A 1,153,433-nucleotide genomic window follows, 5' to 3' on the forward strand; every position below is an offset into this window, starting at 1 on the left:
CCTGACATCGCCACCTCCGCTCCCTTCCTGCACCCAGCAGCTCTTCTTCAGTGCTGTTGTGTGCTGTGCATTGGTGTTGCATGGTTGTGGAAGGAGGCGGCCGCTGGCAGCTCTTAGGCTTCATGGGCAATAAGGCCTCAATGAGCTACATTTTCGGACAAAGAAGCTTCCTCTGAGGAAGTCTGCAGCAGTAAAATCAGAGAGCTCTTTGCACCTGGACGGAAAAGAATGCTGTGCCTGAAAAACACCCAGGGGCTTATTTACAAGGCTCTTGCACCCCTTTTGCGTCATTTTTACCATGGGAAAAGTGCCGCAAAAGTGGCGCAAGGGGCTTGTAAATCTGCCCCTCAAAGCCTAAACTTCAAGGCACGACAAAAGGAAAAGGAAGAAGAAGAATCTGGAGGCGAAGACAAGCGGAAGAGATTAAAGGGACACACTGGAGGGAGAGCTCATAGGCAAAGAGAGAAGAAATAAAGATTGGCGCACCATTGAAGACAAGGTACAAAGGAGCGTGTAAAGGGGGAGGGCCAGCATGAAAAGGAGCCGAACTGGGGAACCCACAGCAGCTCTGGCAAAAATGCTGAAACCAGCCCTGCTCCCTTCATCTCCTGGCACAATCTCTCTTTCGCTCCATCCATCCACTCTCTCTCTATATATATTTTCACCTCTCTCTCTCCTCCCTCTCTGATCGCTTTCTCTCTACCTCCGCCCCTCATTCCCTCTCTCTTGAAGCCTCCATGTGCCTGCTACAAGTAACCTTGCGTATCTGGGAAAGTGACAGAGGCAAGAATACATGTATTGGAAAGGCACGCACCGTAATTTTAATATGCCAACTTTGAAAGAGTGAAAAGTTGTTGCGTGCAAGCCAGGGCTTCGCTGTCTGAACAGTGCAGCGTTGAGATAAATACCAAGAATAGCAAGTTCCCAATGGGAATTGTCCCCCAGCGCACCGCGTTAGGTGATACCAGCAGGTATAATAAAGTTCAAGCAGACAAAAGTTTGTTTTTCAATTGTTCACTAGTTGTAATTTTCAAAAAATGCAAGGTAACTCCAGTACCATTTTGCTTTAAATGTAGAATTTCCTAAACATCAGAAAAATACATCCACATTTTTTCCATCATCAATCCCATCAGCCCCGATTTACACCATCTCCCCCGGAATTTCAAGGACCAGCGAGAGCTCACAGGACGAAAGTGTCGCGGTTCCGGCGGCGTACGGTGAGCTCTCGCTGGTCCTTGAAATTCCGGGGGAGATGGTGTAAATCGGGGCTGATGGGATTGATGATGGAAAAAATGTGGATGTATTTTTCTGATGTTTAAGAAATTCTACATTTAAAGCAAAATGGTACTGGAGTTACCTTGCATTTATTGAAAATTACAACTAGTGAACAATTGAAAAACAAACTTTTGTCTGCTTGAACTTTATTATACCTGCTGGTATCACCTAACGCGGTGCGCTGGGGGACAATTCCCATTGGGAACTTGCTATTCAAAGTGACAGAGGCCCCAGAGCAGCTCTGGGCTTTCAAACCCGGCCTCCAGCCCACCAGGGAAATGCCAGATGGATAACAAGACATGTCTGGCCCTGGATAGAAAGCCTAAAGCCATAGTAAGAGGCAGTGGGTGAGTGAGAGGCTGAGGAGAGTGCCTGGAGGAAGCGGTGTGGAAAACGTGTGCGAGATGCTGTCTCAACTGTTTCCTAGCTCCATTTGCGAGTGTCTCATCCAGTCTAGGTTTTTTCTTTGTGCTCTGGGTGTTATTGTCCAGTTGATCAAATATTAAAATCACAACCACACCTATAAGAAAGCAATGAACAACCTGCTCTTGGCAAACTACTCAGGCATGGACCTGGGACTCACGAGCTTCAGTGACTGGAATGGGGGGGAGGGGGGCGTGAAGAGGCGAGAGAGACAACCTAGCACCTAGAGTGACTTGAGGAAGAAGCTTCAGTAGAGACTGGCACATCGCACCACACAATGAAATAGACTAACAAGCATTTACAATGCAATGGTTTTGCCTTTGTTAAAGTTAGAGCTATTGGCATTGCTCTTGACATTATTTTTATTTATGTGTTTTTTTTAAAACATAAATAAATGGCATTGTCATTTACAATGCCAATAGCTTAATCGCTCGCAAATGCATGACCTCTTGCATTTTACACCCACACAGAGCCACACACGCAAAGCCACCCACACACACATAGAGTCACCCACACAATCTGCACTCTGAATCTGCACTCTGAATCTGCACTCTGCACTCTGAATCTGCACTCTGAATCTGCACTCTGCACTCTGAATCTGCACTCTGAATCTGCACTCTGCACTCTGAATCTGCACTCTGCACTCTGCATCTGCACTCTGAATCTGCACTCTGCATCTGCACTCTGCATCTGCACTCTGCATCTGCACTCTGCACTCTGCATCTGCACTCTGAATCTGCACTCTGCATTCTGCACTCTGCATCTGCACTCTGAATCTGCACTCTGAATCTGCACTCTGCACTCTGCATCTGCACTCTGAATCTGCACTCTGCACTCTGCATCTGCACTCTGAATCTGCACTCTGAATCTGCACTCTGCACTCTGCACTCTGAATCTGCACTCTGAATCTGCACTCTGAATCTGCACTCTGAATCTGCACTCTGCACTCTGAATCTGCACTCTGCACTCTGCACTCTGAATCTGCACTCTGAATCTGCACTACAGGCTTTGCCAATGCTTCTTTGGTGACACAACCCTAGTGTTGGACAGGCCACGTGAAGGGCTTGCTCCCTCCCCGCATGACAGGGCCCGAGCCCCGGCCCTCCAGGTGTTACCCCCGGAAGCGACCCGCACCCCGTCCCCTACGGGACTCCTGACCACAGCCATCTCCGTATCATGGGGCCGAGCCACCACCAGCTTCATCGCCCGGCCCGGCCGCCATCTTGGACACTGCACCACGAGGCCGCGTGGCCTCAACTCGACCCTAACCCTGGGCCTGGCCAGACCCCGCCATCCCGGCACCAACATCCACCCAGGAGGTGAACGGACCACTTGGCAGGTCAATGGGAGAAAGAAGTGTCGATGGCTCTCCCCCGCCAGGTGCCGATCGTCCCCAGCTCCCCCGGGCGCTGGCTCCACCCCCCTGCTGGGTGTCTGGACTCCCTCATCCCGGACCTCCCGACCTCCAAGTGCGAGGGTCCGGACATCAAAGGGCGCCAGACCTATAACTGGGGCAGCTTCAGAGCAGGAAGGCAGTTGTATCCTGGAGTCGAGAGACACCGTGACGAACTCATCCTTGACGGACTACTGGCGCTGCCGTAGCCCTGCCTCGTGAACTATTGTCCTACTTGCTGGCGCTGCCGCAACCTACTGCATCCTTCCTCCTCGTCGGGACCTGCTGGCGCTGCCGCGGACCGTTGTAACTACCACCTTCACCGGGACCTGCTGGCGCCGCCGTGGACCGTCGCTACCTACGATCATCTCGGGACCTGCCGGCGCTGCCGTGGCCCGTCCATCTAGAACGCCGAGCTCGAGGATTGTGAGCTATCCATCATATCATCGCATCTACCAGATTGGTAACAAGACTGTCCCGCTACCCCCTTCCCCATCCAAGAGACTAGAATCGAGGGGACCCCTGAGTCCTGACCTCCTTGTACCATCCTATCGTACCTAAAGATTGCTTATAAAGAACGTAAACCTTATCTTTGTGTGGTGTCCTTCTGTGGGGGGGAAGTTACTCGTCTGTACGATCGCTGGAGACGGCTCTCCCCGGAGACCTCTCCTCTTGTCCTCGGCCGACCCTCCCGGTCCGTCTAACACCTAGTATAATGGACTAGCTGTAACCTTCATGCCATGCTTAGTCTACCTGTTGAAGAAGGGCACGAATACTCTTAGAAACCAATAATTTCATACTTAAAAGCGACCATTTCCTCATCTGTCATATAAAATTGTTATTGCGCATGTATTTTTGTGCAGTATAAAACAGTCTGTTCATTGCCAGCGCTTGTGGATGCGTGTGAGTTCCTTGAAAGCAGACCTGGAAATAAAACTCCTCCCAATAGCCCAAGGTCTAGTAAAATGTTACCAGCGCAAGTTGAATTCTGACTGCAACCAATTATCTTCACAGGGATTGTTGCTAGTCAGTCCTCAAATCACTCCCCACCTCAGGCTCCTCATCAAGTTTATAGATGGCCTTAAAATGAACAACCCAGGGCTTGAATGAGATAGTACAGGCCTGGTTAGAGAGGTGATCATTGCTAAACAGGGGCAAATTGACGACACACCAAAAAACAGGAGTTGTCTCGCTGAAGACTAGCAGTTAATAACTTATCCCACAACTCCTATTTGTGCTGTATTTTACTGTCCTTACAGGCCGTTCTAAAAGCAGTCCTGGCCCTTTTCACCTTATCTTGGCAAGTGGCCTCTCATGCAGACGTTTCCAGAGATCCTGATGATTTTCAGAACACTGCCTATCAAACGATCTTTCTACAAACGTTACGAGAGATGGATCGATCTTACAGAGCCCGGATTTAATAAAACTGCTGATATTATGAAATGACTTCAGAATACTCTGGGGTGACTCTTCTTCAGACGAACAGGAGTGAAAATCAGCTGGACATGCAAGAATCAAATTTTGGACAAAAACTGAGGAAACAATGGAAGCTCACCTCACCCTTCGGCCCTGATTAGTCAAGGTGATGGTCTCCTTATATAAGGATACTAGTCCCAAGTTGAATGGTGATGCAGGAAGGATAGTCTGCCAAACGAAGATTTTTGGGATGTACTAGGAGCAGCCGATAGGGAGTTGGAACCATTCCTTTGAGCAGGCACTTGGGTTGGGACTGAGGTTGGCTGACCGGAAGTATCACTGGCTATACGAAAGGGAGCCGATTGAAGATGATTACAGAGGTTCGTAGGAGAGAGTAATGCGGCTCTAGATGGGACCTGAGCCTGGGCCAGAGGGGATGCTCCCGCTCCAATGTTGTCAGCAACTTCACTCTGAGGAATTCTGGGACCTGTATTCAGCATAGTTCTAAAGAAATCATTGGGCCGGCCGCAAATGCTTAAATGTAGTATGTCTACAGACCCTTCTAAAGATCCTACTATTTGCTCCAGAACAGATATCTGAGAACCAAAACCATTTAAAGCTTCAGAAAACTTGGTTTCAAGATTTTTCACAAGCGCCACAAGGGAGCCCTCTGCTGTATCCTGCCCATGGGCTGTAATTGTGTCAGATGCATATATAGCTAAAATCTTCTTAAGGCCAGGTGTGGCCATTTTAGTTGGTTTGGTAGGATGAGGCGGTCCCGTCACAGATATTTTACATAGAGCACCCGTGGATTATCGGGACATTTCAACGTAACATCACTAAGAGTAGGCTGTACTGCCTGGGTGCTGGAAGAGCTGGTCGAAGGAGCTTGGGTGGTAAAAGGAGGCGCAGGAGATGCACTAGTAGTAATATTGACAAGATCAATGCCCGCCCCATTTTGAGCATCTATATCATGCAATAAGACACGATGACTAACTGTCAACTCTATTTCGGCACTGGTAATCTCATCTGAGAGCAGCCCCGCGGCTTGATTAAAAAAAGTCAATATAGTATTGCTAGCTCTCGGTCTTTTTTCAGTCCCTTTGGAGGTTGCCGCCTTTCTCTTCCCCAGGTCAGATTACCTCAAGACTACAGGTCGGGCTGAGCTGACCGGTTACGTAGGGAAGGTCGACTCCCAGCAGACTGGAGGGCCACAAAATCAGGTAATATACAGTAAAGAAGCACCCACTTACCGTTTCCAGCTTCCAAGATCCAGAATTAAGAGGGTGGGCACAGTCCAGTCTCTTCTGGGCGATGACAGGCGCTCTTGGCCCGGTCTGCACAGAGGGAGCTAGAGCCCAATTATTAAGGAGCCTCTGGGCGCAGATAGACTGATGCAGCTGAATCTGTAGCCACAAGTGCTGCTGGGGTGAGAAGTTCAGCCCCCACTGCCACTTGATACGGGCATCCCGTGCAGCGGAAACCCAAGTTCAATTATGAAGGCGCCTCTGAGCGCAAAATGGCTGATGTGGCGCAGCATCTGTAGCCGCAAAAATCTGCTGGGGCAAGAAGTCCAGCTCCCACCACCACTCGACACGGGCGTCCCACGCTTCAGGAGCCCAAGCCCAATTATGAATGTGCCCCATGCGCAGAATGGCTGATGCAGCGGCTGAGTCTGTAGCCGCAAGTGCTGCTGGGGCGAGAAGTCCAGCCCCCACCTCCACTCGATATGGGCTTCCAGTTAACTTTGATGCCACTCATTTCAAAGGGAACTTTTGACTTGTGATCGTTAGCTTTGAACTCACTGCGTCCCAAAAACAACACCCATAAAAGAGGCGATTGAGTCCCAGGCATGAATTCCCCACCGTTAATTCACTCTGCTCCATGGACAGACAAGCCTTTGCAGCCGTCTGCATATCTCGAGCGTGGTGCAGAGTTTTAAACCGGGGGAGGGGGGCGGGAGAGGACACGGACGGCGGGAGACACCGGAGCAGGAAGGCGGGTGCCGGCAATGCCGGCTGTTCATCGAGAGGGACGGGGGGAGGGGGGCGGGAGAGGACACGGACGGCGGGAGACACCGGAGCAGGAAGGCGGGTGCCGGCAATGCCGGAACAGATTCGGGGGCGTTCCCGGCTTTTGGCTGACGTCGCGTGACGTAGCCAAAAGCCAAAAATTCTCGGGAACACCCCCAAATCTGGTCCGGCATTGACGGACAGGCCCGTCTTCCAATGGCTAGCCTCCATTTATGGAGCTAGCCAATGAAAGACGGAGGCCGTTCCTGTCTCCCGTATACAACTCAAGAGGTTTTCGCCTGCGCGAAAAAGATGCGCAGAAGCGCATCTTTTCGCCAGGCAAAACCTAAAAAGGCCACGTATTGAACCAACATGCATAACAAAATATACAGCCAAATCCTTACTCTCCAATATCTGACATGATGTCAGAAACGTTTACTTCTCCTTTGGTCTCTGGACAATGCTCTCTCTGTTTCGACCTCTAACATTTATGTTCTATTTATTGCACCCTTCTCCTCCTCCCAATCCCCAACCATGCTTGCCTTTTTGTGGGGTGCAGAACGAGATGCACTGGAAAGCGTGCACTGGAGTAATACAGGGACCTGCTACCCCAGAAGAGGTCAGTTCTGCTTAGTCTGAGGCAGGAACAGGAACCCCAAAGCTAGTAAAGCATGCATACTACAGTACAGCTGAGGTAGGGCTAGTGCAGCTTGCTGTGAGGTGTTGTCACGTGGACTGTGATCAGCTCGAAGCTCTCATGTGCCACCCCAAAGACCGTGTTTGCCCATGATGTTTGAGCTGCACATCTGAATTGTCCCTTTCTGAAGAGGGCTCTGTTCACAGAAGGTAAACAGTCTCCACCTTCTATCCGTGAGGTGGTCCCTATGGACTCTGAGCCCAGGGGTGTCCATGACAGTGCCAAGGGTAGCAAGGAAATCACAAGCTTGGCAGCTGCCATTAAAGGTGCTGAATTCGACCAGCACTTTGTGAAAACTCACAAGTTGGGAGTGCCTGGCGAGTTTCAAAAAGTGTAAAAAACGTGGGCATGTTACGTAGGGAGTTAGAGATAAGGGCACTGGAGGATAGCAACCCAGTGCAGATGGGGTGGGCCCAACTGCCCAGTGCATACAGCCAGAAACTATGCACTGGTGAGACGGGGACAGGCCCTGATGGGCCAGGCACAGGCCCTGGTGGGCCGGGCACAAGCCCTCGTGGGCTGGGCACAGGCCATAGATCAGGCTGCCCACCATGTTGTTATCCCCATGGCTTTTTATATGTCTTTGTTGTTGGCAAATTGGTGTCATAAGCAGAGCGGTCAGTGCAAGTTATGTACATTGAAAACCATAATTGGCAAATTCCAGTGGTTTTACGCGTTGGAGCCAGAAGACCATCATTTTTTGTTTAATTTGTACTTAATTTGCATCACATGCTGCACATTGCCTGTGGGCAGGTTCTGTGCCCAGCCTGTTCCTATAACACACCCCTCACAGCCTTCAGCCATACTCAATAGTAACTGTGCAGAGGGGGTTTTGAAAAGGACACGCCGCCTAACCCCAGTTACACACATCTTTCATCTAGGCACTGTGAGGGTTGGCCGCAGGGCCCTGCCGGTGGCCAGGCTGTGTGCTCAACTCACCAAAGCCAGTCAAACCCCACTCCCCAGAGCCTTCAGCCATGCGAAGGATGTGGTGTCCATTTTCATTCTTTTTGTTTCCTAACTGGAAGAACAATTTCCCAAATGTTCTTCTTACTGTGGGGAAAAAAATCCTTTTTTAAATCAGAAAACATTTTCCCCATATATTTTTATTTACATTTTTGCAGAAAATTCACAATATTCATAGAAACTGAGAGTTTTGGCAAAAAAAATCATGCCTTTTTCCTGCACCTAAAATGGCTGCCTCTGGACCACGATTCTTAAATGAATCACAATTCACAGAAATGGTGAGTCATAAGAATGTTAAAGTCCCCCCTACAATTTTGTCCCAAGGAACCTGAATCAAAGATTGACACAATTCCTCATAGGCTTTGGGACTATCTTCCACCGGTGCATAGAAACTAATAAATGTTAACGTCTATATCTTTCTTGAAATGGACATGTGACCCAGCACCAGCGCCCCTGTTGATCTTTACCAAAATTAACATAGTCAGCTTGTAGATTCTTGCTCACAAATATGGCAGTCCCTCTATGAGAGGCCGAGGACGATGGAAATCCCCTATAAGCTGCCCAAGATCTAAACATGGGAAATTCGGAAAGTTTTACTGTCTGAATATGGGTTCCTTGCAAGAGAATCACCCCCAGATTTTCAGTTTTTACCCACGTCTCAGTTGCCTGCATTTTCTTGTGATTATTCAGACTGTTAACATTAAATGAAACTACTTTCAACAATTGCTTATTAGCCATAGTTAGAGCAAAACCAAAACTTTACGCCTTCCACCATCTTACCTAGAGTCATTTTAGTCAATAGATGCATATAATCAACACAAACTTGAACAATAACAGGCTTCGTTTTTCCCCTTTTCATACTGTGACCCTTCCCCCCAAAAAGTGAACCCTCCTCTAAACCCCCGAATTGTGGCTCTTCCTTCCTCCCCCACACCAGCCACAGTTCCCTTCCACCTAACACCTTGGGTGTCCTGTTATTACACCCCTAGGACCCCTCCTCCCCCCCCGTGAATAGCGTGCAAAAAACCTTGGTATGTTGAACATCAAGTAACATCTAATAATTCATTCGAAGGATTTAGTGAATAATTCTTAGAACTTCATTAAGCTTACATCCTATAATACCTACAACTACCTTCTATCCAGAACCAAATTACAAAACCCCCCAATTACTTAGCTAACCCTTCCTATATTTGGCATCCATGGGTTCTAACTCTATTCTATATCCGTTCACCCCTTATGACCCTGTGAAATTTCCTTCAACAATTCCTGAGCTTCATCTAAATCTGACAACATATAAAATTTGCCTTTCACCAACACTTTCAATTTAGATTGTTGAGCAATAGTGGCCTGGGCACCATTGGTTTTGAATAAATGAAGAATTTTCACGAGTTCCTTCCTCCTACGCGCCCCCGCTGCTGACATATCTGAAAAAATCTGGCACTTAGTTGTTTCATTAACTACAAATTGTCTTTGCTGAATCGCTTTAAATAGTATCCTTTCCAGAGCCGGCTATAGCAGGGCCAATTATAACTGGCTTTACTTGTGCTGAAATAGTCCCAGACTGACCAGTCTCTAAATTTTCACCAACAGGCTGCAGAGCTCGAACAGGGCTCACAGGAGTTTGCACATTGATTTTTTTTAACAAACAGAGGGAATTGCTTTGGCATCTTGGCAGCATCAGCGTTTTCTTTTTTAGGGCAATTGGACCCCGTATTTCCCAACTGAGCTATTTCTGAACTAAAAATTATCCCATTCATATCATCCAGTGTCGTATCTGCTGGGAGACTGGTTTGTTTTAAGAATTTCATGTAAGGTGACTCTTGCTCATCTGAGCTCTCAAATGTGGAGTCGAGCTCGGGCGGCTTCTCAGGGGATTCCTTGCCCATCATTTTAGCTGCCTCCTTTACTTCTTTTGCCTGAAGCCGGCGAGTTCTAGCTTCAATCTGTGCATTCAACAGTATGCCAATTTTTCTCCTATGCCCCTGTACTCTGCTCAAGTTATATCCGGCATTAATAGGCCAGGAATCCTGACTTCGCTGTACAGGTGCTATCACAGGGGAACGTCCTTATAAACCTCAGCAGGGGGTGCGGTTGCAGTTGGATAGACTGTAAGTTCTTTTTCAGAGCCACCCCAGTTCAACCTCAGAATCCAGCTCAAGGCCAAACCATTCAGAAATTAAAAACACTGTCCATTCCAGAGAGGCTCCACGACTTCTAGAAACTGCCTCAGAAATGATGGCCAATTCAATAGCCGCCGGGACAAATGAGCAGTCCACAGCCTGCAGTCAAAAAAACAGCGCGTTGTACACAAGATCCCGTTTAACTAACAGGTCTCCTCATTTTCCTTGAAGCAACATACTGTACAGTACATTACATGCAGGAATTCATCGCTTCCTTTAATCCTTAAATTCACCAATTTATGGCTATAAACTGGCTATAAACTGCACAAGCTGCAGTCTTCGAACTACCTCTCCCTCCGTTCCTCTGTTCCTCCCCTCTCACCTGCCGCAGGCTCCCATCCCGCAGAGGGAGCTCAGACGGGCAGAGGTGTTGAAATCGAAAAAACGCTCGCACCTCGGAGCTTAAGAAAAACTGGCTGGGGTCGCGTAGAAGTCCGTCAGAAAAAGCTCGGGGAGTTTCAAAATCACCGATAGCCCAGCAGATATGCAAGGTCACTGCATCGCTTCAAGGCAGGTACGCAAGTAAACCTGCACGCCAACAACGATAAGCCATCACGGGGCGGGGTCTGGGGATCACAGGTGACTATGCGGAGGCGTGGTACTCCGCCTACATCCATTCTTATGAATCCTCAACTAGATTCCTCGGTGCAAGGGAAAAGACAGGCGAAACTGAATTCTTTTAAGGTTCTGCAACATTATGGTGTTATCTTAGATCTGTATGACCCCTGGCGAGCAGCGTTTCCTTTGAAAACTAAGTATACGTGTTGGTCAGGACAGTTTCATTCTTCATCTCGCATTGATATTTTGGGGGTTTCCCAGTGTTTACATTTTGTCCAACAAAAATCTTTGTATAACGGATTCTCCGATCATGCAACTATGGCATTGGAGTTAGATTTGGGGATTGGGGTTAGACCCCGAAGTGTTGGATATTAAATAAACAATATTTCAATGATGAGAATTGGGTGAAATCTATGGGGTCAAAAATCGAAGAATTTCTAGTCCAAAATAATCAGTTAGCTTCAATAAATGTAGTTTGGGACTCACTAAAGGCTTTTATCCGCGGGTTAATTATTGGAAAGGATGCAGCAATCTCAAAGACAGTTAGGGAGGATAAGAAAAATCTTGAATATATGATTCAAGTACTCCACAAGGCCTTTTTACATAATGCCTCTGTCTCTAACAAAAGCCAGCTCGATCAGGCTAAACGTGAATTAAGTCCTACCTATTATGCTCAAAGTGAAACTGTCTTTCAACAGTATCGTCAGAAGACATATGAGGAGAGCAATTTCACGGGCAGACTCCTGGCAAGGCAGGCCAGGGAGCAGGTGGCAGCAAATCAAATTAAGGCATTAACTTGCCCCTTGACTACCTTGTGTACAGAGGATCTGGTGAAAATTGGGGAAATAATGTTCAATCACTATGAGTCTATTTATGGTAAGCTTCAGAAGGTGGATGAGCTATTATTGGAAACATTTCTCTATGACAATCAACCACCGATGCTCTCAGAAATAGAGAAATTATCTATGGCTAATCCCTTCTCCATGAATGAGTTGGAGGATGTTGTTAGGAATTTACCTAATGGTCAGGCTAATGGTCCGGATGGGCTTTCATCAGAATTTTATAAAGTTTTTTTGGCTCATTTTCAGATTTTTTTCTTAAATTGGTAAATTCTATGTTAGAGGGCGGAGTAGTTACATAATCTTTTAGACAGGGGAACATAGTGAGCTTTGTGAAGAAGGGAAAGAATAGCAGGGATCCTAATTCCTATCGCCCAATAACGCTATTAAATTCTGATTATAAAATTGTCACTAAGCTTTTGTCACTTAGGTTTAATCAGCATGCGGCAAAATTGATCCATTCGGTACAAAATGGCTTTATCGCCGGCGGACAATTAGTTACGAATACTCACTTTTTGATAGAGGCCTTGGATTATTTTGATATACAGAAGATACCAGCGTTAGTATTATTGTTTGATGCCGATAAGGCTTTTGACCTCGTGGTATGGGAGACATTGTTTACAATCTTGCAGCATTTTGGTATTCCAGGGCAGATTGTATCTTTGATCCGTAATCTTTATGCAGATGCTGTAGCTAATGTAGTTATCAATACAGCTGTGGCAGGGATTCTTAAAATTAAACGAGGCACAAGGCAAGAGTGCCCTTTATCACCAGTTCTTTTTGCCTTTTTCATCGAGCCCTTGGCGATAGCAATTAGGAACTGTGCTGATATTTGTCCCCCAATTCCATCAATGCCAAAATTGAAATTATATGCGGATGACATCATGCTTATAATTAAACCAAAAATAGAGGTCCAAGCCAAAGTCTTCCAACTTTTTTAACACTTTGAGGCCTTAGGACGCTATCGCATTAATAAAAGGAAGACCAAAGTTTTGCAATGCGGGAGGGTAGCTTTAGATCTGCACCCAGATATTCTTACCTCGGTCAATACTAATCCAAAGAGATACCTTGGGGTATTCTTTACAGAGTCTGTTAGCGATTTATACCAATTGAATTTTGCTCCTCTTCTTAGGAAAGTTCAGGGATTGTTCTCTCTGTGGAGCTTGCTGCCTCTTTCTACTCTGGGGCGAGTGGCTCTAATCAAAATGTCTGTTCTTCCGTTGTTTAACTTTCGCTTTTCCACTATCCCATGCACTTTATCAGGTTGTTTTTTTACTCAGGTAGAGTCTATGTTTACAGCCTTCCTCTGGGCAAAAAAAAAACGCCTCGTATAGCACTCAGCACTTTGTATGAAGACCTGGATCAGGGGGGGTTAGCTCTCCCAAATCTTAGGGATTATTATTATGCATATTTTGTACAATATTTGTCTAGATATAAATTCTTACCGCAATCTAACATATTTTGCAATAATTTAATGAATTTAATGTGTAAAGACAGTCAAATTCATTCCCCCTTGTTGATTTTCAGATCCCCGAAACTTGTTCGGTATAAGTGCCTTCACTGGGTTTTTTTAAAACGGCAGGCTATGTTTAAAAGATACTCAATTCCTGTGATTAATTCAGCCACATTGTTAGAAGGAATCCTGCCTTTGGCTGGGGTTAGACAATCATTATATCTTGTGTCAAAATGGGCAGCGGCTGGATTTGTTAAAGTTTTGGATTTCTTGAGAAATGGGAAATGGGTGACTGTAGCTGAAATGTCACAATTGATTTTTAATGATTTTATTCTGCTAAATTCTCACAGTGTACTGTATAAATTCCTTGCAGAAATTGATGTTTCTCTTTTGGTTTAACGAAACCGGTTGGTTGATGACCTACTAGGGAGGGCGTCGGATAAAAGCCAGGTGCCTGGAAGAAATAACTAGCCTCAGTTAAGGGAGTGGATTTTGAGTCAACGGCAATTAAAAAATGGTTGGATCATGAAAATTTAGAGATGTCAGCTCATGTTTGGTCAACTATCAATAAACTCAACTTCGGCACATTAAGAGGGGCGCATTGGCAAAGGATGCTGTTTTTCAGCAAATGGCTACTGTATCGAACTCCCTGCTTGTTGTCAGAAATGTATGCCAACCAATCTTCTCAATGTTTTCGCTGAATGAATCATCCATTAGCTAATTGGTCTCATATTATGTTGAGCTGCCCCCAAAATTCATAGGTTTTGGGTAGATCTATTTAGTTATTTGGAGTATAAATGTAACATCGAATTGGCTGTGAATGATAAATTAATTCTTTTTGGATATGATCCTGATCTGTCGCTCATAGATCCAATGATAAGATTCTAATATATAGCATTGGCAGTAGCTAGGTCGCTTTTATTGCAAAAATGGCGCACAGATTTGATTCCCTCTGTTTTGGAATGGGGTCAAAAGATGAAATTAGTTAAGAAAAGTGAACGTATTTTTGCATTACGGGTGGGAGGTACTAAGAAATTCAAATAGGGTATGGGGTATTTATTTTGTCTAAGGGCTGAGAGACTGTCTTTTATATGCTTAAGTAGGTAGGGTTGTGGTTTTGGACTGTGTTATTGTATAAATGCTTTTTTAAATCCTTGTTGTGTGTATAATTAATGTATTATACATTTTTTTATTTTGCCCTAAAGGAGGTGTAATAATGGTTTAATGATGCATATATTTATGTAAAAAAAAATTCTGGCTTCAATAAAAAAATATATATATTAATTAAATGGTGAGTCATGGCCAGGGCCATTGGAATTCTGAAGCAGGGCAGGGCCAAATTGTGCAGCAAGATTGAGTAAATTATGCACCATGAAAAGGCAAATAAACTGTATAATGCATCACATTTTGTGGCATTGTTTTATCATTTTCAGACTTGTTAAAGCTGTGTGGGCCCTGATTGAACTTTATTAGTACCAGTTGCACACCCAAATGTAGCAATAAGCAACAGAAAGGGGGCCAGTCAACCTTTGCAAAGGGCCTTCCACCATGTGGCTGTGTTTTTATTAACTTTTTGAACCGTTTGAGCTAGAATTTTTTTTTTTAATCTACAGATTATGGATTATGTGGCAAATGTGTCAAATCTATTATTATGCAAAAAACGCTGCCCCCCATTCACATAATTCCAGTGGCCTAGTAATGACTCCCGTTTTAAAAACACAGAAATATAAAACAATAGTGTTAACCCTTTCAAGATTGTTTTTGAAAATATATCTCAAAAACTACTAAACGAATTCACACAAAACCAATGAAGGCATGCTTTCTAAGTAAAATTCTACTTTCATGCCAAATTGCGCAATTCAGAATATTTGGTTGTGGGCATGAGCAAAATGTCCTAAGGGAGTTATGAGGGGAAAATACTTCTTGTTTCACAGCCCTCCCTTTAAATTTTCCAACTGCACGGATCTGCATGAAATACGTATGCCAAAACTTAGCTGGCAGAAGCAGTAAACTGCCAGGTGTCATGCAAATCTGTCCACGGGGTCAAAACTCGTAGGCAAATCAACAAAAAAGCATCTTCAGAGCAGAGTGCCTGCCCTGGACCATAACTGCAAAGACAGAGAGACAGAGGGAGAGATGAATGGATGGATGGGTGGGTGGGTATGGGTAGTTGGATGTATGGATGGATGGATTGGTGGGTAGGTGGGTGGGTGGATGGATGGGTGGGTGGATGGATGGATGGATGGATGGGTGGGTGGGTGGGTGGATGGATGGATGGATGGATGGATGGATGGATGGATGGATGGATGGATGGATGGATGGATGGATGGATGGATGGATGGATGGATGGATGGATGGATGGATGGATGGATGGATGGATCAATGGATGGATGGATGGATGGGTGGGTGGGTCTGAGTGGATGAATGGATGGATGGATGGATTGATGGGTGGCTGGATGGGTGGGTGGAAGGATGGATGGATGGATGGATGGATGGGTGGATGGATGGATGGATGGATGGATGGATGGATGGATGGATGGATGGATGGATGGATGGATGGATGGATGGATGGATGGATGGATGGATGGATGGATGGATGGATACAGCTCATAGCCTGATGAGCCTGGGGAACTTGAAATCTCTTCATTTAGACCTGGCTAATATTTTAGAGGAGGGGGAATCTTGCATTCTTTACATTTTAGAAAGATCTTGGAAAGAGCCAATTAGGGAGATTCATTTGAGGCCAAGGACATCTGAGCTGCCTGACCGCTCCACTGCCCAGTGTCAGCCAGCAGCGCAGACAGGACAACCAGGCCCCGGCCAGGCGACGAGCGTTTAGGGTGCGGGAGAGACTGCACAGCGTTTACTTTAACACCTATTGAAGGTACAAAATTCCTCACACACAGACGATTTCTTGGAAAATCCGCCCCCTTCTCATTGGCAAAGTCCAGAGACGAGACTGCAAACCTACATGTGCCCCGAGGGGCTGATTTTCACTTTTCTTTCTTATTGAAAAAGGAAAAAAAAGTCCTGCCTTTTGATGACTTTCAACATCTTTTTAACTAGATTTCATATAAAAATACCAGCCGCGACAGTAAAATGCCTGGCAGGTGGCGGGCTTCACAAAAAACAATTTAAATGCTGTGGCACTAGCTCAACTTCTAACCGCACGCTCACATGATCCTCGTTACACAGCTGGGTTTCTGGGCTCACGTTTTCAATAAAGGGACCGGCCTGCAGTTCTCATCATTCCATAACAGCGGGTTTCAAAGCCTTGAGCAATTACAGTTGATTTGACGGTAGGAACAGGCTCATAAATAGTTGTGCCCAAGATCACACTGTGTGCCCGAAAAACTCACCAGAAAAAAATCTCGCAGAGGTGTTTGGAAAGTAGGTCTGAAAGGGTGGCTGGCGCACTGGTTTTGGAGCAAGGGAGCTAAATCGAAAGGGGGCATTCAAAGTCTGAAACGGAAGGAATCAGGAAGGTTTGAAAAGCTTTCCAAAATGTTGAGAGAGGCGCTGTCCTTCTCAGTTCCTCTGGGAAGGTGTTTTGAAATGAGTTAGGCTCTGTGGAGAAAGGCACAATAAGAGTGCTTGATGGATCTTTGGTGTTTTAAATAAGATATATGCACACAGTGAGTTGGAATTGTAGCTTAATTGCAGGATATCCCTAATCCCAAATAAAACCCTCTTCCTAACTGGCATCCTCGCTGCTAAAGTGACCAACAAAGCACTGCTCCTTCTATCCAGTGAAGTCTGATCATTGTTTCCTTGATTCTCTTCCCCTGTTCTGACCCACCTGTCTTCTTTCCAAGGGTACACTTGATCCCAACTCTGCTGAAAAATGGAAAATGGAAGTTGTTATACATGTAGGAGGCAGGAGCAGCAAGGATGACGGGTGAGCAAGGGTTCCAGGAGCTTCAGGGGGCCAGGGCCTGCAGGTGCCAACAAAGGTGACCAGGGGTCTAGGAGCTGCAGTGAGCACTGGTCATTGGAGTGCCAGATGTTGCAACCTTGAGTTGTGGGGCCAGTGCCTATGTCGAACAGAGGCACATATTGTGCTGTGATGTCTCCGTGACGAGAAGACTGTGGTTTGTGTGGCCTTTGCTGGCCAGTATACCAGCATTATAGTAAACAGCAAGGTGGGGCAGCAGAAGACATGAATGTGATACATACAGGTTAATCAGACTACAAGCCACACATGCCACATTTCTAGCCACACTTGAGGGGCCCCAAAATATTATAAAGCCACTAAAACACTCCTGGGTGAAAAGACCCCTGGGTGATAAGGCGCTATACAAATCCAATATACAATACAATACAATACCTCAGGTTTACTTTGAGTTTGACTAAACATGAACATGGCTTATTTGACCTTATGCTGGCTTTAGCCTTCCGACAAAGTGCACTTAATTGGAAAAACTCAGTTATTCTCCCAGTTCAGAATTGGTGGAATCATCTACGTCATTACCATGGATTGGAAACTGCTTTTGCCTCTTCATGTAAACCGTTTGTTAATTGAGACATATACTGGTTACCATTAACAACGTATCTAAATTGGATTGTAAAAGCAAAATTCTCTCGTACATATTCTGAGAATTTTAAACCTCCGTGAACTGTCAAGTTTCTCTGCTCTTTTCTTATTGAAGTTTTATCTTTGTTATTTTTCCCTCATGTGTTATTGCAATTTTCTAACTGATATATACTGTTATACAATATTACTCGAGCTCCACTTGTAAGAGTGTTCCCCCTCCCTCTCTCCCCCCTTTTTATTTTTCTGATGCTGTTTAAAATGTAAATAGCTTTCTCCTCTGTCTTTATGGCTTGCTTCCTCGTGTATTCTTTGCTTTCATATGTTGTGTTTATTGCAGACTCATTGTGACATGTATAATTACTTAATAAAGCTTATTAAACAAAATATAAAACGCTCAGGTAACCAGCCCGCAGAGAGGGTGAGTAGATGTGCCTATCAAGATATGACTGAAGCCTGGGGGATTTGAAGCTACCCAGTGGTTATCAGGTAGACCGCAGAGGAGAGACTCTGACCCTGCAAACCACGCTGGTCACACCACCCTCAGGAGCTTTCCCTTCCCCATCGCTGCGGAAGATCTGCCTGGGGACAAGACACATACTCCCTGCTTGAGGAGAGGCCAGTCGCCATTTCATGCCTGTGGCTTCTGGAAGATGCCCTGCATTGTCCTGTGGCCAGGGACTGCCTGTACCGGTGGACGCCCAGGAGGGGAGGAACCCTGCTGTGGAGTTCACCTGCTGCTGATAGGTGCCCTGCATCATGGGGGAGCCGCGCTCCTGCCAGTGGGGGACTTTCTGTCCCCATAAACAACATGGCAAAAAGGAGCCCCGCTGTGGACCTCACCTGCTGCGTGCAGAGCACTCTGGACATCACCAGCTCGGTGATCCCTCCAGGCCCAAGATCACCTGCGAGTGGAACAACACCCAGAAGGCCTGGCTGAAAGCAAGAGCCCAAACAATGGTGAGAAGATCATGCTGTGTAAATATATATTTTACATTTGTCCAACCCTAACCACTTCAACTTTCATTAAAATGTAATCTTGAGTGAATTTGCACCTTGTATATATGTAACTCTAACCATGAATATCTGTAGTGGACTTATGTATTTACTACCATTCTAATGTGAATTTAAAGTTTATCTGTTTGTATCTATACCTTGAGTAAATGTGCAACTTGTTTATATGTAACTCTAACCACTTATATGTGTAGGAGACGTTTGTACTTACTACCATTCTTATGTGGATTTACATTTAGGATGATAACAAGAACATATTTTCACTACTTTACTCTGGCTCCATATAGCGCATAGAAGCCATGCTTCGTTAAGTACAATGAAAGAAACATGCACTACTGAGAAATGAGGAAATGTCAAGAAACAAAGCCATGCATATTCAACCTTTTTCATAGCAGTTGTGTGGTGGTCCTGGTCCTCTCATGCTCGAGGACACAAACGTCATACATTTGAAAGTTTTAGTTTTGCCACTAAATGTATTTACATACCTATTGTGCTCTGCAAACCCTTTTTTCTTCGAAATCTTGAACGTAACCCTCATGGAGTAGGATCTTTTACTTGGCCTGAGAAGAGAGCCCTGTTTCACAGTTTGTGACGTCAAAGTGAGCAATCAGCAACAGATGGGCAAACCAGTGCCCTCTCAGGGCACAGGAGGCACACTCACCACAGGCTTCACCAGAAGCACCACAACAAACAGCGGAAACCACATCTCCATAAGTACAAAGAGCTATTGCAAGGTTTGAAGTAGAGACCTCCCGAAGGGAGACTGAAAGAGCGTGTGGATACTCGATTAAATAATTAAAGTTTGAGACCCTGCGCATTCACGGAGATGTGGGTGTGGCCACTTACAAGACTTTTACATAAACACGTGTGGACCGCCAAATTGCGAGGATGAGTATTATTTTAAAATAGCATTTCTTGTGCACAAAGGCTGAAAAAAATGTAGACTCTAACATTGATTTGAGACCGCACGACCCTTCACAGCAGCATCAGAAGCAGAACTCTGAACGGAACATTTAGTATGTCATAGGCCCTCCGTGTGACATCACGACACGAGACCCAGGGTACGTGAATACAAAGGGGGCTTGAACGGGGGAGGCCGCGACTGCAGCAGAGACTAAGTTAGAGGCATTAAACGGTGGCAGTTGGGTGTGGGGGGTATAATTTTACTGACACGTGACTGGATCAGTTCTAGTGACGTGATAGTTCATCGTTCCAAGAAATGGGATATTGTCCACATTCTTCAACCCTCCCTCCCCCCGTAATCCGGGAGTGCATGGACTCGCCCACCGATTAGTGATGTCATGATGACATGTTGAAAGGTCTTCGTTGTGACGCTCCTTTTCCATAAAAAGGCTCGTAACCTTGGCGCTGCGGCATTCAGCGCGAGGACACACACTAGGCAGGAAAGGATAACGGCAGTGCGCTGGGGATGATGCACCGAGAGGCCAATACCCATGGGCGGACCGGGCCGCAAAAAGGAAATGGTCAAGGGGTGGGGACAAGGGAACAAGGTGAGTGAATACATCTAATGAAAACTGACATGAAAACCAAGCTGAAGACGGACATGACACTCACTTGTAAATCCCAAACTGCTCTAACCCTTCATTTTTTGACGTAGCCTACCCGGAGGGTCCTCCCAGCTCCAAACACCCCTCCACCAAGTAATTCCTCCCGTCGCTCCCCACTTCCCCCCTATTCCCTTCCCTCCCTTTTATTCCTAACATTCTCCATTCAATTCCGTTTGGTTCCTTTCTATGCACCCTCTATTTTCTCATCTCGTCTTTCCTCTCACCTCCGCAGTCTTTCTCTGCCTTATCCATCTCTTCATTTCACTTTATATAATTTCCCTCTGGTATTGTTTCTCCCATTAACGATTGTCACCTATCTCTTTCCATGCCTGTTATCGACCCTCTGTTCCTCTAGCCTTCCCTCTACTACGCTTCCCTAAACTGCCTGCTTCCTAAAATTTCTATATCTTCTCTTCTAGCCCTCCTATAGTCTCCTTTACCTCTGAGGCATTCACCTTCCATTCCATCTGTCAACTTTTCCCAAATCTTTCCAGTGGCTATCGCTTTTGAAAGTAGTGGTAGGGGTGGGAAAGGGGGCGCTCGATTAAAAAAAAAAAAGGTCGCTTACCTGATGGGCCGCTGCCTCTCCTCCATCTGATGCAGGAAACAGGAAGCACACAGGCCCCCAGACTCCCCTAAACACACAGGCCACCCAGACTCCCCCTAGCCAATCATGACGCTACTGTCACTAGCATGAGAGCAGTGTTTTGATTGGTCTGAGTGCCATTGGACAGGGACTGGTAGCCTGTGCATGTTCTCTACCCAGGCTGTACAACACAGCCGGGTGAAGAACATGCTATGTGCGCATGACGGTTTAGCTTGCTCAAAACAGCCGGCCAAACCACCATGCACACTTCCCATTATAGCACTCCTCCTCCATCTCTCTGTGGCACAGCCTAGCCCTGCGCTGCCATAACCTGGCTTGGGCTATATAGAGACAAATACAAGGATAATAACATAACGTTATTAACTTTTTATTTTTCCTTTTACCCTCAGTGGAGTGAAGCTCGTGCGACTTAGCAGAGGAGCCGCCCGATCCTTCCACCCATACTTCTTCCCTTTTGTTCTCTTCACCCTCTTCAATGCCATCAGTTAATTTCCCCGAAATTTCCCCAACTCTTCCCCATTGCTTCCATTCCCCTTTAATATCCTTCACATCCTTCCTTTTTTGACGACCCTTTTCTCTATTCCCCCTGCTTCTAATTTTCATGAAAATGAATGGGATAGAAGAGATCCCCTTCACTTCAATATCCTTTTTTTGCCCCTTTTCGTTCATTTTCCTCATCTCTTATCTCAACAGTTTTTTTAGTGTTATCTTTCTCTATTTTACCCTTTAATCTCCCTCTATTTTCCTGCCAACCCTGTCCTTTAATTGCCATAAACGTTCTTCTGCTATGCTTCCATCTCCTCTCCTCTCCTCTCATCTCCTCTCTTTTCCTTTCATTGCCTTTCCTTTCTTTCCTTTCCTTTCACATTCTTACCCATTCAGTCCCCTTCCCTTCCGTTCTGTTCCCATCCACCATCCATTCCTTTTGCTCCCATTCCATATCTTTCATTTCCCCCAATCCTACTCTTACCCCTTTCCTATCCTTTCCCTCTCCCTCCTAAACTTCGTCTTTCCCCTTGCACTTTCCCCTTTATTTCATTTGCTTAACCTATCACCCTTCCTTCTTTTTACTGTCTTTTCTCCCATCATTCTTCCCTTTCCCCCTTCCTTCTTTTTTAATGTATTTTACTGTCATTCCTTTTACATTTTATTTTCGTTCCTTCCATCTCTTCTCCTTTCCCACTCCCCTTCCATTTCATTTCCTTTCTGTCCACTTCATTTCTCTTTCTTTCCCATTTCTTTCCATTCTTTCATTTTCTTTCTTTTCACTGCCTTTGCTTTCCATTTTCAATATCACGTCATCTTTACTTTCTAGCCATTATTTGCCTTTTGTTTGCTTTCCATTCCATCAGCCCTTCAAATCCAGTTCCATCACTTCCACTCCTTTCCTTTCCTTCCTAAATATTCCCTTCCCCCTCTTTCCCATCCTTTCTCCCGTCATCCTATGTATTCGTTCTTCTCCCTTCCCATTCCATCATCTTCCTTTCCTTTCCTCTCATTTCCTTTCCTTTCCCTTCCATATTCCTCGCTATTCATCCCCATTATTTCCCTTCCCCTCAGTCTTCCATTCCTTTTCCTCCTCTTCCACTTTTTTCTTTTCCCTTCCAATCCTACTCTTTCACCTTTCTCCTTTGGTATTTTTCTGTTCCTTTTCCTCACTGTGCTTCCCTTTCTTTCCCCTTCCTTCTTTTTAATGTATTTTCCTCTCCTTTCCTTTCCTTTCCTTTCCTTTCCTTTCCTTTCCTTTCCTTTCCTTTCCTCCTTACTATGCATTTCCTTACCCCTGCTGTACTATTTAACCCCTGGTTCCATTACATTTCCTTCCCCTTCTTATTTTTTCTTTCCTTTCATTTTCTTTCCCTTTCCCTTTTACTTTCCCCTTCCCTTTCCCATTCCCATCCCCTTCCCATTTCCCCTTCCTTTTCCCTTTCTCTTTTCCTTTCCCTTTTTCCTTTCCTTTCTCTTTACCATTGCTTTCCTTTCCCTCAACCCTTAAATTCCTGTCACTTCTCTTCCACTCCTTTCCTTTCCCTCCCAAACCTTCCCGTTCACACCTCTTTCCCTCATCATCCTATTTATCAATTCTTCTTCTTTCCCCTTTCATCATCGTCCTTTCATCTACCTTCCTTCCTCTTCCTTTCTTTGTCTTTTCCTTTTCACTTTTATTTTTCTCTTCCTTTCCTTTCAACTTCCAGTACTTTCCTTTTCTTTTCATTGTTTTTCCCCCTCCCAATCCTACTCTTTCCCTTTCCTATCCTTTCCTTTCCCCATCCTATTCTTTCACCCCTCTTCTTTCCCTTATATTCTTCACCTTACACCTTCTGTCTTTATCATGTCTTTTCTCTCTTCTTGCTTCCCTTTCCCCCTTCCTTCTTTTTACTGTACTTCCTTTTCCCTTCCCACTTCATTTCCTATCCCTACCTTACTTTTCGTTTCTTTTCCTTCCCCCCTCTGTTCCATTTCCTTTCTGTCCACTTCCTTTCTTTTTCATTTCATCTCCTTTCCCTTGTTTTATTTTCTTTCTGTTCTCTGTCTTCCCTTCCCATTTTCTATTTCCTCATACCTATCCTTTCCCTTTCCCTTTCCTTTCCCTCAACCCTTACATTCCGGTCCCTTTTTTTCCACTCCTTTCTTTTCCCTCCCATATCTTCCAATATTCCCTTTCACCTCTTTTCTATTTTGTACCTCATCATCCTATTCATCAATTCTTCTCCCTTCCCTTTTCATCATCATCTTTTCCTTTTCCTTTCCCTTCCCTCTTCTCCCTTGTCCTTTCCCATTCACTTTCCATTGTCCCTTTCTATTTCCCTTTCTCTTTCCCTTCCCTTCCCATTCCTTTTTTGCTTACTTTTCCTCTCCTTATTCTTTTTTCCTTCCAAATCGTATTCTTTACCTTTCCTATCTTTTCCCTCCCAATCCTATTCTCCCCCTTCTTCTTTCCCTTTCCCTCATCTTCTTCACCATACTCCTTCCTTCCTTCTTTTCCTGTCCTTTCCCTCATCTTGCTTCCCTTTCCTCTCCTTCGTTCTTTTTAATGTATTTCCTTTTCCCTCCCCTTCCTTTCCTTTCCTCTCCTTTCCCTGCCACACTTTTTTCCATTCCATCCTCCTCTGTTCCACTTCCTTTATGTGCACTTCTTTTATTTTTATTTTCCTCTCCTTTCCTTATCCTTCCCTTTCCTTTCACTTTCATTTGTCTGCCTATGCTTGACCTCATCATATCACCTTTCCTTTCCTTTCCTTCACTTTCCCTCCCCTCCCTGTCCTTTCCCTTCCTTGCTTTTGTTTCCCTTCAACTTCTTTCCTTTCCCTCTCATTTCTACTCTTTCAACTTCTTTTTTTTGGTGGTTTTCCTCATATACCATTGTGGGATTCTTGAAGGGAAACTAGGCAGCTCAGAATGATTGGTCAACCTTGTCCGGCCCTGATGTTAAAGACCATAATCAAAGAGGAGCAGTGCCTGATCCCTCAAGTTGCCACTGCTTTCCCAATCCACTCCTGTTCACGCCGTACCTAACACCCTGCGTTACTGGGGAGATAAAGGAACCGGCAGGGCCCAGGATAAATCATAGGAAGACCATATTACCTTTCACCAATCAATCAATCAATCAATGACATTTATAGAGCGCACTACATACCCGTAGGGTCTCAAGGCGCTGGGGGTGGGGGGGGTGCCGCTACTGCTCGAACAGCCAGGTCTTCAGCTTCTTCCTGAAGGAGAGGTGGTCTTGGGTCAGGCGCAGGTCGGTCGGTCGGGAGTTCCAGGTCTTGGCGGCCAGGTAGGAGAAGGACCTTCCTCCTGTAGTCGCTCTTCGGATGCGGGGGACGGCGGCGAGGGCGTGGTTGGCTGATCGGAGGTGGCGTTTGGGAGCGTAGAAGTTGATTCGGCTGTTGAGGTAGCTCGGGCCTTGGTCGTGTAGGGCTTTGTGTGCGCGGGTGAGGAGGCGGAAGGTGATTCTTTTGTTGACGGGGAGCCAGTGAAGGTCTCTCAGATGTCCGGAGATGTGGCTGGTTCGTGGGATGTCGAGGATGAGTCTGGCTGATGCGTTCTGGATCCGCTGGAGTCTCTTCTGGAGCTTGGCGGTGGTACCGGCGTAGAGGGCGTTGCCGTAGTCCAGTCGGCTAGTGACGAGGGCCTGGGTGACGGTCTTCCTGGTCTCGGTGGGGATCCACCAGAAGATCTTCCGTAGCATGCGTAGGATGTTGAAGCACGCCGAGGAGACGTTGTTGACTTGCCTGGTCATGGAGAGGGAGGAGTCCAGGATGAAGCCCAGGTTGCGTGCATGGTCTGTCGGTTTGGGTGCGGTGCCCAGGGCGGGAGGCCACCAGGAGTCGTCCCAGGCGGAGGGTGAAGAGCCCAGGATGAGGACCTCCGTCTTGTCCGAGTTCAGTTTCAGGCGGCTGGTCGTCATCCACTCGGCTACCTCTTTCATCCCTTCGTGCAGGTTAGCTCTGGCGGCGGCGGGGTCGTTGGTCAGGGAGAGGATCAGCTGGGTGTCGTCGGCGTAGGAGATTATGTTGAGGTTGTGTTGGCGTGCGATGGCCGCGAGGGGGCTCATGTAGACGTTGAAGAGGGTGGGGCTCAGTGAGGATCCTTGAGGGACGCCGCAGATGACTTCAGTGGCCTCTGACTTGTACGGTGGTAGGCGGACTCTCTGTGTTCTTCCGTCGAGGAAGGAGATGATCCATTCCAGCGCCTTGTCCTGGATTCCGACGTTGCTGAGGCGCTGTACTAGGGTGCGTTGGCAGACAGTGTCGAATGCCGCGGAGAGGTCTAGGAGGATGAGGGCCGCTGTTTCTCCATTGTCCATCAGGGCTCGGATGTCATCGGTGGAGTCGATGAGGGCGGTCTCGGTGCTGTGATTGGCTCGGAAGCCGGACTGTGAGGGGTCGAGGGATCCATTCGTCTCGAGGAAGGCGGCCATCTGCTTGTTGGCGGTCTTCTCGATGACTTTGGCTGGAAACGGGAGGAGCGAGATGGGGCGGTAATTCTTGAGTTCGGTAGGGTCCGCTGTGGGTTTCTTGAGTAGAGCGCTGAGTTCGGCGTGCTTCCAGCTCTCAGGGAAGGTGGCGGTGTCGAAGGATGTGTTGATGATGTCTCGCAAGTGGGGTGCGATGACAGCGTCGGCCTTGTTGAAGACGTGGTGAGGGCAGGGGTCGGTCGGTGATCCGGAGTGGATGGAGTTCATCGTGCGGATGGTGTCTTCGGTGCTGATCGGGGTCCAGGCGTGGAGGGTGGTGGTGGGGGGTGGTTGTTCGGTCTTGGTGTGCGTTGGTTGGTTGTTGAAGCTGTTGTGTATGTCCGCGATCTTGTTGTGGAAGTATGAAGCGAGGGAGTTGCAGAGGTCTTGCGATGGGGTGATGTCGTTGTTTCCTGCGCTGGGGTTGGATAGCTCTTTCACGATGTTGAAGAGTTCCTTGCAGTTGTGTGCGTTGTTGTCCAGCCGGTCCTTGAATGCAGTTTTCTTGGCGGCGCGGATCAGCTGGTGGTGCTTCCGGGTGGCCAGCTTGAAGGTGGTCCTGTTGTCCGGTGTAGGTTCCCTTCTCCAGACTTTCTTGAGGGCTCGGCAGTTCTTCTTGGAGCTCTTGAGTTCGTCGGTGAACCACAGGGTTTTCTTGCTGCCGGGTCTGCTGGGCGGGGTCCTCAGCGGGGCGAGCTCGTCCGCGCAGATGCTGATCGACTTCGTGAGGTTGTCGGCGGCCTGGCTGGGGTTTGCTGAGCTGGCAGGAGGGTGCTGGCTCAGGGAGGTGGCGAGCTGGTCTGCTGTGATCTTGTTCCAGCTTCTGCGGGCGGCCTGTTGCTGGTGGTGGTGGGTCGTTGTTCTCTTGAAGGTGAAGTGGATGCAGCTGTGGTCCGTCCATTGAAGCTCTGTGGCGTGGCTGAAGTCGATGTCTGTGCAGGAAGAGAAGACTGCGTCGAGTGTGTGTCCGGCGAGGTGGGTGGGGGTGGACACCAGCTGCTTGAGTCCAAGATTGGCGAGGTTGTCGAGCAGGGTGCTGGTGTTGCGGTCGTTGTTGTTCTCCAGGTGGAAGTTGAGGTCCCCCAGGAGGATGTAGTCAGCGGAGGGGAGGGCATGCGGGCTGACGAAGTCGGCGATGTCCTCGCTGAATTGGGTGCGTGGTCCCGGAGGTCGGTAGATCAGGGTGCCTCTGAGGGTGGTGTTCGGGTCGGTGTGGATCTGGAAATGCAGGTGTTCGGCGGTGGTCAGGGTGTTGTCGGTGCTGGTCGTGAGACGGATGGTGTTCCTGTGGATGATGGCGATGTCTCCTCCCATCTGGTTGGCGGTGCGGTCCCTCCGGACGATCTTGTAGCCCTCTGGGATAGCGATGGCGATGTCGGGAGCTGAAGAGGCGTTCATCCAGGTCTCTGTGAGGAAGGCAACGTCAGGGGCTGTGGCGTCTAGGAGGTTCCAGAGTTCGATGGCGTGTCTGTGGACGGAGCGGGTGTTGAGCAGGATGCACTTGAGGTGGGTGCTGCTGGAGTTCGACTTGGCGGGAGCTGGTGCGAGGCAGGTCCGGATGCAGGAGAATTTGCAGGCGTGGCAGCTGAAGGGACCGTGGGTGCGTCGTGGTGTGGCTTGGTGGCATCCTGGGAGTCGGCCAGTGTTGAGTGCGATGAGGGTGGCGGCGGAGTACGTCAGGCGGGTCGGTCGGGGTCTTCGTGGGCCAGGGGTCCTGGCGCTGGGCGCGATCCGGTCGCGGACGGGCGCAGACGGGCTTACCTTTGGCGCGCCTTCGGCGCACAATCGGCGCGCCCGCTGCGCGTGACCGCTGCGCGGTCGCACGGTCGCCATATAAGGCGAAGTGCGCGGGTGGGCGGAGCAGCTGGGAGGCGGGAGCGGGGAGGGTACAGAAGAGAAAAGGGGCGGGGCAAATGGCGGTGGCGGGAAGCGGGGAGGGAGAGCGGAGGGCGGCGAGGTAGGCGGGCAAACAGGAAGGAAACCGTTAACACGGCACAGAATTTACAATAAATTACAATACAACAAGCACAAATGGAGCGAAAAACAAATCGAGAAAACAGGAAGAAAAACGTTAACACGGCACAAAAATTACAAAAAAAAACAAGCACTAATGGAGGGGAAAACAAATGGAGAAAACAGATGGGGAGAAACCAAGGCGGCAGCGAGGCCGGCGGCGAGGCAGTTAGGCACGGCAATGGGGCACACGCAGCAGCTGGTGGCCGTGCGGCGCGGGGGTGTCCCACAAGTGGGTCAAACTCACCTGCGTCGCACGGTCACCATATAAGGCCAAGTGCGCGGGTGGGCGGTCCTGCCAAGCCACTAGAGGCGCCCAGATGTTATCAAAACTTGTAGGATCACATGCCATGTCGGATTTACTGGTAAAAAGAACATGTTTAAGGCAGTTCGAAAAGGTGGGGGATATTGGGTCTTTCCATGCTCTACAAACTTCGCGCCTTGCAAGAAGCATAACATTAAAAATAAGCCTTGTATGGGGATCGTTGACATTGTAGGCAGAGCCCAACCCAAAGAGAATGGTGCTGGTGGTAATTTCCAATGGTAGTTGGAGAACATCTTCGAAAAAACCCTGGCAGTATCCCAATAGTTTCTTATCTCAGGACAGGCAACGAGCATGTGTACATCATCTGCAGCCAGGTGTCTACATCTTGGGCAATGGTATTCTAAATTGCAAAATTTCATTAGTTTTTTGGGAGTTATGTATGCCCTATACATAGTGTAGAGCTGATTCCGCTTCAGTGTGGCAGGCTTTACCACAGCCTGCAAGATGGTTAAAGGAATCAGTCCACAGGCCCACAGAGATTTCGCTCTCCAAATTTAATGCGTTATCCCAGAGTTTTTTATGCTCAGGTTCTGTGATATTTTCGGCATCTAGCATGGCTGCATACCAGTTCAAAAATTGGTGTTCCCACCTGCCACTCCTAAATTTAAGGTCAAATTTAGGGTTAGGTTTATTGAGATTCCAAGGTCTAGTTAGCCACCATCTGGATAGCTGGTGATATTTCCCCCAGTCAGACTAGATAGAACCTCCCAATTTAGGAGCTGCGAGTCTTCCTGTAGGTCTCCCCAGTTTTCGATCCCCGCTATCCTAAGAGGCCTGTATAGTTGGTCTTCGAGGCAAGCCGGCGTACCGGGAGATTCCCAGATCGGGGCCTGCACTGCATAGTAAGGAATGTCAAGCCTCTGCCTAACAAACACCCAATTTCTTAGAGCTGTCCCCAGAATCTTAAGTCTTTCTTTTTTTTTTTAAACTTCGGGCCACCATATTTAAAAAGAAAGTGTGCTTGACGCTGTGGCACATCATGCAGCAGCGCTTGAAATAATAAGCCTAAAGACGATGCGTCAATTTCACCCGCCAGTAATCTGAAGTTTTTAAAGTGGAAAGCGTGGCAATAGACCAGTAGATCTGGGAAGGCCAGTCCCCCTGTTTTTAGTGTTCTCCTGAGCTTTTTCCAAGATATTCTTGGCGATTTTGAATTCCAAATAAAAGAACCAAGTTTCCCTTGCAGCTTTTTAATAGATGATGTGTGGAATGATAAAGGGATAGAATTAAATACAAATGTGAGTTTAGGGAGGATGATCATCTTGATTAAATTTACTCTCCCAAAGATGTTTAAAGGGAGAGATGACCATCTTTGCAAAAGGGCACAGACATCCTTTGAAACTCTGTCTAGATTGATTTTTGTTATATCTTCAGTTTTGTGGGCCAAAAGGACTCCCAGATATCTCATTTTGGAATTAGCTCCCACAGTCCCAGCTTCTTGGTTCCACTCCATAATTTCATTTGTATCTCTATTAATGGAGTAACCAGAGACGTCTCCAAACTCTTCAGCTAGATCTATTAATCTGGGCAGGGTGTAGTGTAGTTCCTATTTTCCCTATAGGCCCTGCGCATTGGAATAACATAAACAGCAGTGTATACGTAGGACTGCGGTCTTCTAGGTCTCTACTGACTATGTTAGACTTAATTTAGGTTTGCGCCAGCTAGCTCAGAGGTCACTGGAAACTTTCTTAACTGAATAGGAAGTGATCAGCTTCCCTGGCTCAGACAAGAAGGGATTCAGCTTCCGACAACCGCATAAACATGACAACTTTGCTCCTCAGAAATAAGAGTCAATCTCTAGAGTCGTGTGAAACAATAGACAGCTATTTCACTCAGTCAGTTGTGCAGATTTACTTTCACCAGAATGCAGAGAATGGAGAGACGGGCGTTTTCAATAAAATATATTATTTATTAAGGAGTCTTTCTTCTCATGCAAGAGAAATGAATTGCCACAATTGCAAGACTTGTTATTATAAAAAGTGCGTACAGTAAAATGAGTATTACGAAATAATACTGTAAAAGCATTGATAGGGTTTCTTAGCCATAAGATGGTTAAAATGAGTAAAATATATACATTCATATATACATTAGCTAATGACCTCAACTGGTGCTTCTAACTACGCCTACCCCAGTGTACCTGACCTAAGCCTAATACAAGAGTGGGAGTAAGTAGCAGTTTAAGTTAAGTTGGTTTTGCCAAGAGTTTGTTTCAAGAATTCTCTCTAAGGGTTTAGTCAGCACCGTACCACTGGAATAGAATGCAGGAGGTCTGGTATCTCCTCTCAGGACCCGATACCCCAGTCACCCGCAAGGGTAGGCTGGAAACACCGGAGCTGGATTTTCTCGGCAGGAGAAAAGACAGCGTCTTTCTCAGCGCGTCAAGGAGGAGGGGCAGCGTCCGTGGGCTTCTCGCATCTGCTGGGCTCTCTGCAAGGGGACAGCTGTTCTGCTCCAGTATTCACCACCACCGTGTGCTTGCTTAAGGCAACGTTGGTATATTTATACCTGAAAGGTGCAGAGTTTGACGTACGTTTTTGGACATAAGACGTCAATAAAGATGTCACTAAGAACTGGTCGTTCTTACAGTACTCGCAGGAGTTCTATTACTAATCAAAACAAAGCAAGCGGGGCTTTCCCAGGTTGCTGGGGGTTTGAGATGTCGAAAGAACTCGGTGTGCTATCTAGGAATCGAAGGAAGTGGCTTCTGCTGTGTCATGGACTGTCATGGACTGCAGAGGCGAGTTACTGAAATATGGCTCTGATTATTATGCCGTTTATAGGGATATGTATTGATTATAGCCGTATAGGGGCATGAGGTCACAATATTGATCGGGGTCGTAGATAAAACACATCACCCACTCCACAAATTTATGTCCATCAAATTACTAAAAACTAAAGCAATAAGAAGCACGTGTATTCCTACCCACCCCAAAATACATTTTGCATTTGAAATGGTGTATATGAAATACATGAAAATGAATAGGTACTGTACGTCATGAAGCATAGTAATCATTCAAAAATTTTGCATATGTAATCAGTTTAACAATTCTGCGAAGAATTACACATGAAAAGTCTCTAAATACAGAAAAGAAGGGCGAGACTATTTCATCACATAGCAAATACAAATACAATTGCTGTAAAAAATGTGCTAGAGGCTGAGGTGAAATTTTGTCTCTAGATCTACTAAAAATAGAAGCTCTCTTCTTTAGGAATAGTTCTACTTTAAGCAAAGTACGTGTGCCCGAAAAAAGGTAAATATTTTGGAAATTTTTGAAAAAATAATTTCATGGTGAGCGTGGAAAAAATAGTTCAACAACGCTTTTCAGTAGCTTTTGTTTATCAAAGCTGAAGGCCGAATTCAGAGTTCATGGGAACGCTGTGTGCCGGATTCTTTTCCAAAAGTTATTGTTTCTGTTCAGGGGAGAACATAATTTCAGACAGGCTCTCAAAGAATTGGTCTACATATTCAGGAGACAGTTCGACCAAGTTTGATAATGCTGTAACTTGGCAGTTGTAAGAATGATTGCTATCATCGATTTCAGGATCAGCAATGCTTACAGAAGGTCGTACCTGGGTGATGCTGCTTTCATTTCTTGCTTCACTGCCACCACCTAGTCGTAGCGCAGGAGTCTCAACGAATGCCGTCATCAGGATTGGTAACCGCTGGGGACAACACGATGCATGAACCGTTACTGGACTTAGCAAAGTATCGACATCCGTTGGTATTGCTGATGGTAGTGCAAGACAGGTGTCTAACACGCATTCCTCTCCGCATAGCATACATCGAAGCACAGGTAAGATGCAGGTCTGCCATATAGGATGAAAGAAACCAGGTCATATTCAGATCTCGTAGCCGGGCTATCTCAAGGACTTTAGTTATGTGGTCCCGGTAGCGTATTGCTAGGATCGTTTCTTCCATCCTTGCCGGAGTCATGTCTGCGTTTTGGTTTGCCATATCGGAGCAGGAGGGTCAAAAATAAAATACCTGCTACGAGTCCCAAAAGTAGTGGTAGGCCGCCAAAGATCGAATGGACAAAATTTGGAAAGATACCCAGGACTGCTTCAAATGGTGTTAACAGTCCCTGAAAAATTGTCTTAAATACACTCGAGATACCACTGGCATTCGACATATTTAGGATTTGGCTGAGCATTTCTGTGAAATGCACCGGGCAATTTGTTGATAAAAGTGTATGTATCTCTGCGGCCGTCCTTGCAACTTGGAGATCATACGTCTCTTTTGATGACGAGATGGGCACCGTTGTCTGCAAAAGCACAGACTTCATTCTGCTTAAAGTATCAATTTGTATAGAAGAGATATTCAAACTAGGCCAAATCGGAGCCACTGAGTCTCCAGGGCCATTCGGGTACAATGCTTGCATACAGCAAGTGACCATGTAACTCACGCTTAAGAGATATGCTTTCCCTGGCACCAAGCCACAACAGTTGTGATCCGTTATTAGAACGTAACTCCTGTTAGAAAGTTGCCTAAAGAATGGCTCTATTTGTGCTGCAGGTGTGCCGTGCTGGTGGCATTAAAGGTTATTTGAAGTACCCTCACAGGCCCCATGTAAGTTAATACCTTGGCACAAAAGTATACCGCTTAGTGAATGTTTACACTCATTACCACTAAGAAATACATTTTTGTTGTTGTCACTATAACATGTGTGTGTATAAGGTAATTTCCATGATGACTTAATGTATCCTTTACCCAACTTTTCATACTGGCCTGCCGGTATATACTCAAGGCAATTTTTAAACTGGAAAGTTGTTATCGGAATTGTGATAATCCTGTTTATTATCCATTCAATGACAGGTCTTTCAGGCCAAGACAGGTTGTTTGTTTGAATTGTGTCATTCAAGAACATTATTTGTTCTGGGATCATGCAGGCTCGAAATAATGCTTCTAGGCCTTGTACCTGCCAATCTTTTGTACCCCAGATGTTTTTTCTTTCATTGTTATTTTTCCAGAAATCAAAAACAAACGTAATCAATTTTTCATAAAATGCTTCCGAATATATCAATTTAGTATTTGTCAGCATTGTTTTTGTCCCTGTTTTATCCAACAGTTTATAATAAAATGTTTCTGCATTACTCGTGTTAAACCCTGAGAAGTATTGGAATTTCTCATAGAATGTTTTTGAACTGCTTTTAGGTGGAGTAGCACAATGTTCCCATTGGTTATATTTAAAAAACATTTCTAGGTTGAGCATATTTATGTAAATAGTGGTCTGCGTAATGTGAAAAACAGTACGTCTGTTCATAATTAGATGAACCTTGTAAATAACCATGTTCTGTAAATTTTGCTGACAACACTAAATCTGACATCATATTATTTATACTTTCAAAATCCCAATCATCAGAGAATGTACTTGGTTTTACAAAGTCACTTAATGAAACCTTAAACTGGTGAGGATATTTCAAGATCTCGACCGGTCCATATATTTCATAGTCTGTTTTGTCTCAAACTACCCCGCCGGGTATTGGAATGGCTGTGACATTCACTGAAGATAGTTCTCTTTTCTCGATGTGAGATGATTTGTGAGGCTTCAGAACTAAGTTGATGTTCTGACTTGCTGTGTCCATTGAACTGTATTTTCCCTCAATGAATTTTCCCAAACAAAGTACCATGATGAGCCAAAGCAGGAAGAAAAATACACCTAGCCCAATCCAAAATTCTAACCATGGAGAAATAAGATAGGTTTCTTTGAGTTGATGAAAGAGTTCTGTTGCGTTTTCTTTAAAAGTCTTTGTTTCTGGCGTCACTTCAGGGTCGCTTTGATCTTCAGAAAAGTTGTCGAAATTGATGAAGTAGCCAGATGCAGTTCTGTCGATTGTTGGAATTGTTTTTCCCATTTGGCTTTCATTAGCACATTATGATGCCACATCATTGTAGACTGGCGTTTCATGACAAACTGTTTCAATTTGTGGTTCAAGAGGCACAAGTTCCATGGCATTTCTGCATAGTCCTTTTTTATTCACTGCAGGTTTATCAAATGTGATTAGTCTTTCAGTTTGAACCTCTTGGATCCTAGCAAATTTGGGTATTCTGTTACTTCTTTGGAGTCCACTTGGCCTGCTATTGATTATAGGCCACATGATTGTGGTTTTACCAGGTCGATTGATACAACTCGGTTCTCCTTTTTACCAGCAAGGGGCGGTAGTACTACTGATCTTGTTCCGTTGATTGCTAAGACAGATACTGCTTTTCTGTAAGAAGGCCCAAATTCCTTCTTCACCGCTATTTTCTCTCTGACCAGATCCCCAATCTTTGGAATCCAGACAGGTCTTGCTGGGACAGGTGGTGTGTCTTCAGTGGTGGTTGGCTGTTGCTTTAACTTTATGTTGCTCAGGGCTTTTCTTGTTTCATTTAAGTTCTGTAAAACAGCCAAACGATCTTTGATGTCAAAGTCTTTATTCTTATCTTCTACCACTGAAGCAAGACTATCTAAGTCCTGAACATGCATTCTAGTTCCGAACAATAGTTTGTACGGGCTGAAACCTTTTAGAGAATTTGTTGGCAAGTTGTTAGGACTGCGTTGGACACTTATTAAATGCTTGACCCACCCATCACCCGAACCTAATACCTTTGCCGTTATAGATTGCTTTATGTCTCGGTTTTTCTTTCCACTACCCCGTTTCCCTCAGGATGGAAGGGACAAGAGAATCGCAATCCAATGCCCATGCTGGTCATGGCCTCCTTATAAGCTCGAGAGCTAAAAGCAGGACCCTGGTCAGAATGAAGCATGGCAATTGCGTATGTGCCAATAAAGACTCGCAAATCTTTTATAACAGTTCTGGCGTCAGCCGAGCGCTGGGGCCACATTTTTAAAGTGAATGTAGTTTTAAACAATTAATAGGACGCTGGATTGCATGTGTAGATAGCTCTATGCTACTTTCATAAATGACCATGGCATTACTCCGCTTGACTCGTTACTGCGGTCTCTGTCGCAGTCTGGGCAGTTCTTTACAAATTTATAATGGTGCAGGGTCATCCCCGGCCACCAGTATGCTGATTTTAATTCAGTCAGAGATTCCTTCATCTGTTTGTGCCTTGGTCCTTCACCCATGTGTGCGTCTGCTATTAATAACTTTCTCCGATTCGTGTTTGGAATTACCCTATCCCCCACTCCAGGGATTCGAGCAAAAGGAACGGAGTTTGCATCAATTACGTATGTATTATTGAGTGGATAGTTCACAGGTAATGCTGCACAGTTGCCTTTTGAAGACGTTTTTACCGCCAGCATGGTTTCCCCGTCTATATATTTTTCTGAATGCTTTTTTGTGGCTACGGAAGCCAGTTTAGCTGCTTCCGCTGTGGCTGTATTAGCCAATGAATTCCCTGCAACGTGAACATCATCACGTTGATGACTCAGAGTGTGTATCACGTGAGTGTTTTGTAGTTCTTTATGAAAAAGAACTACTTGTTTCCAAAGCATATTATGCTTGATTGTGGCACCTGTGTTGTCTTTGTAATCATTTTGAACCCAGTTCTGCAAATCATTATTGTAAGAATTGACGCAAAAATGCGAATGGCACACGATTAGTGTCGGTAATTCACGTTCGGCATTTTCAAGCGCCATCTTTAAAGATCTGATTTCAGCTCGCTGAGCCGAACATTTTCTCAGTGATTCCGTTTTTGTTATTTCGGTCTGAATTTACCACAGAGCCAGCGACCTTTAACCCCTTTGATGCTCATGACGAGCTCAGCTCGTCATGAGGCACAGTTGAGCTGTGCTTATGACGAGCTCAGCTCGTCATGAATAGAGGAATTCATAAAATGTTAGCACAGGAGGGGAAAACCATTAGCAGCCAAGGTGTTAACAATTGCGCAGGCTGCATCGTAGGATTTATCTTCTACATTGTAATGCTGTACAAATCTGTCTGTATAGATTATACAGGAGTACTGTTCTAGAGGGAGAATTTCGATTGGCAGAGGATATTCTTTTTCATATTTTAAATCATTCAGTTTTTTCATGTGCAGGGCGAAATAGTATTTCACGTCTTCTGCAGCAAGAGAGTTTTCCCACTGTATCCATTTCGGATCCAGTGATACTGTAGGCAGGTTTACTGGGCTGACTAGTGCCTCGAAGGCTGATTCTGCTGTGAGAACAGTGATTCTTTTGCCTTGTGCCAGTGCTCGTTCTTTCGCTATAGCAGTTTGCAATGCCTTTACAGTATTTTCTGAGAGACTGAATGTTTTTTCTGCTTGTGTGTGCAAATGTGATTTGTAAGCTATTGGTACCGTTTCTCCCTCATTAGAGGTCAGGTACGTGAATCCGCATCTTCCTGGGATGACCCGGATTACAAGGTTGCGTGTATTGTCACATGTTTCTAATTTTGTTTTAGCTAACATGTCTGTTTGCAGAGATCTCAAAATTTCTGTGTGTTTCTGAGTCCAATTGATTGGTTTAAAATCAGGTTTTATTAATTCGTAGAGAGGTTTAATCCTTTCTGCATAATTTAAAATGTAAGTTCTTCCGAAATTCAGGAAGCCTAGAATTGATTGTAAGTTCTTCAGCTTTTTCGGTGCTTGGAGTACAGCGCAATTCTCTAAGAAGTTGTCCGCTAGGCTTTTCCCTTCACTTGATAATTCGTATCCTAAGAATAAGACTGTCAGATGGGCAATTCTCGACTTTTTAAAGTTGAATTTGTAACCCTCTGATGCGAACCCAAGTATTATGGTGTTCACTCTTTTCAAGCGAGTATCCAAGTCGTCGTCTGTGAGATAGATGTCATCGACATAAGATAATGCCTCATCATCATATATTTGTAGTAACTCTGTTACTCTGGCTGAGAATAGTCCTGGGCTATTCTTGAATCCCTGTGGGAGCCTACAGAAATTTTTCTGTGACCCCATTGTTGAGAAAGCGGTCAAGTACCTGCTTTCTGGTGCAATATTTTGGCAAAAGAACCCATTAGATATGTCTAATGTCGTTTTGTACTTTTTGCGAACTATGTTATTCATTAGTGCAGCACTATGCGAATTTTGTACTGCAAATGTTTTGCAACATGAGTTAAGGTGTCTGTAGTCCAAGACTAGACGGTACGATTCGTCCGGTTTGGAGACAGGAAACAAAGGATTGCTCTTTTGAGAGGTGCATGTTTCAATTACCCCTTGGTATTCAAGTTGATCTAAAATCTCCCTGACTTGTTTTTTCGCTTCTTGCTTAATTGGGTACTGCCTTTGTGCAGTTGGTTGACATTCTAACTGGATTTTGTGAGGAGGAGAGTCCTCATGCCATCCTACATGATTCTTATATAATGCTGGTGCCTGGGCTACTGCCCATTTCCTTGCATATATATATTTAGTGTGAATTGGAATGTGATTTGAGAAGGCAGGCATAATCATTTCTTCGCCATGAGGGCACTCCATGACAAACTCTGGGGGCCAATCTTTCTCGGCTAACAGGATGTCATAGCCTTTTGAGAGGTTATCCCAAAATAGACCCCTTATTTTCCTAGTCTTGTCTCCCTCTATACGCAGTGTTATTTCGTATATCTTATGAGGTTCGCTAACTCTGGTGTCTGCAGTTTCTACCTGAATGTATTCATTCGTGTCCACTGTCTCCAGATGACTCATCAGGATCTTGCGAGCTATGCTGATTTCTGCTGCACTGTCTAGCATTGTCTGTGCCCAGTCTCCGTTTTTCAGCTGTGTCCTCAGTATTCTCGGCATGTTCGATTACTCTAATACTGGCTAACTTCTTCCTAGGGAATTGTAATTTTTTACTTTGAGCAGGTTCCTTGTGTTTGGACTTGGTGTGCTCTTCCCTTGGGTCTGACCGTCCTCTTCTTTCCGATTTCTGCGAAAAAGATCGAGAGGGACATGTATCAATACTTTGATATCTATCAGGCTTTTTCAAGTTATCCCTATTTCTAAGGTTATATCTTTTCTCAGAGTGCTCCCTCTGGGGAGACTGGTGTTCTCGAGTCGGAGTTCTTTCCCTCCGCCGAGGAGACCTTCCTCTGGACTGGAAAACTTTTTCTTTGGGAGTGTATTGTTTATTTCCATCCCAGCTCTTTTTAGGAGTGTTTAGATTATTTTTAATAAATAATTTTTCAGGATTTTTGAGTAGTTGGGGTTTTACTGGTTTCCCACCCAAACTATCTCTACCTAATTCTTCATAGCATTTTTCTATAATTCTGGCAAGCTCAATTGGTTGATCTGTTATATCTGTTTCCTTCAATTTCTGGCGGATCGCCACAGATGCTGCTTCTCATTTTATGTTGGCTACTAATATAGCCGAGACCTGCTTGAAGTCTTTCAGTAATTTCATACCAAGAGTTAAAGCAGGTTCTGGACCGTATTCATTCTGAATTTGTTTCAGCACATCCGGTATTACCGCCATGGACGGAACACCATGTGTTTTCGTGTAGATGGAAGCAAAGACTGTACCCCAAGTGTCACAGTCCTCCACATGTGGTGCGACCCCCATTGGAAGGCAGATAGTCAGAATTCTGTTTTTCTCAATAGGGGTAGTATTCGGAAATACTGCCCCTATTTGAGTAATTTTCTGTGCTAACCAGAAAGGAATTTGTTCCCGTTTTGCAAGAGTTTTTTCAAGACATGATTGAATGTTCTGTGGTGTAATTTTATTTGTGTTCCCCTGATGAGGGGTTAGCTGTGGAATATTAACAGCTGTTTGGACTGTTGCAGTCCGCATTACATATTGGACTAACTGTCTGTGTATTTTAATTAGGGCTCCCGGTTTTATGGTTTTTATTTTTTTGCCATTTCCGTCTGTATTTATCCATATTTATTTTTTGAGCATTTTTTCTGTATTTATCCACATTTATTTTTTTCACAAGCAAAAGAGCAATACAGCTAGTATTTTTCCACATTTATTTAAATTGACAATGCACACATGCGCTCGGTTGTTATTGGTCAATTCGCCAGGCTAGATGAAGATTTGCTTACTGTTCTGGCTGTAACTGAAGCCGTTCGCAGCGTGGGCATGGACTGTAAACTGCCTGGTTTAATATATCGCACCAGCCCTTTTTTTTTCAAAATTGCATTTATTGTTAAAAGAGCAGCAGGTTTTAACAGCAAGTCGCCCGGTCATTACAGCAGCTCGCAGCCAGTTGTGGTCCCAGTGCCGGCCCTCACCAGATGTGCAACTAGACTGCTGCAATGTTACCACTCTGAACCAAGCTGTCAGCGCTGCTCACCGCTTGGGGCTGGCTCAGCTGCGCGCTACTAGCAAACTCTGGATACATCCACCTGTAGCTTTCTAAATCACGTGCACAGGTCAGGAGAGTCAATGCAGTGATTTGCCCAATCGCTGGGCAACCGAGACTGGGTACTCAAAGGTGGGCCAGGTTGGCGGTAATACCTATGTGCCGTTGGAGATAGCCGCAACTTAGCACTGCCGCTCTAGTGCTCAAACCGTTTGTGTTGAATGTGCTGCAGTGCCAGTAAAATAAATAAGTCAATTGATTATGCCGACGCTCGAGCGAGAGTGCCTGCAGCTATACCTCTTGTGAATGCTGCATGAATTCTTATCAGAGTAACCAGATGAACTATGGCCGCCGTGGGAGCATTTGTTATGGCTCAGTTCTGGCCCGTACAGTGGTGGCGCTGGCTTTGTCAAGTAAATTAATGCGAAGGTATTTACCTTATTTGACACACTAATGATTTGAATCTCAATGTCCTGCCCGCCCGGACCCCAAAAGTCAATTGCTCCTGTGCCAAGTTAAATAATTACAGGAGGAGGCCGGTGCTCGGCCTGTCACGTCCTGACCTGACACTTGCTGCATGCCTGCTCAGCCCCTGTTGTGCGGGGTCCCCCGTGACTCTTTCAGGTCAGCGTGAGTCTTAGAGCAGGAGCTGAATGTCTTTAAAAGGCACTAGCACAGCTCCGAAGATAATGTGCCACTTTGCAGCTTATCTCACCGCTGTCACCATGTAAAATGTATCCCGATTCTCAGCAGCTGTGTGCAGCCAAGGGGCGTGACTGGACAGACTCAAAGAGACTAGGAGGAACCGTGGCCAGTAGTCTGTATATCCCCAGCTGCAGCACTGTGACTCACAGACTTGGTAAGTAAAAAAAATGAAAGCTGCTGACATAAATTATTTTCCTGCTAAGGTCCGAGTTGTAGTTTTAATCTCACGATTGAAGTTTTAATATCAGGGTTAGATATTTGTTTTACGATAGGATCAGGTTACAAGGGCACTAGGTTAGTGCCCTTTCGTTTCATGTGCGTGTGCTTTAAAGCAGTTTCAAAATGTTCTTAGAGTTTCTCGTTGTTCAAATGAGTAACATTTCTGATATATGTTTCCCTTATCTTCATTGTTTGATTTAGGGGGGCCGTAAGAAAGTGTCACTCTTAGTTTTTTAAATGCCACTCATTATTACACAAACATTTTGGAGATGTCACACGTAGCAATCTGAAACCTTGACAGCTATGTGCAAGGCAACTGCCTTACTATTTCTCCCTCGGTATAATCCTCTTTGCAAACCGGTCACTCCAATACAGAATCTGCTCAATTAAAACCCAGTCTGCGAGGAAAAGACGGGTGCTGGGAGCAATTGGCATAGTGAAGAGGCGGGGATGAGGGATGAAAGAACTACAAAAGACAATTAGCCCTGGCTGACACCTCTTAACCCTCTAAGGAGGGGGAGACACCAGATGGCTGGGGGTGTGAGATTAATGAGAAAATATACTAGTATTTTCCCGTTTTTATATCTAAATACAGATGAAAGAAAACTTGTTTTCCGTCTGTATTTATATGTAAAAATCTGTTTAAATGGAAAACCGGGAGCCCTAATTTTAATTAATAATTTTAGCTGTGCTAAAAGTTCTTCTCTTGACATTTTTTCGATGTCTGGATCTGGTGTGTAGCTGGTTAGAACCGGCCACGTTGCTCCTGGTCTACCTAGTGGACCGAGCCTGGTAATGTGATCATTATGTTTTAGGGCGCCTTTAAACCAGAGCAGGTGCTCTTGGTATTTTAATGGGATTTCAATCTCCTCGAAAGGAGCGTACTCTTCTGGTGGTTCCTCTATTTTGTAATAGTGGAACTCGTGTGTTGTAGCGTTTGCCGCTGGAAAGTTTATCCAAGAATATAATACCTCTGTCTGCCGATATTCGTGTGCCTCCATCACGAAAATGACTGTACCACCTCGCGATGTTAGTCCGTTTTCTATAAGTTTTAACGTTATAGTTTTTCTTATGTTGACCGGAATGAGGATTGCATCCCGGTCATTCTGTAGGAGACTCGTGTCGTCCTCCATTAGTTGATTTGCTAATATAGTAGCATCCCATTCTTCATCACTCATTTTACTGTCAGAAAGGTTTTTCTTGTTGCAGATCAGGTTTTCAAGGAAACAAAGATTAGGTGCACAATATTTTGGAACACTGTATCCTTCAACGTTGACTAAACCAGAAACTCTACATAGGAATCTCTTCCTACTAAGTTCCGGCGGATTTTAACCTTTCACCCACTCCAGACGTCTATTGGAGTATTTACGGGAGAAAGGGTCTGTGTGAAAAAGCACGACTGAGTTACTCTAACGTCTTGCGTTAGTTTTATCGCCTTACCAAACATTGGGCGCCATGTAGTGTAGTTCCTATTTTCCCTATAGGCCCTGCGCATTGGAATAACATAAACAGCAGTGTAGACGTAGAACTGCGGTCTTCTAGGTCTCTACTGACTATGTTAGACTTAATTTACGTTTGCGCCAGCTAGCTCAGGGGTCACTGGAAACTTTCTTGACTGAATAGGAAGTGATCAGCTTCCTTGGCTCTGTCAAGAAGGGATTCAGCTTCTGACAACCGCATAAACATGACAACTTTGCTCCTCAGAAATAAGAGTCAATCTCTAGAGTCGTGTGAAATAATAGACAGCTATTTCACTCAGTCAGTTGTGCAGATTTACTTTCACCAGAATGCAGAGAATGGAGAGACAGGCGTTTTCAATAAAAGATATTATTTATTGAGCAGTCTTTCTTCTCATGCAAGAGAAATGAATTGCCACAATTGCAAGACTTGTTATTATAAAAAGTGCGTACAGTAAAAGGAGTATTACGAAATAATACTGTAAAAGCATTGATAGGGTTTCTTAGCCATAAGATGGTTAAAATGAATAAAATATATACATTCCTATATACATTAGCTAACGACCTCAACTGGTGCTTCTAACTACCCCTACCCCAGTGTACCTGACCTAAGCCTAATACAAGGGAGGGAGTAAGTAGCAGTTTAAGTTAAGTTGGTTTTGCCAAGAGTTTGTTTCAAGAATTCTCTCTAAGGGTTTAGTCAGCACCGTACCTCTGGAATAGAATGCAGGAGGTCTCGTATCTCCTCTCAGGACCCGATATCCCAGTCACCCGCAAGGGTAGGCTGGAAACGCCGGAGCTGGATTTTCTCAGCAGGAGAAAAGACAGCGTCTTTCTCAGCGCGTAAAGGAGGAGGGGCAGCATCCGTGGGCTTCTCGCATCTGCTGGGCTCTCTGCAAGGGGACAGCTGTTCTGCTCCAGTATTCACCACCACCATGTGCTTGCTTAAGGCAACGTTGGTATATTTATACCTGAAAGGTGCAGAGTTTGACGTAAGTTTTTGGACATAAGACGTCAATAAAGATGTCACTAAGAACTGGTCGTTCTTACAGTGCTCGCAGGAGTTCTTTTACTAATCAAAACAAAGCAAGCGGGGCTTTACCAGGTTGCTGGGGGTTTGAGATGTCGAAAGAACTCGGTGTGCTATCTAGGAATCTAAGGAAGTGGCTTCTGCTGTGTCATGGACTGTCATGGACTGCAGAGGCGAGTTACTGAAATATGGCTCTGATTATTATGCAGTTTATAGGGATATGTATTGATTATAGCCGTATAGGGGCATGAGGTCACAATATTGATCGGGCCCTAGATAAAACACTTCAAGGCAAGCCGGCGTACCAGGAGATTCCCAGATCGGGGCCTGCACTGCATAGTAAGGAATGTCAAGCCTCAGCCTAAAAAACAGCCAATTTCTTAGAGCTGTCCCCAGAATCTTAAGTCTTACTTTTTTTTAAAACTTCGGGTCACCATATTTAAAAAGAAAGTGTGCTTGACCCTGTGGCACATCATGCAGCAGCGCTTGAAATAATAAGCCTAAAGACGATGCGTCAATTTCACCCGCCAGTAATCTGAAGTTTTTAAAGTGGAAAGCGTGGCAATAGACCAGTAGATCTGGGAAGGCCAGTCCCCCTGTTTTTAGTGTGCTCCTGAGCTTTTTCCAATATATTCTTGGCGATTTTGAATTCCAAATAAAAGAACCAAGTTTCCCTTGCAGCTTTTTAATAGATGATGTGTGGAATGATAAAGGGATAGAATTAAATAAAAATGTGAGTTTAGGGAGGATGATCATCTTGATTAAATTTACTCTCCCAAAGATGTTTAAAGGGAGAGATGACCATCTTTGCAAAAGGGCACAGACATCCTTTGAAACCCTGTCTAGGTTGATTTTTGTTATATCTTTAGTTTTGTGTGCCAAAAGGACTCCCAGATATCTCATTTTGGAATTAGCTCCCACAGTCCCAGCTTCTTGGTTCCACTCCATAATTTCAGTTGTATCTCTATTAATGGAGTAACCAGAGACGTCTTCAAACTCTTCAGCTAGATCTATTAATCTGGGCAGGGTGTAGTGTAGTTCCTATTTTCCCTAAAGGCCCTGCGCATTGGAATAACATAAACAGCAGTGTAGACGTAGGACTGCGGTCTTCTAGGTCTCTACTGACTTTGTTAGACTTAATTTAGGTTTGCGCCAGCTAGCTCAGAGGTCACTGGAAACTTTCTTGACTGAAGAGGAAGTGATCAGCTTCCCTGGCTCAGACAAGAAGGGATTCAGCTTCCGACAACCGCATAAACATGACAACTTTGCTCCTCAGAAATAAGAGTCAATCTCTAGAGTTGTGTGAAACAATAGACAGCTATTTCACTCAGTCAGTTGTGCAGATTTACTTTCACCAGAATGCAGAGAATGGAGAGACGGGCATTTTCAATAAAAGATATTATTTATTGAGCAGTCTTTCTTCTCATGCAAGAGAAATTAATTGCCACAATTGCAAGACTTGTTATTATAAAAAGTGCGTACATAAAAGGAGTATTATGAAATAATACTGTAAAAGCATTGATAGGGTTTCTTAGCCATAAGATGGTTAAAATACATTCATATATACATTAGCTAACGACCTCAACTGGTGTTTCAAACTACGCCTACCCCAGTGTACCTGACCTAAGCCTAATACAAGGGAGGGAGTAAGTAGCAGTTTAAGTTAAGTTGGTTTTGCCAAGAGTTTGTTTCAAGAATGCTCTCTAAGGGTTTAGTCAGCACCGTACCTCTGGAATAGAATGCAGGAGGTCTGGTATCTCCTCTCAGGACCCGATATCCCAGTCATCCGCAAGGGTAGGCTAGAAACGCCGGAGCTGGATTTTCTCGGCAGGAGAAAAGACAGCGTCTTTCTCAGCGTGTCAAGGAGGAGGGGCAGCATCCATGGGCTTCTCGCATCTGCTGGGCTCTCTGCAAGGGGACAGCTGTTCAACTCCAGTTTTCACCACCACCGTGTGCTTGCTTAAGGCAACGTTGGTATATTTATACCTGAAATGTGCCAAGTTTGACGTACGTTTTTGGACATAAGACGTCAATAAAGATGTCACTAAGAACTGGTCGTTCTTACAGTGCTCGCAGGAGTTCTATTACTAATCAAAACAAAGCAAGCAGGGCTTTCTCTGGTTGCTGGGGGTTTGAGATGTCAAAAGAACTCGGTGTGCTATCTAGGAATCTAAGGAAGTGGCTTCTGCTGTGTCATGGACTGTCATGGACTGCAGAAGTGAGTTACTGAAATATGGCTCTGATTATTATGCCGTTTATAGGGATATGTATTGATTATAGCCATATAGGGGCATGAGGTCACAATATTGATCGGCGTCCTAGATAAAACACATCACCCACTCCACAAATTTATGTCCATCAAATTACTAAAAACTAAAGCAATAAGAAGCACGGGTATTCCTACCCACCCCAAAATACATTTTGCATTTGAAATGGTGTATATTAAATACATGAAAATGAATAGGTACTGTACGTCATCAAGCATAGTAATCATTCAAAAATATTGCATATGTAATCAGTTGAACGATTCTGTGAAGAATTACACATGAAAAGTCTCTAAATACAGAAAAGAAGGGCGAGACTATTTCATCACATAGTAAATACAATTGCTGTAAAAAATGTGCTAGAGGCTGAGGTGAAATTTTGTCTCTAGATCTACTAAAAATAGAAGCTCTGTTCTTTAGGAATAGTTCTACTTTAAGCAAAGTTCGTGTGCCCGAAAAAAGGTAAATATTTTGGAAATTTTTGAAAAAATTATTTCATGGTGAGCGGGGAAAAAATAGTTTAAAAACGCTTTTCAGTAGCTTTTGTTTATCAAAGCTGAAGGCCGAATTCAGAGTTCATGGGAACGCTGTGTGCCGGATTCCTTTCCAAAAGTTATTGTTTCTGTTCAGGGGAGAACATCATTTCAGACAGGCTCTCAAAGAATTGGTCTACATATTCAGGTGACAGTTCGACCAAGTTTGATAATGCTGTAACTTGGCAGTTCTGAGAATGATTGCTATCATCGATTTCAGGATCAGCAATGCTTACAGAAGGTCGAACCTGGGTGATGCTGCTTTAATTTCTTGCTTCACTGCCACCAGAGCCTTCCATAGATACAGCCAGTCTACTTGATCGAACGCCTTGGCGGCATCGACCGCCGCCAAGGTCAGGGGGAGCTTCTTATTGACTGCAACATCTATCGATGCGATGGCTTGAATTGTCAATTCGTTGAGTTGCCTATCCGGAATGAAGCCCCGCTGATCATAATTGATAATTGTTTTAACTATTCTGGTCAATGTAGCTGCTACCACCCCAGCAAAGACCTTGTAATCTATATTCAACAAAGAAATCGGTCTATAAGATTCGATTTTGGTAGGGTCCTTATTTGGCTTCAAGATTAAAGTTACAGTGGCTTCTGCCCAGGAGTCAGGAACCCTCTCCCCCTCTTTGAAGATTTTATTAAACAGGGTTGTGAGGACTGGTAATATTTGATCCAAAACTATCCTGTAAACTTCCACAGGAAGTCTGTCGGGCCCGGCTGCCTTCCCTTTAGCCATTTTCATTAGCTTAGATCTTATCTCACCTTCTCTTATGTCTGAGGAGAGATAGATATTATCGTCTTCGGACAGACAGGGAAGCTGTATTTTACTTAGCAAGCTTTTTACCATCTGAGGGGAGTGATTTGTTTTAGCAGTGTATAACATTTGAAAAAAGGATTCAACCTCCTCTCTAATTTGCTCATCCTCATGGGAGATTGTAGCTGTATTTCGCAGGAGTAGGCTGTTAATCTGGTTTCTATTTCTATCCATCCGAGATTTCCACGCGAGGAGGCAGCTGCACTTCTCCCCATATGAGAAATTTTGGAGCTTGCTGGCATCCCATCTGCTTTTAAGAACCTTATCCAGACCTGCTTGGTAGTCTGCTTGCAGGCTGTGTAACTCTTTTTGCAACTGTGGTTTAGTGTTTGACTGGTTAACTGAGGCTGCCTGAAGCTCCTGCTCTTTTAGTTCAAGTTTAAGGAGCTCTTCCTCCTTCTTCTTTTTATTTAGTTTATTCCTTCTGATCGACCAAGTAGTTAGCAAGCCTCTCAAGAAAGCTTTAAATGTTTCCCAGATAACCTGCTGGGTAGTTGAGCTGTTATTGTTTCGAAAGAAATCCTCAGTCAAGGTTATCAATTCCAGCCTCAACCCTTCTTCTAGTAATAAGGTTCTATCTAGAGTCCACCTCCTCTGCAGTTCTTTTTGTTTGAAGCTAATTACTAACTCAACAGTCGAATGGTCTGACTGTATAGTGGGGATATAGGAAATAGTATCCACAGAGGTAAGCAACGACTGATCTAGAAGGAAGAAGTCGATTCTGGAGTGGTGTCCGTGCCTATGACTGTAAAATGAAAAGTCCCTTTTTGTGTTGTATTTGGCTCTCCAAACATCTATGAGATTATAATCTTTAATTAGGTTCTTAAGCTCCATCCGAGATCTCGGTGGGGTGTAAATTTAACTCTAGATGTGCGATCCAACTTTTCGTCGAAGATCAAGTTGAAATCGCCCCCTAGTATAACAGGCCCAGGGTGGTCCAAAAGGCTGGCCTTAAGCTTTAAAAGAGCCCCTGGCGCATCTTGATTGGGACCATAATATACAGCGCAGACAAATGGAGTGCTCTGACATTGTAGGGACGCCACCAACCACCTCCCTGAATGATCTGTTTCAAATGTATCCACCCTAATACCTGCATTGGCACTGATCAGTATTGCCACCCCTCTCGTGCTACCACTCTGGTCGGAACATAAAATATCTTGGACCCATCCTCGCTTTCCCAGCCCGGACTCACACTCCCATCTCTCTAAATGGGTCTCCTCGAGCAGACACACATGAGCTCCAGACGTGTGTAAATATTCATTAACCCTGGACAGTTTCCTCCTGTCTCTCAGGCCGTTGATATTCCAACTAATAAACGTAATTTTGTTAATCATATTAACCATATCAACTAATTCTAAGGTAAGTTGCCCAACTCCCTTCCATGACCGCTATGCTTCTTGAGTATATGAGGAATATTATTTTTTTCCTTTTTTTTCCCTACCACCCAGCTAGCTACCCCCTTCCCATGAGGAACCCCTCCCATGCCTACATTGGCGATCTTGTCGCCTATTAGGGGCTCCCCTGATCCGGTCAGGATCGCTCCCGCCGTTTAGAAAGAAGTCAGGCACCTATGTGTAAAATTAATATCAACCCTTTTTTTCCCAAAGCTATCTCCCATGTCTTGTCTCGTGATAAAGTTTTGTTTTCAATTCAGTAGGTAATGTAAGGTAATTTACTGTGTTGACTGAATAACCTGCATAAAGCTGACTATCATTGGCATCCTACCTTCTTGCCTCGCAGCCGATTGAGCGCTGCTACGGCAATTGTTTGTTTCACATCCAGCGGCCGCCATCGCAGGCGTGCTCGCTAGCCACGCCCCCTTGAGGCCACGCCCCCTGCCCTTTATAAGCGCCGCTCTGAAACACACCCACAGAAATCAGATCCCAGACCTGAGGCGGAAGCCGGGTTCTGGAGGTACGCGATATTTTAAAACTTGTGACAAATTGTTTATACTGTGTTGACTGAATAACCTGCATAAAGCTGACTATCATTGGCATCCTACCTTCTTGCCACGCAGCCGATTGAGCGCTGCTATGGCAATTGTTTGTTTCACATCCAGCGGCCGCCATCGCAGGCGTGCTCACTAGCCACACCCCCTTGAGGCCACGCCCCTTCCTTCTCCTTCAGTATGTGCCAGGGCAGGAAGCGCAGCGGACGAGCGCAGCGGGAGCGCCGTTTGCGCACCGAAGGCGCGCCTAAGGCAAGCCCGTCTGCGCCCGTCCGAGCCTGGACAGGCCCAGGGACCAGGCAGAATGATGAAATCATCAAATACTCTTCCCTAGAGTTACACTCTCTGCAAGACCCCGTTCCTCAACCACTCGACCCATCCACGCACGCTCGCCTAAAGGCAAGTAACATCCTCGCTCTCCATCACTCACAAGACCCGACTCACATTCTCCCCCTAAACTCAAAAAATTCCAATCCCCCTAAACCCAATCTCAGGACTCTTCGCTGTCTCTACCTCAACACCAGATCCCTGGTCAAACACCAACTTGACATATTCCTGCTCCTGAAAACGGATAGCCCCGACATACTCTTTGTCACTGAGACATGGCTCACCACAGACTCCTTGCCAGATATACTCTCGGCCTTGCCATCAGACTATTACATCTTGTCTGCAAATAGAAAATCAGGTAAAATTGGGGGAGGCGTGGCCACTATTATTCATAAAGACCACACTTTCTCCTCCTTACCCCCTCTAGACCTACCAGACTCGGATAACCTAGTTATCAAATCTGACACCGAGACAGGCACCATGGTGCTAGTATTGCTATACCGTCCTCCCACATCTATGCCTTCCTTCCCTGCCTCCTTGTCGGAGCAAATAGCAGGCCTAGTCGTCGACCACGACAAAGTTATGGTCATAGGAGATTTCAATTACTGGTATAATAACGCTGACGCTGGACCTCACGCCACAGAACTGTTTGAACTCCTCTCCAACTTAAACTTCCACCAACATGTTGCGGCCCCCACCCATGAAAAGGGACATACCCTAGACCATATTTGGTCTCACAACATCTCTACCTCCTGTCCCACGGCCTCACCATGCATATGGTCCGACCACCACTTACTGCAATTCTCTATTATCACTCAGGGTTATCAAAAAAACCATGCGCCCCCTGGAGGATCAGTCAGGAAATGGAGATCCTTAAACCTCCAAGATTTTCTCTCCTCTCTGTCCAACTCCATCCCCACCCAGCTACCAGATATCAATTTGGCGAACACAACGCACTCCGAGTGGCTCCTCTCCGCATGTAATGAACATGCCCCCCTGACCAAGTTCTCTCGCGCCCGCCGCATGGACGCCCACAAATGGTTCTCTGCTGAATTAAAAGAGCAGAAACTAGAACTCCGCCAACTCGAACGGAAGTGGAGACACAGCTACCTAGCCACTGACAGAGCACTGTATAAGACAGCCCGCAAAAATTACAAGGACTCAATCTTATTGGCTAAATCCACCTTCTTTTCAGACAAAATTTCTAACGCCAAAAACAAATCACGGGAAATCTTCAGAGTCGTCAACGGCCTTTGCAATGACACCAGAACTGCCCCCTCCCAACCCGCATCTCAAACGCTGTGTAACCAACTCAACAACTTCTTCAAGGAGAAGATTGACAACATAAAAAACAGCATTCAAACCAATCACCCTGCAGACGAGTCGGACATCTGCAGAAATCCCAACACCCTACAAGACTTCCCCCCCATTGACCCACCCAAACTACTGGAATTAATGAAACGAGTAAAATCGGGCTCACCCAACGATCCCTGCCCCCCGCACATTTTGAAAGAGGTCTACACCATACTCCCTCAGAGCATACTCCCCATCCTGAACACCTCCCTATCACAAGGAACAGTACCCGACTCCTTTAAAAACGCTACCCTGGTCCCTCTCATAAAAAAAACAGGCGCCGATCCCTCCAACCTCTCTAACTATCGCCCCATCTCGCTTCTCCCCTACTGCGCAAAACTACTGGAAGCCTATGTAACCAGCCACTTATCCAACTTCATCGAAACATCTGACTATTTCGAACCTAACCAAGCAGGATTCCGCCAGGCACATTCCACCGAGGCGGTGATCCTCGCCGTGCAAAACACCCTAAGGACCAATGCCGATAACGGAATCCATCAGGCCCTCGTACTACTCGACCTATCGGCCGCGTTCGACACGGTGGACCACACTATTCTATTACACCGTGTCGAACAAGCCGGCCTCAGTGGCACGGCCCTCTCTTGGGTTAAATCCTTCCTGACGGATAGATCTCAGGCGGTAAAGCTGGAGAACTTCACAGCCCCCACTCTCCCAACCACTTGCGGTGTCCCACAGGGCTCCTCACTGTCTCCCCTACTTTTTAATCTCTATCTTAAACCCCTCCTGCACTCCTTGAAAAACAGAAAAGTAATAATTTTTAACTACGCTGACGATTTGCAGCTGATATTCCCCCTCAACTCCCCGGATTCCGTCGAGGAATTCCAAAAGACCATGCTGCACATCCAGAGCTGGATGGATCGAAACCACCTTAAGCTAAACCCAGGAAAGACTGAGTTAGTACTCCCCTGTGACAGCGCACTCAGCTGGGGGCCCCACTTCTGGCCACCTTCCATGGGCACACCCCCATCCCCTTCTCAGACAGCTAAAAGCCTTGGGGTCACTCTTAGCGCCGATCTCTCTCTGAAAACCCAGGTCGGAACAGTGATCTCCTCCTGTTTCTTTCAACTAAGAAAAATAAAAAAAATCGCTCATCTGTTGTCTCACTCTGCTCTCATCCAGGCAGTACTCGCACTAGTCCTCTCGCGATTAGATTTCTCTAACTCAACCTACCTCGGCCTTCCCCTCACCATCTTGAAACGCCTGCAGATCGTGCAAAATCAAGCAGCCAGATTAATCTTCAAGAGCAATCGTAGAAAGTCAGCCAAACCTCTGTTAGCCTCCCTCCACTGGCTCCCTATCATCCATCGGATCACCTTTAAGACAGGCTGCATAATTTTCAAGGCTCTTCACGGAAAAAGCCCTAGGTTCATCAACCAACTCATTATCAAACATATCCCGCCCCGCAAGCTCCGGTCTGCCCACCTATCCCTTCTCAAGGCGCCGACTTTTAAAAAGAAACGACTCGGCGGATCCAGTTTCGCATACCTCGCCCCAAAGACCTGGAACTCTCTGCCCTTGTCCATCCGGAGCTGCTCCAAGCTGATTGAGTTCAGACGTGCACTGAAGACCTGGCTATTTAAACAAGCGTACGGCTGATCTCTACATCTTCTGACCCCGCATTTTCCATCTCTCTTCTGTTTTCTCTAGCGCCATGAAACCCCTGGGTGTCCGTGCGCTTAACAAATTCCGCATAGAAATAGAAATAGAAATAGAATGTGTGTTTTTTTTCCCACCTCCTTGGCAGTCTAAATATGCTCTCTTTAAGCCCCAGCCCTCCCTTCACCCTTTTCCTCTTTCTCTTTCTTTCAATCTGATTCAGCTGAGGAATTCTACTGAGGATTCTCTTTCATTAAAGTAATGGAGTCAACTTCATGGGGCGATAGGAAATTATGAGTCTTATTCCTCCAGACTACTTTTAGAAATGCCGGAAATTTCATTTGGACCTGAGCGCCCAAGCTTCTCAGGTCAGGCATTCTGTTCCCCAACTCCCACTGTCTTTGCGCTGTAGCCTTCCCTACATCTGACCGGATTAAATATTTAGTGGAATCTATCTGAAGTCCTATGTCCGATAGCGCTCTACCCAGAATTAGCTCCTTTACTGTGTAGGTGAGGAAGTTCACCAGGATCTTCCTGGGCGCTTTCCTCTCTTTGTGTAGCCTAAACGGATCCCTATGGGCTCTCTGGATTTCGGCCTCAAGGTCTATGTCCGGTCTGTCTTTTAGTACCCCTTCTCTAAGGAGTTTACAAATAAATGCTTTAACATCCCCATTCTCGGCTCCCTCCGGGTTCTTTAAAAATTTCAAATTGTTCCTTCTGGAATGTATTTCAAGCCTCTCAATATCCATTTGAAGGTTTTTATTTCGGGTTCTGAGAGCCTCTAGGTCCCTCTCATGAGGTAGGGAGGCCCCTGAGAGCAGGGACAGCTCTTCTTCCAGTACGGCAGTCCGCTTAGATACGTCGTCCAGTTTGGCCTCCAGATTCGCGCATTGTTCATGTATACTTTTCTGGTTTGCCTCAGATATTTCAAACTTGGATAGTAGGTCCTCCTTCATAGTATGAAGCAGGGACTCTAGTTGAGAGAGCCCAGGCCCGGAGGGGCCGTCTGCTATGGCAGGAGGGGGCACCTCCTCGGCTACTAGGGGCACCTCTTCTGTTTCCAAGTCACAATCCAGGGGGGCAGGAGTAGAGCCCTTTGATGGTATAGGGGGAGGAGGGGGAGTAGGTGGGATACCTCCCTTTGAATCCATGGCCTGCTCCAAGATTTTAAAGTAGGATTTCAGTGAAGGGGTTGTTTTACCTAGGGGGGGCAAATTCGTTTGCAGTCTTCGTTTAGGCTCCCCAATCCCAAACCTTGAATTCCTCTCCTTCTTCACCTTCCTTTGCCCCATGGGCGAAGATGCAACTATCCCGGGTTCTACTGAGGCGCTGGCTACCGAGAAACCCAACTTTTGCAGCTCCGAGTTGGACCTGAGCTGATATCTATTTCTAGTGATCCCTGCTGTAGGGGCTGTAGAGACAGGAGGGGCCAGCGCAGTTGTTACCGCCTTACTGCTTCTCACAGATAGAGGGGGGGGAGCACCTAGCACTCTGGGGTGAGCTGGAAGTAGTGAACTAGTGGATTGGAGAATGTCAGAGCTCATCACCCTCCGTAATTCCAGTTGCAAGGAGGCAGGAGCTGTCACAACATAAAGGGTCTTGTTATCGACTTCACTTACACAAAGCCCAAAGTCGACATACCCTGGAGAAATACCATTATCGAGTCTGCTACCTCCTGGGGCTTGTAGCACTACACCCCTCTCTTCCTGGACTGACCTTATCGCGTGGATTCCTGTAGGGACACGGTGGCTGACCCTGGCAAGCACCGACCTTACCCTGCGCCAGAGTTTTGCCCGGCAGTACGACCACCTCTCTCGCTCCTGCTCTTGGTCTTGATCTTGATCTTGGTCTAGGTCTTGCGCCCGGATACCGCTGGCGATACTGCTGATACTGCTGCCGCTGACGCCCTCCAACGCTCTCACGGCCGGTTCCGCGGGGCCTCTAACAGCTGCAACTATCATCGGGATTATCCTCCCCGTGGTCCTAGCGTCAGTCAGTCGATCCCAGTCTCGTTACAGCACAGGCGGGTGGCGGGGCTCACAACACGCCGCAACGGAGAAGATGGAAAACGGGAAAAAAGACAGCAAAGATAGAAAATGTTTAGAAAATAAGTCACCCACGGTGGAGGGAGATTTCATACATCTGCTCACCGTTAGGATGCCGTTAGGATGCCTCTGTTAAACGGATCGGGGCTCCAGCGGACTGCGTCAACCCTCCGCCATGTTCCTCAGCCGGCCACGCCCCACAAGTAGCTACTCTTTCAACTTCTTTATTCTTTCCACTTTCCTTTCCATTCCTATTCATTCCCCCTTCTTCTTTCTCTTTCCCTTATCGTCTTCCCCTTTCCTTCAATTTTTCCCTCATCGTGTTTCCCTTTCCTGCCCTTTCCTTATTTTGAATGTATTTCCCCCCTCCCTTTCTTCTCCCTTCCTTACTTTTGTTTCCTTTTCCTTTACCTACCCCTTCTTTCCTTTCCTTTCCTTTTCTTTTTTCCTCTGGATAACCTTTCACTATCATCTTTCTGTTTTTTCCTTTCCTTTGCTTGGATGAGGAAATCTAAGGGCGAGGGAAGGGAAGGGAAGGTGAAGGTGAGGGTGAAGGTGAGGGAAAGGAAAAGGAAAAGGCAAGGGCATGCTGGGTTAGAGGAAAGGTGAGGGAAAGGTGAGGGAGGAGTTGGGTGAAGGAAAGATGAGGAAAGGAAAGTGTAAGCTGAGGGAAGGGAACTGTGAGGGAAGGGTAGGCTGAGGCAAGGCTAAGGTGAGGGAAGGGTGAAGGAAGGATGAGGGAAGGGAATGGTCTGCTGATGGAAAATGGAAGGCAAGGGAAGAACAAGTGAAAGTTAACAGAAGGATAGAGTGAGGGATGAGAAGGGAGAGGGGATAAAATGGATGGTGAGGGAATGGAATGGAAGGGAAGGGAAGATGGTGAGGGATCAGGGAAGGGACTGGAAGGGTGGGAAGGAAAGGGTAGAGGGAAGGAAAAAGGAAGGATGAGGGAAGGGTGAGGGAAGAGAAAGGAGACGGAAGGGTAGAGTGATGGAAGGGTGAGGGAAGGGTAGGGTGAGGAAAGGGTGTGGGAAGGGAAGGGAAACAGTAAGTGAAGTGCAGGTGAGGGTAGGGTAGGGTGAGGGGATGGAATGGAAGAATGAGGGAAAGGTGAGGGAAAAGAAGAGTGAGGGAAAAAAGAAAAGGCAGGAAAGGAAAAAAAAGGAAGAAATGGGAAAGAACCGAGAAAGGCAGGGCGAGGCACTGGAAAGGAAGAGAGGTGAAGGGAAGGGAAGTAAAGGGAAATTAAATGAAGGAACAGGAAATGAAGGGTAGGGTGAAATGTAACGGAAGGGTGAGGGGTGGAAAGTGTGAGGGGTAAGACAGGTGAGGGGACAGAAGGGATGGGCATGCTGGGTTAGAGAAATGTGATGGAAGGGTGAGGGAGGAGTTGGGTGAAGGAAAGATGAGGAAAGGAAAGTGTGAGCTGATGGAAGGGAACTGTGAGGGAAGGGTAGGCTGAGGCAAGGGTAAGGTGAGGGAAGGGTGAAGGAAGGTTGAGGGAAGGGATTGGTCTGGTGATGGAAAATGGAAGGTGAGGGAAGAGTAAGTGAAGGTTAAAAGAAGGAAAGAGTGAGGGATGAGAAGGGGGAGGGAATAAAATGGATGGTGAGGGAATGGAAGGGAAGATGGTGAGGAGAGGTATATATCTGTGGGGATCAGGGAAGGGACTGGAAGGGTGGGAAGGAAAGGGTACAGGGAAGGAAAAAGGAAGGATGAGGGAAGGGTGAGGGAAGAGAAAGGCGACGGAAGGGTAGAGTGATGGAAGGGTGAGGCAAGGGTAGGGTGAGGGAAGGGTGTGGGAAGGGAAGAGAAACAGTAAGTGAACTGCAGGGTGAGGGTAGGATAGGGTGAGGGAAGGGAAGGGAATGGAAGGATGAGGGAAAGGTGAGGGAAGAGAAGAGTGAGGGGAAAAAGAAAAGGCAGGAAAGGAAAAAAAGGAAGAAATGAGAAAGAACCGAGAAAGGCAGGGTGAGGCAATGGAAAGCAAGAGTGAGAAAGAGGAAAGGAAGGGAGGTGAAGGGAAGGGAAGGGAAATGAAGGTAAGTAAAGGGAAGGATTGAAAAGGGAAATTAAATGAAGGAACAGGAAATTAAAGGTAAGGTGAAGTGTAACGGAAGGGTGAGGGGTGGAAAGGATGAGGGGTAGGACAGGCGAGGGGACAGGAGGGAAGGGATGGGAACAGAAGGAATGAAACAGAAGAGAACAGAAGGAAGGAGAACAGAGGGAAATGAAGGGTGAGGAAAATATGAGGGAAGGGAGAGAGAAGCAGGAGAGGAAGGGAAGGGAGAGATTAGGAAACATATGAAGGAAGGGAAGGAAAGGGAAAGGAAATGTCAGCGGAGAGACAAGTAAGGGATGGGAAATGTCAATAGAGTGAAGAGTGAGGGAAGGGAAGTGTAGACTGCAGGTAGGAAAGATAAGGAAATGGTAAGGGAAAGATGAGGGGAAGATAAAATAAGCTAAGGGAAGTGTGGGGATGGAAAGGGGTGAGGGAAAAGATGGGTGAGGGGACAAAGGGGAAGGGATGGGATAGGAACAGAAAGAAGGGAACAGAAGGGAAGGGACAGGAAGGAAGTGAAGAGTGAGAGAATTATGAGGGAAGGGTGAGGGAAGGGTGAGTGAAGGATAAGATTAGGAATGAATGAAGAAGTAAAGGGAAAGGAAATGTCAGTGGAGGGATAAGTGAGGGAAGGGAAGGTAAATGCGAGTGGAGTGAAGAGTGAGGGAAGGGAAGGGAAGAGTAGGCTGTGGGTTGAAAAGATAATGGAACAGTAAGGAAAAGGGAAAATAAGCTAAGGGAAGTGTGAGGGAATCGAAAGGGTGAGGGAAAGATGGGTAAGGGGACAGAAGGGAAGGGAAAGGAGGGGAAAGGAAGGGAATGGCTGGGATGGGTACAGAAGGAAGGGAAGGGGAAAAGAGGGAAGGGAGAGTGATGAAAGTATGAGGGAAGGGAAGGTGAGATTAGGAAAGAATGAAGGAAGGGAAGGAAAGGTAAGGAAAGAGAAAGGGAAAGGAAACGTCCATTGGAGGGACGAGTGAGAGAAGGGAAGGGAAATATCATTGGAGTAAAGAGTGAGGGGAAGGGACAGTGGAGGGAAGAGTGAAGGTAGGGGAAGGGAAGGGAAGAGAGAAGGAAGGGAAGGGAAGGGTGCAGGAAGCATAACTGGAAAGTAGAATGAGGGAAGGGCAGGGAAAGGAACAGTAAGGGTGAGGGAAGGGCAAGTGAAGAGAAAGATGTGGGATGGGAAGGGAAGGGAAGAGAAGGGAAGGGAAAGAAAGGGGGATTTGGGAAGGATGAGGAAATGGAAAAGATGGAAAGGAGAAGGGAAATGTAGGGTAAGTTAAAGGAGAGTGAGAGGTGAGGAAATAGTAAGGTGAGGGAGGGGCAGGTGGAGGGAATTGGTGCGGTAAGGGATGGTTAAGGTAAGGAAAGGGTGAGGGAACAATGAAGGTAAGGAAGGGTGAGGAAAGGGACAGGTGAAGAAAGAGCAAGCTGGACAGTCAGGAAGGGAAGGCAAGGGAAGAGAAAGGAATGGCAGGGGATGGCTGAGGGAAGGGAATGGAATGAATTGAAAAGGAATGGGGGATGGAAAGGAAGGGAAGGGAAAGGGGAAGGGGGTAGGGGAAGGAGGGTAGGGGAGGGTAAGGTGCGTGAAAAATAAGACAAGGCAGGAAGGGAAGAGAAAGGAAGAAATGGGAATGAACCGAGAAAGGCAGGGTGAAGAATGGAAAGAAAGAATGAGAAAATGGAAAAGGAGGAAGGTGAAGTGAAGTGAAGGGAAACAAAGGGAAGGAAAGAAATGGGATATTAAATGAATGGAAGGGAAATGAAGGGTAGGGTAGGGTGAAGGAAGGGCAGTGTAACGGAAGGGTGAGGTAAGGGTGGGCAGAGGGAAGGGTCAGGGAAGGATAGAGTGGGAGATTGAAGGGGTAGGAAATGGGAAGGGAGGGAAATGAACGGGACAGTATGGGAATGAACATAAGGGTAGGCTGCGGGAAGGGAAGGAGAACAGAGGGAAGGGAAGGGTGAGATTAAGAAATAATGACGGAAGAAAAGGGAAAGGACCCTTCAGTGGGGGATGAGTGAGGAAAGGGAAGGGAAATGTCAGTGGGGTGAAGAGTGAGGGAAGGGAAGGAAAGGGAAGGGACAGTTGAGAGAAAATCAAGGATAGGGTAGAGGAAGGGAAGGCTGCAAGAAGGGTGACTGGAGGGTAAAATTAGTTACGGGCAGGGTAGGGGAATGGAACAGTAAGGATAAGGGAAGGCTGAGCAAAGGAAAAGGTGAGGGATGGGAAGGGAAGGGAGAAGGAAGGGAGAGGGAAGGGTGTGTATAGTAAACAGATGAGGAAATGAAAAAAAAGGGTGAGGAAAGGGAAGGGTGAGGGATGGGAAGGGTGAGGTTAGAGGAAGATGAGGGAACACAAAGGATGGGTGAGGGAAGGGAAGGGAATAAAATTGGAAGAAAGGGAATGAAATGAAATTGAATGGAATCGAATGGAATAAAGGGAAGAGAAAGGAAGGGAAGGGATGTTAATGATGAGGGAAGGATGAGATTAGAGAAAGATGAGGGAACACAAGGGATAGGTGAGGGAAGAGAAGGTAGGGGAAGAGAAGGGAAGGTAGGATAAGGTGAGCAAAGGGAAGGTTGAGGGAAGGGTAGGGCGAGGGAAGGGTAAAAGAAAGGAATGTTGAATGAAGGGTGAGGGAAGAGAATGGATGGGGAAGGGAAGAAGGCAAGGGGGAGAGGGAGGGAAGGGGAAGAAAGTATGAATGGAGTAGAGAGTGGGGAAGGGTAGGATGGAAGAAGGGAAGGGTGAGATTAGATGAGATTAGAGAAAGAGAAGAGAAGGGATGGAGGGAAGGGAAAAGTAGAGAAGGGTGACTGAAGGAGAGAGTGGGGACGGGTAGGATGGGGCAGGGAAGGGTGAAAGAAGGGCGAGCTTACATGAGATTGAGAATGAGAATGAGAAGGGAAGGGGAGAAGGGACTGGAGTAGAGAGTGGGGAAGGGTAGGGTGGGATGGGATGGGGAAGGAAACTGAGGGAAGGGTAAGATTAGGTGAGCTTAGAGAATGAGAAGGGAAGGAGATAGTGGAGCAGATAGTGGGAAAGGGTAGGATGTGGAAGAGAAGGGTGAGGGATGGGAGATGTAGGGTGAAGTTAAGGTGAGGGAAAGGATACGGTAAAAAAGGGGTGAGGAAAGGATGAGACAGGTGAAAGAATGTAAGGTTGACGTAGGGGTAGAGGAGGGAAGGATGAAGGAAAGAAACTGTAAAGGAGGAGTGAGGGAAGGGAAGGAAACAAAACGAAAGGGAGGGGTAAGGGATGGGAAGGTAGACAAAAGGGTCAGATTAGAGAACAATGAGGAAAGAGAAGGGAGATGTAGGGTGAGCTATAGGTGAGCAAAGGGTGAAGAATTGGTGAAACAGGTGAGGGAAGGGGCGGTTGCAGGATGGGAAGGATGAGAGAAGGGTGAAGGAAAGGAAGTGTAAAAGAAGGGTGAAGGAAGGGAAGAGTGACGGATGGGAAGGGTGAGATTAGAGAATGAGAATGAGAAGGAAAGGAAAGGAAATGAAAGGAAAGGAAAGGAAAGGAAAGGAAAGGAAAGGAAAGGATGGGAAAGGAAAGGAAAGGAAAGGAAAGGAAAGGAAAGGAAAGGAAAGGAAAGGAAAGGAAAGGAAAGGAAAGGAAAGGAAAGGAAAGGAAAGGAAAGGAAAGGAAAGGAAGGGATATCTGGAGGAAAGAGTGGGGATGGGTAGGATGGGGAAGGGAAGGGTGTAGTAAAGGCGAGGGAAGGATAATGTGAGCAACGGTTGGAGAAAGGGTTTGACAGGTGAGGGAAGAGAAGTCTAAGAGAAGGGTAGGGTGAGGGAAGGTGAAGGTGAAGGTGAAGGAAACACGGGTAAAGGAAGGGTGAGGGATGGGAAGGGTGAGATTTGAGGAAGATGAGGGGAGGGAAGAGAAGGGAAGAATAAGGGGAATGGACGGGAGTGGAGGTGAGGTGAGTGGAGGTGAAGGGAGGGAGGGAAGGGGTAGGAAAGGATGAGGTAAGGAAAATAAAAGAAAGAGAGTGAAGAGGGAAGGGAAGGATGAAAGAACAAAAGGCCAAAGTAAGGCGAGGGAACTGAATGAAAGCCAGGAGAAAGGGTGGGGAAGGGAGGGGAAGCATGAGAGAAGGTGTAACGACCGGATTTTCAGACCAGATATCACCAGCTCACCAAGACACCACCAATCCAGCCGAAACGTAACCATCTCCCTCCCCAGAGCCTACTTACCACAGTACCTAGGTACCTTCCTGGGGATGGGGAATTAGCAATATACAAGCTCATATCATCAAAAACACCACTAAATCTATAGGATTACTAGGAATACTCACTATTTACTAAGGAATTCCATATTCCACACCACACTCATACCTTATAGTCTCGCGGCAACTCAGGCCCAGACTATGCTACCCTCCTCCTCATAGTGATCATTTACCATTACACACTGACCTCAATCAGTGCTCACGCAAGCCACAATCCGGTGGGTATACACATTGACCACAATCAATGCTCTCATTAATGCCACTCTCTCTAGCGGCAATCTCACTACACACCGTATCCTCCCGGTGCTCTCACTTCCGTCACAATCTGGTGCGGATACACACTGACCACAATCAATGCTCTCACTAATGCCACTCTCTCTAGCGGCAATCTCTCACAAGCCGCAATCCAGCGGGTATACACATTGACCACAATCAATGCTCTCACTAATGCCACTCTCTCTAGCGGCAATCTCACTACACACCGTATCCTCCCGGTGCTCTCACAAGCCACAATCATGCGGGTATACACATTGATCACAATCAATGCTCTCACTAATGCCATTCTCTCTAGCGGCAATCTCTGTCCTATGAATACCTTCAGCTCTCTCTCTCTCTCTGTTGGGAAGTTTCTCTATATATCTAATATCTACTGGGGATGTTTCATACACAATTGTTATCCCTTATGTGACGAATAGGAGATCCAATCCTCTCACACAAGAATGGCCAAATCACAACATGCAAAGGTTATTCTCTGATTTAGGCGCTCCCTGCTCCCTTGCTCAGTTACCACTTACCCGGACGGGAAACACATCCGTCCACATAACAGCATCTGACTAGAAGAAAGGTTAGTCTCATCAAGAAATAACACTTGCACAGCTGTTCACTAAGAACTGGGGTCCCTTTATTACACAATAGCAAATTATAACATCATAATAACTAGCAATCTAGACATAGCCTGAAAAGTAAAGGGAAATAGGTACATCTAAGGAATACACAGATCTGCGGGGTCCTTTATTAGAATAAAAACAAGAAAGCTTTATTACTAATACATCCACATATAGCTGAATAATGAATTATAACAGGACTGCACACCGCTGAAAGAAAAGGGATTAATCAGTGCAACAATACAGTAGGGAATATAGCCTAGGAAATAAAGGAAAGGATTAATATATATATATATATGGGCACTAATATAACAGGACAAATATCACCTGATTATTATGAAGTCTTGTTCTAGCTGTCATCTGGGTCCCTCTCTCGTCTGTGCCTTGGCTCATCTCAGATTCTCCCCTGCACTCTTGGACACACATCTGCGCCGATCACTCTGCACTGGATTCCTCTCTCCCAGGAACTGTCTTCACCTTCCAACTTCAGTCTAATGATATAGTTTCTGCCGCTCTGATAACCATCTGCTCCACTAGCTTCTTCACTCTGTCTGATTGTTCCAGCTCCAATGTCCAACTCACTCCTGCTGCTCCCACAGACTAATCCACGATATAACTTCAGTCTCTTCCAAAAGGTATCACTCCAAACTCCAGCTGTTAACTGCCTGCACCAACTGATCTCTCATGATGTAACTTCATTCTGTCTCCAAAGCATCTTACTCCAACTGCAAAGCAACTTATTCTGACTGCATCTTCTCCAGACTGCATCTCATCCTGACCAGCTCCTTCTGATCACAACTCCTTCTGACAAGTGACTGCTTCTGACTGCAACTGCTTCTAACTGCTTTCTTCAGCTCCAAAAACCATCTGAACTCTACCATTCCAAGATTCATCTGACTGCTCTGCCTCTCTGCACTTCGATAATATAGAATGCTCTCTCCTAGTGGAAAGTTCCAGTCAGCAGCCTGCCGCCCATCAGATCCCTGCACCACTCCGCGTCAAGGACACACACCAAGCCGGCCGGCCTTTTGTGGTGTCTTCGACACAAAGAAAAATACAGTCTACTGATAAGGGCCGGCCCAGGCCGGTTCTCTACAAGTGAACAACAACTCATAACTAAAACATCACACTTGACTTACAAACATCTCAGTCTGCAGAGGCAGATAGCAAAATGGAGTCTCTCGGGGTTCTGGGCCTTGTAGGCCCGAAAAGGATGAAATAGACACATAGCTCTATCAAATGCATACACAAACCCTACCAATAGGTAATATAAAGTCAGAACTACAGGATCCACCCTCTACTATAGGTCTTCAGGCCTGAAAATGATGAAAGGACACATAATTATGTCAAAGCCAATAGGCAATAGATGGATTAGAGTCAGAAATAAGGGATCTATCATCATATAAAGCGGCCATCCTCAAGTTTATGCTTCTAAGTCTGAAAAGAGGCCTGAAAAGGACCAAAACAAGCTAAGAATAGGGATCTAGGATGGTAGCAAGCTAAAGTCACCATCACTCAGAAATAGAGCCAAAAACCCGGTCAATACAGAAGGGAAGGGTGAGGTTAGGCAAGTTTGGGGTAAGGGTGAGGGAAGGGAAGTAATGGTAAGATAAGGGTTATGGAAAGTTGCAGTGAGGGAAGGATAATGGTAAAGTAAGGCAGAGGTGAGGGCAGGGAATTGAAGGGCAAGCATAGGGTTGGGTAAGTGGCAGAGTGAGGGTAGGGTGAGTGACCCCCCCTCTGTCTCTTCCCTTCTGCCAGCAATAAAAAAACACTATGATGCTGGTGTGTGCTGCTGTACAACAGGGCTAAACAAATTGATATAGCAAATACCTCTTGTAGTTGGGACCCATTGGCTTTGCCAATGCTTGTTTTTTCTTCTGCCATGCAGAGCAGTGTTTGTTCACCCTCTGAGAACCATCTTCTCGAGAGAGGAGTAAGAGGACTGCACCTTACCCACAGAAAAATACTGGGCATGTGTTCAAGTTTTAAGATTCTGCAACAGCCCGGGCGTTTCTGGGCAATGTGTAGCGTTTTTCAGGCTGGTCCTTGTTCACTAGCACAATTATTCCTTAAAAAAAACCTATGGCTATGCACTGCACAGTTGCTGGATTTCACGGCACTCTGTTTCTTCCCTTCTATCGGCAACTGTGTTGCCTTTCTAAGTGAGGTGTATGTCTCTCTGCTGTGACATATTAGTAAACAAACCTGCTCATGACAGAGCCGAGCTCATTGGCCCATCCCTTTTCCAATTCACAATATCCACGAAGCACACCCTAGGAATGAACACTCCGGGGCTATTAACTTTGTTGCTACTACTAAATGTACCTCACAAAACAGAGCTTTGCAAAAAAGTAATAACAGGCAATTTAATAACATGCCAAAAAAGGAAAATGTGTGCCGTAAATGTTCCATCGTGGTCAGGGCACAAGTCCTAAAAAAAGAAGTGGGGGTACGCTGATGTCACGACAGCAAGTGACGTCACGAAAGGTGGCTTGCACCATCAGACTCATTGCCTCCCCTTGCTCACCCCTTAGATGCGATTGCATCAGAGAAGCCAGCGCGTGAGCAGCGTTCTGAATGAGCTCCGATCTCGCCCCAGAGAGGCCAAAGAGTGAATGTGTGGCTCCATTTGCTCCAGTTATCGAGCTCCTGGTAAAATAAGTGGGGGAACGCCGTCCACCCGCATAGTACCCCGACTCGAGCCATGGATTCTTTTTGCTGCAATTTTTTTTCTGAGCTAAAATATCTTGGATGCTCTGACTGAGAGTGTGGCCACTGAATCTTTCATCCTTCTGAGGTTGAAAAAATGAGCACCCTTCGGTTACAATGCACATCTACTATCAGGGTCAGTAAACTATCTAGAGGGTGAAAGTTACAAAAGATTTTGTGTTACAATGTCTGACTACTGTGTGGATCCATTTCACTAGAAAGCCTGTTTAGGTCGAGCTGGTAAGCATCCGTAGGATGCAGTCCAGGTCGACAACTATAGTTATCGACTTCGGGGGAATGACGGACAAGAGGGTGCCACGCGCTTTTCCGCTGGATTTGACCTCGTGCACGCGCACGTCGGCTCCGTCTACATTTGCAGCAATTCAGCCGTGCATGCACACAGACACACACACATGCGCGCGCGCACACACACACACAGTCACACACACATGCGCACAGACTCCAAGACACATACACACACGCACGCACGCACACATACACAGCCCCCGCCGCCGCACGCGCGCGCACACACACATGCCCCCCGCCCTCGCAGCTCAGCAACAAGGTGAAGCCCCACTCACCGGCTTCCTTGGTGCGGCGGCTCTCCTCTCATCGGCAGCTGCAGGGCCCGGCAGCAGGAACTCTTCCTCCCTCCTTCGGCACCGGGGCGCAGGGTAGGCTCCTGCCTGCTCCGGTGCTCAAAACAGCCGCAGCTCTTCCGTTGGAGGCGGGGTAGGCTCCCGCCCTCCTACTTCCGGTTTCCGGTTGTCCCGCCCGGCCTGCCTGACTTCCTGGTCGCAGGCCGGCGGCGATGTTCGTTTTTTTAAAGATAGTTTGGGGACATCACAAACCTCCCTTGCGTTTGTTTATTTGAATCTGTCACATTTGACCGGAGCCTTCCTGCATACCCTATGCCACCTTACACTTCCTGGGCGGCCTGGCAACCACACTGGTGGCTACTGCTACATGTACATGTGCAAGGCAACGCGATCAAACCCTGTACGCTGCGCCGGTGTGAAGTAAAACGGTTCACCTCCATGTCTCCGGTCCAGAAAACACCACTAACTTATGACATTTTGTGCAAGCAGGATGCGTGTTGTCTTTTTTGTGTTTTGTGGCAGTTGTGTACTTCACGTGTTGGTTTGTTGTGTGACCGTTGAGCACAGGCTGCCTTTTATTTACCATGCCATAAATAGCGTATGCTGATTGTTACTGGGCACACAATATTAGTATCCACTTCACTGCACTTAAGCCTTTCCTTGCCGTTTTCCCCATCCATCCTGGCTGTGCCCCTCGCGCTCAAAGCACACTCATCCAGGTGAGGTGAGCCGGGAGCACCGTTATCTCTGCCTCCTGTCCTCCACGCACCCTGCCCGTGCCTCATCGTCGTCATACTCTGCATGACTCTGCGCTTCAGGTCATGTCGCCTCTTTTGCAGGTCATGTGACTGACGCGGGCCACAGCATTCACCTCAGCTGAGGGCAGCTCCTACGTCAGCTCTGAAAGTATTGCTTGTCTGGAGGGCCAGGGCCTCAAATAACCTTGTCTCCGCCTTTATGACTACTTCACCCGTCGAGATATTCAACTCTGCATGGCAGAACTTTCTCTTTCTGCAGCCCGGGGCTGTGATGACACCTTGTTGACCTTGAACTCTCTTCCTGCTCTTCTGTATTTCTGTATACTCGCTTTCTGCTTTTCTTTCTGTATGGTGCACATAGCGCCTGCCTGCGGTTGTCTGTGTTTATGCGCTATTTTATAAACTTATGGATTCATGGAAGAATTTGTTTGGGTGACATTCTCGCCCATTACACTGTTTAATTTTCGTATGCCAGTAACTTCCAATAATGCCACTATTTTGAACATGAAGTTCGTGTACTTGTTTATTTTATTTCGAGCACTGTCCGAATCCGATACGTTTATTAAGAACATACCTAAAATTGGAATGCAACATGTAAGGTGCTAGTCTGAGAGCTGAGAGCAAGTCTTTTTCACCTAGACATACACGATCTGTAATGGTGTGTAGGATTGTTTGAAAACGTTGATTTATCAATGTCATTTAAGTAGGTGCAGGATTTCGGGTTGGGGTTGTTAACATGCACGGAGGTTACATTTAATTTGAGGTCATGATCATTTTACTTGCCTCCATGCACGTGATTCACCAAAATGCTAGGGGTAGCAGAAGGGACATCATACGCCGTTTGACCTTAATAACATCACAGGTGTGACATCACATGACAGATGCCCCAGAATTTTGCAAGAAGGTCCTATCACACAACAATAAGCCTGATGACATCACAGTAAGTGAGTTCAGCTTGCTGCATTTATCAATGAAGGCTGAAACTGTACGTTGTTGGATTAATTAATTCATATATTTCGATTTAGGTTAGACCTAGTGCTTCAGATAGGATGAAAAAGGGTCTCTAAAAGGGGCATGGCAAAAGAAGTGTAACTAGCAATTTATTCAAAGAGGCATCGGCTATGTATTTGAGAGCGTGGCTTAAACATGTACACTGAAATCTTGTGCTTTACGCAGCATGCCACCTGACCGGCATTGGGTGCCTCTGTGAGTTTATTTGCAATGCAATAGGTCTCACTTTTGCGAGAGTTTAAGCTATTAGCATTGTAAATGACAATGCCTTTTATTTATGTTTTAAAAACAAAAACATAAATAAAAGGCATTGGCATTTACAATGCCAATAGCTCTAACTTTAATAATGCAAGACCTATTGCATTGCAAATGCTTGTTTGTAATTAGCCGTGTTCCGCTCTAGTCCAGTCTAACCCACTTCACTCCAATCCACCCAACTCCATCCCAAACTACCCTAGTCAAATCTACCCCATCAAATACCCCCTCCAATCTACCCCAATCTGCTCCATTACAATCTCCCCACTCAAACCCAATCTACCCCTCTCTAACTCATTCTGCCCCACTCCAATCTACCACACCATAACCCAATCTACTCCAAACTACCCTATCCAACTCCACTCCAATCTACTCCATTCCAATCGTCTCCACCCCAATCTACCCCACTCCAGTTTACCACACCATAACCCAATCTACATCAAACTGCTCTATCCATTTCCACTCCAATCTACTCCATTCCAATCTTCTCCACCCCAATCTACCCACTCCCATCTCACTCCAATGTATCCCACTCCACTTCAATCAACACCACTCCACTCCAATCTACCCCATCACAATCTAATCTACCTCAATCCACTGCACTCCAACTCTTCCCCAATCTACCTCACTCCAATCTATTCCAATATATACCACTCCACTCTACTCTGATCTACCCCACTCCAATCTACCCCACTCCAGTCTACCCCAATCCACTTCATCCCCAACTACTCCACTCCAGTCTACCGCACTCTACCCTAATTTACCCCAGTATATCCCACCCATCCCAGAAAATATGAGTGACAAACCACAAAGCCAATGGTAAGCAACGGGCGGGATGCATTCTTAGGTGTCTGAATGCCCCCAATATGTCTTTAGCCTGTCTGGTAGGTTTCGACCTAAAAAGTGCCAGATTTCTGTGTATTTGATCACACCATATTCTAAAAAATCAGGACGTATTCAAGGAGTCATTAAATACATACTTCATGGATAACATTTGTTGCAGTGTCGCATTAAAACTATGGTAGTCTTACAGAAAAGTAATAGCACTTGCCCAGCCAAGACATTCTGGTACTGTCCCACTAACAGTAGAGCAGCTATGCAACGAAAAACGTTTAGCATCCTCCTGTGAGTAAGGCATTTCTGCTGAGATGTGCTAATACTGTCCAGAAAAAAACTACAGGAGCCCTGCTCAGAGTTGCAGGGGCTGTGGATTACAAATACATCAGCCCACACTGAGCCCTGCAGAGATGTATCATTACGGCCCATTACAAGAACAGCCGCATTGTTGAGAAGTGCTTGAGTAGGTGCTACAGTTAAATCTTCCCTGCCTTAAGGCACAGCCACAGTCTGCTACAAACATAAATACCCTGCAAAACAATGTTAAGCATCCCCATTGACAGGTAATGGTTCTGTCTATTACATGTCCAACTGCCCTACAGATAACTGGTTGGGCTGTCCATTACTCTTATAGCATCTCTCCTGTAAAGTGCAGGTGCTGTCAGTTACAAACATAACATCCCTGCAAAAAAATGCTAAGGCTACTCTAAGCACAGCATCCCTATTGACAAGTAACGGTGCTGTTTATTACATGTCCAGCTGCCCTACTGAGAAGTGTTTGGACTGTCCATTACTCTTATAGCATCTCTCCTGTAAAGTGCAGGTGCTGTCTGTTACAAACATAACATCCCTGCAAAAAAATGCTAAGGCTACTGTTGAACCCGGCCCTTTGGGCAGGTTCACCCCAAGACTTTTTGCTTTTTCCTAGCCTGTTTCTTGAACCTGGTGGTGGTGATTTTAGGCCTCTGCGCACTTTTCCACTGTGGTACAGTGTAAAGTGCTTGAGCTCTCTGTGTATGTGTGGTGAGTGACCTGCCCTCCCATAGGAATGAATGGGGAATATGTATGCCCATGGTAGTTCCTGATGTGTGGGGAGTGCAGGGTCGAGTTTGGTATGAGAGAACTCGTGAGACTGAATGCTGCGAAATGATATATGCGGCATGACTGTGTCTAGTCTAGAAGTACCACTTTTGGAAGTTGGCATATTTGTGTAAGTTGTTGCTGGCGTGTGATTGGCTGGTGAGCCTGGGTCAGGAGTGCCTGGGCCTGCTTGTGGATTGACTGTCTGGTTTGAGTGTGACAGGGGCTGCAGAGCCCCCAGATGGTTGTCTGAGTCAGCCCGTGGATGAAAGGCAGCATCTGCTGCCAGGGAAGTGGGAGGAGATTAGCCCCTGATAGTGAAGGGCTGTGCCTGCCTGACTACAAAGCTGGCTCCACCTCCCGCTGGGCGACTGTCACCTCTGTCCCTGATACTGACAGGACTTCCCTATAACCAGTTCTAGCTGGTTCTCACACTGCCTACACAAAGACTTCAAAGACTTTTCTGTGTATAAGAAGGGGCTGTGTCCCCTTCCAAATTGTTCTTGTTTCTAACTTGAATCTGCCAGGGGCATGCTGCTGCTGGGGCTCAGGGGAATCCCTGGGCCCTGCCCAGCCCCTGGACGCCTGATGGACTTTTCCCTGGATGCTGGAGGATTTTCCTGCTGGGGGCTATGCTGCTCCCTCTTTTATTCCTAAAGCTTTGCCAAAACGCTGTGCAGATTGTGCTGTTTTGGACCTGGAGCGTGTGGTGCTCAACTGCAGAGCGTGGGTAGGGATCGGTGTGCTCATCGGCACATTCCCAACGAGGGTCGGAGGTCTTTGGTGCCTCCCCTCGTGTATCTTGCTCCAGAGCGCTTGTGAGGCCAAGAGGGAGGTCTTTCCATGACCTGCGCCCTCAAAAGTCATCTGCCGCATATTCACCGCCGCTCCCCGGGGCCAGGAATACCCCCAGAAGTTGCCGTTCGAAAACGGAGGCTGCCGCGGTGAAGATCGGAGCTGCTGCGCTCCCATTGGCTGGAGGAGCCCAGCCCCCTCACCAACGCTGCGACGGGATAGGCCCGTGCGGCGCAGCGTCATCGCAGTGGTCGTGCCGTGATTGGCTGGGAAGCGGAGCGTCACTGAAAGCCTGTCCCGGGAGCCGCACTGCCATTGGCTAACTCCCGGGTGTGTCAGAGGCTCGCCCCCAAACGCCGCGTCCGGATTGGTCCCTGTCCTCGGGACTGCTGGAGGGGCCGAGGACGAAGGTGGCGGCCGTTGCGGGGCTCCCATGCCCAAGAGGGAGCCCCGAGAGAAGACCGGGTGAAGCATGGCCTGTTGCTGGGGCTCCCGTGTGCTGAGGGAGCCCCGGCGAGAGAGAGAATGCCGGCGCGAGGCTCCCCGAATGAAGGGAGAGCCTCGAGTGTGGAGAGCCACCGATCGCCTGCAACCGGTGAGTCGGGCAGAAGAGAGGGAGGGGCACCGGGACACATTGTCGGTGTCCGCCCCCCCCAGTAGCGCGAGCTCGCGCTCCTTGTTCGTGGGAAGCCACGAGATCTTCAAGGGCGGCCCCAGTTGGCAGTGGGTCGCACCAACGGTGTGTCGAGCCTGAGAGGCTCCAACGGTCTGAAACCAGCAGGGCGGCCCCGGTTGGCAGTGGGTCGCCCCAACGTTGAGTAGAGCCCAGAGAGGCTCTGAAGGGGCATTTCCGAGCCCCAGAAGGCTCAAGGCGCCCTTTGTGTTGGGAGGCTCCCTGCCCACATGAGAGGCTCTTGGGGGCCATTTTAGTTAAGAGGGGGCGTCGGGGCACATTGCCGGTGCCGGCCCCCTCCTGCCTGCGAGAAGCTTATGTCAAGCCCAGCGAGGCTCGAGGTGCCACATTCATTTTAAGAGCCCAGAGAGGCTCATGGGGCATATCTGTGCAAGAGCCTGTGAGGCTCCAACGTTTGGGGACATGTGCGAAGTAGAGCATGTTTGGCGGCAGCAGTGGGCGCAGTTTGCTCCTGAGGGCTAGTGAGAGCCCTGCTGCAGTTCTGATCCCCATCTGCCCAGCAATTAGTGGGCAGCTGCACCGTTTAGGTTTTGTGATTGTCCTCAGGTGCCCAGCAAGTAGTGGGCACCTGCTACGTTTAGGCTTGTTTTTGGACTGTTACAAACATAACATCCCTGCAAAAAAATGCTAAGGCTACTCTAAGCACAGCATCCCTATTGACAAGTAACGGTGCTGTTTATTACATGTCCAGCTGCCCTACTGAGAAGTGTTTGGACTGTCCATTACTCTTATAGCTTCTTTCCTGTAAAGTGCAGGTGCTGTCTGTTACAAACATAACATCACTGCAAAAAAATGCAAAGGCTACTTTAAGCACAGCACCCCTATTTGCAAGTAACGGTACTGTCTGTTACATGTCCAGCTGCCCTACAGAGAAGTGTTTGGACTGTCCATTACTCTTATAGTATCCCTCCTGTAAAGTGCAGGTGCTGTCTGTTACAAACATAGCTACCCCGCTGAGCTCTGAAAAGAAATTCGAAAGCTACCTATAAGCATAGCTCTCCCTTTGACAGGTACTGGTGTTGTCTGTTACAAGTACATCTGCTCTACTAAGAAGTGCTTGGGCTGTCGGTTACTCCTATAGCAACCCTGCTGTAAAGTGCAGGCACTGTCTGTTACAAGTACAACTGTACTACTGTGAAATGCTGCTAGACCATTACCAATATTGCTTCTCAGCAGTATTGGTGTAAACGCTCAAGTCCAGCAGAAGGAAAACTAAGCCTCAGTGGAGAAAGGGCCACTCCACTTAAGGCAAAACTACACAGCCCCTAGGTTAAGTTATAACTAAGGGTGGGCATATCCGTGGAATCCGGTGGAGTAACATAAAAACTCAGTGCAATTTCGCAGAGCTCCGCACATGCATAGTGGTTAACCAATTTCACTTTCAGCCCAGCCAGCAGCTACTGGAATGCAGATTTTCATTCCTTTAACAAACAAGAAGGTGTCATTGCTTCAACAGGACTGCCTGAACAGCTCCAATGTAATCAATCTTTTGTAGTGGGCAGAAGATTATGCCCAAAGACAGCATCACCAAAGTAAGTAAATCAATAAACAGAAGTTTCAAAGATGTGCAAATGTGCACAGAGCCCCTGGGCCCTTACCTTGCCACTGATCATCACTGGTTTCGGTACATGGCCCGCACCAGCTCGACTGTCTCCTTGTTAGTCCTTACTCTGTCCCAAGGCACTAGCAGAGCCCGGCACCAGGCCAGCACCAGTACAAAGAGCCAACCCAAGCAGCAGTCAGAGCCCGACCCCAGGAAGAACTTGCCGGCCATGCTCTTTCCCCAGGGCACCACCAGCCTGCCTTGAGGTGCCCCGGAGCCAAAGCAACCTGATCAACCCACCCTCCTCCACTGGGAAATTCACGCCACGTCCGTTTGCCTCTGCTTCTTTCCCAGTCTTTGACATCAAGGACTGAAGAGTGAAGACACGGAGATGGTCCAATCAGGAAAGCTGGTTTGCTTCTTTCCCAGTCTTTGACATCAAGGACTGAAGAGTGAAGACACAGAGATGGTCCAATCAGGAAAGCTGGTTTGCTGACTGACAGTCAGTGAGTAGTAATACAAAGAAGTACACGCTTTGCGTGGAGCGATCTCAATGTGAGCATTGTGGAACTCAGTGTTTTGTTTTGTGTTTTTTGTGTCTATTGTCCCTAGGTAATTGTTTGCAATTTACAGTGTGGCGAGGATTGACCACTAGCCCTGAAGAAATTGCCGAAAAGCATCAAAAGGCAATGAAACATGTTGGCTTCTCTTATCAAATTGATGGAGCACGACAGTAGGTCTTGTTCTAAACGTGAGCAAACACACAGCAGTGATTAAAATTGGAAATAGTGCCAGTTACTTTTCAGCTCGTTTTTATAGTGTAGGAGCTAGAAAAATCTCTTTCTATTGCTCTTCTAGTAGGGGGTCAAGGTTGATAGGCACACAAATACATTTCTGAGTGCGTATTTTACCTTTTTTTCACACTTTCATTTCAATTTAGTTTCACATATTTTTTATGGTTTGGAGGTTGCCAATGATGATAAGCGGAACACACTGATGAGAACCTATCATTAGCTCCCTGGTTGGTGTTCCTGTGAGGTGCCTCCACACCTTTCACATATTTTTTGTTGGTGGATGTGAGAAATTGTGGGGAGTGAGAAACACACACAATTTAATTCCTGGGGAGACAGACACTTTTGAGAATTTTAAACAGGGATAGGAGCACCCAGTGTGTACAGCATTGTTGAGCTAGTACCTAAGTAGTATAAACATGAACAGGTTTGAGGTAGGCTCATGATGTTTATCCCGAGACATAAGCAGGTTTTGTTGAAGAGTTGTGAGTGGAGGGCAACCTGCGTTATTTCACTTCTTTTGTGAAAGGGGTTGCTGACTGACAGACCATGGGTGATCCTGGGAGGTTCCTTCTAACTTCTAATTAAGGAATGGGAATGAACTGGAAGCTGCATGGCCAGAAGGACAGTAGTGAAACACTGTACATTGGTGAGCCTTACAGATATAGAGTGACTGCCACAACGTATACAGATCTGAAGCCAGTAACTGACACTTCATTAATGATTAACTATGCACTGTGCAACATTTAGGGAAAGACAGTCCCGCTAAATTCGTTCCAGTGGTGGGAAGCGGGTGCAGGTAAACTCCGCTACAAGGCAGAAGACAGACTTTTGCCAAACTTCGTGTTCCAAGCGGAGTGCAAAGTAGCAAAAACTCTGTCAACTCGGCCGGCGGAGTTTACGACACAGGGTTAGTTATAACCTCAAATTAATCAATAAAGCAGAATGAGATGTTCTGCTGGTTTATCAAAAGTTGCTGTGAACTTCGGTTGTAATCATACAGATCCCGGAGATCCTCACCTCAACTTTCTAATAATGTGCCTAAACAGATTTAGAGTAGTGTCACACTTTCAGGTCGCTATCTCTCAGTTTGAAAGTCTGGGTTTTTATAAAAAACAAACTAAAACAATCTTGACTCAATTCCAGGCAATAGAATTCCTAGGGTTTTCAGTAAACTCCATTCCTGTCCTCTTAAACGTTCAGATTCAAAATTGGTTCTTATAAAAAAATAATCTCCTTTCCTAACCCTATCTCAAATTTTCCTTTGCCACTTAAGAAGGATTATAGGTCTTCTATCCTTCCCAATCCAAGCAGCAGTTTTTTCTGGGCCATCTCCATTATCATGCTCTTCAGAGATTAGAAGTTTGTCATCTCAGAAAGGAAAACTTTCAGTTGCTCAGACTTAGTCTTAGATTTGGAAAGAAGAGAAGAGGTACGTTGGTGGCTGGAATACCTCAGGGCTTGGAGCTGAAGAACTAGCTTCAATTCTGCCCTTGATCTAGTAATAAAGTAATATACCAGAATGTCTGGGAGGGGAGCTCATTGAGATTAGTCCTTGACTGGCGGCTCATGGTCTGCAAAGGAGTTTTGTCTGCATATAAACTGTTTAGAACTTTTTGCAGGTTCCTGTGCTGTACACATTATAACAAAGAGTTATGCCCACTGTTCTGTAATTCTTCGAATGGGCAATTTCACAGCAGTCAGTACATCAGACCTTTAAGGAGGTGCCACTGGATCAACTATAGTGGCTGATCATTGTGTCTTTAAATGCACAAAGAAGGATAGACAGACAAAAGTTAAGAACGAAGGCAAATGTCTAATGTTCTAGGTGTTGAGGGACAAAAAAAGACTCTAGGAAACAGGTCGGGCCCACAATGGTTAGGTGTCTTGAGTCACAGGGAAAGGAACAGAACGTATACAAGAGTTGTTGTGCAAATTTTCACCTTGATATTTGATGCTTGAGGCGAGTGCGCCAATGGGCAATTTCACAGCAGTCAGTACATCAATCCTTTAGGAGGTACTGGATTAACCGTAGTAGCTTCCGTAGCCAAACAGTTTTGAGAGATTTGTCTTTGTCATTCCATTTAAGTAAATGGGGAATACCTTCCTGGTCACTCCAATTAGATAGCTGAATGGAATTCTAACTATTTGTAAGATCACAGCAACTGAAAACTTCATACTCTTTTTTAACCATGCAATTATATAGTTGAGGCTCATTTTCAATAGATATACTAACGTCAAGGTTAAACATTGACCTTTCTCTGTTCTGCAGTTAAAGGCCGGATCCATTTGCTATTGCAACGTTTGCTTTCATATAACTGTAGGGTGTATGTCTTCCTTAAGCCTTGCCTCCATTTCTGTTACATTCCTGATCTATGATCAAGTTCAGGAGAGAATTGATCACCATTATGATAGTAACTTGCATGGGAGCGGTTTCCTTGATGCCCCGAAACCGGTCCCAGGATGCCTGCTCCTGGTCCAGAGAGGACCTGGCTTGGCAGTTCGGTCTGGACTGTTCCTATGAGGCACAGTGTCAAGACTGATTTGCATATGGCTGGGTCTAAACGGAAGTGGCATAGTGAGCAAAAGAACTACGGATTTAACCCAGATCTATTGTCTGATTTGCTCTGCATTCCGTCCATCATCTGTGTGCCTTTTAGTAACTTCTTTTAGGCCATCACAAATATGGTTCCCAGACGATTTTTAAATAGCAATGGACCTTCCCAATTTGTTACCAGATATCGACACTATCTCCTCCTAAATCACCTGGACAACCCTCACAATTTCTGGCAGGTCATCTTCAGTTAATGGCATAGAAAGTTTCAGGCATAACTGCTTCACAGAAAGCTTTTCAGAGAGTTTATTAGACACATTGTTAGACATGTTGTAAGAAAGTGGCTTATTAGCTGGGGTGGATGGTGGTCCACCACAAGTAATAATGTCTGTATTCTTGTTAGGGTCAGTAAAGGTTTCGGTAATTTAACCTTGAGCTCAAACCCAGGTAGCAATGGCATAGAGCAGACAGGCTTAATTTAAAAAAAAAATGTGTAAAGCATTTAGAAGTACCAAAAAACTTAAAAAGTGGAAAATACATAGCAATAAAAATCCCTCTCCAATTTTTAAGAATAGAGAACAACACAATGCTAAAACGACAAAAATCCAATATGGGGAACCAAAGAGATATGAATAATTCAAGTTTTAAATAAAAATAGCACAAAAAAGCATTTAAGTGCCAACTGTGGTCATCTGTTCGAGCTTGACCAGTACCTAGGCACTATTTAAGGCTGGCCACAATGGAGTGCAGGTTGGATACACAAACCAGGTTTGATTCGGTCTGAAGTTTTACCTCACAACTTAGGGCCAGATTTAGATGTTGGCTGTTGGGCCATTGTTCCACCAGGGCAATGGTGTAAATTACTCCATCGCCCTGTCAAATATCCAACCGCTAGATTTATAAATGACCACCACCTGTCGGTCAATTATGGAGCATTGGCAGAAACCTCCATCACAGCAGTTCCTGGGTATGCATTTTGCTGTTTGGAGCAGGTTTCTGTCAACTGGAGTCTTGCATCAAAGACTTTTCTTTTTTTAATTTCTCCGAAAAAAATACAGACACAGCAGTTCCTATCCATGCATTTCACTGTTTGGAGCCTTGTATCAAGCACCTTTCTTTTTTTCTTTTCCCCCAAAAAATAAAGACACAGAATTTCCCTTTTTAAAATAAAAAGATAATTCTTGGCTCTCCATTGAAGTCATCTACCATGGCAAGAGGAGCATTATTTATGTTCTACTGTCCTCACCACCAGGGTTTGCCTAGCAGTGACAAACAGTATGTGTCTGCCCATCCCAAATGGGTGGGTGGACATATTGCTAATTCTCCATCGCTCCTTTCTCTGTTGGTCTGTCTGAGAAGTTTGGCTACGGCAGTGATGGAGTAATCACCGCTGTAGCCACACTCACAGCCTGCCCACATCTAAATTGGGTGGGTGTACAATGATGTTGGGGGCGGATATCCATCGCTGTTGCAATGGAGTTCTGTTGTATAGCGTTTTAGGACCCTAGTGTAATTTTCCCGATTCATGCCCTTACATAGGTACAATTCACATTACCCTTAAATAGGCATAGAAATCATACCCATCTTTAGCCATAGCCCATGCAGTCCTAATACAGGCATGGCTACTTTCACTAGTTCCAAAAAGCCACAATGATTTCTTGGAAAACTCGGCTTCAGCAGTCAGGGACATCCCCTTTCTTGAATATTGATTTATCCTAGAAATCATGGTGTTTTCAAAGAACTACCATTCTTTGGTGACGTTATCATGTCTGACCTTACGTCAATCCAGGCACCTTCAAGGTATAAATATGCCTACACTTGCCCTAGCAAACACACAGTGGTTTGGAGCAGTTCGACTATTTACTTACTCGACGCATCTCGCTATAGCAAGTGCCGAAGAAGCCGACCCCCCAGTTGACGCACTGACAGAGAGGCTGCCTTTCTCTCACTGAGAATCCAGTTCCAGTGTTTCCAAGCTTCCCTCGTGGGGTGTTGGGAAATCGAGTCCGGAGAAAGAAATACTAGACCTCCTTCATTCTAAACCAAGGTACGGAGCTGATTAGACCCTAAGAGAAATCTTGGATAGATTCTTGGCAAAGAAACTAAACACATACTTACTTCTTCCCTCGTACTAGACTTAGGTTAGGTACATTGGGGTAGGCGTATTTAAGAAGCACCAGTTGAGTACTTTTAGTCTTTGTTATTTATGTATGTATTTTATGGCGTAGAAACCATACCATGCTTTTACAGTATTATTTCATAAAATTCTTCTTGCTGTACGCATCATACTTTACAGCCAGTATTACAATTTTAGCAGTTAATTTCTTCTGCATGAGAAAGAAGACTGTTCAATAAATACTTTTATTGAAAACGCCCGTCTCTCTATTTCTCTGCACCTCTGGTGAAACGAAGCATCCACGATTGACTGAGTGAAATATCTATCTATTGTTTCCATGACTCTGAAGATACGTTTTATCTTGGGGAAACAAAGTTGTCATGTTTATGCGGTTGCCAAAAACGAATCCCTTCTTGTTTATTCGAGAACGTTTCTAGTGACCTATCAGCTAGCTGGCACTCACAATTAAGTCTAATATATTCAATAGAGACCTAGTCGACCTAAGTCCTACGTCACATCTATAGGATATATTATTCCAATGCGCAGAGCCTATTGGGAATATAGGAACTACACTACATGGCATCCAATGTTTGGTAAGGCACTAATGTAACGCAAGATACTAGAGTAACTCAGATGTGCTTTTCACAGAGACCCCTTTTTCCCGTAAATACTCCAATAGACGTCTGGAGTGGGTAAAAGGATAAAATATCCGCCATTACTGAGTAGGACGAAAATCCTATGTATTAGTTTTTGGTTTGTGCAACGTTGAAGGATACAGTGTTCCAAAATATTGTGCACCTTATCTTTGTTTCATTGAAACTTGCTCTGCAAACTTTCAGTCAACAAAATGACTGAAAACGAGACCAGTGGAGCTGCAGCAGCCTGACCGGGTTTAGACGTTACAGGTGTCCAACCAAATGACCCGGATGCTATAATCATCCCGGAAAACTTAAGGAAAACCATCACCATAAAGCTAATAACAAATGGCCTATCGTCAAGAGGTGATAGGGTAATTTTTGTCATAGAGGCACATCAATATCGGCAGACAGAGGTATTCTATTCATGGATTGTCTTCCCAGAAGCAAATCCAGTAACACATGTGTTCCACTGCCACAAAGTAGAGGAACCTCCAATGGAATACATTCCTTTTGAGGACATTGAAATTCCACTAACTTACCAAGAGCATGCGCTCTGGTTTAAAGGCACCCTAAAACATCAAAATCTCATTACCAGGCTCGGTCCACTAGGTAGACCAGGAGCAACATGGCCAGTACTAGCCAGCTATACACCACATCCTGACATTGAAGAAATGTGAAGTGAAGAACTATTAGTTCAACTAAAACAATGAATCAAAATATTTAGGGGCAGATTTAGGTTAACTGGCGCATCCCCAGGGATGCGCCAGTTAACATGCGCCACAGTGCGCCACAGCTCCGCCAGCCATGGTGCGCCGCATTTATAATGCGGCGCACCATGGTGCAAAAATGGCACAGATGCGTGACACATCTGTGCCGGAAATGTGGCGCATTGCTGGAGTTGCGTTGCAAGCGCGACGCAGCTCCAGCAAGGCTCGGGGGTGCCCCATTTTAACAATGTTGCGTCAAGACCTACGCCTGCTTCAAGCAGGCGCAGGCTTTTGACGCAGCATTGGCTTAAAAGTGACTGAGTGAAATCTCATAGATTTCACTCAGCCACTTTTGCGAGGCGCACCTGCCCCGGAACGCCCACCCTGCGCCGGAACGCCCACAAGCGGCGCAGGGCTTTACAACGTGACGCATCTGCCTAGATGTGTCACTTTGTAAATCGTTCGTAGGGATGCGCCATGTTTACGCCGCCTTGCGTGACGCAACAGCGGCGTAAACGTGGCGCAAGGGCCTCATAAATCTGCCCCATAGACTATTGGTTCAATATGTCATGCGGACTCTAACAGTCCAACCTGCTATCAGGATTCCACAGCAAACCCCTCATCAGGGGAACACAAATAAAATAACACCACAGACCATACAATCAGTCATTGGTAAATTGCCCGCAAAACGGGAACAAATTCCATTCTGGTTAGCTCAAAAGATTACTTCAATAGAGGCAGTATTTCCAGATAGTACACCCCATGAGAATTTTAACAATATTTTTACCAATGAGGATCGCACCACATTTTGAGGACTACGACACTTGGGATACAGCTTTTGCTGCAATCTACACAAAAACTCATGGTGTTCCGTCTATGGCGGTAATACCAGACGTCCTGAAACAGATTCAAAATGAATACGGGCCAGAGCCTGCTTTGAATCTAGGTATGAAATTACCTAAAGATTTCAAACAGGTCTCGGCTATAATATTAGCTAATATTAAAGGTGAAGCAGCATCCGTGGCGATCCGCCAACAATTAAAAGAACTTGATGTAACTGAACAACCATATGAACTAGCCAGAATAATTGAAAAATCCTATGAAGAACTAGGTAGAGATAGCCCTGAGTGTCAGTTACATGATTCACTAAATGCTTGTGAAACTCTAATTTTAACTAAAGTTTTGTGGTTTTCTCTTTTAAAAAGAACCACATTTTCTCATACTTGCACACTAAAACTTTAATTCACATAGAACTTAGTTCTATATATACTTTTTTGCTGTATTTCATTTGGAATGCTCTTGTTTTAAAATCGTTTTTAAATCTGTACCTGTGGTAGTTGTTTGCCTGGCTCTGCATGATCCCATACTCTACAGTATGGCTGCCCCCTGACTTTCAGCCTCTCTAGCCACACAGAACCTCTCACTGGTAACATTTCGAACGACATTCTAGTCGCACTCAATGGTCCTTGACTCTATTTAAGTGGACATATGCAAGCACGCAGCCCCTGAGTGTCAGTTACATTTTTCACTAAATGCTTGTCAAACGCTAATTTTAACTGAAGTTTTCTGTTTTTCTCTTTTAAAAAGAACCGCATTTTCGCATACTTGCACACTTAAACTTTAATTCATATAGAACCTAGTTCTATATATACTTTTTTGTTGTATTTCATTTGGAATGCTCTTGTTTTAAAATCGTTTTAAATCTGTACCTGTGGTAGTTGTTTGCCTGGCTCTGCATGATCCCATACTCTATGGCAGTGGTCTTCAATCTGTGGGGCGCGACCCCCAAGGGGGCAGTGGAGGCATGGGAAGGGGGTCACGCTCTTCATTTTATAAAAGAAAACTTCCCAGACGGTTATTTCCAGGAATCTTCTATGCTGGGGAATCTTAGTCAGCTAAAGACACCTTTCTAATAGTGTGTTGCTGGCCTGTGAAAGAAATGCAAATGTGTGCAATGAGTTAATCTGCAAATGTAAACGATTTGCAGATTAACTTGTTGTGAACATTTGCATTTCTTTCAGGCCAGCAGCACACTGTCAGAAAGGTGTGTCCAGATGTCTGCCTGGCTTTGATTTCTCGGAGAGTGCAGTTGCATTCAACTGATGAAATCACTTCACGTTTTTGAGTTGTAGTGCAATGCGTTCAAAAGGCTGGGAGGGCTCTATGCATTGAATGTGAGAAAAGGGATTAAAAAAAAAATAGCACTTGAAATGCGATCGGAAGAAACATTAGAACGGGACAATATTGGGGTGCAGAGTGCTTAGAAGTGCTTAGACTTAAATAGAGAAGGGGTGAGCTTATTTAAGCATTGTTTCTTTAAGAGAAAAAAATAGGATTTTGTCACAACCCTGGTTTGAGTATCCTGGGGAGAGCAGCAGTGGGGCGAGGGCATCTTCGTCATATAAAATAGAAACAACTCAGACAGCATTCTTTATAAAGGGGGAAAAACGGCCCATTGCCTGCGTTAGGAACATCGTGTGCCCTCTCTACCTTTACCATTTGAAATCATTTTGGTTGGTTGGTTGATAGCTTTATTTCGATATGCAGATATATCTTAAAAGCATTACATACATGTATAAAACTGCAGATCATCAATTTAAAAATACATTCAGGGATTAAAACAGTAAAAAAATGCCATTTGATACATACAATAAATTAATTAAAAGTGAATTAAATTGAAATAGTCAGTCTTTTAGAGGGAATCAACCATGCCCATTTTAAAAATGTTGAGACAGCACAAACTATAGGGGGGGAAGTGTCAGTTAATAAGATATGTAACGCCACCATATGCTGCATTTTATGGTTTGTTGTTAAAAGGGGAAAGTAATGCAACTTGTGAGGGGCTTATCCTGTGGGGGGGGGGGGGGGGGGGGGCTTCTGAAACAATTGCATTTTTAAAATGCATCCCCCCCAACACATGCTAGCACACAAAAGAAGGGGTTTGGGGGTCAGTTTAGATAAGAAATGACGTTACTGCTATCCACTATCTCGGGGTGGATGGTATGCACCATATCAAACAAGCGCTGAACACTGCCTGAGTTAAAAAATATGTCCTTCTAGCTAGTATTCTGTGTATATCTCTGTGGGGGTTGTGGTCATAAGAACTGCGTCTAAAGTCAGAAAACTAGAGGGGCACAGGGCGGCTCTTCACCCATGTCCTCGGAAGAGCAACATTGATGGGGTGAAGTAATGAGCAAATTAACAGAAAAGAAAGAAAACACACATTGGAAAACTCTGGCATATGACCTAGCTTGGAGATCGGGATAGGAGCACCCCAGGAAGCATAACCCCTGGTTATGCTCGGAAAAGATTGTCAGTGGTTTTATGGTGGGGAGTGAGTGGGAAGAAGCACAAATGTTAATGAAAGAGTAAAATGGGGAGGGTGTCAAAACGGACTATGTAAAGCATTGCTACAAATTAAGCAAACAAGGGATGTTCTTACTTACAGCACCACGTGCCCAAAATGTGTGCATATATAGATACAAATACACACAAATGCGCCATTTAAAACTACCTATTTGATCCCGAACTGAAATGAATTGAATTGAATGTGGGTTTATAGAGCGCATAGTAACCCGGAAGCATCCCAGCGCTAAAACCAAGACAGCGATGTCAGAGGGGGTGACAGGGAGGATAGGGGGGGGTCAAGGGAAGAGGTGGGTTTTCAGGAGTTTCCGGAATCGGAGATGGCAAGGTTCGCTCCTGAGTTTGAAGGGAAGGGAGTTCCACAGTTTGGCTGTGTTAACCGAGAATCGCCGTCCTCCTGTACGTGCCTTTTATACTCTGGGCACTGTGACTAGGCGTTCATGATCTGAGCGGAGCGGTCTGTTGGCTTTGTAGGGCACGACTAGGTTTTTAAGGATGGAGGGGCCCTTGTCCTGTAGTAGTTTGTGTGCCAGACAAAGGGATTTAAACTTTATCCTTTCTCGTATAGGGAGCCAGTGCAGCAATTTCAGTGCTGGTTTGGCTGATGTTCTGGCTGGGGTGTCCGTGAGAAGCCGTGCTGTGGCGTTCTGGATTTGTTGGAGTTTGTTGAGGGTGGATTCCGGCGCTCCAAGGAAGATGGCATTGCTGTGATCCAGTCTGGACAGGATCAGTCTTTGGATGAGCAGCTTGCGAGAGGTCTGCGGGAGGAGGGGCAGGACGTTCCGAGCCGATCGGAGGAGGCCGAAGCAGGCTCCCGCTATTTTTTTGGCTTGGGTCTTAAAGGATAGGTCCTTTTCCATCCAGACCCCCAGACTTTTGATCTCCTTTTTTGGAGAAGGGGGGTCCCCCAGACAGGTGGGCCAGATGTTCGGAGGGAGGGTGGATCCTTTATGCCCTAGTAGCATGATCTCGGTCTTGGACCCGTTTAGTTTTAGGGAAGATTCACCCATCCAAGTGAATATTTTTGATAGGCAGGTGTGGAGGGTGCCCGGCCCTTGGTCAGATTGGGATAGGGAAACGACAAGTTGGGTGTCGTCGGCGTAGCTCGCGATTTTGACTCCGAAATGGGCGACCACCTCCTCCAGTGGGGACATGTACACATTGAATAATGTTGAGCTAAGGGAGGAGCCCTGTGGTACCCCGCACTGGAGGGGAATTGCCGCTGATCGGGTGTTACTCTCCCAAACCTGAAAGGTGCGATTGCTCAGAAATGACGTGAGCCAGGACTGGGCCATTCCTACCACCCCTATGTCAGTCAGTCGCTGGATGAGGACCTGGTGGTTAACAGTGTCGAAGGCCGCACTTAGGTCCAGGAGGATCACTGCCACTGATCGTCCTGAGTCCAGAATTCATCTGGCCTCCTCAACTACTGCCAGAAGGGCAGTGTCCGTACCCTGATTAGGGCGAAAGCCAGTCTGCGAGTTCCGGAGAAGGCCGTTAGATTCCAGGAAGTGGGAGAGTTTTTTATTGACTAGCCTTTCCGTGACCTTGCTAAGTCTGGGGAGTAGGGAGATTGGTCTGTAATTGGCCAAGTCCGCTGGGTCTAGGAGCGACTTTTTAAGAAGGGCTTTGACAATGGCTCTCTTCCATCCAGGAGGAACCACTCCCTGAAGCAGTGAGGAGTTAATGAGGTCAGTAACAGGTGTGGCGATGGTGGGTGCCATCATTTTAGGATACGCATGGGTACCGGGTTGCTAGGAGAGCCGCTTTTAATGATGGCCAAAGTTTTGAGTACTTCGTCCACTGACCAGGACCAAAAGTATCCAGGCGGATGGTTGGTTTGGCTGGTTGGCAGTTTGGGTCTGCTCTTTGATTGACTTGGGGCAGGGTGGTTAGAATATTTCGAATTTTTTCATCAAAATAGTTTGCCAATTTGTTACATTTGTCCTCAGAGGTGTCTTGAGCTAAAGGAGGGTCCGAGACTTTGAGCAGTTCCTTCATGATGAGGAAGGTTTCTCTAGCGGAGTTGGAGGACTGAAGGCGTGGCATCACTAATGTTTTTTTGAGGGGGTGGGGATCTATCAGGGCAATCCAGTTTGATTCTCACGAGGAGATGTGCGTTTTCCAATGAGTGTGTATTGAAGGAGGGGTGGGGGCAGCCATCCATCCACGGCCCCCACCGCCAAACACACCTTTAAGCATAACAAGGCGACGGCATAGCACTGCAGATGTGACTCAGTGCAAGGAACACAGTTCATGGGCTAAAAAGGGATATTGTACTAAAAAGCAGCAACAGGTGTTGCCGCTCTGTAGAAGGCCCTTTGTAAAACTGTACGGGTTACCTTTTTTTGTTGTTGCTTATTGCTATACTTGGGTGTTAAATTGGTACTAATGCGGTCCAACCACAGATTGACTGTTTCGCTGTAGAACATGTATAGTTGTCAATGAGAAGGAATACTAGGTTCTACAAATTTTTGTCAAGAGGGGGTCCTTATGCCTAAAATATTCTGATGGGGGGGTCCCGGCATCAAAAAGTTTGAAGACCACTGCTCTATGGTGTGGCCGCCCCCTGGCTTTCAGCCTCTCTAGCCGCACAGACACCTCTCGCTGGTATCATTTCGAGCGACACTCTAGCCGCACTCTATGGTCCTTGACTCTATTTTAGTGGACAGATGCAAGAGCGCAGCAAGCGCACTGGTGGCGCGCCGGTGGCGCGCCAGAGGCAAGCCCGTCTGCGCCCGTCCATGCCCGTCCGCGTCCGTCCGCGCCCGCCCGTGCCCATCCTCGCCCAGCGGCCAGAAATTATGGCCAAAATGCGATCACTGTAAGTAAGAGAATTATATACTCAGCTGCACAACTTCACAGACTTAGTAAATATATTTATCCTAAATGCTCTGTATGTACTCCTCCTTATCGCGGCACCATTTCCAGAACTGTCCTTCAGGTCTGTCACAGCACCCCCTCTGCCAAAATGGCATGTCGCCAGAATTTGTACTTTTTAAGCCTTAACTGTAGTTCTCTGGCCAAAAATAAGCAGCATATTTTTGACCTTCTTAGTACTGAACATCCAGATGGCACTCTTTCTGACCGAAAAATAGCTTCATGCCAGTTCAGGCCCCGATATTGCCACTGCTCTTCCTCCTGGATATGTCATCGCCTGGAAAGATCTAGACACAGGAAAAGGCGGGGGATTGCTATAATTGATAAATCTACTCATTTCTGTAAATTCTAAGCTATTTCCATCAGAGTGTGAAGCGACTTTGTTTAAACTCTCTGTATCCCCTCAGCTGACCTTGTCTGGCATTTTAATTTATCGCCCTCCGGGGAAGCCCAGTCCCTGGGTCTCCACTTTCCCTAACCTTATCGCTCCCTTTTGATTTTAAAGGCAGCAAATTTTACAATTCTAGGTGACCTGAACCTTCACCTAGAAGATAATCAGAATAACATCTGCCACACCTTTTTATCTGATTTGGAGACTCTAAGCTTACGGTTATGCAATCAGGGCCCTACTCATAAGGCGGGACACCTTCTGGATCCAATTTTGTCCAATCTTTGCTATGACTGTATTACTCCTGCGCTTCAGTTAGACTGGTCCGATCATTTTATAATTCCATTCAACCTGCAGCCTTCCACATCTATGGTAGTGGCCCTTCCTACTAGCTCACGTAGTCTCAGATCTTGGAGCAAGTTGAATATGGAGTCTTTTAATACTATTCTGTCTACTAGCTTACCTGATGTCACTTTACCTTTGCTTTCATTAAATACTGCTGTCTCAGACTGGGTAACCAATGCCATTGACATCTGTCTGCCCCTGTTTCCCAAACGCAGCTTTACTCATCATCCCCCTGCCCCATGGTTTACAAACAATCTTAAAGTTATTAAGTCTAAATGTAAAGCACTAGAAAGAAGAGGGAGGAGATCATACTGTTTAACTTGTAAATATGCTTATAAAGCTGCTCTTAAAAGTTATAATTCAGCGTGTAAAGAGGCACGCATTTTTTATGCAGCTAACACAATAACTAAGGCATCTAATTGTCCTCGGGCTCTATTTTCGGTAGTGAAGAAGTTAGCTGGCTCTGATACCATCCCTCCTCCTCCTGTCCTTGATGAAAATCAATGTAACAACATTGCTGACTTCTTTATTCAAAAGGTTGAACTTATTTACAAGTCACTCTCTGCTCCTTCCCCTTCCTTGTGTAGTATGGCTTCTGCATTTGACCCTACATATCACAGTAATTGTTACCAGATAGCCAAGATTTTTTCCTGGCACCCATTTGAAGAAGCGCCTCTCCAAAATTGTTTAAACAGTATTAAATCTGGGTCTCCTCTTGATCCTTTGCCTATTAACATCCTTTGTCAGCTCTCTGCCACATCTAAAGGTGTCCTTATCGATCTTCTTAACGCCTCTATGCGGGAGGCCTTGGTACCCCCGAGTGGAAGCGAGCCATGGTCATCCCTTTCTTGAAAAAGGCCAGAGCAGATCCTTCTGTAATATCTAACTTTAGACCTATATCTCTGCTTCCGGATTTCTCCAAATTTTGGAGAAACATATCAATACTCAACTGACTCAATACATAGATAAAGTTGGCTTTCTTCATTATTCACAATCCGGGTTCAGATCCAACTTTCAACGGAAACCGCTCTGCTTGTGGTTACTGAGAAACTGCGCCAGCATTTAGATCAAGGGGAAACTACGGCACTCATTCTATTAGATTTGAGTGCCGCATTCGACACTGTGTCACATAACATCTTGCTTAACGCCCTTAGGTCTCTTGGGCTGGACGGCACTGCCCTATCCTGGTTTGCTTCATTCCTTGATGGTCGTACTTTTCAAGTCTTTTCTGCTAAGGCATCATCTAAGATCTGCGTATCAGCACATGGAGTCCCACAGGGATCCATTTTAAGCCCCCTGCTCTTCAACATCTATGTCAGACCTCTGGCACAGATTGTGGAAGAGGCGGGTCTTTCCCTATATTCGTATGTGGATGATACGCAGATTGTCTTTTCGCTTTCCACCACTGAAGACGCTACGACATCTGCCTTTCAGTGCGGCCTACGGCAAGTGACAGAGTAGCTGCGCCTTAACTTTTTGAAGGTAAATGGGGGTAAGACTGAGGTCCTTATCCTGGGCAAGCACAAGGACCTATGGGGCCCTCACCATTGGCCTCAGGAAATGGATTCCTTTCCCCTACCTGTCACCCATGTCCGTAATCTGGGCATCATTATTGATGATATTCTCCTATGAGACAACAGGTGGCGAGTGTTGCTGCCATCTGTTTCACGATCCTGAGGTGGCTTTGTAAGATCATTTGGATGCTTCCTGCCTCAACCCAACGCACGGTAGTCCAGGCACTCATCAACTCTCGCCTCGATTACATTAAAGTGTTCTCTATCTCGGTAGCTGCCAAACGGTACTGAGAAAGCTACAGGTAGTTCAGAACTCTGCAGTACGCCTTCTTTTTCAAGCTCCTAGACAGGCTTCCATCTCGCCGTATTTACGTGACATTCACTGGCTTTGAATTGATCAAAGAATTAAATTTAAAACCCAGTGTTACATCTTTAAAATCAAACAAGGTGTGGCACCATCGTATCTGCAAGAGCTCATCCATCCTTACATTCCTTCTCGTCCCCTGTGCTCTACAGCCCACGGAGACTTTGTGATTCCCAGATTTAAACTTGCAAGAATGGGAGGCCGTTCCTTTTCTTGTATTGGCCCCAAAATCTGGAATTCTCTTCCGGTGTCCTTGAAGAATGACCCGTCCTATCTCAGTTTTCGAAGAAATCTTAAAACTTGGCTCTTTTAGTAGCAAATGGTTCTTGACTGCTCCTTTTCTAGCAATTTGTGGGCTAGGTGGAGGGAAACCCTTTTTGGATAGCTGCACGCGTTACAAAACTAATTTAATAATAATAATCGTTTGGGTGGGAAACCAGTAAAGCCCCAACTAACAGAAAATCCTGAAAAGGTTTTTATAAAAAAACACTCTCACTACTCCTAAAAACAAGTGGGAAAATACAAGACAGACACTTCCTAAAGAGAAGCATTCTCAATCCAGAGGTAGGTCTCCTCAAAAGGAGCCCTCTGAAAAGAGGTATAACCGCAGGAATAGGGATAATTTGAGAAAACCTGATAGATATCAAGATACTGATACACGTTCCTCTCGTACCTTTCAGAGTTCCTCATAGAAATCGTAAAGAAGAGGACAGTCAGAACACAAGGAAGAACGCGTGAAGTCCAAAGACAATCAACACGTTCCAAAAAATAAGAAAACCCAATTCACCAAAAATAAGGTAGCAGGTCTAAAAATCAGACATGCCAAGGATCTTGAGGCACAACTCAAGAACGGGGATAAGGTCCAGACAATGCTGGACAGCGCAGCAGAAGTTACCATCCTCATCATCATCAAAGCTTTATTTCGATATACAAAATATCATAAAAGCACATATAAGTATAAAACCACTGTTCATTGTCATTACATTTTCTTAAAAGATTGTGATAAAAACCATTCATATTTCAATAAATATTTTAAAATACATATTAAACTTTTACAAGCTTTGTGATTTTTTTTTTTTTTAAAGATACAGCTAAGACTAAGAACCGCTAATGGCCTTCAATCCAATCAGCCAAGCCCAACTAAGAAATTTGGCCACCCCACACACTAAGGTTGTACTAGTGTCGGCCATGAGTATTCTGAGTGCAGAGGAGTGGTCCCTGGTTCCGAGCAACAGACACACAGGTTTGAGCCTTTTCTGCCTAGGTTTTGCATAGGCTGGGCATACAAAAAAGAGATGAGGGATGTTTTCAGTCACACCTTCACAGATTGGGCATACGGAAGAGGTTTGGTACGGCGGCTTCCATTTGTAGGTGTAATCTCGGAGGGGGAGTGTTCCCAGCCTGAACTGAATAAAAAGAGACCTATCTCTAGGTTTCTTGATAAAGTCCAGGTATGACTCCAAGCGAGGCTTTAGTTTATGCTGTCTGAATGCCTCCGTGAGCCTATCTTGGTTTGGGTCCCTTAGTTCTTGGTCATCGACCCATGTCCAGTAGGCTCGCTTAGTTTCGGTCTTGGATAAGGAGACCCCAAGCTCCCAGTCAGTTGGCAAGCCAGATTCGCGCAAGAGCTTTTGAATATTATGAATCCAGCTAATTTTATGAGCACCATAAAGATTCATAACTTCCCTCAAACCATCTAAATACCTTGAGAGCTCCGGTGTCCGCCATAACCGAGCCCAATATAAGAGAGGGCGTAATCTGGCTAATTCCTTGATAGAGCAGCGACCCAAATCACTCAATAGTGGTTTGATGGGAGTACCCCTTGGAAGCGATACCAGCTCCCTCAAAAACGTATTCTCAGAGATAACCAGGGCATCCACATCCTCAAAACCCCACATCTCTGCACCATAGAGGACGCATCCAACAGCTTTTGCAGCATAGATATCCAATGCAGAAGTTTCCATAGCTCGCAAGATCCTCAAGGATCATCTGGAGACAGTGGACTTGCATGAGTATATTCAAGTTGAAACTGCCGATACCAGGGTTAGTGTACTCCATAAGTTATATGAAGTAACACTCTGGATGGAGGGGGATATAACTCGGAAAATAAGTGCACTCTTTTGGGAGAAGCTCTCTAAGGGTTATGACATTCTTCTAGCTGAAAAAGATTGACCACAAAAATGTGTCAGGAAGTCCCCACATGGCGAAGAGATCATTATGCCAGCCTTCTCCATTCATATTCCGATTCATAAAAAATATACTTATGCCAGAAAATGCGATGTAGCCCAGGCTCCAACATTATATAAAAATCATGTAGAATGGGATGAGGATTATCCTCACCATAAAATCCAGTTAAAAAATCAACCAACTGCTCAGAGGCAGTATCCAATTAAGCAAGAAGCTAAAAAAACAGGTCAGGGAGATCTTAGATCAACTTGAATACCAAAGGGGGATTGAAACATGCACCTAGTCCATGAACAATCCTTTGTTTCCTGTCTCCAAACCAGACAATACATATTGTCTAGTTTTGGACTACAGACATTTAAACTCTTGTTGCAAAACATTTGCAGTACAAAATGCACACAGTGCAGCACTGATGAATAACATTGTGCGCAAAAAGTATAAAAATACATTAGATATTTCTGTCAAAATATCGCACCTCAAAGCATGTACTTGACCGCTTTCTCAATTATGGGGACACAACGTTACTTCTGTCGTCTCCCCCAGGGATTCAAGAATAGTCCAGGGTTATTTTCACCAGAGTAACAGAGTTATTACAAACGTATGATGATGAGGCTTTATCTAATGTTGATGACATCTATCTTACAGACAATGACTTAGACAGGCACTTGAACAGAGTGAACACGATAATACTTGGTTTTGCATCTGAAGGGTATGAATTCAACTTTAAAAAATCAAGAATTGCCCACCTCAATGTCCTATTCTTAGGATACGAACTTTCAAGTAAAGGCAAAAGCCAGGCAGCAAACTTTTTAGAGAAATGTGCGCTGCTCCAACATCCAAATACGCTGAAAAACTTACAGTCAATTCTAGGTTTCCTGAACTTCGGAAGAACTTACATTCTAAATTACGCAGAAAGGGTTAAACCGGCCTACGAAATAATCAAACCAGATTTCAAACAACTAATTGGACTCAAAAACACACAGAAATTTTGCGTTCAGTGCAAACAGACTTGTTAGCAACAACACATTTACAGACACGCGTAAACGTACCCAACCTTGTAATCCGAATCATCCCAAGAAGATGCGGATTCACGTACTTAACCTTTAATGAAGGTGAAAAAGTACCAATTGCTTACAAATCACACTTGTACATACAAGCTGAAAAGAAATTCACTTCAACAGAAAACATTCTGACAGCGGTTCAAACTGTAGTAGCAAAAGAGAGAGTTCTCGCACAGGGTAAATGCATTAAAGCTGTTACTCCTATACAACGTTTTTGACCCCTACTTGAAAACTCAAGAATTTTTACAATATGAATAAGAATGTCCTCTACCGACTGAAATTCTCCCTCTGGAACAGAACAAATGTATAATTTATACAGACGGATCAGCACAGCCCGCAATTGGGGGTAAACAAGCTTATAGTGGCGCAATGGTAAATTCAGACCTATGGTCACAAAAACTCAATCTCTAGGAGACTGTACAGCTCAGCAAGTTGAACTACAGGCATTCAAGATGGCGCTGGAAAATACTGATCGCGAATTCCCCACACTCATAGTGTGCGATTCGTATTACTGCGTCCAATCTTACAATGAATACTTGCAGAACTGGGTTCAAAATGGTTTAAAAGATGCAAAAGGTGGCACAATCAAGCATAAGTTGCTTTGGAAACAAGTAGTTCAATTACAGAAAGAACTACAAAAGACTCACGTGATCCATACACTGAGTCATCAGCGTGATGGCGTTCACGTTGAAGGGAATTCATTGGCTGATGAAGCCGCGAAGGCAGCTGTGCAAACGGCTTCCGTAGCTGCAATCACTCATTCAAAAACATAAATAGACAGCGAAATAATGCAGGCAGCCGCCGGTTCCAGTAAGGACAGCGGTAAAACATTACCACAAGGCTTTCCACTCAAGTACTCATATATAATTGATACAAATAATGTTCCTTTTGCTCGAATCCCTGGAGTGGGGAATAGAGTAATTTCAAACATGAAACACAGATTAGGACTAATTTTAGCAGCACATGAAGGGCTTGCCTCTGCACACGCAGGTGTTTCTGCCACAGTGTCATTATAAAAGCAAAGATACTGGTGGCCGCGCATGAGGAAACAAACCAGAAACTATATTTTGGAATGTGAAATCTGCCAGAAAATGAAAGATTCAACAGTGAAACGCCCGGTGCAGATGCCCCTTCTAAATTCAGATAAACCATTAGCGTATGCTGTGTCTCTAACCCTCCCCTCCTCTTTCCCTCCTCCACACTGTCTACTTCCCCTGCTCTTACCCCCCCACTCCCCAGAATATCTCCCCTTGCCAGCTTTTTCCCCTACCTATATGTTCCTTTTTGTTTGTCTCAACCTTACTTGTAACTAAAATTGCCATGCTCTAATAACTGTGTAACCTTTGTAAAGCTGCAACCTGCAATTTATTGTCTGATACCCATGTAAAGTGCTCTGATACCTCCAGGTCTAGCAAGCGCTACATAAAAACTTTTAAAATAAAATTTAAAAACAGTGTTTACCTGGACCACTGCAGTCCCTTACAAAGGGATGGTAACTATAAATATATCATGGTCGCAGTGGTTTCGTGCTCAAGATTCATTTGGATGTGGCCTCAGTGCTGGGCTGACGCCCGAACTGTTATAAAAGATTTGTGAGTCTTTATCGGCACATACGCAATCAGCATGCTACATTCTGATCAGGGTCCTGCGTTTAGCTCTCAAGCTTACGAGGAGGCCATGGCCAGCTTGGGTGTTGCATTGCGGTCCTCAATTACATTCGATCCTGAGGGAAATTTGGTTGTGGAAAGAAAAAACCATGACATAAAGCAATCTATAACAGCTAGGGTATTAGGCTCGGGTGAGGGGTGGGCCAAACATCTAATAAGTGTCCAAAGTAGTTGTTAGACCTGTCATCCCTTTGGATGGTCCCTCCTATTATTTATTTATTTTGTTCCCTTTTTGCCTCCTAAGCTTTCATTTTTATGTCCACTGGAATTTTTGGCGTTGTCCTAGGGGCTAGGTGCCACCTTGCCCCTCTAGTGTTTTTTGAGGCCTTGTTGTCCACATAACCTGATAAACACATAGACACACACAATGTTGGCTTGTAAGTAACTGCCACCTATTTTTACCCCAGGGAGCAGGGCCATAGGGTTACACTGGGAAGGTTCTGGAACCTTCCAGCTGAGTCCGGTAGCCAGGGGTCAGCCTATAAAAGGCCAGTGTCAGGGCGGCCATTTTGTGCAGTAGATTGACCAGAGGGCGTGGGTTGGAACTGGTGAAGAGTGAGGCGACCTAGTGAGGAGGAAGACGCACTATGAGGAGCTAGATTGACATAAGGGCAGGCGGTACTCCTGTAATGACGTTACCCCTCACCTGTTTACCAAACCCTACCATTAGGAAAATACAGTTAGACCCAAGATTCCCCTCTTTATTCATTCTGCCCCTGGAGTAACGAGCTTAAGTTGCTGCGGGAGGAAACAGAGAGAAGTTAACTCAGTGGGAACCCTCATCATAGCAGAGAAACTGAAGTCTTCCCTAAACCTGTTTGTTAGGAATCCATCGGCAGTGTGGTGAGACTCATATACTGCCAGCAGTTTGGTAATTGGCAGAACTGTGGGCTTTATCTCACCGGCTTGAAACCTAGAAGGCCGGGATAGTGCTGGGGAAGAGGAGCAAAGACCTGACCAGCGAGATCCCACTCACCGCAGAGAATATCCGGTGTCAGCTGTCGCTCCCTGCGGAGACCCTCGCTGAAGAAGACGGAGCAGAGGTCGGCGGGTGCATCGTGAGGAGGGCGGAAGCCGTAGCGAAGTCCGGAGGCAGGCCCGCAGCGAAGTCAGGAGAGGCGGGGTGACGCTGAGGTAATCTGAGCAGAGGCGGAGTCCCAAGTGTGTGGAGCCAGCAGAGAAGAAAAGCGTATTCCTCCAGCTTCGCGTGAGTCAACGGGTACGGAAGCCTTCTGCTGAGGAACCAGATCGAGCGCCGATGAAACTCTAACGGACAGAGCCTCATCGAGAAAGTAAGCGGGGAAATCTAACCCAGCGGGAGTGGTGAGGGGGAAATCGCACACGGCCCTGGTTGGTGACAGGAATAAAGGCCTAGACTGTGTCTCTTTAAGTTCAGGACTCGAGCACCCAACTGACTGTGCCTCAAGCAGTGTCCCCTAAAAGCTGGACTTGGTCCTTCTAGCGACGACCTTCCTAAGACTGGTTCGTGAGGGGAGGGGAAGAGATCAAATATAAGTGCAAACATCTGATAACAAGGTTTATGTAAACGCATTGAGAGATATTACTGTAGCCGGCAGGCCAGCCTATTTAGACAACTTAAAAGCTAGATATCTGTGTGATTTGAAAAAGTAATCTTCCTGTTTTCTCTTAGATCGACAGCTGCTATACCCAGTTTTCAAATATGCTAGTAAGGGGAACTGTTGACGGAGCATCTGTAAATTTCCAGCTACTGTTGCCAATGAGATCGTCGGGGTAATGTACAAATTGGTTTCTGTATAAGGAAGTGTTAACCTGACTGATTCCTCATTCAATCTGATAGTAACGCTGAGAAGCTAGGAGGCCAATGTTCTTCTGATATACTGTCATCCTGGGGAAATGGGACAATGGAAGTAATGTAAAGCATATAAGTGGTCAGAATCAAAAGTAGAATTATAACCTGTGATAAGTTTCTGCACATCTGAAGAACCAAGAGAGATTCTTTAACACCTTGGCTGCTAATGGTTTTCCCCTCCTGTGCTGATCCTACTCGAACCCCATTGTTCATGACAAGCTCAGCTCGTCATAAGCACAGCTCCACTGTGCCTCATGACGAGCTGAGCTCGTCATGAGCATGGAAGGGGTTAAAGTGTTTTTATAAAAAGGAACGTATTTTTCTAAATTGGTGTAGCGTCATTCTTTTTGGTGGATGGGCATTGAATTACTGATGGGGGTGTGATGCAAGCATAACACAAATTGCCTTGGAGTTTAGCCTTGCCAGCTCTGTGCCATGCTATCCTCATGTGGACTGGTAACCCCAGGTATAACAGTAGTCTTAACAATCTGCCAAGAAATTCTCTTGGTGGAATCACTGCATATGAAATCCTTTTTGGTACTAGAATGATTGTCGAAGACCGTGATTGTCATACTTCAGTGGTAGAACAAGAACCCTTTGTTATCCACGTTCATTTGGCTGTTTTGCAGGACTTAACTGAAACAAGAAGAAGTCTAAGCAACATATTACAGAAGCCCACGACCACTGAAGAAAAACCACTTGTCCCAGCAAGGTCTGTCTGGATTCCAAAGATTGGGATTCTAGTCAGAGAAAAGATCGCGGATAAGAAGAAATGTGGGCCTTCATATAGAACACCAGTACCTGTGCTAGTAATCCACAGATCAAGAAGCAGTGTTACTGCCGCCCCTTGCTGGAAGACAGGAGAACCGGTTCGTACCAATTGACCTGGCAAAACCACACCATGTGGCCGATAATAAGTAGTAGGCCCAGTAGACTCCTAAGATGTAGCAGATGACCAAATCTGGCTACTATCCAAGAGGTTCAAACTGAGAGACTCATCTCCTTTTAAGAATCTGCAGTAAGAAAAGAAGGACTATGCAACAAAGCAATGGAACTTGTGCCTCTTGAAACCCAAATAACAGTTCGTCAAGATACCCCTGTCTACAATGATGTAGCATCTGAGTATACTAATATGACAAGTGACCAAGCAGCTCCAGCAATTTCAAGTAATCCGGATGCAATACCAACAATTGACAGAACTGCCTCTGGCTATTTCATCAACTTTGATACATTTTCTGTGGATCCCAGTGAGCCCGAAACAACGCCAGCAAACAATACTGTTAAAGACAAAATAACAGAACTTTTCAGCAACTAGAAAAGACTTATCTAGTTTCACCATGGCTTGAATTTTGGATTGTGTCAGGTGTACTTTTTCTCCTACTTTGGCTCATTCTTGTTTTAAGTTTGGGAAAGCTGCTAGATGGAAAATATACTAAAATGGAAACAGCAAGTAAGAATATCAACTTGCTCCGGAAACCACACAAATCATCTCATTGTGAGCAAAGATGCCTGTCATCAGTGAATATCACAGCCGTTCCTATACCAGGAGGTATAGCATGGGACAGAGCTGATTATCATATCAGAACGGGTTGCACACCTCTTTTTGTTCCATTTATTCCGCAACTTAAGCTCATTTAAACCATTGTCTTTAATGTGTAGCGTGCTCACTGGCGACGTACCAAGCCCAAACAGCATGTAAAAAACTGAACACAATCGTATTGTGGCACCATCTGCCCCAAAACCAGTGGCGACAGCTTCTCTGCGAGTTGCATCACTTGTTACAAAGTGGAGTTTCGTTTATTCTTATTTCTAATCCATTATTCGCTGTTTGATCCTCTTGTTGTTCTCTTTTTAACCGTCTGCATCCCCTTTGCAAGGAACTGCAATTTCCCAAATTTCTCATGTTCGAGTCGGCCATCCGAACCTTTCTCCCAAGAACATATACAAAGGCAGGGTTCCTCCAAAACAGTTTATTGTACCTAATGCATTTCGTACCCCATGGGTCCTTCGTCAGGAAAAAACTGTGAATAACAATGAAACATACTTTAGAAACTACAGCTTCAACAATGTAAACATCAAATTCATTTTGAAACCTCTTTACTGCACCCCTGCTGACGCCTACATGTTATCAAAGTCTCGTTCTTAAAAATGGATACGCGTCCAAGCAACACTGTACTCGCTCTTAGATGACATCCCAAAAATCTCATCTTCAAATTACTCATTACCCTCCTAACCTCACATACTTCTCCTCCCTTCGTTCCATGGGTGCATTGATAGAACTTGTACATCACGGTATGATACATTCACTTCCTTCTTACATGAATATTCTTTTCCTGTCCTTCGAAAAACTGTCTTACTACCCTGCCTCTTCCCACAGACCACATTCAAACTCCCCACAGTCTCATTCTCATAGGCCTGACTGCCTCCGCGAAACCACTTACAGTCCCCGTCCATCCATCTCCCCTTTCCCAAAAACCTCTCCTACCCTGTGGCCCTTCAAACTTTCTTGCTCCCTACTCGTACCTGCTGTAACCAGAATCCTTCTGCTCTCTCAGTAACCAAAAATTTCTCCTCTTCCGGTATACTTTTATTTAAACCCAACCTTCCGCCTACAAATCCTAATCCCTCCCCTTACTCCCTCTTCATGATTGACACCTGAGCCACTGAGTGTGGTAGAAGAACTGCGATACCCATAATGCACTTGATGGAATCCTGTGACATTATTAATTACTTCATTAAAACCAGTAACATGTTCTTTGTTAAAAAGCGTGCAATCTAATTACAAAAGCTGATAGAATTTCCAATGTCTCGAATAGTTTCAACGTAGCCTTCTGACAACCTTCAAAAATAAACATGCTGTGTGGACCGAGGTGTTCCGCATCGCTTGGAGATGATGGTGAAATTCCACAAAGATCTCTCATTAGTCTTGGTGGGTGCTAACCCTGTAGGGCAAGTAGTCAATAAACATCATATCAGAACGGGTTGCACACCTCTTTTTGTTCCATTTATTCCGCAAGTTAAGCTCATTTAAACCATTGTCTTTAATGTGTAGCATGCTCACTGGCGACGTGCCAAGCCCAAACAGCACGTAAAAAACTGAACACAATTGTATTGTGGCACCATCTGCCCCAAAACCAGTGGTGACAGCTTTTCTGCGAGTGGCATCACTTGTTACAAACTGGAGTTTCATTTATTCTTAATTCTAATCCATTTTTCGCTGTTTAATTCTCTTGTTGTTCTCTTTTTAACCGTCTGCATCCCCTTTTCAAGGAGCTGCAATTTCCCAAATTTCTCATGTTCGAGTCGGCCATCCAAACCTTTCTCCCAAGGACATATAAAAAGGCAGGGTTCATCCAAAACAGTTTATTGTACCCAATGCATTTCGGACCCCATGGGTCCTTCGTCAGGGGAAAACTGTGAATAACAAAGAAACATACTTTAGAAACTACAGCTTCAACAATGTAAACATCAAATTCATTTTGAAACGCGTAACCTCTTTATTGCACCCCTGCTGACGCCTACATGTTATCAAAGTCTCCTTCCTAAAAATGGATACGCGTTCAACCAACACTGTACTCGCTCTTAGATGACATCCCAAAAATCTCATCTTCAAATTACTCATTACCCTCCTAACCTCACATGCTTCTCCTCCCTTCGTTCCATGGGTGCATTGATAGAACTTGTACATCACGGTATGATACATTCACTTCCTTCTTACATGAATATTCTTTTCCTGTCCTTCGAAAAACTGTCTTACTACCCTGCCTCTTCCCACAGCCCACATTCAAACTCCCCACAGTCTCATTCTCATAGACCTGACTACCTCAGCGAAACCACTTACAGTCCCCGTCCATCCATAACCCCTTTCCCAAAAACCTCTCCTTCCCTGTGGCCCTTCAAACTTTCTTGCTCCCTACTCGTACCTGCTGTAACCAGAATCCTTCTGCTCTCTCAGTAACCAAAAATGTCTCCTCTTCCGGTGTACTTTTATTTAAACCCAACCTTCCGCCTACAAATCCTAATCCCTCCCCTTACTCCCTCTTCATGATTGACACCCGAGCCACCGAGTGTGGTAGAAGAACTGCGATACCCATAATGCACTTGATGGAATCCTGTGACATTATTAATTACTTCATTAAAGCCAGTAACATGTTCTTTGTTAAAAAGCGTGCAATCTAATTACAAAAGCTGATAGAATTTCCAATGTCTCGAATAGTTTCAACGTATCCTTCTGACAACCTTCAAAAATAAACATGCTGTGTGGACCGAGGTGTTCCGCCTCGCTTGGAGATGATGGTGAAATTCCACAAAGTTCTCTCATTAGTCTTGGTGGGTGCTAACCCTGTAGGGCAATACGATTGTGTACAGAACTGATTTTGACATTTATGGTCCGGCCGAGCTGCTGAAGATTCCACATGAATTCAAGGTTTCCCTGAGTGACTTTGTTTCACCCAGCACATTTTCTGATGATTGGGACTTTGAGACTGTTAATAACATAATGTCAGATTTAGAAATGTCTGCAAAATTTACAAAACATGAATACTTAGAAGGTTCATCAGATTATGCACAAATGTATTGTTATATTAATTTTAGTCATCATTACTTGCACAAATCTGCAAGCCCTAGAAATGTTTATTCTTTTAATCAATGGGAACACTGTCCATCGCCACCAAAAGGTAGCTCAAAAACATTCTATAACAAATTTCCATACTTCTCAGGTTTTAATACCACAAATCCGGAAACATTTTACTTTAAAAATGTTGGTAAAACAGGAATGAAAAGTATGCTAACCAACACAAAGCAAATTTATTCAGCAGCCTTTTATGCCCAGCTGTCCTCATTAGGATTTGACTTTTGGAGTGACAACATAGAAACAAAACCTGTCTGGGGCTCAAAAGACTGGCAGGTGCAGGGATTAGAAGATTTATTTCGAGCCTGCATCCTCCCTGAGCAGATAATGTTTTTGAATGACACTGTTCAACAAACATCCTGTCTTTGCCTAGCCAAGATAAAAGATTTTAACAAACCGTCCATACCTGTACCTACAGCTGATAGTAAAAACACTTCAGAGGGAGGGGTCGACGTAAATACAATTTTACTTAAAAACAGAACTGATCCTGAATGGAAAAATGGTTAATCTGGCCCACAGGCACAAATAACTGTCAAGATAGATTCCTGAATAAGACACAAGGGTTTACAGTAACTAGGCCAGACCCAAGATATGTCCAGAGACAACATCCAGGGATAGTAACACCATACAGTGTAGGAAAACTGTGCCTTGTGTGGCTACAAAAATCTACACTTACAGAGGTTAAACAACACTTAACTTTACTTAAAGATGGCGTTGATTTGAGAGACTTCTTACTAGGGCCTCATAAACCACGTCATAAACGTTTCATATACGCCGGTATTTATACTGCTTATACTGAAGCATGGAAAGTCATGCAAATGGAAACTGCAGAACGAATATGAGAAATTGATTGTATTAATTTAGAGAAAGCACTCTCTGTAGTTGATAATGGGTTAACAACTCTGTCATCCAGAATTTATTCTTAGGACAGCATTGTATCCTCTGCCATAGGCATAATGGAACAGGACTTACTCATGTGACAACATGGACAGTCTCAATTGCGTTCTATAATGTGCTAGGCTGGATGTTACAAAAACTTTGTTCTGGCTATGAGCCTTGGCGTCCAATCAACACCACGTCATTGTTTACTGGATTTAACCTTACAGATAAACAAATCTCTTTGGCCCAAAGGGGAGCAGACTATACGGTTCTGAGCATAGAAAAACTGGAAAGATTACCATTGACTGTTTCTGAGAAACCAGCCATTGAATGGATAATACATGGCACCATTACGTTGCCTGTGACTATTTTCCAGTTTCAGTATTGCTTGAAACACATACCAGCAGGCCTGTATGAAAGGTTGGGTAAAGAATACATTAAGTCAACCTGGGATTTACCATACACACACAAATGTTGGAGTGGGGGAAAAGAAGTATTTCTTAGTGGTACACAATGTAACAGCACACTAAGCAATACACTTTTATGTCAGGGTATTAATTTACACGGAGCCTGTGACGGTTCTTCGACCAACTTATCCTACCACCTGCAAGGTTCTCCTGCAGCAGTGATAGATCCAATTTTTAGGCAGCTTTCCAATGGGAGCTACATAATGTTGAATGATCACAGCTGCTGTGGAATGATTCCAGGAATTGCCTATCTCATAAGTGTGTCAGCCAGGGTCACTTGTTGTATGCAAGTATTGTTTCCTAAAAGCAAGACAGACGAGAGTCGCCACTATGGCCTTCACTGAACATCTCTTCTATTCGAATTGATACTTTAAGCCGAATGAAAGCCATTCTTTTACAAAAAAATGTGCCACTGACCTCGTCTAAAGAGACATATGATCTGCAAGTTGCAAAGTCCTCTGCAGAGATACATGCCTTATTATCAACAAACTGCTGCATACATTTCGCAGAAATGTTAGGTCGTATCTTAAACATGTCTGATACCAGTGGTATTGTACATGTATTTAAGACAATTTTTTCTGGACTGTGAGCACCCTTTGAAGCAATCCTGAGCATATTCCCAAACTTTGTGCACTCAGTGTTTGGTGGACTGCCTCTCGTTTTGGGACTTGGAGCAGGGATTTTATTTTTGCTACTTCTGCTCCGATATGGCAAGCCAATCCACCAACGACGCCCAGATTACCATCGAGAACACTCTCCTGGTAAGGAAGTGTCATGATCGCATAATCCAAATTTTGGGTTTGGCTCGTTTAACAGATCTGAATAACACATGGTTTCTTTCATTCAGACCAATCTGGCAAGATTGCATCTTACCTGTTCTATGATGCCTGCTATGTGGAGAAGAATGCGTGCTAGACATCTTTCTAACACTTCCATCAGCACTGCCAACGGATGTTGACGCTTTGCTTGGTTCGGTAACGGCATGCATTGTGTTGTCCCCAGCGGCTACCAATCCTGATGACGGCATTCATGGAGGTCTCACCAGCACAACAAGCTGGCGGTGAGATACGTGGAGCAACAGGCACACAGGTACCATCTACAACGAACATTGCTAATGCAACTGACGCTGACGGTGATACTTCTCATCTGTGTACAATTGATCTGCTTAAAGAGGTAGTCCAACTTTCATCTACAATAGTAGACAAATTCTTTTCAAACTTGGAAGACTTAATGTTTTCTCCTAACAGCGAGAATGACTTTTGAAGTGAGCACACAGCGTTCTAATGAACTCTGAATTCGACCTTCACTTTTCAAAACAAAACAATCTTCTAACTTTAGAACTCTATTTTTCCTCGATTTAACTTTTTCTAAATTGAACTTTTTTTTGGCACAAAGTAATCTGCTTAACGTAGAACTGTCTTAGAGAACAAGAAATCTTTGAACACTTCCAAAAAAACAATATTTGACCTCGTTCACAAACAAAACAGTTTATATATTCTGTCATGTAATGGTCTCAACTTTTTCTGTATTTAGGAGCCATTTCATGAATGTGATTTCATGATTCATTCTGATAAGCTTTTATTTCAATATCACACTACTTGCTTTGAATGAAAATAATGCTTTTTACATGCGTACAGCACAAATGCTCATTTTCGTGTACAACCACTTTGAATGCATTTTATGTATTTTGGGTGGGATTGTAAACACATGCTTTAGATATGTTTTTGCTTAGTATTTAGTAATATATTGTCAAACATAATAAAGTGGAGTGGGTGTTGTATAGGGTTTTAGGACCCTAGTGTAATTTTCCCGATTCATGCCCTCATAATAATAATATTAATAATAAAAACATTTATTAAGCGCCTGATCACAATATGGACAGTGCGTCTCCGCGCTAGGATTCATTCCAACAAGACTCCTAACAAAGAGCGGTCCATGATGAGGGGAAAGGACAAGAGAGGTAAGACGCTGACTTCATACTAATCTTCCGGGAACAGATAAGTCTTAAGTTTTTGCCGGTACCTCGTTTCCAACGGTTCCATTCGAAACTCAATAGGGAATTTGTTCCATTGTTTGCTGGCTAAAGACCTGAAGGAACGCCCACCCATCCGCGCTTTATAGATGCGGGGTACCGAAAACTGCATGCTGCTCATAGATCTCAGAAGGCGTTTAGGACGATATATGGTTAACATCCTTTGGAGGTAGGCCGGGCCCTTGCTGTGTGCAATACGATGGATGATGCACATGGCCTTAAACCGGATGCGTTCCCGCATGGGGAGCCAGTGCAAGATCTGTAACGCACTTTTCCCTGATGACTTCCTCAGCAAGTTTAAAACTAGCCTGGCCGCTGCATTTTGAACACTTTGCAGTTGGTTCAGGCCCTTTTTACTGAGGCCACAGAGCAGGGAATTCCCATAGTCAAGATGGGACGTGACCAAGTCATCTACTAATGTTTTCCTGGATGTAATAGGTAGGAGATCCAGGATTTTACGTAGGACCTTCAGTATGCCATAGCATTTCCCTGCCATCTTGCCAATGTGTTGGGAATATGAAAGATTGGTATCCAAGAGAACACCCAAGTTCTTCACCGTGTCAGAGGGGGTGGGTGTAGGGCCCAGATCAATGGGCCACCAGGCTGATGTCCAAATTGATGGAGAGGAACCAATCACAAGAAGTTCGGTCTTGTTACCGTTAAGGCGGAGACAATTGCTCTTCATCCAAGCTGCAAGTGCCACAAGACAAGCAGAAAAATTATCTGCCGTCTCAACTAGGTTGTGAGATAGAGTAACCACCAGTTGCGTATCGTCCGCATATGACACGATGTCCACCCCGTAGGATTCCACCATCCTAGCCAGGGGTTCCATATACAGATTAAACAACGTAGGGCTCAGAATGGAACCCTGTGGGACCCCTTGTTTTAAAGCTCGAGACGTGGACCTAAAGGGGGGACAGTGTATTTGAAATGTTCTATCCGCCAGAAAAGAGACCATCCATTCATAGGCTAGCCCGGCAACCCCCATCTCGCTCAAACGGGCAAGAAGTCTGGGGTGCGATACAGTATCGAACGCCGCACTCAGGTCCAGCAATATCAAAGAGGCGGTCTGTCCTTCATACACTTTCTGGCGAAGCAGTTCTGTGGAGAAGAGAAGGGCAGTTTCTGTAGAATGTTTCGCCCTAAAACCAGATTGGGAAGAGTGTAATAGATGATTATCCTCCACAAATTTAACCAACTGGTTATTAACCAATTTTTCCACCACTTTGGCACAGAAAGGTAGAAGAGAAATGGGCCGGAGGTTATCCAGTTGGGAGATACTCAGGTTTGCCTTCTTTTTAATAGGAACTACCTGTGCAAGTTTCCATTCCTCAGGCACCTGACTTTCTTGAAAGGATAGGGTAGGCAAATTGCCTATATAGTTCCACAGAAGGTGTACATGATTCCTGAGAATTTTTGGAGGAGCAACGTCCGTGGGGGATCCTGAATGGATACTTATATTTAGTTTTTATCAATTCCTCCCTCGGAGGCACCATGAACTCCTTGAGACATGCTTTCTTAGTGGGCCTTTGGCAGATGTCCCAAGCCGAGACTTCTTCGGCTGGACCCTGCTGAAAAGACACGTATATCTGCTCCACTTTGCTTACAAAATGATCGGCGATAGATTTGCATATGTCAGTGGAAGAAAGGTCTTTGGTCCCTATCCTTGTGAGTGCCGTTAGCTCCTTATAAATTAAGAAGAGCTCTTTGGAGGAATTTTCAGATGATTCAATCCTCTCTTTAAAGAATTTTCTTTTAGCCTTTTTAATCCATCCATGGCACTCCTTCAAACTGTTCCTATATGACTCTTTCCGGGCCGTGTCATAGTCTTTACGCCACAGGCGTTCCAGTCTTTTGCATCTGGCTTTAGCTGTACGCAATTCCTCATTATACCAAGGAGCAGACCTAGTCCCACGTACTGGGGCTTTTAGGGTCCATGGGGCCACCTTATCTAGAGCCTTAGATATCCATTCCTCGTAATCCTTCCGCGCTTCCTTAAAAGTTTTACTGAGCAGGGGCTTTCCCTGCAGTAACGTGGATTCGAATGCCTTCTGGTTGAATTTTTTTCCAATTCCTGCGTTTAGGTAGAATAGGTCTCTTGAGTCTTTCCTCTCTGGGCATGCCTGTGATTATAAATGGGATGAGATAATGGTCACACCACAGGATCCTAATGGGGGGGGGAACATCCTAATACTGTCCCAGTTAGAAAAAATGAGATCAAGGAGATGACCCGCCTGATGCGTTGGCATCTCGCCCGAGAGTGTAAGCATCAGGGACTTCGGAGAGACAATCATTGATTGTGCCTCTGCACAGTTAGCATCCTCAAAATGTAGGTTAAGATCACCTAGTATGAGGAATTTACTGTAGCGTAAAGCCGGTTGAGTCACTGATTCCAATAGGCTCTCAGCAAACTGTGTAGATCCTCCTGGGGGGCGATATATGAGATAGCCCATGATAGTACACTCAGGGGAGACTTTAATAGAAAAAAGGCCAGCTTCACAATTACTGATTTTTACTTGCTCAAGAGAGCACTCAAACTTAATATTATACACCATTGCAATGCCCCCCCCCTCTTTGGACGCCCCTGTCGATTCTCAGCAAACTATAGGCCGGTGGAAGGGCCTCCAGAATCTCAGGCGCCGATGCTTCATCCAACCATTTCTCCGTTAAAAACAGCAGATCCGGCTGGTGATCGGTAAGGACATCATAGACGTCAAAACTATGTTTTTAAGTGAACAGCAGTTTACTAGGAACATAGTGAGTTGGTCCCCCCTCTTCGTGTTCACCAGGGCTAGAGCAGGATTGAAATGGCATACCCTGCACACCTGCGCCATATTTTCAGGCAGCATACTATGAGTAGAGGCGGCACTAGGAGTGGGACGAAGACAAATTAATTGATCACATGTGTATCTTATGCTTCTTACCGTCTCCTTGGGGTTGGAGACAGGGGTTCTGGCCCCTGGCCGCGGTCGGTCGCGGACGGGCGCAGACGGGCTTGCCTTGTGCGTGCTTTCGGCGCGCACTCGGCGCGCCCACTGCGCTCGGTCGCTGGCTTGTCATCATTATATGGAGGTAGGCTTGGGGAAACTAGAGCGCTAACCCGAGAGCTGAGGAGGCAGGAAGTGGTGGATTCCTCACCCTCCGCGCAAACACCCACAATGGACGCGTCGGACCGGGGCGGGACCAAGAAGGAAGACACAAATTGCTAAAAAACTAATTAGCTGTAAATTACAATTTTAAAATATGTCAACAGGTTTTAGCAGCACTGTATTAAAAACATGGATTCCATTCATTCATACAGGTATAATTCACATTACCCTTATATAGGCATAGAAATCATACCCATATTTAGACATAGCCTATGCAGTCCTAATACAGGCATGGCTACTTTCACTAGTTCCAAAAAGCCACAACGATTTCTTGGAAAACTCAGCTTCAGCAGTCAGGGACATCCCCTTTCTTGAATATTGATTTATCCTAGAAATCATGGCGTTTTCAAAGAACTACCTTTCTTTGGTGGCGTTATTATGTACGACCTTACGTCAATCCAGGCACCTTCAAGGGATAAATATGCCTACACTTGCCCTAGCAAACACACATTGGTCTGGAGAAATTCAACTATCTACTTGCTCGGCGCATCTCGCTACAGCAAGTACCGAAGGAAGCTGACCCCCCAGCTGGCGCACTGACAGAGAGGCTGCCTTTCTCTCGCTGAGAATCCAGCTCCAGTGTAACCAAGCTCCCCTCGCGTGGTGTTGGGAAATCGAGTCCGGAGAAAGAGATACCAGACCTCCTTCATTCTAAACCAAGGTATGGAGCTGATTAGACCCTAAGAAAAATCTTGGATAGATTCTTGGCAAAGAAACTAAACACATTCTTACTTCTTCCCTCGTACTAGACTTAGGTTAGGTACATTGGGGTAGGCGTATTTTAGAAGCAGCAGTTGAGTACTTTTAGTCTTTGCTATTTATGTATGTATTTTATGGCTTAGAAACCATACCATGCTTTTACAGTATTATTTCATAATACTCTTCTTGCTGTACGCATTATACTTTACAGCCAGTATTACGATTGTAGCAGTTCATTTCTTCTGCATGAGAAAGATGACTGTTCAATAAATACTTTTATTGAAAACGCCTGCCTCTCTATTTCTCTGCACCTCTGGTGAAACGAAGCATACACGATTGACTGAGTGAAATATCTATCTATTGTTTCCACGACTCTGAAGATACGTTTTATCTTGGGGAAACAAAGTTGTCATGTATATGCGGTTGTCAGAAACTAATCGCTTCTTCTTTATTCAAGAAAGTTTCTAGTGACCTCTGAGCTAGCTGGCACTCACAATTAAGTCTAATATATTCGATAGAGACCTAGTCGACCTAGGTCCTACGTCACATCTATAGGATATATTGTTCCAATGCGCAGAGCGTATTGGGAATATAGGAACTTTAAAACTTCAAATTTAAAATTGCATCCGGGAAAGGTCCCTCGCCAGCAGGAAACGTTTGGCACTGTCGATCTGTGAAGATTTCTACCTTTGCACTAAGTCCCTTTTATGGAGCTCAAATTCCTTCAGTGCTGCAAGGATAAAAGCTGTAACCAAATAGGGCTCCGTGAGGCAGGATACATTCTCCACGACGTCCCACTATAACAGATTTTCTGGCACAGAAAAGCTCCATGATGGAGCAACCAGAATCCTTGGCACAGTCTAATGCACCTTCGTTAGATTGACTTCCCAGGTTTGTTCGCGTCCTTCAGAGGTCTTTGGAGCCAAAACATTTCCAAGTCCCAGGTTTTTCAAGATGTTAGGAGACGTTCACATTGAAACAGTCAAAGGGTATCAGGACCTCAGGAACAGCTCTTGGGGGTTAAGACTCAATCCAGAAGAAGCCACAAGCCGGGTCCAGTCCAGGTCCAGTTGGAACTAGTTAGCTGGGCTCATCACAAATAAGGGCTTCTTGTGGTTTTTTGTGTCTCTGTAGTTTAACTGGCCTAGGAGTCCATTTCTTGTCCTGGGTACGAGTGGAAGAAGGTCTACCCTTCAGGTCTCACCAAAGGTGCTAACAGCAGGTGATGTCCTTCTTTTGTCTTACAAAGGTCAGGTAGGGCTGTGAAGCGCATGCCCAGGGGTGCCTCATATATGTCTGGCACTAGCCTATGGGATAGGTTGACTCCTGAGCCCTTCCTAGGGAACAGCGATGGGTAAATCGCCTCAAAACCCATGTATCGGGATTGAATGATAATATTCCCTGACATCAGTTTTCTTAATCTGTTCTCAAAAAACAATGACATTTTCCCAAAAAAAGAACGTTCGTTTTTTGGGATTTTCCCAAAAAGATTATATAATATACAGATGTATAATTTCTTTTGACAAAAATTGTTCTACCATCACAGGCTCCACTGATGTCTATTTTTGCGATTCATTTGCGAGTGAATTTCGAGCAGAGCCACCATCTTGAAGTAAGCACTTTGACCTGGTAATCCCTTGTTTATTTCTACTTTCTCCACTATAAACAGGAAACTGAACTAAGGCCTCCTCTTCCAGGGGCAGAGTCAGCACAAGCAGCACATGCTTCGGAACACGCGGGTAAGAATGGCGGTTAGGACTTCCTCTATGAACCTTGTGATTTCCTAGTTATGACATTACTCTTATTGAGTCACTTTTGTTAAATACCACCTCTGCTCTCTAACCTTTGAGCAAAGACCGCGTTACTAGCGACTCTTTTGCAACCTGATGTGGAACTTTGAACCACTTACGAAGGTATGTTGTGTAAAAACCCTCACAATGTCGCCACGTTGCACACTGTATTAGACATATGGAAATCCTGTGACTTTCTTCCTTTTTGTTAATTTTAGATAATTTCATCACTGTTTACTAAATCCAACTAACCGAGACAATTGTAAATAATTCCAGTGTAGCGAACCTCCTGAACTTCCTCCCATTCAGACCCTCCTCCCCATTAGGTGCCCGTAATTAGGTGCGCTTTCATTGAAGAACTAATATTGTTCGTATCCAGCTCAAAACTTTGAGCCACCTTGCGTGCTAGGTGCCATCATCCTTTAATTAATGCTCATTAGCAATACCTTGTTTGTTTTACTATTACAGGAATCTCAAATTGAGAACTTCGTACAAACCTTTGAAAACTACACTAATAGTGTGAGTACTTTCTATGTCCTTTTTTTTGTGTTTTGTCCTGACGAAAGCTCCATAGACCTTCTGGCCCTGGGTGAGCTGAAACATGTCGACCTGTCTTTAAGAGTTATATGGTAATCCGGTAACTCAATTACTTAATATAACCATTACTTTTTTATCTAACGGTACTCACCTTCTTTGAATAAATATTATTGTTACGGGGAACTACCGTTTTTTACAATTCCTAAAACCCCCCTCTTGTTTTATTCATCACCTCCTGAGATCTGTCCCCCTATCTCTGGACACTTCTACACTAACTGGAGGTTGCCTCGGGTGAGGCAGGCTTACAGCACGTTATTTTGACAACCCAATGACTATGCCCTGACGCTTGACTAAGGGGCGGACGAAAAGATATACCGCACGTTTTCAACAACCGATTGTGTCAGCGTCTATGAGGGTTGTCAAAGAATAACCAATGGTTATTGTAGAGACTACTGTCCATTCCCACTGTTGATTAATTAATGACTTCCTAAGGGGAACTGAATGGACTACAATTCCTCTTCCCTCCCTTTTGATGAAAGCCTTTAAGCAGCGCACAGCTGCGGGAATGCAACACCCTTGCTTACGAATTTGATAGCATTGTGGTGTATCCCTTCTTTTTTACCCCTTTTTTAGTGGATTACAAGTCTTGAAAGATGGAGGATAACGTTGGTCTCAGCTTTACTGGTAGCGATATTGATGAAATTTTGGCAGCACAGTCCTTACTGCAGAATGCAGACTTTACACAAGCTATTGCTAAAACAGACGAATGGGATACCCTAACGAACAGGAAGAGAGAACAGATTAGAACTGCAATACATGGCATTATTATGACCGAGTATTTGAGAACAAAATCGGCACCAAGAGGCCTATGGATATCCAATGCACCTAGAATCTTCCTGCATGATCTGGCATTTAGAAGAGACTGGTCTTCCATATCCTGAAAGTGCACCTTGGATTTCTTAGTGCTTATAGTCAAGACCGCTAAGAGACTATCAGATGCACTACTAGCAGAAATCTTAACCTGTGAAACCCAACTAAAGAATGGTATTAACCCACAAGTATATAAAACAAGACTAGACGAGATCAATAAAGAAATGGACGAAACCCAGCAGTTTCTGATGCAAAATAAACTTCAGAAATTAGCGAAAGATCTCAAGAAATTCAGCCAAGAACGCATGCACCCCTATTCTAAGGAGGATTATATTGCCAATGAGGTCACCTCAGATACAGATTCTGCAGGGTGGTCCTCTGATGGCTCAGAAGGAAATCAGGACCCACAAACATCGAGGAGGGGACGTTACACCCCAAGGTTCAGAGGTCCACGACGTGGAAATAGAGGGAACAGATGGCATAGACCACCATTTTTTCCAGGAAACCCTATGCCTTTTTTCCAACCGTTTATGCCCCCATATGGAGGTTGGATGAACCCCTACACCCAGGGGGTGGACCAACAACAACAAATGGGAAACCAAATGATGCATAACCAGATTCCACCCCTTCAATCGACACAAGCTTTTTTAGGGAGAGGCCAAAATCTACAAAGAGGCAAAAAGAAAAACATAACATGGCAAGACCGTCCTCTGAATGTACAAACTCGCAGCATGTCTTCAGCCCAGACGGAACAGAACAAGAAGAATCACTAATAGTGAACTTAACTGATACGATCCTGTCCCAAGAACAAACTACAGTCTTGAACAAAGGCTTAGGCTTCGTCCCAACCCCCACCCTGGACTCCTTTAAACTTAAATGCGAACTGTCTGAATTTTGTAGGACATTAAAACTTAAGGCATTCTTTGATGGCTCCCCCCCAACCAACAATGAGGGAGACACCACATTAAGGAGGAAGTCTAAATTCTTACCCCCACAAACAATGTACCAATCGAAATATTAGCCTTTGAACAGGCAATCTTGAAAGGAATAGACCATCTTGAAAAAAGAAAAAACCCTTCCAAAATCTTACCAAAAAGGAAAGAATTGCCCTCAATGAGCTGAAAGACAATGAAGACATAATTATAAAACCAGCAGACAAGGGCGGAGGGGTTGTGATCCTTACAAAAGAAGGTTATGACCAACAATGTCTTGCCCTACTATCAAATGAAACCTTCTACAGGAGGTTGGACTCGGATCCAACTGCAAGACTAACGAACACCATCGCCATAATGGTTCATGAGGCAGAAGTAAACGGATGGATATCCAAAAAAGAAGCCGATTTCCTGACCCCGCGAGTTTCAAAAATACCATTTTTTTACTCGTTACCCAAAACTCATAAAACAAGTTGCCACCACCAGGCCGCCCAATTGTGTCGGGAATTGGTTCTCTTTTGGAACCTCTTTCAAAATTTGCGGACGAATATTTGAAACCGATTGTCCAGCGAACCCCGACATATCTCAAAGACACCCGCGACCTATTAATACAGATTGCGGATAAAGAATTCGACCCACTGAACATGATCTTAGTAGGATTGGATGTCGAATCATTGTACACGAGCCTACCACAAGATGATACCATGCAGATGCTCGAAGACCTACTCTTTCAGGAAGAATGGTCCCACGGACTCCTCGCCACTTTGTCCTTGAGTGCTGTAGGTTAGCCCTAAAGGAGAATTATTTTGAGTACAATGGACTCCTCTTCCTACAGTGCCATGGGACTTCCATGGGCAGTGCCTTCGCGCCGTCAGTAGCGGGATTGTACGTCAGTCAATTTGAACAGAAGTTTGTCCTTAACAACGACAACCCATTTGTTTCCAGTATTAAATACTGGAAACGCTACATTGACGATATCCTGCTAATCTGGGAAACAAAACAAGACCTAACCACATTCATTGAATGGTTGAATAGGAGAGATCGCTGGCTGAAATTCACCTTTTCAGCTAGCCAGACCAGCATTGATTTCCTCGATCTGACCATCTTCGCAGATAATGGGAAACTTGAGACAAAAACTTATACTAAACCTACGGCCAAGAATAGCCTTTTGTCTTATTATAGCTACCATCCTCGCCCACTCAGAGACAACCTTCCATATAGCCAATTCCTCCGGCATAAGCGTAATTGTAGTAAAGAACATGATTACAAAGAACAAGCTACAGTCCTGAGTAAAAAGCTACGAGCAAGAGACTACACACCCCAAGTGATTGCAAAATGTAAAAAGAGAGCAAAAAATCAACCTCGGGAATGCCTACTCCAATTGCATGAAAAGGAACCAATAAAAGACCTGGTTACATGTGTCACCACCTATTGCCCTGCCAGCTATGAAGTACAAAAGTTGATAAGAAAAAACTGGAAAATAATAACGTCAGGCGTGTATGATTGGCCAAAACCAAGATTCGCCAACAAAAGAACAAAGAATCGGAAAGATGTCTTGGTGCACACTCGACCAAAGAAGAAAAATTTCACGACACCTACCATCAGGAACATCAACTTGGCTTCAGTCACAGGGCATTTCCCCTGTGGTACCTGTGGCGTGTGCAAATTCACTAAAACCACCAAAACATTACAGTTGACAGATGACTTCATTTGGACCCAAAGATCCCACACTAATTGCAACTCCACCCATGTGGTGTATATGGACACATGCCCTTGCCATCTCAAATATATTGGCATGACCTGCAGAAAAGCTAAAATCCGCATAGGTGAACACAGAAGTAATGTGAGACTGAAGAAAAATACCACCAAACTCAGCACACACTTTTTGGAAGCTGGGCATACATGCGACGAACTGAGCTGGACAATACTCGAGATGCTCCATGATAAGAATCAAAATGCTGAACAGATCCTTTTTGAAAAGGAACAGCGATGGGTAAATCGCCTCAAAACCCATGTATCGGGATTGAATGGTAATATTCCCTGGCATCAGTTTTTTTAATCTGTTCTCAAAAAACAATGACATTTTCCCAAAAAAAGAACGTTCGTTTTTTGGGATTTTCCCAAAAAGATTATATAATATACAGATGTATAATTTCTTTTGACAAAAATTGTTCTACCATCACAGGCTCCACTGATGTCTATTTTTGCGATTCATTTGCGAGTGAATTTCGAGCAGAGCCACCATCTTGAAGTAAGCACTTTGACCTGGTAATCCCTTGTTTATTTCTACTTTCTCCACTATAAACAGGAAACTGAACTAAGGCCTCCTCTTCTAGGGGCAGAGTCAGCACAAGCAGCACATGCTTCGGAACACACGGGTAAGAATGGCGGTTAGGACTTCCTCTATGAACCTTGGGATTTCCTAGTTATGACATTACTCTTATTGAGTCACTTTTGTTAAATACCACCTCTGCTCTCTAACCTTTCAGCAAAGACCGCGTTACTAGCGACTCTTTTGCAACCTGATGTGGAACTTTGAACCACTTACGAAGGTATGTTGTGTAAAAACCCTCACAATGTCGCCACGTTGCACGCTGTATTAGACATATGGAAATCCTGTGACTTTCTTCCTTTTTGTTAATTTTAGATAATTTCATCACTGTTTACTAAATCCAACTGACCGAGACAATTGTAAATAATTCCAGTGTAGCGAACCTCCTGAACTTCCTCCCATTCAGACCCTCCTCCCCATTAGGTGCCCGTAATTAGGTGCGCTTTCATTGAAGAACTAATATTGTTCGTATCCAGCTCAAAACTTTGAGCCACGCTTGCGTGCTAGGTGCCATCATCCTTTAATTAATGCTTATTAGCAATACCTTGTTTGTTTTACTATTACAGGAATCTCAAATTGAGAACTTCGTACAAACCTTTGAAAACTACACTAATAGTGTGAGTACTTTCTATGTCCTTTTTTTGTGTTTTGTCCTGACGAAAGCTCCATAGACCTTCTGGCCCTAGGTGAGCTGAAACATGTCGACCTGTCTTTAAGAGTTATATGGTAATCTGGTAACTCAATTACTTAATATAACCATTACTTTTGTATCTAACGGTACTCACCTTCTTTGAATAAATATTATTGTTACGGGGAACTACCCTTTTTTACAATTCCTAAAACCCCCCTCTTGTTTTATTCATCACCTCCTGAGATCTGTCCCCCTATCTCTGGACACTTCTACACTAACTGGAGGTTGCCTCGGGTGAGGCAGGCATACAGCACGTTATTTTGACAACCCAATGACTATGCCCTGACGCTTGACTAAGGGGCGGACGAAAAGATATACCGCACGTTTTCAACAACCGATTGTGTCAGCGTCTATGAGGGTTGTCAAAGAATAACCAATGGTTATTGTAGAGACTAGTGTCCATTCCCACTGTTGATTAATTAATGACTTCCTAAGGGGAACTGAATGGACTACAATTCCTCTTCCCTCCCTTTTGATGAAAACCCTTCCTAACCAATAGGAAAAAAGTTCTCCAGGGTAACCCTTTACACTTTTGCAGCAATTCCTGATTGCCTTACTGCAAACAATCCCACATGTCCCTCTCTACCTAAATCCTACATGGCAGAACCTTTCTTCCCTTGTGCAGTACTCCTGTGCCCACCTCAGAGGTGTGGCCAGGGAAATGAGCAGTCCCTCTGTGGTCACTCAAAACAGGTTCTGGGGACAGGGCAGCTCCTCTCCCACTGGGATTGGTGCACGATGGTAAGGGCAGGCCCAGATGTTACCTGCTTTTGGCTGTGACGGGGTTGAAGTTAATTAAGTTCCTAAACACAGCCCAGATGGTCATCCACTCAGAGGAACAAAATACATCCCAACACTAAGGTCTTTATCTCAGCTCTAGGAGCAAGTTCACATTTCTTCAGACAGAAAATTCAGCTCCTGGTTGACATTTGGAAGTGCATGCAAATGGGCTTCAAAAGGGTTTAGGCGGGTAAAAGGTGACTTTTTAAAGGTACCTTTTGTAAAATACTCAGTACAAGTGCAACTTTAGTTGTGAATTGGGGCTGTAATAAATATTTCAAAAAGTCCAAGAATTAACTTTGTAGCTGATTACCAGGTGGATATAACATTATTCATTTTAATTTTGTATTCCAATGCTCTCCTATGGAACAGCTAATCCATCTATAGTGAAAATAACATATAGGGCGTTTTCAGTGTAATGACATGTTTAACTTTAAACTTTGTACATGCCCTATTATTTTTAAATATCATTCACTCTATCTTATGGGTATTCAAGACCTAATAAGGGATGACTTATTAATAACTGAAAAGGATTGTTTAGCCTATCAAAAAGGCTTATTTTGACAGGTCGAATTTGCAGTTTTAAAACTGCACAAACTGACTGCAGTGGTAGGCCTGTAATCATGTTTTGCACTTGTCCCTCCTTTGATGGCACAATGTGTGCTGCATCCACTAGTTATTATGTTACTGGGTTAGTCCCATGTAGCAAAGCTGCTAATTTCTTACAGTGGCCTCGTTTGCACAATAACATTTCTGCTGTGAACTTTTGCACATATTTGCGTGCACGACAATGTTGGATTTGTTTCTCTTAAACTGCTTTGTTTACACATCTAGCTTTGCAGATTATCAATATGCCTCGAACATCATGTACATGGCCTCTTTAAGCACTATGTACAAATGTTGTTCTGTCTTCATCCACATGGTGACAGAGCCATCTACATATCCATAACATTGCTAATCTACAATGTACATCACAAGGCTGCTTTCTAATATAAATAAGGAGCACCCCGCTAGATTAGTAGAGAAGACACTTCACCTGACACCGAGGGTCCCTGCATGATGGGACTTTACCAAGCAGTGGTCTGACATCTCGTGAGGGGTGTCAAGCGCTGATCTATTGTGCCTGCGAAACCATTACAGCAGCGTACTACAACTCCCAGAAGTCTTAGTAGATGGGGTGGAGCCTCATCTATATTACCCAGCAGGACGCCACAGGAAGTGCATGTAATCCTGTTTTTTCTGACATTCTGTATGTATCCTGCATTTGGGGTTCTCTTGTTTTGAGTCCTGTTCCTTGGATTGACCCTTGGATACTCTTTGTGCCTTTTGAAAACTCTGTGCTGTGAGAAGCGCTGTCAACCTGGTATCGCACTGAGGTAAGCGCGGATACCCAATCTTCTTGATTGTCCTCGTTTGTGGGAATCGCTGCTGGCAGAAGAATCGCGCTGAATGAAGCCCCGCGGTTCTCAGAAGCCGCGCTTGTGGTGAGGCAGCTCCAGAGTCCTTACCTTGCTGCTGGCATTGTGTTTCCGCTGGTTTGGGGAGAGATACGCTGGACCGGACCAGATTCCCCGGGAGTACAGCAGCGCTGAAGGAAGCGCGTTGCCGCTGGTCTCTATTTTGCCGGTCAGACTTCTGCGCTGTAGGTAAGGGCTATTAACCTCATTGGATTATAGGAGGTTGTTTCTTGACTGATTTATCTGGAACTTCTTTCCCTGTCATTTGGATTCCTGGAGAGCTCTTGTTTCTACTACGGACCTTAATTTTATTATTTTTTGTATCCTGAACGCTTATCTTCTCTGGAGCAAAAGAGTTAGGGGACTATTATCTCTGAATATTCCTGTTCATAATTCCAAGGGGAAAGAAGCACTGCTAGAATGCTGAACTGATGTAAAAGGGCTTGTGATAGTCTCATGGGTATGTATGGTGAAGTGGCATCAGCATTTACAAGAGGATAGATGTGAGAATGGCATTCTAATATGTTATGGTTTCTTGTTGTAGGTATGCCTCTTGAGGAGGAGAGAAGTATCTCTGAATTATTGGTGTACTGAAATACACGGATCTTCCCCTGAACAGTCTACAGGTATTAGTTAGTCCTAGCGTGATAATATGAGAGTAGCCTATGTGTATAATTAGTGTTAACCCTGTATTCTTTCGTTGCAGGTCTCCCGCTCCCCGCTGTTCCTTCCCTAATACCTATGTTCCCTCACCTGACTGCCTCACTACTCTGTGTTGTGTTATCCAGAGTTGGGGACGTCTGGAGGTGGACCCCTTTGTGCATCATCCGGAACCTAAGGAGTGGACGTGAAGCTGACAAAGGGTGTCTATTATGTGACCAAACAGGGTTCTTCATAAGGGGTTCGAGCATCCCTTGGGGAGATTCTTGGCTCCACATCTACATACACTTTAGGTACACTTAGAGTACGGTTTGCATAGTAGGAGTATGCCTGATTACTTTGTTGTATCCTATTCCTGCATATATACACTGTTTTAACACCATGGTAGAAATGTATCCACTATTTATACTTTTGGTGCTTGTAATCATTTTCATCTGCTTCTGTCTACTGATTATCACATCACAACTATTCTATACAAGACTAATGTTGGTTCAATAAATATATTGAAAGTGTCCCACTGTGTATTCTCTGTATATTTCTCTGAGCACAGTAAGCATGAGTGACTGGGCAAAAGGTCCTGATCTGTTTCCACGATCCCTGAGAAGTCAGGGCTGTCATTATCCTTGGTTGCCCGAAACTATTCACTCCCCGGTAAGGTTAGTGGGGTATGTGGTGCCACAGTGAGCTAGCTGGTCTCCAGGGCCAACATATCCTGCAGGGTGCCCTTAATCAGTCAAGGCACCTTGACCAACGTTTTTGTTGTCCAACAAACACACAGGTCCTATGGATTAGTGAGAACTACAAGACATGGTGCCACCAACATTGCTTGGGCTCTTATTTAACAGTCTTTCTGAGTAGTTCAGTTGTGCTTTGCTCAGAGAACACTGCTGACCTCCAAACTGGAGATGTACGTCGTGGGAAGCAAAAATCTGTCTCAGCTGGGTAGGTATACCCTATGTATTAGCTATAGGTTATACAAGCTTGTAGCATAACATTTTCTCACCTGGTGCTAACTCTATCACTATAAATTAATATTCTAAAATTCTACTCCCTTCACACAATGTCCATAAACCGAGAACCTGGTGGAGAGGATGAAGTACAACAAGTTAGATTAAATATTACAGAAAATTCAAGACATGCAGTTACTTTGAAATTATTACATTACGGTCTCCCGGCAATGAGTGGTAACGTCACCTTCATGGTTGAAGAACACAAAGTATTCAGAACAGAGGTATTCTACTCTTGGGTTAAATTCCCGCCTGCAGATGCTTGCACAAAATTGTTTCACTCATACATTGAAGATAAAACACCAGAGGAATATTTTCCATATGTGGACTTAGAAATGCCATTAACTTACTAAGAACTTTTAAATTGGTTTAAAGGTGCCCTTCCCCATATCCTAGAAAATGTAAGACTTGGTCTACTCAGTAAAGAAGAGGTGACGTGGCCGTTCTTAGCTGCTTATACACCACATCCTAATCTTGCTAATTTAGATACAGCAGAAATAACAACACTGTATGAAGAATTAGTAAAGATTTACAGAAATCTCACACAGTATATTATGCGAACACTGACAGTTAACTCTGGGCGGACGGCTCAAGATGCACAACTTCAATTGGCTGCTACAGGTATCAGCCCTCAAACACTGAATGCCATTTTTTGGAAAAGTTCCCACCAGTCAGGAGCATATTCCGTTCTGGATAGCAGACAACAAGCCAGCTGGAAGCAGTTTTTCCCCATATGGGACCGCAGGATAAACATGGAATAATAACAATTTGCTAGCCAATGGGGATGACCCCCTTGGTGGAAGATTGTGCCACTTGGGGTACAGTCTTTGCTGCAGTCTACACCAGAACACATGGCACTTCTTCAATATCAGTTACTCAAACAAGTACAGAATAAGTACGGGGCAGGACCTGCCTTTGGCTGGGGGTTGAAACTAATGGGCAATTTCGCAGCGGCATCAACCATTATGTTAAGTGACATAAAAGGGGAAGCAGCAGCATTGGCTATCCACAACCGCCTGAGGGAGTTCACTCCTAATTAACTAGATTTATCAAAGAAACCTATGCTGCGCTAGGCAGCGATAATTTTGGAGCAAGACCTGGCAAACCACAGGTTAAGAGTAATTCTGAAAAGGATAACTCTCAGCAAGCACCCCATTCTCCCAAAAAGAAATGGGACAATAAACAAAAAAAAAAAAACAAATAAAACACAATCACGGAGTGGGTCTCCTTAGCAATAATCCACTTACCAAAAATATAATTTAAGAAACTGCTATAATATTAGAAAACCTGACAAGTTTTGGGATAATGAGACACGTTCCTCTATTTCCTTTCAGGATTCATCTGATACACGTTCAGAGAGAGGCGGATGGCCAGAGAGCAGACCAGAAGAGCACGTGAAGCCATAAAGGAAAACGCATTGCACTTCAGAAAATATCCTTAAAGAAGACAAACAAAAGACGCAAAAACCTAAATTAAAAAACAGAAGATAGCAGGGATTAAAATAGGACATACTCAGGCCCCTGAGGACTCTGCTTCTGAATGGGGAGTGGGCAGTGGCGATGCTCAACAGCACAGCAGATGTCACAATAGCTCACTGGAACCTGTAGATTATCTGGTGGTAGTAGCGCTTAATGACCATATAATGGTGGAAACACCTGATACAAGGGTAAGTGTCGCACATTGTTTATATAAAATAACACTCCAGATGGAGGGGGACATACCCAGGAACATCAAGGCTCTCTTTCGGGAGAACCTAACAAATGGTTATGACATTTTTTGGCTGAAAAGGATATGCCACCTGAGTTCGTTTTGGAATGCCCGCTGGAAGAAACCGTAATTTAGCTTGCTTTCTCTGACCTTGTCCCAGAATCAGTTAAAAATGTGTACGCGTAGGAGTGAGGGTTAGCGCTAGCTCCAGCACTTTACTGCAATCATGTTGGGTGGGATAATGAGTCTCCTCATCACAAGATACCATAAAAATCAACTCCTCGACCCCAGAGACAGTACCCAATAAAACATGAAGATAAAAACAAGTTAGGGAAATCATACAACAACTTGAATACCAGGGTGTAATAGAAAATTGCCGCTCATCAATGAATAATCCCTTGTTTCCCATAATGAGTCCAGATAATTCATATTGTCTAGTTTTAGACTACAGACATTTGAACACTTCCACCGCACATTTACAGCACGAAATGCAAACAGTGCCACAATAATGAATAACATTGTACAGAAGAAATTTAAAACAACACTAGATATTTCCAAAGGATTTTTCTGCCAGAATATAGGGCCTGAAAGCAGATATTTGACAGCATTTACAGCACTAGTTTTACAGAGTTAATTTTGTCATTTACCTGAAGGGTATGAGAATATGCCTGGGCTAGTCCCAGCCAGGGTAACAGAGTTAATTTGAGATTTTGATGAGGCATTGGCCTATGTAGACAACATCTATGTGACAGACAATGAATTAATGGAACACTTGGCTAGACCACATAATCCTTTAGTTTGCTCACCAGTGTTACAAATTTGATTAAAAAAAATAAAGAATTGCCCACCTCACTGTCATGTTTCCAGGATATGAGTTGCCAAGTTAAGGCAAAAGCCTGGCAGCAATTTATTTTTAAAAATGAACCATGCTCCAACCTCTAATGACTCTGAAAAGATTACAATCCATTTCAAGGTTTTTAATTTTTGACAAAACATACATTTTGTATTACGCAGAATAAGTAAAAACGTTCTATGATTTAATTAGACCTGATTTTCAATCAATCATTGGACTCAGGAACAGACATACACTTTACGTTCATTAAAAGCTAATATGATAGCTTCCATACATTTGCACACATGTGTAAACACAACTAACTTGGTGATCCACATTATCGCTGGACCCACCGGGTACACCATATCACTTTCAATGAAGGTGATACGGTACCTATTGCATACAAATCACATTTATACACAAATGCCTAAATGCGTTTTGCACTCACTGAGAAAATTCTCATCGCAGTTCAAATTGCTGTAGTGAGAGAGAGAGCGAGAGGGAGCGCACTGGCTCAGGGTAGGCAAATAATTGTCTGTATCCTAGTACCGACCATAGAGGTCTTTACCAAAAGCATGCATTCCAAATGCCAAAGCATTACATCCATGATGGATTCAATGGGCTAACTCTCTCACTGCAACAGATATAGATTACAGATTCAATTCTACACTACAAACACAAGCATTCCTGCAGTAGGAACAAAAATATCCTCTGCAGAATGAAAAAATGCCTTTAGATTGATATGGATACATCATTTATACCGATGGATCTGCTCAGTCTGCCGTAGGAACACAACACCAATAGTCTGCAGCATGTGCAATCATAAAGGGGCACATGCATGACGGAAAGTTATGTCTTGAAAAAACACACACTTGGTCCCTAGGGGACTGTATAGTGCAGCTGGCAGAACTTAAAGCCCTGATAATGGCACTACAAAGTACGGATCCTGAATTCCTCACACTTTTAGTGTGCGAGTCATACTATGGTGTTCAGTCCTATAATGAATATCTTCACTATTGGGTCCAAAATAGATTTTGAAGGTACCAGAACTGTACTACTTCCGCTCCTTGCCCGTCGCAGAGATAAAAGGTTTGCCTCCATTGATCTTATCAGACCAAACTATGTGGCCAATTCTCAACAGTAGGCTGGGTGGGCTCCTGGATAGCCACCTCACTTTTCTGACCACCATTAAGATAGTTCAGATCGGAGCTTCAATAACTATAGAAGATTCTCCTGTGCAAAGAGAAGCTGTAAGCAGCAACAAAGAGATACTTCTTCCTGTTGAAACAGCTACAACTATACAGCCAACAAGTACAGAAATCTCAATAAAAAAATTGATGACGTCTATGTGAATATGCAACTGATTGAGTCATCTCCCAGGTCTACAAAACCTGCTGAGCTGCCAAACATAGATCAAATGGCATCTGGCTACTTTGTGAATTATGATGAGTTTGCATCGGATTCAGATTAACCTGAGCTGCCACCGCAGCCGCTACATTTCAGTCTACAAATGTATACACTCTATCTTTTGCTGAAAAAGACATATTTTGTTGTTCCATTGATACATCCCTGAATTACAATTGGATTACTATTTCTGGTCCTTTGGGTTGATTTGGTAACTCTTTTTTTCCTACTCCTGGATTGACACTATCTCTCAGGAAGCTCTGCAGTATAACTTGTGAACTTAGTTCTTAAATCACATGCCTCATCGAACCTTGAACTAAGAGACCAGTCCCTGGTGAATAGTACAACAGGTCCAGTTCCAGAAGGAATAGTATGGGATAGAGTATCGTATGATGTATATGGTCCTACTGAACTTTTACAAAATCCATATTTGTTCAAGATTTCCTTAAATGATATCATCACCTCTAGTACTTTCTCTGATGATTGGGTCATTGAAACTGTGCATAATTTGCTTTCAGATCTAGAACAATAATCTGCATTTTCAAATGATGAATTGTATGATGGTACATCTAATTTGGTGACATGTTCTGTGATCAACATTATGGTCACCATTTTTTATACTAAGAAAGTATCCCACACGCTGTTTACAATTTCACTAAATAGGAACATTGCCCAACAAGGCCAAAAGGTAGTTCAAAAACATTTGCTCAAAAGTTTGCTTATTTTTCTGATTCTGACCCATCAGACCCAGCCTCTTATTATTATAGGCTTGCACCTACACCAGCAAAGAAATATGCTAACGAACACCAAGCTGATATATACTCTGCTTCCTTTATTTCCCAACTGTCTGTACAGGGTTTCGACTTTTGGAAGGTCACACTAGACACAAAATCTGTCTTATTTAGAGCATGCCTTATACCACATCGAATGATTTTCCTGAATAAAACAGTGCAAAAAACTTCCTGTCTTGGAATAGCCATGATGAAGAATTTGAACATACCTCGCATTATCGCATTCTCATACTTTGAGACTGGCAATAATTCACACACCACAGTGAGGATACACTAGATACCATGATACTGAATGGTTTTTTTAATTCATCAAACCCCAACTGGAAGAGGTGTTTGGTTTTTCCTGTGGACACAAACATATTTCATTTTAGATTCCTGGGTAACATCAAAGGGTTTAGGATCAATAGGCCTCATCAGCGATATGTACAAACAGAACACTCTGAAGTGATGACAGCATATAGGTTTGGCAAGTTGTGTCTTGATTGGCTAAAAACCTCTCTCTCAGGTAAAGCAACACTGGCCCCTTCTTTACAATGACATTGATCTCAGAGATTTTCTATTATGTCCCCAGAACCCATGCCAAAAGCGCTTCTTGTACAGAATATACAACGACCTGTGGAAAATTTTGTAACAGGAAGCTGCTGAGAGATTGTGCAAGATTGACAGGGTTAATTTAGAAAAGGCTTGGCTGCGGTTGACAATAATAAGACCACATTATCATACAGAATATATTCACTGGACAACATAGTGTCTTCTGCAATTGACAGTATATAGCAAGACATGTCTATTTTACAGCAGGACAGTCACAACTACAGTCCATATTAATACTGAGCTGGACGTTATAAAAACTATGTTCTGGTCTCTTGCTGTTACATCAATAGTTCAAGTCTGATTTCTGCTTTCGCTGCATCAGAAAGACAGAAAGTAATAGCACGCAGAGATGCAAAGTATACCATGTTGCACATTGAAAATTTAGACCAATTACCTTTTACCGTGGCAGAGACACCAACCACAGACTAGATAATCCATGGTCATCACCCTACCGGTCACAACTTTACAATTCCAATATTGTCTCTAATACCAGCAGGTAGGAAGATATGATGTGTAAGGGGAAGGTTATATACATGAGTATTGGGAGTTACCATTCAGGTTTAGATGCAGGAATGGGGATGCAGAAGTTTTCCATAGTGGTTCCAACTGTGAAGATGTTCTCAATTGGTACCTAATTTCTCTTCATGGGGCATGCAATGCTTCAATGGTAAATTTGTCTTGTTATCTGAAGGGTTTCTCGACTGCCGTGATTCATCTGGTTTTCAAGCTGCTCTCGAATGGAGCTATTTGATGCTGAATGATCAAGGTTGCTGTGGAATGGGACCAAGCATCGCTTATCTGGTGACGGTTACTTCCATAGTCAGTTGTTGTACACAAGTATTGTTTCCACCTGCCAGCACAGTTAGGGAGGCAACACTATGTCCTTCAATAAATGTTTCCAACATACCTTTTCATTCTTTGAGCAAACAAACTGAAAGCCATGCTTTTTCAAAAGGTTGTGGCTTTAACTTCAGCCAGAGAGACTTTTGATCTTCAGGTTGCAAGGTTCTCGTTTGAGATACAGACACTACTCCACATTAACGTCCCACTACATTTTGGGGAGCTGGGCCACCATATATTTAATACGTCTGCTACAAAGGGAATAGTGCACCTTTTCACATGCATGGAATCTGGACTGGTTGGCACCTACAGACGATTTTTGGAGGTATACCATCTTTTATACATTCTGTGTGGGGAAGCGTTTTTGGAGGGTCACGCTTGTCCTGCTACTTGTGGCGAGAATCCTGATTTAGATTTTTCTATTCTGCAACGGATGTCCCAGTTCAACCCAGAATGGAGACAGCACTGCTTGTGCTATGTTGTCATGAGCGCATGGTACACTGCTTTAGCACACCTCGGCTTTGAGAACTAAATTAACACCGTTTTTTTTCCTCCAGGCCTTTTTGGCTTGACTGTGTACAACCTGTATTTCACTGCCTGCTTGCAGCTAGGATCTGGATCTATGCCTAGGATCCCATTCAGTTGTGCCACTGGACATTGAAGTACTTATGGACCCCTTAAAGGCCCATGGGTATTGTTGTCCCCAGCATATTACATTGCGATGAATAATTTTTTTTAGCCACTCAAGGATACCCTGGATCCTAATGGAATGGACTCCGGCTCAACGATACGCTTACAGGACGCAGTCCCTCCCTCAGTGGCTGCTGTGTGAACTGAATGAATTAACCTTTGCTTCATAAACCTGCATTGAGCTGCACCTCTGGGACCGTCGTCTCTATTAGTGGGCAACAGCAATGTTGCGTCTACCACTCGGAATACGTAAACAATTGGCTATTTCTGTGTGGGAACAATTTGCCCTGTTAACAAACAAATTAATCCAAACTGCCTTTTGCTTCTTCTAGGCACCATGGCTTTCTGGGTGCTTGGAATTTCAAATAGTATAATATATTTGAGGCTTTTATATGAGTATTTTAAAGGGAAGATTGCTTTTATCTGATTGTAAGACTAATATTTCATTAATACCTTTTGGCTTTTTAGATAGAGCTTAAATATCAAACCTTAGTATGAGGAGTGGGTGTTAAGCGAAGGCTTGAATAAGTGCACTCGTGGTAATATAACTTCAATAATTCAACCATAGTTCAAATGTAATTGCGTGCAGCCCGACCGTCGCCTGCCCTGGAGCCACGTGTTTGAAAACTTGAAAAGAAAAGTGAAGCGATTACGCCTAAGTATGGGCGGAAAATCCGTTACGCTCGCGGATTTTGCGGATTTTCGGTAAATTCGCAATCCGCGAGATTTGCGAATTTCCCGCAAAATCCGCAAATTCGCACGCAGTGGATTTTTTTTGCGACGCGCGGCGTTGGTGATACAATTTTTGCGGCACGCGGCGTTTATCATCGTTTGCCGAGTTGTTTTTCTCGATATTTTGCGAGTGCTGCGCCATTTTGGATCTTGCTGTGTGATCCCGCGGGAATTTGGCAAGCGCGATTACGTCATCGCGGCTTGCCAACTTGCACAGCGAGAGTTTGTCAACGCAAGTACGGCGAGATCACGTCTCACGGTACTTCGCAATTGCGAGATTTGAGATGCGGGGAGCAGCAACAATCTCGCACAAGCGAAAATATAAAATTTGCAATTCTGCACAAGAAATCCACCAGCAAGCAGCATAAACCTTCTTGAAATGATGATTTTTATCTGAATAACTCCTTAGGTTGACATTTGCCTGCACTTTTTTAGCGAGGAGTCCATTTTGGGGAGGGGGGAGGGGGGTGGGAGGAAGGAAGTGCCCCACAGTCTTCAACTTCCTGTTCCTGTCCAGCAGGCTCCTCCCAGTGCTTTGTCCAACTCCTGGTCACTTTTCATTTGGATCTGGAGCTGGAAGGATTACTTTTTGTGGATGCAGCTGGATATTTGGATTTGAGGCCTTTTTGACTTTCTTTGGATCACTGCTGGATTAAAAATTTTACAAGTAAGTTTGTTTGGAGCATTACAGTTGCTGCAACTAAAATTTTGGAATTTTCGATTTTTGGGCTGTTTTGGGGCCTTTTGCCCAGGGGTACTCAGTGGTGGGTGGACTGAGTCTTTCTGTGGGTTGTCTTGAACTTAAACATCATGGAGGACATGGATGGATTGGGATTGTGCTGATTTTTCAGTGATTTTCGTTTTTTGGGGCTGTACTTGTGGCCTTTTCACCAGGGGTATTTGAGTCTAGCATGGGCCTAGTCTTTCTATGGGGTGTCTTGAACTTAAACATCATGGAGGGCATGGATGGAATGGGATTGTGCTGATTTTTCAGTGATTTTCGTTTTTTGGGGCTGTACTTGTGGCCTTTTCACCAGGGGTATTTGAGTCTAGCATGGGCCTAGTCTTTCTGTGGGGTGTCTTGAACGTAAACATCATGGAGGGCATGGATGGAATGGGATTGTGCTGATTTTTCAGTGATTTTCGTTTTTTGGGGCTGTACTTGTGGCCTTTTTACCAGGGGTATTTGAGTCTAGCATGGGCCTAGTCTTTCTGTGGGCTGTCTTGAACTTAAACATCATGGAGGGCATGGATGGAATGGGATTGTGCTGATTTTGCAGTGTTTTTCGATTTTTGGGGGTGTTCATGGGGAGGGACAGGCCATGTGGCTGGGGGCCATTTTGAGTGCTGCTACAGGCCCTGGCCATGTGCTGGGAGGCAAGTGGCCATTTTGAATGCAGGCATTGTTGTTAGGCCTGCAACCATTTTGCCTACTTTTCAACCTGTATGCCCAGGGGTAGTGAGTCTTGCATGGGCCTAGTCTTTCTGTGGGTTGTCTTGAATTTAAACATCATGGAGGGCATGGATGGAATGGGATTGTGCTGATTTTTCAGTGAATTTCGTTTTTTGGGGCTGTACTTGTGGCCTTTTCACCAGGGGTATTTGAGTCTAGCATGGGCCTAGTCTTTCTGTGGGCTGTCTTGAACTTAAACATCATGGAGGGCATGGATGGAATGGGATTGTGCTGATCTTTCAGTGATTTTCGTTTTTTGGGGCTGTACTTGTGGCCTTTTCACCAGGGGTATTTGAGTCTAGCATGGGCCTAGTCTTTCTGTGAGCTGTCTTGAACTTAAACATCATGGAGGGCATGAATGGAATGGGATTGTGCTGATTTTTCAGTGATTTTAATTTTTTGGGGCTGTTCTTGTGGCCTTTTCACCAGGGGTATTTGAGTCTAGCATGGGCCTAGTCTTTCTGTGGGCTGTCTTGAACTTAAACATCATGGAGGGCATGGATGGAATGGGATTGTGCTGATTTTGCAGCGTTTTTCGATTTTTGGGGGTGTTCATGGGGAGGGACAGGCCATGTGGCTGGGGGCCATTTTGAGTGCTGCTACAGGCCCTGGCCATGTGCTGGGAGTCAAGTGGCCATTTTGAATGCAGGCATTGTTGTTAGGCCTGCAACCATTTTGCCTACTTTTCAACCTTCATGCCCAGGGGTAGTGAGTCTTGCATGGGCCTAGTCTTTCTGTGGGTTGTCTTGAATTTAAACATCATGGAGGGCATGGATGGAATGGGATTGTGCTGATTTTTCAGTGATTTTCGTTTTTTGGGGCTGTACTTGTGGCCTTTTCACCAGGGGTATTTGAGTCTAGCATGGGCCTAGTCTTTCTGTGGGCTGTCTTGAACTTAAACATCATGGAGGGCATGGATGGAATGGGATTGTGCTGATTTTTCAGTGATTTTCGTTTTTTGGGGCTGTACTTGTGGCCTTTTCACCAGGGGTATTTGAGTCTAGCATGGGCCTAGTCTTTCTGTGGGGTGTCTTGAACTTAAACATCATGGAGGGCATGGATGGAATGGGATTGTGCTGATTTTTCAGTGATTTTCGTTTTTTGGGGCTGTACTTGTGGCCTTTTCACCAGGGGTATTTGAGTCTAGCATGGGCCTAGTCTTTCTGTGGGGTGTCTTGAACTTAAACATCATGGAGGGCATGGATGGAATGGGATTGTGCTGATTTTGCAGTGTTTTTCGATTTTTGGGGGTGTTCATGGGGAGGGACAGGCCATGTGGCTGGGGGCCATTTTGAGTGCTGCTACAGGCCCTGGCCATGTGCTGGGAGGCAAGTGGCCATTTTGAATGCAGGCATTGTTGTTAGGCCTGCAACCATTTTGCCTACTTTTCAACCTTTATGCTCAGGGGTAGTGAGTCTTGCATGGGCCTAGTCTTTCTGTGGGTTGTCTTGAATTTAAACATCATGGAGGGCATGGATGGAATGGGATTGTGCTGATTTTTCAGTGATTTTAGTTTTTTGGGGCTGTACTTGTGGCCTTTTCACCAGGGGTATTTTAGTCTAGCATGGGCCTAGTCTTTCTGTGGGGTGTCTTGAACTTAAACATCATGGAGGGCATGGATGGAATGGGATTGTGCTGATTTTGCAGTGTTTTTTTATTTTTGGGGGTGTTCATGAGGAGGGACAGGCCATGTGGCTGGGGGCCATTTTGAGTGCTGCTACAGGCCCTGGCCATGTGCTGGGAGGCAAGTGGCCATTTTGAATGCAGGCATTGTTGTTAGGCCTGCAACCATTTTGCCTACTTTTCAACCTTTATGCCCAGGGGTAGTGAGTCTTGCATGGGCCTAGTCTTTCTGTGGGTTGTCTTGAATTTAAACATCATGGAGGGCATGGATGGAATGGGATTGTGCTGATTTTTCAGTGATTTCGTTTTTTGGGGCTGTACTTGTGGCCTTTTCACCAGGGGTATTTGAGTCTAGCATGGGCCTAGTCTTTCTGTGGGCTGTCTTGAACTTAAACATCATGGAGGGCATGGATGGAATGGGATTGTGCTGATTTTTCAGTGATTTTCGTTTTTTGGGGCTGTACTTGTGGCCTTTTCACCAGGGGTATTTGAGTCTAGCATGGGCCTAGTCTTTCTGTGAGCTGTCTTAAACTTAAACATCATGGAGGGCATGGATGGAATGGGATTGTGCTGATTTTTCAGTGATTTTCGTTTTTTGGGGCTGTACTTGTGGCCTTTTCACCAGGGGTATTTGAGTCTAGAATGGGCCTAGTCTTTCTGTGGGCTGTCTTGAACTTAAACATCATGGAGGGCATGGATGAAATGGGATTGTGCTGATTTTGCAGCGTTTTTCGATTTTTGGGGGTGTTCAAGGGGAGGGACAGGCCATGTGGCTGGGGGCCATTTTGAGTGCTGCTACAGGCCCTGGCCATGTGCTGGGAGGTAAGTGGCCATTTTGAATGCAGGCATTGTTGTTAGGCCTGCAACCATTTAGCCTACTTTTCATTTTTCATGCCCAGGGGTAGTGAGTCTTGCATGGGCCTAGTCTTTCTGTGGGTTGTCTTGAATTTAAACATCATGGAGGGCATGGATGGAATGGGATTGTGCTGATTTTTCAGTGATTTTCGTTTTTTGGGGCTGTACTTGTGGCCTTTTCACCAGGGGTATTTGAGTCTAGCATGGGCCTAGTCTTTCTGTGGGCTGTCTTGAACTTAAACATCATGGAGGGCATGGATGGAATGGGATTGTGCTGATTTTTCAGTGATTTTCGTTTTTTGGGGCTGTACTTGTGGCCTTTTCACCAGGGGTATTTGAGTCTAGCATGGGCCTAGTCTTTCTGTGGGCTGTCTTGAACTTAAACATCATGGAGGGCATGGATGGAATGGGATTGTGCTGATTTTTCTGAGGTTTTTTTCGATTTTTTTGGGGTGTATAACTGAACTGATGTTCCTCTGTCTTCCATTGTTTTTAGGTGCACAAGACTCAAGAGAACCACCAGTGCCAGGAAGAAGTCCTGCAGCGGTGTGTGTGTGCAGCATAACGTCACGCGACGTCACGTCTGGCCTCAGACAACTCTACAATTCGTGCAACTGCGGCCTGCTGTCTGACCTGCTCTGAAGAAGATGGCCCCAAAAAAAGGTGTCTGTAGCTCCTCTAGCAAGAAAGTTGCTAGTAAGGAGCAGAAGAAGCAAGTTACCAAGGAGGCTGGTGTGCCAACCGCCACGTTTTTTGGGAGCAAAAAAAAAAGTACGCCTGCAGCAGCAGGATCTGCTGGGGACCAAGCTGGGAGCAGCACCCCCGCTCCATTGGGTTCAGTGCCTCCACCACCACGCCAACTTAAGTCAAAGCCCTTGAGTGCTTCAGAGGCAGTCAGTGTACTTCTCCAATCACCATCGACCAGTGATGTTGGCTCATCGCAAGAAAGTAGCAGCAATGTCCCTGAATCAACACAGGTTGTTGTAACTCATCTGACAAGTGTTGAACAACCACAGCCGCAACAACAACATGTGCAAGTACTACAAGCCCAAGTACATGAGGAAGGAGAGGCAGCGCAAGGAGATGCGCAAGCAGAGGTGCATGGAGGGTCACAAGTGCCCACAATAGTTGTTCCTCCCGAAGTAGGGGCACATCAGGAAATTGACAATCAGACCGAGGTATCATTTGAGGAAGCCACTCCTCCTGATGATCATTCATTGTCTTCCACATCCCTAGCAAGGAAAAGATCAAGGGGGGTGTCTACATCTTCTTCAAGCTCACCTCCTACTGATGATCTGGATGACGAATGGGTACCACCACGGCAGCCTGAGAGTGAGGCACACCATGATCTGATAAAGATACCTAAGCGTAAAAGGAAGGTCGTCGAAAAACTCATACCTATGGAGTGTGATGAGGCTCAACAAGAAGTGACGCATACTGCTGCTGATGAAGCCCTTCACGACGACGATCCAGTCATCATAAATGTCACTGCAGCCCCAGCTGGCATGCAGCAAAGAGACATTTTGACCCTATCCCGAGAAGCTGCTGAGCATGATGATGATGTCGACGAGGAGGCAATGGAAATGGAAACACAACAATCATTAGATTTGGAGTTAACTAGTACACCAACACCTACCGCTTCCATATTTCTTCCTCGCAAGAAGGGACCTCCATCCACCTCGACCTCAATTCGTGGTGGTGAAAGTGCAAAACGTACTGAAGTTCGGCAATCCACATCCTCCACTTCATCTGGCATTAGCAGCAGGACCACCACCACCAGTATCGCCGCCTCCTCCGGCCCCCAAAGACATTTCAAGTCTCCAGTTTGGGACTTCTTTAGTGTTTGCCCAAGAATGGAAAACGTAGCCATTTGTAGCATTTGTAAGCTTCGAGGTAGTCGTGGTAAGTTTGGTACCAACTATGGTACCGGAGGCCAGAGAGGTCATCTTAGGAGAGCGCACCCTGTCCAATGGTTACCGCACCTAGAGGCGGTCAAGGAAGCCCGAATTGCACGTAATGAAAACGTTGATTTTTCATCTGATGATGACGAGGAGGAAGAAGACGATTAAAACACTTCACTTACACCCAGTACCCCTGTCAGCAGCACACCCCATGTGAGGCACACTAAGAGTGTGGGAGAGAGTGAGACATCAATGCGGAAAAGTTCATCAGCGAGCGTAACTGGGTCGAAGATATCATCATCATCCCGTAAATCCTTGGTCCAGGGCAACATTAAAAAGATGTTGTTTACAGAAGCGCAATATGAACGCAACCACCCACTGACGCGTCTGTATAACACTAAGCTGGCTAAAATGCTAGCTCTGGACCTTCTCCCTTTTTCTTTTGTAGAAGGGGTTGGTTTTCTAGAATTAGTGGCAGCGCTCTGCCCTAAATGGAAGGTTCCTAGCCGGTTCTATTTTGCCCGAGTTGCGGTTCCAGCACTACATGAAGATGTTCTGAAGGTGATTGGGGCAGCTTTGCAGAAGAGTGCTGTTCACACTATACATATGACAACAGACATGTGGACCAGTGGCGCAGGCGCTGTTTACATGTGCATCACTGCACACTGGGTCTCTTTTTCAGGGGCTAAAGCAAAGCTAAACACAGGTGTTGACACAGACATTGTTTTTAAAGCTGCTCGGAACATGCAACTCTAGCCATGTTTGGTTTGGAGAAACGTCACACAGCAGAAAAAATTTTGGATGTCTTTAACACAAAGGTCCTTAACTGGCTGTCCCCACTAAAACGCCAGGTTTGTTATGTTTCCACGGACAATGGCGCCAATATAGTTAAGGCCATGAGGCAGGGTAACTATTTCAGAGTGCCGTGTTTGGCGCACTGTATAAACCTGGTTGTCCAAAAATTCTTGGGTAATAAAGGCAGTGCAGCGTACAGAGTATTGGACACCTGCCGAAAAATGTGCAACCATTTCAGCCATTCTTTTAAGGCCCGGAAGCAGCTGAGGAGCCTGAGGAGAAACCAAACATGGCTAGTGTTGCATGTTTCCGAGCAGCTTTAAAAAAAATGTCTGTGTCAACACCTGTGTTTAGCTTTGCTTTAGCCCCTGAAAAAGAGACCCAATGTGCAGTGATGCACATGTAATCAGCGCCTGCGCCACTGGTCCACATGTCTGTTGTCATATGTATAGTGTGAACAGCACTCTTCTGCAAAGCTGCCCCAATCACGTAAAATGCCAGTGAAAGCACTCATCCAGGAGGTGGTAACACGTTGGAACTCAACCTTCTACATGCTTGAGCGTCTGTATGAGCAGTATACGGTACTCAATCAATATTTCTTAACAGAGGGTACAGAGGACCTGAGGATGGGTGCGGCGCAATGGAACATAGTTCAAAGCCTGACACGCATGCTTCGTCCTTTTGAGTTCTTCACGCGTGCAGTCAGCAAGGAGGACTGTAATTTGGGAAAAGCTATCCCATTGTTGTACATGCTGGAGGACCAACTGAAGGAGGTGTGTTCTGTGTTTGAAAAAGATGTAAAAAACCAAGACTCTTTTGTTCTGGCTGAGAAATTATTAGAGCTCCTACAAGGTGATGAACGTCTTAAAACGATCCACTCAGAAGAGCATTACATTTGTGCTACTATTCTGGATCCACGCTACAAAAAGGCGCTGGCAGGCCAAGCATTCTTTCCTTTTGATGATGAACATGTTCCAAAGTACAAACATTGGCTAACCTTGTCAGCCAAGAGGTTTGAAAGAGAACGGCTGAAAATTGAAGGAAATGGCAGTACATCAGCAGGCCATCCTCAGTCAAAACAATCCACTTCTGCACCTGTGGCTGTGGCACAAGTGACCTCCCAGCCGTTAAAGACACCGGCAACCGGATCATCTGCACCAGACACAACAGAAACATTGGAGGCTGAAGAGGATTGGCTAGCTCTGCGTGGGTTTGGTTCTCAAAAGGTCAGAGGCACAGCAAGAGCTAAGCAAAGTGGAGGAACCTTGGATGAGGACCTTGAGTCGATGGTGAAGGACTATCTGAATGACTCAACAGAGGTCTATGTTAATTCTGACCCATTGGCGTATTGGCATGGGAAAAAAGAATTGTGGCCACAGCTCACCAACCTGGCTTTAAACTACTTGTCTTGCCCACTCGCAAGCGAGTCTTCTGAACGTGTTTTCAGTGCTGCTGGTGGCATTGTAACTCCCAAACGGAGCCGCCTCTCGCCCAAAAATGTGGAGAGGTTAACAATGATCAAGATTAATCAGCACCTCATACCACCAGATTTCAGAGTACGAGAAAGCGCGCCGGATGAAGACGAGGTGGGCAGCAACATAGATGAGGGAATTTCTACTCTGTCAGGTGACACTGAGCTCACCGTGCCTGAATTCGCAGAGTATGATGACGAAGCGTTATTCTCATTCCTGGACCGTGATACCGAGCCCTGAAAATGAGACAACGAATCAATAACTTTCTTTTTCGTCCTTCTTCACTTTTATTCCTGTGTGTCTGTCTTTCTTTGTTGTGCACAGTTAATATATTTCAAACTTTAATCAGATAATCACAAAAACAAGCCCATCAGCAGAACTGTCTTCACTGGTTTGCTAATTGATTTGAAGTTGCCGCAGTCTGCATTCCTCAGGTTCACAAGTTCAGAAGAACATGCTCCTCTATCCTCCTCCTTCAGACTCCTATTTCCATCAAACCAGAGGGCTGGTTTACGCCCAATGAAGAAAGACTCAGCACTTGTGGGGGTGTTGTTCTACCTCTTTGCAGGTGAGTTGACGGCTCTGGGACCATTGTTGGGAAGCTCTAATACCGGATAAAAGTGGTTTGGACCAAATCCGAGGCGCAAATTTTTTAGTGTTTTTGCTGACTTGCTTGCCTTTGAGGTGCTCTTCGGGGGGGTTCCGTCTGTTTGTGGGTGAGTTTCGGGGTCTGGGAGCACTGCTGGGACACTCTAATCTTGATTGCATTTGCTTTTCAGGAAATCCGTGGTGGCAACCCCGACTTATGGCCTAGCTACGCAGCGCGTTTGGACCGAAGGCCGAGAAATATTGCAAGTATGAGATTTTGCTTTTGGCCTGTTTGGGGGTGTTATGCTTCTTGGCGGGAGGGTTGGCGGGTCTTGGGGCATTCATGGGAAGGTCTAATACGGGGTAGAAGTGGTTGGGACAAAATCCAGGCCGATTTTTCTTTTTGCTATTTCTGACATTTTGCTCAATGTAGCGTTTTCGGGGGCCTGTTTGGGGGGCTTCCTGGTGTTTGTGGGTGAGTTTCGGGGTCTGGGAGCACTGCTGGGACACTCTAATCTTGATTGCATTTGCTTTTCAGGAAATCCGTGGTGGCAACCCCGACTTATGGCCTAGCTACGCAGCGCGTTTGGACCGAAGGCCGAGAAATATTGCAAGTATGAGATTTTGCTTTTGGCCTGTTTGGGGGTGTTATGCTTCTTGGCGGGTGGGTTGACGGCTCTGGGGCCATTGCTGGGAAGCTCTAATACCGGATAAAAGTGGTTGGGACAAAATCCACGTCGATTTTTTGTTGTTGCTATTTCTGACATTTTGCTCAATGTAGCGTTTTCGGGGGCCTGTTTGTGGGGCTTCCAGGTGTTTGTGGGTGAGTTTCAGGGTCTGGGAGCACTGCTGGGACACTCTAATCTTGATTGCATTTGCTTTTCAGGAAATCTGTGGTGGCAACCCCGACTTATGGCCTAGCTACGCAGCGCGTTTGGACCGAAGGCCGAGAAATATTGCAAGTATGAGATTTTGCTTTTGGCCTGTTTGGGGGTGTTATGCTTCTTGGCGGGTGGGTTGGCGGGTCTTGGGGCCTTCCTGGGAAGGTCTAATACCGGGTAGAAGTGGTTGGGACAAAATCCAGGCCGATTTTTTTTTTGCAATTTCTGACATTTTGCTCAATGTAGCGTTTTCGGGGGCCTGTTTGGGGGGCTTCCTGGTGTTTGTGGGTGGGTTTTGGGGTCTGGGCCCACTGCTGGCTATATATACTTTACTTTGCAAGAGATTTGAAGCAAATCCATGGTGGCAGAGGGGAGTTAGGGCCTAGCTGCAGAGCGCGCGCGGAGTGATTTGGGAAATTTGGAAAAAAATGACAGTCCTCATTTTTGTACTTTTGCTCTTTGGCTGTTTGGGGGTCTTCTACTCGTTTTCTCCTGGGTTGACGGCTCTGGGGCCATTGCTGAGAAGCTCTAATACCGGATAAAAGTGGTTGGGACAAAATCCACGTCGATTTTTTTTGTTGCTATTTCTGACATTTTGCTCAATGTAGCATTTTCGGGGGCCTGTTTGTGGGGCTTCCTGGTGTTTGTGGGTGAGTTTCGGGGTCTGGGAGCACTGCTGGGACACTCTAATCTTGATTGCATTTGCTTTTCAGGAAATCCGTGGTGGCAACCCCGACTTATGGCCTAGCTACGCAGCGCGTTTGGACCGAAGGCCGAGAAATATTGCAAGTATGAGATTTTGCTTTTGGCCTGTTTGGGGGTGTTATGCTTCTTGGCGGGTCTTGGGGCATTCCTGGGAAGCTCTAATACCGGGTAGAAGTGGTTGGGACAAAATCCAGGCCGATTTTTTTTTGCTATTTCTGACATTTTGCTCAATGTAGCGTTTTCGGGGGCCTGTTTGGGGGGCTTCCTGGTGTTTGTGGGTGGGTTTCGGGGTCTGGGCCCACTGCTGGCTATATATACTTTACTTTGCAAGAGATTTGAAGCAAATCCATGGTGACAGAGGGGAGTTAGGGCCTAGCTGCAGAGCGCGCGCGGAGTGATTTGGGAAATTTGGAAAAAAATGACAGTCCCCATTTTTGTACTTTTGCTCTTTGGCTGTTTGGGGGTCTTCTACTCGTTTTCTCCTGGGTTGACGGCTCTGGGGCCATTGCTGGGAAGCTCTAATACCGGATAAAAGTGGTTGGGACAAAATCCACGTCGATTTTTTTTGTGGCTATTTCTGACATTTTGCTCAATGTAGCGTTTTCGGGGGCCTGTTTGTGGGGCTTCCTGGTGTTTGTGGGTGAGTTTCGGGGTCTGGGAGCACTGCTGGGACACTCTAATCTTGATTGCATTTGCTTTTCAGGAAATCCGGGGTGGCAACCCCGACTTATGGCCTAGCTACGCAGCGCGTTTGGACCGAAGGCCGAGAAATATTGCAAGTATGAGATTTTGCGTTTGGCCTGTTTGGGGGTGTTATGCTTCTTGGCGGGTGGGTTGGCGGGTCTTGGGGCATTCCTGGGAAGGTCTAATACCGGGTAGAAGTGGTTGGGACAAAATCCAGGCCGATTTTTTTTGTTGCTATTTCTGACATTTTGCTCAATGTAGCGTTTTCGGGGGCCTGTTTGGGGGGCTTCCTGGTGTTTGTGGGTGAGTTTCGGGGTCTAGGAGCACTGCTGGGACACTCTAATCTTGATTGCATTTGCTTTTCAGGAAATCCGTGGTGGCAACCCCGACTTATGGCCTAGCTACGCAACGCGTTTGGACCGAAGGCCGAGAAATATTGCAAGTATGAGATTTTGCTTTTTGCCTGTTTGGGGGTGTTATGCTTCTTGGCGGGTGGGTTGGCGGGTCTTGGGGCATTCCTGGGAAGGTCTAATACCGGGTAGAAGTGGTTGGGACAAAATCCTCGCGGAAAAGCCTTTTGGCACTTTTTGTAACTTAGGGTTCGTTAGGGTTAGCCCTAGCAGCAGGATTGCATGTGTTTCGGGGTGTTCTAGATTTTTGCAACTGAGTTCTGGGGTCTTAGAGCACTCGTGAGAATGTGTAATTTTGGTTGCAAGTCATTTGAAGAAAATCCATGGTGGGAAAGGGGGGATTTGGCATAGTTAAAGAAAGCCTTTGCCACTATTCTTAACTTAGGGTTCGTTAGGGTTAGCAGTATTTCTATTGCATGTGTTTGGGTGGGGGGGTTTTCGAGTCTTGGAGCGATGCTGGCTATGGATACTTTTGCTTGGTTGCTTGCAAGTGGTTTGAATGCAATCCACGGTGGGTAAGGGGGTACTTGGGCCTACTTTTACTTTCAAAGTACGTTTTGTCACCAGTTTTCTGCTAGGCCTAGTTTTTTTAGATTTGATTGGGGGTCTTCTACATTTTTGCGACTGGCTTTAGTAAGGGTCTGGGTGGGAGCACTGCTGGGAAGATCTAATTTTGTTCTAAAACACAGTTTACAGGACACCTAGCTTGAGGGGAAAGATCCGCTACATTAATTTGGCCATACTTATTTATCCTTCAAAAGGTGACTCTGACAGAGTACGCACTTTCAAAAATATTGTACTGTCTACTATGGAAAATCAAAGTGTGACTTTTTGCACTCCACAGCCTGCATACCTTATATTTATTTATCAGTGGTGTTGTAATATTATATCACTTCCTGTTTTTCGTTGAATAATTACAGGCCGGGTTTCAGTCTGTCACTGTGCAATGGGGAAAAAAGGATGGAGTCAGGCTTCACATTAGCGAGCCACAATTCAGCATCAGGCAGGCAGTGGACAGGGTGTCTTCTGGTCACCAACATCGATGGACGAAGCGTCAGCTGCAATGGAGGAGTGCCGCTAATAAGAGGATTTTTTTTCTGCAGGCAACTTACTTACCAAATTCAACAGGACAACTACAACAACATACAGATACAGTATCCTTTGTCTTTTTCTCTGACTGTGACTGCATTTCTTGGATCTCTCTCTGTTTCTAAATTGATCCCTTAACACATCACTTAGTCCACTCCACTATCACATCTGCACCACACATAGTCATTTGTAAGTGCTCCTACGTAATTCGCAAGTCGCAGCACGCCCCAGCCCGTACAGGACTGGGATGGCCCCAATGATGAAGCATGTCACCAAGGGGCAACCCTGGTGAGTGAGGGGACACCTAGAAAAAGAGCAATTTCTCCTTTTCTATCTACTATACCTTCCAGACCAACCCCATTGAGTGTTGTGAATGGATTTATAGTGACCAGCAAGGCTCTCTCAGGTATCTGGCAACAGAGACCTTATGTTGAAGATAGTTATCAATAATTCCACACACGCCCTGTACTGTCGCATTCTTTCTTCCACAGTTGTCGAAAGTACTACTTACTTTTCACTGACATGCATCCAGTAGTGCATGCACTTTCAAAGATTGATGGATAGGTTTGTACCCAAAGATTCCTTTATGTTCACAATTGTTTGTCCATGCTGTGCTATTTTTTCTTGTCTCCAAAAACCTTTCCCAAAAACCCCGTACCCATCCATTTTTCAAACCCTAACCCTCTTCCCCCGGGCTGTGTGGTTTTCATTGATGTGTGACTAAATTACAGCAATAAATCCACACACTTGCTGGGGAGGATAAGGTGATAGCAACAGGCTGGTGAAGAAATCCGAGGATATATTCTTACTCTGATTGACAAAGACCCATGGCTAATGTCAAAGAACTTCAACCAAATTAGTTATACTTTAACATTTGTTAGGCTACAATGTGGCACTGTTCTAGTGTACTTCTGTCACCTGCTATATTCTCTATTGTACCGTTGTATTGCTCAGGAGGACAAACCAGATTTCATTTTCTTTTTTTTCATAGGCATGCAACTGCCATTGTGTCACACCACTAGTACCACCGCTATGAGGAAATTTTATCCGCCCAGGATTGCCAACCTTATTCGCTGTTTCCCGTGGAGCCAGCCCTGGGCCTAGCCCTACTTGCAAACAGAAATTACAGGTAAGATAGGCGTTTGGTTGGAGGTAGTATAATAGAGTATTAGGAGAGACGAGAGATTGGATTGACGGTAGTACTACTAAAGTCCTAGGACTATTCAGGAAAACAAACTTACTGTTAAACCCCCACCCACCAGACTGAAAAGCAGTAAAAAACAGGTATGGTCAGATAAAGTTTCAAAAAGTATATTTTTATAGCCCTAACAAAAGAATCTCCCGCAAGACCCTCCCTAACCCCAACGATTGTCCTTCAAAAGTCCCCAAAAATCCCAACTCCCAATTCCCACCCCCCAAAAGTCTCTAAAAAAGGGGCAAGGGACACTATGGCAGGGTGCTGTTGGAATTAGCAGCCAGGGCATCATGCTCCTTGCGGAGGGTGGCAAGTTTGAAGCGGAGGCCCTCCACCACGTTCTTATAGTTATGGACCTCCTGCTCCAGGTAGGACAGTCTGAGGGATAAGCGGTGCCGGTGTGCCTTGCAAATCCTGTGAGGGGCAGCTGCTTTCTTTGCTGCTCGGCGGTGGCGTTTGGCTTTGGTAGCCCGGCTCCGTACCGCTGGAGCACTGCGCTGGCTGGCAGCCCGCACGGAGGAGGATGCAGCTGTCCCAGTGGACGTTGTTGTTGTACCAGACTGCGTCTCCTCCTCCTCCAGGGCCACCAGCCGCCGATATTCAGCGACCGTGGCATCCAGCCTCCGTTGCCGGGCCATTCGAGCCAGCTCCTTCCTCCTTGATGGTGTCTTGGATTTGGAAGGAGCAACTACATGAAAAAAGAAAGACATAGTCTGTAACCAATGCTCCTTAAGATTAACACAAAATGATTGAGCAGAAAGTTGTCACAGTACAAGTAGCAAATTGAAAGCACAGTACATAACTATTGAGGACAGTATCTATGTAACCTCCGACTTCTTCATCCTTGCTCTAACATTAGTGGGAGTTTCAGGAACAAATTCTACGAGCACTATGGACTTCCATTACAGTCGACTATGACAGTACACCACTCTTATTCTTATTCTTCTCTCTTGTTTAGGAAAATTGGTACGTTATCTTATGCAAGCCGGCATAATGCCAGCGCAGTGAACTTGCACCCGAGAAAAACAGACGCACACCATGGTGAGTGAGACAGACTTGTGTTACTGTACCGGTCCAGTACATGCAGGTGGTGAAGCTCTTACTTTTCTATTACGGGTGGCACTGAGAATACTCTGTTAAAAGGGCTACTGCTTAATTAATTTAGCTTTCACCCTACAGTGCAAATGAGTATTAGAAAAGGAAAATGAAGAAGCTAAATTATCTGATTATCTATCACTTCACATGGGATGTATTTGATGACATATGGGATGACTTTAGGTGCTTTGCTTATTATTGAGTGAACAGTGATACCCCCACACATGAATGACGTACTACTACTAAACTAAAGTTATTAAGAGAGGTAGGGAGTGTCCACCGTAATAACCGGATATATGCTGTGCTTGCAGTTGCAATACAAACTACTGCTACTATTCATGGTAGTATTTGGACAACGTTACAACTTCTTTTCCTTGCCTTTCCTACACTGGAACGGACGTGCGGGTGCGGTGTTACATGCTCTTCAAAGTAACACTTAGTTCATCCAGTGACCGTCTACTCTCTCTAGATACACATATGCTATCTAAGAGTCAGATAGTACCATGAATGATCCAGGCATCCATCCATTCAAAGTATATGCACACATACAGTTTCTGTCTCACCCACCCAGGCTGTTCTCCTTCCACCCATCCTTGCTTCATCATTCACCCATCCATGCACCATACCATTTTCTTACCTTCCCAGCCACCTCGGGGACCAAGCAAACACATATCATTCTTCTTTGCCAGTCATCATTACATTTCTCGTGCTTCCACACTTATTTACACCCTTCTTTCGCTTTTCGTTCATCCCATCCATCAAGTTCACCTCAGATCTGATTGGGATTCTTCTCGCCAAAAACTTCACAGCTAAGTCGAAGTACATTTAGAGGAGGCTACTACCTGCTTTTTTTTATAATACACCCGTGCAGAAAGCACACTCTGCAGTCTTCAATCTCAATGACTAAGGAATGTATAGCTTACCTCTGCCCGCCACCACCGTGTGAACCCTCACAGGCATGTCCTTGTCCGGCACTTGCACCGCCTCCTCCCCAGAGTTGTCCTCCTCGTCCAATGCCACCACCACCTCCTCGCTGGCCCCGTCTCCAGATGTTCCACCTACAAAGTGCATTTAATAATGTTAGAATACACAACTCACTACTATATAATATTTGGTCTAGGAGGAAGAAAGAAATGTGAAAAAAACAGTATACAATTTAATAATTTATGACTGTGTACTCTAGAGTAAAAATGTCCCTTTTTCCAGGGAAGGCTGCTGTCTTGCTGCACTTTTTGGCACAACTGATGAATGTTTGCTTTTTACTTTTTAACACGCACCACTTTTTCTCCTAACAGACAGAAGCTTGACTTCTAAGAACACGAGCAGGATCAAGTTCAAACCAGGTGAGAGCTCGGCTCGACCACAAGAAATGTGTCCAATTAATCATCAGCACTAAGCACTTTTCCATTTTCAGTTACACGTTCACTTTTATGACAAACTTGAATTTAATAAATGTGTTTACTTTTAATAAAGCTTTTAAACTTAAATAGACTCTGTGGTTTTTGGTCCTCCAGACTAGAGTGGATGAGCTAAAGGTTTTCGAATTTTTGCAAGCATGAGTCCGTGCCTCTGCCATCGGTGACTTTGGGAGCTAAATGACTCTGCCACACTATCTAGTCAGTAAGGAGATTGGGGGTTCAACTACAAAGTCTGTTATCACTGAGGTATGTGGAAAGTCTAACAGTTACAGCACCTATTATAATTGATAAGCTAAGAAGCGATGCATTATTTAGTGTCCATAGTTCTGTTTGTGCAGATTTGTCCCTGCAACAGTAGTAGAATGGATTGTCCTCCTATCCAAACCAAAAGTAAAGTAGTATCTTATTCTTTCTTGGTGGTCATTCACCTTTTTATTGTTGGCAATGGTCAAAGCATAAACATTTAGAATACATGAAAAGACATTATGGACAATCCCAGAGGACTGCACTCAGTGCATAGAGCTATTGCTGACTAGAATGGGAGTCCAATGGAAATGCCAAATGTGCAATCTTAGTTAGCTACACAGACAGACTAATAAGAATAATCTAGTAATACCACACGGAGTCATAGTCGAGGCAGGATAAGAATTTAGATCCTGTCTACAAGAAGATCAAAGACGATTTTGAAAAAATCGAATGAGGAACGCTAGGAAAAAGTAAGTACTCTATATTAAAATTAAAACTTACTGGGGCCAGCAAAGGAGCCCTCGCCTGCCCGGTCCTGGCCTGCATCGTCAACAGCACCCTCCTCCTCCTCCTCCTGTGTCCTCCTCTTGCCCCTGGGGGAAGCTGATGTACAACATGAAAGAAAGAAAAACAGAAAACATGGATGATATTTCTCAACCAAATCAAACATTTCAAAAGAACTAACAAAGTAACAAAATATTTTTGCGAAATAGCAAATAGGGAACGACTCCACGGGATATATTATTGACCAATCTCATGTGGTCGACTACGTCATTACTTCAGTATTGCTTGATTTGCGGACCGTCGAATTGGAAACTACCCTATGTAACTCACTAAACAAAGTACTAAAAAGGTTTGCCTAGGATTGGCAGGCAGCAGTCCGCAGCACGCAAAGTGACAGCTAAAGTCCATCGTGATTGAAGATCAGCGACAACACTAAAGTTTCCTACTACATTAACCAGTCATTAAAATACTCAAACTATTAATCCACCACCACTATTTCTTCTTATCGCCATGTGTACAAAGGAAGGACTGGACTTGAGTCTGTAGGGGCTGATTTAAAAGGCCCTTGCGGCTCTTTTGCTCCATTGTTGCGTGACTTTTGTGATGCAGCGACAGCACAAAAGAGGCGCAATGGTGCGGTGTATATTAACAACGTGACGCATATGGGAGATGCATCACGTTGTAAAGCCCTGCGCCAATAGGGGGCGGTCCGGCGCAAGGGAGGGCGTTCCTGCGCAGGAACGCATCCTAAAAGTGGCTGAGGGAAATCTACAAGATTTCAATCAGTCACTTTGAGGACAATGATGCGTGACTCAAACCCTGCGCCTGCTTGAAGCACACGTACGCTTGACGCAGCATTGGGGAGATAGGGCACCCCAGAGCATTGATGGAGCTGCACCATCATTGCGACGCAACTCCAGCAATGCGCCGCCTTTACGGCACAGATGCGTAACGCTTTGGTGACGTTTTGGGCCCATGGTGCGCCGCATTGTAAATACGGCGCACCATGGGTGATGGTGGCGTGACGCACAATTACTGGCGCATCCCTGCTACTTTGCAGGGATGCGCCGGTAATTAAAAATCTGAACCTTAGTGTGTAGCATTACGCAGTTCTTTAAACTACACTCATACATAATTTCACAGGCCAATGAAATGAACACAAAATCTAAAACAAATAAGCATAGTAGCAACACTATTGAGAAGAAGGAGAGCAGTGTACCTGAAATGCACAGAAGATTTTGAAATATAATTTACCTACAATGTAATGAGCAGCATTATTGCTCTTGGTAAAAAACAAAAATTTGCAATATAATAACACAGCAGGAGAAAACATAGTAGTAAAGACATAGCTACTACTACTCACCAAGCCCGGGGATCTCAAGGCCAAGGAGGTCGAGCAGATCTCGCTCACGGGTCAGGACATCCGTCCAGCGGTGGGTGGCCTGGTTGTAGGTGCGCCAGACCCGAGAGTGGTGGTAAATGGCCTGGCACACCTTCTCCCACCGCTTCCGGCGCTCCCGGGCCCCGTACCCGGCACTGATCTTGCCGCCTCCCATGATGGTCCTGGGGAGGCGGCGCTGAACATAAAAAATGAGTTGGCCCACCTCCTCCGGGGTAAAGATCTCCCTGGGTACGACCTCCTCCCCCCTCAAACGCCCGCACGGGAGCCGGACACGGGGTGCGGGACCCTTCCCCTTCTCGGGATGCTTCCCGGCTCCCTTCACCATGGTCTGGGCGGAAAGGAATAAAGAAAATAGAATAGGGAAGAGAAGAAAAGAAAAGAGTTTACAAAAGTAGTTTAAAATTAACCAAAAGTAGCAGTAAACACAAAAATATAGGGCTAGAAAAATAGAGGGATAGAGGGATAGATAATAAGTAAAATAGATTAAAAAAAACTTCAAACAAGCAAAGGATGGCAGAGATTGACAGAGGATACAAAGACCATGCTCAGAACCATAGCAATGAATGAGAAACAAGAAGGCCGCGCCCGTTCACGACCGCGCGGGTAAGTTCGCGCAAGATTTTCCTTGCGAACACGCGCAAAACTGTACTGGCAAGCCGCAGACTTTGCGAGATTACACTTCGCGCCCGGAAACGGAAATACGTCAGGCAAACAAGATGGCTGCGCCCTTGAACGACCACGAGGGTAACTTCGCGCCTTGCGCTACGAGCGGCTCGCAAAAACGCACAAAACCTTGCCAACTAACACGCCGCAATAAAAGCTAATTGCATATTCGCACGAATTTGCAGCTTCCGAATCCGATCTCGCGCGTGTTCGCACCCCGCGAACCCCGCGAAATTGCAGAAAAATGAGTTTTTCAAAACTGAAAGCACTCGGCAGGGGCAAGAGTTCAAACTCATCATTAGTAAAAATTCCCTGTAGTGCTTCCTGACTGGGGCCCCTCCAGAATTCAGTTGCTAGTTGCAAAAATTGTATGACCCTGCTCTGACCCTCACAGCAGGCTCATAGAATAGCTACAAGTAGGCCACAAAGGTCCTGGGGAAAAAAATGCACTGCAACAGAAAGCAAAATTACAGATAAGGAAGCAGGTGCCAGACTGGAATTTTAAAACAGTGACACATTAATAAACTAACCCCAAATTAATTCATCTCAGTTGAAACAGGGCTGGTGTGCTTGCTTTTCCCCCCCCATAATCTACAGTAATGATGAACCAGAGGGTGGCATTGATGTAACAGAGGGTTGCAGTGGTGAAACAGAGGGTGCTGGGAACCTGTGATGATGAACCAGACGTAGAAACTACATAATCGCGACCGTTGCGAGCCGAAATGTAAGTTCGCAATTGCGAACTGGTACGAAACCCTCGCGAACTGGCAGAAATCCTTGCGAACACAAAAAAAAAAAATCCGCAAATTCGCAAAAATTCGCGGATTTTGCGGATTGCGAGTTCGCAAATCCGCAAAATTCGCGAACGCGAGATTCGCAAAATTCGCCCATACTTACGCATTCCAACCTCGGATGCACTGCTGCCAACAATGTATCACAAATACACCAAGTTGCTCAAATATTTAATCCATTTATTCCAGGTACTCCAAGATATTCGTCTTGATTCGTCAAGTTACATGGTAAAAAATTGTATAATTAGCTTCTAAAGTGGCAGATGTGCCTCAGGCCTCTTTCTGTCGGATACCTTATACAATATTCATATCATTAGTGATTATTCTCCAATGCATTTAGGGCCAGATGCATCATTGTAAGGTTTTGCGATTCCTTATTTGCGAATTTTAGGGAATCGCAAATAAGGAATCGCAAAATAGGATGCATGATTAAATTCGCATAATATTTGCGATTCGGTAAAAATCGCAATTTTTACCGAATCGCAAATATTATGCGAATTCTAAATTGCGATTTCGCAATTCCCTTTGATTCCTATGGGCCAAAAGGCCCATAGGAATCAATGGGAAGGCATTGACATTTTGCGAATTTCTATTAGCGATTCGCAAAATGTTAATGCATTCCATGGGTGCAGGGGGGTCCAAATGACCCCCCCTGCACCCCTGAAATGCATTTTTAAGTGCATGTTACACACACACACATGTCCTAAGGACATGTGTGTCTGTAACATTACAGTGTTTAAAATGCAATTTTGTGCATTTTAAAACTTTTTCGCAAATTACCACGAGGTTCACCCTCATGGTAATTTGCACCCCCTAATTGCGAATTCACAATTTCAAAAGCAATCATGCATTGCTTTTAAGGAATCGCAAATTTGCGATTCCTTAAAAGCAATCGCATTTTTGGAATTCGCAAAAAATAGCGATTTTTCCAAAAATGTTTGATGCATACTAAAAAGATATTTAGGAATCGCAAACGGCCGATTTTACCGAATCGCACCGTTTGCGACTCCTAAATACCTTGATGCATGTGGCCCTCAGGGCTTAACTTATAGCCCTTTTTCAGGGATTCACTAAAAGTTTAAAAAGACATGACCATTAGATTATACTTCTCAACTGCATTACACATTTCAACAAATTACTCATTTATGTAACCCTGACTTTTTGATTGACATTTCCCAGCTATAAGTATTAACACGCTTAAACCAAGCTCCCCTCAAAGTTCCCAACCGTTGTTATACCACTTTTTCATACGAACACATTATACCACATTTAACTGACCAGTTTCCCGTTTGTTCACCCCTGTATCACAGCTTTCAAATGCTACCCAACTACCGTCCTTCCTACCTTTTGATATCTGTCATAACGGACTTTCATTTTCACAGTGCAGCGTTGTGTTTAACTTCTAACCTCCTCATATTTAAACTAAGACTCTATGCACTCCTCCCCTTCAAATAACCAATGGCGTTACCCAGCAGTTACACATCATTACTCGCCTGAACTACAACTCCCAAAATGCGAAATATGCACCAACGATCATTTCATGGGTAACCAATGTGTCAATCATTTGAAACTGATTGAGCTTTAACACGTATGCCCCCCTCCCTTTAGAGTGTACATTTTTCAAAAAGTCCAACTCTGATACGAGCAAATTGTAAATTACACAGGATGGTAACAAGACGTCTTTTGACACTACGAGTGTCAACTTTTTATCGCCATGCTTGTCAAACTGCAGTTGTAAAAGGATAAATAATGGTTCCAAATTCTTATCATGTAACGTTGTTACTTAGTTTCATATCCAGTAATTGTGGGTGCCCCTTGTGTCAGGACAGGATCAATATCATACAGCGAAGGTTTGAACAAGTGCACTCCGTGGTAATATAACTCAATAATTCAACCATAGTTCAAAGGTAATTGGGTGCAGCCCAACCGTGGCCTGCCCTGGAGCCACGTGTTTGAAAACTTGAAAAGAAAAGTGAAGCGATTACGCACTCCAACCTCAGATGTTCTGCTGAAGGTCAATAATGTATCACAAATACACCATGTTGCTCAAATATTTGATCCACTTATTCCAGGTACTCCAAGATATTAGTTTTGATTCATCAAGATACACGGTAAACAATCATATAATTAGCTTCTAAAACGGCAGATGTGCCTCAGGCCTCTTTCTGTCGCATGCCTTATGCAATATTCATATCCTTACTGATTATTCTCCAATGCATTTCAGGCTTAACTTATAGCCCTTCAGGGATTCACTAAAAGTTTAAAAAGACATGACCATTAGATTATACGTCCCAACTGTATTACACATTTCAACAAATTACTCATTGACGTAACCCCGACTTTTTGATTGACGTTTTCCCGCTACAAGTATTAACATGCTTAAACCAAGCTCCCCTCTAAGTTCCAAACCATTGTTATACCACTTTTTCATACAAACACAATATGCCACATTTTTAAATGACCAGTTTCCCATTTCTTCACCCCTGTATCACAAGCTTTCAGTGGGTGTTCAGCACATGTTTGCATGCACGACAATGTTGGATTAGTTTCTTTGAAACTGCTTTGTTTACACATCTAGCTTTGTACAACATGATCACGAGGCCTTGAACATCATGTACAAGGCCTCTTTTTGCACTATGTATAAATGACATTCTATCTTCATCCACAGGTGACAGAGCTATCTATATAGCCATAACATCGCCAATCTACAACATACATCGCAAGGCTGCTTTCTAGCATAAATAATGAGTATCCCAATAGATTAGCAACGGTGGCACTGCAGCTGACACTGAGGGTCCCTGCATGCTGCTGCTTCACCACGGAGCAGTCTGACATCTTGTGAGGGGTATGTTATGTTATGTTATGTTAGGTATATTTGTATAGCACATGGCTGCCCCAGCAACAGGGCGTCCCAGCGCTTGCAGACAAGTCAACCAGCGGGGTGCTGTGGAGTGTACAGAGGAGTGAACAAAAAAGGAAGGTTGGCCTAGGGAGGCTCATGCTAAATGGATGCAAACAGCCAGGTTTTTATTTTTTTCCGGAAGAGCCAGTGGTCTTGCGTGGCGCGTGCCTCAAGGGGGATGGTGTTCCATAGAGCAGGAGCCAGGGATTTGAAGGACCATCCACCTGCTCTGCTCTTGCGTACCTTGATGGTGCGTGTGAGGTGGAGGTCTACAGAATGAAGGGCACGTGTGGGGATGTAAAAGGAGCAGAGACCCTGTAGTATTTGGGGGGCCTGGCCATGTAGGATTTTGTGGTGTAGTGTAGTTCCTATTTTCCCAATAGGCTCTGCGCATTGGAATAACATAAACGATAGTTTGGACGTAGGACTGAAGTCGACTAGATCTCTATTGAATATGTTAGACTTAATTGTGAATGCCAGCTAGCTCAGAGGTCACTAGAAACTTTCTCGAATACACAAGAAGGGATTAGTTTCTGACAACCGTATCACATGACAACTTTGTTCCCGAAGAATAAGAAATATATCATCATAGTCGCGGATACAATAGATGTCTATTTCACTCAGTCAATCGTGCATGCTTCGTTTCAGCAGAAGTGCAGAGAAATAGAGAGACGGACGTTTTCAATAAAAAGGTTATTTATTGAGCAGTCTTCTTTCTCATGCAAGAGAAGTGAATTGCTACAATCATAATACTTGCTATGAAGTAAAGTGCATACAGTAAAAGGAGTATTATGAAATAATACTGTAAAAGCATTTATATTGTTTCTAAGCCATAAGATACATAAAATAGATAAAATACATACAATGATAAATAATTACTAAAAGTACTCAACTGGTGCATCTAAAATACGCTTACCCCGGTGTACCTAACCTAAGTCTACTACAAGGGAAGAAGTAAGTGAGGTGTAGCTTGAGTTAAATAGTTTCTGCCAAGAATCTATCCAAGAATTCTCTAAGGGTCTAATCAGCTCCATACCTCGGTTATAGAATGAAGGCGGTCTTGTATCTCTCTCTCAGGACTCGATCTCCCAGTAACCCGCAAGGCTAGCAGGGAAACACTGGAGCTGGATTTCTCAGCAGGTTAAAAGACAGAGTCTCTCTCAGTGCATCAGCGGGAGGGTAGGCTTCCTTCGGCACTCGCATACAGCAGGGCGTCGGGCAAGTAGTTAGTCGATCTGCTCCAAAACCACTGTGTGTTTGCTAGGGCAGATATGGGCATTTTTATACCTGGAAGGTGCCAAGTTTGACGTAAGGGTGGACATAATAACGTCACTAAGAACTCGAAGTTCTTTACACGCTCCAGGAGTTCTGGGACAAATCAATACTGAAGCAGGGGGAATTCCCGTACTGCTGAAGGCTGGCTGTCTCTAGGAGCTTAGTGGAAGTAGCCATGCCGTATTTGGACTGCATTGGCGGTGCCTAAATATGGTTATGATTCCTATGCCAATATAAGGATATGATAAGTTATACCTATATAAGGGCATGAATCGGGAAAATTACACTAGAGCCCTAGATACGTTACAACAACCACTCCACGTAGAATGTCCATCTTTACTAAATACTAAGCAGTTATAACATTTCTAAGCATGTGTTTACAATCCCACCCCAAAAAATACATAAGATGCATTTGAAATGGTTTGTACACGAAAAATGAGTATTGTACTGTACGTTTTCTAAGCAGTGTTATTATTCGAATAATGCTTATATTTTTACATTTGAAATGCTGGCTGAATGATTCACGAAATTACATTTATGAAATGGCTCTTAATACAGGAGAAGGTCGAGACCATTTCATCACAGATTTATATAATACTGTACATGTGCTAGAGGCTAAGTTTAAATATTGTCTCTAGGTATCAAAAAATATAAATCTTGTTCTCTAAGAATAGTTCTACATTAAGCAGATTACTCTGTGCCAAAAAAGGTAAATATTTTGGTATTTGAGAAAAAATAATTTCTTTATAGTAAAAAAGTAGTTCCAAATTTTTAAAAGTTCTGTTTATCAAAACTGAGGGCCGAAATCAAAGTTTAGGGAACGCTGTGTGCTTGTTTCTCAAGAGTTATTCTCGTTGTTAGGAGAAAAAATGAACTCAGATAGGCTGGCAAAGAATTCGTCTACCACAGTAGATGAAAGTTGGGCCATTTCCGAAAAAGTAGAAATAGTGCATATGTGAGATGCATTACCGTCAGTGTTATCTGGATCAGCAATGTTCACAGAAGGTTGTACCTGTGTGCCGCTTTAATCTCGTACCTCACCGCCACCTAGTCATAATGGTGAGGTCTCAACGAATGCCGTCATCAGAATTGGTAGCCGCTTGGGACAACACGTTGCATGAGCCGTTACCGAACCAAGCAAAGTATCGACAACCATAGAGAGGGCGCACGAGCTGAATGGCCGCACTCTAGTGTGGCTCCGCTGCCTGGCATTCTTATCCTTCCTTTTATCCTTTAAAACTGCGCCCACCTGCCCGAAAACGGTCTGGGGGATTGAGATATATCTACTGCACACTCTGTCTGAGTTTGGAGATCCTACGACCTTCGGGGACGGAGCTAGATCGAGATCAGTCTGGAGCGGGAGGGACCGAGAGCTACGACCTCGCTGTAGGCGGCGTGGTGCCGCACGCAACGCCCAGGACTGACACGTAGCGGGTAGGCCGCACTACGCCTCGCGCACCTCCGCCTAGCGGGCCTGGCCCATCAAACTAGCAGTGGGACCCTGCCTCGGCAGCTTGCTTTCTGCACCGAAGACATTCTGTTGTGCAACTGCATGGAACCGGCCTATATTGGACACTAGACGTCGGAACCGATCCACCGCCGTGGTTGCCCACGCGTGCCCTTCCTCATAGAGCGGCTTGACACAGAGGTGCGCTTGTTGCTTGCCTGGCATGGGGAAACCAGATACCCGGCAGCCCAAGCTGCAATTTGAACCAGCGACGCAAAAAAAGGGGACGAAGCAGACGGGGGACAGTGCGCCGCCGAGGAGCCCGGCGGCAGAGGTGACCCCCCTGGTCCCGGAGATAGCAACAATGCTTCAGGAGATGCGGCAAGGTTTTGCCACGGTGGTGGACAAGGTGGACCGGCTCTCCGCCCGGATGGACGGCATCGTCCAACGAATAGATGTGCACGACGAACGGCTAACGGAGGCCGAACGCCGCATATCCGAAGCGGAAGATGCCACAACATCGCAAGCCACGCGACTATCCCGCATGGACAACATTTTGCGGGTGATCGCCGCCAAGAACGAAGAATTGGAAGCGAGGGGCAGGCGGAACAATGTCCGGATTACGGGAATTCCGGAATCCACAAACACGGGACGTATGGAGTTGTATGTAGAACGTTTGCTCATGGCCACGGTGGGAGAGGAGGCTCTCTCCAAACAGTTTATAGTGGAGCGGGCCCATCGTTCCCTTGGACCTCAACCTCAACCAGGCACTCCACCGAGGCCCATCATAGCACGCCTGCTGAACTACCGTGATCGGGATGCGGCATTGAAAGCAGCGAGGGCGAATCAAAACCTAAATTATGAGGGGGTGTCCTTCTCCATTTATCCGGACTTTACTCCGCTTGTTCAGGAACAGCGAAGGAAGTTTCTAGCCGTGAAACGAAAACTGAGAGGACTGAACATTGACTATGCTTTGCTTTATCCTGCCAAGCTCCGCGTGACCCACCAGGGCACGCAACACTTTTTCTTGAACCCGCAACAGGTCGAGGAGTACATCAAGACCCTACCGAAAAGGGACAAAAGAGCTGCACAGGCGGATGGCGGACACGATTCTGGTGCGGAATGAACTGGGTTCGTCGCTTTCGTTCCTGATGACTCGTTGATATATGTTTTTTTCTTTGGATTATTGCTCCTGATGTGGCCCCCAGGAGTGTAGGGCTGGGTGGTGCTGCAGGCCCTGTAGCATGCCAGGCCCCCACCCCCCCCATGCTGACTCACTCGCCCGGACTAGGACGGTAAGAATGGCGGCAACTGCGGTGAGGAGAGGCGGGGGTGGACGACGGTGCACCTCTAGAACCCCGAATGGGTGTACCCCACTGGACTTGCTCAATGCACTTTTACTGTTGGGTTGTTGCGGGTTTGATTGGGGAGGGGGGTGGGCACAGGGTACTGGCGAGTTGGGGGCGCTTCAGTGGGTGGGGGAGGGGGGAAGTTCTTTAAGGGGTCAGTTCGTGCTGATCTGGTCCATGTTTTTCACTGTCCTCGAATTGGGCCTGTGGCCCCGAGTAATAACTCTGTGGTTGCCGGCTCCTCTCTCTATGTGTCGCTGCTCGAGAGGGGACAACTGGGATGCCTCATGGTTGGCAATGTACGGAGACCTGTTTGCTGAATGGCAACGGTTACGATTTCTAGTGTTGGATGCCTGGGTTTGCACTGGGTTTAAGTTTTCGTTTTGTAGTCGAGCGTGTGCACCTTTACCTCGTCGACCTTCCACCCGTCCTGGGGTGGGCTGGTCTACTGTCTTTGCTATGGGGGGGGTTCAGGGACTGCTATTTGTGGTGGCCGGGGTTACTGTGGGCCGCTGGTGATTCTAACTGTAAGGACTGTTGGTGCAGTTGGATTGTTCTGTTATATGAAAAGATGTTGGGATGGGGGACACTTGTTTGAATGTTCTTACTTGGAATGTGCGGGGCTTGGGGGATCATCGGAAGAGACGCCACGTTCTGGGATATTTAGACAGACATAATGTTCACATAGCGTTTCTGCAGGAGACACACTTTGCACCCCACAAGTTGCCAGCCTTTGGTAGTAGATGGGCCTCGAGTACTGTGTTCTCCTCGTATTCCTCCTATGCCCGTGGTACTGCAATCCTGGTTAAAAAGTCAACGCCCTTCCACATGGCTGGCACGAAATCAGATGTACAAGGGAGATATTGCCTGCTATGGGGCAGATTGGGCCGGGTGACGGTCACCCTTGCGTGTTGTTATGGCCCCAATGTGGACGACCCGCAGTACTTTGAAACACTCTGGGCTGCTATACTGGAGGCGGGGTCACAACACATAATATGGGGGGGGACTTCAATGTCACTGTGAACCCGACCCTGGACCGCTCACACCCGGCCCCACACCACTACACAAAAGGGCGGGAGGTGCTGCGCGCCATCTTGGAGGAGAATCACCTAGTGGATGCTTGGCGAGCACACTGCGGGCCGAGGGGGGAAGGAACGCATTTCACGGCGCAGGCTAGGTCCTGGGCCAGGCTTGATTATTTTTTTCTGACCACACACATGTATGCCACTGTCACATCTGCACGACACCTCCCTCGGACTTATTCGGACCATGCCCCGGTTCTGGTCGCCATGCGCGGAGCTGAGCTAGGCCCTCCTGTTACCGCGTGGCGCATGCAGGCCGCAATGCTGTTAGATGAGGAATTTAGGGAGACGCTGCGCGAGGAATGCTTAGATTTTTTTGCGAGAAATAAGGGGTCGGTGGATGCAGTGGAGACAGTCTGGGATGCCTCCAAAGTCACACTAAGGGGTTTCTGCATTGCGAAGGGCTCGGGGGTGCTTAAAGCTATCCTGAACCGTTTAAAGGCGCTAGAAGTGAAACTGAGCCGGGCGGAAGAGACCCTCCGAGCGCGCCCCACTAGCGACACTCTGGCAGAGATTCGAGATTTGATTACTGAATATTCCGAGGAAGCTGCACGTGAGGCGAAATTTAGACATAAATACTGGGTGGCGCGGAAATATGGAGAAGGAGATAGGCCTGGGAAGGTGTTGGCGGCTACGGTCCGGCTTGCGAGGGCGCCTACTACTATACTAGAGCTAGAAACGGCCGAGGGGCTGCTGCTCCGCGACTCCACGCAAATCCTTAACGAGTTCGTGGGCCATTACAATAAGCTGTACACCTCTAGGGGACTGGGGGGCCCACCTTTGGACGACTACATCGCGGATGTCGCGCTTGGTTGGCTGAGTGACGCTCAACGGGCGTTTTTGAGTGCCCCGTTTGAGCTGGACGAGGTGAAAGAGGCGATTATGAGTATGCAATCAGGCAAGGCCACAGGCCTAGATGGCATCCCCATTGAATTCTACAAAACATACATTGAATTCATGGCCCCGGTACTGCGGGAGGTCTATGAGGACGCTCTGGAGGTGGGGCATCTCCCCGCATCAATGAGAACTGCGCTTATCATCTCTTTACTCAAGCCCGGGAAATCTGCATCGCACTGCGACTCATATAGACCCCTCTCTTTATTGACGTGTGATGTGAAAATTCTCGCAAAGCTCATTGCCACCCGAATTAGCTTACTGCTGCCTAACCTGATCCTCCCGGATCAAGCGGGCTTTGTTCCAGGGAGGGCTACATCCCACAATCTACGCACCTTTTTTTCTGTGTACGACTCTGTGCATGAGGACCTGCCCATGGCGGCCATCTTTTTGGATGCCACCAAGGCATTTGATTCCCTGGAGTGGGATTACGTCTTTGGGGTACTAAACCGCATGGGATTCCCGGCCATCTTCGTTTCCTGGATAAAACTGCTCTACACGCGGCCCACGGCCAAAGTCCTTATTAATGGGCAGCTTTCCCCTGACTTTGAGATCTCTAGGGGTACGAGACAGGGGTGCCCCCTATCCCCCCTGCTCTTTGCAATCGCCACGGAACCCCTTGCTGCCAAACTGCGGCAACATTATAAGGATAGCGCGCTGCGTTGCTTCCAGCGACAAATACTCATATCCATGTACGCGGACGATATCACGCTGTATGTCCGGCACCCTCGGGACAACCTACACCCCATACTTAGGGAATTCATTAGATTCGGGACTCTCTCGGGAGTGCAGATAAATTGGACCAAATCGTGCATATTCCCCCTCACGGCGGCCACACAGGCCTTCCCATTGGAATATCCGCTCACTTGGACTGAAGGTGATTTTAAGTACCTTGGGGTTCATATTGAGAGGGACCGGGAAGCGCTTATGAGAGCGAACTATGGCACTGCCGTTAGTAGGATTGAAGACCAGGTCACGAGGTGGGTGTCACTTCCCCTGTCGATGGCGGGCAGGGCTTCTTTGATTAAAATGGTTGTACTTCCGCAGCTGCTTTACCTGTTTCTCAACATACCCTTCCATCCTGGTACACACTTCTTTAAGAGACTGAGGTCTGAAATGCTCAAATTGGTGTGGGGTGGAAAGCAGGCTAGGCTCCAATGGGAGATCCTGACACGGCCCTATGTGCGGGGAGGGTTCGGTGTACCTGATTTTGAGCTTTACTTCAGGGCAGCCCAGGCGCACTATGCTTACTTCTGGGTGAGACAGCCGAGATACATGCCACAACTGGCTGCGGAACACTGGCTGGCGCACCCCACGCCTATCGAGGGAGCTCTGTATGCCGTTGTTGAGGGGAGGGATAAGACCCCGAACACCTTATCTAGCACTATCACGGCCTGGTTACACATTTGTGCCTCCCTGGGGCTGCAGTTCCTCTACGCTCCATGTATGCCCCTGGCTTATCACCCACAATTGCAGCTGCTGCAGGAAACTGGCTTCCAGCGTTTACTGTCTAAAATCCATGTCCGAACGTGGGGGGATCTATATCATGATGGCGAGTTCCGCACGAGGGATCATTTGTTTGGTACCATACACCCTACCTCACTAGAGGTGTTTTACTACATGCGCCTGTGACATGGGCTGCAAGCCCTTACACCTGAATTTCTGCGCGAGCCACCGATCCTCATACCCCTGCAACACATAATGCAACTTGCGAATCCATATAAGCTTGTGTCCACGTTGTACAGATCAGTTAGAACACACACTGACTTCACCACACTTCCTGCCAAAGCGAAGTGGGATCAAGAGCTGCCTGCCCCACTCACCGATCAACAATGGGAATTTAGCTTACTACAGACAGAACGTATCTCATCCAGCAGCAGGTATAGAATTATTCACTACAAATTTGTGCACCGATTGTATTATACCCCGGCTCGATTACACAGATTTGGGCTACGAGACACTGATAATTGCGATCGGTGTGGAGCCCCTGGAGCTGACTTTCTACATCTTGCCTGGGAATGTGCCACTGTACGTCAGTATTGGGATCTAGTATTTCAAGCCCTCTCTACAATGATCAATGCTACGGTGCCGCCAACTCCTGAGATGGCACTATTGGGTTGGGTCGTACCCCTGCAGGCGGCTCACCGCAAGTATGTCGCGTTAGCCTTGTTGCTAGCCAAGCGGAGGGTGGCCTGTAGATGGGGCAGAGGCAGGGCGCCCAAATTTAAGGAATGGATACGGGACCTGGTGTATTGTCAGGAACAACTGCACACGTATGCGGAGTTGCTGCCACTCTCATCCAGGCCGACTGATATCTGGGCCCCGCTGCAATGCTACCTGATAACGGAAGCACCGAGTGACGATGAATTGTGATCTGTAACGTTGTTCTAGGTGTGATGAAGAAGGGGTGCTGAACCGCTTTGGCCATACCTGCAACTTTGTATGCCTTGTGACTGCACTATGCACTTTACCCCCCTTGCCATGTCTCTGAACTGTCCTTGTTGCTTCACTCACCTGTATGCCTTACCCACCCATGATCCACCTGGTTGCTGCGGGATGCTGTTCCCCCCCCCCCCTCCGAAATCTGCTTGTTTGTGGTGCGCACGCTTATGACGATGTTGTTTTGTTTGTTTTCATTGTTCTTTTTTTTAACCAAAAAACGACAAAAGTAAGACGCATTTATATGCTTCCTGTACCTGTGCTGTTACTGATGCCAATTTTTATGTATACAGCTCCGCAACACAATATTGACTTTTTGCTGATGCTTATTTGTGATTACTGAAATGTGCTATAGCAGCCGGCCTCCGGGTTGTGGCAGTAAGCTGTGTATACTTAACGGTACTAAATAAACGTCTTGCACCAAAAAAAAAAAAAAAAAAAAGTATCGACAACCATAGGTACTCCTGATGGAAGTGAGAGACAGATGTCTAACATGCATTCTTCTCCGCAGAGCAGGCATCGTAGAACAGGTAAGATGCAATCTTGCCAGCTTGGTCTGAATGATAGAAACCATGTGGTATTCAGATCGCTTAGACGAGCCAAGCCGAGGACCTGTTTTATCCTATTTCGGTACCGCAGTGCCTGGATCGCTTGTTCCATGGTAACCTGGGTATCGCTGGTGACTGGACTTGCCATATCGTCCCAAAATGAGAGGCAGACTGCCAAACACAGAGTGCACGAAATTCGGAAAAATGCTCAGGACTGCTTCAAAGGGTGCTAATAGTCCAGAAAAAAGTGTCTTAATTACATGTGCGATGCCACTGGTATCTGACATGTTTAAAATTTGACCCAACATTTCTACGAAATGTACGGGGCAGTTTGTTGATAATAATGTATGTATCTCCTGAGGTCCTTGCAACTTGCAGATCATACGTTTCTCTAGACAAGGTCAAATGCACAGTTTTTTGTAAAAGAATGGCTTTCATTCTGCTTACTGTATCAATTTGAATAGAAGAGATGTTCAATGAAGGCCAAACCGTTGCCTCCTTGTCTGGCTTGCTGTTTGGATACAATACCTGCATACAACAAGTGACCCTGGATGTAACACTGACAAGATAGGGCGTTCCTGGCAACATGCCACAACAGCTGTGGTCACTTAACATAACGTAGCTATCGTTGGAAAGCTGCCTGAAAACAGGTTCTATTTGTGTTGCTGGAGTGCCGTGCAAGTGGCAAGAAAGATCATTAGATGAACCCTCACATGTAAATTAATTTCTTGACGTAGAAGTGTACCACTTAGTGACTTTTCACAATTTTTTCCACTAAGAAATACCTCTTTGTTACCCCCACTCCAACATCTATGTGTATAAGGTAAATTCCAGGTCGACTTGATGTATCCTTTACCCAACCTTTCATACAGGCCCGCTGGTATATGCTGTAGGCAGTATTGAAACTGGAATCTCGTTATTGGTATTGTTATGGTACCATGTATTATCCATTCAATGACAGGTTTCTCGGAAACCGTTAATGGTAATCTTTCTAGTTTTTCAATGCTCAGCACCGTATATCTGCTCCTTTTTGTGCCAAAGAGATTTGTTTATCAGTAAAGTTAAAGATAGAAAATAATGATGTTGTGTTGATTAGATGCCAAGGCACGTAGCCCGAACGCAGATTTTGTAACGTCCAGCCTAACTGTACAATAGAACGTAATTGGGACTGGCCATGTTGTAACATTAGCAAATCCTGTTCTATTATATCAATAGCAGATGATACAATGCTGTCCAAAGAATAAATTCTGGAGGACAGAGTTGTTAACCCATTGTCCACTACAGACAGTGATTTTTCCAAATTAATACGACCAATTTCTCGTATTTTTTAAGCAGTTTTAATTTGCGTTACTTTCCAAGCTTCGTTGTAAGCAGCATAAATACGTATACTGCGTATATGAAACATTTTTTACGCTGTTTGCGAGGTCCCAATAAGAAATCCCGCAAGTCAGCCCCTTCTTTAAGTAAGGTCAAGTGTTGCTTAATTTCAGGTAGTGTGGATTTCTGTAGCCACTCGAGGCATAGTTTTCCTACACTGTATGTTGTTATTATCCCTGGATGTTGTCTCTGGGAATATCTTGGATCTGGCCTGTTCTGTTTGAACCCCTGTGTTTTGTCCAGGAATCTATCTTGACAGTTGTTTGTGTCTGTGGGCCAGATCAACCATTTTTTCCAATCAGGATTAGTTCTGTTTTGGTGTAAAATATGGGACACGTCTAACCCCTCATCTGTAGTGCTATTTCTATCAGACATAGGCTTTGGTATAGACGGGTTGTTTAATTCTTTTATCTTAGCTAGGCCAAGACAGGTTGTTTGTTGAATGGTGTCATTCAGGAACATTATTTGTTCTGGGATCATGCAGCCTCTGAATAATGATTCTAATCCCTGTACTTGCCAATCTTTTGAACCCCAGATTGTTTTTGTGTCAATGTTATCTTTCCAGAATTCAAAACGAAAAGTAGACAGTTTTTCATAAAAATTTGCAGAATATATCTGTTTTATATTGGTTAACATATTTTTATTCCTGTCTTATTTACATTTTTGAAATAAAACGTTTCTGGATCTGTGATATTAAACCCTGAGAAGTATGTAAATTTCTCATAAAATGTTTTCGACCTGCCTTTTGGCAGTATTGGACAATGTCCCCATTGATTATAATTTAATACAATTTCTAGGTTTTGCAGATTTATGCAAATAGTGCTGCCCAAAATGATTAAAGCAATACATTTCGTCATAATCAGATGAACCTTCTAAATAATCATGATTTGTAAGCTTTGCTGACATTTCTAACTCAGACATCATATTATTATTAGACTCAAAGTCCCAATCATCACAGAAACTGCTCGTTGAGACAAAGTCACTTAATGAAATCTTGAACTGATGTGGATACTTCAAAAGTTTAACCGGGCCATAAATGTCGTAATCAGTAGCGTCCCATGTTACACCACCAGGTATAGGAATGGCTGTGATGTTTACTGATGACAGGTCTCTTTTTTCAACATGAGATGACTTGTGAGGCTTTAGAACTAAGTTGATGTTCTTACTTGCTGTGTCCTTTGTACTGTATTTTCCATCAATCATTCTTCCCAAGCTTAAAACCAAAATGAGCCAGAGCAGGAGGAAAAGTGCACCTAACACAATCCACAATTCAATCCATGGTGAAATCAGATATATTTCTCCAAGTTGATGAAAGAGTTCTGTTGTTTTTTCTTTGAATGTCTTGTTTGCTGGCTTTTCTTCATGTTCACTGGGATCTTCAGAAAAGTCATTGAAATAGATGAAATAGCCAGAGGCAGTTCTGTCAATTGTTGGAATCACATCAGTATTGTTATTAATCTTTGAAGTTGCTTCTTCCTTTGTCATATTAGTATAGTGTGAGAAGTTGGCCTGATATGTAGTGTTTCCAATTCTGGAACCACTGGGTATCAGTCCAAACAAACCCCAAAGATGTCTGGTTGTAAGTCAACCTTGTTAGACAAGCTATCCTAGTGGTAGCATGGACTAAGCAGCCTTAAAGGCTTAACTTAAGAGGTCGTGTTAAGCGAGCTGTTTTACCACATACAATCCTGTAATCAAATGAAAGGACACCACACAAGTATATATTATAAAAATATATGTATTTATTTCTAAATTACTCCCCAGTACTCTTTATGAGGAAAGGGGCACAAGCGTTAAATCAAAAGCACTGTTACACATATAAAGTTGCACAATTATGGATGAGGGCGGGTGGCCACTCAGACCATATATTAAAAAAGTGGTATAAGTAACACTTATCGAACAATGGTTAGGCCTAGGGCCTAGAGATTCGCTGGGAGCAGTCAGGACTAGCAATGATGAAGTCGGGAGTAGCCCACAGGAGACGGGTGCAGCACGGAAAGTGCGGCGCGCACCAATGCACTGTCAATGGTGCGTAAAAGTCAGTTAAAGTGAATTAAAAGATACTTCCGCTGAACCTAGGAACACAAAACTTTAGACACAGACCCTAGAGGTGTGTACCAGTGTATAGACACCGGCGTTGCAATGTTACCTCACCCACAGGCCGTGGGTGCACAGGGTCGAAGTGGCGTCGGGTTCTGACACGCAGGTTCTTGGTGCTTGAAGCTGTTGCAGCTGCAGGCGATGTGAAGCAGAAGTGTCCGGTGGATCCAAGGGTGGATCTGAAGTGGTGAAGACCTGAAAGCAGAGGGGACAATGTTCAAAGTCACTGACCAGTGACCACTGTGGAACCAGATTGGAACCAGGCAAAGTCGGGTGCAAACAGGTGATCAGGGGTTGCTTCTCTCTGCAGCCACGTGGACACGAAGAGGTCAAGGACATCCAGGAGTCGATCACGAGCTGGCCCTCAAAGGTTCTAGCTGATGGCGGTGTCGGTAACTCGATTGAAGCAAACAAGCCTTGGCTAATGCAAGCCACGGGGAAAGTGAAAAAGGCTTATTACTCGGACCAGCAAGGTCAAAGCGGGTACTCTTTTCTACAGGAGCGAGGGCAGGTCTTGAGCAACCAGACCCATAGTGTAAATCGTAGGTTTCGTCGCCAAGATGGCCGCTGACTACGTGACAAGCGGACGGGATGGCGAGTCGAGTGGCACAAAACAAAAGGGCCCCACGCAGATCGTGGAGATGCTGGAGGGCTGATCTTTGGTGCAAATGCTGCTCGGTTATGGGGCTTCTCAAACCCCAAAGCACAGAGTCGAGGGTGCCTCGGGTGCTGCGCAGTCAGCGTCTCGGGGGTCTTTCAAGATGGCCGCTCCCACGTCTCTCGGTGCCTCCACGGGTCCCTTCTTTGCAGGGACTGTGGATCGGGCTGGGAGAAGTCTGGGAAGCTGGGTCTTGTCAGGCTCTGCACTCGGGCTCCGGCGGGAGGCGGCGGCAAAGCAGACGTCGAGGTGCTGGGTGATGCCTGTGTTCACAGGGTGGCCCCTCCTAGGCCACAAGGGAGATGCTCTTCAGTCTTCTGTCATCAGAATGTCGAAGTCCAGTCGTCTTCTTAGTTTAAAGTTGATTTCAGGATGATCTGAGTTGCATTGGCACCGCTCCCCCTCTTATTCCAATCTGAGGGGTGGATCTCCTGCTAGGTCCCTCCCCTATGGGTGGGACCAGGAAGGGGGGTGGTTACACCCCCTTTCCTTTGTCCAGGTCTCACTGGAGCTGGGGCTGGGCTGCCCCAGAACTGGTTTGACCGGATTATGCAAGGGGAAGCCTTGTGCTCCCCAGGCACTGTCTGGTTTCATTCAAACCTCCCTGCTACAATCCACTATCTCCTGTCTGGGGTGGTGTCACACCTCCCTGTGACAGGAAATCCTTTGTCCAGGCCTCCTCTGCTGAGTTTCGGTCAGCAGCAGGAGGTCAGACATGTGTCTGTGGCAGAAGCATCCATTTTGTGGATCTGAGGCTCTTTTAAAAATCAACCGCATTTTAGCAAAAGTAACATGTCGTCCCCTCTAGAGGGGTGGAATGCTACCCCCGTCGCCAGGACTGGCGAGGGGGTAGTATTCCAATTCGTATGACACCTTACACGACATGTTTTGATAAAGCCAAACCAAAGTTAACATATAACCGCGAGGATTATAATGCACTTAATAGTATATGGTATGGCATTATCCCGGATCAGCTTAGGGAGTTGTTCCCGACAGCTGCAGACAGGCTCAGCTCATGCCAGAGCTCCATCTCACATAAAACCACGCACTCTGCCTCCAGGATTGATGAGGCCTTCCATAGGAGTGGCTTACAGGCTATATATGTGTCCAGATATAGGTTTAGATATAGGTATACTATATCTAAGCAAGGGGTGATTACACCCACTTGCCCCAGCTGAGTGATCAGCCAGTTGTGTCAATTTAGATAGCCAGCCAGGGGTGGCAAAAGATATGCTGCAGCCCCTGGTAGGCCTTGGATGCACCTATGCCCTGGGCACCTATAGTGCTCTGTACAGGGGCTGATAAGGTGACCCAAGCCAATCTAGTTATGCACCTAGGGTACATGGAATCCATTTTACAGAGAGAGCAGATAGCCTGGGGCCCTGATTAGCAGGGAACCGGGCCAACTAAGTCGAAAACCAGCTAAACACAGGGCAAAAAAATCTGGGGTAACCATAGTCAGGTAGCCACCTTCCTACATAACCCCCCCCCAAACGAAAGGAGATAAGGCTATCCTTGGCCAGGTAAGCCTATATTGCCTGAGTGGCCATATAAGGAAGTACCTGCACTAGCATGGGTACCCCCTGTCTCATGGTCCACTAAGCAGTCCCTCACCCTAGGGGTATTAGAGGGTCTCCACCATAGGGAATCACTACCTTGGGTGTGTTTATGCAAAGTTAAAGGCTGGTTTGGATATGGAGTATTGAAGTGAGGCTCCACTATTTTTGGGCTCAACTTCCTCCAATTATCTTCCACCATGTGTGCCTTTCTTTCTTCAACTGAGTTGCACTGAGCTCTCAGGGTCAACCTCTGGCTACCTAAAGCTGGAGGCTGGGTCCCTCTGTTTGGCTTGCTGGAGGGACAGTTCAGGTTTGGGCCCTTTGGGTCCCAGGTTTGGCTGTGCCCAACAGAATCCATCTGTGGGAGGTCCCTAACTGTTTTTAAGGGGGCTCCCTCAGGAGTTTTTAAAGTTTTCACCTTACTAGGCCTACTAGTTTTGGTGCCCCTAATCTGTTGATGGGGGTGCTTTATTTGACAGGGGGCCCTCTGGGTCTCACTGTCCTTCTTGTCCTCTGCAGCCCTGGGCTGACTGAGGCAAGGTAGAGAGGGGCAGGTTACCTGCTCCAGACTGGATCCCACCTGAGAAGGGTCCACTGCCATCAGAGGCTCTGTCAGGCCAGGCCTAACAACCTCTGGGGCAGTTCCTTCATCAGGGGTAAGATCAGTTCCCTGAGGAGGCTGATCCTGTCCTACTGTCTGGTGAGGGGGAGATTTCTCTTCCTCCTCCATGCTCTCAGTTTGGGTGGAGTGATCCATCATTTCAGGCTTCACAACACACATATCTGTTTGAGTTTGGGCTGTGGCCATCACAGCCCCACCAACCTTTTCAGGAGGAGACTCAGTTTGGGTTTCTGCTGTTATCATAACAGCTTTGCTAGTCTGTCTTGGAATAGCTTCTGGTAAAGATGGGGCAGAGAGTTGCTCAGCCCTACCAACCTTTTCAGGAAGGACATCTTGAATTGGGGCTATAGCCAGTACAGCCCCACTAACCTTTCCATTGGAATTTACCATTCTAGAATGGATTTTCTGTTCAACCTCAGCCCAGGCTGAGATTTCCAAATCATTACCCAGTAGATAGTCTACAGGCAAGTTTGGTGACACTGCCACTCTCTTTGGGCCAATGACACCTCCCCAGCTGAGACTTACTACTGCCATGGGATGATTTGTTTGGATACCATCAATGTTTGTTACCTGGTATGTGGCACCTGGTAAAAGTTGCTTAGAGGGGACTATACAGTCAGCCACCATGGTGATGCTAGCCCCTGTGTCTCTAAAAGCTTCAACTTTCAAACCATTGATGATGGGTTCTTGTCTATATTTGCTCAAGGTATTTGGGCAAACAGAGAAGTTGGCAAACCCCATGCCAGTCTCATAGACAAGATCATTTGGGGATGGGGACCTGGATAGGCCAGGGTCCTCCTGGGCTCCAAACGTAAACCCACCCAGATTCCTGGGTGTGCTCCCACTTCCTGGGGTATTACTGCTGATAGTAACAGGAGGTGTTGGAGCTGGCTTTGGAGGTATGTTTTCTTTATTGCCATTCTTGGGACAACAGCTGTCTGTTTTGTAATGCCCAACCTGTTTACAGGCATGACAATAAGGCTTTTTCTCTGTGGATGAAGTGTCTTGGGACCCACCCCCATTCTTGGAGTTTTGGGGCCCTGGGGAAGTCTTTTCTTTACTTTTATCCCCACCCTTATCTTGAGGCTTGGTAGACTCCTTCTTCTGGTTATTGTCCTGATTCTTAGGCCTAATCCTGGTTCTGACCCATTTATCTGCCCTCTTTCCCAATTCTTGGGGAGAGGTCAAATCTGAGTCCACCAGGTGCTGGTGTAAGAGCTGGTTCTGACAATTACTTAGGATCTGCTCCCTCATAATCAAATTATACAATCCTGTGAAGTCATGTACTTTGCTGCCATTTAGCCAACCCTCCAGAGCCTTAGTTGCACAATCAACAAAATCAGTCCAGTCCTGAGTCTGTGCCTTCTGGGTGTCTCTGAACTTTAACCTGTACTGTTCAGTGGTTAAGCCAAACCCATCTATTAGAACACTCTTCAGGACTTTGTAATTGCTGGCATCCTCCTGTCTGACAGTGAGGAGCCTATCTCTCCCTTTCTCTGAAAAGGAGTACCATAAGATTGCTGCCCACTGTTCCTCAGGAACCTGCTGTACCATGCAGGCTCTCTCCAGAGCAGTCATCCATTTGTGGATGTCATCCCCTTCCTGGTAGGGGGGCACAATCTTTGTCAGGTTTCTACTATCATAGGACCTGTCTTTAGGAATTTTGCTGCCACCAGTGGCATCTAAGCCACACAATGTTCTTTCTCTTGCTAAAGCAAATTTAGCTTGAGCCAAGGCTACCTCTTCCCTTTCTATTTGGAGTTGGACAGCCCTCATCCTGGCCCTATGCTCTTTTCTCTGGGAGGGAGTCATCCCTCTTTGAGATTCTCTTGAGGCACTAGAAAGATGAGAGTCCCTTGATTGAGATCTCACCCTCCTGTTACCTGGGAGAATGTGGTTATGAGATCTAGAGTGGTGCTGGCCCTCTCCATTCTCATGTAGGTCCAGGTTGGCCTGGTTAAGCCTGGCAACCTGTACCTGGTTTCCCCTCTGATCCTGATCTTCAGGCTCTTCTAAATCAGAGCCTTCCTCTTCCTCTTCTTCTTCTGGAAGATTCTCATTCTCAGGGGAGTGTATCCCTTCACCTGAATCTAAGGGAGCCTGACTCACCTTATCTAAGTCATCCTTTTCTAGGATAGCTATTAGGGAAGGAATGGTAGGGCCTCTGCCCTTTTTTAGCCCCCTGGCTGTGCACAAGGCACTCAGGTCTTTGTGGCTAAGGTTGTCATATCTGGATGTTGTCCCTATAGGATCAACTATTACAGGAGCAGAGCCTGAGGCTCTACCTGTATCAGACATGACTGCTAGTGAGGTGTAAGTGATGCACTTACCTACACTAAGTGTTTTCCTACTGTACCTTGCTAGTGAGTTGTAGTCAGGGTGTGCTAATCCCTTTAATCTACAACTACTAAGTTCAGTAGAACTTAATATGCTAAGCTTTTGATTTATATGTACCTAAGGTACTTGATGTGATCTTTCAATTTGATAAAGATTGCAATGGTAAAACAAACAGCAAGCTCAAATCCGCACCGCTGCACACCAATGTGAGAAGTTGGCCTGATATGTAGTGTTTCCAATTCTGGAACCACTGGGTATCAGTCCAAACAAACCCCAAAGATGTCTGGTTGTAAGTCAACCTTGTTAGACAAGCTATCCTAGTGGTAGCATGGACTAAGCAGCCTTAAAGGCTTAACTTAAGAGGTCGTGTTAAGCGAGCTGTTTTACCACATACAATCCTGTAATCAAATGAAAGAACACCACACAAGTATATATTATAAAAATATATGTATTTATTTCTAAATTACTCCCCAGTACTCTTTATGAGGAAAGGGGCACAAGCGTTAAATCAAAAGCACTGTTACACATATAAAGTTGCACAATTATGGATGAGGGCGGGTGGCCACTCAGACCATATATTAAAAAAGTGGTATAAGTAACACTTATCGAACAATGGTTAGGCCTAGGGCCTAGATATTCGCTGGGAGCAGTCAGGACTAGCAATGATGAAGTCGGGAGTAGCCCACAGGAGACGGGTGCAGCACGGAAAGTGCGGCGCGCACCAATGCACTGTCAATGGTGCATAAAAGTCAGTTAAAGTGAATTAAAAGATACTTCCGCTGAACCTAGGAACACAAAACTTTAGACACAGACCCTAGAGGTGTGTACCAGTGTATAGACACCGGCGTTGCAATGTTACCTCACCCACAGGCCGTGGGTGCACAGGGTCGAAGTGGCGTCGGGTTCTGACACGCAGGTTCTTGGTGCTTGAAGCTGTTGCAGCTGCAGGCGATGTGAAGCAGAAGTGTCCGGTGGATCCAAGGGTGGATCTGAAGTGGTGAAGACCTGAAAGCAGAGGGGACAATGTTCAAAGTCACTGACCAGTGACCACCGTGGAACTAGATTGGAACCAGGCAAAGTCGGGTGCAAACAGGTGATCAGGGGTTGCTTCTCTCTGCAGCCACGTGGACACGAAGAGGTCAAGGACGTCCAGGAGTCGATCACGAGCTGTCCCTCGAAGGTTCTAGCTGATGGCGGTGTCGGCAACTCGATTGAAGCAAACAAGCCTTGGCTAATGCAAGCCACGGGGAAAGTGAAAAAGGCTTATTACTCGGACCAGCAAGGTCAGAGCGGGTACTCCTTTCTACAGGAGCGAGGGCAGGTCTTGAGCAACCAGACCCATAGTGTAAATCGTAGGTTTCGTCGCCAAGATGGCCGCTGACTACGTGACAAGCGGACGGGATGGCGAGTCGAGTGGCACAAAACAAAAGGGCCCCACGCAGATCGTGGAGATGCTGGAGGGCTGATCTTTGGTGCAAATGCTGCTCGGTTATGGGGCTTCTCAAACCCCAAAGCACAGAGTCGAGGGTGCCTTGGGTGCTGCGCAGTCAGCGTCTCAGGGGTCTTTCAAGATGGCCGCTCCCACGTCTCTCGGTGCCTCCACGGGTCCCTTCTTTGCAGGGACTGTGGATCGGGCTGGGAGAAGTCTGGGAAGCTGGGTCTTGTCAGGCTCTGCACTCGGGCTCCGGCGGGAGGCGGCGGCAAAGCAGACGTCGAGGTGCTGGGTGATGCCTGTGTTCACAGGGTGGCCCCTCCTAGGCCACAAGGGAGATGCTCTTCAGTCTTCTGTCATCAGAATGTCGAAGTCCAGTCGTCTTCTTAGTTTAAAGTTGATTTCAGGATGATCTGAGTTGCATTGGCACTGCTCCCCCTCTTATTCCAATCTGAGGGGTGGATCTCCTGCTAGGTCCCTCCCCTATGGGTGGGACCAGGAAGGGGGGTGGTTACACCCCCTTTCCTTTGTCCAGGTCTCACTGGAGCTGGGGCTGGGCTGCCCCAGAACTGGTTTGACCGGATTATGCAAGGGGAAGCCTTGTGCTCCCCAGGCACTGTCTGGTTTCATTCAAACCTCCCTGCTACAATCCACTATCTCCTGTCTGGGGTGGTGTCACACCTCCCTGTGACAGGAAATCCTTTGTCCAGGCCTCCTCTGCTGAGTTTCGGTCAGCAGCAGGAGGTCAGACATGTGTCTGTGGCAGAAGCATCCATTTTGTGGATCTGAGGCTCTTTTAAAAATCAACCGCATTTTAGCAAAAGTAACATGTCGTCCCCTCTAGAGGGGTGGAATGCTACCCCCGTCGCCAGGACTGGCGAGGGGGTAGTATTCCAATTCGTATGACACCTTACACGACATGTTTTGATAAAGCCAAACCAAAGTTAACATATAACCGCGAGGATTATAATGCACTTAATAGTATATGGTATGGCATTATCCCGGATCAGCTTAGGGAGTTGTTCCCGACAGCTGCAGACAGGCTCAGCTCATGCCAGAGCTCCATCTCACATAAAACCACGCACTCTGCCTCCAGGATTGATGAGGCCTTCCATAGGAGTGGCTTACAGGCTATGTGTCCAGATATAGGTTTAGATATAGGTATACTATATCTAAGCAAGGGGTGATTACACCCACTTGCCCCAGCTGAGTGATCAGCCAGTTGTGTCAATTTAGATAGCCAGCCAGGGGTGGCAAAAGATATGCTGCAGCCCCTGGTAGGCCTTGGATGCACCTATGCCCTGGGCACCTATAGTGCTCTGTACAGGGGCTGATAAGGTGACCCAAGCCAATCTAGTTATGCACCTAGGGTACATGGAATCCATTTTACAGAGAGAGCAGATAGCCTGGGGCCCTGATTAGCAGGCAACCAGGCCAACTAAGTCGAAAACCAGCTAAACACAGGGCAAAAAAATCTGGGGTAACCATAGTCAGGTAGCCACCTTCCTACATATAGTCAGACGCTACATCATTGTAGACAGGTGTTTCTTGATGAACTGTTGCAATTTGGGTTTCAAGAGGCACAAGTTCCATGGCTTTGTTGCATAGCCTTTTGTTATTCACTGCAGGTTTATCAAATGTGATTAGTCTCTCAGTTTGAACCTCTTGAATTGTAGCAAGGTTTGGTCTTCTGCCACATCTTGGGAGTCAATTGGCCACATGGTTGTGGTTTTACCAGGTCGATTGATACAACTCTGTTCTCCTTTTTACCAGCAAGGGGCGGTAGTACTACTGATCTTGTTCCGTTGATTGCTAAGACAGGTACTGCTTTTCTGTAAGAAGGCCCAAATTCCTTCTTCACCGCAATCTTTTCTCTTACCAGATCCTCGATCTTTGGAATCCAGACAGGTCTTGCTGGGACAGGTGGTTTTTCTTTAGTGGCCGTTGGCTTTAGCTTTGTGTTACTCAGACTTCTTCTTGTTTCATTTAAGTCCTGTAAAACAGCCAAACGATCTTAGATATCAAAGGTTTTTTGTTCCACCACTCAAGTTTGACTATCGAGGTCTTCGATTATCGTTCTAGTACCAAACAAAAGTCCATACGGAGTGATTCCACCCAGAGAAATTCTTGGCAGATTATTTAGACTATGTTGGACACTTATTAGATGTTTGACCCACCCATCACAGGAACCTAATACCCTCGCTGTTATAGATTGCTTTATGACATGGGTTTTTCTTTCCACTACCGCATTACCCTCAGGATGGAAGGGACTAGAGTACCGCAATGCAACGCCCAAGCTGGCCATGGCCTCCTTGTAAGCCCGAGAGCTAAACGCAGGACCCTGGTCAGAATGTAGAGTGCCGATTGCGTAGGTGCTGATAAAGACTCGCAAATCTTTTATAACAGTTCTGGCGTCAGCTGAGCGCTGGGGCCACATCCAAATGAATCTTGTGCAGGAATCCACTGCGACCATGATATATTTATAGTTACCGTCCCTTTGTAAGGGACCACAGTGGTCCAGGTAAACACACGCTAATGGTTTATCTGAGATCAGAAGGGGTGTCTGCGCAGGACGTTTCACTGTTGATACTTTCATTTTTTGGCATATTTCACAGTCTAGAACACAGTTTCTAGTCTGTTTCCTCATGCATGGCCACCAATATCTCTGTTTTAATAAAGATACTGTGGCGGAACCACCTGCATGTGCAGAAGCGAGCCCTTCGTGTGCTGCTAAGATTAGTCCTAACCTATGTTCCATGTTTGGAATTGCCCTATCCCCCACTCCAGGGATTTGAGCAAAAGGAACATTGTTTGCATCAGTTTTATATGAGTACTTTACTCGAAAGCCTTTCAGGAGTGTTTACCACTGTTTTTTACTGAAGCAGTGACAGCTTGCATTATTTCGCTGTCTATTTTAGTTTTTGAACGAGTGATTGCAGCTACGGAAGCCGTGTGGATGGCTGCCTTTGCGGCTACATCAGCAAATGAATTCCCTGCAACGTGAACGCCATCAAGTTGATGACTCAGTGTATGGATCACGTGAGTCTTTCGTAGTTCTTTCTGTAAAAGAACTACTTGTTCCCAAAGCATTTTATGCTTTATTGTGCCACCTTTCGCATCTTTGAAACCGTTTTGAACCCAGTTCTGCAAGTATTCATTGTAAGACTGGACGCAATAATACGAATCGCACACTATGAGTGTGGGGAATTTGCAATCAGTATTCTCAAGCGCCATCTTGAAAGCCTGTAGTTCAGCTCGCTGAGCTGTACAGTCTCCGAGTGATTGAGTTTTTGTGACCATAGGTCGGAATTTACCTTCGCGCCAGCGACCTTTTACAATCGCGCATGCAGCACTATAGGCTTGTTTACCCCCAATTGCGGGCTGTGCTGATCCGTCTGCATATATTATACAGACGTAATGTTCAAGAGGCAGGATTTCGGTCGGCAGAGGACATTCGTACTCGTATTGGAGAAATCCTTGTGTTTTCAAGCTAGGGTCAAACACGTATTCAACGTCTGTTGCAGCAGGAGAATTAACCCATTGAATCCATCTTGGATGTAAAGCTTTAGCATTTGGAATGCTCGCACTTGTCACTGCCTATAAGGCAGGTACAGGTGTAACGACTGATATACGTTTTCGCTGTGCGAGGGCTCTTTCTTTTACTATAGCAGTTTGAACCGCTGTCAGAATTTTCTCAGTTGAAGTGAATTTTATTTCAGTTTGTGTGTACAAGTGTGATTTGTAAGCTATTGGTACCGTTTCACCTTCGTTATAGGTCAGGTATGTGAATCCACATCTTCCTGGGATGACTCGGATTACAAGGTTGCATTTGTTTACGCATGTTTGCAGCTTTGTTTTAGCTAACATGTCTGTTTGCATTGAACGTAAAACGTCTGTGTGTGTTCTGAGTCCAATTAGTTGGTTTGAAATCAGGTTTTATTATTTCGTAGAGAGGTTTAACCCTCTCTGCGTAATTCAGAACATAAGTTCTTCCAAAATTCAGGAAACCTAGAATTGATTGTAAGTTTTTCAGCGTTTTTGGTGCTTGGAGCAGCGCACATTTCTCTAAGAAATTGGCTGCTAGGCTTTTCCCTTCACTTGATAACTCATATCCTAGAAATAGGACAGTGAGGTGGGCAATCCATGATTTTTTAAAGTTGAATTTGTATCCTTCAGATGCGAACCCAAGTATAATGGTGTTCACTCTTTTCAAGTGCATGTCCAAATCATCGTCTGTTAGATAGATGTCATCGACATAAGAAAATGCCTCATCATCATACATTTGTAGTAACTCTGTTACTCTGGCTGAAAATAATCCTGGGCTATTCTTGAATCACTGGGGGAGAAGGCAAAATTGCCTCTGGGCCCCCATACTTGCGAGAGCGGTCAAATACCTGCTTTCTGGTGCAATGTTTTGACAGAAGAAACCATTTGAAATATCTAATGTCGTTTTATATTTTTTTGCGCACAATGTTATTCATCAGTGCTGCACTGTGTGAATTTTGTACTGCAAATGTTTTGTAACAAGAGTTTAAATGTCTGTAGTCCAATACTAGAAAATATGAATTGTCTGGTTTGGAGACAGGAAACAAAAGATTGTTCATTTGTGAGGTGCATGTTTCAATCACCCCCTGGTCCTCAAGTTGATCTAAGATCTCCCTGACTTGTTTTTTAGTTTCTTGCTTAACAGGATACTGCCTTTGTGCAGTGGGTTGATTTTTTAACTGAATTTTATTGTGAGGGGATTCCTCATCCCATCCTACATGATTTTTATATAATGCAGGGGCTTGGGCCACTGCCCATTTTCTTGCATACGTGTATTTTTTTTATTAACTGGAATATGATTTGAGAAGGCAGGCATAATCATTTCTTCGCCATGTGGGCACTCCCTAACAAATTCTGGTGGCCAGTCTTTGTCAGCTAGAAGAATATCATAGCCTTTAGATAGCTTCTCCCAAAAGAGAGTTCTTATTTTCCTAGTTATGTCCCCTTCTATATGCAATGTTATTTCATATAATGTATGGGGTACACTAATTCTGGTGTCTGCAGTTTCTACCTGAATGTACTCATTCGTGTCCACTGTCTCCAGCAGATTCATCAGTATCTTGCGAGCTATGGTCACTTCTGCTGCGCTGTCTAGCATTGTTTGGGCCCACTCCCCATTATTTAGTTGTGTCCTCAGGATCCTCGGCATGCTTTATCTTTATGCTTGCTACCTTCTTTTTGTAAAATTTAGATTTTTTACTTTGATGAGCGGGTTCCTTGTCTTTGGACTTGACACGCTCTTCTTTATGTTCTGACCGTCCTCTTCTTTCCGATTTCTGTGAGGAAGTCTGAAAAGATTGAGATGGACGTGTATCAATATCTTGATATCTGTCAGGTTTTTTCAAATTATCCCTATTTCTATGGTTATATCTTTTCTCAGAGGGCACCCGTTGTGGAGACCTACCCCCCGTTCTGGAGATCTATCTCTCCGTTGGGGAGACCTTCCTCTGGACTGTAACTGTTTTTCTCTGGGAGTGGTCTGTTTATTACCCTCCCACCTCTTTTTAGGAGTAATTAAGTTAATATTTTTTTGTAAATATTTTTATTATTTTAAAACAAGAAAAGAAATAGACATATCGGGTGCCATACATTCTGGTACAATAACGAGGTGAACAGGCAGAAAACAGGATATGTACAAGCAAATTCAAAAACAGTTGAGACGCCTGCGCTTACGTGTGGGAAGCAGGATATATAATAGTACAATGTACGATCCACGTTAAGTGCCAGTCCTCGGAGCTTATCTACCCCGAACAATCAGAATAATAAGGGAAGCATGAGCACCAGATATTAGAAAACGATCAGAGTCAGGATATTCCACCAACTATACTTATAAAGAAAAGTGAAGAGAGAGTGAAGAAAAGGAAACCATAAAACTAGAACCAAAGACAAAATAATTTTTTTTAAAAAAAACATCCCCCCACCCTGGACCCCTGCATATGGCTATTGCCCAACCCCAACTAGCAGTGTGGCTGTCGCCCCAACTAACTAAGTTTTACAAGAAGAAAGAGAAAGTGGAGGAGGGCATATTCATACATGCCCCCTGTCCCCCACTCATTCCTGCCAAAACCAACAATGCCAAAACTAAGGTCAAAAAGTCTATTAAGCCACATATACGTATCGCAACAGGGGAAACTTTAAACACCGCCCAACCTCCCAAACACATCATGATAGTAAACCCCTTGTCCAGCAAGACTCGATGCCAAACCCAGCCACTCAGTCTCATCCTTGACCCTTCCGATCAGACGTGCGAGCCCCTTCTGGACAAACTGTCACCTCCGCAGGATAGTTAGAACCTGAGAAAGATGTATCAAAGTTCAAATCTGGATGTAGCAGAGAGATGAAAGCGCTGAGAACACCATCAAGTCCAGAAACTCTCCTCGCCATTATGTACTCCCAGCTTTGTTTCGTCCGCCATCTTAGTGGTGCCGATATACGGGGGAGAGACGTGGTTTCCAGCCAACAACAGTTCCCATCAAAAGACTCCGGAAAGGGAGCACCTAGCAATCCTTCCTTAAATGGCAACGATCGTAGGCCAGACAATCCATTCACAGCATCGAGCACGCTTACATCAACCAAAACATTGGTCTGAGGCTCCGACACCTCCCACTGTTCGGGGTCTGCTTCTTCCAACGACGTGGCCATCTTGGGGGTCCCGAGTGGTTTCATTGCTTGTAGTGGAGCAGGGTCCGGTCCACTCCGCCCGAATTCAGTCAAACGCTCCATAGTTTTGTGAATGCGGGCTTCAACACGATCATGAAGTGACCCAATGGCTGCCAGTACAGTTCGTAGTGACGGGTCACTCTCAGTCCGCTCCACCACTCCTCGGTCGGTCTCAGTCATGTTCACAGCCCCAGAGAGCCCAGTCTTCCCGGGGGGAACAGATAAATGTGGAACGGACAACGGCAGAGGGGGACTTTTCGATCGGTTCAATATCAATCTGGACTCAGCTACCGCATGCGGAGATCTCAACCCAGCAAGCACCGGCGGGGCCTAACCGGGCCACCGGTCCAGGGACCCCCGCCCACCGCTTCAGATGTGCATCGTCACTCCTCCTTCGATGTTACTGACTCAGCCAATCGCCGTCAACTTCGGTCCAAAAAACTTCCACTTCGGGAGACCGGACCCTGTCCCACGATCACAGCCAAAGCTGTTCAACCAAGAACCGGCTGGGCCAGTACTCGAGAACCCGGCTTCCAAGCTGTTCTAGGCCGCAAACTGCCACACGACATAACTTCGTCCACCAAACCGGTAGAAATCTCGGGATTGCACCATTAAGTTATTGTTCGGTTCATACACGAGGAGGCAGGGCTCAAAATCAGGATAAATGACAGGATCATCTGGCACGATTCAGAGGTCGGTGGAGCCGGGAGCTTACGCGGCCATCTTGTTTGCTAGCGTAGCTCCTCCCCCAATTAAATTATTTTTAATGAAAGCCTTTTCAGGATTTTCTGTTAGTTGTGGTTTTAGTGGTTTCCCACCCAAACTATCTCTACCTAATTCTTCATAGGATTTTTCAATTATTCTGGCGAATTCAAAAGGCTGGTCTGCTATTTCTGTTTCTTTTCATTTTTGGCGGATCGCCTCAGAAGCTGCTTCTCCTTTTATGTTGGCTACTAGTATAGCCAAGACTTGCTTAAAGTCTTTCAGTAATTTCATACCTAGATTTAAAGCAGGCTCTGGACCGTATTCATTTTGAATGTGTCTTAATACGTCTGGTATAACCGCCATAGACGGAACACCATGTGTTTTTGTGTAGATTGAAGCAAAGACTGTTCCCCAAGTGTCACAGTCCTCCACATGTGGTGTTATCCCCATTGGTAAACAGATGGTCAGAATTCTGTGTTTTTCATGAGGTGCACTATCAGGGAATACTTCCTCTATTTGAGTAATCTTTTGAGCCAACCAGAACGGAATTTGTTCCCGTTTTGCGGGTAATTTACCAATGACTGATTGTATAGTCTGTGGTGTAATTTTATTTGTGTTCCCCTGGTGAGGGGTGTGTTGTGGAATTTTTATAGCAGGTTGGACTGTTAAAGTCTGCATGACATATTGGACCAATTGTCTATGTATTTTAATTAATTGTTTTAATTGAACTAATAGTTCTCTGTCTGACATTTCTTCAATGTCAAGATGTGGTGTATAGCTGGCTAGAACCGGCCATGTGGCTCCTGGTCTACCTAGTGGACCGAGTCTGGTAATGTGATTTTGATGTTTTAGGGCACCATTAAACCAGAGCTGATGCTCCTGGTAAGTTAGTGGAATTTCGACGTCCTCGAAAGGAATATATTCCACTGGAGGTTCCTCTGCTTTGTAGTAGTGGAACTCGTGTGTTACAGCATTTGCTGCTGGAAAAGTTATCCATGAATAGAATACCTCTGTCTGCCGATATTCATGTGCCTCTACCACAAATATGACTGTACCACCTCTTGATGGTACACCACTATTTATTAGTCTGTAAGTTACACTTTTTCTTACATTTATTGGGATGATTATTGCATCATCTTCATTTTCATTAAACCCTGTAGCTTCTGAACCCGGTTGATTTGCAGCTCCACTGGTTGCGTTGTTGTTGCCGTTAGTTGACATTGTTTAATGAAAGTTGTTTGCAGAGCAAGTTTCAAGGAAACAAAGATTAGGTGCACAATATTTTGGAACACTGTATCCTTCGACGTTGAATAAACCAAAAACTAATACATAGGATTCTCGTCCTACTTAGTTCTGGCGGATATTAACCTTTTACCTACTCCAGACGTCTATTAGAGTTTTTACGGAAAAAGGGGTCTGTGTGAAAAGCATGACTGAGTTACTCTAGTATCTAGCGTTAAATTATCGCCTTACCAAACGTTGGGCGCCATGTAGTGTAATTCCTATATTCCCAATAGGCTCTGCGCATTGGAATAACATAAACAATAGTTTAGACGTATGACTGAAGTCGACTAGGTCTCTATGGAATATGTTAGACTTAATTGTGAATGCCAGCTAGCTCAGAGGTCACTAGAAACTTTCTCGAATACACAAGAAGGGATTAGTTTCTGACAACCATATCACATGACAACTTTGTTCCCCAAGAATAAGAAATATATCATCAGAGTCGCGGAAACAATAGATGTCTATTTCATTCAGTTAATCGTGCATGCTTCGTTTCTCCAGAAGTGCAGAGAAATAGAGAGACAGGTGTTTTCAATAAAAAGGTTATTTATTGAGCAGTCTTCTTTCTCATGCAAGAGAAGTGAATTGCTACAATCGTATAACTTGCTATTAAGTAAAGTGCGTACAGTAAAAGGAATATTATGAAATGATACTGTAAAAGCATTTATGTGATTTCTAAGCCATAAGATACATAAAATAGATAAAATACATACAATGATAAATAATGACTAAAAGTACTCAACTGGTGCATGTAAAATACGCCTACCCCGTAGGTATGGGCGGAAAATCCTTTTCGCTCGCGGATTTTGCGGATTTTCGGGAAATTCGCAATCCGCGAGATTCGCGAATCTCCCGCAAAATCCGCAAATCCGCGAGCAGCGGATTTTGCTCGCACTGCTCGCACTGTTCGCGTGAGTTCGCGGCTTCCCAGTACAACTTCGCGCCCCGCGAATAAGTGCTAAATTGCAGAAATACGATCTTAGCAAAACTGAAACTACTTGCCAGGTTCAAAAGTTCAGGCTCATCATTAGTAGCCATTTCCTGTAGTGCTTCCTGAGGGGCCCCTCCAGAGTTCAGTTGCCAGTTGCAACTATTATGTGACCCTGCTCTGAACCTTAGAATAGTTACACATATGCCACAAAGGTCCTGAATTACAGCTAAGGGAGACAAGCAGGAGCCAGGCTGGAAGTTAAAATCCATTAATCAGCCCCTAATTCATTATTGTCAGTTGGGGCAGGGCAGGTGTTGTAACTAATTTTGCAACAATGAAAGCACTTAGCAAGTGCAAAATATCACTAATCAGGGCGCACTAAGGAAGCAGGTGCCAGCTAAAAAAATATTCTGTGACACATTAATCAGCCCCAAATTAATTCAGGTCACTTGAGGCAGGGAAGGTGTGCTTTGCTTTGCCGAAAATAATGTACACTGGACAACCAGAGGGTGTGGTGATGAAACAGAGGGTGGCATGGGTGGGCCAGAGGGTGGCATGAGTAGTCAGAGAGTGGCAGTGGTGACAGAGAGTGGCAGTGATGAAGAAGAGTGTCCCAAACAGGCTGGACACGTAGAAACAACAAGTTCGCAAAACTTGCGACCCGACAGGTAAGTTCGCAAATTGCGAAATTGTAAAAACCCTCGCGAACTGGCAGAAACACGGGCGAACACAAAAAAAAAAATTCGCGGGAATTCGCGGATTTTGCGGATTGCGAGTTCGCAAATCCGCAAAATTCGCGAACGCGAGATCCGCAAAATTCGCCCATGCTTACTACCCCGTGTACCTAACCTAAGTCTAGTACAAGGGAAGAAGTAAGTGAGGTGTAGCTTGAGTTAAATAGTTTCTGCCAAGAATCTATCCAATAATTCTCTAAGGGTCTAATCAGCTCCGTACCTCGGTTATAGAATGAAGGAGGTCTTGTATCTCTCTCTCAGGACTCGATATCCCAGTAACCCGCAAGGGTAGCAGGGAAACACTAGAGCTGGATTTCTGAGCAGGAGAAAAGACAGCGTCTCTCTCAGTGCGTCAGCGGTAGGGTCGGCTTCCTTCGGCACTCGCATACAGCAGGGCGTCAGGCAAGTATTTAGTCGATCTGCTCCAAAACCACTGTGTGTTTGCTAGGGCAGATGTGGGCATATTTATACCTGGAAGGTGCCAAGTTTGACGTAAGGGTGGACATAATAACGTCACTAAGAACTCGAAGTTCTTTACACGCTCCAGGAGTTCTTGGACTAATCAATACTGAAGCAGGGGGAATTCCCGTACTGCTGAAGGCTGGCTGTCTTCAAGAACTCGTTGTACTCTAGGAGCTTAGTGGAAGTAGCCATGCCGTATTTGGACTGCATTGGCTGTGCCTAAATATGGTTATGATTCTTATGCCTATATAAGGATATGATAAGTTATACCTATATAAGGGCATGAATCTGGAAAATTACACTAGAGCCCTAGATACGTTACAACAATGGGTTAGACAGAGTGTTTTAAATTGGATCCTCTGTTTCACCGGCAGCCAGTGAAGACGGCGAAGGATGTGTGATGTGTGGCAGCATTTAGGTAGGGCAAAAACAGTACGCGCTGCTGCGTTTTGAGCCCTTTGGAGTCTATTCATGGTCATCAAGTTGGTACCAGGCAATAGGCTGTTACAATAGTCCAAGTGGGATAGGACCAAGGACTGGGCTATTACTTGTCTGGTGGGTGGCTCAAAGAAGCCCAAAATGGACTTAATGGTGCGTAGTCGTTCAAAAAAGGTGCCAGACACCTTTTTAGTATGTGACTCAAAGGGGAGAGAGTTGTCCATTAGGACTCCCAGATTCTTAACTTCCTTCTTGGGAATCGGGGGAGGGCCCATCGCCGGAGGCCACCATTGGTCGCCCCATTTCTGTGAGTCCCGACCGATCATGAGCACCTCCGTTTGTGATAAAAATGGGGTCCTTTATTCTCCCCCTCCAGGTAATGGGGTTGATCGTCCTTTGGGTAGATTCTTGGCTCTAAACCTGCATATACTCTAGGTACACTTAGGATAGGGTTTGCATAGTATGACTATGCTTGATTACTGCCTTGTATCCTATGCCTGCATATATACACTCTTTTAGCTCCATGGTAGAACTGTATCTACTATTTACACTTTTGGTGCATGTAATCTCTTTCATCTGCCTCTGTATACTGATTATTGCAGCACATGTATTCTATACAACAATAACATTGGTTCAACAAATACATTGAAAACATCCTATTGTGTATTCTCTGTATATTTCTCTGAGCACAAGTAAGCACAAGTGACTGAGTGAAAGGTCCTGATTTGTTTTCGATCCCTGAGGGGTCAGGGTTGTCCTGTTCAGTGTTTGCCAGAAACTATTCACTCCCTGGAAGGTTAGGGGGGCATGTGGTGACACTGTGAGCTAGCTGGTCTCTAGGCCAATATATTCTGCAGGGTGCATGAACTTATTCTAGGCACCTTGCCCAAAGTTTATGTTGTCCAACAAATGCACTGGTCATACGGATTAGTGGCCCTGGTATTGACATATCTCGTTTCAGGGCCCATTCATCTGGAGGAGCCACGGCCTCTAACACTTTTGCGCAGGTCCAAAATGGAAGGATATGTATTTTAAAAGTAAATCATTGGTCTTTGTTTTATACATTCAAATTATTTAATCATAAACCTTTCTTCCCTGCTTCATTTCCTGTGAATAATATGCTTTTAACTTGTATATTAGGAGTTTCTCATCTTGAGATAAAATCTGGAATTTCCAAGTGTTAATGATGGAAAGACCTATTTTTTTTAAAGACGTAGAGGTGAAAACTACGCCACCTCTACTTATTCATGTAAATATATATACCTTTACATGTTGATATAAAAGTCTGAATTGTAACCTTTGCGTATCCTATATTCCGTCCCTTCTAAATATTCCATATGCTACAGCGTTCCTTCATTCTACCTGCAATAATTTTTCCCTTAATTTTTTCAGCGTTGCAATCAACAATTCTACAATCTGGACCCTTAGTCTACTAAATCACACACATTGATAGCATTTGTTGTAATGATAGCATTATTCTTCACCTTTTCTACATCTGCTTCAACTTTAATACACTTTGTTCGCATCAAGAAAGCATAAAGACTAAAACCCATCTACCATCATATAGCTTCTGAAAGGAGCTTTGTTGAATCCTTGTGTAGTCTAGTTTCTATTTTCCTAATAGGCTCTGCGCATTGGAATACCATAAACGACAGTTTAGACGTAGGACTGAGGTCGACTAGGTCTCTGTTGAATATGTTAGACTTAATTTAGGTTTGCCAGCTAGCTCAGAGGTCACTAGAAACTTTCTCGAATGAACAGGGAGGAGTGAACTTCCCTGATTAGACAAGAAGGGATTCAGCTTCTGACAACCGCATAAACATGACAACTTTGCTCCCCCAGAATAAGGAGTATATCTCCAGAGTTGTGTGAAAACAATAGATAGCTATTTCACTCAGTCAATCGTGCATACTTAGTTTCACCAGAGTGCAGAGAAATAGAGAGACAGGCGTTTTCAATAAAAGGTGTTATTTATTGAGCAGTCTTCTTTCTCATGCAAGAGAAATGAATTGCCACAATTGCAATACTTGTTATAAAGTAAAGCGCGTACAGTAAAGGGAGTATTATGAAATAATAATGTAAAAGCATTCATATGGTTTCTGAGCCATATGATACTTAAAAGGTATAAAATATATACAGTTACATACAGTGATAAAAGTTTGACTAAACGTACTCACCTAGTGCTTCTAAATACGCCTACCCCGATGTACCTAATCTAAGCTTAGTACGTGGGAAGGAGTAAGTGAGCTGCAGTTTTAAGTTAAGTTAGTTTTTGCCAAGAATCTGACTCAAGAATTCTCTAAGGATCTAATCAGCTCCGTACCTTGGTTTTAGGATGAAGGGGGTCTTGTATCTCGCTCTCAGGACTCGATCTCCCAGTAACCCGCAAGGGTGAATGGAAACACTGGAGCTGAATTTTCTCGGCAGGAGAAAAAGACAGCGTCTTTCTCAGTGCGTCAAAATGGGAGGGACGGCTTCCTTCGGCACTCGCATCAGCTGGGCTTCGGATAAGTAGATAGCCGCTCTGCTCCACACCACCGTGTGTGCTTAAGGCAAACGCTGGTATATTTATACCTGGAAGGTGCCACTAAAAACTGACCGTTCTTTCAGTGTTCGCAGGAGTTTTAGGACAAATCAAATCAAAGGCATGGGGAATTCCCAGGTTGCTGGAGGTTTGGTTTGTTGAAAGAACTTGTTGTACTTTCTAGGAGTCTAAGGAAGTAGCCTTGCCGTATTTGGTTTGCATTGGCTATTACTAAATATGAATTTGATTCTTATGCCTTTATAAGGGTATGATTTGTTATAACCACATGAGGGCATAAATCGGGATTATTTAATTAGGGTCCTAGATATGATCACAACACTTGTGTAGTTCTTTCAATAATTAATGTTTGGAAAATTCACATTTTGTCTTAATTGTAATTATTCTGAAGTAGTTGGTCTTGTTCAATAATACATATATCAGTGTACCTAGAGGGCCAGAGCCTACCAGGTGTAAAGATGGGTGAGTTCACAATGACGGAACACTTGTGGAGCACTTGTAGAGCATAGTGAAGTGATTGCAGCTTTAGAATGTTGAGTTCACAGTTACACGCAGAAGAATAAAGACATGTTACACTAACCTCTGTGTGTGGCATAGTCATTGGCGAGTACGCAGGCTGGGGAGGACACTACAACCAACAACGAGAAAGAGGTCAAGTTTACTATTGTTATCAAAGAGGACCCAGAGGTCAGCACATCGCAGTGCCTCAGAGATGGTTTGCATAAACAAGAATACCAACTAGCGTTGGAAATATCTCTACTCTACACATCTGTACGTTCTTCAAATGCAGTGCTTCAGCCTTCTTGAAAACCCCCACCGTTATTTTCGATACCGCCTTAAAGCAGAATATTGGTGATAGATAAGCTGCATGGATAGGGACATTTGATGATTTCATTGATGCAAGAGAAGAAGCAGATTAACAAGAAGATTATCAAGTACCTTAAGAATCTTTCTGGTCAAGGTTTAACAGCGAAGTCATAAACAAAATGCTGCAAGCAGGACGAAATTACATAACTCAAATCAAAGCGAACTTGAATCTCAAATTCAATCCTATGCCAAATGCAGATTATAAAAGGTATATTTTCAGTTAAGAGAGACAGAAAGCTGGTAAGACAATAAAACACATTTTTTGAAATACTAGTTACGCTCATCAAACACTCTAAGTTCAATGAATTTAATGTTGAGGAAGCTGCACTCCTCAGAGTGATTGACGGATGCTGTTAGACTCGTTCAGGCAATGAATGCTGAGAGGAACTCTTAGTCTGGAGCAAGTTCTCATTGCTGCCAGGGTTGAAGAGCGTGGTGATTGGCAAGTTGCAGACACGGAGGCCGGAGGTACACAGAGTGGGTCAGCAAATGAATGTGTAAAGTAAGCCAAAACCCAAGGGTGAGGGGCACAGAGTTATTTCTCCACAGAAAAAGAAGTTGTGCTTCAGGTGTGGATTTTCATTTCCACACAAAAGTAAATGCCCCGCTATTGTGCACATTTGCCAATGCCACAGAAAAGAGAACTATTTTGTAATGGTTTGAAAGGCGAAGGAAAAGCCGGGGTTGTCACGGTACAAAGACAAAATAGTCATCTCAGCATTCCAGAAGCAATGTTCAATGCACACCCAATGTCATGGCTGGGCAATACTGTTCTCCAATTTACCCTTGTTCTGGTTTGAAAAGAAAGAAAATACTGAATTACTCTTGGAATTGGCTTTGCTGATTCACCCCATGGAAGACAGTTCAGAAAGATGCAGGCTCCGTTAATTTTCCCACCCAAAATGGTGGCAGCGAGTAGTTCTCCCGGTTTCAGTGCAGGGTTCTAGTGTTCCACGATAATTAGTGAGTGTACAGGTTATCGCATGTGCGCGCCCTGCGCACTGTCATTTCTGAGGAGAAGGCAGCGTATCTGTGCTGCGCATTCTCCATGGCAGAAATCTCATCAGGGGATTAGCGTTTTTTAGCCTTTCTCCGCCTGGTATTCTTCCGCTACCTTGAAGGAGTATTCCTGTGCGAGTTCCCTCGTCGGTGAGATTAATTTCTGCAGAATGGTTTATGGCTCCAGTTGGCGCTTCAGAGTTGCGCTGACTTGATGAGTTTTCAGAAGAAACTAGTAAGTTCAGCATCTCAGTACTTTACTAGTTCTCCGCGTTCAACCAGTTCCTAGCAAAGTCGCCCAGTAGCACTACTTCGTTTTTCTTTAGGCATATTAAGCGCTAGTCAGGCTTATTCAAGAAGAGTGTGAGGTTAAGAGATTTACATTTATAGACTTGATTTTGCGCATATAAGTATCAGCAACATTCAGCCATCAATAAGACTCATTTGGGACATTGACCAGCGAAATTAGAACTTTACAAGGACTCTCATCAAATCAGCATTTAGGAAGGCAACAGCAAGAACAAGGAAGCAGTGTAATAATATTCAGCGAGAACAGTCTCAGTCAGTTGCTTAAAAATGTGCCTATATTCAACTGAGTTTGTATGTAGAAATATATATATATATATTATACTTACCAACATCTCTCCAGCTGCCAGCTAAAATAAAGAAGACAAGGAAGTTAATAAATCTCAGTAACAAATCAACAAATCAAATTACCAATGTAAGCAAGAAGAGAGAGGCTAGCCACTGTAGAAATGCAGGTATGCCTAGGTATAGTGATGGGCGTGTGAAATATTAAAGTTGTTTATTTGTGTTTTCAGGTGCCAAGCAGTCCTTCGCTAGGATTCCTGTGAGGAAGAGGCACAGCAGTGGAGTCTCTCTTGTTATTCCCATTCCCCCCTCTTTACTGGAAGTGAATCTTGCATTCGTTTGCAGTGGAGTTTGGGAGTTAGTGAAAAGTTCTTCTGCTCCTGTGGAAGCCCAAGTAATTCAGGTGCCTGGTACTATCTTTCCGACACCCATAAGGCCTAGTGACCACATCAGTTGAGGAAAATTGATAACAAACAAGGTCGATCAACATCTAAATCTTCATCAAATAGTTCTTCAGTATGAATGTCAAATGAAAGTGAAGAAGATGGTTACCTCAGAGAAACGTGCGAAATGTTGGACGGGTCGCCTGTGTGGAAAAATACCCATACCAGAAAAGCTGACACAACAAAGTACCAAAGTCATTCAAACATTATCCGAAAATCATACTAAAGGTCAACATGTGTTTCATACCTTTCATTTTTGATAGTGATGAATCAATAAATATTATGCCTGAGGAGAATTATAATGTACTGTCTCCAGTGCCCCAACTTATGCCATTGAAAATTAAAGTGTATACGAGGTCTACATCGATGCCACTAAAAAGTCAAGGCTCATTTGTTGCAACTATGAAACACAAGGAGGCCACCCTGTCCCTAGTGATCACAGACGGGAGATGCCTATTCTCCAAATTGTACTATGTGAGCATGGCCATGTTGGCCCCCCAGTATGGGAAGCTTTGAAGCACTTTGGAGACCGATCTACAGCATCCACTGACTCAGACACACCTTTTCCCACCAAATCACCACCAGAAACTCATACATTATATATTTCTGCTTAGAACCTATGTTACACCTTGTACCGTGGCACAGCTGGATCCCTCAAAATCCTCTAATTGCCTCAAATGCTTTCTCACTGGGGACGACTTTGTGCACCTGTCATGGCTGTGTGGACATACTGAACCCTCTGGCACACTGTATTCTCCCTTCTGGACCAGATGATAGATATTGATCTTGCTCTTGGCCTGTTGTTAGCGTTACTGGGCCATGTGCAAGATATAGCAAAAAGTGTCTGCTGTTTTACTGCAATCACATTACTTCTAGCTAAATGCAAAATTGCCCTCCATTGGGGCAGTAGACATTCACCAAAGACCAAGGCCTGGCTGAACAGCTTAGTATACTGCGACACCACCAGTTAACTGTATGCTTCCTTACAATCCCCCCACTTCCAGGCTGAAAGGTCTTTGGCAACCACTGAAAAACTACCTGTTGACAACGGAGGGCGCATGCCTAGGCTCTTGACCTTTAGTGCTGTGTTAGCATGGTTTGTAGGCATCTTTAAACCTCTACCTACAACTGTTCTGTGATGCACTACACTTTCCGATTACCTCAGACTGCTTACCACTACTTTCATCATCAAAATGTGGCACGATTTACTGTTTCTACTGCACTGCCTATTGTTGTAATAAAAAAATTACATTACACTGCTACTTTCTACACACCGACATGCTTCCCCATATGATAGGGATAATGTCTGTCTAATTTTCTCTATCTTGTTAAAATGATAAATAAAGGTATTTTTTCAAAAAGCGCCTGTTTACCCAGCTTCAATACAGCTGCAAAATGGGAGTGATATCAGTGAACTATGACATGAATGCCCATTACGAAATAGTAAGTCAATTCCCTTTGTTGTTTCATGGGTTGGAAAAACTCAAGAATATGAAAGATCAAATACAGATTAATAAAGACGTCCGAACTATTGATAAAAATGGGGTCCTTAGGAAGCTGTTGAAAAAGAACTTGAATCCTTACTCAAACACAATATCATAGAGCATTCCACCGGTCCAACTCCCATAGTGGCCGTTCCCAAAAAAGATAGTGAAGGAGATGTATGCATCTGCACGGATATGCGTAAAGTGAACAAGGCAATTGAAAGAGAATGACATCCAGGTTCTCACATTGCCGACATGGTAGCACAATTGAATGGTGCAAAGGTATTTTCTCGCCTTGACCTGAATAAAGGGGATTGGTGACGTTACAACGCAGGCTATTACAACGCCTGCTGTTACAACGCGTTTTTTACATCGCATACCATTACAACGCATAGTGCTTTTAAGCGCTGGATAGTGAATTATTTAATTTACTATTCCAACTCCAGTCCCCATGGATAGTAGAGAAGGTGTTGGATAGTAAATTAAATATATTCCCTATCCTAGAGCGCCCCCCAGCGCAATGCGTTGTAATGGTTTGCGTTGTAATGGTTGCGTTGTAATGGTAGTGCGTTGTAATGAATGCGTTGTAAGTGATGTTTCCCGAATAAAGGATATCATCAGTTGAAGCACGAGGAGCATTGCAGGTATATTACAACCTTTTCTTTACATGTTGGTCTGTTCCGTTACAAAAAACTACGCTTTGATGTGTCATTAGCTGCAAGGCTATTTTAAGATATCATTTGATGTATCACACAAACTATCATGAATGCTATAAATAAATTATAGTAATGGCATAGTAGTTTGCGGACCTACCCAGAAGGAATACGACAAACTTTTCATGCAAGTGTGTCATTTGCTCGCTGGTGCTGGTTTAACTGTAAATGACTAGAAATGTCAATTCCATTAGACAAAGTAAATATTATTTGGCCATATCTCTTCTGATGGAGGCATCACACCCGCTCCAGATAAAGTGCTGGCAGCTGACTGTCCCCCACAAGATGTTTCCTTATTACGTTCAATCCTTGGCATGGCCAGCTATTGCTCTAGATATGTATGAAACATTGCCACTGTCAATGAATCATTGAGAAAATTGACAAAAAAAAATGTTTCTTTGGTCACGTGAATGCGAGAACAGCTTTCAGAAAATAAAATCAGCTAACGAGAATGCTATTGCAATGGCATACTTTGGTCCTAAGCTTGAAACTGAGGTTGTTGTTAATGCTAGCCCTGTCTGGTTAGGCGCTATTAAATGCTTGAAGATGTATTGTACAAAAAGAACAATTGATGGACAGAATGCAGAACAATGTCATACATTCACCCCAGTACAGAGATCTGGGCCTAAATCCATTGTTTTTTTGCTCACCGTGCCTTTCCAGTTTGAACCCAGCCATATGCAAATCAGTCTTGATGCTGCACCCAAGGGGAACAGTCCAGCCCGATCTGCCAGGCCAGGTCCTTCCTGGACTGGAACCAAGCATCCTAGGACCGGTTTCGAGTTTCACCCCTCATTAGCCAGGAAAGCTTGACTCTAGTGGCATGGAGAGCACGGGGCCCACGACTGGGCATACCCGTCCCACTCTGGGTGACAAATGCAAAAAGAACAATTGATGGACAGAATGCAGACCAATGTCATAATTTCACCCCAGTACAGAGATCTGGGCCTAAATCCATCGTTTTGTTTCTCACCATGCCATTCCAGTTTGAACCTAGCCATATGCAAATTGACCCTGTGTCCAGGATGCTTGTTTCTAGTCCAGGGGCTACCTGGCTTGGTAGTTCGGGCTGGACTGTTCCCACAAGGAATAGGGTCAAGACTGATTTGCATAGGACTGGGTCCAAACTGGGGTGGTGTGGTGAGCAAAAGAATGATGGATTTAACCCAGATCCTTGTGACTTGGGATGAATACTTGCATTGTCCAGCATTCCGTCCATCAATTGTTTCTTTAGCATATGTCACCCTAATAGGAAATGGTATGCCCAGACGGGGGTTCCGTGTCCACCACAGCACTGGATTCAAGCTAGCCTGGCTGATGAAGGGTGATGCCCTGAAACTGGTCCCAGGATGCTTGTTTCCGGTCCAGGGAGAACCTGGCTCGTCAGTTTGGGCTGGACTGTTCCCACAAGGTACAGGGTTAAGACTAATTTGCATATGGCTGTGTCCAAACTGGGGTGGTGTGATGAGCATAGAATGATGGATTTAACCAAGATCCTTGTGACTGGGGGTGAATACTTGCATTTTCCAGCACTCTGTCCATCAATTGTTTCTTTTGCATACGTAGCCCTTTGTGGGAAGGGTATGCCCAGACGTGTGTCCTATGCTCACCACACACCTGGATTCAAGCTAGCCTGGTTGATGATGCCCTGAAACTGGTCCTTAGGTGCTTTTTTCCGGTCCAGGGAGGACCTGGCTTGGCAGTTCAGGCTGGACTGCTCCCACAAGTAACAGGGTCAAGACTGATTTGCATATGGCTGGGTCCAAACTGGGGTGGTGTGGTGAGCAAAGGAATGATAGATTTAACCCAGATCCTTGTGAATGGGGGTGAATGCTTGTATTGTCCAGCATTCAGTCCATCAATTGTTTCTTTTGCATATGTCGCCCCAAGTGGGAAGGGTGTGCCCAGACGTGGATCCCGTGCTCACCACACCACTGGATTCACGCTAGCCTGGCTGATGAAGGGTGATGCCCTGAAACTGGTCCCAGGATGCTTGTTTCTGGTCCAGGGAGGACCTGGCTTGGCAGTTCGGGCTGGACTGATCCCACAAGGAACAGGGTCAAGACTGATTTGCAAATGGCTGGGTCCAAACTGGAGTGGTGAGCAAAAGAATGAAGGATTTAACCCAGATACTTGTGACTTGGCGTGAATGCTTGCATTGTCCAGCATTCCGTCCATCAATTGTTTCTTTTGCATAGGTCACCCTAAGTGCGAAGGGTATGCCCAGACATGGTTCCCGTGCTCACCACACCACTGGATTCAAGCTAGCCTGGCTGATGAAGGGTGATGCCCTGAAAGCGTTCCATGATGTTTGTTTCCGGTCCAGGGAGGACTGGCTTAGCAGTTCAGGCTGGACTGATCTCACAAGGAACAAGGTCTAGACTGATTAGCATAGGCTGGGTCCAAACTGGAGTGGTGTGGTGAGCAAAAGAATGGTGGATGGAACCCAGATCCTTGTGACTGGGGATGAATGATTGCATTGTCCAGCATTCCGTCCATCAATTGTTTCTTTTGCATATGCCGCCCTAAGTGGGAAGGGTATGCCCAGACGTGGGTCCCATGCTCACCACACTCCTGGATTCATGCTAGCCTGGCTGATGAAGGTTGATGCCCTGAAACTGGTCCCAGGATGCCTGTTTACAGTCCAGGCAGGACCTGGCTTGTCAATTCGGGCTGGACTTTTCCGGCAAGGAACAGGGTCATGACTGATTTGCACATGGCTGGGTCCAAACTGGGGTGGTGTGTTGAGCAAGAGAATGATAGGTTTATCTCAGACCTTTGTGACTGGGGATGAATGCTTGCATTGTCCAGCATTCTGACCAACAACTGTTTATTTTGCATATGAAGATGTATTGTGACATATGCCGGTTTGAGTTTGTCCCAAACTGAACGTGCTTCTTCACAACCTGAGAAAGAAGGCTTCACAGTGGTGTGGGCCTTTGAACATTTCAATGTATTGTTGAATGGGAAGCCCTTCACATGAAGAAGATGTAGCCTAAGGGCTAGGGCAGTAGACCCTAATTCTGGAGAAACAGGTTCAAGTCTCAGCAAGGACGCTCAACATCCTGTGATTCTGGGCAAATCACTTAATATCTCTGAGCCTAACATAAAAAAATAAATGTGTTCTTATGTAACACAGCTGGGGCTCATCTAAAGCGCTCTGATACCTGATACCTTCGGGTCAAGTTTGCACTTTATAATACCTCAAAAATAAAAATCAAGCATTGTTGACTATCTTTGGCCATTCAAAGGCAAAAATAACTCCTCACATTGAACATTGAAGTCTGCGATGGCAAGAATACAACTACACCATCGAGCATCATGCAGGGAAAGATCAGAACACTGCTGACTTTTTCTCACAAGTTTTTCTACAGTACCTTCGCACCCATTCTAAGATGGCTATGGCCTACGTTGTAGGTTAACTTAAAAATGAAAAAATACAGACTCCTCTTGGCAATGTCAAAACAGCTCTTTACTGTCGCAGCAGAGAGAGCGGCCTTCTTCACACAAGTAAACAGCCAATCTCAATTTGCTGCTATCAGGCAGTAACTTTTATACACACAGTTAAACAATACTAGTTACAAAAGTTCAAACAATGAATTACTAGGCAGTTACACATTGATACACATTAGTTATGGAAAAACATGAGTACACCTGTGATCCTGGACTTTAACTGAATTCTCTAAACATCCTTTATTGCCGTTCTAACAATGCTTAACTAACTAAGTATTCTTCTACTTTTGAAAGCATGTCTATTTGGGTTGAATGTGCTCCTAAGACCTCTATCAGATTTGGTGTGTTCTTGGCTAAATCAATCTCCTGCTCCCATCATCTAATCATGTTACAATCTATTGAAAATACAGAATATGAGCTTGTGTGCCTGTGTGCTAAGGCCATAAATTACTTCAAGCTTGTCAAACACAGGTTTTCCTTTAACTATGACCTTACAGGTCATGCACTCTGTTCTCATGTGAACTCTTCCCCTTTTTCATCAGCACAAGTTTTTGTCCCGCACTGCTCTTTTACCAAGTATAGCTGTGTAACTCTCTCTGCTTTTGTCTACTGTTAGACTGTTTTCATATTTTATTTCTTCTATAACACCTACATATATTTCATAGTGAAGAAGCACCCCAGCTGTCATTTCGTTGGAACAAATTGCCACTTCCATGAGGGGAAACATCCTTTACGACGCAACTTTTACAACGCAGTGCCTTTACAACGTGGTATTTACAACGACAACCATTACAACGCATTGCGCTGGGGGGCGCTCTAGGATAGGGAATAAGTTTAATTTACTATCCAACACCTTCCCTAGTGTCCACGGGGACTGGAGTTTGAATAGTAAATTAAACTATTCACTATCCAGCACCCCAAAGCACTATGCGTTGTAAAGGTTTTCGTTGTAAACACCGCGTTGTAAAGGCATGTGTGGTAAAAGTATGCGTTGTAACTTCATACATCCTTCCATGAGTCGCAATATTAACATGCTAAAACTGAAAGACATTATTACACATCAGTCTTGGTACCAGCAGTCTCAACCTCTTACCAGTGACAGTGAATACCAAAACTTTTAAAATGTCAAAGATGAACTGTTGATTACTCAGGAAGGTAATATTCTAAGAGGTTCGAGAATTGTCATTCCGGAGAGTCTGCGAAAATAGATAATTGAAGTGGCCCATGAAGGACATCGTGGAATTGTTTACACCAAACAAACTCTCTGAGTCTGAGTCTGGTTTCCAAATGTCGATGAGAGTGTTGAAAGAAAATTAAAAGCCTATCATCTATGTAGCTGCCTGTCATCAAAAACCATTCAACAAACCTTAAAAATGTCAGAGTTGGCAACACATGCATAGGAAAGAATTACCATTGCCTTCTTTGGTTCTCTTAACAACGGACATCACCTGATGTTGATCATTGATGAATACTCCCATTTTCCCTTGCGAGTAGGTCTCTCATCTGTCACTTAAGAGTCATCAAGAGATTATATGGCATCTTTGCATTATGGGGTGTTCCTATGATCTTAAAATCTGTCAACGGCCCACCTTTCAACAGTCAAGAGTTTAGAGACTTTCTCAGTCATCTCGAACGTTTCATGAGTACTCTTAAGAAAGCTGTCCAGCGTGCTGTGCTAGAAAATCTTGACATTATAACTATCTTAAATTCAACTCGTTGAGCTTACTGTTTGACCCCTCACTCAACGACAGGTTAAAGTCCTGCAACCTTGAGGTTGGAAGAGCCATGACGAACAAGTTACCTCAATGGACCAAAAGAAGATCAAATACTCAGGAAGAAGCCCACATGAAAGACTAGGATCGTAAGACGAAAATGAAGGCCTATGAAGACAAGTTTTTACATGCAAAAGATGTTACATTCACTAGAGGAGACTTAGTGCGTGTTCGTCAGCATAAAAAATGAAAGTCTGATGCTCCATTCAATGCTTAACCATTTCATGTTGTGACCAGCAAAGGACACATGGTGACTGCCCAACATCCTGGGAAGGCTATTACGCAAGATTCCTTGCATTTCAGATATGTGGCTCATTGCTTGTCAGGCACTGATGCCAATGTAGAGACTAGGTCTGAAAGAACACATGAAGGCCCCTTGACTGCTGCTGTTTCTACGTCACCAAAGCAGGTCATGGACACTTCTACTGCCTGTACGCAGTTTCTGAAGACACGGTCGGGACATGTGATCAAAGTGCCATAAAGACTCATGGAAGAGCCATGATTATATGTGTGTACCAAATTGTAATTTTTTATTTAACAGAAAGGGAGATGTGGTGTTGTGTGAGTTTGTAATGATGGAACCCTTGTGGCTCCTGATGGTCTCAGTAGAACTGTGACATAAGCGTTAGAGAGTAATGAAGTGACTGCAGATCTAGAATATTGAGTTTGCGATTACATGCAGAAGAATAAAGACGTGTTATATAATATTCTCTGTGTGTGGTATAGTAATTGGTGAGTCTCCAGGCTGGGGAGGACGCCACACCAAAGAACACAAGTTCTAGAAAGCGCCTCTCAATGAAAGAAAGCTGCACGGCCCTAGGAAAATGCCACAGTACTGGGGGGCCTGCTCACTTTTTATTACCAACATATGTAAAGTGTACTGCAGCACAGCTATTGGTGGTGCAGTCTGTCGGCCCACTCTAGAGCATTGCCCATATTATTTTGGGCCCAATCAAAGTATTTTTAGATCACTCAGTACCTGATTTGAGCCTGTTGCAAATAACTGTAAAGCCTTTTCTGTGTGTCTTGAGGTCGTAGGTGGGTACTAGACATTGCCCAACATGGATACAGTTGTTTGCCATTTGGTGTACCTGGGCATAAGATACTATTTTATAACTGCTGAATAACTTGAGTCTTCACTCGTAGCAAAAGAAATGAGCCAACACAATGCCTAATTTTAAATTTACATTGGCAAGTGTTTTATTGCATATTGTCTAGAATAATGGTGCTCTATGAACTTTTAATGAAATATTTTGCTTCTGATTTTGGTTATTCTTTGTCTAGTAAGAAGACTCATTAAGAAATTGTTAAGCACGAAATTCTATTTCACATGTATTAGGCCATGGCCTTAGTTACATAAGACATGCCTCATAGAACATAATCTTCCAAGTAATTTTAGTACCATGCATATTTATCATTTGAAAGTGAAAAGGCTTCAATTTCTCTACAGTGGAGGACAGGATGCATAATGTGCAAAACTCTATCTTTATGAGCTGGTAATAAAAAAAGCAAAAGGGCAACAAAAGTGATTGTGAATGGCAGTGATGCTGGTGCAGGAGTATTGAAACAATAAATAAAGGAATCAAGGAAGAGGAGGAAAATAAAAGAGGTGGATTTTAACTAGAAAAAAGCAAGTGCCATGTTCAAGAACCACATTGAAAAATTGATATTGGTACTGATTTGTTCAGAAATCAGAAAATCAGAAAATGTAACTCAATTAAAATGTAGTTAAATTTACCAAACGTAACTTAATGTGTATTAATACTTATTGGTTCCATGTTATTTTTTCCATATCAAAAAAAGAAAGAAACTTAACATTGCAGCTTTGAACACCTTGCCAAATAAAATGTACAGAATGCATTATTCTACGAAAAAATATAAAACCCCTGATACATTTTCAAGAAACAAAGTTACGACACATTTTTTCAGGAAAATGTAATTAAATATTAAATGCATTTATGATCAACCCTTGCTGTACTTCACTTGCAGGTCAACAGGTCTGATGTATCATTACCTACTCAAACTTGTTGTACGTAATAAGGAAACGTTCTGTGTCTAGGTTAGGGACAGCATGGCTTATTAAAAAGTCTTTAGGGAATAAGCATTTTATCAGGGATGATGTGCCAAATCCGGAGAAAAGCCCTATGGAGTGTTGAAGGCAAAGAAAAAAAGTAGCAAGAATGTAAAAAGTGGAATGATGCATGCCATCTAATCAAAAGGAAAGAAAGGAAGCTCTGCTTCATGCAAAGGACAAACACAAAAAGGAAGGGAATCCATTGAATAAGAAGCAGGCAAATTACATTGGCAAGAAAGCTAACAAATGGTAAGCAATGGGCTAACCCAAAACTCACTGTAGGTATTGGTATTGCACACAATATTTCTTTCAACCCATCAACTTGTAGGCAAGACCTAGAAAAGGCAGTATCTCATGAACTTATGTGACAGGTGTGCAAGCTAAGGTTTCAAATCTAAACTTAAGGAGCCATTTCAGGGGTCCCATTTTATTTCAGAACTATAAGTTCGTTTTAAATGCAAACATCCCATCTCTAACCACTAGTAGTTAATGTCTGCCATATAAGGAACTGAGACAGAGACTTGCATACCTGGATAATGCTCAGCAGAGATGCTGGTCTACACGGCCCACAGACCAAGTCAGGCTATGTCTGTTGGGCTGATACCACATTTGCTTGGAGATGCAGTTGCCCGAATGCATTTTTGTCCTCAATCTCCCCAAATGTATGAAGAACACCTCAAGGGATACATGAGGTGTCATTCGCTCTATTAGTATGTGTCAAGAACAGTATCTTGAAAAGGTTTCGTGAGAATATGCTCACAAGATTTTCTGGTATCCTAACATATTCATCACATATAACTAAAGACAAATACAGAATTATATCAGTATTAATAACTAATCACAACATACTTATATTGACCCTGATTCACACAGGTAACTTACACTTTTTATTAAGTTTCTACTTTCTGCTTATTTACTAAATCAGGCAGTAAGTTACTAAAAAAAAAACAATGGTGAATCCAACACCCACATGGCCAACCACTGGCACTACAACGTCCTCCCATAAAAAATAAAAGAGGCAGCGAATTAAAATAAAACGTCATATGAAAGAATGTTAAAATGAATTAAAGTATGTAAAATAGTTACAAATATAAATAATGTAATGTTAAAAAATATATAAAAATAGTCCATATTTATAATTCCATTATAAAATATCTGACTACCCTATTTTGAATCAAAAAATGAATATAAGAATAAACTTATGCAAACGTGTAATTTACTCAAAAGTGTAAGTTAACTTTCTGAATCAGGGCTGATTCAGAAAGTAACTTACATATTTTATTAATTTTCCCTTTTGAGTAAGTCTACTACTTTTTGCTTACTTACAAAATCTGAATGTAAGTTACTACTTAAAAAAAAACAGTAGTGGGTACATAGCCAACCTCTGTTACTGTAACGTCCTCTCCTAGAGCATAATGGCTAGGGAATTAAAGTAAACCCTCATCATAAATAATGCTAAATTAAATTAAATTAAATTATTTAAAATAATTAAAAATATAAATAAATATACATTCATGTTAAAACTGTATATATAAATAGTACATATTTATTATTCAATTATAAGATGTTTAAATACCTGATTTTGAATTGAGAAAACGAATATAAAAGTATTTTGGATTAATATGTAACTACATAATTTTAGTTAATTTGATGCATCACTTTTAATACTCATTCATGTATAATAATTTTCTTCTTTAAGTAGAAATTTATTTTTTAATTTAAACTTAAAAAAATAGCTTTCATTCAATTTAATATATTATGATTAATTAAAGATGTATTTAAAAATTCAATTAATAGTGTTGCAGTATTTTTTATTTTGTTCAACCTGTAAGATAAATATATTAAATGAATTTACATTAATGTGTAATATAAAAATATTTGTAATATTGTTTGAGTTAAATAATGTTTTTATTTAGATTTTCCTATACTTTACCATGCGGAGATCTCTGCCCCAACTATGAATTCTCCCTATTGCAAAGTATAGGGGATTTTTTCTTTTAAATAGATTTGCCCCTTTTCTCCTCAGATAGAAGATCCACACATTAGACCAATGGTTTTATAAACAACACAAGGTTACAAAATTGGATTTTGTTCTCCTCCAGTATAGTTTCTCCCCGTTCGATAATATTTGCTGTACTAGAAAGAATTGATTTCACATGAGGTTTAAGAGTTACTTAGCGAGGATGCAATTCAAAAGGTAAATCGCTAATCTCACGGTTTCCTCAACAATCTCTTGGCGGTCTGAAATGCAGACAAAGCAATCTCAGTATTAGATGAATTGATTATTGCTGCTTGAAAGTTTAATTGCGGTAAAAAGGTTCGCTCCAACCAAAATATATTGCATCCTACTCCAAATGAACAATATTTCTGCTGTTCAGTACACAAATAAGTTAGTGGGAGTACGATCACAAGGTTTGGCAGCTTTAGCAAAGAACTTCTGGCATTATTGCCCAGACAGAGAGATTTTACTATAAGCTGAGAATTTTCTGGGTCTGTCATACAAAGTAGCAGATTGGTTTATCCAGATTTCTCCACAACAACGGCGGCTTGGCTCTTCATCTCAAAGTGCTTCACAAAATATCCACCTATGAAATCATCTTCAAATAGATTTTTTGGCTTATGTCTCAATCTCAAACTTTTACACTTCTTCAGCTGAAGTTCTGCAACAATGGTATTCAATTCTAAAATGTGTGTTTCCCTCAGTTGCAATGATTGTCAGGACTCTGCTGCATCCCTAAATGGACTTAGCCTCATTGTTGTTGGCAACCCCCATTTGGCATTCCATGGTATGGTTCCCTCAACTTCTGGAACTCCCTCTAGACTCCCCAAGAATCCTGCCCCTTTTTTCTTGCCTTCGATAAGTTCCCATGGTCAACCCCACAATTGTGTTCTCCAGGGCCATCTTCATCTCAAGGGACTGAAGATTTCAGGTCAGCCTGGAGTGTCCTGGAACTTTGGTCCCAGGCATTGTCCCTTATCAACGATTCCAGGGTTCCTTCCATCCATTGCATTTATTCATACACCTGGGCATCCTAGGTTGGCTGGTGTGTAGCAAGAAACATTGATCCCATGTCTGCACCTGACAAGTGGTCAGTTGTCTAGTATCCATTTTTGTTTCCAGTAAAGTTTATAGGACAGTTGACTCTAATTGGTCAGCTATTCCTGTAGACCACATTCAAGTAAAAGAAGAACCGATAGGCATTCACTTATTGGGTTGCAGAGCATTGAAATCAATTGTCTTAAAATTCCACAAAGCTAAAGTATTCATCTCTCTTGGAAATTACTCTTCAATCTTTAATCATGCTTTGAAGATTGTACAAAGCTATGCGCCGTTTTATGTCTTCATTGTTATGAAGCCTAAACTGGTGCTTTTCATCCTTTTAACTTTGCAGTTATTGATTTCATAACAAAACCCTTTCAAACCAGTTTCACCATCTACTTTTGGTAGATATGTCAGGTGGATTATTGCAGAAGCTGGTATAGATGTGTCTTTGATTGGTACCCATTCTGTAAGAGGGGCTACAGCGTCAAAAGGTCATATTGCACGGGTGCGACTTCAGGTCATTCTGAAACCAGCAGACTGGTCAAGAGAATCCTTCTTAAAACTTTTCATTACAAGACAATCATGTATTTTGCAAAGCCATTGCAAAGCTTTAGACTTTTCATAATCAAGCCTAGGTCTTGTAATAGAATGGAAATCTCCCTCACTAAATTGACGGAAGGTTTGGTGGGAGGGATAGCCCTCACTTGTGTTTTTAGTAAAATACCCACCTCCTCTCACTAGTAGTGGAGAATTCCGTTATAAAAATTAACCTGCTACCAACAGAGCAGGTGGTAAGTCGCCAGTGCTGATGAGAGCGCTGCTAACTGAGATACCAACGGTTTCAAACCGCTAGTCCATCTGTTACTGCAGAGAGCCTCTGGAGCACGCTAACTAAATGCCACTTCTAAAGGGAGCTCACACCTTGTGCATCTCCCAACATATGTTTGCCAGTGCACTCATTTCTGAGAGAAGGTACAGGTACAAAGGTGTTCAATCATTAGTGTGAGGAAGCACCCCATTAAGATCAAGTGGGCACAAAAGTGTGCCCATGTGATTTGTATTGCAGAAAGAGTTGCTCTTTGAACCCTGGTGCACTTCAAAAATGTGACCTGGGTGCTCTTCTTGTGAGATTTTGAATGAGTGCAGATAGTGCTGGAAACAACAGGATCACCATCACCACACCTTCCACCGGGCCACACTTACATATACCCAGTGCTTTAAATGGTCCGGTACTGACAGGTATCCAGTACTGGCAATCAATGTTATCACTCTCTGTAGTGGCACTACTGCACTACTCTAACAGCACTACTGGTATTCATGAAAGGTAGGTGCTGGTGAGCACAAAGCTGTCAGAGTGGAACCTATCTCTGACAGCCATGTTGCTCTGTAGCCCTGAGGAGAGCCCCAGCTTAAAATATTCAGACTTGGCTCATTTGTATAATGTCCCATGTTCACAATCAATCACGCTGTTTTTGATTGAGCAAGGTCCATTCATGCATTATGCTATCAATCACATTCACTCTATGGTGTGCATTTGTGCAAACACAGGAATCCAGCCAGCCGGCTGACAGCAGCAATTAAGAAAGGATTGGGAGGTAAGGAGCTTGAAATGGCTTTAATCCCACCAGTCTTTTGTGTGAGTGTCTGATTAGGCCTGTGTTTGCCTACTTGTGTGTGTGTGTTTTCGTGAGAGAAAAGCTAGAGAAAGAGGGAGAGAATCAGGACACTCTCAGGAGGGATTTTAAAGAAAACGTGTGGAATGCTTTGTGTATGCATGTCTGCTTGTTTCTGTGTACATGCATGTAAATGTAAATTGAACTTGTATAGGCGTTTGTACAAATACCGCTGTGGAACCCATCCTGGCTTTCCCTGTGAGGTGTCCACTCCTGGGCACCCCCAAGGTGGAGGCCAGGCATCCTTAGCATTGTGGAGATTACGCAAGCTATTGCCCAGAGTTGCAGAGTGGGACTCCATGATTGGAATAGGCATCGAGGCGAGAATTATCCGATCCGTGGAATTTTGAGCCCAAGACCCGCCGAGGCAGGGAATTGAACCCTGGTCCCTGGCTAGACCTCTGCATCAGGGTCTGCCGCCCTAATCATTGAGCCACACTTCTCCACCACTTCATGAGAATATATAGTTTTGTGCCACACAACAGCGAATAACAGTATGGGATTAAAAAGCTGCAATATTACAAAACAAGGAAATGGTAACATAAAATCATGTTTGCCTTTAATTTTGTGTAACGAGTGTCATATTTCATAAATTACTCTCCTCCAGGAATAACTGATGGTTGAAGGATCAGGTTTATTCAGTACAGAGGATCTCGTCCATCACAACCTGTAGCATAATACCAACTGCCCCAAATATCACAATCCTTACACATAGAATATGACATACATGGATTCTGATGACCTACATAAGCCTGGCAGGGGAAGAGAAATGACATCACACTGCCACCTCAAAAACGCAGTGGCATGTGACAGGCAGGTGACCGGCTGTCACAGATGCATGTCACAATGAGTTAACCTGTTTTGTTTATATAAACGCATTTCTCATGTGTTTTGGTATGAATTGCAACTAGCATAGAAGCAATTAGGTATCATCATGTCTAGCCTTTAACACAGCCCCTAGCCACACCCACTCGCCACACCCGTAGCTCATTTTACTGAGTACCTGCACTTATTTTTCCCATTTAAAGCACTGCATATACCAGATTTTGGAAGCTGTTGGCATAGCCCTGCGTGCCTCAGTCTGCCCTGCGAGAGCATGACTGGGTTGCCAACGACATAACTTCCTCAATCGTAATGACGTGCCAAGAAGTCCCGAAGTAAGATTCACTCCTTCCTTGGCAAAGGTGTGAAAGGGCCAGGGGGCACGCTTATAGGTGCTAGGTAGCAAAGTGGGAGCAGGGAGATCCAGTGACCGAAGCTGAATTTTTTCAAAAGGAAAGGAGACTTTAATAAATAAATAAAGTCTAGTGTTCTGTGCTGTTTGCGCAGCTGTGGATGGGAGGACCGTTTGAGGAAGGAAAGGAAAACCTAGTGACGAGAAGGCTCCCCAAAGAGCACCGGAGAAGGCGGTACTGGGGCTAGTGTCCTGGCTCGTGGGGTTGATTCATCAGCGAAACCAGGTGTGAGGTGTTAAATGTGCCAAGCTGGAGGACTCCCACACAGTAAGTGAACATTATACGCTCTAACTTTTATGTTCATGCATTTTATTAAGCTAATACATCAACTAATTATGTGTTCGGCCTAGCACAGGGGCTCACCTGTGTTTCTCCACGTGCAGGGCCCACGTTGTGGATAGACGAGCGTGTTATTTTCCAGCAGGTGTTAGTAGAAATTGGTAGAGTTCAGAATAAACTTGCTTAAGTGTGTGTCACACTCCCACTGTGCACTTTGTAGATTAGTGCCCCTAAACCCAAGGGACAATTCGCTGAAACTGGTCCGATTATTGAGTTAATTAGCTTCCACCACAGAGGTGTGAAACAAATACCAGGAGGTGCCAGAAAGAAGAGAGTAAGAAAACGGAAAGAACAAAAACAGAAGCATGGTTATACAAATATGTATAAAACAGCCAGTAGGGTTGAATATTTGGCAATCTTTGTTTGGTTAATCAAAGGCGAAACTACATGAGACCTGCTTCAGTGATGATATTAATTGGAACGTCGTTCCTGAGTGTTCTCGAATGTTCTAACGCTTCTGGAGGGTCTGGTTTGGGCCAGTTCTGTGTCGGCGTGTGAACTCACAAATTACTTTATCATCCGATGACGTTTGCTTTTGCGGTAAGAGATGAGTTAATGCACTGACCACCACCATCTCTCACCTTGCCGCAGTCCTAAAGGAAATTACCTTTTGTTCTGCAGTCTTCAGTAGAGGTGGGCGAGCCAACAAATAAACAGGGGGAGCCGAGTCAAAGCTAAGCCAAGGGTCTGGCTGGGTTATTAGGTCCCGTGTGTAATGTTGGGGGCCCTGGGCCCTCATGCTCGCAATCACTGCCGCAGACACAGTGGGCTACATGGTGCAACTGGCCCAGAGCACGTGCGCTCGGCCACTTTTATTTAAGCTGTGTCACCTGACCAGTGACATCAGTGGTGGGTGGGTGCTTAGTGTACAGAAAACGACTAGACCGTGTCCTGCTGGATACTACATCCCTCCCAAACTTGGGGAAAAAATTAAAACAAAGGAAAGTCCAACCTGTGGGAGAAAAAGTACAGTTCGCAAACCCCACGACAAAGTTCAACCTGTGGGAAAGAAACTATACCACAATATAGCATTGGACTCGATGATTTGAAACGAGTCTCTTTGGCGGCTTGCAGGCCGCAGATAGTGTAGTTACTGCATCCAGGACCACAGTTAGTTGTGGCATGGTTCGCAGTTGTTTGGCGGGTCCTGTCTTCTGTCTACGCCGCCTGGACGTTGTTCTCGGTCTTGCCTTTGCTTGGCACCACTGGTGACAGTTGGTAGTTAGAGAGAAGGGTGAAATTATATGGATGTTATTTGTCCTCTAGGTTCTCCTCTTCAGTCCTGGTCCTTGGTGACGTCTCTGGGCAGGCTTCAAAGTGTCTCTTGGCAGGTGAAAAGAGTAGGTGCAAACATCCCTCTCACTAGACTGCCCCTCTCGCCGGTATTCCTCTCTCACAAGATGTCCGGGAGGACCTCTTTGCCAGGCTTCCACTGGACTGGTGTTGTCGGTCAAGTTGCTCCACCATAGCCTTCGGGTCGTGAGCCGGGCACTCCACGATCTTCACCATTGTGTCCTAGTTCCACCTGAAGGTTACGCTGTCGACTCTTTTCTTGCAAGCGGAGCTTACCCCTCCATGGGTCCGGCAGACGCGCCGCTGTGGATCTGTCTCTCTTGCGGGACTTGCTGCCACCAGAGTCCTTTGAGGCCTCTGCTTCCTGGGTTGCCACGGGTCGGTGTGGAGTGGTCAGTTCCTCAGCCGGATGTGTGAGCACTCTCGCCATCCAATCTTCCGCTCGACCCCAAAGGTAGATTGTTGCCAACAGTCCAACTTGCCCTCTTCTGCGTTCGCCACATGGATGGATGGCTCGTAGGTAGATATCTTTGACTTGTGCCACCGGTGTTCTTGCCAGGCCTTGTTATTCAATATACTCTGGTGTTCTAGTGCAGGTCACCATCTTCTTTTTCTGGTGTGTGTGTGTGACTGGTCACACCTCTTCTCTCCTTGTGATTTCTAGTGGCACCGTGGCACTCACTACCCTTCTTCTCCTCCATTCCTTTCATGACGTGGTCGGTCCCTTTTCTTGTCTTAACTACCCAGGCCATCTCCGTGTGGCGTGCACTCCACACGTGTCTCCCTGGTTGCGTCCTACCCTTAGGACACGCCTTCTCTTCTTCCGATGACCAAAACCAGGCATCGCACCTTTCTTCCTGTCGATCCTCCTTTACTTCGGGTCGGTGTTATCAGACCTCTTCTGGGTCCCGTCCATGGACCTCTTCTTGAACTTCATGTTGGTCTTCATGTCAGACTATTCAGTTACTTTAGCTTTGACCTTCTGGCATGTCTTTGCAATCGTGACCTTCTGGCAGATCATCTTCTCCTTTTCTTTCCGGGCGACCATCTGACTGGTCATCTTCTCCTTTTCTTTCCGGGCGACCATCTGACTGGTCATCTTCTCCTTTTCTTTCCGGGTGACCATCTGACTGGTCATCTTCTCCTTCTCCTTTTCTTTCCGGGCGACCATCTGCTGGTCATCTTCTCCTTTTCTTTCCGGGCGATTATCTGACTGGTCATCTTCTCCTTTTCTTTCCGGACAACCATCTGCCTGGTCATCTTCTTCCTTTCCTTTCGGGCGACCAACTGACTGGTCCGCGTCTTCTTTCCTTTTCGGGCGACCATCTGCCTGGTCAGCTTCTTCCTTTCTTTTCGGGCGACCATCCGACTGGTCCGCGTCTGGCGGTGACTTTCTGGCAAGTCATCTTCGCTGTGACCTACTGACAGGTCTCCGAGGACGCGATCCCCGCGTCTCTCCATCATGGTGGCGTGGAGTTCCTTCACTCCTTGCGCGGTCTTGTGCAATGCTGTGCTGTCCTGATGTGTGGAGTTCCTTCACTCCTTGCGCGTTCCTGCGCAGTGTTGTTCTGTCCTGGGGTGTGGAGTTCCTTCACTCCTTGCGCGTTCTTGCGCACTTCCTTGGGTGCAACTTCTTCGCTCCCCAGTGCTGATTTGTACGTTCGTAGAGCCTCTTCAGCGCAGTCACTCCGTGTGCTCTTTCACCTGTTTGCGGTGGCGTCAGACAGCCACAGGGCGCTAATTCAGCACCTTTGTTGGTCCGTGTCATCGGGTACTTGCTGCTTCGGATCGTTGGCCGGAGCTGTTGATGCTGCGGTGAGTGCCTGTGGCCACAAGGCGTCACTGCTCTCTCCGTCTCCGATCATGGCAGTCTTTTCCCTGGAAGTTCTTCCAGTGCTTGATTGCTGACTGAGGCACTCGTGCTTCTCCTTGCCTCACTGTCCTCCTTGCGTTGCTCTTCATTTGCACGTCGCGCTGGAAGTGGCAGCCGCAGACTCCTTGCTGTTGTGGTTGACTACTGCGCTGCTCCGCACTCACTTGCTGCGTGTGTGTGTGCCTGTGTATGGGCGCTACGCCGTCTGTTGCCCCTTGACACAATTGTGGTACTGCCCTGATATCCTTGTGGACTTTTCTCAGTCCTGCAGCTAAGTTCAATTCTGATGGCTGGTGCACTTTTCGCTTTTTACCACTAGATGCATTGTTGTGGCTTGGTTAGCAGTCCTCGTCTTTGTGTGCTTTTCTGGAGTTTTCCTCGATCTCCTCAATGGAGTTGATCTGCCGGTGCTGCAGTAGCCACTCTGGCTTCACTGGTATGCTTGGGGACAGCGGACGACCTGATGGAGGTGCAGGCTTCATGGATTCCAGGTAGGATCTTTATTTTGCAGGGGCTTTGTGAGGAAGGAGTCGGGGGGGACCTCGTTCTCTCGGTGCCCCTCGCAGCTGGCCTCAGTCTTCACGGGCTGTACAGGGGGTTTGGTGCTGCATGCCACTCTGTCTCCCCCTCATTGTTTGTTGCGCTGGGGAGTCTCTTCCACACAGCGCCGCTCTGCTCTGGGGGGACCCAGGGAGAGCCAGGCACGAGCCGGTCTCTTCCTGGGTAGGTTCGCGCGAGAATCAGGAAATCAGGTGGGACTGATTAGGGAACAGATATAAAGGGGTCAGGCTGACGGTTGAGAACTGCGTAGCGGGTGGCTATTAGGGAGGTTTGTTTTGCGACGCTCGTGGTTTCCCTTGTATCCTGGGTCATGGAGGCAGCGGCTGAGGTCCGGAGGGCGGTGCAAATCCTTTGTGAGGCAGGGCGTGAAGACCTGCTGCGGCCGGGTGTCCCGGCGGAGGCGTGGGTCGGCATGGCTCGCCCCCCTCGCAAGGCATCTGAGGGTGTATCCCGGGCGGTGGAGGCCTGTTTATCGCACGACCTGGAGGAGGAGGAAGACGGAGATGCGGCTATGCCGGCTGACGGGCCTGGGCTAGTGTTGCCCGCCGTTGATGTGGAACCCCCACCGGCTGCCTCGGGCGCCTCCCAGCAGGTATGTGCGTTACCATATTTTAGTGCTGGCACACGTGGGGCGCCCGGGGGGAGGAGGGGTCACTCGGCGGGCCGGCAGGCTCCGAGCCCCAGCGGGCTGGTACGAGGGAAGTCAGGGAAGCCTCAGGTGGGCCCCAAGCCCAAGCGTGGGCGGAGCTTGGATGTGCCTGGGCGTGTGCCTTTCCCCCCCCCCTTCGGGGGTACCCCCCGTCCCCTCCTCTGAGGTTCCCCAATTGTCGGCCGGGGCCTCGCCTTACCTGTGGCTGAACGGTCAATGTTTCCTGCTCTCCCCCGCTGTACCGGGGCCCGGTACTACTCCTCACCCCTCTTTTGGCCCCCCTCCCCAGGGTGGGGTTGATGCCCGGTTCCTGCCGGGCGAGTTGCCGGCTTGCTCCCCAATTGACGACACGCCCCCTGCTGAAGTTGTTCTTGCTGCGGGTGCTGCAGCTTTTGGGCTGCCACCCCCGGCTGCCCAGTCCATGGACTCCGGGGTGCCTGACCTGGGGCCTGCCATTTCCACTCCCTCGGCTCCGCGTGGGGGGGGTCCGTTGCCCCAGGGGGCGCACACAGGCACGGGTCCCTCCCTGTTCCCGGTCCCCAGGGGTCGGCCGGGTGCCAGTTCGGGTGGACCTGCGTATGGGTCGGTAGGTAACCATGGTTTGGCGTCGGGGGTTCGTTCCTCGGGGGAGGATGGCGTCTTCGTTTTCGGGGACCCGGTTACGGGGGCTTCTTCTTTGTCTGGCTTGAGCGGCCGCAGTTTTCATGCTGCGCCGTCGGCTGGGCGGCTGTCGGCTGTTTCTGCGGGCCCGGGAACTGTCCACACGGCTGTTTCCAGTGGTGGGCTTCACGGGGGGCTGTCTGGAGCGGATAGCTCTTCTACAGTTTTCGATGTAAACAGCTTTCAGCCTATTGATTGGCAGAATTATGACGGGGGTATTGGTGATGGGGCTATGCCCAGTGGCAGTGACCAAGTTTTATTTTCTGATCAAGCTTTCTGCGGGAATTTTCGTGTTGAGGATTTGGAGGAGGGGGAATTGAGAGAATCAAATGTTGGGCTTTTGGCAGCACGGGCCCAAGGGGGTGGGATGGGGCAACCCACTGTTTCTCGTGTTTTGCAGGAGTCTCGAGCGGACCATGCAGGTGTACGAGGGGCAGTGAGGTCTGGACCTTCGCAGAAAGATCGTGGGGCTGTCACGCTGCCGTCCGAGCAGTTGCCCAAAGGTAAGGATGGGTGGTGGTCTGTGTGGCAACCTAGGGAGAGTCTCCCTGTGAAGAGTACAAGGTCTATTGGTACGGGAGATGGGGTTGTTGAGCGAGTCGCTCTGGCACCGAGGCTTGAGCGGCCGGTATTTTCGAATGTTTCTACTGGGGATGGGGTTGTGGTTGAGCGAGTCGCTCTGGCACCGAGGCTTGAGCGGCCGGTATTTTCGAGTGTTTCTACTGGAGATGGGGTTGGGGTTGAGCGAGTCGCTCTGGCTCCAAGGCTTGAGCGGCCGGTAGTTTCAAATTTTCCTGTGGGGCAAGTTGCCAAAGAAGTTTCTACCGTGGGGACTGGGGGAATGGTTGCCACACAGGTTGCGGAGGATAGTATCCTACCGAAAAAGTTACCTTATTCTGGGGTGGGGATGCCTTTGGGGTCTCATTTGTCCGAAAAAACGAAGAATCTGATATGGTCCGGGGCTTTTGTGGATGTTTTTCGACTCCTCCATAGAGATGTTCAGGCAAAAGAGGGGTCGAAGGAGGAGGAGTTGGAACTGGCTCGGAGGCCTCGTGTTCCGAAGTCTATAGAGAATTGGACTTCAGCCTTTTTGATTTATGCCAGTGTTTATTGTCAACGTCATCCTGAAAAAGCAATTGATATGTTTAAATATGCTGATATTGTCCGCAAGGCCCACAGTTATTTTGGTGGTTTTGCCTGGTTGTCTTATGATGATGAATTCAGGGCCCGCATGAGCGCTTTCCCCGAGCGTTCATGGGGCGAGGTTGATTCTGAATTATGGTTACAGTGGATGGCATCGGCTAATCCGTCTGCTACGACCCACACGGCTAGCGGACAGCCAGTGTATTATCGGCCCTTTCCAGCTCGCCCCGCTCAGTCTGGGGCGGGGGTTTGGGGCAGAGGTCAATCAGCCACTTGCTGGCACTTTAACCGGGGTTCCTGTAACAGGCCAGCTTGTCGGTACAAGCATGAGTGTTCTCAGTGTGGAGGAAAGCACCCCCTCACCCACTGTTTTCCTGGACAACGAGTGGGCGACCAGGGACGAGGTTCAGGGGGTAGGGGCCAGCCGCAGCAGTCTGTTCACAAGGGCTCCTACTCCTATTAGACAGACGGTTCTCGATCTCTGGCTAGTGGATTATCCGGATTTTGAAGCCGCTAAGATTTTGTCTTGGGGTTTCAAAATTGGTTTTCGGATCGGGTATCAGGGGCCCAGGGTGGGTAGGTGGTCGGACAATTTGAAGTCTGTGAAGGAGAGTCCCCAGGTTGTGAGAAAAAAGCTGGATGCCGAACTTGCGGCTGGTAGAATTGCTGGTCCTTTTGTGTCTTGTCCTCTGCCTGATTTGATTGTTTCGCCCCTGGGCGTGGTGCCCAAGAAGGCAGCAGGGGAGTTTCGTCTTATCCACCATCTGTCCTGGCCAGAGGGTACCTCCATTAATGACTTCATCGATCCAGCCGACTCAACCGTTACTTATGCCTCGGTGGACGATGCCTTACGGCTCGTGCGCCTGGCAGGTGTTGGGGCGTTGCTGGCGAAGAGCGACATTCAGTCGGCTTTTCGGCTACTGCCCATCCATCCTTGGGATTTCAGTCTTTTGGGAATGCAGTTTGATGGTTGTTTCTACGTGGATCGAGTGTTGCCCATGGGCTGTTCCGTGTCCTGCTCCCTTTTTGAAGCTTTCAGTACCTTATTGCAGTGGAGAGTCACTTTTGTTACTGGCCACTCCCTGGTCTGTCATTACTTGGATGATTTTCTTTTCATTGGGGAAGGTCGCTCCGGGCAGTGTCAGTCGGCTTTGAACAGCTTTCAGGCACTGGCGGAGGAATTGGGCGTTCCTTTGGCGCCTGACAAGACTGAAGGCCCCTGTACGTCCCTGGTTTTCTTGGGGATTGAAATTGACACGCTGTCTATGATGGCGAGATTGCCTGCACCTAAAGTGAAGGAAATGTCTGATTTCATACAACTGGTCTTGGGGGAACGGAAAGTCGCTTTGAAAATTGTCCAGAAGATGTTGGGATACCTAAATTTTGCTTGTCGGGTTGTGCGGGCGGGTAGGACCTTCTGCAGGCGTCTGGGGCTGTCCATGTCCGGTGCGACCCTTCCCCATCATCGGGTACGCATTACCGCCGCTGTCCGTTCCGATCTGACAGTCTGGCTTCAGTTTCTGCAGGATTTCAATGGCGTGTCCTTGTTTTTTGCGGATGAGGACATGTTGTGGCAAGTACAGTTGTTCACTGATGCTTCCGGGGCTCACGGCTTCGGGATCTTTTGGGACGGTAGGTGGTGTGCGGCCGGATGGCCGGCGCACTGGCAGGAACAAGGCCGTAGCATTGCCTTTCTTGAGCTCTTCCCACTACTGGTTGCTTTGTATCTGTGGGGGGATGAGTTTCGGAATAGATCAGTTCTGTTTCATGTGGACAACTTGGCAGTTGTACATCTTGTCAATCACCAGAAGGCTCGTGATTTGAGGGTGTTGCGCTTACTGCGCGCATTCATGCTACGGTGTCTGCAATTGAATATTGTGTTTAAAGCACGGCATGTTCCCGGTACCTCTAACTGCATCGCTGACTCTTTGTCTCGATTTCAGTGGGCAGAGTTCCGCAAGTTAGCTCCTGGGGCGGACCTGGAACCAACAGCGATCCCACAGTACGTATGGGACCTGGGGGATTGAGGGTTCACCACTTGGTCGAACAGTCGGTGGCTGCCTCCACGAGGCGGGGGTATGTGAAGGCTTGGAGTGAATTTCTGCAGTTCGGTAAGGATTGGGTGGGACCGTCTGGGGCTGTTTGGTCTGATGAACAGGGCATCTTGCAGTTTGTGTTGGCATGCGCTGGGGCGGGCTTTTTCCCGCCTTGGCAGCTTTGGTTTCCCAGTGTTTGGGGGGCCCTCCGGATCTCCTGGTGCTACATCTGGGAGAGAATGATCTGGTTACTTTATCGGGGTTGACTTTGTTGAAACTCATGAAGCAAGACCTGGAAATTATAAGAACCACATGGGTGAACACCATGTTGATATGGACTGAATTTGTGCCTCGTCTACAATGGCGTGGAGCGAGGAACCATTCCGCTCTCGAAAAGGCCCGGAGAAAAGTGAACAGGACGATGCGACCTTTTTGTCATAATTTGGGTATATATTGTTTGAATCATTATCATTTACAGGTCTCGGAACATCATTTATTTTGTGAGGACGGAGTGCATCTCTCAGCTTTGGGTCTTTCTTTTTACCTGTTGGAGCTCAGGGATTTGATTAGTAAAGTTCTTCAAGTTCAGTTATGGTGTGCCCCTTCCTGTTCTTTTGGTGGGGCAGGAAAACACTAAAGGTTTTCCTGGGTGGCGGGGTTTTTGTAGGGGGGGTGGGCAGCCTGGAGCGGGTTGGCCATCCTGAAGGGTAGCGTGGGTAGGTTAGGGGTAGTAGGTAGGAGTTTTCGTTCTGGGTTTTGGGATTCAGTTTTTGCAAGATCATTGTACAGTTGGAATTTGTAAATAAATAAATAATGAAATGTGTTTCGTGAAATTATGATGCACCTGTCCTAAAATAAAGTGGCCTTTTTTGCTCCTAAAAGAAAGAGGTGGACAATGATTTCTTGCGCGAGGGGGGACCCAGGGAGAGCCAGGCACGAGCCGGTCTCTTCCTGGGTAGGTTCGCGCGAGAATCAGGAAATCAGGTGGGACTGATTAGGGAACAGATATAAAGGGGTCAGGCTGACGGTTGGGAACTGCGTAGCGGGTGGCTATTAGGGAGGTTTGTTTTGCCCCACCCACCCTCCCTCTTTTTCTTTTACATTTGGGTGGGGGGTGTTTTTTCTTCTTCTGCGGTACTTTAGGTGCTGCTCCTTTCCTTAGCCTGCCACAGTTAGGATGGGTGCATGTGTGCTAACTAGAGGCGGGGTTTTTGTAGGGGGGGTGGGCAGCCTGGAGCGGGTTGGCCATCCTGAAGGGTAGCGTGGGTAGGTTAGGGGTAGTAGGTAGGAGTTTTCGTTCTGGGTTTTGGGATTCAGTTTTTGCAAGATCATTGTACAGTTGGAATTTGTAAATAAATAAATAATGAAATGTGTTTCGTGAAATTATGATGCACCTGTCCTAAAATAAAGTGGCCTTTTTTGCTCCTAAAAGAAAGAGGTGGACAATGATTTCTTGCGCGATTACCGCCGCAGCTTCTTTTCACTCCGCTCCCCTCGCTCTTGTCCTGTGCTGCGCTGGGGCTAGAGAGGGTGCTGGGGAATTCTGGCTTGATGCAGGTAGTTTCACTCTGAGCCTCTGATCACGAGGCGAGCCACCTCGCTGCCTTCCCTTTTCACGGGCTGCGTGGGGGTGTAGCTGGCGCCGCCCAGGATCCACAGCCTCTCCTTCTCACCCCCACCCCTCCCTTGGCAGCCTCAGTGTTTGTTTCGCTGCGCACCTGAGGGGGGGGGGGGGGGGGGGTTAGCTGTGCTCACAGTTCTTCGCGGGTTGGCTCCGCTTTATTATTGACGGTGCCCGGCAGCTTTTCCACACGCTGCGGGCTCATTACCCCAACGCCGCGGCAGCTTCCATTACACGCTGCGCGGCGGGGGTCGCTGCAGGCAGGCCGCGGGTGGGCTCCCCGAGTCGTGCAGTATTATAGATTTACTTTCAGCCACAGCGGGTGGGCTCCGCTTTCATTGTTCTCCCGCCGCCGCAGCTTCACACTACACACGCTGCGTGGCGGAAACTGGGGACGCTCCTAGCAGGCCGCGGGTGGGCTCCGCTGGCCTTGCTTTGTCCACTGTTCATGGGGGGCCGCCATTGCGTTCGGCAAGGCACTGTGAGCATGCGGGTGGGCTCCGCTTAACTGTTCAGTCATTAGTGGGGGTCGCTTTTGCACTTCGGCTCACCTCCAGCCGGCAGGCCACTCTTGATCCGCAGGTGGGCTCCGCGAAGGCTTCAGTACAGGTGGGCACAGTCGCGGCCTTCGTGGGTGGGCTCCGGTCGGTCCGCTTATCTCCTCGGGGCACCGCCACGGCAGGGCGGCTTGCAGCAGGTCGGAGATGTGCGGGGTTGGCTCCCGGTAACCTTCTCTTGTTTCCTTAGGCCCGGGGCACGGCACACGCCCCGCCAGCCTCTCGGCGGCCGGCGCCGCTTCCCCGGAGGGGTGCCCTCCACATGGACAGTTCCCTTCTTCTTTCCGGGTTTTTTTTCCGTTTATCTGCGGCACGCGTGGCTAGCGTCTGCCCTCCTCATCGATAATGTAATGTTGGGGGCCCTGGGCACTCATGCTCGCAATCACTGACGCAGACACAGTGGGCTACATGGTGCAACTGGCCCAGAGCACGTGCCCTCGGCCACTTTTATTTAAGCTGTGTCACCTGACCAGTGACATCAGTGGTGGGTGGGTGTTTAGTGTAGGGCATACAGAAAATGACTAGACCGTGTCCTGCTGGACACTACACCGTGCACGTGCCCAGCACTGAAAATCTGTTATATATGTAAATCAGACAACTAATGCGTTAAATATTACCAATACTCTACAAAATAAAAAAAAGGGTTTTTTAACGTGTGGAAGCTTTGACATTAATACGTCACATTTTAGCACGGCATTGTGAAGTACTTCTTAAAAGGGTTGTTCAAAAGAGGAGGGCTGTGGCCAGTGAGCCAACATGGCACACGCAATCTGCTAGAGCTTCCCTGCAAATCCCTCATTTCTCCTGCTCTACATCCTGCATCCGACCCACCTGCACGAGTGAAAGGTGGGAATCTGCTGATGTTAACCCGCGGTCACTATTGGGGGCCTTCAACTGGTATGAACGAAGAGGCAGACTGCGAAATCGGCATATAATGAACTACGGCCTACCCAGCAGCGAGGCAAATGTGGGACCGCAGCCATAATCGCTGAAAGCCTGTGGAAAACGCGGTGACTCCGGGTGCTCAGGCGAAAAGCGCCTGCACCCGCCGTGGTTATCGAGATGCTGAGCCGGGACCACTGAACCGTGAGCACTGCTTCATTGTCCGGTGAGGTTGACCTGCGGAATGCCCAGATCTGTGCTTGGGCCCTCCATAGAGCTAAAGCGGAGAGCTCGAGCTGCGTAGCACTGCAGTAAAGGCCTGCAGCCTGCCCCGCCGGGCAGCGGCTGCGTGACTGAAGTGGCCGCCTGAACAAAAACCCCATGATAATTCTGAGACTGCGCACTCCTGGACCCCTGGAAGAAGGGGCGCACAACAGACACAGCCTCCATAACATCAGAAGCAACGGACTGGAGACCGTCGCGGCCTACGCTCAATTCTCGGAGGGCCTAAATATTGAGCTTGCTGGCACTTGTGCGTCGTAACCCCTGAGGTAGACGCAGTGAAACGGGGTGCCATGCCACAGGACCACTCGGTCCTGCACTAATTTGCCAGGGAGTCCCCAACAACCTTCCACCGGAGCGGGGACCATCGGAGGCTGTCCAGAACGCGCTGGTATTGCAGGAGCTGGCAGCTCCGCCTTGGGCACGTGTGTAGGTATTCTGCTTGCTGCAACCCGTGCCTGCGCTATGCAGTGGCTGTGCCCCGTGGCTCCTGCCTCACAAGCCACCACTTGTGCTAGGACATTCCACAAAGGCCTCCTTACTTTGTGGGCTGCCAGCCTTGGTACTAAGCCTGCAAACGTGTGACTGCTCAGGCAGGAGGCCAGCTGATGGCCCGCAGACACACAACACGCACTTTAATAAGCAACAGTGCACACCTGGGAACTCAAGACCGACTGTACACTGCGCCTCGCTGCCTCCCCAACTGGACTGCATAGGCAAGGAGTCTCTTGTGTGAGCCTTAATATACAGTGACACTGGAAACTCTGGGCCTTGTGGATTGAGTCCAATCGTTGCTGGAGGCCTCGGCTGAGCCAACACAGAAGATTCTCAAGCACCCCTGTTGCTGCCTGAGGAGGTGCATGCCTAGTAAATCGCCTGTAAATCATATCCTCTTTGGGTAGAGATTTCTGGATTGCATAAGCGATTCAGTGAACCCACGCTGTCAGCCCATGTGAAGGTTGCCACAGACCCCGTAAGTAAGGCCTCTGCCAGATGTGCTACTGCAGTCCTCAAACTCACGGCATCGACCACTGGGCACGAAAGTCTGCGTTCTCCAATAAACTGCAGTAGCAGCCGGTGAGTACAGTAAGGAGCAGGACCTGCATGGTCGCCTAAAGAGGGACCACTCACAGAGCATGTGATGTGTACCAGCCGGAAGCCCAGAATATAAGTGCAATCTCGTGGTGGTACTGCAGGGGACCAAGCACCGGTCTAGCAGGCGGCTGCCTGACAGACATGTAGCCCCGTCAAGGTGAAACACGCTTAACCTCAGGCGTGGCCGCTCACCACCGATTTCCCCCCAGCAAGAGCTTTGTTATGGAGTGACTGGCCACAACGCTTCATGCTGCATTGAAAGTGTCACCCATGTATCCTCTTTGGAGAGTTTGCATCACTGATACCTACTCTGGAGGCGATGAATCCTAGAAGGGGGTTCCCGCCGGCGCTGTGCACCAAGTAAGACATCATCAGGGGCACGGGGTGCCAGTGAATCTCAATGTTGACCCTACTGACACGCAAACAGACAGCAGGGATGTTTTTGAACTCATAACGAAAACGTGGAATACGTTGTTGCGTGTCCGCTTCCTATTAGGGGTCAATGCTGTCTGCCCAAAAGCTCGCCAGGGGACTTCTCCATACAAACAAGCAGCAAAATGCGGCGAGGGCCAGCATTTTGAACTCAACACATGGGAGACAATGCTAATGTAGACACTTTGAGCGCAACGCTTGCAGATGAGCTGGACTCAGCACTGGTTGCCGTAGAAAAAATCAGGACCACACTGGATCAGACAAGAACATCCCTTGAATCTCGGATCGACAAGGTCACCTTACACTTTACCCTATTACGCGCTGACCACAATAAACTGGCGAAGAAAGTCCAATCACATGATCACTCTCTGTCAGAGCTGAAACCCATCACCCAAAGCTATGCCGCTGCCTTGCAAGACATCCTAGACCGTATGCATGCACTAGAGGACAGAGTTGATGATGCTGAAGGGCGCTCTCACCGAAACAATGTCCGGGTAGTGAGCCTTCCGGAGGAGAGGAGGGCCGGACTCTGAAACCCGCCCAAGGCCATTCCTATTCAAACTCTTAAACTACAGAAACCGTGATGCAGTCTTGCGCGAAACCCGCAAGATCTTCGACCTCCAGGTCAGCGGGTATCCAGTTATGCTATTCCCGGACTATACGGCGCAGGTCCAGAGACGGAGAAGCACCTACGCGGCTGTGAAGCGCCAACTGCAAGACCTAGACCTCCCATACTCCCTGCTGTTCCCCGCTAGACTCAGGGTGGTAGCCAACGGAGTGGCCCGTTTTTTTGCCTCACCAGCAGAGGTCTGAGACTGGCTGGAGAACTCGGGCTTGTCGACAGTTGTGCGCCCCTCAGATGCGGAGACACCCAAGCTCAAAGACAGGAGGACAAGTTGTCGTGGGCAATGGAAGAAAATGGGAAGCGCGTCCACAATGACTGCGGCACCGAACCCAGAACAAAGCCGTTTGGAGCGCAGCGACGCCTCGGAAGTAGCAGCGACACTGGGGACACAGACATATCGTGAGAGCTGGAAAGTAAGCTTCTCTGGATCTGACACTGCTAGCGGCTCATCTACCCCTAGGCCTGAGGATATTGGCGGAGTGCCACTGCCGGAAGTTACATTGCAGACTGCAGATGGCATCATATGAACAAATTGCTACCGACAGGAACAGTGAAGAATGCAGTGCACACAAGTAGTGACTCTCTTATGAGATTGACTGTATTGCTGATCACTTATTACAATATAACTTCGCCGCCACTGTCTCAATCCACCACATACATGTACTCCACACTCCGGCCATGACCGCCACAGCACAAGAATAACGTATGCACACACTAGCGCACAGGTTGGGGAAGAGGGTGACAATTCCGCGTCACGGAGGAATAGGTGACACTCCTAGTAAGGCATACACTGCCCATCCCCACACCAGTCTTCACAATGGAATAGTTACTGCCACTGTTGGGCAAATAAATAGTTTTGATGACCCCCACTCTGGCGTTCACCCTAAGAGTTAACATGGTTCAAGTTCATGTTCTAAGTTCTAGTTTCTCAAGGTCAGCCCAAACCCCCCGCACACATTACCCTCCTGTAGGTACATGGCCTACCCCATTCCAATTGGATCGATATAATAATCATACATGACACAGGTTCAAGTGACCCGTGGAATATACATGGCATGCACACACCTACTCGCCGTTATTCTATATTCTTGTACTTACAGCAACATAAGGCAAGAATTGCGTTACTCCAAGAAACACACATGTCAAGAGTTGAGTAGGAGAGCTTGCATAGGAGGTGGAGAAGCCAGATAATCGGCACCACATATTCAGCACATGCGCAGGGCACACTGATATGGGTGAGAGCGGGAATCCCTTTTGTTCGCAAGGAGGACACATGTGATGCATAATAAGGCCCTAAGAGTTGGTAGGATTGGCCATCCTACCAGAATGAGTGGTGCAAAGCGAATCCCAGCACCACGTACATTTCAAAGGGCTGCTTCCAGCACACATACAAAAGAATCTGACACTAGTCTTATGTCACCCCAGACTTCTTGGAGCCATAACAGGGTAAGGGAAGAACTTCCCAGAACCAGATGTGGTGGTAGTATAGGGAATCCCACCACTTTAAAGGTTGGCACCAGGTATAAATATTGGACCTCCAAAGCCACTCTTCAGTACACTCCTGGGCTTGCAGACATTACAAGAGGAAGGGATGCCTTGTTCCTCATAACAGCCTCCCTTTCACATCTACACTGAAAAAGGCTTGAAGATGTGAATAGAAAAAGGGCAACAATATGACAGTTAAAAACACATTTTTATATTTGTATGATATTGCAAGCACTCTACATTCCTATAAAATGGCTGAACCTAGCCAATATGCTACTGGGCTGCAAAGTTGGTCGCAGGGCCCTGTTGGATTGGCCCTCTCTATGCAAGGTCACGCCCAAACGTTTAGTCTTCACCTCTCCTGTTTTTCGGAATTTGTTTTTTAATCATAAGGACTCTGTGCACTTTTACTACTGCCAACCAGGGCTAAAGTACTTGTGCTTTCTCCCTAAAACATGGTATGATTGACTCACACCTGATTGGCATATTTAATTTACTTACAAGTCCCTGGTATACGGAACTACATCTCCCCAGGGCCTGTACATTAAATGCTACTAGCGAGCCTGCAGCAATCATTGTGCAACCCACTAAAGTAGCCTTTTAAAATATGCCTCAGGCCAGCTATTGAAGCCTGTAGGTCAGCTATAAAACTGCCATTTGACCTGGCAAAACACAGTTTGACTGGGCTAAACCTGCCTTTTTTATAGATATGTCACCCCTAAGGCAGTGACGGCTTCTCCGCTAAGTTTGAGGAGTGTCGCCCCACTGTTCAGCAAACACTGCAAAGTTTTTTAAATAAAATGATAATAATTATTATTATTATTTATTTTTGTAGAGCGCGTAGTCACCCAGAGGTATCCCAGCGCTAGGAACCCTAATTCTACAGTTCAGCGGGCCAGGGGCAGAGAGAAAAGGAGGAGGGGACGGGGGGGACGAAGATTCAGAATAAAGGGAGGGCATAAAAAAAACATTAGGGGAAGAGATGAGTCTTTAACTGCTTCCTGAAGCGCAGATATTGTGATTCAAGTCGCAGGTCACGGGGGAGTGAGTTCCAGAGGCGCGCAGCTTGGACCGAGAAGCGTCTTCCTCCTGATCGGGCTTTCTTGAATCTGGGGGTGTTGAGGAAGTTTTCTGCGTCTGAACGGAGGGATCTTGTAGTTTTATAGGGGGTGATGAATTTGCTAAGGACTGGGGGGCCTTGATTATGCAGTGATTTGTGGACTAGGCATAAGGCCTTGAATTTGACTCGCTCCCTTATGGGGAGCCAATGGAGGAGTTTGAGAGCAGGTTTAGCAGAGGTTCTGGCCGGGGTATTTGTGATAATCCGGGCAGCGGTGTTCTGAATTCTCTGAAGCTTGTTGAGGGTCGCTTCAGGAGCGCCCAGATAGATCACATTGCTGTAATCCAGCCTCGATATTATAAGGCCTTGGATTAGCAATTTTTGGGAATTGGAGGGTAGGAGGGGCAGGACTTTCCTCAGAGATTTTAGGAGACCAAAGCAGGTCCCGGCTACCTTCTTTGCTTGTATAGTGAATGAGAGATCGGAGTCGATCCACACACCCAGACTTTTTACCTCTGGCCCAGACAGGCTGGCCAGATGTCCGGGGAGAGTGAGATTCCTTTTGGGCCAAGCAGAAGGACCTCGGTTTTCGTCCCATTTAGCTTTAGGGCTGATCTATTCATCCAACGGTGGACCTGCGTGAGGCAGTTGAATAGGTCAGCTGTATGTTGTCTTGGGTGGGACAAAGACACCACTAGTTGCGTGTCGTCAGCGTAGCTGACGACGCTCACTCCGAATGGGGTGATAACCTCCTCCAATGTGGACATATAGATATTAAATAATGTGGGGCTCAGGGAGGAGCCCCACAATAACAAGAGTTATTATAATTTTCTTTTTCTTTAAGGCACACCGCCGTCACAGCAGAGTCAGGAGTGGTTTACACTCCCTAAGTGCGCATGGCCAGCCCTTTTGGGCCAGACAAACCATAGTGCGTACTTAGCATGTTCTCCACCGGGCTGTGTTGCACAGTCCGGTGGAGACCTTGCCCACTAAGCTCCGCCTACAATCTAATAAGAGCAGTTTCAGAAAGGCATTGAAGATTCAGTGACTCATTCATTAGCCCAAAAACAATCGTGAGCGTCGTCGAGGCTGGACAGGTGTGCCTTCTTCCCAACTCTACCGTGGAAAATCAGCTGTGATGCTGGATAGAGGCCTTTGCATCCTTGACTTTCACGAGCACAATACCCGTGACACAAGAAGCATGTGTGAACTCGCATGGAAGCCCTGCCCGTTTGGCCCCGCCCACACACTCGCGGTTTGCACCGTCTTCCCGCCATTCACCCACTATGATGGACAGCTCACTCAAGAGACCCCTGCGCCCTTCGGGGTGATTGCATAGTAACACACACATGGTCGCTCGAACTAGTTGATGCTCAAATTCAGTGACTCATTCATTAGCCCAAAAACAATTGTGAGCGTCGTCGAGGCTGGACAGGTGTGCCTTCTTCCCAACTCTACCGTGGAAAATCAGCTGTGATGCTGGATAGAGGCCTTTGCATCCTTGACTTTCATGAGCACAATACCCGTGCTGTTCTTGTGACCAGGGGCTTCTCTCTCTTCATCTACTGAACTGATCTTTCTCAGACCTTTCAAACACACAAGAGGCATGTGCACTCGCATGAAAGCCCCGCCCCAAATCCGCGGATCCGCAAATCCGCAAAATCCGCGGATTTTGCGGAACACGACACTTGATAAAAATAGAGTTAAACGACTCTATGCAGAAATTATAAAAACATCATCACATAAATGTGTTAAAAAACATGAATGAAACATGTATATGCAAAATTACTAACCAATTGATCGAAAGAAAGACCTGCTCAAGTTATATAAAGACATATAGGACAGACATTTGGTGGGAGAGAAATTAAACAAACACAGACAGTCACAATTGGTCATTAAATTATGCACATTAAATATCCAATCTAGCTCAAACCAAAACCCGACTTCTTCTCGATGTTCTTGGGGCGAGTTTGGTAGTTTAATTGTGCACTGTTTGAATGGCCAGCCAGGGGTGGCAAAAGGTATGCTGCAGCCCCTGGTAGGCCTTGGATGCACCTATGCCCTGGGTACCTATAGTACACTGTACAGGGGCTGATAAGGTACCAAATTGGTGATGTACCTAAAGTACATGTATATGAATTTAGAGAGAGAACAGCAGGCTGTGGGTCTGATTAGCAGGCCCACAGCCACATTATGTCGAAAACCAGTGAAGCAAAAAGCAAAAATCTGGGGTGACCATAGGAAAGCAGAACCTACTCTCCTACATAACCCCGCCCCCCCCCCCAAACGCAGGGACATTAAACTTAACCTTGACCAGATAAGTCTTCATGTTCTAAGTGGAAATACCTGGAGAGACCATCTACATTGCCATGGTCAGTCCCTGATCTGTGTTCCACTGTAAAGTCCATCCCCTGTAGGGAAATGGACCACCTGAGCAGTTTGGGATTCTCACTCTTCATCTGATTTAGCCACAAGAGGGGTTTATGGTCTGTCTGAATTAGTAAGTGAGTGCCAAACAGGTATGGTCTCAACTTCTTCAGGGCCCAAACCACAGCAAAGGCCTCCCTCTCAATGGCTGACCAACGTTTCTCTCTAGGGGTCAACCTTCTGCTAATGAAAGCAATGGCCTGGTCTTGACCATCTATATTAAGTTGTGAAAGCACAGCTCCCACCCCCAACTCAGAAGCATCTGTTTGGACATTGAACTCTTTGGAGTAGTCAGGACTCTTCAGGATAAGTGCAGCGCACATGGCCTTCTTCAGGTCATCAAATGCCTTTTGACAGCTAACTGTCCACTGAACCTTTTTTGGCATCTTCTTGGATGTCAGATCATTCAATGGTGTCACAATGGACCCATAGTTCTTCACAAATTTCCTGTAATACCCAGTCAGGCCCAAGAAGGCTCTGACTTGTGTCTGGGTAGTTAGAGGAGCCCAGTCCTGTATGGTCTGGATCTTGCTCTCCAATGGTTGAACCGGACCCCCACCTACTAGGTGGCCCAGGTACACAACCTTGCTCTGCCCTATCTGGCACTTAGTAGCCTTGATAGTCAGGCCTGCCTTTTGCAGGACCTCCAGAACGTTCTTCAGGTGGATCAGGTGATCCTCACAGGTGGAGCTGAAGACAGCAATATCATCTAGATATGCTGAACAAAAGTCATCCAACCCAGCAAGGACTTGATTCACCAACCTTTGGAAAGTGGCAGGTGCATTCTTCAAACCAAAGGGCATTACCACAAATTGATAATGTCCACTGGGGGTTGAGAATGCTGTTTTGACTTTAGACTCCTCAGCTAACCTCATTTGCCAATATCCAGCTGTCAAGTCAAATGTGCTCAGAAATATGGCAGAAGCCAACTTAGCTATGAGCTCATCTGCCCTTGGAATAGGATGAGCATCTGTCCTAGTGACAGCATTGAGACCTCTATAGTCCCCACAGAACCTCATGTCTCTCTATCCATCTTTGGTATGAGGTTTTGGCACATGGACTACTGATCTGGCCCAGGGGCTCTCTGATGGCTCAATTACTCCAAGTTCAAGCATTTTCTGCACCTCAGCCTTTATACAATCGCTGACATGGTCAGGTTGCCTGTAGATTTTATTCTTCACAGGCAGACTGTCACCAGTGTCCACCTCATGGGTGCACCAGTTAGTTTGACTGGGTGTAAGAGAAAACATATGTCTATGAGCCTGCAACACCTGTCTGCAGTCCCATTGCTGTTGGTCAGTTAGGCTGCCTGCCAAGGCTACTCCATCCACTGAACCATCATCAGGGTTTTGGGATAACAGGTCTGGGAGAGGGTCACTCTCTTCCTCCTGGTCCCCATCTGTAGCCATGATTAAACCCATGTCTGCCCTGTCCACATATGGTTTCAATCTGTTTACATGGAGCACCCTGTGGGGCTTCCTAGGGGTGTCGAGGTCCACCAAGTAGGTGGCCTCTCCCTTTTTTCCAGTATGGTGTGGGGTCCAGACCATTTGTCTTGGAGAGCTGCTGGGGCCACTGGCTCCAACACCCACACCTTCTGCCCTGGCTGGTACTCAGTCAGAACAGCCTTTTGGTCATGCCAAGCTTTCTGTAATTCTTGTCTGGCCTCCAGGTTTTTGGTTACCTTCTCCATGTATTCAGCCATCCTGGAGCGGAGACCAAGTACATAGTCCACAACATCAAGTTTAGGCTTTTTGAGAGGTAACTCCCATCCTTCCTTCACAAGACACAATGGACCCCTTACAGGATGGCCAAACAAAAGTTCAAAAGGGCTGTAGCCAACCCCCTTCTGTGGGACCTCTCTGTAAGCAAAGAGCAGGCAGGGTAAAAGGATGTCCCATCTTCGCCTGAGCTTTTCAGGTAACCCTTTTATCATTCCCTTCAGGGTATGCTTGAACCTTTCAACAAGCTCATTGCACTGTGGATGGTAGGGTGTGGTAAACTTAAAGTTCACTCCACACTCTTTCCACATTACTTTCAAATATCCAGACATGAAGTTGGTACCTCTGTCTGAAAGTACCTCCTTTGGAAAGCCCACTCTGGAGAATACTCCAAGCAGGGCCCTTGCCACAACAGGTGCTGTTGTGGTCCTCAGGGGAATTGCCTCTGGGTACCTGGTGGCATGATCCACTACCACCAGGATAAACCTGTGCCCAGATGCTGTTTGGGGATCCATTGGTCCAACAATGTCTATCCCAACTCTCTCAAAGGGAACCCCCACCACAGGTAATGGTATCAGGGGGGCCTTTGTGGTGCCACCTGATTTGCCACTGGCTTGGCAGGTGTCACAGGCGCGACAAAACTCCTTGGTGTTCTCTGACATGTGAGGCCAGTGAAAGTGAGGGACAAGTCTTTCCCAAGTCTTGTTCTGGCCTAAGTGTCCTGCTAGGGGAATTTCATGGGCCAGGGTGATAAGGAAACCCCTAAATTGCAGAGGTATAACCAACCTCCTGGTAGCACCAGGCTTGGGGTCTCTAGCCTCTGAATAAAGGAGCATATAATCCCAATACACTCTATGGGTAGCTTCAGCATTCCCAGCAGCCTCAGCAGCAGCTTGCTGTCTGAGGGGTTCAAGAGAAGGGCAAGTTAACTGAGCCTGCCCTAGAGGGTCGCCCCGTCCCCAGAAACTCAACCTGATCAGGTTCAAGCTCTTCTGAGACAGTCTCCTCTTGGATCACAGCATCAGCCTCCTGTGAGGGTTGATCCTCAATCTGGGGCAATTGGGAAGGCACTGCCTTAACCCTCTTGCTATTCCTCTTGGGTTGTGGTTGGTCTATAGTTTCAAGATCCACCACAGGTTCAGGAAGGCACTTCCTGGCCTGGGACCTGGTTACAGCAAGGACATGTGTTGAAATACCTAGCATCTCTGCATGAGTCCTGTACTCCACTTCTGACCATAAAGAATTCTCTAGATCATTGCCCAAAAGACAGTCAACTGGGAGGTCTGCACTCACAACAACTTTCTTGAGGCCATTTACCCCTCCCCAGAAGAAGTTAACAAAAGCCACACTATGTGTAGTAGTGGCATTGCTAGCATTGGTCACTAGTAATTCTCACCTAGTACAATTTGTCCAGGGTCCACAAAGTTAGGTGTCACCATAGTGACACTGGCACATGTGTCCCTGTAGGCCTGAGCCAGTTTCTCATTGATCAAAGGCATCTGCCTATACTTGCCCAAAGTATTGGGACTCATAGTAGTGGTCATTGCTATGTCCATATCATAGAACAGAATTGCCTGAGTAGGGATTCTGACTAGGCCAGATGCCATCTCAGTACCCAGGGTTAACTCTACTATACCCTTTGGTTGTGTACTACCACTGCTGACTGTACTAGGAGGTGCAGGTGCCTTAGGGGCTGCAGTGGTAGGGACTGGATTTTTCTTAGTGCATTCACTACCCCAGTGTGAAAGTGATTTACAGGTATTGCACCAAGGTTTCTTTGGGCCATCATTCTTCTTCTTCTTGTTTCCATTCTGGGAACCACCCTCCTTATTAGAATTATTTTGGGGGCCTGAAGAAGACTTCTGGTCTTTTTCTTTCTTATCTCCACCCTTCTGGTCTGCCTTCTTCTGATCACCACCTTGGTTCTGGGGTTTCTGCTTAACCCTGGTTCTGACCCATTTGTCTGCCTTCTTTCCCAATTCTTGGGGAGAGGTCAGATCTGAGTCAATCAGGTGTTGATGCAACAACTAGTTCTGGCAAATATTAAGGATCTGTTCTCTCATTATATGATTGTACAATCCTGTATAGTCTGAAACTTTACTTCCCAGCAACCAACCTTCCAAAGCCTTAGTGGCACAATCAACAAAGTCAGTCCAGTCCTGAGTCTGAGCTTTCTGGGTATCTCTGAACAACAACCTGTATTGCTTAGTGGTTAGGCCAAACCCATCAATAAGAGCACTCTTCAGGACAGTGTAGTTTTTAGCACCCTCAAGTCTAACAGTGAGAAGCTTATCTCTCCCTTTCTCAGAAAATGAGAGCCATAAGATTGCAGCCCAATGGTCTTGAGGAACATGCTGGACCATGCAGGCTCTCTCAAGAGCAGTTATCCATTTGTGGATGTCACCCCCATCTCTGTAGGGGGGCACAACCTTGCTCAGGTTTCTATGATTATAGGACCTGTCTTTATCTCTAGGGATAATGTTGCTGCCACCAGTAGAATCTAATCCACTTAATTTTTGCTCCCTTGCTAAAGCAAGTTTAGCTTAGGCCAGGCCTACCTCTTCCTTCTCTATCTGGAGATGAACAGCTCTCATCCTAGCCTCATGTTCTCTTCTCTGGGGGGAAGTCATTCCCCTTTGAGATCCCCTTGAGGCATTAGAATGATTAGAGTCCCTGGAGGGAGATCTAACCCTTCTATTGCCAGGGTTAAGTCTACTATTGGGCCTGGACAGGTGGACACCTTCTCCATTCCCATGTAGGCTTAAGTTGGCCTGGTTCAATATTCTAATTTGAACCTGGTCATCCCCCCTTGGTCATCTGACTCATCTCCATCCTCGTCTACCTCTTCAGGATCAACTTCTGGTACATCAATGTTATCAGGGGGGTTTCCCTCTCCTACCTTACTTGAAGGACCTGTAGCAGATTCCTTCTCAAGATCAGCTTCCTCTAGGATTGCTATGAGGATAGGGATGGTGGGATTGCGACCCGTTTTCAGCCCCCTTGAAGTACATAGGGCACTCAAGTCCTTGTGGCTGAGTTTTTCATAACTGGATGGTGCCTTTGGAGGGTCACCCACAGGTAGAGAGCTTGATGCTTCACCTGTGCTAGGCATGACTAGTGAGGTGTAAGTGGTGCACTTACCTACACTAAATGTTTTCCTACTGAACCTTGCTAGTGAGTTGTAGTCAGGGTGTGCTATTCCCTTTAGTCTACAACTACTACGTTCAGTAAAACTTAAGTATGTTAAGCTTTTGTTTTATATGTACCTATAGTACTTAATGTGATCTTTCAAATGATATAAGATTACAAGTGGTAAAACCACAGCAAGCTCAAATCCCAACCGCTGCACACCAATGTGAGAAGTTGGCCTGATGTATGATGTCCACAGTTCTGTGGGCACCTTGTATCAGTCCAAACAATCCCTTATGGTGGTGGTTGTAAAGTCAACCTTATAGACAAGCTATCCTAGGGGTAGCATGGACTGAGCAGTCTTAGGCTTAACTCAAGAGGGCATGTGAAGCCAGCTGTTTTACCATATGCAAACTTGTAATATCAAATGAAAGGACACCACACAAGTTATATATTATAAAAATCTATGTATTTTTTACTAGAATAATCCTCTGTACTCTTTATTAGTGCAGAGGCACAAGCATTTAAACAAAAGCACAGTTAAACATTCCAAAGTTGCACAATTTTGGACAGACCCGGTGGCCACTCAAACTATATACTAAAATAGTGGTATAAGTACCACCTCTCGAATAATGGTAGGGCGTTGTGAATCGCTGGGACTAGTCGGGACTAACAGTGATGAAGTCGGGAGAGGCCCGCGGGACACGTGTGCAGTGCCTAAAGCACAAGCATACACCAATGCAAAGTCAATGGCGCGTAAAAGTTATTGAGTTACTGTTTTGGAAGTCTTCCGACTGGAATAGAATTACCCCACTTTAAACTAGGACGCTAGTGGTGTAAACCACTACAGGGGCACCGGTGTTAGGTCGTTACCTCACCCAAAGGAAGCAGGTGCATAGGTGCCAAAGTGTGTTGGGTTTCGTCGTGGAGATCTATGGAGCCTGGAGATGAAGATGCTGCAGGCGGCCAGGAGAGAAGAGTCCGGTTAGATCCAAGGGTGGATCAAAGATGTAGAGTACCTGAAAGCAGAGGGGATAGAGTCTGGGTCACTAGCCAGTGACCAGGATGGAACCAGGAAGGAACCAGGAAGGAACCAGACGATGTCGGGCGCAATCAGGTGGTTGTCATGAAGCTTGTCTCCGCTGCCACGTGGGCCCTGGGGCATCGACGATGACCAGGAGTGGAGCAGAGCTGTCCCACAAAGGCTCTCGCTGTCGGCGGTGTCGGCTTCCGGATCAAAGTTAACATTCCTTGGCAAGTGCAACCCATGCTGGATTTGAAGATTGCTTCTTACTCGGACCAGCAAGGTCAGAGCGGTGGCTCCTTTTCAGGGAAGCGAGGGCCAGTCTGGAGCAACCAGACTAGTAGTATAAATTTTAAGGTTCGTCGGTTCTGGAGCCACTAGCCAACAGGCAAGAGACCGGACCAACGCGTCAAGCAGGAAAATGTAAAAGGGCCCCACGCAGCACTCGATAAGTGTGGAGGGGAGATCTTCAGTGCACAAGCTGCTCGGGCTGGGGCTTCTGAAATTCCAATGCACAGCTTCGAGGTTGCCTCGGAGGCTGCACGGTCAGCACTTCGCAGTCTTTTCAAGATGGCCGGTTCCACGCTTCACGTCACCTCCACGGGTCTCAGATTCGCTGGGATTGTGGATCGGGCTGTTAGAAGTCAGGGAAGCTGGGTCTGGTCAATCTCTGTTGCTCGAGTTCTGGCAGGAACTGCAACAAAGCAAACCGATGGGCGCTGGATGGTGCCTGTTTGCACAGGGTGGTCACTCCTTGACCACAAGGGAGATTCTTCAGTCTTCCACGTCGAGTGGGATGTCGAAGGGTCCAGAGTTCTGTATCAAAGTTTCGTTGAGGATAATGTAATGCTCCTAGGCACAGCTCCTACCTTTATTCTAAATCAAGGGTGAACATGGATGTCCTGTCCTGAGGCGGAAGCCGGGACCTGTATGTGAGCGTGTGCTGAGCCTTCGATATTTTAATTATCACCTTACTGCACTTGCGATCGTATTAGCATTATTTTGCTGAAATTTAAAAATTGCTAACTGCGCTTCCTGCGCTGGCATTTACCCGCTCTAAATTGTACTTGGCCACCTTGTCAGCGTGCTCTTCCCCTTTGCAGGCAACTAGGTGCTGCTTGGGGTCTAACATTTCAGGCGCCATCTTGGGTGAGGTGAGGAGCAGGCGAGCTGTCTAGTGCTCGGCCCCTCCCGCCCTCTAAGGCATAAATACCCTGATAGTCACCGCGTTCTCCGATTGACAGTGTGAACGTGGATGTCCTGTCCTAAGGCGGAAGCGGGGACCTGTATGTGAGAGTGTGCTGAGCCTTCGATATTTTAATTATCACCTTACTGCACTTGCGATCGTATTAGCATTATATTGCTGAAATTTTAAAATTGCTTACTGCTCTTCCTGCGCTGGCATTTACCCGCTCTAAATTGTAATTGCCACCATGTCAGCGTGCTCTTCCCCTTTGCAGCCGATTAGGTGCTGCTTGGGGTCTAACATTTCAGGCGCCATCTTGGCTGAGGTGAGGAGCAGGCGAGCGGTCTAGTGCTCGGCCCCTCCCGCCCTCTAAGGCATAAATACCCTGATAGTCACCGCGTTCTCCGATTGACAGTGTGAACGTGGATGTCCTGTCCTGAGGCGGAAGCCGGGACCTGTATGTGAGCGTGTGCTGAGCCTTCGATATTTTAATCATCACCTTACTGCACTTGCGATCGTATTAGCATTATATTGCTGAAATTTTCAAATTGCTTACTGCGATTCCTGCGCTGGCATTTACCTGCTCTAAATTGTAATTGGCCACCTTGTCAGCGTGCTCTTCCCCTTTGCAACTAGGTGCTGCTTGGGGTCTAACATTTCAGGCGCCATCTTGGGTGAGGTGAGGAGCAGGCGAGCGGTCTAGTGCTCGGCCCCTCCCGCCCTCTAAGGCATAAAATGGTTCCCCCGTATCGGAAGCGCAGCGGGCGTGCCGGTGGCGTGCCAAAGACGAGCCCGTCTGCGCCCGTCCGAGACCAGACGGGACCCAGGGCCGGCCATGCTGCCTGTCCGATCTCATACTCCCGTAACGACCTTCTGAGTTATAACGAAGGCCATGGTCACATTTCAAGGGAGACGTGCAGCAAGGCTAGGAGACAATGGTTGAACCTGGCCTCCAACTACAAGGTGGCCCAGGTACAGAACCTGACTCTGCCCCATCTGGCACTTGGTAGCCGTGATAGTTAGGCCTGCTCTTTGCAGGGCCTCCAAAACATTTTTCAGGTGGATCAGGTCATCTTCCCAGGTGGCACTAAAGAAAGCAATATCATCAAGATAAGCTGCACAGTAGTCATCCAGGTCTGAAAGGACTTTGTTCGACAACCTTTGAAATGTGGCAGGTGCATTTTTCAGACAAAAGGGCATCACCACAAATTGATAATGCCCACTAGGGGTTTAAAATGCTGTCTTTGGCTTGAAGTCTAGCGTCACTATCCTCAAGAGTGACATCCCTTCAGTGCACACTTGGCAGACTGCACTACGCTCGGAGAAATCCCTATTCCACCATGCATTGGCCCCTATAGTCAGGTAGAGCCTGCTCCCCTCCCACATTCTTTGACCATTTTTTATTTAAACACCCTTTCCCTCGTGAAACATCAGCAGGACAATCCTGACATTCTTCTATTAACTGAGACCTGGCTTACCCCTGACTCTGCCCCTGATATATTAGCAGCACTTCCCCCGAATTATTACATTATACACGCGGACCGTGCATCAGGCAAATCTGGCGGGGGGGTTGCAGCAATTATTCATTCTTCCTTAAAAGTTACCACCCTCACTTGCCTTAACTTACCGGACACGTAAAATTTAGTATTAAAACTTGAAACCTTCCATACCACTATTTCTTGTGTACTTTTGTACAGACCCCCAAATTCCATGCCATCGTTCCCCATTACGTTAAGTGAGCAGATTGCTAATTTGGCTATGGATCATGCCAGGATTTTTCTGGTAGGTGACTTTAATTATTGATTTAATGACCCTTCGGAAGGTCCCCACTCAAGTGAGCTCACAGAGCTTCTTACGAACTTGAACTTTACACAACAAGTGCCCTCACCAACCCATTGTAAAGGACACATTTTGGATCAGATTTGTTCCAACTTCTCTTTAACCACAATTCTGGCAACTTTTCCTTGCCTTTGGTCGGACCACTTTCTTTTCAAATTTAAGCTCACTTGCTTCTCCATTAAGACAAGTGCCACACCAGCTGGTGGTAGAGCAAGGAAATGGAACATACTAGATAGATCAGAGTTCCTACATACATTAGCCAACACTGTTCCATTGCCCCATCCTGACATCAATCTATCTGAATCTAACCGTGCTGGTTGGCTTCAAGCAGCAAGCGATATTCATGCACCTTATAAGGAAATCAAGTTGGCTCGGCACGCAGACGCCCAACAATGGTCTTCGCAAGAATTAAAAGTAAAGAAACTTTCCTTACGCCAATTGGAGCGACAATGGCGTCGCAGTCACTCCCCTGATCTAAAATCCAAATTTATTACGGCCAGGAAAGACTATATGAAAGCCATCCTTTCCACAAAAGCTGCCTACTTTTCCTCCCACATCCTCAACTCGTCAGATAGACCCAAGGACATCTTTTCTATTCTGAATAAGCTGACTAACTTAGACAGCGTTCGTCCTAGTGTGACTCCAACCCAGACCTTTTGTGATGCACTTAACGTCTATTTTTTCGATAAAATTGCGGACATCAAAGATAGTACCCAAAATCCCTCACTAATACCCCCTCTGAAACCCATATCACTACCAACACCATCTCACTCAATAGCTTTCCTATTATTACCCCCAAGCTATTCCAGGAGCTGCTAGTAAGAGTTAAATCTGGTGCCCCCTCGGACAAATGCCCTCCTTACATTCTTAAAGAGTGATTTTCTGCTCTCCCGACCCCGGCCTATACTCTGCTGAATCAGTCCCTCACCTCGAGTTTAGTGCCTCTGGCATTTAAGGAAGCGACGGTCATACCGCTCCTGAAGAAACCTGGGGCCGATTCAACTTGCATGGCTAATTATCGCCCTATCTCTTTACTCCCTTTTTGAGCAAAAGTAATGGAGGCCCACGTAGCGAGATGCCTATCCAATTTTTGGGAGGCGTCAAACTACCTGGAACCCCATCAGGCAGCGTTTCGCCCTGCTCATTCAACAGAGGCAGTGACAGTCACGGTTTTAGATACTCTCCGGGACTGCGCTGATAGACGTTCCCCCCAGGCCCTGGTGCTGCTTGATTTGTCGGCCGCGTTTGACACCGTCGACCATAATATCTTGATCGACCGTGTCAACCGGGCCGGCATTGGGGGCATAGCTGCCTGCTGGCTGAAGTTCTTTTTAGAGAACCGATTCCAGGCAGTCCGTCTTGGAGACCTTACCGGAATTAAACAGACCATCACATGCGGAGTACCACAGGGCTCCTCGCTGTCACCCCACCTGTTTAATCTCTATATTCTTCCTCTAATCCAGGCCCTAAGAGATAAACAGGTGACGGTGTACAATTATGCAGATGACCTGCAATTACTCTTTACCATCCACAATTCTGAATCTTCCATTTCCCACTTTCAGTCCACTATGAAATCATTTAAATTTAAACCTTGGAAAAACTGAGCTAGTGCTCACAGGAGATAGCGCTAAACATTGGGGCCCGCATTATTGGCCATCAGACATGGGCCAAGCTCCATCTCCTTCTCCCTCAGCAAAGACACTTGGAGTCACCCTGAATGGTGATCTCTCACTAAAAGTGCAAGTTTGACAGGTGGTCTCCAAGTGCTTTTTTCAGCTCAGAAAAATCCGGAAGGTGCGACGCTTTTTCACCCCAGAGGCTATCATCCAGGTGGTGATCACCACGGTGCTCTCCCACCTGGATTATGCAAACTCTATTTATTTAGGCCTACCACTCTATTTGTTGAGGCACCTACAAATGGTGAAGAACTACGCGGCTAGATTGATTACGGCGCAACCAAGATGGCAATCAGCCACCCCATTGTTTAGGAATCTCCATTGGCTTCCTATAGCCCAACGTTGCTCCTTCGAAACTGGATGCATGATTTTTATATCCCTCCACTGCAAAAGTCCTAAATTTATTGATAAACTCTTCACGAAACACATTCCTTCCCGCAATCTGCACTCAGCCCATTTGGCTCTCCTCCAGATACCTGCTTTTAAACGCAAGCGTGCTGGGGGCTGCAGATTTGCGGGTTTTGGCACCCCGTCTGTGGAACACCTTCCCCCTTGAGATCCGGACTTGTCCGGATCTCATGTCATTTAGGAAAGCATTAAAGACCTGGCTCTTCAGACAAGCATATCAATAACCCCAGCATATTCCATGACCTCAGGCTCCGCTCTCAGTCTTTTATCAGTGCCAGGAAACCAAACGGTGGCAGTGCGCTTAATACATTATTTTTAACATAACATAAAAAAGGGGCTGGATTACCTGCTAGGTCCCTCCTATGGGTGGGAATCAGGAAGGGGGTGGTAACACCACTTTCCCTTTGTCCATTTTCGCGCCAGAGCTGGGACTGGAGTGTTCCAGCACTGGTTTGAACTGGACTATGCATGGGAAGCCTTGTGCTCCCCAGGCAATGTCTAGTTTCATTCAACCCTCCCTGCTACAATCCACTATCTCCTGTCTGGGGTGGTGTAACACCTCCCTGTGACAGGACACCATGTGTCCAGGCCTCCCCTCCCGGAGTTTTGGTCAGCAGCAGGAGGCCAGACTTGTGTCTGTGGCAGCAGCATCCATTTTGTGATGCTGAGGCTTTGGTTAGATTTAACCGCGTTTAAGCACAGTAACATGTCTTCTCCCTCTAGAAGGGTGGAATGCTACACCCGTCGCCAGGACTGGCGAGGGGGTAGTATTCCAAAGCGTATGACACCTTACACGACATGTTTTGATAAAGCCAAACCAAAGTTAACATATAACCGCGATGGATTATAATGCACTTAATAGTATATGGTATGGCATTATCCCGGAACAGCTTAGGGAGTTGTTCCCGACAGCTGCAGACAGGCTCAGCTCATGCTTGAGCTCCATCTCACGTTAAACCACGCACTCTGCCTCCAGGATTGATAAGGCCTTCCATAGGAGTGACTCACAGGTTTATATGTGTCCAGATATAGTATTAGATATAGGTATACTATATCTAAGCAAGAGGTGATTACACCAACTTGCCCCAGCTGAGTGATCAGCCAGTTGTGTCTTTTTGAATGGCCAGCCAGGGGTGGCAAAAGGTATGCTGCAGCCCCTGGTAGGCCTTGGATACACCTATGCCCTGGGTACTTATAGTACACTGTACAGGGGCTGATAAGGTACCAAATTGGTGATGTACCTAAAGTACATGTATGTGAATTTAGAGAGAGAACAGCAGGCTGTGGGTCTGATTAGCAGGCCCACAGCCACATTATGTCGAAAACCAGTGAAGCAAAAAGCAAAAATCTGGGGTGACCATAGGAAAGCAGACCCTACTCTCCTACAAGCAGCCTTACCCTCTCTTGCAGTGCCAAGACGCCACGGCATAAGTGCGCTTAATAAATACTTCAGTCAGTCAGTCAGACCATGCCCAGGCTCTCGGGCACTACCTGAGTGACCTGTTTGGCCACTCAGACCAATCACGACGCTGCTGATGCAGCGTTGTGATTGTCTGGGAGAGGCAAGGAGTCTGGGTGCTTCAAGTTCTGTGGACGGAGGATAGGCAACAGTGGCAGGTACTTTTATTTTTATTATTTTTTCATCCCTTTTCCTGCCCCACCACCCCCATTCCAATACAGATGCCTCTGCCCTAAGGTAGACCCTAAACTATACTCATGGCAGGGTTCACTTCATTTAGATAGTAGGACATGTGTTTTTAAGTTTTACATGTCTTATTAGTGAAAAGCTCCACAATTCGTATTTCACTACTGTAATCTAGCCTATTGGATAACATTGGGTTACCTTACTGTGAAAGTGCTAACTTCTGATAAGGAACAGATAGGGATGTCAGGTGTGGTCTCAAATTTCCAGCTGCACCCCACGGATGCCTAAGGTGCAAAGAAGTGGATGCAGATTTCTACCACCACATGGTGTGTCTTTGCCTGCAAATTATGAGATATTGGGCGTGAGTGGGCAAGGAGTCTGACGTAGATAGTGGGCAGGCAGATCAGAGCAGACCCTGCTCATTTTCTACTGGGGCTAACGAAGCCCACCAAAACCACAAAAAACATGCATAGATTTCTAGACCTGGCCTTGGTGCTGGAGGAGCGCTGTAAAGTGAAATCCCTGGTGCATCCTCTGCTTTCTAACTGACTAGAAGACATAAAAAGGGGTACAAGGGCTCAATTGGACTTGGCTGCACAAACCTTGGTTCCTGCTAGGCACCCTGCAACTCCGACACATTGGGAGGGGTTTCTTAGTGAGTGAGGAAGGTGGAAACTAAAACAGACGAGAGACCATCATGAACTATGATACCACCGAAAGCAACTATTACACATAGGGCTGCTTTAAGTCTCTAGATGGGCCCTCTTTCCATTCCCCTTTTCCTCACATTGGAAATACTGAAGACAAACTGCTTTAGTTACTCCTCTTTTGACAAGGGATAGGTACATTGTAATATTGGTTCCGTTTACAGTTTTTGTTTCGCACCAGTGCTCACATACAATTGAGAAACTAGATGGCAAATAACACTGTAACTTGTTGGTAATAGTCTCTCACATGCGTGCTATTTCTTTTGAAAATGCTTACAGTCCATCTGTGGTATGTTGTTGCAAAACTGATTAAAGAAATACTGCAAAAAAATTTGAACTCAAACGAATTGTAATGTAAAATCCTCTTTATTAGTAAAGTGGGATTTTAAGTCATAATTCTGAAAAATGCCACTTTTAGTAAGTTGGAATTTTCTAGTCCTAATCATTAGGTGCCTGCTGCCTGTGTCCTGCGTCACATGACAGTGAATAACTTGGCAGTTGGCCTTTGTGTATTCCATCCAGACAGTGAGACAAAAGGGGACTGTTGGCATAATTACGAGTACAGCAGTACTGGGTACACCATAGCCCTAGGTGCTGGTCCGATCGCTGCCATCGCATTGGGCCTCCAGCCCGGTTACGATGGTGGCGGTGGGACCCCCACAAGACCGCTGCCACCGCCAGTATCCAGTATCCCACAGCGGCAGTAGTGGGTACAGCAGGCTTGAATCACAGCAGTGGCGATGCCGGTACCACAGAGCAGATTCCGACGTGCCTTTCCACCAAGCATTTCATGGTGGGTACCCCGCCATGAAATGCTTGGTGTTCAAGGCATGTAAAGGGACTCCCAACAGGACTCCGGGTAAATCTGCCCATTAGGGTGCATGTGAGGGGCACATGATGAGCCCCCCCCAAAAGTGCATGGTTGTGTGTGCACTGTGTGGCATGCACAACATGGTGCACACTACACCGTGCACAGACATGCCGGAGGCGATGTCACAGCAGCGGTATGATTTTTAGTTGCTCCTAGAACGCCAAACATTCCCACTGCTGTGACACTGCTGCCGCCTCACTGCCAGCCCTGGATTCCTAGCCTACAGGAAGACTGCCAAATTGGTAATAAAACCCTATGTGTTGGCAGGATTGGTAATCCTACCAAGATGAGTGGTGCAGAGCTAATCCCAGCACCACGTGCATTACTGAATCTGAGTCTTTTGTCACTCCAGACTTATTGGAGCCATGACAGGGAAAGGGAAGAACTTTCCAGAACCAGATGTGATGGTAGTATTGGGAATCCCTCCACTTCAAAGGCTGACACCAGGTGTAAATACTGGACATCCAGAGCCACTCTTCAGTACACTCCTGGACTTACAGACATTGCAAGAGCAAGGAATGCCTTGTTCCTAGAGGATTGTCTTGTTACTTGAGGCCTGCCTTGTTCCCAAGAGGACTTCCATCTTTGAGAATGAAATCTAGACCTGCTCACTTCATCTCAGACTACCTGAGTGACTCCAAGGATCAGTTGGTTTACCTCTTGTTCTGAGATACAGGGACACACAAGCTCCAGAGGCCTCCCTCCAATTGCCCAGCTAGCCTGCTGTACTAGACCAGCCTGGACCTGCACCTGGACCTGCCTGAGCCCTGCTGCCGCCTGCTAGAGTGAGTCCCTGAACCCCAAGAGGTGCTTCTCTAGTGCCTCGACCCTGGTATGGCATCAGAATGCACTCCTCTACAAGAAAATGGTCCAACCAAGTATGGGTCCTTCCAGCTGAGACTCTGCTGCCAGTGATGACTACCAACTCGAAGCTCTGGTAATCCTGACTTTTTGCACTACAGTGTCCATGAGTGACGACCGACAACGTGAGATCTGCACTTTATGTTACAACAATGATAGTCCGCGGTGACTGCCAATACAAAGCTCCAGCAAAAACCATCTAAGATGCCAGGCTAGATTTTTGGGTTACAGCGACAACCACCTGCGATGTCAGGCCTGCTCCTCACGTAACAGCAACCACCATCCACAATGCTTTTCCTGCTCCTAGAGGTCTCCTCCACAGTGAATGAATCAGAGAATTGTTAGCGCACTACTCACTCGTGAGGGTCTCAAGGCGCTGAGGGTGGCGGTCCCCAGATCTGTTTAGCCGAAGAGCCAAGACTTGAGGGTCTTCCTGAATGTGTTCAGGGAGGGGACGCGTCTGATGTCTGCCAGTAGCTCATTCCAGGTCTTGGCTGCAATGTGAGTGAAGGATCTTGTGCCTGCTCTGGCTCTGTGGATGTGCAAGCTTTCGGCCAGTGAGAGGTTGGAAGATAGGAGGTTTCTTTTGGGTACTTGGAAGTTGATTCTGTCGTTGAGGTATTTGGGTCTGTTGTTGTGTTGGCATTTGTAGGCATGAGTGAGGATTTTGAAAGTGACTCTTTTCTCCACAGGGAGCCAGTGGAGACTTGGTAGGCGTTGACTGATGTGTTCATGTCTGGGGATGCTGAGGACAAGTCTGGCGGCGGTGTTCTGTATTGTCTGGAGTTTGCGGAGTAGGAACTTGTTGATGCTGGCGTAGAGTGCGCTTCCATAGTCCAGTCTGCTGGTGATGAGTGAGTGGGTGACTGTCTTCCTTGACTCAGGGGGCATCCACTTGAAGGCCATGCGGAGGATGCAGAGGATTTTGAAGCAGCTGGAGGTGACGGCATTGACCTGTCAGTTCATGGTGAGTGAGGGGTCGAGTACAATGCCGAGGTTCTTGACGTGGTTTGAGGGGGTAGGTGGGCTTCCGAGGGCCGTCGGCCAACAGGTGCTGTCCCATGCAGAAGGGGTGGTACCGAGGCTGAGGACTTCTGTCTTCTCGGCGTTGAGCTTCAGGCAGCTGTTGGTCATCCAGACTGCGACTTCTTACATTCCTTTCTGGAAGTTGAGTTTGGCAGTGGTGGGGTCTTTGGTGAGGGAGAGGATGAGCTGGGTGTCGTCAGCGTAGGATACGATGTTGAGGCCGTGTTGTCGGACAATGGCTGTGAGGGGGGTCATGTAGATGCTGAAGAGGGTGGGGCTCTGGGATGAACCCGGTGAGACTCCGCAGGTGATTTTCGTGGGGTCGGAGAGAAAGGGTTGGAGTCTGATCCTTTGGCTTCATCCAGTGAGGAATGTGTGGATCCAGTCAAGGGCTGTTCCTTGTATGCCTGCGTCTTGTAGTCCGGCTACTAGTGTGTGGTGGGAGACGGTGTCGAAGGCCGCTGATAGGTCAAGTAGGATGAGGGCTGTGAAGTGGCCTTGGTTCAGGCGGATGCGGATGTCGTCTGTGGAGGCAAGTAGGGCGGGGTCTGTGCTGTGGTTGCTTCGGAATCTGGATTGGGACAGGCCGAGGACGGCATTCTCTTCGATGAATCGTGTCAGTTTCCTGTTGACTCTTTTCTCTGCAACTTTGGCTGCGAAGGGGAGAAGCGAGATGGTCCGATCGTTCTTGAGGTTGGTGGGTATGACTTCTGTGCACTTCCAGTCATCTGGGAAGGTGCCTGTTTTGAAGGTGGTGTTGATGGTGGGTTGTAGATCGGGTGCGATGGTGGCCGTGGCTCTTTGGTAGATGTGAGGGGGTAGGGGTTTAGTGGGGGCCCCAAGTGGATTCTTTTCATGGTCGAGGCGGTGTCTCCGGCCCTGATCGGTGTCCAGTTGGAGATGGTGGGCTGGCTGGCATTCCTGGGGGGTGGGAAGTCACCTGTGGTGCCTGGTGGATGGTCGATGAAGTTGTCGTAGAGGTTTTTGATCTAGAGGTGGAAATAGGTTCCAAGCTTGTCGCAGAGGTCTTGGGATAGGGCGATGTCTGTGGCTTTGTTGCGTGGGTTGGTGAATTCTTGAATGACATTGAAAAAGTTCCTTGGAGTTGGTGGAGTTGGCCATGATTTTGTTGCGGATGAAGATCCTCTTGGTAGCTCTGATCTGGTTGTGGTAGTCCGTTATGGCGTCCTTGTAGGTGGTGTGGTTTTTGGTTGTCTTGGTGTTTCTCCAGTTCTTCTCCAGGTATCTGCAGGTGCGTCTGGCTTCTTTGAGAGTGGTGGTGAACAAGGCGGCTTTCCTGGGGCGTTGTCTATCGGGTTGTGCAGCGGCGCGAGCTCGTCTGCGCAGTCGGAGATCCAGGTGTGGAGTTCTCTGGCTGCGTCGTTTGCCTCGGGTGCCCAGGTGTGGCTGTCTCGGGTGAGGGTGGAGTTAAGTTGCTCATCTGTAACCTAGCTCCAGTTCCTTAGTGAGTGGCGTGGGGCTGGTTTGGGTGCCTTGGGTTTGTTGATGGCAAAGTGTACGAAGTGGTGGTCGGTCCATGGTGGCTGCGTTGTGTGGCTGAATTGGATGCTGTTTCTTGCTGCAAAGATGGGGTCGAGGGTGTGTCCTGCTCTGTGGGTCGGTGTGTTGACGAGTTGTTTAAGTCTGATGTTGGTGAGGTTGTCACAATGGATAGTGGAGTTGGGTAGCTGGGGTTGTCAAGGTGGAAGTTAAAGTTTCCAATGAGAATGTAGTTTGTTGAGGCAATGGCGTGGGGTACGATAAAGTCAGTGATGGTGGTGGTGAAGGGTGTTCGGGGGCCGGGGGGTCTGTAGATGAGGGTTTCTCGGATTGTGGCTATGGGGTTGGTCTGGATCTGGAAGTGCAGGTGTTCGGCGGAGGGGAGGGTTTCACTGGAGATGGTGAGGCGTAGAGTGCTCTTGTGGTCGATGGCGCGGCCCCCTCCTGGGTGGTTGGGGGTGGTCTTTCCTCTGGATCTTGTATCCATCTGGGATGGCGGTGCTGATGTCCAGGATGGAGGATGCGTTGGTCCACGTCTCTGTGAAGAAGGCCATGTTGGGCGAGAGAGAGTCGAGTAGGTTCCAGATTTCCATGGAGTGTTTGTGTACGGAGAGTACATTGAGGAGGATGCATTTTGGGTGTCGCCGGTTCTGGTGTCGGCGGTGTTGGAGGCCGGGTCAATGGTGAGTGTCTGGTGGAAGAGGAGGCAAGAGAACTGGACGTGGGTCGTGTTTGGCGAGGCCTGTTGGCATTCTCCAAGTTTTACAGGGATGAGTACGAGGAGGGTGGTGGTGTAGTAGCGTTCCTGGCGCTAGGCAAGCCCGCTGCGCAATGCAGCTACATGACCGTGCAGCGGGAGCCATTAAGAGGAAAGGTGGGAGGAAGGAGAGGCTGGGAGGCAGGAGCAGTGGAATTTCAGTGGGGAATTACGGAGGAGGGGTCACAGGGGCAGCAGCTGCAAAAGGCGAAAAGAACAGGCAGGCACGAGAAAATAAAAACAGTGGTGGAATTAGCGCAAGACACAGATGGGCACAATAACAGTGGCACAACAGGGAAAAATTAAGAAAAAAAAGACTGAGAAAGATTACGGTGGTTGCAGGCTGTCTGGTCCCAGTTGGAGCGGGCAGCAGGCGCAGGAGCAGGCAGCAGCCACGAACCCCCCAAGGAGGAGGTTGTGGTCTGGAGGCAAGAGACAGCACAGCAGAGCTGCAAGGAGAGAGTGCATCTAGACTGAGGGTCGGAGGTCTTACTATTTACTATATGGAACTTTTTACAATGGACTGCTAGAAGGTAGCTTTTTCAGCGAGACTAACTTGGTTCTTGTGTGTGGCCCATGCTCCATCGCAGTTGGTCTGAACTTGTGACTTTCTCCCGGTCTAGCATGACCAGATGACAGCAAGTGGCGTTTTGTGCTTTTAGGCACTAGACCTTCATAAAAACCTTACATTTAATATCTCCAGTTCTACTGATTGAATTTTTGTCATTCTTGTATAATTTTTTTATAAATGTGCTCCATTTTTCTAAATTGGCTTGGGATTTTTCTTGTGTTTTTACTTTGTTACTGTTTGTGTGCTGCATAAATACTTAACACAGTGCCTCTAAGTTAAGCCTGACTGCTTTTGCGCCAAGGAACCAGAGAGTTAAGCAGAGGCTAATTTAATGAATTTAGCACCTTGACACCATCTGGTATAAGTGCACTTTATAAATACTATCCTATCCTATCCTTGTGGTTCACCCTGACAAGGATTATGGGTGTTTTGCTGGAGTATAAACTGATTAACTGGTCCTAGCTGTTAAGAACGATGGGCCACAAAAAGCCAATATGCTTAATCAGGGCATGCAGGCACTTGGCGGCTGGATGGCTGACAATTGCCTGAAACTAAACTCTGAAAAATCAGAGGTTGTAGTTTTCGGCAATCTTTCCCCGGAGTGGTCCTCTTCATGGTGGCCTTCGTCTATGGGCCAGCCTCCAGACCCGGTTGATAAGGTCAGGAACCTGGGTGTCATGTTTGACAATCGTCTGAACTTTCTACCTCATGCTAACCAGATCTCCTCCTCCGCCTTTTACAAACTCCGGCTCATTAAGAAAATTCTGCCCTTTTTACCCGAACATCTTGCCAAAACCTTGGTGAGCGCCCTGGTTCTCTCCACCCTAGATTACTGCAACGCCTTGTTTCTAGGTGCTCAGGAGAGTGCTAGCTAAAATGCAGGTTATCCAGAATGCAGCCGCAAGGCTTCTAGGGCGCATCTCTAAATACCAACCGGTCTCCCCAACCATAAGACAACTTCATTGGCTCCCGGTGAAAAAGAGGATTAAGTTTAAGGCATTATGTCTAATATACAAGGCCCTACACAATGCCGGACCAGTGTTCTTCACTCAGAACCTAACCTACTATTGCCCGTCTAGAACACTGCGTTCCTCTAGTTCCTCTGATCTGGTGGTCCCCCGAACTAAAACTGTCAACTGGGGTGACAGACGATTCCTGGTAGCTGCACCGAAACTGTGGAACACACTCCCTCACTCAATTAAGACCAGCTCCTCCCTCTGGTCTTTCCGGAAAAGCCTTAAAACCTGGCTTTTCAATCTTTGATTTCCACCATCCTCTGTACTTCAGTGCCTCCACGGGTTAAACATTGCAGTTATCTAGCGCCGAGATGCCTTAGGGCCGTCGTTCGCGCTTTATAAATGTTGTTATAAATAAATAAATTATAAATAAATAAATAATTTCTAAAAAGCCCCCTTTAAATATTCTACATGATATAATGTATATTGCTTTATTTCTCAGAATTGCTGCACACACATCTGACAAATAAGCGTAAATATCTCCTCCTTTTGCCACTTGTGGAAATTCTCTTGTTGTAAGAGATTTCTTAGGTCTTCACATTGCAAAGTCAAAAGCGTGGCTTCCTTCACCAGGACTTCTGATTCAATTTTATAGTTGTCTTGGGTGGTCTGCAGTTTTCTTTTGGATTACCCTTTATTGTGCTGACATATCTTGATGTAGCATAACCAGGTCCTGTGTACGGTCATCCTTGATGGCAGCTCAAAGTTCTGCTTTCTTTCTTCAGTAACAACAGGCCATATCTTGCTTTGTAAGAATGGACTGGGTTATTATATCTGTAGTCATGGAGGATTGGGACAGCATAGTACAGCAAGGACTGAGAACACCTTTCTTTGTCTCTTTAATGAAGTATTTATTTGTTTCTTAAGTTGAGATATTTTGATATCTAACACAGAATAGGGTATTGGCTGCAGCTATGCTATCCACATCTACCATCACTTACAAGCATTGAGGAGAACATTAAGAGTTTGGCAGAGCACCTCTCAACCAAACCCGCAGATTATCTGCACTATTACAGTGGGAGGAAGTAAATGTTTTTCACCTGAGAGGCTTCCTTTGGTCCTGTTCATTGTGATTGTCACTTGCTTCCCCCACCTGGGCCCACCATGCTAAATATGGCAATACCAGGCAGGGAAAACATGCAATTGCCTTGATAGCAATGAGAAAACATCCTGCATGTCAGGGCTATTATTATTTTCATGAAAACAAATCAAGTTTGCTGAGAGGGTTCATTAAACAGCACTTTTTGGGGGGACGTTCAGTGCCTTCAGTGAAGATGTTGAACCTGTAGTTTCACTGAAGGCTCAGAGATCTCTAATGAAGCAGTTGGGGAGCTGAGAAGCTGAAACTATGACCTCTGCCAATCTGGTGGGCCACCTGGCGGGGTTTAGGTGACCCTGAAAATCTGTTGGATCGAGTAGGGGTGTTTGTGGACTTTACCTTAAGCCTAACTCTGTGCACTTTTCTTCATGGTAGTGAAAATGTATCTGGATTTCAAGCTATGGGCTAAGGCCAACAAAGCATGGAGCTGTTTGAAGAGACCACCAGCTTCAGGAGACTAAACCTTACCAGGACAGCAGACTGTAGGCGGCAAATAGAACCAACATTCCGAGTCTGGGAAGGCCGGAAAAGTGAAGTCTTGGATGAAAGGGAGTTATATCAAATGAGGTAATATCACATACCGGGTATTTCCAAAAGACACTTCACAAGGTAAAAGCTAGAGAAAATTCTGGAAGGAAAGCAGTTGTAAATGAATGCAGAACCTAGGTGCAATAACCAATCACACCCTACATTCCCATTAGATGAAACCTCGTAACACTGTAATATCTCTAAATCACAGAATAACTGGTACTACCATATAGGTAGCTCCAGGATCTGGAATACAGCAATGGTATTCCTGCCCGACCTACCAAGGAGTGGCCAGCCTAGGAGAGAATAGGATAACCCTCTGTATAGGTGCTCTCACACGTTTTTTCTTCTGTGGCTAACTGTGCTCCCCAGTGCTGTGGCCAAAACTCCAACTGGAGATGGACATGACACATCAGAGGTACTGGTGCAATACGTCTACCAATTTTCTTTTCTACACATGAACATAGAGGTACACTGACAAAATGTCGGCACCCAAAATATCCCCATACAAACATATTGTGACCAAAATATCAATGTAAAAAATATCTACATCTAATGCTTATAATGGTAAGTACGAAAATATTGAAAACAAATATTGATGTCATAATATAGTTGTACAAATACAGATGTATTTATAAAAATACATTAATAAATAGTAAATATAATAAAGAATCAAATTAATGAAAAAAATTAATTAGATTTAATATACATTTTAACAAAAATAACAAATAAACGAAGGGGCACATTAGGATGGCGGCCGGAAAATCACCCCGACCGCCATGGAAGCGGAAAACAGTCACCTGCCGGGAATGTGGAAGAACCGGCGGTCAAATTAGGATCAACAGCCAAAAAAAACAGACCGCGGCGGAACCGGCCCAAGAAAAAACGCCCGTCATGGGCAGTGATGTCCAGCGGAAAATCAACAACCCGCAGCAAGCATAGCGGAGACACCGCACGGGATATTAGGATATCCCCGATGGTCCAGCGGTACGATCCGCTGTTGCCAACCGCCGCGGTCGCACACTGGAATGATTGGGAGAGCCAGCGGAAGAGCTGCAGCATAGCCACCTCTGTGGACGATCCGTAGAAAGCATGGCGGACAATGCAAAAACCCCACAATAATGCCAAACATTGCACAAATCAAAGTAGCCATGCCCCCTAAGTACACAAAACACATCCCAATGAAACAAACACATGCCAAACAGAAACATACAATTCCCAGGACAACACCCACAACACACCTGACAGGAATAGCCCATTTGGACACACCCATATAACTGAGTATAAAACCAGCCCCTACCCTGACCTCAATCTTTTGCAACACTCCAGAAGGGAAGAGCATTCACCAGATCTGAGGGGAGAGTCAAAAGAACACAGCACACACACATCCCCACCACCACCCTCACACCAGCACCAACAAGCCCCCAGCTCATAACACACCTCACACACCACCACCACACCCACCACTCACACCATTGCACCCATAAACACTTTACACACCACACGCCATGTCCACACATAAAATGCCCAAATTCACAGAGAGTGAGTGGTCAGTTATGGTAAATGAGATAGTCAGAGTGGAACCACAACTGTTTGGTAGCCTGGTCCAACAGACACCATTAGTCACAATGAGTCAAATGTGGGAAAGGATAGTACAGCCCCCTTGTCCCACACCCCAGCAGGATGGAGCCCTCCCCACACTCACAAGCATGTGCAAGCATGTGCAAGCCATTACATCACCCTCATCAAACTAACAGGTAGGTAGCCATCTTTCCTGGGAAGGCTGTTTGGGAGAGGGAGGCCTGTACCACTACTCCCACCATGCCCCCTGTCCCACATCTTAGCAGGACGGAGCCCTCCCCCACCCCACCCACAAGCATGTGTCAGCCATTACATCACCCTCATCAAACTAACAGGTAGGTAGCCATCTTCCTTAGCTGGTTGTTTGGGGGTGGGAGGCCTGCACTACTACTCCTACCAGGCACCCCTTGCCCACACCCCAGCAGGATGGAGCACTCCGCCACCCACAAGCACTTGGAAGCCAGTGCAGTACACCAAACGACCTAACAGGTAGGTAGCCATCTTTCCTGGGCTAGCTGTTTGGGCGTGGGAGGCCTGCACTACTACTCCCACCAGGCACCCCTGGCCCACACCCCAGCAGGATGGAGCCCTTCCCCCACCCACAAGCACTTGGAAGCCATTGCAGTATACCAAACGACCTAACAGGTAGGTAGCCATCTTCACTAGGAGGGCTGATTGGGGGTGGAAGGCCTGCACTACTACTTCCAGCATGCCCCCTGGCCCACACCCCAGCAGGATGGAGCACTCCCCACCCACAAGCACTTGAAAGCCATCACATTACCTTCATCTAACTAACAGCTAGGTAGCCATCTTCCCTGGGCTGGTTGTTTGGGGGTGGGAGGCCTGCACTACTACTCCCACCAGGCTCCCCTGGCCCACACCTCAGCAGGAAGGGGCACTCCCCCAACCACAAGCACTTGGAAGCCATTGCAGTACACTAAACGACCTAACAGGTAGGTAACCATCTTCCTTGGGCTGGCTGTTTGGGGATGGGAGGCCTGCACTACAACTCCTACCAGGCACCCCTGCCCACCCCTGAGCAGGATGGAACACTCCCTCCCACCCAGAAACATGTGGCAGCCATTGCAATGTTCACCTTCCCCTAACAGGTATGTAGCCATTTTCACAAGGAGGGCTGTTTTGGTTTCAGAGGCCTGCACTGCAACTCTCACCCGGTAGCCCTGGCCACCCCTGAGCAGGATGGAGGACTAATTCCCACCTAGAAGCATGTGGCAGCCATTGCATTGTTCACCCCCACATAACAGGTAGGCAGCCATCTTCCCAGGGAGGGCAGCTTGTGGGTGGGAGGCCTGCAATACTAATCCCAACATGCTCCCTCATTCCCCACCTGAACTACATGGAGCACCCCCACCCACCCCGAAGCATGTGGAAGCCATTGCAATGTTCACTTTCACCTAACAGGTAGGTAGCCATTTTCACAAGAAGGGCTGTTTGAGGGTGGGAGGCCTGCAACACTACTCTCACCATGCTCCCTTGTTCCCTACCAGAGCAAGATGGAGCACTCCCCACCCACACAAAAACATGTCGCAGCCATTGCAATCTTCACCTTTACCTAGCAGGTAGGTAGCCATTTTCACAAGAAGGGCTGTTTGGGGGTGGGAGGCCTGCACTACAACACCCACCAGGCACCCATGTCCTATCTCTGAGCGGGATGGAGCATTCCCTCCCACCCAGAAGCATGTGGCAGCTATTGCATTGTTCACCTTCACCTAACAGGTAGTCATTTTCACAAGGAGGGCTGTTTTGGGTTGGAAAGCCTGCACTACAACTCCCACCATGCCCTCTGTCCCGCACCTGAGCGGGATGGAGCACTCCCCCACCCAGGAGCAGTTGAAAGCCATTATATCACCACAAACTGACTTACAGGTAGGTAGACATCTTCCCTGGGCTGGCTGTTTGGGGGGTGGGAGGCCTGCAATACTATTCCCAGCATGTACACTTGTCCCACAGTACAGCAAGATGGAGCACACCATATCACACAGATGCATGCGTCATATAATGGACCACCTCAACCAAAATTACTAGGGAGGTAGACATATTCTCCTGTCTCATGACACCACTGAACAGAATGTAATCCTCCCCCACGCACACACAGATGTGCCATGCTGCAAAGCCGAAAGTGAGGACCTTACAGGTAAGTATCCAGTACATGCACCCACACATTTGTCACTAAAGAAATGGTGCCATATGGCAACATCAGCCCTCTCATTGCACAAATATGCACATTGACCTCGCTTGCCATGCACAGTGTGCACACAGGTAAGCAAAGGGAACTGTCACAGCTACCAAAGAGTCACACACCACCAATGTACATGCACAAGGAAGACTGGGCACAATCATGCACAAGGCACACTGATGAGTGCATTGCTATGGGGCCCAACCAACAAGGACCATTTAAAAAATGAGAAAGCATGTGTGGGGTTATAAATAAGGCTCCCGGTTTTCCGTTTTTACAGATTTTCACAGATATATACAGACAGAAAACAATGTGTTTTCTGTCTGTATTTATTTTTAAAAGCAGATAAATACAGGAAATTGTGCTTCTTTTAAGTGGCTCTTCGTGCTGTCTTTTCTGAACTGTAGGCCAGCAGCTAAGCAGATGGACAGCATTAGAAATTTAAAAAAAGGATGACATTTCTTTAAATAATGGCATATGTCAACATACATTTCTGGTATTATACTAGTATTTACCATTGTATGCGATTTTGTGTAATATTTGGCAGTTTAACCCCTTAAGTGCTGCTGACGGCCAACGGTCGTCAGCAGCGCTACCTCCCCAGTGCTGCGCACGACCATTGGACGTCCATTCAGCACTGGTTCCAATGGACAGCGCAGCACTGGGGAGGGATGTTTACCTGCAGCTAAGGTGTTAAATAGCTAAAACACAACAGACAAACAATGAGTGCACGTCTATCAGTTAAATAGATATGGAAATGTACAGTTTTACAACTTCATTTCTACGCAAAACACAAAATAAATACAGATAAAATTGCCAAAAAATAAATATGGATAAATACAGACGTAAATGGCCAAAAAATAAATACCATAAAACCGGGAGCCCTAGTTATAAATCAAGATATGTACATGACAGGACAAAGGTATGCAGGACAATACAATGTCCAGTCCATGGCCAGATGTAACGTCTGCCAGGTCAGACAAATCAACAAGGATTCAACAATGAAAAAATATTGTGCTGGTCCATACATGGCAACCGGTCCCTGTGAACATGATTTCTGCACAAGTTGCATGGTATGCATTGATACCTCACACAATGTACAAGTAATGTACTTACCACTGTGTCATGTTAGGTGCACATAGAGAACAATGTGAAGATCAGTCAATTGTGTAGTGTACAGACAGTGGATGACACACAGCTAACACAATGCTTGCAGAGTGCACTACAATGACCATTTCCCATCTAATCCACAGGTGACCAAGAACTTACTGCACAGGACAACACCAACGACTTGCAGAGCCAATCTCCCCCCCCCCGGTACATGGACTCTCGGATGTAGACTCCCAGGATTTTTAGGATGATGAGCTTGAGGCCGGCCCTTCTGGTGTGCCAGGGAGCAACAGGTCCCAGGACCCCATCCTCCCCACCATCACATCTGCTGCAACACCAACTGCACAGCAGACCCCTGCTATTTTGGCCTGTGCATCCACTGCCACCACCACCACCAATGCCACCAGCAACACCCTCCCTGTCCCAGAGGATTATCACCCCACCCCAACAACCGAGGACGGCAGGGAGAGTGTGCGGGAACCCACAGTGGCGAGGCGACAGGTCCCTGGCAGCAGGTTAGGTGGGAGGGCCAGTGTTACCCCCAGACACCTGGAGTCTGGGACCCCATCCTTGGAATACATCATCAGAGTCCTTGGGGCATACGAACAGGCTCAGGGACAAAGTGGCTGGTCGGACGACCTGGTATGCGAGCTCATCCTGCTGATGAGGTTCATCGACACCTGCATTGGACAAATGGTGGACCTCATGGGCCAGCAAGTGGCAATAATGAGGGACAAGCCTGCGCCACTACCAACGCCTCCACCCCCCATCTGGTGGGCTGTAGGGTAACAGTTCACCATCCTCCCCTGCGGCCACAGAGAGGGGTAAGTCCTCAGATGCCGCTGGCACCACAACAGTGCCCACCCAGCCAAGCCACCAAGGGGCCGTCCTAAGAAGAGCCTGGGAGTCTCTGGAGGCAAAGCACCTGTCAAACGCCAGTCACAGAGCCAGCCCTGATGGCAACCCTCTTCCCCACTGCATTGACTGTTTGGACTGTCCTTCCCCACACTGCCTTGTGAATGGCATCTGTCTGTTGGACTGGGTCCCCACATCAATGTGGTATCGACTCTTTCGTCTCATTTACCATGACTGTCAACTCACTGCGCCCGGCCGCCTCAGGGCAACTGTTTGCGCTTTATAAAACTCCTTTTCATTTCATTCATTTCATTTCATTCATATGACTAGGCATACTCACCCACAATCCAACATGCTCTGGAAGCAGATTAGCCATCAGCCGGGGCACAATGCTGTTCCGCAGGATGTAGGAGTCATGGGCTGAGCCGGGGAATCTGGCACACACATGCGAAACATGCCAAGTGCCACGCCTGAGGGCGTGGCATCCAGCCAATGTGTAACAAATCAACACCACTGGCTCATACTTTTTTTTTTTTTTTTTTTAAACCTTTATTTGGAGACAAGCAAGGTCAAGGGAAGTGCATACACAATACATACAGACATTCATGGCCATTACAATGGTACGTCAAAAACCCAAAAAATTATATACAAGTCAATACAGGGCAGCAGACCAGTCAATACAAGGAGCAACATCGGAATGCACAGTGCAAATTAGAGAGCAATGATCCAGCATGTACAGGCAAGCTAATGAAGCAATACAATACGGAAACAGTCGATTAGCTCACAATAAAGAAAAGCAAAGGGAACACAGATGCAAGGGACACATATAATAAGGGTACCCGACAGGGATACGGCCTCAGTTACCATCCATACACTTGTCATAAGGGGAACTACAGCCCCCAATAGCTCGCACGGAAAGGAGACAGCGTAGCCTCTCCCCCAACACTGGAAGATCAGCAGGTGTAGTGTAAAATCCCAGCCCACCAAGATGCCATCAACCAATCCCTTCACGGTCCCCTGAGTCAGAATCAGAGTCCTGCACAGCTCTGGACAGGAGGTACACCTGGAGCGGGCTCCAAAAGTCCTTCGGTCTGCATCGGACAGGCATCAAGTCAGAATAGATGTTGTATTGATCCTGACAGTATATGAGGTCAGTCACCCAATCCTGAAAGCGCGGCACCCTGCCACGACCCCAGCAACAAGCAACCCTACGCCTAGCCAGCAACAGGGCCACGTCAACAAATCTACGGTGAGAGGCAGGCACGTCCTTAGAGTAGCCCAGCGACATCACTAAGGGGTCAAATGCTACCCCATCCTCCGCCATAATCTGCAGGGCCTCATGAACCTGAGTCCAATAGTCTAATACACCCGCACAACTCCATGCCAGGTGCAGGAAGTCAGCGGCTTCCGCACGACATCTAGCACACCTGTCATCTTCCGCTAAATGAAACCGTAGTTTCCTCGCCGGGGTATAATAGTACCGCTGAACAAACTTGTAGTGGATAATTTTAAGGCGACAACTAGAAGAGACATTGGCCGTGAGCCCACAACAGTACTTCCACTGCTCGTCGGTAATAGGAGCACCCAACTCGGCAACCCACTGCTCGCGCACCCGATTGGCCGGGACCGAACGCTGTCTGCGAATAGCCCCGTATAATTTCAACACCAGGTGTCGTCCATCTGAGACCAACAACACGTGGAGGGGGAGGGTAACCCCAGGCTCCGAAGGGAAATCTGAAAGCAGAGCACGCATGCCCTGCCGTAAGCGGATGAAATAGAACAGCTCTAGAGGGGAGCAAGCAGTCGCTCCAAAGAAATGAGCCTGCGTACGGAAGGCACCCGCATGAAACAAGTCGCCCCACGTGAGGATGCCCAGACGTTTACACATTCGCTGAAACCCCGTTTCCAACAACAGCGACAGATCAGGATGATAAGACAGAGGCAGAGCCGGCGAATAAAGAAAGGAGACGCCCAGCAATTGAGCCACCCGCTTCCAAGCATCCACCGTGCACGTCACAGTCGTGCGAGGCGTCTCCACGTCGGACACCTTGCCCAAAACCATCCCCTCCAGTGGGAGCGGGTGGGCAACCCAATGTTCAGCAGCAATCTGGGGCATGAACGGCGTGGGGCGCATCCAGTGATAAGCGTAATGCGCCTGAGCGCTGAGATAATAAAGCTCGAAGTCAGGGACATCGAATCCGCCATCAGCATAGGGCAACGTAAGGGTAGCCCACGCCACCCGCGGCTGCTTGCCCCCCCAGAACAAACGCAACAGCTCGGAACGGAGCCTGCGGAAGAAATAAGCACCCGGATGATACGGAAAGTTCTGAAAGAAAGCGGGGTAAAACTACCATCTTGATGAGGGACGCTCTACCGGCCATGGAAAGAGGCAAGGTCATCCACCTGGTGACATCATCTGCAAGCTTGGTAACAGCCACCCCATAATTAAGCCGAACCGATTCTTCTCTATCCAAGGACACGACAATGCCAAGATAACGCAACTCCGAATCACACCATTCCAGAGGGTAGTCAAGGGGAAACCTAGCTACAGCAGCAGTGAGGGGGAAGAGCTGAGACTTCCGCCAGTTAATATGGACACCGGAGACCCCCCCAAAAGCGACCAGCTCTCGTAAGAGCGAATTAAGGTTGTTCTCAGGGTCTTTGACATAGAGCGTAACGTCATCGGCGTATAAAGAAATACCGACCTGTCGCTGCAGACAATTAAAGGCGCTCTGCTGGTGAAACTGACGAATCCTACAGGCCAGTGGCTCAATGGCTATAGCAAACAAGAGGGGCGAGAGGGGGCATCCCTGTCGGGTCCCTCTCGTAAGAGGGAACGAGGGGGACAGCACCCCATTCACCACCACCTTCGCCATTGGATCAGTGTATAAGAGCTTAACCCATGAGATGAAGATCCTGGGGAAGCCCATTCGACAAAGAACATCAATAAGATAGCCCCACTCAACAGAGTCAAACGCCTTAGTGGCATCGAGAAAGATGGCGGCGACCGGGACAGTAGGATCAATGGTTGACACAAGCGAGAACAAGGTGCGCAGATTGTGGGAGGTAGCACGGCCAGGCACAAATCCCGACTGGTCAGGCAGCACAATAACGGGCATGAGTTCGGCTAGTCGTACTGCCAATACCTTCGCGAGAATTTTGACATCGCAGTTGAGCAATGAGAGGGGCCTATAAGAGCCCACATCCAACGGATCTTTGCCCGGCTTAAGCAGCGACGTAATGGCGACCTCGCGCATGGAGCCCCGCAAACGCCCCTCCTCCAGGGACTCCTCAAAAACCTCACGCAGCACAGGGGCCATGATGTCCACATAACACTTATAAAATTCAGCAGGAAGGCCATCCAGACCGGCGGCCTTCCCATTAGACAGAGACATGATGGCATTCCTGACCTCCTCCACCTCCAGGGGCCTACCTAAGAACTCCCGATGACCATCCGATAACCAACAGAGTGCCAGCTCATCAAGAAATCCGCCGTATCGAGTCTCACCTGTCTGCTGAGTCGTGTAAAGGTGCGTATAATGGTCAATAAAAGTACGTTGGATCTCCGAAGTCTCTCGGCAACGAGTGCCATCCGGCGACACCAATTCCAGCACGTCAGACCCATGCCTTGGATGTCTAGTAAGGGCAGCGAGGACCTTACCGGGCCGCTCCCCTTCACAGTATCGCCTCGCCGTCCAGTATTTCCCCCTATGCTTAGCCTCTCTAGCAGCTTCCTCCTCATAGTCGGAGAGCTTAGTACGGAACTGCACCAGAAGGTCGGGATCAGAGTCAACCTGCATCCTGCGTTCTAAGTCTCGCAAGTCAGCCTCCAAGCCACCACTGGCTCATACTTAGCTGTTATACCTATCACACCTCAATGCATCATTCAAACTTGGCACACATACATAACACAATGATCACAGTTGCCGGTGAACTGACGATTGCGTGTATGAGCAGACAGAAGAGAACATGTAAGTAACTACTTCATACAAGCATTGCCGAGGTCATCACTGCACCAAAACACATTGATATGTGTACACATTGTAGAGTCCACTACATCACTGTCCTGCCTCATCGACCAAATAATTCATTCATGACATATGAGTGACTACAGACCAATCTAAGTCACACATACACAACCATGGCATGTGTAGGCACCAGGGGAGTCAATGGAACATTGGCATTGAGTGCACAATGATGTGCCCTTCACCATGTGGCCACTGTGCACTGATGGCCATTGTAATGGTATGTCCCCCAAATCGAGTAGCTACGGCCTGGCCGCCACGGTGTGTCACCGGCACCCCCCTGACACAGGTACGGTAGTCATTGGCATGGAGACATGCCCAAATGGTGGTTGGAGTGCTCCGCCACCCAAATCGCGGTGCCTCATGTGATTGTATGCAAAAACAATTAATGGACAGTATACAGAACAATGTCATACATTCACCCCAGTACAGAGATCTGGGCATAAATCCATTGTTTTTTTGCACCCCACTAAGTATGGGTGAAATTTGCGAAATTGCGATCCGCGAATTAGTGCGAAAGCGAACTCGCAATTCGCAAAATTTGCGAATTCGTGCAATTTTGCGAATTTGCTGTTTTTGCCAGTTCACAAGGGTTTTGTACAAGTTCGGGAACGTGAACTTACTTGTGTGGTCGCAACGGTCGCGACCATGTTGTTTCTACGTATACAGCCTGTTTGCGACCCTGTGGTTCATCGTGGCCACCCTCTGGTTCATCACTGCCACCCTCTGGTTCACCAATGCCACCCTCTGGATCATCACTGTCCCCCTCTGGTTTATCACAGCACCCTCTGGTTCATCACTGCCACCCTCTGGTTGATCACTGCCATCCTCTGGTTCATCCCTGCCACCCTCTGGTTCATCACTGCCACCCTCTGGTTTGCCACAGCCACCCTCTGGATCCTCACTGCAACCCTCTGCTTCACCAGTGCCACCCTCCGGTTCATCACTGCCACCCTCTGGTTGATCACTGCCACCCTCTGGTTCAAGGCTGTGGATTGGGGCAGGGAGGGCTGAATGAAACAAGACACTGCCTGGGGCACACAAGGTGTCCCATGCAAAGTCCAGTTCAAACCGGTGCTGGGGCTCTCCAGCCCCAGCTCTGGCGTGAAACTGGACAAAGGGAAAGGGGTGTAACCACCCCCTTCCTGGGTCCCACCCATAGGAGGGACCTAGCAAGAGATCCAGCCCCTAGATTTGGAATAAAGGTGGGAGCTGTGCCAATGCACACCAGATCATCCTGACTGAAACTTTGAAATTAAACTATAGACCCTTCGACATCCCACTCGACGTGGAAGACTGAAGAATCTCCTTTGTGTCAAGGAGTGGCCACCCTGTGCAATCAGGCACCATCAGCGCATCAAGACTTTCTTTGCCGTTGCTCCCGCCACAGCTCGAACTACAGAGATCAACAAGACCCAGACTCCCAGAAATCCAACAGCCCGATCCATAGTCCTGGCAAAGCTGAGACCCGTGGAGACGACGAGAGAGGTGGGACCGGCTATCTTGAAGAGTCGACAAAGTGCTTCCTGTGCAGCTCCCGAGGCATCCTCGATGCTGTGCTTTGGGGTTTGAGAAGCCCCAGCCCCGAGTGTTCCGATGCCGACCAGCCCAACACCGCAGGAGTGAAGAACGTCCCAATCCTCTACCCTCGCCGTGACCCCCAACACCTGCGATCAAAACGGGTGGTGGAGAACACGACACCGGGAGATGGTGGGTAACAAAACAAGGGAACCCAAGGTCTTGGGGAACACAGCTCGTCTCCTCTGGCTTCTTGGCAGCTGACAACTTGACTCAGACGAGACCGCCCAGTTAACAAACGGGAGTGGCCTGATACGAAACAGGATTTCTTCCACCGCAATCGTATTGGTTGTTTCTTGCGTAACCCCAGACCAACCACGCCCCCTCGGGAAACACCGAGAATGTCAAAGGGGGTGGAATACACAATCATAAGACAAAAAGGGACAGGGGAAAAAAGGCATCAAGGGAATTCGAAAGACACCTAAAAAAAATCTGGAATCTAAAAAGAACACGAAGGTAGCACACAAAACTGCCGTTATTCCGCTCCTTTGTGAAACCACCCAACATTGAATGTTCAAGGTATGTTGGATAAGATCAAACGAGGTGCGGTCCTTTGACCACATACAACAAGATGGTTTGGATACAAAAAAAGGGGTAAATAACGGGATGCTAGAACTCATAGGAAATGCAGCTGCGAATCCCATAACGTCACCGAAGATCAAAAACAGGTCCCCAATAAGGGTTCAGTAATGCCCAATTGAATAAGAAACAGGGTAATAGGGAAAAAAGGGGATCAACACCCAGCACTTGAAAAGACCGCTGGAACAGAGCTCGAAGGAAAGGGAACTACGGTAGAACAACAGGAACAGTAAACACACGGCAAGGGACCATAGTAGAAACCAAGCACCTGTTTCCTGTTGGTCGTCCCCTTTTAAAGCGAGCCCTAGGGAGCATCCATAAATTCGCATATGCACTTGGCACTTTAAGCTAAAACCAATGAACGGGGAACTAGACAGAAGGCACCAGGCCCCCCTGAACCCCAACAGTCGCCCCCCCCGAAAGCCTTCCTACTGGCCTAGGTTTCCCAGGGTGTAGGCGATGAAACAGACTAACTAACCGGGCAGCACGCACCCTACTCACCGGAACCCAAGAACGGTCCTCTGGGGGATAACCCTTCCAATCAATAAGGTAATACAGCCGTCCCTTCATCCGCTTGGAATCCAATACAGTTTTAACCTCGTACTCCACGTTATCAATCAAAACAGGAGGAGGAGGTGGCAACTCTTGAGATGTGATGACATACGGTTTCAACAAAGAGGTATGAAAGACAGGATGAATACTATACTCAGCCGGTAAAGTCAACCTAATCGCAACTGGATTCACCACCTTCTGGACAGGAAAGGGACCCACAAACCGAGGCTGTAACTTTCTTGGACCCGGCAACTTCAGATTCTTCGTTGCTAGCCAAACCCTATCCCCAACTGCATACGGAGGAGCTGGCCGTCTATGCCTGTCTGCCTGTACCTTCATGGCCTTCTTGGACTCAATTAGTTGCTGTTGGGCTTTCTTCCAGATTTCAGTCAAACCCCTACTCAGGGAATCCACTGCTGGCACCCTCTCAGATGGCTGAATAGGAATTGTCTTGGGATGGAACCCCATCGAACAATAAAACGGTGACATGCCTAGTGCTGAGTGCATGTTGTTATTATATGCAAACTCAGCCACAAGAAGGGCTTGTACCCAACTGCCCGTCAGTGACGTTAGCAAACAGCACAAATACTGCTCCATGGTTTGATTGGTACGTTCTGTTTGCCCGTCGCTTTGTGGATGGTAAGCTGTTGACAAACATACCTCCATCATTAATGACCGACACAGGGCAGTCCAAAAATGTGAAACAAACTGTGCCCCTCTATCTGAAACGATGGCAGTAGGCACCCCATGCAATCGGATCACTTGGGCCATAAACACATCAGCCAATTCTCTGGACGTAGGTAACCCTGGCAAGGGAACGAAGTGTGCCGTTTTAGTGAATAGATCCACTACAACTAAAATGGCCGTAAACCCTGAATCGAGTGGCAAATCGGTCACAAATTCCATACTGACCGTATGCCAGGGGGAGGGAGGCACTGGCAAAAAGTGCAACAACCCAGATGAAGACATGTGCGAGGACTTACTAACAGCACACACCGGGCAAGAGGCCACAAATACCTGTACATCATGGGCCAGAGATTTCCACCAAAACCAACGCATACACAGCTCTTTGGTCTTATTGACCCCAGGATGCCCAACCAAGGACGATGAATGACAATATGTAAGAACCAGTGTACGCAACAAAGGGGGCACAAACAACTTCTTTGCCTGATACAATAACCCATCCTTTAACGTAAACCCAGGTTCCGACAGCCACTGAGCCAGATCCAACTGTTTCATTTCATCCTGCACTTTAACCATAAAGTCATCTATGGAGGCACAACCAACGATCTTATCACTGGGGAGCATAAAACGAGACTCCTCTGCCCTCTCACCCTGTGACGGATCCGCATAAATCCGAGATAATGCATCAGACTTCCCCTGTTGAGCAGCTGGACTATACGTGAGGGTAAAATTTTATCCATTAAAAAATAGCACCCATCTCATTTGTCTGGGAGTCAAAGCCCTGGCGGACCGGAAGAACTCCAAGTTCTTATGATCCGTATAGATAGTAATGGGGTGACGAGCCCCCCAAAGGAAATGGCGCCATTCCTCAAAAGACAGCTTTATGGCCAATAGCTCCCTCTCGGCTACTGTATAATGCTGCTCAGCCGGTAGTAGTTTCTTTGAAAAGAACGCAATTGGATGCATCAACCCAGATTCACTGTCACGCTGAGACAACACGCCCCCAACTGCTAACTGGGAAGCATCCGCCTCTACATAAAACGGAAGGGCAGGATCAGGATGCATCAACACAGGAGCAGATGTAAAAAGCCTGATTAAACTTTCCAAAGCCACCTGTGCTGCAGGCGTCCAATCAAACACCACTCCCTTCTTCAACAATGACATCATAGGCGAAACAATATCAGAGAAATGACTGATAAAACGCCTGTAGAAGTTGGCGAATCCAAGTAGCACCTGTATATCCTTAACACATGTGGGTGTGGGCCAGTTGACAATAGCTTCAATCTTCCGGGGATCCATCTTAATACCATCCGCAGAAATCAAGAATCACAAAAACTCAACATGTGTCGCACCAAATGTGCATTTATCCAGCTTGACAAATAAACGGTGTTCCAACAACTTAGACAAAACCTGCGAAACATGAGCATCATGTTCCTCCAAGAACTGGGAAAAAACCCAAATGTCATCAATGTAAATAATCACACTGATATCCAAAAACTCACGCAAAACCTCATTAATAAAAAACTGAAAAGCGGCAGGGGTGTTACACAATCCAAAAGGCATAACGCAATACTCAAACAAACCAAACTTGGTACGGAACGCCTTTTTCCATTTGTCGCCCTCTCGGACGCGAACGAGATGGTAAGCACCTCTTAAATCAAGCTTTGTGAACACCTTGGCATGTCGCAGCTGATCTAACAACACCGGTATGAGAGGGAATGGGTACTTGCTCTTTATTGTGACTTTATTCAACGCTCTGTAGTCCACGCAAGCGCGAAGATCACCCTCCTTCTTCGGTATAAAAAATATGGAGGATGATACAGGCGAAGAAGAAGGTCGGATAAACCCATTCTTTAACATCTCATCCAAATATTGCCGTAGATGTTTCTCCTCCGACAACGCATAAACCTTACTACAGGGCAATATGGCCCCCGGAACCAAATCAATACAGCAATCAAAAGCCCTGTGTGGTGGCAAAACACACGCCTGATCCTTATCAAACACCTCCTTGTATGCCACAAACGAAGGAGGCAAACTGTTCTGAACGCAACCACTCGCTGCACAAGACAACGGAGACACCCAATCAGTCCCCTCACAATAACAGTGAAGAAGGCAATACTCTGAATCGAGCGTGATCAACCTCCGTGCCCAATCGATTCTGGGATTATGGGCCTGTAACCAGGGCACCCTGAGTACCACCCCAAAAGCTGGTGCGGCTATCAGATCGAAACAGACTGTCTCAGAATGCCCATTATCGAATGTCATCAACAGAGGTTCGGTTTGTCGAACAATCGACCCAGAGGTTAGCTCCGTGCCGTCAATAGCCCTCACAGGTTCAGGTTGTCTTTTCATCACACACGGAACCATCAACTTCTCGGCCAACCCGATATCCATAAAGTTCCCTGTGGCCCCACAATCTAATAACACCGACAAGGAAGCTCTACCAGTAGATGAATAAGCGAAGAAAGCCGACACCGTGAAATGATGCGGGACTTTTTGAACCGCCCCTTGTACATCATATGGATTACAATATTCACTCTCAAGGACAGAAGGCCTCTCACACCCCCTTCCCACAAAAGCCAAAGCCTTATTCACCGGTATCCGGGACGGTTTCACTGGACACTCTCGAGCGAAGTGTCCACCACTCCCAAAATACAAACACAACTGCAACAACCGCCTCCGCTCCTTTTCCTCCTTGGATAAGGGACCCCGCACCCCACCCAATGGCATAGGTTCGGGATCGGTCTTCACACCCCCATTTTCAGATATTTCTCTCTTGGTTACAGTTGTCTTTGGGGGTTGAAACCTGATCTTTTCCCCTTTTCTTTCACTCATTCGATGGTTGAGTTTTACAACCAAATCGGTGAATTCAACACAATCTTCGGGGGGGGTCTACAACCTGTGAGACAATATCTTTCAAGTCCTCGCACAAGCCCTGATAAAATAAAGAGGTTCTCTTTGCCATGGGCCATTGTGTCCCTGCTACTAAGCGATTAAAGGTAGCCACATAACCCAGAAGATCCTGCTTACCCTGCCGTAGCTTTAACAATTCAACATCGCTTGCCTGCATGAAAGCATGCTTAGCAAACAGACTATGCATCTGGAGCTTGAAGGCCGGAAAACTACTTAACACAGCGTCATTGTTTTTGACCAAGGGGACCGCCCAACCAGCAGCAGTACCCGAAAGATATGAAATCATAAACGCTACCTTAGTAGTATCGTCAGGAAAAGCGGTTGGTAGACACATGAAGTGCAAATGGCACTGGTTCATAAAGATAGCAAATCTGCTACTGTCCCCGGAAAACCTCTCTGAAGCTGCTAGAGGCACCGGCACAGGAGTGTCCACTGTAACAGACAAAGGAGAAGGAGACCCACTCTGCCCCCCACTCCTCTCATATTTAAATGTGGCTGGTTGAATCAAGGGGGGCCTAGCCTTTACTGAGGGATCCCTCCCTCTTCTCTTGGCGCTTTCCTTCACCTCACTCAGTGTCACCCGTAACTCATGATTCTCCTGACGTAGGGATTGGACTTCCCCCTGCATGAGTTCTAAGGCCTGCATAAATTCCCGCATAGAGGAAGCCCCCCCGCTTCCTCCTCAACCATTCTTCACTCGGGCGGCGTATTAATTCGTGGGTTTGGTTTTCTGTTCCGATGCCGACCAGCCCAACACCACAGGAGTGAAGAACGTCCCAATCCTCTACCCTCGCCGTGACCCCCAACACCCGCGATCAAAACGGGTGGTGGAGAACACAACACCGGGAGAAGGTGGGTAACAAAACAAGGGAACCCAAGGTCTTGGGGAACACAGCTCGTCTCCTCTGGCTTCTTGGCAGCTGACAACTTGACTCAGACGAGACCGCCCAGTTATCAAACGGGAGTGGCCTGATACGAAACAGGATTTCTTCCACCGCAATCGTATTGGTTGTTTCTTGCGTAACCCCAGACCAACCACGCCCCCTCGGGAAACACCGAGAATGTCAAAGGGGGTGGAATACACAATCATAAGACAAAAAGGGACAGGGGAAAAAAGGCATCAAGGGAATTCGAAAGACACCTAAAAAAACCCTGGAATCTAAAAAGAACACAAAGGTAGTACAAAAAATGGCCGTTATTCAGCTCCTTCGTGAAACCACCCAAACAACATACAACAAGATGGTTTGGATACAAAAAAGGGGTAAATAACGGGACACTAGAACTCATAGGAAACGCAGCCGCGAATCCCAGAACGTCACCGAAGATCAAAAACAGGTCCCCAATAAGGGTTCAGTAATGCCCAATGGAATAGGAAACAGGGTAATAGGGAAAAAAGGGGATCAACACCCAGCACTTGAAAAGACCGCTGGAACAGAGCTCGAAGGAAAGGGAACAAGGTAGAACAGGAACAGGGAACACACGGCAAGGGACCATAGTTGAAACCAAGCACCTGTTTCCTGTTGGTCGCCCCCTTTTAAAGCGAGCCCTAGGGAGCATCCATAAATTTGCATATGCACTTGGCACTTTAAGCTAAAACCAATGAACGGGGAACTAGACAGAATGCACCAGGCCCCCCTGAACTCCAACACCGAGCAGCCTGTGCTCCAAAGATCACCCCTCCACACTCACAGAGTGCTGCGTGAGGCCCTTTTGTACTTTTCCTGCTTGCCGCGTTGTCCGGTCGCTTGCTCGTTGGCTAGTGGCCTCTGTGACAATGATCCATCAAAATTACACTGCTGGTCTGGTTGCTCCAGACTGGCCCTAGCTCCCCTGAAAAGGAGCCATCGATCTGACCTTCCCGGTCCGATCCAGAAGACATCTTTGAGACCTGCTTGGGTTGCATTTGCCAAGGTTTGGTGACTCCAATTCGAGAACCGACACCGCCGACAGCAAGAGCCTTTGTGGGACAACTGGTGTCCACCAGCTGGTCATCTTCGATCCTCCCTGGTCCACGTGGCAGCGGAGACAAACTACTCGACAGCACCTGATCGCAACCCAATACTTCCTGGTTCCTTCCGTCCTGGTTCCATCCTGGTCACTGGCTAGTGACCTAGACTCTGTCCCCTCTGCTTTCAGGTACTCTACATCTTCGATTCACCCTTGGATCCAACCGGACTCTTCTCTCCTGGCCGCCTGCAGCATCTTTACCTCCAGGCTCCATAGAACTCCACGAAGAAACCCAACGCACTTTGGCACCTATGCACCCGCTTCCTGTGGGTGAGGTAACGAGATTACACCGGTGCTCCTATAGTGGTTTACACCTCTAGTGTCCTACTTTTTAGTGGCTAAGTTCTAGTCCAGTCGGAAGACTCCTAAACCTATAACTTTCTGATTTTTACGCACCATTGACTTGTATGGTAAACGCGGTTGCCTATAGACACTGCACCCGCATCCTGTGGGCCTCCTATGTCCTAACCTTCAATAGTCCAGTGTAGGCCCAACGATTCCCTAGGCCCTAAGCCTGTTCATTGTTCGTGACGTGGTACTTATACCACTTTCTTAATATATGGTTTGAGTGTCCACCCGGCCTATCCATAATTGTGCATCTTATTGTATGTCAGTCAGTCAGTCAAAGCTTTCGGTTAAAAACCATAAAAAGACATATTACAAATTCATAAGTTGGTATAAAAAGTACAAGTTAAAACCATTTAAAAAAAGACTACACAATAAAAGCTGTATCACAAAATATACAAAAGGACGAGGGGGGACATAATGGAAATACACGCCCATATCGCAAAGTCAAGCATGGAAAGCGTAGATAAAGCCCCACACAGGTTTCCCAAGAGGAGAATGTCCCTACCATAATCAAGAGGAGCACCCTTAGCTAGTGGGGCATGTTCTTAAACTTCCTTTTAAGATTGCACACCTGATATTCCACATGGATAAAAGGAACCTTGATGTTGCGAACACCGCCGGAGCCGAGGTGTCCGTTCTTAAAATTCGCAGCACTTCCCTAAAATCTCTGAGACCCCTGGACCTGCAGTACTGTACTATCCACTTGGCCCTCGCCCCCTGGTATGAGGGGCAGAAGAGCAGATCGTGCTGATCTGTCTCCTCTGCCCCCCCCCGCACCCGGGGCACGTGCACCCGAGATGTGAGGTTCCAGACCACCTTTGCGTAAGGCCCCTAAGGGGCAGTATGCCACGCCTAAACTGGATGTACAGCTTTTTGGCCAAGGGCAGCTGGATGATGTCCAGGAATTTCTCAAATCTGGGGAGTGCCTTAAAATCAAGGAAATGCTCTGTCAACCTACCCATGGAAGGATTTGTAACAACACTAGCAAGACGTTGTTGATTCATAGCTAAACTCAAATATTTTTGGGAAATCTGAGGGCAGGCCACCTCCGGGGAAGACCACAAATCCCCCATTCCTAGTGTTAGAGTGAGGTGTTTTATGTGGCTCAGCCATGGTATCTTTCCCACACCACTTCTAGGCAGGAGATCGCTGCAGGTCCTCTCTATAACTCTCTAGTTCTGGAGTGGACCAGAGTTGTCTCCAATATAGGACCGGGCGATTCGAAACAATTTCCTGTATGGGGACTAAGCCAAGGTCAAACCTTAAAGTTTGATTAAGGGGGTGCTCCTAGGGAGTCGCAAAATGCGTCTAAGGAAGCTGTTCTGCATGAGGGAAAGCGAAGGGGTATTAACATGCCCCCAGAGAATTGCTCCATAGATCGCACCCCCTCGCGCCAGCACTTTGTATATTTCAACCGGCGGACCCACCAGTTTCTGTGACGTTTCATTAAAAACTTTTAGAATGCCACCCGAGGATTGAGACAATTTCAGGTTAACCCTAGCTACCTGGGAAGTCCAATCCATTTTATCATTAAGGGTAACCCCCAAATAGTCGAAAGTGGACACTCGGTCCAAAGGCAATCCATCCATTTGAGTTTGGGGACAATTTGTTTTCTTTGGATTATACACCATGTATTTCGTTTTGGAGGTATTAATCTCCAAGTCCCTCTTCTTACAGAAGCCACAGAAGGCCTCCAATGTTCGCTGGACACCCCCAAATGATTTACACAATAGGAGGGTGTCGTCAGCGAACATTAGGGCCGGTATCCTTCGCCCTGCTAGGCGGGGGGAATCCAGGTCCTTAGCCCCAGCTAGGTGTTCAATCAACCCGTTCAGGTATAAGGAGAAAAGCGTGAGGGCTAGGACACACCCCTGTCTCACACCCTTATCGTTAGGAAACGGGGCAGACAGTTACCCACCTTTTCCAAACCTGACCCTGGCATAGTTGCCCTTGTGCAAACACCTTAAAAGATCACACAGGGGGCGTGGCTAAGATGTCGGCCTGAGAGGACGCAACCGGCAAAGGCTCGTCTCAATCCCCCACGGTCATCGTAAAAACGCATTTTCTCACCCCCATTAGCGCTCCCACGACCATAAGCCGTGTGCGGCACTCCGGCTGCGACTCCGACCGTGATCGCAAGTGCCGGCGACCAGGGCGCGGCTCCGTAGTCGACGGAAACAGCCATCCCCGGCCAGAGATGTGAACAGTGAGGCCGGCCTGCGAGGTGGAGAACCATCCAGGAGCTATGCACTGAGGCCCCACCAAGCTCGGCCTGGATCTGGTGGCCAGAGCCACAGGACGGTTCGGGGGGCAACCTTCACCACAAGCCCACGCGGCCTCACCTAGGGCACAGGGCCACAGCATTGTGGGACTGCAGCAGGGCCCCCAAGTAATTGAGGTGCGCCCCCGCAGAAGTCAAAGACTGGGCGTTAGTGTGAAGGGGGCACATCAGAGGAGCGGCTCCTGAACCCTAGGCGGCCCCCGCGGAGGGAGACGGACACCCGGATACTGGGACTTACCTGCAGGCCTACAGGGAAAGACGGCTGGCCCAGGACCGCAAATTCAACATACCGCCTCCATCTACCGCTTCATTCCCGGACCCGCCACTATTCCAAAGACCCACCAGGAGACTTCGCAGACATAGGAGAAGCTACCGGACAGGAAGGAAGCCAAGCATGTCCTCCGCGAATCGTAGAGGGGGGTGCACCATCCCCGAAATGTTGGCCAAAGGAACGTCCCCAGGGGAAAAAAAGGCCAGACAAACCAGCGCCACCGAGCCAACCGAAAGACAGGGATAAGGATGAGGGAGAGGCTCCTGCGACAAAATCATTCATGGAGACCCTATTCGCATCTCTCAGGGAGGACATTCAAACCCTCAGGCAAGATATGGCGGGAGGCTACAAAGAGTTGCGACACGACATAGACGACATAGAGGAACGAGTGGCGGCAGTTGAAAACATGGAGCAGGCCCGGAGTGAGGAGGTGGAACTCCTGCAACAAGAAATCATCAGGCTCCATGAACAGCAAACGGACCTACAGGCACACGCAGAGGACCTGGAGAATCGCTCCAGACGTAACAATATACGGGTCCGCAATGTGCCATCCAAAGCGGAGGGGGGAGACATCACGGCATACCTGCAGGATCTGTTCCGTGAGGTACTAGGGGAGAGCGAGGAATTTGAGATCCGAATCAACAGGGCCCACCGGGTGGGCCTAGCACGCCGGACGCCTGCCCCCCTCCGGATATCCTGGCCTTTTTGCCTGACTATCCCCTCAAGGAGCGCATCCTGAAGGCGGCGCGCCAAAAACAACCCCTTAGCTTTCGTAATCATACACTAGAGCTATTCCAGGACTTGTCCACGATCACTCTACAGAAGAGACGGGCGTTCAAAGTGGCAACCACCTTCCTACGGGACAATGGGATCCCGTTCTCCTGGGGACACCCCTTCAGACTGATTTTCAAATAGAAAGGAGCCCTCCACCAGCTTAGATCCTTGCAAGACATGTGCATCGTACTAGGCATTCCCCAAGAAGAGAACACACCGGACGATGACTCCGGACAGCGACCTTCCCAGTCAAAGTCTCCGCAATCGACAAGAGACGGATGGCAGAAGGTGAGAAGCAGACGCTCACCCAAGAAAGGGTTCAAACCGGATCCTGATACCGTGGCGCACGAGCACGAAGCGGCAATACAGGAGGTCTCCAAGGACACAAACGCCGGATCTCGTGGGGGGGCGGGACGGGGGGCTTCGGGCCCGCCATTGACACGCTTTCCCTTCAACAGACACTATACCACAGGCCTGGACTGTCGTTGGATAGGCCTTGGACAATGTTCACCAGTTGGGGTTTCAAGGTTGGGGTTCGGGAGAGGGGGGAGGGGTGGGAGGGTGGGGGACAGGGGACTCGGTGTGTTCGGTTTTATCAGGTGGTAGGCAAGAGAACAGGAGGCGGCGCTAGGCCGATGCTTAAGCGGGCAGGGCACACACTACCTTATGGCTGACGAGCCCATCCACGTTCTCACCCTTAACGTAAAAGGGCTCAACAACCCAGTTAAGAGGAGGGCGGTCCTCTCCTTCCTGGAACATTCAGGGGCAGATATATGTCTTCTCCAAGAGACGCACTTATTAGCTAAAGACTGGCACCGCATGAAATCCAGGGCCTTCCCACATCAATTTTACTGCTCCACCACGAGAAGAAGGCAGGAGTGGCCCTTTTAGCAGCTAGACACTTCAAGGGGCGGGTGAGAGGCAAAGTGGCAGAAATCAAAGGCAGACTCCTGGCCCACACTATTTTGATTGGTAATCTGGCACTCACAGTGGGGTCGATTTATGCACCCAACACCAAACAGGAGGCCTTTCTTAAGGGGGCGCTATCAGATTTAATGGCCAATGACACAAGACACATCCTGATAGGGGGGGACATCAATCTGGTCATGGACAATGTGGTAGACACATCGGGGCGGAGTTTTGGAGACTCTGGAGCTCTATCCATGGCGGGGAAGCAATGGCTGACCGACAGGGGGCTGGTAGATGAATGGCGAGAGATACATCACATCACCCCAGGGTATACTTTCTATTCCCATGTGCACCGCACGTACGCCAGGATAGATCACTTTCTTGGTTCCACAGAACTGACCCCCATGGTACGTGATGTAGAGGTCACCCCTGCGGCATTGTCGGACCATGACGCGTGGTCCTTCAATTGATGGTCCCACGCACACAGTCACACAGGGGCAGATGGCGACTTAGAGAAAACCTACTTTCCCGCAAGGCGGTTACACAGCAATTATCCCAGAGCATTTCTGATTACTTAAGTTGAAACGACACAGGGGAGGTAGCCAAGTCGACAGTTTGTGGGGCGCTAAAGGCGGTTCTCCGAGGAGAAATAAGGGCGATAGCGCAGCGGACAACAGAGAGCGGAAGGAAAGACGCCAGGAGCTGGCGGAGCAGATGTTAGAACTGGAGAGGGTTCACTGTCGGACAGGGGCCCCTAGAATATGGCGCAAGCTGAAGGCGGCCAGGGCGCAGCTCGCGAGCCTGGATTTGGACCGGGCAGAATACGCGGCACTCCGCCTCCGCAAAACGTACTATGTAGGGGGAGACAAGACTGGCCGCCTACTGGCCAGTAAGCTCAAAGCAAAAGCTGTCCGCTCCAAGATTCCCGTCATCCGTGCAGAGGGTGGAGAAGAAGTTCGGGAGGACGACCACATCGTGGAGGCATTTAGAGCCTTTTATGCCAAGCTTTACGCGGCAGACCCAGCTTTGGATGACGAAGCAGGGACAACATACCTAGAGACCGTGAACGTCAAGGCTGTCAACGAAGCAAGCGCCCTAGCATTAGACGCCCCCATACGCCTGGAAAAGGTGATTTCGGCGATTGCCAGACTTAAACCACTAAAAGCGGGCTTCTATAAAACGTTCTGCCCCCTCCTGGCGCCTATACTAACGAAATTATTTAATTCCTTTCAAGGCCCAGGCTCGATCCCACGGGAGATGTTGGAGGCAGACGTCATCGTCCTGCCGAAGCCGGGCAAGGACCCTACTCTATGCGTGGCGTACAGGCCAATATCGCTCCTCAATCTGGACTTGAAGTTTTTTACGGGGATCCTAGCTGCGCGACTGGGCCCCTGTCTGCCTGGTATAATAGAACCTGACCAAGCGGGCTTTGTGCCCACCCAGCAGAGTGCAGACAATACTAAATGCCTGATGCACGTAATCGACAAAGCACACTTCAATGCCTCAGATGCGGCCCTGCTGTCGGTCGACACCGAAAAAGCGTTCAACAGGGTTGACTGGAAGTATCTGGATAACACCCTGGCGAGATTTGGCTTGGGGACAGGTTCCGAGCCTGGGTAGCTAGCTGCTATGCGTCACCCCAGGCGACGATCAAAGTAAATGGGATAAGCTCCAAGCCGTTCGACATTCGACGTGGCACACGGCAGGGCTGCCCGCTCTCGCCGCTGTTGTTCGCCCTCTATATAGAACCTTTCGCCCAACACGTTCACGACAACAAAGACATCACAGGCATCAAATTCGGAGGGGAAGAGCAGACCATCAGTCTATATGCGGACGACATCCTAGTCGCGGTGGACAATCCAAGAGTGTCGATACCAGCATTCCTGATGGAGATGTAAAGGTTCGGGCGGTATCCGGCTTCAAAATGAACATGGGGAAGTCCGTTATTCTTCCCCTAGGCAACAATACCCGTCAAGCCAACAGGGGAACGCTCCGCATAGGGGGGTTGAACGTTCAAACGGCACTACCATACCTGGGGATTGAACTGACGCCCATGACAGCTCAGACAGTTGAACTAAACTACACCAAACTCCTGACACGCATCCAAGGGGATATTTCAAGATGGCGACAACAACCGCTCTCGTGGTTGGCCGTGTGGCTGCTGTCAAGATGTCCCTGTTGCCGAAAGTGCTTTACCTTTTCCAGACCATCCCAGTCACCCCTCCCTTGGGCATGCTCAAGAAGATGCAGGACACCATGCTACAGTACGTCTGGGCCAATAAAAGTCCCCGGCTACGGCGCAACTTGGTCACCCGAGCGACGGCTGAGGGAGGGCTAGGGGTGCCTGACTTGCGGCGCTATTTTCAGGCAGAACAGATGTGATATCTCTTGGAATGGTCCCGGCCTCTTTCCAAAAAGCACTGGCTTTTTCAAGACAGAGCAATGGCAGGTATGCCACTCTGGAGAGTCCCCTTCCTGGCAAGATCGGACAGGCCAGCCTACCTCAGGAAGTCACCCATCACCAAGACGCTTCTCCAGGTGTGGGACGCGGTGGCGGTCCCAAGAGGTCTAACGTCCTTTCCATCACTGATGACGCCCCTACTAGATAACCCGGCGTTCCCACCTGGGGTGCCCCGGGCTCCTTTCCCCAATGGCGGCAGATCAAATGCTGCTCAGCGGGACATTTATTTGACCTGCAGGGCTTCATGACGTTAGACGCGGTAAAAGATGCATATGCGATTGACAAACCGCATCGCTTTCAGTACTTTGTAATGTAAAATGTAATGTAATGGTACTTGTATAGCGCACGAATCACCATGAGGCATCTCGGCGCTTGTACGAATACCGCTGAGGAACCCTTCCTGGCTTTTCCCTGTGAAGTGCCCACTCCTGGGCACCCCCAAGGTGAAGCCAGGCATCCTAGCGTTGTTGGGGCCGTTGTGGAGATTAAGCAAGCTATTGCCCAGAGTTGCAGAGTGGGACCCATGATTAGAATAGGCACCGAGGCGAGAATTATAAGGTCTGGGGAAATTGAGCCCAAGAGTCGCCGAGGCAGGAATTGAACCCTGGTCCCCGGCCAGATCTCTGCATCAGGGTCTGCTGCTCTAACCAATGAGCCACACTTCTCCACTTTCAGCTTAGGCACTGGCTTACACACAAAGTCGTTGCACCCCACGTCGTCCGTCCCCTCACTCCATATGAGAGATGGCTTCTCACTAAATCCAAGGACTCGCGGGCCATCACAGAATTGTACAAACTGCTGACTCCCCTCCCACCCATGACGAGATCAGCGGGTCAGAAACGATGGGAGAAGGAACTGGGACGCACGCTTTCAGACAAGGAATGGCAAGACATCTTTTATCAGGTCCCTTTAGGCACTTACCGACGACTCACTGGAACACACCGAGGGGAGGAGGGAGGGGGGAGGATAGGCATCGGGGAAGGGAAGCAGTTGGGGTTAGGGAGGGCCACAGGGGAGGTAAAAGTACAGGGGTTCTAGCTTGCAATGTCTGGTCAGGTTTCCACCTCATGAGCTTACATGGACACATGACATCCTTCCCCAATGCTCAGATATATGAGGTACATGTGGCACACAAGATTGGAAATCCTTTGCAATGTTATGTTTGTCCAAGTGCTGTTTTGTATTGCTTGGCTGAACTCAATAAAAACAAATTTAATCAAAAAAAAAATCACACAAATAAGGCGGGGCACCCAGCTCCAAGAGCAGAGCCCAAAGCTTTTCCCTGTTGACTAGGTCAAATGCGGACCGAAGGTCCACAAAGATCAAGTACAGACTACCCGCCCCTAAAGTAACAGTCCTCCAGTATACAAGCTGGAGTCTGAACAATTGATCGATCGTGGAAACCCCGCCCGAAATCCTGCCTGCAGGGAAGTTAGGATGTGGTGGTCGTCCATCCAGTTCTGCAACCTGGACAGTAGGACTCGGGCGAAGAGCTTCTGAAGTACGTCGATCAAGCTGATGGGCCGGTAGTTTGCAGGGTCAAGGGGAGAAGCCTTCTTATAGATGGGGATCATTTCCGCACCCAACCATGTCTTGGGAATATCCAGACCCTGCATGATGGCATTGAACACGACACAGATGTAGGGCGCCAAGACCCTTTGCTCCGACCGATAAAGGTCGCCGGGGATTCTATCCAGGCCTGGTGCTTTCCCTGCAGCCAGGCTTTTAAGCGCTGCATTGACTTCCAGGAGTTTGCAAGGATGATTGTCTAGGACAGTACAACACAAGGGCACGGTAGCCAATGGTCTTGGTAATTCCTGCACAGGAAATGGGTGGACTAGGAGACCAAGTGAATATAGGTCTTGGTAATTCCTGCACAGGAAATGGGTGGACTAGGAGACCAAGTGAATATAGGGGTTTAAAATGGGCAAGCCACATGTCCTCAATGAGATTAGGTAGTATGGCTGGCAACTCTGCCATCGATCCCCCCCGGACCAAGTTCCAGAAGGTCCTATAGTCCCGGACAGCGAGCGCCCTGCCCACCATGTCCCATCTGTCCGCCTCCCATTCGGACTTGGCCTCCTTGACTAGATTTTTATAAATTAGTCTTGCCTTCCTAATCCGTGTGGGTGACCCGGTTTTTACCTCTTTCACCAGTGCAGTTTTTGCTGCCCTGCAAGTTTTGTTAACCCAGTGATTATCGTTCTTCCGGGCCCCAGACCTACCAGGCTTAGTAGTGTAAAAGTAGTCTGCCAATACGGTAAAGAGCTCGTTATGAGTGTGCTGGAGGGCCAGAAGACTTGATGGATCTAAGTTAGACCCTAACAGGTCACTGGCCACTGATAGAGCCCCTGCTACATGATTGTAAATTTCCGCTAGCGTATCCGGGGCTAGTGCCACCTTCACCCAATGGATTTGTCTACCTCCCGCCGTTTGCAGGTAATTCTCATTATGTGAGGGTTCCACTGCAGTCTGGGATTCTTGCACCCCTAGGTGGGTAACCAGTTCCAGCGATAAAAGATTGTGGTCGCTCTCGACCCTAGGGATGACCTTAAACGATTTTACTTTTGCCCAGAATTCCACATTAACCAAAATGTAATCTATTGTGGTACTCCTGTCTGGTCTGTTGAAGGTGTGGGCTCCCGGTATATCTGGTAGCAGTCTGCCATTGCAAGCCCTTAGGAAATTAGATACCACCAAGTTTATAATGGCAAGAGCTAGTGGCGATAATCGCTTTGCTGGGTACATCTGACATTCGGAGATTGACCAAATCTTGTCCTCCTCGGCAGTTACCGAGGGAATCCCCCCAAGTGGCTCAAAGTGGCAGTTAAAATCTGCACCTATCACTGTGTCATAGGAAGAGGGGAAGGATGAGAGTAGAGCATCCAGGGCCTCTAGGGTTGATAATCCTAGCTTGAGTGGGATCGGGCGTAAATAGATGATAATCAAGGCCACCACTGAAGGATCCTTATGGGTGAGGAGAATACAGAGAATGTCTGGGCTGTGTGTCTCCACTACCTTAGCTGAGCACCCCAGGTGCACAATCCACCTGATGGTCTTCCCCTTGGTCCCTGTACTGCCGGTATATGTTAGGACGCGAATCCTATCCTTACTGGGGCAGACAGGAGCCACGTTTCCTGAAATAGGCAGAGGTCATAACCATCCATCAAATCTCCCCACTCCGGGGTCGACAGTTTTGCCCCCAGACCTGCAATGTTCCAGGACCCAATTAAAGAGTGACCGTGGGATCCCTGCCCAACAGGAAATTCCGAAAGTATGTCTGGGGGTGGTAAAAGACCACCCTGACAAAAGCTCGGCTCCGGTCCCCCCCCCCCCAAGACCATTCAAGGTCGGTGGTGACAATGGGGGTGAGACACCAGTTACTGTGGGGCTATGGTTTAGGTTCTCAGGCATAGTCTCGCCACTAGGGCCACCCTTGGTCGACCTCTCTGTGGGATGTCTAACCTTGAGGTCATCATTCTCATGTGGTGTTAGTCAATCAACATGGCTCAGGGCCCTATACTTATTTCTCACTGGGAGATTGTGCTCCAGATCATACCCACCAAAGGAAGGAGGAGGCTGCACCATTGTCTGTGGATAGAAATACCCCAGGTGGTGAGTGTGAATTTTGATAGTGTTTTCCAGTCCCCCATTGCCTAAAATATGTTTGACCACCTCTCGGTCCCTAAAATTGACGATCACACAGTCGCCTCCTATGTCCTTGTATCTAGTACCCAGCCAGCTGACTCTACGGGCAAATAGAATCTCCCCCTGCCCAGGTCCCACTATAGGCCTATGCCGTTTTAGCCAGAATATGACTTTGTTTTTTAACTCTGGGTAGGATTCGGAGGTGCTTGTTTCTAGGGGCAGACCTCCCGTAAGCACCACCACGTAAGGCATGGCCTCAGGTGGTAGCTGAGGTCGAGGAGCAGGTTTAGTTGTACTCTCTACTTGCCGTTTCTGGGGGGCATTGGGCATAGGTTTATTGTCAGCGCATGGCTGGTTCACGGGAGCTACCATAGGTGGGGGTGGGGCACAGGTTGGTAAGACAGTTATATTGGGTACATGTGGAAGATGAGGGGAGCCTGCAGGTTTGTTCAATACAGGAGTAGATTTTTGTACTACTACACGGGCCATAACATGCATTGGTTTGGCTACTTGTCTACAGTCATCCAAACCCTTGCCCACAGTAGCATTCAAGATGGGGACTAGGCCCTCTCCCTTATCGTGATTCACCTGTGAGCTGACTAAGTGGGGATTCCCTGAACATTTGTTAGTGATCAGGGAAAGGATTCTGTCTAATCTTGTTGAGAGGGATTTTACATGGGTACTAAGAGTTTGTTCTATATGTGCCTGCAGATCAATCATTAAATGTGTAACCCAGAGGGGTGGAGCAAAAGGGGGGTGGGAGTGTACTGGATCTGACTGCACACCGGTAGGAGGGTCTTTTTTCTTTTTCGCATATTTTCTTGTGGGTTTAAGTTTTTTCCTTTTGGGACTAGGCTTGGGGTCTCTAGTTTCAGGAGAATATGAGGCCATTGGGGAGGGTAGGGCAGAGACTATCACCTCTGGAATCATCTGGGTGCACCGTAACTCAAAGAAAGAGGGCATTTGAAATGCTGTCGATTCAAACGGATTGACAGTTACCATGGAGGCATCCCTTTCTAGCTGAGGAAGGGTTAACGCAGGGGTTGAAGATAGACGCCTTTCCGTGTCCTCAATGTCCGTAGCTACAGCTCCTATAGTTTTCTGGAGCATTAAATCAATAGCTGTGAGGGTCGGGAGTGGTTGGGACGTACAGGCCTGTTGCCTGGTCCTAGGGCGTGGAAGGGAGGGCTTGATGTTTTTCCCCATGCTGGTCATGGCCAATGGTGGGATGCCTCAATCACCCTTTCTACACAAAACCTAAAAAAGAAAAGATATTAAAATAAGCTTGACTGGTTGTAACAAAGCCCAGTTTAGACTAAACTTTAGGTTTTGAGATTAGCAGCAGTTAATTAAGAATAACAGTTAGTAGACCAGAGGTTTATAGTCTTAAGTCTTACAGTTCTGTGAAGAAGTGTCAGGGGGGTGGCCCAGCCCAGCCTCGTCCTGCCCCGGACTGCCACAGACTGTCCCGCCCTTGTCCCGGGCTTCTCCCATACGCCGAGCTCACACATCCTGCGGTGCGTGGGCCCCGCCGAAGAAGTAGGTGGCGGCTGGCGCGTTTTGCGCGTCACCCTCAGCGACCTTCCCGGGGTTTATGGGGGATGTAGTTCAAATTGCGGCCGTTCCTCTCACGGCGGGATTGAAGATTGACACTGGCCGTTCCCCTCACGGCTTGGAGACGGTAGATTGTCCCGGGTGCTCCCTCAACAGCAAGGCTCCTCACAGCAGGAGCATCCCGCGATGCGTAGGTCCCTGCCGAAGAAGTAGGTGGCGGCTGGTGCGTTTTGCACGTCACCCTAGGCGACCTTCCCGGGGTTTATGGGGGATGTAGTTCAAATTGCGGCCGTTCCTCTCACGGCGGGATTGAAGATTGACACTGGCCGTTCCCCTCACGGCTTGGAGATGGTAGAATGTCCTGGGCGCTCCCTCAACAGCAAGGCTCCTCACAGCAGGAGCGTCCCGCGGTGCGTGGGTCCCCGCCGAAGAAGTAGGTGGCGGCTGGCGCATTTTGCGCGTCACCCTCGGCGACCTTCCCGGGGCTTATGGGGAATGTAGTTTAAATTGCGGCCGTTCCCCTCATTGCGGGATTGAAGATTGACGCTGGCCGTTCCCCTCACGGCTTGGAGACGGTAGAATGTCCCGGGCGCTCCCTCAACAGCAAGGCTCCTCACAGCAGGTGCGTTCCGCGGTGCGTGGGTCCCCGCTGAAGAAGTAGGTGGCGGCTGGCGCAGGTTCATCACAGCATCCTCTGGTTCACCAGTACCACACTCTGGTTCATCACTGCCACCCTCTGGTTCACCACTGCCACCCTTTGGTTCATCACATCACCCTCTGGTTCCCCAGTGCCACCATCTTGCTCATCACTGCAACCCTCTGGTTTGCCACTACCACCCTTTGGATCATCACTGTCCCCCTCTGATTCATCACTGCCACCCTCTGTTTCATCACTGCCACCCTCTGGTTCATCACTGCCACCCTCTGGTTCATCACTGCCACCCTCTGGTTCATCACAGCACCCTCTGGTTCACCTCTGCCACCCTCAGGTTCAGCAACCACCACTGCCACCCTATGGTTCACCACTACCACCCTCTTGTTCACCACTGTAGATTATGGGGGGAAAGCACACCTGCCCAGCCTCAACTGAGATGAATTAATTTGGGGCTGGTTAATGTGTCACTGAATTTGTGCTTCAAGTCGGGCACCTGCTTCCTTAGCTGTAAGAGCTTCCTGTTGCAGTTATTTTTTTTTACAGGAGCATTGTGCCATACTTGTAACTATTCTCTGACCCTGCTTTGAGGGTCAGAGCAGGGTCAGAGAATAGTTGCAAGTAGGCAACTGAACTCTGGAGGGGCCCCTCAGGAAGCACTACAGGGAATGGTTACAAATTAGCTTGAACTTTTGCACCTGCTCAGTGCTTTCAGTTTTCCAAAAATCGTTTTTCTGTCATTTCGCGAGATTCGCGGGGCGCAAATCCGTGCGAAATCGAACTTGCAATCCGCAAATTCGTGCGATTTTGCTGATTTCTTTTTTTTACGTGTTCGCGTGTTTTTTTGCTTATTCGCAGACCGCTTGCAGCGCACCGACCCAGAGGTTGCCCACGAGGTCGTGTGTGGGCGCAGCCATTTTGTTTGCGTGACGTGTTTCCGTTTCCAGGCACTAGTTGTATGCTCGCGTCGTATGCGGCGCGCGATTACGTGTTCGTGGGCGTTTTTGCGTGCTCGCAGGGGAAATATCGCGCGAACTTACCCACGAGGTCCTCTATGGGCGCGGCCATCTTGTTTTTCATTCACTGCTATGGTTTTGGGAATGCTACCTTTTTATCCATCTTACATCTTTGTAATCCTATGTTTTTCTGAACTTTTTTTTTGTCCTTATTATCTCTCTCTTCAATTTCCTACATCTATATTTTGTGTTTTTTTAAACTTTTTGTTACTTTATTACCTACTTTATTTCTTTCGCTCTCTCTCTTATTTTTTTTTCACACCTATTCTTCTTTCCTTCTTCTTGTGCCCAGGACCATGGCTAAGGGAGGCGACAAGGGCAAGGCGAAGGGCCCAGCACCCCGTACCCGGCTCCCTTGCAGGCGTTTCAGGGGGAGGAAGTCCAGTCCAGGGAGATCTTCTCTGCGGTGGAGGTGGCCACCTTGATGGTTTTTGTACAAGTCCACCTCCCTAAGACCGTGGCAGCAGGTGGGCGGATTGCTTCCGGTTACAGCCTCCGGGAGCGTCGCCAGTTGTGGGAGAAGGTGTGCCGGTGCATGTATAAGGAGTCTGGGGTCTGGCGCACCTACCAGCAAGCGACGCACCGGTGGAGTGACATCTTGGACCGGGAGCATGATATGCTCGATCTGCTCGGTGTGGAGATCCCTGGCCTTGGTAAGTAGCTATTTAATACTACTTTTTTTCCTTCTGCTCTGTTATATTGCTAATCTATTTCTTTCCTGAAGAGTATGAATGCTGCTGATTCAATTAGATTGCAGATAAATTAATGTTTAAATAGCTTCTGTCATTGCAGGTGCTCGCCTGGTTATTGGCGTTGCTACTATGCTTACTTGTTTGCAACTTTTTAGTCATTTGAGAGCATTACTGCGTAATGCTAGAGAGAGTACACTCACGTCTAGTCCTTCTTTGTACTCCTACTGCTGCCACTTTGAAGAGATAGTGGTGGATTGATATGTTGAGTCTATTATTTATTACTTGTTATAGGACATTTGTTAGTGGTCTGCAATCATGATGACGGACTGTGTCTGTCACGTGAAGTCTCGTGCTGCTGAGTGATGGCAGTCGTAGTAGAACCTTTTTGTTGTTGATGTAGTTAGTGAATTACATAACTTTCCTATTAGACGGTCTGAGAATCCTGCAATACTGTAGTACTATCCTCCTAGTTGACCAGATCAGATACAATTGATGTTAATTTGTTTGCCCGACATAATTTTAGATTGAGTAGAAAGAAATCAAATATTTCCAAAAAAACAATCATCCATGTTGTGTTTCTTTATTTCATGATCACCAGGAGGACCTCTCAGGGGCAAGGCGCCGGCGGCGACAGAGACTCCGGTGGCAGAAGGTGGACAGGAGCAGTCCCTTGCAGGCTCTTCTGCTGGCCCCAGTAAGTTGTTCTATTGGTATATTAATACTTATACTTCCCTAACTTTTACAGCTCCAATTAATTACAAACTGGTTCCTAATAATTCTATGTTTTACAAAATAGTCTTTGATCTTCTTCTAATGTAGACTACTTTCTACATTCTTATCCTGCCTCTGCCATCACTCTCTGTGCTACTACTATTTACAATTATGAGTCCGTCTGTGTAGGTAGCTAAGTTGGCCAATTCGGCAAACGGTGTGAAACAAAACTCTGATACAGCAATAGCTCTAGGCACTGAGTGCAGTCCTCTGGGTTGCCCTTGCTGTCTATTCCAGTCTTCTTAATGTAAGTGCTTTGACAATTTCCAACAACAAAATGTCATTGTTTACACCAAGTAAAAGGTACCAGTTGCCTTTTTGATTTGAGAGGAGCACATCCCATACCGCTAGTGTTTCAGGGGAATGTCTGACATAATATCGAAATCAAAAATATCGAAATACAAAAATATCGGAACAAAAATATCGAAGTCAAAAATATAGGAATCCTATCCCTAACAAGGTAAGTACAAAAATATCGAAAATAAAATATAGAATGACAAAAATATCGTTTTTTGTAAAATATCGTTTTTTTTATATAATAAAAATGTAATATTAACAAAATAATACTTATAAATGTAATAAACATATTTAAAAAAGTACTATAATATTTAAAATTAATACATAATGTAATACAAATTAATATTAATAAATATATAATACATAATATATTTTTCATTAATAATAACTCTAAATTAATTATTGTCATAACTTAAAAACAAATAAAAATGTAATAAATTACTAATACTTTTTTTACATAAAAAATTCACATAAATAACAATTAATAACAACACAATACTAATAAAAAACCTAAATACATTTTAGATAGCTTATGAGTAAAAATTACTATTCCCACTCCAGAGAGTGCGACAGTAGGGAAAGTGTTGGATAGCGTAGGGTTAAAAATTACTATTCCAACTCCAGAGAGTGCAACAGTAGGGAAAGTTTTGGATAGCGTAGGGGTAACTATTACTATTCCTACTCCAGAGAGTGCAACAGTAGGGAAAGTTTTGGATAGCGTAGGGGTAAAAATTACTATTCCAACTCCAGAGAGTGCAACAGTAGGGAAAGTGTTGGATAGCGTAGGGTTAAAAATTACTATTCCAACTCCAGAGAGTGCAACAGTAGGGAAAGTGTTGGATAGCGTAGGGGTAACAATTACTATTCCAACTCCAGAGAGGGCAACAGTAGGGAAAGTGTTGGATAGCGTAGGGGTAAAAATACTATTTCCACTCCAGAGAGTGCAACAGTAGGGAAAGTGTTGGATAGCGTAGGGGTAACAATTACTATTCCAACTCCAGAGAGTGCAACAGTAGGGAAAGTGTTGGATAGCGTAGGATTAAAAATTACTATTCTAACTCCAGAGAGTGCAACAGTAGGGAAAGTGTTGGATAGCGTAGGGGTAACAATTACTATTCCAACTCCAGAGAGTGCAACAGTAGGGAAAGTGTTGGATAGCGTAGGGGTAACAAATACTATTCCCACTCCAGAGAGTGCAACAGTAGGGAAAGTGTTGGATAGCGTAGGGGTAACAATTACTATTCCAACTCCAGAGTGTGCAACAGTAGGGAAAGTGTTGGATAGCGTAGGGGTAAAAATTACTATTCCCACTCCAGAGAGTGCAACAGTAGGGAAAGTGTTGGATAGCGTAGGGGTAACAATTACTATTCCAACTCCAGAGAGTGCAACAGTAGGGAAAGTGTTGGATAGCGTAGGGGTTTAAATTACATACTTATAAATTACATCTATCAATTAATTAATTATTTAAAATTAATTACCAATTAATTAAATGTATTTAACAATTAATAAAAATAAATGTGTGCTTCCTACTAATTAATAATGAATTCTACATAATGGAATTACTTCCCACCCTATTCCCCTATAAGCCCATAACCCGCTACAGAACATATTTATCAATTAATTAAAAATAATTACCAAAATAATTAAATATAATTACCAATTAATTTTAATTAATGTATGATTCCTACTAATTAATAATTATTTAAACATTATCACATTACTTCCAACCCTATTCCCCTATAAACCCATAACCCGCTACAGAACATATTAATCAATTAATCAATTAATTAAAATTATTTCCAAATAATTCTCAATTAATTAATTAATAATTCCTACTAATTAATAATTAATTTAACATTATTAAATTACTTCCCACGCCATTCCCCTATAAACCCATAACCCGCTACAGAACATATTTATCAATTAATCAATTAATTATAATTAATTAAAAATTAATTCTCAATTAATTAATTAATAATTCCTACTAATTAATAATTAATTTAACATAATTAAATTACTTCCCACCCTATTCCCCTATAAACCCACAACCCGCTACAGTACTAAAGACAATATTTAATTAAATTACTTTAAAAATAAATAATAAAACATAATAAATACTATATAATATACACAAAATGTATTTAAAAATCGATATTAGTAACATTGAAATTATTTATTTCGATATTATTAACATCGATATTTAAAACTTCGATATTACTAATATCATACTCATATCGATATTAAGACTGTCGATATTACTTACCTTCTATATTATGTCCCATCGATATTTAAACTTCGATATAATTGTATATCGAAATTTAAAACTCGATATTTGGTCTGTGTACCTTTCAGGGACTATTCTGCACACAAAGAAGTATTGACAAGATGATAGGAGCAGTTCGACTTTCGACATACCTCAGTCCGAACAGAAGTTGAACCCCCAATCCTCTGACCGACTATCTAGAATGTTTGACCAATGATTTTACGACCCAGAAGAACAGAAGACGACGACCTCCGAGTCCCAGCCTATCTGAGTCACTGAAACATGACTGCCAAGTGCAGTAGTTCAAACCTTTCCGCTCACTCACTCGTAAACAAAAACCACACAGTGTTTGTTAGTTTTAAAGTCTTATTTTTAATTATTAAAGGAAAACATTATTTCTTTATTTTTAATAGCGTAGTATTCTGATGGATGAAGATGACGTTAAAGTTTAAACAACATTCCCATGAATGAAATTAGTATGACTCAAACTTAATAATAGTTAACAGACACATGAAAATATTAGAATAACTGTGCAGGAGCCCCCGCCTTCTTTAAAGTCCTTAAAGTACTGCTGTTGATGACTTAGTAGTAGTTGGTGAATCGTCTGGCAAAAGGGCAATGGAATCTTTTTTCTGTAATGAGAAAAATGGTGCACGTTAAGCAAGCATTCATCAGTTGTCATAAGAAGACTTTTTTTCAATCCCAGTAATAAAAAAATGTGTTATGTAACATTTTCTTCCATTACAAGACAAAATAGGGGGTTGTGTATGGCATCTAAAAATATGACAGGTTTTTCCTAGACGTCACAACATCTGATGCCGCACAGATGACCACCAGTGCCGGGGCCAGCAGTGCGGAGGAGTCCACTCTGGATGCAGCGGCGCCAACAGGAGGAGCTGGGGGGGGGGAAGGGGGGGGGGGAAGACTCAGCGGCGGACGGTGGTAAGTTAATATACTCCTTACTTATTGAATTTTTTTTGAGTAGGCTCGCAAAGGAGTGTATGATGTACTGTACAGTAGTACACAGTACACTAGTATAAGTACACTGCACTGTCAAGAACATTTACTAATTTAGAAATACTTTTTGGGCTATCACGGAGAAGACAGTCAACCTTGACTTTTATTAGCATTAGCGGCGGTACTTCTCTGGTAACCAATGGCCCCCTCTATTTCACTTCGACTCAGCTGGCAAATTTTTATTGTGAAGCCAAGTCATATCAGTTGTAGTTTAGGGATGTGAAGAACGAAAAGTTAAAGAAGGGTGAAACGAAGGACGAGCGAGTCTTAATATTTATGACTGTAAAGAATGGTTTTGTTGAATGCAATTCAACATAAGACGGTGGTTTCCAAAATATAATGAAAAGGGTGTTAGTTGGTTTTTGACAAAAAGAAGTTTTGGTACATTTGAGACATTAAGAAGAATCATAGACGTACTTTGGAAGCCTGGATGTTATCTTCTTTATCCTCCTTGTCGATAGCAGAGGTGTATGATGTAGTAGAGCAGACGATGAGTGGATGAAGTATGGCCAGTGGCAGTGCCACCCCTATAAAAAAGTAAGACATTCAGATCCCCACTTGCATGTACTGCTTAAAGTACTGCGAGTCTGCATCATCATGGCCTGTGTCTGTATTTCTTGGGTGAAAGCTGAGTGAGCTGCCATTATGGCGGCTACCACAAGTTCACGTACCAGTAATTTATTTTGCAACACAAGAGATAAAAAGTTTAAAAGGCCTTTTTTTAGTACTCTTTGACTATGTATGTAGTAGCGAGTCCACCCATAGTGCTGCTAGTGGAATTCCTAAAACACCCAGTAATGTCACAGGCTTACAAAGACGGCGGAAAGATACATGCCAAAATGTTATACTGTTACAACAGGTTCTCGCTGATTCGTCTCAGCCGTCCGTGTGATGGTTAATACCAAAGATGCGACACACCATACGAGTATCCGTGTGAGCGGCAGGTTAAGACGTACTGCTTTCCAGCGTCTCCGCGTGTAAATGCGGAAGTCATTTACAAGCGGGGACGCTGGAAAGCTGAGACGGCTGAGACAAATCAGCGAGAACCTCCACAGTACCCGGTAGCCGGGTCGGAATTTGAACCAGTTGAGAGCACCTAGCCATTGTGGCACTAGCTTTGGAACCGCTGCCCGCGGGAGCCCTGATGAAGTCGTGGGCTACTAGCCCTGACAAAACACGTGTCGGCTGGGCGTGGTGAATAAAATCTGAATTGAAGAAAAACTTCCATCAAGACTACTTCCACATTGTTTGTCTATTGGTTGTGTTGTTTGATTACCTACAGCATTTACTCTGTAAAAGGCGACGTGTGCACAGATACCTGTTGTATAAATTATGCTTGGATCTTGGTCCTAATTGGAGGTTTAGGTTCTTCCTCCTATCTGGGGCACCCTCAAAATAGTGGTTAGAAATTATAAATAGCGTCACACTGGAGGCGCCAGTTGTGGATCGACTATAAAAAAAAACCTGGTCCGTTATCTTCAAAATGTTATACTGTGTTTGCTACTTGCTGGTGTTACTGATGCTGGTGTTACTGAGTGTCAACTTTCTGTTGAATTAATTTGACTTTATGTTAAAGACTATTGGCTACAGTATTTTTCTTTCTTTCTTCATAGATGCTACTCCAAAAAAGCTCACCCGTAAGGAGATGGCTGTCCGGGCCAGGGCCCGTAAGCTGGAGGCTATTTGTGTAGAGTATCGCCGGTTGTGGGCTCGGGAGCATGAGGGCAGTCAGGACACTACAACAACCACCAGTACATCCTCCTCCACTGCCACCGGGTCCACCAGCCACAAGCCTCCAGCCAAACGGAGCCGTGGCCCGACAGCCTCCTGCCGCCGCCGCACAGCAGCAAAAACAACATCTGCCCCCCCAGAGCCTGGATGGCACGTGTGCTCCGCCTCTGAAAGCGAGTGGACTACCTGGAGCGTTTGTGCGAGAAACATCAGCGCCAGCTCCGGGACCTCCACAAAGAGCAGCGGGACATGCAGCAACAGCTTGCCAAACTACGCCACCGGAGGAAGTGACTGTCCCTTGCCCCTTTTTTAAAGACTGTTGGGGGGGGAATTGGGTGTTTGGGAAAGGGGACTTTTGGAATTTTTGACATTGGTTGGGTTAGGGAGGGGGTTGAGTTCGGATAATTTATTTTATTGTTGTGCTGAAAACAACACGAAGATATATTTCTTAATAATTATTTTTCTTACAAAAAACACAGTATACGCGTTCATATATTATTTTGTGTGGGGGTTGGCGATGGTTACTAGATGTTTGTTTTCTTCAAACTTACCAGCATGAATGAAACATCTAGTCCTGAAATCTACCAAAATGCAAGTAACCGAGTTAGTAAATTTAGTAGCCCTACTACTGTACTTTACTAGTAGAGCTGTCAGTCTCTGCTCTCCTCCCAACTTAGTCCTCCTAGCCCATTATTCTACTACCTCTCCAATATGCTTATCTTACCTGTGATTTGTGTTTGAGAATCGGGGTAGCCCAGGGCGGGCTGCATTTCAAATGGTGGTTAAGGTTGGTTGTTGACTTTAATACTCGACGGATGCAATATCATTGTTTGCTGGTAGCAGTAGTGGTACACACTGGCAGTATCATCACCATATGAAAAAAAGACGAAATTAAACATTGAGTGGCCTGAGCGTAGCATTAGAAACAGTACAATAGATAGTACGGTACAGAACAGTGCCCTAAACGATGGATTTAGGCCCAGATCCTTGTACTGGGGTGAATGTATGACATTGTTCTACATTCTGTCCATCAACTGTGTTTTTTGCAATTTTCACCCTGAGTGTGCTGGGTATACTCAGACGTGAGTCCCAGGCTCTCCACACCACTGGAGTCAAGCCATCCAGGCTGAAGAAGGCTGCTAGCCAGAAACCGGTCCTTGGATGCTTGATTCCGGTCTGGGAAAGACATGGCTTGGTAGTTCGGACTGGACTGTTCCAATGAGGCACAGGGTCAGAGCTGATTTGCATATAGCCAGTGTCTAACCCAGGGTGGTGTGGAGTGCAGAAAATGATGGATTTAAGCCCAGATCCTTGTACTGGGGTGAATGTATGACATTGTTCTACATTCTGTCCATCAACTGTGTTTTTTGCAATTTTCACCCTGAGTGTGCTGGGTATACTCAGACGTGAGTCCCAGGCTCTCCACACCACTGGAGTCAAGCTATCCAGGCTGAAGAAGGCTGATAGCCAGAAACCGGTCCTTGGATGCTTGATTCCGGTCTGGGAAAGACATGGCTTGGTAGTTCGGACTGGACTGTTCCCATGAGGCACAGGGTCAGAGCTGATTTGCATATAGCCAGTGTCTAACCCAGGGTGGTGTGGAGTGCAAAAAAACGATGGATTTAGGCCCAGATCCTTGTACTGGGGTGAATGTATGACATTGTTCTACATTCTGTCCATCAACTGTGTTTTTTGCTAAATTGTAGCCTAAGCAGTGCCAACGTAAGGTAAGCATTAAGCATTTCATTGTTCACGTCGTGTAGGAGGAGGATGTTCTTATCAATCCACGATGGTGCACATGAACTTCTGGTTGCTTTGACCTTATCCTCCCCAGCAAGTGTGTAGACTTTATTGTTGTTGTCAGTCACACCTCAATGAAATACCACACAGCCCGGGGAAAGAACGTTAGGGTTTGAAAATTGGATGGGAATGGGGGTTTTTGGGAAAGTTTGGTAGAGAGGAAAAAAACAAAGCATGGACAGTCAAACAACAAATGAAGGGAAACAAATCTTTGGATTAGAAGATATTGATAAATCTTTAAAGGGACATAAAGGAAGTGCACTACTGCATGCCAGAAGTTGTTTACTAAATGGATGGTTAGGTTACTGAAAAGTAGCACTACTACTTACATCAACTTACTAGTTACTACGAAGAAACAAGTTGACAGTACAGGGCTGCAGTCATTACGCAATTTCACTTGCCTCTCTGCCCTCAGAGAGGATAAACACTTAGAACATTAAATTAGTGTTAAACATAGCAAAGACGCATCAAATAGCTGGAGGGATGAATTTGAAGCAGAGATCAAACAAACGCACAGAGTCACACTAGTAGAAGTAAGTTCAAGTTCACAAGAATATCATTTCAAAGATAAGGAGAATTGTGGATACTGTTACTTTTTTTGTAGTTGTCCCGTTGAATTGGTGAAGTTGATGCATCCAGCTATTCCTCTTATTCGCGGTACTCCTTCATTCCATCGGATGCTCCGTCGATCAATCTTGGTGACCAGACACACTGTCCACTGCCTGCCTGATCCAGATTTGCGGATCGCTAATTGTAAGCCTGAGTAGTACATCGATGGCACAGGGTAAAAGCCTGCCTGTAATTGATGATGGAAAAACACAACAGTAAGTGTTAAAGACACCTCGGAGAAAAAAATATATAAGGCACGCTGTGTAGTGCAAAAATTATACTTTCACTGTCAGAGATGACAATCCCCAAAATCTAGAACACCCCACATTACCCTCCCAAAAACGTGCAGAATACTGCTGCTACCCCGCAGAGGCCTAATTTCAAATCGTGCCAAAACGCACTCAGAAAGTATGCCCAAAACCCCCTTTCCCACCATGGATTTTCTTCAAACCACTTGCAATCAAAATTAGACATTCCAACAAGTGTTCCAAGACCCCACCCAGTCGTAAAAATCTAGAACCCCCGCCCAAACACATGCAATACAATACTGCTAACCCTAACAAGCCCTAAGTTAAGAATAGTGGCAACTGCTGTCTTTAACTAGGCCAAATCCCCCCTTTCCCAACACGGATTTTCTTCAAACCCCTTGCAACCAAAATTACACATTCCCACGAGTGCTCTAAGACCCCAGAACCCAGTTGCAAAAATCTAGAACACCCCCAAACACATGCAATACTGCTGCTAACCCTAACAAGCCCTAAGTTTAAAAAAGTGCCAAAACGCTTTTCAGCATAGATTTTCTCCAAACCACTTTATCCGTTATTAGACCTTCCCAGCAATGCCCCAAGACCCGCCAACCCACCCGCAAAAAGTAGAACACCCCCAATCAGGCAAAAAGCAAAAATGGAAAATCTCATACTTAGAATATTTTCGGCCTTCTTTCAATTCTGTCCAAACGCGCTGTGCAGCTAGGTCATAACTCCACTTTTCCACCATGGATTTCCTGAAAAATAAATGCAATCAAAATTAGACTGTGCCAGCAGTGCTCCAAGACCACAAAACCCACCCCCAAACACCAGGAACCCCCCAAACAGCACCCCAAAGACAAGCAAGTGAGCAAAAACGCAAAAACTTTATCACCTCCGATTTTCTCCAAACTACTTTTATCCGGTATTAGACCTTTCCAGCAATGCCCCCAGACCCGTCAACCCAGGCAGAAACAATTTTAACACCCCCAAACAGCCAAAAAGCAAAAATACAAAAATGGGCACTTAGAATTATTTTGCCCTCATTCCAAAATCAATCCATGCGAGCTCTGCAGCTAGGCCCTAACTCCCCTTTGCCACCATGGATTTGCTTCAAACCTCTTGCAATCAAAAGTATCCATACCCAGCGTTGCTCCAAGACTCCAAAACCCACCCCCAAACACCAGGAACCCCCCCAAGCAGGCCCCCGAAAACGCTGAAAATGGAAAAACTTTTTCACCTCCGATTTGGTCCAAAACACTTGATTCCGATATTACATCTTCCGAGCTATGCCCCCAGACCCCTGCAGCCACCCGTTCAAAAGCAGGAGAACACCCCCAAACATGCAAAAAGCAAATATGGGCCAACCTTCAATTCAGTCCAAATACGCTGTGCAGCTAGGTCATAACTCCACTTTTCCACCATGGATTTCCTGAAAATCAAATGCAATCAACATTAGACTGTGCCAGCAGTGCTCCCAGACTCCAAAACCCACCCTCAGAAACCTAGAAGCCCCCCAAATAGCCCCCCAAAAACATGCAATACTGGTATATTCAAAACATGGCAAGTTGCGCTGTTTATAAAACATTGCTGTTTTCAGCACTTCCACTACTTCGATCCTCTTGAAACTCACATGAACAGTCACTTGTTCCAGCGATTCACAAGAATCTCAGCAAGGCAGAACAAAATCGAACCACTGCGCTCTTTGAAGAAGAAGAAGAAGGAAGGTCTACGACTAGTTTTCAATTACTTTTCACCCAAACATACCGGCCCGCAAAACACCCAAAAAGGCCAAAATTCTGCCAATTCTGGACCAAAGAACACCAAACCCCCCTAAAACATTGCCAACATCATTATGAACGAGACAATGTTAAAAATGGGATTCCTGGCCCGCCAGGGCTTGCGCCAAAGTCAGTCAGAGACCACCACTTCCACGTCAGGGGCAGGGCAAGGGAGTGACGTGGCAAGATAACCCCTGCTCACCCCCTTGGTAATGTAGCACGAGCAGTAAGGCTGAACTCGGAGGCAATGTGAATTAAGTGTTTGCGCATGTACCCCCAGCAACAACACCCAAGGCCCACCACAAAGGAAACTCCACACAAGGTTATGTATAAAAATAGCCTTTGTATTACACCAAAACACATTAGATAAAAACACACACTTCACAATGTGCCAACAGGCACAAGCAGAATTTACAGGGGATATGTACAAGACAGGGCCACCTGTACCACTGTCAGGAATCAGCACTTTTATAACTAGAAATACTGTTAGAATTAGCACTTAGAACATAGAGTATAAATCACTTTAGCACACAACCAGTAACTACTGGTAACCGGTAAGTACCACCTACGCAACCCTAACCATCCTTAGGAGAATATTACTCAGGGAACCAGGACCTCACAATTCGGCCCTGCATGATTAGACCCTCAGGTCCCCCCACCCTACTCCGTTATACAACAAGTGAAGCCCCACTGTGGGGCAGGTAATGCATACAGCGCAGGGGCCGAGGTCACCAGGCAAACAGTAACCAAGTGGTTTCAAAACGAGCCTGAGAGCCGCCTCGCGCACCGCCGCCATAAGGATCTAGAAGGTTCAAAATGTGTCTTTGCAGCACTGAATAGTCACCCCGGGCCGGAGCACGGGAGGCACAGCCGCCCCCATCCGCGCACTCCTCAGCAGGTATCAAAGTTTAGCCACCAGCCCCCAAGACCCGGCACATGGAGATATGTGTATCAGAACAGTCTCACCGTATGTCTGTTGTGGAGGAGCCACGTCTCGTTGGTCACTTCAGATAACTGGTCACCTGAGCCGATGCGCAGGTATGTCCCGCCCGATTATCAGGCTCAAGTACCTTTACTAAGTGGAGGGGGGGCCAAGACGACCCGCTCAGTACGCTGGTATCCTGCTTCACTCCTGTTCGTCGAATTGACTCCCGCCGACATCTGACTCCGGGCGTTTACCATTGTCTCATCGATGGTCCTTGGCCCACCCTTTCAGGGCCTGCTGTAATGCTTTTGGGTCTGTGAAAAAATGGGCGTGACCCTGTCGGTTTATCCTAAGCTTTGCAGGGTATAGCATGGCATAATCCAGTCCAAGTTCCCGGAGCTGCTTTTTATAAGGCGCAAAAAGTCTGCGCTCTTCCTGCACCCTAGCAGTGAAGTCCGGATACAGGGATATGGCGGATCTTCATATTGCAGGCTTTTCTTATCGCGGGCAAGTCTTAGGGCAGTGTCTCTATCCCCATAGTTCAAGAGCTTGGCTAATATAGGCCGCGGCGGGGCCCCCGGGCGAGGCGCGGACCCAGCGAGCGATGGGCTCTCTCAACGATGAACACCGGTGAGAAAACGTCGTCTCCCAGCAGAGTGAACAAGAGTTTCTCCACTAATTTTTCCATGTTCCCTGTCTGCGTAGTTTCCGGCAGGCCCGTGATTCGTACGTTGGATCGCCGAGAGTGGCCTCCAAGTCCTCGGACTTATCTTGGATGACTTGTAGTAACAGGTTAACGGTCTTCCGGTCTTTATCCAGCTCCGTTTGGGCCTCCTCCACCTCTGTGATTCGACGCTCAGACATGTCTCGGCGCTCCGCGTGCTTGTCCACGCGCTCCGCCATGCGGTCCATGTGGTATGTGAGGGCATCTATTTTAGTGCCAATAGCTGTTATACTTTCTTGTATGCCCTTCTCCATGGACCGCAGCATAGTTTTTATATCCGAGTAGTCTGTACCTTCAGCGCCATTCGTGGGGGAGACCCGGGCTCCTTCCTGCGGGTCGCTCATCTTTGTGCGGCGGGTCTCGAACTGGAGTTTGCTTTGGGTCTTGTCGACTTTCCCCATGGCGGCAATGCCGCTGGTGCGATACTGCACCTCAAGGCTTCCAGACCGCGTAGGCTCCAATATGGCGGGCGATGTGTCAGGAGCCCAATGTAGAGGATCGATTGTTACTCCCTTTCTGTTGTTGACCTCCAGGACCGCCACGGGTGTTGAGAGCCTCGCGATTGCTTATATCGCCACAGTCTTTCGGTCAGGAGTCCGGCTTCCGAAGCTTGACGGACCTGGGCGCTCGCTTCAGGCCGCACGACGAAGCACGCCGTGCGGCGTCTGATTCACTCGAGTCCGCTGTTTGGGGCCTGGTTGACAGTCCGGATCCTCTAGGGCGATAGCAGCACAGAGCAGCGTCCAGGAGCGCAGCCCAGCCCTCAGCGCCTCCTGGGGGACAGTCAGCACCAGCGGTATCAATAATGTTGCCGAAGACTCAGCAAAAATCAGGATAAATTACGGATTTTACTGGCGGCGGCGCGGAGCTCGGGATTTACGCATCTGCCATCATTGCCGGCAAGCTCCGCCCCCCACGACGACTTTTTATCACCCATAAAATTCATACTAAAGCGATCTGACCAGTGCAAATACATGGGCCCCTCAACAGGCAGCCCGATTATTAAAAATTAATTTGACTTGTCTTTTTTCAATGACGATCACAACAGGCCGTCCGCCAAGGAGAGCTGCTGCTCACACAACAAGAATATTCTGTGGCCTCAACTCCTGCAAACACTCCAATCAACAGTTTCAGCTTTAAACTACCATTCCGATAAATTGGATCTGCAGGTGGACCTTTTAAACACAATGGGCGTGTTCACAGATGGGATTAACAAAAAGCTAGAGGGCGTTAACAACTTGATTATAAAGGCACAATCCAGAGCTCACCTGACGCAGGCGGTATGTTGCTGTTCACCAATAATTGACAGCCTCTCCTCGTTACCTGAGTTCCTCGCATCAGTTCTAACAGAAGTCAAGAGACTCCCGCTATTATGGCAGACCTGCATTCTATCCCAGGATTTTTGTTCTCCTGCGGTTTCTGACCCAGTCATTCAGAAAACAAATAACAGCCATCAAGGACCTGATAACAATAAAACCTTATCAGAAAGTTCGAGAATTGTCAAACTAACAACCCCTGGCACTACCAACCCCACTCTTGAACTTCAACCCGCATAATCTGTCAATCCTTAAAAACTAACTCGAACTCCTTAAAATCAAATCAACCCCTTGTAAGAGCACATGCTCAATCGGCAAAATGGCTCCCGAGAGCTCCGGCTCGGGTGCCGATAAAGAAGTGATCGTGGCTCATAGCCACAAGATGAGTAAGCGAGAGAAAAAAAGATTCCGTAAAAAATGCAACAGACAAGTAATTGAAACTCGAAATACAATAAATCACTATTAAAAAAAAAAAAATTCTACCCCACCACCGGGCTCGCCTAGTACAACTATTTCCACTATCAGCCAGCCCTCGTCCCAACAATCAATTTTGTACAAAAAAACAACATTAACAAATCCACAACCTGCACTAAACACTTGATCTGACCAAATTGAAGTTTTCAACCCTACTCCCCAAACATCACCAAAAGGAGACCTTCTTCCACCCAACGAGATGCCCGAAACAGATCAGGCTAGCCTGTCTCCCACAAACGACATCCTAATGTCTACCTCCGGTGCTAGTACATCTATCCTGCCAATAGCAGGCAAGACAAGACCAGGGAAGAACCCAGAGTGTCTAGCACACGTCACAGATAATCCTGCATACGACGCAGAGGAAAGGCGTCGAAAAATTCCAACTACGACCCTTGGCCCTGCCGCCAAGTGTAAAATCACCTTTAATAAAGCAAGTCTTACATCCCTTAGTAGGAAAACCATCTTCAATAAAGTGTCCCCAAACTTCTTCAGCAAAAAGTCAGGCCCTGCAAAAATCTCTTGGAAACGATTGGGGACCGGACAACACCGCAAAATCTCCAGCTCTCACTATCGTCCCAACAGGGGGCCAAAGGTGCAAAGAAGGGAGCCAGTCCAAACTGTTGTTAGTCCCGGAGTATATTGCCCAAGGCCCGCATGATATCCTGAATCGTGGGAACATTCTCAGATTTTTTAAATCAATTCCAGAGTTAGGCAAACTGGCATCTAGCGACATAATATCTATTTGATTTACACCTAGCAACAGTAGCCGATCAATTGAAAGCACCTTGATAATTTTGGCAGCCAAAGCAATTAAGGACCTGGTACTAACACAGACAGAGCAATTCAACAGCTGGAGTATAAATCTAGTAACACCTACTGACCTTCGGTACCCCTCAATTCTGACTAGTGCCTTGGTTTCTGCAATCCAATCAGTAAACCCACCATTTTCGATATTGAGATCAGCCCGAAGCAGCTCTCTAACAGAGTCTCGTGAGTCTGTCATAGAGAGCCAACCCACTGTAAAGCCCGATTGGGACTGGCTGCCAGGGGCCCTGTTCCAAGGCCATAAAGACTGAAATATTACCGGCTCCAGCTTGTTGATATGCTCCTGGAACATTAATGGCCTTGACGCGAAACTTCAATCCTCTGACAATCTGGAATTCCTGAAAATAAATAACATCATACTTCTCCATGAAACCTGGTCTGTATCAAGATCCCCTATCGAAGGTTATCTTGAATTTAGGTTACCAGCAACAAGAGTGCACAAGCTTGGCCGGCCACGCGGCGGCCTTTCGATCTACGTTACCTGTAAATTATCTTTGAACATTAAAGCGTTGGAATACAATGAAGACTGGATTACTGGCATCAGAATCAGCAGTCCAAAAACAGGTCAGACAACTTTTTTTCTGCTTAATATTTATGTTGCACCTTATTCTAGCACGAAAAAGGCAAAATTCGACTGACTGATTGACATTTTGTCCAACCTGATAAAAGCCCATGGTGCAGTCCCTTGCTTAATTTCTGGAGATATTAATACCAATTTACACCTAACCACCCAAGATGAATATAACAAAATACTCCCTGCCGTACCATCGTACCTAGTGCCCCTTCTCAAACCATCAGGCATCAGGTCAAGCAAGTTGGGTGAATATGCTGTTTTACAACTTAATCGCCTGGGTTTCACTGTATTGAATGGGAGATTTTCTATGGATTCTCCACCAGCCTGGACTCGATCTAACAGCCTCTCCTACTCATTCCTCGATTATACGCTTGGAAACTTCAAAATACTCCCCCTAATAGAGAACTTTTATATTGCACCTCTGGGTGTCAGTGACCATCGCCCCCAAATAATTGGCTTATCCCTCAACGTTGCTCATCATTCAGCAATAGCTCACACTACAACTGGTATAAGCACACAGAACCTTAAAAGACTGAAATGGACGGATTATCTACTCCCAGCAATAATGGACAAATGTAGATCTCTTCTAGGAGAATGGAGCACAGGTGAGATTGATCCAATTAAAATATGGAAGCTCCTCGTCCAACAATTTTTGAGTCGATTTCCGCTTTCAGTACGCAAATCTCCATTCCCTGTACAATCCCCCATTACAGCAGAGACAAAAAAATTAAAGACCAAATGCAATGTTGCATTAGGTTCCGTCAGGAAATGCCCGGGCGATGTTCATGCATTCGCTGTCTACAAGCAAGCTCAGAAACGTTGAGAATATCAGTTATCAGGGACAAACACACAGCTGCCGACCAGTTCTGGTTGAAACTAGTCCACGCCAGCAAAAACTCCAATCCCAAGCCCTTTTGGACACTGGTGAATAGGAGGACACTGGTGAATAGGAGGACACTGTTCACAACCGGCCAATGCAGCTCCAGCATAAGTGAACCTGAATGGGCCCTTTTTCTAACAGAGCACTTTCAAGATCAAAATAAAGAAAGGGATCAATTGAATATCACCTCACCATGGAACACACAGTGAAATGGCACATTAATCATAAATGATATACCCAATGTCTTTACCTCACTTATTAATAAAGAGGAAAGGACGTTCCAGCAAGACCCTTTACTTTCAAACTTCTGGTTTTCTTATGAAGGCATGAGACAAAATGTTACTCGCCGTATTACCAATCCCCATTCGGTTGGGGCCCCGGGCACTAATAGGCTCCCGCAGGCGCTGTTTAAAGCTGATCCTACGCTTTGGTCTGAACATCTGGCCCCAATATTTTTGCATTGCTGACACACCTACGATAAACCAGATTCATGGTAAGGAGCAATAATTCACCCAATTTTTAAAGGAGGCAGAAGAGCCGATCCTAAAAACTACATGATGATAGCACTCCTAGACGCAGACTCCAAGTATTTTGCCAGCCTCTTGTTGGAAGATCTGTCGTCCTGGGCGCTAAAAAGTCAGCAGCTGCCATTTAATCAGACCGGCTTTGTGGCCAAATCGGGCACTACTAGCAACCTACTGGCCCTATACATACTTATGAAGAAAGCAGCATCATTAAAAATGCCATTGCACTGCTGCTTTGTTGACTTTAAAGCGGCCTTCGGCCAGGTACCTAGGAATCTTTTATGGCATAAATTACAAAAATAGGGAATCCCGAGTGTCCTGTTAAAATTAATAATCCAACTTCATTCAAACACCTGGATTCGCATCAAATTGGGCCACGGGTCACACATCTCAAGAAAAATACCGACTCTCTCTGCAGTCAAACAAGGGTGTGTGCTGGCCCCTCTTTTGTTTAATCTCTTTATCTCTGACTTATCCTATCTATTGGACAAGGCCACCTCTAATCCCCCCTCACTTGGTGGATTCCGAATTAGCAACTTGCTTTATGCAGACGATCTTGTCTTATTCAGCCACATGAGGGTCGGATTACAAAGACTTCTTGACCAGCTGCTTTCTTTTACATCAAGTAATGCTCTGGAATTAAATTTCTCAAAAACAAAAGCTATCACCTTCGGGAATCGGAAGCAGCAAACCGGTGGGTGGTTCTTTGACGGCAAAAACATTGAAACTGTGACATCATATAAATATCTGGGTATTCACATGGATTCCAAGGGCTCTTTTGTAAAACAGAAAGAAGCAGTCAAAGCAAAACCATTGTCCCTTGAAGCAGCGATGATGAAAGTTTCTGCACAGTTACTTGGCCCAAGCTTATCCCCCTCCTGACAGATATGAAGGCAAAGGTTACAAACTGTTTAACCTACGGCCAAGAAATAATGTTGGGGAGCGACTCATCAATGCTGAATAAAACAATAACCAGAATTTACAAACGAGTCTGGCACCTTCCGAAATCGGCTTCTCCGGCTCAGATCAGGCTTGAGCTCGGCCTTCTGAACTAGGAGAGCATCGGTGCGGGTGCGTTCATCAAGTTGTGCCACAGATTGCGTAATTCAAGGGAAGGAAGCCTGGAGACCAAGTTGTGGCAAGAAATATCAGCAGGTCACCCCAGTCAAAAACATCATTGTTTCCTTGACCACTCTTTGAAAGTGCTCGAAGCCAAGGATTATTGGGGAACCAATCCGCCCCAGCAGGCACTTAAATTGTCCATTAAAAGAAGTGTTCGCCTCTGGTCTTTCCATCAGGACAGGGCACAATTGTCTAAACGAAAACATGCCGGGTCGATGATCACGGCGATCAAACCCAGATAAGAGGCCCCATATCTTTCAAGCACCTATGCAGCTGTTTGGAAGAAAAGATTTATGGCCCTGAGGATGGGCGAATGGCCATTTTTAAGACACTTGCCTGCATGGTGTCGTTCAAATGAGGACACTAATTGTAGGGGCTGTGGTCATTACATGGAATCAATTGAGCATGTGGTGTGTGTTTGCCCAGCATTTCTCAAGGATAGAAGGCGGTTGTTGCGAGGTGAATGACCAAGCACGGCGTTGGAGCATGCCATTATATCAGCAATGAACCCCAACAACACAATGCTAGATGTTAAGTTCGCAAAATTTGTTTTCCAAATTGCAAAGAAACTTAACTCTGTAGGTTTGAAGGAACCATTGCCACAATCTTTAGTTTCATGACTGGTCTGGAACCCCCCGTCCCCTATTTAATTCCAAGACTCTTACTGGTGGAGCACTTGTATGTTTTACTGAAAGTCGGGGCGGGTTTTACACTCACCAATAATGTCATTACGTTTTTAAACATATTTTAGCTGCTTCCTGTGTGAAAATAATAATAACAATAATTATTAATACATACTATTGCATTTTGTTAAAAAACTTTAATTTCTTGATGCATTAAATGAAACGTATTTTTTGTTTGTTCTTAAATTGTCATGATTTTAAGTAATCGAACAATAATCACATACTTCCCCAAAAGTAGAAATAATATACATACTTTGCCTATAAAATGTAATTGAACATAAAAGTTAGTGATATTGTGTTATGTATGTGTGATTTCTATAGCACTTTCCCAATGCTTGCGAGGCCCAAAGTGCTATTACACTTGAATCAATTTGAGATGGTGTTTACATTCAATTAAAAGTAAAATGTTTATGACATTAGAAAATAAATGTTAGTGAACTGTTTTCTTAGTGCATTTGAAACTATTTCTAACAAAAAGCACCAATTAAAAAAAATCTTAAATGAAGAGTTGTATTCAGTCATGAGGTTTTATCAATGATTTTAATTAATGGCCAGCCCTCCACATTCATCCGATTGTTCTAGGTCATTGTTGCTTGTAGCACAGTTTATTGTGGGTGCAGTAGGTTTGTTTGCACAGCAAAGAGCATCTGGAATGTTTCTTCCATAGACGCTGCTTTGGGGGTAATTGAGTAATCATTTGTGCCCTTAAGCTGCTGAAATCACTATCTTTACATCCTTGAAGGGTAATACCAACTCATTCCAAACAGAGTCCACAATTAACTCACACACTTCTATCCATTAGAATCGGTCAAGAGCACCTATCTCTCACTCCTCTTTACTTCAGCTCTGGCTCAGCTTGATGTCCTCTTGGAACCTCGAGCCGGTAATGAGCCAAGCTTTAATGCGATTCCGCCTTCGTTCCCCCCTCTAGCTAGGATGTGGCGTTTCAGCCAGTGCTGCCAATTTTGGAACTGGGGAAGTAGATTCAAGTCTCGGCGTCAGCTTAAAGTCCTGTGATCTGGGCAAATCGCTTAATCTATCCATTCCTATTAGCAATGAATGTGATCAACTTGTTGTCATTTAAAGTGCTCCGATTTGTTCCATGGGTGGAGGTCAAGAAGAGGCAAAAACAAAGCCTTAACATAAGGAAAGACCAAGAGATACCCATTTCCTGGCTTATTTGTACAAAGTGAAACCAGAAAACCTGGATAAATAGCAGCTTCAATTCTTGAATTGTGTGATCTGAAGAAAATATTTTCTTTCACCAAAACACTTTCTTCTACATATCTTTTATTAAATACTTCTCAGTGCAGGACTATGATGTGATGTATTAATGTCAAAGCTTCACTTGTTAAAGAAATACACTTTTAAAACTTTTGAACAACGCTATCAAATTTTTACGTAATATTTCTTGTGTGATTTACAAAGCAAACATTTTCAGGGCTCAGCTCTTGCTCTAAGATCTGCGCCAGGCCCTTGGCTCGGCTCTCCCTGTAAATTTACTGCCATCTCTAGTGACAACAAATGCCAGGAGCACAACTGTGAACAACATGCACAATTCATACAGAACCTTTATAGGTTGCATGAAAAACATACTTCATCCATAGCACTCTCCCAGAGCAGCAAGCATCAGCGCCTCATAAGGAGTATTAAGCCTCATAGAACTACAATAAAATGCAGAGCAATATACTTGAAACCCACAGCACTACTGGACTATAAAAATAGCAACACAGACATGAACAATTCTCTGTTAACATAACATTACCTACCTACCTTCTATAACTTTACAGACTTTTAAAAAACAGCTTGAAATCAGAGCAAGAGTAATTTCCATCAAAGTGCAAATAGAAGTTTGTGCACCGCTCAGATTTTGAATTGTGTATCTATAACTATACTGCATGATTTTCCCTTAATAGATTTTGCCGCAAAAACTTCGTCAAATGTATTAGGAGAAAATACTCATTAATAAATGTAAATACTGCTTCTGTTTTGTTGGTGTTTAGCTTGAGATAGTCAACTTCATCCAGTTGGGGACTCCGGTCATACAGGCTGTGAACCTTTTTCAAGCATTTTGGGTCTGGCCCAAGAGGGAGATTTTAAGTTGCATGTCATTGGCGTAGGAGAGAATGTTGATGTTGTGGCCGTGGATGACCATGGCTAGAAGGATCATGAAAGCATTGATGAGGGTAGGGCTGAGGGACACGATTGAGGCACTCCACAGACAAGTTTGTGAGTTTCTAATGATATGGGGCCAGACTGACAGCTTATGTTCTGCCTGACAGAAAGGAGCAGATTTAGTGGAGGCCAGGTCCTTGGATGACAATCTCCTGCAGGCATCAGATAAGGGGGGGTGGTCAATTGCATCAACTGCTGCAGAGGTTAAGGAGGAAGAGGGCCTTGTGTCTCCTTTACCAGGCTCATGAGGATGTCACCTGCGGCCGAGAAGAGCGTTCTTTTTGTGCAGTGGTCCTTTGTGGTGATGCGTGGCATGCATTGGTTTTCCTTTGGTTGACGCTCTTCCTGTGCTGTGATCCTTTGTGGTGATGCGTGGTGTGCAGAGGTTTGCATTGGGTTGATGCTCTCTCTGTGCTGTGGTCCTGTGTGGTGATGCGTGTTGTGCATAGTTTTCATTGGGTTGACTCTTTCTCTGTGCTGTGGTCCTTTGTGATGATGCTTGGCGTGCTGAGATTTTCATTGGGTTGATGCTATCTCGGTGCTGTGGTCATGTGTGGTGATGTGTGACGTGGATAGGTTTTTCTAGGGTTGATGCTCTCTGTGATGTAGTCCTGTCTAGTGATGCGTGGCGTGCATAGGTTTTCATCGGGTTGACTCTCTCTCTGTGCTGTGGTCCTTTGTAGTGATGTGTGGCGTGCATTGGTTTTCATTGGGTTGAGGCTCTTTCTGTGATGTGACCCTTTGTGGTGATTCCTGGCATGTACAGGTTTTCATTGTGTTGAGGCTCTTTCTGTGCTGTGGCCCTTTGTTGTGCTTCATGGCATGCATAGGTTTTCATTGGGTGGATGCTCTTTCTGTGCTGTGGCCCTTTGTGGCGATGCATGGCATGCATAGGTTTTTATTGGGTTGGCGCTCTCTCTGTGCTGTGGTCCTGTGTGGTAATGCATGGTGTGCATAGGTTTTCATTGGGTTGACGCTCTCTCTGTGCTGTGGTCCTGTGTAGTGATGCGTGGCGTGGATAGGTTTTTCTAGGGTTGATGCTCTCTGTGATGTAGTCCTGTCTAGTGATGCGTGGCGTGCATAGGTTTTCAGTTCCGTTCAAATAACTTTATTCGACTCAAAAAGAGTCATAAAAGTATACTATTGAAAAATGTCATACATACAAATCACAAATGGTATTTCAAATTCCAAGCTTCACGGACGAAAACAGTATACAAAATATCATAGCAATATACATTGTTGGGCTGAATTATTACATAAGCAGGGGGTTGCCTCTCACACCAATCACCATGCTTAACGAGGGCAACTACAAAGTGCAGTGCATTAAGCTGAATTTCATAAATACAAATCACAAATGTTATTTCATATTCAGAAAAAGAAATCGTGGACAAATACACTATACACAATATATCATATCAAAAACATAAAATCAATAAAACATGTTCATAATTCATAGCGATTCCTAATTAAAAGAGCAGATCTAATAAAACTAAGCATAGAGCTACATATAGCAGCAGTTGATAGTGGTCTCAAGTACTCAAAACCTTCCTTATGTGTACAAGGACGAATATCCCTCAAGTGAGGTTTAATAAAGCAATCTCTTGAGGCTTTATAAAGCGAACAAAAGAGTACAAAGTGCACTGTGCATTGTTGGGTTACATTACCACATGGGCAAGGAGACAGCCTCTCACACCAGCCCCCTTGCTTGGGGAAGGCAACCAAAAAGTGCAGTGCTTTTAACCGGAATCTAGTCCAAAAAAAAAGCCATTGTATATGTGTGGTAAAAGACATGTAAAACTGTTGCTGTGATATAACCACTTGGTCAGATGTGTATTTATCTTGTCTGGACAAACCTAAAGCAGTAGAATAGGCATTCTTAATAACCATCTTCATGTCCAGATTAATAGAGTCAGGGTTTTCATAAAAGTTTTTCATGCCTATTTTATAGAAGGTTTCCTTCAAATAGCATAACCAAGGTATCATCATGGCCTTATCAAGATTCATACAATCTTTTAAAATTTCTTTTGAAAACAACAAATCCTCTGAGGTCCATATTTTCCCCCAAAGGAGCAAGGGGGACACATGAATTCTATCACTCACGAAATGTAAGCCCACCTCTGAATGACAGAAAGTATTTGGAGAACTATTAGGGATAGATAAAAGTCGTTTTAAAAATGTGTTCTCCATGATTTGTATTTGTTCACTTTTATGGTATCCCCATACCCCTGCCCCGTTAGTCGCCACTGGCAAACATTTGGATTTATACAAGGTCATAATTTCTGCTATTGGTTTTTGACCAAGTTTACTGGCGAAACGGAAAAGGGCCTCTATTGATCTACTTGTTTTTTGGAGCCGGGTTGTTATCAAATGATCCCAGTTTAATGTTTTATTAAAAAGATTCCCTAAATAGTTCAAATTTGAAACTTTCTCAATGGCCATATTGTCCACAATGTATTTACAAGTTTTAGTTCTATTTGAACCGCAGACCATTGCAAATGATTTAGTAAAATTTACCCTAAGGTCTAACCCCAACATAAACTCATTAAAAACATTCAGACATTTTCGCATACTATTTGCTGTTAACGTCATCAGCACAGTATCGTCCGCATATGACAATAAAGGTATATATTTGCCATTTATTTTGGGAAAATCTAAACCTTGTTGCAATAAAAACTTTTCTAAACCATTGGTGTATACTAAAAACAGAAAGGGGGCCAGAATACAGCCCTGGCGGACACCTTCAATTGAGGGAATTTTCCTGTTTTTTTCCCCACCTGGGCCATATCGTATAGCTACAGAAGTAGCAGCTTGCAATCTACGCAGCAGAGTGGCTCCTCGAAACCCATAGACTCCATTAGTAGCCATAGCTTTCCCCTGCATACAGTGTCAAATGCACTGTATAAGTCCATAAAGGCCAGGTGAATTGAAACACCTGTGGCCTTTATGTACTTACCCATAATCATGGCCAAGTTAAGACACTGTTCCGTGGCCCCCCTGCCTCTCCTGAAGCCATATTGGGTGTCCACAATAATGCCAGAGGCATTCGCCCATGTCTCCTAGCGTGCTAATATTACTCTCCCCATTAGTTTGCAAGAAGCATCTATTAAGGAGATTGGTCTGTAACAACAGGAATCGCTTTTTTTTCATTTTTTAAAGATGGGCACGACTACCGCCTCTTTCCAAGATGATGGAATGCGATAGGTTTTCATTGGGTTGACTCTCTCTCTGTGCTGTGGTCCTTTGTGGTGATGCGTGGCATGCATAGGTTTTTATTGGATGGACACTCTTTCTGTGTTGTGGCCCTTTGTGGTGATGAATGGCATGCATAGGTTTTCATTGGGTTGACGCTCTTTCTGTGCTGTGGCCCTGTATGGTGATGCGTGGCATGCATGGGTTTTCATTGGTTTGATGCTGTTTCTGTGCTGCGGTCCTGTGTGGTGATGCATGGTGTGCATTGGGTTGAAGCTCTTTCTGTACTGTGGCCCTGTATGGTGATGCGTGGAATGCATGGGTTTTCTTTGGTTTGATGCTGTTTCTGTGCTGCGGTCCTGTGTGGTGATGCGTGGCATGCATAGGTTTTCCTTGGGGATGATGCTCTTCCTGTGCAGTGGTTCTTTGTGGTGATGTGTGGCATGCATAGATTTTCATTATGATCAGTGGTTGCTTACATGTTATAAATGCTAGGCTGGTGGCAATGTTGGAATAAATGAAGCAGTGATAGTGGGTTGTGGTTCTTGTTTTTTGGTGAAGAAGCATTGTCTTGTGAAGGGTAGCTCATGTATTTGGAGCTGAACCTGAGAGACAGCTTGGCTATGTGAATGCTGTTTATAAAATGTATATGTAAGCTGCTGCCTAAAGCATGAGCCACTTCGATCCATTTCTTATAGTGCAAGCAGACATTGAAAATACTAGAATGATGTCTATGGAACGGCAGTACAGCGCAACATCAGCACTTCCCTTGTATAGGTTTTGCATCACCGTGCCTTTCTAACTAGTGTAGTGTAGCAGCAAAATAATTGTGAACCCTAACTCTGCTGTCAAACTAAACCAGGGCCTGGCAAATATAGCATGAATCTGTGCATAATAGATTACCAATACAGACGCATTACACAAGGAAAAGACACTTCTTTGTGCACGATAGGTTTCAATGTGTACATCACACTTTTTCCTGTATTAACCACACACCTTTAGGAAACACCTTTACAGGGCAACAAATTATGCATTTTATCAAGCACATTGCACATCCAAGATTTAACACTAATATATTTTAGTGGTTTTGACACTGTATGAGCTGTGGGTCTTAGAAAATATTTGAAATCTGGTTGTTATAATGTATGTAATTAAGATACACTATTTCTGCTTCTCTCAGACTGACGTCGCCATACGACAAAGCATCAGATTAGTAGCTTACTGCATGGGTGTAGCTCAATCATGCATTCCACATGAGAACAGCTCAATGCGGGGCACCAACAACAACTATGAAAGGTTTCAGATAATGCATATTCATGATAGGGCAAATAACATGTTAGAATATTGGCCATTGAGTGGTGTTCAGTCATTTTCATTAGGAATAAACAAAGGTTCAGTAATAAAACCTGTCACCTGCCAGTCATACATCCCAAAAAGGTGTGTTATCCCACTAAGCTCTGTTTTGAGAGAGCTGTGCATGACTAACAAGCATATTATGCAACATCCTGGTAAGCAGGCAGTAAACATACCTTTGGCCAACATTCCGACAAGAGCGCCTTTCTAGATATGAAATAATAAATACTTAATGGAGCATGTTATCCTGCCAGAAAGGAATTGTCAGAGAATTGGCGATAAGGGGCAACATTTTGAAATTACTTTACGAAAGCTTGTTTAATGTGCTTTGTACTGAAATCTGTTCAAACTGCTTGTTACTTCACTTCACTCAAGCTCCTCCTCTAAAGTTCTTTGTAAGTAGTCTATAAACATTGTCAAATCCACCAAATCATGTTTAATCTAATAGTATTTGTTTTCTCCAATCTGTTTAAAATACACAGTTTGACACTATTTTGCTGTATTGGCTCTGAGGATAAATCTGCTCTGCTTGTTTGAAGTATTAGCTCTGCCTCCATTGCTTGATTTGTCAGCCCCATTCCACAAAGTTCCAGACTAGTTGTGTCCCTGGTGGTGAGAATAGCACTATATGTATTTGAGCAGGGCCTGCTAACGGGCACATCTCGTGCCTCGGGAAACCTAAGAGAAGGCTTCCTGCTGGCATAGCGGAGTAGGGCAGCACTTTATTGGAGCTAGATCGAGGAAGAAGGTGGTGATGGTGATGCTGTAGCACAGCAGGGGTAGGGGGGTCTCGGGAATCATGGTGTAGTAATGTGGACATCAGCGAATATGCTTTTCTAAAACACATGAACTAAATACCCTATCTGCATGCACGAGTGCTTATGTGTTCCTGTGTGTGTTCTTGTATGAGGGAGTGTTGTCTGCAGTGTTCATATCTGCACACCAATTAAATCTCAATGAAATTAAACGTGTGCCTCTGGGCCGGTCCCTTAGCACTATCCGTAACCCGGCCCCCCTAGCTCCACCCCCAAAGCCCTGTTCCCCTAACCCCGCCCCCTAGCCCACATCTCAATTTGGTGGTACCTGCACTTAATTTTTCCATTTAAAGCACTGGTAGGAGCCTACTGATGATTAGCATACTGCAGGAGCCAGCTGCCACACCTGAAGATTGCGGGAACCGGCTTAGAAGACTGCGGGAGCCAACAGCTGAACCAAACGAAGAACGCCACTGAAACTCCAACTAACCAAAGGACGTCCCCAGAGACCTGGAGGAGACAGGAGCCGATCCAGAAGAGCAACTCCTCGCAAAGAGACTACACCGCCGTTGGCGAAAAAACAAAGGAGCCGACGCCCAAGCAACCGAACCGGAACAGGAAGGCACTCCAAACCCGAAGCGCTTCAGCTGAACAGTGCAAAAACAACAATTGATGTACATAATGCAGAACAATGTCACACAATCACCCCAGTACAGAGATCTAGGCCTAAATCCGAAGTTTTTTTGCTCCCCACGCCATTCTAGTTTGTACCCAGCCATATACAAATCAGTCTTGACCCTGCGCCCAATGGGAACAGTCCAGCCCAAACTGCCAGGCCAGGTCCTCCATGGACTGGAAACAAGCATCCTGGGTCCGGTTTTGGGGTTTCACTTCTCATCAGCCAGGATATATTAATTCCATTTTGACTCAATTCCTGGAGGATAACAACACACTGGGACCCTTCCCAGAATGGTTTTCGTTCAGGTCACAGCACGGAGTCCGCTCTCTTAGCGATGACTGAACATCTGAGGGGGCTCTTGATGAGGGTCGCACTTCGACACTGATCCTATTAGATCTCAGTGCTGCGTTTGACACTGGTTCCCACCAGATCCTGTTGCAGCTGTTGGAGGAGGTGGGCATTGTGGACTTTGACAGGACCCATACTACCAAGCACAGGGTGCCTCAGGGCTCAGCTCTGAGCCCAACACTTATAGGTACAAGTTACAACTGTTAACAGTGGTGGCCAAGAGCAGAGGGCTCACAGCAGTATAATATGCAATGATACACAGTTGGTTGTTGCACTCTCTGACGACTCTGCACAGAACGCTTGTAAGCTTCCGAGCGACCCAGAGGCTGTCGCTGAGCGGATGACTGACAACTGTCTCCAGCTCAATGCCAGCAAGTCTGACTGACTGACTGAATTATTTTTAAAGCGCGCTTATGCCGAGGCGTCTTGGCGTTGCAGAACGGAAAAAGTACAGATAGCGATTAGGGCAAAGAAAAGAGCCAGGTTTTTAGCGCCTTCCTGAATCTTGTTCTGTTGTTGTCTGAACGTAGCGCGATGGGGATGGTATTCTACAGTTTGGATGCCTAATAGGAAAAGGATTTTGCACCCCATCAGGCTCTTTTTATTCTTGGGAGATGGACCAGATCTTGGCTGCCAGATCTTAGTGTGCGTGAGGGCACATAGCGTGGGAAAAGATTTGTAAGATCCTCTGATCCTTTCCCATAAAGAGATTTATGGACCAAGCATAGGGCTTTAAATTGAACTCTACGCCTAACTGAGAGCCAGCGGAGTTCTTGTATGGCTTTAGATGTGGGGTGTCGTTTAGGGAGGTTCAGTAGGACTCTGGCAGCTGTGTTTTAGATTGATTGGAGCTTGGCAATCTGTTTTTCCCCTGCACCTAGGCACAGTGCGTTGCAATAGTCTAACCGTGACATTATTAGGGTCTGAGGTCTTGCTGGTAGGGAGAGATCCTGAGCTTTGGAGCAACGCTGGTGGCCCGCCACCCTGGGTTGTGCACCCACCTCTAAACAGGTGGTAAACAATCTAGGTGTCTGGGTGGACTCTGCCTTTAACTTTCAGACTCAAACTAAGAAAGTGGCAGAAACCTGTTTTTGGCATACTGCAAGAGCTTAAACCGCTGCTGGGGTTTTTCGACCCATCCGTTAGGCAGGTTATTGTTCAGGCCTCCATCTTGTCTAGATTACACTAAGTTAGTTCACTCTATTTAGGGACGAATAAGACTGAAATTCTGAGATTGCAAAGGGTCCAAAATGCTGCTGCCAGAACCCTTTTAGGTCTGCCTAGAACGTACTCTACCACGAGCGCTAACCGCCAGCTACACTGGCTGCCTATTGCCAAATGCTGCGTTGCCGCCATGGAAAGGTATGCAGTGCCTGAATGTGGGGGCCCGTTGCGGGCCCCCAGGGTGTTGGGGGGTGCACCTATGGTACCCCCCTGCATTTGAATGCAACATTGTGGCGGGCGGTGCTGTGAGCACCACCCGCCACAATGTTGTGGATGGGGTATGCCACTGCCACCCTGGCAGTGGTATCCTGATTGCCGGTGCAGGACCGCCGTACCACTGGCGGCCGGTCCTAGTACCGATAGGGTCCTAATATACCCCCCAGTCTCTTTGTATTGCTTTTAAAAATATATATTTTTCTTCGCCAGGTATTCTGGCCAACCTGCATTTGTACCAGTGACGGCTGGTGGGTTTTGGAAAATGGTTGGGCGAAAAATGTTATTCCCTAATATAACAAGTGAGCAAGCCCGAACTGCAAAAGGAAGGTGCGGGGAGGTTCTCCCCCCGGAAGAAAAGTTTGAAAAAAATGTATTCAAATGGTGGATTTTACACCACATATTTACTGGAAATTGTTGTGCTAGAGTATAGTGTGACACAAAAGGGCAGACAAACAACAAGTCCAAAGCAGTAACATAATGAGCCAAATTAAGTGGTTTCAGACAAAGAAAATCGTTTAGTACAGATCGGATGTCACAAACCTCGCAGTGTAGGAACGGTTGCTTTCATACAGGGATTTTGAAAAAATGGGGAAAGGCCACAACACATATCAACAAAACGAGCTAAGAGAAACAAACCTTTTTGGAAGGGGTTTGGCTGGCAACGCTGACATTAAAGGTATATATATATATATATATATATATATACACATACATATATATACATACATACATACATATATACATAGCCGTGTTGAGCTGCCTTTCCGGACCAGTAAATCCGATTTCCAATGTTACCATCTCAGGGAAATTAAAAAAGGTTTATAGACACATGTTTACATATTGGCTGTTCTGCTGGTTATTTCTGTCAGTCTAGATCTGTGTTTATGTACACTGCTTTCGCACTTCAGCAACACCATTGGCACTTATGGACAAGTCTGCTTTTGTGCGGATCAGCTGCTCTCCTATCCAAACACAACCTGCTAGATCACACTTATCAATCTCTCCCATAGTCCTAGGTACCTGTTCTGAATCACAAGAAGCCTGAGACAATAACATGACCCCTAAGGTTGTGCTGCACGCAACTACATACATATAAAAAACAACGCGAAAGATGACACAAGCCACAAGCCAATCTGGAGACACATTATTTGTTAAGATGGGGTGCAAATGAGCGCTTGTTTATTAACTTTATCTGAGTAACCTTTGAATGTGGTAATCAGCTACTTTTGATGACCTCAATAAAACATTCTCCAAAAACTTCATATCATTTAAATTTGATACTACCATTCCAGATAGCAATTTAACACGCGCACATCAGGTAGGAAACACCATTTGAAATAAAATATGTCAAAAATATAGGCATGTAAATTACCCTTGCCCATTTAAACTCTTTGGATTTCTCACCAGCTACCTTTCCCCTCCTTCAAAAATACAGTTCTGAAACGAGTCTTAGTATGCATGCCAAATTACAGATGCCCTTTTTAAGTTACAGAAAGATCTCTACAATTCGAGCATTGTTCACTGAGCTACTTTGGTGATTTGCCATACCAGACAAAAGCACACTAGAAGAGCTCCGCATAGTTTTTTTTCAGCATCCTCCTGCCTCATGTTTAGTTTAACAGAGTTGCACAATTCCCAAACGGATTCAAGTTATTTAGCTTAAAAATCCGAACCCATCCCCTTTATATCCTGCTCCTCCTGTTTTGTACTCCCTGAATAAATGTTTAACAAAATGACCAAAGCATGCTTTTAATCATCTTTACCCGAAGTCAGACACGCCTCAAGCACAACAGTGCCCAGTAAGATGGTCATCCTTGGCAGTGGGGCAGATACCTCTCTCTCTTGGCTCTAGTGGGGTTAAATTTGGCTTGGTTTCAGGAGTGCTTTAGAACATCAGGTTTCTGCATCTGGCCTTGATCAATGTAGTCCTTTGGCCACCAAGCGCATAGACTGGGCTGGGGTTTTTATAATCCCCACCATCACTTGGCCTTCCGCCCGCTTCCACCTCTTGCTGAATGTGCTTCCCTGCACACCACTCTCAAATTTAGGGGAAATGCCGTTACAGCTCACCCATTCCAGTTCATGAATGGGAAGGCTGCACTGCTCTGGCACTGTCAGCTCCTTTCCTCTCCTCACACACAATCACCAGATACGTTCTGGCCTCTAGCACTTTGGTTCACTCTGTGACACCAGCAGTTCCAGCGCTAAAGACTTAGCTTCACTAAAGTATGTCCTGCACGCTCTTCCTCATCCTCCTCTCTCTTTTACCCTTCCCTCTTTCTCAGTCTCTACCACATTTTTATGTCTCTTTCTTGCACCTCCCTCTTTCTTCTCCCCCCCTCAGTTACTATTTCACACTCTTCCGCTCACTATCATTTCTCTTTAAACCTCTCTCTTTTTTTCCTCTTCCTCTCTCGGTCCCTCTTGGACTTCCTCTTTATTTTCAATTTCTCTCCATTAACCCTCAATTTCTCGCTCTTTAGTCTTTATCTCTCTATTTCTCACAGACACTCTCCCTTATGCATCCCCCTTGTTCATTTCTTCCTACTCTCTTGCTCTTCCTCTTTTAATGTCCAGTTAGCAGTATTACTTGTGAAAAAATATATATAACCCAAACCCTCCCAAACATAGCTTGAAAGTCAGACCTGCGCCATTTGTCATATAAAAGCAACAGAAAAATAAAAACATCCCACCTGAAAGTTTTAATTCCATGACGGACAGGGAAGAGGAGGATTATGCTTCACTTTCTCTTCCCTTTAGTTGAACAGCCGCTCAGTACCAACTAAAGTAAACAAGCTACATTAAATATAAGCCCAAGTGCCATTACAAACGTGTGGCATGAATCCACCACCCTTGGGTGTCCTCGAATGAGGAGTGCTTGACAGGTAAGATTAGAAAAGAGGGAAGACTGAGTAATTTACCTCCATCTGGGTTCCTCATGGTTTCACTTGATATCGTTCCAGCAGACTGCCATGCCTCAGGATCGGGAAGTCTCCTTTACTGACAGAGGAATGAAACGGGGAGTGGCAGGAACACACTTCTTTTTCTGCCAGAGGTTGTGGTGCCAGGAAGACTGCTTTTTTATTTGCTCTGGAAATCAGTGTGTTGAATTTGGGATTGAACAAGAAGCAGCTCTGTTTCGTGCAGTTTTGCGATAACGCTCAGCGCACCGGAGTAATCCGGCTTGACAGCGACATGAATATGGTTGCCTTAACAGTTGGTATGAAATCCTGGTCCCATAGCGTGAAATAAAAAAGTTCACACAAGCAGCTGTGCACTATAAAGAGCATTGATATAAGATCCTTTTTTTTGCTGAAACGGCTGTGGTCGAAGTGTGAAAAGAAAGGAATGGGAACTTAATCTTCAATGCAAAGGGGGCAGTAGGGTCCGGGTCAGTGGAGGACTGAAAAGAACAAAATATCCTGCAACTTTTTGTCGGACCTTTCGTCTGCAGCTAAGGACATGCGTTTCATTTGATTCAAGTGATTTCTAACTTATGCCCCGCATCCACCACACCTGTAGTGCAGAATCCAGTATACTTTTGAAACGCATTGCCCTGTTCTCTTTTTAGACACTTTATCATGTGCATACCTGAGAAGCATTACTCTTGGGTGCCCTGAGCAGACGCCGTCGGCAAGACAGGTGGGGGGGGGGGGGATTTTCGCTGGGGGAGGGGAAGCGGGATGGTAATAAATCAAAATAAAATTTAAAACTTACCTTCCTCCCACTGCTTTCGCCTGGTCATGTGCCACCGCCTCAGCTCCTGCTGCTCCCAGCCGGCGTTTAACTTGGGCAGTCTCCCTCCTGCTCCCCGAAGCCAATCACAACGGTGCAATGGCAGCGTTGTGATTGGTGCAGCAAGGCGGACGGAGCGCAGCCTAGCGCCTGTAGGCCAGGGAGCCATTTTCTTTCATAGCGAAAAAGAGAGAGTGCGCAACTGCGCATGACTGCTTTGGTCGGGCCCTAGGGCCGAACAAACAGTCAGCATTGAAAGACAGTGGACTAGCCACTCCCCCTGCCCTCAAGCAGGAACACCTACCCCCGCCCCCAACCAAGCACTCCAGGCACTTCTGCTTTCTCACTGTGCGAGAAGCAGAAACATGAAATGGTAGTTTAACCATTTCATGTTTCTGCTTCTCGCAGGGTGAGAAAGCAGTGGGGTGACGCCCTCCACTCCCCCATGGAGGAGCCTATATTCCTGCCCTGCAACTTCTTTCGATGGTCCAGCATCTGGTGGTTGTTCCTTGGGTGAGGAGGGCTCGTGCTGGTGGGCTTTCCTTTTGCACTTTGGCAGCAAAACTTTGGAACCCGCTACCTTTTCATATTCGCAGCATCAACAACTATCTGGCATTTCGTAAGACAATCAAAACATACCTTTTCCCTCTGCTATAGGCTGGTCTTCCGATCAGTAGCCCTGCAGTTTCGGCTTCAGCACCAAGACGCCCCTTTGCTGGGGCAGTTGTGCGCTTTATAAAATGTTATAACATAACATGGACTTCATTTATGGTTACCGATTCAGAATATATCAATATATCATCAATGTAAACAATGATGAATATATCTAAACATTCTCGTAAAACATCATTTAAAAAAGCTGAAATGCAGAAAGAGCGTTGCAGGAACAAATAGGCATTACTATGTATTCAAGCAGACAATACCGTGTTTTAAAAGCGGTCCCAAGTGGTACGCTCCTTGAAGATCTAACTTGTTGTCATTTACTACTTTTTACTTGGTCCAATAACACTGGAATAAGAGTCATGGGGTACTTATTATTTTATGGTAATCTTATATAATGCCCTGTAATCTATACACATTCTTAACTCCCCATTGGCCTTTGGGATGAAAAAAAGAGGAGATGCTGCAGGAGAACGTGATGGCCGTATGAACCCATTGTCTAAATACTGATCAAGGTATTGTCGCAAATGTTGGTTTTCTGTTTCTGATAATGCATAGATCCGAAAGTTAGGGACACTTGATTTGGGTAACAGGTCTATTTGGCAATCTGTGTGGTGATAACTTTGCTGCCTTAATTTCACTAAGCAAACACAAAGAGATGATGGACGGAGCGTTGAAACCTTTCAGACACTCACCCCCAGTCACAGATCTGGGTTGGATCCATCATCGTTCTTTAGCTCAATTTGCCACCCCAGTTCAGACCCAACTATATGCAAAGCAGTCTTAAACCTGTGCCTCATGGGAACCGTCCAGCCCGAACTGCCAAGCCAGGTCTTCCCTGGACCGCTAAAAACAAAGCATCCTGGGACCAGTTTCGGGGTACACCACTCATCAGCCTGGTTAGCTTGAATCCAGTGGCTAAGTGAGCAAAGGACCCACATCTGGGCATAGCCTGCCAACTCAGGGCGAACAAAGCAAAGACAAAGAAATGATGGTGGGCGCTGAAACTTTTCAGGCATTCACCTCCAGTCACAGATCAGGGTAGAATCCATCATTGTTCTTTAGCTCACTTCGCCACCCCAGTTCAGACCCAGGTATATGCAAATCAGTCTTGAACCTGTGCCTCATAGGAACATTCCAGCCTGAACTGCCAAGCCAGGACTTCCCTGGACCGAGAGCAAGCATCTTGGGATCGGTTTTGGGGTAACACCCCTCTTCAGCCAGATTAGCTTGAATTCAGTGTAACTTCACTAAACACACCTGCGTAATCTGAGTATAGTTCTGGTAGCTTGATATCTTTTCTACACCTGTGGCAATATGTCCTTGCACATGTTTTTGATCATATGGCAAATAGTGCATCAAATAATATAGAGACTGGAATTGAAGGTTCTGGTTTTGACAATCCATTATGGGGTTTTGGAAACATAACTAGGGCATTATGTGAATAAAGAATGTAGGAAATGAATAACTGAGTGGACATGGATATACATGCAAAAAAGACCAAAATTGAAGAAAAAATTATTAGAAATATATATATTTTTTTATTATTATTTTTTGTTATAAAGATTTCAGTTATTTAGACATAAGAAAAACTAAATATAAGAATATGCAATTTATGAATCATGATATTGGAACATCTAACAGTTAATGGTTTGCCTACACATCATAACTCTGCAAGGGATTTAGGAGGCTAATCATGCATACAAGTTCATTCACACATGGCCTAGACATTTTTTTTAATTTATCTAAACATGATATTTGTTAATATAGGGCTTAAATGTGTATACCAACAGTAGAAGACCTGTAACAACAAAATAAAACATAAGATGAAGAATATAAAACAGACAAAGTCATGGCTAACAATGTTCATGTCTACCCGTGTTTCGGCCCGACGCTTTCATCAGGTAGCCATGATATTCGAAGAACAAAATCTGTAAAGGATACAAACATTAATGCTAGTCTTAGAGAAACTTAGTCCTACTTAAAACTATACACAATATTAAGAGAACTACTAATTTAAAATTCGTGTGTTACCATTAAAATTAAAATTCTCCATGGGATAGAGAAAAAGAGAGTAGAACATGAGCCCAAAAGGTGAAAAAGAAAGAATTATAAAACAGATTTGGAGACCAAATTGGAAGTGGATAGTATGGAAAAAGAGTGATAAAAAGCTCGAAACACATCTCCCAAAAACAGTGAATACGTTGTGAGATACTGTACAAGACATGAAAAGAGAGCCTGAATAGCTCAAGAACATATTCTTTAATGTAAAACCATTATAGAAGCAATAGATGGTATCCTTCTCGAGTGTGATCTATTAATTGATACCTCAATCTGTAAAAGTGGCAAGTCTCTAGGATCTATAAAGTAGAGACTTTCTGGAATGGTCCAATATTCGGTATCCTAGGCATATAAAGAAAAAGGTTGAAACAGATAATGAAAAATTAGACCAGCAGTTGTGGGCAACATGGGTATTAAAATACTGAGAAACATAACCAAGGCATCCCTAAAATAAACCCATATTGAGGGGCTTGAATAACGTCAAATTGAATTATTTCTGAATGTTTTGTTTGATTACACTCATCATATGTCATATGAAGCATTTGTTTTGTTACTGGTCCAACTGTTAAAAATTTTTCCATCCACAGCTTGTACGGTTTCTGGAACTTCTTTCTGTTTTTTTATGGGATGTTCAAATGTTGTGCTGTTGCATGATACACAAAATGACCAGTAGCACCAGAGTCTATTGATACCTGCACTGAATGTTTCACCTCATCCAAACATACGTGAACTGGTAGACGAAAATGAGCGTTGTAATGGGACACACAGGAATTGACAGAAGGGAAGGCGAGTATACCCAATAAATCTCCTTTCAAACCTCTTGGGTTCCTTAGTTTTCTGTCATTGTTTCTGAAGTTGCTGTGACCTTTTTTGGACCCCCATTCTTGACTTTAGGTTTTATGGGACACTCTTTCACAAAATGACCTTGGTAACCACAATAAAGAAATTGCCAGTTCCGTCGCCAAGTCTTCTCTTCTTTTGTCAATGGTTGTCTTAATCTCCCAATTTCCATAGGTTCTGGCAAGGCCTCAGACATTGTTGTTTGTACTCTCAAATTCTCGATGCGCCAATTTGGTTTCTCTGGTCTTTTTCTGTCCCCCTTCCTTTCTGGTAATCGGTGATCTATATGCAAGGTTAAATTAATCAATTCAGAGCAAGAACTAGGTTAGGTATCAGGCTAACACATCTTTCAGCTCATCTTTCAGCCCTTGATAAAACAACGTGGACCATTTTCCCCCTGGCCAGGCTGTTTCAGCTATGAAGCGATTAACCTGAGAGAGATAAATAATAAGGTCTTTATTTTACTGTTTCAACTCCAATAATTCTCTATCAGCCAATAGAGTAACATCCCGACGATCAAATACTTTTTCAAACTCTCCCACAAATCGTCTCCAATTATATAACAGATGCCTATCTTGACTCACTAAAGGGACAGCCCATGTCACAGCATTACCAGACAAATAATAAATTAAAAATGATATTCTGGATTATGGCTCAGGCAATGCACTAGGCCTACTATTGAATTGTAAATCGACTTGTGTGAGAAATATTTGCACCTTATTAGGATCTCCAGAGAAACACTCAGGCGGTGCTAAAGGAATTTGTGTCGGATTGTTAACAGCGATATTGGTAGGCAGGTGTGATTGAGAGTGAGGTGGGTGCGCCATGTTCTCTAGCAAAAAAAAACCACCTTGTTGCTGTAATTGTTCCACTTTACCAGACAGTGCTGTAGTCGCAATTTTAGCTTCAGCTAAATCTCTCTGCATTTGTGTGATACCTTCAGGAGATCATTTATGGTGATCATTGTAACCCTCGTGTAGACCAGAAGGAATTACATTTGTGGGCTCACTATTCTGTCAGAGTGGCCGTTCTTCCTCAGGATCTGCGCATGATGCTACAAGGACCCACCTCCAGGCACCGCCAACTCTGCATGCTATTACAGCACAGAGCTTTAGAGTGGCCAAGTGGGGGAAGGGAATGGGAAGGGAACAGCGGGAAAGGAGACCTGAAAAAGAAAATAATATAAAAAACAATACACAAAACAAAATTATACACCGGAAATCTCTGGTATGTGCAGAAGAACCAGAGGAAATATGATCAAAGGAAGCACTTAAATCAACAAGTAAAAAAAAAAAATCAAAATCCTATTTATATATCTATATGCATATCTATATTACCTACTGGCGGTCTCCAGTAGGTAGTTATAGTTAGGATTTTTTTCAATGCAAAATCTCAAAATTCTATTGTGAATAACTTTGGCGTCCGTTGACGAATCTGCCTGAAAATTTCTTCAAATTTGCCTCGCGGAGCTCCGGTCCTTCCTTGAAAGTTTGGGGGGATTCGTAAAGGGGGGGCCGAGATAAAAGGGGGGTCCTATAACGAGTTTTCTCCATGTTAATTTCCATAGGGCGGTCGAACTCACTTTTATCCCGAACGGCTGAATGGATTTCCACCAAACTTGGCAAAATTGTAGGGACTGGTAGCCCGATGTGCCTTTGCTACGTCTCAAGATATGTGCTCCAGTGGATTTTTAGTAATTTAAGTTCCAAAAAATATATATATCTATGGCCGCGCCCCGGTACGCGCACCGGGGAGCGCAGCGGGCGCGACACGCGAGGTGCGCACGGAAAGCTGATTGGCTCTCGGGTGTCTGTAAACATTCGAAACAGTCCGGACCGGCCGCCATCTTGTGTCTCGGTAGGATAGAGACACAAGAGGTGGAAAAAAAAGAGTTAAATGACCATAAGGGGGCAAGGTAGACCCCCCCCTGACCCCCTAGGTTTGATGTGGGGGCTATAAAAGGGCCCCGTGGTGCAAAATAAAAAAATGTTTTTGATTTGCGCGGGGGGAGCGCCCGGTACGCACACCGGGGAGCGGACCGGGGAGCGGCCCATGGGGAAAGAAGAATGACAGAGTTTTAAAAAAATGTAGCCTTTTTTTTTTTATAAATTGGAGGTAGTTCTAAAAAGAACTGTTTTTTTTTCTTCCTTTCTGTTGTTTTATATTTTATTAGTGTTTTTGAAACATTTTGTACTTTTTTTGGCTTTTATGAACTATTTTATATTTTTTTTGTTATTTTTATGGGGAGAAACGAAAAAACAGGAAATTGAAAATGGCTCAACTGGAGCAAAAAAAAAAATAAGAATAAATTAGGGTTTTTTGGGGCATTTGTGGTTGTCCCCAGCAAGGACGATGAGCTTTATGCTCAGTTCACCATAGGAGATGGTCTTACCACTATGAACTGATTGGTTCAAGGGAAGAGATGCACACCTGGTCATCCCAATTTCGTTTTCTCTTAGACATGTTTGTTTGTAACAGCGTGCATTAACCTGCTTTGCGCTTCGTCTCGGTGCGCTGTGTCGAATTAACTTTCACAAGGAATCCCCGTTTCCGATTCCGTCAGGTTGCACAGCCACATTTGTAAATTGAATCAAATGAATCAATGTTATGTTAGCTTCTCTCTTACTTATTAATCATTGTTTTAACTGTTTCAATTCGTTTCATCTCATTTTATAGTCAATTCATTTTACTCAATGTTTGATAGACGATAAATGTTTCAAAAAAGCTCGGGGTCCCATAAGGATTCCACATTCCATAATGTTTATTAAAATCGCCCAATGCATTTCGGAAAGTACATTTCCTTCTGAAACGAATTGAAACAGTTAAAACAATGATTAACAAGTAAGAGAGAAGCTAACATAACATTAATTCATTTGATTCAATTTACAAATGTGGCTGTGCAACCTGACGGATTCGGAAACGGGGATTCCTTGTGAAAGTTAACTTACCACAATGAATACATGTTATTCGGAAATCCGCAAACCGTGGCTGAATGCAAGGGATCGTCTCCCTTGCCTCTGGTCCCGATGGAGTGGGTTGCTTTCTTTTGGAGGTGGTGCTTGAAGATTGGGGAGGGTTACTGGCCAGTTCCCTCATCTCTGCAGCAGAATAGTTGATCGGATGCCTGCGCTGCATGTGGCGAATCATGGTGTTGTTTCCAAAAGAGTATTTTTTATTAGGGTTCCCCCTTGAAAGTTCCATGCCACAGATTAGGCAAGTCACCTTGGCCGCATTGACTTTTTTCATGCCCTCTGGGATCGAAAAAAACTCCCATACAATGTGTGGTCTTGGCTGGTATGGGGTATTGTGTTCTTGCAGCCACCTTCTCCTCCCCTCCTCCTCCTCCTCTTGTTGACCACCAATGTAATCTTGTGGTGGTCCTCTTGGTGGTTGTGGTGGTGGTGCAGATGCTCCAGCTGCTGCTGCTACTGTAGCCATTTCAAAGTACAAAATATACCTCAAAGATTGCAAAACAGGTCTTCCTAAGTCAAAGGACAAAGTCAGAATAAGGAAAAAAGGTGGAGTCTTTCATCATTTGGAAGAAAAAAAAAGGCCTGAACCAATGAGAAGTGTTATTTTCAGGTCACAAGACCAGGGATTTCATCATTATGAAACCAAAACTGTTCTGCACCAATAAAAAGTGTTATTTTCAGGTCACATGACCGACGCGCTTACGCGTCGCGTAAGCGCGTCGGATGTTTACGTTGCGCGATCGTATTCGCTCGAGTGCTTCCGGGTGCGCTTACGCCGTGCGTATCATGTGGACGCGGCTACGCGATACGTCACGATGATGTTTTTGTTCACTGCAATAGCGCTAACGGGACGCTCTCCGGAGCACGCCCTGGGGCGCTTCAAAAGACTACGCTTTCTGGGGCGCTCACTGGGGCGCGCCCCGGGAGCGCTCCAAGGTAAAAAAAAAAAAATACACATTAAAAAAATTGTTTTAAATACAAATAAAATATAGGATTCATTAATTTTCAAAAATATTACATTTCATAGCTATAGACATTTGCTATTAACAAAATTTTGAAATTCAAAGAAAAAAACATAGGTTTGGGGCCTTATATATAGTTAGGAATTAGCATTTAAAAAAACTATGCAATTCACTGGAAAAAACCATAGGTTTCACACCAGTTATAGTTAGGAATTAGCATTTAAAAAACCTATGAAATTCACTGAAAAAAACATAGGTTTCACATCCGTTATAGTTAGAATTAGCATTTAAAAAACCTATTAAATTCACTGAAAAAACCATATGTTTGACACCAGTTATAGTTAGCTGGAATTTTTACTGACATAAAACCATTGAAATTCCCACGTTATAGTTAGTTGGACTCACTATAACTTGCGCGCCTGCAATGCACTGCTGATGACGTCACATATTACATCACTCATGACATGGTCAGTGAAATCACTCATGACATCACTGATGACACCATCCTTGTGACAGAGTGAGAGACCTCCAGATTCAAAAATAGAAACTAACATTTTCATAAAAATGGAGATACCCATACCAGTTACAACAACCAATTCAGTAATTCCACCATCTAGATACATATCCACTCATTCACAAACAGTTCTATATAGTCACTCATACATATACTCACTCATATGTAGTGATACACCTATACATCCTGTTACACACCGACAGTCATCCAAAATCTCCACAACGGCCCCCACAACGCTAAGGATGCCTGGCCTTCACCCTGGGGGTGCCCAGGAGTGGACGCCTTACAGGGAAATCCAGGACGGGTTCCACAGCGGTATTCGTACAAGCGCCTTGAGACCCTTGCGGGTAAGTAGTGCGCTATACAAGTTTCAATTTTTTTTACATTTCTTAAACAATCACTTATAGAAACACATACTTATTTAAACAGGAACTCTTACAATCTCTCACTCTCACATATACTCACTTATATACTTCAATACTCACATATACTAGATTAAAACATATGTAGTTACTGATTAAGACACTAGTGAGACAGTCATTCACTCACTAACACACACATCCACCCATACAGTCCTGCACATATTCTGTCTTCAAAAGACATAGAAACAGTGAGTCAATCATTGATGCATCTATGTGTTAAGTAACACCCCCACCAAACCATACAGATACTCATACCGATACTAAAAAAAATCTAATAAGCCATATACACACACATGTAGCTACTCACCAACCCATGCAGCCACCTATACACAAAGTGAAACACTGATACAAACATTTAAATATTTAAACAATACTTGCTAACAATAAGCCAGTTAAACAATCAATTTTTTTTTTTTTAAACATCCATTAAGACACTTATTTAAACATTTATTCTTTCATCGTCCTTTTTCATATACATATAAAACATATTTATTTTTCAGAAAGACACATATTCACTGGATCGTGTCATCAGTGATGTCATGAGTGATGTCACTGACCATGTCACGAGTGATGTAATATGTGACGTCATCAGCAGTGCATTGCAGGCGCGCAAGTTATAGTGAGTCCAACTAACTATAACTTGGGAATTTCAATGGTTTTATGTCAGTAAAATTTCCAGCTAACTATAACTGGTGTCAAACCTATGGTTTTTTCAGTGAATATATATATATATATACACATATACAGTGCGGGTCCGCTGGAGTCATTCATACTTCAGACAAACTGCCAATACCTGTGATCAAGGGCGCTAGCACGCTCGAAACGCTTAAGGACTTCATGGCAATTTTGAATTCTGTGTGCTTCAAAGACTGTTGAGCAAGGCTGCCCCGCTGAATAAGAGATCTATACTCACCTGTGCGTGGCTCTCCATGTTGGGAATTCGTGTTTGTGATGCAAATTGAAGTGCGGCCCTCCCAGGTCGTGCAGAGCCCACCCGCGGAAGTGCGGGTCCGCTGGAGTCATTCATACTTCAGACAACGGAACGATGTGTGTTTGGCGGGGGCATTTCAGTCATGCTGCATTTCTGAGAACCACACAGCCTCTCTGTGGTGTTTGAGTATGTTTGGTTAAATGCAGCCACACTTACTTATGATTAACAGTGATACGGACTCCATCCACCAGCATGCACTGAGCTGACACGCCCATTGGACTGAACTTGAAAAGCTGATGGAAACCAGCGGCAGTACTCTGCCTTTTTCCAAACTGCCAATACCTGTGATCAAGGGTGCAAGCACGCTCGAAACATGTAAGGACTTTGTGGCAATTTTGAAATCTGTGTGCTTCAAAGACTGTTGAGCAAGGCATCCCCGCTGAATAAAAGATCTGTCCTCACCTTTGCGTGGCTCTCCATGTTGGGTAGTCGTGTTTGTGATGCAAATTGAAGTGTGGCCCTCCCAGGTCGCGGAGAGCCCCCCCCGCAGAAGTGCGGGTCCTGTTAAAAAGGGTTCCAAAGACAACCGGTAACCAAAAACCCTTTTATGTTGCCCGGCGGTATCGCCTCTATGACCCACCAATATTAATCAATGAAGAAGCAGGCGCTGGAGACTGGAAGGCGGGAAACGAGGATTTTATTCTCTCCGGAGGAGAACACATCAATTCAGACAGCAAGTATCGTCACGAGGTGCTCTAGCCACATCTCTGAGGCCTGGCCTCTTATACTAGGGTTTACAACCTTTATTGCACATAACACATTCCCGCAATACTTTAGCACATGAAAGAACATCCTCGGAATCCCCCCCTTCAGACCCGTTCCCACATACATTTACAGTTGGATTCCCCACCTTGGTCACAACAGGTGATGGTCATTGCACAGCAGGGCATTCCGCCGATTCACGGAATGCATGGAGTTGATCGGATCTCATGGGGTCGGGGCTTTGATCGGTTCGGGGGTCTTTTGATGGGGAGGGGAAGCTTCCTACTGTACGGGGTAATAAACAGTATCCGCAGAGCCAGGTGGCGGCCTGGGAACAGGGAAGACAAACGGGGACGCAGAAAAAAGGGGGTTTACATTAAAGGGGTTTGCGGCCATGAAAGGAATGAAGGGAGGTGTCGCGCTGGGAACAGGATGGGACTCAGTGGTGAAGCTGCGCTGAAGAGGGGTTTATGACCCAAGGCATGAGAGAGCGGGGGTTGTCAGCGTGCGGGGGAATGCTTGCGAGGTTAAGAGAGAGAGAGAGACGCGCTGGCTATTAGCGAGGGGCAGGGAGGCCATGGCATTCAAAATGGCTGCCGCTTACGCGCACGAATGGGCTCGAAAAGGGGCAAGATGGCGCAGATAATGTTCACCAAGATTGTATTCATTTTTCACAGTCCTCCCTTTAACATTTCCAAGACATCTTGCTGGCCTATTTCCTATCTACACCTATATGCAGCGATCATAAGTAAGGGAGAGGGGCTTAGGCAAAGGAACTGCGCATATACATCATTTTATAAACATCACATTGAAAAATCTCATCATCTAGTAAGCGGGTTCATTGTTAAGTTGGTTGCAGGAAAAATCATCGTAATGCAATATCAGACTAGAATTACGCAGTGAGGGCGTTGGGTACAGATCATAGAATAAGAACTGGTGAGTTATCATATAAGTAAGTCCTTTTTGTATACGGCGGGTGCATAGTCAGTCCAATGGTGATTGGGAGAGAAAGGAGATACAGTAAAAAATGTCAGAGTTCTCGTTGTCCTTTGTCGTCTTCTGTCAGCACTGTTGAGCACCTGGATTACCTATCAACAGAAATGTTCATGTGGATTGAGTCGTTGGAGGTCTGCGGGCAGGGGTACTTTTTGCTTTGTTTCGCCAGACCCCATAGGAGCAATGCGTTACGGTTTTGGAACAGGTGCACTTTCTTTTGTAGCGCAGAGCATTGATTTGCAATAAAAAAATGCGATTGTTCCAGAATTGTGAGATCTGTTCGTATCTTGAGTCTCTGTGGCGGGCATTTCCTGTTGCTTCCATCATCTTCAGGGTGTTTGGTAGCGGGCAGAACCACAGACTTTGTTTACCTTTTCTTCGGGGGCGACCCTTGGTGGAGTTCTAGGTCACCGTTCTGGGGTTTAACATAGTTCGTGGTCTATTTAGTCGGAGCTCCCTCCCTTCTGACGCAGGGAGTACTCTTCTCTGGGTAGCTCAGTAGGATTTGGAGGAATTTGGGAGTTCGGATGGAAAGGTGCGGGTGTGAACAGTCCTTATGGTAGGTCGGAGGAGGAGGGGATGGAGCAAGGCCAAGTCGGGAGTAGATCAGGGGGAGGCGGAGAGTTTGACAGGCGAGTCCGTAACCATGTTCAGAGAACGGGGGCTTTTGGCACACATTGACCATATAGCAGGGGCTTCAGGTCAGTCCTTTCCTTAGCTTCGTCTGAAACCATGCCCCGTCCGGCGTCTCCTTACTGCTGTGGTCTCGCCTCGGCCTCCGTCGCTGATGTTCCACAGTCCGCTGTCAGGCCGCGTGCTCCCACATCCGGTCTCTTCCTCCTCCGACAGTGATACCCTTAAATGAGTTTTGAAAAGACAGTCTTTAGAGATATTGCAGAAGAAGGTAATTACATAAGTCTATTTCTCTCCCAACATCAAGCAACTGGGGTAAGCACTCGCTACATTGGAGATTCTTGCGGCTAGCGTATATGCAATTGATGATGGGTTTGCTGGATTCCTTACAACTTCCTTTTGTGGCTAATTCTTTGGTGCTTTGATGGTTATTACGTTCATTTGTAATAGGTACGGGGTCTGGTACTCATTTATTGCAAACGTTTATCATAGTAGATGTCAGTTCTTCCGGTAGAGACCTATTTTCCTAGTACGAGTCTTGCAAGGCTAGGCTGGTTTTCAGGGCTTTGTATTTCACGAAAAAGTGTAACGTGCTAGTCACCATAGTCTGATAGGCATCCTTCTGAGGGGTGAACATAGGCTAAACAAATCTGCATTACATAAACACATTTTATTATCAACCAGGCTTACTGCAACAAGTTCTTTCGATTTTCAATCTAATTTTCAACTTTGCACACATCCTTCTAACTTTCTATATAAATCCTCGCAACTTGGTTACTACAAAAACTCGGGAGGGGTGGTTTGAAACAATTATTAAACTTATCCTCCGGGAAGGAGGGATCTTATGGAAAACGATTAGGGATACAGCGAATCGGAGCAAGGGGCATTTTTCAAGTTCTCGTTCAGGGTGGCTGATACCAAACTGGGGGCATTTTGGGTAGATGGGGGTGTCTCGATCATTTCTTACAGCTTGGGGTACGGAGACAATTTTCAATGGGAATGGTCGCATTACCACAGACACATTTTATCATAGAAACCACTGACAAATAGGTCCCTGAGAATGGGTCAAATTTAGGGAACCTTTGTCGTCTTACCTGTCCCTTTCCTATTGGCCAATTTAAATTTCATCCATATTTTAGTAGAAAAGGAGAGGTAGTAACGTGGTACCGATACAATTTTATTTAGGACAAATTTGTGCAAATACTTGTGGTATTTGGGGCCAATCAGGAGGTGCACCAGGTTCGCCAATTAGGTGCCAGTTGCTAGGAAAAGGGAAAGCGTGGAGGGGTGGAAGGGTGAGTGAGAGACAGACAGAGACAGAGAGAGAGATAGAGTAAGAGGTAGAGACAATAGGCAAAACAGTACACATGGGACATAGAGAATGACCGTGTATTGTTTGGGCTATTCAGTGCGTTACCCGACGTTTAGGCGTTTCGGGTCTGTGTTAGGAGGTAGAAGGCATGCAGTTTCGGGACGGAAGAGCATTAGATCAGGTAAAAAGGCCGTGAGAGCGTCCTCATTGCGCCATTTTGCAGCGCTAGTCCGTCTTCATGCATCGGGCGTGACGTGGTTGCAGATCCCTTAGGATACTCTAATCGGGATTCTAACGTAACCTGCAGAGGGAAAAAGGAGGGAAAAGGGGGGGAGTGGGAGGACAACATTCAAACACATCAAATGTATGGGCACGAAAGTCCTTTACTTACTGCATACTCGTATTCATCTCTTCGGGATATAATCCCTTAGGGTTCTGGTTTCCTAAAGTCATGGGGGCAGGTAATGTGATAGGTTGTTCATGGGGAGGTTCGAGGAAGGCATTAAGGATCGTGTGTAGTGAAACGTTTAAAAAAGAATCAGAGGTGCCTAGCGTGAGGTACCCGGGTTTGTAGATGTATCCGGCCTTCGGGATCCCTAAATCATTCCCAAAGCTGTGATGTTCTAAAGCATATCAGTTCGTCGTTCAACCCTGTACCTTAGTACCTTCGATCACCATATCTTTATAACAATTTATCAATCACCCCGCTTTACTTTACCCATTCTCAGAAGTCGAGGTCCTTCTTCATACGTTAGTTCCTGGGCTTAGTCGCATATTTTGGAGGCAACGTATCATACCTTTGATTCGATCATTAATCCAGGGCCGAACAACCATTTCTTCAGATAACCTTAAAAAGAGGAGCAGAACGGTTGCGCACAGAAAAACCCTCCCATCGATACCCACATTTACAAAAGTATGCGATGCTTATTCATAGTTGTTAAAACCTTTATTTGCAGAATTATTCAGTACGTGGAATGTGAGAGCGCAATTCATATTTTGGCCCGATATGTCGTCGATGGAAGCACATACAGTAGGGGTTATGTTGTAGCACAAGAACATGTAAAAAGGTCTAATTAATTATTTGCAAGTAACCAAAAACATTTCGTTGCGTGATGAAGGAATCAGGGGCATTTCAGTTCATAAATGGAAACATAGTCGAGCTCATCGTAATCACATTTCCTAGATATATACCGTGGGTATGCATCATAAGCGACGTTATGTATCAGTTACAACAAATATCGAAAATAGATTGTTCATTGAAATCAATATTTTACGGAACCCTTCTTAAATGTTCGCCAAGTGGACCCTCCTCCCTTTAACATCGAGTGCGCAATGGTTCGTACACATATATATATATATCTTAGTACATCAAGTTTCATTAGCTAAGGAACACCACGAGGCATTCGTTAGTTTCCATTGATACCAGCGCCATTTTGGGCGAGACCAGTTTAGTCCGGAGGTAGTATCAGGGGCAAAATATCCCCGACAATTGGCGGTTGGACCAGAGTCCCTTTCGGCAGTTCAAAAGAAAACTGTGCTAACAGAGGGGCTGGTGGTGTGGACTGTCAATCAAGAGAGGGAGGGAGTAGAGTCTTTCTTACCGGGTCATGTTGATGTTCAGCCGGAACTTACTCAAGTTCGTTAGCCCATAATGTTCCTGGGTCGTTCAGACGGAAGCTGATGCAGACACGAGAGCACCGCCATCTTGTTGCTGTGCCGTGGTTATTTCATTTGAGGTCAATGCAACTGTTCCTCGCCGGAAGCCTGAAGGGGTCGAGGGCTCTTGGGACTTTGGTAGAATCTTCAAAGTCGAGGGGATGTTTGTCGATGGTGGGGGCTTGCGCCCAGGTGGGCAAGTGCCCGAGTTGCAATTTCGGACAAAGTTACTCCAGCGGCCTAGACCCGCCTTTCGAGGGCCCAGACGCCATTTTGGGATCCTTGTGGCAGCCGCCTTTGCCGTATCCATCAGGAGTGGAAGAAACTTCTCGTGATGGTGAAGGACAGAGCATCATGCTGCTGGAGTTGGACATTTTGGTTCGGGGCGCCAGGGTGCAGCAGTGGAGCCTTCGTCTGGGGAGGTGAGAAAGGCTCGTCTGTGCCGCCTTCCTCTCCCGGCGCATCCTACGCCGTCCCTTGGAATCAGGGGCGCACATGATGACCACCCTACACCCCTGATTCCGACTCTTGGGGGACCACTGTACATCCGGTGCTCCGCAAATATGCCCGTCGGACATTGTATGTCCTGTGCTGCGTAAGTATACCAGCCGGGTCTTGTATGTCCTGTACTGAGAAAATATACGAGGCGGGCATTGTATGTCCTGTATTATGGAAATATACCAGCCGGACATTATATTTCCTGTGCAGCGTAGGTATATGGCCGTCGCCCGGCTGGAGGACATCGGCGCCGGACCAGGGCAGGGAAGCCTCCTACCTGTGGAGGTGGAAGAGGCTCGTCCGCGTCGCCTCTTCCTCCCTGCCCACCCTGCATCCGTTCGATGGAGGAATTCGTGATGGCCGGACCAGAAGATACGAGGGAGGGGGTCATTTGCAGCCGCCCCCTCCCTACCTGTGGCCCGGGGGACGCCATCCCTGGAAGGGCGGTATGGGAAGACCATTTCATTGCCTGCTTGGCGGAGCCTCCAGGACTTTCTCGCCAGCGATCTCCTTTTGGCTCATGGCTGCTGGCAGGCCCCGCCCCACACGTGCTATGTGTTTCGGATGGGCGGGACCATCGAACTGTTACATTGGAGGACTTCCGGAGTGAGCATAACACGTTTTGTATTTTTCCTATCAGTAAAGTTTGTTTTAGAGAGTTCTACTAGTTATTCTATTTACCGTTGGTTGTGTGTTTTCTTTACCGTAATTAAATCCTAAGTTTATATAATAGACGCTTGGCTTCCTTGAGTCTTTTCTTTAACGGGGGGGGGGTTGTTTACACTGACCTGCAGTTGTGTTTGTTTTTCAGAGCGGGGGAGCAACAGAGAGCAATCAGTCCCAGAACTCTAACATGTCGTTAAAATTGGCCTGACGAAATCTGTGCCACCGAGCATAATCAAACGGGGTGGTCCTGTCTGTTCTGTCTGCACTAGTCTGATTGGTTTTTATCTCACGTCTTTTCCTTTCTGTCGGTCCGTCCTTTCTGTCAACCCTCCATTCTTACCTATGCTTTGCAGAGTCGGGCATTGGGCTTTCCAGTGTCCAAGACATTTACAGAAAGCACATTGGTTTTGTTTTAAATCTGTCCGTCCTGTGCGTAATGTCGGGGGATTACCTTCGGGTCGTTGTGTTCCGGGGTTGGCTTGTCGGCACATCCCTTTACACCGTTCGCTTTTCATGTCTACTCCTCGGGGCAGTGCCATCGCTGGCCCTTCCCTTTGCCTACTAGACGTTTGGAGGGTTATCCGTCGTGTCCCCTCACCTTTTCTGAATTCGTCGCCTTCCCTTCGTTGCGTGGCTTCTTTGCGCCACATACCGAGGCTATCGAGCATAATAGGTGTTGTTTCATTCCTACGAAGGGCTATTTCTACTGTTTCTATTTTGTCGAGATCAAAGGATCCTCTCAGTGGCCACTGTCTTTCTCGATCCCTTTTTGTATAATTATGCCACAGCTCACTATAGGCTATAGCAATTAATCCATGCTTCATGAACATGTCCTTATTAGGGGTGCCTTCCAGCGGAGCCGGATGGTTCATCTCTAATAAGCGGTCCGGGTTAAACAGGCTACTAACCAGTGGGGAGAAGACAGGCATGACGGATCACAATGGGATAATAGTCAGCACTACCTATCTTATCACTGCGCGCAAAGACTAGACAGAATATTTCTATTCTACGTTGTTTGCACGTAGTGAATACCTCATGAACCAATTCTGAGCAATCAATCAACGTTAGGTCAAAAATAAAAAATCAATATGGTCAATGGGGAGAATAAGTAGGCTCGCAAAGGTTCGCGTCACCTACCCTTTCACTATCTGTAAAGAGGGGACCTAATCTTCCCTGTTTTCAGACAGAGAATCTCCAGAAAACAATCTATAACCGTTAATCAATGGGGCGAAGGGGCAATTGTTCAGTGGGGGAGAAAAATAGGTCCGACGGGTGCGTACCTATCCTTCGCTGTTTATAAAGGGAGAGCCTGTTGTTTCTCCGTTTGTAGACAGTGAATCTCCAATAAATTAACAAAGAGTAATACTAGTATTTTCACAACAATTATCAATTTCTTTCAATTATCTATCACTTTCGCAATTCGTCGTGTTTACACGACCTTACCCGGACCGCATGGACAGTTTCTCGTCTTCCGAATCCAGCGCCCGATCGTCCTCTTCTCTTCGTACTTCTCGTGGCACTCCTGATGGTTCCCAGTCAGGACCGCAGATCACTCGAGAGAGGTCTGTTCGGAACCAGTGAAGTTCGGATGATCGGCTGTCAGACGAGGGTCTATCGGACAGGGTACCTTCCGATCGTTGCAGTCATTCACTCTGTCGTCAGGACCTCTCCCACTGGATCCACGAGTCGCTGATGGGCCCCACGTTTGGGACGCCAATTGTTAAAAAGGGTTCCAAAGACAACCGGTAACCAAAAACCCTTTTATGTTGCCCGGCGGTATCGCCTCTATGACCCACCAATATTAATCAATGAAGAAGCAGGCGCTGGAGACTGGAAGGCGGGAAACGAGGATTTTATTCTCTCCGGAGGAGAACACATCAATTCAGACAGCAAGTATCGTCACGAGGTGCTCTAGCCACATCTCTGAGGCCTGGCCTCTTATACTAGGGTTTACAACCTTTATTGCACATAACACATTCCCGCAATACTTTAGCACATGAAAGAACATCCTCGGAATCCCCCCCTTCAGACCCGTTCCCACATACATTTACAGTTGGATTCCCCACCTTGGTCACAACAGGTGATGGTCATTGCACAGCAGGGCATTCCGCCGATTCACGGAATGCATGGGGTTGATCGGATCTCATGGGGTGGGGGCTTTGATCGGTTCGGGGGTCTTTTGATGGGGAGGGGAAGCTTCCTACTGTACGGGGTAATAAACAGTATCCGCAGAGCCAGGTGGCGGCCTGGGAACAGGGAAGACAAACGGGGACGCAGAAAAAAGGGGGTTTGCATTAAAGGGGTTTGAGGCCATGAAAGGAATGAAGGGAGGTGTCGCGCTGGGAACAGGATGGGACTCAGTGGTGAAGCTGCGCTGAAGAGGGGTTTATGACCCAAGGCATGAGAGAGCGGGGGTTGTCAGCGTGCGGGGGAATGCTTGCGAGGTTAAGAGAGAGAGAGAGACGCGCTGGCTATTAGCGAGGGGCAGGGAGGCCATGGCATTCAAAATGGCTGCCGCTTACGCGCACGAATGGGCTCGAAAAGGGGCAAGATGGCGCAGATAATGTTCACCAAGATTGTATTCATTTTTCACAGTCCGCTGAAGTCATTCATACTTCAGACAACGGAATGATGTGTGTTTGGCAGGGGCATTTCAGTCATGCAGCATTTCTGAGAACCACACAGCCCCACTGTGGTGTTTGAATATGTTTGGTTAAATGCAGCCGCACTTACTTATGATTAACAGTGATACGGACTCCATCCACCAGCATGCACTGAGCTGACACGCCCATTGGACTGAACTTGAAAAGCTGATGGAAACGAGCGGCAGTACTCTGCCTTTTTCCAAACTGCCAATACCTGTGATCAAGGGTGCAAGCACGCTCGAAACGCGTAAGGACTTCATGGCAATTTTGAATCCTGTGTGCTTCAAAGACTGTTGAGCAAGGCTGCCCTGCTGAATTAAAGATCTATACTCACCTGTGTGTGGCTCTCCATGTTGGGAATATATATATATATATATATATATATATATATATATATATATATATATATATATATATATATATATATAGCAGAGCGCTTGCCCTTAATTCTTAAGTCCTTGAAAATAAGGCGAGATGGCCTTGATCACATGACACCGCATAGGCGGCATTACCTCCTTATAAAGTGCAAAAGTGTTACAGCAGCAATGAACATAGTAAACACACTACGCATTTCATGAATGCTTAATTTGTGTGCAAAATGCATGTGTGATAAAATACTTTGCTATGGCATCCAGGATACAAAATCACTGTAAAATACGGTAAAAATGCATAAAATACATGAAAAAAATCTGTCAGCTCAATGTATACAGAAGTAATTCTGTATTTTCCTTCATGTTATAGGGTAGGGTGATACGTTGCAGTTAAATACCACACTGGCCCCTCATCATGTATAGATTACAATTTATCCTGTATGATGCATAAGACTTCCTGCAGTTTTATATATAAAGTGCCTGAGTGCTAAAAAAGGTTAACCCCCATTGTGATAAAAAAACGAGACCCTAATAAAAATACATGTGCAAATGTGCTAAAGCAGTGCAAGATTAATTCATATGTGTAGTGAAGAATGCAAGCAGCATAATATATATATGACCAATATTTTAGATATGGCCAATGCCAATTATCATGAAGTGCGTAAATGCAGTAAACATCACGGTCAATGTAAGAGCAGGAGAAAAGGGGGGAAAAGGAGGGGGGAAAAAGAACAGGGAGGGAAAAAGGGACAACGGTAAAGATTCCAATAAAGGACAAATACCTATTGTTAATATATCGAACAAATCAATAGGTTGATTCCCACAAATGATATACACAATGTAAGATTGTTATAAAATCATTCCAACCTAAAATTTCAAGAAATTAACTAAAATCCTTCCATTGTACCGTAATTCTCAACAAAGTTAATTGTGAAATAAATACAAGTTATCTGGAACCTCCATTAATTTGTCCTGTTTTTAAGGGACAAAAGTTCCAGCTTCAGCATGTCCCCTGTTCACCATAAACTATACTACAACCAACAATCTGATATTATAGCGTAAAAAGTCTGATCATCTAAATACAAATATAAATAAATAAAATACATACATAAATACGCCAATAAATATTCTATCGATGTACAGATTAAATCACATGGACATAAATGTAAACAGTGTCCACTTGTGTCTATCCTAAAAATGTGTGTAAATCTTCCCAGGTATTAAGGCCTTTCGGCTGCTTGGTATCCAATTCTAATATGTACCTGGTTTCCAAGAGCCGAAGTCTAGCTTCTCTATTGCCGCCCCTCTTGTTAAAAGGCACAGTGTCTAACACATAGTATTTAAAATATTTGAGGCTACTCTCATGTTGTTCCTTAAAGTGCCTCGCCACTGGATAACTGGGGTCTTTATTTAAAATAGCACGTATGTGTTGCAAGATTCTTTTGTGTACTGGTAATTTAGTACTGCCTATATATATATATAAGGTTGCAACTACATGTAAGTGCATAAACAGCAAATTCTGTCTTACACGACAGATATTTAGACATGGTGTGCTTTTTAAGACTAAAGGTCGTTTGATAGTTTTTAGTGTTGACCCCATATTGGCATGCCTTGCAATTGGAACATTTGTAGAAACCTGTCCTAGGGGTCAGCTACGTATTAGATTCCACATCCTCTGGGTTGTTTTTAATTAGTTCATTACCCATAGATGTGGATTTTCTAAACATTATCGAGGGTCTTTTGGGTAAGGCTCCACCTATGACAGGATCTCCCGTTAATACTGGCCAATTGCGTCTTATTATTGCCCGGATCTGCCCTTCCTGTCTACTATATCCCAGGTTCAATCTAGTTGGTTCTATAGAGGTGGCTCCCACTTTTGTGCTCGACTTGGATTTATATTGCAATAAATCCTGCCTTGCTCTGGATCTAGACTTAGATATTCCAGTTTCAATAGTGCGATTTTGTCCCCACGTTGTAGGAATCTATTCTTGCATTGTTGCTGCTTTTCCCACATGTCTTGTTCCTCACTACAAATTCTCTTGATCCTCAGCATCGCCCCATAGGGGATGCCGTTGATTAGGTGAGGTGGGTGGGCACTAGTTGCGTGCAATACTGAATTACCTGCTGTAGGCTTTCTATATAGGGTTGTTGCTAGACCATTCGGGGTGGTGTGTTACTCGGTATTTAAGAATGTGATCGTTTCACAACTAATGTCACGTGAATTTTAAATTGAGGTTGTTAGAATTAATGTCTGCAACAAAATCATGTGCACTCTGTACTGGCCCCTTTCACACAACAAAGAGGTCATCGATGAATCGTAACCATACTACTATATTGTTGGAGTATGTGTGGGCATATTGTTTCATGAGGACCAGCTCCTCCCACCATCCCATAAAGAGACAGGCATAACTGGGTGAGAAGCTGGCCCCCATTGCCACACCTTGTATCTGTTGGTAAACTTGGTTTTTATATAAAAACATATTGTTCTCCACACAAAATGTCAGTACATCTAACAACATTTGATTGTGCTTAGCAAATTTTATGGGCCGGTTGGCCAAAAAGTATTCCACAGCTTTGACTCCATCTTGATTGCGTATGCAGGTATATAGCGTTGCAACATCCAAAGCTATAAGACAATAGTCCTCCTGCCATCTGATTTCTTCAATTTTGCGGATGAAGTCACTTGTGTCTTGTACATACGATCTGAGAGATTTCACATGTTGTTGTAAGAAAGAGTCAATATATACAGACATATTTTCTAATGGGCCATCACAGGCTGAGATTATAGGCCTGCCTGGAGGTTTCACCATCGATTTGTGTACCTTAGGCACAAAATATAGGAGGGGGATAGTAGGATTCTCCTTTTTTAAATACTTGAATTCTTGAAGGTTTAGGAGGCCTACACTCTTCCATGCCAATAATTTCCCAAAGAAATTATCTTGTGCCTGCTTAAATTTTTGCATGGAACTTTTGCGATAACAATCCGTGTCATTAAGTTGTTTGGCTGCCTCTTCTGAATAGTCTTTGAGTGACCACAATACCATGTTTCCCCCTTTGTCTGCGTTTCTGACAACCACCTGTTTATTCTTATTTATTTTATCCATCAATTGATGATATTTACGCTCTTCATTGTTGATAGGTGTAATGTTTTTACTGGACTCAATATAGAGTTGTTTGATTTCCGCCACTACTTGCTCATTAAATAAATTATGGCGTCTCGAGGCATGATGGGCGTGAATTTAGATTTTTCCTTAAAATTAGCTTCAGGCTTAGCAAATGTTTCAAATCCTGGTGAGAGTAAGTCTTGAGTTACCAATTCCGGATATTCGCCTGTACTTGGATCATAGTCATAATCTACTTCACATTCTTGGCCCAAGTTGTATAGTTCTTTAAATGATCTTAGATCGGCCACATTCAGACTGTTAGCCCCAGCTTCCGCTATTGGGTTGCTGGTTTCTTGTGATATGTCTGACATACTGGGGGAACCCACCCTTGTTTGATGAAATTTATGGAGTTTTAATTTTCTGACTAACTTGTAGATGTCAGCTCTGGTGTTTGTATAGTCGAAATTGGTAGGGGGACAGTATGAGAGGCCAAGTGTAAGAATCTGTTGTTCCGATGAGTTGGGATTCATATCAGTGAGATTAATGATGGTGTTGTTGTGACTGATTTGCCTTTCAGTTTCTGCTGCCTCTTGCTTGTCCTACTCTGGGTGCATTATCTTTTCCTCCACTGGCCCCGTCCTCTCACCGATTTCGTATTGTCGCCGCTGCCATTTTTCTCTGGCTGCCCTCCTTCGTTCCCGCCTGTTTTTGGTCCGTCGTTTTTTGACATTTTGGTGGCTCTGGGTCTAAGGGTATCTCTGCGACTCATTCTCAGACAATCCAATTCTTCACCCAATGATGGTTTTATTGCTCCCAGGGTTGGTCTGCCTCTCATGTAATCCATTTCAGTTTCGCTTTCCGCAGCAGAGCTCAAATCTGATGCCGAGGCTGATGATGCCCCTCCTTGCTCCCTGGTTTGTTTCTGTGATTTATTGCCTCTCATAGATTTATTTTTATAGACATCATATTTGCGAGCGAAAGTGAAAATCTGGCCATTGGCGTAATCATCTTTGTCTCTTTGAAACTTGTATATATTTCTTTGTTTAATTTTTTCTTCTTCTTTGTTGAGCCTGCATACCATTTCATCATATTTTTTCCTCAGTTGTGCATCTCCTTGTTGTTCGATTTCATCGCTTACAGCTTCGATTTTTTGCTGTAGCTCTAGCCTGTCTACGTCTGCATACTTTACCAGTATTTCAACTAATCTACGAGAGGAGTCCAGGTTACACTCCGCCCACTCAGCCATCATTCATGGGTTAGGAGTATCATAGCTGGGTGCTAACATAATTCTAAGCCCCCTCGGGATTCTGCCTGCATCTAAATACTTCTGGAGGGACTTAGCCTCCCACCACTTGGCAGTTTCCTGTTTATCCATTTCTCTAGCGTGCAGTAATTATCCTTTAATCCCCTTACTGCCGTCGATGTTACTGCGGCCCCTTGGTCATTGCGTTGTTGTTTTTGAGGAGGATTATCCATAAACATATCCTCTGCCGCACTCTCACGATCTCGGAGCACTGCAGCAGACATGGTGATTGCGAAGTTATTCAACAAGTCGATTGCCGAGAACTCCGTAGTCCCAAACGCTAATGTCCCTGGGACCCGGCTTTCGGCTGACACCTCCCCTCCTGTGCTGTATGAATGCGCTTATGTAGAAAGAGTGTTTAACTCACTGTTCTGGCGTCTGGCGCTTGTCGGGGGCAACTTCTAACGTTGTTTCTGAACAGCTCAGCCAAGCCACTACCGGCATATCCAAAGATTGCTCCTAACCGCCCGCACCATCCAGCTGGTTCAATTCTTTGTTGCGCAAGCAGAGGGGGCTCCTTGGTTCCTAACCCATAAGCAACAAACAGACTTCCGATCCTCCAGCGACCCGATGCCATTCGCCGAGACTTCCAGCACTGGTTTTCCGGAGGTTGTCGGAAGGCAAAGACCACCTGCCTCGGAGCCAACTCGTAGAGAGGGGGTCCACTTCACCGGAGGAGGTCAATCCGGTAAATATAGCAGCGCGCTTGCCCTTAATTCTTAAGTCCTTGAAAAGAAGGCAAGAGTAGACCCAAATTCGTTTGAGTGATTTATTTCACAATCACCATGTCGCCATGACGCGTTTCGGCCGGAAGAGATGGCCTTGACCACATGACAGCGCATGGGCGGCATTACCTCCTTATAAAGTGCAAAAGTGTTACAGCAGCAATGAACATAGTAAACACACTACGCATTTCATGAATGTCACATCAATTCCAGCATGAATGCTTAATTTGTGTGTAAAATGCATGTGTGATAAAATACTTTGCTATGGCATCCAGGATACAAAATTACTGTAAAATACGGTAAAAATGCATAAAATACATGAAAAAAATCTGTCAGCTCAATGTATACAGAAGTAATTCTGTATATTCCTTCATGTTATAGGGTACGGTGATACATACATGTGTGTCTTTAAATGATGAGGAAAAGGTGCCCTTGGTAAAAGCTGCTCATTAAATCATGACCATAAACCACAACATTTATATACTGGTCTTCGATATGGTATAAACCAGGATATGCAGAGCTGTTCTTATGTGCTCCTATTCAATATTCAGCAATTATCCCAAACCAAAAAAAAAATAAAAAAAGAAACACATCAACTTACAGCCGCAAGTTAAAACTTCTGAAATATTCTTATCCTTACAGTGCAGAGTAAGATCTACTTTGAACAAACATTTCTCAATAACGACTCAGCTGAGAATGGTAAGAGCCTGCTGATGAATTGATATACTGCAGGAGCCGGCTGCCTCACCGGAAGACTGCAGGAACTAGCAACCGAAAGACTGCGGGAGTGGACAGCCCAACCAGACGAAGGACGCCACCGGAACTCCAACCAACGAAAGGACGTCCCTGGAGACCTGCAGAAGACAACAACCGATCCAGAAGAGCAACTCCTTGCAAAGAAGACCACACCAGCCGTTGGCGAAGAAACAAAGGAGCTGACGCACAAGCACCCGAACTGGAACGGGAAGTCACTCCAAACCCGAAGCGCTACAGATGAATAGTGAGCGCTTAGACTAGGGTGTGGCTGGCTAAATGGACCTTTTATAGATCCAGCAATTACCAACTTGGGCCCCAGCGTGAATGGCGCTATGCCACAGGGGCCATTCCGAGGGGAATACAGAGTTAAGCACAGCAAATAGGTTTATCCCTTTGAGAATGCGATTGACTTTGTGAACTTTATAGGAACAGCATAAAAAGTACACAACATTAAAAAGTGCAACATGTCCTGAGGAGACTCGCCGTCGCAGCCACAGGACATGAGGCACTGACCTCTGTGAGAGTTGCAGGGGTATGCCAAAAGGTAGGGAAAGAAGTCAAGCCAAAACCTCGTCAATAAAAATCGATCATAAATAGTTTTAAGCACTAGGAGATATGGCTCGGTCGTTGGCACGGTTTTCAGCATGATGTACTTACGCACACTAGGCTTACACAACTCTTTCACCTCTCACAGCAGCACCTTCCTAGGAAACACACTTTAGCCCAAATGAGATCCTTCTTGCATATGCACCCAGGGTTCGTGAAAAGTGAAAAGTTCTGCTCTGCCTAGCCTGGAGAGGCCGACTCTTATGTACTTAAGCCATCGGATACGCGAGACAAAGTTATTTATTATTCCCATTCTTCAAAAACTGGGTTTTAGGAGGGTGAGAGCAGCGTTTATTTTCCTACAACTCCTCTCCAATGATACTGTTTTGTATACTTTTAACTTTTTACGGGTTCCCATCAGACTTAGGGCAAGCTGTGAACAATCTTTTGTATCGCAATTCATGTACTTTCAACCCATGTTTAGATTTTCTGGGACGTATTTTACTTGTCTATCTGTATTTTGGTAGATGTTTTATTGTTGTTTGTATGACTTTTATGGTTTTATTTTTAAACCCGAATTATGTTTAGTGATGATGATGATGACCTGCCACACCCAACATCGCTGCCACTAGGAAACAAGGGTAATGTAGTCCAATGACTACAACAGGTGAAAAACTGTTAAAACACAGACCAGCAGATATTGCATCTCAGCCATACATAAACAACAGATTAGCGGAGCACTACACTGTGTAAGAGATGAGCCCACCCTATCGTAGATGGGAACACTGCGACCACCAATGTGGGGAAAGAGCCGCTACATGCCCTTTACCACTCTGCGGTTTTGCACACACTGGTAGAAACGTGGAGGGGCACATCATGGAGTCGTGTGAGGAGGGCCCTAGACCGCACACAGCCAGTAGTTTGACACCTTTGGACTTGGTATTTGTTTTGGGAGCTTGAAATCCTACAGTGGGGAAAGGCTGTGGGCTGTGTCCAGTGAGGGGTCTATTAGGTCAGATACATTTTTACTGAGAACCTGATAAAATTGTTTTACTGTGGAGAAGCTCGGAGGGGGTACACCTGTTTCTTCAGCCAACTGAGGTTGGGCCTAGGGTGGACTGGCTTGGCAGGTCTGTGCCAGTCATCAGGAGGTCTCAAAGTTCAAACTTTTCCAAGTCCCAGATTTTCAGGAGTGGTAGAAGTCAGACAGAGCAAAGGGTCCCAAGAATTTAGGAACAGCACTTGGGCATCATGATTTACTTGAGAGAGGCCACCAGCAGGGTTTAGGTCAGGTCCAGTTGATACTGGTCAGTTGGACATTTCAGCTTTCATATTGTTGTGTCCCTGTAGCCACACAAAAGGACTGCCACAGACCCCTGGAGCCCACTTCTTTGGCCTGGTTACAAGTGGGAGCAGGCCCACCTCTTCAGGTCTCCTTATAGGTCTCAAACAGCAGGTGCAATACTTCTTTTGCCCTTGCACACTTCCAAAGTGTTCTGAAGGTGCCTTTGGGTACCACATTTATGCCTGGTACTAGCTTGTAGGTGGGATTGACTTCTGGGCACTCCCTAACCAATATTGTAAAAGTCCCCAGGATTAAACCTACCTACTTTTGAAGCAGTTCCTGTGTGCTCTACTGCAAACAATCCCACAGTGCCCCCACTCAATACATTCAAGATGGAAAACCCTTTGCCTCTTGTGAAGAGGCTGAAAGCCCACCCAAATGTGTGACCAGGGTAATCAGCAGCTCCTTGTCTGTTGTCACTCCAAACCAGTTCTGGAGCACCTTATCCCCACCCCCCAAAATGGGTTTGGTGCCTACCTGACTGCAATGCTTAATTTGTAAACTTTTAAGTGCAGGTGTGCTTATTTTTCTAGAAGGCCACACCCACTCCCCTGCTCCACCCACTTCATCCACTGGCCTCACCCACTTCATTTCTTGGCTCCAACCACATCCACGAGCCTCAACACATCACAGCCACCTCCTCACTTCTTGAGTTCCGCAAAAGCTGAAGAACTGGCTCTTCATATAAGCACCTCACCCTTACACACCTGCCCAAATGCCTGGTACCCTCATGGGCGATTAGTTCTCTATACAAATCAATATGACATAACATACAGAAAGCCTATGACAACAACTCAGGGAGTGAACTCAAAATAGAGAATGTGTGTACATCTCAAAATGCAGCTTTAGGAAAGATCATTAGAGCACTTGAGACAGCTTTGCAAACGAAAGAGAATATGCTTGTACTGTGCTATTTGAAAGAAAGGAAGAGATGAAGGAAGGAATGCATTAAAGAAGGCAGCAACATATGTAGGCAGGAAGAGGAGTACTTAAGTGAGGAAATAAGTGAGTAATGGATAAAAGAAGGATGAATTAAGAAAAGAATGTGAAAGCAAGAAATGAAGGGATAGGAGAAAGGAAGTGAACGATGTGTGATGAAAGGAAGAAGAAAGGAAACAAGGAAGAAAAGCACAAGAAAGGTTGAGGATAAGGAAGGAAGAAATTAAAGAAGGGGTGAAGGAAGGAGCAGAAATAAGAAAGTAAGCAACAAATTGAGGAAGAAGGAAGAAATGCACAAAGGGAAGAAGGATGGGGAATGAATGAGGATGTGAGGAAGCAAGAATGGAGGCACGGCTAGAGGTGCGGAGGAAGAGAAAAAGGAAAGGAAAAAAGTTGGGACGAAGGACAGAAAGGAGGTCAGTGGAATAGATAAGATTATGGAAGGTACTGGGTCAAGGAGGCACTGATGGAATGACGATAGTGCAATATTGCAAAGAAATTGAAAAACAAAAGATTAAAATACATTTCTGTTTGTAAAGGACTTAGATCTGGGGGTCTCTAGTTGGAAATTGTATTTATCTTTGTCCAAATAGGGACCCTTACTTCTAAGCCAGGATAAGGGGATTACACTCCTTAATAACCCTTGCTCACCCCCTTAGTAGCTTGGCATGAGCAGACAGGCTTATTTCAGAGGCAGTGTGTTAAGCATTTGTGAATATACACAGTAATACAGTGAAAACACTACAGATGGACACAACACAGGTTTTATAAAAATAAGTATTCTTTATATAGATTTAAACACAAGACCACAAACGACAAAAATTCACAATACTACACTAAAGATTGCTTTAAAGATGATAAAAGTTACTTAGTTCAAGTTGATGATAAATGCGACAAAGTTCTCAACAAAGTACCTGGATGCGTAAAGCAAAGTAAATGATAAATGCAACAAAGTTCTCAACAAAGTACCTGGATGCGTAAAGCAAAGTACACAAAAGGCTCACAAAAGGGGAGATGCGTCGGTTCCGTAATCTGGGGGAAATGATGTGTTGTGCCTCAATGCTTGCGCAGAGTAGGGAATGCGTTGTGATCCTTACCGGTGCGGAGGTGATGCGTAGATTCTCGGCCTGCGGGCCCGTTGCGGTGAGCAAGATGGAGCCTTAATGCGATGCGATGATCCGGTTGCGATGTGAGAAGATGGCGCCCTGGATGCGACGATGCGATGATGCTGCGATGATGATGCGTAGACGCCCTGGCAGGCTTGCGACGACTCTGTACTTTGGATCCAGTGATGCAATGGCGACTCTCTCGATGGCGTCACGCTTCTCTGGTGATGCAACAGCAGGCAGCTTCGGTGAACACACGCTTCCAGGGAGATGCGGCGAAGGCTCGCTTCTCTGGCGATGCAACGATTTCAGCTGCAGCGGCGACACGCTTCCTCTCGATGCATCGCGCTTCTAACTCCCAGCGACACACAAATGTCTGTAGATAGAATTCCCAGCAAGGAAATTCACAGGGGGAGCTGAAGATGAAGTCTTTTGTCCCTGAGACTTCAGCAGGAGGCAAGCACAGTTCAAGCCCTTGGGGAATATTCTGTAGATGATGAAAGTCCTTAAAAAGTTCCTTTCCTTGGCAATGAAGCAACCACTGCAGGCCAACCCAGCAAACAGCACATGGGCAGTAAAACTCCTCCAGCTTCCTTGGTTCTTCTCCTTGGCAAAAGGTTTCTTGTTCCAGAAGTGATCTAATTTCTTGGGATCAGGGACCCAATATTTATACCCCAAAATCATTTGTTCCCTGAAGGCAGAGAGACCTCTGCATAGTCCAAACCAGTTCCTGAGCACTTTGTTGACATGACTCTCTCCTTCCTTTCACAGTGCAGGTCAGAGACATCAGACGCCCCACAGGAGGTGGAGCCAGCACAGGGGAGGGAAGGCACAGCTCTGGAGCACTTTGTTGACAAGATTCCTTCTCTCCTTTCACAGTGCAGGGCAGAGACATCAGACAAGCCACAGGAGGTGGAGCCAGCATTGTAGAGGGAAGGCCCAGCCCTATTCAGGTCCAGGTGCAGGTGCAACTCCTCCCTCCCATCTAGATGCAGATCTCTCTATTCATCACCAGGCTGCCCCAGCCTGTCTCCTGGAATCCCCCAGCCCTGTTCAGGTATACTAATTTCGAATTTCTACCATTTTCCCTGAGTCAGTTAGAATTATAAGGATGTAATAATCTAACTGCCCATTCTAGCCTATGGAGAACAGGTAGCCTTGCAATAGTAAAAAACGAAAATGGCTGTAGTTCACTATTAGGACATGCTACACACATCAGAGCATGTCCTACCTTATACTAACAATGCACCCTGCCCTGGGCTTACCATAGGGGTGTCTAACATGAAGCAAAGGGAAGGTTTAGGGACTGGCAAGTGGATGCACTTGCCAAGACGACATGGCAGTACTAGACTGCACACAGGCCTTGCAATGGCAGGCCTGAGAACACTTTACAAGCTGATTCTGTGGGTGGCACAACCAGCGCTGCAAGCCCACCAGCAGCATTTGATTAATAAGCCCTGGGCACACATGGTGCAATGTACTAGGGGCTGACAGGTAAATCAAATAACCCAATCATGGAATCGCCAATTAGTACAATAATTTAACATAGGGAGCACTTGCACTGTGGCACAGAATAGCAGTGGCACAGTGCCCAAAGCATATAACCATCAAAAACATATCAAAACAGAGGAGGCAATCCGTCAAAAATGGAAGGGAGACTCACGCCAATTATGCCAGGTCTAACAAGAACATATTCACCAGAGGGGACCTTGACAGTAAATTAAAAATGTTATCAAGTTCAATGGTACTAATTCTAGCGACCTCAGAAAGATGAAAGACTGAGTGGCCCCACCACGATTTAAATCTATGACCCTGAGATAAAACAGATTCCTCGAGTGGATAAAAATATGTGTGCATAAGAAAAAACAAAAGGGAGAGTGAGGAAAGATGAGAGGTCTGAAGGAAAATATGGAAACAATAGCCAAGGAATGTGAAGAGAAGTTGGGAAAGCAGAGATTGGGAGTGCACGATTGGAGTGGAATATGATAAAAAAAAGAAAAGTGGAAAGAGGAGAAAGGCAATGGCAGAAGAGCAGACAGCAGGTAGCATGTGAAAGGAAAGTGCAAGGGAAATATGGGAAGGTGAAAAATTAAAAAAGCAATTAGTTAGGGATACAGCGATAAAGAGGAAATGCAGATAAATGGCAGAAAGTGAAGGGAGAATGGAGAGAAGGAAAAGAGTGAGGTGTGAAGGGGAGAAAGAAAAGCAGATACTGAGGGGGAGCAAGAAAAGAGTACATCTCTGCTTTATCAATATACAGTAATTAATTATATAAAGTTGAGGTGTGACAGGGCTGTAACATTTTTGGGACTGTTTCATCAATGCGTAGCTGTGCTGTCCAGGAGTCAATAGCAATTCTTTAACTGTGTTAAAGTTGTATGCCATCACACTATGTCTTGCGGCACCACAAAAGATATTTATTCTTGATAAAAGATAATTGTCGGTTATACCATTGGGATTAAGTTTTGATGGAGAATCTGGCTCTCATGCTTCAAACAAATAGTTCTATTTTACAATCAGGCTATCAGACACAAAATCCCACTGCCGCGTATTTCAAAATGAGGTCAGACATTCAACACTATTCAGAGAGGCTTCCACGTGCACTTTTGAACTAACAAAGCACAAAATTCAGCCGAGTCTGCCTCACTATTGTTGAGATGTGAGCACATAACACCCTCCCCCCAAACTTCCACACCAAATGTAATTGCCACATTTGCTGCACTTTCTAGGGTTACCACTGACCGGTTTTCTAATGGCACCAACAGTATTTTAATGTCCTGGCCAGTACAAAATTCACACCGCTTCACTGTGTGCCACAGTCTCAGCCCAGATTCTTTATTGGTATGGCAATTCAAATACTGCCAAGGTTCACATATGGGGTGAACAAATGAGTTAAAATCACAGGCATAGGCAAAATCTGGAAAGAGGAAGGATGAGAAGAGATCAAGATAGATCTGTGTGAAGGGAGTAAGACTCTAAAGGGCACATGTGAAATGCGTGCAAGCAGAGAAGGGGCAGGCGCGGACATAGAAGACCTGGCCTTTGTGGTCCTGGGGCATGGTAATGTAGGGATTTAGACTGCCCTCTACGGTGGCCTTCTGGGCATACCCTGCTGTGATACTACCCTTCAGAGGAACTTTGCTGCTAATCATGAGGGCATACCTAGCATACTGAGCTGAAAGTGTACACTCTTTCTTTTTGTTGGTTGCATATGCATAAATATCTGTAGAGATATTTGTCTGTCTGCTTGAACATGTGATTTCTGTTAATATGCACATCTATATTGTGCGTTTGCATGCACCTGTGGTTCCACTATTCAAAATGCCAACCTATTGGTTTTGTCAGCGCTTATTCTGTTTTGCTTGATATAACAGACACCTGATTTCAAAAAGCAGTGAAACTCTGTCAAGAGAACACCTACAGTAGTATTCGCTTCTCAAACACGAGGTGTAAATAGAAATGTGTGTGGATCAGTAGAACCCGTAGAAGATGAATCATGCTGTAATCGGGGTAGTATCGCAATTGTGGAAAATAAAGTGATACCCTATAATTGCAAAATGTTTAGTGCACGAGACCAGATAATAACCAGAGCAGTACTGATGCGTGACAACAGAGGGTAAGAGGAAGATGGGAGGGGGTTTAATAGGGTGCAAAATGACAGCTGCGACAAGAAAAAAAGATTTAAAGCAGTTTAATCTTGAATCATGGAAATCAAGAGGGACGTTGTTGTCTTTAGGACTTTAATTGAGACAGCTCCATGCGCTCATCTGAAGATTGGTGGCCTCGGCCCAGCTCACCCATGCCAAAACCCAGCCCAGATTAGAACCCAGGTAAGCTCTCCATTCCAACCCTTCTCTAGAGTTAGATAGAAGAAGACCTGTAAAGTTAGAGTTCACCAACATTATCTAAATACAGTGAAAGTGCTTAAGGTGGAAGCCACACAAAAGAAAATTAAGGAACTCATTCATTTATCGCTTCACAACTGCGCCTTACACTTTAACACTTACTAGGTGTATTTACTCTGAAAATAACCAGGGCACATCGAGTAAGATCACACACAGAGGCTGAGGTCAGAAAAATGGCAAAAAATCAACACACATACAAAGGAAGGCTCTAGCAAGAATGGAGGTGGAACAGAAACTGAAAAACACGTTTTTGACTCATTGGCCATCTCGAGTCCATGTGCCTCAGATAATTAGTTTGTGCTGCACACACACACACCTTTGGGACAGGTTGAAGAGGTGTAGTGTAGTTCCTCTATTCCCATAGGCTCTGCGCATTGGAATAATATATCCTATAGATTTGACTTGGACTTAGGTCAGTAGGTCTCTATCGAATATACTAAACTTAATTGTGAGTGCCAGCTAGCTCAGAGGTCACTAGAAACTTTCTTGAATACACAAGAAGGGATTAGTTTCTGACAACCGCATAAACATGACAACTTTGTTTACCTAGGACTGGAAAATATCTTCAGAGTTGTGGACACAAGCGATAACTATTTTACTCAGTCAATTGTGCATGCTTCGTTTCTACAGAGTTGCAGAGAAATAGTGAGATAGGCGTTTTCAATAAAAGGTTTATTGAACCGTCTTCTTTCTCATGCAAGAGAGGTGAACTGCTACAATTGTTAGACAGAATGCAAAGTATAATGCGTACAGCGAGAATAGTATTAGAAAATAATACTGTAATAGCATTGTATGGTATCTAAGCCATTTAAAAATACATACATAAATAACACAGGCTAAAATACTCAACTTGTGCTTCTCAAATACGCCTACCTCAATGTACCTAACCTAGGTCTAGTACGAGGGAAGAAGTAAGTATGATCTTTAGCATAGGTTTAGTTTTTGCCAAGAACTGTTAAAGGTTTCTCTAGGTTCTAATCAGCTCCATACCTTAGAATGAAGGACGTTGGTATCTCTGTCTCGGAATCGATTTCCCAACACCCCGCAAGGGGAGTCAGAAACACTGGAGCTGGATTCTCGGCAGGAGGATGTCAGCTTCTTATCAGTGCGTCAGCTGGAGAGTCAGCTTCCTTCAACACTTGCTGTAGCGAGCTGCGCGGGCAAGTTGGTTGTCGAATTGCACCGAACCACACTGTGCTTTGCTATAGCAAGTGAAGGTATATTTATACCTTGAAGGTGTTTAGGAATGTGAGCTTTGACGTAAAGTCGGGCATATGAACGTCATGGACGAACCCCTAAGGAATAGTTGTTCATGCATAATAATGAGTTTCTTGGAGAAATCAATATCCAGGCATGGTGAAGTCCCTTCTTCTTAAGAGTCTGGTTTTCCAAGAAATCGTTGTGACATTTGATGAACAGATGGAAGTAGCCATGCCTGTATTTGGGTAGCATGGGCTATGCCTAAATAAGGGCTTGATTTCTATGCCTATATAAGGGCAATGTGGATTGTACCTATATAAGGGCATGAATCAGGGAAATTCATTCGTAATCTAAAACACCATACAACAGAGGTACCCCTGATTTCCATATAGCCTTGCAGATTTATGAGCTACTGAGAAACCGTGCATTTAACTTTATTGATTTTCAATGTCCCTCAATTTATATATATGTTTATCATTATTTAAACTACAACCCACCCATTTTCCTTAGTTTGTTACCTTGCTTGGAGCTGTGAGGACATTAAACTTCAAGGTATGCTCTGTAGCCATATGAAGTCTGTAACAATATATAACAGAGCACAGCATTAAACATAATTTCCTTTCCGATCACTTTCAAGTCGGACTTGTATTTTTATTCTCCAAATTCACAACATGACATGTTCAAATCCAAGAAACAAGTGTTTAAGCAGCCAAAATTTGCGAGAGAAAGTTGACATGACGTATGTTCAAAAATCCACAACCAAAAATCCACAGCCGACACGTGTTTCGTCGCAAGCGCAACTTCTTCAAGGCTTGATGCAAAAACTCTGTATCAATAAGTCAAACGTAATCTCCGAAGTCACGGATCTTTATCTTTATCACAACTCCAAAGGAAGTTCTCTCTTTGTTTTGCCAGTCACTGGAAGCGAAGTTCAGTCAAATTTTCTGTATTTTTGCACAGGGTCCAAGCAGTATTCATAATCCTAAGTGGTTCCTCTAGACAGTCATCCGAAGTTCCTATGTATGGAACACTCAATTAATTGTCCACTCCCCGATATCGGTGCCACGTTGATCCTAACGTGTTCCTGGACGGTAGAGACCACATGAAGTCTGTTATGAGAAAATGGCACACCTTGTCGCTTGTAATAATTTACTTCATTAACTATTGGCGCACTACATTTAGGCGTTGCATAACAAAAGAGGTGATTCCCACCTTTGAAACAAGAACTCACAACTCAAGGAGGAGTAAACCTGCCTCTCCTACCATTCAAAACATACCAATGAAACGGAACAAAGACTTCTCTCCCTTTATAATAAGCCTGTCCAAATATGCATGCGCTCGGTTCAATTGCAAGTTAACTCAATTTCTGCTTTCATTCCGAAGCAGAGGTAATGTATGGGGATGTTAGAAATAGAAAACAGATCATAATAAAAACTGTTTAACTACGCTACAATCAAGCATTGGCAAACACAACCAGTGTCCTGGAGAAAAATTCAATCAACCCGGCCCTGAGAAATAAGTGCCGGTGTTAAGCACCTGCACAAATTAAGCACCGCCTGACTGGGAGGACAAAGAGCGGGGCCTGTTCAGTTGTCACCTGATATCTGCTTATGAAAGGTATGGCCAATTTGAAATTGGAGGCTACTGCAAACTAGAACTCCAGAAGCTACAGAGAGGGAAACGGTAACCTTTTTAAAATGCTGTTTACATATTTTTTATCAAACATCTGACTTCACTTTAAAGTTGGGCTTTTACCCAGTTAGCAACTGTTACCAGATTAACCAAAACATACTGAACAGAGCTACCTTTATTTACCATGAGATCATCCAAAAGCTGACCTTGTGCAAGCCGCGCTCTTAATATTAGATATGCTAATGCAATATGTAAATGAACAGCATTAGCAGAAGCCTCAGTTGGTGAGCAAACACTGTACGAAAATTTCCAGATTGGTTACCCATCATTACTGTGAATGTTTGATGAAACAGAAGGCAACTAGTCTTCAATGAAATCGGTTTGCTAAATGTACATAAAGAAAATGCATGACTAAACTGACTCCATGTTGGAAGTATGGCAGATCAGAATGTCAAAATTCAAGACAAGAAAAATAATAATTATGATAATAGATGAGCCTGCTAACACCAAGGTCCAGTGGGTGTCAGCTCTTGTTTTTGGATAGCAAGGGACATATTAAAAAATTGCTCCAGGAAAATAAAGGTTATGTGCACCCACTTCTTCACCAAGAAAATGGAGAACGATTCAAAATAAAACGAGAAAAGTAAAACTAAGAGGTGAAGAGATTCTGCAAGAGTGAGAGAAACATAGAAGGCACAGTGTTATCGAATAAGGAGACATAAGGTTGGCATATTTTCCATTACTGCCCCTCCATAAATGAGACCCTACATATCCACATAATATAGATCCACTTAGTCGCCCCATTTAAAGTGCATCAAGGTTCCACAAATCCCTTGTACTGTAGACAAGCTCGCTTACTCCGATGGCTACCTCGCCACGCAACATATGGAGACAAAATTAGCCTGGGTAGCTTAAGGGTCCCGACTCCCAGCCCAGCGCTGATGACCCTCAGTCAAAGAGAGACCGGGAACAGACCTCTACTTTACGTAATGGTCACGTGTTCTTACGTCGTTGCTAAGGAAGCCGATTGGGTCCGTTCCTATAATGAGACACATAAGCTACTACTAACCAAGCCGTCGGACGATCCCCTACGCTTGCGCAAAAACCATACCTTTTGACAGGCTAGAAAGGATGCGCATGCGCAGTAGGTAACTTTGGAAAGCGGCGGGTGTGTGAACGCCTCTGGCGTACGTACGGCTCGCGCGCGACAGTTGGCCTTGAGCGATTTGTGCTGCCCGCCCTCGGCTTGAGCTGCGAAGCTCGTGTCTCTGCGCATGCGCGGAGCTGTCATCCAAAGAGCTGCGAGGAAAGAGGAGGAAGACAGCGCTTGTCTTCGTACACAGACGAAAGGAGGTGGCCTAGGGTGCAGGTGAGGATGATTTATCAGTTACTCCTAATGAACCTCAGATATTCGGAACACCAGTGCCCCATCGGTTTCCCCGACGGAAAGGGTTTATTGACCTTCAGCATGTGCACGTGGATTTTAGTCGCAAGTGTTTGCTGACTTAAAACCTTTAATTTTATTTGTGCCCTTTGAAGCCACTCCTATCCCCAATAACAGTCCGCATACCATGGCCAACTTGTTTAGGAATGATGCTTTTTCAACTAAACGACTGTTTTGTTGAATTAAACTATCGACTTCCATTCCACGAATGACGTTTCTGCGCCTCTATTCTCTGTTTGGATTTTCATAAGCTTGTGTTTGTGTGCGCCGAACATGTTGTGCACCACAATGGCGTGTTTCACTGCCTTAAGGCTCTTTGTTTGCAGTGACCAAACTGCTATTTGAACCTTTAAAAGCCACATCCCGGTTCTCCAAAATACTTTTCATATTCCCTTCAACAGGGATTTGGTCATTGTCTGTAGAGTAAGGAGAAAGGGCTTAAAATAGTGTCTGGCCGATGTTCATTAAAAAAAAAACGCTGTTTAATATATACGCACGTGAAATCAAATTACCTTGCAGCGTAACAGATTTTTTAGAAAGTGCATGACAGTTACTACAAAGGGAGACTGTATGACTGAAACTTGGACTGGGTCCTCCTTTTTGAGCAAAAAGCAATATTTGAGTAGGACTTAGTAAAAAACCTTTGGGCAGATTTACAAGCCCCTTGCGCTGCCAGTGTGTCATAGTAAAAAACCTTAGGGCAGATTTACAAGCCCCTTGCACTGCTAGTATGTCACTTTTTGTGCAACTTTATATTGCTAAGTGAATGAGAACTATTTATTAAAGTAGAAGGCAGTATGATGTGACCCTTGCATCAGTCGACCTATGTTTTTGTGTCCTTCTGGACTGGATGATGGCCTGTCGTGGTGAAGGGTCTAAGCCAATGAGAATGGCAGTTCTCAAATGAACATGCATAGAGAATTTTGTTTTCCTTTTTTTTTCATTAAAGACAACGGATGCTAACATTATGCAAAAATCCCTTTATTGCTACCCCAATATAAAGCCCTTTAACGAACATTAATACATCAGAAAGTGAAAGCATGTTAGAATACATAAACATTCAGACCATGCAGATGTCCTCCTTTTTTTAGGCTCCAACAAAATAGGAGATTTAAAGGAGTTTCATTTCTCAATTATGCAGGAACAGAGAAAGTTTTTCAAGTGCAAGAAAGCAAAAAGAAAAAAATGACTATTTTCAAAAAAAATTACGTTCCTAGCTTAATTCGGGAGCATTGGTTGTGAGGCATAGCTTGCGCTTTCAGTTGCACCAGGAAACAAAACTTGAGCTAATGACTAGAAGTCAGAAACGGAGTGACATCATCTCCAAGCGTGCCCAAGACACTTTTCCGCTTTCCTTTTCTCTTCTGCAGACTGTTGGCACATAGGCGGCTGCATCCACTGTCCCAGCACAATGTAGTACATTTTCAGCGGCTTCACACACACCCAAACCGGGACCCTACAATCCCAAGACAACACGAATAGGTGGGAGGCACAGTACTGGAAATCTATCCCAATTCGAACTCCAGCGGATTAGTATTGCCTCTCGACCTTGAAACACATTGCATGAGAGCAGCAAAGCTCGACCTTTTATGAATCTCATGCCGAGGTGGAGGCACATGTCCCTGTTCTTTGCTCTGATAATTTTCCCCTGCAGTCCCCTGGCCATCAGGCGAAGGGTTTGACGAGTGACCTTCACATGAGAGCTTGGATGAGGGCTGAGGTGAATGCACTCCTCTGACCTTCATATCAAGGGCTGAGGAGAGCAACCACCGTAGACTATCACAATGATGGCTTGGAGCGACTATATACCTTTAACCTTTATATTCAGTATAGAGTGTTCACCTGTAATCAAATAGAGTGATTTGAATACTTAAACTTAGCCACTGGGAGGATGGGGCCGAGATGCTCGAGGATGTTTATATGTGTCTTCTTGTTGTTAAAAATAGACTGGTTGAGAGTGTTTTTTTTTCCCACCAAAACCTGATTAAAGTTCTGTTAACATTTATGGGACTGGATGAATATTTTGGGGCCTTACAAAGGGACGTGGGTGGCTAGTGAAGCCCTGGAAAGTATTATAATAATTTCTGGCCTAAACTGTTTGTTCTTACTAAAAATTAGCTACTAGCGCTCGTTGCAACTGTAGCGGTTTCCTGGCAACGCACAAGCTAGCACGTCACCTGGGAGGCTAGACGCAAACTAAGGTCCCGGGCTGGCAGCAATGAGCCAGCCTTGGTGCTAGCGCATTTAGTTTTGTGCATCAGTGACGTTGCCTAGCAACGCGCTCAATGCGACGTTGTTAGGCCTACTTGTGCAAGGTCAAGTTTGACATGCTGAGAAGTAACGCGCTAATACACTGTTGTAAGGCTCTCCAGTTTGACAGAGGGGAACCCCCTTCAAGGCTTCTTTCCATTTGAGAGAGGCGGACGAATGGAGGAAAATCTTCCATGTCCATGCTACGCCTGCCCTAGCATTGTAGGAGGCAGCGGAGGCCGTGGCAATGGGAGGGGCACCTCTCAAGACTGAAGAAGTCCTCCTTAGCGGTTACGACTGCATTGCTGTAGCTGGCACAAACATCATAGTGGTAAGGCGTTCAACTTACTCAATATATCCATGACAACAGATCTTGTTAAGAAAATACAGAAAGGAAAAAAACATTACCTGGCCCAACCGTAAATTGTAGGTGCTTAAAAGAAAGCAAACCAGTAAACCAGATTTGAGAATACAGCACTTATAAGTTACTAAAGCACATAATAAAGACACTCATTTAAGCACATAATAAAGGCACTCTTTTAAGATCGCACAAAGGAGGTACTTATCCTGTCTGGAGCAGCGAATAAAAGAGGAGAATATCTGTGTTCTCTGGATGTTTATGGGTTCTGAACATTGGTTTACTTTATGTATTGATGTTCTTTAATGGGCTGCAGGTCGGGGTAACAATAAAGGATTATTGCATAATGTTAGCCTCCGTTGTCTTTAATGAATAAAATATTCTCCATGCATGTTAATTTGAGAACCACCATTCTCTATGACTTAGACCCTTGACCAGGACAATCCACCATCCAGTCAAAAGGACCCAAAAACCTAGGCTGACTGCTGTGAGGGTCACATCACACTGGCTTCATGTTGGGGCAGCAATAAAGGATTATTGCATAATGGTAGCCTCCAGTCTTGTAATGAAATTGAAATGTGACTGTCACTTATTACAAAATAAATTCTGGAGTGTAGAGTTAGGGTTTTTGACTATTGAAATGGCGTTTCTATAGCAAGAACATAGTAGTCAAAGGGCAGCAGAGTGCTGTATGTAGTCAAATGCAAGTTTAAAGTTTGTGAATCATAGCAGAGGAAGCTGAGTTGTGGATGATTAATTGATTGTCAAGTATTCTTTAAAGAGGTGAGTCTTCAACTCTTTTCTAAATTGGAGAAGGTTTGTTGTGGTCCTGATGAATACAGGGAGGTTTTTCCAGATCCAGTGTGCATGAATGTAAAAGGCCTGTTGACCAGTTACTTTACTACGATTACATTACTTTTTTTTTTAGGCATGAGCATATTAAGTGGTCGGCCCAGAATTTCAGGATATTGAACTGACTGACTTCCTCGTTCCAAAATCGCTGTCCTGGACATAAGGATGTTCTCTCGTGTTTACTAGCCCATCTTTTCATGATTCATCTTTGTTCTCCTATGCCGTCATTGTGTTTGCTTGCCTTTATGCAATTAAAGTACTTTTGTGGTCTTGAGGACTAACTGAAAGGAAACACTGTGCTTTAGGGACGAGATAAACAATGAGGACCCACGATTATTTGTGTATGTAGTCTGATGTATTTCCTCGGTGTAAACGTGCTTGTAATCTTTGTACAGGGAATTACCACGTTTAGACATATTCTGTGTTAGAGGCAGCTCTGATTTAAATAAGGTCAGTGGCTGACCGTGAAGACGTTTAGTCAACCGTAAATGTATTTACCATAACCTCATCCTTCTTAGTACAAGACCACACTGGCACAGAAAAAAATCAAAAGGGCGTCTTTTTGAGAAATGGTCAGCAGGTGATGCAGGTGACCAAATTTGGCGCATCACATAAGTAGTGTGGCACTTCATGTGAGAATGGTGGTGCTACAGGTGGGCTATGCAAAATTTACATTATGTTGGCGTAATTTGCATAATGTATGGCCTTTTGCGTGTACTTTTTAATGCATGACTTACTTGAGAGATGCTCGGGTAAAAACTCCTGTTGCAGAAGCACTGGAAGAACTCAAGCAGGTAGAATGTGAGCTACTCTTGTTTTCGTCACTTTTTTTTTTTTACCCTACTTTTTTATAGCAATGTGGGTCATCAGGTCAGTTCTGGACTTGAGGATGTTCTTTACGCTAAAAAAGTAGTGCAAAATGCCAGATTTGCATTTTGTGTAAATTTTTTAAAAAATCATGTAATTAAGCAAAAAGGACCGAGGCTGCTAAAAGCACGACCTTGTTCTCTGTACCTTGTAGTGGATAAGACTTGTGCCGACTAAAGTCGTTCCTGTTTTCATTCGCATTACTATAAGCCATGCTGTTGTGCTAGAATCGCCGGACTCGTCTCTTAAGGGCAGGGCTATTTTAAGATACTGAGTGATTGTTGTGAAAACACAACTGAGTAGACCTTATGTAGTCATTTAAAGCGCTTTGTATATTTTGGCAGTTTAAAAAACAGATTAACTTTCACATAAAGCAGCAGGTAGTTTGCCTTTAAGCGTGTTTAAGTCTTGGTGTGCGAGAATATGTAGGTGGTGTTGACATCCCGGTTCACGCTCGTCAGATTAGCTCTGGCATCCAATTCGATGGTTCTTAATCTATCTGCCCCAAAAGGATGAAAGGCAGAGAAAGCTCAGCTCGGGTTAAGCTATTGGGCTGCATGTTGTTGCACTTTGATTTCAGCAGCATGCCTTAATTAACTGAGGTATCTTAGCGGTTATTTAAATAATTTGATATAACGTTTAGTGATTTAGTCTCGGTAAAGTGTATTTCTTGGTTTTGTAACATTCTTTGGCGAACCTCACTTCCCCAACAATATTCACATGTTCCCTATTAAATCTAATTGTGTCATGAGTTTCGTGTTTAGGAGCACACAGCAGCTCGCTTTGATCGACATATAAATGACAAAACTCCCAAAAAAATACCAAAACAGGGTAGGTTTTCGAGCAAGAAGCATGTCTTTTAAAGCTGTATTAATGGAAGATCAATGTCCACGAAGAGCTAAGCTAGGTCCAAGGACTCAAAGCATAATATCTCCGCCTATGGTCCGAAGTTGTCCGCTTTATTCAGTGCGCATATCGCCAAGTTTCCTTCGTACTACCCTATATGACCTAGGTTTGTTTCTAATTAAACTTTACTGTTGTTCGTCAGAATGAAGAGATTCACCTCACCTTTTTTCCGGGCAGCCTCCTAGAATGCCTTGCCTTTTTACGTCTGGCCTTTGAGACAAGTTTAGCAGTCTAACCAGACAAACATTCCCCGCCCAAAAATCATACATAATACACATTCATTGAGTGGCATTTGGTCAACGAGTTGATCTGCTAAATTGCCACTCGCATTTTGCTTAAGACCAGGATAACAGCCCACAGAAAAACTACCCTATGCACACACATCTTATATCAAAAAGCAAAGTATACAGGTAAATATACACAAAGTAGCAAATAAGGCTGCAGAGATTCAGGGATCTCCTGTTCAGTATTAGTTCATATGGGTTCTTTAATTTCCTTTCACAAGAAAGCAGCCAGCCGACACGTGTTTCATCGCTTCTGCGAATCCTCAGGGCTCCAATCGGTTGTGTCTAAGAAAAAAGGTCGCTCCGCCGGTGATACTTCCGACCCGGTAGGGTCCGTGACCAGTTCAACAGAAAGCAAGGGAGTAGAGACTGCACCCTTTATAGTGCAAATTCCTGTATCGAGTTTTATCCAAATACCTATATGTTAGCGTAGGATAGTGGCGTATATCATCATTTCTGAGTCTGCCGGATGAGTAAAATCAGGCAGGGAGCCCAGGAGCTATAAAAGCGGAGAGACCGTTGAGCGGATAAACCAACGGACTAACATCAGAAGTATATGATGTCAGAACGAGGAACGCGGTGACCCAGGAGCTACTCTTACTCGGCGCACGGCGCCTTTTCACGGAAGAGGGACTTCTGAGTGACGTGTTCAGCACCTCTCCTATCTGGCATCATATACTTCTGATGTTAGTCCGTTGGTTTATCCGCTCAACGGTCTCTCCGCTTTACAGCTCCTGGGTTCCCTGCCTGATTTTACTCATCCGGCAGACTCAGAAATTATGATATATGCCACTATCCTACCCTAACATATAGGTATTTGGATACAACTCTTTGATACAGGAATTTGCACTATGAAGGGTGCCGTCTCTACTACCTTGCTTTCTGTTGAACTGGTCACGGGCCCTGCCGGGTCGGAAGTATCACCAGCGGAGCGACCTTTTTTCTTAGACACAGCCGATTGGAGCCCTGAGGATTCGCAGAAGCGATGAAACGCGTGTCGGGTGGCTGCTTTCTTGTGAAAGGAAATTAAAGAACCCATATGAACTAATACTGAACAGGAGATCCCTGAATCTCTGCAGCCTTATTTGCTACTTTGTGTATATTTACCTGTATACTTTGTTTTTTGATATAAGATGTGTGTGCATAGGGTAGTTTTTCTTTGAACCAATTGTTTCACCAGCTTGCTGGCTAACCTTTGAGTGGTTGTTAGGTTTTTTCCACTCACCCAGTTGCACCACTAATACATTGCTTCCTAGACACAATTTCCTATGCGTTCATTTTTGGCAGAGCGCCCATTGCTTTTCTGACACTAAAAAAACCTTTCTGAGTTAGCTCACAGGTCAGCCCACCTTATTCACTGGCTTTTTTCACTTTGTGACCGCACAACGGCTGTGCATATTGTTCACATCCTCTTAAAATTAGTTTTTCTCTTAAGTTGCAAAACTGCTTCAAAGTGTGATTTTTTTAATTTTTTTTATTTTGTAATATTTGCTTTAAATAGCTATTTGTTTTGCCTGGCTTCTATATGAAATGTATGTTGTAAAGCAATGGGTTATTAACCTGTGATCCGATGACCCCGGAAGGTCCGAAAGGCCTCTTCAGGGGGTTTGCAACTGTTTTGCAAAACTAAATAATATATTTAAATAATAAAGCATACACTAATAAAGAAGAACAATTAAAAACTTTTCCTATATATGATTGTCAATTACACAAGATATTTAAATATTTGAGTATTTTTGCTTAGTGTATAATTATTTTTGTATTTCTGAGTATTATTTAGAGTTTCAAATCATAGAAATTTCTTAGACCAGTGTAAGACTTGTATCTCCGGTATAAAATAGATGAATCCAGAGAAAATATATATTCAAAGAATGAAATGTATAATTTTATACATAAAGACCTGTCCAGTGAAGTAGCAAGTACAAAATGAATCATGAGAAATTAACATTCTAGATCTGAGAACATTTAGATCATGAAGTTCTGAAGTTCCAATTAAAGTTACACAACCCCAACATACCTGAAACCACTCTCTACACACCAACCCATCCTATAATACAAACACAAATAAATAATAAATAATTATATACACATTAATAATATACAAAATCATTAGAACGGAAAGGAGAATTTCTGATACGAGAGCTGCATCTAACAGGAATGTTATCTCCAGAACATTTGACATTCCTTGAAACATTAGCAACATACTTTGGAGTAACCTGAGAAGAAGAAACATTATCACCACTCCCCACATGTTCTGCAGAATGAGTAGAACAAGTGTTTCCACCAATATTTTCATGTTTATGAATAAGTTCACCTACATAAAACCAATATGAATCAGATCGAGTTTTGATTCTTTTACAGATTATTTTAGCTTGTTCTTCTGTGAGTTTAACAACAGCATTTCGATTCCACCACTGTTGGAAATGGGGGTTGCCCAAGTCTCAAAGGGGGTAGCATGGCATCAAGCGGGCAGGCCAAACTTCGAGGACATGTGAAGCATTCACGCAGTACCCTCAGTCAACACACCAGGCACACTACAAAAGAGGCAGGACACCAATTTGAGTTGGAAAATTAAGCAGTTTAGTATCTCCATCCTGCAAGGCAAAAAGGAAAAATACACTGGTAATCACAACAAGGCGCCAACTGGCGCCAGAGCCAAGTACATCCTGGGGAATTATTTACATGGGACAAAAAGGGTTGAGTCCATAGTTGAAATAAAAATGGTTGGTTAAAGGAACCTTAGACCTGGGGCCAATCTGGCGGGGCCAACTCAGGGTCTCATCCTTAGGGGTAGGCTGTAATTGCAAACTCTAATATTATGCATTAATACACTTTATGCGTTATTACGCCAAACCCCACCTCTGTAAGGGAAAACAGAACATCACAGAACCTTTAATATTAGACAGGAGTACCTGTAATAAAACATCAGGTTTCTTCCCCCCTCCCTCTAGGGAAATACGCATCAGGCAGGGCCTACTCAGGCCTTCATCCTTGGGAGGTTGGCTGAAATTGTAAATTGCATATTAGCATAATTACACCTCATGCGTGACAACGCCAACCCAACCCCTGTAAAGGAAACTTCAGGGCATCACAGTAAATCCCAACCTTCAGGAACACCTGCAATAGATCAGCATAGGGATATCAAACATCGGGCGAAAGCATTAACATGCATTGGCATCAGTAAACTCATATAACTCCAACACGACCCTTGTAAGGGAAACATCAGGGCATCATGGCACAGAATAGACAGGAACACCTGTAACAATTCAGCATGGGATGCAACCAGGGACCTAGTATTACATGTCAGGCCAACCTATAGATCAATGTTATGCAGAACGCCCTCCATCAGCGTCTCTTGACGAAAGAACATTACCCATCTTACATGACGACAGGCATAGGCCTAAATCATGGGGCAGGACACCTGCAATAAAAGGGCATAAGACTTCAGGCGGAGCTTGTGATGCTTGAACTCTTCCAGGGCCATAACTAACAATAGCTACCCTCAACACAAACAACAGGCAGTGCATTGGCATAAACTTCTTCCCGGGGTCATCTTAAGGGGACAATAACCCATGGGGCCCAGGAACTAAGCATAGGATACCTTCAAGGCCACCATGGCCAGTCCCGGTGTCCAACAGAAGAAGATATGGGGGGGGGCGAGCACCGACTTTGTGCCCCGTTGCCTTCTCCACCTCCCTCACAGTCCGTAAATGGCCCCACTCACCGGCTGCTCCTCGACTCTCTGTTGATTTGGGACCTCAGCAGGCACGGAGCTTCACCCTGAAAAGCGCAGGCACCAAGAAGGTGCCACGGGGCCCCTCCACACCCTCTCTGGACTCCACCTTCCAGGAGTCCTCGGGGACTTCCACTAGACGCAGGGTGAGAGACAGGCACCGACCCTGTACCTCGACGCTCCCTCTCCCTCTGCAGCTGCTCCTCCTCGATGGGGGCGGCCGGCGATCTAGCCCATGAGGCCCTCTTCAGCATAGGTGACACACGCGTGGCTCTCCTCAGCACATGAGGGCCCTGTCCTCTGCACCACTTGGCCGGTCCTCTCTTTGTCAGGGCTCCCTCTGCACCCGGGGGCCCTGCAACGGCGTGGAAGCATGCGGGGGCTCTCTCAAAGCATGAGAGCTCCTGGGCGGTGATTCCCTCACAGCGTTGTCATCCGGGTTCCTCCCGGTGTCTCCTCCGGCCTCACCGAGGGCACAGACCGGCGGGGTGGCCTCCCGCTCCGGTCGCTCTTGCTCCGGCGCTTCACCCGGGTCCTCCGCCTTCCACACGGGTACCCAGGGCTTAGACTCGGCTCCCTTCCGCCTTCCGCGTTACCTGGGCCAGCAGCCAATCAATGCGCGGCGTTGGCGGGGGCGGGCCAATGACGCGGCCGGACGCCCCCGTCACCTGACGTGAGGGACGCGGCCTCAGGCCTAGCGCGGACCCTTCTTCACTTTGGCGGCCCTCTCCTGGTACCGGGGGCCGCCGCAACGATATCCACCACAGTGGGGGGGTCCCACACACGCCGGGCTGCGGCGGTGATTCCCAGAGGCGATAAGGGGTAGGCTCCCTTGTAATTAATTAATTATATAGCGGACAGCGCGCCGAACCGAGGGTAGGCTCCTCAGCGCTATTCCTCCTCACAGTTTCCTCAGCGCCCGCACAGCGCGATTCTCCTCAGCAGATGGCGCTATTTACAGCGCACTGCTCCTCCCTCTGCACGCAGCCAGAATAGAGACAGTTCAGTCAGGCTACACAGTACTTCGGCGCTTCACCGTGGTCGCAGTTCTCCTCACACAACTGGCAAAGGGGCCACAGCTTCCTTGGGGGCACCAACCTCCCCAAAACAGCGCTTCCACAACACAGCGTCCGGTAGGCACACCTCACAGGGGCTCAATCCTCCCCAGGCGGCTCCACCCGGCCCAGCACTTCCAAGGGGGGCCACAGCTCCTCCAGAGGGGGTAGACAGTCCCACTGCAGTTCCTCAGGGGCAAACTCCTCACCTCCTGGGGGGAATCCAATTAACTCCTTCCCTTCCCAGTGCTCTTTCAGCGCGGCGCTGGCATGGTTCAAGATCCCAACTGTGACAGGGACCTAGTCAGGGGCCCTCCCTTGTCAGGGGCCCATGGGGACAGCAGAGGGGGGGGGGTTCTAGGGGTGCAGGGCCCAGCTCACAGGCCCATGTGGCGGTCGCACCTCCCAGCAGGTCCCCCTCCCTTCCTTGTCCCAGCGCTGACTAAATCTCTGGTGACACTTTCCCCTATTTATACCCTCCTCCCAGGCAGTGCCAGGACCTTCTAGAATGTTGGCACATCTAGCCTAAACTGGTTCTAGGGGAGGGGGTGAGCACCCTGGGTGCCAGGCTTTCCCTCCAAAACTAGGGGTAGCTGGGTAATATTATCTAGACCGCTGACCTATGTCAGTCCAGTGGCAAAACCCATGGCCATGGCATCCATTTTAAAAACAATACATTTCAGTCAGGTACATTTCCAAAATGGGGGTGCAGTTTTAAAATGGGGGATTTTACAAGTGCTCACATTATGTCAGGTAATTACATTTTCACAAGGTGTCTCACACCACTCATGGCCTATACAGGTTTAATCCCATGGGGGAGACAATCCAGAAAAGGGGGTCAAAAGCGAAAAATTTTGGGGGAAAAAGGCCAAGTCCAACACAACTCCCCCCCCAGCCAAAAGCCAGGGTAGACCGATCAATGCCTTGATGGGCTTCCCTGCTTGGGGCGGAAAAAGGTGGACGCAGGCCTGCAACTACAGGAGCACCTGCAGTCTCTCCTCCACTCTGGAACCCAATGGTTCTCTTTGGCAACCCTCCCTTCACCAACAGAACCACCCCACTGGTGTTCCCTAGTGGGATGTTTCTCCTTCCTAGAGTGGGAGGCTCTAGCCTCAGGCTTGTGATACTCTGGAACCACTCTCTTCTCTCCAAATTTCCACTGGTCCACCCACCTGGGGTCTACACCCTCAGAATGACCAGCCCTTAGGGGCGAGGCTCCCCTCCCCCTACTTCTCCTTGGGTTCCTCCATCTCCTACGCCTGGGGACACCCTCACACAACTCTCTCCCTAACCTGGAGTCGAAACTCACAGGCTGAACCGGTGACAGGGGCGAGTCCTCCCTCTCCCTGCACCCCCTCCCAGAATTCTGCACCCTCCTACCCGGAGAAGTACCCCTGGGAGTCACTTCCGGGGGGACTCTGATTACAGATGTCCCTCCCACCAGGGCAGGCAACTCCTGTCCCTGGCCACCCAACCCGGGATCTGCGCCCTGTGGCTGAGCCGGTGACAGAGAAGAGACCTTCCTCCCTCTGCACCCCCTCCCAGAGTTCCGCACCCTCCCACTGGAAGTGGTACCCCTGGGAGTCAACTTGGTAGGGACCTGCTTTACAGGAACCCCACCCTCCAGGTCAGGCAACCCCTGAACCTGGAACCCCAGTCCAGGATCTAGACCCTGTGACTGGTCAGTCCCCTGAACCACCGAAGCTCTGATTAATGATGCTCCGGGTTCTCCTGACATAAGGGGATCCCTCCCTCTGGATGACACACCGGGGCAGCCTAGCCTCCCAAGCTGGGGTTCTCTTAAAGAACACTCCAGGCCTGGGGGCCGCAGCTGGGGCACCTTGGGACACCTCCCCGTCTCACTCCCTTCAGGATCACTCCCCTCCGCCTTCCCAGACGCTCTGGCACTTACCCAGAGGTCTGCCTCCCGTGCAAGTTCCCTGGGGTCTGAGAACCCGCACTGCAACAGATGGTGACGCAGTCTTGGGAAACAACTCCTCAGCATGTGCTCCCGGATTACGGCATGGCACAGCCCTTCCCAATCCTCCACTGCTCTCCTCACCCCCCAATCCTCCAGTACAGTCCAACACTCCTCCTCAAACTCTCCCCAGGACTGATGGGACAGCTTTCCCCTGCCCCTCAACACTAACCCGTCCTCCTCTTCCGGGGAATCAGGCACAGTCTCCTGGGCTTCGGGAGTGGGACTCCTTGCACTGGACCTACACTCGCTGCCACCACTGGATCCCACCCACCTCGGTGAATCCAGACTCCTGAAACCACTCTCAGGGGTCAACCTACCCACCTGAGCTGATCTCTCTCTGGCGAAGGCCCTCTCCGCCTCCGCCATCCTCTCCAGCGCTAGGACTTTTTCAGTCTCTAGTCGCTGCTCTTCTACCCTCAGCTGCGCTAAGCCCTCGGCATGCCTGAGCTTTGCCAGCGCCAGCTGATACTCCCTCTCTTCCCTCCTATCTACCCATTCTTCTGGGGACAGGGAAAGGGATGGGGCAGTGGCCCCGGGGCTGGACCCAGTGCGAGACTCCCTATCTTCGGTGTCCTCCACAGCTACTGGCGTCTCCGCCCTCTCAAACTCTTCCTCCTCATCGGAATAACTACCTCCCAGGGTTCTGGATGGGGAGCCCTCTCTCCGGTCTCTAACCCACTGACCCTTCAACACCTCGGGGGGGTAGTCAGATAAGTCCCCATCAATCTCTAAGGGCTCTCCCCTCTTGAGGGCCTCATAGAGAAACAGGTTCCTCCTAATGTTCCCTACTGGGGGTATCCCTCTCTCCAGGAGGAAGTCTATCACCTCCTGTTCGGTGTATTCCATCAGTTCCACTTCCTGGTAGATCAACCCCATCGTGGCGAGGTACACCCGGGACACACCCTCCCAGTGGAACAAGGGGACACAATTCTGCTACAACACTTTTCAGGAGGAGGCAATCAAAAAACACAATAATCCCCACAACAAGGCTCGGATTACATCCAAAGCTCTATTTGCAGTGTAACCTGTGGCCGCTGTGGTACTGCGCAAACACAAGTCCTATCCCACCGCTCTGCCACCAAATGTTGGAAATGGGGGTTGCCCAAGTCTCAAAGGGGGTAGCATGGCATCAAGCGGGCAGGCCAAACTTCGAGGACATGTGAAGCATTCACGCAGTACCCTCAGTCAACACACCAGGCACACTACAAAAGAGGCAGGACACCAATTTGAGTTGGAAAATTAAGCAGTTTAGTATCTCCATCCTGCAAGGCAAAAAGGAAAAATACACTGGTAATCACAACAAGGCGCCAACTGGCGCCAGAGCCAAGTACATCCTGGGGAATTATTTACATGGGACAAAAAGGGTTGAGTCCATAGTTGAAATAAAAATGGTTGGTTAAAGGAACCTTAGACCTGGGGCCAATCTGGCGGGGCCAACTCAGGGTCTCATCCTTAGGGGTAGGCTGTAATTGCAAACTCTAATATTATGCATTAATACACTTTATGCGTTATTACGCCAAACCCCACCTCTGTAAGGGAAAACAGAACATCACAGAACCTTTAATATTAGACAGGAGTACCTGTAATAAAACATCAGGTTTCTTCCCCCCTCCCTCTAGGGAAATACGCATCAGGCAGGGCCTACTCAGGCCTTCATCCTTGGGAGGTTGGCTGAAATTGTAAATTGCATATTAGCATAATTACACCTCATGCGTGACAACGCCAACCCAACCCCTGTAAAGGAAACTTCAGGGCATCACAGTAAATCCCAACCTACAGGAACACCTGCAATAGATCAGCATAGGGATATCAAACATCGGGCGAAAGCATTAACATGCATTGGCATCAGTAAACTCATATAACTCCAACACGACCCTTGTAAGGGAAACATCAGGGCATCATGGCACAGAATAGACAGGAACACCTGTAACAATTCAGCATGGGATGCAACCAGGGACCTAGTATTACATTTCAGGCCAACCTATAGATCAATGTTATGCAGAACGCCCTCCATCAGCGTCTCTTGACGAAAGAACATTACCCATCTTACATGACGACAGGCATAGGCCTAAATCATGGGGCAGGACACCTGCAATAAAAGGGCATAAGACTTCAGGCGGAGCTTGTGATGCTTGAACTCTTCCAGGGCCATAACTAACAATAGCTACCCTCAACACAAACAACAGGCAGTGCATTGGCATAAACTTCTTCCCGGGGTCATCTTAAGGGGACAATAACCCATGGGGCCCAGGAACTAAGCATAGGATACCTTCAAGGCCACCATGGCCAGTCCCGGTGTCCAACAGAAGAAGATATGGGGGGGGGCGAGCACCGACTTTGTGCCCCGTTGCCTTCTCCACCTCCCTCACAGTCCGTAAATGGCCCCACTCACCGGCTGCTCCTCGACTCTCTGTTGATTTGGGACCTCAGCAGGCACGGAGCTTCACCCTGAGAAGCGCAGGCACCAAGAAGGTGCCACGGGGCCCCTCCACACCCTCTCTGGACTCCACCTTCCAGGAGTCCTCGGGGACTTCCACTAGACGCAGGGTGAGAGATAGGCACCGACCCTGTACCTCGACGCTCCCTCTCCCTCTGCAGCTGCTCCTCCTCGATGGGGGCGGCCGGCGATCTAGCCCATGAGGCCCTCTTCAGCATAGGTGACACACGCGGGGCTCTCCTCAGCACATGAGGGCCCTGTCCTCTGCACCACTTGGCCGGTCCTCTCTTTGTCAGGGCTCCCTCTGCACCCGGGGGCCCTGCAACGGCGTGGAAGCATGCGGGGGCTCTCTCAAAGCATGAGAGCTCCTGGGCGGTGATTCCCTCACAGCGTTGTCATCCGGGTTCCTCCCGGTGTCTCCTCCGGCCTCACCGAGGGCACAGACCGGCGGGGTGGCCTCCCGCTCCGGTCGCTCTTGCTCCGGCGCTTCACCCGGGTCCTCCGCCTTCCACACGGGTACCCGGGGCTTAGACTCGGCTCCCTTCCGCCTTCCGCGTTACCTGGGCCAGCAGCCAATCAATGCGCGGCGTTGGCGGGCCAATGACGCGGCCGGACGCCCCCGTCACCTGACGTGAGGGACGCGGCCTCAGGCCTAGCGCGGACCCTTCTTCACTTTGGCGGCCCTCTCCTGGTACCGGGGGCCGCCGCAACGATATCCACCACAGTGGGGGGGTCCCACACACGCCGGGCTGCGGAGGTGATTCCCAGAGGCGATAAGGGGTAGGCTCCCTTGTAATTAATTAATTATATAGCGGACAGCGCGCCGAACCGAGGGTAGGCTCCTCAGCGCTATTCCTCCTCACAGTTTCCTCAGCGCCCGCACAGCGCGATTCTCCTCAGCAGATGGCGCTATTTACAGCGCACTGCTCCTCCCTCTGCACGCAGCCAGAATAGAGACAGTTCAGTCAGGCTACACAGTACTTCGGCGCTTCACCGTGGTCGCAGTTCTCCTCACACAACTGGCAAAGGGGCCACAGATTCCTTGGGGGCACCAACCTCCCCAAAACAGCGCTTCCACAACACAGCGTCCGGTAGGCACACCTCACAGGGGCTCAATCCTCCCCAGGCGGCTCCACCCGGCCCAGCACTTCCAAGGGGGGCCACAGCTCCTCCAGAGGGGGTAGACAGTCCCACTGCAGTTCCTCAGGGGCAAACTCCTCACCTCCTGGGGGGAATCCAATTAACTCCTTCCCTTCCCAGTGCTCTTTCAGCGCGGCGCTGGCATGGTTCAAGATCCCAACTGTGACAGGGACCTAGTCAGGGGCCCTCCCTTGTCAGGGGCCCATGGGGACAGCAGAGGGGGGGGTTCTAGGGGTGCAGGGCCCAGCTCACAGGCCCATGTGGCGGTCGCACCTCACAGCAGGTCCCCCTCCCTTCCTTGTCCCAGCGCTGACTAAATCTCTGGTGACACTTTCCCCTATTTATACCCTCCTCCCAGGCAGTGCCAGGACCTTCTAGAATGTTGGCACATCTAGCCTAAACTGGTTCTAGGGGAGGGGGTGAGCACCCTGGGTGCCAGGCTTTCCCTCCAAAACTAGGGGTAGCTGGGTAATATTATCTAGACCGCTGACCTATGTCAGTCCAGTGGCAAAACCCATGGCCATGGCATCCATTTTAAAAACAATACATTTCAGTCAGGTACATTTCCAAAATGGGGGTGCAGTTTTAAAATGGGGGATTTTACAAGTGCTCACATTATGTCAGGTAATTACATTTTCACAAGGTGTCTCACACCACTCATGGCCTATACAGGTTTAATCCCATGGGGGAGACAGTCCAGATAAGGGGGTCAAAAGCGAAAAATTTTGGGGGAAAAAGGCCAAGTCCAACAACCACCCTCTATTCTGTAACATTACAGCCATTTTAGATATCTTTAAAATTCTCGCAGGTTCAGAAAATTTAGATTGCCCTTTGCAAACTTTTATGGGTTTCTTAATAAGAACCCAATCACCTGGAAATAAAGAAGTTGTTCTAACATGTTTCCTTTTGTGTCGTAATTTTCTTTATACTTTCTTTGGTTATCTTCAACATGTTCTCTAATTTATTGTAGGTCAATAACATTAGAATTGTTAGGACCACTATTATGCACTTTGTCTCTCAACCATGATGGACTCAGAAGAGAAATTGGTTTTCTACCACGTAGCAAAACCTAAGGGGAAACATCTGTGGTTGAATATGGAGTAGTATAGTAACTCCACACTTTATCACTTAGATACTTGTATACATCCAAATTACTTGATAAAGCCATTGGTACCCATTCTTTCAAAATTCTATTCGCCCTTTTCACCAGACCATTAGAGGAGGGACTATATAAAGGTACCAGAATATACCTAATAGAAACTTCACTCATAACATTTTCAAACTCACTAGATACAAAATGCGTACCATTATCAGTTCACGATTTCACAAGGAAGACCCTCAATTAAAAAAAAACATAGAAAATCAATGACAGACTTAGAATCAGAATTTCTAACAAATGAAAAATATAGCCACTTGGAAAAGTAATCAATAATGATAACTACAAATCTATTATAAGTACCAACAAGATTTAAAAGGACCAGAAAAATCTAATCATAACTTCTGCCAAGGACCTTTTGGCCATTCAACAGGACATAGAGGAGTAGTAGAAGTACGCCAATGCTTATCAGAACACAAGCACTCTGGACATTTATCCACAAACACCTTAACCTGACTATCAATCCCAGGCCACCAATACAATTCTTTTATTTTCCGAACAGTACTAGATATTCCTAAGTGTCCGTCATGAGCAAGAGAAATAATTTTACTCCTCAAACCTTCTGGTGGTACAATTTTGTCTTCACAAATAGGAACATCCTTCACCAAAGATAGTTCAGCAGCTACTTGAGAATAACATTTGTCTTGCATAGACAAGCTTCTATCACAAGGCCAACCTTGAACTAAAAATGTCTTCACTCTACTCAAACAAGAATCCTCTCTATCGCAATCGATCCATTCCTCTTCAGTTAACTTACTAGACTGTATTAAATCATTAATTGTGAAACCACATCACAATCATAATCCTTAGAGGAACTTTTCATGTCCACATACGTGGCAAACAATCTGCCCTGATGTTTTTCCCACATGGAATGTACATAATATCAAAGTTTAAATTCTTGCAATCTAGCCAAAAGTCTAATCAGACTTGATGAAGCTTTGTTAGAGAAACTGTTACCAAGCATATAAATTAAAGGTTTGTGGTCTGTGAGCAGTTTGAATCTAGCACCCTAAATATACATCCTGAACTTTTCTACGGCCCAACAGCATGCTAAACCCTGTACTGTAATTAGCTTTTGCACTGCTTAAAGTTCTGGAGGCAAATGCAATCGTATACTCCTGGCCATTAATGATTTGACTTAAAATAGCACCTAAACCTTTTGAGCTGGCATCAACAGTTACAACACTGGTTTGGCCATGAGTATAGGGTCTAATGGCTGGTGCTTCCAAAACTATTTTTTCAACTGAATCAAAAGATTCTTGCATCACATCAGACCAAGTGTGCTTTGCGTTTTTCTTCAATACATTTCTGAGTGGTTGCACAATTATGGCATAACCTTGTATAAAACGAGCGTAATAATCACTAAGTCCTAAGAATGCTCCTAAAGCATCTTTGCCTTGTGGTCTGGGAGCGTCTTTGATATCATTAATTAGAGAAAGTTTAGGTTTTATTCCTTTCACAGAGATATTGTGACCTAAATAGTCTACTTCCTGAGTAATAAATGTACACTTCTTTTTGTTAAGTCATGCCAATATCTTCCAGTTTTTGCAACACAGTACCAAGCAGATTATAATGTGATTCTAAAGTTGAAGTGTAAATCAAAATGTCATCTTGAAACGCTTGAATTTCCTCAATACGTGAAAATAACTGGTCCATCAAGCGTTGAAAAACACTAGCAGCCGATGCTAGTCCAAACGGTAAACGTTTGTACATATAGACCCCAAAAGGAGTAAAAAACTTAGAGGTTGAGAATCTTTAGAAAGTGGGATCTGATGGTATACTGATTTAAAATCTAATGTGGTAAATTAATTGCTACCACCTACATTTGCTAACATCTCCTGGATGCGGGGTAAAGGGTGACAATCTACCACTATATTACGATTTTAAAGCTCTCAAATCCGCTCATAGACTGATCTCGCCAGAACTTTTCCTTGCAACAACACTAGCAGAAACCCATTCAGAGGATTCAACAGGTGTTATTATGTCCTGAGCACATAGATCATCAAGCAATCTCTTTAAATCATCTCTGGCTGATAAAGGGATAGGTCTGCATTTTTGAATCACTGGGATGGCATTTTTCCTCACTTTAATATTGTGTTGGAAACCTTTAACTAGACCTACTTTGTCAGAAAATACACTAGTGAATTTGTCAAACAAACTCATTAACATAGTATCACACATTTTAACCGTTTCATCATCTGAAATAGACAAAATAGGTAGATCACCCAAGATAACAGGTTCTGGATGTCCAGGTCTCAAAATGATTCCCAATTTTACCTTGATCTTGCCAACCTAATATGTCACGACCATTAACAGCCACATACACTTTTGTGTAAATAATTCTCCCTTTTAAAGTTGATGGAATCTGAAAAATAACCTCGCATTATAATGTCAAATTCCCCAAAAGCTTTGGGATTGACATCAGTAGGTTTCATCAAAACATTAGACCAGAACTTGTTAAAAGTTCTAACATCAAGTATTGTGATTGGAGACCCTGAATCAGCCATAACATGTAAATCAATGGACCCTATAGATACATCACATAAGGGACCTTTACATTTCTTACTTTCGTCGTTTAGCGTGTTAATTTAAATTGTAGATAATGTATTGCTCATGGACTGACAACTCTTCTTCATCAACCTCAATTGAATTGACTTTCTTTTTTAATTTTGCTGACCTACACACCGTATTAAAATGGCCAATTTTTCTTACATGTGTTGCATCTCTTAACTAATGCTGGACAGCTTAAATTATTACCCATGTGATACTTAGAGCCACATCTGTAACATGAAATCTTTCTTTCACTGTTGAAATTAGGTTTAAATTTAGTAGCGACAACATTAACACTTGGTTCATTACCTTTTTAGAAACAATATCTGAATTTATAGAAGATTTTACTGAATAATCTTGAGTTAAAATCTTAGATGAAACAACAGATTGTTCAATGCTTCGCGCAATATCCATCACTTCATCAAGTTAAGGTTTTTTGCACGTTAAAATAAGTTCTTGTATTTTTTTATTAAATCAGTTAAAAACTAACTGATCACGCAAAGCTGTGTCCAATATGATCCAAATGGACATTTAGCTGCTAAAACACGTAAAACAGCCAAATAATCTTCAATGGATTCATCTTGTCTGTTTACGTTAAAAACAATACATGCCTTTCAACTATGACAGATGGTTAATCAACGTAATTTTTGCCAAGTCTAGCTAATGCCTCAGCAAAAACATTCCACGTTTCATCACCAGATGGCGCTGGAACCACAGGTAAGTTATCAAATACATCTTGACCAGCACTATCCAAATGTTTAATTTAAAAAAAGGGCTTTTTTCCTAGACGCAGAACATTCTGAAGCATCTATTGCCTCTAAATAGTTATCAAAAATCCTAAACCATTTGTGCCACAGCATGAGAGGCTTACCTGGGTTTTGTAAAAAAGGTGAAGGCTGCATTACATTAATAGAAGATGAAGCCATAATGTAAATAAGTAATACAGTATTATACTCTTAAGTGAAAGAATAGTAAATAATTTTACAATTGACTGGACAAAAGTTTGAAGTGAAACAGTTAAAATGGATTTAAAAGTCACAGTAAATATGTGTTAATATATTCTCAGTGATCCAATGTTCAGTTGAAAACGTGTTCTAAATACGAAAGAGTAGCACTAATGGAAACTTGAAAACAAGATGAAATCCATGGAGAAACACGAAAAAAGACGATGTGATAACTTGAAGTTAAAATGGCTGACACCACGTAAATTTCTCCAGCGTGAAGACGATTAGCGTGAAAAGCGTTCTTTCAATGACGTGTTGTGGTATGAGTAGCATCCCCTGCTCTTGCGAGAACTTGATTACGCGGTGAGAAACGAGCAGCGTATGTTGCTCCAATGAACACTCGAGAAAAGAAGGTTCAGGACGGCATCTTAATGGAACTTCACGAGGATGCACATTCAAAGCCAAACAATCTCCAAGCGGCCAAAGGCAAGTCAACGGTAAAGAAAGTTATTCTTTAAATTTTAAGATGTTGTTACACTCTAGCACGCATAACATTACAAAATATGCGCACGTCAGAATGTATGAAGTATCGTTTTGTATTTGGATAAAATAAAGAAGAACAGTACCTTTTCGAAAGTCGAGCTTTGCCTTCTGGAAACGGCCGTTATAGATCCAATTGCTTCACAATTGTTTTGCCTTGAGGAATACGTTCGGAAGCAATAGATTTAATACTTCGTAATTCCTTGGCAAAACGACATGCGTCGAAAGAATACAAAATTATGTAGTCCTCACTAAAGTTTTTTTCGAAAGTTCAAAACAGATGTTCCAATGCAAAATAGTCCAAATGGTCAGTGGGTCCTCAGTAAGATCGTCGCCAAGAAATGTAAGAATTATATCTCTAGGATAAAATAGATGAATCCATAGAAAAGATATATTCAAAGAATTAAATGTTTAATTCTATACATAAAGACCCACAACATGTCCAGTGACGTAGCAAGTACAAAATGAATCATGAGAAATGAACATTCTAGATCTAAGAACATTTAGATCATGAAGTTCCAATTAAAGTTACACAACCCCAACATACCTGAAACCACTCTCTACAGCCAGGGAGCCCCGGCTTTCAATAATGACATAGTAGGTGTCCTGGGTTCCAGTAATGATTAAGTAGGTGGTCACATTATCCGCTGTTCTACAGTGTTTATGTGACTATGTAACTAGTAGAAGCCTGCAATTTGAGGACTTGTTTGGTGGTAATTTTTTCTTGTCTCCTTCACAAATGCATATATTAAAATGTATGCAATCACTAAAAGCTTGTTATTTAGAAAACATTTCTATTAAAACAGCCACATCAGTGGACGGTTTGTAAATTCAACATTTTTATTGTGGCTATATGATGGCTACTTTTAAGTGACAGCATGTAGTTTTTTCCCTTATCATTTTTGTGGTATATGCTTGAGGTAAAGAAACAAAAAACGGTGCACCAACTTGCAAAGGCCAGACGGTTGGCCTTTGGCAATGCTTGTTACATTTTAAGATATTTTATTTATTTCCTTTTTTTTTATGTGCTAGGAAAACATAAAACATTTTTTTAGCAATGCTTACTATCAAGAGACCTTAAGCGAAATTGGGTTCCTAGAGCTGGGGCCTCATATTGTATTGACTTTCATCTTTTGGCAGGAGCTAAGAATATTTTCTCCCGTTCTCGGTAGAAAAACTATTAGTTTTTACTATTGCACCTAGTAGAAGCCTGTGGGCAGTGCTGAGTGTCCAACTCTAACTGTGTCTGTTTCTGCCCAGTTTGGGCATAAGCCTTGAATCAATACTACAAGAAACCCCAATCTCTGATTGTCATGATCAGTCACATCTTGTGGTCATGACATTTGGTAACAAAGAGAGTTGGGTGTAGTCAATGTGTACTGTGTAAAGGGACTGTGTAGGGATGACCTATCTAATAGTGTGTGGTGCAAGGGTTGTTTGGACTTTGAGTGCTTCTTTGTGATAATCTTATCAACTCACCCACTCCAATTATCTGAAGCCTCTAGAGAGTATACATTACTTCAAACCTTCTTACTTGCTTCCAGTAACTTCAAACATGATAAATATGTTAAACCTTATAGTATGTACCAGTGTGCATATACCTATTTGGTGTTGGTATTATTATCAAGTTGAACCTAAGGAAATTGTCAAACATGAATTTGAAACTTTTGAAGCATTTTAAACTGAAATAGAAGAAAATAAAGATACCAGTGCTGTACCACATCGTATTCCCTAAGAGAAGTTAACTCTGCTGTCAAAAGGAAGATCCAATACTTTTGGCACCTGCCACATGTGCAAAGAGCTTAGAGAATGAAGACTGCTTTAAGTATAGATTGAAAGGCAGATTGGTTCCTCTATTCAAGCTGTTTCAGGATCAGCCTGATTGGCTATAGCGAAGATCTACAGTGGCAATGTCAGGGTGACTAGACTGCCCTGGAGAAACCTTCTAAGGAGCCTCGTGGGTGGTTTGTTGTGTAGGGATAATTAATGTCCGCATGATCGTGTGGTCATTTAGGACCTTCAATAGTCTGTTGAGGGGAAAACAAAAGTTAAATGAGAGAATAAAGGCTACAATGGGGGCCACCTAACCAAATGATAAAGTTTCCAGTTTATGTTTAGAGGAATTGATCTTTGAATTCCCTAATCGTTCTGCTGTCCACATTCATTAAGTGGAGTCACTGGGTGGTGAGTGGGAAAGTGGAATTAGTTGTAGTGTTTTAAAGTGTGGTTATCTTCATATTGCCCAATCCACTTCTTGGCATGAGTCTTCATTCTTCACGTTTTCTCCCTGCCTCTTCTAATTGTTCTGCCCCCTTTCACATGGTTGCCCAGTTCCTCGCTGGGCATAGACTTCTCCTGGACTGAGGAGCTCAACTGTGAGATTGTCAAGCGGACCCCGATGCTGGTGATGGTCTTGGCCTGTGGACATGTTCAGTCTAGTGCTTCTGTTTGCTCCCTCTGTGACTATGCTCTCTCATGGTATGTGGTGTCCACTATTTTCTGTCACACAGTTCAATGCAGTTGCCTGTTCGCTACTTGTTTCGAGATTACTGATTCCATAGTGACCACACATTCTGCTCCTTTCTGCGCAAGTTGTGACACATGCTCCTTTTTTGGCAGCTGCAGTCTTTATGACCTGCGGCAATGAGAGACTCCCCATCAGATTGCTCTTCTGAGGTGGTTAATGGTTATCTTTCTAATACTCTGGTGTGGCGCAGCATCTTCTATTCCCTTTTCTTAGCAGTCATTTTGCTGTTGGTTCACAGTATCTAATTGTCCTGGTGACCATACATTTTGCCCCTCTTATCGCGCCTGCAGTCCCATTGCAGTTTACTGTCATGCGTCGTCCAAACTCCGAGCGCAGTAGGGGTATGTTTTGTATTTCCTTTTAACAAATATGGTGCCAAAAAACCTTGAAAAATATGATTGCATTTCAGGCAAATTCGTGGCCTAGCTAACTAAAGAAAGAACCTATTATCCACAGAGCATGAAACTTGTTTATTGTTAGAAATGACGTAAACTGTGAATGCTTCTGAGTGGATTTCTACATTTGCTGTTGCATGTGTGGCTCAACGGAAAACTTAGAATCTATGTAGACCTTGGATGACTCAGTGGTAATATTACTGTTGATCAGTTTTCTCTACTGACGATCGATGAAATTCTGCCTTAACGAGAAATGCAAAATAGTTCTTCCCTCTAGAGCTGTTGTCTACATATCCCCAGATAGCTGTGCAAATGCAGGGTCAACACTTGACTGCCTTTGTCATGCCCTTTGGATGTTTTTAATTTGGAATAAAGAATTGTCAAGCGCACTTACATCGGAGCTTCATGGCGCTAAAAGCAAATAACACCGGAGCGAATTGTAACCAAGCTAATTAAAAAGATTGGTTTTCAGTGCCTGCAAAAATGGAGCGGGTTGATAATTGACTGGATTAAATTGAGGGAGCTTATTCCATTCTGTGCCAGCTATCACAGAGAAGGCTCTGTCTCCGAAATTCTTAGTGCAAGTTTTTGGGGATGTCAGGTGCTCCTTTGTCCCTATATTTTAAAGGTTTAGCTGGTACCTACAAAGATAATTTTAATTGAGACTGCTGTGCAATGCAATGGAGAATTTGATGTACTAATACGTTGTATGTGGAGATACCTACAGGTTTTCTCCAGCAGATGTGTTTCCGGGGCATGTCGGTGAATGGAGTGTGTGAACACTCCATGTTTTATCTTATACCTACAAAGATAATTTTAATTGAGACTGCTGTGCAATGCAATGGAGAATTTGATGTACTAATACGTTGTATGTGGAGATACCTACAGGTTTTCTCCAGCAGATGTGTTTCCGGGGCATGTCGGTGAATCGAGTGTGTGAACACTCCATGTTTTATCTTACAGTCCAGCCTGTTCACATTCCACGATAGAGACAGTCATCTTATCAATGAAAGGTGGTGTGGCGGACAACATCGTAAATGATTCATGCGGATGTCCCACATGGGGCCGATCGCCGCATGTTGGTAGTAATGTGGTGTTGCCCTGTGAGTGCATGTCCCACCGTGTCCCCCCAAAAACACAATAATCAATACAACCCCAATAGTAACCCCCCCACCTTTCCCGAACATGGGTTTAGAATTATCCTCAACCCCAATTCAGAAAATACCCATCTCCCACTATCCTGCATAATTAACATGCTAAACAATTCCTATTTGTAATAGCAAGTGCAAGCCCCGCCCCCATAAAATCTCAGACCATGTTGAAACACCAGCAAATCAAGGTATAAAGTGACACTGCTAAGTTATTCGTGTCAGAGAGACATGCACCGACCCCGTCCAGAAGCAACTGGATAATCTCCAATGTCTGTGTCTGATGAGTGGTCCACCAGTGATGCCCCCCCACAAGCCCTAGCAGGGTCTCCTGACCCTCCAGACATTCAGTTTGCTCCGCCTGCCCCGTCTGGAACATAGTCGACCCGTCTCTCCTTGGACTGTCCTCAATCGCTGCACCTCCCAAGGGGGAGGACTACTCAACCACGTGCAGCGGTGGTGCTGCTCCACCCACTCCCAGGCCCTATCCGGGTGGTCTCCCAGAAAAGCCTTGTCTTTTTAAAAAGTACCTTGAGGCTGATCGGGCACAGCATCATATATCGAAGGTTCAGACCTCATAGTCTCTGCTTCACCAAATCAAAGGTCTTCGCTGTTGCTGATCCATTTTGGTGAAGTCAGAAAAGATGAGAATTTTCATTGATTCGTATTTCACTTCCCCCAGGCTTCAGACCATACGAAGTACCAAATCCTTGTCTCTGTAGTTCAACAGGCGAACAGTTGTGGGTCTCGGGGAGCTCTAGAGGGAGGTTTCCTCAATAGAGCATGATGAGCTCGCTCAACAATGCATGGGGAAAGCTGGTCCACAGGGAGAAAGGATTTTGGCCACTATTCCAGAAACTGTTCAGGTCTGGGGCCCCCGTACCCCCCCCGAACCCCAGGAAGTTCAGGTTATGACTGTGCCAGTGCCCCTCTGCATCCTCGACGCATGCCACCAATCCTCCAGCTGTAGTTCAAATTTTTAGACCGCCTAGATAAGTTTTCTTATAATGCCCTGCAGTACTGAGATTTTTGTTTTCGACTCTGACATTCTTCTCGTCGTTTTCTTGAGGTCCTGGGAGAGCAGAGCAACATCTGCCCACGCCTTTCCAATTTTAGTCTCAAGGGCATGGTGGAAGACTCTACAGCCTTTAGGATGGCCTCAATTCCAGGGTGACACTCCACCCAGTTCATGGTTGTCTTCTCCCACAGGTAATGTCCCTTAGTGGCAGCACTTTGGTGAACGTATCCAATTTTCCCTGTTGAGGCCTATCCTTTACCATGGCAGCGAGTAGCTCCCCCACAGGGTTTCTGACATTTGCAAACAGCCTGCCAGAACCCAAGGCCCCTTCCATGAAGGGAGCACGAGCAGCCAAGGACCCAGGGGGCAGCATCCTCCAGTAGGACTCAGTTTCCACCCCTGTTGCCCCCCCGTTAGGCCCCACCACACTGCACCTTCAAGGGGGTGGTGGGGAAACCTCTCCAGCTGCAGCCTCTCCCTGACCTGGCTTGGTCTGCTTTCTTTGGTGGTGGAGGATGGTCCCACCAGCTGCCCCCCTGCAATCAGTACAAGAAGCCCAATTGATAACAGAGAAGGCTCACCTGCCCCCTTGGTTGCTCACCAGGGCTTCTCCTCTCCGTGTCTCACCCTTACTGCTCTGGGCCTATGTCTGGTCACCCAACTTGAGTGGCTTCGCTGCCTGGACCGAACTGCGCACCCTCTCGACACTTCTGGGCCCTTTCACCCCTTGGCAGGCACCTAACAGAATGGCGGGGGTCATGCCTCCTCCAATATCGAGACCTCTGTGGCGACTCTTGCCTTGGAGGTCAGATCCGTATGGCCTGTCTCCAGAGCAGGACCAACTTGGGCCCAAAGCCTGTGAGAAACAGTCCGTGCTTGAAGTACTCCCCTGCTTCCCCCACCTGCACCTCTGGAGTAAACCACAACCGCAGGGGAAGCACTGCATGCCCAGGGGAAGCCAGATGGGCCCTTGCAGCGCCCAGATAAAGAGGGATGGCCAGCGTGGGAGCACTACGGGATGGCAGCCACCATCTTGTGCTGCCAAGCATTCCTTCGTTTAAGTGTGTTGTTGAACCAGTTGTTTTTGGCTTAGCACTGGTAAATCGAGCACTGCTATTTGTTTGCTCCCAGGTTGCTTTTGGGCTGTTATTGCATTTTTTCCCAGGAAGCTAGTGGGTTCAGGAGGTCCCATATACTTTGCGGGCCAGTTTGTTTCCAGTATTCATGTTTTTCATGAGCTAAATCCGAATCCTTACTTGACTCCATGTTGTTCCTAGGTCCTGAAGATCTATGTTGTACCTCTGGGCAACCTGTTCGTTGTTGTTTTTGATCATTACTATCAAGGGATGATTGTTGCTTTTGCTGCGGTCTTCTACTTTAAGCATTGTGAACGTCTGAAACACAAGAAAGGAAACTAATGAATAATCTAACACTGATTTTGTTGACTTTGCTATATGCGCCGCTGCCATTGGGTGGTCTGTAGCAACCCTCCCTTTAGTGCTCTGAGGCCCATGGCTTCAATTGTGGACAGGCGTTGGTGGTCAAAGTAACTCTTTTGGTCAATTTTGAGATCTGACTGGGTGTACCCCAGCAAGGACCCTTCATGTTCTTTAACGGTTTGCCAGATTTAAATGAAAGTTGCGGGCTAGTATTAATTCAGACCTCTAGTAGCGACTGTTTACTTCGAGCAGTGTGTGTTTTCAGGAATGTAATTGCATTTTGCTTTCAAGCCTCATTTGGGTTTAGGTAATTGTTAACTATTGAAAAAAAATTTCCCTCGTGTATCAGAAGCCCTGTCGATGATCTGTACTGCTTGCATAAAGGCGGCATCTGTACTCGACTCGGTTGCTTTTAGGGCCTTGTTAAGCGATATGTAAATACTCCACCCACCTTTTGGTCTGCCTTTTGATTCACTTTTTACTGCAGGATGGTGGAATTCTGAATAGAATATTGGAATGTTGAGAGCTCCATTAAAGACAATTGAGCAGCAGATCCTATATAAACTGGAATAGGCTCACTGCTCTCAACATTTCAGTGTACTAATACTCAGCATCTGCCTTTCTATTTTCCCTCGCTCTCGAAAATATATTATTTAGACAGAGGAAAGTGAAATGCAGAGGCTGTGCAGGAGGACACATATAGCCTTCACCCTTCCCTCTTCAGTAGCTCAGTGTCACTATGGCATGAGAAGGAGGGAGGGATGAATGCTGCTCCGCTCCTGGGTCTCCCTAGCTTAGGCTGAACTACAAAAAGCAGGGGAAAGCCAGGGGATGACTTGAGCCCCCTTTCACAGCTCTTGCTGAGAATGTTAAACAGCTAACAACAATGGCTCTGCGTGCTGTTCGCTGTAGAACATTCAACTTCCCTCGAGCTCCGAGAGTCCTTTGTGTTTTTAATTGGAACATTCTGCCCTCCTGGGGGCAGAATGCTCTTATAGCTTTATAGCACGCCGTAGCTGGGCTATACCAGCCATTAAAGGCCTGCTCCCTTGATATAGGCCCTTGCCTCTGGCATTTGTTGCTGGAGCGGCTAGTATAGCCCGCTACAGTGAACTATAAAGCTTTAGTAGCCCATCAGTGGTGTTTCTCGGAGGCGCCAGGTCTCATAAAGGCGCATTTTATCAAGTGATCTGAAGTGGTTTCTTGTTCAGAATCTAGTGGAATTTTACCTGATATTGTCGGATGACCAGTTTGTGGATCTGCTTGGAGGTATGCTGGTGTTAGGGACGTTTATGAAGAGCTTTTGTGAGCCCTTCAGTGTTTTACCCACAAACTCTATTTGGGCCAATGGATCTTACTCTGTGCATTGATGGAGTGGTGATTGTCGAGTAATCCCAGAATTGCTGTTGTTCGTCTGACGCACCTTTGCATTTATAAGCACTGGCGACCGAGGTTTTTTGGAAGGTGTGGTGATGTTCCTGTTTCCAGGCAGGCCGTTCCCCACGCCGCGCAGCTCCACCTGACTGTGCCCGTGCCCCTTGCCTAGCTGCTGCCTCTGATCTGAGGGTGTTCAAGGCCCGCCTCCACCTGCTGGCTACCACCTGCGCCTCATCCCTGGTGGCCAGTGGTAGGCCTTAGGTTTGTTTGTTGCCCGCTCGCAATTCTCCCTGTAACTGTGATTTTTGTATTACTTGTGACTGTTTTTCTGTTTCAGTGCTTGTTTTTGGCTGCCTTTGCCTGTGCTTGTTCTTTCCTTTGTGCCCGTTCCCTCACCGAACCCTCTTCCCGTCGCTGCCTCCCCTGCGGCCACGCCCCCATTGGACCGCTCCCCTCCACCCATTTGCTCCTTCCTCCCACCTCCCCTTCTTATGGTGGCCGCTGTGTGGCCGAGCAGCAGACGCATGCAGCGGATGCGCTGCTGGCGCGCTTAAGGCGCGCCTAAGGCAAGCCCGTCTGCGCCTGGACTGCGCCCAGCGCCAGAACCCCTGGACCCCAGAGACGCCAGGACACACAACTGCACTACGACGCCAGCACCCTCCACGCACTCAACCCAGGACGAGAACACACCTGCTACCAGGCCACCCGAAGTGCACACAAGGGCCCTTCACCTGCCGGAACTGCAGCTTCACCAGCATCCAGCCCGCCAAACCGTTGACCAAAGAACCCAACCACCTCCGATGCATCCTTCTCCACACCGCGAACTCTGGGACCTCCTTGACTCAACCGCCCCGACGTCGCCTTCCTGGTGGAGACCTGGCTGAACACCACCTCAGCACCAGACATCGCCATAGCCATCCCAGAAGGCTACAAGATCTGCTGCAGAGACTGCACCAACGAAGTGGGAGGTGGAATCGCCATTGTTCACAAGAACACCATCAGAGTCTCGACCAACACCGACGACACCTTCAACACCGCCGAGCACCTGCACTTTCAGATCCACACCCACCCCAACACCACCCTCAGAGGAACCCTCGTCTACAGACCACCCCGACCACAGTTCAGCGACTCCATTGCCGACTTCATCAGCACCGACGGACTACATCCTCCTCTGGGACCTAAACTTCCACCTCGAGAACAACGACGATGCCAACTCCACCGCCCTGATCGCCAACCTCGGACTCCGACAGCTCGTGACAACACCCACCCACACCACTGGACACACGCTTGACCACATCTTCTCCGCAAGTCCCCTCGTCTCCTTCAATCACACCACTGAACCCCACTGGACCGACCACAGATGCGTCCACTTCATCTTCAGGAAACCCACCACCGCACCCAACAGATGCCACGCCGCTGCTAGGGCAAGGCCACCGAAGACCAGCTGACCACCACCCTCGCCCTGAGACCACCCGCAGACCCCACCGACCCAGACACCGCCGTCCTCAACCTCAGACAGTGGATCAACGACTGCGCCGACACCCTCGGTCCACTCAGGACCCCGCCACCAACTACTCCAACAAAAAAGCCACATGGTTCACAGAAGACCTCCAAGCGCACCTGTCGGAAACTGGAGAAGAACTGGCTCCTCGAACGATCACCAGACTGCTACACAGCCCACAAGAACGCCACCCGCATTCACCACCAACTCATCAGGACTGCCTGGATAACAACTCACACAACGGCAAAGAGCTCTTCAACATCGTGAAAGAACTCTCCAAGCCCAGCTCCAACACCAACGACATTCCCCCATATCAAGACCTGTGCGACTCGCTGGCCACCTTCTTCCACCGCAAGATCGCCGACATCCACGACAGCTTCAATACAACGACCCCCCACGTCCACCGCCGAGCCCAGCACCCTTGCGACCACCAGCCGCTTGATCTCCTGGTCCAACATCAGCGACGAAGACACCATCAAGACCATGAACTCCATCCACTCCGGATCCCCGTCCGACCCATGCCCACACCACATCTTCAACAAAGCCAGCACAGTCCTCTCCCCCCATCTCTGTGAAGCGATCAACATCTCCTTCGAGACCGCAACCTTCCCGGAGAGCTGGAAGCATGCTGAGATCAACGCCTTACTCAAGAAACCCATGGCGGACCCAAAGGACCTCAAGAACTTCCTTCCTATCTCCCTGCTCCCGGCAAAAGCCACAGAGAAAATCGTCAACAGACAACTGACCAGTTACCTCGAAGACAACAACATCCTGGACCCATCCCAGTCTGGCTTCCGCAGCAACCACAGCACTGAAACCGCCCTCATCGCCGCAAGCGACGACATCAGTACCCTGATGGAGAAACAGCTGCCCTCATCCTTCTGGACCTATCAGCCGCCTTCGATACGGTCTGCCACTGAAACCCTAAGAGCACGCCTCCACAACGCCGGAATCCAAGAGAAGGCTCTGGCCTGGACCACATCCTTCCTCTCCGGCAGAACCCAGAGCGTCCGCCACCCACCCTTCCGCTCCAAGACCACCAAGATCATCTGCGGCGTACCGCAAAGATCCTCACTCAGCCCGACGTTCAATATCTACAGTTCACCACTCGCCCACGTCGCCCGACAGCACAGCCTCAACATCATCTCCTACGCTGATGACACCCAGCTGATCATCTCCCTCACCAAAGACCCTCTCACCGCCAAAGCCAACCTCTACAGGGGAATGAAGGTTGTCGCCGAATGGATGAAGGACAGCAGGCTGAAGCTTAACTCTGACAAGACGGAGGTCCTCCTCCTCGGCTCCACCCCCTCAGCCTGGGATGACTCCTGATGGCCTGCCTCCCTGGGAACAGCTCCAGCACCCACCGACCACTCACGCAACCTAGGGGTCATCCTCCACTCCACCCTCTCCATGACCAAGCAGTCAACACTGTCTCCGCATCCTGCTTCAACACCCTCCGAATGCTCTGCAGGATCTTCAAGTGGATCCTCTCCGAAATTAGAAAAACCGTCACCCAAGCCCTCGTCACCAGCAGGCTGGACAACGGAAATGCACTCTACGCAGGAACAACAACCAAGCTTCTGAGATGGCTGCAACGCTTCCAGAACACCTCAGCACGACTGATCCTCGACATCCCCCGACGCAGCCACATCACCCCCCACCTGAGACCTACACTGGCTCCCTCTCAACAGGAGGATAACCTTCAAACTCCTCACCTAGGCACACAAAGTCCTACACAACGCCTGACCAGCATACCTCAACAGACAACTCCGCTTCTACACCCCCACCCGTAGCCTCCGTTCAGTCAGCCCCGCCACGGTTCCCCGCATCCTTAAAACGACTGCCGACTGCAGATCCTTCTCCCACCTCGCCGCCAAGACCTGGAACAACCTCCCCACCAACCTACGACAGACCCAAGACCTACTGGCCTTCAGAAGACTTCTCAAGACCTGCTCTTCAATCAGTAGCAGCACTGCTCCCCCCGCGCCTTGAGGCCCTCACGGGTATGTAGTGCGCTTTACAAATTCCCTGATTGATTGATTGATTGATTAATTGCTGGTTGGTGATTCAGCAAATGTAGATATTTTTCTAGTGCCACCTGTTACACAATGAATCCCCATTCTTCCACAGGGTGCTGTTGCGGAGTATGATACCGTGTAGCTTCTTAGCGCTACAGTTGTCACTATTGAGGCTGTTAATCCGTTTTAGTCAAAATGCAAAATCTCCAAGAACGCGGCTAAAAAGCAATATGATTAAGACTAATATGAATTTACATGATTCAGAGCGTGAAAAGGGCAAACAGATAGACACAGTACATGTTTATAGAAAAGTATTCTGGTTTTATAGTCAGGTTGCCTCTAAATTCCAACATTGCTTGTCTTCTAGTTTACATTTCTGGTGCTAATAAATACTCAGTTGAAAATACATTCATTAACTTTATACTGAGATTCGCATGCAAAAATTATTTGATTCATTCAAAAGAAATGCAAACAGGAGTATATTGTCACCTCGACTGCCTCTCTTTTAGAGACTGTGGCTTCGACTTAAACACTTCTGCACTCTACCTAGCTTGCATGCATTTGTGTGTGTGTGTGCGTGTGTTTGTGTTTCTCTGTGTGTGTGATAAGGTGACCGAGTGATGGGAACAAATTATGTCGAGATGTAGGTGTGACGGCCAGTTGCAGCACTGGCTTGTTCTTGCTTGCCGTTACAGCTCCTAACCTTCCTGTGCCAGTGCCACCCTCTCCTTTCTCCGTTGACCGCAACAGTCCTACACACAGCCCGTCTAAAGGCTGCTCTGAGATATTTATTTCGTAATTCATATGCCAAAGGTACACAAAAGGTGAAGTCAAATCCTCATTGTGTGAGCAACTTATCCAGTCCAAGTTTTTCTTTCCATTATGGTACTGATTGTTCTATACAGGTACCAGAATTCCAGGAAAAGAATACTGAACTGGGTGACCTATCTATACTACTAGTATAAAGAGAGAACAGAAACTTTTTGGCAAGGTAAACTCGGGAACCACAGCGCCAATCCACACACCCAATACATTGTTGGAATCCTCAGGGTGTGTAGATGGACATAGGCGACATAAAATAAAAAATAAAACGTAAATTAAAAAATAAAAATGTACAAACAAAGTAGTCCACTAAAACTAGCGCCGGCCGCGACGTATCGCTGACCGCGACCTACACGTGCGTGATGACGACAGGCGGGGAGGAGCGGCGAGGAGTGGCGGTGAAGTCCAGAGCTCGGGGAGGAGCGGAGGCTCAGGTAAGGCGAGGGGGGAGGCGGGAGGCGGTCTGGGCAATGTCGAGGCGGGCAGGGGCCCGGGAGTGGCGGTAAAGTCCGGAGGTAAGTCAGAGGCGGGAGGCAGGCGGGAGGCAAGCGGGCGGGAGGCAGACGGGCGGGAGGCGGTCTAGGCAATGTCGGGGCGGACGGGGGCCCGGCTGGGACTGCACAAAAGCTGAAAATGCTGCCCCCAGCCCCCTTCTGCCCCGGGCAACGCCGGGGCGGGCTGCTAGTTTGAGGATAAAACTGAGAAATCGGAATAAAACTGCTGTGGTTGTTTGAATGGAAACCCTCATTAAAAGTAGGTGATGTGGTGATAGTGGTCGGGGAGAGTCATGAGTACACACTTGGGAACAAATCTGAGCAATATTTCAATGTGTATGTGCAGACAAAGTAAAGGAACATTAAGAGAGATAGTTATAACAACTGTTCGTTTTATAGGGAAGTAACTGCCAGTTTACTTTCTGGGTTGACTGGTTTTCTTTTCCCATGGAATGCCGACCAACTATGAGTTTGCTTTGAACTGAGAACAAGCTTTTTCTTCACAAAATGATAAAGGAAAGGGAGAGGGAACCCCGAAAATAAGGAAATGTGTGTACAATAGGGGCAACAGTCTTTCTGCAGTTAACAAACTCGTTCTAGTGAATGTTCACAACCTTTATTTCTTCAAGCGTTCCATCTCGTTAAGCATCATGGATGTGTACCTCGTGAATATGCCACCGAGTCAGGTGACTATTACTTAAACCAATTGAAGATGTCTGGGGGTGGTATGATTAAGGCAACAGCAGTTCAGAACTGGGGCGATGCGCTTGAATGACTTGCTCTGCAGTGTTGAACTTTGGTCCTCGGCATAGCGGTACCTTTACATTCTCCTGTCTGGGGCCCGCAGCATCAATCACACACTTGTTAGGGATAAGGCCAGAGTTTAAGTGGGCCGGTTCTCACCAGTGCTGAGCACCGGCAGTTTTTTAAAGGGGGCCTCGAAATGGCTCTCTATCGGCTGTTTTGTGCCCTGGCATAGGCGGTCCGTTTTTTTCATCACTGCAGTGGCAGCTGGCACATCGATGTACGCTGGTCACACTTCTCACTAGTTGAGAAGTTGCGGCATGACGACATGCCAGGTGAGCGTTGTAGGGGAAGGGAAATCATTTAAAGAGCGTCATTTTCTCTCTGGATTTCCCTTTTCTTTTTGAAATTCAGGAGCAGCAACATTGTCGTGGTGTCACCAGGGATTCAAGTGGAAGCTTTTTTCAACATTATGCCATAAGCCATAGTTGATGCTTATTTATCTTATGCAACTAACAACCATTGACAAAGCCAATCGTCCTGGGTTGTTGTAAATAAATGGTAATGTAATGGTAACGTAGTTTCTTATATAGCGCACGTATCACCACAAAGGGTATCTCGGCGCTTGCTTTGGGAACCCGTCCTGGTTTTTCTCTGTGGGATAGCCCAGCTGGGCACCCCCAAGATGAAAGCCAGGCATCCCGCCGCGGGGGCCGTAGTGGAGATTGAGCAAGCTATTGCCCAGAGTTGCAGAGCGTGAACCCCTGATTCAAGTAGGCACCGAAGCGAGAATGATCAGGTCCGTGGACATTTGGGCTCCAAACCCTGCCGCGTTGGGAATTGAACCCTGGTCCCGGGCCGGCCTCTGCTTCTGGGTCTGCCTCCTCTAACCGGTGAGCCACACTTCTCCACGGTATGGTACGGTAGGTATTAGGTTACTTGTTGTATCATATACCTGGATGCAATGACAGAAACAGAAAAATACAAGTCAGTCGTCACACTATGCTTAGCACACATTTTTAGCTTACTTGTTTTTAAGCCAAGCCCTTAATTACATTGGCCACGCCCCTTTGAGAGACCCCTCAGTTTTTTCATCCCACTTAAAGCCCTGGTTAAGGAAATGGCGTGCATTTTACGATTCTGTATCTTTACAGCATAAGTATTATTCAAGCTGCCAGCTGTCCCCTGCAGTACTGTGAGATAAATTACACACACAAACTTAATTTCTCTTCTCTTGTTCATCACATGGTTTGATGGGGTCAGGAAGGCTGACTCATCCCATCCTACTAAATGACGAGTTAAAAATGGGTGAGTGGGGGATGGCGGACTGTGAGTTTGAGTGATGTGGAGCCTGACCCAGAATATGTGCTTTACAAAGGCATATTGAGTGTTTAGTATTAATAATTTGTGAAAGAGGATCTGACCTGATTATCTTTGGACAGTATTGAAATAATTGTATATGAAGTTCTCCATTTCCAAATGGCACCTGCATTTATTTTGAACCACAGCCTGGTTACTTGTATCAGTGTCCTTATTGAAGTCCTTCTAATCGGGACTAAAAATAGCCCAAATGCACAAAAAGGCTACTTCAAAATCTTTGTCTAAAAAAAAAAAAATCAATCTGTGGGAGAAAAAAACATCTGACACGTGTAATAATGCATTTACGTACTTATCTAGATTTCACTTCAGCTAAGCATTGGGAAAACATGGAGAATGTGTTGTTTCTAGTTGCAAAACCTTTTTTTCTGCGTTAGCCAACTCAGCCCTGCCACATGCTAAATTTATGTACGTCATGCATTGCGATGTGTGTGTACTCCCTGAGCAGTGGGATGATACATGCAAGAACTAATAGTATGAGATGAGATGTTTTCTCCACCTAAGTCTGCTATAGGTATAGTCCGAAGGGAAGCGACAGGCCTCTCGCGGGCAGGTTCTCTCCCAAGCACAACCTAAAAATATTAAGGAGATTAAGAAAAAAGTCAGAGGAAGTATGGTACGTAGAAGCACAGGAAGTTTTAAGCAGGAGCACGCTAAAATAAAGGCTTTCTTGGCAAATAAAAAAAATGAAAGTCTTCACACCACACCCCCCTCCTCCATCGCCCATCAGGAGCGTTGGCATTCGGTGTGGAGTATCCTGAATGCTTTAGGTCTGTTCACTGGGTGGGGAATGGAGTGGCGAACCTTCACTGGCAGAGTGGGCTGGGCATCTGCTGATGGGAAAATACACATATATTAGAGATGAGTTCCCAAAGGCTAGCCCAAAAATATACAAAGACCAAGAGGTGGTGAGAGGGGAAAGAGAAACGGTCCAGCACGAGCTCCCCTTTCCGTTACTATATTATTGAGTCTGAGAGATCTGTTCCGTGGGAAAATCAACACACCAATGGTGGCGGTACTACAGGTCTGACGCTGAAGGCATCCTTTTTGGGATGCAGAAGCCCTCACCCAGCCAAGGTAGCATGCTTCATCATTGGGCTGTGCTCCTCGTAGGTGTTCGATGCAATGCCCAGGTGACCCTTTCAAGGGGGCTCTTTGCCGGAGATCTTTTTTCCTCAAACTGTCCAGTAATTAACAGTTGAGGTAAGCCCGGTTCCTAGCTCTGAGAAGGAGGTGGTACATTGGGAAGTGAGGTTTAAATTGGTATTGGTTGACAGAAGCCGAAATTAATGCATCAGAGAAAATCCATGGCAAGGTTAAAAAGCTATGCCTTTTTCAGTCAGAGAGATACTTGGCAGTAGATGGAGAGCTCGAGGGCATTTTTTCTTAAAATGCACCAACTATGCTGTGGCTGCACGTAGACTTTACTGTGATAATCAACAGTAACTTAAGCGGGAACATAGAGTTGAGTCTTTCTTCATTGCAACTTCCTATAAGGGCTCTGGTGAAATTCCCTGTAGATGAGAAGCTGGTTGGCCTTAGTCACTTATAAGATTAATTCTTCAGATCTCTCACCCGATGATTGATATTTGCAAGTTGCTCACTCTTAGATTACCCAGTCTTGATGAAGAACTGCTAGTGAGACTTAGATTGGCCATTCTTCCTTTCGCCATGTCGAAAGACCAACACTTTACACAGCCTGGATTGGATATTTGGTCTGCAAAGGGGCAATTACGATTGAATAAATGACTCTTTGTCAATGAGATCCCATTTATGCTGTATAATAATTGTAACGGACACACTTTTCTGTAATGATTATGATATATGTAAGAGATCTATTTCCTCCTTAGTTTCTCTGTTGAAATTCCACCCACGGGCACTCTTTTTAGCACTTTTTTCTCTTATTTTCTCTCTGAAGCGACCATGTGAAAATAATGCATTTATGCTGTTGATTTTCATATAAAAATGCATGCATTTACCTCTTTGTGTGTGATCAGTGTTGATATTGTTATATACGCTCTCCTGTATTGATAGAAGCATTATTTCACCCTCATCCTCCTTGTAGAGGAGGTTTGTTTGGAAAAATGAAAGTAGGATAAGTTAATTTGTTTAGTGTTATCCTTTTTGTTGGTCTCTCCGATAGAACCAGTGTTGTAATGTATCAAGATTAAAAGCAGAACTAAGAACCACTAAAGGCGAAAATGAACCTTTGGTTCTTAAAACTGGGTCAACATGTCTCATGCCTTTTCTGCCACTGCGAATCTATTGCAGTTCATCAGGACCTTTTGTAAGTGCCCTAATCTTCCTCAGGAATTAGTACTTTTCATGTGTAATCCAATATTCGCCACAAAAATTTAACCATCTGTAAGCAGGCTCGTGAAGAGTGTAGACCCAATCATACGATACTTTCCTTTAATCTTGACACATGTCATGTGTCTGACTTCAACCGATATAGTTACGCAAACTGTGAAAGCTGTTCTCTAAAAATAGGGCTTTGGATTACATTGATTTAAAAAGAATTTGGGAATGAGACTTATATTTTGTGCTCTGAGAAGACCCAGAGGATTGTAGGGCCACTTGTTACACCAACATATTTGTGTTTAAGAGTCCTAACAAAATAGCAGAGAAATTCCATGACCCAATACCAGCACCTGCTCTTATTTGCCATTGAACCGCCTTCCATGTGTGCCAAGTCTCCAACAGCTGTACTGGCATTTACACTGGCCCAGAGCTTGTCCACACCTCTGCTAAAAGCTCCATTGCAAGGCAAAGACAGGTGGGTAGACAGCAATGTGTAGGCTGTGTTCAAGGTTGGGAAATGCCACCAATGTTAGCTCGCAATATAGTGATACCTACAGCTATCGGATTATTATATTAAACGAGACACAAGCCACTTCAAAAATAGATGTGTTAGTAGAATTACCAGCACTTCATTAAAAAACATCACTCAATATTGAACGGGGAGGTAAGTGTGTAGCATGGTATCTTGCCCACTACTCAGAAACAACGAGGTGTGCCTCCTCCTCCTCCCAGTTTTGTATACTACTGCTTGGAGCCAGCCTCATTGCTGCCTTCTGTGAGGATTATTGCTTTGCACAAAGGCTTGTTCAGAGAGCAGTCTGAAAATTAAATTTTAAAGGAGAACCAATCTAAACCAGTTCTGAGTTCCTACTTACTAGGTCTGCATCACCCATCTGAAAAACGTGCATGAAAGTGAGATCTCAACCAGCTTAGTCCCAGGTTTTTCATGATCAAGGAAGGGAGTGCTTACAAAGTACCCCAAAAGCTTCTTTGTAACCAGGGTTGGTGTCTGTTGACAGAGTCTCCCAGATGTAAGGTCACATCACCTACCTGAAGTCATCCATTTCTTCTGAAGGAGCAGAGGACCTGCTTGAAGTGCCTAGGAACATTCTTCCTTGCTGAGAAAGGGAAGGAGTATGCCTGGCTCTGCAGGAAGCGACACTATCCAGGAGGAGAACCTGCTATGGCCATTACGTCCTATGAAATCCCCATTGCTGGAAACAAAGATGATGTGCTAGAAGAGGCCTATGTTGCGGAAGGACTCTTTGGTGTCTGTGCCGTTCATGAAGTGAACTGAACCAATTTGTTCCTGACATGTCACACTGCAGTCAGCCGTGGGTGCGATGATAGAGTGCTGTTGCTGAGGAACTACATCACCACAGAGGGGAGAGCAAGTTCTCCTCCCAGGGCCCACCACTGCTGCAAATCCTCGCCATGAGAAGATTCAGCCATGAGACTGAAGCAAACTTTTGAGAAGTGCTAGCCTGCAGCTGCCTGGGAAGACTGCTGCCACGACCCTCCCTGACCTCAAACCTTCTAGATGTGGTGTCTGTCCAATAGCCTTTTACTGCCCTGCAGTGAGGAGTCTGCACTTTGGAGGAGGAAGGTGTGGCTACTTCCACAGACCACTCAGGACAGCCAAAGCAGTGTGCAGGTAAAACGCAGGGCTTAGCTTACTCCCAGTGCTGACCAGACATATATACGTGGGCCAATCTGCGGAGCCTTTTGAGTTAAGACTAAGGAATGATAAATGATTGAACTGGGCTCTAAATTAACAAGCATTTTCAATGCAATAGGTGTTGCATTCATACAAGTTTAAGTTATGGCATTGTAAATGGCAATGCCTTTTTTATTTTTTGTTTTAAAAAACAAAACATACTTCAAAGGCATTGTCATTTACAATGCCAATAGCTCAAACTCGCGTAAATGCGAGACCTATTGCATTGCAAATGCTTGTTATGTAGGTCAAAATCATTGGCCAATGAAGTCTGTTTTGTCTATACCCCAGGATTCAGATTTGTATAACCGAAACATGCAATGTCTTGTGACCAAAGGTTAGTTTAAGAAAGCTACAATGCAGATTTACCAGAATTCACTCAGCACAGCAAGCAATGCATGAACATTTGCAGTACTACCCTGTGCGAAAAGTTTTTTAAAAATTGCTGATGCCACCTACAGGGCTCATGCAGATAAGTCATATTTTTCTACCGCACCATGAAGTGAGATTTAAGAGACACCCTCCAGTACAAATTTGTATTGGCAAGCATTCACCTATGGGTTAATCACATGATATTTCTAATTTTTCATAAATTACACATATTACATGTAGGAAAAGCACAGGATTTTTCTTTTGCCATTTTATGCAACTGCTTTCTATTGTTGGTAGGATTTCACGCAAAGCCACGTTGTGCTAGGTTAGTAGGTCTGTCTCTGCATGTAAACGCTGTTCCCGCCCTGATATGCCCCCTCTGCATTACATTAAGAGGGGGCTTGCTGCTATGCAACACAGAGCCAGCAATTTTGCTTCAAATTATCAGCGCAAAACTTCTCTTTTGCTTGAAAATTGCTCGACTTTGGTGTTTGTTCTGCTTTGTGTGCAATTTTGCTTCAAGTTATCAGCGCAAAACCTCTTTTGGTTGAAAATTGTTAGACTTTGGTGTTTGTTCTGCTTTGTGTCGGGCATTAGTACTCCTAAAAATAGTCAATCTGAGCCTACCATTATGAGGGTTTAAAAGTTTGGAGCCAGCGTCGGTGTGCCACATTGAGGAGTTTTGCCCACAATACACGTGTTGCTCTGCAGTGATGAGCCAGCTTGTCACGTCAGCTGCACGGCTTCAGCCAGCAGACAGTCTCTTCTCGCGACTGCAACAGCCAAGCCGCGATGGGAGGGGCGCTTCTCACGAGCCCTGAGACAGCAGCCACCGCTATTAACATTGCGCACACGTGCACAACTACTGTCCTCTGTGCGTGCACAACTCCTGTCCTCTCCACGTGCGCGTGCACAACTCCTGTCCTCTACACACAAGTGTGCACAACTCCTGTGCACGTGTCCTGTCCCCCTTCGTCCACCAAACTGACGACAATAGGTCTCGCCAAGGCGAGTAGCACATGCGCTGCGTCACTAGGCGAGACCTAGAAACAGTGAGAAGGTATGACAGAACTGCACTTGAGCCTAATCCTATACACTGATGAGGAGTATGATAGCTAGATCCTTGACCGTATGATTAACGGCAATATGAAGGGAGAAAATGCCTCATTGATGTCAACAATATTCTGCATCCCAATTGTCGTGCATATTGAACTGTGCAGTATTTAGTTATGCCTGGAGTAAAAAGTACTTTCATAAAGGTAATTAATGGATTTAACAATATTTTATACATCTGTTGTAAATTCTGAGCTCTTGCCCACCCTGTCCGTGACGGCTCACCCTTGCTAGTGTGAGACATTTGTGCAGAAACATTGTACTTGTCCCAGTTTGCAGAGTCCTAGTAGGACGAGCTCCTGGACACAAGTAGCATATGACGTCAACCACCACAGTTGTGTCCCAGTAGTACTCTTCTGCTGTCTGGCCCTCAATCCTCCAAACTGACTCTGGCACCAGCGTTTTATCTTTTTTTAATGTCCCCAGAACATCTCAGTGATGTTATAGGACCATACTATACGGTTGCCCATGATTTATCCCCAGCCTGTACAGACATGTATGTCATTGTTGTCCTAAGGTAGTGTATGACTTTATATAGATAATTCAAAGTCCATTTGGCTTGATGTTTTTAAAACATTCACTGAAGTCTATTAATTTAAAAATAGCCTTTCGATTTGCACACATGCATTACATTTGAGGTTTGGTGAACATTGGTGGGAATTTCAGACGCCTTTCTCAAAACTGTTCGCATCAGATTTCCCCCAACCTGACATAGACGTATAATGTAGTTGGGCCACACATGTTCAAGATTTCTTTATATTTTGAACTTGGAAAGATGAATGGTACTTTCAATCCGTATCAAAGTCATGGGTGCAGTACTCCAAACATTGATTACTGATATGTCTGATTACTTTCTGATCAAATGAAATGGAAATATCGGCACTACAGGCACTAAGGTGGTACGTAGACTACTTCATTAATAATGAGAACATGGAACTAAATCTAAAGATATGTTTACATTTTTGTCTTCTCCATGTGTCTCTCTGGCTCACTGTTGGAACGGATTGTGGGTGTATGGTGGGAGGAGCAAATGAATGCAGCGGTTGACGGGCCCCAATTGTGTTGATTTGCCTTTGTCTCTGGGCTTCCTTGCTTCTGCACTCGGCCTTAGCACTTGACGATCAGGGTAGCTAGGCAGTGAGTTTCCAAGCTTACTCGGACATGGTGTGTGATAGAAATTCACATCTATTAACTATCATTGTCCGAGTGGTGCTTTTATCTCTAAAGAACAAAATGCTTTATTCTGAATTGGCGAGTACGCACAATTCAAAATAGGTTTACTGGAGTATGGAGCCAGCCAGTGCTAAACCTGGACTACTTTTATATTCTTACAGGTAAGGTGATGCTGTTGCAAGATCCGTGCAAAATACAAAAACCTTCCCCAAGAGGGGGGCGATGTTCTCCTTTCTTTTCTTTAGGGTTGCAGATAAAACCAAGCTGGCACAGAAAATTGTCTCTAGGCTATACTCGTACCTGCTCAAGTGTCTACAATTATTGACGTGGTCCCTGAACTGTCTTTGCTGTGCTGTACTGTAGTCTGTACCTTGACATATAAGAACGGGAAAATAATGACACTTACATTTGTTGAATGGGAGCAAAGGTGTGATGCTCCCGCTTGCTTATGCTCTTATCCACGTTCCATGAAGAGTGAGTGCTGACTTAGCTCTCGCTCCAAGGACGTCATTGGGTCCCATAGGTAGAGGCTGCATGTCACATGTGCAAGGGGAGGTGGTGAAACTTTATATTAGGATGCGGCTTGCCTCTGTGAGGAGACAGCAACCCCCACAATTTTATTTATTAAAACAAGTATTAATATTGTGCATCATTACTTTGGAAAGGAAAAGTGAAGGACATTACATCATAAGTTGGTTTCACATACATTGCAATATTCAGAATTTGTATATAAAAGCAATCAACCATTTCCTTTGTTCGCGTGGCTCGGTCATTTATCTGTGGTTGAAACAAGTCGTCTGGGACCACTGTACACCCCCCCACCGCCCTCCCAGCTCATAGCCCTACCCAATACTGGGTTCTCAAGTGCCTCTAAAGGCTAACCATTACCCTATCTGACAACCATTGCCGTATCTCCCGGAGGGTCCACCCCTCCCCCTGCTCTCGCTGTGTTTCTCTTGGCGACCCCCAGAGCGAGGGTCTCCCATATTTGAGGGTACTTTGGTCGAGGGGGTATCTCTGGATATGTTCAATAGTATTTCTTTTGGGTCCATTAGACTGGTACCTGCTATAACCTGAGTTATGGTGCCGGTAACCTCCTTTCAGAAGGCCTGGATGATTGGGTATTCCCATTATATATGTTTAAAAGATGGCTTCTTGACCGCAGCTTCGGAGGAACAGAGGCGTGGATGTTTTCCCTATTTTGAAGAGAAGGGTACAGTAATAATATGAACGATGGAGGATTCGCAGTTGGATAAGCCTAAACCTGGATCCTATAGCTATTTCTCTCGGACCCTGTAGCGCTTCAGTCCAATCTTCAGCTTCGATATTTCCTACGTTTTCTACCCATTTCTCTTGTAGGGATGTCATTGCCTCAGGGGAGTTGTTTAGCAGTTTCTTATATGTCAAAGAAATACCTTTTGTCGTTATGGGGTCTGCTATCAGTCCATTTTCCAGGGGAGAGAGGTCTGGTACCTCTTCCCCTTCTCTAATGTGTGGCCTAATTGTAAATATTCATACTGTTCTTTCTCAGATAGGTCATACTCTTGCGAGGTTGGTGAAGGTTATAATTGCCTGCCCCCTCCAAATTTCTTCTAGATGTTCAATTCCTAGTGTCTCCCATTGCTGAAAGCCCCATAGTCCTCTAATCTCTTTCGGAGCGTCACTGCGCCACAGGGGGGTCCTTCCTGTCAGTTTATTACCCTATGCAAGATAGTGGTTTGCCTCCCACCATGCCCCTCACTACTCCCTGCGTATGCTCAGGTAGGTTGGTTTCCCCCTTCTCTTGATACAGGATCTGCTCATAATTCCCTGAACCCACCGCATGTCAGTCTACTCTATCGGCGGGCTCCTGCTGATCTACATATACCCAATCATTGATTACTACTAGCTGCCCAGCCCGGTAGTATAGTTGAGTGTCAGGGATTCCCAGGCCACCATAGTTTACCCCCTCAGTAATTTTGTGGGGCTATTCTGGGGGCCGCTCCCTGCCACAATAGGATCCGCACCAGGTGCTCTATCTTGCGAAACACTTCCGGGGGTACTCTGCCAGATGTAAAGTAGGCAATAGAGGGACATCATTTTGTAGAGCGCAGCTCTTCCCGTTAGGGTGAGCGGCAGCGTGTGCCAGTGAGCTACATCGCTGTGCAGTCTCTCGAACTACGGGTCAACGGTCAATCTGAGAAATTTCTGAGGGTCTCGAGTGATAATGATCCATAAATAACTGAATCCTTCCTCCACCACGGGGCCTCATGGTCTGATGGGAGCCGGGGGTCCCCCTCGATAATGGAAAGACCAGTGACTTAGACCGGTTAATCCTGTACCCAGAGTGGTTTCCAAATACCCCAAAGGTTTATAGCAGCCTGCTCACAGAGCGCTATGGGTGAATGACACAAAGCAGGATATGCTCTTCCCAACTCCCAGGCATCTGGATCCGCGAATCAAGTGGTGTCCTCATATCCATGCTGCTAGCGGCACTAGTGCAAAGATTAAGGGTGAGAGGGGACAGCTCTGGCGCGTCCCTCTTCCCAGCTGGAATTTTCGGGAGGTGGTACAGTGTACTCTTACCTGAGCCAACGGTCCCTGATATAAGATCTGAACCCAATTACAAAATTTTTGCCCAAAGCCCATCCTGGGCAGCAGAGCGAATATGTATTTCCATTGGATGCTATCAAACTCCATCGCTGCATCCAGAACCATCAGTGCTGCTCAGTAACCCCCGCAATTTTCATCCAGGATTCACCTGATTTGCTTTGAAACCTCAGTGTATCCCCCCCCCCCCCCAACCCCCCTGCTTGTCTGAAACTTAGAACTAGGGGGGTAATGTTTGCACTAGAAGCTGCAAGGGAGCAGAGGCACAGGAAAGGATATTCCTGGAGCTGACTTCTGTTGCAGACGCCGGTGTTCATGCCCGTAGGTACTATATAGATGCACTAAACTTGCTGGTGAGACCATGTACAGAACTTCACCTCCCATATCCCCGGCTTTGAGCTCTTCCCTGATGAAACTCATGCAGGGCTGTTGTTGGTAGAGCCCCAGGATAGGATCTAGAGGCAGAAGGGCAAGTCTCCCTGAGTCTCCTCGGTATTTGGAGCAGTGTGGGTGATTGCTGTGTGGCCCTACTGTCGTAGTTCCTTCCCCAGTAGGTGCTGAAAAGGCCGGCATTAGGTAGGTGTTGCGTGCTCCTGAAGAGGGCCCACATGCCGTAATACTCCTTTTGGGTATTTCTCTCCTGGTTGAGTGCAACGTAGCATGATGAGGAGAGGAATAGATTTGAAGCTCCTGAGGTTGCGAAGGACTAATTGGGCCACAGAGATTGGCCCTTTATACATTATATTAATATTGTTGCTGGTTCGTCATAATTTTGGAAGTCTTGAAATCATGCAGGAGAAAATTACAGTTGGTTAATCGTGAAGTCGCGAACTTTGTGAGATCCAGAGTAAAAGTAAGTCAGTAAAAAAGTTGACATCCGGTGGTTTGCTCCAGGGTAGAACTTGGGCAAAGACTAAATCAAACCCTCTCTGGAACAAAGATGCTCCTGTTATGTTGCTGAAAGGTAAAACAAAATAGATATTCAGCTTATGGAGAATGGAAAAGGAGAAACCTCCCCAAGCAGAAACAAATGTATTGTAAGAATCGAATGGAGGGCCTAATGTTATTACTTATGTTGATGTTAATGCTGATACTGATGCTGGTGTTAATTAGCATTTTGTGGAACCTGGTTACATGGGGGGGGGGGGGGCAGGACACTGTCGGTATTGAAGAAGGATCCCCTACTCTGGACATGGGGTATAAATAACTCTCTCCCATCTGACTTCTTCGGGTCCTCCTCTACCAGTGTCAACAATGGTAATTGATAACCCACATATAATTATTCAAGAGGCTCCATACCATTTGTTAGTAGATGATGTCCAGGTGATGACCAGTTACGCTAATGCTTTAGCTGAGGTTCATTTAGCGGTGCCAATGGTAGATCAAAGGGTGCCCCTCTCCCATTTTTCATCCATAGTGAACAAAATAGCAGTTTCTTTTCTTGATCCTGGTAAAATTAGATGGCCCTTCAGAGCTAGGAGGGGAGAACCTTCCTGGCGCAATGTGGACACTTATAGGTTGGATTGTATTCCCTTGTTTGATGGCGATCCAATATTAAACAGGGCCTCGCTGCTTAAATGTTTTTCCGAGATTGAGAATTTGAAGCTTATTCAAGATAGTGATTATAAATGTTTTTTTTTTTTTTACCTCCTGAAGTGGGTTTTGAATCAAGGATAACTTTGTATTCTAAAATGACTGTAAATTTGATATTAAGATTGTCTGAAGAGTTACAAAGTAGGGGGGATTGATGTCATCCCAATTTTAGAAGACAATGGATACTGTTCTGCGGATAAAAGGCCTTCGCCATCCCAATTTCGACGTCGAGGAGCCCCTCGACGTCGACCGGTGCCTTGACGTCGATCGACGGTGTCGCCTCGACGGCAAGCGTCGGTGCCGCTTTGACGGCGAGCGTCGGTGCCGCTTCGACGGCGAGCGCCGATGCCTGTCACTTTGCCTTCGGCGTCGGTATGAAGACCTCGACGTCGACGAAGACGATGATGTCGACGGCGGCTTCGACGGCGGCTTCTCCTTCGACGTCGAGTCGTCACGTCGTCTCGACCCGGAGCCCCGGGGAGAAGGGGAGCACACCGCCGTCATCCCTCTCGACGTCGTCGTCGATGCAGTCGACGGAGACCGGGACCGTTTGCTGGACTTCCTGCCCCTGGGGAGCCCCCCAGGGGCCTCAGCAGAGGCAGAGGGAACCTTCCCAGCCTGCCCAGACCCACCTGCAGCCTGCAGACGCCTCTCCTCCAGGCCAGCCAGCCTGATCTTCAATCTGTCCCTCAGAGTCCGAGCAGAAAGCTGCTGGCAGATGACACAATCCTCAGGGACATGATCTTCTGGGAGGCACACGATGCAGACATCATGGGGGTCAGTCTTGGCCTTCTTCCTCTCACATGCTGGGCACTTAACAAAAAGGCCAGGCATTTTAGAGCCCTAAATTGCCTAAAACAGCACAAAACAGGAGAAGAGAACACCAAGAAGTAAACTGCAACACTTTTAGAAGTCAAAAGTGCCAAAAATTCCAATAAACCCTTGAAAAAGGGAGAGCTCAATGCCAGGGTCCTGTAAGCAGGAGCCGGAAAAAAGAACTGAAAGTAGAGGGACCTGCTATGCATTCTGGGATACTGGGAGTTCTGGAAAGTTCTCTTAAAGGCACAGTATCCTATTTAAGCCACATAATGGCAGCCTATGGGGCTTGTCTGTCCCTACCTTCCTCTCTATCATTCCTGAGTCTTTGACTGGTGGAGGCAGGTTTCTCTATGGTAGAAACTAGCAGGCTGTACTGTGTGTGGTGTTTTTTTGGTGGAATTTCTAGTTGAAGTACTGGACAGTGTAGCCTGTGGATATAGGCTGCATTATTTGTCTTTAAATTCTCTCTTAAGTGTCTTTGCAGTTTCTGCATTATTTTGATAACTTAAGAGATTATTTTTGATTGCCGGGGTCCACGCACATGGGCGGGACTATTCACTAGATTATGACTATAACAGAGATACCCCTACTACAGAACTGGAGTTACAGGACAGAAACGACTCCTTTCTGTCTATCAGTAGGGGTGTCACCAATTGATGTAAAATGAATAAAAATCCATTTAGATAAACATGGAAAACCAGTGTCAGTCAGAGAATCCCATGTTCTTTCCTTACAGGGAAACTCTAAAGATGAGACCCTCAAATGGAATTCTTTACCCAGGACATTTTCTAGTGTTTCTCATAGTAACCACCTGCAATGTCCCTTCTATTAGCAATGAGCTAAAAAAATCATGGCAGGAGTGAAGAACAGTAGGGAGAAGCTGCATTACTTGAGTTATTTAGAGGCAGATCAAGTGTTTCTCCAGGAGATCTCGTGCATTGGTGTATTGACCTTTTTCATTTTAGATTGCAATGCAACACCTTCAAGGAGGAGACACGCAAGAGGGCGTGATGGCTTGTCTACTGTCCAATAAGATCCAATGGAGATATGAATATACTAAAGATCCTAGTAATTTATTTTTGGCATAAACTAATTCTGATGGAAATCTGAGAACGCCCTGTAGGAGGCTGGATTAGAATATGATGCTCACTTATGTAAGTGTAGTACCCTGCACTAATCCAGACAACCCTTATGGTGATTTTAGTGGCCTTAGAAAGCTTAGTCCAGAAGGAGTGTAAAACAGCCTGTTTTACCAGTTCTAATCATATACTGTAGGTTAAGTGAAAAAGAACCACCCAGTGTAGTTATAAAAATATGTATTTATTACAAACCCTCACTGACACATTACAACAGCTCCTACCTGGAAATATACCCACAATATACACAATACTTTCATAATGGAACATGTAATTAGCACAAGTACACAGTGGCCTCCTGTGGGAGACCAAGCCATATAATAAAAAAGTGGAATGCGAACCACGACCTAAGTCAAACTGGACACAGAAGACAAAGAAGAGTCGGGGACCCAAGGAACCGCCCAAGCTAAGTACCCAGAAACCCCATGGAGGCCATGTGCATAGTGGGAACATGGTCGCTGGCTCAATACAAGCCAATGGGTAGGTCGCGGTTGTGATTTTTAAGAAGGACCCTTCCCAGAGGATCCTGTAGAAATCCTGTGGAAGGTTGGAGAGTCACTCCACCCGAGGATACCCCGGGAACAAGGATACCTACACGAGGAAAGCTGGGTACATAGGTGAGAAGTGGCGCTGGAAACTGCTGTATATCACAGTGGAGGACTTCAGTGAAGATGCCGCTGTCGAAGAAGGTGAAAGAGTCCAGTGGAGCCCAAAGGTGCATTCAAGATGAGAGGTACCTACTAGCCGAGGGGACAGAGCCTATGCTACTCAGGAGTGACCCAACGGCACAGGAGACAAATGCCCACCCATGTTGTAGCTACAGGTGAGTTGACGGTGCCCTTGAAGTTGCAGCTGTGTGGACCAGGCGATGCTCTGGAAGACCAGGAGCCATTCACGAGCTGTCCGTCGTCTGATGTCAAGAGCCAGCGTGTCAGTTTTCGGCAGAGGTACCAACAAGCCTCGGCAATGGCACCCAATGTAGTAGTCCATAAAGGTGCATTGTCAGGACCACCAAGGTCCAAGTGACTCACCACAAGCAAGTAAGTTAGAGCAGGCCCGAGCCAGCAGGGGAAGCCCACTATAGATAAGGAAGACCCACAGGCTGAAGGCACAGGAGTCGCAAGCGGACCTCGAGCAGCTCATCAAAGGATGAAGGCCCACGGTGCAGAGGATGCAGTGCAGGTGAAGATCTTGGTTGCAGGAGATGCTTGAGTATGGAGCTTCTTGGAGCCCCAAGATCTCTGGGGAAGAGAGTCAACAACCCTTTCAAAGTCAATGCGATGCACAGGGGTATGGCTCCAGCAGTTCTGGCGAGGGATACTGACTTCAAACTTGCTATGAAAACAGTGCATGCTTTGAGGGAGTTGGAGAATTACCCCCTGTGTTGCTGAACCTTCTTGTGTCTATAGGAGCTCAGGAACAGCAGATTTGTCCGCTTTGTTGTGGTGCCTGCAGATGCAGGGAAGTGGTTCCTTCACTTCAAGGGTGTCTTGGACGTCTACAGGCCTTTAGAAAAACCTGTATGGAGCACAGGCGCAGACGATGCAGAAGACTGGCAGGACGACGAGACCAGGAGCAGCAGAAGTCTTCCCAGTTACAGTCTCTATTCCCAAAGCGAAGTCCAAAGTGCCCAGATGGCGGAAGATGAAGTGGTTTCAAATCTGAACCTTGTCCTACAATGCATCTAAGGAACCACCCACAGGTAAGCCTTTAATAACCTTAAGGAAAAGGTTGGGGTGATTCAGAGGTCCCTCTCAAGGGACGGGATGGACAGTGGGGAGGATACTACCATCTCCTATGTCCAGTTTCACGCCATGGCGAGAGGCCAATGGCTCCCTAAACTGGTTTAAACTGGTGTATGCAAGGAGGGCACCAGATGTGCCCTTCAAAGCAGTCAAGTGGTGCTGGCAAGGGCCCCCACCCTGTCCCAATACACGAAGGCCTGTCTGGGATGTGGTCACACCTCCCTGTGACAGAAAACCTATTGTCCTGCCTTCCCTCTGCTGGAGCTTGGCTCAGCATCAGAAGGGCAATATCTTGTCTCTGGTCGGCAGCAGCCATAGTTGGCTGTCCGGGTCCAGAAAACTGGTACCAGGAGCATTGATTGCCTCCCGGAGGAGCTTTACAGTGCACAAAATCAAACCTTTAACACCGTTTACAGTGTTGGGGTATGTTTCCAACATGTTCGATACCAAACAGGACAGGGTTTGTTACTGCCAGTTTAGAGTTAGCCATTGCGTAATGACGTATGGACACTCTATATATCGTAATGACTAATACACTTACAACCGGGGAGAATGGATTGTAGGGTTGTCCTGCTCATGCAGTGGCACCCTCACACTTATAACTGAGCACCCTGTCGTTGGGATTCAAAGACCTGCTTTAGGGGTGACTCATAGGTTGTAAGTGGAGCGACCTCTGATATAAGGAAACTTCTATCCATTGGAAGTAACCCTGTGCCTCATGGGAAGAGTCCAGACCGAACTGCCAAGCCACGTCCTCCCTGGGCCGGAAACAAGCATCCTGGGACCGGTTTCTGGCTATTGCCCTTCATCAGCCAGGCTAGCTTGAATCCAGTGGCACAGTGACATACCCATCCCACTTAGGGTGAAAAGTGCTACGCAAACAAATGATGGACGGAATGCTGAATAAATCATACATTCACCCCCAGTCAAGAGATCTGGGTCCTGTGCTCTCCATGCCACTGGAGTCAAGCTATCCTGGCTGAGGAGGGCTGAACGCCCGAAACTGGTCCTAGGATGCTTATTTCCAGTCAAGGAAGGACCTGGCCGGGCATTCGGACTTGACTGTTCCCATGGGCGCAGGGTCAAGACTGATTTGCATATGGCTGTGTCCAAGCTGGAATGGCATGGCGAGCAAAAAAACTACAGATTTAGGCCCAGATCTCTGTACTGGGGTGAATGTATGACATTGTTCTGCATTCTGTCTATCAATTGTTCTTTTTGCATTTTAGGGAAGAAGCATGGAGCCTGGAACCCTGATTAGCAGGATCCCAGTCAGACTGAAAAACATAGCAACACCAAGCAAAATGTGGGGGTAACCATGCAGAAGGATCCTCCCTTCCTTCACGCCCCCCATTAATGTTGATAAATGCTTATATTCCGCCAGAGGCTTCTTATAATGTTATCTTAAGTGGGGTGTTTTTCCTATATTGAAAAAGCAGGTGATAAGGTGTTTACTCCACATATAATTTTGGTAGGGGATCTGACCTGTAAAATAGCTAATTTTACTTTAGATTGGTTACGGGAGAAAGATAAAGAGGAAGCCATGCAGATACCTCAAGCTCTTTCCCCCCCAAAATAAGAACTAATAAGAGGGGGACGATGTTAGCGGCTGGGCTGAGAAAGATTGATGGTATCATAGCGAATGGGAGGTTACAAGCAGACTCCCCTGCAGCTTTTACGCATAAAACTCCAGGTTGAGAGTCTATTTTGGAGTGTGTGGTGGTGGGATATGCTTCCTTCGTTTTACTGTGTGATTTCAAGGTCTCTGATTCTTTCCTAAGTGATCATTAGTTTTTTAAAAAAAGAAAGATATATATACATTTTTATTAATTTTGTTCAATCCATAACAAATAATAATCAAATTGATTACATATATACAGAAACCCTCACGGAACCATACCATATATACACCATAATAAAAAAACAGACACACCCGTACATGATTATATCACTTATTATTTCATGTGTTCCATCATGGGACCCGATATCTGAATACCCAATTTTTGTTTTTTCATTGATTTTCAAAGAATATAAACGAGATTCCAAACTAAAGATTTAGAATTTGGCCCGCCACATTTCAAAAGAGGGAGCTTCCTGTTGCAGCCAGAGTGACGCTACACATAGCCTAGCTACTGCCACTGCTATATATATCAAATATCTAAACGGATAGCACACTTCTCCCGGTTTAAAGGGATCTCCAATTCCTGTAAGCATTATATCCATCAGTATCTGCACTTTAACCCCTGTGGTCTCTGACAGAAAGGCCTCTATAGTTCTCCTCCATTGTTTTACATGCATACACCCGAAAAATATATGGATGATATCTGCTCTCTCCATCGCACACCGAAAACATCTCCCATCATTCAATCCTTCCAGTTTCATCATTTTAAGGGTGTGTGATTAGGGTTGAACAATGTCTTAAAATTTTGAGCTTTAAGGTTAGCTGGCAGCAAAATTTTCCCTGCAACGTCTATTGATTCCTGCATATACAAGCCATCTTGTTGTAACCGGGAACACCATTTTCTATCCTGCTTCTCCATGTCATCCTGCTGCATGTCCATCAATATACTATACAGTGCACGTATTTTAGCTCCCCGCCTGACTGCCTCAACGAGAAGGCAGATTTTCACCCTCCTCTGCTCTCGCTGCTTCAAAAAATTCTCTTGAATTTCAAATACTTAAAAAAAATAAACAAAATTTGCTGCTCAAATGTATCTGCTAACGTTTTAAATGACACAAATACTTCCTCCTGAAAGAAATTACCTAGTTGCCTAATTCCTTTTCCTCTCCATATATCCATTCTGAAATCCCAAAATATAGCCGGCAGCATTGAAGTATTTGTGGGAGTAGAACAACAGATCCCTGTTATTCCTGCCCTCTTTCTAAACAGCTTCCAAACTTTGTATACCGCGATTACCACCTTGAATCGTGTTCTTTTATAATAACTTAACTCCAAAAATGTAATTAAATAATTTCTCGGCTCTGCTCCCAACAACAACTGATAAATTGATGGTGTTTCTGCCAGTGTTTCCACTTCCGCACCTGTTAACATAACCCTCATATTTTGAAAAAGACAAACATAATAAAAAGCAAAGTTGGGCACAGCCCAGCCCCCACGATCCCTTGGTAGCATCATATACTTGAAGCCCCTCCTAGTTTTTCTTTGTCCCCACAAAAACCGGTCACCAATAGCTTGTATTTTTTGAAGTTGTATTCGGGTTAACTATAATGGTACTGCCCTGAAGTAATACATGAGCTTAGGTAGAATACACGTCTTAAGGACATTCCACCTTATCACTAACAAAAGATGCAGGCACTCCAATCGCTCCAACAACTGTTGAACCCCAGAAACTATACTTCCCCAGGTAGCTTCTATTAACTGCTCCATCCTGATTTTTATACCCAAGTATGTAGCCTCCGCCACAACCCGAGAATCCACCCCCCCCGCCCCCAATCCCTCTGTACACACAATCTGAGTTTTTACAAGTTTTCATTTATATCCAGACACTTCCCCAAATACTTGGGCAAGGCTTTCTATCTCTTCAACTGCTTGCACTGAATACTATGTTGCCCCAGCAATAACCTCTCCATACGCTAATACTCGAACTTGATATTGTCCACAGATCATAGAGCTACTCCTATTGCTATTATCAAGCATACACAAAACGGATTAATATATAATGCAAATAAAAACGGGGAGCAGGGGCATCCCTGCCTTGTTCCCCTGGTTATAAACACAGGCTCAGATTCTTTACCCATTACACATATCCTAGCTTTGGGGGATGTATACATCGTTTGAATAGCTCCGATATAAACTGGGCCAAATCCCATTTTATGTAAAGCAGCCCACAGAAAAGACCAGGAAACACAGTCAGATTCCTTATCAGCATTGAGGAACATCAACCCCAACATAGCTTGATGTACGCTAGCCTAGTCTATCAAGGGAACTACTCTAGTCATATGGTTGACCGTGCTCCTGGCAAGTATAAACCCATGCTGATGTATTGAAACCAAGGGCATAATCACCCTTGCTAGCCTAGTAGCTAAAATCTTCGCATTAATGGGCCTATAAGATCCTAGTAAGTCTAATGGTTTGTCTTTCTTTCTGAATACCACTATATTGGCCTCATCCCATGATGGCGGCAAATTCCCAGCCTGTGCCTCTTGCATGACCACCAACATATCTTCTTTGAGAAACTGAAACAGCATTTGATATATCTCCAGTGGTAATTTATCTGTCCCTGCTGCTTTTGCTCGAGCCAACAACCCCACTGCCTCCTCAAGTTCTTCCATGGTTATCAAGATATTGAGCGCTTTCTGCTCCTCTTGTCCTAATTTTAATACGTCTACTTTCTGTAGAAAAGCCATAATAGCTTGTTCACTCCTTTCATCATGGGAATATAATTCTTTATAAAATGTGTGGAAAACTTCCAGTATACCCTCCATAGTTTCTACCATATTCCCAGGCGAATCAACTAGTGCATTTATCTTCTCTAGAGATTGTTTAACCCACAACCGCTGTGCCAAGCACCACCCCTGTGGCTTCACCAATTTCATATCTTTCCTCTTTATATGTCTTATTTTGACAAGCAATATCCTTGATCCAAACCCCATTGATTTTAGCCGTGCAACTGGGTATCTTAGTTTGTATCCCGTTAACTTCAGCCCCCTTCCTAATTTCCTGGATAAGATCCTGTTCTGCCCTTCTAAGTTCATCCAAAAGTCCACACATCATATCCTGATATTGCTTCCCCTTACCCCATCCATAGCTAATTATCTCACCACGCAATCCAGCCTTCATGGCATCCCAGGTCATAGCCTTGGTGGCCGATCCAATGGTAACTTCTAAGAATTGTAGACACAAAGCTTTCATATGTTCTATAAAGAGATTATCCAATAAGAGCTTTCTATTAAATGCAAAGGCCTTACCCACTCTCTTTTGAACAACCACAGACAGCGTGATTATTAGCTTCTAACTCTACTTGTACATTTTGATTTTTAATTTTTCTCCCATCAGTTCTTGGCTGTTGGGTGGCCAGTCTGCTAATTTTCAATAAGAAAACAGGGAGAATTAATTGGAATTATAGGGCAATTTTAGGCCTTAGATGTACCCTATATGCCACGTTAGACAAGTTGTCCAGTTGGTCAGGAAAATAAATAGAATGTTTATGCAGCAAATAGTTGAAACTGAAATAAGTGAATCCAAAGGAAAGCCTGAAAGGGGTTCCCGTCCCTTTCTCTGGTTAGGTTGTGAAATAAATGCTCTAGTCAGGGAACATTATTTGAATTATACGCCTAAAAAATATTTCAGAGTAGTATTAAAAAGGAGGAGGAGCCGGTTGAAGGCTCGTTAATAAAGGAGGAAGAAGATATATTCTGGATAAAATTTAGGGAATCCGTTTTAAAAGACCAGACAAGGATTATTTGGTTTCTCAATACATAAGGTTGTGGAGCCAGAGTTAAATCCATCCCTGTCTCTATTGAAGAACTCAAATAGATCCGTTTTATCCATGTGGCAGATTGCTACACAACAAGTAGATATATGAAGCAAAGTCCACCCGTCCCTTTGGTGCCTTGTAGTGCAGCAACAAATTATGCAGTAATCTCATTATATAAGAGCTCTGAAATCGCTTTACTGATTATGGGCTCATACCATAGTAGTGTTTGAATACTTGCAATCCCCTTATGTTACTACGTTTCCGCAGATCTACATCCTGGGGCTGAAGGTAGTGGTAAGCAATAGTTCTAGGGTTAGAATGCTCTTTGAATCTGTGCAAACCTACTAATTTGCTTGTTTTAAGGGTTTTCAGAAACTATTCTCTAATAGTTTGACATGTACTCCTGACAATGGCAGACGTAAACCTTCTTTCAGAGTTTGTACATGTATGTGATTTTATGTTAACTTCTTTGGAGTTCCATATTCATAAATAAAATAAACTTGAAACTTGACAGGAGACTCCATGGATTGTGTGACACTTGAAGACCGTTCTGGTTTTTAGCTGACAGTACTTTGCGTTCTGGGGCTTGTAGTTTCCCTTTCTCTTTAAGTATGGGATAAAAAAAATCCTGTATGCAAAGTGCTGATAGCAAAAATCAGGGACTGGTTGAACATGTCATACCTTTAACAACAACAACAAATTATCTTTATTTCGGTTAATGAAAAACCCATAAAAGATACAGCCACACACGCCATGGTTAAGACATTCTGAGCTAAAAGGAGCATCCAAGAGGCTAATGGGCAATTGGAAGATAAAACATGGCTCTAGTTAACATAAGAAACCAGCGTAAGGAAAGGCTTGGGTGTTACAGTTTACAAATAGATCATGGTTGAGTTGTCTCTGGCAATTCAGGTGCGGCAATGGAGCCACAAGACTGCAGTGCTAGTGCATTGACAAATATTATATAAAACTGTTACCAAATGTATAACCCACATATAAAACATCAAAACATAATTGCCCCTTATCTCTTGGTAGTGCCCTTACTGTAGATCAACCAATGACAAGATTAAAATACATAAGATAATTGCCATAAAAACAACTATTTACAATGAAAAAATAATAACTTTAGAAAATAAACCTCACTTGTCTGGTCATTACAGTTTAAATTTTGTTAATCCGGGCCAGACAGCGGTGTTAACAGCGCCCTCCTTCTAATCGCCCAGAAGTGTCCTAGGAATTTTGCAGTTGCGCAGGCGAAGAGGTCTAGCATCTGACTTTAATATGCGCAAGGCGTTTTTGGAGTTTCGGTTACCTAATTGTCTGCAGACAGGAACTAACCATTTGCTCCTTGATTTGGCATAGGCTGTGCAGGCAAAGAAGAGATGGCCTATTGATTATTGTGTGCATGAACAGGAAGGACAGCCCTTAAGTTGAGATTTATTTATCAGCCAGGAGTTGGTAAACTGCTGTGCCTGAACTGTGTATACAATTTCCCTTTCGGCTGACACCTTGATGATATCAAAATAGCTATCCTTTTTTTATTTTAACATTTTTATTTTTATATATGCACTAATCAACAAGGAATAAAACCGTGCAATACAACATCACCCTCCCCCCCCCACCCTCCACCCTCTAATCTAAAAATATACATTTGCCTCAGGCAAGAAGATCCATCTGCCCTTTAACAATAATCAAATTTGTAGGCCCTCGCTTGCCTACAAAGAATTAAACTTTCAGACATAGTTCTGGCCTTAGTAAAAAAATACTTACAGTGGATGTACATAAAGGGCAGGGGCCATAAATCATTGTGGTACAACATCTCTAAGGTATATGTTCATTGATAATAAAGTGATCAATACCAATGTGCAAAATACGCAATCTAACGCAATCCAACAAGAGTAGTGTGAACGGAGAAGACATTTGCCAGGTAAGGTCGAACTACCAGCGTTTAAAGTGCAAAAAATACAATACATCATTCATAATTTTCCATAAAACATTCATTTATAGGATAAAACAATTCTGTAAAACAAGAAAATATAAAATGCAGCTCAACCAAGCTTGGTGAAGATTCGCTTCCATCCCTAAAATGTACTAGTGGTTTGTCTGATTGAGCCAACTTGAGAGAGGTTCCCAGATGACTAAACCACCCTTTTTGGTCAAGATACCTTTTTTTGCATAGATCACCATTTCGAGGTTGCAAGTAGCAACTAGTGGGTCCCACCACTGTGAAAATCTGGGGGGATTTGTGTCTATCCATGCCGATGTTATGCATAGCCTGTAAATTGTCATGGCAACAAATATTAGGACCCCACCGCTCTTCCTATCAACAGTGTCTTGTATAACCAGCAGGATGGTCGTGGGGGTTAGCAGAATATCCTGTGCTAAGACTGCCCTTAAAAAGTCTTGGATCTTGTTTAGCAATGGGCCAAGTTCTACACAATTGGCAAATATGTGAACAGAGTCTGCGCTAAATTCAGCACATCTAGGACAATACGTGCCTTTGCCAGTCCCCCATTTCGCAATTCTGCTAGGAGTAAAATATATAAAAAAATGCCAGTTTTGTAAAAGTGCCTGTAGCTTGGCAGATAACAAATTACTCTGAGCGGATTGCAAAGCTGGGTAAAAGACATTATTAGTAATGTCCAATATTTGTTGCCATTTGCTTGAAATTCTGGCCATGTTCTCAGGCATCAGTATGGAACAGATACACCCGATGTGAGGCGTAGTAGGCTTACATAGTCTGTCAATAAGATAGTTTTGGACGAACCCCATGGGCCGACCAGTCTTGTGTGCCGAAAACTCCCCGATGGCAAGATATTTGAATGCCTCGTTGTGGCTCAAATTGAATTGGGTCTTAAGATCGTCAAAAGTCCGATCCCTTTGGTCGAATACAAAGTCCCTAGTATAAGTATGCCAGAATTGAACCAATTTTGAAGATATGATCTCCTGAAAATGGCAGGCAAGGTAGCGTTGTTGTTGATAGGAGTGTAATGGTTCAATCTGCCTAATCCTAAGAGCTTACGGACGGCGGTAAAGACTTTGACGACTCCCATCAGGGTCTTAACTCTGACCCTCTTGTAATACCCGAATTCAATCTGACACCACAAGCACACCTAGGCCTCAGACCCGAGTAGTAGTTCAACAGGAGACAAGGGTCCTGTTAAAATTGAGGGTTGATCTTGCATCAATATGGGACAATTTTGCCAGACAGTGGCCCAGTAGTATAATCTTAAATTTGGGAACGCCCAGCCCCCTCTTACACGAGGAAGAGATAAAAGCTTAAACAATCTCCTTGGCTGAGAATATGCCCAAATACATTGAGAAAAGAGATGTTCAAATTTCTGCAGCATTAAGTTTGTGAATGTGAGGGGCATGGCTCTGAAAAAATAAAGAAGTTTAGGGAAAAGGATCATTTTAAGAACGTTACACCGGCCCACTATGGTCAGATGTAAATGATTGATCTGGTTAAGCGCTCTCTTTGTCTCTACCGCCAGAGGGTTCAGGTTTTCACTGACCATTAAGTCCGTATCAGCCACAATGTTCACTCCTAAGTATTTTGCCCCGACGACAATTCTGCCATGTGTCCATTTTAATTTTCTCCTTTATGATAATCTGAGTCTTTTCTTTATTTAATGCGTACCCAGAGATCACCCCAAATCCTTGAGCCTCTCACTCTATAGCTATAATAGCTTTTTTCGGGATCCAGGGTCACTAAGGCTAGATCATCTGCATAAGCCAAGATTTTAGTTTCTAGGCCGTATCTACTGACAGCCAGGATATCTGGATTGTATTCAAGCTTTTTTATGAAAGGATCTATGTACAAAGCGAAGAGTAGCACAGGGAACAGGGGCAGCCCTGCTGAGTCCCGCGTGAGATTTCAATCTGCTCAGTTAACTACCCGTTTATTGATATCCTGGCTGTGGGACTAAGGCATAAAGCTTTAATGCTTTAAAGCTTTAATCAAAAGAAAACCCCAAGTCACTAATATCATCTGATGAATTCTCCTCCTTTTTCCTGACAAAGTCACATCTTTAGGAAACAAACTTAGATCCACTACTTACTCTGAACCCTTTCCAGATCTACATCCTCCCTCTGTGCTGCCTCCTCAGGCTTCATCCAAAAAGCAAGCACACTGGACCGACTTTAAATTCTACGACAAACACTCCGTCTCAAAAATCCTCTCCACCTTAAACCCGAACAACCACTTTAATGACCTACTTCCCTCTAACTGCCTATCTGCCGCCTCCCAATCCATCATTCCGAGCTGGACTGCAATAATTAACACCTCCCTGCTTCATGGATCCATACCCGACACTCTAAAAGCTGGCCAAATCCTCCCCATTTAGAAAAAAACGTTGCTGGATCCGGCCTCCCCTGACAACGTTGGACCTATATCTAACATCCCACTCTTAGGTAAAGTTCTAGAGAAATGTGTGCAACAGCAGCCGAGCCAACACATCACCGTTTTCCACCTACTAGATTATTTCCAATCCGGTTTCAGGCCGGGGCACAGCATGGAAACCACCATTCTCCATATCGTGGATGATACCCTTTAAGCCCCTGACCAAGGCAAAACCTGTCTCCTAATCCTCCTGGATCTGTCCTCTGCCTTCGACACGGTCAACCATGAGAAACTACTCAAGCGCTAGGGATGTAGATATTTCTACACCCTCTCTGTCACTGATATGTCCCTCACTCAAATGCCCCTCCTGGGCTTTCACTGAGGTCTGTCTGCTCTGAATATACGGTAACAGCGTCATCTGTCTTTGGAGCACCTGGAAGCAGGAGTGATGATGCATAAGGCGTTCTAAAAAAATAAAACGCTTATCAGTAAGAACCACACTTTCTGTTCGTTTCATAGCTATCTCGCGTCCTTGGAAATGGGACACACAAATACTGGGGAACAGTAATTGCTCCATATTGTGTACATGACACCACAATTTATTACGTCTCACAGAGAATTAAAGGTGCTACTGACCTTCCCTGACAGACAAGAAAAGGCCTAGAGCTCCCAGGTGATTCTACTAATGTGCAAAGCCAGCGAGGTGGGAAAAGTCAACCCTATTGTGATATTGAGTGAATGGGCCAGGGTTACGTGGCCTACACGCTATTCCATACTCGAAGATCGAGATTTAAGCGTAGTATTAACTCCCACCCCTCAAAATTTCAGTTTATCTGGTACCATGTAGAAGACTGCCAATCTAGGTGCTATATAAAGGCATGATGTGATGTGAAGTGACAGCATGACAGAAGCACCTGGAAAGAGCTTCAAAGAAGCAAATGTTAAACACTGCGGCCAAGAGTTTGGTGGTACATGTATATATGGGGAAAACCTGTAAAAAGTGGCACATCAAGTAGTAAAATGTGGTGAAAGAGCAGACAGACGATAGGTCGAGGTTGGATGATTGATGAAACCGTTTTGGAAGGCAGTGCCCCCTACTTCTCCCTCTCCTTTATATTTGTGCACTCTCTCCATAAAGTAAAAAAATAAAATATTTATTTACTGTCAGTCGATTCTTTTACTGGAGTGTTAGCGTCATGGTCATGCCATTATCTCTGCTCCAGAGCTCTGCATACTCTGCAGTTAAAATTCATAGTAGGATATAACTCCAGTTCTGGTTCACCACTGACTCTATGTGTGTGATCTTAAACCAGCAGCACTATCACGTGAGAAGGTTGAGTTGAAACCTGAGTCCTCCCCTTTCGTCGCTTGCACCGTCCAATCATTGGTGTCTGCCCCTCCCCCATTGCCACCACCCCACCTGGAAAAAAAGCGCTGTGCTACGACTAGTGCTGGCTCGTTCATAGCCATGCTGTCTGCTGAGCTCGTCCCTAGGGTACAATAGGTCTCACATTTGCGAGAGATTAAGCTAATGGCAATGTAAATGACAATGCCATTTATTTACCTGTTTTCAAAACTAACACATAAATACAAATTTTGTCATTTACAATGCCAATAGCTCTAACTTTTCCAAAGGCGAAACCATTGCATTGTAAATGCTTGTTGGGAATGAACCCGTGCTGCCACTTGGAAACCAGATGTTCAATTTTGAAAGATATTCTGGACGCAAACATTTTGGAGTAGATTTTGGAATCTCCATTGATGAGTGTAATTGGGTGGTAGGAGCACATTTCTAAGGGTGATTTACCTTTTTGGGGGAAAATTATGATATTTGCTGTCGCCCATGATGCAGGTGGAGGAGCACTGTTAAAGATTAAGACTACTAGAGTTGTAAAGAAGTCTTTTATCTGTTGAGAAAAGATTTTATGAAATCCACCGGAATGCAGTCGGAGCCAGCTGCTTTTCCATACGGTAGATTTGATAGTGCCGCTGCTATCTCCTCCCATGAGGGAGGATCTTCTAGTTGATCGTGATCCTCTGTGCTAAGTTGCGCTAAAGGGACTGCGTCTAGGTAGTTATCAATCTCTTCCCACCTAGATTCCTGTGAGCCGGCGCCCTCTTCAGTGTTCAGGCCTTGATAAAACTCCTGAAAGGCCCATTGAATTTTATTCAGGTCACTAGTGGTTTCACCTGTAGACACCTGTATAGAGTATATCTCTTTGGTGGTAACCTGCTGCGTGGTTCTAATGGCGAGCTGATAGCCATTTAGCTAGCTACATTCATATATTTTTTAACGTGCGGCTGCCCATTTTGCAGCAGTTTTCTCAGCTAGTATCAGACCAATTTTAACTTTAAAAGCTACAGCTTCGAGTTGTGTTGCTTCGATTTCAGCCCTCATCTGAACAGCACCGATTTAGTTTCTCCTCTGCCTTTACCAACTTGTTCTGGAGCTCCAAGATCTGTGCTTTTTCTAGTTTATTTTTCCTTAGGGAGAACTATAAGGTCTCCCATCGAATGCACGCTTTCTGTGCATCCCGAACAACCATAACTGAGGCAGACCCAATGTTCTTTTCAAGAAGTTCCTGAATCCAGCTTTTCATATAAGTCTGGTATCCAGTATTGTACAAAAGCACGCTCTCAAAGCTCCAGGAAGAGACTTCTTTGCGGGACACCAAGCCCTTTATATCTAAAGTAAGCAGATTATGATCTGACCGATATCGCTGGCGATGCCGATATCACAATCACAGATCAGAGAAGGCGATACTAAAAAGTAATTTAGCCTTGCTAAAGAGAGGTGAGGGGCTGAATAATAAGTATAACCTGGCTGATTTGGTTTAAGATTAGCCCAAGCATCGATGAGCCCATGAGTATACATTAAGTTTCTTAAAGCCTGGTATACTATTGGCTTCCGGCCAGGGTACCTCCATTAGTTGTTCACTTCCCACTTGCTGGATAAATTGTTGTTAAAATCCCCACATATAACAACTGGGAGAGGCCGGTGGGCTCGTTCCCCGGAGATCCATTTATTTACTTCAGGATCATTAGCGGTACTCCCATATATGAAGCATAAGGTGAAGGAAAATTCATAAGTTAGCTACCATTCTGCAATGACCCATCTCTCGAGAGAGTCGGACTTAATGTGAGTGGGTTGTAACAAACTATTGCGTTGGGTCAAGATTCCTACACCTCTCACACACGCTCCCTGTGTTGTTGCCCCAATAAACTATATCCCAGTGGGGGGCGTGACCACGGCGGCGATCGGAATGGCTGCCTCTCCGTGAAGCTCCTCCATGCGGGCTCCTGACGGCGGCGGCTGAGATGTAAACCGCCACTCCTGCACCCCACATCCTTGCGGATCCGAACTCTGATGTCGCCCGACCATCTGGGTGACTTGGGAGATCGCAGAAGCGGCCTGCAGAGAGTGCACGGCGGAGGAGAAACGAGGCCTTAGGACCTCTGCGCCATCTTCTCTCACTGCGCCGGATCACTGGTGAGTGCCGCGCGGGGCCTGGTCGCCGGGCCTTCGCCCTCACAGGCGTCTCCTGCGGGGTTTCGTGCGCGCTGCCCGTCCGCTTCGGGCTCCTGGGTGGGGGCTGCTGGTTCCTGGTACAGTCACGGCCCTTGGGCCTGGGGGTGCCGGGACCGGGGCCTCGATTTGCGGGCCCATGCCAGATGTTTGGCGGCGGGCGGGGACACTCACGGCGGGGGTGTGCGAGCTCGGCGGCTGAGTGGGCGCCGCTATGTGATCTTCGGCGGCCCGCCTCATAAGCACTCGTGGGGCTCTTAAACCCCTCCATTCCTCCTGCTCTCGGTGACGGGAGATGGCCGCTCCCCACCCCACTACATACTGAGGGTGCATTCTGTACCTTGAACCGGACATTGAGCTCTGCTGAGGCTGACCTGGTCCTCATTCACCTGGACCGACCCAACTTGGTCGCTGGGACTCTACTGTTGGTGGAACTTACTGGAACTTTCTGGAGCTTGGTGATATTCTACCGCTCTCTCCTATTGCCGAATTATCCACGCCACCTATCCCGCTTCAGCTACGCCCTCCGGGCTACAGTGGAGATGGGGAAAAGAGATCCTAACCAGAGGAAACTTAGCTTCGACAAGACTCCCCTTCTCGCCACGGACCCCCCGCCTGGTTTGGCGGCCGGGGCCTCCAGCTCTACTGACTTGGGAGATGCGGCGGCTATGGTCGCCACCATGATGGGTGAAATGCGCGCAGGCTTCAAGGCACTTGACACCCGCTTCGACAGTCTGGAGCAAAAACTAGCGGATATGGGATCCAAGGTTCAGGCCCATGACAGAAGGCTCGATTTGGCCGAATCACGAATATCAGACATTGAAGATGGCGTATCGAAATCGCTTAAGAGACTGGAGCGTGTTGAAAAAATACTCAGACGTGGCCATAAAGAACGAAGATTTGGAAGCGCGCATTAGGCGCAATAACATCCGTATCCTTGGCGTGGCGGAAACAACGGCCACGGGTCGGTTTGACATTTTTGTCGAAACTCTTTTGATCGAGCTCTTTGGCAGAGACACCTTCACTGCAGGCTTTGTGGTTGAACGCGCACATCGGTCTCTGGGGTCTAAACCTCGCCCAGGCCAACTACCACGACCCATTATCGCCAGGATCATGAACTTCCGCGACCGTGACGCAGTGCTGCGTGCGGCACGCGAGGCTGGAGAAATACAGTGGCAGGGCAGCAAGCTGTCCTTCTGCCCCGATTTCACACTGATGGTCCAGGAGGCACGTCGCAAATATAACGGAGTTAAATCCACCCTCTGGAACTTAGGCCTGAAATATGGTATGCTGTACCCTGCTAGGTTGAAGGTGGATGTGAACGGCAGATTTCGCATTTTTGACTCTCCCGCGGAAGCGCAAGATTTCTGCCATGACTACAAGAAAAAGGGCTCATCGGCAGCTGCCAGTTCTCCACTGAACACTCCACCGCGTAACGATACACAATCCAGAGCTGACCTTTTTGCTGAAACTGGCCAGGGCTGACCGCTCGGCGTAGAATACTGTTGCACCCTTCTCGAAATACTGTTATCAGGATGTGGACTTTCCAACGTTTAATGTCTGGTCTCCGATTCGGTGGCCGCTTGTTGGGATGCCAGCCTGGTGTGGCGTTGCCACCCCTATGGCGCGGGCCCTGTTTCTATTTTCTGGGGCTTTAACACATTTTAATTTGCAGTTATACTATTTCTTTGAATGGTTATTAACTTTTGTAATCTGCACTGTTGTTCAGCAATGGTCCGGGGTCTGCCTCTCGTGGGATTCTGGGAGGCTGGGAGGTGGGTGGGGGATGGGATTTGTTTTGTTTCAGTGGTCATGTATGTTAGAACTTAGCTGCGGGTATCGGTTGAGCAAACTGTCGTATGCACACTTGTTGCAGAATATCTTGACAATGGAGGTATGGCCAGGATAGGTCTACAGACTGGTCCTTCCAGACTGACTTTGATGTCTTGGAACGTTCGAGGCTTAAACACCACTAGGAAACGCAAGCAGGTGCTGGCTTATGCGGCGCGACATGGGGTGGATGTCCTCTTTCTGCAAGAGACTCATTTGGTGCAGCCGGACGTGGCATCGGTGGCCAGAGGGTGGGGGTCGCAAAAAGTATTTTCCTGCTATAGTAGGTATGCCAGAGGCGCAGCGATTCTTGTGCACAAACGTGTCCCGTTTTTAGTGACCGGCAGCAAAACTGATGAGGAGGGCAGATATGCGCTTATTATGGGTGTGCTATTCGGATACAAGATCGCACTGGTTCGAGTGTACAGCCCCAATGTGGATTCCCCTGCTTTTTTCCAGGACCTGCAGTTGCCACTGCTTCACTCCGACATTGATTTGCTGGTTCTGGGGGGAGACTTTAACATATTGATGAACCCTGCTAGGGACAGCACTTCGCCCTCTCCTGACTGCAAACCAAAGTCCCGTGCAGTGCTAGCAGAAATCTGCTCCCACTTCTCCTTAGTGGACATTGAGGCTAGACTGCACCACCACACACCCGATTACACGCATCACTCTGGCTTCCACAACACTAGCACTAGCATTGACTATTGGCTCCTCTCCCCAGGTATTGCGGGTTGGGTGGATGGCCTTTCCACGTTACCTCGCACCTTTTCAGACCACTCTCCCATTGTTTTGACTCTAGCGATCCCCAGATAGGGGGGTTACGAAAGACCGTGGCGATTTCCTGGTAGGGCTCTACTAGACCCGACTTTTCAAAGAGGACATCCGTACCACTATCGACGACTACTTCGACATAAACACAGGCTCTGTCACCTCCTGGTCCACCCTATGGGAAGGTTTCAAAGCCACATTACGTGGGGTTTGCATCACCAAGAGAGTGGGGTCCCTGCGCGAGATTCGCTCCACCTTGACCCGCATTGAAACAGATATCACTAAGATCGAAAAGGAGATCCTTGAGGATCCTTTGGTGGACCGTGAGGCTAAACGCCTTGAGCTACTTCTAGAATTTCGGGACACAGCTGATAGAGAGGTGAAGTTTATGGGGAAATACTACACTGCGCGGCAATACGGCGAGGGTGACAGGCCAGGCAAACTATTAGCGCAAATGCTTCGTCCACCGCACCAAGCGGCTTACATTACAGAGGTGATTGACGCCCAGGGTACACGACAGCATTCCACTCCCGATATATCCAACACCTTTCTATCATATTATAAAACCCTTTATACTTCCACACTCACTGGGGAGCACCGCCACCCGGGTCCGTACTTGAATGAAATCGCCATGGTATACCTAGAGAAAAACATGCAGGACTTTTTGGCCATGCCCATTACACCGGATTTTATAATTGAGGCAATTGACTCCTTGCGGAGCTCTTCTGCTCCCGGCCTTGACGGCTACACAGCCGACTTCCAGACTTTCTGTGCGGCCTTCGACCAGAGTGACCCCAATCACCATTGTCAGGTTTTGTTCAGTTTCCTCATGCCCCCTTGCAGTTTCTTGGCAGCACCCTTAGCTAGCCGGCTGTCTAATCGTACTTCTTCCTTGAACTGTTTGATTGAAACCAGTATAGACGTTAAAGAGGGTTCTTATAAAGGTTCCGATGTGGCTCTTGCATTCTCAAGATTTAAGGTTTTGTCCGGTTTCTCACCAAAGGAGAAGGTAAGCTGAGAATCAGAGTAGCCCTATTTTAGCTGACTGTGCCTCTTTGGCTTACTACGCACACTCTACAGTCGTTGAGCAGTTCCAGTTTCTTTAAGGGAATTGCTATCATTGTTAACAGATAGCTCACCATCACTTGAGCTGGATGAGCAATCTTCAACAACGAAATCAGAACCATCCGGCACCGAAAAAAAGTGTTCACCAGTAGATTCAGGGAATTGTGGACCCTGAGACTCCGGGATGTTGTTAGCTTCACGGTCGGGGGTTACAAATCCAATCGTTTTCGATTCTAGCTTGCCAGGAGCAGTCACCTGGTGCCAAAGAAACTGTTGCGTTGGTATTCCCATCAATGGAGACCAGGGGGGGGAGCTACAGGCTCAATTGCATCTGTAGAGAAAACAGATCCCTCAGTTCCTGGCACTTGACCACTGGGCACTGCTGCCTGTGCAGGCGCCTGATTTTCCAATAATAGCACAGCCTGCTGTTACGAGTTCAGTTGTCCCAGTTTATCAGATACTGGTGCGCGATCTTCACCCTCTCCCTCGGGTATTGGTGTAAATTCCCCTTAGGAGCCGGGAGTCTTGTAGTAGGGAACAGTTTGGCAGTCGAGGGTTGGGAGCTCGTACCCTCTTTAGAAGCTCGTCCCCCAGCAATCTTTTTACTCCCGGCCTCCCGTTTACCTTTCGGGACGGTGTCCAGGGCCAGCTCCTCCACAACACAAAGACCGGCACTGACAGGAGTAGCTTTTGCCTTTGTCCCTCTTGCTTCTCGGGACGACATGCTCTGACCAAAACAAAGTTGGTCTTCTACAAGGGCCCGCGCAGCTTCCTTTAAAGATGTGGAGCAGAGCAGAAGAGCGGCAGCTGACCAAAACGCGAAAATATCCCAAACTTTTTTTTCAGCGCTGAAACAGTCCGAAAAATGCCGGCAGCATTACCGGCACTGATGGGACTTAGAGAGCGACAGCGGACTTCCCTGGGCAAAGCCAGAGCCTTGTGAAGTTGCGGACTTGATCCAGGCAGCATAGCTGATGGCCGAGTTTCTCTCATGGCATGGGCGGTGGTGTAGCTGAAAGTTACACAGGCACCATCTTGCTCCGCAAGTTCAAGTTCCAATACAAACTGAAAAGTTGCTGTAGGCAGCATCAAAATAGCTTTCTAATTGGCAATTAGTTTTCAAGTCAATTAAAGCATCTGTTAGGCTGCCATGTTGACTTTTAAAGAAAATTGTTCTGATCAACCCATTCTCTGTACAATAGCTTTACTTGGCCTCTAGAATAGGAAGGTGAGTGACCAGTGACCTGTTTTGGGAAGCTGATGCTTGACCAAAGAATATCTACATGATTAATCCACCCAATCGTTTTGGTAGTATCCAAAGCAGAACCTCACTAAAGGCTGCAGCATATGGTGCCAGATCGGGGGAGGTAACCAATCTGTACCAAATCAGCAGTGGGCAAAGCCTCGCAAGATTGTTAATAGACTTAATGCCCAGATCAAGTTTAAGAGGGAGAAGAGTGCTTTGGGGAAGGGATACCATGTTCCTAAGGAACTTGTTTTCCACTGCTGAGAGACTGTTTGCATTTACTGTGCCCCACAATTCTGCCCCATAAAGAGCACCGCTCACAGCCTTACAGCTGTACAAGTTAAGAGCAAATGCTACTGGCTTGGTATATGATAGGCAATGCTTCCGCCTCAGAGCCCCAGTTAGCTGGGAGAATTTCAAAGATGCCTTCTCAAGATGGTTCTTCCAAGCCACTCCTTCAGACATCTTGATATCTAAATAATCAAATGAGCTGACCCTCTCGAGCGGAACATTATCCAGAAACAGATTTCCCTTAAATGATTTGTGAGGGTTCAGTATAATTAGGTTGGTTTTTTTATGGTGTTTTTGACCAAGTCCCCCTCGTCACAAAAAGCCTTAAATTGATTCAATAATTTTTGGAGGCCCATGCAGGTTTTAGGAACTAAGAGGGTATCCTCTGGGAATAATAATGTGGAAATTGTATGGTTCGCCAAAGACTGGGCATCAGCTGTAATGGAGCACAAGAGATCAGGTACTTGGTTAACCTACAGGGAGAAGAGGGTTGGGGTTAAAACACATCCCTGGTGAAACCCCGCTGGATCATAAAAGGCTCAGTGGTTTGTCCCTGGTTTCAACATCTCATACGGGCAAAATGTACTTCGTGTAACCCGATTAGAAGTTCCAGGATTGCCAGGGCCATTCCCATATACCTGAGTACCCGCCAAAGTAAATTCCTGGGCACAAGGTCGAAGGCTGTTTTTAAATCAATAAAGGCAAGGTATAAACTAACCTTCCCCTAACACAACTACCTTCCAGTACAGCATAGCAAGACTAAATACTTGATCGATAGTGCTGGTCTTCCGTCGAATATCTGCTTGGAGTGGCAAGAAGATGTCATTCTCATCTATCCACTCCTGAATCTTAGCTAGGAGAGAACGGCAGAAGACCTTTTGGGCACAATCGATCAGGCTGATCGGACGGTAGTTGTAGGGCTTCCACCTATTCCCTTTATTAAAAATGGGATATACTTCTGGCCCTTTCCATGGTCTGGTATCCTCACCCCGCCAGCTATGTCATTGGCCAATATCGTAAAATATGTTGCCAGTGGTGCCCGTCTGCGTGGAAGTGGTTGCCAGGGATCCAATCGGGCCTGGGGCTTTCACAGGTATAACTGCATCCAAAGAAGACAGTATTTCCCCTCTAGTAATTGAGAGGTTACATACTGGGTGACCTCAGTCATATGGCATCTAGGGTGTGTCATGAGTGTTGATAATAGAGTACAGATCACTAAACTGGTTATGCCACTCTACAGCTGGGATGTTGTTGGCCAAAGGAGGCGATCTTTCAAAATTGCCTTTGGACAAAATGGACCAAAACATCCTGCTACCTGGATGCAGAATGGCCTCCCCAAGATCTTCCCATTCCCTTTCGCCCCATTCTCTCTTGGCTTTAGCTTGTGCCTGTTTATATTTCTTCCTGGCTTCACATATCCTGGGTGCATCCCTGTTTCTGAGGGCTCCAGACAGACTCCCTCTCAACACCCTACACTCCTTGAACCACAAATGTGTTCCCAAAGATCTCCACTGCTTTGGCCTAGTCTTATGATCCTAAACATAAATAGATCTGGCCAGATGGTCAAAGAAATCCCTATGGAGGATGATAAAACTAATCTGTGTGGTTGTGTCATCGGTTGCTATTGACAGTCTCCAAATGCTTTTCTAAATCACTTTTGATTAATTTGATCTTAGGTTCATCTGCCATAATTGTGGGCCATTTGAGCCAGCGCTTATCATTTGTAGGGGTTTCCTCCTTAGTGTTCAATGGGATATGCAACATTAAGGCATGACTTTTTTACTTCTAGATTTTTACTCCTTACCTCTGCCCAACATACTACCCTGGCCCTGACGAAGGTGTAGCCTCATTGGCTTTCCACCGAAACGCGCGTCGGCACGTTGTCCCAGGAATACGGCAACCCTTTCCAAGTACATCAGGACCCGTATTAATACCATCTTCCTGGATGAAAAACCCCCCCCGCGTTAGACAACTAAAATTAAGATCCACTGTTGTCTGCACCAGGACTAGAGAAATGGATAAATGAGAGTTGAATGTTTCCACCGTAGTTAGGAAAATCCCTGTGTGAATGAGTGTGGTAGTTTGTATGAAGTGTGGGCAGATCTTAATTCGGAAAAGAAATTTTTTCTTTGTGTCTCTTGAACAATCAGTGAATATATAAATTTTTACATGTATGTCATTTGGATATATCTAAAAAGAGAAAAATAATAAAAAACTATGTATTTTTTCACAACATGTGGTTGTATCTGTTTGGAATGACCTAATTTTGTTCTGTGCAGCCTCAGCCGCTGGGTTAATCACCCCCTTTCTTTATCAAGGTAGGATCCTCTAGCTGGGACCTCTATAGATCAGTGGCAGGGTACCTTCTATTGTTCTCTATACAGTGGCTTTCTCCCCCCTTGGCCTGCCTACATATCTCTAAGAAACCCTACGGGGAGCCCCCTTCTATTGTTGTTGTAGACTCCCTCTCAACACCCTACACTCCTTGAACCACAAATGTGTTCCCAAAGATCTCCACTGCTTTGGCCTAGTCTTATGATCCTAAACATAAATAGATCTGGCCAGATGGTCAAAGAAATCCCTATGGAGGATGATAAAACTAATCTGTGTGGTTGTGTCATCGGTTGCTATTGACAGTCTCCAAATGCTTTTCTAAATCACTTTTGATTAATTTGATCTTAGGTTCATCTGCCATAATTGTGGGCCATTTGAGCCAGCGCTTATCATTTGTAGGGGTTTCCTCCTTAGTGTTCAATGGGATATGAGGGTCCCTCCCATTTTTGCCCCATAGATGTTCGACAGTCAGGCTAAGGGGATTATGGTCACTGTCACAGAACAGGACAATGACCATATCGCGTAAGACATACACCAACAGCTACAATATCGATATTTAAATACATATCAACTCATTAAGAATGTGTGAACCAACAGCCCAGAACACTTACTTTTCCTAGAGAGCGATCCCCGCTTCTCAGGGGTGAGAAGGAGAATAGAGGAAAATACCCGAACAAAGGCCATTTCAAGATAATGTTTCCCTGGGCTAACACAAAAAAACACCTCTCCACTTCCCCTTATTTTCTGTCTCATCTTGTCCCTCCATCCTCTTGTGTGTTAACCACCTTTTGGCTTAATTTCTCCTTAATCTCCCTTGGAGCCTTCTTGGTCATTTATCCTCCTCCTCATATTCACCCTTTACTTAACATAACCTCTCTTCGCACCATCCTCTTCCAAACTCTCATCTCGCTTAATCAGTTAACCCTCTGCTCGCTGCCTCCCTCTCGCAATCACCTTTCTCTAATATATCTGTTTAAATACCCTACTCGATTCTTACAACTTTTTCTCTCATGCCCTCCAGCCGGACTTTTTCATTTTCTTCTTTCAGCTTCATCTCGTTAACACCCCTTTCCTGCCGACCCCTCTTATCTACGTTCCTTCTTTAGCATACTTTATCACCATAGTCTGTCACTAAAACTGTTCTATCCTTCATCCTCCATACTAACACCCACTTTACGTTACTCTTCCCTTGCTTAACCTTATCATACACCCTAGTCCAATGGTTCTCAACCTTTTGATTTTTGGGGACCCCCAATTAATCATTACTGAACCCAGGGACCACCCTCGAATCATTGTTACCCCCATGATTCAGGATTGCTAGCAGAGGGCCCCAGCCTAAGCATAGTCGAATATTTGAACCGGAAACCAATACACACAAAAACATTCAAATACATAAATGATACATTTTATTTATTTTGCAAACACGTATAAAGAAAAAAATCAATTTTAATATGAAGGTTGGAGCTTTTGTAAATTCAATTGAGGCCACCCATCATCCATACTATATCCTGCTTGATGCACTTGCACTGTCACCAACAATCAATCTGAGGATACTAATTTAATTTTTGGTCTCTAATTTCAAATTCGTTCACATTTACAGTACAGTTTAAATTTTCTATTGTACATTTAGTGTCTTTATTTATATGCACTTTTGTATTCAGTTAATAATATTTAATGTTCTAAGTACTTGTGTACCCCCTGAGGAGGCTTTGCAGACCACTAGGGGTCCATCGGACTCTAATCTGTCTCACATCTCCTGATTCTCAGATACTTTTCTCTCTACTCCACACACAAACATGGCAGTTGTGGCTGATTCTCAAGCTGCCAGTCAGTTCTCGTGTAGACCGATCAGCCTTTTCATAGTTGCATTGGTGAACAAGCTGTGTTCTACAGTGCAGTCGTAATTATTAGAGGATCTGCTGATGCATGAAGTGGAAATATTATTCAGGCATCTAGACTTAACTCAATGCGTTTATGATTTAAAAATCTGCAGGACTCCTATTGGTTCCTCGGGGGTGCCTTTTATGGATACGTTTCTTGGAATTACAGACCGATCAGGTCGTTTGGAGCAACCAAATCACCTCTTAAGTAACTGCTCCAGTGAGACACCCCCTGTCAGTCTCTGAAGATGTATCTAATGCGAACACACACACTGCGACCCCAGCCTTGGTATTCACCTGTTAAATTTGTTGAGATCCACCACTGGCTGGAAGTACGTGTGTAAGTGGTGGAAAGTAAAAGCAAAAAGTGTGTGAGTTTGTGAACGTGAGAATGAAAAGTGGTGAGTGTGTGAAATTGAATGTTTCAGTGTATGAAGTGGGCATTTAAGTATGTGATGGGCGACTGTGATTGAGCCACGTGTGTGTGAAAGTGGGGAATGTATTTAGACTTTTTGTGAGTGCATAGTCTATTTGTTAACAGTTGGTCGCCTTCATTCCCAGAGCAGTGACGTTGCAGTCCCTATGTATCCATGAAAAATAATTACACCCTTAGGAAATAGGATATTTTCAGCAGCAGTTTAGATTACAGAAACCTTGGAGAATGAGTGCAGGGAGTGCATTTTAATTTCCTGACAGAAAATATTGAATTGGCTGTTGAATTTTGTCTTCTCAATTCCTTTAAGAATATATCAGCTTTGTGAAAAAATGATGTAGCAAGTTTACCTTTGCAGTGACACGTATTATTTAAAAGGGGTACTCCTTAAGGCCAACCGCAGTTTTATAAATCGGTTAAATAGCAAGTGTCAAGGGTTTGCAGCCGAAAGTGGGCAGATTGGCAAAAACAGTCTGAATTTATACATTTATTTGTTGAAACTTTGCCCCAAATAATTTGATAACCAAATAAATTTGATAGCAACTCTGTTCTGGCTTACTTCATTGATAACGGGCTGCATTTCAGTAGATCACCTGCTACAGACATCTTCGTGTGTCGGGCATCTTTTGGGATACAGTGGTGGTTTAATAAATCTGGTGGTTTATGCCTTAGTGGAAAGATCTATGTGCATTCTAGTCCAAGGTTCAACTCAACATATACCTGAATTTAGGGATAGTGTGCCTCTTGGTTAACGCATAGCATGCAACATGGTGTTCACAGATTATTATTTTTTTATGTAGGTAGCTCAGTTGGATACTTTTTTGTTGCAGAGGTAATTGAGTTACCGGCAGCTCACAAGTTAAAATCCTTGACATACAGTTTATTGACCTAAATCATTGAGTTGCATGCAAACTAAGACATATATTTAGAACCTTACTGTTTTTCCTCAGTCTTTTGTTATTTTAAGGTTGCTAAAAGGGTTACTTTGGGAAGTGTTAACATCAGTTAGTAAGTGCTATGCAAACGGCTCAGTGCAATAACCATTAGAATCTGGCTCAGATTACATGCATTTAAAGCGTGGGAAGGTCAGAAAGCTGTCCCTGCTCTTTTTCCCCACACTCAGCACCACCTTTGCTCCCCACCCCCTAAAAAATCCACCCCAGTCAATCCTTCTTTAGGTGAGTACCTGCGCGTATTTTTTTCATTTAAAGTACTAAGCATACCCTAGCTGCAGCCTTAATCTTTCTCATGAACTGTTGGGAGGCTGCTGGATGTGTTTTTGATTTTCTTAGTGCCAGTGCCAAGCTGTCAAAGGACTTCTTGTTAGATCTCGGTACTATCCGGTTCGTCAGAACCGGAAGTAGCGAGATCTTATGTCTCTTAGAGGGGCTCTTCATCCCGCCTCTAATTTTGGCTCTCTCCCATTGGCTGGCTTCCTAAATGGAGGCCAGCCATTGGAGGAGAGAGCCGTCACTCCAAATAGGCTCCGTCCTTTTCGGATTTGGAGGTGTGTTCGGTGTTCTTCTTTCCACTTTTTAGCCACGCCCACCGAACACGCCGCCAAATCCGAAAAGACGGAGCTTGCCGGCCGCCATTCAATGAAGGTGAGCCTCGCGCCATTTTGTTTCTTTGTCCTCTTGCCCGCAGCTCTCCTCCGTCCCGCTTCCCCCTCCCTCCGCCCGCAGCTCTCCTCTGTCCGGGTCCCTCCCTCCGCCCGCAGACCGAGTCATACTTTTGTTTATTTAGCTGGCATCATGACACAATTGCCAAGCTAGCCTTGCCAGAAGTCGAAAGGTTTGGCCGTTGTTAAGTAAAACAGCGGTTGGCTTTTCGCCGCTGTCCGTGTATGTTTCCCGCCCCCCTGTTTGTTTCCCGCCCCCTTCCCGCCCCGCTGTCTGTGTATGTTTCCCGCCACCCCGCCCCCCTCCCGCCCGCTGTCCGTGTATGTTTCCAGCCCCGCTGTCCGTGTATGTTTCCCGCCACCCCGCCCCCTCCCGCCCCACTGTCCGTGTATGTTTCCCGCCCCCCTCCCGATGTCCGCTGAGCGGCCGTGGTAGGACGCAGAGCCGTGCCTCGGGTTGCTGAGGCATGGGAGGGCTGGCAGCCCTGATACAGGCAGCCAGAGGGGGGACGTGCGAGATGTCACGCGGCGTCACCGCTGCAGTAGTGTGGGACCCATCTGCTGGTGCACTGTGGGGGTCATTTGTGACTTGAGCGCAATAAATTGTGTCTATGGGCGAGGCCGGTTCTCCACCCCCCCCTTCCTGATTGCTTCCGTGGGTCGCATTGCGACCCCGTACGAATGCCCGCAACTTTAAACACAGTCTGAGTCCGCTACTTGGCGTTGCTGATAGTGTGAGCGGGCGATAATTGTGTTTTTATTGATCGACTGAGTGGTCTGCTTACTCGATTCCAGGTAGAACCCCTAGCCTGTAATTAGCATCATTAATCCTGGCACTCATCCACGTTTTGAGCCGATAGGGGGCGCTAAACCTCCCGCGGTGTGGGCGGGGGGTGACTTGTAACCATTGTGTGTAGACTCTTGCAGGTACCGCCCATCCCGCACCTGGAGCAGCTGCAGTCCAGTGAACCCGCTTCAGCTGTCGCAGCCTTGGTCTTCCACTGTCGGACCCTCACGGATCTTCATTATCACCTTGGCCCCACTTCCCCGCTTTGCCCATCTCCTTGTGGTTTGTTTCGTTTTACCATTAAAATGGTTTAACCTATACGGGGATGCCAGTTACGGTTGCAGGGGCTAGTGACCTCACGGACCTTTGCTGGCACCAGAAAACAGACACTAGCCGAGGCTGCCCGCCAATCACGGCTGCCCTACTTTGGCGCTGAGTGATTCTGCGCTTTTTCACTTACCACTTTCGTCTTCTGTCCCATTCTCTGCCGATAGCTGAACACAGATAGACGGACTACATGTAAACACATCCACATAAAAGAACTTACTTTAGTACTCTCTGCCCTCTACAACCGCAGAAAAATGTAAATGTATTGTTTTCTGGATTCCCATGAGTGGGCAAAGGGAAACCCTGAGACTATGACGTGCGCACGTGAAGAGAAACCAGGGTACGAGTTGCGAGTGAGTGATGCTGGGAGAGATACGGGCGGTAAATGCGGAGTCGGCAGGGATAAAGTCGGAGGCCCTGTGGATTTTGTACAACACAGTGGGCTCATGCCTGTTTTACTGTGCCTGCACGGTACCTTTGTGGGGCGAGATTTCAACACTCCACAGATTTAAACGAGGTTTTTGCTTTTAGGTGTCCAGTTAGTGTCACTCTGTAAAACCTTTACTTCCTTTCAACGTCCCCCCCCCCTAATTTGGGCATGAGTGGGCTTGTGGTGCCTAATTTGCTTCCATAGGTACGTGTCTGGGTCTGCCCTACAGGAGCAGGATGCAGTGCTAGGCGCCATTAAAGTCAAGTAAACTGTGGGGGTTATTGGGGGTCCTTTTCCCCCTTTCTTTGGGGGAGGGTGATGAAATTGGTGTTTATAGGCGGTTTATAGGTTACAGCAGGTAGAAAAGTGGACCGGCCTGCCGGTTGCTTTTCTGTCTTCACTTTCTGTTCATAAATGACAATTATAGTAAAGGTTGAAGACCCCTGTCGGGGTTTGCTAGGGCGCTTGGGGGGGGGGGGCTCCTTTCTACACAAAGAGCACGAAATTGTGGGGGGGTTATGCATTCATTTGTCATTGGCAGGCTCAGTAGTGTGTTTGGTGTTAGAGGAATGTATGTTTACTAGTACTCAAGACGTGGAATCGGTGGCTAGTAAAAGATCGTACTGGAGAAGGTGAAAGGGAGTCATCTGATAACCTGGCGAAACACTTCTCTTTGGGCCAGACGACCTAAAGTCTTTTATCGGCTGAGTGCTGTCATAAAGATTCTTCACAGTCTCAATGCAAACACTTAAATCATACTCAGGCCAAATGTTATGTCTGTCTTCGTACACAGTAAAACTTTCGGTCCTCGTGGTACACTCGTTTGTCTAGCCTGAAGAAACCAATACAGTTTACTTTATACTATACACTTTTCCATACATTGATTACATATTTGAGAACGCAAAGATTTGTAAGCTGGTTTGCTGACTTGGTGTTTCGAAGATATGCAGCCACCAGCATGCTTCATTCACCATTTCTCATTTCTTACAACTGCTTATTCGTGTGTCAAGGTTAATCATTGCATTCTGTACACACCGACACATGCCTTTAACACCAAATGTGGTAAGTCGGTATAGGTTATAACCCAGAAAACTTTTAAAAAACAATAAAACACGATCTGAACAACATTTGTACACACTTTATAAAAACATATTTGTCATTGATCAATAAAACAGCATCTGATTGTGCTGGGAGATATCAGATAATTTGACATGGCGAACACCAAAGTTTTTAAAATGTATTTTTTTTTCTACATCCAGTCCCAACCTCAGGTTCTGGATGCCTAGGGCTCTCCACAGTAGTCGGAGCCATTTTGACATCTGGAAGGCATAAATTGGACAAAGGGACAAGAGGTGTGTCTCGTTTTCAACCCAGTTTGGGCAAATGTACCCATATTTCTGTGACTAGACAAAGCACCCTGCTTAAAAGTAAAACATTTGAAATGTAAAATGCCATCCCTGAACTTAAAATACAGAACCTTAGTCAGCACTGGTTCCATCTTAACAAACATAACCCTCTAGTTTTTTGGGTATACAGTTGTAAGTCAGGAAAAATTCCAGGTGTAGTATTGTAGAATATCTCCTGGAACCATAATTTGCATGCACATGTGACTTCATGTGCTGTGTTAGTGGTAATGGACTGAGGGAAGGACAAAAAAATGTAACAAACCACCAAGATTCCAACGTGCTGTGTGCTGGTGAGTGCTGTGTGCTGGTGAGTGCTGTGTGCTGCAGAGTGCTGTGTGCTGCAGAGTGCTGTGTGCTGCAGAGTGCTGTGTGCTGCAGAGTGCTGTGTGCTGCAGAGTGCTGTTGAGTGCAGAGTGCTGTTGAGTGCAGAGTGCTGTTGAGTGCAGAGTGCTGTTGAGTGCAGAGTGCTGTTGAGTGCAGAGTGCTGTTGAGTGCAGAGTGCTGTTGAGTGTGTCTGTGTGAGGGTGGCTCTGTGTAGGGTGTAGGTATTGGCATTGTAAATGACAATGCCATTTATTTAACGATTAAGCTATTGGCAATGTAAATGACAATGCCATTGATGATTTAAAAAAAAATGTCATGAGCAATGCCAATAGCTCTACCTTTAATGATGCTGAGACCATTGCATTGTAAATGCTTGTTTTTCCTTCGTCACTCGCCCTTTCACCAGTTGTTTCCGCAGCTCTCCACAGAAAGATCGAGGTAAATAAAAGAGCCAAAAACGCATGCGTGTGCAACCAAGTAGTCTCGATCTGGGCCACACTGCATGGGAACCAGGGCTGCATGGTGGCATCACTTGGCCTTGTAGTGCAGGTTTGTCCATCAGCTGCAATCCATTTCCTCTTCGAAAGCTCCCGAAGACCCTTTTTTTTTTTGGTGTAAGACTTTTATTTCACATTGTCACAACGTTAATATACATTTACATCGCCTACAACCTGATGAGGCCGGCTCAACATTCTGTTGTTGTCATGAATTATAACGCTACTCATACACGGCCCATCAGCCGACAACCGTAGGTCCGGCGGCGTGCTCATGTCAAAGTTATCAAGTGTGTAATGCGACAATGCGGTACACTGGTATAGTGGCGTTTATGGTCTTACTTTTTGTACATTATATTTGCTACCTCCTTAACTTAGAGGAACAAGTCAACACAACCCCTAACAAACTTAAAGCACTGCATCACAGCATTCTCCCCCCTCCATCACTTCGCCGAGTTCTCCCCCTTACCAACATGAGGACAGTGTCAAGGCAGCTCCGCTTGTGTGTCTCAGTCTGCAGCAATCGTTACCAAGTATTGTCTAAAGGGCGCCCAATAGTCTCTGGGGCGCGAGCCCGCTGGCAGCTCCTCCTCGTATGTGGCCAGTGTGTCACAGCAATACGCCAAGTCCTCCAGCCAACTCTTCACCTTGGGTTTCAGTTTACTGCTCCAGTGCAGTGATACTCTCCTTTTCGCCATTAGTAGGGCGATCACACACAGTCGCCGCCTCTGCGCTTTCAGCTGCGGCACCAGTCCTAGCAAACAGATTTTGGCCGTGTATGGCAATGTCGCCCCTAGCATGTCGTTAATGGCCTTTATCACTTGCACCCAATACTGCGCTACCCAGTTACAGTGCCATGCTATGTGCATAAAGTCTGCATTATCCTGCCCACACCTTGCGCAGTTAGAGTTATCCCTCAAGCTGTACCTGTGCAATCTGTGAGGTGTATGATACACTTGATGCAAGTATTTATAGTGAATGAGTCTCAGATTGCCGTTTGGTGTCAGCATTCCCGTCAATATACAGGATGTCTCCCATTCCATTTCTGTGAGGGTATCATCTAGCGCCGCGCACCATTTTTCCCAGGCCCGTGCAGTGTCGCCCCCTATATGAGTCTGCGCGCTGTTGTAAAGTCTAGACACCAAGTGTGAGGCTGAGGGTGTGGTGAGAACCAGTTTCAAAGGGGCTAGCGCCTGGGGCTCGTCTGGGAATGACGGGTAGTATTCTTTCACTGCCCTCTGTAGTCTGTAGTAGTTGAAACTAAAGAGCAATGTCGGATTTTGAATGTAGTGCAGTGCGTGTAGCGTTACAAACTTCCCGTCCTTGTATAGATCGCCCCATCTATCTATGCCAGCATGTTTAAGTAGGTCCATACCGACCTGCTCCTGAGTTACAGATATGGCTGGGTGGTGAGCCAGTGGGAGTGCAGGTGCGTAAAGTGGAGTGCTTCGCGCTGCCTTGCCTAGTAGTCGCCATGCTTCAATTGTGGCATTTACCGGGTTAATGTCGTGAGCATGCAATCTGGGTCTGCTATGGGGCAAAATACTTGTCAGCGGGATTGGATCCGCATCACCCTGTTCCACCGCTACGTGTGTCAGAAATGGTATCTCGTGGAACCAGTAATGCGCGAATTGCGCCTGAGCGCAGAGATAATAAAGGTAAATATCTGGAACCTTAAATCCTCCTTTCGCGTATGGCAGGGTCATTGTTTGTAAATCTAACCTGGCCTGCTAACCCGCCCATATCAATGACAGCATGAGTGATTTTATGTTGCGGAACACACTCGCTGGGGGTTTAATAGGTATGTTGTTAAACAGGTACAGAAATTTAGGTAGGAGCACCATTTTCACTATAGCGAGCCTATCTGCCAGGGACAGCGGCAACTCAACCCACCTCTTGATTTTGTCTTCCAGTGAAGATATAGCCCGCCCGTAATTAGTGCGGATAACCAATTCTGGGTCCCTATGGAACCATATACCTAGGTATCTAGTTGGTTCGTCTTGCCACTCCAGAGGATAGTCCAGTGCAGTAGGCTTGGTACCGTCTGTTAAAGCCAGCACAAGAGATTTGGGCCAATTAATCTGCATCCCAGAATACTGCCCGAACTTAATGCATTCCCGCAGCAGCGGGTTGAGATGTTGGTCAGGGTTTTTAACATATAGGACCATGTCATCAGTGTATAAAGATATGTGGATGGGTCGTGTTGGGAGCTGAATGGCCGAATAGTGATGATGTTGTCTAATCTTACATGCCAAAGGCTCGAGTATAAGGGCAAATAGCATAGGCGAGAGCGGACATCCCTGCCTGGTGCCGCGTCTAATTGCTATCGGGTCCGAGAGATGTTTATTTATTCGAATGCGTGCTGTTAAGTTCGTGTATAGCATCGTGATCCAGCCTGTAAACAGAGGTGGAAAGCCCATTCGTATCAGTACCGCATGGAGGAAGGGCCAATCAATGGTATCAAAAGCTTTGGCCGCGTCCAGTAGGACCACCACTGCTTTTATGTCTGGGGCTAGGTAGTGGGCCAGCGCGAACAGGGTACGGGTGTTATGAGTGGTTGATCTGTCTGGGATAAAGCCAGACTGGTCAGGCCTGATTAGCAGCGGCATGAGCGGTTTCAATCTGTCCGCTAGTAGACTCGCCAGTATTTTGGTGTCCACATTTATTAGCGAGAGAGGGCGATAAGAGTCGCATTGTTCCCCATTCTTGCCCGGTTTCAGTATGGCAATGAGGAGCGCCTCCCTCATCGAGGCCGGGAGTGTTTGTGCTTCGTGTGAGGCTTCATATAGCCTTATGAGATAAGGTGCAAGTATGTCCGCAAATGCTTTGTAAAATTCGATCACAAAACCGTCCGGCCCCGGGGCCTTTCCATTGGGAAGTCGTTTAATGGTGTCTATTACCTCCTGTACTGTAATAGGTCTTGCCAGGTATTCCCTATGCCCGTCCGCCAACCATGCTATTTCCACATCTGCCATATAGGCCAACAGGGCCTCCTGCGGTATGGCTGGTCGGGCCTCGTACAGTGCCCCATACGTGCCCATGAACTCGCCCATGAAATTCTTCATATCATGCGTTCGTTCGCCTGTCACAGTTTGTATGGCCTCAACGTGTTGCTGTGCCCTGCCTGTACAGATTTTTTTATCTAGTGCCCTGCCCGGTCTACCCCCTCACCGTACCGTCTGTCAGTCATTCGTTTGAAGATGTATTTTAATTCATCTGCAGCAAATTTGTGGTGTTCTGTCAATATGGCCCTTATATCCCCCAACAAAGCAGTATCGCCCGACTGCGTGTATCGCCTTTCTAGCTCTTTAATTTCCTCCTCCCGCCTCTGCAATTGGTGGCGTATGTCCCTCAGAATACCAGAAGTTGTGCTTATGCATACACCTTGTATAGTTGCTTTGAAAGCTTCCCACAGGAGGCAAGGGTCCTCCGTCATGGGCGTGTTTAGCTCAAAATAGTCTGTGATGGCTTTCAGTGCTGTGTCAACATACAGCGGATCCTTCAGGGCTTGTGCGTTAAATCTCCACACATACGGCGGCGATACATAATGCGGGATTCGCAGCTTTACAAGCACAGGGCTATGATCTGAAAGTGTTCTAGGGAGGTGCTTAATGTCCCCCACCCATGTTAACGTATCCTGTGTGCCTAACCAGAAGTCCAATCTGGACCAGCTACTATTAGCCGCATTTATGTGTGTTGCTATGTGCTCTCCAGGGTGTGTTATCCTCCACATGTCAACCAGGTGCAAGTCAGCAATCGCGTCCAGCAGTACCTCCCTTGCCTTTACATGTGGTTCCAGCGTATGCAGCGTTCTATCAAGCCCATCCATAAGCGTAACGTTGAAATCCCCTCCCCATAATATATTATCTGCTCTTATATCTGCTAGCGTGTGCCACAGCTTCCTGTAGAAGGTGGGGTTATCTATATTCGGGCCATAAACATTTACCAAGGTAATCTGCTGTTGTCTCACCTTTCCCACCACCATCACGTACCTGCCCTCCGTGTCTTTGCGTGTATCTGTAATCTGAAAGTGGGTCCCCTTCTTTATCAGAATACTGACGCCCCTTGAGAAAGTTGAGTAGTTTGAGCTGGTGATCGACTCTGCCCACCTACTCCCCAGCTTCGACGCGCTAGTGGGTGCCAGGTGTGTTTCTTGCAGGAAGGCTACATCCACATTATTTCTATCCAGGTACGCAAACATGTGTCGAATCTTTTTCGGGTTCCCTAGGCCTCGTACGTTCCACGTAATAAAGTTTAGTGTATTAGGACACGTCATGTCGGTGCGTCTGGTGGATGAGACTGTGTGTTAGCGCCAGACAGAGCGTCTGACATACAGGTTCGCAGCTCTCGGTTGCGTGTGTGCCTTGGCCCTCTAGCAAGGAGTGTAATCGTATCAGTATTAGAAAAAGCAATGAATGAAGTCGCAATGCCTCTCAGACACAGTGCATATACCCGAACATTCCCCAACTTCCCTTCCCTCCCCCCCTCCCACTTCAGCACCCAAACTTTGCCAAAGCCATTCCCTTAGAAACTTTAAAACAGTATCAGAACTTGTATTGGGGTACACCCGCATGGGGGTGTTGCCCGGAGCACACATCTCCATCCACATAGTGGATGTGGACGGGTGCGTAATTCAGTTGCATAGTTAACAAAGTCTGTCCCTTTCCATCCCAACGAGTTACACACACGGTGACCCGCCACCTCCCCCAGTGACATTCCAACTATAACTTAAGTAACGGTCAGCAGGGAGCTTTATTCTACCCACGGTGTCTCACCAATAAAGGGTCCAACTAAGTTCGGGAGTGCGGTGGTGCTGGCCCAGTAGTTTGTAGTCTATGCACCACAAGTATTGCTTCCCAATTGTCTCGTTCAGCTATCGTACAGCAAAGAGTGCGATAGGTACTCACTGTTCAACAGTCGTGCCGGCACTCGTCGAGTCCAAAGCAAACCGCAGTCCACATGCCGCAGCACCATACACTCCACTGTATATCATGAGCCTTGGTGTCTACAAAACACTGTCGACTGAAATCCAACGGCTAAATCTCTCGCATTCGTCCGCCATGAAGGTCTTCAGTCGTTGTCGCTCATCCTGTCTTCCCTGTCTCGTTCCTTGCGGCGCTTGCCTAGTTTCTTGACATATTCCTGTGCAGCTTGCGCCGTCAGGAGAATCACTGGTTTGCCCTCCGTAAGTATTTTGAGTTTCGCGGGGTATAGCATTGCATATCCGACTCCCATGTCCCTGAGTTTCTTTTTGACTGAGGCAAATTCCTTTCGCGCCATTTGCACCGCCATAGTGTGATCAGGGTAGAACTCCAGGGTATTACCCTGGTACGCAATTGTTCCTTTTTCTCTAGCAAGTCTGAGTATAGTGTCTCTGTCTCTGTAATTGAGGACACAGGCAATAATCATCCTAGGGGTGGCCCCCGGTTTCGGGGTGGGCGCCAAGGAGCGGTGTGCGCGCTCGACCAGGAAAACCTCCGAGAAGCTCCCCGCACCGAATATGTCTTTTAACATAGTTTCCACGTAGGTCTCCATCTTGCCAGTGTTGGTCGACTCCGGCAGGCCCGAAATGCGCACGTTATTGCGGCGAGACCTGGCTTCCTGATCCTCCACCTTCGCTTTGAGGGTTTCCAGGGTTTTTTCAATGTTTCCGCATGTTTTCGTTGTGTCCCTGGAGAGATCCTCGATCGTTGAGATCCGTTGTTCAGCCTCTGCCAACCGCTCCTCGTGGTTTTCCAATTTAGCCGTTAGTGAGTCCACCCTCAAGACGACAGCATCCATCTTCGTGTTCATCTCCTGCAAGCTCTGCTGTATAGCACGTAGCACCAATTCCATGTTTGCACTGCCTCCCAGGTCTTGTTCCCCTTCTGCATCCGTGGCGGGGACAGTTTTTTGCGTTTGTTTCCTGGTTTCGAAGGGTAGTTTCGACTGATTTTTATCGGGTTTCCCCATGCCGTTGGGAGCCGTAGCTGGACTACCAATTCGAGGTTCCGGGCTGGCCGTGGCCGTGGGCACTGTTGCTGTCCGCTTACGTCTTTGCAGATTGCCTTGCGACCCCACTGCCACGGGTCTATGCATTGGACCGTACGCCAGTCATTGTGCTACCAGAAGCTGCGTCTGCAACAGTCGCGGTGTCTTGCCATCATGCGCAATGGGATCTACTGTGCCATTTCCGCGCCGACTTTTGTGCCCTGATTCTTCTTACAGTGGGAAGTCGTGATGAGGTGCTGTGCTAGGTGGTGTGCGACAGCGACCCACTCGCTCCGTTGATTGCCAAGCAATAGCACTCCTTCCACTGCCGCCTTTACATGAGGTCCGCTGGGGGACAGCCGCCGCGCAGCGCGTGTGTCGTGGTGCTTGCTTCTCAATGGCGCTCGTTGGTGCTGTACGTGGTTTCTCCCACCATCCGCCTGTCCTCCAGTCGTCCCCACCTAACCTTCAACCTCGCTCACCATGTGCTGCCGGTGTCTCGTGCGATCCTCCGGGGCCACGGCTGTCTTGCAGTACTGTGCGCGGGTCCGCCACTCGTGCGTTTCACCGCGTCCGCCATTTTGTTGCGTGTGGAACGCAGCCCCTCCGCCGGTCCGTTACCGCTTGTTTGGGGCACTTAAGGCTGTGTCCCTGACAGCACAGCTGCTCAGCCCCAGCGGGGTGGCTGTTTCGCAGCTCACAGTGTGTTTAGAGGCAGCAGGCTCCCACAGGGTTCAGCGCGATGTGTCGTAGTCGCCGCCATCTTGAATTGCCGCTCGCCTCCATCGGAATATTTGCCGATTTCTCCTTCAGGCTTCCAGCCACAGTGCTGCAATTTCGACAGGTTATCGCCACCACCTTCCGATGTCCATTTTTCTCTTCGTGGCAGGCGGAGATGTAGTTTTAGGGGCAAAGGGATCGCTTTTTCCGCACCCGTCCGGCAGAGCCGACTCACACGCCAGCCATTCCGCAGTGCGCCCTCTAGCGCCCCCCCTCCCGAAGACCTTAATGATCTAGGGCAGGCCACCTTTATGTAGTGCATAGATACCTCAAGTACCCCTCCTCCGGATTTAGTGGGCTCCTCCTTCAAGTTGATTCAAGGTTGCTTCTTCTAGCGGGTTACCGGACTTCCAGTTTCTAATTCCTGAAACTGACAAAGGGATTTTGCTGTTAAAAATGCAGCCCATGAAACACCAAAACCTAATATTTATCCAATTTTTCCGTTAATAGATGTTTATATAAGTTTTGGGTTAGGTCACATTTTAGTGGAGTGAACCTTTTGGAAATTTGCGTTTTCTGAAGAGTTACCTGGGTTTTTGCCTTCTGTTCTTAAACCTATTTGTGTTTGCTTTAGGAAACTGCAGACTTTACTCCTGTTAGCCAGTGTTAAAGTGATTATATTCCCCTTTTAAATTGGCATATAGATAAACACTGGACTATAATATTATATTTTATAATACTTTACACTTCAGTTTAGGAGCAGCTACAAATATAAGTCAAGGACTCATTTGAATAGTAATTTAAAATCCAGCTTTATGGTAAAATCTGATTTTAGATTACTGTTTTGGAAATTGCACTTGTATAAAGTTGTCAATTTCATGCCTACGCCAATGTACCTTTCCGCTTGTGTTACTTGACCCCTGATTGCACCCCTGGAGGGTTGTATGTTGCTCACAGACAAATGGCCTTGGGTGTTGGAAGATGTGTTCCTCTACTGAGTAGGATGGCCTAGGGGATGTACCCAGCCCTTTCCTGACTTTAGGGAGTGCCTACCCTGTTACTGCCAGATGTAAGTCGCACCTGGGCCTGCCTGTCCTTTGTCTCTCTAGTGTGGCTGGCTCACAACCGAGGGGAGTAGAGGAATGGACAAGAACTGGTTTAGGGGTTGGACAAAGGCTTGCCTACCACCCACTGGCTTGCATTGGGCATAAAAGTGGAACCCATAAACAACTTCTTAGAAAACTCCTGGTCATGTGTGGATCTGAAGGACTGCCCTGCTGTCTGAAGAACCTGAAGGAAGGAAACCTGGACCTGCTGACTTGATACCAGAACCACTGAACTGACACCAAGGGTCAGTTGGCTGGCCTCCGGCTTAAAATACAGGGACACAACAAACTTCAAGCGGCTTCTCTTGCTGCAACTGTCTAGCTGGCTAATACCAACTGGACCCGCCCTAGACTCTGCTGAAGTGAGTCCTAACCCCAAGCGGTTCCCTTCAGGTCCTGGACCCTTGACTGGTCTTAAGAGTGTACTCCTCTAACCGAAGATGCAAATTCTGAGTCTTCAACTCCTTTAGCAACTGTGCCTGGACCATGCTTCTCAGCAACCCACCATCGTCCAGTCTTGTATCTGATCCAGCTGCAACTTTCCACAACGATGACAACTCCTAGACCACCACTTTTTTTCCCCCTGGAAAACATAGAAGTCTGAAGGTAACTTTCCATGGGGACAACATTGGTCCCTGTATTTGACACACTTTCCTTCACGGTCGACTTTAATATGTGACCTTCAGCGTCTGGCGCGACCAGATGACCGCAGGTAGCCCTTTGTGCTGTTTGGCACTATTTTTAATTAAAGTTTTAAAAATTCTTATCCTATTATACATATTAAATTTTTGTCTTTTGGTGGCACTTTATTTATTAAAATGTACTCTATTTTTTCTAAATTGGTTTGGGATTTTTAGTATTGTTTTTTCACTTTATTACAGTTTGAGTGCTGCACAAATTCTTTTCATATTGCCTTTAAGTTAAGCCAGACTTATTTTGTACTAAGCTAACAGAGGGTTGAGCACAGGTTTATTTAATGACTTTTGTGGTTCAATCTAACAAGGATTTTGAATATTTTTTTAAGTGGGCTATAATACAATGTTTTACAGAACTCCTGTCACATAGGCTGCTCAGACACATTTCTTTTTATTTGCAGGTTAGGCAGAAAGAGACTAGAGCTGGGTATTCCTGGTCTGTTATTGAAAAGTAATGTTTTAGGAGGAAAGGGGTCTTTCCTTTATGTCTACTGCACAAAACTGCCTCCAGCATATCTGGGGGTAAGAGAGCAGCAGGAATTGGGTCGAGGCTGTGCCTGCACCTCATAAGGGCTTCTGTCCACCACCCTCAATTCGTATGAGCCTGGCTCACTTTAAAATGACCTAGCATTTGTTCCTGTTTTGCTTTTGCATTTCATGTGACTGTCTGGTAAACCCGTGCATAGCCTCCATATTGTTATCAATAGACATGTAGGAGTATGCATGCAGCAAACGCCAGATGTAACAGACTCCCTCTGTGCACACAATTATATGTACTTAAACGAAAAATCAAAAATAGGCAGATATGCAATAGTGCAGCAAGTGGAGGTCGGGACAGAGTTGCGTGCTATTCCAAGGCATGCCGGGGAACAATTCTGTTGGAGTACATTTTCTCATATACAAAGGCACTTCCTTCGATCGCGCTGTATTATCCCCAAATGGCCCCTTACATTCAGACACACACATTCCTCACTTGATTTCTCCCTTTCCTTTATTCAATGTAAGGATCAGAAAAAAGCCAGAAATAGCAGGGCTGTCTGTATGTTGATTTAGATCACTCTCTGGACCCTTGGGTTCACATTGGAACCCTCTTTAGGCAGTAGAGGTTAGTTGCATGAATATAAAGATTAAAAGTGTTAGCCCATGCAGTTAATGCCCATAAAAGCGTAAATGTGGCCTGACCAGGTCCCGAAATTCCAAAGTGATACAGGCCCCAGCTCAATTCCAAAGCTCTCATCCGGTCTAATGTGTTGGGCTTTTTATTCAAAAAGCTCAGAGGGTGTGTTGGGCTTTGAAAGCTATTAAGTGAGGGTATAATTGTACAGCTTTTAGGACCTGACTTGGCCCCCAACCATTCTCCCATTTCAGCTGTCAAATCAAATATAGTGCAGAACTGTGGTGGTATGGTGTAGAACTTGGGTGCGAAAGATCTGACAATACTTACATCTACTTTTTCAAAGTAGAGTTGGGAGACTGAGGAAGGAGTCCCAACTAAATTCTGGCTGCCAGATCATGATTGTGTTGAGCTTGTGCATATGATAGTTGAACAAATACAAGTATAAGGCACTGCAGTAGTTCAAACATGAGCAAGTCATTACTTGTACAACCAGAAACCAGGAGTTGGAAGAGAGTAACAGAAGAATCTTTAAGTATTCTTAGTTGATAGAAACGGATAGAATGGCTTGGCAATTTGTGAAGAACCATCAAGCTGTTTTTCAGTGATAAGTCCAAGATTGCTCGTGCAACTTCTCTACAGGATCCGGGCAATAGCCCAATGTGGATGACCACCAAACACTTGACCAGTCATAAGGCACAGTTTGAGTGCCTTTACCTATCGGCACCCCATTTTTATTGGAGTTTAGCTTTAAAAAGTTGTCATGCCTCCAAGCAGCAGCGATGACCCTGACTGTAAATTCTCAATCAGGCTGGCTCCATCAAGTCTTAAGATTATCTGATCATCAGCCTATGATAGTACCTCCAAACGGAAGGAATTAATGAATGGGGCAACACAAACACATAGATATAGATATAGTGTATTGCTTAATGATGAACTCTGGGGAACCCCACAAGAATCGTTCCTGATTTGAGAAGTTCAAGGAGGTATTGTAACAACTTGACTTGCTTATTCACTATTTTTTTTCTGCTATCTTGGCTACAAAAAGTGGGATGATATTGGTCAGTAGTTCTTCAGATATATAAAGTCAGAGTTCAAAGTTTTTAATAGCAGAATTATCAAAGATTATTTTTGATGTTGTGGCGACTACAACCGTATCAAAAGATAAATTAAGGTGACTAAGATACATTCCATAATAAGATGATACACTGAACTGAAACAAGGATCAAGCAATGAAAATGATTTGCTAGACTGGTCAACATTGATTAGCATACATTCGGAAATGTGAGAGAACTCCAATAAAGTAGATGCATTTTGATGGGAACGATCGCTACAGAAGGTACTCATTCTGTTGGATTGCTGAATTATGCATAGATTCCTTCAATTTTCTCAGAAAAATAAGGAGAGCGGGCCTTGTGGTGTTCCTAAAATGGCAAAGCAGTATTACGGTGGACTTTGGGCTTGGTAATTTCCTTTACTAGCTTGAATAATCATGGATGTTCAATATTATCAGTACCAATCTTAATAGCATAGTACTGAATCCTAGCAGTTCTCATAACTCGTCTTGTAGTTCTGGAGTGCTTGACAATTTGTTCATTGAATGTTGAAACGTCATTTCTGAAGGATACGTCTGCCTGTGGATTCCTCACCTTTTAAATTACCCCTTGCGCAGCATTCCACTGACACTTTTCCCCATAGCTCTCCCATGTCGATGAGGACCTCACAATGGAATGGCTCCGCACTCGACTCGGTGCTCAACTCGTGTGATGTCATCAGAGCCATAAGAAGACCTCGTCGGCTTGCTCACATCGGTTTGCTTTTTTCCGCGCCGCCAATGCATAACGTTTTTTCCAGGGCCCTCCATTTCTGGGAACCCCAGGGCTTTAAATGAGAGGGAGGCCAAGTTGTTTAAGGCTAAAGCAAAAAACAGAAAAGAGGTTGATGGAGAGCAAGGTCCCGGTCTGAGTCACTAACTCCGCATACCTCTAAGTCATCAAGGAAACATAAAAAGAAGCCGCGCCATGGACCTCAACGTTGTTCATCAAAGGCTGGAACTCCGAAATCGGGTCTCTGGCTCTCCGACACCATCGCAAGTACGAAGCCTCTCCTTCTCAGGTGACCCGAGCCCAGTATTCGGCTCAGAGAGCTTTACTGGCACAGAGAGAAACAACACCTCCGCTGCCATCCACTCTACCTGGCTCCAGGGTCTCGATGCTGCAACCGGAGCCAATTAGGCTGCCTCCTCGCGTGGTCTCGGAACCCGCACTACCGGATCCAGGATATCTTGTCTTCCTGACTCTGGGTACGGATCCTTTGCATTTCCTCAATACTATGTTTGGCTTCTTTGCCGAAGTGGCTAACCCTGCTGGTGTGCCGGTTGGCCCAATGGGTCTGCTGGCATACTCCCTGGGATGCTTGCCACCTCACTTCCTTCAGGCACCTTTTATGCCAAAGGCTCCGGGGCGTTGGCCTCTCCCTACGCAGAAGTTATTGATGCCGGTTCAGTCACTGGAGGGAAGAGTGCCACTGGATGGATCTTCTCCGATGCCGCCTGGCTCCGGTCTGGCGCCTACATGACCTCGTCTGGCGTCTTCTACCATCCCGGTGGAGGCTCCGTTCACTCCGCTCCCGAAGTCACCGGTGCCACGTATGTGCTGCCGACCCTGGTCCCAAGACAGAAGTCCAGAAGGGAAGCACAAAGGCTGATGGAAGAGGAGGCGAATCAAAAGCAGTAGGAGGAGTCTGAAGAGGGTGAGAGAGAAGGCGAATCAAAAGCAGTAGGAGGAGTCTGAAGAGGGTGAGATTGTTGACCTTGTACAAGACTTTGAGGGCCCACATGAGGCTAGTGGCCTGGAAACAGCTCCTGAATGGGAGCTCTCCTCACCAAAAGGCCTTCCAACGCAAGAGGTGTCCTCATATCATTCTGTAATTAGGAAGGCAGCGGATCTGCTAGATTTGCCATTGCCTATTGCTGAACTAAAATCTAACCTCTTGACAGAGGCGCTTCATTCCCCTTCTGTCTCTGAACCCTTGCTTCCATTTAATGAGGCTTTGACTGTTTAGTAGTCCAAGCGTTGTGCTCCTCTAAACTTGCAGATAGAGAATCCAATCGTATGAGGGAATCTGTAAAAAAAAGTATTCTCTTCGGCTAGTAAGACTCTAAAGTTAACAAATGCGACATGGCTGTTGTGTCGCTATAGTCATGCTCCAATGGCCTCAACAAGGGAGTTGCTCCCAAAGCTTTTGAAAGATGTTCAAAGCCACTTTTCTGAGGCACTTTCTGATATTTGAGTTGGTGCACACCATGTCATTCAATCAGGTCTGGACACTGCAGACTCTGTTGCCAGAGTAATGAGGTCCTCAGTTGCCAAGAGGCATTCTTGGCTGCAGGGGGTCTAGGTTTTCACTAGATGTCCAGGCTACCCTATTGGACTTGCCTTTTAATGGATCTGGTGTTATTGGTGTCAAAGTGGATTGGGCGCTGCCGAGCTTTAAAGATAGCAGAGCCACACCAAGATCATTGGGTCTCCAGTCCCAGTCCTAGGGCCATTGGATACCACAGGTTTTGTGGTTTTGGCAGGACTTTATCCTTTTGAGCCAAGTATCATCCGCAACAGCAGCAGCAGGCGAACCACCTGTATCGGTCATACAGGGGAAAAGGTTCAGGTCATCTGTGAGGTATAAGTCGGCCGCAAGCCTCCTCCTCCTTCCTCTTCTTTCTCCTCCTTCTCTACCCCAACCTCCTCCTTCCCTTCCTCCTCCTTCCCTTCCTCCTCCTTCCTCCTCCTTCCTCCTCCTCCATTTCCTTCTCCTCCTTCCTCCTCCTCCTCCTCCTTCCTCCTCCTCCTTCCCTTCCTCCTCCTCCTTCCTCTTCTTTCTTCTCCTTCTCTACCCCAACCTCCTCCTTCCTCTTCTTTCTCCTCCTTCTCTACCCCAACCTCCTCCTTCCTCTTCCTTCTTCTCCTCCTCCTTCCCTACCCTCCTTCCTCCTCCTCCTCCATTTCTTCCCCCTCCTCCTCCTTCCCCCCTCCTCCTCCTTCCCTTCTTCCTCCTCTTTCCCTATCTTCATCCCTATCCCCTCATCCTCCCCCTCCCTACCTCCGAAAATGGTCCCACAATCTATGCTGGAGACAATTTTTTCTTTCCTAAAACAGTGAAAAACCTGGTAGTCTGCACACAGCCAAAAGTTCTTTGGAATGGTACAGGCCTTTTTTTAAGGAAGCAGACAACCGAATGAAAGCCCATACTACAAAGAGTTTGCAATGCTCTCAACACTGAGCAATTTATAAGGAAGTAGGAACTTATTTTAAAGCTAGAAAATGCTACGTCAGTAAGAGATAAAAAAACAGATCTTGCTTACATGTCTTTTAGTCCAACTTTTACGATCACTTGTTTATCCTAGGGCATCCCGCAAGCCCATATTCCGCTGACGCCCACTTTGACCATGCACACATACAGGGGTTACAGCATTTAGCAATTCCATTATGGCCATGTGGATATCTTGCTTCTCTAACTCCTAGGACAGCCCCTCTTCAACTCTTCGGGACCTCCCTGAAATGCTATCCCTAAGGATTCAAAATTTGCAAACATTCGTGACAAGAATTTTCAATTCTATTAAGGACAAGGAGGCGAGGATTATGTTATCTCATTTCTTTAATGAAATGCCCAGCAGCCATAGAAACAATAAACTACATTACACAGAAACACATGGGCAACAACCATAGAGTCAGGGGTATATAATGGCATATAGAAAGTCACTCTTCACCAGCCTGGTACATCTTTGAGATCTTCAGAGATGAATTTGTTGGTTGTCCCACGTGCCAAAAGGGTTCGCTGGGGAAACAGAGCTTTTTCCATTGCTGCCCCCAAACTATGGAACTTGTTACCTCTTGAGATTAAGATGCAACCCTCTCTGTCTTCTTTTAAAAAAGCGCTCAAGACCTGGTGTTTTGTCAGGGCATATCCGTAATTAGGATTATTCTCTGTTAGCTGGTATTATTTGGGTATGCGCCTTGACGCCCACCTGGGCTTAGTTGCGCGTTAAAAATTGTTTTTCATTTCATTTCATTTCATTTTTCGCGACAAAAAATCCAGGAAAGCAGACCATATCCAGTCCGGAAAGTCCAACAAGGAAAACAGGAACACCAAACTAGGAAGTCCAAGGAACATCCAAAACGGCATAGACTGTCGAAGACTGGAGCCAGAATCATCCGCAGGAGCAGGAAGGCAGGAACCAGGCAAAACGGAAACATCCTCACTTGGGATCAGATCCTGAAAAGGAACAAAAAGCCGTAATATCCAAGCTATGCAAAATATGAGCATAAAGTAAAATGGGAGGAAAACACAAGATATAAGTCAAAATATCATCAGAAGCACAATAGCAACATAGGTATCTGAACAGAATGCAGACAATAACGGGTGGGATAATCCTCGCCTCCTTGTCCTTAATAGAGTTGAAAATTCTTGTCACGAATGTTTGCAAATTTTGAATTCTATTTCAGGACAGGAGGCTCCGATTATGCTTGTTTAAAGCTGATCCACCACAACAGAAGCAACATTATCAATGGGCTTAAAGTAAAAGGTTTTGAACACAGAGTCAGAGGACCAGTCTGCAGCCTTCATTATGTCAAACATAGTCACTCCCAAAGAGAAGGCTTTAAAAGCCAAAGCCCCACGTGTAGAATGTGCCCCAAAAACTGTAGCGCCCTGTAATGCAGCGGGCCGGGAATATTGCTTCCAGGGAAGAAGCTAAGAGACCGACAACTCGTGCAAACGACCTCAATGACAGTCTGTTTCGAGATAACGGAAGTCAATTCCCTCTTGATATAACAAATCTTTTGATTGGGCAAAAGAAGTTGACAGGTGAGAGAATTGACTTCGAAACCCAAGAAGTCGATCACCTGAGTCGGACGTAACACAGACCTCTGAGCATTCACCAAGAAACCGAGGGACTGCAAAAGCTTGATGGTCCAATCTAGATGAGACATCAATTTGACCGGACAATCCGCTAGAAGGAGGATGTGGTCCAAGTAAGTGATCAACCGAGCACCCCGACTGCGGAGAGACTCTACGACTGTCCTTAACAGCTTCGTGAAGCACCAAGGTGCTGAGGATAGGCCAAAGGGAAGAACCTGATATTGGTACCAAGTACCCAACCAATGGAACTGGAGAAAACGACGATGGGGGAGAAAGATCGGGACCGACAAATAAGCGTCTTTGAGGTCCAGACGAACCATCCAATCCTTGTCCCGCAAGAGATCTCTCAAGAGATGGATTCCCTCCATCTTGAAGTGGCGATAAACCACCCCCGTTGAATTCCTTCAAGTTGAGAACCAACCTCGATCCCCCTCCTTTCTTCTCCACTAGGAAGATCGTGCTGACGAACCCTTGCGGATGACGTTCGGTCAGAACTATTGCCCCCTTTTGGAGAAGCGATTTGAGTTCCTCTGTGATGAACTCTTGATCTCTTTGGGAAAAAGATAGTGGAGAAGGAAGACGAGTTTGACATTGGGGATGGGAAAACTCTATCTTGTATCCCTGAACCGTCTCCAGCACCCAAGCATCGCTGGAGATCAATTGCCAATTGTGTAAGAAAACCCGAATCCTGCCCCCCAGAACAACACTGCATGCAGGAATTAAGCTCACCTGAAGTTCCGGAATCGTGAAATCCACCGGCCTGACCGCCGGAGCGTCCCTTCTTGTATTGACCTCGTCCTTTTCTCGAGGGATAGAAGTTGAACCTCTGGTTATAATTGGAGTCCTGATGACCCCCTCTGTTGGACTGATAACCTCTCCGAGAGGACTGCTGCTGCTGACCGCGGCCAAACGAGCGTCCCCTACCACGTCCGGCCTTGACAAAAACCGGACAGAACGCTCGCCGGAGGGTTGCCTGCGCCTTGTCCAAACCGCTGAAGGTACTTACGAATTGGGTCAGCTCCTTCAAAAAAGGTTGCCCAAAAAGCAAACCTTGAGCAGCTGGACCTGAGTCGGAGGTTGAGAGCTCCGCCAACTTCGGGTCAAGTTTCAACAAAATTGAGCGACGTCTCTCACTTGAGAGTGCGCAGTTCGCATTGCCGAGTTGGCAAATGGCACGTTGAGCCCACTCAATGAGTTCGTCCGGGTCCACCATGGTCGAAGACTCCTTAGCGATAAAGCCAAGATCAAGGATCTTAGTCAAGGGGCCCAGCATGTCCAAGACTTTAACCTAACAGGATCTCCATGAGTTGTCTAATCCCTTCTTGGGATCCTTAGTGAATTTGCGTAAATAGATTAGCATGGTAGGATCCACTTATGGGGTATCTGCTAAATTATCAGCAAGGTCTGGCCTAGGGCATTCAGAACGGAGGCGCGCACAGACCTCCTTGTCAAAAGACTGTCTAATGTGTTGCTGAACATATTCCGCCACCGCTGGGGACGGAAGCCAAGCCGTCGAATTAGGGTGGATTATGTCAGCGGGATCAAATGAGAGAACCTGGGGGTGACTAGGGGCATCCACAAAGTGTTCTTTACATTTTCTCTTCTTAGGAGGAAGGGAAAGCTGTTCAGAGGAAAAAGAAGAGAGATGGTCCTCACTTTCGGCCTCTACGGCCCTCTTTCTCGATGTTGAAGTGGACATGGACTTGGCCAAGCGTTGAAAATCAGACGCATGTGGATTCCCAGGGGAAGAGGCATAGTTCTGGGAAGCAGGGACCCACCCCTGCTGTTGCGCATATTTAGTCAGATGGCGCTTAAGAGGAGTAATGGCACTAACTAAGGCTCTATTCATAGAGTGCTGGACACCCCTATCCAATGCCTCCACCAAGCCCTGTTCAAGTGAATCAGAGGCCTCCTCTTTATACTCGTTGTCATCTGCATAATAAGAGTCTGCCATTGTGAAGCAGAACGATTTACAGCCCACTAGATGACACAAAATGAATTTGCCGTAGGCAAAAATCAGGGGGAGTGCAAAAACCTCACAGCAAGCCAAGAAGCAATAAAAGAATGCTTCACCAAACAATTAAAGCGTGGAGGGAAGGCTTGCAGTACTGAAAGAACACACTCTAGGCAGAGCCTATGCTAATTTTTCTTGCCTGAAGCCTAGAATAGCAACCGGCGTCAGAAGGGGTTAACAGGGAGGCTGTGGGCGAGTCTGTCACGAAGGACGTCCTGTCAGTAAGCTCCGGTTTCGTTAACAAATGCGGAGCGCCGGAAATGCCACAATGCGCATGCGTGGGGCACTGGCTGCCTCGCTGAAGAAAGGCAGAGCTCTCGCTAACAGCGCGAGCGTCTATAAACCTCCGAAATTCCACTCCACCAAAAGGAACAATGCAGGCGCGAGGCGCCCGACTGTTTAAAGGGAGGTGAGCACACGCTCCCGAACGCGCTGGCAAGAAAACTGGCGAAGGAAACAGAAGTGCTGATGCGCAAAAACGGAGCCACAACAAGTACAACAAAGCGTGAGAAGTAACGCGGCACACAGCGCTAATACAGCACAAAATAGTAATACAATATCAAATAGCAAAATCGTAAGTAGAACCAAGAGAGCACTTAACTGGCTGTGGACCAGCAAAGAAAGAGGAAGAGTGACTTTCTATATGCCATTATATACCTCTGACTCTATGGTTGTTGCCCATGTGTTTCTGAGTAATGTAGTTTATTGTTTCTATGGCTGTTGGGCATTTCATTAAAGAAATGAGATAGCATAATCGGAGCCTCCTGTCCTGAAATAGAATTACTATTACCACCACCCTAGGCGTGAAGTGAAGGGGTATAAATTCCCTGCTACAACCTCGTAATCTTCTACAACAACCTGGAAGCCTGACAGCTTTCATTCAAGTCTAACCTCGCCCTAAAAGGCATATCTGAAAACCGGGGAGGGGGGTTACCCAGTCTTAAATATCTCTAACAATGTCTAAAACTCACAAGAATATTCTCCCTACTACCGGTAAAAGACCTTTACAACGCAACTTTCCTTCTGCATACCTTCGCTCCGCATACCATTACAACGAAAGTACCATTACTCCGCAATACTATTTTAACGCATGCCATTACGTCTTATATGATTTTACCACGCATGCTTTTACAATTCGTAGTAAAAGCATATGTTTTTAATATTTAAGTTTAAGGTAAGTATATGGCTTTAGTTTGAGGGTGTTGGGATATATATTTTAGGTGTATTTTAAGGGTGGGTTTGGGTTATGGGGTACAGGGGTATTTTTAGGGTTCAGGGATAGGTTTGGTTTTTTTGGGTACAGGGGTATTTTTAGGGTTAGGTTTGGGGTAAAGGGGTATTTTTAGGGTTCAGGGATAGGTTTGGGTTTTGGGGTACAGGGGTATTTTTAGGGTTTGGGGCTAAGTTTGGGGGTACAGGGGTATTTTTAGGGTTCGGGGCTAGGTTTGGGGGTACAGGGGTATTTTTAGGGTTCAGGGCTAGGTTTGGTGGTACAGGGGTATTTTTAGGGTTCAGGGCTACAGGGGTATTTTTAGGGTTCAGGGCTAGGTTTGGGGGGGTACAGGGGTATTTTTAGGGTTCAGGGCTACGTTTGCGTTTTGGGGTACGGGGTATTTTTAGGGTTCAGGGCTAGGTTTGGGGTACAGGGGTATTTTTAGGGTTCAGGGCTAGGTTTGGGTTTTGGGGTACAGGGGTATTTTTAGCGTTCAGGGCTAGGTTTGGGGTTCAGGGGTATTTTTAGGGTTCAGGGCTAGGTTTGGGGTACAGGGGTATTTTTAGCTTCAGGGCTAGGTTTGGAGGTACAGGGGTATTTTTAGGGACCAGGGCTAGGTTTGGGTTTTGGGGTACAGGGGTCTTTTTAGGGTTCAGGGCTAGGTTTGGGTTTCAGGTTTTTTTTAGGGTTCAGGGCTAGGTTTTTGTTATGAGGAACAGGGGTATTTTTAGGGTTCAGGGCTAGGGCTAGGTTTGGGGTACAGAGGTACTTTTTAGGGTTCAGGGCTAGGTTTGGGGGTAGATGTATTTTTAGGGTTCAGGGCTAGGTTTGGGGGGGGGGTACAGAGGTACTTTTTAGGGTTCAGGGCTAGGTTTGGGGGTACAAAGGTATTTTTTAGGGTTCAGGGCTAGGTTTGGGGGGGGGGGGGTCAAAGGTATTTTTAGGGTTCAGGGCTAGGTTGGGTACAAAGGTATTTTTAGGGTTCAGGGCAAGGTTTGGGAGTACAAAGGTATTTTAGGGTTCAGGGCTAGGTTTGGGGGGGGTACAAAGGTATTTTTAGGGTTCCGGGCTAGGTTTGGAGGTACAGGAGTATTTTTAGGGTTCAGGGCTAAGTTTGGAGGTACAGGAGTATTTTTAGGGTTCAGGGCTAGGTGTGGGGGGGAGGGTACATGGGTATGTTTAGGGCTAGGTGTGGGGGGTACATGGGTATGTTTAGGGTTCAGGGCTAGGTGTGGGGGGGAGGGTACAGGGGTATTTTTAGGTTTCAGGGCTAGGTTTGGGGGTACAGGGTTTTTTTAGGGTTCATGGCTGGTTTTGGGGTACAGGGGTATTTTTAGGGTTCAGGGCTATGTTTGGGTTTTGGGGTACAGGAGTATTTTTAGGGTTCAGAGCTAGGTTTGGGGGTACAGGGGTATTTTTAGGGTTCAAGGCTTGTTTTTGGGTACAGGGGTATTTTTAGGGTTCAAGGCTAGGTTTGGGTTTTGGGGTACAGGGTTTTTTTAGGGTTCAGGGCTAGGTTTGGGTTTTGGGGTACAGGGTTTTTTAGGGTTAAGGGCTAGGTTTGGGTTTTGGGGTACAGGGTTTTTTTAGGGTTCAGGGATAGTTTTGGGGTACAGAGTTTTTTTAGGGTTCAGGGCTAGGTTTGGGTTTTGGGGTACAGGGTTTTTTTTAGGGTTAAGGGCTAGGTTTGGGTTTTGGGGTACAGGGGTATTTTTAGGGTCAGGATGGGTTAGTGTTTAAGGGTGCTGGGGTATTTTAAGGAGTACGGGTGGGTTGTGATTATGGGGTGCAGGGGTATTTAAAGGGACTAGGGTGGGATTCGTTTTTAGGGTGTAAAGGGAAATTAAAAAAAAATATATATATATATATATATATATATATATATACATATATACACTCATAAATAATACAATTTAAAAGAAAAAATGTTTTATTTTAATTAAAAAAAATATAAATATAATATATATTTTTTTATAAAGTACTTTTACAAAGTATATGACTTCATCACACATGCATTTGCGTTGTAGTGGCATGCGTGATAAAGTCATGCGTTGTAAAAGTTTGAGGAATTATGGCTTTGTGGAGTAATTGTCCTGCGTTGTAAAAAATGCGGAGTGATGGTATGCGGGATGAAGCAATGCGGGATAACATCATATATTCCTACTACCATTGTATCTGAATACTATTGTTGCAATTGGCTTTAACTTCATTTCAGCTGGAGGAGAATACTGAGATAGTCGGTCTAACCAAAGAAGGGCCTAGTCCTCCTATGAACCTTTGCACATCCTTGCTTCAAAGTACTTCTTTTTTCCATCACAGTGGATTCATCAAATGTGATCAGTTTTGCCTTCCATACTGTGGATTTTCCTGCCACTCTTAAAAAATGCCATAACTACTTTTCTCCTAGAAATAAAGACATTTGTGCATTTGAAGACGTTGGCCAACTACCAGCCCATCTCCAACATACAGTTCCTTCGCAAAATCATAGGAATTGAAGCGACAAGAGAGGTGCAAAAATATGTGGAACTCAACCATCTTCTCTACAACATCTAGTCTGGTGTCAGACATGCAAGGGGAACAGAATAAGCCTTGGCCAGAATATGTCCTGAGTTCATTCTCTCCATGGATGAAAACAAAAACAGCCTTTTTCTTCTCATATATCTTTCAAAGGTTTGTGACACTGTTGACAAGACCAATTTTCTTTAAAGGCTGAAACAGTGGCTGACATTGCTGGACACACTCTTTCATAAATACAGTCTTTTCTCATCAGTAGCAGTCAAAAAGCCATGATAGGCTGTCAAATTATGTATTCGCTAAGCTGCGTATGCTTTACCTCCGGCATCATCTATATCGTGAATACTACACTACATCTGCATACATCCCTTGACTCAGCCTCTTAATCAACACCATGCTGGCTACTAAACGTACGCAGACAGTATGACAATCCTCTTCCAGCTTGACAGAATATCTGACAGCCATGTGAGCATTCTCTTCTGCTTGAACCATGCGATCTTTGGATGAAGAGCTTGTTCTGCATCAGCAGTGCTGACTGGGGACCAGGTTATGATAAGAGAGACAAAGCGAAAGAAGGGGGTTCCCCACAGGGTTTCTTTAAGGATGTAGGCAGGTCGTAGGGGGAAAAAAAGACTGAGTAAAGAACAGAGCACGTACCCCGCCAGTTGATCTAATGGTCCCAGAAATGGGATCCAGGTATATGAGGGGTGAAGAAGCTAGGAGTTGGTACTGCACCTGGACAAAATATATACAATCCAGATATATGCAAGGCAGAGGGTTTTTTTTGTTACCAAAAATATATTTTTATTTATTCATCCATATATATTTTTTTTGACCAGCATAAATAACACATAATATTGCACAATCAGACATCAAAATTTACAAAGAGATAAACATAACAAGGATACATTTTCACTATAAGCGCCTACCCAGCAACAAACCACACTTCATTCATACTCTCATTCTCTCAGAATACTACCAACGAATTCTACCTAAGATTCTATCACTCCACTGACATTCATCATTACATTTCCATCATTCTGTTGTATGTCACATATAGGTGGTAAATATGTGGCATAGAACAGAGTCTTATTCAATACAATAACTCATTGTACGGCCCTTTATGACATGATATGCCGTAATTCATGAGACATAAGCCGACGCGCGTTTCGGTGTATGGGCCCAAAGGGCCACACCTTCGTCAGGGCTGGGGACTGTTGGCTGGGAAGTTGATGATGATCTGGGTCCTGAAAATAATATTTAGGAATGGTAGGCTGCACTGCTACTGGTAGGCTGCGAAGAGGATGCTGGAAGGTCAATATATTTTCTCGTGATTGTGATGTTATCAGGTACAGTTTTCCAGAAATTGCAGGAAGATCGAACTCTAAGTCTAGAGTCAGACGATATATGATGTACAAAGGGTGGCATACATAAGTTCATGTGCAGACTGATAGATCGACCGATCACAGGTTACTGCCAGGGAAAGCGCGGCGCGTAGCTGCCGAGGGTGCCGCCTGTGAACGGACGGAGACTAAGTTTCTCCCAAGTAGAAGAGGCGCGTGGATGCCGAGGGTGCCGTCTCGCATCAAGACGGGAAGTTCCGAGAATGGGGTTCCGGTGAGCCGAGTCGGCCGTTCCTGAAAGGCGACAGGAAGCATATCTGCATACATCCCTTGACTCAGCCTCTTAATCAACACCATGCTGGCTACTAAACGTACGCAGACAGTATGACAATCCTCTTCCAGCTTGACAGAATATCTGACAGCCATGTGAGCATTCTCTTCTGCTTGAACCATGCGATCTTTGGATGAAGAGCTTGTTCTGCATCAGCAGTGCTGACTGGGGACCAGGTTATGATAAGAGAGACACCCATGCAGATCATCCTTACTCTGAGAGCTGGAGACTGGCACCTTTAATTACTCATTTTACAAAATCCTAATACCTCCCCAAAGTGTCCGCTGGCTGGAGTTGTGAAGAACTCTGGTCTTTTTTCATGGAATGGCTACTGTAGCATCATCTGTACTGCTCTCGCCAAGACATTTGTCATAAAACTACAACAGTTACAGCACCAGGCTGACTGCCTCCCTGAACTTGTGCAAAGAGAACTACATGAAACCAGCATTGAATGCTCTCCACTAAGGCTCGAAGGGAACTGCATATCTTCAGAAATCATTTGTTCAGCGTCTGATCGTCTGGTGCATTTGATGCAACCAAGAACAGGATAAAATATAGCTACAGATCCTTGGAAGTCCAAAGACTATGAATGTGGAACACCCTTAACTACGTCCTAGATCTGAGCATCTACATGCTGGTTAGTATACCCTTGAAGGCTGAACTGTACTTATACGTGCCTTCAACACAGACACGATAGAACATCATTCCTCTACCATCATCCGATCAGACTCTATCTCTCGCTGCTACCACCTTTACTACACGACTGTATTATTGATGCTAGTGCTCTCTCTCACTTCCACCAATACCACCCACCTCAGTCGACTGAAGTGGGAACATCCGCCACCACCTCCTCCCATGTGTTTGACCAGGAACTAGCAGTTGAAGAATACTCTGCAATTTTTCCCGATTTCAAACCCGTTAAGAAAATAGAAGAAGCCATGTTCAGTCAGCAAAAGGACAACATTACAACCAAAACTACTCCAGTATGTTATCATGAAAAGGATACAAATTGAAGCGGGATAGCTGTACTCTGCACTACAACAAAGCACATTGACACCACGCATTGCTCTCCGTTATTTAAAGCATGTGCCATCTACTAAATGTTTTAAGCATCTTAATGAGATTTGGTTTTGGGTATTGTAGTCTGCATCCATTGTAACCACTGATAATTGTTTTTTTTTCGGTTAACAAATATATTCTAACTTGTGTTTATGTAGCTTGTGTTACATCAGATTTGCTGCTTGTATGCAGCTCGTCCTTTAATTTCAATGCAGATCATACTCCGCACTTGCGATATAAACATACATCCACTTCGACGCTGAGCCAACTCACCTGGGTACTGTGGTTGGTCCTGGGACCGTCGCCAGGGGTGCCCTTGAGCATCGTGTAGTGTACTGTAGGGGAAGCAGTAGGAGTCCCACAAGCAGCAGCAGCTCCCCCGTCAACAGCAACATCTTATGAAAAAAATACACTCACTACACACTTGAACTTAGTACACACATACTCGAAACAAACATGAAAGCACTGAACATCCATGTCCATACACGCATGCATAGTACAAACCATCGGAATAAACATGAAAAACCGTGAATATCAACACAGTAAACACTTGCACTTAGTACGTACACACACACACACACACACACACACACACACCTCTCTCTCCATCCACACACTACACACGCATGTACAGTACAAACCATCGGACTCCACTTGAACACACTAAACATCCTCCCTTGGTACATACACACACATATAGTACACACCATCGGAATAAAAATGAAAACACTGAACATCGAAACCCAGTACACACGCTTGCATAGTAGTAGGACAACCCATCGGAATAAACATTAACATTCCATGTTAACTAAGTTCTCTCCAGATATAGTCCAGCAGCTGCCTGTCCAGTTGATACTACTTTGATTGATAGGCTGCTGATGGAATTATGGTATTTTGGGTTGGGAGGATCCGGAATAGTAGATGAGGTAAATACATTAATGGTCAGGGTGTTTTCAGTTTGGTTTTCAGTTCCGTTGTTATGGTTCATTCACTCACCTTCGTCCCCTTGTCCCTCACCCGGGATCACTTTCGTTTGGGGCCCACACCACCCATGGTCAGCTGGCCTCTGTGTCTCCCGCCCTCAATAGTTATCCTTCCTGTTCAGCCTCCTTGCGAGAAATGCCGCAGCTCCCGCCGCGTTACAAGCCTTTTATAGAAAGGATGCGTCACAATGGAGACCTTTCCACATGTCACTATGACATCACCAACCTGTGGGTGATTCCATGTGTTTCTGCGCTGTAGGTTCAAGCACTGTAAGGCATGGGTAAAAAGAACCGGTCTCTTGGTGGGATTAGCCATTACGTTACTAACTCGGATCCAGCCGTGAACCTATAAAGAAGCCCCGATTGTACCTCACATTCTGCATCAAAGATGTTCTGTTTCTCGCTGATCCGGTGGCGGCCTCCCCTGTGTAGGCCCCCTTCTCTTCATGAACCCTGGGTCTGAGACATCAAAGTGAAGCGCCTATGACATTCGTTAACAATGTTCCTTTCACAGAGTTCTGATTCTAGCGCTGCTGTGTAATGACTTATGCAACAAATAAATGGTTCACTGGGGGTGGGAGATAAATGGAAGGTCAACTGTATTGGTCGAAGTCCAACCAAATACCACATCGAGGTAGACTGCAAAAAGACCTTTTTATCAAAAACATAAAAGCCAGTCATATCGACATATAGTCACAGCACTCAATATATGCATAGAACGTAAAGACGCAAGTAATTGAAACAAGGGGCGAAAAGACCCAATACTCAGAATGTTAATTTAAATGTAAATGTAAATTGATACTTGTATAGCGCACTTCTCACCCGCAAGGGTCTCAAGGCGCTTGTACGAATTTTTGCTGTGGAACCCATCCTGGCTTTCTTTCCCTGTGAGGCGTCCACTCCTGGGCACCCCCAAGGTGGAGGCCAGGCATCCCTAGCGTTGTGGGGGCCGTTGTGGAGATTAAGCAAGCTATTGCCCAGAGTTGTAGAGTGGGACTCCATGATTGGAATAGGCACCGAGGCGAGAATGATCAGGTCCGTGGAATTTTGAGCCCAAGACCCGCCGAGGCGGGGAATTGAATCCGGGACCCATAATTAGAATAGGCACTGAGGCGAGAATAGCCGGTCCGAGGAAATTTTGAGCCTGAGACCCGCCGAGACGGGAAGCGAACCCTGGTCCCGGGCCAGAACTCTACATCAAGGTCTGCCGCTCTAACCATTGAGCCACACTTCTCCACTTTAAATTTAAAACCAAACCATGGACCTTGATCTCCTCTTATGGTGGTCAGGGGACTTTAAGTGCGTACTGGAGGGGGCCCTGGATAGACCCTCCCCACAGACCGCGCAAAGCTGGGACGGGCGCACTCTGGCAGATCATGGAGGATATAGGCTGTGAAGATGTGTGGTGAGCCTTGAACCTGGCGCCAAAGATTTTTCCTGTGTCCAGACGTCTGAATTAATCTCTAATCTCCAAGGCTCTGACAACGTGTATACGGGATGCGCAATATGAGCAGGTTCTTCTCAAATCACTCGCCTCTTGTTCTTAAGTACACTAGAGAGTTGTGGCTAGCTAGGATTCCCGCCTGGCATGTGACTCCAGAGACATTTGGTGAACCTGCTTTCCGGCAGGAGATAGGGGCGGTTATAGACGCCTACATGGATACTAACTGCAAGTCGACAGAGCATAGGGGGTGGAGTGGAAGGCCCCGAAGGTGGTCTTAAGGGGAGTGTACCTGGGAACCATCTATGGGATCCACATAAGCACTTAAAAATAATCTGCTAAGAGTGGAGGCACGACTGACAATTTAATTCATTAGATACGAGGCGCATATGTGAGAAGCAATGACCGCCGTTCCTGGCGGTAATGAGTACAAAAATCTTCCTCCTCATCCAGAGGAACCACATTCGGAAAGGCCAAATTGTCTTTCAAGTGAAACATCACTTCTTTCAACTCCGCGCCCTTAACAAAGCATCCCGCTGTTCTTCATCCGAACCATCAGAGTCTGGGTCAGGCTGAGAAGCAACTCTGGGAACTTTAGGCACCGGCCCTTCCCGAGACGCAAAAGCAGAATCCACTGCCTTATTGATCATTGCGTGAAGGACATCCAGTTCCATGCCCACAGGCTGTTGGGAGAAAGCAGGCCCAGACTCAGAACCAGAAGACTTATGTTTATGCTTCTCAGAGCATTTACCCTCCATGGCTGCATCTAAAAACACAACTGCTGACAAGGAGTAAGAACACGCATTTAAAGGCACGCAAGAGATGCTGTTCCCAAGCAACCGGTACTACCCCAGTGATGTGGCACGCCGGACCAGGCAATCCATCTACTCTCCGGGAACCCCCCTCGGGGGAGTCAGTATCAGCTGGGAGGACCGCAAAACAGGCAGGCCTAAAAATGCAGAAGACTGTAGCGCCCAACACGAGAGCCGTCGCGCATATCCCAGAAGCAATGACCGCTGCTCCTGACCGCTAAAGCGCAGAAGCCGCGCAAAGACAAAACCCCACCACCGCAGCTTCCTAGACACTCGGTGCAGGAGCGGCGAAGTAAATAAGGTATACAAAACAGGAAGTAGACTGCAGCTCCAACCGCTCAGCGCAGGAGCGGAGGAGACTGGGGGGGCATACAAACTGTCGCACCAACGCTAAGAATGAGAGTGGCGGCAGTATTGACAAAGAAAAAATAAAAAGCAACACATGGAGACGCTATAGCAGTCTCATAAAGTAAAAGAAAAACACACTTGCCACCGTAGTAGTGGACGTCTATGGGTGTTGCAGCATTTTTTATATGGATGAATGCTGTGCCCCCAACACCCCTAGTTCCCCACTACTCCATTATCTTGCTTTTAACTTTTTTTGTTGTTTTACCACCCTGACAATTGAAAAGAAATACGAATGGGTGGTATGGAAATACGATATAAAGTGGGAATACAGCATCCTTCTAATAGCCAAGATTTTGCTAAATTGTAACCGAAATCATGGTTATTTGTTAACCACAAAAAATAATGGTTTTGTCCTCCAAGAACTGCTAGTGTGTCATTAATGAATGACTATTTAATCTACTAGGTGTAGATGACAAACTTTAAAGCCCATCCAAGTGCCGCTGCTAAATTGGAAGTTGTAATGGATTCCTCGGTGTGACGTACGTTTTTTCTTGTCATACGAGATCGCATGGCCACGTTAGTTGTCCTCGTATTCAGATGCGAAATCTGTTTTACATTAAGAGGATGGACAATACAGTAAAACATTTATCTTTCAGCAGTTAAGTTTTGGGGGGTTGTGTGAATAAATGCATTTAAGCGTTACATTTCTGAGGGTGACAATGTGAGGCAGCATGGTGGCTCTTAAAGGGAACAACACTTTCAACTGCGTAAAGCCCTCCATCTTCCCCTACTTTCATGTTACCCAGCTTCTCTCAAGGGCAGGCGACTACACATTCATTTCAGATAGTTGTGTATCCTCTCCAGCATTGTCGCGCTGATATATTAAGCAGTCCGTCCAGATCTACTGAATTCCCCTAAAGAGGCCTTCAGTCTGCTAGTTGTCCCGAATAATTCTGTTTGCATGACCCCCCTCGTGTTATTCTGAACACATTTGAATGATGGAAAGTATGAACTGAATATTTGATTTAAAGCACGGCATGCCTTCACATTGTCGAAGTTAGGGGTAGAGAGAATTTAAACCGCGCAACCGTTTCCTTGGTGCAAGAAGGAATTGCCAGCAGCTCGCTTGTATGAATTCCATGTGGATATCGATCCCTTCCGGGATGCATAGGGAAGTTGATGCGTTTGGACACAGTGCATTAAGCAATTATCAGGGAAATCGAACAGTATTTAACCTCTTTATAGAAACGTGTGGACTATCTTGCTGCTAAACACCCCCCCCCCCCCCCCCCCGGAAAATAACAGCCTTTGTGCGAGTGATGCATGTGCAAAAACCAAACCGCTCTCTATACTAATTATGGTATATATTTATATATTTTAGGGAAGCCGACATTACACACACATCACAGTAGAGCAACACACTAAATATAATTTCCAACATACACATAATAAACCTTATAACATAAATCGTATTGTTATATTCTCATTAAACTACTATATCACTCTTCCATGCAACTCTGTCTTAATCCACTGTACAGACATTTTTGTGCTCATGGAGTTATAAAGCCATATACCGTATCATTTCTGTTTGTTTACCACGATTGTTGGTCTTCCATTCAAACCTCCTCTTTCTTGGGCGGCATAGTTGCTAGCATAATATTCTTGGACACTCTTGGACGCTCTGGAGGTTGTTGCTGGACCCTGTGCCTTGGGTCTGACTCTCTACTCGGGCTCACCTGTGTTGCCGCTGCCTCTCGCCGCACCCGCTCCGCGGGTGCCGCTTCGCGGCTTGAAGGAGGAGGAAAACGCAAAGCGAGGCGAAAGTGCGGGGAGGCGCCTGGAAGGACCAGCTGATCGGCGCTCAGCAGGGACTCGGAAGACCAGGAGTCCCTGCTTCCCCAGCTGCACAGGCGGACGCGCCCACATTCAGACACGCCCCCGCCTGCAACGCCCCTTCATATCGAACACCTCGACGCTTGGCGGGACGCCGAGCGAAGCCCGAGCAAAGGGCGGGCAGTCTGTGGCAGTCAGGGGCTGTCAGAGGCTGGGCTGGGCCACCCCCCCTTTTCATCGACCTCCACGCCTTCTACCCCCCCGAGTCTATCTGCAGGCTTCGGATCCACTATGTCCACCAGATCTGGTAAAGCCTTGAGGGGTGGTGGAGCAAGTGCTTTAGGGGGTTCCACGATGATCGGGACAATGGACAAATTCATCACCCGGGTGGCTAACGTCATTGAAAAGGAGATCGCAATGACGGAACGCCGCCTCTCACTTGACCTCCTTCCATCTAAGCGCTCCTCCTTGGGAACTGTGGCTCACGCTCTATCGCCGCCTATCCCCCCTGCCATCTTGCTCCAACCTGATGAGCACCACATTGCAGTGCTAGAGGCTGGAATAGACAGGATAGAAAGCCTCATATCACTTCCCTCTCCAGGTAGTCGCTGCATCGAGGCTATTGCTTCTGGCCCATCCTCATACACAGCTAGCCCTCCCGACATCAGGCCTACTGCGGATCCCACTGTTCCCTCACTTCACACATCACCTCTTCCCCAGACTCCATCTCCGCGGGTCCTTAGGAAAAGGAAAAGGGGAATCAACACTCGGAGGGGGAACTATTCCATGCTCCACAAGCGTTCTAGGACAAAGCTGAATAGGGGCACTACACACCAAGGCACTGGGGAGCTGGAACCCCTTAGGACAGCAGGCCCCTCCCAGCATGTAGCAGAGCCCCCAACACCGTCCCCTCTGCCACCAGGCACACCGGCTCTAGTAAAGCAGGTTACTTCCCTCGAGTCTCTCGAGAATTTGTTAAAATCCTTGTTTAACCCGCTACTTGACCAAGTCAGGAGCCTAGGGGTTAGACTCGACAATTTTGAACAGGCCACTAGGGATAACTTTTTTTTCTCTGAAAACCCTGTTGAAAGTCCAATCTAGACCTTCTGAATTTATCCCAGATAGGAATGCGGTTAAGGAGGTCCCAGCAGGTCAAACAACTAGAGTCCAGTCGTCTCTGCCGGCCAAAACACCGGCCTCCGGGAAAGCCCCTACCCCTGTCCCGGTGGCTGGTGCGAAGCGGCCGACGACTAGTGAACTCACCCACGTAGCTCAGGTACATGGCTCTCCCCCCCCAGCAGTAACGGCACTTGTGCCGAACCCTGCCCAAAAGATCCCACAGAAGAAAGGGACTGGCCCAAGTGCCCATTCGGCAATTGCTGCGCCAGTTAAAACCAACGGAGCAGCACCTACCGCTAGGGCTACTAAACCAACCTCTCCTCCCAAAAATCGGCCTCAGTCTAAAACCCCCTCCTTGCCAAAAAATCCTCCCCTAGTGGCCCCCGAGCATATCCCGCCACGCAAGTGCCCTCCGGTAAATCTCCCACCAGAATGTCACCCTTATGTTGTTGTCCTCACCAAAGTCCCCCTCCTAAAAGAATCACAACAGGAAACACACCAGGCGCTGAAACACACCAGGCGCTGAAAAACAAAGTCATCCACTGGATGAAAACTAATAGACCTCTTCCAGTGGGTGTAGACGGCCTGATCCTTGGGGTGCGTAGGGTGAGTTGGATTGGCCACGGGAAAAAACTATTTGAGGGCGATTGCGTGGTGGTTAATTTTCAAGATATAAGAGCTGCCCACGCAATATGCTCCCAAGGTCGTACGGCTGGAATGGGGGTCGATGCTGTCGACCTATCCTTCTTTTACCCAAGAACGATCCCGACCACTCCACTATGCCCTGTCGGGCCCCCTCCTCTAAACATTGCCCACGGCCTCCCCTCCCCGGGAGTCTTCGCACAGCAGCTCTACCCAGCGCCAGCGATGCAGAACTGGGGCTTTTGGGGCTGCTGACTCCTTGACGTCCCCGGGGATGTTCTTGAGGTTCCAAGTCCTGCTGTTGAGCCTATCCCCTCCCTTAAAACCTGTTGCCTCTCGACTGCACTACAAAGCCAGGTTACCGCCAAGTATGTTTCTGAGCAAGGGGAAATCAGGGAACCTCCCGGGTTACCGGCCGGCCTTCCTGTTGTGGGGGCTGTGGCGACGTTGCCCCCCGTCGAGAACCGTAGCATTGCAGCTGTGACGGACCCCTCGCTTAGGGTTTTCAGCTGGAATGTGGCGGGCCTCGAGAGGAAGCTAGCTCTCCCAGACTGGAACTCGCTGGTGGAGCAATACTCCATATGCCTGTTCCAGGAAACCTGGAGCGGGGTGCCCTTGCACAAGGCAGGTTACTCCACCCACTTTCTGCCAGCAGCCCCTAGTGCAACCGGCAGGGGCCGCCCTTCGGGTGGCCTCCTAATTTGGGTGGCCTCAGAACTCAACTGCAGGGTGGTGGAGCGGGACACTAAATGCCCGGATCTCCTGAACATAGTGTTGAAAAACTCCCAAGGCCGAGTTATTTTAAACATTTTTAACATTTACGCCCGAGGCACAAAGGGGGGCAGAGAATCCCCAGTAATATCTTGCTTAGAAGCCCAGCTCCGCTTATCACCCCATAGGTCCTGCACCCTGGTGGGGGGCGATCTTAATTGCACTTTCGAGCCCTTGGACCTCGAAATTTTATCTGATCACGAGGTACTCGATGCCAGGTGGGGGATCCCGTCCCTCAAACTGAATCCCATTAAGAAGTGGACAGAAGTGGTCCTCCAGATAAACTCGATAGCCATGGAGTTTGGCCTGAGGGCTGCCAACGGCAGAACCAGGTCGGACAAAGCTTGGGCCCACACTTACAATAGGCCAGGGCACACGTCACGGATTGACTATTTCCTCCTTGACATACACCTGTGGAGCATGGTGGAGGACATGGTGATTATACCATCTGTCGAGAGTGATCACAATCTTCTCTCTCTCACCATGTCCCACAGGTGGATATTCAGCCCTGTGACTAGAACTTCCTGTAACCCCCCCCCCCCGGACCTGTCAGTAGTCGCCAACTGTGGCCGGCGGCTAAAGTGGGCAAAGCTAGCACTCTCAGAGGAGAAAACCTCTGCCATTAGGCAGCTTCTTGCTACAGCCCTAACCAACCTTGACCACCAGGTGGAAGGGTTGGCGGAGGTGGCCCCGAGGTTCTGTATTTTAACCCAGGCTATTAGCGACCTCTTCGTAGTGCCAACCAACACGAATAGAAGGAAACCTAGCCCACGAGGCAGACTGGGCTGGTTCAATCAGAAGTGTAGGGAGGCGAAGTCACTTCTCATTGAAGCAGTAAAGTCCAAAGTACCATCTAGGACTAGGGTGGCCAGGAGGCACTACGCACTCTGCCAAAAAAACGCCAAGATGGAGTGGGAGGATAACTTCTGGCAGGACCTTCTGACTGCCAGTCGAGGGAAAGACGCAAAACGTTTTTGGGATTTGGTGGGTATCAGGAACCGTCCTGACGATACCTCGAGGCCCTGTACCATCAATGCCCAAACTTGGTTCTCCCACTTCCAAAAACTCTACTCTGCCATCGAAGGCTCACTTAATGACCCCTTTGACCCCCCGCCCTCTAGTCTGGCCCAAGACCTGGAATCCTTTTCTGTTCTGGATGTTACAAATCAGATCAAAACCCTGGTCCCTCTTAAAGCAGCCGGCCCGGATGGCCTTCCAGGCGATATCCTCCGAGCATACCCGGAAGAGTGGGGGGCAATAATTTCTGCACTCCTCAATGCAATTGTCGCGGGTGGCACAGTGCCAGACTCCTGGAGAGGTGCGGAGGTGGTCCCCATTTACAAGAAGGGCAGTAGGGACCTACCTGGGAACTCTAGGCCTATAAGCCTAATAGATTCGTCCCAGAAATTGGCGGGGAAAGTGATATTGGGGAGGATCTCGCAATGGGTGGACGAAAACCACATCCTGTCCGACATGCAAGCCGGATTCCGTTCAGGCACCGGTACCATTGAACAGGTATTTAGGCTCCTGTTAATACATTGGAAGGTGGTGGAGCTAGGCAAAAGCAGTCTCTACTTGGCCTTTATTGACCTAAAGACTGCCTTTGACCTGGTTCCCAGGGAGGAACTCTGGAGGGTGTTACACGATCTAGGGATGCCCCCGTATCTATTAAACCTCCTCATCAAACTGCACAAAAACACCTATGCCCAGGTTAGATGGGGGTTGAACGGGGAAAAGACCGATAAGATCAGGGTCGAGAGGAGAGTAAGGCAGGGCTGTGTTCTGGCCCCCACCTTATTTTCCCTCTATATCAATGGGGTGGTAGACCATCTACTCGGCGAACCAGCAGACGCTCCCACCCTGGGAGGCGTAAAAATTCCAACCTTGCTGTTCGCCGACGACACCCTCCTCATCTCTAAAACCCCCCAAGGTCTCCAGACATTACTAAATCGCTTCCAGGACTTCTGCACCTCCAGGGGCCTTGTCATCAATGTGGAAAAGACCAAGTACCTAGTTCTGCACCCGCCCCGCAAACTTGGCCGCCCCCCTATTTTGAATTCTATACCCCTAGAAAGAGTGGCAGAATTCGATTACTTGGGAATCCGACTCAACGACGCGATGAACTGGACCGCCCATATCAACAAAATGGTAATGACCCACAAAAGGGTGGGGGGGGCTATCCTCAAAGAGTTTAACAACTCAACTAAACACTGTGTTGCCCCCCTACTTGATATATATAAAGCTCGTGCGGTCCCTGGGTCACTATATGGAGCTGAATTGTGGGGTCTGGACAAAGTGGATCTACTGTGCAAGGCGGAAAATAAATTCATCAAAGATCTCCTTGCCATACCATCGAGTAGTCCGACTATCCCAGTGCTCATGGATGCTGGCTGCAAAGCAATAGGGGACCAGGCTCGCCTGCGACCCCTCTTGCTTTGGGCCCGTCTGTGGAGGGTACCGGAGCTAAAACCCTTCGCTGACGGCCTTGCTGAGGTGATGCACGCCGACGGTTGGCACAGAATCAAATGGCTGAAGAACATCAAACACCTTTTAGGGGACCTAGGCCTGGACTCTTGTTGGCATAGTCACTCCGCCCCCCCGAAGGAGACCCTAAAAAAACTGTTCTGGGAGTGGGTCCGCGTGAAGCGCATCAGTAATCAGCAGCACTGCAAAACCACCGCAGCTTTTCTGCTGATAAAAGATGTCGTTGCCTACGAGCCATACATGGACCTAATAACAATTGCCATGGACCGGTCCCTGTACATCAAATTCCGGCTGGGGTTGTTACCCTTGGCCGACCTTTGTTCCAGGTGGAATAAATCCCAGCCCTCTTCACGATACTGTGCTCTCTGTCCCGATAAACCAGAGACTGTGCCACATTTTCTTTTTGAATGCCCAGATTACGGCCGCCCAAGATCACGTTGGCTTGGTCCTATCTGCAGAGAATTGGGTACTCGTCAGCACTCTGTCGCCCTTCGGATTCTATTAACTAATACAGCCCCCCCGATTGTTTGTGCCGTTGCCAAGTTTTTAAAATGGGCCTGGTTGATTAGACTTAGAAGACTGTCCATATCAATGTAATCTCCTTTTATCTAATTTATGATGTTTTAATGTTTTCTACTTATTGTACAGTCATACTTTTTTCGACATGCTGTTTTTATCTTGTGTATCGCTTTTATGATATATGCATATCGAAATAAAGCAATCAACCAACCAACCAATATTTAGTGCGAAAAAGGCTGATCCATTATAAAGTCTCCAATGAACTCTCAAATTCTTCAAATAACAATATTTTGTACACGTAAAAAAAAGAATAAAATAAGTTGTATATGTTATTTTATGCATTCACACAAGTGCTTTCATATAATCAAATCCGATAAAAGATACAATAGTTATTTGTATTCGGCTTGTCTAGATTACTAAATTGAGAATCTGAAATGTGTCCCAATAATGTCTAGTACCAATGACAACATAAAAAAACAAAGGGAGTGAGGATATATATCCGTCATGGACTCCATCTCCTCTGTAAGTTATGAAAAAACAAAAAGAGTCCACTCAGGATTTACAAAATAAAGTGTTAACCTTCCAAAAAGGGACTGAACCCAAGTGAACTGTTTGGTTTCTAGCATGGGAAAGCGATTACGTTTTTTGAAAATAACCCTCACCCACCAAAAGATCCCTTTGTGGCATGCTTCATCATCTGGTTCTTCCCGCCCTGCTGCGGGACTGGGCGTGCTACGACCGACGAATACGTGGGAGCACTTTGAAGTGAAGTAAACTATGTGTATTGGTGTGAGAGTGGAAGGGTCACGAATGAGTGAGTTTAAAAATACCTGGCTTTTTGGAAGAAAATAAACTTTAATGCTCCCTATAGCTGGTATTGATAAAAAACAGGGAAAGAAGGAGGGAAAAAAGCTTTAATGAGCAGCTCCCTTGCTGGTCGACCTGTTTCAAAGCCTACCCCTAAGCTGCTTTTCCAGGACCATATTTGGGCGCAGCGGGCGGGAAGAAACCGATGATGAAGCATGCCACCAAGGGACCTTTTCGTGGGTGAAGGTTATTTTAAAAAAAGTTATTGCTTTCCCATGCTAGTAACCAAATGGTTCACTTCGGTTTAGTCACTTTTTGGAAGGTTAGCACTTTATTTTGTAAATTCTTAGTACCAATGACCGACATATTGGGATAATCCATTTCCACTGCAGATTATTATATATGGTCAAAAAAATAATGAATATTCTTCCGTCTTTATAGATCGTTTCCATGAAGGGCATTGATTGCTACCTTTCCTACCTTTGCCCCATTTAATAGTATGAATAAATGACCATTTCTGAAGCGTATGTAAAGATTTTTTGCAGTATATTTTAGAATGCTTTCCATATACAGTTCAAACTTGGGAGCACACTTAAGAACCAGGAATTTCAATATAAGCCCCTCACTTTTTACTTCCGTAACCACCCTGCAGAAGACATAGTGCCTGTATTTTTCTTTCAACATACTCTGAGTTAGCATTTATAGTGATAGGTTCACCCAGAGCTGTTCAGTCAGGTCCCTAAAGGGGCTATTTTCCATACCTGAGCTATGGGATGATACATGTTCTATCCGCTTCCATAAGATCAATTCATGCAATCCTGCTGCCATTTCTGTACCACCGGTATATGTAAATGAAGCTTTGTGAACGCCTTTTCACTAAGCAAAAGACAAAGTGATTAACACTGTGAGAGGGAGTGCATTATCCAAGAAGATGGGAGCAGCGTCAGGCACAAAGGAGCTGGGTGTACACCAGCAGAGTGGGTGAGGGGGATCTAGGTCATATACCTGGTGGGTACACAAAGGTGGGAAAAATGCAGGGGTGTACCCAAAGGGTTAGGAGTGCAGCATTGAACTGAATTAAAAATGATAGGAGAACAGCACCGGGTCAAAGGGATATGTTAGTAGTAAAGGGTCCTGGGGGTGTTTCCAGAGGAGTGATAACATCTTGTTGGGTGGGGGAGTTCTAGCATCACAACCTAGCTGAAGGTGATAATGGTATTAAAGGGTCCACCCATTGATGATATCATGGGGTGATGGTATTGCAGGTCTCTATAGTTGGTGAGAGTGGTGGATGGTTCTGGGGTGTGGAATTATCACAGGGTTTGGAGGTGAGCGCATCGCTGGTAAGTTGCTAGTCTCCTGAAACCGCTTTGGTCCTTGCTCCATGGATGATGCCGTGATTTTATTTGGACAAAAGTTCCTGTGTGCTTTTCATCTAACACCTCTGATTCTCAGAGTCTTTTAGAAATTAAAGGACTGGTGTAGTTTGTAGTTATTCTGGAGGTCACAGCATGACCTTGGATCTCACCTCCTACGCCATTTCATTTCTGTCCTTACTAAAGCTCACCTTCAACACTTGGTTCCTGAAGAACTACTGTCTGCCTATGTGGATATCTGATCGGAGCATTCTGGAAGCTACCAGGATTTCCTTAACTAATGCACAATGCAAGAGCCTGTAGCTGTTATTTTTACTGGACCATAACAAAGATCATTTGCTTAAATTCCCCATGGGTAATATTATGTCCTTTTCTAGATATCTTGCAGAATCATTTGCCTAGGTGAACACCGTCAAGACCCACATGAAAAAAATGGGACATGCATACTCTGGCTAAGGAGAACACTTCACCACTACCTAGCAGGGTTAATCTGCCCCTTCTTCAGCACCCCACCATCTCTCTGACCTTGAATCTGATTTTGGACTGATTGATACGGAATTCCTTCATGCTCATGACGTCCTGACACCAGAAGCACTCATATGCATTTTGCAGGAATTATGCTTTTGTAACTTCTCCCCCCAAGCGCAATACATTTCTGATAGGTAGTTCTGCAGAGCCAGTTTGCTTATCTCCCAGTGCCTGTGCATCCTTCACTATCTCTATTGGCTATGGTTTGCAATCTGCCCACCGGATGGAAGTTGGAGATAGACATGGCAGTAGTATGATAATGTTAATTCCCTCTGCCAATCTTTCAGCTCTCGGATAAGAAGAAAATTCAGATTGGGTCCTTCCAGAAAGGAGGGAGCTAACAAGAGTGAGCACCCGCGTATGGGGAAAAAGATGTAGATCAAATTCCGTTTGATGTACAACTCACCTTGTATTGTGAAGGTGTATTAAAAGCTAATCATAGGTTTTGTCCCTGCCCTAGCTCGTGCTAATGCACACAATAGGAGATAGCCCGTCGATCAGGAGTAACAGAGTTAATATAATGGTCATTTTATTCAGCTAGAGTATATGAATAACGGGTGGATGACTTTTTGTTAGCATTATTTGTAACAGTTTCTTTATTGGTATGTGCAAGAAAATGCTTACTCCATTTGATGATAATGATACAGAGAATGTACCAAATGATTTAATCCGCCTGCTGTTTGGAAGCAATTTGATTATCTCCACTCCTTCATGTCTCTGTGTCCCAACTAAGTTGCAAATATCAAAATAAATGTATCAAATGACGCAACGCGTGAATTTTATAGGCCTTACAAACTTGGTACAGTGAAGCCAAATCTTAAATTGATTCTATCATAATGAACGGTTGACGCGCAGCTTTCCTAATTTGTAAACATTAACAGGCATGAATGGGAGTATCTATGTTCAGAGGAATGCTGTATTTAGTTCATTTGTTTTTGTTAAATTTTTGACCTGTATCTGCACCAAAGTTCAACAAAACAAACTATTACAATAGGCAACACTGATAAGCAAATCAATAATTTACATTCAAAAAGCATTAAAAATGTAAAAATCCAACAAGCATCATAGAGAAGTGGTAGTAAGTGTTCATATTTGATTCCAATGAAGCAGTTACTAATTTGTAATCTAGGAACATCTTTTTGGAAATAATTTTTTGCCTAGGTCCTATATGACTCCTCGGACAAACAAACACGATGTGTTCCAAATTCCACATCTTTAGTTAAACTATATATACTTTCCAATTTAGACGCATTATGCCAATTCCATACACTTACTTCAAGGGGGAGACTCCACTAGGCACTTTGAGGGGAGAATGCAGTGCTTAATGCTCATTTAGACAATATAAATATTATTGATGTATGTTTTAATGATCTGCACAAGGAATAAGCAGAAGAACCCAAGATCAGCACAATTGTACATGTCTTTTTCAAAACTATGTTTGAAGTGCTTTTTTCACTATTTTCCCCTCTAACCTATTTAAGGTGCTTAGGGCCACACCCTTACTTATTCTGTATTCTTTGCACAACTCCGGTAGTTGTTTTAGTAAACTTGATTCGGTATAAAAAAATAATTGCACATGAGCTCATGTTGGATATATGGATATGATTTAAAATAAAAAAAAGCTGATTTTATAATTTGAAATTCCCAGTTCTAAATTTGTAGCCTGGTAGTGAAGGCTTTTCCTTCTACGCAATATAATTTTCTAGTTTGTACGTTCGACTTTTTAAAATTAATTTGTAAGGAATAAGCCCAACACCAAATAATAGCAATGGCTTATTGTTATCTAGTAGACCTTTTTATGAGATATTAAGGGCCACATGTACTCACATTAGTTTTTGTTATTACCAAATAGCGATTTTTTTTTTTGTGATTCACTATTTAATACATTAGTGTTTATGATTACCAAAGTGTGTTTTACACTTGTTGCTATTGGGTCGCAAATAGACCTTTCTCATGAATACTTGTATAGTAGGCCTCAGTTTGCGACCTATTGGGAATCGCAAAATTCACAGGGATGGTGCATGGCCGGCATGGCCGGGATCAGCAGACTACCAGGTCTGTGATTGCTTTTTTTTTTCTTTTAAAGCTGTCTTTTTTTAAACGTAGCCTGTTTTGATTGTGAGGTAGTGGTCCATGGGAACTCTGCCTGCTCTTAAACTATTTTTCAACCATTCTCAAAGGCATTTGCTAACAACTTTAAGTTGATGATAAAATGTGTATGTTTTGCAACCAAATTTTCGTCCAAAACATTCGTACATACAAATGCGAATCAGTATTTGGAAGGGCCACCCTAAACCCACCCCTTCCAAATACTGTATCTCAAACCCATATTACGATTCGGTAACGTGTTACTGAATTGCAATTTGTGTTTTGTACATTTGTAAAAAGCATTTTTGCGGTCGGAAACTATCAGATCGGACATTTTGGATCACAAAAATGCTTCGCACATGTGGTCCCGAATGTCTAATCCCTAGATTTGTATCTAACAAAAGTGGAACTGCTCCATGAGCTGTGTGGGCAAGTTTTTGTATTTGTAAATGTTTTTATTGACATTTGAATGATTGAGGCCCTCAAGTGATGCATGGTGTGACCCGCTTTGTGGCTGTTTTGTGGAGTGTTTGTAGACAGTGTCCCTGTGCGTACTCCAGTACCCTTCCCGTCAGGGCCACCACTACTAGAACATGTGACTCCTATATACAAATGCTTGTGGAGTCCTCCAATAGCTCTGTCAGTGTCTGGGTCATCCTGCCCCATGCCCAGTAAGACAAGTAATCTTTCACCTCCGCTTCTGCCCATTCTAGCATGTCTGTCCTCCAAGCCTGGATTGTGGGGCGGGGGGGGGGGTATAGGACTCATCCAATGGATTTTATACGTCGTTTGGCTACTGTCAACCCCAAACCGTGAACCTCCTGCTTAGTTTGTTTTCTGGGGTTCTCTGGAAGTAAACCCAGCAGGCATTGCTTAATTGTACTGGAAATCACTCACCCATTTACTGGTTTAATATGAGTCTATAACTCCGCCCACTAGCTTGCAATAACAGGGCAACACCATACAACATGCAAAGCATTGGCTTCTATACCCCCACATCGGGCACATGTTGGTGTCCTATCTGGGTAGATGGCTTGGAGTCTTTTTGGCGAGAGATAGGCCATGTGAATGTAATTTTATTCTATCAATTTAAAACCTGCAATAACGAAAAAACCCTTTACCACCTCATGTGCTGTCCTCCATTTCCTGGATTTAATGGGCTCATCACTAACGCGCTGCCATGCCTCCTCCACTCTTAGTAGTGCCATCCAGCGATTTCCCCCCCCCCCCCCCCCCCCCCGCAGCTCTTTGTACAGGTGTGTTATCTGCGTATGTCCTCCAGCCAGGGGTGGCATCATCATAACCATCATCTGTGTGGGTTCAGGAGGCTCAGGGAAGGACTGCCAAAGTTGTTTGGCAGTGGCGGATATATTCGCATATTTCAAAATTTGTCCGCGTCCAAGTTCGAATGACACAAACGCATCCTGCTTCATTATAAAACTGCCTCCTGGGTGCAAGTCGGATAACGTAATACAGCCACTCTCCTGCCATGTAACAGTCTAAATCGTCTGGGCAATTTGAGCAAAGGGTGCAATACCATATATCTAGGTCTTGAGCATAAGGTGCCTGTTGTATTACCCGTCTCATAGCACTATCCCACAGGCAGCATGTCAGCCGTATCACATGGGGTAGGTGCATCCTTGATGTTTCTTCCCCTAATCAGGAGATCTCACAGCTGGTGGCCATCATGGGAGGTGAGCAGCCAAATGGAGCTCCAGGTCCGACACATTCATACCACTCTTTTCATATTCTTTCTTAAGGGTAACTAACACAATCTTGCACCGCTGATCATCCTACAACAGTTGCACTAGAGGCCTATCCAATTCCCTAAACATCCGATGTGGGATCTCATACATGGTTCCTTGCAGGACTTATAAACATCTGAGCAATACAACTATTTTAATAAGGGCTATCTTAACCATTAAGGACAGGTGCAGCATGTTTCAGAACTCTTTTGAGGGATGAAGATTACAGATTACAGATTACCCGGAGTAGATATACCTCATAGGTTTGTTGTACCTCATGTGTGATGTAGGCACCCAGATATCTGACTTGATCCTTTGTCCACAGAATACCTGCCTCCGGTAGCTGGTCCATTGGCACCGTGCTCAATGATCCTTTCCGGAATAAAGCTGATTTAGTCCAATTAAACTTAAGGCCTTGGAATTCTCTAAATTATTGCAAGAGGTTTAGCAAGATCAGGGCTGACAGGCCTGGTTGACAAAGATAAATAATTCCATCACCCGCATAGAGCGAGACTATATGCTTCGCATGACCTACTCGTATGCCCCACCCCCATAGTGCATAATGGAGCTCGCACTCCAGGGGTTCCACTGCTAGGGCAAACAGCAGGAGCTACAATGGGCAGCCCCCTGCAATGGGCCCCGTTATAGATAAATTTCAGATAACACAATGGCCATTGTGGACTCTTGTGATCGGGCGTTCATATAATAGTTTTACTCAATGTATGCAAGTTTGACCCAGCCCTACTGCTTCCAAAACCTGCCATACCTAGTCCCAGCCAACTGAGTTGAACCCCTGCTCTCTACCTAGAAAAGCTAGCGCATAAGGGTCACCTGCTATAGTAGGGGCATAAAGCACGTGTCAGATGTTGGATATTACGCAAATTGTTCCGATAGGGAACAAAACCTGACTGGTCTGCATGGATCCAATGTGGGAGGTACAGCAGTAGTCTTGCTGCCAATTCATGGCTGAGTATTTTGTGATCCACATTCAGCATCAATAGCGGACGGTAAGAGCCTGCTTTCATGGGGTCCTTCCTGGGTTTCAGGATCAGGAAATTGAAGGGTTCCCTCATTGTATCGGGGAGTATTCTTGTCTCGAACGCCTCTGTGTATACTTGCAGAAGTTTGTCTATTGAAGCACCTGAAAAAACGTTATAAAACTATGCTGGTAGCCTATACCCTCCAGTATGACTTAGCAGTTTTCACAGTGTAGATTGCTCCCTACAGTTCCTGTTAGGTCAATGGGGCCCGATGTGTCGCAGTCCTCCTACGCAAGTCATGTCAGCTATAGTCTTGCCAGGTAACTATGGAGGGAGTGCATGCTGGTACTGAATGGCATTGTGTACACCCCTCTTAGATGTTCTGCGAATATTGAGTAGCGGCAATATGACCCTCCCAGTCCTTCAGCACCAACACAGGTTGGATCAAGGTCTCTGACCTAATGAGGCCCGCCAGTAGGCAACCAACCTTGTCGCCTTCCATATACAGTCTACGACGGTATGTAGCTCGAACATGTTTGCCCAAATGGCGCACACCTGCTGTCTGTCTATCTATCCTAGTCCGTCATGGCTCCCAGTGTGTTAGACAGTGCCTGCACTAAAGTTGTCAGATCTGCCTCACACTATTTGTATCAGTTCCCTCTCTAGTGTCCGCCGTATGCGTAACGATTTCCCCATGCATACACCATGAAGGACCACCTACAGTGCATCCCACTCAACGGCCCTGCAGCTTGCACTGTTCCAGTTAGCATCAAATTATTACTCAATAGCGTCCATTAATGTGTTAAGGAATATCGTGTCTATCATTGCCTCCACCCGAAGCCCTCACAGTGGAATCCTTGGTGGCATCTGGAAGAGTGCATATGTCCGCAGTAGAGGGGAGTGATCCGAGATAGAACGTCCCAAATATGACGTAGCTACTACCCATGTACAGCAGTGGATTGTACTAAGAAGTAATCTACTCATCTATGCTTACCTGATGCAGGGGTGTAGCATGAGTACGTCCGGTATGCAGGTGCTGTTAGTGCCAGACATCAACCTGTCCCATCCCCTTTCGTACCTATGCAAGAGCTGGCACCATATTAGGTTTGGTATTGGGGATCTGTGTATACTATTGTCCAACATACAGTTAAAATCTCCCGCCATAAGCACTTCAGTTTCGGGGTGTACCTGTGCTGTGGCCAGCACCTTGCCAAAGAAGGTGCTGTTATCGACATTTGGTATGTAAACATTTATTAAACAGAGATCTTTTCCATTTAGCGTTCCTGTGAGCATGACGTACCTCCCCTCAGCGTCCACCTGAGCCTGTGTTTTCTGAAGCGGTACCCCTGATGCTACCCATATAAGTACCTCACTTGCATCCTGAGTAGGATGTGACCTAAACCTGCCCCCCGCCACCACCTTCTCAAATATTTGATGCAATCCACCAAACGTATTTTTTGGAGAAACGCCATTCCACTCCATATCTCCTGAGGTATGCATATACCCTATTCCTTTTCTTTATTCAGACCCCTCACATTCCAGGTAAGGAATTTATACTTGCTCCCTTTTTCTTTCATAGTAGATCCATGTGCACAAAGCAAGTCACTGTGAAAACTGACAGCCTGTAGTCCTTCTCATTGTAACAATAGTCTTTGGCAGCATCCCCACCCAACAACACAACAGGTGGCAACATGTCCCCCTTAATCCTACCCTCAGGCAGAATAAACAGAACTCCAAGACACACCCCTTTGGCCAATATGGTCCTGAATCCTGCCCCAAGCACATACTCCAGTTAACCCCCAACTAAACTTTAATAGTAGCACTAGTTGTAGTTACCACCTGAGTCCACAGGCCCCCACGAATTGCAAGACCAACAAGGTTCTCAGCAATCAAGAGGAGGCAGAGCCCTCAGCTTCTCTCATCCGTGAAGCCAAAAGAAAATGTCAATCAATCTAAACATACATTGGTCCGATATCACCATTAGCTTGTTGAGTGGACTACCAGTCCACAAAAGGCTTCCCGTCCACCCCTGCACGGGTATACTGGCCCCAATAATAATAGGTCACATCTTCGTCCTCAATCCATTTCCTGGCATCCTATACAAACCCATTGGTGCCAACCGAAGTCCAGTTGTTCACCCGGCATCGGTGCTGTCTCTCAGTATATCAGGGACCTCTCCAATTTGGGAAAAGGAGTTTTGGGTTAGCACATTAGTAGTTTCACTCCGCAATGTCCCATCTGGCCAAACCAGGATGCATCCACCCACTGAATTTTAAGAAGTCTTAGGGATCTTCTGTGACTTTGTGCCTTATTCCTGTTAGACCGGCATGGTACCCACTGTCTTGACTCTCTCCACTCTGGAGGTAGGCACTTCCATCTGATGTCCACAAGTCCCACCAATCCGCAACCTCGTGAAGTGTTCGAAGAATTGAACTCTTCCATTATATTGTACTCTGAGCTACGCTGGATACATAAAACTACTTAATATTATGGTCTTGCAGTTGTTTTTTAATTTGGATACAGTTCTTTTGGAGATCTTGAACTTTGGAGATATAATCCAGAAAAATAAGGACTTTTTTTCTCTTTGTATCTCAGGGGACTGTGAGTCCCCAGATTCTGGAGAGTCGCATCCCAATCTCTATACTTGAACAAGAAAGCCATAGGGGTCCATGGAGAAACACCTGGCTGCTGCATCGCCGCCAAAGCACGGTGTTATCCAGTCCTCTAGGAAGAATTCTGCTGCAACAAAAACAAGGAGATGATGGACGGAGCGCTGAAACGTTTCAGACACTAACCCGTAGTCACAGATCTGGGTGGAATCCATCAACGTTCTTTAAACCGGTCTCCGGATGCTTGTTTCCGGTCCAGGGAAGAACTTGCTTTGTTATTTGGGCGTCACTTTTTCTTGTGACGGAAGTTGGTCCAGGGATTTACTAAACGTTAGATCGAATATGGTAAAAAGCTCCTTTGGCATTTTCAAATTCGCCTCTAAACTAGGGGATAGGCGAATTAGAGATATGATGCAGATTTACAAGGCAAGGAGTTTCTCTATTGCATTATATGGGGCAGGGTTGGAGGGTTACACAAATACAGGTTTGTTGCAAAGGGAAGAAAATATCTTCCTCAAAAAACTTTTGTGCTTACCTTCCTCACCTGCAACTGATTTGATTCATAGGGAAGTAGGGGCAGCTTATTTAGGTGACCTTATCCTGCTAAGGGCTTTGATGCTTTTCCAAGCGATTTGGCGCAAGGAAGAGACCGTGTTTAACCAACTTGTTATCAGGGATTTTCTCAACCTGGAAAATTGTACTAAGATACCCTGGCTTAAATATGTTGTGCTGAAGGTAGTACTGCTCAGAAGTGAGGAGTGTCCCCCGGGCTCCTTTCTAGTCCTTATATAAAGGTTGCTCTCAGCCCATTTTTTATGTTTTCATAATTTCTTTCTTTGTCTCCTGTTTCCCTTTACCTCCCACTCTCAGCACTTTCCTGGTAGTTCCATAGATGATATGCTGAGAAGAGCCCAATAAAATGAATACCCAGCTTATCCAGCCATGGGGGCCAGTTGAAACCCTCAATAGAGCTGCGAAAGCAGGGGGCTCATGATTCAATTGGGTCCTGAGATAAATACACTAGAGCTATATCTGATAGAGACGTCTAGCCGTAGATTCCTTACCGTAGAATTTCCCAGGCATCCGACTTTATCCAGAAGATTTTTCTTCGAGCAATATCCCTGTGCGCTGGTAGGTGGTGTCAGTCGGCTCTGTGTGATGAAGTCGGCATCATCTGCACGGTTGTAACGTTCCAGTCATCTCTGTAGTCACCCTTTTGGGGGTCTCGCGGCAGTTCTATTCTTTCCGCACCAGCCAGCATCGATCCGTTAAGAGAGGTACCTGCTGTCACTTTTTGACATGCTTTTTTTGTGACATTTCTTCGACCCCTTTTTGGTATGTAGGCTTCTCCATCAAGTCTAAGAGTTCCGGTTTCAAACCATATGACTTCTGTCTTCATGCCATGTCTGTAACAGATCCTCACCTGGTTTGCCTCTGGTGCCTGGAGCGCGACCATGATTCATGCCCCGACTGCCGTGCCATGGCTCCGAAAGCTCAGAGGGAGCGGTTCCTAAAGTTGCTAGTGGGTTGGCTCTCAGCACTATGTCAATCTCCACTGAGTTCTCGTTCACTGTCCCTGTTGCGAGGAAGGTCTTGGACTGCTCCGGTAGTCCTAAGTCTTCTTTCTCCCACTGTAATTCATTGAGTCGGTCAGGTAAGAAGCCCAAAAAACATAAATTGAAGCGTTCTATGACTTTTCCCCGTCCATTGGCCGATGCAAGAGAGGAGTCTGTATTCTAGGCCTGGGTTGGCTTCATGCCTTCCCCGCCTTTTTGGGACCTGGAGCGACCCCCGCCCAGCTTAAAGAATTTTATGACACCATGTGCCTCATATTTGGTTGACCTTACTCTACCGGTGCATCTTTGGGCCCCGAAGGCTCTGAGCGGACTCAGGTTCCACGTTGGCGGACTCAGGCACAGATGACCCCCAGTCCCCACATGAATCCGGCGATGGGTCCGGACTAATGCCCGTCATGCCATTGTGACCTTCCCCTGCGCTGGCCTCGACACCAAGGCTCCTGACGGCACTGGGCCCATTCTATTTCCAGACGACCCAGAGCGGCGTTGACAGAACCCTTAGGTTCTACGTCGTTTCCTCAGCCAGATCACACAGTAGTGACCGATGTGCCACTCCTGGGATGGGTGGCCATCTCTGGGAGGTGGAGATCAGAGGTCTCTAGCAGGTGCTCTGAGCAATTCATTTAAGCTGGTTCAAGTGTTCACGAACAACACCACTGCCATGTAGTACTGCAGCAGACCAGGCGGGGTGTGGTCGTGGACCCTTTGTGAAGAGGCCCTGCATCTCTGGACATGGCTGGAACAGCAGGGCATATCTCTGGTGGTTCAACACCTGGCAGGTTCTCTGAATGGTAGGACGAACAAACTCAGCCGTGGATGCCTAGCGGATCAAAAATGTCATCTCTATCCAGAGGTGGCGCAGGGTATCTCTCAACAGTAGGAAGAGCCTTGGTTATATCAGTGTAATGTCAGCAGTTTTGTGTGTTGAAGTTTCCAAGGCTGCTCTAGATCAGAGACGCTTTTCATCGTGAGTGGAGCTCAGGCCTCCTATACGCCTTCCTGCCCATATCACTCCTGTCCAGAGTGCTCAAAAAGATCAGGAGTGACCCACCTAGGCCATCTTTGTGGCTCCGGACCGGGCAAGGAGAGTCTGGTATCCCAAGCTTCTCCAAGTGCAGGAGGGAATCGGTCTTTTTCATCTGTGGTCGGTCAGGAGGACATCTCCTAGAATCGGTGCTGTAGCATGATCTGAGACCAAATCAATAGTCTTTTAATTGATTATACTGCTAAATATGTGATATTGCATAGTCTTGAAAGTTAATGACAGTATATCTATTTATTAAAAAAGTGTCTTCACTCCTGACTGGTATAGGATAGTATTTGGTTCCCCATACTTTTTTGGAGTTGGATTAAATACTTTGAAAAATTCTTTGAATTTCCTTGCCTAACCATATCAGAAAGGAAGCTCCATCCGTTTTGTATGTGGTTCTCATATTTTTAACTTACCATTTTTCAGAACAGTCCTCTTGGCTTTCTTTTCAATAGATTTTTCCAAATATTCTATCTGCTCAGGTGTCGTGATATGGCTTAATACTAATTTCTCTTGGCTCGCTCTTTGATCAGTTCTTTAAAAACTACTTTGTCTAAAATACATAAGTTCATAAGCCTTCAGATAAGCTTCCGAAGTTTTTCATGTTCAATAACCAAATTGGCAGTACTGTTAAGCTTTAAGAATTTTTTTTTGTTCTCTCTAAAAAGTTCTTTGGGTATTTAGTTAAATTATGAGTCCAGTGAAGTAAAGTCACATTTGTTTTTGTTTTAATTCCAACATTACATATATTGCATCCATTTAATAAAAAAGGCGTTAAATGGTATTGCTTGTATTGGGGAAGAGTTCGTAGTAGATAATAGCATCATCTTCTGTTAATTTGTATTTTTTGTCTAAACTAGTGGGTTTCCTGGTTTGTCTCCATCTACAGGTTTTCTGAGAAAAGACAGTAGTGTTTAATTTATTTCTATAACAACTTTTTTTTATTATGTGGTAGTGGTGTTACAGAATACTGTGTTGGGGAAATGCCTCTTTTCAAGCTGATCATCTTCTAATTATGTTGCTGCAGATTACATGAATTATGAGTTGGTCACCCGCAAACAAAAATATGATTATCCCCATTTGTTTTTTTTACCTCTTCAATTTGACGAAACCTCTCAAATACAGAACTATCATGCTCTTGCAAGATGGTATACAAACATTAAACAATAACATATCAAAACTAGAACCCTGTTTAATATCCAGAATCATAACTTTTTTTATTTCACACTATGAATATATACATTTACAATCAAACCCTACACAAAGTAATATTGAAGGGAGGATGAGGAAAGAGTGGGGGAGGGTGAATGAACTACGGGTGAGTGGAGGATGGCGTGAGTGTGAGACAGGTGTTGAGAAAGGCTGGAAGTGAAAAGTGTGGATTCTGTCATTGTGACAGCGGCCAAGAAGCAGCATTCCACTGCCCCTTTGTCTACGGTCCCACCAGAGAAGGAGAGCCGTCACATGGATTCAGCAGGAAGAAAAGTCTGCAGTATAGCTGCCACTTCGATGAAAGCGGCGAGTGCATCAGCGCTTTTGGGTCGGTATGACCTCTCCTTGTGGGAGTCCCTGCAGCAATTCATTGAGCTCCTCCCGAGGGACAGGAGGGAAGACTTCCAGGAGATCTTGAATGAGGGCATGATGGTCTCCAATCAGGTCATCAGTTTGGCAGTGGATGCCTCTCTCCTAGCTGCACATGGGTACTGCCATGGCATAAACTTGAGACAACATTCCTGGTTGCGCCTTACCTCTCTTAAGCCTGAGGCGCAACAGCGGATTGCTAACTTGCCCTTTTTCGGGATCTACCTTCTTCGGGGCTCATGCGGATGAAGAGATGGCCCGCATGAAGGCGGAAGTGGAAACGCTGAAGTCTTTAGGTTTGGAGAAACCAAAGGACCAGCGGAAGTCATTCCGCCCCTTCCAGAGGTGTTACTTTTCCCATAGATATCAGTGGGGTCAAGGTCGCCAAGCTGGCCAACAGCAGCAGCATCAACAGTAATACCAGCGACAACCCTTCCAGAAACGTCAGAGGGGCAGAGGCGGACAGCAGGCCTTCTCGGCGAATAAGGGCCCGGCCGGGTCTAAGCCCTGAGGAATTACTTCTCCCTCGTCCGTTATCTCGCTCCATGGGGGGAAGCATACAGAATTACTTGGCAAAGTGGCGAAGAATTATTCAGCACAAGTGGATGCTGAATATTGTTTGCAATGGATACAGTCTTCGGTTTGTCAGCCCTCCTCCAGCTATTCTACCGGTTCCTTTGTACTACCAGCTGCAAGAACTCCAAGCGGAGGCCGATAGCCTGTTAAGAAAAAGGGCAATAGAAGACGTCCCTTTGTCTCAAAGGGGAAAGGGTCTATACTCAAGGTTCTTTCTGGTACGCAAAAAGGACAAAAACGAGTTCAGGCCCATTCTGGATTTGCGACAAGCAAACAAATGGATTCACAGGGAGAAATTTTGCATGCTGTCCTTGCAACAGATTTATCCTCAGCTGCAACGAGGAGACTGGCTTTGCACAATAAATCTACAGGATGCGTATTTCCATGTGCCCATTGCACGGAAACTCAGGAAGTTCCTGCGCTTCCTGGTCGGCACCAATCACTATCTGTACACCGTACTAGTGTTTGGTCTGAAGTCTGCAACCAGGACTTTTTCAAAATGCATGGCAGTGGTGGCAGCGCACCTGAGACATAACAAGGTGTTTGTCTACCCGTACGACTGATTAATCAAAGCCTCCACCTTCCAGGAAGCACAATTGCATTTCAACTGGAAGGCCGTTATGCTGAATCAGCTGGGTTTGCTTATCAACATGTCCAAGTCCCTCCCGACTCCGGTACAGTGCATGCAGTACTTGCGAGCCTCCATCAATACTCTCAGAGAAAGCGTGTCTCCTTCGGAGGAGCGACGCTTATCGATCCTTCGGAAGGCTCAGGCTCTCATGTCCGTTCCATCAACGACAGTGAGGAAGGTGTCTTCTCTTCTGTGGTCGATGGCCTCTTGCATCTTCCTCACACCACCTGCACGCCTCCACATGAGACCGCTGCAGGAATGTCTGGAGGATCAATGGGACCAGAACCGAGGGATCCACCTGTCTCTACACGCTCAACTTTCCCTGAGATTGTGATGTTCAGCAGATAATCTCCTCAAGGGGGTTCCGTTCCACAAGGACATTCCCATACAGATTATTGTGACGGATGCTTCTCTCCACGGCTGGGGAGCGCATTCAGACCATCTACAGATCCAAGGAACGTGGTCCCAGACGGAATCCACGTACCAACTTTATGGAACTCCGAGCTGTTCATTTGGCGCTGAAAGCCTTTCATCCGCCCTTCCAGACCAACTCCTTGCTTGTACAGACGGACAATACAACCACAATGCAAACTTTACAAAGTGTGTAAAATTTTATATTATTTGGCTATCTTTTCACTTCGAAATGAAGTGCTGACCAATGTAGCCTTGTAGTTTTAGGCTGCATTATTTGTCTTTGATTTTCTCTTAAGTGTCTATGCAGGACTGCAGAAGAAGACAACTTAAGAGACTATTTCGATTGCTCCGGGGTTCATGCACATGGGCGGTACTATTCAGAAGATTATGACTATAACAGAGATACCCCTACTACAGAACTGGAGTTACATGTAAGAAACTACTCCTTCCTCAGAAGACCCAAAACAGCAGCAGGCACTTCCACAAAAACTCTGGGGAGCTGGGGGTTGAAGTCTGTTGTCCCTGAGACTTCAGCAGGAGGCAAGCTCTTTTCCAAGCCCTTGCAGAGCCTTCACAAGTTGAAGGATAAGGCAGTTTGGCAGTAAGGCAACCACTGCAGGCCAATCCCCCAAGCAGCACTTCAGCTTGGAGATAGTCTCTCCTCAGTTTGTTCAGGTTCCTCTCCTCAGTAAAGGTTTCTTCTTGTAGTCCAAAATGATCTAATTTCTTGGGATCAGGGTCCCAATATTTATTCCCCAAAATCCTTTGTTCTCTGAGGGGAGAGGGGCCTTTGCCCAGTCCAAATCAGTTCTGAAGCACTATGTTTACCAGACTTCTGCTTTCCTTTCACAATGCAGGGCGGGCACATCAGACGCCCCACAGGAGGTGGAGCCATCATTGTGGAAGGCAAGTACAGTCCTGGAGCACTTTGTTTACAGGACTCCTTCTCTTCTTTCAGTGTGCAGGGCAGAGACATCAGCAGCTCCCCAAGAGGTGGAGCCAGCATTGTGGAAGGCAGGCACAGCCCTATTCAAGGTTCAGGTGCAACTCCTCCCTCCCATCTAGATGCAGATCTCTCTATTCACCACTGGGTGACTCAGCCTGTCTCTTGGAATCCCCCAGCCCTGTCACTCACAAAACCAGACAACGGAATACATAACCTAGCAGAGGCAGGTTTGAATGGTTAGACAAGCAAATACCTACTTTCTAAAAGTGGTATTTGCAAACACAGAATGTTAACACCTTGGCTGCTAGGGATATTTTTATAGAGTTCAGGCATACTAAACTCTAATTTCTACCATGTTCTCTGAGAAAGTTAGGATTATAAAATGATTATAAGGATGTAATAATCTAACAGCCCATTCTGGCCTATGGAAAACAGTAGCCTTGCAATAGTGAAAAACAAAAATGGCTGTAATTCACTATTCGGACATGCCACACACATCAGGGCTTGTCCTAACATATACTTACAATGCACCCTGCCCTAGGGCCTACCATAGGGGTGACTGATATGAAGAAAAGGGAAGGTTTAGGGACTGGCAAGTGGGTGCACTTGCCCAGTCAGCATGACAGTACCAGACTGCACGCAGGCTCTGCAATGGCAGACCTTAGACACATTTTACAAGGCTGCTTCTGTGGGTGGCACAACCAGTGCTGCAAGCCCATCAGCAGCATTTGGATGTACACGCCCTGGTCACACTCAGTGCCCTAGAGTAGGGTCTGACAAGTAAACCAAATAGCCAAACATGGAACCACTGATTAATACCTCAATTTACAATAGGGAGCACTTGCACTGTGGCACTGAATAGCAGTGGCACAGTGCCCAAAGTATCTAATACCAGCAAAAACACGAGGCAACAGCAAAAAATGGAAGGGAGACCCACGCCAATGGTGCCAGGTCTCCTCCAGCTGAAATGTGGGGAGAACTACCCTAACTCCTGGGAGTTCTCATCACTAAGGTGGAAAAGTCTGGACAGACCATCCGCAGTGGCGTGTTCTTTACCAGGGCTGTGTTCCACCATAACGTCCATACCCTGTAGGGAAATAGACCACCTCAACAGCTTTGGATCCTCACCCCTCATTTGCATCAACCACCTAAGGAGCCGGTTGTCTGTGTGAACCCGGAAGTGAGTCCCAAACCGGTATGGTCTCAGCGTCTTCAGAGCCCAGACCACAGCAAAGGCTTCACGCTTAATAGCACTCCACCTCTGTTCCAGTGGAAGTAACCTTCTACTGATAAAGGCTACAGGTTGTTCTAGGCCCTCCTCATTCATCTGTTATAGAACAGCCCCACACCATGCTCTGAAGCATCTGTCTGAACGTTAAACTCACTTTAAAAGTTAGGTGCCCGGAGCACAGGCGCCGTGCACATGGCAGCTTTCAGGGCCTCAAAAGCTTTCTGACAGGTGTCAGTCCAGATCACCTTCTTGGGCTTCTTCCTGGTAGTCCGCTCTGTCAAGGGTACAACAATGTTGTCATACCCCTCGACAAACCTCCTGTAATACCTTGTGAGACCTAAGAAGGCTCTCACCTCTGTCTGGGTTTTGGGTGGCTCCCAAGCCAGGTTGGTTTCAATCTTGGGTTGTAGGGGCGCCACCTGGCCGCTCCCAACTTGGTGTCCCAAGTACACCACGGAACCCTGTCCGATCTGGAACTTACTCGCCTTGATCGTGAGGACTGCCTTCCGCAGCGCCCTCAACACTTCCCAGAGGTGGCGCAGATGATCCTTCCAACTGGCACTGAACACTGCAATGTCATCCAGGTAGGTGGCACTGAAGTCATCCAGTCCAACCAACACCTGGTTGAACTACCTCTGAAAGGTGGCAGGGGCATTCTTCATCCCAAAGGGCATAACACGGAACTAGAAATGCCCATCTGGTGTGGAGAATGTTGACCTCTCCTTTGCCCCATCATTCAAGGCAATCTGCCATTATCCTGACGTTAAGTCAAACATGCTGAGGTACCGTGCAGCCCCTAGCCGATCAATGAGCTCATCAGCTCTGGGGAAGGGCTGCTCGTCAGTCTTCGTGACTGAATTGATCCCTCTGTACTTCACACAGGATCAGAGTTCGGGTTTGGCACCTGGCGCTGCAGTCTTCGGGACCAAGACCTCTGGGCTGGCCCAAGGACTGCTAGATGACTCCATCACCCCTAGCGCAAGTATCTTTGAGACCTCCTCTTTGATGCAAGCCCTCACCCTGTCAGTTACCCTGTAAGTTTTATGCTTCGCAGGTAAGCTGTCTCCTGTGTCCACATCATGGATGCACCAATCTGTGACACCAGGAACCAGGGAGAACAGATCAATACTGTCCCAGCAACTGGTGGCAGTCATTCTGTTGCTCATGGGTCAGGGTGGACGAAATATTCACACCATCCACTGACCCATCTTGCTCTGAGGCTGACAGGAGGTCAGGAAGAGGCTCAGTCTCCTCCATTTCAGCATCTGTTGCCAAGAGCATGCCCACTTCAGACCTCTATAAGTGGGGCTTAAGGCCGTTGACATGTAGGACCCTCAAGGAGTTCCTAGGAGACCGCAAGTCCACCAAGTAGGTAACTGGACTCTTGTGCTCTACAACCTCAAATGGTCCGGTGCACTCAGCTTGGAGGGCGCAAGGCTCCACTGGGGCCATGACCCATACTTTCTGGCTAGGTTGAAGTTCTACCAGAGTGGCATTCTGGTCATCCCAGCACTTCATCTCCTCCCTGGCTGGCTTCCAGATTCGCCTCCGCGAGTTGCCTGAAACACCTAGTCTGGCTCCTGAAGGTCAGCATGTAGCTATATACATCCTGGGGAGGTTTCCTGGGAGATTGTTTCCAGCCTTCTTTAACCAGACTCAGAGGTCCTCTGACAGGGTGTCCATAGAGAAGCTCAAAGGGGCTGAACCCTAGAGATTTCTGTGGCACCTCCCAGTATGCAAACAGGCATAGTAAGAGGACGTCCCACTTACGCCTCATGGGTTCCTCAAGACCCATTATCATGCCCTTCAGGGTCTGGTTGAACCTTTCAACCAACACATTTCCTTGGGGGTGGTAAGGAGTGGTGAACTTATAAGTCTCACCACACTCCTGCCACAGGAACTTCATATATTTGGAAATGAAGTTGGTCCCTCAGTCAAACACTACCTCACGAGGGAATCCTACTCGTGAGAAAATTCCCATCAGTGCTCGTCCCACCACGGGGCCGTCACTGTCCTCAGAGGAATGGCTTCCGGGTACCGGGTGGCATGGTCCACCAAGACTAGGATGAACCTGTTGCCCATGGCTGTCTTGGGGTCCTATGGCCCCACAATGTCAATCCCCACCTGCTCAAAGGGGGTAGTGACCACAGGGAATGGCTGGAGAGGAGCCTTGTTATTCCTCCCACTCTGTCCACTTGCCTGGCAAGTCTGACAAGTACTGCAATGAGTATCTGAACTCTTGTGCATTTGGGGCCAATGAAAGTGGGCAAAAAGCCTTTCAAAGGTCTTGTCCTCCCCAAAATGTCCTGCTAATGACACATCAAGAGCCAGCCCCAGTAGGGATGCTCTGAACTTCTGGGGTACCACCAACACACGGGCTGACCCAGGTTCAGCAACCTTAGGCTCACTATATAGGAGACCATTCTCCCAGTAAATCGAGTGTGACCCTGACTGATCACCTGCTGCCTGGCTTGCAGCCTGCTGCCGCAAGCCCACAAGAGAAGGACACTTCCTCTGTTCCTGGCAGAATTTCTCCCTGGAGTGGCCTCCTTTTTTGCTGCCAATGGGTCTGCTCAGGCAGGTCCCCCAGCTCAGCTACTTGCTCCCTGGTAGGCTCCAGGGCACCCCCCTCAGGGTCTACCTCCTCATATGCCGTGGAAACTTCGGGGGCCAGTTTCCAGCGCCCCCGCCACTTCTTTCTTTGGCAGATTCCTGGCCTCCCTCTCAGGCTCCAGGTCCTCTTGAGAACCCCTACTGGCTAGGTGGTCACGCACGCCCAGTCAGGCAGTCCAACCTTTTCAAGTGAGTTGTTTTCTCGACCTTTTCCCAAGGGGAGCTCTCCAAATCATTCCCCAACAAACAGTCAACCGGCATGGTGGGCCTCACAGCTACCTGAAGAGTACCAGAGACCCCCCCTCACTCAAAGGCGACCTGAGCCATTGGACAAGGACTGTGTTGTCGCGGCAACAACTCGGCAGAATGCATGCGGGATAATCTGCTCTTGAGACACCAGGTGACACATGACAGCTGTCACACTGGCTCCTGTATCTCTAAGAGCCTCCACCTTTTGGCCATTGATGGTCACTCGCTGCCCATATTTCTTAGTGTTTCTGGGCAGCTGAGCTTCTGAGACAATCTCACAGTCTCCTAAAGAGACCAAGGTCATCTGTGTGGGACCCCACCCACCTTGGACATCAATCTCCTCCCCCAAGGCTACACTAGCCATCTGGCGGGGCGGAGCACCAGTGGGTGCTGGTTTACCAAACAGGCGGCACCTGGTATCATTCGCCTTATGACCCAGGTCGCCACACTTGTAACACTTCAGGGGCACCTGGGGAAAAGGATTACCTGTTGGGCCCCTTGCTTCTTCTCGGGGGGGGGGGGGGCTGGGAACCTTTCCCTTGGGAATTACTTTGGAGCCCTTTGCGGAACTCCTTCTCTTTACCCTTGTCCCTCCCACTCTTCTGCTGGGGACCCTGCCCACCTTGGCTGAGACTCCCACGTGACCCTTGTGGACCCGAGTGCTCACCCAGCGGTCCGCCTCCTCAGAAAGCTTCCTAGGGTTAGTCAGCTTGCTATCTATCAGATGCTGGCGCAGCTCTGGAAAACAATTATCAGACAAGTGCTCCCAGGCAATCAAATCAAAGAGACCTTGAAAATCATTAACCTTGCTGCCCTTTACCCAACCATCCAATGCTCTGCAAAAGAAAGTGACATATTCAACCCAAGTACTGTTTTCTAACTTTTTGCAGTACCTGAACCTCAGCCTCTAGAGCTCAGGTGTCATACCATATCTAGACATCAATGCATCTTTCATGTGGCTGCATGAATTGTGGTCTTAAGAAGACAAGTCTAACAATTTGTCCCGCCCCTCACTAAGGACCCTTCCCCACAACCCCGCTCCCCAGTCTCTCAGGGACCCGGTGGGAAGATATGGCTACCTCATAGGCTCTGAACTACTGACCAAAATCATCATTTTTGTAAAACTCCTTCACCACATCATTGGGAATATACGCTCTACTTTCTGTATGTACTGTGACGGTATGCTGCCACGAGAGGGAGTAACTTCTAAACTTTTGGTTCTAAACTCCAACTCTCTCATAACCTTCTCATGCTCAAACTGCATTTTCTTTTCCTCAATAACCTTCTATTTTCTAATTCCAGTTGCTTATTCCCCTTGAACTTGGCCATCTCCATTTCATGCCTTCTTGATCTCTCTCTGTCCTCCAACTCCTCTGGAGACAGATTTTTACCAGAACCGATGCAACCTGCGGGGGAAGGTACTCTTCTTCCTCCTGAGCCCACTGGCCCTTCCTGTTGCTCAATTGCCAAGTCATTCTCCTCAATCTCAGGAGTTTTCTTTGCTTCTACCCAGGCCCTCAGCGCCTTGTAGAATTCTTCCTTCACTCTGAACCCAGAGGTGGAAACATTGAACTGTTTGCAAAAGTACTTCAGGTGTGCAACTTTGTAGCTATCCAATTTCTCCTCTTCCCATTCAAGATCAACAGAAGCTACAGATTCTGCTCTCTCTACTACAACTGAATTAGGCATCTTTCAAAAATAGAACAAAAATCCAAAAAGGAATCTACCAAATAGTATGTGGTTCGTTATGGTCTGCACTCACTAAGCAGTGTTTACCAGTCACTGTACATGAGTCACAAATGCAAATCCAAAATCCCTTCCGCTGACCAACAATGTTAGATTTGGGGGTCTGTAGTTTGCACAGGTAGGTACATGTGACAAATAGGGACCCTCGCCTCTAGTCAGGATAAGGGGATTACACTCCTAAAATAATCCCTGCTCACCCCCTTGGTAGCTTGGCACGAGCAGACAGGCTTTATCTCAGAGGCATTGTTAAGCATTTGTGACCATATACAGTAACCCAGTGACAACACTACAAATGGAATATTGAGTGTATTTTGTCTGCTTAGTGTGGTATGCCATGTGCCCGTTTAAGCTTGCACGGCACTCTTGAGCCTTGTCACTAGCTTGACTGCACTTATTTGGCTAACGTCTACCCTTAGGGTGGACTCCGAGGCTTTCTCAGGCTGCATACATTATTGCTGTTGTAGTTGTGATATATATTTGGCCCGGCTCTGGAACATAGACTGACAGGATAGTTTTCAATTTTGCCACCACCTTCCCTCTTAAGCCCCACTCTTCACCTAACCCTGGAATGGAGGGAGAAAGTATGGCTTGGAGGAACTGAACAATTCACAAACTATTCTCTCCATTTCTTTGAGGTTAGAAATGATGTATACGAAACTCAATTTTTTTCATTTGAGCATCAGCGCGCATGTTTAATAAAACCACTTTATTCCCACCCCCTTCTTAACATTGGTTTCCTCCTCCGTCGCTCTACTTTCCTGCCTCCTAAGTTGGTTACATAGAGATAAATAATTTCTGGTCAAATCTAAAGAGCACGGGCCAAGCACGATCTCCTTACGCTCAGTTTCTTTGTCTCATGTTTTACAGCACTTTCTTTAATTGTTGCTGTAGGCCCGTTGCTGCTTCCGCCCTACGACCACCCTCTGACAGAAATGTAGCATTTGGCTGTGCCGCTTCTTTTTCACTTGAGAATATATATATTTTTTACATTACGGCCTTCCGTCCAGAAACTTAGCATTTGGACATCCTACTTTTTTAACCAGTTTGTTCTCATTTGCACGTTAAAGTTTTTATCCAGTTGCAGTTTGTTTTGATTGCGCCGCCCTCTCAACTATTCTGGAGCGGCAGTAATGGTGCACGTCCTCTCTTCACGCAAGCAGAGCTATGGCTGTGCCACTGCTGCTCTTCTGCTGCAGTCTGCAGCTCTCTTGTCAGGGAAGGGTCCACCACATCACCGCTCGCTCTTCATTGCAGACACCAGCTGCTTCAGTCACAGGGCTTCCTCCTTCTACCATTTAGCAGCTGCACCCTAAAGACGGCAACAACAGCCCGACACCTCCGCTTATGTCCTCCGGTTTCTCCACATTGGGTGAGTGCATTTAGTAATGCTCATGTTTCTTTCACCTTCTGCCCGTCACAGTTTATCATTTAGACGGGTGCAACTTGTTTTAACTTACCCGTCACTCTTGCTGATTTTTATTGCATTTAAAAAAAATGTTTTTAACTTGAGATATTGTACTTCCAACTAACTGCCCGGCAAGCACTTTGTTGCATGCTTATTCAAAAATAATTGTCCATTCAGGAGGGAATGAAAATAACCACATGCGTTCTCGATTTATTATGCTATTTTGTAGTTCAAGTTCAAAAGACCTTTATTCGAATTTCATAAAATTAATAAAAGTACCACATTAAAACAATTCAATTACATAACAAATCCAAATTACAGAATTCATAATTATTAAAAAATCTAATACAGCTCTCATAAGACTATTTTCAGGGGTTTTCCATCATTTTACGTACACGTGTTATAAGTCTCAAAAAAGTGCTAGTACGGTAAATTAGTTCATTTGTGTCCAGGGAAAGCAACATTGAATAGGACTCCCCCAACGAGAGGGGTCTTTGTTTTCTAAAATAAGGAGTTAAAAACCAATTAATATATTTTAAATAAAATTTTCCGAAGAATAGAAAGTGCAAATCATTCTGTTTACTAGTACCATCACACGGACATGGATTGTAATGTGTTGTGTGTTGAAAACCCAAGGGAAAGCCCAGTAGGAATTTCACTGAACCCGCCCTTAGCTGAAACAGCAGTGATCTCTCCCAATTAGTCATGGGAAAAGTGAGGTAGGGTGCAAGTGGTCTCCTACATAATTCATTCCTCATATAACTCACAACAGTTGATTTGAGGATTTCCCTTTCCATTCGTTCAGAGTTATAAAGTGCATACAGTGCTTGTTTGACCTCAATTTTATCTTTGGACTCAATCTTGCTTGGGTCAGAGAAAAGATCTCCCCTGTCCACGGCACTCAATGTTTTTAGGACTCCCGCAAGTAAGGGGATCGCCATGCCATGGTCACATTTGAGGCAGTCTTTTATAATATTTTGCGTTAGAGTGGCTGAATTATTCCTCCAGATCCTAATCCAGAATAGAGCTGGTCTAGTTCTAATAAAATCACATACATAGGGGAGGTTTAGTTCCTCATGACAAATGAATTTGGAAGATGAGATTGGGGCACCCAGTATTTTTCTACAGAATCGACCTTCTTCTCGCTGGATGCTTGGATTTTCCCCCAATCCCCAGATCTCAGCCCCATATGTAGCTACAGGTAAGCACTGTAACCTAAAAAATTTTTAAATGGCTCTAGTGGCACCTATTTTCTTTGGACGGGAAAAGCTCAAAATAGAATTGGTGGCTTTCGAGAACTTGCCCATGGCGTGGGTCGAGTGCCCACTCCATGAGCCGTTCGCAGCGAAAACCAACCCTAAATATGGGAATGTAGTTACAGATTCTAATTTATCTGTCCCTATATGTATGGTGTTGAGCTTTCGTTTCTCGGGTCCACATGGCATAATAAAAGATTTTTTTTAATTTACACGCAGATCTAAGCCCTCCATGTATTGGACGAAACTTTTAACAAGTAAACAGAGGGCATTTGCTGTTCGACCCATGAGGACCGCATCGTCTGCGTATAATAAAACTGGCAATGGTTGCCCCTGGATTGTTGGTACAGCACTAATCACTTGTTTTAGGGTTTTGGCTAAACCATTAATGTAGATAATAAACAACAGGGATGCTAAGACGCACCCATGTCTTCCCCTCTGCCAATGTTGATAGGTCCAGATACTTCTCCACCCATCCCAATCCTGCCTTGTACTTTGAGATCAGTGTGGAGGTAGGCCAGGAAGTTAACAAGAGCCTCATCCAATCCATAATTCAGAAGGATTGCCCATAGTTTAGATCAATTCACTAGATCGAAGGCAGATGAAAGATCCATAAACGCAAGGTAAATAGGAGACGATCGGGCAACGCTATACTTATCAATTATCAGTTTTAAATTCAGGCATTGCTCAACCGTCCCCAACTTGCTCCTGAATCCCATCTGACACGGGTCCAATAGACCCGTATCTTCAGTCCACTCTACCACCCTATTGTAAATTACTCGCCGCAAGATTTTTAAAGTATTGTCCAAAAGGGAGATCGGGCGGTAATTCACTGGGTCCGACCTCTCGCCCTTTTTAAAAATTTGGACTATAGTACTAGTTGCCCAGGTGGTGGGCATGGGCACTGTTGGCAGACTATTAAAAACATTAAGGAGAATTGGTGCCCATAGATCCGAACTATGCTTAATTATATCTATGATCAGTCCGTGAGGACCTGGGGCCTTGTTCCCAAGGCTCTCTTTGATAGCTATTTCCACCTCATGGAGATCGATCTCTAAGCCGCGGAGCTGTCCAGGGGCAAAGCTAGTTGATTCCTCAAATGGTGCGGCATAGATTTTGGAAAAATGGGCCTCCCAGGAGCTGCTGGTTATATTGCAGCTAATTGGGGTTAATTGTTTGCCCATTTCTCGCATTTTTCTAACAGCTGACCAGAAGGGGCCACTGCTTTTCAAGTTTGCACTTCCAACCAGCTACTCCTACTGTTCTGTCAATAATGCAGCCTTTCTTTCGGCTATTTTAAGTTTATAAAATTTCCTGGCTGCCTGTACCTCCGTTATGCGCCTTGGTTTAATGGTTAATGCCCTGCGCAATTCCCTGTTTGCTAGTGAGCAGGCAGAATCAAACCACAGTGGCTCTTTCCCTTCCTTTGGCAATAGAACTGACAAAGAAGTTTTTATGGCTAGATACAGTTTACCAAAGTCAGCGATTATCCTGTGACAGTTCCCATCCATGGATAAACAAGAGTTGATTAACTGGGGATATTCCCTTTTTACACTTTCCAATAGTGCCCCACTGTCAACTCCCCTCCATTTCAATCGCAGGACGTCACCCGAGGGTGTAATGTCTCTTGCGCCATTTAAGTTAGCATATACCTGGCTAGGGCCTAGTTGCAGAGTCACTGTGAGGGGGTTATGATCGCCAAACGATGTTTCCATCACTGTGAATTTTGTTACGCGGTCTAATAAATGGGGGGACATAAAGATAGTCAATGGTGGAAAAGCAGTCCCTGCCTCTGAACGTGGGAGCATGATATGTGCTAGGAGTGTGACTTGTATCCATGGCATTGCTGAGAGTGTGCTCAGTTAATATGTTAGCTAATTCAATGCCCCTTCGTTCAGCTTGATCAAAGTGATTTCTATCCTCAGTCCAGCAATTCTTTGGGATTTTCGCATTAAAGCTATTTTTAATTACTCGTGTTCTTTTATTCACATCCACTCATTGGCTGTTTTTCTTCAGATCGTCACCCCTCTCCAAATCTTGTTCTAAACGCTTCTTCACCAACTGCACTTTACCAACCAGCCTTAGTATTTGTTTTGTATTCCTGTCGTACCGCCTTTCTAACACATTTATATTCTTTCATCAGTCTTTGGTGTAGAGTGAATCAACACGACGTTGAGCGCAAATTTGATTTGATGCAGATGCATCAAATTATTGGTTTGGTCAGTGGTGCATGTTTCAGAGCAGTAATTGTTCATGACTTGCAGAGACAAAATAACCTGTTGCGGATTCTTATGTGAATGAATGAAACTGTAAGCAGGGCCAGAGTGTAGGCCTGGGTTCCCATTAAGTGTCCCTCATTAGCTAATCAGTTCGCTAAAAAAAGCATCGCACATTTGTAAATCAGGGCAGTTCTAAAATCATAAAGCACCCCTACACTTTGTAAGGGACGAGAGACTACACACATTTGTTCTTGCTGCAGGCAATGTTCGTTGCAGTTTCAGATTGATCAACTGGAAAAATTGCCCCTGATCATAACGGGACCACAAACAGCCCAAAAATACAAACTTAAAACAACAGCCTTTACACTGATCACCCCTTAAGACATTGCCAGATTGCGCAATAGGCCAATCCGTCACTGTATGTAAGTTGTCTAATTAACTCTGTCTGGTTACGTTGAAAAACCTGCGTATTGTCCATGTTGCTATCCGCTCTTTGCTTATGGGGAAGATTTGCTTTGACTTGTTGACTGTTCCTGCTCTAGTTTATGTTCAACGTGTTACGGATATTTGTTCAAGTAGCTTGAGTGTTACTTGAACAAATAAAACAATGAGGCGGAACGCTGGCTTATTTAGGTCGTTTTTACTTGATATGAGCTGAATTTATTTCAGTTGCTACACAGTGGTTAAACAGATTTTAAATTCTGCACAAAATGCCATTGGTACCCCTTCGCTTTCTTTATAGTTTTAACCGCTTGTATATTTGGTTTCTGAAGGGTCATTCACTAGCAGTATCTGAGCCTGTGGCAATGAGATAAAATCTCACTACCCAAATATGCCCGGCCATCAGCAGTGTCTATCGACGCAGTTTTACACTATTGATTGACAATCTGTACACAGGGGTGTAAAGCAGGTTCCTTCAGCACTGATGGGCCACCAACCTTTCAGGGGCCCCATTTAGCCCAAGGCCAATGAATATCTGTTAGATGTGAGAGTCTAAGGACCCCTCTTCGAGCAGTAGCAATGTACATAAAATATGCATATACTGTTTAGACAGATCGGAGGTGGTAAAGAGCAGTATTGTTATAAACAGCGTACAGATCCATTAAGTAGATGGTTCAGCAGCAAGGGTACTTACTTTATGTTGTTTCTTGCTAGGAAGCTCATCCACTCTCCAGGCATCCTACATTTTTGTTATTTTCATAGGTGATACCTTGTTTGATCCTTGCTGGGAGCCTGGAAGGTCTATGTCTTCTACAATGTAAAACCTCTGACCAAACTTGTTTTTGCTGAAGCTGAAGGGTGCATAATGGAGCAAAAAGTGACTTGGAAGGGGCAGTTTGGGCAGGTAAGAAAAGACTGAATCAAGAAAACAATGGTTAGGATTTGCAGACCTGCATGTGTCAAACATGTTGACCCCATACTTGTTTAACTTTAAGCCATGTTGCACATCTGCTCCTGCTGCTGTGCAACTTTTAAAATAAAAATGACAAAGCCAATAGATCTCGCAAAGGCTAAACCTACTGGCTTTGCCAAAGCTTTTTGAGGATGAAATTGCATGTTTACTCGTCTGTAGTGCTGGTGTCATGGTATGAGTGGAAAGTCTGCTTCTGTGCTGGCGATGGGCAGATTAGTTCAGCAAGTTAGAGCCTCGGCATGGGCTCAAAATCCTGTGATTCTGGGAAAATCATGTAATCTCCCTATTGCATTAAAAACAAGCATTTACAATGCAATAGGCCTCACATTTGAGAAAGATTGAGCTATTAGTATTGTGAATTACAATGCATGTTATTCATGTGTTAGTTTTCAAAACAGATAAATGAAAGGCATTGTCATTTACATTGCCAATAGCTTAAACTCTCGCAAATGCGAGACCTATTGCTTTGAAAATCCTTGTTTCTTCTGCAATGTACTTTCCTGCTGCCCAGTGGCGTTGGTAGGAAAGGACTGGGGGCGGGCTTTGCGGTACCGCCTGGCCTGGTTGGTAGTGCGTCACGTCACATTATGCTGTGTGATTCTAACTCTTCGGGGCAGCCAGAGTTGCGGTGAACCACCTACCTGTCCAGACGTGCTGCCGGAGCCTGGGGTCACTTGCAGTTGGCCTCCCTCGCCACCGCAGGAACCATCTCGCGGCCGCTGAGGGGGGGGGGGGGGGGAGGGGGGGGACTACAGCTCCCAGCTTCCCCTGCAGGCATGCCCACTTCCGCGCCCGGAGGCGCTTAAGAGAGACGCTCCTGCGGTGGAGTGGGGGTCTTCATTCTACACTCTTAGGAGCAGCCAGAATTGCGGTGAACCACCTACCTGTCCAGACGTGCTGCCGGAGCCTGGGGGTCACTTGCTGTTGGTCTCCCTCGCCGCCACAGGAACCATCGTGCGGCCCCTGAGGGGGGGCCTACAGCTCCCAGATTCCCCTGCAGGCACGCCCACTTCTGCGCCCAGAGGCGCTTATAAGAGAGACGCGCCTCCCGTGTCGCGGGACGCGCGCGGGCGGCGCCGGGAGAAGCCCGGGACAAGGGCGAGACCGTCTGTGGCCGTCAGGGGCCGGAGGAGGCCGGGCTGGGCCCCATCTCTGACATTTGTTCTGAGGAAAGGTACTGTCTCATTTTATTTGCTAACCTACAATGGGAAAGTAGAGATCCGACGGCCTTAAACCTAATGGAGGGGGAGGGGTTACCCTGGACTCCTATTTAGTGAAAATAGCCAGCTTGCTAATCGAGGAGATTGAAAGAACTGAAAGGCGTCACTCCATGGATCCAGGTCATACTATCACTGCTATTGTACATGATATCCCAGAGGTTGATGATTCCCAGCCATTAATTCTAACTCCAGGACTACCACGGGAATTGATTGATTTGGAACAGATTCCTTGCCCGTCTATAAGCTGTCATGATCAGTCCCAAAATGCATCCTTATTAGGCTCTACTAAAGTTGCCCCATTTTGTAATTCTCCGCCACCTGCTCCGATTACCAGGAGATGTACCAGAGCTGGTGGTCTGGCACCCCCTATTAAAGTTAATCAACAGAAGGCGATAAGGCACCCGAAATAAAAGCCCAAATGGACTAAACAGCCATCCCTCAATAACCAGTCATCTATGGAGGACATATCCAATTCACTTTGGGTAACATTTAAAGAGAAACTAGAATCAACCTTGGCTCCTATTATGAGCATACTATCTTCTATTGAAGAAAGGGTTAAAGCTCTCGAGCATAATAGTGGCTCTGTTCCCTCGAAAGATTATCCTACAATATTAGTCCCAGTGCCCCAGGAGAATCCTGGACAGGCAGCCATGCCGAAGGGGCAGGATCTGCAGGTGTCTTTACCTAAAGGTGTACTCACCTTCCCCCTGTTTTGGATAGTTTACCCATCCAGGTTATAACTACAAATAGCGTTACCCCAATCTCTAATAACATACATGCTAACCTAGAGAAAGGTGACCAATCTTCCATCCGTCCAGTTCCCCCCCCCAAAACAGACATAAACCTCACCAAGAGAACGAGTCCTTTCAGTTCATACCAGAGGCTATTCCATTAGTTCTTGTCCTTGCCAACGCTCCCCTTCTGGGACCAGGTCAAGTGGAATCTTCAGCCACTTTAATAGACAACACTGCATTGGCTGATCAATAATATGAAAATATCCGAAAGGGGTGGCCAGCAATTAGCTAGGGAAATTATTATGGCCAGAAGGGTGCCATGGGTGGGATACCATAAAAGATTTGGGGGAGACTGTATGGCCATGAACTTTTCTCGTCCTGAAGTGTTATCTAATGTGTTGGCAAACTTATTTCCTCCTCAACAAAGGGGCTCTGTAATAATATCATTAACTCTAGAATTCTTCTATGATAGGCTATGGTGTTCAAATAGAACCGTGAGCTGTAGGCCAAATCGTTTGTACGCATGCATGCCATATGGGAGGGGGACTCCAACTCTGTTTGATGGTATTGGCCTGAGGAATCGTTTTGGAGCCTTGACTGATATGGAGGAATGCGACTCTCTACAGGCCGACACTAGTAACTCACTGGGAAACACCTCATCTAACACCCGAGTTTGAGAGCCCCAAGTGCAAGGTAATGTGGCTAACTATCTAGATAATCTGTTGCCTGACCCCCCTTGACTAGCTTACTGATTAATGACCGGGATATCCAGGAAGCCAACACTTCTTTATTGGCACGCCCCAATCTCATTATAGATCAAGGCGCCCGTACTAAGAATCTAATTCTGGTTATTACTCCAACTACCAAACTTACAACTGCCCAGTCGATACAAGAGAGAGAGGCTGACATTTCATTCAGTAATTAGAGAGGCCCTTAAATGTTAGGACAGCCCTTAAAATTACAGAAAATATGTCCCTGCTCTCATGGGACATTGCTGGCATTGGTAACAAACTATCGTCCCCAGATTGGTGTAGATTTATAGACCAGTATGATATTTGCCTTTTCCAGGAGTCTTGGTCCGTGGCCCCTGTCTTTCGTGTTGGCTTTCTTAACTTTTATATCCCTGCATCAAAAAAATCTGAAGGCCGTCCTGCAGGTGGTCTGGTGGTTTGGGTTCGCCAGAGTTTACGTTGCAAAGTCCAGCATATTTGGTCCCCAGTTAACGATATTTTGATTAAGCTTGAATGGAGCCAGGATCGCTGGGTGGCCACTTTCAACGTCTATGCCAGGGGGCAAATTGGGGGGCATACTTCTGAGATAATATCCTCTCTTGATTCTCAGTTAGATGCTCTACCAGACCAAATTGTTTCTATTGTGGCTGGGGATTTTAACACCACTTTTGAACCACTTGGCCAAGAAGATCAGGAACAATCTGCAGATCAGGATTCCAGATGGGGCATTCCTAAACTTGATGTTCCACCTGTAAAAAAATGGTCAGCAGCCGCAATTCAATTAAAAGCCATGTGTTTAGAAAGAGGCCTTAGAGCGGCAAATGGGCGAACCCCTTCTGACCAGCGGGGTGCAAACACATTTCATAATGGACGTACCAGTAGCTGTATAGACTTCTTGCTGGTTGATATAAGATTATGGTATAGTCTAGTGGATATGGCTATCAAACCACGATCCAAAAGAGGGATATAGAGGGGCCATCGAGGGAAGGGGTATCAACACTTGACATCATTGCCTCTTAACAACATGCGCCATGTTAAAAGGAACACATTTATTGAAAATCCAGTCAAATTAGCTGCACTTAAAGCAGATTTTGTGAGCCAACTGACCTATTTAAATACTCAAACCAATGGCTCGGATTTTCCTCAAATTATGTTAGAGGGTCACACCCAACTCTTCTCTAGTCTAAAAGCCTTCTTCTCAAAAGAGTTAAAAATGGGTAACCAGGGTACAAAAACTAACGTGGCTAGGTGGTATAATGAAGCCTGTAGACTATCCCGCCATAAACTGAGTGTTGAGTTAAGATCTAAGAACCCCGTTAGAGTGAGAGAGGCAAGGGATTCCTATAGGTACACTCAGAGGGTGGCAAAAAGGGAGTGGGATCAAGATAGGTGGCGGGACTTGAAGCATGCCTGTGTAGGCAAAGATTCCAAGCAGTTCTGGAATATTGTTAAATGGGATAGGGGAGGACTGCAGAGCCCCCCAAAATAACGTTGCTCAATTCCAGTGGCTAGACTTTTTTAAGCCCCAGTATGCCTGCAGTCCGACAGAGGAAGACTACCCTATTCCTCCCTATATCTTTTATCAAAGTCAGGTGTTTTCCATTGAAGATGTTAGTTTAACACTAGACTGTGTCTCAAGTGGTAGGGCCCCAGGTATGGATGTTATCCCTGCAGATGTTTTCCTAAGCGATAGACCGACTTGGTGCCAGTACTTTGCACTGTTAGCTAATTCAGTGGCAAAGGGTGCTTCCATTCCACTCTTGTGGAAGGGAGCAGAAATAATCCCTGTTTTCAAAAAGGGAGATAAATCCCTCCCCAGTAACTATAGGCCCATTAGCCTAATAGATTCAGCACAAAAGGTAATGGGCCGACTAGTTCAAAATAAAGTTCAGTCGTGGGTAGAGGAATTTAATATATTATCCCCATTTCAAGCTGGTTTTCGCCCTTGCACCAGTTCTATATATCAAGTCTTTCGCCTTATAACAATCTATTGGAGGAATGTGGTCTTCCAAAAGGGACACTTTACGCGGTATTTGTTGACCTGAAATCGGCTTTCGATTTAGTCCCTCGTTGCAAACTCTGGAGAGTCCTCGGTGAATTGGGGATGGCACCTGAGTTATTGACACTCCTCGTCCGCTTACATGAGAGCAATTTTGCGAGGACCAGATTGGGGGGCACAGGGTGAGGTTACCGATTCATTTCCTGACGACAGGGATGTGTTCTGGCTCCCACCCTATTTTCTTTATACATCAATGGAATAGTGGATCATCTTTGTAGATCCACTACTGATGCCACTGTTTTAGCTGGGGTTCGCGTTCCTGTCCTCATGTTTGCGGATGGCACTCTGATCATCTCCAGGACCCCGAGTGGCCTGCAGAAGGCTGTTAATGCATTTGGGGAATTTTGTTTTTCACCCATGCTTGAGGTCAACACCCCAAAAACAAAGTTTATGTCCTTCAATCAGCATAAATCCTTCAAAGGCAGAATGTACTTGAATAACATTCCCCAGAGCAGGTGGACGCTTTTACCTACCTAGGTATTATGCTTCAGAACAATATGGGATGGATAAGCCACATGGATATGACTATCTTAAAATACCATCAGCTTGTAGGTGTACTAACCTCTAAACATAAATCCTCTTTCACTAAACCAATTACTCCAGCTTTGGAAATATACAACATCAAAGTGATAAGCTCTGCCCTATACGGAGCAGAGTTATGGGGATTTAATAACTTGAGCCACCTTTTAAAGGCTGAAAACAAATTCTTACATGGTTTAATTGGTGTCCCCCAAAGTACTCCCATGGCTCCGCTTTTACTAGACCTAGGTATGAAAACTGTGGTGGATATGGCAAGGCTACGCCCACTTTTGAATTTGAGGCGAATCTGGACCACCCCTGAACTTATACATTATGCCCAGGGTTTGAAGGATGTAATTCTTGTAGATCGCTTTCACAGAATTAAGAGGCTAAAAGATCTAAGGTCTCTCGTGGTAAAGCTGGATTTAAGACTATTATGGGATGAACCAGGTACTGGTAGTTAGAAAAAAAAGTCTCTATTTTTCCAAAACTGGAAAGGCATATAAAATGCGACCCTTCAAAACTCACAAACCCATTAATGCCATAACCACATTTCTAATAAAGCACAACAATAGAAAGAATATAATCAAAAACAATTTAAAATGATATTAGAAAAGTTGTACAATTTATTCAATATAAAACAGTACTTGCGTACACAGTTACAGTGCCATAAGATACAGTTAAAATTGTGTCAATTCACATGAACAGTTAAAAATACAAAGTTGTCGACGCAGCGTTTCGGTTTTGTTATAGCACCTTCATCAGGACAAAGTTCTGGTTAAAAATATTTTCTTCTTGTGCATAATACTTGTTAGCATAGCTTACAATTATAACACTAGATTTTCTTTTGGACAAGATACGATCATTCAGGGCACTATTTTTCATTTATTAAACGTGGTTTGCTGGGTTTACGTTTTGAGGGAAAGAATCGGCATCACTAATAGTTCTCATTCTTGGAACCTATTACTGCACATTAAGGCATTTATGAACTTCATTCTGCATACCTTATGAAAAAATGGAATTCTTTCGGCCTCGTTAATCAATTGATTAACGAGGCCGAAAGAATTCAATTTTTTCATAAGGTATGCAGAATGAAATTCATAAATGTTGTGGTTTATTAGAAATGTGGTTATGGCATTAATGGGTTTGTGAGTTTTGAAGGGTCGCATTTTATATGCCTTTCCAGTTTTGGAAAAATAGGGACTTTTTTCTAACTACTTGTCATTGCTCCTTGTCCCTAATTGGATTTGTAAGGAGACTTCCCTGATCTTTTTATTGTCATGAACCAGGTACTGTAATTTTCCACCACAAAAAAAAAGTTGAAAGAAAAATATTGGGAAATGGTCCTGATGTCTTCCTACCTGTCCGGTATGAATACTAATCTGACAGGCCGTTTTTTAGACCACAAATTTTGGCCGTCCTGTGAAGCATACTGGGATATAATTGAGAGTCCCCTTGATCGAAAATTGTGTTTTCAATTTAGGATAGGAACCTTACCAATAAAAGCTTTTACTCACAAATGGGCCTCCTGTTTCAGATGAAAAATGTCATAACTGTCCAGACATGGTGGAGACTACAGCCCATACATTTTTTATTTGTCCCCTATATGCAGCCCCACGACGTAAATGGTTGAGACCTATCTGTTTTTCCCTGGGCGCTCTGAGGTGTACAGAAGCTTTAAGGATACTAGGATCTGACTGTTCTCCCCATATAGCAATCGCTTTAGCCACATTTTTAAGGTGGGCTTGGACCATCCGTGCACACACTTTATTGCCAATTTCTGCTAGCTAGTCATAAGATCTTATTCCCATTTTAGAGCTGTTTTTTCCCTTTGCAATAATTTTAAATGTATTATATATGAATTTTAATAGTTTCTGCTATCCGACAGTAATTAATTGGAATTTGATACATTTTGAATTATGTGCATTGTATACGTACTATTTATTGTGTATTGTGATAGTTTTGTGTATTGTATGTGCTTTTATAACTCACTGTCGAATAAAGCTTTTGAAATTAAAATGTGTTATTGTTACATTTGGCAGTTGGTTGTTCCTTTATGCTCCTTTTACGGATGGTCGCTTGCATCGCTCGAAAGTGGAGGCGTGAATTGCTGAGTGTGCAAGATTTGCACAATTTATTCACTCTAGCACATTCAGCGCAAACCTATCCCTCTAGGCTCTCTTGAACGGATTTTGAGAGGGCAAGCATTGTTAGATGTCAGAATTCTGGAAAATATATTTTATATAAGATGTTTAACCAGGTAAACACACTGGTCTACGCAGCCAGCATTATGTACAGCTTTAATTAACATCAGCATGCAGCCTCACAAGCCATCGAATACTGCGGCAGTCCTTTGTTTTTGGGTATTTTAATTGCATCCATCTACTTTGTTTGTATAAGCAATTGTTTTTCTAAGCAACACTTTCTTTAAGAAAACAAATATTGCATAAAAGAGTAAATGCTGAGTAGTGTCAGTAGTCTAAGTTTTAATTGACGAATGTCTTTCATATATAGAGTGACTGAATTTTCAGAATCTTGATTAATTATTTTACTCGTGTGACATGCAGTTTGTACTTGCGATTACACATTAAGAATCAAGCTGTTTATCAGGGAAGCTTGTGACAGTGTGAAACGCAAGTCCGCATTGCTCCATGACTTCCGTCTCCAGTGTTTTCAAATTGGACACAAAAACACCTTTCGTTGTAAAACGCCATTGCCTGAAAGTCCTTGTTTGGTTCTCTGATCAGAGTAGTGGGAGGAGAATACCGGGGCTGTAAAAATTTGGCGGATTCAGTACATCTAATTAAAAATCCTCAAAGTGGAGCTTGGCACGAGCAGCATCTTGTTTAAAAGAGAGCGGGGGGGGGGGGGGGGGGGGGGCGGGGGGCTAAGATGCGCACTAGGCTTAAAGGTTCATTCGAGCACAACCTGTTCGTATTAAGGAATGTAAGTATATTGATCTGAAGGTAACTAACCGTTGTGATGGTGTTGATTGTGGAGTATGTTTTAAGTTGAATGTGTGCGTGGCGGCAGCGAACTCTGACTCGAAAAGAAAGTGAGCTGTAAATGTGGATTGTGCCAGGAAATATACTTTTACCTCTGTTGATATCACATTTATGCCCATGGAGAAGCATTACAGTATTTTTTAGCTTATCTTCTAATATATACAGAGGGTTCTAAGTGCATGCATTTCCATGTCCGATCGGGTCCGTTCTAGCCCGAGATCCAGTTCGAGTAAAAGATCTTGTTGATGCGATGTGCCATGGACCGAAACGACAAACAGCTAATGAGCCTGCGGCGACTGGCTGTAAAACTTCACCTTGCGCCTCTTTATCAGTGGAAGTTCTCCGCAGTCCCTTAGAATTCAAAGGGTCAAAAGCACGTTAAGAATAAACATCTAGGGCACGGTTCGCTACTCACAGTCGCTGTTAGGAATACAGAAAGCTTTCCTTGGAATGTATTCCGCCCGTTACTTACCATTGGCTTTTTGGTTTTTAACTCGAATTTTCTTGCTTTCTATTTGCTGGCCTTATTTCGTTTAGGCTTTCCTACTTTAGTTCGTTCCTTATCTTTCCTAAACCTTATTTATTGTATCCTTATGAGTTCTCTCTTTCTGTAAACAGGCCTTCACATATTGTTCTTATCTTGTCACTTTTACTGTGTATTTAAAGTCCGACGTCAAATGTGAGGTTCTGTCTTTCGAGGAAGCTTGGATATTACTTTTCTTTCTATGACTTCAGTTTCAGTTTGTTTATTTATTTCGAAGGTTAAAAACCATCATGAAAATACATCAGAGTAAAAAAACATGATCACAAACTTTCTTAACAACATATCATTAAAAGAGGAAGGGAAAGGGGCATCATTTTTTTAAAAAGAAGGGTTTTTGTGAGTAGTAGGACCAAAGTGCAGATGAGATACAAAAGCCCCGCATCACATAATAGATATCACCCTTGTCTACCAATTTCAACAGCCCATAGTGTTTCTCAGTTTATAAGCAATTTTAAGAAAAGTTATAATAGCACGTAGGGTTCGCATTTCAGTGGCTCTTTGCAGAAACAGTAAAGCAGATTTGGCATGGGTGATTTTTGAGTCTTTTAAAACCCCTACTAAAAATCTTTGACGAGGTGTTTTAAAAAAAGGACACAATAGTACAAAATGAAGGGTGTCCTGCGGAGACCTATTGTCGCAGCCGCAGGCACCCTTCTGCTCAATTGTTGGAGTAAACCCTGATGGATGAGCTAAATTGTGGTGCAACAAATTGAGCCTAAAACGAGTCATTAAAAACCTCTCGTGCTGACTATACAATAAAAAGAGGTAAGGTTCCATGCCAATTTGATTCGAGACTAGCGAGTGAGCAACTACGGAGGATTTAATAGAGTCAAGCTCCCTCCTCCTGCGACCAAATTTATCCAGCAATTGCCCTTGTACCGAGTGACTGGTATATATATCCACCAGGGATGGGTCCATAAATATTCTTTGTTCATCTATTTCCCCCAGGGTATCTTTAATATATTTCAGCCAGGGGATTTGAAGGCATTTTTCTTTCGTCAAACAATCCTGGATAATCTGTCTGGATAGTTCTGCGTTGGGGTTTAGCCAAATTTTAATCCAGGCCAGTATGGGTCTCAGTCTAATCAAGTCTGATATATATGATATTCCCAGCTCATTATGTGTTACTGCAGCGGAGGTGCTCAGTGGAAGTTTTAGCAGTTTTTAAAAAAAATTCTCCTTCTCACTTTGGATTAATTGAGCATCTCTGAAGCCCCAGACTTCAGATCCGTAAATGGTTTTTGAGATGCTGACTGATCTATACAAAGTCAACACCTGCTCAGGGGACCACCTTCCCATTCGGCGAGCAAAGTTTGAAATGGCTCCATTTGCTGAGACAAGTCTCCTCGCCCTCTCCTCTACCAACGGGGCGAACTTCAGCTTCTCATCGAATAAGAGACCCAGGTATGGGAATGTTTTAACACTGCCCAGAACATGATCCCCTAGTTTAAATACGAATTTCTTCCGAGGTTTCTTCCCCACTATCATGATAAAGGATTTTGTCATATTTACAGATAGGTCCAATTTCCGCATAAAATCTGCGAAACCCTTGATTAGGAGTTTCAGTCCGACCGCCGTCCGGGCTAGGAGGACGGCGTCATCAGCATACAAGAGTACTGGCAGATGACGTGAGCCCACCTTTGGGCAATCAGTTCCTAGTGCTATTAGGTCGCTCTCCAGGCCGTTTATGTAGAGGGAAAACAAAAAAGGTGCCAGGATACACCCCTGCCTAACCCCGCCCGAGCACAGGAAGGGATCGGTACTCACCCCCCCCGCGCTGTAGCGGACCTTGGCAGTGGTGTTCCAATGGAGTTCCCTCAGGATGTTGATCCGGGTCAATTCCCAAGTTGAACATGATCGACCATAGTTTGGCTCTATTAACATTGTCAAACGCCGCTGCTAAGTTCATGAACCCCATATACATGGTGCCTTCAGACGCTTTAGTGTACTTGGCAGTGAGCAGGTACAGGTTGAGGCACTGATCGGTGGTTGATCTCCCCGTTCTGAACCCATACTGGGTATCCACCAGAATGTTATGGGTGTCAGTCCAGTCCAGTAGGCGATTAAGGAGTGCCCTCCCCAGTACCTTGGCAGAGACGTCGATGAGCGAGATTGGTCTATAACACTGCGGGCTGTCCCTACAGCCCTTCTTGTAAATCTGGACAATCACCGCAGTGGACCATGATCTCGGCAGGCCCGTTTTGATGGCTGAATTCAATACTCTCATTACCATTGGTGCCCAAAGGTCCGTGTTACTCAGGAAAAGATCCGGGGGGGGGGTTCCATCTGGGCCCGGGGCTTTGTTTCGTGTTAACCCTAGTATTGCCTTGAGAACTTCATCCAAGGATAATTCGAGTTTTTCCGCCCTTGGCCCCCTCCATATTCCGTCGCCAATGTCTACATCCTGCTGATTGTACAGTGATTTAAAATGGGCAATCCATTGTTCTGGCAGAATGTTTGAGCTAATGACTGGGGAGCTTGAATCGTGAAAACATGGTTTGTTTATGATTTTCCAGAACTGGGTATAGTCCTTGTTTTCGCCGGCCTCCCTTAAGTCTGCCCAGATTTCTTTTTGAAGGGTACTTTTTCAGATCTTGATCTGGGTTTTATAGTTTTGTCTGCAGCGAGTGATTTCATTTTTGTCCCTTGGTATCATTTTCAGGCTCTGTTTTAAGTCTCTTGGCGCTTTTGAACAGTTAGCATCAAACCATCTGGGCATAGATTGCAGGTTTATGGGCTTCTTGGTTGTCAGGAGTTTCTCTACAATTTTAGTTAAGGATTCAAACGCCTCTACTACTCCTCTGCCCTCTATTGTAACATCTAGACAGGTCTCTATGTGATCTTTCCCTTCGTTAACTAATTTAACATAAAAGTCTTGGGGGTTAATCAGTGACCACCTTAGGCGTCTCCCTTGATCTGTTGGTTGGATTTCTGCTTGTTGGATCACCCCTGGTACTTTTTTAATGAAATCATTCCCTTTCATTTCTGTTATAATGGGGTTGTGGTCGCTAAAGGGACTCCACTCTGTCCTGGTATTTATGATCCTTTCCCTAGCCCAGGCGGATATCATAACGTAATCTATTATAGAACCCCCGCCTTTACCCTTAAATGTTGGTATTGGGGATTCACCTGCCTTATGAGTGGATAAATCCATGACCTTTGTAAGGGCAAAGTTATCTAATAACTTCATCAGTAGTGTACCCTCTTTGGTATGTGTAAAGTTGGGGCCCTTTTCTAAAGGACAAGCTGACCAATCAGGAGTTAAGGGGAGTAATTTGGGGCATAGATGGCAATTAAAATCCCCCATCAACAGGACAGTTGGTTCAAGCCCCGTCGCCCTTTGATCTAATTCCTTGGTTAAACAGGTCTCCAACTGCTCCAAGATTGGGAAATTTCCTTCCACCGGTCCGGAATTGTAGAAATTCACAAACAGGAAACGCCCCCCCTGATGAGTAAGTCTAACTGCTTGTATATTATCTGAGGGACCATCAGTAAATGACCAGGAACCTTTCAGATCCAAGTCTGCATATAGGACTAAGCCTCCCTTTGCTCTTCCCGAGATTGTGCCCTGTGCTGGTTTAAAGAAGCATTTGTAGCCCTCCAATTTACATGGGCCCGAGTCTCTTGCCCATGTTTCCTGGAGCGCTATCAAATGGAAACATTTGATAAATTCTAGCCATTCCTTATTTTTTAATTTGGCTTCCAGCCCTGCGACATTCCAAGATAGGATGGTCAGGCCCTCCCGCTTTTCTTTGCCTCTTGCCCTGTGGGTTTCAGTTGCTCTCTCCATCCCATCTGATGGGAAATCTATTTTAGTTGTATGTTCCTTTTCCCTCTGGGGGCGGGGTGAGTCTAGTCCCCTAGTTAATATACTCTCCACGCTCCCCCCTGTATTCCCTACTTGTGGGCCAAGATGGCAACTATTGGCCGGGCTTCCTGTTGTGTTCTTTTGAGTGGAGGGGGTGAATTTGAGTCAATCTATGTCCTCTAAAGATTGAAATGGGGCATATCTGTTTCTCCATTGAGGGTAGTCACGCTGGGGATAGGGCTGTTCGAGGTGGCTTGCTAGTCTAGGTCTGTGTGGGCGCTGTGATCTAACCAGCGTCCATCCTCCCTCATCCTCCCCACGATTGTTGTTTCGTGTCCTTGGGTAGAAATACCCAAGTGGGAGGGCACAAATCGTGCTGGTTTGGTTCCTATTGGAGTTCTTTAGGATGTACTCTACCAGACTAGTGTCCGTGAAGTTTGCGACTATACAGGCACCTCTGATATCTTTCTTTCTCCTCCCAACCCAGTTTACCCTTCTTACACTTAGAATCTCTCCTCTTTCCCCAGTATCTAAGGGTCTGTGGATGTTCAACCATCTAGAAATTTTTGAGAGCAATTGTGGATGGGTTTCTCTCTCATTAGGCCTATTTTCTGGGACCCCTGCAAAGATTATTACAAAGGGATTCGCCTCGGGGGTAAATCTAAGTGTGGTGCCTGATTATTGGTGTTGTAAAAGGGATCAGAGTCTGTGTAACAGTGATTGTAATTCCCTTCTCTCTGCAGGCGCTCGTCTTGTCTCCATTGCATTAGTGGTTGTATGGGAGGTTTTTCCCTCTGTGTGTTATTCGCACCTTGTTGATGTCTCCCTCTAGGGTTATCGTTTGTCCCCTTTGGGGTTTTGGACAGTGCTGGGGGCCTCATGAATCTGAGCTATAGCCTGTTGGACAGGGCTAACACAGTTGTTATTTTGGGCCCTCTTTGTGTTTACCTTATCATTTATGGTTTCCACTGTCGGTTGTGGTTGGTCAGCGGGAGTCTTTGCGAGTGCGTGTTCTAATGCCTTAGATTATTTGGAGAACTCACACATTATTTTATCCTCCTTACTTATGATGGGTTTTAGTTGTGCCGCAATGAAGGATTCTAGCTGTTTTTTAATGTCTGTTACTACTATCTTGATCCACCCTGGGGGAATAGTGTCAACTCGGGGGTTATTTTCTTGTGAATTATATTCTTGAAGGCATATTGGGGAGTTAGTCCTTGGGGGTGCTTTCCTCTGCCTCTGCTGACCCTTATTCCTCCCCGTTCGCTTCCTTACTTTTCGAGGGGCCGTGTCGATAAGTTCAGGGGATTCTAGCCCTGAGGTTTGCGCACAAGGGACATCCACTGTGTCATAGTTTGTTTGTGACACACTGCCCTGGGTGTTTAAACTATCAATTAGTAGTACGTCTCTAGGGGGTGTTTGGGTGATGGCATTGAGAGTTGGCGAGGAGGATAAACTCCGTTCCATTCGTTCAATTTCCCCTGTGACTTTTTTTAGCATTAAGTCAATTGCTGTAGGTTTGTTCCCCTTTGCCTGGGCAGCCTCCTTTATTTCCCCCCGTGTTATCTTAGGGGTTGTTCTCTTGGTTGACTTGGTCCCATTCGAGCGTGTGTTAGGGTGAGTGGACATCGTTCCCCTTTGGTCTCTTTCCTTATCACCACAACAAAGTGCGGCTTTGGGTTCAGCCAATCCTCTAGCGTGCTGCCGTGGGGGTTTAGCGTGTAACTTTCAGGGGCTCCACTGCCCTATGCAAGAACCCTATGGCCAGGGTGCAGTACCTAGGTGTGGTGTCAGAGAAGAGGGACCAAGGGGGGAGGCCCGTCCCGTCCCTCGGCGTCCCCGGACGGCCACAGACGGCCCGCCCTCTGCCCAGGCTCCGCCCGGTGCCGCCCGCGCGCGTCCGCGATGCGGCGGAAGCTGTCTGTTTTTATGCGCCTCCGTTCGCGCCAAGCAGGAAGTGGGCGGCGATCTCCCAGGGCAGGCTGGGAGCTGTAGTCTCGACCCCGCTCCGCGGCCGAGCGATGTCAGCAGCTCGCCGTCGGGGGAGACCACAGCGTCAGGAGCCCAGCTGTGCCCAAATGCCCAATGAGTTCGGTGAAGCAAGAAGATCAGGTAAGCTGCGAGCCCCCTCGCAGCGCGTCACCACCGGTCTGATGTTTGGGGTTCCCGCTCCTCTGTGGGGGCTGTCCGCCTTTAAGCGCCTCCGTTCGCGCCAAGCAGGAAGTGGGCGGCGATCTCCCAGGGCAGGCTGGGAGCTGTAGTCTCGACCCCGCTCCGCGGCCGAGCGATGTCAGCAGCTCGCCGTCGGGGGAGACCACAGCGTCAGGAGCCCAGCTGTGCCCAAATGCCCAATGAGTTCGGTGAAGCAAGAAGATCAGGTAAGCTGCGAGCCCCCTCGCAGCGCGTCACCACCGGTCTGATGTTTGGGGTTCCCGCTCCTCTGTGGGGGCTGTCCGCCTTTAAGCGCCTCCGTTCGCGCCAAGCAGGAAGTGGGCGGCGATCTCCCAGGGCAGGCTGGGAGCTGTAGTCTCGACCCCGCTCCGCGGCCGAGCGATGTCAGCAGCTCGCCGTCGGGGGAGACCACAGCGTCAGGAGCCCAGCTGTGCCCAAATGCCCAATGAGTTCGGTGAAGCAAGAAGATCAGGTAAGCTGCGAGCCCCCTCGCAGCGCGTCACCACCGGTCTGATGTTTGGCGTTCCCCTTCAAAGTGAAAGGATTTATGTGACAATCATGCTGGCTACTTTAGGCAATTCTGAAGTGTAGTGGAAACCAATATTTTAATACCTTCAAAACAAATCAATACAGTAGGTGATGACATTTCCACACATTATAGTTTTGCTCTGTATACTCTCATCATTAAGACTGTATATCTGTGCAACTGTAATGATAATTTCAAATGAAGATGGGGTGTGGCCTGGAAACCACTGATGGCTGATGAGTGAGCCTGCAGCCCCACGCAGGCCCATCACATATCCGGTCTAGAAAGGAAACTAGCAGGCGTTTCCGACACCAGAATACCGGCATCGCGGCAGGGACATCCCCGGTGATTCAACAGAGTACCCCCAGCTACCGGAGAGCGACGTGGGAGGTACTTGGTGCACCTGAATGATGGGGCAGCGGAGGCCTTAGGATAGCGGCTTGGACTCCTGACTAGCGAATCCAGGTCTGCAGCCCTTTCTTCCAGAGCGTGTAGCTGTGAGACCCTTTAGAAGCCTGTGGCATCGAGCTGTGGGCACACAAGGAGCACACAACCTGCACCCCCTCTGGCCTGAAGTCTTGCTGTGTTCGGGGCATGGCATTGTTGTTCATCCTGGGCCTTGCGGAGGAAGTTCAGGCGGAAGTGGTGAGTGGGGCACCGCAGTGTCGGCCCGGAGGCCCCTGCCTGAGCAGAGACGCACAGAGCAGTACCTCAGTCAGGCAGCAGGGGCTACCTACGGCCTCAACCAGGTGAGCGGCATATATTGAATGGGGGGGTCAGCATACAACCAACACATGGCACTAGTTACCAGGTTACAGGGATCCCTGAATGGGCCCACCCCGAAGAGGCGGACAGGGGAGTCATTTTCAGATTAATGCCAGAGCTGACTGGTGTTTTTGCGGGCCCTGGTCATGATACTCCAGAGTGGGACATGTGGAGGCCTGCGGTGCTGGGCGGCCAACGTGTGAAACATCTGTGTCCTACACCACTGCTGATCTGTTAGCAGCGTGGTAGAGGCGCAGCTCTGTTGACCGCTGCAAGACCCGTGGCGGGCAGCACACGGAAGCTTCCTGGCCAGACGGCTCATAGCAGTGAGGTGGAGAACGTCTACGAACCCCTGCCCACAGGGTAGTGCCTCAGGCGAGCGTCGAACGATTGTAGTCTTGACCAGACGGGAGACCCACATCGCCTGAGGGGGGACTGTTTGTCTTCCTGTACATACTTACCCCTAAGGCTGTAATTCAGCATTGAGTCTAAACCTAAAGTGAGGTGCACAGAAAGCTAAGGGAGTCACCCGTAGGATATTGCCAGCAACTGCAGATCCTTAAGCGGAAACCTCACCAGAAGGGCATATAATTGTTAGACTGCATTGGAAACCGGTAGCCCAGTCACGATTGCGACAGGCCGGAGTACGAGACAGAGCGGACATCCTGGTGGGTCCCACCACACAGCAAGCAAACTTACCAGCTATCGGGGGTGACAAGAGGGTCCGGGAGGGGGCCCAACAATCGTACCTCTGGGCAGCCTATCTTACCACGTTGTACACCCTGGCTAGATAACGGAGGTGAACAATGTTTTTTTACCATAGACAATAGGTGCTTATTAGTACAAGATTTGCCAGGACCCCTGGTACCCCTCACCCAATGGAGAATGGAAAAGGCCAAAATAAAGACATCAGGAGCCCCCACAGATAAAGGGAAAAGTGGAGCCCGCACAGACCCCAGCGGACTCAATGGCATCAATTGATCCGGTACAACAGCAACTGGCTAAAATCCTGGAAGTGATTGCAGACACCAAAGCCACTCTACACCAGGATATCAGCACTATCTCTGTTGGGCTGGGCTGCTCTAAACCGAGCACCGTAAGTTGATTTATAGAAAGAGAGATAACTGCAGAATCCTCGATTACGGAACTTTACCCTGCCCAACAGATCATCACTCGCCAAGTCGTTGAGCTCACAGAACGAGTCAATGTGCTAGAACGCTGAGCCGAAGACGCCGAAGGGCGGAATAGGCGAAATGATGTGCAGATAGTGGGCTTACTGGAGGGGGCAGAAGGCTCGGACATGGCCACCTTCCTGGAATCCTGTCTCCGCACAGTGGTAGTTCAGAGGGCCTCACAGCATTTTACATGCTCGAAAGAGCATACGGGGTCACCTCCGGCCCCAGGTCGCCCGCTACAACCAGTGGTGGCGAAGCTCCTCCACTATAAAGATAGGGATGTTCTCCTACAAAAGGGCCGCACCTATGGCTCGTTTACAGTAGACAACAGCAGGGTCTCCATATTTCCTGATTACACAGCTGTTGTACAGAGAAGGTGTGCCTCGTACTTCGCTATCAAGAAAGCATTATTTGAAGAGAGCTTGCAGTACTCCCCGATTTTCCCCGCCAGGCTCCACATAATATTGAATGGGAAGACTCACTTCTGCGAAAATCCAGAGGCAGCCTGGGAATGGCTTGAATCTTTCAAATTGCAGAGAAACCAGATAATACTGACGCAGCAAAGCTATCTGGTGTAAAGAGGTCAGGAAAGAGGTCAGGAAAGCGGGCAAAAACAGGGTTGAAATGGAAACTGCCTAAAAAACCCAGCTCCTCTCAGACTGAGAACTTGGCTCTGGTTCGACTAAGGGGACTGAGGGATCTGAATCGGATAGTTTGCATGCAGGCAGCATCAACCTGCAGAGCATAACTCCGAGAACGGCAGATGACCTCTGACTACACTGCGTCTCTCCGGAGGTAAGGCATACATTGGGAAAATGCAGAACGCTTTGCCATGATCATTGCCAAACAGGCTTGTGTCACAGATTTCATGGGCCGGCGCAAGAGTTGCTGGCGAAGGGGAAGACCTGTTGGAAACAGTGGTTCGCAAGCTGTGGCCTACCCCCTTGGCAGGCTCCACCTGTCGATGGTGGTGGCCTCTGTACAACCACAATGGTTTGCTTGCAGATTGGGTGGCAGGCCATTGCCAGGCTGCTCTAGGGAAATGGGAGTTCTGTTTTAAGTGTGTTGTTTCAATGTTTTGTTTCTGTTCTTTTCGCAGGAGGGGTCCTTGCTTCTTGGTTCCAGGTTGGGAGGGAAGGAGTCGTGTGGTGGGAGTTGTCGGGCTGATCACCCAGTCCTTTTATAATGGCCACCAAACAGCACACACTGGGAATGTGGACATGGAACAATAGGGGAATAGGCTCCACCGTTAAACACCACAATGTACACAGGTATCCACATAGGAGAGGAGTGCAGATCGCTCTCCTTCAGGAAACACATCTCACCCATGGCGAGGCACAGAAATTACGCAGGAAAGGGAGAGGGCAGAAATTTGCGACCTCTTACTCTGCATACGCCCCCTCCCCAGTGCTGGGTGCCCAGGCCCACTGTACAGCAGCGGGGTTTCGAGATTGGAGGTGTCATTGGGGGTTACAAGACACCTGGAAATGTAGCACGCTCGGGAACACAACTACTCATACTACTCCCCACTGCACCGACTACACACCAGAATTGACATATTTTTGAGCACTTCAACAACAAAGGCCTGGCTTTAAAAGGGGCAGACATTTTTACAGAGGAAAGGCGTCTAGTGAAAGGGTGTCTACCTCCACCTAGTAGCTGGCGATTTGTCCAGGTTAGTCCAATCCAAGATAACCCAAATATTCAAATTTCATGAAATCAGGACAATCCGCAAAAATATATACCCTCAACCACAATATGTGAATATAGGATACTTAAAAAATATGTGAAAGAGTGAGAAAGCACCTCACGTACGCAACATCAGGGAGGCTACCAGCAGGTTCTCACCAGCATGCCCACACTTATCATTGGTTGCTTACTCACTGAAAAAACAGAATGTGTGTCCAGCAAGAAGACAAAGAGTGAAAGAGTAAAGATGGATATCTCCAAAACAGAAAACCTCCCGTGAATTATTCAGGACAATGTGTCCCACAAATAAAATTGAGATAAGACTCATGGCCTCTACATGGCTAGTGGAATGGGAGGTTTTCAAGGTACTGATGAGGGGGCACTGTATGGCACAGTCAATTGGGGCCAATAGAGAATTTCATCGGGAACTGAAAGTCCCAGAAAATACTTTACACAAATTGGATAATGAACAGGGATCCAGACCAGACACTCTAGACACCCTAAAACAAACACTTGCGTTATACCACCAAGCACTTAACCGGTTGGGGTGTTATGATTACAGTAAGGAAGCATACGTCCTCCTTAAAGAGCTTTTAAAAACCCCAGAACAGGGACTGGGACTTCCCTCCGACCCTAAAGCCGACCAGGAGAAATGCCAACAACTGGCTAATTTCTTCCAGGATAAAATCCGATCAATTTTGGATTCAATTCCCCCCTCGAGCCCGTGGGAAGAAACCGTTCCTTCATACACGACATCTCCCACTTGTCTTTCCACGTGGGGCCAGGTTACCATAGACGAAGTGAGGAATACGTTTAACTCCATGAAGAGCGGCTCCCCTATGGACCCTGCTCCTCTCCGGATCCTCAAGGAGGTAGCCCCCACAATCATCCCCCCCCTCACTCATCTCATCAATGCCTCACTCCATCAAGGAGTTGTACCCCTGAGCTGGAAGACGGCCGTCGTAAAAGCCCTATTGAAGAAACCTTCTCTCGACCCTGAGAATCTGGCGAACTACAGGCCCATTTCCCTACTCCCAGGAGTCAGTAAGATTGCGGAAAAATTAGTCAATAGGATACTCTCGCAGTTTCTGGAGGCCAACAATAAACTAAAAAGTTCCCAGACGGGCTTCCGACCAGGGCAGGGCACTGACATCGCCCTCCTGGCAGCGGTAGAGGAGGCCAGAACGCTACTGGATGGGGGAGGATCAGTGGCAGTGATCCTCCTCGACCTCAGTGCGGCGTTCGATACCGTTGACCACCAACTCCTCATCGAAAGATTGGAAAGAGTTGGAGTGGAAGGTACAGCCCTATCCTGGCTTTCATCCTTCCTGGCCCAACGGACCTATCAGATCTGGGAGAAGAACGCCCGCTCCTCCGAAATGCCCCTCCAATGTGGTGTGCCTCAGGGTTCTTCCCTGAGCCCCACATTATTTAATATCTATATGTCCACATTGGAGGAGGTTATCACCCCATTTGGAGTGAGCGTCGTCAGCTATGCTGACGACACACAACTAGTGGTGTCATTGTCCCACCCCAAGCAACAGAAAGCCGATCTATTCAACTGCCTTACGCAGGTCCACCGATGGATGAATAGATCAGCCCTAAAGCTAAATGGGACGAAAACCGAGGTCCTCATACTTGGCCCGAAAGGAACCTCACTCCCCCTGGACATCTGGCCAGCCTGTCTAGGTCCTCCCCCTGATCCAAAATCAGAGGTAAAAAGTCTGGGTGTGTGGATTGACTCTGATCTCTCATTTGCTACGCAAGCAAAGAAGGTAGCAGGGGCCTGCTTTGGTCTCCTAAAATCGCTGAGGAAAGTCCTGCCCCTTCTCCCCCCAAGTCCCAAAAATTGCTAATCCAAGGTCTCATAATATCGAGACTGGATTACAGCAATGTGATTTATCTGGGCACTCCTGAAGCGACCCTTAATAAACTTCAGAGAATCCAGAACACCGCTGCCCGGATTATCACAAACACCCCGGCCAGATCATCTGCGAAACCTGCTCTCAAACTCCTTCATTGGCTCCCCATAAGGGAGCGAGTCAAATTCAAGGCCTTGTGCCTCGTCTACAAAACATTGCATAACCAAGGCCCCCCAGTCCTTAGCAACTTTATCACCCCGTATAAAACCACTAGATCCCTCCGTTCTAACGCAGAAAACCTCATCAATACCCCAAGATTCAGGAAAGCCCGATCAGGAGGAAGACGCTTTTCGGTACAAGCTGCTCGCCTTTGGAATTCACTCCCTCGCGACCTGCGTCTTGAACCACAATATCTGCGCTTCAGGAAGCAGCTAAAGACGCATCTCTTTCCCTAGTTTTTTCTTGCCCCCCCCTCTTCCTGAATCCTCATCCCTCCTCTCTTTCTGCTCTCTGCTCCTGGTCCACAGGTCTGTAGAATTAGGGTTTTTAGCCCTGGGATACCTCCGGGTGACTACGCGCTTTATAAAAACAAATAATAATAATAATAATAAGGGGGAACCGAATGAAGGTGCAGGAAGAGGCGGCCCTGTTAAATGCCACATGTTTAGAATCCTTATTTAAAGTTCGCCTTAATATTTGTAATTGTTTGTCTCATGGTAACCAGTCCAAAGGGCTTCGAGATCAGTGCACAGGAATTGGAAAAGATCCTGTCCAACTGAAGATCCTGCATGTATATAAAACACAGGCACTTTTAATGTATAATCCAGCCAAGGAGTAAAGGCTACAGCTTTTGCAGCCCTTTGTCAATATAGAAATAGTGAGAGTTGAGACACTCCCCTGATGAAGGCACTCCAGCCGAAACGTGCGTAGCTTCCACCTACTGCCAGCCTTCCCATTGTTGACAGTGAATTTAGATCGCCCTACTTGTTCACAACATGACACAAATGATTGTCTATATCAATTGTATTGTTTTCCTATGGATACATGATTGTGTTGTTTCTATGCATTGATGATTTTAACATTCATCATTATTTATGAATATTATTTTAATATTGGATATAAATAACCCAAAAACGGAATTTATAACTAAAATAAAAAGGTTTTGATAGAAAAGATATCAACAGTGGTCATGTTTTTCACTTTATTATAATGCACATTGTTATATATATTATTATTATTGTGTTGCCTTGAAATTTATAATTTCTGTTTTTTGCATACTTGCTTGAAGTCTTTTTTCCCCTAAGTTTTTATTTGCCTACGACTAGCAAGTTCATTTCCAAAACTACCACTAGGTCAGTTCCTAACTTATGCACCTTTAGGGCATTATGGGGGTTGAGGTCAAGAAGAACCCAAGACGCATGTAGTACTACTCTGTTATTACTCTAGACACTGCGAGACACCAAGTATAGTGGTTTTATGCTTCCCAACTGGAAATGACCCGCACACCCCCAGACAAAGTTGCACAGCATTTGAGATACTATTCTAGGAAAGGACATCACAGACAAAGAATGGGTTGGAATCCTAGAGTATCCTAAAAGTCTCCCGCAACACTAGATTGAAGTATACTCAATTTAACTACACCCACATGACCTATATGACACCTCACAGACTTCGGATGGTTGTTGCTGGGAAGGCATGTACATTTCAGAGATGCGACTTCGAAGACGCAGATTTTGTACACATGACCTGGAAATGTGCCATGATTTGCCGATTCTGGTAGGATGTTTTAAGGCTCTCAGGCGCACCAATGGGCAGCACATTGGAGCCCACAGCTGGGGTGTGCATGCTGGGACTATTCCCCAGGCCACCCAAAAGAAAGGTGGGAAAGAGATTCCTAGATCTCACACTAGTTCTAGCCAGGAGACTAATACCGATGACCTGGAAATCCGTGACTGGACCGGCCATATATACTTGGAAGTGAGTTATGACCCACTGGGGTGTGGGGGCGTGGAGGGCAGAGTCCTAACAAGAGAAGAACTGAGGGGGTTGAGACAACGCCCAATAGCAGGTCACTGGAGAGAGATACTAGATTCATGGGACAACCCAGACCGAGACTAGAGTGAAAGGGAATAGGACAGGAGCGACCTTTAGGCACACTTTGGATGAATCGTGGAGGGGGTGCAGACATGCAGTACCGACAGAGAAGAATCTTAATCAGAACACACCAGCACATCTTGAACCTGACACATCAATTAGAAAGGACACTGACAGTGGTTTGCCCACACTCCACGTCTGCCTCCTCTCAGGGTATATAAAACACATTCAACGTGCAGCAAAGGGGATTCAAATGTAGTACATCCACCGATTTTTTTTTTTTTTGTTTTTTTGTTTTTTTGTTTTTGTTTCCCCCCCCCCCCCCTCTGGCCCACCAATGACCCTACACTTCAAATACCCTGGACACTTGCCTCACAACGTTGATATGCATACATGACCAGGACCCCATTGCACAACCAGTTAAGTTTTAAGTTACAAAAGTTAAACAGTTCTATTAAAAATATGGGATGATTATCCCCTTCGCTGCAGGGCTAATTTCCCCGCGGTGCTGGGGGGAGGGTGGTCGCAAGCTGCGCCACGGTGCTCATGACGAGCTTGGCTCGTCACGCAGTACAATGGCGCTGTGTTCATGACTAGCCGAGCTCGTCATGACCACACCAGTTTCTTTAGAACACTCAGCACAGCAGGGGAATTATCCCCGCGTGGGAGCTGAGCTCGTCATGAGCACCGAAGGTGCTATAAGATGGCACCTCTTAAGCCTCAGTCCATAGTCAATGGATGGCTCCCTGCCAGTTATACAATGAATGCAACAAAAGTGAGCCATAAGTAGGTACGGCCCTAACACATGTAAACATTTTGTAATATATCCACAGAATGCTAATATGTGAGCCGGGGAAGGTATGAAGATAAAAATAGTAGCATATGTGTATGTGTTTATACAACTGGTATGAGATAATGCAGTGATATGATATGTTTAAGTTCCTGTTGGTTACCGAACAAAATGCCACTAAAAATGTTTGAAAGTTAATCATTTCAAATGGAAATGTGTTTTGTGTAATGGCTGTGTGCTAACCAAACCATGCATACTACACTTTACCCCACTCAACGTCACTGCACTCTGCGTCACTAAACACTATACTCTGCACAATTCCACTCTATACCACTTCAGTCTATGCCGCTCTAATGTGCATCACTATACACCAATGCACTCTTTCTCACTCTACTATGCATCACTGCACCCTTTACCACTACACTCTTTGCCACTACTCTATGCCACTCCACTCTACCCTGCACTACCTTACGCCTCTTCACTCTAATCTTAAACAGACTGCTCTACGCCACTGCACTCTGTGCTACTCTACACCACTGCACTCATAACCAATGCACTCTACACCAACTACTCTGCACCACTGCAATCTGTGCAGCTGCATGCTAAGTCACTCTACAACATTGCTTTGTCACTGCACTCTACGTTACCCTACTCTGCACCACTGTACTGTATACCACTGCTCTCTACAGCACTCTATTCCGCAACACTCTACTCTATGCTACTGCTGTCTATGTAAATACTCTACATCACTGCACTCTAAGACAATCTATTCTGCAAGACTGCACTCTTCGCCACTGAGCTCTACACCACTGCACACTACTCCATTCAACAGCATTGGCTCTATTACTGCACTCTAAGCCACTCTCCAACATTGCTTTGTCATTGCAGTCTACGCCACTCTAGTCTACTCTGCGCCACTGTGCTGTATGCCACTGCTCTCTACAGCACTCTATGCCACTGCACTCATTGGCAATGCACTCTACACGTCTGCACTTTAAGACACACTACTCAAGTCTGCACTTTCCGCCACTGCACTCTACTCTGCACCACCTGTCTCTGCATCAGGGCACTCTATGCCTCTCTTTAATCAACTTTACACCCCTTTCCTCCTTGCCACTGCACTCTAGGCCACTCTATACCACACCTGTGCACGCTATCCTGTACCACTCCACTTTACCCTGCACCACTTCCTTCTACTCTGAAACCATCTACTTTACACCACTGCACTGAACTACGCTCTACTCCACCCTGTGCCGCTCTACTCCACCCTGCACTGCTTCACTCCGCACCACTCCACTCTGCGCCATTTCACTCTACGTCACTGTAATCTATGCTGTACCACTCTTCTCTGCACCACTCTACTCTACTCCAATACACTCTACATCACTTTACTCAAAGCCAATGCTGCCTCCCTTCCTGAGCCTTTATTGACCCCGGGGCACCATCACCCAGAGCCATTTCCTTTAAAAAGGGGCAGGGCCTACATGGCTTCCCTCCACAAGCCTTTCAAGTCTGCAGGGACCTCATCCTCCGGGTCAAAAGCACATATAAAGGGGAGGCAGGCCACGTAGTCCCCCTACCCAAGCCTCATTAGGCCCTTGGGAAAAATAATGAAAATTGACCAACAGATTACGTGTTCTTCCAAAAATGTGATATACATTGTTGAATGTAAATGTGGGATGAAATACGTGGGATGTACAACCTGCATGCTAAAAAAACGGATTTTAGAACATATCCGAGCGGTGAAAAACTCAAACATGCAATATGCCACAGCTAAACACATGAGTTTATGTCAAAATGGAGACTGGAGACAGATGCAGTTCTATGGTGTTAAAATGCTTGACAAATTGGAAAGAGGCGGAGATACAGTCCGCAAACTCCGTCAAATTGAATCAAGGATGATAATCAAGCTCAGAACGGAGCATCCGAAAGGGATGAATTTCAGAGAGGATCTGCATATTCATCTGGAGTGAAATGTTCGAGAAATGAAATGGGTACTATACCCTGGAATTTCAAAAGAACTATAAACTAGAGACTTAGGGTACTATACCCAATAAATGTTTTGTTTAAACAAGCCACAGTAGACTATGAGTCACATGAGTGCAACAATTGAACAGCACACAAAGTCTTTCTTTTGTTTTTAAATTTTCATTTCACTAAGAATAACTACAAATCCCATAATGCCTCATAATTGGCTCGCTATGGGAGAATAAAAAGCAACACTGTGGAGGGACTAACCGACAGTGAGCAAGGCCAGTTGTGGTTGAAATGCGTTGGTGGGGTGAAGTCTAATAAACAAGGCTTAAAAGTATCCTGGTTGTGCCGCCTCTTTTGTATACAAAGATTTTCCAGGGTCAGGATCCGACCCCTGGGCAGAGCACACACTGCGGAGCGCTCTCGTTTGGCTTTAGGATCCCTTTGTGTATCGATATATATATATATATATATATATATCAAACAGCACTCCTGACCGCTTTCGAAGCGGTAACACAGCAGGCGCAGACCTCTTCTCAATTACGTGGATTAGGCTTAGAAGTAAAACGCCATCACACCATCAGATATCAGCAGTGGAAAATGTAATGCAAAAAGTGCAGAGGAAGTGCTCTCCTCGTTGCGTTTCGCTCCGCAGGCGGAGCTTGATCACATGACGCGCCCAAAGTAGGTGTAACAATATATAGTAAAAAAAGGCTCTATCACCCATAGAAAAAGGGTTAAAAGCACAAAACAATCGATGGGCATACAATCAATTCATGAATACATAGACGCTTTGTGTTTGTGTGCAATGGAACACACATACATAGCAAAACGAATACAAGCATAGTGCTTACGTCATTATAAAATGAAGACCATCATCATTTTTTAAATAATGTACAATTTGAAAACAAGGAAAGAAACACCAAGAAGCAATCAGGGCATAGTGCTCATGTACAAAGGTTTGAGGTTTAAATGAATGGACAATAATTCTTGATAGTGGTTTCAAAATCAAGTAGGGTGAGGTAGCAAGTTTATCAATATCAATTATTAAGAATCAAATTCCTAAATACGGCTTGATGTTTAAATAAAGTGCAATATTGCTTCAATAAATATTATGTCTCTCAAGCTCCATATAATTGTTAAAAATTGCCACTTGATCACCTAGTAACCCAACCATAATGTTCAAAAAGAGTGTATCCCCTTGTAGTCGGTGTACCCAACAACATGAAACATGAACTCAGTATGCCAACTAAACAAAAATGTGCTTGTGTGAATTGGGTGAAAAAAAACTCAAATTATAAACAGTGTATAATAATCAACGGTTATAGCTGAAGCACACAATATGAAAATCAACCTAATTCATTTGATGTATAACTAAAACCCAAGAAATGTCTAATCAGAATGTGCTTAATTAGAATGGCTTTAGATAATCATTCCAAAAAACCTCAACAATAAGTTCGACATTCCCATTATAGAAAGTTATGGAGTTCATCAATTGCATTTAAACCGTTTGGTGCCTTAGAATCAAGCAATAGAATGAAATAAGTCTCTCTTTGTCTAAGGAGTTTCTCTCTGTCTCCCCCCCCCCCCGTCCGGGGTTGGGAACTGACCCCAAAAGTGGTAATGCAGATCTTTCAATTTGTTGCCGTGGACAGCTTTAAAGTGGCGAGCCACCGGGTAATTACTGTCAGTATTTACAATTGCACGTATATGCTGTAAAATACGTTGATTGGCTGGTAGTTTAGTACTGCCAATGTAAGACAAATTGCATGTACAAGTCAGTTGGTAAATTACAAACTCACTACGGCATGTCAAATATTCTGTGATGGCGATCGGTTTGTCATTAAATGCAGATTTGTAATGTGTGCCATTCATTGCGAACGTACATGCGCGGCAAGACGTGCATTTAAAGAAACCTGTTTTGGACAACCAGGTTAGTTTAGGTGTTAATTCAGGTTGGGCTTTATCCAAAACATCCTTCATGGAGGGAGCCTTCCTGAAGGTGATCGCCGGTGTCTTAGGTAAGATGGGACCTAAAATGACATCCGTTAAAATAATTGGCCATTCTGTGTTGATAATACATCTCAGTTTGCGTTCTTGTGAGCAATAAGTGGTAATGAGACGAACTGAACTGATGCCACTGTCCTCGGAACTGGTCAAAATTTTAGGAGCCAGTAAATTATCTCTCGAAAGTAGAGATGCTTTCGAGAGGGCGCGTTGTAGTAGTTCAGATTTATAACCACGCTCGAGAAATCTTAGTTGATTCACTAAGGCATTGATCCGCTGCAATTGGATTTATTTATTTATTTATTTTTGAAGCTTATAAAGCGCACGGCTACCTCCGGCGGAGGTGTCCCGGCGCTGAGATTACCCGAATGCCACCCAGAGAAGGTACCAGAAGTAAATCCTACAGAAAAGGAATAAAAGAAACAGACATTATTATGAACAATTAGTAACAGCCAAGTTTTGAGTTTTCGTCGAAAGACCGTCTCAGATTCAATGAACCTGAGTTCCACGGGTAGTCTGTTCCAGAGTTTGGCAGCAGTGACGGTGAAAGTTCTGCCGCCACATCTGGAAAGTCTGAATCTTGGGACGATCAGTAAACGAAGGCTGTTAGATCTGAGGTGCCTAACAGAAGATGAAATTTTAAGGCGTTTACTCAGGTAAGACGGGCCTGTTCCATGAGTAGCACGAAATGCCAAGGTCAAGATCTTAAACTCAATACGCCGAGCTATGGGGAGCCAGTGGAGCTCATCTCTGTACGCTCTGACTGAGGTACGAGCAGGAATATTGCCAATAAGCCGAGCCGCGGCGTTTTGGACTATCTGCAGGCGATCAATCAAATACTGGGGGGCACCCGCATACAGGCTGTTAGCATAGTCCAAATGTGTGGTGATAAGTGCCTGGACCACCGTTTTGCGAGAAGATTGAGGAAGATACGGGAATATCTTCCTAATCATGCGCAATTTCGCAAAGCAAGCCCCCGCAACCTTGTTGACTTGGGATTTATCAGACAGGGTGTTATCGAATGTAAAGCCTAGGTTGCGGGCAGTCTGAGCTGGCTTAGGAGGGGGATCCAGGACAGTGGGCCACCACAAGCTAGCCGGGGGAGGAGATTTCTGACCGAAAAAAAGAACCTCAGTTTTTGCGGCGTTGAGCGCCAGGTGGTTAGCAGACATCCACGTGCAGATATTGCCAAGGCAGTTTCTAAAATCAGAGAAATGGGAGTCAGAGTGGCCTCTGAATGAAAAAATGAGCTGAGTATCATCAGCATAGGAGACCACCCTGACACCCCAAGATTCAACTACCTTAGCAAGAGGAGCAACGTAGATGTTGAATAATAGAGGGCTGAGGGCAGAGCCCTGGGGCACTCCGCACAGAAGAGGTTTATCCTCTGATTCAAATGGGTGCAACGTGACCCTCTGAAACCTGTTCGACAAAAAGGAATTAATCCAGGCCAGTACTGTGCCACTGATCCCGAGCTGATGTAAACGAGTTGCTAGTATATCATGGGATACAGTGTCAAATGCAGCGGATAGGTCGAGGAGGACCAACATGGCCTCCTCGCCCCTATCCACTGATTCCCTAATAATTTCTGAGACCTCTAGCAACGCCGTCTCGGTGCTGTAACCCGCTCTAAAGCCGGACTGGGAGTCGTGTAACAGCTGATTAGATGCCAGATACTGGGCCAGCTGAGTCTGTACCACTTTCTCCAAGACTTTCGCAGGTTTAGGCAGAAGTGAAATGGGCCGGTAGTTGGTGAATTGTAAAGGGTCCGCACCAGGTTTTTTTAGAATAGGGATTAGCCTGGCCTGTTTCCAATCTGAGGGAAATTGACCCCGAGACAGAGAGGCGTTCCAAATCGAGAGGAAAGGTTTAACCAGAACAGGGGCAAGATTGCCCATGAGTTTGGCAGGGACTGGGTCCAAAGGAGAACCGGACTTCACTTTAGATAGTAAGGACAAGGCTTGGTCGGAGGTAAGCTCATCAAAATGATTAAATGAGCTATAACTGGAACAGGTTATATCAGGGGGCAGGCAGAGTGCAGCAGTATCAAAAGAAGAGGCGAGTTTGATAATTTTGTCCTGAAAAAAATCCGAAAGTCCGTTGCAAAGATCTTGTGTTGGAATACATTGGGTTTTCGTGGAAGGGGGATTGACGAAGTCTTTCACGATGGTAAAGAGAGTTTTGGAGGAATTCTGTGCCTGATGGATAAGATTGGAGAAATAGGCTCTCATCGTAGAGCGTTTCAGCTTATGGAATTTGTTCCGGGCAGATTTATAGGCCAGTTTAGCAAGAGGGTCATAATTTTTTCTCCATTTGCTTTCCAGTTGTTTACATACGCTCTTTTCCTCACGAAGCAAGGAAGAAAACCAAGGAGAAGAGGGACGAGATCTGGAAGAAGACAATGGAACAACAGGGGCAACAGAATCAAGGGCCGAGGAAAGGGCCAAATTAAATCTTGCAGTTTCTTTGTCAAGGTCTTCTAGATGGTTAAATTGAAACTGAAGATGCGGTTCTAAAGACTCACAGGTCACTTTGGTCCATCTACGGCTACTGTCTCTATGAAGAGAGGACGGGGAAAAAGAAGAAGGGGAGGTAAGGGTAAAAGGAAGAAGGTAGTGATCAGTCCAGGTCAGAGGAGAAGGGGACAAAACAGATATGCCAGGATGATTAGAAAAAATGAGATCTAATGTATGCCCTGCAATGTGGGTTGGGCCTATGACTAATTGCGGCAGAGTAAGTCCCTGTAGGGTATCCAACAGGGAAGAGGCTTTGGTACAGGAAGAGTTATCAATATGGAGGTTGAAGTCTCCCAAAACCATGAAATAGGGATGTTTAAGAAGAAAGTCAGCAATAGAATGCGTCAAAGCATTGAGAGACGCTACGGTAGCTGTGGGGGGATTATAAACCAGGATACCGGCGCAGAGGGTGCCTGCTGAATCCATTATGGTGAAATAAGCAGCTTCGATGAAACAGAGATTGGGGATTTTTATTAGGTTCACTACATATCCTTTTGATACGGACAAATTCACCGAAAGGAATACTGTTAATTGTGTAGGATGGATGAGCACTCCGGGCATGCAGAATGGCATTGCCTGCCGTTGTTTTCCTATGTAGCCTGGTATGGAGCCTACCCTGCTTAATATACATCTGAACATCAAGAAACTCGGCCGAGTCTGATGAAATGGTGGCTGTAAATTTCAGATTACGAGTGTTGACGTTAATCTTGTCTACAAATTTATGAGCTTGAGCTTGCGAACCAATCCATATGATACAGATATCGTCAATGAAATGCCAGTAATGGGCTAGCTGTGGAAGCCACTGGCTGTGAGTTTTGCCGAGCACGTGCTCCTCCCACCAGCCAACATGTAAACATGAATAGCTGGGAGAGTAGCACGAGCCCATGGCAACACCCCGTTCCTGATGGAAAAAATCATTTTCAAACTAGAAATAATTGTTGGTTAAACAGCTGTTAATCATTTCTACCAACATGTTGTTATAATTTCGCAGGATAGCATTGCGTGTGTCCAAATAATATTTAGCCGCCTACAAACTTTGGGAATGGTTAATGCTAGTATAAAGTGACTCAATATCCATCACCAAAAAACAAAAATCAGAACACCAATTAACATGTTTGATCTTAACCAAAAAGTCCGTAGTGTCTTTGAGGTAGGATGGAAGTGAAGTCATGTGGGGTTGGAGAAAATAATCAATGTACTTAGATAAGTTTTCATTCATACTCCCATGTGCTGGAATAATAGGACGACCAGGAACAGGAGTGATTCGTTTGTGTACTTTGGGAAGAAGATAGAAAACAGGAGTGATTGGATGTGTGACGCTCAAAAATTTGGCCTCATCCTTGGCACTGATGGATCTTTTTTTCTAGTCACTTCATTGCTTTTCAGCATGGCAAATTTGTTGGTTTGAGTGTAACACAGGGGATCTTCCAATTGTCTTTTTGCTTCAAGGAGATAATCCACTTTAGCCCATAATACTGTGTTACCACCCTTATCGGCGTTTTTAACAATCACAGATTGATCACTTTGAATTTTCTTCATTAGTAGCCAATATTGCTCATTGTTGTAGTTAATATTGTTTTTTCTTACCCAACGTTATCCTGTTCAGTTGTTTCAATTCAGCTACAACTCGGTCGCTAAAAACATCAACTGCATCTTTTGGCATGAGAGGTAAAAAAGTCGATTTACTTCTAAAGGAACTGGAAGCTGGTTTCTTCACAGAGACAACTTGACTAACAGTGGGTGTTTCCTTCTCGTTGTCTTCATGGGCTAAAGAGAGAAGTGTTTGTAGGCCTTCAAGATTTCTCACTTGCAAGGGAGCTGGTGTTGAATCTGTTTGTGCACTTCCACAAGCAGAGACCACTGACCGATTATCCTCCGAACCACTGTCGGTGGTGAGTGATGCGTTGTCAAATTCTGTAGCATCGCTGTTGGTGGTAGTGGATTGGCCCGTTGCTTGCCCGTTTTTCTGCTGTCCAGACATTGCTTTTCGTTTATAGGAATCGTATTTGCAGACAAAAGTGAATATGCGACCTGTCGCATAATCGCATTGATCCCTCGCAAATTTCTGTATTTTACGTTCCTGAATAGATTCCTCATATTTCTTCAAACTGGCTTCAATCTCCTTCCTAGTTTTAGTGATCAGGTCAGTTTCTCCTGTGGCTTCCAACAACCCATTAATACGTTCTATTTCTACAAGCAGAGCCTCTCTGTCAGATTGGGCGTATTTAATCAAGATGTGTAGCATGTTTCTTGAGGCCTGTAAATTGTTATCGGCCCATTCTTGTAACATCTTGGGGTCCGGATTATCATAGGTGGGGACAATTAATACTCTCAGACCCCGTGGTACGCGATTGGCGTCGCAGTATTTCTCCAGGAACTTTTTTTCCCACCATTTGGACAACTCGTTACGAAGTAATTTCTCCAAAGTCCTCAACAAGTCTTTCACATTTCTATTTGTAGATGCACCCTGATTGGTGGCGGGCGGAACATCGTTAACCGGCGGAAGATTTTCATACAGCGCTTCAGCCGCCGTTTCTCTACTTTTCAGCGCATCGCTGAAAATCATGGCTGCACAATAATTCTTGGCTCTAGAGTAATGTTGCCACTACACTGCTTTCTGACGGTGATATATATTTCTTATCTTGTGATATGAGAATTATCTCAAAGAAGCCCGCTTTCAATCGCAATGCTGCAAGCACATAGGCAAAGGGCGTCTTACCGGAATCGGCGTTCCAGGCTTGCCAAGGTCAGCCGACCTCGCTGACTCCCCGAACACCACGCCAAGTAGCCACCCGATGCCGTTTCAATGCAGACAGTCTCTGGAAAACGGGGGGCCCAGCACAAAACTCGTCTAATTTTTTTTTTTTTTTTAAATATATTTTTATTGCAGGAATCAGTAAATCGTTACATAATCGACCAGCATTATAGCACAAGCAAAATCAATGAGATACAACCCTCCGTCCCCCCGCCGTAAGTTTTTTACACAGCCATTCGGCCCACAACCCTGGGGTCGGGCGGCGAAATTCAATGGGGGCTCAGAAGGATGTCGAAGCTGGTCCGGATGATCCACTGTCCGTCATCTGCTTTTCCAAACAAGCCTATAAACCCAGAAAGAAACCCCCCCCCCAAAAACGCTACAAACCAAAGAAAACCCTACCCAACCCCGCCATCAGCGCCCGGTAACAACCGCAACAGGATCTGCTAAGGGACCCATGGGGAAAGCAACAGGTCTGAAAGTGCAATCGTTTATCGGGACATGGGGCCAGCCGCTTCCTCACCTTCAGAGTCGCTGGGGGCGCAATAATCCCTAAGGGCCTGCACTAACGTCTCCCACTCCAGCGCTGCCTCCTGCGCCTTCTCATTACGCTGCCTCCAAGCTAGCTGGTATCTCAGCGTGCTCTCCCCCGCCGCCTACTTCAAGAGTTCGCTGTGCCATCGGCTTCCTGTCGGACCAACTCGTGCCTTCCAGTTCCTGGTCACCTCTCGTTTAGCAAGGAGTAGCCCTAAGTCGATGAATTTGCTGGATATTTTATTCTTGGGGGTATGAGGGAACCAGTGCAGGAGTCCCACCGCCGCGTCAAACGATAAGGACCTCCCCGTCACCTCCTCCAGGGTCTTCCCCACTTCTACCCAGTAGGATGACAATCCCGGGCAGGCCCACAGCATGTGGAGAAGGTCCGCCTCCTGGGCCGGGCACCTGGGGCAGTCCGCCGAATTCGTAGCAAAATATCGCCTGATTTTCACCGGGGTCAGATATGCTCTATGGAGCACGTAATAGTGGACCAGTTGAAAGCGGGCGTGGCGTGTGCCCTTCCAGGCTCGCCGCACCAGCTGAGACCAGGTCGTCTCCGGGATCTCCTTGCCAATGTCCTCCTCCCAGCGGTTTCTCAAAGTAGTGAGGGGAGCCAGCCCCTCGTTGATCAGTCTGCCGTAAAGGCAAGTGACCGCCTTCACCGTGCCCGCAGACAACATCACGTATTGGCACACCGGAGATAAAGTGGGCTCCTCCTGCCCGCTTTTCCAGTGCGCCTGGATCGCTCGGACAAGGGCCGAGTGCAGCAGAAAGTCGCCGCGGGGGATCTCGAAGCGATCAATGAGCTCCTGAAAGGGCAAGAGCGCCCCGTCCTCATACAGGTCCCCTATTAGCTGTAAGCCGGCGTCCTCCCAGTTCGCCAATCGTGACCAATCGCCGCCATGGGGCAAGGCCGTCATTATCCCCAAAGGTATTTCGGGCGCATACGGTGTTCTCAGATGGTCCCGGGCGTGAGCTCGGTTCCAACACAGGCGAACGGTCCGCTCCTCCAGCGACAAGTCCCGTAGGGCCAAACGTTGTCGCAGCGCTATGAAGGAGAGAACATGCCTGGCCATACCCGTCCCCCCTCTGTCTTCTGGGCCCCGGAATTCCCGGGCGATCTCCTGGGTGAAGGTCTGGAGCTGCGCCGCTAAATAATACTTTTCAAAGTCCGGCACCGCAAGCCCACCCTCATCCTTCCGCCTCATCAGGGTCTTGAGGGCCACCCGTCGGCGGCCCGAGCCCCAGAGGAATCCGACTATCATTGATCGTAGTAGTCGAAACGTGGCCGGTGGGACCCAAATCGGTAGTGTCCGGAAATAATATAACAACCGGGGAAGCGCCACCATTTTAAGCAAAGCGATCCGCCCTGCCACCGAGAGCGGTAGCGTGGCCCAGAAGTCCATACAGCCTCGAAGTGCTCGAGTGCTGCGGGCAATGTTCCCATCTAGGAGGTCGGATGGTTCGTGATAGACGTACACCCCCAGGTACTTAAAGCAGTCGGGTTCCCATCTAATCTCCCTACGTAGAGTAGGGGCGAGGGTGCCCTTGCGAACCGGGAAAAGACAGGTCTTAGTCCAATTCACCCGGAGGCCCGAGACCTCCCCAAACTCCGTGAGCGCCGTCGCAGCTCCATGTAGGGCGGCGAGCGGGTCCTCTAGGAAGAGCAGCAGGTCGTCTGCATACAGCGAAATGTAGTGCGGGCCCGAAGGAGTCCATAGGCCCGTATAATGGGCTCCCGACTGGAGATGCAGCGCGAGTGGCTCCACCGCCAGCGCAAAGAGAAGTGGGGATAACGAACATCCCTGCCTCGTGCCCCGTTCCACCGGATATTGTGAGGAAATCAGTGGTCCCGCCCGAACCCTGGCCGATGCAGAGGCATAGAGAACCGTGGTCCACCTGATGAAGCCCTCACAGAGGCCGAACCTCCGTAGCACAGTGCAAAGGTAGTCCCATTCCAGGCTATCAAAAGCCTTCTCTAGGTCTACCGATAAGACAACCGGGCACGGGGCGTCCACAAGCGGCTCCCCTAGCAAGCGGAACAACCTGCGAAAGTTCATGGTCGTGTTACGCCTAGGGATAAAGCCAGCTTGGTCCTCATGCACCAGGGAGCTCATGTGTCCCAGCAGCCACGAGGCCAAGATGCTGCTCAGTATTTTATAGTCAACCGTCAGCATTGATAAGGGACGGTAAGACCCCGGGTCGGATGAGTCCCTTCCGGGCTTGAGGAGTGGAACCACCAACGCCTCGCACATCGAGCTCGGGAGTCGCCCGAGCCTCTTCGCCTCTCTGTAGACTACCAATAACCTAGGGGCTAGGAGGTCAGCATAAGCTGCATAAAACTCCACAGGAAGGCCGTTCAGGCCCGGGGTCTTATTCCTCGCCATCCTTTTAATGGCGCTACGGATCTCTCCCAGTTCTATGTCGGACCCCAGGGCTTTCGCCACATCCTGCTCCACTGTTCGGAGCTCCAGTGGCCGTAAATAATTATCGAGCAGGTCAGGGTCTTGGGCTGAGCGACTGCGGTACAAACGTTCGTAATATTGCCGGTAGCAGCTCAGAATCTCAGGCTGAGTGTACACCTCGGTTCCGTCTGCCTTGCGCATAGATGTCGTCAATGAGGACTGACGCGTAGGGTTGGCCAGCCATGCCAGCAACGCGCTCGATCTATCCCCCTCTGCGATGGACCGAACCGTATAGGCCTTGTAGACAAAACAGCGAAGCCTTTCGACCTCCGCCGCCTTCGCCTCCGCCGTGCGTACCTGTAATTCAGGGCGCCCGGGGCGGCGAATTTCCAGCTCGCGGAGTTTCCGGTCCGCTGCATCTAGGTCGGCGAGGATAACTCGCCTCATGCCTACCTTTTTAGAAATACAGTAACCCCTCACCACCACCTTAAAAGCGTCCCACTCTAACGCTCTCGTGCTCGCGGTGCCGCCGTTGGACGCAAAGTACTCTGAGACCTTATCACCTAGGTCCGCCCTGAAAACACTGTCCTCAAGGATCTCGGGCCGTAATTTCCAGGTGGGCACCGCAGGCGCCCCGGGGAACCAACGAAGGTCCAGCAGGAGGGGGTTATGGTCTGATATGGTTCTGGTCAAATATTCAGACCGGACCGCTGCCGAAACCAGTTCGGGCGAGCCAAGAAATCCGTCCAGTCTAACGTGCAACTCATGGAGGCTCGAAAAGTAGGAATAGTCCCTAGATGTGGGGTGTTGCGCCCTCCAGATATCCGTTAGACCCCAGTGGGTCTGCCAGTCCCTACGACCCTTAGCCATGCGACGAACCGGAGAATCGGGAAGGGGTGGATGCGAGCGGTCAGTGTCGACATCCACTACTGAGTTGAAATCTCCACCGAGCAGAAGGGGCCCGGAGAAGAAGTGGGCCAACGAGCCCGATAACCTGGAAAGGAAGGCAGTCTGGTCTATATTAGGAGCGTACACACAGCAAACGTTTAAGTCCCTCCCTCCCAAAGTGCCTGAGATAGCCACATAACGCCCCTCTGGATCTATCACTGTTTTCGTGACCTGGAAGGGAACCCCAGCTCTAACCCAAATCAGCGCCCCTCTGGCATACGCGGAGTACGAAGTGCAAAAGACCTGCCCCCTCCATCTACGCTGTAGCGCCGCCCCTTCCGCCTTGTTCAGATGAGTCTCCTGCAGCAGCGCCATTTGTACCCCCCTACGCACTAAATAAGCATGGACTTTGTGGCGCCTGGACATAGTATGAAGCCCCCGCACGTTCCAAGTAACGCATTTCAGATTAGCAACATCAGCCATTGTCCCATATCGTTCTCGCAAAGTCTCCCCATCTGGGTCCCAACAAAGAAAGGATATCAATCATCCCAGCACTGATGGCGGCCATTTTCCCCAACCAAAACTGAACAACCCAAGAATGAACCAAACCCCCATCCACCCTCCCCAGAACAGGACCCAAATAGCACCATCTAGTTCCCATCCAAACCATACCCTCCAACAACCCACTAACCCCTACTAATCCTGCGGTCGCCACCGTAGGAAGGCCTTAAGGGCCAGGTGCGGGCCGGGCGGAGGCAGTGGGCCCTCTACGCTCAGGCTACCAGGACTAAAGCAAGCCCAAAACAGTGCCAAAAACCCTCGGGGCAAAAACAGGGCACCCCACCCTCCCTGCCCCGGGAGTCAGCATCAATTGTCGGCATCCGCCACCCCCCTGCCGGGCCCCCCCCCAAAATGAAGTAGCTCACCCCATTACCCCTGTCCATCCAGAAGGTCTTCCACCGATTTCGGTGTGATCACCGGTGTATGGACGCTATCAGTCACCGATTCCTCGGAGTCCGTTGGTGCCCCCTCGTCACCAGGGTCTGCTTCCTCCTCAATGGCATCGTCCCGTGAGCCAGATAGCGCAGATAACACCTCCAGCACTCCCCTCCGCTCCATCGATGTCTCTGCAGTCGAGGGCCCCCCCGAGCGGCCACGGCGACTCCGAATCCTCCTGGATCGCCGTCTCTGCTCCGGCTCCGCCGCCTGCTGGGATGAGGAGCCGAAGCCATCTTTCCCTGCTCTATAGAGTTCGAGCCAGGCACAGACATCCTCCGGGGTATCAAAGAATTGAGTTTTGTCATCGACAATTATGCGGAGCCTTGCAGGATAGAGGAGCGAGTACTGGATGCCCTCGCTCCTGAGCTCGCGCTTGACCGCCAGGAAGGAAAACCGTCTGCGTGAGTTTCGTAGGTGTAATCCGGGAAGATGTTCACCTGGCTGTTCGCCACTTTGAATGGACCATTATGTCTGGCGGCATTGAGGATGAAGTCTCTGTCCCTAAAGTGCAATAACCGCGCCACCACTGGTCTCGGGGCACGTCCCTGCTGCGGTGGCCTCGCCGGGACTCTATGGGCACGCTCCAGAGTGTAGAAGGAGGATAGACCCTCCGGGGCCACCGTGTCACGGAGCCAGGCCTCCAAGTATGCCACCATGTCGCCATCCTCGATCTTTTCCGGCAGGCCCACCACACGGATGTTGTTCCTCCTGCTGCGGCCTTCCGCATCCTCCGCTCTCTGCTCCAGGGCCGTAATCCGGGATAAAGCATCCTTCATAGTCGCAGCCAAGGTTCGCTGCGCCGGCTCCAAGGTTTTCACCGCGCTCTCCACTTCCTTGACCCGGTCCGAAAGTTTGCCGTGGTCCGCTCTAAGGAGACCTAGGCTCGTCGCTACCTGGGCAATGTCCTGCTGGAGGGCCGAGCACGTGGTCGCTATCGCCTCTAAGACGCGGTCAAATTGCTGTTGCATCGACGCACCACCAGAACTCTCTGGGTCCCCACGTTCCTCTTTGTCCTGGGTCTCCGAGTCTGAGGCGGCTGGGGTAGTCCCCTTGGCTCCTCTAGGTTTCCCCATGTCGCCGGGAGCACTCCGTGCGGGTCCAGGAGCAGGCGTCTCCGAGTGCAGGCTCCGGCTATGACTCTCCCGGTTGCTGGGCCTCAAGTCGAGTGCCGGAGATCTCCGTCTCCAGGGCCTGTTGGATCTTCTCCGCTTCGGCTCGCGCCACCACCACGTCGTCCGAGGGCACCGAGGAGGAGGCGGAGACAATCGCCGCCAGGTCGGGCAGGCCCGCACGGCCGATAAAGTCCCGGGGTGAGGGTCACCAACTCCACCGGACGATTTGCGGCGCCAGAGGGTTGCGCCTCCCATGGAAGTGGGTCGGCCAGGAAAAGGTAGCCAAGTGCGGTGTCGTGAGTGGGGCCACCGCCGGGAACTCCAGACGTCCGCGTGCGGGATCCACTATAGCGTGGGCATCCGCCCAGTCACCCATCCGAGTGCAATCCTCGTTGAAAAGGTCCGATCTGACCGATATCCAGAACACAGATCACTGGGAGATGGCAGAGCCGGGGGTGTGCCGCCGCTGGTGATGCTCCTCCAGTCTAATGGATCCGGCCAAGGGGACAATGAAGTCCGGGCGCCATGTTGGGTCGCACTTCGCAACTCCGCAAACTTCGATTTTTCGCCGGGTCACCACTCATTCAGACCGCGCCAAGGGCCCCGGTAGGTCTCCGTCGGGCCGATCAGCAGAATGCGGGGGCTGGGGTGCCCCGCAGCCTCCGGTTTACAGGATAATCACGGGCTCAGTCCCGGAGCCGAGCTCTCAGGCGACTATCGCCATCGGCGCCCAAGCCACGCCCCCAGCACAAAACTCGTCTAAGTTCAAATCACAATACTCCGAAGGGTAGCTGACTGGAAGAAACGCCGAACCTCTTTGAAAACAGGGCAGGTCTTGCGAAACCGGAAACAGCCAAAGTCCGCTGATAGAAATCAAACAGCACTCCTGACCGCTTTCGAAGCGGTAACACAGCAGGCGCAGACCTCTTCTCAATTACGTGGATTAGGCTTAGAAGTAAAACGCCATCACACCATCAGATATCAGTAGTGGAAAATTTAATGCAAAAAGTGCCGAGCGAGTGCTCTCCTCGACACGTTTCGCTCCGCAGGCGGAGCTTGATCACATGACGCGCCCAAAGTAGGTGTAACAATATATAGTAAACAAAAGGCTCTATCACCCAAAGAAAAAGGGTTAAAAGCACAAAACAATCGATGGGCATACAATCAATTCATGAATACATAGACGCTTTGTGTTTGTGTATATATGTATATAGAGATAGAGATAGATATATAGATATACTGCCCGTCCCGACTTCAGGTATGAATTGCTGCTGGCCAGTAGTATATTGTTTTGTAGGATTTCGTTTTGATAGCATTTCTTATCTGTGACAGTCCTGTGAAACGCTCCGATTCACAGTGTACTGCTGATGCACTTATTATATAGCGCGAACTCGACAACATGGCATGAGCACAATTTACATTACAGAAGAACACATTCATTTGTGGTAGGCACGGGGGGGACAAAGCGATTTGCCTGGAATCACAGGATGTTGAGCTGATGCCGAGAATCGAACGTAGCTCCCCAGCTCTAAAGTTTTCAATTCTAGAACTTGTGGCGGGAGGTGTGTCTAAAAGTGTACGTCGGTGCTGGCCATCAATGAGAGAGACCTGTGCATTTTTCAAATGGGTGGTGAAAAAATATGAGTATGTTGCTGGAGATGTGGGCCGCCGTGCCACCAATGTACTTACTGGGGGAGGGTAAGCACCCATTATTCCGCAACTTTCTTTCCGCATACCATCACTCTGCATACTTTTATTACGAAAGTACCATGACTCCGCAATGCCATTATAAGGCATCAACTATGGTGTTTGAATTGTAACGCATGGCATTACATTTTATATGCTTTTACCACGCATACATTTACAACGAAATTCGTTGTAAATGCATGAATGGTAAAAGCATGTTTTTTTAATGTGTGGATAAGGTAATTATGGGTATAGCGATCTATGTTTTGGGGTATTGAGGTATATGTTTTAGGGTGTTTGGGTAGTTTGGGTATTTTAAGGGTTCAGATATAGTTTTGGGTTATGGGGTACAGGGGTATTTTTAGAGTTCAGGGCTAGGTTTGGGTTTTGGGGTATAGGGGTATTTTCAGGGTTCAGGGCACAGGGGTATTTTAAGGGTTCAGGGGTAGGTTTGGGTTTTGGGGTACAGGGGTATTTTTAGGGTTCAGGGGTAAGTTTGGGTTTTGGGGTACAGGGGTATTTTTTGGGTTCAGGGCTAGGTTTGGGGTACAGGGGTATTTAGGGTTCAGGGCTAGGTTTGGGGGTACAGGGATATTTTAGGGTTCAGGGCTAGGTTTGGGTTTTGGGGTACAGTGGTATTTTTAGGGTTCAGGGCACAGTGGTATTTTTAGGGTTCAGGGCTAGGTTTGGGTTTTGGGGTACAGGGTTATTTTTAGGGTTAAGGGCTAGGTTTGGGTTTTGAGGTACAGGGGTATTTATAGGGTTCAGGGATGGGTTTGGGGCACAGGGTATATTTATAGAGTTACGATGGGTTAGTGTTTAAGGGTGTTAGGGTATTTTAAGGAGTAAGGGTGGGTTATGATTATGGGGTTTCAGGGGTATTTAAAAGGAGCAGGGTGGGATTCGCACACAATATGAGACATGGCATGAAGGGCAGAACGTACCACACGCCCCCAGCGTTTGTCACGCCCCCTGCACACGCCCACAGCACAACGCAGACACGCCCACAAGGGACTACTTTGCTGGCACGGTTCTTTTATCTTTTAAATGTATATGGTGGGCGTCTGCATAGCCTATGTCCTTCTGCTGCAACTGCCCTTTCCAACGCTGCATTGGGTGTTGTGATTGGTGCTGTGGTTCCTGAGATTACCCGCCTCAAAGGTTTGGGCTCTCTCTTTATTATATTAGTATGGATTATTTAAACTTTACAGAAACACAGTCACTGGATGATGTCATTTGAGATGTCATCACTGATGTCACTGACCATGACATGAATGATGTAATATGTGACGTCATCAGCAGTGCATTGCGGGGGCTCGAGTTATAGTTAGCTCAACTAACTATAAAGGCCGAATTTCTCTGGTTTTGTACGAGTGAAATGTCCAACTAACTATAATGCCCCTGAAACCTATGGTTTTTTTCATTGAAAATATATATAAATATATATATATGTTCCACACACTCTCCTTTGAAAAAAGAGACAGAAACCCAGGAGGACACGGTAGGAAGCCTTCATTTAATTACACAATGGCTAATGCATTTCAGCAGCCCTCTGCCTTCTTCAGCGCCCAAAGCATCCTGTGGTCACACGCGGTAGATAAGTCCCTCCTTTAAATCCCTTGCTGTTGCAAGTCCTCTCCACCCCTTGATATAAAGTTCACGCACCTGTGTGAAGTCCCGAAAGTAGGGCAAGACTTCATTTCCCAGAATGCAGCGTGATGAAGTCTGGGAACTGCGGTGCCGGGGTGGGACACAGATTGTCAAAAATGTCAAAGCGGGGAAGCAGGGAACAGCATGCGCCCCACAGGACACTCAGTAAGATCTTCCCATGTGGATGTAAATGTAAATGTATTGCGATTTATATAGCGCACGTATCACCCGAAGGCATCAAGGCGCTTGCCTTGGTGTGCAATTTGCAGAGTGCCTCCTCCGGTCCCCCAACACTACCGCAACCACGATATCCGAAGAGTCTATGCACCAGGGGCCGATCCACAATGTGCTCAGCCCGGCTTGGGATTAATAACCCCAAAACTGCTTGCTTGCTCCTCTGTGTTCGTGGCGGGATACTGGCCATCCAACTAACGCTGGTCAAACAAACTAACTTCAACAGGTCAGGTCCCAGTGAAGCCAGTGCCCAAGCGTGGCAGGGATTTCTGAAGGCGCCTCTGGGTGACGCTATTAATGTTCCACACACTCTCCTTTGAAAAAAGAGACAGAAACCCAGGAGGACACGGTAGGAAGCCTTCATTTAATTACACAATGGCGAATGCATTTCGGCAGCCCTCTGCCTTCTTCAGCGCCCAAAGCATCCTGTGGTCACACGCGGTAGATAAGTCCCTCCTTTAAATCCCTTGCTGTTGCAAGTTTGCTCCACCCCTTGATGTAAAGTTCACGCACCTGTGTGAAGTCCCGAAAGTAGGGCAAGACTTCATTTCCCAGAATGCAGCGTGATGAAGTCTGGGAACTGCGGTGCCGGGGTGGGACACAGATTGTCAAAAATGTCAAAGCGGGCGAAGCAGGGAACAGCATGCGCCCCATAGGACACTCAGTAAGATCTTCCCATGTGGATGTGCAATTTGCAGAGTGCCTCCTCCGGTCCCCCAACACTACCGCAACCACGATATCCGAAGAGTCTATGCACCAGGGGCCGATCCACAATGTGCTCATCCCGGCTTGGGATTAATAACCCCAAAACTGCTTGCTTGCTCCTCGGTGTTCGTGGCGGGATACTGGCCATCCAACTAACGCTGGTCAAACAAACTAACTTCAACAGTTCAGGTCCCAGTGAAGCCAGTGCCCAAGCGCGGCAGGGATTTCTGAAGGCGCCTCTGGGTGACGCTATTAATGTTCCACATATATATATATATATATATATCTCCTGAACATTTCAGAGGATATGTATACTTGCCTTTAACTTGAATGACCCTACAATTGTCATTCTGAGTCATTATGTGTTACTGAGAATTGTAATAATCAATGAGGAGACTATTTATACGATGGTATTTCCACTCTACCTCAAATGTTGATGTAATATGATACATGCTCCGAACTATAAGATTAGAAGTGATCAATTCTGTTGGTGTCACAGCAAGGTGTTTTAACCCCGGTTAAATATTGAAACCCGGATGGGGAACATATAGTTCAGGTGGTTTGATGACATAAGAAATATATAACTATGGTTTGATAAATTGTTTTTTATATAGTTATGAATTTTATCATATTTAAATATTTATTGACTATGTATTTATACAAGATATTTATTTATATATGTATATGATTGCGTATTTGCACGATTTATAATATAAAACCAACACAATACATCTGCCCATCCTATATCTCATAATTGGATGGTGATTGGGTATTTTACCACAATCAAGCCACAAATTTCAAAATGCCCAGACCTATGGACTCAAAAATTTTAATTACAAAGTGAACCGGAGGTCAACAAACACTATGCCATTACTGCACAAACAACCAAACAAGTAGTACATTCAAATAAGGGCAACCAACATTATGTAACATTATTTATATAATCTGACCCACTATCTCTGCACGGACACTTTACACTTGTTTATGACTCACTTCAAACACCACACACACCAATAGTTATTATGTGGCATAGTGGATAAATATACAACATGCAAATGCTGTAATCAATTCAGTAATTATGAAATGTTATGCCGATTTGTATATGCTGTATTTAAACAAACAAGTTTTTTTTAACTGTGACTGATATTTATATATATTAATATTTAAGTGTAGGCAGTTATAATAAAATGTAAATACATGTTTGCTATCTCAGGAGGCATTTAAAAGAATTGGATAGTTTTTCCACTATGTCTATCGTTGGAAACGTGCACGTGAACACTAATTTCAAAGCACTAGCACTTTAAAAACAAAAATAGTCTGTCTAACCGTGTCATGTGATCAAGACTCGCCCCGATCCGAAACGCGTCAGGACTGAGCAGACGAATAAAACTTTTATTTTTTGGCACAATCCAAGTGGTCCTTTTCAGTCTAAGCATGGAAGCTGGTGAATGACGGAGTGCTGCAACATTGTCAAGTCAGAAGGTCTCCAACGACTTTTGACCGATCCCCTCTCTGAAATTGATCGATGTGCGGAAGAAGGCAACTGGCTACGAGGCAACCCGGAACCAGTCCAAGCGAAGTACTTCCTGTGAAGGAATCGAGGCATCAGACTTCCATAGCCGAATAAGCTCTGTAAAACCTGAGGAAACTGCAACGGATCTCGAGTCGAAGGACTGGGGCACCGCAACGGTGAATCAGGTAGGAAACATTGCGGCATACACAGGGGAGGAGAGGAGTGCCTAAGGGGAGGGAACGCCACCTCAGCACAATTGGTAAATTTGGCTCCCCTCGCAAAAAACCTATAACTTTAAAATAGCCATGTCGGACGACACGATTTGGAACAGAGAAAAGGCGGCATTGAACGTATTCGATGATGAACAACCCGCCAGAAGTAACGATAGTGCGGTCAGACAAAAAGAAACATTTTCAAACACACTAACGGAGAAATTCAGAATATTGGAGAAAAAAAGTAGAGCGGAGCAAAGTAAATGGTGAGAATCACGCTCCCTCCAAAGGTATATTGATGTGGGGAGGATTCCCCTTGGTCTACGAATATTCCTGGCACCAAGCTACGAGAACCCCAATATAGACATAATGCGAAAGTGGGCTGAGTGCAACCTAGACTCATCCAAGCGCTTAGTCCAGATATTAATAAAATATGCCGGCATAGACAGAGCAACACTTCTAGAGGAAATATGTAAACTGAATGAGGAAATAGAAGAGATGGGAACAGATGAAGAAAGATCTAAATTGAGCAAAGAAATGATTACAAGACTAGCGAAGAAGGAAGAAGTAATAAAAGCATGCAAAAATTATAAATTTAGCCAGGACAAAATGGACTATAAAGAGGGGCAAATTTTTACATTTGCGAAAAAATATGAGGCAATTCGCTCATCTACCAAAAACAAACAAGTTACACTTCCCAAAATAGGCGCACCAAGAAGAGACAACACAGGGTCAAACTCTACACTATCTGACCTCCGCTCCCCTGCAAAAAGTAGCTCTGAAAAGAAAACGGATGGCGCATCAGGCATAACACATGGGCAAACCAGTACATTGGTACAAGAATTGGCTTTTTTATATTCAGACCGGAGACAAACGTTATGCCCCAGAAAACCAAGGAACAACGAAGGAAATACAACAACTACTGGAGGCGAAAAAGGAGACAAGCCAACAGGAAATATACAAAAGACATTCAAAAAGCAAAGAGGGGGACGATGGTCGAACAAGTAAATAATACTACCATGGAGAAAGAAGACTAAACAATCATGAATCTGGCTGATGTGGAAATAAACAATGATGAAAAACGTATTTAGCATTAGGATTATCATTCTGTCCTAGGGTAAATTTCAACTATGCAACAACAAGATTGAATATTTATAAAACAGTAAGGAAGCTAAAGTTGAAAAAATGTCAAACTCGCACAAAAGACCCAAAGGCAGATGGAAAATTCTAATGGGGATGGCGATATGGATAATCTAACGCAATCAGATGAACCGATCATTGAGTCCATACAAGAACTTTGGCTGCAGCCACAAAATATATCCAATACTACTGTAACATAACCTGAGATTAATGTGAAGTATACAGCAGCACCCTCCGGTGGCATGAGTAAACATAGAACAGCCTTCAAACCAAAGTCGACATTTAATCCTGTCACAGTAAGGGACTCAATAGATACGTTCCATGAACAGGTGGTAGAACAGATCAAGAAATTAAACTTTAAAACACAAGGCAAACATTATGAATACAGGTGGCAAGATCGGAAATACAATGAACTGATCAAGAAATTGAAAGAAAACAAATCAATAGTTGTCCGCAGTTTACAGTTTTCTGTTGCACATGCTAAAGAATATTAATGAAGAGTATATTCAAATAGTAAAAGAACACATAAGATTTATATATGTTTCTTTGTCTTTAGTCCTTTAATTCTTTTTCTTCCACTCCCTTGTGCCAACGCGTTTCGTCGTATGCGGGTGTAACCCAAACGACTTCCTCAGGGCTGGAAGCAATACATAAAAGTCTGTATTACACATACAATAAGGTAAGTTTTTAACCTTAAGTCCAAACAATGCACCAATTTGAGTGCGGGGAGTAGTATGACGTGTGCACCACACAAAATTATAAGTTATAACAACAGTTATTATTAGACCTGAATTTTTATCACAAACTTTTAAAGTACATGGGGTTCTAGTGACACCAACTGTGTATTATATATCAGGTAGTGCTACATTCCACAAACACGAAACCCCATGACCACTATACAAAGAAGAACAAAATAACCACATATTGAACCACGGTTGAAGTGACTCTGAAATGGCGTTTTTCAAAAAGGTTTCTTGCCCTGAGTTCGGGGCGTAGAGGGAGACAATCGTGAAGCGTTGGCTCCCCAAGAGGAAGGTGTGTGCTAGCATCCTACCCTTGATCTCCCCCGTCTTGTCACCTACACTGCATTACAGCCGTCTTTGGCCAGGCTCGCTTGAATCCAGCTTGAAACCGGTCCTAGGAAGCTTGTTTCCGGGCCAGGGAAGGCATGGCTTGGCAGTTCGGGCTGGACTGTTGAGGCACAGGGTCAGACTGATTTGCATATGGCCATGTCTGAACTGGGGTGGCAGAGTGAGCTAAAGAACGGTGATGGATTAATCCCAGATCTGTTGACTGGGTGTGAGTGTTTGATTGGTTCAGATGCTCCGTCCATCACCACCCCTTTTTGTACCGCTTTGTTCGCCATAAGTTGGCAGGGCATGCTCAGACGTGAGTACCTTGCTCACTTTACCATTGGATTCAAGCAAGCTTGGCTGAAGACGGCTGTAATGCCAGAAACCGGTCCTAGGAAGATTTTTTCCGTTCCAGGGAAGGCATGGCTTGGCAGTTCGGGCTGGGCTGTTCTCATGAGGCACAGGGTCAGACTGATTTGCATATGACCATGTCTGAACTGGGGTGGCTGAGTGGGCTAAAGAACGGTGATGGATTAAACCCAGATCTGTTGCCTGGGTGTGAGTGTTTGATTGGTTCAGATGCTCCGTCCATCACCACCCCCTTTTGTACCGTTCAGTGCTCCCAGCATGAGAAAGCTCTTCAGATCAGCATTCTGCATCAGAGTGATGAAACTAGCTCTGAAAGGATTTCTACTTCAATCTAGAGCGAAGTAAATACAGATCCTGACACTACGGATATGTTTTATCCTAATAAGCAGAAGCGATCCAAACGACTTAGCAACATATTGATAGAGCTCTGGCATTCTTCCATAGACAAAGTAACTGGCCTGTCAGCAGCTCATCCAGCAAGGAATGAGAGCACAACTGCAGGTGTCCCTGGCTCGCTGGAGCTAGTGACCAATGAATAGCAACTGTTGCAAGAGTTAGCAGATCTCATCTTCTAACCTATGGTATTCCAGAGAGAACAGAAGATGTCCTCAGGCTTGCTTCATGGTGTTGTCGCTCTAAGGATCCCTAGAGGATGCAGTGTCTCTTAAGTAGTTGTGTCCTGTGTTGTGTTTCCACCTGTATTGTTAATGCTGAAGGTAATTAATTGTGGAACACTCTGACTTCCACCTTTAGTGGGCACATTACTAACCATGAACTTGTGACATACTTCTAGTCCATTGTCAAGACTCTAAACTTACTTGCTTGAAACTAGAGAGGCTAACTGTCTCCTTTTATGAGCTTCCTCAAGAAGTTTCAGGCATTCTGTTTACCGTCTGGTCTTTCCGCAACAGCAGGTGAGAGACTGGTTACTCAATGTCATGACAATTTGCTTGATCCTTTTTTAGTTCAGATTGTTAAAATGTTGCTAGATTCCTAGGAGAGAAGTTGCTGAACATTGGCATGATTAATGTCTATCTTGCAGCAATTTCGTCTTGCATCTCTTAACAGAAACAAGGATCCTTATTCAAATTGCGGTCTTCTCAAGATGTCTGAGGGGTCTGCAGAATACATTTCCATTGAGACTCTTCTAGGGCCCTATTTGAGAACTAAAAGTTGTGTTGCTATTTTCTGTGGACCCTTTTTTTTTTCGACTGTACACTACTGCCTCCTGAAATTTCTTATATTGAAGATGGATTTTCTTGTGAAAGTAAATTTGGACAGACTAGTTTGTGATTTCAAACCTTTTCTGCTTTGCTCCACTGTGTTTTCTAAGGGTTCATTTGTTCTACAGATTAAAGTATCAACGCTACCTGTACTGGGTACAGCGTTTCTCAAAACACTGGTGATTACCTTATCTGCTTCTACACTACTCAAGGTAAGAGGAGAGATTACATAGTCTGGATCCCAGGAGAGCCCTCAGCCGCCACATCCAATCCTGGCATTTAGTTTTTGAGGCCATCCTTTTGGTGTTCTATTTCTGCTAAACAGTGCTGCAAGTTGGCTTGAGGTTTTCTTGATTACTTGACTAGAAGAGTTGTGGACTTTTCAGCTATTATAGAAGTTCAGGTTCAATCAACTTGCATGACCGCATCCTGGTCTGTGCACTTGTTCTCTACACAGGATTGCCTTGATAGGGAGGCCCAAGCTCATTCTTTGATTTGGAAAAGCAGTTCTCTAATCTCTTCTCTATAATTCTCTCTGGTGTCTTCAAACCACCTCGTTCCTGGACGCTTTGGAAGTGGTTCAACTATCAAGTATGTAGGTTCTAACACCTATTTTATACCTACCCAAAAAGGGATGATCAGCACTCGGCATATATTTCAATCATTGAGCACAACTTGTAAGTAAAGAATGTTTTCACATGTGACCGACTCCATTTTCAATTTTCACTAAACTGTCCTTTATTTGTTTCTTCTTTTACTTGTTATTAAAATCCCATGTAGCTCTCACCATCGCATCTCGTCCCTTGATCGAGACTTCTTCAGGTTTTCTTTTTTTTCCAAAATATGTGCTGGACCCACATTGTGACGCACTGGACTAAAAAATCCGGACCCGAGTACCTACATAGGCTTGAACCTATAGTGCCCATACCCAAAAAAGAGAGTGGAATGGCTTCCCCAAATAAAGAAGGGAAGAATGGCATGATCAGACTGGAGTAACCTGGGAATTTGGGTGGAGCAAAACCTAAATTGACGACCTATTAAGGTGGAAGTGTAGAGTTTCAAATCCAATTATATTACAATTTAAGCCCTGAAGAAGTCTCAATCAAGGGACGAAATGCGTTGGCTAACGGCTACATGGGATTTTAATAACAAGAAAAAGAAGAAACAAAGGACTATTTGGTGAAAATTTAAACGGAGTTTGTGCCATATGTGAAAGCATTCTTTACTTACACGTTTTGCTCAATGATTTAAATATGTGCTGAGTGCTGATCATCCTATTTTGTTTTGTGGCAACTTGTTCTCGTATGGGGAGTTAGGAGGTTGATCCCCGATCCCTGAACCACGGAATTTTATTTAACTTACAAATCGTAATAAGTGCGATTTATTTGTCTCACTATCATCTTTGTGGATCATCTATTTTAGTACTACTTATTTATCTTTGTTAATGCTCTTTTTGATGAATGACAGCACCTGCTGATTTTTAGTGCCCTCCCATTGCGAGGATGTTAATCAACAAAAAAACAAGCAGTAAACCTATTTTTTAGGTTTCACCCTGGCCGTAGCACCTGCGAAGCAGGTGCTCCGCCCAGGGCGAAATCCTATGATCCTACAGTATGGAGCTTCGTCCCGCCTCTGTCTTCCATTGGCTAGCTCCATAAATGGAGGCTAGCCATTGGAAGAGATTGGCTGTCAATCACGCTTTCCCCGTGAAAACGCGATTCGGGGGCGTTTCTGACTCTTTTTAAGTCCCGCCCCTTGTTGCCGTGTGTCCCGGGCCGCGCTGTGATTGGCTGCCGGCCCGGGACACCCCCGTGACGTCATTCCCCGGGCCGCGCTGTGATTGGCTGCCGGCCCGGACACCCCCGTGACGTCATTCCCCGGGCCGCGCTGTGATTGGCTGCCGGCCCGGGACCTGACTTGTTTTATTTTCCTCTCGCTTATTGGTTTTGATTAAGATATTCGATGGCTCTCGGCCGTTCCTGAGGGTTTTATTTATTTTTCTTATCTGCGAAAAGGTACCAGGGCTGGGGACTCCTTGTACTTGGCTTGACAGAGATCAGTAAAGCTGAGGTCCCATTTTGGCTGTTGCTGCTTGCTGTTTGGTAACATTTGGCGAATAAAACCCAAAATAAAGGTGTATGTCCCGCCGATCCTGTGGCGCAGAGTGTCGCTGCGCCCTCTGCTGGTGCGAGGCCTCGGGATGAGTGATGGGGTCCGCCAGGTAAGGCGGCAGGGGCTAGAAGACGAACCAGGTGACCAGGACAGGGAGGGCGGCCAGCAGCAGGGTGGGCATCGGCGCGTGGAGCCCGGAGGGCCCCGAGCCGTTGCTGCCCCCGCAGAGTTCAAAGAGGCTGCCTTGGAAATCGAGGTTTTTGGACTCCCGTTTCAGTTTTTCCCAGATGTCTTTCGCGCCTTCCTGGCAATCCGTAAAGGCCGTGATGGTGCAGGCGTGGAAGTCGTTGCAGTATCTGCAGTGTGAGAGGGGAAAACAAAGAGAAAAGAGGGGTAGGTTGGTATGGCTTCTCAAACTCTTATGGAGATACCCACCCATAGGCCACAGAGTTCTCCGCCCCACAACCCAACCCCAAGATACTCTCCCATGCATGCAAACGAGATTCTGGGGCCTTGGCGAGCACCAATCACACAGGACAGCACCAAAGTACCATCCTGTAGGCTACATCAAGGGTGTCCAATGTAGGCCCAGAAGGGCCACGTTCATGACAAGAACAGCCGTTTCTAGATATACCTGACCGGTATCCTGCCCTACTGGCATGTGAGCCCAAACCTGCAGCAGTTACCATATTAAAAGGTAACCTTGTGCTCCTAGCCCCTGGCAAACGCACCAACATACAAATATAAATGTCCAAAGTCAGACCCACTTACAAACAAGCACGCCCAGCCTGCTGAAGGCGACTGTAGAAGGGAAAAAACATCAACATGCCGCACGATACTACAGGCCAGCATATTATAGGGCACCCTCAAACATATACGGCAGGGAAGCCCACTTTGACACAAACCAGATTTTGAAAAACATTTGACGATCAACCTACACACACTGAATATGACGTCACTCCTTTACTCGTCACTGGTTATCTTGGAACTTGCATGAGTGCGGACCTCCTGGCTCCACACTGGACACCCTTAGTGTAGGAAATATTCAGCCCTGCGCCCCACATACACAGGCACACATTGTGCAGATTAGTCGCCACTACTGCTGCCGGTGCACCGTGGAAGCAAGGGGTCTGACGTTCCTGCCAAATTAATTGAGTTGTAAAGAACATTCGCTCTGAATCTGTGCGGGTCAGCGAATGACGTTCTCGGATCGTGGATTTTGTTTTTTGGGGAGCGGGAGTATCTATTTTCACATTAATAGGACTCCATTTGTGCGTTGAGGGATCGTGTGAGAAAAAGCCAGCGCCAAACGTGGCATTGCAAGAGGGAGCGCGATGGGGCGTTCGCATTTCATGAGATAAGCGTGGAAAAAAAGAAACACCTGTGATTAAATGATTAAACAAGTATTTACAATGCAACGGTTTCGCCTTTGGAAAAGTTAGAGCTATTAGCAATGTAAATGACAATGCTATTTATTTATCTGTTTTCAAAACCAACACATAAATACAAATTTTGTCATTTACAATGCCAATAGCTCAAACTTTTCCAAAGGCGAACCCGTTGCATTGTAAATGCTTGTATTTTTGTGGCCACAGCATGTGTTCTTAGCTTTTGAGGGGGCTTGGCAAATATTCAGAATTTACTTCACTTCCACTTGGGGTCTACATATAAATCTGTTGCATCACTTCCAGTGAAGTCTAGGGACAACTCTATCTGGCGCAGGGGACTCCTCATTGCCAAAAGAAGTTTCCAGAGCCAGTCTGATGCCTGGGAAGGGGGCTACTTAAGAAATTTGCTGGAGTTTTCATGTGGGTCACATACAACACGATTGTAGGCAAGTAACTTGCTTTGCTTTTGGTGTTTTAAAGAGTAACGAAAACAAACCTTTTTTTAAAAGAATTATGTCTTTGTTCTGTTCGCTTAAATTGTAGGTCTAGCTGTTTCCAGTCCACATATTTAACTGCTTTGTCAACTTTAGAACCTGCTGCCCTTCAATAGCATTCAATCTAATTACAGTTCATGTAGCACGTTTATGGAAAGTATAGAAATATGGAGCGATACGTATGTCACTCTGCAGGACTCATATGGTAGCTGATGCTATTTCTGCCTTGTATATTTGTTGGGAATTATTTCAAAATGTAAATCCATTGTTTTCTGTTTGTGATTTCAGGAAGAAATTATGCTGTTCTTTTAGGGGTGATACCGGAGTCGTTTCTGCCCGTTTCTGTTTGACAATGGATGATACTGAGAACGGTCACTTTGTAGATTGGGAAAAGATCGAACCTAGCAGCGAAGTTCAACCTTGCAAGGAACTGCAGACAACTGACTTCCAGGAACTAAAGAATTTGGCTCGTCAAGGGTACTGGGCCAAATGTCACTCACTGAGAGCTAAAGTGTACAAGCAGCTTATCAAGGACATCCCGTGCCGTACTGTGACACCTGATGCAAATGTGTACCGGGATATTGTTGGAAAGATAGTTGGAAAACGAACAGCTAGCATGATCTCACTTCCTGAATTTGTGGATGACCGTCCGATACCTACCTATTTTTTGAACACTGAGGGCATGTTGGCAGTGAGAAGAATCATCATCTGCATTGAGAACCAGTTTCCCGACATATCGTTTTGCCCAGTTCTGCCCTCTTTAGTTGCCTTGTTACTTCATTACAACAAAGATGAGGCAGCATGTTTTGAGCAGGTTTCTCGTATCCTTGCCTGCAACGATCCCAGAAAGAAGCTAATTGACCAATCCTTTGTTGCATTTGAATCCTCCTGCATGACCTTTGGTGACCTTGTAAACAAGTATTGCCAAGGGGCACATAAAATGATGGTGGCTGTATCAGAAGATGTTCTGGGAGTGTACTCTGACTGGCAGCGTTGGATTTTTGGTGATTTGCCCTTCACTTACGCAATACGGGTCTTTGATGTATTTCTTGTTGAAGGTTACAAGGTCCTATACAGAGTAGCCCTATCTCTTCTCAAGTTCTTCCACAAGCAGAGGGCTGGGCAGCACACACAGACTGGTAATGTGAAAGAGGATATCCAGGCCTTTGTCCGAGACATTGCCAAGTCAGTGTCACCCCAGAAGCTCCTGGACAAAGCTTTTGCCATCAGACTCTTTTCGCGGAAAGAGATTCAACTCCTTTACATGGCCAATGAAAAGGCCCTGAAGCAGAAAGGCATTACAGTCCAACAGAAGAGGTAAATTAATCTGAAATTAGCTCTCCAGCAACTAACAAAAAAAATCAAGGAGCTTTGAGAGCGTACATAACCTTGTACTCAAGTGGCAAGATTGCAGCAGGTGGTATGTTGCAACATTTAGATGTCAAGAAAACATGTTGCAGTATGTATTGTACAAATGCTATAAAAACAAATGGAGTTCTGAAAATAATTATAATACATTACATGCTGATGGTAATGGCACTACTGTCAACATATAGGGAAAAATGCTGATTTGAAGCATCATCTTATTGTCAATGATATGTTTAAAGACATGTGGAACCTTAGGGAAATTGTTGCGCAATTTTAGCAGGGGAGCAGGATTATTTTTTTCCATTTGATTCTGCCGACAAAGGTCTAGGATTGTATTTTCTCTTTAAAAGACTTTGTACTGTATTACAAGACCAACATATTCAATGCTATATATGTTGTTACTGTTGCTAGCGGTATATATATATAGCGGTATATATATTTTTTGCTCTATCTTCTGCCCAACCTCTTTGGTTACCTTGTTGCCAGGAGGGCGTGATGGAAATCAGCTTAAAATATAAATATAATAATAGGATTTAAATGATCTAAATGGTCCTGCACATATCTACACATAAACCTAGGCATTCACCCTGTATATACATTTTGACAATTCTCAATATATCCTCGGGACAGAGGAAAAAAACTTTCTAAATATGCTTTTTCAAACATGTATATGATTGATGTTTATTGCAAGACAAGTATTTTTCTGAAAAGCAAGACTGAATAAAAAAATAATTGGAAAGCAATTTCCTCTACATAACAGAACCATTTATTCGAATTGTTATAGATTATACACATCAATTTCAAAAGGAAAATTCAAATTCACTATATTTTCATGATCCAATGAAGTTGAACATAATATGCTGTATTCAGACGGTTGTGCTCATTCTTTAATCATTAAGACATAATTACAGCCAATGAGAGTTTCCCAGGAACAGCCACTTCTTTAGGGCTGTACAGTAGCAAAGCATACAGCAAAAGAAAAAGATATAAACGCAAAATTATTACTGTGAGAAGTTGGCCTGGTATATGCTGTCCACCAGTAAAAGTGGGCACCCTGTACCAGTCTAATCAACCCTTATGGTGATTTAAGAGGTCAAAGATAACCTTAGAAAGCTATCCAAGTGGTAGCTGTGGAGAGCAGCCTTCAGGCTTTTTCTTGAAGCAATGTTAAGCAACTTGTTTGACTAGAATGCAACCTTATTGTATTAGTTAAATTAAAGTAGAACCATGCAGTGTTATAAAAATATGTATTATCATAACACTCAAAATATGTCAAAGTTTCTGTTACACGCAGATTAACACAAAGCACACAATACTGTAGCACAGAAAAAATCAAAAGTAGCACTAATACACAGTGGGCTCCAGGGTAAGACCAGACCCTGTACTAAAATAGTGGTATAAGAACCACGACTTGAGTCAAGACCGTGTTTAGAGGATGTAGAAACATTGAGTCCTTACAATTCTATGGGAGAGTCGCGGTTGCAGTTTTAAAGTTTAAGGACCCTTCACAGTGGATTACGAGGAAGCCCTTGGGTACCATATACTAGGTACTGGCAAGGTTACCCCTGTATCCAATTTGGAGTGTACATGACATAACATTTTTGGGCAAAAGCAGACAGACTTGGGTCCTGATTTGCAAAATCCCAGTCAGATTAGTCAAAAACAGTGTAACATTAAGCAAAAAGTGGGGGTAACCATAAGAAGCAGACCCTACTTTCCTACAAGTACCATCACATTGGTCTTAAGGCAGTACCTAAAGAAGGGAAAAGTTATGGACGATTCTCAACATCTAAATTCCCTGGCAGCGACTCCCTTCAGTGTCAGTAAAATGAATATTAACCTAAATTTAAATCAGATTGTTGCACGTCATTTGAGCCCATACAATTCGGTGTTGGACACCGAAGATAATATCTGGATCTGAGTTGGGTGAGAAAACAAGCTATGGGTCTAATCGTATATACCTGCCTTGGAGGAGTTCTTTATTATCTCTCTGGCTGAGTATAATTCAGGGACTCCTGAAATCACTCAAATTGGTGACCCAGGTCTGGGCATACCCAACGCACTTTGAGCGAAAAAGCAAAAGATACACAATTGATGGACGGAATGCAGAACAAATGATCACATTCACGTTTCCGGTCCAGGGAGGACCTGACTTGGCAGTTCGGGCTGGATTGTTCCAATGAGGCACAGAGGCTCAAGACTGATTTGCATACGGCCAGGTCTAAACTGGGGTGGCACAGTGAGCAAAAGAATGATGGATGTAACCCAAATCTCTTGACTGGAGGCAAATGTTTTGAATTGTTCTGCATTCCATCCATCAATTGTGTGTGTCTTTTGCTTTCTCGCCCTAAGTGTGCCGGGTATGCCCAGACGTGGGTCTCCATCTCACTGTGCCACTCGATTCAAGCTATCCTGGCTGATGAGGAGTGATACCTCGAAACCGATCCTAGGATGCCTGTTTCCGGTCAAGGGAGGACCTGGCTTGGCATTTCGGTCTGGACTGTTCCCATGAGGCACAGGGTCAAGATTGATTTGCATATGGCCAGGTCTAAACTGGGGTGGCATGGTGAGCAAAAGAATAATGGATTTAACCCATATCTCTTGGCTGGGGGCAAATGTTTTGATTTGTTCTGCATTCCGTCCATCAGTTGTGTGTCTTTTGACTTTGTAAAGGATGCAGCTTGTTTTGAAGATGGAGCTGAATGGCAAGAAGAGCCAGTGGAGTTCCATCAAGAAGGGGGTGACTTGATCATATTGGTTTTGGCCCTGGATGAGACGTGCTGCTGCACATGGATTGCGCAGCAGTTCTATAGTTGTTTTCTGGAAGAAACCGTTTCACGTTCTTTAGAAGAGAGTGCTGGTCTTTGTGGTTCTTTTAGCGTGTGTTCCTTGAGGAAGAGGTTGGTGTCCATGGTGAATTCAAGTGACTTGGCATACCATGAAAGTTGAAGTTTGGAGCAGTCAAGGTTGAGGTTGAAGAACTAGGTTTGGTCTATGTTTTGCTTGTTGGTTTTGGCAAATAGCAATTATGCCTGGGTGGGGTTGATCTTCAGGTAGGCTCTTGGCTTCCAGATCTCAATGAGGCATATGCAGTGTTTGAAGAGCTGGGTGTCTGGAGCAGAAGAGACCTTCAAGAACATATTGTCGTCATACTGGTGAATTTTAATGCTAGACTCTGTACGTAGTGCACAAGGGGCTCTGTTGGATATGACCCTCTCTGCAGGGTCACCCTAAACTTTTTGCCTTCATCCCCCACCTCTACCCTTCTTTTCTGAATTTGTTTTTTGTTGATATTCGGATTCTGTGCACTTTACCACTGCTAGCCATGTCTAAAGTGCTTATGTCACTCCCTAAAATGGTAACATTGACTTACACTTGATTGACATATCTAAATTACTTTTAATTCCCTAGTGAAGTGGTATACCATATACCCACGGCTGGTAAATTAGACGCTTATTGTGCCATCCACTTAAGTTACCCTATAAAGTATCTCAGGCTTGCCATTGCAGCCTGAGCGCGGTTTTGAACTACAAAGTGGGTTATGTACTTTTCAGTTCTTCAACATTGGATCTTTTATATATTCCCATGCTTGAATCATTCCCTGCGTCAGGCTAGGAGCCCCCATTACACTCAAATAGCAGTATTTAGTGTAAAATGTTCATCAAAAAGTATAAAATTACCATAAGCCTGAAACATGCATGTAGTAACACATGCACCTTATTTGAAAATACCCAAACGTTAGCTAATGAGATGGAAGCCTAAGTTCTCCTACTCCCCCTAGAGGCAACCACAGCTCAGATTTCTACAGCACTTCATCTTTGAAGGAGTCCTGTGAAAGTGCTCTCTGCTCTAGCCTTCCTGTATATCTTAACGTGTTACTTTTTTATTCTGCCCTGGATTTGAACCAAACCTCTCTTCAGCACTGAAGTACATTGAGTTGTTTTTGTGAAATATTGTATAAGATTCTGGGCCAGGGAGATCTTTTTGCTTGACAGCCAGCTGTCACAATGGCTGAGTGAGACAAGAAATCTCTTTTCAAAGCTTGTTCATCCTGTGCTCTTAAACATTTATATCGATGATCCTTAAAGTGCTCATGTTCAAAGCATATGTTTATTTAGACCATCGTCTTTTAAACAACAGTTCGTAAAACAATATAAAATATGAATACAAAAATACTTAATATAAAACACAGTATAAAATACATTTAAAGCTTTAATTAATCCAACCAATAAAATCGACATTCACCAAGGTCATCATAAACAAAGAAGCGAAAAATTCCACATAAGTCAATAAGGTTTTCTTAATTTAACTGTAAAAATGTTTCAACCGATAATAAAAATAGCCCATGGAACATGCCACATCAAGAAATCTCATTTCAACCAATAATTTAATAGCTTTCCCTTATCCTTTATATCATATTTTATTAAAATAAATAGGTTTTAAAAAGGACTTCCGTTGGGCTAAAATATCCGCAAACAATCCACTAGGGTGTGGATTAAATTTCCCTTTGTAGTGAGAACACACTTACACATTTTTCCTTCACTTAACCGAATACTTCCTCTTTCAGACATTAGAACTTGATTTAGCCAGCATCTATACCCTAGGAGGCGTCTATGCATCTTGTTGTTGTTATTGTCAAGTCTCTCTAGATAGGGAAACGTCTCGCCTCCTGTCCACGAGCTTATCAAGTGGAAGACTGATTATTTCTTCCCCCAGATATAAAAGATCCTCCTCCCAGGAATCCTGCTTTATTATTTTTATCACCTCCTCGCTCACTCCTTTAGTAACATCTGCTAATTCTATTTTTAGTGCCCTACAACAGGTTTGAATACTCCCTCTAGCTCTCCGGGCCCAGTTTAGCTCACTTTGTAATATCTCCCTATTACATAACATGGAGATTTTGCGGACGTCCACACTTTCTATTCGTATCCAAAATGTTATTATAAACCCTCCAGTGCTAATACGTCCACCCTCCAGGCCCGTTTCCACCCTAACTGCCTACACTATAGAGGAAGGGGGAGACAAAGTAGGTTTTTCCAAGCACCTTCCTTGTTCGAGATCCCAACTCTTTTTGCCAATAATGCTTCCCGCAGCAAAGTTCGTTAGACCGAATCATAATTGCAAAATTAAAATCTACAAAACCACAATACAGGACCTCACACTGCTCTATAGATTTCTTGGCAATGGCCCATAAATTAAAACAAAGATCGATCGTCAAGTGGTTCTCCTTGAAACCGTCCTCTTTTTTTAAAAGGATTTTTGAGAAAACTCTCCTACTTATGTCCAATAGGTTTATTTGTCTATAATCTTCTGGGAGGGCATACTAGTCTTTTTTTTGTATATCTGCATGATCACCGCTCCGTTCCAACTATTCAGAAATATTATTGCAGAGAATATTCTCTGGAATATGGTATAAAACAAGCCTGTCCACCATGCAATATTTGTTTTTATTGTGACTGCCGACAAGTTGTCCGGACCGACAGCCTGTGTAAGTTTTAGAATTTAAACAGTTTTCTTAATCGCTAACTCTGTGAAGCACTCTATAGTCTCCTTTTTAATAAGGAATCTCCTTGTGCGCTGGACAGCGATGTCATCCTTGTTTTAAGCCTTCTCCAGGAATTCTACCCACACATCTTCACCAGACATTTGACTCTGCAATTTCCCCATCCCACTCTGCTCCAGCCTCCAGAATTTCCTTATATTTTTCAACTCTATGGTCTCCATCATTGCTCGGTAAACTATGGAGACATAGTCCCTCTATTTTTGTCATCGATAATCTGGTGTGCCTTTTGAGTTTATGAATGTTGTTTTTTTAAATTCTGCACTCTTTATCAAACCAACAGTTCCTAACTTTCTTAATGGATTTAAGTTTGTTTTCTGTGGTGTTAAAGGTAGACGTTTCTTTTTTTAAGCAAGCGACAACCTTTTTATTATTTCATCATCCCAGGATAGCAAGTCAGAAGATACCGCCCCAGATATCAGTCCAACATGTTCAAGTTGCGGGGCCTTAAATAGGCTTAAATGCTTCTCCTAAAGCCTAGTTTATGCTTAAAGTATCTGACCTTTAGAGGGAGGCGCCTCGTCTGCCTAGGTCTAGTACCCAGGTTAAGGGTTCTACTGAATTGGTAATGATTGCTCCCTTTTAACTGGAGAACCTGAACATTTCAAATGAGTTTTAATGCACTTAGCTGTACAAACACATAATCGATAGGGAATTTCTGATTATCATACTGGAATGTTTTCCTAGCAGGGGTGTCACCAGACACTCGACCATTTAGACTCACAAAGCCATTTTACATAAGGAAATCTAACAAAGCTACACCCCCTCGTTAAGACCTCATTGGATGCAGAGCGGATACATTGTATATTAAAAATAGCTAAAAAATCCTCATATTTTCTCCACAGTCTCTGAAAGCAGTTTGTGATTAAAGATCTGATCATTTTGAGAGGAGATTTTTTTGTGTACTGTGCACCTATATTAGCCACATCCTCCTTGAACACTTCGATAGTTTCCTTATAATTAGAAAACGGTCTTACATGAATATAGCGGTTCAGAATAATGATACATTATTCTCCTGTACATGTGCTTGTCATTTTAATCCCACAAGCATGAAGCCAGTTACTCTGTGTCTGAATTTACCGTATACTTGAGGCAATTTCGGTAGGTGCCAACATTACCAGACCCCTCTGATGGTTGTCCTGAAGTGTTACCTACTACCTTCGCATAGCCACGAGAAAACAATTTGTCTGCTGGGGTTCTCTGCACAGCCATGACCCCTGGAAACACAAAATTGTATATTGCTCAATTATTTTTCTAAACACCTGTAGCTTCATGATATTGTTTAACCCATGGGCGTTCCACAAGAAGAAACAAATACTGTGCAAGGAGCCCCATCCCTAATCCACGTTACTTAGATTTACCCATTCATCCAGAGCCTCATCCCAAGCCGGACAATCATACCTATTTTGATCGAAGGGGATTCCCCAATAGCTGCATCAGTCATCTTTGGGCAAGACTACTTGGAGTCTTCCTTCACTACTTTTCACTATATGCCTGTAGCTAACGTGACCCTCCTGCAGACCTCATTTGACTTGGTGTGTCAAAGTCCTCCGTGACATTTCATAAAACCCTGGTTTTGGGGAGCAGCCTGGACTTAGGGTATTTCCCTAGACATTTTCACCCCCTGAAGTTTTAGCCTGGCTTCTTCTTTAAAAAGAGTATCTCTAACTAACCTTGAAAACAGCAGGATCTTCCCAACGTCCTTCCCATTTCTATACTACAGGAAGCCCTCTTGTTTCAGATCAGTTGTTGAGACTGCATATATACTTGGGTAAAGGAAGAATAATTTGAGAAGGCGAGAACCTATTTAACCTCTTCCCTTGCCTGTTTCCCAGATCTAGTTCTAGGTAAACCTATAGGAGTTTGCCTCTTTTCCCCAGTCCTCCTTAGGCCCAAGGTAGCGGGAAGCACCTACTTCCGCAACCTTTCTCTGACGTTATTTCTCTTCTGGTACATATCTAACCTGCGGCCAGGGATCCCAGGGTTTTGCGGATGGCATAGTCTACATAGATTGCCCACACACTGCCATTTAGCTGCCAGAGCGGACTACGGCCCCGCTTGCCCCCTTTAATATGTCAAGGGCATAGACTGATCACCTCTACACTGGCGAAAATTGAGGATATCGCAAGAGGACAGTGGAGAAGAGATCAAAATCAACACAAAAAGTGGATACTGTGGCATTTTCTGTGGTGGTGGTGGCCGTCGGGTGAGTAGTAAGGACTTTTTTGTATTTAATAATAAGCAGTGCGCATCACCTTTCTATATGCCCTGAAGCAAGTCTTCAAGGGTCTATGGGGAAAACAAGGGGAGGAAAGCAAAACCCTAACTAAACTCCCAGTGTATTGTGATGAAGAAATGTTCTGGACAAACAAGTTTTCTGGATGGTGGCTCAGGGCTAGGGAAAGATGGAGCTCGGTCAACAGGAGTATCTCCCCTGTTCAAATCAATCAAGAAATTTGTGGGGAAGCATTTGAAGGGTATGCCGCCCAAAAAGGGGAAAGAAAACTCCCCTCTGCTCCTTCTGCCCCTACCCCCAGCTCGAAGATATGAATAGAATAGAGTCACATGAGTCTTGTTACCTGCTCAAAAAGGGAATTGCCCAGCTGGAGCCAAGATTATCTTCGTCTCCTTGCTAAGGGAACTGAGGAAGTAAACTCTCAAGAAGAGATCTCAGGATCCCTTTGGTGTCAAAAAGCATTTGACTTGGAGGAGTCTGCTATCAGTTATATGCTACAGGAGGCTCCAAAAGTTACGGTCTTGAGCCCAGGCTACGAGCTGGAGGGTGTCTTTGTTAAGTTATATAATCACGATGAATGAGGATTCTCCTCCGTCGCTGCCATCTGACTTTGCTGTTGATCATGCAACTCATCTTAGATGTTGGATGTTATGATCCTAATGCATAAAACACTGCAGGGCATTTTTGAGGCAGTGAACACAGATGCACTTAAACAAAACAAGGTTTATTTACAGCATACTGCCTCCGAACTGAAGCCGAAAAATGGCAGAATGCCTAAATTGGTGAGACATGGTATAAGAGGCATAAAGGGGGAAGTTGGCCAAATCTACGGTCGTGACCCAAAGTTCTGAAGGGCTGCCCTCTGAGTATATTTCAAAATATCTAATGCTAATCAAGAAAAGAGGCTGTGGTTTTGGCTATTCCTCCAGTCTGGGGTATCGATACCGAACATATGTGTAAAAAAAAAAGAGCGCAGGGTGTGACCGCATAAGGAAAGAATAAGAAAACCTCATGTGGAACACAAACGTCCCTACCCATAGTCAGTAATTCAGTGAGGAATAATGGCGGGGTATAGGCACCTCCTAGGGTAAAGGTGAATGATCTGCCTTGCAGCTGGCCTATCCTAGCAAAACATATATAAACAAGAGGAAAGTGTCTGCTCCACCGGGCTCAGAGAGTTGGCCAAGCTGACAGAACCCTGGAGGGCCAGAAGGAGGTCAAAGAGTTACAGTGGGGTCAGACTGCAGGAGCCATTAAGGAAAATAAAAGTGGAAACCAAAGGGGGAAGGAAGGTATATGCAGGCTGACGGGGCTACGGCCGATAACCCCCGGGCTCACTCTGCTGCAAATCTGACTCGACAGCTGCCCTCTCCATACTTTTTTCCTCAATGCTGCTGATGTATTCCGGGTTTCCTGGCCAAGCTTCTGGACTTAGGGCTCCGGCTAGTGGTAGTTTGCTGCTCACTGTTGTAGCGCTGCGTGACGTAACATGACAGCATTTCTGGGGCGGGCACAGTCAGGCACAAGGAAATTTTAAGTGTATTTATTGCCTTCAACCAAATCCTGAGGCATCCAAATGTGACATTTGTAGACATTTCTCAACTAAGAATCTTCAATAACAAGGAGGTTGGCATTGTATCTGTTAGCTAAAGAGAATTTCCTTCCTGAAGGAGATGCCCACTCTTCTGGGAAAGATTCTGTGAAAATGAGTCCTCCAAACACTTCCGCAAAGACAGCACAAAAAAGGAAGCTCATTCAGTTTCCTGAAATGGACTTGTTTGGAACAGCACCAGTTGCCACTCCTTCTATCACTAAGCAAGGAAGATAGGCATCTAAAGCACCAAATTCATTGAGGATCAGGAAGGAGAAAAAATTGTCTACAAAATTCGTAACTTCGTTGTAGACTATGTTTATGTTGCTGACATAGTTGACATCGTCATAGTCTGAGACTGTCAAGGACAAGACCATCCGTGCTGATGGTGACAACTCTGTTGATGGCAGTCCTGACAATGACCATGTTGACACTGACTCCGACGCTATATGCCTTGATGATGGAACCCGCTCCATCGAGTGTGGCTTTGCTGTCGACGATGGTACCGTCAACAGTGGAGAATATGCCATCATCGACGTCCGTACCTTTGACAACTGTACCGTCGACACCCTTACTGTTGACGAGGGTACAGTCAACACCTATACGGTTGACAACAATAGCAGCATGAAAAACATTGCTGAAACATCCACTTTCTTCAATTATGGTATCAATATTGCCACTAGTTCAGATTTTGCAATATGATCAACAAGAGGAGACCAGCAACTGTTTTTTGCAAACTGCATATGGTCCAACACAACTGAATGTGAAGTATGTCCCGGATTTTGGATAGTATTAATCAAACACAAACCCAATGCCTGAAAGTCCTTTTATCAATAAGCTTCGCGTCAAGGATCAAAAAATAAATAAAAGGGAGACCCAAGGGAAGGAGATGATGCACCTGTTATACAAGATCAGACAGATGATATTTCCTGATTTCATTCTCTTATGGGAAAGAGCTGCAAAGAAGGTTAATCTACCATTGAAGTCCACAGATCAATCATGTTTTCTTTATGACTTTAAATGGCAACCACAGAATCTTGTCAGAACTATAACAATTTTAGATTTTATTTGATCGGAAGGTCTTAAGTGAATGAAGACTCCAGCTATGCTTCCGGTGGTGATACCTCGCCTGGAGACAAAATATCAGGATCAAGAGTCTGCTCCAGCTTCTCTCGCTGAACATACTAAGCCGGATTGTTATCTCCTCAGGGGCTCAAATAAAAGCTGAAAATCCACTTACACAATCTTTGACCCTCCAGATAGCGACAAATAGACATTTTAGGCAAAATAATCTCTTCTATGGCAGCGACCTCCATGAAGTCAGCCAACACTTTAGCGCCATTAATGGCGTTATGGTTGACAGATGTGACCTGATATTGCACCATTGCTTCAACTCATCCCTGAGGATGACAGGGAGCTAGTGAGGGCTATCCATAAGGAAGGAGAACTCACTTCTTTCATTATTGATACAGCAATGAATGTCTCCAAAACTGGTTTTAATCAACTTGCAAGGGGAATGGTGTTAAGAAGACATGGTTGGCTAAACTCCATACCCTTCCACCTTGAGGTTCAATCAAAGATTTTGTATATGCCGTTTGATGGCCTTACTCTTTTTCGCAAACATGTGACTGAGGCCCATCAAGGTCTAAAAACAGATACTGCCAAGAGTTTGTGTCTCCTGCAGTATCGTAGATTTGAAACTTCTAATTTTCGTGCCTTTCAAAGATCACAAAGTTTTAGGGGCGGATTCAATCCATATGGAAGTCAACAATCCTATTATCCTCAAAGGTAATCTGGATATGATCATGGATATTCCTGTAACTGTAGTCAAAGGCAGCATTACAGGAAATCTGGCAAAAAGAGAAGTGCTCCCCAGTCATGCACTAATGACACCCAGAAAATAGCTAGAGACTCTTGCTTTGCCCCCTATCCCAACCCATACATTGCATTTGGGGGAGAGGAGAATTTTCCAGTATGTTCCTGCTTGAGAGGCTATAACATCAGACAAATGTGTGAGGCAAATTGTTATTTCTGATGGATACATCTGCCTGTGGATTCCTCCCCTTTTGAATTACCCCCATGTGCAGCATTCCACGTAAACCTTTCTTCTCAGCTCTGCCACGTAGAGAGGATGTCACAATAGAATGGCTCTGCATGGGACTGCGTGACCTCATCGGAGCCATGAGAAGACCTAGTCGGCATGCTGACATCGGTTCCCTTTTTTCTGCGCCGTCGTGAAATGTTTTTTTTTCCAGGGCTCTCCATTTCTGGGAGTTTTTGTTGCAAGTCTCCGGGTCTTTGTAGCAGTGGCCATGGCTTCACAGAGTAAGTCCGGATTCAAGCCATGCAGGGAATGTGGGGGTCAGATGTCTATTACTGGCCCCCATGATGACTGTTTGTGGTGTCTTGTTGTCAGACCTCGATGCCAGGGAGTGTTTGTCATGTAGGCGCATGAACCCCAAAACATTGAAGGAGAGGGAACCCAAGTTGTTTATGGTGAAGGCTAAATAAAAGTAAAGAGGTCGAAGGAGTTCGAGGTTCCGGTTCAAGTCGCCAACTCCGCAGATCTCGAAGTCCTAGAGGAAGCATAAAAAGAAGCAATGCCATGGATCTCAACGTTGATTGTTAAGGGATGAGACGCCGAAGTCTGGGTCTCTGGCTCCCCTGCATCATCGCAAGGACGAAGTCTCTCCGACCCCTTCTCCTTAGGTGACCCCAGCCCGTCTCCCGTTCAGAGAGCGGTGCCATCACCGGCGCCGACGGAAGCGACTCCTCCACTGCCGGCCACTCCTGCTCCAGGGTCTCTGGTGCCACATCCGCAGCAGAATGTTCTGCCTCCTCGAGCAGTCCCAGAGCCACTACTGGATCCAGGGAATCCTGCCCTCCCGACTCCGGGCATGAATCAGTCACATTTCCTTAATGCGATGATCGGCTTGTTTGCCAGAGTGGCTAATCCTACTTTTGCGCCGGTTGGCCCCAAGGGTCCGTTGGCATACTCCTTGGGAGGCTTGCCACCTCACTTCCCTCAGGCACCTCTAATGCCTCTTATGCTGATGGCTTCAGGGAGTTGGCCTCTCCCTACACAGAGGTTCTCGACACTGGTGCAATCCCTGGAGGGGCGAGTGCCACTAGACGGATCTTCTACTACGCCGTCTGGCTTCGGTCCGGTGCCGGGTCGACCTCATCTAGTGTTATCTACCATACCAGAGGATGTCCCTTTGCCGATCCCGAAGTCTCTGGCTCCACGTCTGGTGCCCCCGGCATCAGTCCCGAGGATGAGGTCTAGAAGGGACGCACAGAGGTGTTGATTGAAGAGGAGTAACAAGATTAACATTATAAAGGGTGAGAAAGGTGAGATTGTTGACCCTGAACAGGAATTTGAGGGCCTGCAGGAGGCTAGTGGCCTAGATACATCTCCTGAATGGGAACTCTCCTTTTCAAAAGGTCTTCTAACGCAAGTGGTGACTTCGTATCACTCTGTGATTATGAAGGCAGCGGATCTCCTGGACTTACCATTGCCCACAGAGGAACTGAAGGCCAACATTTTGATGGAAGTGCTTCATTCCTCTTCTTCTGTCTCAAAGCCTTTGCTTCCTTTCAATGAGGCTTTGACTAAGCTCATTCTGGAGGTATGGCAGAAACCGATGACTGCTCCTGCGGTGTCCAGGTCTGTGGCGAGAAGGTATAAGGTGACGCCAGGGGATCCTGCCTTCCTATCCATCCATCTGTCACCAGAAAGTCCAGTAGTCCAAGCGTCGTGTTCCTCTAAGCAGTCTGCAGGGTCATTTCCATCTACACCTGCCGATAGGGAATCCAAACGTATGGAGCAATCTGCACAGAAGGTGTTCTCTTTGGGTAGTATGGCACTCAACTCAACTAATGCTACTCCCCTATTGGGTCGCTACATCCATGTTCTGATGTGCAAGGGAAGTGCTCCTGAAACTTCCGGAAGACGCTCAAGACCATTTTTCTGAGGTACTTTCTGATGCTCAAGCTTCAGCCCGCCAAGTCATTCAATCGGGTCTGGATACTGCTGACTCTGTTGCCAGGGTAATGGGTTCCTCTGCTGCGACGAGGAGGCATGCTTGGCTACGGGTGTCGGGGTTCTGACCGGATGTCCAGACTGCCTGTTAGACCTGCCTTTCAAAAGTTCTTGTCTATTTGGGGCCAAAACGGACTTGACGCTACAACGCTTAAAAGATAGCAGAACCACAGCAAGATCGTTGGGTCTCCAGTCTCAATCTATGGGCTTTGGATACCACAAGTTTTGTGGCTTTGGCAGGACTTTATCTTTTTGTGCCAACCAGCAGCTGCAGTAGCTGCAGACAAACCTCCTGTAGAGGTCATATAGGGTAAAGGGCAGAGGTAGTCTGAGGTTCAGCTCCGCAGCAAATCTCCACCTTCTCCTTCTGCCCCTCCAACTGGTATGGCAGGGAAGCAGCTCTAGCTCCTCCATCCTAGAGCATGTTTGTCCCATGGGAGGAAGGGTGTCCCAATTCCTACTGAAATGGAGGTCTGTTATTTCAGACCTCTGGGTGTTGGACATTGTAGAGAATGGGTATGCCCTACTCTTCCAGGAGTTTCCGTCTCCTAACCCTCTCCTGTCAGTGTTGGTGCTCAGAAGAGCATCTCCTTCTACTTCAGCAGGAAGTTCGATCTTTACTGCAAAAAGGTGCAACCGTAGTGGTGCCGGAGCAGAAAAGGGGTCAGGGATGCTACTCCGGGTACTTCTTGATTCCCAAAACTGACAGTCGCTTTGGTCCGATCCTGGAGCTCAGGATCTTGAATTTCTACCTCAATCAGAAGAACTTCAAGATGTTGACCCTGACTCAGGTTCTTCTGGTGCTGCAAGAGGAAGAATGGATTGTGTTGATCGATTTACAGGATGCGTATTGTCACATTCACATTCTGAAGTCGCTTCAGAAGTATCTCTGTTTTATGGTGGGGTCTTAACGTTACCAGTTTGCGGTCCTTCTGTCAGTCTTACTTCCACACCTCGGGTCTTCACAAAGGTGATGTCTGTGGTAGCAGCACATCTCAGAAGGTTAAGGATTCCTGTTTTCCCCTATCTGGACAACTGGGTGCTCAATGCAAAGTCGGAAGAGATGGTACTGCATCATTTGCAAGTAACAACACGGCTGTTTTTTTACTTGTATTTTACCATTCACGTACCCAAATCTCACCTAGAGCCCTCTCAGTGCACGCTGTTCATAGGGGCAGTACTGGACACTTCTGTCAATCAAGCCTACCCTCCTCAGACGATTCTGGACATTCAGGCTATGATTCCGATGTCTCACAATGGAGCTATAGTTCCTGTTCTGTTGATCTTAAGACTGCTAGGTCTGATTGCCTCCTGCATTCTTTTGGTTCCCCATGCACGCTGGCACATGAGGACCCTCCAGTGTTTCTCCGCAGAGAATGCTTTCAACACAATGGGGATTTCAAAGAGTCGGTCAAGACTTGAAGGGACACTGCAGTGGATCTACAGTGGTGGGGTGTGTCCAGCAATCGGTCTCAAGGAAAGCCATTTCACCCTCCACCTCTGGTGGCCACAGTGATAACGGATGCCACCCCTCTAGGATGGGAAGCTTATCGGGGGACCGGGGGATCAAAGTTCCTTGGTCTCCAGTATTCTGATTGTTGAATATCAATCTTCTCGAACTGCGGGCGATATGTCTGGCTCTCAAGTCCTTCTTCCATTCCCTTTGTGGTCAGTCAATTCAAGTCTTAAGACAATACTACTGTGATGTGGTACATAAACAAGGAGGAGTAGAGTTGCATTCTGCCTGCAGAGAGGCTCTGCGACTCTGGTCCTGAACTCAGGACCATCCGATTTGCCTCTTGGCGAATCACTTGGCCGGAGTTCTGAATGTGCGTGCGGACAGTCTCAGTTGGCATTTTTCTGCCGATCACGAGTGGCATCTCCATCCGGAAGTGGTACAACGCATTTTCTGGCTATAGGAGACCCTTCAGATAGATCTATTTGCCAGTAAAGAGAAAACACACTGCCCGTTGTTCTACAGCCTTCAGTATCTGTTGCATCGAGCACTAGGGGACACATTTGCATTGGACTGGGGCACCAGCTGTTTTACCTATTTCCCCCCATACCCTTGATTCCTCAGGTTCTGAGGAAGATTTGCCAAGACCCCGGCCCAAGTCATATAAATATTCCTGGATTGACTGCGAAGGGTATGAAATACAGAGTTTCTTCACCTCTCTCGGAGCACTCCGCACAGTCTCCCTCACAGGACAAAGCTTCTCTCGCTGTTGCAGGGGACGATACTAAACCCCTACCTCCAGAGCCTGCCTGGAGATTTAATGGGGCATCCTGAGTTCTTTTTCTGTTCCTCCTGATGTGGTGGATGTTATAGTGTTAAAGAAGACTCCACCAAGTCTGTTTATGCTGGCAGATGGGGACATTTTGTAAAGTGGTGTGAAGAAAATTTCATTGACCCTTTAAAAACGCATTTATCTGACGTTTTGCGATTTGCCATGTCCCTAGTGCAGCAAGATTGTACGGTTGCAACGGGTAAGGGGTATTTGCCTGCCCTTTCGGCATTTCTATGCTTACCAGACCAACCTTACCTTTTTAAGTCCCCTATAGTGTTAAGGTTTATTAAGGGACTTCCTAACAAGTTCCTTCCCACTCCATTTATCCTGCCTCAGTGGGATCTCAATTTGATGTTAACCTTTCTTATGGGTATTCCGTTTGAGGCTCTACATAGTTGTACCTTAAGGTGACTTACTTTCAAAACTATTTTTCTGGGTGCCCCCTAATACCCGACTTTCTATGCAGACAAGTTGGTATCGAGTACTAGGGCTTCTTTCCTGACAAAGGTGTTTACTCCCTTCCATTTGGCCCAGTCTATGACCCTTCCTACATTCAATCCTCCCCCGCATCCATCTAAGGATGAAGAAAGGCCTCATGGTTTAGACTCTAAAAGGGCTGTGAGCTTTTATGTAGATAGAACTAGTGATCTCCGGCTGGATGATTAGCTATTTGTTGTCAATGTGGGAAAGATGAAAGGAATAGCAATGTATAGGAGGATATTGTTCAAATGGATTATCCTGTTCATCCAGATCTGCTATGCCATGGCTTACAAGGAGCCACCTGAAGGGTTTGGAGCTGATTCTACCAGAGCTACGTCGTCTGCTTTCGCTTGAGATGTCCCTGTGGTTCACATTTGCCAGGCAGCAATTTGGGCCTCCCTCTACACTTTTGCGAAAATCTATTGCTTAGACTCTGGAGTGAAGAGGTACGGTCCCTTTGCCCACTCAGTGTTGCGAGATTTTTTGGTATAAGCAGACAGGCGCCCATCTCCGAGTGCGGCACTGTTTGGGGATTCTATTCAAAAGGGGAGAAATACAAAGGTAGATGTGTCCATCAGAAGAACATGTTACTTACCTTCGGTAACGCTTTTTCTGGTGGATATAGTATCTGCCTGTGGATTTCCTGAATGAACCACTCACCTCCCCATTGCGTGTGTGCATATGCAAAAAAAGGTATTTGTATTTTGTTTATTTTGTTTACACTTCCGTATGTATACAAGTGTATATATATGTGAACGTATATAGTAGGTATATATTACATTATTTTATTTGAGACCTACCATCTGCTTCCGCGTGGGTACTGTTGGTTTCAACCCGTTTGCCTCGAAGGCACAATCAAAATAGGTTAAAACTGACATCAGCACGCCGACGAGGGCTTCTTGTGGCTGAGATGACATCACAGCGGAGTCGCGTGTGGAGCCGTGGCATTATGACGTCCTCGTCGACGCGGGAGAGCTGTAACGAAAGGTTTCTGTGGAATGCTGGTGCGTTGGGATATTCAAAAGTTAAGCAATCCACAGGTAGATACTGTTTCCACAAGAAAAAGCATTACCGAAGGTAAGTAACTTGTTCTTCAAGGCACTTCCTTTTGAGGTCCAATCAGCCCTTGAATTTTTACCAGATGCCCCGCTCAAGTAGCTGCCTTCCTAAAACAAGAAGGTCATCAGATGTTTTTTTACCTCGACAATTTGCTTATCAAGGGACCATCAAAAAAGAAGGCAAGATGGTCGCCTGCATCAACTTGTTCAAGAAACTGGGTCTCATGTTGGATAAAGAAAAAAATCTTCGTTTGATCCTCAACAAAAATCCTGTTCCTGGGTATATTAATTGACACAGTACTGGGAAAAGCTATTACATCACAAGAAAGGGCAAAGCAGTTGCAAATAATAGAGGAACATCTCTATGAAACAGTCAATAACGGCGAGGCAAAATAAATCCCTATTGGTCATAATGATGTCATATGCCCTGTTCGCTTTTGCAGACTCTGTAAGAGACCTGTTCAGCATGAGCTCTACTTGCCATGGAAGCAAGTCGAAGAAGTTTGGGAAGATGCTGTACAAGCCACAAGAAGGCTGGAACAGTCATTGCTGTGGTAGATGCTTCCAACAAACTTGAATGCAGGACTGTCTATCCTACCTGTGTCAAACAGGATGATACTTACCACAGATGCATCCATGGATGGATGGATGGATGGATGGGTAGCACATATGCAGGAACTCTGAACTGGAGGCCTATGATCAGAAATGAAAAAGATGCTTCAGGTCACTGTAATAGAACTACATGCCATACGTCTAGGCCTGCAAGCATTCCTTCCTAGGCTAATAGGTCAACCAGTCCTGGTCAGATCAGATAACATAACGTCCATATTTATATAGCCAAGCAAGGAAGAACACAGTCCTGATCCTGCTCGTGATAGACTCAACTGCTATTGAATTGGTCCATTTCTCACAAGATCAGCATCACCGTGGAAAACTTGCTAGGTTGCCAGAACAATCAGGCGGATGCACTCAGTCAGCAAATGTCAGATTATCACAAGTGAGAACTAGAGCAAAAGCAGATGGATGAAATGTTTAATCAATTGGGGGGGGCACCCTACAATTGATCTGTTTGCTACTCTGACCAACAGGAAATGTCAGTGCTTCAAATGCAGGTTTTGACATCCAGGGACAATGGGCAATGTTCTTTGGATTATTCAACTCCGGATATTTTACTACGCTTTTCCTCCTTTTCCCCATAACCCCAGGGTTCTGAGGAAGGCAAAGATTGACCATTGTGCTCAGATCCTCATTGCTCCGGTATGTCCACTCCAATATTGGGTCACTGAACTGCTGCAGTTATCAACATGTCCAGCCATTCCTCTGAAAGCGCATCCCACAAATTTTTCCAGACAGCACAGAGAGATTCTCCATCATGATCCTAAGTCATTGAACTTGACAACCTAGAGTTTGGTCATTAGTAACTGTCGCAAGCACGTAGAAACATTTTGGCTCAAGCTCCAGCAACCACAAAGACATACAGTGACAAGTATAAGTAATTCTGTTTATGATACAGTAACAATGGTCATTATCCACTGAGAATAAAATTCATCAAATCATCCATATTTATTGAGTCTAGCTAACAGTGGGCTTAAATACTCTTCAATCAAGGTCCACCTGGCTGAAATCTTGAAATTTAGGAGAAGTGAGCGGTCAATCTCGTTGTTCTCTCAAATAATCAAAAACAATTCATGAAAGGGCTCTTTGGAGCATTTCCACCGCTTTGACAGCCACTAGCTCCTTGGGAAGCTAATACGGTCCTTAGTCAATTGATGCTGCCACCTTTCAAACCCATACATAAGGCACATTTAAAATGTATCTCATGGAAAACTGTCATTCTTCTGGCTTTGACATCTGCAAGGAGAGTAGAAGAAATTCAACCATTCACCTTCACGGAACCTTCCGAGGCAAGATGGCGGCGGTGTGTTAGCCTGCTGAGAGATGGGTCCCAACCGGTGCTGGCAGTGATGCCCGTGCGGGGGAGAAACATGCTGAATTAGGCAGAGATTGAAACCCATAATCGCTATGGCTGAAACATTCTTTCTATAAGTTTGCTATAAGTTTCTGCTACAAAGTTTGCGAATTCCACCACGCCTCCCGGAATGATTAAAAGCGAAGCAGCTGATAACTGACATGGAAGCGGCGGCGTTGGAATCCACAGAGTTGTTAAATGAGAAGAGGGCTGTATTACAATCCCAGCTCTCTCTCGTTATCTCGCTAATTGGTGTTGCCGTGCTAAGGATACTACTGTCTGCCAAACCTGTGTTTGCGAGCACGGCACCAGCGGACACTCGCCTGATTACAAGGCTGGTTTCCGAAAACGCTGCTGTCATGGCCCCGAAAAATTCTGCAGCAGTGGCAGCCGCAGCAGCGAAAACGAGGGCAGCAAAACAGGCTCTCAGAGCTGACACTGAAACGAGCCAGTCCCGCTGGCATCAACAATGTAGACGTGGGAGGCTTAGCCGCGGAACACTCGTCGAAACCCACAAAACAGCCAGGAGTATTATCTGGACCCTCGGTTGTGGAGCTGATTCGATGTTGCCCTGGTGCTCTATCGTCCAAAACATCGCTGAAGCTCCCTTTGGCCCGTAAGGAGAGTGCACAGCTGGGTCATCACTCAGACTTGGTACGGGACGCGGTAGCTGGAGGCGGTATGCTGGAGCAGACTGGTCGGATTGAAGTTGCTGCTGCAGCTGACCTTGCTCCTTCCGGGGTTCCGTCAGCTGGGATCTCTCTGGGCGATGTGGTGACTACTGAGATTGTACCTGATGGTGCAGATGCTACGGATCGGCTTGGGTTGAACTCTGAGTCAAAAGGTATGACCCCGCAATTGATTGCCGCCAATAACTCAAACTCCATTAGTTATGGATATACTAACTAGCTTGACGTCCGCACCCTCTGAGCAGGACTTAACATCAGTAACAATGGATGGTGCAGCAGTATGTGATTTTGGGGATGCACTTGTTGTACCACCCGTAGTTGATGCCCGGGGGTCCCAGGGCTTTAGTCAAATAACTCCATTGGTATGCGAAGTGGGGGTGACTATGTCTACTAGCCAGGTAGTGATTGGCAATACAGATTTATCTGTAGGAAATACTGAAGGGAAACTATCAGATATAACAAATACAAAAACTGCTATTGGGGCTGTCCCTGCTATTCTGATCTCGACTCTGACTAATATTATAGACATGCCTGAGGAGAACCACGAAGGAAATGACTCAGAGGCACTAAATACTACAAACCCCCCTGTGGCATTGGTTGCAGAGACATTTGCAGAGACAGTAGAAACTGATAGGGATCCCACTGACTTCTATTCCTTTTCTGAGGATGCTGGCTGGTCAAATGAAACTGAGGAAGACGTTGATGGCGACACTGAGTCCAGTGCTACTACAGACAGTGACCAGGTCTTGAAATCTAAGGACCCTAAGGCTAGTCGTAGAACTGTTCTTAAAAAGAAAAGGAGTCATCATGGAACACCAGATCTGACTTGGGACTACTCACCTTCAGTCCAGTCCTTAAGTCAAAACCAAAATCAGAATCATCCTCTTCGTACCACACGCTCCGTATCACTAGACCACCCTGAAAACTCAGGGGCTACTTTAACTACAGTCATGGACACAGTGCTCCAGGCTATTGCCTCTCATCAGGAGGAGACCTCAAAAGATGGTCGTAAGGCACAGGCAGCCATTCATAATGTTCAGGGGGTCGTACGCAAACTAACCAAAACAGTGAGCACCTTTAATGATCGAATGACGGAAATGGAAACTCGTATTGTGTCCATCGAAACAGAAGCTGCGACAACTCGAGAACGTGTTGAATCCCACGAGGCTGAGTTAGAGGATGTCAGGTGGAAACTAGAATACTGCGAAAATTGGCTACGCCGAAATAATTTGCGCATTCTAGGCGTTCCGGAGAAAACTGAAGGTGCAGCCATCCGTGCCTTTATCATACAGCTTTTCCGTGATACATTGCCCGAAATTCCACCTGGAACTGGGACTTTGAGGTACAACGTGCTCATAGAGTACCGTTGACATTGAAGCCAACATCTAAGCAAGATGGCTATCCTCGAGTAGTTTTAGTTTATTTTGGGAATTTTCTTTTAAGACCGGCTATCTCAGATAAAGTAAGACCTGAAGCAAGGCGTAATAGAGACTCTATTTCATACTTTGTGCGGCCAGACTTCTGCCACGTAACAGTGGAAAGAAGATGGCGTTTACGCCAATTGATCTAGCCCTTTTTGGATAAGAAGGCACAGGCTTATCTTAACAACCCGGCCAAATTAAAAATCATAATTAGGGGGCAAACAAGATTTTTTACATCAGAAATTAAAGCGAAAGAATTCCTAGATAGCTTGAATTAATTTGACATGGAGTTAAAGGTTTTGCAGGGAAAGATGATAGTATTTTTTTTATTATCTATATACTTTCCTTTTCTTTTTCTTTATTGTTTTGTTCAAGACATAGCTTATAGCCATGACACAAGCTACATATAAGCTATAGTGATGAAAGAACAAAAGTACCCTGACTCTTATTGGGATATGAAGATTGTTATCTAAAGCACTGGGAAAGAGTGGCAGTATATGATGTTTTATATTCTTTGGTGTACTATGTTAAAATTAATCTGATTTGAGTTTTCTTTCCATTATCTTTCCATTATCCTTTTTTCTTCTCTTTCTTTTTTTCTTCTAGAATGTAATTTTTTATTTCACCTTCTCTTTATTTCCTCCTCTTTGTTTGGTTCCTTCTTTTTTCTATCACCGTTCTTCTGATCTTCTTTCTCTCTTTATCCGCTCTGAAACGTTTCATCTTTTCCTTACTCTATTTTAAATAAGGTCAGAACTGTACGGTACGGGTCGGGAAACATCTCACCATCGCTATAGACTCTCACAGAGTCTAATTGCCTTGGGGGGTCTGTAGGGGGGGGGGCAAGGTGGGAGGGGGGTGGGTGTGTTTAATAAAATTAAAAAGAGCAAGCTCAAATACTTTAAAGATGTATTGAATCTTATAATTCATAATGCACAGTTAATGACCAAAGATTTGGAACAATGGATATATTTACTTATGCAAATAATGATTTATATAAGCATGGCTGGTATATGTACTGAATTGATACGATGGGGAAGTTAAAGCTTTGTTGTTGGAATATAGCTGGCCTCAATGATGGGGGGAAAAGGGCTCAATTTTATCAGGCAATTCATCAAGATTCATATGATTTTGTGTGTCTACAAGAGACGCACATTGCAGTGGGGGATAAAGAGCTACTAAAGATACCTGGGTATAACATCCTGGCTATGACAACTCAAACCTCTAAAACACGAGGCGTTGCCATTTTGGCAAAGTCATTTTTGGGACAACCAACACGGAAGCTAGTAGACCCTCATGGTCGGTGGATCATAAAACACCTCGATCTAGGCTTCACCGATCTGCTCGGTTTACGGGTCAAATTTAGACGTTCCCCAGGTATTTCAAGATCTAGAGCTAGAACTGGCATCCTGGATCGGTCCATTGATTCTCTGTGGGGATTTCAATGTAGTGCTAGGTGCTACATTGAATACTCAATTACAGCAGACTTATAATGGGCGTAAACCCAAGGTATATAGTGCTATAAGACAACTTATGGCCAGTTATAATCTAACTGATGTCTGGGGTCTGAAAAATATAAATGATCCTGGTTACACCTATTTCTCCTTTCCCCACAACAAGTATGTCAGGGTAGATTACGTAATGGTATCTAATGAAAATATAGTAGATTCTAGGATAGCTAAATTACCTAAAACTATATCAGACCACAATGCCCTAATTTTTACTTTTGATGTTGCTAGCTATAGGAGGCCACCCCTTCAATGGACATTTGACCGTAAGCTCCTGGTCAATAGGGATTATATAACCTATATAACGATTTGGGCCCAGGAATTTTTCGACTATAATCAGTATAGTGCCCCTAGATTCGTGGTCTGGGACTGCTTCAAGGCGGCTCTCCGAGGTGAGACTCTTGCGTTTGTGGCCAAGCAAAAAAAGAACCAGAACATCCTAAATCAACAACTTAACTTAGAACTAGCAAATCTAGAAACTCTGCACGCTACCCAGATACAGCTTGGAGAAGAAAGTCAGAATACCCTGCAGAAAATGCTAGTTTTTAAGACCGTGATTAATACTGGCCTTACACAAAAAGCGGCCGAGACTTTTCAGGTAAACCAAAGAAATACCTGCGAGAATGGAGAAAAAATTGGTAAACAGCTTGCCCTACGAACACGCCAGAAGCAATCCCATAGAGCTATCCAAACAATTGAGTTTGAGGGGCAGGAATATACCTCCCCTGTTGATATTGCAGGTGCTTTCCAACGTTACTACCAAAAACTTTATCAAAATGAAGATCAACCGAATGTAGCAGATACCAAACATTTCTTACATCATTGGCTGTTACAAATGGAAACTAGATCAATCAACGATCTAGTCAGGGAAGATCATGATAAGGAAATTACAAGAATAGAACTTGAATTAGCATTATTAGAACTTGCTAATGGTAAGGCAGCAGGTCCAGATAAGATCCCTTTGGACCTCTATAAAATTCTTGGGAAGCAGATTATCCCCTATTTATTGGATTTGTTTCTTGGAGTACAATATAGTGGCACACCTCCCGAATCCTGGAAAAACACAAATACTGTTATTTTTCCCAAAAAAGGAAAACCTGCCAAGTTACCATCTTCATATCGTCCCATATCACTTATAAACTCTGATTCGAAACTTTATGCCAAGATACTCGCTAACCGGCTGAGCAGGGTTGTTGAGCGTCTGGTTTCCCCGTGGCAGCATTGCTTTATTCCCGGCAAGGGTACAACAGATCATACCCGGAGAGCTATTTCCCTTTTTGATATCATGGGAGCCATGGGGGGCTGGATGTCAATGATCCTGCTCGACGCCGAGAAGGCCTTTGATCGGGTTTCTTGGCAGTTCCTGTGGGAAGTATTGGAATTAAATAACTTTGGAAAGGCCTACATTAAATCTATCAAGGCTCTATATGTAGAACCCAAGGCCAAACTTTCCATAGGTGGTATCGAATCAGAGTTTATTAACATCCAAAGGGGCACGAGGCAGGGGTGTCCGTGCTCCCCAATTCTATTCGCCCTTTATATCAACCCGTTAATAATAAAATTACTCATATCTGCCGTAATAGAACCTATAATTACAGGAACATTTAGTACTAAAATTTTAGCCTATGCCGATGACTTGGCGGTATTAACTTCTAACCCCACCGAGGCCATCCAAGAGAGAGAGCAAATAACCCAGACTTTTGGTTCCTACTCGGGGTACTCCCTGAATAGGGATAAAACAATGGTGCTGTGCACTGAAAATATTGTTTTCGAGAGTCCTCGCCCTTTATATCAACCCGTTAATATTAAAATTACTCATATCTGCCGTAATAGAACCTATAATTACAGGAACATTTAGTACTAAAATTTTAGCCTATGCCGATGACTTGGCGGTATTAACTTCTAACCCCAGCGAGGCCATCCAAGAGATAGAGCAAATAACCCAGACTTTTCGTACCTACTCGGGGTACTCCCTGAATAGGGATAAAACAATGGTGCTGTGCACTGAAAATATTGTTTTCGAGAGTCCTTATAGAACTGGCCAGGCTACGTATCTAGGTGTGGTCCTATCTCCTAAAGTTAAAGAAATTACTCAGATCAATTATGATCCCCTGATTAAGAAAATAAAAACTGATCTCACCAGAGTTAACAATCTCCGGCTGTCAATAATAGGTAAAGGGAATTATCTTAAAATGAATGTTTTTCCAAAAATACTATATTTATTTCGAGCAATTCCCCTGATTGTTGAGGATAATATCATCAAGGCCCTCGATGCTAGTATGTCAAAGTTTATTTGGAACTATGGAAAAATCAGGAGAGCGTTACCATTCTTATCGCTTCCTCAACATAGGGGAGGGTTAGCCATCCCAAACTTGACACTGTATCTATGGGCAACTCTTATTCAGCAAATGGCTCCCCTATTTAACACCAAACCTATAGCTGCTACTATAACAGACCATCATATACCTTCAGTCTGTGAACTAATATTGGGGGACACCGCTAGAGGGTTGTTACTAAGACAGGTAGAGCCTTCATATTTTAAAAAGATCAATTTAAGGTTATTGCTGATGCGTGGAAGGTCTGGAAACAAATATCAAAACATCTAGCCATACCAAAGTACACCAAATATACCCCTCTTTGGCATAGCTCGATCTTACCATCGTATCTCAATGACAATACTTCTAAAAAAAAAAGGGAACAATCAGGTATTATTACTTTGGGTAATTTTGTTGGCCAGGGGCATACAGCAACATTTGAGGGCCTACAACAAAATTTTCAGATCCCCCCCCCCCCCCCAAACCGACTTTTTTAAATGTATTCAAATCCATTCGTGTATTTGGCTTAGTTTACCACAGATTAAATTAGACAATATTCCCTTTTTTGAAATTGTAGATAGGCGAACCACTAGGATAGGGACCATTTACGAAATATTGATGAAAAATCTTAGCGAGGATATGGAGCGAGTTGAGGCAGGGTGGGCTCCTAAACTAGACACCCCAAATATAGACATCGACACCTCATTGATCCTGTCATCTAAATTATTTATAGCCTCTAATCTTAAAGCCCAGTACTATAGAACTATTTATGATCTTTATTTTACACCTTCCAAATTATTCTCATGGGGTCTCCGGACTAATGACCACTGTCCAAGATGTAGTCAATCTCCTGCGAATCTTACCCATATGTTTGCCGAATGCCCTAATCTGGACTTAATAAAAAAGATGATTTCAGAATATTGGACTGAAATTTTTGGGCACTAATTAAGAACCTCATTGACTATATACGTTTTGGGTCACAATGAATCTTTGGGATATAGTAGAGAAGAACTGATGTCAGTATTTCTGGGTATGGCAGTGCTCCGAATCATACTGGCTGCCCGCTGGGAAGATTCAGAAGCCCCCACTTTTCAAATGTGGCTATGCCGGTTCTTACGAACTTATAAGCATGAGTTAGCCATCTATAAAACCAGAGGAAGGAAATCAAGAATACTTGGGGCTCAGATTTGGGCTCCTATCACTAGATGGTATGATAACAAAAGGAACCCTTTGGAATTTCAATGGCTAGAATTATACACTATTTTCTTTTGTGCATATACATATGTGAAATGATTCTTTTTTCCTTTGTAAACTGTCTTTTGTTGTTTTTCCTTCTATTTTGCTGTATCCGTATAGTTTGTGATTATTACTTTTTTTTTCTTAATCTGTGATGTATATTTAGAGGATTCAGTTTCCTCTTTGGTTGTTTACTGATATATGTATTTTGTCCTTGCTCAAATAAAGAAAAAAAAAAAGGAACCTTCCTTGGGTTGGTAAAGGTTCAAGTAATCTTGAGAAGTAATTCCAAGTTTATACCCAAGGTTCCTACTTACTTAAACTTTAACCTGTTATTCTTTGATCTTTCTTACCAAATCCATCTATGTCAGCAGAAAGATCATTACATTCATTAGACCTAAGTAGATGCCTCGGGTTCTACATAGACAAAAAAGCATACACACTACGTACCAGCTGTTTGTGTCTCTTGGACAGCCACGGGCTGGTCCTCCACTGTCCAAGCAAGTGATAGGTCTTTGGCCCCCAGCCTGTATTTTCTTCTGTCATACCAAGGCCAAGCACCCACTCCAGGGAAGAGAGATGGCTTATTCTACCAAGAGAAGGGCATCAACTGCTGCACTCTGTGTTGGAGTGTCCTTGAAAGATGTCTGCTGTGCAGCCACCTGAAAGAGTCTGCACGCATTCACGACATACTACTGCCTAGACGTAGATGCAGAAGCTGATGGAGAAGGTTTTTCAGCCAGTCCAGAGAAACCTGTTTAGGTAAAGATTACTGATTCAAGCTTGTGAATATAAATGAAATCTTCAATGTTGGAGAAGAAATTAGATGCTTACCTAATACACCAATTTGTTCGTGTTGTGCTGCTAAGGCTGGGACTGCGAGCTGCCTGGTTTTTTACTGCTCTTCCCGCCACCTCTTGCGGAACCCGCTCCGCGGGTCCCGCTTCGTCTGGGACTGTGCACTACCGCGATTTGAACGTCGCTGCAAAGAGGATCCTATTGAGCGCCCAACCACCAACTTGGGGCGCTTGTTGGAGCAGGGCTGCGAGCGAGGGTGGGTGCAGGACTATAAGTCCCAGGAGCGCCCGCCCATCTCGATTTGCAGCACCTGAGACGCTCTCTCTGCAGGCTCCTCCCCATCATTTCTGCTGAAAAAACTGGCTGGACCTGGGGCATCGTTGTATTTGTTCGCGTTGTGCTGCTAAGGCTGGGACTGCGAGCACCTGAGACGCTCTCCCTGCAGGCTCCTCCCCTTTCCTATAAATTGAACAGACTGGCCCCGCTGCGCAGGAAGCGTGCGGGATAGCGCCGGGAGAAGCCCGGGACAAGGGCGGGACCGTCTGTGGCCGTCAGGGGCCGTAAGAGGCCGGGCTGGGCCACCCCCCTTACATTGTGAAAGCGGATACGCGGTATAGTCACTACTTTTTGACATTGATTATAGCTTCATACTACTAGTATCACGCATGTATTAGTTATTGTTATGCCCTATATGACTCATTTTACTTAGCCGGGTTTGTTATTGATTTCACCCTCAGGCTCCCTTTATATCGTTCTTTTGAACTTCCTTTTATACGCCTAAAATGTCTTCACTTGAAACGAATCCCCTATCGGGCACGGCAGGGGCTCCCATTTTAGGCCCGTTGAACAAATTCTTTGCTAAAGTGAAGAGTGAAGTCGATAGGGAGATTACGCTTGCAGAGAAGCGAGCTGGGCACCGTCTTTCCATCGAGTTGTTAAAACAAAGGCCACTCCCCGCCCAGGAGGTGGATACAGGTACTGCAACAGATCTAACTAATTATAAAGAACCTGATGCTGAGCTACTTAGTACAGATGGTATCCCGCTTATATTCCAGAACAACTACCCTGCCCAAAATGACATCATAGTCATTCCTGACTTTAATTCTTCGGAGTCAACCCAAAATCAGTTAATTGACTTAAGCACTCCCTGACCTAATGATGTACCACCTCTGCACAATATAAATATACCTTCCCCTATATTTACACCCCTAGGATCTGATTGTCATCCGATTACCACACTCGACAAAAAGTTTAAAAAATCTCCCATTAAGGGATCTAATAGAAGGAAGGGTGGAATCAAAAAAGGGAATAGACTTCCTATTAGTAATATGTACTCCTCGCACAAGACTACTAAAGAAGTAGGGAATGTGGACCCAATAGGGCATTTGACTACCAAATCGACATCTGTCCCAAGTTATGAAGGTCTACTAAATGATATTGACTGCCTTATCAAGGCTTTGATACTCCCACTCACTGAAAGGGTTATAAGGTTAGGAGAGAAAATGGACCAGATCCTCCAAGGACAAAAGGTAGTACCCTGTCACAAATCTGGCGACCAAAGTAATATGCACCCGCTAGTCAAACAGCCTCCTAGTGACTTACCCAAGCAACAAATTGCCACTCCTACATTAATTAAAAAGCCCGCTGTAGTGAGACCTAACCCATTGGTGGATACTAAACTCTCCACAGTTAATGATAATACTAATAAGGAAAATCCCCATCCCCACACAGGTACACAAAAAAGAGGCCATATCATAAAAGAACCCTCAGGCAGGCTTACTCAAACAACTAGAATAAGAACTAGAAATGTTGCTGATTTGCCCCTGGAATCCCTAAATTACGTCATCGTTCTTACAGGAGTCCCGCCCACGCCAGATGGTAACTCAGAACACTACTCCAGTCTTAAAAATAAGGTCATTTACTGGCTGCGAAAAAATAGACCACTCCCAACGCACTTAAATGGAGACATAGTTTCAGTTAGGCGATGCAAGTGGGTGGGATCTAGACCAAAGGACATCGAAGGGGATGTGATCATCGTTCATTTTAAAGACCATAGACTGGTCACATATATCAGTGACTGGTTCCCAGGGAGATGTGAGGGAGGAATCTCTACGCATAACTTGAGCTACTTCTATCCGGAAGCTCTTATCAAGCCCTCAACTAATAATAATCCACCAATGATGAATAGAAATCATCTGCCACTAAATAACTGGAGATTTGAAGGGCCATATAGATCAAATCCAACTTTGAACCCAGCTCAAAGATTTTATAATGGAAATGATTCTCCTTTTTTTCCAACCTATGCCTACTCCCTATCCTCCTAAGATGTATAGACCTTATGCACCACACAGACCGGATTCATTTATGAACCCGGTTGTTCACAACTTTCACAGCAGGAATAATAATTTCTGTTTTCCATCAATGTACCCAAACCAACCATTGTCTAACAATAACAACTCCTATGTCAACAATCCTAGGGATCATTTCCAAACCCATAATCCCAGGGATTTTTGGGACATACCTTTGTCGAATTTATTCCATCCTTTCTCCGGACTGGATGAGAATGAATGACTCAATGTAACATGTACAAGGGAAAAATCGCCTGATAGGCACCTGACGCGTGGCTGTGTTTTAGGTCAAGCTGATTCAGCCAGCACACTCGAGGAGCAATGGACAAGTAAGAATTCAGGGGAAAATATAAAGAGCCCTATCTTGGATCCTAAACCTGTTCCTTACCAATCCCAGTTATCTATAAATGATTGTAGTTTTGCTATCCCCATGATGACAGCGGCCACACCACATGCACCGGTCCCGCATACTCTTAATTCAAAGGAGAAACTCTGATGCAACCAAGTTGACTCTAGCAAGGTTTTACACTCGCTGCTTTCATGGAATGTGGCGGGTCTTGGAAGCAAAATTACCCACAAGCCCTGGTTAGATTTCATCCAAAAGCATGGCATACTCTGCCTCCAAGGGACATGGCTCCTTGAGGAAGCACACCTGCTAGGATATCAGACCTTTCATTCCCCGGCTATCCCATCAGCACAGGGACACAACAAGGGAGGACTCTGTATTTATGTCTCAACCACTGTGGATGTTAAAGTATACAATTTTTTCTCTAGTCAGCACTTTCAAATATTATCATTTAAGTGGGGTCTTACTCAGAATATTGTATTAGTGAACTTTTATAATAACATGTCAAGCAGTGAGATGGAGCCCACTATGGCAAAAATGATGGAGTTGTATTACTCGATTTGCTGAAGACCTTGTAGGGGAAAAAAGGATTGTGTGGGTGGGGGATTTTAATTGTACCATTTGTTCGTTTACCGAAACAGACTTGTGTGGTCTGTTAGATTACGGGAAGGATGGTCCCATACATTTTTCCCACACCAAGATGGGGTCCCTTCTTAATGGTATTGTTTTTAACTTTGATTTTTCATTTGTCAATCAGATTTGTTCACCATCTGTCCCATTTGAGCCAACCTTTAATGGCAGAGGCTGTAATTCGACAATTGATTTCGCTTTAATCACCCCTGTCAACTCAGGATTTATAACCTCCTGGGAAGTTGGGAAAGATCTATCGAGTGATTACTATCCACTGATTATTGGTGTAAATGTCACAGGGCTCCACCGTAAGAAAGGGACTGTATGCACCTACCCATATAAGATCAATCTAACCAAAACCAACGGATATGTTGTTAAATGGGAAAAAATTGAGCCCCGAGTGTTCCTGCAGAATGTGCTTACATCATGCGCTGCTGATGTCGTTGTTTGTCTGGAGGAACACAACGACCCAAAGAACGTAATGACTGCTTTCTCAAAAATACAGCATTTTATTATAAATCTGCTGGTTCGAGTGCCTAAAGGAAACATCAAAAGGCCCAAAGGGTGGTTTAAGGGAAAGTGCACTAAGGCACTGAAAGATCTAAAAAGAGCCCTGTCCTTAAAACCGAAAAATCCAGCCTTAATACGTGAGACTAGGAGAGTATACAAATCATCTATTAAAGAAAGAAAGCTGACTTTGAAAAGGGAAGCATGGGAATCACTGATGGAGGCATCAAGGCAGAAGAACAGTTCTCTTTTCTGGAGGGCTGTAAAATCTTTATACCAGCCAAGGGATAGTGTTAACCCTATGGACTTAGCCATAACGGGTGAAAGGTGGTTAAGCCATTTTAGACAATTGTATAACCACACAATCTCTGGTGATAGTATAACATCATCAGGGGTTTGCCCATCCACAGAAAAGGGAGTAAATAATAGTGGCTTAGAATATCCCCCAGTCCATCCATTCCCTATAGATTTATTATTCACCATTGAGGAAGTTCACGATGCCATTAGGGAAAGTGCAACAGGCAAAGCCGCAGGACCAGATTGCATGCCGGTAGATGTCTATGAAGCAGAGCCAGACTTTTGGGCCCCCTTGCTCACAAATGTTTTAAATAAGGGAAACCAGAGTGGGTTCATTGATACCTGGACTGATGCTATCGTGGTCCCTATATTTAAAAAAGGTAACAGGGATGATCCCACCTGCTATAGGCCGATATCCTTACTGGACGGACTAATGAAGGTGGCTGGAAGAATTATCTTAAAGAGAATACAACACTGGGAGGAAGACCATAATGTTGTTTCCCACTTACAGTACGGGTTCAGAAAAGGAATAGGGACAATTGAACAGTGCCTAAATTTGTCCCTCCTCGTCTCCAAGTATACTCACGTCAAACGCGGAGCTCTTTTTATAACTTTTATCGATCTTAGCTCCGCGTTTGACTGTGTTGATCATGCATTGCTGTGGGCAACACTGGGTGAACTGGGTATTGATAACCGCATCATTACTTTTATTAAAGAGCTCTATAAAGATGCAGGGGCAAGAGTTAGGTATGGTAAACAGGGGGAATGTACAGAGAAATTCCCGATTACTAGAGGGGTGAGACAAGGCTGTATTCTGGCCCCGCTGCTCTTCACATTATATTAATTCAATCGGACAGCACCTTTCAACCCTACCTAATGATTATCCAACTGCTAAAGGCTCACCGGTCTCAATTTTATTATATGCCGACGATGCGGCTATAATGAGCTCCTTGTACCATATTCCTAGATAATCAAAAAATTGCAACTACAGATAAATTCTGTTATCTAGGCGTTCTGTTTGATAGACGGTGCCGCTGGCAGGCAGCGATAGCCGCTAGGAAGCTGGCCTATAGCCGCACAATAGGCGCCTTGCGTGTTTTTTCCGATAGAACTGGCGGCAAGCCTATTAAGGAGCTGATCCAGATTTATCGGGCTAAATGCGTCTCTACGGCCACCTATGACGCGGGCATATGGGGTATTGAGAAAGACCACTCCCTACAGAGCTGCGAAAACCAATTTATTTGCTACCTTTTGGGAGTGGCCAAAAGTACCTCCACGTATATGTCACATATCGAGGTAGGAGTCACACATCTCAATGACATCGTTAAGATGTCCCCCATTTTGCTCTGGCATAAAGCGTGGGTTACACATGAAGCCAGCTTCAATAGAGATCTTATCGAAGACTGCCTAGTCTTAGATGGGGCAGCCAATGTTAAATGGTTATCTTATGTGAGATCCACGCTTACTGATCTGGGCCACCCAGAGTACTTTGATAACCCTAGAACCCTGGATGGACTATCCAGATCAGCCTTGGAAAAAATGATAACCATCCATCTAGAAACTGTTAGATGGAATAGCGAAAAATCAAGGCGCACAGTATTAAATTACCAGGAAATCACACCAACTGAGGGTTTGCAAACTTACCTCGTTCTGGTACAGAGCCCATACCTTCGAATGTTGTCGACTCGCTTGCGTTTGGGTATTTTTTTCTGCATGGTTACCCTACCTAATGTTAATGACTGGTCCTCTAACAAATTAATATGCCCTTGTGATAACATCTCGGTGCAATCTAATATTCATATCATGTTTTTTTGCAAACTATATACGAACCCCAGAAAACAATTCTTGATGCCGTTATTAAAACGATGGGGGTTACGAAAATGTAGACCAGCATATCAAAATTTTTTACAGTTAGGAGATCAGATAATTTACGCCGTTTCATGTTTTTTAAAAACTGTAATAATGTACAGAAAATCTTTGTGTTAAATTTTCTCCCCGTGGTTCATCGTCGACTGTCACTAATGAAATGTTTGTATTTTACGGTTTTTTATTCTGTTTTGCATGAAATATTCTCAATGATTAAGTAAGCGTCTATTTTGTATCGATTATGTATACGATACTTTTAATCGTTGTATGTATAAATGTTTTTGTAGTGTTTTTATGATTTTACTTGAAAAATCGAATAAAGCTTACTTACACCAGTTTTCCAACATTGGTGTCTGTTATATATTCACATGCAACCCTCCCTCCTCACCAGTGAGATGCTCATCCAATATCATTCTCACACTTGTGCTTTGAAAGCTGAGATAGAGTGACTTCTGGGAAGTATGAGAGATTAAGCTTCACCACATTGACTCAAGTTTGGATGTTTAGAAAGGAGGTGGATGTGTTACTGAATGTACAATGTTGTTTCAGGCCTATGGCCATTTTACATAGTATACTGTACATTTTACACTGTGTACTGCTATTTCAGTGTACCAGGGATTCCCAACCTGACTAATGGGAATAATTCAAGCATGTGGATATATAAGAGATATCAATGTTGGAGAACTGGAATTCCAGGCATGTACCTCATTATTTTACATGTCCTGGTAATGAAAAAGTCACAAAGGCGTTTTTCACTATTGTGAGACCTATCTCTTCCATAGGCTAACACTGGGTTGCATTATTACATTTGAGTGATCACCTTTGTTTAGGATCAGGTAGAAATGGCATGTTTGGTGTCTAAGAACTTTGTAATTCATAATCCTCTTTAATGGTCAAGCCTGATCTTAAGTCATAATTCTGAAAATGTAACTTTTTAGAAAGTTGACCTTTTCTTGTCCTAAAAATGTGTTGCCTGCAGCTTATTTTCTGGCTTACATGATTAGGTGAAGTTGACAGTTGGCCTTTATGTATTCCTTCGAGACAGCCACACAATAGAGAGACTGAGTGTTGGCTGAATAGGCCATTAATGTTGGATGGGGGGGGCTGCAAAGCTGTACACAGACCCACATGCACTTTAAAGTCGGAGGAAGCAGGACATTTCAGACACATTCTGCCTCTGGGAGAACTCCATTAGTTTCTTCTAATTCAAAGCTGGGACTAGGCATAAAATAGGACCCTTGGACCCACTCTTCAGTTCATTTCTTGTCCTGTGTGAAGGACTCTGAGGTGCCTCTCAAGTGCTGGAGCCTGGGAAGTTGTCTAATAAAGCCCAGATCCAAAACTTGAGACTTAAAAATTCCAATAGGGGACAAGGACTTGACTGCTTGCCGATCAGCCCAAGGTGCATCATCGGTGAGCATTGTGAGAAATTGACCTGGTATATGCTGTCCACTAATTATAGTGGGCACCTTTTACCAGTCCAAACAACCCTTATTGATGATTAGGTTAAGGACAACTGTTGTATTCTACCTATTGCATATTGCTATGTATGCCTTTACCCGCTTAATGCCCTTCTAGTGGAATGCCTCTGCGCTGTTATGCCCTACGGAATGTTGGATGCTGGTTGAAGATAAGCCACAGTTATGATCGGGCTGAACTGCCTGTTGGTTGCTCCTGGTGGGGCTTGTTCCAGGCTACTTAACAACTTACAATAAATCTACCTGAAATACCTCAACCAGTCTGGAGTCCATTACTACATTGTTATGGCTACTAGGATGGGATAATGGGTTTTGACATTTTGACAGTTGCTAGCAGTGCGACAGAAGGTTTTATTATCGTTAAGTAATAATTTCAAGACACTCGTTCTGCCTGCCTTCGAAAAGAAATCCATATTGAGAAATGGAAGCACTAAAAATACTACCAATATCCACCAGGTGGCACCTATTCACAATGAATTGACTTAGTTTTGACTCGTTTGTGCTTTCCTGTGAAGTTTTGACAACTAACAAGTTTCTATGCTCAAAGGGAATTATTATGCACAAACCCTATATCACTTGAAATAGAAAACTCAACTCATAGACCAATGCAGGAGGAGCAGAACGTTTACCAAAAGGAAAACCAAAGTACCTGCAGTAAAACACGAGGATCTTCTGCACCAATCCAATGTCATTGAAATAAAGAATATCTTTATTGAAACACAAAGATACCAAGTTGGTTGGTAGAGAACTCTTTAAAACTAATGAAACAGCGCGACTCCCGGGTATCGGCGTACCTCAAACCCGAGATGGAGCCACGTACGTGACGCTGAGCCGCGTGGCTCACAGCTATACATGTAGACGTCCGGAAGCAGCAATGAACATCGAAGAAGATGGAACGTGCAGGAAACCATGGAGCCATCCAAGAACTCTACAAAGCAGGTAGTGCTGCGTGCGCTCTGAATCACAGCTCGAGGCAAATTTTAAAAGGCAGGCAGCAGTTCAACTGCAATTGAAAAGTTAGAGGCAGAGGCGCAAATGTAAAAAATGGGAAAGTACTGAATAAATAGATCCATAACACGGGCCTGAGTCCTCCCCATATTGAAATAAAGTACCGGATCACATGGTGGGTTGATGGTGATCATGTCGAGGGGTAACCGGGCCCAAATAGGAATAAAATAAACTTACCCCAGAAGTCCACTTGTAGAAGGCATAATGTTGTGGAATGAGACAATGTATTTGATACCACAATAACAAATGTTATCATGTTCTAGAAAGTTCACTTCCCTTTAATGTGAACACAGCAAAACAGCTTGTGTGCGCTACAGAATGCCTAGGTTGAAGCAGACCAATAACGTTTTAGGAAGAGCATAAACTGACCCTTTGAGCGTTGAGAGGTCACTGTTGCTCACCGCATACTCCACTGCTAGCTTAGTACGTCCATTAGCCTCTGGCACTGAAAGTAGACAAAGCAGCTAGTGTGCGAGCGCACTTCGAATTACGCTGAGTAGTGAGGCACAGGCAGCAGCTGGTTACCTTGCTAGTAGAGACTTTGTGAACATAGGAGTTTGAATATTGAATGTCACTTGAAAGATAGTGGATGACTTGGTTGTTAAAATACTGTTGTTGTAGTGCTGAGGTTGAAGGAGTAAAGGTTTAAAAGAACTCCGCTCTGCTTGATGTTGAAGGTGTTGAAAAACACTGGAGTTGAAGAAATATTGAAGAAGAATCTGGCATGTGCAGGTTGGGGCGACCGGTGGGAGGTCACTGATGGGAGGTCACTGATGGGGCTCAGATGCCAGAGTCTTGGCTTGAAGATTCAGATTGATGAAGATTTTGATTATCTTGTCTCCTGGAAGCTTGGCTTCTTGAGTTGAAATCGTCGCCATCGTCGCCATAAAAATGTAGTAATGGACTCCAGTCTGGTTGAGGTATTACAGGTAGATTTATTGTTAGTTAAGTAGCCTGGAACAAGCCCCACCAGGAGCAGCCAACATGCAGCTCAGCCGTATCATAACTGTGGCTTATCTTCAACTAGCACCCAACATTCCGTAGTGCATCACAGCACAGAGGCATTCCATTAGAAGGGCATTAAGTGGGTAAAGGCATACATAGCAATATGCAATAGGTAGAATAACACATACCTCCTTTTTTCCACAACAGAACAAAACATAGGAGCATAGAACATAAAAGAAAGAGAAGCGTACCAATCATTACCTGCTGACACACCCACTGGCCAGACAGATGGGACAGGAGGCACTGCACAGCATGAGGAGTAAAAAATACAGAAAATTAATGAATACATAAAGGTCAGACAAACTCCTTCTCTGTAAACACAAGGCAATGCAAAAATGCATAAATTAAAATAAAAAGACTTGAGGAGCAAAACCGAAAGGTGCGAAGACTTACATAGGTACTCTTCTTCCCTTCTCCATAAACGATAAAAAGAATAGCAAGATAAACCCAAGAACTGCTCCAGACACACCCATTAGCAGGAAAGGTATGAAAGGAGACAAGTATTGAGTTAATAGAAATAGTAAAGATAGAAGCTGAAGAAAGGACAACAAAAGATCCTTTACACCACCCTGTAAAACAGCAATTGCAAGTATCATGTAGACAGCTTTGAATATAGAGCAATACAATGCAGCAAATATAATGTAGACAACTTTGAATATAGGGCAATACAATGCAGCAGAAATGTACTGAGCAATTGAGAGTGATAAAACCCATATCATATATATTTTACCTCACGACCTCGTAAAATGTCACACATTGAAAAATTGAGGAGTGTAACCCCCCAACCTAGTGAAGGTTATATAGAAGTATCATTGGAAAATTGAGAGGGATAAACCCCCATATCGACAACCTAAAAGGTCAAACATTGAAAAACATTGAAATGTTGAGAGGCAGTAACAAAATTGACAACCTCAATAAAGGTCACAAATTGAAAAACAATGAAAAATTGTGTAATAGAACAGTTGAGAGTGACCATTCGAAACTGTGGGTACAGTGACAAGTACAACACATTGTAATCCCAACAAGGGAATGCTACTGGTATGCATGCACATTGATAAGTAAAAATGTATACACATCTCCTACAAAGGAGTACTGCACGCATGCATTTACATTGATATAATTGAGTAATTGAAACTAAGTTCAAATTGAAATAAGTTGTATGTGCAATCCCTACAGAAAACACTTCACGTGTGCAAGTGTCAACTGGGAAAACCTAATCAGAGGTAACATGGCATGCACAAATTGAAAAATAAAGAAAAATTGAGTTATTGACCTTTTGAGAACATGCAACCTGGACAATCTAGTGTTGTAGTCGATTTTGAGTCAAGGCGTCCCTTTACTGGAAAGAATCCAAATAAGCGCCAAGAACTACAACCAGGAGCAGACACATGAACTTAAAATAGAGTTCACAGTCTACCATACATCGAGACAATATAATTCTAGGACCATGGGGTTTGCTGCTATGCATTCAACCACCATCAGACGGATGTACTCCCTTTGGTGCTTTATTAAAGTATCAACCTCTTCAGATATACTATTTTGACATTTGGCAGTTACTAGCAGTGCGACAGAAGGTTTTATTATTGTTAAGTAATACTTTCAAGACACTCGTTCTGCCTGCCTTTGAAAAGAAATCCATATTGAGAAATTGAAACTCTAAAAATACTACCAATATCCACCAGGTGGCACTGTTAACAACAATGAATTGAGACTTAGTTTGGACTCGTTTGTGCTTCCCTGTGAAGTTTTGGCAACTAACTAGTGTCTGTGCTCGAAGGTAATTGTTATAAGAGTACCTATTTAAGTGTTCGTACCTTTCGGTTTTGCTTCTCAAGTCTTTTTGTTCTACTTTATGCATTTTTGCATTGCCTTGTATTTACAGAGGAGTGTGTCTGATCTTTATTTAGTCATTCCTTTTCTGTACTTTCTCCTCCTCATGCTGTGCAGTGCCTCCTGTCACATCTGTCTGGCCAGTGGGTGTGTCAGCAGGTAATGATCGGTACGCTTTCTCTTTCTTTTATGTTCTATGCTCCTATGTGCGTTGTTCTGTTGTGGAAAAAATTAGGTATGCTGTATTGTACCTATTGCATATTTCTATGTATGCCTTTACCCACTTAATGCCCTTCTAGTGGAATGCTTCTGCGCTGTGATGCACTATGAAATGTTGGGTGCTGGTTGAAGATAAGCCACAGTTATGATAGGGCTGAGCTGCCTTTTGGCTGCTCCTGGTGGGGCTTGTTCCAGGCTACTTAACAACTTACAATAAATCTACCTGAAATACCTCAACCAGTCTGGAGTCCATTACTACAACAACCTTTATTGAAAGCTATCCTAGTGGTAGCTATGGAGAGCAGCCTTCAGGCTAAGTCTCGAAGGAATGTAAAGCAGGTTGTTTCACCAGATCAGAACCTCCTGAATGACCAAGTGAAAGGAGAACTACACAAGGAATATATAAAATATATGTATTTATTACTAAACCCTCTCTACTAACCTCTTTGAGATTACAGAACAAAGCACACAATATTAGATCACTAGAACAACAGTAAATAGCACAGTACACAGTAGGCTCCAGGGGGAGACCAAACTATATACTAAGAAAGTGGTATAACAACCACAACTTGATTAGACACAGTGCCTAGGGCATGTAGAATCGCTGGGACCCCAAGGAACCACCCACAGTAGTGACCAGGGGACACACGGAGGACAGGTGCAGTGTGAGAACCCAGGCCTGAGCTCCGTACAACTCTATGGGAAAGTCACGGTTGGAATTTTAAAGATTAAGGACACTTCGGAGAGGACTTTGAGCAAGCCCTTTCATATACTGTAATCACCTAAAAACGTCTATAAGCCCAATCCCACTTTCTACATGGGAGGCATTACAATTCTCTATCACCTTAGGCCCGTCTCAACGCTTCAAAGACTTTCTTCTATATCGTCCACCAGGAAGCAAAGCTCAATTCCTAGCCACTTTCTTTGATATGGTGGAGTCCCTAGCAACAGACAACTCCACTACTATCCTTGGCGATTTCAATTTTCCGTTAGAAAATCTTGAAAACAAAGATACCAACACTCTTATTTCAGACCTAAACTCCCTCGGTCTCACACAATTGGTTCCCAACAGTACCCACGAAGCGGGGCACACATTAGATGGTCTATTCTCTAATGACAGTAACATCAAGAATATAAAGGTCCTTCCTCTTGCATGGTCGGATCACCACGCAGTGATGTTCAAAATCTTATTAGATTCTCCCCCACAGGTAGGAGCCACTACTCGCGCCTCTGGCATGTTTAGGTCGTGGAAAGATCTCGACAACCAACAACTTAGGAAAACCCTGCTCCCCCTGCAGCCAGACCTCTCCAATGACCCTAACATTGCTGCTGAAGAATACACACATTGGCTTACCACAGCCATGAACAAATTAGTCCCCACAAAATCTATCTCAAAAAATCGTAGCTCCCCCTTGGCACCTTGGTTTAATAATGCTCTTAGACAACAGAAACAGATATGCAGAAACCGAGAAAGACACTGGAGAAAGACATATTCCTGCGAAGAGAAAGGGCACTACAAAAATGAACTTACTAAATATAAATCTATGATACTTCAAGAAAAAAGCCAGTATTATTCCTCCCAGATCGAGCAGGCCAAAAACTCCAATAAACAACTCTACCAGGTTGTATCCAAACTTTCACACCTACCCCCACAATCAATCCCTACACTCTATCAAGCATTCTGCGATAACCTTGCCAGTTACTTCTTTGACAAAGTAAATAATATATATACCAACTTTTCCAACAGTGTCAAAGAAGATCCTCTCTCCCAACATATTACCAAAACCCAATCCACTTTTAAGCAGTTTCATAAAACTAACTCTACTCTTGTCGCCAATGCCATGACCACCATTAAATCAGGTTCTGCCAATGACCCCTGTCCTCCAGCTATACTTCTCCCAGTAACTGAAGCACCCTAACTCACCGAAATCTTTAACTCCATGTTCAGTACTGGGGTCTACCCCTCAATCTGGAAAGACACCCTCCACAAACCTCTTCTAAAAAAGCCGCATCTTGACGCTGAAGACACAAAAAATTACAGACCTATTGCCAATCTGCCATTTGCAGCTAAACTGGTAGAAAAATTGATGAACACTCAAATTTACCAGTATATCGAGGACCACTTCCTACTAGGTGACACCCAGTTTGGCTTTCGTAAACATCACAGCACCGAGACGGCACTCATCAAAGCCACCGATGAGATAAGAACCATCCTCGATCAAGGAGGAGCTGCTGTGCTCATCTTGCTGGATCTTACTGCCGCCTTTGACACGGTCGATCATAACATTCTGATCGACCGTGTCAATGCAATAGGCATCCAGGCTGAAGCCAAAGATCTTATTGCTTCATTTCTCTTCAATCGCTTCCAGACAGTTCAGCTGGGCAATTTCAACTCCGCACAGATTACACTCCCCTGTGGCGTACCTCAAGGCTCATCCCTCAGTCCCACGCTATTTAATATCTATGTAACAGACTTAGCAAGAATCATCAAGAACTGTGGGATGAGCCTAACATCTTACGCTGACGACACCCAACTGGTCTTGGCAATAAAGAACAATGGCGAGAAAATAGCGGCCAATTTCCAGTATGGCATGCTGGCCATTAGTAACTGGATGACCACAAACTGCCTCAAATTAAATTCTGATAAAACGGAAATTATGACATTCGGCAAGCTCAGCCCAACCTGGCCCGGCTCTTGGTGGCCTGCCAAACTAGCCCCCCCCCCTCAGCCAGTCACTTGGGTCAAAAACCCGCACTACGAACACAGAGACCCGCGAGAAACGAAGAGAACAAGACGCCTTCAGACAGCAACATTGACGAGGCCATAGAGCAACCTCTATCATTTCTCGTTACATGAGCACTTTGATACTGAATATATTGACACTTTCTGACTGTCACAATATCTCCCGGGTGACCTATAAGAGCGCATTACGCTTGAAAGCAAATTCATTCCACTTGATTATTGAATTTAATGCTGGTCTTGGGCCCCTCCGGGTCGGAATTATCACCGGAAGAGCGACCTCTTGGTCCAAGCACAACCATTCAGAGATTCGCGAGATGCGATGAAACACGTGTCGGCTGGTTGTTCTCAAGCTGTGATATATTAAACAAGGAGACCAAGACTTTTCTGCCATTATATGTCCATTTATTTGCACCAACTGTATATTACCTTGTGTTTCACTGTTGTTTCTCTGCACTTATTTGTTAATTTGTATATGGCCACATCGTGACCTTTTTGTACTTACCGAGTGTGTGCATAGGGTATGTCTTTTTTCGTATCGTTGGATTAGGAGAGCTTGCTGACTTCTCCATTGAGTGGTTATATGGTTGTCCACTCACCCAGTTGCACCACCTTCTACTATATCCTATAGTGCTTCCATACTGGCAGTGCGCCCATTCTCTGACTTCTAAAAACCATTTTCATTTCTCAAAAACCTGGGAGTACTTCTTGACGAAAAGCTAACGTTCTCTGCTCACACAAATTCCATTGTGTCCACATCTTTTTTCAAACTTAAATCTATAAAAAAGATTCTCCCTTATCTTCCCCCTAATTCAGGTAAAACATTGGTCACAGCTTTCGTCATGTCCTCCCTGGATTACTGTAATGGACTCCTTGTGAATGCCCAGCACAAAGTTATTAAAACATTACAGTCTGTACAGAATGCTGCAGCTAGAATGCTCTCCGGCACCCCCAAGTTTAAACCCATTACCCAAGTTATCAAAGGCTATCATTGGCTTGCAGTCAAAAACTGGATAAAGTTTAAGGGCCTCAGTATTGCCTACAAAGCCTCTCGCAAACAAGGACCTTGTTTTCTTCAGAACTCCCTTGCTTTCCATGTTCCCAACAGATCACTATGATCTATGAACGCTCTCCTAATGGAAGTGCCACAAACCAAAACAGCCTCTTGGGGCGATCGCTGGTACATTGGGTCAACAGCCAAACTCTGGAATTCCCGAGATCTTGACACAAGATCCTCCCTTACCCTGACTATCTTCAGGAGGAAAATAAAACATGGCTGTTTAATCAATAACTAACCCTCTCAACTCCTCTTTTCTGCCTCGTCCACAGCGCCGAGACGCCTTCGGGCATTTGTTTGCGCTTTATAAATCGCATAAATAAATAAATACATTTCAAACTTAGAAAGTTCTAAGGCCAGCATCCTTGTGAATATCGGAGTACCCGTGTTACCTAACCCAGCGGAGCCGGGTGCATAGGTGTCAATTGGTGTTGGGAATCTTCCTCATTTTCAATGGCGTGATGCGGAAAAGTGCTGCTGCTTGAAGATGAAAAGTGTCTGGTGGAATCCAAGCCTGGATTCGAGGTGAGAAGACTCTGAAAGCAGAGGGGACAGAGCCTGGGTCACTTCAGGGTGACCAGGGGCTTGGTAGAAGAATGCCCACCGATGGCTGGTGCTTCAGGTGAATTGACGCAATGCTTGACTCTGCTGCCAGGGAGACCAAGAGACGTCGATGACGACCAAAGTCGGAAGGTGAGCTGTCCCACGAAGGATGCATAGTGCTGGGGGGGTCAGTGTTTGAATGGAACACCAACAAGCCTTGGCAACTGCAATCCACGTGGTTGGAGGAAATCAGCATCGGTGAGGACCAGCAAGGTCCTGGGACTCTCCAAGCTTTGGAGACTCAGGGAAAGGCTGGAGCGACAAGGAAAACACATGGAAATTGAGTTACCTTCACCGGGACCCACATGCCAACGGCCCAGGTATCGCGAAGGGACCTCAAGATGAATCGCGAAATACCAGCCCACGGAACACTCGTGCAGTGTAGGCTGGAAATCTTCGGTGGAAACACTGTTCGGGGTCAGGACTACAAGTAGCCCAAAGCACAGCCTCGGGATCGCCGAAAAGCATATGCTGCTGCAAAAGTATACGTTGAACAGGGGTTTGGGTTGTACGGTCCCCGCGAGGGATACGGGCCTCAGAATTGCTGAGAGCACAGATCAACCTCGGAGACTTTGGGAACCCACCTCCTGTTGCAGAAATCTTAGGAGTCCTCAGGAGCTAGGGAGATGCAAACCGGTCAGATGCGTTTAGATGCCTACCTTGCAAGGGAGTAACACCTTTACTCCAGGAATTCTTCAGTCATCCAGCGTAGTGTAGATCGTCAAAGTACTTGGTTTCTGTAGCAGAGTTTAGTGTAAAATCTAAAGTCCTTTAGTCAGGGGTTCCTACTTTATACCCACGGAAGGGGTGGGACAAACTGTGGGGACCCACCTATGGAAGGGTCAGGACGGAGAGGTGGCTACACCAATGTCCTTTGTCCAGTTTCGCGCCAGAGCAGGATCAAATGGCTCCTGCAACTGGTTTAGGTGGACTATGCACAGGAAAGCCAAATATGCCCCCAGTGCTGACATCAAAGGACTCTGAGAGTGCACCCACCCAGCTCCAATACACTAACGCCTGCCTGGGAGGTGGTTACACCTTCCTGTGACATGAAGCCTATTTTCAAGCCTTCCCCTGCTCGAGCTTGGCTCAGCAGCAGGAGGGCAGACTCGTATCTGTGGCTGGCAGCATCCACTTTGTGATGCCCAGGTCGAAATAGCTGGTGCTGGGTGTATCGGTGTGTCATATATGTCCCTTTAGGAGAGTGGAATCATACGGGGAGGTACGATTCCAAGGTGTTTGACACCAAACACAACATGTTTCCAACCAGCCGTTTTAAAGTTAGCATTTACCGCAAGGTTATAATGTACTTAAAAGTATTTGGTTGGCTGCATTACAAACAACCCCGGAGAAAAGGTTTGGAAGGCTGCAGAGGGGGTCTGATCATGCATGGCACACTTTCACATTAAACCCAGCACCCTGCCTTCAGGATTGATAAGGCCTGCCATAGGGGTGACTGATAGGTTTATATGTGCAGTGATATAAGGTAGATTTAGTGAACCTATATCTAAGTGAGGGGTGCATGCACCAACTTACACAGGCTGCAGTAGCAGACCTGTGGTGTCATTTTGAATGGTCTCTCAGGGGTGGCATAATACATGCTGCAGCCCCTGGGAGGCCTCTGGGGTACCTAGTATACCATATACTAGGAACTTATAAGGGTACCCCAAAATCCAATCTGGAGTGTACCTAAAGTAAATGCAATCAATTTAGAGAAGAAAGCAGCTTGACTGGAGTCCTGGATAGCAGGATCCCAGTGAGTCTAATTCGAAAACGGTGAATCATCAGCAAAAAGTGGGGGTAACTATAAGAAGCACATCCTACTCTCCTACAAGCATGACTTTGCTGCAGCTACTACAACGTTGGTCTCCCCAGCAGCAAATTCTGTTCAGCGGCTCCTCATAGAAGGTGAGCCCTAGTCGACTAGAACCTGCAGCTTCATCCTGTTGTAGATTGGACTAACATAAGAGACTAAGTTCCAACTTAGAAATTCTCACTGCTACTTCGCCCAGCGGCTCCCCCACCACGGCTTGGCCTCTGACACCTCCTACGGTAATGGAGTCTGAGCCCCATCCACTTTGTGTATACGAACCATGCTCTGCATAGCTTTCGATTTAACCCCGGACTCGTGGTTGGCACTTTGATCTTTTAGGTGCTATTTTCACTTTAAATTTAAAAAAAATCATAATTCCAGTTCTACTGATTTGATTTTTGTTGTCAAATAATTTATTAAAATGTACTCTTTTTCTAAATTGGTGTGGAATTTTTCTTTTGTTTTCTTTTGTGTTGTTTTCACTTTACTACTGTTTAAGTGCTGCACAAATACTTTACACATTGCTTGTAAGTTAAGCCTGACTGCTTTTGTGCCAAGCTACCAGTGTCGTACAGTTCATTCTTGCTCAGTCAAACTGAGCGTTTTTTTGACAGCATACATGTCAAAACTGTACCAGACTGAGTCCACACACACACCATCAGGATATGTTGGCCTTAGTCCTGGCTAGCTCACAGTAAGCCATCTGTAACCCTAACCTAGCAAGGTAACAGGGTGGTATGTGCAACCTCAGAACATGACAACCCTGACTCCCCAAGGAATTGTGGAAACAGATCTACAGCTCTTTTATTTGGTAACTCATGCATGCCCAAAGGAAAACACAAGAAATCCTCAAATTGGCATTTACAATATTTATTGAGGCAATAACATTCTTGTGTAGAATATGTGCCCTGCAATTATTAATAGATGGAAACAAAATAGAGTAATCATCATCACAAGAATAGTAAAGAAAATGAACAGTTCCACCATTGTGCTGTTACACAGAATATATGTTTGCATATGAATATAGTTATAGTTATGCTCCTATGCTCCTTATCCTAGTGTGCTTAGGGTGGGTGAATCTGCAAAAATCCCTCAGGGTGATCTAACTCCCTAGTTACATCTAGGTATGTTTAATTTGGGAGCCCGTTTTGGTGTAGAACTGTGAACCATCCTTCTCAGGAAGTAAACCGGATTCAGCTGGGCTGGGATTCTGAAATGGGTCCACCTCAACAGTGCCAGCAAAATGCTCCTCTAAACAAAGCAGCAATGTTGTTTATTTGTAATAAACTTCACCCAGGTTGCCATGCCGAAGCTCCAGTCAGGCCGTCATTATTGATTATATCTTTACAGAGCTATCGCTGAGCAGACAATAACATTTTGTGCTGTGAACTTAGCTCTCATACAAAATGTTCAAGGCTCTGATAATATGCTTACGAAGAAATATAAATGTAAGCAAAGTCATTTCAGAGAATATTATCCTATACAGGCACTGCAAATATAATATTCAGTAATGCATCATGAATCTGGTGGAGCAACGTATTACACATTTCCAGTAGACGATTTATATCTTTTTTTTATTCACTTTATTTATCGTTTTCAGACAACGTCAAAAAGATCACAGTACCATCTTAGAGCATTCTTTACATGGTATATAATACATCAGAGAAGAATTGCATGCATTGGTGCTCACTTAGGCAATCCATCTATTATCCAGTATTCGGGTGTCTAGTCTTTCATAGATTCACATGCCTGACTCATTCCCCGTCGTCGGAGTGGGAGTCCTTTGGTACATGAAAAAGCAATAATATGTACATAATAACCAAAAAACATTGGTAATAAACAACCAGTAAGTAAAGTAGCCCTAAGCTACAAGAGAAAAACTTCCACACTCATGACTATCATAGTCATTATGTATAGTCCAAACTTCAGCCAGTCAGGCGCCGGCACCCACCAGAATGTTCTCCCCAGAGGCTTAGGCTCTCAGATTTTCTACCGCACGTCATGTGAAGGGAGTCTCCCTGAGCTCTGCTCAGTACTTCACTGTTTTTCTGGATTTTTTCTACTCTTCAGAATGTCATCTTCTAACAAATCTCTCTTTAGACCTTGTGAATCCTGTGGGAAGCTCAGGCTGTTTTCAGAAGATCCCCACAAAAAGAGCATTTACTGCCTTTTTCCAGATCATGAGGTGAGAGATTGTAAAATTTGCAGGGCCTTCCCTCAGAAGACCCTCTGGGTTAGAAAAGGGCGCCTACTTCTGTGGCTACAGAAGATTAAAGACCAGGGCAACCCCTTATCTGAGGTGGAAAGTGTGGCCTCTGGTTCATCTGTATCCTCTAGGAAGAGGATGGCTAAGGAAGATGTATCTTCTCCTGGGGCTAAGGTTTCGAGAAAAGTTCAATCCACTAAGGGTTCAAGCTTGCCTTCGTCTTTTTCCTCAAAAAAGGCTTCTCCACCTTCAAAATCCAAGCCTGTTACACCCCCGAGAAAGACTGGAAAGTCTCTGGCGTCGAAAAGACTTCCTGAGAATGATTTTCCTCAGAAAATAGCTCTGTCATCGACAGCGAGCCGTCGACGATTATCATCGTCGACCCTACTTCTACATCAACAGTTACCTTCTTGTCGCCAAGACCCAAGATGATCATGTCATCAGCTTCATCTCCGTCAACGCTGGTCTCTGCTGCTGTTTGACCCATCTCGTCGACGAAGAAGATTTCATCTTTCGTCAGCGCTCCGTCGAATGTGAAAGTTACGAAGATCTCATAGACGGTTGCTTCATTGACGACGGCTACCTCCTCTCCGGCTACCTCGTCGTCGAAGACTGCCTCGTCGTCGACAACTTCCTTCGTCGACGAAGTCTGAATCATTGTCGACATCCACATCGTCGACGAAGATTGCCTCGTCGTCGACTACCTCCTTGTCGACAAAGATTGCCTCGTCGCCGACTACCTCCTCGTCGACGAAAACAGCTGCCTCGTCGACTGTCACTTTCCTGACGACTATCTCATTGACGGCCCACTCGTCGACGCCTCTTTTGTCATCTCACACAGAAATGCAAGTTTGGTCTGCAACAACGGCTACTGACTCCTCTGCCCCGCCTACGACAACTGCTTCTTTGCTGCAAAGACGTGGCTCTGCATTGGAAGGTCTATCCCCATTGAAGTTGCCTGAGCAATTGCTGGATTCTGTGGAGGACCAAGAGGTATCCGAAGAGGATGACAGATTCCGCACTGCTAGCAGTCCGTCGGAACTGCTGATTAAGTATCAAGAAGAAGACCAGGAGGAAGACTCGTGCCCTGAGTCTGTAGCTCCAGCTCCTGTCACGGTTCCCACAGCACAAATGCCTTTGGCCCTGCTTAATAACTTACAATACATGTTGGATGACTATTAGCTGAGTTTTACTCCATCTGAATTGGCAGAGTCTATTCAATCTACTCCCATGCCTCAGGCTTCTGTAACTTCTTTAAGATCTTCTCCAGTACCATCTCATCACTCTCCTGATTCTAACACCACTGATGATGACAGGGAAGAAGTAGAAGTCGATGATAAATCTGTGCTTTGAGAGTGGGACGAATACCAAATTCAGACTCCATCACCGTCAACTCCAGCTCCGGTTGACTCACCTTCAGTAGATATCAGAGGTTTTCATCTCCTTGTGGAGAGGACGACAAAAAGGTTTCTCATACCTATGGACACGAACAAAGATGATTGCTTTCTCTATGATTTAAAAGATCGGCAACAAAGACAAGTGCGGACCACTCGCATCATAGACTTCATCTGGAAGGAAGGGTTGAAGATTATGTCAGCATCTAATTCTCTGCCTGCAGTCTTGCCTTGATTAGACAAAAAAATTATAAGGCACCTAGCAATTCATCTGCATGCCTCATAGGTCAGCCAAAAGCTGACTCTGTCATAGCCCAAGCGGCGCAGAGACGGGCCAGGAACTCCTCTTTGCCTATAACCGCTCCACCAGACAGGGATGGATGACGGCTGGATTCGATTGGGAAGAAGGTTTCCACTATGGCAGCCACAACAGTCCGTGCTGCAAATTCCACAGCCATTTTAGGGAGATTTGACGGGCAGATGTGGTCAGACATCTCCCCGTACGTTAACATGCTGCCAGAACCCTCCGAGGCCTGAAGATCTTGCATGAAATAGAGTGTACCTCTGCAGAAATAATTGACGCTGCCGTGGATATTGCATCCACAGGATTCAGACAGTTAGCAGGTGCAGCAGTGCTAAGGAGACATGGTTGGCTGAAATCTACATCTTTTTGCCAAGAGGTCCAAGCCAAAATTATTGATATGTTTGATGGGGAGTTACTATTTGGCCAGCATGTCGATGAAGCCCTTCAGGCCATTAAAAAGGACACAGAAACAGCAAGATCTCTTGGTAGCCTTCAATTTCGCAGGTCGTCCTTTCGAGGTGCTAAAGAACGTGGATCCTTCTCCACCAGGGGAGGTTACAATCAACAAAAGTCATACCAAACTTCTCAGGGCAATCAAAGATACCAGCCCTACAGGCAGCAGTCATACAGGCAGCTAGGTAACTTCTACTCGCAGTCAATAAGGAAGCCCTCCTACTGTGGACAGGATTCAACGAAAAAACAATGAGACCCGTCACCTGCCACCATTTCTGCTGTCCCCTCCCCAGTCAAAAGTCGGAGGAAAAATATCCCAATACTACTCAAACTGATCCGCAATTACTACAGACAAATGGGTTCTAGATATAGTGGCAAGAAGCCATGTTCTAGAATTCATAAAGATCCCCCCTAAACTCTCCTCCCAGGGGCCCACCTCCTGCTCATCTCAACAAGCTTTTTTCTCAAATAAATCTGATGATGCGCAAAGGAGCAATCTAAAAGGTCCCTCCTTTACAAAAAGGAACAGGATTTTATTCAAGATTTTTCCTGATACTAAAAAAGTTGGGAGAATGTCGCCCCATTCTCTACCTTCGCGCCCTCAACAAATACCTGAAAAAGTTATCTTTCCGAATGGTAACACTTAAAGAAATCCTTCAACTACTTTCGGCGGGGGATCACATGGCCACACTCTACCTCCAAGACGCTTATTTTCATGTGCCAATCCTACCCAGACTCAGAAAATGTTTACGGTTCAGAGTGGCTGGCAGGGACTTTCAATTCAGATTCCTTCCGTTTGGACGGCGATCATCGCCCTGTGTGTTTACAAAGGTTCTAGCACCGGTGGCCGCACACCTTCATGTGGAAGGAATTCAAATTTTCCCATACTTGGACGACTGCCTTATCAAGGCGAATTCTTTTCAAACCACAGACGCACATGTTCAAAGATGTATGTCACTGTTCCAATCTCTGGGTTGCTCCATAAACTTTGAAAAATCTCATCTAAGTCCATCACAGAGAAAGACCTTTTTGGGAGCCACATTGGACACCCAGCTAACTCAGGCCTTCGTCTCAAAAGAAAGGCAATGCATGATCTGCAAGCAGCTCGCTCATTGCTATCAAAAAGGTGCGTTTCAGTTCGACTATACAAGTCTTTCCTAGGGATGATTTCTTCCTGCATCCCTTTGATACCCAACTGCCGTTTCAGAATGAGACCATTACAAGAAGAACTCAACCTTCAATGGTTGCAGATTTCGGGGTCGTTCGACAATATCGTTCACATCACTCCTCGGATGCGATTAGCCTTCCTTTGGTGGACTCAAACAAAGAACGTAAAAGAAGGATGCACATTCCTGGTCAAAAACGGCCGAATTTCACTATAAACACAGATGCTTCCCTCGAGGTTTGAGGGGCGCACCTTCAAGGGATGACAGTAAACTGCAACTGGAGCATCCAACAAAAGAAGTGGCATATCAACCTTCTGGAGTTGCGAGCCATTTTCTTGGCCCTTAAGTCATTTCGTAACCTCATTTGGGGAGCCTCAGTTCTAATTCGAACAGACAATACTACAAGTAGCATTACTCAAACAAGCAGGGAGGAACAAAGTCAGCCCTACTCTCTCAACAAGCTCAAGAGATCTGGAATTGGGCGATTCATCACAAGATCAGCCTTTCAGCCATTCATGTACCAGGAGTCTCCAATGTTCTAGCGGATTCCCTCAGCAGGTCAGCAATATCCCCTCACGAGTGGGAGCTACATCACCCAACTTAAAACCGAGTCTTTCGGGAGTGAGCCACCCAGATCTGGACCGGTTTGCGACCAGCCAGAACCACAAATGCCCATCCTTTGCAAGTTGGGTTCCCCACAACGACTCATGCGGGAATGCGTTTTCGATGAATTGGTCGCAGATATCTGCCTGCGCCTTTCCTCAGATTCCATTGGTTCCCAGAGTTCTCCTCAAGATCAAGGGACAACCTTGCTGCATAATACTCATTGCTCCCAGATGGCCTCGCCAATACTGGTTCAACGAACTTCTCCTTCTTTGGGAGTGCGATCCCATACAGTTTCAACCAATACCGAACCTGCTGTCCACCCAGAATGGACGAACCTGCCAACCTGAATATTCCGGGGGACTGCCAGGAAGTTTTAGCTAATGCTCGAGCGCCTGCTACTATTAAAACATACAAGCTAAAATGGAAGAGATTTTGCATGTGGTGTCAATCTGCCAAGATACATCCGATTCAGGCAAAACCAGAACACATTTTGCTGTTCTTTCTTCACCTAGCAGGATCGGGCCTATCCCATTCCACTTTGAAAGTGTTCTTGGCGGCGATTTCAAGGTATTGGCAGGAGGGATCTAATTCTTTTTATTCAACTAGTCATTCAGCAATTCTTCAAGGAATTGTTTCGGTTGTTCGTCCTCCCCCCCCCGCCCCCCCCTCCCCCTATTCGGTGTCCACCGCCATCCTGGCATCTTAATGTGGTGCTTACACAACTTATGCGGCACCCCTATGAGCCTATTCATAAAGTGGATTTAAAGTTACTTTCTTGGAAAGTTACTTTGCTATTGGCTCTGACATCAGCAAGGAGAGTCAGTGACATTCAGGCGTTCACTATTAAACCACCTTTTCTTCAATTCACCTCAAAATCAGTAGTGCTACGCACCAATCCCAGCTTCATGCCAAAAGTTCCTGCCGGCTTCCACCTTAATGAGCCAATAAATTTAAAGACATTATTTCCAAATCCGCAGACAGCTGCGGAAAGGGCCTTGCATTACCTTGACATCAGAAGATGTCTCAAGTTTTATTTACAACGGACTGCAACAATCCTTAAATTGGACCATCTGTTTGTGGCCTATGGCAAGCTACGTCAAGGATATTCTGTTTCCAAACCAACCATAGCTCGTTGGATTTCTGCTGCGATTTCTCTATGCCATCAACAAGTGGGAAGACCTTTGCAAGCAGTGCCAAGAGCGCATTCTACGAGAGCAATTTCTTCATCTACCGCTCTTTTTGCCGGTGTCCCTCCATCAAATCTGCAGAGCGGCAACTTGGTCCAACAGACACACTTTTACCAAACACTACTGTTTGGAGACCTCAAGCGATGCAGATAAGTCAGTGGGACAAGCTGTTCTCTGCAATCTTTTTAAATAAGGTGAGCCTCTGTTCTCCCTCCTCCACTATGCTCTTTTTAGACGCTTATTGACATACTGTTTATATATCTTAAACTTGTTCTGCATATGTTAAGCACAAATGTATTTATGTACAATTATGATATTACTATTCTTCATTATAGTATATGATTATTTCTGTGTGTATGTATGTGTGTATATATATATATATATATATATATATATATATATATATATATATATATATGCACCATTCCGTATAATAATGGGATACTGTAATCAGCACCAGCAGGTGCGTAAAATCATAAACAAAAACTGGCCAATAGTCAGTAGTGATCCCTTAATAGGACAGGATCTCCCTAAAAAAGCTTCCCTAACTTTCAGCAAAGCACCTAACATGAGAGAAAGATTGGTGGTTATCTGCCCAGAAATTATTGACAGCAGCTCATGGTACCAGAATAACCTAGGTTTTTTCAGGTGTAAGACCTGCAAAGCCTGTGTTCATGCTGTTAATAAGAAAACTTACAAGGACGGATTCAGTGATCAAGAACACCGTATCACAAAGGTCTTAACATGCAAAACGGACTACGCCGTTTACGTCCTTGAGTGCCCCTGCAAATTGCAATATGTGGGGAGCACAAAGCTCCCCGTCCATAAAAGAATATTGCAGCATTTAAGGGCCATAACCACGCAGGATAACACCTATCCCGTGGCGAGGCATTTTAAAAGACACCACCAAAGCAACAACAAAGAGCTAAAATACTTTGTAGTGGATGCTGTAACTGCAAGTAGGAGGGGAGGCAATAGGGAAAACAAACTGCGTAAAATGGAAACCAACTACATACTCAAGTTTAACAGCAAACAGCCTATAGGGCTCAATGTAACTGAAGATTTGTACACATGCCTGCATACCTAAGATCAATATAAAAAATGACTGGAGTACATGCCTTTGTTAAAATGATATTTCTAAAAACAGTGTAAATAGGATGTATATATATGAAATGTGAAGGAAGAAATGTTCTGATGGTAGAACTTTTAGGAATAAGTGTGAGCCAATAGGTTCATACTTATATACATATATGTGTGTGTATATATATGTTTGTACATATGTATATGGTGTATAATATTGTAAATAGAGTACCTTGTATGGAAGTAGTTGGGCATGTAAATCAAGATCTAACCATTGGTGTAGCAAATCAGAACATATACATGAGTATAGGTAGGAGGAACAAATTACGGATACTTAGTACTGTGTCTAATAACCTGAGTAAACAGCAACAAAATGGGAGAACCACATATAGAAATATACATAATATACGTAGAAACAAAATAGAATTTAAGTAAATGGATATAATTACACAATGTCAAATAGAGGGAGAAATTTTAGATCTAGAAACAGCTTAAGGAATAATCAATAAGAATTCATTCAAAAGAAATCATGCGAAAAAAGCTCAGTCCATGAATATTGTTTTTAAATCACTGTTTTATGCACAGGAGCACTTTACACGGGTTGGGTGAAATTCAAAAGGGAGGAAATCAGTACTGAATAGAACATACATACATAGTATACAAGATTGCTGACAAATTGACAACGTGTTCTAATGTTTACCTTTGGGGATTTAACCCAGGAGTTTTATGTTTACATCAAGAAGTGTGGCTATGTTTCATTGTTCGCATATGGGGATTTAACCCAGTATTTTTTGTCTATCTTTAGGGATTTATCCTGATATTTTAAATGGTTCAGCATGATGTAATGATTGCATACGTCACTGTAAATAGTTGTAAATATCGTACTACCTCAACAACATAGTCCATCAACTATGTTTGCCAAAATGTTAGAAATTTTAAATGAACCAATCACAAACAAGCACTGTGCACTTTAAATATGCTTGAGAAATGTGGTTACGCTGTCATGTGATCAAGGCTTTGTGCCGAAACGTTATGGCGACAGCTGAATAAACTTTAACAACCAGCATCTAAATTTTGGTCCGTGTCTGTTTCCAGCGCGATTGAGAGCTAAGGCGATTGCGACAGGAGAACGGAGGTTGGTGTATGTATATATATATATATAAGCTCCAAGTTGCCTGCGCAAAGAGTCGCACACAAAACCAGCAGTGACGAAAAGTCTTTTATTCAGGTAAAGACATCGCCAGCAGCACGATCCGGTGTGACAGCCTTTCCGTCCGTAAGTACCTGACGCGTTTCAAAGGGTAAACCTTCTTCCTCAGAGGCTGGATGGATCCGGTTAGTGCGACCACACCTCCTGCTATTAAATGCCAATGTCCACGCCCCCAGATGGGCAAGTCCAATAACTGAGTGGGGCATTATGGGATGTGTGGTTTGTTCGCTCATAGTTCTGTCCCAAAAAGTTCAAAGCCCACAGATGGGCCTCGTGCAGCAGTGTCCGTCCTAGATCCTCTGAAGGTAATCCACAGGAAGGCTCCATTAATGCAGAGCCAGGGGCCCCCCTATTTCTCGGGGTGGTGCGAACTTGGCGGCCAGGTTCACCGCCAAAAAATGAAAGCTCCAAGTTGCCTGCGCAAAGAGTCGCACACAAAACCAGCAGTGACAAAAAGTCTTTTATTCAGGTAAAGACATCGCCAGCAGCACGATCCGGTTTGACAGCCTTTCCATCCGTAAGTGCCTGACGCGTTTCAAAGGTTAAACCTTCTTCCTCGGAGGCTGGATGGATCCGGTTAGTGCGAACCACACCTCCTGCTATTAAATGCCAATGTCCACGCCCCCAGATGGGCAAGTCCAATAACTGAGTGGGGCATTATGGGATGTGTGGTTTGTTCGCTCATAGTTCTGTCCCAAAAAGTTCAAAGCCCACAGATGGGCCTCGTGCAGCAGTGTCCGTCCTAGATCCTCTGAAGGTAATCCACAGGAAGGCTCCATTAATGCAGAGCCAGGGGCCCCCCTATTTCTCGGGGTGGTGCGAACTCGGCGGCCAGGTCCACTGCCAAAAAATGAAAGCTCCAAGTTGCCTGCGCAAAGAGTCGCACACAAAACCAGCAGTGACGAAAAGTCTTTTATTCAGGTAAAGACATCGCCAGCAGCACGATCCGGTGTGACAGCCTTTCCATCCGTAAGTGCCTGACGCGTTTCAAAGGGTAAACCTTCTTCCTCAGAGGCTGGATGGATCCGGTTAGTGCGAACCACACCTCCTGCTATTAAATGCCAATGTCCACGCCCCCAGATGGGCAAGTCCAATAACTGAGTGGGGCATTATGGGATGTGTGGTTTGTTCGCTCATAGTTCTGTCCCAAAAAGTTCAAAGCCCACAGCTGGGTCTCGTGCAGCAGTGTCCGTCCTAGATCCTCTGAAGGTAATCCACAGGAAGGCTCCATTAATGCAGAGCCAGGGGCCCCCCTATTTCTCGGGGTGGTGCGAACTCGGCGGCCAGGTCCACCGCCAAAAAATGAAAGCTCCAAGTTGCCTGCGCAAAGAGTCGCACACAAAACCAGCAGTGACGAAAAGTCTTTTATTCAGGTAAAGACATAGCCAGCAGCACGATCCGGTTTGACAGCCTTTCCATCCGTAAGTGCCTGACGCGTTTCAAAGGGTAAACCTTCTTCCTCAGAGGCTGGATGGATCCGGTTAGTGCGAACCACACCTCCTGCTATTAAATGCCAATGTCCACGCCCCCAGATGGGCAAGTCCAATGACTGAGTGGGGCATTATGGGATGTGTGGTTTGTTCGCTCATAGTTCTGTCCCAAAAAGTTCAAAGCCCACAGATGGGCCTCGTGCAGCAGTGTCCGTCCTAGATCCTCCGAAGGTAATCCACAGGAAGGCTCCATTAATGCAGAGCCAGTGGCCCCCCTATTTCTCAGGGTGGTGCGAGTTTTATGTTTACATCAAGAAGTGTGGCAATGTTTTATTGTTCGCATATGGGGATTTAACCCAGTATTTTTTGTCAATCTTTAGGGATTTATCCTGATATTTTAAATGGTTCAGCATGATGTAATGATTGCATACGTCACTGTAAATAGTTGTAAATATCGTACTACCTCAACAACATAGTCCATCAACTATGTTTGCCAAAATGTTAGAAATTTTAAATGAACCAATCACAAACAAGCACTGTGCACTTTAAATACGCTTGAGAAATGTGGTTACGCTGTCATGTGATCAAGGCTTTGTGCCGAAACGTTATGGCGACAGCTGAATAAACTTTAACAACCAGCATCTAAATTTTGGTCCGTGTCTGTTTCCAGCGCGATCGAGACCTAAGGCGATTGCGACAGGAGAACGGAGGTTGGTGTATATGTGCAGCCGTTACGATATCACACGGCTCAACACGGACCCCTTCCGGAAATCGGCTTGAGAGGGAAAAGCCGATAGGTCGACGCGAAGTGGTATCCTGTCTGGGGTTTCCTCGGACCTTGTTTGCAGCTTCCGAAGAGGGAGATCAGCGTTTGACCCCCGGAGTACGAAGATTGAAACGTAAGTCCAGTCTCCCGGAAAAACGGCACCGGGAGAAGGTGCACGAGACCAGGAGTAAGGACAGAGGACTACGCGACATACCAATCAAGGTACTGGCGGGAGGAAGGAACTAGTAACAGATGCGCGGGGTTACCTGTGTCTAGAATCAAAGTATTCACAGTGTGACGTGACGACCGCACAATTACTAACAGCATAATACAATGTCTGCCGACAGCGTGAAGGAGCGGGAAGCGAGGGCGAGCACAATGTTTTCGGATAGTCAGCCTGTAACAACGACTACCCGTAATCAGCCAGAAGCTGCCAGCAGCTCTAAAAATATATCCCTGCATGACGAAATCAAAATGTTAGAAAAGAAATCCCGCCAGGAACAGAGTAAATGGTGGGAGTCAAAATCCTTACAAAGATACATTGAGGTTAAAAGGATACCGCGTGGGCTACGCATATTAACAGCTCCCAGCTACGAAAATCCGAACCCGGACCTAATGAAGAAGTGGGCCGAAATAAATCTTGAAGCATCAAGGCAACAGGTCCTTGTCCTGATTAAGTATGCTGATATCGACAGAGCACGTTTACTAGAGGAGATATCGAGCATATATGATGAACTCGAGGGAATGGGACCGGAGGATGAGAAGGAGAAACTTTTGAAAGAAATGAAAACCAGGTTAAAAAAAGAGGAGGAAAAAATAATAGACCGCAAAACCTACAAATTCCAAAGAGACCGCAAGGACTACGAGTTAGGACAAATTTTCACATTTTCGAAACGGTATGACTCCTTGCATAGTGCGTTATCAGGCAAAGCACAGGCAAACAAACAAAACAAGGCACCTCAATCAAAAACGCGAAAGGATCAAACTGACTCAACAATGTCAGATTTCAGTTCCGAAGGTGGGAGTGGATCTGAGTCAGAACAAAGAGAGGTGAGCGGGGAAACACAAAAGAAAAGACCCTCCCCGGGGGAAGAAATAGTTTTTTTATGCCAGGACAGACTGCAGTCACTAAGACCTGGGACGCGAAAAAACTACAACGAAGGAGGAAGAACTACATCGCAAGGAAAAGGTGGAGGGCAAGGCAACGGAGGAAATTCAAATCAGACATCGTGGAAAGGTCGGGGGAAATGGAACAAAAAGAAGTAACCCCACAAAACAACACTATAATCAATCTGACCAAAATGGAATTAACACAGAAAGAGGAAAAAATCTTACAGCTTGGCTTATCCTTTGCCCCAAGATCAAACCTTAACTATACTAAAGCACGAACGGACGTGTACAAAGCGGTAAGAAAACTGAAACTTAAAAAATATCATAAGCAAAAGAAAACTGCTTTGAAACCCGCTCAGGAGGAGGAACAAGGCACCCTCTCACAGGAACTAGCTGAGTTATGGGACACGGAGGGCGAAGAAGTACAACCGCCCATGCCGAATATATTTGGAGGAACAAAAAATAACAAAAAACAGGGGGATACAGGGTTAACAACGCTAAAACCTCCATCCACTTTCTGCCCTATACTGCCTCGTGATGGAATAGATATTTTTCACGAAAATGTGACTAATGACCTAAAGGAATTACAAAAGCGCATAAGCAAGGGCCATTACAAAAACAACGAACAAACAAAGGACTATGAGAAACTAGTAAAGAAATTGAGCAAAGCTAAAAACATTGTGGTACGACCCAGTGACAAGGGGGGCAATGTAGTCCTGCTTACAAAGGAAATGTACGAAAAAGAGGCATTCATGCAACTCAACAACCGTGACCATTATGAGAGAGTCAATATGGCAACAGTCAAAGGATGGCAGACTGAATATCATAGCTGGCTAACAAAATGGAAAAGAAAAAAACTCATATCCGAAGCAGAATACCAGTATTTGAAGGTGGACCATCCGGTAATGCCATGCATATATTTCATCCCAAAAGTGCACAAAGACCAAAAAAATCCCCCAGGCAGACCCATCATTAATGCAATGGGGGGGTTGCTTGAGAGTACATCGGTCTATATTGACCAATTCCTACAAACCTTTGTGAAGAACTTGGAGTCATATATCCGGGACTCAAGTGATTTCCTTTGCAAAATGCGCAACATCGACTGGCAACCGGGAGATTGGTTGTTAGCACTGGATGTAAGTGCCTTATACACAAGTTTAAGACATTTGGACTGTATAAATGCGGTAAAGTACTATTTATCTAGAAGATCTGATGAATTTAAGGAACACAGTGAAATGCTAATAACAATGTTGACCTATTGCTTGGAACACAATGTTTTCATATTTAACAACTTGATATATCGTCAATGTCAGGGGGTGGCAATGGGGGCCAGTTTTTCATCAAGCGTAGCATGTTTACACATGGGGGCTTGGGAGGAGCTGGTCCTCAGGGCCAACTATGAGAAGGAAATGACAGAAAACGTTGTGACATGGTATCGTTTCATTGACGATTTGTTTGTGGTGTGGAGAGGGTCACAAGGGGATGCTGAAAAATTCATCGAAAGTTTGAATATAAATGACCTAAACATTAAGTTCACATATACAATGAGCCAGATTAACGTCCCCTTTTTGGATATAGAGATATATACCCAAGAGAACAAGCTAGCGAGCAGACTATTCCGCAAAACAACTGCAGGAAATACAATCCTACATGCCAGCAGCACTCACCCAGCCCATCTTATACGGAGTATTCTGTATGGTGAGATGCTAAGAATTCGCAGGTTATGTAGTGAACCGGATGAGCTACAGAAAGCGCAAGATGCCTGCGCCAAGCGGTTCCTGGAACGTGGATATAGTAAAGGGATCATAAAACAAGCGCTCGAAAAGTCCATGGTCAAAGACCGTATGGAATTACTGGGTATCAAGGATGTCTCGGCTGAGGCATCGGATACTGGACCCATTGCAAAAACCACCCGCACCAATCAGGCAGAACCATTCCGTATAATAATGGGATACTGTAATCAGCACCAGCAGGTGCGTAAAATCATAAACAAAAACTGGCCAATAGTCAGTAGTGATCCCTTAATAGGACAGGATCTCCCTAAAAAAGCTTCCCTAACTTTCAGCAAAGCACCTAACATGAGAGAAAGATAGGTGGTTATCTGCCCAGAAATTGACAGCAGCTCATGGTACCAGAATAACCAAGGTTTTTTCAGGTGTAAGATCTGCAAAGCCTGTGTTCATGCTGTTAATAAGAAAACTTACAAGGACGGATTCAGTGATCAAGAACACCGTATCACAAAGGTCTTAACATGCAAAACGGACTACGCCGTTTACGTCCTTGAGTGCCCCTGCAAATTGCAATATGTGGGGAGCACAAAGCTCCCCGTCCATAAAAGAATATTGCAGCATTTAAGGGCCATAACCACGCAGGATAACACCTATCCCGTGGCGAGGCATTTTAAGACACCACCAAAGCAACAACAAAGAGCTAAAATACTTTGTAGTGGATGCTGTAACTGCAAGTAGGAGGGGAGGCAATAGGGAAAACAAACTGCGTAAAATGGAAACCAACTACATACTCAAGTTTAACAGCAAACAGCCTAAAGGCTCAATGTAACTGAAGATTTGTACACATGCCTGCATAACTAAGATCTATATAAAAAATGACTGGAGTACATGCCTTTGTTAAAATGATATTTCTAAAAACAGTGTAAATAGGATGTATATATATGAAATGTGAAGGAAGAAATGTTCTGATGGTAGAACTTTTAGGAATAAGTGTGAGCCAATAGGTTCATACTTATATACATATATGTGTGTGTATATATATGTTTGTACATATGTATATGGTGTATAATATTGTAAATAGAGTACCTTGTATGGAAGTAGTTGGGCATGTAAATCAAGATCTAACCATTGGTGTAGCAAATCAGAACATATACATGAGTATAGGTAGGAGGAACAAATTACGGATACTTAGTACTGTGTCTAATAACCTGAGTAAACAGCAACAAAATGGGAGAACCACATATAGAAATATACATAATATACGTAGAAACAAAATAGGATTTAAGTAAATGGATATAATTACACGATGTCAAATAGAGGGAGAAATTTTAGATCTAGAAACAGCTTAAGGAATAATCAATAAGAGTTAATTCAAAAGAAATCATGCGAAAAAAGCTCAGTCCATGAATATTGTTTTTAAATCACTGTTTTATGCACAGGAGCACTTTACACGGGTTGGGTGAAATTCAAAAGGGAGGAAATCAGTACTGAATAGAACATACATACATAGTATACAAGATTGCTGACAAATTGACAAAGTGTTCTAATGTTTACCTTTGGGGATTTAACCCAGGAGTTTTATGTTTACATCAAGAAGTGTGGCAATGTTTCATGGTTCGCATATGGGGATTTAACCCAGTATTTTTTGTCAATCTTTAGGGATTTATCCTGATATTTTAAATGGTTCAGCATGATGTAATGATTGCATACGTCACTGTAAATAGTTGTAAATATCGTACTACCTCAACAACATAGTCCATCAACTATGTTTGCCAAAATGTTAGAAATTTTAAATGAACCAATCACAAACAAGCACTGTGCACTTTAAATACGCTTGAGAAATGTGGTTACGCTGTCATGTGATCAAGGCTTTGTGCCGAAACGTTATGGCGACAGCTGAATAAACTTTAACAACCAGCATCTAAATTTTGGTCCGTGTCTGTTTCCAGCGCGATCGAGAGCTAAGGCGATTGCGACAGGAGAACGGAGGTTGGTGTGTGTATATATATATATATATATATATATATATATATATATATATATATATATATATATATATATATATATATATGGAGCAAGATTCTGTTCCCAGTTCTGACCACAGAAGTAACGGACCACCACACGATTCAGCAGAGTGTCACAGCGAACTTTTATTATCCATTTTCAAAAGCAGTTCAGGTAAGCATGACGCGTTTCGGGCAGGGACTGCCCTTGATCACATAACGGAAATGCAGATTGTATCACCTTAAATAGCGCACACACTCATTTTTTTCTTTCAATAATCACACCACGTGTTCTATTGTTGAGTCAACATAGAAAACAGACTTTTTTTACGTGTTAAAGTGTCTTAAATGTGCACAAGGATTTACAACTTTGCCGATATAAATATAAGCATAGCAGCATAATACATATTGCACAAAAAATCGGAATTCTTTTAAATGTAATTCTCAATGCAACCAGAAAATATGACCGCTTAAATGCGTATTGGCGGGTACCCATATCAAGCCCTTGACATAATCCTTAAAACCACAATATACAACTATCGTATTTGTAAATCGTAATACAGTTAATGAAGCCAATTGCAATCAATAAATAACATATAAATATGTTAAAATAGTAGAAAAATATACCTCTAATAAAAACTTTTTATCAAATGGTAACTTACATCAATAAATATTATGTAAAAATGATTTTGCAAAAAAATGGCAATTAATCTAATAACTGGATCTAACGTAGCTGTTGTGTGATCAAGTACCTACATTGGCTCCTAAGAGTAACACGCCTAGGGGTCCCGTTGCTAATAAGGAAAGAATCCTATTTTTAAAGTGCTAGTGCTAACCTATTATGGTATTATGGGTAGCATCTCTACCCTCAAGCCACTGGTTTTCTAAAACCATAGATAACCAGATATGTGCAAAGTCGACTTCCCATTATATAAAGTGCTGAGTGAGATAAGTGCAACCAAGATAGTATAAAAGGTTTAAAAACAAAGTGATACTTGGGAGAGATATATAATCATAGGTTCAGAAAAGGTCGCTCAAAGATCATAGTCAATTTATTAACATCTTCTGTTATAGTTCTATAGACACCTGGAGATTTAGAAAGACCCAAAGTGACAAGACCAAATAACTTGATGGACCGGGTACAGGATAAATGGTTATTATAGCAGGAAGGTATGCATGTCCTCCCTGTCATTAAGGCCGTTGGGATGCTTGGAATCGAGATTGAGAATATATCTCGTCTCCAACTGCCTTAAAGCTTTATCTCTGTCGCCGCCACGCTTGGATACCGGTGCCTGATCAATTACAAAGTAAGTAAGACAGTTAACATCTTTGTTGTGACTCACTTTGAAATGCCGGGCTACCGGATATGCCGGGTCACTATGGATGATGGCACGTATGTGTTGCAGGATGCGCATGTATACGGGATTTTTTGTGCTGCCAACGTAACGCAAGCCGCAGGTACATGTGAGGACATAAATAGCGTACTCAGTGCGGCAGTCGTATTTCCCTCTGATGGTTTGCGCTTTATTTTTAAATGGGGTATTATAGGTGGCAGTATTGGCTCCAAAGTTACATGCCCTGCATGTGGCACATTTACGAAATCCATTACTGGAGGGCATCCATGTTTTTATGCTGGTAGATCCAGTGGAAATCTCTTTAGCTAGAAGGTTCTCTAAGTTTCTAGACTTCCTGAACGTCACGCTGGGATGTTCTGATAGCGTGGCTTTCAGAATAGGGTCTGTAAGAACAATGGGCCAATTCTTTTTCATAATGCTCCGTATTTTGCGCTCCTGTCTACTATAGGTGGTGATTAGCCTTGGGGAACTGTTATCATCTGCTGTGCTGAGATCTAACTCTGTGGCGCTGGGCAGCAGGGTGGATCTAGGTCTCTCATTAGTTTTATTCATGGCTTTGTCGAGGATGTCCTCGCTATACCCTCTTGCTCGCATGCGGTCTAAGCATGTTCGACTACAGATGTTAAATTGTTCTGGCGTGCTGCAAATGCGTTTAAGACGCAGCAATTCACCATAGGGTATGCTGGCAATTAGGTGGCGTGGATGAGCACTAGATGCGTGTAATATTGCATTTCCAGCAGTTGGTTTTCTATACGCTGTAGTAGTAAGTGTCTCATCAGTTATTACTATTTGAACATCTAAAAATTCAAGCATAGTATCACTTATATTAGATGTGAAGTGCAAATTGAACTCATTGTTATTCAAAAGTTCCACAAACTGTAAAGCACTCTGCTTGTCACCTTTCCAAATAACAAAAACATCGTCTATATAACGAAGCCATGAAATCACATTATTTTCAAATGTCATTTTGTGTTCCTTCATGAGGACCTGCTTTTCCCAAAACCCTACGTGCAAGCATGCATAGCTCGGAGAAAAGCAGGCCCCCATGGCCACCCCCTGCTTTTGTCTATACAGCTCCTTTTCAAATGAAAAGTAATTGTTGTTCAAGCACCATGAAATGAGTGAAATCAACATTTTGTTATGCATAGCATATTCAGCAGACCGTGTATTCAAAAAATGTTCCACACCACGTAAACCATAATCGTGCCTTATACTTGTATAGAGAGACTCTATATCAAGAGTTAACAGAATCCATTCCTTTGACCAGGTTATGCCATTAAGGTGCTGTAAAAAATCGCCAGTGTCTTTAAGATATGAGGGCATCGTTTTTACTAGGTCCTGTAGATAGAAGTCAATGTATGAGCCCACATTTTCCGTCATACTTCCTATCGCCGAGATAATTGGGCGACCAGGAACCGGAACAGTGTTTTTATGAATTTTTGGGAGTAAGTATAGATAGGGCAACCTTGGATGGGCGTTGAACAAAAACTTATGCTCATCACTTGATATTAATCCATCTGATTTCCACTTTGATAGTTCTTTTTTCAAATTTTCCTTTGCTTTGTTGTATTTACTCCATGATGTCAACTCATAACACTCATTATTATTAAGTTGTCTCTTGGCTTCCAAATCATACTGTTGTTTTGGCCATAGGACAACATTGCCCCCTTTATCCGATTTTTTAATAACAACAGAAGCGTCTTTGGCTAGTTTATCTGTTAGTTTGTTCAGAGCAATTTGTCGTTGATTGAGGATGACTTTTTTGTTACGGTTGATGGAACAGTTCAATTCCTTAATTTCCTCTATGACGCGATCATGAAAAACGTCGATTGCATCCTTCGGCATTAGAGGAATAAATGCAGACTTGGGTTTGAAAGGGCTTTCCCCTGCGCCCTTCTGTAGTAAATTTAATTCTTTTACTTTTGCTTGTGTGGGTGCCTGGGAATTCAATTCATCTTCATAATTCAAGCCATGTAAAGCCCATAACGCTGGTATTTCTCCTACTGATAGGCCAGAAGGGTTAGAGGCTTCCTGCTTGTGTTGTTTGTTGTGCGTTTCAAAGGGTAAACCTTCTTCCTCAGAGGCTGGATGGATCCGGTTAGTGCGAACCACACCTCCTGCTATTAAATGCCAATGTCCACGCCCCCAGATGGGCAAGTCCAATGACTGAGTGAGGCATCCACCCTTTGAAACGCGTCAGGCACTTACGGATGGAAAGGCTGTCAAACCGGATCATGCTGCAGGCGATGTCTTTACCTGAATAAAAGACTTTTCGTCACTGCTGGTTTTGTGTGCGACTCTTTGCGCAGGCAACTTGGAGCTTTCATTTTTTGGCAGTGGACCTGGCCGCCGAGTTCGCACCACCCCGAGAAATAGGGGGGCCACTGGCTCTGCATTAATGGAGCCTTCCTGTGGATTACCTTCGGATGATCTAGGACGGACACTGCTGCACGAGGCCCATCTGTGGGCTTTGAACTTTTTGGGACAGAACTATGAGGGAACAAACCACACATCCCATAATGCCCCACTCAGTCATTGGACTTGCCCATCTGGGAACGTGGACATTGGCATTTAATAGCAGGAGGTGTGGTTCGCACTAACCGGATCCATCCAGCCTCTGAGGAAGAAGGTTTACCCTTTGAAACGCGTCAGGCACTTACGGATGGAAAGGCTGTCAAACCGGATCATGCTGCAGGCGATGTCTTTACCTGAATAAAAGACTTTTCGTCACTGCTGGTTTTGTGTGCGACTCTTTGCGCAGGCAACTTGGAGTTTTATTTATATATATATATATTCACTGAAAAAAACATAGGTTATAGACCATATATAGTTAGTGATTAGCATTTAAAAAACCTTATTTTATTTGCACAAAACCATTGAAATTCCATATATAGTTAGTTGCACTAACTATATATCGCGGACCCGCAATCCACTGCTAATGATGTCACATATTACATCATTCATGACATGGTCAGTGACATCACTGATGACATCACTGATGACATCTCAAATGACATCACTGATGACATCACTGATGACATCACTGATGACAACACCCAGTGACTGTATGTTTCTGTAAAGTTAAAATATGTCTTACATATTGAAGAATGAGTGGATGTATAAGTGTCTGGATTAAGGATTTAGTAGGTGCATGACTGACTGTATGAGAGAATGATTAAATGTGTCTCACTGAGTGTATGGGTTAGTGATTAAAGTGTCTTAATTTGGCAATCATTATTTATGTTGTTCTGTAAACTGCTGCATGTTTAAATCAGTAGCTATATCAGTAACTATATGGGTTATTGAATGGTTGCCCAAGTATTTGTATGGGAAACTGAGTATGTGTGTGGGTGGCTGGGAGGTGTATAACTCTGTGCATAGATGTGTGAGCAGTTGATTCCCTAGGTGTATGGGTTCAAAAGTGCATGTAGAAACAGCTGTATGGACAGTTGACTGTGTGCATGAGTATATTGGTGAGTGAATGGATATCTCAGTGCTACATGTCAAAGTAAGTACATATGTAAAACACACTCCATGTGAGAGTTGCCATATATAAATAACTGAACATAAGAGCCAGTGAATGTGTGAGTGGCTGTATGAATCATTGTGAACTTGTATCAAGGATTGTATAAGAGAGTAAATATGTGTTACTATATGTTTGAATAAGTAAGGTGTGTATAACTGTATAGTTGAGGAAATGGAGATGTGATTGATTCTTTGCATGACTGACTAGGTGTGTGAGTAACTCCATGGATGTGTGACAGTCTGGGAGTGCCTGTTTACACTGAGTGTATCTAAGGTTATATTAGAGTCTGAAGATGTATTATCACATAAATGATATCATCAGTGATGTAATCAGTAATGTCAAATGAGATGTCAGTGATGTCATCAGTGATGTCATTTGAGATGTCATCAGTGATGTCATCAGTGATGTCATTTGAGATGTCATCAGTGATGTCATCAGTGATGTCACTGACCATGTCATGAATGATGTAATATGTGACATCATTAGCAGTGGATTGCGGGTCCGCGATATATAGTTAGTGCAACTAACTATATATGGAATTTCAATGGTTTTGTGCAAATAAAATAAGGTTTTTTAAATGCTAATCCCTAACTATATATGGTCTATAACCTATGGTTTTTTCAGTGAATTTTCAAGGTTTTGTAAATGCAAATTCCTAACTATATATGGTCTATAACCTATGGTTTTTTCTGTGAATTTCATTGGTTTTTTAAAAGCTAATATCTATAGCTGTAAAATATATTCTTTATTAAGTGACGTATCACGTAGCCCGTGAGACGCCTCATGATGCATCGCATAACCGTGACGTATCGTCTCTGCAGCGCAAACCAAACCCAAAACGTAAGCGCGCCAGAACACGCTTAAAGATATATATATATTTTTGTAACCTTAATTAGACAAAATCCACACGTGCACATATCACAAACGTTCAAAAAACACAATATGTCGGACTCCCGTTACGCTGCCGGTTAGCTGCCCGGTTAACGTACCAGGAAGCACCTTTACCGCGAAAAATCGCAATTTTTTTTTTCTTTTGCCCCGCAGGGAACTTTAATAGCCCCCTCATCAATCCTAGGGGTTCAGGAGGGGTCTGCCTTACCCCTTTCATTCATTTACACCTTTTTTTTTTCCACCTCTTGTCTCTCGATCCTACCGAGAGACAAGATGGCGGCTGCTCCGGACTGTTTACAATGTTGACAGCCAATCAGCTACTCCTCAGACTCCCGTTACACTGCCGGTTAGCTTCCCGGTTAGCTGTCCGGTTAGCTGCCTGGTTCGCGTACCAAGACGCGTCTCTACGGCGAAAAAATCGGATTTTTTTTTTTGGGGGGGGGGGGGGCGCGTGGCTTTATAATATCCCCCTCATCAATCCTATGGGGTCAGAAGGGGTCTACCTTGCCCTCTTTCCTTCATTTCCCCCTTTGTTTTGGTCTCCTCTTGTCTCTCGATCCTACCGAGAGACAAGATGGCGACCGCTCCGGACTGTTTACAATGTTGACAGCCAATCAGCTACTCCTCAGACTCCCATTACACTGCCGGTTAGCTTCCCGGTTAGCTGCCCGGTTAGCTGCCCGGTTCGCTTACCAAGACGCGTCTCTACGGCGAAAAAATCGGATTTTTTTTTTTTTTTTGGGGGGCCCCGCGTGGCTCTATAATATCCCCCTCATCAATCCTAGGGGGTCAGAAGGGGTCTACCTTGCCCCCTTTCCTTCATTTCCCCCTTTGTTTTGGCCTCCTCTTGTCTCTCGATCCTACCGAGGGACAAGATGGCGGCCGCTCCGGACTGTTTAGAATGTTGACAGACACCGGAGAGCCAATCAGCTTCGCTTCGCAAAGTTCCGATACGCGAAAAGTTCGCTAACCGGAGCGCTACCCGGAGCGCTGTTACAGATATATATCTTGTTTTAAACGTTAATTTCTCAAAATCCACTGAAGCACATATATTGAGACCTACCAAAGGCACATCGGTTTAACAGTCCCTACAATTTTGCCAAGTTTCGTGGAAATCCATTCAGCCGTTCGGGCTAAAAGTGAGGCCAACCGCCCTATGGAAATTAACATGGGAAAAACGCGTTTTGGGACCCCCCTTTTTTCTCGGCCCCCCCTTGACGAACCCCCCCCAAATTTCCAGGAGCTGCTCAGGAACAAAATGTGCCATTTTCCTGAAAATTTCAGCCAATTCCATCCACAAACGCCAAAGTTATTAGGCATAGAATTTTCAAAAGTTCCATAGAGAAAAAAACCTAACTATATATACCTACTGGCTATCGCCAGTAGGTAATATATATATATATATATATATATATATATATATATATTTTCACAAGAGTTGCCCCCCTTGGTGAAAGCCCAAAGACACCAGGTAAGTTTTCAGTGGTTTATTGGGGAGAGCTGCCGCTGTCACAAGCAAGACACCCTTCTAGTTCCAGTCAATTTCGCCGACGCGTTTCGTGCACTACATGCACTTCTTCTTGGGCTGACTGAATGAATGAAGCAAGCGAGGTCAAGGCACCTGTGTACTAAATCACCAACGCGCCCCAGTGGGCGTGGTCACATTGCCTGCTGGTAGTTGTAGTGCCTTGGCGGTGTAATCCCAGTGGGTGCTTGCACAAAGTCATTCACAAATGTTCAAAGGTCCCCAGTGGGTAGAGGGGGGTTTTAACCGCATCAAAAAATTTCACAAGAGTTGCACTGGGGCGCGTTGGTGATTTAGTACACAGGTGCCTTGACCTCGCTTGCTTCATTCATTCAGTCAGCGTTTCGTGCACTACATGCACTTCTTCTTGGGCTGACTGAATGAATGAAGCAAGCGGCAGCTCTCCCCAATAAACCACTGAAAACTTACCTGGTGTCTTTGGGCTTTCACCAAGGGGGGCAACTCTTGTGAAATTATTTGATGCGGCTGGTCCGGCCGCGGTGGGAGCCCTGCTGATTCTTCAGTCTGCGTGCTGGCGCCAACCGGCGTCAGTATTGGGAGGCACTAGGAGCGGTGAGGAGAGTCGGATGGTGTCGCCGTTTGCAGTTAAAACCCCCCTCTACCCACTGGGGACCTTTGAACATTTGTGAATGTCTTTGTGCAAGCACCCACTGGGATTACACCGCCAAGGCACTAAAACTACCAGCAGGCAATGTGACCACGCCCACTGGGGCGCGTTGGTGATTTAGTACACAGGTGCCTTGACCTCGCTTGCTTCATTCATTCAGTCAGCCCAAGAAGAAGTGCATGTAGTGCACGAAACGCGTCGGCGAAATTGACTGCAACTAGAAGGGTGTCTTGCTTGTGACAGCGGCAGCTCTCCCCAATAAACCACTGAAAACTTACCTGGTGTCTTTGGGCTTTCACCAAGGGGGGCAACTCTTGTGAAATTATTTGATGCGGCTGGTCCGGCCGCGGTGGGAGCCCTGCTGATTCTTCAGTCTGCGTGCTGGCGCCAACCGGCGTCAGTATTGGGAGGCACTAGGAGCGGTGAGGAGAGTCGGATGGTGTCGCCGTTTGCAGTTAAAACCCCCCTCTACCCACTGGGGACCTTTGAACATTTGTGAATGACTTTGTGCAAGCACCCACTGGGATTACACCGCCAAGGCACTACAACTACCAGCAGGCAATGTGACCACGCCCACTGGGGCGCGTTGGTGATTTAGTACACAGGTGCCTTGACCTCGCTTGCTTCATTCATTCAGTCAGCCCAAGAAGAAGTGCATGTAGTGCACGAAACGCGTCGGCGAAATTGACTGGAACTAGAAGGGTGTCTTGCTTGTGACAGCGGCAGCTCTCCCCAATAAACCACTGAAAACTTACCTGGTGTCTTTGGGCTTTCACCAAGGGGGGCAACTCTTGTGAATATATATATATATATATATATATATATATATATATATATATATATATATATATATATATATATATATATATATATATATATATATGTATACACTTGGTACAAAGAGCGTCTTACGAGCATTATGTTCTGTACTGCTATCGACTCTGATTCAGGCATGTGAATCTATGAAAGACACCCCAATACTGGAGAAGAACAATAGTTACTTACCTGTAATCTGTGGTACTCCATTATTGGTGTCCTGCATGGATTCACATGCAACCCGCCTACCTCCCTTCAGAGGCTGGTTTAGGCTATCTTGTTTTGGTTCACTCCTGTGCGATAAAATCTGAGAGCCTGAGCCACTGGGGAGAACATTCTGGTGGGTGCTGTCGCCTGATGGCTGCAGTTTAGACTATACATAATGACTATGATAGTCATGAGTGTGGAAGTTTTTCTCTTGTAGCTTAGGGCTACTTTACTTCCTGGTTGTTTATTATCAAGGTTTTTTGGTTATTATGTACATATTATTTATTTTTTATGTACCGTGGGACTCCCACTCCGACGACTGGGAATGATTCAGGAATGTGAATCTATGAAAGACCCCAATACTGGAGAACCACAGATTACAGGTAAGTAACTATTGTTCATATTTACCTTTAATTGCACAGGACCATGACATATACCATCACCCTGTCCCAACATTCAGCCCATCCATGAAATACCAATAGGTCATTGTAACATCAGAAAAATGAAAGAGACCTATGACGCACATGGACTGCGTGCAGATCAGCTCTACATCATGTTCACAATATGCGCTTGTCAAACAACACTCTGCCGTGCTATACTTCAGATGGTTCCCCCTGAGTGTCCGATGATGTAGCATTCTGAACACCCTTGGTGTGTTCCTGAAGGTATGATATTAGTGGTCCTCAAATATCTTTAGGTTGGGATGTAATTGGTAGCAACTCTGCATAGATGGTTAATTGGTCTTTACTATGGATTAAGTCATGTAGCCAGTCTTTGAATTTGGGAACCCTCCCTCTGCCCCACCTGAAAGTCACCCTCTGCTTGGCCAGGAGCAGGGCCAATGCAGTGAACTTTCGGCGCGCCTTAGGGATGTCCGCTGTGTATCCCAGGAGCGCAAGCAATGGGGATTGTGGTAAGGATAGCATAATCATTTCAACTAGCGCCTTCAGCACCTCCTGCCAGTAGACCTGGGCACAGGACCACGCCAAATGCAGGAAGTCAGCCCCCTCTTGATGACCGCGCATACATCGGTCATCTTCCTGGAGTTTGTATTTAGGCAGCAGTGTGGGCTTGAATAAGTTCTATGTAAAATCTTAAAGTGTATGGTGCGCAATCTACTGCTAGCTGTGATTTCTGCGGTCTGCGCGCAGCAGTAATCCCATTGTATATCTGTTAAAGGAGATTCCAGGTTACTATCCCGCGCACATCTGGCACCCATCGGCACAGGTGGCCTTTCCAGCAGTGCAGCTCGATAGATGCGAGACACATCATGTGAGGGGCCTGATATCTTTAATGTAGTGTGAAGGACCTCCAATGGGGTTGGCTTATGCGGGAAACTCAGTGTATTAGTGTCTATTTCATGTTTGAGTCTTTTGTAAAGGAACACCTCTGAGGGGGTAACCCTGTCTCCTGTCAATAGCTCTTTTGGTCTTTAAACCTTCCCTCATGATATAGGTCGCCCCATGTATGCAGCCCCCTCTTGCAGAGCAAGTCCCGGCACCCCGCTTCCTGTGTGACTGGGGTGTATGAGAGGTATGTCAACAGCAGTAGTGGAGAATAGGGCAGAGTATTATCCATTGCCTTTGTCAAGCGTTGCCAAGCACTATTGGTGCATGAGACTGTATGGTGCGTAAGTTTCTTGCCCGGGACTTGCGACCTCAGCAGGGACGCAAGTGGTGTAGGTGACATGTATCCCTGCTCAATGGCCAGGTGTGGCATGAAGGGCCTGGCGTGGCACCAGACTATGGCATAGTGGGCCTAAGCAATGAGATAGTATAGTTCCATGTCCAGCGCTTCAAAGCCGCCCCTGGAGAATGGCTGCGTCATAAGTTTCCAACTCAGTCGGGGTTAGACGATTGATATCTTTGGTATGGTACATTGATGCAGCACATTTTTCTTTCATGAATTCATTGTTGCCTCTTTTTTTCTGTTTACCCGAGAGGTCTAATGTTTTTCCATTCTAAAGATTATGGAGTATGATGATCATGTTCTGCTGAAGGAAATGTTTTTTACCTGTTTTCGTGGTTAATTGTTATTATAAAAACTTGTTTTTCTTTATTCCGTGCTTTATAGCTCACTTCTGCTGCCAGACATGAAATGCGCCAAGAGGAGAGGAAATGTGTTTGGCAAAAAAGTTGTGGACAACCTTACCTATCACTACTCCCAAGGAGACCTGGTGATCCTCCTGTCTAGAGAAAGCTGTTGTATTCAGTGAAACCACTAGGGTAGTCTTAACCTGTTGCAACCTCATGACAGGAGAAATCCTGTGGTATTGAATTACAAATTAATGGAATCCAATTTCTAGACCCAGACATGGTTACTTGCTTAAGTCTCTGAAGCTTTCAGGATTCAATACCTCCCCTGTGATATAGCCTCGTAATAAACCCAATGGACATTGGGAAGCTTATGTGGATCCTTGCCCTGTTGCTAAGGTCATTTAGAATGTATTGATGCCAGAATCAGTTGAGAAGTGACTGTTAGAAAGATGAGGTTCCCCTTTAACTGATAAAACTTATGTTTTTCAGTCCGTGAAATGACTACATTGTTCTTCTGCAGTGACCCCGATGAGCCTATTACGGCTTGCAGAGAAGCAGTGGGTTTAGCTATTCACGCTTACATTTCTGGAGGATTGGCGATTTAGGGATCTCCGTGGTAAGCTCTGGGATCCACTGAGTTTCAATTTACAGGAAACGAAAAACACCTATAATGGTTTCAGTTACTGTCTTTGTTTTCATTATCTTACTTGGTGTGCACTATGTACTTCCTATTCACAAAAAATTAAAAACCCAACAAATGAGGAAAGCAATATCATAAGTGTACACTAAATGTTCAAAATAGGCGGGTTTGTGCTTCTCTTGTCTTTATCTCTAAGCTTTTCACGCTAAGTCCTTTAATTGGACATGTAGCATTTCACTGATGTCTTTTTTTCTATTTCTTTTTCCTTCTGTACATACTCCTGTCCTCTCCATATCTCCCACACCTTTTGTTCGGGTGGCAGGGGTGCAGCTTATAAAAGGTAGGTTAACGAACGTCTTCAATAATAATAATTTGCTTTAAATCTGCCTGCTTGGCCTCTTCAACCCAGTCTTTGCTTTCTTTAACACTATTTCGGCTGTTGGTATCTGCCTGTCTGTCAAAACATTGGCTAATGTGCTTTGTGTGACTCATAAGCTCTACGTCTTTCAGTGAACATAAATGGACATTGTAGATTACGTTGCAACACTACCCAGCAGTCTTGAATCTTCCCTCACTGATATAGCTAAAAAAAGATGCTTTACTACGAGTGTTACTGAATAACTTGTACAATTACAGAGCTTTAAATTTCATTTGTGCATACTTATCCATATTTGTTAATAAAGTAATTTAGTTTGTCATTATTTTATATATTTTAACATACGTATTGTATATGTTTGCAAGCTATGCAAATGTATTTCATTAAAGCTCTGTGTTTCTTTTGCAGCTTCACAATTCATGGATAAGCTACTGCCATCCTGTTAGACCCAGAAATAACTTTATAAATCAGTAAAATCAAAGTATTGTTGGTACTGTGCATGCTTACCCCTATGCATGGGTTATTACACTTACTACATAGTGTACAAAGAGTAGCTACACACTCACCTTCGATCTGTTTTTCATAGTTACCTGTCTAATCTTTTGCTTGTTTTCATTACTGACCAGTGCACATTTTTGTTAATCAATAAGGATTCAGGTCATGTGTCCTGAATGCCCTCTTGATACCAGCTGCTTACTCATTAATGAAGTGGGTCCTGATCTAGTGTGCATTTCGCACACTGACTGTTTTGCAAATGGGAGTGCAACTGGCAGTCGGACCATTCCACCCTCGTACGCAGACTTAAATCTCAAATGGAATTCACAGGAAATGACCTTGGCCTTCACTGGTCTTCTTCCTACCTTCCCAACCGACACCATTGTGTTCACATGGCACCTCTAGGTCCTAAAAAAAATCCCATCACCTGCAGAGTTACACAGTGTTCCTTACAGTCCTCTGTCATCTTCAGCCTCTACATGTAGGTGCCTTGGTACTTTATTGGCAGATAATTGCATCAGGTTTCACCAGTATGCTGATGATACATAACTCCTCTTGAAAGTCTCCTCTGTTTTAAGCATCTTAAAGGATATCATTCAGACTAAGATGTCCAGCACATGTCTGAAGCTCAACCCAACCAAGACCGAATTGCTCATCATCATCAAAGAACTTTATTCGGATATCCAAGTATCCACAAAAGTACAAATACATAAAAACACTGCAAAAATAAAAAAAATCATAAAATCCCAAAGTACATACAAAAATGGACCAAATTTACTGGTCAAGCATCGTCTGTCTTGCTCGAACAGCTATTCGCAGAAAAGTGCCAGTACGAAAGATCAGTTCAACATCATCCAGGGTTAATATCATTAGATAAGCTTTTTTCCAAGCTAATGGGTTTATATTTTTTAAAATTCGAAGTTCAAAACCATTTGATATATTTCATATAAAATGTGCAAAAGAATAAAAAATGCAAAACAAATTGTCCACTCAGGCCATCACACGGGCAAGGAAAAAAATAAAGTTCATTGTGGTGGCCGAGGGGAAAACAAAGTGCAAATTTAATTGTGCCTGCCCTTAGGCGGAATAATAAGCCCCGCTCCCAATGACTCATCGGATTTGTCAAATAGCGAGACATGGGTAGGATCAAAAAATCGTGGGCCAAATAAATAGACAGTTGTCTTCAAGGATTCCCTGCATAATCTTTCTCGGCCATACAGTGTGTATAAAGCATGTCGTAGATCTTTTTTATGTGGGAGATCATTTGCAGTATGATTGGTAAAGACACTCCCTTGATTAATACTGCAAAGGCTATTATACACTCCAGAGAGCCAAGGGATATCCATACATTTATCACAATTCAAACAGTCAGTGATAATATCTCTTGTGAGTGATTCCGCAGGGTTCTTCCAGATAGAAAGCCGGAAGAGAGCAGGGCAGGCACGGATAAAATCTTCAATAAAATTCACGCCCAATTCCTCATGACAAACCTATTGTGGGGTGGAAATAGGAACGCAGAGCATCTTCCTGAGAAATCTGTTCTCTTCCGATTGAGTAGGTCGGCTCTTAGGGATACTCCAAACCTCCGCGCCACACGTGGCGACGGGAATGCATTGGGCTTTATAACATTTTTAAATTGCCAATATGGTGCCAGTATTTTTAGAACGGGGTAAGCTGAGTATTGAGTTGATGGCCTTTGAGAACCTACCCCTGGAGTGAGCAATATGCTCAGTCCAGGAGTTGTTCGCAGCAAAGACCACCCCTAAATAGGGAAAACTGTTAGTAGACCACAGCTTATCAGCGCCGACCTAAATACAACCTAGCTGTCGTTTCTTAGGGCCACAGGACATAATAAAAGATTTCTTGAAATTAGTTTTTAGGTCGAGGGACTCCATGTAATCAACGAACCCCTTGACAAAGGCACGTAAAGCATTCGGAGTGCGGCCAATAAGGACTGCATCGTCCGTGTGAAGTAGAACAGGGAGAGATTTGCCCATCATTTTGGGCACATCATAGGAAAGAGGGGTTAGGATTTTGTGCAGCCCGTTAATATAAATAATAAAAAGAAGGGGGGCTAAAACGCACCACTGACTTAACCCTCTATGAACTTTTATAGCTTTTGTCACTTCGCCCCCCTGACCGATCCTGACACAAGCATTAAGGTCCTTGTGCAAGTAGGCCAAAAAATGCACAAGGGATTCATCCAGACCATAATTCAAAAGAGCTGTCCAAAGTTTCGATCTATTAACGAGATCGAAAGCAGAGGACAAGTCCATAAAGGCAAGATAAACTACTGATCTACGTGCAATATTATATTTACCTAGGATTAGGTTTAGATTAAGGCACTGCTCAATGGTTCCTACCTTATTGCGGAAACCTAATTGTCAGCGCTCCAAAATACCATTGTCCTCGGTCCAGCTCAAAATCTTATTATGTAAAATCCTGCCGAGGATTTTTAAAGTATTGTCAATAAGAGAGATAGGTCTGTAACAGCTAGGTTGAGAGCGGTCTCTCGTCTTGAAAATAGGGACGATAATACTTGATGACCAGGTGTGAGGAAGAGGGGCGAGGGTAAGATTATTAAAAACATTTAAGAGGAGCTGTGCCCAGACTTCCAAGTTTGATTTAATAATATCGATGGGTAAGCCATCATGGCCAGGTGCCTTATTCCCTACGCTCTGAGTAATGCCATCTTCTACCTCAGATAAAGTTTTGTCAATCCTCGGTGGGTGGCAGAAGGACAGTGGAGCCGACCCCGAATGTGGTGCGGCATAAATGGTGGCAAAATGATTCACCCATGCTTCGCCTGAAATGGTACTGCTAATCGGGCTCAGGAACTGGCCTGAACATCGCAGGTCCTTGACAGCGGCCCAAGAGGCATCTCCCTTTCTTAGGTCAGCTGCTCTTGCTAATACATCCCAGCGATCTTCAAGGATCTCTGTTTTCCTTTTGTTTGTTGTCACTCTATACCTATGTCTAGCTTCTCTCACTTCAATAGGACAATTAGGTTTGGAAGACAATGCCCTGCGCAATTCCCTATTTGCCGCTGAAAACTCACGATGGAACCATCTGGGGCCTGATTCAATTTCCCTGTGAGGTGCTGATAATAAAAATGTAGAGGCGGAACAAATCTTAAAGTCATAGACAGCCTTGGGATAGGGGACCGTGTCTGACAGACATTAGTTAAAGAGACTTATATTATCTCTAACTAAGACACGGAACACTTCCTTAGTATTAATACCCCGCCATCTGAGTCTAAGTTTATCTGTCGTGGGGGATAAGTTCCTAGCACCACATTCCCTTTTAAAAATGGGCCGTAATTCCAAACTCATGACAACCCTAATGGGGTTGTGGTCCCTTTGACTCATTGGGATGACAACACCCTCTGATAGACAGTCAGCGAGGCGAGGTGAAACAAAGAAATAATCGATAGTTGAAGAACACCCCCTACCTCTAAAAGTTTGCACAAACTGGGCATTCGGTAAAAAATTGGCAGTAATATCCATGACATTTTGTAAATTGTGAGAGCTCAAAAAAGAACACAGTTCAGCACCCCTTTGTTAAGAAGTATCTTGCTCATTCGTCCCAATATGCGAAAGGGCATCGTTGAGCCTAGCATTAAAATCGCCGCCTAACAAGATGCCACCAACTTTATCGAAATCTTGCCTGGACTCTAAATTAGTAATAAAATTAAATAGGTCAATAAAATTCCTATTTGGAAAGGTATTAAAATCATTATTATAAAAATTAATTAAAAAGAAAGAAACTTTCCTTTAAAATAAAAGAGCTTGGAAATGTAAATTATCAGTTGGTATATTCTTAACACTCCCACCGGCAGCAATATTAATCCAGATAGAAAGGCCCCCGGATGGGCGGCCCAATCTGGGTTTAGCAGCTAAAATGTTATGGCACTGAAACCCATTAAGATGCGGCTCCTTGGTGGCCCAAGTCTCCTGAAACATTACAATATCCTGCTGGTTTATTAAGCTAAGCCACTCAGGGTCTTCTAGCCTTGACTGTAGGCCTGCTATGTTCCAGGACAAAACATTTAGATCGTTGGCTGCCACTTTTCTGGTTGATCTGGGTGAGTTATCATGAATAGTGGAAGGGGATAAGGGAAGAGGATCTCCTACATTCTCTGACAATTGAGCATAATAAATTCGTAAGTGTGATTGTCAGTCAGGAATATCCAGATCTGACAAGACAGAGAAGCGGTTTACTAAAGGTAAAACTACAGGCGCATTAGGGTAAGGGCGAGTGAGGGGTTTATAAACATAACCCAAGGGGAGGGCACAAATATCAGTATGTGGTGCAAGTGTTTGCTCTCGTGAGCATAAAACATTACGGACCATCTGAGGCCTACGAAAGTTAATGACCATGCAGTCTCCCGTGATGTTTTTGGGGATTGGCCACCCCACCCCACTCTACGCACCATTAAAATTTCATGTAGGTTGGAGGGGTTGAAACCTTTGTTTCTTGAGCCAATCCACACACTTGTTCCGCAAATCAACCCACAACTCCCTCCCAGTGCCTGTTAAACAAGGAACACCCGCCAGGATTAAAACATAGGGACAAGAAGCTGGGGGGAGATTCAAGACATCAGTGTTGGAATAAGTACTAGGAAGCACCAGTCTTACATTAGCCAATCTATCCTTATGCCCAATAGCGTTGCGGAGATGGGTGCCCAGTTGCAAAAGCTTATGATGTCGGGATGAGGGCTACTCAGTGCAATCCTCCAGCCCAGAACCATGGTAGCAATAGGCTTTACAGCAATAAGATCCTGAATTTTAGAACATGTTTGGCAGGGGTTAGCCAATATAGTGGGATTAGTGGTTAGGGGATTAAAACAGCCTCCAAGTCTCTCTGTGGAAGACTCCGATGTAACCAAGCATTCCAATTGATCAAGTCTATCTTGCAGAGAACTAAAGTTCTTCTCAAAGAGTGCCTTTGTGTAACTCATCGCGGTTCTCATGCTTGACTCCAAGGCATCCATAGTGTTATCCATTCTAAATGTAGATGGGACGTCATCAGTCTGAGTACCCGTGGAAAAAGTGGACACTGCATGTATAGGGAGGTCCACACTTCTTACAATTTTGGATGGGTTTTTGGGTTTTAATTTAGGGGGGGGCAACCCGTTTCCGTTTTGCTGCAGGCTCTAGTAGTTTATTTGGAGCCATGGTTTTAGAAACACGCGCCCGGGTTACAATTCTGGGGCCATTAGGTGTGGCGATAGGGGGAGTATCCATTATCAGCAGCGTTGGCGATGACGAGGGCATTACTTCAGGCATTGTCTGTAAGTTCGGCGTTAGGGAAAGACGATGATGGGGGATATCACCCTGGTTTATGGCATCCAAGGATGCTTTTATTTCTGCAGTTAGGAGATCCAGGGACAGGCGTCGTTCGGTAAGCACAATTTCATGTGTGAGTAAACTTTCAGTCCAAACGATGAAGGCATCCAGAGTTCCCGCTGCTCCCTTGCGCTTTGTCATGATAGATTAGTACTGGTGGCGCACCCCACTAACTACGGCAATTATTGACAGATGCACTTTTTAGACGTTTTAAAATAAACGCACTAAGTATGTGTCAACAGTACCTTCTAGGTGATAGCCTCCAGAAAGCAGATGTCAGAGAGATTGCCCAGCCCAGGCTCCTCCGGGCTTTGACGGGCACAGACGGGCCCGCCCTTGGCCAGGGCTTCGCCTGCGCGCGCCCCGCGCCGCGTTCTCTTAAGCGCTTCCGGGCGCTTGATGCTGACGTGTAGAATGCGCCACCCTCAGGCGCACTGGGAGCTGTAGTCCGTGGCCGTCTCTCTCGGCGGGACAGGCAGTGCGGCTGAAGCAAATGCCCGGAGCAACACAGAAGCCCCCAGCACAGAGCCCCCAACAATGGCAGGTAAGAGCAGCACGGAGTGAAATAATTTCTATTTTTAACAAGAACAAGAAACAGTACAAACTTCGCTAAATAACGTCAACCTTGATGGCTTCAAACTTAAACTATCACTGAATGCCAAGTCGCATGTATTCACCCTGGACCTCAACCTTCTCTTAAAAGAACAAATTGCCAAAAAAGCAGACCTGGTACCGGCCTTCTTTTCTAAAGAAAGTGAAACTGTTTCTTACAGAAAGTGGCTTCGGAGCTGCTGTTCAAGCCTTCGTAGTTGCACCTGGATGATAGTAATGGCCTGCTCCATGTCTTCCCAGACTCCACACTGGTCTCCCTATCCTATGTGATGCGGTGTGTCTTATCCAGGGCCTGAAGAAATATGATCACATCATTCCTATCTTGATGGGTCCCCGTTGGAACCCCTTCTGAGCCCTTGCCAAATTTAAAAACCAGCTGCAACATTTACAGAGATCTCACCTCTAGCACCTCGCTTATCTTGCAGAAAAGCTCACCATCTTTGATGGTTCTCGACACTCGCAGCCAGGACACCATCATACTACAGACTAAGAAGTATAAAAAAAAAAACCAATGCATCAGGCCTTTTCCATCTGTACAGCCAAGATCTGGTACAACATCCCCATCTGAATCAGGATTGGCCCAACTCTGCTGCTATTTAGGGAAGAGTAGAAGGCTCACCTTTTTAAAGAATGGTACATGACAATGTATAAACCATCCACAAACTATCTACATCTCGGATGCCCCATACATACACCTTTGTAGTTCTAGGTCACACTGCAAATTGTTCATTCACAGTGGGTCACAAAACAACCAGCCTAATAAATATGAAAGGCAGATCACAATTTCCGAGTCCTTGTGATTGGCTGTGAATGCAGGGATAACAGATCTCCATCCCTGTATTTGCTTTCCACAGTGTAGAAGCTGTTTTTTTCAAGCAGCCAGTGCCCAATAAAATGGACAGGTGCTGCTTTAAAAAAAATCTCTTTTGGGATGGCATCGAGTGGAGAAATCAGTGGTCCTCTGTACCATTGTCTGCTCCCCTTAAGGCCACTGATATATTCCAGTCCTCTATTGTTTTGGAGCCTCTGCTACCTTTCAACAAGTAATTTTAAGAAGCTATCCTGGCTGCCTGGGGAAAAACTTTCTTGGTCCTGGCAATCCACAAGACTAGCCTGCACAGTCCTGCTGTTGTTGTATGACCGAACAACGCATTCCTTAACAACACAGTCTCAACCACAACTACGTCTTTACAATGCATGCATTTACCATGCATACCTTTTATAACGAATGTCATTGTAAAGGAATGATTGTTAAAGGCATATGCGTTCTAAAGATTACACCCTAGGCCCCCCTCCCTGAGACCCAAAATCTGCCCTGCAATAAACCCTGCCCCAGCCCTAAAAACTACCCTGACCTCCCCTCCACACTGAGCCCTAAAACCCAGTCCCTAGCCAAAACGCGACCCCAGCCCCCCTCCCAGAGCCCTAAAACTGGCCCTGAGCCCTGAAAACTGCCCCCTAAACCCAAAACCCAGCCCCAGCCCTAAAAAGTAGCCCAACCCCAGCTTCCCGCCCTGAGCACTAAAAACTTGCCTGACAACTCTCCCCCAAGCCTTAAAACCCAGCCCCATGCTCCACTTACCAAGCCACCTCCCGGTCCTTCCTCTCCCGATCCTTCCTGCTCCTCTCCCCTCCGCAATTAGAGCACTGACTGCCTTAAGCATGCATATGGGTGGTTACGGTAAAGGTTGTTCTGCTTGCGTTGTACTGACCCTCGTGGTCTAGTCCACGTTGTTATTGACCTTTCCTTCCTGCCATGTGTGACCTCAGGTTCTTGTCACAGCATTCGCTGTAAAGTCTGGTGGCCCCAGTTTGATCACAAAATGTAACCCATATGTAATTCCTTCAGGCCCAGAGGCTAAGTGTGGAACTCAGCAGAACGCAAGGTCTTTGCATCTCGTAGCCTCATCCTCTTCACAGCGAAGCTGTGCACCCTGTGTGAACAAGCAAAACTGTCTTATCAGTCTCCACGACCACATCAAAAAGCTGTTTTCTGATATGGTCAATGATTGTTTGGACGCTTCTAAACTCTCAAAGTACAGCTTAGATTTAACATCCACCTATATATGGTCAAAGCTTTAACACTACATCAGATTTGGATAGATTCCACAAGTTTCTCTGGCAGACTCGTCGCTGGAATGTTTCAAGAATGGTAAAATTCAGTCGGTGCCTCTGGCTTTCTGAGAGATTCAGTTCTGCCACAAATAAAGAAAGTTTCGAGGCTACATCTGGGCCCAGCCTTTTTGGCAGAGACCACCTTTTCAGCCAATTCAAATGCTCCAGCAAATGAACTGCTTCTTTTTTGGTAGAGGTGGATGTCATAAAAGCAGCATTCGAGCCTAACATCTCCCATTCCCTTTTAAGCCTCCATCTTCCAGTCTCCCATTTTCCTACCAATCGGGTTCATGATGGATCGCTGGGTCATCCGCATACTCTGCAAGGGCTAAACCCTACCTTTTATCTCCCTCCCACGTTTCACTAGCTCAACACTTCTTCTACCAGGAAGTGCCCTCGATTTTGGAGGGAGCAATTCTTGCCCTGCTTGGATATTCGAGGCCATAGAGGTTGTACTTCTAGAAAAAAGTGGCACAGAATGACTCTTCTTTTGCATCTTCTTTCCCAAGAAAGATGGAGGTCTGAGACTCCTCTATCTTTGTTACTTAAACCTGTTTTATTTATTTATTTATTTATTAAAACCACAGGTAAACTTTTCAACAGATATGCTGTAAGGAAGGCCATGTAGGCATCCCGTAATTAGTGGGTAGTGTGAGCTAACATAAACTAATAAAATTAAAACAGATGTTAACAAAAAAAAACTTGTTGCAGAATAAGAACAGCAAGAACAAATAGACATGTAAAATACTTCACAGCAGAGTGTATACAATCGCCACCGAAAATAATGTTTAGGATATTTACATTGTGAGGCCCATGAGCGGAAAACACATTAATCTGTAGCATTCTAGTTTAAAGAGTTGAGTTTTTAGATTAATTTTAAAGTTATGTAGTTTCGGCCTGGCCTCATTGTGTTTAATGGGAAAGCATTTCATTTAAAGGGTTGAAGCAGGAGAACATATAAGAATCTAGAGGTGCTCTGGGTGGTTGGGGTGTTGTATGGAGGCGCTGAATAATTGCTCATAACTAGCAGGAAGGGATATACCTGGTAGAAGTCTCTGAAAGGTAACCTGGTGCTTGGGCTTGAAATTCGGTGTAAAGAGTTTGTCATGGACTCTGTTTTTAGCGCACATCCTGTCAGTGTGAAGTTTTCATGTTGACGTAGGGGACAATCTGGGGAGATTGAAAAATACTATAGTTAAACTTTTAAAACCTTGTCAAGGGAGGCGAAGGCATAATGATGAAAGTCCACCTGTAGAGAGTGGTAGTACTCCAGTTTGCATATAACTAGTAAGATGATCATTGGTTTGGCAGTGCAGAAGTAATTAGAGGATGGATTCTTTGTTTATTTAAGATATTTAGCTGCTGTGGCAATAGAGGTAATGAAGGATTCCATCAGCTTGGAGGAGTTATTGAGTGCTCCTAGTTATTATGCCGGCGGTGTAGATCTGTGTCTGGCAGGCAGTAGATGAAGGTAGGTTTGAAAGGTGTTATGGTGGCGAAGCGAAAAAACTGGACCTGTTTTAGAAGAGTTAAACATGAGGAAGTGTAAAGTCATCCAGTAATGAATGGCAGCAAGGCAATCTGACGTACGAGATTGTAGAGTAGGAGGAAAGGTTGGGAAGGAGAAAACAAGTTAGTTACCATTTGCATACAGGCTCTAATAGGTGTAACAGTGGGCCAACAACAAAGACTAGAAACATTCCACTTTCAGTGTTGAGCGGTGTTGGTTGAAGATCCAAGTTAGAGGATTGGGTTGGTAGAGGGGAAGTGGGTGTGATGAGTGGCGTGCCTTGCCTGAGTGAGCAACATCCCAGTGGATAATTATTTAGTATTTATTTATTATTTATTTAGTATACTTATAAAGCGCAAGCCTGTCACCCAAAGGGCATCCTGGCGCTTTGAGCTTAAACAACGGCACTAATCACTTACGCAGCATTTTTTGGAAATAGGTGTGTTTTTAGAGCTTTCCGAAATGGCAGATAGTTGCTGTGGCTTCTCAGAGAAAGAGGCAGGGAGTTCCACAGCTTGGCAGCAGCCACACTGAATGAACGGCCGCCCATCCTGACTCTCTGAAACCTCGGAACTACCAACAGCTGCGCAGAAGAGGAACGTAAAGGTCGCGAGGCAGAATACCAAGAGAACATGTTCTGCAAAGGGATCGGACCCTGATGGTGTACAGCTTTGAATACTAAACACGCGGCTTTGTACAGCACCCTCAGATGTACCGGGAGCCAGTGTAACTCTCTGAAAGCCAAGGTAGAAGAACTAGACCTAGGCCATGAGAGGGCCAACTTGGCGGCCATGTTCTGCACGCGTTGTAACTTCCCCACCAGATTTTTCGGGTCTCCAAGAGTAGCGCGTTACAATAATCTAAACGGCTTAGAATAGTGCCGTGAACTACTTCCGGCCTGGCATGGGCGGGGAGAAGGGGCAGAACTTTACGCAACATGCGTAACAGCATCATGCATGTGGACGTGATTTTATTCACGTGCAGGTCGAGCTGTAATATGGAAACTACCTGCATTGATGATGATCTCCATGGGCCAAATCTGCCAGATCGGCAATTTCACTGGTACCCAGGAACCGCATTCATGGCCAGAGGGGGAGAGGGAAGAGGGACGCATGTGTAGGCACCCTACATGCGTCGATAGGCTAGATGTTAATTAGGTGTGACTCTGGCTCATAAGTGGCAGGAAATACCCCACAGTAGTCCCGACAAGGACTCCTTCTACAATTATACAGTGCAGTCAATCAAATAAACTGTAGGGTATACATTGATGTGTAGCTAGTAGACAATCTATCACAAATTCTGTACCAATGGGATTCATCCACGGGTTCCACAGGATGCAAATCTTTTCAGTGGAAAATGCACTGGCTATCGGTGACCTTCAGTGGGACGTTGTAGCTTCTAGGTCAGAGGAGTCATGGAAAATGGCAATTTTGGCATGTGGCCAAAACAGTCCGTTACTTGTGATGTGAAATACTTAGCAGCACGCCTTGCCACTATTCATATAATCTGAAAGATACACGTTAGTGATAGATTCCTTACCTTAAAATATCCCCAGGCGTCAGACTGGATCCGGAAAGTTTTTCGTCAGCAGTACCCCTTCACGTCGGTATGTGGAGTCGTGCGGCTCCACATCTATCGCTGGCGTGGTAAGTGCTGAGATGATGTCACGGAGACTACTTAGGCGCCACCCATGCATGTTGACGTCCGTTCTTTCTTTTTCCGCGCCAGCAAGCGCAGATCCGGTTAGAGGACGTACCCTAGGCACTTTTTGATTAACTTTTTTGAGAATTTTTGTCTCTACTTCTTTGAGTCTTGACTCCTGGTGCCGCATAGAGATGCCTGGGTTTAAATCCTCCGGGGCCTGTCGCCTTGCGCCGGCTGACCCCCACGGCGTTTGTCTCTACTGTCTGGAGCGCGACCATGACTCCCGGTCATGTTCTGACTGTCTGGCCATGGTTCCGAAGGCTCTGGGGAGCCGTCCCGAAAGCTGCTGGAGGCCCGGCATTCCACTCCGCACTGTTCGAGGTCCTGGGGTCGCTCAAGGGACCGACCTTCTTCACCCTCATAATCGGTAAAGAGACGTCACGAGAAAAAGCCGAAGAAGCATTTACGCTCTCCGACATCCCCCCGTCGGTCTCTGGACACGGATGTGTGGGGCAGGGGTTCTTCCCCCGCGGCTCAGTTGGAGCCTGAGAGTCCCACGGCCTACCCACCTTATCCGGGTCCATCAGCGACTCAGGTCCAGGTGCAAGAATTTGTTGCCACCATGGACTGCCTTTTCAGGTCTAGGGCTCCCGCCGGCGCACCTTGGGGTCCCGCAGTCCCAGTTGAGTGCCCTTGCTTGCCACCCGCGCTGTAAGGTCCTATGCCAGCGGCTCCGGCCCTGTCGCCCCCGGTGCTCTATTCCCGACGCCACAATTGCTCCTGTTCGTTCCACCTCTACCCTTGGCCCGGTTTCCAGACAATTTTGCTCCGGCTTCGGACCCTAATTGGGACAGGGAGCCGGATTGGCGCCGACCGGCGCCGTTCCCTGCACTGTTAGACCATTTGTATTCCCCTGTTCCTCCCCCACCCCAACAACCTGTGCCTCGGGAGGTGGAGGAGAGGGAAGACTGAGAGGGGTCTGAGGACCCTCTTGCATGGCAGTGCGAGTCTGAACAGGAGTGGGCGGAGGAATCGGAGGATGCAGGTAGCCTTGACCTCCCCTCTGAGCCTGGTTTTCTGTCTCCCGCTGTCATGGAGGAGGACTCCAGATATACTGTGGTGCTCCGTAGAGCAGCAGAGGCCCTTGACCTTGATCTGCCTACTGTCACTCTCAAAACAAACCTCCTCACTGAAGTACTTCAGCCGGTGGCATGTTCTATGGAACCTCTGCTTCCGTTCAATGAGGCTTTGACGGATGTTTTGATGGGCACCTGGTCTAGACCAGCCACAGGGTTTCCTGTGGATAAGAACGTGGCCGGCACCGGGTGACCCTGCCTTTTTAACAAACCATCCGACTCCGGAGTGCCTGGTCATCTTCCCAAAGCGCATTCCCTCCCGCCCCACCGGATAAGGAATTAAAGAAGTTAGAGCAGTTTGGCAAGAAATTATTTTTCTCTGCCAGCTTGGGGCTGTGGTAAGTCAACACTGCATGCCTCTTGGGCTGCTACTCTCACGCTGTGTGGGACATGGTGGCACAGACACTGCCCCAATGCTCGAAGGCGGTTCGGGCTGTACTTTCCCAAGCTGTTGCAGAGGGGGAAGGACACCACAAAGTTCGCCATCCAGTGTGGGCTGGACACCGCCGACTCTTTTGGTAGGACGATCTCCACGACGGTGGCCCTACGTCGCCACGCCTGGCTGCGGTCCACTGGGTTTTCAGGGGGTGTCCAGAGTAGCCTCATGGACATGCCTTTTGATGGTACTCGACTGTATGGCGATAAGACAGACCGTGCGCTGGAGCGTTTCAAGGACTCTTGGGCTATGGCCAAGTCCTTGGGTCTCTCCACCACAAGCCCGGCCACGTCTACCTTTCGGGGCCACAGAAGGGGCGCCCTTACACTTTCGTTCAGCCAGAAGCCTGAGCAGAACCAACCTCGGCGCCGGCGTGGTGGCTGCGGTGGCAGCACAGGGAGCCAGCGCGCAGGTCATTCCACCTCCGCTCCTGCAGCAATTTATCCACGGGAAGGGAAGTCGCTGAGCTGCTACTAGGATTGAACTTAGAGTGCCCTTCGAAGCGCTGGTTCCTTATAGTTAAAATGATGTGCGGCAGTCCACTGTTCCGAAGTTGCACCACCCTGAATCGGGGCCAGGGAGACACTTGAACTCTGCAAAGTCTCCGGCTGGGGAATTCAATCAGCTTCATCGTCGGAAGACCTTCGCCCTGGGGGCCCACTGGAGGGCAGTTTTAAATATAAATTAATTATCGCAAGGGAATGCGCAGGACCCATTATGGTGTAAAACTGCAAAGGGGACACCAAAGCCTACTATAGAAAGACTACTAAAGACTCTAAGTACAGCATGCAGCAATGTTACCAAGTGCTGAATGACGGCAAAATAAAAGACATGCTGGAAAGATGCCTTCTTTGATTTCCTGTGCCTCCCATGTATGCCTGTGAACAAAGAGCATCACAGCTCCGAAACGGGTAAGGCAGAGCCAATTTATCTGCTGGAAGGGAAGTCGCCGAGCTGCTACTAGGATTAAACTTAGAGTGTGCTTCGAAGCGCAGGTTCCTTGTAGTTATATATATATATATATATATATATATATATATATATATATATATATATATATATATATATATATAACACACACACACAGCCTAAATGGCTGAAATTACATAGGTTTGCATAGTAGCACCTAAACTCCTCCAGCCCCTAAGGAAGAAAGAGCAGTAAACATTTGTCACATAACAATGCTTTGCCATAGAATAAAACTGTAATTGCAGGCATTTGCCAGTAGGCTGCAGTAGAGTATAAAGAAACAAAGAAAACTGACACCTTGCCTTTAAGGCATTAGAGTAGTGGTACCGTGCCTTTAAGACCTGTAGGCGACCCCCTGCTCCCATGATGCACCACAGGTGGCAGTTAGGTCAGTTCTTTTTTCCTGCTCCTTCTGAGAGGATACTGGAGCTTGAGCTCTTCAGTTTTTTGACTAAAACTGATTTTTGAAGAGAATTTTTCAGAAAATTAGACGTTTTCTGGTTTTTAAAGACTTCTTCTACTGTTTTTGTGTACTTCCACTGTTTTTTTCCAGTCAGAATGCCAGCTTTATTCAGGAAGTGTCCTTCCTGTGACAAGAAAATGGCACTGGCAGATCCACACTCAGTGTGTATTGTGTGCTTTCCATCCACACACAATCTACCTCAGTTCCACCGTATGACGGGAGATCACTTTACGCTTCTCCAACAGGAAGTTATCGCCCCTCGAGCGCGTTCCTGGGCCAGAAGTAGGATGTGGTGTTATTCCCACTACCTTCTGGTCCCCAAGAAGGAGAAAGGGGGCCTGCGCCCCATCTTGGACCTCAGGAACATCAATCGCTTCCTCCGGAAGGAGAAGTTCAAGATGTTGACTCTGGCTCAGGTCTTGGCTGCCCTCGACCCTGGAGACTGGATGGTAGCGTTGGACTTGCAGGACGCATATTTTCACATCCCCGTCCTGCTGGCCCACCGACGTTACCTGCGGTTCACGGTAGGCCAGAAGCATTTTCAGTTTGCCGTGCTTCCCTTTGGCCTTACCAGCGCCCCTCTGGTGTTCACAAAAGTTTTGGCGGTGGTCGCAGCTCATCTGCGCAGGTCAGGAGTTTCAGTCTTCCCCTATCTCGACGACTGGTTGTTGAAGGCGGGCTCGCCCCAGGCAGTCGTCTCCCACCTCCAGACTACGGCTGACCTCCTACATTTGCTGGGGTTCACCATCAGCGTTCTGAAGTCGCACCTGAGTCCCTCTCAGAAGCTCCCCTTCATCCATCAGAGGCCTCTGGCCTCCGGCGGAGTCCCGGCTCCATGTCAACCTTTTGGAGCTTCGGGTGATCCGACTTGCACTGAAAGCAATCCTTCCCTCTGTCCGGGGAAGTGTAGTGCAGGTGTTCACGGACAACCCCATCGCCTTTTGGTATTGCAAGAAACAGGGCGGTGTGGGGTCGTGGACCGTATTTCAGGAGGCTCTGCGCCTCTGGACATGACTGGAACATCAAGGCATTACCTTGGTGGTTTGCAGATTCTCTGAACGCTAGGGCGGACAAACTCAGCCGCTGGTGCTTGATGGATCACGAATGGCATCTGAACTCTGATGTGGGGCAAGGTATCTTTCTGCATTTGGGAGAGCCTTGGTTAGATCTATTCGCTACCGAAGAGAATGCACATTGTCATCAGTTCTGCCCGTTGGAATTTCCAAGGCTGCACTCGCTCAGCGATGCTTTTCGTTGCGAGTAGTAGAGTTGCGGTCTGTTGTACGCCTTTCCACCTACACCACTTCTGCCCTGAGTGCTGAAGAAAATTCGGCGTGACTGGGCCCAAGTCATCCTTCTGGCTCTGGATTGGGCACGAAGATACTGGTATGCCAAGCTACTCAGTATGACCATCGATCCCCTTATCTGATTGCCTCTTCGGGAGGATCTTCTGTCGCAGCAGCAGGGAACCGTCCTCCACCCGAACCTGTCCGGGCGGGCAGAAGATGTGTGCAGCTATGGGTTGAAGGGACTCCTCTAAATTCAAATATTTGGGGGCTTTGGTCAACTGAGATTTGACCATGCGTCAATGAGGCATTGTTCTTATTTCTTACGTTCAATGTTATGCCACCGGTCCCTCCACGAACCTGCAATGTGAGTGGTAGTTAGGGTTTTAATGTCCTATTCCAGTTCGACCTGGTCACCCTAAATTTGTTCTTGCTAATGCGGGAGTCCCTGGTCATGCTAACCTCAGGACCATGTTACACGCCGCTCAGATACCTTTTGATGACTATATGCAGTCCTTTTTCAGACTTGGGTACAGATGCAGGTGTCGACGTAAGGAGGTATTTCTGAAGGGTGGTTGAATTTGAAGATATGAATTCTCTGTCGTTTGGAAGAGAACCGGATAGGTACATGTCCAAAGTACATGTCAAACCTAACTTGTGAGTAATCAGAGATGCCTCCCTCAATTCATAGAACTACCAGTAGTGGTCACACAGGGTCAAGACTGATGTGAGAAAGTAATCCATACATGTGCATCTACCATGGATGCTGAACATGAAAGTATATTCCTTGTTCTCAGGGTGGGATGTGCACCAAGGCTCCTCCAGGTCGTGATAGTCTGTGACAACGCATGATTAACAATGTCTTTCTGTGTTTTTGGACCTTTCCTATCTGTGAATGGATCAAGAGCAAAATTCCAGTCACTGCCAGTCACAGTTTGTGTGGACCCTTCCTCTTTGACTACCCTCGAGATGGCATCCAAAAAGGGTGCTTTAACCTCTTCGATGCTCATGACGAGCTGAGCTCGTTATGAGGCACGGTTGAGCTGTGCTGATGACGAGCTGAGCTCGTCATCAACAATGGTAAATCTGGGACTGCAGCACCGGAGGGGAAACCTCTAGCAGCCAAGGTGTTAAAGGCATCTGGACTTTGACTACCGCTTTTCACTACTCTCCTAACCCAGTTCCTCTTTTATTTTACCACTTATGTCACAGGCAAATGTGTTTTCTCTAAGTGCTAGGTCAGGCGACTTGGAGGCTAGGTATGGTAACAGCTGTTTCTGCTTGGCGTGCCTTTTTCATTAAGGAATACTAATGTAAGTGGTTTCCTGCAGGCCATCTCTGCAGTAACATCCGTCCTGGGCAATAAAAGTGGTTGCAAATGTACCTTCAGAATGGCAGTTACAGTAGCAGGGGATCCAGCAAGGTTGAGGCAGGGTAGGTTGACGTATAGCTGGGATGATATGATTTCAGGAGGTTGGATCTGTTGTTGCACTTTAATATGCAGCTAGTATCCCAAAAGGCCCTGTTATATGATGAGCAGAGGGGTGTACTGGGGTGGTATCCTGACAATAGTGTATTTTGCTTTGCTACCTATAACTAACTCTAAATTAACTTCAAACCGACAAAGCTGACCCTCATTAGCTTTCCACCCTGCACATCATTACCAAAGCAAACATTGAGACATTGACACCCACATCCAGAGCCGCCAATGATCTGTAGGGGATGAAGGTTTGGAAACACTGCACTGTACAACGATCAGAGTAGGGCATTCTTTGCCAAGCCGGGTCCTGGGAAAGCGAAGTATTGGACCTAGTCGCCAAAATAGCTCCAATTGACCAAGGCTAGCCATGGAGGTATCAAAACAACATTTGGACAGTCAGGACTAGGAAGATGAGAGCAGACTCCAGGGATCGGCCCTGTCACCCACGCTGTTCAATCTGTACGTTACTCCTCTTGCTACACTAATAAAATCCCATGGCCTTCATCTCGTGTCGTACGCCGACAACACACAATTAGTAGTGTCACTCTCCCAGACGGTGGAAGCCACAGCCACGGGTTCAGGAACTGTCTTTCAGACGTCAAAAACTGGATGAACGATCACTTCTTAAAACTTAACACCGAAAAGACGGAAGTGATCGAGTTCGGCCAAAAACCATCAATCTGGAGTCACCTATGATGGCCTCCTGAGGCCGGCACCTGCCCTGTCCCAGCCGAAAAGGTCAGAAATTTCGGCTTTGATTGATAAGGACCTCTCTTGCACAGCACAAATAAGTCGGGTAACCTCGGCCTGCTTTCAAACAATAAAGATGCTTCGGAAAATCCTGCCCTACATACCCTTCACTCTTAGGAAGACAGTAGTGGGCGCGTTAATAATGTCTAGGGTAGACTATTGCAATGCACTGTATACTGGAACAGGGGAAAAACAGCTTGCTAGGCTCCAGTCTATCCAAAATACAGCGGCGAGAGTTCTACTCAACCTCCCTAAGAGACACCCTACATCTAAAGCCATACAGGAACTTCACTGGCTCCCAGTAAGGCGTAGAATTCAATTCAAAGCCCTTTGTCTGGTCCACAAATCTCTCTATGGGGAAACATCTGAAGATATTAAAATCCTCTTCCCCCGCTACATGCCTGCGCGCACGTTAAGATCTGGCAGTCTAGATCTAATCCTTGTTCCCAGAATAAAGAGAGCCCGATGGGGCGGAAAATCCTTCTCATATCAAGCATCTAAGCTGTGGAACAGCATGCCCATCGTATTGCGTTCCGAAAAGAACAGAACAAGATTCAGGAAGGCGCTAAAAACCTTGCTCTTCTCCACGTCCTAACCATCTTCTGTATCCCCGGCCGTTCTACAGCGCCAAGACGCCTCGGCATAAGAGCGCTTTAAAAATAATTCAGTCAGTCAAGACTCGGCATGGCCCACTTATCACACAGGAGGTCCCTTGCTTGTCAGTGGGTCACAAAACTGTGGGGGTACAGACTCAACTGAAGGTAACATAATAAAAGTATTAACTCATTGGAACTAGACAAGGGGCCCCAAGCCTTTAGAGGGAATCATAACTCTGCCTCTGTTAGAGTTCATCCTTGTGATGGTCTCTGTCCGTTTCCTTGAAACACTGCAAGTCTATCATTTCACAACTATTGGACACTTAAATGAATTCTGCAGCAGTAGCGCCATTAGCACCAGGTGCCTCCACCACCCTCATTCCCCGATCTTGTGAGGCAGTACTGTATCTATGACAGGCAAGTTCATTTCCTCTAGGAACCCCCTCAGGTCTTAAGGCTAAATACATTTGCTGTTCTTTCCTTTTGATAGAGACCTCTAATGGCAGAATCCTCAACTTGTGAATATCCCCAGGCTCTAGACTGGATCCTGAGAATTTTCAATAGCAATTCCCTTGCACATCGGTTGGTGGCATCATGCGGCTCTGCATTGGATCTGTCTCACCCCAGATATGATGGGGCAACTATATCTGCAACTCGCCTGTGTGCTGATATCAGTTACTTTTTTCTGCGTCTTTTGAGATTGAGCAGGTGTGCCATCAAATCCTTTTAACTTGGCAGAATTATTTCCCTTCAATTTTCAGTGTGCAAGGGACATGTTTCCACCTAAAACTAAAGGATTCAAACCATTCAGAGACTCTCGTAGCCAGATGTTGTTGACCAACATCCATGATGTTGGTTTCTAGTGTCTCGGCTCCAAGCGCAACTCTGTGTCATGGAACTGCTGTGCAAAGATGAACAGCAAGTTCATCCGTGACCGGGAAGCCAAGCTTATGGTTGCGGAATGCAGAAGGAAGTCAAAGAAGGTCTGATCACGGTTGAGGGCAAGGAATCGATCTCTCGGCTGAAGCCAATGTATTCACTGATTATCATTGAAGTCACAAAGCAGTGGTAGGTCCAAGAAATCCAAAAAAGACATGAAGTCAAAACACAGCTCTCCTTCGTCCCGCTACTCCCACTGCTCTTCACCGCACGACACCCGGGGCCTTCCTGGCTGCGGGGTTCCTTGAATCTTTCACAGTCTTTTCCGACACTTGGATGGAATCTGACCAGTTCCACTGATACCGAGCCGACTGAGACTTTAGATCCCATTGTAGAACACATATGTGCCAGCTTGCATGGTCCGCATGTAGGAGGCAAAGAGGCTAAGAAGTCTCAAAGCCTCTCTCACTGAGAACCAGGCCAATGCATGAAACATGGAGATTATAGCCTGAATGTCCTGGACTCGTTGAGGCAGGGGAAAAGATGATCACTGTATCAGGCATTTATACAGAAGAAGTGGGACTGATGCGAAGAACTTAGTTGTGACTTCGACACATTGATGGAAAAGCCCAGCAATGTCAACAGTGGTTCACAACTGTTTCAGGTGAGCCCTCATTTGGCAATCAATTGTTGGGGTATGGAAAGACTTGTATTCCTAACCTAAGCAGATGGGCTGCGACTACCACCACCAACTTTGTGAGCACCCAAGGTGCACTTGTAAGGCCAAAGACAAAGTTAGACCAAAAGAGAGAGCAGTAGCCCTGCTTTGTTTTCATCGTTCTAGAGGCGAGTCCGACTTGGCTCCAAAGAGCTAAAGCCATCAAAGGGGATATCTATTAAGGTTTTCTGAGCATCGTTGGAAAGCCATGCCCCCCACTGTATCCCAGAGCACATCTCCAGGAGGCAGTTGGTTTTGACTCGCCTAAGGTAAAGGCTAGCAGACGAAAACAGATTTTTAGTTAATGTTTGTATGCTTTTGGACTCCCTGTCAGACGGGTAATTGGAAATGCTTGACGATTGCTGCTTCCCTGCACAAACCAGTGCCTGACTGGTACATTCCCCCTGCCCCAGCAGTGACTGTGCTCTATACGTGCATTAAGACTGTAAAAGACCAAGAACTGAAGCACCTTGTTGGATTTGTCCTCCCGTATCCCGCTACACAATGCCCCCAGATAAGCGACGCACAACAGGTGGTACAGGGTAACTACAGACCATTTCAGATGTTAAATCTGAAAGGTGAGCTGTAATTACTAGACAGTTTTTACGTAACAAAAGTAAAGTCTTATTTCTTTTGCTAAAAGATCTGAAACTTTATAAAAATTGTTATTGTGTGCAATACATGTACTGAAAGCCTTGTTCAACCCCACATCCAGTTTTCAACTGTGTGTTCAGTTTTCGATTTAGATACCCCTTGAAATTGAAACACTGGAAAGAAAGTGGCAATTCAATGATGTAGCAGTAGTATCTGACTTCCGTAGTTTCAAGAACCACTGCAGTGCTTGGCATAAGCTGCTCTTAAGTCCCACATAATCTGAATTACTTGATGGATTTCAAAGACTGATTAAAATAACGGTGTAAAGAAAAACTTACCTAGATTCCCCATGGCCACACTCGTAGGAAATCGTATCAGACATGTCTTGCCGGCTAATTTGGCGGTATGGCGAGGCCCCTATACTATCTTGGCAGTAGAATGGATTTTGAAAGGTGTTCTCTGTTCTTAAGCCCCCTAGCCAATTAACACCGTCCGAGTTTTCAAGATCCAACTATTGAGGCTTGGTAGGTGTTTTTTTTCCTAAAGGGAGAGTATGTGCCCTTACGGCCAGAGCTGCCGAATTTGTAGCTGGGAAGCCAGTTTCGAGCCTCTGTGTCGGTTTAGCATCCTGTGATTGTGGATAACCACTTAATCTCTGCATGCCTACCAAAACATGAATGTAGCGCTCCACTACCTTCTGGCCGAGTTCGCGCTATATAAATCTGCACAAAAAGTTTTTTTTTAATCCATTTTCGGAACATATTCCAATTGCTTTCTTCCCTTTCAAACACTGCGTCCCGTCTCAACTCTATTGCACCTCAGCCTTATCGCACACCCCGTCAGCGAGCCTTCCCACCATCAGTTTTCCATCCGCTCCCCATTTAGGATTTCACTTCCTTTTTTGACCCTTTGGAACATGGTGGTTTCCTGGCTCTTGCTAATAGTAGTAGATTGTGCCCATCCGTCTCCTCCATTCACTATCTTGTGTTGGCTGTTCTAAAATGTTACATATTTTCCATAATAACATATTTTCAAAGTTGAGATAAGTAGTTTGTGTCCATTATGAGCAGTCCATTCATGTACAGATGCTTCTTTCTACGTGGTAAATATACATCTGCTATGAAATGTGTCACTTTTTAATATGCTCAATAAAAATGCACGTTCTACTTCATGCGCTCAGTATTTATTTTTTGATTGTCATATTTTCCCTCTGAAGTTGGTTTTTATGCATGGTGCATAATTTCAAATAGGCTTCTAACTTCCTAATTGCAGAAGTAATGACTTGTATCTACTAACTCAATGTAACTTGCCCATGATACCCTAGAATAACATATTTTGCATTTTAATTGCATGATTCATACAGTTGAGGAATTCTTACTGATGTAAACATATTTTCAAACTAAACTGCAACCGATAAATTATTTAGGGCTAGTCTGTCTGTTTTTGCAGCCCTTCCCTCATTTGGTGCGGTGACAGATGTACAAATCCGTTCGTGATCAATATTGTCATTTGCTAGGTTTTACAAATTCTTGCTTCATTATAACAACGAAGCGTGATTCTTTTTGTAAATCCATTGTGCTGAGAATGCAGGGATGGAGACACGAAAGTAGACCACTAATCTGGCATTGGCATTTAAAGAATGTCAATTTATTTTAAAAAGATGGTTGCATTCAAATTCGAAAAATAAATTGCCCCTTTATGAATGGCGTGGGTGAGAAAGCATCAGCGACAATAATTGAGTTTGTTACTGCACCTTGCCGCTTTTGATTTTAAATCATTATACTGTATCTCACAGGCAGAATGTGCACCTGGCAGTACACGCAGAAAACTTCAGCTCTGAAATAGTGTCCGTGAAAGAGATGAGGGACATTTGGTCTTGGATCCCGGAACGCTTTGCATTGTGCCAGCCCATTCTACTGTTCACCAACCTGGAACATGGCAGCACTCTAAACAGGTAAACTGGTTTCTTTCACGGCTCTGTTCAATGAAACGAGCAGCAGTAGCCGATTCAGGAATATGCAAAAGTAGAAAACTCTTTTTTACAGTTTGTCACTTCACTTTCCTTTCTGGTACCCTAAAAGTTTGCTACTTTGAGAGGCTTTAATACGGGAAAGGCTCAGACAAACCGTTCCATTTAATTACCTCATTTTAATTGAAGGCGAGTTACATGGGAATCTCATTCAACTGTCACCCAGTGACCACCAAGTCTGTTATGTAGTGATGTTATCTCCGAACTGCCTTTCTCTAGGTTCCTAGGATTCCACTGGCCAGTGGGATAGAAAGTCTCTTGCAGATTTCTGTTAACTTTTATGGAACATGAGCACCGCAGTTTCATTCTCATGCTCCAGTTGACTCCATATCTACTCCAAAGGATGCAGATTGAGGATAAAGGTGGGCATGTTTGTTGGCAAGTCGTCTGTAGGACCTCAATCTATCTGTTGGATAGGCTTGACTAGGTTTAGTGGTGTTCTTAACGATCTGTCTATGGCCAAGCTCTTCAGGATACTGGAAAAGGAAAATATGAATGAAGGTAGCCAAGCATAACAGCAGCTTAAACAAACGACGTCTTGAAGGGTCTGGCTGGTCTGATTATCATCCTGTGAGCTGATGCTAATCGAATAGTATGTACAAAAAAGCCTTTGTCTTGCAGATAGGTATTTTTTCTTTTATTTCTGTTGTTTTTCACTTTATTATAGGTGCAAAATTTAGCAACAACTACTGCAGTGAGCCTGAGAGCTACATTTAATAGGTCTCACCGTTTTCTGCATACTTTTGTGGGAGACTGTTCTATTTCCTTGCCACTATTTTGTTCCTTACTTCGTATTTTGTTTCTAAAATTCTGGTACATTTCCTGTTTGTCTCCAATGCCGTCGTTTTGTTTAGTCTGCAAATTCTTCTTTCAAAGAGATCTTTCCTAAGTTTACATCATAAAAACGTCTCGCAAAAAACATAATTTCAGGCCGCCTGTCACATTACACAGTAGAAGGCACTTTAAATATAGAATTGAGTATATCATACACTTTCTGAAAAGAGAGATAATGCAGTTTGTCTTGGGAAGGGCTGTCACCCGTTTCACATGAAGTTAAACTGGAAGCACGCCATAGTCCTTACAAAAGTCCGATATCATCTACAGACCAAAGCTGACACCCCAAATCTATATCGAAACCATCAAAACATCCAGAGGAGAATAGATGAGCGCCTGCACGTGGTGACACACTTCATAAGAAGAGAGAAGACAGAATCATCAATATCTGATAGAGACTTCTAGCTGCAGATTACTTACCTTTGAATTTCCCAGGCGTCAGGCTGCATCCAGAAACTTTTGCTAAGCAATACTCCTTGTGCACGCTGTCAGGTGGCTCCATTCGGCTCTGCTTGACATTGTCAGTAGCGTTGGTTATGATGCCACAGTACCTATATATGGGCCACAGAGGCACGCAGACGGCTGTTCTTTTCTTTTCGCACCAGAGCACGACCATGATTCAAAGTAGTGCTCGAACTGTCGGGCCATGGTTCCGAAGGCCTTTCAGCGCTGCTGTCAACACCATCCAGCAAGACTGCGCAGCGATCCTGGCCCGACCAAAAAAGAGTAGGTCACAGGACCGCTCCTAAAACTGAAAGTCCTCTTGATCCCACTTGAGGTCCTCGGGACACCCGGGGAAGAGGCACAAGAAGTCCAAGCGGACTTCATCTTCACCTTGGCTGTCATCTGATCAAAGAGGTAAGGAGCACCGATACTCTAGGCATGGTTCTGTGGAGCTGGATGCAGGGTCCATTTCGTGCCTCCCTTCTTTCCTGGGAGCCATAGCGACTCCTGCTCAAATAAAATAATTTTACGAGGCCATGCACCAGGTATTTGAGCAAACTGAGCCCTCTAGTGAGCCCTCGGGCCCCACAGAGTCGGAAGGGGCTCCATCAGGTTCCATGCCGTCGGCTCAGTCCTTGGCACCAGTGGGGTCTTAGGGATCTGATCCCGTATCCGGGTCGATGCCCGTCATGCCAATGCGATCTCCAGTGGCGGACCTGAAATCGGTGCTGCCGGTGCCACCGTCGGGACCAGCCCCATCCTTATCCCCAACGACACTCGCTCGATGCAGATTCCAGAGCTGATTGAACCCAGGGGTTCTATGTTGTGATCTGTACACTTTGAGGATGTGTTGGTCTCTGAAGAGGAATGGGAGGGGTCTGTGGACCCTTTAGAACACCAGGATGACTCTGCAGAGCAGTTGGTCTGGTACAGTGAACTTGCTGAAGCCAGTGGACTGGATATTTCTACAGATACTGGCATACTCTCTCCGCCAACATTGGCTATGGAGGAGGGGGCATCTTACGCCATGGTGGTAAAAAGGGCAGCTGAGGTCCTTGGACTAGAACTGCCCTCTGTGCAGGTCAGGACTAATCTCCAGACTGAAGTGCTTCAACCTGGGGCTTTCACCTCCGAACCCCTTATGCCCTTTAATGAAGCATTGACTGATGGCATTCCTTGCACATGGTCCAAGCCTAGCACAGGGGCTCCTGTGAATAGGACAATTGCGTGCCGCCATCGCTCAGCACCTGGTGACCCAAAGTTCCTCAGCCAACACCCCACACCTGAAAGTTTGGTAGTGCAGGCCTTAACATCCCAGGGTGCGTTCCCTTCCGCCCCTCCGGATAGGGAATCCAAGAGGCAAGATTCATTTGAGAAGATGTTTTTTTTCCTCCAGCCTGGCATTGCTTTTGGGTAATACCGCATGCCTATTGGGCTGTTTCTCCCACACCCTTTGGCAGACGGTTGGCCAAGTGCTGCCACAAGTCCCGGAGTAGGCCCTGAATGTGCTCTCACAAGCAGTTAAAGACGGGAGAGATGCAGCAAAATTCACCAATAAGTGTGCCCTTGATATGATGGATTCACTGGGCAGATCAAGTTCCACAACAGTGACCTTAAGGCACCACGCCTTGCTTAGGACAACTGGCTTCTCAGGCGATATCCAGGCTAATCTGATGGACATGCCCTTTGATAGAACCAGTCTTTTTGGAGAAAAAGCAGATTCGGCCCTGGTGAGGTTCAAGAACTCTCGAGCTACAGCCAAATCCGTGGGCCTCTCCTCTACTTCTCTTGGCCTGTCTTCCTTTGGCCCCTTTTGTGGCAACTGAAGGGGTTTCTAACCACGTCAGCCCTATCCCAGCCACCGTCCTGTGCAGGATTCCCAAGCCATGCAGGGACATGGACACAGGTCATTCCGACCTAGGAATGGAAGCCAGAAGTCATCGGCCACCCTGCCCCCGGCAGCCGCAGTATCCAAGCAATCCTAGTCTGCAAGACCACACCACTCCAGTTGGCAGGAGAATCTGTCATCTCCCCCACTGGAGATCCGTAACATCGGACAAGTGGGTCTTGTAAATCATTCAGAAGGGTTATTCTCTGCCTTTCCTTTTTTTTCCTCCTCTCATTCTGCCAAATTGGAACAGCTGACGGAGGATCATCTGAAATTGCTCAAGGAGGAAGTTGCAACCCTCTTGGCCAAGGCAGCTACAGAAAGGGTCCCGGTTTTAGCAGTAGGCAGTGACTGGTATTCCCGTTACTTTATGATTCTGGAGAACAAAGGACTGGGGCCCATTTTAGATCTTCGGACCGTCAATCTCTTCCTCAGGAAGGAGAAGTTCAAATGCTCACTCTAGCTCAGGTCTTGTCTGCCCTAGATCAAGAACACTGAATGGTAGCGATGGACCTCCTCCTCAACCTGCCAGGTCACAGGCGTTACCTGCGGTTCAAGATAGGCTGCAAGCACTTTTAATGTGCTCCCCTTACCCCTTTCCAGTGCCCCTCGGGTGTTCACCCAGGTGATGGTGGTGGTAGCAGCTCATCTGCGCAGGTTAGGGGTCTCAGTCTACCCCTACCTCGATGACTGGCTGTTGAAGGCATCCTTGCCCCAGGCTGTCGTCTCCCACCTTCAGAATACACCGGACCTCCTTCATTCACTGGGTACCTCTATAAACGAGCCCAAGTCACACCTGACTCCTTCTCAGACGCTCCCTTTCATTGTAGCTGTTCCAGACACAGTGCGGTTTTGGGCCTATCCTATTGAGCAGCAAGTCGAGAATATTCAGCTTATTATTCAGATGTTTCAGCCTCTATCCTCCATTTCGATGAGACTGACTGAGGCCTCATGGCCTTTTGCATTCTATTAGTAAAGCATGCCAGGTGGTGTATGTGGGCTCTGCATTGGGACCTGAAGTTCCAGTGGACACAGCATCAAGGGAATCTCACCGTCATGGTCCAGATCTCTGAAGGAACTGCGCTATATCTGCAGTGGTGGTTGATGAACCACGATTGGGTCAACAGCAGATTCCTCTTCCTCCCCCAACCAGATCTCACAGTCACTACAGATGCGTCACTTCTGGAATGGAGCGGCCATCTGGGAGAGGTGGAGTTCAGGGGACATTGGTCTCCGGCACATACATTTTTTTGAGCTTTGAGCGATTCGACATTGAAAAAGCTTCTTCCCTCTGTCAAGGGGAAGCTAGTGCTGGTGTTAATGCACATCACCGCCATGCGGTACTGCAACAAGCTGGGCTGGGTAGGGTCGTGGACCCTTTGTTGAGAGGCCCTGCGTCTGGACATAGCTGGAACAGCAGGGCATAACCCTGGTGGTTCAACACCTGGCAGGTTCTCTGAACACCGGTGCGGACAAAGTCAACCGGCGATGCCTAGCAGATCACGAATGGCCACTCCAGACGGAGATGATGCAAAGTATCTTTCAGCAGTGGGGAGAACCTTGGTTAGATTTGTTTGCTTTCGGAGAGAATGCGCAGTGTCCGCAATAATGCGTGCAGGAGTTTCCAAGGTGGCAATCGATCGGTGACGCCTTTCGTCGCAAGTGGAGCTCAGGCCTGCTGTATGCCTTTCCGCCCATACCGCTGCTGCCTAGGGTTCTAAAGAAGATCAGGAGCAACTGTGCCCAAGTCTTTCTTGTGGCTCCAAACTGGGTGAGTAGAGTCTGCTATCCAGAGCTTCTGAAGATGAGCATCGATCCTCTGATCAGGCTGTGCCTTCGGGAGGATCTTCTGTCGCAGCAGGAGGGGAGGGTCCCCCACCCATACCTGTCAACTCTGCGCCTCCATGCTTGGAGATTGAGTTATGTATTATAGAACAGGGTTGGACCCAAAAGTCAAAGGGACCTGGGTAGTTACTTATTGTAAACAGAGGGGTCCCCAACTAATATGGAGTGGGTAAAAGAGAAAGAAGATTGACAAGTGTTTCAAAAGGTTGAAAAGAAAACAGAATCAAAAAAGGTTCTGAGATGCAGTGTTTTATTCACTAGGTATCCATTTCGTCATAGTCATGTAAATCAATAAGAAATATCAAACAACACTAGATTAACATTAATTCATGTGCCCATAGAGAAAAGAAAAGGAAAGGGGAGGTAGTAAAGTTAACAAAATGTTGTGACTTACTTAACATTCAATAAGAACACAAATACATTAAAATTCATGTCTAAATTCTGGATGATCCCTATCCGTAACAGGGTCATATATATTGTCCACAATGTCTGGAAATAATTCAAAAAATTCAAGCTCCTATTAGGCCGTATGTATCATGCTGGTGATAGGAGTTGAAAGTGGGTAGAAGAACAGTCTACGTTTCGACCCAGGAATAGTTGTAGGATAGTTGGTCCTTACACAGAGGGTCTTCTTCAGGACATACGGGGGTGGGGCGATGGGCAGACCTCCTAGGGGTAAAGGGAAATTGGGGTCAAAATTACTTCATGTAGGGCAGTATGTCCCTAAGAGAACCGTAGCGGAGAAAAGGGTACACCGCCCGGGAACAACGATAAAAAATATGAGGACTATACATGTTGTCTAAGAGGACTATTACCTGCTGTGTATTGCAGGTCAGACTGTGACCAAGACGGTCATGATCAGATCGTGGGTTTGTAGGTGTCAGGGTTATGTTAGCTTAAAAAAGCAATCCATATCTAGAGGAAAACGTGAGGATTTTTATGAAATTATTAGATGGTTACTACTGTAGACAGAACATTGTTGCTATTCACTCTTCCCGTCGATAGAGACTCATACCTTGTTAAGATGAATATCTTGGGTAGTGCAGAGAGAGGCTACCATTTATTGCGAAGAAACCGGCTCAACTAATGTTAGAGTCCGTGTATAAAAAGACCGTATCTAGGGGGAGAAGAAAACACGGGGGGCTGGTTACTTAAATATACCCCAGCGTGTTGGTTGTTAAGGAGGCGTATTTAGATTAAAAGGCTTACCAATGAGCACCGATCCTGCTCAGTTAGAACGGTGTCTCATCAGAGCGTCCCCAGAATGCTCGGTTCAGGCCTGGAAGGGGGCGGGGATGGGGCGGGCTGGGTAACTTCGCCGTCCGTTTCTGAAACGATAGAGCGAAGTGACGGTCAAGTAAGTGTGACCGTGGGGCTCTCTCCGAAAGCGAGATTGTTTGAAGCACTTACCCGTGAGTGCAATGCTCTCTGCAGCGGCCGGGGTTTCTTCTCGGGTAACGACGTCTCCGTAACCAGGAAGTGTCCTGGCGGGGGGCGTGGTTACTGAATATAAGCTCGAGTCAACGAGATAGGGGAAAGACTTAGAGCGAGTAACTTAGCAACCATCTTCGTGTAAACAGTGAAACGAACAGCGCACTGCGCATTAAATGTGTTAAACATATGTTCGAAATCTCATTGAATGCAATCAAAGACCTTAAATTTAGCCATAACAGTAAAAATAAATATAAAATTGAAATCAGGACGCCTTGTTTACTCAGAAGAATATATATACGTTTGTAGTGATCAAATATCAAAACAGGTCGGATATATGGTTAGACTGCCCCTCGTCAGCATGGACCTGCCGACAGGGCGGTCAGATGCATAACAATGCATGGGTCATTCCATTATACATTACAGTTAAGGAGGTAAAGTGAAATATTAGTGGTCAAATGCTTGACAGGTGTATAAGTCACTCCATTGAGCATATGTAGTTAGACTGCCCCTCGTCAGCATGAACCTGCCGACACGGCGGTCAAATGCATAACAATGCATGGGTCATTCCAATATACATTACAGTTTAGAAGGTAAAGTGAAATATTAGTGGTCAAATGCATGACAGGTGTATAAGTCACTACATTGAGCATTTCAATTGTATACAGAAGCATTGACATGATTAGCATGAACCTGCCAACAAGGTGGTTTAATGCATCTCAATCAATTTACTGCAGAGCAGATCAAAAGTTCCTAAGGGTATCATAAATTAGCCAGTTGGGCAAAAGTGTTCTCAGATTTATTTAACCCATTCTTTACGGAGTTGAAGAAAGTGATCCACTTTAGTTCCCTGACATTCAGGATTGGGGTTATACTGCCGCCCCTGGGGCCCAGTTTGACCTGTTCTAGAATGACCCATCTCAGGCTTTCCGGTAAGTGGTTGTTTGCGGTACAGTGTTCTACCATTGGGGCCCCCTGTACCCTACATTTGATCCTACTACAATGTTGGAGAAATCTCACTTTTGCACGTTGTTGTGTCTGTCCAACGTAGGGTAAATCGCAAGGACATATGATGCAATATATCACATTGGTTGTGTTACAGTTCGTGTGCGACTTAAGAGTTACTCGTAGTTGTTTGTGAGTGAATTCTTTGGTTTGGATGGTCGCAGGGCATGCTTTACAGGAACCACATCTAAAGTGCCCTACAATCGGTGGAAGATTCCACATTGCGGTGATGGTGGGTTCCACACTGGTTTCAAGGAGTGAACAGACCACGTGGTCACGGATGTTCTTGGCCTTCTTAAAGGAATGTAATGGCAAGTCATTGCAGTCGAGGTCCTCCGAAATCAAGTTCCAATGTTTGGTAATAACTTTCTTTATGGAATTGCTCTGGGTGGAGAACGTTGTCACACAAATCAGGCGTTCTTCTGTGGTGCTTTTGGGCTCCTTAGACTGTAGTAAAATATCTCGGTGATTGAACCATGCTCTTTTCCTAGCTTTAGTGGTCAGGCGTTTTGGATAGCCCCGTTCTATTAGGCGTGCTTTTAGGACTTCCGATTGTTCCATGTAGTCTTCTTGCTTGCTGCAATTGCGGCGTATTCGCAAGAATTGCCCGAAAGGCAGATTGTCCCTCAAACCTCGGGGGTGGTGGCTCGAGTATTGGAGTAATGAATTCCTTTCGGTCGGTTTCCGAAACAAAGTGGTATGTAGTACATCATCCTCAGCGATGATGGAGATATCCAAGAAATTGACAGATGTTTTATCAAATTGAATGGTGAACTGAATATCTTGAGATCTTCTATTCAACCAATTGTAGAAGTCTTGAATTCTTGTCTCAGTACCTGTCCAGATTAGAAGAATGTCGTCGATGTATCGCATCCACATACGTATGTTTGGTCTGTAGGGATTGATGTCATTCAACACGAATGTCTCTTCAAATGTAGACATGAAGATTATGGCTAGGTCCGGCGCGAAAGCTGCCCCCATAGCCACCCCTTTGGTCTGGAGGTAAAACAAATTCTGAAACATGAAGAAATTCTTCATCATGGCGATTCTGAGGAGCTGGATGATGAATGAAGTGGGAACCTGGACCGGGGCCTCTCTTTTGTTGAGTGCAAGTGTGGCCACAACAAGTGCTTCTTCTTGAGGTATGCTGGTATAAAGTGACACAATGTCACATGTGACAAGTAGCTCTTGTCGAGAATCGAATGGGCATCCGTCCACCAGATTGATGGTGTGTGTTGTATCCCTGATGTAGGTTGCGGTGCCTTCGGCTAGGGGTTTTAGGAAAAAGTCTATGTATTTACATAGAGGTTCCAGTATGGAGCCACAGCCGGAGACGATTGGTCGTCCTGGTGGTTGGTTCAAGTCTTTGTGCACCTTAGGCAGGGTGTAGATTGTAGGTATCCGTGGATCTTTTTGATTGAGAAATCCAAATTCTTTGTCCGATAAGAAGCCTTGGTCCAGTCCCTCCTGGGTGATTCTTAGTATTTCCTTGGCCAGGTCTTTGGAAGGGTCCCCGGGCAGTCTTCTGTAGCTGATCCCATCTCCTAGTTGTCTCAAGATTTCATTCTTGTAGTCATCCACATCCTGAATTACGATCGCACCGCCCTTGTCTGCGGGTTTAACGACCACTGTTTTGTTCTCTTTCAAAGACATAAGCGCCAGTTTTTCAGCTCTACTGGTATTGAATTTGATATATTTTCTTTCTTCCAGGATCCTCTTTACATCCCGGGTGACAAGGCTTTCATAGGCAAGGATACGCTGGGTCATGGTGTTGGTCGGGGGAACAAAAGTTGACGGGATCCTGAGACCAGTTGTAGATAAGGAGCGTTGCATCGGTCTATCTTTGAAAAAATACCTAAGTCTAATTTTTCGGAAAAAATTATGTAGTTCCGCCAGAGTAGTAAAGGTATTGGGTAAGGCGGTGGGTACAAAAGATAGCCCGCGGTTAAGCACTCTCAATTCTTCGCTCTTCAAAGTGTATTTAGAGATGTTGATCACAGGAGATGGTGCAGACTTCACCACCTGTAGTTCTTCCTGCGGGTCGATCTCTCCCCGTGTTCTTCTTGGGCGGGGAAGTTCACCTGTTTCGTCCCTCTCCCTCTGCCAGAACCCCATTCTTCTCTCGAGTTCTGTTGACCTCTGCCCGACCCTCTGGTCCAGTTGTTGCCTCTGCCCCGGGGAGGTCTCCATCCACCTTGTCCTAAAAAAGAGTTGGGTTGATAGAGGGGGCCGTATGTTCCTTGGTATCCGCTAGGGCCGGCTTGTTCGGTGTCTTCTCCCGAACTGTAAGAGGAGTCTGAGAAGGTTGTAAAGTTTCTTCTCCCTCCCCTGTAGGCACCACGTCCACGGTTGGTGAATCTACCCTGAGAGTCCTGTCGGTAATACTCTTCTTGAAGGTAGGGGTACGTCTTTTTCTTGTCATATAGTTTCAGGTCTCGGGCTAGTTTCTCCAACTTCTTTTTTATAGTTGTTGTTTCAAAGTCTTGTAGTGTGGAGACCAGTTTAGTGAGAGCTTCCTTGGAGTTGGTTAGGGTTGAGTCACCTGTTATTTCAGCCTTTAGATCAGAGATTTGTTTTGTTAGGACGGCAATTTGTTCATTAGCAGTTTCAATGCCAAGCACCATCCAGTGTCGCGAACAATTGTTCGCGACAAAGCTGAAACCCTCCCTAAATTTAGGGACGTCGACGAAAATTGCTGGTTCCACTTTAACCTGTAAGCCTACAGGAATGATGTTAGACGTCAAGCATTGTGCGAGAAAATGTCCGTGTAATTTTGTTCTGATGAGTTTTTTCTCAAGGCGTTCTAGATTACTGATTTTGTCATTAAGTGTAAAGTCAAGGTTAGGTATATTGGATGAAAGAAAATTATTGGCTGGATCCAGGAGAAGTTGTTTAATATAGTCCTCAGTATAGGATAGAATTTCTTTGTCTGCCATTTGACATTGATAATGAATCCCAATATGCGGCACTTATTTATATTTGAGAAAGGAAAACCTCGCAGACCAGCGTCTGCCTGAAGTATGTATTATAGAACAGGGTTGGACCCAAAAGTCAAAGGGACCTGGGTAGTTACTTATTGTAAACAGAGGGGTCCCCAACTAATATGGAGTGGGTAAAAGAGAAAGAAGATTGACAAGTGTTTCAAAAGGTTGAAAAGAAAACAGAATCAAAAAAGGTTCTGAGATGCAGTGTTTTATTCACTAGGTATCCATTTCGTCATAGTGAGTAGAGTCTGCTATCCAGAGCTTCTGAAGATGAGCATCGATCCTCTGATCAGGCTGTGCCTTCGGGAGGATCTTCTGTCGCAGCAGGAGGGGAGGGTCCCCCACCCATACCTGTCAACTCTGCGCCTCCATGCTTGGAGATTGAGTTATGGCAGTTGATTGCTTTTGTTGAAAAGAAAAAATAGCAAACCAATTGATAATATTAGTGCCCTTGTTACAACCTCATTTTACATATTCATTGCACTGACATTAATAATTCGCTTAGACAGCAACGTATGCAAAATATATGATTATTTTATTTTCATATTGTTTGTTTCATTTTTATATCTTTTTTTCCATTTTGGACAACAAAGTTTAGTGTTTCTTTTTTTAAAAAATGTAAATTCACTTAATTCATAGAGTAACCATTATAGTTCATACCAGTGACAATAAATAACATACAATACCTATTGTAAACAAAAACATACAACAATACACAGTTAAATACAAAAAAGGTGCTGTACGATATGTTCGGTCGATGGAAAATTATATGAAGGCAAATGCGGTAGAATAGAACACAACGCGTTTCGGCCTGAGGCCTTCATCAGGTGACCGTCATTTCGTTTTTTACACACAGACAGGTGTACAACAAGTTCCTACATAGACAAGGATAAAACACATAAAAGTACATACATCAATATTTGATATAGATTGGTATACATTTACTGTCTGAGCATACATCGCGAGGTTGAATAGAACAAAAAGGGAGTTTTATAATAACAACCTACTGATACGTTAAGGGTCAATTGTTATTTTTTAGACATTTATTATATATTAAATCCGATTACATGATACATTTCCAATATGTGTACATAGTAGGATAGCAGTTCTATGTCCTATTTTATCTCAACAATTTACAAGCAATATATAACAGATTGTTATAAAATACTGACAGTGAAAGTCTCATTGTATTTTATCACCCATCTTGCCTATATGTTCTAACTAGGGTTTTCAGTGTTTCTGATAGATATAGTAATGAAAAAGGCATAGGGGGAGAGAACGGAGAGAGAAGAACTAGAATTATATATAACAGATAGGTGGTTGCAAAGTAAGGTGTTAGTGAAGTCATAACTACAAAAGGGAAGAGTACATGACCTCTAATTAAAAGTATTAGTTTCATGAGGGATGAAAAGAGGAGAAAAAGATTTGATACTGAGAGGCTAATCACCATGAGCTCTGAGTGAGAATGTTATTTACAAAAGGGTTGAAAGGAGGAGAAAAGAAGAGATTAGTGCTGAGAGGCTAGTTACCAGCTGCTGATTTACTCACTTTACTTAGTTATCCTGTGGAGTAGGTTCCAGTTATTTCTTAGAACGGGGGTTCTGATGTTTTTAATAATGAAGAGGTTTCAGCAGGAAATATATAGCACTAAGGAAATAAATATGCTCGGTTTTATATCACGGAAAATCTATAGGCGATCGTTTTTATTATATGTGGAGTAGTGAATTATTTAGAGATACCTGATCTTTTTTGATTCCACTTCTTATTTTTAATCAGGGTTACTCATAGGATATATTATTATGGTTGAGTAGAGATTCGCAGGCACCACTGATTTCACTCCAAATTGGTTCCACAGTTATGATCTACAGAAAAAAGCCACTTTTAGATTCTGTATATATATGTATTATTTTGTCCCTTACTATATATAGAGGCTAATCCCATTACATAGTGGGAGCCTGCAATGTTAGTCTAAATAATGATTCTCTCTCTAAAAATAGGCTTATATATAAGACTGTATACTGCATAATACTTAACCTGTTTTAGTTTTCAGAGACATGTTTACTAGAGTTACTTTGTGTCTAGCCCTGAGGACTTCGATAAAAGTTGCCATTTTCACAGGTATAAAAGAACGGTATTAGGGGATTCTTACCTTAACAATGATTGTGTAGAAGGAAGGATATTTTTCTAATGGTTATGCCAATGTTATTTATATTTTCACACACACCATTTCTGAAAATATTATTGAAAACGCAAAGTATTAATCTCTACTTTCCTTATATGTTATGTTAGGTTTTAAATTACGCCCTATTAAGTCCTTTTGGTAAAGATAATACCTTATTGTGATTTGTAGAGAGGATTGGTTTCAATAGGTGGCCTCTCCCAGATTTTAATATCTAAAAACAAAAAGATTAAAAAGAATAAAAAGATGTTTGTACCGATCGGTACAAACATCTCCTTTTGTCCAGCACTTTGGTGGCCGGACAATTCTGTTGCCCCCCCCAGACAGTTTCGTCGGCCAGGAACCTCGGCGTTACCTTTGACTCCGACCTCTCCTTCGATCAGCATGCCAGAACCGTCGCAGGCAAATGCTTTGGAATGATCAGATCCATGAGAAAGTTCTTTGACTTTCTTCCCATCGATGCCAGAAAGACGGTGTCAGTAGCACTCATTATCTCGCGACTGGACTACTGCAACGGCTTGCTCGCAGGAGCCAAAAAGAACACCATCCAAAAACTGCAGAGCGTACTACACACAGCCGCCCGTCTTGTCCTGGGCCTTCCCCGCAGATCCTCTATTTCTGCAGCACTTCGCTCACTTCACTGGCTCCCCCTTCACAAAAGGATTCTCTTCAAGATCCTGATCATAGCCTTTCGTGCCTACAACAAAACTGGCCCTAAATACCTCACCAAACGCTTCCCCCACTACCTGCCCAGCGGTCACCTTCGCTCAACCAACGACAACCTCATTCTTCTCCCCAAATACAACCTGAAAACGAAGGGTGAGAAGACCCTCAGCTTCCTTGCAACCAAAGCCTGGAACAAACTACCCAAATCCCTCAGACAACAAACCCAGGAAAAACCTTTTCGAAAACTGCTAAAGACCTGGATTTTTAATCTCCCGGACGATCACTCCAAAGCTTCCATCTAATCCTCTTGCACTGGCTCACTTAGGTTCCCTAGCGCCAAGATGCTCCCTCCGGAGCGAACGTCGCGCTCTATAAATACCCCACAAATATACAAATATACAAATATTAAAAAACGGAATACATGAGTATAGAACAAGTCTATCTCTTGTATTGGGGTGTTGCAAGGTAAGGGGGTTCTATGCTGGAGCCTACCCTGGTTTAAGTGAACTTACCTCGTAACTGTGCGCGTTTCTCCGTAGTCAGGGGGGTCTGCTGGTGTGCCTTCCAGACGTGCCGGCGTGAAACTGACAGAAATGTGGCCCGGTATTTATAGGACAGTTAAGGGCTTTAATTAGCATCAGCTGCGTGTCCTCGGTTCCGTATTATTAAAGATACATAGCCTATTTTACTTCCTATGTGAGTAGAAACTGACGACGGATGAACCGTAGTTCTTCCCGTCGCTGGCGGACTACGGTGAAAATGAAACAGACGATCCTTTTGTCTTGTATACAAGACCAACGGGCGCATATGGTTTCCTTGGTTTTATATATTTCCTGGTTTCGAATTTTAAAAGGCAAAGAAACACTTTTGTGTTTCCTGTATGGGTAGAAACTAGCGACGGATGAACTGTAGTTCTTCCCGTCACTAGCGGACTACAATAGAAAGGGACAATGTTCACGCGAGTAGTGTAAAACCAGCTTTTTGAACATGAGACAGACAATCTTTTTGTCTTGTATACAAGACCAGTGTGCGCATAAGATTTACTTAGTGATGGAGAGCTTCAATATTTTTATATATTTCCTGATTAAAAAATATTCCAGCTATTTGTCCCACGTGCATCTATGTTAATAAAAAGTATATCTTTTTTTTGAAACTGAACAAAATATTATGCTGAGACAGAAAAAGAAAAAGAAAGAGTGGTTTTGAACAATTAGAAGTGTATAATAGGTAAACATATAGTGATATGTTCCTATGAGAGCGTTATTCCAAAGAATAAAAGCCAGTATCTATTCTCATCATTCTAGAAACAGTATATGTAACCGACTATGTCATGAAAAGAGGTGAAATTGCACTATCTTACGGGGGGCATATGACATCACACGTTCTCGACCTACGCTGTTATTCTGTTTCGGAATAAAGTATATTTATATCCAAATTAGAGGTGGTAAAGGACGGTACATTCTATTTTAATGAAACTGGATGCCATGAACATGACTAGGATATTACGTAATGGCCTGCTGCCAAGGGATTTCAGAGTTTAATCCTAGTCTCACAGTGTCCAATGAAAATATCCAAAAAACTTCGCGTTTTTTGCGTATTTTTTCTGTATCCGCTCCTGGTCTGGGCACGATTTTTTCTAGTACAATCCATTTTATTTGTTCTGGATTGTGATCTTTTTCAATGTAATGTGCTACCATAGGTGCATTTTGCTTTCTGGTACGGATGGCTGATTTGTGTTCGGTCACTCTTGCGTAAACCGAACGGGCAGTTTCACCGACATATCCCTTATGGCATGGGCATATCAATAGATAGATGACGTTTGTCGTTTTACAGTTAGTCATATATGGTAAACTGATTAGAATCTCATTAAATTTGAATTCTTGTGTTTCTATTGCCAATGGGCAAATTTTACAGACCCCACATTTATGATTTCCTATTACCGGAGCCCCGGTACTTATGTTTTTAAGGTGGATATCTTTTTTGAGCGTTGGCATTCTTGATCTGACCACTATGTCTTTTATGTTCTTGTTTTTTTTATAAGCGAACAGGGGTTTAGGAATCACTCAGAACCTGTTTTGTTAACATTTAAGATATGCCAATTAGTGTAGAGGATATGGCGAATCTGATTGTTAAGCAGAGAATGTCTACTTACAAAAACTAAGCTGGCATCTCGTTTGTTTTTACTATTTGTCAGGAGGTGCTGTCGGTCGTAATATCTTGCCCTTTTGTAAGATTCTCTGATCAGTCTATGGGGGTAACCACGTTCTTTAAACTTTTCTTTCATCGTAGTAGCTTTTTCATCAAAGTCTCTTCTCAATCTAAGAAACTGACTGAACGGAATACTATCCTTTTGGGAGGTTGGATGAAAGCTACTATAATGGAGCAGAGTGTTTCGGGCAGTGGGTTTTACATAGAGATCCATGATGAGTTGGCCTTCATGATGTTTGATCGTTAAGTCTAAAAATTCTACTTGAGAATTGCTTATTTTTTCTGAGAATTTCAGATTAGGATCGCAGGAATTGAGCCATAGCAGGAATTCCTGTAGGACATCCTCATTGTCATCCCAGATAAAAATGATGTCATCAATAAATCTCGACCAGTAGAAAATTGATTCAAAAAATGGGGCCATTTCATTAAAAATATGTTTCTCCTCGAACTGTGCTACATAAATGTTGGCAATGGTAGGAGCACAGGATGCCCCCATACTGACGCCTTTTATTTGTTGATAGAGACTTCCTCTGAACTCAAATACATTGTTTTCTAGTACTATTTCAAGGCACTCTAAGATGAAAGGCAAGTTACAGTCGATTTGGAAAGATTCGATGAACCATTTAGTGGCTTCGATGGCGCCCTTACATGGAATGTTGGAGTAGAGACTTTCCACGTCCAATGTTACCATCCATTGTCTAAGGGCATTGGATGCTGTGCCCTCAAGTTGGGTAATTACATGCCTGGTGTCCTGGATATATCCTAGTATTTTACTGATGGAAGGACGTAAAATTGCATCCAAATATTTCGATATTGGCTCAGTGACACTACCGATTGTGGTAACAATTGGACGAAACGGGGGATCATACTCGTTTTTATGTATTTTGGGGGTGCCATATATACTGGCCATTTTTGGGTTTTCTATGTTCATGAAATCATGTTCCTTTTGGCAGATGATACCTCTGCTAAGCGCTCTTGCTGTTAATTTCGCAATTTTATTTTTTGTCTTTGAAGTGGGGTCCCTGAGAATTTTGTTGTAGAAACTTGTATCCCTCAGCATGGTTTCCATTTTCTCAATGTATTTGGCGGTTTCTAAAATGGCAATTCCACCGCCCTTGTCACAGCTTTTTATAGTTATTTGTGTAGAATCCTTGAGTTAAAGAAGGCCATTATGTTCTTCACGAGAAATATTAAACGGGGTGTGCGGTATATGCTTCGTGATGTTTTTCAGTTTTGCATATACAATTTTTTCAAAAATTTCCACTTCTGGACCTATTTGGTCCAAGGTGGGTGTGAACACGGATTTTGGAGCCAGGCCTGATTTGTTAACTTCATTAGTGTTGATTTCTCTATTAGCAAAAAAACTTTTTAGTCGGATCTTACGGAAGAATTCCATCATGTCATTAAAGAGCTCAAACTTGTTGAGACCAGAATGGGGAACAAACGACAGTCCTTTAGATAGTAGAGTATGCATGCCGAATTGGTCTCATGAGAACTTAAGTTAAATATGGGGATCGTTTTTACTGTCTCCAGTATTTGGCATTTCGTGTTTCCAAGAATCTGTCTGTGTTCTGTTGATGTTCCTGGGGATGAGGTTGGTATTGGCCCTGGGGCTTGTACGGCTGATTCTGGGGGTATTGAGCTTGGGGTTGATTTTGTTGATAATGTTGATTTTGCTGGTATAGATTTTGGGGACGGTATTGAGGGCGGTAATTGGGTCTCCAATTGCTTCTCTGTTGGCGTCTCCCTAAAAAAGGTCTATATCCTTGATTGGATCTGAATCTACCTCCTCTGGGTTGATAGGGTGACATGCTTGAATTACTGCCTGAGTCAGAGGAGTTTGAGAAGGTAACAAATTTGTTAGAATTGGATGCCATATTCATTGTAGGGTCCTGATCTAATCCGTCCGATTGGCCATAGAAGTTATCGGCTAGATACGGATAGACTTTTTCTTTGCTAAAGAAGCGAATATCTTTTTGCAGTTTGTCCATTTTACGTTTTATTAAATATTCACTGTATGAATTGAGATCTATCTCTATGTCTTCAAGCTTCTTTTTGATGTCTAGTATAACTGTGGAGTTTTTGATTTTATCCTCGAGTTCTGTTATTTCTTTAGCTGGTTGTTCTAGGACTTCTTTAGCAGTGTCTACTATCAGCATCATGTGGTCTCTGGAACATCTGTTGGAGATGAGGGACCAACGTTCTAAGAAATGTTTTAAATGGACAAAGAGTCCAGGGATGTTTTTAATTTGAAGTCCCTGTGGGATCACTCCCGCTTTAAGGTAGTCCAGAATGAATCTACCATGGAGCTCAATCCTTTTACTTTTCTTTTTTAGTGCTGATAGTTTTATGAGGTCTCCACATTGTTCATCATTAGTGGTCGTTCTGCTTTCAAAACTGGTAGATGATCCTACCATAGTGGCAAAATCATCATCACTATATCCAAATGCTTTTAAACTAGCCATTTTAAGATAGAATGGGTGTTTCAGTCATAGATGGCAGCTGTATAATTAGAAGAGTCAATGACAGTAGATGAAAATGGCAAAGAGGATATGAAACTATAAGATAGGGAAAGACAAGGTAGTGAGGCGATGATTCTGGACTGTATGTCAGTGTTGAGTGAGCTATTATGACATAAGAACCGTCTAGCTACTAATGTACTACATGATATTATATTAAAGTAACAAAAGAACTGATATGTTATAAACTACAAAGCACCCCTCATGGACAAGCCATGAGTAACACAAATTGGAAAGAGGGGACCCCTACAACCTAGTGGCTTGCTAATCGTAGGGAATGTACAGACATGAGTTGAAAAGAAAAAATAGCAAACCAATTGATAATATTAGTGCCCTTGTTACAACCTCATTTTACATATTCATTGCATTGACATTAATAATTCGCTTAGACAGCAACGTATGCAAAATATATGATTATTTTATTTTTCATATTGTTTGTTTCATTTTTATATCTTTTTTCCCATTTTGGACAACAACGTTTTGTGTTTCTTTTTTTTAAAATGTAAATTCACTTAATTCATAGAGTAACCATTATAGTTCATACCAGTGACAATAAATAACATACAATACCTATTGTAAACAAAAACATACAACAATACACAGTTAAATACAAAAAAGGTGCTGTACGATATGTTCGGTCGATGGAAAATTATATGAAGGCAAATGCGGTAGAATAGAACACAATGCGTTTCGGCCTGAGGCCTTCATCAGGTGACCGTCATTTCGTTTTTTACACACAGACAGGTGTACAACAAGTTCCTACATAGACAAGGATAAAACACATAAAAGTACATACATCAATATTTGATATAGATTGGTATACATTTACTGTCTGAGCATACATCGCGAGGTTGAATAAAACAGAAAGGGAGTTTTATAATAACAACCTACTGATACGTTAAGGGTCAATTGTTATTTTTTAGACATTTATTATATATTAAATCCGTTTACATGATACATTTCCAATATGTGTACATAGTAGGCTAGCAGTTCTATGTCCTATTTTATCTCAACAATTTACAAGCAATATATAACAGATTGTTATAAAATACTGACAGTGAAAGTCTCATTGTATTTTATCACCCATCTTGCCTATATGTTCTAACTAGGGTTTTCAGTGTTTCTGATAGATATAGTAATGAAAAAGGCATAGGGGGAGAGAACGGAGAGAGAAGAACTAGAATTATATATAACAGATAGGTGGTTGCAAAGTAAGGTGTTAGTGAAGTCATAACTACAAAAGAGAAGAGTACATGACCTCTAATTAAAAGTATTAGTTTCATGAGGGATGAAAAGAGGAGAAAAAGATTTGATACTGAGAGGCTAATCACCATGAGCTCTGAGTGAGAATGTTATTTACAAAAGGGTTGAAAGGAGGAGAAAAGAAGAGATTAGTGCTGAGAGGCTAGTTACCAGCTGCTGATTTACTCACTTTACTTAGTTATCCTGTGGAGTAGGTTCCAGTTATTTCTTAGAACTGGGGTTCTGATGTTTTTAATAATGAAGAGGTTTCAGCAGGAAATATATAGCACTAAGGAAATAAATATGCTCGGTTTTATATCACGGAAAATCTATAGGCGATCGTTTTTATTATATGTGGAGTAGTGAATTATTTAGAGATACCTGATATTTGTTGATTCCACTTCTTATTTTTAATCAGGGTTACTCATAGGATATATTATTATGGTTGAGTAGAGATTCGCAGGCACCACTGATTTCACTCCAAATTGGTTCCACAGTTATGATCTACAGAAAAAAGCCACTTTTAGATTCTGTATATATATGTATTATTTTGTCCCTTACTATATATAGAGGCTAATCCCATTACATAGTGGGAGCCTGCAATGTTAGTCTAAATAATGATTCTCTCTCTAAAAATAGGCTTACATATAAGACTGTATACTGCATAATACTTAACCTGTTTTAGTTTTCAGAGACATGTTTACTAGAGTTACTTTGTGTCTAGCCCTGAGGACTTCGATAAAAGTTGCCATTTTCACAGGTATAAAAGAACGGTATTAGGGGATTCTTACCTTAACAATGATTGTGTAGAAGGAAGGATATTTTTCTAATGGTTATGCCAATGTTATTTATATTTTCACACACACCATTTCTGAAAATATTATTGAAAACGCAAAGTATTAATCTCTACTTTCCTTATATGTTATGTTAGGTTTTAAATTACGCCCTATTAAGTCCTTTTGGTAAAGATAATACCTTATTGTGATTTGTAGAGAGGATTGGTTTCAATAGGTGGCCTCTCCCAGATTTTAATATCTAAAAACAAAAAGATTAAAAAACGGAATACATGAGTATAGAACAAGTCTATCTCTTGTATTGGGGTGTTGCAAGGTAAGGGGGTTCTATGCTGGAGCCTACCCTGGTTTAAGTGAACTTACCTCGTAACTGTGCGCGTTTCTCCGTAGTCAGGGGGGTCTGCTGGTGTGCCTTCCAGACGTGCCGGCGTGAAACTGACAGAAATGTGGCCCGGTATTTATAGGTCAGTTAAGGGCTTTAATTAGCATCAGCTGCGTGTCCTCGGTTCCGTATTATTAAAGATACATAGCCTATTTTACTTCCTATGTGAGTAGAAACTGACGACGGATGAACCGTAGTTCTTCCCGTCGCTGGCGGACTACGGTGAAAATGAAACAGACGATCCTTTGGTCTTGTATACAAGACCAACGGGCGCATATGGTTTCCTTGGTTTTATATATTTCCTGGTTTCGAATTTTAAAAGGCAAAGAAACACTTTTGTGTTTCCTGTATGGGTAGAAACTAGCGACGGATGAACTGTAGTTCTTCCCGTCACTAGCGGACTACAATATAAAGGGACAATGTTCACGCGAGTAGTGTAAAACCAGCTTTTTGAACATGAGACAGACAATCTTTTTGTCTTGTATACAAGACCAGTGTGCGCATAAGATTTACTTAGTGATGGAGAGCTTCAATATTTTTATATATTTCCTGATTAAAAAATATTCCAGCTATTTGTCCCACGTGCATCTATGTTAATAAAAAGTATATCTTTTTTTTTGAAACTGAACAAAATATTATGCTGAGACAGAAAAAGAAAGAGTGGTTTTGAACAATTAGAAGTATATAATAGGTAAACATATAGTGATATGTTCCTATGAGAGCGTTATTCCAAAGAATAAAAGGCAGTATCTATTCTCATCATTCTAGAAACAGTATATGTAACCGACTATGTCATGAAAAGAGGTGAAATTGCACTATCTTACGGGGGGGCATATGACATCACACGTTCTCGACCTACGCTGTTATTCTGTTTCGGAATAAAGTATATTTATATCCAAATTAGAGGTGGTATAGGACGGTACATTCTATTTTAATGAAACTGGATGCCATGAACATGACTAGGATATTACGTAATGGCCTGCTGCCAAGGGATTTCAGAGTTTAATCCTAGTCTCACAGTGTCCAATGAAAATATCCAAAAAACTTTGCGTTTTTTGCGTATTTTTTCTGTATCAGCTCCTGGTCTGGGCACGATTTTTTCTAGTACAATCCATTTTATTTGTTCTGGATTGTGATCGTTTTCAATGTAATGTGCTACCATAGGTGCATTTTGCTTTCTGGTACGGATGGCTGATTTGTATTCAGTCACTCTCGCGTAAACCGAACGGGCAGTTTCACCGACATATCCCTTATGGCATGGGCATATCAATAGATGCCTTTTTCATTACTATATCTATCAGAAACACTGAAAACCCTAGTTAGAACATATAGGCAAGATGGGTGATAAACTACAATGAGACTTTCACTGTCAGTATTTTATAACAATCTGTTATATATTGCTTGTAAATTGTTGAGATAAAATAGGACATAGAACTGCTATCCTACTATGTACACATATTGGAAATGTATCATGTAATCGGATTTAATATATAATAAATGTCTAAAAAATAACAATTGACCCTTAACGTATCAGTAGGTTGTTATTATAAAACTCCCTTTCTGTTCTATTCAACCTCGCGATGTATGCTCAGACAGTAAATGTATACCAATCTATATCAAATATTGATGTATGTACTTTTATGTGTTTTATCCTTGTCTATGTAGGAACTTGTTGTACACCTGTCTGTGTGTAAAAAACGAAATGACGGTCACCTGATGAAGGCCTCAGGCCGAAACGTGTTGTGTTCTATTCTACCGCATTTGCCTTCATATAATTTTCCATCGACCGAACATATCGTACAGCACCTTTTTTGTATTTAACTGTGTATTGTTGTATGTTTTTGTTTACAATAGGTATTGTATGTTATTTATTGTCACTGGTATGAACTATAATGGTTACTCTATGAATTAAGTGAATTTACATTTTAAAAAAAAGAAACACAAAACTTTGTTGTCCAAAATGGAAAAAAAGATATAAAAATGAAACAAACAATATGAAAAATAAAATAATCATATATTTTGCATACGTTGCTGTCTAAGCGAATTATTAATGTCAATGCAATGAATATGTAAAATGAGGTTGTAACAAGGGCACTAATATTATCAATTGGCTTGCTACTTTTTTCTTTTCAACTCATGTCTGTACATTCCCTACGATTAGCACGCCACTAGGTTGTAGGGGTCCCCTCTATCCAGTTGATGGCTTTTGACCTTCCTGCCTAAGTATGTTATGTTATTTTGGAGGCCAGGCGGCCCTCCGATAAGACGGTATACGTCTGCTGTTGGCAGAAATTTTTATTATACTGTACTGAAAGGCCTATTGACCCTCTTTCTGCTTCTTTCTACTGTCCTTCTATTCATTCTAACCCTTGCCCAACAGGGGTCTGCTTTGGGAACTCTCAGGGGTATCATTCTGCTGTCTGCTTTTTGTGGCTACCAGACCAACTCTCTCTATTTAAGGCTCCAATTGTGCATAGGTTTTGAAAGGGGTGGCTCACATGTTTCCCTCCAACGCCCTTCGTTATGCTGCAGTGGGATCTTAATTTGGTCCTTACTTATTTTATGTATGCTCCCTTTGAGCCTTTATACAACTCTTCCCTCCGACTGCTTACCATCAAGACAGCATTTTTAGTGGCAATTGCATCTGCCCGTAGAGTGAGTGAGTTGCAGGCGTTGTCCTGTACATCTCCCTAAATTACATATTTTCCGGACAAAGTGGTGTTTCGCACCTGTGCATCATTCTTGCCCAAGTTTGTGACCCTATTTCATCTGGTTCAATCCATCATGCTGCCCACATTTGTTGCTCCCCTCCATCCCTCTTAAGGAAGAGGAGGTCTCCACCGACAGGACCCAAAAAGAGCGTTGTCAGCCGCAGCTGCTGCAGGTAAGAGGGGTAGGGTGGTTGGGCCGGTTGGGAAGGGGGGGGGATTTCGAGAAACGACCACATGGGGAAATGAAATAAATAATTCATTTTCCCTTGTGGTCATCTCTCGAAATCCCCCCAGCAGGCCCCACCGCTCTTATCTTGACTGCTCAAAATAATTCCGAGTGGACGACCAACTGTTTGTGGGGTACGTGGGAGCAAAGAAGGGAAGAGCAGTGCAGAAAATGAATCTCTCTCTCTCTCTCTCTCTCTCTCTCTCTCTCTCTCTCTCTCTCTGTCGTTATCTGCATCAAGGTCTTCTATGCTGTGGCCAAGAAGCAACACTCTAAGGTATTAAGGGCTCATTCCACCAGGGGAAACGCTACAGCCTTGGCTTGGGGTGTCCCAGTTCTACAAGGCAGCAATGTGGGCATCTCTGCAGACCTTTGCAAAACACTACTGCCTGGACAATCCGGTCCGCAGGGACAAGCATTTTGCCCGTTCGGTCCTGCAGGACATATTAGCTTGAGGGATTGGTCCACAGCCTACCGCCAGGATGGTATGGCAGTTACTTTGTGGCTCTGAGCTTCTGGTGTGGAAAAAATGAAAAGTACTGACGTCTGCATGCCTGGGTGGCACCCATATAGGTCAGCGGTGTCATAACTAACGCAGCCGACGTCAGGAGGAGCTGAATGGAGCTTCCCAACGGCGAACTCAAGTTGTATTGCTCAGCAAAAGTTTCCAGATCCAGCATGATGTCTTGGAAATTCAAAGGTAAGGGATATGTAGCTAGTCTCTGCCAGATAATGTGTTACCGAAGGTAAGTAACTTGTTCACCATTACTTGGACCAGAAAGAGTCAAATCACACTTGTAGGGAGAATAGTCTTCAACCTAGACCAATAGATGCTCCTTTTAGTGCAGAGAAAAGAAGACGAACGCTGAATCAAATGTTAGATCCAGAAGAAGAAAAAGATGTGAGGGGCCTTCTTTGTAGCTGTCAGGGAATTGAATTAGTCAGGAAGGAATACCATTCATCTTGAAATCGCAGTGGTGGACTTGGGAACAAGCTTCTCCACTATCATCAGTAAATCTCAGCAGCATTGGAGCAGAATTGGAGCCATAAATTGTTTGTGATAATAATGTTCCTCCTGGTAATCATCGTCAATCTCATCATCTTGGCATTTAACGTTGAGCTCAGATGGACTGTGAGCTACATCGTAAGAACCCTCATTATCATCATCATCATAATCCTCCTCCACGAAACCTTCTAAAAGGTGTGATGGCAGTAGAGGAGATACTTTACTGTAGTCTCGAAAAGGCTGTTGTTGAAAAGGCCTTTGAAAAGTTTTGAGCTGGGCAACTCTTGTTGGCAGGGGCGTTGACGGTGCAGAAACAAGTATTACAGAAATTCCCCTCGTCACAGTAGCAAGATAACAGGCACACTCATAGAAGTCGTTGTCTGCGTGCTCGACGTCGATATTTGCTTGAAGATCTGAAGAGAAAAAACTGAGTAGCACTCAGGGAGACTACCTTCCACACAACGTGCGGTGAAAATCTGAGGAGAACTGGCCTCTGCTGAGAGTGTTCTAGGGTGCTGGTAGCTGATTGGTTGGAGCTGACTCTTGGTCCTTTTTCCTATAATGACGTAGATAGGCTACGAAGATATAGCCTTTGGCCTCTTTATTACTCATGGCACTACTTTTGTATTTTACTGTGGAGCTCCCATCCCGACGACGGGGAATGATTCAGGCATGTGAATCTATGAAAGATACCAATACTGGATAACTGTAGGTAAAGGTAAGTAACTTGTTTTCTTATAAACCCACCCACCCCCTCGTGGAGAAAAATACTGCTGTGCCAGCTGGGTTTGGTCGGCGGTAGATGCACATGCCGACATTTGTGAGTAACTTTTCCTTACCTAGAGAGAATTTGTTTCACTCTCACCTACTGGTCCACTGTGTTCAACTCTGCCACGCAAGCACCTTTATGCCTCCACTTTTTGTATTTCACCAGGACCTTCGGTGAGCCAGTTAGCGTCCATTGTGTGAAAACATGTTGACCTTCTTCTTTTGAAAAAAAAAATCAATATATCCTTCCCCAGCCAGGCTATACTTTTTAAACCATAACAAAAGAACCCAGTCATTAAAAAGTATTTTAGATTCTTTTAGTTCTCCAGTATTGGCTCTTTCATAGATTCACATGCAGTGGGAGTCCCACGGTATTATATCAAAGCAGTCATATGAATAGCATAGGCTACATGGCACTAGTCCATGAATTTAATAGCCTTGATATAACCTTTTTGAGAAAAGGACCAAACTTAGTCACCAACCGATCAGGCAACAGCACCCTTGTCTAGAACCTTACCCACAGAGACTTGCTCCCTCAGATTTTCTACCAAAGGGCATGTGAAGGGAGGCTCCCTGAGCTCTACTCTATTTCATTTGGTTCAGGAAACTTCCCTTCAGGTCAGATATATATTTAATTCTATATTCCCATGTAACTTTCTGACCATGTCATCCTTTTCTAATAAGGGATTATTCAGGTCATATAACATCTGTGGCAAAAAGAGACTTTAGATTGATGATCCTCTTAAGAAGTGCATTTATTGCCTCTATCCTGACCACACAGTCAAAGACTGTAAAATATGTCGCATTTCCTCACAGAAGACCCTCTGGACCTTTTGGTTACAGAGGATTACATCTAAAGACAATACTGTGTCCGAGTCAGAGCAATGATTCTCTTACATCAGCCAAGTCACAAAAAAAAGAAATTATCTGATAAGGAGCCTTCTGAACACCCTAAAAAGGCCCTTAAGAAATAACACCATGATACACCACACCATGATACACCTGGTCATTCTAGGAAAACCAGGACAAATCTCATTGCAAATCTTCTTCTAAGTTTTCTTCTGAGCCTTCTACCCATCTGAAAGACTTATTCCTTGCAAAAGGTCTTCACCCACCCACCTATGACTGGATCTGCTCATACTGAAAAAATAAAAATGTTCCCATCTTTTACTCCGTTGACACCGTTGATGATGCTCTCGGACGACGTTGATGTCTCCATTCACTACAGCGTCATCGCCATTAATAATCTTGTCTCCAACTGCGTCGACGACTATCATCACCTGAAGACTTTTAGCGACAACGGCATCTAAGTCTCCACCTTCATCGATGAAGCTTTCATCTAGGCGCTCGTCGACAGCTAAGGGTCCTGCGCCGTCGACGAAGATATCCGTGTCGACCGATATTCCAAAGAAACTACTGTCGATAGAGAACTTGTCGACGGCGATACAGTCGACCTTGTTGATGACAAACTCAAAGACAACCTCTTAATAACCAATCTTCAAGGAATGTTACAAGACTACTATAAACTGTTCCCGGAACCTGTTCCCTTCTACTCCTGCTCCTTGGCTCCCACCTTCAACTTGGTCCGCAAAAAAAACACCGCCTCCTAGACTGTGCTCTTTGCAAATCCCAGGATTCCCTCTATCTTTATTATCTCTGGCTGAACCCCAGAAGCATGATCCTGAAGTGTCCGACGGTGATCAAGAGGAAAAAGAGGGAGAGATCAGGGATTGTGCTTCCACTATCAATGAGTGGGATTATTATTTAATACCTACCCCATCAACCCAAATTGCTCCTCTGGTGGATTAACCTCCGGGCGATATTGGAGGTTTCAATAATATCATGGAGAGGGCGGCGAAACAAGTCCAATTGCCTTTCTCTACCAAACAGACAGCCTGTTTCCTTTATAATTTTAAGGAGCCAATACAAAAATTAGTGAGTAAGGACCATCCCTATTATAGATTTTATTTGACAGGGAGGAGTGTGTATAATGAAAGAGAACAGACGGCCACAGTGACAGCCGTTATGCCAAGGTTAGATACAAAGTACAGGGCACTAGATGACGCTCTTGCATGCCTCATTGGACAACCGAGACCAGAGTCAGTCATCAGCCAAGCAGCTGAGAGACTTTCTAGGAACCCTGCTACCCTCTCCCAACACCACCAGATAGAGAAGGGCGATGGCTGGACACGACTGGAAAATGTTTCTCTAGCATGGCTACAATAACAGAGCCGCAAATTCTCTGGCAATTCTAGGGAGAATTGACAGGCAAATGTGGTCAGAAATGGCACAGTTCATTGATCTTCTGCCAGAGGATGGCAATCCCGAACCCAGGATGAGACTCTCCTTGAAGAAGATAGCTTCTTCGGAGATTATATACTGTGCCGTCGATATAGCTTCTACAGGATTCTCATAGCTAGCTGGAGCACTGGTCCTCCGCAGGCAGGATTGGTTTTAATCGACAACTTTAAAACCAGAAGTACAGATGAAAATCCTGGACAGGAAGAAGCCTTATTAGGAAAAAATATCAACAAAGTTCTACTATCCATCAAGGTGAATACTGACACCGCCAAGGCCCTAGGAACATTGCAGTTTCGAAAGCAACCCTTTTGTGGAGCTAGAGGAAATCATGCTTATTTCTACAGAGGGGGATTCTAGAATTATAGGCAACAATACCAGTCTTATCTGGGGCAATATAGGCAACAATATGTACAACAGTACAGGCAGCCACCAGCAGCGGCTTAAAAACAAGGAGCCAGAGATAAACAGCCCACCAGGGGACGAGATGTCAACAGAAAACAATGATCTTTCCTTTTTGCCAGGTATCTTCCCAAATCCAAGATACAACTAGAATGTGTTTCTTTTTATATTCACCAGTGGTCCAGCATAACAGCAGACAAGTGGGCCCTGGAATCATAGATCAAGAGCATACCCTGGAAATTATCAGCAAACCCCCAAATGAGCCTCCAAAATGGTTGTTTATTCCCCATCTGAAACAAGTATTGAAGGAAGTCACTGTCATGTTGCAAAAGGGGGCAATAGAGAAGGTTCCAAAGTCTCAACGGGGAACAGGGTTCTACTCCTGTTTCTTCCTGATAAGGAAAAAATCAGGAGACTAGCGCCCAGTTTTGGATCTTAGACAATTGAACAAATACCTGAAAAAAACTGTCATTTCGAATGTTCACCATGCAGGATATCTTGAATCTTCTCAACCAAGGGGACTACATGACTGCTTTAGAACATCAAGATACATACTTTCATGTCCCAATCCATCACAGCCATCAGAGGTGTCTTTGATTTCCGGTAGCCTGCACACACTTTCAGCTCAAAGTGCTCCCCTTTTGACTACTTTCAGTTCCAAGAATATTCACAAAGTATACGGCCCCCTAGTGACCGCACGTCTGAGACTAAACCGCATTCTATTTTTTCGGTACTTAGACAATTGGCTCACAAAAGCTCTGTCATTCCATCAGGGCACTATGGATACTCCACTATGCCTCTCATTATTCAAACAATTGGGTCTCAAACCAAGCCTACTGAAATCCACTATCTAACAGACAACATCATTAATGTTTCTGGGAACAATCTTAAACACTCAGTCAGACAAGGCATTTGTATCCCCACAATGGCAGGACAAGATTAAAAAACGGGCTCAGGGGCTTGCAAAAGAAAGTCCTCTTCTGTCCGACTGTACAAATAATTTTTGGGAATGTGCTCCTCCTGCATTCCTCTGATACCAAACTGCAGACTTCATATGCGTCCCCTACAGGAAAAGTTAGACAAACAATGGCTGCAAGTTCTGGGTTAATTCGACAATGTGATTCAGATAACCCCCAAAAAATAATAAAAGCTATGCAGTGGTGGATGGTATCAGCCAACGTCTCTCAAGGGATGACGTTTTTCTCTCATGCAACAGATATTGTCATTACCACGGATGCTTCCCTGGAGGGGTGGGGCGCTCATCTTCAAGAGCTATTAGTCAGTGGCAAATGGACAACTGTTGAAAAAAAACCTGCATATCAATCTCCTACAATTGAAGGTCCTAGCTCTGGTGCTGTGTTCATTCCTCTGCAGAATTGCAGGCTTGTCAGTACTTATCCATACAGACAATACCACCAGTATGCAGTACCTAAACAAACAGGAATGGACAACATCAGTGGCTCTATCTCATCAGGCAAAAGTGATTTGGAATTGGTCCTTACAACACAAGGTAATGTTAAGGGCAGAACATGTCCCAGGAGCGTCCAATGTGGTGGTGGACACATTGAGCAGACTAACATCCACTTGCCATGAGTGGAAACACGGTTCTATGGTCTCGAGGACATTTTCCTTTGGTGAGGCACAATAATAATCGATCTGGTTGAAACAAAGACAAATGGGAAATGCCAATATTACGCAAGTTGGCATTCCCAGAGAATATGGTGGGGAAATGCCTCTTTGATCGGTTGGTCGAAAATATTTGCTTATGATTTTCCCCCAATTCCTCTAATACCAAGGATTTTCAAGAAAATGAAGAGGGAGCCATGCAGATTAATCCTCATTGCTCCAAAATGGCCCTGGCAGTTTTGGTAAACGGAACTTCTCCTTCTCTCGGAGCAACATCCCATTCCTCTGCCTGCTACTCCGAAATTCCTATCCATTAACAAGGGCCTAGTACTTCACCCCAAAGCAACTTCTCTTCACTTGTCGGCCTGGATCCGGACGACAATGAGCTTGGAGAGTTGAATATACTCAAAGACTGCACAAAAATTCTTTCTAAAGCGCGAGCAGAGTCCACAACAAAGTCATACCAATTTAAGAGGAAATGTTTCTGCATGTGGTGTAAAGAAACAGAATTAGTCTATTACCTGTGACACCAGTGCAGATTTTGCCTTATCGTCTTCAATTAGCTAAAACTGGTCTTGCACAGTCATCAATAAAAATGCAACTAGCAGCAATTTGTCACTTCAGGAGATCAAGTAATTAATTGTCTCTATGGTAGGCAGGATTAATGAAACAATTCCTCAAGGGACTATTGAGATATTTTCTTCCGGTGAAACAACCCCTTCAGTTTTGGCATCTAAACGTGGTATTAACAGAGCTAATGAAAAGCCCGTTTGAACCAATCTACAAAACACAGCTTAAATTTCTGTTATGGAACACAGCTCTTTACTGACACTAACTTTTGCAACAAGAGTTAGTGAATTGCAAGCATTCAAAATCAGGCAGCCGTTCATGCAATTAAAAAAAGACCAAGTAATATTAAGAACTAACCCTAAATTTATACCAAAAATCCCTTCTGATTTCCATCCCAACAAGCCTATTGTTCTGAGGACATTTTTTCAAAATCCACAACCTATGGCTGAGGAATCCCTACATACTTTGAATGTTAATAGGTGCATTAAATTCTATTTACATAGAACAAAACATTTTCGGAAATCTGATTAATTGTTCATTGCCTATGGCAATATAAATAAAGGCCTATCAGTCTCTAAATCTTACATTGCAAGATGGATTGCAACAGCCATTCAATCCTGCCATAAAGCTGCAGAACGAACCTTTTCTACTAGAGTCAAGGCTCATTTAACAAGAGCTGCATTATTTGCTGGGGTTCCCATTCACCAAATCTGCAGAGTGGCCACATGGTCAACGAGGCATATCTTTACCCAGCTTTATCGCCTGTATTCTACAGACAAAAGTGATACAGCAGTGGGATAAGCGGTGTTGCAGAATATGTTTCAGTAAGGTGAACCTCTTTCCTTTTTTGCTTTCCTATCCCACCATCCGCTATGGTTATGTTATTACTTTACTATTATTATTGCAACTATTTGCATATTATTAGTGCAACTATTTGCTTTGTTTGCAATATGATGATATGTATTTATATTACTGCTAACTATTCAAATTCATGCATGTGAATCTATGAAAGATTCAATACTGGAGAAGAAAATAAGTTAACTGTAGCAGTAGTTCTCCAGTATTGGTTTCTTTGATAGATTTGCATGCGCCGCACCCTCTTCCCCTAGAGGCTCTCCTTTTACTTTTGGGATTACATTTATTCCCTCTTGTCCTTGAAAATCTGAGGGAGCTAGCCTCTTTGGGGAAGGTTCTAGAGGGTGCTATCGCCTGAATGGTTGGTCACTAATTTTGGTTCGTTTTTAAAAAAAAAAGTCATAGCGAGGCCATTTAATCCATTGGAACGTGTAACAGGATCCTCTGAGAAATAATACTCCTTTCTGGGGATGTACTCATTGACTATTATTTTCTTAAGATTATAAACTGGATTTTTTTAATTGCCAGGTCTAAAATTAGAATAAGATTTGAGGGCACTTTGACATTTATCTTTTTACTAATACATTCTATCTAATTTGGAAGCAAGCTATCAACTCTCCCCGCAACCTTCTCTTCCTGCACAATCGAGTGGCCGGCAGATTCCAAGGCAAGTGACCCCGAATATCGTATCCAGATTTCCTGTGCACAAATGTCACCTATTTTATCACATTGTCTTGTTCGAGTACATGATATGTTTGTCACATCCCTGGAAATAAGTTTAATTTTGCTTGCATGATTAATATGTTTGGGTGGCGGTGGGCCTTTCTTGTTTGACTTGGGTGTATTTATGAATGGATTAGGATTGCTGGATACACTTATGTAACAAAGGCATAGCAATCCGATCCAAGTTTTTCTCGCCTGCTGATTTTCAACTCTATTCATGTTAATTCCAGTTAGACAGCTCCTACTTTCACTAAGTGCAATACCTTTTCCATAGTTCCCTTTTAACGGGGTGAAGTCAAAGCTAGTAACTTTCAACAGATTCATTATTTTACTATTCTGAGCTATGTTTTGGCCATTCACTTGCTTAGTAACAGTTCCTAGTACTATAGGATATGCTGGGATCATTAAGCAAGAGAGACCACATCCATTAAGAGTACTCTTAGTTGCCCACATAATCTGCTTTTTCTATGTGTCTCCAGGTTACCTTGATCACATCTTCACTATGTTTATTTACACTCACATTATCGGAACAGTAAAGAAATTCTGCTGTCAAACTATTATTTGTCCTGAATCCAGAAGGATTGGGAACAGAAGCCATAAGGCACAAGATGTTTTCATGTTTTTCCTTTGTGTGCCATAATTAGAAATAAACAATAGAATGGCATGCAAATTAGCACTTCATAGATGACCAGATGCTCTTGTCTTCCTTTTCCAAGTTCTTTAGGCTCAAATCTCTTTATTATCCTCATTATACATGTATACACAGCATGCCGCCTACAACCCAAGATGGGCCAGCCGCACAAAGTATATGCCATATCAAAGCAACAGTAACACAGCAAGCCGTATACAACCCAAGTAGGCCATCCGCGAGTCAACTAATTCCGTTAATGCTGGTATCATAATATAATGCTATATCACAAGGAATGTTTCAAACCTAGCAAAATTAACAAATCGACCTAACTTATAAAAAGGGGGATGCCCACCCCCCCACTCTAACCACCCCCCACCCACTTCCTTCCATACAGCCCCTTGTGTGGCAGATTGCGTGTTTTCAGCAATAAGTCCCTGGGGGGTAGTGGGCGGGGGTCGAACCCCAGCCCTGGGACTCGAGGGTCTCGTAAGAGTCGCTTTGCTCAGTGGATCTGGTAGCAGCCGTAGTATACATAGATATGTTGGGCATGTGAGCTCCCTGAACTCTGAGGCGAGAATGGAGATGAAGGTGGTCCATAACATGGTGTAGGTGGCGCTGTCAGAAGGATTGGCCAGTAATAAGCGCTCCATGCAAAGCAGAAGCCACAGCTGATGAAGCCACATCCTAAGGTCTGGAAGTCTGTCTGTACCCTAGGCTTACCGAATCACACGGTGTGTTGTGTTCAATGCCATAGCAATCTGTCTCCCTCTTATAGAGCAGAGTGGAAAGGTGAGGGGATTCGGGAGCCCTAAGATAGTGTATGCTGGGAAACGGAGTATTGAGGTGCAGAAGCTGAGTCTGTGTCATCCAGGATCTGGTCCCAGAATCTGCCTAGTTTCGGGCAGTGCCAGAGAAGGTGGAGCAAGGTGCCTCCGCACCTTGCTACCGCACCCCCGCCACAGTCCCCTGAACAGTTCTCCTTCCACGTCTCGAGTGGAGGCCTGGATTACGCCCTGAGCCGAGAGGTCCAGGTTGAGCACTTTGGAGGCTTCCGTTAGGGAACAGATCTGAAATGTTTTGCCCTCTAGACGAAAGATAATACAGGAAGGGTACCCTCAAGAGTAGGGGGTGCCCAACTTCTGCAACTGATTTGTTACAGGGCGAAAATCCTTTCACTTTTGTGGAGTGCTAGCGGCTAGATCCTGGAAAAGCTTTAGGGAGTGACTCCAGGAATTGAAACTGTTGAGTACCTTGGGCCTTTTGCAAAATAGTCTCCTTAGTCATGCACGCATACCAGTATGTCCGCTGGAGGCCAAGGAGCAACTCGCGGCTGTCCCAGGTGATGGCATCTGTCCAATTTGATGTGATCCTCCTTCTCCGCGTCCAGGACCATGCAAAACAGGGCCTGTAAGTACTCTTCAAAATCTGAGCCTTCTGCAGCGGTCCTGTGGTCCGAATGTTTTTTCTCCTAGACCTATTCTCCAGGTCCTCTGCATGGGCCTGGAGGTCAATCGGCTGCTCCTGGAGCCTGATAATGTATTGTAAGTTCTCAATGTATCCGTCCCGCACAGTGTTGCCGTCTTCTAGGGCCGTCACCCGCTCTCTGACTTAATCGATATCTCGTTGAGCTTCTCTCAGCCCTAAGGCCTATGCCTTTTTCACCGTCTGCAGGTCTTCACAAAGGGAGGCAAACAGAGACTCCAGGAATTCCCGAGTCACAGATCCTCATGTTCTCTCTGTGCCCACTCCCGGACCCATCTTCTCCACTTGCCCGTCGCCGTAGGACTTCAGGAGCATGCCACGGACATTACGATCTTTTTTGCCTTCAACAGAGGCCATGAGAATGAGAACCGGGCCTTTGAGCCCAGGTCTCCGGTGAGGGTTGTCCCAGGCAGGAAAAATAAGAAAAAATAAGGGGGAGGGATGGGGGGGGGGATCTTGCACGTCGCGCTAACCGGACCCAGGCGGATTTCAGCCGTAAGACAGGAGGATGGCTCCGTATCCCAGGGGGCAGGTTGGGCCGGGCTGCGTTGACCCAGGCCCAAGTTCCAAAGACCTGCTGCTGTGGTCTGTTGGGGTGTGCGCTAGGCCGCGCCACGCCCCTAGAAGGTATCCTCAGTGGCGCCCTCCACTGCCTCACCACTTGCTCTCTGACCAAGTAAGGAGGCGAGCAGTCCAAGCAAGGGGCCCCACCCCAGCCCAACTCTGAGCAATGGGGCCTCCGCATACAGCAACTCCCACTCCCGGGGTCCTGCTCTGACATATGGGAGACCCAAGGGAGGGGCAGCTAAACACTGGAGGTCGCCTAGTTGACCTCCAACGCGACCTCCTTCTCCTACCTTCTGTGGGCTATCGGCTTTTCCTTCATGGGCCAACCCACAGGGGGGCCTCCTCAGCGTGTGCAGGCAGGCCCCTGCAGTCCAAGGCTGGGCGCCTCCTTTCTCAGGGAGTCGAGCACTCCCCGCGGAGCTCTCGCCAAAGACCAGCCAGCACTGTCTTGCTTCAGCCACAAACTTCTTCGAAGGAGGCGGGCACCTCCCAAAATGGCTACTGGCAAAGATCCAGTCGCTGCGGTCGAGGTGCCCAGCCCATCCAGTCCCCGCAGCCAAGACTCGCAATCCCCTGCGTCAGTGGATCCAGCTCTACCACCAGGGGACCGCCCCCTGCCCTCGAGCTAATCAGCATCCAGCAGCAGGTGTTGCGGGCCGAGGGAGGTGCGCGCTCTCCTCCACTCCACCTGGGAAGTGCTCCGAGGCACAGCCGTACCCCCGGGGGAGGGGGGTGCAGAGGCAGAATATCGAATCACAAATATCGAGTTGCACAAATAGCAAGTTGCACAAACATCGTGGGTCAGAAAGATCGACAGGAAGAATATTGTGGTCATGAATATAGACTTAAGGTAAGTAATATAGATTTTAAATATATCAAAGTGTTTAATATTGTTTGCACAAATATAGTTAAAACATTGTTTTATTAATGTTATGCATTTTAATACATATTTTATATGTATGTGTTGTATATTTTTTTGTATAAAATTGTTTGTATTTTTAATATGCTACATTTTTAGTAGTTATTAAAACAAATATTTTAATTTTGTCTTTTTAGTTCTGTAGCGGGGTTTGGGGTTATAGGGAAATAGGGTGGGAAGTAATTTAATTATATTAAATGTATTATTTTTTATTTATTAATATCTGTTTAATTCTGATGTTATAGTGTTAAATGTGTAAAGTAATGTATTATTAATCTGCTGTTAATTCATTTTAATAAATTGGTACTTAATTATGGTCATTGTGCAATTAATGTTAGGTGTGTGTTGTCAGGTGTTACGGGTGGGAAGTAATTTATTTTTAATTTAATAATTGGTTAATTTGAATTAGTTAAATAATTATGGTAATTGTGTAATTAATTTTAGGGGTGTGTTGTGGTGTTAATAGGTGTTAAGGGTGGGAATTTATTTTTAATTGATAAATTAATAATTGGAGGTTAATCAATTTTAATTGGTAATTAATTATGTTAATTTTAGAATTAATATTTGATGTGTGTTTTGGTATTGATGTGAGTAAACAGTGGGAAGTAATTTGTATTTAAGTAATTAATACATAGTTAGTTATTTGATATGTATTTTGGGTAATTGTTTATTTTTGGTTTTTTTTACCTTTAAAGGGGTAAACGGGGAGTAATATGTACATTTTAATTACTTGATTATTAGTTGTTAATAGTCATAGTATTTAATTTATAAATACTTTTAATTGTGTTTTATTATCTTAGAGTTTAATATAGGAGTGTATTGTGCATGTCATAGTGTTAAAGTGTGTGTAGTAAATGTTTTCATTTTTTAATTAATATTTTTAAATTCATTTTTAATTATGTTAATTTTGGGGGGAAATTAATAAAAAATGTTGGTGTTCTTATTGGTGTGGTATTGGGTAGGAAATATAATAAATACATTTTTGTTAATTTATCTAATATTTTCTAGTTCAAAATAAAAAAAATAGAAATGTATTTATTTTATGATATACTTGTTGTTTTTTAATATGTAATTAATATATTGTTATTTTTATATATTTAATATATTTGATTTTTCGTTTCTAAATATTTAATAATTTTTAATGTTGAGTGTGAGTGCAACAGCAGGGTAAGTGTTGGATAGCGGAGGAGGAAACCTTACTTTTTACACTCCAAAGAGTACAGCAGTAGGAAAAGTGATGGATAGCTGAGGAGTAAACATTGTTTTTCCCACTCCAATGAATGCAACAGTAGGTAAAGTGTTAGATAGTGGAGAAGTAAAAATTACTATTCCCACTCCAATGAGTGCAACATTAGGGAAAGTGTTGGATAGCGAAGAGACAAAAAGTACTGTTCACACTCAAACAGTTAAAACGAAAGTAAATTTCATTATTTTGCTATCCAACACTTTCCCTACTGTTGCACTGATTGTATTGGGAAATTCTAGTTTAAATATTATTTGATAGTTTAATGTTTTCATTTTTTATAGAATTTTTTTATATTTTAAATTATTTATATATATATATATATATATATTTCATTTTTTATAGAATTTTTTATATTTTAAATTATTTATATATATATATATATTATGTTGATATAATTTTAAAGTGTATAATAAATCAAAGATTAGTTTAATTATTTTAAAGTTCATATATATGTATACATTGTGTGTTTCTTTTTTTAATTAAGTTTGTTATATTTTGTTAAAATGTATATTAAATGTAATTTATTTTGTCAAAATTCATATTTAATATATTAATTTATATATATATATATATATTCACTGAAAAAAACATAGGTTTCACACTAGTTATAGTTAGGAATTAGCATTTAAAAAACCTATTAAATTCACTGAAAAAACCATAGGTTTTACACCAGTTATAGTTACCTGGAAATGTTACTGACATAAAACCATTGAAATTACACGTTATAGTTAGTTGGACTCACTATAACTTGCGCGTTCAATGCACTGCTGATGACGTCACATATTACATCACTCATGACATCACTGATGAGACCATCCTTGTGACAGAGTGACAGACCTCACTGTAATGTAACCCTGGAAACACATATTCCAAAATAGAAACATTTTATTATACAAATATTTTTGTACTTACCTGTTTAGGTATGGGAGTCGATATTTTTGTAGTCTATATATTTTTTGTTGATATTTTGAACAACGATATTTATGTCATTGATATTCTATCAGTGAACCTGAGGGGGGGATCTTTCGGAGAGATGAGCTGCCCAGGTGATGTCAGACTTGCTTAGAAGCAAGTAATGGTACTCGATTTAAGTGCAGATCGGCCGAGCGGGGATTGAGGGATCATCCGCTCAGGTCACCATCGTAGCAATAGCCCCCCCTTCCAAGTTCTTTAAAGGAGGAAATTCTGAAAGCAGATATTGCAATGACCCCATTATTCATAGCTTTATTTTAGATTTTAGGTTTATTAATAACTGAATTAGACCTCTATTGAGGTCAGCAATATAATTAAAAACCTGGAAAAAAAATTAAGTACATTAAAATGAAAGTAATTTAAGCCATTTATGAATTGTCAACTAAAATTTAAAAATGTATACTCTTAAAAATGTAAGTAGGCTGTAATATACATACTCATTATAAATGAGTAAATGTTTTGAGCTATTGTATAATACACTTAATATATCTAGGATTTAAATAGAGACTCTGAAGTTCTTCTAGCGCTTGACAATTATAGAACGCATCGCATATAATTTGTGCAACTGCAATTTAAGATAGTGTCAGTCGGATTGAAGTATGCAAGAATTATTTGCTGATTAAAGCGAATTCCACGCTGGTTAAATGTTCTCCTACAGAGTTTTCTTCTGTCCTGCAGCAAAGCTGGGCATATACATACCAGATGGAGTAAGTCCTTTTGCACATCCTGCATAAACGACCGGTGATTTTCCATGGGAGGCTATAATGAAGTGAGGATAAGCATCCAAAGTGAAAGTTGAAGATCTTGCTATTTAAAAAACAGGGTAGCCAGACTTAAGAGTGGAGGAGTAGCTTCAGCTTCTTACAGTACTTTATCACCATCCAGGCATGAGATCTTTTTGATCGTGTCTCCTTATTGGCGACAATCTGAAGTTTCTTCATTCAGCATTGAATCAGTTTTGTACAATATGTTTAGATCCCAAAATGAGGCCAGATCAAAAGTTTGTAGAGCTGACTCCAGATACAGCCTGGCTTTTGTTGAAGGGCACTTGGCCTATCATCGACCAAAAAACTGTGTTAATGGAATACCCAGGTGTGATTTTTAGCCCGTAGCAACTTTTAATGTAGGCACCCTGTCTGGCGGACATTTGTTTACTTATCCCGAATTCTAAACTCATTTGGTATGGCAAGACATTTTTGGGCAAGTTAAAAAGCACCCTTGTACACTTTTGAAATGGTGTCTATCAGCGCAGTATCATGGCCTCGCAGAGCCCAACAGCCGTACGTGGGAGTAGGTAAAAGCTTGCCTGACTTTAGCTCTATGAATTGGGTAAAGCTAAGTCCCTTCAGGACTCTGTACCAAGAACTGAAAGCCTGTAACAAAGCAATTCCTTTTATGTAGGGTCTGTAACTTCTGGGGCTAAAAGGAACCATTCGCTTCAAAGAGAATGCCTAGATATTTATACTCATCCACAGTGTCCAGGGACTGGCCTTGCAGAAAACATTTGTTGTTTCCCTTGATACGTTTATTGATCACCATGACTTTGGATTTTGATTGATTTATAACCATCCCATGGGTTATAAAGTATTTATTTAGTGCATCAAGTTAGCATTGGAGGCTGATTTGCCGATTTTTGTTCGGCTTAGCATGATTACATCATCTGCATATAGGAGATTTGAAAGACTCCAATCTGTGGAGGATATGCGTTTACTTGGTTCAAAGCAGTGGTCATGTCTGCCTGAATAACTGTGGTGCCAGCCCTCCTCTCTGCTTTAGCCCTTTATGTGTGGCGATGCTTCTTGAAACTCAGGTGCCCTCAACAATATTGATTCTTAGCCAGGTACTACTATATAGTAATTTTATTGCCAGGAGCAGGTTTTGAGATATTCCTCATTTCAATAGTGTGGACCAGAGAAGGTTATGGGGTACACGGTCAAATGCTGCCTAGAACTCGATGAAGCATACATTGAACGGTTGTCGCTTTGGAAACATTTGATGTATGATTAGGGCCAGAGCCTTGATATTAGTGAAGGTCCCTTTACCACGAGTGAAGCTAGCTTGATTTAATGGAATTATGCTGTGCTCAGACGACCAAGTGCTTAATTCCTCAAGTATCTGTGAAACAAAATACTTAGCTTCATTGTCGAGTAGGGCTATTAAGCAATAGCTATTGTGAAGGAGCCTCTCCTGGGATCAGTGATGATGGTCCTGAGTGATGTAGTCAGTGTCTCTGACCAGTACCCTATGTTAATCTTCTATGTCGCCTGGAGAATGCTATTAGGGCTTGGTGCTTCTCTCAATGTCCTTTTAAAAGAAAATTTAGATTTTTCACAGCCTGCTGGGCAGAAAATCTGGATTTTATTAAGGACACGGAGGCTAATATTATGCAAATCTCCTTTATTACCACAGCTCAGCAGCAACAATTGAAGAACATGGAACTTCAATGAACATTCTAAAGTAGTATAAAGTCCCATGTAGACTATCTCTCATCCTTCTTTGTCCAAAAACTGCGAAGAAAGATCATCATGAAGAACATATGCGTAGAGTTTAAAACAACTGGAGAACCAAGAATTCCAATATCAACTTGCAGAAGAGAAGAAACAATTTATTCTGAAAGAAAAGAACAATATTATAACAATTGTATAAAGAGTAGGGTGGGATATCAAAACAAGAGGAGGGATAATATTAGCCTCTGTGTCCTTAATAAAATCCAGATTTTCTGCCCAGCAGGCTGTGAAAAATCTAAATTTTATGGCACGACACGGAGGCCATATTATGCAAGTTTAAAGTGCATTAAGAACATTGTCAATCACATTGTTGATTGGTCTGAAATAACAAGCTTTAAACATAGCATCATTAGACCAATCTGCAGCTCTAAGGATATCTTGTAATCCACCACCAAGACAGAAAGCTTTAGATGCAGAGGCACCTCTAATAGAATGAGCCCCAAAAATTGAGATATCCACACCACTTTCATACATAACATTTTTAACCCATCTGGCTAAAGTTGGGGCAGAGACTCCCTTATGAGGAGATCTATAAGAGATTAGTAATTGAGGTTTGTTTTATCTTAAAACTTTGGTTCTTTTTTCATATTCTTTTAAACACTTAACTACACAAAGTCTATTATTCCCATGAAAATAGGGGTAGAAAATAGAAGAGGAAAGTGTTTTAGTTCTTCTTTTCAAGAAAAAACAAACTCCTTCAGGTTGAAAGGCTCTGGATGAGATGTCTAAGGCTTTAACATCTGAGGTTCTTCTAAAAGAAACTAAGCATAGAAGAACAGTAAGTTTAAAAGAGATACGTTTAAGGGAAAGAGAAGAATTATCTCCCCACGAAGATAAGGTTCTAAGAACTAGGTTAACGTCCCATAGGGTAGAGTATCTTGGACCAGGTGGTTTAATAACCCTCATACTTCTCATTATTTTCTTAGTTAGAAGATTCTGTCCAACAGAAATCCCATTAATTAAGGAATGACCAGCAGAGATTGCAGATCTGTAGACATTCACGGTTCTATAAGATAGACCGGAGGTAAAGAGGTCTGAAAGATAATTAACAACATTAACTAAATCAGTTGAAATGGGATCGTAACATCGTTGAATGCACCAACGTACCCATTTATTCCATGCCAATCTATATGCTTTCCTTGTTCCTGATGCCCAGGATTCAGAAATGAGTCTGAAAGCATTAGACGAAAGGCCAGGGATTCGCCATTGTCGCCGGAAATCTTCCATGCCGTCAAAGGGAGAAGTCCCTGTTCTACTAGTGGATGGATATGACCCTCTGGATCCAGTAGGATTTCTTTGAAAGAGGGAATTAGGATGGGAAAATCTATGCTCATTTCCAGGATAATGGGAAACCAAGCTTGAGATCTCCAAAGAGGAGTTATTACTACCATACTTTGTTTGTAACGTCGAGCATGGAGAAGGACTCGAGGAAGCATTGCAAAAGGAGGGAAAGCATAAGGAGCTAGTCCCCTCCAATCTTGCAGGAATGCATCTACATTCAGGGCTTGAGGGTCTGGTGTCCAACTGAAGAAATTCTTCAGGTGGGTATTCATACGGTCCGCAAACAGGTCTGTTTTGAAGGGACCCCACTTGGATTGAATTGTCAGGAATATTTGTCTGTTTAGTCTCCAATTGCTGGAGTCTCGAAAATTTCTGGAGTACCAGTCTGCTACTTCGTTGTTCAGTCCAGGAATGTGTTCTGTCACAACAGAAATACCTTTGTTCAAGCAAAAGTCCCACAGACTCTTGGCTAGGTCTGTTAAGTCTTTCGAGTGAGGACCCCCCAGTTTCGAGACGTATCGAAACGCTGACACATTGTCCATGCGAAGGGTTACACAGCATTTCATTGAGTTCTGAGTAAAAGAACAAATTGCAAAGGAACCTGCTAGTAGTTCCAAGCAATTGATGTGTAACAATTTCTCTTGAGGAGTCCAACGACCCCCGGTAGTTAAGTTTCCACATCCCTGCACCCCATCCTTTCAAACTCGCATCTGATTCTATTATAAAATCTGGTTCTTCCCCAAAAATGGCTTTCCCTTTCCATGCCTCTAGATTCTTTAGCCACCAGATGAGTTCTGTTTTGGATTCCTGATCTAGAGAGATTAGTTGAGAATATGATTGGTTCAATCTCAGGAAATGTGTTTTGAGTCTTTGTAGAGCTCGGTAATGAAGTGGGCCTGGGAATATGGCTTGTATTGTTGAGGAAAGAAGTCCTAATAATTTGGCTAGAAGTCTCAGGGGAAATTTCTTTAGTTTCAGGACTTTTCTGATTTCCTTCCTTACTTTTTTTACTTTGTCGCTTGGTAAGCGAAGTTCTGCCTTTACAGTGTCTACTAGAAAACCCAAGAATTGAGTTTGTTGGGATGGAATTGTGCATGACTTTTTTAAGTTTATCACAAAGCCTAGATGTTGTAAGAGGTTGATTGTAAGGTCTGTGTGGAGGGTAACGGTGTTTGACGACTGGGCCATTATGAATATGTCGTCCAGATATATTATCAGTCTCACTCCCTTTTGTCTCAGCCACGAGGCGACGGGGCGGAGGACCTTGGTGAAGCACCATGGGGAGGAAGACAGACCGAAGGGGAGGCTTGAAAATTGGTATAGATGGCCTTGCCATGTGAATTGGAGAAACTTTTGGTGGTGTATCCAAATTGGTATTGTTAGATAGGCGTCTTTCAGATCTAGTCTTGTCAGCCAGTCCCCTTTTCTTAGGATGTCTCGTAGGAGGTGAATTCCCTCCATTTTGAAATGTTGATAAACTACCCATTGGTTTAATTCTTTCAGATTTATGACAGGTCTTTGTTCCTTGTTTTTCTTTTCTACAAGGAATATATTGCTCAAGAAGCCGGTTTGAGTAGCCTCTATAATTGCACCTTTTTTTAAAAGTTCCTGAACTTCTTGAGACACCAAAGCCTTGTCTTTCCCCGAGAAAACTATTTCTCGTGGGGGTTTGGATTGATAAGGGGTAGCTATGAAATCTATTTTGTAGCCCCTGACAGTGTTGAGAACCCAGGGGTCTTTTGTTATTAGATTCCAATTCCCAGCAAATTGGCGTAGTCTCCCCCCTACTTTTGGAAGGGTATCTAAAGGGTCTGGTAAGGTTCTTACCTGAAGAAAATGAACGTTGCCTTCGTTCTCCTCTAAAGTTGCGTCCGCGGTTTCTTTGCCTCTGCGGGTAGAATTGACTGAAGTTTGAATTACTAGTGTATCTTCCTCCTCCACGGGAAATGAAGGGTCTTGTGTTTGAATTTCCACGGCCGGGGAAACGACCCCGCATTCTCTCGGCCCGAGTAAAAACACGATCTTGAAAGACTTTTTTGATGTCTTTTTGTGACTTTTGAATAGAGCTGAAGGCTCCGACATATCTGGCCATGTCTTTAATGAATTCGTCTCCAAAAAGGAAACCCTGTGTATTTTCCCCTGTATTGGTTTTCGCTAATTCAATTAATTTTGGATCAATTTTAAAGAGGATCCCCTTTTTTCTCTCAATAGACAATGCAGTGTTGGCATTACCAATTAAACAAATGGCCCTTTGAACCCATTCTCTAAGTTCTTTAGGGTCTACTTGGCGTTCTTCCAGATAGGCAGATTCCGCCATCTCAAAGATTTTGGTGATAGGACCCACTGTATCAAGTAGGCGATCTTGGCAAGATCTCAAGCCTTTGTCGATGCCTTTTCTTGGATCCCTAGAGTTTTTTGAAATAAAGGCAATAACCTTTGGGTCAAGTTCTGGGGTAGCCATAATTTTGTTTGGTAGTGAAGGTCTAGGGCATTCGGAGCGCAATCGGGCTCTTACATCTTGTGGGATTTCTTTTTTAAGCCAGAATGTAAGGTAATCTGCCACATGTTGGGAGGGGGTCCAGTCTGGTGATAACGGGTGTTTGATTAAGAGGGGATCAAACATCGGATTACCCAGAGGGTCCAAGAGACCCATGTTATTGTCTTGGGCCTTTAGTGCCAATTGTGAGCTCCCTGTTCTCCTTTCTTGCGCCTCTTCCTCGTCAGAATTAAATTCAGAAGAACAAGAGAGATCTATCTCAGCTTCTGAGTTGTCACTAGTTTCAATAATAGTGGGGGGCTCCGGGCCTTCACTTTGCCCAAATGGGGTGCCCAAGGCACCATTAGTGTCACCACCCCGAGGGTGTGAGGGGAGGGAGGATATTTTAGGTCTTTTGGGGTCTTTACCCTTACCTCCTCCAAATCTCCGCTCTTGTGGAGCCTTAGATGCTCCTTCTTAATGGTTACTAGTGGAAGGGCGTTGGGGTATTAAAGATTCAAGTTTTTTTATCTGTGGTCTCATCAATTGAATCAATTACCTGCTCAAAGGCTTTATTGATGAGTTTTTCTAGCTGTCCCTCGATGTTTGAGAGGGGTTCAGACATCTTGTGTGAATAATTTTAAATAATTAATTGGCTATATTAATATATCAATCGGAATATTAAATTTAGGATCACTGTCAAGAGTTGAGTTGAAGCGCTGAATTTTCGCCGATGAACTGTAAACAATAGGTTCATAAAAGTCAGTTACAACTGTCATTATGTTACGTGTTTATCCCAATGAAATAAAATGGCCGTCTAATATTAATGATTTGGGTATTCCCAATGTTATAAAATGGCTGGCACGCACGTTACGACGTGCGTCGGCCGGCGCTAGGGTGCATTCCTCTAATCCGCCCCTTCGTTGTTATTATCGAAGGGGGCAGATGAGTGCAAGCATGGAGACGGAGCGAAGGTCGCCAAGAGAGGGGGCAGTACGCAAGACTCGCGGCTCGAAGGTATGAGCGAGCGCACAAGAGAGTGGCAGCTCGGGGCCAGCTAGGTGTTGTGCCTCGCGCGTTGGGAATTTCAGAAGTAAACACACGGGGAGAGTCAGTCTCGTGTCACAACGAAGCTAAACTATTTAATCCGCTCCGAAATAAGACCGGAGGGGGTGAAAGTTATTTTATGGAGGGTGACCTGACTAATCAGTCGATTGGGGTAAAGGCAATACGTCTCCAAAAAAACGATTATATAGAAGTACATAAAAGCACACAAAAGCATTGCAGTAAGCATATGAAACAATGAAATACAGTTTACATCTATAAAGTATATATATATAATACATCAATTATAAATAGATGTTAATAAAAAGAAGGTATATAAGTCAGACAATGAATGTCAAAGAGAGATACTTATCTTTCTGAGCAGCAGCAACAAAGAAGGATGAGAGATAGTCTACATGGGACTTTATACTACTTTAGAATGTTCATTGAAGTTCCATGTTCTTCAATTGTTGCTGCTGAGCTGTGGTAATAAAGGAGATTTGCATAATATGGCCTCCGTGTCGTGCCATAAAATTTTGACTTGGGTTGAGTTAGCATTGTTGTCCAAATGCTGAAGTATGATTGGCTACGAGAGTTGATTGTGCCTCTAAGAGAGGCAGTTTCGTAGTCTATGCCAACAGTGTCATCACTGTTTCTTCTTGTCCAATTATTTACGAGCGATCCCCGAGTGTCACAACTTGCGCTCATCCGTGCCTGGACCATGCCCAGCGCCAGGAATGCTGATTTTTCACCTACCCTCCGCCACCCTGCCACGCTCCTCCATGCTCTCAACCCCAGTCCACCCTCACCACACTGCACAACACATGGAATGAACATTCTCATGCACTCTCCCACACCGCAGACCCTCCACTCCAGCACCAACAAATCAGCCTCTCGCTCAAGCTCAGATAGACCGAATACCACCCACACAACTTGAAACACTCTCATGCATGCTCCTCAACAACTGCTTGCTCACCAAACACACCACAGATATATGCGACCACATGCACGATGACTCTCCAAAGCTGTCGGCTCATCTTCACAGAAACATGGCAAAACCCAGCCTCTGCACCAGACATTGCTACAACCTGAGCACATCAACAACTTGTCGAAATCCATCATTAACCTCAACAGCTAAACCATCACATGCATTAACATCCTGGCTCCCTTCAAGCTCAAACCAACGGCAAGAGCTCGACCACGGGCAATTGGTACACAGAGGAACCTAGGCTTATGAAACATCGCTGCAAGCAACTGCAGCACAAATTGATATCAAGTCAAGACACTAGAAATAAAGACATCTTCAAGTCACCCCTAAGATGCTACCACCAGCAGATATGTAACACCAAGCATGCAGCTCTTGCAGATTGCATCAATGCCTGCACTAACGACCAAAAATAAATTTTTGCATCATCAAAAATTTCACAGCGGCTTCTGCTGCCGTCAGCAATGTCACTCTCGCAAAAGACCTTTTGCAGTTAGCTCTCTGAATTTTCCTGTAACAAAATCACCTACTTATACAGCACCGTCGACCTTCAACTGGACCCAGTCAATGCCCCAACTCAGCCTCCCAACACGGCCAAAGAACAAACCCTGACTTTGTGGCACGTTGTTACCACTGCCTAAATTACTCCTACCAGGAAGACTATTCACTGGTGGCGCCCATGCGACCCTGCCCCCACCACATCTTTACCAAAGGACTCCTATCGATCAGTGAAGCACTTACACCCATAGTCAACACTTACTGAAAACCTGGAAAGATGCCACAGTCCTGCTCTTGCTCAAGAAAAAATCTGCTGACCCAGCCCGCTCTCCAACTACATACCTATCTCGCTCACACTATACACGGCAATGGATTTAGAGAAACTAATCAACCCATGCATCACCAACCACCTCAGTAACCACCTCCTGCCCGATGCCACACAGTGCAGATTCAGGCATAACCACAGTACAGAAACAGCACTTCTTATCACCACAGATGGAATCTGTTCCTTGACAGAAGAGACCCTGCAGACTTTATTCTCCTGAACCCGTCTGCAGCATTTGACACTGTCTCATACCCCTTCCTTCTCAGGCGCCTGCCTGAGATTGGCCTCCAATGAACAGCTCTCCAGTGGATATGCACTTTTTTAAAGGATAGATCGCAAGTTGGCATCCTAGCACCTTACTTCGCAGAAGCCCGCAAACTCCTGTGGAGTGTCTCAATGCTCATCGCTCTGCAACACCATTTTCAACATATACATGATCCCTCTGGCCAACATAATCCCCGCATGAAACCTCCTCTCCTACGCCAACGCCTCGCAACTAATACTCTTCCTCTTTGATATGACCCCTCAACACAAGAAACAAGTTCAACACCTGCATGACAGAAATTGCTAACTGGATGAAAGTCGAAGTAGTGATCTTTGGCAAGGAACTTCACCATGCGTCTATGTGGTGGCTGGCAGAACATGGACCTACATCCACACCAGGAACCTCGGAATAATCATGAACTGCAAACTGGACATAATTGCACAAGTCTACAGTCTGTTTTAAGAACAATCGCACTCCTGGGTAAGTAGTGTAGACCAAGTGAAAAAAGTGGGTAGGTACAGCTTGGTTGACCCTCCTGAGTATAAGGGTATAGAAAATACTCTGAATAGAGCTATCCCAAGCAGTGGAAAAGATCACCAAGATACACTCTGGAATGTATTTCAATAATTGTAATCCATGCTTGTTGAATTTTCCTTTATTTATCTTTATTCAGATCTTTCTTCATATTTTTTTTTCAAAACGATGATTTTATTCATCCTGTTTCTCAAACAAGCGCCCAATACATTTCGGGCCTAGCCCTTCTTTAGGGGACTTTTTTCTGTAATCGGTAAAACACACAGCATTTAGCACTTTAATCAGAAGCATATTGTCACAAAGGCACACTACCATGCTACAATTGTGGCAATTGCAATACCATAATTAAAGGAAAGGAATTCCTTCATCCAAACAAGGGGACACCAATTAAACTGAGAGTCACAGCAACTTGTGACAGTAGCAACTTGATTTATATGATAAAATGATCGTGTGGACTTGCCTATGTGGGCAAGACAGAATGCAAAATAAAAACACACTTGATTGAACACAAGAGTAATACTCGCACACAACCTGCACATACACATAACCAGATTAGGAGGACGGACATTCTCTTATATCGCTCCTAAAGTTAGGAACTGCCCTCCATTCTTCAACAGAGCCACTTCCTCTCTTCCTGCATTCCTCAAGAAGTTAAAGACCTAGCTTTTAAAATCACCATCCTATCACAGGCAAGGCTAGCTACACACACCTGCTCAGCGCCAGAATACCCTGACCGGTGATAGTGTTTTTTACAAATACACATGATAAATACAAATAATATCACCCTGACCATAAAAGGGCCCTCCGTTTTTACATCCATTGGGGCCAGAAACCATCAGTTCGATGGTAAACGTTTAGTGGGCTTCTCAGGAATGAAGAAGAGAAAAGCAGTGAGTAGGAGGCCGGCTATCTATATGCTATGCCAAAAAGAGGTACACTGTGCAAGGAGTCCAATGAGTCCCCAAAGGTATGGCAGAGGTTAAAGTAGATAATACCTTACTCTCAATTTAGTGGTAGCTGGGCTAAGCAGTTAGGCTTATCAGAGTCGTGGGAATGCATTTGTTGTACACACTCGTACAAGGCAGGAACACACACTCAATGACTTGACTCCAGGCAAATATTTGTAGAAATATTACTTTAGTTACTTTTTATTTTAGGGAACGAAGTGAATGCAGTTACACACAAGTAGACTTTCCATTTATGCGATATTTTCAATATTCTTGACAATAGTTTTGTATAGTATCAACCAACACTTTTCATGTAAATGAAACTCGTTTAGTCTAGTAGAAGAGAGTTTGTATACAGGCTACCACTGAGCGCAGTGTCCGTCGTGGGGGCTGTGCCCACTCGAAAGGGACAGAATTCAGTATCTGCGCCTGAGGGGGTCAATACTGGCAATGACATTTACCGTCATGGTTGGCGGGGCAATGAGCAGGATAGGTTTCAACAGGTGCCCAACACAGGTACAGTCACTCGTGACGGTTGCTGTAGATCGGATGGGTTTCCACCACCGTTGGACCGTCCTGGGGCAGTCGCAGACAGGCAGACTGCACCAGGAGAAGGTCAACAGGGCCACTTGTATGTGCTTTTGGGCACGGGGCTGTGAAAAGCTATGATCGTGGGACCAGGAGGATCCCTCGAGGTTGTGGAGGCCGTCCGGCTGCAGTACTTTGTTCTGGCAATGCAGAGTTGCATCGACACAAGTGCCGGTCCTCTACCACTGCCGCCTTTGGAAGTCTCGGGTAGCAGTGAGTTGCATCAACACAAGTGTCAGTCCTCCCTGTGGTGGTTCTTGTAGGTCTTGTACCAGCGGATGTCGGAGACTAGATCCTCTAGTCTGGAGGAAGGTTCTTTGCACTTTGGCAAAGGTTGCAGGGTCTCTGGATTTTCTTGGAGGCTGGGCGGGGTTTCTGGAAGGACAACAGGTCCCGTGGTCGAACCGGGTGCAGGTGGCTTGGTTTCTTCCCAGGTTCAGTCTGCAGAGGTTTAGTTCTTGGTGCAGCAGAGGTCCTGGTCAGTCTTCTTCTTTGGTCCGTCAAATCTGAGGAACAAGGTTCAGAGAAACCCTTAAATACTAAATTTAAGGGTGTTACTAAGGTCGGAGGGTAGTAGCCAATGGCTACTATCCTAAAGGGTGACTACACTCTTTGGAGAGGGGGACAATTCAAGGTGGAGATTCTAAGAGGGGGTTCACCTCATCCACCCCTGACCTTTGGGGTGTGCCAAGCTGAGGTGGGTACTCCTACTCGGTTTACTAATTGTCCTGCCTGTCCTGCCACCAAAAGTGGTGCACGGACTGGGGGGTGGGTATCTCCACTAGTTGGAAATGCCCAAATTAGCACATTGCAAGGTGAGGATTTGAGGCTCACCGCCAAGTGCTGCTGTTCTGCCAGGGTGAGGTCTGAAGCACCTCCATCTAGAGCAGGCTTTGTTCCTCACCTCTGAGAGCACAAAGGCTCTCACCCCATGAGGTCAGACACCTGTCTGGTGGTGGCTGGCCAGCGAGGACCAGTCAGCCAAGCCACCGCCCAGTGCTGCTGTTCCTGCCAGGGCGAGGTCTGAAGCACCTCTATCCAAAGCAGGCTTTGTTCCTAACCTCTGAGAGCACAAAGGCTCTCAACCCATGAGGTCAGAAACCTGTCTGGTTGTGGCTGGCCAGCGAGGACCAGTCAGCCAATACACTAGAAGTTGGTTGTATTTCAGGGGTCCTCTCTAAAATGCCCTCTGGGTCCATTTTATATTCAATCCAACCCTGGCATCAGTGTGACATTATTATGCTGAGAAGTTTGGTACCAAATTTGCCAGTTTCTACTCAAGCCATCATGGAGCTGTAATGGCAAACTCAGAGTCCATGTACTCAAAATGGCTTGACTGCACTTACAATGTCTGTGAATGGCCCCGGTACTGTAGGGACATAGTAGTAAGTAAGTAACGGCTTTATTTCGATAAAAACATATCTTAAAAGCACAAACATAAAAACAACAACAATAAAAACATGGCTTGAGGCCCATCAGCTCAAAAAATGCAATGAACTGTAGAGACCTATTGCTCACGCAGCTACGGCCACACTTGTTGTATGGTGCACCCTGCCATAGATCTGTAAGGCCTGCTGGAGGGTTGACTTACCCATGCCATAGGCAGTGTTGGTGGGCATGGCATACAGGTGTGTGTACCATGTCTACTCTTCAGTTTGGTTTGCACCAAAACATGCAGCCTGCAATAGCAGTGTGTGGGCTTTGAGGTGAGGGGTTTTTGAGGGTGGTATAATACTTGCTGCAGCCCTTAGAGGCCTTCCCTGGTCAAACAAACCATCTCCTGGTGGATAGTTCTGTGTTGAGATCAGCTATGGGCTAACCAAGAAGCAAGCCCCAAGAGGACTGCTTCCACTGTGCAGGAATTCGTTATGCCAGCCTTAGACATCTGCAAGGCTTCTGTGTGGGCATCCTGTGACACTCTTTCACAAAGCACTGCGGTGTGGATAGCTAGCTCTGGTGGGAGGGTCACTTCGCTCAATCTTTCCTGTAGGACTTCCTAGTCTGATTCATTCCATAGACACACCATCTGGGGAGGTACTGTTTTGGTAACTGTTCAAAAGCTTCAGAACCTGGATTAAGGAGTCTATCTGTAGTGCAAGTTACTTACCTACCATAACACTTTTTCTGGTTCACTAGTTGCCACTAGACCAAGCATACCCCTTAACTTGGCTACCAACCCTAATATATAATTATCTTCTAGCCCCAAACTGTACAGTCTGTCCAACTGCATTGTTTGCTATGGTAAAGAAAATTAGAAATCCATTTTGCTGTATAAATGGAAATGTGTATATTATTTCCATTGCTTACCATCAATTATCTGTTCAAGATCCACATACACCTATTTAGGATGTACAATCTTATGAATATCTGTAGCTGACATCTAATATACTGTATGCATATATTTTAGTGCTCCAGTAGTCCACTATTTGCATGAGTGATAACCTGATAATTTGCTTGTTCATTACTATTCTTTAAGTAGTAAGGATCATGTTACCCAAGTAATACAGGTTTTGTCTTTGTCGAAATTAGGTTTTATACTCTCTGCGAGGAACATGAACCGACTCTTCTCCTGATAAAGACATCCGCTAAAGAGGTGTGTGTGTGTTTGATAAGGATCAAAGAGGTATTTGGAGCTTTTTTGGGGGGGAAAAATTGTCCTAAAGTTGTTTCTCGTTTAGGTCTGTGGAGCATTCCTGTCGACTGCCTGGGATCAGCGTAAAAAAGCTGGTAACAAGTTGAGTTTCTTTGGTACCGGCGAGTGTTTCGTGTTCAAGGTAAGTGTTTTCATTCTGCTGATTTGAGACTGCATGTGTGTAGAAGAGGACTGAAGAACAGAGAACAAAAATGCTTAACAGTGTTGTGCATGGATTGTGGGAGTTGTTGAAATGAAGACCCCTTATATTCCATAAATCTGGGTTTACTGTGTTTGGGGAAGTGACCTGTTTTTGAATTGAGGCCCTCCTTGTGCATAATGTGTGCAATTTCATTCATGTTTTTAGCATAGAGAAGGCCATGGGAAATCGTCGGCCTCTCCTATTCAGACTGTAGGTACCATGCCAACTAAACTAGTTGTGGACCAGGAACTGCATCTCCACCGTGGAAGAAGCATTTTTTAAGAAAGAATGGGAAAATATTAGTCTGATTAACTGCCTTTGTAGGAGAAATGCACTGATTTAAGGGACCTTTTTCTTCCTGGTACCTAATGAGTTGACTTATCTGGTGCTGGTAGTTAAGGTCCAGGGAGTAGCATCATCCAACCCAGAAAAACACAGTCCTTTAGAGACTACACATTTCACAGGTCCTCCAAAGATGATAGGCTTTTAATAATTGTAAATTTTTCTTTCTGGTTTCTGAGGCTTCAGTCAACCACTACATATGAGATTGTGTTTTTATCCAGTATTAGGGTATCTTTCATAGATTCACATGCCTGAATCATTCCCCGGTACATAAATAAAGTAATGTCCCATTAGACATATAGAGTAATAGGCCAAAGGCCCCACATTAGTAACATATCCATGTCCTTTTGTAAAAAGGACCAAACTCTAGAGAAGAGTCAATCAGCCATCACCTCCCTCTAGAACCCTCCTGGAAGGAGCACCAGTCCCTCAGATTTTCTACCACACGTTATGCTAAGGGAGTCTCCTCTGAGCTCTGCACAGTTTACTTCTCTTCTGGATTTCCAGTGTTCTCTTGTTTCATATCTACATCTTCTGATTGAAGTTATTTGGTTCTTCATGGCTGAGACACCTAAGAAAGGCCTTTTTAGGCCTTGTAGTTCCTGTAGTAAAAAGAGACTTCATGTGGATGATCAGCTTAAAGATTGTCTCAACTCCGGGCCACTCTTCTAAGGACTGCAAGGTATGTTGTACCTTTTCCACTAAAACCCTCAAAGATCTAGAGGGAAGCCTCTTAATTTGGCTGCAGAGGCTTAAAGATAAATACCAACTGGAGTCTTCTGAGGAGAGTGAGGGTTCTTCCATATCCTCCAAAACCTCTCAGAAAAGACCAAGGGTAGCTTCTCCAGGGCCTTCGTTGCAGCCACCTCAGAGGAAGACACATAAAACGTCTTCAAAGGTACATTCAAAGGCTCTACCATCGAAGGTGTCCTCTCAGGAAGTTGTTCACACCTTTAAGAAGCCTTCTTCCACTCCGTCGACGACGACATCGCCGACGGTGGCTTCAGCGACGAAAAGATCTGTGTCTATGGCAGAGGTCTTCAATCTGTATGGCACGACCCCCAGGAGGGCCCTGGAGCCCTGGGAGGGGGGTCGCGCATTTCCAGGCCTCACTTCTGCCTGGAATTTAAAACATGCTCTTTTTTTTTTTTAAACCGGGACGCGTCGTTAAAATGCTACAGCTGAAGTTAATTGTCTCCTGTGCTGTGAAACCAAGAGGCTGGGCTGGGCCTGAAACAATCCTTCTCCAGTATTAGGGGTGTCTTTCATAGATTCACATGCTTGAATATTCCCCGTCGTCGAAGTGGGAGTCCCACGGTAATAAAAATAGCAATAATGCTAATAATATATATATGTAATAACATAATACATAATAAAATAGAGATAATACACAGTGAAAAACCTGTACAAAGATTCCTCCATAGGAATGCATTATAAGAGAAAAACTCATTTGTAACATATCAGTGTCATTATGTTAGTCCAAACTGCAGCCAATCAGGCTCAAGCACCCTCTAGAACCTTCTCCTCAGAAGCTCCTGTCCTCAGATTTTCTACTGCACGTCGTGTGAAGGGAGTCTCCCTGAGCTCTGCTCAGTTTTTTCTTCATACCTACTCTTCTACTCAGTGTTTTCTCAGGATGTCAAGTAAGAAGTCTTTATTTAGACCTTGTTCTTCCTGTGGGAAACTATGTTTATTTGAGAAGGACCCCCACCAAAAGTGTATTTACTGCCTGTATCCAGAACACAAGGTGGCTGACTGTAAGTTCTGTAGAACTTTCCCTCCTAAAACCCTCAGAGACGGGGAGGGTCGTCTTCTTTTATGGCTGAAGCGTGTTCAAGATAAGGACGCAGTTATTTCAGACGCAGAAAGTCTCCAGTCAGTTCCTTCTTCTGTGGCTTCTAAGCGTGGCAGTGTTCAGGAGTTACCATCTCCTTTTCTAAAAAAGAGAAACCTGGCTTTGACTGTGGCTACAGTGCCACCTACTGCTACTGTGACTGCTGTGTCTACGCCCACGAGACCTGGTTCTCAGGCGTCTTTTCCAGCCTCTATAAGTGTGGTTACACTTATGACAGCGCGGTCGTCGACGGGCTCGTCGACAACCATTCCGACGACGAGATTGACTACTGTGGCTTCGTCGACGACTACAGTCACGACGACGACGTCGGCGTCGTCGTCGGCGGCAAAATTCTCGTCGACGGCTATCACGTCTACGAAAACCTCTATCTCTTCGGTCCCGTCGACGATCCCTATTATATCGTCGACGAAAAAGCCACCGTCGACGAAGAAGCCATTGTCTACGGTTCCGTCGACGTCGAAGATCCCGTCGACGGCTAAGCTCCCGTCGACGACGAAGATTCCGTCGACGAAGGCACCGTCGAGGACACAGTCGACGTCGAAGACACCGACGACGTCGAAGACACCGTCGACGACCCAGTCGACGTCGAAGACACCGTCGACGACCCAGTCGACGTCGAATACACCGTCGACGTCGAGAAACACGTCGACCAGCTCGTCGACGACCACATCGTCGACGGTAGTGGCAAAGCCTCCTAGGTCGACGGAAGCATCTAAGGCATCACTGTCTACGGCGCCTGTTTCAAGGTCATCGTCATCTACGGCTGTGTCAACGACAGCTTCAAGTTCTCTGTCCTTCGCCAATATGCCATTAGTGCCCTTGGACACTTCAGTCCCGACTACGAAGTCTTCTATCAGCATTGTAGAGGATTCTTCTCTTCAACTGCAAACACCTACTTCACAGCCACCATCTCCGTTGTTCGTGTCGGACCATGAGACGGAATCCGTTCCGGATGAAACTGTTTATGGTGACGCTCAGAGTCCATCGGATTTGATAATCAAATGTCAGGACACTAGTTCTGAAGAAGATGAAGAAGAACCTGTAGACCAACATGAGGATCAATGCGTGCAAGTTCCTATGGCGGCAATTCCTATGTCGCTGTTTTCCAACCTCCAACATATGTTGGATGATTACAATAGACGATTTCCACCTACCCCCCAGGGTACTCCGGTACATATAACCTCTGACGCAGCACTGTCGTTTCCGCCTCAGCAAACACCTCCTAGGCAATCTGCTTCAGACCATTTGCGTACATCTCTTCCCGCTAATCCACAACCAGATATGGATGATGAGTCGGAGACAGAGAGGGAGGAAGGTGAGGTTAATCAGGATACGGATGATGAACAAGATCCTTATATGGCGGAATTCGATGATTATCGGGTTCAGACACCCTCGCCACAACAGGGCGCTTCAAGTGATTCACCTCCGGTGGACATCGCTAGTTTTCATAAACTAATGGATAAAGCGGCGGATCGCTTTAAATTAACAAGGGTTCAGCGAGATGAAGACTGTTTCCTTTATGATTTTAAGAACCAGCCTTATAAGCAAGTCCATACCATTCCAATTATAGAATTTGTTTGGAAAGAAGGGCAAAAGATCATGCAGGCTCCTAACTCCTTGCCTGCCCAAATACCTAGATTGGAGAAGAAGTATAAGGCCCCAACGGGCTCGCCTGCATGTCTACTATCGCATCCTAAGCCAGACTCCGTAGTGACTCAGGCAGCACAACGTCGGGCGCGCAACCCAACAGCGCCTATCACTTCCCCTCCCGATAGAGAGGGTCGACGATTAGATGCAATTGGTAAGAAGTTCTCGTCCATGGCGTCTACTTCAGCCCGTGCCGCCAATGCTCTAGCTATTCTGGGTCGTTTCGACCGGCAGATGTGGTCAGACATTTCCGTGCTGCTTGCACAGCTTCCGGAGACATCCAAGGCGGAAGCGCTTCAAATCCTTCAGGATGGGCAAAGAGCTTCGGAGGAAATAATTGACTGTGCTGTGGATGTGGCAAATACTGTGTTCCGTATCCTTGCTAGTGCTGCGGCGCTCCGACGCCAGGGATGGTTGAAATCCACGTCGTTCAGGCAAGAGGTCCAGTCAAAAATAATTGACATGCCGTATGATGGAGAATCTTTGTTTGGTTCACATATCGATAACTCATTGGAGGCCATAAAGAAAGATACCGACACGGCTAAGTCTCTTGGGTCTTAACAGTTCAAGAAGCAGCCTTTTCGTGGAGCGCCTGGATGGGGCACCTCGTCCAATTTTTCACGAGGAGGACAATCACAGTACCGCCAGTACAATCAGGGGAACCAACGGTACTCAAATCAGCAATCTTCTCGTCAACAACACTCCAAGTCCTATAGAGGGAAGTCCAACTATAGAGGTTCCAACAACTCCAACAAGCGGCAATGACTTTCCAGTTCAGCAGGAAGTTGGAGGGCGAATCTCTCAGTTTTACTCTCAGTGGTCTCAAATAACATCAGACCAATGGGTTTTGGACATTGTGCGCAAGGGTCACGCCTTGGAGTTCACAGAGATTCCCCCTCATTCTCCGCCTTCGGGTCCGCCACCTCCCCATCTAGAAGAACTGCAACATCAAGTTCTGCTTTTATTAACAAAGGGTGCAGTCAAAGTGGTTCCTATATCTCAGCGAGGGAAAGGTTTCTATTCGAGGTTTTTCCTCATTCTAAAAAAGACGGGGGAGTGGCGTCCCGTTATGGACTTGGGAACTCTCAATCTATTCCTAAAGCAGCAATCCTTCCGCATGTTGACATTGTCGGAAGTCTTGCGACTTCTCTGCAGCGGAGATTTTTTAACGACAATAGATCTGCAAGACGCCTACTTTCATGTACCAATTATCCATCGACATCGGCGATACTTGAGATTCAAAGTGGGTCACGACCACTATCAGTTCAAGGTCCTGCCTTTTGGCCTCCGATCGGCTCCTCGTGTGTTCACGAAGGTTCTGGCCCCAGTCATGGCTTACCTGCGTCTTCAGGGAGTCCAGATATTTCCTTATCTGGACGATTGTCTTCTGAAATCCCAATCTTCACTCCAGTTGGATCACAACACACGTTTGTGCCAAACCCTGTTCAAGTCTCTAGGGTTAACCATCAATGTGGCGAAGTCACACTTCACACCTCTGCGAAACAGGACGTTCCTCTGAGCTGTAATAGACACGGACGTGTCAAAAGCGCTCATTTCCGCCGAACGGCGGCAGAAGATTGTTCATCTGGTCTCCACCATCAGATCAAAAAAGTCAGTTTCAGTGCGAATGTTAAAATCATTTCTGGGGATGGCATCATCTTGTATCGCACTGATCCTAAATTGCAGGTTGCGTACCCGTCCAATACAGGAGGAATTGGATCTGCAATGGCGACAAGTGTCAGGGTCGTTCAACGACCAGGTGACAGTCACACCCTGCATGAAGACCAGTCTGCTCTGGTGGGAGCAACGACCCAATCTGGCCGAAGGGGTTTCTTTCCTTGCCCAGCCTCCGGATCTGACATTGACCACGGATGCGTCCATGGAAGGATGAGGTGCCCATCTCCTGGACCTTGCCATCAAGGGAAAATGGACGGCAATTCAGCGAACCTGGCATATCAACAGGCTGGAGTTGCTGGCAATTTTCCTGGCGCTCAAGGCATTCTTACCCGTGGTGCAAGGGGAATCGGTGCTGGTTCAAACAGACAACACCACCAGCATGCACTACATGAACAAACAGGGCGGCACGAAATCTCAGCCTCTGTCGCGTCTTGCTCAGAGAATTTGGGAATGGGCACTTCGTCACAACATTTCTTTGACGGCAGTCCATCTGCCGGGAGCATCCAACATACTGGCAGATTCCCTGAGAAGGTCTGCGTCATCCACTCACGAATGGGAGTTGCACCAACCAACTCTGGACCTAGTGTTCCGTCGATGGGGTCATCCCAAGATAGACCTCTTTGCATCTCCAGTGAATCGGAAGTGCCAGACTTTCGCCAGTTGGCATCCACATCCAGAATCCAGCGGCAATGCCCTACTCATGGATTGGAGCGGCCTATTTGCTTATGCGTTTCCACCGATTCCATTGGTGCCAAGAACGTTGTGGAAGATGCGCAGGCAACCCTGTTGCTTGATTCTAATCGCCCCATGTTGGCCCAGGCAGGCTTGGTTTTCAGAACTCCTTCTAATGTCATAATGCAAGCCCATTCGTCTACATCCACGTCCGGACCTCCTGACGATGGAAGGCGGACAAATTTGCCATCCAGACCTGTCGACGCTTCAATTGTCGGCATGGAACCTGAATACGTTGAATTTGCCTCTTTAACTATGCCCCAAGAATGTTGAGACATTCTAGCGTCTGCTAGAGCTCCATCAAACATCAAAACATATCAGTTAAAGTGGAAGCGTTTCTGTCATTGGTGCGCTGCATCCAACATTCATCCAATCGATTCCACTCCGGACCAACTTTTACCGTTCTTTCTAAGCCTTGCTCAGTCTGGTCTTTCACATGCCACATTGAGAGTCTTTCTGGCAGCCATTTCACGCTACTGCCATGATGGCTCTACGTCTCTGTTCATCCAGAATCATCCGACAGTTCTTTAAAGGACTTTTCAGGAAGTTTCCTCCATTAAGACGCCCTCCTCCGGCATGGCACCTCAACGTGGTATTATTACAACTTATGAAACCTCCATTTGAGCCGATTCACCGAGCACAAATCAAGTTTCTTACCTGGAAGGTTGCTTTACTGTTGGCTTTGACATCTTCTCGTCGTGTAAGTGATCTACACGCTTTTACCATCAAGCCTCCGTATTTACAGTTTAAGCCCGATGGAGTGTCACTTCGTACCAATCCTTCTTTCCTACCTAAAGTACCTACTGACTTCCATTTGAACGAGCCTGTCTTCTTAAAGACTTTCTTCCCGGATCCTAAATCTCCTGCAGCACAACGACTACATTCTTTAGACATAAAACGTTGTCTAAAATTCTACATTTCCAGAACAGCCCCTTTCCGTAAATCTGATCAGCTATTTGTAGCATATGGACTGCTGCGAAAAGGGCATTCAGTGACTAAACAAACAGTGGCACGATGGCTCTCTTCAGCCATATCATTTTGTCATCAGCAGGCTGGCAGGCCTTTACCGAGTCCAGTTAAGGCACATTCTACAAGAGCGATGGCATCGTCCACTGCGTTGTTTGCTGGGGTGCCTCTACACCAGATTTGTCGAGCAGCGACATGGTCCAGCAGGCACACCTTTACCAGACATTATTGTTTGGAGGCTGTCAACGAAGCGGATACCGCAGTGGGGCAAGCAGTGCTTCGTCAACTTTTTCAATAAGGTGAGCCTCTGATCCCTCCTCCATTTCTTTCTGTGATTGCGATTTGCTTTAAGCTGTATGTTATTGTCTTCAACTTTTGAGGATGTACTTTGCAATCTCAGCTCTAAGGAGGGTACTGCTATCTATTCTATTCAAGCATGTGAATCTATGAAAGACACCCCTAATACTGGAGAAGAACAATTGTTACTTACCTGTAAACAGGTGGTTCTCCAGTATTGGTGTCTTTCATACATTCACATGCGACCCACCCATCCTCCCCTCAGAGGCTCTTTTTCTCCTCAGGCACTCTACTTTACTTTGGTGCTACGAAAATCTGAGGACAGGAGCTTCTGAGGAGAAGGTTCTAGAGGGTGCTTGAGCCTGATTGGCAGCAGTTTGGACTAACATAATGACACTGATATGTTACAAATGAGTTTTTCTCTTATAATGCATTCCTATGGAGGAATCTTTGTAGAGGTTTTTCACTGTGTATTATCTCTATTTTATTATGTATTATGTTATTACATATATATATATTATTAGCATTATTGCTATTTTTATTACCGTGGGACTCCCACTTCGACGACGGGGAATATTCAAGCATGTGAATCTATGAAAGACACCAATACTGGAGAACCACCTGTTTACAGGTAAGTAACAATTGTTCTTCGTGCCAGGGTTCCAATGTGTATTTTGAGGTTTGTAGCAGTCTACCTTATAATGTGCGTAAAACAAGAATAAAATAATGACTTACCCTTTCACAGTGCTTTCTGTCACAGGCTGTGACCTCGTAGTACTAAAAATCCACAAGTCAGTGTTCCCCACTGCACCAACCAAATTTAGGGGCAGATTTACAAGGATCTGACACATCTGCATAGATGCTTCAGTTTCCTTACACCAGTGCCTAATGTCCTTGCACAACCCTTAATGCTCTGTATTTATAATACAGTGCTCCATTGCACAAAGATTAACAGATGCGTCAGAAGTAATGACGCATCTGTTGGCACAAAAGTGACGCATCGCTGAAATTGCTCATAAAAGTGCTCAAAAGCACAAAAGCAATCCTGTCTACATTGGCGCTAGGCAGCAATTTGTGCGTCAACGCAGGGGGAAAGGACAGGAATGCACCATATTTCATAAATAAGATGCATTCCTGCCCTTTCACATTGGCGTAGGCCAGTGCAGCAAGAAGACTTGCGGCGCTGCCCTAGGCCAATTCCTTATAAATGAGGCCTTTTGATTTTAGCCACACCTTTGAACACGCACCCACGCTCACTGATCTTTCATTTGATAAACACTGTTTAATATTATTTCCCCATTGTAAAAATGATTTGCTGTTGGAATTTGGGGCATACATGGTCGTCGTTAGTTGTCAATGATGAGGAGTACCAAGTTCTAGAAATTTTTGCCAGGAGGGGGTCCTTACGCCTAAAATATTTTGACAGTGGGGTCTCGGCATCAAAAAGTTTGTAGACCTCTAGTCTACGGCCTTAGGTGTGACTTAGTCGACGACGACTGTCTCCACATTTGTTGCGGCTCCTTCATTATCCGCGTCGACGACGACGACTCCATCGTCACCGGCCGGTTGGTCTGGGTCGTCGACAATAAAGATAAAGAAGACATCGTCGAAGCAACCGTCGACGCTACGATCGCCGACGACTGGGTCGTCGATGGGCTCGACGACAAAGACTGTCCCGTCGACGTCTACTCCATCGTCGATAACTGCTCTGTCGACGACGACAACACAGTCGACAAAATCTCCATTGTCGACGGCAGCGGTGTCGACGACAGCTCCGTCGACTGTATCTCCTTCGGCAATGAAACCTGTCGACGTCTCCGCGTGGACGACCACACCATCGACGGGTTTGTCGACCACGACTGATTCCAATTTAAAAAGTACATACGTACATCTAAAAATCACGAAGCGTACGTTGACGCCGGCCCTGACTTCTCCAAGTAGGGTCCAACCGCTGCCTCCAGCATGCCTTCTGGAAGAGGAGGATTCTGACGATGGCAGTATGTTTCAAACAGCGACAAGCCCCTCTGAACTTAATGTAAAGTACCAAGATAGTTCAGATGAGGAGATCCAGGATCAGGAGAATCAGACAACTTGGGAAGAATGCCAGCCGCCTCCTCCTCCTATGGTTTGCCTACCAGCATCCTTGGTTTCAGACCTACAGTTCCTCATTACAGACTATAAACAGAGGTTTCCCACATCTCCTAAGTCTCAACCCCCAACGGTGTCTCCACCACCAAGACCACGGCCTCCACCATTGTATCTACACCTTTGCCTGTCGTTTCGCCGCCTCCTCCCTCTTCTGATGATGAGAAGGAATATCCACATGAAGAGGCGGAACTTCATGATTCCCAGTCTACCCATGATGAATGGGACGACTAAGTCATTCCCTGTCCTGCTTCTCTGGTGCCTGCGCAGGCTGACTCACCACCTGAGGACATCGGGGGATTTCATAACCTAGTTGAGAGGGCGGCGCAAAGTTTTCAAATACCCATGACTTCACACCAACAAGATTGCTTCTTGTATGATTTTAAGGAGCCTTCCAAGAAATCGGTCAGATCTATACCCAAGATAGAATACATATGGGGTCAGTGTGTGAAGATTATGCATAACCCTTCCTCGGTGCCCACAGTATTGCCTCGTCTGGATAAAAAATACAGAGCGCCAGATACTGCTCCAGCTTGCTTGATAGGACATCCCAAACCAGACTGTCATAACGCAGGCCGCTCAAAGAAAATCAAAAAATTCTTCTGCCCAGCTAACCGCTCCTCCGGATAAGAAAGGCCGAAAGATTGATAACATCGGAAAGCGTTTTTCTTCAATGTCCGCGTTAACAGTACGGGCATCCAATGCCTTGGCACTGGTAGGACGTTATAACAGACAGTTATGGGCAGACATAGCTCCGTATCTGGCAGCCTTGCACGAAGAAACAAAAGAAGAAGCAAAAAAGATCTTGCTTGAAAGTGAACGCTCGGCATCGGAAATAATAGATTGCGCGATGGATATCGCATCTACTGGGTTTCGACAACTGGCTGGCGTAGCAGTGTTAGGACACCAGGGCTGGTTGAAAGCAACTTCTTTTCGACCTGAAATACAAATAAAAATTTTGGATATGCCCTATGATGGCGAGCTTCTTTACGGGCCGCATATTGATGAAGCTCTCCAAGGTATAAAGAAGGATACAGATACGGCCAGGGCTTTGGGTACCCTACAATTCAAAAATCCATCCTTTCGTGGCTCAAGAGGAAGAGGGCAGTCCTCTTCTAGAGGTGATTACCAGAATCGGTTGTCCTACTCTTCTGGTCAACAATATCGGCCACAGTACCAACAGAGTCAGCAGCAGCAATCGTCCTATACTAAATCCTCCTTTCGTGGCAAGGGTCAACAGAAAGGCGCTGCTCTGTGACAATGACCCTGCACTTCAGCCAGTCTCCATTTCATCTTCGCCTTCAAAAGTTGGAGGAAGAATTTCCCATTTCCTGAAAAATTGGAAACAAATTACAACGGACCGTTGGGTTCTGCATTTGGTTCATTCGGTCATTCACTGGAGTTTACTCAAATTCCTCCCCGAAGCCCTCCCCGACCTATGATTCACAAAAATCTACGTATTTTACTTTATGGAGCTATAAAAAGAGTTCCTCTTTCACAACGGGGTAAAGGAATTTGCTCCCATTTTTTCCTGATACAGAAAAAGGAGAAAAAATGGAGACCAATTTTAGACCTAAGATCCCTCAACAAATTCTTGAAAAAGCAGTTGTTTTGTATGGTGACAATTTAGGAAGTTCTACAACTTCTCAATGCGGAGGACTACATGGTGTCTCTGGATCTTCAGGATGCTTGTTTTCACATCCCAATTCACCGGAATCACAAGAAGTTCTTGAGGTTTGTAGTAGCAGGCAGACACTTCCAGTTCTGTGTCCTACTGTTCGGGCTCAAATCTACACCCCGCTTTTTTACAAAATGCCTATCTCCAGTGGCTGCATATCTCAGGCAACAACACAATCCGGTTTTTCCATATCTGGATGACTGGCTAATCAAGGCACCATCGGTAGAAGGTGCGTCCAGGTCTTCCAACGCTTGTCTACAGCTTTTCGATCGCTTGGGTCTCACACTCAATCGGGACAAGTAGGTCCTCCTGCCTTCCCAGTGTATAAATTTCCTAGGCGCTGCCCTCGACACGACCCAGAGGAAGTCGTTTCCATCACAAGAAAAAAAGGACAAACTTCTTTCATTGGCTATTCTCATAAGTTCCAAGAGGTCTTTAACAGTTTGCCTTTTCAAGTCCCTGCTCGGGATGATGTCATCATGCATTCTACTGGTTCCACACTGTCGACTCCGCATGCGCCCTCTATAAGAGGCGCTCTCAGCTCAATGGGTCCAATGGACAGGTTCATTCGACGATGGACATACGAATGATCCTTCAAATGGTCAAGGCTCTGAGGTGGTGGATTTGCCCTCAGAACCTTTCTCAAGGTTTGCCTTTCTTGCTTCCAGCTTCGCCGTATATCATCACAACAGATGCGTCACAGGAAGGTTGGGGAGCTTTCCTCCAAGAACTGCAGATAAGTGGAACGTGGTCCCCCTTCGAGAAAAAAATTCATATAAATCTCCTCGAACTGCGAGCCGTCTTCCTCGCCCCTCAACTTTCCTACCAAGAATCAGGAATTCTCTAGTGCTTGTGCTTATGAACAATACCACGACGATGCACTATCTAAACAAACAGGGAGGGACTCGCTCGCTAGCACTCTCTCACGAGTCGCAAAAAATCTGGAACTGGTTGATCCTTCACAATATTTCCCTTCGAGCAGAGTACTTCCCAGGAACGGATAACGTTCTGGCCGATTCTCTGAGCAGGCAACAGCAAACGTGTCCGAGCGGGAATTGGATCAGTGGGCTCTCAACCAAATATTCTCACAATGGGGCACTCCTCTTATAGATCTATTTGCTACAAGGCAGAACGCCAAATGCCAACACTTCGCAAGCTGGCATCCCCTGAAGGGATCTCTAGGGAATGCATTTTCGATCGCATGGTGCAACGTCTTTGCATACACTTTTCCACCGTTTCCAATGATTCCGTGATTTCTCAGGAAATTGAAAACGGAGCCTTGCACACTCATTCTGATAGCCCCAGCTTGGCCACAACCGCATTGGTTCACCGAGCTTCACTTTTTCTCCCTGGAACCACCGATCCGGTTGAAACAGTTTCCTTCTCTCCTCACAATGAACCACCAGCAAGTCCAGCATCCGGATCTGGCATCTCTCAGGTTATCCGCTTGTCTCCTGAGTTCAAGGAATTTCAGAATCTAGACATTTCGCCAGATTGTAGAGCTGTTCTGGCTCGGGCTCGAGCAGACAGTATTAGGAAGACATACTCTTTAAAGTGGAAAAGGTTCTGCATTTGGTGCAAGTCACAGAAAATACACCCTTTTTCTTCTTCTCCAGTACAAATATTGCCTTAACTTCTCCATTTGGTGAACTCAGGCCTTGCTCACGCTTCCATCAGGGTTCACTTGGCGGCAATATCCCATTACAGAATTTCTCCTGCTGGCCCTTCCATCTGGTCTAACAGGTTGATCAATCAGTTTCTTAAAGGCCTGTTCAGGACTTTTCCTCCTGTGAAGACTTTACCTCCCGTTTGACAACTCAAAACAATTCTTGCTCAGCTCATGAAACATCCCTTTGAGCCGATACATAGAGCTGATCTTAAGTATCTCTCTTGGAAAACGGCACTCCTTCTCGCCTTTACCTCAACGAGACGAGTAAGTGAGCTCCAGGTTTTTTCAATTCAAGGCCCTTTACTTCAATTCAAGCAAGACAGGGTGATATTACGAACAAATCCAACGTTTGTGCCGAAGGTCCCGTCGGACTTCCATCTCAACCAGCCTGTAGTCTTACGTTCTTTCTTTCCAAATCCTCGCACTATGGCAGAGAGAACTCTGCATTCTCTGGATCTTAAACGCTGCCTAAAGTTTTATATTGAGAAGACAAAGACCTTCCGCAAATGCAACCAAGTCTTTGTGGCTTACAGTCGGCCTAGAAAAGGTCTTCCACTCACGAAACAAAGTATCTCTCGCTGGATCTCTGCAGCTATTACATTCTGTCACCAGCAAGCGGGGTAACCCCTTCAATCTAAAGTCTGGGCCCATTCCACCAGAGCGATGTCTACATCCATGGCGCTCTTCGCAGGTGTGCCTATCATAGACATTTGCAGAGCGGAAACTTGTAATATGCCGCATACATTCACCATTACATGTAATGGGGTAAACCTGTAACCCTCAGAACCTGGGTGGGTAATAGACAAAATAATAATGGTTCTGTCGGAACGAAATACACACTGTTTTAGTATTTCAATGTTTCCTTTTGCAATTCTCGTTCCTAACCAGGATATCAAGACGGGTGTACTAATACATTCACAAGAAAACACACTGACCATAAAGAAAAATGTAAGCAAATTTTTACTCAAATACTTTCACATGTGAAGACAAATTATTTCAATCACTGTCCCTAATGAATACTTAAAACATATATGGCACAACGACTTTGTGCTAAAGCATAATACACACTAAAAACAACAAGTAAAATGTGTTACTTCATATACTTTTTGGAATCAACATATATATATATATATATATATATATATATATATATATATATATATATATATATATATATATATATATATATATATATATATATATATATATATATATACAATAATCCTGTAGGTGTATCAATTCAGTCTTTGATCCTACAAGGTTTTGAATAGTTTGTTCACGCCAAAAGCGAGGATTGCGTCAACGTTTCGACCCTGGGGGGCAATGCAGTGTTTTCACGCATCAAGGGCGGGTCTTCATCAGGACTGTATATATATGTGGGACAGCCTCTTACAGACCTAGCTACTCATGGAGTCCTGGTCTCTTTCTGAATCGTACCGGCGGTCCGTCTTAATCAGGCCGGCTAGATGTCCGATGAACCTCTGTAATGTTTTAGTTTATACAGATGCTGGAAAAGTTGCTCCTTTGTATTTTTAACACTCCTGGGTTGCGTCCTTCACCTTCCATTCGTGGCATACATTCACCAAGCATTACTGCTTGGATACAGAACTCATGAAGGATGCTGCAGTGGGGCAAGCAGTACTTCGTCATCTATTTTGATAGAGGTGAGCCTTCTTTTCATCCCACCATCCTTTCTTGTATCAGCACATTTCTCTATTGTATTTCATAATGGTATCTTTGATTACAGGTTGATTCTTTCTATGTGTCACTTTGATATACCCTATTATTATCTGGTGAATTTGTATATGCTGTGCCATCCGAAATGTGCTCATCATTGCTTACTACTCTGATTCAGGCATGTGAATCTATGAAAGATACCCTAATACTGGATAAGAAATGCGTTACTCACCTGTAACTGCAGTTATCCAGTATTGGCATCTTTCATAGATTCACATGCTTCCCTTCCACCTCCCCTGGAAGGGCTCATCTAATTCTCTCAGTAATACGCCTGCTTAGCACGGTGCTTACGAAAATCTGAGGGACAGGTGCTCCTTTCAGGAGGGTTCTAGAGGGAGGTGATAGCTGATTGGCTCTTCTCTAGAGTTTGGTCCTTTTTACAAAAAGACATGGATATGTTACTAATGTGGGGCCTTTGGCCTATTACTCTATATGTCTAATGGGACATTACTTTATTATGTACCGGGGACTCCCATCCCGATGACGGGGAGTGATTCAGGCATGTGAATCTATGAAAGATACCAATACTGGATAACTGCAGTTACAGGGAGGTAACGCATTTCTTCTGACCTGACTGTGATGGCTTTGAGACTTTGGAAAAAGGTGGTGTGTACTTCTTCTTCCCTGGATTTATTTCGGTTTTCACCTCCATCTACACCTGTGACAGTGTGTAGTTTCATGAATAATTGAGTCTACCTTTTCCTGTGTTCACCTTCCATGTTTACGGCCATTGAAATTCCTTCCTATCCCCAGTGTTTGGCTCTAACTTTGTTTCATAGTTGAAAGATTTAAGACAGAAAGAATATTTTACAAAGAGAAGCTAAGTACTTAGTTTTCAGCACTAGGCCAAATATCTTCCTCACCCTTTGGGTGTTACTGGTAAAAGTGCATTTACCTGGAGGCATTGGCTGCTACATACTCCACCCAATCAGCCATCCAGACACAGACAGTAGCTATTCGTGAGTATGTGATTGCAGCACCTCCACTCCATGATGCTTGAGGTAGCTGGACAGCAACCATTTCGTGATCGTGGCCTACCTCACTTAACTTTGACGAGGATTGTTGTCTCAGGCACATTGTGCTCCATGAAATGTATTTGAGACCAGAATATATTGAGCACCTCGTCTGGCAATGCAAGATCCATTTGAACCTGTGAGTGGCTGTGTCAGTGTGCTCTCTTATCGCCTGGTACTTTCTTGGATTTCCTTGAGCGTCAAGCTATGGTCAAAAGAAATCACCCTATATTTTCTTTTTTTGACTCGTACTGGCAGTTGACCTCAAAGATTAATTTCCTTTTTCTGTCACATGTGACTGGATCCTGAGAACTTTACAAACCTTTGATTCCTGGAAGAAAGTCTCGCCTATTTTAATCTTTATTTTCTCATGATATCTTAAGAACACACGCTTCTGTGTAATATGTTTCCAGCTTTTTGAGACTGTTTTCTATTAAAAATGACATTTTGCCCCTGCTATAGGAGGAAGAAATCTGCTACAGACCCTCATAATGTCTGTGTGGGGGGACTTTCCTCTTTCCTTCTTCTCAAGCTTCCAAAGAGGGTAGATTGTGACAGATTGCGAAAAGAAAGCTTAAAGACACAGAAGGCACTTATGTCAGAGTCCGACTTAGTCATGCAATACCAGGAAAAGAAGGAATCTGGGATACCCCAAATAGACTGCTCTAGTTCTTCTAGCAAACCCCACGGAGGGTGATACAATGACACAAATGGTGAGAAAAATTAATAGAAACATCACCACCCTCTCTCACCACCGGCTAACTAGTTCGCAGTTGGTAACTTTGGTGTCGCAATCAAGTCCATTGGCACTGACATGCGTGCCCTCCTTAGTGTCTATATATTCTGCCAATGTTAGTATTGTTATGTTTTTAGAAACAATAAAAATGCTGTTTAAAAAAATGCTTGCTGTCCTTAGTATCGATGTTGAGACAAGACTATAGACACTATTCCTCAAGATGCACTATGGCGCAACTTATGTCAAGGCATTCAAGACAACCAATAGCGCCCTGCTCATCATCGATGCAGTCCACAGGTTCCAAGTCGCTGCAACACTCATCGACTAAGCCGGCAGCTTGAAGGCCTCTCTCCAGTCACAAGGAACATAGACTTTGAGAATCTTGACGTTTATCCCAACTGCAAAAAAGAAATTAAGACTGTCTCCAAGCATTTAACCACCTTGACTCCCTCCAGGACTACCTAGGCTTATGATCCCTGCTGAAGATTCCCTGCAGGATCTTACGGAATCCCTCAATCTGCTAAAAAAACTTCAGGAATCTCTACTTACTCTGGTGGTAGGTTTTCTTGAGCTAGCAGAAAAATGTTTGACGGTGTGTTGGACCTGCGATGGGCAAGCCCAGCACAAAGGGGGTAGCTTGGCTCAAGTGTCAAGGCAAGTGAAGACTGTCGTGTTAAGCCGGCTTTGACCCAATAATATCTCCTTGAACAACCACCAAAAAGAAGGACACCACACCACTGTTGTAGAAAAATACGATTCCTTTATGTAAAAATTCTCTGTCGTGAATGGGGATCAATTAGGAAAGCACACACACATTTCTTTTGGCCGCAATTTGCTGGGTTTTGATTTCGGGTTGAATACAGTAGATATCTCAGGAATTAATATCATCAATAAATAGAATAAATATCAGGAATAAATATCATCAATAAATGGAATAAATATCAGGAATAAATATCATCAATAAATAGAATAAATATCACTTTTTGTTCAACAGAATAAATACTGGTTCATTTAAATAAACAACCACATGTTCATTCTGGTATCGCTGCCACCAATTAAATATTTCAGGAACTTTAACTTGCAATACGTTACAGGATGGAAAGATTACTCTTACAGTTTATGATGACTTCACTGCTAATGAATACAGGCTTCTCTGGGCACAAAAGAGTGTTGGGACTCTTTAAGAATCACTCAGGGGATGAGTGCGTAGATCTACAAAGCAAGGAAACACAGTGAGCACGTCATTTATACTCGGCTGCCACCGGGTTGAGCTCTCTGTTTGCCGGTGGGGTCTAAGTGCGCCTAGGGGCTTTGCTACCGCTCAGGCGGCACCAGTTCAAAGTCTTTAGACTGACGACCGGGGCTGCCGAAGAGGTCACACAATCTTCGCGCTCAGTCAAGTAAATGCCGGTTCACAGTTCCATTATATCACCGCTTCCCACCTGAAGAAACGGGCCCACCTCACATCGGCTGCAATCGAAAAGCGATTCAGTCGGGTTCAGCACTTCTCTCGCCAGCGACGGGTTCTCAGGGGCTCCACGAACCTCCCTCCGACTTCCTCAAACAGGGATGGTTCCCGCCCACAGCTACAGCCACCGATTCACTGGGGAGGGGCATCCTCGGCACCATTGCCGCTATCCTCAGTAGAGAATCAGGCTGAGAAACTCAATGAATGGTTACGCCTGGCCAGCGATAAAGCTGCCCCCCTGAAAACAATCAAAACAATGCGCCCCCACGATGCTCAACGCTGGTATACGGACCAACTTAAAGCAGACAAACTCGCCCTGCGGCAAACAGAGCGCCGTTGGCGTCGCCACTACGACCCTCAACTTAAACTCATATACATTGAGTCCTTAAAATCTTATAAAAAATCTATTCTGGAAGCCAAGTCAGCTTACTTCTCACAAAAAATTCTGAATTCGAATAATAAAACAAAAGATATCTTTTCAATTGTAAATGAGCTCTCCCTTCCAGATCGAGTCACTCCCCAACCTCAGCCGTCACAAGCTCTATGCGATTCACTTAATTCTTATTTCATAGAAAAAATAATAACCATAAAACATAACATCCCAAACCCCTGCATCTCCTACGCCTCCTCCTCTGCCTCCCCCCAACACTAGCACCTTGACTAAATTCCCACCGATCTCTCTACAAGAATTCTCATCACTTCTTCACAAAGTGAGTTCGGGATCCCCCAATGACTGCTGCCCCCCGCAGGTCCTCAAAGGAGCCTTTCTTGCTTGCCCGGGCCCCCCGCTAGCATTACTCAACAACTCTCTTGCTACCGGAGTGGTCCCATCTTCTTTCAAGCAAGCTGCCGTTTTACCAATTCTGAAGAAACCTAATGCAGACCCTACCATACTCCGCAATTATAGACCTATTTCCCTCCTCCCCTACTTAGGCAAGATTCTGGAAACTTATGTGACCCGCTGTCTGAGCTCCTTCATAGAACAATCATCGTTTCTAGACCCTCAACAAGCTGGATTTAGACCCCTCCATTCCACCGAGGCGGTCATAGTGGCAGTCATGGACATCCTCAGGAAAGGAGCTGACAAGAACATCGCTCAAGCCCTTGTCCTATTGGATCTCTCGGCGGCATTCGACACGGTCGATCACACCATCTTGATCGACCGTGTCTCCAACGCCGGTATCCAAGGAGTGGCCCTTGACTGGCTTAAATCCTTCCTCCACCAGCGCTCACAGTCCGTCCACCTTTCCACCTTCTCTGCGCATTTATTCTCCCCTTCACTGTGGTGTCCCACAAGGCTCGGCACTATCCCCTCTTCTTTTTAATTTATATCTCCAACCACTGCTAGCCACTCTCCGCAACTTCCCGGTCACAATTTACAACTACGCTGATGATCTGCAGTTAATTTTCCCTATCGATTCCCTCCCTTCTTCTTGCACCAATTTCCAGTCCACTATGCTAACCATAGCTGAGTGGATGTACCACTGCCACTTAAAGTTAAACCCCACCAAGACTGAGCTCGTCTTGGTGGGTGGCCCCAATCACCCATGGAACGCCTCCTTTTGGCCTACATCTCTGGGGACGGCACCAATTCCCGTGAGCTCTGTCAAAAGCCTGGGGGTGACCATCTCCCAAGATCTTTCTATGAGACCCCACATCAACGCGGTAACTTCTGCTTGCTTTTTCCATCTCAGGCAAATTCGCAAGATCAGTAGGTTTCTGAACAAAGAAGCCCTGACTCAAGTAGTCATTGCTCTCATCACCTCCAGGCTTGACTACGCCAACATCTTGTACGCAGGAATTCCCGCATGTCACCTTCATCGACTTCAGTTGGTGCAGAACCAAGCTGCCCGCTTGATTTTCTGCCAGCCCAGACACCAGCACGTCACCCCCCTACTCCGCAGTCTGCATTGGCTCCCTGTCTCAAAACGGTGCATTTTCAAACTGGCATGTACCACCTTTAAGTCCCTAGAGGACGCAGCCCCTAAGTTCATTTCATCAGCCTTATCCCGTCATATTCCTGCCAGAGCTCTACGCTCAGCATCTTTGAATCTTCTCGAGGTCCCCAGATTTAAAAGAAAAAGGCATGGAGGCCTGAGCTTCTCTGTTCTGGCTCCCGCTACTTGGAACTCCCTACCCCTCTCTCTCCGTCTCTGTCCTAAGTACGATAGCTTCCGTACTCTCCTAAAAACTCTGCTCTTTCAAGCAGCATATGATTAATTCCCCCTTCCTGGATCACCGCTATCTTTATCAAGAGCGCCAAGAAACCGATGGTGATAGTGCGCTGTATAAATATTTTTAATAGAATAATAATAATAGAATAGGAGGGGCAGAGACAGTAGTCCCGCCCAACGAAGGCCGGCCTTTCCCCGCCCCGGCGCACCACCTCACCTCAGTCTGCGCAGGAAGCACTCTACGACGGTGGAGCTCAGAGACGTCCGAGCTCCTCGCTGGAGGCGTCTGTCGCACAAGGGGCACAGAAGACGCTCGCGGTCGCGGCGAACTTGCTCTCGCCTCGCGACCCGAGTCGGTCGTAATTCACCACCCGGGGGGGGGGGCGGGGAAGGCATTTGAAAAACGGCCACAGTCTTTTGGGGGAGACGAGGCACTCGCTGGGCAGGCGCTGTAGGCGCGAGGTCACCGCACACACGGCTGACTGGAACGCCAGTCAGGATCCACGCCAGTGACTCTTGCTTGCTCTACTGCCCGCGCTACCAGCTGCCTCAGGGGTCAACAGGGCAGGTGTCAATCTGGTGTCAAGTCTGGAATCTCCTTCTTCACCTAGATCTGGAACATCATTATCCTATCTAGTCTTCTGGTCATCTACAATGGCCGCCAGGGACTGGACCTTATATAGTCAGTGCCCTGAGGTGCTGGCTCGTGCCAGTAGGTTCTAGAGCCTTCTTTGGGCTAGGCCAATGACATGGCACTTCTGGGGTATTTGGGTCCCTAACAGCCACCATACTGGGGTTCTAGAGCAGCCATTTTGTGTACCTGAGGGAAATAAGGTAATTCCGGTCAGGAATGCGTGCCAAATAAAAGGGCGCCAAAACCTTGAAAGGTCAAGGTTCATGGAGGCTCCAAGGGGAGTCACTCACATGAGGGAAATGGATGGCCACCATTTTGAGGACATTCATATAGGTTACCATTCCCAGTCTATAATGTCACAGGTTTCACCAGGTGTCTTGTAAATAGGTGCCAAAAACCTTGTGAACAACTGGGCGTCAAGGAACATCCAGCCCCATGAAACAGCACACAAAAGGTCCTGGTAGACAAAGAAAAGCGTCAAATTTTGGGAGGTACAGGGGAACAAAAGAAATCATAGTGGTGAGGGGACTTTCAGAAGCAGACGGGTCTAACACAGTGCCATTGGTAAAATCAACTAATCCTAGATTAATAAAAAATTCCAAGCGTTCTCTGCAAGATTCATAGAGGTTACCCTAGGCCTGACTCCATCCTGGTATTATCTGTCATAGTAGGTATAAACCTGCTTCAGCTCGTAAAATGGTTGCTTCTCAACTTCAGAAAAGTAAGATAATTGAGATAGCTTGGATAGAAAATATGTAGCCCAGCAGGCACACAACTAAGCTGCTGGCACTGCACTTCTTGGTCGGTATGGTCATGAAATATGAGATTGCCTGAAATAAACTATAAAGCACCTACAGATTATTAAAGGAGAGGTCTTAGAGGAAATGGTAATTGATTAAAATGTGCTCTCAAAACAGACGATTAGCAATGCTGTGGTGGCAGACAAGCTTTCAGCGTCAGGCTGTTGCAATGGAGTTGCCTGCCAGGTTCCTAACGGCTGAGACTGACCCTTAGTCGAACATTTTCAACCTACCCATCTCTGTCACATCTCAGTCTGGCAGCATACAAAAGAGAAGATAGACAGAAGGAAAACTTAAGCTAAAACACTGAAGGTGGCAGTGTTGGAGCCTGGGATGTCAGGTCAACTAGGGTAGCCCGGCCTAGGGCAAGACATGCAATTCTAGAGGCACAAGTGTGAAGGTTGCAAACCACCCAGCAGTAAATCCACGCAATAACACATAAAAAGGACGCTACACCAATGTTGGAAAAATACGTGCTTGTTTATAAAAATAATATACTCTGCTTCATACCTCTGGAAATCATATCTCAGTACATACAGATGTCATAAAAAGAATTAGTAATAGCACTTTCAGAAGTATCAACTTATCACATTAATCAGTATTAACAGTACATCTCATTAAACTCTATAATTGATTAAACTTTGCTATTATGACTTCCTATGACTTTCATCACAAACATTACTTTAGAAGAGGCAGTGTCAGCACTTTACATTTAGTCAGATATGAAATAACCATTTCATTGTCAACCATACAATTCCCCTTCTTGGCTTGTCACCTTCCCATCAAAGATCAGTAGTTTCCTTGAAGAAGAGCCTGTACTCCTCTAGCAAAGAGGACACCTTTCCTTTCTCCTCACTACTGACAACTGAAAATGTGACTATTCCAATTAGAGCAACGTTTCATATAGACCTTCCAGGGATTTCCCAAGGGCGCTTCACACTCTGGAATGGACTCTTTATTCCCCTACTTGTTAACTCTCGCTCCCCTGCCCTCGCGTTAATCTCCTTACTTGTGGTTGTAGTCTTGAAATGCCAGAGAGTGGGGGTAACCGCTTGACAGGATAAAGGAGCCAAGCGCTGGCGAGGCTCACCAGCCTCCAGGGCACCTCAGCTCCCCTCTCCCGCTCGAGCCAGCTCCTCCGGTGGTGCTCGAGCGGGGAAAAGAGATCTTTGCAATGCTTACAGCAGGCTGCCGGGCTCCTCAGCTCCCCCCTCCCGCTCGCGCCGGCTCTTCCGTGAGGCGCTTGAGCGGGGGAGAGATGATTCAACAACGTTTCCTAGCCGCTGCTGGGCTCCGGCGCTTCCCTGACTGGTCCCGCCTCCACCTTCCTGACGGAGAGCGGCGCGACCGGGCATGCGCGGGAGTGCAGCGGCTCAGGACGGAGTCTGCCCGGCTCACGGGGACTGCCTCCTCCGGTCCCGCCCCCACGCGCCAGCAAACATGCTCCTTCGGCAGGGCCAGCACTCGCTCAAACCCAGGAAAGAGGAAGGGCACTTCTCCTCACAATTCTACCGCCGCAGTCACCGGATGCAGGACAACGTCGGTGATCTGATACAGGCGGCCAGTGCACTCTGTGGTGCCCCGCTAAGGACACGTTTCCAGCCCCACCACAGTCACCTCAATTCCTCCTTGGCAAGGCTGCCCCAGGTAACAGGTAAAAAGGGGGAATAAACTTGAGTTATATTGCGAGTGACTCCTCTCCTGCTCACAGACCCTTTTAGTTGACAAGAGAAGTATCTTAGGGTCACTTCCCTCAGGTTCCGCCCTAAGCCTCCGTTCCTACTGGGTAAGGAGGGGGTTAGGCTTCCCTCAGAAATAGTCTCCCTCAAGTCTCTTTACTGGGCAGAGGACTGCGCTCCACAGTGCTGTAGTCTCCTTCTCCTGTACACCTCCCTATTCTTCCAGGCTAGGGATTAGTCAGGCGCCCAGGGTCTCCCTTAACCATACACAGCGGGGACAAGACAAGGATCCCAAAGGAGGAGTAGAGAAGTGGATTAATTAGGCTGCTTCCCAGTCCAGGAGGTCAACCCTTTCACTAGCCTCCCCCCACCTTCCAAGATAGCCTGTCCTCCAGCTGACTCCCTCTGGCCAGACAAAATGGCTGCCCAGCATTCTGCCTTTTATAGGCTGACCCTCAAGAGTCCAGAAGGGACCAGAAGGTTCTGGAATGCCCTATACTAGTCTATGGGCAAGTTCTGGGTTTGGCAGTTAGGGCAGTTGGTAGCCACCATTTTGTGACTCCAACAACTTCTGTCAGAACAGGCCTCTAGGCCTGAGGTGAAAAACTGTGAGGGGGAGAAAAAGAACACCTATCCCCTTGACCAACACCTAGAAAAGCTAGTGGACACAAAAATTATTAAGGGTATGAGTGGCAAAAAGGGGACAAAATAAATAATAATTTGGAGGGACTACGCAAAAAAACCAGACAGGTCTAACACGCGTCCTCCCCAGCTGAAAGTGGGGAGAACTACCCAACCCCTTGGGAGTCCTCATCACTAAGGCGGAAATACCTGGAGAGACCGTCTGCATTGGCGTGGTCCACTCCAGGCCGATGTTCCACCCGGAAGTCCATTCCCTGTAGGGAGATGGACCACCTCAACAGCTTGGGATTTTCCCCCTTCATTTGCATCAGCCAACGAAGGGGGCCGGTGGTCAGTCTGAACCAGGAAGTGCGAGCCAAAGAGGTATGGCCGCAGCTTCTTCAGAGCTCACACCACCGCAAAAGCTTCCCTCTCAATTGCACTCCACTTCTGTTCCCGGGGAAGCAGTCTCCTGGATAAGAAGACTACAGGCTGATCCAGGCCCTCTTCATTTAGCTGCGATAACACTGCCCCAATGCCATGTTCTGATGCATCTGTCTGGACAATGAACTCCTTGGAGAAGTCTGGGGCCTTCAGGACCGGTGCTGCACACATTGCCTGCTTCAATTTCTCAAAAGCTTGCTGACAAGCTCCTGTCCAAACTACCCGTCGAGGTTGTTTCTTTGAGGTGAGCTCTGTGAGGGGCGCTACAATAGTGCCATACCCCTTCACAAAGCGACGGTAGTAGCCTGTGAGGCCCAGGAAAGCTCGGACCTCAGTCTGTGTCTTGGGGGGTTCCCAGGCCATGATTGCCTCAATCTTCGCCTGCAGGGGCTGCACAGTCCCCCTACCCACCAAGTGTCCAAGGTACACAACCGACCCCTGCCCAATCTGGCATTTGCTGGCCTTGATTGTCAATCCAGCTTGTTTCAGGGCCTGGAGAACTGCTTGCAAATGCTGCAAATGGTCCTCCCAACTGCTACTGAAGACAGCAATGTCATCCAGGTAAGCAGCAGAGAAACTCTCCATTCCAGAGAGGACCTGGTTCACCAGCCGCTGAAATGTGGCAGGGGCATTTTTGAGCCCAAAGGGCATCACACAAAACTGGAAGTGTCCCTCAGGCGTGGAGAAGGCTGACCTTTCCTTTGCTCCATCTGTCAAGGAGATCTGCCAGTACCCCGAAGTGAGGTCAAAGGTACTCAGATATTGGGCAGCTCCTAGCCGGTCAATTAATTCATCCGCCCTAGGGATCGGATGAGCATCAGTCTTTGTCACTGAGTTCAGTCCTCGGTAATCCACACAGAACCTCAGTTCGGGTGTGGTGCCTGGTGGCGCGGCTTTTGGCACGAGCACCACCGGACTGGACCAAGGGCTTTTAGAAGGTTCAATAACTCCCAGCTCTAGCCTCTTGGCGACCTCTCCATGAATGCTAGCCTTCACCTTGTTGGACAGCCGGTAGGTCTTTGACTTCACTGGTGAGCTGTCCCCTGTGTCCACATCATGGGTACACAGGTGAGTCCTTCCCGGGACAAGGGAGAACAACGTAGAGTACTGCTCCAGGATCTGGTGGCAGTCCTCCCGCTGCTCAGGAGTTAGAGTGGGAGAGAGAATCACTCCCTCCACTGACCCATCCTTCTCTTGAGACGAGAATAGATCTGGGAGAGGTTCGCTTTCCGCTTCCTCTTCCCCATCAGTCACCATCAACAATATGACCTCGGGCCTCTCATGGTGGGGTTTGAGACGGTTGGCATGCAGCACCTGTAGGGGCTGTCGAGGGGTCTTAAGGTCCACCAGGTATGTGGCCTTACCCTTCTTCTCCAACACTTCAAAGGGGCCTGTCCAGCGATCCTGGAGGGCGCTAAGCTCTCCAGGCTCCATCACCCACACTTTCTGGCCAGGCTCCAATTCCACCTGGTGAGCATTGTGGTCATACCACTCTTTCATAACTGCCTGGCTGGCCTCCAAGTTGTCGGAAGCCTGCTTCCACAACTTCGCCATTTGGCTCCTGAAGGCCAGCATGTAGCTCACCACATCCTGGGGGGGTTTCCTGGGAGACTTCTCCCAACCATCCTTCACCAGGCTGAGAGGTCCGCGTACAGGGTGCCCATACAGAAGCTCAAAGGGGCTGAAGCCCACTCCCTTCTGTGGCACTTCCCTGTAAGAAAAGAGCAAAGCAAACAGGGTAGGAGGATGTCCCATTTCCTCCGCAGGCTTTCGGGCAGACTTCTGATCATGCCCTTCAAGGTCTTATTAAACCTCTCAACCAGTCCATTTGACTGGGGGTGATAAGGAGTGGTGAACCGGTAGGTCACTCCACGCTCCTTCCACATTGCCCGCATGTAAGCTGACATGAAGTTGGTCCCCCTGTCGGACACAACTTCCTTGGGGAATCCCACTCGGGTAAAGATCCCCATTAGGGCTCTAGCCACCACAGGTGCAGTGACTGTCCTCAGAGGAATTGCCTCTGGGTACCGCGTGGCATGATCCACCAGGACCAGGATGAACCTGTGACCGGCCGTGGTTGGTGGATCTAAAGGCCCTACAATGTCGATGCCCACCCTCTCAAAGGGTGTGCTAACGACTGGAAGTGGTTCCAGGGGAGCCTTCAGCTTCACCCCTGTTTTCCCACTCGCCTGGCAGGATACACATGTCCGACAGTAAGTGTTGGACGCCACTTTCATCTGAGGCCAATAAAAGTGGAGGACAAGCCGAGCAAAGGTCTTGTCCTGGCCTAAGTGTCCTGCCAGAGGTATAGCATGAGCCAATTCCAGCAGAAAGGCTCGGTATTGTTGCGGGACTACCAAGGCCCTTGACGAACCAGGTAAGGGTACCTTGGGTTCACTGTAGAGGAGTGCATCCTCCCAGTAAATATGGTAGTGTCCCGTAACATCACCTGCTGCTTGGGCTTCAGCCTGTCGCCTCAGTCCCTCAAGGGTGGGGCACTCCCTCTGCCCCTTACAGAATTCCTCTCTGGTAGGACCTCCCTCCACATGCCACTCAGCAGGGATGGGTAAATCCTCCAGAGAGTCTACTTCCCCCTCCACGGACTCCTGGCCCACCACCGCAGGTGGCCAATCTGTCACATGGGGTGTGGAAGCCGGAGCAGGCTCTTCCTGTCTCCGGGTCTGTCCCTTCTTAGCAGCGGGTTGGGCCATTGTTCCAGGCTCCAACCCAGGCGAACTCCCTCTCCGGGCAGTCATAGACCGTGTGCTTACACAGGCCCAGTCAGGTGTACCCAGCATCGCAGAATGCGTCCGGTATTCCACCTCTCTCCAAGTGTTGTGCTCCATGTCATTCCCCAACAGACAATCGACTGGCACGGCAGGGCTTATGGCAACTCGAAGTGAACCTGCAACCCCCTGTGGAGGCTGTGCGGTCTGTCCCCAGTCCATACAGTGTAAAGAAATTAAGTTAACAGATTGTTTCACATGGAAACTGAATAGACATACTAATTGTAACAGCTCTAAGTGTGTCTATCTCCTTATCTGTCCTTGTGGTAAATTCTATGCAGTGATGACCATGAGACAGGTTAAGCTCAGAATAACGGAGCATAAAAGCAACATACGATGCTCCAAGACCCACACGAGACTTTATGAACATTACCTACTACATAATCACCCTGCTGACAGCCTCCAATGGTTGGTGCTTGAGTCCCAACCAGCCATAACCAGACAAGCCTTGTTCAGGCTGGAACAAAGATGGGTTCATCGTCTCCAACTAGATATAGTAGGGCTGAATGACACCATTCCCTGGGCGAGTGTCACAAGATAAGAGCCTCCAGACGACCCCCCAGGTATCCTCTTCATCCCATTAGTCTATCCGGGGCACATACCTCTAGCAAGACTCCCTTGGCCAGCGGTTTAGGACACCTACCTACCCAACCCAGCCTCTGAGTATTATTCATACCCAGGTTTACCCCCCTCTATCCTTAACAGAGCATCATCAGTCCTACACCCTGTTTTCTCACTATTACTAGTTAGCCATTACCCTGGGCCTTATGCAAGATCCAACTGACCATTGCCTCACTCCCTAAAGCCAACTACCTCTAGAATAATTGGAGGGGCCTCCTATGATCTTGACGAGAGCCCACAGTGATGAGAACCTTCAACAACATAAGGGTATATAACCCTGCCTACTTAATAGGTCCGATATTCCACTGCGTTTTTACCTTGTCTCGTCACTAGTTTTGGCTCTTTCACCTTCCAACCCCCCCCCCCCCCCCCCCCCCCACCCGGGGGCCCACCCAATATGGCAAATACACCCCTACACCTTATCATTGATTTAGGGACAGATCAACCCACTGTGCTCACATTGATTCTATCAGTGCGACTCTTGCACTATCATTTACTAATTTACTTACCATTTGGACTCCTAGCTTGGTCACCTGCTCCATGGAACATCACCCCACTAACTGCTCTATTACTGACCAAGCGACCCTTAACTTTCGCCATAAATTGCCCCTTCCAAGATGGCCCTCGTTGTGTGCCACCCGAGAACAGACACTTCCTGGTCGATTAGAAAGGTCAATGCGCATGCGCATGACGAATGACTGACGCGCCACCACCGGACCAGACCCGACGTCACAGGTCCGTCCTCCTTCATAATGGTGCCCACTGGTGGAAATCCTCACCAGCTGCTCCGCACCCTGACCAGGTGCCGCGATCGTGAGGGGTAGGTGATCCACCGTTCCGGCGCGTGATTGAAGGTAAGCCCTCGCCACTACCCCCTTAGCTCCTTGAAGTGTAGCCAGGAGCCTAGACTGCGGGACATTTTCCGGGACAAGCCTCCGTTTACTGGACTGGACCCTCGACGATTCACTTTGATTTTTGCCAGCCTTTCCCCATGTCCGGTTAGTTAGCACCCGCCAGTCATTAGGCATTAACACGCCATACACGGCCATTACCCTTTCCTGCACCCACTCTGCCAGGCCAATAACCACATGAAACGAGGGCAGCACCCTGGACTCCTTGCGCTATCCGCATGACCCCAGGCCCTGTCTACCTTAATTTCGCCCTGCATATCCCACACTGGGTTTGCCCTGATTTTCTTCACCAGCGTGGATATTTAGGCACACCGGGTTTTACACATTAAATACCCATTATCCACCCCTCTGGTTTCTACCCAGTACTATGCTGTGGACTGGAGTATGTAGTGTATCTCTAGCCCTCCACTACAGTGGCATGGGGGGGTTCGATATAGTGGAGACAATCCCTCCCAGTCTTTCCCTCCTTCATTGGCTGTGAGTCTCTTTCTGGATAGTGTCTCCTACGCTGTCTGGGGGCGCTAATACTTCTTGTCATCTGTACGACCACTCTCCACTGTGCTACTAGCCTTTACCCGAACAACCGCCGCCCCCCCCCTCTATTTCCAGTTTACCACATACCAATCCATTCCTTCCTTGTATACCCCACAGGTGCATCCAACCAAATAGCGCTGGCCTCACGGGAGTATGCTGCGAGGCCCTTTACATTCCCCTTAGGGTAAGGACATGACTATTGCTGCCTGTTTCTGTTGTTTCCTAGGTTTTGGGTGTTATCTTGTAAACTTTGGCGCCTCACCACAGCTATGTTTTATACGCACTATGGTAATCCTCCAAATGTGAAACTTTATTCATGTCATATGTAGTATGACTCAAAAGGGATTCTGCACCCAAAGTATAAATGCTCTCCTTTCCAACACACTCCACCCCCCTCACCCTTCACAGTGTGGAGCGTTTGTCACCAAAGTCACGATACACTATCTGAGCATGAAGTCACTATACAATATTTGACCTGACGTGTTCTTTCTTTGTGAAATTTCTTCCCTACCTCCAGGTCGCCTAAATAGAGCAGGACCCCCTGGCCCTCTTATCCCTCCGACCCAGCGAGGTTGTATTTGCTTTTTTTCCAAAGAGATTGAGCATTGAGTTCATACTTGTTTTTGTGTAGTACTGTATTGAGGTCCTGACGAATCGCCGGATGGCGAGAAACATGTTGACCACACTAGGGGGTTGAGTTAGCGCTCTGTACACTTTTACGGTCTCTAACTCCCCTCTCACCCCCTTTTAACTAAGGAACCAGCCACGTTAATAAAGTGGATTGTGGACTGATTACCTTTTTTATTCTCTTCACTCACTTTTGCACTGCCTACACCTCTCTACATCCTCACTTACACCATCGGCTAGGAACAAAAGAACCCCGCCAAAAGAGTACCTTTGGCTACTCCGTCAGACATTGCAGCGCCGGTCTGACGAGGGGCAGTGAGCCGATGATGACACTGGACACCCTCCAGTAACGGTGTGTTTCACACCCAATACTCTGGGTGTGTGAGGCTCTCTAAGTTCCGACTAGGGAACCCTTCCAGCCACGGTATTGACAATACCAACTTCCCTCTCCACGCTGTCACACTTCCCCTGGGGAACTTTGTACTCTGCTGCTAGCTAACCTGCAACCCCCTCCCATTCAAAGAGAACCTCAGCCACTGGATAGTGGCCCATTCTGCCGTCAGCCATCGCGGCGGGGTGGAGTACATTGGGAACCACCTGCTCTGGAGACACCAGTTGACTTCTCACCATAGGCATACTGGCTCCTGTATCTCTCAGAGCCTCCCCTCTCTGGCCATTGATGGTGACCCATTGCCCATACTTTGCAGTATTTGGGGGCACCTGGATCTTTGGAACCATCTCCCGTTCTCCCAGGGACACTAAGGTGACACCCGCCCACTCACCCCCCCTTATCTAAGGGCAACTCCTCCCCGAGCGCTACACTAGCTACTCCCGGTGGTTTTCCTCCGGTGGGAGGGGGTGGTCTCTTTGGGCATCTGACATCTCCCTTAAAATGTCCAACACCACCACACTCAAAACAGTGGAGAACCCTTGGCTGCTGGCTTTGGCCAGGATTAGGGTTTCTGGGCGGGTTTGCCTTAGGGGTGAAACCTGCTCCCTTTCCTTGGAAATTATTTTGGGGACCTTTGGAGAACTCCTTCTTTTTATCCCCCCCCTCCTTCTTCTGGGGGGCGCCCTGTCCGGCTTTTTGAGAATCCCCTCCAGTCCCCTTTGAGGACACCCGGGTACTTGCCCAGGTATCCGCCTCCTCTGCAAGCTTCCGGGGATTGGTCAGCTTGCTGTCCACCAGGTGTTGGCGCAGCTCAGGAAAACATTTCTCGAGGAGGTGTTCTTTCAAAAATAGATTGTACAGCCCCTCATAATCCTTCACCTCGCTGCCCTTGACCCAACCCTCCAAAGCTTTCTTGGCGTAATCCAAGAAATCTACCCAATTCTGGGTACTCAGTTTGTGACTTCCCCTGAATTTCTGTCTGTATCTTTCAGGGGTAAGTCCAAACTTCTTCACCAGTGCCACCTTCATTGTAGGGTAGGGGGTTTGCTCATCCTGCTCCAAAGCCAACAAGGTGTCTCTGCCAGCAGGTGGCATGTATTTATACAGCGCACCCCCCAGTAAGTTTCTAAGATCCCGTGAGCCCTTAAAGAAACTTCATATGCGGCTAACCATTTGGTAATGTCATCGCCTGTGGTGTAACTGGCAATGACATCCTTGGGTAGATAGGGTCTGGATTCCCTGGTATTCACTTTATTTTCGCTGCCACCATTATCTGGATTGGGAGACCTTAGTGTTAAAGCTTGTAGGTCCATCTCCTTTATGGTTCGCTCATGGGCTAACCTCTTGTCCTCCCTTTCCATATCCATCCTAGCTAATTCCAACTTCATTCTCCTCTCCTCCCTCCTATCTTCTAGCTCGGCGTCAGTTAAACCCCTCTCTGAGACACTGCTGCCCACCCTTGAAGGTGTCCTGGGACCTGTCAGCAGATTTCCCCCCTCCAGCTTGGTACAACATTGCAGTCTCAAGGACAGTGTCCCTGTCAATCCCTTCTGTGTTCAGTTCCTCCCCTGAATGAGCTTCCACCCATGCCCTTGTGCTTGTCAGCAACTCGCCTTTCCTGGCACCTTTTTTAAAGAATACCCCCTGTTGCTGACACCATTCCTTGAGTTGGGTCACAGTGTAGGATTCTAGCTCTTCAAAATTTAATTCCATCTTTCCCTATGGAATAAAATAAGCACTCAGGAGAGAACCCAGAAGTGTGACCTGAGGTTAACCTCCACCCACCACCAGAAATAAATTTGGAAAAAACAAAATTCAAATTAGGAGGGCGGCAAGGAGAAAACTCCTGGTGTAGGCCAGTGTATTGTGTTGAATTACTATTGAGTAGCTGCAACCAAGTCAGAATCCCACCGCTAGGCACCAATCTGTTGGAGCCTGGGATGTCAGGTCACCTAGGGTAGCCTGGCCTAGGGCAAGACATGCAATTCTAGAGGCACAAGTGTGAAGGTTGCAAACCACCCAGCAGTAAATCCACGCAATAACACATAAAAAGGACGCTACACCAATGTTGGAAAAATACGTGCTTGTTTATAAAAATAATATACTCTGCTTCATACCTCTGGAAATCATATCTCAGTACATACAGATGTCATAAAAAGAATTAGTAATAGCACTTTCAGAAGTATCAACTTATCACATTAATCAGTATTAACAGTACATCTCATTAAACTATATAATTGATTAAACTTTGCTATTATGACTTCCTATGACTTTCATCACAAACATTACTTTGGAAGAGGCAGTGTCAGCACTTTACATTTAGTCAGATATGAAATAACCATTTCATTGTCAACCATACAATTCCCCTTCTTGGCTTGTCACCTTCCCATCAAAGATCAGTAGTTTCCTTGAAGAAGAGCCTGTACTCCTCTAGCAAAGAGGACTCCTTTCCTTTCTCCTCACTACTGACAACTGAAAATGTGACTATTCCAATTAGAGCAACGTTTCATATAGACCTTCCAGGGATTTCCCAAGGGCGCTTCACACTCTGGAATGGACTCTTTATTCCCCTACTTGTTAAGTCTCGCTCCCCTGCCCTCGCGTTATTCTCCTTACTTGTGATTGTAGTCTTGAAATGCCAGAGAGTGGGGGTAACCGCTTGACAGGATAAAGGAGCCAAGCGCTGGCGAGGCTCACCAGCCTCCAGGGCACCTCAGCTCCCCTCTCCCGCTCGAGCCAGCTCCTCCGGTGGCGCTCGAGCGGGGAAAAGAGATCTTTGCAATGCTTACAGCAGGCTGCCGGGCCCCTCAGCTCCCCCCTCCCGCTCACGCCGGCTCTTCCGTGAGGCGCTTGAGTGGGGGAGAGATGATTCAACAACGTTTCCTAGCCGCTGCTGGGCTCCGGCGCTTCCCTGACTGGTCCCGCCTCCACCTTCCTGGCGGAGAGCGGAGCGACCGGGCATGCGCGGGAGTGCAGCGGCTCAGGACGGAGTCTGCCCGGCTCACGGGGACTGCCTCCTCCGGTCCCGCCCCCACGCGCCAGCAGACATGCTCCTTCGGCAGGGCCAGCACTCGCTCAAACCCAGGAAAGAGGAAGGGCACTTCTCCTCACAATTCTGCCGCCGCAGTCACCGGATGCAGCACAACGTCGTTGATCTGATACCGGACGGTCAGTGCACTCTGTGGTGCCCCGCTAAGGACACGTTTCCAGCCCCACCACAGTCACCTCAATTCCTCCTTGGCAAGGCTGCCCCAGGTAACAGGGAAAAAGGGAGAATAAACTTGAGTTTTATGGCGAGTGACTCCTCTCCTGCTCACAGACCCTTTTAGTTGACAAGAGAAGTATCTTAGGGTCACTTGCCTCAGGTTCCGCCCTAAGCCTCCGTTCCAACTGGGTAAGGAGGGGGTTAGGCTTCCCTCAGAAATAGTCTCCCTCAAGTCTCTTTACTGGGCAGAGGACTGCGCTCCACAGTGCTGTAGTCTCCTTCTCCTGTACACCTCCCTATTCTTCCAGGCTAGGGATTAGTCAGGCGCCCAGGGTCTCCCTTAACCATACACAGCGGGGACAAGACAAGGATCCCAAAGGAGGAGTAGAGAAGTGGATTAATTAGGCTGCTTCCCAGTCCAGGAGGTCAACCCTTTCACTAGCCTCCCCCCACCTTCCAAGATAGCCTGTCCTCCTGCTGACTCCCTCTGGCCAGACAAAATGGCTGCCCAGCATTCCGCCTTTTATAGGCTGACCCTCAAGAGTCCAGAAGGGACCAGAAGGTTCTGGAACTCCCTATACTAGTCTATGGGCAAGTTCTGGGTTTGGCAGTTAGGGCAGTTGGTAGCCACCATTTTGTGACTCCAACAACTTCTGTCAGAACAGGCCTCTAGGCCTGAGGTGAAAAACTGTGAGGGGGAGAAAAAGAACACCTATCCCCTTGACCAACACCTAGAAAAGCTAGTGGACACAAAAATTATTAAGGGTATGAGGGGCAAAAAGGGGACAAAATAAATAATAATTTGGAGGGACTACGCAAAAAAACCAGACAGGTCTAACAGGCAGGTTTAGAGAAACAAAAAATATACTGCAAGTCCCAGTACAAACACAAAGACAGACTTGTTGTTAACCCAGAGAGGGTGCAACCCACCAGCTGGCCTCCAACAGCAAAAGCACCCCCAACTAGGCCAGTGGCACCCAAACAAGAAGTGGCAGTTGAAAGGAAAAAGGTATTACCCCTAGGCCTCAAACACTATAAGCCAGCAATAGACAGTGACATCCTAACTACCCGTTCTCTTCTGTTCACCACCCCAGTGGGTTACAAAGAAGAGTGGAGAAAAATGACACCAGATAAATGGGTTCTCACTATTGTTGAGCATGGTTTTGATTCAACATAAAACTGCCTCCAGCACCACCAAAGAAGGCACCCTCTTACAATCTTGCAGAGTTAAAAAAAGAAACTGCAATCTTACAAAAAATAACTGAGCAATTATCAAGTACCAGCCCACCTCAAAGGAAACAGAATGTACTCAATCATTCAGAAAAAAAGCCTGAAGAGGGGATTTGGATCAATATTAGATCTGCGAACCACCAACAAGTGGATCAAGAGAAATTTTGTATGCTAGCCGTCCGTCATATCATCCTTCACCTTAGGCAGGGCGACTGTATGTGAGCAATAGTTCTCCAAGTTGCATAATTTCATTTACCCATCTGCAGGACATGCAAGACATATCTTTGATCTGTAGTAGGGAAATCACATTACCTATTAACAGTCCAGCCATTTGGTCTGAAATCAGCTTCTCGCATGTTTTTAAAATGCATGGCAGCCCATCAAAGACTTCATGAAATTTTTGTTTACCCTTTCCTAAACAACTGGCTAATAGTAGCTAAAAGCCAGGTCACAGTTGTTAGAAATGGGATCCCTGGTAGGCCAGGGCTTGCTCCAAAGTCAGTCAGAGACCACCACTCCTAAGTCAGGGTAAGGGAGTTACACGCCAAGATAACCCCTGCTCAACCTCTAGGTAACGTGGCGCGAGCAGCAAGGCTAAACTTGGAGGCTATGTGAGTTGCGCACGCACCCCAGCAACAACACCCATGGCCCACCACAAAGGAACCTCCACACAAGGTATATGTAAAAGAAGCCTTTGTATTGAAAAACACATTAGAATCATAATCACAGGTTGTACATTGTGCCAACTGGCACGGGAAATATTTACAAGGGATTATATGTACACAGGACAGGGCCACACGGGCCACTGTCAGGAATAAGCACTTGATAAAGAAATAGCACTTTTACAACTTAGAATACAATACTTGAAGGCCTAGAACTTAGAACATAGAGCCTAACGGACAGTACCTTCCGTCCTGGTTGCGCGGGATAATCCTTAGTAGGCTTGAGCGGGCGGCCGGCTAGCAACAAGCGTCTGTCTGGGACGACCAATGTGTGCGGCTCAGAGGAGGATGGGGAGGCAGGATGTGGGTGGCCCAGCGAAGCGGCGCGGCTCAGGGGAGAGCAGCGCGGTTCGAGGCTTGGACGGGCGGCCGGGCACGAGCTGCCGAGGGGAGTGAGCGAGGCACACTTCAGCGAGGCCCCAGTGGCCCAGGGAGATCAGACAAGCCCAGCAATTTGTCAGGGAAAGCACAATAGAGTCCACTGGTCCTGGGACTCTGGTCAGGGGGCAAGCTCAGTATCAAGCCCTTGGAGATAGTTAAACACCAAATAATCATGTAGCACACAACCAGTAACTACTGGTACCAGGTAAGCACCACCTAAGCAACCCTAACCACCTTAGGAGAATACTACACAGGGAACCTGGGCTTCGCTAGCAACACCTGTACTAGCAAGAGAACAACCACCTAAGTATCACAATACCTGTAGGGGTATAGGCATATCACACATGATGTATCACAACACATTCAGAGGTGTAGGGAAGGAAAACACATGATGCAGAACCTACATTCAGCGGTGTGAGAACAAGGCACATGACGCATAAGAATACATTCAGAGGTGCAGCACAGGAGAACACATGATGCATAAACACACATTCAGAGGTGTAGCAAAGAACACTTTGCAGACATCACATTAACACAGAACTTACATCAAAAGTCCAGGGTCCAGGTTGCGCCACTGCGCCAAAAACCGAAACGTGGCAGCTGCCCACGAAGTGCTGGGCAACTGTAGATGATGGGGCCAACGTGGGAGCCTCGCTGGGCTCAGAACAAATATGCAAATGGTGGAGCCTCTGGCTCGAGAACAAAGATGCTGGGGCTGAGCCTCGCAGGCTCGGAAGACAAATGCCAGCGGGGGAGCCTCTCAGGGCTCGAGAAACACAGGGCGCCTTGAGCCTCTCATGGGCTCTTAAAGCAAATGCGGCGCTGGAAGCCTCTCGGGGCAATAGAGCAAAGTGGGGCCTTCGTTGGAGTCCCTCCCGGGGCACTCGAAAACAACTGGGGCCCAGGGGAGCCTCTCGGGCTCTTGACTTCCAGGTAGGGGTAGGCGGAGTCCCTCTCGGTGGACTCTGCATCGCTTGAGGCCTCACGGGCCTCCCCGCACAAGGAGACTCGCTCTGGAGAGGAGGGGCGGGCACCGGCAATGTCCTCTGACGCCCCTCCAAACCCTCCATGCACTCACCGGCTCTTCCTGCGGCGACGGCTGCTTCTCCTTCTCGGCGGCGGTAGCGGGGATCTCCCAGCCCCTGGGAGCCCCGCCCGTCAGCGGCTATGTTCACCCGGTCCCCCATCTCGGGACCGGGACTCAGGGTGAGGCGGCCCCGGGGCTCTCCCTAGCTCACAGGAGCCCCGGGCCGCGGGAGGACTCTGCTTCCCCTTCCAGATAGGCCGGCAGCCAATCACGGCACAGCAGCGGGCGGGACTTCCCTCGCAAACAGGAAGTTCCGCCCAACATCAGGCACGCCGGTGCCTGGCTTCCTTTTTGCGGCGCGAGGGCCGCAGCGGTGATTTCACGGGGCGATGCCGGGTGGGCACCGGCAGTGGCAATTAAAGCGCTCCAAAGCGCTATAGACCATAAAGCGCCCCTAGGCGCTTAGTACACAAATAACGCGCTCCCAGCGCTAGAGCAGGAAATAAAGCGCTTCCAAGCGCTTAGTAGGCAATCCAGCGCTCCAAGGCGCTAGAAGGGCACAAGGTAAAGGTCCACAAGTCAAGCAAAATCCTTCAGGAGTCCAGGGGCTGGGCAGGGCCCAGGGGAGCAAGCCTTCCACTGGGCCCCAGCAGCAGCATGCCCCTGGCAGATTCAAGTGTCAGAACAAGAACATTTTAGAAGAGGTCACAGCCTCTTTTTATACATGAAATTCCTTTGTCTAAAGGTGCAGGGAGGGGGAAGAACCAGTCGCAGCTGGTTTGGGAGCACTCTTGATGTGCTCAGCCCCTCACTCTATTCACTGGCAGGGCTAGGGTCGTTAGACGCGCCACAGGGGGCGGAGCCAGCATTGTGTGGGGAAAGCCCAGCCCTATTCAGGAACCAGGTGCACTCCTCCCCAGCCATCAGCATGCTAATCTCACACTCACCACCGGGCAGACCCATCATGACTCATGGAGCCTGGCATCCCAGCCAGCTCCAGCCAATCACAAGCCAGACACAAATTACACAAACAGGCACACTTCTAGAAGTGGCACTTCCACATTAGACACATCCACACCGCATATATCATTTCGCAGCATTCAATCACACGAGTCCGCACATACCAAACTCGAGCCTGTACACCCCACGCATCAGGAACTACCAGGGACACATACATTCCCCATGCATTCCTATGGGAGGGCAGGCCAACCTCACTACACGCACTCAGAGTGCGCACACACTTTCCACTGGTATGTAAGGAACGGGGGATCTGCCCAAATTACCCTCGCATACCTGGGCAGGGAGCATCAAAAGATGAAAAAGTAGAAAAAAGGTACTGAGGAATCAATGACACATATGCTATTTCAAAACAAGATACAATTTATTATCCTGTTTTATACAGTAATTTCTGTTTGCATTAAATGATATGAGTAAAAACGGACAGTATTCAAAGTCAAAAGACAAGGAGGTAAACAAGTGTACAGTGTAAAAAACAACAACAAAACATATCAAAGCAATATATACATTATATATACAACAGTGTGTACCCTCAACAGGGAAAAAAAACGGAGAAGAACACATTCAATTCTCTGTAAATACCCACTCCTCAATTTGGGTGGAGTATCACAACCAAGGTAGTCCTTGAAGCGCAAAAGTTATAATTTCTCCTAAAAAAACAATATAGTTTTTATACAAAGCGCTTGGTAATATTTACACAGTATATACAGTATAGTCGGACTCCTTAATCAGATGTCAAAACAATGAAGGATCAAACATATAATCACAATCAAATCATACAGACATGAAAAAAACTCACCACTGTTAGACCTGGCACCTTGGCGTGAGTCTCCCTTCCACTTTTTGCTGATGTGCCTCCGATGTTTTGCTGGTTTTCCGATACTCAGGGCACTGCGCCACGGCTGATCCGTGCCGCAGTGCAAGTGCTCCCTACTGTAAATTGTACATGTGATTGGTATCCATGATTGGTTCTTTGGATTTACTGTTAGTCCCTAGTAACGTGCACTAGAGAGTGCCGGGGCTTGTAGATGCCAATACTGCTGGTGGGCCTGCAGCGCTGGTTGCGCCACCCACCGAAGCAGCCGTAAAGATGTGTCTGGGAACTGCGACCGCAGAACCCGCGTGCGGTCTCGTACTGTCACGCTAGCTGGGCAAGTGTCCCCACTTGCCAGCACCGACCCTTCCCTTGACTACATATTAGTCACCCCTATGGTAGGCCTGCGGGCAGGGTGCGTTGTAGGTGTAAGGTAGGACAAGCCCTGATGTGCGTGGCATGTCCTAGTAGTGACTTACAACCAAGACCGTATTTCACTATTGAAGGCTACCTGCTCCATTAGGCCAGACTGAGCTGCGAGGATTGTTACACCCTATAATCCCCGCAGGCTCAAGGAGCATGGTAGTGAGTCATGTTTAGTATGCCTGAACTCAGGATGATAAAATATTTCTTGTAGTCCAGTTTATTTTAGTATCCTGGGTTTGCAAATGCTACTTTTAGAAAGTTAGCATTTGCTTGCTTAACCATTTCAGCCCGCCTCTGCTGGTATGTGTATCTGACTATCTGGGATGTGTGAGTGACAGGGCTGGAGGGATGACAGGTGGTGAATGCGCAGATTACACCTTAGTGGGAGGTAGGAGTGCCTCTTGACTCGAACTGTAGCTGTGCTCGACCACCACAATGCTGGCTCCACCCTCCTGGGGAGCGGCGGATGACTCTGCCGACGCCTGGCCCAGGAAAGGCGCAGCCCCCATCAACAAGGTACTCTGGCCACCCCTGTCCGGACAATGCTGGCTCCACCTCCTGTGGGGCGTCTGATGCGCCTGCCCCTCACACTGAAAGCAGAAGCCGGAGTACACCCACCGGGGTACTCAAGGACTGAGAGTGGCTATGCAAAGGCCCCCCTGGCCTGCCAGAACAAAAGAATTGGCCTATAAAAGAAGGAGCCCTGCTCCTTGTAAATTAGATCCTGTTTGGGCCACAGAAGGACTCTGCCCTACGAGAAGGACCGTGAGAGACAAGGAAGGGTGCTGACTCTTGCCTGTGTCTGGTGCCTTGCTGCTGAAGGAGAGGAAGAAGAAAAGACTACGAGAAGACTTTTGCTTCACTTTGTGCCAAACTCTGCTAACGAGATCTCCAAGGGCTTGCAACTGAACTTGCCCCCTGACCAGCGTCCCAGGACCAGTGGACGCTACCCCCTCGGAAGAAAGCGACTGCGGGTGCTGACCATCGCCGCAGCACCGACGGAGGAATCTCCTCCAAGGCAACGACATCCACCTGACCACCGTGACCGGGGCCCAAAGCAACAGCGAGAGCAAAGTAAGGACCAGCCGCCGCTGGCCCGAACACCGTGACCGCAACTGCACCGGGAGCCCGAGAGCAAAGCGAAGGTGGACCCGTCCGGTCCGAGCTCTCGAGGTGACTGCATAACGAGCAGCCACTCACCTGCAAAGACGGACAGTTGCCCTGTGAGAATCCGCAAGGTCGGCAGCCTGCCCGACAGCCCAGCTGTGAGCCCACAGCTGCACCGGCACTTGGCCGGGTACGTCCTGCACTTGGGGACCGTACTGCCACTTGCCACCGCCGCACAGCCGCCGCCTCCAGGGTCGGAGCGGACGACGAGGAGAGGACTCTGCCGCCACAGAACACCGCTGCCCCGGATGACCAGTGACCTGCTCGGCTGAAGAGCCGCAACGATGAGCGACCCCGGGAAGGCAACGCGACGTGGGACAGATCCCCTGGAAGCCGCCGGCTCCACAAGAACTTTGGTTAACACCGGCCTACGGGCCTCAAGAGAACTGCATAAGAACTGTGGTAACCTGAACTAAGTAAACTTGCAACCGTTATCATAAAGTACGTTGACTGTATTCACAAGCCTGCTTAAAATCTATATAAAGATATATATTTTCACAGAATACAGTCTGGTCTCGTTGTGTGGTGGGTTGGTTGTAAAGGTGTACTATTGCAAGTGTTTAACCCTATGTGCCCCAAAGATTAGCCTACGACTGCTTAAGCCACACTACCTAGAGGGTAAGCAGAGGTTGTCTGGAAGGTAACCCTCAGCCCTGACGAGGAAGAGAGAGTCCCTGCTTGTCGCTAGTGTTGCACTGCGCCAACTAGAGCCTCCCCCTTCCTACACTCACACTTAAAAAAGTGTGCAGAAATACTATGTAAGGAACGGGGGTTCTGCCCAAATTACCCTCGCATACCTGGGCAGGGAGCATCAAAAGATGAAAAAGTAGAAAAAAGATACTGAGGAATCAATGACATATATGCTATTTCAAAACAAGATACAATTTATTATCCTGTTTTATACAGTAATTTCTGTTTGCATTAAATGATATGAGTAAAAACGGACAGTATTCAAAGTCAAAAGACAAGGAGGTAAACAAGTGTACAGTGTAAAAAACAACAACTTTTCACTGGGACACAGTGAAAGTGTGCAGAAACAAAGACATCACTATAATTATTTAATAACATCAGGAAAAAAGTTCAGAGGTGAACCTGCCAGAAGGGCCAAGTCCAACATCAGTTCAACTGGAAAAATAAAATTGCTCCAGCACCTAGGGCTGAAGATCCTCCTACAAAAGTCCAAACCAGCATGAGTGATTTCATATGTAGGAGCATTACTGTATGCAATTCTGGGAAGAGTGTTTCCTTCATGAGATAATGTGATCGGTTCAGGAGAAATGCCATATTTTCCTAAAGACAATCAATCAGCAAGACAAGTTTCTGCTCTACCAGGTTCCATGGCTTCTTGCATTTTTATTAGGGTGAATGCAAGGCTCACGATCGAGACCGCTCCAACAGTGTCTAGATTCTAGAAGACCAATGGTCACAGAAATGCAATATTTGGAATGACAGAATACTTCTCACAACAGCAGCAAAACAATCCCTCTCTTGGAGGAGGAGAATGGAAAATCTGAATCGAGGCGTTTTAATCCAAGAGAAAGCTCCTTATTTGACAGTTCCTTATCAGAGAGGTTTTGGATACTGGAGGGAAGGCCATTTTGGTTATGCTGGATCTGTCGGCGGCTTTCGACACCGTCCCCCATGAAGGTCTCCTTTTAAGACTCCAGGAAATCGGTTTTCGAGGGACGGTGTTGAATTGGTTTAAGTCATTTCTGACCGGCCGCCGGCAAGTGGTCTGGGCACCTCCGTTCTCCGCTGAAATGCCGCCGCTGGAGGTGGGGGTGCCGCAGGGTTCTATTCTGAGCCCTGCGCTTTTTAACATCTACATGGCCCCCTTGGCGGCGGTTGCGGAATCTTTTGGTGCCCAGATCATAACCTATGCGGATGCCACCCAGCTGCTCTTCACATTTGATAAGGGCAAGGACTTCGACGGCCCGCGGATTAGAGACTGTTTGGGAGCTGTCTTTGCCTGGTTCCAGCGTCACAGCTTAAAATGCAATTCTGATAAATCGGAATTGCTTTTTTTTGGATGTCCTCCTGATCCTGGCTGGAAGGCCTGGTGGCCTTCAGACATGTTTCCACCGGATGTTGCTTCTTCTAAAGCCAAAAATGTAGGCGTTGTGGTAGATGATGGCCTCACCTTTGGCCCCCAGATCATTGGACTGACTGGCAAATGCTTCGGCCTTTTGAAAATGCTGCGGAAATTTCTTCCGCTGCTCTCGCTGAAGCCTAGAAAGATTATCGTGCAGGCCTTGATAGGTTCGCGTCTGGATTACGCGAACGTTCTCTATCTTGGCCTGCCGAAATATCTTTTGGCCCGACTGCAGATTGTGCAGAACTCTGCGGCTAGAGCCATTTTTGGCCTCCAGCGCAGAGCTGGAGCCACAGAGCTGCTAAAGAAATTGCACTGGCTTCCAGTCGCTAAAAGGATCGCTTTCAAGGCGCTTATTTTTGCCTTCAAGTCCCTTCATCGGATAAGCCCCAAATATCTTCAGAAACGCTTGGTTTTTTATGTGCCTCGCCGGACGCTATGATCTGCGTCTTTATTCAAAGCCTTGATTCCCCCTATCCTCCTGACTAGAATCGGAGGACGCTCCTTCCGATTTCTAGCGCCTCAAGTTTGGAACGACTTGCCTGTTCTGCTCAGGAAAGCTGATGACTTGCTCTCCTTTAGAAAAGGACCTAAAACCTGGCTTTTCACTCACTAATTGGTTTCGCTTCCTTTTTTTTTATGTCTGTTGTGTTGTGTTCTCTCTATTCCTTAGGCTCTTTGCCAAAGCGCCGGGACACTCCTAGGAGTAGCCGTGCGCTATAAAAGAGCATTTTTAACATTTTTTTAACATAACAGTTGTCATATATACCTCATTTTTGGAATGGTGTGCGTATCTAGGAAGTTTGGCATTGCAGGGTCAGTTGAAAAAGAAGGAAGCCCTGTGCCACATCAACTGCTTGGAAAGAAGGTCAGCCCTTCTAACTCTCAAGGTTATCCTGCCTGTCCTTATGGAAAACACAGCCAACAGTACTACATCAGTGGATAACCTAAACCCACAGGGCGACACAAGGTCTAGGCCTCTCTCTTTAGAGTCTCGTTAGATCAGGACTTGGGCCTGACCAGAGGTCTATCTCTAAAAGCAGTTTACCTGCCAGGAACTCTCAACTAACAGGCTGATTTCCTTAGTCTATTCTATGAAGAGATTCACAAGTGGGTTCTAGACTATGCAGTCCTAGAGCAAATGAATACCTCTGGAATGGGACACTCCAGGAATACCTAATTTTTCCAAGCAGAAAACAAAAAATGGCCTGACGTTGCTCCAAGGCTACTAGAGATGGGGTCACTGGGAAATGCACTTTTGATTCCCTGGTTTTGTTGTTTTACACTTTTCCTCCAATTTCACTGATTACTACGAAGATATCAGCTAACACCGATCCTCATTGCACTGGACTGCCTTGCATTCTCAGTGGTGGTATCTGGACTTTATATACATGTTGGTTGACCACAAGACGTTGCTTTGAAAATAGAATCTTCTAAACAGATCTCTTTGAGCCTATTCACAAGGCGTTGTTGTGCCATCTATTTTGGAACGCTGCTTTCCTCATAGCTATAACAGCAGCATGTAGAGTAAACGAAATTCACACATTATCTTCAAATGACCTTTCTAGTCTTTGATGCCAACAGGTTGGTTTTGAGGACCAATCCTTCATTTATTCCTAAGCAAGCTTCTGAAATTCACGCCGATCAGACCACTACCTTTTAAGGTCTTGCTTGGCGTTGCAGGGCAGAGCTCTGCTCCGCCTCCTCGAGAGATTTAGTAAGAGAGGACTTTCAGAAGAGGGCTTTAATGAGGCCCCGCCCCTCATTTCCATTGGCTAGCGTCAGCGTTTATGGTAAATGTTGACTTCCCATTGGAAAGGAAGGTTTTTCGTTGCCTCCCTTTCGCTTTTTGCCAGACTAGCTTGCCTGATTCACGACTATCGTAAAGACTTTTCTTACCTGCTTGTTCATTTAACAAGCAGATAAGAAAAGTCTTCACGGCGGCTCTCCCTCACACTGCCTGCATGCACCAGTCCGGCTCTGTGATTGGGCATGTATTACCAATCACGCTGCGTTCCCGTTGCATTCTCTCCATAGAGACGTCACTGTCCCTCACTTTCACTTTTACCTTCCCACTCTTCTTTCAGCTCAGCTTTTCCAGTCACCCTCACCCTCTGTTACCTTTTAAAAGAGAGCAGAGCCATCCAAGTCGAGTTCAAAGCCATGGAAAGCAGAGAGGAATGGGGGGGTGTGGGAGATGCATACAGCTTACAGTAATTGTTAATGGATTACTCCCCGAAACAACCCAAATATCACTGGTAACAGAGATTCTTGGTTTACATAGCATAAGAAGTTATGGGCTCTAACATAATGGCCCTCCCTGTAGGAGAGTAGGGTCTGCTTCCTGTGGTTCCCCCACTTTTTGCTGTGTTTCACTGTTTTTTTTGCTTTAGCAGGGTCACAGCCATATTAATCAGGCCCACAGCCTAGCTGTTCTCTCTCTAAATTGATACCATGTACTTTAGGTATACATACCAGATTGGTTACTGAGTCACCAATATGAGCCCCTGTATATGGTACCTTAGGTACCCAGGGCATAGGGACCCCAGAGGCCTACCAGGGGCTGAAGCATGTATTGTGCCACTCCTGGTTAGCCTTCCAAACTGATACCACAGATCTGCACTTGCAGCCTGGGTAAGGTGGTGTAAGCACCCCGTACTTAGATAAAGTATACCTATATCTACCCTTATATATAGACACATAGCAACCTATAAGTCACTCCTATGTCAGGCCTTAACAATCCTGGAGGCAGAGTGCTTGGTTTTGTGTGAGAGGGTGCCCTAGCATGAGCTGAGCTCCTCTGCAGCTTTCGGAACCTTCTCCTTATAGCTGTTCTATGATATAGCCATACCATATACTCTATAAGTGCATTATGATCCTCTCGTCTAATGCTAACTTTGGTTTGGCTTTATCAAAACATGTTGTGTAAGGTGTCAAACACTTTGGAATACTAACCCCCCCCCACCACCACCACCACCAGTTCTGGTGGTGGGGGTAGCATTCCACCCTTCTAGAGGGATAAGACATGTTAGCATGTAGCATTCCAGCCTTCTAGAGGGAGAAGACATGTACATACTGGTAAACCCGGTTTAAGTTAAACAGAGCGCCAGCATCACAAAAAGGATGCTGCTGCTATAGACACAAGTCTGCCCTCCTGCTGCTGGACGAAACTCCGGCAGGGGAGGCCTGGACAATAGGTTCCTTGTCCAGACAGGCTTTAGTGTATTAGGGCAGGGTGGGTTGCATTCAGTGAATGCTTTTCAGACACTGCCTGGGACACACAAGGTGGCCCATGCATTTCCCAGTTCAAACCGGTTGCCGGGGCACTCAGCCCCAGCTCGGGCGCGAAACTGGAAAAAGGGGAAGGGCTGTAACCACCCCCTCCCCAGGTCCACCCATAGGTGGGACCTTAGAGTTAGTCCAACCCTAAACTTGCTATAAGAATAGGATCCCAGTCCCTAGGACTCTAGATTACCCTGGACGAAACTCTGCAACATATATCTTGGACCTTCGACATTCCATATCGACTGGAAGACTGAAGAAATCTCCCTTGTGGTCAAGGAGTGTCCACCCTGTTCAAACAGGCAACAAAAGCATCTTTGCCGGTCTGCATTTTCTAGGCTCCCGCCGGATCCTGAAGAGTCTGCGACACAGGACACGGCCTTCCAGACATCTCTGAAGCTGACCCGAGCTCCCAGCAAAGCTGAGAACCGTAGCGGACACGAGGGACGTGGGACCGGAACTCCTGGACATCCTGCATTTCGGCACCTGCACAAACTTCCCGAGGTATCCCGAAGTTGTGCATTGGGGTATTTGAAGCCCCTGCCCGAGCACCTTTTGCACCGAAGTACAGAGACCAGCACTCCACGAGTGACCCTTGAGTCACCTTTCTTCAACGCAGCTCGAGGTGCCTTCGCGGTTACAAGTCCGTTGGCTAGTGAGCCCCTCGAAGGCCAATCCTTGTTTTCTTGAGCTTTCCTGGTTGCTCCAGACGTGCTCTGACTTCCCTCCAAAGGAGTAGTCCCCCAGACCTTGCTGGTCTGCACCGAAGCCAATCTTGCGTGGATTGCTGTTGCCAAGGCTTGTTAGGTCCAATCCGGATTCTGACGCCGCAGCAAGCTAGATCCTTTGTGGGACAGCTCAAATCCAGCTCCTGGTCGTCGTCGACGCCTCCTGGTCCTCGCGGCTGAAGAGTCCAGCTTCACCTCTTTCACCTGAAATTACCCGACATCGGCTTGCATCATCTCCTCGCCATCCTTGTCACTGGCTAGTGGCCCAGACACTGTCCCCTCTGCTTTCAGGTTCTTCACATCCCCGATCCACCCTTGGATCCACCTGGACACTTTTCCCCTGGTCGCCTGCAGCATTTCTTCGCAGCTCTCCATAGGAATCGACAACGAAGCCCGACACCAAAAGACACCTATGCACCCGGCTTCCCTCGGTGAGGTAACACTAGTACTCCGACGCTCCCGTGGGTCTTGACTCTCGAAGTGTCCTAAGTCTAAAAGGGTTCCATCGCAGTTCACCTCTAAGTGCCCTTAATCTTTAAAATTGTAACTTGTTCGTTCTCCATAGAAAGTCAATGGTGATCCCCGGCTGTGTTTAGACACTGCACGTGTCCCCCGTGGGCCTCCTGTGTCCCTACCTTGGGTGGTTCCTGGTAGCCCAGCGGTTCTACAGGCCCTAGGCCTGCTTTCTAAGCCTCACCTGGTTCTTATACCACTATTTTAGTATATGTTTTGTGAGGCCCCTAGGGCATGACTTATACTGTGCAACTTATTGTATGCTAATTAAGTTCCTTGTATTGTACTTTTACCTCTGACCTCATAAAGAGTCCAGAGAGGTTGTGTTTAGAATAAATACATATATATTTGATATATACCTTGTGTGATGTGCTTTCATTTGATCATTCAAGAGATTATAATTGGTAAACAACTAGCTTAACTCGCCTCTAAGTCTTAGCCTGAAGGCTGCTCTCCTCAGCTACCACTAGGATAGCTTTCTATAAAGGTTGACTTTAAACCTACCATCAATAAGGGTCGTTTGGACTGGTGCAAGGTGCCCACTAAAATAGTGGACATCATATGCCAGGCCAACTTCTCACACTCCCCTCCCAAAAAATGAAGATATCTGTGTGCTCAAATTCGGGCGCAGACACTTCCCCTCCCACTGCCCGTCTAAGAGGCGGAGGGGTTGCTTTTCCCAGCTCACAAATGTATTCCATTAGAGCTGTTGGACAGGCGAAGGGCAGAACTTGAGAGGAATGTGGGCCCACCAGGGGGGGTATTCCGTTCATCCTGACAGAACTCCATTACGTTCTACTATGAAGGACAGTCATATGAGGCGCTCCGTACTCTAATAATGGCTTACATTTATATGGCGCTTCATACCGCACTTCTACCGTTTCTAAGTGGCGTAAATCGCTGGTGTTACCTCTACATTCCTCAACGAAACTACATTTACCGACATCGGGAGGATGAAAGGCCTTTCGGGGATTCAAACTGGTGACCTGCACATCAGTGCATTTGCAGCAACAAGCAACACCTTAATGAGCCTTCCAGCCAGTTGTGTAGAATGCTATTGAAGCAGAGCTGATGAATTAGCCATTTTTAGGTTTGCAGGTCGGGTGTTCTGGGCCGGCTGGTAGGTTGTGGTGTAATGTAACTGTTACTCATGTACATGTAAAGCACTCCAATACCTTCAGGTCGACTTTGTGCTATTTAAAGTTGCAAAACAATAAAAATAATAATCCTGCCTGTGTTTCACATAAGAGTTCGGAGCTACAGTATGTCCTTGTCTCTGTTCCCAATCCTCAATGGATGTCTGAAAAACATGGGTCCGATTCTGCCAGGTGGTCACCCCGGTGCTTGCCGGAGGTGTGGTTTGGACACGTACTAGCCTATGCTCCCGGGGGGTGCAAGGACAGTGTACTCCAGCTCAGTGACACCACGCCAAGCTCTCGGACTGCTTCTGTCAGAGTATCTGCAGAGTTTTCGATAACTGGCAGAAAGGGAGACCCCGCCACGGGTAGGAACATGGATGTGTAGAGTAATCACATCCGATGACCTAGCCTAGTTGTTTTTTTTGTTGCATCTGCTGCGGCGATCCGCTTCCAGCCCAAATGTCACGTGTCAGTAAATGCACTAAGCAGGAACACTGTTGGGGCTGGTTAAGTGACAGTTGTCACTCAAAGGACTGTAGAAATACTTGTCACCTTCTCGTGAACGTCGAGGGACCCGTCAGAGGAGACCTAAGCACTGTCTCTCTAAAGTGTGCATCTTTGTCCCTGTGACCGGTGTCTTGTTTAAATCCCACACCTGTTAATGTCTCTTTCAGACCGCATCTGTTTCCTGTGTGTCTCTGTCCAGGGTGGGGCCTATATTTTGTGTGGATGTCTCTCTTTCAGCCTTTAGTTATCCGTGATGACTCTTGTGTCTCGCCCTGTCTATTCGCTTGGGGTGTGTGGTTCATAGTGTGTTTCTCTCTCACATGTTGTGCTACCTATTGCTGTTTGTAATTGCCATTGCCTTTCTCTCGTTCTCACCTATGCACCTTCTCCTGTGGGATATTTTGTTGGCCTCCTTGTGTGTCTCTTGCAGTACGCAATCACTGGCTATCTCTTCTCTCACTTGCATAGTCTCTTGGTGTCTGTGTGATTATTTTATGTATATGTCCTCTCTCACAATTTGAGCAGTCTCTTGCACTTTGTGATTGTACTTGTCTATCTCTGTTTTACTCTTGCACCGTCTCTTTGGATCCATGCAATGGTTAATTTTTTTTAATTAATATTTTTCTATATATTTCTCTCAGGCCTTCAGTGTCCTTTCCAGCTTGTTTAATTCATGTTCTAGCTACAATTGGCACTAACCGTATTACCCAGAAACAAGTATTGATGTTCAGACCTTGGAGTACACTTAACTCCCAAAAAATGGCTGTCATATTAGATGACTTCTGCCCTATGTTTGAATATCTAAAGTCAAAGGTAGTAGATTTGTGCATTTCCGCTTCCTTCAATACCATCACTTCCCTAGGAGGACAGATACCTAAACAAGCATTTGCAATGCAATAGGTCTCGAATTTACAAGAGTTTGAACTATTGGCATTGCAAATAACAATGCCTTTTTTTGTTTTCGTTTTTAAAACATAAATAAAAGGCATTGTCATTTACAATGCCAATAGCTTAAACTCGTGTAAATGCGAGACGTATTGCATTGCAAATGCTTGTTAACTTTCTTTCACAGACGATCAATTCCAGCAGAATGTGCCTTGCATTCCTTAGATTTTAGGAGACTCCCTCGCATTATTTAGATGAATCCAAGACATTAAGAAAGTCCAAGCGTCTTTTTAACAATTATGGTCACATGCATCAGGGTCTGGCTACTAAACAATACATTTCCAGGTGGGTAGTAGCTCGCATAGTTCTCTGGTATCTGTTTTCAAAACATTAGTGCCATGATACGGATACAAGGGCCTACTGTATAGTTTGTCATGCAGCTCTAAAGAATATTAAATTTTTCTTAAAGATAGTGTATATGTAACGACCTACAATATTTTTGTAGCTGTTGTCTTTTAAGCACATCAGCCACTCATTTTTCTTTTATAGCTTGCTGCTTCATTGTAATTTTTATGACTATAAAGATTCTATGATGCCGAAGATATGATTACTTGCAGTCCTGGTTCTGCATCGAAGGACTCTTTATTGAAGTTATAAATGACCTTTGATCCCACCCCTCACACAACTAGCAGAAGGTCCTAGAGCCTCAATTGGTAGTACATATTTTCAATTCTCATACTGAAAGTCTATCAGGCTGCATTTTTTTCATTCTTGCTTCTGATGGTCAATGCTGCAATGTAGCTTGAAAAAGGTGCTTTTTCATGTTTCCAATGACTGCAGTTTGCAAACCCGCCCCCCCCCCCCCCCCCCCCCCCCCCCCATTTTTAGGTCTTGCCTGGCATTGAAGCGCGAAAGCGCGGTCTCCAGCGAGACCCATTGTTGTTGTTTTTCCTCCCAAGGGAGAAGACCGGTGCACAAGCCGCTTAGGGTCTGTGGACGCGCTTCGCGCGCGCAAACACACACAGCGTTACTGAGACCGGCCAAAGACACGCACACACGCACATACACAAAGACAGACGCACACACATGCGTGCGCAAGCACACACACACATTCACACAGATACACACACACCGCCGCCCACGCACACACACACACACACACAGACGCACACACACGCATACACACAGACGCACACACATAAAACACACACCGCCGCCCCCCCACAACTAAGCCCAACTTACCGCACCAGCAGCCTCAGCCCCAGCTCCTGACTTTTGCTGCCAACGCGGGGCTCCCATGCCTGATGGAGAGCCCCGCGTGCTCCTGGACCATCCACTCTGTGGGCGCGGGCTTCTCGCAGAAGATGGAAGTCCCGCCCCACGACTGGCGTGACGTTCCCGAACTTTCGGTTTCGGGATGTGCACGCTCACGGCTTGTTATGAATGTGCCTGTTTGTATGCGTGGTTGTACCTGTGCGTGTTAGTGTGCCCTCGCCTGTCGGAGAATTGGTTTGTGTGTTGGTGTTCCTCCCTGTGTTTAAAGAGGCTGCGGTGGAACTCGGAGCCCTGGTGTGTAACGAGCACAGGCGCTGGAGTCTGTTGGGTTGGTGTTCGTCCGCCCGAGTTATCTTGGCTTTGTAAACCTTTCAGGTGTCCTTACACACCCATCTCCTCCCACAGAACTCGGACTGTCCAACCCCTCAACCCCTTACTCGCAGCTCGTCCCTCTGACTACCCTCTGAGCCCCACCTTTATCTCTCTGACCGCACACGTATGCCCTGCCTTCACCGGCCCCTCTCACTGTACACACCTGTGCTCTGCTCCCAGATTTTTTACCTTACTTTATACATGTATGCCCGCCATCTACAGGACTCTGTGGATGGGCACGCCTATGCCCTACCCCCAGATTCCCTTGGCTGTTCCCACATATGCCCTGCCTCACAGCTCCGTGTCATTACACATCTATGCACCACCCAGATCTCCCTGACACTACACACTAAACCTGGCTGTTCCCACCCCTGACATCTCTCTTCCCTGCTTCCCTGTCAAAGACAGGATGTTCATTCTCACTGCAATCACTCTGCTAGATCACTATTATCAGGTCTCGTCAGATGACCACAATCTAAAATAAATGTAAATTACTACTGAAGAAAAAAGAAATGTGCACATGGAGAAGAAGGAAACAGAAACTGCAATTAACTACATGATGACACCCATGGATGGGGGGTGTCAAAGAGGCCTAGCTTGGATTGAATGGACCAAACACAGTGGCAGATTGTTTTGTGAGTATTCGTGAACTAGACCACAATTTCAGAGTGGGCTTTTATCGAGGGACTTGGGGGTCTTGCCACGTCCAGCTCGGGTTCTGTTGCTTTAGAAACGTCCTGGGAATTTACAGTGGTTCAAACACTGAGGAACTGTCACTGTGTATAACGGTGCCGCATGTCACCCCCTACTGGCACTGCAGTGTACTGCAACAGTGCGTCCAAACGCACTCGATTCTCACCTTTTATCTCTGCTGCTTGGCGCTGAGGTCCAGCATGACTGGTGTCCCATAATGTAAATACCAAAATCCCATGCCGCTGCGGGACCATGCTGTGAAGCTGTAAAGGCAGAAAAGACCCTAGGGACAAGGAAGAACCTGATCGTCGTAAATGTCCAGAACTCAGATAAAGACCCCACTGATATCATCTGACCTGACTGTGAAGGGCTTATATCCAGGACTCCAAACAATCAATTGGGTAAGTGTAGAGGAGATGATAGAATCACCCTCCTGAACTAGACTTGTAAACAATGGGATTCTATCAATGTGAGTGGTGACAAATTTTATATGATTTTGTATATTCTCTAAACTCGTGGATACACTGCAATTTGAAAATCAGGCCTCTCTGCGAGTGGCAGAATGAGGGCACTGTGTGTTTTTAAAATACCTCTCACACACTATGAATCCCATAGTGTCATTCTCCCATCATTTGGGTCTTCCCGTTCCTCTACTGGGCGGGGCGTGCTTCGACCTACGAGTGACGCAGGAGCACTTATATTTTTGACAATAGGCTATGTGATGTGATGAGGATAGTGATATGTGTTAGGGAGTGTAGGGACCTATTTACGTGAATGGTGGTGTAAAAAAGGTTAAAAATTCCCTGGCTAGCCGAAACAAATCAACTTTAATGGCTTCGCAAGCTGGGAACATTAAAAAGGGGGTTAGTAAGTAGAATTACAAGTGTGGTCTACTTTGTCGACATGACATGTTTCATAGGCAGACCCCTCCTGCCTACTCATCAGGACCTCTGTTGATCCCTACAAAAAAACTCAATTCTAAACTAAATGTTAAATGCCTATGATCCTAAAACTTAACAGCAAAAATTGGCTGCTAGGTTTAGCCTCGGGGCTTGAGTTGGCCCTTAGTGAGGCATTATCATGAAAAATGACCTAATATGGTCTATTAGAAGCATGGTGATAGGGCCTCATGAGCCTGCGTCTTAGGGTGATTAGTTGACTGGTTAGTGACCGCATGCCTAATCTGGCTTTATTCCATACCCTTCAGCAGCTCCACGGTGTATCCACAAGTTTAGAGAATATACAAAAACTTATATCCATGACGTCACCTCGGAAGAGAGTTGTAAAACCACGACCACAGTGAGTAATGTTTGATACCGTAGCCAAACTGGTGTCTTGTATCCGTAAATCGTGTTTGGTGTACAATAATAGGGAACCCCCAATGCAGCAGAAAGTCCCTAATTTTAGTAGTTGAAACGGAAAAATTTACCAATTTTCTTTGTGTGCCACTCCTCAGCATGAAGCATGACAGTTCCTAGGGGGGCATCATAAAATGCCGGAACACTATCACTGAAGCATCATCAAACCTTTATGGAAACATCAAAATAACTCCCCCCCCCCCTCCCCCTCCCCAGTGCTAATATTTCAAACCATGCTACCAGCCCCATTGGGTTCATGGGGCCTTCATAGTGCCAAAAGAACACATATTTAATCTCTCCCTGACCTCCAGGGTTGCACAAGCTAGATTTATTGCGAAATTTGGAGTGTCATTCCTCAGCCAACGGGTCCGCTTCAGTGTCCTGAAAGTGATCAAGGCTGCTGGCACCAACAACCATTATTGGAGAGGTAAAGCTGAAACTTGTTGATTACAGGATCAGTAAAACAATATGCAAAAATATGACGCCCTAAATGATAGTAAACAGTCAGTCAACTTGTAAATCTTGACATCTAGCCTACTTTCATACAATAATAGACATTTGGGAACAGACGTTCATTGCAGCAGAAGGTACATTGCAGCATTGTGACAGAATGTCCGGAAGAAGGCCAAGGATGATGGACCCTATAAACGGCCAAAACATATGTGAATGCATGCATTGCACTGAAGATGTATTTAGGTGATGTTGCATAACTTATTTGTCAACTTGTGTCTCTAAATATGATCTGCGTTATAGGAAACAAAGGTGCTTAGCTTATTCAACATAAATACAATACAGTATAGGAACACAATGGAATACTATACGATTTTAGGTTTCCAAACCCAGCCGGGAAAGGAATTTATTTTCAAGAAACAATGTCCAATATTCAATACATTTAGAATAACATGACACAAGCCTGTGCCGTACCAAAAGAGGGAAAAGAAAAATAGGAGTAGGGTGAAAGGGTGTTTTTCAGGCAAAGGAAGAGAGCAAGAACAGGGCACTGTAAGTAAATCAAAGATCAATAGCAGTGTCGCCTGGAGTGGAGTGTACACAATCTCATTTGACAATGTTGTGAGTGAGAACCCACTGGGTTTGGAAACCTAAAATCGTATAGTATTCCATTGTGTTCCTATACTGTATTGTATTTATGTTGAATAAGCTAAGCACCTTTGTTTCCTATAACGCAGTTATACCCATGGTACTTAGCTATCCGTTGGGTCCCCCTTGTTTCTAAAAAACGTCTAAATATGATCTGGTGACGGTATGGAGGGACATGGTGAAGTGTGGTTATGCACTGTATTTTATAAATCCGCATTTCGAGGTGTTTGTACAAACCCGTATCTCCTATGTGGTTTTAGAAATCACTCCCCATCATCTTCCGTGGTGGAGAATGTGCTTGGTAGTGTTTGATGCATGGTTAGAGTTCCCAGCCATAGTGTAAAGATTACTGGATTATGGAACAAAGAAAGCCAGAGTCTTATAGACTATTTGTCTTAACATGTGCCTATCTAGTGTTTTTGTAGACATTGTAGGGTGGTCATGCTGATGTATGTGTACGGTGAGCCTGCCTGTCATAACTGTGATATCTCATTATGATGGTGCAAGAGTGTTACGTACTTACCCTACAGGAGTGGCTGTTGAGCCTTATGAATCTGGTGTACCTTGATTTGTTGGTGCAAGAGTGTTACATACTTGCAGCCTAGTATGAGTTGTGAGTGTCATGAAGGTGGTGTATACCCCATTGTGCTTGTGCTAGTGTTAACATACTTGCAGCACACAACCACACATACAACCACACACAGCCACAACCACACACACAACCACACACACACCCAACCACACACACACCCACACCCACACACACACACACCCACACACACACCCACACACACACCCAATCAAACACACACACACCCACACGCACACACACCCAAACACAATCGCAACCACACACACAACCACACCCACCCACCCACACACACAACCACACACACAAACACAACACACACAACCACACACACAACCACACACAGTCAGTGCACACTTTCAACAGGCACAGACACCATCAGTCATCAGTGCACGCTTTCACCGGGCACAAACATCACCAGCCATCAGTGCACGCCTTCACCCGGCACAAACACCACCAGCTGTCAGTGTACGCTTTCACCAGGCACACACTCACCACCAGCCGTCACTGCACACTTTCACCAGGCACACACACACACCTCCAGCCCTCAGTGCACGCTTTCACCAGGCACGCTCCACCAGCCGTCAGTGCACGCTTTCACCAGGCACACACACCACCAGCCATCAGTGCAAGCTTCCACCAGGCACACACACCACCAGCCATCAGTGCACAATTTCTACAGGCACACACACCACCAGCCATCAGTGCACACATCAATTGTTAACGCATCCACAATTAATTATTATAGCAATCGCAGTATTGCGCTCTTTACTTTTAAACCTATTCATCTAAAGCGCAGCATGCCACCATTTCTACAAAAATCAATACACATTTTTTTGGCCTACATTTTATAGACTTTTGTTGCAATTGGTGTTGCAATATTTAGCAATGCCAATAGCTCAAACTTAATTAATGCGAGACTGATTGCACTGCAAATGCTTGTTGGGGCTTCTAGAAAGTAATCTACAGTATAAGATATGTTAGATGCTTCTCCATTTTACTAATTTTACGACAATGCTAAAGACTTATTTTGTTGAAGGAGGGTTCTGGTATCCCTCAACACAGCGAGCATTATTCCAACAATTATGACTTCATTGAAGACTCCTATCGTGGAGAATTACATTTACAAGAAAGTTACCATTTCTCATCCATGGCTCACCTCTTTATTGTTGGAGTTGCAGGGTGCATGGAAAATTACGTATCAAAAGTGGCTTCTGAATCTTCTTTGGTTTGTAATTGCTTTGCTCTACAGCTACTCCTCCCACGGTTACCCTGCACAAAAAATGGAGTTGACCTTCTCACTATGCTGGATTTATTTGGTCTGTGCCAGTGCAAGAGTATGACTCTGGCCCAGTTATCTACAGCAATTGAGTCTATTGACTGTTTTGCTAGTATACATTATGAATAATTTCATGGCAGGCTAACTGTTCCTCAGGTTCAATGTAGTGATGTATTGGTGTATGTAGTACAGTCTGCAACCCTTGGTCATAACAATCTAATATTTCCTCAAAATGTCATAGAAAAACACTGATTAGTGTGACTGACTTTAGTTGTCCTGATCGTGTTATGCTTATGCAGTTTTGTTGCCTAAGATGTGAAAGGAGACATTGGTTTTTTCTGTCTTTATTGTTATAAATTTTCCTTTTCCTTCTTTCATTTTTCTGCTTGTCTTTTTTCCTGCACATAAAGTGCTCCCAGTATAGCCACAAACATTTCTAAGAGGCATATATCTAAATCCTGCTTATCTTCACCGATTAATATAGTTCATGTATTATCCAGCTTTATTTTTTGGCCCACATTAGTGTCACTCTTTCCAATTCTGGCTCCAACGATTCCATACCACCATCCTCCTCACAAACCAATTGTAGTTGCAGCTCAGGTTAATTTTCAGATTCTACTACAGCTTTAACTTTTTATTTGGACCTTCCATAAGCAAATGGGTTAGGAATGTAATCAACTCTTCCTTTGTTCCTATTAAGGGCATCTGTTTTCTTTGTTTCTAGATTGTGCCAATGAAAGTAAGCGGCATGGGATCATCTCACTTGCCCTTTCTTCTCTTGCCTTCTCCCTCCCCCATTTATACTACCTCACCCTCCATTTATTTTCATTATTTCTCTTTCACCTAGTATTTTCCATCTTTTTCCTCTGATTGTTTCAAGTGTTTTACCATTCCTTATCCACTGGAACATAAACATGTCTCTCTGTTTCTGAAAAGCTTTTTCTGCGCAAGAAAGGATGCTGCCAATGCTCCATAATTTGAGATTTCCATTCCTTTACTGTTAGTGAAGGAATTTGAATTTTGCCAGAAAATGAACATTAAAAGACCATTTGGCCTTAGGAGGAATCCGGAAGACATGAGCAAGGGATGTGCATTTGAGAGTGATATGGAAATGGCTACTTCTGTTGTGTTTGAGCTCTGAGCTCCCAAGCATTGCCACATAGGTAGATACAGAGAAAAAAGAAAGCGATTGAAGCATTGACATTGCCCTTTGTTCTAATCCTGAGTAATTTTTAATGTCGAACTTTGCTGTGATCGCCACATGTTCTCATCCAAGAATGTATGCAACATCATGCATGTTTTTGGCGTCAACATGGAAACCATTTTTGATACCAAAATACCAGTTGATAGTCTACTGTATTGAAAGTCACCAGCTAGCCATTCAGATTGACTCCACTCGATGCATAGAACATAGACATCTACAATAAAATGTTTTAGGTAAAGAATAGTTCCAAAACATCCACTTTTGCTACCTTTCCAACTTCCTCAGTATGTTTCTAATTGTGTCAAGGCACAGAACTTTAACTGTGGCATGAAAATGTCCTACTGCCCCTTGGGAAATGAAGACATCACCTTGGTCAGTACCAGTTGCTCTAAGTCCTTTTTTCGAAGCCTTCACACAGAATTCTATCAGATGCTGCCAGTGACCTGATCTTGGTCAAGCTGCCTCCAGTGAAATGATGAAAGGGAACACTTGTCTGCCAGGAAATGAAACAGACAGTGACATTGATCCAGGCACCTTTACTTTCTGTACTCGACCTCTCTACCTCGTTCTCCATTTAGAATCTTGCCAGTGGATGGTATTACCTTTTTTGACAACACGTTGGTTAGAGGACCTACAGAGCTTGACACCCAAATTTAAACAGAAGATACTACTACTGTTTATTGTAGACATTGCATTGCACGTGTCCTAGATTCACATACTTGAATCCTTCCCTATTGTCGCTCTGAGAATCCCTGGTAACTTTACCTAGCAGTAAACATTGTTTTAAAATGGCCATTAGCCCAGCAAGTGTGTTAGTAGCAGCACAAACATCTCGTTTGAAGCAGACCAAACTTGAGCCTATTGGCGTCTGTACTCCCCCTCCCCCTCCCTTCCCTTCCAGGTCACCACAGCTCAGATTTCTTCTGCATGCCATGCATGGGGTAATCCCAGAGGGTAGTTCTTATCTGTTTTGCTTTTTACCTTGGTTTTCCTACATCTTGACCACTACTCGTGTTTACCTGGACTTTATCCAGTACTTGATTCAGCCTCTATAAACTGTGAATTGTTTGTAGAGGTTTTGTGTTTTTTTTCCACCTTCTGGCCAAGGGGCTTTTCCGGTTACCGACTGCCACTTTGACAGCAAAGGAAAAAGATCTCTGCAAGTCCTGCACAGATTGCGGACAAAATAATTTATAAGGATAATCTGTACAATCAATGAAATCTGAGAAAGACTTCTAGCCGCAGATTCCTTACCTTTGCATTTTCCCTAGGCATCAGACTGTATCTGGAAATTTTTCTTGAGCAGTACCCTTGTGCACCGGTAGATTGGCTCAATGTGGTGTTGTCCACGGCAGACGTGACTTGCTTGGTGCCCATGTAGGCCCCACTCTCGCACGCTGATGTCAGTTCCTTACTTTCGGCACCAGTCAGTGCGGATCATGACTGAGCTTTTTTAGACTTTTGTCGAAGCCTTTTCGAGAATATATTTCTCCTGGCGTGGCAGGAATGTCATTGAGGGAGGCCGGCTTCAAGCCCTGTGGTGCCTGCCACCGGCCAATGTTGGTAAAGGACCCACACCTTGTTTGCCTTTAGAGCCTTGAGTGTGACCATGACACTAAGACGTGCGTCAACTGCCGCTCCATGAACCCGAAGGCCTTGAGAGAGTGGCCCCTGAATCTCCTGGTGGCTTGACTTGTTATTGTACGACTGCTGGAGAGGAGGAAGTTCCCCGGATTCGTTGCGGAGTCCAGGCTCTCCGTCGTATTTGAAGTCAGGCCACTCTGGTAAATCCTACCAAAAAAAGAAGAGCACAGAGTCGAAGAGGTTTTTGACTTTGCTTCGTCTGTCAAAGTCATCTGACGAGACGAGAGAGCGTCGTCACTCGAGGCCTGGCGCCGCGGTTGAGCCTGAACCGACTCGGAACCTTTTCGCATATCTAGGAGTCTGAGTGACCCCCGCTCAACTCTCTAGAGTTTTATGAGGCCATGAACCCCATATTTTAGCAGCCTATTCTTGCTGGTGCACCTTTCGAACCTTGCGGGTTTAGGATAGATGCCTACTGGATCCATGGACGAATGCAGACGGCAACTGTTGTTTCACCTCAACTTTCCCCAGCGCCAGTCCAGATGCAGACACTTTTCATACCATCCTCATTCTGATCCCCAACACATAGCCGGAGGGGTGTCGCTCAAGGCCAATTTCAACTGGGGCCTTCCCTCCCAGGCTGAATCCGGAACCCTATTCCTATGGTTTGGGACTTTGCGTGGAGTGGGACAGGTCTCTGGACCTTGAAGATTACCAGCCCCTAGACGCAAATATGGACTTGTGTGAGGACCTGGTGGACGCCAGCGAACTGTATACTTCTCCAGATACTGCCATGGTCTTTTCTAACATAGCTATGGAGGAGGGAGCCTCTTTCGTTGTGGGGGTGAGGAGGGTGGCTGAGGTACTGAGCTTTACCCTGCCCTCAGTGGCAGCCAAGACTAGTATCTTGATAGTGGTGCTTCAAACAAGAGTATCCCTTTCAGCACCGCTTCTTCATTTCAATGAAGCTTTCACAGCCGTCCTAATAAGTTTTTGGTCCTAACCCTACATAGGGGCTACTGTGAACAGGACGATTGCCCGCTACCACCTTCCCTTCCCAGCGGACCCCAGCTTCCTCACGCAACACCCTAGACCTGGAGAGCTTGGTGGTCCAAACCTCCACATTCTGTGTAAATGCTGGCACATTTCATGCCACTTCGCTGGATAGGAAATCAAAGAGGCTGGATAGATAGGGGAAGAAATGTTTTCTTCTGCCAGCCTGGTACTGCGGTGTATGAACACACACACTGGGATTCAGATACTCCGATGCTGTCAAAGGTCCTGGAGGAGGCCCGGGCAGTACTAACCTTAGCTCTTGCTGATGGGAGGAATACAACTAAGTTCACCATCCGATGTGGATTGGACACCACCGACTCGTTGGCAGAGTGGTTTTATCGATGGTGGCCGTACAGCACCATGCCTGGCTAAGGACAACTAACTTTTTACGGTATGTTCAAGCATCGCTTATGGACATGCCCTTTGATGGCACCAGTCTCTTCTGAGACATGGCAGACTCAGCGTTGGAGCACTTTAAGGATAGTAGGCTATGGCCAGATGCTTGGATCTATCCATGGCCCCTTGTCAACCTCAGTCCACCTTTTACTTCTTTCCTGTCCACTGAAGGGGCTGTCAGCACTGTCTTTACACTCCCAGCCAACATAGCATGCATGCTTCCCAGCTTCTGCGTCGCCAAGAACGCTGTACCCACAGGCCCCTGTGGATCGGCCAGCCAGAGTTCGGCCCAGTCCATAACTCCCCCGGCAGTGGTAGCCCCCAAACCCCCTTTAGTTTGCCATTAATACATCATGGGCACCCAGTGGGAGGCAGGACACACCATTACCTTCCCCACTAGCAGTCTAGAACATCAGACAAGTAGGTTCTTCAGATTATCTGAAAGGTCTTCTCTTTTCCTTTCAAGACTTCCTCTCTACCCATGCAACCCACTTGCAAAAGACTGATGGGGGACTACCTCTCCTTTCTCCGCCAGGAAGTGACCGTTCTCTTGGACAAGAGTGCCATAGAGAGGGTGCTCGTCTCAGAAGTAGGTCATGGTTGCCATTCCTGCTACTTTCTGGTGCCCAAGAAGGACGGAGGCCTTTGTCCTATCCTAGACCTGTGCCCTCTCAAATGTTTCCTCAAGGAGAAATTCAAAATGCTCCCGCTTGCTCGAGCCTTGTCTCCCCTGGACCTGTGAGACTGGATGGTAGTGTTGAACTTGTTGGACTATTACTTTCACATTCCTGTCCTGCCTGCTCACAGGTGTTACCTGCAGTTTACTGTAGGCTGAAGTATTTCGGGGTTCCCAAGGCCTACACGCTCCAGAGATTACCCACATACACAAAAGAACTGTTGGCACGGAAGCTGTAAAAGGCAAAGAACAAGTTTATTAAAACCCCATGGGGTGGTGGTACACTCAAACAGCACCCTTCGGTATTGCAAGAGGTATCACACCGAACACCGGTGTGACCCCGTTTATATACAATTTTGGGGCAATAAAAGATAGGCGACACAAGTTAAGACACAGTTTTAGAGACATACATGGTCATGTTTTGGAATACTGCCAGCTCATTGGAGGGTTTCAAACCCGCTGGTCAGTTAGCGGCACATTCCTGAAGGTATACGGGTCAGTGAGAACTGCGCATGTGTGGCTTGACCAGTACTAAAAATAGCCTGTTGCTGGGCAGATGTGAGTGGTCAGTGGAACGGACAAAGGACTAAAGGGCACGTCGGCCACGAGGCCGCTCATGATCTAAGATGGCCGCCACAGTATTCAAAATGGCGTTTATCGTATACAGCCAAGTTAAGGAGGACAACGTGTAGGTTCAGCTAATCGCTAACACGGACGGGCCAATTACGACAGACGACCCTTTTAGCGTTTAGCTGAATCTACCTCATAATGAACATAGTCTGGATGTTCGTCCTCGATGTCAATTAACATAATTTGTGTCACCTCCTTATGTAGCATCATTTTATCGTGGGCAAGAGCTCGTCTCGATGGCAAACAGGCCGATAGGCACATTGAACAAAATGCAGGACCACATTGGATACACAAGCAGATAAAAAACATTGCTCCCACAAGTATACAGAAAATTGTCAACAGTTTCCAGCCCCAAGTTGCAATCATGGACCAGAACCATCCAGAAAGTGTCCAAGTTCCATTGTCCGGGTGTATTTCGGCAGCTATTTTATGCAGCTTTGAAATCGCATCATACACAGATGGAGAATTATCAGGCACGTAAACACAGCAGCTGCTTCCGATGATCCTACATGCCCCCCCACGATCAGCCAAAACAACATCCAGCACCATCCGGTTTTGGAGGGTGACAATTCTGGAAATCTGCAGTTCTTCGGTGATATTCCCCAGGGCAATAGCAGTGTCATTCGCAACAGCCTCGACAACACGTGTCAGGCGTCTGATCTTCCGACTGTTCAGTGCGGCCCCCACAAAGGAGAATAGTCCCAGATTGAAATCCACATATTGTTGCAACGCAGTGTCCGTTTGATCAATGTCCTCTAGTGCAACAGTTCGCTTAACTCTGTTCAAAACAAAATCGTGGTACAGAGTATAGTCGTTGTGATACATCGGAGGGGCAATGAATACAGGAGGTAGCACAAACGATACATAACATGTGCCCAACCACCCCACTGGAAGCTGATGGTACCCCTTCGTTCCACAGATGAAGTAGGTGTTTCGAGATGCAACAAATGAAATGCCATTCGGGCTATCAAACGTGAGAGTAACGTTACATTCACTTTTCCCCACAGCAATCGTGCCCTTATTCCGGATACATAAATCGGCTTTTGTGGCAATGACATTTATAACATGAGCACTGGATACATTCACGTTTCGCTGATTGCTGTATATTCGTGGGGCAGATACATTGTCGGGCCTATACTCCTCCCATTCAAAACGTGTACCCTCAGCCCGTGGAAACCCATCCTTGTCATGGGGACATTCTTTATTTAGGCGAAAAAGCACCCCCCCTTTGGTTGGCCATCTCAGGGTAAAGAGGAGGGTGTACCAGGCGTTGCAAGACCCATTATGCGAAAACGGGAGTGGAATAAGTGGGGTGCCCCCTCTCTTCTGGTGCCCAGGCAACATTCCACACACCCAGCAATTAGAGGTATTGGTCATATTATGTGTGTGGTGAAGAATCTGAATGAAGCTGTTATTTAAATACGTTTGACGGTGGCGTTCTTCATGAAAAGGCAAGGTAAAGTGAAAATGTTCAGACGGTGCCGGGGTAGTCGGCAGCAAATGTTCACGTACAGGCACCACAAGTTCGACTACCCAGGCAATAACAGCTATCACCACAATCGTGAAAACAAAAAGAAAGGCACCCAGTATTTTCTTATCACGCGATACCATTGATGCCATAGTTCAAGAAAGTTTAGTGCAAAGTCTCAAATAACACAAATTGTTCACAGTTTCTCACAAATAGTCTCTGATACACGTACGTGTATACCTAAAAAAGGAAAAAAAAAATGCGGTGCTGAACTCCGAGGTAGCCGTTGTTTTCTTCTCCGGGCCAAGACGGGTGTCGCTACTCTGGCAGAACTGATCCCCCCCCCTTGGAATTCCCGGTTTCCGTTTCACAAACCTGGAGCGGTTACCAACCAGTTCAAAAAGGAAAAAATCTTCTTTATCGCGGTCGTAGATTGTAGCGCTCTCTTCCAGCAGCAGATTGGTCCGGGAAGGCTCCCTCTACTTCGGCCGACGTCACAGCTGGGCTCTTTTCTTTCTCCAAGATCTCTTTATAATCAGTCAGCACAGCAGGAGTCACCAGATCCGGAGAGACTCGGCGACAATGTGTCGAATGCACCCACCGCTTCCTGTTGGTCACTCGTACGGCGGTGCGGGTCGCCAGAAGGACCTGCTCGGGGCCCTTCCACCTGGGCTCCAGACTGCTTGCTCTTTCAAACGAACGGATCATCACATGATCCCCAGGACGAAGATCGTGGCCCTCTCCAGTAGAGTTATCAGGGAGCGCTTCTCGAACCTGTTGATGAATGGAGAGCAAATCATTTGTTAATCGTGCCAAATAATCATTCATCATAACACAAGGCACATCATGTATCAATCGCGGCTTGGGCACTCCCCAGATATTCATGGGGCGGCCAAACACCACCTCATAAGGTGTAAGGCCAGTTCGTGAATGGGGCACTGATCTAAGAGACAGTAGTGCTAGCGGCAACGCATCTGGCCACTTCAATGATGTAGACGCCACAATTTTGGCCAGCTTAAGCTTCAACGTTGCATTGTACCGCTCGACCAAACCTGCCGACTGAGGGTGGAATACAGCGTGGAACTTTTGCTGAATCCCTAACCCCTTCAGTACATATTCCACAATCTTTCCGACAAAATGGGGCCCATTATCGCTCCACAAAAATTTGCAAACTCCAAAGCGAGGAAAGAATTCCTTAAGCAACACCTTAGCTGTTGTCAAAGCCGTATTGTCTTTCGTGGGGTAGGCCTCAACCCATTTGCTAAAGGCACACACCACCACTAAGACGTACTTCAGGTTATTGCAGCGCTCGAGTTGAATGTAATCCATTTGAAGGACTTCAAACGGTGCAGAAGGTGGAACGAACCCTCCTTTCGGAGTATAGGCCCCCTTTCCAGGATTGTGTTGCAAACATACCAGGCAGGTCTGCACTACTCTCTTTGCAGTGTTCGCAATCTCGGGATGTTCCCAAACTCGTGTTAAAAGCTGAGTGATTGCAAGAGCTCCGACATGCGCCAGTCCATGTGTCATCTGGACCATCGCCTGTAAGTAAGCCGCAGGCAATTTCCACTTCTCCATGTCTTTGCTTCTCCAACATCCCTCATCATCTAGCACCCCATCTGCTGCCCAAGCCGCTAGCTCAGATTCTGTAGCTGAATTTTGTATATCCCGTATCTCTGCTCTAGCATCACTCCATCGTTCAGCCTGCGATTGTACCACGTACATGGGGGAGCTAGTTCGGGACATAGCCGTTTGCCTTGCTATGCTGTCTGCAAAGGCATTTCCTTGGCCCACCTTATCCGTAATTTTCTTATGGGCACTGCACTTCACTATCGCTACTTTTTTAGGGCCAAGCAGCGCATTTAGGAGATCACGCACTAACTCTCCGTGCATAATGTGCTCCCCATGTGACGTCAGAAACCCGCGTTCCCTCCAAAGAAGCCCGAAGTCATGGGCCACTCCAAAGGCGTACCGGCTGTCTGTGTATATGTTCACACATAGGCCAGCACTCAATTCGCAGGCTCTTGTTAAAGCTATCAGCTCTGCTGCCTGAGCCGATTTTTGTGGTATTCTAGCTGTTTCTACCACCGTCTTAAGAGTCGTGATCGCATATGCTGCGGAAGTCGTGCCATCTGGCAGCCTCAAACACGATCCATCAACCCACAGTTCCCCATCCACATCTGGAAGTGGCACATCCTGTAAGTCAACACGACCCTTTGTCTGTTCCTCAGTCAGGAAAACACAATCATGATGTTTTTCTTCCTGACCCTCCTCGGCCGGATAGGGCAATAAAGTCGCGGGGTTCAAAGTAGCGCATCTCTTCAATGTTATGTGTGGCGCTAAAAGTGTCAGCTCATATCCTGTAAGTCGTGCACTCGTGAGGTATTGGGTCTTTGTTTGGTTTAACAGGGCGTCTACTGCGTGAGGAACCAACACCAGCAATTTGTGTGATAACACTATGCCCTCACTCTGTCGTATGGCTACTGCTGTTGCCGCTACTGCTCGAAAACACCCAGGCAGCCCTCGTGCTACAGGATCCAAAATGGCAGAGAAGTATGCACATGGTCTCTGCTTATCCCCGTGTAACTGCACTAACACTGACAACGCGCACCCATCATTCTCGTGCACGTACAATGTGAAGAGTTTCGTGTAGTCTGGTGTTCCTAACACGGGTGCAGAACAAAGGGCCTGTCTCAACTGTTCAAAGGCTTTCTGACATTCGTCTGTCCACTCAAGAGGCATCGGTGTAGTTTTGGACAATAATGCTAGCAGAGGTTTTATGATATGTGAGAAACCCATGATCCATTGTCTACAAAAAGATGTCAACCCTATAAAGGCACGCACATCTCTCTGCGTGCGGGGGACTGGTGTATCTAAAATCGCCTGAATTCGATCAGATGTTAATGCCCTCCCCTCCTTAGACAACAGATGACCGAGGTAGGTCACCTGGGGTCTACAGTATTGAAGCTTTTTCTTGGAGACCTTGTGATTGTTTTGTGCCAAAAAGGACAGCAACGCAAGCGTGCTCTGTTCACATTGTATATAGGAGTCAGCAGCAAGCAAAAGGTCATCCACGTACTGGATGAGCGCAACACCAGACTGCAATTCGAAGGAATCTAGTTGTCGTTTCAAAGCCTGGCTGTAGATGCTAGGGCTCTCAGTATAGCCTTGGGGAACACGACAAAATCTATACGATTTATTATTGAGCGTAAAACCAAACAGATATCTGCTATCTGGGTGAACAGGGATAGAAAAGAACGCATTCTTTAGATCGATGACGCTAAAAGTGGTGGCTGTCGGTGGAACCAAAGTAAGCAAAGTCGTGATATCAGACACCACTGGGTATTGGGGAATGACAATTTTATTTATTTCACGCAAATCAATAATAAATCGATAGATCTTGCCATCTGAGTCTCTCTTAAGAATTGGTAGAATAGGGCTGTTACAGACATTATAAGGGACCTCCTCCACTACCCCTGCAGAAATCAAATCCTGAACAATATGTGTTAGTGCAATTTCGCCTTCCTTCGAGATCTTATACTGTGGCACTCGTGGTAGAGGGGCCCCCTCCTTAACAGTGATATGTATTGGTGGAATACGCATCTCTCCCACATCCGTATCTGATGTCGCCCACAACGTGTGCGGCAGAGAGGCCAAAGCGGGAATATCTAAAATGACACAAAATCTGTCACGTTCAGGGCAATCATCAGGATCAGGGTAGTTGTCATTCAGAATAACCCGCACTCCTTCTGGAGCGCAGCGTATTGTTGCTCGAAAATATTTAAGCAAATCAATGCCCAAGATATTATCTGGGGTATGGGGCGATAACAAAAATTGGCCAAAACTAAAGTACTTGTCAATGCATAGTGCAAGGGGCTTGGACAATGGGCTGGGGGAGGGTGTGCCATCAAACCCTACACACGTAATCATTTCGCCAGACAGGGGAGCCCTTGGAACCAAGTTTTTCGACAGAGCGCTACGAGTAGCTCCTGTGTCGACTAGAAACTGATCAGTAGAACCCAAAATACCCGCTGTTACATATGGACCTTGCTGATCTACTGGCACTTCGACTGATTCCTTACCCCATCCTACGCAATCCTATGCATGCACATAATCCTGATGTTCCACATTCTCTCCTTCCAAAATCTGATATTGATTCCGTCTATCAAACGTATTTCGTTCGTCCTGGCCACGGCCCCTCTCCTCAACCTGTCTACGATCACCTCCGCCACCTCTCGCTCCAGTATAACCTCCTCTTGACCTTCCACTGCCTCGACCACGCTGACTACGCTGTTCACGAAGTACCGGACAATCATCGGCCCAATGCCCAAACTCCTTACAATAAGCACACTGATCCTCCGCAATGTCCGTACGACCATACGACGCATTTCCTCCACCTCGTCTACCTCTATCATTCCCTCTACTCTGTGTTCCCCGAACCTGTGCCAACATCACCTTCGTTTTCAATTCCTTCGTCTTTTTCTCTACATTTTCTTTAGCCTCCACTTCCTGCCGCTCATAATACTGAGCCATAGTTAACAAGGACGCAGGGGTCGCCGTGGCCCAGGAACTCTCACTCGATTTCAATCGCTTAGCAATCTCCGGTAGGAGATTAGCTACGTACTTATCTACAAACAGATGCCGACCCGTATCGTCTGTTAAAGATTGACCACTGTAATCATGAAAGGCCTCCTCGAAACGCGTAAAGAAATCTGAAACCGTTTCATCATGTTTCTGCTTGCATGACGTTAACATGGTCCAATCAATCTTTTTGGCGGGAACAAGCGTTTTCAATTTACGCAAAATAGCTGCCGGGAGTTCTAGGATTAGCTGACAAGGCTTGCATGCTGGTGCCCTGTCTAAATCTGCAGCATTTATTTCTTTCCATGTCCCTCCCAATATTGTCTCATCATTATTTTTACGAATCTGCCGCCACATGTCAGGTGGTAATATCAACCCAAAAAACAAATCTATATCTACAAGAGTCATCACACAAGACGATATAGCCCCCTCCACCCCCTCATAAAATGCCGCTGGATTCTTTCGGAGATCAGGTAAAGAATTTTTAAGTGCCATGACATCTGCTCTATTCCATGGTGTATACACCCAATTATACACAAAATATCCCTTCGCATCCTTTGACAATTTATCATCATCCGTACCTTCCCCTTTTGGTGGAACATACAAAGGCGCGGCTTCACGCATAGGCATAACATGCAACGCAGAGCTCTTATCTGAACCACGAAGAGAACACTCCTTAACCGCCCCGTCGTTTCCCGGCTCGGACTCCTTTTTCCTCCGTTTCAGTTCCTGTCGCAAATACGTCGTCTCATCCCGCAGCGCGATCAAATGTTTGAACAGGTCATCCACATCTGTAAGATCAAAATCACCTTTAGCTAAATTCTCACGATATACCGACAAAGCTTTAGGTTCTAACGTTTCAGAAACTTCACGATATGCATTTACAACTTCATCCGCTAAAGTGGACAAGAAATACATTAATTCAAGATCCGACCACCCCTGTTTCTCCGCTACCAACTGTTCCTGAGTAACACAATGCTTATTCACTTTACGAGCCCAACTGCGTAAATGAGCGGACCTCTCCGCAGTAAACCTGAGAGCCGATACCCCTTTCTGGCTCACTTGAATCTGCCCATCATCCTCGGAATCCGCAGCCGGAGCCGTCGGTGAAACGTACGGAGGCGGTGACCGATCTAACAAAGAAAAATCATCAATTTCATTATTAAGGACAGGATAAAGCGGTCGGCGAATAGGAAACTGACCAGTCGTTTGCAATTTACGTTCCCGTTCCTCCCTCTCTTTCTTCTCCTGAGCCTCCTTCTCCTCAAGCTGTAAAGCCTTATCCCGAGCAGCCTTACGCTGCTCTTTGTCCGCCAAGGCAACCTCACGCTTCATTCGTTCACGCGCCGCTTTCTCCCACATTCGTACACAATCAAACATATTTTGTCTAGACCTACGTTGAAACATACATTGCTCGACAAATTGGATTTTACTCAAATCGTATGACCCGTGTAGGGGCCATTGCAATTCGGGATCGGCCTTAGTGTACTTATGCCATAATTTACTGTACATAATAGGTGGAAGGCCGTGCTTGATGTACATGTCCCTATTTGGTGTTCCCTCTGGGGGAGCTGGCTGTGATTCCGCTAACCTAATTGATGCATCATCTCTTAAGCAACACATTCCCCGGAGTTTGCTGAAAACAGGCATGTTCAAAAAGTATCACGAAAGCGTGACACCAAACCAAATGGCACTTACAGTTCTTCACACAATTGTGCCGCTCAAAGGAAAAACAAGGTTAGAGAAACATCTCTACATGCCTGCCTATGTGAAGTGCACTACACATATAAGTTCAAAGATCACAAATTCAAAATGTTAGCTAACTCAGATCAAAATTCACAAAATTCGGCGAGCGTCCGAAGACTACCTCACCGATCACAAATCTCAAGACTTCAGTAAGCGTCCGAAGACTACCTTACCGAACACAAATCTCAGGACTTCAGTAAGCGTCCGAAGACTACCTTACCGAACACAAAGCTTACCAATTCTCAAAAGTCCAGATTCCAACTGCCAAGGTCTTGTAAGCCAAATCAGCCAAACGGCACTTTCTCAGTGAAGCGGACACTCGAAAACTCAGTCGGAGACCGGCGCCACCTGGAAGGTCAGATCGGAAGGAAAGGAAAAAACACCTTGGCAGCCAAGACTCGGGTCACTCGTGGCAGTGCGCGTCCATGGCGAGTTTCCAAGCCTTCGTCACGACCTCTCCTTCGGGCATCCGAGTCGCCGATGAGTCCCTTCGTGGTCGCCAATTGAAGTATTTCGGGGTTCCCAAGGCCTACACGCTCCAGAGATTACCCACATACACAAAAGAACTGTTGGCACGGAAGCTGTAAAAGGCAAAGAACAAGTTTATTAAAACCCCATGGGGTGGTGGTACACTCAAACAGCACCCTTCGGTATTGCAAGAGGTATCACACCGAACACCGGTGTGACCCCGTTTATATACAATTTTGGGGCAATAAAAGATAGGCGACACAAGTTAAGACACAGTTTTAGAGACATACATGGTCATGTTTTGGAATACTGCCAGCTCATTGGAGGGTTTCAAACCCGCTGGTCAGTTAGCGGCACATTCCTGAAGGTATACGGGTCAGTGAGAACTGCGCATGTGTGGCTTGACCAGTACTAAAAATAGCCTGTTGCTGGGCAGATGTGAGTGGTCAGTGGAACGGACAAAGGACTAAAGGGCACGTCGGCCACGAGGCCGCTCATGATCTAAGATGGCCGCCACAGTATTCAAAATGGCGTTTATCGTATACAGCCAAGTTAAGGAGGACAACGTGTAGGTTCAGCTAATCGCTAACACGGACGGGCCAATTACGACAAGGCCACAAGCACTTCCAGTTCCCTGCGCTTCATATTGATCTTAATAGCGCCCCTCGGATGTTCACCAGGCTGATGGCAGTGATAGCAGCTTGACTGCGGAGATCAGGGGTGCCAGTCTTCCCCCTAACTCGATGACTGGCTGTTGAAGGCAGGCTTGCCCCATGTTGTCATCTCCCACCTCCAGACTATGGTAAACCTCCTGCATTCGCTGGGGTTCACAATCAGCATGCCAAAGTCACACCTGACTCCCTCTCAAACACTCCCTTTCATCGGAGCTGTTCTGGACACAGGCTATTTTCTTGTTTATCCTCCTAAATGGCGAGTCGAGGATATTCAGGCTATGATACAGATTTGCTCAAACGCTCCGTCCATCATCCCCTTTTGTTTCGCTATGATACAGATGTGTCTATCCTGGATTTTGGTGGGACTGACTCAGAGGCTGCTGGGCCTCAAGGCCTCCTGCATCCTGTTTGTGACACATGCTTGTTGGCATATGAGTTCTCTGCAGTGGGACCTAAAGTTCTAGTGGGCGCAGCATCGGGGAAATCTCTCTGACATGGTCCAGATACCAGAGGGAGCTGCAAAAGACCCGCAGTGGTGGGTAATGAACTGCGATTGGGTCAGTGGCAGGCCCCTCTCCAACCAGATCTCACGGTAGCGACAGATGCATCACTCTTGGGATGGGGATGCCATCTCGGAGAGTTAGAGATTGGAGGTTTCTCATCTCCAGTGAAATCCGGATTCCACTTAACCTTCTGGAGCATCTGGTGATCGAATGGCATTGAAAGCCTTTCTACTTTCAATGGTAGGCTAGTGCAGGTGTTCACAGACAACACCACTGCCATGTGGCACTGCAACAAACATGGCAGTGTGGTGTTGTTGACCCTTTGTCAAGAGGTCCAGTGTCTCTGAACATGGCTGGAATGCTAGGGCATATGTCTGGGGGTTCAACACCTGGCAGGCTCTCTGAATGCCAGAGCAGACAAACTCAGCCGAAGCTGTCTAGTGGATCACGAATGGTGTCTCCATTCAGAGGTGGTGCAAGGTCTATTTCAGCAGTTGGTGGGGGCCTTGAATAAATCTGTTCACCACCACAGAGAACATGCATAGTCAGCAGTTCCTCGTGCTGGAGTTTCCAAGGTGGTTCTCGCTCTGAGATGCTTTCCGTCTCGAGTGGAGCTCAGGCCTCCTGTACGCCTTTCTGCCCATATCCTGAGAGTGACCCAGATTTCTCAGGGACAGGAATGACCAGGCCCAAGTCATCCTTTTGGCTCTGGGCTAGGTTCGGAGAGATTTGCTATTCCGTGCTGTTGAGTATGGCCATTGGACCTCTGATCAGGCTACCCCTTTGAGAGGATCTTCTTTGCTGAAGTAGGAGAGGATTCTCCATCTGAACCTGCTAATGCTCCACCTTCATGGGAGAAGCTAGTTCAGCGACAATTGACCGCTTTCAACCTTGCAGACAAAGCCTGTACAGTTATCTAGGCAGCCAGGCATCCCACACCTGCTGCTGGAACAAATTTGTGGCATGGTGTGCAGAGAAGCAGATTGACCCCCTCTCTCTTTATTCTTTCGCTCGCCGAGCAGTGATCTGCTCTGGGCCTCTTAAGGGCTATCTTTCTGCTTTTTCAGCCTTCCTGCGGCTACCTGATCAGCTGAACAATTCCCTGTTAGCAGATTCTTGAATGGTGACACCATGTTTCCTTCTCCACCCTTCATCATGCTTCAGTGGGACCATAGCCTTGTGCTTGCTTTCCTCATGGGCACTCCTTTTAAGCCTCTACATAATTGTCTCCTCAGGCTTCTTTCCATCAAGATGGCCTTCCTCATGGCAATAACATCTGCCCAGAGGGTCTGTGAACTTCAAGACTTATCTTCGAAGCCTCCATATCTGAGCATCTAGCTAGAAAAGCTTGTTCTGCATTCTGCGACCTCTTTTTTATTGAAAGTCGTTACTTCGTTCCATGTAGGCCAATCCATCATCTTGCATACTTTTTACACTCTGCCACATGCCTCCAAGGAAGAGGAGTAGCTTTACTGTCTTGTCCCAAAAAGAGCGTTGTGCTACAATGACCACAGGAAAGAGTTCCTGGTGGACAACAAACTCTTCATGGGATATATCGGAGTGAAGAAGGCAAAGGCCTTGCAGAAATGGACACTATCATGTTAGATCATGTTCTGCATTAAGATCTACTACGCATTGGCCAAAAAGTAACCCCATGAGGACTTGGGTACTCATTCCACTAGAACAAAACCTGCCACCTTGCTTTAGCACACAGATTACCAGTCCTAAACATCTGCCATGCAGTAACGTGGCCTTGTTGCACTCATTCACCAAACAATTCAGCCTGGATAATCTGCTCCGTCAAGATGGGAATTTTGCCCTTTCGGTCCTAGGGGACTCTCTCATCTAAAATCGGTCTCACACCCCATCTCTGGCGAGGTATTGCTTTGGTATCAATTTATGGTAAGGTATCGGTGGCTAGAAGTCTGTATCAGATGAAGAAGTTACTTACCTTTAGTAACACTTTATCTGGTAAAGACTATATCTAGCCATAGATTCCTTACCGTTCCTCCCATCCTCCCCATTCTGTGAGCTGATTCGAAGGTCCAGGTTAATCCCCTTTCAAGACCCTAGTAGTCCACACCAGTGGTCCGTGTTCTTAGAGGCTCCACACTCCTGGTGTGGAAAGTCGCGAAAAGAAACTGACATCAGTCCGTTTGGGTGATGCCTAGATGGGTACTGTGCCCGTCATTTCTGGCACAGACGGTGCCATGCGGAGCCGATCAATGCCACCTACAGGCATGCATGGCTGCTGCTCATGAAAGACTTCCAGATCCAGTCTGACGCCGAAGAAAATTCAAAGAAAAGGAATCTGCGGCTAGGTAAAGGCTACCAAATAAGGCATAGCTGAAGATAAGTAACTTGTTCTTTGCTGCCTTTATCCAGCTTTTAAGGCATCTGACTACAACGTGGGTAAAACCTTTCCTCCCAAGGTGCTTAAAGATAAAAGAAGGTGGCTGGCTATCTTCTGGAAAAAGAGTGCTTCCCATTCTAAAGGCGATAACCTCATGCTCCCTTCTCTGGGTTTGGTGGAATGTTTGGTTTCTTCAGCTGGATTTTACTAAGGAATATTTTGCAGCCACCTCCACCAAGGAAAAGACCGGAATGCCCTCTGAAAAGGCATAAAAAAGAATTAGCAATGGCCTGCACAAAACGTGGCACACATCTGTCTAATCTGATGTCTTATCAGATGCAAAAATTTATCAATAAGGACTTGCTGTCATCAACAGTTTCCATTGTCGAGAACCATCCCTTCAATGACCACTTCGACAGTGAAATTTTCTGGCATGTTCCAGTTGTCGAAGAAGATCGGATTGATTAGCAATACTGTTGGTGACTGGCAGATTGTTGATGATAACACCATCAACAACTCTAATAACTGTTAACAAGGGCTACAGTAGCACCATCTTCATTGACGATGACTATTACATCGACTGCGACCCCATCAATTGTTGAAATATCTTCCAGCACTTGCCTCTTCTCATGGACACTTGCAGCTCTCCACACACCTGCCACACTTGTCTATATCGGATTGTGTTTGTTTGGAAGGTTTATGCAGACGCCAGCCATGGTGCAAGCAGTGGTACCACTCCTCGAGAAAGAATGTAGAGTGCCTGATTCTACCCTAGCATGCCTAACTGGACATATCAGCTTGGCTGTTGAGCCAGTTGTGTAGAGATAGCCGCAAAAGCTGTGAATACTTTGACCATTCTAGGCTAATATGACTGCTTTGGTGACATGACATTTTTGCCACTCATTAACTTAATACCGGTGTAGGAAAGAGGTTAGGGTCTGATTCAGCAAAGGATGTGTTAAATGCTGGTTTCCGCTAGCTCATAGGAGTGGTCGTTCTGAGAAGTTGGCTAGGTTATATACCATTTCATCCCTAAGTGACAAGCCAAGATTCTGGACATTTCACATTCAGTGAAATCTGATGAGACTGACATTTAAACAGTATGGGCCTGAGAGCCTTACAGTACAGACTTGTGCCTTCCTTTCATGTCCCCTGATGCGCCCAGACCTACCATTGAGGCTTGAGTCAGTATGAGGGTCGAGGGGGTGAAGTTTACTCCACCAGCCTTTGTTTTTAGGGCCACTAATCCGAATATACGTTTTTATGGTTGATCTTGAGCATCAGATCACCCATAAGGGTATTGAACCCATCCAGCCAAATGTGCAGCCCTTTAGCAGTACGTGATAAAAACACTGCATAATTTCCGTAAAGGAGTACGGTAACCCACTTTGGGAGTATCAGTGGTTAGGGACCTTAAAAATGCATTAAGTGCATTCATATACAATTTAAACAAAAAGGGAACCAAAATGCAACCTTGTCTGATCCCACAAGTAATTCGAATCCGAGAAGTGGAAACCCCGTCCTTTGTAAAAGGAACACTCATGGTAGTGTCTTGATGTAACCTTCTCAAAACATTCAAAGAGGAGGATCAACGCCAGAATGACCCATAATCCTGCAGAGTTTCTCTGTCCGCTAGATCGAAGTCTGACGAGAGGTCCATAAAATCCATATGCATGGCACCTCTTGTGACCTTGGCAAACGTATTTATTATAAGGGAGAGACTGAGAGCTTGTTCTGGGGTGCCTAAGACTGATCGAAACCTGTATTGGACCTCCGTAAAGAAGGCTCTCTCTTTTGAAGCAATCATTTTAAATGGTTACCTTACAGAAGTCCTTCTGATCCTTCATGAAGAGAAGTACCTCATCTCCCTGGATCTTCAGTACTTCATAGCTCGATACATCTGAACTACATATTATATCTACTTTTAAGCAGTGGCCTGCTCTACCAATTCAAGGCACTTCCTTTAGGACTTAAATAAGTGCCCTGAATTTTCTCAAAATGCCTAGCGTCAATGGTCGCCTTCCTACACAAGCTGGGACACCATGTGTTCCTATACTTAGACGTCTAACTTGCCACGGCTCCATTGGAGTAAGAGGCTGTACCTTTAGAGCCGCTGCCATTAACCCTTCCACCAATTGGGTTTAACACAACCTCAGAATCATCCATCTCACCAGAGAGGGTGACAAAATTACAAGTAGTGGAAAAGGCTTTTTCCCCCCAAAGAGGCATTTATAACAAACAGTGAATATTGCTGTAAACATCTTCTAGGAGATCAAAACGATCAAGCAGTTACACTAAAACACGCCTTCTCAGATTGCAACAAGTAGGACCTCCACCAAGATTAACCACAGCTTATCATCAAGGAAATAGGGCCATCCGGCTGTAAACCTATTCACCATCCTACATAACAAGAAATGTCTGTGTTACACCAGTTGACATTGTCGACCTCCAAGTCCTGACCCTCAGATTGAAGGATATGAGGTGGAAGGAAAATTACTGGAGTGGATTGAATCCTATTTGTCAAATAGGACCCAACCAATCTCACTCCCTCCTTATCACTCAGAGTTTGAGAACAGAATACAGGGTCCTCAGGGTTCAGCATTTGGTCCTATCATCTACAATATATATTTAGAACCACTGTTGAGCCTTATCAGATCTTGCAGGATCTCTTTTGTAAACTATGCAGATGATACACATGTTAATCTTGTCTCTGGACAAAAATAGCCACACACTTGGAGAAGGGCTTCACACTTGATTAAAAGAGACAGCAAGCTGGTTAAAAAACGAATTCATTAAAGTTTAATGCCGTAAAAACTGAGTTCTTACGTTGCTTTCCCTCCAAAGACTCTTATTTTCTCCTGAATGATTTCTGGCCACTAGCCAGCTCTGATAATCTTAAAACATCTCAGGTAGTTGTAAACGTATGAGTGTATGTGGATGAGAAGCTATCCAGGGAAATAAATATTAACAAAAAATCAGCCACATGTTTCAAATTATTCCTTATTCTCAAGAAAATTGGCCCACTGTTGCCCCAGCCAGGAAGAAAGCTAGTGGCTCAGTGCACTGTCTTGAGTAAATTAGACTTTTTTAATGTACTATTACTGGAAGCTCCAGACTATCTAATTAAAAGACTATATAAAGTACAAACAGCAGCAAAACTTGCACAGGATAAATCCAGATAAGATTCTTCCGCAAGCTCCATGAGAGAGCTACTCTAGCTTCCAGTAAAAGAGAGAATTATTGTTGAATCCGTGTGTGTGGACTACAAGGCCTAAAATAGAACATGACCCTTTTGTTCAGACATTACTGGCCGCAGAGGAACCTGCGGTCCTCATTGGCTAACTTAGTCTGTGTCCCGAAATTCAGAAAAGAGAGATCCGGGGGGGAAGGACCTTCCAGGTAAAGGCAGCCATATTGTCGAAGAACATTCCAGCTCCCTCTAGAGCTAGTGCCAATTTACCTACTTTAGGAAAAATCCAAAGATCTGGCTCTTTTCGAAAAAGTCTTAAGGGCCATAGTTAGGATGCAATAGGAAAGATGATGCAGAAGTAAGAAGTATTTGTGTTTAAGAAGATTCAGGCAAGGCTGCTACAGCGCCAAGATACCTGCAAGGTGAATGTTTGCGCTTTACAAATGTCTGTTACTTACTTACAGCAGTTACTGGCAACTGAGATCCAAACAGCAATGGTTTTTCAATTACTTTGTGGAACTTCGCCTACTACTTTCGTTTGTATCCTCTCATTCCCAGGGTGTTAAAGAGGGTCATAGTGGAACTCTGTTCACTGATCCCGATTGCCTCAGCAAGGCTGTGCCAATTCTGATACAGAGACCGACTGAAACTGGACGTGCTTACTGATTCAGCTTAAGAACCATCTCAGCCAACTGTCCAGACATAACGCACAGATCTGAAGTTGCTGAACTTGACGTCCTTTTTCCTGAACACCTAGTCTTTGGTGCACGTGGCATCCTGGTGGATTGTTGAAGTACACTGGGCAGGTATTGGCTACAACAAAGATTTATACACTAAGTGTAAATCAAGATTGAATGTGGTACAAAGAGCACAAGTCATTATCGATACAGCCCTCTCATGTGGTGCCATACTTACTACATTTAGCCATGAATGATCTAAGACAGTGGTTCCTAAACTTTTTTAACCCGTGGCTCCCTTGACCTAATTGGCAGTTGGCCGTGGCTCCCCACCATTTTTTTACCGGTGGGCGGGTGGGAAAAGAAAGAAAGAAAATGAGGCTTCGCTTGTTACAAATGAAGCCTGTATGTTTATTCATGCACGAGTGTGCGTGTGATCATGTTTGTTCTTATAGCACACTATTACTTTGGTGTTCTGGCGCTCTGCAATTCTGACATCAGTGCACAGGGGGCCTAAAGTCTAAAAGTCAAAAGCACTTGGCAAGGGCTACGTTTGTGAAAACACAAACCATTGTACCCGCATTAAGCAGGTGGCATTTGTAACTCCCATCTACTTTGCATATCTTGCGCCGGATAAGCTGCAATACGTTAATCCTGCATTCAGGCACTGGTAGGGCCTCAAAAAGACGCATAATATACACACGGCCAGACGCTGTCTTTCCCACATCGTGCGCCGGCCCCTGGCTCCTGATAACAGTGCACCAGGGCGCCGCGGCGCACAGTTTGGTAACAACTGCCTTAGAGGGTTAGTGAAGTATATTGAGGAGTAGAGTAGCATGAGGCAAAAGAAAGGGGTGTGGGGAGAGCAGTATGAGGGAAAAGGAAGAAAGCGTGGAGGAGATTAGCCTGCTTTTCAAGGAAGGAAAGTGTGGAGAGCAGTATGAGGCATGAGAAAGGAGAGAGGAGTAGAAGAGTAGTAGGAGGGATATGAAAGTAGTGTTAGAAGTGTTGATTTTTTTTTAATGGCATTTGTGCTGGTAGATGGTTTTGTTGGTGGTAGTGGTGGTTTTGATGCTCATACAGTTGGTGGTGTTTGTGTGTTGGTGCTGTTGGTGTTTTGTTAGATGATTGTTGGTGTTTGATATTGGTGGTAGTGCAAAAAGAGTTGTTAGCAGTATAGTGCAGTTAAATATAGTAAATGTTTTTGTTAGATCTGTTAATGTTACATGTTAGTGCATATTAACAAATCGTAATACAATTTTGTTTTGAAAGTTCACGTTTCTTAAGTATACATGGGATAAGGAGAGTGCAGGAACCTGCCTTAAACCCGTACATCTGGCCCGTGATCCAGGGGTATTTCCTCTTTAGTGGCTCTCCACGTGTTGGGCACTTCGTAGAGGTCTGCAGAATTTCCGCCCCTCGGGTGTGGGGTATTAAGATAACAAGAGCAGTGGCTGCCTTTTCATGAGGTTGGGGGGTGGGGTAGCTATGACAGGATTAATCACTCTAAACTGCAGTTGTCAATCGTGCAACAGGTGAAGTGGCACAGAATTGAAAAAGTCGAGACAGCAAGAGAGAAGGAGTGTTAGTGGGTGGATGGAGAGACCGAGTTGACGGGTGGATTCATGGATCTTTTGGAAGGGGGTGGTAGGTGGACGGTTATGTCAGTGAGTGGGTGGCTTGGCAGATGTCTGTGGGACCGCCATGACATGAATCGTACGGATAAGAATGAGGCACCGACAGAAGGGGGGGGGGGGGTTATGAGAGGGTAGCAATGGAGAGGCGATGTGATGGAAAGTGGGCCACTGGGCAAACCGAGAAGGAAGAGATATGTTTTACATGTACCAAGAGCTTTCTCCACCCATATGTGCGGGTAATTCACTTCTGACCCCCACACTAATCAACGCCACCTTAAAAGCGGCGCAAAGCCTCCTGCACGAGGCGCCCGTGCTGCTGACTCTCATCGGAGGGCTCCGAGATGTAAAGAGCTGGCTAATGTCCCGGAACTGCAGCCTGTCCCATGAGCACAGTGATGGTGTGACCCCCTGGAGTCTAGGCGCCGACCAATACGCACACCTGCAGTGATGGGTGAACGCCCGAGTCAAAGTGCTTAATTAGGGGCAGGGCAGCCTATTCATCGCGGAGGTAGGGGCTGAAGACGGCTGGAATGCCAGAAACCGGTCCTCAGAAGCTTGTTTCTGGTCCAGGGAAGACATGGCTTGGCAGTTCGGACTGGACTGTTCCCATGAGGCACAGGGTCAGACTGATTTGCATATAGCCATGTCTGAACTGGGGTGGCAGAGTGGGCTAAAGAACGGTGATGGATTAAACCCAGATCTTTTGACTGGGTGTGAGTGTTTGATTGATTCAGATGCTCCGTCCATCACCACCCCCTTTTGTACCGCTTTTGGCCGCCATAAGTGTGGCAGGGTATGCTCAGACGTGAATCCCTTGCTTACTTTGCCACTGGATTCAAGCAAGCCGGGCTGAAGACGGCTGGAATGCCAGAAACCGGTCCTCGGAAGCTTGTTTCCGGTCCAGATCTTTTGACTGGGTGTGAGTGTTTGATTGATTCAGATGCTCCGTCCATCACCACCCCATTTTGTACCCCTGAATATCTCCAGGGTAATTTCTCAGAGCTATTGAACAATGCTCATGCGTCGGCCAGCCAAGTTTTTCAATCAGGTCTGGAAACTGCAGACTCAGTGGCAAGTGCCATGGGTTCTTCTGTGGCAACAAGAAGGCATGCTTGGTTGAGGTGGTGTGAGGCTACTCTCCAGATCATCAAGCTACACTTTTGAATTTTCTCCTTTGATAGGGTTCGACTGTTTGGGGTCAAGGCTGATTCTGCACTGCACTGCAGAGATTTAAAGAAAGCAAGGTGACTGCAAGATCCTTAGGGCTTTAGTCACAGCCCAAAGACTATACACAGTTTTGCAGTTTTAGGGCTTTAGCAGGAATCTGTCCTTTTGAGGATGGAATTGGCGGCAACAGAAGTAGCAGGGCTCAAATTCCCTTTATAGGAGCTACAAGGGAAGGAGCAGAGGTAGTCGGCGTGCTTCTGCCCATCAACCAGCCATTTTGTTCTCCTCTTCTTCCCTGGCCACTGTTACAGGAAAGAAGCTCTAGCTTCACCATCTTAGAGAAGGCTTGCCCAGTGGGAGGATGGGTGACTTATTTTCTGCCTCACTGGAAGTCTGTCACTACAGACCTCAAGGCTTTAGACATTGTACAAAATAGGTATGCTGTACCCTTCCAGGAGTATCCCTCCCTCCTTTTCCCCTAACAAGGGCTTTGTTTGGAAGAACATCTAAAATGCTCCTTCAGTAGGCGGTGCAAACACAACTTCAATATGGCGCAATAGAGTTGGTTCCAGAGCAAGAACGGTGTCAGGGATGCTATTTCCAGTACTTCCTGATTACCAAAAAGGATGGTCGGCCGATTCGCAATCTAAACATTTTTTACTTGTTCCTCAAACAGGAAAAGTTCAAACTGCTGACCCCAGCACAGGTTCTTCTTGCACTAGAGAAGGAAGACTGGATGGTTTTGATGGATTTGCAGGATGCGTACTTTCACATGCCCATTCAAAAATTGCATTAAATGTATCTCTGTTTTACTGTGGGTTGTCAGCATTATTAGTTGGCGGTCCTTCTGATCGTCTTACTTCTCACCTCGGGTCTTCTCAAAGGTGATGGCAGTGGTGGCAGCACAACTCCTTAGGTCGGGATTCAAGTATTACTGTATCTAGACGATTGGCTGCTCAAGTCTAAGTCGCCAAAGATAGTGTTGTGCAATTTGCAGTTGACAGCATAACTTTTATTTAACTGAGGATTTTCAATAAATGTACCCAAATCTCACTTGGAGCCCTCTCATCGCAACCTGTTCAAAGGGGCAGTTCTGGACACTACAGTGAGTCGTGCCTTCCCGCCTCCTCAGAGGATTCAGGGCATTCAGGCAGTTATTCTGCTGGTTCAGAATGGAGCTTTTGTTCCAATCCTGATGGTCTTGGACCTGCTTGGTCTGTTAGCTTCCTGCATTCTATTGGTAAACCATGCACGCTGACGGTATACAACGTTTACAACGCGCGCGTTACAACCAAGTACCATTACCACGCGGTTATAACAACGAAAGTTGTTACAACGAATTGCGCTGAGTGGCGCTCAGGGATAATAAATCATTTAATTTACTATCCCAACACCTTCCCTACTATCCACGGGGACTGGTGTTGGAATAGTAAATTATATTTTTTTAATTTGCGCCCCCCCCCCAACGCAAGTCGTTGTAACGACTTGCGTTGTTACAACCGCGTTGTAATGGTATGCGTTGTAACAGTGTGCGTTGTAGTGACATACATCCATGCTGACATATGAGGGCTCTTCAGTGGTGCCTCCGCAGGCAGTGTTTTCAACACAACAGAGCTCTTGAGGAGTTAGGATCTCTGGAGACACTGCAGCGGATCTACAGTGGTGGGGTGTATTTGGCAACCTGTCTCAAGGGAAGCCATTTAACATTCCTTCCCCAGTAGCCACAGTCATGATGGATGTTTCCACTCTAGGGTGGGGAGCTCATCTGGGAGATCTAGAGGTCAAAGGTCTTTGGTCTCCAGAGGAAATATTGTTGCACATCAATCTTATGAAATTGTGGGCGATACATTTGGCTGTCAAGACCTTCCTCCCTTCCCTTTGCGGTCAGTCAGTTCAGGTCTTAACAGACAATACTACTACAATGTGGTATATGAACAAACGGGAAGGAGTAGGCTTGTATCTTCTCTGCAGAAAATTGCAGCTTTGGTCCTGGGTTCAAGACCATCAGATTTGCATCATCGCAAATCACTTGGCCAGACTTCTGAATATATGTGTGCACATTCTCAGTTGGCAGTATTCAGCCGATCACAATTGGTGTCTTTATCAGGAAGTGTTACAGTACATTTTTGGGATGCGAGGGATTCCTTAATTAGACCTGTTTGCCACTCACGAGAACGCGCTCTGCCCGTCGTTCTGCAGCCTCCAGTATCCAATGGAGGGAGCATAGTGTTTCAGTTAGATTGAGGCTTTCTGCTTCTTTAAGCGCCCCCCCCCCCACACCCTTAGTTCCTTGGGTTCTGAAGATGATGCGCCAAGACTGGGCCAAAGTCATATTAATAGCCCCGGATTGATTGCGATAGGTGTAATATAAGGACGTTCTTTACCTCTCATTGTGCCCTCCACTCCGTCTCTCTCTCAGGTCAGACCTCTTCTTGAAATCGTAGAAGCAGGTTCAACACCCCCACCTCCAAAGCCTGCACCTTCATGCCTGGAGATTTAGCAGGGCAACCGGAGTTATTTTTCACTGCCACCTGATATGGTGGACATTATTTATTCGGCCAGAAGACACTCCACCAAGACTGTCTATGCGGGCAGGTGGGCAAAATTCATTAGATGGTGTGGCGAGAAGTCAATTGACCCTTTGAAATCTCATATATCAGATGTTTTAAGTTTTGCCCTATCCCTGGCACAGCAAGGTTGAACTGTTGCAACTGTTGAAGGGTATTAATCTGACTTACCAGCATTTCTTTGTTCGCTGAATCATCCTTCACTTTTTAAGTCCCCTACAGTTATGAGATTTATTAAAGTTTTCCCTAATAAGTTTCCCCACTCCTTTCATAATGTCTCAGTGAGATCTTAATCTTGTACTTACATTTCTTACGGGTTTTCCTTTTGAACCCTTGAATAGTTGCCCGTTGAGGCTTCTTAACTTTAAAACTATATTTTAAGTTTCTATTACATCTGCTAGAAGGGTGAGTGAGTTGCAGGCCCTTAGTTCTAAGCCTCCCTTCACATCCTTCCATGCAGATAGGATGGTGCTTAGGACCAGAGCTGCTTTCCTGCCAAAGGTGGTCACACCATTCCACTTTAGACAATCCTTCACCTTGCCTACTTTTAACCATCCCCCACATCTATCAAATGTGATGAGACTTCATTGTTTTGACTGCAAGAGGAGGGCAGTGAGTTTCTATATGGACAGAACCCGCAAGTTCAGATTGGATGACCAGCTGTTCATTGGAAATGTGGGTAAGATGAAGGGGAAAGCAGTCCACAAGAGAATTTTATCCAGGGGGATATTCATGTGCATCTAGATTTGCTACACCATGGCTAAGATGGAGCCACCTGAAAATATAAGAGCTCATTCTACCATCGCTAAATCTTCAACTTCTGCTTTGGCTAGAGATTGACATTTGCAAAGTGGGAACTTGGGCCTCCCTCCACATTTTTGCAAAGCTTTATTGCTCTGACTCGGAAGTGAGGAGGGATGGCCATTTTGCTCGTTCTGTGTTACAAGATTTTCTGGTATAGGCAGGCAGGCGCCCTCTACTGAGTTCGGGACTGCTCGGGTATTCTATTCAAAAGGTGAGGAATCTACAGGCATATGTTTCTATCAGAAGAAAAAGTTACTTACCTTTGGTAAAACTTTTTCTGGTGAATACAGTATCTGCCTGTGGATTCCTCACTGACCAACCTGCCTCCCCGTTTCCTGTCTGCTTATACCAAAAGTAAGTTTATATGGCTTACAAAGCTGATAAAGCTGAACACCTTTTGGATTGACATATATACATATATATATTTCAATTGAATATTTCTAATGAGATTTTCTCTATAACTCATGAGGATGCTATTGACTTGGCAATTCGCTTGAATGTGGTTATTTCATTAATATGACATGTACTGTATACTATGTATGCTTGTTTCAAATGTTGTTGGTACACCCATTTGCATCGAAGACATGGAAAAATTGGGTGGAAATTAACATCAGCACTCTGAAAAGGTCTTCTTATGACTAGGCCTGGGCGGTAAATTCCGTTCCGCTCGCGGAATTTGGGTAATTTCGCATTCCGCAGAGAACGCAGAATTTCCAAAAATTCGGCGGCTTCGCAGATTTTTTTGATTGTTCGCATACCCTATGTTGCACGATCACAACCTTGTGCTTGTGCACAGACTGTAATAAGGTCCGTTACGTCAATGCTGCAGATTCAAAAGAAAAACAAACCGAAGGATTGCAATAAGTATCCTCGTGCTTGGTGCAACATTACAAAGGCTATGGTAAAACGTGGGCGGACTCGCCCTCTTTAGAAAATACCTGTATTGAAAGGAGTTACCTCATTCATGTAAATAAAAAGCGGGGTTCCCAATATAACATTAAAGACAGTTGCTTTCTGGTGCAAACAAGAAACTCCTTTAAAACATTTCTGTATAAGACAAGTAAAAGTTGCGGGGCGTGGCTTGAACGCCGATGTAGGTGGAAGCGGGACTCCGGAGCTCCTCCGCGCCCGCCTCGCACCACAGCATATCCTGCACCCCGGCTCGAACCCCGACGCCCTAAAAACGCATGGGAGGGGTTCGAGAGCACAAGGAGTGACCCTGGAGAACCGGGAGTCCCGGCAATTACCTGTGGAGAACTTTGTTCGCGAGGCGACCGGAGTAAGGGGCGCTCAAAATGGCGGCCGCTGTCCCTGCCTAACCTGCCTGGCGCCGACGAGCTGACAACGGCGAGGAGCCCAAGGAGGCTGAGGGGATAGCACACACGGTAGCGGAGGTCCCTCGGAGCTGAAGGAGGTGGGTGACACCGCCTGACACCACGGCACGGGCGAGACTGGAGAGCGAAGGTCGGACAGACTGCCTGACCCCAAGATGGCGCCGCCCGCGGGACGAAGTCTACCCTAACTGCCGGTGGAGGAGACCCTGAGGCCTCGTGGTGTGGCGATCTTGCCCCACCGCGGTGAGGATAGCCCTGGTGCGCCCCCCCCCCCGGCCCTGGGAGGCGGGGCGCCTGCATTACCCACGGACTAGCGGCGCGTGGGCTTCAGCGCGGAGCTCGCTGATATGGTGGGACCTGTCACCCGCCCAGAAAGACACCCGGGCTGAAGGCGGCGAGGGGCTGCTCCCTGGCCAAGGGCACTCGCGCGCCAGGAGCTACTCTGGGCCTAGCGCTCGGAGGCGTGGAAGCATCTTGTGACGCCCCGGAGGGAGTGAACTCGCCAGGCGGCTGAAGCGAAGGCCCCTGCTTCCTGAGCCGGTCAGTGGACTGGAGCCCCGCCTGACCAAGGCCCGGTGGCGCAAAAGGGCCGAACGACTGAGGCGTACCCGGAGAGGAGTTTGAGTGCAACTTGACTCACTGGTGGTCACAGTAGAGACACCCGGGCTGACGGGGGGGAGAGACTGCTTCCTGACCAGGGACACCCGCGCACCAGAAGCTGCTCGGAGGCGCGTAACCAGTCAGTGACGCCTCGGCGGGAGAGGCCTCGTCAAGCGCCTGGAGAGGGGGCCCTGGTGCCCTGCCGCCCTAGCGGGGTGAGGCCTGCCGCCTGAGTGGCCGGATGGTCTGGGACCCTGCCTGGCAAGGGCCCGGGGGCGCACAAGCACCGAGCGACTGAGGTGAGACCGGGGAGGAGTTCAGGAGCACCCTGATCAACTGGTGGCCACCGCAGAGGCACACACGTCTTGTCACCCAGCAATATATGGTGCGAGGAAGCAGAAAGAAGGGCTTTGACGCACTGAAGTTGGATGACCCAGGCCATCTCGTGGAGGACGATGCACCGACGACTGGAGCAGGAAGCTCGACCCACCCACGGGATCCGTCTCTGGGAGACATCATACAGGCGATAGTAGCGTCACAGGAAGCTCTTGAGAAGCGGATAGACACCATCGGCTCGGACCTAACCTTGCTGAAGGACGACCACAGGAAGCTGAAGGAGGGAGTGGCGACCTCGGAGGTAACCCTGAAGGAATTGCCTGGGGAAGTGGCTACCCTGAGAACATCACTGGCGGAGGTGGCGCAAAATGTCCGGGTGCTGGAACTCAGGGCCGAGGACATTGAAGGACACTCCAGGCGTAACAACCTCCGCCTTGTGGGGTTCCCAGAGAAAGTGGAGGGCCAGGATGCGGTCTCCTACCTGGAGGGATGGCTGTGTACTGAGGTGGCTCCAGAAGGACTATCCCCGTTCTTTGCCCTAGAGCGAGCCCACAGAGTCCCGGCGCGCCCTCCCAAGCCGGGGGGACCGCCGCGGCCGATAGTGATGCGCCTCCTGCACTTCCGTGATAGAGACCACATCCTCCGGAGGGCCAGGGACCTGCCGGACCTGAGAATTGATAATAGCAAGGTCATGGTGTTCCCGGACTTCACCAGGGACGTACAAAAACAAAGGGCCTCTTTCCTGGCGGTCAAGCGGAAACTGAGGTCGCTGCAGCTACCCTATGCTATGCTGTTCCCGGCTCGGCTGAGGGTCATCGCTGGAGGTCGCTCCCACTTTTTCCTCACGCCGCAGGAAGCTTGGAGCTGGTTGGATGCCAGAGGGGAGTCGGACGCAGATGCCCCTCCGGAGACTTCGCCTGGGAGGCGCTCTACTGAGACGACGCCGATGTGGAGATCCAGTTCCCCGTCGGGGTGACAGCAGGAACGAGCCAAGGCGGTGCTGGCAGTGGTGGCCATCAGCCAGGGAGACGCCAGCCCTTCCAGTAGGGCATCGGGGCACTCGAAGGTCAATGCTCCCAGCCCTGACTCCAGTAGTGGGCACGATCTGTCGGAGACGGACCTGCTGGTGGTGACGCCCCAAACAGCAGACTGAATCCTTGGCTGATGTGAATAGCAGGAAACTGGATGCATTTGTAAGGTACTGGGTTTTGAGCTGAGGCTGCCTGCGGCCGCTGTGCGGAGAGGTATGGTTGCCTCCCGGGACTTATCACTGAGCTGTGGGGGAGGGAAGAGCTGGGGAGGCTTCTCCTGAATGTTCTGGAGGGGAGTAGGGCGGGGGCGGGGGGCTTCGGGCCTGTTGGGATTGGCATCCTGGCCACCCTAGCCCTAGTACATTACGATACACCTTCACTACTTGAGTTTGGATGGGGTTTCCACGTTGGTTGTCTGTCCTGGGGTGTGGGAGTTGGGGGAGTTTGGTTGATTGGGTTGGGGGGGATGGGGTGGGACCCGGGCGTGCCAGAGGGGTTGCTGAGAGGGTGGATGAAGCGCGATGGGCTCTGCAATGGGACCCGACTTAGGCTACAAATGTCTCACGTGGAATGTAAGAGGGATGCACACAATGCATCCACTTCGCCTTCCTCCAGGAAACACACCTACTAGCTAAGGAGGGGAAGGCGCTGCAACGGAGGTTGAGGGGGCAGGTTTACCACACTGGCTACTCCGCGTATGCTAGGGGGGTGGCCATTTGGATACGGGCGGGTGTTCCTTTCCAGTGCACACAGCAGTTGATTGACCCAGAGGGGAGGTATGTCATGGTGCGAGGCAAACTGGATGGGAGGGACCTAACATTGGGTTGTCTGTACGCCCCGAACATAGACCAGCCTGCATTTCTCTCCCTATTATCCAACAAGCTGGCCCCGTTTTTGGTGGAGCCCTTGCTCCTTGGCGGGGACTTTAATAGCGTGTCTGACATTGCCCTGGACAGATCGCACCCCCCCCCCTACCTAATGCACCAGCTGGCAGACTGGCTCTTGCGCGTTCTGCCTGGCAGCGCCAATGGGATCTGGTCGATTCATGGAGGGCTAACCATCCATCGGACAGGGACTATTCGTTTTTCTCTACTCTCCATGAGTTACACGTTCGCATAGATGCCTTCCTGTGCTCCCAGGGCGTGCATGCGGAGGTGTGCCACAGTGAGTATCTCATGCGCACGATCTCCGATCATAACCCGCTACTTGTGCAGCTGCGCTGGTCGCAGTGCCGCCCGCGGATCCCTGCCTGGAAGTTGCGCCCAGAGGCGCTAGACGACCAGCTCTTCCGCACCACAATAGCCTCGAACATCGAGGCGTACTTTCAGGTCAATGCGGGCACCGCGGGTTCAGCCGCGATTGAGTGGGACGCCTTCAAATCAGTGGTGCGGGGACAATGTATTGAGACGGCTTCGGGGGTTAGGAGGACCTTGCTAGAGGACATCACAAAGGGGGATGAGAAGCTGCGGGGGCTGGAGAGGGCGAGGCCTGAGCGACCAGACACACATGAGGCGCTACTTGAGGCGCGGGAAGTGGTGGCGGCAACAGTGGAGCGCCTCAGGTGCTTCGACTACAAGGCCTACCTCACACGCGCGCACTCGGAGCGCGACAAGTCGGGAGCTCTTTTGGCCTGACTGGCCAATCCGGCTCGCCGGAGCTCGGTCATCCTTGAGCTCAGAGATCACTCGGGAGTGGCACGGTTTGACCAACAGGGGATTAATGAGTTATTCTATGATTACTACACGGAGCTTTACCGCAGCAGGGTCCTGCCGTCGGTGGAAGACTTCCAGGGCTTCATGGAGGGACTAGATTTGCCGGAGCTGGGGGAGGAAGACGCGAAGCAACTCGGAAGCAAAATTGAGGAGAGGGAGGTGAGAGTCGCCATCAAGGGTATGGCGAGGAACAAGACGCCGGGCTCCGACGGGCTCCCGACGGAATTTTATCTCACCTATGTCGACCTCCTCGCGCCCCGATTGACGTGGCTCTACAACGAGGCGAAGCGACTGGGCAGCCTGCCGGTGACCACTGGCGAAGCGCTTATCGTCCCCCTATTAAAACCGGGCAAACAGCCGTGGGACAGGGCGGCGTATCGCCCACTGTCCATGCTCAATTTGGACTATAAGATTTTGAGTAAAATCTTGGCGACGCGTTTGCTCCCCCATATGCCCATGTTGATCCATGCGGACCAGTCCGGCTTCATCCCGGCCCGCAACACGGCGCTTAATGTACGACGGCTCCTGCATGTATTGAAGGCTGACACCTATGACGGCGCTGAGGCGGCGGTGTTTGCAGTCGACATGGAGAAGGCCTTTGACAGCCTGGAATGGCCTTATCTCTTCCATGTCATGCGTACACTGGGCCTGGGCGAGGGCTTCATGGATTGGACGGCACTGCTCTACCGGAATGCGACGGCGAGGGTCAGGACCGGGAGAATTATCTCCGAGATGTGTGCGGTGGGCAGGGGCACCCAACAGGGGTGTCTTCTTTTCCCCCCTATTGTTCGCCATAGCCGTCGAACCCCTCGCGGCGCGAGCCCGACTGGGTCAGGCGTATCAGGGACTGGATGTCTACGGGCAGGTACACCACATCGCATTATATGCTGATGACCTGCTGATGTTCTTGGCGGACTCGTCCGACTCTCTGTGTGGGGCTAAGTCCCTCCTGCAATCATTGAGCAGGGTGTCGGGCCTCCGGGTGAACTGGACGAAGTCCTACCTGTTCCCGGCCCGCCCGAGGAGACTTTGCCCGCAGGCCACAGAGGGGGTGAGGTGGGAGGAGAGGAGCTTGCGCTACCTAGGGACCTCGATCTTCCATGACAAGGCGGACATCCTTGAGGGAAATATTGGGTCGGCAATTAGGCACGCTAAAGTGAACTTTGACTTTTGGAGCACGCTCCCATTGTCACTAATGGGGAGAGTGGCGCTTCTCAAGATGGTGACCCTGCCGCGTCTGCTTTATTTCTTCAGGACCCTCCCGATCTGGATCCCGGCGAGCTACTTCCGGCGACTGAGGTCAATGGTAATTGGCTTTCTGTGGGGGGTGGGCAGACGCAGGGTGGCACACAACACACTTCTCCGCCCTAGAGCGGAAGGAGGACTTGCAGTGCCAGAATACGAACTATACTACCTGGCGGCACAGCTGCAATGGCTGACGCAATGGGTCGCGCGAGCCAGGAGAGGGGAGGACGGATCGGGGGAGCCGGCGGGCCCGGTTCAGGTGCTATCCCGGATCGTCCTGGGGCTCCCGATGGGAGATTTCCACCTCACTCAGGAATTTGCGATGGCCCGGAAATGCTGGAATAGATATCGCCGGAGGGGCCGTATTGCGGTCCCATACGCACCTGAGATCCCGCTCAAGCTATGCGGGGCACTACCGCATGGGGGCTCGTGGCATGGCCTAGAAAGTTGGGAGCTGCAGGGGCTGACTTACATGGGGGATCTCTATGAGAATGGGGTGCTGCTGCCTTTTGACCTCCTGAGAGACCGCTTTGAGCTGGCGGGGGGGGGACTTCCTCCTCCATGCGGCGCTAATGACGGCGATCCGCAAGCACTGGAAGACAGGCATGACGGAGCCACCACTGTCACTGGGCTGCCAGTACGTGGTAATGATGGCAGAGACGGTCAAGGCAGTCACGTGCCTATATAGGTGCATGGTCTTGGAGACTGTCGCCCCACTGCTGACCCTGAAGGCGAAATGGGAGGCTGACCTGACGACGGAGATCCCTGAGGAGGCGTGGTCTGGCATAGTGGAGCGGGCCCGAAATGGGACGCGCAACGCCAGGTTCCAGTTGGTGCACTTTTATGTCCTGCACAGGGCCTATCTGACCCCTGGCAAATTACATAAATATTTCCCAGCCCATCCGGCGGCCTGCCCGCGATGCCCGGCGGACTTGGCTGATTTCCAGCACATGTTCTGGTCCTGCCCAGAGTTGGGTCCCTTTTGGCGGGAGGTAGTGGATTGCCTGAGGGAGGTTACGGAGAGGGACTTGCAATTCACCATGGCACACTGCATCCTACACTGGTTCCCACACACATCGAAGAACAAGATTACTAGCAAGTTTCTGGACCTGGGTCTACTCCTAGCGAAGCGGGCCATAACATCCCAATGGAAGGCGAACAGGGGCCCCATGGTGGAGAGATGGAAGGCTGAGCTTCTTAAATGGGCCAGGTGTGAGGGAGAGCTCTGTATGCAGTCTGCGCTTAGAGCAGGCAATGACGCGGCTCTGGAGAGGGCCAGGGGTGGGAGAGGTTGGTCTTAGACCTCACACTTATGGACCTGGATGAGGAAGACACCCCGGCGCATAGCCCTGCTCCGGCAGCGCACTTGCCTGGAGAGATGGTGGCCTAGGCTCCCTCCCTTGTTCCCCTACTTCCTATGTGAAGACTGCAAGTTGTTTGTTGATTGCTCCTGATGGTCTACCTCGGGTCTGACTTGGTCGGAATGAATGTGAACTTGCACTGGTGATTCGCTGGCACGTCTGGGGGGTGGGGGGCAGGGTTAGGGGTGGGGGGAGTGGATGTAGTTGAGAGGAGGGGGGCAGGAGGGGTTGGGAGGAATGGGTGGGGAGAAGGGTTATTGGTCAGGAATGGGGAAGAGGGGGTTCGAGGCATGTGGGCTGCTGAATTCATATCTGTGCATAGTCCGCCACCTAGTGTTGGGTCCGGATGATTGCACATTGTTGTCCTGGAAGAGTCTTCGAAGTATCACGAGATAGGTGGCTCCTCCCCTGGACTACAGTGCGCATGGGCATCGCCTCCATCCCCAGATTGTTTTTTTCCGCCATAGGGTTCGGATGTGTTTTCGGTTCCCTCCATCGGAACCGATAGTTGTTCGATTTTTACTTGAGACCAAAAGGTCTTTAGGCTGGGCGTCGGTATAGTTGCGTTCGGGTTTTCTTACTGACTCTCAGCTCCGATCTCCTACTGCCCTTCCACGTGCTTCGACGCGGACGGGCCTACACTACAGCCTTTGCTATGGAGCGGACTCCATTCAAGAAGTGTCCGCTGTGTCACTCAAAATATTCGCACCTCGACGTGCACCCCGTGTGCAACACATGCTTGTCACCGGATCACCGTGAAGACACCTGCATGGCGTGTTCAAAGTTTAGGAGTAAGAAAACTTTGAAGATTCGCCGGGCTAATCGACTCCAGGCACAGTTGTCGGCTTCGGCGCCCCCACCTTTCAGGAATCTGTTGAGGAAGAGGACGACGTACAAGGGTCGGACTCAGGCCCCGCGTCCGAGGAAGAGACCTACGACGCGGATGAGGAGGCCTACGACGAAGTCTCCGGTGAGGTAGGGGACGACGAACTGATTTGTGCCACGATGGGAGATAGCTCAGAGGAAGAGCATCCCCAACCAGACTCCGGGGTTACTCCCCGTCATACGGCCCAGGTCGAGGGATCGCCTTCGGGCCTTACCCAAGATCTAACTATGAGTCCTACGTCCCCGCCTGCGGGCCCGGTCACGGACATTTCTAACAAGAAACCGAAAGTGAAGCCAACTGGTCTCGCACCCTCGGATGCGAAACCGAAACCGAAAGTGGCGTTGGTGAAGAAGGTTCTGGAGGCGTCAACTTCCACAAAACCCAAAATGGCCGACTTGAAGAGCCACGCCAAAATGGCCGACCAGAAGAGCCGCGCCAAAATGGCCGACCCGAAGCCCTCTGGGTCGGCGCCGAAGGTGAAGGCACCCGACGCGGCTGCGTCGGCACCGAAAGGGGTCGCGGACCCGAAGACGGCTTCAAAGAAGCGTCACGCCGACGGTGCGCCAGGCCATGGAGCGTCGGCACCGAAGAAGAGACCTACCGGCGACCGGGCTCTCGGAGACGAAGAGTCGCTCGAGACTGTTCAGCCCTCGGCATCCCTTACAAAGAAAGTGGGAGAATCCTTACGGCGGATCCAACAGTCCACTGTGGTTCCCAGCCAGGACACTGTAGTGCCTAGGTCCACGCCGAAGCCTGCCAAGGAACAAACGCCCATTCGTTTTACCCTTCCTCCCAAGTCGGCGCCGAAGGCCTTCGCGCCTAAGCAGAGCGGACACTCTCAGGAAGTACTGACGCCGAAGGCTGCCTTGGTGGTGTCGAAGCTTCGGCTCCAACCGCTTGCGGTGGAGGAACGTCGTGAGGTGATCATCGACGCCAACACCGGAAAATTGTCGCTCCTCAAACGAAAGATTACGTCGGAGCCGGCCATGGAACCTTTCAGGATTCCACTCAAGAACAAAGGGTACTCGGCGGAATCTTCGGCTCTGATGGAACCTCTGTCTCCACAAGCCCTGGAACACTCGCCGGCCCGTTCCCCCGTGCCTGACGTGGACGAGGAAGAGGCCGAGTACAACTATCCTGCGTACTCGGATCCGGAAGAGGAGCATGTGCCCTGGACAGCAGGAGGCGACACAGACGACCCGCAGTCGGGCCAGGACACTCAACTTTTCGCCGCAAAGACGTCCCCGACAGAGGACTCGGCGGCATTCAATGCTTTGATAGAGAGAGCTGCAGCGAACCATGACGTCGAACTGCACTCAGACCCCGTGGATGCGGATTTCTTGGTCGACACCTTCTCGGTAGCCGAAAAACAAGTCAAGACACTACCGATGCTTAAAGGGGTGCTGAAGCATGCACAGGAGGTATTCAAGGAACCCACCCGGGCACGGGTGGTCAATCCTCGCATCGACAGGAAATATAAAGCGGCGCCCACGGATCCCACGTATATTAAGGGACACTTGCCATTGGACTCCCTGGTGGTGTCCAACGCTCGAAAGAGGGCGAATTCGCAGACTACTGGTGATGCTCCTCCCCCAGACAAAGAATCCAAGGTCTTTGAGGCATCAGGCAAACGCATTGCTGCACAGGCAGCGAACATCTGGAGGATCTCTAACACTCAAGCTCTGCTTGCACGTTATGATAGGGCCCATTATGACACATTAGAGGCCATCCTGCAACACTTGCCTGACCAATACAAGGAGGCGGGGGAGATGCTCATTCAGGAGGGTAAACTCATTACAAATGCATCCATCAAATGTGCCCTAGATGTGGCAGACACTGCCTCCAGAGCTATCAATACAAGCGTTTTACTTAGACGCCATGCCTGGCTTCGAATTTCTGGGTTCAAACCCGACATACAAACCACAATACTGGGTCAAACAGTGAATCCTGACCATCTGTTCGGCCCTGAGGTGGATGCCTCCCTAGAAAAGATGAAAAAAGATACCGAAACTGCCAAGTCTATGGGGGCTTTACAAAGTCAGCAGTTTCGGGGTGGTTCCTTTCGCCGCTCCAATTCAAGGGGCACCTCGAGAGGCCAGGCATCCCAGTCCACGCAATACTACAAGGGTAACACCCAGTCCTCGTATAACAACAACAAGGGCAGAGGTGGCTACAGAGGCAATAATATCAAAGGCAGGGGACGTGGAAACAATGCCTCCAGGTCCACCACCTCCAACAAGCAGTGACGTCTTGTCACTTCCCCCCGATCACACGACACCTGTCGGGGGGAGACTCCAGCAGTTCCTGCCGGCGTGGAGGTCCATCACCACGGACAGGTGGGTGAGGTCTCTTATCCAGTACGGGTACTGTCTAGAACTTACGTCCATTCCACCGGACATACCGCCAAGAAGCCGTGCTATGTCCGACGAGCACTTGACCTTGTTGCAGCAAGAAGTACTGGTCATGCTGCAAAAAGGGGCAATAGAGCTCGTTCCATTGCAAGAACGGGGAACGGGGGTATACTCACTGTATTTTCTGATCCCCAAAAAGGACGGATCGCTCAGGCCGATCCTTGACCTCAGGCCCCTGAACTGGTACATCAACTCGGAGCACTTCCATATGCTCACATTGCAGCAAGTGCTTCCCCTGCTTCAACAGGGGGACTTCCTAGCAACGCTGGATCTGAAGGATGCCTATTTTCATATTCCCCTGCATCCTTCCCACAGAAAGTATCTCAGATTCACGATCTTAGACCAGCATTACCAGTTCAGGGTCCTGCCGTTCGGGGTCACCACGGCACCGGGAGTTTTTACCAAATGCCTAGCGACTGTGGCGGCGCATCTCCGTCGCCAGCACGTCCATGTCTTTCCATACCTAGACGACTGGCTTATTCAGGCAAAGACGGAGCAGCAGTGCGTAGACCACGTGTCACGCACCATTCACCTCCTGCACGATCTGGGATTCTCTCTGAACTACCCAAAGTCCCATCTCCAGCCCGCCCACGTGCGACAGTATCTGGGCGCGACAATCGACACTCTGGCAGCCACTGCGCAGCCGAGTTCAGTGAGAATCGCCAGTATCCAGGCGCTGATCCAAAGATTCAGACCCCAACACTCGCTTCCAGCGAGGGTGTTCATGCAGTTGATAGGCATGATGGCCTCCTGCATCTCCATTGTCCCGCACGCGAGACTACATATGCGTCCGCTTCAGGAGTGCCTGGCACGTCAGTGGACTCAGGCTCATGGGCAACTGACAGACCTAGTGTTGGTGAGCGGTCGGGCGTACAACTCTCTGCATTGGTGGAATCCACAAAACCTTTGCAAGGGCCGACCATTCCAAGAGCCTGTCCCACAGATCATCCTGACAACGGACGCCTCTCTCCAGGGATGGGGAGCGCATGTACTCCATTACACGGTGCAGGGACTATGGACACTTCAGCAAAGGAAGATGCACATCAATGTGTTGGAACTGATGGCGATCTTCATGGCCTTAAAGGCGTTCAAAGTACATCTGTGCAACAAGGTCGTGTTGATCCGGACGGACAACATGACGGCCATGTACTACATCCAGAAGCAGGGAGGAACACACTCTCCACAGCTGTCTCATCTGGCTCAGAGCATGTGGAAGTGGGCCATTCAGAGGAACATCTTCCTCATGGCAGAACATCTCCCAGGCAAGGACAACCAAATGGCGGATCTGCTCAGCAGACACAGCCATCAGATGCACGAGTGGGAGTTACATCCATCAGTACTCCAACCGTACTTCCAAAGGTGGGGTCATCCAGAGATCGACCTGTTCGCCACAAAGGAGAACGCAAAATGCCAAAGCTTCGCCGCCAGATTCCCACACCCCCAATCACAGGGCAATGCGATGTGGATGAACTGGTCAGGCAGATTTGCGTACGCTTTTCCCCCAGCACCTCTGATACCGCTGGTGGCACGCAAGCTCAGGCAACACTCGATGACTCTCATCCTGGTTGCTCCAACGTGGGCTCGCCAACCATGGTACACCACGTTTCTGGAACTCTCCGTGGTACCGCATCAAAGGCTTCATCTCACTCCCAGCCTTCTGACGCAGAGCCATGGCGACATTCAGCACCCAGATCCGCAACAGCTTAACCTGGCGATCTGGCTCCTGAAGTCCTAGAGTTTGGCTACCTCAATCTTCCTCCCGATTGCATGGACATCATTCGGGAGGCGAGAAAGCCCACTACTAGAGCTTGTTATGCGGCTAAATGGAAGAGGTTTGTCGTCTACTGCGTGGAGCACAGCATTGACCCGCTAGACGCTTCCATTCAAAACATCATATGTTACCTCTTTCACCTGTATCGGTGTAATCTAGCTTACTCTTCCATCCGCATTCACCTGTCGGCTATGGCAGCATACCTCCAAAATAGGCAACACCTGTCACTCTTTAAGGTCCCTGCTATCAAGGCTTTTCTGGAAGGACTCAAAAGAGTCATTCCACCAAGGACTCCACCAGCTCCGGAATGGAACCTCAATGTGGTTCTTACAAGGCTGATGGGTCCTCCCTTTGAGCCACTACACTCTTGCGAGCTGCAGTTTTTGACCTGGAAGGTGGCGTTCTTGGTAGCAATCACATCGCTACGGAGGGTTAGCGAACTGCAGGCGCTCACCATCCAAGAACCTTTCTTCCAGGTACATGCCAACAGGGTGGTGCTCCGCACTAACCCTAAGTTCTTACCCAAAGTGGTCTCGCAGTTTCACATAAACCAAACAATTGAATTGCCGGTGTTCTTCCAAAACCCAGAGACGCTGGCGGAGCGGATGCTCCACACCCTTGATGTGAAGAGGGCCTTGATGTATTATGTGGACAGGACAAAAGATTTCCGCAAAACCAAACAACTTTTTGTTGCTTTTGCCACACAACACAAGGGAAATGCAATCTCCAAAGCAGGAATAGCTAGATGGATAGTAAAGTGCATTCAGATCTGCTACGCTAAAGCTAAGCGCACTCTCACTATCCCACCGAGGGCCCACTCCACTAGGAAGTTGGGGGCCTCTATGGCGTTCTTAGGTAACATTCCCTTAGAAGACATCTGTAGAGCAGCCACATGGTCTACCACTCATACTTTCACTAAGCACTACTGTGTAGACGTGCATTCAAAACAACAGGCAGCTGTTGGTCAGGCTGTTCTAAAAACGCTTTTTCAGACTGCTGCAGCTGGCACGGGCGGCCGCCGCTAATGGAGGGACTGCTATGTATTCTATGCACAGATATGAATTCAGCAGCCCACATGCCTCGAACTGCAAATGCTACTTACCAGTATGCATCTGTTCTTGGCATGTAGGGCTGCTGACATTCATATCGCCCACCCTCCTCCCCGGCGCCTGTAGCAGCTGCAGTATGTATTCATATACACACATATGCTCATAGCATGGTCATCACTCACTTCTTCACTCCATCTCTGCCTATGGCTAAAAACAATCTGGGGATGGAGGCGATGCCCATGCGCACTGTAGTCCAGGGGAGGAGCCACCTATCTCGTGATACTTCGAAGACTCTTCCAGGACAACAATGTGCAATCATCCGGACCCAACACTAGGTGGCGGACTATACACAGATATGAATGTCAGCAGCCCTACATGCCAAGAACAGATGCATACTGGTAAGTAGCATTTGCACTACTGACCCTACTGGACATTGTGCACGGGGGGGGGGGACTTTAGGGACAGAAAAGCAGCACTGTCATTTCCCGGATGGCCGGTTGTCGATGAGCCATTATGTATTCTCCAGCACAAAACTATGTCCGCTGTTGTGCTGCTCGACCTCCGGGGTGTGAGCTCAATGGCTGTGTGTCATATAGGGTGGAGGGTTATATATATAAGGGTCAACAGAGGGAATGACGTAAATGCTTTGACTATACCACCTGTTTTGCTGCAATAAAAAGATATTTACAAAAAAAAAATAAGACAAGTAAAAGTTGCAAGTGGTGCATTGTAATGCTTTGTGTAACTGTCTACTTCGTGTGCTTAGCCCCCTTGCTTTTCATTCTCTTGTTTTTCCTTTCGTAAATCCTACTGTATTGTGTTTGTGCTTATTGCATTGGTGAGGCTAAATTACTTCTTTAGAGAGGCTGAGCAGATTTGCATAATTCAGTAGACCAGGTTAGAAGGGCCTGGCCCACCACTATAATCTCTGGTTTTATTCAGGTCTATCTTGAGCCAGTTTGAATCTATCTGTTTTTTGTAATTCTTAAACAGACAATCAATCGTAGATTTATGGTTACCATTAGGATAATTTAATCAAAATAAAAGTTGTCATCAGCATAGATGTGAAAATCACAGCAGAAATTTCTGAATAGCAAAGCTAGAGGGAGAGATAGAGATGTAAATAGATATAAGTAGAGAGAATAGAGCATTGACGGACCCTGATGTTTAGGGGGAAATTGCCATTTAGCTTCAAACTTTGAGCTCTGTCATTCAAAAAAGAATTTTGTCACAAGAGGATGGTTACTGTGCTCCCACCCTGTACTAGTCTGGTGGTCAAAAGTTGTGGTCTGCTATACTGAACTCCTAACAAGAATCTGGCGATAATGGGGTTATTTGGTTGGTCACACTAAACAGGCAATCTGCCAAAATATCTGTTGTTTACGCTCAACTTCCTTCAGAGGTACCGCCAACCTCCCCACAAACAAGGTAAATTCACAAACTAGGAAGGAGCGTACTGATCATACATGCACAAAAAATATAACTGAAAATTTCACAATAATTCTTCTCCATAGAGACGTCTTCTCAATTTTTCATTGATTTCTTTTATTCTTTTTAGAGAGTTTTTCAAAGTTCACAATACAATTTCAACAGCCGACGCGTTTCGTCCCGTGATGGGACGTCCTCGGGGTTGTGAAACAACATATACAAACAATAATCACAAAATTGTTCTTGTTCGTTCCACAAATATACACTGATGTGTCTTTAAATAAACTGATTAATTACAACATGTGTCCTCTCTACTCAGAGCAACATGAGCAAAATGTCTGTTGTGCTTTACAAAGTGGCTATAACCATCCCTACCTGCCTAATGAACAATGTAAACTTCCCAAATGGGTTATACAAAAATGTTTATCCTGTAAGTCAAGTTAGGTTTCATTGTTCCAACTACTTGCATTTTAAACAAGCTGAACATTTCTACATTGCTCACCTTTCAGAATTGCAATACACCCAATATATGACCTGATGAGTCAGTATTTCTCCTCTTATTCAAGGAGTTTCTGAAGGTGACCCAAAATCTACAGTAATCCCCGATCAAGAAAAAAATGTAAGATCTGAAGGGAGAAGAAATAACTCTATCAACTAACAGAACTCACTGTTTGCAGTATGGGGGTAGGAAATGTAGTCCCAAGTAATTTTTTTTTTAAATCACCATCCATATATTAACCAGGGGATACCCCCTAAAGGCAGTTCTTCACTTGTTCACATTCATTTTTATCTGGTCCTCTTTGTTATCTCAATCAGTCCTCTTTTATTATCTGCAAATCCCTGTATCCAGTGTATACTTCTAACTGTATAAAAAAGATAGACAAACCGCCAGATTACTATCATGGCCTCCCTTCCTACTTAAAATTTCCTTCAACCGTATTAAATAACTTACTTCATAGAATGTCCTGCAATCAACCGTAATCAGTTCCAAGAGTTTGCACATCCAAAGTTCAGCCAATATATTCCTACATAAATTAGTCTTCCTGCAACAATCAATAGGCACCCAACATCATTATCAGAAGAAAAGGAGCCTAACTCCTTCCAACACTCACATTTATCTCAACCCAGGCCCCTGTACTATCCTAGTATTCCCTGGGTTTCTCACCTTCTTTTAATATTCCAAAAAATGCACACTTCTTACCTCTCAGTTCTCCATTTTCGTTATCCAAGTGTCCAGGCTATGCATAAAGTGGACTAGACAAAGAAAAAAGATCACTCCATTAACCCACTGGACACCAAATTTATAATCTCCCTTCCTTCAATACCTTATAGTTATATCCTCACTTCTACTATTGTTAGCTTGTCGCCTTCCAGGACATCCTGTCTTCAGCATGGTTCCATTTCCAATGTTGCCATAAACATGCTCTGCTTATATACCCTGTGAATCACAAGTCTTCTACTAATTAGTTCATGTAATGATCGCACATTGTCAGCACCTGCTTTCAACCTAAAGTTCCCTTCGTGGTCCGCCTCCTGTCTCGTTTCTTCTCTATAGCCAATCTAATGCCTCATCCCCTCCTATACGAGGGAGGCCTGCCAGTCGATGACGTATGTTAGTATCAGGTGGTGTATATCTATCCCCGCCCGCTATTGAACCTTGGACTGGATGCAACCCTAACATTGGTTGTAATCCAGCCAATCATATTCCTTCTAACTTGATAGCCTGTATACTTACTATTTTGTTTGTGTTCCCTATCGCCAATCTACCCTACGTGCCCTTAGTCCGATCCGTGGGGCTTCCATTTCCGCATTTGTATAATGGTTAATGCCTTCACCCATTAGCTCTCCGTCCTCCTTTACAAGGGCGGCCGACCTGCCGATACCGTGTGCTGGTATCTAGCAGTATAAATCCAGTCTAGCCGGCTATTGGACCTTAGACTGGATACGGCCCTGTTGTTGATTGTCATCCAGCCAATCACAATACTTCTTACTTGCCAACCTGTGTGCTTGCTATTTTCTATACTCCTCCGCAAGCTGCCGAAATCCTCTATGTGGACCAATCATATTAAAAATGTTCAAGTACTCAATCATATGTCTTCTATATTGATGTTTTATGCAATCGTGGATCTACCGATTCTTCGTGAGAAACAAACCGTACTACGCCTACTCCGGTCCGCTATTGGGCCTCACGCCGAATACGACCCTGTCATAGGTTCGATACCAGCCAATCAAAACACGCCTTTTAGCCTTTTCCTGTCCAATTTCAATGACTACATATTTAAAGTATATAGACCAACAATGTGGATCCTCCATGCCCTATGTAGCACACGCTTCTCCATCAATAATTTGTGATGCCAGCCCTCAGTTATCCATATTTTTCGATAATTAACCGACCCGATTTCCTGTAATAGTACAGTGTACAGTAAATTCATCCCTGCCATTCTTAATAAGTACACTTCATCATCCACCTACCTATTATGCACAGCACCGTATATCAAGAAACCTTGTACTGAACATCACTGCTAGATCATTAGAAATGACTACTGAAGGCTGCAGAGAAGCCCAATAAAATCCAGGCATTCAAAGCTCATTTGTGACCGGAATCAAAGCTGATTCAGTGCTTCCGTTAAGGTGAAAACCCACCTGGGAGTCCTCCAATATTTTAAACTTTTCAAAATAGTGTGACAGCTGGCCAGCTATGAGTTTTTCAAGGATCTTGGCCACCACCGGAAGAAGAGTAATTGGTGTACAATTTTCCATTACACTGTGATCAAGACCAGGTGTTTTTTCAGGATATGTTAAAATAATTCTCAGTTTCCGTTCTTGGAGGACCAATCTGGAACTTAGAAAGAGACATTAACAATTTGCTGAATTGATTATCGGAGAAGGGATATCTTTGTGTAAGATTTTAATATGCACTGGTTCAAGAAGGGACCCTGATTTATATTCATTTTTAAAAAATCTTTAAGAGGTAGGGTTTGAAAGTATTCCAAATTATGTGAAGAGAAATGATCTTCTAGTTCAACATGATTGTAGGCCTATAAATGGCTCACCTTATATTGAGTAAATGATAAGGGCCATTGTATTTAGAAATCATTTTGATATTTCATTGGAAAATGATTGTGTACAGACCATTTTCTGTAAACCAAGGAAATAATTAGAATTTGTCTTTCTTTTTTAGAGAAATAGTGGCTCCAGCATCAGAAATAGAGGTAATCGATTGTATCAAATTAAACCATCTTGAATAATACAATCTAATACTAGTGAAGGGGACAAGAATTCCAATTCCTTCAGCTGGTCATCCTATTTTTCTAAATAGATTTTTGATTCCCTTAACATAAAACAATGTTCGATTGGTTGTAATAACTACGATGGTATCAATAAATTATGGGGGCTGTTTTAGGCTGAGTGGTGTCCATGGGTCTGCAAGATTTATTTGTCATCTCGGTCATGCAGTCCAGCAAGAAGTCTGAGGTTTGTGGTATGGTTCAAACTTTATAAGTTTGTGTTCTCCCCTTTCGTCCCATGTATTTATTGCCAAGAATCTTGGTGTGATGGCGGCTCATCTATACAGGTCATGGATACATTTATTTGCTATCTGGACGATTGGCTTGCAAATGCATGATTGCCTCTGCGGATATTTCGCCACCTTCAGCACTCTGTTTCTATCTTGTGCAGCCTGGGGTCAATGGTCACATATCCCAGTTCACATCTTCAGATGCGCACAGTTCCTCTTTATCATGTGGCGCTGGGATGCTACTGTTCTGAAAGGTTTTTTTCATCTTGAACATGGAGTCTTGGACAACTGTGACATGATCCCAGGGGCATCAATTCTGGCTCTGACAGTATTCTTCCCTCTTTGACTTCTGGCACCCTACATTCGTTTGGTGCCCCACGCAAGCTGCTAGAAGAGATTTCCTGAAAATCTATTAGCATCTCCATTGGTTCTAGCACTGGTGAAACTTCTCACACTGAATCTTCATTTTCTCAGAGATATCCCACAGTCTTCAACAGTGGATGGTTGTGAATCAGCTGACTTGCACCAACCATGTTTGCCTCTTTTCTTTCAATTAAGAGTCACAGATGTTTCTTGCTTGGTTAGGAGAACAGGTGGGGATGAGTCATCTGGAGAATATAGAAATTATTTGTCTCGAGTTGTCCATTGAGCAGCATTATCGGACCGTCCTGCTCGTTGTCACTCTGGCTATGGATCAACTAGCAAGATCCTCATTGTTGGGACAGACGTGCTCAGCGGGGTTTGGCTTGTAGGTCACGAATGGGAACTTCACTTGGAAGTGATTGTTTATCTTCACCCAGTTGGGTGTCTCTACGGGGGAACTGTTCGCCACTTTGCTGAAAGCAAAGTTCTCTCTTTTGTTTGTACTTCAGTTTCCTTAATGCCTTAGATGGATGGATGTGTTTTGAATACCTTGGCACTTCGACCTTCATTATCAAGCTGAATCTTATGTTTACATCATCTGCCTTTGTTATGCTGCAGATGATCTTCAATTTGGTAATAGCTTCACCCTTTGAACCCATGCACAGTTGTCTTCTCTGACTGCTCACTCTGCAGAGTTTTTCTGATTTGTGGTAGGTCTGTTACACTTCTCAACGAATGTTTAAGTTCTCTGTGTTAACCTACCTAACATCATGTCGTTTTCAAACAAGCTTGTTCTGTGCTCTACTTCAATTTCGTCTGAAGGTGGTGTCTCCTTTTCATGTGACTCAAACTGGCTGCCTTTCTTTCCTTGCACCCCATCACTATAAAGATGGGGAAAGGCTACACTTTTTATATTCCAGGCTGCCCCTCAGTTTCTACATGGATAGGATCAGAAGAAAGACTGGGTGACCAGCTGTTTGTTGGCTTCACTGGTCACAGGAAGGGTAGAGCCATGTAGAAACCCTATATTCTGCAAATTATTTGTAAGCTTAGTACCAACTTGGGACGGAGGGAACAGCTGCTAAAGTCAGAGCTGGGTTGTCTTCCCCACTGACTGAGTTATGGCACATTGATCTTTACTGCACTGGATGTGGAAAGGATGCTCTCTTCTCCTAAGGAGAAACGTTTCCTTTGCAAGACTTAACCCCATCGTGGACAGTGTAAAATTGAGACTGAAATTGAGGTTTTGATGAGCCATTTGTCAAAGCAGGGATTGACTTTTATTATTCTGAATAGTGTAGCAACCATTGCCATACACTTGGAGAAGGCTGGTGGCTCCGATTTTTTTTTATTTTTATTTTTTATTTATTTTGATCATTTTCATTGCGAGTGATCAGGTTATAAACAAGTTTAGTACAAAAAAAGCAGCAGAGAATATTTCATCTATACAAAGAAAATTGAGTAACACAGAAAGAACAAAAAAAATTAGACATTTTCCAATCATAATTATACATTGAAGGGACACCACTTTGATAAGAACTCAAGAAAAAAATGACTAATTAAACTGCTGCCCCACTTCCCCCTCCATCTATCGCTCTATAGGTTCCCAGATTTTTATTCCTATTGTCCTTCTTTTATGCCTTTTTGTTTTATAAATGGCACGTTCTAAAATATACCTTGCCAGGAGCCGCCCTCTCCAAGCGGAGAAAGAGGGTGGGTCTGGGCTAATCCAATCTTGGGTCACACATGATCGAAAGACTCCAACAGAAATAAATAACAGCTTTTTATGATTATCTATCATAAATGTAGAAGAGACTCCAAACAAAACAAGCTCTGATGTAAGTAGTATGGGAGTTCCAAGTATCAAAGAAAGAAAATGTTGGATTTGTGATAAAGTTCTGCTTAGATGTGGACAAAGAAAAAACATATGCACCACGTCCGCTGCGCGCAAACCACATCTACTACAAGCAACGCCTATTGAAGACCCCCATTTTGAAATTTTGGCTGGCGTATAATAAAGATTGTACAACATCATGTAATGCTGTGGGAGTCCAATATTGGAGCCTTATCACTAATAATTAAAGGGGAGATGAATTGGAGCACTGATGATAAATAATAATAGAAAAAATATGGGATGCCCCAGCCCCCCCTATCCTTCGGTATTATCATTTTTTGGTAGGCTCTTCGGTGTCGTTTATACCCCCAGAGAAATCTTCCTGTCATTTTCTCTAACTGTTTGAAAATGGGAGAAGGAAACTCCAAAGGAATACAACGGAATAAATATAAACATTTTGGCAAAATCATTATCTTCATAACATTATTTCTGCCATATAGGGACAAGTGTAGATGATTAATACGCTCAAGTAAGGCTTTGGACTTTTTTATCGTGGGTAGGATGTTTATTTCAGGGATTTGTAAAACGGGTGTTGTGATCTTGATACGCAGATATGTCGCAATGGAAACTATATTAGGAAGAGATGGGGGGGTTGTAGCCGGTGAATAAGATTTGTGTCTTGGCCATATTTAATTTATAGCCCGAAAAGGTACCAAACTGATTGGCCAGATCTTCTATCTTTGGGATTGCTTTAACTATATCCGTGGTAAGAACAACCACATCGTCAGCATATGCCAGTGCAGGTGGCTCCGATTTTGAATGAGAATATTTTGTACTTGTAAACATTCTCTGCCATTACGAACCTGAAGAATTGTCTTAAAGCTATTGGGATATTGAAGTTTATTCCTTGGAAGCGTTCATACAATTTCATAAACAGAGCTGATATAGATGCGATTAAGGGCCACCATCCTGTTAATTCTTTCCTTCGTCCATTTCCTTACCTGGCCTCGATTCTTGCTTTTGTCATTTCTTTCAAACCACCAGGTAACTGGAATTGATGCCTTTCGTCTTTCGAAAAACGGAACCTCTGTATGACTTGTTTTTCCAGCAGGATGTTGACCTCTATTTGCAGTCTTGTTTTGATGGTTTTGAACTGGGGTTTTTCAGCAATAACAAAAGCTTGAACCTTGGACAAGGAAGCTTCCGCTGGAGGTTTATCTGCTGCAGCAGTTGTTTGCTTACTGCGTTCTCTTTTGCATTTATGTTGCTGTTTTGGCGCTTGAAGTCTCTGGTGGTTATAGCAGTATTTGAGACTTGTTGTGACCTGTCTTGTCATTATTCTTTTGTAAGCATTCTGCCTTGAGTTTCTTACCTGATTTCAACGGCTACATCCTTTCCTTCCCTCGTTTCCCTACGGTTTCTCCTTTATTATTCTTGCATCTATCTTTCCGTTCTCTTTCTCTATATCTTATGTTAATTCGTTCCCTTATCTCACTTTTGCTTGCGCCTATTTTTCCTTCCTTGTCTCTGCTTCTCTTAGCATCTTACCAGATATTCCTAAAGTCCACGAAATTCCTGTCCATCTTTTGTAGTAAGTGGACTGCTCTGCATTACAGGCTTGTCCTCGAAATCCTTTACAGACAGGGTTGAAGGCATTCAAGTATAACTGTGTAGTAAATGGTCTAAAATGAATGCTTCCAAATCAAAATTGATGATATTTGATCAGTTTGAATAACAGATCCTCAATTTAGTTCATATTGGAGAACAATAGTTTTCCTTTTATATGCATGCAAGGGACGTACAGGTCAGCTTCATTTACGGGGCTAAGAGGGCTCCCCTATTCAGAGTCCATCTTGTGCATTTGAGGCAGAGCACTGGTGAATGTGGCGTGAATTGTTTAAAATGTATTTCCTCAAAAACTGAGGTGCTCTCACCAGCAATTCACTCAGTTTATGTGACAGCAGGCTGTGGTCTCTCAATATGGGGCCCTGTGTTAAGATCTAGTATTAAGACGAAATCCAGAGCCCAGTACAGATTTTGTAGTAGATTTATTAAGCAACTCCCTAGTGCTATCGTCCTACAGCAGTCTCCCACCTAACTGCCTGTATCGTATCATAACATTTCATAGAATCAGTTGTTAAAGAGACAGCACATGGGGCTTCTACAATACACGAATATTAAATGATACATATGAGTTTGAGTTTGAGTTTAAAAGCACTTTTAAAGCGCACGTATACCGGCGGTTTCTTGGAGCTGTAGCTAGCGGGGGCTGAGGTTTAAGAGCAAGGAGAGAGGAAGGTGCATTTATTCAAAGGACTTTGTGAATAAGTAGGTTTTAAGACTTTTGCGGAATTGGGGATAGAGGGTGATAGCACGAAGATGAAGGGGAAGGGAATTCCAGAGGGTAGGCGCCAGAATATCTAATTTGGAGCCGCCCCACTTCTTTCTCCGGAAGCGAGGGATGGTGAGGAGGGACTGGGAAGACGAACGTAGGTCCCTGGAGGGGACATAAGGAACAATCTCAGAGGAGATGAAGGCGGGTGCCAGATCCAACCGGGCCAGGAAAGTGATGGATGCGAGCTTAAATTGAATTCTAGCCCGCACGGGGAGCCAGTGAAGAGATTTCAGAAGTGGGGTAGAGTGGTGGAATTTGGGGAGGTTGAAAGCCAGGCGGGCCGCCTGGTTTTGGATCTGTTGTAGGCGACGCAAACTGTATGCAGGAATACCGGCATACAGAGCGTTCCCATAGTCCAGGCGGGACACCACCATGGCCAGGATGATAAGTTTGAGAGCAGAAAAAGTAAAGAAACGGGACACCTTGCGTATAGTACGCAGAGAGAGGAAAGAAGAAGATACCACAGAGCTGACCTGGGAGTGGAGGGTGAGTTGGGAGTTAAGTTTAATGCCTAGTGTTTTGACTGAGGAGGAGGGAACAGGAGGAGGGCCAAGAGAGGGTGGCCAGAAGAGGGGGGACCAGGGGCTGGATGAACCACCCGTCAATACCAACTCGGTTTTGTCCGGGTTGAGTTTGAGGTGATTGTGGCTCATCCAGTCCCTGATGTGAAACATGACGGTTTGAAAGTTAAGGACAGCAGAAGGAGAGGAAAGATCAAAGACCAGCTGGAGGTCATCCCCATAGTTAAATACGGCGACCTCCATCTGTTGGAGAGAAAAAATAAGAGGGGCGACATATAGATTGAACAAAAGGGGGGAAAGAGATGAGCCTTGAGGAACCCCGCACTGAACTTTCCGGAAGTCCGCTGTGAAGTCACCCAGGCGGACAGCCTGGGTGCGGTCGCTCAGGAAGGAGGACAACCAGACCAGGGCAGTCCCCTCGATCCCCGCCGCCCTGATACGGGAAAGTAAGATGTTGTGGTCCACCGTATCAAAGGCGGCTGAGAGGTCGAGGAGCACAAGGGCCTGGTGCTGATTGGTGTCCATACCCTCCCTGAGGGTGTCAAGGACCGACATGACAACGGACTCCGTAGAGTGTGCGGGGCGGAAACCAACTTGGCGGGAGGCAAGGGCTCCATGTTTCTCCACAAAGGAGCTCAGGGCGCAGGTGACGTGGCGCTCGAGCACCTTGGCTAGAAATGGCAGGAGGGAGATGGGACGGAAATTGGCAGGGACAGAAGGATCTGCCCCAGGTTTTTTCAGGATGGGCACAATTACCGCAGACTTCAAGGAGCTGGGGACTATGCCTTGCGTAAGGGAGCTGTTGAGGAGGTGAAGGGGGGGAATCTGGACAAGAGACAAAGATGTGACGGAGGATGTGGGCAGGACAAGGGTCAAGAGGGGAGCCAGATTTGATCGAAGGCACCAGTGAAGCCAGGTTTTCCCGAGTGATAGGGGGAAAGGTGGTCAGTTTGCCTTTGGGAGGGGGACATTGGGGATCCGCAAAAGATGGGGGAGGTGGGGGGATATTGGCCTTAATGGTGACAATTTTGTGGATGAAATAATCATTAAGAGAAAGACAGAGGTCATTGGACGGGGCTGGTTTTAGCGTAGTTCTGTCCGAGAATGCCAGGTTGTGAACGATGGAGAAAATCTCCTTAGACTGGTTCTCCGCTGCTAAGATTTTGGAGGAGAAATAAGCTGTTTTGGCCTCCAGGATGCTTTTTTTGTACTGGTTGAGGATGTTAATATATTCCAGTTTCAAAGTGGGGCAATAGTTTCTCCTCCAAGCCCGCTCTGCGCGGCGAACTGTTAGTTTGGTGGCTTTAAGCTCTTGATTAAACCACCGGTTGGCGTCTTTGTCGCGTTTAGAAGTAATGCGCTTGAGCGGGGCAACGGAGTCGCAGCTGCGGGAGAGCCACTGATCTATGGCGTCAACCTGGGAGACGGTAGTAAGGCCCTGAAGAGGCGGGAGAGAACTGGTAAGGAGAGAGGAGAGATTCTCAAGGTTGACACGGCCCCATGATCGGACCCAGGTGTTTTTGGGCCGGGAGGGCTTAGCTGGGGGGAGAATAGGAAGGAGAAATGAAATCAGGTGGTGGTCGGACCAGGTGCAAGGGGAAATAGATAGGGATTCCACAGGGCAGTTCAGGGACCAGATCTGGTCGAGCAGGTGACCCTTGATGTGGGTGGGGGATTGAACATGAGGTGTGAAGTTGAGGGAGTGAAGAGTTTCGGAAAAGTCCTTTGATGATGGACATTCGGCGGGATCGGAAGGCCAAAAATTAAAGTCGCCGAGGAGCAGGATGGAGGAATTGTTGATAGTAATGGTAGCCAAGACCTCCAAAAAATCAGGAAGAAACTGTAGGGGGGACTGAGGAGGGCGATAAGTGAGGAAACAGGTTAGAGGGGGGGAGGTAGATACTGTGCGAATCACCAGGAATTCGGTGGTAGCGATGTTCGGTAGGGAAAGAATTTGAAAAGGGAGGTCGGTACGTGCGATGACTGCCACGCCGCCCCCGGCTCTGCCCGAAGGGCGGTCGGCCCTGAGGGCGTAGTAGGAGGCTGGAAGGGTGGATAGGAGTGCAGGGAGGGAGTCATCGCAGAACCAGGTCTATGTTAAGAAGAGGAGATCTGGAGCCTGTAAATCCAGTAAGACCGAGAGTTCGTGGGCAACGGCAGAACGGGTGTTGAGGTAGAGAGCTGTGATGTTTTTAGGGTTTGGCGGGGGAGCAGACCTACAGGTCGTGGGCGGGGTATCCAGGGCAGGAGGAGGGTGAGGGAGGGGAGGGAGGGAGGCTATGCCAAGAGCAGAGATGCGAGAGCTGATACTGGCCGTGATGGGCCAGGGGCCCTGGTAGCTGCGGAGTAGGTCCGGGCTATAGGTGATAAGTGGGGCACAGTGTAAAGCCCCTAGTCCCGGCCGGTCGCGGACGGGCGCAGACGGGCTTGCCTTAGGCGCGCCTTCGGCGCGCAATCGACGCGCCCGCTGCGCTCGTCCGCTGCGCTTCCTACCAAGACACATAATTTATGGCCGCGAGGCGGGGTATTGAAAGGGGCGTGGCCAACAGAGTGGGCGTGTCTGTGGCGCGCCTCGCGCTCGAGAATGGCGGCTGGAGGAGAGGGGTCGTTGCAGCGTGGAGCGCTGTTTAAAAGATGCCAAGAAGTGCAGGTAGGATGGGGAAGTGATAGGAACACGTTATCACAAGTAAAATATTAAAAACACAGAGTTATGCTTTCTCCCGGCTTTCCGCCTCAGGAGTCCAATAGCTAGTGAAGCGCCTGGCTTCAGCGCGCACTATATATACAAACAGTCGAGGGGGCGTGGCCAACAGAGTGGGCGAGTCTGTGGCGCGCCTCGCGCTCGAGAATGGCGGCTGGAGGAGAGGGGTCGTTGCAGCGTGGAGCGCTGTTTAAGAGATGCCAAGAAGTGCAGGTAGGATGGGGAAGTGATAGGAACACGTTATCACAAGTAAAATATTAAAAACACAGAGTTATGCTTTCTCCCGGCTTTCCGCCTCAGGAGTCCAATAGCTAGTGAAGCGCCTGGCTTCAGCGCGCACTATATATACAAACAGTCGAGGGGGCGTGGCCAACAGAGTGGGCGTGTCTGTGGTGCGCCTCGCGCTCGAGAATGGCGGCTGGAGGAGAGGGGTCGTTGCAGCGTGGAGCGCTGTTTAAAAGATGCCAAGAAGTGCAGGTAGGATGGGGAAGTGATAGGAACACGTTATCACAAGTAAAATATTAAAAACACAGAGTTATGCTTTCTCCTGGCTTTCCGCCTCAGGAGTCCAATAGCTAGTGTCCTTTTTTCTTGACATACATCTATATAAATATAATCTATTTCTTATATATTTCCTGCTTACAAGTAATATATATCTATATCAATATCTACTGCTAACAAAAATGCTGGGAACTCCAGGCTTCATGATTCATTTGGTTAGTTTATTTGGAAATCTGCATGCAACCCTCCAAACTGACAAACTCGTTTCAGCTCTGTGGCCTTCGTCGATGTCTGCTATCCCCTACGATTGTGACAATTTAACATCCATCAAATTGATTGGAAGATTATGTAGTCAGTTTAATAGACATCAGGCTTCCCTTAAAAATGGTTCCCAGAGCATCGCAAATGGGGTGGCCATTTTGAAGTATCCAGTATTTACATGATTGCCTATATTACGTGGTTGGGGCAAATCTCATGATTCTTATTCACTTCATAAAATTGAAAAATAAAACCTTACCAGCTTACAATGCATTCATATGATGTCCGTTATCATAGCTAAAGACCTAGTTCTTTCCACTCTACTCGTTTTTTCCCTATTCTTGTGATCTATCTCTGCTCCAAAATCTGTAGCATTCCTCTTGTTTTCGCACACCTCAATTCTACTCTTGATCCAGAGTTCCATCCTTTAACTTCAAATAGTTTGTACCTACTTTATTTATCTCCATGGTTTCTGAAAACTTAGCAGCACCTTTCCGCACCATGCATGGATACCCCATTCTCACCATTTGACCTACGTCCACTGCAGTATGCTTTACATTTTTTTATGGAACCATAACTTTTATGTTTCATGTCTCCTCTTAACCTTCAATCCTATTTTGTCACTATCAGACTTGCTACTCCGATCTACTCCACCCACAACCAACATGGTTTTGGGTTTCCTGCCTCTCAAAAGTTTAGAAAGAGTATGTCTTGTAACATCATGACAGGTTATCCTGTATGACCACTCCATCTGACTAACCTGTTCAATAAATGGTTTGCAATTAACAGTTGCAAACGGTATACTCTCCTTAACAACACAGTTTACCCTTTCTACTAAGTCATTAGCTTTAGGGTTGTAGGCAGCCGTCTTCTTATGCACAATATTGAGGTCAACTAGATATTTTTTCTTTTCACTTGAGCACAGTTGTGCACTATTGTCTGAAACCAGCTCCTCTGGCTAACTTTCACTTTGATTTTTTTCTTCATGAATCTTATTACCTTTCTGGACCAAATGTCACCCATGACCTCCATCTCAAACCACTGTGAAAAATAATTTTACATTACCAACGCCTACTTATTCCTCATTCCAAGTAACTCAGTGGGACCTATTATCTACTGCAATTTTTGCCCAGGGCCTCTTGGGAAATGCTATTGATTGCAAAGTTTGCATATGTGTTTGATGCATTTTATCACTGTTCATGCATAACAAACACTCTCAAGCTCTTCGTCCATATATGTCCTCCATTAATATGCTCTTGATTCTGTTGCATCTCAGTGGCTTTGATGTCTCAGTCCAATTAATTTGTTCCTTAATATCTTAGAAGGAACGCACTTGCGGCCCCTCTTCTTAGACCTCACATATCTTAACTTAATTCATCTTTTAGACAATAGAACCTCTTAAAACCTTTATAAGATCAGGGCCAACCACTCTGAAATGCACTTTGCCACTGTAATGAGTTCTTCATTCTTGTCATATGCCTGCCTTCATTCTTTCTCCATCATTGCACTCAAATTCACAGTGGTCATATTCGCCACCCACGCTTAGTCCATCGTGCTCTCTACACCAATTGCCCCAATTGTGTACAATCACCAATTTAATCCTTGATCAGCAAATCCATTGTGTCTCCCTCCCACATACTCCATCACAAAATTATATTCTTCCGTGTTTGACAACCATCTTGCTATTCTGGGTAAAGCAAGCCCAGATCCTCACGTAGTTAATAAATGCATCAGTGACTTGGGGGCGTGGCTTAGGCGGCGATGCGGTGAGACGTGTCCCGGGGGAGCTCCGGTGATCCGTTGCCTTTAATAGCGATTATAGCGGAGCTGGGGTGCTGTAAATACAGCCCCGGGGGTGAAGGTTGATCACTGTGCTTGGGGGCACTCATGGAGGAGCTGCGGATTGCTTTGCGGCGATATTTCTGGCAGGCAACGGATGAGAGTGGCTGATCTGGAGGGAAAGCCCGCCATTTTGCGAGCTTGCCGGAGGAGCCTGACCCGCGCCCTGCAGGCTGCTTGAGGTCCCGGCTCCCCGATATTGCTGTCCTTCCTAAGGGTCTGGCGCAGGCTGGGGTGTCTGGACCGGCAGCGGAGAATCGAGGGACTGCGGCAGCGGAGCCCGGACTGGAGCTGGCAGCGGCAGGAGCCGATTGAGCGGTGAGGCGGGAGGCGGCGGTGCGGCCTAGTGAGGCCTTCCCTGCAGAGCACGCCGAGACGCGGCGGGGGGCGCCCCTGCTTTGGGCATCGTCTGAGGCAGCCCGGGGTTCGGTGAACAGGCCGGCCTTGGTCTGCGGCCGCCCGGAGGTGCAGTGTGCGGCTGGGGACAGGAGACCGGAGGGAGAGATCTGTCCCTCGGTGTGGGCCCAGATAGAGGGCCCCCCCTGATGCCCCAGTGAACCGTCTGGGCCCTGACACACGGGACTGTGGTGCCTGGCGGAGGCGTGGGTGGCGGGTTTGAGGCCTGCACACATCCAGAGGGAGGCCGACGAGGACCGCCGGACGGCGCCCCGGTGTTGCTCTGGCAGGGCCTGCGCCGGGGTGGTCGGAGGAGCCCCCTAGAGGTACTACGGCCTGGCGGAGCCCCCCCCGGCGGACCACCTTTGACGGATCTTTGAGAAGCGGACCCCTGGGATAAGGCCTGCGGACACGGCAGTGATGTTGAGGCTCACTTAAGGTACGGCGCGTCGGGGGACTGGGGACCTTTGGTGAGCGATATGGCAACAAGGACGCTCCCCCGTCATCGTCGAGAGTGCTGGACTGGGCGGCCCAGGGGCTCTGGACATTGTGTGCTGCTGCCCCTGAGGAACCTACTCCCTGCTCTCCCCGTGCCACCATTTAGATAGGGACCAGAGACATTGAGTGGACGGCTGTAGCAGGGAGCAAGTTGAGTGCACGCGAGGGGGGCGTCTGACTCACGGTGGACGTGCCACCATCTTGTACCTGACCAGCAGGTCACACCGGAGGCTCCGGCGGCACGTTCTAACAAAGCGGAGGCCTGCTGCTCCCACCAAGTTGGACAGCCTGAGATCTTTGCTCGGTGGGGTCGTTGGGGCGCATAGCAGGCAATGAGCGGCTGGATTCGTTGGGCTCCGCAGTAGATGGTGGGCCCTCAAAGGAACTGCGGGTGAGCGACGCCATTTTAAGGTCCGGACTCTGCGCTCTGTTGCCCCCGGAGACCGGTGCTGCAGCTGGGGGCTCCTTTCGCCTGCGCCGCTGCCTGGGGACTTGGAGAGTGTCTCTGGGGGGCCTAGTGCTGCGGCACTAGCGCTGCGAGCGTCTGCGCCTTGTGCTGTGCTGGCTAGGCGTGAGGAGGTCACGCAGACGCTGCCCTTAGGAATTTGCGAACTGGGGGCAACGCGGCTGCGGCCAGGAGTGGTCAGTGAGGGGTGGAGTGAAGTGGGTGCAGCCCCTCCTTTTGTATCCCCTGCTGAGTGACCCTTGAACATTGGTTTCCATACGTTGCTGCATCTGGGGGACTGGTGCAATCTGGGTCTCCTGCAATCGCTGGGGGGCTAGCCCTGTGCTGACGAGGCTTGGGAGGTGCATCACACTGCCCGGGTTGCGGGAGGAGACACTCAGGGTGAAGCTCCTAAGGCAGGGGAGAGAGTCTGAGAAGCATTTGGATAGCACAATATATATTGAATGGTTTGTATAAAATCCTTGGCTATACCGAGCTCTTTGATTGCCTGCTGCAGGGGGGTAAGGGAGGTCCATGCTGTTTGGTTGGGAGGTCTGGACCCCTGCATAGCGGCTCCCTGACTTTGATGACTTGAGGTGGGGGGGCTGGTGTTTGCGGCGCCCTTCCTGTGGTCCTGTTTTTGGGGAAGTGGGGCGGGTAGTGGCCTTGAGACAGGCGATACTTAAGCCCTGGGGGGATGGTGGTTGGGTGGTGGCCCTTGAGCATCAGATCCCTTAGTTGCTACCTTGGACATTGCCAGATAGGACTTGCAGTGTCGGGGGCTGGGAGGGGGACCCTTCTTGGTACACTACTCCTGGTATATAAAGAGTGCGCTGCCTGGCTGTCAACTCAACGCTGCGGAGCTGGCGATGACACGTTCCGGAGGGGGCAAGGCCGACCCGGCGGTGGCCCCCAGGAGTTGTGGCAATGTGGGGTAAAACGGGAACATTGACGCCCACTGAGGGGCCACCGCAAGCCGCTGGAGACTCGATGCCAGTGACCCAGGCATTTATGACCTCCTTCATGTCCGAAATTAAGATGGAAATTGGTTCCCTGCGATCTGAGGTGCACTCCTGCGTGCGGGAACTTTGGAAGGAGGTTACCGATCTGGGGGATCGTATGGATGTGCTAGAGAAAACGGTGGATGCCCGCACGGAAGACCAGGAGCAATTGTGGCAATGCCTGGCAGCGTTAGAAGAAAAAAACATAGAGCTACAAGTCAAACAGGAGGACTTGGAGAACCAGAGTCGCCGAAATAATCTCCGCATCCGGGGGGTTCCGCTCGGGGCGGAGGGGGAAGGACATCTTGACCTATGTGGTGCAACTCCTCCATGAGGTCTGGGGGGATGAGGACGCTTCGCCGCCGGCTTTAGATCGGGCCCACTGGGTCTCCGGGCCCACGGGGTGGCCGGGGCTCCTCCCAGACATTTTGACAAGGGTCCATTTTTTTTACTGAGAAGGAGGCCATATTAAAGGCGGAGAGGGACAAGCTGGATCCCAGTTACGAGGGGCACAAGATACAGATCTTTCAAGACTTGGCGCCCAATACCTTGCTACGACGCCATGCCTTCAAGCCAGTGACGGAGAAGCTGCGGGCCATGGGCATCTCATTTTGCAATAGGAAACCAAGCGAAGAGCAATAAGGTCCTACCTGGAAGCGGCACAGCTGCTTCGATTACCGGCGTCGCCACCGACCAGCCCTTCTCGTCCACAGCATCAGGAGCGGATCCCGGCCAAGCCGTCTTGGACCACTGTCCAGCGCCACCACGGCTCTCCATCCCTTGATGAGCGGTCTGCCTCGCAGGCCAAACAAGACATCATAGCGCATATTCGATCGCTCGAAGGGGATCGGGAAGAACCAGCCTCACGCCCTTCTACTCTATGACCAGTTGAGCAGAGATCTGCCATGTCTTGGGAATCACACCTCTGCTAACAATGTACCTTCTTCCCTGGGTCTGTTCTATGTAGCGATTCCTTAATCTACATCCCAGTTCCTGGTCAACGGGGTGGGGGACACCCGGACCCTCCCGCTAATTGCCATTGAGACTTCTACAGGCATCCCCCTGGCTGTTCCAGAGGGAGTGACATCCCTGAGTACATCCGAACCCTTGGGTGTAGGATGCCCTGTGACTGGGGCAGTATAGTGTGGCCCCGTTGGCCTTTGTTGACGTACACTGCTGTGTGGCCCGGTTGGCCTTCTTTGGGATTCTTGATCTTTTCTTCCTCTTCTTGCCGTTACTGGTCTCCCTCCTCTTCTCTTTTCCCTCTTCTGTGTGCGCCGGGTGGGGGTCCTGTGGCCGTGGCTCTGCGTGGGCTGGGGTGAATGGGCCCCTCTATGTTTCCATGTCTTTGAAGTGGCGGAACGGGGGGGCGTGGGTGAGCCTCTTTTGGCTCTCAACATGACTGCGACCTTGCCTAGTCCCTTAAAGATCTTAACACTCAATGTCAAGGGCCTGAATTCCTCCAATAAGCGGAGGCAAATGTGGCACTATTTTCTCCAGCAGAATCCTGACATCATATTCCTGCAGGAAATCCGTCTTCTGCAAGAGGATGTTAGGCGCATGGCGCACCCTAAGTATCCCCTCCAATTTTTGGCTGCAGCAGATACTAAAACGGTGGGTGTGGCGATAATGTGCAGGAATGGCTTCAGGCGGGGGGAAACTAAGCCTTTTAGGAGTAGGGATGGGCGCTTTCTTATAGTTACTGTGGAGATTGGAAGGCGCTGGTTTACTCTATGTAACGTATATGCGCCCAACCAAATGCAGGACAGATACCTCCGGACACACTCGAGGGAACATGTTCCGCACGGCGACCCTTCACTGATACTGGGTGGGGGGGGGGGGGGGGGGGGGGTGGATTTCAACTTAGTCTGGGACCCGGAAGCTTATCGTAGTGACACCTCGTTTAGCCGAATGGGGGCCAGGTCCTCAGCGATACGCACGCAGATATCAGAGTTGGGGCTTTTGGATGCGTGGCGTTATCACTCCCCGGGGCTGAGGGATTACTCGTTCTATTCCCATGCCCACCACTCGTACTCTCGCATTGATTATTTATTTACCTCGCACGCCCTGGTACGGGACATGCTTGAAGCCTCCATGTCTGATATCTCGCTGTCTGATCATGCCCATGTTGAGCTGCTCCTGCAGGACCCGGTCGCTTGCCCTGCCCGGGAGGCGCGGTGGTGCTTGCCGCCGAGTATGCTCCGGGATGCAGCCGACGTAGAAAGCATACGGGCCGCCATTGACTCTTATTTTGTTAGTAATGATCTTCCGGAGACGCCCTTCCCCGTAGTGTGGGACGCTTTTAAAGCCACGATTCGGAGCCACATCACCACTTTTTCGATTGCGCGGGCGCGCGAGGCTCGTAATTTGGAGGATAGCTTGGCGTAGGACATAAAGCGAGCCGAGCAAAAGGATCAGGAGCATTCTTCTATGGATTCCATGCGGCGGCTCGCCAACCTTAGAGGGCAGCTCCGGCTTTTGCGTACTAATAAGGCAGAAAAATCTTTGCTGGCATTAAAACAGCGATATTTTGAGGGAGGAGATATGGTGGGCCGTCTGCTGGCAGGAAGACTGAGAGCGCGTGCGGCTAAAGCCCATATAGCCAATATTCAGCTGGCAAACGGGAGAAGATAAGTGCAAGGCGTTTCGGGACTACTATACCGCCCTGTATACGGTGGAGACTCCGCCCCCGGACGTGGTGGCGGACGTCCTGAAAAGATACGTGGGACGCCGCTACACCCACATTACGCGGAGACTCTGGAGGGTCCTATCACCGAGGAGGAGGTTACTGCAGCCATGAGGGATCTCCCTTTGGGGAGGACATCGGGACCGGATGGCTTACCCCTGTCCTTCTACCGCATGTTCCAGTCGCAGCTTCGACCCTACCTTCTTAGGCTGTATAACTTTTTTACCGATTCGGTTGGACCGTCCTCTGACATGGGCATGGCAGAGATAGCATAGCGTCTTCTGAGGCTGTATAACTTTTTTACCGATTCGTTTGGACCGTCCTCTGACATGGGCATGGCGGAGATAGCGTTGATACCGAAGCCTGGGAAGGATCCCACGCTCTGCGCGTCTTACCGCCCCATAGCTTTATTAAACACTGATCTTAAAATTTATACCAAACTACTTGCAAAACGCCTGGATCCCTATATGCCGAGACTCGTGGTCCCGGACCAGCTCGGCTTCATCCGAAATCGGCAGTAAGCGGACAACATGCGTAAACTTGCGCATCTTGTGGGGAAAGCGCATCACTGGAAGCTCCCGACCTGCCTTCTATCGCTAGATGCGGAGAAGGCGTTCGATCGGGTGGATTGGACCTTTCTTCGGGCGGTTCTGCAAAAGTTTGGGCTAGGTCAGAATATGATCACAAGGATCATGGCCTCATATCTAGGGCCGCAGGACAGGATTCGGGTCAATGGACAGCTTATGGCACCGTTCTCCGTACAAGGCAGGGGTGCTCCCTTTCACCCTTGCTGTTTGCCCTTGTAGTGGAACCCCTAGCAGAGATGATCCGTCAGGCACCCGATATTCATGGTATCCCCCTTGGTGGCCGGGAGAACAAGGTGGCGCTGTTTGCAGATGACCTTATCCTCACCCTAACGTGCCATGGGGAGTCCCTCCTGGCACTGCACTCGGCGCTGTGCCTTTTCGAGAGGGCCTCAGGCCTCAAGATCAACCACGACAAGTCTTGGGCCCTTAATCTCACCATTCCGAGACAGGAGATACCCCTCCTGGAGAACCTCGTACCCTATCAGTGGGCCTCCCAGCACATTAACTATTTAGGCCTCCTGCTGACCCCCTCTTTGGAAACCTGGACACAAGTAAATTGGCGGGAATGTCGGAGAACGGTCCTTTAAGATCTACGGAGGTGGAGGCCTCTGGTGCTATCGTGTTTGGGCAGACTTAATGTCATCAAGATGTCGATCCTCCCTAAAATTTTATATCTGTTTCAATGTCTTTCCACACCTATTCCTCTCCACTGTATACAAGGCCTGCAACGTGATCTCACGGCCTTTATCTGGCGCGGGAAGCGACCTCTGTTCTCCCAAAAGTTCCTCATGACGCCACGGGATAGGGGGGCATGCCTGCCCTAATCTTGTGGATTATTGTTGAGCCTCGCATCTTCGCTTTGTGGTGGAGTGGGGGGTGCGGGAGAGTGAGAAGGGATGGTTGCACATGGATCGGACAGTGACAGGGCGAACCATCTGGGATCTTGCATGGCTGCACCGGGGGGCTCGCTCTAGGAGCACCTATATAGCGGTGCCCACAAGAACGGTCTTAGAGATATGGGATAAAATAGCTGTGCCCAGAGGCCTCACAACATTTCCCTCCCTGCACACCCCAATAGAGGGGAATCCACTCTTCCCGCCGGCTCATCATACCCATGCCTTTGACAAAAGGACACAGGGGGACTGCAGGGTGGTCTGTGATTTGTATGAGGGGGTACACTTAAGACCTTTGCCCAATGTAGGGAGGAGTTTCACGTACCATTGGAAGCGAGACTCTAGTATGCTCAGATGCGGCACTGGGTGTGCGAGAGGGAAATGTACCAGGCGGCCACTCGCGACTTCACCCCCTTCGAGTGGCTGGCGCGCTCTCTTGGGGGATCAAAAGGGCTGATATCTCAGATCTATAAGATTTTACAGCACCTGCAGACTCCACCCTCTCACCCATACCAACATCAATGGCAGCTGGCGTCCGGCGCAGACATTGCGCCCTCGCAGTGGTGTAGATTATGGCAGGATATCCCCAAAGTATATCGTAGCATCCCACAGCGGGGAAAATGCATATAAACTCATGACTCAATGGTATTACATGTCCCAGCGTCTTCACAAGATGTTTCCCACATCCTCTCCCGTGTGCTGGAGGTGTCGGTCTGCATCTGGGGATTTTATTCATGTCTGGTGGGCATGCCCAACGTTGACCCTATTTTATAAGGAGGTCCTTAGCCACATCTGGGGGGTATTGGTGTTTCCTCTGCCTGAAGCCACAAGCACAATCTTACTAGGTATTAAACCTGCTAGCCTGGAGGCGCTCACCCGAAGCGATTGGATTCTGGCGCTCCAAATGCTAGGAGCAGCTAAGCAGCTTATAGCCCTGTACTGGAAGAGAAATGAGCCCCCCCAATAGTAGCCTGGTTTGTACGTCTCTGGCATGTCATTACGATGGAACTTTTCACAGCGCAATTACAAGCATGCGACACGCGTTTTAAGGCTGTTTGGCAACCCCTAGTTAAATATCTTTGCACTGTAGAACATGCACGCCACATGCCTACCAGGCTCGGGACGCTGCGCCTTTTTGAGGATGCCATTGTTTCCCCTGATCCCCGTAGATTGCTTCCGTAGCTACTCCCAGGAACGTTAGTGCCGACCCAGGACCTCTCCCATTGCTTCCCCCCCACCCTCCCCTGTGCACACTACTCTTACTCTTGCTGTGCTCTTCCCCCCCCCCCCACCCTCTCTACTTCTATTTTCCTCTTTCTTCTTCTTCTCTCTTTCCTCTCTCCATTATTCTTACAGTTACTGGGCCCTGTTGGGCTGACTTTAGATATTGGGCTGGTTGCCCGTTCGTTGCTTGAAATAGATCTTAGGGGTCTTGCTTTTTCGAATGTCCAGATGGTATTACAATATGCAACATGAGACGCGGCCGGCCCCTTTGGGGTTGTAGGCGAAACGCTGGGTAACAACGGGCTTTTCCTGTGTACTCCTCATGGCTCCAGTGTCAAGTCAAATCTGCGGCCGACCCTGTATAGGGTTGTAGGCTTAACGCTGTGTTTTAAATGTACCTGTGGTATGTGTTTTTTCCTGAAAATAAAAACAGACCTAAAACACAAAACAAAAAAATTGTTTAACAGCCCAGAATACTGCAAGGGTTTCTCTTATAACGGAGTGCAGTTTTTCCTCTATCATCCAATGTACACAATTCATAAGCAGTGATGACTTCCTCCTTGTTTTGAACCTGGCTGAGCACTGCTCCTAGACCATGATCTCTTGCATCGGTTGTCAATATCGTATTATTCTTAATGTCAAACACCCCTAGAGGTGGTGTCACTTTAACATCAGATGTTATGTTCTCAAATTCATTTGATACTTACCTGGGCTTAATATTGGACAACAAAAGCACATTCTCGCAACAAAAAGAAGCCATAGCAAGAAGAGGGAATGCAACTGCGGTTCCATTAAAAAACATTAAACACAAGATATCCGGCCCAAGTCCTTTGCTACAGGTAATTCATGCGAAGCTCCTCCCCACTATCGCCTATGGGAGCGAGTGCCTACGAGGAAGAGACACAGGCATTTTGGACAGCACAGTAGCTAGGGCAATGAGAATAAAATTCAATCTACCCAAAAATACCTTGCCGGCACAAATAATACTAGAATTCGGCTTACGGAATCAACAAATAGCATGTAAGGGGGCAATCGTCAAATCCTGGCACAAACTCAAGGGAGTGGATTCTGGGACTCTGTACGTGCATCTTTGGAACGAGCTTAAGTAAAAAAAAAAGGTAGCACGGTCTTGACCTACTTGCAAGACTCAATAGACTGTCTGGCCCTACTAGATCTCTGAAAGAGTGCTGGGTTCCGCAAAAGCTTCAAAGAATTGGTAAACAAAATGGTAAAAATGATGTCCCTTGTGGAAGACAAAGCCGCATTGACAGCAGGCTAGCTGGACATCCCCGCCTTCAAAGCATGTTTTCACTGCCTGCCTGCATGTTATCCCCTTTTTCTTCAGGGCAGGTTTTAATATGAGTCTTCTCTCCTTGTTTAGTCTCCCACATATGCACAGTAAATGTAGCACGTCCTCTTTTGATTCTCCACATAATCGACAGTGAGATGTTATCTGTAGTCGTTTCCATAGGGACAAATGAAGCAAAGATGGAAAGATGCCTAGCAGCAGATGAAGGTATTTTTCCTTTGTTGCTCTCATGAAGCCTGCACCTAAGTAAGGTTGAGGGGAACCTCTTGAATAGCTCTGCAAGACAAATCAGCCATGTGAACTTTTCGTTTGGTCCAATTTATGGATACAGTAGGAAAATTGTTAAACATCAGCACTTAGCTGACCAACTGGGCCAGCACACCAGGTATTTAAGATTCAGCCACTGTATGCTAGCACCCAAGAGATTCATCTCACTCGCTGTTGATCTTGTATTCTGCTTGCCTCAGCTGCTGGAAGCCCCACTCAGGACCCTGTGGACCTAGAACGTGCTACACAGGAGGAAAAACTTGGAAATGGCAGGGTTCACCACACCAACAACCCTATCTCTCAATGGTACTGCAGTTTTAGACCCCTTAATTTTAATAACCCTTCTAACAATGTTGGTCCGGCTAATCTGACAAAATGTCTACTAATGTCTTATGTATGCAAAGGTCTTATCTCAATTCAGATCATGGTTTTAGAATCCGGGTAATCTGTTCAAGTAAACAGGGTTTCCTGCCCTCTTCTATGCGCGCTGTCCCTTTATTTGAAGAGTTATGGAGCTTCATGGTGTCTCAGGGACTGTATGCCGCCGAGGAAGGGAGATGCCCGAAACGCGTCCGGTTGAAGCAGCCCACTTACCGGTGAAAGCAGCGTTCTGAACCTAATAAAGGCTGATGGGGAAAAGCCGTTGTGGTGTGCGAGTTCCTCCCGCTTTTTGGTCATTCCCCGTGAGCGTCAATAATTAGCGGCCGTCCTGCCGCTGGGAAGGCACCACTCAAGAGAAGGAGGCCACGAAGCTACATCCAGTGGCTTCACTTGTGGGACACTGCAACAAGGACATTATCACGCTGCCTACGCTGGGGCTCATCCAGAGCTTCGAAATCAGTACATTCGAGCATCATGTAACTACGGACTACGCCTCCCACAAAGCAACGCATCCGATCATTCAGATCAGCCAATCCCTGGCTTGCGATATGGCTTCATATGGAGGCGGAGCTTCATGGTGTCTCAGGGACTGTATGCCGCCGAGGAAGGGAGATGCCCGAAACGCGTCCGGTTGAAGCAGCCCACTTACCGGTGAAAGCAGCGTTCTGAACCTAATAAAGGCTGATGGGGAAAAGCCGTTGTGGTGTGCGAGTTCCTCCCGCTTTTTGGTCATTCCCCGTGAGCGTCATATATATATATATATATATATATATATATATATATATCCAACAACACCAGTTCCCAAAGTGAAAGGACCACCAGGAAGATTCTTTGGAAAACGCTGGTTTATTCACAGCTTGCTCGTGGCAGGTAAACAGGTAACCATTCCGCAACGTTTTGGCAGCCAAACGCGTTTCGGGAGAAACTAACTCCCTTCTTCTGTGGCTTGAAAGTGCTTGACACGTGAACTTGCTGCTTTAGTTGATTGCTGCCCAACACGCCCCTGGGCGGGGACGCGACCACTCCTGCGGCATCTTGGGCGTTGTAGTTTGATGCACAATAAATCCCAAGTGGGTGCAAAGTTCATTTGCTGTGGCACGAATATTTATCCCAAGTGGGTAGAGGGGGTGACCTGCTTCTTGTCACGCTGCTTTGTTGCTGTGAAAAAGTGTCCGCGTGAGCACTTACTGGAATCGTGCTCACGCGTCTCCCATCCGATAGCGTCAGACATCCGGGTGGCGCTGACTCGAATCCAAAGGCTGGGGGGGTTCACCTTCGCGACCGGGACGGCCGCTAACATACAACAATACCAGTTCCCAAAGTGAAAGGACCACCAGGAAGATTATTTGGAAAACACTGGTTTATTCACAGCTTGCTCGTGGCAGGTAAATAGGTAACCATTCCGCAACGTTTTGGCAGCCAAACTCGTTTCGGGAGGAACCAACTCCCTTCCTCTGTGGCTTGAAAGTGCTTGACACGTGAACTTGCTGCTTTAGTTGATTGCTGCCCAACACGCCCCTGGGCGGGGACGCGACCACTCCTGCGGCATCTTGGGCGTTGTAGTTTGATGCACAATAAATCCCAAGTGGGTTCAAAGTTCATTTGCTGTGGCACGAATATTTATCCCAAGTGGGTAGAGGGGGTGACCTGCTTCTTGTCACGCTGCTTTGTTGCTGTGAAAAAGTGTCCGCGTGAGCACTTACTGGAATCGTGCTCACGCGTCTCCCAACCGATAGCGTCAGACAACCGGGACGGCCGCTAACATCCAACAATACCAGTTCCCAAAGTGAAAGGACCACCAGGAAGATTCTTTGGAAAACACTGGTTTATTCACAGCTTCTGACTCGCAGGATGGGAGGCGGGTGAGCACTATTCCAGTGCGTGTTCACCCTGGCGCAATTTGCAGCAACAAAGCAAGGTTAAAAAAAGGCTGGGCACCCCTTCAACCCACTGGGGTTTAATTTTGCTTACTGGGACTGAACCGCGCATCCACTTGGAACTATTATCCTTACACTACAACACCCAGGAGGCCGTGTGTACGGCCACGCCCCATCCCAAGGGGCAGGTGTTTTGTATATATTAAAGACAGCAGCGAGTTCGTCTAACTGCATCACACGCCACAGAAGAAGGGAGCTGGTTCCTCCCGAAACGCGTCTGGCGATATGAACATTTGAATTGGTTTACCCAGGATTTCTGCTACCAGCATGCTGTAAATAAACCACGCGCCCATGGTAAAACTTCCTGGTTGGTCTCCTTCAATTTGGAACTCTGGTTTTGTGATATATATATATATATATATATATATATATATATATATATATAATCACTACCACCGTTGGACGCAATGAATAAGGTTAATGCAGACGAATATTTATTTTGCCTGTTTTGAAGTCTAACCGTATTATGCCTTACAACAACATGCCAGTTGTAATAGGGAAAATATACCACCATGCATCTCTAGGTGGCACTGCTCCACCCTAAAGTTAGTTAATGTAGAAACTGAATCAGCCAAGAAACCTCCATTGCATGAAAGACAAAGAATTCCTTGAGCTTCCAGATGAAAAGCAAACTGAAAAAGATGTACCTGGAGAGAAGCGATGGATGCGCTGCCTACAGATCCAATACGTGCATATAGAACAATCTTTTACACTGTATTTTCCAGACTGATTGTCCTCACAACAAACACAGCATGTTGCTGGTTAAACTTGCCAAAAGTACTTTTTTAATAAATGCGGCATATCTGAGCTCCTTATCTGTACATCAACCAAGTCTCGCTGCCCGATGAAAGCACAGATAATGGACGGAATGCAGAGCAAATCAAGCATTCACCGTCATTCAATAGATCAGTGTTTAATCCATCGGTCTTTTGCCCACCATGCCACCCCAGTTTAGACCAGCCATATGCAAATCAGTCTTGAGCTTGTGCCTTATGAGAACAGTCCGGCTCGAACTGCCAAGCCAGGTCCTCCCTGGACTGGAAACGAGCATCCTGGGACCTTTTGGTAAGGTGGATAGACTTCCTGAAAGGGGGGTTTCTGGGGAGTTCTATAATGTGTTACCAATGTTAACATCACTTCTTAAAAGATGCAATCCATAACACAGTGTAGATTTACTAGTATATTTATTGAACAACTCCCCAGTGCTGTCTCCATACAGCAGCCTCCCATCTGACTGCCCATATCATAGCATTTCATTCCATAGAATCCCTCCTTAAAGAGACAGACTCATGGGAGTTCTACAATACATGTTGAGCATTAAATGTAACACATTGGCTCCCTATTAAGGAAGCCGTAAAAAGCCGGGGCTTTCATTTTCTTGCTATTAATGCCAAGATTTTAAGAGTGGTCAAAATCTGTTTCCCCCAACTAAGACGACTGTTTTATACCTCTTCCATTTGTTAACCTCGTGACATGGTTCTACCTTTATACATGCCATATTAACAATAAAAGTGACACATGTTTTGGCCCCCTGCAAAAGTTATAATGAAACCACAATCGGTCCACAGAACTGCTGCATGGGCCCTCTTTGGGCTTAAGAAGCACTATCGTTTATCTGGTCAAATCAGGGAGCTACACTGACTTCCTGTGAAGAAACTTTATATACCTAACACAGCCTATCTCCTTCAAACACAACCCTCTTTGTTTGCAGGTTATATAGGCTGAGCATGCACTCTACTTCGCTCAAACTTTGACCTGTATCTCAGTTTCTTCTCTATACTCAGCCATGGGTTTTGCAACTCACTTTCTCGGAGCTGAAATTTGAGCCAGGCATGCTAAATTGAGGCAATTAATGTTGCTCTCTTGCCATGCCATGCTCTTTATTTCGCCCATTAGGGCTACTTGGCAAAATGCCCTACACGTGGTGCATGTGGCACTCTCCAAATGAATAGAATAAACGTGAAAGAATGGCAGTATTCTGACAAATTGAGCTGTTATGGAGTCTGGATCCAAACGGCTCATAGATCAGTGCCAGTTTTAGAGCAATATGGAGAACACAGTGCTACTCTCAAACGTTTTTTCTCACTTTCTCTTAAAGTTGACTTCGCCTATAATTACAGCGAACAGGACTGAGCATTGTTGTCCTGTGAAGTGTGCTGTTAAGAATGGCATCCTATACTGATTATTTGGTTGACAAGCTTGAGTTGAACAGCTACAATTAGATTCAAAATCGGGTTTCTATGTGCAATAAGGCGGGTCTTTCGATATCATGCTTTTATATAATTGTATCCTTAAACCTTTATTTATGTTTTTTTAATTTGTGTTCAGAGAAAACTTCTGTTAAAAGCTGACACCATCTAATCTGTTTTTTTATTCTCGCCCTCTCCTCCCACTTAATTCTGCCTCTCTCCTTAATTTCCGTGGCATTGGTCAGAGGTCACAAAGTAGTACACCAACATCAAGTTCTTTCACTATTTCATTATAATGATATTTTTTTCCTTTCTTAAAGTCAGTATTATCTTGTCTCAATGTAATATAAATGTTTTGATTCAACGCTTTATTAAATTGTGACGCCAGGTGGTGCAAGAGGTACGGAAGGAACAATAGGAATTGATATGTTGTTTTTATCACTCAGTCCCTCCAGCAAAATTGATGTTATAAGATTTTCCTTTGTGTTTTTTTTTTTGGCGTAGTGGTCAACTGCCCCTTCTATCCCTGCAGCCGCCTAGCATCCAGTCTCCTCCGTTGCCCTAGCCGCCCAGTGTCTCTCATTCACTGCTTCATTTTTCCCCGCCCTCTGTCAGTGTCTTCTACGAGAGAGGTAGAAGGTGAGATTGTCTCCCCCTTCAAGCACAAGGCAAGAATAAGCATCCAGGGTTTCGTCCCTCCTCCTCATTTTGTTCTGAGTAGGGCCGGTGCTTCATTACATGGACTGCAGGCAGATGCCGTGCGGCACCATCACAAAAGTCCAGAAGATGTTGTTGTGTGATTTTCCCCAGTATCGAATCTTCGAAGCAAGAGGAGGTGGGGGGGGGGCAAACCAACAACAAGCTTTATTGTTCTCGGCAATATCCTTTACAATATACATAACCCTATTTAGTATACAATATAAGGTAACCTTAGCTAAAACATTTAATTAAAAATCAGACTCTAAAAGGCAATTAGGCTTTTGTGTTTTCAGTATGTTTGTTGTGAATTCTGGTGTGTTTTTTCAGTGTTTTCCATTGTTTTCACAAACTGTAAAAATCAATGTTTATTAGAGTTTACTCGTTTTCACTCCTAAACAATGAGGATGGTGTTTATCCAGTGCTTATAATAAAAAATCTGGCTTATCTTTCCTTCCTTTCCTCGTTTATTCTTATTATAATTCTTCTTTACGGCTCCTAATTCTCATCTTGTACGTTTACCTTATATTTTGTCTCCTGAGTAACTTTTCATTATTCTCCTCACCTTCCTACCGTCTCGTATCCCAGCATCAAAATTCTTCTTTCCATCAGTCCACTCCTATACTATATCCAAGATGCACATGGAAGGGGATATCTGAGCACCCATTAAAATTTGAGTCCAGCTGACAAAAGGTTAATGGTGAAAATTCAACTCCCCTTTATGCTGCTCTAATCTTTAGACAAACAACAAAGATTGACTGAATGAAGATCTTCTATTTGGGACTGGAGATATGTATTTTGTGGGATGCTCGGTGCTCTCTTATCGCTAGGCAGTGTCACACTGCCCTGCTGTTTCTCAAGATACCAATAACTTGATTAATAAATGTGATAGTACTGTGCGATCTAGGCATGTTTCTGCTCATCATAGTCTTAGGGGCGATGTCTGCTAAGGAATTAATAAGAAGGCTGTTGGCAATAAAGTTTTTGGTGACTACAAACTCTGCTGCTGTGCGGGATGCCTTGGTTGTCGGCCTGTACAGTTCACATCATGAATGAGGTTTACTTTACAGTGCTGGGTCATGCCTGTAGAACGTTGTGTTTGAGAACCAAAGCAGTAAAAATGCATCAAAATCTGGTCTTTTATGGTTTTTACTGAAAAACAAATGTTGGTGGGGATTTATCAGTTATCATTGGGTTTAACTGAAAACCCTAAATGCAATATATTTGTTTTTTAAAATACATTGCAAAGGGCTTGTGTCAATTACCAAAGCTCTAAGAATAGTATTCAACGTCCCACTAAACCGGTCTAACTATGAGTCGGGCAGACCAAATGTAAGTGACTTCAGCAGAATATATCATGAGATTGTCTGTTCTATAACAAAGTTTTAGTACTTCAACACAGGAATTTATAGAGGAAGATTTAGATAATGTTACAAGCTGTTTATAGCGAGGAGCTACTGTTTCTATGCATAAAAGTATGACGTGCATATCTATGCGCGACCCCCACAATCACTGTTTCAAAAAACATTTAACACCATACTGGTACATTTTGCTTGATAAACTTTAGTTGGTGGAGTCTAAACTTTATATATAAAGTGCATCATGCATCTGGATATAGCCAATCAAGGTAGTTCTCAGACCTATTGTAAGTTTATTCGATCGGTAAATCAGTTAGCTCAGAAAATCCCTAGGCGTGGTAGTCACGCTTTTGAACGACCTGAAACAATACTCTTATTAAATTGACTCTCCCACTTGTTCAAGGGTCGGTCCAAAGATGGTAAACAACACGAGAGATACCAGAAGTCTGAATACAGGAACCTGTAAAGTGTTCATTCTGTAAGACAAAACCAACAGGTTAATGTATGAGATATAACAATCCTAAATTATATGGATGTAGAACTTCAGGAGAAGAGAAGAATAGAAAGACAGCCTAAAGAGTGCTTGAAAAAATACCCATCAGCCCGCTCAATAGCGGAGCATCGTCATCTGGGTTGCATGGTTGAAATTGTGGTATCCAGTGTGCCCTTCCTCAGGACCAACCCAAGGCTAGCAGAACTTGGACCACTTTCTTGACCCTCAACCATTAGATGAAGTGCAGACTGAGAGGGCTAAGTTGCAGTGCTCAGAAAATTGTGAGAAAAGAAAGGGAAAAAACTTGTAATCCACGTGTTCTAAAAATACCTATCTTGATTTCATTTGAAAAACTTTATTGGGTCTGACCATCAAGGTGGTATGATTAAAAGCAGAGTGAAAAATAGCATGCAAGGAATTGCTATTCACCATGAATGTAAACTGGTCGCCATGTTTCAGCCTGGATAGGCTTTCTTCAGGACCTATGATGCACTACTGCAACATTTACTTACTGTGAAAGAAAACTACAGAACTGCTCCAAATCCTCAAATGAGAAAATGGTTTATCTTCTCCCAAATTGTAGGGAGGAACTGCCTCACCTCACCTGGCACTGGCTCAGAGTGAAAGAGGCCATGCACTCTCCGTCGTTGCCTCGCTCTGTGTCATGAGCCGAGGGGGAGGTCCTCCACAGAGCGAGGCAACGACGGAGAGTGTGTGGCCTCCTTCACTCTGAGCCAGTGCCAGGTGAGGTGAGGCAGTTCCTCCCTACAATTTGGGAGAAGATAAACCATTTTCTCATTTGAGGATTTGGAGCAGTTCTGTAGTTTTCTTTCACAGTAAGTAAATGTTGCAGTAGTGCATCATAGGTCCTGAAGAAAGCCTATCCAGGCTGAAACATGTCGACCAGTTTACATTCATGGTGAATAGCAATTACTTGCATGCTATTTTTCACTCTGCTTTTAATCATACCACCTTGATGGTCAGACCCAATAAAGTTTTTCAAATGACATCAAGATAGGTATTTTTAGAACACGTGGATTACAAGTTTTTTCCCTTTCTTTTCTCACAATTTTCTGAGCACTGCAACTTAGCCCTCTCAGTCTGCACTTCATCTTTAATGGTTGAGGGTCAACAAAGTGGTCCAAGTTCTGCTAGCCTTGGGTTGGTCCTGAGGAAGGGCACACTGGATACCACAATTTCAACCATGCAACCCAGATGACGATGCTCCGCTATTGAGCGGGCTGATGGGTATTTTTTCAAGCACTCTTTAGGCTGTCTTTCTATTCTTCTCTTCTCCTGAAGTTCTACATCCATATCATTTAGGATTGTTATATCTCATACATTAACCTGTTGGTTTTGTCTTACAGAATGAACACTTTATAGGTTCCTGTATTCAGACTTCTGGTATCTCTTGTGTTGTTTACTGTTAAGTTGGGGGACAAGGTACCAATAGGTCTATAAACACGACTCCCCTTAGGCCCTCTTTCACCCTTTGTTTTTTGATCGGTCCAAAGATGCCCAAGTTCCAAGGTCACGAGGTTTCTCCTGACATGTACTGCTCAACAAATACTAGCGCCTCCGCTAGAAGATAAAAACCCCTGCATTTCTTCAGGTATGGTGCGCTAAACCAATTTCAGTGCACTCTGAGCCTGTACAAAACCTGGCATAACTTGATAATATATGAAAAAGGTGTTTAATACTAGCCTCCAGGTAGAGGGGTGCGAAGGGCTCCCTTGACCTAGCTTCAATAATCTTAAAAACCTATTACCAATTGTTTGCAGATCCTTTGCGTTTGTGTAGCCTCACAATTTAGCTCCAAATAAAAGTGCAGCAACTGTGTTATGTCTATGCACTTGCAGAATTATACTGCGAGGTTGACTGCTGACCTAATGTTGAAATCATAGGACTGCATTATTGGTTAATAGTTGAAGCATTCTCTAAATGTTCATGCCAATTTCATTTCCAATTGAAGCCTACACCTAAATAGTCAAGTGTTCACACTTTCTACTTCTTTGGCAGTAATTGAAGGTTGTGGTCTTAGTCTGGGGACTGCCACATCGGCCTGGCAATTCAGGAAAAAAACTCAAGACCTGGCTCTTCAAATGAACAGATCATCGCAAAGCAGGTAGCAGCCAGTGCCTTGAGACCTTCTCAGGTGGTATGCTATACTTTATAAAGCCTTGATTGAAAATAATTACCATTATTTTACTCTTTTCAATGTTGATTGTCCGATCTTTCTCCTTGCAGTAGTTGATGAATTTATTTGTTTGCTTATGCATGGTATTCTCTGGCACAGATGCAAGGACAGCGTGATCTCCAAAGAGTAGTATTGATATTTTCTCGTTGCATAATTTGAGTACATAAGAGGTGTATTCACACAAGTACGTGTCAAAGTTGTTTAGAAATAATCTACAAAGGACTGAGCCTAGCACACAACCTTGCTGAATTCCTGTTGGGCTAGCAAAATCACTACAGCATTCTCCTGCCAAGTCACAACAAGCATTAGTTTTGTTGTGCAAACCTCTTATTGCCTGCAACAACGCCTTGCTGGTCCCTATAGAGTTTAGCTCTTGCCCTAGTTTGGATCTATTAACCAGCTCAAAGGCAGCATTTAGATCTATAAAAGTTAGATGCAATGAGACTTTCTTAATATTGGTGTTTACACAGGCCGTAAGAAGCTTAGTTGCCTGGTCCATAGTCCCTACTACTTTACTAAAGCTTGCTTGTGCTTCAGTAAGTATAGTTTCTGAAACAACCCAACTGTGCAGGTGGTTAAGGTAGACCTGGCCAACTATTTTGCTTCCCTTTTTATATTATGGGACAGAATTGTTTGAGTGGTGGTACTGTGTTGAAGACTTTGTTAATATCTGGCCCCAAATTTATGATCAGCTCAATTCATGCCCATAGGGTAACAAATCTGGACGGGGAGCCTGGTCTCTTCTGACAGATGATGGTGCGCTCTACCTCTGGGTGTAGTAGAAGTAATACAAGGGAAAAACTGGGGGGTAATATAAATGGTCTTCATGTCGTGCGGGGGAAGTGGTATTGAGGGATTTAGCTGTAGTCTTGTTTCCACTGTAAAGTTTCTTAAATGTTCACCCATCTATTTGAACTAATATAATTCACCAATGTATTCGCCCCTACGGAGTATCCAGGGTCACAACCTTCCAAAACCTGTTGGATTGTTTTCCGTAGTAGCAAGATTTGTTTCTTCAAAATTCTTGACCTTAACTTTTTGGCCATTTATCAATTCCTTATGACTTGTTTTGTTCTTTAACAATCAAGTTATTTGGAGAAAGGTGTCTCATACTTAAGACTCTTCTTAGCTGTTGCTGAAGATTTTTACTTTCTCATCGAACCGAGCCATAGAGGTCTGTGATATATTATTTCCTCGTGTGATTTAATGGTTGGCCAGAATGAAGTCCTTTTTGCCATTACTAGCCTAAAATGCTCTATAATGCTTTTTCTTCCATGAGGTTTGCTGCAAAGATTACTGTTGGTGGAAATCCCAGACTATTCAATTATAGTGCCCCTTCCTTGGTTTTGGTATTTGCCCCAGTTCCATTTCAGTGACCTATTGGATACCAGGACAATTTCAGTGGCATCTGGCACGGGATCAGAGTGTCAAAATGTTTCAGTCCAGCTGGCCACCAACGAGTCATGATCGCTTCCAAGCATTTCTGTAACTTCCATATTGACAACTTGCTTCCAAGATTCAACATAAATCAAAATATAGTCAGTTAAGCGTGTACTGGAATTGGACCTATAACTGTTAGAAGCGGGGTGATCAGAAAAACGTACAGCTGATGGAAGATCATCTGTCTCTTCGCTGCAAGGTGGTCACTGCTGTCTTAGCCAAGGGAGCCATAGAGGGGGTTCTGGTGCCAGAAGTAGGTTGTGGTTGTTATTCCCACAACTTTCTGGTTCTCCAAAGGGACAAGGGCTTGTGTCCTATCCTTGATGTTTAAACTCTGTGTCTTCCGCAAAAAGGAGAAATGCTCATGTTAGCTCAGGTCTGGTCTGCCCTGGACCTAGGAGACTAGATGGTAGCTTTGGACTTGCAGGATGTCTGTTTTCATATTCTTGTCCTGCTTGCCCACCAGAGCTACCTCTGGTAGGGCACAAGACTTTCAGTTCACCATGCTTCCCTTTGACTTTACCAGTGCCCCCCCGGGTGTTCACCGAGTTGATGGCCGTGGTTGCAGCTCATCTGCAGAGATCATGGGTGCCAGTCTTCCCCTACCTAGATGACCGGCTGCTGAAGGTGTGCTTCCTCCAGACGGTTGTCTCCCTTTTCTAGACTATGGTGAACATTCTGCACTCGCTGGGGTTCACTATCAACATGGCAAAGCTACATTTGACTTCTTCTCAGACTCCACCTTTTTTCCGAGCTCTTCTGGACACAGTGCAGTTTCAGGCTTATCCTTCCGAGCTGCGAGTCAAGGTTATTCATGCTATGATAACAGTATTTCATCCTCTAGCCTGGGTTTTGGTGAGACTGACTCTTAGGCTGCTGGGCCTTATTGCCTCCTGCATCCTGCTGATAGGGCATACCAGATGGCATATGCAGGTTCTGCAGTGTGACCTGAAGTTCCAGTGGGTGCAGCATCAGGGAAATCTCTCAGAACTTGTTCAAATTTCAGAGGAAACTGTAGATGATCTTCAGTGTTGGCTGACAAACCATGATTGGGTCAGAGGCAGACCCCTCTCCCTTCTCCAACCAGATCTGACAGTAGTGACTGATGTGGCACTCCTGGAATGGGGAAGCCATCTGGGAGACATGGAGAACAGAGGACTCTGGTCTCCGGCAGACAACAGAGTCCACACCACCGTGCTGGAGCCCCATGCGATCCGACAAGCCTTGAAAACCCTTCTTCCCTCCAAAAGGGTAAGGCTGGTTCAAGTGTTCATCGACAACACCATTTCCATGTGGTACTGCAACAAACAGGGTGGGGTGGAGTCCTGGACCCTGTGTCAAGAGGCCCTGCGCCTCTGGACATGACTGGAACAACAGGCCAGATCACTGGTGATTCAACACCTGGCCTGTTCTCTGAACGCCAGAGCGGATGAACTCAGCTGGAAATGTCTAGCGGATCACGAATGGCTGCTCCACCCGGAGGTGGCTCAATGTCTCTTTCAGCAGTGTAGGAGAGCCTTGGTTAGATCTGTTCCCCTCCACAGGGAATGTGCAATGTCAACAGTTCTGCATGCTGGAGTTTCCAAGGCGGCTCTTGCTCTGAGACAGTTTTCATCATGAGTGGAGTTCAAGACTCCTGTACGCCTTTCCGCCTATACCACTCCTACCCAGAGTTCTCAAGAAGATCAGGAACGACGGGCCAAAGTCATCCTTGTCTCTCCAGACTGGGTATAGAGAGTATGGTATCCTGAGCTTCTGAGCCTGGCCATCAATCAGGCTGCCGCTAAGGGGCTATCAGGCTGCCCCTTTGGGAAGATCTTCTGTCGCAGCAGCAGAGGAAGGTCCTCCACTCTAGCAATCCACTCTCCGCCTTTAAGCGTTGAGTTTGAGCGGCGAAAGTTGACAGCTTTTGAACTTCCTCCCAAAGTCTGTCATGTCATCTTGTCAACCAGTCGGCCCTCCACCAAGACGATCTACGCCCGCCGTTGGAAATAATTTGTGACATGGTGTGCAGAAAAATCATTTGATTGCCCTTTCTGCCCCACTTTCTGAAGTTCTATTTTTCTTTCTCTTGCCTAGAAAGGCTCTCTTCTGAGCACTGTGAAGGGTTATCTGTTTGCCATGTCTGCCTTCATGCGGTTGCCTAAGCAACCCTCTTTGTTCCAGTCTCCTATTGTACATAGGTTTCTCAAGGGCCTAACTCCTCATCATTACTTTCTTTATTAGATCCATTTAAAATGCAGGTCATAAAAGTATGAAAATACATGTAAAGAAATATAATAAATATGTAAACATGTTGGCACAAAATCCAGATACAAAGTCCATTTCTGAGTGCAGAAAGCCTTGCAAAGAGGTTAGGGTTTGACCCATAACTAGTCAATACAATAATACAAACCATATCAACTTGCGGGTAAAAACACCTCAAAGTGCCAATTTATAAAATGCTAGGGTGCAATTATTTCCTTCTCCTAATTCAAGCCCATAAAAAGGAAGCTATTGAACAGCATATAAAAGGATCAGAAAGTCTCTCTAAAAAATAAAGTGCAACACAGCATTGCTTAAAATTAAAACGTCTTAAAATTGGAAGGATAAGTAGTTACCACCTTAGATGCCTTTCTGGCATGGGCCGCAAATGTGTTGAATTTGTCTACTCCTCTTCCTCCTCCACTCAATGGTGGCGTGATGCAGGCGGGAGCATGAACCCAGCCTACAACAATGTGTGATGGCCGCCCATGATTTCTGTGCCCTCAGCAGCACTCTTCCCCCCACTCTCCCCACCCCATCGCACCCGATGTGTTCTCGCTGGGGGCTCCTCAGCACTGCTCAGACCTCCCTCCCCGTTCATTCTGCCTCAGTGGGATCTCAATTTAGTTTTGACTTTGTTGATGTGTGCTCCTTTTTGACCCTCTACAAAATAGTCCCCTCTGGCTGCTCATATTGAAAGCCGCCTTCCTTGTGGCCATTACTTCTGTCCACAGAGTGATTGAGATGCAGGCCACAATATCTAAGCCTACATACCTCTCAATCTATCCTAACAAAGTGGTGCTTTGCACAAGGGCCTCCTTTCTACCAAAAGTGGTCACCCATTTCATGTAGGCCACCTCTGCTTCCCTTCTATGCTCCACCCCACCCTTTTAAAGAGGAGGACCACACCCTTCTAAAGAGGAGGACCTACTCCACTGTCTGGAACCAAAAAGAGCTTTGTCGTTTTGTCTTGACCGCACATGAGCTCTGGGTGGACGCCAACTCTTCGTGGGGAACTTCCATGCATAGCAGGGTCGAGTGGTGCAGAAGCGAACCGTTTCCCACTGGGTCATGTTCTGCAAAAGAATCTTCTACGCATTGGCCAAAAGCAACCTCCTTAAAGCTTGCAGACTCATTCCACTTGAGCTAAACTGAGTCTACTGTGTTAGCTCGCAGGGTTCCGTTCCTGGATATGTGTCCCGTAACAATGTGGTCTTCCCTGCACACATTTACCAAACACTACTACCTGGACAGGCAGGTCTACAGGGGTGGGCACTTTGTCGGTTCTGTCCTGCTGGACTTTCACTTCAGGGGATGGTATTGCTTGTGTATCTTTTCAAACGGTAAGGAATCTGGTAGAGGGAACGTCTGAGAAAGAAAAACCAAGACACAATTAACACAGTAATATAGGTTTACTTAAAATATAGCAGGGAAGGTCAGTCACCTCTGTGGAGATGCAAATTGATGTCCTACGTACAGCTCAAAAGCAGTGCCATTTAATTTCTCAAATCGCAAAATGATAGTCTCGAAACTGGTGACCTTACGGCAGTTTCCATGCACAATAAGCGTAAACCTTCCACATGGGTTTCAGTTCTCAGTATTCAAGCAAAGCTAAAATATGTTTGCCTATTGGTTACATCCTGCTAAATGCTAATTGGACCAAGCTATCTGATCTTTTTCGTGTAGTTTCTTTTGCCAAGCCATCTGATCTTTAGATGTGGACATGTGGTTACTGCAGAAGATTGCACATGTGAGTCAGTAAGTTTTATGGCAGGATGCGCACCTGATATTTCATACTCTGTACATGTTCAAGCAAGGGGTGTAAGTAACCGCAGCACTTAGAGAGAAAGCAGTTCCTAATGCAATTGGTACATCTCGCCTCATTTCTCTAGCAGATGCAGATTTCAGTAACCTATTTTGTGACGTATTCGTGGTCTATTTGGTACGATTGCTCATCTGCAGTAACCACTAAATACTCTACCAAGTTTCCTGAAACTGAAGGGAAACGTGACCTATTCAGGTTGAACTAACCACAACGTGTTTTCTGAAACTAATGTGTGATGTGACCGGTCTATTTCTTGCTGAACCCACTGCTTTTCTCCACTTATTTGTTTCCAGGTGTGTGCCTGTCATAGATTACATTGGTTTGAAACTATTTATAGCCTGAAAGATTTACATAAGGGTCTCTATGCAATGCATCCCATTCTTCCCTATATCAAATATGCGTTTAGAAGTCTCTATCCGATCCTTTATCTGGTAGAGACTATATCTAGCCACATTGCTTATTGACCCACCCATCGTCACCTCTCTGAGAACTGATTTCTAGGGACATGGATGACCTTTTTTCTGGGCCCTAGTTTTGACACACCAGTGGTCAGTGCTCCATTACTTGTTGATACTTATTGAACCACTAAGACAACCTCAAAACCCAGTCTCTTTTATTTTTTTTGTATCTTCATTGCATGAATTGAGCGGTTTGTCCCATAGCATCTCTAAGAACAGTGTGTCGAACCTTTGAAGAGCCTCTGTATCTGTCTACAAAACAGCCAAGACTTTGCAATCAGGATATCAAACTCCAATTCCCGACAGTATTTTTGAGTCCCATTTCCAGTTGTCCCCTAATGCAAAAGAGAGTGAAATGTAGAAATACCAGAAAGATATTTTTTTAATTATTTGGATTGAGTGTTTCCAGAGACATAAGAACATACTAAATCTTGTAACTACTTCATAGTATTTCTTAATCAAACTTGGGGTAAAATATTAAGACGATCTTTATTTAAAGTATTGAGGTCTGTTAGAAAAATGTGTGCACTGTAGAACCTGGACTGGGTTCCTGTGCATATATAATTGTAAGTAGGGTTCCACCATATCACGGAATAAGTTCAGGCAGCGGGGGGTGTGGGGGCTGGGGGGTTAGTGATCATAGGTTAACTCAAAATGGTAATATATTTGATGTAGTAATGTGCTTCCCTTCAGAACAATCTTTATAACCTTAAACTGTAACCTAATTAACCTAACATTTTAAACAATATATCTGTAAAAATGGTCTAGGATGTGGACAGTTTGCCTTCACTCAAGGTACTAGAATGTAGCTTTAAGAAGGGTTTTTTGATGCAACAAACAGTCTAGAATTAGGAAAGTCTTAATCTGTGAAAGGCTTTTGGAGGGTGTTCTGCAGAATCTGAACAAGTTGAAGGCTTCACCATTGAGGTTCCGTGACGATCGTAAGTGGTGTTTCCGACTCGCACGAATATGTTCGAGTCTGGTATCTACGAACCGCAAATGACGAGTTTAGTGGGTGTACGCAGTTTCGCTGTACTAGCCTAAACCGTTCGTTTGTTTCGTGGGTTTATCTATCTGTACCCACGGGTTCCATCTTAGATACGGCATCCATTTTGTCTCTTGCCCTCAAGTAGCCAGCGAAAGGACGCTGTCCGCTTCGCGACCCCGGGATTCCCAAGACTCTTGCGGAAGACACGTTTCCTTTGAAAGTGTCTTTATGATGAGGGGGATGATACTGTAAGGCAGCTGGCTCCGCTTGAGGCACATCTTGCCGTGCCGGTCTATTGTCTTAGCCGTGCATCTCATTAGGCACGTCCCTTTGATGCCTGCCGCTCGTGTTTCCCGATGCCACCCCTTTTACACCCTTTCCGATCTCCCCACTGTTTCTGCCTTCCTCTGCACCTGTCCTTGTTCCTCCTTCGATCTGTTTACTGCTGATTGGAATGTACTAATGGTGGGAAGATGGGTTTTTACAGTTGGGAACCACCGAATGTTTCTGTACTTATGTTCCGGACCTTGAATGCATCAAAGCAACCCCTCTCGGAGATAATGATGGGAACCAAGTTGTAAACCTTTGTGTACTATGTTAACCTATGAGAGAAAACTGTATAAAAAGGAGCGACCCACAGTAGCAAATTGAATCCGATCCCGCGAACTTACATGCTGTGTACTTCACGTGACTTCTGTGTTCCCTGCAGTAAATAAACCTCGAATCTTTGACGCCGAAGGAAGTGTCCCGTGTCTCTGTCATTTGTATGCCGGAACAGGTTACCCATGAAGGTTTCAGGTGTTGTCCCCTGGCACCGCTGGGTCTTAAATAACCCAGTCCTTCACCATCTCTGTTGATACATAAAAATACATACTGATATGAAATGTTTCTGGTCCCTGCATGCAGTGGGGAAATATTTTATGTTGATGACTTCAATGAAGAGTCCTAAGATGGAGAACCAAGATTACAAGTAAGTATGACAGGAGTGGTAGGTTTCAGATCGTTTCCCACAAGAATACTGTGCAGAGAGTTCTTGAAATCATAATTTCTGCCAAAATCAGTCAGACTAAAGTCTTAGATCATTGACATTAAATTTATTTAGATGCAAACTGTAAATCTAACGCTTAATGTTTTAGCGATCCTTCTCCGAAGGCAGGGCTCACCACCAAAAAATCTCACATGTCAAATCTAATGAAGCTAGTAAATGGCAAATTTAAGTAAAAAAATTACCAATGTCCACACTGAAATAGATTGTTAATCTTAACATGTAATGTGGAAACACAAAAAATAATGTGATCGCAAGAATAGCAAGTGAGGTGCCGGGTTTTTAGAGACCCGTGGTGCCAGGGGACCACACCCGAAGACCTCTGGGTTCTCCCTGTTCTGGACTACAGAAGCACAGAGTCTTCTAGGTGAAGTCAGAGATCGAGTTTTATTGGCTGCAACCAAGTAACAAGCGTCCTAGAATTACAACAGCACGGGCTGTAAGTTCTCAGGAGACTGTTCGTATTTACAGAACCAGCCTTCTCATTATATACAGAAATAACAGCTGCGGGCAAGAATTCTTGAGTTTATGATATGGTTATACACATATTTCTACAATAATACAAAGAGCGAAGTCATGCTGGTCAGCACATATTTTAGATGTCCGGATCGTGATGGATTACCCCGCCAGGCCCAGAATTCCCATCAGATATCGATGAAACACCAATAAGGTCGGGCACCCTCCCGTCGTAAAACCGGTCATAAACAAGAATCTTGGACAGGTGTATGTGTATGGAAAACATGGTCTGTCTGTAGTGAATGGTTTATGGCATGTTGTGCCTTGATGATATCTTACTCGGCCACTGGGCGAGGAGCTGCCCAAACAGGTTTGGCTGGAGGCAGTGGAGTCAGCTCGGCCAGGTCATGGGGAAGTCAGCTACGGTGGACGTGTCCTTTCAGATCAAACTCGGCCTTAATCAATTGACTATACGAGGGCAAGTCATAAGATGGATGCCGTTTACAAAATGGAGTCTGAGGGTTCGGAACGGAAACCACGATTTAAGGGTGTTAGCATCACTCAATCATGATGCAAATGCATAGGGATAATGTCCTAATCATTACCAGTCCGTCGATACCAAATTCGTCATGGTACGACGATATTTTGTGATACGAGTGTTTGGACCTCGATACCGGTGGAACAGCAGGGTCTGGAATTTCAGTACCACAGACCCTCCTTTTGCCCTCATATTAGGCAATAACTCATGCTAATCTGAGTCCAAATCTGTATTGATGAATTCATGGAGATGCTGCTGTAGCATCATTCTGTTGCTCAATTCGTCCCTTGATACAGGCTTCCTTACACATGAAGTAGCACAGAGGCCACATATTGCAGGAGCGCACTGTACAAACAGACAGAACATAAACAGAACGGCCAGGATCAACCCAATGAAGATCAGAGTTTTCCATCCCCAGGCAGAAATCAGTTCCCACAGCCACCCTAGCAGGGACCAATCCCCTTTCTCCACGTGAAGGGAATCAGAGATTTTGTGTAATTTGGAGATGGCCTTGTACACTGTCGGAGCATTGTCAGGGATGAAAATGCAGCAACTAGATTGGATCACTCTACATACACCACCACGGTCTGCAAGTATGACATCTAGGGCAACCCTGTTCTGAAGGGTCATAATTCGATCCGACTGAAGCTCAGCTGTCAAGTTGCTAAGGGCACCAGCCGTTTCAGTCACGGCGGACTCAACTATCCTTGTCAATTGTCGAATGTTCCTGCTGTTCACCATAGGCCCCCAAAATGGCAGAAAACCCTTTGCGAAGTCTCCAAACTCTTGACCCGCAGTGTCGTCTTGACTCACGACACCCCTAACTGTCCTTGTCCGATGGTAATCTGCCCCGGCCGTGTAGGTGGGTGGCAGCAGAAACGAGATAAAGCATGTGCCCGAGAAGTCAGGGGGCAACCATGTATAGGCTTTGTCATGGCAGACGAAATAGGTGCCTTTAGCCGCCAAGAATGGAGGGAAAGTTCGGGAGGCAAACACATATGTTTCCGTGCATACGCTCTTCCCCAACTGTGCTTTGGGATCCCTGCCAATACCTTGCAGACATAAGTGACCTCGGTGGGGCACTATCCAGACTGGGGAGGATTTCTTTGTTTTCTGGCTTTTATTCAAAGAGATCCCGTATTTAGTTACATTCCAACGGCTGTAGGGAGTGAGTTCATCTTTAGGAATCCTTTGATACGTGTCAACATCCCTACTCATATTTCTTATTCCTACCACTAGTGCCTTGTTGCTGGAATCGCTCTCTGTGGAACGGGAAGGGTATGGTTCTAGGGCGAACAGGAACATGGTCTGGAAAGCACACAGAGAACCATAATAACTGAATGGCAGGATGAAGTATGGAATGCTCTTATCTGTCGTGTGCGGCATGAGTCCACAGATCCAACAATTCGATGTGTTCATTATAGACTGGTGCTGGTGTAGGAGCAGGATGAAGGAGTTATTTACAAACTCTAGTCTTCTGGCAGACTCGTGTTCAGGAAGAGGGTGAAAGGAGTGTAAAGAAACAGTTGGAGGAGGTGTGGGCTGAGTGTTGTTTACAAAGGTGACTTGAAACGTGGATAAAGTATAACCAATCAAGAACATCGAACTACATATTATCAAGAATCTCTTTCTTGCCATCACAGTGCACATTTTCTTGTTAAAGTTCATGTGTCTAGCAGGTCTCTCTACCCTCGGAAACTCCATCCTCTGGTTGCTGCCCGCGGTGGGAGGTTGCTTCTGCCAAGATGTGCGCTCTGTCCAGTCCGGGGTAGTTCCCTCAGACCGACCAGAACCGTTGACCTAGGCGTCCCCGGCTGCACTCCTCAGACTTCAACCGCGGCCCTAGCAGCAGAACCGATGGCGGTTCGAAAATCAAAAATGAGCTAGTTCCCTGGGCGAGAGAGCTGTAAAATCAAAAATAGTTCATGGGAAAAAGGGAAAATCGCACTAATTTGATTGTCAGTTCCTTGGTCTTGACCTCAGATTATATCGTTCTTTCCCAGGTACGGTGTGATCTTCAAACAATGTTTCAGGTTCTGTAGTGTCCAACTGCATTGACGGTGGCACAGATCCTTGCAAAATACAATCGCTCTCTTTGTCGGTACCAGTTCCTTTTAATCGTGCATCGCTGAAGGGGACAAAGCGAGGTATGAACTCTGTCTCGGAGTCAGAGACTCCTTGATGGACCCACCGGTCATATGGAAGGGGCAGCGGACCCTTTTGCAATGGGCGCCGTGCACCCAGTGTTTTTTTCCGTGGACACGTACTGCAGAGCGGGTAGATAGCAAGACCTGGAAAGGTCCGGTCCAGCGAGGCTCCTCGTTCTTTGTTCGTCTGAAGTTCCGAACTAGGATCCAGGAGCCAGGTTCGATGGCGTGGCCTGGATCGTCAGACGCCGGTGGAGAGGAGCTGTGGACCTGTTGATGTAAAGCATGCAGTGTAGTTGTTAATTCGTGCAAATAGTCAAACAGTGCGGGGTACTCTATTTCACTCAATCTCTTGGGTCTGGGCACACCCCAGATGTTAGCTGGGCGGCCGAACACAATTTCATGTGGGCTAAGTCCTATTCTGGAATGGACAATCATTCTGGTAGACAGGAGAGCTAAAGGCAGGGCGTCTGGCCACTTGAGACCTGTGCTGGCTTGGATCTTGGCCAATTTCAATTTTAACGTGCCATTATAGCACTCTACCAATCGTGCCGATTGGGGTTGGTTTGCAGCGTGGAATTTCTGGTGGATGCCTAGACACTCACACACTCTGTTCATCACTCGTCCCACGAATTCACTTCCATTATCACTCCAGACAATCCTAGGCATGCCAAATCTAGGGAAGAATTCTTTGACAAGGGCTTTGGCAGTTGACAATGCAGTGTTGTCCTTAAGGGGGTACGCTTCTACCCACCTGGAGAAGGCGCAAACGACAACAAGGACATATTTCAGGTTATTGCACCTCTCCATGTGAATGAAATCGACCTGCAAGACCTCGAACGGGTACGTTGGAGGCGCAAAATGACCAACTGGGGTTGGGGTTCCCCTACCGGGATTGTGCTTCAAACACACCATACAGTTTCTGACCAGATTCTCTGCACATTTTGGGATACCACTATTCTGCCATACTGGGGCCAACAGCTTACATATTCCTTTCACACTGATGTGCGCCATTCCATGGGCCATCATCACCACTGCGAGCACATAGGCGTTAGGTAACATCCATCGCTGATGTTCTGACAGTTCGACCCAACTACCATTCGCATCTAATCTACCCTTGCTTTCTCTTCATTCATTCACCTCTTTCTCAGTAGCATCAGCTTGTATAGATTTCACGCTTTCGATGGTGTCCTCACACATACCCACATCAGGGGTCCATCTAGCTGGACCTACAACATACATCCGACTCATTGTGTTCCTTGCAGTCTCTTTCGCGACCTCATCGGCAAATGCATTCCCTCGACCAACATCATCTTGAATCTTTCTGTGTGCGCTGCATTTCACAATTGCAACTTGTAGGGGCAAGGTCAGTGACTCGAGAAGGTCGTGTACTAGCTGGCCGTGTTGAATTTGTGCACCATGTGACGTCAGGAACCCACGTTCACGCCTCAATCTTCCAAAACTGTGGGCTACGCCAAAGGCGTATTGGCTATCAGTATACACATTCACTCGTTTTCCTTTCGCCAACACACACGCTCTTGTGAGTGCGACTAACTCTGCTGCTTGCGCGGAATTGTAGAGGATGCGAGCTGTCTCTACAATCGTGTGTAATGTTGTCACGGCATATGCTGCAGTCGTATCACCATTTGGCAACTTGAAACATGAACCATCAACCCATAACGCATCATTACATTCAGGGAGGGGAGTGTCCTGCAAGTCTACTCTCCCTTTTGTCTCTTCCTCTGTCCTAAAGCAGCAATCATGTTTTTCAACCTCATCTGTCTCTGCTGGAATGGGTAATAACGTAGCAGGGTTGAGTATATCACACCTCTTTATGTGAATGTGACTTGCTAACAGTGTCAATTCATAGCTGGATAGTCGAGCACTAGTTAGATGTTGTGTTTTCGTCCTGTTTAGTAGGATATCTACTGCATGTGGGACCATAACGATCAGAGTATTATTCATGACTAACCCAGCAGACTGTCGAATACAGACAGCTGCTGCAGCAGTGGCCCTCAAGCAACTTGGTAATGCCTTAGCTACAGGATCTAGAGTCGCAGAGAAATACGCACATGGGCGTTGTTTGTCCCCAAAGTGTTGCGTCAAGACTGATAATGCGCAACCTTCCATCTCATGGACATATAATGTAAAAGGCTTGCTGTAGTCGGGGTTGCCCAACACAGGAGCCGAACATAATGCCTCACACAACTCATGGAAACTCGTCTGACAATCTTCAGACCAAGGCAAAGAATTGGGTGTGTCTTTACGCATTAATGCCAGCAAAGGTTTGGCCAAAAGTGAGAAGTTCGGTATCCATTGTCTACAGTACGATGTAATGCCCAAGAAGGCACGCACTTCTCTTTGTGTCCTTGGGACACTCAGTTCTGCAATTGCCTGTATTCTTTCTGGGGTCAGTCTCCTTCCCTCCTTCGATAAGATGTGACCTAAGTAGGTTACTTCTTGTCGACAAAATTGTAATTTGGAAAGCGAGACTTTGTGCTTCATGTCACATAAATGATGTAACACTGACAATGTCGCTTGTTTGCAAACTTCTTCGGTGTCTGCAGCGATCAGCAGATCGTCCACATACTGAATTAAAGTTGCACCATCCTGCAGAACAATCGTGTCTAGTTGTGTTTTCAGAGCCTGACTGAATATTGATGGACTTTCACAGTAGCCCTGAGGAGCGCGTTTTAAGCGGAAGCTTCGTCCTCCTAAATTGAAGCCAAAGATATCTCTGCTCTCCTCGGCAATCGGGATGCTGAAGAAAGCGTTCTTCAGGTCAATCACTGAAAACCAATTGGCTGAAGCTGGAACCATTGTCAATAAGGCAGTAATGTCGGAGACGACTGGAAACTGTGGTACAACGATCTTATTCACTTCCCTGAGATCAATCACAAATCGGTACACAGGGGACTGTGAAGGATCGGTACGCTTTAAGACAGGCAAAACAGGACTGTTACAAATGTTGCCTGTTGTCTCTTCGATGACATCTTTCTCGATCAGATCGTAAACGATCGCTAACAAAGCCTTTTCACATTTGTTTGATATTCTATATTGGGGAATGCGTGGTAACCTAACATTAGCTTTCAATGTTATGACATATGGCGCTATTTCCAAACGACCTACATCATTAGAACCATTCGCCCAAAGTACATCCTGAAGAGATGACAATTCGGTTGGAACATTCTCCTTTGCCAAATACATTGGAGAAATAACTTTTCTTCCTACGGTAAGCTGTACTCCCGAAGGGGAGCAGTACAAAGTTGCATATAATCTCTTTAACAAATCCAAACCTAACAAGTTTTCGCCACAACCTGTTGTAAGAATGAGGGGTGCTTCTAATTCGCATGGGCCAACAGAAAGGGGCATGGGACTGGAGATCGGGTTTCTAACAGGGGCGCCAGAAAAACCTACTAAAACATTCATTTCGCCAGACAAAGGTGCGCCAGGAAGTTTTGAGTGCATAATAGAACTTTTTGTAGCACCAGTATCCAGCAGAAATGGCTCCGACACTCCGGATGTAATCACCTCGACATAAGGTCCATTCTGATCTACTGGAACTGAAACAACTCCCTCTCTTTGTCCATGGCTGTCCTAGCAATTATTACCCTCATTCTCGTTTTCTGCGTAATAGTCATCTGCATAGTACTGAGCTGACCTGGAAGACGCATTATTCTGTTGGTCAAAGCTATTCATGGAATTTTGAGGCGGAAAAGAAGTGGTATTCTGGGGGAAATTTCCACGGCCCCTACCTCTAGGAGCCTGTTGAACACCTCTACCTCTTGCGCCGGAAACACCGTTTAAACGTCGCGCAAGAGCTGGACAATTACTTTTGAAATGACCCTCTTCTTTACAATAGGCTCATTGATTCGGGCCATACGGAGAACGCTGATGGGAAAACTCGTTTCCTTGTGCGTTCCTCGAATACTGCTGTGGTTGCTGATAATTGGGCTGACTAGGAGTGCGAGGCGGATAGGCTTGCTGGAGAAGAACTTTAGTTTTTACATCTTTAGTCTTTTTGTCTGCCTTATCTAGCTCGTCTTTGCGCCTATTTTCGTAGTACTGGGCTGTGGCTAAAATCTGCGCTGACGTGGAACCAGCCCAAGCACTCTCTGAATCTTTCAATTTATTGCACAGTTCAGGAAGCAGATTATGTACAAATTTGTCTACAAACAATCTTTGGCCACCCTCGGTAGCCATATCCTGACCACTATGATCGGTGAAAGTCTCCTCGAATCTCGTGAAAAAGTCAGACACATTCTCATCTTTCTTCTGCTTGCATGCAGATAGCTTGTCCCAATTTACACGTAATTCAGGCATTAACGTTTTCATGTACGCGATAATCCTACCGGGAAGTTCTGCTATTAAAGGCTCGGGTTTAGAACCACCGACTTGTCTAGCATCGGTAGCAGTAATGTTAGCCCATGAGTCACCTAGTTCTTGATCATGATCTGTATGACGAATTTTACTCCATAAAGGCTGTGGAACAACATTCCCAAACAACATGTCTACATCCGCTAAATTCATTATACATGAGCTGGCAGTCTGTGATAACTCCTTGTAATACCCAGCTGGGTTTTTACGTGGATCAGGTAGTGTCTGTTTGAGTGCTAAAACTTCAGATCTTTTCCAGGGGACATGTACCCATACACGCTGAAAATGCGGCAGAATTGGTGGATTTACATTCGCATCACCTTCCCTCCATACTGGAGGAACCTCTCTCATAGGGTACTGTCGCGCCTTTTTCCTATCTGACACGTCATCTTCATACAATGATCTAGAGACATTTCCCTTACTCCTATAGGATAACAATAAATCTATTGCTTTTTCAACATCGGCACCTACAATCATACCTTCATAGAACTTAAAACGCATGCGAAATAATTCCTGCATTTTGCGTTTGGGATCATTTGTCTCCAAATCTTCACAAAGATATACACACATCTCTTCAAATACGTATCTCTGAGTGGGCGCATCCCACTGACGGAAAACTTCCATAACGGACTGAACATCATATTTAGCAGTGTCAGTAACCCATTTGCGTGCTAACTCATTTAGCACTTCTCTTTCCTCGTAGTCGGGCAGTTGACTACGCAACTGTCTACGTCCTATTTTAGGGGTCGTTTTAGGCGACCCAAAGAAAGGTGAGAATAGACCAGTGACAGTACTTGCCACTCTCTGTCGAACGTAAGAAGCTTGCGGCGAGGCAGATGCGCCAAAAAAGACAGGCTGATGTAAAGAGGAAGTCGAAGCAACAGCAGAGGAAGTCAAAGCAGTAGGAGAAGTAGTATCAGGATAAACAGGTGGAGCGGTAGGCAAAGTTGTAGGAGAAGTAGACGGAGTATGTAGCAAAGGCGGCGGCCCTTGAGAAGGCTGCGCCGGAGAAGTAGGAACCAGCTGAAGAGGAGCTGGTGCTTGTGCAAGAGCTGCATTTCGTGCACTGGGGCGTGGTATAACAAAGCGCTTTGGGGTTGCAGTAGCGTCTAACGCATATGGGGGTGGTGAGCTTAATAAGTGGGACATTAACGGATCTTTCTCTGATGTTCCCTTTGAGCCTTGTCCCTCATGTGGTAACATCGGGTAGCATTTATCTACTGCTAGTTTCTTGCTCCTAAGCATTCGTTCACTTTCTTGTTCTTCCTCATTATCCCTGTATGCGATGGCAGCTTGTACCATTGACATACCTTTTTTGTTTTTCTTTGCTAATTTTATTTCTTTCTGTTTGGCTTCTTTGCGCCATAAGGGAAAGGAGTCAAACATCGCCGGCCGGGCTTTCTTCTTAAACAGTTTGACCTCGAGGTTGTCTAAGACTTCTGAGTCAAACTACCATATTGGGGCCATTTTAAAACACCATCCTTGCGGGTGTTTTTCATCCATACTTCATTATACGTGATAGGACCTACTCCGTGCTTTATATATAACTCATATGTTGGAGTTCCAATCGGCGGAACCGGACACAAATCCTCTAATCGGGAGTCCTTACTACAACCAAGACAAAACAAGTTTCCAAGTCTGCTAAGACCAGGCATCTTCGCTCACTAGTCTAGCTTCAAACTTCAAGGGATTATCTAACTATGATATTTTCGTGAATACACGAATCCCTCGGTTTTGGTGCTTGCAAGAACCAATACAAACCGTATCTCTGGGATACCAAAACTAAGAACCAAACTAAGGACTGGGAGACGCTCCACTTATACTTAACTGAATATTGAAGATCGGTGACGTCACTAGAAGACTCGTCTATCGTTTCGCTGTACCAAGGATCACTGGGTCCAAAACAGGGCGATAGTCAGGGCAGCAGTCCTTCGTAGCCGTCGGGACGCGGGGAACCTCGCAGCAAAGACCTTCGGAACCACGTCGACATACAGGGGTTGCTGAAGTGGCTGGCCGTCCTCTGGAATTTTCACACGAAGCTCCTCACGAACATCTGGCTTGGACCGTCACCGCTTGATATCGCCCCACGTTGGGCGCCAACTGAGGTGCCGGGTTTTTAGAGACCCGGTGGTGCCAGGGGACCACACCCGAAGACCTCTGGGTTCTCCCTGTTCTGGACTACAGAAACACAGAGTCTTCTAGGTGAAGTCAGAGATCGAGTTTTATTGGCTGCAACCAAGTAACAAGCGTCCTAGAATTACAACAGCACGGGCTGTAAGTTCTACAGACCCAGCCTTCTCCTTATATACAGAAATAACAGCTGCGGGCAAGAATTCTTGAGTTTATGATATGGCTATACACATATTTCTACAATAATACAAAGAGCGAATCATGCTGGTCAGCACATATTTTAGATGTCCGGATCGTGATGGATTACCCCGCCAGGCCCAGAATTCCCATCAGATATCGATGAAACACCAATAAGGTCGGGCACCCTCCCGTCGTAAAACTGGTCATAAACAAGAATCATGGACAGGTGTATGTGTATGGAAAACATGGTCTGTATGTAGTGAATGGTTTATGGCATGTTGTGCCTTGATGATATCTTACTCGGCCACTGGGCGAGGAGCTGCCCAAACAGGTTTGGCTGGAGGCAGTGGAGTCAGCTCGGCCAGGTCATGGGGAAGTCAGCTACGGTGGACGTGTCCTTTCAGATCAAACTCGGCCTTAATCAATTGACTATATGAGGGCAAGTCATAAGACGGATGCCGTTTACAAAATGGAGTCTGAGGGTTCGGAACGGAAACCATGATTTAAGGGTGTTAGCATCACTCAATCATGACGCAAATGCATAGGGATAATGTCCTAATCATTACCGGCCCGTCGATACCAAATTCGTCATGGTACGACGATATTTTGTGATACGAGTGTTTGGACCTCGATACCGGTGGAACAGCAGGGTCTGGAATTTCAGTACCACACAAGCATTGAAGTAGCGCTCTGTTATAGGGCACTCAAATGTTTTCAGTAGTTTAGTATGGAAAGCATCATTACAGAAAAAGCTTAATAGAAGAAAGGGGTGTAGAATAATATACACAAACTCAAAGGCTGTAGACATGTGACTTCCAATCTAGGAATTAGCTTGTAGGTATTCACTATGAGAAACCCATTCAGGGAGTCTAAGACAGCCATATTGTAGACCTTTTCTTTATCCGCCTAGCTGTGGAGGAGGCAACATGTATGTCCTCCACTCTATCTTCCCCAATTAAGAAGTTATGAAAGTCTTGACCACTCTTCAAGGGGAGCAACTTATTTTGCTCACACTGGAAGGATTTTCTCTTTTTAAAATATTCTCAGGCTGCAAAGAAAGAGCTACCCTCATACTCGAGATTATTTATTTATTTTTACTCTTTGTGACGATCAGGGTACAATACATGCTGACCTCACAGAGAATAAAAGTGGAAGATGCCAGCACTATTACACGCTGGCTACTTTAACTTTGAACGGTGTTTTGGAGGCATATCTCAGCCCCTAAGCACCAATCAAAAAGAAAATGGTGCAATTGAAAGGGGACATTGTCTCCTTTCCAATGGTACCTCCCCCTTGTAGATCCCTGCTTGGGGATTGCTTCAGGAGGACCATCCAAAAGCAGTGATCCACCCAGTAGCCACCAGGGATGATTTTTTGGGTGGGGAGAATGCCCCCAAATGTAAATCATTTTTCTACCCCCCTGGGAAGGAAGATTGAAGCTTCTCCCTCCAATCTGCCCCCAAGCGAGACATGTTTTTTTTATTTTGTAAGAATAGCCTGCGCCATATTCCTACCTCTAAAGGCCCAACAGTATTTCTGGCAAGCAAACCCACTGACTAACAAGGATAGATTTTATTTTTTGAGGAATGGGGTGGTGACTGGCTTGTACTGGTGTCAGGCTGCACTCCCACCTCTGAAGCCCCAAAAGTATTACTTCCCTCTGGATTCGAGAGCATCCCCTTGGCAAGCGAGTGGATACTTGGATTCTTTTGGGCAACGTTTAACATCCTAACTCTGACATTCTGCCTCCTTGGGGTGGTTGTAAGTCTATCTGGTGACCGGGGTGGGGGATGCAGTGCCAGGATGGAGGTACCAAGCACCTCGTTCTGTTTTTCTCTTTGTCCCTGATGGTCTAGTGGACTGTCTGCTTTTCCTCCACCTGTCTGGACATGCTAAATGGGCTGCAAACATCCCAATCTGCCCACCAGCCCTCCAGAATATCCGGGTATAAAAGGGAGAAGGGAAATATGGTGGGTTGCTGGACCATCTTGGTAAACATAGACCTATCCAACCAACTCTGTATTGTTGTTAAATCAAGAAGGGTTGGTCTATTGCTTATAAAGGTCAAACTTATCCCAGTGCCTCTTTTGAGATGGTGTTCTAGTGTTGCATGCCAAAAATGCTAGCATTGCAGCTACATGAGTAACTCACCCATGACCACCTAGAATGTTGAGAATCTCTGGCTGTGTTTTTCTAGATGCTGGAGTTCAATTTAGAGTATAGCGCAATGTGCAAATAGAGAAGCTGCAAATTGTGGTTATTCTGACTGTATTCGCACTGTAGTGGCAGTGAAATGATGGCTTTAGCAGTGTGAGAGTACCAATAGGAGTTGGAGGCTGCTCTGCCCAGTTTGAACTTTCTAACCAATGCCCATGCCGTTCTAGGTGTTAACTTGGACAGTAACTGTGCGGTTTTGGTAGAAATCTTTCACTAGAAAGGAGATTTGAATATCTTTCACCAAATTTGATCAATTATATTTAGCTTAAGCATCGATTCTTCGATTTTGTTCATGAAGCCCAGTTGGGTTTATTTGTGGCTAATGTCATTTCTCCTTTATTTTGAGGTAGGGTGAGTGATTCTACCCTTCCTAAGGCATGCATGGGAAAAGACCCAGCCTACAAAGTGTGTTTTATTTTAAGAAATATATCAAATTCGTTTTTAGACAGTTAATGTTTCATTTAAAATTGGGCAAAGGAGAGAGTTTGGTTTTAATTAAATTGTTTCTCTATCGGTATAGTGACAGAATTAATCCAAGTATCCAAGCTGAAGAACTATAAAAAATATAAATTATGCTGTTTTTCCAGAACGTCATCAGTGTACTTCATTTAAGTGATGTAGTATATATATACTATCGGCTATATGAAGAATATCTGGTTGATCTTTGAATGTCTTAGATAAGTGGGTTACTTGTCTGGATGTAGAGATTAGATGAGAGTAGTGTCCTTTTTCTGTCCACATTTGTCATTTTAACAGTTGATTGTAGAAAAGAAGAGTAATAGTAATGTCAGTGCAATTATTAAGGTAGTATATTTTATGAAAGGCATAAATGTTAATTTTAATGCTTCTGTCTGTCCCCACCAGATCCACAATTGTGGTCACCATTTACTATTGACACCCGTGTCCTTTTAAATCGTATTGTCTGCACGGATTTGTGGTGTTTCCTCCATATAGTTTGAGGCTTTCCCCAAATATTTAAGTGCATCCTTTTGCCTTTTAAACCAAATGTTCATGTAAAGGAGCAGAGGGAACGTTTAGGTCACGAGTTCTGGTTTGCTTCTATTAAGGCACTATGCCAACCCATAAAATTATTTTGATGACTTCGAAAATTTTAGATACTACCTAGACAAAAAAATATTATGTCAGCGCATGTGCCTTATATAGATAAGGATCGCCCTACTCTGATGCCTTGAAATATAATCTTATTTTAAAGGCATCTTGACGGTGGGCTCTAGAGCTTTTGGGAATAGGAGAGGGAATGGAGAATATCTCTGTCTAGTTTCTTGGTTAAATCGGAAGTATTCAGAGAATATTCCAATGTGTTACTTTTGCTTTAGATTGTTGGTAAAGCCCACCATGAAATTCTTAATGAATAAAGTACCTTAATTGGCATGTTCTAGAGTAGCTTCTTAGGAGGACCATCAACATTTACCAAATGCATTACTGCATGATAGGCAATAGTGGTCAATGGAGGTATTTAAATTATTCATAATATGAGTGAAAGGTAGTATATTAATTAAGTTTTCCCTCTCGTGAATGCTGGATGAGGGGGCGATATAATATTTATTGGGACCTAGATTACTTTGGTAGCCAAGGCTTTTTTTCAGATTCTGCAATCAGACGTCAAGGTCAAATTAAGTTATAAGTTACTGGGTTAAAGGGATATTTCTCTTATTTATAAAAAAGCTGGTAAGGCCTCATGCTTTTCTGCAGGCAGATTCAGAGAGTATAAAATTGTCGAAAAGCACTTTGAGTTGGGGCGTTAGAATTTGATTGTGTATTTAATGGAATATATTAGTCAGACCATCCGGTCTGAGGGTCTTTCATGGCTGGCAAAGCATTTATAGCTGTGCTAATCTTTCTTTGCAATGGGAATGTTAGGTCTCTTTGCTGGAAAAGACTGGAAGATTCAGACTGGACATGAATGTTATTTTTTGGGGGTTTGTTCTGTTTCATAGAGGTTTAGAAAGAATTCTCAAGCTCTACATATGATAAATCTATCTTCAGTTAACACGCCCCACATAGGGGCAGTAAGCGCTATATAAATGTTGCAATACTGTGCAGTTCACTGACATGCTTTGACTTTGACACTTATTTTAGTGATCTACCTTTTTTTTGTTTTATGTAACTTGCCATCAACTTTTCAGAGTTCTTGGTTTCACAGAAAAACCTGTCTTTTTGTTTCTGAATTTATTATACACTTATTATAGGAACTTTTTTGTTTTTTGTTTTATATAGCGCAAACTAGACCCGAGAAATCCGGTATCGGAGCGCTTTACATGAGCACCAGTTTCGTTACAGATGGACACATCCATTTTTGTTAGGCACAGGGAGATTAAGTGATTTGCCCAGAAACACAGGATGTTGAGCGTTGTTGTCAAGACTCGAACCCGGTTACCCAGCTCCGAAGTCGACTGCTCTAGCTGGAAGGCTACATCCTCTGTTTTTTTGACAGTGTCGCTTTTAGAAAGAAAATACAAGCCATGTAGATTTATTAGGATCTTAATCCTGAGAAGACGGTCTTTCTGTTTAGATTATTATTCTTGCTTTCCATGCCACTGATTGCAACTTCCATTGCATCCCATATCAAGAGATGCTGGATATTGTAGCTTACCTTAACTTCAAGACTATGTTGATGGTCTGTTTTGATTTTTTATAGTCTCTCCCATTGCATCAGGAGGTTGATGTACAGTATCCAGCTTTTACTGTTTGGCTTGAGACATAGAATTTTACACAGATCTAGTTGAAGATGAATATTGGCTCAGTACGAAATGAGATCACAAAATATGTATTTTCCAAAATATGTGACACATCTAGGAAACATACCCTGATAGGAAACACTTAGGGCTGTATGCATGAACACATTTTTCCGATAGACTCAGAATGGGCAAACCCTTTTGATGCGTCTTGGCCTTAGTGTGTTGTTCAAACTTGTCCAAACAGTCACTTTATTTTTAGGAAACCACCCCAAAGTACCCCAATGGGATATTTGTCAAAGCGGTAATGGTGTCGTAATGGCAGTCGATGCATAGCAATAAAAACATGGTCCTGACATTTTTTGAATTCTAGTAGACTACACTAGCCCATCATACCCACACTAGAGGTAATTGGCATCTCGCTTTTTCAAGACAATTTTTAACTACAAACACCAAAATTCTTCTTTTTTTGTGTTGCTTTTAATGGTTATCGTTTGACATTTTCTACCCTTTCCATAATTTGTTCTGAAAATTATGCAATTTTTTTGTTGTCTGTTCCTGATGGTGTTTCACCTTCGCAGCCTTCTAGCCACCATTCCTTTGCTCTTTGGCAGGTGTCCCGCCCGTGGTGGAAAATGTCTAGGAAAGGACGCCATAATGTGTGTGTGTGTGGTCTGTCTCTCCGAGACACATTCCACAAAGAGCTTTGACATTTGCTGGAAAGTGCCATAGAGTAGGATGAGGTAGAGAGACAAGAGATCCTTCTCGGGGCTAAGGGAGTTGGGACTTTTCTGTGGCATCTGCTTCCGCCTCAGACTTGAAAGGGCCACTCTACTTCTCATGACACCTATTCTGCCTCTTCAAGAAGAGAGTGCGCAGCATCATGATCACCGGTATTCCATGTCGGCAAAAAAAGGCGGTCGAAATTGAGAGGCTGCTCAAGACGTTGAGGCACTTAAATTCGTTCTCCTTTCGTCCCAATGTCATTTCAGATTTAAATGTTAACCCTACTACTTAATGTACAAGAGTCTTCCCTCTGTCCATTTGTCAGACACAAAGGAGTCTTTACAGACCCATGAGGTCAAGAGAGCTTAGGGCATTATTTAGTTAGAGCCAAAGATATAAGTTAAGTTAAACTCCTTTTTGTAAATTATTATATTTACATGTATTATACGATAGTCGTTTGATTGATGCATAGATGCTTCTAAACAGGCTATATATAGCTAGATGGATAGTCTTTTGCTTTTTTTCTTTTGTTTTTGGAAATCTAATGGGCTTTTGTATATGGGATAAGTGTAGGGCCCACTCTACTAGAGGTAAAGCAGCTCCTGATGTTTGGATGAGAAATGCCTCCCCTATACCTGAGGTAGTGTTACCATTTGGGGGACAAGCAATATTGTTTGGACTTAGTATGCAAGTGTTCCTTCTGAATAGCGCTTTAAGGTTGTGTTAGCTTGTTACTCTAGTCTGCCTTTTATGACAATTGAGAAGAAAGCCATGTTTAAGAATAAAGAGTTACTTGTAGCCATAGTTCTTCCAGTGGTGGCTGCTATGGAACAGATGCGAGGGAAGATGACAAAAATACTTGCTTAATTACAGCCGTAGCTTCCCCTCCATCCTCTTCCCTTCTTGGCTAGTGGCAGCACACAGGTTTCCCTAAGCCAATCACGATTCTGCTGTTACCAGCATGGCAGCAGTGGCGTGATTGGTCTGTAGTGCCTGACAGCCTTTGGACTGTTCCCCGTCCAGCTGTGCAACACAGCCAGGTCGAGTAATGCGGAGTGCGCATGATCATTTGGCTGCCCCAAGATGGCCGGCCAAACTGTCATGGACACACTCCTCCTCCCTGAGACCCCAGCCTGCCCCACCCTACCCCGTACAAAAAATATGATAACTTTGTTATTGTTCTTATCCTTTTTCCACTGCTTTGAGAGCAGTGAGGCGACACTCATCCACGTTAGCTGAGGAACACCGCTGACATTACTGTGGGTGCTGTCTCCGAATTTATCAAAAGCCTCACCGCCTTCCTGAGTTTCAGGACCAGCTTTGAAACCTGAGCATCAGGTTGCTATATTCTCTGCACTCAAAAACAAACTGCCTTCTTGCTGACCATACTGGAATAGTGCAGTTTGCTAGAATTCTTAAAGTGGGCATGCTGTCGCTCGCTGTTCTGTATGAATGGATGGATATTAGGACATCTTTTCTGCTTTATAATTGTTTCCCTTAAGGTATTTTACGATGATGGTTTCTGTCCCATTAACTTTTTTAAATTTAGCGGTTAGCAGGTTTACAGAAGAATGCATTTTGCTTAACAGGGCATGTTTTAGATTTTATTTGTTTTGGAAAACATGTTTTTTTCTAAACGGGTTCTGGATTCTCACACATGCGGAGATAGTCTATCTTTTATGAGTTTGTAGAGACTACCTATCGTGAAGTAGGATTGCAAGTAATACAAGATAAATGTATTTTTTAATCTATTACTGCCTGAGGGAATCCTTCTCACTCAAAACGTATATTGCAGTCCGTAATTTTTTGCAGCGCCTGTAGGTAACTATTATTTCCATCTTGTGCAGCTGCAACCTGAAGTTGAACGATATGAATGGGTGGTGATCAAGAATCCAAATGTGGCCAAGACAGCTGAGCCTGAGGCCTTGAGCATTACTACAGCTGGTACTGAAGTATCTCAAGAGGACCCTTCGGAACGTCTCTCTCCCTTCCTTTCTACACGACACTTTAACCTGCCCACCAGAACAGCTTCCATGTTCATGGCCGGCAGCATGGACTGCATCATTATAGGTATGTGTTCTGTGTCCGTAGCTCAGCATGACCCATCTAAATTAACCAGGTAATTAAAGAGAAGTGAACCCTTCGGCATGTCAGCCTCTTCTTTATTCAAAAGGTAATACAAGATGCTGTAATTACTTTGATGGTTGTGTCTAAGTAGTCATGGATTTATATCTAGAGATGCCAATAGACAGAAGCAGACTGCTTAACTTTTAATGTGTTCATTAAATGTAGCTAGACTGAAGTATTGCAGTGAACTGGATGAACTGGGATGTGGCAGAAAAAGGATATACTGTTTTAGATTGTGTATAGAAAATGTATTGGAGGAATTTCTGTTTCGTTTTTTAAATTACGCAACTCCGCCCAGGCGTTGTCCACGTACATGACGTCAGCAAGGTCACATGAGTCCCACCCCGGCGCGCCTACGTCAGTTTTTTCCTTTTCTGCGTGCAACGCAGATCCGGATCGTGCTCTGGGCCTGTTTAAGCCTTTTCCCTTTACGCTATTGCATGTGTGTGGACAGTGTGCGAATGCCTTGAGGCTTTAATACGTGCTCGTCTTGTGGACGCCTGATGTCGGCGACGGACCCTCACCCCATCTGCATGTGGTGTTTGGGGGAACACCACAACTCCACCGATTGTGAGGCGTGCAAGCAGATGAAACCGAAGTCCCGGCAGGAGCGCCGGTTGAAATTTTATTTGGCCCGCATGTCCAGGTTGGCATCATCACCCCGCCTGGCCCCTGCAGAGGGTTCTCGAACCCACTACTTCCCTCGTCAACATCGTCCCTCTCCGAGGTCACCGGAGCGTCGCTCACCTGTCGGTAAGTGTCACAGTTTGTCCCTAAGAGTCGGTTCCCGTGCTGTTGGGGGCACGGGCTCTCCGTGGGTGGTGCGGCCCCACGTGTCGTCCCCTTATCTGCTGATTCCCGTGTGGGGGCGACTCGAGCCCATATGGAGACATATGCGGCGGCTTTGTAGGCCTCAGTGACGTCGCCGGCGGCTCTGGCCCTAGCGCCGACTGGCTCGGATCCAGGTTCGGAGCATGTGGTGCCGTTAGGGTGCGGCACTTCGGGGATCTCTCCTTCGGATCAAGGCGCCTCTGCTCCGCCCCAAACTCATGTGGGAGTCCCTGTGGTGTCGCGGGAAGTCGCCGGGGCTCGGGTCGCACCCCCAAGCCCCTCTCGGTCCTCTGGACAGGCGGTGATCTTGTCTAAGGCCTAGGTGACGCCGCTTCGGCGCCGGCGGCTCCTGGCCCTGGCGGCGTCACAGGGCTTACGAAGGGCCCCTCTGGTCCCGCCACAGGCCGAGGCTGGCGGGGGAATCCTTGCCCCTCCCCGAGTCCCTCTCGTTCCTCCATGCATGCGGCTGCCTCGTCGGAGGTCAGGCCGGCGCTGCTCCGGCCCAGTCCCGGTCTCCTGAGACGAGTGCTGTGTCAGAGGTCGTTCTGGCATCTTCCCTGGCGTCGGACGACGAAGTCCTGCCTTAGATTGGGGCCTCTGGGGTGCCAGGACGGCGTCAGGTCGTTGACTCGTCCTCGGACGCCTATTCTCCAGAGGTTCGACGCTTGTTGGTGTCATCCTCCCCGGAGACCGGTCGATGCCTCGTGGCTTTTTTCCCCAGCGTCATCAAAAGGCGGCTCCATGCCGTCTCCGCGGCCGCGGTCTTCGCCAGAGGAGCCGCAGGTCCCCCACTCGCGGTCCCTCTTCCTTCTTTCCGGACCTAGCCCTTCCTCCCTCTGGTTGGCTTGTGAGATGCCCGTCTTAGCTTGCAGCCGTCGCCTACCGAGGAATAGCTTTCCCGTCCGCTGGGCCCTACGGAGGTGGGTGCGGCCTTGGCTTGTGCTTGTGGGAATTTTGCGCATGGGTGATCCAGCTACCCATTTCCACACGGATCATCTTCTGGAGGATCTCCATCAGGGCTCTGGTGGTAGGGAGCTGCTGCTTCCCTTCGAGGGTTCACTCCATTCTTCTCACTTGGGGCTGTCCCGCCATGGGGGACCCAGTGCCCCAACACCTTCTACACCGCCACTATCTGGCGCCGCGTGATCCGGCGTGTCTTTCCCTCCACCCCTCTACCAGAGGCCCCCTCTTGCAGAATGCCTTTCCCTCTCTGCCGTCGCTGTTGTCTCCCCATCTCGGGAGGCTTGCTGGCTGGACTCCTGGGGGCACAATATGTTCACCTCAACCAGTGCGGCTCTGCGGGCCTTTAACACGCTGTGTGTCCGGCTGGAGCCACTTCTTGCTTGTGGGACTCAGCGGAGTCCCTTATGTCTGCCGCTTCTCAGGAGGGTGCCTGTGTTGATCTGAGGCACCATGTGTTGGATGGTTGGGAGCTGGCGGCGTTTATTCTTTGCTCTGCTCTGAACATCTCGGAGGTGCTGGGTCGATCCATGGCTTTTCGGTTCTCCTTCGTCGTCATGCCTGGCTTCGAGACAGTGTGTTCCCGGAGAATGTTCGGGAACAGCTGGTGGATAACCTTCCATGGCGCTCTTTTGTTCCACGTCCCTGCAGACTCAGCCATTCAGAGGTTCTTGGCGGGGCTTCGTCCTCCTCCTCCTCCTTCTCCCCCTCAGTGACATGTGACTTTATCTGTTCTTGGAGGTGTTCTTTCGTTGGGGCGGAACGCCCCAGTTGTGTGTTCTGTGTGCTTCATGGCCACTCGAGTCCTCCTTGTTGGGACTGTGGTTCTGTTGTCTGCTGGCCGGCCCTTCTTGACTGTTTGTTTTTGCTTTGGGTTTTCTACACCATGCTGGCCCTGAGACTAGGCCTGCTGTTTTTTTCTCTCTGGCTGCTTGACAAGCCTTATGCTGGTTTTTCCGCAGGTATTTTCTGTTGTCCTCTACTGCGGACGTTTGTTCCCGGGAAGTTCCCATGTTTTGGGACTTAACATACCCACTGTGGGGCAGTGGTAGCTATTATATAGCTCTGTTCTGCGCTGGGGAGTTGTGATTGCCTTTGGGCCTCTGTTCTCCGTGGCGTTAAGATATGTTGCAGATGCACTCCTCTTGCTGATGGCTTGGGAGGGCTTGAGTTGCGCCCAGGGTGTCCCTCTTCTGGGTCACTGCACTGTTTGCCTGGTCTAGTCTGCTATCTGCGGCCGGGTGTCTTGGTTCTGCCTGGTTCCACTTCCTTTTGGACTGTGGGTGGAGTGTGTCCGGACCCTTCTCGACTTCTGGCTCTCGGTCATCGGCTGACGTCTGGCTGGCCTGAGAGCATTCTTCCGCTGTGCTCCCAGCGTCTGGTTGCACTTGCTGGTGCTGACCTACTGTTTTTCTGCACCATTGTGTCTTCTTGGCACTTTGGTGGGACAGTCATCCTTACCTTGTCCGCTTCTTCCAGTAGGCCTTGCACTCCGTTCTACCTCCCCTCCCTGTGGGATAAGATGGTCCCTGAGTTCTTGTTCCTTTTCGGGTGCAGTCTGTCCCTGCGGTGCGCTGGGAAGTTCTTCCAGGGTGACCTTGAGTTACCCTTTTTCGGCTTCCGCCTGCTTATTGCGGACGGCGCCGTTCTGTCTGGATTTTGCCCTCTGGCTGTGTTCAGCTCGGCTGCCCTCTTTGCTGGGTGTGTTTCCGGTGGAGGGAGGCTTGCCTTTGCTTTGCCTCTTCTCCTTGGAATCTCTAGGTTGCTCTTCTCGTTCGGTGCTCCTCTTCCTTTGGACTTGGGTGGACGTTTTGTTGTCCTGTCTGAGCGTGGGGTGCTTTGGCTTCCTTTTCGCCTTGCCTTGTTTCCTCTGCTGAGCGAGGATGGGCTGCCTCTTCTCTTCTCCTTTCCCGCATCCCTTTCGGGGTTGGTAGTCTTCTGCTTGCGGGGGTTGCCTTTGCCTGAGGGACGGGGCTCCTCATCCTGTCTTTAGGACTCCGCCCCTGTGGGACCCTCTGTTATGACCAGGCTGGTGGGGTCCTCTCGCAGACCCTACTTCCCCTTGGGTATGGCTAGGGTATCAATTACTACGTGAAGGAATCTGCGGCTAGTAGTCTCTATCAGATGTATGAGTTACTTACCTTCGGTAACGATATATCTGTGGAGACGATTCTAGCCCCAGATTCCTTCACGCCCCGCCCTTCTTCCCCGTTCTGCGATGACTTGGTCTTCTGCACTCGCCTCCCTGTGGGCGGCTGTGTCTTCTATGAGTACATTCTTTCCCTCTTTCTGACAGGATGTTCGTCTTGTTTATTTGTTCCCTTTGCTCCCCTTTTGGCATATTGGAAGATAGGTTATAGGCACTTCAGTGCCCTTATGCTCTGGTTGCTCCAGGTTGGGCCCTACCTTCCACCCTGCCCCCTCCTCCCCCCCTCTTTATTGCTAGGGGTCTGGGCCCTCAGCTATCCTCTAGGTTGGGGTCTTTTGGCTGTGCCTCTGCCCTTTGTTCCTTATGACGGTTGTCACACTCTGTGATGGGGCTGTCTTGGAGTTTGGCCGTGCCTGGTTTGTCCCGGACTGGTTCCCCTTTGTTGTTTTTGGTTGGGGTTTTAGTCCTGCTACGTGTTATCATGATATTTTTACAAATTTTCTTTGTCTCAAAGGGGAGCTATCTCCGTCCTGGCAGGGTTGCTGCTCAGGGCTGGGCTCTATTCTTTATTACGTTTTCCCTGCCTTTGGGTACTGCAGTTCCTGCCACTGCTCTTTATGGTGTTGTTCCTCACCATTCCTTTTTCCACTTTTTATGCTCTTTCGCATACTGTTCCTATACTCTCCCAGTTTTGCCTGCTGGCTCCGCGTTGCGGCGCGGAAATGTTCTCCGAAGAAAAGTGACGTAGGCGTGCCGGGGTGGGACTTATGTGCAAAAGAATTTCCGGATCCAGTCTCACGCCTGGGGATAATACTACGTGAAGGAATCTGCGGCTAGAATCGTCTCTACCAGATACATCATTACTGAAGGTAAGTAACACCTTACAACACCAACAGTCCATGTATTGGCACCGAAACTTAAAACTGATTCATTGATATGCTGACTTTATTCAAAATGTAATACAAAATAAAAAACATTTAACATATATAGAGAAAAGTAGAAAGTTCCTTTTCCCTCAAAGAGCAAAAAGTAATAAAATCGACAATTTCACAAAGAATTCATTAAAAACACAACACAAGAGATAATAAAAGACATTAGATTTTGTCATTAAGTACCATAAACAATACCAAAATGCTATACACAATCACCCTAATATCTCAAACTTCATCAGCATTTAGGGTAGATTGAGAGCGGTGAGTTTATGGTGAACAGGCGTTGACGCGTTTCGAAGGTATAGTATAGTTGGACCTTATTTTTCAAGACTACATGGAATTGTACTCTGTGATTAAAACATCTGATGCATTATTCTTTAAGATAATAACCCTATTTGGCCACTGTTACACAGGTTCAAATATCAATTTGGGCAAACCAGAACTAATTTCACCTTTTATGTGTCTTTTATTAGATGAAAGCTTTGCTATACGCTTGGCTGTATCGGTTCAGGGCCAGTTCCAAATTACACTAAACTGGTTTTCATCTAAGGTCAACTGATTAAGTTTGCCTTATAACCGGATTCCCTTCATGCACGGCGGCTCTAAGTCTGTAATTCAAATTTTTATATTGGCCCGTTTATTCTGTGGGTCCTTGTACTTCTATGGCCCTTTTCCTTAGCTCATGCAGGGAACCGGCGTGCTTTGGGTTGTTCCGTCTGTTTGTTGTGGATGTTAAAATCACTGTGCTGGTGTTTTTACAGATAAATACTGACAGAAAAAATGTGTTTTCTGTATGCATTTATTTATAAAAGTGGATAAATACAGAAAATTAGATTTTTTTTTAAGTGACTCTGTACTGTCTTTCATGAATTATAGGCTAACAGCTAAGCAGATGGACAGCATGGGAAATTTAAAAAACAGGATGCAATTTCATTAAATAATGCCATGTGTCAATATACGTTTGTGGTATAATGCTAATATTTACCAGTAGATTTTTTTATATAATATTTGACATCTTAACTAGCTAAAACAGACAGACTTCAAAGTATGAGTGCGAGTCTATCAATTATATAAATATGGAAATGTACAGTCGTACAACTTCGTTTGTCCCAAAACACAAAATGAATATGGATAAATACAGACGGAAATGCTAAAAAAAAAAAAAGAAAAATGTAAACCATAAACCCGGGAGCCCTATTTATAATCCAGTAAAGTATGGAGTGCAGGTAGCACTCCAAGTTAAAAAAAAGTAAAGGCTGAGTGCACTTGATGTGGGTTGTATAGTAGTGTATTTGATAGACTTCTAGCTGCAGATTCCTTACCTTTGAATTTCCCAAGCGTCCGACTGGATACAGAAACTTTGGCTGAGCAACACACCTTGCACGCGACCTCAGATAGCTCCATTCTGCTCCGCGGGACATCGGCGGCATTGTAGGCATCAGTTATTATGTTGCAGTACATATGAAAACAAGTTACTTACCTGTAACTTTGGTTCTCCAGTATTGGTAACTTTCATAGATTCCCATAGCTTGTATCATTCCCCGTTGCCGGAATGGGAGTCTCGGTAAATAAAAAATACCATAGCAGTAGGGACAAAAGAAAAAGAAAGGCCTAGGCCTCATCTCGTTTTGTAGCATGTCCACCTCTTTTTGTAAAAGAGACCAAAATAACAACCTATCAGATTAGCCTCACCCCATAGAACCTTCCTGAGAGAGCCTCAGATTTTTGTAGCCGTTGTGGAACAGTATAATAGAATATGCAGAAGGCTGAGCTTTCCCAGGGGAGGAGGGTGGTCGCATGGGAATCTTTGAAAGTTACCAATACTGGAGAACCAAAGTTACAGGTAAGTAACTTGTTTTCCTACTCCAGTATTGGAACTTTAATAGATTCCCATAGCTTGTATCGGAATAGCTAGCAGGTAGAAAAAAACGCACATTTTGTGTAATAAACCATAGAATAACCTTGTGTCTATACCATCATAAGAAATACAAGTTACCAAAACATAAGTCAGTAAACATCATCAGATACAAAATTTGCGAACCAATAACAGGAAGGAGGGTTAGAAAGGAAATCACACCGCTCACTGGAAGAGATACCTCAGGACTGCCTGTCCCACTGCAGCATCACTCCGCATGGAAGAATCCAAGCAGTAATGTCTCGTGAAAGTATGGGCACTGCTCCATGTAGCTGCCCTGCAAATGTCTTTGATCTGCACTCCAGCGAAAAGAGCAGCAGAAGATGAAACTGATATTGTCGAGTGCGCCCGGACCAGCCCTTCTAGGGACTTACCAGCCGCTTTGTGACAGTAGTGGATCGCGCTGGCAATCCATCTTGCAACTCCTTGCTTTGAAAGGGGAAAACCTTTGTGAGGTGCACTGAAAGCGACAAAGAGCTGAGTAGTTCTCCTGAAGTCCTTGGTGCGTTGGAGATAACATTTTAAACATCTTTCAGAATGGCCGGTTCATTTAAATGAAAATCCGAAGGGACCTTTGGGATAGAGTTTGGATTTGCCCCCAGGATGAGTGTCTTTTTTAATCTGTAAGAAAGGATCCTTAATAATGAGAGCCTGAAGTTCTCCAACCCTCCTGGCTGATATTAAAGCGAGAAGGAGGGCCACCTTCCATGAGAGAAATTTAAGGTCCGCCCTATGAATTGGCTCAAAAGGAGGTGTCATGAGTTGAGCAAGGACTAAGTTGAGCTGCCGCATTGGTGGTGAAAGTCTAACTGGATGAAAAACCCTAAAAAATCCTTTAAAAAATTGTTTCACGATTCTTACAGACCAACGGGAAGGGCCAGAAGATGTTCGCCTGAATCTAGAGATCGCTGCCAGGTGCACTTTGATAGAAGAATGGGATAGCTCTGATTTGGCCAGAGTCAAAATGTATGGCAAGATTTGATGAGGAGCAGAAGAGAAAGGATGAATGTTCTCTTGGCGGCACCACAGGCAGAAACATTTCCATTTCGAATGATGGGTCTTATTCGTACTTGGTCTCTCTACATTCTTGAGGGATATTCAAGCTCTGAAATGCTCTGTGCTCAGGAGCCACCCTGTCAACTGAACCGAGCTGGGGTCCGAATGTACCACTTGGCCCTGGGACATCGTCAATAGAGAGGGAATCGGACGCAGGTGAATTGGATGATTCTGGGAGAGCAGGAGAAGCTCTGTAAACCAAAACTGGCGAGGCCACACCGGTGCCACTAGAATCATTCTGCAGGGTTCTGCTTTGAGTTTACTGAGCAGTTTTGGAATTAGCGGAATTGGAGGAAAGGCATAAACAAAGGCACCTGACCAGGCCATCGAAAGTGAATTCCCCAATGATCCCTGATGGTGTTTCCTACTTGCGTAGAACCGGCATTTCCTGTTCTCTGGAGTGGCAAACAGGTCTAAGGATGGTGTGCCCAAAGATTGAAAACTCTCTCCAGAGTACACTCATCTAATTCCCACTCGTGACTCACAGATTTGAGATGACTCAGCGTATCCGCTATCGCGTTGAGGGCACCCGGAAGATGTTCAGTCGAAAGCGAAATTTGGTGATGGATCGTCCACTCCCAAATCTCCTGGGCTTCCTTGGACAGCAGACAAGACCTTGTTCCACCATGCTTGTTCACATAATGCATGGCCATCGTGTTGTCAGTACGGACCAGGACAGGGGCTTTTCGGATTTTCTGAAGGAAAGCCAGTAACGCTAGACGAACCGCTTTGAGCTCCAGTAGTTTGATGTGGAGAAGGCGTTGCTCGGGCCGCCAGCGGCCACTCACTTGAAGGTCTTGCAAGACCGCCCCAGCATTCTAGAAAGGCGTCTGTGGTAAGTAACAGAGTTGCAGTGACTGTGAAGGTGAGACCCTGAGAGATATTGTCTCTGAGCATCCACCAGCTGGCCGCCACTTTCATAAGAGAAGTGATGACAACTTTGTCGTCGAAAGAGCCTTCTGTTTGGCGCCACTGCATTTCCAATTCCGCTTAGAGCGGGCGCATTTGAAGCCTGCAATGCGGAATTAAGGGAATTCAAGATGAGATTCATCCTAGAAGAGATTTGTACAGGCAAACCGACAGAGTCCATCTTGTTTGAAATCGTCGGGCGGAGATGATCAATTTTTGTAGTCTTTGCTCTGTTGGAAAAGCTTTGCAACAAGCTGTGTCCAAAACAGCCCCCGGAAACTTGTCCGACCTGGAAGGACAGAGGACCGACTTTTCCTTTTTAAGTTGAAGTTCCAGATGACTGAAGAGTTGAATATAGCTGTCGACTGCTTCTGATGCTGCTTGAGAAGACGGTGCTTTCACCAACCATTCGTCCAGATAAGGAAAAACCTCTAGCGTTTGTTTCCTGAGAAACGATGCGACTGGGGCTAAGACCTTTGTGAATATCTGCGCCGCTGTTCTGAGTCTGAAAGGCAGGACCTTGAATTGGAAGTGGCTCTTGGCTACTGTAAAGCGTAAAAACTTCCTGTGGACAGGGTGGATGGGAACATGGAAGTATGCGTCCTCGAGATCCAGGGTGGCCATGTAATCCCCGGATTGAGGAGCCACAAAATGTCCTGTAAGGATACCATCCAAAACGAGAGTTTTATGAGATAGGTGTTGAGCTACCTCAGGTCTAAAATTGGGCGCCATTTTTCCACGGTCTTGCAACGAGGAAGAACCGGTAATAGAATCCTTTGCCTCGTTGAGACAGAGGTACTGGCTCTATCGCTCCTTTGAGAAGTAGTTGGTGAGCTTCTAGACGTAGAAGGTGTAGATGTTTGGATTCGGTGGCGCAGGGGCTCTGGAGGGTGGATGGTCTTGGAACTCCAGTGTATGGCCAAACCGGATGATATTGAGGACCCACCGATCTGATGTTATGAGTTGCCAGTTGTGGAAGCATTGTGAGATCCTGCCCCCCCCCACTGGTGTTACACGGGGCGAAGGAACAATAGACGGTGCCAGAAAGCCACTATTGGCGCTTAGAGGAATCTCTCCCTTGTCATCCTCTAGAAGATTGGCGAGAGAAAGACAACGATTGGCCCTGATCCTGAGAATACTGGTGCCTGTAAGACTGGGAAGGCTGTGAATAGGAGGAATAGCGCTGCTGCTGGTATCCACCCCTGTATGAAGAAAAACGTCTTCCTCTCGCTCCACGGAAAGGCACTTTGCGGTATTGCAAAGTCCCAAAGAACTTCGCAGTCTCCGTGCCCTTTTTTATATCCTGAAGTGCATCGTCCACAAGCTTTCCAAAAAGAATCTCCCCATCGAACGGCAGATCCAGGATTTTTATTTTGGACTTCCGGGCGAACCAGGTGGCCCGAAGCCAGCCTTGCCGTCTAAGGACTGCGTCTCCTGCCAGAGAGCGGAAAGCTGTGGTTGCAATGTCCATTGCACAATCAATAATTTCTGAAGAGGATCATTCTCCCTCCTCTAGGATTTTCTTGGCGTCAGCCTTCGAGTCTTTGGGTAGTTGGTCTAAATACGGGGATAGGTCGCACCACATCTGCGATTATATCGCTCAAGAATCGCCAAGGCATTAGCAGCCCTGACCAGGAGGCTGGACATAGAGAACCTCTTCCCGACATTATCTAGTCGTCTACCCTCCTTACACGGCGGTTTAGTAAGGGGCGTCGACGGATTCTTCGGCTTTCTTTGGGCCACTTGAGAAATTACAGAGTCTGGTTTCAGCTGGCTGACCAGACCAGCAGGGCTATCCTCTGCAGCTTTGTACTTTTTCTCCAGTTGAGGAAGAACGGGCATGACAGTTGCTGAAGACTTCATAACTTTTATCCCCTCATCCCAGACATGGCCCACAATTGGGATACAACGGGCAGACTTTTTATAACGTTCTTTGAAATCCATAAAGAGAACATTCCGAGTGTACTGATGGAATGGGAAGATAGAAACGTTTGGAAGCTCTTTCCATTACATTGTGAAAACCTCCAATATCTACTGGAGGAGAGTCCGCCGGATCCGGAGATGGAGAAGCGGGATCCAGAATAATGCACTTGTCCCATTCCCTATCTGGATCTGGGACTGAGACTGTGCCCTGGTCATCATCTGATGAGTCATCTTGAACTGTGTTCACATTTTGTTGAGGTTGTGTTGGCTCCGAAACCGGAGCTTGGGGAAGCGGAGGAGCAACTGGACCAGAAGATTGCGCCAGAGGTGAGATACTTGTACCGACTGTTGGTCGCAAGATTGAGTTGGAAATCTTTTCCTGTAATCCAACAGCATGAATTGGAGATCAGCAATGAGTGAAGACTGCATGGCCACCATACCCTGTTGCACTGTTCCTGAGACCTAGATTGTGGCAAATATTGCTGTTGTCTGAGTTCTGATATTTTACACGTGACTGGGATGGGCTATATGCAATCCCGTAAGGACAGTCATCCTCCTCTGAAAACTCTTCCTCCAAAAGGAGCGCCGGAGGCAGTGGTGTCACTCTCCGAGGAGATGTCATTTCCGGGGTAATCTGGCATCTTCTTATCGAAATTGCCACTTTTTGTATCAACTGAGTCACCGTCGACCAAGATTGGACCGTCGAAGATACCTCGGGTTGCGGCGTCGACGAGGCTGTCGTCGACGAAGACCATGGAGATGAAGTTCTCGTTGACGAGGCTGTCGACAGAGCCAAAGTTGAGGCCGGTTGAGTTTTTGATACTGTCGTCGACTAAGCTGATGTCGTCGACGGACGGATTTTCCTGTCCGCATTCCCCTCAGGCGGGACGGTAGCGCTTTTTTTTTTTTTTTAACACAGTTTCTGTTTCTCAGAGGATGGAGGCGAAACCGAAGGCCCATGGCTAATTTTCTTAACAGATTGTACCTCAGAAACCAGTCCTTCCCTCTCCTTTACACCTTGGTGAGGAGATTTGAATGGACTACGCCTGTCAGACCTATCAGAGGTCTTTTGTAAGGCCTTGGCAGGGGGGTCAGAAGAAGTTGGAGGTGAAGACCTACCCAGTTTCTGAGATCTCCTCGAAGATGTCGCAGAGGAGGTATCATCACTGTCACTCGAAACAGTGTCTTTCCGTGACTTTAACTTTTGCAGCCAGGTGAGTAAACTTCCCTCCCGTTCTCTCAAGGTCTTTGAAGAGAAGGTTCGACAGATCTTGCAGTCAGTAGCCTTGTGGTCAGGGTACAAACAATAAATGCAGTCTGTTTGTCCTCCACATAAAGCCTCTTCTTTGAACAGGTGGCACAGGCTTTGAATAAAGCCTTCTTCTCCTTGTCAGACATCCTGAAGAATGGAAGTTGAAGAATAATAGTTGAAAACACAGAAGTTGAAGAGAAATTTGAGCAGAGCTGGATGGAGACTCCCTTGCACAACATGGGGTAAAAAATCTGAGGCTCTCTCGAAGGTTCAATGGGGTGAAGCTTATCTGATTGGTTGTTGCATTATTTTGGTCTCTTTTACAAAAAAAAAAGGTGGATATGGTACAAAACGAGATGAGGCCTAGGCCTTTCTTTCTTTTTTGTACCTACTGCTGTAGTATTTTTTATTTACCAAGACTCCCATTCCGGCGACTGGGAATGATACAAGCTATGGGAATCTATGAAAGTTCCAATACTGGAGTAAATGGGTGCCACCCAGGCACGTAGACGTCAGTACTTCACTTTCCGCGCCAGTCAAGTGCCGATCCAGGAAGAGATACCCCTCTGTCACTTCTTGACAGGGTTTTTCTTGACTTTTTTTGTCGAATTCCAGATTTTTTTCCATTGTGTGCGAGGATGTCTTCGAAGGAAGACTCGGTTGAAGCTGTGCAGGGCCTGTCCCTGCACGATGTCGGTCACCGATTTCCTCCACCTCGTCTGTCTCCAGTGTCTGAAACACGACCACGATCCGAAGTCTGGCTCGTACTGTCGGGCCGTGGCTCCTAAGATCTCACAAGAGCAGGTTTTGGAGCTCCTTGCAGCCCCATAGCCGACACAGTCAAGTGAGTCTCTGCGGCAGTCCCTATGGAGTAAGAGGTGGTCGCAGGACTAGTCTCTGAGCCAAAAGTCCTCTTCGTCCCACTCGAGGTCGTCGCGAAACTTGGCGAAGAGGCACAAGAAGAAGAAGTCCAAGAGGATTTCACCTCAGCTGTCGTCCGTCAACGAAGGAAGTAAGTTGCACAAACACTCTAGGCACGGTTTGCCGGAGACCAGGTCTACTTTGCGCCTTCCTCCTTTTCAGGAGCGGGAGTGACCCCCACTCAGGTCAAAGAGTTCTACAAGGCCGTGTGACGCGTATTTGAGTGGGCCGACCCCTCTGGTGAGCCATTGGGCCCCGTGGGGTCGGTAGGGGCAGTGTCTGATTTGATGCCGTTGGCCCTGGCCACGGCGCTGGTGGGGCCTCAGAGATCCAATCTGTGTTGAAACCAGTCACGCTAACACAACCTCCTCACAGCTTCAGACCCGAAGTCGGTGCTTTCGGCGTCTGCGGTGCCAGTCCCATCCTTATTCCTGAGAACAAGGAGTCAGAACGATATCGCTCGATGCCGACTCCAATGCTGATTGAACCCAGGGTCAGATCATTCAGGAGGGCTATTCTCTGCCTTTCCTTTCCTCCCCCCATTCTGCCAAATCAGGAACGGGTGACAAAGGATCATTTAAAATTGTTCCAGGAAGAAGTTACAGTTCTCTTGGCCAAGGGAGCTATAGAAAGGGTCCTGGGTTCAGAAGTAGGCAGTTGCTATTATTACCGCTACTTTCTGATGCCGAAGAACAACAAAGTGATGCTGCCCATTTTCGATCTTTGGACTGTCAGTCTCTTCCTCAGGAAGGAGAAATTCAAGATGCTCACTCTAGCTCACTTTTTGTCTGTCCTAGACCAAGAAGACTGGATGGTAGCGTGGGACCTGCAGGATGCGTATTTTTACATCCCCATCCTGCCGGGCCACAGGCGTTACCTGCCGTTTAAGGTAGGCCGCAAACAGTTTCAGGCTACTATTCTCCCCTTCGGCCTTACCACTGCCCCTCGGGTGTTCATTAAGGTGATGGTTGCAGCTCATCTGCGCAGGTTAGGGGTGTCAGTCTTCCCCTACCTCAGCGACTGGTTGTTGAAGAAAACCTCGTCCCAGGCTGTTGTCTCCAAACTTCAGACTACGGCGAACCTCTTGCATTCGCTGGGGTTCTCTAGAAATATGCCGAAGCCACACCGACTCCTTCTCAGAGGCTCCATTTCATCAGAGCTGTTCTGGACACAGTGCAATTTCAGGTCTATCCTCCCGAGCAGCAAGTACAGGATATGCAGCTTATGGTTCTGATGTTTCGACCTCTATCCTGGATTTCAGTGAGACTGACTCTGAGGCTGTTGGGCCTCATGGCCTCCTGCATCCTGTTAGTAAAGCATTCCAGATGGCATATGTGGGCTCTTCAGCGGAACTTGAAGTTCCAGTGTAAAAACAACAGTTGATGGACAGAATGCAGAACAATATCATACATTCACCCCAGTACAGAGATCTGGGCCTAAATCCATTGTTTTTTTGCACTCCACACCACCCCAGTTCAGACTTGGCCATATGCAAATCAGCCTTGACCCTCTGCCTCATGGGAACAGTCCAGCCCGAACTGCCAAGCCATGTCATTCCTGGACTGGAATCAAGCATCCTAGGACTGGTTTTTGGCTATCAGCCGTCTTCAGCCAGGATAGCTTGACTCCAGGGGTGTGGAGAGCATGGGACTCACTCACGTCTGAGCATACCCATCCCACTCGGGGTGACAAATGCAAAAACAACAGTTGATGGACAGAATGTAGAACAATGTCATACATTCACCCCAGTACAGAGATCTGGGCCTAAATCCATCGTTTTTTTGCACCCCACACCACACCAGTTCAGACATGGCCATATGCAAATCAGCCTTGACCCTGTACCTCATGGGAACAGTCCAGCCCGAACTGCCAAGCCATGCCTTTCCTGGACCGGAATCAAGCATCCTAGGACCGGTTTCTGGCTATCAGCCGTCTTCAGCCAGGATAGCTTGACTGCAGTGATGTGGAGAGCATGGGACTCACGTCTGAGCATACCATCCCACTCGGGGAGACTGGCTGTTGAAGAAAACCTCGTCCCAGGCTGTTGTCTCCAAACTTCAGACTACGGCGAACCTCTTGCATTCGCTGGGGTTCTCTAGAAACATGCCGAAGCCACACCGACTCATTCTCAGAGGCTCCATTTCATCAGAGCTGTTTTGGATACAGTGCAATTTCAGGTCTATCCTCCCGAGTAGCGAGTCCAGGATATTCAGCTTATGGTTCTGATGTTTCGACCTCTATCCTGGATTTCATTGAGACGGACTCTGAGGCTGTTGGGCCTCATGGCCTACTGCATCCTGTTAGTAAAGTATTCCAGATGGCGTACGCAGGCTCTGCAGTGGGACTTGAAGTTCCAGTGGGCACAGCATCTGGGAAATCTCACCAATGTGGTTCAGATCTCAGAAGGAACTGCGAAAGATCTGCAGTGGTGATTTATGAACAACGATTGCGTCAACAGTAGACCCTTCTCCCTTCCCCAACCATATCTCAGTCATAGCAGATGCATCACTTTTGGTATGGGGCGGCCATCTGGCAGAGGTGGAAATCAGAGGCCACTGGTCTCCAGCAAAGTCGGGGCTCCGCATAAATTGGTTGGAGCTCCAAGTGAATAGTTTGGCAATGAAAGCATTTCTTCCCTCAGTCAAGGGGAAGCTAATGCAGGTGTTTATGGACTACACCAACCCCCATGTGTTACTGCAACAAGCAGTTCGGGTGGGGTTGTGGACTCTTTGTCAAAAGGCTTTGCGTCTCTGGACTTGGCTGGAAGAGCAGGGCATAACCTTGGTGGTTCAACACCTGGCAGGTTCTCTGAAAGCCAGGGCGGACAAACTCAGCCGTCGATGCCTTTCGGATAACGAATGGTGTCTCTGGTCGGAGGTGGCACAAGGTCTCTCATCAGTGGGGAGAACCTTGGTTAGATTTGTTCGAAGAGAATGCGCAGTGTCAGCAATACTGTGTGCTGGAGTTTCCAAGGCGGTTATCGCTCTGACTCCTCTCATTGCGAGTGGAGCTCAGGCCTGCTGTATGCCCTTCTGCCCATACCACTTCTGCCCAGGGTTCTGAAGAAGATCAGGAGTGACCGGGCCCAAGAGATTCTTATGCCTCCGGACTCGGCATGGAGAGTCTGGCATCCAAAGCTTCTTAAGATGAGCATTGATCCTCTGATCAGTCTGCACCTACGGGAGGATCTTCTATCGCAGCAGCACAGGAGGGTTCTCCACCTGAACCTGTCTACTCTGTGCATCCATGCGTGGAGATAGAGCGGCAGCAGTTGATGGCTTTTGACGTTCCTCCCGAAGTATTTGTGAAAAGTTGGCCTGATATGTGATGTCCACTATTCTAGTGGGCACCCTGTATCAGTCCAAACAACCCTTATGGTGATGGTTGTAAAGTCAACCTTCTAGACCAGCTAACCTAGTGGTAGCATGGACAAAGCAGTCTTGGGCTAACACTGTAGAGAGCATGTGAAGCCAATTGTTTTACCAATTATAATCCCTTGAATACCAAATGAAAGGACACCACACAAGGTATATATCAAATATAATGTATTTATTACTAACACAACCCCTCTGCTCTCTTTATGAGGTCAGAGTTCGAGAGACAGCACAAGTTACTCAATTAGCATACTATAAGTTGCACAAATACAATTCTGCCCTAGGGGCCTCACAAACCATATACTAAGTAAGTGGTATAAGAACCACTTCAGGAAAAGTGAGTAGGCCTAGGAAATCGCTGGGCCTACACTTAACAACCAAAGGTTAGGAAGTAGGAGTCCCACAGGATGCATGTGCAGTATCTAAACACACACGCGAGTTACCATAGACTTTCAATGGGAACGTAAAAGTTACAAAGTAGTAGATTTCGGACACTTCCGGGTGGACTACGGGAAAACCCAGTTAAACTAGGACACTTGGATAGTTGTTCCACCGGAGCACCGGAGTACTCGAGTTACCTCACCCAGGGAAGCTGGGTGCATAGGTGTTCTTTCGTGTCGGGTTTCGTCGATCAATCCTGTGGAGAGCTGCAAGAAAATGCTGCAGGCGACCAGAAGGAAGATGTGCGGGTGGATCGGAGCAGTGAAGAACCTGAAAGCAGAGGGGGCAGAGTCTGGGTCACTAACCAGTAACCAGGAAGGAACCAGTCGATGTCCAGATGCAATCAGGTGAGGAGATGAAGCTTGTCTCTGCAGCCACGTGGGCCAGGAGGCGTAGACGACGACCAGGAGCTGGATACGGACTGTCCCACGAAGGATCTAGCTGTTGGCGGTGTCGGTATCCGGATTGGACCCAACAAGCCTTGGCAAAGGCAACCCACGCAGAAAGGGAAGATCGGCTTCTGTTCAGACCAGCAAGGTCTGAGGAGCTTCCCCTTTACAGGAAAGCAGGAGCAAGCCCAGAGCAACCAGGCAAGCAGTTTCTGATAGATACATCTGCCTTGTGGATTCCTCACCTTGTGAATATCCCCCTTGCGCCAGCAACGTTCTGAAAATTCTTTGTAGCACGCCCGCGTGGACGACGTCATAGGAGCACGGCATTACGCGCGACTCCGTCTGACGTCACCGACTCCTCATAAGGCCCACGTTGGCGTGATGACGTCAGTTCCCTTTTTTCCGCGTCGTCGACGCTAACGGTTTCTGGGATCTTCTGCGATACTTTGAGTATCTTGTTACTTTTTCGTGTTACTGTTTCTCAATTGAGTTTTTCTTCTTCGTCGAGGATGTCGTCGAGGAAGACGGGGTTCAAGCAGTGTGGTTCGTGTACCCGAATGATGTCGATCACTGATCCGCATGATGTTTGTCTGTGGTGTCTTGGGTCGGACCATGATGTTAAGAACTGTCGTTCCTGCTTCAAGATGAACCCCAAGGCCTTACGAGAGCGGGAGGCGAAGCTTCTACTTGCGAAGGTGAAAGAAAGAGAAGCTGGAAGGTCTTCGAGGTCGGCGTCCAGGCGCTCGAAGTCGAGGCAAAAGTCGCGGTCGAAGTTGAGGTAGAGGTCGGCTTCGAGATCGAGGTCCAGAGTGAGGTCAAGATCCAGAGAGAGGTCGAGGTCTGGATCCAGGTCGGCATCGGGTTATGCTTCGAGCTCCTCGAGGAAGAAGCACAAGAGGAGTAAGCATCGCTCAAAACATCACTCTGGCAAGGAGTCTTCGGATTCGAAGAAGAAGTCTCGTAGACATCATAAGGTCTTCGTGTCTCCATCTCCAGTGCAATCTCGTGGAGGTTCCCCGGTTCAGGAGCGGGAACCGGATCTGGAATCGCACCATTCTTCGGAGCATGAAGAAGAGGTACCTCGGGCTCCGACTCCGGAGGAGGAACCTGAAAGTCAAGAGGGTCAGGGTGAACCTTTGCCAGAGCAGCCTCCTTCAGAGCGGCCGTTGGGTTCGTACCCTCCCTTTCCTGGTCCGGGACAGGACCCCTCGCAATTCCTAAATGCCATGTTTGGTGTTTATTCGAGGGCTATGTACCCCACTGGCGCACCTGTTGGTCCCATGGGTCCATTGTCTTTTAATTTGGGCGTACCTCAGGCTTACGCTCCGGCTCCCTTTATGCCGTTCATGCCAACGCCTTGTGCTCCTTGGCTCGGTACGGCGCCGCCGAGGTCGTCGACTTCGCATGCGGCTTCGCCAGCTCCGGAACGACTTCTTGATTCGGATCGTGGTGCCTCCTGTCCTCCAGCTACCTCGGCTCCTCGTTCGACGCCGGTTCCGGCTCCGTCGGAGTCTTTACCGGATCCGTCGACTTCGGTTCGCATGGAATGGTCGAGATGCAGGGCTCAACGCCTCTTGGAGGAAAAGGAGTACGTAGATTCAGAAGTTGAGGAAGGAGAGCTTCTAGAACAAGGGGATTGTTTTGAGGACCTCCATAGCGCTAGTGGCCTGGAACTCTCTCCTGAGTGGGGTTTGCCATCTGTTTCGGATGCACCATCTAAGGACGTGGCACCCTATCATGTCGTGATTAGGAAGGCTGCGGATTTGCTCGGTCTGACTTTGCCTTCTGTTGAGTACAAGCCCAACATGCTCACAGAGGTTTTGCATTCGCCTTCTTCTATAATAGAGCCTACTCTTCCATTCACTGACGCTTTGACTGAGGCTATAAAGGAGGTCTGGAAGAGGCCTTTGACTGCTCCTGCGGTTTCCAAGTCGGTGGCAAGGCGTTACAGGGTGGCGCCAGGTGACCCTGAATATCTTTCTTCTCATCCTTCTCCGGAGAGTCTGGTGGTGCAGGCCGCTTGTTCCAACAGGTCTGCAGGTTCATTTTCTCAGGTGCCGGCAGACAAGGACTCTAAAAAATTGGACCAGTCTGCGAAAAAGATTTTCTCCTCGAGTAGCATGGCTCTAAAATCTACTAATGCTACTTGCCTGTTAGGGAGATATGTTCATGCATTGATGGACTCTGTGAAACAATTGTCATCTAAGCTTCCAGAGGGTGATAGAAAGAACTTTAATGAAGTGGTCTCCGATACTCAGGCTGCAGCCCGTATGGTAATACAGAGTGGCATGGACACGGCAGACTCTGTTGCCAGAATTATGGGCTCTACTGTTGCAACCAGAAGGGCCGCTTGGCCAAAATCTTCAGATTTTTCAACTGATGTACAATCTTCCCTAATGGACTTGCCTTTTGACGGGACAGTCCTCTTTGGTAAGAAGGCGGATGTGGCCTTGGAGAGGTTTAAAGACAGCCGGGCAACGGCGAGGTGTTTGGGCCTTCAGGCAAGGGTTCTGCTACTAGGAAGTTTAGGGGATTTGGCAGATCCACTTTTCGTTCCTATAACCAAGGTCAGCAGCAGCAGCGACAAAACCCCAAAAAAAAAAAATTGTAGAAAGTGAGCCCATATTACTATCGATGCCCGGGCCGCTGGCGCAAGTCGCCTCTCAGTTCCCATTCTGAATAGTTACCAAATAAAGAGACGGGCGCTGGAGGCAGGAATCACAAGAACAGGATTTATTACTCATGAGGAGAGCCTGTCATTTCGGACACGAAACACAGTGTCTTTCGGGAGGTGCTCTGCCAAGTTCTCAGAGGCATCTCCTTTTATACCTTACAGAACATTCCTTATTGCAACAACGGCATTGTGAAACAAGAAAACAACATCCCCCTAATCCTCGTGTCAATCCCACCCCACATGTATCCACAATAGAAACCCTTGACCTGCTGATAAGAGGAGGGGGTAGTCAAGCAGCTGAGTGTTCCGCCGATTCTTGGGACATGTGCGCCTGATCATAGCCCAGGGGGTGGGGAGGCCAGAATCAATAGTGGGTCCTTTGAGGAGGAACGATTTCATACAATAAGGGGCAGTAAACAGTGTCTCCCGGCTTAGGTGATGGCCTCGGACATGTGTGGATAGTCCACTGCGGAGGGAGGGTTACTGACAGAGGGGTTATTCATGAAAGGAAAGGAGGTGTTGGTCAGGCGCGGCCGTGACTCCCAAGGACAGGGTCTTGCAGAAGAAGAAGGTTTATGACTTGTCCATGTGAGGGAGGAGGGGAGAGCCAGGGTGCGCACAGGGACAGAGTCGCACAGAGAGAGAGAGAGGTCTTATGACCCGCACATGAGAGAACGGGGGCAGTCAGATACAGCTGGGGGTTATGTCAGCCGAGGCGAGGGATGCTTCTTCAAGAGGAAATGGGGGACTTTGCGCGGGTCAAGCAGGAGGGTTGCGTTTCGTAGCAGGGACGCGCAGAGGGAGAGGGTTTCATGGTCTATGTATGTGAGAGGGGGGGGGGGTTCAAAATACGCGCAGGAGGGAAGCCGGGGATTCCGGTGAGCGGGCAAAAAGGCCATGGTGCCTAAAAATGGCTATCAGGTACATGTGGGCATGGGCTTTTACTGGCGGAGTGGTGTGGTTAACGTACAGGGAAGGGAATGGGAAAGGGCAAATGAACGCTGCTTATGTACATCAATTTCGTTATTTTCCACAGTCGCCCCTTTTTACATAACAAAGTTCATTTTCCCTATTCTTCCTAGTAAATGGGCGTACATATAAACAAGTGTGGTTGACGAAACGGCATTTGTCAATACTAACATATCGCATATAATCATGAACAGTGGGTGTGATTGGCAGAATACAGCACATAGGAAATAGCATTTGCAAACGAACTTAATAGCATAAATGCTTCCGACTTTCTCAAAAATGTGACCAATGAACATTTTGACCAAGTAATTGAGGGAGGAATTCAGTCCAAATAAGATCTCTTCGTCACAGTGTCTTTTTAGCAGTGAGCCATCACTGGTAGGCTCTAGTCCGTGTCCTTTCGTTGGCGCTGTTGAGCACCGGCGGTGGAGCTATAGGTCCAGCTCGGATCCATCCTTATGCGTTGCAGGGTGCGGTCAGTCCTCTGCTGTTAGACCACAGTCCTGTTCCCTAACCAATCCTTTTAGTGGCGCCTTATGCTCGGCACCCATATTCCTGTGGCGTAACCCCATTTCCACCTAGATGCTGTTCTTCCTTTCGACAAAAAGTCACGTGGAAAAGGGGGTACGGTTCAGTAGTCGATGGGAGAGAGAGAGAGAGCGGAGTGGGGTCAGATTTCCTGGGACACACCAAAGGGACCAAGGGAGCAATGGATAACAAGCGGGCAGGCCCATCAACCGGGCTTATAAAAGGGGGGGGGGGGCGGAGGCTTCAGGCACGCGTGGGTAGGCGGACAGAGGGCTTCAGGACAGCCCTTCATCCTTTCGTTTACCACATTGGAGAGTGCTGCCTCGTCCCGTATCTTGTTGTGCTGCAGCTCCACCCTTGGTCGAGGTCGCATGTGTCTCATGATCTCCAGCCAGGCTGTGCGCCACATCCGACCCTTCTCCTCCGATGATCGTATATCTTGGAATGGGTAAAAACGAGTTTTAGAGAACTGGCAGGAGAAGAGATTTTTAACATTTGAATTCCACCCGCAATCCCAGCACCTGGGGGTCATGCTCATTGGTCATGGTCAGAAGTCTATTACCTTGAAGTAAGTATGTGGGTATTTCTACTGTGTTTGTACCAAGTCTAATCGGCGTTCATTCATGATACATATGGACAGAGGTCAGATTCCTATCACTTGCGTATTTCATCAAAGAATAAACATTCAGGGTAGACTCGTCCTTCCAACTCGAGCCTTAGCAGTCTTACATTTCCCTTATTAGAGCCGGCTAACCATTTTTAAGCAGAGCGGGGGTGCAATAATCGTAGGGCAGTGATAACGCATTTTTCTCGAGGGGCGACAGTTGGTCATGGTCATTAGTTAAGTATCGGGGACAGCAGTTGGGGTCAATCAGGTGGAGCGGGGGCGCTTCGGGCATTCGCGCTTTAAGTGAAAAAAAGAAAAGGGGGGCGGGGCAATTTGGGCATTGGGGTCAATCTGGACATTGGCGCTTGTTTCTAACGAACGAGAAAAATAGGGTGCCATTGACATATAGTTCCCCTTTTAGGAGGCCAGATTAGGGGACCTTAGTCGTCTCACCTGTCCTTTCTTTCTTAGCCAATTCGAGTTCATTCATTTTGCAGAAAGGAGGGGTAGTAATATGGCAAATTACAATCATTTTATTTTCTGTCAATTTCGCTGAACACCTTCGTGTTCGATAAGTATCCAATCAGACTGGTGCCAGTGGGGCACAATTTTACCACAAAAAAAGGAAGATGGAACAGGGGGACTCTCGTAGAGAGCGAGAGTCGTCCGCAACCTAAACGAGCCATTCAGTACACGTATGACATGTAGAGAGAGGGAGAGAGAGAGAGAGAGATAGAGGGGGAGAAAGAGAGAGAGAGAGAGAGACGTGTACGAAAATAGGTCATTTAGTGTGCTCACAACACAGGACAGCAGGGGTTAGGTAGCACAGAGACGCGAACAGAGGGGAGACATAAACTCATACATTACATACACACGAAACTTCAGACGAAGGAAGACAGTACATGTATTACATACAAAGAAATTCATGACAAGACATAGAACAGTTATTGGCCAAAAAGATCGGGCTGAGTTCTTTTTACCTATTCCTCCTTGTTCCTCCCGCTTGCTATTTTTGCGAGTGTTCTCAATTACTAATACTCATACCTCGGTCAGCCGGTCGGGAATTAACCTGGTCAAGCTATTGCCCACGGTTGGATCTCAAACCACCTTTGAGTGTCTTCTTTTGGTGGGAAGTTCTCCAGGCTGAGGCAACCGAGGGTATTGATCAGGAGAATAGTCGGACCGCTTGTTTATATCTATAAGAGGGTGAGAAGGAGGTGGCACATTTCGAACATCAACAATATTTCTACCTTCCCAGACAGGTGGTGCCTGGGTAACCCTTACCTCAGGACTTTTCCTTGTCCTTTCCCTATCTAGTTCATGGTTGCATTATTTAACGTGCTAATTTCGAGTCAATTTTCGTCATACAGTACCCGTCAAGTTTCTATGTCAGTCCATCCTCCCAGTCGCTATGTTCTAAGGAGGAACAGTCATATCTAAGTCTAGTATAAATACTATGCTGAAATCCCCTCCTTCCCTTATCGTCGGTCGTTCGATCATCGCTCTTCCATACTTCAGCCGACGTTCCGACGCGACCTGCAGAAGGAGAAGAAGAAGGGGGTGGGGGCAGCATTCAAAACACACCAACGAGCATAGATCCGAAAATGTTTTTACCTACCACATACTCGACCTATCTCCACGGGGTGCATTCTCTACCATCTCGGCGTTTAAGCCCAGAGGGACCAGTAGTGTTAGATAGATAATCATCGATGGGCTGTGTATCTGCATGAATCACTTGATCGTGGCTTTTTAGGTCATGCGCAAGGGTGGCGGTCAAGTGGCATTTCTACGGTATCGTTCTAAGGGCGTCTGAAACACTTTTCCGGCTGTCTGTGACACATAATGTAGCTGCCAAGTATCGGACCCTTTGAACCTCCAACCTTAGTAATACTGCATGTATTTTACTTATGTCGGTGACAGTAGCCATACATTTCAATAACATTCATAAATACAAACGCTACGATAATATTTGCGTGTTCAAAAACTTTAATGAAAAGGTTGGCGCACAAATACGGGCCTACAACCCAGTGGGCCGGCAACGGAGCAGACTGGAACTGGGCATAAGAGGAACGAAGTCAGTGGCCGTTTATTTCATAGAGTGCAGCAGTGCAATGAAAATCATATCGAACTTTCTTAAGGTGCAAGTATAATGCGTGCCAAGCTTTCAATAATATCATCTCATTATCCTACTATTTACTCAAGACCTACTTATATCAATTCATTGTTCAAATGCTCAACCAGTGCCTATTTCATACCAATTCATTGCTTCCAACACACAATTAGTACCCACTCTAAACCAGTTCATCGTCCCAGCACATAATCAATACCCATCTTATATCGCTTTCTTTTCCAAGCACATACTCAATATCCATCTTATCTACTTTCATTGTCCAAAAACTGCATACATATCTTGGGGCATCAAGGCTGAGCAATCAGGGTGCAACAAGGATTTTTAAAAGTCTCATTTTGTATCGGCGCCATGTTGGGCGAGGTCAGGCAAGTCCCAGTATAGTCAGATTGCCTCCACTGACTCGTAGTAGGACCAGAACCTTCCGTTGGTAGTTCAAAAGTTTTTCGCAATGTGGTAACAGTCTAGCAATATGGACCATCAGTCAAAGAGTGGGGAGGGCGGTAACAATTTTTCCCACCGGGTCATTCTGGTGTTCCACCGGAACTGAACAAGTCTGTACCTTTGCTGTATTTTAGCCATTTCCAAACTGAGGCTGGTGCCGGCAGGAGTGCGCCGATGTTGTGGTTCCCAGTGAGGGGGACGGGGGTGCCCATGCGGAGGGGTCGGGGGGGCCCCCCGGCTCTCATAGAATCTTCAAAGTTGAGGAGAGAAGGCACGGGGCGTGCGCCCGTCCCGGGCAAAAAAACTGCTTTTCGATTTGGACCCTCTTTAAGCAGGAGCGTTGGGGTGTCGCTGGAAGCCTCCACCTGGAGGGAGGTGGGGGAGGCTTGTTCACGCCGCCTCCCCCTTCCAGCGACCCTGCGCCGTTCCTCGGCTCCAGCGCTTCGGTATTGGCCGTGCCAGCTGATAAAGATGGGGGGGGGTCGGTGGCTAAGGCAAGACATCCCCCCCTTCATGTGGCGGGACTACCTGCAACTTTCAGGGGTTGCCGCTTGTGGCGGGACTACCTGAAACTCTCAAGGGTTGTCCGAGACATAATTGAAAAAACACTGACGACCTCGCCTTGGCTCCGGTCTTCGATGGTGGCCGGATCAGGCAAGAGAGGGGGGGGGGGGGGTCGGTGGCTGAGGCAAGACAGCCCCCCCCCGTGGCCTGCAGGGCAGCAGAAGAGAGGAAAAGGGGAGACCTTTACGATTTTTCGGGCCGTCCGCCCTACAGCCTCCCCTTCCGATGGCGACCAGCCAGGCCCTGCCCTGCACGCGCTGAGGCCTCGCCTTCCGGATGGGCGTAACCGCGGACCTGTTGCACTTCGGGAGTTTTCCGGAATGGGGGTAGGTGTTTTATTGATTTGTATCTATTTCATGTTACCGTTATTTGGGCGTGGCAGACAATGAGGCAGACATGTTGGGAGCAGGAATAGGCAGTGGAGCCTAGCTACCTCGTGGCTGTCTTTGCTGTCAAACTTTTCGCCATTTTATATTCTTATTACGAACTGTTTCTAATGTTTCTTATTTTTAGTGAAGTCGAAAGATCATCAGGGGGTTACTGACTTAGCCCGATTTCTTTTATTTTTCCTTCCTTTCCTTAGCGTGTTTCGAGCTAAAGTTTTCTGTTAGTAGGGTACGGTGATCACTTCATTTTTATATGTCCTTTCATTAGGGGTACTCCTGGACGGACCAGGTGAGTTACCTCCAATAAATGGTCCGGGTGGAACTAGATTATCAATCAGTTGGGGAACACATGTCCCTTCATTATGGTATCATCCTGGATGGACCGAATGATGTACCTCCAATCACTGGGGTAGTCTCCTGGACGGACCAGATGGCCTACTTCCAATAAAGGATCAATGAGTGGGGAGCATATGTCCCTCCATTAGGGCAGCCTCCTGGGCGGACCAGGTGAGCTACCCCCAATAAATAGTCAATCAGTGGGGAGTGGGTAGGCCTGACGGATTACAACGGGGACAAAAGTCTGCATCACCTACCCTTCTCTATCTGCAAAGACTAGACAGAATATTTCTATTCCACGTTGTTTGCAAACAGAAAATACCTCAAACGAACAATTCCTTGGACAACAATGTCCAGTCAATCAATCAATCAGTGGGGAGAAAAACAGGCATGACGGATTACAACGGGGACAAACGTCTGCATTACCTGCCCCTCGCTATCTGCAAAGGGAGACAGAATATTTCTATTCGTCTCTGTTTGTGGACAGGGAAGATCTCAAAGAGCAACAATCGATTATTAATCGATATCAAACAATCAGTGGGGAGAAAGGTAGGCATGACGGATTACAACGGGGACAAAAGTCTGCATTACCTACCCTTCTCTATCTGCAAAGAGAGACGAACGTTCCTATTCGCCGCTGTTTGCAAACAGAGAATGTCTCGTTCTCAAGAAGAGAACCAATATTTCAAGTAGCATCCAAAGCTAAATGAACCAATAACCAAACAATATCAGTATCCAAATACCGATTCCAATACAATCAATCAAACAATCAGATGGATAAAACCATCCTACCAATCGGGCGTAAAACGCCCTACTTAATCTTACCCGGACCGGACCATACGAACAGTTCTTCGTCTTCCTCCTCCAGCGCCCGATCGTTCTCTTACTCCATGCAGCATTCCTGTGGGATTCCAGTCAGGACAGTAGGTCACTCAAGAGAGGTCCGTTCAGAATCGGTGAAGTTCATTCGATCGGCAGCCGGACGAGGGCCCTCTCAAGGCAGGTATACTCCGATCATTTAGATGTTCACCTCATCGTCTGGATCTCTCTTACTGGACCTTATGTCACTGATGGGCCCCACGTGGGCGCCAATTGTAGAAAGTGAGCCCATATTACTATCGATGCCCGGGCCGCTGGCGCAAGTCGCCTCTCAGTTCCCATTCTGAATAGTTACCAAATAAAGAGACGGGCGCTGGAGGCAGGAATCACAAGAACAGGATTTATTACTCATGAGGAGAGCCTGTCATTTCGGACACGAAACACAGTGTCTTTCGGGAGGTGCTCTGCCAAGTTCTCAGAGGCATCTCCTTTTATACCTTACAGAACATTCCTTATTGCAACAACGGCATTGTGAAACAAGAAAACGACATCCCCCTAATCCTCGTGTCAATCCCACCCCACATGTATCCACAATAGAAACCCTTGACCTGCTGATAAGAGGAGGGGGTAGTCAAGCAGCTGAGTGTTCCGCCGATTCTTGGGACATGTGCGCCTGATCATAGCCCAGGGGGTGGGGAGGCCAGAATCAATAGTGGGTCCTTTGAGGAGGAACGATTTCATACAATAAGGGGCAGTAAACAGTGTCTCCCGGCTTAGGTGATGGCCTCGGACATGTGTGGATAGTCCACTGCGGAGGGAGGGTTACTGACAGAGGGGTTATTCATGAAAGGAAAGGAGGTGTTGGTCAGGCGCGGCCGTGACTCCCAAGGACAGGGTCTTGCAGAAGAAGAAGGTTTATGACTTGTCCATGTGAGGGAGGAGGGGAGAGCCAGGGTGCGCACAGGGACAGAGTCGCACAGAGAGAGAGAGGTCTTATGACCCGCACATGAGAGAATGGGGGCAGTCAGATACAGCTGGGAGTTATGTCAGCCGAGGCGAGGGATGCTTCTTCAAGAGGAAATGGGGGACTTTGCGCGGGTCAAGCAGGAGGGTTGCGTTTCGTAGCAGGGTCGCGCAGAGGGAGAGGGTTTCATGGTCTATGTATGTGAGAGGGGGGGGGGTTCAAAATACGCGCAGGAGGGAAGCCGGGGATTCCGGTGAGCGGGCAAAAAGGCCATGGTGCCTAAAAATGGCTATCAGGTACATGTGGGCATGGGCTTTTACTGGCGGAGTGGTGTGGTTAACGTACAGGGAAGGGAATGGGAAAGGGCAAATGAACGCTGCTTATGTACATCAATTTCGTTATTTTCCACAGTCTCCGATACTCAGGCTGCAGCCCGTATGGTAATACAGAGTGGCATGGACACGGCAGACTCTGTTGCCAGAATTATGGGCTCTACTGTTGCAACCAGAAGGGCCGCTTGGCCAAAATCTTCAGATTTTTCAACTGATGTACAATCTTCCCTAATGGACTTGCCTTTTGACGGGACAGGCCTCTTTGGTAAGAAGGCGGATGTGGCCTTGGAGAGGTTTAAAGACAGCCGGGCAACGGCGAGGTCTTTGGGCCTTCAGGCAAGGGTTCTGCTACTAGGAAGTTTAGGGGATTTGGCAGATCCACTTTTCGTTCCTATAACCAAGGTCAGCAGCAGCATCGACAAAACCCTTTGTATAAGACATACAGAGGAAAACAAAGGGGCCGTGCTCGTGGACGCCAGGCCTCCTCCTCCTCAACATCCTCTAATAATCAACCCCCTCCCTCAACAGCAAAGCAGCCCTAGATCCGCCATTCTGGATCATGCGGGTCTGGTAGGGGGTCGGCTTACTCATTTTCTACGGGATTGGGAATCGGTTACATCAGATCTTTGGGTTCTCAATCTCGTAGAAAATGGGTATGCACTTCCTTTCCAGGAGTTCCCTCCCAATTACCCTCCTTGCCAAGGTTATTGTTCGGAGGACCACCTGCTTCTCCTGCAGGAAGAAGTCCTGACTCTGTTCAGAAAAGGTGCGATAGAGGTGGTCCCGGAGCAGGAGAGGGGTCAGGGGTGCTACTCGCGGTATTTCTTGATCCCCAAGCAGGATGGCAGGTTACCTCCAATCCTGGACCTCAGGATTTTGAATCTCTACCTCAAACAGGAGAAGTTCAAAATGCTCACACTTGCGCAGGTTCATCAAGCGCTGTTGGAAGAAGACTGGATGGTGTCGATCGACTTGCAGGATGAGTATTTTCACATCCCAATCCTGAAGTCGCACAGGAAGTATCTCCGTTTTACGGTAGGATCGCAGCACTACCAGTTTGCGGTCCTCCCGTTTGGACTTACTACTGCGCCTCGAGTTTTCACCAAGGTGATGGCGGTGGTGGCTGCGCATCTCAGAAGGTCGGGGATTCCTGTGTTCCCCTATCTGGACGACTGGCTGATCAAGGCAGAGTCGCCCGAGAAGGTGCTTCATCACCTGCAAGAGACATCGCAGCTGTTGTACAGATTGGGTTTTTCGATAAACGTGCCCAAGTCTCACCTGGTGCCCTCCCAGCACAACCTGTTCATAGGTGCGCTACTGGACACTACTGTATGTCGTGCATTCCCTCCACCTCAAAGGATTCGCGACATTCAGGAAATGATTCCTTTATTCTACAATGGAGCGGTTGTTCCAGTCCTGAAGGTCCTTCGCCTGCTCGGTCTGATGGCTTCTTGCATTCTGTTGGTCAACCATGCACGCTGGCACATGAGGGCACTCCAGTGGTGTCTCCGCAGGCAGTGGTATCAGCACAACGGAGATCTCGGGGAGTCTGTGAGGATCTCCAGAGAAGCTGCAGCGGATCTGTCTTGGTGGAGCGTGGAAGGCAATCTGTCACAAGGAAAGCCTTTTCAACTACCTCCATCGGTGGCCACGGTGATAATGGATGCATCCACTCTAGGGTGGGGTGCTCATCTAGGGGATCTGGAGGTCAAGGGTTCTTGGTCTCCGGAGGAAAGGTTGCTTCACATCAACCTTCTAGAGTTGCGGGCGATACGTCTGGCGCTCAAGGGCTTCCTCCCTTCCCTACGCGGTCAGTCGGTTCAGGTCCTTACGGACAACACGACTGCGATGTGGTACATCAACAAGCAGGGAGGAGTAGGGTCGCAGTGTCTCTGCAGAGAGGCTCTGCGTCTCTGGTCCTGGGTTCAGGACCATCAGATTTGTCTGATTGCAAATCATCTGGCCGGAGTACTGAACGTTCGTGCAGACGTTCTCAGTCGGCAGTTCTCTGCCGACCACAAGTGGAGGCTTCACCCGGAGGTTGTTCACAACATCTTTCAGATGTGGGGATCTCCTCGGGTGGACCTTTTTGCCACTTGCGAGAATGCTCACTGCCCGTCATTCTGCAGTCTCCAGTATCCGATGCAAGGAGCATTGGGGGACACGTTTCAGTTGAGTTGGGGAGATCAGCTCCTTTACGCGTTTCCCCCATACCCTTGATTCCTCGTGTTCTGAGGAAGATTCGCCAGGACCGGGCCCAAGTCATATTGGTCGCCCCGGATCACCCGCCGCTCCGTCTTCCTCTCAGGGCAGACCTCCTCTCTCAGATGGAGGGGCAAGTTCTACACCCCCACCTCCAGACATTACACCTTCATGCCTGGAGATTGAACGGGGCAACTTGAATTCTTTTTCTCTCCCTCACGATGTGGTGGATGTCATTCTTTCTGCCAGGCGTGACTCCACCAAGTCCATCTATTCGTATAGGTGGTCTAAGTTTGTCTCTTGGTGCAGGGAGAGGGATGTTGACCCTTTGAAGGCTCATTTGTCTGACATTTTGCAGTTTGCTCTTTCTCTAGCACGGCAAGGATTTGCTGTTGCTACAGTCAAGGGGCATCTTTCGGCTTTGTCGGCTTTTCTCTGTTTGCCAGATCAGCCCTCTCTTTTTAAGTCTCCAGTTGTGTTAAGATTTTTGAAGGGTCTCACTAATAAGTTCCCTCCTTCTCCGTTTGTTGTTCCTCATTGGGACTTGAATCTTGTGCTAACTTATTTGATGGGTTCCCCGTTTGAACCCTTGCACAAGTGTCCCATGAGGCTTCTTTCTTTTAAAACGGTCTTCTTGGTTGCAATTACCTCGGCAAGGAGGGTAAGTGAGCTTCAGGCTCTTAGTTCCAAGCCCCCGTTCTTGTCCATTCATGCTGAAAGAATGATTCTCAGGACCAGGGCTGCTTTTCTGCCTAAGGTGGTAACTCCCTTCCATCTAGGACAATCCATTACCCTTCCTACCTTTTATCCTCCCCCACACCCTTCCAAGGAGGAGGAGAGGCTTCATCGCTTGGACCCGAAGTGAGCAGTTAGTTTCTATCTTGATAGGACTAAAGACTATCGTGTTGACGATCAGCTCTTCATGGGTTTTGCTGGCTGCAAGAAGGGCAGAGCGGTGCACAAGCGCACTTTCCAGGTGGATTATTCTGTGCATCAAGATTTGCTACTCTCTGGCGGGTAAGGACCCTCCTGAGGGTATTAGAGCTCATTCAACTAGAGCGAAGTCTGCAACATCTGCATTGTCTAGAGGTGTTCCTGTTGAGGACATTTGCAGGGCCGCGACATGGGCCTCCCTCCACACTTTTGCGAAGCACTACTGCTTGGATGCTGAGGTGAGGAGAGACGGCCACTTTGCGCGCTCTGTCCTGCAAGATTTCCTGGTATAGCAGAGTGGACACCCTCCTCCGGGAGTGGGGACTGCTGTGGGACTCTATTCACAAGGTGAGGAATCCACAAGGCAGATGTATCTATCAGAAGAACAAGTTACTTACCTTCGGTAACGCTTTTTCTGGTAGATACAGTATCTGCCTGTGGATTCCTCACATGCCCACCCGCCTCCCCGTTGTCCGCTCTGCTATACCTGGGTTTATGTGCTAATGTATTTATGTACTTATATTTCTAGTATTTAATACTTTTGCTATGCACTTTTTGTGGGTTTTTGGATTGCGTGTACTGTGTACATTGTATATATGTTTATATTTGTTGGTTCGTCCGGGTGCCTCGAAGGCACGGAAAAAAGGGCGGAACTGACGTCATCACGCCGACGTGGGCCTTATGAGGAGTCGGTGACGTCAGACAGAGTCGCGCGTAATGCCATGCTCCTATGACGTCGTCCACGCCGGCGTACTACAAAGAATTTTCCGAACGTTGCTGGCGCAAGGGGGATATTCACAAGGTGAGGAATCCGCAGGCAGATACTGTATCTACCAGAAAAAGCGTTACCGAAGGTAAGTAACTTGTTCGTTGTTTCAAAAGGATGTCTTCAGGAGGGCCACTAGTCAACGGGCTAGCAACCGCGAAGACCCGTCGAGGAGAAATACAGGCGCAGGCCCCACCCGGCACTCGTGGAGGGCTGAACTTCGGTGCACTTACTGCTTGGGGTTGGGGCTTCTCAATCCCCAATGCACAACTTCGAGGTCGCCTCAGAAGCTGCAAAGTTAGCAAAAAGCAGGTACTGCAGGATGTCTGGTCCCACGTCTCTCGTGTCCGACACGGGTCTCGGCTTTGCTGTGGATTTGGGACGGAGTCAGAGAAGTCTGTAAGTCCTGAGGCTGCGTCGCTGAGTCTTCAGTTTCCGGCGGGAGCGCGACAAAGCAAACCGGCAAGTTACTGTTTGCATCGTCCGCATACAACAAGACGGGGATCCCTCGCCGTCCTGCACTAGGGTAATCCGCACCTGTTACCCTTAATACACTGTCCAGTTTGTTAATATAAAACTTAAATAAGAAAGGGGCCAAAATACAGCCCTGCCGGACTCCCTTTTTAATATTAAAATCCCTCGTAACCTGCAGATCCTGTGAGAACCTGACATTAGTTTTAGTGGACTTGTGCAGGTCCTCCAAAAAATTAACAACACTGTTCTCCACTCCCATTGCCCTCATGGACTGCCAAAGCTTGTTCCTGTTAACACAGTCAAATGCCGATGACCGGTCCATGAAGGCAAGGTGAATGGTCCCAGAGCGAGCAACAGTGTATTTGCTCAGTATCAAAAATAAATTGAGACACTGAGCAACAGTAGACCGTCCCTGTCGAAATCCATACTGAACTTCTGACAAAATCATATTGTCCTCTGCCCAAGATGATAATCTCTGGAGTAGGACTCGTCCCACCACTTTTACCACTAAGTCTATCAGCGAAATAGGTCTATAACAGTGAGCACTGTTTCTGTCGCTTTTTTTTAAAAACAGGAACTATAGTAGCGGTTGCCCAGGACTGTGGACAACCATACTTTGTCGCCGCATTAAAAACTGACTCCAGTATCTGAGCTCAAAAGGTGGGGTCTGACTTTAATAGCTCTAGAGGAATCCCGTCAGAGCCGGGTGCTTTTCAGACAGATAATCTTGTTATACCCTCCATGATCTCACCCCTCTCAAATCTTATTTCTACCTCCTGAGTATCATGGGGCTTCCTGTAATTATGCTCAAGCAGCCAATCAAACATAGTTTCAAAATGAAGTACCCACTCCTCCTCAGTTATATGGGAATCAAGGCCCCCCTCCCCTTTCGTGGTCGAACAGGGGTCTATTCACAACGCTCCAAAACTTCAAGCTATCTCTAAGGGTGTTGGAATCAAGTAGCTCCCTCCACGCTTCGTCCTTCAATTCTCCTTTTCGTGTAGCCAGGGCTGCCTTATATTCCCTGCGACAGATGGAGACATCAGTTTGAGTTCTGGGTTTAGTTGACAAAACTTCCCTCAATCTCTTAGCTGCTTTGGAGCAATGGGAGTCGAACCATATAGGACCGGAAAAAAGCGCCTAGGATCCCTTTTGGCGAGGACCGCTCCATTATACAAAGGGACAGTTCATCGGCACATACTGTTTTAACCTTATCATACAATATTTCTGGGGATACTTGAGACCATTTTAGTCTGCGCTTTCCATCAGTTGGTCGCAGTAGGCCCTGCTTTGGTGCCTCTCCAATTTTTTCTGCCAGTGGGCCTATCAAGTAGAGCATTAGGGGGTTATGGTGGCTAAATTCACTCTCTAATTTTAAAATTGTTCACTGAATTTTGTAGAGAGGACGTAATTAAAATAAAATCAATACAATACCCCTTTCCTTGTCCTTTGAATGTGGGCACGGGAAAATTAGTGCGCGGGTCATTTATAATCATTCTAGCCACCAGATCTAGTTCACTAATGAAAGCATTTAGCACCTCTCCTTGAACAGTATGTTCAAAATGAAAGCCATACATACGGGGCAACCCAGTTCAGACATACAGGACGTTAGTGGCTCCCCTCATGGATGTATATCAAAGTCACAACACCATCAGAGAGGATAGGGTCCAAGGGAAATATTTATAGACCACTCACAGTTATAGCCCCTCAACGAAACACTATACACAATGATAATAACTGTGGGTCTAAGGAAACTCAAAAATCTGTGTTCAAAAAATGTGGGACCCTTCACTTAGTGATATGAAATCCCATCAGTTACTCTAACTGGACCGCCCTGTTTATCATCATATGGGCCAGTCTCAGCAAGTGGTATGTCCACAGCGCATATTCAGTACATACCAATGCAAGTAACTGAAAAGCAGTGCATAAAAAATTATAACAAGTGAAAGTGAGTGGTTTAAAAATGGATAGTGGTTGCAAAGAGAAACTTTAATGAAGAGCAAACCACTTCCAAGATTAAAAGAACGTAGAGTGCAAAATGACAGTAGTTTAAACAAATATCTACTGCATGTTTATATGGGTCGACATGTTTCTGCAGTTGTAGATACCAAGTGTATCTCCTGCTTCCTCAGGACCAAAATTTTATTTTGCTACTGCTTAGAAAACAAACATTAGGATATCACCTGGTAAGGCCTTCTCAATACTCCTGTTAAGTAGAAGCTGATTGCCACAGGAGAAATGAATCAAGTGTGGAGGACACATAAAAAAGAAAACAGAAAGAAAACACATTAAGGAGAGTTATCTGTCAAGAGTTTCCATTACTAGCAATTGCTTATGTACTCGCAGAATTACAAGTACACAACCCAACCATTTCTAGTTTATGAATGCCTCTCACTCACCTAGAGTTTGAGAGACCGGTGCTGCTTCTCGCCTGGCCACAGCTCAGGAATCGGGGGCACCGCTCTAATGTTGACGATAAATAACAGACCACAAAAAAGACCAGTTAGAAAGCCTCATGGTGACCGACAACCTTCAAAACTTAAACTATTAAATGCAAACAGTCGGTTAAGACTGTTGTTGACAACATCTCTTGAGGCATACCCCATCAGTTCCTATTTGTAGGAGCACCCAGAGAACATTGTGCCATGAGTTTTGGAGAAAGTTCGTATTAATGCCTATAAGCCAAAGCCACAGGGCAACAGGCAATAGATCTATATTAGACCATTGTTTCAGCTGGTATAATCACCTACTTGTAGCATATTTTTAAATCCCTTTGTCAAAGATCTTCATTGGCAGTTTAGTGTTATTAGGGAGCGAGGTTGAACGAGGCTAAAATTACAAAACGCATCCCCAGACGAGGGTGTAATATGCCGGTGATATGGCTCCGTAACGTTGCATCTGAGATGCCAAAAACTATATAGTTAGCAGAATGAGAAAGAACGCGCTCACGATCGAGTGCGTTGTCGAGAGCGCAATGCGAACAGGTCCACCTACCTGTCCGTCGATACCCCAGTCAGGCATCTGCGCTGTATGGGGAGGCGGCGAGAAAGACTTGCTCACCGTTTTTCTAGACGCGGAAGTTTGATGATTCTGGTATCGTATTCGTGCGCATGCGCCGAACTTTCAGTCGCGCGCTAGACTACGAGTCAGCGCAGCGACTGAGAATGCTGGGAAATGTAGTCAGAACACCGAGTCTGATTTACGCTGTGTTTTGAAATGATAATACAAGTGATGCGAACATATTGTGAGTTTGTAATGCAAAGTTCCAAACAAGTGTAAACTCAGCATTTAGATATTGCATCTCATATATTCAAGGCCGAGTTGATTTATGAATGTTATCAATTTGTTCGACTTCAAAGCTGAGCCGAATCATGATTGTTACCAATTTCCTAGACTTCAAGGGGGGCGAAAGAAAATCTTTAAACCGTATCATTTGTATATGTATATAGGATCAAACAAGGACTGCACAGTATAATTGACATTACAGATTATTTATTTTAAGCACAGTTATTGAACGGGGAAAGGCCCAAAGGTAATTATAAGACCTTCCAACCATTATCGAGTGCCTAAAAAATGATGTATTGTGAATATGTAGAACAGAACCAGAATCTAAGCATGCTCTCAGATATATATAGACGTAGTCCTGAATGTAAATAGGACGATATGTATGTTATCATATCTCCAAAATTGAGAGTACAGCCTACGTTACTACTTGGAGATATAAGTACTGAAGGTCAAGAGGGCATCACTCTATAGTGAGATCCAAGGTATGTCCTCATTCAGGCCATTTTTGTCTGTATTCAGACGGTATATCCATTTTTGCTCCAGTTTGAAAAGATATTTCGAGATATCCACAATATGTGTGGGGATCCGAGGTTGTTCCAGGACAGTCCAAGAAAAATCCGTGGGTGTATGTCCCACCTCTAGAAAGTGGTTTGTGAGGCGGGTCGCTTGCTTCTTGCATCGGATCGTACTCTTATGTTCCGATGTCCTCACTTTTATTTTTCTTGTTGTCATTCCCACGTATTGTAAGGGACAAGGGCATTTGATAAGGTACATAAGGTTGGAACTATTGCAGTTAGTGAACTGCTTCTGTTCCCATCGTCTGGATGTCCCGATGTCAATACTCGTTGTGTGGTCCGTTTGTGCACATGCAGCACAATTGCCGCAGGGGTGGTGACCCACCACTGGTGGAAGGTCCCACAGGGTGCCCACTTGATGAATTTTCTTCGGACCGGGTCTAATATGTACTAGCCGGTCTTTGAGACTTGATCCTCTTTTATATGCAAATAGAGGTACAGGCAGGTTGTCAGGGCCAGTATTGAGGATCCTCCAGTATTGTTTTACAATTTTCTTAATGGCATTAGTGGGCTCGTCGGCGGTAGCTCCTCGACGGTGTACTTCGACAGTCATCCTCGTCGACTGTAAACTTCGTCGATCATTGGCTTTGTTGACGGCAGAGCTGCGTTGATGGTGGGCTCGTCGACGGTGGCCTCGTCGACGGTCAGCTCCGTAGACGTTAAACTTCAGCAGCAATTACTTCGACTATCCACTTTATCCAACAGTGGACTTTGTCGACAGCGGAAAGCTTCGTCGAGGGTTGGCTTCGTCGAGGGTTGACTTTGTCGACAGTTAGCTGTGTTGACGCAGATGGCCTCGTTTATGGTTTGCCTCATCGACGGTTGACCCAGTCAACGGTTGGATTCGTCGACGGTTGACCCAGTTGGCTATATGCACAGTGCTCTTGTAGCCGATCAGTCGTAAACTGCTTTTCCGCTACATCAATGTGATGGCGTGATGGCTTCTTACTCAACGCCATAATTTCTTGGACTGGCTAAAAACTTAGCCAGACTCTCAGACTCTGATTCCTTAAGACCAGAATTATGTTTTTTTGACGACGAGGCTGCCATGTCCTGTTCCATGGCGAAATGATGCCCTCTCTTACACCTGAATCTCCATTACATTACCCTCCAGTGGATATTGGAGGATCAAATCTCCTCATGGAGAGAACGGCAACTCTTTCATCTTCCCCTCATCACGAGGAAAGAAGTAGACCGTTTTTCTCTTTGATTTTGCAATTAACAACGGACACAAGTTTGTTCAGTTCCTCTGATACCTTTTATTTGACAAGAGGTCTTTGACTCTTCCTGAGCCCAAGATCTGTGCTGGCGGTTCTTTCACGCATCGAACACAAATTTAAAACGCCAGACAATTCACCTGCTTGTCTTGTCTCTCAACTACAACCTGACTCATCTTTTGCTCGGGGGGCCCAGGGACGTCCTCGCAATTCCGCTTCTCCTTTGACGTTTTTCTCCCGACTGGAAAGGTTGATGCCTCTCATTATTGGGGGGAAAAGTTCTCCACAATGGCTGCAACCACGGTTTCAGCAGGAAACTCTTTAGCCATTTCGGGCAGGTACCACTGCCAGAGGTAGTCTGGCATGTTGGCGCAGGCAGCCCTTATTCCCGAATACTCCTCGGCTGATGCTGAAAGGATCCTGCAGAAGATTGGAAGAAGTGCATCAGAAACAATAGACCGTGCAGGGCACATTGCGTCTCCAAGTTTTTAGACAGCTCGCAGCAGCAGCAGTATGGCAAAGACAAGGTTGGCAGAATGCTCGGTTTTTCGCCCAGAGGTTCAGACAAAAATAATGGACGTACCTTTTAGGGGTAATCCCTCTTTGGCCAACATGTTGAGCAGACACTGCAGTCATTACCCGCGCCTTCGGTTCTCTCCAGTACAGAAAGTAGCCCTTTCGTGGTGCCCGAGGTTGCAGCTCCACATCCTCTTTTCCAAGGAGTTCCATCCAGAATCACTCCTACAATCAGAACCAACTGCATTATTCGACTCTAAATCGTATACAGGAGGTAATTTTTCCAGGAAACGACGACTTGCCTTAGAACCCACCCTTAATCCATCCCAAAAGTCTGATAGTGGAATTTCTCTCTTTTATTCCATTTGTCAACGATGCCATTTGTCTGTTGGGGGTTCTAATAGTTGTGTTGAAAGGGCACGCTCTAGAATTTGGCAAATTCCCTCTTGCTACACCTGCAAAGGGGACCTCTACCTCCTCATCTACGCGAGTCGTTTTGCACAAGTGTCTATTTTGATACACACAGAGATTCGGAGTGGTTCCAAATCTCCAACAACAGAGTTAGGGTTTACTCTCAGTTCCTCATCAACAAGCAAGTCAGGAAGGAAGCGCCTCATTATTTCAAATGTTGTACCTCAAGAAGGTCCTAAAGTTCTACTGCCAGAACGACTTTATAAATGCACTCGACCTCCAGGATGTCTATTTTCATGTGCCAATCCTTCCAAAGCATAGGAAGTGGCTACGATTTACAATAGGTACAAACCTTTTCAATTCAAGGTCCTACCTTTTGGGACTTTGGTCCGCTTCACGTGTCTATACGTGGATCCTGGCACCAGTGGCAGCCTGTCTACGTCTGCAAGGCATACAAATTTATCATTACTTAGACGACTGTTTAAGAAGGGCTCGCTCTTATCAACAAGCAGTCCAGCACACCCAGACTTGTCAGTCACTATTTAAAAACCTGATTTTCAAAAAATCATGAAAAGTCCCAACTAGTCCTAGCTCCGATATAAACATTTCTCGTCGCATCAATCAATACAAACCTAGCAAAGGTGTTTGTCTCACACGAATGACAGGCCTGCATCTCCCACTTGGTGGTTCTTCTAAGTACAAAAAAAAAAGGTCTGTTTCAGTAGATCCTCAAAGTAATTCCTGGCCACGGCCTCCACCTGCCTCCAGTTGGTTCCCAACTGCAGATTACACATGAGAAAATGCTAGAGGAGCTAGCCAAGCAGTGACGACAACCATCTGGCTCATTCAACCCCAACATCTTATTTGCCTTTCGAATGAGGACACCGCTGGGCTGGTTGGCTCACGCTCCCAGTGTCCCAGCAGGCCGCTCCCTCCTCGAACGCTCACCCTTACCAACGATGCCTCTCTGGAAGGTTAGGGAGCGCACCTTCAGGGTGTTTTCCATCAAAGGCAGATGGACGCCTCTCCAACGCACAAGCGGAGCGAATGCGTAACAATCGAAGATATATATAGTCTTGTAGATTACAAAAGGAGTAGGTTTGTTAGGTTTAGATCAGGTTACAGATAAATCATGTAAAGCCCCACCAGGAGGAGCCTCCTGCTGCTCAGCCTTCTCAATCCAACTGTCCACTCATCCAAGCACAAACACTCAACATTCCACCCACAAAATGATCTCACTCACTGGCTGAGCAGCAGGGAACGTCAAGACTGTGGGAACATCAAGACAGTGGGGAGAATGCATAATATAGCAAGAGACCATAACGATGTTTATTTTTTGCATTCCTTGAATACAGAAAAACTAGAATCTTTGTGCATGTTTCTACACATTCCGAGCTACTCCAACGTTTTTTAAAAATTTATTTTAAAAACTGACTTGTGTTGAACTGTTTCTAATATCTGTTTGCTACAAATATCTAACAGATTTTTGATGCATTTAATTTTGCACTAGAGGTTTTATTTGTATTCCTCATGTTACCAAACATACTCGCTCTTTCATACGAAAGAGCTACGCACCAAGGTTATAAGTGGTTTCTGGGAAAGGTGATGGTGTGACCATGTATTATATGGGATAAAGTACACTCTGGCGTACATAAGGGTTTTGCAAGCTACTTCAGAGTTTTATAACCTTATAAAGAAAATTGGAGTGTGTCCTCTACATGGTTATGGAACTCCTTGGTGACTTGCAATATCCTTATATATACAGCGGGGGTACTTGGTCCCTTATATTAAATAAAATAATGAATCTTTTGGCCATTGGGGCATACACTCTATAAAGGAGTCTTTCCTTAATAACATCATTTGTAGACATGCGACTTGGCTTATATATTGGGCAGCTTGACAGACGGACCTCACTTAGACTGACACATCTCACATACAGGAACATATGTAGAACCAACAGCACGCCTACAGACATACGTGCGCACACATACTAATATGTATGAAGTTGCCCATGCATACTAACATTCTTATTTAACAGTGTGCATAAAAACTGACATGTACCCTGATAACAGTTGTACATATACACATACACACAAACAAACACTCAGAAAATATGTATAGCGATATAAACAGATGGGTGGGTGCATGGTTGTGGGCAGATGGTACATTATATCCCTGCCAGGACAGATACATCGATGAGTGTGAGCAAGTAAAATAAGTAACTATTTTTTCATAGAACTTAATAAAAAAAATTCCATAAAAACCGCAGCCGGACAAGAAATAAAAATAAAAATATCTTTGCTCTATTTTAGGCGAAGCTATTCCTTATGGAATGGGGACACTTGCTAAGGTAGGCAGATAAGAAAGGGAAGGAAGGCTGAGGGTCAAGCCCAAGGTGCCAGCAGACCCAAACAGAGATTGCTCCCCAGAAATGTCCTCTTTAATGTCTCTACCTTTTACATGGTTGGCTTGAAGGGAAAGATGGGCCTTGCAATGTAGCAGTGGGCATGGATTGTGCATCGTTTTCATGTAGTATTAGCTACAAACCTATACACAATGAAACTAGAGGCAAACATTACAGACAAAGGCAAGAATTATGAAAATCTAGTTTAAGTGCAGTAAACCTTAGGAAGATATGCTCCCTGCTTACTAGCTACTGTGGTGCATCCTTGCACATTAAGCTAGGGCAGATGCAGCTTGAATGAATATTGCAGGCCACTGAGTTGGGCTGGTGCTAAAAATATTTCTAAATTCTGCCTAAGACGTTAAGTATGCAGTCAATTGTTCCTTTTTGCCAGACAACGTAAATTATTTCATAACCTTAGTTATCTTCCCAGTAATTTACAGAAGGGGAAGCGGTTAGCTGTTTGAAAGGGGCACAGTGGTTTTGGGGATTCGGCCTATGTGCCAGATGGGTCCTCCTTACCAGGGTCGTACATCAAAAAGCTTAGGGACCCACTTTTAAGGTACGTTACACGAGATTGACGTGAAATGTCACTTTATAGATTGACTTGATATTGTCATGTTGTTTCTGTTAATGACTTGGATACATGTATTAGCCCACAGGCTGCATTCCATTGCATTAGGGCAGCACATAATTCTTCTATTAATACTTCTTTTCGTTTGAGGTGTCACACTTTTAGAGATTTCATATTTTTAGTATATTGTTAAGAAATTTACAAATGGAAAGCATCTCAAAAAGAAGTTGGTTCTACTACCAAGATTCCCGGTCATCGCTTGCATTGCCTTTGGAGTTCTGTTATAGGCCCACTCTCTGAATCCCCTCTTGTGACGTTTTATTTGTGCATCCAAGTCATTTTCAGTCATTACGTGTTTTTGTAGTTGAAAGGGTATCAAAATATAGACAAACGTGCCTCCATTGAGAGAGCCATGTTTTAAAGGTGGCATTCTATTGAAGAATTGAAACGTCATCAACAATGAGCATTCCAGAGTGTTCCCTTGTTTGATGTCTGCTTGGGTTTGGAGGCCTACTATGGCATCATATCTATGCCCGCAAGACTGTAATGGGTCAGGTTCAGGTGTCCTGAGTACAAAAACGAATGTCAAGACTGACTGGTGTGGCATTGAGTTGCTGACTTGGATTTTCATGTTCCCACAGGTGGTGGTGATGGTCAGGCGTTGTATATTGATTCGGACCTGCATTATGGGAGAACAAGCCGTTGCAATACCTTCAACAACCAGCCACTTTGCTCAGAGACTTTCCAGATATCGGTTATGGAGGTTTGGGGGTTTAAGGATACAATGAGCACTTGAAAACCAACAGGACGTGATAGTCCTGCAGACACACCACAAAGTCCTCAGATGGAGAGAGAGAAAAAACGACTGCACGGAATATCCACCCAGTTATGCTGCACAAAATGGACTCCTCCGAGAACAAGATATGTACTTCACCAGTAAAGACTATTTTAGCTATCTGCAGCTAAAACCTCAACGCTTGGCACTAAGAGACTCTCAAGCAAGCAGAAGTGGTGGCTTCCTGCCCCATTTGGAACATGTTCACACTCTCAAGGACAAAGTGGTACCTTACCCGAAGAGCCGAAAGTCCCAACTGTGAAATGTGCATCTGATTTCTAAGCTAGTCTTCCGACTGTGTGGCTTTTGCCTGAGGAATTGATGGTGTCAGTGCTGTGTTTTCGGTAGTAGAGCCAGTGTTTGTAAACGTGTGGGTGGTCAGCTTTGAACAAGTAACATATTTGTAGCTAATGAAACTGAAGTAAATAAAAGTAGTTTTGATCTATCGTGGGCTGAAAAATAAAAGCATTATCAGCCATCTCGCGTAGAAGTAGCCGCTTCTGACGCAAACTCCACTTTAAGGGGCTAGGCACTGTCCATAAACAGTTCATATTTTTTGCCTTTGCTTTCTATCGATTTAAAAGATGAGAATAGACATCCTGTACGAATAAATTAGCGACTGCAGAGAAATTAACCTGTTTACCCAACACACTTTAATCCATGCAGGGCATATTGAAGCACCTGACTGTCGAAAGTTGCACTTGCTGTTTATTTGCTTTCACAATGCTGCCATAGGCGCCATATAGCAGAGGTGTTAAAACTACGCATATATTATTGTGTTATTAGAGGCTTACAGAACATACGAAGTGTAAGTGCTAACACTGAACAGCAGGTGTCAGCAGACCCAAAGTCTTAAGTGGTGAGGGGCTGCTTTCTGGGCTAGAGAGAAACAAAGTATGGAGACGTTCACTACAAAGAGTGCATACATCTGTCTGAACTTCATTTTACACCTCGCCCTGTAAAATAGTTGGGAATTTTGTCAAGGCCTACGTTAATTTCACTGCAGACGATTGGGAACTGGCAGTTCTATGCTTCATTAGCATACACACTTGGTGCTGATCTGTCGTCCCCTCCAACAACCTCATTTAAATCCATAGCGCGCACCTTGCTTGAACGTACCAAAGGGTAAATTCATACTGATGTGGAATCCTCTGCTTTTTCCACTTCAGTGCTGCAAGGATGTTACTAATTTCATTTAAACCTTTGTTGAAAAAATAATAAATCTCAACAACTCCACCTGGTGTTATTCACATACCTGCGTGCTTGAAATTTCCCAAAATTGCTTTCGGAAGCACCGGAGCCTTGCTGGGTTTTTTTCTGATTAGTGTTGATTCAAAAGGCTACGTCATCATTGTGAGCAAGAAAGGCATCCCTTCATTTTGGGACAGGCTTACTGGGAAGATAAGACTGTCATGTCATATGGTCGTTCCTGACCTCCAATTACAGTGTCTGTACGTGTACTCAACTTCGTCAGTGACCTGACTAGTATAGTGTGCCATTTGTCGAAAAATGTATGTCTGAACAGAGTTGAGTATTTTCCCTAATTTTTTTGTCGATTTTGCCACTGTGCAGGTGTCTCACAATTGCTACAGTGGAAAACGTAGTAAGGTTGGTGAAGCAGGTTTGCCCGTGGTTGGCAGCACATATTTTAGGCACGGCAACCAAATTAAATTCTATCTCTAGCCTTGGTTGTGGTCTGCTCATCAACCAGCACAATGAGGGAATGAGCTTGACTGGAAAGGTGTATAGCTTTTTACTTCCAACTGAGTGCACAAAATGCATTTCTGGCTATGCTTCAAAGTAAACTACATATTAAAAAGTCTCATGTAGAGGACTCCAATCTAACAGTTTCTTAGCTAATCCCTGAGCTCCAGTGAGCTAAAAAAAAATGTCTAATCGCTTTTTTTTTTTTGCGCTTGTCCTCATGCTTCCAACGTCAGTTAAGACACTTGATGAGTTTATGTTCTAGTGATCTATACATTGTCAGAGGATGAAAAGGCACATTTCACCCTGATTTTGTTTAGTTACCTCTAAGCAGCTTTGAAAGGCTTTTGCTTTCATATTTTCTTTGCCAATTTAGAAAAGCATTTATCTAGTTGATGTGGTAACTGTGCTTCCTTATCACAGTATTATGTATTTAATGTTCAGTTGGTGATATTTAAGAACCAAGAAGATAGGATTCTACCCATGTGTTGCTGTCATGTGTTGCTGTCTTAAAGTTGTCTGGTGTGTGAGTGAGGGAGATGCTCAAAATTCACTCCAAATTACATTATCTAAACGGTGTCCTGTGCTTTGATGTGGACCACCAGCAGAATGCGTTTGTGCAAGTGCAAATGTGTACAGGTCATAGAAGCTTTTGCATGAAACTTTAAATTGTCAAACTATATCTTAGATCGTTTGCAAACTTTGAAAATCAGAAACTAGACCTTTTTATTTTTAAATCTTAATAGTTTGTTGATCTGAGCATGGCATCTTCACCCAGTATCCCATCATAGAGCAGGATTGTGCAAGCAGTTGTAATTTGGAGTATCTTTTATTTTAAAATTTGGAGTCTCTAATTTGAAGATCTTATATTCAGGCCCACGGTTCTCCTCCAATTCCCATTTTTCATTTGACACTGATATTCACAGGATGTGGCATTGCCATAAAGTGTTGAGAATAAAAGCAAAATTGAAAGGGGCCATTCTCCACGCATTGCTCATCTGCTAAGAGGATAGTGTTTTTTCTAGGGAAGTAGGGTTGAAAGAGAATTTGTCCGCATAAATAACCTGGAAGTTTTTTTTAGCTTAGGCAGATCTTTAGCATTCTTTCCACAGCCCAGTTCAATAGTGACTTTGTCTGTAGATCTCCTTATGCAGTTTAAGTATGAGTTCCTTCAGTCTGTGACCTCGCGGCTGACACTGTGTTGTGTGGAAAGGGTGTACCTAAAACCCCACCTTGTGACTATTGCTGATGCACAACATACAAGTCAACACTTTCTATGTTTCTAATCAATAAACACTTGTACTCCTGCTTAAAGTCATGGGCATATCTTAAGTTTTTAAACAATAAACTTCCTTACTCTTGCTTATCCAGGGAAACAAGATTTTTCTTTTGTCAAAGAAACTATGTTTTGTTGGTTCTCTTTGATGCATTAAAACCAAATCAACGGTCCTCAACAATGTGTTGTGAAAGTAAGAATTTGAGTATTGGATGGTTGATATTTTCATGAAGAATTCATGATCTATTTCAAAAACCTAGCAGGAGATCAGAGTGTTGCATAATTGATTAAATAATGACTACTTTCTCTTGAGAACTGACTTGTTGGGAGAAGCCATTTAAGTGGGATAAAAGCAGTTTAAAGTGCAAGTATTACCTGCTTTTAAAGTACAGAATGAATTACAAAGTGGTCTAACGTCTCCATAGACTCGTTATTCACTGTTATAAATTGAGGGGAGATCTATTAGACAGAATGAATGGGATGAAAATGTCCCTCGTTTGCACAGGCTCCCACAACACCGTTTTCCATTCTTCAAAGGTAGGCCTGTCTGTGCACTTGTATAATGCTTAAAATTGCATTCTTTATGGTCCAGACGCAACATTTAACGCTTGGAGCACCTTCCTTACCATTTAAATGGCAATGTGACTTCAGTACCTTTTCTGTATGCAATAAAATCAATTTTCGTATTGCACATTACATCCGCTTTTTATTTTTTACATAGTAGAAGAAAAGGATAGAGGGAATTTCATTAGCTCCCATGATCTGTTACTTCCAAGTTCTCTCAACTTAGCTATCTGATCCTACAAAATTCCTGATCTGTGGAAATTTTGAACAAAGTCAATAAATGCAATTGTGTTGACCTTAAATAGCATCTTCAAATGTGTAGCCAGGTACTACGTGGGCGCAAACAGGCATGCCTATACTTTCTTCTGGTGATCCAACTGTGAATGTATGAGTGTTTATCTTCAACAAATTTGTTTTTGTTGCCTTGACTATTTCATTTTCACTCAATTTAATCACATCTGGGTGCGTTGCCACCCTTGGAGCATGTGCTCTTAACATGTGGACCAAATGAAAAATGGTTTAACTTAATGATAAGGAAGCTACATATCACTCTTATTTCTTTATGAAGAAAGCACCTCTCTTCTTTGCTGCTCTGGATGTATTAAAAGCAATTAAATAATATGTAATTCAATGGCATGATAGTTATGCTGCAGAAAACTTAATTTATTCATGCACTTGACAGTATGACCCTATAACTGCAGTATTTATTCTCTTGCTTGCGATCTATTGTCGTATATTGTGATGTGATGTAAATTGAAAATAAATAATTTGTACCCAGTGCCTGGTGCCTACCACTATATTTGTACACCAGTAAAACTAAATTTGATAAGTCTTTGTGCTTTCTGTGCAAGCTGCTGCTTTACCATTTCCAGTTTGACTAGATTAATTGATAACCACATCTTCTCAATGTAGATCAATGTTTCTGCGCTCTCATACATTTCAACCTAATCATTGTAGTTATAGCAATATGTAGCTCATGAAGGAAGGACGTTCGGGCATGCATTTAAATCTTGAAGGTTTGATTTGCGTGATTGTATTCTGTAGTATATGCGTTAAATAGACACTGAGTCCATGATCAGATGTTTGCATTGCGAACACACGTGTTACCCACTTTCTTGGTTCTGTGACAAGAATGTAGTGAAGTAAATAGAGCATTTTTCTACCCTTCAACAATGTTTTTCTTGTCTTCTGAAATTGTGTGATTTATCTAAAACTCACCTGAGAAAGCGTAGAGGAACCAGTGTGTTATGCGTGACTGGAAATGCAAGACTCCGACCCAGCATCTAATTTATGAGACACTTTTTATCTCCCAAGACCAACCCTAAACTGCACTACTACTCTTTTTCAAAGACATTGCAGCCAACCTTCAGGACCCTCTTCCTGCACCCTGAATTGACTACTCAAACAGATTCTCAATATTCCTGCTCGCTGTGCTCTATTCGAAATCTAAAACAAAAAAATACACTGTTCAGACCAAAGTCCAAATCCTTTCAAAGGAATATAAAACCATCCTCTGGCATGAAAACCACACTGTCCCTTCAAACCAACTCTAAGGCATTCTTAGCAACCTGCTAAATGATCCCTTTACTCAGCAGTAGACGAGAATTTTTCCTTGCAAACTTTCTCTGACAATTTAACTAGCCAAAGCTCATTCTCCCCAAACCTCACTATGATTAAATAGTACAGGAACCCTTGAGGAAAGCAGAAGTATCCTCTGGTTTGACCATAAGAGCATGTGATTAATTAACCCTCAGAAGCTATTCCAAACTATTCCACAATAACATTGAATTCCACATAGGCAGTCTCAGACAACCTTGTGTCCAACAGTGCCATTAATGCAACTTTGCCAAAGATGTTTGTGGCTCACTGTATCATAATTTCCGTTCAGATGGTGTGTCGCTTGGCAGTGCTCCAGTATTGGATCTCTCACAGATTCCCATGCTTGAATCATCCCTTGTGTCGTAGTGGGAGTCCCATGGTATCCTTATAAAAGCAGTAGATAATACTATCATAGGCAACAATGAAATGAACAGACACTGCAATAGCCTGTCTACCTTCTTTTGCAAAAAAAGAACCAAACTTGAGCAATACTCAATCGGGTGACAGCCCCCTGTAGAACACTCCCAAGGGAGACTCGGTTCCTCAGATTTTCTACTGCACATCATTTGACAGGGAGTCTCCTGAACACTACTCAGTTTTTTCCTTCAAAACTTCAGATATCTTCTAGAAAATGTTGGATTCTTCATAGAAAGGTCTCTTCAGGTTGTGTGGAACATGCGGTTGTGAGAAGTTAGCCTAGCATATGATGTCCACTAGTTCTAGTGGGCACCTTGCACCAGTCTAATCGACCCTTATTGGTGGTGGTTGTAAAGTCAATCTTATAGAAAACTATCCTAGTGGTAGCATGGGCCAGCAGTCATCAGGCTAAGACTTCAGAGAGCGTATTAAGCAAGTTGTTTTACCAATTATAATCCCTTGAGTACCAAATGAAAGGACACCACACAAGGTATATACCAAATATATATGTATTTATTCTAAACACAACCTCTCTGCACTCTTTATGAGGTCAGAGGTAAAAATGCAATACAAGTCACTGAGTTAATATACGAAAAGTTGCACAGTATAAATTATGCCCTAGGGGCCTCACAAACCATATACTAAAATAGTGGTATAACAACCCCGAGAGAATTGGAAAGCAGGCCTGGGGCCCGTGGAATCGCTAGGGCTACTCTAAACAACCAAAGGTTAGGAAGTAGGAGGCCCACGGGAGACGCGTGCAGTGTCTAAACACAGACGCGGGTTACCATTGACTTTCTATGGGAAACGTAAAAGTTACAAATATACAATTTAGGGACACTTCCGGATGGACTACGATGGAACCCTTTTAAACTAGAACACTTCGAGAGTCAAGACCCACAGGTGCACCGGAGTACTCGTGTTACCTCACTTAGGGAAGCAGAGTGCATAGGTGTCTTTTCGTGTCTGGTTTCGTCGTCATTTTCAATGGAGGGCTGCAAAGAAGTGCTGCAGGCGACCAGAGGAAAAGTGTCCGGGTGGATCGAAGATCTGAAGAACCTGAAAGCAGAAGGGACAGAGTCTGGGTCACTAGCCATTGACCAGGATGCAACCAGGCGATGTCGGGTGATTTCAGGTGAAGATGTGAAGTTTGTCTCTTTAGCCACGAGGGCCCGGAGGCGTCGACGGCGACCAGGAGCTGGATTCGAGCTGTTTCATGAAGGATCTAGTTGCCTGCGGTGTCGGTATCCGCATTGGACCCAACAAGCCTTAGCAAACGCAACCCAAGCAGGATATCGAGAATGGCTTCGGTGCAGACCAGCAAGGTCTGTGGCGCTTCTCCTTTGTAGGGAAGCTGGAGCAAGCCTGGAGCAACCAGGAAAGCAAGTTAGGTTCAAAATGGCATCTTCAGGGGGCTCACTAGCCAACGGGCAAGGAACCCGGAAGAAGCGCCGAGCTGAAATGCAAGAGCAGGCCCCACGGGACACTCGTGGAGTGTGGAGGCCTGAGCTTCGATGCAAATGGTGCTCTGGTCTGGGGCTTCAAGCACCCCAATGCACAACTTTAAGATACCTCGAGGAAGGAGCCCAGCTTGCAAAATGCAGGATGTCCGGGAGTTCCGGTCTCACGTCTCTGGTGGCAGCCATGGGTCTCAGCTTTGCTGTGGTTGTGGGTCGGGGTCAGAGATGTCTGGAAGTCCGTGTCCTGTGTCGCAGATTCTTCGGGATCCGGCGGGAGCCTAAAAAATGCAGACCGACAAAGTTGCTGTTGGTGCCTGTTTGAACAGGGTGGTCACTCCTTGACCACAAGGGAAATGTCTTACGTATTCCAGTCGAAATGGAATGTCGAAGGTCCAGGATATGTCTTGCAAAGGTTCGTCCAGGGTTATCTGAAGTCCTAGGGACTGGTTTCCTATACTTATACTAAGTTTAGGGGTTGGATTATCTTTAAGGTCCCTCCTATGGGTGGACCTGAGAAGGGGGTGGTTACACCCCTTTCCCTTTGTCCAGTTTCGTGCCAGAGCTGGGGCCGGTTTGAACTGGGAAATGCATGGAGCACCTAGTGTGCCCCAGGCAGTGTCTGGAAAGCATTCACTGAATGCAGCCCTCCCTGCCCCAATACACAAAAGCATGTCTAGGAAGGTGCTGGTACCTCCCTGGACAGAAAACCTATTGTCCAGGCCTTCCCTGCCGGAGTTTCGTCCAGCAACAGGAGGTCAGACTCGTGTCTGTGGTATCAGCATCCATTTTGTGATGCTGAGGCTCTGTTTAACTTTAACCGGGTAAACCAGTAACTACATGTCGTCTCCCTCTAGGAGGGTGGAATGCTACCTCCGCCACCAGGACTGGCGGAGGGAGGGGGGTAGTATTCCAAAGTGTTTGACACCTTACACAGCATGTTTTGATAAAGCCAAACCAAAGTTAGCATTAACCGTGAGGATTATAATGAACTTAAGAGTATATGGTATGGCTGTATCATAAAACAGCTATAAGGCGATGGTTCCGAAAGCTGCAGAGGGGCTCAGCTCATTCTAGGGCACCCTCCACATAAAACCAAGCACTCTGCCTCCAGGATTGTTAAGGTCTGCCATAGGAGTGACTTATAGGTGTATATGTGTCTATATGTGTATATATAGATATAGGTATACTATATCTAAGTAAGGGGTGATTACACCACCTTACCCATGCTGTGTGAACAGACCTGTGTGTCAGTTTGAAGGCAAACCATGGGTGGCACAATACATGCTGCAGCCCCTGGTAGGCCTAGGATGCACCTTTGCCCTGGGTACCTAGGATACACTATACAGGGGCTCACAAGGGTGACCCAGTAACCAATCTGGTATGTATCTAAAGTAAATGGTTTCAATTTAGAGAGAACAGCTGGGCTGTGGGTCTGATTAGCGGGTCCACAGCCACACTAAAGTCGAAAAACCAGAGAATCACAGCAAAAAGTGGGGGTAACCATAGAAAGCAGACCCTACTCTCCTACAGTGGTAAGAAGGGGCTCCCTGCCGAAGATCCCCATAAGAACTGTATTTATTGTTTGTACCCCCAGCATACAGTAAAGGACTTTAAAATTTGTAAAACTTTCTCTTCCAAAACCTTGAAAGATCGAGAGGGCAGGTTGTTGATTTGGCTGCAGAGACTTAAAAGTAAATCTGATGTAGTCTGTGAGGAGGAAAACTCAGCCTCACATACATCTCTGGAAAAATCTAAAAGGAGAGAAAGGTCAGAAGAATCTCCTGAGGGTAATAAAAAAGCTTCTAAAAACTCCTGCAATGAAACAGCAGGTTCCGCACAAAAAGGAAAGCTTTAATTTCCTGCTGAGGAGAAAGCTCATCTGACCTGAAAGCATGAGAAACCCTCTTCAGAGCCATCTACTATAAAGATCACAGTCTTTAGAAAGCGTATGCATCGACGGCACAATCGTCTGGGTCCCCGTTGACGCATAAATCACTGAGGGGGCATGTTTTCCCTCCCATCGTCGTAAAAAACAATTGTGAAGAAGTTCTCCGATGCGCTGTTGACGGCGGCTCCACCAACAATGCCTCGTGGCAAAGGTACACTCACCACCGACCACTTCCTCATCGACGATTCCTTCTCAGTTGATGACGACTTCCTCATCGACGTTTACATACTCGACGACGACGTATGTTCCGTCGACTACCACCTCTTCATTGACAACAACTGCAAGAGTGTCTGACACGATGGCGATGACTGTAATTTTATCGTAGGTTCCCATTATTTCCTCGTCGACAACACAGATACCACTGACGACTACTAAGCTGACGGCGCTGCATGTTACACCCAGTCTTGAGAGACGGTCAACATTGTAACTTACTCCTCTGCATCCATCGACGACATTGTCGTCAACACTGTCGACAAAGCATTTTCTTCAGAATCTATCATTGATTTCGCCTTTACCTCCTTCAACATTTTTGGAAAAGTGAGAGGAGGATGACATGTTTGACCCTGCTCACAGTCCCTCTCAGCTTCGTGTCAAGTATCAAGACAATGATAAAGATGACTATGAGGGTTATTGTCAGCAGGATTTTCACACTCTGCTTGCTAAAATGCAATACATGTAACCTGTTTGGGAACCCATTGTTCACCTTCTTGTTGCATTAGTTAAAGAATTGCAAGATATGTTGCCGGATTATTGTACTCGCTCTCCCTTATAGAGTACACCTCTGCCTCCACGAGCATCTCCGCCACGCATGTCTGAACCTTCGCCTAGGATGTCGCCAGTAACAGATAGTGTTCTACATCCGCAACAGAATGACACCTATGATGATGAGGATGTAGAGGAAGGCAAATTCAAGGTACTAGACCAGCTGGTAATGAATAGGAAGATTATATAATATCGACACCTGCTTCCCCATCTCCTCAAACAGTGGATTCTCCGCCAGAGGACATTGGCTGTTTCCACTCATTGATAGAGAGAACAGCCTCTCCGTTTCAGTTACTGATGCTAGTCAAGAAGTCTGACTGCTTCCTTTACTATTTTAAAGTACAATCTCAGAAGTCTATGAGAGCAATCCCTACGATAGACCATATTTGGGAGGAAGGTGTGAAAGTCATGAGAACACCTGCTACAGCGATCGCGGTTTTGCCCAGAAAAGACGAGAAACACAAGGCTCCTGATGATGCGCCAGCTTCTCTGGTAGGACAAAAAAAAACAGATTCGGTAATCACTCAAGCTGCACAAAGGAGGTCAAGAAATCCTTCAGCGCCTATCACCGCTCCACCAGATAAAGAAGGGAGGCACCTTGATAACATCGTCAAGAGGTTTACCACCACCTCAGATACAACTGTGTGCGCGGCCAACGTACCAGCGATATTAGGCAGATACGACTGCCAAATTTGGTCTGATATCGCTCCAATACTGAACCTTCTTCCAGAAGATAAGATGCTAGAGGCAAGAGAGTTTCTTCTAGAGGCGAGAAAGATTCTTCTAGAAGGAGAAAGATCTGCTTCGGAGACCATTGATGCATTCATGGATGTGGCTTCCCTGCCTTTCCGTCAGCTCGCTGGAGCAGCCGTCCTTAGACGTTCGGGTTGGTTGAGGGCAATAACATTCTGCTCTGAGGAGCAAAGTAAAGTGCTAGATATGCCTTTTGATTATGTGCTTTTCAGTAAACACATTGATGACACCTTACGGGCCATTAAGGCAGACACAGAAACTGCAAAAGCTTTGGGCATGCTCCAATACAGGAAGACCCCCTTTGGTGGAGCCCGTGGTAGAGGAGCCTATTCATTTCAGGGGAGCTCCCAGAAATACCAACCTCAGACCTATCAGTCATTTCGGCCTTCCTACCAACATCAACAAACCTATTGTGCACCACGACAGGCTGCATACTCCAGACAACCCAGTCATATACAACCAGTACAGTTCAGAGATGCTGTTAGAAAACAGTGACTATGTCCCAGCACCTGCAGCACAATCCCCTACGCTTCCAGCCAGAAGAGCATGCATCACACGCTATTTCAGTCAATGGCAAACAATTACCACAGACAAATAGGTCCTGGATATAATAAAGTATGTCCATACCCTGGAGTTTGCCACAGAACCACCTCCTCAGCCACCAAATAAATCTCTGCCATCCCATCTTCAGTTACTCAGGATGAAGGCATTCATCATGCTACAAAAGGAGCCATAGAAAGAGGGCCTCGTACTCAAAGGGGGTCTGGGCTTCTACTCGCGCTTTTTTTTTGTGAAGAAGAAATCGGGAGAATGGCATCCCATTCTGGACCTCAGAAAGCTCAACAAATACCTATAGAAAAAATCCTTCCGAATGGTAACTCTCCAGGAGATATTGCAGCTTCTGAACCATTCAGATTTTCTGGCAAACCTCGATTTACAGGATGCATATTTCCATATTCCTATCCATCCCAAAAATCGAAGGTGTCTTTCACTGTGGCAGGCGAGCACAATCAGTTCAAGCCCCGCTCCCTCCCCCTGCCTCCACTCTGCTCCTTGGGTATTTACCAAATGTCTCACTCGCGTATCTTGACAATTGGCTAGTTAAGGCTCCTTCTCTTCACCGGGCCTCGGAAGCCATATCCATCTGCCTACAACTGTTTTGCTCTCTGGGGCTTTCAATCAACTACTAGAAGCCCGTTCTCACTCCTTCTCAACAGATCACGTTTCTCAGAGCAACTTTAGATACACTCCAAATCAAGGCATTCTTATCCACAGTAAGGCAAAACACCATACTATCGCTGGCTCACAGTCTATCCAAAGAAGAGTTTGCTTCAGTCAGTCTCCTCAAATAATTTCTCGTTATGATGTCCTCGGCCATCCTCATGGTGCCCCACGCATGTCTCAGGAATGGACCTTACCAGGAGCAGCTGGACAGACGATGTCTTCGGGTGACTGGATCATTCGAGGACATTATTCAGATCACTCCGATTATGAAAAAAGCACTTCCTTGGTGACAATCTGCCAGCAATCTCTCAGTGGGCCTGACATTCCTCTCTCCTCTTCTGGAGTTCATTCTGACTGCGGGTGCCTCATTGGAAGGCTGGGGAGCCCACCTTCAAGACCTCAAAGTAAGTGGCAAATGGAGTCTCTCCCTCTCCAAGATACACTTCAACTTCCTGGAATTGAAGGCAATTTCCTGAGCTCTTCAGTCGTGTCTCCCAAGAATGCGAGCATCCTACATCCTCTTTCGTACAGACAAAACGACCTGCTTGCAGTATCTCAACAAGCATGGAGGAACAAGGTCTCTGATTTTATCTTTGGAAGCTCAAAAGATCTGAGAGTGGGCTTTACTGCACCGCATCATCATCAAGGCGGAACATCTTCCAGGAGTGAGAAAGAACCTAGCAGTCACCTTGAGCAGAATAGGACAAACATGTCATGAGTGGGAACTCAATCGGTTTATTCTTGAATACATCTTCCCGAAATGGGGGACACCTAACTTGGACATCTTTGCATCACAAGAGAACAAAAAATGCCGGTTCTGCGCCAGCAGGGTTCCTCGGAGAGGGTCATGGGGGAATGCGTTTTCAATAAGATGGCCAGGAATCTGTGCTTATACCTTTCTCCCATGCCCTCTCATCTACAGGGTTCGACAACCGTGCTGGCTGATCCTCATTGCTCCACATTGGCACTGCCAGCATTAGTTCACGGAGCTACTCCTGTCCTTGGATTCCAAGCCTTATCGCCTTCCAGTGATAATAACTCGACTAATCATTAAGAAAGGACAAACCCTGCACCCGCATCCAGCCTCTCTTCAGTTGCATGCTTGGCCCCTGAATACAATTAATTCAAAGTTTTAGACATTCCTCAGGAATGCAGGTCTTTTTTGTCCCGGGCTGGGGCTGAGTCCACCAATAAAACATATAGATTACAATTGAAGCGTTTTTGTTCTTGCCGCCTTCGAAGCAAAATCCACCCTCTTCTCTCATCTCCAGAACAAGTTTTGCCTTATCTACTCTCTGGCAAAGTTAGGACTGGCGCACGCATCAGTGAGGGTCCACCTCGCAGCCATCTCCCGATACAGGCGCACTTCCGATGCTTCCGCCGATATTCATCTTGCCTGCATTTCTGCCGCATCCACGTCCACTGCCAGCGCCAGGGGGTCCAGGAGGCCAGTCCTCTCCGTGTTGCCTGGGAGCAGGAACCACAGCTCCCAGGCTCCCTAGCGGTAAGGACGCTGCCGCTGACGGCCGGACATCGCACCAGGAGGCACTCTTAAGCAGACTAGGGCTCCCGCAGGGTGGGACACGTGTGGGCAAACCCCAGGCCAAGGGCTTGCCCGTCAGCGCCCGGAGGAGGCTGGGCTGGGCCACCCCCTAACACCACAGGCTCGATGCCCCAGGCCACATCTCATAAAGGTACTATTGCCGACCCACCCTTGCTATTCCACGTGTTTTTAGACCCTTAGTTGGACTTATAACCTGTTTCCCTATTGGCCATTGTAGCTCTGTTGGGGCTAGAACTCTCTGCAGCATTATTGTTGAGGTCTGATTGTCTAACTGGTGTCATGGGGAAAAAGAAAGGGTCTGAGATTGGGTTGGGAGGTGCTATTAAGAAAAGATCTAAAAAACGGCCCCAGCATCTGGTACAGGGAACTGGGTGTGAAGGGGGGCCAGGAGATTAAATCCTCTGCATTGTTGCCGACTGTGAAGAATTGCTAATTTCACCTGTACTAATTCCTACCACCCCCACTAACAATACCATCCACACCAAGTCCCCTTCCCCCCTATGCTCCACCGGACCTACTGCCATAGGGTATGAGAATATCCCTAACCTACTTAAGAAAGCAGCAAGGGAAAGCAAAATGCCCCCAGCCACAGAAGTGTGCAATAGTCATACCTCAAGTCCCCCGTTTACTCAAAGGGAAGCTAGTCTCCCCGATAGCGTTACACTAAACAAACTGCCTCTGAGTAATCGTTATGCCCTTCTTGCTGACGAGTCATCCACTACTAATATGCACACTAACATGGACTGCACCCACCTATTTAACAATGACTGAAGTCCAAACACTTTACAGGGAGCAAGGGAAGCTGATCTTGGCCCTGCACCCTTGTACCTTGATCTCCAAAGGGAAATTATAACCTTAAGAAGTAGCGTTGAGGCATTAACCACCTTGGTATCTAAACTCTACCAGCAAATAGACAGAAATAATCGACTACACTTACTGCCACCATCACTTCAATTACCTACATTATCCAACCATGCTGGCTCAAAGACGGAACTTCCAGTGCCCCCTGGGAAGCAACCTGACCAATGCTTTGCCCCTGTATCCTGACCATCAACCCTTTCACAGCACAAGAGAAACTAACAGTACATGTCTAGAGCAACGTAGGTTAAATGTTTAGCATGGTAGGAAAAGTATGGGCTTGCCACAGGACCAAGTTGGGCATGGGCTAACGACAGGGTCAGCCTTGATGAACTTGTCTACAAATTGTAACAGAGTGTCCCTACCTTTGCAGCTTTCCTTACTATCTCATTGCAAGCGAAACAATCAATTATCGTTACCAATCTACACGACCTATGTTCCTAAAGTAGACCCAAAATACATTAAGTATGAGAATGTTGACGCCTTAAAAAATAAAGCTATCCATTGGTTGAGGCACGTCAAGGTGTGTAGGTCAGTAACTAGAGACAACATTGTACATGCCAAAAGGTGCGTCTCAAACCAGAGTACAGTAGATGCAATCAAGCTAACATTAGCTTCTGAGCACCCGGTGCACGATCTATTTGCCCCAGAGGCTACATCTTACCCAACTCCACTTACTAAAATTAGGCTGAGATTAAGCATCACCTCAATACAAGATCGAGCTGAAAATGTGCGCCAGACTCCTGGGGATTCTTCTGTCTCATCCCTTTTGCAGAATGACTGACTAACTCCAGCCCCTTACAAGGTTCCTTTGAGTAACTTTACTATAGGTGCTACAAACATCAATGATCCTGTATACTCTTATCTTGACAAAACTTCCAGTGAGCAAGAGAGAACGACACATTCCACACAGATGGCTCAAGACTTTGACCCACTATTAGTGTTGAGTGATTGTACCCAGGCCATTGGCCCGGATACAATCATCGATTGCCATGTATTGCCTAAATCGAACGTCTCAACTCCCTTCCTGGCCCCTATTCCTAAAGGCAATGGACAAACGCTGAGAATCATGTCAAGTTCAAGTTCAAGAAATACTTTATTCGGTTCAGTTACAAAAACCATAAGAGTACAGAACATACAATAATTGGTCCACATGAATCATGTCATGGAACATGGCAGGCATAAGGGGGAAGCTTGATTGCCTGTATTGGCTGGAGCTCACTGCTCAAACCAAGATATGTATTCTCCAAGAAACCTGGAGTTTGACCCCCATGTTCATTCCAGGGTTTATGACTTTTCACGGACCTGCAACACTGTTCAAACATGGCCGGTCCTCAGGAGAGCTGCTCACACTTGTAAGTCTTGCATTAAATTGCGATGTAAAAGAGTTGGTTACTAATAACCCAGATATCCTTGGGATTAGGTTAACCAATGGCATGGGTAAGACAGTCGATATATACAATGTATATGCTAGGAGCACCAGAGGTGGTAGTTCCCCAACCCTCCAGGTCCTGGAAAATTTATTGGAAGCCAAGAACGAAAGTAATCCACTAATGGTTGGTGGTGACTTAAACATAAGTTTTGAGCCACTTGACTGGGCTGAGGCCAATTATGTGAACGAGGAGGACAAAGTTTGGAGGGTACCTCCTCTGGAGCTCATTCTGATTAACAAATGGTTGCAAGCTGCACTCAGTTGAATGCGATATCCCTAGAATATAGGTTAAGGGCCACTAATGGTAGAACCATATCAGACAATGGAGGAGGAATGACCGTCATTGGACCAAATGGGTCAAGTAGGATTGACTATTTATTAGTGGATTTGACACTTTGGCCCTTGGTACAGGACATGGTCATAGTTCTATCCTGTGACAGTGATCATAACCCCCTTATTCTGTCCATTGACAACCCCTGGGGTGACAATGGGAGAAATCCCCCAATACTATTAAGTACAAAGACTCTAATCTCCACAAATGATAAGCACCGACTTAAATGGTCTGTAGTTCTGGCGGATGAAACGAAAATCCAATTGATCAAGGACGCCCAAACTAAGCATTTAGCGACTAATACCAGCGACCACGGATACGCCTATACAGAGCAGTTGCAGTACCCTCCATAGGGAATTCTTTAATTGCCTGCCTGCTTTTTCCATGCCCTGATTAACAAAACCAGGTTATCTCAGGGAAGGCCTCGGGGAAAATATTCTTGGTATAATAAAGAGTGCAGGGCCCTGAGAGGGAGACTGACTGTTGCTATCAAGAATAGAGAGTCAGGGAGGAGCCAAGATGGCGACCGGAGCAGACCTGTAGGCTCCCGGCTCCGCCAGCCTGCTACCGCCGCGCCGCGATCCTGGCATGAATCCTGATGCACTTCGCTACCAGCTGGAAGACGGCGCGGCGCTGATCCCGGCGGTGTGCTCCTGGTCTCTCGACTTGCCCGGCGGCCGGAGATATCCGCGGTAATGTCCGCAGCCCTGGGAGCCCGTCTGCGCAGCAGCCCTTTGTCGTCCCCCGGAGACCCGATGGCGGCGGGGAGACCCGAGCGGCGCTGACGACCTGACACCGGTGGGGACTTCCCGAGGCACAGTTTGTACAGCGACGAACACGGCGATTGCTGAATGAGGCCAGGTGCGAGCGCCCGTTGAGCTGGAGCTCCCCATCGCAGCAGCTCCTTTGTCTGGTGCAGGTACGGGCGGAGAGCGTTGCCCGGCCATGTTTGCTGACCTGGGCTTGCCTGGCCCCGAGCCTCGCTATCCCCTTGGTGCGGGGCGCCTCTCCGCGCCGGGTGCTTCACTGGTGCCTGACGTTGCAATGTTTTAGCTCTGCAAGGACGCTCGCCTGGGCCACGACTATCCTGCGATTTCCCCCCGGACTTTAGCCGTGATGGCTTTGATTGAAACTCCGAGGAGTGGGGAAGGGCGTCCGTCCCTATCATTAGCCTGTGTTGCCCCGCCTGCGATGGGGTCCGCTTCCCGAATGTCTCCTTTGGGAATTGAGAGCCGGGGGCCCCAGCCTGCAATATCCTTTAAAACCCTCCTGATTGCTTTGCACGACCTCCGCGCTGATATGCGCCAAAGCTGCCAAGTGCTGTGGAATAAGGTGGACGACATGGCGTCGTCGCTACGGCGGGACTGTGATATCCTGACCCCGCCGACTTTACCCCCACCTCAGCTTGCACCTCAAGGCAATACAGTGTCTCCTTCTGCCGACTTGGCGGTGGTGCCCGCTTCCACATTTACTATCGCCCGAGATTGCCTGCCTGCTGCCTCTACCAGAGATACTTTGTTTCTCCTTTCATCGGAGAGTGCAACGTTGTTGAAATGCCCGTCGCGAGTGCCTTGGGACATATTTAACTCATCGTCGACTTCATTATCGGCCCCTGGGTGGTGTCTCCTTACTCTGACATCGGTGAATTTGTCTGCTCTGCAGGTTCCCAGGGTACCCATTACTATGGCTGAAGGAGTTATTGTTGGATCCCGACGGCCATTTTGTGGTTCTGCGACACTCTCACTCTCTCTGTGGCCATATTGTTTCACTGCTTTGCTGTGGCTTTGCCTGGTGGGCTTCCGACGTTCGGGACAGGGCTGATGACTTTTCCCTTCCTGGCACTGACTGTCCGCCTGTTTGTGACCTCGGACCGGACTACTTGTTGAGGTGTTGATTGTGCATTCAGTGAGACATCTACCTATTTTGTATTGTATTCCTGCTCGGTGCGCTGGACTCTCCCTGCACCTCGTGTCGCAAGTATTGTATTGTATCTTTTTTGGTCCCTCTCCGGGGGGCGACTGCTGTTTTGCGGGCGGGTTGCTCGGGGGCAAATGTTGCGGTTGGTAGCTACTGGGCCTGTACTAGATTAGCCGGGGGGGATCCGGACCGACACACTAGCATGATGTGGGGGTTGTGGATGTCTGGGAGTCCCGGGGTTCTGGTGTTGTAGTGGCTCCTCCCCGCTTCTTTCTTTTTGGGAGTGGTGGATCAGCTAGTTCTTTTCTTCCTCCCTATATTCAAGTGTTCTAGTATTTCACTTTTATTTCTTCCTTTACTTTTACTACATTTCGGGTTCTTTATGGGGCGACAGGCACATTGTCGGGGGGGGTAGGCCGTAGCCTCCGCATTGGTGTAGGGTGGGGGGGTAGATTTATTTTTCTTATTTAGTTCTATGGGCCTTTTTCTCCCTTTTCTGCGCTTTCTTGTACTGTTTTCCTTTCTGGGTCTGTGATAGAGGTTGGTTGGGAGTGGGTGGCGCTGGGAGTGGCACGAGCTTAGTTCCTGTCGTCTGTTTGTTTTTCTATTGTATTGCTACTCCGATGGGATACTTCACGCAATTGTTGCCATTATTCTCGCTGCCTACTCATGTGGGTTCTAATGTACGGGCTCGGATCTCCTTTGTACCTATCCTTTATCGATTTTTGTTTCATTTGGGAAAAAAAAAGAAAATTAACCTTCATTTCTCCTTCCCCCTGGCGACATAATTTTCAGTGTAAATGTTTTTAATGGTTGCTATATCTCCTGATGCCATTGGGGGGACTGTAATGTTGACACCTGCGCTCACACGTTCTGTGGCCGGCCGGTTGGTTGTAGGCCCGTATTTGTCTTTTGTAACATGCGCAATAAAGGTTTTCAAAAATTTAAAAAAAAAAAAAAAAGAATAGAGAGTCAGACTGTATTCGCAAAGCTAGGAAGGAATATAAACAGACGCAGGGCAAAGCCAAAAAGGAATGGGATGAGAAGAGATGGGAAGAGCTAGGAGAGCTCATTGGGCATCCTGACAGTCGGATGTTTTTGTCCCTTGTGTCTAAAAGTAATTTTCGAACGCACACCTCCCTTGGCAAACATCATTCCGGCCATAGAATGGCACAAACACTTTAGCGATTTATATTCCATTGGTTACACCAATGACAGTTCCCAGATGCTCCACAATATAGGTGTTCTTACACGTACCCTTACATTCAATAGGGAGGTGATAATGTGCTCCCTAGATACCATTATTCCCGCAAAAGCCCCCTGTCTTGATGGCATCACTGGCGATCTCTTTCGTGCTGATAGGGAGAACTGGGCAACCTATTTCATGAAATTGGCCAATGATATTGTTGGCGGGGGGGGGGAATATTCCGGACACCTGGAAGGGGGCAGAAGTAATACCCATTTTTAAGAAATGGGACAGGTCGAAGCCCGCCAACTACCGTCCAATTAGCCTAATAGATTATGCCCAGAAGGTCTTCTGCTGTTTGCTCAGTGCTAAAATCCAGACCTGGATGAATGAGAATGAAATCCTCTCCTCTCCAGGCGTGCTTTCGGAGGAAGACCGGCACCATTGATCAGGCGTTCCACCTGGTTTTGCTTTTGTTGGAAGGTAGTTGTGCTGGGTAAAGGCAGCTTATATCTTGCCTTTATAGATCTCAAAACAGCTTTTGACCTCGTCCCCAGGGATTTACTTTGGCAAGTCCTTCAGGATATGGGAATGCCTTTGGAAATCCTAGAACCACTAATTAGGCTGCATGAGGACAACTTTGCTTGTGTGAGGTGGGGAAACCAGGGTCAAACCAACGAGCCATTCAAGATCTGGCGGGGGTACGCCAAGGGTGTGTCTTGGCCCCACCCTCTTTTCCCTATATGTAAACCAAGTGGCTGATCTCTTGTGTTCCGTTCCGGCCGAATCTCCCTCGTTGGCAAATAACAAAATAGCTACATTATTGTTTTTGGACAATACACTTTTGGTTTCCAAAACCCCCATGGGCCTACAAAAACTTTTAAATCATTTTAAGGCCTTTTGTGATGTGAGAGGTTTGATCATCAACACTACAAAAACCAAGTTGATGATGCTAAATCCCCGCAAATCCTGTAAAGGTAACTTGGTCCTAGACAATGTTCCGCTTGAGCGGGTTGGTTCTTTTGAGTACTTGGGAATCAAGTTATCCGAGGGAATGGCTTGGTAGAAACACTTAGAGAAGGTGTCCCTGAAATGTTCCCAGTTAACTGGGGCCTTGCGGCGGGAGCACTAGCTCTCTTATACCAAGCCTTAAGCCCCCGCACTTAAGCTGTATAGTTGCAAGGTAGTGAGCAGTTCGCTTTACGGGGCAGAACTATGGGGTTCCACAAATGTTAACACTCTCAACAGTGGAAAACAAGTTCCTCAAGAGCTTGTTATTACTCCCCAAAGCACTTCCCTTCTTCCCTTGAAACTTGACCTAGGTGTCAAGTCTATTAATGACCAGGCGAGCTTAGGCCCACTGCTCTTTTGGCATAGACTGGTCACTACCCCAGACCTGGCCCCCTAAGCTGCTGCTTTCACCGAAGTTTCTGCTTTGGATAAAAACCATTAAATTGGGTAGATTAAAAACACATAGACACTATCCGGGCAGGCATAGGCGTACCTAAGGAGCTTGATGGTCTTCCACCCACATACTCTAGGGATCAATTAAAATCTCAATATTGGGCATGAGTAGAACAGAGAATTTCTTGAAAATCCGTCATGGTTGTCTAACTGATGTTTTTACTGACATGAAAGCCATCAGCCGGCTAGAATGCTATCTTGATTTTATTAAAGTGCCGGCAGACAGGAAATTGTACACCCAGTTCAGACATGGCTGTCTACCCATTAACGCCTTCACTAATTCACTAAGTCCGGCTAGAAAGCTACGATCCTCAGCACTTAACCAATTAGTGGTCCCACGTACCAGAACTGTGACTTGGGGTGACCGCCGTTTCCTGGTTGCGGCCCCCAAGATCTGGAACACCTTACCATATCACATTAAAACCAGTCCATCGCTCCTACAGTTTAGGAAAAAGCTGAAGACGTGGTTATTTAACCAATAAAAGTAGCACTCCAGCCGCATCCTTACCTCTAGGGAATGACATTACTGCAGTCCAGCGCCGAGACACCCAAGGGTAATTGTTCGCGCTCTATAAATGTCAGAAAATAAATAAATAAATAAATAAATTCCTGGGTGACAAATAAATCACAGCCCAAGGGCTGTCCTTCCTGTCCATGCCCTCATGAAACAATAGGCCATGTCTTTTTTTGCTTGTGTTGCCTATGCCAGACCTAGAAGGAATTTGCTAACTCTGGTATGTAGACAACTTGGGACACACAGCCACAAAAATGCCCTACGCATTTTAAAGTCAAATGCAAGACCACTCTATGCTTGTGCAACTGCAACATTTTTGGGCCATTAGAAGGAGGCCTATATCTACCTCCCCGACTGGCAGGAATTAAACAAACTGAAATTATAATCATCAGCCCTGTCGGTGTGTATTTTGCACTAGTACTTTGGCTTGTAAATAATTAATTTTATGTCACTATTTTAAGCTTTTATTCTTTTTATTGGGCACCTGGGGCACAGGTTTTAAAATGGCTGATGTTGCGTAATCAGGCCACACTCATCAGCAAATGTGATATAAACAATATTTATTAATGCACTAGAACTTTAGCTTTTTCCAGATAGGCAAAATAATAAATTATTGAGATTTGTTTAGCTTTGTTTCCTATCTGTGCTTGTACATTTGCATCAAGAATTTGTCCATTTTTATTCCTCTTTTTCATTCTTAAGAGCCTGTGTATGGAGTATTTTATAGTACCTTTTACCCTGAACATTGTCAACCAATATTCATGTGTTTGTCTCTTTTATGGTACTGTAAAACCGAAATAAAAACTTTGAGGATGACCCAAAGTGGGTCAGAAGCTGGGCTTCCTCCCTTTGTTCCTCTTGCATCATCAAACAATTCATGAAAGGATTATTCAGGACTTTTCCTCCCATTCAGCCACCTCCTCCAGAAAAGCGTCTCAATATAGTCCTATCTCAACTAACAAAACCACAATTTGAGCCAATTTACAAAATAGAGCTCAAGTTCCTGATTTGAAAAGTAGCATTACTACTGGCACTTACCCCTGCCAGGAGAGTAAGTGAAATTCAAGCTTTCACTATAAGAGAACCCGATCTATGATTCACAGAGAACTACGTTTTACTGAGAAAAAATCCTAAGGTTCCAACTCGGCTTCACCTTAATGAACCTGTTGTCCTCCGCACATTTTTTCCAAATCCATCCACTTCAGAAGAGAAATCTCTTCACTCTTTAGATGTTAACAGATGTCTTAAGTTTTATTTGCAAAGAATAAAACAGCTACACAGAACTGACCAATTGCTGGTCTCATATGGGCCTCAAAGACTGGGTGCTGCAGTCACAAAGAGGACTACTGCAAGATGGATTGCCACAACTATTCAGCTCTGCCATGCTAAAGCGGGTAAACCGCACACAATCAAGGCCAAAGCACATACTACAAGGGCAGTATCTTCTTCTGCTGTTCTGTTGTCGGCGCCCAGTTCGAAAAGATGTGCTGTGCCACAACATGGAAATGTATACATACTTTCAAGCTGCATTATTGTCTGGATCTGGCAACTTACAGTGATGCAGCTGTAGGACAGGCCATCTTACGTCATCTGTTTCAGTAAGGTGTGCCTCTACTCTTAGAGGTATTTTTTCCTTCTTCATTTATGTGTTTTTACCATTATATAGTTGTGATTTGCTGTTTTTCTCTAGCATGTTACATTACTGATATGCTAGTGATAAACAATTACATTGTATATGTATATTTGTCTGCATGTATATGTGTATATATTCAGTCACTCCAAATCGCTGGTTATCCTGCCTCTTGTGGCTGTGGGCGGTGACGAGGAACCGCATATAAGCACCACCCATGCGCCCTGACTTCAGTTTGTTTCTTTCTGCACCTTCAGACATAGTTCAAGAGTTTCTTCTTGGTCTTTCTGACCACAGATTTTATCAAGATTTACCAGTGGGCAAGCGAAAATGTTGCTTCCAAAAGTACAGACATAGTTCAAACTATGTCTGTACTTTTGCCAGCAGATATCTGTGACGGCCCCTCAAGAAGGATGCGTATGGTGTCTGTGGTCTGAACATCACTCCGGGGCCTGTGACGACTGCACCCTGATGAACTCAAAAGCCATACAGGGCTATTGTGGTCAAACTGTACAACGCTAAACACAAGACTCCACCACAGCAGGACCAGTTGAAGTAGAAAGGAAGGTCCCCTATCTGCAGCAGATTATTGCAGTAAAGGTTTTCGGGTATGTACAAGCATTAGCCCTTTCCTGCCACTCTCTGGCTCCAGAGAGAAAACAAGGGCATCAATGTGACTTCTGGTCTGGTTCCCAATCTCCTTCAGAGCCAATAGTGAGTCTGATCCCGGGCCACTCAAATACTTCAGTCCACCGGCGATGTTGCAGCAGGTAAAGGCCCTCAGGCCCTGTGCGTTTTTGACGCTTTACTGGCTCACTCTGGTGTACCTTTGGGCCCCAAGAATTAGCATAGGGCTCACGTTGGATTTTCGCCTCCTACTCCGCCCTCTGTGCCTCTGGAACCCATATTGGGTTTAGTGTTGACTCCGGTGCCAACTTAAGTTCTAGCATCATCGCCTGTATGATTCCCTGCACATTGAGGAGGATGTGCAGCCCATCATGCTGTCCAACTCCGCGTAGAATCCACCATGACCTCAACCAAAATTGCACCTGGTTTCAACCAGCATGCAGCCATTAAGCAACCTTTCAGATTCCAATACTCTGCCCTTGCCACATATCAGGGCCCAAAATATACATAATCTTTTTGTCACTGACTCGGACTATGACAATTAGGAGGGGGATGACTGTTTCCGAATGTGACAAGGAATAATGGTATGGTGAACTTCAAGATGCCAGTGATCTGGATATTTCTCAAGACACTGACCTTATGTCTCCACCTGGTCCTGCAACTAAGGAAATTTCCTCCATTACGATTGTTAAGAAGGCGGCGGCAAAAGTTCCAGACTTCCAGCTATCCACTATGGAGATTTAGACTGTGTTAACTGAGGTCCTTTAACCAGGCCAGGGACCTATGGAGCCCCTATTACCATTTAAATACGCCCTCATGGAGACCTTTTCAGACACAGGGGCAAAACCATGTTCAGGCCCGACTGTTAATAGTTAGGTCACTTTTTACCATCATCCTGCTCCAGGTGACTTATCTTTTCTAATGCAACGTCCGACGCCGGAGAGCTTGGTGGTACAGGCATCCACGATCAAAGGAATCTCAACCCTACTAATACATTGTGCGGCCACAAGACAGTTCCACCAGCAATTTTGTCTCCTCTGTGGCTACAGTCTCTGTGTTCTGGCTCGCCAAAGCCCTCCACAAGGCCAGCAGGCCTTTCAGTCCTTTCGTGGCAGAGGCTGCAGTTCTCAGAGTCCACGACAAGGGTGCCAGAGACATGCAGCTCAGTCCCAAGCACCTCCAGAATGTGCAGCCACAAAATCGCTTCAGTGTGCAATGCCAGCACACAGCCACCCTGCCGGAGGCAGAATCCGATATTTTCTCCATGGGTGGAAGGCCATTACTTCAGACAAGTGGGTCCTCCAAGTTGGCTATTGCGGCTACGACAACACTGCATCTTCCACCTCTATCAGGGTGGCTGACGGAGAACAATCTGTCCATTCTGCAGCATGAAGTGCTGGCCCTTTTGTCCAAATGGGCCATAGAGAGGGTTCCGGGCCTAAGAAGCAGGAACTGGGTATTATGACCGATACTTCCATCCTTGTTCTGATGAAGGACAAAGGTGTTTATCTTAAATTGGATATTCTCTTTCTCAATGTCTTCCTACAAAACTTCAAATTTAAGTTGCTCAGCCTTGCCCAGGTCTTGTCTGCCCTAGTAGTAGGGTGCTTCTTTCCATATACCAGTCCTGTAGGCCTAGGGTTCATGGTGGGCCACAAGCATTATCAGTTTGCAGTGTTTCCTCTTGGCTTCACGAGTGCTACTATGGTGTTCATGAAAGAGATGGCAGTGGTTGCAGCACACTTGTGCCACTACCTCCAGACTATGGGGAGCCTAACATCGTTGAGGTTCACTATCAAAATGCCAGAGTCACACCTAACTCTTTCACATATGCTCCTGTTCATTGGAGCTAGTCTGGATATAGTACGGTTCCTTGCCTTTCTCCTAGAGTGGAGACTGCAGAACATCCAGGCTTTGACCCTGATGTTTCGGCCTCAGTCCTGGATCTCAGTTCGGATGACTCTGAGGATGGCACCTGAATTTGTTAGCCTCCTGCCTTCTGCTCGCCAAATATATCACATGGCACATGTGGGCTCTGAAGTGGGACCTCAAATCCCAGTAGGTGCAGCTTCAACAGAACCAGTAGGATTGTATTCATATTTTGAAGGAGACTGCAAAAGATCTACACTAGTGGCTACTGGACTGTGCTTGGGTCAGTTGCAGACCCCTCTCCTTGCCCCACCCAGAGCGAGTGGTGGTTACGGATGCATCACTACTGCATTGGAGAGGCCATCTGGGGGATATGGCAATCCGAGGCCTCTGGTCGCCAGTGTAGACACAACTTAACATCAATTTGTTGGAGGTGAGGCTGATTAGTTGAGGGTTGAAGGTGTCCCTTCCCCCCACCATAGGAAGGTTGGTGCAGCTGCTACTCCATGGGGTACTGCAACTAGCAGAACGGATTGGGATCCTGTGTTCAGTGATCGAAGGTTGCGTCTCTGAAAGTGGCTGAACTATCAAGAAATTTCATGGTTGGTAAACCACCCGGAGGAATCTTTAAAAGTCAGGGTGTAGAAAATCTGCCACTGATTCTTGGTGGATCACAAATGGCCAGGAGAGTGTTATATGGATGGAACTCGTGGGCATGAGCATCTGTCCTTTGATCAAGCTGCTTCTTTGGGAGGATCTTCTGTTGCAGCAGCAGGGCAGAGCACTGCACTGGACCTGCACAATCTAGATCTATATACTTGGAGATTGAGCAGCAGCAGTTCACTTACTTCAACCCCCTCTTCGAGGTTGCAGGTGTCGTCTTAGCAGCGTGGTGCCCATCCACAAAAATTAGCGTACGGCAATCTTAAGGACAGATTTGTGGTTTGGTGCAGCACCTGGCAAATGTACCAATTGCAAGCATAATTGTCTAAAGTTTTGTTGTTTCTGTCCTTAGCCCAGCAAGGAATTGCTATGGGCACTGGTAAGGGCTATTTAGCGACCCTAAATCTCCACTTATGATGACATTTTTTTAAAGGTTTGCAACCTTTATTTCCACCATAATAATAATACTGTTTTTTCTATAGCGCGAACAGCTACCTCAACTAGGAGGTGTCCCGGCGCTGTGAGAGCAAAACAAAGCCAGACTGCCCAGTAAGCGAGCAAAGTTAATGATCCAGTGAAAATAACCAAAACTTGAGCTGTTTCCTAAAGCTCAGTTCTGACGGGGCCCTTTGCAAATCAGGTGGTAGGGTGTTCCACAGTCGAGCCGTGTTAGCTGAAAAAGTCTGACCGCCCAGTCTTGCCCTTTCGACTCGTGGCACACTCAGTAAAACCCGATCATTCGAGCCAAGAGAGCGGGTCTGAGTGTATCTGGGGAGTCGTGATCTCAGGTAGTTGGGGGCATGTGCCGTGCAGAGCCCTAAAGGACAGTGTGAGAGCTTTAAATTTATTCCTGCTGATTATCGGCAGCCAATACAGAGAACGAAGATGGGGGGAAAAGTGCTCTTTAAACGGTATATGCTTCAGCAGCCTAGCCGCAGCATTCTGTACAGTTTGCAGCCGTTGGGTCAGATATTTAGGAAGACCCATATACAGGCCATTGGCATAGTCCAGCCTCGATGTAATTGTGGCATGGATCACCGTTTTTTCCGACAGGACTCAGGCAGTAGTTTCAAGATTTGTCGGAGGTTCCCCATTTTACTCAAGCAGCATCCGGTGACTTGCTGGATTTGGGGCGCAAAAGAAAGATTATCGTCCCATTTTACCCCAAGGTTCTTTGCCCAGTGGCTGGGGGTTGGGGGGGGTCCCCATCTCAGCCGGCCACAATAGATGTGCCGGGGGGGGAGTGCTTTTGCCAAAGAAGATCACTTCCATTTTTCCCGGATTCAATTTCAACTTATTTGTATTCATCCAAGTTGCCACATCTTGGAGGCAGCCCTTAAAACACGCAGAGGCCATACCCCTTTACGATGCTACTCTGGGACTAGCCCTTGGTTCTTACCATTTTTATTATATGAATCTCTTTTGAGCCTTTGGACAGTTGCCCATTGAGACTTCTGAAAATGTAAATGTTCTTTATTATCGCTATAAATCAGCCAGTCATGTGAGGGGCGGAGCTTGCTGGCTCGCAAGATGGTCGCGCATTAGCAGAGCTCCTTTAAGCCACCGATATTATCTGTAATTATCCTGGCATCTTAACCACTGTTGTACCCTGAACTGTGCTGCCTTCGTTCAGGAAGCGCTGTTACACCGACACATACCACTGCTGGCCTGGAAAGCGGAGCGGAGGTGCCATAATCTGTGCAGAAAGGAGGGGGCTACACTGCCCGTCCTCGAAGCCTTCGGCTCTGTGAGCTGGGCTTCCCCGAGGCGGCTCACTAGCGGGAGCGCCCTCAACCCCCAGCCGACATTGGGCCTCAGGTGGGCAACGCTGAGTGAAGCTCTAGTGCTCGGGTCTTCCGTGGCCCGTGAGCGATCCGTGCTGGTCTCCATGCTGCCTGACTCGGGGTGTGGCCGCAGCTAGCAGTGGAGACGCAGTGAGCCTGCTGGAGACAGTGGTGAGGCCTGTTCGCGGCCCAGCGTCTTCCCTGGCGGCGTGAGAGGGTGATGCACTTTCAGTTGGTTACGTCTGCCTTTGGCTCATTCAGTGCAAGTTCCCATTGCATGAGTCTCAATAGCAGAGACAGTCTGTGGGGTAGCGAACGACGTGGACCCTTCAACGATGGGGATGGTGGATAAGGTCCAATCCAAACTTCCATTTGAGCAGCGTAAAACAAGGACCCATGAGTCGGGTGATTCTCAGCCCTCCCCAGAGCAGTGTGATATGTCTGAGGAAGCACCTGCAGATCTTCGTCAAATGCTAGCTACCATGCAACTAAGCCGAAGTTCGCTAGATGGGAAAATTAGCCTTCCGCATGGATCGTATGTCTGAATGCTTCGGTAAACCCTCTGAAAGGCTTGATATGGTGGAGAGGCGTGTGTCGGAGATTGAGGAAGCCCACTCAGAGACTAACGTAGCTCAAAAGCAACTAAATAAGGCTCTTACACAGCTGCAAGGTGGAGGACTTGGAAGCCAAGTCTAGGAGGAGCAATATTCGCATTACTGGCCTCCGCCACAGGGAATATGGAGCTGTTCACCGAAAATCTCTTAGTAACTCTACTGGGCCGGGAAATTTTCTCCTCCATGTTTGTGATTGAGCATGCCCACCGCTCTTTGGGACCTAGGCCTCCCCCGGGTGCACCTACACGTCAGATCATTGCTAAGCTCCTGAATTACAGGGACACAGCTCTTAAAAGAGCCAGGGAAATAGGGAGCTTGCAGTATGAGGGCTCTCCCATCTCGCTTACCGTCAAGGTTCAGGAAGGGCGGACTAATTACTTTAATTGATAATGCCAAAACCACACATGCATCTATAGCCCTAATTTTATTAGATACCTAAAAGGCCTTTGACCGGGTCTCCGGGGCCTGCTTATGGGAGATCTTAAAGTGGAAGGGACTCGGTCCTGTTATCATCAAGGCTATCAGGGCTCTATATCAGGCTAGATTACAGAAAATGGGGAAAGAATCTGATAGGATCCTAATAACTAGAGGGACAAGACAGGGGTGTCCATAATAAATGCTTCTGTTTCACTTTATATTTATCATCTGATTGGGGAAGAATTTCATAATTAAGCCAGTATTGGTAAATAAGGTTAACTACAAAGTTTTGGCCAGTGCGGATAATATCGCTGTTGTAACACCTGCGTGACGGAAGTAGAGAACAAGGCAAACTCTTTGGTGCACTAGCAGCATATCACCTAAAGGAGGGAAAACTCAGGTAGTATGCCCATGGAATATCGACTTGAGGGACCAATGTATGGTTGATAGTGCAACCTATGAGGGGTCAGGATGTCATCTAAACTGGACCAGATGATTGATTTGAATGTAACACCAGTGTTACTCAAGGCAGGTTCTAAGCAGAATTTATAATCTACAACTCTCATTGTAGGTGTAATGTATTGAAAATGCTAATACTATACTACCGAAAATGTCATACATGTTTAGAGCTATCCCTCTGGATTTTAATAAACAGTGGCTCTCAAATTTTGAAAATCTCTGCTTTCGTTTTTTGTGGCAGTTTACAAAACACAAGCAGAGCCTCTAAGTTTACGATACTATCCAGGAGTGTGTATGTGTGTGGTCGGTGGACAGTCCTGAACTTAACACTTTATTATTGGTTCTGCATGCTGCAACATGTGGGGATATTGATTACTGGAAGGTCACACAATGTAGAATCTGCAGAAACACCAACTATATATGAGCTTACAATGGGGTCTGAAGCCAAGGGATCTTTTTTGACAAATGTAGAACCTAGGTAGTATAAGAAGATTAGGTTTAAGACTATCAGAGGGGTATAAAAGATATGTCGGCAAGTTAAGACGAGAATATTCATATTCCATGTTAGTATCTATAAAAGATGTAAGCAGTGCAATCTTTAGTCTGGGTGATCTTTTTAGAAAAGGGCAGCTTTATTTATTTAGCTAAATACAGGAAAAATATGGTCTAACAAAAGAGGTAAAAAAAAATATTTACAGATCAGAGATGTTATTGGGAGAAGGGTTGAGAACCAAGTTTCAATCAATAAAGTTCTCATATATGCCTTCGTCCGAGGAGCCAGAATTGTGCAAATCTATAAGTTATGAATACAATCCATGCCGGATGATTTAGAGGCTCAAAATAGTAAGCAGGGAAATGAGCTGGGGCTAGAGGAGCCGAAATTACAGGAATCATTAGATATTGGGGGGAGAGGTTGTTAACAGCTAAACTTCAGAGTCCACATTTTAAGTCGGTGTTCGATCTATACTATTCTCCTGATAAATTCTCATGCTAAATGTAAATGATGTGGAGAAACACATGCCCAGAGCTAAGCTTATATTGTGGGAGTGGTCGACTTTTATTAGTGGGATACTAAGGGCTCAGATTGAGATCAATCCCCAGCTGTTGTTTCTTGGGATTGTTGAAGATGTTGTGCATTCGAAAAGGCAGTTCTATTTCATGTTTGTAGCCATGGCAGTGGCTCGTATATGTATAGCATCAGTGTGGCTGAGTACTGACCCACAAACGTTTAAAGAATAGAGGACATGGTTCCTAGCAGTGTATAACTTAGAGAAGATGACAAACAAGAAAAAGAGAGAGAGAACACTCACCTGTCTCCCCATGTCTATATATATATATAGTAAACCACAAGAGCGAGTACCTTATTTACCTAACCAAGAATCCTTTAGTGTCTCTCACTTACAGCAATGCTGGGGAAACGTTCAGGGTTTTTAAAAGAACCCGCACTCACCAACCTAGCTGGTGGCATGCTTCATCATTGGGCTCCCACTGTGGAAGCCGAGGGCCTCCAAGGTGTGCTTCGGCTCCTGATTGCAGCGTAGATGGATGTTTTAGAGTGAAAGTGAAATGAAGGCGCAAGTGACTTAAAATTGAATCAAGGTAACCTACCCAAAAGGTATTTTAATCTTGGTGACCTTGCGCAAGTTTTCAAATCAGTGTTTGGATACTTTTGAGATGTCAGTGGTCTCCTGTAACCCTTATCATAGTCCTCATGTTTCATCCATTCATGCTGAGTGCCCAAGTGGGTCAGCATGGCTTTAGTCAGGACCGTAGAATTGTATGCATGCGCACTAAGATATGCGTGAGTGGGCCTCGGTTCAAACTCACTGTTTTTCATAATCGCCTTTTGTGATAATTATCTGTAAGATATTAATGAGAGAGACATTGTAGTTAGGTAAACACAGTTTATGGAGCACAGGCATAGCCCAAGCAGGGCGCATATTAGGTCATGCACTATGCTCCATTCATGCTGGAACATCCAGCATTGCTTAATATTTATCTACTGCATTCCAATCATGCCATGGATACAAATTAGGAAACTTCCTATGGTGTTTGTGATGGCTGTGAGACATATTTATACATTGAACAAAATGAGAAAGAACCTGAATAAAATCCTATTTGCTGTGTATTTATTTATTTTATTTATAAAAGCATTACTACGCAACATGGATCCCTTGAGGGGGTTGACCCTATCGTCAGTCTCTAAAAATGTATATACACGTAGTGTTGGCTATTTTAATATATGTTCCCGTAGTCAGAAAGTGATTACCAAGTGAACCCTCATTCCCCCTCACTTAATTCATCAAGGTGTCTCACCCTCCTCGTCAGGTTTGTATCTTAATCTGGACCTGGTTACTGAGGTTTAAAGTATTGTAAATTCCTGACCTGCGCTGCATCTGGAGATGTGCAAGCCCCTTCTTTGATAGGTTAATTACCTATCCTGCTTGTACATGCCCTCATAGGGATTGAGCCATATTTTTGTATGTATCACTCTAACTAACCCCATTGAAAAGCCGGCATTAGAGTGGTGCAACGAGGAGAAACACTTATTTTCCTCGTACTTTGCTCTTTCTATGTATGCTGCATTCTTCAGCACACATGGAAGGAGCGAATCGCCTTTCGTGATTGTTCATGTGCAGGAAGGCGTCCCTTCCTGCACATACTACAGGTCATTTGAAGTTATAATAGGTAAATGGTGCCTGATACATGTTTTTCTTCATTATTATGGATGTGGCTTTATTAAAAACTATTTTTAAAATAGTTTCCCTTAACATCTGCCTTTGTTTTAATTTACGGGTTAAACTGTACTGCCTATTTTAAATTGTGCCTCCATTCATTTTCGGAACATGATCTCTGGATTAAGTCTTGAAGCAGACAGAGAGCAGTGAGTACACCTTTTGGGGCTATCTTCTCATCTCAAATGTGCCTGAATATTTTGTCAGTCGCTTTTTGAGACCGGACCATCCTTCCAACCTGAGGAATGTTGTCTTTGGACTATCTATAGTGCCTATCACATTTTCAGGAGTTGTAGGCAGTCTCTGCTTATGCATTTTTCCTGACGCCTTCTTTGAATGAAGAAAGGACCTTTCACAATCTGATATCTGCAGGGCTGTCCAATTCTACTTGGATGCACAACGCCTTTGAGCTCTACGAACAGTCTTTTTGTCATCTATAGTGGCTATAATTCCAGGAAAGAGACTTGCAAAGCCTCTTACCTTTTTTTCTCTTGCATTTTACAGTGTTTTTCATTTCATTTAATTGAATAGAAATGTCCTTATGTCTCCTTTTCAACTTCCTGCCAACCAATTCTAGCATTCTTATGCACCTTCTGTGAAGATCAGATGAAATGTACATGTACTATCACTGTTATGAAATGCGAATATAAAGTTGTTGTAGTATGGGTTTGTTTTATGTAGAAGCACTTTAGCAATTACAAAGGTATTTTCTACTAGGATTGAAAAATGTGAAATCTGGTCTGGTGTCCCTCACAGATCCATGAACTGAGTCTTCTTCCAATATGATAGAACTAAACGATCCCCCATGAGTTTTGTTTCACTAAAACACTAGAAATAGTGGCAGTGACATCATATAGCCTTTGAAACCCTCCAGTCACATCACAAGGGTGAGCCAATGTCACATCCTTCATCCTTGGACAGTCTCCTGTGTGCTTCTGAAGGCACATGTTAAGTGCCAGGGATTGAAACTAATGAAAGCAAACATAGCTTTAGGAGCCCTGTTTAATGCTGTTTATGCCGATTTCTTAATAAGATCAAGGGTATTACAGACCGGAGTTAGAAAGGACAAGCCAAGGGCACCAAATGCTCCCTAAAATAGGCTACCCATCTTGTACCGCCTGCCTCGTCACCCTTCCCCACAGATCCATCAGTCTCTTACCTCTTAACCTTATGAGTCCCTAGTAAGGCAGAAATCAAGTGTTTGTGTCAGGTGCCGAGACGTTTTAAGGCATGGGCAAAGTGGGCTTTGACCCAGGTTCCCAGCCTTTCAGGGGGACCCCTGATAGAGCCAGCTCTGTTCTGCAGAGAGACGTGCCCAGATGTCCTTATATAATTATTAAATAGATTGTTGTAAGTACCGTTTCCGTGCGACATCAATAAAAAACGTTTTCTTTTTCATCTAAACATGACCTTACATATGAATATTAGATTTAAAAACATTTCGATGGATCATAAATCCAACGTTGTTCTGAACAGGGGCCCCCAGAAATGCTTAAGATGTCCCGGGGTCAGGTGATCGCATGGCAAGGAATAGAGCCCAAAAACCTTTTAGAGAGTGAAGATGGTTTGCATGGCCAGTGACTGCTTTGAAGTATATGGAAACCCTTAAGCTTGTCAGGAGGTTGAAAATGTCATCCTCCAGGTGAGCGTAAGCGGAGAGGTATGAGATCTGGGCATGAATCTTAGTGCTTGTGCTGTGTTTGCACATGCAGCTCCTGGCCGCTGGTTGCCTGTGGCAGTAGATTCGTTGATTCAATGGTGCTTGCAGGAGGGGAATCAGGGAGGGATCTTCTTTCATTATGCCCTGCCCCTTGGTTGTTCTAGAATGCCATCGGCATCATCAACATATTGATATGCATGATATTTATGGGTATAAAGCAGCTTGCTTTGACAGTCCCCATTTACAGCCCTCCCCACGTTACGTATGTGCTGAGGATAGGATGAAACCCAATCTCGCTGCTCGTGGGAGCAGTAAGAAGCGGCGTCAAGGTGGCATCAGTACCTTATTAGCATGGTAATTCATTCAGCAGCAGCATGTCTGCCTGCCTGCCAGCTCTGAACGAAGGCTGCACTCTGCATCATGCGACGCGCGTTCCCTGACACCTTGTTTTAAACCGAGAAGGGTGCGCGCCACTGGCCCATCACCAGGAAGAAAGCGACCGTCCTTGGCACCGAGCAGTCCAGGGCTCGGCTACACTGCTCCTAGGCCGCAGGGACCAAAGAGCTATTTGAAGGGAAACTAGAAAAGGGAACCGCTTGGGTCGTTTCCCAATTTGTCAGCAAAAGCGGTTATTCCAGCGAGACTCGCGCGTTTATTGCCTCATGACAAACTCTGAATCACGAGGACACAGGCAGCAAGCACTCGAGGGGCGGGGGGAGTGGGGTGGGTGGAGGGTGAGCGCGCACTTCGCAGTCTCGTTCTCAGTTCAGCGGGGGAACATCCTTGTCATCATTTTCTTTCACGCGGCTTGTGTTCCCCTTTTATGCCGATTCTGATTCAGAAGATTTTTGCTGTTTGAAAAGCACCCCCGGTGCACAGAATTTTTATGTTGGAAGGGCTTCCCTTTAGGCCCGGCTCCAGGAATTATTATTTGGGTGGGCAATGGTCAGGATGCATTCGGGTGGGCCACTGCTTCCCGATTTCTTACGTATATGTCTAGCCAGGCATGCTTCAGGGCCCTCCTTTATCTCTTAGTCTTACAAGAGCCCAGTAAAACGCATTCTTTTCTTTCCAAATATCTTTCTAAATGTTGTGTTTTTTTCCATGTAATGTCCCTTTGATGCGAAGAGGAGGTTTCTGAGGTGGAAGTATCAGGAAAGTGACACTTCTCAGGCTCTCCCTCATTACATCCTCTTTGATTCCCTCACTGCCACCCTCCACCAGCGCCCCTCATCTCTCCCTAGCCCCCCCTCTATTGACCTACCCCTCAGATTCCCTCACTTCCACCCTCCACCAGTGCCCTCATCTCTCCGTAGCCACCCCCTCTATTCACCTCCTCCTCAGATTCCCTCACTGCCACCCTTCACCAGTGCCCTTCATCTCTATCTAGCCCCTCCCCCATTGAACTTTTCGGATTCCCTCACTACCACCCTTCACCAGCGCCCCTCATCTCTACGTAGCCACTCTCTCATATGCATTTCATTTGTTGTATAGTGCTACTTTTTCCAGTGTAGGGTGTCACAGTACTTTACATCGCACACACATTATACAGAGACGATCATTCATGCAAGTATGTAAATCAGTCTACAGGGAATGTCACATAGGCCAATGAGGATTACAAGGTGTAGGAATCACATGTCATCCATTCTGGTGGGGAGTATATTTTAAGAGGGTTTGGTCTGGAGTAGCACAAACTCAGGATTTAAACCATACCCCAGTGGTTAGGGGTTGGCTTTACTGATAAGAATGTATATCTTCCCATACATGAAATACCAAGAAGAGAGGTAGGGAGAGTATCTGACACTCTTGTTCCCCGGTCAAGTATCAATAAACAAAAGAAGAGTGTCTGGGAGGAATGAGAACCAAATTTGGAGCACAATACCAACCCCACTAGGATGTTTAGGAAGGCCCTCACTCACCACCTAGTGATGACATGCTTCATCATCGGGCCCCACCAAAGAGACCGAATGTCTCTTTGGTGTGCTGCAACGCCAGGATTACTGCGGAGCTGGTTGGTGAGTTTAAGGGCGTGTTGGGTGAAAATGAACAAATAGTGAGTGATGAGGGTATTTAAAATTGTCAGTAGTGTATCTGAAGTATTTTATTAAGTGATCACTAAAGACAAAAGGTATAAAATATGTGAGGATCCAGTCCACTATTAATTGAGTGATGGGATCCTAGAGAGTTGTCAACATGTTTCTTGCCATCGAAACGGTGTTAATTTACCTGGCAATTCTTCAGGACTGGGTGTGATAAACCCTGGCGGTATGGGCACTCTAAGGCCCACCCTTACCTAGGGACGTGATATGTGAAAATTATAAAAAGGATGGTGAAAAAAGTGCAAAAAAATTAGGAATATTGAAGTAATTCCTAATTACTCCTGGTTTAGGAGGCTTCTACTGATCGTTTCTGCACCTGAAAAGTAAGGGACAGAGACACATAGAAAGTACAAGACAAACATTTTAGAATTTTTCTCTGTTGTCATCAGTTTTGTGGTAAAATAGTGCTCCAAACGTGAAATGCACTCTAGCTGTGGACAAAATAGCGCTATGTTTAACACCACCTGGTAGCCATGGGTTCGTAAGAACTAGGAGAGGTGTGGTGTACTATTTGTGGTACAGGCTAGTAGTGACTAGGGAAAAAAAAAAACAGGTGAAGATCTTCATAGAAGACCATCAACTTAGCGATCAAGTTAAAATATATACAAGTAGTAATTAAGTTAAAATTGTCTCACTTTTGAGGTGTTGGGAATCAACACCATGGGTCTCAGGAGGGGGGTGGGAGCGTATTCGGCACACCCTAAATCATGGCATAACACAAGGAAAACAAAACCGGCGTCAGAATCAATTTTGCTCCATATGGCAGGCGGGGCGCGATCGATACTTAGCTTGTTGCAGGCAAGATGTTCCTACTTACGCCCTCGACGCTCAGCACCCGTAGTGTACCTACGTCGCCCTCGAACCGGACCCCGAAGATGAGTAAGCGGGTTCGGTTCGGTGTTTTAAATGCAGGGTAGCGAGGTGGCAAATGCTTCCGGTTGGGCGTGGCCAAATTGACGTTGTGGAACGACACGGAGGCGTCGCTCAACGTGTGCGTTCTATTGGTGTTGCTGGGAAATAGGACCGCCTTGTGGGAGTGGACGCGTTATGAGATTACCTAGGTAACCGGGAGGCAATCGCGTTTGCCGCGATGAGGCTGCTTCCCGGTGGGCGTTGTCAGTTGGCGTCTCGCACGTCATAGGGGCGTGGCTACGCCGGAACGTGCAATAGGCTAGGGATGACAGAATTTTACAGAGGGAAGGCGTCATTTTGTTGCCTAGGTAATCGGAGGACTTTACAACATATCGGTTTGCCTTGATGGATTATCAGTAAGGCAAGGAAGTAAATTCAAGCGGGATCATGGGGTTTAAATTGTTATATTATTCTGGCATCTGAAATAGAAAGAACTGATATCACAAGACTCCGACTTATTTGATTACTGTACTCCAGGGAATATTGTCATTTAAGCCAATAAGATGGGTACCCATTCTATACACCCACCTTTGTTCCTTTTCAAACAGAAGGTTAGTAGTGTTTCTCATACCACTTACATGCTCAATGACAGTCCAACGCATGTCGTTGGGAGTGTGGTTATGTTCCAGGAAGTGGCGACTCAGTTTTGTGGTGAGTTTTTTGCACCTGATATTGGAGCGGTGTTCACATATTCTTTGTTTTACTTTGCGTGTCGTCATTCCTACGTATCGTAGGTCGCAGGAGCAGGTGATCAAGTAGACAACATTGTCCGTATTACAGTTTGTATGACATTTTTGTGTCCATGTTTTCCCCGGTTCAAGTTCAAGAGTTTTTGTGTGGGTAGTAAGGTGACACACACTGCAGTTGGCACAGGGAAAGTGTCCAGTGATTTGGGGAAGACCCCAAATTTCTGTGATAGATCTCTCCCCGGTGGGATTCTCGGTTCTGGGTCGCGTGTGTACGAGGGTGTCCCTCAGGCTGCGCCCTTTTCTAAAAGAAAACAGTGGTCTCTCCCAATTAGTTTTTACGCTTGATATAATGCGCCAATTCCTGTTGATTGATTTCTTCATGTAGTTTGACATGGCATTATATGTGGTTACACAGGTCAGTGGTATGGTTTGATTGTTGATAACCTTGTCTTCCAGGAGGGACTCCCGTGGTTGATTGCGGGCCCTTTTGTAACCTTTGTTTAGTATTTGTGTGGGGTAACCACGAGACTTCAGTTTATCTGTTAATTCTGCAGACTGGGTTTTGAAGTCGTGGAGTTCTGAACAATTGCGTCTGATTCGCAAATATTGTCCATATGGGAGGTTTTCTTTTAGGGGTCTTGAGTGAAAGCTCGTAAATTCAAGTAAATTGTTACGAGCGGTGGGTTTTTGATAGGTTTTAGTTGACAGTTTGGAACCGCAGATCTGGATCCTGACGTCCAGAAAGGTGATCTCTGTTTTGCTTAGCTCAGAGGTGAATTTTAGGTTGGTGTCTAATGTGTTTATCCAACCCAGGAAAGCTTGTAATTGTTCATCACTGCCTGTCCATATCACCAGGACATCGTCAATATAGCGCCTCCATATTTTTATGGAGGACGTCCAGGGGCTGTTGGGTTGTGTTATATGTCTTGCTTCAAAGTCAGCGACATACAAACCAGCCACGCTGGGGGCAAATGTACTGCCCATTGAAGTCCCCGTTGTTTGTAGGTACAGTTTGTCTTTGTAGGCAAAGAAATTTTCTTTAAGGGCTATGGTATTCACCTCTGAGCTAAGCAAAACAGAGATCACCTTTCTGGACGTCAGGATCCAGATCTGCGGTTCCAAACTGTCAACTAAAACCTATCAAAAACCCACCACTCGTAACAATTTACTTGAATTTACGAGCTTTCACCCAAGACCCCTAAAAGAAAACCTCCCATATGGACAATATTTGCGAATCAGACGCAATTGTTCAGAACTCCACGACTTCAAAACCCAGTCTGCAGAATTAACAGATAAACTGAAGTCTCGTGGTTACCCCACACAAATACTAAACAAAGGTTACAAAAGGGCCCACAATCAACCACGGGAGTCCCTCCTGGAAGACAAGGTTATCAACAATCAAACCATACCACTGACCTGTGTAACCACATATAATGCCATGTCAAACTACATGAAGAAATCAATCAACAGGAATTGGTGCATTATATCAAGCGTAAAAAGTAATTGGGAGAGACCACTGTTTTCTTTTAGAAAAGGGCGCAGCCTGAGGGACACCCTCGTACACACGCGACCCAGAACCGAGAATCCCACCGGGGAGAGATCCATCACAGAAATTTGGGGTCTTCCCCAAATCACTGGACACTTTCCCTGTGCCAACTGCAGTGTGTGTCACCTTACTACCCACACAAAAACTCTTGAACTTGAACCGGGGAAAACATGGACACAAAAATGTCATACAAACTGTAATACGGACAATGTTGTCTACTTGATCACCTGCTCCTGCGACCTACGATACGTAGGAATGACGACACGCAAAGTAAAACAAAGAATATGTGAACACCGCTCCAATATCAGGTACAAAAAACTCACCACAAAACTGAGTCGCCACTTCCTGGAACATAACCACACTCCCAACGACATGCGTTGGACTGTCATTGAGCATGTAAGTGGTATGAGAAACACTACTAACCTTCTGTTTGAAAAGGAACAAAGGTGGGTGTATAGACTGGGTACCCATCTTATTGGCTTAAATGACGATATTCCCTGGAGTACAGTAATCAAATAAGTCGGAGTCTTGTGATATCAGTTCTTTCTATTTCAGATGCCAGAATAATATAACAATTTAAACCCCATGATCCCGCTTGAATTTACTTCCTTGCCTTACTGATAATCCATCAAGGCAAACCGATATGTTGTAAAGTCCTCCGATTACCTAGGCAACAAAATGACGCCTTCCCTCTGTAAAATTCTGTCATCCCTAGCCTATTGCACGTTCCGGCGTAGCCACGCCCCTATGACGTGCGAGACGCCAACTGACAACGCCCACCGGGAAGCAGCCTCATCGCGGCAAACGCGATTGCCTCCCGGTTACCTAGGTAATCTCATAACGCGTCCACTCCCACAAGGCGGTCCTATTTCCCAGCAACACCAATAGAACGCACACGTTGAGCGACGCCTCCGTGTCGTTCCACAACGTCAATTTGGCCACGCCCAACCGGAAGCATTTGCCGCCTCGCTACCCTGCATTTAAAACACCGAACCGAACCCGCTTACTCATCTTCGGGGTCCGGTTCGAGGGCGACGTAGGTACACTACGGGTGCTGAGCGTCGAGGGCGTAAGTAGGAACATCTTGCCTGCAACAAGCTAAGTATCGATCGCGCCCCGCCTGCCATATGGAGCAAAATTGATTCTGACGCCGGTTTTGTTTTCCTTGTGTTATGCCATGATTTAGGGTGTGCCGAATACGCTCCCACCCCCCTCCTGAGACCCATGGTGTTGATTCCCAACACCTCAAAAGTGAGACAATTTTAACTTAATTACTACTTGTATATATTTTAACTTGATCGCTAGTTGATGGTCTTCTATGAAGATCTTCACCTGTTTTTTTTTTTCCCTAGTCACTACTAGCCTGTACCACAAATAGTACACCACACCTCTCCTAGTTCTTACGAACCCATGGCTACCAGGTGGTGTTAAACATAGCGCTATTTTGTCCACAGCTAGAGTGCATTTCACGTTTGGGGCACTATTTTACCACAAAACTGATGACAACAGAGAAAAATTCTAAAATGTTTGTCTTGTACTTTCTATGTGTCTCTGTCCCTTACTTTTCAGGTGCAGAAACGATCAGTAGAAGCCTCCTAAACCAGGAGTAATTAGGAATTACTTCAATATTCCTAATTTTTTTGCACTTTTTTCACCATCCTTTTTATAATTTTCACATATCACGTCCCTAGGTAAGGGTGGGCCTTAGAGTGCCCATACCGCCAGGGTTTATCACACCCAGTCCTGAAGAATTGCCAGGTAAATTAACACCGTTTCGATGGCAAGAAACATGTTGACAACTCTAGGATCCCATCACTCAATTAATAGTGGACTGGATCCTCACATATTTTATACCTTTTGTCTTTAGTGATCACTTAATAAAATACTTCAGATACACTACTGACAATTTTAAATACCCTCATCACTCACTATTTGTTCATTTTCACCCAACACGCCCTTAAACTCACCAACCAGCTCCGCAGTAATCCTGGCGTTGCAGCACACCAAAGAGACATTCGGTCTCTTTGGTGGGGCCCGATGATGAAGCATGTCATCACTAGGTGGTGAGGGAGGGCCTTCCTAAACACCCTAGTGGGGTTGTTATTGTGCTCCAAATTTGGTTCTCATTCCTCCCAGACACTCTTCTTTTGTTTATTGATATCTTCCCATACAAACAGTTTTTAGCAACATTAGAATAATGAAAGACTGGGGAAGTTCTAACTATATTACAACACACTAAAAAGCTACGGGCCAGATGTATCAATGCATTTTACAATTGCAAACGGGCCGATTAGCAGAATCAGCCCGTTTGCGATCTCCAAAATGCGTTTTAACATGTATCAAGCAATAAGAATTCGCAATATGGGTAATCACAATTATTTGTGATTACCTAAATTGCGGATGCAGTTAGGGAATCCCAATTTGCGATTCTCTAAATGCTCTTCTTGTAGCCTTCGCAAATTGCGATATCTCTTTAAGGAATTGCAAATTACCACCAACTTCAAGTTAGTGGAAATTTGCAATTTTTTGTTAAAATGCTCTGTTTAGCTTTTTTTAAGGTGCCAAGTCCTTAGGGCATGTATGTGTGCCACATGTTCACACATGCATATATCAGGGGTGCAACAGGGTGTCCTTTTGGAACCCTTGAACCTTGAAATTGCATGTTCAATTTGCGAGTACCTATTGGGTACTCGCAAATTGCGCATGCAATTCCCATTTATTCCTATCGGCCTCTTGGCCCATAGAAATTGATTGTAAGCCATTCCTTATTTTCGACTCGCAATTTGTGAGTCGCAAATAAGGAATGCGGAGGAATAGGTATTTGAAATGCGAATCCCCCATACATTGCATTTTATGAGTCTTTAATAGCAAATCTGTAGAATTCGCTATTAAGGACTTGCAAGATGCAAGGTTGATATATTTGGCTCTCTAGCATTTAGGTTTGCATGCATCACTTTGATGACAGTTCATAGGTCACTGTCCTATGATAGGATTGAAACTTCTGAACTGCAAGTAACACAAGAATCTCTGTGACAAAGGCAGTAACCCACTGAGCTATCCACATTAAATTCAGTTTATTTGCATTTCAAAACAACCAATAGACAAAGGATTGGCAGGATCATTAATCACCAGTTATCTGGACATTTTAATTGTTGTCTTACATTCTTGGAAGAGCCGGCCGTGATTATGATGAAAACAGTTTAAATAAAGCATATTGGAAGTATGTGTCTTGCTGGGTCTTCCCTGATGATTTTGTTAGAAGGTGGTTCTGACACTATGGGCCGGCTGGATTTTTCGCTTTTTGAGCACCTAATTGTTGAGCTTTTACTGTGGGGGAGCCTCATAAGTTGGGACTCACCCACAGTAAACTCAGGATGAAAGAGACTGCATGGGGATTTTACTGGTGTCCCCCTGGCTTGACCAGGCCACTGCGCAGCATCTGGAGTAAGGGACACTAGGCTGGCTACATGCAGACACATGTGTACATGTGTGTGCAAACGTGTAGGGGCTGTGCAGGGGAGGTTTCTAGAGGGCGCAGCCAAAGAGCAGGTGCAGATAGACTGGTGTGGCAGGACTTCTGCAGAATGGGGTGGTGACATGGAATAGGCTGTAGACACTAGGAAGAAACATGCCAGGGAAAGTCAGTGTATTTTACTGTTTTTCACTTCATTATTCCCCTGTGGGGATGTGGAGCCCATGGGCTAGATTAACTTTCCTAAGGCCTACAGATTCCAGACACGCACTAAAGTCCACTACAATGGGTGTGCGAAGAAGTATTCTGCAGAGTCCAAAGTCCTATTTGTAGTACTTTTGGGTCATACAGAAATGTCATATTTCTCTGAGTCAGCCATAACCAGGGTCTGGATGAGGACTGACCTCAGCAGGCTGGATTGATGACCTTTCTTCCCAGAGTGAATACCTCCTCTACACAAAGAGAAGGTGGGTGGGGCTACAGGCTCATCCATCAGCAGCTATCACTGGGTGCCAGGCACCAGGCTGCACCAAGGAGGGAAGGCAGCAAGGGGGGAAGGGGCTTTCAGAGACCATGTGGCAGGAGACTCTGGACAATGCCATTTTGAACAAACCCAGAGGCCTGGGCAGGAAGGAGGGAGTAGGGGCAGAGAAGTGATGTGTCGCTGAGTGATAGGGCAAACAGAGGCTTCCTGTCAGAACTTGCACAGGAAGAGAAGCTCTCTCTGGCGTGTGGTCTGCTGAGGCAGAAGTTGCTGGAGGTTGGCGCAATGGGCAGTTGGAAGGAGGAACCCCCTGACTGCCCCCGGGATCCTGAACAGCGCCAGGAGAAGAGTCCAGGACCAGTGCGCAGAAGCAGGGGCCTCTGCGAAGAGAGGCCCAGGAGGAGAGAAGGCGAAAGGCTGGCGCAGGGAGCCAGTGAAGACAGCTCCCTGCTGAATCCCCCCTCTCAGAGACCCATAGGGCAAAGGAGAGTTCTCCCAGTGAAGGGGGGTGTCACCAGGAGCAAGAAGAGGCCAAAAGCAGGAAGATCGGACCCCTGGGGTCTGAGATATGCCCCAGAAGGTGAGCAACCTTTGACCTGGGGCCAACCAACGATGCAGCACATGGAGCTCCAGCGCCAGTTCAGAGAATGCCCCCGGGGTGGGTCAGATCCCGGGGGCTGCCCCTCCCAAAGAATAAAAGTCGTGGAGCACCATCGCGCTCCCTGTGAAAGATGCACCTCGGGGTGCCAGGAGCCCACCCTGGCCCCCGCCGAAGCCGTCGCGCCCCCCCTGGGAAAGGAAGGAGGGGCCTGTGATCCCAACTCCGGGCCCGTATCGCGCCCCATGAAAAGTTGCTCAAGGTGCCCGGGACCCCCTCCCGGGCCCTGAAAAAGACGAGGAGCTGGGAGCCGGGAGCGCCGTCGCGTCCCCCCGCAGAGAGGTCAAGAGGGGCCTGGGACCCCATCATGGGCCTGAAGTGAATTCGGGGAGCGCCATCACGCTCTCCGTGAAAATGCCCACAAGCGGGCGCCAGGAGCCCACCCTGGCCCCTGCTGACGGGGGATTAAGGGGAGCTCTGTCGCACCCCCGAAGATGTTCAGGGGCCCGAGATCCCATCCCCGGGCCCGAGTGCTGGCAGGCAAGTGGGGAGTGCCGTTGCACTCATCCGGGAAGCCGGAGCAACCGGCAAAGATCAGAGCGTCTGACCGCCGGAGCGGGCAAACCAGAAGAGGAGTCCCGGCTCCCGAGGCAGCAGGCGAGTGTGCTGGCCAAATGGGGAGCTGGCGGGGCCAGCCGGGGTGGGCTCCCTGAACTTTCCTCCACCGTGCAGGGTGTAGAGGTGTATACTTTATGGTCCGTAGGAAATGCTCAGTCAGGTTTGTGTGTCACCAAGGCAGGGTTAACTGTTTTGAATGCTTGTAGAGATAATGGGGTGGGTCACCACTGGGATGGTGCCAGTGTGCAGGGCCCTAGCTCCAGGTTATATTCAACTACCTGCATTGGGGGCAAGATGATGTGCAAACACGGGAGTGGTGGTACCAGACCCCTCCGTGGGAGGGGTGGAGATGGGGTGCAATATCACAAAGTAATTCCAACAGCTTATGTATATTTGTAAATTGTGCATAGTATTGAGTAGTGTGTTTAATAAATGTACTCTTACTTTTATAAAGCAAAGTGCAGACTGGACAATCAATTATTGAGTGTTATTGCTGTGCACCTATAATGGCGATTTCTAGCCCACACCACCTCCCATGAGTAAGCCTCAGACTGCTCTGCAACGCTACCCTCTGAGAGTCAGACGCTACAATTGGGTGTTTGGTTCCCAGTGAAGGACAAATGTAGTAATGTTATTTGTGCAGCCTCTTTTTCCAACAATTTTAAAAAGAAGAACAAATAGCCAGACATTCTCTCACCTGCTCGGTTCCTTGTCACAGCACGATCTGATAAGCAGCTGCAGGGGCCAGGAAAGGTGAATCCGGAGAAACAAACTTTTTTTCCCAATGTGGAATAGAAAAGAGAATATCCACACAGCAGAACGGTTAAGGTTACCCGGTGCCAAAGAGGGGATTTATCCCCTTCGCCATGCCCATATTTTACCTGCACGAGTGGGCGGGGACACAACCCACCTTTCTAAAAGGAGGTGCATGATCGGGGTGCCTATGAGAGAGAGCCCATGTCCAATCCCGCAACTCCCAGAACAGGAAGAAAAATAATGTTCGGAGGAACGTTTTAAATAAAAGTGGCCATAAACAATTGGCCTTCCTGCCGTCACTGCCAGGGCCAAGGCTCATGTTTGGGTGGGCCTGGCTTATGCTTGGGTGGGCCTGGCTCACCCTCTAGAACCAGGCCTGCTTACCTTACTAACCAGTGCAAAGCAAGGAATGAGCTCCAGGAAGCCAGGAGGACAACAACTTTAACCCTAAAAGACCTGACAACATCCCAGGTGAAATTAAAAAGAAGTCAAACTTCAACCAGAAGAACCAGATGCTTATCAGTGAAGTAACCAAGAATGAGCAACTATTATTTGTCACCTCCAAATTGCCATTAGCAAAGAAGGATGCTATCTAGAAACCTATAGTGGACAAGATCAACGGCATTGCTCAAACAAGAAGAACTGTACTGGAGTGTTAGAAGAGGTGGCACGGCTACAAACGCAGGACTAGGGGCATGACTTTTAGTTGTGCATTGTACGAAACACTCTCCTGTGTTTGATTTAATAAACTATAATGTTTTTCATGTATAATGGTAATACAGCCTAGAGAGTGCACTTGGCAGTTTACTATTTTGAGAATTTAGCTGGCTCATCAAACAGAAAATATTAATGGCATTATATTTAAAATCATTGAAGAATATCATTGTGTACATATTTTATCATCTCCAGGGGGAGGAAGCTACGAAATTTTAGGTAGACATAATACCTCAGTCACAACAGTCAACAGGACAATTTCGCCAATATTATCATTATTAGTACAAAACGAATATTTTGAAATGTATTTTCTCCACTGGCAAATATGCAAGTTCAGTCATAGTATTACTTGCAGGAAGGGCTAAAGATGCAGTAACAGTAATGATTTGATGTTGAAAATAAGTATTACATTGTGTATAATGTTAACTTTTGTGACATATACTCAAGTTCAGTTCAGTTCAGTTCAACTTTATTTCGGCTAATATAGCCATAAAAGCGGGAAGTAGACAAGAAAAAACATTTACAAACAGGAGTTTAAAAAAGTGCCTTTGACAACAATTGATAACATGACACATTACAATTAATATAGTGGGACTCAAGTTAATGTTTAGTTATGGAACATGAAAGATTCTTTGGGAGTGGAATACCATGTTATCACATCCATTCGACCTCTGCACTGTGGACAGCATATACATTTTGTGATACCTTATATTTTGATAAGGAATATATGACTTTTACTGTGTTTCTGGGTATCTATGGAATACATGACTATTGACATGATACTGGAACATATATGAGAAACACAAAAAGGTGCTACTATGAAGAAACAAAGATAATGGTCTGTGAGTGGCACACATGTGAATGGGTGCTGGATGGATAAAACCAGAACACGTTATATGCTGCCAGAGAAGTATCTCTACGCAATAACAGTAACATTACATAGCTCTGCACACAATCAGTAAAAGTGAATTATGTGACCATATTGTGAGTTAACAAGAACATTGGAAAGATATGCAATGGAGGTATGGCAGACTTGTATGGTGTGTGTAAAGCTCTAGGGGTGAGCTACAGTTCCACTGTGCCCATCACCTAGAAGCAGTGGGTGCGGTTGGAAGGAATAATGATGTGCTCAGAATTTAAGAATTGCAGATATATGTGCAGAAATATTATTAGCACGGATGGACGTTTGCTGATTGCACTTATGAGCATGAGAACCTCCCTTGATGCTAGCCCAAAATTAAATCTCATGGAATATGTACTGCCAGTGGGGATCACCATTTAACACCCCATCAAATACTTACAGGTAGACCAATGACTGCTACCATACCCCCTATCAGACGTGGTTCAAGCACTAATAGCCCAACAGAAATGCTTAATATTGAAATGCATGCCTATCTCTCTGAACTAACAAAGCCTGCAAAGTTATTTTCCAAGCAGCCAGCCAAACTAAACAAAAAGTGTGCTAAAGCAGAGGTCGACCTCCCATTCTCAGTGACAATAACAACCCACCACAGCGATAAAGTTTAACAGCAGGAATCCATGGATCAACCTGTCGGATGTTCGACTGGACTCTGCCTTGCCTCAGACGCTTCCATAGACAGAAAAAGAGAAAGAAGGGGCAAGAGCTGATGAACTGTAAAAATTCAACCTTCGAATGCACAAGTGGGATGATTATTCGATTCTGCTAATGGACAGGTATGTATTTCAGTTTTATTTTTCCTTTTAGGTCTTTTTATGTTGATTTTTACTTTGTGCTTTTACAATTTCTCATTCCTCAGCTTATGTCAAAATGTCAGGCACCTGCAGAGCAAAAAACCTACATTTAGCAATGCATCTTGTAGTATTCATGCTAGCTTGTTAGACAATATGTGGTATCCACGTATGTCAGAAATAGGGCAAGACAGCACCAATGAATCATGCTTTGTATGCTCATTGATACCCCATGCTAAAGAGTCAGACAGATTACACTCACTTAAAGAAGTACCCTTGGGAACAGCCTAATGCCTCTTTCATGTCTACCTTTGTAGGATTAATTCCTGAATCCAGCTGACCTTGTCCGATAGCACATTTTAGGGTTATCGCTACAAAGTATGACTCACTGGTAGAAGCAGTATATATCCTCACAGATATGCAGAGCACTAAGGGTGCAATTGGGCAATAAAGAAAATAGGTCATCACAAGGCCAAAGAATGGATACCAGCAGTACTAGACTTAGGCTTTTTAGGGGTGGCATTCCACTTATTGGGTGCAGCAATTAGTCAGTAAGCCTCTTTCCCCTGGACTGTGCACGCAGGCCATGACTCAAAATCATTGCCTCAGTCTATACCCATGACCTGTGACATTCCGATATTCAGTTTACCTGTAGGGCCATCCCTATGAAATGGCACTGTTATTAGTCAGGATGCAACAGGGAAGTGTGCACGTACACAGGAAAACAACATTGTATGGTACACTTGGGTGGTGCAGTAAGCCCATGGTCAATCAATGAGATTACCATCTGCTTCTTTATGTTTCAGAGGGAGTGTCACCATCAATGTAGGGAAAACATTAACTGCAATATCACAATGGGGCACCTCCAGCTTCATAGACTATTACTGGCAGTGCGGAAAATCAATCTATGTCTGCCTGCCACCTGATTGGAAAGAACTTTGTTCTCTGGGAACCTTGCACACCCCCTACTTGTTAATACCAGGAGAAGGCATTTCAGAATTGCATGACCATTCCATGAGCCGTTCAACAACCTTGCTACACCAACATCACCAGAGCAGGAGTGCAACACAGTACTTTGGTTCCGACACGTATGGCGAAATACAACAGGAGCATCACCTATTGAGTGAAGCCCAAGTATTATTTGGAAGCTGGTTCCCAGCCTTCTAGAGCAAAGCTAATATCTGTTAGTTGCAAATAACTAGGTGGGAACTGATGAAAGTCATCAATGCCACCAAGGATGGGTTCAATGCCATCAAAGAGAAATTGCAAGCCTTGAGAGTGATGCTAATGCAGCACAGGTTTGTGTTGGACTTAATGAAGGCAATGGATGGGGGTGCAACAAGATCGGGACTGCTTGCTGTGTGTATGTCGCTGCAAAGGATGCAGACTATGGGAAATTGTCAGAGGCCACACAGACGCTGCAAAACTTGCAAAAAAACAATGGTCAACGAAAGAGGTGCAATGGATGAATGGTTTATGGGTTGGTTCAATTGGTTACCATCCTGGATGTCAGGGCTGTTTAAGGCCTTGTTGCCTATTATTGTGTTTTTGCTTTTGATGTTTTGTGCCTTGTCTTTGAATTAGCTATAGCTTGCTGCAAGAGGATGAGCGCAAAGGTTTGAAGGATATTCACAGTTAGGTCACTTACACACGTAGTAGACGCACGGGGCAATATATATCAGCTACTAGTGAGCACAGTTCTATGATCACAAGAAGTTGTTGAAATATCAACTAGAGGGGGAAATGTTAAGGAAAATATAAAATGCAAGGAGATCACATAAAGACAAGAAGGCTCCCCACCAGAGACATTAGCAGAGAGCATTGTAGAACTGTACTTAATTACAGAGTACTATAAGCCTAAGCTTCACAAGAACACAGAGTAGTGGGAGTTCAGAGGAGCTCAGAACACTAGATAAGCAGACTCAGTTAAGGAGAAAATACAATTGGCAATTAGCTTGCCTGAAAGAATTTAAAGCCACAACACTTAGCACACATCCCCACTACCACCCTTGGCAGAGACAAGGTGTTTGGAAAATATGTGATCAAAAGGAAGTTTGAGTCAGCAGTGGAAGGAGTTAGACAAGACAAAACCAAGCATGTGTGCGATCATTTTTGGTGGGCTGGACAACGGAAAATGAGATTGTCTTTGACTGTCGTCATTTGCTACTTTTGAAATGCTATGTTGCTATTGGTCAGTTTGTATGCACCAAATGTAAATTGTAATGCTGCCTGAGGCACCATTTTCGGCATAAAAGACCGAGTTTCGTTCATCTACGTGTGCAGTCTCTGACGAACTACCTGTGTGTACTTCGTAGATCTCTGTCCCAGGTTGCAACCAATAAACTTTGGTCTTTGACGTCATCAAGAAGTATCCCGTGTCTCTGTTTGCCAAGACAGGGGAATCCGGGGTCTTTGGGTGTTGCCCTGACACCGCTGGATTACCGGATTAGTACCGGTTCTGAAAAACCCAGTACCTCAGGCTAACATGGCAGATGAAGGGGCGTGGCTAATGTAAATCAATGGGGCGGAGCTAACATGGCAGATAATCAGGATCGGTTAATGCTCAGGTCAAGCTGAGAAAAAAATGTGGTGAATTCTGCATTTGAAACTGGACAACAATTAAAGCACACATTTTTGTTAGTTTGATGCATTGCCCCCCAAAACCCATACTCACCCTGAATCTTAAAATTACCCCTGGCACACCAAAACACATACCCACGCTGAACCCTAAAATTAACCCCCTCACACCCTAAAACCCATACCCGCCCTGAAATCTATAATTACCCCTGGCACCCCAAAACCCATACCCATCCTATCCCTAAAATTATCTCTCCCCGGCACCCCAAAACCCATACCCACCCCACACCCTAAAATTACCCCCTGGCACCCCAAAACCCAATACCACCCTGAACCCTAATATCACCCCCCTGGAGCCCCAAAACCCATACCTACCCTGAACTTTAAATTACCCCTGGCACCCCAGAAACCATACCCATGCTGAACCATAAATTCCTCCCTTGCCCCCCAAAACCCAAACCCACCATGAACCTTAAAATTACCCCAGGCACCCCAAAACCCATACCCATGCTGAACCATAAATTCCCATCTGGCACCCCATAACCCATACCCACCCTTAACCCTAAAATAGCCCCCTGACATCCCAAACCCACACCTGCCCTAAACCCTAAAATTACCCCTGGCACCATAAAACACATACCCACGCTGAACCCTAGAATTAATCCCATGGCACCTCAAAACCCACACCCACCCTGAACCTTAAAATTACCCCTGGCACCCCAAACCCCATAGCCATGCTGAACCATAAATGCCCCCCGGCAACCCATAATCCCACACCCTCCCTGAACCATAAATTCCCCCCTGGCACCCCATAACCCATACCCACCCTGAACCCTAAAATTGCCCCCTGACACCCCAAAACCCACACCTGCCCTGAACCCTAAAATTACCCCTGGCACACCAAAACACATACCCACGTTGAACCCAAAAATGTCCCCTGGCACCCCATAACCCATACCCACCCTGAACCCTAAAGTAGCCCCCTGACACCCCAAAATCCACACCTGCCCTGAACCCTAAAATTACCCCTGGCACACCAAAACACATACCGACGCTGAACCCTAAAATGTCCCCTGGCACCCCATAACCCATACCCACCCTGAACCCTAAAGTAGCCCCCTGACATCCCAAAACCCACACCTGCCCTAAACCCTAAAATTACCCCTGGCAGTATAAAACACATACCCACGCTGAACCCTAAAATTAATCCCATGGCACCCCAAAACCGACACCCACCCTGTACCTTGAAATTACCCCTGGCACCCCAAACCCCATACCCATGCTGAACCATAAATTCCCCTCTGGCACCCCATAACCCATACCCACCCTGAACCCTAAAATTGCCCCCTGACACCCCAAAACCCACACCTGCCCTGAACCCTTAAATTACCCTGGCACACCAAAACACATACCCAGGCTGAACCCTAAAATGTCCCCTGGCACCCCATACCCACCCTGAACCCTAAAATAGCCCCCTGACATCCCAAAACCCACACCTGCCCTAAACCCTAAAATTACCCCTGGCACCCCAAAACCCATACCCATGCTGAACCGTAAATTCCCCTCGGCACCCCATAACCCATACCCACCCTGAACCATACATTCCCCCCTGGCACCCCATAACCCATACCCACCCTGAACCCTAAAATTGCCCCCTGACACCCCAAAACCCACACCTGCCCTGAACCCTAAAATTACCCCTGGCACACCAAAACACATACCCACGCTGAACCCTAAAATGTCCCCTGGCACCCCAAAACCCATACCTACCCTGAACCCTAAAATTGCCCCCAGGAACCCCAAAACCCATACCCGCTCAGAACCCTAAAATTACCCCCTGGCACCCCAATCCGTAACCCACCCTGAACCATAAAATTACTCACTGGCACCCTAAAACCCACACCCACTCTGAACTCTAAAATTACCCACTAGCACCCCAAAAAAAATGAGCACTACAAACTTACACTACATTTGCATATTTGGAGGGGACTGTCCTCTTTGACGTTTCTATGTATGTAAGTCAAGAACAACATTCACAGTAACCTAGATATGCAGGCAGTAGGTAATGCTGTGCTGAAAAATGCATTAAAGTTACTGGAACTTACACAAAAACTGCTGCCTGTTCTTCTGATACTATACTGTGGAGTCTGGCTGATCAGCAGCACTGTGTCCTGGCATCCAGCCCCTCCCGAATGTCTCGCTGTGTAGATCAATGTGGGTCAAATGCACAGACAGCAGGGGGAAAGGGATGGCCAGTGCAGGTGAAGCTTTTCCTTCGTAAATTAATTCCTGCTGGCGTCATAGCCCAGGGTTTGCTGTCTGTGCACTTGTATGGAATACACATCTATACAAGTGCACAGACAGCACACCCTGGGCTAAGATGCCAGCAGAAATTCCTTTACAAAGGAAAAGCATCACCTTAACTGGCCATGCCTTCCCCCTGCTGTGCACATCTTCACACCCCATGCTCACAACCCATCAAGTGCTTAGGTGAAATCCCTGCCTTCAGGCAAGGATTTCACCTCCGTGCCACTCTAAAGGAAAACAAGAGGTCAGAGCAGGGGGGTTCACTCGCTGAAACTGTTCAGAGGCTGGCTGTCTGGCTCGGGCTGCTGGGCCTCTCAGAAAGCATTAAAAAAATCACATTCTCGGATCGGATGCGCAGCCTTCTTGCATAATTTCTGTGCGTGTCATCTTAGCCCGGGCAGAGGAGGCGACGGGGGGGCTGAAGCCCGGTGAGCCCAATGGGTGTTGCGCGCCTGGCGCCAAGAGACGAGTCCAGGACCAGTGCGCAGAAGCAGGGGCCTCTGCGAAGAGACGCCCAGGAGGAGAGCAGGCGAAAAGCTGGTGCAGGGAGCCAGTGAAGACAGCTCCCTGCTGAATCCCCCCTCCCATCATGGGCCAAAAATGAATTCGGGGAGCGCCATCACGCTCTCCGTGAAAGTGCCCCCAAGCGGGGCGCCAGGAGCCCACCCTGGCCCCTGCTGACGTGGGATTGAGGGGAGCCCCCCGAAGATGTTCAGAGGCCCGGGATCCCATCCCCGGGCCCGAGTGCTGGCAGGCAAGTGGGGAGTCCCGTTGCACTCCTCCGGGAAGCCGGAGGATCCGGCGAAGATCAGAGCGCCTGACCGCCAGAGCGGGCAAAGCAGAAGAGGAGTCCCGGCTCCCGCGGCAGCACGCGAGGGTGCTGGCCAAGTGGGGAGCTGGCGGGGGCAGCCGGGGGTGGGCTCCCTGAACTTTTCTCCACCGTGCAGGGTGGGGGTCCCGGGTGGGACCGGGACCCTGAAAAAAACAAGGAAGTGCGGCCAGGGGCCCGGGTGGGACCGGGCCCCCAAAAATGTCCATAGGAGGCTGGGGGTGGGCTCCCGAGCGGTTTCACTCACCTGGGGGTCCGAGTGGGATCGGACCCTCCAATGAAGGACGCCACGGCTGGATCCCCACATCGCGGCTCTCCCCAACGCAGCAGGAGAGCCGCTGTTATAATATGCACGGAAAGGAGCCTGAAGCGCCCCATAATGCCTTGCAAGGCATGGGGAAATCCATTGTTTTTGGTGCCTGGTGGCCCCAAGAGGAGGGGGTCACCCTCATTTGTGAAAGAAGTGCAGGGGGAGCTGTAGGAGCAACGCAACCTCCCCCAGCACAAAGAAGAAAAGTCCCACCCTAGGTGTCCTGGGGACTTCCAAGAAATAATCCCTCAAGGACTCAGCCAGCATTTGAACATCTTTTGGGCTGGAACTTTTGTTCTACAGGTGAGGGTGTAAGGTGAAATGCATCAAGGTGTGAAGGGCTGAGTTGGGGATGTCTGGAGAAGGGTATCCCCTGGAGGTGAAGTGGTGTAATTGCACCCATAGTGCATTTACTGATGATATTTCTTTTCGAGGGACTGAAGGTCACATGTGTAATGTGAAGTACCTGGGTAAAGTGATGTCATAAACAAAGTGGGGTTATGTTGCCAGACATTCCTGCTAGGGTGTCTGGCTGTATATGCGTAATTCTGTGATTTCATCTGTGATGCCTTCGGGGCTGTAATTGCAATGCATTCTAATGATCCACAAATGTGATGAGTACTGTTATTCTAAAATGATGCTTAAATATGTATTCTTGCTTCTGCACTTAGGTGAGGAACCCAGACTGCTAGCCCTTAAGATGTAGAGGTGTATACTTTATGGTCCGTAGGAAATACTCAGTCAGGTTTGTGTGTCACCAATGCAGGGTTACCTGTTTCGAATGCTTGTAGAGATAATGGGGTGGGTCACCACTGGGCTGGCGCCAGTGTGCAGGGCCCTAGCTCCAGGTTATGTTCAACTACCTGCATTGGGGGAAAGATGATGTGCAAACACAGGAGTGGTGGTACTAGATCCCCCCGTGGGAGGGGTGGAGATGGTATGCAATATCACTAAGAAATTCCAACAGCTTAAGTATATTTGTAAATTGGTGCATAGTATTGAGTAGTGTGTGTGTGTTTAATAAATGTACTCTTACTTTTATAAAGCAAAGTGCAGACTGGACAATCAATTATTGAGTGTTATTGTTGTGCACCTATAATGGCGATTACTAGCCTACACCACCTCCCATGAGTAAGCCTCAGAGTGCTCTGCAACGCTACCCTCTGAGAGTCAGGCGCTGCAATTGGGTGTTTGGTTCCCAGTGAAGGACAAATGTAGTCATGTTATTTGTGCAGGCTTCACTGATGCAGCCTCTTTTTCCAACAATTTTAAAAAGAACAACAAATAGCCAGACATTCTCTCACCTGCTCGGTTCCTTGTCACAGCACGATCTGATAAGCAGCTGCAGGGGCCAGGAAAGGTGAATCCGGAGAAACAAACTTTTTTTCCCAATGTGGAATAGAAAAGAGAATATCCACACAGCAGAATGGTTAAGGTTACCCGGTGCCAAAGAGGGGATTTGTCCCCTTCGCCATGCCCATATTTTACCTGCATGAGTGGGCGGGGACACAACCCACCTTTCTAAAAGGAGGTGCATGATCGGGGTGCCTGTAGAAGAGAGCCCATGTCCAATCCTGCAACTCCCAGAACAGGAAGAAAAATAATGTTCGGAGGAACGTTTTAAATAAAAGTGGCCATAAACAATTGGCATTCGTGCGTCACTGCCAGGGCCAAGGCTCATGTTTGGGTGGGCCTGGCTTATGCTTGGGTGGGCCTGGCGCACCCTCTAGAACCAGGCCTGCTTACATTACTTACCAGTGCAAAGCAAGGAATGAGCTCCAGGAAGCCAAGAGGGCAACAACTTTAACCCTAAAAGACCTGACAACATCCCAGGTGAAATCAAAAAGAAGTCAAATTTCAACCAGAAGAACCAGATGCTTATCAGTGAAGTAACACAGAATGAGCAACTATTATTTGTCACCTCCAAATTGCCCTTAGCAAAGAAGGATGCTATCTGGAAATCTATAGTGGACAAGATCAACTGCATTGCTCAAACAAGAAGAACTGTACTGGAGTGTTAGAAGAGGTGGCATGCTACAAACGCAGGACTAGGGGCATGACTTCTAGTTGTGCATTGTACGAAACATTCTCCTGTGTTTGATTTAATAAACTATAATGTTTTTCATGTATAATGGTAATACAGCCTAGAGAGTGCACTTGGCAGTTTACTATTTTGAGAATTTAGCTGGCTTATCAAACAACAGAAAATAATAATGGCATTATATTTAAAATCATTGAAGAATATCATTATGTACATATTTTATCATCTCCAGGGGGAGGAAGCTACGAAATTTTAGGTAGACATAATACCTCAGTCACAACAGTCAACAGGACAATTTCGCCAATATTATCATTATTAGTACAAAACGAATATTTTGAAATGTATTTTCTCCACTGGCAAATATGCAAGTTCAGTCATAGTATTACTTGCAGGAAGGGCTAAAGATGCAGTAACAGTAATGATTTGATGTTGAAAATAAGTATTACATTGTGTATAATGTTAACTTTTGTGACATATACTCAAGTTAATGTTTAGTTATGGAACATGAAAGATTCTTTGGGAATGGAATACCATGTATCACATCCATTCGACCTCTGCACTGTGGACAGCATATACATTTTGTGATACCTTATATTTTGATAAGGAAAATATGACCTTTACTGTGTTTCTGGGTATCTATGGAATAAATGACTATTGACATGACACTGGAACATATATGAGAAACACAAAAAGGTGCTACTACAAAGAAACAAAGATAATGGTCTGTGAGTGGCACACATGTGAATGGGTGCTGGATGGATAAAACCAGAACACGTTATATGCTGCCAGACAATATCTCTACGCAATAACTGTAACATTGCATAGCTCTGCACACAATCAGTAAAAGTGACTTAGTGAATTATGTGACCATATTGTGAGTTAACAAGAACATTGGAAAGATATGCAATGGAGGTATGGCAGACTTGTATGGTGTGTGTAAGGCTCTAGGGGTGAGCTACAGTTCCACTGTGCCCATCACCTAGAAGCAGTGGGTGCGTTTGGAAGGAAGAATGATGTGCTCAGAATTTAAGAATTGCAGATATATGTGCAGAAATATTATTAGCACGGATGGACGTTTGCTGATTGCACGTATGAGCATGAGAACCTCCCTTGATGCTAGCCCAAAATTAAATCTCATGGAATATGTACTGCCAGTGGGGATCACCATTTAACACCCCATCAAATACTTACAGGTAGACCAATGTCTGCTACCATACCCCCTATCAGACGTGGTTCAAGCACTAATAGCCCAACAGAAATGCTTAATATTGAAATGCATGCCTATCTCTCTGAACTAACAAAGCCTGCAAAGTTATTTTCCAAGCAGCCAGCCAAACTAAACAAAAAGTGTGCTAAAGCAGAGGTCGACCTCCCATTCTCAGTGACAATAACAACCCACCACAGCGATAAAGTTTAACAGCAGGAATCCATGGATCAACCTGTCGGATGTTCGACTGGACTCTGCCTTGCCTCAGACGCTTCCATAGACAGAAAAAGAGAAAGAAGGGGCAATAGCTGATGAACTGTAAAAATTCAACCTTCTAATGCACAAGTGGGATGATTTTTCGATTCTGCAAATGGACAGGTATGTATTTCTGTTTTAATTTTCCTTTTAGGTCTTTTTATGTTGCTTTTTACCTTGTGCTTTTACAATTTCTCCTTCTGTAGCTTATGCCAAAATGTCAGGCACCAGCAGAGCGAAAAACCTACATTTAGCAATGCATCTCGTAGTATTCATGCTAGCTTGTTAGACAATATGTGGTATCCACGTATGTCAGAAATAGGGCAAGACAGCACCAATGAATCATGCTTTGTATGCTCATTGATACCCCATGCTAAAGAGTCAGACAGATTACACTCACTTAAAGAAGTACCCTTGGGAACAGCCTAATGCCTCTTTCATCTCTACCTTTGTAGGATTAATTCCTGAATCCAGCTGACCTTGTCCGGTAGCACATTTTAGGGTTATCGCTACAAAGTATGACTCACTGGTAGAAGCAGTATATATCCTCACAGATATGCAGAGCACTAAGGGTGCAATTGGGCAATAAAGAAAATAGGTCATCACAAGGCCAAAGAATGGATACCAGCAGTACTAGACTTAGGCTTTTTAGGGGTGGCATTCCACTTATTGGGTGCAGCAATTAGTCAGTAAGCCTCTTTCGCATGGACTGTGCACGCAGGCCATGACTCAAAATCATTGCCCTAGTCTATACCCATGACCTGTGACATTCCGATATTCAGTATACCTGTAGGGCCATCCCTATGAAATGGCACTGTTATTAGTCAGGATGCAACAGGGAAGTGTGCACGTACACAGGAAAACAACATTGTATGGTACACTTGGGTGGTGCAGTAAGCCCATGGTCAATCAATGAGATTACCATCTGCTTCTTTATGTTTCAGAGGGAGTGTCACCATCAATGTAGGGAAAACATCAACTGCAATATCACAATGGGGCACCTCCAGCTTCATAGACTATTACTGGCAGTGCGGAAAATCAATCTATGTCCGCCTGCCACCTGATTGGAAAGAACTTTGTTCTCTGGGAACCTTGCACACCCCCTACTTGTTAATACCAGGAGAAGGCATTTCAGAATTGCATGACCATTCCATGAGCCGTTCAACAACCTTGCTACACCAACATCCCCAGAGCAGGAGTGCAACACAGTACTTTGGTTCCGACACGTATGGTGAAATACAACAGGAGCATCACCTATTGAGTGAAGCCCAAGTATTCTTTGGAAGCTGGTTCCCAGCCTTCTAGAGCAAAGCTAATATCTGTTAGTTGCAAATAACTAGGTGGGAACTGATGAAAGTCATCAATGCCACCAAGGATGGGTTCAATGCCATCAAAGAGAAATTGCGAGCCTTGAGAGTGATGCTAATGCAGCACAGGTTTGTGTTGGACTTAATGAAGGCAATGGATGGGGGTGCAACAAGATCGGGACTGCTTGCTGTGTGTATGTCGCTGCAAAGGATGCAGACTATGGGAAATTGTCAGAGGCCACACAGACGCTGCAAAACTTGCAAAAAAACAATGGTCAACGAAAGAGGTGCCATGGATGAATGGTTTATGGGTTGGTTCAATTGGTTACCATCCTGGATGTCAGGGCTGTTTAAGGCCTTGTTGCCTATTATTGTGTTTTTGCTTTTGATGTTTTGTGCCTTGTCTTTGAATTAGCTATAGCTTGCTGCAAGAGGATGAGCGCAAAGGTTTGAAGGATATTCACAGTTAGGTCACTTACACACGTAGTAGACGCACAGGGCAATATATATCAGCTACTAGTGAGCACAGGTTTGTGTTAGACTTAATGAAGGCAATGGATGGGGGTGCAACAAGATCGGGACTGCTTGCTGTGTGTATGTCGCTGCAAAGGATGCAGACTATGGGAAATTGTCAGAGGCCACACAGATGCTGCACAACTTGCAAAAAACTATGGTCAACGAAAGAGGTGCCGTGGATGAATGGTTTATGGGTTGGTTCAATTGGTTACCATCCTGGATGTCAGGGCTGTTTAAGGCCTTGTTGCCTATTATTGTGTTTTTGCTTTTGATGTTTTGTGCCTTGTCTTTGAATTAGCTATAGCTTGCTGCAAGAGGATGAGCGCAAAGGTTTGAAGGATATTCACAGTTAGGTCACTTACACACGTAGTAGACGCACAGGGCAATATATATCAGCTACTAGTGAGCACAGTTCTATGATCACAAGAAGTTGTTGAAATATCAACTAGAGGGGGAAATGTTAAGGAAAATATAAAATGCAAGGAGATCACATAAAGACAAGAAGGCTCCCCACCAGAGACATTAGCAGAGAGCATTGTAGAACTGTACTTAATTACAGAGTACTATAAGCCTAAGCTTCACAAGAACACAGAGTAGTGGGAGTTCAGAGGAGCTCAGAACACTAGATAAGCAGACTCAGTTAAGGAGAAAATACAATTGGCAATTAGCTTGCCTGAAAGAATTTAAAGCCACAACACTGAGCACACATCCCCACTACCACCCTTGGCAGAGACAAGGTGTTTGGAAAATATGTGATCCAAAGGAAGTTTGAGTCAGCAGTGCAAGGAGTTAGACAAGAAACCCTGAGAACATCGCAGCGGAATGCACACATACTCAGGGAAGGACGGTCAACATGCTGTCAGTTTCCAAGTTCTGTCTTTCACACAAAGATAAGGGGCACTGACGAAAGAAAGGACATGAGCTCAAGGAAGCAAGTTGTGCATTTTTTCTTTTGTGAAAATATATCAGCGACTTGTCATATTCTGTGACTTGTTTATTGCGTTCTTTAGACAGCAAGTAATAAATCATCATTTTTTTTAGCATAAAAGGGGCTGCCTGCAAGCAGCATTTTGAGACAGTTTTTCAGTCCTACAGGATTGACTGCCTCCCCACCGTACATTGATTGAACCTATATTGCATTGCCAACCAGATCTTGTCATACTTTATGTTCCAGTCAACAACATATGCCTAATATTGGGATAGATAAATGTTCAATATACCTTAATTACAAAGACATTTCCAATTACAATATGTCAATCTTTCAAGATCAAGGTCAGTGTAGGTTAAACAAATTCTCTTCAGTCACAATATACAACCCAGCATTTCACTCACACCAGTGTTCTCCACTTATACTGATGTTTGAATGTGAAAATTAAAATCACAAGGCTGATATATAACATTTTTGAGTTGGACTTGCAAGTGGGGGTGCACGGTCAAGCCACAAACTAAGTGAGATGTGTTAAGGTAAGCAAGAGCAGCTTGTATGGCTCTGAATGTCTTGAGTAATCTGGAATTCTGCAAGGCTGCGCAAAATGTTAACTTTCCTTGCTCTGCAACATGGATGGAGGGTGGGTGTCTCACTGAACCAACCCATGTATTTTGATGACTTCCCAGATTTAGCATCAGTGCTAGACCTGGAAGTGTGTCAAAATGTATCAAACCCCCTGGTGAGCCTAAACCAGGAGAAAAATTCTACTTTTTCATAGTTTGTACTTTATTCTACATTCAGCAGCACACAAAGAAAGAGGAAAAAGCCTCTTAGGAGTGTGTACGTGCAGGCAGGTATGCGCTGTATAGTGTTCAGCGCATTCCTGCTTTTTCCCTTTCAGGCAGCGCAGTGCAGCAAGGTGACTTTCTGCGTTGTGCTGCGTGAAACATTGATAAATCTGCTCCTGTATATATTCAATATTATCTACTGATGCACACATACTTACATACACAAGAATATGTACTGCTTCTTGGTTGTACATTGAGTAGTATATTTAGGAAAATTGTGTTATGCACCAGTGCCGTGCAAGGGCACACAGAAATATTTGGAACATAAATAATAGCCTTGTCACACATAAATACCTTGCTCAACATAGGTAATGATATGTATGTAAATCTAGCCACACAGGTAGATTTAGCTACATTTTGTGCAGCGTTTGATCACAAAAGTGAGGCAAAACTGCACAAATTATTAATTACCTATTTTACTTACAAATGTAAACCTTCTTTATTGCTGGAGATTGCTTAATAGCAACTCTTGTATGGGTAAAGGGCTGGTTTGCATTGCTTAGCGTCAAGAAATTCTCCTGCCTTAAAGAAATCAACTGCTGGATGTCCAGATCGCATCTCAAACTTAACGGCAAATAAAACAGAGCTCCTACTGCTGGGCAACCAGTCAAACCTCTTCTCCAATTTCATGTGGCTGGACTGTATGGGACCCACGTTCACCCCAAAAAAAGAGATAAAAAGCCTGGGCGCCTGGCTTGACCAGGACCTAACTTTTAAAACCCAAGCAAGGAAAACCGCTAGTATCTGCTATGGTCTGCTCCGAACCACTCGAAAAATACTCCCCCTCTTACCCTGCCATTCAAGAAAGCTCCTAATTTAAGGGCTTATACTCTCCAGACTTGACTACGGCAATGCCCTCTATCTGGGTGCCCTTAAAACTGCCATTTCTAAACTCCAGGTAGTCCAGACCTCTGCAGCGTGACTTCTCACAGGCACTAAAAACCGGTGCTCAGCCAAGCCCGCCCTAAGATCTCTCCACTGGCTCCCGATTCAGGAGAGAGTCAACTTTAAAGCCCTGTGCATCACGCACAAAGTCTTCCAGGGCAAGGGTCCCCTAATCTTACATGACCTGATTAAACCTTATTAAGCCAATAGAAGGCTACGTTCGGAATACCTCCACTTGGCCGAAACCCCGAGAATCAAGAAAACATTGACAGGAGGCCGCCTCTTCTCCCACAATGCTTCCAAGCTCTGGAATTCCTTGCCTCTCAGCATCCGCAAGGAAACCAACCTCCTGACCTCCGCAAGCACTTAAAAACCTGGTTCTTCCCGTAATTTTCATCCTGTCTCTAGCCAACCCATCAGCGCTGGGAGGCCTCCGGGTAGCCACGCACTTTTTAAATCCCATTTCATTTCAAGGGGGCTACCTCCTTGTAACACAATGCAGCACAGCATTTTTGCCTGCTGTGCTGCTTTGGATGACAGTTTGATACATGTGACACCTGGTGTCACTTTGTCCTGCCTTGTGTGCCACAAAGCACCCACACATCACAACTAAATGTTGACAATGATTTATACCTCAACTATGTTATTTACATGACTTCAAGCTGATGGGAAATGTATGCATACCTACAGTGCCTCCAAACTCCAAACCCAGTAGGTCCAGCACATCTGCCTTGCATGTAATGATGTCCCCATCAATGTTTTAGCTGTTACACGACCGCTCTTCAGGGGACACCTTCAATATGTGCCTGCACACACGCTCCCATCAATCTTTTCAATCTTTAGGTGGCCTTCCCTCCAGGAGCAAGCATTTGTGGTAAGTAGTGCAAAATATGCCAAATCAGCGCACTAACTTCCCCCTCTGTGAAATTGTACGTGTGACCCAGTACAGTAATGCACACAGAAAGCCATATGTTTAATACATACATGCAATACAGCAAAACACCTAGCTAGCCTGTGATGTGTGAACGGGAAATGGCCACAATACTCCACAATCTTCCTTATATATTTGTGTTCACTCTTAGTGTTGGTACACTTTTGACTACCTTGCGTCAACACAGCCACCCTTCCATCATGTTGCAAGGGTGCCTGCCTAGCAGGATTTTTTGGTGCTGGAAGGTACACCTTTCAGCACATAAACAATCCTCCGAGGCATGTCCCCGTTTGTAAGTGAGCTGCTGAATATAACACACTTAGAAAGTGGAAACAAAGTGGAGACAATGCAATATGTTATCTGCATGTACCTCTGATGAGGAGTTGTTCAACAAGTATGCATTTGATGGTCTAGCAATATATGTAAATCCGGTGATAAGTCAAAATCCATGGCTGGATGCATGGTAACTGCCACACTTCACCCTTGTCACCTCTCCGTTGCTGAGCAACCCAAGTCTGCATTATGTTCAGACGTGTGTTACTCTAGGTTCATCAAGCCACTCGGGGCCACACAAGGTGCCTTGGCACGGCTTGCCAAACCTCATTTAGTTTTGTGATTGCCCTTGTATCCCCTTGCATGGAGCAAGTGCGACACAACACTTCATAAATATGCCCCAAAGTGAACAAAAGTATCTAGCATGCACAGGTATGCATGTAGCTGACCATTACATGGTTTACAAGTGTTTCTGGAGTTACAAATGCTATTCTGAAAATGTGTTCATATGTGTACTGTTTCACCATCCCCATACCGTTTCCACTTTGGAAGTCCTTTGTGGCAGAGGTGGTAAAGATTTTACTAAAGGTGTGTGTTCACATTTTACTCTCCTTGACCACTCACACATTGTTGTATTTGGTGTATGCTTCTTGAATACTGTAAGGTTGGCGTCAGCCTCCATCACCTCGTGTAGCACAAGTGGACCTCACAACATTCACAAAGACCAGGCTTTCTATGCTGAGTACTCACAGATAAGTCCATTGGCCTACGTGCAGTGTCCAGTTGTTATTTGTTATTGAACATAATAAATTGTGTGACATTGGCATGACACAATAGAGATTGCTGTGGACTTTTATGAACCATATAATATGATTAGGATGTGTGAAGATTGTCATAGTTGACTAAGATAGCTATATCCATTAGACATCATACACCTTTCCACTTGCACATAAATCAGGACTGTTTTGTGATTTTTGGTCATACAGTTGATGATATACCTATATTGTGGTATATTTAAGTTCTACAAACGTGACTTGTTTCCAGACCCAATATATTGGTTTGATATTCTGAGTTCTCAAGCTTTTTCAGCACTCAGATTATGTAATTCCAGTTCTTATGTCTCAATATTTTAAGTTCACTTTGATTACCAGTATACGATCAGCATTGATTGTGAGTCAGTATGTATCAACAAAATGATGTATGTATAACTTTGTACACGTACATGTTTGCCATCACTGAATATTGCTGTATTTGAAAAGTTACAGCTTTAGTGGTACTTTTTGATTTTTTTTTACAAAGTCTTTTTATTGATGAATAAAAAAAAGTACATCACAATGCTTGGACAGGGTACAGTACATTGTGAAATACAGTTTGCATCTCCAGTGCCAATGTGAGCCCCCACAGTTTACATCACACAAGTATGAGAACGCTGTTAATACATTAACGGGAGGCCTCCAGTACTCTCACAATGACCACAGTATAGGCTCAGAATAATACAGTCACCCATTGGCTGTCACACGTGGGGGCCTGTAGATAGCAATGCTGACAACTAGAATTGCATGCCTATAAAAGGTCAGGTTAAGTCCTGCAGCACAAGTACAAGTCGGTATGCTGCATTCCACCCATGGGGAGGGTCCTCATTGGCTCTTCTATAGCTATTGTCATATACCCTGTTGCATTTCAAGTTGAAATTAATATCAAGGAATTAGTGAACACTTCACAAACATTCTCAAAACAGGCCTCATCTAATACCTGTGTCCAGGTGCGTATAAGGAGCTGTAATAGCCAGCGGGAAGTGGGTCAGACGGGCCTCCCTCTGCACTCAGTGTTCCTTGCGCTAGAGGGAGAAGGCTTGTTTGTTGTCTCTAATCGAGGAGTTGGATAGCTCTAAGTTTTGGGGGACTGAAGCATTCAAATTCTATACGTATGAGGTATTGTATAAATGGCCGCCATATACGCTGGAATTTTTGGGCTCTATTAGTCAGGTTGTGGGACAGCTGTTCCAATGTCAGAAGATGCCATATTCGCACAAACCATTGAGCAATTGAGATGGGGCAGGTTGCTTTCACATGATTGCAATGAGCTGTCGCACTGCTAGCAGTAAATGGCTGATGAGGGCCCAGTCTGCGTGCATCATGGCATCCAGATTGGTGGGGCGTATGCCAAGTATGATGGTGGGGTAAAGGCCCGGGACAGAAAAGCCTATAATGCCCTTGATGTACCCCAGAATCTCCTTCCAATATGTGGCAATCACTCTACATGACCACCACACATGACAAAAACTTACTTCGCTTTCCTCACACTGCCAACACAAAGGAGAGGCATCTGAGTAAATGTGAGACAGATGGGCCGGTGTACGGTACCACTGGAACATCAGCTTGTATGCAGTCTCACATGAGCAGAGGCTATGATAGATTTTAGGGATATCTTGCCACAATGCCTCCCACTCTTCAGAAGTGATATCCCCTGTGGTGGTGTTGTGCCTTGTGGACTGATACTAATGTGTGCGACTCGGGAGTGAGTGCTGTAGAACCTGGTATGTATTAGATATTAGCCCTCGAGTGCCATCAAAGGCACGGACAAGGAGTGTATGGGTGAACAACTCCAGGGTAGACCTCAGGGTGCAGTGCCCAATGCCGCAGCTGGTGATATTCGAGGCGCGAGGTGGCCGAAAGGTGAAATCGGCTCTACACTCATCAAACGTCTTCATGACGCCTCCAGCAAAAAGGTCCTGTAGCATCCGACAGTCCCCTTCATTCCAACTATGAAATGAGGAGGGTGATAAGCCAGGGAGGAAGGCGGGGTTACAGGTTATAGGTGTGTGTGGGGATCAGAAGTTGGTTGGACCCTTTTTCAGAGCTATCTTATCCCAGATCTCAAATACTGTCCTAGTCGGTGTGGCAATGTACACCCTGTGCGGCCAAACCTCTTTGGGTAGCCCGGTGAGGTCCCACAGAGGCCTGCAGGTGACCGCGCCGTCAACGTGAGTTCCATTTCTTCCTAGCAGGAATATCATGTTTTGGGGGCGTGGCTAGCGCCCGAAGACAATGGCGGCGGATTCGTAGCTCTCCCGGGACGGTGGGAGCGGAGACGGACCATACGCAGTAACTTCTTCTTGCACCGGCTTCAAAATAGAGGAGGATTAATGTGAAGTCTGGAGGAGTTGAAAGGAATCTATTTCAGAGCATTTTAACACCTGTGGACAACCATACTCTGTGAGTACGTTGTGGCGCAGCTTCCCTCGGCTTGCAACCGCCATCTTGCGCAACCCGCTGACGGAGCGTTCTCCAACGTGGTGCTTTCCTCGTTAACCGATCGCATATTAGGATGCTGCCTCCTCTGAATTCCTGAACTTTTGAAGGTACTTCTCTTCAACTTTTCTGGTCTGCAAGGCATTTCTGTTTCTTCTGAGCTGTATGCATCACGGCTTCATCGATCTTGGGGCCATTTTGTTTCCTGTGTTTACCGATGACGGAGTTCTTTTTCACTACGGTACTTCTAATTTCGTCGCAACAGGAGTGCTAAATGTTTTGACATAACAGTTTCCTTTCCTGTTTCAACAAGCCATTTCAACCAATGCCTTTCATTGCTTTATACAACATGTTGTAGTCTCTGTACTCAATGTTATTCTGTGAGACTCTAAAGGTTACCTGACTGAATTTCTTCAACACGCTTTTTTCAAATTATGTAGCTCCCACTTTATTATGAATATTATGTTTATACAGCTATAAGTGTGGTTTGCTTCTCATTACGGTAATGCACATTTTGCCTCTCATATGAGCCATTCTAACATGATTACATATTTATGGCATGTTGTTAAGGGGGTTTTTCAATGCAACAGAGTCTAGCCTACATATTTCCTTTTTATATCTTTCTTTTGTTTCTTCTTTATTCAATTTTCTTTTAAGCAGCCAACGCGTTTCGTTCAGCAGAACTTCATCAGGGCTGTAAAAACATTTAAAAACATCACTTGTAATAATAGCTAATTAAAATCATGTCATACTTAAGTCATCAATTTCATCATTTTACAACAGAAGATAATCCTATTTACAAAATGAATCTCTAATCCTAAGGACTTACTCTAGACTTCTGAGTTTGTGAACTTTGTGTCAAAACACATAGATATGTCATTAATGAAATTCAACAATATTGTCCAAAAACCATATTGGAATATATATATATATATACACATTTCTAAAAACTCTCCATATTGGAGGGAATCCATTTTAAACTCTCATTTTTGCACTATGTCACTGTTTACAACATACATTCAAACTGAAAACATATCTTTATATAGTTCATAATGTTTAGGGAGGAGACAAGTTACGGTGTTCATTACTTATCCACCTTATATTCCTATTTCAAAAAGTGCATTTCCGGTCTTTAAGGACATGTAGCCTATACAAACTTTATTTTTTTTCTTTTTTCACACCAAGTTTCTTTAGGAACAGCATCTTTAAAACATCATTTTATCCTCTGGGCACAAACCTTTTTTGTCATTGATTTGATGCATGTACTCTTCAATAGAATTCAAATTACGGCGCTGTAGCCATTCGTTTAGTTGTGCTAACCTGTACATCCTGCTCATCCATACATACTATGCTGCAAAGCTGTTTTCTGTGGTATTGTGAAGTGCCATTGTGCTTTTGCTGATATCTTGTTTCATAGTTCCTTTTCTTCACCTATGGGAAGACAACATAAGAGCTTATCTCAGCCTAACACCTCATCTCGCAGATCTCTACTTCATACTAGCACACACTACCAGTGTTTATCCATGGATGACCCAATTAATATTTCGCCTAAGGATGCATCAGCCTGTGTTACCACCCTGACTTCTAATGTCACCAAAGCATCGACTAAGAGACTGAAAAAGGATCCACCCTCACCTCCTAAGCAATCTACTTCAGTCACGATGGACTTATTGCTAGAAGAAATTAGAGCTCTGCGCCCCTTTATTGAGGAAACTAACTCTCAGCTTCAAGTGCTCTCTGACAAATGGTCAAATGTGGAAGAACGTATTACTACGTTGGAACAGAATGTGGATTCCTTACATTCACCTAACTCTAGGGTAGACTCCTTATGCTCCCAGGTCTCAATGTTACACAAACAAATGGAAAATTTTGAAAACAAGAATAGGAGAAATAATCTCTGCATCTATGGTCTACCTGAAGGAACAGAAGGTTCAGATCCTATTGCTTTTTTCAAATCCCTTATACCAAAACTCCTCAAGATGCCGGAAAGCACTTCTCTGAACATACAAAGGGCCCACCAATTGGGTCCAGCAATGCATCTGTCATCGTCCTCCTCAGCAAATCCAAGGGGAGCGATCTTATACCTTCTTGAACATACTAATTTGTTGAAAATTCTTTCTGCGGCCAGAGCAATGAATTACATCACTTGGTCCGGTTATTTTTCTCCCAAGACTATGCTAAACCAACCGCAGATCGGCGAAAAGAGTTCTTGGCGCTAAGGCCACAACTACGTGCGATAGGTGCACGTTATGGCCTCTTTCACCCTTGCCTATTTAAAGCGACCATTAATAATAAAACTACCACCTACGAGGACCCAATAAAATTAAAGAGTTTCTCATACTCCTATCCAGCTTACTCAATGGACACTACTTCTCCATCAACAAGCTCCAGATAGATTTTTAGGATTCTGATATGTTCATATTCTTTCCATATGTTTTAACTTTGTTTCTGGTTCAATTACAGTATATTATTATGTACACATAGTAATTACCCATTCCTATTGTTCTACGTATACATTCACCATCTTTTTTCTTCCCATAGGTTGTTCCCGTGTGCTGTTACATTTCCTATGTTCTAAAATCCGTTGGTTCTGTTCGCCTTCCCGCCCTCCTGCATGGGTTTTGGACACGCCATTGTTCCATGTGGCCTTCCACCCTTCCACCCCTCGTATGTCTTGGACTATATGCAAGTCTTTTGTCTTCATTATTCTGTTTCTTTCCTGTACTATTTCTTTTCCTCTCTGCCTCTTTTACCCTGACTCAAAAGCTTTCCCTATCTTACATTACTCTTTTGCTTTTCAAATGTTGTTCAACTGCTGTACTTTCTCTTCTCCTTTGTTCTTTTTTTCATTTCAATTGTTTCATTTTACATACAGTGGGTTTGTTGTTAGACATGGTCTAATTTGTTCAGAATTTTCCTTTAATCAGTATTTAACATATAATTACAGTTCTATTCTATGCCTTCAAAAATTGTATTTTGGAATGTCAGAGGTTTACATTCACCTATTAAAAGACAGAGAGTTTTGACTCATTTAGCTAAACTTGGAACCGATATTGCATGCATTCAGGAATCTCATTTGTCAGCTGAAGAGTCTGCAAAATTGAAAAGAGGATGGGTGGGTGAGGTCCTTTTCTCCCCAGGTGACGGTAAACGTAATGGTGTTCCTATTCTCTTTCGCAAATCCCTTATGATTAAGGTGCTATCACAATGTGCAGTTCAAGTGGGTTGATGGATATTTGTTAAATTTTTGGGAGAACATGTTCCACCCTCTTTATTAAATATCTATGCGCCCACAATGGGGGATCCCTCCTTCTGGACTTCCCTGCCCCAACAAATCACACAGTGTTATGATGAGAATTTTATCCTTGCAGGAGATTGTAACGAAATTCTAGATACCTTCATAGATCAGAATTTATCAACTCCCTTCATCCCTCATAGATCTCATAAATTATTCACACAAACAATCAAACAACATAAGCTTACAGATGCCTGGAGACTTTGCAACCCCACATTGAGAGAGTATTCCTTTTATTCACCGGCACATCATACTCAGTCACGACCTGATTATTTTTTTATATCTCATAACATTTCTCAATCACTAGGGGCGGCAGATATTGGATCCATCTTAATTTCCGATCATGCTCCTGTCACTATTCATCTTGATGTTTTTCGCAAACCTAAAATATCCCAGAAATGGCGTTTTAATAACGCATTGTTGTTGGATCCAGTTTTCACGTCATCCTTTATCTCTTTTTTTATGAATATTTCCTTTTTAATCAATTAGACACCACACCTTTTCATGTAGTTTGGGACGCCTTTAAGGCCTCAGCCAGAGATTTTGTCTCAAAAAAATGTAAAAAAGCACAACAAGCCACCAACACCCTGTTAGCCAAAATAAAGCGGTTGGAACACTCCTATTATTCCTTGAAAATCAAAAGATTGTTTATCTGAACTTATCAAAGCTAAATTTCAATTTAATCAAGACACAACTAACAATGCTTCAAACTATTTGTTGAGATCCAGTGCAAAGTTCTATGGTGGCCAGAACAAAGCCGGTAAATTATTAGCTAATTATTTAAAAGTCAAACAAAACAAACTCAATATAGAATCTACTTTTGGTCAGGACCATAAACTGAAATTCAAAGACGAAGACATCCTAAATGAATTTCTCCAATTTTATAAGTCACTCTATACATCGGAAACCCCCTCCTCTGAACACTCCATTTCTCAATTTCTTTCCAATATCCAATGTACCCCCAACAAGCGCCATGACCTTTCACTCATAGAATCTGACTTAACACTAAAAGAACTCCTTGATGCCCTGAAAACACTCAAAAAAGATAAGTCCCCTGGCCCTGACTGCTTCACTGTGGAATTTTTTACTCACTTTGCGCATTTATTTATTCCTAAATTACATACCCTCATACACGCCTTCTTGCAATCCGGCGAGTCTTCTGGTTCTTTCTTAGATGCCCTTCTCTGTCTCACACCTTAGCATGGCAAAGACCCCCAATACTGTAAAAATGATTGACCTATTTCTTTGGTAAACATCGATTTATAAAATATTTTCAAAAGCTCTAGCATTACGTTTGGAATCTCAAATTCCTGATCTGCTGGGAACAGAACAATCCGGTTTTGGAAAGGGGCGACTCATTACAGATAATACTAATGCCTCTCATCCCCTGGCAGCCATAGCTCTGGACGCTGAAAAAGCATTTGATAGGGTTGAATGGCCTTATCTTTTTTGCGGACTTTAATGGTTTGGCTTTGGCCCAAAAATTATTGCTCTGATATCTATTTTATATTATAATTCAAGAGCAGCTGTATAAGTAAATGGAGCTGTTTCTTCCTACTCTAACCTTGGCAGAGGTGTCAGACAGGGCTGCCCGCTCTCCCCGTTTGTTTTTAATATCGCCCTACAACCTTTTCTGTTAAGGATTCGTCAAAATGACAATATTCAGGGTTTTACTTTCAAGGAGACTAATATTAAAATTGCTGATTATGCTGATGATGTTCTCTTATTCCTGTCACAACCTCAAGACTCTATTCCCGCTATTTTAGGAGAAGTCGATTTCTTTGCATCTGTTTCTGGATATAAACTAAATAAGAATAAATTACCCCTTACCAAATATACTTTTCATGCTGACTTTGCTGCTTCGGGTTTCACATGGAATCTCCACTTCATCAAGTATTTAGGCTTGCATTTCACTCCATCTATATCAGGGACTATATCATGTTGTTTGGAAAATTGCATACAAAGGCTGTCCTCTTTAACAACGAAATGGCATCCTCTGTATTTGTCCTGGTGGGGTCGCCTTGATACCATAAGAATTATGCTTTCTTATATACAATTTCAAACATCCCACTGTCCATTCCCTTAAAATACTTTTAAAACCTCAATTCTATTTTATCTTCTTTTTTGTGGAGTAACAGGACATCACGTATATCTATCTGAAAATTGATCCGTCCAAAATCAGAAGGTGGGACAAATTTCCCTGAATTCCCTGCTTATCATAAATCCTTTCTATTACACCAGGCGTCACAATGGCTTTCTGAACCTTCCTTAAATTGCCCTCTTTGGACTACGCTTGAACAATCCTTTATTTCACCATTCTCTTACCAGAAATATCTCTCCTTCACACGCAAACCGTAGTCTGTATCCACCCCTATAATTAAACATACTTTCAAGATTATTCCGCCTGCCTCCTTGACCTCCTTTCTCAACTTTCCTATATGGCATAACAGTTATATTTTAATAAACAATAGACCTCTATTTTGGAAATCTTGGAGACAACGGGGCCTGATTTGGGTGCGTCAGTTATATGATCAAGACCAAATTGTGCCCTTTGCACAGGCGAGCACCATTTGTGACTTCCCTCCAACATTCAGTTCCAAATACTCTCTTCTATTAAAAGCTATTCACACTGCGCATACAGAATATACTAAGTCCCCACATAACACTTCCTCAGAAATTGATTTTACAGATAAATTACGGGCCCTTATCCTTCATGATTCTAAGGCTTCCACTATATATAAGCTCTTACATAATCCACCTAGTCCGAGAGAGAAAACCAAGATAGAAACATTATGGGAAACGGATTTGGAAAAATCTTGGTCTGTAGATTTTTGGGATAGAATTTGGCTTAAACTTAAGAAATCTTCTAGAGCTGCAAATACCATGCAGACACTCTTTTTCATATACAATAGGCTCCTACTCTCTCCACTCATTCTTCATGCAAGACACTCTGATCTACCGGATACATGCTGGACTTGCTCGTCACCACACGCTGACCTATATCATTTGCTCTTCACATGTAAATTTGTCAAGAATTTTTGGGAAAAGGTGTGGTCTCAAGTTAATTCCATCTTTAATTCTAGTCACCCTTTCTCTATTTTACACATCTTTTTAGGTAGTTTTTCCCCTATTTGGGTCAATTGTGATTCCAACATTAAGATAATAAATTTACTATTGGCAGTGGCTTTTCAACAAATAACCAAGAATTGGAAGGATTTCGCTAAACTATCATTTCAAGCATGGGGGTACACTGTCTGTTACGATCATAGACTGGATACAACATTTGTTTATCCGATGCATATGGCAACAAAACGTTTAGACTTATGGACACCTGTTACATTGTTCATCGACACATGTGCCAGAAGTTCTCTGTCTCCTACTCCTTCACAACAAGAAGTAACTAAACCTCCATGACTTCCTTCATGTTGATATTATATAGTTTTATTCCTATTCTATTTTACACTATGTATTTTTGTTTATCATAAACGTTCCTTTTTCATACCGGTTTTCCATATAATATTGTTAGTTTTTTCGCATATGACATGTTTTGATTGTTCTTAATTCATGCCTTTTATGTCTTAATTCTGATTGATGTATTGTATGTACTTCTCTTATTTTCAATACTTTATGTTTTCTGCATTAATGTATTTCTTTATTCCAATAAATTAATTTTTTTTAACTTAAAAAGGAATGTCATGTTTTGATGACAGTTTCTGAAGGTTTAACTAAGCATGCCCAATTTTCTTTTAATGACACATTACAAACTCTCCTAAAAAATGCTGCAGTAGTTTGAATGGGGCAATGCTGGCACTTTTTGAAATGAAGGCTAAACATGAAATGTTTAGCATTCTGTCCATCAGTTGTTCTGTTTGCATTTGTCTCCCCGAGTGGGACTGGTATGCCCAGATTTGGGTCCTGTACTCGCCATGACATTGGAGTCAAACTAGCCAGGTAGATGAGGGCTGATACCCTGAAACAGGTCCCAGTATGCTTGTTTCCAGTCCAGGGGGGACCTCGCCTGGTAGTTCGGGCTGGACTGTTCCCATAGGGAACAGGGTCAAGACTGATTTGAATATGGCTGGGTCCAAACTGGAATGGCAAGCAAAAAAAACGATGGATTCAGGCCCAGATCTCTATACTGGGGGTGAAGGTTTGATATTGCTCAGCATTCCATCGAACAATTGTTCTTTTTGCATTTGTCACCCGAGTGGGTCAGGTATGTCCAGACATGGGTCCCGTGCTTTCCATGCCACTGGAGTCAAGCTAGCCTGGCTAATGAGCCAGCATTCCGTCCATCAATTGTTCTGTTTGCATTAAACATTATCAGAACTTCTCAGCATGATTTTAAACTCACAGTAGCAGACTGTTTTAGCCGAAATTATATACCCCCAGATGCATCAAGCCCTGATTCTGCGAATTCTAATTTGCGAAAAATACCGAATCGCAAATTAGAAATCACAGAATGGGATGCATCAATAAAAGCGATTCAAAAATGCGATTCGCAGTCAGCCGCAATCGCCGAATGCGAATTTCGCTAAATCCTTAAAAAATCGCAGAATCACCTGTTTCCCATGTTGAAATTGCGATTTCGCAATTACCGAAATCGCAAATTGCGATCTCGCTAACTGCGAGATCGCAAAAACGGGAAGTCGCATTTCGAGCACAATAATGACATCACAACCAGGAAGTAGGCAGTTCCCTCACTCATTCTGAACACAGAGCTTTTGAGAGGAAGAGGCACTGCACTGTGCTCCATCAGACACACCCTGCAGCCCCACAACAGGACACACATCCAAAACCAGAATGTCCCAGGAAGCAGCAGGAAGCAGTGCACCTGGCAGAAAAAGAAAAATTAAATTTTCAGAACAGGAGCTGGAGTTCCTCATCGAGGGAGTCAGCAGGGACCATGATAGGCTTTTTGGGAAGCAATCCCGGAAGGTGCCTGATGCAGACAAGAGGCACATTTGGCAGCGCATCAGGGCGAAGGTAAACTCTGTAGGAGTAACCCAGCGCTCAATTGATGAGCTAAAGAAGGGGTGGTACGACCTCAGAGGCCGTGCCAAAGAGCGCATAGCAGAGAGTCTGGGGGAGCAACATGCCTCGGGAGGAGGAGACCCCACAGTTGCGGCCAACACACCACTTGAAGACCTGATGGAGGACACCATCAACACTGCAGCCTGCGTGGGGGTCACTCAGCTGGACACCTTCCGACCCACCCAAAAATCCCATGGCAAGAGCCATGCAACTGCGACCCCGTCCCCTAACAATGCCCATGCCCCCAGCGCTAGCCATTTGATAACCCCAGTAATGCAGGCCATGCACATCAGAAACGCCATATTGCATTGTGGGACCTGTAGTGTGATAATAGTTCCCTGATAGCCACACACAGCCAGACCTGTCAAGTGAAACATGTCCCTAAAGCCAGTCAGGGAATGCAAACCTGCATGCATGTTGCAACATCCCATGTGCAAGATTCATATCATTAATCATGCACCCATTTACATCACAGGTGCTGCAGAACCACAGAGCACAGACAGCGAGGCACTCCAAATTGAGAAGAACACAGAGGACAACGAGGGAGAGAGCCATCCTGCCCCACGACCTGGACCGTCAAACACACCTGCACCGGTACCACCACCTCCCCATGCGAACAGGGCCACCCCTGCAGCCACAGGAGGAGAGCAACCACCCCATGCATCACACATGGCAGTGGAACAGGCCACGCCACCACCCAGGAGGCAGACACGGCGCACAGCCACTGTGCGGTCACAGTCAAGCGTCAGGATGAGGCAGCAGCGCAACGTGGCAACACGAGCTGACTGGGGGCAACATCACCAATATCCAGGGCTTGGCATCAAACGCTGGATGCTAGCTGTCCACCAAAAGCAGGCACGGCACATGCAGCCATGCAGCTGCAGCTTTACAAGACAGCGCGCAACGTGAGCCAGCTCACGGTAAGCGTGCAGGTGTTAACGGCTGCAGTGAGGGAGAACAGCCAAATCACACAGGACATCAGACGCTGCCGCCACCGCCAGCTGCTGACCCGGCTATCAGCATATACCAGGTCAAACCACCTGATCAGGAATGCTATATCCCAACTGTCACTCCGGTCCCTGGCAATACAAATCCAGATGGTGCAATGCTGCCAGGATGTTGCTAGGGCGTTGGAACAGGTCACGACCGCTGTCCAAAACCAGCAGGTGTGTGGCCATGCCCATGCAAGGGGGGGTGATGATGCCAGTCAGGCACATCCAGTCTGAGCAGCCTCTCCCTGCCGGTGGTACAAGAACGACGCCGCAGTACCAGGCCCAGTGCAGCATAAAGGCCCGATACTGGTGAGGTGGATGTGGAGAGGCGTCAGGGTGCGTCCGGCCGGAGGCGCTAGTGTTTGACTGACCATTAGCAGCAGTGCCATGCTGAAGTACCAAGCAGGCCTGCTTCGCAATCATGGGGCTGTATGATGTAATACAGTTTTCATTTTTTCTGAACACAAGAAGTAAATGAAAGATCCTGTTTACATATTAATAAGAACTTATTTCAAACACAAATCCTACTCATGTCATTATTTCATTTGGCATGCATGAGTGCAGTGTTGTGTGAGGGATATGGGTGCACTAGAAATAATTCAGTGTGATGTTGTTGCGGCGCCTGTGTCCTTCAGCAGGATTCTCCCCGCGTGCATGAAGCACATGTGCAGGTGGGCGGTTGTCTCTCTCCGACTCACTGCCAGAGATCTCCACAGGTATCCTCCACTTGATAGCAATATTGTGGAGTATGGCACACACAGCCACGATGCGGCAGCAGACCTCAGGCTGGTATTTGAGGGCCCCACCAGTCTTATGTAGGATGCGGAATCGGCTCTTTAACATCCCAAATGTCAGTTCAATGACCTTTCTGGTGCGAATGTGCGCAGCATTGTAACGCCGTTCCTGTGGTGAGGCAGGGTTGAGGTATGGGGTGAGGAGGTACTCACGGAGGCCGTAGGCGCTGTCACCTGAAGGAAAGGAGCAGAGGGTTAGTGCCTGTCATGCGCAGCTACATGGACTTGACGTACTGTATGTGGGCATGTGTACTTACCTAGGAGGTGTCCTTCGCCAAAGTCACCCCTGGCCAAGCGAGTGTGCATGCCGCTGTGCCTGAATATGAAAGAATCATGCGTGCTCCCCAGGGTATTGGGCTACTATGTCGGTGATGATTGTCTTTGCATTGCATACCATCTGGATGTTGAGTGAGTGGTAGGACTTGCGGTTCCGGTACATGTATTCTGTCTCAGTGGGTGGGCAGATGTGGATGTGGGTAGAGTCAATGCATCCAATTACATGGGGGAATTGCACAATGTTGTAGAAGTGAAACTTTGTTTGATTTAAGGCCTGTTGGGTGGTTGGTAAGGTTATGTAATGGTGTATCCGGGTCAGCATTGCGTCCAGGAAACTCCGTAGGCAGCAGGATAGTGTGCTCTGGGAGATCCCCCCTGGAACTGCAACTATCCCCTGGAAGCTTCCGGAGGCCAGGAGGTGCAGACAGCACAGGACCTGGACATGGGTGAGCACGGCATTGGTCCTCCTTGTTGGGTGCTGCATCAGGGGGTCAAGGTCTCGGATGAGCTTGGTTATCATTGCCCCATTCAGACTGTATTTTGAGTAGATCTCCTCTTCAGTCTGGCCCAGGAGTGTGATCCGCAGCCTGGAAGATCTGCTCCTGGATCCTGCGTCGGTTCCTGGCTGCATCCTGGAGCCTTCGCCGCCTTACCACGATGTAGAGTCCTGGCATTGTGAATGTCCTCATGCTCCTACTGTGTCTCCTTAAGTGTGTTTGTTTTGCGCCGCACCTGTATCTTGTTTGTACATTTTTTTTTTCCAAATTGGACTTCATGGTTACCACCTGGTTTGAGTTCTCCTTAAATAGCGCCTCGCTAAGAGCGATTTTGGGGATTTTCGCAAATTGTGATTATTGAATAATTGGCTTTGCGAATATTTTGCAAGTTTGCAAGTGAATTTGCAGAATCAGTGGAACATCGCTATTACAGAATCACAAAGGGGGTTCCACTTTGATTCTGAGAATTTAATTGCGAACTCGCAAAATATTTTTTGCGAATTCGAAATTTGGTTGTTTTTTCTATCATGAATTGCGGTAACAGAAATTGCGATCGCAATAGCTGTTTCATAAATATTACGATCGCAATTTGGGTTGATGAATCTATGCCATAGTCTTAATGATACTGCAGGGTGGTTATTTTTTAAATCAGAGAGCAATAGAATTTTTTATTTGTGGTACTTTTAATAGTGCAATACCGACAGTTGGTAGCAGTCTCAAGAGACCAGTATTTCAACGTGCATTTTCTGGGATCTTCTCTTGTGTACTATAGAGCAGGTATGACATCTAATGGTATAGTCTACATAAGACAGCATCAATTCAAGTGTTTCTAATGTTCTAACACACACGTGTTATAGCACAAGGATAAGAGTTCAAGCTTCATTCAGAACCAAAGCAAGTGCCCAACTGGCAACAGCAGTGCAAAGGTCTCTCACCAACACAGAACAAGTACAGCAGAGACATCAACTGTGCAGCCATCTCTGATTCACATACATACTCAGGCAGCACAGGGCCAGTACAGGAAATAGTGATGTTTTATTCAAGCATGGAACATACAGCAAAGTCAGCGGAAGGATAAGTATTTAAGAAAATAATGTTCTCTTAATTTCTTTGCACATATTCATTTTACTTAAACCTTTCTAGTAATAGGTATCATAATACACAGACAGAAAACAAAAAGTAGATGTGCTGCCATACCTGGCATACGTCATCTTGAAGTCGCTTACATTTGAAAGCCCAGCCGCTGGTAACAAGTTAACATGGTGGAGGGGTAGGCCACAGTGTGATTTACTTAAAAATCTTTCATGTGTTAGTGTTTCAAAGACAGATTGCTAGATGGCACGTCCAAACATAAAAATATTGCCAAAACGTGACTGTTTAAGTAATACTTTCATTAATTAAAAATAAAAAAATAGTATCTTTTGATGATTTAACCTCTGTTTGCCACTCTGTGGGCAAGCACTTGTTGGCCCAAAAAATTTGCCATATGGATCCTTAGCGTTATGCGATTTGCTCCCTCTTAATGTTAAGTTATGCAGAGTACTCACATCTTATTGTTGATAAAATCCGCTCAATTGACTGTTAACTGCTAGTGCCCAGTCGAACCTAAGCATTGATTGCACAAGCACTAAATATATTTGGACACAGCAAAGAATTACGTGCCTGATGAATCCTGCCACATTGTGTCACCTGCCAACATTTTGTAACAAGCATTGGCAAAGCCAATATGTTTCGCCTATGCAAAATCCCAAAAATGTTTTTTACATGTTGCACAGCAGCGCGAGAACGACGCCCAGGAGAAAAAGGAAGACAAGGAGGAGGCGCTGACCAATAGAAAGCAAGGAAACTAGCGTGACATGGGAGCCAGCCAATGGCAAGCCTCTAAGCCCCTTTTAATATTTTTTCTTTTAAATACAAGAGACTTCGCGAGCACTCAGGCGAAACCTAATAAGGCATGAACTGATGTGCAAGGAGAATTTAACAAGCATTTGCAATGCAATAGGTCTCGCATTTATGCAAGTTTAAGCTATTGGCATTGTAAATGACAATGCCTTTTATTTATATTTTAAATACCAAAACATAAATAAAAGGCATCGTCATTTACAATGCCAATAGCTCAAACTTGCGTAAATGCCAGACCTATTGCACTGCAAATGTTTGTTTGTACCGGTTAAGGCTATCTTCCTGCCGTGTCTTCCTATTGTTTCTGCAAGGATTGCTGCTGATGGGCCGAGCGTCAGCTAAATTGTCTCCTCTCTTTCTACAAAGATGCAACATCACAAATTCAAAGGTGATAAAAACCCGCTTGCATAACAGAGGTGAAGGAGTAATCCCGTCTGCGAGTGAGCGACCCCAGCTGGGCACATCAATGGAATTTTTTAAAACCCCTCATACTGGAGACATTCGGAAGGAGCAAACTGTACCCCCTGGCAAAATCCACCCCCCTTATTTACAGACGCGCAGCATTGCTCATATTCCAACTCACATTTTTAAAGCAATTATCTGCGTAGTGTGTGAATACTTTGGCGATTTTATTTACGTGATAACACGGCGCGACACACTAGGCCGAGCACAGACACCAAATTATGTATGTAACAAGACATCAGGAGAGGACATAATCGAAAGCAGCCTAGTTGAACGCACCGGCTGTGGAAGCTATAACAAATGATAGCAAAGTGTTTTAACACTCACGTGACCTGAATTCTGAATGTGTGGTAAGAAGAACAATTGTTACTTACCTGTAAACAGGTGGTTCTCCAGTATTGGTGTCTTTCATAGATTCACATGCTTGAATAGTCCCCGTCGTCGGAGTGGGAGTCCCACGGTACCCACGGTAAATAAAATAGCAATAAATACTAAATATATATATATATATATGATATATACCCATATATAATTAGAAGAAAAAAACAGAAATATGTAAAGAAGAGGCATAGGTCGCCTGTCCAAAATTCTACATAGGAATGCATGGGAATAGAAAAAACCCAATGCAGCCTATCCTTGTCATTATGTTGGTCCAAACTGCAGCCAATCAGGCGACAGCAGCCCTCTAGAACCTTCTCCCCAGAGCTCAACACCTCAGATTTTCGTAGCACAGAGTGACCCAAAGAGTCTATGAGGAGAAGAGAGCCTCTGAGGGGAGGAGGGAGGGTCGCATGTGAATCTATGAAAGACACCAATACTGGACAACCACCTGTTTACAGGTAAGTAACAATTGTTTTTCTCCAGTATTGGGGTGTCTTTCAATGATTCATATGCTTGAATATAGAATAGTTAGCAGTCCGTACTATAACACAAAGTTTCCATAATACAATGCATAAGCAAAGACTGAAAACAATTTAGGTGTAAGAACACATGCAATAGAAAATATATATACATATGTATACACAATGAATAGACATAAATCATATGGAAACTAATAGGAGGAGGGTAGAACAGAGGCTCGGCACCAAGGACTGGATACAACTTGCTCTACTGGGCTAAATTTTGCGTGCATATCCTATGTCAATATACTTATCATTTGACATCAGTTCCACTGAACCACTCTCTATGTAGCTGTGGATCAGGTAATGCCCGACAGTCCAAAACTACATCACTGGTAGTGTAATCTCAAATTAAGTTTGAGAGGCTCAAGCACATGCATACTACAATTTGACAGTACCCGTACTGTCCGTTCTAAAGGGAACAGACCACTCACACATCTATGGCAAATATTCTGTCCAAAATATATTGTGTCCAAAAAATATGTGGTGACAAAGAGAGGTACCTCACGGGCGCACACCATCGGGGTTGCTGGCTGATGGTACCGACTCTCACCCCTTTCTCATCATCGGTCACCTCTCTTTGTCGGAAGAGAAAGAAATAAGTGTCCAACACAAAACTTATAAACAGAAAGTTCAAAGCAAAAACATTAAGGTGCACTAGAAAAACCAAGTGTAGAGTCTTGGTGTGACTTATAGAGTGATGATTAAAATCCACAGCTACACCAATATAACTTTATTGGGAACCAGATGTAGACTGAGGAGCTAAAAGGGCTGGTAGCTTAGACTAGCGTACCATTACCTGTGGCCGACATGTTTCACTGCCTACTGAGTCTATTGGCAGTTTCATCAGGGCTCACCACATAGTCACTGCACCAGAGTTGGACATCATCCGTACAGGCACTGTCAAATTAAAACATACAGACAATCCTCTGTCAAACACACTGGACCTCAACACATCCTGTGCATAATGTATATAGAGTGTATATAATGAAAAATCATTTCTATATAGTCTCTAAAACCATTACCCTAGTGTTGCCACGTCTTCTCATACCAGCAAGACAAGGTGCATTTCATAAAAACTGTCAGTTGTTGCATCAACCTAAGGAATAACATAAAAAATATATAGAACGGGGTGTGAGAATCACCTCAGTACATTCATCAATGGGTTTGGCCCTTATCCTAAATGGCATCACCTATACCAAAGAGGTCATGTAGATAGTAGATAGTACAACATCATAGCTCTGTATTAAGGACACAGCACACTCTGCACCCTCAAAGACAGCCCATCCGGGTAGGAGCATTACTTCATGCTAACTACCCACATTGCAATCCAATTCAAACCACATTGCAATCCGATTCAAACCCTATTAGTGCCTTAGCGCTCTTAATTAGCCCCACATTGTATAGAAACAGTGATCAAGGCATATTGGTTGCGGTGCTATGGCTATCATAAGCTTAATCCTCTACAGCATATTTACTAGTACCCATTCTCAAAACGTTCTAGTGAAATAGTGGCACCCCGGGCCTGCTACCATAGTGCCTCCCAGAAAGTACGCTTACTGAACAGCTTAGTACAAGCTCCCGCCCGATACCTCCTTACCGTACAGGTCTAAACGACGGGACCTGGACTCATCCCAGGAACGCCGGTACATTATTCCGGCGTTGTTTTAAAAGCACCGAGGTTACTCCCGGGCGGCGTCACGTGATGACGAATACGTGACGTGCGCCCCTTGGAACCAAGGCGCCATCTTGGAGTGGTTACATCGGGACATGTAATTCCCCATGGTCGTCTGTTATTTCAGACACACTTCCAAGCCTTGAACTACTATTCATTAATCTACTAGCGTGGCGGGATGGCACTACACGTGCCACGCTGGCGTCGTACTCGGGTTACGATTAAATTTATTCTCCAGTATATCCGGCACGCATCCAAGACTGTACAGCATTGCGCTAGTACTTATATTGGTGTGTGGATTCGTTTACCGCTCGACTCCTTGTGATTGGCACGGGGACCCCTCCCCTCATGATAGAGTATTGTGGATAACATGGTATCGATCATGCACCACAAGGACGCCATCTTGGAGTGGTAAAAATGTAACCACAGTGTGTGTTGCTTCCTCAAAAGATACCACCCCTTTGTCCTTGAATTTGCACAATGTTGTGAACGATATTAAAATTACTACAGTTCAAGGGGTTGCAGGGCGCTGCTGTATGGTTTGGGGTGTGTCAGAAGGTTTCAAACGCCACATGTTAATATCAGTTTACTACTACTTTCCAATATATGGTCTTTATACATTAATGGCGAGATACAGGTCCTATGTAGGATACCAAGGACTACCCAACAGGAATCTTAGGGCTATGAGTAATACCAGCAAAAAAGTCTTCCAGAGGCATATTTGCCTCTGGAAGAGGTATATTGATGACGTGCTTTGCATATGGTCTGGCACGGAGACCCTGCTTTTGGAGTTCCTCACATGGCTGAATGAACAAGATCGGAGCCTGAAATTCACTTGGGACTATAGCCACACCAATGCCACCTACCTGGATCTGGAGATTGAAGCAACAGAGGAAGGAGGTTTGAGTACCCGGGTACATCAAAAACTTACCGATGGGAACTCCCTCCTACTCTATAGCTCATACCATCCGAGGGCCCTAAGGGATAACCTCCCGGTAGGCCAATTTTTGAGATACAGGAGGAATTGTTCTTCCACAGGGGTGTTCTTGGAACAATCGGCTGATCTGACCAAGAAACTTGAACAACGCAACTACCCCAGGAGAGTGGTCAAAGATGCTAAAAAGAGGGCACTTAATACACCCAGGAGTGCTCTTCTTGAACATAATAAAAAGGACAAACAGGATTGCCTTCCAGTTGTAATGCCTTTCGACCCCATGGCAACTAGGATTAGGCAATCGATCAGAAAGCACTGGAATTTGCTGTCAGTCAAAGATTTTCTCTATGCCACCCCCGAGGTTTGCATTCAAAAGAGCGGGTAATCTAAAGGACCGGCTGGTCCACACCCGGGATCGGGTGCCAACACGCAGAGAAGATTCAACAGTACCCAATGGTCACTACCCAAGTGGTACGTGCTCAGTATGTCCACTCACCAAGAAATGCAAGAGTGTGATTCTGGCTGATGGAAGAGAGTGGTTCCTAAACCAATTCAGCAACTGCAACACCACCAACGTTGTGTATAGATTGCTATGCAGTTGTGGTCTCCAATACATAGGGCTTACGTCCAGGAAAATCAAAGTGCGGATACAGGAGCACCTCAGTACGATGAAAGCGGCCAAGTTAACCACGAAACTGGTACAACATTATGTACAATACAAACATGATTTCACCTGGACTGTGTTGGAAACCATGAAAGGGAATCCCACGAACCCTGAAGCAGTTTTACTTGCGAAGGAGGCGAGATGGATTTTTAATGAAAAGAGTGACACAGAAGGATTGAATGAAATTATACTGTGGAATCAGGTGAAATAATCCTAAGTGTATGAGAAGGAACTGTGTACATTGACAGGAGGAAGGACGTGATTCAGGTGGCCCTCCTGGTTGTTCCACTCGGACTTTTTTGCTGGTATTACTCATAGCCCTAAGATTCCTGTTGGGTAGTCCTTGGTATCCTACATAGGACCTGTATCTCGCCATTAATGTATAAAGACCATATATTGGAAAGTAGTAGTAAACTGATATTAACATGTGGCGTTTGAAACCTTCTGACACACCCCAAACCATACAGCAGCGCCCTGCAACCCCTTGAACTGTAGTAATTTTAATATCGTTCACAACATTGTGCAAATTCAAGGACAAAGGGGTGGTATCTTTTGAGGAAGCAACACACACTGTGGTTACATTTTTACCACTCCAAGATGGCGTCTTTGTGGTGCATGATCCGATACCATGTTATCCACAATACTCTATCATGAGGGGAGGGGTCCCCGTGCCACTCAAAAGGAGTCGAGCGGTAAACGAATCCACACACCAATATAAGTACTAGCGCAATGCTGTACAGTCTTGGACGCGGGCCGGATATACTGGAGAATAAATTTAATCGTAACCCGAGTACGACGCCAGCGTGGCACGTGTAGTGCCATCCCGCCACACTGGTAGATTAATGAATAGTAGTTCAAGGCTTGGAAGTGTGTCGGAAATAACAGACGACCATGGGGGATTACATGTCCCGATGTAACCACTCCAAGAAGGCGCCTTGGTTCCCAGGGGCGCACGTCACGTATTCGTCATCACGTGACGCCGCCCGGGAGTAACCTCGGTGCTTTTAAAACAACCCCGGAATAATGTACCGGCGTTCCTGGGATGAGTCCAGGTCCTGTCGTTTAGACCTGTACGGTAAGGAGGTATCGGGCGGGAGCTTGTACTAAGCTGTTCAGTAAGCGTACTTTCTGGGAGGCACTATGATAGCAGGCCCGGGGTGCCACTATTTCACTAGAACGTTTTGAGAATGGGGACTAGTAAATATGCTGTAGAGGATTAAGCTTATGATAGCCATAGCACCGCAACAAATATGCCTTGATCACTGTTTCTATACAATGTGGGGCTAATTAAGAGTGCTAAGGCACCATTAGGGTTTGAATCGGATTGCAATGTGGTTTGAATTGGATTACAATGTGGGTAGTTAGCATGAAGTAATGCTCCTACCCAGATGGGCTGTCTTTGAGGGTGCAGAGTGTGCTGTGTCCTTAATACAGAGCTATGATGTTGTACTATCTACTATCTACATGACCTCTTTGGTATAGGTGATGCCATTTAGGATAAGGGCCAAACCCATTGATGAATGTACTGAGGTGATTCTCACACCCCGTTCTATATATTTTTTATGTTATTCCTTAGGTTGATGCAACAACTGACAGTTTTTATGAAATGCACCTTGTCTTGCTGGTATGAGAAGACGTGGCAACACTAGGGTAATGGTTTTAGAGACTACATAGAAATGATTTTTCATTATATACACTCTATATACATTATGCACAGGATGTGTTGAGGTCCAGTGTGTTTGACAGAGGATTGTCTGTATGTTTTAATTTGACAATGACTGTACGGATGATGTCCAACTCTGGTGCAGTGACTATGTGGTGAGCCCTGATGAAACTGCCAATAGACTCAGTAGGCAGTGAAACATGTCGGCCACAGGTAATGGTACGCTAGTCTAAGCTACCAGCCCTTTTAGCTCCTCAGTCTACATCTGGTTCCCAATAAAGTTATATTGGTGTAGCTGTGGATTTTAATCATCACTCTATAAGTCACACCAAGACTCTACACTTGGTTTTTCTAGTGCACCTGAATGTTTTTGCTTTGAACTTTCTGTTTATAAGTTTTGTGTTGGACACTTATTTCTTTCTCTTCCGACAAAGAGAGGTGACCGATGATGAGAAAGGGGTGAGAGTCGGTACCATCAGCCAGCAACCCCGATGGTGTGCGCCCGTGAGGTACCTCTCTTTGTCACCACATATTTTTTGGACAGAATATATTTTGGACAGAATATTTGCCATAGATGTGTGAGTGGTCTGTTCCCTTTAGAACGGACAGTACGGGTACTGTCAAATTGTAGTATGCATGTGCTTGAGCCTCTCAAACTTAATTTGAGATTACACTACCAGTGATGTAGTTTTGGACTGTCGGGCATTACCTGATCCACAGCTACATAGAGAGTGGTTCAGTGGAACTGATGTCAAATGATAAGTATATTGACATAGGATATGCACGCAAAATTTAGCCCAGTAGAGCAAGTTGTATCCAGTCCTTGGTGCCGGGATTTGTTGTGATTGCATGTAGTTGAGTGGAGGGCCATCCCTTGAGCACCATTAAATCCCTCTAAGCTCCTTTTTGGTTTGATGTGTATTGTACGGCGGCTCAGCCGTGAGAGCTCCGATTTCAAATTTTGAGAGGCTCAGTTTTTAATAAGTGTGATTGTTATACACCATTAGACATTGTATATGAGTGTATAGGATTGGGTTCCTGTTGAAGTGATTCACAGGAGTTTGTATCGAAGATTTCATTTGTCACCCCCTAGTGTTTGTCCAGATGGATAAAAATTGCTTAGCTTTCTCTGACGAACAGATAGCTGCCATCCTAGCAGGTCCTTCTTTATTCCCAGGGGCGCCTTTGCGTAATACATCATCAAGGGAGGAATGGGATAAATTATCTAATCTAAAAAAGAAACAAGTAAGGATCGCATTGCATGGCGCGTTGATGACCGAATATTACACCGCAGGAGTGGCACCAGCAAGTCTCCTGGTTAGGATAGAGCCTCGCATTTTTTTGGACGACAGTAAGTTCAGATTGGATTGGAGTTCCATTGCAAACAAGTGCACGAGGGACTGGCTCATCTTAATAATAAGTACAGCCCAGCGCTTGAGCGAGGAACTACTCAAAGAGATTCTGGAATTAGAGGAGACGATAGCTAACGACACCACCTTGACGGATACCAAGGATCATCTACAGAGAATACAAGACGACCTCGCTGACTATAAAAATTATATGGTCAACCAGAAAATCAAGGGGCTAACGCGCAACCTTGCAAAATATTCCCATGAATGGGCTTTCCCGTATGTAAAGGACAATATTACCAGCAGGGTCCAATGGTGCGATCGGGCGGTGCTCGTGCTGGGGGGAGAGGAGGCCATCAACATTCGAGACGTACACCTAAAAACTGGAGCTTTGAAAGCACAGGCAGTGAGGAGAAGGAAGAACCTCAACCACCACAGAACAGCAGAGTCAGGTTTAACCAACAAGGCCAACAGAACGAAGACTTGGGTGCCATTCTACGCTATTTTTTAGAGCAGGCCCAGAGATCAAACCACAACAGGAGAGGAACCGCAGGAAGGGGAAAAGGGTGAGGAAGAGGCAATCCACCGCCCACATGGCAGACGTACTCGCCAAGGCAGACCCGCAGCAGGGGAAGGATGCAGAACTGATTGAGAGTATTGTGGTCAATCTTTCTAATCATGAACTAACAGCGGAGGAGGAGAGAGTTCTGAATAAAGGTTTGGGATTCGTCCCTACCCCAAAACATGATCCTTTCAAGTGTCGCATAGAATTGCATGAAACAATCCGTAAGATCAAACTCAAAAAATTCTTTGCAAACAAAGAGATTGAAACAGATCAATCTCGGGGCACAAATCTAAGAAAGCCTTCCACCTTCTGCCCCCCCCCCCTCTACAGTTGTGAGCCCTGAAGTTGCAGTTTTTGAGGCCAAGGTCCTACAGGACATCGAGAAGTTTGAACAATCTCAGGACCGGAGCAAGAACATCAACATGACCAGAAGAGACTGGGAAGCGATCAAGAGCCTAGAGGGAAATGGATCCCTTACCATCAAGTCGGCGGACAAGGGGGGAGCAGTGGTGGTGCTCAACACCCTTGATTATGACGCAGAAGTGAACAGACTCCTCAGTGTCCGGAACAACTATGAACCCTTGAAGAAAGACCCCCTAGACGACTTACTCAAAATAATCAGAGAGATGGTTGGCAGGGCTAAGATGAATAAATGGATTAACAGCAAGGAAGCCGAGTTTCTGGTGAATGAGACCCCTAGAACTCCGGCCTTCTATATCTTACCCAAGATACACAAACCAACGAGGCCGCCACCTGGGAGACCTATAGTCTCGGGGATACAGTCGGTTCTTGAACCGCTGTCACAATACGCTGACTACTTTTTACGTGAGTCAGTGGTAAATCAGCAATCCTTCGTGAAGGACACGACTGATGTCTTAAACATCCTGGCAGATGTCGCCTTTAATCCTGAAAGCGACTACCTTGTGACCATCGATATCGAGTCGCTATATACCAGTATCCCCCAGGACGCGACGCTGGTGGCAGCAGCGCGCGCAATGGGGGAACTGGAGTGGTTCTATGACCCGCCCCAGTCCTTTGTGATGGAATGTGTGGAGTTGGCCCTCACTAGGAATTACTTTAAGTACAAAGACCAACTCTATTTACAGACGTCCGGCACGTCAATGGGGGCTACAATGGCGCCAAGCCTGGCACGCATTTATGTGGGCCAATTTGAGGAGCACGTCATGTATTCCATCTCCAATCTCTTCCAGAGGCATATTTGCCTCTGGAAGAGGTATATTGATGACGTGATTTGCATATGGTCTGGCACGGAGACCCTGCTTTAGGAGTTCCTCACATGGCTGAATGAACAAGGACCCCAGCAACCCCGATGGTGTGCGCCCGTGAGGTACCTCTCTTTGTCACCACATATTTTTTGGACAGAATATTTGCCATAGATGTGTGAGTGGTCTGTTCCCTTTAGAACGGACAGTACGGGTACTGTCAAATTGTAGTATGCATGTGCTTGAGCCTCTCAAACTTAATTTAAGATTACACTACCAGTGATGTAGTTTTGGACTGTCGGGCATTACCTGATCCACAGCTACATAGAGAGTGGTTCAGTGGAACTGATGTCAAATAATAAGTATATTGACATAGGATATGCACGCAAAATTTAGCCCAGTAGAGCAAGTTGTATCCAGTCCTTGGTGCCGGGATTTGTTGTGATTGCATGTAGTTGAGTGGAGGGCCATCCCTTGAGCACCATTAAATCCCTCTAAGCTCCTTTTTGGTTTGATGTAGAACAGAGGCTCACCTTATTGAAAAAGGTTACGGAGCACAGCTTGTCCTACTGCGGTATCCCCTTCAGCCATGGCACCCAGACAGTAGTGCTTCGTGAACGTGTGCCTGCTGGACCACGTGGCTGCTCTGCAAATCTGATGCAATGGAACACCGGCAAAGAGTGCAGTAGAAGACGCCATAGATCTCGTGGAATGGGCCCGTACTGCAGTCTGTAAAGGCTTTCCCGCCTTCTGATGGCAGAAAGCAATAGCCGAAGCCACCCATCGGGCTATTGTAGGTTTGGTGACTGGTCGTCCCCTTTGAAAGCGGCCATAGGCCACGAAGAGCTGATCCGATCTTCGGAACTGGGCTGTTTTGCTGATGTAGAACTTCAAGCACCGTCTAATGTCTAAGGAGTGCAAGCGTTGTTCCGCAGGAGACTGCGTGTTAGCAAAGAAAGACTTCAGGATAACAGGCTCATTAATATGGAAGTCTGAAGGCATTTTTGGAAGAAAAGTAGGGTTAGTGCGTAACAGCACAGAATCCGGTTTAAACTGAAGAAAAGGTGGTTTGATCGTGAATGCATGCATGTCACTCACTCGACGTGAAGACGTCAAAGCAAGAAGAAGCGCGACCTTCCAGGTGATATACTTGAGGTCTGCTCTATGGATTGGTTCAAATGGTGCATTCATTAACTGTGTTAAGACAATGTTGAGGCGCCACTCGGGAGGGGGACGCCGAACTGGAGGAAATGTTCGAAAGAGTCCCTTGAAAAATTGGCGTATTATCCTGGAGAAACATAGGGAGGCGGAGCCATCATGGCGGAAGCGTGAAATTGCCGCCAGAAAAACTCTTAAAGTAGCATGAGACAAACCCGACTGAGCTAGTTGAAAAAAGAAAGGGAGGAGCTCAGCGGGCGTGGCACACAAGGGATGCACCCCGGCGTCAGCACACCAATGGCAGAAGCGTTTCCATTTTAACTTGTAAGTCTTTATAGTTGATGGAGCTCTGGCCTGAGCAAGGATGTCACGACACTCTTGAGGAATGGCTAGATGTGCAAATTCACAGTGCTCAGGTTCCAGGCTGATAAGCTCAGAGAAGAGGGGTCCGGATGGTATACTAGACCCCTGTCCATGGAAAGAAGATCCATCCGAGGATGAAGAAGGATGGGCTTGCATTGAGACAGGAGGAGCAGCTCAGAGAACCACGCCTGCCGTGGCCACCTGGGAGCAATGAGAAGGATGTGGCAAGGTTCTCTCTGTATCTTCCAAAGCACTCGCGGCACCAGAGGGATTGAGGAAAGGCGTAAGCAAAGAGATTTGACCAATCCATCAAAAGGGCATTGCCCTGTGACCCTTTGTGGGGATGCCAACTTGCGTAAGCGGGGCATTTGCGGTTCTCTGGAGTTGCGAAGAGGTCCAGTGCTGGGTGACCCCAGCGACGAAAGATCATATCGAGTGTCGGTTGATGTAGTTCCCACTCGTGGGTGGATGATCAGGATCTGCTTAGGGAATCTGCCAGGAGGTTGGACAACCCCGGAAGATGAACTGCAGTGATTGTGATTTGATGATTGATGGACCAGTCCCAAATCGCCTATGCTAGGTGGGATAACACCGGAGACTTCGTTCCGCCCTGCTTGTTTATATAGTGCAGGCAGGTTGTGTTGTCTGTCTGTATGAGGAACGACTCTCCCTGCAGCACGGGTTGAAACGATTTCAGGGCTAAAAAGATAGCCATGAGCTCCAATTTGTTGATGTGACAGGCTTTCTGGTGCAGAGTCCATTTCTCCTTGATGGACAGGTCTTGGAGGTGCGCTCCCCAACCCTCCAGAGATGCGTCCGTAGTTAGTGTCAGATCTGGGGTGTTGAACAGGAAGGGCATCCCTGCTGCAAGATGACGTGGTTGTGCCCACCATCTGAGCGCTTTCCTCATGGGAATGGTGACAGAGATCTGATCGTTGAAGGAACCGGTGACTTGACGCCACTGTCCGTCCAGTCCCTCTTGAATAGGTTGTGCCCGTAGTCTGCAATGAGGGATAAGAGGGATGCAGGAGGAAGCCATCCCTAGAAAGGACTTCAACAGATGGACTGAAATGCACCTCTTTGTCAGTAGAAGCAAGACTAGGCGTAGAATCCTTTGTTGACGTTCCAGGGAAACAAACGCCTTTGCCAGCTTGGTGTCCAGCGTGGCTCCTAGGAAATCCTTGCAAGTTGTTGGCTGTAATTGAGATTTTTCCAGGTTGATGGACAGACCCAAGGAACGAAATACTGTCTGACAAATGGAGGTATGGTGCAGCAGTTGTGAGCGGGACTGCGATTTCAGGAGGCAGTCGTCGAGATATGGGAATATCTGGATACCTTGGAGGCGAAGGAAGGCCATGACCGGAGCCAATATCTTGGTAAAGACTCGGGGGGCCGACCGGAGGCCAAATGGAAGGACCTTGAACTGGAAATGAAGGTGCCCCACCTTGAAGCGCAGGAACTTCCGATGACCTGCGAGTATTGGGGCATGGAAGTAGGCGTCTCGGAGGTCGATGGTTGTCATGAAATCTCCGACCGAGAGTAAGCGCAAGATTTCTGCAAGCGTCAGCATACGGAAGGATTGATCCTTGAGATATTGATTGAGCGCTCTCAAGTCCAATATGGGTCTCCATTCTCCGTTTTTCTTGACAATAAGGAAAAAACGGGAATAAAACCCCTTCCCTCTCTGAGACCTTGGCACTACTTCTACCGCACCCTTCTGAATGAGAAGGCGAACTTTATGAAATAGTTTCTTGAGGTGCGGAGGTAGTGGTCCGGAAGGTGGCGTTGGAGGAGGTACTTCGACAAATTTCAATGCATGGCCTTTTTCCACAATGTCGAGTACCCAACGGTCTGATGTAATGGAGAACCATTGAGATCCAAACAGAGATATTTGACCTCCAATTCTTAGATTGACAGGCAAGTCATTGACGTTTGTTGGAAGTTCCCCTGAAAGTGGACTTTCCTCGATAGTTTCTGGCAGGCTGCTGACGAGAAGACTGTTGTCGGTTTCCGGTGAAACGTTGGTTGCCTTGGTTATAGGACCGATATTGACTGTTTCCTCCTCGAAAAGTGGAGGTAGTGCATCGTCCTTGAGCACCCCGAAAGGGCTGCTTCTTAAATTGAAGGGTACCTAAGGCACGTGCAGTGTCAGTGTCTTTCTTTATGGATTGCAACGCTTCGTCAATATGCGCTCCAAAAAGTGATTCGCCGTCATATGGCATATCTAGAATTTTTGTTTGAACTTCCTGCCGAAAAGAAGTCGAGCGTAGCCAACCTTGTCGACGTAGGACGGCTGCTCCAGCGAGTTGTCGAAAACCAGTGCAGGCCACATCCACTGCACAATCAATTAGCTCTTCGGAAGTTCTCTCACCTTCTTGCAGAAGCTGCTGCGCTTCTGCCTTGGAAGCATCTGGAAGTAACGCCACATAGGAGGACATATCCGCCCAAACTTGACGGTCATAGCGACCTAAAATGACCATAGCGTTAGCCAATCGTACAGTTGTAGAGGACATGGAGGAAAACTTACGCCCTATTGCATCCAGGCGTCGGCCCTCTCGGTCTGGAGGAGCAGTGATAGTAGATGCTGGATTTCTCGATCCTCTCTGAGCTGCCTGCGTAACGACAGAATCAGGCTTAGGCTGGCCCGTAAGGCATGCCGGAGATCCCACCGGCGCCTGATATTTCTTTTCCAACCTTGGCAATTGTGCTGGTAAAGAGTTTGGGGTCTTCATGAGTTTTACCCCTTCAGCCCAGATGAAATCTATAATCGGGACAGTGTGAATCTGTTTGAACGGTTGGTTCTTAAAATCATAGAGGAAGCAATCTTCCTCTCTCTGGACTCGTGGTAACTTGAAGCGTTGCGCCGCCCTGTCCATCAATTGGTGGAAGCTGGCAATATCCACCGGAGGAGAATCCCCTGGCGTCACCTGAGATGGGGATGGTGTCTGAGCACGATAGTCATCCCACTCCGCCATCTGTTCATCATCACCATCCACATCCGAAACTTCTCCATCCTCACGCTCTGGAGGATTCTCATCATCATCATCGGGATAAAGAGTTGCGTGAACTTGAACTGATGTGCTTCTATGAATGGTAACAGGCGGTGCTGGTTGTGAAGGAGCAGGTGACGGTTCCGTAATCGAGTTCAAAAACGATGGGACAGTAGTTACTTGTGGAGATGGCGGGAATCGCCGATTGTAATCCTCCAACATGCTTTGGAGGCTCGAAATCATAGATAAAGGCAACATCGCAGCTGGTATTTGAGAGTGAACTTCATGATGTTGGCCATACTGTTCATCTTCATCATTACTGAAGTCTTGTCACTTTATATTCAAGTCCGAAAGACTTTGAGCTTGGCCGTCAGACTCCTGGTCTGAGTCAGTAGCAAACAAAGGAGAGGGTGGAAGAGCCGTTTCCCCTTCTGTGAAAGTTCCGAAATGGTCCGATTTGCTGGACTGTAGCGGCAATAAAGGTAGTGAGGCAAATGAAGAGGCTGACATCGAAACCGCATCCTGCGACTGTGTCGACGGCAATCTATCGGTCGTCTTCTTTGAGGGAGCTGTCATTGAAATTGTCGTCGACGAAGACATCGTCGACGGAGACGTCAGCAGTGGAGCCGACGACGGAACCTTCATGGACGTAGTCGGAGACGGAACCTTCAATTTTAACTTTTTCGTCGACGAGACAGTCATCGATGGAGCAGTCGTCGACGGAGCAGCCGTCGACGGAGCAGCCGTCGACGGGACAGAGGACGCAGACACTCTCGTCGACGGGGCAACCGTCGACGGAACACTCGTCGTGGAGGGCATAGACGAAACCAACATCTTCGAGCCTTTCGTCGACGACGAACGGACTGTCGGCGACTGAAGTTTCTTCGTCGACGAGGACGAAATTGAAATAATTGAAGAAACAGTCTTGGAGCTGAGAACAACCCTCATCGACGACGAAGACGTCGACGCAGGGGCTGACGACGATCCAGAGGCCAGCGTCGTCGTGACTGTTGTCGTCGACTTTGATCCAGAGACAGCCATTCTCGTCGACGGAGTAGAAGCCACCGTCGTCAACGGAAAATCAGTTTTCTTCAGAGAAAAACTGGAAGTGGAATCAGAAGGAGCCTGAGAGCCATGTCTCGTGGGCCCAGAAGTGGTAGGCAAAGGTGAAGACACCGCAGGGGTTAATGAGAGAGAGATCTTCCTCTTCTTTAAAAATGGAGAAGGCACCTACTGCACACTACCACGCTTTGAAGATGCTTTAGACTGGCCTGAAATGACACTTTCAGCATCAGCAAGTACATTGTCTTTATCCTTCAGCCTCTGAAGCCAGAGTAGTAAGCGGCCTTCTCTATCCTTAGGAGTCTTAGTGGAGAAAGTTCTACAGAACTTACAGCTTCCCACCTCATGGTCAGGGTAAATGCAGTAAATACACTTACTGTGTGGGTCCTCATGAAACAGTCTTAGATTTCCACAGGATGAACAGGCTCAGAAAAGAGACTTCTTACTAGTAGACATTGTAGAGAACAGGAAAAAACTTGAAGAGAAAGAAACCGAGCAGAGCTCAGGGAGACTCCCTTACACACGACGTGTGGTAGAAAATCTGAGGTGTTGAGCTTTGGGGAGAAGGTTCTAGAGGGCTGCTGTCGCCTGATTGGCTGCAGTTTGGACCAACATAATGACAAGGATAGGCTGCATTGGGTCTTTTCTATTCCCATGCATTCCTATGTAGAATTTTGGACAGGCGACCTATGCCTCTTCTTTACATATTTCTGTTTTTTTCTTCTAATTATATATGGGTATATATCATATATATATATATATATATATATATATATATATATATATATATATATATATATATATATATATATATATATATATATATATATATATATATATATATATATATATATTAGTATTTATTGCTATTTTATTTACAGTGGGACTCCCACTTCGACGACTGGGAATATTCAAGCATGTGAATCTATGAAAGACACCCCAATACTGGAGAACATAGCTTACATACTAAATCTTATGTGCCAATATAAATTTACTGTTCGCTGAGCTGATGGGGGTGGGGAAAGTGAAAGCACGCGCTGTGCCGCAGGTTTCTCTGCTGAAGGGAGAAAGGAGTTGGCACGCATGGACAGGAGTTGTGCACGCGTACGGAGTGCACATCTGCTGTCCGCGTGTGCCACCTCCTGTCTCCCTTCGGCAGAGAAAGCAGCGACTAAAGGTCTCGCCAAGGTGACAGCGCATGCGCTGCATCGCTAAGGCGAGACCTTAAAAGGCTATAGTCTGAAGTCAAGCTGATGCAACACAAATGGTCGAAAATGCAGTTCTTTAGGGAGGTTTGCTGAGATAGTCAACTGTGCCTGCAGCTCCATGAGGTGCACCCGCTGGCCTAGAGCCCCAAACACCTGTCCAGCTTGCTTAAATCTATGGTCAGCCCTTATGGTTTGTTTGGTCTGAGAGAACTTTGTCCTGAAGGCAATATCCGGCGGCAGCCAGCTGGTATAAACAAGCCTAGCTCTCTAGTACTTGCCTAGCCAAGTACTCATGATTTCATTTGCATCATGAGTTCAGGGCACCGTTATGGAAGGCACGGAGACCAAAAACAACTGTCCTGTATGGTTTAGCTCGTAGGCACTGGAGTCATCTTTTCTATATTACAAATGAATCCAAAAGACTGTATATGTTTGCCTCCAAGAAAACATGATTAGAGTCTTTTGTGTGTGTGCTCTGGCTTTGATGGCACTTCCTTTCTGCTCCCAATGTTAATTTGGACATTCTAGTTGACTAAATCTCATTTCATTTGATAACTCACGATTGCAGGTCCATGTAGCCCAAATTCTTTAGTTCTGGTCAATTATATTCATTGTTTTTATGAGGTTATATGTTGCCTCAAAGTTTCAGTGCAACTCAAAATATAATTTTAGTTCTGTTTAGAGGACATCAGAAGGGTTAAGGTTGATAAGCAGCTAGATATTCCTTTAGCATAATACGTCAGCACCCGTTCAGATATTGTGCATCCTCCCAAGCTGGGAAGCCAAAAACTGAATAAAAAAATCTCTTGTTCTGGTCACAATTCCACAAACTAGCAGCAATCTCTTTGAGGTTTTTTTCACTTTGGCAGCTCTTAGTCTTCTTCTGGCCTCCCACTCCATTGAGGACCGTGCAGTTGCATATTCTGCTGTTAGCCCATCCCGTCACAGTTGCAGGTTTCAGTAGCTTGAATTCTCTTTAATGTTTGAGCTGTCTGAACCATCAGCTCCTTCATAGTGCTCTGCAATGCAGTACTGGAACTCTGGATTACAGAATTTCACATTTTTCCTACATGGCCATTTTCACTTTTTCTCGATGGTTGTGACTTCAGTGTGTCCATCGGAACCTGCATATAAATTCCAAGCAGCCACAATGAATGCCGTGAACTTTGTGGAATTCTGTGGACACTAGGAACAGGCAATGGACTTAAATCATCATGGTTCACATTTCTGTTTTCACATACAATAAAGATGACTCCCCATCTTATGTTACTGTTGCCGGGACACTCCTGGGAGTAGCCACACGCTTTACAAATAAACGTTAACATAACATAACATACACCTTTGATAACAAAAGGACATTTTGGCCAAAATAAATTTAATCACTTAGATTAATAGAAAAAGTTGGACAAAATGGCTAATAGCTATGAAAAGTCAAACTCCCCATAAAGAGTAGTTAAGGAAACTCAGCAAAGTTTCCTAACAGCTGCGGTAGCAATGGTTTAAACTGGTGAAAGGAATTATTCACAGTACTAGTTATGATCAGCATTAAGACAAAAAGCCTCTTCACAAAGGGTAAGAAAAAAAACGGGCATCCCACTTAACAGTAGCTTAAGGCTAACACAGCAAAATGCTAAGGTGCATGGCAGGGTGAGTGTGCATAGAATGTCTTAACTCTCTAGCTGGCGACTTCAACTTATTAGAAAAAGATACATCTAGGAAGGTTCTCATGAGAATCTTTGAGAGCCTACCTTGTTAGCTGTTCAGTGTCCCGTTGTTTAAAGGACTGATCTATGAAATGAAATTTTGCTATCTACCATCTCCTGTTAAATAATGGAATTTACACCTACAGCAAGCATTTTCTTTCATTAATGTACTTGTTCATTATAAGCATGTGGCAGAGGAAACTATCTTAAATGCAGTAAAGTCATATAGTGTGAGGAAAGAAAGAAATACATTTTGCAACAAACAGCTCATTTCACGAAGATGTCAAGTTCTGCAGTTCAATTATAACGTTAAATCAGCATTTACAAAAGACATTTATTTTATTAAAAGGGACGGTAAAGAATAAAGAGAAATTTTGAGGCCTAGCAATGAAAGAATAATAGAAATGGGAGCGTTTTGCAGAAATAAACAGCATTTTCACTTTTTGCACATTTAATTAAGGCCCTTTTTTTCTAACCACTATTTTGACATGCATTTACTACGTTAATGTTAAAGCACATTTCTATATTGTTATGAGGTAAATTTACATGCATATTTTCAACTTCCCAGTAGGAATACTTCCTTCATATTGACTCAATGGTTCAAAAGCCTAATTATGTTTTCTATGGTTAATATAGCCTTGATCCCATGCTGTAGATAATGATGTCACAGTGTATCTTTGCTGTCAGGTAATTTGTTATACATTTCTGGACAACAGAGTTGGGACTTGTAAAGGCAACTCATGATATGTATCTCAAACTGCAATGATCATTCAAAATACATCAAAACATGTACAAGTGTCAGAGATTTAAAAAGTGCCCATCTACGAGTGTAGGTCACAGTCTGCAGGGTGCTCAAAAACCACAGATCTCTTGGTAATTTTGGTGGGGAGTTGTGTGGGAAGGGAGCATATAGGGGCCTGGCCTCAGTCCCTAGTGCTGATGAATTAGTCAGCTGTCATTAGCACCCATGGTTCCTAGTCAACGTCAGGGCCCATACTATTGTGGACGACACAGTGGATGGCACTAAGAGTGTCCTAGGAGGAGGACAGGAGTCAAAACCCAGCTATGGATTTCACGGGAATCCAAAGGGGTTGCATTCAAGGCCAGGTAATTGATGGAAGTCTTCAATAGGGGGAAGCATTCTTCAAGCCAGTGCACCAGACAGACAATTGATCGTGGGTCCATGGTTTTTCTACCTCCATCTCATGGTGTGGTATGTAGGGATTGCTCCAACAGATGTTGCTGGTGACCGACCATGTTTGACCGTCACTCCTCTGGGACTCAGCAGGACTTCACCTCATTATGTTTTGTGTTAATTAGGAAGGCTGTCTTTACTTGGGTTTTCAACAAGTAGAATACTCTCTTCCATGCCATCCTGGGTCTTGATGTCCTCTTGGTGTTGGAGCAGCTTGAGGAGGCCAGGAACACTTCCCTCCAAGCAGGGAGGTCGTCACAGTTCCATGCTTATTTCAGGTCATGCAGTCCTGATGCTGCTTTTGGGGATATTGGCAACAGAGTACATGTTTGGAAAGTTCTCAGTCTCAACTGTCCTATAGAGCTGCTTCTGAAGTGCAGAATGTTGCGGCAGAAGACACTACTTACCCAACAAATAGTCGCACGGCAGAGGTGTAACAAACGCCCCCGCGGTGCGGGGGGCCCCACTCTCTTCAGTAAATGAGAGAGGCCCGGCCCCCTCAGCTCTTCAGTGAGAGCTGTGAGAGAGGCTTGCGCTAAAGCAAGCCTCTCTCCCTCTAAAGCAGGTGCAGGCTGTCTGCAGCCTGCTCTGAGCCCCTCCCGCTGACTGAAGAGAAACAATGTAACAACTTACATTGTTTCTCTTCAGTCAGAGCCCGCCTGGAAAAAGGATGGGGGTGGGGGCCCAGAGACAGCATTCCCCAAAGGGCTCTGCTCCTCTGAGAAGTGACAAGGACATGGATGGGGTGGGGGCCCCAGAGACAGCATTCTCCAGGGCAATGCTCATATGAGAAGGGATGAGGCAGCAAAATGGTGCTCTCAGGTAAGCACTCTTGTTAGAACGGGGGGGGGGGGCAAGGGGGATCGCCAGTGCATCTGGTGTGGGCCCAGTCAGGACCGGTCCTATTCCATCATGCTTTTGAAATGGTGCCATTGTTCCAGGTGGCAGCCCCCTCCATTGGGTGGGAAGGGTGCAAGGGGGTGGCCGAGAAGGGTGCAAGGCAGAGGGGAGAAGGGTGCAAGGTAGAGAGGAGAAGGGTGCAAGGCAGAGAGGAGAAGGGTGCAAGGCAGAGAAGGAGAAGGGTAGCGTTTTACTATCTTCACGAATTTCTCTACCTGGATTCTCTGGGTACCACATTTATCATCAGTTCCATAGGAGCACTTGGGTACTCTAAATCTTCCTCGTTATGTTTCTTTAACGTCACATTTCTTTAACGTCACATCACTTTTATCCTTTGGATGTATACCGCATGTTACTCGTTTATGCATTGTGTCTTGGTTACCGTTCAGTACTGAGATTATAGCCGGAATTTCTGTTTTTTGTTCGTAGAGTAATCCCCTGACGATGGGCTTCGCCCGAAATGCATTGGGTTGTGTGATGAAAAAACACGCCTGAAATTATGTACCCTGGTTTGGATTACAATTGCTGACATGCATTGCAAGCAATGATGCACCATCAATGAACTCAAATAAACCCGGAAATCTGAACTTTTTCCGTTGTGAACACAAATTGTTGATTATTCGTTTATTGAACTAGACCTCCTGGTCCTTCTCAAGTTGTGCGCAGGGGTGTTCTCTCCCTAGGCGGGAGAGCTACCATTCTAGTTGTTCACTCCACACTGCCTGGCCAGACAGTGTTTCCCCCAGCAGCACACAAGAATTCTTTACAACTCTATCATCTGGTTCACCTCAGCTGTGCGAGCTCCACAATATTTGTACTTAATTCCATTAGTCTCTGTCCCCCTTTTTTTCTGGGGATTAATCTGAATCTCACGTTATTCCAAATTAGATGCTGCCGTGAAGATTTCCCTCTCCACGGACTCACGGAGTCATTAATTTGGGAATAATGAAGTAAGTCATGGCGGAACCTTAAAAACGTCAATATAACAATACCTTTCGCCATCTTTGTGGTGATTTCAACATCAATATGGTACTTAATAGAGAGAGATTTAACCTGACCTGGTTTCATTCGTTCGTTTTTTTGTAGGTTTTTTCCTAACAGATTCTAAAGAGAAGGCTTGCCCTTCGTCATATTTAAGATGCACGTGGAAATCTAAAAAAGTGAGTCCCAAAATATACAGATTGTTGTAAAGTCCGATCCAGGGCCCTCTGTTCATCAATGCGTGACATTAAAATGCAGACACGAAGTGGGACAATTAACATCTTTTGCCCATAATTTTTCTCGAAGGAAACCTGTTTATTATATTTCTTTTAAAAAACATTTTTTGATCTAAAGTAGATCTAGGTTGTGAAAAAGGAGTCAGACTAACGTCACTGACTTTTGCAGAGGGACACAAGGGATGGAATGAGTATCCCAATAATATTAAAAGAGTCTGTATATCCCTCTAGTACAATGGCTGTAACCTTGTGTCGTTTCGCCCCTTTTCAATGTTTTTGTAACCAAACACATTGTGGTTTGACTGTGTCAGAGGGTGAGTGTCGGGGAGTTGAGAGTACTAACTTTGGTAAAATCTTGACAATGTGAAATGTTTCAACAATGTTTTACTTTGAATTCTGTCTATTGGTTTCTTCACAGATTCAATAAACCTCGCAGAATAGAGGTAATGCACAAGACGCTTACACATTTAAAATTTCAAGTTGGTATTAACGCGTTTTTGTGAATATCCATCCACCGTGAGTAGACACTTTAGGGGGTGTACTACGTCGTTTGGGTGAGTTTTTTATATTTCTGGTCCTGAGGAATGCTGGGTCGAACAAGACCAGATAGCTGAAACATGTCGACCTTTTTCTAAGGACAAGGGGTTCAAATTTACTTAACTCTTGTTTGTCCGATCTTACACACTGGTTTTAATTGAGTTCGAATCACCCTTCCATTAAAAGTGTTGGTTGAGGGAGTGATCTATACTCATTTTAATTGCACTTTTTTGGCTTTGATGTATTCTCACACGCACTAATCATAGGAACCCAATGAAGACAAACGGCTACCTACCTCGTGTGGGTGCCTGAGGGTTCTTTTTTTCCTCTTGATAATATACCACTTTTTTGAGACACAGCTAGTATGCTTGCATGGAGCACTGTTGGGTATAGGATGTAGGGGGCTGTTTTGCCTGACCACTCCTCTTTCGGAGCTTCTTGCTGATTACAGTTAAAAGTTACTCTCTAGTGGTTTGTGATTGTCTATTCCCAGGGTCGGGAGAGTATTTCCTTTGGCCCTCTCTCTGTAGTTGTTTATACATATTCCTGTATGTCTACATCTCTCCTCTCTGGTTACCTCTAACGTTGTCTCTCTTGGCCCTGGGCCATTTTAAGGTTTTTTGGGGCCCTGGGCCAGGCATATTTCTTTTTGGTTTTTATAAACCCTTTTTTATGGCTTTTAACTTATTAGCAGCAGGGACAGTAAGTATTTTCATCCTTACAGTGTCAATAAATATTTGATGCGTTGGTCTGTAAATTTGCATGACCTCATGTAGACATGAATTAGCAGAAAATGTGTAATAAAATGCAATCCCAAAAGGGGCCCCCAAGGTAAGTCTTATCTGGAGCTCCAAGAATTCCCAAGAGGACACTGTGCATCTGTGAGGATTCGCCAACTTGTTTCATGTTGGGCTCTCAAGCGCGACTATTTAGTCGGACTGCATGAGTCCAATCCATATAGTTCCTTCTGTCACCCTTGCCCTCTTCTGTCAGCCCTATGAGTGGCTGAATGCACTGGGCGGAACTGTGGCAATGCGAAGTCTTTTTCACGAGCGGGGAACTCGGAGAGGGTGGGAGGCAGCGCTGTAATGAGCCCTGGGACTTGGTGAGTACTCTTGAAGATTAAATGCCTCCAGGAGGTAGTTCTTTATTCACCGATCGATGGACGCTAGCAGTGACAGCACTTTGCAACCTAAGCATGTTTTAATTAATTGGGACAAAAGCCTTCAGCACTTATGAGCCGGGAGCTAATACGATGCTACGGGCCAAGGTTGGCTCCAGAGGGAGGACGGAAGCCAGATCGGACTGTAAACAGAGCAGTCTATTGAAGTCATTTTGTTTATGTCTGAATAACCAGTTTTGAGCTGCTCCTCACGGCAGCGCTTCTATTTTGAATTGTGATTTATTTTTATGTTATAATATGTGCCATATTATGTGCCCCTAGAGAAATATATTACGCTTTTCAACATATGATTTTTTCATGAGCTGACTGCTTTTGACAAAGCGGATCCTGTGCTAATGACATAAGTATTTAAAATCAATCAGGTCACTAGAAAAGCCATTTGAAAAAGTACTGCTCAAAAGCTAGTTCGAATCAGTTAGCGACTAAGAATTCCCTTTACACAACTGTCAACTGCTTAAAAATGCTACTCACTGTAACTTCTACCATGTGTGGGCCTTATTTATATGGCCTTGTGAAAGTTTTAAGCAGCAGTTGCTTCACTTTTTTTGACGCATTAGCGGCGTAACAAATGCTCCCTGCTGCGCCCTATTTACAGATTGACACATCTAATCAGATGCATTACTTTGTAAACCCCTGTGCTACATTATACCTGCGTAAGGTATAAGGTATGCAGGAGGGCGTTCCCACGCAAGTAGCCCTCCTAGAAGTGACACAGTGACATTTATGAGATTTCCCTGCGTCAGTTCTAAGACGCAAATGCGTCAAAACCGCACACCTGCCTCAAGGCAGGCATAAGGGGGGGTGACGCAGTGCTATATCCATAGCCCTTCCCCTGCATTGCTGGAGTTGCGTCACGCTTCAGACACAACTCCAGTAATGCGTAATTTTTGCACTGATGCGTCATATAGTAAATATGACCCATCCAGCATGTCACGAAGAGGGCGCAATGAAAAGTGACGCATCGCTGTTTTCACGCACCGATGCATCACTTTTCATAAACGAGGCCCTGTATGTTTCTTTTCCTGTCCACATCAGGTGCCTCTTGATTGAAAGCGGAGGGGTTGATTTACAAGCCCCTTGTGCAGTTGCAGTGTCATTTTTAACATGGGAAAAAGTGACATTCCGGCTGCGCATGGGGCTTGTAAAACGACTGCTGCAAAAACTCTTCCTTATGATGAGCCATTTTATACCATTAAGCAATTACCCAGAGAGCCTCGAATCCAACAGGTTAACAGAGTCTTTTTTTAAATCTTTTTTATAATACTTTATTTATGATTGTATTTTGATTTTATGTATGTCTTACGGAGATGGGCTGCCGTATGGTCATGCCTCTTACTCATTCCTCAATTGTACTTTGTGCTTCGAAAATTGGATAAGCCAGCACGAGAGCTGCCTCTCACAATGAGCTGGACTTCTGAAGATCTCCAGCACCGACAGGAATGTGAGGATTCTAGAATTAGCCCACAGGTGTAGGAGGAAGGGCCACGTGATGCAGCACCAGTATGGATCATTATCACGGATTCGGATCACCTCCACCTGAATAGTCGCTCTTTGTGTGGATTGCAACATTAACTTGGAACCTGCTTCATGAGTGCAGAGTAGACCTCGAGGTCTCAGGACCTGACTTGTCAAGGAGTGTAATACACAGATAGGCTACCTGTCTTTCATTGGGTAGTGCGGTCAGATGGGTCAGAGGCACTTTCCAGAGACGGGAACACTCGATAAAGTGGGGCCTTTCAACCCCTTAGGAAAGGAGCTCGGATCCTTGGTTGGAGACGTGCTGGGCATTTACTTTGTTATTGGCTACATATGTGCAAGTCATTGCAGGATGACAGAAGGCCTACAAGGCCCTGCCAGGACGAAGCTCTATTTTTAACTGCAGTAATCCTTCAAAAATTAACTGAAAACAAAATATATGGCCTCATTTATGAAAAGTGGCGCATTGCTGCGTGAGAACAGCGATGCAACAAGGCACATTTTTTACGCTGCTGGTGCATCACAAAAAGTGACGCACCGGCGGCGTAAAAGTGACGCGCGGCCTCATAAATGAGGCCCATGGTTTATCAACTTTTGATCTCCAAAATATTCTCTTTCTCTTAATTAGAGCTCTGTTCATTTTGGGTGGTGGGTTTCTCGATGACTTTATGTATGGACTGATCTTGCGAATTTTTAGCCAGATGTTGCCTGTATGTGTGCCCAGTGCTGCTGGGAAACTAGGGCAAACGTCAAGTGCAGTGCATCAATGTAAGCTTGATGTACTGTAGCGTCCTAGTTGGAGCCTTTGTGATACCTGCAAAGTGATTTGTAGTCAGGGGTCATAGTAAAAACAGGAGACTTCCTGAAGTTAACCAAAGCCGCCTGGCGCCATCCCAATGCTAAAATATGGATCATACGTGTTAGACCTGGCACCTTGGCGTGAGTCTCCCTTCCACTTTTTGCTGATGTGCCTCCGATGTTTTGCTGGTTTTCCGATACTCAGGGCACTGCGCCACGGCTGACCCGTGCCGCAGTGCAAGTGCTCCCTACTGTAAATTGTACATGCGATTGGTATCCATGATTGGTTCTTTGGATTTACTGTTAGTCCCTAGTAAAGTGCACTAGAGAGTGCCGGGGCTTGTAGATGCCAATACTGCTGGTGGGCCTGCAGCGCTGGTTGCGCCACCCACCGAAGCAGCCGTAAAGATGTGTCTGGGAACTGCGACCGCAGAACCCGCGTGCGGTCTCGTACTGTCACGCTAGCTGGGCAAGTGTCCCCACTTGCCAGCACCGACCCTTCCCTTGACTACATATTAGTCACCCCTATGGTAGGCCTGCGGGCAGGGTGCGTTGTAGGTGTAAGGTAGGACAAGCCCTGATGTGCGTGGCATGTCCTGGTAGTGACTTACAACCAAGACCGTATTTCACTATTGAAGGCTACCTGCTCCATTAGGCCAGACTGAGCTGCGAGAATTATTACACCCTATAATCCCCGCAGGCTCAAGGAGCATGGTAGCGAGTCATGTTTAGTATGCCTGAACTCAGGATGATAAAATATTTCTTGCAGTCAAGTTTATTTTAGTATCCTGGGTTTGCAAATGCTACTTTTAGAAAGTTAGCATTTGCTTGCTTAACCATTTCAGCCCGCCTCTGCTGGTATGTGTATCTGACTGTCTGGGATGTGTGAGTGACAGGGCTGGAGGGATGACAGGTGGTGAATGCGCAGATTACACCTTAGTGGGAGGTAGGAGTGCCTCTTGACTCGAACTGTAGCTGTGCTCGACCACCACAATGCTGGCTCCACCCTCCTGGGGAGCGGCGGATGACTCTGCCGACGCCTGGCCCAGGAAGGGCGGAGCCCCCATCAACAAGGTACTCTGGCCACCCCTGTCCGGACAATGCTGGCTCCACCTCCTGGGGGGCGTCTGATGCGCCTGCCCCTCACACTGAAAGCAGAAGCCGGAGTACACCCACCGGGGTACTCAAGGACTGAGAGTGGCTATGCAAAGGCCCCCCTGGCCTGGGGGAACAAAAGAAATGCCCTATAAAAGAAGGAGCCCTGCTCCTTGAAAATTAGATCCTGTTTGGGCCACAGAAGGACTCTGCCCTACGAGAAGGACCGTGAGAGACAAGGAAGGGTGCTGACTCTTGCCTGTGTCTGGTGCCTTGCTGCTGAAGGAGAGGAAGAAGAAGAGACTACGAAAAGACTTTTGATTTACTTTGTGCCAAACTCTGCTAAAGAGATCTCCAAGGGCTTGCAACTGAACTTGCCCCCTGACCAGCGTCCCATGACCAGTGGACGCTACCCCCTTGGAAGAAAGCGACTGCGGGTGCTGACCATCGCCGCAGCACCGACGGAGGAATCTCCTCCAAGGCAACGACATCCACCTGACCACCGTGACCGGGGCCCAAAGCAACAGCGAGAGCAAAGTGAGGACCAGCCACCGCTGGCCCGAACACCGTGACCGCAACTGCACCGGGAGCCCGAGAGCAAAGCGAAGGAGGACCCGTCCGGTCCGAGCTCTCGAGGTGACTGCATAACGAGCAGCCACTCACCTGCAAAGATGGACAGTTGCCCTGTGAGAATCCGCAAAGTCGGTAGCCTGCCCGACAGCCCAGCTATGAGCCCACAGCTGCACCGGCACTTGGCTGGGTACGTCCTGCACTTGGGGACCGTACTGCCACTTGCCACCGCCGCACAGCCGCCGCCTCCAGGGTCGGAGCGGACGACGAGGAGAGGACCCTGCCGCCACAGAACACCGCTGCCCCGGTGACCAGTGACCTGCTCGGCTGAAGAGCCGCAACGATCAGCGACCCCGGGAAGGCAACGCGACGTGGGACAGATCCCCTGGAAGCCGCCGGCTCCACAAGAACTTTGGTTAACACCGGCCTACGGGCCCTCAAAGAACTGCTATAAGAACTGTGGTAACCTGAACTGAGTAACTTGCAACCGTTATCATAAAGTACGTTGACTGTATTCACAAGCCTGCGTAAAATCTATATAAAGATATATATTTTTACAGAATACAGTCTGGTCTCGTTGTGTGGTGGGTTGGTTGTAAAGGTGTACTATTGCAAGTGTTTAACCCTATGTGCCCCAAAGATTAGCCTACGACTGCTTAAGCCACACTACCTAGAGGGTAAGCAGAGGTTGTCTGGAAGGTAACCCTCAGCCCTGACGAGGAAGAGGAGAGTCCCTGCTTGTCGCTAGTGTTGCACTGCGCCAACTAGAGACTCCCTCTTCCTACATTGGTGGCAGCGGTGGGATTTCGAATTTACACTTGCGATATCTATACCTGAGCTTCTGACCACTACACAAGGATTACGGTCCAGTTACTTAGCCACAGACTTTGCTTTTTGAATTTTGCCGAAAGAAGATTCCGAGTGCGAAAACCATGCCGGGCACAAAGAGCCTGGATGGAGCGGAGTCCACGACCTCCGAGGTGTTGGAGGTGGAGTGGGACGCCGCGAAGCTGGATAAATACACCAGAGCTGAACTGAAGTTTTTTTGCAAGAAACTCAAGGTTCCGCACGTTGGCTGCAAGAACAAGCCAGAGCTCTACAAGGCCCTGAAAGCTTGGATAGAGTCCAGAAAGGCCCCGGAGGATCAAGATGCCCTCGCGGAGCAAGACGCGACGGAGGAGCAGAATGCACTTGGGGACCTGACTGACCTCGAAAGGCAAGACAGCGTGCACAGCTTTGGAAAAGGCCTGTCGCCAGAGGAGCTGGCGGACAGGAAGGAAACGAGGAATCACGAAAGAAAGCTGGCAGAATTGAAAATCCAGCTGGAGCTCGAAACGAAAAGAATGGCGCTGGAAGAGCGGAAGCACCAAATGGATTATGAAGTAAAAATGAGGGAGATAAGTCTCAAGGAGAGAGACTTGGATCGTCCTCCCTCTGGTGGCAGCGCATCGCCAGTGCAGGTAGAGTCAAGAGTGCACATCCCGAAGGACGTAGTTAAGGAGTTCTTTAAGGGGGATGACATAGGACAGTGGTTTAGGGCATACGAGGTAGCCATGTCCTCCCACCGGGTCCCTGACAAGGATTGGGGAGCGGGGTTGTGGGGAAGGTTCCTTAGCGAAGGGAGAGATACCTTGCTAGATTTGCCCGTTGAAAATCAGAGATCCTATGCCCACATGAAAGAAGCTTTAATGAACAGGTACGGGATTACCCCTGAAATGTATAGACAGAAGTTTAGGGGATGTACTAAGCGGCCTGGGAATACGTATGTGGAGTATGTGACTTACTTTTGCAGAGCACTGGATGGTTGGGTGAAGGGTAGCAAAGTGAATGATTTTCAAGGTCTCTTTGATTTAATTGCATGGGAGCACTTGTCTGATCACTGTTTTCCTGAGTTACGCCAACACCTGATCGATAGCAAGCTGTCCAACCCGAGGAAGCTTGCTGAGGAGGCGGACCGCTGGCTCAGCACCAGGGTCCACAAGGGTCCCGTGGGAGACTCCGCCAAGAGTGGGCAGGGTCCCCAGCAGAAGAGTGGGGGGGACAAAGGGGGAAAACAGAAAGGGTTCCAAAAAGGCCCCCAAAGTAGTTCCCAAGGGAGCCCGCAGCAGGGTTCTCAGCCTCCCCCACCTCCGAAGCAGAATGGGGCCCCGACAGGTAAACCTGTTCCAAAGGGGCCCTTCAATTGTTTCAAATGTGGCGAGCCTGGGCACATATCCAGTGACCCCAAGTGTCGCCTGTTTGGAAAACCCGCACCCACTGGTGCTCCGCCCCGACAAGTGACTAGCGTTCACCTGGGAGAAGAAATGATGGTCCCGGGGGGTGGAGATCCCGTCCACATGACCCTAGTCTCGCTAGGAGACAGTGAGATGATCCCTACGAACTACCTGCCCTCTAACACTAAGAAATATGGGCAGGTGGTGATCATCAATGGTAAGGAAGCTGAGGCTCTTAGAGACACAGGAGCCAGTGTGACTGCAGTGAGGCAGCACCTGGTGTCTCAAGAGCAGGTTGTACCCCATGACTACTGTAGGGTTATCAACGCTGATAATTCAGAGAGTCAGTGTCCGATGGCTCAAGTTCCCTTCGAGTGGGGGGGGGTCTCTGGTACTCTGCAGGTCTGTGTAAGAAAAACCATGCCTGTTGACTGTTTGCTAGGGAATGACTTGGAGCACTCCCCTTGGGAAAAGGTGGAGAAGTCGACTCACCTGCGGATGGTGGGTCTGCCTGACTGGGCGTGCGTGACCACCCGGTCGATGGCAGCCAGTAGGGGTGATCAAGAGGTCCTGGGGCCTGAAGGAGAGGCCCAGGAACCGGCCTTAGGGAGAAGGCGCAGGGGGCGCGGGAAACCGGCCCCTGAAGTTCCCACGGTCCAGGAGGAAGCAGACCTTGAGGGGGATGCCCTGGAGCCTACAGGGGAACAGATCGCCGAACTGGGGGACCTGCCTGAGCTGACCCATTGGCAGCAAGAAGGAGGACCCTCCAGGGAGGAATTCTGCAAGGAGCAGAAAGAATGCCCTTCCCTCGTGGGTATGCGGCAGCAGGCTGCAGACCAGGCCAATGGTGTTCAGGCCAAAACACATTACGTGTACTGGGAGAACGACCTCCTGTATTCAGAGCCTAAGGCTGCTGAACCTGGGTCAGCCCGTGTGCTGGTGGTACCCCAGAAGTTCAGAGCCTTCCTACTGGGTCTGGTTCACGATGTGCCTTTAGCAGGACATTTGGGGATGGACAAGACCTATGACAGGCTTGTCACCCACTTTTACTGGCCCCAAATGCATAAGAGTTCAGACGCTCATTGCAGAACCTGTCCGACTTGCCAGGCAAGTGGGAAGACCGGAGGGAAGAACAAGGCTCCCCTCCAACCCTTCCCTGTGGTCGGTACGCCATTCCAGCGAGTGGGTATTGACATTGTTGGGCCTCTGGACCCCAAGACAGCCATGGGCAACAGGTTCATCCTGGTCTTGGTGGACCATGCCACCCGGTACCCTGAAGCCATCCCTCTGAGGACAGTGACGGCCCCCGTGGTGGGACGTGCACCGATGGGAATTTGTTCTCGAGTGGGATTCCCTCTAGAGGTGGTGAGCGACAGGGGGACCAATTTCATATCGAAGTATATGAAGTCCCTTTGGCAAGAGTGTGGCGTAACGTATAAGTTCACCACGCCTTACCATCCCCAAGGTAACAGGTTGGTTGAAAGATTCAACCGAACCCTGAAAGGCATGATCATGGGCCTAGAAGGTCCGATGAGGCGTAAGTGGGACGTCCTCTTACCATGCCTACTCTTTGCATATCGCGAGGTGCCACAGAAGTCCCTAGGGTTAAGCCCCTTTGAACTACTGTACGGCCACCCCGTGAGAGGACCACTGAGTTTGGTAAAGGAAGGCTGGGAGCAATCTCCCAGGAAACCTCCCCAGAATGTATATAGCTACATGCTGGCCTTCAGAAACCAGACCAGGCGCTTCAGACAACTTGCCGAGGCAAATCTGGAAGCGAGCCAGGAGGAAATGAAGCGGTGGTACGATCAGAATGCCACTCTGGTCGAGCTTCAGCCTGGACAAGAGGTGTATGTCCTGGCCCCAGTGGAGCCCTGTGCCCTTCAAGATAAGTGGACAGGCCCATTTGAGGTTGTGGAGCGCAAGAGCCCTGTGACATACTTGGTGGACATGAAGACGCCCAGGAACCCTTTGCGGGTCCTACATGTCAACCGCCTCAAGCCCCACTTGCGAAGGTCCGAAGTGGGCATGTTGTTGGCAACTGATGACGGAATGGAGGAGGAGTCGGAGCCTCTTCCTGACCTCTTGGTGGCCTGTGAGAAAGATGGGTCAGTGGATGGAGTTAACCTCTCACCCACCCTGACCGCCGAACAACAGGAGGACTGCCGCCAGTTGCTGGGGCAGTTTCCAGACCCTTTTTCCCTGGTTCCGAGTGTCACAGATTGGTGCGTCCATGATGTGGACACTGGAGACAGCTTACCTGTGAAGCACAAGGCTTACAGGGTGACTGACAGGGTCCGGGCCTGCATCAAGGAGGAGGTCTCCAAGATGCTTGCCCTCGGGGTGGTTGAGTCTTCCAGCAGTCCTTGGTCCAGCCCCGTGGTCTTGGTTCCGAAGGCTGCTGCGCCGGGAGCCACACCCGAACTCCGGTTCTGTGTGGACTACAGAGGACTCAATTCAGTCACGAAGACTGACGCGCACCCCATCCCCAGAGCTGACGAGCTCATTGATCGGCTAGGGGCTGCCCGGTTCCTCAGCACGTTTGATTTAACGTCTGGGTACTGGCAGATCGCCTTGACCGATGGGGCAAAGGAGAGGTCGGCATTCTCTACACCAGATGGGCATTTCCAGTTCCGGGTTATGCCATTTGGAATGAAGAATGCCCCTGCCACCTTTCAGAGATTGGTCAACCAGGTGTTGGCTGGACTGGACGAGTTCAGTGCCGCCTACCTGGATGACATCGCGGTGTTCAGTGGTACCTGGCCCGAACACCTGCGACACCTCTGGGAAGTGTTGATGGCCCTGCGCAGAGCAGGCCTCACAATCAAGGCAAGCAAGTGCCAGATTGGGCAGGGTTCAGTGGTGTACTTGGGACACCAAGTTGGGAGTGGCAAGGTAGCACCCTTGCAGCCCAAAATCGAGACCATCCTGGCTTGGGAACCCCCCAAGACCCAGACTGCAGTGAGAGCCTTCCTGGGGCTCACTGGGTATTACAGGAGGTTTGTCAAGGGCTATGGCACGATCGTGACCCCCTTGACAGAGCTGACTTCGAAGAAGCAGCCCAGGAATGTGATTTGGACTGACACCTGTCAGAAGGCTTTTGACACCCTGAAGACTGCCATGTGCACGGCGCCCGTGCTCCTGGCTCCTGATTTCTCCAAGGAATTCATAGTGCAAACAGACGCTTCAGAGCATGGTGTAGGGGCTGTTCTTTCACAGATGACTGAGGAGGGCTTTGACCAACCCGTAGCCTTCATAAGTAGGAGGTTACTTCCACGGGAAAGTAGGTGGAGTGCAATAGAGCGTGAAGCATTTGCTGTGGTCTGGGCGCTGAAGAAGCTAAGACCCTACTTGTTTGGGTCTCACTTCCGAGTTCAGACGGACCACAGGCCCCTCAGATGGTTGATGCAGATGAGGGGTGAGAACCCGAAACTGTTGAGGTGGTCCATTTCTCTACAGAGTATGGACTTTACGGTGGAACACCGCCCTGGCACCGATCACGCCAACGCTGACGGTCTGTCCAGATTTTTCCGCCTTAGTGATGTGGAACTCCCTGGGGAAGGGTAGTTCCCCCCACATTTCAGCCGGAGGGGACACATGTTAGACCTGGCACCTTGGCGTGAGTCTCCCTTCCACTTTTTGCTGATGTGCCTCTGATGTTTTGCTGGTTTTCCGATACTCAGGGCACTGCGCCACGGCTGACCCGTGCCGCAGTGCAAGTGCTCCCTACTGTAAATTGTACATGCGATTGGTATCCATGATTGGTTCTTTGGATTTACTGTTAGTCCCTAGTAAAGTGCACTAGAGAGTGCCGGGGCTTGTAGATGCCAATACTGCTGGTGGGCCTGCAGCGCTGGTTGCGCCACCCACCGAAGCAGCCGTAAAGATGTGTCTGGGAACTGCGACCGCAGAACCCGCGTGCGGTCTCGTACTGGCACGCTAGCTGGGCAAGTGGCCCCACTTGCCAGCACCGACCCTTCCCTTGACTACATATTAGTCACCCCTATGGTAGGCCTGCGGGCAGGGTGCGTTGTAGGTGTAAGGTAGGACAAGCCCTGATGTGCGTGGCATGTCCTGGTAGTGACTTACAACCAAGACCGTATTTCACTATTGAAGGCTACCTGCTCCATTAGGCCAGACTGAGCTGCGAGAATCATTACACCCTATAATCCCCGCAGGCTCAAGGAGCATGGTAGCGAGTCATGTTTAGTATGCCTGAACTCAGGATGATAAAATATTTCTTGCAGTCAAGTTTATTTTAGTATTCTGGGTTTGCAAATGCTACTTTTAGAAAGTTAGCATTTGCTTGCTTAACCATTTCAGCCCGCCTCTGCTGGTATGTGTATCTGACTGTCTGGGATGTGTGAGTGACAGGGCTGGAGGGATGACAGGTGGTGAATGCGCAGATTACACCTTAGTGGGAGGTAGGAGTGCCTCTTGACTCGAACTGTAGCTGTGCTCGACCACCACAATGCTGGCTCCACCCTTCTGGGGAGCGGCGGATGACTCTGCCGACGCCTGGCCCAGGAAGGGCGGAGCCCCCATCAACAAGGTACTCTGGCCACCCCTGTCCGGACAATGCTGGCTCCACCTCCTGTGGGGCGTCTGATGCGCCTGCCCCTCACACTGAAAGCAGAAGCCGGAGTACACCCACCGGGGTACTCAAGGACTGAGAGTGGCTATGCAAAGGCCCCCCTGGCCTGGGGGAACAAAAGAAATGCCCTATAAAAGAAGGAGCCCTGCTCCTTGAAAATTAGATCCTGTTTGGGCCACAGAAGGACTCTGCCCTACGAGAAGGACCGTGAGAGACAAGGAAGGGTGCTGACTCTTGCCTGTGTCTGGTGCCTTGCTGCTGAAGGAGAGGAAGAAGAAGAGACTACGAAAAGACTTTTGCTTTACTTTGTGCCAAACTCTGCTAAAGAGATCTCCAAGGGCTTGCAACTGAACTTGCCCCCTGACCAGCGTCCCAGGACCAGTGGACGCTACCCCCTTAGAAGAAAGCGACTGCGGGTGCTGACCATCGCCGCAGCACCGACGGAGGAATCTCCTCCAAGGCAACGACATCCACCTGACCACCGTGACCGGGGCCCAAAGCAACAGCGAGAGCAAAGTGAGGACCAGCCGCCGCTGGCCCGAACACCGTGACCGCAACTGCACCGGGAGCCCGATAGCAAAGCGAAGGAGGACCCGTCCGGTCCGAGCTCTCGAGGTGACTGCATAACGAGCAGCCACTCACCTGCAAAGACGGACAGTTGCCCTGTGAGAATCCGCAAAGTCGGTAGCCTGCCCGACAGCCCAGCTGTGAGCCCACAGCTGCACCGGCACTTGGCTGGGTACGTCCTGCACTTGGGGACCGTACTGCCACTTGCCACCGCCGCACAGCCGCCGCCTCCAGGGTCGGAGCGGACGACGAGGAGAGGACCCTGCCGCCACAGAACACCGCTGCCCCGGATGACCAGTGACCTGCTCGGCTGAAGAGCCGCAACGATCAGCGACCCCGGGAAGGCAACGCGACGTGGGACAGATCCCCTGGAAGCCGCCGGCTCCACAAGAACTTTGGTTAACACCGGCCTACGGGCCCTCAAAGAACTGCTATAAGAACTGTGGTAACCTGAACTGAGTAACTTGCAACCGTTATCATAAAGTACGTTGACTGTATTCACAAGCCTGCGTAAAATCTATATAAAGATATATATTTTTACAGAATACAGTCTGGTCTCGTTGTGTGGTGGGTTGGTTGTAAAGGTGTACTATTGCAAGTGTTTAACCCTATGTGCCCCAAAGATTAGCCTACGACTGCTTAAGCCACACTACCTAGAGGGTAAGTAGAGGTTGTCTGGAAGGTAACCCTCAGCCCTGACGAGGAAGAGGAGAGTCCCTGCTTGTCGCTAGTGTTGCACTGCGCCAACTAGAGACTCCCCCTTCCTACAATACGGACTGTGCAATTGGTGTTATGGCACTTTATCACGCTTTACTGCAAATGTAATTCAAGTTGTATTATAGTTTTAACTAGCATATTTTTTGTATGTCAATAAAATAAGTATTCTTTTTTAAAGCCCTGACTGGATATTGAGTTTGATTGTTATTACTTGTCACTGGGTACCTGATTTTAAGCACCGCTACCACCTCCTTAACAAAACACTGGCTGTTTGCCCTTATTTTTTCTGTAGAGTAAAGTGAACAAAATAAGTCAAAGTCAAAGTCAAAGTCAAAAAGCTTTATTTCGATAAAATTCCATTATCATAAAAGCAAGTTTAAAAAAAAAAAAAAAATTGGTAGTTAATAATAAATTTGGCAACACATTTCCAGTTAATAGCAAAAAAGTATAACATTTACTAGAATTAATATTATTTAAAAAGAGATTAAACAGAGTATTTAAGCTTTCTGGCTCGAATAGCCCAAGCCCAAAATAACAATTTTGCTAGGGCACAGGCGTAGGGTACATAGCTGTCCGAAACAAGAATCCTAATTGCCACATCATGGCTCCTGGTTCCCAGTTGCCGGCACAAGTTCTTCAGCCACGCCCTTCTTGGATTGGCATATTCCTTGCAGACGAATAAGAAGTGGGCTAATGTCTCTGGGTGGGCTAAACATGATGGGCACAGATCAGTTTTATCTGTGCAGGATTTCCATGATTTAGTGAAAGTATTCAGTGGCAAGGTGCCCGTTCTAAATTTAAAATACAAAGATCGGGCAAACGGTTTCCCGATTATGTCTAGGTAGGGTTCTCGTCTGGGACAGTCTTTAAACATTAAAAAATCCTCTGTGAGCCTACCAATGGATGTGCTAGAGTGCCTTTGGGAGCGAATCCAATCCCGGTAAAGGTTTTTAAGTACTTGTTTAGGAGGAGAGGTTCTGCTTGACCAGAAATCCAATAGGCCCAAGTTCGACAATAAGGTTTTCATGTCTGTTAACCATTTGACTCTGGCCCAGTGTGGTGACGCCATTATTTCTTCCAGGCCTCTGGCGTAGGCATTAAGTTCCTCTACCCGCCAAATACGAGCCCATAATAGGAGAGGACGGAATTTCGCAATTTCGCCAATCTGGGTGCAACCAAGGTCCATAAATAAGGGTAAAAGTGGAGTGCTTTGAGGGAGGGACATTATTTGTCTACAGAAATTGTTCTCAGATTTTTGTAAAGCTTGAGAAGATGCAAAGCCCCAAAGTTCAGCTCCATATAGTGCAGAGCTGACACCCTTGGCAGCGTAGATCTCTAGGACTGTTCCTATTGGTTTGAACGAACTGGAACGTTGCTCCCTCAATAGGGCACCTGTGATCCTTTTATAGTTCAGCAGCATCTTATCTAGATGGAGAGTCCAATCCATTTTGTCTGAGATGCGTATCCCTAAATAATCAAATGCTTTAACCCTTTCCAGGAACTCGGTGTTTAGGATAGGGGGACGCACTTGCTGTTTAGGGGGATTAAGGACGAGGTATTTTGTTTTATTGGTATTTATAACCAAGCCCCGGTCAGTACAAAAGGTTTGGAAGTTGTCCAAGAGTTTCTGTAGTCCCATTGGGGTCTTGGAGATTAGGAGCGTGTCGTCCGCGAAGAGGAGGGTCGGTATGCGTACCCCCGCCAGGGATGGTTCGTCGGATGGTGATTTAAGTAGGTGCTCAACCACCCCATTAATGTACAAAGAGAAAAGGGTGGGAGCCAGAACACATCCCTGGCGTACCCCTCTCTTGACCGGAATACAGCCCGTTTTCTCCCCTCCAGAGCCCCACCTAATTTGGGCAAAGCTGTCCTGATGGAGCCTGACCAATAGGGATAAAAGATACTCTGGAAGCCCAATGTTGGCCAACACCTTCCACAACAAGTCCCTGGGGACAAGGTCAAAGGCAGTCTTTAAGTCGATGAATGCGAGATAAAGACTGCCCTTGCCTATCACTACCACCTTCCAGTAAATCATCATAAGCCTGAAGGCCTGCTCTATCGTACCGGTGCCTACTTTAAAACCGGCCTGAAAGTCGGTAAGTATTTTGTTTTCATCTACCCAGTTGAGTATCCTGAGTAGAATAACTTTACCGACAACTTTTTGGCTTACATCTAGTAAGCTAATCGGCCTGTAATTGGACGGATCATCCCTAGGGCCTTTCTTGTGAATGGGAACCACCTCTGCCCCCTTCCAAGACACGGGAATTGGGGCACCCCTACAGATGGCAAGAAGGAGGGAGTGTATTAGTTTGCCCCAATTAACACCATCAGATTTTAGCAGGTCCCCGGGGATGCCATCTGGTCCTGCGGCTTTTTGTGGAATGATGGAGGTAATAGCATATTCTACTTCCTTCAAAGTAAAGTCAGGGTCACTAGGGAGATGAATATAATTAGTGAAGGGAGAGGATTGGAAAGACCCTCTTCCGTTCAGGTCGTTATGGCAGGAGTAAAGTTTGGAAAAATGAGCCTCCCATACCTCGCCCGAAATACTGCAGGTTATAAGGTCGCTATCCGGTCTATTTCGTGCCCTTATGGTATCCCAGAAGGATTTAGAGTCTTTTTTCATACTGGCTTCCTTAAGGGTTAGCCAGTAGGCATCCTCCCACTCTCTTTTAGCTACCTGTAGGGCCTTTTTATGGTTTCTTCTGGCAATTTGAATTGTTAGGGACGACTTCCCTTTGACTGCCTCTATTAGGCATGATTTGGCCTTCCTGCATGTTGCCGAATACCAATCGTGTTTGCCTTTAGGTTTAGGTTTCTGTTTCCCTGAGGGCAGTTGTACCCAAAAGAGGTCCCCAATAGTTTTTACAGCAGCTTCAAAAATAGCAGTAGCCTTGTCTGCTGCTATGGTTAGATCAATGGAGCTAATTTCAGCCTGCGTGCCCTTAACCACTTCGTCTATTGTGGATAGTTTGTCGGTGTTACACATAAACTTACTCCACTTTAGACGCCTGCCACAAGAGGCAACAGTAATCCCCTGTGGGCGGCTTAGAGAGGCTGGCAGTACTTCAATGTGCCAAGGATTTTTTAGGGATAAGGAGAGTGGGTTATGGTCGCTCTCTATGGTATTGGTAATAACCATGTCGTTAACATGGCTCCAGAGGCCCCTATCCAGCAGAATATAGTCAATCCGTGTGCATTGACCAACTCTGTTAAATGTGGGAGCACCCAGGAGGTCAGATCGAGTGCGACCATTAGCAGCTCTTAATCCAAACTCCAGTGTGAGTGCATTTAGATGGATTGCACTGCGAGTCCAGCGCTTGATGGGTGGGATAGAGAGGGTAGGGATACCCCATCTACTATCCTCTTCTCCTAGGCCTGGTATTCCTTCTAGGGGGAGTGGTTCATCTGTACAATTAAAATCCCCAGCCACTAGGATATGGCCATGTCCACTCTGCTCTCTCAGCTGAGCCTCAAGCTCCATCATTGTGGGTGAAATGCACCCATTTTTTGTTCCCCTGATGTAAACATTGTAAAGGTCAACAGTTATACTTCCCCGTAGGCCCAATAGGGAGACACCAAGGATATCCGGGGTTCCTGCCTTCTTGGTGGTTATCCTGCAGTTAAGCAGGATACTTATCCAAATAATTAGCCCCCCCGATGGCCGCCCCTTCCCTGCCTTGGATTTTATTGCTGGTGTGGAAAAGGTGACAAACCCCACCCGGTGCAGTGGTTCAGTGGCCCATGTCTCTTGAAATATACAGATTTTATGGGAATCAACCAGAGCATTCCACTCCGGGAGGCCTAGTTTCCTTGTGATCCCAGCAAGGTTCCAACTAAGAATTTTTAACTCGCCATGTGCTGAGTTTCCGTCTGGAATCACAGTACAATGGGGGTTGGATGAAACTACACTATCCCTAATTAGTGTAGATGATGAGACCTCTAAGTTTGTAGGGAGAGATGTGCCCAGCACTGCATCCTTCATGGCGATATTAGCATGAGGGAGGTCAGTGTCTGAGCCTCCCTTAGAAGAAAGTCAATCAACCTCATCCAGTACACAGTACCTATTTGGGTGGGCAAACTGTGTATAGGAGGGGTTAAGGGACAGAGATGAAAATGGATCCTGCCGTGGCTGTTGCCATTGATGATGATTGGCAGTAAGTGGTGGCTGAGGCGGTTGTTGCCACTGCTGGGTAGGTTGGAAAAAAGGTGGTAAGGGGTGGAAAGGTTGTTGCCACTGGGGGCCCACATGGTGCGGGACAAAAGGTGGAAAGTAGGGCGGCTGCTGCCAGTGGTTAGGGGCATATCGGGGGGGATGTACAGGCTCTTGATTACTTGGAATGATTGGCCGGTGGAAGTTGGGTCTTGTCGAGTTGGGGAGGAAGTAGGACAAGGGGAGTGGTTTGATCTGGGTGGCAGGACCGCTGTTAGGTGCATTACAAATAAAAGTCGCAGCCCCCACATCCCTGAAATTAACAGTAATTACATCCCCTGGTATTGTTTTCTTACCCCTACCCACCCAATCCCCTCTACGTACAGTGAGAATTTCCCCACTCATACTACTAGGTAGTGGTTTATGTATTTGGAGCCACTGTGCACATTTATTTCTTAACTCTACATAGGTCTCTTTAACTCCTTCCTTCAGTGGGGGGACAGCAGTCAACACAACCACAAAAGGAGAAACTTCTGGTGGCAGACTAATAGACTTGTAGCGGGTCTGCCTTGGCTTAGGGGTTTCAGAGTTACTAGTAGAGTGAGAGGCTAGGATATTCGTAGGTTTCCCTTTGGGACCCGTAGTTTGGGAGGTGTTAGATTTGGTACCAACGGCTGATTGCTGCACGGATGAAGGATTGCTCACCGCTGTTGTATTGGGGATCGCTTTACCAGTTATGGGCTTGATGACCTTGGCTGGCGGTTGGGGGTTGGACGGTAGTTCCCCGTGCCCTTGTTGCTGGACAGGCCCAGGCTCATTAGACTTGTTGGGCCATTTAGTATTAATGAGCGATGTTAGCCTATCGAGTTTAGAAATCAAGGGTTTGATTTGGGCCGCTATTGTGGCTTCAAGATCATGCTTGAGATCAGTGACCATGTTTTCGACCCAACATGGAATACCAGGCGCTGTATGTGGAGTAGGTGTTATCAAATTGTGGTTACTAACTTTGGCTTTAGTCTTCTCCTTGGGTTTAGACTCCTTAGTTTTGGGCTTAGTCACTACTTTTGTTGGAATAAAAGTGACCTTTCCCCTGGAATCACTAGGCACATGAGGAGTCGACTTGGCAGTTAACCCATCCAGGCCCGGCTCCGTCTCTCTGGGTGTCCGACAGGCTTCTAGGTCTGGGGTCGCCTCCAGATCCACAAAGGACGGGTCCGACTCCGAACAGGTAACCGACAAGTTAACAGCACTCGGTACTGTAACAGTGCCTATAGTGGTCAAGGGCAAGGGCAAAGAGCAATTATTCGAAGCTTGCTGAGAGGGTGAATTTGCATTTGCAAGGGAGCCCAGGGAGGAGCGCTTGGCGTTCATGAGGTCCAGGGAGACTCTTTTCTCTAGGAGTACAATGCTCTTATCAATTGTCTCATTTACCCGTGAGAGGAAAAGGTCAATGGGACCAGTCACTTGCGCTACCTCCGTAGCTTTTTTGGTACAGCTTCTTGTTTTGTGCCGCATGCTTGGCGTTGGCAATAAAAAGTGCTATACCAGGTTTTGAAAGGCTGTGGCCTCGAGAAGGCTAAGTGGCAATCGGCCTACCTGGATGGTGGTTTCAGGGCGATGAGACAGGGATTCGGGGCCTGGGCCGTCCTCTGCCGTCCTTGAACGGCCTTAAACGGCCCGCTCTTTGCCCGGTCTTCGCCCCGGCCGTTGCCCCGCGCGCGTCCCACGTGCGCGTTACCCACGCAAGTTATGAAGGCAGGGCAGGAGAAGGGGGCGGGAAGAGGACCAGCTGCGGCCGATCCCCGCCGCTCGGAATGCTGGTCCTCGCAGTCCCGCCTCTACCCTTGTCAGCAGGCTGTCAAAGTCCAAAGGGCGCGTTGGTGCACAATGCACAGGTAGAGATTAAGGAAGTGATTCTCCCAGGGAAGTCTTGCCTACGAGCGGCTCCCGCGAAGCGGGGGCCGCGAGGCGTTGCAGGAAGGTCGGGCAGCAGCACTCAGGGACAGCGCTTCCTTGTATGAGGGCTCACAGGGCACACTCGCTCCACAGAGATTTTGAAGGGAGGAGGAGGGGGCGGGAAGAGGACCAGCCAGCTGCGGCCGATCCCCGCCGCTCGGAATGCTGGTCCTCGCAGTCCCGCCTCTACCCTTGTCAGCAGGCTGTCAAAGTCCAAAGGGCGCGTTGGTGCACAATGCACAGGTAGAGATTAAGGAAGTGATTCTCCCAGGGAAGTCTTGCCTACGAGCGGCTCCCGCGAAGCGGGGGCCGCGAGGCGTTGCCGGAAGGTCGGGCAGCAGCACTCAGGGACAGCGCTTCCTTGTATGAGGGCTCACAGGGCACACTCGCTCCACAGAGATTTTGAAGGGAGGAGGAGGGGGCGGGAAGAGGACCAGCTGCGGCCGATCCCCGCCGCTCGGAATGCTGGTCCTCGCAGTCCCGCCTCTACCCTTGTCAGCAGGCTGTCAAAGTCCAAAGGGCGCGTTGGTGCACAATGCACAGGTAGAGATTAAGGAAGTGATTCTCCCAGGGAAGTCTTGCCTACGAGCGGCTCCCGCGAAGCGGGGGCCGCGAGGCGTTGCCGGAAGGTCGGGCAGCAGCACTCAGGGACAGCGCTTCCTTGTATGAGGGCTCACAGGGCACACTCGCTCCACAGAGATTTTGAAGGGAGGAGGAGGGGGCGGGAAGAGGACCAGCTGCGGCCGATCCCCGCCGCTCGGAATGCTGGTCCTCGCAGTCCCGCCTCTACCCTTGTCAGCAGGCTGTCAAAGTCCAAAGGGCGCGTTGGTGCACAATGCACAGGTAGAGATTAAGGAAGTGATTCTCCCAGGGAAGTCTTGCCTACGAGCGGCGCCCGCGAAGCGGGGGCCGCGAGGCGTTGCAGGAAGGTCGGGCAGCAGCACTCAGGGACAGCGCTTCCTTGTATGAGGGCTCACAGGGCACACTCGCTCCACAGAGATTTTGAAGGGAGGAGGAGGGGGCGGGAAGAGGACCAGCTGCGGCCGATCCCCACCGCTCGGAATGCTGGTCCTCGCAGTCCCGCCTCTACCCTTGTCAGCAGGCTGTCAAAGTCCAAAGGGCGCGTTGGTGCACAATGCACAGGTAGAGATTAAGGAAGTGATTCTCCCAGGGAAGTCTTGCCTACGAGCGGCTCCCGCGAAGCGGGGGCCGCGAGGCGTTGCAGGAAGGTCGGGCAGCAGCACTCAGGGACAGCGCTTCCTTGTATGAGGGCTCACAGGGCACACTCGCTCCACAGAGATTTTGAAGGGAGGAGGAGGGGGCGGGAAGAGGACCAGCTGCGGCCGATCCCCGCCGCTCGGAATGCTGGTCCTCGCAGTCCCGCCTCTACCCTTGTCAGCAGGCTGTCAAAGTCCAAAGGGCGCGTTGGTGCACAATGCACAGGTAGAGATTAAGGAAGTGATTCTCCCAGGGAAGTCTTGCCTACGAGCGGCTCCCGCGAAGCGGGGGCCGCGAGGCGTTGCAGGAAGGTCGGGCAGCAGCACTCAGGGACAGCGCTTCCTTGTATGAGGGCTCACTTAGGGGCCGATTACGATGACGGTGAGACCACCACCAGCAGCCCGTCGGTGGCGATCTCACTGCCATTGTGGTCAAGTTTAACACCCGCCATATTACAATGGCGAACTGTGTGTTGGAGGGCGGGAACACTGACTGCCATGCATCCGTTTGGCTCCTTCAGCCTACCTGTGAGTCGGAGGCTGACATAATCACTACAATGGTGGCGGTGTCTACCAGTCCCTGCCATAGGGATTATGATGTCCCTCCCCTCCAGCTGTTTCATGGCAGTTCAACTGCCATGAAAAGGCAGGCGGAAAGGGACATTGGGGGCCTGTAGAGGGTCCCCCTTTAACCCAGGCCATTGATTTTGGGTGTCGGGGCACCTCTGGTACCCCTACATATCCCTGAACCATGTGGCAGACACCACATGGTGCCTGCCACGTAGTGCAAGGATATGTACAGGGTTAATTTTTTGCATTGCAGCAGGTGCTGCAGCCACCACCCGCCGCAATGTACAGAATACACAATGCGACTGCCTTGCAGGCGGTCGCATAGTAATCCCTCAGATGGGACCGCCAATGGCTAGTCGGTCGGTCCCGTTTACAATAGGGTGGCGGCCCCTTAGTTATTCACTTGCTGTGCATAAGAATTCAGAGCACTTGGACACAGCATGGATACTACCCAGTAATTATTGACTACCCCAGAGAAAAGGCCTCCCAAACAGCATAGTGAATTTACTAATAACAGTGTTTTCAGAATTTCCAGAGTTCCTTTGCCTCCTGCCAAGAACACTTGATGGTCGGTTGCTCATCATCAGATGAATCTACACTTGGAAATTCCCTGGAAGTGATGTCTCATTCATCAGCACCATCACTGACTGTAAACCATCCTTTAAATTATCAGATTGCTTTTGGCGGAATCTGCCAAAATGTTACATTTCTTAAATTACAACCACTTTGTCCCATACACATACAGGCTGGCAATGACACAATTGCGTGAAGTTAGGATATAGCTCTCAATCTGTCAACACTGTAATGAGAGGTTTTTTACATTGAATCATGTTCACATTTGATTTTGACATAGGAAATAATTGTTCAGGAGGAGGATCACTGTGTTTGGCAGGCATGAGCGATGAGAGTAAAAGGAAATCAGCCTCCGTCCCTCTGAACTATGGATGCTGACCATGGATGCTGTAATGGCATACCATTTTTGCACAAATTCATTTTTATTTATAAGAAACAGATCTACAATGAGATCCACTTTACAAAGATCACAGATTACATATTCAATATATATCTAAACCCCTATTTTTTTAAGTAAACATTTTAGAACACATCATTTCATTTACTTGGTTAAACAAAAGTTGCATAGCATCGTTTGCTGAGTGTATTTCAAAAACAATGGTTTCAACAAACATCGACGGTTATTACGCAATGCGTGGCACACAAAGAGGATATTCTCTGAGGTTTGTACCGAAACCATGCAGAGATCACACAATCTGGATCTCGGAGCCACGCCCAACGATGCTATCATGCACCTGAAAAAATATTTAATGGCAAAATGTTCACTCAAAACAATACAAAAATGTAGAATACCATGATCCAGGTTCCTGTGGGGATAAACCAAAGAACATGTAGCAACAATCACCCCCGTCTTCCTTTTTTCCCTACAAGCTAGCACATCTAAATCACTTGAAGTAATCTTAATGTTATATTTAAAAAAGATCTTAAGTGCTAAACGAGATACTGCCATAAGCTCAACCCATTCAAGTTAAAGTGCTGTAGTGCTTTATTAAAATTCTCAAGAAACAAGTTAGTAAACCTACATCGGGCAAATGCTTCTGAACAAAGTAGTCTTCTAAAGAGAATCTTGTTACTAAGCAAAAGACTTAGGCCCCAACGAAGGAGGGCAGTTAGTTCCCCTTAACATAGATACGCAGGAACCCCATTTCTAAGCATAAGGCTTCAAGCAGTGCGAGGGTACTTATGTTACAGATCTTATGACATGTTTCACCCTGTGTTTCATGAAGAAAGCTCCATCATTTCACATCCATTATTTCAAGTGTATTACACAAATCGCAAGAGTAATTTGAGAGCTATGTAAACATAAACAGAAGGCTATTTACTATGGCACAGCCGCCTGTGCTTCCTAAGATTTAAAGCTTGGTCCAGGGCTCAGAGCTGGACGTTGCGTTGTTTATGCTTGGTTTTCCCTGGTATCCACAGTACTTTGGGGCACAGTCACACCCACACCCTCCTTGAACCTTTAAGAATTCACTTTGACCAACTCCCTCCAAACACACACATCAAAGGGTATGGGAAAAGAAAGGGAATATAACACACATTAGTATGTTGTCTATTGCTTATTAGGAAGAGAAGAACCTTTCTTATTTGGAAACCGTGATTCATGGCCTTAATTCAGTGGGAGAACGGTTCACTTCCTTACTTTTTGACTGGATACTTGGAAGGTCAGAGACTCCACATGTCCAAATATATGTGCTGTGGTGGTGAGCGGGAGAGCGGGAACAGAGGTCACTCTGGAAGCTCTTCTGTTGTTTGGGAGATAGGTAGAATTGGATAAGAGAACTAAAGTACAGGTAATCCTTACCATTGAATTTTGGGAAGGCCCATTTTCCTATTATTCCCTTCCCTGCTTTTTGACTCTGCTCTGACCCTTCTTCAGGTTCGCGCCGGGACACTCCTTGGAGTATCTATGCGTGTTACATTTTCATATCACATAAAATAACATAACAAAGAAACAATGGAACAGGTACCTTCTCGAATGCCAACTTACTCCTGCACCCTCTCTCACAGTTGTAATCAATGCATTTAGTGAAAACATTTTCGAAAGAATTCATGTTGACATTGGAGCCTACAGATCTGGCCTCTACTCCCAGTTAGGGCATGCAAACACAAATTGTGAGCGTGTGGGGAAATTGTTGTATGTCCCTGCATCTCAAATTATAACTATGTCTACTGTAAGCAAATTAATGAAGTAAGAAAAGAACTGTTGTTTGCACTGTCCCTCCTAATAATATGTTGCAATACTGCACATCATTACATTGCAGATTTTGTAATACTGTTTTTTTTTAACTTTATTTTGATATTTGGCAAGTGAACAACAAGAACGGTGCATTCATGGTCATACATTACATAATCAGCAATGCGCACATGTGCCTGGGCCAACAGCAGGGCATAAAATACATGGCAATACAAACTATGGAGCCGTTGGCCTCTGCCCTCATCCGTGTATCATGGGCTGTGCTATAATGCAAAGTCTACATGGCAAACGTAGTCACCCAGCAACAGACATTCTCCAGGTTAATCTAGTGTAAAGCTATGCACCTTCGTATGCACGAGAGGGATCCCCAAAAAATTAAACTGTAGGCTAAGTAGGATGACTTGTAGTGTATCGTCAGTTGGCCAATATTCAGTTCTGCAATCCACCTCTAACTCCCTCGTGTTAAGACATTAGTGGGTGTGTTCAGAGGCTCACCTCAGGAAGGCACGCAGTCTGTGTCGAGGGCGGTATTTCTGCATTGTGGGGGGGTCGTCACTTTCCGACAGATAACACTGCTGTGGGGCCCAAATATCAGCCAGCCTGGAGGAAACCGGCAGTAGCTCAGAATATGTAGCAATCTGTTCCTGACAGTATGTGAGATCATGTAACCAGTTTTTAAACAGGGGCTCTGCCTCTACCCCATCTGCACGCTACCCTCCGCTTAGCCACCAAAAACGCCAGTGCAATAAATTTACGGTGTATCGCTGGTAAAGGCTCTACATGCCCCAGCAAAGCAAATAGTGGAGAGGGCATTATGTCTGTATGTATCATCTTGGACACCGCTACAAATACCTGACGCCAGTAGGCCTGTACCCCCTCACACTCCCATGCCAAATGCATGAAGTCAGCCCCGGGGCGTGACATCTGTCGCAGGTGTTGGTGTCCCGCAGGTGAAACCTGTGCATGCGGACTGGAGTGTAATAAAGTCTGTGTATGAATTTGTAATGTATGATTCTGAATCTGCTGCTCGATGAAACGTGTTCAGTATGTTGTAAGCAAATTTCCCATTGTTTGACCGTGATCACTACGCCTAACTCCCGATCCCAGTGTGCCTTGGCCGCGAGCGGTGGGGTTTCTCTTGATGTATGTACAGTTCTGTAAATCGTAGATACAAGTTTCTTGGGTGTTTCATCCTGCAGTATACGCTGCAGTGGTTCAAAAGCTAGAGGCTTAATGGCTTTCAGTCCCTGGCGCAGCCTAATATAAAGGAAAGTGTCCAGAGGAGACTGGGGTGTATCAAACCCCAGATTGTCTAGTGTGCGAAAGATTCCTGCATCATACAGGTCTCCCCATGTTGCAACATTTAAGCGTTTAGCCAGTTTATGGAAAACTGTCTCTTGTAGCAAGGACATGTCTGGATGATAAGTAAGCGGCAGCAATGGTGAGTACAACATGACTGCATTCAGCATAGTTCCCATTCGAGCCCATGCATTCACAGTGCTCATCACCGTGGTTGGTGTCCGATCTCTACCCTGAGAGGGGGTATATAGTGCCCCTTCTATTGGGACCGGATAGGCGAGCCAATGTTCTGCCGCTAACTGGGACATGTATCGAGGCTGGTATATCCAAAAGTAAGCAAAGTGTGCCTGAGCAGAATAATAATATAATTCAAAATCGGGAATACCGAAGCCGGCCCGGTTATAGGGTCTAACAAGGACATCCCATCGCAGCCGGGCCGTTTTGCCACCCCACACCAATCGAATGAGCTCCGATCGGAGCAGCTGGAAGAAATATCTGACAGGATAGAATGGAACATTTAGGAATAGGTAAAGCAATTGTGGCAGAACAACCATTTTTATGAGAGATGCTCTGCCCGCCATGGATAATGGAAGGGTGATCCACCGTGTGATGTTGTCAGTGATGCGGGACATAGTTGTGCCATAGTTGATCCGCAATAATTCCTCCCTGTCTTTTGACACCTGGATTTCCAGGTATCTGAAGTCCTCCTCACACCAAGCAATGGGGTAGTCTAAGTTGAATTTCACTGTGGACGCCGTGAGGGGAAACAAGCACGATTTGCCCCAATTTATCTGGATGCCCGAGAGTTCGCCAAATAGACTAAACTCTCTGAGGATGGGGTTCAGGTTATGGCTAGGATCTCGAATGTACAGGGTGATATCGTCTGCGTACATTGATATCAAACTCTGTCGCTGATTGCATTGTAACGCCTTGTCATTATGATGTTGCCGCAGTCTCGCCGCTAAGGGTTCAGTAGCAATGGCAAACAGTAGGGGCGACAGGGGGCAGCCTTGTCTCGTGCCTCTTGTGATGGGGAATTTCTGAGATAGTCTGCCATCAATAGTTACTTTGGCCACCGGCGTTTCATATAATAGTCTGATCCAAGATATACATATATTTGGGAAGCCCAATCGTTCTAATACTTGGAACACATAGTCCCACTCCAGAGAATCGAAGGCTTTAGTGGCGTCCAAAAAGATGGCAGCCATAGGCAAGTCTTCATGGACATTATTCATGATTGTAAAGAAAGTGCGTAGGTTGTGCGACGTCGCCCTGCCAGGAATGAAGCCCGATTGGTCGGGTAAAATCAGATTCGGCAGAAGGAGGTTGATGCGTGTAGCTATAAGTTTAGGAAGTATCTTTACGTCGCAGTTTAGTAGCTTTTTCCGACAAGAGCCTATATGAATCACAACTATTTGCCGGCTTCCCGGGTTTAAGCAATGATGTGATAAGAGCAATGCGCATGGAAGGCGGGAGATGTCCGACCTCCAGTGCGTCCTCATAGACTTCACACAGGACCGGGGCCATGAAGTCAATATACGTTTTATAAAACTCTACCGGAATCCCGTCTAGCCCAGTAGCTTTGCCTGACTGCATGTGCATTATAGCGTCTCGCACTACATCTATTTCAAACGGGGCACTTAAAAAGTTCCTCTGTGTGTCACTCAGCCAGCCCAAGGATATATCCTGTAAATAGTCATGTAGTTGAAGCTTCCCTGTTCTCGTGGTGGTATATAATGTGGTGTAGTGTGCGACAAAAGCATTAAGAATCTGTGTTGTGTCCCTGTATAGTAGCCCATCCGGTCCCTCAATCTCTAGTATGGTATTTGGCTGGTGTGTCAACTTGATTGTCGAAGCAAGCACCTTCCCTGGTCTTTCCACTTTGCCGTATCTGCGAGCTGTCCAGTGTCGGCCCCTAAATTTAGACTCTTGTTTGGTCTCATCTGTGTATTCCGTAAGTTTTCCCCTAATTTGTGATAGCGTGAATCTATCTGGGCATCACGCCAGTGATCTTTCAAGCGATTTGAGTTCAGTTTCCAGCTTGGTCAGTTTTGTCACTATACTCTTGAGTACTCCCGATCCCTTTGCTATACAAATCCCTCTCAGGGTCACATTAAAGGCATCCCAGATAGTTTCCACATCCCTCACCGAGTCTTTGTTACATGCGAAGAAGTCTAAAACGTCCTCTCGTAATTCCTCCTGAAATACAGCATCTCGGAGCATTGTCGGCTGTAGTCGCCAGGCAGATCTCGGCGGACCTAGGTCCTCAGCCCTCAACGTTATTTTTACAGGCGAGTGGTTGGAATAAGTCCTGGCTAAGTGTTGCGCTTGAGCCAGTGCAGGGCAGAGCTGCAGGAATATGAAGACGTAGTCTAGTCTCGTCCAGGACCTAGCCTGTGCTGTGAAGTGAGTGCCCTCTCGTGTAGTAGCGTGAAGGTGTCTGCATGTGTCAACCAGGTTATATTCCTTGATCAAGTTGTGTAGTTCATTCCTTGATTTAGTATAATGGTGAGGGGCTGGGTGTGATCTATCAATGGTGGGTTCGTGTGCAACGTTAAAATCTCCGCCCCATATTATGCGATCTGGACCTGTGCTCATTATATTGACCCAAAGGTCCGTAAAGTAGTGAGGATCATCAGTATTGGGTCCTTAGCTGCAGACCATGGTGACCGCCATGTGTCCCAGCCTCCCCCATAGGATACAATATCGTCCCTGGGTGTCTTGTTTGCCGCCAACCAACGTAAACGGAGTGCCTTTTTTGATAAGAATCGCTGTTCCTCTAGCATAAGTTGAATAAGAGGAAAAGGCTGTATGAGCCGTCCATCTACTGGCAAAGATATGACTAGTGTTGGAATTAAAATGAGTTTTCTGCAGAAAGGCAATGTGCACAGCATGCCGGTCTAAGTATGACAATACCTGTCGCCGTTTCCGCGGGTCTCCCAGCCCACGCACATTCCATGTGATAAGGTTCAAGTCAGTGTCGGCCATGTATCGTATGTTACATATTGACATCGGTACTTGTCTGTCTGACCCATCCATGCAAAACACCCGATCGTAGTATGACAAGTACTATTGCTCAGTAGTATTATGTCAATCCTGTTCTGCCGTAGCTTACATGAAACGCATTTGTTGCAAAAAAAGTCCGTACTCAAATGTGTATGTCTCGAATGCACCATAAGAAAAACCCTCACCCCCCACCCCCCTCTAGTCTGGTCCACATCCCTTCTCTGATGCGGTCAGCAGTCACCCATGTCCTATAGTCATCATACGTGCACTGGGTGGCGCTAGAGAGCTGCAGTCGACAGAATCGTCAGAATCGCCAGAACGCTACGGACCGCTACGGGCGCGGTCACCATCGCCATTACTGTTCTGCCACGAAGGGAAACACGGAGGAAACAACGAAAAACAACGAAAACAAAAATCGGCGATAGGCGCAGGCAGGCGCAGCAGAAAAGACGGGCTACCGGCTACTGGATATGCCGCCGGTCCCCACTCACTGCCTATCTGCCTGACCGAGAAGCCGTTTCTCAGCCCTGCTGGTATGCTGCTGGTTTGCCGTCTTGCAGGCACTAAGTGAGGAGCGAGAAGAATTCCCCCCAACTCAGCCCGAACATCGCCATTGGGGGTTTACACCACGCCTCTCCCCAGAGAAAAGATACAAGTGCACCAAGATGGTGAGCCCATGCTAGGCTACCGCTGGGATTAAAGACTACAGATCCCACAACCCCGCTGACAGCAGCCGCATAGTCCATGGATCACGCCGTGTGAGAGGAGCGTGCAGGCAGCGATCTTCAGAGCGAGTACCAGCATTGGCTCAACCTCAGTGCGGATACGCCGTTCTTTCACCGCCGCTCTTTCCTGCCGTCAGGACCAGCCACTTCAAAGAGGTGAGGTGAGACTGTAAAGACGTGAAGTGAGCGCAGCTGGCGATAGAGGCGGCCGCCAAGTAAGAGCCGGGGGGTCTGACCTAGGCAGGTCCGACTAGGTCTGACTTTGCCAGCAGGTCTCCCCTGAGTGCTCCGCTCACAGCCTGCTCCGCTCACAGCCGTACTCTCACCCTTACTCTCAGCCTTGCTTTTCAGTTCCCCCACAGCCCTCTCATAGCCCTCTCACAGCCTACTCCAACGCCCTCATCGTCCTGGGGGACCACTCTTACAAATCTTTCCCTCTTCATCAAAATCGTACCTTAAAACCTCCCCATCCTTCTGTTTTCGACTACCGGTAAAGGAGCAAATGTACTAGCAAGGGGCGGCAAATAAGGAGGGGGGCAGTTATCTTCCACCTCTCCTTGACGGCCCCTGGGCGGTTTACAGCCCGCAAATATCATCATGAGGTCGGGGAAAGTCAGGGGCCCTCCGGAGCCAAAACCAAAGCCCACAGCAAAAATGAATGATACAACTGGAAATGGGAAAGGACATAAGAAAATGAAAATGAATGCAAATCCTGCCATTAGCACAGAGGTGAACTTTTTGCCATTAGAGCAAGCATTAGGGCTGAACCAAAGCTCAACAGAGCAGGGCTCGATAGCGGTCCTGTCATCAGAGTCTGCAGTAAAGGCGCTACAATCTACTAAAAAGTCCTACCAGCCCAAAATATACACAAAATTTGAATTCCTAAGGGACGCAGGCTCAGTCATCTCCTCGAGCAACAGCCACTTGCAGGGTTTGCAGACACCACTACTTCCAGCTGCTGTGAGCCCAGCATGCCCGCCATCATCCGCGCCAGAATCTACAAGCCCTTCTCTCCTGGGAAATCATTCGATAGACTTTACTCAAGCTAGCATCTCAAAGCACTGGAATGCAAGCACTCCTTTGGAGATTTCAAGAGCAAGCACAAGCAAAGAGTCACTTAATTCTGCTGTTGAGCTCAACCGGAATCAGAATTCTTTACCTGCTTACTCAGACAGCAGGGCCCCACACAACAGGGAAATCGTGCTACCAACCCCATTGGACGATCTCAACGCCAACGCGAATGTGAATGAGATACTCATCTCAGCACAAAAATCAGCGAACAGAACAGACATCTGCCCAACCGATAGGGCTTCTGGGAGAGGCCCACAGACAGGCCTACAGACACAAGAGCAGATTTTAACCAAGGAAGCATCACTTAGCCCGGCGCTGGCTTTACAATCTTTAGGCCAAACCCACAGTACCCCTATCAAGTCTCACTTAATGGCTGGACGTGCAACACCACCCACAGACCAGGGAACCCACGAGGCAGCTAGTCCACATGACCTCAGCCGCAAAGCAGAAGGCAGGGCTATAATGTCTTATCTCAACACACAAGAATGGGAAGACATGTTAGCAACCTACACACCAGATCACAAAGATCCTCACGCCCTCGATCCATCTTTGGCAGTCAAAAATATAAATTCGCATTCCAATACCTCCAAGGAGAACGGGCGGGGAAAAGAACAAAACACCGGAAAGTGGAATTCACTGCTAAATACCATTCAGCTAGCAGTAGATGCATTATAATACCAATCTGAAAAAATGGAGCTCCAACTCACTCTCGTTAACACACTGGCAGTTTTTACAGCTGGCATCGACGACAAGTTAGGCAATTTAAACAACTTAATAGTGAGAGCACAAACAAATATCTACCCAAGTTGCAATTGCAGTCAGGCATTGGATAAAGTAGCCACACTGCCGACTATGCTAACTGGCCTAAAAGGAGACCTAAGGAACCTACATAGAGGAAACGCAACTGTAGAAAAGGGCCTCACTAAACATGACGATGGAGCGCTAAGGAAGGAGGAGTTACCCGGAACTAAAGCAGAGCTAATTGTCGATCACATTCCCGCATACGAAGAACTAAGTCAGACGGGACAGGAACTTCCAAAGAAACTTAACGCCAAACAACGGCGTCAACTAAAAAGGAAAGGGCGGAAGCAAAAAATTGAAACTGAAACATATACTTCCAAATACTTCCCAATCTTCTTTGGTTCGAAGGAGAAATCTCCTCCTAACATCATCAATGCCCATTCCACAGAGGGCGAAGATCGCTCATCCCCTAGTTTAATTCAGCAGCAGCATAATACAATTCGTAACCTGCCGAATCAAGAAGGGCAAGGACCCCAAGGACTACCGGCAAACGACTAACTGGAACAAACAGTCACATACAGTGATATGGCAGTAAAGAACAAACAACTCACACAGCCAAACTGTGACAAGAACAAGACAACGAGGGACCTCAACGGCCACTTGGGAGCTCCAATACCGCATAATATGGATCCTCCACTTCAAAGGGAAAAGGAATCACTTGAAGCAATTATCAATCAATATATACCATCAACACCAGCAAGTAACTACCCACTCAGGCTAAATCCTGAGGCTGGGGATAGGAATGGAGAAATTGGCCAAACTTTAAGCCAAATTCATGCAGTCCACCTTAGAGATACACTAGCTAAGACTATCTATCTGGATCCAAGCCAACTTGAGCATCCCCAAACAAACTGGTCTTCTGAAACACACATAACACCAAAGCAAATGCTCCCTCTGAAAGCAACAACACACATAGCCAACTGGCAAGGCGAAGACACAACCCCGGCAACCCACGAAGCTCCCTCAGCTCAGGGCTCGTCCGCTCCAGCACTTTATACAACAAAAAAATATCAGGAGGAAAGAAGCACCAATCAGGCAACGTAGATGCTCGTCTTCCTTCCGGAGTATATGACGCAAGGGCAGCATGACACGCTGAATCGCGGCAATATTATCAAACTAATGGAACACATTTCCAGTCTGGAGGAAATAAGTTCGAATAACTTAATCTCTGTCGAATTCCTGCCAACCACAAATCCAAATAGCCCGGAGGCAACCAAAACCACTTGGTCCTCTAGCATCGTTGCAGACTTAATTGCAACAGAAGTGGAGCAATTTAAGTCCTGGGGCATTAAGCTAGTTCCTCTACCTAAACCAGCTTATCCCGCACCACTACAGAGGAGGACAAGCCCAGAATCAGTGGCAATACAGACAAACACTCTTAGCGTTCTTAGAGGTGCCTTGGGTAGCTCACCCACAAAAAGAGAGAATATATCGTGGCAATGCTCGGAAGACAGACCGAGGGCAGCAGTAGCACATTCAACAAGAGGGCGACGGTCAACGCCGAAGGTCTATCAGACCCATACTGTTGGACAGGCCTCATGAAGGGGGCCGCTCCCGCCCTGCATAGCAAAGACCGAACACCGGCCCTCCCGGTGTCACCCGAAGAACCACCCCGGCAACCCACAGAAGCAACCCGCAACCCGTCCCCAACGGAACGCCTGCTCCCGACCACCCCGACATCGGCCGGCCCGGGCCGCCATCAGCAGCATTGCCCCGGCCCAGCCGCCATCTTGGACACTGCACCACGAGGCCGCGTGGCCTCAGCCCGACCTCAACCCTGGGCCTGGCCAGGCCCCGACATCGAGGCACCACCATCCACCCAGGAGGTGAACGGACCACTTGGCAGGTCAATGGGAGAAAGGAGTGTCGATGGCTCTCCCCCGCCAGGTGCCGATCGCCCCCAGCCTCCCCGGGCGCTGGCTCCCCCCCCGGCTGGGTGTCTGGACTCCCTCATCCCGGACCTCCAGACTTCCAAGAGCGAGGGTCCGGACATCAAAGGAGGCCAGACCTATAACTGGGGCAGCTCCAGAGCAGGAAGGCAGTTGTATCCTGGAGTCGAGAGACACCTTGAAGAACTCATCCCTGACGGACTGCTGGCGCTGCCACAGCCCTGCCTTGTGAATCATCGTTCCTGCCTGCTGGCGCTGCCGCGGCCCTCTGCAACCTACATCGTCGTCGGGACCTGCTGGCGCTGCCGCGGCCCATCCTTGTGAACCATCGCTCCTGCCTGCTGGCGCTGCCGCGGCCCTCTGCAACCTACATCGTCGACGGGACCTGCTGGCGCTGCCGCGGCCCATCCTTGTGAACCATCGCTCCTGCCTGCTGGCGCTGCCGCGGCCCTCTGCAACCTACACCTTCGTCGGGACCTGCTGGCGCTGCCGCGGCACATCCTTGAGTGAACCATCGCCTTGCCTGCTGGCGCTGCCGCTGCCCTTCTCAAACAAGACTTATCATCCTAGCCTGCTGGCGCTGCCGCGGCCCGACCTTCCAGAACTCCGAGCTCGAGGATTGTGAGCTACCCATCTTGCCACCCTCCGTACCAGACCGGTACCAAGACTGTCCCGCTACCCTTTCCCCTTCAGAGACTAGAATTGAGAGGACCCTCGTGTCCCGACCTCCCTGTACCGTTGATAACCTTGCTTCAAGAATCGTATATAAAGAGTGTTGTCCTCATCCTTGTGTGGTGTCCATCTGTGGGGGGGCAGTTACTTGTCTGTACGATCGCTGGAGACGGCCCTCACCTGAGGCCTCTCCCCCTGTCCTCGGCCGACCCTTCGGGTCCCCGTCTAACATTGGTGGCCAGCGGCGCGATCCGAACCAACGCGTAATCGTACAGAGAGTAACTCACCCCACGACTCAACCACAATGACAACAAAAGAGAGCGGATCCACAGAAAAATTCCAGATGGAGAAACTAGAAGAGTACAACCACAGAGAGTTAAAACAATTTTGCATAGAACTAGGCATTGCTACCACAGGACTGAGCACGAAAGAAGACTTCAAGAAGGCCCTAGAATCTTGGGCAGAGACGGGTACGACCGTACCCCAAAACCAAAACCTCGAGGCGCCAGAAACGAGCACCACCCCGACAGAAGGAAGGAGATCGGGTCTCTCCCTGGAGGAGATCCGAGAACGAGAGAAAAGCAGACTCCATGAATTAGAGCTGGCACGACTTCGGTTAGACGGAGAACTGAAATTGGCAGAACAAAAGCTAACATTGGAACACTTGCGGCTCCGAGAGCGGGAAGAGAAGCAAAGACAGAGGGAGTTAGAAGAGAAAAAACTGGCCTTCGAACATGAGCGCAATCTAGCCGAAATAGAGCTTCGGAAACAAAATAAAGATCTCGGGGTGCCCGAGCGCCCGAACACTCCTGGCACTACAGACCCTAAGGTCCACATCCCCAAGGATGTCGTCAGAGAATATTACCGGAACGATGATATCCAGCAATGGTTCAAAGCCTACGAAGTAGCCATGACCTCCCACCGGATTCCCCGGAGCGACTGGGGAGCCGGGTTATGGGGGAGGTTTGTCAACGAAGGGCGAGACGCCCTGCTGCAACTCCCGGACCATCAGATGACATCCTACGACCACATGAAGGCCGCCCTCCTCACTCGATACGGACTCACGCCTGAGATGTACCGCCAGCGGTTCTGCAACTGCAAACGGATCCCGGGTACAACTTGGGTGGAGTACGTGAACTTTTTCAGCAGAGCATTCGAGGGGTGGATCAAGGGCAGCCAAGTAACCACCTACGAACAACTCTTTAACCTCATTGTGTGGGAGCACCTCTCCAACAACTGCTTCGTCGAGCTCAGGCAGCACCTCCTCGACAGTAAACTGACTGAACCTCGGCAACTCACCGCCGTAGCTGACCGATGGGAAAGCACGCGAGTTGCCCGAAGCGGGACCAGCGAGCCAAACAGAACCAACCAAGGTCCCCATCGCCCCCGAGGAGGAGGAGGCCAGGGTCGGGGCAGAGACGCCGTCCCGGCGGCTCCCGCCAGCAACACCCCGCCCCCGGCCGGCCGGGGAAACCCCCCGATGCGGCCTGGGTTCCGAGCCAACGTTACTTGCCACCGGTGCCAGCGGACCGGCCACTATGCCAACGACCCTAATTGCCCGAAGAACCAGAATCCTATACCCCGCCAGGTCGCTGCTGCCGCCCTGGGAGAAGAGCAAGCCCCAGAGGATTATGAAGAATACGCCCAGGAACAGCCCGAGTGGGAACCAGCCGCCATGACCCTGGTCTGCCTAGGGGAAAGAGACATGATTCCGCGGGCTCCCCTTCCCGCCAATACGAGGAAATACGGCCAGTGGGTAACCATAAATGGGCGCAAGGCCGAAGCCCTACGTGACACCGGGGCCAGTGTGACGGCAGTCCGCTGTCACCTGGTCACCCCGGAGCAGATCTTGCCAAACGTCCTCTGCCCCGTCCGATCAGCCGACAACTCAGAAAGCCTGTGTCGGATGGCCTGCGTCCCCTTCGAGTGGGGAGGAGTGTCCGGTATGCTGAAGGTGACTGTCCGCGATGATGCCCCGGTGGACTGCCTCCTGGGAAACGACCTCGAAAGTTCCCCCTGGGCAGCCGTTGAAAGAAGGGAGCACCTGGGGATGTTGGGCCTCCCTGAGTGGGCCTGCATAACGACCCGGTCCATGGCCGCCCGCGCCATCTCCAGTCCCGAAGAACCCGAGTGGCCAGAACCTCCTCCCCCAATCGTCCCGGAGGGAGACGCCCTAAGCACCAATCCACCAGAACAAAACGACGAAGGGCCCGTTCAACTCCAGGACCTTCCCGAACTGGCCCAGTGGCGTCAAGAGGGTGGTCCCACCCAGGAACAATTCCGACAAGAACAGAAGATCTGTCCCTCCCTCGAGGGACTCCGGCAGCAAGCCCTCGCCCAGAGCGCAGGAGACACCGCTGGGGCCCACTGGATTTATTGGGACAATGACCTGCTCTACAGCGAACAAAGAATTGCTGAGCTGGGGGCCAGTCGGGTGCTGGTGGTGCCCCTCCGCTTCAGAGACTTCCTTTTGAACTTAGCGCACGATGTCCCCCTTGCTGGACACTTGGGACAAGACAAAACATACAACCGCCTGGTAACACACTTTTACTGGCCCAAAATGCGAAATGATGTCTCCAACCACTGCCAGGCCTGCCCCACCTGCCAGGCCAGCGGAAAGAGCGTCCGAAAGATCAAAGCCCCCTTGCAACCCTTTCCCGTCGTCACCACCCCGTTCGAACGGGTGGGAATAGACATTGTGGGGCCCTTAGACCCCCGAACGGCCCAGGGGCACCGGTTTATCCTAGTCCTGGTGGACCACGCCACCCGGTATCCCGAGGCCATTCCTCTTCGGACAGTGACAGCACCCGTGGTAGGCCGAGCCCTAATGGGGATCTTCTCTCGAGTGGGCTTCCCCCGGGAGGTCGTCAGCGACAGGGGCACAAACTTTATCTCGAAGTACATGAGGTCTCTCTGGCAGCAGTGCGGGGTCACCTACCGGTTCACGACCCCTTATCACCCGCAAGGAAACGGACTGGTCGAGCGGTTTAACCGCACTCTCAAGGGGATGATCATGGGCCTGGAAGAACCCCTACGCCGCCAATGGGACGTGCTGCTCCCGTGCCTCCTCTTCGCCTATCGAGAAGTTCCCCAGAAATCCCTCGGCTTCAGCCCCTTCGAGCTCCTGTACGGACACCCCGTCCGGGGCCCCCTCAGCCTGGTCAAGGAAGGATGGGAGATGGCCCCCCAGAAGACCCCTCCAGACGTCTATAAGTATCTCCTGACCCTCCGCAACCAGACCCGGCGATTCAGGGAACTCGCCAAAGCCAACCTTGAGGCCAGTCAGGAGGACATGAAGAAATGGTACGATCAACATGCCTCCTCCATCGAGTTCGAACCAGGCCAGCAAGTATGGGTGATGTCTCCAGTCGAGCCTTGTGCCCTGCAGGACAAATGAACAGGACCCTTCAAGGTGATAGAGCGCAAGGGCCCCGTCACCTACCTAATAGACATGGAGTCCCCCCGGAACCCACTCCGAGTCCTCCACACCAACAGACTCAAACCCCACTTCGTACGTTCGGAGCTCAGCCTCCTAATGGCCACAGATAGTGGGACGGAAGAAGACTCCGAGCCCCTCCCTGACCTACTGAGGACCCGTGAAAAAGATGGCTCAGTGGAAGGGGTCAGACTCTCCGAGGCCTTGTCCCCGGAACAACGCCAAGACTGTTGGGCTCTCCTACTACAATTTGCGAACCTGTTCTCCCTCACCCCAGGGGTCACCCCCTGGTGCCTTCACGACGTGGACACTGGGGATAGTCCCCCTATTCGACACAGGGCGTACCGAGTGCCAGACCGGGTGCGCACCTGCATCCAGGACGAAGTCTCTAAAATGCTGGCCCTAGGAGTAATAGAGCCATCCGACAGCCCCTGGGCCAGCCCAGTCGTACTGGTCCCCAAGGCTGCCGCTCCGGGCGTTGGTCCCGAGCTCCGGTTCTGTGTGGACTATCGGGGCCTGAACGCCGTTACCAGAACCGACGCTCACCCTATCCCCCGGGCGGATGAGCTGGTTGACCGCATGGGGGCTGCCCGCTACCTGAGCATCTTCGATCTAACAGCAGGCTACTGGCAGATCGGCCACACCCCCAGGGCCCAAGAACGATCCGCCTTCTCTACCCCGGATGGCCACTACCACTTCAAAGTGATGCCATTCGGCATGAAAAACGCTCCAGCTACCTTCCAGCGACTCGTGAACCAGGTATTGGCGGGCATCGAAGAATTCAGCGCCGCCTACCTGGACGATATCGCTGTGTACAGTCGTCACTGGGCAGACCACCTTCACCATCTCCGAGAAGTCCTGCACGCCCTCCAGCAGGCTGGCCTCACCATCAAAGCCAGCAAAATTCAGGTTGGCCAGGGGTCCGTGACCTATCTCGGACACCAAGTGGGGAGCGGTCTGGTGGCCCCCCTTCAGCTCAAGATCGCTGCCACCCAGTCCTGGCAACCTCCGGTCACCCAAACCGAGGTCCGAGCCTTCCTAGGGCTCACCGGATATTACCGGCGGTTTGTAAAGGACTATGGCAGCATTGTGGGGCCCCTCACAGAACTCACATCCAAGAAGAACCCCAAAACAGTCAACTGGACTCTGGACTGTCAAGCGGCCTTCGAGAAGTTGAAGGCCGCCATGTGCACCGCCCCGTGCTCCTGGCCCCCGACTACAGCCGGGAATTCATCGTCCAGACGGACGCCTCCGATCATGGCGTTGGGGCCGTACTCTCTCAACTAAATGCCGAGGGAGTCGATCAACCAGTGGCCTTCATCAGCCGGCGCCTGCTAGCCCGAGAGCAGCGCTGGAGCACCATCGAGCGGGAAGCCTTCGCAGTGGTATGGGCCCTCAAGAAACTCCGGCCCTACCTCTTCGGTACCCATTTCAGGGTACAAACAGACCATAGGCCCCTGCAATGGCTGATGCAGATGCGGGGGGAGAACCCAAAGCTGTTGCGATGGTCCATCTCCTTGCAGGGGATGGACTTCACTGTGGAGCATCGCCCTGGCCAAGACCACGCCAACACGGACGGCCTGTCACGCTTTTTCCGCCTCGGCGAAGAGAGTACCTAAGAAGATGGGTGACTCTCCCTGCCTTCAGCTGGGGGGGACGCATGTTGGACAGGCCTCATGAAGGGGGCCGCTCCCGCCCTGCATAGCAAAGACCGAACACCGGCCCTCCCGGTGTCACCCGAAGAACCACCCCGGCAACCCACAGAAGCAACCCGCAACCCGTCCCCAACGGAACGCCTGCTCCCGACCACCCCGACATCGGCCGGCCCGGGCCGCCATCAGCAGCATTGCCCCGGCCCAGCCTCCATCTTGGACACTGCACCACGAGGCCGTGTGGCCTCAGCCCGACCTCAACCCTGGGCCTGGCCAGGCCCCGACATCGAGGCACCACCATCCACCCAGGAGGTGAACGGACCACTTGGCAGGTGAATGGGAGAAAGGAGTGTCGATGGCTCTCCCCCGCCAGGTGCCGATCACCCCCAGCCTCCCCGGGCGCTGGCTCCACCCCCCTGCTGGGTGTCTGGACTCCCTCATCCCGGACCTCCCGACTTCCAAGAGCGAGGGTCCGGACATCAAAGGAGGCCAGACCTATAACTGGGGCAGCTCCAGAGCAGGAAGGCAGTTGTATCCTGGAGTCGAGAGACACCTTGAAGAACTCATCCCTGACGGACTGCTGGCGCTGCCACAGCCCTGCCTTGTGAATCATCGTTCCTGCCTGCTGGCGCTGCCGCGGCCCTCTGCAACCTACATCGTCGTCGGGACCTGCTGGCGCTGCTGCGGCCCATCCTTGTGAACCATCGCTCCTGCCTGCTGGCGCTGCCGCGGCCCTCTGCAACCTACATCGTCGTCGGGACCTGCTGGCGCTGCCGCGGCCCATCCTTGTGAACCATCGCTCCTGCTTGCTGGCGCTGCCGCGGCCCTCTGCAACCTACACCTTCGTCGGGACCTGCTGGCGCTGCCGCGGCCCATCCTTGAGTGAACCATTGCCTTGCCTGCTGGCGCTGCCGCGGCCCTTCTCAAACGAGACTTATCATCCTAGCCTGCTGGCGCTGCCGCGGCCCGACCTTCCAGAACTCCGAGCTCGAGGATTGTGAGCTACCCATCTTGCCACCCCCCGTACCAGACCGGTACCAAGACTGTCCCGCTACCCTTTCCCCTTCAGAGACTAGAATTGAGAGGACCCTCGTGTCCCGATCTCCCTGTACCGTTGATAACCTTGCTTCAAGAATCGTATATAAAGAGTGTTGTCCTCATCCTTGTGTGGTGTCCATCTGTGGGGGGGCACTTACTTGTCTGTACGATCGCTGGAGACGGCCCTCACCTGAGGCCTCTCCCCCTGTCCTCGGCCGACCCTTCGGGTCCCCGTCTAACACATACCCTTCCCACGACTAAGCTTTTGAGAGGAAGCCAGCCAAATAACAATACATGCAGACCTTGGGGACGGACAAAAGCTACATTGAGGGGGGCCTCTCATCAAAACCAAGCATTTACAAGAGAAATATTGTCTCGAACAATCTTCTTACGCCCCGAGGAGGCCTGATGCCACCAACAGACAATAGACAATATAAAGGGCAGGGTGCCACTTATAGGCATCTGCTCATGGAATATAAATGGCCTCTCATCAAAAAAGGATGACCCGGAGTTCCAAAATTAAATTTCTCAATTTGGCATAGTTATGTTGCAAGAAACGTGGTACACAACACATCACGGGCTTCACTTGCTTTTCATCGGCAGCAACTAGAGTCAACAGATTTGGTCACCAGTCAGGAGGCTTGGCTACATACATATCTAACACAACAATCTCATCGGCAGCGCTTATGAAATCTTCCACATTGACAACTTTATCAGTAAAGATAAAATTACACCTCGGCAACAAAGAAGAAGAGATATGCCTGGTTAACGCATACGTCCACCCCAAACATAGAGTCAAGGACTCCAACTCAATTTCAAACCAACTAGCGGAGTACGTCCCTCAAATGGAAAAACCACTCCTCCTCTTGACTGGGGATTTTAACCAAAACATGCTTGGTTCATCAGCAGAAGAAGAGGCTCTGGCTTTAAACAATATTTACACCATACCTCCACAAAGCTCCCCGCTACGCAGGAAAAAGTATCCAAATAATGCTCTACTCAAAGACCTAGAACATCACAACCTTCGGGCACTAAACGGAAGATTCTCCACTGACTCCCCGCCTGTAGAAACATTCTACTCACAAACAGCGAGCTCCATCCTGGATTATCGCCAGTCTGGCCCTATTTCCCCATATCCTGGGATTCAGAATGGGGGACAAGGGCGAAAGCGATCACCGCCCCCAGGAATGCCATTTAACGGCAAAGACGCCCACTGCATTTAAGCCAGACAAAAACGATAGGGGCTATTTATTCCATCAATCAAAAAAGACTTAAATGCACGCCAACCAATCTAACAACTCTGTCAGAAACTGCCCTTCAACTACATAACACTCTACAATCAAATGTGGTCTGGCATATCCAGCACTGGGAGCTATACACTAAGTCTCTGCTATGAGATCTGGCAACCAAGCCTGCCCTAAAAAGCAACCTCCCTAAAAAGGGCATCAAATCCAACTTAAAAAGAGGACAGAGAGCACAACTAAGGCTACACAAAAAACTAATTAACTCGACCTTACGGAAGCTAAGATCATCCGCCGAGAATGCAAACCTTCGGATAGAGCTGAGGAAACAAAGAGCGGAACTCAAACGCACAAAATGGAACATAAAACAAGAGGCTGAAAACGAAACATGGGCAAAACTGCTATATGATACCAAAAGCAGTAATAGCGCACGTTTTTGGCAATCGGTGAACAGTATTCTGCGTCCACAATATAAAGAACCAGGCTCGCACATTATGGAACATTCATGGATTAACTATCTCTCCAGCCACTTCAGCAACCCCCTGGAACAGGCAGGAGCACAAGAATCCAACAAAATAGAGCCCGACCACACAACACCCTCGTCGGATTCTCAGATTAAGAAGGAGCAAGGCCTACCCGAAAGCACCATGGTTGCATCAGCCTCTCAGCAAATAACACTAATAACAAAACAGATTCGTGCTTGCCCCAATATTGTTTAATTTGTATATGGTGGATCTACCAGGCATATTAACCGCATGCAATTCCTATTCCCCGAGGCTGGGAGGGAAATCCCTGAGTAATCTTCTGTACGCAGATGATGTCGTGCTATTGAGTCATACCTATATCGGTCTCAAGCAACTATTAATTCAAATGCATAGGTATGCCACGGAAAACAAACTAAAAATAAATTTGAGCTAAACTCGCACCATGTCGATAAACATACATAAAAAGCCTCAGAAGACTTGGACACTGGGCGGCCAAAACATTGAGTCAGCTTCGGACTGCAAATACTTGGGAGTCATCTTCGACCAAGACGGTTCATTCTCACAGCAAAAGCTGGAAGCAAAAAGGTGAGGGTCTTGTATTGCCGCCACATTAAAAAGCATAGCTAACCAACTAATGGGACCAATTCTGACTCCTTATCTGAAAATCATCCAGGCTAATCTACTACCTTCCATCTGCTATGGCAGTGAGGCTCTACGTGGGAGAGACTCCAAGAATCTGGACTCAATCCAGATAAAAGCTTACCGAACAATGTTTTCGCTCCCGTCCTATACATCGCCCGCCCAACTCAGGCTAGAATTTGGATTACAAAAACAAGCTCTTGCAAGACAGGGAGCTTATATCATCTGCTGCCACAAACTTCGTTCTGCTACTACTAACACTTTAAATGTGCTGCTATGGCAAGACATTCAAAGCAGGGACGTATCTCAGGCAAGATCTTATCTGAAGACAGCCTTGGGGGCTACTAAACTATCAGCGTTCTTGGACATGCAACTCGGCCACAATACGTTAAAAAAACTGGTTTGTGAAAACTGTTAAAACTCTTTCACTACTAGAGGATAAAGAGTAATTTGCTAAAAGAAATCATGCATGGATGATCATAAATTCATATAAATCCCTGACACCACAACCATACTTCAGTCAGGGTTATTCCAAGATAATAAAACTGACATTTTTGAAATACAGACATGGGGCTTTGCCCACTAGAGAGCATTTGCCACCATGGCTCAGGAGCAATGGCCACGATGCCTGTACCTTCTGCAACACAGAGAAGGGCGATATACTTCATATGACTTGCCTCTGCCAAGAGCTTCGGCCAGCACGCCAACAGCAATTAAAGGATCAGCTTAAACAGATAGGATCTCGCACTAGAAGGCAAGCAGTGCTGGCTTGCCTAAACCCTGCAAACACGAAACTGAACTGCAGGTATGTAAAGTTCCTTGCGCTAATTGAGCAGAAACTGTCAAAAAACATTACACAGGAAACATACAGATGCTAACCAGAACTCAATGATACCTGCTCTTCTGCCCCAAAAATAATGTATCTGTACATTAGATCGGGCTTTTACTGCTTGTTCTTTTAATGACGTTTTAATGAATCAATTTTTCTTATGATATTTTAATCTGTTTTGTAAAATGTTTGCACCGGTTTTAATTAACTATGCATAATAAAATTACCTTACCTATAGTCATCATGCAACACATTCCCCTCAAATCCACCCCCCTCCCACTGAAGCATCCCCAACTTGCCAGCATACTTTACCCACCCTCCCCCCCATTCCCAAACAGTTGAGCAATCATACCCCAAAACAATACCAAAAACACTCCCCCCAAACAGTACAGTACAATATCGGGGAACACCAACACCGCCCTCTCCTCAAGCCCATGGACCTGTGCGCTCTGTAGGCTTTATACGAAGGAGGGCAGTGGAGCCCGGAATACGTTACCACTGGATGAACAGCATTCTACCCGTTGTCACGGGCCGCAGTCAGTCTCAGCCTCAGCACAGTGCCGAAATTCTTAGCTAATACCAGTTGTGTCCCGCAGGGGTGGCTAATCGGTCAGTCACTTAGTTCAGTCCTCTTCGTCTTTATGTTGGGCATCCATTACCTCCCCGGTGCGGCCCCTTCAGTGAGCGTAGGTAATCTTCAACATGTTGTGGATTTGTAAATAATCTTTGCTTCCCCTGATGCGTCACACACAGTCGCGCCAGGTACAATAATGCATAGTAAATCTGTGCTGAGCGTAATTTCTTTTTCACGGCAATGAATTTACACCTTTCCTCTTGTACCATTGGAGTGAAGTCCGGGAAGATCGAAAAGGACACTCCATTGTACACCAGATTTAGTTTGGTGTGTGCTGCGCGCAGTGCCACATCGCGGTCACGATAATTTAATAGCCGAGCGATGATGGGCCTAGGAGGCGGGCCAGGTTGCGGTCGGGGCCCAAGGGATCGATGTGTGCGCTCTACAACCAGTTGCGTGGAGAAAGCCTCAGCTCCAATAGATGTCAGGAGCAGCTTTTCAATGTAGTCCTCCATACGCCCGGTGAAGGTGGATTCCGGCACACACGTTACGCGGATGTTATTGCGCCTACTACGGGCTTCCAAATCTTCATTCTTCGAAGCAATAGCGCGCAGCAAGTTTTCCATCCTTGCCAACTGTGTCGTATACCCCGCGGTGGTGTCTTCCTTATCAGAAATGCGCAGCTCGGCTTCTGTGAGCTGCTCTTCATGTTTATCCACTTTGTGCAACATTGTGTCCAGTCTCGAAGACATGCGATCCACTTTGTCAACTACTGTGGCAAATCCTTGTCTCATTTCCTGCAAAATCTGCCTCATGTCTAGGTCTGAGGATGGTTCGCTGGCGCCCGGTCTGTTGGCTCCGTCTGCTTCCGCATCATCCGAGTTCGGCTTAGGCCCTTTTTTCCCTGCCGCCTCAAAATTGAGCTTAGGATGCCTGGTGTCTGGTTTCCCCATGGTTCCGCTACCCCCCAAGTGGTCCACAGTCAATTATGTGTGTTCGGCCCGCAGTCTTCAGCAGTATTTCCTAGACAGCGTACACCTTGTCGCAGTGGCCGTCCGGTAGTTCCCTGGGTGGACTAGCAGCTCTTCTTCACTTGGCCACAGTCAAGCAGCTCCAGTTGTGTGCCGATTAGTATCGGATCCCAGGCAGCTAGCGTGCAGTCGCGCCCGCCCACCTGTCACTACAGCGAGCGGGGGGCCATGTAAATAGCATCTCAGTTGTGCTGTCTTATTCGGTGTAATGTTCCTCCCAGGGGACCACTGGTGCAGTAATTCTTCAAACCCCGAGTCCACTGTCACCAAAGTCTCAGTAAGCAGCAGACAGTGCAGAGTGTGGTAGGAGCAAATGGCTGCAGCGCTTGGTCGTGAGAGGGGGGAGGGGGGGGGGGGGGTTAGCCTATGAAGCAGCGTTTGTTTTTTGATGCAAGTAGCCTCTATCAGGTCACGGGTATCCCAGCGCACCTCGCAGTACTTTTTGGCAGTCACTTGTGAGGCGGCGCTGACGGCGGGACGCTTTGGCTTATATTACCGCAGTGAGTGTGCAGCGGCGCTCCGGTTAGCGGTCCCACGAGCAGCTCCACACCTCGTTCGACAGGCACTTAAAACTTCATAGCGTGGGCGGTGTAATCACAGATAAGTGCCCAGAAGAGCACGACCCCACTTCACTTTAGCGAGCGCAGTCACCAGTTGTATCGGTCACAGACGCCTCGCCGCTCGCGGCCTCCAGGCCCGCCTAAGCCGCAGCAGTCCTAGGCAGCACGGCCTACTCTCCACATGGCGATCCCCGGCCTCTCCTGTCCCATTTAGCCGACTGCCGCAACCCGAGAAGGACCAGGGTCATTCACGGCAAAAAGTTCAGAGGCAAATATCTTTTGAATGCCGGTCCGGACGTGCCTCAAAGTTTCATCGGAGCTGGGCAGACCCTTACCGCATGTATAGGTGTACTTAAATGTATGTTCAATCCAGGTTTGCAGGATAAATTACGGATGTGAGATTCCAGGCAGCCGGAGCCTCACGGGATGGCGGCCATGCTGCTCGTGCGCCCTCTAGCGCCCCAGATTTTGTAATACAGTTTTGTTAGAAATTAGGGTTTCTGTTTGGCAGAGATATGTCCAACCTGGAACCACAATCCTAGTGAGGGTAGGTCACAACACAACCTAAATTATCCTGTGCTCACCCTCTCTTAGCTTGGTACAGAGCATGCAGCCTAAACTTGAGACAATGTGTAAAGTATTTGTGAAACACTTCATACAACAACACAGTGAAAACATCACAAAAAGTCTCCACACCAGTATAGAAAAATAGATTCTGATTTTATAAATGAAACAAGACCAAAATGACAAAACTCCATCCAGTGGAAGTCAAGATATTCTTTTTTAAAGATTAAGTGTAAAATATAGAGCTTAGAAAGAAGTTGCACCTAAAGAGTTAATTGGTTGCGCTGCACCAGGACAAAGTCAAGAGTTCGGGCCAACCAAGATGGAGAACGGGCCATATATAAAACCCACGCAGGCCCGTAGCAAAAGTACCTTGATCCTGGTCGCAATAGCAAGATGAGTCAGTGATCCCCACACAGTTGAGGTATTGCGCCGAATTTCTCCACGCAGCTGCAGCCATGCGTCGGTTCTTAAATGTGGCTACTGCGAATGCAATGCACCAGGTTTCTCCATGCTGTATAAGAGAGATGAGTGAATCTTCTCCATACAGTGATGGTGCTGGGTCGGTTCTGAAGCGGTGGTTCCAAGTGTGATGCGGCCGATCCAAGTGTGAAGCTCCGTTCAAGTTCCTGCAAAATTGGCAATGCGTTGATTTTGCTATCACAGAAGAGGATGCAGTGGTTCCACTGGAGCAAAAAATGCAGTCCACTTTCAAGGTTCCAGGACTGGATTGGCACCACTTGACAGGACAGACTCACAAGCAGATGAGACCAAGGGTTAGAACAGGAGAGTTCTAAGTCTTTTTTTATTCCTGAGACTTATTCAACAGGAGGCAAGCCAACAAGCCCTTGGAGTCACTCTGGGTTCAAGTGATGCTGGTCCAGTCCTTCTCACCAAGGCAGAGAGAGCGGTGCCTGTAACCAGCATGTTATATATGCCGCAAGTCATCAGTGATGTCACTGACCATGTCATGAGTGATGTAGAATGTAAGGTCATAAGCGGTGCATTGTGGGGGCGTAAGTTATAGTTAGCTCAAGTAACTATAACTGCTGAATTTCACTGGTTTTGTACTAGTGAAAACTGAGCCTACCTATAATATCCCTAAAACCTTTGGTTTTTTAAGCGAATTTCTATGTTTTTTTGGTTAGATTCTTGGCAAAGACAAACTAAACCTATGCTACAACTCACTTACTTTTTCCCTCGTACTAGACTTAGGTTAGGTACATTGGGGTAGGCGTATTTTAGAAGCACCAGTTATGTACATTTTAGACTTTGTTATTTATGTATGTATTTATCTATGGTCTAGGAACCATTCAATGCTTTCACAGTATTATTTTATAATACTCTTCTTACTGTGCGCATTATACTTTGCAACCAGTATTACGATTGTAGCAGTTCACTTTACTTGCTTGAGAAAGAAGACTGTTCAATAAACCCTTTTATTGAAAACGCCCGTCTCTCTATTTCTCTGCACCTCTGATGAAACGAAGCATGCACGATTGACTGAGTAAAATATCTATCTATTGTTTCCACGACTCTGAAGATCAGTTTTATTCTTGGGGAAACAAAGTTGTCATGTTTATGCAGTTGTTAGAAACTAATCCCTTCTTGTTTATTCGAGAAAGTTTCTAGTGACCACTGAGCTAGCTGCCACTCACAATTAAGTCTAATATATTTGATAGAGACCTAGTCGACCTAAGTCCTACGTCAATCTATAGGATATATTATTCCAATGCGCAGAGCCTATTGGGAACAACCCACCTGACCCCCTTGTGGCCACCCTGTGAGCCTTGCTTGTATGTGGCTGTTTATGAACTTAGCCAGGTCTTTGGCGCCTGGGCGGTCGTGTGTTGGCGTCTTTTGTTTTGGCCGGTAACCACTCTGGGAATTTGCATGATTTTGCCGGTACAGTTGGGCCTCACTCAATTGTTATGATGGAAGATGTCCCATTTCCAAGGTACACTTGTTGTTTCTGTTGGCTCGTTTAATAACCGTGTGTGAGCTCAGAGCGTATCAGACGAGGTGCCAGCGACACCTTTATCATATGTCGATGTGAGGCAAATGCCGCAAAAAGATTTTTTATTATTATTTCTCCTGTTTGTCGGCTGGCCGTTTTGTTTAGCCCCAGTGGGCATGTGAACCACAGATTTGAATATCCAGGGATCTGACTGTACCGTGTGAGGCTCAGCATTGCTGGATGCCCATGGGTGGTTTATCAGATGTGATTGAAACGTTGGATTCTTGATTCTGCGGTTTCACAATGTTGTGAGGGCATGTGGAAGAAAATGTCTACGTTTTCGTACAGAACGTGATGTGCTACCTGGTGTGTGATAGGTGTATATATTTTATAAAAAAAGTGGTTACTATGTGCGTGTGAAAATGTGTTAAAATATTTACAAAAAAGATGGTGATGCAAGATGTTTGCATCAGAGTGGGTTTCTATTTACATTTTGGCACGAAGGGGCAGACTGATTTTACAATTATGGTCAAATACGGGTTACAGGTGAATGCTGAGAGCTTTGTCAGCATTGTGTCCATTGGGGATCTCGAGCATAATTATGTATTTAGACTCCAACCTTCTTAGTGATTGCAGTCTGTTGCCTCCCCTGGGGTTCAGTTTGACGCTGTCTATCACGAAATAAGACAGGTCTTCTGTTTTACCATTGTGGTGTGTATTGATGTGTCTTGCAACAGGGTAAGATTGATCATCATTTGTTACGGCCCTGAGATGTTGTAGGATTCTGAGATGGACGGGATGGATTGTGCTGCCCACATATAGTTTATTGCAGGTGCACCACAAAACGTAAACTGCGTGGTCTGTCTTGCAAGTATAGTGCTCTTTTATCTACAACAGAGTTTTTCTCAGTGGTATGTCAACTGTTTTTGTGTTGCACCCATGCTTGCAAGCCTTACACTTGGTGCATTTGAAGAACCCCTTTTGGGCTTTAAGCCAGGAGTTCCCTCTGTCTAGTGATGGTGCATTTTTGACAAGTTCCTGTCTCATGGATTTCGCTTTGCGGAATGTCAGCTGGGGTAGTTTGGAGCAATTGGGACCTACGACAGGGTCGCTCCTGATTAAGGGCCAGTGCCTGTACAGAATTTTGCGAAGGTTCGCATGATACTTGTTGTACCCAGTTATCATGCGGTGTGTTGTGTTGGTTTTCGTCATTGGTGGTTCTGAATATTTGCTCCTATTCTTGTGAAGCAGATCTATTCTCTTTTTTCCCTCACATTTTTGTTTGGCTTTTGTCAAAATTTCACTTTTGTACCCTCTGGCGCTAAGTCTCTTGAACAAGCTGCTTGTACTGGATTATAGGTCAATGTCTGTGCTACAATTCCTCTTCATCCTGAAACATTCTGCATAGGGTATGCTCTCTTTTAGGCTTTTCGGGTGGAAACTCTGGGCGTGCAGTATGGTGTTCCCAGTCGTCTCTTTCCTGTGTGTGCGTATTTGTATTTTGTCATCTGCATGGTAGAGCTCCAAGTCTAAGAATACTATTTTGTCTTTGCTGGTGGTGCAAGTGAATTTGAGATTTAAGGTGTTTTGGTTAATCTCTGTGGCAAAATCTAATGCGTCCTGTTCGGAGCCCCGCCAGACTATGAAAATGTCATCAATGTAGCACCTGTAAATCATTATGTTATTGTCCAATGTTTGTTAGTGACTTGCCTTGAGTACTTGCTCCTCCCACCAGCCCATATGCAGATTCGCATAGCTGGGGGCGAAGCAAGTACCCATAGCTGTCCCCTGTGTCTGTTTATACAATCATTTTTTGTAAGAGAAGGTGTTGTTATCTAGGCACCACTCTGCCATCTGGAGGAGCATCATGGTGTGCTGGTGAAGTGTGATGTGTCTTGTGCCTAGATAGTGTTTGAGCGCCTTTAGCCCATCCCTATGTCTAATACTTGTGTATAAACTTTGGACCTCTATGGTGACAAAAACATAATCACTGTGCCAGACAAAATCAGAAATGTGGCTCAAAAAGTCCCCGGTGTCTTGTGTGTATACTGGTAATGTTTTCACAAAATGCTGGAGGAAGAAGTCTATGAATTTGCTCGTATTTTCAAAAAGGCTGCTGATGGCAGAGATTATCGGTCTTCCCGGTGGGCAGTTGATGTCCTTGTGCACTTTTGGAATGAGATATAGTTGTAGCGTGATTGGGTAATCGGTTCTCAAGAAGTCAAGTACGGCTTTTGTGATTAGTCCTTTCCCCCTCCAATCATACAGACAGGCATGGTATCTTTCCTTGATACTTGTGATGTTTGTGCTGCTGGTTCTAATGTAGCAGTCCCTGTCCTGTAACTGGTTCAAGGCTTCTTTATGGTACATCTCTAGGGGCCACAACACCACATTCCCTCCCTAATCTGCGCAGCGAACTATTATGTCAGGACACATTTTGATTTTGTCCATTATTTTGGAGTACTTGGTCTTTTGATCGTTGAAGTTTAGCTTAAAAGTTCTGCTCCTTGAAAGTGCTAGGTCTTTGAGATCCTTGAGGACCCTATCGCAAACATGTCTATGTTATCTCTTGGCATTGGAGGGTTAAATATGGATTTAGGTTTGAAGGGTGTTTTAACTGAAGCATGGATAGAAAATTTTAAAAAGCACCTGCCTCAGAGTTGCTTAGTGTTTCATTCTCCAAGTTCAATTCTATTTCTGTCATGTCTCTTAGGAGGTCAATATCTGCGACATTCAAGTTGCTTAGCTCTGATGTTATGCCAGGTTCCTCTGTTGGTGGTTTGTCTCTCATGTTGGTGAAGTATTTATTTAATTTCAGCTTCCTTGTGAAATGGTATAAGGCTATTCTTGTCTCTGTGTAATTAAAATTGGTTTCTTTGCAAAATGAAAGTCCAAGAGCAAGGGTTTTCTGCTCTTCATCGGTTAGAGCCATGTTGGTTAGATTTATCACTGTGTTTTGTTCCTCCATTGATATGTCTAACTTCTCCTGTTCCTTCTGTATGTTGGCTTTGTTCTTTGCGCCATGTCTGCCCCACCGTCTGTTCTTCCTCCTTCTGCTTTTTGAGGGTTTGTTGGAGGATTCGTTCGGTTTTGTGCCTGGTCTTGCCTGGGTGTCCTTGGTCGGAGGCTCTGGAGGCGCTCGACCCGTAAAAAAACAAATTCATCTACCGTTGGTTGCACTCTCTTATGTAGGGTGGGATTTCCTCCTGCGTCGGTGTGATAATTTTTACCTTTATCAACAAGGGAAGTAGGGAAAAGTTAGCTTGTACAGAATTAGAACTCTCTAAGTGGAAGCACACTTCTCCCAAAACAGTCTCTACTTTGTTAATATTTATTTCTTACAGTCCGGACAGTTGGAGTGTATCACTATACAAAACAAAGAAAGAACAATGCAGTCCTGGAGCACAGTCTTGGTATATAGTCTCTCAGGGTTGGCTTTCCTCTTCTAGATGTACTGCTTCCACACTGTGACCATGGCCGGTGCTTCCCAAAAGGCAAACAGAAAAATGAAAGGACACTACAGTCACTGTCTGTCTGTTTTGTCAATAGACTATAGGGTGCTCCCCATCACCAACATTCCTAGGTCGCCGCAAGTAGTGAGGTATAAAAGGTACTGGTTGGGAAAGGTAAAGGTATAGGGTTCTTGGGTCAAGGGTGTGCCAAACATTCACTAGCAAGTGCCCTCATTTGCGCCAAAACCCCCAGAAACCCTTTCCCTCCAACCTCCTCCTCCTTACTTCCTTCCACGTCACTTGCCTGGAGCTACGGTCTCCTTGGACCATAGCTTTGGGTATCTCGGTGTCCTGTGGCCTCAGGAAAATACCGGATACGAGCGCATTGTATTTTGGAGTATTCCCTTCCTGTAGCGTCGTGTCCACTTCTTTGGGCCTCCCGTCAGTCTCTGCTCATTCCTCTGCTTCCACCGCCGCTCCGCTTTCCAGACCCCCGTGACTCTCCTTCGCGTCCGGTCCTCTCCTCGCCTCCCCGCAATCTCCTCCCGATCCCTCACTCCTGGGATAACGGTCCTCCGACACTTCCTGTGGTCCGTTTTCACTGTCTCCCCTCCGGGAGACTGGACCGCTGGTTGTCGAATCGTTGGACGAACAGCCGGGCGCCATCTTGGAGTTCTCGGCTACCCTATGTTTTGGGCAGCCCATATCACAGTCGGGTTCTGACTCAGCCCCAGAGCTGATTTCTGATTCGCTCATTTCTGGTGGGCAGGGGGAGTGTTGCCTGTAGCTGACAGCTGTTGGCGACGGATGTTCTCAAACTTGCGTGCAAAGGTGTAAATCCTTCCTTGTAGGTAGTCATTCCTATCTCTTTGGAATTTTTCCGCTTTTCTTTCCTTGACCGTGTTCTCGTATTTTTGCACTCTTAGTTTAATGTCATTCAGCCCTTTGCTCACTTCATCTTGGTTTGGTAGTTTCGCCAGTTCTGCCATGATTTGTTCTATCCTCTGAAGCAGTTTGGCCCTGTCTGTAGTTGCATATTGGATTAATATGCGTAACATGTTGCTTGATGATTCCGCACTATTGTCCGCCCAATCTTGAAGCATGGCGGGATCAGGATTTTCATACGTTGGTGCCACCAATATTCTCAGTCCCCTTGGGATTCTTCCCACCTCTAGATAAGGCTTCACGGAACTGCATTCCGACCATTTGGCTACTTCTTGTTTGCGTAGTTTTTCCAATTCTCCCAAGTTTTTTCACCTCGCTGCCTGCACTTGTTGGTTGTGCATTATTCCTTGTGGCAGGCATTTTTTGTTCTGCATCTTTGTCTTTGAAGATGTCTAGTGCATCCTCTTCACGCTCTTTTTCCCCCTCTTCTGCCATCGTTATTGAAGAGATATCAGTCTTTGACCCCCACTGCCTGTCTCGTGTTTGTGGACACTCACAGGACTGCCTTTCCGGCTAGCTTATCTTTGGAGTCACGGCACTACAAAACACCCTTCCAGCCTCACCCGGTCTCACCAATTCTCTGTTTGCCCTCCGGGCCCCCACAGAATCAGGATACTCACGGTTTGCGCTGTATAGGTGATGTCGTTATCGGGAAAACAATGGTCCAAGACCTCTATGATTTATGGACTGAGTTAATCAGTGAATGATCATTGACTGAGCAAATTTAGGAGCATGTACATTAATCAGCTCTATCCATTGATGCATATATTCATGAAACAATATAATAATAAGGGCATAAAGCAAGCAACAGTATCCACAAAGAGCAATATTTTTAATCCATTGTCTCTTGGTCAAATAAATAGCATAATTTATAGCTGCAAAACATTACAGATCATAGTGGTTGCCCCAAACGGAGCGTGCAACATAGCTAAGAGGTGCAGAAAGAATGTGTAAAGTGATTGGAAAGGAAAAAAATTCAAGGAATGGTGACATAAAATATTCAAATCAATTAGCAACACAGTGGCGGATCCACATTCACCTGTCCTATGAAACCTGACCACTGGGTTATTTGAATGAAATTTCTCATCTATTTCAAAGATAAATATATCATAAATGTTTGCACATCAATACAACAAACAAAAGGGTCCAGGTTTTTTATATACAGTGTCGACGTTTCAACTCGTCTTAGGGCCATACGGTCATTTATGCCTGGGCATTGCGAGTCTTCATCAGGACAATAAAAAGGGGGGGGGCAACCAAGGGTTTCTAGATGACCCTACAAAAAAGAGAAGATGAATACATATTTAAACTGTTGCCTGACATGGGTGTCTAAGAGAGTATGCCCATTTGTGAATTTGCGTACCCTGAACGGAGTAAAGTGGTGATAATTCCCACGCAGAACAGATGGTTCTCAGTCCTATAACAATGAATGAACAGTGGGATTTGGTCAAAAACATTTTTTCAGAAACACACCTATTAACAACAGGACACTGACGTTCAGACTCTAACTGGAAATTACAAGGTACTTATTTGTAGTCCTTTTCCAGTTATAATCGACATCCAGTAGCTTCTAATACTGGTTTTTGACTAAATCCCACTGTTCATTCATTGTTTTAGGACTGAGAACCATCTGTTCTGCGTGGGAATTATCACCACTTTACCCTGGAAGCCACGGACGAAGGAGGAAGCACCGATGTGCTGGGGGTTGATTGGACCCTCAAATTACCCTTCGCTCCAGTCTTGGCTCATGGGGCACTGAATACTATTTTGTCTTTGCTGGTGGTGCAAGTGAATTTGAGATTTAAGGTGTTTTGGTTAATCTCTGTGGCAAAATCTAATGCGTCCTGTTCGGAGCCCCGCCAGACTATGAAAATGTCATCAATGTAGCACCTGTAAATCATTATGTTATTGTCCAATGTTTGTTAGTGACTTGCCTTGAGTACTTGCTCCTCCCACCAGCCCATATGCAGATTCGCATAGCTGGGGGCGAAGCAAGTACCCATAGCTGTCCCCTGTGTCTGTTTATACAATCATTTTTTGTAAGAGAAGGTGTTGTTATCTAGGCACCACTCTGCCATCTGGAGGAGCATCATGGTGTGCTGGTGAAGTGTGATGTGTCTTGTGCCTAGATAGTGTTTGAGCGCCTTTAGCCCATCCCTATGTCTAATACTTGTGTATAAACTTTGGACCTCTATGGTGACAAAAACATAATCACTGTGCCAGACAAAATCAGAAATGTGGCTCAAAAAGTCCCCGGTGTCTTGTGTGTATACTGGTAATGTTTTCACAAAATGCTGGAGGAAGAAGTCTATGAATTTGCTCGTATTTTCAAAAAGGCTGCTGATGGCAGAGATTATCGGTCTTCCCGGTGGGCAGTTGATGTCCTTGTGCACTTTTGGAATGAGATATAGTTGTAGCGTGATTGGGTAATCGGTTCTCAAGAAGTCAAGTTCGGCTTTTGTGATTAGTCCTTTCCCCCTCCAATCATACAGACAGGCATGGTATCTTTCCTTGATACTTGTGATGTTTGTGCTGCTGGTTCTAATGTAGCAGTCCCTGTCCTGTAACTGGTTCAAGGCTTCTTTATGGTACATCTCTAGGGGCCACAACACCACATTCCCTCCCTAATCTGCGCAGCGAACTATTATGTCAGGACACATTTTGATTTTGTCCATTATTTTGGAGTACTTGGTCTTTTGATCGTTGAAGTTTAGCTTAAAAGTTCTGCTCCTTGAAAGTGCTAGGTCTTTGAGATCCTTGAGGACCCTATCGCAAACATGTCTATGTTATCTCTTGGCATTGGAGGGTTAAATATGGATTTAGGTTTGAAGGGTGTTTTAACTGAAGCATGGATAGAAAATTTTAAAAAGCACCTGCCTCAGAGTTGCTTAGTGTTTCATTCTCCAAGTTCAATTCTATTTCTGTCATGTCTCTTAGGAGGTCAATATCTGCGACATTCAAGTTGCTTAGCTCTGATGTTATGCCAGGTTCCTCTGTTGGTGGTTTGTCTCTCATGTTGGTGAAGTATTTATTTAATTTCAGCTTCCTTGTGAAATGGTATAAGTCTATTCTTGTCTCTGTGTAATTAAAATTGGTTTCTTTGCAAAATGAAAGTCCAAGAGCAAGGGTTTTCTGCTCTTCATCGGTTAGAGCCATGTTGGTTAGATTTATCACTGTGTTTTGTTCCTCCATTGATATGTCTATCTTCTCCTGTTCCTTCTGTATGTTGGCTTTGTTCTTTGCGCCATGTCTGCCCCACCGTCTGTTCTTCCTCCTTCTGCTTTTTGAGGGTTTGTTGGAGGATTCGTTCGGTTTTGTGCCTGGTCTTGCCTGGGTGTCCTTGGTCGGAGGCTCTGGAGGCGCTCGACCCGTAAAAAAACAAATTCATCTACCGTTGGTTGCACTCTCTTATGTAGGGTGGGATTTCCTCCTGCGTCGGTGTGATAGTTTTTACCTTTATCAACAAGGGAAGTAGGGAAAAGTTAGCTTGTACAGAATTAGAACTCTCTAAGTGGAAGCACACTTCTCCCAAAACAGTCTCTACTTTGTTAATATTTATTTCTTACAGTCCGGACAGTTGGAGTGTATCACTATACAAAACAAAGAAAGAACAATGCAGTCCTGGAGCACAGTCTTGGTATATAGTCTCTCAGGGTTGGCTTTCCTCTTCTAGATGTACTGCTTCCACACTGTGACCATGGCCGGTGCTTCCCAAAAGGCAAACAGAAAAATGAAAGGACACTACAGTCACTGTCTGTCTGTTTTGTCAATAGACTATAGGGTGCTCCCCATCACCAACATTCCTAGGTCGCCGCAAGTAGTGAGGTATAAAAGGTACTGGTTTGGAAAGGTAAAGGTATAGGGTTCTTGGGTCAAGGGTGTGCCAAACATTCACTAGCAAGTGCCCTCATTTGCGCCAAAACCCCCAGAAACCCTTTCCCTCCAACCTCCTCCTCCTTACTTCCTTCCACGTCACTTGCCTGGAGCTACGGTCTCCTTGGACCATAGCTTTGGGTATCTCGGTGTCCTGTGGCCTCAGGAAAATACCGGATACGAGCGCATTGTATTTTGGAGGATTCCCTTCCTGTAGCGTCGTGTCGACTTCTTTGGGCCTCCCGTCAGTCTCTGCTCATTCCTCCGCTTCCACCGCCGCTCCGCTCTCCAGACCCCCGTGACTCTCCTTCGCGTCCGGTCTTCTCCTCGCCTCCCCGCAATCTCCTCCCGATCCCTCACTCCTGGGATAACGGTCCTCCGACACTTCCCGTGGTCCGTTTTCACTGTCTCCCCTCCGGGAGACTGGACCGCTGGTTGTCGAATCGTTGGACGAACAGCCGGGCGCCATCTTGGAGTTCTCGGCTATCCTATGTTTTGGGCAGCCCATATCACAGTCGGGTTCTGACTCAGCCCCAGAGCTGATTTCTGATTCGCTCATTTCTGGTGGGCAGGGGGAGTGTTGCCTGTAGCTGACAGCTGTTGGCGACGGATGTTCTCAAACTTGCGTGCAAAGGTGTAAATCCTTCCTTGTAGGTAGTCATTCCTATCTCTTTGGAATTTTTCCGCTTTTCTTTCCTTGACCGTGTTCTCGTGTTTTTGCACTCTTAGTTTAATGTCATTCAGCCCTTTGCTCACTTCATCTTGGTTTGGTAGTTTCGCCAGTTCTGCCATGATTTGTTCTATCCTCTGAAGCAGTTTGGCCCTGTCTGTAGTTGCATATTGGATTAATATGCGTAACATGTTGCTTGATGATTCCGCACTATTGTCCGCCCAATCTTGAAGCATGGCGGGATCAGGATTTTCATACGTTGGTGCCACCAATATTCTCAGTCCCCTTGGGATTCTTCCCACCTCTAGATAGCGCTTCACGGAACTGCATTCCGACCATTTGGCTACTTCTTGTTTGCGTAGTTTTTCCAATTCTCCCAAGTTTTTTCACCTCGCTGCCTGCACTTGTTGGTTGTGCATTATTCCTTGTGGCAGGCATTTTTTGTTCTGCATCTTTGTCTTTGAAGATGTCTAGTGCATCCTCTTCACGCTCTTTTTCCCACTCTTCTGCCATCGTTATTGAAGAGATATCAGTCTTTGACCCCCACTGCCTGTCTCGTGTTTGTGGACACTCACAGGACTGCCTTTCCGGCTAGCTTATCTTTGGAGTCACGGCACTACAAAACACCCTTCCAGCCTCACCCGGTCTCACCAAGTCTCTGTTTGCCCTCCGGGCCCCCACAGAATCAGGATACTCACGGTTTGCGCTGTATAGGTGATGTCGTTATCGGGAAAACAATGGTCCAAGACCTCTATGATTCATGGACTGAGTTAATCAGTGAATGATCATTGACTGAGCAAATTTAGGAGCATGTACATTAATCAGCTCTATCCATTGATGCATATATTCATGAAACAATATAATAATAAGGGCATAAAGCAAGCAACAGTATCCACAAAGAGCAATATTTTTAATCCATTGTCTCTTGGTCAAATAAATAGCATAATTTATAGCTGCAAAACATTACAGATCATAGTGGTTGCCCCAAACGGAGCGTGCAACATGGCTAAGAGGTGCAGAAAGAATGTGTAAAGTGATTGGAAAGGAAAAAAATTCAAGGAATGGTGACATAAAATATTCAAATCAATTAGCAACACAGTGGCGGATCCACATTCACCTGTCCTATGAAACCTGACCACTGGGTTATTTGAATGAAATTTCTCATCTATTTCAAAGATAAATATATCATAAATGTTTGCACATCAATACAACAAACAACAGGGTCCAGGTTTTTTATATACAGTGTCGACGTTTCAACTCGTCTTAGGGCCCTACGGTCATTTATGCCTGGGCATTGCGAGTCTTCATCAGGACAATAAAAAGGGGGGGGCAACCAAGGGTTTCTAGATGACCCTACAAAAAAGAGAAGATGAATACATATTTAAACTGTTGCCTGACATGGGTGTCTAAGAGAGTATGCCCATTTGTGAATTTGCGTACCCTGAACGGAGTAAAGTGGTGATAATTCCCACGCAGAACAGATGGTTCTCAGTCCTATAACAATGAATGAACAGTGGGATTTGGTCAAAAACATTTTTTCAGAAACACACCTATTAACAACAGGACACTGATGTTCAGACTTTAACTGGAAATTACAAGGTACTTATTTGTAGTCCTTTTCCAGTTATAATCGACATCCAGTAGCTTCTAATACTGGTTTTTGACTAAATCCCACTGTTCATTCATTGTTTTAGGACTGAGAACCATCTGTTCTGCGTGGGAATTATCACCACTTTACCCTGGAAGCCACGGACGAAGGAGGAAGCACCGATGTGCTGGGGGTTGATTGGACCCTCAAATTACCCTTCGCTCCAGTCTTGGCTCATGGGGCACTGACTCAAAACCTCCTAAGCTTACTACATCAGTACTACTGACATAGCTAGGAACACGTATATTTATAAATTATATCTATATACATTGATAAATATATTTTTTGTACATACACTCTATTTTCTGTGGTAAAACATTAGTGAGTGACAGGGGGATCTGACCCCGGTCCTGACGAAGGGGCATGGCGCCCCGAAACATGTTGACCCGCACAGGAGAGTAAGCCCATTAACTTGCTTTATCTCTCCACATCACTTTTTTAACAATATCAGCCAGTGTTTATTAAACAGTTTTTTCTACCACTAGGCCAGGTATTTTTTAACATCACTTTTTATTATCACTCCTGACCCTACTGACACTCACTCCCATTCACTCCCATAGCACCCTCAATAATAAAAGGTGCTCCAGCGTAGTCGCTTGTCGCAGCACTGCCCCGTCTCGCAGCGGGGCAGGAAGACCCCAATGATGAAGCATGACACCAAGGGCCCTTTTGGTGTGTGAGGGGTATTTTAACACACATTGTGTATTCCATGAACACCAGGATATACACTAACTCTACTTAAGGTGGACCTTTTTGATTATTTGTACTTTCAGGAGAGGAGGATGCGCCCACCTTGGTAACCGTTAAGCACCACCTCTTCACTCCCCCCTTTTTGATAATTTTTTCTGTTTATGAACTTAGCCAGGTCTCTGGCGCCTGGGCGGTCGTGTGTTGGCGTCTTTTGTTTTGGCCGGTAACCAATCTGGGAATTTGCATGATATATTCCAGCTCCACTTGCACCAACAAGCCGGTGCACTCGTAGGCGGGTGCTCTCTGTGGTGGTGCCCCACAACACAAATCAATGCTCCAAGCAACTTCACTCTTTTCTCCAAAGAAGTCAAAAGCACTCCAATCGGGTAGCATAGCAGATCTCTAATTCGCCAACAACAGTTCAAGACAGACGCATTTCGTTTCCTTCGTCAGTGTCAATATTCTGCACTGCGAGGACGTTATTTAAACTGTTTTGCTGCCCCCAGAGCAACATGCTCGATGATGGTAAGGGAACTCCACATAAGTTCAGAAAACTGTCGGCCATCTTAACACAGTATATTCAAGTGGTTTACAATAGAGCGTTCATACCGTAATGCCACAGTTCAACATATTGCACATCATATAGGCAGCAATTTCATTAGTACATTATTGGCAGATGTCGCAATTTAATTAACACTTATACTTATGCCATCATAACCCAGTGACGATCGTATATCGGCTGGTAAAATGTATAAAGTGTATAAATGCAGACTCATAATATTATGATCGCATTATAAGCATATATAGGGTAAATATCCCATGTAACTCATATTTCACGGACCGAACGTCAGAAATTACGGGTTTCGCCACTCATACGGCATAATACCATGTGATCGGGTTGCCGGAAATCCTCAGAGCTGATTGATGGATGTCCCTGAGTGAGGTGGTGGTGTCCCTGAGTGATGTGGTGGGGTTCCTGAGTGATGTGGTGGGGTTCCTGAGTGATGTGGTCATGTCCCTAAGTGATGTGGTGGTGTCCCTGAGTGATGTGGTGGTGTTCCTGAGTGATGTGGTGGTGTCCCAGAGTGATGTGGTGGGGTTCCTGAGTGATGTGGTGGGGTTCCTGAGTGATGTGGTCGTGTCCCTGAGTGATGTGGTGGTGTCCCTGAGTGATGTGGTGGTGTTCCTGAGTGATGTGGTGGTGCCCCTGAGCGATGTGGTGGTGTTCCTCAGTGATGTGGTGGTGTCCCTGACTGGTGCCCCTGAGTGATGTGGTGGTGCCCCTGAGTGATGTGGTGGTGATGTGGTGGTGTCCCTGAGTGATGTGGTGGTGTTCCTGAGTGATGTGATGGTGTCCCTGAGTGATATGGTGGTGTCCCCGAGTGATGTGGTGGTGTCCCTGAGTGATGTGGTGGTGTCCCTGAGTGATGTGGTGGTGTCCCTGAGTGATGTGGTGGTGTCCCTGAGTGATGTGGTAGTGCCCCTGAGTGGTGCCCCTGAGTGATGTGGTGGTGCCCCTGAGTGATGTGGTGGTGTCCCTGAGTGATGTGGTGGTGTCCCTGAGTGATGTGGTGGTGTCCCTGAGTGATGTGTTGGTGTCCCTGAGTGATGTGTTGGTGTCCCTGAGTGATGTGGTGGTATCCCTGAGTGATGTGGTGGTGTCTCTGAGTGATGTGGTGGTGCTCCTGAGTAATGTGGTGGTGTCTCTGAGTGATGTGGTGGTTCCCCTGAGTGGTGCCCCTGAGTGATGTGGTGGTGTTTCTGAATGATGTGGTGGTGTCCCTGAGTGGTGCCCCAGAGTGATGTGGTGGTGTTTCTGAGTGATGTGGTGGTGTCCCTGAGTAATGTGGTGGTGTCCCTGAGTAATGTGGTAGGTCCCCTGAGTGGTGCCTCTGAGTGATGTGGTGGTGCCTCTGAGTGATGTGGTGGTGCCCCTGAGTGATGTGGTGGTGCCCCTGAGTGATGTGGTGGTATCCCTGAATGATGTGGTGGTATCCCTGAGTGATGTGGTGGCGTCCCTGAGTTATGTGGTGGTGTCTCTGAGTGAAGTGGTGGTGTCCCTGAGTGATGTGATGGTGCCCCTGAGTGATGTGATGGTGCCCCTGAGGGATGTTGTGGTGTCCCTGAGTGATGTGGTGGTGTCCCTGAGTGAAGTGGTGGTATTCCTGAGTGATGTGATAGTGTCCCTGAGTGATGTGGTAGTCTCCCTGAGTGATGTGCTGGTGCCCCGAGTGATGTGGTGGTGTCCCTGAGTGATGTGGTCATGTCCCTAAGTGATGTGGTGGTGTCCCTGAGTGATGTGGTGGTGTTCCTGAGTGATGTGGTGGTGTCCCAGAGTGATGTGGTGGGGTTCCTGAGTGATGTGGTCGTGTCCCTAAGTGATGTGGTGGTGTCCCCGAGTGATGTGGTGGTGTTCCTGAGTGATGTGGTGGTGTCCCAGAGTGATGTGGTGGTGTCCCAGAGTGATGTGGTGGTGTCCCTGAGTGGTGTGGTAGTGTCCCTGAGTGATGGGGTGGTGCCCCTGAGTGATGTGGTGGTGTCCCTGAGTGATGTGGTGGTGTGCCTGAGTGATGTGGTGGTGCCCCTGAGCGATGTGGTGGTGTTCCTCAGTGATGTGGTGGTGTCCCTGACTGGTGCCCCTGAGTGATGTGGTGGTGCCCCTGAGTGATGTGGTGGTGTTCCTGAGTGATGTGATGGTGTCCCTGAGTGATGTGGTGGTGTCCCTGAGTGATGTGGTGGTGCCCCTGAGTGATGTGCTGGTGCCCCGAGTGATGTGGTGGTGTCCCTGAGTGAAGTGGTGGTATTCCTGAGTGATGTGATAGTGTCCCTGAGTGATGTGGTAGTCTCTCTGAGTGATGTGCTGGTGCCCCTGAGTGATGTGGTGGTGTCCCTGAGGTGATGTGGTGGTGTCCCTAAGTGATGTGGTGGTGTCCCTGAGTGATGTGGCGGTGTTCCTGAGTGATGTGGTGGTGTCCCAGAGTGATGTGGTGGGGTTTCTGAGTGATGTGGTCGTGTCCCTAAGTGATGTGGTGGCGTCCCTGAGTGATGTGGTGGTGTTCCTGAGCGATGTGGTGGTGCCCCTGAGTGATGTGGTGGTGTCCCAGAGTGATGTGGTGGTGTCCCTGAGTGGTGTGGTATTGTCCCTGAGTGATGGGGTGGTGCCCCTGAGTGATTTGGTGTTGTCCCTGAGTGATGTGGTGGTGTTCCTGAGCGATGTGGTGGTGCCCCTGAGCGATGTGGTGGTGTTCCTCAGTGATGTGGTGGTGTCCCTGACTGGTGCCCCTGAGTGATGTGGTGGTGCCCCTGAGTGATGTGGTGGTGATGTGGTGGTGTCCCTGAGTGATGTGGTGGTGTTCCTGAGTGATGTGATGGTGTCCCTGAGTGATGTGATGGTGTCCCTGAGTGATGTGCTGGTGTCCCTGAGTGATGTGGTGGTGCCCCTGAGTGATGTGGTGGTGCCCCTGAGGGATGTGGTGGTGTCCCTGAGCGATGTGGTGGTGTCTCTGAGTGATGTGGTGGTAGTCTTCCTGAGTGATGTGGTAGTGTCCCTGAGTGATGTGGTAGTGTCCCTGAGTGGTGTGCTGGTGCCCCGAATGATGTGGCGGTGTCCCTGAATGATGTGGTGGTGTGCCTGAGTGATGTGGTGGTGTCCCTGAGTGATGTGGTGGTGTCCCTGAGTGATGTGGTAGTGCCCCTGAGTGGTGCCCCTGAGTGATGTGGTGGTGCCCCTGAGTGATGTGGTGGTGTCCCTGAGTGATGTGGTGGTGTCCCTGAGTGATGTGTTGGTGTCTCTGAGTGATGTGGTGGTGTCCCTGAGTGATGTGGTGGTGTTCCTGAGTGATGTGGTGGCGTCTCTGAGTGATGTGGTGGTTCCCTTGAGTGGTGCCCCTGAGTGATGTGGTGGTGTTTCTGAGTGATGTGGTGGTGTCCCTGAGTAATGTGGTGGTGTCCCTGAGTAATGTGGTACGTCCCCTGAGTGGTGCCCCTGAGTGATGTGGTGGTGCCCCTGAGTGATGTGGTGGTGTCTCTGAGTGATGTGGTGGTATCCCTGAGTGATGTGGTGGTGTCTCTGAGCGATGTGGTGGTATCCCTGAGTGATGTGGTGGTGTCCCTGAGTGATGTGATGGTGCCCCTGAGTGATGTGATGGTGCCCCTGAGGGATGCGGTGGTGTCCCTGAGTGAAGTGGTGGTATGCCTGAGTGACGTGATAGTGTCCCTGAGTGATGTGGTAGTCTCCCTGAGTGATGTGCTGGTGCCCCGAGTGATGTGGTGGTGTCCCTGAGTGATGTGGTGGTTCCCCTGAGTGATGTGGTGGTGTCCCTGAGTGATGTGGTGGTGTCCCTGAGTGATGTGGTGGTGTCCCTGAGTTATGTGGTGGTGTCTCTGAGTGATGAGGTGGCATCCCTGAGTGGTGCCCCTGAGTGATGTGGTGGTGCCCCTGAGTGATGTGGTGGTGTCCCTGAGTGATGTGGTGGTGTCCCTGAGTGATGTGGTGGTATCCCTGAGTGATGTGGTGGTGTCTCTGAGCGATGTGGTGGTATCCCTGAGTGATGTGGTGGTGTCTCTGAGTGATGTGGTGGTTCCCCTGAGTGGTGCCCCTGAGTGATGTGGTGGTGTTTCTGAGTGATGTGGTGGTGTCCCTGAGTAATGTGGTGGTGTCCCTGAGTAATGTGGTAGGTCCCCTGAGTGGTGCCCCTGAGTGATGTGGTGGTGCCCCTGAGTGATGTGGTGGTGTCCCTGAGTGATGTGGTGGTATCCCTGAGTGATGTGGTGGTGTCTCTGAGTGAAGTGGTGGTGTCCCTGAGTGATGTGATGGTGCCCCTGAGTGATGTGATGGTGCCCCTGAGGGATGTGGTGGTGTCCCTGAGTGATGTGGTGGTGCCCCTGAGTGAAGTGTTGGTGTCCCTGAGGGATGTGGTGGTGTCCCTGAGTGATGTGGTGGTGTCCCTGAGTGAAGTGGTGGTATCCCTGAGTGACGTGATAGTGTCCCAGCGTGATGTGGTAGTCTCCCTGAGTGATGTGCTGGTGCCCTGAGTGATGTGGTGGTGTCCCTGAGTGATGTGGTGGTTCCCCTGAGTGATGTGGTGGTGTCCCTGAGTGATGTGGTGGTGTCCCTGAGTGATGTGGTGGTGTCCCTGAGTGATGTGATGGTGCCCCTGAGTGATGTGATGGTGCCCCTGAGGGTTGTGGTGGTGTCCCTGAGTGATGTGGTGGTGTCCCTGAGTGAAGTGGTGGTATCCCTGAGTGATGTGATAGTGTCCCTGAGTGATGTGGTAGTCTCCCTGAGTGATGTGCTGGTGCCCCAAGTGATGTGGTGGTGGCCCTGAGTGATGTGGTGGTTCCCCTGAGTGATGTGGTGGTGTCCCTGAGTGATGTGGTGGTGTCCCTGAGTGATGTGGTGGTGTCCCTGAGTTATGTGGTGGTGTCTCTGAGTGATGTGGTGGCATCCCTGAGTGGTGCCCCTGAGCGATGTGGTGGTGCCCCTGAGTGATGTGGTGGTGACCCCGAGTGATGTGATGGTGTCCCTCAGTGATGTGGTGGTGTCCCCGAGTGATGTGGTGGTGTCCCTTAGTGATGTGGTGGTGTCCCTGAGTGATGTGGTGGTGCCCCAGAGTGATGTGGTGGTGTCCCCGAGTGATGTGGTGGTGTTCTGGAGTGATGTGGTGGTGTGGTGGTGTCCCCGAGTGATGTGGTGGTGTCCTGGAGTGATGTGGTGGTGTCCCCGAGTGATGTGGTGGTGTCCCAGAGTGATGTGGTGGTGTCCCGAGTGATGTGGTGGTGTCCCAGAGTGATGTGGTGGTGTTCCTGAGTGATGTGGTGGTGTCCCTGAGTGATGTGTTGGTGTCCCTGAGTGATGTGGTGGTGTTCCCGAGTGAAGTATTCTCTTAATAGACCTGTAAACAAAACCTTCCTCCTTTTACTTTTATTTTAGGGTTTGGGGACATAACAAGTGTGGAAGAATTGCTATGGTTAGCTAATACAAAAGTGCTTTAAAAACGTAAGAATTCCCACATGGGAGAAAGCTGCGCCGTAGTATGCTAAAAGTGAATGCGGCATGGAAAAGTAAAAACTCGCATTTGAAATAATGGATGCCGCAGCTTAGTAAGCAAAAGCGCTGTGAAAATGCGTAACTGTTATCGTCACGGAAACTGTGGCCATAAATAATGCTGAAGACACATATACATTGACAGTATTACAAAAGTATTTCAAAAGTTCAAAAAGCCATACAACTAAACAAAGCGCTACAGGTTAGTAAACTGAATGCGCCCAAAAGTTCTGTAAAGGCATGTACTAATAACAAGCTCTTGGCATTGCTGTGGCGGGGGGGGGGGGGGGTTTAGCGGGAGCGCATTCCTTTGAAGTCTGATGCGGGGGACCGGCAGCCTTTGAAGACTGATTGGGGGGGAGCGGCAGCCTTTGAAGTCTGATGCGAGGCACAGACAAATGGTGGTGTGTGACGTGGCTGGTGTTGTGCATGCGCCTGTCTCACATGAACTGTGTCTAATCTGCCGCTTTGGTAGACTTTTCGGACCGTTCACTATAATCTCGCCGGAGCAATGCGCAAGCGCATTGGCTCAGGTGAGACCTAAAAAGGACACTTTCTGGACCAAGGCCTACATTTCTGCCAAATTTTGTGTACAGCAGTTTGAACTGCAGTCATGTTCAAAATCCCTATGGGAATTAACATGGGAAACACACAGTTTTTAGGTCTCGCCTGTCGATGCGCATGCGCATCGAGCAAGCGAGACTATGGGGGCTTATCCACTCTTTATCCACTGCAAGGAATCGTGGCGATTCCTTGCAGTGCCCGTGACTTTTAAGCTCAATGCGCATGCGCATTGAGCTTAAAAGCGCGTGCACATCCGTCTTGTTTTACCCGCTCCGCCCCCTCCCCTTCCCGCCGTGTCGCATTTCTCCTCCCCCCTCCCCTCTCTTCCCTCCATCTTGTTTGTTTATTTTACCCGCTCCGCCCCCTCCCCTTCCCGCCGTGTCGCATTTCTCCTCCCCCCTCCCCTCTCTTCCCTCCTTAAAAACAACTTTATGAAAACCATAGACTTGCAAAGGTTTGTTGTTTCCATAAATATTATTCAGTTGCTAAAGTTTTTTTTACTTCAGCAGTTTGAATAAAATATTTGCTTGTATATGGAGCAGTCAGGGTCTGGCAATGGTAGCTGGACACCCCCATCTCGCTCCTATCCCCCAGTTGTCATTAGCTCCGCAACCCCCCCCCCCCCCTCCTCCCACCCACCCATCCCTCGCCACCCAGAAGCAACTGTAATTAGGTCATTCCATATAGAAGCATCAATGTATTCGATATTAATGTTTCTACAATCGAACTTAATTCGTGGAGCCTGATTACAGCGAAATAATAAAGGCAAACACATTTGTGTCCGGTACTCAACAGTGGATAGAACCTTAAAATATAATAAACGCATTTCATGTAAATATTAGCATGGATGCAATATTTGCATAAGGTGCAAACCATATCCCCATCTCGCTCCTATCCCCCAGTTGTCATTAGCTCCGCAACCCCCCCCCCTCCCCACCCATCCCTCGCCACCCAGAAGCAACTGTAATTAGGTCATTCCATATAGAAGCATCAATGTATTCGATATTAATGTTTCTACAATCGAACTTAATTCGTGGAGCCTGATTACAGCGAAATAATAAAGGCAAACACATTTGTGTCCGGTACTCAACAGTGGATAGAACCTTAAAATATAATAAACGCATTTCATGTAAATATTAGCATGGATGCAATATTTGCATAAGGTGCAAACCATATAAAAAGAGCTCTTAAACAGCTTTAAACTCCCTAATGACCTAAAGGAAAAGCACAAATAATTGAAACGTCCAGGCGGGATTTTGTTCGTTACTGAAATTGCGCAGACCATTATAAAAAATATCCTTCCGGTGGAACCGTCTTTTCAAGCAATTCTTTCTTTCTTTTCTTTTAGTAGTGAGGAACGGTGACCTATTTTTCGTTGCCGAACCTTGCTCGGTATTAATTATGGAACAGGATTTCCATTGGCAGGGCTGCTCTAGAGCAATGTGTTGTGCCTACACCGCCCCAATCTCTCGGTTGACGCGGCACAGGGAACTCTAAACAAATCGGGTGCGAAAATGGTACAAAAATATAATGATGTCCGTTAATGAGACAGAGAGAGTGAAAAGTAGTGTATCCCAGTTATGTTGGGATTTTTTTTTGATATGCTATGCGTACATTATATTTATTAAAAATACATTTTGGACATTTATTCTATGCTACGGTTTGCAATATACAACTTCTCCGCTTTTCATTAGAATGTTCGTTTTAGTTTAATTTCTTTTTTTACAAATGGTACATGGTCTGAATGAGTGCCCCTTCATCCAATCCTGTGTTTTTTAACCAACATGGCCTAATGCTGAGACATGGGGTTTCATTGTTGCAATACGTAGAGAATGCTGCCTTCTGGTCTCTACCGATTGAAGTACTCGGCTATTTCGAAACGAATTGGCTGGTTTCATGTGACCTTAGCTGGGTTTGCACCCAGGACAGGAATGCTTTGCTCATTTATTTGTTTCCATCGCTTCATCTAATGCTTTTCTCTTGTCTACCTTGCCATTTCTTATTTACACCCTCACTCACCCTCAACCCCTCTCCCTCACTCACCCTCACCCTCACTCACCCTCACCCTCAACCCCTCAAACTCACCCTCACTCACCCTCACTCACCCTCAACCCCTCCCCCTCGACCCCTCCCCCTCAAACCCTCACCCTCACTCACCCTCCCTCAACCTCAACCCCTCACCCTCAAACCCTCACTCACCCTCAACCCCTCACCCTCAACCCCTCACTCACCCTCAACCCCTCACCCTCACCCTCACTCTCACCCTCACTCACCCTCAACCCCTCACCCTCACTCACTCACCCTCAACCCCTCACCCTCAACCCCTCACTCACCCTCACTCGGCCTCAACTACTCCCCCTCACCCTCACTCACCCAAAACCCCTCACCCTCACCCTCACTCACCCTCAACACCTCACTCACCCTCACCCTCACCCTCACTCACCCTCACCCTCACTCACCCTCAACACCTCACCCTCAACCCCTCACCCTCACTCACCCTCACTCACCCTCAACCCCTCACCCTCACTCACCCTCACTCACCCTCACCCTCACTCACCCTCACTCACCCTCACCCTCACTCACCCTCACACAGTGCAATAGTTCTCAGACCATTTCAGTTAGAGCTTTTAGAAATGTTTATGGCTTTTTTTATTTGTAATACTTTAGCATTGGCTACAGGAAACAAAAATGCTAAACATTTACAAAAAAACCCCATAAACAATTCTAAAAGCACTAACTCTAATGGTGCGAGACCTATTGCATTTCCAATGCTTGTTTACCCCTGTTTCTCAACCCACACTTGACAGATCACCCAACACTTTCCATGCACAATAAGAACCACCGGCACACATTTGTTTATTTCGTGTGCTTTTCTTAAAATACAACCTGCTCGATTGTATTTAACTTGTAAGGCAGGGGTGTTCCCTTAAGTGTGCCTCTGAGTTCAGTAAACAGACTTTTTTCTTTAAATATTTTTATTTTTCACTTGTGGCTGCGGGTCAGTGACTTCCAGAATAAGAACTGTGTTGTAAAAAAATTGGAGTTAAGCAAAAAACTCAGAAGTTCAAACCCTAGAAAGAGACATCACATTAATACCTTTGTGTCTTGCCCCAGGAACTCAAGCTGTATCAAACTGAGATTGCCAAGGTAGGTAAAACCGGGCTGGGGGGGTTTGTGTTTCCATTCAGAGAGGACACGGACTAGCAATTTGTGCTGTGATGTACCTTTCAAGGGGCAGACAAAAGACGGATTTACATATGGCTGGTCCTTCTCTATAATATCACAGTGAGCAAAAACTGTGGAATTGAATGCTACCCAAAGTAATATCGTTATGATTAATTGAAGCTTTCCATACATCACCTTTTCGTTTTTTCCTCTTTGATTCTTCTTAGGTGGCATTATATGTGAAATGAGTTTGCTTAGATGGCATTGGGGGTCACGCATCTCCTCACAGATGATTCCTGATGAAGTTGAAACAAGTCTGTTGTGGAAGATTTGTGAGTCAAAATGATCATTTTAAAAGTCAGGTACTGTTCCTAGTGGAGAGAAAGGGACAAGAATGCAGAGAGAAGCTTTAGGTGTAACATAAGTATCATCTGCCCACATTTTCTTTTCCACAGAGCCAAATCCAAAACTAATAATCTAGTTGTGAGGAAATTTGATTTGTGTACCAGCTTTCCGGTTGCTGCCACCCTTAGGGTCATATTACCAAGGGGGGCAATAGGCAATTATTGCCGGGTTAGCAGCCGTTTTCGTCCGCTAAGCGGCGATAATTCTATCGCTCTATTAGCAAGCTGTCGCTAACTGATGTTAGCGACAGCTTTTAGGCGATAGCGAGCGGTTTGGGGCCCGCTTTGCATGTCAGCGATATTTATCGCTAATGACATGCAACCCAACTAAACCCAACTGAAAGCAGTCGCTATCGCCTATTAGCAAAGCAGGCGTAGCAATGGAAATATTCCTGCTATCGCCAAAAACTAACGCCTGCTCAAACCAGTTCTTAGCCATGTTATCCAATGGGAGGTGGATAACAAGACTAAGAGCACTTTGTCGCTAATGCGTGAATATCGCTGTATTCTCAGAGATATTCACACATTTCGCCGCTATCGCTGGATATTTTAGTACAATGGAGAAAAACGTTGCTAATAGCATGTTTTCTCCCCTAACATATCCAGCGATAGGTAGCGATAAAAAAAATCGCCGCTAAGCCTATTTAGCAATAAATATCGCTACTTGTTGGTAATATGCCCCTTAATTCCTTTCCTGCTCTTGACAAAATCATTGGGCTTGCAGCTCAAACACTTTTTAACCTCTATAAACGCACCCCACGCTCCCCCTACCAACAGCACAGGATTGGAAAACAAAGTCAACCCAGCAAAAAATGTTCAACCCAACCTCACACTGCAGGGGTCCAATGGTAAAATAGGGCTGTGGGTTCCGGTAGGGTCATAGCAGCCCATCTTGCGCAGAAAGTAGACTGCAAGGAAAATAATAGAGTGGAAGAATAGCCAGCCTACTGCTACCCATTCTGCCATCTACAGATGGCACTCTGCAAGCTCCTAGTACTAGCCATAAGTGTAGCAGCTAGTACTTCACACCTAAACTCTATGAACACTGCTCCCATGTTATCATGAGTATTTTAATCTGCAAACCTGAACTGGATTCTATCTGCAAAGAACTTTGCTTACTTTCAAGGTTCAGATGCTTTCAGTTATTTTCGTCCTGGCACTGCACTTCCTTGTATGTTGTCACTGCAATAATCTCCCAGAGATCTTTGGGCTGAACCCTCCTATCCTGCATTCAAGGTCCTCCTCGGGGCCCACCTCTTTATTGTCCAAATTCTGGACAGCTGACTAGACATTAAGCTCCCCTTACCCACCAGCGGCGGCAGGCACTGGTAAGCGTGGTGAGGCGCGGAGGTGGGGTGGAAGGGGTGAAGTCGACAGATGACGGAATAGGTATAATTAAATAAAATAATACCTATTCCGTCGTCCGTCGGCTTCCCCCCTGCCGCACCCCGCCCCTCCCCACCATGGTTACTTGAGCCGGCTGCCGCTGTTACCCACTCTCCACCTCCGTCCTCTGAAAACGGTATAGTTCATAAATAGGAACCCAGTTAACTATAAGCGGTGTTCTTTTCTCTCTATCCCTTCCTGCCAGTAGGTGCAGGCGTGATAAGACCGGAGAGACCATCCTTACCAGGCAATGGTCCAGACTACTGAAACAGTCTAGTCTTCCCTCTTTGCTATCCGGCGGCTTTGTTTTAGGAGGAAGCGTGGATGAGAGCTATTCGTGCCTCTCCCAGCAAATCACTGACACCCTGGATAAAGCGGTACCTCTACGGAAAGCAAGAGATAGGTCCAAACCTGCCATGCCGTGGTACTCTGAATATCTTCTACATCAGAAGCTGCGGTGCAAGCAAGTGGAGAGAGCCTGGCGGAAGCACTATTTAGATCCTGACAAGGTCCGCTATAAACAGACTCTTCTGTGCTATAAAGCGCAGATAAAATGTGCCAAAGCTAAGTTCCTTGAGGAGACGCTGACGCAGGCCGTAAATAATTCCCAAACTCAGTTAAAATCGTCAAGGACTTGTCTCATCCGGCCAGTGTGGCTAACCGCATCCCGGCCTCTCAGTCCCTATGCGACTCCTTGGCAGCGGCCTTTGAGGACAAGATTGCCACCATTTTGAGTGGGCTTTCTGGTTCTGTCCCCTCTTGTCCTCAGTCTCAGATGGGTATGGCCCCTTTTTCCATCTCTGGGACCTTTGAGGCTACGAAGGAACAGGTTCGAATTGACAATTTCCCCCTCCCTCTCTATGAGGAGTTCTGCCAATTGGCAAATGGGGTCTCCTCTGGATCTCCTTTGGATCCATTGCCCCATAAATTGTGGAAGGTGTTTCAAGAGGAACTGTTTCCGCCTCTGTTTTCCATCTGCTGTCAATCTCTTAACACTGCTACGGTCCCGGATAGCTGGAAACTTGCCGTGGTCTCCCCCCTCCTGAAGAAGGCAACACTAGACCCCTCCTGCTTGGGGAATTATCGACCAATCTCGTTGCTCGCATTTCCTATTAAGATTCTGGAAAGATGGGTCACAAGACATCTGTCCAGCTTTCTGGAAACTAACTCCTGGTTGGACATGGCCCAGTTCAGCTTTAGGCCTGCTCACGGCACTGAATCTGCGCTAGTGGTTGTCCTGGACGATCTTCGCTCGCGGGTCGACTTAGGTCATGCAGCTTTTTTAGTGCTGCTTGATATGTCGGCCGCGTTCGACACGGTCAGCCACAATATTCTCATCAGCAGATTGGAAGAAGCCGGGGTGGTGGGCCAGGCCGGAGACTGGCTGGTCTCCTATCTTCGGGATCGACACCAAGTAGTGGCTCTACCGCTTTTTGATCTGGCATTAAAAAAGTGGGGCAAGGGGTACCTCAGGGGTCGGCCATCAGTCCCATTTTATTCAATCTCTACCTCCGCCCTTTAATTAAGCTGATTAAGTCATTTGGTATCTCAGTTATTAACTATGCCGATGACACTCAGCTTATCTTTTCATTGGAGGGTAAAGAGGCTGTGTCTCAGGAGACTTTTCATCGCTGCATGACAGCCACTGCAAATTGGCTGTGTACCAACTCCCTTCAGTTTAACGGCTCAAAAACTGAGGTGTTGCACTGCTCCTTGGATCGTATTCCACGGCCTCTGCCAGCGGATTTTTGGCCTACTGCTTTCCAGGGCACAGATGCAGCAGCAGATTCCGCCCGTAACCTGGGTGTTACGTTTGGACCTGATCTGCAACTGAATGCTTTTGTAAATAAAACTGTTGCCACTTGCATGGGGCTGCTCCGCACTTTGCGCAAAATTCTCTTTATGCTTCCGGCTCAAGCCAGATCAGAGGTAGTGCGTAGTATCATCATCAGTAGGCTTGACTACTGTAACGCACTACTTCTGGGTGCCCCTGGCACTCTGATCGGAAAACTGCAGCGGATCCAGAATATGGCCGCTAAACTGGCCCTCTCTCGACCACGTTCAGCCTCTTCATCCCAGGCGCTTAAGGACCTACATTGGTTACCGGTTCATCAGCGCATCTGTTTTAAAGCGTTATGCATAGTGTTTAGGGCGCTACATGATCAGGGTCCTGTACCGCTACAAGAGCTTTTCTCCTGGTACTCTACCTCCAGAACCTTGCGCTCCTCATCCGCACATTTGGTTACAATCCCTAAGATTCAGAGGATACGGATGGGAGGCCGCTCCTTTGGATATACTGCGGCCAAACTCTGGAATTCTCTGCCAATGACCCTAAGGAGCACGGGGGAATTCTCGTCATTTAAAAAAGGGCTGAAGTCCCACCTATTCCCCAGGGCAGTGTAGTCATGTGTTCTGTGTTGGTCTGTATAAGTCAAAGCGCCAGGATACCCTTTGGGTGACAGTCTGCGCGATACAAGTACGCAATACATACATACATACATACATATTGTTTTGTATCACGCCACACAAATCATCTCCACCAACTATCAGTTACCACAGTGCTTCTTGTGTCCTTATGTACCATCATGAAATTATGTGCAGTGCCTCTTGTCAAAGTGGTTATTGATTCTATGACTACAAAATGTAAATATAAACTAGGAAAATGTATTCACAAGCAATTTTCTCTTTAGTGAATGAATAGTGCACAGTGCCAGCTAAAACGATGGGTACAAAAATACTAGATGAATTAATCAACAAAAAGTGGGATTTTCACACAAGAGAACTATCAAACTGAGTACATGAAGGCAAAGCAGGAAATGCTTCTTTTTTTCAAGAGAAAGAAGTACATGGTTGTGTTGGATGAGTTTAGTGGTGTTTAATTTCAAGGCATTCTGGAGCATTTAGACAAGCCCCTTGCGCATGTGTGCGTCACTTTTAATATGGAAAAAAGTGATGTACCGGTGGTGCAAGGGGCTTGTAAATAAGCCCCTCTAGTTTTAGGTGTGGCCTAGAGACAGTTTTTGGTTTCTTTCAAACCTCGTGATTTAAAAAAAAATCATAAATTGCATAGATATATAGATACATGCATTAGCTTCCAGTCAACCCTCTTTATCCATTGTCTTAAGTGTATTTCACATTCTGTATCTGCCTAATACAGCATCCATTATTGGCCAATCGGTCAGCCCACTTCTGCTATTGGGCTTCCCACTGAGAGTGATTGAGTTTTGCTTATGCACATGTGCATATCCTCCTTTAAGATAGTACTCTACAGTGCCATGGCTGGTCGGACAGTCTATACTTTTATATCTGCTTTAATTTCCTTTTTTTTGTTTATGTTTGCGATGGGTCATTTTTTTACCTGCTTGTTTTTGCAAAAATGTGTACCCTACATTTAAACAGTAGCACATACACTTGTATTACCTTTACACTTTTTATGTCCATTGCATATGTACACAAAACAAAATTGAACAAAACATTGCAGGCCTGCCAAGACCAGAGCATTTCCATTTGCCAAAGCTTGTTCATCTTGTTTTAGGAGCCTAACCTTCATGTTACTGTAATTACATGTTTCAATTACTTGAAGGAGTGTAGCTAAACTGGGTAATAATGCATTTATCACAATCCAGTGCGAGGACTATTGCCAATGGCCAGCAAGACTACAATTAAACCATTTCACTTTTACTCCCCTACTTTAAACTAATGATGGTATTACCCTTTCTAATGATTTAATCTATGGTTTATGAGTTAATGTCTCAAATAGTAACATATAAAGATAGTGGTTAAATGTATTATAATAAGTTAGGACCAAAACAATGTATCGAATGCTACCTTCTTTTCACTAGCCTTTGACCGCTATATTTTAATACTCACATGTATTTGGTGTTTTGCATAGTGCCACGGAGGCCACCTCAAACGACTGCTGAAATGCATGAAAACAGCCCCAGGTGTGCTGACGAATACTGTTAGGTAGGAAAGGTGAAACTTATGTGCGTTTCTCTGTGAGATTTAAACATTGTTTGAAATATTGTTATTTGATAGAACGCGACGCGTATTATACCACCTGAACATAATAATTTGTATTTGTTCATTAAAAGGCATCAGTACCAGGAGTACCTGCTTTTCGAGACACCGATAACAACGTAATGACTTTCTTTGAGAAATCCGGCGCTGACCTGGGTGTCACCTCAGGAGCCTCTCCCACCCGCTTCTCTCCCGCGTGCTCCACAACGCACCGCCGTTTGCCCCTGTGACGACATCCCTCCTGCTCGCGCTGGGCCTGGGGGAAGTTCCAGCCGGTTCTGGGAGCTCTGCGCTCACGAGCACGCCTGGACAGTAGCGGAATGTCCCGGGGAGCGACCAGCAAGCCCTTCTTGAAGATATTATTTTAACAACAAACACAGTATCTCCCTGCCCTGACCGGCTACAGCCAACATTTTCCAATAATGGCCTGCGCTGTGTACCCGTCCCGCTGCTCCGCCCTCCCTGTACCAAGGTGACCCCCCTCCCCAAGGTGCTTCTTCGGATCTCCCTAGCCCACTCAGTACAACTAAGGTGCCCGACTGGCATGGGTTCAAATTCAGGGACGTGAGTGTAAAAATTCAGGCTAAGGGGTCAAAATTCAGGACAGGAGGTCAAAATTCAGGACAAAAATTTGTGACAAAAGGTATGCTTCGCAGACACATCAGTGGATGTCATGCAATAGTGTATAAATAAATAGGCAAGGAACATAACTACAAGTCACTTCTCCTGCCCTGTCACTTTCTCCTGCCTCGTCACCGCTCCTTTGTCATTTCCCCTGCCCCGTCACTGCTCCTGCCCGTTCACTGCTCCTGCCCTTTCACTTCTTCTGCCCGTTCACTGCTCATGCAGGCCCGGCTCCAGGAATTTTTATTTGGGTGGGCCAAGAGTGCATTCGGGTGGGCCACTGCTGCAGTCGCGACTCGCTGGAGGGAGTCGGGGGAGAGGAATAGTGGGTTGGCGGGGGGTCGCGCGCAGAGGTCTGGTGGGGAGGGGTTCAATTTAATAATATTCATTAAAAAAACAGGAAGCAGGCAGCCAGGCTTCCTCCCCTAAGCCAATCACAATGCTCTAAGCAGCGCTGTGATTGGTCAGTATGCCACCCAGCCAGGGGCCTATGTGGCCCTGCCCTGCTCGCATGTAGAAATGCTATTGTGCAAGACAGTATTAACAAGGGTCGTCCCTTCCTAATAGCGAGCCGCATTTGTATACATCATTGTTTTGAGACCACAATTAAAGTCACAAAACACTTGCAGTTTACCTCCTACTCCAAATAGGTAGTAATCCACTTAAAAGAGGAAGGGGTCACCAGGGGAGCCCTTCCCCTTTGTGAAAGGATGTGAAAATATTTTTGAAGAGCAAGCAGTGGTCCCACGGACTGCTGCCTGCTCTTAAAAAAAATGAAACAGACATTTCACTTTTCTTTTTTAAAATGCATCCAATGTAAGGTCCCTTTGATGTGAAAAGGAGGTTTCTGAGGTGGGAGTATCAGGCAAGTAACACTACTCAGCCTCCCTCGTTGCCAGCCTTCAGAGAGAATCTCTCTTCATTACTAACGCCACCGAACCCCGGACTCTACAGCACACTCCCTTCCAGCTTTGATTATCCATTTTCTACCATCCATCTCTTGTGCACCTTATCTCACAGCTGACCTTGGGCCCCAGCCCCATATCAGCCACCATCCGGATCCTTTTTCATTATTCCTGGTAAAAAAAATGAGTAAAATCTCCCTCAAACTTAAAACAATAAATATACCAGTAAATATAATTAGTACACACTTTAAAATATGTTCCACAGTGGCCCTAATGACCCAACTGCTAATTTAATAAACAAAAACAGAAAGGCCATGACAGGGTTGGCTTTAGCGCTGGTGTGGAAGGCTTTATTGGTGCCCCCCCTTGACCTCTTTCTCTTTACTACCACCCACCAACAGTGCCCGTCATCTCTCCGTAGCCTTTCTCCCTCATGACCTCCTCCTCAGACTCTCACACTACCACCCTCTACCAGTGCCCCTCATCTCTCCCTAAACTCTCCCCTATTGACCTCCTTCCCGGATGTCCTCATTACCACCCTCCAACAGTGCCCCTCATCTCTCTGTAGCCTCTCCCCCTCATGATTCCCTCCTCAGACTCCCTCACTACCACCCGCCAAAAGTGCTCCTCATCTCTGCGTAGCCCTTCATGACCTCCTCCTCTGATTAGCTCACTGCTACCCTTCAACAGTGCCCTCATCTCTACATAGACTCTCCCCATATTCTGTTCCTCCTCGGATGCCCTTATTGCCACCCTCCAACAGGGCCATCATCTCTCCGTAGCCACTCTCATATGCTTTTCATTTGTGGTATATCACTACTCATAGTGTAGGGTTTCACATTACTTTATATAATTCACACATTATGCAGAGACAATGAATCATACAAATATGTAAATCGGCCTATAGGGAATGTCACATAAGCCAATGAGGATTACCAGGTGTAGGATTCACATGTCAGCCATACTGGTGGGCAGTATGTGTTAAGAGGGATAGGTCTGGAGAAGCAGAAACTCAGGATTTAAAGCATACCCAGTGGTTAGGGTTTGTCTTTACTGATAAAAAAATGTACATCTGCCAAACAAACTCTTTATAGCAACATTAGAATAATGAAAGAGTGGGGAAATTCTAACTATATCGCAATACACAAAAAACTTTCTAATTATATCATTCAGGTTTGTATGCAGCTCTTAGAATACAGTTCATATGTCACTGTCGTATGTTAGATCTGTAACTTCTGAACTGCAAGTAACAAAAGGATCTCTTTGACAAAGGCAGTAACCCACTGAGCTATCCACATAAACTACAGTTTATCTGCATCCCAAAACTACAAACAGACAAAAGATTTCTATCCAGCAGGACCATTAATCACCAGAGTTATCTGGACATTTGTACTGTTGTCTTGCATTTGTGGCAAAGCCAGTCATGAAAATGATACAAGTAATTTAAGTGAAATATACACGGCATACACAAAGTATGTGTCTTGCTGGGCCCTCACAGATTTTAAAAATATGAAAATAGCCACACATTCTCGGAGCATACATGAAGTATGTATCTTGTTGGGCCTTTGCAGGTTTTTTTAAAAACGGTATAGCCACACATTCTCTTACCCACTGGGTTGGAAATCTGTCTCACAGCCCGATCTGATAAGCAGCTGAAGGGTGTCAGGAAAGGTGAATCAGGATAAACAAACTCCTTTTCTCCAGCGCTGAAAAGAAGGAAATATCCATGCAGCATGCAACGGTCACCTGGTGCCAAAGAAGGGATTTGTCCCCTTCACCATGTCCCTATTCTACCACAAGTGGGCGGGGACACAACTCACCTTTCCAAAGGAGATGCGTGATTGGGGGTGCCTGAGAGAACGCCAAGGCCCAATCACGCAACTCCTAGAGAAGGAGATGATAAATTACGTTCAGAGGAACGTTTTAAATTATAGTGCAAATGTGCTGTTGCCTTCTTGATGTCGCTGCAAAGGCCAAGATTCGTGTTTGGGTGGGCCAGGCTCATGTTTGGGTGGGCCTGGCCCACCCGGCCCACCCTCTAGAACCGGGCCTGTGCTCATGCCCGTTCACTGCTCCTGCCAATTCACTCCTCCTACCAGTTCTTCGCTCCTGCTCATGCTTATCACTGCTCCTGCTCGTCACTTCTCCTGCCACGTCACTTCTGCTGCCCCGTCACTTCTCCTGCCCCGTCACCGCTCCTGCCCGTTCAAAGCTCTTGCCCTTTCACTGCTCGTGTCCAGTCAGTACTCCTGCTCATGCTCGATCACCGCTCCTGCCTCGTCACTTCCCCTGCCCCTCACTTCTCCTGCCATGTCACTTCTGCTGCCTCATCACTTCTCCTTCCCCATTCACTGCTGCTGTCCGTTCACCACTCCTATCTGTTCACCGCTCCTGTCCGTTCACCGCTCCTGTCCGTTCACCCCTCCTGTCTGTTCACTGCTCCTGTCCATTCACCGCTCCTGTCCATTCACCGATCCTGTCCATTCACCGCTCCTGTCCGTTCACCACTCCTGTCCGTTCACTGCTCCTGTCCGTTCACCGCTCCTGGACTGTCAATGCTCATGCCTAATCACCTCTCCTGCCTCATCACCTCTCCTGCCACATCACCACTCCGGCCCGTCACTGCTCCTGCTCATGCCTAATCACCTCTCCTGACCCACCACTTCTCCATCCCTGTCGCCTCTCCTTCCCTCTCGCCTCTCCTTCCCTGTCACTTCTCCTGCCCCATCACTTCTCCTGCCCTATCACTTCTCCTGCCCTGTCCCTTCTCCTGCCCCGTCACTTCTCCTGCCCCATCACTTCTTCTGTCCCGTCACTGCTCCTGCCCTGTCACTTCTCCTGCCCGTCACTTCCCCGCCCCATTCACTCCTCCACCCCTGTTCACTGTTCCTACCCCGTTTACTGCTCCTGTCCTTTCACCGCTCCCGCCCGGTTACCGCTCCAGCTCATGCCTAATCACCGCTCCTGCCCCGTCACCTCTCCTGCCCCGTCACTTCACCTTTCCTGTTGCCTCTCCTGTCCAGTCACTTTTCCTGCCCCGTAACTTTACCTGCCCCGTCACTTTTCCTGCCCCGTCACATTTTCTGCCCCGTCACCGCTCATGCCCGTTCATTGCTCCCATCTGTTCACTGGTCCTATCCGTTCACTGCTCCTGCACGGTTGCTGCTCCTGCTCATGCCTAATCACCCCTCCTGCCCGTAACTTCTCCAGCCCGGCCACCTCTCCTGCCCCATCACCTCTCCTTTCCTGTTAACTCTCCTGTCCCCTCACTGCACCTGCCCTGTCACCTCTCCTGCCCAGTCACTTCCCCTGCCCTGTCACCTCCCCTGCCCCATCACCTCTCCTTTCCTGTCTCCTCTTCTGTGGCTTCACTGCTCCTGCCCTGTTCACTCTGTGTACAACATTGACAAATTACACAAGGGGGCAAGTTCCCCACAGTACTCTGTGTGGGGAAAGCTCCTCTGTAATCACTAACTACAATCTCACTGGCACATGATATGCTAAAGGCAGACGGTGGGCGCATTGTCATTCGAAAGTGGATAATCGGCCTCAGTCGAAATGACAATGGGCCTGCCCACAGTCTGTGAGAGCTCAGAGAGGGGCTGCTGCAGCCTCTGGTGTTCAACACATAGAAGTGTGAGCTGGCCCCTGATAACTTTTAATCTCTTGGGGCTTCTCGCAGGGAACGCTGTAATTATTGTCCAAAATTACGGACAAAAGGCATCCGTAAAAGGAATGATTACGGACGACGGACATCACACCAAAATGACGGACGTTCCGTGAAATTTACAGACAGTTGGTCACCTTAAGTACAACAAGGGTTTCTCTGAGACTAGGAAACTCGATTACACATCCAAGTGGCTGGATAAATGCTAAGGGGGGATTACAGAGGCGCAACTAGAACCAAATTTCAGAGGGGGGCTAATACAAATTTTGGGGGGGTCTAATTTTTCCAGCAATAGGAGAGTGGAGATGCAGGGGATCTAAGAAGGGGTGAAAAAACAACAAAGCATTGTTAACAAGTAAATGGTCTTTTAAAGACCTGTGAAGTACTCTGGTGTTGCTGCAAAAAGACTGACGCCAGACCAGCCAGCCTACAGCAGCTCAAAAACTGGTCTGTGTGTGTCCGGGAAGCTGTTTCAGCCCTGGCTGATACACACAACGGGGGGGCTGATGCCCTTTGAGCCCTATGAGCGTTCTGCGCCTTGGGGATTATCAAAAGTGGATAATTGGTGTAGCAAAGTGTTCCCTAATGGAAGCAACGAAAAAGGCCCGTCATACCTCGTTGGGCATAAGAAAATACAATATCGTGGTGTAACGCACCCCTCACAAACCTGACCCAGTGCCACTGCCCCCACTGCACTACTGAAATCTAAAAGGACCTGCAGACTTAGAATGATTACTCAGATATACAGTTTTGGTAAACTAGGAACAGTTTGGCAAATGCAACATTTTTCTCGCTATAAAAAGCCTTTTAGGGACAAGAAGAACCACCAGCAACAACATTAACTTATCACTCATCTTCCCCGTCGAAGTTCTAACAGTTTGAGGGTGATGAATTGGTTATAATTAGGGCTCCCGGTTTTATGGTATTTATTTTTGGGCCATTTCCATCTGTATTTATCCATATTTACTTTTGGGTCATTTTATCTGTATTTATCCATATTTATTTTGTGTTTGGCGTATAAATGAAGTTGTAAAACGGTACGTTTTCATATCTATTTAACTGATAAACGTGCACTCATACTTTGATGTCTGTCGTGTTTTAGCTATTTAAGCTGCTAAATCTTACATAACAATACATCCACTGGTAAATACTAGCATTATACCATAAATGTATGTTGACATTTGCTGTTATTTAAAGAAATGTCATCCTGTTTTTTAATTTCACATGCTGTCCATCTGTTAAGCTGCTGTTCTATAATTCATGAAAGACAGCATGGAGAGTCACTAAGAAGAAGCACAATTTTCTGTATTTATCCACTTTTAAAAATAAATGAAGACAGAAAACACATTGTTTTCTGTCTGTATTTATCTGTAAAAATCCGTAAAAACGGAAAACAGGGACCCTTAGTTATAATGCCAAAATACTTAACTAAGGTTTCAATTTAGAACATCGCCGGCAGCCATTTTTGCCATATTTAAAGGATGTCTCAAAACTTGGTTTGGGACTAACCAACAGATACTTTTTATCTGCCAGTGATATCCCATGCCTCCAGTTGCAAACAAAGGTAGCTCGAGGCATTTCAGGAAACTATTGGGATGCGTGATATTGTTTTTACACTTCTTGATCATTTCTAATAATGTACCCCTGATAACATGTTGGGTACCTCACTTACTTAAACTGTTGTCTTCTCCTTAACATCACTGCTAAGTTCAAAGGGCGGCATCTAATGTCTCTGTTCTTCATAATTTTTACAGCCTCACGCATCGCAGATTCCTTTACTTATCTAGAAGTTAGATTTAATTGATGTTTGATAGTTTTCATTAAACATTATGAAATGTACTTGTTGCTCTCTTAGGAAGCTAGCAGGCAATGTGACTGTGATGCAGCCAGCAGGATGGGAGGAGGCGAGGGAGAGAGGTGGGTGAGGAGGTCCTACAGGACTTTGGCTGATGTCTTTGCAGTGAGAAAGCGGCGAAGGCTGCGAAACGCGTTGAGTGTTGTTGTTGCCGAATAAAAGCACTTGAACAAAGCTGACCTGGGCCTCAACTCTCTGTCAACGATCAAAGACGGTAATTTCCTGGATATATATATATATATATATATATATATCCACACGGGTTCTCAGCAAGGCACGGTGAAGTATCCTGCAGCAACGCCGCCTTAAGAAAACAGCAGACCCAAAGATTTTCCGTGAGTTGAATTTTATTCTGCAACAACCAGCAGCATAACGTTTCGGCCTCCCAGAGGCCTTGGTCACATGGTGTTACACAGGGAAACGGCAGAATTTAAAGTGCAAGTGCATTTGGCAGTAACCAACCAACATGGCACGTTGTACAACAGTGTAATAGACATAGTGAAAATACTACACGTTGATTTCATTCTGACATTAAACATACACATAAAATTTGTGTCGAATTTGTGTCAAATTGCCAGTATTGGGATAAATCCCTGAAGACCCCTGTCAAGCCTCTAGATCAGCGGTCTGCAATCTGTGGGGCTCGACCGCCAGGGGGGTCGTGGAGTCCTGGGAAGGGGGTCGCAGATTCTGCAGAGTGCAGTTTCTGGCGTTGATCGAGGGTGCTCACGTGGAGGCCTAATTCACACCGAGGTGTGAAAAACATCAACGCCTCATTAAAAAGTAAAAGGTCTTTTAGAGACCTGTCAAGTACTTGGGTGTGACTGTGTGTCCCTGAAGCTGTTACAGCGGGGCTCACATTCACGAGCTGGGGGGAGATGGGGGGAGCTGTGGGAGGGGGGGGCCTGGGGGAGTGGCTGTAGTGTAGCCCTTTGAGTTCAATGGATGTTGCGCAGCTGGAGCTGTGGGTCCTGTGACACGTCCGACGACACAGAGAGATACTGACCCCCCCCCCCCCTCATGAGAGAGGCACAGAAAAGGTGGGTGGATGAATGATGGGTGGATGGATGGATGTAAGGCTGAAGGATGGATGGATGTGTGAAAAGGTGGGTGGATGAATGATGAGTGGATGGATGGATGAAGGGCTGAAGGAAGAATGGATGTGTAAAAAGGTGGGTGGATGAATGATGAGTGGATGGATGAATGAAAGTGTGGATGGATGAATGATGGATGTATGGTTGGAAGGATGAAGGGGTGGATGGATGAAGGATAGATTGGTGAAGGATAGATGTATGGATGGAAGAATGAAAGGGTGGACGGATGAAGGATGGATGGATGAAAGGGTGGATGGATGAAAGGGTGGATGGATGAATGATGGATGTATGGATGGGAGGATGAAAGGGTGGAAGGATGAAGGATGGATGTATGGATGGGAAGATGAAAGGTATGAATGGATGAAAGGTTGCATGGATGAATGATGGATGGATGTGTGAAAAGGTGGGTGGATGAATGATCGGTGGATGGAAGGAATAGTGGATGGGTAAAGGATGGATGAAAGGGTGGATGGATGAAGGATAGATTGGTGAAGGATAGATGTATGGATGGAAGAATGAAAGGGTGGATGGATGAAGGATGGATGGATGAAAGGGTGGATGGATGAATGATGGATGGATGGATGTGTAAAAAGATGGGCGGATGAATGATGGGTGAATGGATGGATGAAAGGGTGGATGGATGAATGATGGATGTATGGATGGAAGGATGAAAGGGTGGATGGATGAAGGATAGATTGGTGAAGGATAGATGTATGGATGGAAGGAAGGATGAAAGGGTGGACGGATGAAGGATGGATGGAAGGGTGGATGGATGAATGATGGATGGATGGATGTGTAAAAGATGGGTGGATGAATGATGGGTGAATGGATGGATGAAAGGGTGGATGGATGAATGATGGATGTATAGATGGAAGGATGAAAGGGTGGATGGATGAAGGATAGATTGGTGAAGGATAGATGTATGGATGGAAGGATAAAAGGGTGGACGGATGAAGGATGGATGGATGAAGGATGGATGTATGGATGGAAGGATGAAAGGGTGGATGTGTGAAAGTGTGGGTGGATGAATGATGGAGGAATGTGATGAGGTCTAACAGGCGCATTTATGGTTGTCAAAAGTTGATGATGAGGAGTACCAGTTTCTAGAAACTTTTGTCGGAAGGGGGTCCTTACGCCTAAAAAGGTTTCACAAGGGGGTCTCGGCATCAAAAAGTTTGAAGACCTCTGCTCTAGATACAAACAAATTGTACAATATCCGGATAAATCCATTAGTAACATTTAGATCAAAAAGTATATAAAGGCACCTCTGTACAAGGTAAACAGTGCATATATCTGTAACTACAACAAACCGGTCCCGGTGTACAGTTGAGTATATGTGTCTGGCTAAATCCATGTTTGCCACTAGGCCGTACTGTTTGTTCAGCTAGTATGACCAAATTGAGACCAATGCTGATTGCCACCTAAAGCCATTTAGCAACGATCATTAATGAAAATTGCATTATGATACATAGGAGTTCAAAAAAGATTAAACCCACTCAGTGGCATGTAAACAAATATAACTGGTTAAACTGGCAAAAGCTAATAAAGTCGCACCATTGGTTGTGTGAAAATTGTGATGATAAAGTGCTAAGTGAATGTGATTAAAAACAAAGACAGACGACCCAATCTGATTGTAATTGTATTTCAGGTATTAAATTAATTGTAATCAGGTCTGTCAAATGAAATGATAGGATCACTGAGCATTCCCTTAGACAAATGGACAAAACTTGGGTCAAACGACCTCACCGGCCAAGCTGGAATTACATATACATAGCCGTATTGTGGGGTCATTCGGAATGACTCGCTGTATTGTCCTGAAGGAACACACAAGCAACAAATGGAGAAATGATAAGTAATCTACAGACAGGTATAAAAATCTTCCGATGCGTTATGCCCATTAGGTGACTTGCTGTCTAACATGAGGATGTATCTTGTTTCTAACCTCCTTAATGCAGCCTCTCTGTTGCCACCCCTTCTCATAGGTGCGATGGAATCGATAGCATAATACTTCAGTAACGCACTATTACTGTTGTGCTTTTCTCTGAAGTGCCTAGCCACAGGGTACACTGGGTCATTGGTCTTTATTGCCCTTAGGTGTTGTAAAACCCTTTTATGCACCTGTAGTTTGGAACTACCCACGTACCATAACCCACATGGGCATTCCAAAACATATACAGAGAATTCACTTTTGCATGTGAGCTTCTTTTTGATCTTACATGGGGCATCGGAGAAAGGGGTACAATACTCTGTCTTGTTGACCCCTTGAATGCAGGCCTTACAAGAAGCACACTTTCTGAAACCTTTACTGTCAGCCAGCCAATCTTGCCTAATCACTAATTCTGGACTTGATTTAACCAGTGCGTCCTGCAGTGAAAAGGCTTTCCTATATGTTATTGCCGGTTTTGCGGGCATGTCGTTGCCTATGATTGGATCACACTTAACTAAGCCCCAATGTTTATTCACGATTTTGCGTAAGGCCCCGTGTTGGCTGTTAAAAGACCATATAAGTCTGACAGGTTGGTGCACAGGAGTCATGATGGAATTATTAAACCTCCTGTGTATTAGGGCTTCAGACCGGGGTATGGCATTTGCTTTTCTTATTGCTGCCGCAACAACCTTTTCATCATACCCCCGAGCCAAGAAACGTAGTCTGCATGCTTCCTGCGCTGTTTTATTTTGGGCTTCAGTGCTGCACGCTCTTCTAATCCTCAGCATTTCCCCATAGGGAATGCTTCGGATTAGATGTGGTGGATGGTGACTTTGAGCATGCAGCACTGTGTTGCCTGCTGTGGGTTTCCTAAACAAGGATGTTTCAATCTCTCCATTATTGATATCAATTGCAACATCTAGAAAGGTGGCATGTGAGTTGCTGATGTCAAAGGTGAATGATAAATTGTAGTTGTTAACATTCAATTTGGCGATAAATTCTGTTGCTTGTTCGGTGGTTCCCTTCCAGATCATAAAAACATCATCGATGTATCTGAACCACCGAACAATGTGATCCGTGCATATGGCAGAGTATTCGCCACTGAGGACCTGTCTCTCCCAGTACCCCATGTGGAGACAGGCGTAACTGGGAGAGAAACAGGCCCCCATGGCTACCCCTCTGACCTGCTGGAAATGCTGCTTGTTAAACATAAAATAATTGTTGTTTAAACAGAAATTTATCATAGACAACAGCATCTTGTTGTGTTCTACCAACATAATCGGACGATACCCCAAATAATGTGCTACAGCCCTGAGTCCATCCACATGGATGATGCTGGTATATAGGGCGGTGACATCAAGTGTGATCAGCAGGTAAGATGGATCCCATTGGACAGTGCTGAGTTTTCTTAGAAAGTCACTTGAGTCCTGAATATACGAGGGTAATCCCCCTACAAACTCCTGCAAAAAAGAATCCACATAGATCGTAGTTTTTTCTAGTAAACCCCCACACGCAGAGATAATCGGTCTGCCTGGGGGCTTTTCCGATATATATATATATATATTTATATATATCTACTACTCCTCGTTACTTCAGAAGGAAACTGCCGCCTTCCAGAACAGCGGGCGTCTCGTCGACAAAAGGACCTCTGAAGTCAGGTCCCGACAACACTCCACCTCTCGAGTAGACAAACTACCAGTGACGAGACTATGTGCTGACCATAAAATGTTTATTTCATGTCGCCCTAGTTTTTATTTTTTTTGCTCACCGATGCTTCAGTGTATTACAGTCGCCATTTTAACAGAGTACACCCAAACAGTCATGTGATTAAAACTACAACCTGGCTGACAGTGCAAACAGACTCGTAGTTTTTACAAAATACAAATGACATTACGTTTTATGATTTCGTATTGTTCACTACTTTCATTCATTTTGCCTTCATTATTCAGTAGGAAAGCTTGTTTTAAATATGGCACAATTAAATCACTCCAAAATGTTTACATTTAGTTTTGCATTCATTCACACTTGGGTGCGCTTACAGGTCAAATAACCGCTTAAATGCATACTTTCAGAATCGCGCCGGATGCTGTGCATTTCAAAAAAGCCTTGTATTATGCCCATGGTGGGCGCGTAATCAGTACATGATGATTAGGCATTGCTATAGTGAGTTTCATCATTTAACGTAATTCTTTACATAATTCTTTTACATATATATATATATGTATTACCGACCAAAGTATATTCCGAGCGTCGCAATTTCTGCTGGCACAGATACACAAAGCACGGACCAATTTCACGATATTAAATCTTTTATTTGCCTGTCTTTTATATATTACCTACTGGCGGTCGCCAGTAGGTAGTTATAGTTAGGACCTAGTTTCCATAGGAAATCCTCAACATTCTATTTGGAATAACTTTGGTGCCGGTGGACGAACCTTCACGAATTTCTCCAAGAAAATGGCCTGCTCCTTCCCTGAAAGTTTGGGGGTTATTCATTAAGTGGGGGCCGAGAAAAAGGGGGGGGTCCCAAAACCCGTTTTCCCCATGCAATTTTCCATAGGGACCTTTAGCCAGGGCTACAGCCCGAACGGCTGAACAGAATTACACCAAATTTGGCAGAGAGGTAGAGTGTGGTTCGCAGATTGTGCTTTTTGTTGAATGGTGTAAATCCGTTCAGTAGTTCCTGAGAAAATCAAAAGTAAAATCATAGCGATATCTAGAGACAAAGTACAGCATGCGTACCGAAATCCGTACAATTACGAGCACGAGCTAAATGCTGATTGGATGTCAACTGTCTGTCAACACTCCAAACCAGGAAGTGTTGGCAGCAATCTTGTGCCTCGGTAGAACCGAGTCTCAAGAAAACAGTACAACAAAGTTGAAACAAGCATTTACAATGCAATGGTTTCGCCTTTGGAAAAGTTAGAGCTATTGGCATTGTAAATGACAAAATTTGTATTTATGTGTTGGTTTTGAAAACAGATAAATAAATGGCATTGTCATTTACATTGCCATTAGCTTAATCTCTCGCAAATGTGAGACCTATTGCATTTGCACCCACACATACACACAGAGCTGGGCCCTATTCTGTGAGCGAGGCAAGATTACAAAACGGAGACATGTTCAGAGGGAGGGGCTCTTGCATGGCTGCCGTGGGTGGGTAGGTGGATTGATGTTTCCCCCTGGCAGCTGGGACTGAATATTTCGCTACAGGCTTAGTCAAAGCGCTCTTTCCCTGCCTGCGTCAAGGATACGCTCCCACATAGGGCTTCTGACTAAACAGCTCGAAGTTTTAGCTCCTCGCCGAGGAGGCCCGTTCAAGATTGAGGCCCGTTAGCGTGGCGAGTTCCTGTACTGATAGGGCATGGCTGACCAGCCCGGGCTCTTCTCCTTTTGCGGCAGGGCGAGGACTGATTTCCATATAATTGGCCCTCCCCGTTAGGGGCGCTTAGTAATTACTACTGGCGGTATGGGCAGATTCGAATTTTCCCATCGATCTAAATGTGGTCCTGTCACTACTCGAAGCAGCTGTTAACAACACAAAATCATTTGTGACGGCATCCAGGTGGTGAAATGTGGGGAAGTTAAAATGGCAAAATGGAGTGACACGAAAGACTAGTCTACAAGCCTAGAACAGTGAGTATCTTCTTCAAATGGTGGGTCAAAGGAATATTCAAATCAACAAACACCTTGGCTGGAGTACAAGTCAGATCAACAGAATGGACTGATTTGTGAAGAAGTCTACGACAAAGAAAATTACCACCAAGGTTTATATACGATGTGTATATGGTGTGCATATATTGTCATTACCTAGTTTGCATTCAATTAATGTAGACTATTAGGATTGAATTGTAGTTCTCATATGATATATATATATATATATATATATATATATATATATATATATATACACACACACACACACACACACACACACACATACATATACACACATATCGCTTATGTTTTATTAGTAAGTGGAATATGTCGTTTGTTGATAGCCAGTGCTACAGAATGTAGGGATGTAATGTTAGAAGGGAAAGGTTTTTTCTGAGATAGTTGAAGTCAGGAGCTTGCCTGAGCTGGTCGTGTTGTTGAAACTTCAATAAAGTCACTTCTACAGACTGCAAATCTCAGGATTTATTGGAGAATAACAACGTTTCAGTGTGCAAATGTATTAAACTTATGAAGTTATGTGGAATTTGTGCAAATTCTTAGTCGTACACAAACACTATGGCTTAGGTTTAGACAGACGCGTGCAAGACGTGCAGCTTTATACAAAATATAAATTATACAAAATCTATGAAGAATGTCAAAGTATTCAGAAATTGAGTGTGTTGGTTCTCGGAGGAAAATGTTAAACTAATTAAAGAGAACTGGCTCCCTGATTAGGTTTAAATTAAAACGCTTTCTGGTCCGAGGAAAAATGTGACCGTAAGGTATTGTAGCAGGCAATGCACTCCGACCGGGAACAGATAGTACAGTTGGTCCTTAAAACCCATCAGGAATAGGATTCATGAAAATAATAGAACTGCAGACCTTAAGAGTCCGCGGGAAGGCACTAATGGAAGCTTTGACAAGTTGGGTCAGGGCAGAAAATAGTATTTTCTTATCTTGCTCTCAATAAACTAACCCTTCCGGCTGTCAGGGTGCAGGTTATAGCTGCTCTGCTCATTGGCAAACTACTGCTGTAAGGAAAATCACAATCTAGTTCATGGAATAAACGAAAAGAAAGTAGTGAAAAAAACACCCCGCCAACTGCTTCTCTTTCCGTAAAGCATTATTTTGACGGATGTTTGCACATCTCCTTGTGCATCTGGATTCTGTCAATTAAGGCACGAGGGATACATTTGGTCAAACTGGATTAAGAACTCTGGTCTTCTGGCTGCACAGAGGACAGTTTAGCAACAGGGCGCACAGACATAAATAGAGATACATTCCGCCTTAAAATAACTACTGACTGAGGCAGTTTACCGTGTGGGCTTATTCACCAGTAACAACTGGATTTTAAAAACCAAAATACAGTTAAAGGGCTCATTTAATTTAAGTGAAGTTCTAATAACTGCTCTTTATGTCACTCTTGGTTTTTTTTAACTGATTTTTGCTATAAACAGGGGGCGTAGCAGGTTTACTACACAGATGATGTACTGCTGCCTACCCAGCAATGTCTAATGTGGGCATAACAGAATGTGATATTTGCACTGCTACGGCATCGCATGTGAATTAAAAAAAAGCACTTGAGCCTCGCTGTCAAAATGTGACCTGTATTAAACGAGCATACTTTGTTTCACTTGCCTCTTTCAGAAAACGAAGTTTAGTTCAAAATAGACTGCTTTTGTATGTTAAGTGCATCCAGAAATAGCATCTCCTTTTACAGACACTGAAGCGGTTTTTCTATTTAGTTCAAGGCCAATTTAACCAACCACTTGAAGAAAAGAGGATGGCTACACAACACTCTTCCCAGATATATATATTTTAAACCTAGTCCACTCAGCCCGGTATCTCCCATTATGAAGTATATTATATATAAAAAAACAGAGGACATGCACAGCAACATATGGGAAAATGTCCCTATCAAACGGAGCAGGAGGCCAGAACTCACCCCTTTTTTATCAGGCATCAACCGAACTCTTGCTACCCTGCAGCACATGGACAGGGGAACGGCGCACGGACAGCGGGAAGGGGGGGGCAGGAACGGGCACAGGACAAAATACGGACACTTACAAAGTGAAAACACATTTATAAACAAAATGCTCCTTACCTGATTGCCTCGTGGGAACTCAAATCTTGCAGCCAACTCCAACAACAAACACTTGTAAAAAGAAAAAAAAAGGCCGACTCGAAAAAAAATAACACACACCCACCGCCGCGATGACGATCCGAAGTGGGTGGAGAGCGAAAAAATCGCGGGAACGCCCCCGGATCCGGTCCGGCCTTGACGGACAGATCCATTTATGGAGCTAGCCAATAGGAGCCGGGGGACGTTCCTGAAGTCCTTATTGTAATCAATGGATTTCGCCTGCGCCGAAAAGCTGCGCAGAGCGCAGCCTTCGGCAGGCGAAACCCAAAAAAGGAAAGGGGGCAGTGTAGAAATATCCTGACCTTCTAGGCCTGCTCAGAGGGTCCCACATGGATCTTAAGGCCCCCAATTAAAAAAAATATAAATAAATAAGAATTTGCGGGGTACGCATATAGGTAAAAAAACTAGAAATACGTTTTATTCTTAATTAGCCTCCCGGGGGGCCAAATCTCGGGGGCAATTTTTATCTATAAAGGGGGGTGTGTAAGGCCCCCCACAGCCCTGGGTACCGCCACCCCCTCTGAGTTTAAAAAAAAAAAGTATGTTTTCAGCTCCCCCTCCACCCGTACACGCCCGGGGACCGCCACCTTTCTGGGTCAGTAATATGTAAAATGACCTTTCAGCTCCGGGGACCCCCCCAGGGCTTTTTAATGTTAGGAGGGGGTCACGCAGTCCCCCTCCTGGAGCCCTTGATCACCATGGGGACCACTGCCTCCCAGGGCCGGGTCCTGCAGTGTCTCAGGGTGCCTACACCCGGGACACTGCTGTTTGCTATGGTAGGGCAGGAGCGTCGCTGTTCCCACTTTACCACAGCAAACCGCTTTCCTATTGAAAGAGAGAGCAAGTTAATCTGCTCTCTCTTTCAAGTAGAAAAGCAGATTGGTTTTCGATAGAGAGAGCAGCATGTAAGCTGCTCTCTCTGACAAAGCAATGCCGGCTCTCGAAGGAGGCGGGGAGGATCGTGGGGGCATTGGGGCTAAAAAAACAGGGCCATACTATCAAGCTTGGGCGATAAAATTATCGCCGCTTTATCGGCAGAAAACTGCCCATAAAGTGGCGATAATGGGCTTGATAATATGCTCTATGGAATTCCAACCGAAGCTCATGTTAGATGTGAAGGACATCTAACATGAGCTTCGATTGGAATTCCATAGAGCATATTATAAAGTCCCTTATCGCCACTTTATCGTCAGATTCCTGCCGATAAAGCAGTGATAATTTTATCACCCAGGCTTGATAATATGCCCCACAGTTCTTTTTGAGAACTAACTTTACTGGTGAAAAAAATAGCTATATTTCTATGATAGTATGTGAAACTTTCCGTTTTTTTTTTGTGCACCAGTTTTACTCTCTATGCATGAGCAGCCTTGTTTCCAAGCCCATGTTTCTTTCTTTTTCTTTAAGTTCGCCAAGCAAAGCTGTCCGCATTTCAGGTATTAAATTTGCTGCTTTCTTTTGCCGGGCCGTGTGTGTCATCCGCTGCTATACTTTTGTAATATATTAATAATCATATTGCAGAGGCACCAAACGTTGATTACATACTCCGTCCTCCGCCATTTTAGTAGTTTTCCTCCGTTTTTTTATACCTGTTACTTTCATTTTACCCTCTGCCTATCTTGTCTGTGATCGATGAGATGTCCTGTGTTTGTCCTTGGCCTCCGATGTTATCAGACTTGGTCACACGTATACCTAAAAAGTAATTTGAAGCACGTAAGCCACAGCCATTACAACGCGTGTCCATCACCAGAAAGCCATTATTATGCTTATGCCTTTATCATGGGTGATAAATGTATATAGCTAACGATATACTCGTGCTCCCATCATTATCATCGCAGGTTGTTCACCCACTCAGTGCTTTGGGCACTACTAACTCAGTGACCAAAGAGGCCATGCATGTAGTAGTGGGCCCCCTTGTTCTGTAGTTTGGGAACAACCCTAAAATGGTGTAGAACAAGTGCGCCCCGTCTTTTTTATACATAGGGTCACGTGTGTAGTGATGGATGCGCTGGATGGGTGTGGTGTGGTTGTATAGCAGCCATGAGAAAGTGTTTGTCGATCTGACAACTAGACCTGCAACTAAGAAATCACTACAGTGGAAATCTGGGCGTTGTACTGTTGTTGTGTTTTTCTTGTAGGGTAAGCACAGTAGGATGTACTAACGTATTCAGTCTCAATTAATTTACCACCTCCCCCAGGGGCTTTTAAATGTTGGGAGAGGGGTCAATAATTGTGTTGACTTTTTCTTCTTTAGTGTGCAGTGCTATATTGTTTTATAAAATGTATAAGTCTTCAAACTATCTTTAATCTTACGACTTATGGCCAATATTTCCGTAATTGATTTTAAAAGTAATATACGCTTTTTTAAAGTTTTAAAAAACTGTTTTCATGATTATCCCAGATAATGTCTTCTCTTAATATGTAAATTAAATACATAAATATATGTTTTTGAACAATTAGAATCTTTCGCAGAGTACGTGTACGGGGCACCGTATATGACGTCACACGGGATTTATTTATTTTTAACTCAGGGTACGCGTTTTGGGTGAAAAAGAAAAAAAACGTAAAGCCCGCATTGTTGTTAATTAGCCTCCGGGGCGACCAAATCTCTGGGGCAATTTGTTTTTCCTAATGGGGGGCCTAGAGGGTCTCCCCTGCGCGGGGATCGCTACCCCCGGATCTTTAACTATATTATGCGGGGGGCTCATGGCCCCCCGGAGTTCCGGGGACCGCCTTCTCCTCCACTCTATCCCCCCCCAACCCCGGGGCCTCTTTTTATTTAAAAAAAAACTGTGCAAAGGGGTTGCAAATGTGGTATTTTGGTTTTGTTTCTGTCTTCTAGAGGATCGAAGATAAATCTAACGGTTCTTTGTCCAGCTAGTACCTTTCTGCCTGTTACCATAGTAACAGTTCATGGATCACTTGCACGAGTACAGAGGTTAGAAGTTCATCACAATATGTTGCTAATTGAAATAGTTACTGTGCTGGAGATTTATATTTATTTATTTCATAGGAACCGTTAGTCATAGAAGAAGTCTGTGGAAAAGTTTTATTAATGATTCCTTCCGGTTCGGGGAGTATTAGGGTAACGTGCTCCAAGCGGGACTTTACGAAATTTAATGTTCATTGGCTGTAAAGTATTAAAAGTAGAAGGCTTAGCATTCATTCCTTGCTCGTCTTTGGAACAACATGGACATTTTATTGGCTAAAGTGTTCCGAACACAAGTTTGCTCCTTATTGGGTGGGAACGGTTCACTGTTGTCAGTGATATTGTGATGCATTTTCCAAAGGAGTATGGGGAAAGAAAGTAGTAGAGGGCAGGTTAGGAACACTATTAACTGTGTACAGTGCCCATAAGGTGGTGGAGAGGAATTATGAGGTAAACAATTTTTTATATATATTTCAAGGGCCATTTATATAATTGTCGTGTGGTGTATAAATCACAGCGGAAAAATGACAGCGTCTTGCTCTGTTTTCTTTTATCAAGTTTGTAGGTGACATACTTCTTAGTAGTACTATTTACTTATAAAGTGGTGTTTACTTTCCTGATGGGGAGGTGTGGTTGCGCAGCAAAAAATTCAGTCTAGGTCTGAAACAGTTTTTATTAAGCAAATCCAAATAAACTTTCTTCAGAAAATGTTGCAGTATATATGAAAGGGGTGACAATTATAAATGGAATTTCATAAAATATCAGTTAAGCGTGGCTATATACTTCTTTTTTGTGCTACAGTTTGTGAAAGTGTTGCCCCACATTCTTGTTGATGTAAGAGGGCATCAGTTATTTTTAGATAAAGTAGAATAGAAGTGCTACAACACACTCATTATCTCAGATCAAGAGAACAAGTAAAACAGTAAAATATAAATTGTTTCATATTACATAGAAATACTTGCATTATTATTTTTAAAATGTGTATTCTGTACAATTCAGAAACTTGCTGTCATAGTGTTTACAAGTTGCACACTGTTCCGCTAATAAATCACATACTCACCAAAGAATATATATAATGTTACTCATATATTATATAGTACAGGTCCTATATATTCTTTAGGGAGAAGGTGAATAGGAATCGGAAATAAGAATAGAAATTAGAAAATAACATTCAGATATGTAGGGTTTATTAAATATTTAAAGTAACAAAGTATGCATGATAGCTATATTTTAATATATATAAAAATATCTGATCAAGTACTTATAAATATTTGATAATTATATTACAGATGGCGCTGAAAAATCTCCCATTCCTCTTCTGTAGCAATAGGACAATCTATTATAATATAACAATTGATACCATTGTTACAGTAAAAAGAAAAGGAAAATAAAGTTATGTATTTAACAGAACATCCATAATGAAATAGTTCCGAGCGGTAATTATTTACTGAACTTCTTTTCTCCGGGAGGTGAAAAAATTAGATCGTCGTGGCGACAGGTCATAAACTTTGAGATCATGGCGGTGAGAATAATAATATGTATATACTCTCACAGCATATGATCACAAGGGGAAAATAGACTGAAAGCCGCAAGCAGGTAATGTTGCTTACTTATCGTTACTGTTTGTGACGACTGATTGTAAATTCCGCTAGGATCACTAAGACTGTTAATGTTATAATATACATATTAATAGTATGTGATCTTTAGGGCAAAACATAATAACAAGTGTAACATTGTGACTTTGATTGTAAATGTTTAGGGTTTGCGTCGACGGGTTAGCAACACCTCTCGAGCGAAGTACATTATCAATATTATAATATAAAAAATCACTATATATAAGGTAAAAGGAGCCAGAAAAGGAGTAATATTTGTTATAAATATCTGTTTCTAAGAACAAGCTTCTGACATTAAAGAGAAAAAGTGAAACACATGCAATAACATTTTTTCTACATATAAATGTTTAAATATTGACAAATAGTCACAATTTATAACTAAGTACTATGCCTATGCCATATTGAAACAACTTACAACTCCGGAATATGTTTGTTGATGCAAAAAGAGAATCCGATGCTAGAGAACGGAACCTGCAACAGAGATTGGCAATTCAGAAATAACAACGGGAAAACAAAACTAAATGCACAGTAGGTGTGGTTTATATAGTTTTTTGTTGTTTAGTAGTCTATGGAAGGAAGGTGTATAGTAGATGGCACATTTTGCAGTTTACATATATATATATATTCCCTGAAAAAGCAATAGGTTAAAGTAACATTATAGTTAGGTGTCATAAAAAATCTGCTTTTTTTTAAACTCTACAAATTCACTGAAAAAAACAAAGGTTAAGGGCATTATAGTTAGGTGAATTTCTCAGTGACAAGTGACAACATTAACATTTTGAACTATAAAACACAGAAATTCAGCAGTTCTAGCTAGCATCGCCCCGCCATGCACTGCTTATAACTGCTCATATGATAACACTCATTGACTCTTCTATGACATTATTTATGGCATCACTCATGACGTCTCAAATGCATAATTGAGGACATCATCCAATGAGAATGTTAGTTTGTTTTAAAGTTTACATAGTGTCTGGAAACTACTATATTCCCTTTCTACCTCATTTTGTACAGCCTGTACCCAGTTAAACAGTCTAAGAGTTACAAAACATGTGCTCCTAATGCACAGTAGGTGTGTAGAAGTATTGAAGAACTTTGTAAATTTTTTAATTGAAGACTAACTCTGTCTGCATGTGACAGTTCACTTGTGTTCCACAAAAGCTTTTTGGTTTTACATATCATAGAACGTTGTGTGCACCAGCTACTAACCTATGTATGTGTGCTTGTTTTGCCTCTGAAGATGGGCTATCTGTAATGTTTTCACCACACTATGAAGGCTGCCTGTAGTATGACCTTTAGCACCTTCAGACCCTGCTTATTTTAAGCGAATAGTTGATCTGTGGACATGTTATGCATAGAGAGTATACTGTTCTTAGTAGATACTCTTTAATACTACGAAAAGACTTCAGCTACTGGAGAACGCGGCAGCCAGGCTGCTCACCAGCACACCCAGACATGCTTCAATCTCAGCCGAAATAAAAAGTGGTATGTTTCTAGGAGAACCGTGCGCTCTTCAGAAGCAAAACAGGTATCAGTGCCCTATGTAAAGAAATCCAACTGGGGAGGTAGACGTTTTGTGGTTGGAGCTGCAAAGGCATGGAATGACCTACCGTTTCATCTGAGATGTATAACAAATCATCTGGATTTCAGGAAGGCCCTGAAGACTTGGCTCTTCCGGTGTGATTAAAGACCAACTCTCTCCCGCGCCTAGGCCCCTGTAGGACATCTGATTTCAGCGCTGGTACACCCTTGGGTAACAGCGCACTTTAGAAATACCAATAACATTAACATTAACATACTCTGTGGTGTATTTCTCATGAGAGTTCCACTGCCTGCAAACAAACTGGTAATCAGTAAACAATGTTAACAGTACCCACATTTTTACTTATTTCCACTTTATTTCTCATTTTAAGTTCATTTACTCTCAGCGGTTTGATACAGTAAAGACTGTCCATATTAGGGCACTAGTTATGTGACAAGTCTTTAGCACTTTGAAGGATTTTGGCTTTCCCTGGACAGTTGTATACCCAATGAACACTGGGTGCAGTATAGGTTACCCTTTCATCTGTGGTTCGTAGTCAACATGAAATCGGCTATCAATGAAGTGTACTGTATAGGGTCAATGTTACACATAACATAAAGTTGCTTTATCTATGGGGGTTGTATGTAGGTTAGCAGTAATAATGCTTCATATTATTCTGAGTAATTTTGCACTTACTTTAATAGCTCTAATGGTGTACCTGTTTATAGACAATGTGTACAAATGAAGCATGAATGATGTCATCAGTGATGTCATAATGTATTCATTTCGAAGTGTCATCAGTGATGTCATAAATGATGCCATAGAACATGCCATGAGTGATGTCATATGTAAGGTCAGAAGCAGTGCATGTTGGGGCCACAAGTTATAGCTAACTATAACTACTGAATTTCTATGTTTTTAGTTCAAAACGTTAATGTTTTTATTGAGAAATTTACCTTACTATGACGTCACTTTAACTTTTGTTTATTCCTTTAAATTTCTAGTTTTTCAAAAAGTAAATGATATTTTTTAAAGTGTATGTATGGTAGAATAACTGATAAATATATCCTATGTATGCATATTTTGAAAAGGGAATTGCTTTCGTATTGTAACTTAACAGGTAAGTTTTGCAAAATGTTTTGAAAAATTAGGTTTAAATATAAAATTGTAATACAACAATATTTGTGTTGAGAATTTCTATCTCCTAAGTTTTTCTGACTCTCGTATTGAGACATTTACCAAGCAAGTCCTTTAATATTGTAATAGCATACTTTTCATATCCTTTGTATGTGTTTTTCCATCCATGGAGAATTTGCATTACTAGATATACATAAATCTTAATTTCTTTAATAACTCCAAAGCTACTTTACAGATTTACACCAAATTACAAAAAGCGATCTGTTGGGATTAAGATCTAGCTTTCTGCCAAATTTGGTGTAATTCCATTCAGCAGTTGGGGCTTTAGTTGTGTTCAAAATCCGTATGGGGAAATTGCATAGGGGAAATGTGCTTTGGGATCCCTCCCCCCTTGGTGTCACCTGCTAGGCGAATCACCCTGACACTTTCCAGACACCAGCTCAAGTGACTGGTGTACTAGTTTTGAAAGTTTCATCAAGTTCGTCAAAGAGCTGCAAAGTTATTAGCAAAACAAAAAAATGCTTTTACTATGGTAAGTAGGTCCTAAAAATAAGTACCTAGTGGCGACTGCCACTAGGTAATGTATATATGTGTATATCTATCTATCTATCTATCTATCTATCTATCTATCTATCTATCTATCTATCTATCTATCTATCTATCTATCTATCTATCTATCTATTCTATCTATCTCTATCTCTCTCTCTCTATATATATATATATATATATATATATTACAATTGCAATGCTAAAAAGATTGGAGGCAAGGGGGTACAGCAAATCCTGCCTTGCAACTGCATTGCAAAAAAGCAAAGAAAGATCTAGAGATTCTTTATTGACTCCTAAATCCCCCAACGCAGACGCAACAACTAATTCCAGCAGATTAATCACTACCTACAGTAGACAGCACCGCAAGATAAAATCCATTATCAATAAACACTGGGCAGTCTTAAAAACGGATGGAGTCTTACGTGATATAACCCCTAACAAACCTGTAATCACTTTCAGGCACGCATACAGTATGCGGATGAGGTAGCGAAGGCCCAAGGATTTCAAGGCTTTAGACAACACTTGAATAAGCGTAGTTATTTGGTGGATGGAGACACACTCGAAGCTCTGGACCTCTTGGGCTTCAGGGTTAGGGAAACAGTTTTGAAAAATTGTGAGTGTGATCTCCACATAAGATTGGTTAAGTTTTCCCAGGATTAATATCCGTATTTTTCAGCTTTTGATATGCAGGACAAAAACATCTCGGTTTGCAGCAAAGTTTCTTTATTTTGATTCATGAGATAAGGACAGCCGACACGTGTTTCGCCCCCTCTTGGCGAATTGCGCCGGGGCTTTCTCAAGGCTAAATTAGTTAATTCACGTTGAAGGAATCCTTTTTCAAGATTTATACATAGTCCGTGGTACAAAAATATAATTCTTCAGTAATAAAAGCATTTCTTTTTAGGCTAATGCCTACAATCCTAAAAACCTCCCGGCATGGCGATTCCTGGGTCCGGTCCTTCCTGGGCAGTCTTAAAAACGGATGGAGTCTTACGTGATATAACCCCTAACAAACCTGTAATCACTTTCAGGCGCGCATACAGTATGCGCAGCAAACTAGTACAATCCAGCTCTGAACTGCCAATGATTACCCAATGGTTTGGTGGCAAGGGTTTTCACAAATGTTCCTCTTGTCGGGCGTGCAAGTTTGGACAGAATACTACCCACTACCGCACTCCATTTTCTGAAATTGAATTTCCAATTCACTGCAATTACAACTGCCGTACGGAATTTGCGGTCTACGTCCTAACTTGCACCTGCGGTCTACGTTATGTAGGCAGTACGGGCGCTCAGGTGCATGTTAGAATACTGCAGCACCTTCGCGCTGTAGTTAATCACGACGGGGCATACCCGGTGGCACGCCACTTCAACAGCAGACACAACAGGGATCTGTCATGTCTCAATTACTACGTCATCGATGCTGTTGCTCCCTTAAGGCGTGGTGGTGACCGTGATAAACTTTTGCGCCGATTAGAAACGCAGTATATTATCAAACTCAACAGCAAACAACCTAACGGGTTGAATGCAACAGAGGACATGCACAACTTTCTGTAATAACATCTATCCACTGTATATACTCTGAATACAGCATATTAAATGAATTCTTAACGTGAGATGAACCTAGTAAATTCATTGAATTATGTACATTCTGTAAATATACGAAATCTTGAATTTAAGCACCTGTTCCAGGTACTCTGTAGTCCTGTTTCTTAAATCTGAGTTAGCTGCCTGGTTCTTTGAACAGTGCAGTCTTTTAACTAAAATGTTGGGAATTGTCTTCTTTTGGTGGTTTCTTTACACTGTACATTTATACCAGCACTTTTTCTTTAAACACAGTTGTTTTGTAAATAGTCTTTATATATTTATGATATATTAGAAGATATTTTTGTAAAATATATGAAAAGATATTTTTATAAATACATGGGACTGGTACCTGAATCTGTGTTTTTCACATTAAGGTGCTGTTTTTCGGTGGTACACAGTATTTGTTTTCACGGCCGGTTGTGCCCAGCTACGAAATACTTTACATTGTACAGCTATGATTTGCATCTTGTGTATAATTTTTCATGCTTTCGTTTGGTATATTTTCCATAATTGTGTTCCTTCTGATTTACTGTGAGATACATCATGCACTCATGCATATTATTTTTTCTCATTTACTGAGGCCCCAATAACATCAGAGCATTCATGCAGTTATTTGTCTTTCTGATTCACTGTGAGATATATCATGCATTCATGCATATTATTTTTTCGCATTTACTGATGCTCTAATAACATCAGCGCATTCATGGTTGTATGTTTACTTTATCAGAAATCAATTTGGATTGCCTTCAAAATTGTTCAAGCATGTAAAAAAAAATATTTTCTGCTTGTTTCTTTTGATGCAACAAAGTTACATTGTCATAGCGTTATTGTGCACTGTATCTTTAAACTGGGTGTTTCAAACATTTTGGCACAACCATGTGACTCACGTTTTGGTAGGTGTGGCTCAACAGGGTGGGTCAGCACTGCAATTATAAAAGAAGTTTCCAGTTGTAAAATGTGGTGTGTGAACAAGACCACGTTTGTAGTCGAAACGTTGCATTTTGGAAGGCACTTGGATTAATAAATAACATCTTGCCTGGATTACGTGGGGTCTGTTTCTTCTCTCGCCGCTGCCTGTGGAGGTTTGAAGACTGTGCTGATATATATATATATATATATATATATATATATATATATATATATATAGCGCAACAAAATCCCAAAGCATCAACGGCGCAACACCAGGGCACAGACTCCAACAGCAAAGGTAAAGACATGGTTTATTCACCCATCAAGGTCCAAATGATGCGTTTCAGCCGCCAGACATGCGGCCTTGATCACATTATGCACTGATAAAAAGTGGGTGACTTATATGCACATGCAAGCAGTAGTGTTTTTTCTATTTCGTTACAACATGAGTAGACATTTTACTACTTTTTAACCGACATGTCATAAAGCCCTCCTTTACTCCTGCCAGTAAGTCAAGTAGTAATGACATTGTATCAACGACCAACATAGTGAGCAGACTTGAAATGTCAGAGAAATCATAGAATTGCTTGAAGGAGTGACTTAGCAATGACCCCCTATGTTAGTGATATCTGTCTGAAACCATGTACCATGCTGCCACAGTGGCGAATTTCTAAAAGGTGAAGGCCTAATTGGCCTATGTACTGCCTGCCATGGGGCAGGCGGTGAATGAGACTCATGTGGGATTCACCGGCTGTAGTTTATCATGACTTTGCCCGCTGAGGCTGTATGGATGATGTTGGACGCTTGGCAAATAGTGCGCTTAGGAATATGTGAGGACCCTCAGACAGTGATGAAGCCAGCCGTGTTTGCAAGTGAAGTTGGAGTCTGAATTTCACTTTGCTAGGGGATATGTACTCCGCTGGCCGTGGGGGACGCAGTATTCATAGTGAATATGCCTCTGTGGAATTACTCATACTACTGCTAAAAATAACTGCAATATAATAGGTTGTGGAGAAGACATGAATTGTCAAGGGGAAAAGTGAAGCAGTGTGTGTGTTTTAATGAAAAAGATAAAACACCTATGGTGTCATGAGAAAACAACTCCCATCGTGTGTATTGGAAGGGCTGGGTATAAAAGAAGCGAAGGATCTCGCAAAATGGGGCAACTATCTAACTATAAATTAAAGAATAAGTCACACTTGGTCACGCCTCCAGCTGGAGGTGACAGGAGCTCAAGTGCGATTGACGGATCTATGTCACAGGGAAAATACTGAAACTTGTGGCACTAGCGAGTCTATATGTGTGAGTGGAGAACATTTATATATATTGTAAGCACATGAAGGAAAAAATCAGGAGAAAATTAAGAGTAATGCAGGAAGATAAAGGCTAAAATATGCTGCTGGCGACCGAGACACAACATTGTGTACATCCATCCTGACTTGATCAATGAAAACATAATGCATATGACGAAAAGACTACTATGCATAAATGCAGAAATATACATGTAAGCAGTTTAAATATATCAATATTGAGAATCAGGAAGCTCGCTAACCCACACCTAGTTGGTGAATATGTGTGAGGGATGTTTGGTAGTGAAATGTAAGCACTCTACCCTTTCTAGAGAAAGTTGTGTAAATCCTCACTCATGTTGAGGCCTGCTGGTGCCATGGGGTTGAATTCTAGGATGTATCTGCTTTCCAGTTGACGGAGAGAGGCCTCTCTCGATTGCCACCGCATCTTAAGGAGGTATGCAGTCAATGACACAATAGTGGAGGTGGTCAAGGTTATTGTTGTGTACCTCCTTGAAGTGCCTGGCTACAGGGTAGGAGGAATTGTTGTTCACGATAGCTCTTAGGTGTTGAAGAATGCGAAGGTGTACTTGTAGCTTGGTGCTGCCGATGTAACGCAGATGACTGTCACGGGGCCACCGCTGAGCTGGGACGGGGTGAGGACTTTAACATTTATTCCTTTCCACCCCGTCCACAGGATGACTGCGGGCCCTTTAATTCGGCCTGGGCTTCCCCTGAGGCGGAGCCCTTCAACATGACGTCACCCCATGTCGACCAATCAAGCGGTTGGAAGGCGGATAAGGAAGCCTTCCCGGAACCTGTCGGGGCGAAAAGCCGGTATTGGTGAGGAGGAGACACTTCGGGAGGCGAGGACGGAGGAGAGCGGAGGACGGGAGGCGGAGTCGAAGGAGAGCAGAGGCCAGGAGGCGAGGTCGGAGGAGAGCGGAGGAAGGACGGTGTGAGTCGGAATCGGAGGGGACGAAGGTACCAAGGAGCCAGGAGGCCAACGAGACTGCGAACCGCCTGGCCCCGCTTCAAGCGAAGTGTGGCTAGAAAAGGTACGGGCTCGTATACGGAACGCTTGGTCACGGGGAGGGACGGGGTAAAGCTACGGGGAGGTCACAGGACTGTGCTGGTGGTGTTTTCTTTCTTTATGCTTTCTTTTTGGCTCATAACACCATTCACCTTTCTGATCTGCACACCCCCGGGGTTTTATGACCCGAGGTCCAGTACCGGTTTAGGTGACTCCTCACCCCGTTCCCTAATTAGATATTTGGTCCGAGAACCGTACCCTAAAGCCTCTTTTTCTTTTATTTTTTTATGCCAATTTCCTGTCCGGTTGGAGGGAAGAGGAGAGGAACGCCCGAGAAGAACATCGGGATCAAGAGGCCAAGACTGCTGTCTTCATGCTTGTAATGGAGTGTCTCCTTATCCAGCAGCAATATCAATAAATATTCCGAACAAACCAGTGTCTCCAGTCGATACCTTAGTGGCCCCGTGGTGAGGTCTCACAAGTGGCGAGCCAGATAGGAGACCGGAAAGGCGAACCACCATCCGATAAAGGATGGAGACTTTGATCCAGCGATTGAAAGATGGCCAGGCAAAACTAGAATGGGCTATAGGACAGACCACCGCCCAAGCCGAGGCGGACCGGACAGCATTTGCTCAAGCTATGCAAGCCCAAGCCGATAACCTGCTCAAGCTAGCGGAGGGACAGACCCAGCTTATGATCACCCTGGGAAAGGGAAGACCTACCGCTCCACCCCCAGGTACCATGGCCCCCCTCCAAAAATATGCCCCCGGGGATGAACCCCTGTCATTCTTCCTAAATTTCGAAAGGGCTGCTAGGGCTAGTTCTTGGCCAGGCGATAGATGGCCCTTCTATCTTACGCCCCTTTTAACGGGAGAAGCCCAGGCGGCTTATCAGATGGTAAATAGGGATGGAAACTGTGCATATGCCCTGGTGAAACAATATATCCTGGATCGATTAGGAGTGGACAACGAAACGCACAGATTGAGGTTCCGTCAGGAACGAGGGACCCCTGGGGATCTCCCTAAGACACTGTTTTATAAACTGAAGGAGGCAGCCGACCTGTGGCTGAAACCCCACGAGTCCAGAATGGAAGATGTTATGAATAAGGTGTATTTGGAACAGTTCTTAGAGGCCCTTCCCCATGGCACCCAGCGCTGGCTAAAGCAGCATGCCGGCTTAACCTTGGAACACGCCATAGAGATGGCTACTTCGTATGCTAGAGCCCAGGGTCGGCCCTCTGTGAAAGAACCTGAGAAATTTGCCAAATCTACAGCCCCTGGGAAAATAGACAAGAAACCACAAAAAGGGATGCCGGAACCCCCGCGTCTTCAGTATCCTCGACCAGATATTCCCACCGCCTCGGGACCCCAATGTTATGAATGTGGTGAATGGGGCCACATTGCCCGATATTGTCGGAAGAGAAAGGAAAAAGAGGAAGAGCCCATGGACGTGAGCTATGCGCCCCGCTCTATTCTGTATGCACAAGAGACTGGGACAGTTTTCTATGTAAGTGTGACCATAAATGGGAAAACTGTAAGGGCTTTATTGGATTCCGGTTGTAAGCAGTCTGTGGTAAAGCAGGAGCTGGTCTTACCCTCTCCTTTTATACCCGGAAGAACAGTCCACATCCGGTGTGTTCACGGAGATACCAAAGAGTACCCCATGGCTATGATCACTCTCTATACTGCAGCAGGGACAGAAACCAAGGCTGTGGTTGGGGTAATGTCTGATCTCCCGGAACCAGTTATCATAGGGGTCGATAATCCTTGTTTCACCCCCTTAATTGTAGAGGTCCTCAAACAGTCACAGAAGCCTTTAGACTCCCTTCTTCTGTCTGAGCCCTGGGCGAGGGACACACACTTCAGGACGGCACAATTAAATGACGCTAGCCTTACCAACGCCTGGCAAAAAGCATGTGACGACCAGAATCCCCTGACCCGGGTATACCCCACGTTTATTAAGAAGAACGGTCTGCTGTATAGAATGGCGAAAGCCGATGCGACCCCCCAGTTGCTGGTTCCCCTCGGGTTTCGAGAGCAGATCCTGTTCTTCGCTCATGCGCATTTATTGGCCGGGCATTCGGGGGCCGAAAAAACAGGAAAGGCTATACTCCAACATTCCTTTTGGCCAGGTGTGTACGCCCAGATACAAAAATATTGCCAAGAATGTCGGATCTGTCAGAAACGTAACCCCTACATTCCACCCCCAGTCCCTTTACATCCATTACCCATAATCGGTACTCCCTTTCACAGGTTATGGATGGACCTCATAGGGCCTTTACCCAAGTCCGGAAGGGGACACCAATACGCACTGGTGTTGGTTGATTACGCCACTCGCTACCCGGAGGCCTTTCCCTCCGGGCTGCCACCTCAGTGGCAATTGCACAAAGACTAGTAGAGGTGTTCTCACGTATGGGGTTCCCGAGGGAGATCGTTACCGATCAGGGTACCCCTTTCGTTTCTCGCCTGATGACACAAGTGTGCAAACAGCTCAGGATTAAGCACATAAAAACTTCTGTTTATCATCCCCAGACAGACGGGTTGCTCGAGCGTTATAACGGCTCCCTAAAGCTCACCCTCAAGAAACTGCTGTCGGGGGATGGTAAAGACTGGGACCAGTTGCTTCCCCTTGCCCTCTTTGTTCTCCGCAGCCAGACCCAAGCTAGTTTGGGGACTTCACCGTTCGAATTACTGTTCGGACGAAAACCAAGGACTTTGCTGGAAATCACGAAGGATAGCTGGGAGAAGGAGGGAGCACAAGAGGCCGAAGCTCTTTTGGATTATTCTCGCCAACTACAAACCCGACTCCACAAGCTCAGAACCTTAGCCCACGAGCATTTATGCCTTGCTCAGACCAAACAGAAAGTGTTCTATGGCCGAGGGAAGAAATGGAGAGAACTAAATGTAGGTGATTGGGCCTTGATTCTGTTACCCTCCTCTACCCATAAACTGAAAAAGGAGTGGCAGGGTCCCTTCAAGATCCTCCGGAAGATAGGGCGTACTACTTACCTGCTTCAGTTATGTAGAAACAGAACCCAAATGTACCATATTAATATCCTAAAAAAATGGCTCGGGACCCCCCCTCAAGCCATACATGCGGTTGGTGTTGCTTCAACCCCTCCTCACACTGTCAAGGATACCCCAATCAACCCAGACCTCCTCCTAAACCAGAAAGAAGAGGTCCTCTCCCTCTTCCTTCGTTATTCAGGTGTGTTTTCAGACCAACCAGGCAGAACACACCTAGCGGAGCATTCCATTCCTACCCCGCCCGGTGTGGTGGTAAAGCAAAAACCGTACCGCATCCCTGAGGCCCGTCGGCTAGCTTTTCAGAAGGAAGTAAACAACATGCTGCAATCAGGGGTGATAGTCCCATCTCACAGTAACTGGTGTTCGCCAGTAGTACTCGTGCCAAAACCGGATGGCAGCATCCGGTTTTGCATTGACTTTCGAGCGGTCAATCGAGTCTCCAAGCAAGATGCATATCCTCTCCCTAGGGTGGATGAGGTGTTGGAACCCCTTGGTGAGGCCAGATATATCACCACCATTGACCTCACCAAGGGATACTGGCAGATTCCCCTAGCCCCCGCCGATAGAGAAAAGACGGCTTTCTCCACTCCCTCTGGCCATTATCATTTTACTGTCCTGCCCTTTGGGTTACACGGCGCCCCAGCCACCTTTCAAAGGGCCATGGACATCTTATTGTCTCCGCATCTAGAGTATGCCTCTGCATACCTAGATGACATTGTCGTCTTTAGTAAGACATGGGACGACCATCTCACGCATCTCGACAACATTCTCGCAGGCCTTCAACAGGCGGATTTGCACATTAATGCCAAAAAAACCCGCATCGCCTTTAAGAAGGTAAAATATCTGGGCTATGTATTAGGGGAAGGACTAGTAGAACCCCAAACCGAAAAACTCGAAGCCATACAAGCTGTTCCATATCCCAAAACAAAAAAGGATCTGCAAGCATTTTGGGTCTTGTCGGATATTATCGGCGATTCATAGCCCAATTTGCAGACTTGGCAGGGCCTCTCACAGATCTGCTGCGTAAGTCACACACTTCTCCTAGACTGCCGGCCCCCACGGAATGAGAAACCACAGCGTTCCAAGCATTAAAAACAGCCCTCACCTCCTCACCTGTACTCATCTCCCCTGACTTCCAAAAGCCATTCATCCTTCAGATGGATGCCTCAGGGGTGGGAATAGGGGCCGTTCTCTCACAACAAGACGGGGAGGGCCTTGAGAGACCGTTGCTATACATCAGTAGAAAGTTATTCCCCGTGAGCAAGCCTACTCCACTATCGAAAAGGAATGCCTTGCGGTCAAATGGGGGGTGGAGAAGTTACGTTACTACCTGGACGGGAGACCCTTCATTCTCTATACTGACCACGCCCCCCTGACTTGGCTGCAGCGTAACCGTGGTCATAATGAGCGTATCCTCCGGTGGTTTTTGGCCTTGCAACCCTATCAAATTGACGTCCGCCATCGTAAGGGTGCAGATCAGGGGAATGTGGACTTCCTGTCACGCTTTCCGATTTCCCCCGATCGGGAAAATCCCGGGGGTGGAATGTGTCACGGGGCCACCGCTGAGCTGGGACGGGGTGAGGACTTTAACATTCATTCCTTTCCACCCCGTCCACAGGATGACTACGGGCCCTTTAATTCGGCCTGGGCTTCCCCTGAGGCGGAGCCCTTCATCATGACGTCACCCCATGTCGACCAATCAAGCGGTTGGAAGGCGGATAAGGAAGCCTTCCCGGAACCTGTCGGGGCAAAAAGCCGGTGATGGTGAGGAGGAGCCACTTCGGGAGGCGAGGACGGAGGAGAGAGGAGGACGGGAGGCGGAGTCGAAGGAGAGCAGAGGACAGGAGGCGAGGACGGAGGAGAGCGGAGGAAGGACGGTGCGAGTCGGAATCGGAGGACACGAAGGTACCAAGGAGCCAGGAGGCCAACGAGACCGCGAACCGCCCGGCCACGCTTCAAGCGAAGTGTGGCTAGAAAAGGTACGGGCTCGTATACAGAACGCTTGGTCTCGGGGAGGAACGGGGTAAATCGACGGGGAGGTCACGGGACTGTGCTGGTGGTGTTTTCTTTCTTTATGCTTTCTTTTTGGCTCATAACACCATTCACCTTTCTGATCTGCACACCCCCCGGGGTTTTATCACCCGAGGTCCAGTACCGGTTTAGGTGACTCCTCACCCCAGTTCCCTAATTAGATATTTGGTCCGAGAACCGTACCCTAAAGCCTCTTTTTCTTTTATTTTTTATGCCAATTTCCTGTCCGGTTGGAGGGAAGAGGAGAGGAACGCCCGAGAAGAACATCGGGATCAAGAGGCCAAGACTGCTGTCTTCATGCTTGTAATGGAGTGTCTCCTTATCCAGCAGCAATATCAATAAATATTCCGAACAAACCAGTGTCTCCAGTCGATACCTTAGTGGCCCCGTGGTGCGGCCTCACAATGACATATGCTTTCTAGGACATAGACTGCAAATTCGGTTCGAAGTTTATCAAAAATGAAAAAGGACACTTGTTACACCTTACAACCTTAGGTTTAAGGAAGAAGAGTACCCTCAAAAACTCAATGCAATTCGGAGTGCGGTATATATGTTTCGTCCGCCACGCATTGTAGTTATGGCAGTTATCATTGGGATTGCTTCTGTGCGTTAGCTGCCAGCCTCAACCAGAGGCACCTCTGGGTTATTTGGTGCAGTGTCCAGAGATATGAGGGTTTCCCCACTTACAAAGTGAAAAAAGGAAGAAAAAGAAAAGTGGTGTGCATAGAATTGTTATAAAAATGGGAAAATAACCCCAAGGATTTATTGAGGGGTATGTTTCCACTTAGTTTTAAAAAAGGAGTGGTACTTAATGTAGACCGAGTTACTGGGTCTATAAGTATTAAAGTTGTTGTGAATTCGTCGACATGTTTCAGCTCCTTGGGCCCTAGGGGTCTGTGGAGCTTTCGTCAGGACTTACAAAAAACATAAATGTATACTCACACTATTTGTGAAGTATCGGTTTAGTCTTTTCAAGGTATAGACATTTTGTCCAGTTTCTGAAAAAGAATTGCATGTTAGTACTGAAATACAAACTTATGTCCAATGGTCAATTTCTTCACAATGGGGAAAAATATTATATAGACATTGTCCTTTTGTGGAACAAAGCTAAGTAGTACTCTATTTGCGAATCAGAGTGTGGGGTGGGAGGAGAAGGAGGGTTTTTTTGGGTTTCAGTTGTTGCAGATGCAGGGAGATTTTATGAAGGTTTCTAGTTTGCAGAGTAGGTGTAGTAGACTAGGTGTTTATCATTAGGTGAAATTTATTGAGTACCTCATGCGTCAAAACAGCCAATAGGTATTATAACTGTAATGTTTTGGTAGCTGATGTCGTCTTACATGCTGCACACATCCCACAAGGGTAATGTCCTGTTACCGGTGTCATTGTAGCATCTCTTGTTAAGGTTGTTGGAAGGAAGGAAGGAAGGAAGGAAGCAGAATTTCTTATAACTAAAGAACCAAAAATTCCATATTTGTATTCCCTCCCAAAAACTCATAAAAATAGGTCACCACCCCCTGGACGACCTATAGTTTCTGGGATAGGGTCGGTCCTTGAGCCACTATCCAAGTTCGCTGATAAATATCTTAAACCAATGGTACAAAAAACAGAAACTTACATAAAGGACACCAGGGACCTGTTGTTACAAATCATGGATACCCCGTTTGATCCAAATACTATGACTATGGTTGGACTAGACGTTGAGTCACTGTTTACGAGCCTACCACAGGATGAAACCCTACAGATGCTAGAGGATGTCCTATATATGGAAGAATGGCATTACAACACCCCAAGACATTTTATTCTAGAGTGTTGTAAATTAGCTTTAAAGGAAAACTTTTTTGAATATGATGGCAATCTGTACATTCAAGTCCATGGAACATCCATGGGCAGCGCTTTTGCGCCTTCGGTGGCCATACTATATGTCAGCCAATTTGAAACCCAACATGTCCTCAATGAAACCAACCCATTCTCTTCCAGTATATTATACTGGAAGAGATACATTGATGATATCTTTGTGATTTGGGACACTCAAAAAGATCTGCCTCAATTTATAGCTTGGCTTAACAGTTTGGACCCCTGGCTTAATTTTACATATACCTTGAACAATCAAAAACTGGACTTCCTGGACCTCACTATCTTCACTGAAAACAATATACTGCAGAAAAAGACCTATACGAAACCAACGGCCAAGAACAGCCTGTTATCGTATAAAAGTTATCACCCCAAACCACTTAGGGATAACTTACCCTAAAGCCAATTTCTAAGCCTCAAAAGAAATTGCAGCAAAAATGAAGATTATAAAATCCAAGCATAAGAACTTAGTTCCAAACTAAAAAATAGAGACTACACTGAAAAAACAATCAGGAAATGCAAGAAAAGAGCCAGTAATCAACAAAGAGAGTGCCTCTTACAAACTCACCAAAAGGAACCAATACCAGATCTCACAACCTGTGTGACCACCTTTAACCCAGCGACGTATGCCATACAGAAACTTATAAACAAAAATTGGCACAGGAAAATTCGATTGGCCAAAACCTAGATTCGCAAACCGCAGATCAAAAAACCTAAAAGACGCCTTGGTTCATACACGCCCTCAAAAACACAAACCAACAACCTTAACAAGAGATGCTACAATGACACCGGTAACAGGACATTACCCTTGTGGGATGTGTGCAGCATGTAAGACGACATCAGCTACCAAAACATTATAGTTATCGGAAAGTTCACATGGACACAAAAACAACACACTGCCTGCAATTCCTCCCATGTTATATACATGGTGAGTTGCCCCTGTAAAAAACAGTACATAGGGATGACATGCCGCAAAATCAAAACACGAATTAGCGAACATAAAAGTAATATCAGGTTGAAGAAGAACACTACCAAACTGTGTTCACACTTTATTGAAATGAATCATTCCTGTGATGACATACATTGGACAGTGATCGAGATGCTGGAGGATAAGTCATATGATGCAGAAAAGGTGTTGTATGAAAAGGAGCAGAGGTGGGTGGATCGATTGCGCACTTATGAGCATGGGCTAAATAATAACACCGCATGGCACCATTTTGCGCGTTGACCCCCTGCACCCAGCAACATATCATTGTGAATTTACTTTGTATGTATGAATAAGGAGCAGAGGTGGGTGGATTGATTGCGCATTTATGAGCATGGGCTAAATAATATCGCATGGCACCATTCTGCGCGTTGACCCCCTGCGCCCAGTAACACATCTTTTGTGAATTTATTTTCCGTTATTTTCCTCTCTCTCCAGAATGACCGTATTCACTGCATACCATAAAAGCTACAGATAATCTATCCTCATTATCACATCATCCAATCATGATGTAATTGAACTGTAAGTCTTGCATTAAGAAGCGCAGCTTTAAGAAATACCTAAGCCTATGTCTTAATGAAATAAGCAGGCTCCTTTAAATGCAATTGACCGCCGAAATACTGCCCCTTTAAAACAGAGCAACCGGAACACCACTGGTATCCGGGGGCAGAGTCAGCACCAGTTAGGATACTTTCCACACGCGGGTAATGGCGCTTGAAAGAGAAAGACCGCTACTTAATCGGTAAGATGCTGCGTCCCCCGACCTTTGTCTAAAACCTTTTTTTCACCGACCCTAATAGCTCTGTGCTCAACAAGCGAACTCCTCTGCTGTCACAACAAGCTCGGCAAATACAGGTAGGACGCCTTTATTTTAAATATGAAACTGCGTTATGTATACGATTGCCGCATAGCGTCTTGCTTTTCATTTTCCTGTTCCCTACCTTTTGAGCATTACTCGGCGTCATTTGTTTATATCATGCTTATAATTGTGGGCTTTGTGTAGAAACGCATTAACGTTCCAGAGGCATTTTTCCATCCTCTAGTTTTTAAATCGGCAGCTTGCAATTGTGACCTACGCCACCTATGCTTCCCATATGCAACCTATAACATTATCAGGGGTGGTCTCTTCTTTATATAAACAGGAACTTTTTTAACAAAAACGGGACCCTTTCTTACTCAACTTTACCTAAGTAGGAATTTTTCTTTTAAGAAAAAGAGACTCAGCTGTCTACTCATAACCCCTTGTTGAGTACCATGTAATATAATACCTATTGGCTGTTTTGACGCATGAGGCACTCAATAAATTTCACCTAATGATAAACACCTAGTCTACTACACCTACACTGCAAACTAGAAACCTTCATAAAATCTCCCTGCAAACCCAAAAAAACCCTCCTTCTCCTCCCACCCCACACTCTGATTCGCAAATAGAGTACTACTTAGCTTTGTTCCACAAAAGGACAATGTCTATATATTATTTTTCCCCATTGTGAAGAAATTGACCATTGGACATAAGTTTGTATTTCAGTACTAACATGCAATTCTTTTTCAGAAACTGGACAAAATGTCTATACCTTGAAAAGACTAAACCGATACTGCACAAATAGTGTGAGTATACATTTATGTTTTTTGTAAGTCCTGACGAAAGCTCCACAGACCCCTAGGGCCCAAGGAGCTGAAACATGTCGACGAATTCACAACAACTTTAATACTTATAGACCCAGTAACTCGGTCTACATTAAGTACCACTCCTTTTTTAAAACTAGGTGGAAACATACCCCTCAATAAATCCTTGGGGTTATTTTCCCATTTTTATAACAATTCTATGCACACCACTTTTCTTTTTCTTCCTTTTTTCACTTTGTAAGTGGGGAAACCCTCATATCTCTGGACACTGCACCAAATAACCCAGAGGTGCCTCTGGTTGAGGCTGGCAGCTAACACACAGAAGAAATCCCAATGATAACTGCCATAACTACAATGCGGGGCGGACGAAACATATATACCGCACTCCGAATTGTATTGAGTTTTTGAGGGTACTCTTCTTCCTTAAACCTAAGGTTGTAAGGTGTAACAAGTGTCCTTTTTCATTTTTGATAAACTTCGATTATTATTCAGGGGAAAGAAACGGACACAGCATTTCCTCATCCCTCCATATTGATGAACTTCTATATAAGCAGCGCACAGCTGCGGGATCCTGCTTTTTGAATTTAACTCTTCTAAAGATAATTCTTTGATAATCAGGGTACCATGGAGGGTAATACGGGACTCAGTTTTGATGCAAGTGATATAGATGAAATCTTGGCAGCACAACCACTTCTACATAATACGGACCTTACTGAAGCATTGGCAAAAACAGACCATTGGGAAACACTGACTGAAAAGAAACGAGATCAAATACGAACTGCCATACACAGTATAATTATGACCGAATATTTGAGATCTAAAACTGCACCAAAGGGGCTATGGGTAAGCAATGCACCACGAATTTTCCTACACGATCTGGTATTCCGCAAGGATTGGTCTTCTATTTCTTGGAAGTGCACTCTAGACTACCTTGTGTTGATAATTAAGACAGCTAAACGCCTCTCAGAAGCCTTGTTGGCAGAAATACAAGAATGTTAAAACAAGCTAAGGAAAGGAATCAATCCCTTAGTATTCAAGAAAAAATTGAATGAAATAAACAAAGAGCTAGACGAAACAAAAGAATTCATCATGCAAAGTAAACTTCAGAAATTGGGAAAAGATCTCAAAAAATTCAGTCAGGAGAAGATGCATCCCTATACTAAGGATGACTATAACCTCCAGGACCAGACCTCAGATGATGAATCCGTTGGTAAGAACTCCTCTATCAACTCATCCCATAGCTCGGAGGACCACACTACTAAAAGAGGACGAACAACTTCAGATACCAACGACCCAGAAGGGGTAATAGATGGCAACGACCATACCATCAGAACTATAATATACCATATTACCCACCTTTCATCCCACAATATGGAGGTTGGATGGACCCCTTCAATCAAGGGATGCAGCAGATGCAACACACTGGAGATCACCCCTTGCCAGGACAACAAGGCACACATCAACAAGAGCAGCCTTTTTTATCCAGGGGCCACAACCAAACCAGAGGAAAAAGGAAGTCACTCACGTGGCGCGACCAACAGAGAAACGTACAGACACGGAGCATGGCAGCTGCCCAACCATCAACCAGCAAGACCAATCTTTAATTGTGAATCTTTCAGATATAGAACTGACAGATGAGCAGATTGCTGTCCTGAATAAGGGCTTGGGATTTGTACCGACCCCCACTACAGACACCTTTAAGCTCAAATGTGAGTTATCAGAGTTCTGCAGAACATTAAAATTAAAAGCTCTCTTCTCTAGTAAAGAAGCATCTCCCAAGGATGGGGATACTCTACTAAGGAGAAAATCCACCTTTAATCCACCCACAGGGAGTGTACCACCAGAACTACACACTTTTGAACAAGCTTTACTTAAAGGTGTAGATACAATAACCAAAACTGGAAAAAGAACCTACCAGAACCTTACAAAGAAAGAGCGCATGGCTCTAGAGGCACTACAGAACAACGACGGCATCGTGATTAAACCTGCCGATAAGGGCGGAGGCACTGTAATCCTTAGTAAAACTGGCTATAACCAACAATGCCTAGCCCTCTTGTCAGACACAAGATTCTATGGGAAAATTACTATCGATCCAACAGAAAGATTACAAAACACCATTTCTATCATGGTGTATGAAGCCGAGATAAAGATGTGGATCTCAAAAAAGGAAGCAGAATTTCTTATAACTAAAGAACCAAAAATTCCATATTTTCATTCCCTCCCAAAAACTCATAAAAATAGCTCACCACCCCCTGGACGACCTATAGTTTCTGGGATAGGGTCGGTCCTTGAGCCACTATCCAAGTTCGCTGATGAATATCTTAAACCAATGGTACAAAAAACAGAAACTTACATAAAGGACACCAGGGACCTGTTGTTACAAATCATGGATACCCCGTTTGATCCAAATACTATGACTATGGTTGGACTAGGCGTTGAGTCACTGTTTACGAGCCTACCACAGGATGAAACCCTACAGATGCTAGAGGATGTCCTATATATGGAAGCATGGCATTACAACACCCCAAGACATTTTATTCTAGAGTGTTGTAAATTAGCTTTAAAGGAAAACTTTTTTGAATATGATGGCAATCTGTACATTCAAGTCCATGGAACATCCATGGGCAGCGCTTTTGCGCCTTCGGTGGCCGGACTATATGTCAGCCAATTTGAACCCAGACATGTCCTCAATGAAACCAACCCATTCTCTTCCAGTATATTATACTGGAAGAGATACATTGATGATATCTTTGTGATTTGGGACACTCAAAAAGATCTGCCTCAATTTATAGCTTGGCTTAACAGTTTGGACCCCTGGCTTAATTTTACATATACCTCGAACAATCAAAAACTGGACTTCCTGGACCTCACTATCTTCACTGAAAACAATATACTGCAGACAAAGACCTATACAAAACCAACGGCCAAGAACAGCCTGTTATCGTATAAAAGTTATCACCCCAAACCACTTAGGGATAACTTACCCTATAGCCAATTTCTAAGGCTCAAAAGAAATTGCAGCAAAAATGAAGATTATAAAATCCAAGCAAAGAACTTAGTTCCAAACTAAAAAATAGAGACTACACTGAAAAAACAATCAGGAAATGCAAGAAAAGAGCCAGTAATCAACAAAGAGAGTGCCTCTTACAAACTCACCAAAAGGAACCAATACCAGATCTCACAACCTGTGTGACCACCTTTAACCCAGCGACGTATGCCATACAGAAACTTATAAACAAAAATTGGCATATCTTGAACACAGGAAAATTCGATTGGCCAAAACCTAGATTCGCAAACCGCAGATCCAAAAACCTAAAAGACACCTTGGTTCATACACGCCCTCAAAAACACAAACCAACAACCTTAACAAGAGATGCTACAATGACACCGGTAACAGGACATTACCCTTGTGGGATGTGTGCAGCATGTAAGACGACATCAGCTACCAAAACATTACAGTTATCGGAAAGTTTCACATGGACACAAAAACAACACACTACCTGCAATTCCTCCCATGTTATATACATGGTGAGTTGCCCCTGTAAAAAACAGTACATAGGGATGACATGCCGCAAAATCAAAACACGAATTAGCGAACATAAAAGTAATATCAGGTTGAAGAAGAACACTGCCAAACTGTGTTCACACTTTATTGAAATGAATCATTCCTGTGATGACATACATTGGACAGTGATCGAGATGCTGGAGGATAAGTCACATAATGCAGAAAAGGTGTTGTATGAAAAGGAGCAGAGGTGGGTGGATGGATTGCGCACTTTTGAGCATGGGCTAAATGATAACATCGCATGGCACCATTTTGCGCGTTGACCCCCTGCACCCAGTAACATATCATTGTGAATTTACTTTGTATGTATGAATAAGGAGCAGAGGTGGGTGGATCGATTGCGCATTTATGAGCATGGGCTAAATAATATTGCATGGCACCATTCTGCGCGTTGACCCCCTGCACCCAGTAACACATCTTTTGTGAATTTATTTTCCGTTATTTTCCTCTCTCTCCAGAATGACCGTATTCACTGCATACCATAAAAGCTACAGATAATCTATCCTCATTATCACATCATCCAATCATGATGTAATTGAACTGTAAGTCTTGCATTAAGAAGCGCAGCTTTAAGAAATACCCAAGCCTATGTCTTAATGAAATAAGCAGGCTCCTTTAAATGCAATTGACCGCAGAAATACTGCCCCTTTAAAACAGAGCAACCGGAACACCACTGGTATCCGGTGGCAGAGTCAGCACCAGTTAGGATACTTTCCACACGCGGGTAATGGCGCTTGAAAGAGAAAGACCGCTACTTAATCGGTAAGATGCTGCGTCCCCCGACCTTTGTCTAAAACCTTTTTTTCACCGACCCTAATAGCTCTGTGCTCAACAAGCGAACTCCCCCGCTGTCGCAACAAGCTCGGCAAATACAGGTAGGACGCCTTTATTTTAAATATGAAACTGCGTTATGTATACGATTGCCGCATAGCGTCTTGCTTTTCATTTTCCTGTTCCCTACCTTTTGAGCATTACTCGGCGTCATTTGTTTATATCATGCTTATAATTGTGGGCTTTGTGTAGAAACGCATTAACGTTCCAGAGGCATTTTTCCATCCTCTAGTTTTTAAATCGGCAGCTTGCAATTGTGACCTACGCCACCTATGCTTCCCATATGCAACCTATAACATTATCAGGGGTGGTCTCTTCTTTATATAAACAGGACCTTTTTTAACAAAAACGGGACCCTTTCTTACTCCACTTTACCTAAGTAAGAATTTTTCTTTTAAGAAAAAGAGACTCAGCTGTCTACTCATAACCCCTTGTTGAGTACCATGTAATATAATACCTATTGGCTGTTTTGACGCATGAGGCCCTCAATAAATTTCACCTAATGATAAACACCTAGTCTACTACACCTACTCTGCAAACGAGAAACCTTCATAAAATCTCCCTGCATCTGCAACAACTGAAACCCCAAAAAAACCTCCTTCTCCTCCCACCCCACACTCTGATTCGCAAATAGAGTGCTACTTAGCTTTGTTCCACAAAAGGACAATGTCTATATATTATTTTTCCCCATTGTGAAGAAATTGACCATTGGACATAAGTTTGTATTTCAGTACTAACATGCAATTCTTTTTCAGAAACTGGACAAAATGTCTATACCTTGAAAAGACTAAACCGATACTGCACAAATAGTGTGAGTATACATTTATGTTTTTTGTAAGTCCTGACGAAAGCTCCACAGACCCCTAGGGCCCAAGGAGCTGAAACATGTCGACGAATTCACAACAAGTTTAATACTTATAGACCCAGTAACTCGGTCTACATAAAGTACCACTCCTTTTTTAAAACTAAGTGGAAACATACCCCTCAATAAATCCTTGGGGTTATTTTCCCATTTTTATAACAATTCTATGCACACCACTTTTCTTTTTCTTCCTTTTTTCACTTTGTAAGTGGGGAAACCCTCATATCTCTGGACACTGCACCAAATAACCCAGAGGTGCCTCTGGTTGAGACTGGCAGCTAACGCACAGAAGCAATCCCAATGATAACTGCCATAACTACAATGCGTGGCGGACGAAACATATATACCGCACTCCGAATTGCATTGAGTTTTCGAGGGTACTCTTCTTCCTTAAACCTAAGGTTGTAAGGTGTAACAAGTGTCCTTTTTCATTTTTGATAAACTTCGATTATTATTCAGGGGAAAGAAACGGACACAGCATTTCCTCATCCCTCCATATTGATGAACTTCTGCAAATTCGGTTCTGCATGTCTTCCTTTGTTTGGTGATAAGTGGTTCTCTCCTAAAGGTGACCTCTAACTGAGTGGTATTCCTGCCAAACTTACATGCCCTGCAATTGTTGCATTAAAAAAAACTCTTAGTAATAATTTCAGGACTATTTCTCACTAAGGCATCAAGCATGGCAAATGCCCATCTATGTGTGATGTCTGGACGCTTAGCTACTAGGGCGCCCAGAGTAGGGTCAGATTTTATAATCCCCCATTGCTTATTGATCATAGATCTGATGGCTCGTTCTTCTGTACTATACATGATAATGAGCCTGGTGCTGACTGTGCCTGGGTTGTCTGTCTCTTCAATCGTGTTGATGTTGGTGTCTAATGTGGGTATCCCTGTGAGGAGTTCTTCCCTGGGTATGGTGTTTACCCTGTTGGTAGCTGTCATAATGCTGCGTTTGGAGTACCCACGTGCCCTGAATCTGTGTGAGGCCTCATCTTGACAGGCTGCTAGATCTTCAAAAGAGCTGCATATTCTGTGTAGACACAGCATGTGTCCATAGGGGATGCTTGAAATTAGGTGTCTGGGGTGAAAGCTTGAGGCATGCAAGGTGGAGTAACTTGCGGTGGGCTTCCTGTGTAGCTTAAAGTGTAGCATGCCGTTAGTATTGTAAAGTGTGACATCCAGGAACTCAATCGAGTCTTTGCTGATGTTAGCAGTGAATTCCAAATTGAGATTGTTGGTGTTGAGCTCAGTAAAAAAAGCGCTAGCACTCTCAGCACTGCCTTTCCAGATAACGAAAACGTCATCTATGTATCTGAGCTAAGTGACTATGTTGTTATTCCAAAAATCAGAGAGACCAGCCATGAGAGCCCACTCCTCCCCCCAACCTACATGAAGGTATGCATAGCTATGTGAAAAGAATGGCACCCATGGCCACCCCCCTGAGTTGTTGATTGACAATTTTGTTAAACATAAAAAAGTTGTGACATAGACACCACTCAATGAGGAAAAGAATACATTCATTGTGCTTAAAACTGTGGATTGGTCTTTTAAGTATTTGCAGGCTGCTAGACCATCCTGGTGGCGAATAGTCCTATATAACGAGGTGATGTCCAGGGACATCAAGATGTAACCGTCGCACCAGGGGATGTCTGCACTGGTGTCCTTTAAATACGTGGGTATTCTGGTTACCAAGTCCTGTAGGGAAAAGTCTACGTATTTGGATATGTTTTCACACCTGTTTTTCTTGACGTGATGATTGGACGGCCTGGGATTGGGGTAGAGTTCTTGTGAACCTTGGGGAGCAAATATAAGATTGCAAGCACTGGAGAGTCCGTGTTTAGGAATGCAAGTTCATCTTTGCTGAGCATTCCTTCGGATCTGAAGGTGTTGAGATGTTTTCTGTGTTCCTTGTTGCTCGAGGCCACCTCCTTGTGGCTAGATGTTCTGCAGCAAACTGAATCCTTGAGATGGCTCCCTGCTTTCTCCAGGGACAAGTGTCTTGGCCAAAGCACGACATTTCCCCCTTTGTCTGATTTATTGATGATGGCCTCATTATACTTGTGTAGATTTTTTCATGAGGTCATGATATTTGTGAAAATGGTGGTTACGTTTTGTGGGTCTGCGTACTTTCTTCAAGTGCGGCGTCTTGATTTCATCTGTGATAACATCGTTGAAGATGTCTATTTCGTCCCTTGACATCATCGGGGTGAAGGTTGAATGGGGTTCGAATGGGATGAGTACTCTGGTAGAACTTACTATACCTTCATTCTGTAAGATTTGCTGGGTCGTAGTGGGCTCATTGGAGGATTCTAATTCCACAAGATTGCGCATCGTAGGAATGTTGGAGACCAGCAAACTGGCACCAGCAGTAGGAGTTGTGGCTGGTGTGAGTTGATTATCAGTATTGCTGTGTTTGAGTTTGAAGAATTTTTTTAGTTTTAGTTTTCTTATGAATTTGAATACATCAATGCGAGTGTTGCTGTAGTTAAAACTGTTCTCGGGGCAAAAGGTTAGACCTAGGGCAAGAAGTTGTTTTTCTTCAGAGAGGTTGATGTTACTGAGGTTGATGATAGTTTTGGCATCCGCATTTATTTGCGTCTCCAATTTCCCTTTTCCTGTTGGTTGATTTGAGCTTTTCTGTATTTCCTTCTCTCCCGTCTCCTACGGTTGCGTCTTTTCCTTGTTTCTTTGGCACCTGAGCCTGCAGTGTTTGTCTTCGGTCTAATATATATATATATATATATATATATATATATATATATATATATATATATATATATATATATATATATATATATATATGTATATATATATATATATATATATATATCTATGTATATATATATATATATATATATATATATATATATATATATATAGATATATATATACACACATATTGATATATATAGATATAGATAGATAGATAGATAGATAGATAGATAGATAGATAGATAGATAGATAGATAGATAGATAGCTCATCAACCTTCCAGAGCCTAATGCTGTTTCAGAATTAGACAATTTTCTACTAAGAAAACATGTTATGAGCTTAAGGGACTCCCCTTTTACAAGGCCATCTGGAAATTGAGTTGAACAGGACGATGTATCAAGTGCATCAGTAGAAGACAGTACACTTAAATCCCCATTTAAAGTTGGGCTGTAACAGGTCATCTGTCTAAGAGTAGCAGAAGCCCCATCCAGTGAACACTTGGGGGCATATTTACAAGCCCCTAACACCATCGGAGAGTCACTCTTTTGGACACTCTGGTGGTGCTGTGTTCTGGCCCATATTTACAAGGCCATGCAAAGCTACTTTGCTTGGCTTTACATAGCCTTGTAAATATGGCCTGTTTCATATGTCAAAGGGGCTCGTGGGTGTTCCCACTCAACACCCATGGCGTTTTGACACTGCCCCAGATTTAGAAGGATTCGTAAATCTGAAGCAGTGCCAAAAACAAATGCCTTTCAAGTGGTGGCGTTAAAGTGGCGCAATGAGGAGAAACACTTTATTTTGTCCTTGTTTTTTGCCCTTTCTATGTATGCTGCATTCTGCAACACACTTAGAATGAGCAACATGCCATTAATGATTGCTTTCGTGCAGGAACGCAGATACCCCTACACTATGGTGCAAAGTTGCCTGAGTTGGCGCACAGCTTCTGTTTTAGCGCTGGCGCAGAGGAAAGCACAGAGGAGCGCCGTATTCTTGTAAATATGGCACATCCCTACATTTTTTAAATGACGCAGCTCTACACAGCAAAATTGCTTGCGGGGCTGCGCCATTTCATTGTAAGTATGACCGTTGGTTCTCTTGCCTTCTACAGAGCCTCAGCAGGCTACACCTTCAGAAGCACCAGCCTTTCCTCCAAGGACGCTGCTGGATGAGCCGCATTTAAATCCATATGGCTGAGATACCCGCCACCCCCTCTCAACACAATCCCCAAGAATGGGATACCGGAAACGGTTCTGAACTTTTGGAAGACGGGAGGGAGTGACCCTCCCGGCCGTATTTATTAAAATATGAAACAAAATAAAACATTAAAATAACAGTTTCATATTAATGTACAATTTCATTTCCACATTGCGATGTTTGGCTAACCTTAACATATTCTCTAATACAAAGGTTCTCCTAGCCGAACTAACATCCTACAAAACATTTAACTTGAAATTGTACATCCTAACGTTTAAGGGCCAACGGCAAGGTCGTAACCGGTGTCAAGATCCCTAAACCAGACATATCCCCCCCACTTGTGAGGGGCGACCGCACAGAGGTGTACCTCAAGTGCATTTACCAATTTCCCTTGACTTGACGGGGGCCCCAATAAACTCGACGCCATTTAAAGGTCGTCCGAGGACTCGTGTGAGGTATCTAGAAGGTAGCGTAGACCCCCTCCCAAACCCCACACAACTTACCACATCTGCCGTCGCAGATGTCCAGGCCCCGGGAAATTCCCCAGGAGGGGGCTGTAGCCCCTCCTACCCAGGAAGGGGCCTTGACCGTCTTTCCTTTCCTTTCGGAGGCCCATCCTTAGAAGGGACCGCCTCCCCGTTGAGGGGCCAATGGCCACCTCCCTCGAGCGCTCCCATCCGTAATGGGTGACGCCCACCCATAGGGATCTTCCAATTACTGCTCACCGATCATGACCTTACCGCCCGACCAAAATAAATACGACAATTCTAACTAAATTACTAAATCACTAAATTACTAAAAGACAGTAATAATTACAACTTATAAAAAGACATGATTACTGATCAACACTAGTGCATAATTACTTTATTTGCAAAACATATTACGATTTGACCATTCTTTATTGCATATTCAAAGTTATCACGATAGTCAACACAACCTGCAAAAAATAGTATTACCACATCAAACTTTATTCAAAACCACTTGCTGTCCTCAGGGGCTGGTGGGTGGGTCAAAATTGGCTCTTCGTTCCGTCTCGAGCTCACGTGTAGCGAGGAGGTGCAGCTTCAGAGCACAGGAACAAGAGGATGCTTTCTTGGCTTGTTGCTCCTTTTATCCGTCTTCAGGGCGGGCGTAAACCCGCCCCTGCCTGCCCCAAAGGGCGTGGCCGGCCGCGTCAGTGTCTAGGCCAGCCCACTCCAGGGCGGGAAAAAGCGCGCCCCGGCTACGCCGCTTTGGGCATACCAGCCGAGACTCGCCTCCCGCCCAAGATGGCTTCCCGGGGGGATCGTGGTACTCCGCCATACGTTCGGGGGGACCGAATGGTCGCCCCTTTCCATATGGCTGAGATACCCGCCACCCCCTCTCAACACAATCCCCAAGAATGGGATACCGGAAACGGTTCTGAACTTTTGGAAGACGGGAGGGAGTGACCCTCCCGGCCGTATTTATTAAAATATGAAACAAAAATAAAACATTAAAATAACAGTTTCATATTAATGTACAATTTCATTTCCACATTGCGATGTTTGGCTAACCTTAACATATTCTCTAATACAAAGGTTCTCCTAGCCGAACTAACATCCTACAAAACATTTAACTTGAAATTGTACATCCTAACGTTTAAGGGCCAACGGCAAGGTCGTAACCGGTGTCAAGATCCCTAAACCAGACATATCCCCCCCACTTGTGAGGGGCGACCGCACAGAGGTGTACCTCAAGTGCATTTACCAATTTCCCTTGACTTGACGGGGGCCCCAATAAACTCGACGCCATTTAAAGGTTGTCCGAGGACTCGTGTGAGGTATCTAGAAGGTAGCGTAGACCCCCTCCCAAACCCCACACAACTTACCACATCTGCCGTCGCAGATGTCCAGGCCCCGGGAAATTCCCCAGGAGGGGGCTGTAGCCCCTCATACCCAGGAAGGGGCCTTGACCGCCTTTCCTTTCCTTTCGGCGGCCCATCCTTAGAAGGGACCGCCTCCCCGTTGAGGGGCCAATGGCCACCTCCCTCGAGCGCTCCCATCCGTAATGGGTGACGCCCACCCATAGGGATCTTCCAATTACTGCTCACCGATCATGACCTTACGCCACAGGCCGGATAGTTGACCGGCTATCCGGACCCCCCCACAATACTCCTGCCTAAAGGTCATGTCATAAAGTTTTCAGCCAAGCTATCAGGTCTCCTATGAGTAATTCGTTCCCCATCCGGGATAAATGAACACCATCCCCCAAATACATACTGTCCCCTTTAATACAACCATGCGCAATAGAATGCAGTGTACTTGAACGGAACAATCTACTCACTTTATTATTAATTTTCCTTACTGAATGGTTCAGAGCAGGAACCGAAATAGCCCCCCGCCACACTTTCCGTGGGATCATATGGGACCATGCAATTGTGCACCCTGGAACTCTTCTTGCCAACCAACTTACCGTGGAAAGCATTGCCTCAAGAAGAAGTCGTCTACCAGTGGTCACCAAATCATTGCCCCCAAGATGTACTATGACTACAGACGGCGGTGACCTCGCCCGCCCTAACAGACCCTCAAAAAATGACCGAAACTGGTCAATACAGAGCCCGCCCTTTCCGTAGAAGGACACACTGTACCCGTATTCCCCAGCTACGTGAATCATGTCACCTGCTTTGAATACGTCCCCGGCACGCCTCACGTATGAGTGGCCCACGACCCACACCTCCTTTTTCACAGCCGGTGATGTCTGACCGCTGGCCCCCCGGTGTCGGGTCGACTGCACAGTCCGCCCCGCCTCGTAGGCTTGCGCAACTGAAAACCAAACAAAAACAAGAAGCGTGAGTACATCATTACAGCTTCACAACATGTGCAACCGCACATACCTCTTATAACAGTTTGAGGACCAACGTCCCACACGTTTTACTTGTTCAACAGTCAGACCCCTGGCTGTAGCCTCCGTAGCAGCCCCTATCCGAAAGGAATGAGTCCCAAACTCGCCGGGGTTCAAGCCCGCGGCCGAAATCGACATCGCAAGCACCCGCTGAAACTGAAACCTCGTCAGTGGGGTGGCGTCAGCGTGTCTCAACAAGGTCCCCCCCCATGATGCCACCCTTTGCGTTAAATATTCCTCTACGCACGTTACAGGGCACATGGAAGACCCGGGAATCTTTTGTATGAATATTCCGTCCCCAATCGCACCCTGATCGGTCTTGGACCTGACAAACGAGACAGTCATTGTCTCCCCCTTGACCTGAACGTGCTCTCTGCACAGTCCCCCCATGGTATCCTGCTTGTTCTTTGCCACTAGTTCGCTTACCCGCATAGCCCCATGGAATGCTAGCATAAAAGCGGCTCGGAATAATACTGCTTCGTACTGGGATGAACACGTCGCAGGAAGTACAGATAACAACAGGGCCAACCTATCCAGACCTATCGGGCGCCTTTCATCTACTCTGCGACCTTCAAGGCGTTGCCACCCACGTAGCGCTTTTTGCACAACAAAAGACGCAGTCGGGTCCTCAATCCCATGAGCCCTTGCCATAAAGGAAATGGCGGCCCGATGCCTCTGGGCCGTAGCCACTGATTTGCCTGCCTGATGTAAGGAGAGCAGAAATTTTACTACTAGCTCTTCTTGGCCCCAAAGCTCTCCCCTAGCAGTCCCCAAAAAGGCCCAATAGGATCGGAACGCCCCTTCATATGCCTTCCTTGTCCTGGGTGCTAAACTCTCTCCCACGAGGTTCTGTAGTTCGGGGCACCGAGAGACCAGAGAGCTTCGGGAAAGGGTGCCGCCACCGGGTCCGCTGTGGGCAGAAAACCCCAGAAGGCCTGCATACGAAAACGAGAAAGCGCATCAGCCGCTTGATTCATTACCCCCGGTACATGTCTTGCCCTAAATAGCACGTTCAATTGCATACACAATAACACAATTTCCTTGAGCAATCTCAGAATCCATTTGCATCGTGCTGCCTGGCTATTGATACACTCAACCACGGTCATGTTATCAGACCAAAACACCACAGAGTGGTCTCTGAATCCCTCAGGCCAAGTTTTCAGGGCCACCAGAATGGGAAAAAGTTCAAGAAAGGCAATGTTACTTGTCAGCCCACACTCATGCCACCATAACGGCCATTTTTGAGCCGACCATTGTGTGCCGAATATGGCACCAAAACCAATGCTCCCAGCCGAATCTGTCCACAGCCCCAGCTCTTCGGAAGACACCGGCGGTTTACTCCAGACAATTCGACCATTGAACTCCGCCAGAAATGCCAACCAAATGCGCATGTCCTGGCGAACCTCTGCCGATAGCCTCGTGCGATGATGACCCTCCTTCAGTCCGACCATGGCTTGGGCGATCGAGCGGGAAAAGGGGCGGGCCATCGGCATTACTCTCAGGGCAAAATTTAGCTGGCCCACCACTTGTTGTAATTGATGCAATCTGACTTTAGACTCACTAATACACGCTTCCAGGGAAGCCCTGAATCTTAACACCTTTTCTCTTGGTAATCGAAAACAACCTTCCTCTGAATCGAGCTCGATCCCCAGGAACTCGAGGCAAGTCGAGGGACCCACAGTCTTACCTGGTGCCAGTGGCACACCAAAATGCTTCATTAAGAGACAAAATTCATTCAAAGCCTGTCCACATTCCGGATCCCCGGCCGCCCCCAGAAACAAAAAGTCATCGAGATAATGCATGACATGTTGAAAACCCGTCCTCTTTGTGAAGACCCATTGCAGAAAACAACTGAACTTTTCAAAATAGGCACAAGATATAGAACATCCCATCGGCATACATCTATCCATGTAATAGTGACCCTGAAACATGAAACCAAGGAGACGCTGATCGTCTGGGTGTACCGGGAGCAACCGGAACGCTGACTCAATATCTGATTTTGCCATCAGCGCACCGGGCCCTAGGCGATTCAACATGGCGACGGCCTCATCGAAAGATGCGTACCGCACCGAACACACTTCCGGGTCTATCGCATCATTCACGGAAAGACCACGTGGGGCTGATAGATTATGTATCAGTCGGAACTCACCCGGGTCCTTCTTAGGGACCACCCCCAAAGGGGAACAAACAAAGTTAGCACATGGTGGCTCAACAAATGGACCGGCGACTCGACCTCGAGTAACCTCCTTCCCAATCTTCTCCTGTACCACGGTCGTATGTTGCAAGACCGACAGTTGGTTTTTGCATTTTGCTACACCCTGAAAATCCCCCACTGGGATGCGGAAACCATATGAAAACCTGTTCCGCAACACCCCAGCGGAAACATGATCCGGGTATTCGCTGAGCCAAGGAATCATTGCCATGGTATCAATCGGAGTAGGTAAAGGCGCCCCTCGGCCTATTTCAGACCTGTTTGGCGCCTCCCCTACCGCCGTTATCACCCGTTTTGGCTCTGCACATGGACTCAGGATGGGATGGCTGCCCACACCCTCCACATTCATGTCTAAACTTGCATGAGCCCTGGGGCCTCGTACATTTACCCCTGTTAAAGTTCCAACAAATCCCCCTTTTACCTGTGTTGCCGTTCGGCTTCGAGTGGTAGTCATTACCTGTACTTGATCGAAAAGATGTCCCAGCATACTGGCGGGAGGATTCACCCCCGCTACTCCCTACCAATGGTAACTTCAACATACCAGTACTCTCCATTTTTGACCATGAAACAGAGTCGTAACAATCCCAAGTCAAGTTTTTGTCATGTTCTTTCGCTTTTCTAAAAATATTATCGTAACAGAACCACTGATTGCCCCCATATGATCCATAATATTCCATGATCCGTGACTGATAAATAGGCAATTCGGTCAGCAACTCGGGCCTACGTTCGCCCATGATGGAGGTAAAGATTCCCCATGCCCTGCCCCAAGTGCCAATGTTTTCGTCAACCTTAAAGGCGGCCATCTTTGCGCGCCAAACACTCGGATGCATGAGCTCCTTTTGGCTCTTAACATGCTCCATCTCATAATGATCGGTAAGCAACGAAAATATGTTCACATACTCGTCCGCCCACATCTTTTCCTTAATTGCCAGAGGGACATGCTGACCCAACTTTTCCCTTCGTGAAGGTGCAGACTCCTCCCTCGCAATTGGCAATGGCCGCTTACCTGAACCAGAAGCTGCATTCGCCGCTGGACCTGCTCCTGTTGCTTTATCCACCGCCGGAGACAGCGGGGTAACTGGCGATGGTGCCTTCGCCGCCTCCCTAGTTTCCCGCAGTTGCTTCATCAACACCCGTGCGTCGTCAGCCGTGGCGCCCTCGCATTCTTTCCCCAACCACGCTGCCAATTGTGCTGCTAACTCAGACGGCATGTCCTCGCCGGATACGGGAGTGACAACCACGGGAATCGGATTCCCCTCCTTCGGCACCGGAGTTGGCTCCTCGAGTGGGGTATCGGGAACCGGGATGTCCCCCCCAGATGCCCCACTTCTGGGCCTCTTGCCTTTTCCTCCGGGAGCTGCTCCCGCCAAAGGTCGTTTCGGTCCCCCTTCCCCGTCTTTAGCCGCCATCTGCTTCTTCAGATCGGTTACTTCTTTCATGAGCATACGGAGCATCTGATCGGTAGTAACGCGCTTTCCGACTTTCTTAGGCATTCTCAGACAGAGTATCTGTAAGACAAAAAAGAAAGATTACCACGCTCAAAATTGGCTCTTCGTTCCGTCTCGAGGTCACGTGTAGCGAGGAGGTGCAGCTTCAGAGCACAGGAACAAGAGGATGCTTTCTTGGCTTGTTGCTCCTTTTATCCGTCTTCAGGGCGGGCGTAAACCCGCCCCTGCCTGCCCCAAAGGGCGTGGCCGGCCGCGTCAGTGTCTAGGCCAGCCCACTCCAGGGCGGGAAAAAGCGCGCCCCGGCTACGCCGCTTCGGGCATACCAGCCGAGACTCGCCTCCCGCCCAAGATGGCTTCCCGGGGGGATCGTGGTACTCCGCCATACGTTCGGGGGGACCGAATGGTCGCCCCTTTCCACAAGCTCTAGTCTAGGAACTACAAAGTCTTCTTGTACCATCCTGTTGTATTGTTGATTTATTTTAATGTCTCTGTCATTGTATGTGGGTCATTATATTCTTAGGGTCTGAAGGTTCTACTGTTGCTCAGTGCAGTCAGTTCCTGAGCTCCTGGTTAACATCCTGAGCTCTTCACAGCATTCACTTAGTGGGATTGTGAATGCTTGTGCTGGATCTTCCGAATAAACATCATTTCAAACACTACTCTTTGTCTTATGTTTAAATAAAACGGAAACTACAAAGAATGCTGTGCCGTGTTTATTTAATTTTGCTTTAGAAGTGAAATTCATCACTTGGTAAACGTATGGTAGTCAGCAGACACGAAACACCTTTCTAAGAAGAACAGTATACAAGGAGAGGTTGTCAAAAACCTCATAAATGCAACTGAGAACCCGCTCCAAGAATCCTAACGTTAACTCTGAGAACGAGGAGAAGAACAAGCATTTGCAATGCAATAGGTCTCGCATTAGGAAAGTTTGATGACAATTTTTTTTATTTATGTGTTGGTTTTGAAAATAGCTAAATTAATAGCTTTGTCATTTACAATGCCAATAGTTATAACTTTCGCAAATGTGACACCTATAGCATTTGTAATGCAACATGTTTTGTATTTACGTGACTTAGATGTATTGATATTACAAATTACAATGGCTTTTCATTTTTTTAACTAATTAATACTTAAATAAAAGTGATTTTAATTTATAATGGCAATAGCAAAAACTTTTGTGAATAACTTTTGTGAAGATTATGTTCAGTGTATTTAATTGTGACGAAAATCCAAGAACAGAAGTGAAATATTAACATCTTTTTGTGACATTTGTAATAAAGCTTGAAACATTGAGAGAACATATTTGAACCAGTTGTTGTTGAATGGTTGCGCAGATTTATGCTGGGGTGACGCTGATTGGTGCTGTGGTGGTGCTGTGGTGATGCTGAGTGATACTGGGATGGTGCTGAGTGATGCTGGGGTGGTGCTGAGAGGTGCTGTGGTGGTGCTGAGTGATGCTGTGGTGATGCTGTGGTGATGCTGTGGTGGTGCTGAGTGGTGCTGAGTGATGCTGTGGTGGTGCAGAGTGGTGCTGTGGTGGTGCCGAGTGGTGCTGTGGTGGTGCTGTGGTGGTGCTGAGTGGTGCTGTGATGGTGCCGAGTGGTGCTGTGGTGGTGCAGAGTGGTGTGGTGGTGCTGAGTGGTGCTGTGTTGGTGCTGTGGTGATGCTGAGTGATACTGGGATGGTGCTGAGTGATGCTGGGGTGGTGCTGAGTGATGCTGGGATGGTGCTGAGTGGTGCTGTGGTGGTGCTGAGTGGTGCTGTGGTGATGCTGTGGTGATGCTGTGGTGGTGCTGAGTGGTGCTGAGTGATGCTGTGGTGGTGCAGAGTGGTGCTGTGGTGGTGCCGAGTGGTGCTGTGGTGGTGCTGAGTGGTGCTGTGATGGTGCCGAGTGGTGCTGTGGTGGTGCAGAGTGGTGTGGTGGTGGTGCCGAGTGGTGCTGTGGTGGTGCTGAGTGGTGCTGTGTTGGTGCTGAGTGATAATGTGGTGGTGCTGAGTGATAATGCGGTGGTGCTGAGTGATAATGTGGTGGTGCTGAGTGATGCTGTGGTGGTGCTGAGGGGTATTGTGGTGCTGCTGAATGGTGCTGTGGTGGTGCTGAGTGATAATGTGGTGGTGCTGAGTGATAATGTGGTGGTGCTGAGTGATAATGTGGTGGTACTGAGTGATGCTGTGGTGCTGCTGAGTGGTGCTGTGGTGCTGCTGAGTGGTGCTGTGGTGGTGCTGAGTGATAATGTGGTGGTGCTGAGTGATAATGTGGTGGTGCTGAGTGATGCTGTGGTGGTGCTGAGTGGTGCTGTGGTGGTGCTGAGTGGTGCTGAGTGATGCTGTGGTGGTGCTGAGTGATAATGTGGTGGTGCTGAGTGGTGCTGTGGTGGCACTGAGTGGTGCTGTGGTGGCGCTGAGTTGTGCTGTGGTGGTGCTGAGTGATGCTGGGGTTGCGCTGAGTGGTGCTGTGGTGTTGCTGAGGTGGTGCTGAGTGATGCTGTGGTGGTGCTGAGTGGTGCTGAGTGTTACCTTCACATCCTTCCTTCACATCAGAAAGATCTGTGACTATTCCTATTGTGATTATCTAGCAGATCGCAATGCAGTTAAATTCAGTGGGGTACACCCAATAATCACGAATATCCATGTCTCCATGAACATTATAGAATTTACATTAATTATATGGGTTAGGGGATAGACAGGGTATCATTGATATCAATGAACTTATAGAACATTCGCAACCTGCAATCTCTAGGGGTAAGTGTTCATTCAGGAACTAAAACATTTTTCCTTGAAGTCTGTCCGACACACAGATAACAAAAGTAGCCACTGATATTAAGTCACAGGATCCTCCACACCCAACACATCGGTTGCCCTGACAGCTACGTGAAAATGGATACCAAAAGCACACAACTAAAAAATCGCTCTGCATAACAAACTGTTTGCTTTTAGAGAATATCACGGTAATGAACGTTTTCTCCGCACCTTTTTTCCGCGGACTTTCAGCCCGCATACCATTACTCCGTGAGGTCATTGACCCCGCATACCAACACTCCGCATTTTTTCACAACGTGTGTGCATTTACCACGCATGCCTTTACAACGAATTACGTTGTAAAGGCATGTATGGTAAATGCACAAGCGGTGTGAAAAAAACCCAGACTTCATGATGATGAAACCAGGAGGAGTGTGGAGCTACGACGACGAGAGAGGTAAAGGGGTTTGGGTTCTTTTTTTAGGGGTGGGGGGTCGTGCTAGTTTAGTGATTGTGTAGTGTAGTGTATTGTAGTGTTGTGGTGGTTGTGTAGAGTAGGGTCGTGCTGGGGGTAGTGTTATAGGGTTTAGGGTAGTGTTGTAGTGTTTGTGTAGTGTAGGGTCGTGCAGGGGTAGTGTTTTAGGGTTTAGGGTAGTGTTGTAGTGTTTGTGTAGTGTAGGGTCGTGCAGGGGTAGTGTTTTAGGGTTTAGGGTAGTGTTGTAGTGTTTGTGTAGTGTAGGGTCAAGCAGGGGTAGTGTTTTAGGGTTTAGGGTAGTGTTGTAGTGTTTGTGTAGTGTAGGGTCAAGCAGGGGTCGTGTTTTAGGGTTTAGGGTAGTGTTGTAGTGTTTGTGTAGTGTAGGGTCGTGCAGGGGTAGTGTTTTAGGGCTTGGCGTAGTGTTGTAGTGTTTGTGTAGTGTAGGGTCAAGCAGGGGTCGTGTTTTAGGGTTTAGGGTAGTGTTGTAGTGTTTGTGTAGTGTAGGGTCATGCTGGGGGTAGTGTTTTAGGGTTTAGGGTAGTGTTGTAGTGTTTGTGTAGTGTAGGGTCATGCTGGGGGTAGTGTTTTAGGGTTTAGGGTAGTGTTGTAGTGTTTGTATAGTGTAGCGTTATGTATTAGGGTTTAGGGTAGTGTTTGTATAGTGTAGGGTAGTGATGTGGTGTTTGTGTAGTGTAAGTAGTGTAGGGGTAGTGTATTAGGTAGTGTTGTAGTGTTTGTGTAGGGTACTCACACTTACCTTTAAAACTTTTACAATGATTATACCTTTAACATGCATGCCTTTGCGTTGTAATGGCATGCGTGGTAAAGGCATAGTCGTTGTAAAAGTTTTCGTTGTGATAATTTGCGGGGTGTTTGTCTTTGCAGAATGATAATTGCGGAGTGATGGTATGCGGGGTATTTGTTTGCGGAAATATGTCACATTTTCGAATATCACAACTTCACAGAATATACGAAATCCACTTCAAAGGATTTACAAATAAACCTGTTCGCCAGCTCAGCTGGCTCAAGTCGGTAAAACACATTAAAAACAAGCCAGATAAAGAAATATGGGCAAAGTGAACAAGGACAAAGAGGCAAAAGAGAAACACAGGCAGTGGTCCGAAGTAGATAAAATAGTGGCAAAATAGAAAAACTGTGGCACAGAAAACAGGGCAGAAATTAATATCTGGTGTTTGCATAACAAACTAAATCTCAGCATAATTGTTATGGAAACTTTTACCAAAACAAATATTTTGCTGCCAGGTTAATAAAACCCACAATAAGTATTGGCGTTTTGATAGAGAACAGTGTGGAAAATCAGGGGCTGACCCCATATATGCCCTGGCGCTTTCACTGGAGGGACTTCCCATGGTTGGGGGGGAGGAAACCTTACTGCCCAGCAGCTGGCCGTAGCTTTGCAGACCTGATGAGCAGGGAGGGTGTGCGAGGGGTGAGCGAGGAGGGGGTGAGAGGGAAACTGAGGCTGGCAGCGAAAGTCTGGGGAGGAAAGAAAAGAAGCCAAAGATAAATAAATAAATACACCCGGGCTGCCGCGAGAGTCGTCTTCAATGCGGCGCTCAGGATACTTTACAGCTCAGCAGCTGGTCAAATGGACGTTGGTATACTCCCCATAGGGTACTGCTACATGAATAACACACTGTGTAGCTTTGCAGACCTGATGAGCGAGAAGAGGGTGCGAGGGATGAGTGAGGAGGGGGTAGCAGGAAAACAGCAGGAGCAGGCAGCGGATGTCTGGAGAGGAAAGAAAAGAAAACAACAAAACAAAAAAACAAGCAAAAAACTACTGTGCGACTATGAAAAACAAAAGCTAATGCAGCTCTTGACCACATACAAACTATGACACGATTTAATGTGTTACCACATTTACTGCTCTGTTCCCCCACACACAAATAGAAATATAATCTGGCATCAATGGCCAAGCAGCACTGTATTAAAAAAAATGCAAACATTATTAGGCATACTTCTTTTGAAGCATGCCTCGATGATGGAGCGGGGTCACCTAGGTGAGAAAGGTAATTTTGTGGCCTGTATGCGTGCATCATTGGTAATAACAATAATGTAAGCAGCGGATGCTAGCGAGTCGGCCTTCTAAAGCCTTTAATTTAGTGCACTGACGTGATGTTGTAGCGCTACGTGAAACAATGAATGACGCTGTAGGAGCTTACACAGCACATACAGTCGAAGACTTGGAGTCAACCGTTTCCACAATCTTTCTAGTCCTAGTCAGGGGAGAAGTATTAAACCATCTGCAGTCTCCCGTGCCCCTCCCCTTGCACAATATAGAGAAGATCAACGATATACTCTGGCTGCTGCAAGAAATAGGTACGTTTATGCTTTACAAGTTAGCAGGCAGTAAGTAGCGCTGCTGCGCACGTTCTAGCCCGTGCACTGTTGGAGGGCATATAAAATGAGCAGCTATGAAGATGTGATAGCGCTACGTGAAACAATGAATGACGCTGTAGGAGCTTACACAGCACATAACGTCGAAGACTTGGAGTCAACCATTTCCACAATCTTTCTAGTCCTAGTCAAGGGAGAAGTATTAAACCATCTGCAGTCTCCCGTGCCCCTCCCCTTGCACAATATAGCGAAGATCAACGATATACTCTGGCTGCTGCAAGAAATAGGTACGTTTATGCTTTACAAGTTAGCAGGCAGTAAGCAGCGCTGCTGCGCACGCTCTAGCCCGTGCACTGTTGGAGGGCATATAACATGAGCAGCTATGAAGCGAAAGCCTGCATTTTTTTGAGGAATTTGACCTCACTCATCCAACCCATGAGGGTGCAGAATGGACAGCCAGAACTGTCGCACACATACCTTCGACATGGAACACTTGCACACAGCATGATAAATACGAGGCACTGTGATATTACACCATCCCCGATTTCACTGGGAATGGTGGAGGGGGTATAAATGTTTGTCTACCTGTAACACTCGCCATACGATTTTCCTTGACAACTTAAATTGCATGCAACACGAAAATGCATAGCTAATAACTTATCACGACACAAACGTTGCCACGTGGTTATGTTTAGTAAAAAAAAACAAAAGTATTAAAGACGTTTGTTAGAACAAAAGCTCTAGCGTGATTAGAGCAAATTAGTGCGAAGAAAACCATGGTTATCATGCAGGCCGTAGAGACAGTGGTGCTGCCTTTGCACAGTAACATTCCAGTGGCAAACGGTGCACAAATGTGACACATTTCAAGAGGCATCTGCACCCGTGTGCTCAATGTTATGCAGGCTGTCCCCAGTACCTGAAATGATGTACAGTGTTCTTAACTACAGTGGGGCTAGGAATTCTGACCACTACAGTGTGGTTTGTGTGTGACTGCAAAATACAAGCTCTTGGCATTGCTGTGGGGAGGGGGAAGGAGAAATGTGAGTCACGGCCGCCAGGCCGTGAAGTGTGAAGCGCTGGGAGGGGGGCTGGGCAGAAATGCGAGTCACGGCCTGGCGGCCGTGAAGTGTGAAGCAGTGGGCGGGGAGGCAGGAGCAAATAGTAAGGGGAGCCTTTGAAGAGCAAGGCAGGGGGATAGAAGCACGTTCACGAGCACGTGCACTTCTACAAATCCGCATCGTGAACTGAGCTTTCTGGTTTGATTGCAATAGGTCTCTCTGCGAGACCGAAAAACGCGGTGGCAGCTGTTGGATAGGATTTTAAAAGTGTTGGGGCTAAATGGTTTAACCCGAGTATAACATGCTAGTTAATGCAGCTAGCAAGCCTGCGTTGAAAGAGGAGGTGCTAGGTGAGGTTTCTTACCTGGGTGCAAACTATGAGGCATATTTACAAGCCCCTTGCACAGCCGATGCATCACTTTTTTTGATGCTCCAGTGGCGCAGTGTTCTGGCCCATATGTACAAGGCCATGCAGCGCCACCCTGTGGAAAGGGGCGTTCCATGGGTTTTGCTGTGGGTATTCCCACACAACACCCATGGGAATGCGTCAGATTCTGACACTTAACTAGGGAGGCGTAATAGTGGCTCAATGAGGAGAAATACCTTTATTTTGCCTCGGTTTGTCCTCTTTCTACACTTGCTGCATTCAGCAGTACACTTAGATGGAGCATAACGCCATTATTGATTATTTTTGTGTAAGAAGGTATTCCTTCCTGCACAAAAACAATCATCCCTGCAACGCAGGCACCTTTGTACCATGGTGAAAGGGTGCCTGCATTGGTGTTAGGCACCTATTGTGCACCAGCACAGAGGAAAGCACAGGGATGAGTCGTATCGTTGTATATATGATGCATCCCTGCACTTTCCTAATGAGGAAGCTCGGCGCAGCAAGATGGCTTGCAGTGCCTCGCTGCATCATTTTCTTGTAAATATGTCCCTTTGTAATTTAACAGATGCATTTGAGGAAGATGCAACATCATTTTGCTTTAAAAAAAGGATGCAAATGGTACCCTGCTGCACACACCATGGTGGACGCACAGACTCAATACCCACCCTGCACTCACTCAGCTCTCTCGGCTCTCATTCAGAAGCACAAGGCACCCCCCCCGTTCACCCGGTTTATTTATATTTGCAGTTTTATGTAGTGCAAACTTTCCCTCGAAGCTTTGGAGCACTACATGAACACAAGATACATTACACAAGGTCAGATTAATTCTACTTTTAGGTAAGGGGAGATTAAGCGCATTGCCCAAAATCATTGTATGTTAAGACAAAGCCGAAACTCAAACCTGGTTTCCCAGTTCCAAAATGGGCAGCTCTGGCCATTAGGCCATGTCCCCTACTAGGATGGAGGTCTACCTTGCATGCACAGAGCCCACTTTGCACTTACTAAGGCCCATTACTCACAGTGGCACCACTCCCCCTGTTCTCACAAAGGCACAAGCCTCATTCTGCTCTCCCACAACAAAATACTCACCCTGCACTTACAGGCTCATAGCACAACCTGAAGTTATACAGGTACACTTCGCACTCCCACATGCACCCCTCAGATTCTGCACTCACAGATACACCACCTGCCCCACACTCAAATAGACATATTGTTCTCCCTGCATGCACAGGATTTCCAACAATACCGCTCCAAAATATCTGCAAAACCTGGTGCGCCCCTATCGTCCTTCCAGATCTCTTCGGTCTTCCACGGCAAATCATTTTGAAATTCCAAAGATCAAGCTGTCACGTATGGGTGGCAAGTCCTTTTCACTCCTAGGACCCACACTTTGGAATTCAATGCCACATACATTGCGGTCTGAGCAGAGTTACATCAAATTCAGAAAAGCCTTAAAAACATGGCTATTTGACATCTAGTTTTCTGTAACCGCATTGACATTGGGATCTGCTGCGCCGGTAAAACCTTTGTTGGGTAGCTGTGCGCCATACAAATGTAAACAAATAAATAAAATAAATGCTAAACAAAGAGGGGGGGGACCAAGGAGCTATAAAGGTCCAGTGTCCATGCTCCTAATATAAATCTATTTATCAAAAGGAGGACAAAGTTCCTAGATCAGGGTGCAAAAGTCACCCATAGATCAAGGTGCAAACAGTCACCAACAAGGGTGCAAAAGTCACCCATGTATCAAGGTGCAAAAAGTCACTAAAAAGGGTGCAAAAGTCACCCATGAATCGGGGTGCTAACAGTCACCCATATTTTAAAACAAAGAGAAATTAAGAAAGAAGGTAGACTAAAGTAATCCTAGGTTTTAAAATGTCCTAATGTGAGAGGGAAAATAATTCTACATCATTTGCTGCCCTCACACACCCCAGGGGGTGTCATGCTTCATCATCGGGCGTTTGCTCCTCGTAGGGCCGGCGCTGCAATTCCCTATGCGTCCCCCGAAGGGTCACTTTATCGGAGATATTTTTTGAGGATTGCCGGATGTTGCATGCGGGTGTGTGGGGATTGGGTAAAAGGAGGGTAAATCAATTTATGTGCACGTGATAGTGTAAAAAATGACTGACCCCAAAAGGGCCCTTTCGGCCTAGGTGTCAAAAGTCAAGGCCAACATGTTTCGCGCCTCTGTTGCCCGTAGGTCATTGGCGCTTCTTCAGGACCACAATAATAAACAGTGTAGTGCACGTGCTATAATAAGTAAAGATTAAAATGAGAACCCTCTTAACTCAGTCAGGGCGGGTCTGTATACCCTCAAAGTGGTTACAGCTGCTACATGGAAGCCGCTCCTGGGTAACACCTAGGAAAAGGAAAAACATAGTAAACCACTAGTGCGCATCAATGACATCTTAAGCTTCACAGAGTGCCATTTTTATACACACATCCTTCCAAACAGAAAATTTAAGCAGACACACGGGACCAGTTTAACGAGGGGCGGGGGCCGCTGTTCACAAGGGCCCTAGGCTGGATTAACATTTTTAGTGGTAAAGTACGGCACCTAGACTGAGCTTAGGGTTTTGTATAGCGGATGGCAACAGTGTAACAATAATGTAACGTACTCAAGTCGGCAGCGCTATCTACATGTAGAGTTGGTAGTTAACCTTCAGCATGCTTCCCAAGGACTCGTTACAAGTGCTCCTCTGATCGTTAAGTCAAAAGGACACCCACGTATGGTCGGGCTATGGAAACAAGCCAGGACATATAACAGGATATAAAACATAAGGGCCCCATATAGTCAATAGGTAAAGGTTGTTGGCTTTAAACAAGTATCTAGAATGTACTTAGAATTGTATTCGGGTGCTGCCTCTTGTGCACCTACCCCTGACTCGACCAGACGCTTGCCGAAAGAAAATACAGGCGGCAAACCGCAGCAATTAAAAGTTCGGGTCAGGTGAACGGTGGTTTAAATAACCGGTGAAACCTCACAGCGTTATAACTCAATGCGCATGTGCAGCATGGCGGCGCCACCGCGCATGTGTATCACTGGGGCATGCTACTCCCTCGCTCATGCGCACTCGCTTGATGAAGGTAGAAGGATATCAGTTGCCGGTAATGATGTGCAGTAGCCAGCAACACTAAAAGACATACACCGGGCTGACACCCTTCACCGTCTTGAGTATCACCGTTATGGCCAATGTCCCAAATTCATTCCTGTGTCACACCTACTGTAACAGTACCATAACTCAGAGTCAATGAACCTAAGTCCTAAACCCTCCATATCCCGGGTCAGACGATTGCACTACAAGGATAGGGAGTTGGATCCCCTAAATAGAGGGACTAAGGTGTATGTCCTTACATTTGTCACTACCGGGAAATAGTCAAAAAGGAACATTACTATAATTAATAAAGCTGGGCATACTGTGATGTCAACTCCCACAAACTCCAAGGACCAGCCTCGTGTGCCTGCCAGAAAGGAAAAGAATAACAAGGAATGGAATTAGGTCCCACGGCCAATCAGCCGTGCAAGATATGTTAAACAAAGAGGGGGGGACCAAGGAGCTATAATGGTCCAGTGTCCATGCTCCTAATATAAATCTATTTATCAAAAGGAGGCCCATTACTCACAGTGGCACCACTCCCCCTGTTCTCACAAAGGCACAAGACTCATTCTGCTCTCCCACAACAAAATACTCACCCTGCACTTACAGGCTCATAGCACAACCTGATGTTATACAGGTACACTTCGCACTCCCACATGCACCCCTCAGATTCTGCACTCACAGATACACCACCTGCCCCACACTCACATAGACATATTGTTCTCCCTGCATGCTCACAGGCACACATCAGGCTGCAGCAGAACTTATAGCCAGATTAGCAGCCTGTCTAGTCATGTTCAGAAAGAAAAGGTGCTTTCTAGCAAATGTTTGTAGTGGAATCCTGGCTGGGGTGTACGGGTTTTAAGGAGGCCGAGCAGAGGAAAACACAATCTGCAGCAGTCGGGCAGATCACACTGATGGTGACCAACTAATCAATGGGAGAGTCATGTTGGGGATAGTGCAGTCAAATTCTGCCTCAGGTTCCTGCAGTGTCTGAGGGAGGAAAGGGTCTGTAAACGCAAGCCTTCAGCCATTCACCTGGACATGCCTGCCCGAGGGGCGGACTAAAAGCTCCCTCTATGCATACTGTTAGCAACAAATCATTTGGCTGCTGTGCTGTCAAAACATAGACCTAATACAAGAAAATATGACTCATATGCCACAAGTGCCTATTAAAGTGCATGGGATTTCCTTGTGCACCTCTTCCTCTCATCCGCACCCTCAAGTTTTCCAGTTCGATTCATGAGTAGCTCCTCCATGCCAATTTTCGAGAACTCCCCCAGGCCAAGACCAATACATATACTTACACATATAGAGAGAGGGGTTTCCAGACAGCATTCTTCATCCATTGGTCTATTCAAGTGTTGTTCATATTTTCCCTCCTCCCACCATGGCATATAGGATGGGGCAGTGGGTCAGCCTACTTCAGCCATTCGGCTCCATCTGCTTGAGTGACGGCATTTTGACTGTTTACATGTGACTCCGAGAGGCAAAGAAGAGTGTTTAACCCCTTGACCGCAGCGCAAATTCCGCAGCGGTACTGGGGAAATAATGAGTGGGCGGGGTTCGGAAGGCCCCCGGCCGTCCTCCGCACACTCCCACTGTGACCTCTGACGGCTCTTGCTTTGTAGTGATATATTGGCTCAACCATCACCCTTCTTTGCCATTGAATAATATAATTCATTGTAAGTCCAGATGTATATCGAGAAGCTATTTGAACAAATCCTGCTCTGTGTATGTGTTAGTTTCAAGTTCCTCTCTCAAAAAGCTCTCCAGTTGGCAGTATATTCTCTGTGCATGTTTCATTCTTGATATCTCTTTTGAGCATGCTTTATTGAGCAATATAGTCTTTGCAAAGTCTGATTTTTTTTTAAGGGCACACTATGAGGAAAAAGTAAACTCCATAACCATTATCAAGTTGCCTTGAACATCATGTACTAGTCCTCTCTAAGTAGTAGGTATAAAAGTATCTTCATCTATGGGGTGACAGCACTATCTACATATCCATAACATCACTAAACTAGCTCACACATCGTGAAGGCTGCTTTTTATTATAGATAATAGGCATCCGGATAGATTGGTAGCAGAGGCAATTGGGGTGGCAGAGTGGGCTAAAAACCGGTGATGGATTAAACCCAGATCTTTTGACTGGGTGTGAGTGTTTGATTGATTCAGATGCTCCGTCCATCACCACCCCCTTTTGTACCGTTTTGCGCTAGCTTAGCACTGTCTTCTCTTGATCTAGATGTATGTATAACTTATTTATTTCGTGGTATACTATATCATAATTAGGGCTCCTGGTTTTATGGTATTTATTGTTTTAACATTTCCGTCTGTATTTATCCATATTTATTTTTGGGGCATTTTATCTGTATTTATCCATATTAATTTTGTGTTTTGCGTATAAATGTAGTTGAAAAACAGTACATTTCCATATTTATTTAAATGACAGACCCACAGCCATACTTTGATGTCTGTTGTGTTTCAGCTATTTGAGTTGCCAAATATTACATAAAAGTAAACCCACTGGCAAAAATTTGCATTATACCACAAATTTATGTTGACAAATGCAGTTATTTCAAGAAATGTCATACAGTTATTTAATTTTCCATGCTGTCATCTGCTCAGCTGTTAGGCTGAGTTAATGAAAGATAGCACGAAGAGTCCCTGAAAAGAAGCACATTTTCTGTATTTATCCATGTTTAAAAATAAATGCAGACAGAAAACACATTGTTTTCTGTCTGTATTTATCTGTAAAAATCCATAAAAACGGAAAACAGGGAACCTTAATCATAATATATCGTATATATATTCTACTTGTATTGTAAAGTGCTCTGATACTCGCAAGAGTCTTGTTTGCGCTATACAAAACCTTTAAAAAAAATAGTGTAGATAGGCCTGCATATATTAATTGCTTCAGAACCATGGTAGAAATGTATCTATTGGTCAGCCTTTTGGTCTTTGTAAACTCCTTTCTTTGCTTCTGTCTCCTAATCATTGCAGCTCACATATTTAATGCAAGAATAACGTTGATTCAATGAATAATATTCAAAACGTCCCACAATGTATTCTCTGTATATTTCTCTGAGAACAAGTGAGAATGAGTGACTGAGTGAAAGGTTCTGTACTGTTTCCACGATCTCTGAGTGATCATGGTTGTCATGTTCAGTGGTTGCCAGAAACTGTTCGCTCCCTGGTAGGTATGGGGGGTTTATGGTGGCCCTGTGAGCTAGCTGGTCTATAGGCCAACATATCCTGCGGGGTGTCTGGAACTGGTCTAGACACACAGCCCTTCGTTTATGCTGTCCAAAAAATGCACAGACCCTACGGATTAGTAGGAACTACATGACACACTAGACCAACAGAATGTCCTCTGAAGATTAATCAGCATGTAACAAAAGACTTTGCTTCTTCTCTTAGATTAAGCTCTCCAACTTGAACTAATAACTCACTGATAACTGAGATTTCCGATAATAACTTGATTAATAAAGAAGACCTTTTGGCAACCGCTGCAATCCGTTCTCCTGTTAAAAAGGGGAATCCTCTATTAGACACAAAAGTGAATACCCTCTGTTAAAATGATTATGTTCAAACTGGGGACTAGAACCTGGAACTAGTAACTATTGATGATACAGGGAAGAATATAAATGAGAGAAACAGGAAGGTCAAAAGCATTGGCTCAAATAAAAAAACTCCCCCTACAAGAAGAACAAATGTGCCAAATTTGAGAGAAACACTAAAAAAGGTCAAGTTTATCAAATCGGCTCAGTCAGTTATAATACCTAACCTAACCTGAAGAACTTTAATCAGGAGGTTAACTATTAATATAATCCCTCATCAGAGAGAAATACATGGAACTAAAGGTACATAAGATGATAATCCGACTTCACATCATTACCATATGAACGGGAATGGCTGTGCTAGGCTGAGCCTTTATCAGAAATGAAAAGCTTAGAAAGGGTGGAAAATCCTGAATTGAATCCAAACGCCAATGTCTTCCTCCCAAGATCTGACCAGTATATTAGGAAAAGTGAATCAACTATCTCAAACTTACATTTTTCCTAGTCATTGAGCACATATACACGCTTTAATATTCACTGAACTCTTTCCTATGCAAAGTGCACACTCATTTTTTAATAGTCAGGCTTTTTGTTCAATAAATGTATGATTTTAAGTTTATTTCCACATAAGATACTGAGCTAGTTCAGTTGAATTTGTATGCTAAAGGCAGGAACTTCAGGAATCCAAAATTTGTTTTTTTATAAATCAATTTTCTCCCTAGTAGTGGAACACTGCTTTTCTTTCCAAAAAATGAGTACAGGTGTTTCTTCAGCACCTGTAAATGACACTCCTGAACAGTCTTTAATTAAATCTAATCTTCTTAGGCCTTTGTATCGTGCTTTTTTCTTTGGAATTTGCAGTATCTAGGTGCAAATTATGCAATCACTCGACTGAATGGCTGTAGACAAGTTAGAGAGAGATAGAGAGAGTGACACGTGGGTAAGTATAGTAATCATTTAGTACCAGAGAATAAGATCTGGTCCTAACTTCGAAATGTGCTTAACAAACACTTACCATTGGACAAAACGTTTTCAGGATGATTTACTTCCTTCGGATTAAAAGATTGCAACTAAACTCTTCCTATGGAAGATATAGCATAATGCCATTTAATTTGAAAGCTAATATTTGTCCACTTGTATGAAGAGTCTTTATGAAGTTTTTTCAGACAGCTTGTCAGAAAAACAGTTGGAGCAAACTACACCTGCAGACTAAATATAATGCCCATTCTCTACAAGTATGTTTTTCTGTTGCTTCTTTTTCAAACTTCATATTGGAAGTTTAGCTACCATGTGTCTCAAAGGTGGTGCAAAGGTTTGTAAATCAAGCACTGAACTCTGCTTGAGAAATCAACTAAGTATTAGAACATGAGATCAATTTTTAGGTGTTGCATACACGGAACATAAGCTGTACTGCTAAAAGTATAGTTTACAATTTAGTGGGTTTTCAATCTGCCCACAGCATACCTTCAGCTGTTTTCATTGTCACTCTCATTTGCAATCTTTCGATTGCTTACCTCCCATAGTCTTTCCTTTCTTATGTTAGCTTCTCCCTGGAGCATGGACCAAGTACATGTTCTTCCTCGTCTTTGCTCTTCCTTGTCTTTTTGCAATAAACTATTTTTTTATTCCTGGACATGCAATGTGCTTTCCTACTATAAAACACAGGCACAGGCTTCCTATTTATGTTGCGTTCAACCTATAAGCTGTCTCTATTGATGTTTTAAGTTATTTTCACCTACAATTGTACTAGTCTAAGCCAATCTACTCTATGCCACTCCATTCTATGCCACTCCACGACACGCTACTTCACTCCACTCTACACCACTCCTCTCTATGCCTCTGCACTCTAATCTTTGCCACTCCACTCTATGGCACTCCATGCTACTCCACCCCTCTATACACCAAACAACTCTACTCTATGCCACTCCACTCCACTCAACACCACTCTACTCCACAGCTCTATGACACTCTATGCCACTCCAATCTACGCCACTCTACTCTATGCCACTCTACTCTATGTCACTCCTCTGTTTGCCACTCCCCTCTATGCCACTCCACTCTATGCCTAGCTGTGTCATTCTACTCCATGCCACTCTTCTCCACTTCACCCCACTCTACTCTACGCCACTCCACTCAACAAAATGCCACTCTCGTCCACTCCACCCGACTCTATGCCACTCTGCTCTATGCCACTCTATTGTATGCCACGCCACAATATCCTATGCCAGTCCATTCTAAGCCACTCCACTCTGGCACTCTATGCCACTGAATGCTACTCTACTCAATGCCATTACACTCTACACCAAACCACTCTATGACAGTCCACTCTATGACACTCCACTCCACTCATGCAACTCTCTATGCTACTATACCATATGCCACTCTACACTATGCCACTCCATGCCACTTCACCCCATGCCATTGCACGACACTCCACTCTATGCCACTCTTCTCTAAGCCACTCCACTCTGCACCACTCCACTCTACTCTGCGCCACTCTAGTCCACTCTACCCCACTATATACCCTCTACTCTATGGTACTCTACTCTATGCCATTTTACACTATGCCACTCCACTCTACCCCACTCTATGCCACTCAACTCCACTCTACGCCACTCCACACTACTCCACACTACTCTACAATACTCCACTCTACATAATGACACTATACTCCACTCTACGCCCCTCCACTCTATGCAAATATACTCTAGGCCACTGTGCTCGATGCCACTCCACTCTAGACCACTCTACACCACTCCACTCTAAGCCACACCACTCTACGCCACTCTACACCACGTCACTCTACTTCACTCCACCCCGTCTACTCTATACCACTCTACGCCACTGCACTCTATGCCACTCTAGTCCAGTCCACCCTACTCTATGCCACTTTGCTGTACACCACTCTACACTATGCCACTCTACTCTACACCACTCCACTCTACATCACATCACTCTACACCCCTCCACTTTACGCCACTCCACTCAATGGCACTCTACACCACTCCACTCTACACCACTGAATTCCACTCTTCTCAGGGGCACTCCACTTTATGTTACACCACTCTATGCCACTTTATTCTATGACAGTCCACTATATGCCACTCTACCCTACACCACTTCACTAAATGCCACTCTACGCTACTCCATTCTTCACTACTGCATGCCACTCTATGCCATTTCATGCCACTCTATGGCGCTCTTCTCAAAGCTACTCCACTCTTCACCACTCCACTCTATTCGCCACTCTAGTCCATTCTACCCCACTCTATGCCACTCTACTCACTCAATGCTATGCCACTCTACACCACTCCACTACACGTCACTCCACTCAATGGTCATCTGCCACTCCACTCCATGCCACTGAACGCCACTCTACTCTACGCCATTCCAAACCACTCTACATCAGTCCACTCTACTCTTTGCCACTTCACTCTATGCCACTTCTCGGTACTCCACGCCACTCCACAAAAGGCACTCTACGCCACCATCCTCTACACAACTGTACACCAGTCTATGCCACTCCACCCCATGCCTCTCTGCTCTAAATCTCTCAACTTTGTGCCACGCCATTCTCTGCACCATTTCACTCCACACTACACCACGCCAATCAATGCTGGCTCCCGAGAGCAAAACACTCTGGGAGGGAACCTTTTAAAATAAGCTGGGACATCCACACACCTTTGGCCAATTACGTACTGAAGCCAGAGGCAAAGGCCAATGGCGTGTAAGCACCACAGGCACAAGCTTCTTTAAAAGCTGAATAATGCTGAAGTGATTTCAAGAGGTCGATTTCCTATGGTAGCGCATGCACGCTGCCATAGGCTTGACGTAAAAAGGTCATTGAAATGGGTCCCTTTCAAGCCCTATATTCATGTCCTTAACTTTCATGGCAAAAACACTGATCGATTCCTGAACAATGAATATGAAAGACAGTAATCTTATCCACATCAGCAATTTAGTTTGCGTTATACTTCTTATTTACATAGTATTGAAGTCCCTAACAATATTCGATATCTCCTGGGTGTTGTGTTTCTCTATTTTCTGTGTAGCATACTACTCTTTAATAGTGCATACTTTGAATTTAGTCACAATGTGTTTATAACAAACCATGATTGAGCACTTCTGAATTAAGGCTGAAGGCAGTGCAAATGTCTTCACAGTGCCGGTCAGGGGGCCAAAACGTGTTCGGAATAGATGGTCATCCAATCCTTGGCCTCTCTGCACAGAGCAAAGGTCATGTATTCCAGTTGCAATTGTGATTCTCTGCAAATGTGTGAAGGAGGTACACAGTTGTTAAAATACTGCCAAAGCTAAAGTAAAATAAAATGCAGTTCTTACAGGATTGAGGTGTGTGATGTGTTTGGGAGTGGTAAAATGAATTAAATGTGCTTGCAGGTTAAGTGGGTGCGCTGTGTGTTTGGCGGGTGGTGAAGTAAAAGATATGAGAGGGAGTGCATTCAGGCGAGAGTGAAAAGAGGGTGCTGAAGATAGTTGAGGTGTAAAACATGCAGATTGAGATGAGGAGAGAAAATGGTCTAACAGAGTACACATAACTGGATTGATTGAGGCACTCCTAAGACCACTACCGCTCCACAGGCCTCAGTAATGTTCAATTCGCAGTCTCAACATTTCAGAATTGAAACATTTTCAATAACGATTATTAACTACAAAATCACTGTTGGTACTCATCTTAAACAGCTAATAGCCATTGACAAAGCCAATAGTCCGGGCTAGTTTTAGGAGAATGTTAGTTGTTGGCTTACATATCTGGATGTAATAACAGAAGACCAGAGAGGAACCAAAATACCAGTTGGGTGGCATCCTAAGGGAATCAAAGGAATGAATGGTAGTGTTTAAACCGCTGCCTCAATTGCATAGGCCATGCCCGTTTTGGATATTTTTTTCATCCAAATTAAATTCCTGCCTGAGGCTGCCAGCCAGCGCGATCTTGCATCATTGCGGAGTATTTTGGTAAAAAAACAGAACAGCAACTGGCCCTGGCAGATTGCTGCTCGATCGCCCCGGGAGCTGAAGGGGGGGGGGGGTGCAAAAGAGAAGCACCGCTCCCGCTTATGGTACAAGGGACCGCTATTGCAGCACTGCTGCAAAACCGGCCCCCAGTAACAAAACCGGCCCCCACGGGTACAAAACCGGCCCCCACCCTCTGGCCCACCAGGGAAACGCCTGGTGCCGCTACAGCCAGTCCGGCCCTGTTTATGAGGTCAAAAGGGAACTGCCAGCGGTGATCACTTACTTGGTGTTAATATGCTCAAGGGCAAATTTGCTTCTAGCGCAGACATCAAATGGCAGTCACCCTACCATAATTACCCCGTCCCCTCTCTCTCACGCTGCACCCTACGTATCACTGCTTGATTGAAAGGTTCAAGACATTTAGGCAGTTTTCGTCTCTCCTGAAGAATGGCACCCTTGGTTGGCATGGGGGCCCAGCTCGCCCATGCCAATAGCCAGCCCTGGATAGGTGTCATTTGGAATCACTGAGAAACATTTGAGGACTGTTACATTTCATTTTTGGTGTAGCAAGCAATCATTGGTGGCCGAGAGAGAAAGTAGGTTGCTCAGTAGGCGATGGATGGTTGTCAGGGTGAGCAGTATCTATAAATAGACATGAAATCTGTTCCGGCACCACTGACTTAAGACCAGCACTATAAAATAGGAAAAACTGCTTCAAATACTGAGTGTAGCCCCGGGGAAACGGTACAGAATCTCTACCAAACCCTGTTTTGTGAACCGCCCTCGGCTCACAACCTCCGCCTCACCCCCGTCTGTCTAATCTCCCCTCCCCCACAAGCTCCCAGTTATTTCTCTCATCTCCGCGGCCTCGAGGCTCGTGCTTTGAGATGCGAGGTGCGGGCGGGGCACGTGTGAAGCAGCGGAGGACTGGCTGCTGAGGCATGGGCCTGTGGAAGCCTCCTGCCTGCTGCGCACTCCCGGAAGAGGCCGCGATTAGGTTTGCAGTCGACCGACCGTACAGCTCTCTGCCTTCGCTGTTCTCCGTTAATTGCCTCATTAAATCGAAGATATGTTTTCATAATATAAATGCTTATGTCGGGAAAGGAAATGAGTGCAGTGACGTAGCAAGGGTGACGAGGGCCCCTAGAGGTGCGCAAGTCAACAAATTAACAGGGCAATCAGAGTCAAGTGTCTGGCTCGGATCTTACAGCCTGATTCATCAAGCTGATTTGCGCTTGCAAAGGGCCAGATTCTGAGAAGTGCGATTTTTGCATTTGGGATTCATCATCCCAAATGCAAAAATCGGTAATAGCGATTTCGCTATTTAGCGATGAATTACATTTAAGAAATCTCTATTTGAGATTCCTTAAATGCAATTCATCATCCATTTTGAAATAGCGAATTCGCAATTTCGGTCCGCTATTTACCGCGAGGTCAAACCTCGTGGTAAATAGCGAAAACTTAGAAAAATGCTTTTAAAAGCATTTTTCTAAGTTGCATGTTACACACACACATGTCCTTTGGACATGTGTGTGCGCAACACCTGTTGAAATGTGCATTTAAGGGGTGCTACAGGGTGTCCAAAGGCACCCTTCAAATAGCTATCTTATTTGCGATTAGCAAATTGCTAATCGCAAATAAGGAATACTCCCCATTCATTCCTATGGGCCAAAAGGCCCATAGGCCCATAGGAATGAATGGGGAGTATTCCTTATTTGCGATTAGCAATTTGCTAATCGCAAATAAGGAATCTGTAGGAATCGCATTTAATTTTGCGATTCCTACATGAATCCCGTTTTGCGAGTCTGTAATAGCGATTCCTTATGAATCGCTATTTCAGACTCGCAAAACGGGTCTTTCATGAATCTGGCCGATAGAGCCCGTGCTTGAGCCGAGCCCTGATAATGTTGGGATGTAAATCGAACAACATATAAAATATGATAAGGTCTCTTCAGAGTTCAAAAAAGTGTATCTTTAACATGTAGAAGCGTTTACATTAATAGACCACATTATAGCACTGAACTTAAAAGTGATAGGGGCAGATTTACAAGCCCCTAGCGTAATTTTTGTCTTCTGTCAACTAAGGAGATGCGTCACGTTGTAACGCCCGGTGTCACATTATACCTCCATCAGGTATAATGCATGCAGGGTGGGCGTTACCACGCAAAAAAGCCAAGTACAAGTGGCGCAGTGAAATCTACAAGATTTCCCTGAGCCACTTCTAGGATGCCACTGCATCAAAACCTTAACCCTGCTCCAAGCAGGCGTAAGGTTTTGACGCAGCACAATGAGGATAGGCCTCCCCATGCATTGCTGGAATTGCATCGTGTTTGCGACATGGCTCCAGCAATGCGTGACTTTTGCGCCAACAGATGCGTCATCATTTCTGACTGACGCATCTGTCCATCCTTGCGCCATGGTGTATTGTAAATAAGGCGCATCCATGGTGGCACCAGGGTTTCTCTGGGTGGTGCAGGGAACTAAGGGGCATATTATCAAGGGCCTTATCGCCGCTTTAGCGGGACTTTTTCCCACCAAAGCGGCAATAATTTCATCGCCCTATTAGCAAGCTGTTGCTAACAGCAGTTAGCAACAGTTTGTAGGCGATAGCAAGCGGTTTGGGGCCTGCTTAGCATGTCAGCGATATTTATCGCTAATGACATGCAAAGTGGGCGTACCCAACCTGTTAGCGACTGAAAGCAGTCGCTAACATCGCTATCGCCTATTATCAACGCAGGCACAGCGATAAAAAAATGTGCGCTAATCGCGAATATCGCCAAAAACGAACGCCTGCTCAGACCACTTCTTAACCTGTATATCCAATGGGAGTTGGATATTCAGGTTAAGACTCTATTGGTGTTAATGCCTGAATATCGCTGGATTTCCAGTGATATTCACGCATTGAGCCGCTATCGCCGGATATTTTATCGCATTTGAGATAAACGTTGCTAATAGCACGTTATCTCTGCGATAAAATCCCGCGATGCGCTGCGCTAAAAAAAATATCGCTAAGCTCATTTAGCTATAAATATCGCTAGTTGTTGATAATATGCCCCTAAGTGACGCATCTCTACAGATGCGTCACTTTCTTGTAAATCTGCCCCATAGTTTTTAATAGACATGAACCATTAGTGAACACAGAGGCAAGACAACGGTCATGTAAAAATCTGTACTTGTCCCAGATTGTTGTAAAGCAACATTATCGTCTATTAGATTAAACACATGGGTTTTTGTATAACTGTTATTCTGAACTCAAGTTAGAAAGTGCTTTCATGCACAATAACGAAGCAAAATAGTTTTGGTGAATAAATGATTTGCCTATGATCACGCAATTCAAGTGGGGAGCCACAATTTATCCAGGCTTTCTGGTTTCACTTTGTACAAATCAGCCGGTAAATTGATATCTATTTATCTTTCCTTGTTTATACCTCTGTGTGCTTTTTCCCTACAGTTTTTATATTGAGCGAACTCAACCAAAGGTATTTGAGGGCTTTACATGAGCACCAGTTACATTACACACAGACACATTAATTGTTCATAGGGACGAGGAGATGAAGTGATTTGACCAGAATCACAGGATGTTGAGCCAACACCCAGACTTGAACCTGGTTCCCAAGATCTAAAGTCAGGAGCTCTGGCCCTAACGCCACATCCATGGTCCAGGGAGTGAAGCAGACTGAAGCCACATGAAAGCTAAGCTCGTTATGGGCTTGAGTTTCCAACAGGACCTCGATATTAGTTACAGCCAGGCTACAGGTTCAAGCGTGGCTCGAGCTTTCAGTACCTTACCCACCTCTATAGTGCAGGCAAGGAAACTTGACATATTACCTCCTTGTTTGGTACTATAAGACAGTCTGAATTGGCGCATTGGCTGTCTCTCTCTCACCCATGGACTCTGGTGCAAATGAACCTGCGGCACATTGATTGCTGCATCCTGAACGAGCCCCTCTCTCAGCTGTCCATGGAAGTTTACTATGATGTTAAATCGCACTTAAAACAACTTGCCTAGATTTGGACTTGTACTTGGTAAAGTTAGGTCTACTGTGGAGAGTTGCAGCAAAAATCAGTTCCACTATGATTAGAAGTTTGGGGGAATCATTGAAGGTCAGACTTACCCAATGAGGGCTTCTTCAGTGCTTTAAAAGGGCAGGTATTGGGTGCCTGCATTTAAATAATCTAAAAGGCAGAGAGTACTAGCACTTCTCAGCAGAGGTGCATACTTTTTTAAGAAGAGTACCGCACTACTCAGGCGGAAACAGGTATGCTGGGATTGCACGTATCAATAGATCTAAATTTCCATTTCAAGCATTGTTCTTGCATAGATGCAAATAGACCCGAGTCAGATGGGAGACTCCCAATCATTTAAACCAAATATGGCATACTTTTGGCTGTCTCCCGCCTGAAATTGCCTCTTCTTCAATAGAAGTTAAGGGGGGCAATACATTCTCCTGATTATAATCTTTTTAGTCTTCTACTTTCCTTTTCTAAAACATTGGCACGTATGCTCTTGATAACTATGTTCTCAAGGTTGCATCAATAGACTTTGATCCAGATCAAGAGAGAAGAACTTAAAAGGTGGAAAGAAGGAGGAAATAAAATACAGAAAAACCGTGACAAAAGGAGAAAGCTGAGATGAAAATCAGGGCCGGACTAGGAACCAAAACCGGCCCTGGCAAAGTGTTCAGCCAGCCCCCATGGGATGGGTTGGGGGTGCGACAGAGCTCTTTGCCAGTGCCGGTTTTTGGTCGATTTTGTTACACGGCCGATTTTGCAGCTTTGCTGCAAAAACGACTGTGGAACAAAAATGGCCCCAAGGGACCCAAAACCCGCCCCCACCCTTACCGGGGGATTGCCCGGTGCCCACAATGGCCAGTCCGGCCCTGATGAAAATGAACCTGCAAGCATGAGATAAAGAGGTAGGGAGTGTCTGGTGATGGATTAAACAGGCATGAGCAGAGCCGGACTGGGAACCACAACCGGCACTGGCAAAGTGCTCGCCCCCCCTGCCGCTGAGCTCTTTGCCGGGGCCGGTTTTCGGCCGATTTTGGAACTGAGACGATTTTGCAGCTATGCTGCAAACACGTCCCTGTAACAAAAACAGCCCCAGTGGCCCAAAACCGCCCCCACCCGTGCGGTGCACCGGGGGATTGCCCAGTGCCCACTATGGCCAGCCCGGCCCTGGGCATGAGATGGAATACAGATCATGCAGCCTTTGTATTTCGCACTCGACTTTCAATAGCGGTTGCTGCGGACGTCTGACAAAACTTTGATTCCTGACACTTATTCTTTTACAAATGAAGCACTGCATGATTTTGGGAAACGTGAGTGAGCTAACTATAAGGCAGTGTGGTTGGCAGTATTGCATTTGTTGTGATCCTCTATGGCAAGTGTTTTGGCGTTGCTTGTGAGCCACCACACAGGTGCTGTTATCATATCATGAGGTGCAGAACCTAGCAGTGTGTTGGAGGAGGAAGCTTGAGATTAGCACAGTTAGGACTAAACATACAGGGAGCTACACAGTACCAGCCAAGCCAGTGAGTGGGTCAGCAAGGTTCTGTGTACACCAAAATAAAGAGTGGCATTCAGAGAAGAACAGCTAATCTGTATGGCAGCATACAAAAGGTAGAGATGCTGTCAAGCGAGCAAAATGATGCAAGTGGGCAAAAATGGGAGATGGTCACATACGCAGAATTACTAGGAAATAACGGGGTCGCTTCTATCCAACAGTCTGGGCAAAGCTGAAACTATACATGGCAACTCAACATTACAACTAATAATATAAACTTAGTTCATGCAACATGGATATTTCTGCACTTTGTCCAATACAGCAAATTTGACATAGAAGATCTCAGGCTTTCTCTTCCCTTTTCTCAAGGGTAATACAGCGGCTATCCGAAATAGGACACGCCAACCGGCCGACCGCAGATCAGAATTACTCCCGACCAGGCAGGTTTGTCGACACGCTCTATGTAACCACAACGGCTTTTGTAACATACCTGTATTGCCCTCATGTATCGGTACTGTACTGTATATAAAATAACCTTCTAATAAAATACTTTGAAATAAAAAATAAAAAAACTATGCAGATTTAAATGCCCCGTCCTTTCACTGGACCAGATGGTTCCCCACACCACCTTGCATTTTAAGGTGTGAAAGAGGCAGATTTTTAAGATAATTTTTTTAGGATTTATAAGGACTGATCAAGTAGGAGAGGAACATTTCTTTCCATTTTATGTGGAAGGTACTATTAAACTGCTGAGGTTTGCAGAGACTTAGAAACAAGCTTGGAAAAGAGAACAAAATAATAAGTTAATTAACACAGAAATCCAAAATCACCACATTTTTGTAGACCTTGGTAGGGTAAAGAAGACCCGCAACCATGTCAATAAAATGTTTATGGGTCATTAGTAGAAAGGTCTTTCACTAAATATCCATGCGAAATATCCAAAGGGGCCATCAACAGGACACGAGGCCTACGACATTGGGTGTCACCCCTATTTGAAGATGTATCAATCAGAAAGAAAGTGAAAATCCAACTTAAGACATTGACTGTTTTAAAACTGGTCCTCTGGTAGTAAGAAAAATACTTTTTTCAGTTTGTTCAATCTTACAGGTTCAGAGAGAGGCAGCACATTGTCACAATCCCCGTTGGATACACTCCATAATTGGGGTTGAAACATCAACATTTCCCTTTTTTAGAACTGCCTTCCCATTTGCTCATAGTAGTACAACTGAGTCCCAGGGGCAGCTCCTCCGTTGGAGTGGAGGAGTGTTGCCCTGCTTAAATTAGCCAAAAACCCCAGAGATGAAAAATAAGAGGTTAATTCATTACCATTTTATTTTTCATCCCCTGTCCCGAACAGAGCGTCAGGATGGGCGCGGCCTGCAGAGTGACAGCAGCAGGGATGAGGGTCGGCTGTATGTGCATTGTTTAACGTGTGCATGTCTTTTTGGCAAGCTGTCTTGCGACGGCCAGCCACACATGGGCACCTTAACCCCTTCCATGCTCATGAGCTCGTCATGAGGCACAGTGGAGCTGTGCTGATGACGAGCTGAGCTCGTCATGAATGAAGCAAAATCACACTTTCCAGCACAGGAGGGGAAAATGCACAGCAGCGATGTGGTTAAACATCTCTAATCCAGCTGTCTTAAGACAGCTGGGTTAGAGTACGTGCAGGCCTCCAGAACGCTGTGCAGCGCTGAGTGAGGCCTCTCCCTCCAATCAGGGAGCTGCTCTCATGCTGCATGAGAGCAGTGTCAGGATTCATCAAGGGAATCTCCTGGAAGCAGCTCTGCAGTTCAAGAAAGAAGTGGCCAGGTGCGGAGGACTCTGTACGTGTTTCATTTTATTTTTAGGGCTCGGGCCTCGCCTTCCACGAAGTGGAGGCGGAGCTTGCAAGCTCTTTAGTATTTAGAAAAAAAAATTCAGAAAGGGCTCCGGCTGGCACATTCCTTAGTTTTTTATGGCATCTGCCTAGTGATTCGTCTTCGCTGTGCTGTGTATTTAGTAGCGTTGACGTGATAGGCTGTATGTAATGTACGTGTGCCCGATTTGGCATATTCTGTGCGCGAACGAGCACGGAGAGTGATTAATCTTAATTAGGAGCTGTCAGAGTGCCCGTGTAGTGCACTCTGCTCAGGAAAGGAAACGCAGCTGGTATTGTAATCTCCTTCCACCGTGCGGAATTCTCGTAAGGCAGGTTTGCATGGTAGCAATTGCGGACTCCCTAAGGAAGGATATGGTTATAGAGAAATGCAACCTGTTTAATGCCTCACACCTCCTTAAAGCATCATCCACATGAGAATGAGAAATTGCGAGCATTCATAAAAGCAGTGCAGTGATAGCTGTCAGTAGCTGTGCATTCTAGTACACAGGAGACTTGGAGAGAAAGGAATTTCGACTGCTAAGTTCAGATCTGCACATCTAATATTATCTCAGTTGAGTGCTATTTTCATCACGTATGTGCCACTTTCTGCAAGGCTCGAGCCGACAGACTGTTTTCATTATCTCTCTGCGAGTCCCATTTCGAGCTGGAATTTTAATCGTCAGGAGACCGGATAAATACATCGAGGGAAGACGAAAAATCTTTCCCAGAGCATACATGTTTACTTTATGATTCACTGAATAGGGAGACAGACATACAGGTAGTTACCTCAGACGCTTTCCTGCATCTATCAGCGAGCACATCTGAGGAATGAAAATATAAAATGAATAGAAAGATTATGATTTCTGATCCCCCAGGTACTTTGGGCTGGTTTAAGTGCTCACCTCAGGGCCTTGCCCGGAAATGCTGTTATCAGCGGGAGAGAAAGATAAAAAGGCTTCCAAGCGGCAGTATTTCTCACAGTTTTCCGAGGTGGCATCTGGATGTTTCTCATAAGTATAGGCCTGACGTTGTTGGTCCGATGGGGTGATGCCATCAACTGTTATGTCATGCGTGAACTAAAAATGTCCCGTCGTCCTAGGAGTTTGATTACAGCCGTAAATTTGCATGTTCCACAACAGATGGTTAGGCCCAGAGAAGTGAGTAAAATGTATCAAGCTTGGCGAAATGGGCAGAAATAAAATGTGTGAGTCCACATCCAATTAGGGGCTTTTGAGTTGGTCTGTTCCACGTGTGACGCGACTGCCGGGCTGCGCGTGCACCGTGCTATTCTCGGCTCCCCCGCCGGCTATAAATCAAGCGAGGCCGCAAGTAATGCTGAAGGCGGTATTTATTTGGGAGCTTGTGACCGTATGCTGTGTGTTGTCTGCAGATATTCGCGAGTGCCACAGTGTGTGCGTGGGATCGAGGGGTCAGGGCACACGATGATAGGATATGCATTTCTAAGTGACTTTTTGGATGGAGGATGTGGCGCAGCGCCCACAGCTGCCGATTTTGGAGATTGGGAACCTGGCTTGAATCTCGGCGTCGACTCAACATCCTGTAATCTTGGGCAAATCACTTAATCTCCCTGTGCCTACCAAAAATGAATGTGTCCTTGTGTAATGTATATGCTCATGTAAAGCACTCCAATACCTTAGGGTTGATTTTGCACTGGATAAAACTGGAAACAAAAAGGAAACTGAGCATGTTTGGAGGTGTAAATTTACCAACCATTGGAGGATGGGCTAACACTTCAAACAGTGCGACAGAACGATGCTTAGGGCCACCAGAAAAATCCAAAGTGATTGGTGAAACTTGATAACAAATAAAACAAACAAGTTATAATACATTTGACACAATTTTTCGTCTACTGACCGCTCTTTAAAAAGGGAAATGAGTAATTTTACAACTAAAAAGTCGCTTTACAGATTTCAATGGAAAGCACTTTAGAACCAGTTTTCTTAAAGATTTCAGCAACCCCCTTTGACAATTTTTTTCTGTGAAATGACAGTGAATTTATTAAATATTTTAATTCCTTCTTCAAGTGAGTAGAGTAGTGAGTAGAGTAGTGAGTAGAATAGAGTAGTGAGTAGAGTAGTGAGTAGAGTAGTGAGGTGAGTAGAGTAGAGTAGTGAGTAAAGTAGTGAGTGCAGAGTAGTGAGTAGAGAAGTGAGTAGTGAGTAGTGAGTAGAGTAGTGAGTAGTGAGTAGAGTAGTGAGTAGAGTAGTGAGTGGAGAGTAGTGAGTGGAGAGTAGTGAGTAGTGAGTAGAGTAGTGAGTAGAAAGTAGAGTAGTGAGTAGTGAGTAGAGTAGTGAGTGGAGAGTAGTGAGTAGTGAGTAGAGTAGTGAGTAGAGTAGTGAGTAGAGTAGTGAGTAGAGAGTGCAGAGTAGCAGAGTAGTGAGTGCAGAGTAGTGAGTAGAGTAGTGAGTAGAGTAGTGAGTAGTGAGTGCAGAGTAGCAGAGTAGTGAGTGCAGAGTAGTGAGTAGAGTAGTGAGTGCAGAGTAGTGAGTGCAGAGTAGTGAGTGCAGAGTAGTGAGTAGAGTAGTGAGTAGAGTAGTGAGTAGAGTAGTGAGTAGAGTAGTGAGTAGTGAGTAGAGTAGTCAGTAGGACATCACAGGCAGCAGCTGTGCAAGCTTCTTACACTCACAAGGAGACCACAGGCAGCTGAGGTGCAATCTTCTCCCACTCACAAGAACGACATCACAGGCAGCAGCAGTGCAAGCTTCTTACACTCACAAGGAGACCACAGGCAGCAGAGGTGCAAGTTTCTCACACTCACAAGAAGGACATCACAGGCAAGTGTTGCAATATTCTCACACTCACAAGGAGATCACTGGCAGTACACACCACATGAACACACTCCATAACACATAGCAACAATACATTGGCATTTACAATGCCATTAGCTCAAACTCAAATAAATCCGAGCCCGATTGCATTTCTAATGCTTGTTTTATCCTGGGACCTCGCACAAGGAGTCCTTGCGGCAGAGCTCCCCACTAGGCCACTCTTTCTCAATTGCTCTCCTCTTCCTCACAGGGCACACTGGTCTTGGCAAGCAGGCTGGTGTTCCAGGCTCCAGGGCAGGGGACCTTGGTTTCCCTGGGTGTTGTCCCCTCACCCAGCAGGGAGACAAGCAGGCCTTGGCCACCAGCACTGCTCACGGGCAGAAGACTGGCAGAACTTCCCCTTCTCCGACAGTCCATCTAACTGCTTAGGTAGATGACACATTTTTGAGGTCTCAACAGCCCCATAAAGTCGTTTTCCAGACACCAAATGTGATTTACGGCCTGGGTCTTTGAAGTTTTACATTGGTTTTTTTTAAGTGGTCATTTCTCCTTTTCATTTTCCCTCATGAAAAATGCCTGTCACAGCAGGTATGACTCTGAAGCTAATTGTCCTCAACACAATTCATGGGAGTGACCAGAGTTCACACCTGGCTGTCAGCCACATTGATATGTTCTGCCCTATCATCCGTCTTGAGAAGTGTAACACTGAATCAAAGAGCCGTCTATTGAACTGTAATGGGAGTCTTTTCCCTCCAGTGTACCAACACCCAGTTTGCAGGAATGCAATAATACACATATCTGTCTTTCTCCGCCTCATGTCAAGCAGGCCTGGGATTCACATGCATTGTACCCTTACATGTACCCATGCATTCAGCACACACATTCAGTCTGAGTGCACTGTTCAGCACTGAAACTTTTCTATATTTAAAATGCGTGTGCACTTTACAAAAACACACTGCTAGCACACACACTTAGTATGTATGTGCTACACAAAACATCACCCTTCATATATTGTACCACATGCAAGCACACATGCACTCAGCACATGCTTTATCCACTCATGCACTACACAGCACTACATCTCTCATGTAATATATTCCTCTTAGAAGTGCATACATCCAGTACATGTATTAACCACACATTCACTGCACAGTACTGCTCCATTCTCGTACTGTGTGCTTCCCAGGTATATATACAACTAATACAGAGTCACTATTCCCCTTTATGCAGCACTCCACAACTACCTGATGTAGGTCACCGGTTAGTTAAGCACACACTAGCGGAGCTTTTAAAAATGTAAGTGAGCCTGTAGGCCTCAATCCAGTGATATAGGGTACAAAGGTCCGGTTCAGTACTACTGATCACTACATGGTCTGCTGCCGCCACCACACTCGTGCTTCTTAACTCCTGGTGAAGGCGGTAGTCTTCGACCACTATGAAGGTAACGCTTTGGGCTTCCCTTCCACTCCAACAGGACAGCAATCAATAGACAGGCCTATGTCACGGCACACACGCATGATCTGTGTTCGCTATGACAAAAAAACAGCTTTATGGATCCAGGCAACATACAGTTGGGCACTTAAGGGCAGGGGCACAGGTTTTTGTCTTGCAGAGGGCTTTTCTGTCCCAACAGGGTTAACTATTTAAAGTGACTTGCATAAATTATCTCTTTCTGAATTTCGAATTCTATATATTTATAGCAAATGTGTATGTTACATTTTCACTTATTTATACAAGCATGTGCAAATATTTAGAAACTTTAAAAAAGTATTCACTCTAACAAAAATTTAATACATAATGAACATATATTTCAGCTGACTCTATTTTAGTAATTCTGAAAAACAGCAAATGTAAATGTGTAAACTTAGTGTTGGTATTACATTTAGTTATTTACACTAAACTCACTATGTAGTGGGAATAATGATGCAATTGTGCTCTTGTTTTTTTATTAAAATGTATTAAGGTTTGGTTATGGTCGTCCTGAAACATAAACAATGGCTCAGTGTGGGGGAAGGAGGTTAAACCCATAACCACTTAAGGATTTAGGGGGATATGTACAAGGAAGTGGCGGAGCACAGCGTTAGCCTCCTTGGCTTAACGCTGCACTCTGCCACTTCTGAAACGCAAGGTTGCACCATATTTACAAGAATGTGGAGCAGCCTTGTGTTTACCCCTGCAATGACGCTATGTTTAGCAACGTAGCACTAAATGTAGGCACCCTTACACCATAGTGAAAGGGTGTCTGCGTGCAGGGGAGTATTGTTTATGTGTAGGAAGGTGTACCTTTCTGCACATAAACAATCCTAAAATGCCATTCTGTCACTTTCATGTGTGCTGCTTCATTCACCACACATGAAAGTGACAAAATTGCATTTTAAACCCGTTTTGTGCTCCTGTCGGCCAAAGGCCGACGGGAGCACTACCTGGCTGGTGCTGCGAACGACCGTTGGCCGTCGCAGCCCCGCCCGTTTCTTCGAACGTTCCGCACTGACGCGGAACGTTCGAAGCAGTTATAGAGTTAAAAAAAAGATTGTTATATACAGGAAGGGACACCTTCCTTAACATAAACAAACCATGGAATTTTGCTTTTTCCATGTGAGCTGCACAAGGCAGCACACATGGAAAAAGCAAAAACGAGGAGAAATAATGCATTTCTCCTCATTTCGCCAACTTAAGACCAGGATTTACCTGGTCTTAATTTTGGCACTGCCTCCTATGTACGCCACCCTTGTACATAGGGGGCATCATCAAAATGAATGGGTGTTGCGGTGAAACGCCCACCGCAACACCCACTGCCCATCCCTTTCATGCTAAGCATAGCGTGAACGGGGGCCTAATGTACAAGGCAGCATTAAGCCACGTTAAGTGGCTTAACGCTGCCTTGTACATAAGACGTAGCCCCTATCGCCACCACAACGTCGGTAAAAGTGACGTTGTGGTGGCGATAGGTTCTTGAACATGTGCCCCTTACACTTGCATACAGACTTTGACTGTCAGCTCTTGGTAACTTCCTAATTGAATGAACTGCATTAACTGGCAAATGAAACAGCAGAGCAGAATACTGAGGATCAGATCTTGCCGAACGTTACGTGTCCCTCACATGAAATACGGGACATAGGGCAAATACCTTTGCTGACATCAAAAATAGTTTTTCCATGTGAAAATATAACACATATTAAATAGACTAATAAGCTTCCTTTTGCGTTAAACTGAATTGATGGAGATGCGTTTCTTCTTTGATCTAATGCTACCTTGGGCAAACAGAATGAGAAGGCCAAATCAATGTGCTGAGAATCAGAAATGCTCCCTCCCTCTTCAAATCATAGAAACCATCTGAGCTGCTTATGGTCTGGCATGTAGAAGTAGTCATGTTGGAAATCTATGCTGGGCATCCATTTCAAGTCAGCAGCCCCCAAAGTCTAGATTAACCATCTGTAGCATTTCTATTCTAAGAAATGTGTTATGTTTTCTGGATTCTTCGTTGTGTGGCTAAGGCTGGAGTTGGTATTCGACAAAGTAGTTGTATAGTGGGAACGACCTTGTGTAGATAGCTAAAACTAAGGGGCATATGTACAAGCCCCTTTGACCACAGGAACGCCACTTTTTCCAACGTTCCTGTGGAATAGGGGCTTTGCCTTATTTACAAGGCAGAATTGAGCCACTTAACGTGGCTTAAAGCTGCCTTGAAATAAGGCCCCCTTTTACGCTATGCTTACCGTGAAAGGGGTGGGCAGTGGGTGTTGCGGTGGCCGCTCCACCGCAACACCCATTGATTTTGACGCTGGGTGGCGTAAATAGGAGGCAGCGCCAAAATTAAGTCCAGGGAAAACCTGGTCTTAACTTGGCGAAATGAGGAGAAATGCTTTATTTCTCCTAGTTTCTGCTTTTACCACATGTGCTGCTTTGTGCAGCACACATGGATAAAGCAAAACGCCTTGGATTGTTTATTTACACATTTACTACACATAAACAATCTTCCCCTGCACGCAAACACCCTTGCAGTATGTTGCAAGGATGCCTGTGTTGGGGCTACACTGCTAAGTGTAGTGCCAGTGCAAGGGGAAACGCACAGCTGCACCATATCCTTGTAAATATGGTGCGGCCTTGCGTTTCTGAAGTGACGGAGTAAGGCGTTAAGCCATGATGGCTAACGCCTCACTCTGCCACTTCTTTATAAATATCCCCCTACATTTTTAATGTACCTGTCTCTTTCGATTAACAATTGTTAATTTGTTTTTTATGTCGAGCCTAGAGCCAGCGTGGAGAAGTGTGGCTCACTGGTTAGAGGAGGCAGACCCCGATGCAAAGGTCAGACCCGGGACCAGGGTTCAATTCCAGACGCGGCAGGGTCTTGAGCTCAAAATGTCCATGGACTCGATAATTCTCGCCTCGGTGCCTACTCGAATCATGGGTTCACACTCTGCAACTCTGGGCAATAGCTTGCTTAATCTCCACTACGGCCCCACCATGATGGGATGCCTGGTCTTCACCTTGGGGATGCCCAGTAGGGGCTATCTCACGGGGAAAGCCAGGACGGGTTCCCAAAGCAAGCGCTAAGAGACCTGTTGGTGATTTGGCGCTATATAAATCAAAATTAACATAACATAACATAACATAACATAACAGCGTGCATGCTCTGCTCTGCGAGACTTATTGTAGAGGAGTAGGTGAATAGAAGCTCCCCCCACTCTCCGCCCATATTTGCCATTGGCTTGTGGCATTGTCTGTCCTAAATGCTGACTTCTGATTGGTCAATAGGCTTGTTAGTTCCTTTTTAGTACTGCTTCCACTTCATTTGTCACCTCCCATGGCATTTGGCCCCTTTACTTCTGTTGTTACATGTTACATGTTATGTAGACTGTGAGCACTATTTTCTTTAATGAGGTTCTCCTACTGTAGGCACAACATGCTTTGGTGCCTTCTTTACTCCCCCCTCTCTCTCATTGTCGTGCCTTCTCCCGCCCCCGTCCTCCTTCCCGTTGTCCGTGCCTTCTCCCCCTGCCTGCCCTCCCACTGTCCATGCCTTCTCGCCCCTCGCCCTCCTGTTGTCCATGCCTTCTCCCACCAACTCGCCCTCCCTCCAGTTGTCCATGCATTCTCCCCCCACCCTCCCTCCCGTTGTTGTGATGCCTACCATTTGCAATGCAATATGTCTCAAGTAAATGCGAGACCTATTGCATTGCAAATGCTTATTACACTTTAAATGAAATGCTGTTTTGTTATCACATGTTGTGCAATGAACATTTAGCCCAAAGGTTGTAGTAAGCGTAGCCCCATTCTGAAGTTGCACAACAAATCAAGAACTGCAGTAGCAGTGAAGTCAGCTTTTTTATCCTAACTTACTGTATTCCTTGTCAATGTCTTCTTGCACTCTTCTCTCGAGAAGAGCCCAGTACCTGGCAATAGTGTTTATCTATACTTTCAGTTGTCATGTTTTCTTTCCTCCATTCATTGCATTGAAAGAAAAGTGTATAAATATAGTACCAAAATGTGTAGATTTTATCATTACATACTCCAAGTGACCAGGAGACCAAGCTTTGGTCTGTTGAAATGGCAATTTACTCTTAGAATATTTTGATCCTTGCTGGCTATTTTTGCAATAAAGGCGTGTTAGACATCTATGACACTTCCTGAGTGTTTTTTTAGGTCTCGCCTGTCGATGCGCATGCGCATCGAGCTTGCGAGACTATGGGGGCTTAAACACTCTTTAACCAACTTGCAAGGAATCGTGGCGATTCCTTGCAGTGCCCGTGAAATTTAAGCTCAATGCGCATGCGCATTGAGCTTAAAAGCGCGTGCACATGCCCCCAGCCGCCTGCCTTGCCCACTCTCTCTCTCACAGCCTCCCCCAGCTCCGCCCCCTCACTTCTTGGTTGCACGGCCGGTAGGCCGTGCCTCCCCATCTCTCCTCCCCCCTCCTCCTCCTCCTACTCTCCTCCCCCCTCCTCCTCCTACTCTCCTCCCCTGCCTGCCGTGTCGCACCTCTCCCCGCTTCGCCCCCTCCCCTGCCCGCCGTGTCGCAGAACACAGAAGCTTGTTACCCTGACTTGTTCCTTCTCACCTGTACGCTTAATTTGCGGTTGTTGGTGGGTTGAGACTGCTGCTGATTGAGGCATCGCAGCTGTTCCGGCAAATGGATCGCCTTTGTCATGAAGTTAGACTGGGTGCTGTTCTCCGGTCTAAGCTTTTTTTTGCCCACTTTCAACTTCACTTTCTGAAAGTCATCCTGGCGTCTTCTTTTTTTGGCCATTGTTGAAACTAACGGCACCAGAAACAACAAAACGTGTACACGCCAGTTAACACTTGCAGGGAAAAGGTTTGAGCCTCCCGGGGCACCGTTCACTTCAGTGCAGTTTCCTGTATCACTGACCCAGGGAGAAAGACACTAGCGCGAGATGAGCGAACCCTAAGACACGCGCCTGCTACGGCCATCTTGGGAAGGTATATATCAGGAAGCATGTGGGAAAGTTTCAAAGGACGTTAATTGTTCTTCAGGTCTGTAGCACATTGGATTTCTTAATTTTAAATAACGTAATTTATAAATAAGGACATACATTGGATTTCGTTTAATGGCGCGCCCCAGTCACATTCGCTGAATTGATATTTCACGGAATAAATGAAGGTTGGGCTGCGACCGAAAAACCCCTGCTCGCACGCAGGGCAACTCTGTTAAGCCATTGGGCTCGTATGAAAAACAAAGACTAGCCGCGCACAGTAGTACATAAAATGAAGAGGCCATGTTGGAAGTGTCGGGTTTTTCGTCCGTATTGTAAACGAAATTGATCTATTTTAAAAATGACAGCATTGAGTACGTATTTTAACTGCTCAGGGATATTACTTTCAATGAATCCTTAAGAATTTATGATTTTACATATGATGTACTCCCTTATTCAGCCATCAATTTTTCAAGAACAATTAGGCTAAATACGTAATCCAACTACGTACATTTTTCAGGTGAATGCAGTCCTTGTTTGAACTTACCAGTCTGTATTGTGCGCCGCTTTGAAAAAAGCGCCTGCAGACTTAGCCGTTGTGTGTGAACGCTACAGAAATGTGTGACGAGTGCACTGGCGTTTTCTAATGGTCCCCTCTCTATTTTTCTTTCGGCTTTACACTTGTTCTCGTACTTGATTGAATTCAGAAACAAAAGATATTGACTTATTTATGGAAAGATTTGAGCTTTTCAGCACTTTTTAAAAGACGAAGCGCTATGCAAGTGTTGCTTAACTTTCTGACTTCTGAGAACCTCCAATGAATCCCTTTTAGTAGCCACGGATCTCCGCCTAACCAATTTTTAACGATGTCAACCCCAAACAATACACCATAATACAGAAACGTGTACATCAAACAAATACGACATTAGGAAGTAATGTATTTAATGCACAAATCAAAACCGCAGACATTTTAATGGGGAGGTATGACGTTTTCAACATTTAGCTTTATTTCTAAAAACTGAAGCTATATGCTAGATTCTGCATATCCCCTTGTCTTCTTTGCTTCCTATACATTCTCTCTTTTTATCAGTTCATGCAACTGCTGCTTCATTTGAGGCCACCAATCATCCATGCTAGATTACATTTAATGTTGCATCCACCACCACATCCACCATTACATCCCTCATTACATCCCTCATTACATCCACCATCACATCCACCGCCACATCCACCGCCACATCCACCGCCACATCCACCACACCCACCACCACCACATCCACCACACCCACCACCACTACATCCACCACCCCATCCACCACCACCACCCCATCCACCACCGCATCCACCACCCACACCGCATCCACTATCACCACATCCACAGCATCCACCTCCACCACATCCACCACCACATCCACCACCACACCCACCATCACCTCCACATCCACCATGACATCCATCGCCACATCCACCACATCCACCACCACCACATGCACCACCACCACACCCACCTCATCCACCACCACATCCTTCACCTTCACCTTCACATCCACCATGACATCCACATCCACCATGACATCCACCGCCACATCCAACACCACATCCACCACCACCACATCCACCACATGCACCACCACCGCATCCACCACCGCATCCACCACCACATCCGCCACACCCACCACCACCACATCCACCACCACATCCACCGCATCCACCACCACCACATCCACCACATCCACCACATCCACCACCACATCCAACACATCCAACACATCCACCACCACTGCATGCACCACCACCACCGCATCCACCACCACCACATCCACCACCGCATCCACCACCACCACATCCACCACCACCCCCACATCCACCACCTCATCCACCACCGCATCCACCATCACATCCACCACACCCACCATCACTTCCACCACCACATCCACTACCACATCCACCACATCCACCACCACTTTCACCACATCCACCCCACCACATCCACCACCACCACATCCACCACCTCCACAACATCCACCACCACCTCCACCACCACCACATCCACCACCACCACATCCACCACCACATCCACCACCATCACCACCACATCCACCATCACCACCACCACCACATCCACCACCACATCCACCACCACCAGATCCACCACATCTGTATATATATATGTGTGTGTGTGTGTGTGTGTGTGTGTGTGTGTGTGTGTGGGTGTGTGGCTCTGTGTGTGTGTAGGTGCAAATGCAATGTTCTTGAATTTTTGTCCAAATAAAATACACTGAACATAATCTTCACAAAAGTTATTTACAAACGTTTAAGCTATTGCCATTATAAATTACAATACATTTTATTTAAGTATTAATTATTTACAAAATTAAAAGCCATTGTTATTTGTAATATCAATACATCTAAGTCACGTAAATACAACACACATTGCATTACAAATGCTATAGGTGTCACATAAGTTAAAACTATTGACATTGTAACTGACAAAGCAATTCATTTTGCTATTTTCAAAACCAACACATAAATAAAAAAGTGTCATTTACAATACCAATCGCTCAAACTTTCCTAATGCGAGACCTATTGCATTTCCAATGCTTGTTTCTTTTTAGGATAGTTTTGAGCCGCTCATCTTTGCCAACCGTCCTATGGTGTCATTTTGTAGTGACAGAATATCCCCTATTTGGAGAAAGAGAAAATGTCAAGGTAATAGGCACCGTGCCAAGGGAGCAATGCCTGTAAGATGTAGCCCAAACTGAAGGATGTGATCAAGTATCACAATCTCCATTTTTCCAAGACAAGAACAAATATCTGGATATTGTGTGTGACTGGGTTGAAAACATGTTCCAATTCTTTAGGGTTCTGTTTGGGTATCTTCCACAGCTTTCTGGCCCTTTTCCTGGTGCTGCATCTTCAGGTGCTCCTCAGCTTCATACTTGAGATGGAGCCATGGACCTAGAATGTTACAGGTAAATATTTAAATGAATTGTGGGTGCTGGCTTTCTCCCGATTTACAACATAGTATAGCCACTCAGTACAAATGCAGGCAGCAAGACCTCTGTAACGAGGGCATTGGAGAAATGTATTCCTCTCCAATCCAACATGGGTGACTGTTTGGGTTTCAGTAGTTATGCATGCCATCTATTTTTGTTAGCACTTTCTTTATTATAATTCGTAACTCTACAGCCATAAGCCAGTTACAGATTAATCATTGAATAATGCCATAGTGAACAATCCTTGCACCCAGCATTTGCACCCAGTATTTGGGCATCATAACAAGTATAGCAGTAACTTTCTATCACATTTAGTCCACCTAAGGCTCAACATTAGCAAACATGTTGAGACAAAAAAGCTATAATGCGATCAATTATCAGGTGGTCCTCTGGAATATATTCTCAATAAACATACAGAATCATGTTACCATATCCAACATCCATCAGCTTTGCCAGCCACCCAACGGCCCCCACAATGCACAGATGTGAATACCCACATGAACATTGTTTTTCACCTCCTAGGTCATATGTCCCTAGAGCATTTCACGAATAATCTACACAATAATCCACACGTGATGGAGCAAGGACTCGTATAAAAGAGACTTGCTCGGAAACAATCCTCTCATTTAATTCCCTAACATGTAATTAATTACGCATTGTGTAAAACTAATACGCACCACATAAAAACAAGGGTTAGTGAAGCTTGCATATGTGTTTGCTAACATGAATAACTCGAGGGGCTTTCTAAAATGGCTGCAAACTAGAAATCTTTATTGCACATGCGTCAATTGCAACTACGCAGTATGATGAGCTGTCGCTTGGAGGGAAATTCCTGCGATTGAGCAGAAGATACTAATATGGAGTCTTGAAGACTCACATGCTTTGCATCTGCTTGCTTGAAAGTAAATGGAGCTATTTTACTAATACTAATGCGGGGAAAGTATTAATAAGTAAAACGGATTAGAGTAGAGATGGGTGGTAAAAAGTGAAACCATGTATTCTTGAAAGTAACATCTGTCTTTCTGACTTTATTACTAGTGCGCATTTGGGCCTCTTGGGTATGTCTGGAGTGAGCAGTGTCACATGAGTTTCGCGCATGGCAAATAGAAGCCAGCCCGGAAGGATTACGTGTAGTTCATGGAGAGTGCAAGGCCCGCTGTACTTCGACCGCTGGATCCACGTCGCAACGCTTTGAAGGAAGAGGCGTCATTCTTACGCACCACGGACCCCTATGAGGGATACACCGCCAGGAGACATCTGGGACTTCGGGCCCCATTTCCATACCACTGGTAGAACCATCGCCTTCATTTGTGCTCACCCGTTGTGGTACTATTCTCACGATTCCATTTCTATGCTCCTGTGAACAAGTGTATCTGCATCCGAACCGCTGAGTATGTCTCCGGTAATTATCTAGATCCTATTTAGGATTCAATATAAGGTATTGATGATACAGCCCTGACTTTGTATTACTTTACGCTGAATGAAATTTTTCAAATTGAATCTATTGGTATACTTCTGATGTTGGAGAAGATACTGAAGAGACTGTATATATTTATTGCGCCCTGACGAAGGATTGGTGGATATCGGTCCTGTTCTGAAACGCGCGTCGGCGCTTCTTTTTCCTTATTTGCTTGGTTTTATGTATATGTCAATTATTTGTAATTATCTGTATTTGTCTTTTGTAAATTGTCTAGTGAGTTGGTTGATGATGGTCTGGATGGGTCTGAGAGTGTTGGATGTATTGAGGTTATGAGAGGGCTGTGCTGATTATGTTATGTGTTGATATGTAAATAGAATGTATATATATTGATGCCTTTTATGTTTTTGGATTCATTCTATGCTAGAAAAAAATAATAAATAGACATATGCCTTTCAAATAAACTTTTCTGGTTGGGACAATGATGATGTTTGAAAAGAATAGGAGTTAGTACCTAAATGTATATTATGTTCTAGGGGAGGTTCCCTTGTTCTTGATTCCACAGCCTGCCTGAAGCCTGAGAACTGGCAGTACAAGACCTGAATGAATAAGACTACATATTAAACTTAAACATTTGTATCTAATGTAATTTGAATGCGGGTGGGAAAATAAAACATGAATAAACATTAAGGGGATGGTTTTATCAACAAAGGGCTAACTGAAAAGAATGATATGTAAGCATGGTGTGATGATCTCCCCCCCCCCCCTTGCCTGACCAATCAGAGTTAGTATTTTATGATAATAAAACATTAATGGGTGGTACATGAGGAACGAAAAGGTATAATTGAGGTAGTATTTAGTTAGTTACAGAGACATCGATGCTGAATGCTGCAGAACTCGGGATGCTGTCGGAGTAACAAGTGATGTTGATGAAGATCCGAATGCTGAACTTAATATCCTAAATTATTAGGCTTAGAAAGAAGATCGGGGAAGAATCTTGAGGAGGAAGTGAGTGTCAGAGAAGGGTGCAATGTAACCGTCGGTGCTAGAGAGGTCATCTATATTGTCTTGAATCCTGTCCTGAAGTCTTTGTCTCCTGATCTATCCCGGGGGTCCTCTACCAGCCCTTTGGCCAGGGGGTTGGTCTTCACACCATCCTAGATAAATATACATTTTGTGAATGTGCAAGTGCTCTTTTCTCTCTGTCCTTTCATTTCTGAGCATAAGTCATTGCAAGGTTGAAGTATGTGCTGATGATATGATTAATTAAATCTTTTCTCTTATTGGTATTGGTGAATGTGCTGTACTTTGAAGTGGTTCACATGCAAATATTTTAGATAAAGACTAAAAACTTTCCCGAGTCTGTGGTTACTTACTTTAAGAGTAAAGGTTAGAATTAAGTGATAATTTTCA

General features: G+C 46.0%; 1 protein-coding gene and 1 pseudogene across 2 annotated transcripts; one reads left to right on the top strand and one right to left on the bottom strand.

Moving 5' to 3' along the window:
• Positions 1-219,515: 219,515 nt before the first annotated feature.
• Positions 219,516-221,421, bottom strand: LOC147685372 (uncharacterized; annotated as a pseudogene).
• Positions 221,422-340,164: 118,743 nt separating this feature from the next.
• On the top strand, positions 340,165-888,779 carry TBC1D24 (TBC1 domain family member 24). Of its 2 annotated transcripts, XM_086941292.1 has the most exons (8): positions 340,165-340,387; positions 536,423-537,451; positions 611,032-611,049; positions 633,912-634,070; positions 685,548-685,611; positions 685,697-685,792; positions 842,181-842,403; positions 884,265-888,779. In XM_086941292.1, the coding sequence occupies exons 1-8, from the start codon at positions 340,293-340,295 to the stop codon at positions 884,417-884,419; spliced, it is 1,839 nt and encodes a 612-aa protein (XP_086797418.1). In that variant the 5' UTR covers positions 340,165-340,292; the 3' UTR covers positions 884,420-888,779. The 2 variants fall into 2 exon arrangements, with proteins under 2 accessions (XP_086797418.1, XP_086797419.1); XM_086941293.1 differs by lacking the exon at positions 611,032-611,049.
• Positions 888,780-1,153,433: the final 264,654 nt, after the last annotated feature.

Source organism: Lissotriton vulgaris, chromosome 10 (assembly GCF_964263255.1).
Source record: "Lissotriton vulgaris chromosome 10, aLisVul1.2, whole genome shotgun sequence".
Taxonomy (NCBI): domain Eukaryota; kingdom Metazoa; phylum Chordata; class Amphibia; order Caudata; family Salamandridae; genus Lissotriton; species Lissotriton vulgaris.

Coding starts and splice junctions, on each gene's coding strand:
- TBC1D24 (XM_086941292.1), top strand. CDS start 340,293: ATGCGCGGAGCTGTCATCCAAAGAGCTGCGAGGAAAGAGGAGGAAGAC. Junction 340,388..536,422: donor GGAGGTGGCCTAGGGTGCAG/GTGAGGATGATT, acceptor TTGTGATTTCAG/GAAGAAATTATGCTGTTCTT. Junction 685,612..685,696: donor TAAAGACATCCGCTAAAGAG/GTGTGTGTGTGT, acceptor TTTCTCGTTTAG/GTCTGTGGAGCATTCCTGTC.